At 37.9% G+C, this 1,082,508-nt stretch overlaps 19 protein-coding genes across 27 annotated transcripts in view; 12 read left to right on the top strand and 7 right to left on the bottom strand.

Annotated features, from left to right (window-relative positions):
* Positions 1-10,823: 10,823 nt before the first annotated feature.
* Positions 10,824-26,488, bottom strand: LOC139691201 (protein disulfide-isomerase A5). Its single transcript, XM_071588930.1, has 10 exons — positions 26,388-26,488; positions 26,020-26,249; positions 25,743-25,944; positions 25,186-25,406; positions 21,906-22,074; positions 21,537-21,641; positions 17,720-18,035; positions 15,616-15,821; positions 15,297-15,480; positions 10,824-13,405 (listed from the first exon to the last, which is right to left on the bottom strand). Exons 1-10 carry the CDS (start codon positions 26,433-26,435, stop codon positions 13,140-13,142), a joined length of 1,947 nt encoding a protein of 648 aa, XP_071445031.1. The 5' UTR covers positions 26,436-26,488; the 3' UTR covers positions 10,824-13,139.
* A 1,377-nt stretch (positions 26,489-27,865) lies between these two features.
* On the top strand, positions 27,866-50,611 carry LOC139691191 (glycosaminoglycan xylosylkinase). The gene is made up of 8 exons (XM_071588919.1): positions 27,866-28,169; positions 28,830-29,054; positions 29,141-29,310; positions 30,108-30,304; positions 36,129-36,324; positions 39,933-40,160; positions 41,281-41,340; positions 47,221-50,611. Exons 1-8 carry the CDS (start codon positions 28,035-28,037, stop codon positions 47,429-47,431), a joined length of 1,422 nt encoding a protein of 473 aa, XP_071445020.1. The 5' UTR covers positions 27,866-28,034; the 3' UTR covers positions 47,432-50,611.
* LOC139691169 (dipeptidyl peptidase 1-like) lies at positions 50,016-59,411 on the bottom strand. The gene is made up of 6 exons (XM_071588887.1): positions 59,371-59,411; positions 56,329-56,451; positions 55,405-55,591; positions 54,255-54,366; positions 51,266-51,420; positions 50,016-50,198 (listed from the first exon to the last, which is right to left on the bottom strand). Exons 1-6 carry the CDS (start codon positions 59,409-59,411, stop codon positions 50,016-50,018), a joined length of 801 nt encoding a protein of 266 aa, XP_071444988.1.
* An 8,738-nt stretch (positions 59,412-68,149) lies between these two features.
* On the top strand, positions 68,150-105,775 carry aft (cap methyltransferase 2). 2 transcript variants are annotated; one of them, XM_071588914.1, is made up of 14 exons: positions 68,150-68,215; positions 68,335-68,548; positions 68,800-68,961; positions 71,625-71,783; positions 75,905-76,114; positions 82,031-82,142; positions 89,857-90,063; positions 90,713-90,813; positions 91,903-92,100; positions 93,823-94,041; positions 94,884-95,222; positions 96,727-97,020; positions 102,758-102,959; positions 105,431-105,775. In XM_071588914.1, the coding sequence occupies exons 2-14, from the start codon at positions 68,441-68,443 to the stop codon at positions 105,541-105,543; spliced, it is 2,424 nt and encodes an 807-aa protein (XP_071445015.1). In that variant the 5' UTR covers positions 68,150-68,215; positions 68,335-68,440; the 3' UTR covers positions 105,544-105,775. The 2 variants fall into 2 exon arrangements, with proteins under 2 accessions (XP_071445015.1, XP_071445014.1); XM_071588913.1 differs by having other exon boundaries at positions 68,160-68,548.
* Positions 105,776-120,468: 14,693 nt separating this feature from the next.
* On the top strand, positions 120,469-140,114 carry LOC139691177 (putative ammonium transporter 1). 2 transcript variants are annotated; one of them, XM_071588900.1, is made up of 10 exons: positions 120,469-120,671; positions 123,508-123,624; positions 123,951-124,040; positions 126,090-126,317; positions 129,722-129,990; positions 130,926-131,180; positions 134,917-135,028; positions 138,305-138,426; positions 139,326-139,452; positions 139,535-140,114. In XM_071588900.1, the coding sequence occupies exons 1-10, from the start codon at positions 120,587-120,589 to the stop codon at positions 139,630-139,632; spliced, it is 1,503 nt and encodes a 500-aa protein (XP_071445001.1). In that variant the 5' UTR covers positions 120,469-120,586; the 3' UTR covers positions 139,633-140,114. The 2 variants fall into 2 exon arrangements, with proteins under 2 accessions (XP_071445001.1, XP_071445002.1); XM_071588901.1 differs by lacking the exon at positions 120,469-120,671 and having other exon boundaries at positions 123,532-123,637.
* Positions 140,115-143,946: 3,832 nt separating this feature from the next.
* Positions 143,947-153,345, bottom strand: LOC139691168 (galactokinase-like). The gene is made up of 7 exons (XM_071588886.1): positions 152,982-153,345; positions 152,680-152,866; positions 149,095-149,220; positions 148,738-148,919; positions 147,752-147,902; positions 144,951-145,080; positions 143,947-144,072 (listed from the first exon to the last, which is right to left on the bottom strand). Exons 4-7 carry the CDS (start codon positions 148,868-148,870, stop codon positions 143,947-143,949), a joined length of 540 nt encoding a protein of 179 aa, XP_071444987.1. The 5' UTR covers positions 148,871-148,919; positions 149,095-149,220; positions 152,680-152,866; positions 152,982-153,345.
* A 6,514-nt stretch (positions 153,346-159,859) lies between these two features.
* Positions 159,860-162,367, top strand: LOC139691198 (X-box-binding protein 1-like). The gene is made up of 4 exons (XM_071588926.1): positions 159,860-160,275; positions 160,365-160,461; positions 160,541-160,827; positions 161,844-162,367. The coding sequence occupies exons 1-4, from the start codon at positions 160,019-160,021 to the stop codon at positions 161,917-161,919; spliced, it is 717 nt and encodes a 238-aa protein (XP_071445027.1). The 5' UTR covers positions 159,860-160,018; the 3' UTR covers positions 161,920-162,367.
* Positions 162,368-163,271: 904 nt separating this feature from the next.
* On the top strand, positions 163,272-175,977 carry Cndp2 (Cytosolic non-specific dipeptidase 2). Of its 3 annotated transcripts, none has more exons than XM_071588945.1 (11): positions 163,272-163,388; positions 163,496-163,567; positions 163,685-163,763; positions 164,393-164,567; positions 164,641-164,763; positions 167,543-167,698; positions 167,802-168,031; positions 170,367-170,565; positions 173,108-173,329; positions 174,487-174,741; positions 175,497-175,977. In XM_071588945.1, the coding sequence occupies exons 3-11, from the start codon at positions 163,729-163,731 to the stop codon at positions 175,539-175,541; spliced, it is 1,440 nt and encodes a 479-aa protein (XP_071445046.1). In that variant the 5' UTR covers positions 163,272-163,388; positions 163,496-163,567; positions 163,685-163,728; the 3' UTR covers positions 175,542-175,977. The 3 variants fall into 3 exon arrangements, with proteins under 3 accessions (XP_071445046.1, XP_071445044.1, XP_071445045.1); XM_071588943.1 differs by having other exon boundaries at positions 163,496-163,615; XM_071588944.1 differs by lacking the exon at positions 163,272-163,388 and having other exon boundaries at positions 163,486-163,615.
* Positions 175,978-177,654: 1,677 nt separating this feature from the next.
* Positions 177,655-195,716, top strand: LOC139691205 (importin-4-like). The gene is made up of 18 exons (XM_071588942.1): positions 177,655-177,777; positions 178,031-178,203; positions 178,302-178,476; positions 178,554-178,739; positions 178,834-179,091; positions 180,255-180,452; positions 181,691-181,909; positions 181,993-182,254; positions 183,302-183,687; positions 185,768-185,894; positions 186,196-186,274; positions 186,354-186,505; positions 187,964-188,157; positions 189,690-189,869; positions 190,892-191,100; positions 193,633-193,765; positions 194,016-194,190; positions 195,173-195,716. Exons 1-18 carry the CDS (start codon positions 177,715-177,717, stop codon positions 195,295-195,297), a joined length of 3,294 nt encoding a protein of 1,097 aa, XP_071445043.1. The 5' UTR covers positions 177,655-177,714; the 3' UTR covers positions 195,298-195,716.
* Positions 195,717-200,015: 4,299 nt separating this feature from the next.
* LOC139691195 (importin-4-like) lies at positions 200,016-228,103 on the top strand. Its single transcript, XM_071588923.1, has 18 exons — positions 200,016-200,177; positions 200,431-200,603; positions 200,702-200,876; positions 200,954-201,139; positions 201,241-201,498; positions 203,149-203,346; positions 204,790-205,008; positions 205,092-205,353; positions 206,401-206,786; positions 210,320-210,446; positions 214,570-214,648; positions 214,728-214,879; positions 216,389-216,582; positions 217,807-217,986; positions 219,009-219,217; positions 220,342-220,474; positions 220,650-220,824; positions 227,569-228,103. Exons 1-18 carry the CDS (start codon positions 200,115-200,117, stop codon positions 227,691-227,693), a joined length of 3,294 nt encoding a protein of 1,097 aa, XP_071445024.1. The 5' UTR covers positions 200,016-200,114; the 3' UTR covers positions 227,694-228,103.
* A 10,389-nt stretch (positions 228,104-238,492) lies between these two features.
* On the top strand, positions 238,493-322,293 carry ACXD (Adenylyl cyclase X D). Its single transcript, XM_071588925.1, has 22 exons — positions 238,493-239,213; positions 286,883-287,023; positions 294,381-294,729; positions 299,555-299,754; positions 302,138-302,287; positions 303,091-303,212; positions 303,725-303,869; positions 305,256-305,398; positions 305,738-305,887; positions 307,253-307,388; positions 308,349-308,450; positions 310,336-310,490; positions 310,819-310,986; positions 312,247-312,517; positions 313,057-313,146; positions 315,968-316,111; positions 317,362-317,457; positions 317,583-317,706; positions 317,789-318,024; positions 320,135-320,405; positions 320,505-320,629; positions 321,261-322,293. Exons 1-22 carry the CDS (start codon positions 239,004-239,006, stop codon positions 321,636-321,638), a joined length of 3,906 nt encoding a protein of 1,301 aa, XP_071445026.1. The 5' UTR covers positions 238,493-239,003; the 3' UTR covers positions 321,639-322,293.
* Positions 322,294-324,269: 1,976 nt separating this feature from the next.
* Taf7 (TATA-box binding protein associated factor 7) lies at positions 324,270-333,647 on the bottom strand. The gene is made up of 9 exons (XM_071588898.1): positions 333,377-333,647; positions 333,160-333,291; positions 332,995-333,075; positions 332,711-332,911; positions 332,060-332,492; positions 329,722-329,951; positions 327,151-327,382; positions 324,581-324,753; positions 324,270-324,478 (listed from the first exon to the last, which is right to left on the bottom strand). The coding sequence occupies exons 1-9, from the start codon at positions 333,455-333,457 to the stop codon at positions 324,437-324,439; spliced, it is 1,605 nt and encodes a 534-aa protein (XP_071444999.1). The 5' UTR covers positions 333,458-333,647; the 3' UTR covers positions 324,270-324,436.
* Positions 333,648-341,699: 8,052 nt separating this feature from the next.
* On the bottom strand, positions 341,700-350,329 carry Cchl (Cytochrome c heme lyase). Of its 2 annotated transcripts, none has more exons than XM_071588891.1 (7): positions 350,230-350,329; positions 349,846-349,988; positions 349,705-349,758; positions 349,475-349,597; positions 346,867-346,986; positions 345,904-346,016; positions 341,700-342,922 (listed from the first exon to the last, which is right to left on the bottom strand). In XM_071588891.1, the coding sequence occupies exons 2-7, from the start codon at positions 349,984-349,986 to the stop codon at positions 342,658-342,660; spliced, it is 816 nt and encodes a 271-aa protein (XP_071444992.1). In that variant the 5' UTR covers positions 349,987-349,988; positions 350,230-350,329; the 3' UTR covers positions 341,700-342,657. The 2 variants fall into 2 exon arrangements, with proteins under 2 accessions (XP_071444992.1, XP_071444991.1); XM_071588890.1 differs by having other exon boundaries at positions 350,167-350,298.
* An 862-nt stretch (positions 350,330-351,191) lies between these two features.
* On the top strand, positions 351,192-356,595 carry LOC139691196 (S-phase kinase-associated protein 2-like). The gene is made up of 7 exons (XM_071588924.1): positions 351,192-351,554; positions 351,675-351,904; positions 353,771-353,873; positions 353,971-354,151; positions 354,318-354,445; positions 354,532-354,694; positions 355,691-356,595. Exons 1-7 carry the CDS (start codon positions 351,200-351,202, stop codon positions 355,875-355,877), a joined length of 1,347 nt encoding a protein of 448 aa, XP_071445025.1. The 5' UTR covers positions 351,192-351,199; the 3' UTR covers positions 355,878-356,595.
* Positions 356,596-356,629: 34 nt separating this feature from the next.
* On the bottom strand, positions 356,630-380,401 carry eIF2Bgamma (eukaryotic translation initiation factor 2B subunit gamma). Its single transcript, XM_071588902.1, has 10 exons — positions 380,170-380,401; positions 379,626-379,780; positions 375,882-376,041; positions 372,580-372,775; positions 370,518-370,666; positions 368,374-368,594; positions 363,682-363,753; positions 361,081-361,229; positions 356,900-357,003; positions 356,630-356,734 (listed from the first exon to the last, which is right to left on the bottom strand). Exons 1-10 carry the CDS (start codon positions 380,324-380,326, stop codon positions 356,682-356,684), a joined length of 1,416 nt encoding a protein of 471 aa, XP_071445003.1. The 5' UTR covers positions 380,327-380,401; the 3' UTR covers positions 356,630-356,681.
* A 110-nt stretch (positions 380,402-380,511) lies between these two features.
* Positions 380,512-432,680, top strand: aux (cyclin-G-associated kinase). 3 transcript variants are annotated; one of them, XM_071588879.1, is made up of 23 exons: positions 380,512-380,705; positions 380,860-380,921; positions 381,009-381,068; positions 381,158-381,272; positions 388,186-388,325; positions 390,580-390,705; positions 391,385-391,610; positions 392,176-392,319; positions 394,098-394,473; positions 394,621-394,668; positions 398,092-398,455; positions 399,683-399,816; positions 402,422-402,535; positions 402,671-402,776; positions 406,209-406,384; positions 406,989-407,212; positions 409,888-410,393; positions 413,062-413,281; positions 414,179-414,349; positions 421,738-421,842; positions 426,548-426,714; positions 427,078-427,251; positions 430,068-432,680. In XM_071588879.1, the coding sequence occupies exons 1-23, from the start codon at positions 380,573-380,575 to the stop codon at positions 430,176-430,178; spliced, it is 4,002 nt and encodes a 1,333-aa protein (XP_071444980.1). In that variant the 5' UTR covers positions 380,512-380,572; the 3' UTR covers positions 430,179-432,680. The 3 variants fall into 3 exon arrangements, with proteins under 3 accessions (XP_071444980.1, XP_071444981.1, XP_071444982.1); XM_071588880.1 differs by lacking the exon at positions 394,621-394,668; XM_071588881.1 differs by lacking the exon at positions 421,738-421,842.
* A 1,223-nt stretch (positions 432,681-433,903) lies between these two features.
* Positions 433,904-476,017, top strand: LOC139691185 (leucine-rich repeat-containing protein 40-like). 2 transcript variants are annotated; one of them, XM_071588908.1, is made up of 11 exons: positions 433,905-434,217; positions 434,307-434,500; positions 434,579-434,785; positions 438,106-438,229; positions 447,199-447,368; positions 451,098-451,240; positions 452,435-452,659; positions 454,592-454,738; positions 460,542-460,733; positions 466,247-466,432; positions 475,130-476,017. In XM_071588908.1, exons 1-11 carry the CDS (start codon positions 434,052-434,054, stop codon positions 475,233-475,235), a joined length of 1,860 nt encoding a protein of 619 aa, XP_071445009.1. In that variant the 5' UTR covers positions 433,905-434,051; the 3' UTR covers positions 475,236-476,017. The 2 variants fall into 2 exon arrangements, with proteins under 2 accessions (XP_071445010.1, XP_071445009.1); XM_071588909.1 differs by lacking the exon at positions 460,542-460,733 and having other exon boundaries at positions 433,904-434,217.
* Positions 476,018-477,448: 1,431 nt separating this feature from the next.
* Positions 477,449-686,709, bottom strand: Rab3 (RAS oncogene family member Rab3). The gene is made up of 5 exons (XM_071588910.1): positions 685,848-686,709; positions 508,872-509,114; positions 487,862-487,980; positions 481,430-481,601; positions 477,449-481,046 (listed from the first exon to the last, which is right to left on the bottom strand). The coding sequence occupies exons 2-5, from the start codon at positions 509,112-509,114 to the stop codon at positions 480,900-480,902; spliced, it is 681 nt and encodes a 226-aa protein (XP_071445011.1). The 5' UTR covers positions 685,848-686,709; the 3' UTR covers positions 477,449-480,899.
* A 261,349-nt stretch (positions 686,710-948,058) lies between these two features.
* Positions 948,059-1,082,508, top strand: part of LOC139691166 (uncharacterized) — a 211,028-nt gene continuing 76,578 nt past the window's right edge. Inside the window, exons 1-2 of the mRNA XM_071588885.1 lie at positions 948,059-948,172; positions 976,777-976,919. Of these exons, the coding sequence (XP_071444986.1) occupies positions 976,895-976,919 (25 nt within the window). The 5' untranslated portion in view covers positions 948,059-948,172; positions 976,777-976,894. The remainder of the gene's footprint in view (positions 948,173-976,776; positions 976,920-1,082,508) is intronic.

The raw sequence follows: 1,082,508 nt of genomic DNA, 5'->3' as shown, positions 1-1,082,508 counted from the left end.
TCTAGCTGTTAAGGCGAAGAGAAGTTAATTAGGGGTTGCGGTCCAAAGGTAATCGTGAAGCGTTGAAATGCTGATGCACAAAGAATTACTTATTCACGGAACCAATTTAAAGTCCACGTCAGCGAATGCCATGTGGGAAGTGTCCTCACCGCTATAATCTGGAGAATTTAAAATCGTCATCGTATATATTTTATGAGTGTCTCAGGGAAACTTAATTTTCTTATACACTTCGGATCTTATGAATTAAAAAATCTTTGTCCTCCAGGCAATGGAAATCAACAAATTTAATTGTAATGTTTTCAGTGTTGGGCATTATTACATCGAGGTTGTGAAGCCCAGGAGCTCAGCTTACGGTGTGACAATCGTGCCTCCAATGCAGGGGGCGGTTATACGAGGGTCATCCGGAAAGTAGTACCCGTTCGTGAAATAAAGACACAAAAGTAAATATTAACAAACATAAAAAATTTTATTTGAAAGAGGATACTTTAAACTACTTCTCAACATAATCTCCAAGCAAATTAAGGCATTTGTCATAACGTGTGACAAGTTTCTGTATTCCTGCTGCATAGTCCTTCGCCGCCAGCTCATTGAGATACGCGAGGGACCCATCTTGCACAAATTTTTGCATAATGCAGATGGTGTTTAACAATTTCATGAACAATTGTTCGAGAAACATTGGGAAAATGCTCACAGATGTCATCAATTGTGACGCGCCGATCGTTCCTCACGAATTCGTCAACTGAGCTCACCAGTTGGTCTGTAATGACAGACGGTCTCTCCGAACGCTCATCGTCGTGTGTGTTCCCCCTCCCCATGTTGAAGTTGCGACACCACCGCCGAACAGACGACTCGTCCATTACATTGTCTCCATACACCTCCTTTAATTGGCGATGAATATCACATGGGCGAACGTTTCTTGCATTGAGGAATTTAATCACTGCCCTCACTTCACAACTGGCGGCGTTCTCAATTTTTTTAAACATTGTAAACAATCACAGAAACAACACAGGCAATGCTAGCGTCACGCAACTTGGCTCAGAGAAGGCAGACAAGCCACTGAAGCTATCTGACCTCGTCCAGCGGCTACTCGCGTCGTCAGCACTTCATGCGGCACGAACGGGTACTACTTTCCGGATGACCCTCGTAGTTATTTTCTGTGTCACCTAGCCTGGTTATTATGTATCCCAGAACATCACACGAACCGTGTTTGCTCGAGGGAGTTGCCGGCATCTCCTGTATTTGAGTCTGGGACTTCTGGCCAACATCCGCGCGACCTGCGTACTACCCCGCCACTCCATTTTTAAACAAGTCAGATGAATACGTTATTTTTAAACCACTCCTCACGAAATATGAGTATCATTATTTTAGCTCGCCTTGGTATGACTACCGCATTCTGTGTATTTTCCTGGTCTCAAATTTCCATAAACCCAGGTTCTTCCTTAGGGTATGGGCGAAAAATAGTCTTAATTTTTGAGAATCATGCGCATTTTACTCAAGTCCTGGAACAATGTTTTTACATGTTATTGAGCATCATCTGCGAATTGGAATTATGGAACACGATACTATCTAATCATCTTTATTTGTCAAATTTGCCAGCGGTGTGCCTTCTTGCCACCGACATACTAATCCGCATATTAGAAATGGTAACCTTGCAGTAAAACCCCTAAATATCTTTGCCAGCCAGTGAGGGGCCTTCCTCCCTGTTGTGCTCCAGATTAAGGCAGCGTATGTGGCGGGTCAAGAGTATGGGCAACCGGGTCCCCGAGCGCCGTCATCATTAACAAGAATCAAATGTAATAGATGGAGCATTTCAGGGACAAAATTTTGTGAGCATGCGATCGAATTTACAAAATGAAGAAGCTTAAACTATGCCACAATCTAGAACGGACTTCACCTGAGTTCAGTCAGGCTCAGATTAAATTTCACTTATATGACGGCTCCTTAATATCAAGCTACATTACCACTATGGGTAGAATTTCTAATCCTGTATTTGTGGTTTCGTTGGCTCATAGGAAAAAAAATCGTCCTATTCAAAATCCATTAAAAATATCATTCTAATTAAATTCTCAAAATGTGATGCTGTAGTATTCTTAATTTGATTAATTTTATGTATTTCTTGGAAATTACGATAGTAGTCGGGACTTTTTGAGTTTTCTACAAAGTTGGTAGCCCTTGAAGAAACCTCGTAATTTCCAAATTTACCTGGTGCCTGTTAATCCCCTAAAGATCTCAGTCAAGGCTCTTAAAATACTTGAAAAATATTTACGAAGGATCAACTGAAACACTCCAGTTTTCTGATAAGTTTTGCTTACTTCTCGGTACCTTCCTGGCGTTCGAGGACTCAAGGAGACGACGGTTGGTCTGAGACACATACAAAGCGAAAGCATTCCGCATTTTGTATGAAGTACAAACGTTTGTAAAGCTTATATTTCTCTATACCAGCATTAAATGTTTTCAACATTCCCAGTCCGTTTTATACGAATTTTTGGTTGCCGACGGTAGTCACGAAATTAGAATCTTGAATCTGATAGGCGTGACGGCATTGAAGAGATATATCCTACAGAGATATGCTAGACCTAAAACTGCTGTTAAAAATGGAATGAAACAGCATTGATTTGGATGATATATATTTTTCTAGTCGAGGCGTATCTCAGAATCAAAATTATTAGATTAGACATTATTCTAACGGTCGAAGTAGGTTTTCGCTGGAACCGGACTGAGCACCGCAATACTTACTGCTTCAATTTTGCTATGCTTCTAATTTACGTCCAACACGACTGTAAATACCCTAAAACATTCTCTTGCATTAAACCATTTTCTATACACGTACTCTCTACCTTCCTTCATTTTGTCCAACATGCCTGATCTCTTCCTTCCTCTACCTGGCTTTCCCAATTTCTCTCCCTGTGACCATCTTCATTAAACCATTGCCTCTCAGTATCCACTGCCCTCTCTACCTTCTTCGAACTTATCCTCATAGCTGAATCTCTTCCACTACCATGCATAGAATTTCATCATTGTTTCCTTTCCGTCCACTTTATTTTCCCACTATTTTCTACACCCAAATCTCAAAAGCCTACCCTCATTCTTAACGACCAAGTTACTGAGCCGCACAAAACTCGCTTTATATCATATTATTTATTATAAGGTAATCTACCGGTTAAGGTAGATTTTGGATGGACACAACTAGCGAATAAATATTTTATGACTCCTAAAAAAACACAAGTTTCACCATATTTTCTCTACATACATTTTTACTTTACATTTCTGTCATAAAATAATTTTTTTTAAGAACTCCCGCCTGAAACATTTTCTGTACACAACGCGGCTCTTCTTTTATTGTAATAATAATTGGCAAATTTTTGTCTAAAACACTTTTCAAGTAATTGATAGCCCCTGATTTGTTTAAATCTTAAATTAAATTAAAAAGCCCCTACTTTCATGTTTAATTTATCCTTTTTATTTCTTGAGGACCTCATTACCTACGTTTATTTGTGATTATTTCTCATTCCATACATATTATATTGGTTCAATACTGCGTAAAAAAATGATTGCAGTCTTGGCTGACTGGCCGATTAAAATTGATCTTCCACAGATCGATCGATCTGTTCTCCAACTATTTTCATTAATATCTCCAGTCTTTGCTTCACCATTTTATACGCGTTTAATTTGAGAATCACGCACGATAACGGAAAACCCTGTCCTATACTCCTGCCAGTCATTACTTAATCTAATTATCCGCGACCCGAACTTGGGCAGTCCGAGACATGCACAGGTTTCGGGTAAGTCGTAATTCCTATCTTCTGCAGCATAATCTCTAATTCGACCCTGTTTACTCTGCCGAATGCCTTCTGAAGTTATGCGTAACAAATAAATACATCCAGGTTGTATATTTGTGTCTTCAATTGATAATTAATCGACAATATTCTATACCCACGTGCTCTAAGTTTGCTCTTCTTCTTCCTAACATTTTAATCATTATGCTGCTTCTCCTATTACTCGGTAACTATCGCTCCATCTCACTCCTTGAAGTCCTAATATAGCTATATTTTCTCTAATCATCTCTTGCTTGATGCTTTCTGTCTCCCCTGTCCTCAGATCTTCCTAGCATTCCAAGTCCCGATTCTGTCTGTTGCGGTCCTTCTACTGAGTTTTTCGTGCTGCTATTGCCAATCACGTAGTGCAAGGATATCATTTGATGATAACCGCGGAAGCCTTGCCTCCCCCGCTGCTGGAAATAACACCTGTGGGCTACAGGCAAGTCTCGTAGTTGCCAGGACTGGTTATCAAATGTGTCCATCATAGTTTCGTGGAATAAGTAATTTAGATAATTTCCTATTACCCTCCTCAATGATTTTTAATGAGTTCCCAAGACTTAGAATGGACGTGCACTTAAGTCAAGACGTATTTGCAGATACCACACTGAACACCTTTCGTTTGGCTCTTCGGGCTATCTGACGTGAGCGGCCCTGAAAGAAACAGTTATACTACCTTGATCAAAAAGTTCCCGGAATAACCACCGTGTGGCGCTCCCATCGTTCCGATTTGAGTTCTGTTTTTTTGTTAAATTGGTACATCTGTTGTTGATATTCCCTTTAAATCTTAGTGTCATAACTTGACATTTGCAAAAGTTACGTAGCCAAGAGTACATCTATCTCTGTGTGTGTTGGCGATTTTTTACAATTGCAGAAATGGATTTAAATTTGCAACAACGAACTTGTATTAAATTTTGCGTAAAAAACGGATTTAGTGGCGCACGGACGTTGGAAATGATGGAAAAGTGTTTCGGCAACGATTCTCTAAAAAAAACGGTCGTTTACCAGTGGCACGAGCGGTTCAGAAGTGGTCGTGAGTCAATCGAAGATGATGAACGCAGTGGCAGACCATCGACATCGAAAGTCGGTGAAAAAATTGATAAAGTAAAAGAAATGTTGGTCAATAACCGCAAATTAACCATCAGAGAAATAGCGGAGGACTTGAACATTGCCTATGGATCCGCCCAAGACATTGTGGTTAATGATTTGGGTTTCCGTCGTGTAGCAGCAAAGTTGGTGCCAAAATACCTCAATTTCATGCAAAAAAGAGACCGTGTTGACGTCGCAAAAGACATGATTTGCGAGGCTGAATCCGATCCCACATTCATCAAAAGGATCATTACTGGAGACGAGACGTGGGTTTATGAGTACGACACGCAATCCAGACATCAGGCAAGTGAATGGCGTTCACCAAATGAGCCGAGACCAAAAAAACCACGTCGTTTTCAGTCAAAAAAGAAGGCAATGCTGACGGTTTTCATGGATTACAACGGTGTAGTGCATCATGAATTTTTGCCAGAAGGCCAGACAGTAAACAAAGAGTATTATTTGGGCGTTATGAGATGTTTGCGTGAAGCAATTCGCCGAAAGAGACCAGAAATGTGGGCAGAAAACTCGTGGATTTTGCACCATGATAACGCACCGTCGCACAGTGCTATCATTATTCGTAATTTTTTTGACGAAAAATGCAACAAATACCATCCAACAGCCACCGAATTCACCTGATTTGGCTCCCTGTGACTTCTTTCTGTTCAATCGAGTTAAAAAACCATTACGGGGAACGCGTTTTAGCAGCCGAGAGGAAGTAATGGAAAAATCGCAGGAAGCACTGATGGACATACCGAAAACCGAATATAAAAAATGTTTCGAGGATTGGATCAAGCGCTGGCATAAGTGTGTTGCAGTCGATGGGGATTACTTTGAAGGGGACAATATAGATTAACATGAATAAACTTGTATTTTTAATTTTCTGAATAAATTCCGGGAAATTTTTGATCAAGGTAGTATGTATCATTTTTCCGGTGTCACTGCTCTAATAGTCATTCGAAAAATTAAGTCCTTCCACCATGTAATATTGTAGTCTTGGAGGAAGATGGTGAACATTATCATCTTTGCAATCGTTAATTAAAACGACATCATAAGTTATGGATCCTAATGCTGGATTCAACATTAATTTTTAATATCCGTGATAGTTCTACAATATAATTTCTTAGCTCTTTGTTAGAATCACTGTATTTCAATTTATATCGGGATTTCCTCCTTTACCTTGATGCCTAAAAAAATCACTTTTTGGTATCATTTCAGCGCTAGCGCATTTCCATCATTCCGAAAACTACTTTCCCAGATGAGACTTTCATTTCGTAAATATTGAGATTTATTTGAATAAGTTGTGACGAATGCAATTCGGTAAGATAAGCGATCGCGGTATTTTTATCAGTTGAAGATTCTTCATCACGATAAGGAAATAATTGCATAAAACACATTTCGAAAGAAACTACGGTAGATAGCGCAACAGTAACTTTTAACGGAGTCATTCGCTAATGTGCATTTCAATGCAACAATTACAGAGTGTAAAAATCATTCGCCTTGACTACTGGGATCCCAGTCAAGGCGAATGATTTGTACACTCTGAAATTGTCGTATTGAAATATATAAATCACTTCAGTAGCACAGAATAATAAATACAAGTATAACCTTTTTCCCGAAACTTTGCTCGCAAGAGTTTTTTGTGATTGAGCTGATATAAAATGTCGGTTCTAAAAACGGTTTACGCAACTCATGCTATTCATTTAAACTATATTTAGCTTTCACCAATGACTTTTAGGCTGGTATATTTATGAAATTGTTAGCTCTGACTCTATTATGATCAACCCCTCTTTCATGATTCCATACTTTTGTATGAGACAGAAGGTTTTAGTACATAGTGGGGAGAATACGAAGTTTATGAATAAAATTACGTGAATGCTTTCATATACAGTATGATGCCCTCTCTTGTTTAATATAAATTTACTTATAGTGCAAATCATTATTTAAAATTTCTTCAACTTATTTGGAGCAAAACTATTATCAGGTCATGAAAAAGAAGATGCATGCACAAGCTACTCTAGGGTTGGACTAACAGCATATACTGCCTTCCATGTCACGGATTGCCAAACATTTTAGGTAAACTTATATGCATCACCTGTACCAATGGATATTTACCTTCGCAACATTTATTCCTAAATGAACTTTTTTAAATGTGGAAATAAACTTCTTCAGCTTCCGGGTCCTTGCGTAATGAGTTTAGAATTCTCTTTCCCTTGACCTATCTTTGAGTAGCGAACATTCGTCATCAAAGCGAAATTTTGTCAGCTCACGGTTTCGTGGCGCTCAAACTGTTTACGGGGTCATAAACATCCGCTCATAATGGAATCAAAGAAGCTATAAATCCGTTAAAATTTATCGTAAGATCTGACATGATTAATGGTTGGGCCTATGAAGTTGTAACTTGAAAAGCAATGGGAGCAATGTGATTAAATCTAATTACGCAGGCATTTTTTCCGGAAGGAGTGTATGGAGTTTCTCCATAGTATGGCAATCTCCTAAATCTGAAGAGGTCATGTTACAAAAAAAGTAATATAAACATTGAAAACAAAGATGTTATTTAAAATTTTTATTTTCGTCTCTGCGACCCGGCCACGGAGATCATGAATGCAGAGGGTTGACTGTTTCAACGAGGAAACACGATGAGAGCACCACATGCACATGAAGAGGGATTTGCATACGCAAGTGCAGCCAAGGTGCTGAAGGAGATGGGCAAGTGTATTTTATTGGAAGCCAGTTTTACAAAATATCCTGAGATGGCAAGAGCCGAAAATTGTATCTACAATTGGCAAATCGATAGTACATCCTATTTTCTGAAATTGATGTTGTTTTTATGGGAGGCGACCGACAGCTAAGGTCATTTGCGCCATTAGGGATGGTTGGAAAAAGAAGGGTGGAGATAAACCCGGCGTCGGCATTAGCCTACTCTTGTCGAAAGGTGCCAAGAGGTCCGCAGTTTAACGCTCCATCCGACGGACGTCGTACTCCATCTAAGTGATCTCCACAAAGCACCTCAAGTAGGGATCGGGATACCGCTGAAAAATACTGAAATTGATGCGAACAAATTTTGTTTGAATTTACCGTGAAAGGAAAAAATAATTCCTAAGTAGTATTTTTTCTAAATTATTACATGTATTGAACTACTAAAACAATTCTTCCATTTGTATTTTATTAAACAATGTAAATATATGAGCAACAAATGTTTAACTACTAATTGAGAACATAGTATGATGAGGTTTTTACCAAAGAGGGAAACTCTTCTGATGTCCAGTTGTACAATCAATGGAAGAAGTCGTGATACTTTTAAAGTATTTTTCAAAAAGATTTTCATCAAAATAATTATGTATATTACCTGCTGAAATATTTTTCTAAATTATGTTTCAATCAGGAGACCACAATTACGGTATGGGAAGTTATTAGGATGACGTGTATTCTGTAATGAAATGTTCACAGAAATTATTCATTTCTTCTCTCTACTATTATGTAATTTGATTTTGCAACCTCATCCCATAAATTAGTTGATTAATAAATTTCATTTTATATAGTAATTATGTTGCTGATAAATAATTTTCCTTGACTGAACTAAACCCACGATGTCTGAGGCAACAACTATTGTGATACACTTGTCACGTTATTTACAAATAGTCATGATCATGTGTTGTTGCCCTTTCATAAAAACATTGTGGTGGTTTAATGGAGAGTTATTTTCAGTTAAAATTCCTTGAAAAACTATCATGAGCATACGTACGAAGCACACTCAAGTATTATGGTCACCTAATATTTTTCTAATAACAATAATAGTATCAGGCTTAGCTTTGTGGAAGCTTTTCACAGTGGAGAGAAGTGATATTTAAAAGTTCCGATTTCCACTATACTCTTTTCATTCATATGACTCAGGTTTTAATGCTTTGCGTCATCTTCAGGTGGAAATTACATGCTGGCAAATATATACCCGTGTTAATGAGAGGAAGGAGGGGGGGTTTAGATGTGCAAGAGGTGGAGACCGATTGGTTATGTGAAAGGGCCAAAGAGATGTTACACAGGCTGAGTGGGAGAGGGTGAAGGAAAGAGAAGTACTCTTTTCCACTTGTTTTTCTTTCTGTCTTGGCTGCCTCAGTGAGTGGCTAGTCTTCCCAAGTGGCTAGTGTTCCCAAGAACTGGGATGGGAGATGGGTATGGAAAAGGGGGGCGGCTTGGATTCTTCAGGTACCTACACAGGAATCAGTAGTTGGCAGGTCCTTGTGATGTGCTTAAGGGGGATGGAAAAAACTGGAAGTGGGAGGGACTGTTCATTCACAAGGGTTGGGCTGGCATCCATTGTATGATTCACTGTTTGTGGAGCTTCAAGGGTGTATGGTATCCTCCCTTCTTCTTCAACACGAAGGAGAGAAGTCACTTTAGTGGTTACTAACTAGCCAAATGTTTAACAAACATTGGTTGTTTTCTTCCCTCCTCATCATTTCATAAGTTCATTTATCCTGGTCTTGAGGCTTCTTCCAGTCTTGCTTATGTATTATGCTGGGCAGTCATTGCATTTGAGCAAATCAACTTTTTGATACTATGGACTTTGTTAAAGCTAAAAAGTCCATTGAGGTAGTTTCCAATTTTTAAATGACCACTAAATAATTAAGATTTGGTGATGTCAATTTGAATTACATTGTTAATAAATGCTTTTTGAAAGCTTTCCATCCCCAATCCACTTCTCAATTTGCAGATTTCTCTCAAATTCCTTGTCCTTATTTGCCCACCATTGATCCTTGTGTCATCAGTGAATCAATCACTAATTGAATAAATTGTATCACCATGGTGTTACTCTATTTAGCAATAACTCATGATATTTTTGTATGCTAAAGATGCGACCAAGGTGAAATGGTACATCATTCGGAGAAATGGTGCAACATCAAGGAGAAAAGTAACATGAGACTTTACTACAGCATTCTATGTTGGTAAATATTTCTTTTAATTTGGGATCTCTAATTATGAGTAGCTGTACTTACAGAGTACTTCCTCAAAAATGAAGTACACCAGTCATATGAATCATTACTAATTGTAAATACTATCAAATTAGGAATATTTTGTAAGCAAAAACATTCATCAAATTTCAATATATACCACAGTAAATATCTGTGGATCATAAAAATGTTAATGTATTTATAATGAGACAGATAAAAATGATTAAATATGTGAAATGGCTTCCCCTTTTTTGATTTAATGTAAATATTCAAATAGTCCGAAAAATGTGCCTGTGCCTAAACCATGCAAAATCTCTGAGAAAGATAAGAACTCCGACCTCCATTTAATCTACTTTGAATTAACCAAAAGTATCTCAAACATAAAAATGTAAAAAAGGGAAGTTCATTAGGACTGAATCAATTTTCTTCCTATGCCATAGAGCAAGGCAGTCCAAATAATGTATTCTTAGAATACTGTTGCGCTCCAGCAGTTACTGTATCACTGTCAGTCCCAACTTCCCTTGTAAGGCTAACCAGATTATGCAAGAATGGTGCAACATGTACGTGAGAAAGGACAAATACTGCATTCCCTAATCACTCTTAAAGGAAAATAGTCAGATACCCTCTAGCAAATGGCTTCAAAATGAAGATAGATGATGCATCATCATCATGTTATTATTGGATGGACTAAATACCTGCAGAACATATGAAACAGATTACATAATTGTTCAAGTTTCAGAGGGCTGTGAAATATCCCATTTTTCACAACCCCAAATATTTAAGAAAAAAGGAAAAAGTTCCTCCTTTCTCTGTTATGAACTTTGGAGTGAATGAAATATTGAACTCTTCAAAGGCTGATTTCCAGCAGGTCTTTCATACAAAGTTCAGTTAGATATCAAAAGCTGACAGCTTTTCAGTAATGCAATGAGAGGTTTTTCTAGGATCATAAAACACAGGAAAACAACACTTTTCTTGATCCCCATGTTTACACAAATAACACAGGTAATATTTTATATTAAAATTTACAATGAGTCACATGGACATAAATTATTTCAACCTTGATAAAAATCAACCCTTCCAAACTTCAGCAATGCATTTATAACAGTTACAACGACCAAGTTATGAAAAGGTACCACAATTCTTCCCAATCTTTCACCTATAAATCTATGTGATAAAAGTAGAGAAATAATAATATGTAAGTAAACTCTTTCCAGGTACTAATTAAATGTCATTACGTAGAGTTAATATACACCAATTTTGATACCATGAGTTCTAAATGTTGGCATTTTCGCCACAATTCAAAGTGACTAACAAGAAATGCCTTATATAACAATTGGAAAGAGCATTAGTAACCAGACTATGTTAATGGCTGAATATTAATTCTCTTGTTTCTACCAAAGAATTTATACTTGGATTGCTCACAGTATGGAATTATCAATTATTATCAATTTTTACAAATTTACCCATGCAATACTGCAGTAAGAGAGTAAGGATTGGCTGTCACAAAATTTTTCATCTTACTCACTCCTTATAGGATTAGAGTTAATGTTCAATCCAAGTTACTATAAAATTACAATAATTAAACTAACATACTAATAGCTCCATCACAATTTAAATATATTTGGCCCGGATATTCACAAACACTCCATGCCAAGGTTCAGTTTTATACATAGAGCTGGATTTCCAAAAGCTATAGTGATAAGGAGGCCCTTTTCCATTCACTAAATAATATATCATAAAAATTCTTTTAGTTGCCTTTCTCTGTTGAAGATTTTTCCATAAAGTGTATATAAACATCATATAAATAGCCATGAAATAATCAACAACATTAAAAATCATTACTGTTGGAAGGAGTAAGTAAGGAACATCATAGTTCCTTGAGCTACATGTAAATTCAGTTCTGTGTACCTGTTATTAACATTGGCTTAAAACATCCTTCTAGTATTGTAATGTTGATTATGATGCATTAATTCTTTCATACCAATCAGCAATGGTATTATTTAGCCCAGACAAAAATAATTATAATAAAATTACGTATTTACAATATAATCATCCCCCACTCAACGAAAGACTTATGGAACAATTGCCAGTTTTGAATCACAACATGCCTTCATTAGGTTTTTTAGGCATAATAAGTACTCATAGAAGAGTCAACTTTTAAAATATGTATAGACGAGGGAAATATGGCCAACTTAAAAACTGATCCAAGGTGGAACACTCACTAATAAAATAAGCATTGAAAATACAAGTACATAAGTACATTATGCCCAACCAATTTAGCTAAGCAACCCAAAATTAATCCATATGAATTCCCTAAAAAGGTTTTTTATTATAGCAGTCAAAGAAAAAAAACATCAAATAAATACCTAACCATCCCAAAAATACATGAAAAACATTCAACATACAACTTACATATTCAAGCAAATACCAAGACAAATGATAATAATACAGTTTGGCAATTTAAAGCATTAATAGTGATGTTAAGGTGATCCTATTTTTAAAAATTTTAATCATAGAATATAAAAAACTATATTTTTGAGAGCAAGTGCAAGAATTAATTATTTTAAAAAATACATACAAAAGCAAGCCCTTGTTACCTTTTAATTTAATCAGCAGCAACTGATACCCTCAGAGTTCAATGTTAAAAATAATTTAGTTACGATTATTTATAATTCATTATATGGCAGTTAAGGTCTGCCGTTGGAAAAATGTAAAAAAATATAAATCTCATTTTAATGTTATGGCCATTAGCCTTCATAGGCGGACTATCAATTTAACCACTGGCATCACAAAATTAATCCCTGTATAAACTGACGAAATTGCCATGTAACAGCCCTTTAAAGCACTAATTTCAATAATTCACAACACTAGCCTCTTAAAAAACCTTTTGGAATTTGCCACCATTGAGAGATGCCTAGGTGTGCCAAATGAATATCAGAGACATGCAATTGTGATGGTTGTGGAAATATTATATAGTGTTGGTTTGTGCAAAATACTGTGAGATAAAAATTTTAGGGTGAATTTCAATACATACACAAAAGCTCCCTGACATACTTCTTGAACACCATGGTGGACAAACTCCTACAATATCACCCAAATTTGAGCCCTTTTACTCAATGCTCCTGCATGGCATAAAATGATGTACTCACATGATCTCTCTTTTAAAATTAAGTGCAATTTTTTTGCACTGAAGCCACTCAAAAACAGTTCACCAGCAACAATTTAAAATGAGAAGAATGTGCACCAAATAGAGAGCTCTCTAGTACAAGTATATGTAGTTCTTCCCAGCTCATAACTCATCTCTATTGTCCAGCACTGCTTTTCTTAAGAAGTTTACAAATGCTTTTGCTGACCTCTCACCACTGTAATTCTTAACAAATGTTGACTTCCTGAAGAGCTGAAGGGCTGGAAATGACTCCACTTTCTGCTGAGTGCAGAGAGATTTTTCAAGCTGGCAATTGATTGTTGCAATAATTGCTTCCACCCCTAAGTTAACCGTCAATTCTTGAGAGGCATCTTTTAGCTCGGACAATAGCTCTTGACAATTTTTGCAACCTAGTAATCAGATTAGGAAGTAAAAAACACACTGGATTACTGATTTTATATAACTCCTAAGACCATAAAAACCACAATAATGTACAAATCAATACACATTTACAATTGTTATAAATAGGTTTTGGTTTTCACTAATGTGTGTACATGGCACCTTAATTACATTTCTTTCTGAAAAGGCAATCATTGTTAAGAGAGAAATTGAATGCATGCATGCAGGAACACAATGAAATAAAATATTGTTTTCAGAAGCTTCAATCAGCAGTGTTTGTCAAGAATAATCAGGATAAATATTATGCTATCAGAGGAGTTTAAGAGAAAATGGACGGCCATTTGCATCAACAATGGATGCCATCCACTAATATGTAGAACTGTAGGATAATTGAGATATTAATAAAAATCACACTAATTATTTTGAAAAGTTTAGTGCGGCCATCTTAACCTGTAAACATTTATTTTGATATGAGCATAATGATGTGGCATAAATGTTGAATGATTGTTGAATATGTGATTTAAACCCAGAGGAATATGCATTTGTTTTTTAAAATGATAAATTCAAATTTTAGTACCCATGAATTTCAAAATATGACTTGGGAATAAAATTATCTATAAGCTCCTCACTGCATAGGAACTATCAAGCAGAGCATTTTTAAGTATTATTTTTCTTTAGAATGCATTCACTTACAGGTCTCTAATTACTTTCAAAATTCTTCCTCAATTTACTTCATCCTTGCAAGGAAGTAATCAAAGCCACAATGGTGTAGGCCACAAGAAATCTATCCTGATCTGCTATCCAAATCTGACAGAATATTCACACCAAATGAATGAGTACTAAAGTGAATTTTGTCTACATCCCAACACCCACCCTTCTCTCATGGATGAAAATGAATGATTAAACACGTTGCCCTTACTAGGAGGAGGAACATATTGAGCATATGAGTATTCTAGGAAGCAAAGTAAATACTGCAAATAATTAAAACACCCAATACTTTTAGTTGTATTTAGGACACTGTGGAGGCTAAAGGCAAATTGCAATGTTAACTTATTTCATGTTAATCAATAGTTTCAAAATAACTTATTTGGGATCCCGGCCAATTAAGATACTGTAATGAGATACATTGAAATTAATGACTAAAGCATTACATTGACAGGATAAATACAGCCCTGATGAAGAAATTAGCTTTTTGTGAACTAATTACATGGTTAAATCATTATATTAATCAATTTTTAGCTGTGATTATATATGTAATTTGACAGTTCACTGAATAAAAAACTTGTTCTTTCATAAAGGCAATCATGACCAAAAATACACCAGCAATTTTTCATAGGAATACTAGAGGTTCATGAAGATTATTTTATCATCAATAAAGAAGACAATAATAATGATTTTGACAAATACATGGGCATACTATCTAGGGAATTGTAAAAGGAAATTTGAAAACACTGGCTCAGTGCTGACTCAACAGAGGGCTCCCTTCTGAGAGCAATAATCTTGTCATTGCTCAAAAAATAGAATAATCTACTTTACCCACTTTAATGACAGCAAGACTAACAGGAGAAAAATATGAATGTAAAAAAGGCAATGTTTCAATAACAGCTTGGAAAGTAGCTGTCACACTGACTTCATATGCCTGTCCAGTGGACAGAACTCCCCATTTCCGTTATTTACACTAATGGGGAGGCATTCATTTTCAAGAATAGTCTACATTAGTCATAAAATCGAGGCAGATATTAAAAAATACAATCTACTTAGCTGGGTAAATATATGTAACTAGTTTCATGGTATTTCAAAATTATCAAAGAGGAATTATTCCACTATCATTGATATGCACTCTTCAATTTAGTGCTTTATCTAGGGCAAAATGCCTATAATATTGTTATATCAAATACTTACCTGGAGTAAAGAACATAAGAAGAACTACCCGATAGGAATTAATTGTGGAATGAAATGTGTCTTTTGTAAGCTCCATGAGATCAACAGTAGGTATGTTTCCAATTGGAATTTGTTCAGTTATAGACTCAGCATAATTAGATGACAGCAAGCGGCGTTCATTAATGAATTTGATGAAGTCTTTTACCTACAAAAATGAGACAATGAATATAAAAATGGGCTCAGAAATGAAGATAAACTGCTAAATTAGATATACAACTATTATCACTCATAGTTAAATGATATGACATTCACATAGCTACTATACAGTAAAAATACTAACCGTGCGATCACCCGAATAAGGAATAGGTTCTTCCTTATTGTAATAGTGATAGTACTTTATTGTTGGATATCCAGACACATTCACAACTGAGCAAAGAGCAGATTGAACTGTACAGTCAACAGCAGCAAATTCCACCTTAGAATCATCTTTAAAATGCTCAGCAGCTGCCTTGAACTCTGGTTTGGATTTCTTGCAATGACCGCACCCTATGGATTTAGGAAACATACCATAAAAATGAGCAAACTCATGAGTCTTTTACCAATACTTTTCATTTGCACATCAATAATTCTACAGATCACAATAGAAAATAATTTAAAAAAAATAAGAACAGTAACACAACCGACAGTAAAATTTAGTTTTGTATCACAGAATAATGGGAATACTATTTAACTTGTCTGAGCACATTATTAACATGAATTTGGTCATTTTCAGAACTAAGGTGCTGCACTAATTTGAAAGTTATCAATTCAAAAGCCAATCCGCTCAAGTGTGCATTTTTTTCTAGAGAAGTGATCTCACCCAGTGATGAGATTTCATTCCTAATACATCTCAAATCAGAAAACTTTCGAAAAAATGTTTCTTGATTTGTGCAGAACTAGCAATTCTGCCATTAAATACAGAACTGCATCATTTGGCGGTGGTCTTAGCAGTGTGCAACATTGGGATTTAAGCTCATGCCTCCAGAGGGGCTGATGGACTAACTACAGCCATTTGCTATAGAAGTAAACAATTTTCCTGGAAATTAATTATACAATGCAAACATTTTCCAGGCATCACTACGTAGTCTGCCTGTAATTACATCTTGCTGAATTACTACTAGAATCATTTTCAGATATCTTCGGCACTGAGGGACTGACCCAAGTTATTTGGGCCATGGAAAATTTAGCTTGTGGCTTTGTAGAAACCAACTAGAATGCAGTAGGCAGGGTTTAGCTTCTTGAAAATTTAGTGGCTCCTAATTAGACCTCTCTTTTGTGCACAATGTGAAACTGTATACTATGTTGCCAAACCTACACATCCCTCATTTGCTTGAATTCCTCTCATGCTTTTTCTGTATTTTATTCCTTTCCCATTTAATGTGCTTCCTCCACTTTCTCATCTTTGGATTTCCTTCTCCTTACCTTCACTTTCTCTCTTCTTTGTTTTGCTACTATCTTTTCTCTCTTTTGTCTACCTACCACCATCACTATCATTATTCGTTTTTTCCTCCCTTTATGAGAATATTTCTTCCAAGGGCTTGTACAGATCTTCAAACAATTTCAAGACAAATTGGTGACAGCAAATTTGTGCATCATCTGGTGTGAAATCAACTGGGTTATTGAAAGGAAAATGATAGCTTAAAATTGCCATAAAACAAAGAAAAGCGTTAACTTTAGTTTCCTAATGTCGACTTGGGAACCAAGACAAGTGCTGTGTACAACCCTGTACCCCTGAGAATCCCCCTTAATTTCTAAGATCAGTCCCTACAGGTAAAATAATGGGAAACAAAACTTTTGCTATTGTTTCAGGGACTGTGCCATCAGCCTTGTGATTGCAGGAAACTCTCTATATGAGCCAACCATTGATGAAGGGCCAGTCCCAAAAATATCTGAAAATGATAAAACCTTTACTACCCTCCTTTCTTCTGTGTGTATGGGAGGGGGCAAATTATACATTCCCAATTCAAATAGCAAGCTGAGGCCAAGAAAGGAAATGTACATGTCTGAAACTGTGTGACTGACAAGGAAGTGTAAGATGAAATTCTATTTTCATATCATTTCATAAATTATCTACGAGCATAATGAAGAGAGGGAGAAAAGATAAAAAAAGGCTCAGAGTCTACATTTTGATTTAATACCAATTGCATTTTGCTCTGATAGATCTTTAAATTTTCTTACATGGACATTTTATTTTACCTAATGGTGACAACAAGGTGCTCATTGAAATTATTCAACATGTAATCAAACTATTAAATGTTCTTAAAATTGGTAAAATAATGCACCTGCTCATTTAATATTTTAAAATAATAGCTTAGGAATAGTTTGTTTTTTATTTAATAAGAGTCCCCAGGCTGCTGTTTGTGAAATGTAAGGTTTAGAAAGAAAGGCTCTAAGCCAATACCTACATGGAGCATAAAACATGACTAGAACATGCTTCTTCTTTCTCAGGAACTGCTTGAAAATTTCCTCCGTAAGATGAACGACATTGTTTCCATCTCCAGTTGGTTCTTCACTCCATGGTGCCTCAGGTGGGGGAGGTGGAGCTGGCTCTTTAGGGTTGCGCATGAATTCAATCATGGCATCAGAAGTTCGGATGCTTCCCACATCAAAAGCAAATTCACCATTTTTAAAGTACTTTACTGTAGGATAACCGCGCACATTGTAGGAGCGTCCTAACTCTGCATACTTTGTAGCATCTACAGCAGCTAATATACCAGGTATCTAAAACCAATAAAGTTTTAAAAAAAGATAAAAATATGCACTGGAAAAATATAACATTTTATATATATTTTATAAATAATAAACATTCCCACATAATAAAGAGTGGGTGCCAGAAAAATGAATGAAACAACATGAGAACATCAACTAAGATTGAGGGTTTGCTGCACCATAAAAGAGCTAATGCATACTACCTTGATCAAAAAGTTCCCGGAATAACCACCGTGTGGCGCTCCCATTGTTCCGATTTGAGTTCTGTTTTTTTTGTTAAATTGGTACATCTGTTGTTGATATTCCCTTTAAATCTTAGTGTCATAACTTGACATTTCCAAAAGTTACGTAGCCAAGAGTACATCTATCTCTGTGTGTGTTGGCGATTTTTTACAATTGCAGAAATGGATTTAAATTTGCAACAACGAACTTGTATTAAATTTTGCGTAAAAAACGGATTTAGTGGCGCACGGACATTGGAAATGATGGAAAAGTGTTTCGGCAACGATTCTCTAAAAAAAACGGTCGTTTACCAGTGGCACGAGCGGTTCAGAAGTGGTCGTGAGTCAATCGAAGATGATGAACTTATCCTCATAGCTGAATCTCTTCCACTACCATGCATAGAATTTCATCATTGTTTCCTTTCCGTCCACTTTATTTTCCCACTATTTTCTACACCCAAATCTCAAAAGCCTACCCTCATTCTTAACGACCAAGTTACTGAGCCGCACAAAACTCGCTTTATATCATATTATTTATTATAAGGTAATCTACCGGTTAAGGTAGATTTTGGATGGACACAACTAGCGAATAAATATTTTATGACTCCTAAAAAAACACAAGTTTCACCATATTTTCTCTACATACATTTTTACTTTACATTTCTGTCATAAAATAATTTTTTTTAAGAACTCCCGCCTGAAACATTTTCTGTACACAACGCGGCTCTTCTTTTATTGTAATAATAATTGGCAAATTTTTGTCTAAAACACTTTTCAAGTAATTGATAGCCCCTGATTTGTTTAAATCTTAAATTAAATTAAAAAGCCCCTACTTTCATGTTTAATTTATCCTTTTTATTTCTTGAGGACCTCATTACCTACGTTTATTTGTGATTATTTCTCATTCCATACATATTATATTGGTTCAATACTGCGTAAAAAAATGATTGCAGTCTTGGCTGACTGGCCGATTAAAATTGATCTTCCACAGATCGATCGATCTGTTCTCCAACTATTTTCATTAATATCTCCAGTCTTTGCTTCACCATTTTATACGCGTTTAATTTGAGAATCACGCACGATAACGGAAAACCCTGTCCTATACTCCTGCCAGTCATTACTTAATCTAATTATCCGCGACCCGAACTTGGGCAGTCCGAGACATGCACAGGTTTCGGGTAAGTCGTAATTCCTATCTTCTGCAGCATAATCTCTAATTCGACCCTGTTTACTCTGCCGAATGCCTTCTGAAGTTATGCGTAACAAATAAATACATCCAGGTTGTATATTTGTGTCTTCAATTGATAATTAATCGACAATATTCTATACCCACGTGCTCTAAGTTTGCTCTTCTTCTTCCTAACATTTTAATCATTATGCTGCTTCTCCTATTACTCGGTAACTATCGCTCCATCTCACTCCTTGAAGTCCTAATATAGCTATATTTTCTCTAATCATCTCTTGCTTGATGCTTTCTGTCTCCCCTGTCCTCAGATCTTCCTAGCATTCCAAGTCCCGATTCTGTCTGTTGCGGTCCTTCTACTGAGTTTTTCGTGCTGCTATTGCCAATCACGTAGTGCAAGGATATCATTTGATGATAACCGCGGAAGCCTTGCCTCCCCCGCTGCTGGAAATAACACCTGTGGGCTACAGGCAAGTCTCGTAGTTGCCAGGACTGGTTATCAAATGTGTCCATCATAGTTTCGTGGAATAAGTAATTTAGATAATTTCCTATTACCCTCCTCAATGATTTTTAATGAGTTCCCAAGACTTAGAATGGACGTGCACTTAAGTCAAGACGTATTTGCAGATACCACACTGAACACCTTTCGTTTGGCTCTTCGGGCTATCTGACGTGAGCGGCCCTGAAAGAAACAGTTATACTACCTTGATCAAAAAGTTCCCGGAATAACCACCGTGTGGCGCTCCCATCGTTCCGATTTGAGTTCTGTTTTTTTGTTAAATTGGTACATCTGTTGTTGATATTCCCTTTAAATCTTAGTGTCATAACTTGACATTTGCAAAAGTTACGTAGCCAAGAGTACATCTATCTCTGTGTGTGTTGGCGATTTTTTACAATTGCAGAAATGGATTTAAATTTGCAACAACGAACTTGTATTAAATTTTGCGTAAAAAACGGATTTAGTGGCGCACGGACGTTGGAAATGATGGAAAAGTGTTTCGGCAACGATTCTCTAAAAAAAACGGTCGTTTACCAGTGGCACGAGCGGTTCAGAAGTGGTCGTGAGTCAATCGAAGATGATGAACGCAGTGGCAGACCATCGACATCGAAAGTCGGTGAAAAAATTGATAAAGTAAAAGAAATGTTGGTCAATAACCGCAAATTAACCATCAGAGAAATAGCGGAGGACTTGAACATTGCCTATGGATCCGCCCAAGACATTGTGGTTAATGATTTGGGTTTCCGTCGTGTAGCAGCAAAGTTGGTGCCAAAATACCTCAATTTCATGCAAAAAAGAGACCGTGTTGACGTCGCAAAAGACATGATTTGCGAGGCTGAATCCGATCCCACATTCATCAAAAGGATCATTACTGGAGACGAGACGTGGGTTTATGAGTACGACACGCAATCCAGACATCAGGCAAGTGAATGGCGTTCACCAAATGAGCCGAGACCAAAAAAACCACGTCGTTTTCAGTCAAAAAAGAAGGCAATGCTGACGGTTTTCATGGATTACAACGGTGTAGTGCATCATGAATTTTTGCCAGAAGGCCAGACAGTAAACAAAGAGTATTATTTGGGCGTTATGAGATGTTTGCGTGAAGCAATTCGCCGAAAGAGACCAGAAATGTGGGCAGAAAACTCGTGGATTTTGCACCATGATAACGCACCGTCGCACAGTGCTATCATTATTCGTAATTTTTTTGACGAAAAATGCAACAAATACCATCCAACAGCCACCGAATTCACCTGATTTGGCTCCCTGTGACTTCTTTCTGTTCAATCGAGTTAAAAAACCATTACGGGGAACGCGTTTTAGCAGCCGAGAGGAAGTAATGGAAAAATCGCAGGAAGCACTGATGGACATACCGAAAACCGACCGTAACTTTTGCAAATGTCAAGTTATGACACTAAGATTTAAAGGGAATATCAACAACAGATGTACCAATTTAACAAAAAAACAGAACTCAAATCGGAACAATGGGAGCGCCACACGGTGGTTATTCCGGGAACTTTTTGATCAAGGTAGTATATACACATACGAGATGAATCAAACCATTTTACGACACAATTTCTGCTACAAAATGATCTACTATATTTTAATCTTACCCCTTTATCTTTCATCACCGAAGCTGCCTTTTCATATTCAGGTTTCATTTTCTTGCAATGTCCACACCATGGTGCATAGAACATCACCAAAACTGACGAGTGTTCCTGTTGAAATAAAATATATTTATACAGATATATTTTTATTATGAAATTAACTAGCTATGGAAATAATCAAAATTCTCAAAAATAGTTCTGATTAATTTTTAAACAAATGATGAAATTTTTGATTTAATAAAATTCAAGATGTAAACGTATATCCAATTTTATTTGCAGTGGCAGTTTTCAATAGCTCGCTATTCATTTTTTTTACCTTAAATGCCTACATTTTAGAGCACCAAATGGTACTTGCATTGAGGAAGAGGCACTCACTTTTATTACACTGTGAAAGTTATTTTCCTCCAAATGTACTACATCATTCACATCATCTGACCATTCTTCCTCCTTCATCTTTACTGGCTCGATTGTTGGATCTTTCATGAAGTTAACAAGAGCATCTCTTTTATTTTCACCTTCATAGTTATATATCGGCTTCCCATTGCTGAAAAATACAGAAACATATATTAATGGAGTGATGCATTTTATATACCTATTGATTTTGATGCTTGACTTACCACAAAAAGTTGTCATTGACTCTTTATGGGGTTTGTAATACATAATTATAGAATAATGCCTCTTTTTTCTTTCTTATGTTTGTTTTGCTGTTCTGTATAAACTGGTATGTTTTGGAGCTATTAAGAACTAGTTGGGTAGTAGCTAGTAGCTTTGGGATAGGCAACTGACAGCTGAGGTCATTTGTGCCTTTAGGGATGGATGGGAATGGAGGAAGGGTAGATAAGGACCAGACATCAGCATTAGCCTACTCTTAATGCAAGGTGCCAAGGGGTCACATTATAACATCCCACCCAACAGGCATTATACTCACTAAAAGTGCTCTACACAAATCACCCCAAGTAGGAATCAAGATACCACAGAATAAAATCTACCTGGATTCCTGGATTCAAACCCGGGCCCGCTGGGTGGGAAGCAATTATTAAAGCCAGTGCATTATCCTGATTGCCAACTAGCTGGGGTGATGGCTTATAAAATATACCGATTGTTACACATAAAATGAGAAAGAGTTCAATGATATAGACAACCAAAGGACTGCCTACTTTCATTCCTAAAACATAATAGTGGTGTGCAGCATTGGGATTTAAGCTCATTTCTCCAAAGGGGCTGATAGCCCACCTCCTGCTATTTGCTCTAGAAGTAAACAATTTACCTGGAAATTATTTATAACATGCAAACATTTTCCAGGCATTATAATGATTAAAGTGACAATAAGTCTTACATTGCTCACTCACTCTCTAAATGCATTTACTCATTAACAAGATTAACTGGATATTAATGAAAATTGCACAGATGAGCATACACACTGTTTAATAAACCCAGTAAAATAATGCTAGAACTAATTCACAGAGACATCATGGGTAAAGCAGAGCATCAGCAGAAGAGAGAAGGTTTGTACTTACCTGTTAATTATTCAAGGTGCTTTATAGTTAAATTTTATCTGGAAAGAGTAGTGCTAGTAACATTTAACACTGAACAGGAAAACCATCACAAGCTAATGCTGAAGTTTGCATTGCAAACATATTATGGCAGGTAAAAGCACATTGCAGAAACATTTCAACATGATTTTGGAGCAACATGGTAATGTATAGGAGAAGTGTACCCTCTCTCCCCCAACAGAATGGTATTCCTGAAAAACAGGACCAAACTGTGACTGAGATGACTAGGCTTTTGTCGATTCAATGAGTTATTGGATAATTTTTGGGTACAGGCATTTAATATCTATTGTCACATTAGGAAACTTATGTCAGAAATTGCAAAATCTCAATTGAACTATAAAATGATAAGGAATTCGATCAACAGGAGCTGTTCAATGAAGATGATTGGATATGGATAGCTACAGAAAGTGACAGAAATTTTGAACCAAGGCACGAGGCAGGTGTATTTTAATGATATGAAGGTAACAGAAAGGACTGTAGAAATCGGCATTTGAGAATGCAGGTGTGTCATAGGGTACTGTCAGAAGTGTGTGCATCCACATAAATGATGGTGCAAATGTAAACACTATTAATGAAAACAACATTGGCAGTGACAAGAATATGTTACTAATGGAAAATACTTCTCCATCTAGAGAGATTAGGGAAAGTTTTCTTTGGACTTAGACATGGAATCAGTAGTTACACAAGCAGAGAACAGTGCTGCAGCAAGCAAAATAGTACCACTGACTAGGGAGAAATAAAATAAATGTATACCTATGCTTTAGTTCTGCAAATTACCCCAATCCAGATGAGCCTGCACAGGTCAAGGAGACTTAAGATAGTGATTACAGTGATGAAATGGTAGCTTCCATGGAGGATGCTATTAGAAATCTCAAGGAAAAGTGTGCGGTCCAAAATGCAAACACCCAAGGAAAAGAAAGTGATAAGATCAAAGTGGGTATTGAAACTAAAACGTAATCAACACGATCACTTTGAAAGATTTAAGGCTGAATTAGTAAGCTATTTAAGAGGATTTTCTCAGGCTCCAGGATATAATTATCATAATATCTAGTCCTGTAGCAAAAAGTAGAACAATCAAAGTTCTGATGACAACTACTTAAAATGACTGGGTTCAAGAAATTGTAGTTGTACCTTGTGCTTATTTAAAATAGTGATATCAATAAAGAGATACACATGGGACAGCCTTTACATTTTGTACAACGATGATTACAACTTAGTGCTTAGATTACATAGCAGTATTTACAGCCGGAAACAACCAGACTAGTAATAGCATATTGACATTAAACTAAGCGATTTGCAGCTAAAACCAACCTAACATGATCCCTGTATTTATGTTGACAACGTGACCAGATAGTAGCCTAATGCATGGGTGTTCTGGAGGTATGGGGATTAAATGTGTAAAATTTGATCGAGGTAGATATTGTAAAACCATGGTAATATTGATTCTGTACTAGCACATAAGACCTCAACACTTGTTTAAAAAGGCTGTCACAACATTAGGTCTTAAGTTTTACTCAACCATTCACTATAAATTAGACGAGTCATATAAATACTCTGTATTTGTTTATGATAACTCCATACTGTCAAGCCAATATTCAACAAGAGGAATACCTTTTTTTAAATTCAGCAGCATATATTTATGTTCAGAAGAGACTTTACCATAATTATGCCATTAATAACTTTTTCTCATGTATGTGCATGACTCATAGAAGCATCAATTGTGAAAAATGATGGGTATGAATTTTCAGCTTTTAATATGGTCTCTTGTAACAAAAAATAAAAACTATTAAAAAACAAGGGGTTTTATCATTTACTTAGAGAACCATGAAAAGAATGATAAAAATGTAGCTAACACAGCCAAAATTGACTCTCCAGAGAGCTCAATTACAGTGAGTACTTTTTCCCAACATAGTTGCCTAGTGACAGACTTCATGGCAAATCCTTCGGTTTCATATGACAATTGGAGTTAATTTAAACCATTAATCCCAGGTTGAATCTTAGAATAAAAATTTGTCAGGCTATTCAATATTACTGCAGTAATCACCAACAACATCTAATACTACATCATTAAAAATAGGATTAAAAAATAAAAAGATTTTTACTCAAAATACAGCAACGTGGGGAATCCAGTTATGTTGTATTGCTGCCTCAGAACTGAATTTTCAGGCCGGTTGACATCAATGGCAGCTAAAACTGAGTGCCCTTTAAGGACCTTTGCTGCCAAAATATACTCTGGTTTCAATTGCTTGCAGAATCCACACCAAGGTGCATAGAACATGACCAAAACAGGTTTGCTTTCTTTCCTCAGATATTTTGTCAAAGCCTGAAATAAAGTTCATTTAATGTTATTCAGTAATGTACTTCTCAATTGATATTTCTTTCGCTCCTAAGATGGTTCAACAATGAATCACAAAGCTGGAATGTGGAGCTGATACACAAGTCTTTTTGACTACTTGCTCTGCAAGAGGGAATCTGATGGTTCCTTCCTCGCCAATATTCATTGTTAATATGACAAACATATATCATAAGCTAAGTGTGCTAAACATAGTACCGTCAGAAATGCAATGACAATCGATTACATTAAATATTAGAAAATAAAGATTAACTCTCAGCGTAACTAAGCAGTATCAGTTAGCAGCAAGATATACTAAATATTCACCTCCGAATCCTGGAAATGGATAACGTCTGAAACGCTCTCTTCCTCCCAGGGGATGTCACCTGTTGGATCGCGCATGAAAGTGGTCATTGATTGAACTGTCTCCCGCCTGTCATAATCCTTATGGAAATCTCCGTCTTTAAAATGTTTCAAAACAAAGTTCTGGGGCTTTACTTTATAATTTTTACAAATTTTTTTACCGTCCCTGCAAATAAAAATCACGAAATAGTAAAACGATTTCTTAGCAACTGCCCACGTATATTGAAAGAAAGCTTATTACCCAGAGCAATCTACAATGATCATTGTTCCTTGTCCCTTGATGGTTTCCCCTACTTCTCTAAAAATTCGCAATATATGGGAGTTTTGCTTTATCGAACTCACAAAGCAAACGAGGACGTTGTTCTTAGTTCTTAAAATTTTTTTGAATTCCTTCATATCCGATATTTCCTCAGCTGCTTGCTTTTGGGTGTAAGTTTTATTTTGAACAGTATCTGCAGGTGGCAACGTTGCCTGAAATCAAGTAAATAGGATAATGTACACACATCAAAGTCGTTATTCCTTGAAGACACCTGTTTGTAAATATCGCAAAGCAAATGTAATGTGAAAATATTCTAATGAACTTGGCATTTTCATTATAAGATAGATTACCAAAAATAATAACGTTAATGTGAAACTCAACACTATCCTGAGAAGCATTGTGCTGTTTTAAAAGAAACTTTCAGCAAACCAAATACCGGCTACTCTCTCCCACGTCTTTAAATTTAATTTTACTGATACGTGAAGATAGCGCACATATCGGACGTTTCTATCGAAGCCATTTGACAAATCGATTTCTAAATACAATCCACCACCAATTTCGAATGCTACTTGCAAAGACGAATGCATGCTAAACAATTTACGTTACGTACTCTAAGGAGAATGGAAAAAGGATTTTGGTGTCCAATTTTTAATCTTTGCGAAGATCATTAATCTGTGAAAGGAGAAAGATTTATTCGCTTGAAGTGCAACGGATTATTTAAATTAAATCGTTATATTAAGAATGGGTAGGAGGTTTTGACGTTTGAAGGAGGTTTGTAATGTCGTTTTCCATGAGTACTCAAGCTTATATATTAAGGGGTGATGTTCGTCAAGTATAAAAAGTACTATGAGGATAGTACCTATCTCCTCTTAAAATGTTTTGTTGATTCTAACTTAGCATCACCAACGTTATAGCTTAGGTTGGCATCATTAGACTATATCCAACCCATTTAGTGAGTCTAAACTGATCTTAACTTTCAATTTGGGGGAGTCATTGTTTTGTCATGGTATAAATATATAGTATTAGATAATTTTTATTTTTTCCAAAAACAAGTATTTTGTATCTTGGTTGAACAGAATTAAACTCATTGTACTTTTATTTGTAAGAATATTGATACATGCTTCGATGTTATTATTCACATTTATTAAGTCAAGGTTGTAATCCTCCACATGAATTACAGCAGTGACGTAATGGACGCGCTTGCTTGATCTGAAAAATGCTAGGCTGCGCGTACAGGCACTTGTGATTTATAAAGAATAAAAGTCTTTAAACGAAATTGACAAGGTTTTTAATGAAATTGCATTGGTATGCTTCAATGTTTCAGTACCTTCCGGTTTAAGCTAGTTTTCCCTGTCTAAATTTGTAGTCAACAATCATGAAAATATCGATTTTTTCAAAAAAGCCATAGTCATATAGGAAGAGTTATAAATGAAATGAGCCATTCTAGAGCTTTAATGAGAATATAATTGCCATGAAGAGAATAATGCAAGTTTCGAGCACTGAAATACATAATGATAGGAACGAATCGTGAGCCATGGGAAATGAATGCAATAAAAGAAATACAGAATCTTTAAAATTAATTATACTTTTCGGAACGATTTGGTTTAGATATTTCATGAAATTGACTCACTCTACCAAAAGTAATATAAGTGGTTATGGTGATACTAATGTGAGAACTGAATAATCAACTTGAAAAACGCGCTGAAAATTATCGATGGGGAATGGAAACTGCGAACCACCAATGAGACATTCCCTAATCTGTCGATATCAACGATAGTTTCATCGTTTCGCTTTTTAATTCGGACTTGATGTAAAGTAGCGGATAGAAGAGGACCAGAATTAGGGAGGCTGAGATAAGGCATTTGAAAATATGAAGAGGGTGGCAATTGCTAAAAGTGAAGAATGAGTTTAACGTTTTCTGTTTTTTTCGAAAATCATGTCAGTGAAAAGTGGGAGTAGTATTGAACTGTGTATGATGACGGAAGCACTAAGGCAACATGATATTTCGCCGAAAATACACAATGACATCATTAATAGCATTCATGATATTTTTCCTCACGGCGAATGTATATTTCGTGCAAATACTCTTCGATGAAAAACGTTTTCAACCTGAAGAAATTTCAAGCTCGGAGGTGAGGAAATTAATGTTGAGAAATGTGAACTTAAGTTCAAGATGATGTGGCAGTATATTTTATCAATGGTTAGCTCTTTAAAGCTATTTTGTAGCAATCTCACCTCAACTACCTTGATTTATTATTTTTTAGAGCAATCAATAAATTAAAATTGTCTCTCAACCCAAAAATGGAACAATTCTTTTACCTTATGTGGTTGAGCAGGCTGTGTTTTAACTGTCAAGTGTTTGAAGCAAACCGTTATATCCGTGGTTTTATTGCATTTTATGCAAAACACTTGACCATATAGGATTAAAAATAAAGTTGTATTTCTTAACTGTGACTCTCTACCACCAGATGTATTCGATGAATAATTGTTTCTACTTTCACTCGAATAAGCCTATTACTAGATTGCATAAAATAGCTTACGAAAAGGTTGAAGGAAGATTTATTTGAGATACTGTCGAAAAATAATATATTGTATGTGGTCATGTAATATGCTAATAATAAAACTAGATATTTTGGTAATACATACATAGTACGTCAACTCGCCTTTCAATATTTTTATTAATTTTTTATCTGTTTCTTAAATCGAACTGTTAACCATGGGATGTTTGTACTTCTTTAAAAATCGGTCTGCATTCACAAATATGGACTAACGTTTTACTCACGCATTTTTAGGAGAAAACTACCCCTAAATCCAGCGCTAAAATCAGCATACCACCTCCCAAGCAAATTAAGTTAGCAACCATATATGCTGATAGAAAGATCAAAGAAAAATTAAGCAATCTTTCATATACTTACTACAAACGCAATGAAAACTCATATCCAATACTTAAGCAGCTGATTGATGATCTGAACGAGACTGTGCCTTTTTCAAGCATTCTTTTGTCAATTGCTGATGAGGTGAGCATATCGTATGTATTATGAATGTCCATGTCCCTCAGTTAAATAAGTTTTCTGGACTAAATAAATAATTACTAATTTTCAAGTGGGCCACTCATAAACAACTGGTGCCCACTCCTGCCCCTGCTTTGGGAAGTCTTCTCCGATCCCTCTGCACCTCTCGAATTGTGAAGGCTGAAATTTCGGGAAAAGGCACTCAGTTAAAGTTGCTTTTAACACTTGAAGGTGGAAAACAGGGCCTTTTCAAGCCACAGTGGTGAGTTTTTTATTCCTATTTTATGCATTAGCAAATCATAAATTTTCAACTTCCATAAGTTTGCTCATGCAATGATTTATTGAAGTATGTGTTATATTGTTAAATCTGAATTTTTTCAAGATAAAATGCTAGTTGCATATACATTTCCTTTTCAAATATTTTACCAAATGTATTTTGACTGGCTATTGGCTTCTAATTGTTTAATTAATTAACACAAGCTCACTTGTTTTATAGAATCACTAGTTTTGATTCTATTAATTTGGATGGCAAAATCCCTGAAACTAAAACTTCAAAAATGAATAGAAAACTTCGTAGAAGTATAGAAATTTTTAATTCATTACTTCTTGAGGATGTAGAAAGTTCATCAATGAATTAATTGAAAACTTAAACATCACAACCTTGGTAAATATAGCGATGATAAAATTCATTGGGAAGAAATTATTTGGCTCATTTGGAGAGTTTTGCCCTTAAACTCTTCAGTCTTCATGCCTGAATGAATTCATTTTTTATCTTTTCTCTGTTTCCTTCTTCTTTGCCCTTTCTTCAGTTTTTCTGTGGAAATCTTTTATTTCATTTCTAATCTTTACTGCAGGCCATTGCAATGCCTCATTTTACTCAGACATGGCTACAACCCAACAAAAATTGTTTTTGAGATGTAAGGTGTTGTCCCATGCATTTGCAGTATGAATGAAAATGCATTTGATGCATTATTTTCCCTTTCTTAGTAATTAGGAAATTTTCTTTTAGAATTATCAAAGTGACTATAAAATTGTTTGTTTTTATTTGTTCTACCTCAGGTATGAAAGAAATAAAGTTATATGGGGAACATCAGTCACTGGTAAGGATCGTCACAATGGAGAAGTTGCTGCTTTCCATTTGTCTCTCTTACTTGGACTTCCACGTGCTCCCATAACAGTTGGAAGGCGCCTTCATCTTCCCCTTGAAATCATCCCAGTTGCGAGTGAGGCTCTCCGGAACACTTTCTTTTTCAAAGGTAGGAATTAATCAGTATAAGTTCACTGTTCCCTTGTGTTCACATTTAGTGAACTCTTTCCCATTCAGTCCTTATCTTATTTCCAGGTCTTTAATTTAGTCTTAGTTTCTATAGGAAAATATGTTACAAAACTCACAAAATCTGAAATAAATCTATTTCAACTGTATCTATAAGGCATTTCAAAATAAAATTTTCCTAATTAAAATTGTTTACAGCCAATTGAATAATAGTAATAGTCATTTAATTAATCGAAAGAGTAAAGCTTAAATTTATTCAGACATTTTCCATTTATTACTGAGCTATTTTTATGCCAAAGAATAACAGTATGGTCATTCATTTATATCTGTATTCCGTGATTTCACCTAATTGTTAAGTTTATTGTATATGTTGTCATATAAGTTTGCAATCTGAATGTTGCAGGATAGTAAGTAAACAAATCAGGACTCAGGACTTTGAAGAGAATGACTATTGAATTTCCTTCTTGAACTACTGTAGTATGACATTAATCTCTAATCAAAAGCACTTCATTGACTTCAGTATCTTTAAAGGCTATAGCAGAATAAGATGGTAAAATCTGCACTGGGCTGGAATCTTATTTAGGATTGGGCACTCGAAATTAAATACTACCTTGATCAAAAATTTCCCGGAATTTATTCAGAAAATTAAAAATACAAGTTTATTCATCTAAATCTATATTGTCCCCTTCAAAGTAATCCCCATCGACTGCAACACACTTATGCCAGCGCTTGATCCAATCCTCGAAACATTTTTTATATTCGGTTTTCGGTATGTCCATCAGTGCTTCCTGCGATTTTTCCATTACTTCCTCTCGGCTGCTAAAACGCGTTCCCCGTAATGGTTTTTTAACTCGATTGAACAGAAAGAAGTCACAGGGAGCCAAATCAGGTGAATTCGGTGGCTGTTGGATGGTATTTGTTGCATTTTTCGTCAAAAAATTACGAATAATGATAGCACTGTGCGACGGTGCGTTATCATGGTGCAAAATCCACGAGTTTTCTGCCCACATTTCTGGTCTCTTTCGGCGAATTGCTTCACGCAAACATCTCATAACGCCCAAATAATACTCTTTGTTTACTGTCTGGCCTTCTGGCAAAAATTCATGATGCACTACACCGTTGTAATCCATGAAAACCGTCAGCATTGCCTTCTTTTTTGACTGAAAACGACGTGGTTTTTTTGGTCTCGGCTCATTTGGTGAACGCCATTCACTTGCCTGATGTCTGGATTGCGTGTCGTACTCATAAACCCACGTCTCGTCTCCAGTAATGATCCTTTTGATGAATGTGGGATCGGATTCAGCCTCGCAAATCATGTCTTTTGCGACGTCAACACGGTCTCTTTTTTGCATGAAATTGAGGTCTTTTGGCATGCTACACGACGGAAACCCAAATCATTAACCACAATGTCTTGGGCGGATCCATAGGCAATGTTCAAGTCCTCCGCTATTTCTCTGATGGTTAATTTGCGGTTATTGACCAACATTTCTTTTACTTTATCAATTTTTTCACCGACTTTCGATGTCGATGGTCTGCCACTGCGTTCATCATCTTCGATTGACTCACGACCACTTCTGAACCGCTCGTGCCACTGGTAAACGACCGTTTTTTTTAGAGAATCGTTGCCGAAACACTTTTCCAACATTTCCAACGTCCGTGCGCCACTAAATCCGTTTTTTACGCAAAATTTAATACAAGTTCGTTGTTGCAAATTTAAATCCATTTCTGAAATTGTAAAAAATCGCCAACACACACAGAGATAGATGTACTCTTGGCTACGTAACTTTTGCAAATGTCAAGTTATGACACTAAGATTTAAAGGGAATATCAACAACAGATGTACCAATTTAACAAAAAAAACAGAACTCAAATCGGAACGATGGGAGCGCCACACGGTGGTTATTCCGGGAACTTTTTGATCAAGGTAGTATTTGGAAACCCCTTTAGCCAAATTTTTAGCTCCCTAGGTGGCCCCAGGGGTCTCCTGTAGCAAAAAATGTGTTTTTTTTTAATTTTCCTGAGCGATCCTTGGCTTTAAAAAATCTGGAAAAATCCATGAACATACATTTTTATGCCCAAGAACATTCTGATTTTTTTCAGATTTTTTGGATTAAAATTGAGCTCAGGAAAAATATTTGAATCTTTCAAGGAAGTTTTAGGTTATGTAGGTAATTTTTGGCAAACTTCAAAATAATTATTTTCCGTGTACTTTTTTCTTTATTTTCAATGGCAGGGTTAGATTTGCCATTTTCTCTCCAAAACATCCTCAAAATTCGAAAAAACCCATTTTTTTGTGTTTTCCTCGATGTGCATAGCACATAAACATAACTGCATGTCAATAAATACCGATTTTTGATATATTTTTTCGGTATTTCTAAAAGCAGGATCAGGTATTACCTATTTGAGCTTTTAACAAAAAAAAATATAAGGGAATAAGTTTCTTTTGACTACCTACAATTGGGGTTTTTGACGTAGCCTTTTGCAAATGGGAACAATGTATAGGGCCAGGCAATCCATCTGTGGAAAAGTACTAATTTGTTTCTCATCATAAGACATAAGATATTTCAGGTTAGAATTTAAAAAAAAATATTGGGATCAGGTGGAAAAGATGTAAATATTTTGATGTTAACTCTTAAAATAAAAAAATCGAATTGTTGCATTAAAAAATTAGCAGCTGCACATGTATAAATATTTATTCATCATAGAATCCTGGAAATTTGTCATCTCTGGGCCAAAATATGAGGGCGGTTCAATAAGTACCCATGTTTGACGACAAAGGGCGTTCCTGAGGGAAGTTTATGTTATCATCGTGTGCTGCCATCTATCATACGACGGTGAAACAAATTTCAGACTGATATAAAGGTTAGTTTGGATTTGGCAGCCATTCGAGTTAGACGTGTTTCGTGATTTTCGCTAAGATGGAAAAAGAGCAGTATCGTTCGGTGATTTGCTTTTTGTTTTTGGATGGGAAGAAATGCGAGGAGATGAAAGCAAAGTTGGATGCTGTTTATGGGGACACTTCGCCATCTATGACCACAGTTAGATATTGGTTCAACGAATTTAAACGTGGGCGCACATCTGTTTATGATGAGGAGCGACCAGGGTGCCCGGCAGACGTGGTTACTGAGGAAATAATTCAAAAAGTCCATGCCATGATTCTCGCCGATTGATGAACGAAAGTGCGTGAAGTAGCAGAGGCCGTGGGTGTGTCGACCGGAACGGCAATTAATATTTCACATGATAAGTTGGCGATGAAAAAATTGTCGGCCTGATGGGTGCCGCGATTGCTCACGGTGGACAACAAGACGATCCGGAGTTGTCGCCGCCAAACTGCATGAACTACGTTATGAATTGCTGCCGCACCCCCCGTATTAACCTGATCTGGCTCCCTGTGACTTTTTCTTGTTCCCTAACATGAAGAAATGGGTCGCGGGAAAAAAATTTAGCTCAAACGAGGAAGTTATTGCTGAGACAGAGGCGTATTTTGGAGAGTTTGACAAATCCTATTTTTGGGAGGGGTTAAAAAAATGGCCGGAACGTTGGGAGAAGTGTATCTTTCTAAAAGGGGACTATCTTGAAACAAAAAAAAGTTTTTGAAAAAATGCTTTCTTCATTTCTAACACGGGTACTTATTGAACCACCCTCGTATGAGGGCGATTCAATAAGTACCCGTTTAATGAGTACCTTTCAGCTGTTGAAAAAAAGAATTAACTTGGTAATTCCACACACACTTTATTTTAAGCATGACCTGTATTTCAGCTGCCTTGTTTTCATGTTCTGAAGTGTAAATCACTTATTCAAGTTGAAATGCAATACTATCTGACAAATCTCACTTAAGATCCTATGACATCATTATCATTTTAGCTTTTGATGCAACAATTGGTTTCTGTTATTATTTAGATGATATCAAAATTTGTATTAAAAGCCACAATTTACTTTTACCTTTACAACACACTCGAACTACTTAAGATGGAATGCCTGTAGGCTCTGAGTTTATTGGGAGAGATACAACATATCAGCTGAGGGATAACATCCCAATTAGCCAAACACAGCATTAGAAGCATCACATGTGAGATGTAACTAAATGTGCTGCTGTGTGTACATAAATAATTTATTTAACTATGTTGCTTACTATGGAATCAAATCAGTGATATTATTGTATGTATTAATGGCAACCATTTTGTCTGCCTAATACAGGAATAAATACATGATAGTTAGTATTTTTTTGGCGAATAGGTGTGCACCTATTGGTTGAAAGTTATACCCATGTACCCCCAGCCTACAAAATGCAGGCTGATTTTAGAGCACATTTTGAAGTAAAAAAAGTGCATCTTAATGGCCAGGAAATATGTTAATGCTACACTGGATGCATAAAGCAAAATTTGCATCATTTGAAAACTATTCCTGTTATAATGGTAGATGCAGAGAAGTGAAGTGAATTCAAGTGTTTCCTTCCCTTATAAATGTAAAAAAGCAATTAAGCAGTTGACCTAACCTAACCTGATAGTTGTACTTTATTAATTGCGATTCAAGGTACTTAACTGGCAAATAAAACCAAATAACCAAATAAACAAAATCTATTAGCATTTTATTTCTAACTAAACTGAAAATATTCAGTTATTATTTAGAGCCTGCATTCACAGTATGTCATGTAACTTAGGCCCCTACTCAACCAAACTGGGGCACACATCTCTTTTCAAACTCTCACAGACACAATTGCATTTGTTCTCATTGGAATGTCGACAGCACCGTAGCCGCCCTTTTTCAGTGTCAGCTGTGAAAGGTTGTAATGAGCTTCTTGCCTTCCATTGATATTGCATTATCAAATTGTTGTCTATATCTTATGTACTCAGATAGTCATTGCTTAATGAAGGGATAACTGGCACCTTTTCTCCTAAAGAATCTTTTGTCTTTAAGAATTTGAATCATGTTCTATCTCCAAAACCTAATGCAAGAGTCTGCCACATTGATCTGCTACTCAAATTTCTATTTCTTCATTGTCTTTGATTACTTTTAGTTTTTCACTTTCCCTAAATTCCCATGACATTTTGCCCAATTTATTTTGAAATTTAAAAAACACAGATACAAAAGCACTTTTCCGCAGATGTTAATTGGTATGATGCATTTCATCCATGGGGATCGAGATGGTGCGGGGGCTAATGTACTGGCTTCCCACCCAGAGGGCGCGGGTTCAAATCCCGGTGGTGTTGAATATTTTTCAGAAATATCCCGATCCCTATTTGAGGTGCCTTGTGGAGGGCACTTTGAGTGAGTACACCGTCTGTCGAATGGGACGTTAAACTGCGGACCCCTTGGCGCCTTTCGTAAAGAGTAGGCTAATGCCGATGCCGGTTTCTCTCTACCCTTCATCCAATCCTGTCCATCCCCTATGGCACAAATGGCCTCAGCTGTTGGTTGCCTCTCCTAAATACTACTACTATTTCATCCATTGTTCATCCTATTTGTGAAACTATTATAAATTTAAGAGATATAATAATGGAAAATAAATATTTTGTCATCTTCTTTAAAAGATGTGTGACAGGTGATGTAGTTCTATATCTTGCAGTCTTGCAGAACGGAAAATAAAATGAACCAGGTATGCAATGTCTACAGTGGGAAGAGCTTAGTATTCAGTTTTTAAATTGAGGAACCCTGGTACCCACCATGGCGTCATTATTGCACTCTATCTACTGTTAACATTTCACCATTAACATTAACTATTAATATGTTAACTATTAATAAAGGTACATTCCGTGTAACTAATTCAGCATAATGTTTCACACCTTTTAAAAATTCACACTTTTCAGGCAATGCAACTTGCTTCTATGGAGTATGCCGCTATTGCACACCCAAGGAGCCAGTATGTGGAAAAACCCTTGACCAAAAAGGCCGTGGATCCTATATGGAGGGTGCTTTGTCCATGTGGCTCCCCTCTAATCTTCTACCTTTGAAGAAGTATAAGAACCCATGGCAGAGGTCATATAAGTCTGGAAAGGCCGTCAGGTAAAAATATTTCAAAAATGAAATTATTTCAACTTATCATCAAATCATAAAAGCTGCATGGCTTCATGCCAACTTTATCTTTAAATAATTCACCAGGGATGTTTTTAGCTTTTTATGTTTTCAGTAATGGGAAGTTAGCTAGAATTTTGGTTTGTCCCACCAAAACCTTACCTTCGTGTGGATTATTATGATGGTGATAGGTGAAAACTACGAGGACATTGGTTGTTTAAGGTGTGACTATGGGATCGATTCATTTTATAATGAAAAACTATTAATTTGTAATTTTTACTAATAAAGTATTTTTTTATGACACAACCTGTTTTGATGTTCTACGTGTTGATGATCTGATGATGATGTTGAATGTTAAAACCCAGACTATCTAGATAAACTACTGTCGGGTTACAAAGTCATAGTTTTTCTTTTAAAACAAGCGAATTATTCACTGAAAAGTGTTATTAAAAATTACAAATCTTGTAACCTTTAGTAAATGATCAGTTACTTTTATTTAAAGTTATTTCAGTTTGTCTAGCATGCAGGAAGTATATTATTGTGGCTATTAAAAGGTAAGGTTTTCTAAGAGGTCATCAAAATGTGGCTTACCCCATGGATTATGGCCTTGATGTGATCCTTAGAGCTGTACTAATGGAAACGCAGATAGTTGCTCCTGGTAGAGTTGTTTATGCCAAATAGGTTATTGGAAAAGGTAGCTCCTATTCACATTGCGCTGGCTGCAACGGCCTGTGACTCCAGTGGGACAGCCATGTAAGGATGGTGTCACATTAAAAGCACTGCCAAGGAAGACTGTGAGAAATCAGCTCAAATATTTTTTACATGAAATCATGATGGATCTAATTAAGTAAATATTGAATCCTAGGATCAGCCTACTGGAACTAGTGTCATACTCAGCAACCTGGGAGGTATGACCTCGGAAATCCTCATTATGAAATAGCGGCAGAGCTAAATTGCAGCAAAAAAGAAGACTGACTTAGAATAAAGGTTTGGATTGTTAGAACATTGTTAAGGGCGCAGAAGTTTAGAAACATCATGTAGATGTGAGTGAAATATACATATGATAAAAGTTGTGCAAGTTAAGACAGAAAGATGGTGGGGATTATTGGAGTGATAGTTTAATTAGAGAGTTAATTGTTGTGAATGAGAAGAGATTCAAGAGGGTAGTGGTAATGTTGAATAAAATAGTAGAAAGAAGAATTATGAATATGAGCGGGTGGAAGATGAGGTGTTCCTAGTAGAAGGGCTAGAAAAAAAAAATACTTTGCCACTTTATTTCGCACATTGCTTTCAACAAAATGCCACAATGTGTGTTTTTTTTCTAAATATTATACTGTTCTAAATACTTGTGTTTTTTCATCTTAGATGGAAATATTGAAACAAAAATGAATGTGCTAGTCTCCTTTTAAAGTGTTATCAATGCAGTGTGATTTTTATATTTCTAGAGCCCAAAAGAATCAACCTGTGAATTTGGCAGTAGAAATGGCTAATTGGAGACAAAAGTAATTCTAGGGTGATGCCCTAACATAGGGTGTTAGCACCACAAAATACGCATTAGCACACAAAATCAAATTTCATCTGAGTGAACCTCAGATCTAGGTTAAAAATGAGCCCAAGGGTAGGCTAGTAGCTGGCAGTATGTTGTATAAAGAAGCTTCTTGATGCCTATTAATTTAAGGTGTAGTTATAGTTGTTATAAAATTTCTCTTAAGTGCAAACGCATCTGTGTTAAATTTGATGATGACTTGGTGATATTTACTGTAAAGTGATAGAATTAATGTCTGATCGAACTTAATTACTCAATTTTACCAATTGTGCAAGCCACACACCCTTTTAATTTTAATTCTTGAGTGTGCAGCTTAAATATTATTTTATCTAAAAATTTTCCGTAAATATTTCACCAATAATCACTTTATTAGTTTAACCAGGTCCTTTCATGTATTTATGCTTCAAACCTGCCTCCAGAATTGTGCCCAAGTTTCTCTATAAACATTCAATGGGTGGAGTAAGTGGGTCCAGGCTATATGGAAGAGACCAAAATAGTAATGTTTGGGATAAACTTCTCTCTTTTCCAAATTAATGAATGGCATTGTTTTCTCAGATAATGCTTTCCCTCTCATATCAACTTTTACCACAACCTTAGCTTTTTATGTTTAAGGTGGCCATGATATGTGCATGATTTGATTCCTGCCCCTAACCATCTCATAGGATATCAGTGACAGGTTTGACTGATGATGTCCTTGTCAAATGGAAATATTTGATTTTTATAATGTTATATGAAGACATAAGATATTGCAAATTTTGAATATTGTGTATTTTTTAGGTCCAGAAGAAACTGTGTCATATGATCAGGAGAGACCCAGATGTATTGCATAATGTGTATTACACCATTTTTAATCCTTACATGCAGCCAGGATGACAATTGTAGACATTAGCTATTATGGGTACTTAAATTTTCCAGAAAACGTCCCATGTTTATTATAGGGTTCTTTCTAGCTGCACTGATGGCTTTTTACCCCTATTATGAGAGAGATTCTTTGCTTACATTCCTGGTTGTTGATCAGCCATACAATCTTGTAACTCTTCATTCTCATATAAAGGTTTAAATTTAATTAGCAGTAGTCTACTGGCTTTGGTTATATTTTCAGTGGAATGTGAAACTACACATGACTGTTTTCCTAGGCACTGTCAGATATGACACACAATGCCCTGAAACCCTGCTCTACGGAATTACAATAACTCATCCTTAGCTGTACTTACTACTACCTCCCTTCATTTGAACCATATTGCCTATTCTTTTCCTCCCTCTTCCTTATTCTCCTAACATTCATTCCTTTATTGCTGTCTTCAGCATCCCATTTCTTCTCAGTATCTCCTGCATCCACTTGTTCTGCCTTCTTCCAACTTCCAATTGTGTTTCTCTTGCCCTGCCAACAACTTCATCATTTTTTCCTTTCTCTCCATTATTCACTCTGAAATCTCAAAAGCCCCCATACTTCTCTTATCCTATGCCTCAATCATCAAGCTTCTTAGGTGTACAAAACTGCACTCCATGTTGAAGTTTCTAATGCCATCAGAGGAAGAATTTTCCTCATGAATAGAAAATGCACTTATTTAATGCACTGCTTTAGCTGATGTGTAATCTGCCATAATCCAACATGCTGCTGAATAAATTTCCTTTTGAAATAAAATATTTCCTTTTTAATAAATTAAATGCTATTGAGAGAGTATAAAAAAGGTTTGAAACTTGAATCAATACATTTGCCATTAGTTTTTAAATGCCAATTACACTAGCAGCAAATTTCACCAAGCTAGAGAATAATTTTGAATGCAAGAAGTATATATACATGGGACCTCAATGTGCAATATTGCTGCGTGAAATCATCCCAAGTGATTTCCTTTATCATTTCTGGAGAGAGGGGAGAACAGCAAAATGGTACTCAAGTGATTTCTCTCTATTGCACTGATGCAGATTTCAGCATGAGACACCTATGGTGCATTTTGAGCAAGCTTTATTAATTTAACTTTGCTTATTATAAAGCCTGTTGTGTAAATAAAATTAATTTCAAAAATCCTTGAACTTCTTTCGACTTTTATAGGTGGGAAGTCAGCAAGAACTACTGCCATCACATTTTTGATGGAATAAAGAGTCATGGGTCATCAAGAAACATTTTTTCAGGCAATGGTATCATTGTGAAGAATCGTTTGCTCGACTTGATTGATGCTGCTATTTTTGACTTTATGATTGGGAATGGGGATCGTCACCAACTTGAAACTTTTGAGCGCTTCCCTAACTCAATGATATTGCTGGTTGATAATGGAAAAAGGTGAGATTTGATTCCACTCCATGAAAGCTGTTATCATTGACATAAAATTTCACTGACTTTCGAATATATTTATCCAAATGGAAGTTGACCTTGAATTTAAAATAGCCTGTAAAGAATCAAATTTTATTTGAAAATAATTCCTCTTTAAAATTACCAAATTCTTGGTATCACCTCTTATAAAATGAGAACATTAACCAATGTAATTCATACAATTTCTCTGCCTCGATCTTTGAAATAATAGCATGAATGTAGTTAAGTACAAATTTGAGCTTAGTATAATTCCTCATATGCAAATTTTACGAGCATATTTCTATAATGGACTTAAGCACATGTCATATCAATATGGTGGAGATTTACTTTTATTCTTTAGATGTTAGCATGTAGTGTTTTGTCTTCTTTACCTGTATAAAGCACGCTTCAAAATTAATCCGATAATGTCAAACACTATGAAATTTGGAGGCTGTGAATTAGCGTTTCGTAAATGTTAAAGAGTTTTCTGAGAGTATTTATTACCTGCTCCTTGGCGCCTTTCGTAAAGAGTAGGCTAATGCCGACGCCGGGTTTCTCTCCACCCTTCATCCTTTCCTGTCCATCTCCTATGGCGCAAATGACCTTAGCTGTCGGTCGCCTCCCCTCAAAACTACTACTTGTACTTAAAAGTCCTTAAAAAATTACATTAGCAATCTAGTGTATCCTTAATGGTTATGCCACTCCTTTAAATAGTTATGTCCACCCTGTAGCATAATATCAAGGATACCGGTGGTCATGATCTGTGATAATTTCTCTATTTGATTTGATTCTCCCCACACATGAAAAGAAATTAAAGCGAATGAACAAATTTGTATATGTTGGATTTAGTATTCTGAGTTACGCAGTGTCACAGTGCATTTAATATGTATAAAATATAATTGCTGGAATTTCTAGGGTTTAATCCCATTTTCTCTGGTGGAATACATTATTCTTGTCCCTAGCCCTAAAAATGATCACATAAAATTTTGTCCTGGTAGCCCTTTTGATTTAGGATCTGTATCAGTTGTAAAGTTCTGCATAGGTATTGATCTCATCGGTTAGAAGAGTATCTGTATGTGTTTAAACATTATTTTCCTTTCATGTGCACCAGTTTTGGAAATCCTTATGTTGATCACATTGACATCCTGGCTCCTCTCTACCAGTGCTGCATGTAAGTAGTTTGTACGAAGTGGTAGTGTAGTAGTAGTATAGTCATAGTATAGTAGTTACCTGACCATGTCAAATGTGTATATGGGCCATTTTATCATTTTATAATATGCAGTGGGCTGGTGATAAGATGGTTTTGAATCTGAAGTGACATAATTGGATGCCTTTTAATGTATAAAACAACTTGGAACCAATGATTTTTCAGGGGTCATGTTTTAAAATATTCAGAGATTCATGGGATTTTTGACATTTATAAACACATGGAGAATCCTATGGGAAAGAACATAGTTTTTTGCAAAAAAGAGAGCAAAACGCAAGAAATGTTTTTTTTTAATCTATATCAATTACAAGGGTAATCCCAGAAGTACCCGACCCAACAAAGAAAACACAAAAATCTGGGAAACAATTGTATTTGTTTTTCAACATAATCTCCTTTCATCTCTATACACTTTTCCCAGCAATGTTCAATAAGTTTGATACCCTTTTTATGATAAGAATTGTCTTGCTCCTCAAAATAGCCATTAACTGCTGACATCAATTCTTCATGGTTGTAAAATCTTTGACCACCAATCCATTTTTTCCAGTTAGTGAACCGAAAATAATCCGAGGGGGCTTAATCTGGCAAATAGGGTGGGTGAGGTAGCAATTCAAACTTAAATTCATGAATTTTGGCCATAGCTATAACAGATTTGTGAGCTGTTACATTGTCTTGATGAAACAACTCTTTCTTCTTTGTCAAATGCAGCCACTTTTGCTTGATTTCTTCATCAAACATTGCAATAAGTTTGTGTAATACTCGCCGTTGATAGTTTTTCCTTTTTCAAGATAGTAAATGAAAATTTTCTCAGGTGCATCCCAAAAAACCGATGCCATGACCTTGCTTGCAGTAGAAACCCAGATGAGACTGCCCAGAAGTATCTGGCCTGACCTAGAGACGGCGGTAGTTTGCAAAATATCACTGTATTAGAAAGTATGTAATCTATAAAGCATATCTTTCAAGTTTGAAGACACGTTTGAAAATGAGAAAATTGGTTATCGTTATGTAATACAATACTATTATTTGAAAGGCCTTGGCCCAGCCAATCAAATACTAAACAAAGTAGCATCTTCAAACTTGAAACATATGCTTTATAGATTGTTTACTTTCTAATGCAGTGATATGTTTTGAACAACTATTGCCATATCTAGGTCACGCCGGGTACTTCTGGGACTACCCTTGTATAATTAAGATGTCTTGAGAGGAAAAATAACATCATACATCTGCCAAAAGTTCAGATTCCTAGATTCCTATGTAATAATCAGGTTGTATGTCAAGACGACACTCTTCCCTCATCCTTCTAAGGGAGAGTTTGTTTGGGAAACCAGAAAGAGACAACCCTACTCCGACAATATCCATTAATTAAACATCCCTCTTCCTACTAATCAACAAGTTGTGGAATACCAAGTCAATGTTATGGAAATTTCAAAGGATGAGGTAGTGCTTTTGATTTTGGACAATGCCACCTTCTATCTTGACGTTGACAATTTGCACTGTACGGATGATAAAATTAGGTGCTTTCTTTGCCCCAAAATAACAGCTTTTTAGTTTCAGCTGTTGAATCAAGGAGTAATCATTGCAACCAATAGTATTGAATTACTAACTGCAGACAAGCATTTCAAAGAAATTAGAGAAACTTGATTAGCATTGCCAAATGCTCCTATAACAATCAAGACATTGGAGATCTTGAAATTAAAATAAGGAAATGCTGAAAGTCATAAGTGGCTCTAAAGTCAAAATCCCATCTCTTCACTGCAAATTAATGCTATATCTGGTCAACTAATTATTAATTTCTCACTTCTAGCTTCAATTTTTGAGTAGTACAACACTCACTAATCAACTCGAGCGCCTTTTAATAACTTGCTAGTTCTGCAAGAAGCTTTAAATAAGGCCAAATCCTTCTTCCTCTCTCCTTTCACTGTAACTGAACTTTTAATTATCCTTCTACTCTGGTTATGAGTTTAGTGCTGATGATGTTGAAATACACAACTTTCTAATTAAGGAATTATATGTATACGAGGTCTGTTCAAAAAGTATTGCTATTTTTCAAATATTATTTATTTATTAATGAATATTTTATTTGTCCCCTTCAAAGTAATCCCCAGTAGATATTATAAACTTGTTCCAACGTTTTTCCCAATCCTCGAAGCACTACATTAATCAATTTTTTGTCCTCTTGTTCAGCTCCCCCTTCGATGCAGTCTTTATCTCGTCAATCGCAGCATAGCATTGTCCTTTCATGGGCTTCTTTGGTTTAGGGAACAAGAAAAAGTCACTAGGGGCAGATCTGGGGAATACGGTGGCTGCAGCATCATTAGTGTGTTGTTTTTGGCCAAAAATTCACGCACAAGTAACAATGTGTGGGCAGGGGCATTGTCATGGTGCAAAAGCCAGTTTTTGTTCTTCCACAAATCTGGGCATTTGTGGCGGATTGCTTCTTGCAAATTGCACATAACTTGCAGATAATATTCCTTATTTACAAGTCTACCCTGTGGCAAGAACTCATGATGCACCGCACCCCTCTAACCGAAGAAAACTGTGAGCAAAACTTTCACTTTCGACCGAACTTGGCTCACTTTTTTTGGTCTCGGCTCGTGCTGCAGCTTCCATTGGGATGTTTGGGAGTTTCCACGTCATAACCATACACCCATGATTCGTCACCAGTTACGACCTTCTGGAGCAAATTTGGGTCGTTGCGGACACAGTCCAACACCTCATTAGCAATGTTAATGCATGGCTGTTTTTGGTCAAAATTGAGCAATTTTGGTACGAATTTCGCAGATACCAGTGTCATACCCAAATCATCGGTAAAAATTGAATAGCACAAGCCAATAGATGGCCTTATGTCCTCAGAAACTTCTCTTACGGTGATTCGACGATTGGCCAATGCTATTTTCTTCCTTCATCAATGTTTTCGTCTGTTGTTGACGTGCTTGGGTGTCGGGCACGCTCTTCGTCATTCACATCTTCTCGGCCCTCTGAAAACATTTTGTACCACCGATAAACGTTGCTTCAGTCCAAGGTAGCTTCTCCATATGCCACAGTCAACATTCGAATGTATCCGCGCTCTTAATTTTGTTTTTCACGCATAATTTGATACAGATACTTTGATCCATTTTTTGGAACAGGCAAAAATCAAAGACAAGCCAAAACATGTCCAAGCAAAACAGCTGTCAACAATTAATTGAACATTCCAAAAGGCCTAAATTTTTGGCATAAGTGAGAGACATAAGTACCAACATAACGCCACAAAAAAATAAAAAATTCAATATATGTAACCCGGTAAAATTCAAAATTTGCGATAATTTTTGAGCATTCCTCGTATATTTAATCACGTCTTATTTCTTATCAATGCATAGCTGTAACAGAATATATTTCCTGAACCACTTTGAATTGTTTAACTTATTTATCTTAACAAAAATAATGGTTCAAGGTCGAACTTGAGTTTATATCATCATGTAAAGTAAAACCCTTTATTTACACTTTACTAGGGACCCCAGAATAAAGCGTGTAATATGATAAAAAAGGAGAATTTTCACTTAACATGCTTTTAAGTACTGAAGTCATTGTCTATAGTTGCATCATCATCATCATCACAAATAACTTGTACTGGAATTTCTTCATTATTATCAATATAAAATTCTTCCTTCCTAAAGAGATATGCATTGTAGAATCCTTAACTTGCTTCCAAGCCCATAATGTGATGTGTAAAACATCCAGTGCTTTCAATTTAATTGCCTTTATATTCATACCACAATTATGCAGACATATGAACTTATGTATGTGAAATCCTTATTTGATAATGTACCTTAAATGAGTGAATTATATTCAAATCCAGTGACTGTAGCTCCAAAGTATAATTTGCTGAAAAAATTGTAAAACTGTAAATTTGTGAAGTGTTCTTTTGGGGGATGGGCTGCACACTGATCGTTAAGCAGCAAAAGTTACTTGTTCTGAGACCCCATTTTAGCTTTCAGAGCATGAAACTCATCCTCAAATATTTCTGATGTTATTAATGCTTTGGTATTTGCTGTATATCTAGTGGGCAACTTTTTTTACATATTTGACCTGGGATGCACCTAGGAGTCTTTGACTTACTAAACACTAGTGATAAGCTTCTCACTTCCAGATGCATTTGTGATTAATAAGATGGCAAGTTTTTGTTTGATGAGCGAACTTCCCTGAAGTTGCTCTCATCTGAAGTACAGTGTTTTTGCTGAAATTACATTAAAACGCAACCCTGTCTCATCTGCGTTGAAAACAACTTTTGAGCAATAGCCTTCAAGAAGTTCATAAATTCTGATACCTTCCACTGAGTTGTAGTCTCAACATCAGCACTTCTACTTTCAACCTTGTACACAAGATTGTGCCTTTTTGTAAACCCATCCAACCAACCATTGGATGGAGTGAAATCTTAATTTCCCAATCTTGTGGGAATGTGCAATACTATTATTTACTAATATTTGTTGATCTATCAATTGGTGTGCATGTTTCATAATCAAATTGCTATTTTTCACTATTGCATCAGTGTTAAGGCCAGTAATCATAGATGTTTCACCAGATCAATGCAGATTCCATCATGAGAATCAAATTTTTCCAAAATTTTGATTTTTTTATCAGATCAATACAGATTCCATCATGAGAATCAATTTGTTCCAATTTTTTTGTCCTCCATTGAAAATGTTCCTTTTTTCCCCTCATCTTTCCATCATCAACCAGATTGAAATTTACATTATTGAGAAATTGAGGTAAACGTAGCACATGAGAATCTGAGCTACCTTGCCATTCTACTAGTACAAACAGTTGTCTAACTTCAAAATTGTTTGAGGAAAATAAAATTATCATTTATTTAGTGTAGTTTTGATGTGATAGAGCAAGTTTCAATATTTTTAATATTGAGGAACCATTGTTATATCTGTTGCATCAAGGAAGTGCAAATTATCCCAGTTGTCTGTCACCAGTTCTTGTGTTTTTCATGCTTCATCATGTTTGGGTCAAAGTGATTTTCATTCCTCGTGTATTTTCAACTTTTGTGTAATATGAATAGTCTCCCTCCAGTGTTATGACAATTCATAAATTACTTAGCTAACTCTTAGTCATACAATGTGTTCATTTCAAAGCATTAATCTTTTCCTGGCACACTGAGATTACTAGTTTAAGTAGTTCACATTTTCATGACTTGATGAACTTGTGCTACCCTGCCGTATTAAAATGTTCTCATTACTGCTCTCAATAGCTTTTAAGGGATACTTCTTCATATAATGTCACAATGTGGGTTGTGGTATTTCAGGGGTAGAGCATTGGACTACTAACTGGAGGGCTTGGGTTTGATTCCTGGGCAAGCCTCTCTCGGTACCCTCAGCTCTGCCTATAGCCTCAGCTATATTATATTTGGGCTACGGATCTTCCTGGGAAACCATAACCGACACGGGAAAAGGAACTGGCCCCTCTACCCTGATGTGTGAATTTCACACGCTGTTGGGCTTAGCACTGGGTGAACTCTATCATCACATACCAAACTGACCTTCGGGTTGATTTAGGAGTTTATGTTACTGTTACAACTCAGCTAATTCAGTGACCAATACAAATGCATGCCACACAATCAAATGTAATTGAATTCTTGGTTTATCTTTTATAGCTAAAACTAATGTCCTCTTTATTTATTATAAGAGCTGATCAATAAAGAATGATCATAGAATTAGTTGCTGAATTAAATATTTTAGAAGTAGTGGTTTTAAGTGTGCGGAAGTACATAATATTAGGTACTCACAGTGTTTCGGATAGGATTCTGAATTGTATTTATATTTATATATTTCCAATATTTGCATTTTTCTCTTTTAATCTCAGAATACGTCGGGAGACTTGGGAAAGGTTACTTCTTCTATCAGGTGGTGTTCTAGGTGAGGCATTGGAACATCTGCTGCGTCCTAGTCATTTGGCACCTCTCCTCAATCCTCCACATTATGTTGCTCTCAACAGACGTTTGTTGCATATTTATGCTGCAGTGGAAATGTGCCTTGATAACAAGACAATGGAGCAAGTGATTATTGATTCTTGATTATTACTTTCTGAGAAAAAGTTACTGCAAGAATCTCAGTGGATTGATTTAGGTTAGTGGGAGGACTATTTAAATGTTATTTCTTTGGAAACTGAAAAGGACATCCATAGAAGAAGTTCAGTTTGATTAATAGAATGTACAGGCAACTGAATTGAGACATTATTTAATATTTTTTATTCATTCATGATTGTTTTCACGAGGACATGGTCTCTTATATGTGTAGGTCTGGTGATTTTCTTAATGGTGTATATACGATCAAAATGTGTTTGAAGAATCATGGTGTTCAGGAAAACCAAAATTTCTAGGTCATTGTCACTATTTGGGTATTATTGAGATTTGAATTTTGGATTCACAGATGTATATTTTAAGTACTCTTGTAGCATACGACATGGAACTTCAGCCAAATGGTTTGACTATTCAGCTAGTGATTATGTAAAGCTGTGAAATTTTCTGAAAATCGGTACTCTGTTGGAAACAAAATGAGCCAGAGGAAAAATAATAACATACCCTGAATGGGTTCACTTTCATAAGGCAAAAAGCATAGAGGAAGTTCTGCCCTCACTTATGAAAATTATTGAAAACAAACCTTGTGTTGGATATTGTTATTAGTTGTGGTTTCCTGAGAACCAAAATATTTATCCTAATTAGAAGTTTTGGAGAAGAGGGGCTTTCAGGAAACTTGAAATATGTGTGGTTACTTGCTCTTCTTTGTTCTTCACCGGTCTAAAACATTTTGGTAAAATCCATTGTTTCTGAGAAAGCACAAAGATTTTAATTGGTAATGATGATTACATGCTTTTTGTATCTCTTTGAGAAGTGTTCCAAAACTTTTTTAAGTATTCATTGTTGCCCTCCAGGCATACTGTGGTAAAAAAATGAATCTGAGGCCTGAAAAGGATTTCAAATATTGAATGCCCAGCTATGTGTATTTGTTGAAGGTCCTCCTGGATGAATTTGGTAGTTGCATTTAATTAAGGAACAAATGTAAATATGCCAATGATTATTTGCCCTAAATCATTTCATGCATTACTACATGTGAATGAATAGCATTCATCTTGTAAGTTAACTTTTTAGAATTTTACTGGTATTATTATTTTTACCCGTACATAGCCATCTCATGACATGAGTTTAAGCTCACCAGTAATCAAATGTTTGGTGTTTCTTCAATTTGTATTGGAACTGAGGTATTTTAGTTGTCAATTCTCTTTCATTCAAGACATTTTTTAACTTTTTAAGTATTACGACTCCCCAAATTACCCACTTTTCAGTTGTAACAGCGGTTAACTGCCAGTAAGCCAGGTGTTAAAAAGAAAACAAATTGATTCCAGGTTTACTATTCTTGCCAAGTCCCTTCTGGGACCATGATATTTTAATGAAGAAAGTCTGGAGTTCAGAGGCTCAAAGCTTCTTCAAAGCTCAATATCCTGCCGCAAATCTAAGCTTAATAGTTAGGAAGTTTTTGAAGTAATTTGAAACCCAGTTAGCCAATGTCATAACCTCCACTTGTATCATTCTAAATGATATTCACAACCATAGCTTTCTGAACCAAATCTTTCCAATCATCGGTGAACCAATTTTCCTTTTCAAATGGTCATCCCATGCAATACTTAAATATATCATTAAGTTTATCGGGCGAAACCCTACTTGAATTTCTTTTTTCATTGAAGTACCACATTGGTTTTTGAGGGAGGTTGTTGAAATTAGATGGATGAATGCTTATTGTAGTCTCATAGGGATATAATGATAAAATCTTACATCCATCTAATTTGAGTCATGCATCGTGCATTGTAAATAAGTATAGTCTAGATCCAGATGTCCATAAAGAAAATGAAAGAAACAAAATATCATTACCAACATTTTCCCTGTGTTGCTAATTGTTGATTTTGTTAAAGTGTGTATTTTATTTTGCTTCTTTCTGCAGTATGCTACCATAATATTTTATGAATATTTTGACATTTGAAAATGTTTTCTGAATTTCCCTTGCAGGATAGGTGCATATAAGTGTAAATTATTTCAAAAATAATTTTATGCATAAAAATGCTGAGGACATTTTTAACTATGATGTATTAAAGTGAACATAAAGCTTTTCCAATCATGATAGAGATTGAAGATGACTTTTATCTCAGATGGTTTTCTTGTATCTTGCCAATTCGAAAGCAGAATTGTCTAGGTTGTTGGAGGTTACTGATAATTTAGGAGTACTTTTGGACAGTGTTCATAACTTGTTTATGCCACTCCAGTTAGAATGGGTGAAGTACTTTCTAGGTTTTTCATTTATATGAAATCATACACAGTCCTGAAATGTGTATAATTTTATCCCAAATGCAAATCTGATTAGGATTGCTTGAGTCTTACTTACCTTTTATCCCTTTAATTTTTATACTTTAATCAATGATTGATGTGAACTAAAGAATATTTACCAAAAATAATTGACAGCATTCAGCAGGCATACATCGGTACAAAAGAAAAAGCTAGTCAACAGTTTGTTCATTTTTAGTAAGCAATAATAAATAATATACTTTGAAGTTGGTACATAATATCTTACAAGATGCGAGCTACTGAGGTTTCTCCATCTTTTTATAATTTACACTATTGGATGAGCATCCACAGCAAGGGTTTCTACTCCACATTCATTTGTTCCTCTTCGAATGAGAAAGTATCCATCCAAACCCCAGTTTTCACCCCAACTGTTCTTCACAATCCAGTACTTAAGTCCTGTCTCCTCTTCAGTTCCATAGCCTACAACAAGTACTGCGTGGTTGATCACCTGTGGGAAAAAAATTGTTTTGATGTGTTGGTTTTATTTTATAATCAGTTTTATATGAATTTTTTGTGACTTGCACAAGTGAATAATTTTCAATTGGTGATGCTGCAGTGTTGAGTAATCAGTTGTAATCAAGTTTAGAAATTAAATTTTTAAATATTTAACTTGCGAGGAATCGGGGAATTATGGAATCCAATGGGGACCATATAATAATGCATTTTACCTTCTTTTTACCCGCATCTATTTTGTAACTCCAATTTGCAGTTTAAAAAAAAATTATGTTACTGCATTTCACATTTCTTTATGCATAGCTGTTGATATTATAATGTTTTTATAAGTGTGTTTCTCATGCTGTGAGTGTTTTTGTGTTGTCTTTGTTTGAAGACGTATTTGTTATAAAAGTTCAATAAAATGTTTGTTTCAAATTATATAGTTACCATTAACTTTAAACCTTATCAAACATACAAGTGCATTGTGTTAGTACAGGTATACATTGTGTTAGAAAATCAATGTTGCATTAAATAATAGCTCCTTTGTGAAATAAGGATCCTTGTGGTATTTTCTTTGACGGTCGCGGTAGTCCAGAGGGAGAGCATTGGACTACTGACTGGAGACCCCAGGTTTGATTCTTGGGAAAGTCCCTCAGGGCACACTCAGCTTCACCCCAGCAATGTTATTTATTGGGTTCTAGATCTTCCTGGGAAAACATAACCAGCTCAGGTAAAGGAACTGGCCCCCCTACCCTGATGTTTGAATTTCACATCACATGCCATCGGGCTTAGTACTGGGTGAATTTTACCATCACCCACCAAACCGACCTTCAGGCTGATTACAGTGTTTCTATTTTCCATGTGTAACTGATGCTGCAGAGATTGCTATACCATGTATACATTAATGAGTAATATTCCCAAAATTCAATTATTCAAAACTTCAATTCCTATGCTACGCAATTTTACCTGTATATTTGTAGTTAAAGGTTACACTTCATAGAAGTTGTATGTATCCGTGACATTGGAAGGAATGACATGCGCTTCCACAGAATTTGCAATGTATTTGAATATCATACTTACATAGAAAGGGTTGAATCTACTAGAAAGACCAGTGTGCTGATAAACTCCTCCTGAATAACTGTAAAAATCTGGGAATACCATAAAGCCAATTACTATTGGGCCATTGTTGACTAATGACAGCATCATATTTTCTTCATTTGAGGCTCCGTAGTAACCTGCAAAAGACATTACAAATATATTCACTCTCAACATCATTTGGGTATTAATTATATATCATCATAATCATTTTCTAAAGGTGGAACCTTGTTGTGGCAATAATAGATAGACAAAAAAATTATATATTAAAACCCAGATGTCTCAATCACTTTGCCCAAGATATATCTATCTCTAGCAAAGTTCCTTGTAACTTTGTGCATTAGGTTGTTGAACTTAAAGAGTCGAACTATAAAATACCAGCCAAGGTGATGGCAGGGTAACTTCCTAGGCTGCCAGAAAAGAAGTCATGGGTTTGATTCCCACTTGGGTGGAATCTCCTCATAGGACTTAGATGTTTGTAATCATCTTTAAAGTTATATTAATGTTAAAAATCTTATGTAAATGCAAAAATAATAGACTGTATTTGGATTATTGCTTAAATATAAAATTTTGAATTCTGGTATATCTTTGTTAAAACTGACCAGAAAAATGGTAAAATTTTCAATTATTTTCTTGTAAAGTATTGCCTAACCCCATATCATCAATTTTTAGCATCTTCATGAGAAAATTTAATTTGGTGCCGAAGTTTTTGTTTTTTACTTCCTTTTCAGCTAAAAGCTTGGCACTTGAATTTAAATGAGGCTAAGGAATCAAATGCTCTTAATTTGTTCATTATTTGTGTAACTTTCTCAAAAAATGGAATAAGTCCCTTTCTAGCACAATTTGTTGAAGGTGCTTTGGTAAGTAATACCACATCTTACTGATGGCTGTGATAATTTGATTTTAATTATTACTGCTTTTATTTACGCTTACAAAGAATGTGATATATGTATAAGGAAATATTCATCAGAGTTAGGTATTAGGTTGAATGCATTAATTGTTCTTCATAGGTATTTTGTATCCCTAAATATATTTTTAAAACCAATGAACATTATTAACATGCTCCCATAATTTAGATGGGCTATATATGAGCTGATATGGCAGGAAGGGACATTTTTCATCCTACAATAAGATATTGATGGAATATGTTATGCTTTTTGGGAGAGCTTGGAATGAATTCTGTAGTATATGAACTTAATAAGTACAGATTAAAATGTGAAAATTTTGAAATTTGTACAAAATTCAGCTATAGTATGAGTCATTGGATTCATGGAATCCATCAGTAAAATATATTTTCTTTATATATATAACTGGAGACAGGAATGAATGATGGAGAGGAAGTCATAAAATTAGTTAGGTTCATGGCTTTTCAAGCTTTAGTTAGCCAGTTGGTGAAGGATGTAAGCAAATCAAAGGTTATGACGTTTTCGAGAAAGGGGAAAGCTAAGTTAAACATCAAAACAGGAGGGAATAAATTAGAACTGGTGGAACAGTTTATGGATCTTGGAAGTGCCTTGTAACTAGATGGTCACAGTAGTTGGGATATAGAAACAGCTGAGTTAGGCAAAGAAGCAATCATGAGGAGGGAATAGATAACATTGAGTTAGGAGGTTAAGAAAAGAATGGTGAAAACTTAGGATTGGAGTGTACTTTTGTGTGTCATGGAATCATATTCTTTGAAGCATAGATGTAGATTCCAGTCTTTTGAACTGTGGTTTTGGAGAAGGATAGAAAAGGTGACAGTAAGGAAAGCAAACGAGGAATTGAAGCTTGGGGTGAGGAGAGAGAATTGTTGGCAGAAATCCAAAGAAGGCAGAAAAGATGGATGCAGAATATTTTGACTGGGAATGTAATGTTCAAGACTGATAGAGTGGAGAACATTAGGTATACAAGTAAGGGGTAGGAATAGGCCAGGGATGTCGGATGGAATGAAGGGAAATTGACTGTATAGAGAATTAAAGAATGGTTTATTGTAGTGTGGGGTGCCAGGTTTTTGACTTGTTTGGCAAGGCTAATAATTTTCCGAGTGTATGGTTTGTGTCTATCCATTACCTACCTAAACAATAGACCATCAAATAATAGTGACTTCTGCATTAACTTTCACCTTTGTTAAATAATCATGGTGAAAGATTTTACCTGGTCATTTACCTACTAAGTTTTTATTTTGTGATGAAATAAATTATTTGGTAGGTAGTGGAAAATGTGCAATCGAGGGTGCTTGTATTTGTGTGCATAATTTAGGTCACATCCGTCAAACATATTTCCTTGATGTAAGAAGAGAACCTAGTTGATGCTGTTCTCTTTGTATCCTTGGGGGGCTTCATTGAGGAGAACTCAAAATGAAAGATTATTAAACTTGCATAATTTTCCCTTCATTTCTGCATAATTGCGGCTTGTATTTTGTAAATCTTAATTCTTTAATCCATTGTTAATCAAACAAGCAGTTTTAGTGCCTATGCCATTGAAAAATGATAAATACTTAATTTTTTTGTTAGTTTGGGGAAAAAAGTTTTCAGTGCCCATTACTATTGTAGGAGCTAAACCAAAATGCTTGCAGTAGGATTTTTTATATTTCTTTATGGATGCATGGGCATGTACATGTAATTGGTATAATGCTGAAGCAAGAGTGGAGATAAAATTTCCAAGTTTTCATTTTTCACTAATCTTAATTCCTCTTATTGAAGGTTGTATAAATGTATAGGTAATGTTTTTTTACTACTAATTCTGAAAATTACTATGTGCACAAGTACTATTGCAGTTATTTTTAGTAGGTTTTTTGTGAATTTTGCTTGCTCCATTTAATATGTGGGGGTCTTCAAATAGATTCTTCCCTTTTGAAGTAAGAGTAAAATTTCAGAATTAAAAACTAATTCAACCTTCAGCAATTCTAAGAGTTCGAATTTATGCCATAATTAAAAACTGTGCCAGAGGTTTTGATTAGGAAACATTTTTATTATCAGATTTATATACGTACCTCCTGTGTATTCATAAGTTGCTGTATAATGGCGTGGGGCATTAGCAGGAGTAGTGCAATGTGTATCTATTCCTTGATATGGATTGTACTTTTCCTCCACCATTCCAAAGTCCTATCAAGAAGGAAATAATTAAATTCAATAGCAACAAAATCATGAAACAATAAGTAGTAAAAGAATCTCATGAATCTTTTCTTGCATAATTCAATTGCAAACTGCCATTGTAAAATGTTTTTCATAGAGAACTTCGAATAATTAATTCTAGAAATTCTTGAAAATTATTGCTTGACATGAAGCTCCTCTGATAATACAAATTAATAAATTTTTAATGAATCCATGAAAAAATTGCTGTCAAGAAAAAGCAGATATTTAGAAAATGTTGCCCAACATTTGTCTTGAAACATTTTTGGAAGTTTTTTTATTTCTGCAAATTACATTTTTCCTCCAATGTTAATGATCCCAGGGAAGTGAAATATTGTGTAAATGAAGATTGAGGACAAATCATAAAATTTTGTAGGGAAATGATTTTACCAGCACCTCATTGAACTAATAAAGTCACTGACATTCTAGCCCTTCATAAATTAGTTAATCCTGCATTCATTTTGTTGGGAAAATACTTCTTATTGAATGGCTATTTTTTTATTTTTGTGTGTGGAAATATGTAAAAAGATTCTTAATAGGCATTAATTTTTTTAGGTGATTACATATGACAGTGACCCAGATGTTATCATGTTGTACACTCAACCAAACTTAAGTCAATAGGAGAGTAATTGTCAAGTAGTAATCAATATAGTGGATAGTATTGTAACTTAGCTCTGCTCACTGATGAAGACAATCAGCATGATAATTTTCTGCAGCAAAAGAAATAAATTAGCCTTCATTTACATTGAGCTTTCATGTCCTTCATTGAGGGCACCCATTGTGCAGGTTTTGCCCCGTGGTTAACCAATTACTAAAAGGTTCTAGGCAGAAATTTCAGAAAAATGTTTCTCATGTAAAGGAGTGTATTTAAATTAGCAGTTACTTTCAGCAGGGGGATTTAGAATAGTTAACGGCAATAGTGTTTCCTGGTAATTGAATGGATCAAACCCTTACGTTCCACCTTAAAACTTTTAGGAATCAAGAATACATAATTTTAAAATTTAATCATACCTGTGCATATTTTCCTGCTATCAGATAAGGAAAACCTCCAGCACACCCCTGTGCATAGTAAGAGCAGCTTATAACATCTTGGGGTGAGAAAATAGGTTGTTGCTCATTATTGGTCTGAATTCTTATCCTAGCTTCCAACGAGGCTGCTGAAGCAAATGCGAAGCAACTGCCACATTGTTCCTGATTTCTTGGGCAGTACAAAATGATGATTACTAATTATATTAAAAATATTTCATATCTAATGTGGTACATTTCTGTTCTTATTGGAATTAGGTAATTAATATTTCATTTTCACATATGTTACATTTCAATTGGTAAAAGCATTCAAGAATCATACCAGATTTTGAAAAGAGAAACAAGATACCAAATCGATATGTTTGCCAGAATTATAATGCATGTGTATCAGCAAATAGTGGTAAGAAAACATTTAAGCAAATCAGTGCAGCCATTTGCCAATGTTTATCCATTCCCCCTCCTTTCATTATTTCATCAACACCAATTATAAACATATAAAGTAAATATCAGCTGATCATCAAATACCTCCTTTTTTCGGGTAATACATATTCCCTTGTTAGAAGAGGTCAGATATATTGCATTCCCAGACAGATTGTACTTCTTCAAGTAAATTTCCAAGTATAAATAAGAAATAATTCATATGGTAAACTCTGGTTTCTTCGCAGTTATTTTGTGATGGCAATAATAAGTTTTATTGCTTACTAACAGGAAACATTTCTTCATAAATCATAAGTATGGAGTGTTGTAATTAGTTAGTTTTTAGTTGGTTCGTTAATTAGCAACAGGAATGAAACTCTGTATTATTATTACTCAGAAGCTTTTCTATGAATTTAGTGTAAACATAAACCATAAACACAGTAATCAACCCGAAGGTCAGGTAATTCCTAATTATTAATAGATCAAACTTACCTTACAGGAGATACATAATTTACTCCACTGACATTCCTCCAGTCAAAGCTCTCAGGCAATTCCAGTGCCTGCCGCTTCACTTCAGATGTCACTGGAGCTGGTTTAGGGAAAGTAAATCGAGACCTGGAATGTAAAGTACTTTAATTTTAGCCTTACTTACACTCAAGGCAATAATGGTACATTAATAAATTTTATGTTTCACTTTGGAGGGAGGAAAAGTGTCTTCACAAGTACCACTGAAGGTTGTAAATGTGACAGAAAGGTCAAGTTACTTGTCACTTGCCTCTTTCTATATGTACTCAGCATAATTTGAATTAACACAGTGCATGATGGATAAGTTCCTGGAAATTTCCTCGTCTAATAAAATTGGAAATTTAGAAACATTATATTGGGAAATAATGTTTTGTACTGAGGTCTCAAATTCCTAGTTAAATATGATTGTGCATCATATTTTATAGTTTTAATTATAGTTAAATCATGATTACCTATATTACGCATTTCTTTTTATGCAACTTCATTCTATAGAAATATTATGTTCTTTATTGTTCACAATTAAACCATAAGGCACGGCTAATGTTGTAAAATAGTGGGCTGCTCCTGGTCACTTTAAATTTCCTTTCAGGTAATTATGAAGGCTCTCAGAATCACCACCAGATGTCGGCGCTAGCGCAACGAGTTTCCCGCGTAATAATATGTAATCCTTCATGATTAGCATATCACAAGTCAGTTCTCTGGGATGAGATCTGTGGTGCGGTCTCCCCTCTGTTGTACCCGTCTAGTGATTTATGAAGATGGAAAAAATTGAGATCACAGCAGTGATGAAATACTTCGTTAAGAAAGGTATGAAAGCAAAGGAAATTCATGTAGACTTTCAGAACATTCTTGGGGGCTCTGCTCCTTAATATTCAGCTGTTGCCAAGTGGACACACGGGTTTAAGTTTGGTCGGGACATCGTAGATGATGATCTGCGAATTAGTCGGTCAAAATGTGCCACAATCCCATAAATTATCCCAAAAGTACATAATCATGAAGGATAATGAAAAACTGATCGTAGATCTTTTCCACTTGATTATCAAGTGGAAGAGTGCTACGATCAGTTATTCATTATGCTCGACTTCCACCACATCACGCCTGAAGCTACTCAATTAGATCACGGAGGTTCACCGACTGTGTTAGCGAGAAATCGCTGAAGCTGTAGGGATGTCATCTGAACCGGCATATCAAATTTCAACTGTAGAATTGGATATGAGAAATTTAATTTAAAAATGGGTGATGAAACTCGAGACGCAGGATCCCAAATGCATTAGGTTGGAAAATTCCGAAATTTGACCCGTTTAAAGAGCTACTAACAAGATTTTCTGCGCCAGTTTGAGTCCGCAGATGAAACTTGGGTCCATCACTATACCCTAGAGACAAAACAGAAGTCAGAGCAGTGAAAAAACGTCGATTCACCACCTCCAAAGAAAGAAAAGGCAATACGGTCGGCCGGAAAGGTGATGGCTTTAGTGTTCTGGGATGCGAAACGGATTCTGCTGATAGATTATCTTCCCACTAGTCAAACAATTACTGAATAGTTCTACGCTAATCTCCTGGACCAACTGAATTAAAAGATACACGGAAAAAGGCCAGGTTTGGCAAGGATAAAAGTCATGAAGACAATGCACGCCCACACGCGTGTCGTTGCCATGGAAAAAATACTTGAACTAAGATGTGAATTGTAGCCGCACCCGTCTTATCACCTGATTTGGCTCCATCAGATTTGCATCTCTTCCCCAAGCTCAAAATTATCCTCAAAGGACAGAGAATCTCTTCAAACAAAGAACTAACAGCCAAAGTAGACGGATCTTTTTCAGGTCTTCAGGAATCTTATTCCTGAGGTGGGATCAAGACAATGGAACATCACTGGACCAAGTGCATTAGTATACAGAGAGACTACATTGAAAAATGAAGAAGTTTCCCTGAGGGAAGTCATTTATTTGTATTCCATTCCGAGAACTTTTCTAATTATCCTTATAAAATCAAGTTATAAAGAATAATTTTTAGATTTTTGCAAAATTTGGGAGCTGCTGTGTTGTCATTAGGGATGCTTGAGTCCTAGTGTTCGCACCCATTGCAGAAATATTACTCGGTTGTTCCCAATGGTTCTTAAAGTGTCCCTAAAAATGGTGCAACGGCTGTTGAAAGCCAGCTGTATTAATTGTTGACTCTGAAAATATTACTTCAAAATTCAATCATTTTTTTCTTTGGAAAATGTTTTTTTACTTAACCTAGAATATGATATTCATTTTATTCGAACAATTTGATCAGCTGAATATTTGTGAACGGAAGTCATTGCAATACGGTGTAGCTTTATTTCTAGTAAATTTGAGCTTGTAAGAATGATTACCAACAATACTCTCGTAAAGCTATCAGTCTCCAAGTCGTCAACCTCACTCAGTCCTGATGCAATACCTTGGCATCTTATCCGATTGCATTTTGAGCCGTTATCTAAAAAGATATATCTATCCAGAGAAAAAGCAAATAATTTTTACTCTTGATTTGCAGGGCAGTAAATAAACAGCTTTTCGCATATCAACAAACTGATTTTAAGAGCTGAGAAGTTCTCGGTTCACTCTGCAAAACTTCTTTTTTGGAAAAGAAAGAAAAATGGGTCGATGGCATGAAAAGATTGACGATGCTCGGAGTTCCAGAGTCTACGTAGTTGATAACAAGATAAAACCCACATCAGAGCACTACTGCTTTGTGTTATTTAATCCGTATATTGCTCCTATATAGGTAAGTTGATCAAATCCGGGGATTTATATGACTTGAGCCACTGTCAATACCCACAGTGAATGCCGCCACGCTTCAGTTTTTCTATGCTGAAATGATAGCCATGCGTTTGGAGTAGGTTTTTTGACCCAGGACAATGTAGTGTGTTTTTTTAATGCTATCATGAAGTTTAATGTAAATTCCCCGAAGAGATATAATGGTAGACTGCAAGGATGCAAAACTCTCGATTGAGACTACATTTCAAAGAAGTTCGTTCTCGGTTTAACTTACAGGGAGCCACCCATTTTCTGTAGGAACTTTTCAAACGGCATGCCGTCCAGCTCTGTGTATTTCTTAGCTTTCCAGGTAGTCCCAGCGGCATTGATCCTTTCAACGAGGTCGGCGTCTGCACGATAAACAGTATCCTGATCGTGAAATGAAATTCCTTAGTTAGATAGACAAGTCATAAGAGATGTTAGAGTGGCGAAACTATGAATAATATACGAAATATTGAATCGTATATTGAAATGAAGAAACATGTGAACATCAAGTCTCCTTCAGGGGTCAGGCTACGTTTCCAAATCAACGTGAACTGAGTCTCGTAAGAGGCGAATTTATAAGATTGATTTGCGTTGTTATTTCAGTGTTAAGATTCCATGGTTTTAGTTTAAAACTAGAAGCGTAATTAAGAGACGAGAGACAACGAACCTTGTAGTTTGGGAAAATATTCGACCTGTTGATCCGTGGGGTTCCCTTCTGCTGTTTTAATCCGTAGAAGCAGGCCCAGTTGCGTGACAACACATCATGTGACCATCCAACAGATGTCCTGTAGCAGTGGCTCACGGTGTCACCATTCACTTCCTATTTGCACAAATTTAATCATTTTGTAAATATCCATCGCATGACAACTAAGGTAGATAAGTTATTTCATTTTAATCATGGTATGCGGTCCAATTTGCCATTTAAATATCGCATTGAAGTTGGAAAAAATATGATTGTGCTTATAACACGTGATTGGAAAAGATGAGAGGGAAAGAATATGATAAAGTAATACACTATAGGTGCATATAATTCAATAAAATGTATCGGATGACTCGCAGTTCACAGTGGAAAGATGATACCTTTAAATTGCAAGATAAAAGCCCACGATTATTGGGCTAGTTAGCAAGTACCTACAATGTTGGCTGATTTAAAAAAGTATTCTTAGTTAACATTATTTTATATATTTTTAGTTAGAAACAACCAATTTGATTTAGGCTGAAGAACTTACTTCGTAATCGAAAAAAGCGAAGTATTTGCGGTCATTCACTATCACTTCAAACCCTTCATCATAGATTAGGGTCCAAGTCCCTTTGTTTCCGTATTTATCTACGGCTATATTTGGCCGTTGTAGGTCGAATACAGCAAAATCATCAGTAGAGACTGGAAAGAGGTAAGACATATTTTTAAAAATAATCATTGAATTAGTGCCCAGAATAGTCTTAATCTGCGCAGAAACGACAGTTAAATTGGTTTTCTGGTGGGCACATATGGTGTTATCATGTGAAAAATGAGTGTTGAAGTAAATTATGCATAATTTAAGTTTCAGAAAGTATAGAATATGCAAAGTTTTTTTAATAGCTACAAATATGTCATACTGTTGGATTATGAAAATAAAATTGACGGAGGGAATCGACAATATTCCTACTTAGCTATTTCAGAAATACAATTGCCATGAAAAACTGTTTTCGTGGGTCAATTGGAAGCGATAGAACCAACGATCAATGGTAATTAGCATAAAAGAGTTGAGCATTTAGTTTTTGGTACTCACAAGATTTATCGCAATTGATGGAATTGCTTTCATTTCGTGGCCCTTCGTGTAATTCCCATTTTCCGACGATGTCTTCGTAAAGACAATGTACAGGAATGTCTGCCCATGTAGTTTGGATGCTGAGTAAGCACAGCACCCCTACGAAGCAAAAAGAGTATGCGTTGTGGTCCATATTGGAAGCTAAACTAAACAGTCTGCTTTCGAACCTTTTTATAGTAAACCATACGATGCTCGCAATCAGGAAAAGAAGGTCGGAGATTAAAAATTAAATCCCTTTTGTGGGGGGGGGGATCACATCTGAAGGATTTTCCCATTTCAAACCGATTTTTCGCAACAAGTAGCATTATACGTAACTTCCGCATCTTATCAATTTTTCTGGCTGATCATATCCTTTGATAATCTTGATGTTAGTTGCACTTTTATCGGGAAGGTAATCGTTTTTAGTGTTGAAATTTTGCATTGAAATCAGTACTGATTGATTTGTATCCGAAAGATATATCGTATTCAGTTTTCGAATCATTCATTTAATGAAATCGGGATGGTGCGGTAGCTAACGACCTGGCTTCCCTCCGAGAGAGCCTAGGTTCTAATCCTGGAGGCGACAGATATTTCCAGGAGTATCCCTACTTGAGGTGCTATATGGAGAGCACTTTGAGTGGGTGCGACGTCCGTCGGATGGGACGTTAAACTGCGAGCCCCTTGGCGCCTTTCGACAAGATTAGGCTGATGCTGACGCCGAATCCTAATGCTTCACTCTTCCTCTTCCATCCATTCCTAATGGCACAAATGACCTCAGCTGTCGGCCGCCTCCCCTAAAAATACTACTACTATGAAGTCGGACAATTTTTTATTTTCCGACGCCTGTGGGCACCCTCACCTTCACCAAAGCACTATGATACTACAGTGGGATACCAGGTCTTACAATACTACAGGTACCTGTATCACGTGAATTCCTACATATCAACCCAACCTTTTGGTCGATTACTACTGTTTTACTTAAATCGAGTGTTCTGTTGCTCTGATTATTGGGTGGGCGCTGAGATAGAAATACTTGTTTAGGAAATGAGGGAGCATAACCTCTAGGGGGGGGGCAAATCTTGGGAGGGGAAAGCGTTGTTGCGTCACCTACGTACGAATCCATCCGGCGTAGTGGCATATTGACAAGGAAAATTCTGTGACGGATTGCGGTCACAGCTTTGCATGATCATGCCGAGTAAATTCGAAAACTATTGCTCGAAGTATGCATTTGTGAGCTTGGACGATCACTGGTATCGTTCTTTTAAGCGTTTTAAGCAATACTGACGTACGTCAGTTAGTTCTATTCCCCCAATTACCCCCGGTAATTTTTTGGAGTGAGAGAATTCAAAGATTATGTAGTTATGGTGCAACCAAATTAAAACTAAATTAAAACTAAACTAAACCTAAACTAAAAAATAATATGTTGAAATAGTCATGATACAAGTGATTTCGCTGGCCGGGTTAGTCCGGTGAGTATTGTGCTCGCCTACTAACCCGAAGGTCGAGGTTTTGTGTCCCCCTTCGGGCATAGGTGTTATGTCAACTCTGGTGGTTCGGTAACTGGGAAACCTGATGGCAAGTCATAGGCTTATTGGGATCCAAAGGGGCTCACGGACCACCCTTGCTCGCGGAGCAAAACAAAACGCTGTTTTCGATCATCATTGAATGAAATACAGCAATAAGTTCCCATTTGACATATTTCATTCTTACAATTTTTTCAACCATGAAAATTCTTAGGCGATACGAAATAAACCTCCTTGCTAACCATTCTTTGATTTTTTGTTTGGCTTAAAATGCTGTATACTTTAAGAATATGGACCCTGTAGGATTTTCTCCTATATATTTACGTGATAAGGACACTTAATTTTGGGGTTCAAGGCGTAAAAGCAATTTACTAATGAAATTGGCATTGCGGTCGCGTGAAGGTTACATCACAGATTTCTGTTGATTGATTACTTGTGACAAGGATCTGCTGTATGACCGATAAATCCTGCACGTGAATTGCAACCATATCAAAGATCACTTGATGAAGGTCTGTTAACATTTTGTCCCTTCTATTTGTCTTTCATGCTGCATCTTATCGCTTAATTTCCTTGTCCTATTTACATCTATGAGTTGCCGCTTTTGTGTTGCACTCCGTTAAAAGTACACACGAGGCGTGGCTCAAGGCACTTTCTTGAGCTTCTTAGACTCTGCCCAAAGGAGCATAAGGATACAAACGAAAAAGTATGTATGCACCTCCAAAATAAAACCTATGTTCGCCGACAGCTGTGGCTCAGAATCGGAATGACATGAGAGAGCTGCAGAATTGACATATTGAAATTCTGTTTACATTGTTCATTTATATTCTTACGAAGTCAATTTTAGTGTTGGCTATTAAATTAAAATTATTTTTATTCTCTGTTAAGTCTCTTTATATTTTTTAAACAAAAAAAATTGATGAGTTTCGTTATTTTTTAGAAACTATGCATATACATCGACAAAATTAGCGACAATCATCAACAAAGACTATATATGTACGTCATCACCGACTAAACATACACTTCCTGTATACGGATTAATGCCATTAGACCCCAGTTTAAAACACTAAAGGACAATTGGGAGAATCAATTGTGTTACAAATTTTAATGGCGATAACATTCATGAAGTATATTAATCGGGAAGGAATAACAATTATTGTGACGGTTCTGAAATTCCTAGAAAGTAACAAATCATAAGCATACAATCCTGCGACAACCAGTTCTCATGGATTAACTGATAAGTTTGGCCAAATATAAAGACATTAAAATGGTTTGGGGAGTTATGCCGGTAAACAAAAACAAGTAAAACGCTTAGAAGTGGAAAGCCAGTCCCTCACACGTTTGGATGCCCGCGAAGAAAATAATATCTTCCTTAAATCAACTTGAAAAGTAATACTCAGTTTTGTTGCAATTAATGTTTTCTCTCCCATTATTTTCTTCGAACGGATGAATTTACATAGTTCATCGCAGAAAGCTTAAACTATATTAAATGTGAGTGTCCTTTTACGTGTTTTCTATGTATAATTTTGTGTTCTGTCATGGCGTCCAAGGGTACCTGGGAAACCAGGACCGGCACAGGGAAACGATCTGGCCCCCCTACCCTGATGTGTGAATTTCGGATACCCGTCGGACTTAGTCTTACCATCAATAACTTTCCATCACCTATCAAACCGACCTTCGGGTTGATTACTATTTATGGGTCATATATACATATGAGTACATAGATATATGTGTAAATACATACATACGTATATTTATACACACACAAATATGCAGAGCTGAATAGGCTTTTTCTTCTACAGTTTAAGATAATACTAAAGTGATATTTCTTTTTTTAATGAGAATGGAGGACTTTAAAAGCCACAGTTTATTTTGGAACACCATTGAATGTTGTGTCAACATTATATTTATCTTAAATAAATAAATATTAATATAAATATATATGTATACATATACATACACACACTCACACACACACATATATACATATACATATATATATATATATATATATATATATATATATATATATATATATATATATATATATATATATAATATCTCATGAAAACTCAGGGAATATCCAAAGAAATACTTTGAGTACGTGGTACCTGTACATTCCAGTAAGTACCTGATTTCAGGTGCCCCTAAGCACCATGTTACTGGTACGTGTCAAGTGCCTAAATAATAAAATTAATGGCGCTGGAATCCACGGTGGGTAAATAATTTTATATGGAAACATGTTTACCTGCTCCAGGAGATAGAGGGAGGCACGGATGTCGAAAACAATGCGCACAATATTTGACGCCGTTGACCTACACAAAATTTTTATCGCAGACTCATTTACCTCGTCATCTATGAGATTCCATAGAATTATTTGTGAATGTTATCGTTATCAAAGTCTTAATCCGATCATTGAGCAAATTTCCACCGATTGGCACCTTTTAAAATCTCGGTCGACTCGCTGGTCAATTGTTCAATTGCCTTTATTATTTTTCTGCGCCATTGCGTACTCATCGAGATGTTCTCTGTAATCATTGTTACAAGCATGTAAAGCTGGGCTTATCTAATTTTGGATTTTAGTTTTCCTCCTCCATTAATTAGTATCGAGAATTCAAGGAATTTTTTCTACAGTTTTTTTTCAACAATCTTTCCGTCTATTCCTGCCGCTCTTATATTCATGACAGAGCTTCCATAAATCTCGAGGAATTATTTCGTTTCTCTCCTCTACTCGGAGAGGTCATAAATAGACATCCCACAACTTTCCCCTCCTTATCCGGTAGCATCCACGATCTACAAATCATTCTTCTTGAATATGACTAGCTTTTCGAAAATAAAGGCTGTCTATAGTACATTATTTTTGGACCATCGCCAGCAAACCTTTCACAATTATACGTGTGATTGACCCTTGCTGCAATATGTCTTTTGATAAATGAACTTCGAACAGTCACATTTATTTTAATTTAATTAATTAATTAATTTATTTATTTATTTAGCATTAATCCGAAAACGGCCCTTTTTGGCATTTATATCGGACTATTAATAATTGCATATATAACAATGGACACAATCACTAACACCCAAGCCCTAGGTGGAGGAAAACCCTCCCATGCGGGAATCCTACCAGTGCGGTTGGCAGACTGATGTTACCCCACCATCACTGGAGCCGGCAAATAACTTGAAATAGCATCGGTATATATCCTTCGGTATCCATCTTCATAAATTGAGCATTTATTTACTTGCTCTAAATACTTCAGTTTAAACATGACTAGAGGTAATTATTGTCAATGCCTCACTTCCTGATAATATCTACAAGCTCAGAAAATTCGGAGAGACCTTAGCAAGCCCGTGATGTATGCTATGAAGTTTGCAGTCCGCGTGCACGGTGATATGAAGAGATCATGATGCCCCGCGAGAGACCGAGCAGGAGCAGTTTGATTAAGCCTGCAGGGCCAAATTTTGCCAGGTGGCCACAGCAGGATAGTCGAGATCTTTTCAATCCCTTCGAGGCGCGCCGCAACCATCCATCCTCCCAATCCCATATTTGACTGTTTTGCGTGAAAATTTGTAAATGGTGATTTTAGGGGCTACTAATTAGGTAAACCATACGAGAAAGAGAGGATGCACCATTAGTTATTTAATCTACTAAAAGTACATGCATAACGTATATATATTTATCATCCAATAATTAAAAATGCATTAAACTTGCAATATACACCATATACAAGTAGGTATATGTCATACACGTGTCTTTATGCTTGTCCTGCTTTATACAGGACCTGTATATGTGCCCCTCATAATGCAGTTCGCGTTATGTTGCCGTGATTTGGTTTGGTTGTTGCAATTTGTGACTGTTGAGAAAATAAAGTTTTCAGGTAACGAAAATAAATAGACAAAAATATTAGTTTTTGCTCGACACTGTTTACGTATTTCGGATTTTACGTATCTCGGATTAGTAAAAAAATAGGGCCCAGAGTACCCTTCTAGTATTTCGCAGTCAGTCGTATACTATAAAAATTTTCCCTATGACATTTACGTGAGGATGAAGGTGGACTTTAGTAGGAGAATGCTATTTTCTATCAAATTATTTTATTTATCATGAACGATAGATGAAAATAAGATAAAGAGATAATCTTACCTTACGGTTACCGTAAGTACATGTTACGTGAAAACGAGATCACCTATTCCTCGAAAAGATTTCGTTTTGAGGTTACTTACGCTCCTCTTTAATCCTAACAACTCATTACAGAGGCCCCGATAATTCTTCAAAATCTTTAAACACTGCATTTCTAAAAAAAAACTTATGCGAAACCCTTACTAGTACTTTCAATATTTCACTAAATGACTCACATACGAGGAGGTATCGTAAAATTTTAATTAATACCAAACAAATAACCGAGTCAGAAACTTAATTTTTATTTGTTGCTTTTAAGATTTCTCTTCATAGTCGCAACCCAGAGTTATACATCTCTCTCGGCTTTTCTCGACCTTTTCACCCTTACTAACGTTTAGCTTTCCTCTTCCTAGAAAACCGCATAACCTTGGTTTTACTTACATTTATTCTCATCCCATGCCTATCGCACTGATTTTCCAATGTGCTCAGCGGTGCTTGCAACCCCTTTGCTGACTAAATGAAGCTCGATCATTGGCAAACCTGACTTTATGAATTTTCCACCGAGTTTCAGCCCTACCTTCTGTTCTTCCCATTCCTTCTTTAACAGTCTGCTTTAAATATGCGTACGTATATCACTGGTATGGGTGATAATCAACACCCCTTAGGTACTCCTCTTCCTAACCCTTCCCAGCCGGAACCTTTGTCCTCTACCCTCTCCAGATCAGCCTGGGAATGTGCAAGTTGGGGATAAATCTCCTATTTCTACAATATACTCCTATTTTCTGCAATTTCGTACACTCGCTAAATCTACTTTATTTACTCCATCAAACGCCTTCACGAAAACAAGGAAACAGAAAAATATTTCCTGGTTGAATTCTCTGTTCCTGTCTATTAGTGACCTCATTACTGCTATGATAAACGTGAGTGCCACTTCCCCTTCTGAACCCAAAATGATTATTCCCTACGAAAATACTCCTATTGATCTGAGAACTGCATTAAATGCGTGTGAAATCAAACAAGTTGTTCTGTAGTCATCACAAATGGATCCCCTTCCTTTTTTTGGAACTAAAACTTATCTGATGAAATCCTCTGGTGAAGTTCTTCCCTTATTTATAGTACATACCATAGAAAATCTTCCTCCCACGCCCTACAAGAAGTCCCGCGGGAAGTTGTTTATCCTCACGGCTTTATTTGATGTCGGCTCCCTTAATGCCCTTTCTCTCTCACCATCTAGTACGTCTGGATCTAAGCTATCCTCATCTACGACATATTCTCCTTCTACGTATGTCTAAGTTTGCTGGCCTCGTTGTCTTTACCCCGTAGTTCCTTCATATATTCCTTCTATCTCTCTTGAATCTTCCATGGTTTAATTAATAGTTTCCCATTCTTACTTTCTGAGAGTACTTTCATCTTTTTGTATGGCGCACCAATGTCACCCTTACTTTGTAAATTTGTAAAAAGGATTCACTTCACTTCTTCACCGCATTATCGAAATTTATTTCAATGTTATATTGATGGAGTTTGAATTACCACTTCCAAATTTATAGGATGATAGGGGGTGCTTTGAGAGTGTGGGCTAAGTTCACATCGCGAGCATGTGATAAATGACTTCCGACGTTTTTTACGTTTGAAAACCACGAAAGTTAGGGAGTATTTCACGTCACTGAGCGAAGCGTATGTGTATTCTATTATTTTTTACAATTCATGAATGCGAGCAGAATACAATGAGTATGGTAAATGTCGCTCTATACTTGAAGGGAACGCATTAAGCCCCGTTGTTTCTCGTTAATTAGGTGTGTCATAAGCATGCTAGTCATTCTTTAGTGAAGAACGGTCATTCCCTAACGAGCTAATTGTTTACCTGGATTTTGCTAGCAAATCTAGCACAATATCTTAGTAATGGAGCTGCAAGCAATGCTGCAGTTTGAGAAGAAGTACTTCTTCAACCGACATCATGATTGGGAACTTCCAGATCCAACGACCATGTTCAAAGATAAGAAATGGGCTGTAAGTAACCAAATATATTAATCGAAATTTGTTCAAAGACTTGTGCATAATTGTTCAAATTAATGTCACGTTTTTATTAATCCCTAGGGTGATTTAATTATTAAGGTGTAATTTTATTTTGTGTCAGTATGTGGTTAGAAATTATTACATGATACACTTTTTTGCAGCAAGGGTATAATGATTCAGTAAGTTCGTACCCAAAGAGGTACCAGTAAATATGCCGTCTGAACTTTTGTGTTATTGCTTTATAGATTGCAGATTTAATAAAATTCAAAGATAGACTAAATGAAGTTAAGAGCAAATTGAATGACTTCCCCCTGGAAAAGTGGCATAGGCATACAGCAGCAATGAATCCAGCTGGGGCAATACAAAGGCAGCTACGTGAGGAGGTTGGCGCAGAATTACTCACTCAGGTATACTGCATTCTGTTTTCTGTACTCAACCGTCAAAGGAGGATCTTTGATGTCTGTATATTTTCATTATTGCATTCATGCTTGCTATTTCATGTATCTCCTCTGGGATTTTGCTCTCTATTCCTTCACGTCCACATTTCCAGAAATAGAAACTTTCATCTTGCCATTTGGTCCCAACTATGTCTTGATAATTTACTCCTTTTAGCTACTATTATTGCCCATGCCTCTCCATTTTGGAAAGTTACGTTCAGAAGATTGTTTCGATGAAATTATTATTTCCACCCAAGATGTTTGTGGTTCAGCTGTTTGTAGATTTTTTGTCTGGTATTATTCCTTTTGTCTTGGTTGTTCTGCTGTGCCTGCTTTACATAGCATCTATTTCTACTTCCCTTTGAAGTAGTTCAGTTGAGCATCAATAACAAATACTTTTGTTGATGACCCAACTTCTCCAAAATACAAATTGGTTTTCCTCAGGGAATTCCTCTCCTTTATTTTTCATCTGAGGCATATTATTAACAGTGGTATTTCAGGTTTATTTGCGGATTAAATCATGGGTATCTACCTAATTATGTCCACCCTCATACAACCTTGATGTGGTGGAAGGCCTTGTCAATTCTGATGACCTCTAGAGCTGTGTTGGCATGAGCAATGATAATTGCACCTCTTTATGTTGCTATTTTGCAATATTCTAACATACATAGGTTGCGTTTGATAAGGACATAAATTATATTGAAGGAGATTAATCCTTTTGGAACATAATGAAGCCACAAAAGAACTGAAAACGTATTTACAATTAGAAAGAACTGTATATATATTCAAAATGATGGATGTATTTCCAATCACCCTCCTCATCAGTTTGATGTGGTGTGTTCATTCTTGTCGTAGTGATTTGTGGCTCTCACATTCTCATGGGCTCACATATTCTCACCGCTAGAGTTGCACTGGTGGGAGCATTGGTAATCGTGTTCCTTGTAGGGAATGGTGGAAAGGTATGAGCTAGGCAAAAGGTTCTCACAGTGTCTATGCCTTATCTGTCTATGTCTTATTTAACTAAGGTATGTATCTATCTAACCCCAGTGGAATGGCAATTTGAGTGATAGTGTCACATTAAAAACACTGTTGAGGAAAGCAACAGGAAACTACCTCAATCAAGTATCCCATGCTACTGTGATGGACAGATCAGAGTATTAGTCCTAGCAGCTACAGGTTTCTCCTCCTAAAATTGGGCATGAGCGGGCTCCTGATCTATTCTCCAAAGACCCTCCCATATCCCCCCTCAGAGCAGCAAAATCACTGATCTTCCTCACCGCCAAACACTTGCAGGTGCAGGTAGCCTATATTTGTCTACCTACAAAATATCTCTCTATGTAATGATTAGTGGTCCCTGTTTTCTAAATATTTTTGACTTCACTGCCTTTCTATTTTATGACTAGCTTTCATTTCTCTATGTTACATTTTGTTACATTTCATCAAAATGGTGAAAGTAGTTGGGAAAAAAGGAAGAATTGCCTTAAGCAAAGAAGCTTTCACAAGGAGGAGGGAATCGATGACTGGGACGTTAAGTATGAACATTAAGAAAGGTTTGACAAAAATTTGATATGGTGCATTTTTTTGTATGGCATGGAAACATGTTCATTGATGCAGGATGATAGACATTGACTTGAGGGTTTTGATATGTGGGTGTGGAGAAGGCTGGAAAAGGTTAAACGGATGGGAAGGAAAATGGTGATAAGAACACTTTAATTGGCAATAGGGTGTTGAAGATTGTGATTGAGGGGAGAATGTTGGGCAAATGAGGAAGGAGCAGGAATAGGATAGGCATATTAAATGAAATGAGGGAAGGAAGATGGAAATATTGAGAAGTGATGAGGGGCTTATTGTATTGTTCGCTTTCAGGTTGTTTTTTGTTGGGAGAGGCAAGGGAATTATTGTGATACTACGTATTATGTAGCCTGTATCCATCCAAAACCTACCTTAACCGGTAGAATACCAGATAATAATAATAAGTGTATGGTATCTGATGTATTGGTAGTTTATAAGTTTTAAAAGCACCCTTACAATACTTGAATAAAATATTTACTTTATATTTTTAGTTATAAACCAACACCATAATTGGGAAATTAAAACCTTTGTAACTTATTAGTAATAAATTTTTATTTCAATGATTGATTATACATATTATTTTTTTGTATCCCATCTCAATAAGATGCTAGTTTGTTTTGATTATATTCATTATTGGGTGTTTGTAATTGTCTTTAGTGTAATGTGTAGGGGTTAGGTGTAAGAAAAGACTCTGTAGTCTCAAACTCACCCCGATAAAGTCATAAAACAAATAAATTAATTATTATATTGATTGTTAATTAATGCTAGGCTGCATTTCAGATTTCACTAAGTGATCTTTACCGTTTTGGCTATAACCAACTGGCTGTATTGAACATGTTGTGTATCAGAGTCATAATAAAAATATTCTTCAGCTGCCAAACTTCATTATAATCTTTTATTTGTTGGTTTGAGTAATGAAAAGAATTAAACTTGCTTGGGGTGTGGTTTCATGCGATATGGCTCAAAATTTAATCATATAAAAGTGGTCACAGGAATGTACTCCCATGGTGTCCCCCTGGCACTGGTTTTAATAATTTTTTCCATCATGATTACATTTTCAGGCCTGGTGCAAATTTTTTGAAACCGTGTGCAGTTTTAGCCTCATTCCTTCCAAGTCAATTGAAACTAAGGAGTTAAACACTGTACACTTATGTGAAGCCCCAGGAGCTTTTGTTGCTTCCCTCAACCATTATTTAACAATAAATTTACCTGATATCAAGGTAAGAAAGAGCATTGCTATTTTTGTAAGTTTTATGGTGTTTGATCAACATTGTTGGTAGAAATTCTTGCAGTGTACAGTAATTCAAGACTGAACAACCCAGCTAAGCATCAAATAGGCAAAACTTCATCTGATTATAATGGAAGTTGTATGTCCTTGATCTTATACCTTCAAAGTAATGTTGTAATTATTTTGGAGATTCATTAATTTTGGAGCATTCAGTGACTCCCAAGTTTTCAGTGCACTGAAGCAAAAATCTTCAGGAGCCAACCTTGTCATTAATTGTCATAATTGTTGTTGATTATTTCAATCTTGTATTATACTTTTAATTTTTACTCTTTTTTTTACTGTTAACTAGTCGCAGCTGTACATATCTTGTATGGAATTTGACTTGTGGCAGCTGTAAACTTTTTATGTTGATATTACCGTCCCTGTTCTTTACCCGCAACTGCGACATTCTTCTTTATGCTGAGCACTGCAAAATTTTGAGGAGAGTCATCAACTACTTGACTGTGCCACCCTCCAAGATACCCTTACCTTCATCATCGAATGCTGCTCTGCTTGGAAGCTGAACATAAACCCTCCAAAATCCTCACGTTCACCTTATGCACCAATCTTGTTATATCCTCCTATTCCCTCTCCGACCACTCCATCCTGAATGTCATTGCTCATGATGATCTAGGAGTAGTATTTGATTCCTGGCTTATATTTACCTCACACATCAAAAACCTTGGTCTCCTATTCAGGTTCACTGAAATTGACAATCCTTAAGCTCTCAAGGCAATATTTTCTGGTTGCATTCTCCCCATACTGGATTACTGTTCCCCCATTTGGTCCACAGCTTGTCCTACGAACCTCATAAGAACTCATTATTTCTTTATTAATATAGTATGGCTTTGCCTACCCTCTCTTCAAAATCTCACCAAGTGCAAACTGCTCTTCGAACTTAGAATTACTTACCTGCAACAGAGATGTGCACTAGCTGATCTGTAGTTTCTCCATGGAATCATGAATGGCTACTACAAGTTTTGCCAACTCCTCTATACTTTCTCTCTTCATGTCCCCTCTCACAAAAAGAAATACTTGCCATTATTTGACCTTCGCCAGTGCCACCTATCCGTAACCTAGAGATCTCTTATATACTGCCTCCGGCAAAACTTCAATGCCCTCAATCCACAGTTGTCCCCTCTAATTATTGCGCTATAACTTATGGTCCATGTTTTGACCTAACCACTTTATGCTCCTGTGCAGGTGTTGAGTAATTTAGTTTACAAAATCATATTTCCTGTAATATAAATAATATATAACCACATTCTATCCTTATTATGTATTTTGTAATTATTTATTATTTCTTACTCATTGATTACTTTGTTAATAATCTACGGTAAATTCCAATTTGGTTGGTTTTTTGGTGAATTGTTAAATAAAAAAATAAATGTGTGTATTTTAAGTAATCACTTTTACATCTGTACATTTTCCTATTGTCCTTGGTGGTGACTATTATGCCATTCACTTTTTGCCCTTGAAAAATGTTTCCTAATGTGATGTTATTATTTGATAACTGTTGTCCTTATCAAGATAATGGAACAAGTTATATGTACTCAAAGATCATTATCATCATTAGTTATCATCTAATGATTGATTGGCTCTGGTTATCCAAGTATTTCTCTTTTCAGCCAATTTATTTTTCTTTGTATTATCCTACTTTCATATGTACAGTTTTATATTTTACATATTCCAGTCTAAGTTTTCCAGGCATATTTTTTGTATTTCTTTTTTATACCTTCAGGCCAACAAGATTCTCATCTTTTTGGCAATTTTTTAACAGAATCCTACCTGATCCACCCTTTGTTGGAATCTTTCATTAATGATATTCTTCATATAGTATTCATCATTCAATCTATCAAAATCTAGTATTCTTTTGGGGCTTAAATAAATTGTTTGCATAATCTAGATTTATGTTTTTAAATCAAGTGATTCCATCCTTCCTGACTTGTGTTGGTGGTTTTCAATGGATTCCTCTTGTGGTAAAATGCGTCATTTGCTGAGTAACTGTACTACTTCCGTCACTATTGATTCTTCCCCATAGGCACTAAATGTTTCTCATTTTTCCCCAGTTTTATCCATGTTTATATTCATGATGTCTTTTTGTCTCCAGGGTGGAAACTCAGCGGGGAATAAGTCTGGAAATGGTCATTTTCTTCTAAAAACCAGGAAAAGTAGGGTGCAGCATCAAATTAAGAAGAGTGAGAATTTGATATGAGATTTTCATCAGGTCTTACCTCTCCGCAGATATTATTTTATCATTAGTGAAGAATATATTATGCTGATTTTTATCTTTATAGACCCAGCATTCAATTTTTCTTGCAGTTCAAACAAGATTTTTCACTATACGTTCGAGGCATTGCATTATTTAGCAAATCTACCTTTTCCTTACTTTTGGTCCTTTATTAGTTGTTTGTAGCTTTTAATGGGAGGTGTTTCCTTTATTACTGCAGCCATATTTGGTCTCTCAGTTGTTGTTCATTAATCTGAATATTGATCTTTTCCCCTTTGCTGCTCAAATCTATTTCCTTGAATAGTCTTGAATTCACTCATCCATGAAAACTCTCGGCTACAAAATTGCTTCTCTTACCTCTAGGTTTACCAAAGCCAAATTGGTGTTTTTTCATAGGAGTTAACTGCTTTTAATTCCATTACTTGGAAATGATTCTTAAAAAATAATTTGTTATCATTATATAGTAAGACTGATGATAAACTTTTTTTCCATTTGTCCTGTTCCCTTCTTCTTAGGTTTAAGTTCGATAATTTTCTTTTGGAAGTCCATTTGCATGTTTTCCATTGTATAGTTGCAGAAAACTTCTTAATTTGTTTGCTATCTTCATTCCAGAAACATTTGAGTGATTTAGAAGAGATTTTTATATGAATTGGAGATTACCTCTTTGAAAATCCTTTACTGCAGCAAATTCAGCATCCTCTGCAGCTTAGCATCACTTTTCCCAAGGATCTTCTTCATTTTCATCAACAGCAATTTCACCATCCAAATACTTTTGACTTTTTTGATTCTAGTTTTTCCTCAGGTATTCTTCCCTTCTTGTCACTTATCTTCATTTTACTTCTGAATTTTGTCATTTACGTTTAAAGTAGCATTGCATGTTGCATTTTATTTATTTATTTATCGACTTAATTGGGCGAGGTTGAGACTAATAGTCCCTTCTTCCACCTAACCCTACATTACAGACATTATATTGAAGACAATCACATACCTGTACAACTAAGCCCTTGATGGAGGGAAATCCACCTAGGTGGGAATCGAACCTGCGACCTTTGGGTTGGTAGGCGAGGACGTTACCCCGCCGCCACTGAGGCCAGCGTTGCATGGGGTTATCTAAAGTGATGTCTTATAAATTTATTAGTTTCTTCAACTTTTCTTCATTAGAATCCATTCTGCTGTGGCTTTTCTTGCTCTGTTATTTATCATGTTTATCAATTGCTTTTTTTTCCCAGGCACCCTCTGGTATTACTTAATTTATGTGTATTAAAATATGGTGATTGCTAGGCAGGATCTCTTAGATGAAACTAACTTATCATTTTGAAGATATTACTGGGAGATAAGAAAATGAGTTCCATTTTCAAGTGGTCAACTTACAAAAAAAATTGGGGTTTCAATTTTTGTTTGAAACATAAAATTGCTATTTTGTTACCATGCAATTGCTTTACTCAATGATAGACCCATCGACTCAAATGGCTTTCTGCCAAAGTAAATACAACTGAAAACCTGTCACTTCTATTTTTTAAAGCCAGTGTGCCTGGATAGTCAGTATAATAGTCGCCACTTAGATTTTTTCATTTTTTTTGCTGCCTCTTTTTGGCTTTTGGTTTTCCTGGCATGTAATGGATTAGTGTTGAGTAGGTCGCAAAGTAAGAGTTTAAAAATCAATTTAAAATCACAGAGTTGAAATACTGAGTCATTGTTGGCTTAAAAAAATTAAGGAAGACCCCACCATACATCCATCCATCCATGTACGATATATGTGGGAGAAGGCCACTGTGACTCTACGCATATTTGCGTGTATGTTTTTCTATTAATACTAAATCCGTGTATTCTTTGGTTTTTTTCAGTGGAACTGGATGGCAACAACCTTAAATCCTCATTATGAGGCAAATGATCCCGCAAGGACAATCTTTGATGATAGATTTATCATTCCAACTGAGAAACATTGGTCTTTTGGAGCTGATCACACTGGTGACATTCAATTGGAAGCAAACATGCGGCATCTTCTGAATGAAGCAAAGGAAAGGGGCCTTAGTGGTAAAGGCACCCTGATGTTGGTAAGCCCCATATGCCATATCATATCAAGAACATTTTCACATTCACGATAACAATCTAATATTTATTCTTAGTTGTAATTCCCACATGTTTTGGAAAATGTAGAATTGAATGAGTCCCTTTTCATATGAGATGTTGGTATTGGAATTTTACTCTTTGTAAAGCTTGGTGGCATTTGCCTGTGTAAATTGTGATGTCATGGAGAGTGTATTGAGCATAAATGGGGGTGCATGAGGGAAGAGAAGGGAGGGGAGAGCGCAAGGAAGCCTAGTTGTCAGATTACTCACTTTACTCATGAAGGAGGCACAGGACCAATTTTATTTCACGGAATGTAAGATGTGCCCTCATTTCATTAGAGCACACAAGAAAAAAGTTCGAGCAGCCTGTGCAAAAGCACAACCCTACACCAACTTAAGTTATAGTATCTTTTAATTCTTGCATTTCAGAAAAGTAAAATAGATTGTGCAATCATGGACCAAAATGCCTTGCTGCTGCTCTGTTTTCATGCTTCTTAGGGTTGTCTTACAGTCTTAGTTTAAATTGAATTGTATAGCCAAATCTCTTGTCTCCTGTTGTGATATTTGAGTAATTTTTTTGAAACAAATAATTAGTCCAATCAGTAAGAAGGGAACATACTGTTTGGATATGATCACTTGTGATAAAATATGATCAAGTTTGTTCAATATCTCGCCCACGCTTCTTTCTACATGCAGAGGTAAGCAACAAGATATTCATGTCACATAATAGCGATGAGCTTATTAATAACAATCCAAAATACAACAGTCTTCAATTGAGTAATAAATATTATATATAAGTGAATATAATTATCTAAATATTATGGAGTCAAAAAGGTTTGTACCATTCATCTTGGTCAAAAATAACATTCGGTATTGAACGTTGAACCCATGGAGTTCAAACCTTCATAAATGAGACATAATTGATTTTTTGGCCCCTAATTTGGGAAAATAAGGTTTATCTTATACAAGTATACTCAGGCGAGCCCATTTTGTTAAAAACTGTTACAAGAAAACAAAACGCATCACAGAAATGCTTCTGGAGTTGGGTCGAGAATCATTAGAAGAAGAGCGACCCAATGCTTGGTTAAACTTACTAAATAAATTCAAAGCCACATGTTTTAGCACCGAGGTCTCTTCTATTATTCGCAATCCAACGTACATTGGTTGCTTGGATCATGATTATAAAATTCAGGAAATAGATGACAGAACTATCAGACTCAAGGACTCCTTCTTCCCATGGACAAGACGGGATAGTAACTGCTGGGTTATACATGTAGAAAGCAAATATCCCACTTGCCATCCACAGCATCTAGAGAATAATTAGTTTTATATAAAGGCATGCACTTTCATTAATTTCATTTGTTTTGCTGTCAAAACCATTCCCGCGTGACTGCATGGGACTGCAATTAAAGAATGTAGTGCTCGTTACAGTATTGCTTGTCCTGCTTTGTTTGATTTCGTTTCTCCTTCCATCCCTCTCTGTGGGGGGGATGCCTCTGCTGCCTGTCTGCTGAGTGTGTCACATTCCCTGCCTGTGTCTTTAGGGGCAGAGACCATGAGTTGCATGTCCATGTGATAGTAGAATTTCCTCTTCTTACTTACAATTCTAATTTGCCACGTTATTGGATAGATTTTTACTACATTTTTAGGTGCATACGTATGTTAGTTGATAGTACATGTGCACATACGTGTAAGTTAAAAAGTTTTTTGCATGAATATATATGCCTCTGTGGGTGTAGGTTTGAATGAATTTGTTGATTTTGTATGTGGTTTTATTCATCTTTTACAGGTGGTGACTTAACACCCTCACAATATGCCCCTGTGGTGGCTTGAAGGGTATTATGTCAAGTATGTAGGGTATGCCGTCAAGTATGGTTTATTCCTTATGCATGGCAATGCTTGTGAATAGTGATGTGTTATGCCTTTGTGTTAATTTATATGCAGCCATACTTATTGTTATAAGCCTTATTGTATCTAAACACTAATAAGAATACACTGAAGTGATTCTTAGCCTCAGCACAGAACCCTAGCTGATAGAACCAATAACTTTTGCATTATCAATTAAAGTTATGTAAAATGATATGGGCTACTTGTTTTCTAATAGCCGATTGAAGGAGTGTGTGATATTAGATGATGGGATACCAATCTTAAAAAACTGTTTAGAAATATCTCTCAAGAGGAGCTAACCCTTAAAAAATAACATTTTGTCATACTTCTGTTTAAGCAAAAATTACTCTTGGCACATATTTGCTTAGCATATGGCTCCTTCTCTACTTTTAATATATTTTTCTCTGAAAATGTGAAATGGGGGTTGGAACATTGCTGTCAGAATTAAACATATGAAATGGATAAGTTGGATGATTCTCTTTAGTTAATTTGATTCATATTTATGATTCAGTGCATAGAAATGATCTTTGGTTTGGTATTTGAAGTGTTAAAATCAAAAAGGTGTCATAAACAGAGATATGTGAAAGGGAAATACAGTGATACCACTTAATACCAGCATAATTCATTCTGCAATCTTTCTCGTGAGGCAAAACACTTATTTGGTGAAACAACTTAATGCATATAAATTAATGTAAAATACTATAATGCAATCCTAGCCGAAAAAAAATAAATTGTGTACTAGGTTTATTTAGGGAAAATTATGTATACATTGTTTAGGATCGTGGTTCATGTCCGCCTTTTCTTGTATTGCGGAATGAAGCAACTGGGAATGCAAACTGGATTTGTAAAAGCAAAAAAGAATCGAAATAAATTTTTAATTATTTATTATACATACCTAATTCATTTTTACAGAAAACCTGTCTAGAGGCCTTTGTTTTCATCAATGCTATAAAATTTAGTAAAAATGCAACTCGCAATGATCATTAAATAAATTTATGGAGCGCATCGCCACTGCCTAATTAGGACAATGCCTCATTCGTGTGGTACAATTCAAAAGCTTCCCGTCACCTCCACATCTCATATAGCCTGCTGTTTTGGACTGAACACTTCTTGAAGGCTGGTGGAGTTTCTGAGTTGTAAACAAACTGGGGTTTGATTTTCAAATCACTACTCGCATTCGTGCCAATAGCATTAAGAGACAGCCTTACATTGCTCTGTGGTCGGGCAGTGCATTCTCTTCCACTGTTATTTGCACAAATATAGGTCTGCTTCAACATTTTCTTCCCAAAAAGAACTGTCTGGTAACAATTAAAAACACGTTGTGGCTGGTAAGCCTCAGAATTTACAAGATTTTTGAAGTCACAGATGAAGTTCTCTGCTGCTTTTGACTTGGAGCTTGCTGCTTCATCATGCCTCACTATGCCGTGGATGACTGATCTTCTCGTAACTTCTCCAACCATGTTAGGTTCCCCTAAGATACTTGTTTGGCTATTCATGATCCTGATATCTCATTTACGGGGTTGGTGAAAATCACCTTCCTCTTCTCACAAATTACATTCTCGTTAATGTTGTCACATTCCAATTTATTTTCATTTATGCACATGAGAAGCAGCCTTTCGACTTCATTGAGAATACGTAACCGTTACATAGATACTCTTGTCGCTCTATTTGAAGCATCTATCTCCTTACTCTTGTCTGTGTTATTGAAGAAAAGGCCAATCGTTGATGTTAACCGATGTTGATTCATGCACTATATCAGTGATGTTCACACCTAGTTCCCAATTTTCTATGATTTTACAATTTTTACTGTTGTTTCTTATTGTTCTCTTATGGCTTTCTTCTTGTGAATTTTTCTCCAGAAGCAATTTTTAAATGAGCGCAAAATATTATTAATCTTGCAGGAAAAAATCGCTAATAATATGTTTGAACTCAAGTTTTGAAAAATGTTTGATCACTAGTGATGCAAAGATGCTAGTGGAATAAGTGCTAGAGACAAACTGCAATAGCAGGTGTGCAATGAATCTGGGAATTCCCGTCTCCTTGTTACCAGTTATGTGGAAAATCACTCGTTGAGTCATTTTTTGGACCAATATTTTTGCTCATTATGAAAAATATTTGCTGCGCTAAGTGATCACTAAGCAAAGTTACACTGTTCATTCTTAAGAGAGGATTTTATTGATAATTCAAAATAGTTAAAAAAAAGATTGTTATGAAATGGGGAAGAGGGTTTTGCATTCTTTTGATATAGTTTTTCAAGTATAATTAGTTTTTGAAGCTGAAGTAATTTTGGGGTACATAAGTAGTGAAGAGGAATGTATTCCTAATGATTAGATAGCGAAGATTTTTAATGTTGGGCCATGTTTTTAATATGTACATGTATGTATTTCTATTACTCATCAAAGGGAATACTGGGGAACATATTGGTAACATCAAATGGAACTAGAATTTCAGAGATCTTCTACCTTTGTCTTGCACTCTTAATGAGAGTACAAGTCAAAGGTAGAAGGTGTATTTTGCAAAGCCAATTATTAATTAATCTTTTTTTCTGACAACATGTTCTGCCTTTACATATGAATACTTTTTTCTTAAGTATACACATTTTATGCATTCTACTCATGCATACTTGATTGTGAATAAGTATTCCGGTGTGTAAGAATAATTTATAAAATTTATTGAGAGCTTGAGCGCACACCTTACCTTATATGGTAACTTAAAAGACCTAGGACCTACGAGGACCCGGTATGGTATGGTTTACAGTACTGCCAAGCACATTGCATCCAAACATGGTTTATTAATGTATTCAAAATCATATTATGCTTTTAATAAGTAAAGATTTCACTGTATTTTTTCATTCTCGCCCCCAAAAATTTAAAATAGAGGTTTCAATTTAATTGATCTCAGGCTAAAATATTTGTAAATCTTTATCAATGTTGTGGATGAAAGTTGAAGTTAGATTCTTAGAGCTGTTAGATAGTTTCAGCCATTGAATCAAGAGTTGAAGTCTCATACATTTTATTCCCACTCCATTTTTTACGTTGAAATATTCATCGCAATGGGTATGGGTGAGAAATGGGTATTATACTCAGTAGAATGATCGAATTTCAATAAAACAATGTCCTCATTATTGTTGTTAAATGGCAAATTGTGTTTAAGGTTGAATAATCAGTGATTCTTTTAGTTTATTATTTCATATATTATGCTAAGATATTGTTTAATTCAGTACGATTAAAAATGAAAAAAGTTTTGCTAATAAAATACATGGTAAGTTATAAGTCAAAATGTTTTTTCTTTTTTGACAACCTCTCTATTAATGTTAATCCTAATTGAAAAACTGCTTCAGCTGATGTTCAGAATCATTTTATGCCTTGATTTTTAGGTTTGTAATCTGAACAAGAGCAGTTTGATAATGCCTCCCTATTGTGGAAATTCCATTAACTTTGGTAGCATCTCAGTTTCCTATATTATGTATTCTAGACTGGATTTAAATGTATGAATACATGTATAATAACAGCAATTAATTGTTTGTGAATGAATTATTTACTCTTTAGCACATTTTTTGTGTAATTCCATTTCATGCTTCAAGTTTCCTTAAATGTAACAGTGTTTATTTTGTTTGTCGCCACTAGTGGAGAAATGTGAGAATATAAGTTGGGGACATGGTAGTTCAAGGGTAAAGAATAGGACTAGTGACCAAAGGGTCTGGGTTCGATTCCCGGGCATGCCTCCCTGGGTACCCTTGGCTCTACTTGAGCTATGTGATTTTTGGAATAGCAGATTTTCCTAGGAAATCATAGGGGGCTCAGGGAAAGGATGTGGCCCCCATACCCTGATGTTTGAATTTCCCACGCCGTCAGGCTTAGTATATCTAGCTTAGTAAACTAGCAGGTAAACTCTACCATCACTTACTAAACTGAACTTCAGGTTGATTACTGTGTTTATGGTATCTTTTTGTGTCAGTTAATGTATAAATTTGACATTAATATTCACATAGACTCTCTCTTTTCAATTGAACAGGTCACGGCAGATGGTAGCATAGATTGCCAATTCAATCCAGGAGAGCAGGAGAGTTTGGTATGCACTTTGCATTTATGTGAGGCAACCACAGCTCTGCTTTTACTTGATAAAGGTTAGAACATTCATTGCCAATGAATCCCCTTTTTTTTACATATATCACAGGCTAATAATACTGTGGAACTTTAACAAACAATTGTAAAAGTGTTCCTTTGAGGAAACATTGCCCTCAAAAGACACTTGTAGGCCTGAGGTTAAATTATGTAATACCATAATTTCAGATTATTTTACTCAACAATTATGAGGGCAGTTTGAAAAGTCTGTGCAAAATCAGGGGTATGGTTCCTCTGGTGGGCGTCAAAGTTATTTTCTCTAGTAGAGCATTTTGAAGAAATGCACACCAACTTACAGCCAGATCATTTTACAGGGTGAAGTTGAGTAGTTTGCTGATTTGAATTCAAATCAGCAAGTTATGTTGCTGCATATTGCTCTGTATTTTTGGTTTAAATTGAGCAACTCTAGTGATTTCCAAAAAATGGAAGAAAAATTTTGTTGTTCCATTACTATGGTGAATCTTCCCCTTAAAATGAAAACTTTTTTGGAATGGCCGTATGAGCATAAGTGATTCTGGGTATTCTATATCCCCTGCTGAGGTCAATACTTCAGGAATAGTTGATAAAGTATAATGGAAGAGTGATGTGCGTGAGATTGCTCAAGGTATCTTGAGTGCATGGTTACATTTCTATTTTGCGTCAACATTTGGATATGAGAAAACTGTCCACAGGATGGAATAAAAAACAATTGTGTGATATGATCCAAGAATGGTTTGCAGAGCTATATTTCATTCCTGTGAATGAAACAGAGATGCATAACAACATACCTGAAACCAGGAACAGTTCAAGCAATGAGTTTCCAGTGGGAAGTATGCAACAAAGAAGATGAAATCTGTTTATTCAGTTGGGAAGATAATGGCATCTGTTTTTGGCATTTACATGAATTAACCTTTGTTGACTATTTTTACAAGGGTCAAACTATTACATGGTGCATACTATGCATTATTATTAGACCATTTATGAACAAGCTGCTAGAAAGATGTTCACAAATGGTTCATAAAAAAGGCCATTTTCCATCCAAAAATGCACCATTTCACTCCTCTGCAATCATGACCATGAAAGTGAAGGAATTACCATTCCAGCTCTTTCCTTATTTCCTCCTCCTCCAGATATAGGTCCCCTAGATTACTTCTTTGTTCTCCAACATGAAGAAATATGTAGTGGGAAGGAACTTTAATTCATACAAGGAGGTGATTGTGAAAAAAAGTTTTTATTTTGGTGAGCTGGAACAATCACATTATTTGGAAGCAATCAACAAACTGGAGCAGCAATTTACAAAAGGTATTAGCTAAAACTAGACTTGAAAAATAAAAGAGGTTTACCGAAAAAACTCTGGAGTGTTCATTTTTGCATGGATTTTTCAAACCATCTTGTACAAGATACACCCTTGTTTACATGAACAAAGTATGAAAAATGTTCTTACCGCCGTCTACAGTATACATTTGTTTTTACTTTCTGGCTCGCATGCCTCCACCCTTCTATTCCTGATGCAGCATTCCTGGAGTGAACCACCCCTTCTTCCAATTCATATGTGTTTCTGTGCATTTTTTTATTGCAGAACGTTGGATATTTACATTTTAGATGTAAGGCATTCCACTATTCATCATTCCAAGACTCAACGTGTGAAATGATTACAGGGCATGTTTCAGGGTGAGGATTGTGGCATATTGTCTTTTTTGTTCTTTGCTATTTCTCTTTCTCTGAAATAGCATAAGTGAAGGGTAACTTTGTAAGTAATTGGGTCTGCTAACTAGGGAATATTAATTGCATCATGTAGTCATCACAGAAATAATAAAGGGATCAGGGATGTTCCATTTTGGAACTCTTTGCCAGCTCTATCGAAAATAAATGGCCTCTCTATGTCACTCCAGCAAGTGATCTAGTTATAACCCATCAGATTCAGTTCAAGTTAACAGTAACCTCTTCCCAAAGCAGAACCAAACAAATAAGCTTATCAGCAGTGACAAGTTTTATATTTTTTATGAGTACTTGAAAATTTTGTCCGAATCAATTGTGCCTAGAAACATGTACAGTAACTCCAGTATTATGTGGACTAAGCAATAAAAAAAAGTTTATTTGGGGAATTCTTTTTCTTTGTTTGAAGAAGTGTGCTCAGTATGTACATCTTCAATTACTCACCAATGTATTTCCCTAACACTTTTTTAAATGATAGAGCTATTATATATTTCTTTGATTCTTTCTAACTTAGGGAAATGCCTTCAATGTATTTGAAGCAATAAAGGAAACTTAGGGGCAAATTTCTTTAATGTAGTTAAAGCAAGTGAGTATTTTTGCACTCATATTTCATCACCTGCTGGTAATGTATGCAATATCAGGTGTGTTCAATAAATAATGAGAATTTGAGTTATTTGGAAAGACTTACTTATTTGTCTATGTCATTGTTATCTACTTTGAAGTATTCCCCATTAGATATTACACACACATGCCAATGCCTTTTCCAGTCCTTGAAACAGTTCTGGACTCAATCTTTGATATACCTTTCTGCACTCCAAGTAATGTATTTTAAATCTCATCTATGCTTGTAACTGGGCTTCTGGCCCTTTAAGGTTCACTATATTTTTGGGGACAGAAAAAAGTCACACGGAGCCATGTCTTGGGAGTATGGAGGCTGGAACATCTTTACTGTGCTGCATTCAGCCAAAAATTCACAATCAGTGATGTGTGAGTAGGTGCATTATCATGGTGGTGCAATAGCCATGAATTGTTTCACCACAAATATGGGCATTTTTTTATTGTTACCCACAAACGGCATTGAACTTGTGAGTGATACTTATTATTGGATGTTTGACCTTGTGGCAAGAACTCATGGTGAACTATGTGATATTACAATATTCCCATTTATATACACTAGGGTACAACTTAATGTCCTCCTCCACAATTTTCTCACTGAATGTTAAAGAGGGACTACTTCCCAGTGTTTTCGTAGAACTGAAGAGTTCACAGGGACATGAACTGATCTCCTATGCTGCTGTGTAACTATCACATAAGTGTAGTTTGAGGTGAGCTCTACCTTCACATTTCAAGCCAAAGTTCATATTAATAATTGTAGTAATGCCCATGTGGAATGGATGGAAATTATCCAAGAATTCCAGACTTTTTACCAGTCACTTTGAGGAGGCAATCATCAACAGCATGCCTCACTATAGTATTGCATTCTTCGGGTAAAATTTATAATAATCACTGCTGTTGGTTATACCCTTAGGTTTGAAATGTATAACATGGAATGAGAAAGCTTCTGAGGAAGCCAATCCTATGTGCAATTGCTATGTGTCGTTTCAACTCACATCTGGGCTTTTTCTAGAAATTGTTTCTCATAAACAACTTAGGACTTCCAGGTGGTACTCCTTTTCAACCATATGCCTCATGGCTTAGTGCCAAGAACTGACGATTCACCATGCCATTGAAATCAAAGAAAAGATTGAGCAGAACATTCATATGCTTTTTTTCCTTCTTGGTTCTTCTGGAAGCTTCCACTGATATGATTGGACATTAGTTTCACTGCCATATCTAGACATCCATATTTCATCATCAGTATTGACCCATTAGAGCAGTTCTAGATTGTCATTGACTTCATTCAACAACTCAGAACCATTGCCCATCCAGTACTGCTTTTGGTCGAAATACAATGAAATAAATTTTTCTACCACTTTTCATGCCCAAGGCACTCGAAAAAAATTGCTCAGAAAGAGTTAGATGATATACCCGCATCATCGACAACCTTCCTGATACTGATTCAGTGATTATTTATATTAATTTTCTTCACAATTTTGACCTTGTCATCAGTTGCTGATGAGCTGGGTGATCCAGGGACCCAATTATCTTCAATGTCTTCGTGGCACTCTTGAAAATGTTTGCACCTCTTGCAAATGCTTATTTTAGCCTTAGGAGACTTGCTAAAAGCAACATTCAGCATTTATATGTTTCTTCAGTTTATTTAATTCTTGAAGCAATATTTTGTGCAAATCATTTGTTTTATTTTTTCCACAAGTAAAAAATTCACTGAGCCCACAAAAGCACATGTAAGCTTTTGACAGTTAGCAATAAATAAGCATCCATTATGGCCACTGATGTCAAAATGCATCAGGGCAAGTGTGCTAATACAGCAACAAAAAAATGTGGGAATCAGACTTCGCAGCCTGCAATAATAGAAGATTCGGTGCTTTTTTTGTCATACCTGAAAAAAATAGTTTATTAAACGGTTTATTATTGCACCATATAATGATCTGTATTCATGACTTTCTCTGTAAAATGAAACTAACTTGTAACTCTGCAATTAAAAATAAAGTTACATTATAAAAATGCCTGATGTTATTTTTGGTTGTAACAGTTCCTGCATTACAGTAAGGGGCAAGTTTCGGAAGCCAAAGCTACACAGTAGTTAGCATTATCTTTTTAGCATATGGATTAAATTTGATTTAGTATTGATAGACATTTTCTTGTAGTGAAATTTAATAGCTGATGAAAAACTATAAAATTAAAATGGGAATGGGTGAAAAAGGGCATGTAGTAAAAATATTAAGTGTTCCAACTGTCTGGACTGAGACCCATTTCAGAGCAATGACTGTTGGGGTTGTCTCAGGACACTGCAGGTTCAGAAGTGTTTACAGTTTTACATGTATATTGCTGCACATTTTTATGACAGGTATGAGTTAAAGCAAGTGCCCCTCAAAACTACACTAGATCCTTTTAATTTTACCGGAATTGAATATATGTAGTTAATTTTTGAACCTATAAAAACAAAGCCAAAGGCATCAAAAAAACATTTTACCTGTTTCCTTGATGTTAGAAATGTCAGTTTTTCATGACAAAATTATATTCCAGAAAATTGAAATTTTTGACCTTGATTACTTTCAGTGAAAACTTGTGTGTGTAGGAATGAAACTAGGGGATCGAGATGGTGCGGGGGCTAACATACTGGCTTCCTACCCATAGGGCCCGGGTTGAAATCCCGGAGGTGTTGAATATTTGTCTGAGGTATCTCGATCCCTACTTGAGGTGCTTTGTGGAGGGCACTTTGAGTGAGTACGCCATCCGTCGGATGGGACATTAAGCTGTTGACCCCTTGGCGCCTTTTGTAAGGAGTAGGCTAATGCCAACGCCAGGTTTCTCTCCACCCTTCATCCTTTCCTATCCATCCCCTATGGCGCAAATGACCTCAGCTGTCGGTCGCCTCCCCTAAATACTACTACTAGGAATGAAACTAAAAAATACACAATGAAATTTTTAACAGTCTCGTGCTAGTGTAAGCCTTATCAGAAGAAAATTTTGTCACAGTAAAATGTTATTAGAATTTTAATTATTTTTTTCTAAATGCTAACTGCACATAGCAAATTTATTATTTTAGGTATTTAGCTCAAGAGTCCTGAATTTTTGGAAGATTTAATCAAGAAGTAGCTATTTGTTTAACTAATTATATCAATAAAATTCATTCATCAAAAACTTAATGTGTTAACAATAAATAAATTATGAAACTGCCCTTAAATCAGTACATTTATTTATTCTCCATAATCTGGTATTCAATCCAAACTAAACTATAATGAAAAATATGTACTCATTATGGGTTATTCATTAAGAGAAATGAAACGTTTGGATAATACCAGAGGGATTTTGTTGATTCTATTTCGGCAATAATGTTTTGCAGTAGGATTTTGCTCCAAGGAAAGAATAGTTGATTCAATGAACATGATTCAAAAGGGGTTTTGAGGAAAGGCTCCATCTACCAAAAGCCAACCCACACTCGGTTTAGATTTGTAGCTAAACTAATGGTACCAAAATTTTTTGCATTATTTTTGATATGCTACTCAATAGTGCCCAGCCCTGGTGGTGGTGGGGTAACATCCCCACCTGCCGACCAACAGGTTGCAGTTTTGATCGTCTCCTAGGTGGGTTGTTCTCTATCTAGGGCTTGGGTGTTTTTAATTATTTATATTGCTATAGATGTCATTGTTAAAAGTCCGATGTTTAGGCCAAAGTGCTGTTTTCAGATTAATGCAGAATAAAAGAATACCTCTCTTTATTGGTTTAAAATTCTTCTTTCTTCTAATCACTGTTGTCCCAGTGAACTGAAACAACATTTAGGTTATCCATTGTTGATTAATTGAAAAATAAAAATGTATATCATTACAAAATATAGTATCCAAAATAAGGATAAAATTCTACTTATTATATGCCTGAAATAGTTAATATGGTGTCTTACATGATATGCCAGCCTCGGTGGTGGTGAGTTAAAGCCCTCACCTGCTAATACAGAAAGAGGTCACAGGTTCCACTCCCACCTGTGTGAATTTTCCTCTACTGGTGGGGCGTTTGTGATTGTCATTGTTATTTCATGTTAAAAAGGTATTAAAATTACTTAATTTAGTTTGTAGCTGTTCAAATTAATTAAAATGCTATTTTAATGGATGTGAAGAGTTGGTGCATAAGTTGAAGAAATATTGAAAGAAGGGACTGATGCATGGTTTTTTCATCCACTCTTGCTATTCCATTTCATCCATTCTTTCCTTTTAGATGTATATTCTAAAAGTTTATAGTTAGTATATTTTATATTATTGAAATTGTTTTCTATTTTCTCTCATTTTAATGCTATATGTTCACTTTCATTTTAATCTCTCTAGATAAGATTTAGGTACAATGACAAAATATAACTGAACTTGGTGTCTATTCTGTTACATAATTAAATCTTTAATAGTTATTTGAAATTGATTAGTAATTGCATATAAAACAGCCACAATCGTAATGGCTTTTGAGTGTGTTCTCTACATTAAGATGTCTCTTGGCAATGACAGTTTCTCCAGTCATTATACTGGTGTCTTCAGGTCAGAAGTGACAATGGGTCACTTTGGGCCATCTTAAATAGGAGAATGGGAGCCCTAGATTGGTTCTGATTGGTTGATCTGGTCATCAATCCTGAATACTCTCCTTCAGCTATTGGTTAGCATATAACCAACCATCCTCTTGGTTGTAATTGTTTGGGCTTTTGGCACATATATTTCTTCTCTGTGGCATGTATATGTTCTTGTACCTGCATTTAATTGATCTTCCCAATTGTCCTAGGTATGATTTTCCACGTGAGCGATGGAGTTGGTAGACTCCATTAGAGAGCAAATAGTAGTCCTTGTCTTTAGGCATCCCAAGCCAGTTTAGCAATATTTGTATTAACAATAAGAATGTAGCAATTAAAAATGCAAAAAGATGTCAGGGCATGGCTAACATTTATGAGGATGCTTAAAAAAAGTCAACTCTAATGTACAACTCCATAATTCACATGAGTTAATCTATTGTATTAAGGGTGTTTTCTATTTAGATGAGCCATTATATTTTCAATCTAAGAGTTATTAATTCATTATCCACCCATGACTGTTCATGCTGCCCATGAAAATGCTGGAATCATTGTGCATGTAAATTTAGCAGTCCTTTGGATTAAAGAAGCAGAGATATGTGGGAGTAAAAGTGGCAGCCCAAAACCTTGAGAAATGAATTTTTATCTTGAAAACTTGATATCAGATATCATCTAATTGCTTGCCACTCTATTAAAGGCATGAAATGTCATTATCATCATACTTGTCCGTTTGAGATTGGTATTTTAATTACAGTAGTCTTACTCCACTACAAAAGCAGCTCTTGGAGATTTGCAAATAGGACACTTTGGTCATAATTTTTTTGACTGCTCTTCTAACAATCTGTTATCTTTTTCAGGTGGAAGTTTGCTTCTAAAAGCATTCACTGTATTTGAGGCAGAAAATGTTTGTCTTCTCTATCTCTTGGCATTTGCTTTTGAGAAAATTGTGGCATGGAAACCTGCTACAAGCCGTGAAGGAAATTCTGAAATGTACTTAGTTTGCATAAATTACCGTGGGCAATCTAGTCTGTCACCATGGCTTGAAGTGCTGTGTAAATATTATGGTGAGTATGGATTATTTTGTTAACATGATAGAAGGTGTTTGATTTAAGTTATGTTCACAAATTGTTTGCATACAGCGTGGCAGTGTAATAGGTAATTATGCTATCATAAGTGGCATGATTATTATTCAAAGAGTTTGAATGACATTCATAACCCCTTACCACCACTTATATGCAGTTACTGCTGCCATCATGAAAACGTTTCACTCCAGTGATGACTAGCTGAACTGCTGAAAAAGTATATATCTTACAGGGCATACAACGGTTTATAAAAACATCAATATTGAATCCATGAAATGAATATTAAATTCAGGAAATCTATAAATTTTGTTTCCTTATCAAAGGACAGAGAAGTGATCATCAGTGATTCAGATGCACTAGCATATTCCGGGGTATACCAACATTAGTTCAGCTTCCTACAGGGCTATCAAAAATGAAACTTGAAACTCAAGCATGGAATTTGGTAATCAAAAAGCAGTTTCTCCAAATTGATCTCCATTTTACATGACTTGAGATCTCTGTTTAAATGTAATACCAAAGATTGTAATCATAATTTTTTTAATGTGGGCAATTTATCTAATTGATCCGAACTGGATAGATAGACATTATTCAAATACTCCAGAATATTATAAACAGTATTTATTAATTGCAGGTCAAGAATTCAGTAAAGCGCCTATGTTTTCTTTGGATTCAATACCACAAACATTTTTGAGCCAAGTGGTGGAATGTGCTGAAAAATTTATGAACTATCAGGTAAGTATTGGAAATAAACTTTGTTAACACCATTTATCCATTCCAATTTTTTCTCAATGGAAACAACTCACTGCTCTTATCTGCACCATATTTGTGGCTCTTAGATTTTCTGACATTTCATGCTTTTTGTTTATATATTTAGATGAAATTTGTTGTGACTAGTGCTTCGTGCTATATGTATGTTTACTAACTGCCCATTCAAATTACTTTGCATTTGGAAAGATAATTTTTAAGATTATCATCAAGGAAAGGCATGGGCTTGGAAATTCCTCACCCTACATACTCTTTAGGGTGAACTTGATAACAAGAAAAGCCTTAGGCTCATCCCTCAACCAAGACCACTCCTCAGCAGCAAGCTCTTTAATATCTCGTCCGCCACTTTCATAAATCTGCATTAGCTGTAATTTTCCAGATATTATTTAAAATGGGTGGATATATTATTGTTTTGTGTATGTAGGAAAGCTTACTATATTTCTAACCATATGAAATTTTGTGCATGTCAGATTTGTAAAAAGGTTTTATTTTAATCTTTATTACAAACGAGTACATATTTTATATTTGTGTTACTTAATTTGTTAGTGTTCCTCTCCAAACATTTCAAAATTAATGTATGCATACCTTTATCAAAGTGCAGGAGGAATGCTTTTAATGCATATCTGTTTTTCTATGCTCTGAAAATCGTTCAATCTTTCAATTGTGTTTTTTTTTAAATATTGCTCATCATATGTTGTGTGAATACATGTTATTTAAGTGGACTCTTAATGTGTATCAGTTCTGTATTAAAGTTAGCTATTTTTCTCAAAGGAGATGCAAATAAATATCTGGATTAGGGAATGGAACTTAGTCAATTCGTTACTTTTGGTCAGCAGAGGAAGGATAAATAAACTGTAATGGACTGGAGATTTGATTATAAGCCTAAATCATTTAACTGCTATCCCTCTTTAACACCCACTCTAATATGTTTTTATTTTTAACATTTGGTAATATGAGTCTCTAGGTTGTAATCTGATGTGACTTTATAAGGTCCCATAAATACTTGTCAAACTTTGACTTTTACATTTAGTGTTTTACTCTCAATTTCTGTTGTAGATAAATGTGATTGAAAGGAATATTGAAACTTTTGATGCCAGGGATCAAAGACTCGGGCTAAAAGGAAGGGTTTTAACTGCATACCAGTCCAGTTACAGGATTAAGTCTGATGTTTCCAAAGAATTTTTTTGTAGATATCGGCCAATGCCCATTCCTGATGAAGCAAAGTTGTTGCCAGTATGTCAGCAACTAAAATCTGTAAGTATTTCATGATTGAAATATTGTCTCTTTTATTTCCTTATAGTTTCTATGTATATATTTATTGTTCAAGGTAAATAAAATTTACACTTACCTTACATAAATTATCACCTAAATTATGTATAAACTGCACTAGTCACAGATTTTAAACGAAGAAACATGTCTACCGCAAAATCCAGGATTAGAACCTCCACTTAATTAATTTGCTATGGTAATTTGTGGGTCAATATCAATTGAGGATTGTCAGTATGTGAAATGAATTCAATATTTGCTTCTTAAGCAAACTTCATTTAAGAATAAAATGAAATTTCAGTAGCTGAGCTACTGAGTTGATGTCATGCAGCAGTTTCATTTTTTTGTGATTACATACATATTTATATAAATGTTCATGGGGAAGTTAAGTTTGTAATTAAATAAAGTTCAAATTCTTTTTATTTTAGTAAGTTATCAAACTTAAAAGCAGGCATTGTAATCTAAGACCAGAATACTGGGTGCGAATGCCTAGGCCATTAATTGTCCAAACCTGCCAAAAACCTCTGGTATTTCTTATAATAAAGTGCTTTTACTAAGCCCTTGTGTTAAAGTAATTTGTTTTCAATATTACTTGCATATACCCGTTGCGAATTAATTTCATAGTTAATTGTAAAATATGTGATCATAATATCTTAAAAACGTTATTGATATAATTATGCTTATTTATACATCAACCAAATTTATTTACCCACATACATTCAATGATAGGATTCTAACATGAATGAATACTTTATAGAGTGTACATTATTTTTGGACATAAATTTAGGCACATTTTAATTAATTCATTATTTTCTAGAGGTGGATGTTAATCATAATTTAGAGCTCATTTAGTGTAAAATTCAAGAGGAAACAGAAAAGGAGGGATGAAAGAGACTATGGAATGTAAGAGCATTAGTAGGAGAGGGAAGGAGTACCAGAAAGTAATAGACAAAATTCTTACAAGATAAGTGGGTGGGAATGGTAGAAGAAAGGCAAGGATATGTCAAAGAAAGAATAACAAAAGCTGACACACAAACTCTAGATGCAATCTTTAGCACCAATATGTTTTGTGTATTTAAAATTGTCATTGATCTTGGAAACATCCATTATCATATCATTTTTCACCTGCTACCAGTTTATGAGAAAACAGAAATAGAATTACTATTTTTTCTGGCTTAGGAAATTGCCATGAAAGTAAGTTTTGGTGCTTTGCCAGAGGTTCTGTTAATATTGAATTGGTCAGAAACGTTAACCATATCATACTGTGTCTTTTTGGCAAGTTGAAAATTTATCTTTGAGTCCAGAAATGTATATTTATAATCAATTTACAGTTTTTTTATAATTTTACTGATAGCTTTTTTGTTTATAAGAAAATAATATTGGAATTAACTCCTTGAATATTAGATAATAATGATTAGATAAAAAGTACTAAACTTTGTTAAGTTGAAAACTTATCACCCTATTTTCAGAGGTCTATATTTAGGAATTTGGGTGTGCTCCAAGTAATATTAGCCAAGTCGTGTGATCAATATGTATACATTTACATACACTGATTTACAAAGCTATAATTTTCTTTATCATTTAACTTCATAAACTTGTGTCATTCCAGTGATATTTTCCTATTGCTGTTAATGGCTACAATGATACTAATAATTTTTTCTTTTGACTCTAAATAAATTGATTTCACTAACTCATTTTGTCTCATTTCAGATGAATGTATTCAAACAGCTCCACAGTTTATATGACTCTTCAGGCCAATATTCTTTCAATCAAAAGATCAGACATAAACGTCAGGAGTGCAGTAGTCTTGAAATTTGGGAGACTTTAAGTAAAGCTCTAAATGAATGTGATACAGTGCTTCAGGATTTTAAACCATTCCAATCTGGAGAAAACAAATTGTCAGTGAAGTTCAGTAGAAGGTCATGCAAGGTAAAAAGTTATTAAGACAAAAAGAGCTTTAAAAATTCATTGACAATGGCTGGCGGTGTGGAACTTTGCCAATTTAACATTTACAAACTTGCAATGCCTAACTGTTCCTGTGAATTCTGTAAATGTGTTGCCAATACTGAAATATGTATTTTGAACTCGGTTTGCTGCCAGGATATTAGAGGTAGTCACCTTCCATATGAGGCTACACATTTAACTTTTGTTCTATGCATAAAAGAGATATGATATTCTCTAATTTTACTTTTGTTGGTCACCCAAACAACTCAATGTATCCAATATCAAATGATAGCTTCAGGTAAAAAACTTTGTGCTTACAACAAACCAATTTAATGGTAGACTTTTTGTCTTTGTGAAATGCAAAAAATACTGGAGAGTATAGCAAACTTAGTAATATTGTCAACTTTCAATAAACATTTACTAGTTATGATGTTTCAACTTCATCTTGTGAAAACTTGAAAAACAGATGAGGTTTATTAAAAGTGATGAATATTGCTAACATTTTTAAAATTAGTGATTATAGTATAGTTCACATTATTAAACAATAAAGTTCCAAATTCAAACAGTAAAAATTCTTTAGGTAAGCAAAAGGGATATCACAATTGGAAGATTTTTGTATCCATTATTATAGATCAGTTTTTTCTTTAAGAGCGTTAAACATGTGAATTCCCATTTGCATATTTATTGCTTCATTATAGTTTCATGCATTAGGATCTTAGATCATCAGAAGTTTCGTATATCTTCTATACCAGAAATAATATTTGTTTTCACGTAATTAATATTCCAGTGGCCGAAATTGATAACTTCAATGGAAAATTTTGTTTTAGGTGGCGCCACTAAAATCCGATCTGAATCTAAAAGATGTCAGTGTTGGATCACCTGTGAAAAAAGTTCTAATTTCTAAGTTTTGCCACAGTTGGCTTTTACATCTCTATGAACAAATTCTGTCACTTTGGAACCAACTGGGAAAAATGCCTGCCAATGGGAATCAAGAGGGAAATATGGAAACTTTGAAAAGTCCCAATAGTGAGGATGAAATGTTAGGTAAAGTTAAATCACGCATTGATATATTTCAAGAAGAAACTGGTAATCATGGGAAAAAGGGAAATGCATTGGAAAATGATATTCCTGAGTTAGCAGTCACCGCCTCAACAAATGTGGAACATGTGAGTAATAATGATCATAAGCAATTAGTCTAAAGGAAATATCTGTAGTAATAATGCTGCGTGCTGAAAAACTGGTAGATTTCAGTAAATAGATTCATTTTTAAAATGTTTTAGTGTTTTTACCCCTGGCGTTTTTATTTAATCAAATTCCCATACTTCAAATTTCTCTTTAATTCGATGGAACCTGTTTTTTATGTTTTACTCTCAGGAGGGAGTGCATTACCCTTGAAATCTTATGAAATTTTTAAAATGTTCAGGTTGGGTTTTTTCAAAAAGATCCTAAATTCCATAATCCCTACGCCATCTCTTGGCTAAAGAATCGGGGGCGCTTGGTGACATATTAGACCCACGGATCTCAGGGTAAATTACGTTTCCTCGATAGCTCAAGTGGTTAAGAGCATCCGCCCGGCAACTGGAAAGATCTGAGGTTCGAGTCCCGGTCAAGGAAATATTTTTACTCTTGTGATCCGTTCGATTCCGCCTTCCCCACCTCTATTGTGTTCGTCCTTTATGTGTGTTCCTATCCCTTTTCCTCATATCTGTTTCTGTATATATGAGAATTATTCGCCGTTTGGCGGGATTTCGTGTTTGAATGTGTATATATATATGATTCCGCCTTCCCCACCTCTATTGTGTTCGTCCTTTATATGTGTTCCTATCCCTTTTCCTTATATCTGTTTCTGTATATATGAGTATATATATATATATATATATATATGTGTGTGTGTATATATATATATATGTGTATATATATATATATATATATATATATATTTATATATATATATTTATATATATATATTTATATATATATATATATATATATATATATATAACTACTATATATACACTTTTATATATATATATATATATATATATTTTTTTTTATGTCTGTATATATATATATATATATATATATATATATATATATATATATATATATATATATGTGTGTGTGTATGTATTTATGTATATGTACATACTCTAGTATGCTTGATACTACAACAGAAGATATATTGTTAAAAGTTAATATGTAGGCAAAAAAGGAATATTTGAAAACTTATATTATATTTTCCTTTTAATTCGTGTGATAATATAGTCTTATGTGTATTAAGGGTAGTCCAGAGGTAGAGCATTGGGATTCTGAGCAGAAGGCCCAGGTTCGATTCCCATTTGGGTACTCTAAGCTCCACCCAAGCTTAATAATTTTTTTGGGGGCGAGATATTCCTCGGAAACCATAATCTGCTCAGGGAAAGGAACTTGCCCCCTCTCCTGGTGTGTGAATTTCACCTGCCTTTGGGCTTATTACTGGGTGAACTTGATCATCACCTATCACGTCAATCTTACTGTCGATTACTGTGTTTATGGTTTACATGTGTATTATGTCGATGTATATAGCCTGGAATATCTTCTTCAAATTAATTATATTTGCTCCTCTGTTAAGTATGATACATGCATTTGTGATTTCTATCATTATAATTGAACTTGTACCTTCTATTTTAGATGGACCAAAACTTTTGTGCCTATGGAAAAAATTCTGCCTCCAGTGAGAAGCAATACACAAGCAGCAACACTATACAAGAGCAAATTCTCCAAATTTTCACTGATGATACAGCTTCATGTTTTGTATGGCATGATAAAATGAGTAGTGGGAATTTTGGTATTGGCCTCAGTGGGCTATTGACTTATCTGAAAGGAGTGGAGGAGAATGGAAATTTATTTATTTCGAAAGTCTTTCCATTGCTAACTAGAGTTGAAGTAGGCATCATTTATTTATTATCGCAGCTTTTCCACCAGGTAAGTTAAACTTTTATTACTCAAATGTTTAATATTCTATGATTGCAATCAGCTGTTCCTGTGATGCAAGTAGCTAAAATTGATCTCATAAATAAATAATGCATTTCATTTCGCAGTGTATGAGTTCATCATTATTTTGAATGCATGTATATTTTATTATTCTGAGTGCAGGACTTTCCAAAGGTTAGAACAATGAGGTTTTGGCTAACTCTACTCCCTGATAAAGGGAAGAAAGCATCCTAAAAGTAGGAGTAGATCCATATCATAGAGTGCTGGAGTAGGTGTATGTGTATTTGAGGGATATAATGCCTGGAATTAGTCAAGCGATGAAAATTGATGGGGCTTTCATGTTCTAGGGGAAAAGCTTATCCGTAAAATTTATCTGAAATTCCATAGCTGCAAATGAAAAGATATTAGTTACAATATTCAATTGCTTGATGTTTCTTTCCATGGAAAAACAAGTACTTTTTTTAATGTTTTCCATTATAAGACATTAATAATTTGCTTAATTTGTTGAACCCAGGTGAATCTGTGAAGCAGATCCTCTGATTTCACTTACTTAAGTAGAACTTAAATTAGTTCATAAGATGGTCAAATTGGGTGGAAATATTAATACATATGATCACTATCTGTGGTATTCCTCTCCTGCAAACATGTATAATATATGTACGCATGTGTCATTGTGTTTGCTGTTTAGTTTGTGTGCAGGAGCTTATGCATTCAATTTTTGCAAAAAAAATGGTTTAGTAGTACATCCCTGAACCAGTTTTAATGGAGTTTATAAGGAAAGTCATGGAACTAAATTCTTAGAGAAATAATCAATAATTTGGTTTTAAATTGAAATGCTCGACAAAACTTTACATATAAACCATAGACATATTTCGTAAGTGATTTTATTTATGCATTTATATAGTTCAAAAATGGCATTACACCAATTATGATTGACAAATAACCAAGGAAATAAATGATATAAATGAAAACTTAATGAATAAGAAATAACAGCAAGACATAAAAAATTAAGTGTGGTTTACATAAATGAGGGAGGCAAAATGAATTCTAAAAGAGAAGGAGGTCTGAAGAAAATTTGGTGGGAGAAAGAAGATGGCATGAGAAGTTTGGAACGAGTTGGTCAGGGAGGCATTTCATCATTTCATTGCAGGTTGATGGAAGTTTAACAATTATAAGCATTTTGTGATTTAGAGGCGATACAGTGGAAGAGGAAGATAGAGAGGTGATACAATGAAAGAAGTCATTCTACTGTGGCGTATGCAATGGTACACTAAGAGGGGAAAGGGAAAGAAGTACAGATAACCTAAAATTACCATTGACAGGTTTTTTTATAACTTTTATTGACCTTAAAGGCACTGAACCTTAATGTATGCGCATACCTATGTGCATTGAGCAATTATAATTCTGAATTTTATCATTCCTATTTTGATAAAATTAAAATTTTTGTATCCATACTAAAAAGAAAGACTCATACTTTTCCACAGATTTTATTATACGGTACAATGCATTTCACCGACTTGCGGCATCATCAGGTACAAATTTGCAAAACAGACAGATCAAGAATATATACCCTCAGGACAGAGTGGGGGCGGGGAGGGTTGGAAGGATTTGAAAGGGGTGGGGGCTCGCAGGTGCGTTGATGGATTGTTTTGACCATTTCCAGGCTAGGAAGGGGGACAGGGGGGAACCCATAGCTAACCCATCTGTTTGGCTGTAAAGAGTGTGGTTGAAACTAAAATAATTCTGGTTAACTGTCATTTTGATGAGGGGGACCAATTCGTCTGAGATATTTTGGGCAATGGTGGAATCCGTGAGTAGTTCTTCCACCCTAAGCAAAGTTTCCGATATTGGTATGCAAGTAAATAAATTGCTAATGTCGAAGGAGACTAGTCTCGCTTTTTCTGGGACATTAATACCTTTACTTGCGTACCAATATGGGAAACTTTGCTTAGGGTGGAAGAACTACTCACGGATTCCACCATTGCCCAAAATATCTCAGACGAATTGGTCCCCCTCATCAAAATGACAGTTAACCAGAATTATTTTAGTTTCAACCACACTCTTTACAGCCAAACAGATGGGTTAGCTATGGGTTCCCCACTGTCCCCCTTCCTAGCCGAAGGCTTCCTCAATTCTGTAGAAGAACATCTTTTTAATGCTGACAATCAGCATAACAAAAACGTGGGCTATTGGTTTCGTTACGTTGACGATATATTATGCCTAATATGGCTAATACTATGGACCGGAACCAACCGACAGTTAGACTCCTTCCTTAATTTCCTAAACACTCTTCATCGTAATATCTCCTTCTCCATGGAAAAAGACGTCAACGGCACCATCAACTTCCTCGACTTGACAATCACAATTAGGGATAATAGACATGAATTTGCAATTTATAGGAAACCCACATATACAGACCACATAATTTCTAAAGATTCCGCACACCACTTTTCTCACAAACACGCAGCCCTCCACTCCATGACCCACCGCCTCCTACACATCCCCCTTTCCCCCAAAAACTTCAAAATTGAACTCGTGAATATCTCTAATATAGCTACCAACAATGGTTTCAACCCCAGACTAGTTGACACATTACTACGGAAAAAACAAAAAGCATTTTTGTATCACAGCCCGCAGTATCTAAAGATTTTAAGTGGTGCTCGATCCCATTTCTGGGAGATCTTTCATATAGGATTTCCAACTGCCTACCCACCTCACTCAAAGCAGCCTTCTACCCACCCATAACCCTCTCCAAACTTCTAGCCAATGGAAAAGACACCCAGGATAGCCTTCTCAAATCAGGCATTTATAAACTGAAATGCGAGGATTGCAACAGCGTTTATGTCGGTCAGACCGGCAGGAATATCAAGTTACGAGTCAAGGAACACGCTAGGTGTCACAAAAATCAGAATAACAACTCTCTCTTCGCCAAGCATTTACTTTAAAAATGGATGCTCTCGAGCAATTAGAGATTAGAAGGCACTTGGTAAACCCCAGCACGACACTTTGTAATGAGCAATTATTCCCATACCCCTCCCCACTCCTCTCAGAAAAACTAGCCTGGAAATGGTCAAAACAATCCATCAACGCACCTGCGAGCCCCCCACCCCTCTCAAATCCTTCCAACCCTCCCCGCCCCCACTCTGTCCTGAGGGTATATATTCTTGATCTGTCTGTTTTGCAAATTTGTACCTGATGATGCCGCAAGTCGGTGAAACGCGTTGTACCGTATAATAAAATCTGTGGAAAAGTACGAGTCTTTCTTTTTAGTATGGATATTAAATACTTCCACGAAGTGAAGCCTGAAACAATAGAATATATAAAATTTTTGTATTTATAAGTCATGCCTAAGCTTTCACCATATAATATGCTTGAAAAAACACCATTTATCTTTCAGCCAAGTGAGTAGTAGATAGTTATAAACCATTTATTGTAAATTTTGAGTAATATTAAAGATAGTTTATGATATACCATGTGTGATTTTCTCCAATCAGAAATAGTTCAATGAGATATACGATACCAAACTTCCTTTGCATGATTCTCTAGAATTTTAAATGAGGTGTAAGAGAGGGGATACAAGATCAGAAGAAAGATACAGGAAATATACAAATGCTGGGCATAAATCCATTGAAACTTATTCCGGGAAAATTTGTTGTCTCAGGCGTAACTTTATGGAATTTGCATAACATATTGAAATTAAATGAAATAATTGACTTAGTAATTCCACACAATTTATTTTAGATGATGACTTCCAACGTCGAAACCTGGGTCGTGTTTTTTAAAATAAAGTGTGTGGCATTACAAAGTTAATTATTTCATTTCAATTCTACCAGGAAGATTGTACCTTTTGAGTTTCTTACTAATGCCTTTGAAGATCTAACTTTCTATGACATGAAATTCATTTACTTAAGGCTTCTTCATCTAAGATGTGCTCACTACTGAATTGCCCAATACAAACTAGCATTACCTACAAATGTGATGGCATTGCAAACACAAAAGATGATCACCCTGGGCAATAAGTATAAAAATCAAAAAAAGAGAAACTCTCTCTCTAGTAAACATTTTGAGATGCATTCTAATTGCAGAAGTTGACGGTTTAAGACCATGCAATAACTGTGTGCATAGTTACTCTATCAAAGCTTTTAATTGGTTGTTATTGTGGATGAATGTATAGCATATTCATTAACACATTAACTGATTACTTTCAATGTGCTACATTTTATGGTGAAATGCCACTTTTTCTGCCCATTATGACAGGAAGAGACTTCTCGTATTTTATTATGACTCAGTATTATTATGTTCTTTTGCACAATAGGACTCAATATTTTATTATGAAACTAACAAACATTGCCCAACATGAAAAATAAATCTGAAGCGTCACCCATTATGGATGGTTTCTCTAATATTTATTGATGTTATTCATGCATGTAGAAAGCAAGCTGCCCCTGTATTAAAGGGGTTAAAGTTTTATGAAATCATATTTTTAATTATTCACTTTTTAATTGATACACTTGTCAATTATTTTGGTTATTGCCCAAGTTTCAAATTAACTAAATTTATGCTTACCTAAGTATACATATATGAAATTGTCAATACAAAGTCACCTGTACTTGAGGAGGATATTCCATTTTCACCTAGTACACTCATTGTGGATGGTAGCCACCTCATGCTTCTCATCTGCTGAAATAATACTCTGAGGGAAGATGTATTGCCTTCCTGGAACAGTTCTTAGCACTAGGACCAACATTAAGACCTTTGCTGAGGGTTTTTGTTATTCTCTTCTTATTTTATTTTGGTCCTATGTTTGGATGACTTCACCATACCTTCTGCTTTGGTTTGTGGTATATATCTGATGTGTTGAATCAAATCAGGTAGTGTGCAATAAATAATTACTTCTACCAGATGGAGATATAAACAATGTGATGAATGTTGTGTAGCAGATGTTTTAATGTCGGTAGGATCTCTGGACAAGCTTGAGTTGGAAAGATATGACTTCTTCATTTATATATTTTTCTGTATAATCTTTTTATTTTTTATTTATTTATAATGCATAACTACATCACTATGGAAAAAATGAATTTTTTAATGCAGATATTTCTTTAAGCACAAACTTTTTGACTTGTGCTCTTTTTGTATCAGACTTAAAAGTAATGTAAACTAACTAAACTGCAAAAAATCACCAAGAGACACCCTGGCATGGAGGATTGCCCAAGAGCCTTAACCATTATATAATGATTCTTAATTTCATTATTCTATTGTCTATAATAATTCATTTTTAAACAGTCATTTTTTGTCTAAAACTTATTTTTTAAATTATGCTTCAGAAATGTCTTAATGGCAATGCAACCTTTTTCCCCATTAACATAGGTTGGAATAAATCTGAGACCATTATAATGGTATTATAATCAAAATGGATAGTTGAAATAGGTCATTAAGTGAGCTTTTATTTTATACACCTATGGAAATAAAGATATATCCCTCTATTTGTCCATATTCCATTATGCAACCATTGATACAAAAAAAATGCTCTTTTTCCACCATTCTGTTTTCATGTTACATATTCTTTTTCATGTATCCCTTGTGTGAGATTATTTGGTATCAATCTAGAGAATATGTAATGAAAACAGTCAATGATTTGCATTCGAGTAGACCTTGAACATGGCCTAAACAAATTGTTATCCACCTTACTTCATTGATGCGTTTGCAATAATGAATTTTTTTTTAACAGCTATGGTTCATATGGCCTAGTGCAGAAGTAAATCCTGGAGATGAAAGACATTACATTTTAATGAGTGGGCGACATAGTTATGATGAAAATCATATGAAAATTCTGCATTTCTTAGAAGAGCTAAGCCAACTGGCAGCATATGAAGAAAGAAAAACAAGCCCACAAACTCTTCTAGCAGTTGTTCCAATAAGACTTCTATGTGGTAAGTATTTTAGGTAGGGTGTCTTAGAGTATGGAACCTCTTTTAACCCTATCCTCAACTGTGAATTGGTATCTTGATTAAATAACTATTATAACGAGTGTAGTGAGAGCTGAATGTTTCTCTTGGTTTACTCCATGCCATGAGATGTATCTCCTGGATTGTATATGATAGGTAAACCTCCATGTATAGATATTACCTTTAAAATATTCCGAATGCTCAAACAAGGAGTGATTCTAAGAGGACAAGGGGTTCAATAACCCGGAGGTATAGATATCCATAAAACTTTTTATATACCTGAGTTATGAATATAATATTCTCATATTAGGTGATATTAGGTATGTCAGTCAACTAGAGATTGAAATTCAAAGTGTGAGGATGATTTATAAAATCACCTCCAATATTCATTTAATAGTATGATTGTGTCAGTATAATGATAAATTGTAATATATATCTAATGCCCAACATTTTTAGTGGGCTATGTATTAAGTTTCACTTTAAATGAGCATGATGTAGGTGTAGTGAATGTTTAGATGTAGTTTATGTATCACTAATTTGTACTTTGTTTCATTTTTGAGCATCACTGCTCCATGAGTCATTGTATTTTTTTGAATTGGATCAGGTGATTCAATCCTATATGAGGTCTGTTCAAAAGGTTCCCAAAATTTTGAGAATAGCATGCCTCCATTTGGTTATTTTTTTAATCTGCTTGGAGGTGATGTGTCCGAGAAACTTCCCGAATAACTGCCTGCAACAACTTTGTTGATTAGTTACAGCCATTTATTTGAAGGAGTGTTCGTGAAGTGCGGCAAAAAATCGGATCCATAGAAATTAGCTCTTCGAAGGAGCAGTGTTCTATGGAAATCTGCATGAAACTGCAAATCTTTCACAGGAACTTTTGAGTTAATTACTATGGCTTATGGTGAGGGTGCTATGAAATATACTGTGTGTTACAATTGGTTTATCTGGTTCAAAAAGGGGCAGCATTCATGGCATATGAGTAGGGTTACCATCAACATTTGGGAAGACCATCAACATTGCCTGATGATGCCCACATCAAGTAAGTGAATAATCTCGTTCGTGCAAATCGATGTTTGACTTTCATATAACTTGCAGAAGAGTGTGGCATCTCAATTTGTGCTATGAAATCGTGAATGAAAAATTGAGGATTCGTCAAGCCACTGCCAAATTTGTGCCTCACCTGATGACAGCAGACCGGAAACAACATCGAGTTCAAGTCTGTCAGGAACTGTTTGATTGAACTGAAGAGGATGAAACCTTCTTGTCCAAGGTCATGACAGTTGATGAGTCATGGATTTATAGATATGACATTGAGACAAAAGTGTAATCCTCACAATGGATTGGTGAAATATTTCCCCACCTCTACAAACCTCAACAAGTTCGCTTGAATGTCAAGGTGATGTTGACTGTTTTTTCAATGCAAAGGGGGTTTTGCAACATCAATGCCGGCCTTAAGGCAAGGCAGTCACCTTAGAGTACTACCTGGGGTTTGAAACGCCGAAGAGAGAGAATTAGGTGAAAATGGCCTCAACTTCCAAGGAGCAGCTAATGGTTTTTTCACTGTGATAACTCTTTGAGTTTTTAGCCAAAAACAAAACTGCTGTGCTTCCTAACCTAGCCTACTCACCAGACTTTTCTCGTTCCCAAAATTGACTCTGACTTTTTCTTGTTCCCAAACCTGCAAACGCCACTCAAAGGGAAAAGATTTGCCACCATTCCATAGACAGAGAAAAATTCAACGCCGGAGCTTATGAGTATTCCAGAAGCATTCCAGAACTGTTGCAAAAAGTGGAAACACCGTAGGGATAAGTTTATAAGTTGAGGAGGAGACTACTTTGAAGAGGACCCTGCCCAATAATTTTTTAGTAAAGTATTTCATTTTTTTTGTAATAAAAAAGTTTGGGAAATTTTTGAACAGACCTCGTATTGTATGCTGGAGAGGTTTTAGTGAAAATTCACGCTTCAAGTTGCCCCCCATTTCTTGATATGGGAGACCTAACAATGGATAGATAACTGAGGGTGGGAGTTGTACACTTAAACTTTAACCCAAAGATAATAGAGCTGTTGATTTAAAATTTTCTATGTCTTTTATTAAACTTAATGCTTACTCAAACATTTGATATATGGTTTTCCTCAGATTTTTGTCTCTTAACTACAATGTTATGCAGGAATGACCACTTAATAACTTTTAGGCCAGGTGCTATTGTTTTGTATGGGTGGAAAATTTTGGAAGCATTTTGCAACAGTATAAGGTGCTTGCTTGGACCAGGCTGAATCATTTAAACCTTACAAACAGAGAGATCACGTAAACCAAATGCTGGGAGTTTTAATCAGATTAAGTGAATATTTAGTGCACCAAAAGGCTTATATTTGTGCTTCCAATAATATTTCATTAAATGTCCTCATGAGTAGTTTTTCATGGTACTAACTAGAGATTTTATTCTTTCTTCCAGAGAAAGACTTCTATAAATGCATAGCATGCATGAATCATCTCATTTTGAAAAACAAAGCAAAGCAAATACTGAGTAACTGTTCAGAGATAAGAGTGCTGCAAAGTCTACAGTAAAAGTATTGTACGTGAACATTGCATTTAATGCAAATATTTTGAATTGTGAAAACATATGAAGATGCAAGTTTCACTTCATATAATTATGGGCATGAATCATATAATTCTGTTGTTTAATGCAAAAATGTATGCTTAATGTAAAACACAGTTCTTGCCAGCCCAATATAAAATCATGGTTTTCAGTTTTATGAAAATAAGAAAAGAATACATTCATATTTTTTATCAATGTTGGTCCAAGTATCCTATAAATGTGTTAATTTTTAAATAAATGTTTTTTACCTACTTTTTCAGACTCATTTCTAAAGATACTAAAAATTTTACCAAGAGTTATTTGTGATCTTTTCAGTTTCTAATTCCACTTATTTTAGCTTTTGTAAATTGGCTTTTTCTAATAGAGCAAGCTATTATTATAGAGAGATTTGATGACACAAAATATTCTGTTAAAACCCTGAAGTAAGATTATTCCTCATAATGCAAGTATAAATATTTTTTTAATCCATTGAAAGGTGAAATATAGTTAAAGGTAGCAAAATTTCTTTCCTGTGATAAATTAGTTGAAGAATTTGCTAAATGGGGCTTTATGGATGATAAATTAAGTAGAGCCATACAGATTAACACGTATTTTGACGATGTAAAGTTTCTCTTTTTCTCTAGCATTGATTTTGATTGAAATGGTTTGCAAGACTGAAGTGCCAAAGTATGAAAAAATAAATTGAAGAAAAGTCGCTAGACACCTTCAAAAAATTACAGGAGATGCTGCTTGTAAGTCACCAATTCAGCTTTGGTTAATCTTTAAAATGTGTATGTAAACCACCATTTGGCTTCATATTTTATGCTGCTGCTTGTCTGGTAGAAATTGTCATTGGTGTTTTTAACCACTTTCCTGTAGATATATACTCAGAATGGAAATCAGGAGGCTAGTATTACAAAGTATGTGATACACTCCCAGTGTTAATAAAATTTCCCCAAATTTTTTTTATCTCTAGGTATTCAAACTTGGTTCTTTTCATTTTTTGTGGGCTAATTAAGTAGTTATAATTCACTTGCCTCAGTATCAAGAGTGGCACAGTTATTTTGATATATTTTTTTCTCACTTCTTTAGAGTAATTCTGAAGTGCATTGGAGGGAAAGATGAGTGGTAGGATATGGATAAATTTATATTTTTTGAATTAACATATTTTTATTACATTTTTAATTTTCACCAGTGACCCTATCAATGAGAAAAAGCTTGTAGGAATAAACAGACAACAAAAAGGAATTATGAAACCATTTGCAAAAAAAGGTTCATCCACTTTTGGTTTGCAGATGAGGACTATGTTTTTTATTTATTAAATAAAACTAAGAAACAATGCACTGGAACTAGGGGTAAGATTTTGCTAACAAGGGAGAAATGCCAATAAGGAAGAAAGAATAAGCAAGAGAAAGTAAGTAGAATATTATGGGTGAAGAGGTTTTTTATCAATTATTAATAGCAAATACGACTGGCTTAGCCATGGAGAAGTTTCATATGAAAGTTCATGTACTTATGTAATTTATTTTTTGACAGCTTTGAGACATGGAAAATAGTAACCAAGAGCAGAGAACAAAATTACCACTGGTATTAGTGTAAGAGAATGATAAGAAATTAATAAATAGACCTAGAAACAAATGACATAATAATGTACATACCTACCTATCCACTTTGAAATATCAAGGAATACCAACAAAGACAAGGGAAATAATTGGGCATATCCTAAGGAGGTAAAGTTTACTAAAAAAGATAGTTGGAAGACCCATGGAAAGGAAGATTTATAGAGGAAGACCAATGATGATTAAAAGATAATGTCACTCCAAGGAACGATGAGGGGATGCCGAGATTGGCTGGTAACATGATAGCTTAGAGAGACAAACCAATCTTCAGGCTTCATAATGCACAATGATAATGGTATGAGCTATTTCAGGTTAGGCTAAAGTTAAATATATGTAATACCTGGTGAATCTGAAATATAAATTCTAAGATGTCTAATTTTTTAGGTGGCATTATAGAAAATTTGTTTATCAATGGACTTCTAGGACTCAATGCAGAATTGGCAAGTATCATTTGCTGTTTTCCTCCATAATAATTTATTGATTTTAAGAGTGATGCATTTAACATCTCATATGTTTGGATACCCTCCCATGGACTACAGCCTTGACGTGGTGGAAGGGCTTGTGTGTTCCGATGACCCCTAGAGCTGTGCTGGCCAGCCAGATGAAAGGTGGACCACGCCTCATCTGTTCCTCAGTGAGGCGACTGCGAAAGGCAGCAGGCAGTGGGGCAGCCAAAGAGTGATGGTGTCATGTTAAAAACACTATTCAGGAAGGTAATGGGAAACTACCTCAGTTATTATTCCCAAGTCTTTTATGAAGGACAGTACAGAGAATATCAGTCCTGGCAACGATGGGATTTGGCCCAATCGGCTTTGTGTAGTGCCTGGCAGGGTGATGCATAGCAGTGGGCTACCATGGTTCAAAAAATCACAAAAACCTTGTAAGGCAAAAGTAAAACCAACATGAGCAGAACAGAATATGCAGAAGAGGAAGACCAAATTAGTGAGAATAGGAACTTGGAATATTAGGATAATGTTGAGGATAGGAAAATTAGAGAATATATTATGAGAGATAGGAAGAGGAAATAATAAATATTTAGGTCTATGCGAGATGAGATGGAAGGATAGCGGGGATTCCTGGAGTGATAGTTATTGAAGAATATACAACGGAGGGGACAAGAGCCAATGAGGAGTTGAGGAGTCGTAATATTAAGTCATAATATTGAATAAAAGGGTAGGAAGAAGCATAGTCAGCATAGAGGATAGAAAAGTTACATATAGAAAATTAGTAGCAGAGATAAAAGGAGAACCAACAAGCTTGGTCATTGTTCAGGTATACATGCCACCAAGCAATCATAAAAAGGAAAAATTAATAGGATATACGATCAGTAAGAGGACATAAGCACATATGTTCCTGCAGGAAAACATTTGATAGTGATGGGGGATTGGAATGCAATGGCAGGTGAAGGAGGAGATGGTAATGAGGTGGGGGACTGCAGTTTAGGTATGAGGACTGACCACGGAGAGAAAGCAATTGAATTCTGCAGGAGACTGGGGTTAGGCATCATCAACACTTGGTTTACACACCACAAAAGGCATAGGTAAACATGGAAAATGCCAGGTGACTCAGAAAGGTTACAGTTAGATTATATTATAATTAGGAACAGATTTAGGAACAGTGATCAATTCGCACAGCTTCCCAAGAGCAGATGCAGACTCTGACCACAATTTAGTTGTTATGTAGTGTCCATTTCAAAAAGATAAGGCAAGGGTGGCAGGTTATAATGTGGGAGTATTAACTGGATTGACAAGGAAGGAGTATCAGCTGGCTGTAGAGAAAATCATGGATGAGGGAAAAGAGCAGAGAACTATTGAGGAAAAATAGAAATATATCAAAAAAGGGATAGCGAAAGCTACAAAAGAAACTATAGGGACCATTAATGGGAAAAAGACAAGGAAACTATGGATCACAGATGGTATGATTAGAAAGATGCATGAGAGAAGGAAATGGAAGAATCTAAACACAGAGTTAGGCTGAGTGGAGTTCAAGAATTAAATAATAAAAATTGAGGTGGGCAACAAATAAAGCAAAAGTAGCATGGTGGAAGATGCAGTGCTAGGATTTGGAAAGTTTGCATAGGAAGGGTGAAATTGGTGCACTATACTAGAAGGTTAAAACACGCGGGAAGTAAGAAGCAAAGATCTGTGTTAAGAGTTAGAGATAAGTCAAGTAAAATAATAGTTGAAACAGAAAAGTTCCAAGAAAGATGGAAGGAAAATATAAAAAAACTATGGTAAAGATCTTAGGCCAACAATCTCAGACATAGAAATAGAACATGACGTAAATGAAGATGTCTTAGGTCCAGGCATAGTTGATGATGAGATAGGAAGAGCTTAATGCTCTTCGTATCTCATCATCAAGGGAGATCAAATGAAATAAGGCTGTGGGGATAGACAACATTCCTGCAGAACTACTGAAAGGTTTAGAAAAATGTGAGAGGAAGAGTCTATATCGACTGATTCGCAGTATCTATGAGGAAGGAATCTGGCTGGAAGACGTTATGAGATCAGTGTTACTTCTTATTCCAAAAAAGGTAAAGGCTGCATCATGTAAGGACTACAGCACAATAAGTTTGATTTCCCAAGAATCCCAAGTTGTTCTCAGGATAATCAACAAAAAGATGGAGATCATGGCAAATGATCACTTGGGGAATGATCAGTTTGGGTTTAGGAAGGAGAGAGGTACGCATGATGCCATTGCAGTAATGAGATCACTAATCAAGAGGAATATAGAATACAATCAGGACATATTTCTCTGTATTGTAGATTTCGAAAAGTCATTCGATAAGAGTGAATTGGGAAAAATAATGACTGTATTGAAGAAAATAAGAATAGATTGGATAAACAGGAGGCTAATCCATAACCTGTACATGTCTCAGACTTCTCAGTTGCGAGTGAGGAACGGATAATCTAGATGAGCAATGTTAAGAATAGGTGAGATAGGGTTGTCTATTATCACCAATGCTATTCAATGCATATGTAGAGAAATTGATTGAAGAGGCATGGGAAAAACTGGAGGTAGGAATGAAAGTTGGTGGGTAATTCGTTAAATCAGTTAGGTTTACTGATGACCAAGCTCTAGTGTGTCACTCAGCCAAGGGGTTGCAAGCATTGCTGAGTGAATTGGAAATCCAGTGCGACAGATATGGGATGAGAATCAATATTAATAAAACAAAGGTTATGCGATTTTCTGGAAAGACAATGGCTAAGGTTAACATTAAAATAAGAGGGCAACAACTGGAGAGGGTGGAACAGTTAACATATTGTTGCATTAAAATGCACATTAGCGGATGACTCCGTTAAAAGTTACTGTTGCGGCATCTCCCGCAGTTTCTTTGGAATATCTCAGAAGTGTTTTGGACCAAAATGGTTTAAGTATAAGGGACATAAGGAGAAGAATTGCATTAGGCAAAGAGGCCTTCACAAGGAGGAGGGAGTTGATGACAGGGACGTTGAGTAAGGATATTAAGAAAAGACTCATAAAAACTATGTATGAAGCGTAGCTATGTACGGCATGGAAGCGTGGTCATTGAAGCAGGAGGATGGACGTAGACTGGAGGCGTTTGAAATGTGGGTGTGGAGAAGGTGACATGGACAGAAAGGAAAATGAATAAGGAAGTGCTTGGTATGGTTGGCGAAGAGAGGGGTTTGTTAGGAGAAATCCTATGGAGGCAGGAAAAATGGATGAGGGGCGTATTGATAGGTAGTGGGAGGTTGAAGACTGTAATATAGGGGAGAATTTTAGGCAAATAAGGAAAGGGCAGGAATGTGTTAGGGATGCTGGTTGGGATGAAGGGAGGAAGGATGTACTTAGATATAAAGAAGGACTTCTTGTAGAGTAGGATGTTGGGTTGTGTTTTCTTTGGAGAAACAAAATATTTATTTGGTAGTTATGTCCATCCAAATCTTACTTTAACAGTTAGATTACCTAATAAAGAATGTTAGGTTACCAATATAAGATATTATTCTTGAATTTAAAATGAAAAGCATTATGAGCAGTTTTTTACTCTTATTAAAATTTTAATGGTGAAATTTTAGTAGAAGTTGACAGTTATGACAAGCCAGACAACTTCTGAATATGTATGGGTTAAAATAATCTCACAATAATTTAAAATACCATTATAGCTCTTCATAAAAATGTGCAGTGGTAGTCTTCTTAATAATTATTGATAAATTGTTTATGAAATGTGGCCTTAATGTTGTCTCACACCGCACACAAAATGTTCTCTCTCCTAGTTTCTCATGCAAGCCCATCTGATGATAGTGATTATTGGGGATGCTTTCACTGACTCTGTTCTGACATGGTAATTGCTTATTTGTCAATGTAGTGCTCATTCACATTCAAAGAGTGTTCAATAAAGTGTTTCATTTGAATAAACTCTGAATACACTATCTGAGATCATTCTCATTGTTGCTTAAATGGATGAGTCTTAAAATATTGATGCAATAAGATAAAGAATATATTCCTTGTATTTGCTCCTTATTAATTTTAAGTGAATGCTATAAACCATAGAATGTGATATGGAAAAATATGTAGAATTTCAGGTCAAAAATTAAGTAGTTAATATTTGATCATTTGCAAGACACAAAATTTCTCCCAGGTGCTATATAAATGAAGGTTTTCTTGAATATAGTAGGAACCTTTTGAAAATAGATTTTATTGAATATGCATATACTGGGTGAGGCAGAATGAACTCCCTGATTTGATGGGTAAATTGTTGAAAAAACTAACCAAGATAATTAATAAAGGTATTTATTTCTGAAAGCTACATTTAATGCCATTTTCATTAGGATTTGAAAACTATTTCATCCAGGTGATGACCTTGGGGAGCAATGCACATGTTGAGAGTCATTGGAAAAAAGTTTTGGAAAACTCTTCTCAGCATTATTTTTATTTTATTATTAGGTAATCTACCGGTTAAGGTATGTTTTTGGATGGACACAGCTACTAAATAAATATTTTGTGACTCCTAGCAAAACACAACATCCAGTATCCTACTCTATATCAGGCCCCTCTACATCACTGAGTACTTTCTTCCTCCCTTCATCCCATCCAACATCCCTATCCTGTTCCTTCCCTTTCCTTGTTTGCCCAACATTCTCCCCTCAATTACAGTCTTCAACATCCCACTGCCGGTCAATACGCCCCTCATCCATTTTTCTTGCCTCCATAGGATTTCTCCTAACAAACCCCTCACTTCGCCCACCATACCAAGTACTTCCTCATTTGTTTCCTTCTCTGTCACCTTCTCCATTCTTCTCCACACCTACATTTCAAAAGCCTCCAGTCTACGTCTATCCTCCTACTTCAATGACCATGTTTCCACGCTGTACATAGCTACGCTCCATATCAAGGTTTTTACGAGTCTTTTCTTAATATCCTTACTCAACGTCCCTGTCATCAACTCCCTCCTTCTTATGAAGGCCTCCTCCTCTAGCGCAATTCTTCTCCTTACGTACCTACTACTTTGACCATGTTGGTCCAAAACACTTCCGAGATACGTAAACTGTTCTGTCTGCTCTAGTTTTTGCCCTCCTACTTTAATGTTTAGCTTAACCTTTTTCTTTCTAGAAAATCGCATAACTTTTGTTTTATTAATATTGATTCTCATCCCATACCTGTTGCACTGAATTTCCAATTCACTCAGCAATGCTTGCAACCCCTTGGCTGACTGACTAACCAAAGATTGGTTTGAGTCTGAGACATGTACAGGTTGCGAATTAGCCTCCTATCCCTCCAATCTATTCCTATTTTGTGCAATATACTCATTAGTTTTCCCCAATTCACTCTATCAAATGCTTTTTCGAAATCTACGAAACAGGCAAATACCTCTTGGTTGTAATCTATATTCCTCTTGATTAATAATCTCATTACTGCAATGGCATCACTTGTACCTCTCCCCTTCCTAAACCCAAGCTGGTCATTCCCTAAGTAATCATTTGCACTACTCTCTTTCCTTTTGTTTATGATCCTTAGAACAACTTTAGCTGTGTGGGATATCAAACTTATTGTCCTGTAGTCCTCACATGGCGAAGCCTTTACCTTTTTCGGAATAGGAACTAACACTAATCTCACAAAGTTTACCGGCCAGATTCCTTCCTCATAGTTTCTATGAATCAGCCCATATAGCCTCTTCCTCCCACATTTTCCTGTATATTTCAGTCTTCTCAGCATATCTTGGGTTATTCCAGCAATGACATCTGTAGTTACCTCCTTAAGAGCTTTCAAGGTTTTTGGTCGAACTTAGTAAACCTCAGCTTTAAGATATCCCAAAGAAAAAAATCACATGGGCTCAAATCTGGAGAGCGAGGGGCCATGAACATTCCCATGGTAAGGAGATCATGTGATGGGGAAATTGTTCTTGCAGGGTTTGGTATGAATGATGGGCAGTATGAGCCGTGGCACCATTCTGTTGAAAACATAAGGCTTCTGTGTCATATTCCTCACTATACTCTTCCATTTTGGGGTAATTACTGCATAATCATACTGCTACACATCGAGATTCAAAAAAGTAAGGCCCAATAATATCTATGGAGGACACAGTGCACCAAACTGTCACTTTTGGGCTATGAAGAGGTCATGGGTGAAGTTTATGAGGGTTGTCAGTCACCCAGTTACTAAAATTTTGCTTATTTACTGATCTGGAGAGTTGAAAACACACTTCATTGCTAGACCATAGAATAATGTTGGGTTGCACAGAAGTTAAGATTGCATTGCAAGCATCTGTACGTTTCACCCAGTCTTCTGAACTCAATTCTTGAACAAGCATTATCTAGCAGGGGTGTAAGTGAAGGTCAAAGTGTACAATTCGCCTTACTGTTCTGGGCGATATTCCAAGAGCAGCAGTATGTTTCCGCTCAGAGCATGATGGATACTTCAATGGACGCTCTCATTGCCACAATGTTTTCAGGTGTCCGCAATCTTTTATACGTCGCCCAGCTGGTTTTCTAGGAAGTACAGATTCTGATGCTTGTAGATCAGTAATACATTTGCTAATGGTTTTAGCATCGGGAACCCTGTCACAACGAGTCGAACTAAACTTCCAACAAAAATCCCTCTGCATCACCACCACACTATCATTGTTTTTAGAGAACGTTTCTGCTACAAAGCCTCGATGCTCACCAGACTACTGTGTGGTGACTACTGAAAATAGCATCGTTTCCGCCAGCTAACGCTGCTGCTCCCACACCGCTAATTCACCTGCGGGGTCTCAGTGATTTTTTTTAAATTAGGGAGTCCATTGTGCTCCACTTTATATAGCTGTGTCACCACCCAAAGCAGTATCAGATTTTAGTATCTCTGCTATCACTCAAGAAAATATTCAAGCAATGGTAGTTGTGGCTGTCTTTTGGGTACTTGATATAGTGATTTGAATGATATCCTGAGCTAATAGAATTATGTAGGAGAAATTACTCCAATACTGATATTTCAGTCAATGAGGTTACCATCGATGAGGAGAGTATTTGCATAATGAACACCAGACCATGATCATCATCATGCCAGGCAGTCATGATGAAATAGTCCATGATCAAGTGATGTTGATTAGGAGGGTTAGGGGATGTCATAATTACAATATATTTCTCAGGATATCAGTCAAGACACACATGCATTCAAGACCAATAGCTCAACATCTTCAGATTCACAACCAATACAGTGTTAGGTCTCCAAGTTCATTATGTCAGATGAACTGTTTGCACGAACCATCTAAAATGTAAGTAGTATGGTTTTCTGTGTATTCTTTGTGGGAAACTGCAGGTGGCATAGGAAAAGGTCCTGGCCCACTTACCCAAAATGTAAGAATTAATCACTGTGGGCTTTGAGGTAAGCTGTATTCTCATCTACCAAAATCAAATTTTGGTTTAATTGTTAATAATCCTTGCAGATTGTCTTCTGAACTCACTTGAATATCCCTGGAATGGCAGTTTCTCCATCGTATCATTAACTATGCCAAGTCTCCTTTTGCAAAGACAGTCTAATTTACCTATTTTAGTGCATTAATGACCCCGGCGAGTCATATCATGCAATAGCATAAAATGTGGGACAAGCTCCCAAAAGCTCATCTAAATTTACATCTATATACCAGTGAGAGAGAATGATTCATTCATTGGTGATACCCATGGTTTTTCTAATGAAACTATGAAAAAATGTGAGTTATTGGTTCTTGTCACATATTGTATCATCATCCCCATGGATCCCCATCTTGTATCGTTGTTAGTATTAGTTTACTATTTTCCCCCAATGATATCATTTTGACAGACTAACATACATAGCATTTTCTCTAAAGGTTTTGACATGTGCCATCAAAATTAGGTCCCCAGCTTTTGCTTTATGTCTGAGTCAAGTCCTTACATTTCCATCCCTGAACTCATTAGATGTAACATGTCTAGAATTTAAATGTGCTCCCAGCCTGATGTACCTGATGGATGCAGATACGAGGCATGTCCAATATATATGCCAACTGAGGCCATAAACACTTTATTTTGCAAAATGTATTCTCATCGATTTTGTCCCCTTCAAAGTACTCTCCATTTGTTGCTAAGCACTTATTCCATCTTCTTTTCAACTGTTTAAAGCACCCTTGGAAGTCCTCAGCAGTAAGGCTTTTTAGTTTTCTTGTCGTTTATTGCTTTATTGTGTCTTTTATCTTCCCAGTGATCTCCCCTCATCACATTTTTACATTTTGGGAATAGGAAAAAGTCGCAGGGGGCAAGATCTGGCAAATAGGGAGGATGATCAAGGATGGTGATTGAATTTTTTGCCAGAAACTGGCGAGCAATTAATGCTGAATATGCAGGTGCATTGTTATGGTGAAGGATCTATCCATCGTTTAGAGTCAAGAGCTTTGGTCACACGCTATCTCTTAAGCACTTGAGAACTGTAAAGGAGAACTCAGCAATCACTGTTTGTCCTTCAGGAAGAAATTCATGATGAACAACGCCTTCCACATCAAAGAAAATGAGGAGCATGACTTTGATTTTCAATCGGCTTTCTCTTGATTTTTAGGTTTGATTTCATTCACTTGAAAACAGATGTTTTCTTCAGGCCATTATCACCGTAGACAGCTATCAAGATTTCAGTAATTCCTTGATAACTTTTACTGCACTTCACCAAAATCTTAATGTTGATTGATTGCGCCATGATTCCGTCAATTTCTGTTTTCAACAAATAGTAAAAACAAAGAGAACAGAAACTAACATAACTCGCACCATATGCACAGCTCGATGATCCACCAGGCACAGATAACTCATTGGTTCTGAGGTAACTAGTGCCGCTAGTGGGCGGGGCCACAGTCCACGTCATGGCCGTCAGATTGCACCAGTTCTTGTATTTATTGGATAGACCTTGTATATTACTGCCTTAGCCAGGAGTGTATGCTCTTATATTACCTTGGAAAGTGAATCAAGACTGAATGATTTTCTCCTGTCAAAACTACCCAACTTCTTGAGCATCCACATGATACCTGATTCATGAATTCTTTTTAAATTCTTCAATCACAATTTACTTGAAAGGGTTTTTTTCAAAAGAATTTAGAGCTAATTTAATTCTGAGGTCTGCCCTGCAAGAGAGATCTATAGGAGAGAACAGTATGCATTGCTTGAAAAAAACTACTTTTAATTTTTCAGGATGTATTGATACTGAAAATTGCTTCAACCATTTCACTTGAATAACTTACAGGATAAAGTTCGTCCATTTCTTTTCTAGGCCCTGTTTTTAAAATGAATGGGGAGTGATATTGGATCCACAGATTTTTCAATAAAATTTCCTTTACCTGAAACAACATTAAGCCTGAAAGTCTTTGGGAAACAATTTTTATGAGGCACTTGCTACTACCTGAATCCAGTGGAATACGCCCAGATGGTGGGATGGGTCAGCAGACAAAAATTCATGCATAGGAAGTTGGGAAGAAAAAATTATAAAGCTTTGAAAGAGGAGGAGATAGATCCCACCCCTTTTGATGTCGCTGAAACAGGAATGCATCACAAAGCAATCAAAGTATGTGCTCATAATGCTCCCTGTTTTTATTTGCATGCTTTATAAATGGTTTAATACTTAAAGTAATATATTATTCAAGCTCATTTTATCTTGGCCTTGTAATTTTTAATTTGTCATGCTGAGAAATTTTGGAGAAAAAATTTAAAATCATTTGTAAAAATGTAACTCAAATTTCACAGTCAAAGGCAAATGAATTGAGGTTTACTGGAATGCTTTGAAATATTGAAAGAGAAATATTGTTTTGATGTAGTCACTGTGTTGATTATTTAGTTTAATTTCTGTGTAAATTTATCAGTAGTGTCTTATCTAATCAAAATTCTTCAATTTGGAAATTCAGACAATCACAACAGAAGGCTACTAAGAAATCGTGTCTTCAATGAATCCATTTGAATCTTAAGAGGACAAAATTGTGTGTTAGTTCAATGAACTTTGTTATATTTACATTTTTTTACAATCAGTAATATTGATGTTTTGAATGTTTTCACCTTTTATTTTTGTTTTATTTTGAGATATTTTTCTTGAAAATAACTTGACAGTTTCTTTTAATAAACCTGAAACTTGAATATAAAATAAAATAAAAAATTAATGATTAGCTTTTTTACTTTGTCGGTTATTGTGTAGGGCAAAAAGATTTAGATTATTTTAAAATTCCATCATTTGTCACAGTGAAAGCTATAAGGTTACAGCTACAGAAACTTAGTCCCATCTGAAGAAAGGTATTCTAAAGCTGAGCAATCCTTTTCTTCATTTGTGTTGGCGTTTACATAGTAGTACATCTTTACAGAAAGTTAGTAGGACTAGTTAAATGCACTGCCCGGCAGTTGTGGACAAGTAAAATTTAGCCACCTTTAAATTTTGTACCAGTTGTTCTCTATGGTATCAGACCCCTTTTATCTATGGAATAAATGTAAAAATGCCATTTTAATATTTTGTGTTGCAGGGGTGACAGTGCTTGTGACCACTCTGCCAAAGTTTTCCTTTGATGATCATGTTTGTATAGTTATCATGAAAACCCAAAATTGCCTACCAGTCTAAAAATTGACCTTGTCCCGTGGAAGTACTATCGCTATCAAGAAACAATCATCATTATTGTTACAGCAGAAACTACAGATGATGAAAAAATAGACCAAGGTATGTGATGACCATAGATAGCTTAGGACAATTGTGCCTCAATCAAAAATACAAAAGGAAAGTTGAAATTTTCAAAAGCTGTTCACCATTGCTTTTCCATAAATATTGCATTATGAATGGGAAATTCACTGGATTAAATGATGAGATTGAATTTTTCAGCTCAGATTCAGTCCATCCAGAGTAAGTACCCAGAAGTTTGATTTTTATAAGCGGAGGGGGTCTCCCCCAAGAGCCTTTAAAGCTCCACAATGCCACAAACTTCTGTATCCAATTACGAGGTCTGTTCAAAAAGTATCGCGACTTTTGAATTTTTTCAAAAATTATTTAATTATTCATGTATATCTATTTTGTCTCCTTCAAAGTAATCCCCATTAGATTTTATACACTTGTGCCAACGTTTTTTCCAATCCTCGAAGTACTTCAAAAAATCATTTCTTGTGATCTTGTTCGCCTCCTCCTTCGATGCAGTCTTTATCTCGTCAATCGTGTTGTAGCGTCGTCCTTTCATGGGTCTCTTCAGTTTCGGGAACTAGAAAAAGTCACTGGGGGCTAGATCTGGGGAATGCGGTGGCTGCGGCATCATTAGTGTGTTGTTTTTGGCCAAAACTTCCCTCACAAGTAACGATGTGTGAACACGGACGTTGTCATGGTGCAAAAGCCAATTTTTGTTCTTCCAAAAATCCGGGCGTTTGTGGCGGATTGCTTCGCGCAAATTGCGCATAGTTTGCTGGTAGTATTTTTTATTTACCCTTCTACCCGGCAGCAAGAACTCATGATGCACCACGCCCCTGCAACTGAAGAAAATTGTAAGCAAAACTTTCACATTCGACCGAACTTGGCGCGCTTTTTTCGGTCTTGGCTCGTGCTGCAGCTTCCATTGGGATGTTTGGGAGTTTCCACGTCATAAACATAAACCCATGATTCGTCACCAGTTATGACCCTCTGGAGTAAATTTGGGTCGTCGCGGACAGAGTCCAACGCCTCATTAGCGATGTTAATGCGTGGCTGTTTTTGGTCGAAATTGAGCAATTATGGCATGGATTTTGCGGCGACCCGTATGTCATGTCCACATTATTGGTAAAAATCGAATAACATAAGCCAATCGATATGCTTATGTCCTCAGAAACTTCTCTAACGGCGATTCGACGATTGGCCAATACTATTTTCTTCAATGTTTTCGTCTGTCATTGGCGTGCTCGGGCGTCCGGCACGCTCCTCGTTCGCATCTTCTCGGCCTTCGGAAAACATTTTGTACGACCGACAAACGTTGCTTCGGTCCTAGGTAGCTTCTCCTGATATAGGTACTATTTTTTAAGTACTCGAACTCGCTAAGGAGAACGCTGAATGTAAAGAATCTGAAACACAAGGACCTTCAACATTGGAGAAAGTGGGCGACATATGGGGAAGCAGGTTCTAAGGAAAGAAAATTAGAATCATTACGAAAAATGGACGCGGAAATTTGAACCAGCATCATTAACAGTTGGATGATGCCGTTCCGTAAATAATTATAACCATACGAACACTAGGTATCTGGTTTATTAGTAACTAAAACATGAAGCAGCTTACCAGAATCAACAAATCATTTTTATGGGTAATAGTTACTGAGTAATGATGGACATGACCTTTTGAGGTCATGTCCATCTTTATTCAGCTATTTCATAGTAAAATTATTTTCTAACAATAGTCCAATTATAATTTCAATTTGACGTGCAAATTTAATTTCGAATCCTTATACCATGAAACTTCACATTCGACTTAGCTGGAATACGATTGCGTGAGCTGTGGAGAAATTACTTGCATCCTGGAGCTAATGGCCTTCATGAAACTTCTCTACACGTGCACATAGATGCGCACAATCGTAAGGAACAGCTTCATTCTTATATTGGAATATATTTATTGGTATAACATTCCGGACAACAGAGAGGGAGTGTGTGAATGCTCGCTATTTCCTCCCTGGGTACCTATACCCAGCCAGCTATATTAAAAAACGGCAGGAAAAGAATTTTGGCCATCGCAAAAAATGGTTGAGCAAGAAGTATAATCCACAACCAAGCAGGCCAATGGAATCGGGCATTATATGCTTGTAGGTTTCTCTCGAATCGCGAAAAAGGTGTCCTGTTCTTTTTTGGCGCATCACGCGAGGGAAGTAGACACAAAAATGAATTTTGACCTCGAGGAAAATTTCTCCCACATTATAGTTTAAATAGATTTCATGCACTGAACTACAAAAAAATTTCCCGGTGTCCCTTTCTCGAGGCCATGGTACTTCGCGTGATCCTCCCTAGAAATAATGACGGAGCACACGCAAAGGAAGAGCGGAGGGGGAATCGCCAGCAGTCGACCTGCGAGTCATTCGAATCTCCTCACCTGTTCAGGTAAGATACACCTCCCGCGCATTTGTCGCGCCGTGTTGATATTAATGAAGACGGTTTTGCGAGATAATTTTAGCTGATTTTGCCGTTAATTACTTCAGTAAATTGATTTAGAACGTAGGATTAAATGCATATCATTGCGAAGTATATTTTTAAGTACTTGGCCAAAACGTGAAGAAGTTGTTAAGAGAAAAATTAAGTTTTAAACGTACCTATGTGAGGCTGAGATAGTCTCAATATTGGAATATTTAGGAGCTTCAGATACCATTTTTCTTATGTGCTTCATTCCATTATTTTCAGATTCACCAATTTCATCTTTTTTGGTTTTATTACTGGTATATTTCTACCATCAAGAAAGAACAAGAAGGATTTTAAGGGTAGAGTAAAATCTAGTGTGGAAGTAATAGCGCGATAGGATATTTTTAGGATATTATCTTATCTGGAAATCATAAATGATGTGATTCTATTTTAATAGAGTAATGTTTTTACGCTATTTAATTGTTGTTATGTATATGAAGTTCCAAATTAGGCCGTGTGGAATATCATGAGGTGCTAGAATAAAAAAGTCAAACTTGGGACTTTCTCACATGACCATATTTCATTGTGGCAAAACATTAATGCTTATTTTACTTTCATCCGAAGAAATACTATGCATCTTAAACGAAAGTAATTGATAGGGAACTTTCTTAAAAAGTTTTTATTTCACTGAGTAGGTATTTCAAGTATTTGAATTCCATGTTATTGTCAAAGAGGTGTATAAAGGAAGCTCTCCATCACAAACGAGACGATCGAAATATACTAAATTCAATGCTTTGAATAAAATTTTCAATTGTTTAAAAAGCTAGCTTTGCATGAAATCTTTGTTGAATCTGCATGACTATATATTTTGTATAATTTAATTGTAGATTAAAATTACATACGTCATTACAAGCTATGAATTAATGCCAGAGGTGTTATGAATCGTATTACCAGCCGATTCCTGTAATCTCATTTTGTCAGTTTTTTTCCAATCTTACATGTATGAATCGGGATAGATTCCAACTCTCATTTTTTTCGCAATAAACTGCAAAATAAGGGGATAGTTTCTCGTAATCATCTGTGTATTCTAATACCTGCCTTTTTTACTACAACGAGTCACAAATCAATATTGCTACCGACACTTCCAATTTATTTACAATAATATTTTAACCAAAGTTGCCAATATGCGGTAACTGTTGTAGATGTATGGCGTGCATACTTTATCCTCCCAGAAACGGGGATTGAATTAAGTGCAAATGTTGTGCTGGATGACTTTTAGTTGTGAAGTACCACGTGTCCCGAAATTCTTTAGTGTCATCTGGTCATTCATCTTGTGTTAGGTGCTGATTGATTCCCCCTTCAACGATCCTGTTCATTTAATGCCTTCGTCTTCAAAATATTTATTGGTATTCACCATTTCCAGGGCGAATTGCAGAATATTGGTTAAATTCCGACAAATGGCGGTACATATTTTCTGAAAAAGCGTACATGTAGATATTCACTGCTGCGCCTATATTACGTTGCTATCTATTGCATGCAAATTGGCAAACAGTTCACAATTGCTCAAAGATGTTAACAGATATTTGAACTTCCTAGGGAGGAAAGGTCATTGGCAGGCGGAGCACGCGAATTCTGTCTACAGTGAATCACGCTCTTATTAATTAGATGGCATTAAGTTGTGAAATCAGACCGGGACAAGACGTTTGCGTGTGAAAGGTTGAAGATTTTGGCAAGCTTGATCTCCTTTCATCTTCCCCCCTTTTTTAAAAAAGGCTAATATGTGTAATTATTCCCGCCATTTCTCGTCTTCCTTCCCTCTCCTGAAATTATTTTTTTTTCATTTCACCACAGTCCATTATTTGCATAAAGTCAAGAAATCAGTGAGTCACAGGTGAACGATCTAAGAATTTCATATTTTACCGTAGTGGGAAGTTTTTTTTACCAAGTTCTTGTACAAAAAGAGCATCAATAATCATAATTTAGTAGACTAACTATTGTAATAGATAGGTTTTCGGTAGAAAATCAATCCGGAGTCACAAGAATTGCTTTGTCGCACAAAGTCTTTATTTTAGGATTTGAATTACTTAACTATGCCAAAGTAATTCAAGGTATTCATGAAAATGTTTAATGCATAAAATTGACAAGTTTCATATTTTTAATGTTTTTTATAATTTAAACCTTTTATTGCACTCCATTGTTATCGTTTCATTTAATATGGTAAATTAAGATTTTAAAATGTAGTCCTGAATGTTTCCTTGATATTGGCTAGCTAATTGAATCTAAATTTTGTTCTAATAATATTTTTTTGTAGCTGCGTGTATATTCAGACCGATTTTAGAATTAAAAAGGAATTTTATCGAATGTTAATATGGAAAATGCCAATACATTTAAAATCTTTGTAATGCATTCAACATGTGTTGAACTTCCTACTCGAAATAGCTCAGAGTCTATCAGAGAAAGGATATTTAGATAGCATAGTAAGGCGAATTAAGGTGTTTTCTTTATTCAAGCGTTAGAATATCTTTTTTTCTGCTTTGAACCAAAATTAGTTTTTGTGATTTAACCCAGGTATACTGAAGCCGTCACAAAATTAAAAATAAGTCACCGAATTTTACGACAGTTAAAAAACCTCCCATTATTTTCCTTACTCTATTAACATATTTTGTCTTTAATTAATTTTGAACATTTGTCCTTTGGATTTGTTCAAAATATGAGGCAATAGGCAAATTTTCCCCCAAAAAAATCAAAGCTTTTGGGCGCAAGAAAAACACAATAACTGAAATAGCATCTTGAAAATTTGGAATATGTTCATTTTTTACAGAAAAGTTTTTTTCTGAGATGAGTGATCCTGGGAACTTAACTTTCGTAGATGAAATTTCGACGCTGGAAACACACCTGGATGATACCTTCCTGTTCTTGAATGGAATAACTATCTGTCGTAAGTGAAAAGGGTGAATATTTTTAACAATTCCAAATTAGCATTATCTCTTAAACATTTGCTTTGTTTTGATAATGTGAAAATAAAACATCCTTTTCTATTCCGTACCGTGAAACTATTTTGGGATATTTTCCTTATTTCATTTCTTTGTTTAATGTAAAGTATAACCATAATTATTATTTAAATCGTATGGTTAAAACCCATCAAATGTAAGGCAATCATATGTGTACTATATCGGATTATTTCATTTTTGCAACCAATATAAGTTTACAAAAGTAGACGGGCCCCGCAACTATGCAAGAACTAAAACATTTTTTCTCTCGCAGTTATGCAGCTGGGATTTGCATGCGTGGAGGTAGGATCTGTGCGAAAGAAAAACTCTGTCAGTGTTCTCATGAAGAATGTCCTCGACATGTGTGAGTAAAAACCATTTTCTTCTTCTTCTAGGCAATATTACGGTACTTGGTACATGGCATTCATATTCATTGCGAGTGTGTGGTGATTCATCATGGACCGTCAGGATTTAATCGGGCATCGGATCCGGACATTTCAATTGCCTTACTGATTGATATTTGATATTTTAGTACCCTGCAAGCCACCGCTAGGGTGTGTGGCCGGGGGTGAATACACACCAGACTAATTTTGACCTAAATATGATCCTACCGGGGTCCAATAATGTTATCCTGATCCCTTATCGTTCGTGGAAAAAATGACATTTAAATCTATCAGTTCAACAACTAAGCTCTCCAATTTTATTGACACCTACCGTAGTACGATGGGGTAATAATACATTTCCGACATAATTGTTGAAGAAACATCAATCCAATTCATGCATTAGATTAATTTTATAATTTAACCTTCGCTCCAGGAATGATTCCTGGCCTAGCTCCTCTAATATTTTGGATACACTACTCAATTAATCATAACAACGTTTTACAAATCTGGCTCCTCTACGCTACACGCGATCCAATTCGGCAATCAATCCAACTTCGAGGATCCCATATACTCGCAGCATATCCTAAATTGTGCCTAACCAGCGAAAGAAAACATTTCTCTCTGACCTTTACATCACATTCACTCAGTACTCCTCTAATAAACGATGAATTTTTGTTAGCTCGTCCACATACTCCCTGTGTGTGTGTCACCCAGGAGAGGTCGTGAGTGAGGGTAATGCCTTCAATTCAATCCAGTCTACACATTCCATTTCGGTGTTCCTTATGCAGTAGACTTTCTGGAGGGAATTGCTCTTTTTCCGAAAATTCATCAGTAAGCACTTTTTTAAGTTTAATTCTAATTGCCAAGTGTCGCACCAGCTTTGTATAGCATTAAGACATCTGATAGAGGTACTGTGTCCTCAGGATCACGGATATCACGGTAAACCGATTGTTAACGTAAAGCAGGAATAAAGAGGTCCGATGACACTTCCCTGGGGATCACCTGAAGTAACTTCTACTGCATTTGAGCTAACTTCATCTATCACTACTCTTTTAACCCGACCATTCAAAAAGTCTTTAATCCAACCCCGGATATTTGTATCTATACCATATGCTTCTAGCTTGGTAAATAGTTTATGATGAGGGACTTTGTCGAAGGCTTTGTTAAAATCTAGATAAACCGCGTCCACTGGAACATTGCTCTCTCCCGAAGTAAGAATATCATGAACAAAAAGCGCAAGTTGTGTCTCGCAGGATTTACCCTTTCAGAAACCGAGCTGATTTTTATCAATAACTTCCGACTATCGTGGTGTCTCACGATCGAACCAGTAACTACAGGTTCCACCTGTATATGTTCCATAACTTTGCTGGAAATGGATGAGAAGGAAATAGGCCTGTAATGGCTCAGTTCCTCCAAGTCTCCGTTTTTAAATATTAGTGTTACCTTAACCGTTTTCCAATCTCTGGGAACCTTGTGGTCTCCTAGCGAATTCTTAAATTTAACCTGCAATGGGCGGCCTGTCGTCATTAGCCAAACCTCCGTTTACGGGTGAAGTTACAAGTTTTTTCATTCCTATTTTCAGCAAAGGTACTTACGGAAATATGTTTAGCCTGGGATTGCTAACATGAAGCGCCTTTCATGTTTTACGTAAAAATAGATTGAGCCCATTATTTACATTAATATTATTTTTAAGGGTTTCAGAATGGGTACCGAGCGGGTATACATATGTAGTATTCCCAGGAATGTCATACCTCTTACAAATGTCGCGCCTCGAATCTGGAAAATTTTGGTTTCCTAGTTTCACCACCATATGAAATATTTCTTTCTACAAATTACGTCTGGCTAGTGAAGTATATTTGATCTCCTTTTTTTGCCGAAGTGTTTGGGATATGTTTAATTGGATAATTCATAAATATGACTCATCCAATGATTAAATCTGAATAAATGTAATCAACTTTTGGATGAACTTGATTGATGAATTTTGAATGTTTGCCATTTTGGGCACCTCACCAAACTGTTTTATTTCTCAGTCATATGCAGTATTACCTTTTGGCTAGTGGGGTACTCCTTGGCGTTCGGGAAAGGAAATCCTTTTCTTGGATTGTCTTTGTGGAAGGTTAATTCCATCGTGCATCAAGAAAGGAGTCAATGGTTCTTCCAACTGTCTTTCGCTGCCGCAGCCTCAACCATTGTTTCTGGAGCAGTCGCTGAGAGGTGTACCCTCATAGCTTACTCTATCTACACCACTTTCATTTCTGGTAAGTGTGCAATTGTAAAATTCGTACATTAGACTAGCTCTAGGTTTATTGGGCTTACTCATAGTCAGAAAAAATGCCTATTTTTTTATTAACGGCTGTAGGTTGTTGACGTATTTTTTTCTTATACTTACATGCATTAACACAGCATACAATTACTTAGAACTACCAAATATGATTATATTCACCATGAATACCTCCGAAAAGTCCTAGCGATAGTATTTATTTTGGGGTGAAATCCGAATATCTATTTTAAAAGATGTGCAAAACCACATTTTACCGTCGGAAAAATTAGACGCGATTCCTCTTCAAGTTTCAGGTCAAGATTCTACCTCATCCCGAGGTGGGGATGGTGTACCATGGAAAGTAATAATTTAAATGAAATCTGTTTACTGAAGGTTCCTTCAATCAAAATGAACACTCTTGAACCAACGTGTCGTATTTTTTTACTAATTCATTAGCAATCAATAAACTTACGGTACAACACGGTATCATATGTAAAACGTTTTGATAAAAAGCAGCGGATGGGTTTCTTCCAAGGTAAAATTTTGGCTTAAAATTTTAAGCCAAGATTAGTTCCAGATAAAATGGTATTACAATCGGTTTTCCATAAACAAGTTAGAATATTTTCGCATCCCATCTACAATTTAGTTTGATTTTTCCTATATATTTAGAGGTACCTTACTCGATGCTTTTTATTAAATATGATAATCACCTATGAAGGGAAACATGGAATTCATAAAATTCATAATTCGGTCAGTGCAATGTGTAGATAGTGTGTGGAATGAATTAAAAATAAATCAAGCATAGTCACAGCGAGGGTCACTAACGATTTTTTTCTCTTCTCCGCCCCAGTCGGCAGGAATTGGAGTGCTATATTTCAGCACACAGAGTAAACTTTCAAAGTAAAAAAAAATAACTTTCCTTTACGCGAGTACTCACCCAGTGCATCTTAAAAGCTAGTCAAATTTTTAGTATTAAAACATATTATATCATTCGCTTGACGCGATGACTTTTCTACTGCTCGTTAATTTCATTCCATCAAATTCTAGCAATTATGGGTGTATGCAGCGGTAAATTTGCCTCGATGGCGTAACAAAGTGTCTATTTCTTTATAACTTTCCGACCACGATACCGCGAAAAGTTACGCAATGCGTGAAGCAAGGGTTGCAGCACTTTCAGGGTAATGCCTTTTTTTCCTTTTCTATGTAGCGATATATTTTCAGTGGATTGCGGTTATTTGGGACCCATCGAGAAGAGTAAACTTTGATTCATTTTAGCAACTACCGAAATTGCACAAAGTCTCACGTTAATAAGTATGCGGATAGATAGGCATAGTTTAAATAATTAAAAAAAGACAAGTGTGGTTGCAATGAGCAAAATTTTTTATTGAATATAAATAAATCTTGTTTATAAATTTCCACAAGATTTTTGATCGATAAAGTCTTTCTGCGGAATTCTATAAAGCAAAACCTAGCACCTAGTAGTACAAAATATTTTGAAAAAATATAGTGTAAAATTTATGTACTTTAATATTTAATTTATATGAGACATGCACAAACCTATTCTTCAAAATGTTGTTTGACACAGATGGAGAAATTAATCTATTTTACCCTCGTTTGATTAACATGGTGGTGTGAAAAAATTGGCACATGCATCTATTGTTGATAATGGACTACCTTCATTGATTCCTGTATAAAGAATTGTCCATCAATTGTCAATGAATGAATCCATCAATCAATTTCTTGAAATCCTGGAAGTTACTCGTTTTTACTCAGGTGTGACTCATTTATGCTTAGCATGTCTGGAAAAAATTTTTACATACTTACTGGATTGTTCCCATCATTCAGCTATCCAAAATAACAAGTCCTGTCCCATTAATGCAAGGAAAACTACAAATATTTTTATTTAATTATCCCTTAGTGATTCTTTCAAATAATGGCTGCACCAATTGACTAGTGGCTCAAATAACCAGAGTCCAGTGTAGATGTACATTTAATGCTCCATGCCCTAATTCTAGACCAATTTCAAATGTCTTAAGATGAATTTTTTGCAGGTTGTTTAAATCGTGCTGAAATCAAACAGAAAATTGAAAAACCCCAAGAATATGGCCTGGGTTCAGCCTAAGAGGCAGTTATATTCTCCATAAGAAAGCAAATGAAAAAAAAATCTGTGCCTACCACCTTTTGTTTACTCTTTAAATATGAAATAATTACATTAAAGGCATGGAACTTCAAATGAAATGCACGAAAAGGATGGAAATGTTTAATTATAACCAATTTGTATCCTATCTTTGTCAAAAAGTGCTCTAAAATGTGATATTTAGCGAATCACTCATCCTTTCAAGCATGGTAACCTTGGCCATGGTATGTTTGTTTCTTCCATATTCCCCCAAATTTGAAATAATGATACTTGCTTTCAGAATTCAGAAAAACTTCTGCCAGTTGTTATATAAGGCTCTGCATACCGTACTTGGTTTCAGTGTTGATTCTTTCCCTGGCATGTGAAACTCACACATAAGGGTTGGGGCTAATGCCTTTCCCTGAGTCACCTGCAGTTTCCAAGAAAGATCTAGGAGGTGTTCAAAAAGTCACACAACTTGGGTGAAGCTGGGTTGCTTTTGCTCTTTGACTGTATTGCTTGTGTACAGGGTGCGACACTTAAATCCGGACCAGCACGTGTTTCCTCAAATGAGATTTCCTCGCCGAGTAAGCAAAACCTTCCCCAGACTTCTCTGAAGTATTATACTTAGCCACAATATTGTAAACAGTGCATCTGGGGAATCAGAAGAATCAAACTGTTTCAAAATATAAAGCCCAACATATAAAGCGCGAACACTTCCAATAATAGCAGCTCTTCTCCGCATTTGTACATAACATCTTGGCCATTTTGAGGTTATGACTGTCTACTAGACTCCTTTAGCTTTGAAGAACACCAATCGTGGGGTCCAGTGGAAATATGATATCGCAGGAAATATAAATTGAAATTTGTCCAGATTCAAGCACCCTGTAACTATTATAAATCTCAAGTGTAATGACCTAATAGGTACAACCAAGGGAACTTCAGCTATGAATCTCATCTTTCAAGCAGAGTGGACTCTAATTTTGAAATTTCCTTTGGTCTTCATCTGCAAATCCCAGTTGATTTGATTTTATGAATATAAGATTTATCTGGGGATTAACAGGTATCACAGGGAAAGCAAGCTTGCCTGAATGCATAATTTTTTTATGCTGTTAGTTTTTATGTGGTGTGGAATCTAATCTCACCTATAAAAGTGAAAAAAAAAAAAACCTATAAAATAATTTTTGACAGTTGCTTTATAGAATATGGTAAACTTTCGAATGTAAATTGAATGTAAAGCTTCAAGTTTTACATTCAATAATTTGGTTGTTCCATTTTCATTCCAGGACTGATTTACCCTATAGTGGTCCACTGGGCATGGGGTGAAGATGGCTGGCTCAGTGTACTTGGCTACAAGGATCTTGCAGGAAGTGGTGTTGTCCATTTATTGGGTGGGAGCTGTGCCCTTGTTGGTGCAATTGTTCTTGGCAGCCGGTTAGGTCGCTTTGAGAGCATGGCAGCTGAAGGGCAGACCCAACTCAAGAAAGAACACTCCACTTTCACTCCATGCTCATTGGCATGTTTGGCTAATCCCATACCAGGTCATTCCACTGTGGTAATTATCATTTATGTGCTAGCAGGCTTTAAGTTTAAATTAAATAGAAATTGTCAAGTTGAATGTGTTTCAGAGGAGTGAATAAAGAGTAGCATTTTACATCATTAGATGGAGCATTAGATTACTACTGGAGGGTCCTGGGTTCAGATCCAGGTGATGCATCTGGGCAGCTGAAGCTGAATACAAGTTAAATGCTTTTCTAGGTCAAAAATTTTCTGAGACTCCACAGGCAGCACAGATAAAAGTGTTATCCTTAACGTATGAATGTCATATGCCCCAGGACTTGGTGCCTAGAAAACTCTGCCTTCTTTTATAAATCTGCCCTTCTGGTTGAAGAATAGTTATTTTAAGTACAAACATAAGCATTTAGTATTGCAAAACCCTATTTTTACTTACATCAGCTTTTATAGATCATATGCCCTCTTTTTCATTGGGTAAAAAACATTTTCTTGGACCTAATCAAATAACATCCATTAGAACATGCTTAAATAACAACCTTGGTATATATATCTTTGGTTTGATGATTATTACTTTTTTTCTGCCTGATACTTCTGGTGGTACATGCTTACACTGAAATACTGATTATCCTGTTTCAACCTGTCAACAGGTATTTCAGCAAAACACTACCCATGCCCTAGATGGGACTCAAACCCATGACCAATGTGTTATCAAGTGGGCATGTTGCCTGCCAGCTTATCCTCTATGCTCTAAAGATTTCTTTAGACATTGCTGAAATGCATAGTTAAGCTGGTGAGCAACAGAGAGTTATGCTGAGACCACTTTTTGCAATTTCATGCATATACCTATAATCAGTATCTAAAGGTCTTTGTTAGAATATCTTTTTTTACCAAATGCATTGAATAAAATTTTCCAATTTAACATTTGCTTTTTGTGTCACATTCATGAGATGTTCACATTGTACATGTTTTGCTTAGATGGTTGGAATAGGAGGAATGCTGTTAGCTGTCACATTCCTGTCATTCAATGGTGCTTCAATCGGCCGAGTTACTGGAGGATATGAGCAAGATGGTGATGCAGCTGCCATTGTTGCTGTCAATACCATTCTTGGTGGAAGTGGTGGAGTCATTGTAGCCTTGTGTGCTCTCAAGATCCACAGCTATAGGTATCCAAAGTGCTCCTCACCCCCATGGGATCTGGGCATCACAGTAAATGCTGCACTTGCTGGTATGGTGAGCTTCAGCTTTTCAGGCATGTGAAAATAATATTGACAGAAATCAATTATACTGTTCAGAATAGAGAATGGTCCGTTTTAAGAGTCTTGGGTTAAATCGGCTTTTTGCATATTCAATGAAAATTATGTTATCTTCTAACAATTCTTTCTCTGGGAAATGGATTAAAAAAAATTAAATTGCAAAATGGTTATAAGAACCCTCTTTTCATCAACATGATGTGTATTTATTTTTAGATAAAGTAATTCTGATCCACTGAAATGAAAACTCTGATTAATCTTTTCACTGAGGTTCACTCTCTGGAATCCTACTTCCCACATTAGGCAAAAATGGAGGGTACAGGGGGCTATTACAAACTAGAGAGCAGAGTCACTCTGTTAGGTGGATATTACTAGTGCCAAGATTTGTAACTCTGCCTGCTTCTATCACAAGTGAGGTGGCCACAGTCTCACCACCGGTCACTGTTTTTTCTTTAGGGATTGGATTTTTATTAGTAACCGGAAGTTTCATATGCATGAAAATTATTGCATTCATACAGTTCAAAGATGATATGAGCCAATGGTAACTAGCCACTCAATTAGCAGATGGAATGGTATACGGGAATGTTTAAAAAAATAGGTATGCACATATTAATTATTTAATAGGTAAAAGTAATTAACGTGACAATGAATACCAAATCAACAAATGTAAAATTTTTGATTAATGAATGTGGTGGATAAAACGAGTAAAATGCATTGACTTCTTAGATGAGACAATATGGACTAACATTCATTTTCAAGGTGAAGGGAACTATGATCCTGTAGCATTAATTGCCATTTGTATGGTTCATCATATGAATTTCACGTAAAAGAATTTCTCTGAAGAAAAAGGTCATGTTATTGAAGTTTCTTTACTGACATACTGACATGGTCCACCGATGTCTGAGAATCAATGAAGAAAACGATGCAATAACTATTATACATGTTTTGTCCTTATGACTTATCTATTCATTGCAAAACTTCGTGTCAATATGAGAGGACAACAGGACAAACTGTAAATTTTTCATCAATGCTGAAAACATGCATTGCGGATTTTATGTTTTATCAAAGGGAGAGACAGGATTTTGAACACCTCTTTTGATAGATTTTGAATGAACGGGTTTGTTGAGCATAAGAAAGGAAATCTCTATTGCAGTATTCCAAATTGAGGCATAGATTGGGTCTTACACAGTGGTGTCAATTAATTATTGATCATTACTATAGTTTATTAATTTTTCAAAGTGTATTTTATTCACACAAAAGTTAAAGCAATTTTACAAAAGAGATATTAATAAATTTTAAATCAATGAAATAGCAGAAAGTCAAATGAACAAAAATAGGGACCCAAAAACATTCAGATATATAGTATAAGGCTGATTACAGAACAAAAGACAGCATGAAGTACACAGAGGCCACACACATCTTATGAAGGACTCAAGATAGTCCCCTTGGAATAATACAGAAAATAGTAAAATTTAAAAGGAAACAGACAATTATAAAAATATACAGTCTGCAGTGAAAATAAGAAATTAAGAGGAAAATGGATTGGGAGCAAATGTAGAGATATTGAGTAAATTATGTCCAACAGAAACGGTGAAAAAGTTCACTCCCTAACCTGGAGGATATTCATAATCAAAATAAACCTTTGAGGAGAAAATTGTAGAAGTAATAATTAGTGAAGAGGAATTTGCATTGAGTTGGAACGAATTGTATAAGGAAGAAATATATACAGGACATTTGTATTCAGGAATTGTAAACAGAACAATTAAGAAATGATATCCTGGAAGAAGAGCAAACAGTTCCAAATGAAGAAATTACATAAATTATTAGCATTACAGAATTTGATCCAGCCCCTGATGAGTATCCCATCTTCAATGTTTTGAACTAGTATATATTGTAATTTTCCATTAAGTCATGAGTCATAAGTCATGCTGCATAAAGCTAACTTGAGGAGAATGTTTTCACCAGCAATGTATGTTCTTTAATCATATTCACTTGAGTCTTTAGCTCATCCAACATCATCATCATGTTTTGTGTGAAGGTAAATTTTATTTTATATGAGCCTATTTACCTACTTGTTTCCCAAATTAGTATTTTCCAAGCCAGCTTCAACTTAATCCAGGGTTGGTGAACAAAATGTGATATTAAACTCTACAATAAGTGTATTACCAAAATTTTTCCTGAACCTGGCTGACATTGGTCCTAAAATAAAGACAAAACATAAGAGAAAGGAGTATATATGTAGCATAGTTCCATCAATTAGATTCTATTGCTTGATCCATATAATTGAGCCAAATGAGTTCCTCAAGACCACTTCTCATCCCATCAAGCTGTCCTTTTCTAATAATCCAACCTGCATGGCTATTGCTATTGCATGGCTGTTGCATTTTTCATTGATTTTTTCTTGACTCCTCACATCCCTCAGATTTTTAGTGAATAAAGCCAAATTATTATTATTTTTTTATTGGTAGAATGAGTGGACAGTTTTTTATTGACAATGATAATGACTTCAATAATCAAATTTTCACTTGTGTTGTGTGAAAAAAAATTAAGTTTGCTTACTTATCATCTGTCTAGTATTAGCAGTAGGCATTAAATCATTTGCAAGATGAATGAAAATCAATGATTTAACTATAAATCATGATATATTGGCACAAAATGAACTTTTAGGTGCTGATTAAATATTTTCATAATAAGTCCTATGATTTTAACCTGTGGATTTTAAATGGAAACAATCAATTTCCAAAAAACTGCAGGAGATGCCGCAACAGTAACTTTTAATGGAGTCATCCGGAGGATGCCTCGATAGCTTAAGTGGCTAAAGCACTCGACCAGATATTGAGGGATCTGGGTTTGAATCCCAGTCAAGGCGAATGATTTTTACACTCTGAAATTGTTGCATTGAATTGCACATTAGCGGATGACTCCGTTTAAAGTTACTGTTGCGGCATCTCCCGCAGTTTCTTTGGAATTTTTCAAGGTATAAACAACATAAGTGTTTAAAAGTTGGCTTAAACCTCGTGGACTGTGGCGCGTCACGCATGAATACAAATGCCGGCGACATTGTATGTACGGTATTTTCTCACAACATCTTGTTTCTTCAAAAGCCCCAAAATTTCAGAGTTCAAGAGGACGCTGCGATAGCTTAAGTGGCTAAAGCACTCGACCAGATATTGAGGGATCTGGGTTCGAATCCCAGTCAAGGCAAATGATTTTTACACTCTGAAATTGTTGCATTAATCTGAAAGGTTTTTTAGTTCCATTTGTTGAGTTTACATCTTATTCTTTTACAGGACTTAAAATGGTAAAGCTCATTGAGATAAATTCCTTTTTAATCATTCATCATGTTGAAAATGTTGATTATTTTACCTTTTTATTCATCAATTTATATTTTATCTCTTTAAATGAGTTTTTGAAAGCGTTTTTACTTAAAAATTTTAAATTAAACATAATTTCCTTTGTACCCTCTATTTTATGTAACCACCTGACTCATGTTTGCTATGTTAGGTGGCTTCACAATCACAACAAAGGATGTGATTCTAGATTTTAATTTCATATAATATGCATGTCAGTGGTGTGGACACAGGTAAAAGGGAGGAGGTTCATAAATAAAGTAATTTAAATATATAATTTAAAGCAATATGTAGTATCTTAAACATGAACTGCTGAAAATAAACATTGGAACCATTGTACTACCACCATCTTTTATATTCTTCCAGGTTTCATTGTGTGCAGGAGCTGATGTTCTTTCACAGTGGTCATCTTTTTTCACTGGATTGATTGCTGGAATAGTTTTTTTGACCTTCAAATATGTTATTCTCTATGTTAAAAGTAAGTGCATGTGTGAAATATAATGACTATATGGCAGTATTTGGGTGTGTACATTAACATCACCATTTCCAATTCAACAGTAATTAAGTAAGCATGTGTCAAAATCTCAGCCATATTTGCCACCAGTTGCTTTCTTGTTATTCAATGTATTGACTTGATTACCCCTTAAACCATTAAGGGTCAGTTTATCAGTTCCTTCATTGAAATTATAGTATCTTTATATCAGTTCCTTCATTGAAATTATAGTATCTTTAGGAATTCTATCCTCCGTTGATCACCAGTTTCTTAATATGCATAATGTATGCTTAATAATAAAATCTCCTCATATGGGGTAATGATGTTGTTTTCAAAAGTATATATGAAAAGAGTGCCAAAGTTTGAGCACATTTCATCATTAAACTGTTAAACATTTACCGTGGTACAGATGTTGTTGTTTAATGAGTTCTCAGGAAAAAATAGAAAAGTAAATTACTTTGTGTAGATTTTTTTAGATGTGATTTCCTTTTAACTTCATACAAATTTCCCAGGGTATCTCTAACCTTTTCAAGCCATTAAAAAAGTAGGATTTCAGTACATCCTTAAAATGGGCATCTATGTTTGCGATGACCACCTCCAACAGAAATCGTTTTCCACCAAGCCATTTTTTGAAGTTGGGAAGCTAAAATTTCACTGGGGGCCAAATCTAGTAAATACCTGTACAGTGGATGTTGTAATGGTTTGAACTTGATTTCATTAATTTTCACCATTGGAACTGCACAGATGTGCACACATGCATTGTCTTGATGGAAGGCAATTTTTTTCTTTACCAAATGATTATGTTTTTTCTGGATTCCTCTGTTCAACCAGTGCAATAATGATGCATAATACTCTCCATTTATCAACTTGTCCATGTATACTTCACCTTTTTGCTAGTAATCAAAGTAGATTATTATACATGCATCCCAAAAAACTATGGCATCACCATGTCGTTCGCATTCAAAAACCAACTATTTGGACTGATCCTTTGTCTGATTTCATCCACAGTCATGTTAATATAAGGAGAAACTCATCAGAATTGCAATGGAAAAGTGCCAAACCAGTCTCCGAATCAATCACAAGATTGCTTTATTCTCTACTGAGGGCAAACATGGCACCCATTGTGCCGACATTTTTTTCACCACCAATTTTTTATGCAAAATTGAAAACACTGTGCCTTGTGATATGCTTGTGGCCTCAACTATTGCACGAACTTTGCTTTGTCAATCAATCAAAACCATACTGTGAATTTTATCAATCATTTTGGAGGAAGTCACCTCACTGGATGTCCCATAAGTTGTTCATCATTTGTAGATATACAGCCACCTTTAAACTCATTTACCCAATTGTAAACAGTGATAAACAGAGGCGCAGATGTGCCATGAACTTTGCCCCACCCAGCTTTGATCTCTTTTGGTATAAATCCTTTTAAATAGAAGGGTTCAATCACTACAAAAAACTCATTTTTTTCATTTTTATAAACTACTCAACAAAAAGCATGGTATTTTGTCATACAAGGGGATTTAAAACATTGAAAACCATCAGCTGAGTTTTTTTGCAACATTAACTAAAAATTTTATTTAAATAATCAAGTCAATTTAAATAAAAATAATAATTTAAATTTCATATCTACTAGCAAAAGAGGCTAATAAGATACATCAGCAGGAAAATTTTCATAGTAATATATACTTGGGGATATAATTGCTTTAAATAAATAAATCAATCAATTAGTTTATATTACTATGGTTTTTTTCTTGATTGAGCAGTGCTTAATTAACTTGACAAAATCCCAGCTAGAAGAAGTGCAGCAATGTACCAATCAACATTTTCACTGTCATGCCATTTCGAAGATTATTTCAAATAATGATTATTAGAATGCTTCCAAAGAATTCTTGTGAATACAAGAAGTGATGTGCATTTAAAGTGGGAATAGCTGAATCTACTGTTCAAAATTAGTCAAGGATTTGCCAGCCCAGTCAAGAAGTCCAGGATTTGGGGCCAAAAGGAAAGTAAGCAAATACTTTCAAGTATTAAAATTTTGTTTCCTGAACTTCGGAAAAGACCAGAATTACCAGTTGAGTAACTCTACCAGATCAACTGAGGTTCTCCATGGATCATTATTCACTAATGACTCTCTGTGGCCTTTTCAGTTGATAGAAGTAATTGTATTTCAAATACTAGTGAAACTATCCCTCCAAATCAAAAAGTAATGGTGAATCTAAAAGTTGTAAGTGGTCCTTTAAAAATCATAGACAGATGCAGTTACACCAAAGAAGTTGCAAAGGTCTCTAAAAATATATGGCATGACATTCGTAGTCAATGTGTTTAAAAAATGTGATATTTTGCTCAAGTGCAAAGCCATTTGATGCATGGCATAATCTTTTGTGGCCAGTCATCTTATTATAAAAGGGTATTTTCAATTCAAAAGAGGGCTGTCTAGTCAATATTCTGAATGCTAATCAGTATTCAGAGTACAAGGGTGCCATTTTGCCCACTACCCATTTAAATCTTTGGAAATCCTGCCTTTTCCATGTTTGTATATCTTGCAATGTTCATATGTTGTCAGATTAAATACCACTCAGTGAGTGACTAATGGACTTTAACATGACTTCATGTCATCCTCACCCATCATAAAGGTGATGTACATAGACTGGATCCAATACTGACAATCTGTCAGCAAGCTGTATTTAAAATAGCATCAAAAATTAGTAATAAACTATCTATGAAATACAAATTATTCCATAGCCAAAATCTTAAAAAGAGAACTGAGATTCTTCTTCCCAGAAAAAATATATTTGATATTAAAGACCATTTTGCCCAACTAGGACTCAGGTATGTTTTCCAAATGCATTGTATTATTGGGAACATTTTCATTTTTTGTGTTAAGATGTTATTTTACCGAAGGCCTGCTACATGTTGAACCTTTAAACAAAAGAAAAAATAAAGAATATTAATGTATAACTTTTTTAGGGCACTACTGACCTATCCTTATCTTGTGATATTAAAGCTCTCCATTGTGATTATTTATTTGAATCTGATTACATGCAGCTAGTTAATTTCATGAGCAGTTGTTTTAATTACAACCCAATTATATTTGAGGCACAAATAATGCACTGCAAAGTGCCTGGGAAAACATTAATGAGATGAGTGGTCAAGGACTCTTGATTTCATCATATGCCACTGAATCATACAGACAGAGTTCACTCATTTTTTTCTTATTATACTCCTGTAAATATTTTCCTTTTCTTATTTTTTGAATAGTTGATGACCCAACAGATGTTGCCTCTGTCCATCTTGGAGGAGGACTATGGGGACTTCTAGCCAGGCCTTTGTTCACCTTTTCGTACTACATAATTTCCAATCAAGATATATCCCATGCAAAAGTGAGTACAGCCTGAATTGTTCAATAATATCCTAATATTAATTTAATTTGAATGAAACTATTTTAAATATTACTATAATAGTGATGGATGGTTTCTTATATCTTACTATTAATTTAAATATTCCTTATTGAAAGATTTAAGTGAATTGAATATGAAATGAGTTGACTAATATGACATATGATATGAATTGACTTATATTATTCCATTGCTAATTCTCATTGATAATGATTTTCCCTCCATAAAATCCATCCATTGCTAAATTTTACATTTTACTATTCTGCCATTGGAGATTAATTTAATGTATTTTCCCATCGCACCAGCACACATCCTGATTTTTCAGGTCAGAATTTATGAAAAATACTTGTCAGGTAGGAAAGATCAAATTATTTTTAATGTTAACCCTGTTTCCTTACTATTGACTCAAAATAGTGATATTATCGAAATTTGTAACCACAGCAAACATTTTATACATGCCTGCTACTGGAAAAAATATGTAATAGTAAGTATTTTTGCAGTGAATCACCTTGTCTTGATAGGTCAAAATTATACTATTTTTCCCCTGGCCCATAAGACTCAGGTTGATTTAAGAGAACATACCTGTATAGAAGTAAAAAATTGCATCTTAATGGCTGAAAAATATGGCTTTTGGCAGTTTTATTTAGAAGTTTTGGAGAGTTGCTGAACCTTACTTGTTCAGTTTTAGTTTTGTACGACTCATTAAACTTAAACTACCTGCATTTGCATTTATCTTGGATGCATGAATGTATGCTGTGTTCATTAATTATAAATATCTGAGAATAAATTATTGTTAAAATTTTTATATTAATGAACAACTGTTGACATTATTACAATTTTTAGTGATGATGAAATAATGTGTACTCTTTCAAATAAAATTTCAGGAATTGGTTTATAATGCAGCAGGAGCCATCTCCATAACTCTCTGGAGCACTGGGTTGTCATTTCTTGTCTTTATATCTCTGAAAAGGGCTAAATTACTGAGAGTTACCCCAGAGCATGAAATCCTTGGTGAGTTCCAAATACCCTTCATTCAAAGCAGATGTTATTTCACATGCCAGAAAAATAATTGTCTAATGGCACTTATTTTAAGGATTGGATTCCAGCTATGAAATGAAGGAAACTTGCTTGGATGAAATTGTTATGCAAACTATCAGCAATGATGACCTCACCACCACTGAGAGTGTGTAATGCCAGTTGAAACAGTTTGGGAATACCTCATTTCGGTCTCAACATAAATAGTGGACACACCAATTTATGCTTGTCAAGATGTAATGACAAGTATTCTATAAATGTCTTGAATTGAATAAAATCCATTCGTCTAGAGTACAGAAATGAAAACATGTCCAGGTCCCGGGAAAAGTGAAAAATACGTAAGTGCTAACTTCGTGGAAAGAAATAAAAATTTCATTTATTTCTCTTAGGTATGCCATTGAACTTATAATTAAGCTGCAGTGTTCCATTTATTAATCTCTCTCACTCCCCTTCAGCCTAGCCAAACACTATGCTAGCTAATTGTTAGCTAATTTGAAGGAGCGCCTGTGGTGGCCTCTGAAAGGCCAACAAGTGCCCTTGTATGTTGAACAGGACTATTTTAATTTGTGATTTAACCTATAAATGAATTTTCAATGATAATCATGACAATTTTGCTATAATAATTGTATAGGGATTTTTGTACTTGCTAATTGAAATGTTGTTGCAGTATGTTACATAGATAAATATGTTATTTAAATATGTTAACTCTACCAGTCTCATCTACGTACAGATTTGATATATTTTGTATTTTATTAAAATATATATTTATTATAAATAATGCTATTTATTTAGATGGATGTGTACATATTTTAAATTGAGCATTCAATGTTTATAGTCACAAAAGGGAAGGAGACCCAGATATGTTACAATGATTTAATGCTCAGTTTTTGCTAGTCAAGAATTGAGCCCTCTCTCTTTATGAAGCAGTTTATATTTCAGTAAATTACAAAAAGACATAACACCACCTGGTCTTTTCAAGGCATGCCTTCTATAATAATGATGAGTGCCATGGTGGTTGGAATTTAAAATCATATAGCAAAAATTGTACAGCTTTGAACATTTAAAATTATCTATTCTTTCAGCAATTTTATCAGCCTGAGGTAATGTATTTTGAGTAAAAGTGTAGAAGGAAGGTTAAGCACCAAAAAGGTTATTTCCCCATTAATTATTGAGAGGAAAATGTCGACGCATAGCAAGCCGATGTGGTCTTCAAATGATTGGAAAAATGGAGACAGCTAGAATAATTTGACTGAAATATATGCTTAGACAAGTACAAATTTTATCTGTTCATATCTTAAATTGTTTGAATGCACAGCTTCAAAATGATTTGTCTGTTGAGCGCAGCACAGTTGCCCTTATATAAGCGTAATGCTGAAAATAATATTGGCTCAGAAAATTTTTTCCTGATTTTGAGTATTCAGTTAAGTATTTTTTCAGAAAATTCTCTTCATTTAAGAGATGAATAACTATTGTACACTAATCTATGGTCCAATGTCTATATTGTTTCATGGTCCAATACCATAATAAATTTCAGAATTAAATATAATTTTTAAAATGGCATTATTATTGTACCTACTGATTATGTTATGGCTGATGCTCAAGTTTTATTAACTAGCAGATACTTGCAAGAAATAATGAGCTCTACGGCCTCTCAATAAAGAAGAAAGGGGAAGAAAACTCCAATGGCCGTAAGGATTAGTTGCCAATCTCTCGTCAGACCAAATGTTGTGTTGGTGTGACGGGAATCACGTCAGGGACCAACCACAACCTCTCGACCAGAATACCCTCTGTGGTGGTTTACGGGAGATTAATCCGCGTCAGGGACCAACACACAGCCACACGCACACTATCCTGCCTGAAATCCTTCACGAGGCTGTGAGACCCTGTTAAAGAATTTCAGATGGAGATGGAATCCTTCACGAGGCTGTAGAGTAGACCCCGTTAAAGATTCCAGGATATTCTCAAGCACACACTCTGTGGCGGTTTACGGGAGATTAATCCGCGTCAGGGACCAACACACAGCCACACGCACACTATCCTGTCTGAAATCCTTCACGAGGCTGTGAGACCCTGTTAAAGAATTTCAGATGGAGATGGAATCCTTCACGAGGCTGTAGAGTAGACCCCGTTAAAGATTCCAGGATATTCTCAAGCACACACTCTGTGGATGGCACAGACCAAACACACACACAAGCACTCGAGAAACGCACACACACTCAAAAGGGCCCAACTTCTGGGAGAATCTGGACACAGGTAAAAAGCAACTAGGAAGTGCGTCGAACACGCGTGTTTCGGCCACAAAGTGGCCCTCTTCAGCGAACCGAAGGGAAAACACCTCCAACACAAGGTTGAAAGTCGCACTTTCAACCTTGTGTTGGAGGTGTTTTCCCTTCGGTTCGCTGAAGAGGGCCACTTTGTGGCCGAAACACGCGTGTTCGACGCACTTCCTAGTTGCTTTTTACCTGTGTCCAGATTCTCCCAGAAGTTGGGCCCTTTTGAGTGTGTGTGCGTTTCTCGAGTGCTTGTGTGTGTGTTTGGTCTGTGCCATCCACAGAGTGTGTGCTTGAGAATATCCTGGAATCTTTAACGGGGTCTACTCTACAGCCTCGTGAAGGATTCCATCTCCATCTGAAATTCTTTAACAGGGTCTCACAGCCTCGTGAAGGATTTCAGGCAGGATAGTGTGCGTGTGGCTGTGTGTTGGTCCCTGACGCGGATTAATCTCCCGTAAACCACCACAGAGGGTATTCTGGTCGAGAGGTTGTGGTTGGTCCCTGACGTGATTCCCGTCACACCAACACAACATTTGGTCTGACGAGAGATTGGCAACTAATCCTTACGGCCATTGGAGTTTTCTTCCCCTTTCTTCTTTAGCAGATACTTGATTGCCACTAATGAGATTGTGTTCTGTTCAAATAAAATATATATCAGAGTTTGGTTGATAATTGGTTTAACATTATTTAGTGGATAGTAGCTGGGAAATTCAAACAATATTATGATTCTGACCTATGTACTTGGCCTTTCTCTATCTTTCAATTTTCTCTGTATTTTTTCACTACATAGTATTTATCAGTAAAGATAATTCAATATATTTTTTCAACAATTTGTTTCTGTTCCTTTTCCAAGCCTATAATTTCATGAATTGAATAATATTAGTAAATCTCGAGATTTACCAAGATTTTTAAGTTTTGCTTACTTCTCAAATTTTAATTAAGTTTTTGTTATAGTTTCACTTTTTCAGATGGTTAGAGTACCCCTCAGAATTACAGTACTCAATTTTTAGAAGTTAGGCAACAACTCCAAATAAAACTATCATGAGATGAACAGATTTGTATCCTCCAGTAAGCTAAGTTCCTGATATTTACTCATTAGAAACATAAAATGAACTGTAAATATTGATATTTAACTTATTGATTACATTAAATTTTATTCTCTTGTAACATATTTTTTTGTTGTTTCCTCTCCTCATACTGATGTAATCTTCAAAGTACAGAAAAGGGTAAGACTTGGGTTACAATCAATACCTCTTGTGATTCCACTTTATCATTTCCTTTTTAATTGCATAGTTGTGTAATATTGCCAGTTCTGTATGTATCTGTATTTATATGGTACCATTTATGCTAAAAATCTTCTTTTACATGAATTAACAAAAATTATTACCATCACTCCTGAAGATCTTCAATAAATCTATGCTGACCAATGACGAGGGTGAATAATACAGTATGTGCCTTAAATATTTGGCTTCATGTTCTTAGAAAGATTGGCGGAAGGATATCGGTATTGCCTCCCAATAGCAATGAAAATTTAAGACCATATATATCATGCATAAGTTTTTCAACTAGATAATAAATAGATATATGGTAAGAAATTACAATTACCTACACATCTCAGAAGCAAAGTTTTTAAACTTTGCATGAGATAAGTTAAAACATATACCTAAAGAAATCATTGTATCATACATTTGTTACATATCACAGTAAAATATGAAACTAACAGCTTGGTAGGTACTCATTATTTTGGTGATAAATTTGCTAACACATTTTTTTTAACAGAAACTTCTTTTTTGGCTTCTTGAGATTTATTTTAATGAGGATTTACTCTCCATGTAGTAAGTTCAGTCTAGGGGTGGCATGAGTGGAGTCCTGATAGAGACTCCACCATGACCTTACCTCCATTCATTTGGCCATCTCAAATGAGGCTTACCTAGGGTTATACTTAACTACTTTACTTCAAAACACTATGAAAATTTCTTCTTCAAGTTTATAGCCATTTTTTTTGCATTATTTGTGTATATGTATAGCTATTACGAGAATCAGAACTAATCTTTAATCAACATTACCAACATCTCCATATCTACTTCAATATCTTTTTACAGCATTTGGAAAAAATTTATTTAGAACTTTTTAAAATAATTCTTACACAAAATGGTTTGAAGCATTATGTAAAATTAAAGAAAATTTCAAATTAAAATTAAATGAATGGTGTTCTTAAAACTCGGGCACCATACGAAGGACGGAGGATATAAAATTTGGGTGTTTTATCCTTGAACTTAGTCCAAATGTGTTCAATGAAACCACTCACTGCTGATTTATTAATCTAGGAATGAACAAGAAATAAAATTAATATACAGTGATATTGATTTTGGCTAAAATAGTTTAAACTTTTATTTTCATGAGTTTCAATGGTAGCAGTCTTTTAAGACTTAAAGCATATGTCATTAAATATTGAGGAAGAAGTGAGAGAGTGTATTCAAGCAAATACACACCAAGAAGTCCATTATTTATTAGACTATAAATAAAATTGTTAAAGGGTCAACTTAATCAAAATGTAACATCTGATTTTATCCTGGGTGCGGCAACATAACGTTTTTTTTTAAAGTGTTTTGCTTTTGAAAAAAGGAAGTCATGTTTTTGCACTCTGTATGATATTAGTTCATAGAATATTGATGCATTAAATGACTTTATCATTAATATGGTGTCCAATTCATTCGTTTTCTTGCATTAAACCTTGTTCTGTGCAAAATGATGCGGTTAAAGGGGCTTAGCCAAGAATACCCTAATAATATTTCCCCAATTTTCCTCTGTTTGTGTTAATATTCCTCTAATTTTGATCATTTAACCCTTCCTCTATCCCTACCTCACTTCAAAATTAATGTTCAAAGTCAGTGGTTCTCAAAAATATACATGTGGTTAGTCTATAGATTTTGGGATTAGGCAACTGCTCCCTTTTAGTTTTGCCATTGATCCAAATCCATGGCAAAGGCGCAAATGTATTACTACTCCCAATAACCCTAAGTAGCTTAAAAAATCACTAAAGCTACCAATTTTGAAATGAGTATCAACTTTCTAGTGTAACGTATTCGTGCATTTCAATTAACAGTGAATAATTAGTTGTCCGGTGGGTTGTTATGTACTATTGCCTAATTCCATATTGTGAAAAACCTTTGCAAATTTCTGCATACAATTTTCTCTTACCATTATGACAATACAGCCAATGGTACAGTTCAAGGTGGTCCCTAAGACAGAGTCCGGCTGATTTTCACCATATTGCAATATAGCCTCCATTAGTTGGTCCACATCTTCACATGATACTTCATAATTATTCCTGTGAAATTTTATTCAGGAGAAAATAGTGAAAGTATTATGGATATTTTATTTTACTTTATGTAGCCTTCTTTAATTTTCTCTACATTTTCAAGCCTTGATCAATTATTTTCTAACATTTAGCTATTATTGTTGTTTTAGGATTAAAATGTAAATTTTTATGTCAATTGTAATTGTAACAAAATTTGTGTCCATCCTGTCATTTTTTTAATTTCTCCCAATAGCCTTTGCTCTTTCTCTACCATACCTGGAACTTCATCATTGTTTTTCTTTCCATCCATTTTATTTTCCCAACTCATACCCACATATCAAAGACCTTCAGTGACCTTCTATGCAAATCCTCTCGTCTCAATGACCAAGTTTCTGATATAAACATAACTGCACCCTATATTAAATTTTTCACAAATCTTTTCTTCGAATCTTTAGTTAGGATTACTGTCATCAACTCCCACCTTTATTTTAACACTCCTTAATCCAACAAAATACTTTCAATGTCATCACCACTCTTCCCACCCCCATTTAAAACACTTCTCAGATGGGTGAACTGTTTTAATTGTTCGATTTTATACCCCCCAACTGTAATATTTATCTTAACCTTCCTACAGGGTGCGTTCCGAAAATAATGTAATTATTTTTTTCAGTAATTTATTGAACAGATTTGCACAAACACTTGAAATTCTTTAAAGTACTGTCAGTGGGCCTCTACAGATTTTTTCCAGTGACTGCCATTATGGCATGCACCCTGGAAGGTGTCTTCTGGGACCTCTCGCAAGGTATTCGACTCGTAGCGCGTTGTGGCAAGGCATGTTGGAGTTGCCAGGTAGCAGAGATGTCTTTCCTCATCCTGGTGACCCTTTTTCGGAGTCTTTCCAGCACATCAATGTAGTAGGCAGCGTTAAATATCTGTTCTTGAGGAACAAACTCCTTCTGAACCACTCCTTAACTGTTGAAAAAGGCAATGAGCATTGTTTTCACTTTTGATTTGCTCATTCTTGCCTTTTTGGGCTTGGGGAACTGGTTGGTGTGTCATTCAGAGCATTGGCGTTTTGTTTCTGGGTCGTATTCAAAAACCCAGGTTTCATCACCAGTGATTACATTGTCCAAATAATTAGAATCATTTTCAATACATTGCAAAAGCTCACTTGAAATTTCTTCTTGGTTGGTCTTGTGTTCATCTGACAACACCTTGGGCACAAACTTGGTGCACACTTTCCTCAGCGCCAAATCTTCGGTAGCAATTAGAAACGCAACAGTAGACGACAAGTTTTGTTCATTGGCAACCATCTTGATACTCAATCGATGGTCAGAGTCCAACGATTCTTGTCGGTTTTGCTTGTAGATGGCTGCCCAGAGCATTGTTCATGATGAACCTCTTCCCGGCCTTCCTTAAAGCCATTTAACCACCTCAAAACTTATGAGTAGGACCGAGCAGAGTGTCTGTAAGCCTCGAAAATCATTTTGTTAGTCTCCTCAATCAATTTTTTCAGTTAAGCACAGAACTTAATTGTGTAACGTTGCTTGATTGTCGATTCCATTTTTTTCGTGACACAGTCGGTAGGCAGAGGTTTACAATAACTTATGTTCTACTGCTTCTGCCGCTTAGATAGCATTGAGACAGGTTTTGCAGCAAAGCTTGGCGACCTCCCCCCCCCTACTGCAAGTGGTTTGATCCCACTCAGACTAATAGGAGCGGCACATGAATTTCAATTGCATTACTTTTGGAATTTACCCTGTATTTCTTGAGAGTCTCATTACCTATGTTTTTTTGTAATAAATTTTACATCCTAAATCTATCATTTTGATGCTGCAATTTGCTAAGTAATGATGTAACCCTTTCGTTGACTGGCCAACTAATTCAACATCATTCACAATTCTAACTGTTAAAGAGTTCCCACCTACTTTCACTCCAGCCTACAGCCTTTCCCAAGTTTTTTTCTATTTCATTCATTTATCATATTCATATATAATTAAAAGAACAGGCAATAATAGACATTCATGTCTTGCTCACTGCCTAAAACCACTCATCTCAACTCTCAATTTTCTATCCACACCCGTCCAGTCTGGGACATGTCATAGCCTGGATAAGGCATCTACCTCTTCAATGTAATCCTATCTCCTACAAAATTTTCATTGATTCTGCCCAGTTTACTCTATGAAACACCTCAAAATTCATGAAATACAAAGAAATTGTGGTTATATTCCCATGTTCCTTTCTACTTGTGACCTCATTGTGGTTATGGTATCATGTGTAGCCACTCTCTCTCTCTCTAAATTAAAATTGATCTTTTCATAGTACTTCATTTTCCTCTCTTTTCTCTCATTTTTTATGATCCTAAGTTCATTCAGAAGACCTATACTGTGTGTGAAATTAAACTAATAGTCCTATATATAGTCTTCACTGATTGCTTTTTTCTCTTTTTCGGAATGGATAGTAATGATCTAACTAAGTCTTCCAGCTAAATTTTTCATAAATGCTGTGAATTATCTCATGAAAATATAAAAATATGTAAGATATTACAATATATTAAAATCTTAACATGGTTATTTTTGGAAGTGTTCAGACCATCTGATCCCAAGGCTTCCTAAAATTTTCAGACTTTTTAAATCTGGGATGATCTGTATTAACATGAGATACTACTGTAGAAATCATGAATTAAAAAGTTTCATCCCACCTCAAAGATCTGTAGGTTTCAACCATTAATTTGCCAAAATACGGAGAATCCTTGTTTTCCAGAGCTTTTTCAGCTGCAATCGCCCTTTCATTTGCAGATATAACATATTTTGCTCTGGTGAAAATTGCTGGATCAAGAGTGTTTTGAGAATCTGAAAAAAATTGTCATTTCATGTAATTTTTTTCATGCCTCATTTGATACGAAGAAAATTACTATAGCATAGGCTTCCTACCTATTCCTGAGATTTTCAAGAAGTAGAAAGGCTAAATTACACATTAAAGTGGGAGGTAATGAAGTAGACCAAATAGAAAAGTCCATAATTTTCGATGAAATGGATGTAGTGATGGGGATAGGAGAATATTAGCATTGACAAATGAAGCTTTTGCAAGAAGGGAATTAATGAAAGAATGTCAAAGAAAGAAGTGAAGATAAGGATAGTAAAGACTTTGAAATCAAGCATACTGCTTTATGGATCTAAAACCTGTTTTTGAGGCTCGAGGATGACCATTAGTTAGAGGCTTTTGAGACTTGGATGTCGCATAGAATTGAGAAGGTGAACTGGACATAGAGAAAGAAGACTAACAATCAAGTATTAAATATGGTGGCATAAGAGGGTAAATTGATATATGAAATCTGGAAAAGGGAGATTTAGATGGAGGAGATATTCAGAGGAACTGTTAATATGTTGCAGTTAATATAAAAGAGAATGCTGGATAGGTGAGAAAGAGGAAGCTGGAGAATAATTATTTTAGTAACATGAAGGCCAGCCAAAGATATGAACCAACTGAAGAAGAAAATGATATTGAGCAAACAGGTGGAGGGTCACATGAGATGCGGTAATACATAAAACTTGACCATCCAAAATCTATCTTTGATAATTTGAATATCTATGATGATGTGATGCCTTATAAGAAATGAGGAAAGAAAATATGAGGTAAAATATAATTATGATATAATGAAGCTTGTGAAAAAATAAACTTTCTGACCTGATAGCTCTTTTAATGTAACATCTCGTAAAGATGTTTTTCCAATTGTTTTGCTAACATCATTCCATGGAGTGGTATGAGCTTGAGGATCACCAAGTATAATATGGTTGAGTATGTCTGATTTTAGCATCATAAAAGTTATATTATAATTATCCACAGCCAGCAGCCTGTACTCAAGTGACCTGTATATGTATTTTGATATTCCCAAGAATGAAATATTAACAAAATAATTTTAAAATATAATTTAAAATAATTTTATATGCATAAGTAATTCACCGTTTAAACATTTTCCCATTTTGGTCAGTCAAACATTCACGTATATTTATGTTGCTGATTTAAAGGTATTAGTTTTCTTACCTTGAATCAACAAATAGTGCTTTCCTATATTCACCAAAAATGGAAGCAATTGTAGCAGATATTCCACATGGTGTTCCGCAGTATTCTTTCTCTGCTTGCTGACAGTTCAATGCCTTAACAGTAGGGCTTGTGAAGCAGAGGAGATTTTTTTGGTTATAACTTAACAACAGATTATGTGAAGCCTATTTTTATTGCTTACTAGTGACTATGAGACACAAACTCTGGTTGATATCAAATAATAGATCAATGTAATGATATGGTAACCATAAACAGTCATTGAAATCATCATAGAAATAAATGCTTCTAAGGCAAATTCCCTAAAGAAATTGGTGGAAAAATAATCCTCTACCAATACTCAGTGAATGTTTAACAAATTAGTGCTCAGGTGACTATTTGCTTATACACCATGAAGTAAAGAGAGCCAAGTAGCCAAACAATATTGGCCAAAATTGGGTGACTGGAAGGTCTTCATTGGCTAAGTGTTGGGTAGGAGATATGATACAGCAATTAGTGAGCCTATGTGTGACCAATAGGTATGCTATAAAACCCAAATAGCTCCCAAGCTGAATGCCAACCTAGATTTGGTGGTTGCTTCAATGGCCATAACAGCTATGTTCAATTGAAATTCAGAGTTAGTTTTAAAGTTTCACACTAGATACATCCTGTTGGATAACAGCTTCCACTCTAGAAATAGCCAACTGGACAAATTACATTGCTATCTTGGTATTTACAAGGCTATGTTCATGCTAGCTAGCCCAACACATTCAATATTAGCCAGAGAAGGTATATGATATTATGCTGATTAGATCATGTTTGATTGAAAGCATAGCAGTGACCAATGAAAAACAAAAGATGACAAAATCTGCACACTGTAAATTAAACAAATTGTATAGATAATAGAAATACAGCAATTTCATAATTAACATTTATGGCCGACCATGGTTTCGCCACTATGTGGCATCATTAGGTGAAGATACAATGTTACCCATATACGAGGGTCATCCGGAAAGTAGTACCCGTTCGTGAAATAAAGACACAAAAGTAAATATTAACAAACATAAAAAATTTTATTTGAAAGAGGATACTTTAAACTACTTCTCAACATAATCTCCAAGCAAATTAAGGCATTTGTCATAACGTGTGACAAGTTTCTGTATTCCTGCTGCATAGTCCTTCGCCGCCAGCTCATTGAGATACGCGAGGGACCCATCTTGCACAAATTTTTGCATAATGCAGATGGTGTTTAACAATTTCATGAACAATTGTTCGAGAAACATTGGGAAAATGCTCACAGATGTCATCAATTGTGACGCGCCGATCGTTCCTCACGAATTCGTCAACTGAGCTCACCAGTTGGTCTGTAATGACAGACGGTCTCCCCGAACGCTCATCGTCGTGTGTGTTCCCCCTCCCCATGTTGAAGTTGCGACACCACCGCCGAACAGACGACTCGTCCATTACATTGTCTCCATACACCTCCTTTAATTGGCGATGAATATCACATGGGCGAACGTTTCTTGCATTGAGGAATTTAATCACTGCCCTCACTTCACAACTGGCGGCGTTCTCAATTTTTTTAAACATTGTAAACAATCACAGAAACAACACAGGCAATGCTAGCGTCACGCAACTTGGCTCAGAGAAGGCAGACAAGCCACTGAAGCTATCTGACCTCGTCCAGCGGCTACTCGCGTCGTCAGCACTTCATGCGGCACGAACGGGTACTACTTTCCGGATGACCCTCGTGTGTGTGTGTGTGTGTATATATATATATATATACAACCATTCCTCTCACCCCTCCTCCACCTCCCGTTCTCCCCTTTCCCCTGGCCCCCTTCCCTTTCTCTCGCACCCCTCACCTCTACAATTCCAGCAGTCATTACTTCTATATCTTCCGATGAAGACGTAACAGAATTCCATCAAAATGATCAAGAAATAATGTGAGTGATCTTTTTATGTGTGTCTATATTGTTTGTTGTCGTCCAAGTTATTTTATATATATATATATATATATATATATATATATATATATATATATATACATACTCGAAAAAAGTTACGTGTATTCCTATTATATATATACCTATTACCTACACACTGGAGGAATTCCAGTGAGTAATAATGAAAACTGTAAAAATAGCAGATAATGAGCAAGGTATTAAAATATGAAAAAAATATCAAATATTTCCCAGGATTTATTATCAGACCAATGGTGGGTTGTTATCAGAAGCCTGTTGACAATGAAAGTCAATATTACAATGCTGGCTCAGAATTAGGCTATCATGAGCCCAGTATGGTAGACTGCTTGGGAATGCATGATTTTCACCACATTTATCTTTATACATAAATTTGACTTGCTGCAGTATATATTTACTGCATGTAATTGATTTAATGATATAGGAAGGAGAGTAAGGCAATCACACCGTAAAATACTTCATAGTATTGAGACTTCAACCTTTTTAATTTAATTATCTGCTAATTGCTCTTTCACTGAGGTACACTACTTATTACAGATTATATTTTTTTAGACTCGTATCTTCTTATCCAGCTGCCTAGCTAGGATAGCAGAAAAGAGTACATAGTATGCATTATCCGATTAATCAATGTAAACTGTAAACATTTATTTTCTTTCTACAGGAATTTCTTTCTTAATTTCAATTCCTAAAAATCTTATGCCTTTCACTGCACTAGCAGAAGGTGGTATAGTTCTTAGTTTGAATTTAAAAATTCAAATGCCAATCTGAATGTCCTTGATTTATTAGAACCTGGGTCAAAAACACAAGAGGAAATTCTAAAAGAATTCTTGTTGAATATGGTATTTTTATATAATGATTCTTTTCATTTAAATTTCCTTTTATTGATAAGTGCCTATGTAGGTTTAACACTATAATTTACCCTTTGATAGTTACTGAGCAAAATATATATTCACCAAATGAGCAATTTGGATTACATACAGTTAGGTGCTTCCAATAACATTATCTCACTTTATAGAATAAAAATTCATGAGAGCTTCCAAAAAAGTGTATGTGGCCACCAGGAGAGCAGCACCAGTTGGAAGCTGAGAACCCCATTGCGGTGAAGTGACAATGAGAGCATTGAAACCAGGAACTACATCTGTGAGTGAATACATAAGATACAAACATATATTATTATTATTAGGTAATCTACCAGTTAAGGTAGGTTTTTGGATGGGCACAGCTACCAAATAAATATTTTGTGACTCCTAACAAAACACACTACTTTACATCAGGTCCCTCTTCATCTCTGAGTACTTTCTTCCTCCATTCATCCCATCCAACATCCCTATCCTGTTCCATCCCTTTCCTTGTTTGCCTAACATTCTCCCCTCTATTACCATCTTCAGCATCCCACTGCCGGTCAATACCCCCCTCATCCACTTTTCCTGCCTCCATAGGTTTTCTCCCAACAAACCTCTCTCTTCGCCCACCATACCAAGTACTTCCTCATTTGTCTTTTTCTCTGTCTATTTCACCTTTTCCATTCTATAAACACACACACACACACATATATATATCACACAAGGATATGTATATATATTTTTTTTGTGTATATGTATGTACATACCTGTATATAAGGTGATTGTAAAAGTCTTAGACCTTTATTGACGGGCAATTCCCAGTTCTGGCACAGACTAAGGGATCTCCTTAGTCAAAATCATCCCATATGATATCCTCTTGCCTAGAGCTAATCAGGAGTCTCCCTCAATTAAAGTCATTGGTGAAATTTTGGTCCAGGAGAATCTATAGAGACTCTGTTCTCATGATGAAATTTGAAGTAAAACAAAGAAATGGAGAAAAAACATGCAAGGATGGGTTAGCTTTTTGTATTTTGAAACCAATTCCAGTTTTATAAGTCTGGCTTCGTACCTTTTTGCTGCATGCAATTCCATGATAAAAATTACGCATTCAACTAACAATGTCCTTGGCAACACTTTAAGTAGTTAATTATCATCAAGGATTCCCTATATTGCAGATATGACAACGACCCTAGGAAAGATTCAATTCTCAGTTATTTTCTTGATTGACTACACAATATTGCAAACGGGGGATCGAGATGGTGCGGGGGCTAACGTACTGGCTTCTTACCCTGAGGGCACGGGTTCAAATCCCGGCGGTGTTGAATATTTTTCAGAGGTATCTCGATCCCTACTTGAGGTGCTTTGTGGAGGGCACTTTGAGTGAGTACGCCGTCCGTCGGATGAGACGTTAAACTGTGGACCCCTTGGCGCCTTCCGTAAAGAGTAGGCTAATGCCGACGCCGGGTTTCTCTCCACCCTTCATCTTTTCCTATCCATCCCCTATGGCGCAAATGACCTTAGCTGTTGGTCGCATCCCCTCAAAACTACTACAACTAATATTGCAAACCATAGGGTTGTTTTGACAGCAAAGTAAAGAGAATACGGTTATCAGTCGTCAAATATAATAATACTGTTCATTGGTTCCTATAAGATACAAGTATGTATGTTTGTAACAAGTACGGAACACCACATTTTCTGCGCATATTATTTGCAGACATCATGGAGTGGGTATTACAGAGTCAGCATATATCTCAAAAAATAAAAATATAATTAAGTGTACAGAGTAAAAACCCAAAACAGGACGCAGAAGAAGTAATAAGAGTATTTTCATAGTTATTTATGAAGAAAATTATTTACCTAGGGAAAGGGACATGAATTCATCAACTGTATAGCATTGATGATCACAAAGGAATTGTTTGAGTTTAGACTTAAAAAACAAAAAAATTATCTATTTCTCTTAATTTTCTTGGTTGTGCTTTCAAGAATTCCACCCCAGCATATCAAGTTCTCATCATATCAGGTTCTTAGCAAACATGGATGATTTGTGGGCAGCTATTCTAAAGTCGCTACAACCTCATGTGCTTTACCAATTCACATCAGCATTGATTTACAGGTTGAACATGGTTTTTTTTGCTGCACATAGATAATAGTATGGACTATATACAAACAGGAAAGAGTTAAAAAGTTGAATCTTTTAAATTAAGGTATTCAACTGCTTGACCTCGGAACTTTTCCTAGGATTCTTACTAACCACTTTTGTAGTCTAAAGAGGCGCATGAAATGATATGAGTGTCTCCACACGGCAAAGCCATAGTTTAGTTTACTGTGAATAAATGCATAATAGATTGAGGGAGCAGTAGCAGTGTCAACCAGGTTCACAATTTTTCTCATGAGGTAGCATCCTATGGCAACTTTAGGGAATAGTTGTTCAACATGAACTTCCCAGGATAGCAACTTATTAATATGTATCCCTAAATATTTTGTTACAGTAGAACCCTTCATAATGACCCATTTATTCTCAAACGAGGGGAGGTTTTTTTTTCTTTAGGTGTGATAAATTGAATAAATGTTGTTTTCTCATTGTTAATAAAAACCAAATTGTCTTTACACCATTTACTCATTGAGTCATGTTCCTCTGCACTACGGCATGGTTTAGGTTTTTGGAGGAGGTTAGGTGAGTTATATCTTCTGCATACATATATTGACGAAACAATAAGGGAGGTTGTTTATATATTGAAGGAAAAGTAGAGAACCCACTATAGATCCTTGGGGAAAACATCTAAGATGGAGGGCTGCAGTTAGCCAATCTTAGAATTGAATGACCAATGATGAATGATGACCCTATGATTGATGACGTAGACATTTTCTAATTAAAAATCAATGGATTGTTTCATAATGACGGCGAAACTGACATAATATGAATCAACAGAAAACATTATGGCTATTAGTTGAAACCAGATCATAGAAAATTATTTTTATTTTATAAGTGATGCCACCAAAAAGAAAAATTCTGAATTTGGTTCTTAAGAAACTTAAAAAGTGGAAAAAGCAATGGCCATTCAATGATAAGTGCCAAGCTTAGATTCACTCTCCCAAATGCATAGGAATGGATGCATTGCTTCATTTTGCAAAAATTTTGAAATGAATTATTTATAACAAATTGCATTTACCTGGAAAAGTTTTTATTGCTCCTTTAATGTAGTTACCCCAAGATGGATGTCCAGGACTAAGATCTGCAGTGCTAAAGCTAATCTTGGGATTACTTTCATCTATAGTTGATACTACAGAGATATATTCTGTGGAATTGATCTGTCCTACAATGACGGTAATTATTTCCACTGCCTGAAAAGATGATAAATCCAGAGCACCTACTGCAGAATCTGATGTTTATCATTCTACTACATCTATGAATAAAATCACAAATCATACGAAACTACACTGGTAACATCATGGGATAGTAATAACTTATATTGAGATTCATAAGACTAATATGCAAGTAGAAAATGATGCCACTCAACCTAATGATGAAAATGCAACACACAATGCATGTACATACATGGGGTGGATAAGTTGAAAATGGAAAAAAAAGAAGAAAGGCAGGCATATGATAAAAGAGAATGGAAAAGTAAACTCAAGTATTTTCATGAAAAGGACTTCAAATTGATGGATGAGAGAGAGGCAAAGGGAAGTGGAAACCACATCTTCATACCCTGAAATTCAAAATCTAGGCATAGAAGTTTGGAGTGCTTTAGTAATAGGGAAAATGAGAAATTGGAATCATGCAGTCTTGAATTTATGTATTTGAGGTCATCATGGATATGGAACCCCTGTATCATTATCAGAGTAATCCCACCACAGATAAATTAATTGATCTCAAATTCACACAAGTACATAGGTACTCCCATTCCATTGATGTAAGTTAGATGTGAAAGGGGTAGATTTAGTAGGGGTAGAAGGCATATACAAGCATAAGAGTTCCATCAAATAATCAGCTACTAACTTGGTCTCTATAAAAATAGTGTGTTAAGGAGCCATCAAGGTTTGTTCATACTTAAGTATTGTAGTTGAATAAAATCAAACAAGGCTATGTTGATAGATAACACACCTGCAAAACTATTCAGGGGATTAGGAAAACATGGAAGGAACAGTTGATGAGGTTATGAATAACTATGCACCCATTTTAGTCTTATTAAAACTCACACTAATGAAATCCAATCTGTAAAACTACAATTGTCAAATTCCACTAGAAATAATGTTATCAAACAGCACACATGGGACGCCACCACTTCTTCTGATGAAGCAAATATTCCCAAGCAACTCAAAATGGTAAACTCTGATTTTGACCAGAAGAGAAGGTGAATCACATCCCCACTATGTCGGAACCTCATGGCCAAAATTCCTGTACCTCTTCTTTTGTCTCCATGGCTGTATCAAATGGCAGCATTCTTGTGCCTTCTAATAAGAATGTCAAACTTCAAATGCCATTCAACTCGCTCAAAAGATTGGTAAACTATTAGATGAACCCATTCTGGCTAGGGAAAATGAGGAAGTTTTCTCACTCAAGATGACCAGCTCACCACATGTTTATGATGACTTGAAAACCATCATCTGCATTAAAAGTCTTCAAAGGAATTTTGTTTATGGAAGTTCTCCCACGTGTAGCGATATTTCCTTTAAAGTTTTTCCATATGTATGACCCATATTATCCATGGTATTGTGACAAAAATGTGGCCACTAGTGAGATACTTTATTTTTATATTTGAATAAAACTCTCAACACTGATGCTCAAGTAGAATAATTTGCACCTACATGTATGTAAGAACTGAAAATATTGCCAAAAAGTGGATATTTCAATTGGTTTTCCTATCCTAGATCTATCCACTTCAATAACAACACATCATTTTCTTGGGTAATGAAATACTGTCTTTCAAACTTCTCCAAAGCCAAAAGATTAAGTGATAAACAACATATTTCTACTTAAAGTGTGCTTCCAGTTTTTCCCGATGAACTAATTCAATTTTTGTATTAAGAATAAAAATGACCAAGTAGCTGTTTTACTCAGTGATTGTAACCCTTATTTACTAGTAATTTTAGAATATTGGCTAATTTGCTTGTCCTTATTGTGCGTATTGTGTACAAATCTATTGCAACAAGAAACTATGTAATGTGGAGGTGTAGTGATCTTGTCTAAGGTGGTTCAGCTATGATGCTAATTAGTTTATTTGAGAATGTTTTGATGTGAAAGTGAAAATTCTGTTTCCATTATGTAGTACTACATGTGCGCCATCCATCTACCAAATCTGTGATAATAAATATATTTATTTCACTTGCCAACCTTTCTGAAAGCTCCAGTGGCATATTTTTTGTGTGGAGACTTAAAATTGACTTACCAATACACAATAGTGGTTAAACTCAGCCGTTAAAGATAACAATGTCCTATAGTTGTCCTCCTTTATTCATGAACCTAATAGAATGGCCCGCCAAACCCAGTTAATTATTGAAAACATGTTGGATAAGATGAATCTTCACTACATCAGACTCGAAGAATTAAATTTTTGAGGTAATCCGCTTAGGTATATCTGGCTATCTTGAATAATACTTTTCCTGTACATAACAATCACATTACCTACAAGTATTTTTGATAACTCATAAATTCATGATTTCATCTGAAACCTCTCCACAGTAAATTGGGCTAATGCCTTCAATACCAGAAATGTTGTGGATAAATTTAAAAAAATTGTATTATTTTTATGCTGCATATGTATATATCTATGATGCTTTTCCAGGGAAAAAATGTATTTACAAAATCTCAATAAAATTGGCCGGAATTACATTCAAATTAAGAGAAATTACTCAGTATCTAAAAAACTATATTCTCTCAGGGGTAATTTAATGATGAAGTATCAACTCTGAATACAAATGTATTTAAGTGTTGATACAGAAGTAAAATGAATTCGGTAAGGAATGACTACGATGCAAAAAGTATCCTCAACTCAAAAAATCCCAAGGAAGCACAGAAAGCAATAAATGCCAATACTTCGGACACTCTGTCTACCAAACGTTTGCTATTGGTAAATGGACACATAGCTGACTCAGCGAATTATCACTTTTACAGAGCATAAGCACCTTATATGTAGGCACCACAATAACAACAAAGACTATATTATAACAGCAACCCTACAAACAATTTTCCAAAGACCTCCCAATGAAACTGATTTGGGGATTATCCTAGCAAAGATTAGCGACCAATATTCCTAAGGCAATTAGTAAATGATCATCTTGCATATAAGTCAGCTGCTATTATCGGCGTTTAGGTAAGGTAGGGCCTGGAAATGCAACAAGTTGTTTAGCCTGAGTCTATCAAAAATGTGCCCTAACTGGTTGACTATATACTGCCAATAATAATAATTGCTCCTTTTTTCATGCACCTTTATCTGAAGATTTTTGGGCAATGAAAAATGTACAAACTTGATATAAAATTTATTTATATTTAAAAAGTCATTACAAATTTATTATTTATTCAGCAAATAAATATAATTGATATTTTTCTTGGGTGGAAATATTTTTTTTAATTTGAAAAGAAAATGCAAAACTTAAGGAGAATGAAAAGCATCGCATAATGATTTTTCCTGTAGTCCGACCTCATAAAATTTAGCAGACTAGATAACTGGAACTAGGGAGGTAAATAAGAAAACAAAATGCGGATTTTGGCAGGGTTCACCTCAATCATATACCACTAAACTACGAAATCGTAAAAAAAAGACGTTTCAGGCGTGATATGATGGAATACCATGATTAATTCAAATGAGCAATTTTCCAAAAAATAAAATTTAATACAACCGGTTTCAATGTAACTACATCAACATCAGTTGACTTGATGATGATGCAGTTACAGAGAAACCGGTTGCATTAAATTTTATTTCGTGGAAAATGGCTGTTTTTCATTAATTAAGTAACTGTAGGCTTTCAGCTGATCATTCAAAGGGGAAAATCAATTTTCTATGGAAGTGGCAAATCAACAAGACCCCTCTATTTAAAGCTTATAGGATCAAAAGCATTATCACCTACATTTCTATGCGGATTTTTAAAAATTTTATGATATTCGGCAGTTCTCGCTTGAATACAAAAGAAACATCTAAATGACATACTATTAGAATAGAAAGCCCTTCAGTGTAATCAGAATACTCTCCACACAAATGTATCACTTCTGGGGCACAAGCGGCGACGAGAGGTGTACTATTAAATTCTTTCTTGAACAAGATTGTAGCTTTATTAAGCAATTCTTCGGCAGAAGGAAATTCGGATGCCATACTGTGGAGGTATATTAAATCCAAAGATTAAGTAGCCACCTCTTTACCTTAACTTTTAAGACGAGGTACCATTTCGTTTTCAGCTTCGGATGCAAAAAGATTTAGATTAGAGAAATGTTTTTATGATCAAATTATGATTATGCACCTGTAATTCTTCTTTAAAACTAAAGTTCCAAACTACACGAAACGGACAACGAAATATTCCACATTTTTTCAAGTAAGTCTTCATAACGATGGTCAGAGAACACCCATTTGCTCAGGAAAAATGCGTTGACTTAATAAAATCTTATTTAGAATTGTGCATATTGAGGATCATCCTTGATCACGAATTAATATGAAATAGTTTACTGCTTAGATGGGAACCTAGTTATCAAAATTTCAGGTGCGGTCTTTATCATTTCAAATGCAGGTATAGAAGTATCAGTAATAGTCAAAAACGTAATTACATTCTATACTATTTAAAAATTTCAAACCGCTGACGCAACAATACCACCTGAAACGTAATCAGATAGGGAGCTCCGGCTGATGCGAACAATACGAACCGGATGACGCATATGACGCGTCGTAACGGTATCGATGCTAGAACGAATGAAATTGAGGAAAGCGCAAGCGTTTAGCAGGAATCGCTGCGCAGGCACTTCAGTTGTTGTTGAGGTGTTGGGGAGGTAGGACGTAATACACAAGGTTTGTTAAACGACCTTGAGAAATTATATTTATTCGACGTAGTTACGAAGATTTTGCTATCAAAAGACGACAAATACCAATTTCATGTTCGGTGTTTTATTGAATTAGAAAAATGGAATCTCCATCAATGGTGATTATACATGTTCCCCAGTTCGCTAGGAACATTCCAGTGAACCCATCTACGTCATCCACTCGGTTACTCGATGACGGCAGAAGGGTAGGAATTTCGACCAAACCCATCGTTACTCCGGTTGATAAGGTCTACCCAATGTGTACGTTTAACTCCAAAAATAATGCTGATGACCCTATTTCAAAAATGTACGTTACCAAAAGAAAAATGCTTACGCTGGAAGATAAAGTATTAAGGAAGTACGTGTTTGGCTGACGTGTCACTTTGAACTATTTGCTCATGTGCATTATTGAACAATGTTTAATATTTTTTGGTTTTAATCTGTTAGGAAATTGAAAAATAGAATGGCTGCCCAAACATCAAGAGACAAGAAAAAGGCTAGGATGGAGGAGCTAGAAAAGAGAGTGAGCGAATTGCAAGAAAAGGTAAAATCCGACATTAATGAAAATTCCTGAGTACTGTCTATTGTGGAATATTATGCATAACTGGGATCTATTTTTTCAGAACTCATTATTGAACCAAGCCTGCGATCGCTTAAAAGTTGAAGTTACCGCCTTGAAAGAAGAAAACTCAGAATTGAAACAGAAGTTATGCCATTGCGAGAACGTTCGGCCCATTGAACCTGCCGTGTTCATTAATGACCCTCTGCAGAAGGGACAGGGCTTAGTTCTCCTGGTGTACATGTTTCTGCTGCGTTATTTCCTGACAACCCTAGCGAATACCTGCAGCAAATCGAACAATTCGCTGCAGAAATCATGGGAGAGGCGAGAGAGAGATCCGACGGAGAAATGGTAGGTGAAATGGTTCCTAAACTAACGAGTTACCCGATGTTGTTTTTGCCATTGGCCCTTCACTTCACTATTAAATATGTTTTTCATTTTGTCGTCAGTTTCGTTACATGTCTTGGAGAAAATCGTTCGTACAGCATTTCCTCGCTCTCCCAACATTCTTATTAACGTGGATTATAATTGAATTCTCCTTATAAAGTCAGAACGTCTTTGGAGAATAGTTAAATTTTTCTAAATTTCAGAAAAAGTTCAGTCCAAGAAATTGAGGCCCATTGTTTTTGTGCATACACTGGGAGGTTTCAAGCGCAAGTAAGGTGCAAGGTTCAATGCATGGAGGCTTTTTGCCCTGCTATGGGCTCCTTTGCCTCGTCCATTAAGACATATTAATAACTTCCTCACTTCCACGTCTGGTTAGGTAAAATACGTGATAATATGTGCTCGCATAGGGTATGAAATAGTAAATGCTATTTTTTTTAAATTTTGTTAAGGTACTAAATACATGGATTAGTTTCCTTCGCACCAGCGGTATTAGTGACTACCTGGCGATCGCGCCCAGATAATACCAATTTAAAATTTAAATAAACACTGGAGGTTACATGCTTGGTGAATCCTCTGCCATACAATTTTTAAATTACCCTCAGTGACATCATACTGCTCACTTTAGTGTGTTGCTTATTGAATGTCCAAATCTAAAGACTGAATTTTTTAAAGTTAAAAGACTGCATTGGGTCTCCAAGTGATAAATGCCGTTTGATGAAACATTTTTCAGTATATTAGCGTGACATCGTATTGTACGTTACCTTCGTTAAAAATTATCCTTTCCATTTTAAAAGTTAAAAAATATAAGTAAACACGATGATTTGTTTTATTATTGTCATCATCTGAAACCAACTTAAGTGTATAGGTTTTTGCTGTGATTCCCAAAACAATTTAGAAGTTTAAGTGGCTATATGTTAGGTGTTTGTGTTAATTTCGAAGATTTACTTGAATAATAATTTGGAGCTTTTTAATACTTATAGGATACCATCACAGTGTATGGCTCAGATGAAGTGGTGGGGACGGCAACAAAGGTCCTGGAATCCAGTGAATGGGTGAACGAATTGCCATTTATATGTCCTTCTGCAAGACCAGAAGAGGATGGCAAAAATATTAGCCAAAGTGTAGATGGCATGATAATTGATCCTCCCTCTTCAGTTCACGACAATGAATTAGAAGCTGAGACAAACGAGGCTGTTAATGCAATTCCTGGTGTTTCAGAAGAATGTGACGTAGAAGGAAAAGCCAGAGAATTCGATATTTCTCATTCATTTGATACAAATAATGATCTAAATGATTTAGACATTTCTTCAATATCAGATAATGGATATGAATCTCTTGATTCACCCCTAAGTGAACTTTCAAGTGTTGACCAAGGTACATGGGAGGAAAGCTTTTCTGTTCTTTTTCCTAGCTTATTGTGAAGTGGTGTCATAGTTTTTATTTTTATGTAAATTGTTTTAAATTTATACTGAATAAACAAAATTTTGTATTTATTTTCCTGCGAGCATGATTTTCATTGGTATCAGATGTAAGTTTCGCAATCAATTTTGTATCATCAACAAGACGTAGTGTTTAAAACCAAATGGATTTTGGATTAAATCTTAGCTTCGAAAATAATCTCATTTACGAACCTAGCTTGTGCCCGAAAAATCGGTAATAGTAACGGAGAAATTAAACTTAAATCATGCGACATCATCCACTCAACTTCACAAGTTATCTGAATGAATGCATTTTGTTAGTGTAGACTCCATTATTTCCGAATTTTCCTGGTCCAGAGCAAGGATTTTGGCCTCATTGACATTGCAATTATATTCTGTTACTCCTGATTTGTTCCCGGGAATGACTGAAATTGCTTTAATATGTAATCGTGCAGTGGAAATTTTTATAAGAGAGTCTAGGTGTGTGCTATGCAAAAGGAACTGATATTCTAATATCATGTGTGTGTATTACGTGCTTATGAGGAGTTTTTGTGCCATCCTAACAATAACTACTAGTTCACAGCCAGCTTAGCGGGAAGTACAAGGGAATATTTGTGTAGTGCCTCAATAAAAATTGTGCGAATATCGAATGCAACATTTGCACGAACTTATCAATTACGAATTACTAGTATAATTCAGTTTGTGCCAAATGAAGTTAGCTAGACTCAAATGATGCAATGGCTAAATGCTGATTTGTTACGTCGATATTAATGATGCAAATTTGAGGATGCTGAGCCTTAGCCATACATGCTGCGGTTCATTTTAGTCAAAAAATTTTTTAACTATGTAATGATTGTTTCGTATGCTGCAGAACGATTCTTTACAGTACGCAATAGGTTATTTTGAACCCTCCAAAACTCTGATAGTATCATGGAGTTTGATATTATTTGTGTGTGGATCGCCATCCAAACGCCGCCATAGAATGGTATTTAATGAAGTCGCTAAAATTTTAGAGAAACCGAAATTAGAGTTCTGGGAGAAGTTTATTATTGTATATGACCCAGAGAATGGCATGTTGTTCGAAACAGCTTCTTGAGGCAAATAAAGGTAAAATGAAAATAGCTTCCGAGTTATTTTTTGAAATATTTCTATTTTAACTCTGTTTTGTTGGTAACGTGTGCTGTACACGTCAATTCTTCTCGTTCTCTTCGCAGCCGGCTGGGGCTTAATGGGGTAATGTATCACGAGGAAGCTGTTGAGATAAATTCAGGTTGACTTTGGCTGCCGTAAGTGTGATATATACTGAGGGTTGCTATCATCGCAGCCATATCTTGGTAAGCCACTCGTGACTGTTTCTCGTTCACCAACTGATAATAAGTTACGAGAGAAACTATTTATTACAGGTTCTCCTAAAAGTTGCGAATATTCGAACAACGCACGAGAAATAATGGCAATTCCTCAGCCCCTGCAAACTATTTTCAGGTGTGATATGGTTCTAATACTAGTAATATTTAATGCTTAGAGAATTAAATTTTATCAAAAAAGTGACAGATTAATTAAATCCCATTCATGGTCACATGAATTCCTGAGTCACTTGGTGCACGGGATAATTTATTTGATTTTATCTTGAAAGTAACGAATTGATTAAATCCCACTCATGATCACATGAATTCTGAGTCACTTAATTCACGGAATGGTGATAGAAGTCGTTTCTTAGTTAATGAAAAATAATTCTTTCATTAATAAGTCATAAATGGTTATTGCAAAATGTTCAATTGAAAATGAAGATAATATTTAGAAAAACAGTATCCAAATCAAAGCTCTCCAATTTTATTATTAAGGTTACTGCTGTTTTTCATATGCCGTACGGACACCAATTTTAAATATTTCGTGCAATCTTTTGCACTTCGATGGTGCGTGAAAATACATCTTGCCGAAAAGCCTCCTTGAACTAACTTAATTATTCACTTATTTTATGAAGAAAATACTGTCAACTATGTAGCTTTCTGTTCTTCTAGTTGTAATCTTTGGTATAAAATGGGATGATATTGTAACATAAAATGTTATTTATATTGGTGCTAGTGTTTCCATATTCATCACTTGTGTTGCAGTTACATTGATGGCCACAAAGATGCTTTCATTAAAAATTTGCGTGAAGCGGTGGCGATCCCGTCCGTATCTGCTTCGCCCGAAAATCGTAAAGATATTTTGAGAATGGCACAATGGACTGCCAAGAAATTGGAAGAATTGGGAGCTGAAATAGAAATGTGTGATGTCAATGATCCGGTTAGCATCAACGAAAATATTTTTATAGAGAAAAACCTTGTAGAAATATGTTCTAAAATTTATTTTCATTTAGAAAAATCCTCCAAAAGATGAGAAGAGTAGACTGCCTCCTGTGATTCTTGGTGTTCTGGGAAAGGATCCTTCCAAAAAAACAATTTGTGTTTATGGACATCTAGATGTCCAGCCTGCTCGTAAAGTGAGTATAATCAGTTCTCTTTCCTTAAATTAGTTAAGGTATATAACTACCTTACTGATAAGTAATTATTAACTCCAGGAAGTCGAATAATGCATTCAACATTTCTTTTGTTCCTCAAGGCAAGTCGATCGATGATAATTAATAAACCGTTTGCTGTGCAAAAAATTCAGTCATTAGGAAATGTGTGTAATTTTGAAAATGAAATAATAGAGACTTAACTCATACATTATGATTTCTGGGGAGTACAGGGTTGCCCTGAAGATTTCATTGTAGGGGCATCTATAGCTTGCTTGGACAGCTGGAGGTATCATGGGTTATCCCATGATTTCTCATGTGGGTTTGAATTTCTGCTCCTAGAAAGTGTCAAATAAGTCTATGCTTGAAGTTTTAAGGGGATTTTTTTAAAGGATAAATTAACATAATAACTTCATTCAAAGAATTAATATCCATGGTCATTTTTGCACACAAATATTTTTGACAGAATATTAGATAATTACATTTGATAAAAAATATGTGAAACAGTATACATTAACTCATGCAAAGGCATGAAACATGTTAATTCAAAAGAAGAGATATAATTTCCCTCACTCATCATGAAATATAATTCATAAACATTTTATTAGTGACTTAATAAGTTTAAATTAGTAAAAGCTTAGAACATATTTAAATAAATCATTGTTATTTACAAATACACCCTAAAAGTAACTGTGAAATAAGAAACTTAACCAACAAGTACCAATATAGTGTATGTTTGACCTTTTCCATCGCAAGGATCGTAATAAATTGCGAATGCCCAATGCATGAATAATATGCTATTTTGAAGTACATCATCATTAATGAAATCTTGAGTGTGAAATTTACCTCCTTCGAAATTGTAATAATTATATAATCTTTATGCCATTGGGTTAAAGAGGCATTGGAGGACACAGTGCCAATGTGTATGAAAGGAAGGGGTGTTTCCTTTCTATGCATCATGGAGGAGTTCCACCTAGTTACGTCATCCACCGTTGCGTTAAACACTGTACTGGTGCATTAAATTAACACTTTAGCGGTACTTGAATATGCATTCTCTAGAGGGATAATATTCAATTGCCTTTTGAATTTCTCAATGCCAGAAATACCTTTCAGTTTTGGAGGAAGATAATTATGAATAAGAGCACAAGTAAAATGTGGGCTATTTTTGGTGATGCTCTAAGTTAGCCTCTAGATATGTAGTAAATACAGGAGCTATTTGTTCTAAAATAATTAATTATGATTAACTATCATTATTTTCTGTAGTGAGTGTATCTAATTAATTACAGATATGATTGTTACCCTCATAGACAAAAGCATTGCTACATTTTTTTTACTAATATCCATAATCTAATTGTAAAATATGAGACATTAAAAATTTAAAAAAACCATGAACACAGTTATTACTCCAGAGGTCATTCTGATAGGTGGTATTAAAGCTCACTCAAAACTAAGCCCAACAGCATGTGAAATTCACACATCAGGGTAAGGAGGTCAGATCCTTACCTGTGCCACCTATGATTTCCCAGGAAGATCTGGTGCCGAAAAAATTACATAGCTCGGGTGCAGCTGAGAGTCCCCGGAGGCATGACTGGGAATCAAACCTTCGGGTCAGTAGCCCAATGCTCTACCCCTGGACTACCATGTCTCATATGAAAGGCATTATGCTTGCAAAATATGAAAATGATTGGAGTGAAACAAGCAAACCTAGTTTTGAAGAGCAGGTTCAACTTATTTGTATTTAGTATTTAGTAAGCAATATCTATGATAAGGCGACATTCTTTTGACCTTATGTTGGGGATAGTAGGAGTAGAATGTTTGTCTACTGTTCAAGGTTCATAAGCAAGTCAGAGCCTTTGGACGACATCATATGAGAGCCGAGAATTTTGATTTTCTGGGTACCAGGAATTTGTGAGCAGTAAAATAGCACAGGAAAAGGAACTGGGACACTTTCCCATGTGTGAATTTCATATGCATTTTGATTAGTTCAAGGCGATCTCTAACCTCACGTATCCAAAACCAAACTTTCAAAGCAACAAATTGACTCAAAAAGAGATGTCTTGAGTATAATTGAAAGCCAGTTACGAAATACTAGGGATGATTGAGAATTTTTTTATTTCAATTCATCTGATTGTACAAATAACTTTTGTAGAAAATTTATAATATGTAGTGTAGAATGTAGCTATTGATGAGGGATAATCATTCAATTTTCAGAATGTAGTAGATGTTTAAAAAAAACAACTTAAATGAACAAAATCCTATTGGGCTCTCCATGAAAGTTAATTGGTAGATGATGGGCCTTCATGTTTGCTCATATGGATGTAATAATGCCCATGCCATCCAGATGTTCTCTGGAGTCTCCCTTGTCCATCTTGAAGTGGTAACTCAGAAGACTGTTTTCAGTTGTGGAAACCGAAAAACAACAGGGCATGGGGAATAATAGGAATGTAGCAAGACCTGTGTGCTGATTTTTTTAGTCACTTTCTACGTATGGTTTTGTTATAGGTTCTTTGCTAATCAGAATGCAACATCACTTGTAGGTTATTGAAAATAGGGCTGAAACATATCCCTAAATACACACAAAAAAACAAATTCACTTGCTCAGCAGCATTCAAGATGAGCATCTCAAGCTGCTCTCTCCCAGAGTTAACACGCTTAACAAATTTCTTGCATAATTACAGGGAGTAAATGATTAGTCTCATAATTATGTGACATTGACACTACTGATTGATTAATGTCAATAAGTAATCCTTGATAATTGTTTTAGGATGATGGATGGGATACAGATCCTTTTGTTTTGACTGAAAAGGAAGGACGATTGTATGGAAGGGGTTCTACTGATGATAAAGGGCCTGTACTTGGATGGATCCATGCCATTGAAGCTTACAAAAATACAAAACAGGAAATTCCAGTTAATTTGAAGGTTAGCCTATTTTTTTCATTTTCCTAAGGTTTTCAACCTATTATGTTATCTCATTGCAAATTCTGTTTAAATTTGAGAATTGATTAAATCTTGAAATTTTCAGCTTGTCTTTGAAGGAATGGAAGAATGTGGAAGTGAAGGACTAGATGAACTCCTTCATGCTAGGAAAGAGACTTTTTTCAAAGATGTTGACTATGTTTGTATATCTGATAATTACTGGCTTGGAAAGGATAAACCTTGCCTCACTTATGGATTGAGAGGGGTTTGCTACTTCTTCATTGATATTGAATGTGCATGCATGGATCTACACAGTGGTGTATTTGGTGGAAATGTGTAAGTAAATAATTGTCTGATACCCTTTTACCAGTGTTGGGTAGTATGTAGGGCACAATCAACCTTTTCTATAGGTAAAACTGGTTAAATACTACTGCATATATCTTTACTAAAAAGGTAAAGCCTTTAGGTAATTATATTAATTGTTTCATACAACGTAGGTCATTCCATCCTTCTTGGTTGAAATTAAAACCACAGTTGTTCAGGTTAGGTCCTGGGCATCTATCTTTGTATAATTTGAGAGAAATGTTTTCAAATTTGTGGGAGTTCACTTAAAAGCTTACCAAATTAAGCAGTTATTGATTCTTATTTAAGATGGAATGGGTTAATGAAATTAGATACTACTTAGGTGGCTTAATTAATTAATTGGCATATTTAAAAATTAAAACAAACTACAAAAGTGAAACATTCGAGGTTACTTTCAATCCTAAGCTATTTCAATGCTTTTTTTAAGTTATGTGGGTAGTTATGGCGCCATTAATTCATTATAGTTAATGGTTAAGAAAAAAGCAAAGGCATTTCCTTGTAGAATAAATTCTCAGGATGGATTGTCAGTTGAACTATTAAATCTGGAAAATTCTGAATGCTAAGCTGAATAAATCTTTTGAAACCTCTTATTGCTTTGTGTAAAAGATAACTGATGGTGGAAAACTGCATGTATACAATTCAAAACATTGTGTTTATATGCTGTGCTAGAGCTGTACAAAAAATGATTACGAGGTGCTACACAATGATTAAAATTTAGGGGTCATATTCTGTAACTCATATCACGAGTGATGAGCCGAAGTCAGTGATACATACTCAGCCATTATCTCTGTGCCAATTCTGTATCCCCAATAGATGATGGTCTTCACCCTAAACAGTCTGGTTCGATATCACCTCGGGAGATGATATTATTACTTCTCCTTATGGTTCTGCTGCACTCATTGTCTGGAACAATGCTTAACATTTATTGATGTTTTTATTTATTACATATGTAAAATTTGACATTATGGCTGTAAATTTTCATCTCTTGAAAGTATCTTGGCTTTATCATTTGCATGAAAGATTCTGGCTAAGGTTGGGGAGGAGAATTCTTTTCAGCATGATAAATTGCTTTGAATTGCAACAGGCTAGCTTTGTTGATTTATCCAGAGGAAATAAAGAAATGCCAAAATATTAATGAGTCAGTACATTGAAAAATATCAGCTGTAGGTCAGACACCTTACAACCAGCAATTGTTTCATTGCTTACCTCTGTTGTAATTATATTGAGTAATTGATTTTGTGGCAATATTTAATTTGTTCAACTCATATTTGAGAGGCATTGAAACTTAAAGCAGTCTAATCGATATTCATTAATTAGTGTTTAAATTTTATATTAGCTAAGTGTCATTTTCTTCAATGTGGAGATAACCTTTCCTTCACATAAAAAAGGCAACAACAATATTTGTGCATATATGTACACAAATACATATAATGGGTGGAAGAAAATGAAGAGGAATGTTTGAAATATATTTCATATTAAAGTTACAAATAACATGTTTGATTTCTCTAAAATGTAAGCAGGCATTGTCATAAATGCTCTGGTTCATTTTTCCAATAAAAAAATACTTAGTGTTTCTCTTTATGAATGTACTACTCATAGATTATCTGCCCACATCAAGGTTTATGAGAGATACAAATAAAATTTATCGTTATTATTTGTATATCCTGCTGTTAACCAATGGCCTGGAGTAAATTTATTTTCTCCATTTTACAAATTATCATGACAAATTGTGCCCCTGTAACCATACTATACCTTCTCTTTCCTATTTGTGTGTCTGTTAATGTTTGTGATTATTCAAGTTGATTTTTTTGTTATGAGATTAGCTATTTTTATTCTTGGCATTATTTATAGTAAAATACTAGAACTACGACTTTGTAAAGTAAACTCATTTTATCTATTGCTATTGAATTTTTTGCACACATTGAATATTTAAGTCATGACTAATATTGTTATACAATGTGTAACAGTACTGTTAATCCATATTTTCCAATGCCAAATGCGAACAACCTAATCCAGAGTGAAACTGAATTTGTTAGACATTTTCAAGGTCCCAACTTAAGTGACCCATGATGAAAGTTTTGAAGTATCTTTTAGATGAAGAAGTTAGAAATAATGCACTTTGAAATCTTAGCTGATGTTTAGAGAGAGCACAGCAGTGTCTGGTCAATATCTTCCCATTTCAATATTTGTTGCCGATTTTTTTAATTGAGATACTTTTATTTCTAGTTTTTATGTCTCTTTGGAAAGGTACATATTGGATATTAATCTATATTTCCCTGTATTTTAAATAAACTATTAATGCTTATAGGAGTGAAGGATTAGGTGATCTCATTTACCTCATGAACACCCTTGTTGATAAAGATGGAAAAATTTTGGTGCCTGGAATTCTTGATGATATTGAACCTGTTACCCCTGCTGAGGATGCAATGTATCGTAACATTGACTTTGATGTGGATGTTTACAGAGCAGATATTGGTGCTCAAAAACTCTTGCATGATGAGAAGAAGGTAAGTTTTTTAAATGCTGTTCATTGTTGTTCAGTTTTTGTCAATGTCAATCTACCATAAATGGTAGAAACCAATAATAATAATCTCTTATCTATAAATACCATTCTCAGATAATTTCGAGGAAATGACAAGCCTTTAAGTTGCCATGAATACAAGCACAGGGTAGCTTAGTATGTAAAGGATTCGGCGATCAATGAACAGAGGCTAGGTTCAAATCACTGTAACTTTGAGCACCTGCAGCTTAACTGGAGCTATATTTTTGCACAAATTTGATCCTTCCGGGAATCTGCTGTCAGCACAGAGAAAATACTGTCTTTTTGTGATAATTTCATGTGCTTTAGGTTCTAGCATGAGGAGAGCCATACCCACACTTATCCAACCAAGTTTCAGGTTGATTACTGTTGTGGGCAATAATGAGGTGAATTGAATAACAAGATCGTGAGAAAACATATCGTGCAATGCCGTATAAAAAATTAAATCGGTTTTTACATTTTTATTTATGCTTATGCTGATTGCATTCGGTTCACTTGAGATATGAAGCCTATCATAAGAAATTATAGTCTGCGCCGTTATTTTGAAGGCAAAATTGTGAAAGAGAAATTTTAAGGCGTACATTGATATCATTGGAAGGGATAATGGAACAAAGTATATACAATTGAGCTTTGATAACTCTGACCTGTGCAAGATTAATTTTTGAAATAAATCAGAACTGGAATGATTGAGCTATTCTTTAGATTTTATATCTTCAATTGGTCCTGTACCTTGAAGCTGAGAAGTCTATTTTTCTTGAAGTTGAAAAGTGTGTATTCATTTTCCTTATTGAGTAAGAAGTAGTTTTCCGTGAAAATGGATTTCCATTAGGGTTTACCCATTTCTTAAATGTGAGCTACTTGACAATCTTTTACAGAAGAATTACTATAAGATCTCCTGTTAAATGTTAGGCTCCCCTTCAAAATTATCATCTCAGTTGTTTTTTTAATTTCTTCATGATTTATGCCTCATAGGAAGGTATGGAATTCTCTTTCACACAAAAGAATTGCTTTAATGTGCATCTAAATGAAGCATGGTAAAATCATTCTCCTTGACTGGGATCCATGGGACAAACAAGCACATTTAGCAAATGACTGTTAAAAGTTACTGTTGTGGAATCTCCCGCTGCTTCTTGGGATTTGCCTTGATTTCTTTCATATTCCATCATCGAGCAGGATAATGAGGAGTACTTCATATCATCACATGTTAAACTTACTGAAAGTGATCATTAAAAATGTCCAGTTATTCCTTAATTCTGTGGGTGTTTAGAACTTCAGGCTAGTTTTGTCATGAAAATTGCCATCAGAGCATGTTATATCAAATTTATTAAAGCTGCAGGAAGTTATTTCCTTCGGTTTAATGGAGGGAAACATAAATTGGTATGAAATAAAGATCAGATAATGCTAAAGAGAGATGATGCAGGATATTGCCCAGATTCTGTGACATAGACACTAAACACAAAGACTACTGTGAAATTTAAAATGATTGATGCATTGACTTTGAATGAGTGTTTTTAGTCACATAATGTCATAGAGAAAAATATCACACAGCTTCTAAAAGCTTGCTTCAGTGGCTTTTGAATAGAGAATACCATGCAATTGAAGTGAAAAATAAGGCAAAATGCAGGTTAGGTCCACTATTGGCTTCCATACATGAAAAACAATTATGTTCTTGCTGATGAAAAAAGCATGTTAAATGAAGGAAGCGATAAGCATACTCTCAGTCCTTGAATTATGAATAAATATGGATTCATTCACACAATATCGGTGTCACAACCCTCCAATTAATAAATTTTAACATGAAAATCGCATAAAAGCACATTTTTTGGAGTTTTATGAACCTTCCATGTTGCACAAAAAACAATACCTTCCATTGAAGCTAGAAGAATAGAAATATTTGACTGCATCTGATGGAGTGCTGATTCATGATGCCCTTGAGCTTTCCTTTAGTCACGGTCAAATGAAACATGTAATCTCATAACAGTTTAGAGGGTCTTTTTGTGCAGTGTTAACCACGATTTAAAAAGCCAGAATTACATTTTATGGTAACCCTTGGTGTGTGTGCTCCTTACTATTTTGTTTTCAAAATAGTTCTCTATACCTGGGAGTATATCAGCCCAGAATGTTTAGTTTGATCAGAGGGTGCTAGTTTCAAATTTGGGTCTTAAAACAGATCAGATCCAAACAGACCTTACACAATGTCTACCAAAAAATAAAAAGTCAGAAAACCACATAGAGCTCAGGAAAAGGAACCAGCACCCCAACCATTATGTGTGGAATTCACATTTATTAGTGCTTGGTATTATTTCACAGAACTGTACTCTAATATCAAACTGAATCACTGATAAAAGGTTTTGTGTTGTTTGTGTCTCTTCCAGCAGCTCAAATGACAAATGGTAATTTTTTAATTTTTAATGTATTCCTATAACTACTCAGCATGGATTTATTCTTTGGAATACTTTTCAAACACAGTTTTAAATTCCCCTTTGGTTATTTTTCTTTCTGAATGACAGGTAGATCTGCTGATGCATCGTTGGAGATTTCCTTCACTTTCTCTGCATGGTATTGAAGGTGCATTTTCTGAAACAGGTTGCAAAACTATTATTCCTCGGCATGTGATTGGGAAATTTTCAATTCGCATTGTCCCTAATATGGTTCCTGAAAAAGTTGAAGCTCTTGTATTGAAGCATTTGAAAGAGCAATGGATAAAACGAGGGAGTCACAACAAAATGAAGGTAAAAATTTCATATTCAGGTGTGAAGTGGTGGAACTGTTCCAAAATAACAGAGACGAAGACTGTTACAACTTTCCACTTAACAAAGATTTATTCCAGGCTAGTTTTGATTTACTATACCATTTTCAAGTGAAGCTCTGGTTGCGATTGGATGTTCTTTTCCTCTTATCTGAATTCCTTATGGCATCCATCGTCCTGTCTCCTCAAGGTGTAGAAGGGAAGAGGATGGTGTCCTGTGGTGTCGGCTCAGGTCTGTTGGCTGATCGGTCTCTTGTTGGGGATCATCTGGATGCCAAGATACGATTTACTCTGTGGTTGTAGTTGGTGGTCTCTTGAAAATGATGTAGGGCATCGAAACTAGTCAAGACTACATCATTATTTAGTGGAAAATTGTAATAGTCCTCGTCTCTGTTATTATGAAATGAAGGTAATTAATAGAAGTAGTACTATGGCACTTTCTGTGCTCTTATGGTATAGCTAAATAAATATTTTTCATATAAATGCTTTCATTTCTTTTATGTGTGTTCACTGGTGGAAAAATGTTCTTACAAAAATCATTGCCATTGCTTAAATTAATGTGGAGAGCATATCCACCTGACTTCTTGATTGCTCAAAACAAATTGGAGTTATTCCGTAATATTTAAACTCCATATTAATCAAATTAAATTGGTGCATCACCTTAAACCCAAAGATATAATTCTAATATTTAGCTTATAAAGTATGTATCATTTCCAAGCACTAGTGCTCAGACTTGCAACCAACATTTTACAAACCATGGTTGAATATTTTATTTACTAAGCCTTCATTCTCCTGTCCATCTCTGTGAAATGCTGGAATCTTTCTTTGCGAAATTAGGGTAGGTATGTTTACTGTGGTCATCATTCCAGAACCATCTTTTGATTGACTGGCGTATCCTCAAGTTTTCTCTGCTTATGCTTCTGGGGTAACTAATAGAAAATAAAAAAGATGATGGTACTAATAAAATAAATCACTAAAATAAATAAATAGGAACATTGGAAAAGCAGATGTAGTGCAGTTGAAATCAACAGTGAAATTTGTGTAGCCATGCTAAAAAGTTACAAAATTAATGCAATTTAAAAAAAATTGTCTTTTGAGGTGCTGAATGAGTGAAAAATCTTTTCTTTTGTTAAATGTCAGGCCTCCATGAGTCATGGTGGTCGTTGGTGGAAATCAGATCCAACTGGACCAAATTTTGAGGCTGGGCGGGCTGCCACACTTCATGTATATGGAGTTGAACCAGATATGACAAGGGAAGGTGGCTCAATTCCTGTGACCCTAACTTTTGAAGAAGTAACTGGAGGACGGGGTGTCCTATTGCTGCCAATGGGCTCTGCAGATGATGGAGCTCATGCCCAAAATGAGAAAATAAATGTTAAAAATTACATTGAAGGGGTAGGCACATCTAAACCATTATTTCTGATTTTTATAATTAGTGCCTGTGAATATTTTTAACTGTTATTTTTATGGAGTGAGGTGTTCAAATGCATATCTTTGATGATAATCCATTGATAATTCATCTACCTGAAAGGGATGCCTGATATATAACTTTTTAACCTATATCGCGGATCTGACCCTCTGATCTTATACAGATCTTAAACCACAAAGAAAGAATCAGACTTTGCGTTTGCACAGGAGAGAATGTATTACTGTCCTCTAGTTTTGCTACAGTGTAGCGAAATTACACTGTACTAGTGATGCTATGTTTGTTGTGTGTGTGTGTATATGTACGATGTATGTATGTATGTATATATATATATATATATATATATATATATATATATATATATATATATATATATATATATATATATATATACCATAAACACAGTAACCAATTGGAAAGTCGGTTTGGTAGGTGATGGTAGATTTCAACCAGTACTAAGGCGTGTGAAATTTACTTATGAGGGTAGGGGGGCCAGTTCTTTTTGCTGTGCCGGTTATGGTTTCCCAGGAAGATCTGGTAACTGTTACATCGAAACCCTGTCATACAATAAATATGGTGGAAAACGACTACTATGTATTCCTTATTAATTTTTAATATTCAATGAATGTATAACCAGTATAAAAGAAAAGTGAAATACAGTAGTCACTCACAATTGCCTATGTACTTTACATGAATCCTAATTCTTTTTTGTTTACATTTCCAGACGAAGCTCCTGGGAGCTTACTTATATGAAATTGCTCAAAAGTAATGGCGTTGGAAGTATGTTTTGCATATCTACAGCTGAAAAAAACAACAAGAATCATCAACTATATGCCTTGAATATTATAAACTATATTCCTTATCCTTCTGTGATGGGTAAATTGTTAAAAACTTATTTTTCATTGTTAATTAAATTCATGCTGTGGTAACATGAGTGAAGGTATTTTGTAGTTTCCCTTCTTAATATGTTGTGGTAAAGTATAATGCAACTCCAGTATTTTTTACCTTTACTTATTCCTTCATAAACTAACTGAAGTATAGATACTGTTTGGGATTTGATTGGTGATATATGTATATAAAATAAAGTCTTAAATGTTTATGAATATGAAACAGTATTGGCTTTAGTAATATCAAGCATCTCATTAGGATGTGGGCATATTTTTTGTATACTTTGTAATACAAAATAAATCATTTTTTATTTCAAACTAATGATGTTAACTGTCAATTTTATAGCTGTCCCCACCTCCCTGTTTAGTGCCTTGATATTTTAACCTTGGAATGTGAGTGCATTTGCTTCCCAGTGATTCTTAAATATTATTTATTTTTAATTTGGGGTAAATAATAAATCTCAATGTTGGGGGAACTCCCATATTGTAAATGTTCTGTGAAGGATGATCAAAGGCATTCATTGTGCTCGGAATTAGCTGCAGAAAGTATTTCTTAAATGTCAAGAAATTTAACGGACAAGGTGTGTATGCACATAAATTTCATAAACAACTAATATTGTGGAAATGTAAAGTCATCTGATGCAGATACTTGAACTGCGATTGCACTGGGGATCTGTGTGTGAAATCTTTTGTAAACTCACCTGAGAAATAGTTGTTTCATACCTGTGAATATAATTAATGAAGCATTTGGTCTTTTCTAACTATGCATATTTTAATACAATTTTGATAGAAATCCACCTGTGACATATATTTTCTTTTGGTGATATGATCAGAGAAAGGTACAAAACTATCCGAATTTTTAAAATGAATTAATCACACTACAATTATCTTGCACAATATTAGCCCTAATTTTTTAAAATTAGCTTTCGTTTAATTTAATTTCCAGAGAATTTTTTATTAATTAACTGGATTGATATTTTGCCTATGTATATTTTTTTTATTTTTAAGAAAATTAGGGGAGTTATTTTAACACATATCACAGCATCAATTAAATACATTTTGTGACAAGAAAATTAGTGTTTGAGTAATTTTTCATTTTATTTAAATGCAAACTTAATATATCCTTCCATGAGTAAAATTGGTGCCAACAGCTTGAGTAATTTGTGAAATTGAGGTATGCTATGTTTAGGCTCTGCTCACTATTTTTCTGTGTGAAATATATTATTTGGTAGTGTTATCTCTTATAAATGTGTTTGCTAAAATTGTTGCTACAGGCATCTCAACTACATGACCATGTAGAGCAGCTTTAGAAATTCCATCATCATTTCCACAGCAGCAAAAATTACGACAATGGATTTATATTTTATTAAGTATGGATTTCAGGAATTTCTCCTGTAATTACTCCGATAGCTCTTTTTATTCTATGAAAATACTGGCGCTGTAGCTGGAAATATCGCACAAGCATACTCCATTCTTTATAATTGAGGAATATTAGCCATAAACTGATAATACATAATTTAATGTTTGGATTCCTGCCAGCAAGGTTTTGTAGCATGTATACATAGAAACACAGATTATAAATTAAATAGTTGATGTGGAAGTTGTACTTCGTTGACCATCGTATACTTGTAAAAGTGGCATGACGCCGACCATAATTTTGCAGCAACGCTCTACCAAACTTGAGGCTAGAGATTCCAAATGACCCTCCACGAATGAAAGCGACCTACTTCTGCCACCGTTTAAAATACCCGCGGATTTAAATAACTAAAACTATACACTAGACTGCATGTGGCGAATGAATACGTTTGAAATTCGTCCACGTCATTATTTCCTTTGTGAGTTTACAAATAAATCACAATTGCATTATTACCTCAAATAGTTGCCGTAATTTGTTGCCAATAATCGTCCTCGAAGTAAAGTTCCCCTCCTTTCGTCGTGTGTAGTCGTCGGAAGGTGAGACGGGCACGATATATATCGATCTGTTTGATTCGGCGAAATTATATCGGTGGAGGGATGGTACGAACGAGATATCTAAGGGTTAATATCTAAGCGGGGATGTCTGGTTTAGAAGAAATATTAGCAAAATTGCTGGTGGCTGACAACGCCGTAATTCAGCAGGTATGAAAAATTTATAAGATTAAACATTTATCGTTGAAAACATTGAGTGGTTCATTAATGCCATGTCTTATTGTCAGAAATGTGATCGGCTTGTAAGACACATGTGCCTAATTGTCAAACAATTTTCGTAACCTAATTATGTAGAAATTTGCATGAGATAGGTCTGCCCAGCGAAAATTAGAACTTATGGATGGAGTGATACTAGGCTGGAGGTGTGTTAATGCCGTTTAAGTAGTTACTTTTTCATTTCTAGGGCACTGGGGAATTGTCCTTAGCATTTAAGGATCCTGAGGTCATACCGGCACTGTGCAATGTAATAGTTACCGCTGAGAATCCGCAGATACGCCAGTATGCGGCTGTTTTGCTTAGAAAGAGGTTCTCCAAAAGTAAGAACTGGGCAAAACTTACTGTGGAAGTGAGAAATAGGTATGTTCCAAAAACTATACTTCTGTAGTTTCAATTAACAAGTCCCAACATGACATGACCGTAATTTATTCTTTCGAATCCGAACCATTTCTTTAAAGCATAAAACAAGGGCTTGTCCAAGCCTTAGTAAACGAGCCTAAACAATTGGTAAAGAATTCAATAGCCCAGTTCATCGGGACTTTAGTAAAACATGAATTTCCAAGACAGAGTTGGCCGGAATTGCTTCAGTTTCTCGAACGGCTGACCAGCAGTGCCAATTACGAGGAGAAAGAGGTACGATATGGGTTGACGGTTATTGTGCATGTGATTGAGTTTTATTTAATTATAGTAATTCTCCATCCAATTCACAGTTGGGGATGTACACGCTGAGTGTAATAACCGAAATATCTCCAGACCAGTTCGAGAAACACCTGTCATCCATGATGTTTTTATTTAATGGCACTCTGAATTCGTTGCAAGATCTGGGTTCTCCTCTTGCTTTTTATACTGTACTCACCTTGAATTCCCTAGTTCCTGTGATTGGTTCAGATGCGAACGTGAGTCCGAAAACGTTAGAAAAATGTGTTATGAGGAATTAGTGGTTACATGGAACAGACAATTCAAATAAGCATGATAATCCTTTGCACTCAGGTACAAAGTATGCTGAATCAGCTGATGCCAAAATTAATGGCTATTGTGAGGGCTCAAGTGGCTGCTGATGAGGATCGTGGTGTGCAAGCCATGGAAATATTCGAGACCATGTTTGAGAGCTCCATCACTGTTGTTGTGCATCACATCGAGCCTCTGGTTCAGATGTGCCTAACTATGGCCAGAGACAAATCTTTAGACTCGTCCGTTCGCGTGAAAGCCCTAAACCAAATTGGATGGATTACCAGACTAAAGAAAAAGGTATTACTCTTTATTCGAAAGCTTAGTAAAAGAATCATCCTACCTTCAGAATTATAAGATACCAATTTTTATGTTACTTAAAAGTCTGAATTTTGGTTGTTGGACTCACTGTTCGTGAGTTTCCTCAAATGACTTTAGCGTATTAGTGCTAGTCATAGACACAGTGGGGTATTTGTTTAGTTGGAAAGGCAATTTGCCTTGTTTGAACTTAACTGTTGGTAGTGAATCAAGGTTTAGAGTGCAGATACATTGTTAACATTGCGAATATTTGTTTGAACATGTAGCTTGAAGATAGCTTTGATGGGAAAATTGCTATGTGATGTCTTTTTCAATAGACCCATCATTTGTGAAGGGGGGGGGGACACCTCAGAAATACTCTTACAAAGTCAGGAAGAACAGAAGGTGCCCCGCGAACAAGAATTCTTCTAATTTTATTTTTGTGTTCAGTTGGCAGTGAAGCTAAACCACGGATGCACACATTACCTAGAACATTAAATATCCTCTAAGCCCATATTCCTGTGACTCAATTCATTTATTTAACTATACGTTATTTTTGGAGCTTTATAGCTTAAGATATACATGTGATAGCTTTTGTGGTTAGCAGCTGCACAACTGTGACAATCTCAACTGTCACTAATTTTACAGAATGTAGAACAATTGTTTTGGCATTTTGGCTAGGGTAAAGGATGGAAACAAGTGATGCAGAAGTAGAATCACTAGACATGGTCCTTAACAATGTCACAAGTCAAAACTGCTTAACTTTTTTATTGTCATTTAGGACATATGCTAACATTATGCCGACTGCCTACTGCAGTTCTTGTATTGAAAGTTTGGAAAACCTTCTGATCATTTAATCTGACTGGGTTAATGCTATTTGTTGGAATGCTTGAAGAAGGAAGTTGTATGCTTTCTTGTGGTCTACCCCATTAGCTTAGAATACAATTTTTGGGGATGAAAGCTGCCTTATAATTGTTATGAGCCAGGAAAAGTTTCTTAATTATTTACCTAGATGATTTGGGGATTGTGGGATGGTGAGAACCATAAGAAGGAACTTGAGGGTTATGGAGTGGATTCATGTGTAGAGTGAAGTGAAGTTTCTTGTGGTTTGTTTTTGTTCAAATGTTGATTGTATGTTTGAATAATATTTTTGATTCTATTCACAGTCCGTTGTTAAAAAGAATATAGTGCCTGGTATCCTGGATACTTTATTCTTTGTTATGAATGCTCCACCTGAAGATGATGATGATGATGAGGATTATTTTGCTGATGAAAATGAGGGCAGTACACCTATGGCATGTGCCACGCAGACACTGGATGTGTTAGCTATGCATATACCACCAGAAAAATTAATTCCACCCATGGTAAATAACTCCTAGCTTAAATAGCAAGTAAGTCACTGTGGGTAAACCTTTCAAAGTTAATTAAACCCATTAGGCTGATGATGGGGATGATAGTTTTAAAAAATTTCACTAATCACATCACCCAAAATAATGTTCATATGTCTGTCAACTATGAAATTGAGTTGGCACAGATGCAGCTGATGCAAATTTGTGTTAAGTTGGCTATTATTAGTTCAATTTGCATAATCTAATTTTCAGCTTATAAATTTATTTTTGCTTGCAATGGTTAATGCAACACCATAATTTTATGATATTTGTACACACCCATATTCTACTTTTGCAGAAGGTGAGAATTTGAATTCCATGTATAAGTTGAACCTTGTATTCAGTTTGTTTGTTCTCACTTTCCCTGTTTTCTTGATGCAGTCTTCGTTGTTTAAGGAACTTCTATCTACAAAGTAATTGAGACTCTTTTTGGTTTAGAATAATTATAGCACATGAGAATATACATATATACATTTACTGCCACTGTAATTGTCCTACTTGAATTAGCAATATCTAGCTAAAAGCGTGGCATTGCGGTATGAAAATAGCTATGAACAAAACAGTAGTTTAAGTTATGCTGACATTTGTACAGAAGAGTGGAACTTCCAGTTATGTCCAATTATATGTTGTGCAGCCTCTCTGTACAGCTGCAATGCATCTTCAGTAAAGCAAGGTTTGGTCTTTTAATTTATGTCATTCAAAATCTTGATTAATTAGCATCATAACAGCATCATTCACCTGCTCCAGGGTGGTAGTCTTCCACTTAAGGAAACATCCTGGATGGAGGCAGATGCTGGTGTCTTTTTTTGTGCTATTTCATGATATAAATTATGCCCTTGAAGAATTATTAACATCGTAATTGTTTGGTTGTATGTTGACAAGCCCATGGTATGAGCCTAAGTTGTTCATTTTGAATCCTTAGTTAATATGTATACATTCTTAAAGTTTTCATTTGTGGTATTATAGAGTCACAGAAGTGTTAGCACACTTCATTCGGGGAGTGGTTGTAATGTTGCATGAATGGTTTGAAATATGTAGATGCTCAATGTCAATTGAAGTTTACTGTCATTTAGACATCATAAAGGGTAAATAATTCTGTGATTGTTTTTCTGATGTTCAATGTTTTTGCCCCTCATTATAGCCAAGTTACAGAATCACATTCGTAGGGGTCCTACTGTTCTTGAAAGTCTTTTCCTTTCAAATTTCTCTATCAGCTGCAGTATATTGAACCCGCTCTTCAGGGAGAGGATGTATATGCCAAACGAGCCTCCTATATTGCACTAGCTGTTCTTGCAGAGGGGTGTGCTGAATGTATAAGAACAAAGTATTTGGAGCTTTTGCTTCGCTGCATTTGCAATGGTATCACATCCAAAGAAGCAGTCGTCAGGAATGCTGCTCTGTTTGCTCTGGGCCGATTTTCAGAGCACCTCCAGGTTGAAATTTTGATCAAAATTTTGATTCTTCCAAACTGAACTGTTAAATAATCTTCTGCTAATGTTGAAATTCTTTGTTTCAGCCTGAAATTAGTAACTTTGCATCAGAGCTTCTGCCTGTGCTTTTTGAATACTTGGCCCAGTTATGTGCTCAGCTTCAGAAGGATGGCAAAGAGCCTCCTGGTGTATATAAAATGTTTTATGCTCTGGAAATGTTTTGCGAGAATTTGGGCGAAAAACTACTGCCATACTTACCAATTCTAATGGAAAGACTGTTCACTGCCTTGAATCCAGCTAACTCTGTCAATCTCAGAGAGCTAGCCCTGAGTGCCATAGGTTCTGCAGGTGAGTTTAGCCTCCCAATTGCCTTTCAAGGCATGCAGTAATAGAGTGCATCAAGCCAATGCCTGCACTTAAATGAAAGCATGATCCATTTCAAGGGTGAAGGGTTCTGCTGAAATGCCAAAATTATATGTGCGGTATGCAAGTGAATTAAACAGAATTTATTGTTAAAAAGTTAATTGAAGTCCCCTAAATGAACTTTAAACAATTCTATGGATCATGTGTGTCATTTTGTAGAAAACCATGATTGTAAACACAGTGAAATCATTCCTGCTACTCAACATAACCAAAAGAGTAGTTGTTGCATTGCTAAGGGCACACACATCATTAACTTGTTGAGATGAGTTGCAGAGAGGGTGATTATACTGTATTGATGTGCTCGTTGTGATACAGTTTGGCAGTGTTGTGTGTCAAACATTCTCCAGAATGGTAGCTTGTAGTTGCTGCGTACCTTGTTTTGTTGCATTGTAAGATATGCTTGATGAAACTGTTCTAATTACTGCAATAATGAGAGAGACATGTTTGTGCTGGACCTGCCATAAATATATGCATTTAAATCATTGAAGATAGTCAGAGGTGTCATTATCTCTCATTTTGTCTCTGATATTGTGGGTTATATTGTAAAAAAATCCATGTTCAACTTTCAGTTTAGTGATTATATGTGCATCCTCAACATGTAGCCACTTCTGGTTGCCTCTCTTGGTGCCATTCAAGGAGATCAGTCTTGAGACCTCTCCATGATGACTCTGTCATTTAGTGATTTACACCACTAGCTAAGAACTCTACCCAAGAGAAGCTTGTTTGTATTAGTGTTACTTCATTTTATATCATAGAGTGTTAAGTTAAGGGGTGTGATAGCCTTAAATGGCAACATGGAATAGTTAGCCAGAGGCATTCTAGGTTTATCACCACCACAGAGAAGGTAGTTGTGCATTTTCTGGCCCCATAGTTATTTTCACTTTGGGTGGAGAGAAATGAATGGTGGATCATTGAAGAAACTCCTGGTTTGTGTGTTTGTAAAAAATTTCTCTTGTCTTTTCAAATTTGTAGCAAATGCAGCCAAAGAAGAGATGATACCCTATTTTCCGAGAATAATGGAGTGCCTCAAAATGTATTTAGTAGATACTGTTAATCCAGGAGAAAATGGTGTTAGTGGGGACAGCACAAGTGATGAGGATCAGCTAAAAGCTCAGGCATTGGACACACTGGGAGTGTTGGCCCGCACTGTTGGTGCTGCACATTTCAAGCCATTGGCTCATGAATGTATCAACTCGGGTCTCTCCATAGCAGAAAAATGTGATGATCCAGATATTCGGAAGAGTGCTTATGGCCTCATTGCTTCTGTTTCAACTGTAGCTGGGGAAGATATGGGTCCAAATTTACCACGCATTGTTGAGTTAATGCTGTCATCTATTCGCAGCTGCGAAGGGATTGTTGTAAGTATCTCTCATATATTTTTTATATTGCTTATATTTCAGTTTTGCAATTTTGTATTGCATACACTATTCTGGTTTCACTCTCGGCCTTTCTTGTACTTTCTTCCATTCAATGGATTCAGAGTTTGGTTACATGTGTGCATTTTACTTTTGGTTTTCCATTTAGGGAAGTTTCTGTTCCCACTGGTTGTGAATAAAAAGGTGAAGAAGTTTCCATCATCTGAGAAGATGATGGCATGTTTTTTAGGGATATTCATGGGATTGTTGTATTCGATTATTTTCAAAAAGGTAAAAAAATAATGGGCGAGTGTTATGCATCATTACTTGACAAGCTAATGGCAGAAATTGCCAAAAAACAACCATATTTGAAGGAATAGAAGGTACGCTTCCTCGGGAAAATGTCCCTGTGCCCACTTCAATGGTTGTCATGGCTAAAAACTGGGACATAACTGTCACCATACGCATGTGCGTATGGTGCCAGTTTTGTTAGTTACTGTTGCCCTTGTTTTTACTGTTAGTCGAAAATGGAAATTGACGAAATTACAGAGCAATGGATCAACATCAAGTTTTTTTGTGAAGTTCGGTAAAAGTTATCAAGAAAATATTGAAATATTGAAAGATGTTTATGGTGGTAATGCTCCAAAGAGAACATCCGTTTTCAAGTGGATTAAGCATTTTAAAGATGGCTGACAAGACGTCACGGATGATGCAAGGCTGGGATGACCTTCAACCACCAGTGTTGATGACAACACTGATCGTGTCCGGGTCCTCGCCTTACCGACTGTCCAAATGATGAACTGAATTTAGGAAAATCAACAGTGCACACTATTTTAGCCAAATATAATGAATGGATCCTTCATCATGACAATTACCTGCAAATTCAGTGTTGGTTGTTTGACAGTTTCTGGAAAAAAATTCAATCACCATTCTTCCTCCTTATTCGCCAGATCTCGTCCCTGTGTGACTTTTTCCTAGTCCTCAAATGCAAAAATGTAATGAGGGGACATCACTGGGAAGATGTGGACACAATAATGCAAGAAATGATGTGAAAACTAAAAAGCCTAACTGCTGAGGGCTTCCAAGGGTGCCTTAAACAGTTGAAAAGAAGATGGAATAAGTGCATAGCAACAAATGGAGAGTACTTTGAAGGGGACAAAATCAAAATAATTGCAAAATAAAGTTTTTATGGCCTCAGTTTGCACATTTATTGGGCAGAGTAGTAGTTTGCAGAGAAAGATATCAACTACTATTTGGAAGGGTTCAAATAATTAAGACCATTGTTAGAAAAAGTGTTTCGACTAAGAAGGAGACTATTTTGAAAAATAAATTGTGTGCTCCACGTGAAATAAAACCACTCCAACATTTTAATCCTAACTCAATACCTATCAATAGTTATATATCAATGTCTAATTGTGTAAATAGTTCAGGGTTAGCAATTTTCAACGTGCTTACGCTTGTTATTTGGAGCACACATCTGTCGTTTCATGATTACTGACGTGTTGTGCTTGACATTTTAGTGAATGAAAGTCACTTGCTCTTAAATCCCATGGATTTTCATCGTACCGTATGATCTGCTTCTCTAGTCATAATTCTATTTTCAAAGATCAATATTCCAAACTACTTCATTTTTAATAAATTTTTTGTAAGTCATGGGCATACATAAGCTGCCTCATTGCTTGAAAAAATGTGTTAACTGAAATGGCAACTAGGAAAATAGAGGACTGTTCGAGATTTAAAATGGAGTATCAATAGTATTAAATCATTGGGACCTCATTTGACGAGCACTTCGCGCAGCAAGGTATTAGCTTATTGACCATAAATCTTGGGCCAGAAAAGGACTTGCTCGGCGAAAGAATGTGTCTAGACAGCTTTCTAGTATGAAGGAATTAGCTGCTTTTAACAAAAATATAATTTTTGAAATTAAGATTTCCTAAAATCCAAGACAAATATCCATCCTAGTTAGTGGAACCAATGGACTGTTTCATTAACTGTTTTTCCGCAAAAATGTAGGTCCATGCATTGTACTATAGTAGGGTTGACATTACTGTAGAAAATGGTATGATTTCCCTCTCCATTGCAGCCTCACTTTAAAGAGGATGAGGGTGCAGCTTTCCCTGTTTATGAAGATGTTAGTGACACTGGTGATGAAGAGGACATAGGTAGTGAATCTGATGAAGAAGAAGATGATGATGATTCAGATATTGCTGGTAAGATTAGAATTTATAGTTGGGGGACTAAAGAGCATGATTTTCTCTGGTTCTGCATTTAATTAAGTGGACCGTTAAAAGCATAGAATTGTGTCACCTCACAGGTTAGCTTCACTTAAGCTATTAATTTCTGATATTTTCATAATCAAGCAATCTCTATCCTGGTTGAAATTGAAAGTGTTGTCGTTATTAATGGGATTATTTGCCCGCTTTCACAATTATAACAATGGCTGTTTTTCTAAGGCCACCTTTTAAGGCACATCTAATACTTATCTTCATAATGCAATTTTCTAATTCATAGGCTACAGTGTGGAAAATTCATATGCTGAAGAAAAGGTAGATGCATGCCTAGCGTTGAGGGATATAGCTTCTAATTCCAAGTGAGTAAATGTGCTAAAATTAAATTGTTTCACGTATAAATGTTTTCTCCTTCATAAAAACTTTCTCTTAATTTTGCAGAACAGCATTTGTGCCATACTTAGACACAGCCTTTAAAGAAGTATTCAAACTAATTAATTATCCTCGGGATGATATTAGAAAATCCTCAATAGAGGCACTGGCTGCCTTTTGTGTTTCATTTTATATTCATGATACTTCTGAAGGAAAAAAAGGTAAAGTTTATGAATTTTTCTTAATTAATAATGTTGCTCCTAAATGTATCTCATAACCAAGATAAATTTAAATGTTACGTAGTATATATTCTGACCTCATAGGTAAGAGGTGGGAGTGATGTGTCAATTGAAAACTGGAATTTAATGTAATAATTACCTACTGTGAACATTAGACTGACAACACAGGTAAAAGAAAGACGGTGTGCAGGATTATATTTCCAGGATAAATTGTGGATATTAAAGCACTTCTCTTGGAATAGAATTTGACAATGATGACATTTCCCAATAATAGGAAATATCCTTGAAAATGCCCTATTTAAGACACCTAGGTACTCTGAATGGATTGGGATAGGAGAGGGTTTTGAATTGAAGTAGGTGGACTGTAGGAGCTAAAAGACTTCAAAAGAGTAAATCTTTAGGATGGAAATGTGCAATTGAGTATCCACTAGCCCTGAAATATATCATATTTGGACTCAATTTCTTACTGATTTAATTAGCAAAAACTGGTCGATATTTGGGTTTATCACTTTTTTGATCTGATTTTTCTCTTTTAAAATGGCAACAACTGTCTTTAACTTACTTCAGCAGTAAACCATGTGGTAGATTTAAGCATAGTTATCTATATGCATTTGATTCCCATGATAGTTAAATATCTCTTTCTCTCCGACTGCGAATTGTTGAATGGGTTCTTTTAGTCCTATTATGTATTATAAGTTAATTGGTGCAACGAGACAGCAAGATACTAAAAGAACGCTTGAACCAGCTCAGCTCATTGCTGTTTAGTATGAGAATAGATGGGTATATTATTTGTATTTTCTCATGTCACTGTGCCCGTGAAGATTGAAACATTAATTCATCTCATGATATGCTGAGTCATTTGATGCCAATGCTTTCATGTATTATAGTCATCAAATCATAAGTCACCAATTCACTCAGACTTCAGAATTATTCTAGTCCTTGTCACCTAAGATGCTTAACACAGGAGGCCTTTGAGTAACATAGATTCGGTGTCTTGCTCATCATAGGTCAACCTTTATAAGTAAATTTTTTAATAGCAAAATCCAAGGGTCATCATAAGAGAGGTATTTTAACTAAGTTAAAAAATGTTATTTGTTCTGTGAGTTTTACCTCTCCAAGGTCGCATTCTGACTTGTCTGCCGTAACCATAAGTAATAATAGCATCATGGTTATGAATTTTCTTGCCACAGAAACTACTACTGATGTTGCATGCTTGTTGAATTACATCTGTTAAAGCAAAGAAATATTATCAGTACCATTTGGCAGTATCCATAGCACTGGTGGTGAATTTTAGAATGCACTCAATATATAATTACTAAAAAAACAAGGTCCAACTAAAAAATGTGTGAAAAAAATGTACATTTTAATGAATAATTTGGAGTACACCTATGCATGTAATCGACCTGTACATTGATATATATGGTGAATTTTTATTTTTAGCACTTGCCGAGGCTCTAAATATGTTCGTGCCAAAGCTGGCTGAAATAATAAGGACTGACATGGAAAGGGACGTTGTTATGACAGCCCTTGATGCATATTGTGAAATGCTCAAGGAAGGAGGTAGCAGCATTCTCAAAGGAGAAGGCCATAGAGATGCCATAATTAATTCAATTAAAGATGTGCTGCAATGCAAGGTAAAGTTTTTTCAGAAATGCCAATAATGGTACCTTTTCATATGATGTCTTAAGTAATGGTAGTTTTAGGGGAGGTGACCAACAGCTATGGTCATTTGTGCCAGTAGGGATGGATGGGAAAGAAAGGGTGGAGAGAAACCCGGCTTTAGCATTAGTGTACTCTTTTCGAAAGGTGCCTTTGGGTCCATAGTTTAATGCCTCACCCAACGGACGTGATACTCATTCAAAGTGCTCTGCACAAAGCACCTCAAGGAGGGACCAGGATACCACAGAAAAACATCTGCTGCCTCCGGAATTTGATCCTGGGCCCTCATAGTGGGAAGCCTGTATGTTAGCCACCACACAATCACGATCTCCCATGCTGTCTTAAAGGTAGGCGTAATTGATGACCATTTTGGAGGAGTACACTGGAGACAATAGGCTACTTATCTGGAACCTTCACAGGTCTCAGACTGCTCAGGTGTGGTTAGAGAATGGAGAGTTGTGGTTGGCATTGCTAGGTAGGGGAGTATGACAGGGATGTGGGCAGAATGGTTGGGAGATTTGAAGAAGAATCATATCAGGTGATTTGTGTTTAGAAAGAGGCGGGTGTTGATGACAGCAACCTTAATTAAAGATTTAAAGGAAAGACTAAAGATAACTTAATTTTGGAGTTAAGTTTCATATGGTTCAGAAATTCTGTTATTGAGGCAGGTGGATAAGTGTAGATTGAAGACCTTTAAAATGCGGGTGTGGAGAAGGATTGAAAAATGAAATTGGCAAAAAGAAAAAAGATAGAACTCTAGGCATGGGCTAGGGAAAGAGAGATGGCAAATTTGAGGGAAATTTGAAGAAGGCCAGACAAATGAATAGAGAAGATGGTGAGAGGTATTGGAATCCTTTAGATAGTAACGGAGGGGAGATTACTTGGACATTGAGGTAGAGGGTTGCAAATAACATTCATTTGACATTGAATCAAGGGAGCTAAAAAGTATGCAGAGCTAATGAATGTTATTTTAATATTTAGTTTAGGTTTTAAAGATATTTAGTATTTTGTTAGTTGCTACTTAGGAATGCTGTAGTCTCTATTCCCCTCAAAGACCCAGAGCCAGTGGACTAAGACTCCAAGATCCGTCATTGTTTGTAGAGGTTTAAATTTTTGTTTTCTGAAAACTGTTGAACAATAGAAGGGATTTAAAACTAGTTTCCGTTCAATACAATCACCCTTTTCTACTAAATACGAAATAGTATTTTTTTTCCATATTTTCTCCATCTACTTATTCTGTCGTCCAATCTCTACACTTATTTATCTCCATTCTTTCCAAATGATGACCTAAAAACTATATTGTGAGTGTTGGGTGCTACTTTTTAGCAGTTTGATTTCAACCTTTATTAATGAATAAGAAGGAAAAATAAAATGAATCAGACCTATTTGTGTGACATAGATTAAATTGTAAATGTCACCCATGTTTAGTAAATGTACAATTAGAGTAATATTCAGGCTCTTGTAAAAGAGTGTTATGTGTAGCTTATGAGAGGCATTGTGTTTCCAGGTTGAGTGTCAAGATAACATAGAAGAAGATGACAGTGAGTCTGATGATGAGGATGCTGAGCAAGATGAGCTTCTGATCGAGTGTGCTGGTGATATTATTCCAAAGTTGGGAAAAGCAATGACTCCGGATGATTTCTCTGTTTATTTTGAGCAATTTTATCCTCTTCTTATAGCCAAAACTGTAAGTAAACTATGTGTCATTTGGTATTTCTAAGCACATCTGTAAGCCCATGCTCCTTCTTTATCACATCATTGATGCCTTAATATGTTCATTTTGTTTTCATTATATTATGATACTGTACCCCAATTTTTGCTCTTATTTGGGATATCTAGCCTAGTCCTTGGGGCCTATGTCCCTTTCATATTTTTTGGCCATCAAGGATGTATTCTTAAACTTTTTCACTAACCAGGAGCAATCTTTTCAGCTTTGGCAGGGTTATTTTATTCACATTGCTTATTCTGCAAAAGAACGCATGCTCAATCATGTTAATTTTTTGACCCAATAATGTCTTACCCATCCCAGTAACCTGTTTAAGATCAGACCACCGCCATTACGTTTGGCTGCTATTCAAGGCTCTGTTAGCAAGCATGTGTAACATTTGTCTCTCCATGCCATGGAGCTCTCTTCATCTACTGGATCCCCTTAAATTGCAAAACTCCTTTCCCTCCTTTTGAATGTATTTATATTTTGCATAGTGCTTATGTGTAAATTATTTTGACTTGTAAAGCTAGTTAACCCAAAGATGCCACATATGAATCTGGTGTTATTAATTGGGGATCTATAAATAAAATTTTCACATTCACTCAACTAGGAAAATTATTTTAGCATTTTTGGTTTTTAGTTCTGGCCATTCATCATGTCAGTTACTGATACTAAATATGGCATGAAACAAAATGCGTTTGACTTTCATTCTTTCTTCAACAAGAAATATTAATTGTAATGCATTGAAAGAAGTCATTTCTGTTTTGGAACCACTAATTAATTGCAATGTCATTTTAATCTTGTATATATCCATTTTTATTTACATGTGCTATGAATGCATTCTGTTAGCCATGAGCTAGTGATTTGAGAAAATAGATACTTATTAATTTTTTAAAAGTAATTTCATGCATTTGCTAATGAATATTTTGATGTGGGTCTATGAGTTTGTTTTGATAACAAATTTCTTTTTTGATAAAATAAAATTTTGTTGATTTTTACAGAAGAAAAGCTGTACCATTGCTCAACGATCATTTAGTATAGGAACAATATCAGAGTCCATTGAGCCTTTGTCATACCGAGTTTCTGCATATGCCCCAAATCTGTTGAACATACTGCTCAATGCATCAAAGGATAAACATGAAGATGTCAGAAATAATGCCATATTTGGTCTAGGAGAATTGGTCCTTCATGGAAAGGAAGCCCTTCACCAGTATCCTTCTATTGAAATAAATTTATGGTAACTAATTATCAAACGCTAAAGATGTATGTCCTTTCAGACATGATAATATAAAGACAGTATCTTCAAGTGGTTATGAGATTGGGTAGTGATAGCTATTTTGACCCATTTCTCGTTGATTGAGCTTGAGTTACCTGATTTCTAAGTGAAATTATCAACATTTTATAAAACTGTAGGTGAGCAACTACATATTTCATGAAAGTTCACCAGTGCCACATTCAAGCTTGAATATAGTTTTTAAAATATTTTTACCTGTCGCCATGAGCTCCAAGCGTAGCCAATTAATAATGCGTTGTTCTTGAAAATTGTGGAGTTCATTAAATTAGCAACATTTATAGTTATTATTTCATGTATGAGGGTTGCTATTTGTATTCTGAGCCTTGACAACACTCAGTGCTTTAGGTGCCATCTGACGTTTCCATCGGCAAGTTTGACCCCTTTATGCTAACTTTCTTCAGAACATTTTGTCGTTTGATCATAACTGTGATGTTTACAGTGACTGGAAAATCTTATCTCTGCAAAAATATGGAATTAACTCTTGAACACTTTTGTGCGATGATTTTTTATGACTTTCGACGTGGATTATCCAGACAGGAGTGCATCGATCAACTTACTTCCACTTTTGGCAATAATGTCCCATCCTTTGCCATCCTTGGGGATTAGTATGACGAGTATCCATAAGATATTGAATGAACATTTAGCTGTGAAAAAAATTTGTTCCCGTTGGATCCCGCATAATTATTTGACAAAAGTTCAAAACGATGCTGGTGTCAATCGGGGAAAAGAAATGCTCAACAAATACAATTGCGGTGCATCAAAAAGCTGTGAAACATAACAGCAATCCACTGTAAGGATCTTCCAAGATGAGCCAAAGCCAAAAAAAGTGATTCGTGCACCAAGCAAATAGGATCACCTGTTTCTTCGGAATAACTGGGCATGTGGCAACCATATTATTAGAGCAACGTAGAACCATGAATTCTGAATGGTACACAAACGTTTGTTTGCCAGAAAAGCTTGGTGAAATACAGAAAAAGAAATGACACCGAAGGATCATTCTTCATCATGACAATAATGAAGAATGAGCCCTAGCTCTCACAGATCGACTGAAACAACTACCTATTTGATTGGCCAAAACATCAAATTGATGGGTTATCCTCTGTACAGCCCAGATTTAGCACCAGATGACTTCTTTTTATTCCTGTTTATCAAGAAAAAATTGTGGGGCCAAGGTTTTTCGGCACTTGACGAAGCCATCAATGCATTCAAAAACCATGTTTAGGAGATGCCTCAATGGGAGTGAGAAAAAGTGTTTCGAAAATTGGATCGAGGGCATGCAATAGTGTATAGACTATCATGGAGAAGACGTTGAAAAACAATAGAGACATTTTCAACGATAAATTGCTATCTTTTCATTATAAGGCTGAAAATATAAGCAGCAACCCTCATAAATGCTGTTTCTAAAGGCATGAAAAATACAGTTTTTATATTTTCTGATTTTGGTAACATGTGTAATTTGGAACTTTTCCTGGCAGTAATGTTCAAAAAACATTTCCCCAAAAAATATGATTTCACTTTGTTGTTTTCGTTCCCTTAACCCAGAGAAATTCTCAAAGAGTGTTCAGAATGTCTCTGAAGATGCTTCTTTTTAGTGTTCCTTGAATTGTCCAGTATTGTGTGATCTATAAGGTGGAATGCGATTAGGAGATTCCTTGATTATTAATTTAATTATGATTGAGCATTTTTAATTAAAATGGGTTCAGGCCCATGTACATCCAAGCTGGATCTATTAAATGAAATATTGCACTGCTAAACATGCAGAAAAATTTTGATATTCATTATTACATGTGGAATGATTCATAAAAAATTCTTGTAATTGAATAACTATATTAATAATTATGGTTGAATACATAACAAAATATCCTGGTAGTCAAATTTATTATTATAAAGCTGCAACTGATAAACATCGCTAATTGAAATTTTGTTAGTATTCAATCAGCACTTGTTTCGTGCTATTTTTATACTCAGGACTGTGAAATGAAAGAAGTCAGTATATATATGACCATAATATATTTGAAGGAGCCTTTGAGCAAATGCTAATGATTATTGAGGGATTCAGAAATTACTTGATCTCCTTCCCATGGTAGTTAGCCTTAACATTTTTTAATGGTTACAGCTACTTAGGTAACCATAGTCTGGTAACAGCTACTAAATAGCCTTATATTCACAAGACGTTTCCTGAAATATAATTAGAAATAATGCCACATTTATGATTGGTTAATGGTTTTGTCACATGCGTTCAAGTTTTGAAAATTTTAAGTAAAATCTCAAACAAGGCTACCCCCGCAATGTTGTGTCAATAGTAGGAGTAATTTTTGCAAATTTCATAGCAAGATGGCATGTTATGATTAGCTGCATATTATATGATCTCTTTGGTATGGGATGCAGTTATATCATGAGGAAATCCATCAGTCATAAGTTATAACATTTTCCTTAGCGGAACTTCAGACAATATCCTGCAATTCTTCAAGCACTGTCAGCTGCCATAGCAAAGGAATCAAATGCAATTGCCCTTGATAATATATGTGGTGCTTTAGCGAGGCTCATAATTACAAATGTGGAGCTGATTCCAATGGAGCAGGTAGTAATATCATTTAGCTTGTTTCTCTTTGCTAGTCTTAAATTTTATGGTTAACTTGTTGTTAAATTTATTTCATGAATCCAAGAAATGAAGGACATGCATTAAAATCTAATAATATTAGTTGTAAGTTTTCATATGTTATTTTATGACTCCGAAGTGCATATGTGTTTGGAAGATTTTTTTTGTGACTTTGTTCTAATTGTCAAGTGTCTTGTACACTTTGTTGATTAATGTCATTTTGAATGTCCAGGTTTTCCCTGTTTACCTGCAATATCTTCCTCTTCGAGAAGATTTTGAGGAGAACAAGAAAGTATTTGAGAGCTTTTCCTACCTATACAAGTTAGGTCATCCTGTTCTTCTTCCGCATCTTGGCAAAATTGTTACAATTGCCACCACAGTACTAGATACCAGCCAAATAGATAAAGGTAATATATGCTTCCTTTGATACATTGCAGTCATGTCAGATTAACATTTCTTGCATTGATCTTGGTTTGGTGTTCCTTGAATTTATAATGCGCCTATCAATTACGTGGGAATAGGAAATAAATCTGTGGAAACTTCATTTGAAATAGATGAAATTTTATGTGGCTTAGGTCTTATGTTTTTTGGAGTGTGTTCCCAAACTACTCAAAACTATGGTGCATTTTAAAAATTTCAGTGTGAATGTCATGCATTTTTGTTTTCACAACAATATTCTGGACAATGTTGTGATATTATTTTTAGTGAATCAAATGTATTTCAGTCTTGTGGGCTTTATTCAGTAATTCCTAATAAGATGGTGTAAATGCCATGGAAAATATCCTTTTTCACCTGGGGTGCTATCATATGAAACCTTATTGAAATAAATGAATCGCATCAAAGGAATACACTTTTGCACATGATTTATTTTGCTACTTAGAACACCATAATTTTGTAGTTGTAAAATGCATTTGTATGAACAAGATGTAAAATCAATTATCATGTATAATACTCACTATGGTTTTGGCCTTCCTGCTGGCACAATTCCACCCTTGTACTGCCCAAATGGTTTGTTTCTAGTGGTGTATACCTCTCTCTTTTCTTTCCATTTATGTGTTCATTGATCAGGTGGTGAGCGTTAGACTGAATTATGTTAGCTGTGATAATTGTCAGAGGGCATTGTTTGGCTGTGACCTGTTTTGAAAATTTCACCAGCTTCTTATTGTTTAAAATTTGTAGCTTTTTCTCGCATAAAATGTGAACAAAAAATTTATGATGGAATATATATTCAAGAGGGCATGCATGAGGGAATTAATTAAATGAAATATATTTAACTATTGTCTTTGTTAACTGAGGGTCGACTCTAGTTATGATTCTGTGTCTAATACTGGAAGTGGTTTTGCTTATTTGAGTTAATTTGTAGCTGAATGTGGTTCTGATTTTTTGCAGAGACTGAGAGCAACATAGTTGAATTGTTGAAGTCTGCACAGCGAGACTTTCCAGATGCCTTTTCTGCTGTGGCTGGCTCAATGTCGCCTGAGTTGTCTTCAAAAATTCAGCGATTATTCTCATAGTGATTAAGCTTGCCTATCTTCTCTGTGCTGTTGAAAACTTCCATCTTTGGGCTATCATTTTGTGTATGTGATACAGAAACAAATTGGAAACCTTCTTGTGCGAGGGTGTACTCTGTGCCTTCCAGTTTCAGTGCTTCATTTTCTCTGATGAGTAATAGCAGGACTATGATTACATGCATCACATTTCACTTCACATGGGGCTTGTCTGTCCATCATCTGAGATAATGAGTGCTTTAACCTAGTTTGAAAATTGTTGAGGAGACTTGTTTGTTATTAAATTATATTTAAATGGAACTTGGAATTTCCAGTTTGAATAGCACCATTGAGATTCTGAAAGATATTACTTGTGCTTCTTGTGGAAAAGGGCCTCCAGTTACTATTTTGAAATATTTATTTGAAAATTTTATATATTCAGAAGAATAAAAATCCTAATTAAATACAAAATATCTTCATTATTTGCTTCCCCAACCTGTAGTCATTGTAAATTTGATTGATTACGTTGTTTACAATAATGAGTATTTGTTTCAGGGTTTTACATACATTGAGAAGGATAATCAGCATCACTGACTTTGTAATTAGTATCATGGAATTCTATGTTGATTTGTGCTAATCATTTCAAACTTGAATTCTGAGGATGTAGTATTTGAGTATTGCTCATATTCAATCAGAGGATTTAAAAAACTTACGATTAGTTGGCAGGGTTTTATGGAATGCCTATAAGTTAATTCATCATTTTATCATATTGTTATAAACAAACATAAGACTGAAAAATGTTGCACAAGAATAGATAAAGGTGTTTGAATTGACTGCACATACCACTTCCTCTCACCTCCCTAATGATTTTATATATATATAGTCAAACTGATCCTCAAATGAGTCAAAAACACTTAAGAATACCAAGATGGCTACTACATGTAAACAATATTACTATTATTGTTCTGAATTGAACTTAATTGTAAAAATAATGTCATAGAAGCTGTGATCTCATTTTTATAAAATTCAAAGGGTCAAAGATTGGCCTTTCAGAATTGCAAATAACACAAACTTATCTCTGCATTTATGAAAATTTGGCACTTGAACATTTTGAAAAGACCTGAGTAGTAGGAAATTAATAAAATTTCACGTACTAATATTTGAATAATTAATCGAAAGAAGCCTGCATGTGACTCATGTTGGCATTACCATCCTTCCTTGAAGTGCTGTTAATCTCTCCCCACTTAAAATGAAAAAAAAAAAATCTGATTAAAATGAAAATCTTGATACAAAAAGATAAGGTTTTAAGTTGGCTTGGACTGCATTTTGGTGCTTTTGACTTATTTTACCATTGTCGTGTACAATGATTGCTGAATATTCTGCTTCATAAGTTGTTGAATGTTTCGCTTCTCAAAAATTGTAATTGGGAATTACGAACATTTATTGAAGTCAGAAAAGGCTTATTGTCTGAACCTTTCCCACCTCACTCTTATTCCCTTATTTGCCCTAGAAAGGACTGTTCTTCCTAGAAATAGTGACCTAGGTTCAAGGAGTATTGTGAAGATTAAATTGTAGCCAAGAAGCGATTGAGATGAAAACCTAATTTTTTTTTCGTATTTGTTAAGACTTATCTACATAGTCACCATCCAGAGTTATACTTTTCTCCCAGCATTTCTCAACATTTTGTAGGCCATCATTACGGATTGCATTGAAAACCAATGGTTTACCTCTTGAATGACATCCCTAGTGTTTGTCAGATCTTTGACCCTGCAATGTTTGTTGCGTTTTGAAAGTAAGGCGAGATAGGTAGAATATGTTGGATGTGGCGAAATATCAAAGCCACATTTCATTGATTGCTGGTCGTGCCATGTTTGCTTCTGAACAGGAGTCAGTAGAAGATTGCAAAGGAAACACTTGGTTTTTCCACATAAAATATTTATTCACGACCTAGGTTTCGACGCTCAGCGTCATCTTCAGGTGAAGATGACGCTGAGCGTCGAAACCTAGGTCGTGAATAAATATTTTATGTGGAAAAACCAAGTGTTTCCTTTGCAATATGTATCGTTTCCACAAAGTGACGCCTGAAGCTATCTCCTTTGTCAGTAGAAGAGTTACTTCAATCTATGGCTTCCTGAAACAAAGCAAACCAACATTAATAGCTGTGCTTTACAACATTGTGTACATAAGGATCAATTAATAAGTAGAATTAATGCTATCCAGATATCTCTGTCATTTCTTAGCAATAATAATGTTATGATAACTTCTCATTTATATATTTATTTAATAACAGCAGCTATCCTCAGTGCAGAACTAATATGTACCTGTCATTGCAGTAACACTCAAAATATGGTACTTTACGTGTGAATTAGTAGTTAGATAAGCAACTAAATATGTGTATAAATAAGGAAGAACCTTCCCAAGTTCAATTCGCAGTTTAATGAAATAGTGGCCATTCGAGAAACTTGAAAATGCAATTAATACATAGCCAAAATATTAAGGATGTATAGGGTTAGCAGATTTTGCATTAACAGAACAAAATTTCCAAGTGAGGTGAATTAAATTCTCTAACGAGATAAGGAAAATATATGAATGATGAGATCCTTACATTTCAAGTAAGCATACTCTATGCATGGGTATGGATCAGGCTAGACCCCATACCCAACTCCTGTCCAATCCCAAAATGCCTCCTTTCACCCAATGGCCAGAAAAATATATCTTTGGAGAAAAAGCTTAAAAATATACCAGAAGATGATACTATGCACTGAAACTTGGGTCGGAAGATTAAAACATTAAGTGGAATTAAACAATTTGCTATATTTCTTTCTGTAATACTTGGTTTGTTGTACTCAATAATGTATGTAGAAAAGGTAGGCCTATATTGCATAATTTACCTCCTTTTAACATAAAGTAATTACCATCAATTTGACTGAGTTTCCAGGTTATTAAAATTATTACTTGCTAAAATCTTTATTAATAATAATTAGGAATGGCATGTCGTCATATACATTTTTCCATATTTATTTATTTTCAAAGAGGAAATAGTTTCTTACTGGTTAAGTAGGTTCATAGAGCACAAATTTGTGCTCAATGAGCTAAGAGAATGATGAGCTATTGTAATTATAGCTGTGTATTTTGGACAGGAAAATAGTTCTATTCGTTAAATTATGCTCATAGAGTACAAAATTGTGATCACCACTAAAATTCATAGCTGTCAACTTGGATAGATCCTGGGAATGTATTCCATGCCCTTTGCACCTGTAGAAAAGAATGACTTTTCATGGAGTATTATTAATTATATTTTATTAACTTGGCCAGAAACACTAAACCTGTTTTATTAGTTAAGGCAAGGAACAAAATTCTTTAAATAGATTAGTGTGTTATGATGATATGCCCATTTAAATATTTTTCTTATTTCTGGAATTTTACTTCAAGGTGTAAGAAAATACTTAGTTTTTGCCATTGCATATTTACCATGTTTGGACAATTAAAAAAAAATTGTAAGCAGTTTGGTTATTTCACAAAATTTCTATATTTAATATTATTGCCACAAATTATTGAAACAAAAATAAGTCCATTTTTTCCTTGACTAGCTCTCTTGCTTATCTTATGAAACATTAGTTATCAATAAAAAGCAGCAGGTCTCCTTGGTATTGAGTTATACCAGTTGGCCATTGAGGCCAAAAACGAACTCATGAAAAAGCTTGATGAACAGTATTTACAGTGAACATAATGTGTACAAAGTTTTGAAAGAAATTACAATTTGATTAAGTGCCCAGCAAATAAATTAAATGGATTTTTGGGTATGCTGAAATTATGGTTTTAAATGCGCTACTTTTTCAAACTAATTTGAAGTGATAATGTATTGTGTTAAATAATTATGTTATCATTTAATTAGTATTTTTTTCTGTGAGAGTAAAAATTTTTCATCTGCCATGTATATTCATATTTTGGTGTGTGCTCTCCTGGTTAGTCATGTGGAATAGATGGGTATTATGTTTGACAAATGCTATTGCTTATAAAATTAATACACAATGTAGAGTGAGAGGATTATTTTAGGAAGTATGGACTTCAGGAATTTCTCCTGTCATTACTCTGAGAGCTCTTTTTGATTCTATGAAAATACTGGTGCTGTAGCTGGAAATATCGCACAAGCAAAATTTATTCTTTATAATTGAGGAATATTAGCCATAAACAGACAATGCATGTTGTAATGTTTGGATACCTGCCAGCAAAGTTTTGTAGCATGTATACATAGAAACACAGATTATAAATTAATTAGTTGACGTGGAAGTTGTCTAAAAGAAGAGAGGGAAATTGCACCTCCTTTACATATGGGTTAAAAAAATTGAATAATGTTTCTTCTTAATTAGGCTTTAGGTTTATTTTATGTTATCCAAATAGTCATTTCTTGAATACTTCGTTCGCAATCGTATACTTGTAAAAGTTGCATGACGCCGACCACAATTTTGTAGCAACGCACTACCAAACTGACCCTCCACTAACGAAGGCCACCTACTTCTGCCACCGTTTAAAATACCCGCGGATTAAAATGACCAAAACTATACACTAGACTGCATGTGGCGAATGAATACGTTTGAAATTCGTCCACGTCATTATTTCCTTTGTGCGTTTACAAATAAATCACAATTGCATTATTACCTCAAATAGTTGCCGTAATTTGTTGCCAATAATCGCCCTCGAAGTAAAGTTCCCCTCCTTTCGTCGTGTGTAGTCGTCGGAAGGTGAGACGGGCACGATATATATCGATCTGTTTGATTCGGCGAAATTATATCGGTGGAGGGATGGTACGAACGAGATATCTAAGGGTTAATATCTAAGCGGGGATGTCTGGTTTAGAAGAAATATTAGCAAAATTGCTGGTGGCTGACAACGCCGTAATTCAGCAGGTATGAAAAATTTATAAGATTAAACATTTATCGTTGAAAACATTGAGTGGTTCATTAATGCCATGTCTTATTGTCAGAAATGTGATCGGCTTGTAAGACACATGTGCCTAATTGTCAAACAATTTTCGTAACCTAATTATGTAGAAATTTGCATGAGATAGGTCTGCCCAGCGAAAATTAGAACTTATGGATGGAGTGATACTAGGCTGGAGGTGTGTTAATGCCGTTTAAGTAGTTACTTTTTCATTTCTAGGGCACTGGGGAATTGTCCTTAGCATTTAAGGATCCTGAGGTCATACCGGCACTGTGCAATGTAATAGTTACCGCTGAGAATCCGCAGATACGTCAGTATGCGGCTGTTTTGCTTAGAAAGAGGTTCTCCAAAAGTAAGAACTGGGCAAAACTTACTGTGGAAGTGAGAAATAGGTATGTTCCAAAAACTATACTTCTGTAGTTTCAATTAACAAGTCCCTTCATGACATGACCGTAATTTATTCTTCCGAATCCGAACCATTTCTTTAAAGCATAAAACAAGGGCTTGTCCAAGCCTTAGTAAACGAGCCTAAACAATTGGTAAAGAATTCAATAGCCCAGTTCATCGGGACTTTAGTAAAACATGAATTTCCAAGACAGAGTTGGCCGGAATTGCTTCAGTTTCTCGAACGGCTGACCAGCAGTGCCAATTACGAGGAGAAAGAGGTACGATATGGGTTGACGGTTATTGTGCATGTGATTGAGTTTTATTTAATTATAGTAATTCTCCATCCAATTCACAGTTGGGGATGTACACGCTGAGTGTAATAACCGAAATATCTCCAGACCAGTTCGAGAAACACCTGTCATCCATGATGTTTTTATTTAATGGCACTCTGAATTCGTTGCAAGATCTGGGTTCTCCTCTTGCTTTTTATACTGTACTCACCTTGAATTCCCTAGTTCCTGTGATTGGTTCAGATGCAAACGTGAGTCCGAAAACGTTAGAAGAATGTGTTATTTATATTCAGGAATTTATGGTTACATGGAACAGACAATTCAAATAAGCATGATAATCCTTTGCACTCAGGTACAAAGTATGCTGAATCAGCTGATGCCAAAATTAATGGCTATTGTGAGGGCTCAAGTGGCTGCTGATGAGGATCGTGGTGTGCAAGCCATGGAAATATTCGAGACCATGTTTGAGAGCTCCATCACTGTTGTTGTGCATCACATCGAGCCTCTGGTTCAGATGTGCCTAACTATGGCCAGAGACAAATCTTTAGACTCGTCCGTTCGCGTGAAAGCCCTCAACCAAATTGGATGGATTACCAGACTAAAGAAAAAGGTATTACTCTTTATTTGCCTTGTTTGAACTTAACTGTTGGTAGTGAATCAAAGATTATAGTCCAGATACATAGCTAACATTACAAATATTTGTTTGAGCATGTAGCTGGAAGATAGCCATAGATAAGAGAAGATAGCTTTGATGGGAAAATTGCTCTGTGATTATCTTTTTCAAGAGACTCATCGTTTGTGAAGTGGGGTGGGGGGGACCTCAGAAATACTCTTACAAAGTTAGGAAGAATAGAAGGTGCTCCGCGAACAAAAATTCTTCTAATTTTATTTTAACGCTCAGTTGGCAGTGAAGCCAAACCACGGATACACATATTACCTAGAACAATAAATATCTTCTAAGCCCATTTCCCTGTAACTCAATTCATTTATTTAACTATGCGTTATTTTTGGAGCTTTCTAGCTTAAGATGTACATGTGATGGCTTTTGTGGTTAGCAGCTGTACAAATGTGACAATCTGATCTGTCGCTAATTTTACAGAATGTAGAACAACTATTTTGGTATAGAATTATCTACAAACGAGAGACTTAATTAAGCAGAATGTGAAATTATATGGATAACATATAAAATAAATGTAAAATAAATTTTGACCTGCTGTCATGAAACATTTGTACATGGCTTCAGCACACCAGTATAAATTGAAAGTACCCCCTGAAATAACTGAATAGTTCCTGAATACTAAAAAGTTCCTGAATAACTGTGTGGTGCATCCGGGTTAGAGACTAAAATTCAAAGCTGGAAATGCTTTTCCCATGCATTGAAAATGCCCCCAAGGAGAATATATAAAAAGCTTTTTTACTGGATTTTACAGAATTGCAACTGTAATCCATTTTGAAATTGCAATTGTCGTCAGAACATGCTGTTCCTGAATTCCCAAAGCTATCACTGCAGGGAAATAAGAAATGGAATTGGCTCTCGTATGTGGGGGAGTATTTTGGAAGGTGAAAATGAAAATTTTTGAATAAGGATTTTTAAAACAGCTGACCTAAAGATTTAATCTGTGATGGATGAAGAGCAAAACTTTAGACAAATCGTTATGTTATTGAGATGATCAGGATTTATAGAGTATGTCAACAATCAGATGGGTTCATACTGACCAGATGGGGTTATACCGCTTATTAAAAGGAAGAAAACTTTTTTGTTGATATTACGAAAGGGTAAAGGATGGAGACAAGTAATGCAGAAGTAGAATCACTAGACGTGGTCCTTAACAATGTCACAAGTCACAACTGCTTAACTTTTTTATTGTCATTTAGGACATATGCTAACATTATGCTGACTGCCTACTGCAGTTCTTGTATTGAAAGTTTGGAAAACCTTCTGATCATTTAATCTGACTGGGTTAATGCTATTTGTTGGAATGCTTGAAGAAGGAAGTTGTATGCTTTCTTGTGGTCTACCCCATTAGATTAGAATACAATTTTTGGGGATAAAAGCTGCCTTTTAATTGTTATGAGCCAGGTAAAGTTTCTTAATTATTTACCTAGATGATTTGGGGATTGTGGGATGGTGAGAACCATAAGAAGGAACTTGAGGGTTATGGAGTGGATTCATGTGTAGAGTGAAGTGAAGTTTCTTGTGGTTTGTTTTTGTTAAAATGTTGATTGTATGTTTGAATAATATTTTTGATTCTATTCACAGTCCGTTGTTAAAAAGAATATAGTGCCTGGTATCCTGGATACTTTATTCTTTGTTATGAATGCTCCACCTGAAGATGATGATGATGACGAGGATTATTTTGCTGATGAAAATGAGGGCAGTACACCTATGGCATGTGCCACGCAGACTCTGGATGTGTTAGCTATGCATATACCACCAGAAAAATTAATTCCACCTATGGTAAATAACTCTTAGCTTAAATAGCAAGTGAGTCACTGTGGGTACACCTTTCAAAGTTAATTAAACCCATTACGTTGGTGATGGGCATGGTAGTTTTAAAAAAGTTCACTAATCACATCACCCAAAATAGTATTCACATGTCTGTCAACTATGAAATTGAGTTGGCACATATGCAGCTGATGCAAATTTGTGTTAAGTTGGCTATTATTAGTTCAATTTGCATAATCTAATTTACAGCTTATGAATTTTTTTTTACTTGCAATGGTTAATGCAACACCATAATTTTATGATATTTATACACACCCATATTCTACTTTTGCAGAAGGTGAGAATTTGAATTCCATGTATAAGTTGAACCTTGTATTCAGTTTGTTTGTTCTCACTTTCCCTGTTTTCTTGATGCAGTCTTCGTTGTTTAAGGAACTTCTATCTACAAAGTAATTGAGACTCTTTTTGGTTTAGAATAATTATAGCACATGAGAATATACATATATACATTTACTGCCACTGTAATTGTCCTACTTGAATTAGCAATATCTAGCTAAAAGCGTGGCATTGCGGTATGAAAATAGCTATGAACAAAACAGTAGTTGAAGTTATGCTGATGGACGGCGTACTCACTCAAAGTGCCCTCCACAAAGCACCTTAAGTGGGGATCGAGATACCTCTGAAAAATATTCAACACCGCCGGGTTCAAATCCCGGCGGTATTGAATATTTTTCAGGGGTATCTCGATCCCCACTTGAGGTGCTTTGTGGAGGGCACTTTGAGTGAGTTCGCCGTCCGTCGGATAGGACGTTAAGCTGCGGACCCCTTGGCGCCTTTCGTAAAGAGTAGGCTAATGCCGACGCCGGGTTTCTCTCCTCCCCTCATCCTTTACTATCCATCCCCTATGGCGCAAATGACCTCAGCTGTCGGTCGCCTCCCCTCAAAACTACTACTCCATTTGTACAGAAGAGAGGAACTTCCAGTTATGTCCAATTTATATGTTGTGCAGCCTCTCTGTACAGCTGCAATGCATCTTCAGTAAAGCAAGGTTTGGTCTTTTAATTTATGTTATTCAACATCTTGATTAATTAGCATCATAACGGCATCATTCACCTTCTCCAGCGTGGTAGTCTTCCACTTAGGGAAACATACTGGATGGAGGCAGATGCTGGTGTCTTTTTTTGTGCTATTTCATGATATACATTATGCCCTTGAAGAATTATTAACATCACAATTGTTTGGTTGTATGTTGACTAGCCCATGGTATGAGCCTAAGTTGTTCATTTTGAATCCTTAATTAATATCTATACATTCTTAAAGTTTTCATTTGTGGTATTATAGAGTCACAGAAGTGTTAGCACACTTCATTCGTGGAGTGGTTGTAATGTTGCTTGAATGGTTTGAAATATGTAGATGCTCAATGTCATGTCTTTTCCTTTCAAATTTCTCTATCAGCTGCAGTATATTGAACCCGCTCTTCAGGGAGAGGATGTATATGCCAAACGAGCCTCCTATATTGCACTAGCTGTTCTTGCAGAGGGGTGTGCTGAATGTATAAGAACAAAGTATTTGGAGCTTTTGCTTCGCTGCATTTGCAATGGTATCACATCCAAAGAAGCAGTCGTCAGGAATGCTGCTCTGTTTGCTCTGGGCCGATTTTCAGAGCACCTCCAGGTTGAAATTTTGATCAAAATTTTGATTCTTCCAAACTGAACTGTTAAATAATCTTCTGCTAATGTTGAAATTCTTTGTTTCAGCCTGAAATTAGTAACTTTGCATCAGAGCTTCTGCCTGTGCTTTTTGAATACTTGGCCCAGTTATGTGCTCAGCTTCAGAAGGATGGCAAAGAGCCTCCTGGTGTATATAAAATGTTTTATGCTCTGGAAATGTTTTGCGAGAATTTGGGCGAAAAACTACTGCCATACTTACCAATTCTAATGGAAAGACTGTTCACTGCCTTGAATCCAGCTAACTCTGTCAATCTCAGAGAGCTAGCCCTGAGTGCCATAGGTTCTGCAGGTGAGTTTAGCCTCCCAATTGCCTTTCAAGGCATGCAGTAATAGAGTGCATCAAGCCAATGCCTGCACTTAAATGAAAGCATGATCCATTTCAAGGGTGAAGGGTTCTGCTGAAATGCCAAAATTATATGTGCGGTATGCAAGTGAATTAAACAGAATTTATTGTTAAAAAGTTAATTGAAGTCCCCTAAATGAACTTTAAACAATTCTATGGATCATGTGTGTCATTTTGTAGAAAACCATGATTGTAAACACAGTGAAATCATTCCTGCTACTCAACATAACCAAAAGAGTAGTTGTTGCATTGCTAAGGGCACACACATCATTAACTTGTTGAGATGAGTTGCAGAGAGGGTGATTATACTGTATTGATGTGCTCGTTGTGATACAGTTTGGCAGTGTTGTGTGTCAAACATTCTCCAGAATGGTAGCTTGTAGTTGCTGCGTACCTTGTTTTGTTGCATTGTAAGATATGCTTGATGAAACTGTTCTAATTACTGCAATAATGAGAGAGACATGTTTGTGCTGGACCTGCCATAAATATATGCATTTAAATCATTGAAGATAGTCAGAGGTGTCATTATCTCTCATTTTGTCTCTGATATTGTGGGTTATATTGTAAAAAAATCCATGTTCAACTTTCAGTTTAGTGATTATATGTGCATCCTCAACATGTAGCCACTTCTGGTTGCCTCTCTTGGTGCCATTCAAGGAGATCAGTCTTGAGACCTCTCCATGATGACTCTGTCATTTAGTGATTTACACCACTAGCTAAGAACTCTACCCAAGAGAAGCTTGTTTGTATTAGTGTTACTTCATTTTATATCATAGAGTGTTAAGTTAAGGGGTGTGATAGCCTTAAATGGCAACATGGAATAGTTAGCCAGAGGCATTCTAGGTTTATCACCACCACAGAGAAGGTAGTTGTGCATTTTCTGGCCCCATAGTTATTTTCACTTTGGGTGGAGAGAAATGAATGGTGGATCATTGAAGAAACTCCTGGTTTGTGTGTTTGTAAAAAATTTCTCTTGTCTTTTCAAATTTGTAGCAAATGCAGCCAAAGAAGAGATGATACCCTATTTTCCGAGAATAATGGAGTGCCTCAAAATGTATTTAGTAGATACTGTTAATCCAGGAGAAAATGGTGTTAGTGGGGACAGCACAAGTGATGAGGATCAGCTAAAAGCTCAGGCATTGGACACACTGGGAGTGTTGGCCCGCACTGTTGGTGCTGCACATTTCAAGCCATTGGCTCATGAATGTATCAACTCGGGTCTCTCCATAGCAGAAAAATGTGATGATCCAGATATTCGGAAGAGTGCTTATGGCCTCATTGCTTCTGTTTCAACTGTAGCTGGGGAAGATATGGGTCCAAATTTACCACGCATTGTTGAGTTAATGCTGTCATCTATTCGCAGCTGCGAAGGGATTGTTGTAAGTATCTCTCATATATTTTTTATATTGCTTATATTTCAGTTTTGCAATTTTGTATTGCATGCGCTATTCTGGTTTCACTCTCGGCCTTTCTTGTACCTTCTAGAGCCCTTCCATTCAGTTGATTCGGGGATTGGTTACACGTGTGCATTTTACTTTTGGTTTTTCTTTTAGGGAAGTGTCTGTTCACACTGGGTCCTTCCTCATACTTTGTGTTGTAATTCATGCAGTTTAGCAAGTCCTTCATGATTCATTTTTTTAAACTGGCATTTTTTAGGCTCAAGGTGCTTGTGTCATGTTTATTGATAATAGTTCCTATTATTATGGTTATCAAATGTTTAAGAGGCTTCAATCAGAGTAGCAATCGTAATTTTAACCTTTAAAGGAGGAAATATCGTTTTAATAGTTGGGGAATTAATTTTTTTTTTGCACTTGCATTGAAAGGCACTAACTAAAATTTCTGCCATTATGGACCCTCAGTTTTTGTTAAACAGTCGTTTGAGTGAGTTGTTGTGAGGTATTGTAGGAAAACTATAAAATTGAGAATCGAGCTCATAAATATTGGTTTTTGAAAGGCAAAATGCATGTGCAATTCATAGATGATTTGGACACTGTGTACAGGGAATGTTCAGCATGATTTATGAACTTGAAATTTTGGGCAGCTGAATTTAAATGTTGCCAAACCAGCTTGGCTGATTATGAGAATTTGAAGCGGCCATAAACTACGACCACTGTTAATAACATTGATTAAGTCTGCCAAAAGATCCTGGAGACCATTGATTTAAGATAAGAGAGATAGGTGCGGCTATGGGCATGTAGGAAGAGCATTTAATTTATTGGCTGAAGAATATGACATGTTCAAGCTATCTGCTTGTGGGATGCCGCATTTGCTGACTTTGCATCAAAACAGTGGAGTGCAAAGGGTGTACCTGCTCGGAAAAAGGTGAAGAAGTTTCCATCAGCTGGGAAGATGATGGCACCTATTATAGGGATATTCACGGGATTGTTAGAACAATTGTTTTGACTTAAAAGGAGACTATTTTGAAAATTAAATTGTGTGCTCCACTTGAAATAAAACCACTCCAACATTTCAATCCCTCAATAACTATCAGTAGGTATGTATCAATGTTTAATTGTGTAAATAGTTTAGGGTTGGCAATTTTCAACTTGCTCACGCTTGTTATTTGGGACACACATCTTTCGTTTTATAATTACTTACATGTTGTGCATGGAATTTCAGTGAATGAAAGCCACTTGCCATTAAATCCCATGGATTTTTAGCAAATGATCCGCTTCTCTCATCATAATTCTATTTTCAAAGATCAATATTCCCAATATATGCATGGGTTAAATGGAAGAAAGGGCCATTAAGTCTCAATTTTGCCCAAATAAAGACCTCTATCTATCTATCTATCTATTCCAATCTACTTCATTTTTAATACATTTTTTTAAGTCATGAGCATACAAAACCTGCTCTATCACTTAAAAAATGTAGTAACTCAAACGGCAATTAGGAAAATAGAGGATAATTCAAGATTTAAAATGGAGTATCAATAGTATAAAAACAGTGGAACCTCGTTCAACGAGCAATTCACACAGTGAGTTATGCACTTTATGACTATAGATGTTGGGCAGGAAAACAACTTGCTCAGCAAAAGAATGTGTTTAGACTGCTTTCTAGTTTGAAGGAATTAGGTACTTTTAGCAATTTATTTAGATTTTTTTTTGCTTTAACAAATCGAGTTTGCTTCCCCAGTTGTTCCATTCCACAACAGAAGAAAAGGTGAATGTGAACCAAGATCCTAAAGAATGTATACTTAATTTTCTTTGAATAAACCTAGTGCATAATTTTTTTTTGGCTTGGAATGCATTATCGTATTTTACATTAACAAATGTGCAAAAAGTTATTTCTTTTAATAAGTGTTTCGCTTTACGAGAAGATTGTGGAACGGATTACACTCATATTATGAAGATCCACTCTAAATGTTTCTATTTCTAACAATTATCGTCCCTCCTTTAGGGAGTACTCTCATTTATTTTTTTGCTCTGTTTAAGAAGGAAGCACTTTCTGCCGGGACCATTTGGTAAAACAGATATTTGATTTAGTTATTTAGAAAAATTCTCCATGTTCAGCAAATTTACCAATCTATAGTTGCACGTAAAAAAAAGATGAATCTGTAAACACAGAATAACAGATAATGCATGCATGCATCTATAGTCACAAAAAATGAGCAAATGTTGAAATTGAAGTTTTTAATTAGTTATTGGAAAGTGAGGTAGATCTTTTAGTTTCTTAGAAAATAGAACATTGGTAGCAAGAAGTGAGTTTAAGAGAGAAGAGTGGCTGAAGAATAGATTGTGTTTAGTGACTGATACTCTAGGAACATGTGTATAGGGTAAGAGTAAGGAGTGGTTACGAGCAGCTGAGGATGTTTCTGGCAAGTATATCAGAGAAAGCAGTTTAGGGCTGTCAGGGATGGAGTTAATAGCATTATAAATGGTCTTTAAATCTGTTGTAAGTTTGTGGTTGTGAAGATTATAGCTGGCCAGTTGAAACAGTATGACATCTGTGGACATAGTGCAAAAATGGGAGAAACTGTTTCATTTTCATGACGTCACAAATTGTGTGATACACCAGACAGTATTTCCCACAGAGTTCTGTTAGTAAGGTAGCTGGCCAAGATGTTTGGAAAATATCCAAGGATTATCAGCTTCTGATAAACTATGATTGTATGACCATGTGTGTCATTCAGAATTTGCCTTGTTTTGGTGACCCAACCGACTAAATCATTGTAACTTTTGTTTCCAGAGTACAAATTAAAGCGGCACCTTTCAATTTTTTTCCATATTTACTTTGCGTGTTCTCCAAAAAGAATCCTATATTTGTGCATCCCATAAGAATGAACAAACTGAAGATATGATTGAGAAAGCTATGAGAGATGACTTGACAGTTCTTTTGACATAATCATCCACTGATGTGCACCTAAATGCAGTAATTCCCAAGGTTAAAAATGAAATGCCTTGACTGAGACCCGAACCCAAATCCCCCAATTTCCATCAGAGCATCATGTTCCTCTGAAGTCTCTCAAATTTTATGGTGTAGGATAATACCTTGGTTACTTAATTGATTAAAGTACTGCCATTAATTGAAGGAACCAGGTTCAAGTCCTGGTCAGGGTGAATGATTTTTACTGTATTTTGGTTGATAAGATATAATTTCTAAGAAATTTAACGAGCACTTCGCGCAGCGAGGTATTAGCTTATTGACCCTAAATGTTCGGCTGGAAAAGAACTTGCTCGGCGAAAGAATGTCTAGACAGCTTTCTAGTACGAAGGAATCAGCTACCTTTAACAATAATATAATTTTTTTAAATTAAGATTTCCTAAAGTCAATGACAAATATCCATCCTAGTTAGTGGAACCAATGGACTGTTTCATTAACTGTTTTTCCACAAAAATGTAGGTCCATGCATTGTACTATAGTAGGGTTGACATTACTGTAGAAAATGGTATGATTTCTCTCTCCATTGCAGCCTCACTTTAAAGAGGATGAGGGTGCAGCTTTCCCTGTCTATGAAGATGTCAGTGACACTGGTGATGAAGAGGATATAGGCAGTGAATCTGATGAAGAAGAAGATGATGATGATTCAGATATTGCTGGTAAGATTAGAATTTATAGTAGGGGGACTGAAGAGCATGATTTTCTCTGGTTCTGCATTTCATTAAGTGGACACTTAAAAGCATAGAATTGTATCACCTCACATGTTAGCCGTACTAAAATCTTCTGCTAGGACTTAATTGGGGTCCTGCTGAGGTTTTATTTAATTGGGTACTTTGGTAACTAGTATGATATATCACTGTGAGTTATTGAATTTTATGTTTATAATGCATTTATTTAACTTGGTTGTGGCTGCAAATAAGCAATTGCTCTTTTTTGTTTCTATCTCCTTGTATTCATTATGCAGATAAACACTATATAGGGATATTGTGTGGGATTTTTTGGGAATTAAATTCTTCATCTGTTGCTGAAAAAATCAAGAAAAAGTATTTCGTGTCTGAAAAAGTCAAGATGTACAACGAAAATGATTGGTTTTTTTGTTGTGTCAGGTTCTTAGTTTAATAAATTCACCTTGTTGTTGTGTGATGCGATATTAAATTTGTATAGGATGATGAAACAATGTATGAGAAGAGTGGAATCGAAGTTAGGGGGGGGTGGGGGGTTCTATTAGTAAGTTGTAAAACATGTTGGATTAAATCAATGATTAAGTGGTATGTGTCCATGGTGAGAATTAAATGCTAACAAAATCTCCTTGTGTTCATTGTATATACTCTTATAAGCTGGGTGGCTATTCTGTCTTGGAAAATAGGAAAAGCTGTCAATTACCTGCTTCATAAGTTAGGGAATACAACAGGAGAAAGCTGAATGTTTTCAAAATGGTCTAGAAATGTCAAGTCAAAAGTTTTGAATAGATTGTAACTTTGAATGGCTAAATGCATGTACTTTTCTCATGCTGCAGCGATAACCCTGAGGAGCAAAGAAAATCATCGCTTCTGAAGTATTTCTCTCTCTCATGGTACATACTGCAGAATGAGAAATGTTAGGCTAAATGCTCCATAAGCAGGCTGACTCAAATTGTACCTTAGTGCAATAATGGAGATCTTTGAGTCATACATTCCAGCCTGTAAGTTTAACAGATAACTACTTTATTATGAGAGCAGTTCCAAAAAGTGCGTCCAAAGTCAGAGAATCAGGACCATTGGTCCATTCAAAAGTTTCTCCGTCACTATCATGTGTTAAGGAATATACACCAAGTCAGGGTGAGATTTTTGTATCACTTAGTATGTAACTTTCATTTTAAGCAAATCAAGTGATTTCCAAAAAATGAATAAAAGAGAATTTCATGTGTCAATAGTTCTTTTATGTAAGAATTATCAGACCATTAATAAAAAACAGCTAAAAATTTTGGGTGAATTGCTGCCTTTGATTGGAATGGGTTTTTAATGGTTAAAGTTTTCATCATGAGCATTAGTGGCACTGGGCGTTCTGGTTCCTGTAGAGGTCACCACTCCAGAAATCTGTATTGTGGAGATTTGTTAGTTTTCTAATGCTGTTAGGCATCTTGATTGAACAGGTATGCGATGTTTTCCGTGAATAGTTGGTCATGAAAAAACATCTGCAAAATGAGATCAAAAACACAATCATGCACTATGTACCTAGGCAGATTTTCAGCTTTTTCAGCGAAAACCACATGGTTGGAGGTGTGATTTCATTACTGTGGACAAAAAATGGATACACCACTAGGATCCTGAAACGAAGGAGTCCAGGCAATGGCTTGCTTGTGGGATGTGAGCATCAAAGAAGGCTAAGGCTGTTCCTTGACAGGAAACGTTGTGTTCACTTTCGTTGGCACACAATTCATAAAGAATGATTTTCATTGACTATTTGCTAAAATGTCAGGCAACTACCGATGAAATCTGTGAATCATTATTAGACTCTTTGAAAACTGAGCTGCCAGAAAATTATCTACTGTTGTTACCCAAAAATGTCCTTTTTCCATCCAGTTAATTCACCTGCATTCAGCATACTAACCGCAGATTCACTCTCCTGCAGTTTGGGACATGAAATTGATGGAGAAATGAGTGATAAAGTACTTCCCTTACTTAATAGGATTTCACAGTATTAATGAAAATACTTCTATAATCCTACAGAAAAGGCTCAAAGTATATTGATGCTGACACTTAAAAAGAAATAATTGAATTATATTTAAAAAAATAAGCAGCTACACATATGTCAATGTTTGCTCATTCAAATTCTATAAATTGGACATCACCGGGCAAAAACGTGAAAAAGCTGTCCTGTTTCTGTGTTTTGAAGAGCAATTGAGGAATTTAAGTTTAAATGTAATACTCTACAGGGTTCGTCCGGAAAATAAGTGTACTGATTTTTTCCCTCCGCTCCAGGCGCGCCCAGCACCGCTCTGACGGGCTGCGATTGGAGGGGGGTATGTTGGCAAGCGACGCTGAAAAAGGCAGTCGGCTCTGAGCTGTGGTGTAGTGAGGAGCTCTGTTAACGCGAACCTCCACGCTCGACCCACGTCACGGAACGCGATGCCGAAGTTTTTGGAGCAGCGTTATTCCATCAAATTTGTGGTAAAGCTTGGGAAATCGTCTACCGAAACTGTCGGTATGATTAACCAGGCTTACGGGGAGTCAGCCATGTCCAGAAACATGATCTTTCGGTGGCACAAGATGTTCGTGGAGGGCAGAGAAGAGGTCGACGACGAACCACGGCCTGGACGCCCATCAACGACACTCACCGACGAAAATGTGCGAAAAGTTCGCGATGTACTGAACTCTGATCGTCGTCTTAGTGTTCGGATGATAGCAGAGCAATGTAATGTGCCAAAAACAATAGTGCACGAGTCGCCCGCGTCCGGCCAGCGATCAAAAACATCTGGCGGCTGCATCACGACAATGTGCCGTCTCACACCGCGCTTGTCGTGTCGGACTTCTTGGCCAAGCACGGCGTGGCAACGCTGCCGCACCCGCCCTACAGCCCGGACTTGGCACCACCGGACTTCTTTCTGTTCCCGAAGATAAAGAGGAGTTTGAAAAGAACGCGATACGGGACTTCGGACGCCGTCAAAGAGGCCGTGACGACGTGTCTTCGAGAGGTTCCCGATGATGCCTTCGCTGGAGCGTTCCAGGAATGGGAACGCCGCTGGAACAAGTGTATCGACTCACAAGGGTCCTATTTTGAGGAATATTAGCTTAAGATATGTAAAAGTGTAATAAATTTTTTTTTCCTGAGCTCAGTACACTTATTTTCCGGACGAACCCTGTATGAGAGTCTTCTTAAGATCCCACGAGGTTATTATTTTAAATTTTCATGCTACCATTAGTTTCTATTATTATTTTGAAATTATCTAAGTTGGTATTAAAAGAAACCATTTTCTAGGCCTCTGCCACACTCTCATACTACTAAAGATTGAATGCCTGTAGACTCCAAGTTTATTGGGATAGATACAGTGTATGTATTATTAGCAGAGGTGTGACATCCCCATTAAACCAACGTGTTTGATTTTTGCAGCAGCACCGTATGTGAGATGTAACAAAACACGTTACAGTACATTTACAATGCATTTACGATGTATTTTTGAATTTTTTATAGATTACTTGAAGTGAAATATTAAAACTCTGTTACTTACTGCTGACTCAACACAGTACTATTTTCAAAAATCTAAATCAAGGCCAACATTTTCAATGCCTGCTGCAGTAAAACTACTCAAAAGTAATTATTTTTCCGGGGAATCTGCTTGTGCTCATATGTCAAAGTTATGGCCATATACTACCGGCTCATAAGAGGCAGGCTGATTTTACTGCACATTTTGGAGTAAAAAAAGTATGTCTTATTGCCTGGGAAATATGGTAATTTGAATCTATTTTGGGACACATTTTTCCTCAAGTCAGATGCATAATGTGAGTTTTTGAATTTGTTCTTATTGATTAACTTTCAACCAATAATTCAGATTTTCATTTCTTTTGACTTTGACATATTAGCTAAGTTTTTAGTGTATATTTTAGTTCAAAAGGTGAGCTTAAGCTATTCAAATCAGATCACTTCATAATCAAGCCAACTCTATCCTGGTTGGCATTGAAAGTGTTGTGGTTATTGATGGGATTTATGTCCGTATTCACAATTAAAATAATGGCTGTTCTTCTAAGGCCACCTTTTCAGGCACATCTAAAACTTATTTTCATAATGCAATTTTCTAATTCATAGGCTACAGTGTGGAAAATTCATATGCTGAAGAAAAGGTAGACGCATGCCTAGCGTTGAGGGATATAGCTTCTAATTCCAAGTGAGTAAATGTGCTAAAATCAAATTGTTTCAGGTATATATTTTTTCTCCTTCATAAAAACTTTCTCTTAATTTTGCAGAACAGCATTTGTGCCATACTTAGACACAGCCTTTAAAGAAGTATTCAAACTAATTAATTATCCTCGGGATGATATTAGAAAATCCTCAATAGAGGCACTGGCTGCCTTTTGTGTTTCATTTTATATTCATGATACTTCTGAAGGAAAAAAAGGTAAAGTTTATGAATTTTTCTTAATTAATAATGTTGCTCCTAAATGTATCTCATAACCAAGATAAATTTAAATGTTACGTAGTATATATTCTGACCTCATAGGTAAGAGGTGGGAGTGATGTGTCAATTGAAAACTGGAATTTAATGTAATAATTACCTACTGTGAACATTAGACTGACAACACAGGAAAAAGAAAGACGGTGTGCAGGATTATATTTCCAGGATAAATTGTGGATATTATAGCACTTCTCTTTGAATAGAATTTGACAATGATGACATTTCCTAATAATAGGAAATATCCTTGAAAATGCCCTCTTTGAGACACCTAGGTACTCGGAATGGATTCGGATGGGAGAGGGTTGTGAATTGTTGTGATTTATCAATTTTTCATTCTGATTTTTCTTTTAAAATGGTGACAACTGTCATGATGGTGATGTAGTAAGTTTTCAGTATAATTATCTACACATATTTGATTCCCAAAATAGATAAATATTTCCTTTCACTCAAGACTTCAAATTGTTGAATAGGTTCTCTTAGTTCTACGATGTATTATAGGTTAATTGTTACTGAAAGAGTGCTTGAACCAGCCCAGGACATAGAGGTTTAGTATGAAAATAGATGAGTGTATTACTTATAGTTTAATACATGACTATGTCTATGTAGATTGAAACATAAATTCAACTCATGTTATGCTGAGTCGTGTGATGGTAATAGTCTCATGTATTATGGTCATCAAATCTTTAGTTACCAATTTGCTCAAAACTTGAAAATTACTCCAGTCCTGATCACATGAAAGCATGCCAAAGCAGGAGGCCTTTCAATAACAAGGATTGAATTCCTTTCTCATTATAGGCCTACCTTCAAAAACAAATTTTTTTGTGCAAAAAGCAAGGGTCATCAGTACATTAGGTATTTATAGCAAGTTAAAAAAGATATTATATAAGATATGAGTTAGTATAGCATAAGGTTGCATGCTGAATTTCACTGCGGTAACCCTATGTAATTGTAGAATAACAGTTATGATTTTTTGTATCAGAGAAACTCCTGCTAATTCTGCCTACTTGTTGAAGTACAAGTACATCAGAAAAAGCAAGAAATGTTATCAGTACCGTTTGGGAAGTATTCATGGCACTGGTGGTGAATTTTGGAATGCATACAATATCTCAATCACCCAGCATCTCATCATTGATGATAATGGCCAACACATTGAATTAGTCAAAACAAATGTTAATTATTTACTATTCGACGGCTGCCTTTACAAGTGTTAAGTTATATGTGTTTAGTCCTTAATACTTTGACACATGCACTTAACAATAGTTCACGAATTATAATTATAATTAATTCACCTGAATAAAATTAGCAGAATTGAATAATTACTAGAAAACTGGATTCTACTAAAAATTGAGGTGTGAAAAAATGTACTTTAAATAAATAATTGTAAGTGGACCTATGCAGGTAATCAATCTGTGCACAAATATATATGATGAATTCTTAATTTTTTATTTTTAGCACTTGCTGAGGCTCTAAATATGTTCGTGCCAAAGCTGGCTGAGATAATAAGAACCGACATGGAAAGGGACGTTGTTATGGCAGCCCTTGATGCATATTGTGAAATGCTCAAGGAAGGAGGTAGCAGCATTCTCAAAGGAGAAGGTCATCGAGATGCCATAATTAATTCTATTAAAGATGTGCTGCAATGCAAGGTAAAGTTTTTTTTCGTTTTTAGGAAATGCCATTAATGGTACCTCTTCATATGCTGTCTTAAAGGTAGGCGTAATTGATGACCATTTTGGAGGAGTACACTGGAGACAATAGGCTACTTATCTGGAACCTTCACAGGTCTCAGACTGCTCAGGTGTAGTTAGAGAATGGAGAGTTGTGGTTGGCATTGCTAGGTAGGGGAGTGTGACAGGGATGTGGGCAGAATGGTTGGGAGATTTGAAGAAGAATCATATCAGGTGATTTGTGTTTAGAAAGAGGCGGGTGTTGATGACAGCAACCTTAATTAAAGATTTAAAGGAAAGACTAAAGATAACTTAATTTTGGAGTTAAGTTTCATATGGTTCAGAAATTCTGTTATTGAGGCAGGTGGATAAGTGTAGATTGAAGACCTTTAAAATGCGGGTGTGGAGAAGGATTGAAAAATGAAATTGGCAAAAAGAAAAAAGATAGAACTCTAGGCATGGGCTAGGGAAAGAGAGATGGCAAATTTGAGGGAAATTTGAAGAAGGCCAGACAAATGAATAGAGAAGATGGTGAGAGGTATTGGAATCCTTTAGATAGTAACGGAGGGGAGATTACTTGGACATTGAGGTAGAGGGTTGCAAATAACATTCATTTGACATTGAATCAAGGGAGCTAAAAAGTATGCAGAGCTAATGAATGTTATTTTAATATTTAGTTTAGGTTTTAAAGATATTTAGTATTTTGTTAGTTGCTACTTAGGAATGCTGTAGTCTCTATTCCCCTCAAAGACCCAGAGCCAGTGGACTAAGACTCCAAGATCCGTCATTGTTTGTAGAGGTTTAAATTTTTGTTTTCTGAAAACTGTTGAACAATAGAAGGGATTTAAAACTAGTTTCCGTTCAATACAATCACCCTTTTCTACTAAATACGAAATAGTATTTTTTTTCCATATTTTCTCCATCTACTTATTCTGTCGTCCAATCTCTACACTTATTTATCTCCATTCTTTCCAAATGATGACCTAAAAACTATATTGTGAGTGTTGGGTGCTACTTTTTAGCAGTTTGATTTCAACCTTTATTAATGAATAAGAAGGAAAAATAAAATGAATCAGACCTATTTGTGTGACATAGATTAAATTGTAAATGTCACCCATGTTTAGTAAATGTACAATTAGAGTAATATTCAGGCTCTTGTAAAAGAGTGTTATGTGTAGCTTATGAGAGGCATTGTGTTTCCAGGTTGAGTGTCAAGATAACATAGAAGAAGATGACAGTGAGTCTGATGATGAGGATGCTGAGCAAGATGAGCTTCTGATCGAGTGTGCTGGTGATATTATTCCAAAGTTGGGAAAAGCAATGACTCCGGATGATTTCTCTGTTTATTTTGAGCAATTTTATCCTCTTCTTATAGCCAAAACTGTAAGTAAACTATGTGTCATTTGGTATTTCTAAGCACATCTGTAAGCCCATGCTCCTTCTTTATCACATCATTGATGCCTTAATATGTTCATTTTGTTTTCATTATATTATGATACTGTACCCCAATTTTTGCTCTTATTTGGGATATCTAGCCTAGTCCTTGGGGCCTATGTCCCTTTCATATTTTTTGGCCATCAAGGATGTATTCTTAAACTTTTTCACTAACCAGGAGCAATCTTTTCAGCTTTGGCAGGGTTATTTTATTCACATTGCTTATTCTGCAAAAGAACGCATGCTCAATCATGTTAATTTTTTGACCCAATAATGTCTTACCCATCCCAGTAACCTGTTTAAGATCAGACCACCGCCATTACGTTTGGCTGCTATTCAAGGCTCTGTTAGCAAGCATGTGTAACATTTGTCTCTCCATGCCATGGAGCTCTCTTCATCTACTGGATCCCCTTAAATTGCAAAACTCCTTTCCCTCCTTTTGAATGTATTTATATTTTGCATAGTGCTTATGTGTAAATTATTTTGACTTGTAAAGCTAGTTAACCCAAAGATGCCACATATGAATCTGGTGTTATTAATTGGGGATCTATAAATAAAATTTTCACATTCACTCAACTAGGAAAATTATTTTAGCATTTTTGGTTTTTAGTTCTGGCCATTCATCATGTCAGTTACTGATACTAAATATGGCATGAAACAAAATGCGTTTGACTTTCATTCTTTCTTCAACAAGAAATATTAATTGTAATGCATTGAAAGAAGTCATTTCTGTTTTGGAACCACTAATTAATTGCAATGTCATTTTAATCTTGTATATATCCATTTTTATTTACATGTGCTATGAATGCATTCTGTTAGCCATGAGCTAGTGATTTGAGAAAATAGATACTTATTAATTTTTTAAAAGTAATTTCATGCATTTGCTAATGAATATTTTGATGTGGGTCTATGAGTTTGTTTTGATAACAAATTTCTTTTTTGATAAAATAAAATTTTGTTGATTTTTACAGAAGAAAAGCTGTACCATTGCTCAACGATCATTTAGTATAGGAACAATATCAGAGTCCATTGAGCCTTTGTCATACCGAGTTTCTGCATATGCCCCAAATCTGTTGAACATACTGCTCAATGCATCAAAGGATAAACATGAAGATGTCAGAAATAATGCCATATTTGGTCTAGGAGAATTGGTCCTTCATGGAAAGGAAGCCCTTCACCAGTATCCTTCTATTGAAATAAATTTATGATAACTAATTATCAAACGCTAAAGATGTATGTCCTTTCAGACATGATAATATAAAGACAGTATCTTCAAGTGGTTATGAGATTGGGTAGTGATAGCTATTTTGACCCATTTCTCGTTGATTGAGCTTGAGTTACCTGATTTCTAAGTGAAATTATCAACATTTTATAAAATTGTAGGTGAGCAACTACATATTTCATGAAAGTTCACCAGTGCCACATTCAAGCTTGAATATAGTTTTTAAAATATTTTTACCTGTCGCCATGAGCTCCAAGCGTAGCCAATTAATAATGTGTTGTTCTTGAAAATTGTGGAGTTCATTAAATTAGCTGTAGCAAAATATGTCATTTTATATAGCTTTAAATGAGACCATCACCATAGCTATAGTATCATAATGCTAAAGAAAATTTTGTGACCTCAATAAGGATCAATATACTGATACTGCTAAGAATGGCTACCAGTGACTTAATTGTGTGAGGTTAAAAAATGTAAATTTTCATGATTATATGTTCAAATATTGCACTGCTAAACATGCAGAAAAATTTAAACTTTCGATGTTGATCATTACCTTGGAATGACTTTTAAAAAATGCTTGTAATTGAATCACTAGAATCACTGGATTGCTAATTATAGTTAAATGCATGACAAAATTTTCTGGTAGTCAATTTTATAACTATAAAGCTGTGACTGATAAACATCATTAATTTAAATTTTGTTAGTATTCAATCAGCACTTGTTTTTAAATAGTTTTTGTGTTCATGACTGTGAAATGAAAGTAATCTGTATACATATGACCATAACGTATTTGAAGGAGCCTTTGAGCAAATGCTGATGGTAATTGAGGTACCAATAAATGACATGGTCTCACTCTCATGGTAGTTAGCCTTACTATTAATTTCAATGGTTACTCCTACTTAGATCAAACAAGGCTACCCCCGTAATGTTGTGTCAATAGTGGGAGTAATTTTTGCAAATTTCATTGCAAAATGGTATATTATGATCAGCAGTATATTATATGATCCGCTTGGAATGGGATGCAGTTATATCATAAGGTAATCCATCAGTTTTAAGTTATAGCATTTTCCTTAGTGGAACTTCAGACAATATCCTGCAATTCTTCAAGCACTGTCAGCTGCCATAGCAAAGGAATCAAATGCAGTTGCCCTTGATAATATATGTGGTGCTCTAGCGAGGCTCATAATTACAAATGTGGAGCTGATTCCAATGGAGCAGGTAGTAATACCGTTCAGCTTGTTTCTCTCTGCTAGTCTTAAATTGTATGGTTAACTTGTTGTTAAATTATTTTATGACTCCCAAGTGCATGTGTTTGGAAGTTTTTTTTGTGACTTTGTTCTAATTGTCAAGTGTCTTGTACACTTTGTTGATTAATGTCATTTTGAATGTCCAGGTTTTCCCTGTTTACCTGCAATATCTTCCTCTTCGAGAAGATTTTGAGGAGAACAAGAAAGTATTTGAGAGCTTTTCCTACCTATACAAGTTAGGTCATCCTGTTCTTCTTCCGCATCTTGGCAAAATTGTTACAATTGCCACCACAGTGCTAGATACCAGCCAAATAGATAAAGGTAATATACACTTTCTTTGATACATTGCAGTCATGTCAGATCAACATTTCTTGCATTGATCTTGGTTTGGTGTTCCTTTAATTTATAATGCACCTATCAATTAAGTGGGAATAGGAAATAAATCTGTGGAAACTTCATTTGAAATAGATGAAATTTTATGTGGCTTAGGTCTTATGTTTTTTGGAGTGTGTTCCCAAACTACTCAAGACTATGGTGCATTTTAAAAATTTCAGTGTGAATGTCATGCATTTATTTTTTCACAACAATATTTTGGACAATGTTGTGATATTATTTTTAGTGAATCAAATGTATTTCAGTCTTGTGGGCTTTATTCAGTAATTCCTAATAAGATGGTGTAAATGCCATGGAAAATATCCTTTTTCACCTGGGGTGCTATCATATGAAACCTTATTGAAATAAATGAATCGTATCAAAGGAATACACATTTGCTCATGACTTCTTTTGCTACTTAGAACACCATAATTTTGCAGTTTTATAATGCATTTGTATGAGCAAGATGTAAAATCAATTACCATGTATAATACTCACTATGATTTCAGCCTTCCTGCTGGCACAATTCCACCCTTGTACTGCCCAAACGGTTTGTTTCTAGTGGTGTATACCTCTCATTCTTTCCATTTATGTGTTTATAGTTCAGGTGGTGAGCGTTAGACTGAATTATGTTAGCTGTGATTATTGTCAGAGGGCATTGTTTGGCTGTGACCTGTTTTGAATATCTCACCAGCTTCTTATTGTTTAAAATTTGTAGCTTTTTCTCACATAAAACCCCCCCGCGGGTAGGGGGATAGAGAATACTCCCGCAGTATCCCTGCTTGTCGTAAGAGGCGACTAAAAGGGCGGGGAGAAAACCCCGAAAACAAACCCCAAGCCAGCAAGGGATGCGTCCGGACAGTGCTGTGGATCCACTGTCTGTGAGCGGCCATACCATCTGGCCTGCGATCCGCCCAGGTGTTTGCCGTGCCTGGAGACCCGTAAGGGAGAGAAGGGGATCCTGGAGGGTGATCTCTCTGGTTCCCAGCAGGGTGTCGGATGCCCTGTATGGACCGGGGAGTGATACCCCTCTTCGGCCCCGGATTTCGTGTAAACGGGAGGCCGGGAGCTAGCCACTCCCGGTCAATCGGCTTCCGTCGCGTTTTCGCTCCGGTGGCGAGTGCCAAGGTTGTGGGGGTCTGCGTAGGGAGGTCGGAGATGTAAGGGTTTTGGTGGGCCCTTGCACCGAAGATCCACCCCGAAACAGACAACCACTCCAGAAGCGCTATATCCCTCGAGTTAGCCCTGGCGACCGCTCCGGTTTGGCGGAGTGGCGTCCCAAATGTGTGGCTCCGTGGTGGGTGGGGAGGCCGAGGGACGAATCACTTACTATTATGGAGGAAAAACCCTTTCCACCACTAAAAAGATCCCGTCCGGACACCGGCGGGGGAGAAAAGTGTATTGGCGCATGTAAGCGCTATTTAATTATGTCGTGCATAAAGGAAGGTGAAACCTTGAAAAAGGTTTCTCCTTTCTTAATTCGCAGAGTTTTGTCACAGATTGTGCCTGGGGACCCAAAGAGCGTGAAGAAGCTCCGGGATGGTACACTTCTTATAGAGGCCCTGAACGATACACAAAGCGAAAAACTGCTTGCTATGGGAATGCTCCATGACATTCCGATTAAGGTGGAGGTGCACCGCACTCTTAACACCTGTCGGGTAGTCATCAGTCACTACGACCTCCTATACGTGGACATCGAAGAAATCAAGAGAGAAATGTTCTCTCAGGGAGTGACTGATTGTCGTCGACTCACCACAAGGCGCAACGGAGAAAACGTAAACAGCACCTCCGTGATCTTGACGTTTGCGCGTGATAGACTACCCGACAAGGTGTTTGTGGGCTATGAATCGGTACCAGTGAGGCCATTCATCCCAAATCCCGTGCGTTGTTTCAAATGCCAACGGTTCGGCCATGTCGCGTCGCGCTGCGAGGGCAAGGCCACCTGCCCGCGCTGTGGCAAAGACGCGCACGAGGATAAAGAGTGCTCTTCGGAACCTCTTTGTGTCAATTGCGAGGGTACACACCCAGTGTACTCTCGTGATTGCCCGAAGATGAAAGAAGAGAGGAAAGTCATGGAGATAAAAACCCTTGAAAAAATCCCATATGCGGAAGCGAGGAGGAAATACAGGGCGCTAATCGCTCCAACTTTCTCCCGGTCCTTTGCTTCCGTTGCAACCACGCAATGTGTAAAGTGTACCATCGCCACGCAGACGGAGATACCGAAAGAATCCCCAATTGAAAACACGCAAGTGCCTAAACCCAAAAGGGTGAAGGATGGAAAGAGTAAGGTGGACAAGGAGCCACCTACTCCTGTGGGCCCTTCAAAGAAGAGCCCACAAAAAACCACCAAGGGGAACACGCCAAAAGGGCGTGAGAATACACCTTCCCCGCCGCCTCCAGTGAAGCCAAAGAAGCCGGAGGTAATTGAAGAGGACCAGAGTATCTCTGATACTGAGGTCTTCGCAAACGAGTGGAAGAGGAAACATCGCTTCAAGCGATAACCTCAATAGAGTTGGTCATCTCCCTTTTTAGTCATCTTATTTATTTATATATTTATTTATTTATTTATTTTAATTTAACACTTTAAATGTGTTCCATTCTGCAGTGGAACTGCAATGGCTTTTATCGGCACAAGGAGGAGCTGGCCATTTTAATCCAAGATTTTAAACCCTCTTGTATTTGTCTCCAAGAGACCCATTTTAAGGCTGAAGATAAGGGTATTCTGAAGGGGTTCACTGTTTTTAGAATGGATGACCTAAGTGGCCAACGAGCCCAAGGGGGAGTAGCAGTTGCGGCCCGTGAGGCCCTTTACACCTCGCGAGTCCAACTGAACTCTCCATTCCAGGCCGTCGCTGTCACGGTGCACACCCCTGAGAGGATGACGTTATGCAACGTGTATCTGCCAGAGGGTGCACCGGTGACTCGCCTGAACCTTGAAGCCCTTGTCCACCAGCTTCCTCAGCCGTTCATTTTGATGGGAGATTTTAATGCCCATGATCCTCTCTGGGGAGGGCCAGAAACCCAAAGTAATAGGAGAGGTCGAATTTTATCCAACTTTATTGAGGATTTTAACCTGTTTTTATTAAATAGCGGCGAAAAAACCCGTTTTAACAGCTTCAATGGGGAATTCTCAGCAATAGATCTTTGTCTATGCTCGAGAAGTCTAGCCCCAAAGCTGAAAATGTCCACCCACAACGATCTCTGTGGGAGTGACCATTTTCCTCTTCTACTCGTTAAAGAAGACTCTTCGCCCACCATTTCAAAACCTCCGGAAAAGTGGCGTATTAACAGTGCGGACTGGCCACTTTTCAAGCGTACGTTTACATATAAACACGACGCAAGTTTCGACGCGTTGCACAACGTCGATAAACTAAGTTCAACGCTGTTGGCGGCAGCTACCAAAAGTATCCCTCGTACGTCCGGGAATATAAATCGAGCTCCTGTCCCTTGGTGGAACGGGGAATGCGACCGGGCGATTCGGGCGAGGAAAAAAGCATTGAATATTTTTAGAAAATATCCCACGGCAACTAATCTGGCATCGTACCGCCGCCTGAGAGCGCGAGCTCGAAGGGCCGTGAAGGAGGCCAAGAGGGCTTCCTGGATAGAATACGTCTCCACCATCAACCATCGCACGCCACTTGGTCAGGTATGGGACAAAGTCAAGAAAATCTCCGGGTCCAAGGGCTCATTTGTCATCTCGCCATTGCTTGTTGCTGGCCGGGTGGTTAATTCACCTGCCGAAATAAGCAACATATTTGCCAGTCAGTTCGCGGCCAATAGCAGTGACGAGGGCTATGCCGCGGACTTTGCGAACCGGAAGAGGCGATGCGAGAGAGTCCCTCTCAATTTTGGTGCAGGTCCTACAAGCGAATATTACAATGAGCCTTTCACGTCCTGGGAGCTTAAATCCGCCATCGAAGACTCCCATTACACCTCGCCAGGGGCGGACGAAATCCACAACGCATTTCTCCGGAACATTCCGGAAACCGCGATTGGGGAGGTCCTAAATACCCTCAACCAACTCTGGAACGAGGGCAGTTTTCCAAATGCCTGGCGAGAGTCCATCGTGATACCAATCCCAAAACAGGGCAAGGACAAAAATGACCCGAACAACTACCGTCCCATATCTCTCACCAGCTGCCTGTGCAAGGTGATGGAACGGATGGTAAACCGACGTCTCATGTGGTGCTTGGAGAGTCGACACCTGCTCTCCGACGCTCAGTGCGGCTTTCGGCGTGGCAGGTCCACGACAGACCATCTGGTTCGCACTGAGAACTTCATCCAGGAAGCCTTTCTCCAACGTCAACACGTCATAGCAGTCTTCTTCGACCTGGAGAAGGCCTATGATAGTGTGTGGCGATGGAGAATCCTCAACACGCTCCACAAGTGGGGATTTAGAGGCAACATGGCCCTATTTATCAGAAATTTTTTAACCAACCGCCTTTTTTAAAGTAAGGACTGGGAAGCACTTTTCCCGATCTTTTACACAGGAGAACGGGGTACCCCAGGGTTCAGTACTGAGCGTGACGTTATTTGCCATCGCCATCAACGACGTGGTGGAATGCATCAATGCCCCGGTGATGGCATCGCTCTATGTGGACGACCTAGCCATATTTTGCCGGTCGACACGACTGCCAAACGCTTCCAGGCAAGCCCAGGTGACTCTAAACAAACTGGGAGAGTGGTCGCGAAAGAACGGATTTCGTTTCTCCATGGAGAAAACGAAATGCGTGCACTTTCACCGTCTTCGCGGTTACCACGTTACCCCGACCCTAACCCTGTTGGGTAGGATTCTTCCATTTGTGGAGTCCGTCCGCTTTCTCGGCATGATCCTGGACCAAAAGCTGAACTGGCGGGAGCATATCCGCGTGTTACGTGAGAGGTGTCGCCAAACCCTCAACGTTTTAAAGTTTTTAACTCACTCCACTTGGGGAGCAGACCGCACCAGCATGCTTTTATTGTACAGAGGCTTGGTGCGATCCAAACTGGACTATGGTTCCATAGTGTATTCCTCAGGACGAGAGTCTTACTTGAGACCACTTACATGTGTCCACAATGCTGGGATACGGTTGGCCACCGGGGCATTTAGAACAAGCCCAGTCCCAAGCTTACTTGCAGACGCAGGGGAGCCTCCGTTGGAAACCCGCAGGATGATTTTAATGGGCAACTATGCCTGTAAAATTTTATCAGAGACAATCCACCCTTGTTTTAACATAGTTTTTAACCAACGGTTTTTAGACTTATTTAACAGGCGGAGAAGGGCAACTAGGCCCTTTGCCGTTCGTTTTAATGATTTTATTAACGCGGTAAATTTTACATTTCCTCAAATATGCCCCGTCTCCTATGCTAAGTACCCGCCTTGGTTAACGCCAATGCCGGATATTAAACTCATTGCCAGTGCACGCCGCAAAGCCAAGACGACCGATTCCGAATACCAGCAGCTCTTCAGTGCCGTCCTCGGCTCACTTTCTGACTTTGTCCCAGTCTACACCGACGGGTCAAAGTCAGAATCTGCATGTGCCTATGCGGTCGTGTCCCACTACCATGGAGTCGTGAGGAAAAAACTGCACACTTCTTGCAGCATTTTCACAGCCGAGCTGTCAGCCATAAGGACGGCCCTAGGAGAAATAAAAGAAAGCAATGGCTCTTTCCTCATCTGCACAGACTCGTTGAGCGCCCTAAAATCTATATCGGTCTTTGCACCTGTGCACCCGATAGTCCAGGAGATCCATTATACCCTGTTGTCCCTTCAGAGAAAGGGGAACAGGGTCTCCTTTATATGGACTCCTGGTCACGTCGGCATAAGAGGTAACGAAAAAGCTGACCAGGCAGCGAAGGATGCCCTTCGACAACCCGAGACCAACTCCACCTTGGTTCCAATGGAGGACGTAAAGGCCGCCTTGCGGAACTCGGTCCTGCATCAGTGGAAGGAGACTTGGCAGTCTCTGCAAAATAATAAACTCAGGGCAATAAAACCGGTCGTTTCACCATGGTCCTCTTCCATCCGGAACATTCGGAGGGAAGAGGTCATGATTACGCGCCTGAGAATAGGACACTCTGCCCTCACTCATTCGTACCTCTTTGCGGAGGTAAAAGAACAGCCCCGCTGCAATGAGTGTTTCCAACCCCTGACGATAAAACATATCCTGACGGAATGCACAACATACCAAAGGGCCAGAGACATGTTGAAGATAAGGGGAGACTTAAAAAATATTTTAGGGGATGACTCTGGGTCTATTAACCGAGTCTTAAGTTTTTTTAAGGTCAACCGGTTTAATGGGGTAGCTTTAGCTTTGGAGCTCATAATTTTAATGCTTTTGATTTTAGCATTTTCCTTTTTTTTTGTTTATTTTATTTATTTATATATTTATTCGTATTTATTTGTTTACTTATTCCTAGTTTAAAAGGAACATAAGTTTTACGTTATGACAGTGGTGCAAAATGACCATAGCTGTCGACGCACCCTACAAACCCCTAAAACTACTACTACTCACATAAAATGTGAACAAAAAATTTATGATGGAATATATATTCAAGAGGGCATGCATGAGGGAATTAATTAAATGAAATATATTTAACTATTGTCTTTGTTAACTGAGGGTCGACTCTAGTTATGATTCTGTGTCTAATACTGGAAGTGGTTATGCTTATTTGAGTTAATTTGTAGCTGAATGTGGTTCTGATTTTTTGCAGAGACCGAGGGCAACATAGTTGAATTGTTGAAGTCTGCACAGCGAGACTTTCCAGATGCCTTTTCTGCTGTGGCTGGCTCAATGTCGCCTGAGTTGTCTTTAAAAATTCAGCGAATATTCTCATAGTGATTAAGCTTGTTAATCTTCTCTGTGCTGTTGAAAACTACCATCGTTGGGCTATCATTTTGTATGTGTGATATGGAAACAAATTGGAAACCCTCTTGTGGGAGGGTGTACTCTGTGCCTTCCAGTTTCAGTGCTTCATTCTGTCTGAAGAGTAATAGCATGACTATGATTACTCTGATCTTCTGTCACTTCACTTGGGACTTCTCTGTCCATCATCTGAGATAATGAGTGCTTTAACCTAGTTTGACAATTGTTGAAGAGACTTGTTTGTTATTAAATTATATTTAAATGGAACTTGGAATTTCCAGTTTGAATAGCACCATTGAGATTCTGAAATATCTTACTTGTGCTTCGTATGGAAAAGGGCCTCCAGTTACTATTTTGAAATATTTATTTGACAAATTTATACATTCAGAAGAATAAAATTCCTAATTAATACAAATTGTCTAATTTTATTACTTCTATGCTTTGTAGTCATTTTAACTTTGGTTTATTAAGTTCTCTGGAATAACGAATGTTTGTCCGAGGGATATATATGCAATTTGCATTACTGATTTTGTTCTCTCTTCTTTAGCATCATGGAAGTTAGTTTGCTTTAATGGTGTCAAGTTTGAATACTAAGGATTTAGTTTGGATGTAGAAGGATTTTTCATTTTCCATATTCGAATTATCTTCAAAAAACTTAATATTGTTTGGCAGGGTTGTTTTTATTTAACAGTTTTCTTTAAATTTATCAGTTTTATTTAAATTTATCAGTAAATGTATCAGTTTTATTAAATTATTATAACCCTGATAAAGTATTATCAGAAGTAAACTTAAGACTTAACAATTTTTAGCAAGGATAGATGTTATTTGAATTGAATTCAATTGAACAGATATTGTTATTTAATGTGAATGCACTGACCACTTCCTCTCCATGTGATTCCCTCCCCTCAATACGGATCATAATTGTCAATGAGATACTTATAATGAGTCAAAAATAGTCATTTAAATATCAAGGCTACTTCATAAAAACAATATTGCTACCATTGTTTTAAATTGAACTATTGTAAAATAACTTCAAAGAAGTTGTCATCTCATTTTTTATTAACATTTGGTTCTTGTGGCTACAAAAATGTATACTTGTAATACCCAAAATGCAGTTCTAGGTCAATGTTCTTGGCTATTTGAGAGAGTTTAAAAATATTCGATTAATGCATGGTAAAAATATTTAGGCTCCGTGGATTTAGCGAGTCTATGGGATTCTCCTATGAGATAAGGAGAATATATTGAATGTTTGAATGAGTTGGTCCTTCCATTGCAATTAAGCATACAGTGTTATATTTTATGTTATTATTACAAAGACTTCAAGCAAAACAAGCACTTTGATTCCTTGACTCTTGAGCAATTGGCTCTAGCCTGTTTCTATTGCAAAAAATTTATCTCTCAAACCCTAAATTACTATTTTATCCTATGGGAAATCAATCCATTCCCAGAGTTAAAAATTTTGGAAAACATAAAATGGCCATTTGTTCATAATTAAATATTATTATTGATGAAATCTTTTGTTTGACATGCTTTGTGTGAAAATCACATTGAATTTTCAAAATCATTTTCTTATGTTCTGTAGTTTTAATTAGTTGTCATCTGTTACTTCTTTCTTTCATCACCAACATTGGTGGCTACAGAAACAATGACATGATTTGGATGCTACTCTTAGCCAATCCTAATTCTCTCCAGTGCTGCAAAATGCTTAAACTGTCACAATTTTATTGTACCCATTTTGTTGCTATCTTCTTGGTTTTCTGTAGACATTTGTTTTCCTTTTCAATTTTTATCTGTTCATTGTAACTGATGTAGCTCTTCGGTTGTGAACTCAATGGTGTGTTCTTGTTCAATCTCCTCTTTGTGTGCTTCAGCAATTTCCAAATGCACATTCTTTCCCAGGATATCAACGGTGTTTGAAATATTTTGTCGACTTTCAGGTGTGTCCAAATCAGTTCCTTGTATGTAGCTAAGCTGCAACATTTTAAAGGCTTATTTTAGTATTCTCACATAAAAATCGTCCCATGCCTCTCTAATAAGATGCGAACGCTAAAGAATGTTGAAATGATTCTTCTAGCGTTCCCTGATGGTTGAATCTGTGTCAGAGGTAGCTTTAAAATATCTTTGTGAAAGACCTATTGTATAAAGCATTCTGAAGTTGGCAAGAATAGATTGATGCATTTGTAGTAGGAGTGAGATGTTGGATGTGCTGAAACAGTGTCCAGTTTAAGACAAAACTGTTCTCAAGGTTCAGATTTCAGGATCTCATGTTTCAATATGCTTGTGTCTGGTTTCTTGGTTTTTAGAGATCTTTTCATTTTACACACTTGTCTTTTTGGAAATTGAATGGGAGCATCGGTCATTTGTAGGTATCATAGTTTGTGGATACAAGGAAGATTGTTCGGTGTAGCACTAAAATTTAGGTTGACTGATATTAACCTCAAACATCATTGAGGATCAATGGAATTGAATGTTGAATAATTTTCCTATTTTAACTCTTTGTAAAAAATTCGAATGCTGTTGAGTTTTCTTACTTTTGAAATTTCTTGATTGAGGGAAATATTTAAAATTAATATACCTTCATTTCTACTGAGTCAAAGTAGTTTTCATCAAAACTTCATCAAATCCTTATGTATCTCCCAAAATTTTTTATCTTCATTATAAATTTACTTCTTAAAAAAACATTATCATTTTAACTGTCCCCCTCTGACAAATTTTTCTATTTCGTTGTTGTTGCTTAGTAGTAGTGCCTCAGTTCTTATTTCTAGAATATATCTAAAGGTCAAAATGGAATCTTAAATAAGTTTGTATATTATTCAAGTCTCATTGTCCTTGTAATGGAGGTAAAACTAATTCCTGGGAAAAAGATTTAGCAATATATGCTGTTATAAGAAGATCACAAAAGTAAAATTGATAAATTGTGTATCTGAGAAATTTGTGCAAAATATGCAATTCAATTCTGGTAAGATATCATCAACCATATTCAAAGTTCTTGTCCAAGAAAATTGAACCCCTTTATAATGTGTGCTTGCTTTAAAAACTTGCTACATATACTGCTAGTTATAATATGGTTGTGTTGGCACAGAGAAGGATGGAAAACTGAAAATGTATGGGTAGGAAATCAAATGAAGTGCATCAAAAGAAATCCAAAAATGGTAGGAAAGATGAATGCTGAGCATTTCGATTGGTGATGGAATGCATTATGACTGGTTAGAGGGTAGGATGTTATGCAAGCAAGGTAAGGGTAGGAAAAGAGAAGGGATGCATGCCAGAATGAAGAGAGATAGAATGAATGCTTGTAAAACTGAGGTGGTTTATTTTACTGTGGGGTGCCATGTTTTTGCCTTGTTTGAGGATGCAAAGAAATTTGAGAGGGAATAGTCTGAGTCCTTCCAGAACCTAGATACTTTTACAAATGGTAGACTACCAATAATAATAATATTTGCATAGTGTTTTGTTACAATAAAAGTAATTTTCATTTGAACAAGATACCTGTTCAATTAGCCACAGTTCGAGTTTCATTTTTTTCATGTTCTATACATGAAATCAACAGTTTGGAACAAAAAGATATTTCTGCCCTTTTAGATAGTTTTGTCATTTCTTTTGATTTTAAATAGTGGATGTAATTCAGGAAACCCCCTGTTTACAGATACCTTTGACTTGAGGACGAAATTTCATTCCTTGGCAGTTTTGTATGGAATAATACAAGTTTGACCCTCTGGACGCTGGCATCCATGGATGAAATCTCTCTTAAAATATTTCTCATCCTAAACAGACATTTTCAAATGGATTTTTCTGTTTCAGCCCCTAAAAGTCTCAATGGACGCAGATGGTTCAATATACTGTATCACACGCTTTATCTTGTTTACTTGGCACTGGAACAATTTTTAAATTCATGACACAAGGACGCTACACACTTTGTGTAACGTACGGAGATTTTTCTATGATGCGTATTTAACCTCACCTTGCACGTGTTCATGCATAATTTGCCCCCCCCCCTGGACAGGTATACTACACGCAATGCTTCCTCAAAAGCTGGATTTACGAAAACGTAACGTGCTTGATTCCTATGAAGCTGGATTTAAGAGATTCTACATTATTTTCGAATGAAATGCGGATAATTGTAAAATTTAAGAACTGGTCTCCATTGCGATAGAATCGGAATGAGTGCTACTGTAATATATGTGTGACCGATTTCGGCGATAAACTTTATCATTTTATCTCGGTTTCATTGATAATTGTTTGCTAATGACACCGCTTTATCCCAAAATGGTGCACAGGATGAACTCACCTTGTCGATAACAATAACGTCTTGTTGAGGAATAGCAAATAAAAACATGGTTGACGAAGGGGCTATATCGGACAATTAGGTTTTTACTCATTACTTATTTTCCTACTTTCAAAATACATATATGTTTTGTTCTGGGGAGGTGTGCTTCTCAGTTTGAATTGTACTTAGATAAAAAGGCTATAAATGTAGGGTTATAATTCTGTTGTAGTCAATCATTTCGTACAGATGATGCATTTGTATTAATCTTGATTTGATTAAAATATTTTGCTATCAATTTATGCAAAATTAAATCTTTTCAGTAGCGTCAAGTTACTATTCTTTAATTAATAAGCAACTATAATGTGTGTGTGTGCGTGTGTGTGTGTGTGTATATATGTGTATATACCGGTATATATATATATATATATATATATATATATATATATACATGTGTGTATATATATATATATATATATATATATATATATATATATATATATATATATATATATATATTATATAGGTTATTGGTAACGCCTCTAACTTCTGGACTCCTGTGAGGATTATAAGTGCTTGTAAGTGGAACTTTCAACAATATAGTTACATAATAGCATTGAAAGTATAAAATAATATTATTTTCAAATATTTAAGCCCGCCATGTCCCCAAAATTTTCATTGTAACTATTTGGGGCCATTAAACCCCTTTACCCGATCATAGCTATGAACTATGCTATTATGGAGAACGTTTAATGTCGTTTCTAGAACATGAGATAAACCAGCTTTCTGGCAAAAGAAATATTACCCTGAACAACCTAGCGCATGACACGACTGGTATGGCAACTTTACCCCCTCGGCCCAACGCGCGCATTCGCGGCGGAAGAGGTTCCTCAGACCCCTGGATGGCCTGGAGGAATGGAGGGAGGGGTGGCTCGTCCGTGATGCCACACTTCACGTTAAACGTTGAAGGTCGGGGGCGGTTCCTGTATTGGTCTCGTCGGGCACACGGTCTCAAGGAAAGGAGGGAAACGAAGCGATGCGAGCCGGCAGGGTGGTGGGGAAATGCGGGGGTGCTGGACATTTGGCTTCGATTCGCCACCGACGCGTCGGCGTGCGTTCATTCGTCCGATGCTCAGCACGGAGTTTCCGTGTCGTTCCCAAGCTCGGGAGAGGGGAAGAACCTTGCAGAGGGGAAACATAATGGAGGAGGCGTAGAGAGGGGGTGGGGAAGGTCGGACCACGCATCCGGAAAGGAGGTGCGGACGCCGCCACTGTTGCATTTCGAGGCCTTCTTCCTCGGGGAAGTTTTTTTCATTATTTTAACAGGAAGGCGGCGAAGAGTAAAAGGAAGGTGGTGGTGTTGGTGAATGATTTCTGTGAGAAGTCCGTGAGCGGATGAGAGAGTGAGGGTGGCGGCAGAGGAACAGGTGACCAACCCTCTCGCGCCCTCTGTCCCCCTCTCGCCTCCGTCTCCCAGTCAGCCTCCTTCCCTCTCCTAGCTCGCAGTCCTCTCCCGTGAGTGGTGGTGTGTGGAGAGTTCCATCCGCGTGGCGAAGCGAGGAGAGTGTGACCGACCTACTTCTTTCACCATTCCCGGCAGAAGCAGCGGGCGGGCCCGCCGCGCAGACAGCGGTCGCCCCGTTGCCGACAGGTGGGTGTCGCGCCCCTCCTCACGCCCGACCTCCCCTCCCCGTTTCCCCTTTCACCATCCACGCCCCACTGCCACATAGAACACACAAACATGTCTCACTCCCGCTTTCTCTCTCTCTCTCTGCTCCCAGTGCACTTTCGCCCTTGATTGCTTTCCCTCTCTTACTCGCCCGTATGCGTGAAACTGCCGCCCGTGTTTATGTGCCTGTTCATGATTTCTGATGTTTTCAAATCTGGGAGCTCTCGTCCCGTTCCGTTATTCACGAGCGCGTGCTCGATCCAAATAGGGGAGGAGGCCGGTCTCGTGGAGTTGGGGCAGGCGGGAGTGCTTTGTCGGCGGCCGGGGAGAGCCGAGAGCTGAAATGTCGGAAGTAAAGACTTTTCTTATTTGCCGATCGGAAATCCTTCATTGATAGCTCTCCGATGTTTCTTTTGGGATATGTTTTCGTGCTACCGTGTATGCTCTTTGTAACTCGGGTTTATTTCGGTGGTAAAATTGTGAGGGACTGATTCGGATGGCTTCGACGAGTTTCCAATCGCTGTAGTAATAAGCCCTTGGTTACTGTAGTGAATTTACGTGTGCATAGGATTCCTCTGCTCGTTTTAAATGTGTACCGTGGTCCTATCGTTTCGAAGTGAATGAGAAATTTCAATATTCGTCGAAGGCGTAACCTCTTCGATTTAATGCTGTTTAACCCCTCTTGCCAGGTGCAACCCTCACCGAGGTGCCAACTTCCGCTAATTAGCACGATAAAATTGTCTCCTAAGTATGTTTTGCTTATGGAGCCTCTGTAGACGAGAGTAATATCGTTATCTAGTGAATGGGATGTTTATACTCCCTTGGCAAGGGACCCTGGTCGAGTTTTAAATTTGATTGTCATATGTTTCATAGATTGAACTCTCCGTTAATTTTATATTGCATGTAATCATGTACGTTTTTGAAGTTTCAGTTAAATGAAATAAAATCAAACCAAACCAATGGCGCGATTTGCCTATTATTTTCAAATTGAATTTATAAACATTTTCTCGCACAAAAACGATTATTGAAATTCCAGCAAAGATAAAGTTAAGGCCTCACGCGTCAATGCCGTTTGCTTAAACCTATCTATATTCTTGATTTCGTGTATAAGTGACACTGTAACTTAGTGAAAATTCCCAAGTAGACGGGAAAAATGAGTTTTTGTGTGGAAAAACGGGTTAGGATGCGCATTTAGCATGCTCTTCGTTGAGCATAATAGTTCAGATTAAGATTTATGCGGTTCGTATTTGAGCGTAAAAGATGAAAGTAAGCTGGAAATGTTTCACAGGCCCATATTTCGAGCAATTGAATTTGAACGAATATTTGGATAGCCATCGTCTCGTAACTCTCCTTGCATCTGAGAACCGTTCCTCAATGGGCGATCATTTTATTCAAGTGTATACATATTTTTATTTATGCAGATGTGCACTGCTCCTAGGCAAATTGTTGGGGAAATGTACAATGGGTAGCTTGTGAAGAGTAATCATTTTGCAGAAATAAATCTGTTGACAAATTTCTCTCCGTTAGTATGTTAGGTAAATGAAGAATGGAATATGGTAGATTCTAATAATCTCCAAAGAGGAAGTTCTTAACGATTGCTAAAATGAATTGAAAACTAAATATAAAATACTCGATTTAGATGATGAGATTCGAGTTATTCACCTGCTCACAGGATATTTCAAGGATGAAACGCTAGAAGGGCAGGGCAATACTTCGCTTGACGAATTCTGAGGAGATTTGAAGTGTAGATTTTTCTTCGTCTGATGAATTTAAAAAAATGTATGCAGCCGTTCAACACGTTCTTCCATAATTGTGGTGTGTATCATTTCATAAATATTCATCAGACCCTCAAAAATCCATATTAATACTCCCATTCGTGGCTTTTAATTGAGAGCTTTGTATTTTTGTGCTTTTTGAGCGTGACATAGCAACTTGAAACCCCAACGAGTCATGGCAGTAGTCATGACAAAGACTGTAGAAATCCTGATAGACTTGTTGGGATTTTGACGGGAAATTCGATTGTAAAAGGTGAGGATATTGGTGGAATATAAATAAAAGTATGCCGAAATGCTCTACCGTTCAAGTTTACGTTTCGTTATTATGCTTCTTTCATTGATTCAGTGTTACTTTCCGTATTGCCTCATGCTGTTTTGTCTTGTAGCTTCTTATTAACCACCGTCATATACCACCGTCGAAATGCCTCTCCGACATGCGTTATCTCTACATCATGCAAAATCTGGCCTCAAAATGAAATGTGAGGTCATATTGTCTAGTTGACTCCATGACCAATGGATCTGGAATGAAGCGATCTTGATTTCATAGCACGTATGAGAGAAAAAAGTCATTGATTCCGTTGTTTCTTTTCAAACAAAACCTCTGCATATACACTGGCGTAATAATTTTTCCGCCTTTTAATTAACAATAACATTTCAGCACTTATTCATCATGGACGTACCATAAGTGGAACTAGTTGTAATGATTGAGGTTTTACTCCTTCGTCAGCATTATGCCCGATTGACTCTTGTCACTTGATAACTCTTTTGTTAGGGGCGAAGCACGGCTTTAGTTCAAAAACTTACCTGACGGTTATTTTTTACTTTTTTTAGCGGTGGAAATCGCTTTTCACTTCATTGAAATCCATCGGCGAGTCATAAAAAATTGGAAGAAGGATGAGCTTCCTGAAAGTATACCAAGGGATCAAGATCCCTTGGTATACCTCACTGATTCTTGTGAAATAAAGTGAAGTTGATTTTTGTGAAGATTTTGTGTTGGAATAGTGATAGGTTAACAATACAGAGGATTCAGGTTCTCCACAATTGACGGTAAATCAGTGATTTGAAATAGTCTTCACTTTTAAGATCTTTTGAGCTATAATTCAACTGGCAATCGACATTAGCTACATCTTGTTAAAGATTTTTTTCTTCTGAAGATGAAAAGTTGATGCTAAAAATCATTACTTAGAATTAATCCGTGAAGTATGGTTTTAATTTACCCGCGAGTAATTCGGTATTAATTTACCCGTAGGTAATGATTTTTATCATTAATTTTCCACCTTAAGAAGAGAGAATCTTAAACAAGATGCAGTTGATGTCGATCGTCAGGAGTATTACAGTTCAAAAGATCTTAAAATTGGAGACTATCCGCCCAAAATACGACGAAGAGGGTTTTGATGTGAAATAGATATATTGCACTCGTCCAAGCTACATTTTTTTAGAATCCCACCAATGGAAGCTTAAGAAGTTAACGGAGGATATCGTGGTGATGTTTACCAGTGCCGGGACAACTATAAAAACGTTCATCGTACCATCGAGTTGAAGTTAATTCCCATATTAGCACGCGGTTTCTCTCTTCGCTGGAATTGATTTCTTCATAGTGCGTTTACGTTTTTAAGGAATGGCTCTCGGGCGTTTTTTTCATCACATCTCTCGTCAAAAACGCACCTAATCGTCATTGAATCTCATTTGGGCAACCTTCAAGCTTCTTGGGGGCATCGACGTGACCGTCGTGGCCAGCCGCGAGATGGTACGGCTCAGTGAGCGATAGGCCATCGTGATTTCCGGGGCCGAGTCAATGTAGAAGGGGGCGTCTATCCGTAGATAACGGCTTGTCGACACTGTTGTTGAGTCACATGGTCAGTCGTGGATGTGGACTTTAAAATCGCACATTCCATCACAACGTGCCATCAACTCCGTGATAAGCAGAAGCAGACCTTAATATTATTTTTTTGTAGCTTGCAGGCACTCCGTATCACTCATGTCCGCACGTAAATGTGTACAGTCTTCCGCAAATTTGCGATTTTAATTTTGATCTGCAAAAATGTCATACTCAGCACCAACCTTCACGTAGGTTTTCCGAAGCAAGAGCGAGGATATCTAGGTGGTGGCTGTATCTGATCATTGTTTTTCCTGTTATCTCCTCCTTGTGAAAAGTCCGCAGAGCTATTTTGCGTCAATATATTAATATAGCCAGAATTTTAACTGATCCGACGACTTTTCGCTCTCGCAAAATTCATTTCAACCAAAGCAGCATGAGAAAATAAAATACCTTTGACCACGGTGGTACCATTGGCATTTATATAAACTGGCTTGGACACAAATTGCCTGACTAACCGACCTTAGTCTTGTTTAAGAATCGGCGTGAAAGTTTTGGTTTGAAAGAGTAGCAAGTCGATGACTTTTTTTTAAATTCTTCCGTCTGTAAGCATACATAAGTGGAAACGTGCTTTCGCTTTTACATGTCATTTCTATCATCAAACATGCATAGCGCTGATAGGATGCATAATTTGCCGCAAGTATATTTTTTTGTTCTTTTCCGTGCAGCATTATTCAAAGAAGTAGGCTGAGAAATCGAATTTAATTGATAGGAATGCCACGAGCGTTCCAGTTTATCCTTAACAATGTTTCGGGTTTTGCCCCTTTAAATCATTCTTTCTGCTGTCCGGGTAAGAATGTTTTTTCCCTACCATCTCCAAGCATGTCTTTAACTTTGATTTGTTGTGTAGCTCCATAAGCATTCTTTACATATCATCTGTTTAACTTTTGTCTCTCCTTTCTCGATCGGCGAGGGCCTTATCGCTTTCTTTTAGGAGACTGATGCGATCCATATCTCTCCCTACCACTCCCGCTCCTACCTCGGGCGGCTATCTCGCTCGGGCGAGTCCAAAAACCTCTCCGCGCGTCTCATATCTCCACCGAGCAGAGAGCGCGACGGGAGTCGACCGCCAGCCGGCTCTCAGGCACGATCGAGAACTCGTTGCGGGGCGCACTTCGCCCCTCTCGGACCGAAGAACGTCGGTTCTTCCCTCTCTCCCCGAAGATGAGAGCCCGCGTCGGCGCTTGTTTCGCCAAGTCGCCATGAACTTCGGTTCGCGCTCGAAGCCTTGAAGCCCTCCCTTCTCGGCATCCGAGATAAAAGCCCTCGCGGAGGAGAGCGAGGAAGGAGGAAACGCGTCACCTGAGTCTAATTCTCCCCGCGTGCCCCGCCTTTCCAGTGGGAGTAAAGAAAAGAGAGGAAGATGACAAAAGTGCTCTCGTGTTTGGAGACTCTTCCCTTACCTCCCGCTGGTTCTTCCCTCTTCTCCGTTTCCTGGAGGGAGGGAAGGTGGGATTCTTCGACCGGTCAATTTTGACTTACTGGGGGACGGATGATTGCCGAGTGACTGTTTCGTCGGCATTGGCCTGTCCTCGTGATACGCACTGAATAAGAGACGCTTGAGCGAGAGAGAAGAGAGTTTATTCCCACCCCCCTTCGAACCGTGGTCCGCTGGTCCGTGCCTTTCCTAGGTTGTGTTTTTGTGTGTTTCCCTTCCCCTCCAGCGCTGTGTTGTGATCCTCCCGGTCGTCGGGTAGTCATGTCCCGCGGCTCTCTCAATCTTGCAGCGGCATCCGAGCCCCGCCTCTCCCGGGAGCGGAGGATCGAGATGGAGCCCGCCGGTGGGATGGAACTGCTCACCCTCAACTCCATCAACTCTCAGAAGAACCCGAGCCAGGTGTCGCTCTACATGAGGGACGCCTCTTCTTCGGAGATGGACGAGGATAGCTGGTCTTGGACGTATCTCAGGGTGAGTGAACTCGAGAGGAAGTTCGCTTCCTTCATTCTTTATGAAAACGCTTATACGAGGGCGATTCGAAAAGTAAGGTCTCCTATTTTTTTCGTAAAAAATCAAATTTATTCTCAACTTTGCGTATATCGTTGGAAAGGTTGAGCATTTAGCTATTTTCCTACACAGTCGCCTTGACGATCAATCACTTTTTGCATCCTTGTAAGCAGCTTTTTAATACCAGCGTCGTACCTTTCTCCCGCCGCGTCGCGAAGCCAACTGACGACTGCTTCTCCGATGTAAATTCATCGCCATTAAGTGGAAGTGTACGGTGAGAAGTGTATGGACATCAAAAACCTGCGGAAGTGGTGCAGGGAGTTTTTTGATGGCCGGGAAAACGTCCAGGATGAGCAGCGGTCGGGGTGGCCGAGTTTTCCGGAATCAACGGTGGCTTCAATTGACGAGATGGTGCGCAATAACCAGAGAATTACCCTTCATGAGATAAAGGAAGGCCTTAATGAAGATAGTGGCTACTTCTCCGTGCAGAATATTTTGTCGAAGGTCCTTGGTTACAACAAGGTGTCTCACCAAAAGAATGTGTTTGCATCATGACAATGCACGTCCACATGTGTCACATCAAACGACCACCCTACTCAATGAATTCGGCTGGGATATCATCGACCACCTTCCTTACAGCCCAAACGTTGCCCCCAGCGACTGCCACTTGTTTCCCGCCCTCAAATAATACCTTAGATAGAAATTCAAGTCAGACGAGGAAGTGCAAGATGTAGTCGTCAAATTGGCTTCGTGACGCGGCGGGAGAAAGGTACGACGCCGGTATTAAAACGCTGGTTACAAGGATGCAAAAAGTGATTGATCTTCAAGGCAACTGTGTAGGTAAATAGCTGAATGCTCAGCCTTTCCAACGATGTACGCAAAGTTGAGAATAAATTTGATTTTTCATGTAAAGAAATACGAGACGTTACTTTTCGAATCGCCCTCGTAGGTGTGGTCTATATTTTGGGAGAACATTTCTTGATAGTGCGTTTTTGTGCTCGAAAGATTTAAATTGAAACACATGCCAATATCTCACTGATACTCATTGATATGCTTATACTTGGAAATAACACTAATATAGTAATTTAAGGACCCTGACTTTCTATTCTCATCTTACTGTTAGAGCTCCCAAATTTTAACTTTTATGTTACGAAATTTATGGAACTGAATCCTTGTGTAACTGCATTTTGATGTGTTCTGTTGTTGGGTACAATTGTATGGTGGTATTAAGTATTTGTGGTACTATATTGGTCCTAAATCAGCGAGTGGTTTCATATTTCTCATGTGTTTATTGTTACGTTAAGTGTGCGGTGAAGGCGTCTGGCCGTTAGAGTGATTTTGTTACGTTTAAAACACTATTTTGGAAGGATACTATGAATCACCTCATTTTAATATCCATTGCTACTGTGGTGGATATGGATATGAGTATGTGTCCTGGCAACTACATGTTTCGGGCCGCTGGACAGTCTGTCCTTCACGGCAGCACGGCTTCCACGGTCCTCTTCTCACGGAATGCATGCCAAGCGAATTCGACAGCAGCTGGACAGAAGAAACATAAGGGCATTGGGACTTGGAATGTTAGGACGATGTTGAGAGCAGAGAAAATAGAAAACGTTAAGCGAGAGATTGAGAGAGGAAATAAAGATGTTTTAGGGCTGTGCTAGGAGAGATGGAAGGATAGCGGGGATTACTGGAGTGATGGTTACAGAATAATAAATAGCGGAAGGGAAGAGAACCAGCGAGGGGTGGCAATAATATTGTAAAAGTAGAAGTAAAAGCTGAAACGATGAACTTAGTAATTGTTCGGGTATCCATACCGCCAAGAAATCATAGGGAAGAAGAAGTCGAAAGAGAATACAAACAATTTAAAGAAATAATTGCGGGTGTACCTGGAAGGAAACATTTGATAGTTATGGCGAATTGGAACGCAGAGGTAGGCGAAGGAAGATATGATGATGAATTAAGGGACTACGGTTTAGGAACAAGGAATTACCGCAGGGAGAAAGTAATAGAGTTATTGGGGAGGCAGGAGTTTATCATAAAGAACAATCGGTTTGAACACCACAATAGGCATTGTTTTTAGTTTGAAAATGCCCGGGAACTGAAAAAGATATCAGACTATATTATGGTTTGGCTTAGATTTAGGGTCAGTGTGATTAAGTCGCAGTTTCCTTGGTGTGAATGCAGATTCAGATTTGAGTAATAATAAAGTGCAATGTCAGATTCAAGGAGATAACGCGCAAAAGACGGTTTAGGGAATAGACTGTGGACGTATTAGCCGGAACAGCAAGGAAGGAGTAGTTTTGAGGGGAGGCGACCGACAGCTAAGGTCATTTGCGCCATAGGGGATGGATAGGAAAGGATGAAGGGTGGAGAGAAACCCGGCGTCGGCATTAGCCTACTCTTTACGAAAGGCGCCAAGGGGTCCACAGTTTAACGTCCCATCCGACGGACGGCGTACTCACTCAAAGTGCCCTCCACAAAGCACCTCAAGTAGGGATCGAGATACCTCTGAAAAATATTCAACACCGCCGGGATTTGAACCCGCGCCCTCAGGGTGGGAAGCCAGTACGTTAGCCCCCGCACCATCTCGATCCCCGAGAAAGTGAAGAAAGGGAGGTGGGTACAAAAGAAGAAAATTGAGAACGTATAAAAAAGGTATATCGGAAGACGCAAACAAAAAGATAGATAAAGTAAATAAGGAAAAGGCATGGAAAAGATAGATTACGGACAAGATTATTTAAAAATAGAAGAAAGTAAACGCAGAGTTAATTATAAACGAGAGTTGAATTATAAACGTGAGACGGGGAATTAATGGGACCGAAGTAACATGGTGGAAGATGCAGTACGAGGATATGGAGAGTTAACTAAGGAAGGGTGAAATAGATGCGCTGTGCAGAGAGGTGAATTCACTGTCAGGAGGGAATAGGGGAAAATTCGTTCAAGCAATCAGTGATAAGTCAGCAAAATTATTGATTGAATCCGCGAATATTCATGATAGGTGGAAGGAAAACATAGAGGAACTATACGGCAAAGATATTTGACTAGTAAGCTTAGAGATAGAAAGAGAATATGACACAGATGGGGTTAGTTTAGATCCAGGCGTACTTGACGGCGAGATAGAAAAGGCATTTTCAGGGAATTGAAATGTAATAAGGCCGTGGGGGTAGATAACATTCCCACCGAACTACTTGAGAGTTTAAGAAAATATGGGAGGAAGACTGTTATTCAGCATTCACGAAACATCATTTTTCGTAGAAAATATTGCTTCTGTTTCCCAGATATATTTTTATTTATACTCAATTTACCTTGAAGTCTAAGAACCTAGGAGAAATATGCAAACATATTAGTGCGGAATTGAAGAGAGGCTTATTTTAGTTTCCGGTGTCAGGTTGTTTTTGTTAGAAGGGGTAGATCAATGCATCGTTAAACGTATCCTGTATCGTGGTATAGGCTGAATTCATCCAAAACCTATCCCAACCGGTAGAATACCAATAATAATTAGGAATTTCGACATTCCATAAACCAGTATCGGCGGGGTACCACCGCCATCGAAAGTCCACATAATTGCATCCCATGGTGCGAGATAAACCTCGCTGACCTTGACCCTACAGTGTTTGCAGAAGCACACCTTGACAACATCAAATAATCCGCTGATTTTTGCATAATTTTACGAATGACCATGAATTAATGCAAAGCATTCTTGTTTATTTTGGCCAATGCCATTTATAATATGGGAACTTGGGGCTCACAACAGTTTCAGCTACCCTTGCCGACGCCTCGTACTGTCCGGGTAAACGTTTTTCATATTTGCTATCTGAGTAAATAGCCCAAAATTTGGGAGATTTAAAATATTCTATTACAATATTAATCAGGGATACCAAGTTTCAAATTTTCGGGTAAATTTTATCACTAGTCTCGATCTCTTCGGGTCATGAGATTAGATTTGCCTCACCAATATGGACACAGACAAACCGAAAATAGGAAATTTGGTACTAAGCTAGACATCCCAAACCTAGCATCTGAATTTAGATATCACAGCAAAGGCTGGTTGTTTCGACACCTATAACTCTTGGTTTTTGAAATAATTTATGATTTTATAAATGCGCTTCAAGGTGTTTGGATTCCATACTTGCTTTCTTTTGAAAGATAAAAGACCAAAAGCGCAGTAATCAACCCGTAGGACGGTTGGTAGGTAATGGTAAAGTTCACCCTAACTAAACCCTACGGCGTGAATTTCACACGCCGTCGGGATCTCCATTACTACACATTCACACATCAGGGTAGGGGGGCCAGTTCCTTTCTCTGTGCTGGTTATGGTTTACCAGGAAGATCTGGGTGCCTGAGAGGAGTGCCCGGAAATCGAATCCGGACCCCCTAGTCAGTAGACCAAAGCTCTATCCCTTAATTTCCGCGTCCATCTTCTAAAAGATAATGTGCTTAATTATAATAATGCATCTCCTGCTTTCAGCACTTTCCGCATCCTCAGTGAAATATCGCTAAAACGTTCAATGCTTGATGGGGATATGGCATCCATGGGTAAATATTAATACAAGTGGACTTTCCGGTGAGATAACGTGGCAGGATATTAACTCCCCCGTAGAGAAGCGCGTTCGATGAGCTATTATAAGCTGAGAGAGCGTGCGTCTTGCCGAGGGTCTTCATAATCTCCATCTGCCTTTTAGGTTTTTGGCGCTGTGTAAGCACATGTTTCATCATGAGGGCCCGGCGAATCAATCTTCGGGGCCTGGCTATTGGGGTTAGCTGTACAGATCGGTTCACGAATTTCCTGTTGCCCCAAGAACAATGGACGATGTTGACGTGTGTTCTCCCTGTTCTCTCCATTTACCGTGATAATTTTAACGATATACTATGTTGAACAGTTCGCGATTGAATTCCATTAAAAACCACGCTTCATGGAAATTATCGTCTAATGTTTTTTTCGTCAAGCAACGCGTGAAAATGAAATCCTTCGTGAAATTTGGGAAATGATCTCAGGGAACGTACTGAAAAAAGTTACGGTGATTAGTGTCTATTTCATACTCAGTTTTTCGATTGGGTCTAAAAAGGTTTGAGGGAAGGGAAAGCATCAATCATAAAATCGACGTCTTGCCCGTCCTCGCACGTAGAAAACTGGCGATAACCTCGTAAAAGTCGGTGAAATCACTCTAAAAGATCGTCGCCTGGGTATTCGAACTATTGATAAACTGGGGAAGAAACAGACTATATAGGCGATTCTGGCAAGAGAACGTGAGGGCAAAGCTGGTGCAGAAACGTATTACTCTTGAGTGAAAGAATGAATTCTTATTAATATTTTTACTGAGAATGATAACATCAGGAATGGACCAAACTCATTAGATAACATATTCACCTGCGATGCAATCAGGGTTCTTTTTTCGGTGTGATTCAGACAATAGAGGGTTACAGGTTCTGTTCCAAAAATGTGTATTAAACTCCGGGAAAAAATGTATTGCTGATCAAAATCTTGAAAAATAATTGTACATGTGAGGGTAGGCAGAAAAGTAATGCTCAAATTCTTATGGAGCGCGAACAAAAACAAATAGCAAGTTCGAGCAACAAGTACATTAAAGCACAATTCTTAAGTTTCAAAATCATACATTTTTTTTCAACACAGTCACCGTTAAGGCTAACATATTTCTCCCTACCTATGGCAAGTTTTTTCATTCCGTCACTGAAAAACTCTTCCGACTCTCCTCGAATCCAGGACCTGACAGCGGCCTCTCACCTCATCGTCCGAGGTGTAATGATTACCCTTGAGGTGTCTCTTGAGTTGAGGAAAAGAATAAAAATTGCGAGGCGCAAGATCGGGGGAATAAGGAGTTTGTGGAATCGGGTCAAATTTCAGGTTTCTCAGAGCCTCTCCAATGGCGCGCGAGGTATGTGAACGAGCGTTGTCATGTTGCAAGAGTATTGGCACCAGGTAGCCTTTAACACGACGTGCTTGACGTCGGAGGTATTTTAGAGTCTCTATGTACTGGAAAGAATTTATTGTTGCCCCTCGTTCCAGAAAATCGGTCGCATAAACTCGGTGAGCATCCCAAAACACAGTGAAAAGAAGTTGCATCAATAATTATGGATTTTTCAGGCTCGCTACCCCGAAATTTTACTACCAATCGATTTGCAGTAGACCTATGAAGAGCATCGTCCCCATAAACAGCCTTTGAACGACGATGAATTTCAGTAGGAGTCACTTTTTCAGCAGTTATATATATATAATATATTTATATATATATATATATATATATATATATATATATATTTTATATATATATATATATATATATATATATATATATATATATATATATATATATATATATATATATATATATTATATATATATATTATATATATATATATATATATATATATATATATATATATAGATATATATATATATATATATATATATATATCTACCCTCGAATATATATATATATATATATATATATATATATATATATATATATATATATATATATATATATGTGTGTATCTATATATATATATATAAATAATATATATAATATATATATATAATATATATATATATATATAATATATATATATAAATTATATATATATATATATATACAGGTATATATATATTTACGCGCATATGTACGTACGGTACCTACCAAACTGATATTCGGGTTGATTACTGTGTTTATGGTTTATATATACATATATAAAAAACCATTCCTGTATATAGAAAACCATAAACACAGTAATCAACCCGAAGGTCGGTTTAGTAGGTGATGGTAGAGATCACCCAGTACTAAGCCCTATACGGCGTGTGAAAATTCACACGTCAGGGTAGGGGGGCCAGTTCCTTTTCCTGTGGTTTATGGTTTCCCAGGAAGATCTGGTACCCGAAAAATCACATGGCTTGGGTGGACTTCAGGTGCCCAGGGAGGCTTGCCCGGGAATCGAACCCAGGACCCTCCGGTCAGTAATACAACGCTCTACCCCTGGACTACCGCAACCCACTTTATATACGAGGTCTGTTAAAAAAGTATCACGACCTTTATGTTTTTTCAAAAATTATTTATTTATTCATGAATATCTATTTTGTCCCCTTCAAAGTAATCCCCGTTAGATTTTATACACTTGTGCCAACGTTTTTTCCAATCCTCGAAGTACTTCAAAAAATCATTTCTTTTGATCATGTTCAGCTCCTCCTTCGATGCAGTCTTTACCTCGTCAATGGTAGTGTGGCGTTGTCCTTTCATGGACCTCTTCAGTTGCGGGAGCAAGAAAAAGTCGCTAGGGGCCAGATCTGGGGCATACGGTGGCTGCGGCATCATTAGTGTGTTGTTTTTGGCCAAAACTTCGCGCACAAGTAACGATGTGTGAACAGGGACGTTGTCATGGTGCAAAAGCCAATTTTTGTTCTCCCAAATATCCGGGCGTTTGTGGCGGATGGCTTCGCGCAAATTGCGCGTAGTTTGCAGGTAGTATTCCTTATTTACCGTTCTACCTTGTGGCAAGAACTCATGATGCACCACGCCCCTACAATCGAAGAAAACTGTAAGCAAAGCTTTCACATTCGACCGAACTTGGCGCGCTTTTTTCGGTCTTGGCTCGTGCTGCAGCTTCCATTGGGATGTTTGGGAGTTTCCACGTCATAACCATAAACCCATGATTCGTTACTAGTTATGACCCTCTGGAGCAAATTCGGTTTGTCGCGGACAGAGTCCAACACCTCATTAGCGATGCTATTGCGTTGCTGTTTTTGGTCGGAATCGAGCAATTATGGCATGAATTTTGCGGCGATCCGTATGCCATGTCCAAATTATTGGTAAAAATCAAATGGTACGAGCCAGTCGATATGTTTAGGTAACATTTTGTACCACCGATAAACGTTGCTTCGGTCCAAGGTAGCTTCTCCATATGCCACAGTCAACGTTCGGAATGCGTCCGCGCACTTAATTTCGTTTTTCACACAACATTTGTAACAGATTCTTTGATCCATTTTCTGGAACAGGCGAAAATCGAAGACAAGCCAAAACACGTCCAAGCAAAACAGCTGTCAACAATTGACTACATTCAAAATGACCGCACTTTTGGCATAAGTGAGAGACATAAGTACTACCATAATACTTTGAATGCGACATTAAAAGTTATGTCATTCTTAATATTTAGGTACACTATATTTCCGTAAAATTTCTGGTATTCTTTTGCACGGTGCGGAAACAGTCATTTAAGCAAGATGAGAGGCGTAGATTGAAGGATTTTGAAATGTGGGTTTGGAGAAAGATAGAAAAGATGAAGTGGGCAGAAAGGAAAACAAACGAGGAAGTGGTGGGTGGAGACGAGGGGACTGCCGGGAGAAATCTGTAGTAGGCACAAAAGATGAATTTAAAACTCTCCGCATCCAAATCACATTTGTCCCAAGTATCTGCAAAATAGCGTGCTCACAGACGACACCGTGACAAATAAACTACCCACATAAGGCCTATTTTACAAATTAAATCGAGTTACATTCATACGGATTAATTGGTCCGGCGATGCCGGGCATAACCGCTCATGGAGCATTGGATCGAAAGAGTAGTTAATTAGGGGATGCGCCAAATATATCCATTTACAGCTCCGTGAATGACTTTTCACTTAACTAGTCCCTTTCTGAGTCCATAAATCCATTCTGCTAAATAGCACTTTTCTTTTCCTGCTGAACGCTTCCTTGGCCACCGCTTTCCTTATTATAATTTCTTTTTTATTCCTCCAGCTGTTTGTTGCCTCCGTACCCAGGTATTTGTACCTCTCCACTCGTTCCAGTATTTCTCCTTCCATCACAGTATTTATTTCGTCATCTCCACCAACATCCATTTCCTTGGTCTTTCTCCTATTTACCATCATGCCATCATCTCCTCCTTCATGTCATCAGCAAATATGATGCACACAATCCTTCTACTTCCTACTGACACTCCTGTATCTTCTCTCCAGCACGTCTTGACCATGTCTTCCATTTAAAGGTTAAAGGGGGTAGTGGAGAGACAGCACCCCTGCCTTACTCCCATCCCAATATCAAACCAACCCGTCGTCCTCTTTTCATCAATTCTAATACACACCTCCTGGTTTAAGTACAAATTTCCTATCCGTCTTCTGCATTACTGTTCGCACTTTTTTCTTTTAGGATTTTCATAAGTTTCTCCCATTGTGCATAGTCAAAAGCTTTCATTGAATCAACAAAACACCCACACGAACCTTTCATTGTTACCTCAAGTTAATTATTAAAGTAGAAATACTACGAAAGTGAAGAAAGTAATATACTGGACGAAAGAAATTTTTATTCTTTGTTGTTCTTCACAAATTGCATCGTGATTTCGCTTTGCTTACCTTCACGTGCGTATGACACAATGTGAGCCATTTCTCTAAAGCCGTTGGTGGTGGTTGCTGAAATTAATAAATTATTTCGAAAATGTTGTCGATAGATAATCGTATTTGATTGGGCCAAATGTGAATTGAGGATTCACTGCACAACAAGAGGCATGACGTCTAGGGAGGAATGTTAATTGTCTCCTTAGGAAAACGCAGCGGACTGGAAGGTACACTCCTAGAGCATTAAGTAAATTATTAAAATAGCTATAAATTATCCTGAAATGTACTTCTACATGAGGAAAAGTTTTATTATCATATTAAATTCACAATCCATGTTTACGTCGTAGACGTTTAGACGTAGAGTTCAATTGACAGCAATAACATTTGAAGAAGTCTACAAGGAAGAGTTATTGCATCCTTAAAATTTTCATCTGAAAAAGAAAAATTATAAATAAATAAATTTACATTCCATTCGATTTCCTATGTTAATCAGAAGGTAGGTAATTCAACGGACCGTTGAAAGAAGAAAGTATTATTAATTATATTTGCAAAATCGCTCGTAATTCAATTGGTCCATTATCGTAATACCTTTCTTTTCATTATCATACATTTATAAACGGCACGATTACACTGAGACATGACATCTATGAGGGCCAGACCATTGGGATACAAATATTTCTGATTTCCTCAGTCTCTGCTTTCTCCCTGGAATTAAATCCACTTGAGTACATAGAGCTTCGCTCTCCAGAATTCGGTAAGTACTTATTTGCAACATCAATTATAAAAATCAGCACCGCAATATTTTGGGGAGCCTCTACCCAGAATCATTAATCCTGCTCCGTTGCCTGTAGAGTAATGAAAGAGTTGACTACTGTGAGTGTGTTCTAAATTACTTAAGAAAGCGTTATTTAGATGGTACCCATGTTTTGATGCCAGTCTAGAAAATTTTCGCAGTGGTTCCTTTTTCTATCTGAACGGCGTAGGAAGGAGCGGAATAAGGAATGGAGTCATCGGATTTTATTCGACCAAACATCCAATCCATTCTCTGTACCTGTGCGATCGACCGAAATTGCCACTTTGATCGTCCCTCTATCCAACCCGTATATGTTGCGCGCTGTTTAAGACTGTTCTCTCGAAGAGATACCCTTGCTTCATAGTCATGCATCCTTTCTAGTCATATCTGTTCGCTTTTTACTAGGAATATAGCACGTACACACGGGCGTCCAATTCTTGAACTTCTACCAATTAAATAGTTTAATAATGTGAAGTAAGGCAAATACTGTGATGGAGAAAAAATATATGCAAGTGTTCCTACGCGTAGTTCCACTCGGATCGTGATTGGCGCTTCGATTCCCCGAGCAACTCATTAATTCTTAATCATTGACGTGATTCTTTCCCACTGACTAGCATATGACTTCACATAACCCGCAGTATGCAGAAAGGAAGGGATGCTTTTCACTACACCTGTCGCGTTTCAATGCCATGCTAAACATTGGCAATATGCCATGAATATGTTCGGTAATAATCACGTTCCTAATAAAATAATCCGTGGTTGAGTGAGGAGAAGTTGTTAGACAATGATTAAGATAATGCATTCATATTTTTTGAGATATATAAAACAATACTGGGAATAGAAAATTAATATTAACTCTAAGATGATAGATCAAGGACATAGAAAATATTTCGTCATGATTAAAATAATTGGTGGATGGAAGGCATTGTAAAGTTATGTATTAAAAAGACTTCTTCTCTTCGGAATTTTAATGTAATAGTAGGTGTTCTTTAAAATGGTTCATCTTTAATTTTTTTCGGTGAGTTTATAAAGAAGGCATTGCGTCAGTCATGTGTGGAGGGGTGAAAAGTCGTGATAAGAAATATTGCGGAGGATGTGGCCACTTTACTACTGGTGCAGGAAGTTTATTTTTAAGTTTCTTGTTGATTGTATTTTGCTTGTGCTCCTAGCCACTAGTATTTTTAGAGCCGTTATAGAACCTATCATTTATCTTTTTGCTTAGCGTAAGTGGCGAAAATATAAACGATTCCGTTTTATAGTGGGTATATTTTACGGCGATAATATTCGTTATTCGTAATGATTGTCTCCATGCCGAAAATATCTTTGAGCCGCTCATATCTTTACAACTGTTCGATGTTAGTGTTAAACTTTAAAGTAGTGATATAAAGACTGTGCATGTATCCTAAGTAACTTCATTTGTACGTTCATTATGTATATAAAAAGTATCAATTCAATTTGGACTAATTGCCTTATCAATGAGCTCTTTGGGGTGATGATTTTATTGCACTGTATATCAAATAGGCTTATATGAAGTTCCTCCTTCACATTTTTAATACGGCAGTAAAGTAGGGATACTTCCTTTTCGGCGTATGGACCTGCGTATCCACTGGAAGCAGCGAAAGGAAGAATAAAAATTAATTCTTAATTAAATAAAATATCATTTGAAGCTATCTAAAATGAAGAGCGGTTTTTTTGACTTAATTTTGAAGGTTAGTGATGACAACCTCTAGCCTGCGAAAAAAAAAGCTGTCGAGATAAAAGAAAATCACTTTTCCAAGTTCCATCATGGAAAGGAAAGGGAAGGAATATCAATGAAATTTAACTATGTGCATCATTGTTACCGTTAGTGATGTAGATGGAAGTTTATCTCAACGTGTACAATCATTTAAAGCAACGACAAAATATGCCAATGCACGCAACGACGTACATTAATAAAACAAGCTTCATGGATTCACTTGGGGAAACGAGAAATAATCTCAAATCACGATGCGTGTTGATCGCACCTTTCGGTGATTCCCTGGATGTGTGTATTCCGTCATCGATCGGAACAGTTCGTGTCAATTGTGCGAGATAGCGAGTGCACTCTGCCGGTCGAGCTGAAAGGCGCGGGGTCGATTCTCGCCTCGGACGTAGGCGCTCTCTTGTTAAGAAATGCTTTCTCTTTGATCGCGTTCATGCTCCGAGGATAGGAAGGCCTAAAACCCACGATTTTCCAGAAAAACGTGCGTTGGAGAATATCGCCTAAAATTTAGCCGTTTTATGCTAGATGTCCCGCGGTGTTGAAAAAAGAGACACCGCATGCTCAGTTCTCAGTGCTATTTTTACGTCCTTTCGCGGAGCCACTAGGCTCACTAACTGTAGCACCAAAAATCAAAACATTTGTATATTACCTCTTCTAGGTTAAGTGAAGCTGACTTATCAGCGGTCAGTGGTTTGGGTTGTAAATTGAACTTTTGCTCTCAGCGTCACTTGTGCCCTTCTTTGCACTGACATTTGTGATCATTGTTCTTGCTTCTTCTATCACTGGTGATTTTGATTCCTAGGTAGCAAATTTTTTTCATTTGGTCCCGTTTTTGCTGCCCTAGTTTTAAATTAATGTCTTCGTGTTTTTTCCTCAAATCATTATTTCGGTTCAATTAACGTCGCTATTCAAGTTTTATAATTTCAATTTTCCTTCCGATGATTTGGATGTAAATGCCAGTCCATTTGGTACTCTTTGAATGGCAGCTTAAGCCTGCCTCGCTATTAGACGTAACAGTTTGAATATGTAATTAGTTTGAATGTCAGAATGTATCCGATAGCGGTAGGTTCCATGATACCAGTAGTATCCTTCCTGCACCGGGTTTCTCTCACTCTCTCTCTCTCTCTCTTCGTAATATTTTCTCCAATATCTATCTCGTTACCCACCCGAGTTTACGCAATTGCCCGCATATCCTAATCGACGCGAATGACCTCGGCTCTCGCTCGCCCCGAATAATAGCTACTACGTACAAATATTTCGTTCCATTCAATCTGTAAAACTGGGTGCAGCTGAATTCTTTGCCGACACGCCCAATGACGAGGACTTGCGACTAAACGTGTGAGTAAAGTTACTTTCTCACGATAAAATCGTTGTTCCATCGTGATTGATCGATTTATTAATCGAGTTGCCGGACTACGAAGGTCTATGCCCACTCGATTGGGAGTCCGATCAAAGTTGTTATCAAAATGTTTGACCGAGGGAAATCGGCTGGCTCCCTGGGTCTCCATCCCCGTGAGAAGTGCGCTTTGGGCCTTTCGCAACGGACGAGGGAGATGCCACTTATCTGATTGTATTTGGGTTAAAAGGGGGACGATAACAAGTGCGTAGATGCACACGTTTGTTATCGGGATAGTGCTCGGGAATACAGGTATGTTTATGTATGTTTATTCTTATTCACCGCGGTTTTTCGAGCCCCGGATCCAGAGGCTCTCCTGACAAGTTGTTCTTAAGGATACGTATGATTTCAAAACGTTTAATCCGATATCTATCGGGGAATTCAGGGAAGAAGATGCTCGAGGAATATTTTTGTATTTAATAGTTATTTTATTCACAAAAATGTGTATTCCCCTTCTATGTATTTTAGTAATCGTTATAAACGTGTGAATACGTGATATTACTTGATAAAAATAATCGTACGAAACACTAGGTACTAAACCTACAGGTACTGATACACTATAGGTACTGATTTAAGTAAAAAAATATAAAGTACCACTAAAACTTAATTGCATTTCCAGATAATAAATGATGAAATGTGATTCCAGCTCAGATTTCTCGTAGGAAGCGTGTAGTGCAATGGAGGTGTGGCTGGATAGGGGAATGGACATTTCTGATTCCTTCCAATATTTCCCGTTTATTTAAATATGAATCTCTAGAGGTGGGGTTTGGTTGCTTTTATTTGTCGGTCATGAAATCTCAGCGTAATTTATTTTTGCGCCAAGGAACTTGATTACTATGCACGATGTAAAATTTGGCAAATATTTAAAATAGTCAGATTCAAAGAACTGTGAAAGATGCTGCGACGGTCATTTTAACGGAGTAATCCACTGATATGCATTGGAAATTCGGGATTTTAGCATCGTAAAATTCCTACTTTTGAATAGCTTGCTTATTAGTTGATGCTGTTAATATCCAACTCAGGTACTTGATCTACCCACCGCAGGTGCTATACTTTCTTGAATGTGTGCAATTACGGCACTCAAATCCGTTGGTCCGAGCCAATTCTACATAAGAGGGAAATACTGGTTCTTAATATTGTTCATATCGGTTGATTTCGTCGTCGCATTTTGTCATCGCGAGCTCACAGATATATGCTTCGGCTTCTGTGGACATTGTGTTATTGTTCCAGTACCTTCTATCTTCTGCTTCATTCATCTTTGGAGAACCCAATGATGAAATACATAGATAAACGAATCGCGGTTACCACATTACTCTGGTGAACGAATGAAAGGTTTAGTTTTACCGAACTCTCGAGGCATCCAACGTTCGATCGAGTTATGGTATCCTTGGTGTGGCCCGTCTTAATTTTTATGATTTCTCATCTGCCAGGGAAATAGGGTTTTCACGGGTTCAATCTCGTTTTTTTTTAATTCTTTGAGCGTAACTTTCCCAAAATATTAAAATATTTAGTTAATATACTGTTATACTGTTTGGCATTGATTAAAGACACCGTAATTTTTTTCACGGATAATCTACTTGGTCTTATCATGATTTATTTCGCGTGAAATTCCAGAACTGAAACTTCTTTTCTGCAAGTCGCTATGCAAACAACCACCCGCTTGGCTCGAAGGTCAGACCTATTTTTATGTGGACCTCTTGTCAAAGCTTACTCGCAATTTATCTGCTGACACCAAACCAGCATCTACTCTTAATTTTTTTTTAAATTTCTGCTAAACCATGAGATTTTTGCATACCGGTCGTGTTTTATAGCCGTGCTATTAATCTCGACTGACATATCCTCTCTTAATGTAATTCCTCGGATTTACCGATTGGAATGTAGCGCAAACTGATATAATAACCATATCTGACAGTTGAAAACACATACCTATATACCACCCAAATTTTACTCAGCTTTACGTAATATTTCAAGAAGTAAAATCGGAAGAAGGGGAATATTTGGAAAAAATTGAATTGCATAACGAAGTATGGAATCATGAAACAATTTTTACTTGAAAATGGTGGTGGAATTTATTATATTCTGCACTTATGAATATTCCGCCATTACTTAAATTTTAGTACTTAATAACGTTGATCAGTATCCTCTTTCTGGTACTGTACGTACATCAATATCGCTCTCATAACTCGCTCCAGAATCCCAGCCTAAGTTATATCCCATCATCATCTGTAATCGTCAACATTACACCTGAGTTGAGTTTTTTTTTCGCCTGTTGCTTTAATACATGTATGCACACCCAAGCACCTTTGATAAGATTTATTTTAATGCCTGTGCTTGCCTTAAAAAATTCGAGAGTAATAAGTATATGCCTCCCAACTTCAGATAGAAGAATATCGTGTTATTGAGTATTTTGAATCGGATTCCGATGGAACTCAACTACTTCCTCGCAGGGGTCGCACGAAGGACGATGTGGTAATTTCTGTTCCCCTTCGAAGGCTCAGACTTTTCCTCTTCATAGAACGTGCAGTTCATCCTCTACTTGCTGCCTTATTATCACGTGTTTCCTGGTAATCTCACGCACTTTCGTCTCAATAAATTCGTGAGCCACTTCGAATCCATCGTTCTACTTTTCGATTGGGTTGTCCAACTCTGTCTAAGGAGCAATTCGGAACTCGAAATGATCAGAACGCAACCTTAACATTCATTCGACGTTCTGTGTGATTCATCAAGCCCAGAAGTCATGCAAACCTTGTGAGAGTGACCTTGGGACTTTGGTTCCGCTTGGCTTGAAAGGAATATCTCGACGACTTACGGATTTCCAATCGTTGGAAGGAAATGTGAAAACGTATGCATTGAAAATCTCTTCGGATTATAATCTAAGAAGGGGTTATTGAACGCGGGGCCAAATAATGCTTGAAACTCCCGTATTAATACGCACTTAAATGCTTACTTACGCTTAATGCTTACACTTTACACTTATATGCGTACTATAAGTAAGTTTTGTACTAGGAGGGTAATTTTTAGAAATTTTACTGACGGTTTTAGTTTCCTTCAAATATATTTCATTTTTCTACATTATTGCCGTTCACCTCGAAGCACTTTTCGTAACGATGCACCAGTTTTCCACAATCCCTCAGCATAGACGTTCGCCGCGTGGGAATTGAACCAGTTTACAACGGTGGTCTTCAGTTCTTCGTTCTCTTCAAACCTATGCCCACCAAGCCACTGTTCCAAGTGCAAGAAGAGGAAATAAGTCGCTATGTTCAAGATAGAGACGTGGGTGAGCTCGCTAGTAGGGTGGGTAATCACAAAGTTCTTAATTGGTCCAAAAACGCTCGTCCACTCAACATTCTGTGCTCTTTGTCTTGGTCGGTAAGCATTTTCGGTGCCCATCTTGCACACTTGATATTTGTGATATCCGAGCTATTCCGTAGCAATCGGGTAAAAATAGTGGTGAGTCCAACAAGAGGAAATTTATCATCCAGAGATAATCGTCAATCAGATCACAGTTCTTGGTCCACTTGTTGAACGATTTCATCCGTCTGGATTCTGGGCCAGCCACTCCACTCTTTATCATGCACATTTGTGCGGCCATTTTTAAGTCTCGACACCATTGTCTAATCTTTTCTTTTTACTCATTACTGTAGGTGCGTAAACTAGGCACAACTCACGATGGGCGTGGTCAGCTGATGATCCTTTTCTACACAAAAATCGAATTACAGCACGCAAATCGACTCTGGCGGGAGCAACGATTTTTGCGGACATTCTTATCTGCATTCGCCGTCTGGTGAAAGACTACTGAATCGAAACAATAACTTCAGTAGCTTTGGAAACAACAAATAAGATGCGCTGCAGGCGCACAACTTTGTTCTGACCCGCCAATATTTTTATCTAAGAAAGGCCTTTACTTTTCGGATATGCCTTGCAGTAGGTGACTGACTACTGAGGTAATTTGCGTCTTTGGAGATAGATAGTTAATTTTGTAGTATTGGAATGGTTGGTGGTAGGATTTGGAGAGGGTCTTCGACGAAGCCGAGTGGAACAAGATATTCAAACTGTTGGAAACACTTGGGATAGGGCAAAACGGCTACACCATCTGTCGACGCTACAAGGACCAAATCACAACAATGCGAATGAACAAGTAAGGAAAAAAAGGCATAATTAATAAAGGAGTGAGGAGAGGATGTAAATGCTCGCCAGCACTATTCACCACAACCTAGAAGAAACAACAAAAGAAGCATAGGAATAAGGCATCAAATGTGTCTAGGTGAACTGGAGATAAATTAGCAAGCCCTGGCTCGCAGATGGCATCGCAGTTATAGCAGAGAAGCGAGAAGATCTGCAAGCGTTTCTCTACGATAGTGGTTCAAGCATCAGCAGGAAGAAAACTAAAATCCTAGTGTGAGGAAGAGAGAAACTAAGGAATGATATTAAACCCCCTCGTCCCTTACCCTTTCCTCCTGGTGCTGCACCCCCTGCCACACACCTTTTTGGTGGCTTGCAGGGTATTGATGTAGATGTAGATATTCCAATAGCCACGCGTTTAAAATATTTTCTGTTAACAAAAAATGTTACGATTTATTTTTAAATTAAATTGCATACTATTGCTTTTTTTGCCTTGACTTTCTATTTTTAATTTCGTTCGGGAATGAGCCGCAAATATGTGGAATAATAATTTGAAGTTATGGACTCTTAGTTTATAGTGATGAGAAATTTTTTAGATTGGAAGGGTGGGATTGAATGAGGCGCTTCTTACCATCAGTTTTAAAAATGAAACATTCTGATAGAAAAAGCAGGCAGGCGCTAAGATGATAGTACATTTAAAAGAATAAAATTTTCAACTTTCAGTAAAGTAATCCTTAATTCTGGATTTCCAACGAACTTATTAATATTCTCTGAATTTTGCTCATGATTTGTGATTGGAAAGAGATATATATTGGAAAAAATGTTATAGGGATGTATTGCACTTAAAAGCCAAACAGAAAAGATCAAGCGTTATTTTTTTTGCGAAATAAACTGGACAGATTTGTATTTTTGGTCTGAAAATCCCTGATAACTGAGTGAAATTCCCATTCCTAATTATTATTGGCCATTCTGATGGAGTGCCAATCTGTTCTTATATAAATATTTGGTACAGTCTATTAATTTAGAGATTTGGTAGCTACAGTAGAAAATAGGATGCTTGGCGCGTCTACAGATATGTTGATGTAGCATTAGATACCATCTACGTAGATGACTATACCAATTTATAATTGACTATTTCTGTTGTGCCCAGTTCGGTCGAAAAGTCCTCTCCTCCTTGGAGATTTGGAAAACTGAAATGTTACAGAAATATTGACCCTTACCCAAAAGAGAGAAGGGTTACATACCAGTCTTTTCCATCTGTGGAAATTAAGTTCCGCGCAGTTTTACGACTTTTCATTTCCTCTGCATCTCTAAAAAAATTTTGAATAGCAGCACAGAAGGTGGCATGGAAAATCAATTCATCAAAGGCCTTCTGCCTATTAAGGTTGGTTATAGAGGTACCTAACGGTTGTTAAATTCTACGTATTGCAAGAACTTCCTTTCATTTGTCCTACATTATTTCCTTCTTGATTTCTGTGGTACCTATCGTCAGTGTTTCTTCCTTCCCTACTCTGCTTACCCAAGCAACATACGTACAATTACGCGTCGGTACTTCTTCCATCCACTATTTCTGCCTTATTCGGATTTCACCTTGCATTTCCCCCATTCGCAATATATATATATATATATAGTACAATACACAGTAACACATAATATAGAAACACAAAAAAAGAGAACACTCACACGTATTTTCTTGATATTTCGACGGAAACAATCCGTCTTGCTCTGAATTGACGGATTGTTTCCGTCGAAATATCAAGAAAATACGTGTGAGTGTTCTCTTTTTTTGTGTTTCTATATTATGTGTTACTGTGCATTGTACTATTCGGCACTTCCGTGTTACGTCTATGAAAGCATATACTATATATATATATATATATATATATATATATATATATATATATGTATAAATACTTCTCTATCTTCCGATGAAGACGGAGTAGAATTCCGTCGAAATTATCAAGAAATAACGTGTGAGTGTTCCTTTTTTTGTTTCTATACATACATTTATATATATATATATATATACATTTAAACACGAAATCCCGCCAAACGGCGAATAAATACTCATAAATACAGAAACAGATATAAGGAAAAGGGATATATATATATATATATATATATATATATATATATATATATATATAGATATATATATATATATATATATATATATATATACTATATATATATATATAATTATATTTAAATATAAAAATATGTAATTATTTTTATATGTATACCTACATTCATACATATATTTCAAATGGTTCCAAAAGAATTGACATATAATTCCGTTTTCCCTAATTTGTACGTATTCACATAATCATTATATTCGTGCCCGAACGCTTTTTAGCCTGGAGCGGTAAGGCCGACACATCACAGTATCTTTCTACCGGCTCTTTCGAGGTAGTAAACAGATCGATAATGACCTCAAGGACGAAAAACAGTAAAGCTCTCAGGGGGTGAGGGAATTAACACTGAATGGAGAAGAATGGAGGGCTGCAGAAAAACCAATTTTAGGCGTCAAATACTGATGATGACAAATAACCCCTAATGATAGGCATTTGAGAGTGGAGGCCGAAATGTATTGTTGCCACGATAGGGTTTTTCTAAGGCGCCTTGTCCGGCGATAGACCCGGTATGTTAAATATGCTCCCCGTGGGCGGACGACAGTATAAAATTCTTGCCCGGCCTTTCGGTGAGTTCATTCGGCAAAGGCCAGTTGGGAGGCGTCTTTCACATGCGTTCCCTAACCTAGTGCCTGAACCAAAAATCCCCGCAGATCTACAAGATCTAGGAAACTCTATTTTGCGAACACTTGCGGGCGCTCCTTGCTTACTTGGTCATGCAGTTAGTTATCCTGATGCTATGCGTTATGTGCTTTATGAAAAGCGTGCTTTGAAACCCCCTTCTACGGTAACATGGACAGGGCCACGTTTGAACCAGGAATATTACTTGACTCTGAATAATTACGGATTGCTGCCATTTCGAAACTCTTTCGCGCGGGAGACTTCAGGCAGGCATGAGGAACTTCAGGAAATTTTAAAACTTAGCGCGTACGGCTTACGAAGTAACTTGATAATCTGAAAAAAAAACCTGCGCTTGGTTCAGAAATGGACTTGTCCGTTTCAGTGTTTCCTATGTGGCAGAAACGGAGGAATTCCAACTCGTTAATTTCTTAACGGCCGCATTCTGGCCTAAGAATAAAAATATCCCCAGACGGTGGCTTGTCCATTCCTACCATGGATTCCTAACTCGCGAATTCCGGCCAAGGTACAGGATCCCAGACCCATCAGCACATGGCCCACTGTCATTGCGCTAAAATGGAGTAGTTGCATTCGACTCAAATATCATCAGCCCGGTTTGTGATTGCTAAAGTAAGAAGAGTGATTAAGCGTTCAGGATATGGGTATGTTTGGAAGAATGAATCGTTTGAAAAAACAATGGAAGAAATAGAGACTTGGCAACGAATTTTTTTCGATGTTTCTTTATAAGTCAGCAGCTACATTATTAAATCTTATTTTAGAGCCGCTTCGTCGAATTTTTTCTCCGGGCAATTAAGTGCATTAAGAAACGATTACCTCAAGTTGTATTTCTTTTTTTAACTAATAAGAACTCGGTTGAAGCGAGCGAGCCCCGTGCTGTGAATACAAGCCGAAGCTTAATTTGTAACTGTTCCTGTTTATTAGGTACAAAGTTGAAAAGTTCCAGTTCAGTTAATACACTTGCTTTTCTTCGATTCTTGGAAAGTGAACCCAAAAGTGAAGAAATCAAAAAACTTTTCATGCGGACCTTAAGAGAGGAAAATCCGACCTTACGTTACTTACTTATATTTCGATACGTTTCACTCTTCTAATTATTACATTTTCGGCTCTACCTATGAAAATCTGTATATTCCTCCTATCGCTTTGGAGCGTTAAGTTTTCCAAAGACGGAAGTGGTTTGCCTGCCCTAGTACACCTTATGGTTAGACAAATATCCAAGGTCAGACATATCGTGAGCGTGTGCACACGTGCTTCGTGTCACAGGGCATCACTCAGCTACGGGCGGCGTGAGAGATAGCGATCGTGGAGGTATTTGGCGCCATCTAAGGATAGCCCTGTCCGGCAAGAATAGTTCGAATTACGGAATGAGAGAAGTTGTCGCTTTAGCTTTCAGATCTGCTCAAGCCAATGGGAACATTTACAATAGGATCACCAGCTACTTTTGATGGCAATGGGAATGGAATTTATTTAAAAAAAATGGACAGGTTATCTTTTATGAGAAAAATGAAGACTAAATTATTTCTTCTGTGAGTGAGCTGCGATGCAATGAAACGATTTTGGCGATTTGGTTTGTGGTGATTTCAAATGTAAAAAATATAACTTCTTCCCGGTTAGTCTATTATGCATTAATTTCAATGCTTCTTGGAACTTACATGTACATAAAATTAGTTGACTTAACATTTAATTTTGTATCAAATTGCACCATAATATTTGTATGGTCCGAAATGGACTACATCCTCTCAAGAAGGATAGAGAATTTTTTCTAAATTAAATACGTACGTAATAATCGGGCTCAACCTCCCAGGAGACCACCGCGGTCAATAAAAAAAATGGATCCGTCTATTTCTAGAGAGAAAACAATTCGAGACTCCGCGAAAAAAACACTGAAAATAAAGCAAACATTCGCCGATAATGTGACTCCTCTAGTTTAGGTGGTTGCTTGGTGGAGGTCCCCCGCGGTGGGCACCTTAGGTAGTGCTCTGGTGGATCTTGTGCTTTGAATGGCAATTGAGTGAGCACAGAATGAGCTGTAAAAACAGAGTACATTAACTTGCGTCCTTGGCGTGGGAAACTATAAATATATCATCCCTTTATTCAAAGGGATTGATATTAATTATGCTTCGCTTCGAAAAGTATTTCTACGTTAGCCAATAAACTACGCCCAGAGAATATTTCACGCACATATATGTTAATATAGCATGAACTTCCAAAACAATTTTACTGATATTTTCAGTCCATGCCTCTGATTAACACTACCAAAGTGGCGACCGTAGTTCCAGTTTCGAACCAAACCCCTTCGAAAATTTCATTTTTAGGGTTTTAAATTAAGATTGGCCACGATTTAAAAAGAAACTGTGCAACCAACTATCGTAGGTGCCCAAACAAAACCTTCAAGAAAATCGTTTGCTTCGAATTCGACGTAAAAATTTAGAAACTCTCTCATTTTTTTAATGAAAAATCAGTTCCTGTCTTGTCGATGGTTATATATGATTCTAGGGCTAACAATACATCAGCAGAATTACTTTCCAACTCGTCCCAGAAAAGTAAATAACTTGAAAAAGTGCAGTAATATAGCAATAAGATATCAGGAGTATGTGGACATTTTTGCGAAGCTGGTACCACATGATACCAAATTCACACACTAGCCGTGCCTATTTTTCACTTGGCTATATAATGAATTGAACCATTTGTTTGATAAATTTTATTCTCAATTCAGCTGATTACTCATTGAACGAATATGTGAATACTGACGAGTCACCGAATGAGATGCTCGAGGCTCCGGTGCAAGCATCAGAGACGACAGGGTGTATCTCGTCGAATTCACTGAATATCACAGAAATCGTAAATCCACAGTAATTTGGATTCTATTATCGTCATCTATGTGAGCATCATGGCATCATGATACCGTCGATTTGCAATCGTTAGGATCATTGTCTTTCTCTTATATATATATATATATATATATATATATATATATATATATATATATATATATATAATACATGTGATCAGAGTATTGGCAAGTCGAAAGATCCGTGGTTTAAGTCCCGGTCAAGGAAATATTTTTCCACTTGTGATCTGCTACATTCCACCTTCCCCACCTCCTCTGTGTATGTCTTTTACATGTGTTCATATCCCTTTTCTTTATATCTATATCCGTGTTAATTTCTTGAGTTAAGATAACGGTAAACCTTAATGTAATTTTACATTGCATTTTCTCTCAGCAATTATTGTTTTCCTTATATAATCGCGTGTTACCTGTAGAATATTCTGTTCTGGACAATAAAGTCCCTGTAATCTAGTGGATACGGATTAATAAATAGTTTATGGAAGCATTTAATAAATGAAAAAGAAAAACTTTGTTCCAATCCACCACTTTTGTGGTGGATTGGGACAAAGTTTTTCTCTTTCATTTATTAAAATGAACTTCCACAAAGTTGAGGCTGAAACTATTAAGATAATGAAACATTTAATATTTAAAACCTTTCCGATGCCGTTGAACCAACGTAAGTAATGGAAAATTCTCAATATTCCTTGTTACGCTTGGTGGGTCACTTTCGATCACAAACTCTATTGGTAATGCACTCGTAATTAGGCCATTATATTTATTTCCTTTTTCGCAATATTATGGCATAAATTAATTTGCGAGAAACGCGTCTCCATAAGTCCTATGCGTGTGTTTTTTCGTGTAACTTCCCAATCATCTCATATCCTCGTGCCCCTAAAAAGAACGGCCTTGGGGAATTTCCAATTCTTAATAGAACTGTTTTAAAAACTGCCTAGCTGACAAGAAAAAACTATACTCGGCTACTAAGCATTATCCATATTCATGCGGGTATAATCAACTCTGCAGTGAGCACTGACCTCAAAACACAAGTCGGCAGAATGACAGGCACCTACAAATCGCAATTTCCCTTTGGTTAGAAATATTATTTTTGCACGCACCGCATGAATTCTCAGGCAACTCACAACTAATCAATAAATGAATGATTTTATTTCTTTTTTATCAAAATAATAAAAAATGCAATTGAATCGTTTTAAGCCTCCTTTGGGACGAGTATACGTACATGTATATAATGAATTTTCAGGATATGCCATTTTTGTTGTTGTGGTGAAAGGTTTACCCAAACCCTAGTGAATTCAAAACTTAACGTAAAATCCCGAGAAAAGGTATCTTAGATGAATAATTTAATGATTGTGGTCAACTGCTCTTTAAACCTTCTAGAGAGTATAAAGTTGCTCAACACAAAATATTACGTGAAATGGGATTATGCTTACTACTACAAAAATATTTCCAACTCCCGATGATGGTAGCATTATCATTGTGCAATGTGGAACAGATGAATTCTTAGGCTGACGTTGTTCTTATTTAAAAATTATATGAACTATGGCGAAGAGGTGAAAAATTCATACTTTTGATTCGTTCGCGCTGTTTTATATGAGTTACATTTGCGCTTCATTGTCTCCTACCCATGCGTGAGGAATTCACACGCCCTTGTGCTTATTACGGGGTTATCTCTACCCTCGCTGATCAAGTCTGCCTACATGTAATTAATATGCTTATCATCAGTTTTTTCAGCCAACAAATTAAGTTTAGAGAGAAGTCCTACTCACGGCCGATTCATTTGTGCACAATTTCGAGTCCCGCTCCGTGTAAGGATGTGATGTGACAGTTTGGGCACAAAAAATCCCGTGAATCACGAACGAGAACATATTACATCCAAACTCAACTGCTATCATAATTTTAACTATGGTTTCTCAAACCGTTACAGTCAAAATAATGAAAAAATCTAAATGCTCATTTGATTTACTCTCCCCAGCCTCCAAAGGCTGATTTGGTTCTTTTTTTTATCTTGGTCTGTTTACAAAAATGTTGCTTCCCAGATAAGTATTCGAATTCATGGCGACATCGAAATGGATTACCGAAATAGTACCCTTTATGTTTCCATCTACTAATTTGGACAACAAATTTGGCTATGAGAGAAGATATGCCTTAAAATGAAATCAGTAAATTGACCGTTGACATTGACTTTAAACTGGGAAATTATTATATCCTTATCCATTATAATTAGATCATATAGGCTTGAAGTAAAAACTTGATTTCAGGTATTTTGCGACGACATGCGCAGTACATACGCAATACACTTGCCAGACCACAACCTCGTGTCAAAATTCGTGATAATTAGTGGTGCTGTGAAAGAGTTGCAATCTGAGAATGGATGTCATGGCCTTGACATTCGGCCCCGAAGAACATATATTAATCGCGCCATTCGAGGGGAGTGTCTCTTTTGCTGTTGACGATCGCATGAAGGAAGCGAGGGGTCAAGAACACACATCGCGCAGCGGTTCCCCTTATCTCATTTTATCTACAAAAACAACGATTCTCTAAAGATTTGCAATTTCCGCCCTTGTGCTAGCATGCGAATGTGGATGTCTTTCCTGAATCCGAAATCAATAAGAAGCTAAGCTATTAGTGACCTTTTCCGAAATCCAACCGCTTTCATCAAATAATTTGTTTTCTTAGTTTGACTCGAGCTGCATGAAATTTTTATCACTAATAAACCTCGAAATATTCGTCCACTTTTAGAAACTTATTATATATATTTTGAACTCATCATATAATGCAGCACGTACATGTTGATTGAGTCAATTACGCCGAGAGCAAGTTTCTTTCGTTGAGTTCAAGTTTTCCCGAATAAAAAGTCTCAGTTTTAAATCGTAAAACCGCTGACTTAAACCTACCCGAACATTCATCAAATGTGTTTAAATATATTTTCAAATTCTTATACAAAACTCAGGCAATTCTCTGGCAAATAATATTTTTATCCCGACTGAAGCTTATATATATGTATATATACATATATATATATATATATATATATATATATATATATATATACACACAAATATTATATATATAGTATTTGTGTGTATATGCTATATATATATATATATATATATATATATATATATGTATATATAATATTTGTCTTAATTTTTGAACTTTGTGTTGATAGTTACCTCGTTAATTCAAAGTAATTTTATTTTCATTTGAAGAATGATTTCCCTGTTGCGTTACGTATGAATGAAACTTCCTGATTATTAAAATCTTGGTTGTTTGTATGATTGTTTTCTATATTTCTTCATTCCGCACGGCGTACATTTTTCTTTATAAGCCAACTCTTAACGAAAGGAGCGGAAGTCTTTCCAATCCCACTTGTTGCGTCATGAAAGGGACTATTTACCTTAAGACTTTACCAATGTCGTTTAATCCACAACTTTTAACTTTTTCTTTGATAAAAGTAGGCCTTTCGTGAGTGAGGAAATTAGTGAAAATTTGTTTTGCTTTGAGGACGTAATCCCATAAGTTTCACTGGATGAGGTTGCAAATGAAATAAATATTTGGCATTCATTAGCTAGGGAATTATGCCCTGCACGTGAACATTGTTGGCATACAAGGATGAGACCTTTCTCCACTCCTCGCATCTTGGTCATCAAGATATTCAAGGAACACTATTGGTTACTGCCGAAAATGTAAGTATGCCGTGAGAGATAAATCTTTGAAGAACCATTGCGACTAATTGCTTCCTGTTTTCCTTTGCCCATATTTACCTTTCTAAGAACAGTCATTCTATAGGAAAAATTTACGATTTCGAAGTAAAGATTGAGCAAAGGAAAGGGGTGAATACAAAATTTCGCCCTGGAGCTGCGTATCGCATTTTTCCTTATACGGAACGCGTCGTAAAGGGGCACGTTCCTTATACGGAACGGGTCGTAATGTTCGAAGTTCTGTCCAGTTGAGAATATAATCGTGAAATTGAATAATCGACTATATTCCTTTAACTCCTTAAGGGGCTGACAGTGACGAGATTTCACCTCGACAACTCTTGTCCGCGAATTAAACTTATCCTTTGTGATGAACATCGGCAAGGTGATGTCGTATCTGTTTGATATAGGATCCATATGAGAGATTGTTCAGAGACCATTGTACGATAAACTAAAAGGAAATGCTTTAGAATTTATTGTAGAAGATATGCTCAACGGTGATATGAAAACTTGATCCCATACTTGCCGGCACTGGTTGAAATGCGAAAAGGGCTACTTTTGCCAATCGATATATGCACTATGTGAGTTTATATACTCTCGAGAATGAATGGTGAGCTTACATCTACATAATACCCCGCAAGCCGCCGCAAGGGCGTGGGCAAAGCTTAGATACATATTCAATGATTTATTTTAGTTAGCTCATATGAATCATTTGAAGCATGATGATAGGTGTATATTGGATGCTTTTGAAATGTGTGTGGGGAGAAGGATGGAAAAGGTGAAATGGGTGGAAAGGAAAACAAGCGAGAAAGTGCTACGAATGGTGGGAAAGGAGAGGGGGTTGTCGGCAGAAATCCAAAGGAGGCAGGAAAGATGTATGTAGAGAATTTATATTGACAATGGGATGTTGAAATCTGTGATATAGTGGGGGAACGTCGGTCCAACGAGGAAGGGGTAGAAATAGAATGGGGATGTTGGGCGGAATGTAGGGAGGAAGGAAGTATGCTGAATTGAAGAGGGGCTCATTATAGCGTTAGACGTCAACTTATGTTATTTTGGGAGAGGCAAGGGAATTATCGCTGAACCGTTGTACATCCTGCGTCCATCCAAAAACTACCTTTACTGGGTAGCTAAAATAATCTAAAATAATTTAAAATTATTATGTATACGATGATCTGTAACTACGTGATGTAATTATGTATGAGTATTTTAGTTAACAAGTAAAGAAATGAAAATATTGACTTGTATCAAAATACTATGGGAGCAAAGTTATTATTGTGACTGCTTTGTATTATAGCAATTTAAAATATCGTGTATATGGGGACGTGGTAGTCCGTGGGTAGAGCATTGGGCTACTGACCGAAGGATCTGGGTACGATTCCCGAGCACCTCGCTCAGGGCACCTTCAGCTTCACCCGAGCTGTGCACTTTTTTGGGCACCAGAAATTTGATTGTAAAGCATAGGGAAAGGGTCTGTCCCTCTACCCTGATGTGTGAATTTCATACGCCGTTTGTCTTAGTAGCGGGTAACCTCTACCGTCACCTACCAAACCGACCTTCAGGTTGATATTTATGTTTTTTTAGATATCTAAATGTGAAACACCAGATGGCCATACAAGTAAAGACACAATTGAAAATTATTATTTTGTGAAAAATGTTGTAAAAACAAATTAAGCTTGCGCAGTTCCCATATTTATCGGTATATAGAGAATAAATTTCAGTGAATTCAGTTGCCAGCTCCACGCTCTCAAATTGACCTCGAGAAGGTTGGTGGAACACGTACACCCAGATTTTCATTAACCCGAGAGAGACTACCTTCGGTTAACACATCTGTCGAAAATTATCAAGATGACACAAATCATGACATGAATTTCTTACGCCCGATCGCCTGAGAAAATTTCTGGCTCCGTTCCAATGTGGCACATTGTATTGCAGTGCTCATTAATCGTGCTCCCCTAAGGTGGCACGGAGATATGCTCTGGTGTCGCGTTGGATGTAAAGAACGAATCATACAATAGCTTCCCTGATTGTTCGATCCGTAATGTGAAAGATACCTGTAATTAATGGAATACCTGTGACCTGAAAAAATTGATGAATTCCACGTCATATAAGGGGAATGAGGAAGGTAAAGATGTGGTCTCGAGCATTGGGGGATGATAAGTAGTGACCTTTGATCTTCAAAGATTCGGTTGGTTAATTGGCTAAGCCCGTTCTTGTCATGGTCTCGGCCACAACTTACTCTTTCTGAAGATCGATAAGGCTTTTAAGGCTTAAAAACCGTTACTGCCTTCGGTGCAGTGTTTCTTTCTTTGTAGGGGGATTCCTTGCGCATTATCAAGATATCTTCAATGGCAGGATTAGCAATAATGCTTCAAAAACTCATTGAGTCTGGAGATCGTTCCTATGAGTTGATTCCACTTATTGTATTATCACAAAGTCATTTACGATACTGGTCCAACTACCTTAAGATCAATGTAGATGCAGATGAAATTTTTTTGGATGATATCTGTTATTGTGGAAGATGGTAGCATTAGGTTGAAAATTATCCCAAAACGCGGAAATATTAAAGAATGCCTTCGGATGCTCAAGGTTATTTTGATAATTAGGGACAAGCACAATTGTTGAGTGGATAACCTCCTCCAAGTTGGAAAGGTGGCCATCGTTAAAGCCTATTCACGATTTCCGTTCGTCTGCGATGCCTGACTTTGAGCGCTTACGTCACCTGTGAGAAGTGACGGAAGTTTTACTACGGAAAAGCTTACGGCGAACGCAATCTTATGCCAAAAAATTGTAAGTAATGTGTGACGTATTTTCTGAGATGAGAGTGCCGTGGTTTTTTTCAGACTCAGGGTGTTCCCCGGAAGCATTCTATTTATTCAACAAGGAGTTTGCGAAGGTGACAGCGATCTCATGGGCGGAAAGTCCTGCTCTGGCGAGCTCATTTCGAATGCACTGGTCAACGCGATCCATCTTTTCCCAGAGTAGTGATTGGAATTATAATGTCGACGCGACATTGACGTCGGAGCCACCAAGGTTTAGGGGATTCCTTTCGACCCGAGCTCTTGGAGAGATCGGGGTGACCACCAAGGGGCATGCGAAGGTTAATTCTTCTTCTTTTACTATCGGAGAAAACCCCGTGGAAGTGTAAAACGGTAGAAAAAATTTTTGCCTAACTTTTGTAAAATTTATTAATAATGGAATCTATAAAAAAGTACTAAGTGAAATCCTCAATAAATTCCTTTATTCCTAGGCCGTGATTTCCTTAAAATTGAGTGGATTTTGATGGCATTGAATGTGAACATGAAATAAAAATATTAAGAATAGGAGTTACTAAATCAAATGTTTTTCATGAATCCATCGTAGAGGTAGTAAGCACTATTCTAGGAAGATGTGTTTTCTCTTCAGGTATTAACGTGGGACTTGGGTGGAATTTGAGTTCCCTTTGCTTCTCGGTTTAACCGAAAAGGATTAACGCCGATCACTTTTGATTCGTATGCATTCTCTCTGTTCATAATGGCATTTTACATTATTTGTCAAGGAACTGACCTATGAAATTTAATTATTTCACTTTGATCAGTATTGAATACCCCCAGAATTCTTTTGTAACGGAGTTTTATTGATTTTGGGAATATTACGCCCGAATATGGAACTTTAATTTAGAAGAACATTATTTTTTGGTATCGGCTCTAAAACACAAGAGTTTATGTAGACTTATAGCAAGCCGTTCAATCTTTTTCAAATCTTGACTGGTTATAATTTTTTTTACTACTCATATTTTGTTATTTATGGGATGAATTTAGGATAACTTTTTGTTTTTGTCTTATGATGTTATAAACCTGAGTAAATATTAGAACACTTGGGCATACCGAATGAATTCTGAAGGATACCTTGAAGGGTAATGTTACTGGGAATGTATTTGAGGAGATAAATCAGAGGTAGCGGTTGGGTTGGTTTGTGACGCCAGGCGCAAGGTAATTAAACGGGCGCGACAAAACCCATTCACCAACCGCATAAGGGTATACGAGTTCCTTTTCAAGTCCAACGGGCGCAGTTGCCAAACGTAACCGTCCCTCGTGGCACGAACCCCTTTCGACTTGGTTTTAAGAGCCCATTGATGAAATTACATATCGGAGAAAAATGTGAGTAATCAATTCGAGAACCCACCGTTTTAATCATTCGTGTCCTCAAAAGTAAAGATAAGAGAGTCGGTCCATGCTAATGCCAATATTTCAGTGCGTGGGCGGAGCGGTTAGCCACAGATTGGACGTTCCAGGGTTCAAATCAGAATGACGGTGCTCTTGAATACCCTCAGCGAAATGCCATACTGTTTGATTTTCTGGGAATCAGAGAAACCACCAGCAGCATAGCGAAAGGATTTTTCCTTTCCTCGTAATTTAGCAGTTCCACTCTCAGTAGAGCTCAGGCAGGACCATGCGAAATGAGTTTTTTTTTAAATATCAATTCCGCTGATTGTGAATTTGCTAAGATATTTTTATGGCCGTGCTGAAATTTTCTTGCCTCTAACATTTATGGATTTAGTGTTGCAAAAGAATTCATGATGTTAAGTGCTATGAATAAGTTAAGTATTACGGGTATTTATTATAATATACTTTAATTTCGGGGACTTGGTAGTCCAGTGGGAAGACCATTAGATCACTTAACAGGTTCGATTCCCCGGGACGCCTCTGGGCACTCTCAGCTTGATCTGTGATTTTTGGGGTACCAGATCTTCCCGGGAAACCATAGGGAAAGTAACTGGTCCCCTTTACCCTGATATGTGAATCTCAATCACAACATTGGACTGGTATTGGGTGAGCTTTACCCTCACCTATCAAAACAACCTTCGGAACGGGTTTAGCGGTTTATTTGAATTTTCTTTCTAAAGTTTGTTTCAGTATCATTTCTGATGTGTTGAAAATGAGCTTTTAATTAATATAGCGTGAAATCGCTTGTAAATATTGGAGTAAAAAGAAACTTAAAATTTCCACCAAAAAGATTCTAATATTTCACGACCATGGTTTCGATGCTGCGCATCACATCAGGTGCGCAGCATCGAAACCATGGTCGCGAAATATTAAAATCTTTTTGGTGGAAATGTTAAGTTTCTTTTCACCCTAATAGTGAAGGAATACCACAAAGTTAAACCTGAAACTGCTATGTTTGTAAATATTAGTTTGCAATTTGTCTTTTGTTGAAACTAAATGTAAAATATTTTAATCGGTGTTAATTGATTTGAAAATATAGAACCGTAATTATTGATTGAAACTTTTCAACATCCTTCTGCATACGAGACAGTTATCATTGATAGTATGATCTTCCTTTGCATCACGTATCCACGGCTGTGGCAAGATATAGAAAACATCCCTCGCGTGCGTCATTCTCTCATGAGAGGCAACAGTCATTGCCTAAGCAGTGGAACTGCCTTCGAAAAAACATCTTCATTGGGAATGATATGTCATTTGAAAGCATCTGATAACCCTTTCGTGGCGTTACAAACAGAGTATCTATAAGTAACTTAAGTAAGATTTAAAGCGTTATAAGAATTAAGGCCTGCGCAAATCCCAATGTTTGTTATTTCAATTATTCCGTCATTGGTATTCCTACGTAGGGACACTGGACACGCCAAGTTCCCACTTATACGATGCTATCTGATACTTTTAACTTAAATTAACTTGCTAATAAATAATATTCTATGAAACTTCACCAAGTGATAACCCTTCCACGCTATAATTCCTTGTTTTATTATGATATTTTCGCTTTCTTCACTGCCAGTGATCTTTGCTACAGATAAGTCCGATTGTAATTCCAAACTTCATCCGTCTTGTGGTGAAACAATTTTGCTTTTTTGTTACCTTATTTTCTTTTACCCATACCTTGGTTTTATTTTTGTTTATTTTCGAGGGTCACTTTTTCATTGTCATCTTTAAATTTACGAGCGTCCTCTTCATATTTCACCTTTCTCTACCTCCGTGCCATGAAACTGCCAAACCTTTCTCTACCACCATTTCCGTGCTATTATCAAATGGCAAAATAAGTAGATATTCTTTTCCGTAGTACTTGGTATGGTGGGCGAAGAGAGGGGTTTGTTGGGAGCAATCCTATGGAGGCAGGAAAAGTGGATGAAGGGGGTGTTGACCGGCAGTGGGATGTTGAAGACTGTGATAGAGGGTAGAATGTTGGGCAAAAGAGGAAAGGGAAGGAACAGGATAGGGATGTTGGACGGGATGAAGGGCGGAAGAAAGTACTCAGAGATGAAGAGGGACCTGGTGTAGAGTAGAATTTAGGGTTGTGTTTTGTTAGTAGTCACAAAATATTTGTTTGGTAGTTGTGTCCATCGAAAAACCTACCTTAACCGGTAGATTACCTTAAAAAAAAAATTCTTTTCCGTGGATGTATACTTTCGCACTCCTGCTGCGTTTCCGTGTAGTAGCGTTTATTGCCTCCTTCATACAATTGGCAAAGATAACGAGCAAAAGTGTGCCAACCCACCACAGTTATCCACTCGAAGGTTGGTTTGATAGGTGAGGGCAGAGTTCACCTAGTACTAAGACCAACGGGCGTATGGAAATTACACCTAAGGATAGAGGGGCCAGTTCCTTACCCTGTGCCGCCTATGTTTTCCCAGGAAGATCCGGGTTTCCCCCGAAAATCACACAGTTTGGGTGAAGCTGAGGGTGATGTTCCTTAGAATTGGATCCGGGCCCTCCGGCCGGTAGTCCTACGTTCTACCCACTGGACCACGGTGTCCTGAAATTGCGCATCATCGCCCCATTTCTGCCTTCATTCTTGCTTCTTCTCTGGTGATTTCAGATCAATTAAAAGCATCTTTTCGAGACTGCGTATCATTCTTAATTTATGACAGCATGTCCTTCGGTATTGATAGCATTCAGTTTCAGTTGGCGTAAAGAACGTTTCTCCATTTTTGCGTGCATTTTATTTCCTTCGTTCCAAAAATATTTAAGCCCATTGTTGCGTTCCCTCTGCATATCAGGTTTTCCAATCCTTAATCTTACATACGTGCGTCTGAGTCATGTTCTTTCTAACAATCTCCATCTAAAGGTCCGGATTTGGGACTAGCTCCCCTCCAGAATGCTTGACTGGAGAGAGTTCCTACCTCGCCTTTAGTCATTAAAAATACAATCAGAAACGAAACGATACGTTACTCCTTCTTCGGTTAATGAATTTTACATTTCTCGTTGCATCGTAAGTCGCAGTTTTGCAGCTCTTACAGTTATTTTTACAATCCTGGGATGAAATGGGTTTTACTGCATTGACTCGGCAACCTACACTGGGGTTGCTGCTGCCACGGACTTAAACGCGTCCTAGTTTAATAAGTCTACGATTCCCCTGGGCACAATACTGTCATAGGGCTTCTTAACATATTTAGGCTGTCTTCCCCAAAGTTAGAATACCATTCCCTCCAAGAACCATACCGTATTGTGCATGAATGCTCAGCCACAGAGTACGTTTTTAACATCTACAGGATTGCACATTTCGCGGCAAATCCTGTTACCGAGAGGTCAACTCACAATCTTCCACTCGTTGGATGAAACCTGTGGGGAATGGTAGGGCTAGGGGACGGACAAAGGCCTGTCATATTTTCCGAACTGTCAGATAACTGAAAGCTACTCCTGTATTCCGATTTTAGCTTCACAAGTTTTAATTTTTGTTCATAAGTAGGAGCTGTAATTCGAAATGGGCGCCTATATGCAATTCTTTACGAGTCGCGTCTACGGTACTCGTCGTATAGTGAATTCCTTGCCCCCATCTTCTTCGGCTCCCTAGGATATCTAACTTACTGAAAAGGAATGCAAACAGCGGAAGTTCATTGAGACCTCTCGGAAACGTCTGTAATTCAGTCTGTACGTTGCCTGAGTATTGAATAGGCTAATGAATGAAGGAATCGTATTCAATGAGAGCTGCACGTCATTGAAACACGACAAGATGGACGAAGAACATTTTAATAGACTTAACGAGGATAAGTGTGTAAGCAAAATTATCATCGGTGAATCCCGTCTATGCAAACACTGCATCAGAATATGCTCAAGTCCCCCCTCCCCCTACAATCCCTCTCACTCCGGATACAATTGTAAAAATGATGGCACGCGTGCCCACCGTGCCGTACCTGAAGATGAATTAGTGCACTGAAATTGCGTCGGGAAATATGAAATATTTGAAATATGTAATTATTTAGTCATTAATGTATTGAGTATTGAGTTTTTGCCGATACTTAACAGAGGAAATAGTTCCTTATCTGTATAATTACGAGTGATTTCAAAGAAAACATTTAATACGATTTAGTACCTGTACAAAAAGTCATAAAATTCATAGCTTACGGTATTTTTCTGTATCTTTGGAGTAGATTTTTTAAAGCCATTTGTGTGCTTAGATTTGTCCAATTTATTTAAATGCTTGCCGTATTCAAATGGTGTAATTGTACGCATTTCGGGTTTTCATTCTCACTTCGGATGTGGCGTATTCTTAAATTAATTATTGGTGTGAGTTTTTGCGAATGATTAATTATGTCTCTATTATAATTTATACTACATATAATCATCAAATATATCCCACTTTTTCTCTCTCGAAATATAAAATAATGCTGAATAAACAAGTAATTTCCTGTTTGTCATAACTGTCTGATAAACATTATCCCTTTCAAAGCATGCTTCAGTCAGTGATACTACTCGTAATGAAAGCTGAAGCAAGTGTCTTCGTGGGATCTCCTTAGGTTATTTATATTGATCCTTATTCCTGGAAAAAGCGAATTTTTGTCAATGTCAAGTCGTTCTCAGCTCACGACTCTTAGTTTCACTGCGTCTTAACATATTAGAATTCTTTGGAATGACGCAAAAGGTACAAAGGGCCTAGCTCATCGCACCAAACAACACATTTTTGTAATCGTTCCATATTCGGACAATACCTACATTTCTTCCGATACTATTAAAAATGTATATAAATGCATTTACTCAGATCACCGTTGAAGAGAATTACATGGTTATGCATTTCGCTGAAACCATTTAAGCTCTTTACGTGAAGACAATTTGAAAACCTTGAAACAGTGAACGTAACAACTTAACATTTTTTATTAGCGCATTTTTAAGCGAATGACACAGCTGTAAGAATTAATATTATTAAATATTTACTGAAATACATGGTGTTCATTAATTATTCTGTTTTACCTTCGTCATAATTTCGTGCATCGCAGATTGTACGCAGATGGTGGAAGAAGTATGTGGTTCTTTGTGCCTCTCTTGCTGTTTATTTCGTGCAATGATTCACGCTATCATCACGGATATCTACTTCCTCCTAGTCCTTCCTGCTAATCTCATAGTGAATATCTTTTGCCATGGAGAAAATAAATCACGAAATTCCAACCATCCAACTCCAACCATCACTCTAGATCCATATTGATACACTAAATACTCATAGCATGATGGCACAAGAACTATTGATGCATGTGATTGAAGAATGGAAGAATTATAAATTAACAATCCTTTTGCGATAGCGACTGAGAGTTACAATTATTCTTGTTTTCTAGCCCTCCATTCTTAGGAACGCTCTTTCTGGTTGCCGAAAATATATTTAGCTCTTAATTATATGCATTTAGGAATTTTTAACAAGGCACTGGAAGGGAAATTTTCGAACGCCCGACACAGAGCGACTGAGAAAGAAACTTTATTTTTAACCTCCCTGCCTTCAAACCGAGAATAGAGTGTTATAAGCTCAGCAGTGGAATAGAATTTGCGGGCAGCTGATCGGTAGAACTCCGTAAACTCTCCTTGTTTTGACTCCGGTGATACATAGGATGAGGCTTGGGAAGGGAGCACTGGAAGCGGTTGGAAATTGAAGTTCTCTGAGGCGATGTTTGTTTGCGTTATCTCGCATCATTTTAGATCTGAGGTCACTTTTTTCGCTTATCGAGCGCCTTTGTATTTATTTTTACAATACTTACCCCTTTCCTTCGGCTTGTTTAAAGTTATTGGTCTAGCCTGCCATAATAACAACGCGAAAGTTATTTCGCAAAGTTCATAATTTCATCAGGCGACTGTTTAATTCTGGCAGCGAGTTGTGTTCTTAATCTCCCGCGGGTGTTCTCTTGAGTTATCCATCAAGGTGGACTCGGGTCAAGGTTGCTACTACCATTAATATAGCAAGCGACGTATTTCACAGATCGTTGGGCGAATCCAGCAAGTCAGTACTTGGATGAGTTAGCAACTTCCCTGCAGTAGCTTCGGGTTCGAGCTGCGCAGATATTGTTTGCCGCTCTCTCGCTCAAGGAAGAATGTGTTGGCCACGCAAGTGCATAAAGGGTGGTTCTCGCAACAAAATAACGGTGATCGATAGTAAAGGGGGACAATTTTAATTGAGCGATTCAAGTGAAGAATACTGCACATGAATATTTTTATCCAACATGATCGCTTTGGATTAATTATGGTATGCTAAAGCCCATTTAATTTCTTTTATAACGGAAGTAAAAACGAAAACTTCTCTTACTATTTCTGAAACCTGAGGACACTTTCCGCAACTCGTAATCGCTATGAAATGCAATACCCCTATCTCTTAAGGAGATGTTTGAATGTCCTTTTGCACATCAATGTTATTTAATTGAAGTTCATGTTTAGGAGTTCATACAGTGCGAGTAGCTTCAGGCGTGATGTGGTGGAAGTCGAGCATAATGAATAACTGATCGAAGCACTTTTCCACTTGATCGAATTTTTTATTTTACGACCGGGATTCGATGTATTAGATCATCATCAGGTCTGTCAGGACCTGATGATGATGTAATACATCGAAACCCAGTCGTTAAATAAAAAAAAATTCTATCAAGTGGAAAAGTGCTTCGATCAGTTATTCATTATCTTAATACAGTATCTTGTTGGGATTGTTACACCAATGCTTACGTATAACGTTAAACACGATGAGGTTGAGGGTCTGGTTAAGGTGACGCGTGGTATGATACGGATGAGGGACGGGTTGGAGGAGGTTTGACGTCAAACTGAAAGCACTCGAATTTTGACCGATAAGCGCCTGGTTCTTTCTTGACTGTTGCCAATTAAATATTTTCGCAGTAGTGGGGCATGTATTCAGTGATGCATTTGGAATTTACGATTGACTCGACTTTGAAAATTTTGTGTGGCGGTTAGATATGAATATATATATAAATGTGTGTATACACACACACACACATATATGTTTATTTGCAAGTTAAAGACTGCAATAGAGGGGAGAATGTTAGGCAAACGAGGAAAGGACAGGAACAGGATAGGGATGTTGGACGGAATGAAAGGAGGAATGAGGTACACCGAGATGAAGAGGGACTTGATGTAGAGTTGGTTGCTGGATTGTGTTTAGTAAGGAGTCACACAATATTTATATGATAGTTGTGTCCATCCAAAACCTACCTTAACCGGTAAACATGTTGTCCTTATAATAATAATATATATAATCTGGGTTTTACCATTATGAGTTTTGAATATTCGTTGCTCGGAGAAGAGGGAAGGTCATAGACATACTAAAAACATGTGACATGATATATGATTGGGGTCCTAGGAATGGTGAGTATTTATAGAGTGATAATTGAGTTACGTTCAATTATGTAAAAAAATGAAACTTGACTTATACCCGTCTATTTAAATTATCGCTTTCTGTGCTGCCCTCAATCCAAGACAAAATTACAATATCTCATCATTCTTTACGTTCCCTTCCACATGTTCTCCATGCCTTGCTTCGTGTTAGTTTATAGTTAGGGCCCGAGAGGAGTTAAGTCTTTTTATGGCTTATCAAATAAAACGTAGAGACTGAGCATTTCCCCTCTATTTATTTACATGACTGGGTTCCAGCTTGCCGCTGAGTTTAGAAATTTAAGAATAACGGAGCGTTATGCTGCACGCTGCTCATCTCCTCTCGATTTAGTCCTGGCTCTGTATATGCCCATAAAGCGGTCTTATCTGTCTCTGCGCGCTTGTCCAAGGTGCCGATTGGTATCGTAAACTTGGTGCTAGTCTTTTAAATATGTAAACGTATGAGAAAACTGGTATTTTTTCCTATTATTTACAATGGTATTTGGTGACATGTACATGTTTAACCTTAATATACACGCATATGCGTAGGCAAAAATACTTTTGGCCCGAGATTCAACAATCAGGTTCAACAATCAGGTTCAACAATTTTCAGGAATAGTCCTGATGTCGTTTTGCGGCATTGAAATGCCGATGTCGCCTTGTACTATCTAAGGTTGGTTTCAGAAGACTTGAAATTGACTTGATTTGATTATATTTACGACACGAGCCCCAGAGACGGCGTCCTGTAGTGGATGATCTTGGAAAATTATGATAAATATATTTCATCATCATCATCTTCTAAAGGTGGATCCTTGTCATTGCAGCCATTGGTCTCTCTCTATTACCCTTCTTTTCTGTTAATTCTAGGTTGCTCCTCTCATAGTACTTTTTATATCATCTATAAATTTCTTTCTTAGCCTTCCTCTTCCTTTTTTCCTATTATTTTCCCCTCCATCATATTTTTCAGAAAGCTGTTATATCTGAGAGCATGTCCAACAAATTTAATTTTCCTTTTCTCCATCTCTTTTATTAAATTCATTTCCTCTTCAATTTATCTCCAAACTTATATGTTGCATATTTATGAGAAACAAATATCTTTGGATATTTTAATAATAATAAAAATTCATTTTTGACGTCGCTGTGGACATTAAATTGGATTTATCGAAAAACTTTGATTGGTGAATAATCGACGAAGAATTTTCGGCATAAACATAATAATCAAGAATTTTATACATTGTCTATCTGAAATGTCAGGATAATTGTTCTAATTTTGGAAAGTAGTAAATGTGTTGAGTTCTTTTTTACATGAATGCTATCTGGAAACAGTTTCCTGCTTGTGATTTGCAAACTTCGACCTTCCCCTTTAGCCTTATGTGTTTATTTTTTATTGGAGTTCCTATTCCTTTTCCTTTTGCAATTATTATTGGCATTTGACCATTTACAACGCCTATCATCTTATTTCAATGACTATGTTTCCGCACCTTACAAAATCACGCTCTATACAACTGCTTTAAATAGCCATTTCTTAGCATCCTTTATCGACGTCCCTATCATCAATTCCCTGCTTTCGAGAACTTCTTTACCTAGCGATTTTTTCCTTCGTATGACCATTTGGGCCCAAAATACATATAAAAATATACAGGGTTCGTTCATGAAGTAAAGCAATTGAATTTACCGCGCCGCTCCTATTGGTTGGAGTGGAATCGAACCACTTAGAGTAGGTGGGGGGGGGGGTTTAAGCTTTGCCGCGAAACCGGTCTTAGTGCTCTCCAGGCTGTGGAAGCTGCAGGACGCCACTTATTGTAAACCTCTGCGCGCCGACCGTGTCACAAAAAAAATAGAATCGACTATCGAGCAACGTTACGCGATTATGAAATTTGGTGCCAAACTGAAAAAAATCTTTTGAGGGGACTAAAAAAATGATTCTAGAGGCTTACAGTGACTCTGCTCCGTCCTACTCACAAGTTTTAAGGTGGCTAAAGGCCTTTAAGGAGGGCCGGGAATAGGTTCACGACGAAAATGGCTCTGGGCGGCCGACAACAATGTGGCTCGTGTTCGACAATTGTTGGACTCTGACCGTCAATTGAGTATTAAGATGATTGCCAATGAACTGAAATTGTCGCCTACTGTTGTGTTTCGCATTGTAATGGAAGATTAGCGATGAGGAAAGTGTGCGCCTAGCTCGTGCCCAAGCCGTCTGCCACAACGCGCTACGAGTCCGCGAGTTCCTGGCCAAACACCAGGTGCCAACGCTGCCCCAGCGTCCTGACGTCGCCCCAGTAGACTTCGTTCTGTTCCCTCGGGAAAGGCAGCCCTGAAAAGAACTCGTTTTTCGTCCATAGAAGAGATCCAATCAGCCGTGACGAAGAGCGAGAGGCCCCCGAAGACGGCTACCAGCGCGTGTACCGGTCATGGCCGGGTCGTTGGAAAAAAATTGTAGAGGCCCAAGGACAGTACTTTGAAGAATTTTAAGTGTTTGTGCAAATCTGTTCAATATATTACAAAAAAGAACTGCATTACTTTCGGAACGCACCTTGTAGTGTGGTGGCGTCGCAAAGGGCACTGTGGTCTGGCGATGAAGCTCATTTTCACCTCTCCAGACCAGTAAATAAGCGAAATTTTCGTTACTTGGCGACTGAAAACCCACGCGAGCTTCACCCAAGATCTCTTCATAGCACCAAAGTGATATTTTGGTGCACTGTGTCCTCCATAGGCATTATTGGGTCCTGTTTTTTTGAATCTCGAGGTTCAACTGTTATTGTGAACTCTGTGCGCTATTGTGAGATGCTGGAGAACTTTTTATTCTCCAAAATGGAAGAGTATGGTGAGGAATATGACACAGAAGCCATTTTGTTTCAACAGGATGGTGTCAAGGCTCATAATGCCCATCATTCACGCCAAATCCTGCAAGAACAATTTCCCAGTCACCTTCTTACCGATTTTCTTACGAAGGGATGTTTCACGGCCTCTTCGCTCCCTGGATTTGAGCCCAAGTGATTTTTTTCTTTGGGTACATCTCGAAGCTGAGGTTTACAAAATTCGACCAAGGACCTTAGAAGCTGTTAAGGAGGCAATTTCAGATGCCATCGTTGGAATAACGCAAGATATGTTGAGAAGAGTTTTCGAAAACGTTTTTGAACGACTCAACATGTGCATCACTCACCAAGGTCATCACCCGGATGAAATAATTTTTAAAACCTAATGAAAATAAAATGATATTAATGTGGTTTTCAGAAATAGAAATCTTTTTCAAGTTGTGTCGGTGGGGTTTTTTTTACAATTATCTCGTCAAATCGGGGTCCATTCTGCTTCACCCCGTACTTCCTAGATCGGTAACTGTTCCATATGCTATACTTTATGAGCTCTAATTTTAATATTTGAATTATATTATTATATTTGCACACAAACGCGTGTGTATGGTTATTAAATAGGAAGCATGTGAGGAAGTGCTAATTAACTGGTTTTTCAAACGGAGAGGGGAAACTTACAGTTTGAAATCGTGAATTCCAACCATTTCAGGCATAAAATCAGAGGAATCAGCTATTATTTCCCGTAACTTTTGGAGATATATCATAGTGACAGGCTCTGATTCAGAAAATCCAGAAATTAACCACAATGAAAAATAATACAACTGTAATATCCTAAAGCCATTTATTTCGCAGAACGCGTTTACGTACTGTGAAGTCGGGATAAGTAGTTATGAATGGTGATTTTGAGGAGGGACGATAGGCCGAAGACTCGATGTCTTGGAACAATTGGAAATCGTGCAACAGAATAAGATAGGGAAAAGTTTAAATTACTTGGCTTTTGTTAATTATCCTCCCCTCTTGGTGCTAACCTTCCATACCTTCGCGAATAACAGTCTTCGTACAACAACTGATACCATCCCTAAGCACACCGCTTTCACCCCTCCAATCCCGCCCGAAACTCATCTCAGCCATGTTTACCCATCCACCCCTATTTTTTAGCACAGTGGACTTTTAAACTTTCATTGTATCATAGGATGATGCATAAGTGTTTAAACACATCTTATGAAGTGAACATCTGTGGAAAATAACAATTTTATAATTTTGCATAATGCTTAGAATTTATTACTTCTAACCGATTTAACAGCGAGATAAGGTGTGGATAAAAACAGGAGCGACAGTATAATTCAGATTCACAGGAAAATCGAACATGGGGGTGAAAAAATATGGTAGCAATAGAAGCGTTTAAAATTGACATAACCTTGAGTATAAAAAGAGTTGTGACTGTCATTTCCTGTACTGTACGTTTAAATTAATGACTGATAATGTTCAGCTGAAATAATATTTTTATTAGGTAATCTACCCGTTAAGGTAGGTTTTTGGATGTACACAGCTACCAAATAAATATTTTGTGACTCTTAACAAAACACCATCCAGCAACCTAATCTACATCAGATCCCTCTTCATCTCTGAGTACTTCCTTCCTCCCTCCATCCCGTCCAACATATCTATCCCGTTCCTTTCCTCGTTTGCCGGACATTCCTTCCTCTATTACAGTCTTTAACATCCCACTGCCGATCAATGCACCCTTCATCCATTTCATCCCTCCCCGGACTACAAACTTGACGTGGTGGAAGGGCTTGTGCGTTCGGGAGTAATAATAATTGATCCTGGTAGGGTCACCCATGCCAGATAGGTCGAAGGTTAGGAGCCAGACGAAAGGCAGTCCACGCAGCGTCTGTTCCTCAGTGAGGCGGCTGCAATGGCGTCTGACCCCAGTGGGGCGGCCAGTAAGTGATGGTGTCACGTTAAAAACACTATTGAGGAAGGCAACGGGTAACCACCTCAATTATCATTCCCAAGATTAACATGATGGATAAAATAATATACATTGTGGAAAATCGGCATGTGGATATATAGTATGATTTTAATCCAAGGCAAACCTATACTAAATTAATTTATCTAAAGTTTTGATAACGGTTATATATAAATCTTAGCGTAAAAACTACTGACGTATCGAATTTCAGTTCCTCAAATTTTATAAATTTGAAATATAATTCCTTCTTTGAGCAAAGCAGGGCATTTTGGCTGGTATATAATATTTTAAACAGTTAAAATGACGAAATGTTACGTACCTCTCTATTATTTTATCTTTTCAAGATTTATTATTTATTTTATAGTTTTTACGAAGAATATCGAATCCCAAAATCTTGTCTGAAATTTGCTGTCGGTTCCCGAGATTTTCCGAATTTGCAATTCTAGGTTTGCTATCCATCATCCTGGGCAGATCCTGGTACCACATTTCTTGGCGGGTACAGGGCCTGGAAATTAATCTCCTGCGATAGCTGATAACTATTATTGAACCGTTAATTGACGTGAGAATAAATTTTGTTGTAGAAATGAGCAGCAATAAAATTTTATGCAGGAAATTATGAAAAAAATATTAGTATGTGTATAAACTTCAGTTATGATGAGAGATAATATTTCAATCCGGAGCTTACTTAAGATTGAGAACCACTGCTTCAATTGTTTCTGGACGATTAAGTGTTGAAATAGTCTAAGCCCTTCTTTACGACATATCAGCCATTCCATCCCCTGGAGTGGAGCATTTTTCTTCCTTAGGGTTTCAGCCACACACAAAAGACAACGACGCAAAAATCCCCAACCTGACGGGCAGTTTGCTATGGTGAGGGTTCAGATAATGGCCCCTTATATAAGTCATGTTGACTAGTATCCCTGGTATTGAAATTGTAGGGAAAATGCACGATTTTCGCTAACTTATGGGCGCGTGAAATAATTAATTCAGAGTTGGAGGATCATTTTCTCTCTTGGCGTCTGCTACGAGTTATGAAGTGTTTTGGGACAATCTGAAACCACAAAGTTTTAGTTTCAGTTGTGGTTTTCCTCAAGATATAATTACGGGTCCCTCCGCACAGTAACCAAAAGCTGTAACTCAAAAGTCTACTGCGCAGTCCATAAGATATTAAAATCGTAATTTTTAAAACCTGAAGACGACGCAACTTTTTGGAAAGTACAATTTTTAAACACCATAAATAATAGTCAATGAAAATATTGAAACCTGCCTACTAACACGGAATTTTCCGAAATTTTTTTCTCGGGACCTGAGAAATTTTCGCTACATTTTTATCGAAATAAGGAACTATGCCAATATAGAACTATGAATAGGACTTTTAGGGTCTTAGTAGAAGGGGTGTGAGAGCTGGGTTTTTGACCGCAGGACCCGGTTCGATCCTGAGTGACGATCTGACGACTGCCCTGAATGTGTAAATTTTCACGCCGTTGGGCTTAGTACTAGGTGTGCTTTGCCCTAATCTATTAGTCGAACCCTTGGGTTGATTAAATAGAGGTGTGATGCATAAAAATTCGTTCGAGAATGCTATATGCTGTTCTCTCTCCCGGCGCTGCGCTGTGCCGTAGAAGATATCCCAGTCTCTTGATAATCATAGATTTTTTTATTATTCATCCAGATAATTCCGGCTCTTGGCTAAAGAATAAGAGTGATAAGTGCCGCACTTTCGACAACCAACTTTGTTATCAAGAGTAACACAATTTTTCCCTTTTCTATCTTAAATATATCCTATATCCGTCTTTAAGTTTTCATTCTGTAATGAATTTTGTCTACCTTTTTGCTTGAGGGATAACAAAATTGAAAACTACTGGTGAAGACAAGTTGAGATCAAAAGAAATATTTCAGATTTTTGCAAAGATATCCAATTTACTGAGCAGGTATTTCACGAAGCAAATGCTTACATGTAATACTGTTTTGGCATTATTTCATTGGGTGTCGAAAGTAAATATCCATTCAAAGATACCTGCGCTCCCAACTATAAAAAAGAACTATGAAAAAAGCTAATATCCTGCAATCCTTTTATAATATTTCCTTCAACTACTGATGATAATTTAGATTTACACCTTACGTCATGCAGTACAGATTGCCTAATCTCTTTTTCCCTAATCAAGGCTAAATACAGCATTCTTCAACGTCCCATCATCTTTAAGTATCACTTCCCTTCACTTTTTTTGTCTTCTCCAAGTTTCCTCTACCGAGGTCATCTCTTTGCCACCCCGTGCAACTTCTTTGGTCTTCCCAATCTATTCAACTCGCCATGCAAAGCATAGCCATCTTGAGTTATAGCTTGGCACGTGTCAAAGTTGCGATTTTAGGCCTAAATACAAGAAAAATAACAGTTACAATGATTCAGATCAATTGGTGAAAATAAACCTTTATGAAAGAAACAAGCAAAGCGAAATATGGTCTTTTCTTTTACCATAAGTTGAATGCATCGAAAAGAAAGGTTACACACACACACACATATATATATATATATATATATATATATATATATATATATATATATATATATATATATATATAATTATATATATATATATATATATATATATATATATATATATATAATTATATATATATATATATAATTATATATATATATATATACTCATATATATAGAAACATACATAAGGAAAGGAACACGTATAAAGGACGAACACAATAGAGGTGGGGAAGGCGGAATCGAACGGATCACAAGAGTAAAAATATCTCCTCAACCGGGACTCGAACACCGGATCTTTCCACTTGCCGGGCGGATGCTCTTAACCACTTGAGCTATCGAGGATATGTAATTTACCTTGAGATCCGTGGGTCTTATATGTCGCCAAGCGCCCCGATTCTTTAGCCAAGAGATGGCGTCAGGGGGCTGTTTCACCCACCAAAGGAGAAATGGACAATACACAAGAGGAAAGGACAATGGTTAGAATTCATACAACATCATACAGGAAAAGAACAGTGCGTTTCGTGGCACGCATAGCCAGAAGAAAGAGATGAGCCACATTGGCCAAATACACATTCAAACACGAAATCCCGCCAAACGGCGAATAAATACTCATATATATAGAAACATACATAAGGAAAAGGGATAGGAACACGTATAAAGGACGAACACAATAGAGGTGGGGAAGGCGGAATCGAACGGATCACAAGAGTAAAAATATCTCCTCAACCGGGACTCGAACACCGGATCTTTCCACTTGCCGGGCGGATGCTCTTAACCACTTGAGCTATCGAGGATATGTAATTTACCTTGAGATCCGTGGGTCTTATATGTCGCCAAGCGCCCCGATTCTTTAGCCAAGAGATGGCGTCAGGGGGCTGTTTCACCCACCAAAGGAGAAATGGACAATACACAAGAGGAAAGGACAATGGTTAGAATTCATACAACATCATACAGGAAAAGAACAGTGCGTTTCGTGGCACGCATAGCCAGAAGAAAGAGATGAGCCACATTGGCCAAATACACATTCAAACACGAAATCCCGCCAAACGGCGAATAAATACTCATATATATAGAAACATACATAAGGAAAAGGGATAGGAACACGTATAAAGGACGAACACAATAGAGGTGGGGAAGGCGGAATCGAACGGATCACAAGAGTAAAAATATCTCCTCAACCGGGACTCGAACACCGGATCTTTCCACTTGCCGGGCGGATGCTCCAGCGTCGTTGGGCTTAGTATGATCACTAACCTGACCTATAACACTAACCTTCGGGGTTATAAATGTGGTTCTGACCCCATATTTTTAAATTGAAGCAGTAGATCAGTTCATCCATTTCCTCGCCTCTCGCAGTCGATTCCCAAAGTCATCATGTCTTTCGAAATTGGTTTTCTATAGTCCTTCAGTCTTCCCAATCCAATGGTTATTCTATTTACTTCTGCTATCGTTTGTTCCTCGTGGTATCTTCCCAATTTGATTTCTATGATGTTCGCAACAGTTCCACAGAGATAATGTATGCGTATTTTAGAGGAAATTTTATTCACTCCAAAACAAGCCAGTTGTCACAAGATGAAAAGTAAGGTTCCTCGAAATCTGGATTGGACAATTTTTATTTTATCAAAAGGTCGTAGGAAGGGTCATATATTTGCGCCTGCCAAAGTTAAAGGAGCTGAGTTGAAGCGATTGCCTTTTGCTGCGAATGTTTTCAAGCAGGAAATACTATTGGAGATTAACTGAATCTCCAGGTGTGATGGAATTTTTTGAAAGTATATTATATATTGCGTTATCCATTCTCTGAAAAGTCGTATTTAACCACAAGTCCACTGAATTCTTGTCTATTGCTTCCTTTTCCAGAAAAAATCTCTACTTTTTTTTCATCCTGGTTTTTATATCAATGACTTAAATGAGGATTTCATGAAATTCATTAACCTTTAGTCACCCTCTATTATCAATGCGGGTGATTAACACGCCGCGCCATTGGCCCTCGGAAATGCCTTCCTGGTCAATATCGGTTTTTATTATGATAAAGTTTATTTGGAAAAATAGTTAAGAGGGCATAATAATTTACTCTCTTTCAGGAACAATTTCGCATCAAGGACCTCGAGGGGTTATATCTCCGGTACCAGAGACGCCTGCAGCATGCATACTTCTCAATTTTCCTCATGTTGCAGTTCGTCCTTGGTTTAACGCACTTGCTAGTTTTGTACTTCGCTTCAAATGTGAGTATACCTTTTCCTTTAATAACTTTTACTAGCTTTATTTTAGTAACAATTTAAGGAGTTGTGTACGTATATGCTACATGCGTGTGCATGCGGAGATATGTACGATGCTATAGGATTGGTCATCACATCACTACTATTACATCCTTCAACTACTTAAGAAACATTTCCTTTCCTGGTGATTTAGGAAATAATATTTCCATGATATCAATGGATTGCAGGTATCCGTGAAAGCTTTTCCACCGTGAATTTTTTCTACTTTCATTTCGCTCTGCAGTCAGTCACACGTATAACATTTGATATTCCCATGGCAAATTTGGAACTCCGACGAAGGAAGTTATTTATCCGATCAATTGTCTACTTTTTTTGTGAATATTCGCGCTCAGTAATGGTTTTGTGTGTGTTTGTGTGTGTTTAATATTCTAAATAATATATGGAGTTAAATTAAAATTTCTTAATTTCATTAATCTTATTAAATTTGGTATATATTCGCAAAATTATGCACAGTTCTCAATTCCGATGGTGCATTTCCTTCTGTCAACTCTTAAGAGTGAGAAGTTTTTATCTTTCCTTTGGATAAAATTTATCTCCTTCCGAACGAACCGATTGCCTTTTCTGTTCCCATTACATGGAATTCAGTTACCCAGTAAATTGCTCAAGTGTCAAATGTGTGAGTTGATAACATTGTCCCCCGATCGACTTCATAGCGTTATCTCTAACCACTGAGTGTCCCCGAAATCTTGTCCTTATTTACAACTGCAAAATGTTTTAATCCACGGGAATTCAGAAAAAAGTGTGAAATATATTTTTACGTCTAAATTATCACCAGTGTAATTGGGCAGTTTTAACATTTGTTGGCACAACCGATCATCTTGAATGAATGAACATGAAGGAAAGTAGTAAGCGATCATGAAGTTTATGCAAATAATTCATGGTGGAAGAAAAATAGATGCCTTCTATTTCCTTTCTTATCAGCGTAACGCTTTGGGGATATGAACTTTTCCAGTTTCTATATTTTGTTGAACATAAAGTTTGAGGTTACGTTGAGTTCACAGGATTACTTTTTCGATCTCCCTGTTTTTAAACCACGCCTTCATCGCCGTGTTGCGCCATTACTAACAATAAATCCAAATAAAGTTTGCAGTATTAAAAAATAAACGAAACCTTAATTGAAAGAGTTGAACTTTTTTCAACTCTAACCCTTGAGCGCTCACGTTAATTCCTAAAAATGTTTATAATTTTCCTCGAATTTTTTTTCCGCATACGTACATGTGTGTTGGGTATACCTGCGTAATTGTTTTCCTGTTAATGGACTAATGGTAATAGTTTTTATGCACGATAGACTTTTGCTTTAATTTCTAATCATCTCTATGGCATTTCACAGTGAAATTCATTCACATTTTGATCGGTAAAAAGGATTTCACGCAGTTTTAATTAAGTTTAACCGCGATTGTTTTCCTTAATAAATATGTACGCGAAAAATTTTGCACGAATTGTTATAATTAAGCAAAAGTGAGGAGCAGGAGTGGAAAGATTCAAGGGTGGTACACAAGAGGCGAGCAAATTTCATGAGAATATAATGCGTATGTGGCGACTAGTAGTTTTTTTTTATTTGGGGCGAAGCCACCAAACGATTGGGTTGATAAAGTTCAGGGGCTCTGGGTCAAGCGGTAGAGGAGGTCAAGGAACTGTTTGTGTCGGGGCACTGTAACTTTTCGGTCCAGCCCCTTCGACCGTTTATCGTGAACGCTGGGGATATTCAGTGAACTGAAACAAATATTTGGGCATAGTGCAGCCAATGCAGGTGGCCACTGCTGTATGTGAATCGGCTTGTGTGATTGTGTACGGAGCTGATTCATACCAACTCGACTTCCGACACGAGTTCGTCGTGAGTGAGTGGTTGTGAAATGAATTTCGGATAAGGAGGCAGTCGCTCTTTGGCGTTCGAGCATGAGTGGGAGAAGGGATGGCGACGAAGGGAGGGGCGAGGATCGTCCTTCCTTCGACGGCGAGGGTCGGGCGCTCGGCATTGTTCGACATCAAGTGAGTCAGAGGGACCGCGTCCGCTATGTGCCAAAGGTCGGACGTGCCACGGCCTCATCAGACAGTGCGCCAGCCAACCCCTCCATCTTCACACTCGATTTGCCTTCGTAGCTCGGCTTCGATGCCTCTCGTTCCACCTCTTAGTGGCCGAGGAGCTCAAAGTTGAAGTCAAATGAACCTACTTAATAAGAATAACATCGCGACCAAAAACTATTTTTATTATAATTAATAATTAGCCAATATTTTTTTTATCTTATCGGTCATTTTTCTCGTGATTTACGAGGCGAAACAATCCTAAAGTGGATGTAAAAGTTCTTTGATAAATAATGTAATTTTGGGGTGATGTAATTCACTGAATAGTGACTCAGCTGCGCTGGACTTAAAAAATTTCATCTATTTTTCTGTTGGCTGAGCCATGAACAAACGACGACCCCGGACGATTTCGCCCCCCTCTTTTTGTTGCTATTGGTTCTGAGGAAGTATATTGCGATTACGAAGGACAATTGAAATCAGAATGGTTTTTGAGGATGGGCACATGATAATATAGCTTTTAGAGTCTCTAACTAGCAGGATGCTCTTAAGGTAGTTATCATAACTTCAGCCTTATGAATTGATCATAGGACATGATCATTGTTGATGAATGAAATGAGATTCAAGTGTTTATAGGATGGGAGGTACCAATTTGGGATGTCCAGTTGGTTTACCTTAGCGAGAATTAAAATTTTGAGTTCAAATTTTCTAGAGGAGCATGCAATTTTTCGAATGCTTATTTTGTAGGTTAACCACAGGGAAACTGTTGATAGGTGCAATCATGGAAGATCTTCCATGGTATAGCTAGTGTTAAAATTGTGAGCTATGTCTTATTTTCTACGATTGATGGGAAAATCTAAAGGTATTGCATTACAGTAGTTATATCTGTCACAAGAGGACAGAGGAGAATAAAAAAGTGGGACAAATAGGTCTGGGGGACTACTTATGCATATATGTATAGCAAAAGATTAGCATGAATATGTAAATGAAATTAAAACCTTTCAAACTCCGTAGAAATTACTCCTAGGTCAAAATCTGGAGAGTATGCTTTCTTATTTCTTACTTTTAAACATATTCAGCAACCCTTAGCCTGTGAATAATTCTGATGACAGGAACTTTTTGGAAAAACCCAGGTGGCTCCAGGAAATAATATGGCCTTCAAATAAGTATAAGAATGAATTATGCATTTTGCATAAAATAAGGGTTTGGTGATCTCAGCCCTCACCTACAGCCAATTTTCATGTTTAAACGGTGGGTCTCAATTATGCCATAATGAGTGCAAGCGATGGTCAGCTAATTTTAAAACTATGTGGTATGACCCTTCGGGATAAGTTATTCTCATGGTTGTGTGCCTGTTTATGTGATTTTATAAGTTTTCCACAGAATTGTTTAGTTATTAATGTTATGCATTGTTCTATTAGAGAGAAAGGGATCAATTCTGTTACATCATAGTGATATTGTTGGAATCTTTATATGGTAAGTTATTGAACTTGAAATTTTATTCTTATTAAAAATTACCGCTCGTAGTCAATTGAACCATTTTAGAATACATAGAAAAATCATTAGTCAAAGATTTCTTTTAATTCAAGGGATATTGATCCAATTGATTCAAATCTTACAATTAAATTCATTTTGTATTATTACTAAAGAAATAAAAACTTTTCTGATGTAATAATTAAATGAGTGTTAATTACAAGGATTAAGAGTATCTCTTTAGGTTCTGAGGAGCTGTTCAGAATGAAAATATTACTTAGCTGCTGAAAATCAGTCGTAAAAATTTGTACAAATTGTAATAATAAGAATAATCATGTCACTGGGTGGTGGTAATAATAAACAAACACAATATTTATTGGGCCATAGGATCATTGTGTTAATTCCAAAATGTGCTCTGATATCAGCCTACATCTTATGGGCAGAGGGTACATGAATATAACTTCAACCTATAAGGTACAAGCCAATTTGCCAGAAAAATACTTACTACTACGTATTTTTTCCTACAACAGACATAGACAATGGTATTTCTAAAAAAATCTCAAATAAATGGTAAATGTGTGAAATGTGGCACATTTAGTTGCATCTCACATGTTTCTGCTGCAAAAATTATACAAGTTGGGATAATGGGAACATATCTTTTGAATGAATTCATTGTGTCTCTCCCCGTAAACTTGGAGTCTACAGGCAGTCAACCATAAGTGGTATGAGAATGTCATGAAGATGTAGAACACGGTCGTTTTTTATGCAAATTTAGGTAATATTAAAATGATAACAGAGACTAAATATTGCAGAAAAATTTAAAATGATAATAACTTTATAGGATCATAGGAGAGAAGATTGTCATACAATATTTCATATGAGCACAAAGTTGTGAATTACACTTCAGAGCACAGAAACAATGCTGCTTGATGATGTTTGGGCCCACCTCCAGCTGAGAAGATGGTATGAGAAGCATGTAGAAAGAAGTTTGAGGAAGGAGAAGGTGGATTTAGTAAAGATAGACAGATATGAGTAAAAAACTTAATGTTCATGTGCTCCCAGATGGTCAAATATTGAGGAACATGCTAAGAACTGAATAATAAATCACATGAAAAATGGAATTATTGTTAAAACAAAAATAATTTTAATTGAAGCAAGAAAACAAGCAATAGATATGTCTATTGTCAATTTTTATGGGATAACATCATGGTATGAGAGATTCATGAAGATTAATGGTCTGTGCATTCACGCCTCATCTAGAATAGCTCAAAAGCTGTCTTTTTGAATTTGAAAGAAAGGTATCAACTCCTGATGCCTCGCCAAAGAGAAGAATGAAACGTCCATCGGTTTTTAGTGTTTGCAGTTGGTTAAAAAAGTTGGTCCTCTCATAAAGTTAGAAGTGAGACTATCATAATGTCTTTTAAAAAGTGTTAATTAGCAATGCACTAGATGGAAGTGGATGACATTTTGCATAAGGATAGTGACAACCCTAGCAACAATAATTGCAGAAACGATTTAGCAGCTATGATGAAAATTTTTTGGGATCCTAAAATGAATAAACTTGATATAGCTGCTATTCTTTTATGTAACAATTCCATTTTGTTTTTATTATGTGCTAACATTAAAATAGTTTAATTCTTTTCCGTCTTATTCAAGAATGTTTTTGTAAATTATAGCATGGAAAATCAAAGTGCGTCCTATGGGCCTTGGAAATAGGCCAAAAAATGCTGTTTTCGGACTAAGGCTAAATAAAAAAATAAATATGGGACATAGTTTTCAATGTCAAACACCGGTAGTGGTCTATGTTGCTACCCTCATCAGTGTTCTAATGATTTGAGTAAGCCTATATTTAGTTTTCACCAAAAGCAAATTACTACATCCATCATAAGAAGAAATCCATTCACTGATAGGAGATTCCAAAACGTGTAGTTTTGTTGGTATGATGAATTTCTTACAAAACTAAATCAACTACTCCAGCATACCAAACAGCTGCACTCACATGTTTGTACATCTTGCATTTAGATTCATACCTGAAGGTTTACATGCCACTTAACGTCACATAATATATACTAGCAGGAGTTATTACACAACGCAACAATCGTTGGCAAAGAGGGTTTTTGAAGGATGTAATGATTATCTATAAACTTCGTTATTCATATGAGCAATTTTAAAGGCTAGAAAGAGTAAAATAATTTTACAAATTGCAGCTATAATTGTAAATATATTAATTTTATGGTAAAGATCACCTATTGATTGAACAGAATAACAATTTTATTGCAGTATCAACTAATCTATCCAAAATTCCCTATAATCTTAATATGCATTTGCTGTCCCAATTTTTCCTTATCAATTAATTGAGAATACTATAATCAACTCAAAGCATGCAAATAATTGAAATTCCCTGTAATAACCATGTCCAAGGCTAACCTTATCTTTCCCTCTTTTCCACTGCAATAAGATTACGGCGTGTGAAATTCACACATCAGGGTAGGGGGGCCAGTTCCTTTCCCTGTGCCGGTTATGGTTTCCCAGATAGATCTGGTGCCCGAAAAATTACTTTAGCTTGGGTGGAGCTGCAGGTGCCCAGAGTGCCTCGCCCAGGAATCGAGCCCGGGACCCTCCCGCAGCAGTCGAACGGTATACCCCCTGGACTACCACGACCCACATATATATATATATATATATATATATATATATACACATGCACATTCAAACACGAAATCCAGCCAAACGGCAAACAAATACTCATTCATATTGAAATAGATATAAGGAAAAGGGATAGGAACACGTATAAATGATGAACTTATTAGAGGCAGGGAAGGCGGGATCAGGCAAATCACGAGTGTAAAAATATTTCCTAGACTGGGACTTGAAATGTGGGCGGATGCTCTCAACCACTCGAGCTATCCAGGAAATGTAATTTACCCTGAGATCTGCGATGCTTTATGCAACCAAGTGCTCTGATTCCTTGGCCAAGAGATGGCGCTATGGAGCTGTTTCACCCACCAAAGGAGAAATATACAACACACAAGAGGAAAGGATAGTATTTTAGCAATCATGCATCATCATACACACACACACACATATATATGTGTGTGATTTTTTGGGTACCAGATCTTCCTGGGAAACCATATCCAGCACAGGAAAAGGAACCAGCCCCCCTACCCCGATGTATGAATTTCCCATGCCGTCGGTCTTAGTACTAGTTGAACTCCACCATCACCTACCAAACTGACCTTCAGGTTGATTACTGTGTTTATGGTTTTTTTATATAGAAAAATGTACATATTTTTATCTGGAAGGATGGAGGATTAAAAAATCAAAGTTAATTAACCATAAGCCGATAGTAAAAATTTATTTTCTTCCTATTGGCCCAAAAATCTAGATAAAGGGAACCTATGAGGCCCAGCATAAACAAGAGTGTGCATAATTTGTGTATGGACATGGTTGTTTATGAATTCAAAACGGCTTACCATGGATGAAATTTTTTTTCCATAAAGGATAAATGATCTGAATAACATTGTCCAAACATGGTAGGGTCATATTTGGGTCAAAATTAGTCTGGTGTGTATGAGATTTAGTTTATGTGATGGTGCATATACGTTAAGTTATTTTCTGTTTCATTATTTTAAGATATTGATTCAAAGTGATGTGTTTAATATTGGTAACTAGTGTCGGTGACAATGCTCAACTTATTGATTTTCTGTCATTAATGTTCTTCATCAAAATGAATTTAATTGCTTTTTTATACAATTGAAACCCCTTAATTGAAATTCTCCCTTTAATTCATCCAACTTTTGCTTTCTTTCAGGTTGACTTAACGATGCCAGATATGGTGGCCTATGGATTCCTATCATTGATTTGTGTGCCAATAATAGTAATAACTTACAGTGAAAAGATTTTAAATACTTGGCCTTGGATGCAACTTGTGCTCTCCTTTTTAGTCATCTTTGTTCTCCTAGCAGTAGACGTTGGTCTTCCTCTTTATCATTCTGTAACTGGCTCCGATGGAAGGACAACACCCTCAAACTCAAGTGATGGAGGGTCTTGGACAACACTGAGCTTGGAGTCAGTTTTAGAGTTTGAGGTAGAGAAGCCACGCCTGGCAGAAATTGAGTCCATGTCATCAGCAATGTCTGCTCCCACAAATAGCTCAGACTGTAAGTAAAGTTTAATCTAATTTTCAATTGAGAATTAATTTTTTAAAATTCAAATGATCAGAAGAATACATTGAAGAGTATGACAAATTTATCAAGCAATTATGCAAAAATAAAATTCAGTTCAAGGGAACACCAACTCTTGTAGCAGTAACTTCAGTTTATAGTTCACAGAATTTCTTTATGCTGCCGGTATTAGGTATTAAAGAAAAATTTATGATAATTTCCCCCTGAAATCTTTATTCATTTTCACTTCAATAGAATCTGATTCAGATGCAGTAACATTAGGAAAGGAATGGTCTAGGAAACTCACAGGTTTTGTTGTTGCCATTTACAAATTTGGTTGAAATTCCTTTCATTCTCTTGTAATAATTAGTTGGGTTTGCCGTGATCAAGGAATTAAATATAATATGAATTCGTTAATGGTAGTTTTCCTGAAAAATATTTGCATGAAGTAATGACTTCAAATACATTGATCATGAAACTGATCAATGCCTGGAAAAGTTTGAAAGAAAAAATTGTTGGGATAGCATATTAAGAAATGTCCTGAAAGTGCATTGAGTAGCAGTAGAATGAAAGGTGACGCTTGATGGAAGGAAGAAGCAAAACATTCTGTAACTGCAAATAAAGAGGTGAATGATCACAACCAAGGGTGAAGAAGCTTGAAGATAGTATGATATGTCTTCTTCATCTTAGGTGCTCAGTTCTTAAATTGGTCTGTAGCAGTCTTGGAGTTATCATTATTTCCAACTCTTCTTTTCAAGTCTGTATAATTCGGAAAAATATATTGAATCTACATCTCTTTCTCCCTGTCTATTTCTCCAAAAGTGTGTTAACTAAGCTCTTGTGATGTAGAATATGTCCTCTTAGTCTTGTCCTCCTGTTTCAGGTACCTCTCCAAGGGGAACTACTTTCTCCCACCATCAGAAAAACTTCTTTGTTTTTATATTTTTTTTTCCAACTGTACTTGAGAATTCTCATATAGCACCACTGTTTAAATAGGTTTCATCTCCTTTCCTCCTCTATCCCAATCATGAGTGTTTCACAACCATATAGGGCAATAGTACACCGTTTTTAGCGATGTCCTTCTTGTACATTAGCTGATACTGTTTGTTGTAAAGAGGTGTTTCTAATTGTTAAATGCTATCTTTGCTTATCTTATCCTTCCTCTTATTTTTTTTCCTTCACCCATATTTAGTGATCCTGCTACCCAGATATGTTTATTCATTAACCTCCTCCAATGTTTGGGCATTAATTTTTACTTTTACATTTACATTATAACATTATTACTTGCATATTCATTATTACTTGACTGTCACTCACCCTAGTTTGATTTTAGTTCTATTGATTTTCATATCATATTCCTTCCCCACAATTTTTTCCATCATTTTTCGCATGATATCGGAATCCTCCTCACTTTCCACCATCACTGCAATGTCTTATATGAATTGCATCATATTGGTTTTTCCCACCTGAATCTTCATCCACAAATCCATGTCTTCTGTTCCTTATTCAGTGTGACTTGAACCATTATTTGTATGGGTAGTCTGCTGTTTAATGCAGGTTTCAGATGAACAAAGACTGATCATTATTGCACTTACCTTCATTCAACAAGACACAACCTGACAGCCCACACTACATAAAACTGTTATTCAATGCCTTGATGCTTTCTGCCTCCCTTCATTCCATCTAACATTCCTCACCTTTCCTCATTTCCTTTCTAATCTGACCAGTATTAATCCCTAATTAAATTTCATAATCCATTGACTCTGGCTCATTTCTTTGGCCATAATTATTCCTACAACTAATTGCCCTGATTTTTCTGGAAATGTCCATAAGTGCATGATTCTGAAATCACCACTCCAGAAATTTCCAACCTTTGACCATATTAATTATAAGATTCCTGAGATATCAAATTTAATAATTTTCAGCTATTGCTTTATATTATCAAGTTTGCCATACCTTAGCATAAATACACTGTGCAGACTGCATTGATGGACAGGAGTGCTAGTTCTCTCAAAACATCCCTCAAAACCCTCAATGAGATATTTCATTTGAAAACCATTGAGGATAATCCCACAACTTAACTTCTACCCACCCCTATCCTTTCAGTCGTTAGGTGACACCCTACCCAAATAATCAACCTACATACCAATGGAAAGGAGAGGGTTCAGGAGAAGTAAAGTTGTGAGATTATCCTTAATGGTATGCTTGTCATATGGCAAGCTATCTCAAATGACCATTGAGTTAAGAAATGCAGCCATAAATATCATTTCATGTTTTCCAAAAATATTTGCAAGGATTTTTTTCTGAGCATTTAAAAATGTTTTCATGTTAGCTGTTGCTTTATGTTAACCATTCTAAAATCAATAAATTATATCTTAAAAACTATATGAACTGGAATAGGTAATGCCTTCATTTCAAATCCCAAAGAAACTGCGGTAGATGCCGCAACAGTGACTTTTAATGGAGTCATCCACTAATATGCATTTGAATGCAAAGATTTCAGAGTTTAAAAATCATTCGCCTTGACTGGGATTGGAACCCGGAACCCTCAATGTCCAGTTGAGTGCTTTGGCAAGTTAAGCTATTGAGGCTATTATTGGCCAGTTAAGCTATCGAGACATTGTATGTATGGTATTTCGTCACAACATCTTGTTTCTTTAAAGCCCCCAAAATTTCAGAGTTTAAGAGGACGCCTTGATAGCTTAACTTGCTAAAGCACTCAACCGGACATTAAGGGATCTGGGTTCGAATCCTGGTCAAGGCAAATGATTTTTACACTCTGAAATTGTTGCATTGAATTGAACATCAGCGGATGACTCTGTTAAAAGTTACTGTTGTGGCATCTCCCGCAGTTTCTTTGGAATTTGTCAAAGGCATAAACAGCCTAAGTGTTAAAAAGTTGGCTTTGACCTTGGACTGTGGCAAATCGCGCACGACTAAAAATACCTGTGACTTTGTATTTCCAATATTTCATCACAACATCTTGTTCCTTTAAAGCCCCAAAAATTTTCAGAGAAAAAAAATTTCATATTTTAAAAAGACACCTCGATAGCTTAATTAGCTAAAGCCCTCAACTGGACTTTGAGGGATCCAGGTTCAAATCCCGGTCAAGGCGAATGATTTTTACACCCTGAAATCGTTATATTGGCCTTCATTTCATATTAATTGTTATTTCATTATCCATTTCTGTATTTAGTTGACTCTATTATATTCAGCATCGCTGTGTGCATTAGAAATTAGGAAATGACAGTACTAAAGGCCTCTATGATAGCCTTTACTTTGCAATTAATTTCTGTATTCATGTAATGTAGGATGGTGGTGATGAGGGCAAGGTACAGTCACTTACGTTAGACTATTTTCCTGCATGCACCTTTGTGCACTTGATTCTCTTGGCATACCCTCATTTGCTGCATCATTCCCTTACATTCGTGTCTATAGCTGAGGGCATTTCCTTAACCTTTGCCCTTTAGCAAAGACATATGCCTTTCAGATAGACATGGTTGATGATGACTTCACATGAATATCATGGAGTGTCCCCACTTTGTCTTCACGCTTACCCATACTTCATTCATGTTCTATGTAATACCTCCAGTTTTATATCTGAATTCTCCTCAAATTAATGATTTTCGTAATATTATTAGATGAATCCATTTTTTATATCTCTGTGTTTATCAGGGTTTTAGTCAAATATGATGTAGTAATTTAATAATGCAAAACTAATCATGACAGAAAACATCAAGTATTTAAATCCTTGTAAATCCTTCTAAATTGTATTGGAAAATATATAACTGCCATTACCTGATGTGGGGTACACCAGTCAAAACAGTATTTTAACTTTTTGAACAATTATTAAATTTTTTGGTAATCAGCTCTTGTATCTCAATTTTTTCATAAAAACTGTCATGTTTCTAATGTATTGTACTCAGTCTCCTTCCTATGAATGAACGTGAACTGCTAAATACATAACTGATCAAATACTTGTAGACACTTTTTTATCATGGTAGGATGTTTTTGAAAGGTAGTAAAATCAAATAATAAATAAAAGGCATGTAAGTTTCAGAAAAGAAATACTTAGTTATTCCACATATATTTTATTAAACATGACCCGGGTTTCGACTTACAAAGTCATCATCAGGTGATCACCTGATGATGATTTTGTAAGTCGAAACCTGGGTCGTGTTTAATAAAATATATGTGGAATAACTAAGTATTTCTTTTCTGAAATGAATCGATTCCACAAAGTGATGCCTGAAACCATTCTATTCGGCATGTAAGTTGGTACCAGTTAAGGATTGTGCTAGCTAGCTTGTGGAGTGTCTACTTCTGGAAATGAAAGTTTGTCAAAATGCAGGAAAAATGACAATTTCGGAAAGTGTATTCATCCCCACTCAATTTAATCTCAGCATAAGTGGGTTCCACTGAGCTTCGAGTGCCCAAATGCCCCCAAGGTTCAAATCAAGCCCTGTGCCTACTCTGACATTTTCCCCTAAACCAAACTTCTTTAAATTACTGAAGCAGAACCCAAAATATAGCTCCAAAAGAATTTGCTGTGAACCATTTAATTTTAGGATGAAGCTTTTAACATCATCATTTCCAGTTTGATTTGTGCTCCTCATGGAAGTGAGATTAAAATAAGAAGCGGTAAATAATGCTTTGTGCTTCAGTTTCAATCAACACTTTGGTGCCAACACTTACTATTGCTCTTACGTGTTTTCTGAAATAAATATCAATTGGATTAATATAAACATTTCAATTAAAATCTAGTCCTTGTCACTCACTTTTAATATTTTTCAAATGTTCTTATTGCTTGATTGCATTTCAGTGTACCTTGCAAATGATTCTAAACAAGATTATCTTGTTGTGAGACCTGTGTATGCAGCTTATTCTTTACTGGCTTGTTATGTCTTTCTACCATTGCCGGACAACAGACAAGCATTTGTGATGGGCATCATTACAACAGTCTTTCATTTAGTTTGTAATGGAGTTGTCTCTTACCAGGACTATACAGACAATATTAGAAGGGTGAGTAAACATTTTCTTTTTGGTGTTTTTATAGTGATGGTTCACCTTGGGTAATTTAATTTTGGGAGCTATTCATTCATACATGTTCATAGTATCATCACTGAGAGATTTATTTTAATTTTTAGTATGGAATTCTGAGGAAGTTTCATCATGTGAATTAGTCAAGACTAGGTATATCTTTTGAGGTTTCAAGTGAAAAGAAATAAAAACATCTTCTAGTTCAAATCTCCTTTCATTAAAGAGATTAAAAATCTATATTATATATATATATATATATATATATATATATATATATATATATATATATATATATATATACATACATATATACATATCCCACCCCCGCACTACCACCTTCACGTGGTGGAAGAGCTTGTGCATATCGATGACCCCTAGAGCTGTGCTGGCGGGAGTCATAATAATTGCTCCTGGTAGGGTCACCCATGCATTGTCTGTTCCTCAGGGAGGCGGCTGCATAGTCGTCTGACCCAGTGGGGCGGCCATTGAGTGATAGTGTCGCGTTAAAAACACTATTGAGAAAGGCAACGGGAAACTACCTCAATTATCATTCCTAAGGTTAAAATGATGGACAATACAGAGAATATGAGTCCTGGCAACTATGGGGCTCGGCCCAACCAGCTGTGTGTAGTGCCCCGCTGATTGGGCCGAGCCCCGTAGTTGCCAGGACTCATATTCTCTGTAGTGTCCATCATTTTAACCTTAGGAATGATAATTGAGGTAGTTTCCCGTTGCCTTTCTCAGTAGTGTTTTTAACGTGACACTATCACTCAATGGCCGCCCCACTGGGTCAGACGCCTGAGGAACAGGCACCGCATGGGCTACCTTTGGTCTGGCTCCTAAACTTCGACCTATCTGGCATGGGTGACCCAACGAGGAGCAATTGTTTTGACTCCCACTCGCACAGCTCTTGTGGTCATCAATACGCAGAAGCCCTTTCACCACTTCAAGGTTGTAGTTTATGGGAGGGGTATATATATATATATATATATATATATATATATATATATATATATATATATATATATATATATATATATATATATATATGCCATTTTTGGGATTTATGGGGGCATCTATGTATCAAAAAGGGCTACTTTGCAGTGAAATTTTGAACATGGCTCGCTCTTATCAAAGACGATTTGGGCAGGAAAGGTTTTTTCAATGCATAAAAGGAAATCTTAAAAAGCAAGATATTTATTTAAAAGACATCAGAGAAAGATGGTGTACCAAATATCCCAATATCTATTACTTATTTTATGAAGAAAGTATCCAAAAGCTGTCTGTAATATGATTCATAAAGATCGTGAAAATCAAATGTGTGCTCTGCTTGAGTTAATGCTGATTGAATAATAAGTAAGAGCATCACTCAAGAAACTACGTTGTCTACCCCCATTTTTCTGACATTTTTTGATAAAAATTATCTTAAGTAGTTTAAAATACTATTTCATATATTATATTTAGGACTCAAATCGTAGTACATTACCCATTAAAGTATTACAAATCCTGCCTACAAGGACTAGATCGCGAAGAACGATATAGAAAATTTTCAACGCGTATCCTAGATATTATGCATTTTGTGGCGTTTATATGCACGGCTGGTTGCATAACTTTTATGGCTTTCCTAGGCAAACTAGATTTTTTTTCAACCATGGCAATATATTCTATCAAGACCATACATATGGATTTAGTGCCGGCATCTAATTTTTGAGTAGCTTATTTTTGTGGCTTGAGTATTCAGTTGGACTAATTTCCTAGTAATCCCTAAATTTCATTGGTATAAAGGGAGCTATTTTCACACATTGTATGCATAAACAATTAGTATTACAATTTTATTTCTGTTGATCAACTTTTGGGCGGAGGTATTCATACAATGAAATCATTATTGCCAAATCATTCATGTGGTTTTCCCAACTAATATTATTTTTATAATCTATTTTGCCATTTATTTAATAATAAATGGGTAGGACATGAATATCTCTACCCGTGATATGCATGCTGTCTTGATTGCTTATAATAATTCTTCAGATATATTTTTTCATTTGGGTGCGGTAGTCCAGTGGGTAGAACGCTGGGCTCCTGACCTCAGGTTTGAATCCAGGTGACTCCTTTGGTCACAATGAGCACCCTTAGCTTCACTTATGAGTAATTTTTCTAGTACCAGCTTCAGTCACGATTAATTTTTCTAGTACCAGGGTTTTCTGGGAAACCTTTATGTGATACAGGGAAAGGAACTGCCCCTCCTATTCTGTGTGTGAATTTCACACCCTGCTGGGCTTAGTATTAGGTGAACTCTACCTTCACTAAACAAACCAATCTTCAGGTCACTCACTGTGGTATGATGTACTTTTTTATATTATTTCAGATAGTTGCTGATGCCATTTACTTTGTGTGTGTAAATATTTTGGGATTGTATCTTCGTTATGTTGATGAAGTGATGATAAGGCGAACTTTTCTTGATAGAAGAGCTTGCATTAAATGCACAAATATGCTGAAATATGAAAAAGATCAAGAGGTATGTTTTCAAATTTGATAGAAAGCTTTTATTTATAACATCATAAGAATTTACAAATGTTATGGTGCATGTGTGTGTGTTTATTCTTAGTTAATTGATCCGAATCCATTTGCACTTGCATCACGTGGCGGTGTTGTTCCAAGAACAGGCAAAAGTCAAGGGTGTGGAATGGGTGTAAAGTGGAAGAGTGTGGAAGGTTCGGTATTAATGGCAAAATTATTTACCCTTAGGAATTTCAAACATTTACTCATTCTAATTTTAAGGAATTCAAGCTCTCAATCAGCAAAAATATATTTTGCTAAAATGTCTGTACTTATCTCATCTATCTGTGATTTTTCTCGAGAAAAATAAAAAAGGAATGAAATTATTTATTGACCATTTCCTACAAAGTTAGAGAATATTGAACCTTTTTATTGAATCAGCTTGGCCTTTATGGTATAAATTCCATTTTTATATTCCCCGCTCTAAACTATTAAATCCCTTGGTAAATTTTTAGTTCAATATAAACCTGCAATTGTTTTTCACTTTCTTAAGTACATTAAACTACAAAATATAATATTTTTTATCTGTAAATTTTCATGATTTAGTATTAATTAATTTTATACTATTAGAATTTTTTACTTAAGTCCATAATTAATAAGGTTTTAATTAAAAATACAAATTAAAGTCAAGTAATGAAATTAACAGTTGGCATTCATACTGTATTAGCCATTAAATCATTATAATCTATTTCTTTGCCTGCCTTTTCCACCTCTTATATTTTGTTGTTAACAGCAATTTATTCAAAAAATTAATCATGGTAGGAGCAACTGATGCTGAGCATTTTACCATCGCACATTGCTTCTCAAGTAAAAGAAGACATAAGAAAAATCTTTCAGCATATTAAGGAACATCATACTGCTCCAATCCGCAAAAAACCATTCAGGTAAATATCTCCCATTTTATTCTGTGCAGAAATAACCCTTTCCAGCATTAATTGTAAATGTGATCGCCAAAGAAAGTTTTCGTATTGGCTTTGAATCCTATCAGACATTATGAGATGCCTATGACTAAGGCCATGACATTAAATAGCTTACAACTTTGCTACTAGAAATATTTTTATTAGAAATTTTAATGTGTATTTTCATAGAAGTATTTTGTTGTTAAAAAATTTGTTAATAATTGAAGTGTAACAGAATATCTTTAAGTGTAGTAAAATTTAGTAGAGAATATCCCTGAAACATCCAACACCATGTGCACTTCTTGCAGTGCCTTCAATTTACAAATTCCCTGAATATTCCAAGATCTCTGACATCCTCATTTGCATATTTTAGTTCCCTTATTGACAAAAAGCTGAGTTTGACTGAAATTTCACTTTCTTTGAAGAAACTGTGTAATTGACATTGAATCTAAGAAAAGCTTAAGTTATGATTTTTTAATTTGAATTTGATGTTGCAGTGACCTTTATGTGGAGCGGCATGAAAATGTCAGCATTCTATATGCAGATGTAGTTAATTTCACGCAGCTGACTGTATCTCTAACAGTGAACAAACTTGTTGAAACTCTCAATGAGCTTTTTGGCAGTTTTGATGAAGCATCAAAGGTAAGAAGTGTGTATAATTGTTTAAGTAATATATTATGTGTGGCAAATATTTACTACAAATTTCCCTGAAATATTATTGAAATAGGTACGTCTCAAAAATTTATTTTGTGTCCATACATTCTGCACTGACTAAATTCTTCATTATTAGTTTCCAGTTTTGCCACATTGGTGGCAAATCCAGAAACCATATGATGAAGAATGATGTTCAGTCACTCATGGAGGCTGCAAACCACTATAATGAATAGTCAGAGTTGTAGTAAGTTTTAGAAGGGACCAAGTACTTTATTAAAAACATTTCCGGCTTTCTTCTTGTGCATTGTGAACACTTATAACTTGTCTTTGAGTCAGAAAATTATTATAAATGCTTATTGTTTTTAGGAAATATGAGGTTTTTTTTAATATTTCACAACTTACATAATCAGTAGTTTCTGTTTGCCATGTGAATATCTTTTTGCCTAATGCAAAATAGAATGTGATTTTTTGAACTCTAAATATGCATGGTCACAATATAACTAACACAGGAGGTAATTGAGAGAAATTTAAGCCATTTGGTTCAACACACATCACACATGGTCATGAATGATCATCCTACAATTTTTAAGTTGCTATAAAATTTATATTTGGTATATCGAAAGTTCCCTATGTTTACCATTGGTGCAATTTATTATTTAAAAAATTAATTATTAAAAGCATTGAAGTACTTTCATTTCCTTGTCTGCATATCAAAGAAAGGTTTTCCTTTGAGGTCATCATTTTATGCTTGAGCCTGAACCAGTAGGCACAGTTAGTTAGCTGCTAGCACATTGATGATGCCATACCAATAGCATATGGCCAACTATGATTGCTAACTCTATGAAATGACACATTGAACAATAACTATATTTTTTCATATACTGCACCTTTGTAATTCCAGTATTGCATATTGTATGACTGTATGCTACTGGCTAAACTTTATAAAGCACCTACTCTATGATATATACATAGTAAATCTTTTTTAAAACATTTTTTAAGGTTAAGTACCCAGTTATTTTCTGGCAGAGATGTGCATATAATTTCCCTAATTGTATTAATGTAAAATATGGAAGTTTGTAAAAGGAATCTTCTGAAAAGCTAATGGATTAGAAGGACCAAATTAATAAACATATATTTGATTGGCAAGTTTCATAATTTATATTAGCTTTCATATGGAAATTCTTTGATGAAATACGTATGTATACTGTTTTGTTTGGATTATTGTGAAATTTGTTCATGAAATACCCCGATGAGGATCATATGCTGCGCTATCTAATTTTTCCTTACATGGTAAACAAAATGCATGAGGCAATACAATGCTCAAAATAATTCATAACCGTACCGTTTTTATTTCATTTATTTTGTTGACATTAGGACAGAAATGTGCTGCGTATTAAGTTCCTGGGTGATTGTTACTACTGTGTTGCAGGAATTCCTCAACCAAAACCTAATCCTGATCATGCAAAAAGTTGTGTGGAATTAGGACTTGACATGATAGCCATCATCAAGGATGTTAGGTATGTTAATTTGCAAATAAGTATATTAATAATGTTTTCAAAATTTTATATTGTTTTTTTGGCTTGTATATTTTCTTCTATTTGCAAAGCCTTCAGCATAAGGGTCTTAAGAATGAATAGTGTTATGTAATATAATAATTATGTATGTATTTTTATGGTGATTTGACAGAACAAATATAGGAAACATCAAATGATTTGAAATAATGTAATAATAAAGCTACTACAGTGGACTAAAAATATGTGCTTATTCAATTTCATCTCATAAACTTAATTGAAACTAATAAGAGCCCTGTCTCTTTTTCATTTCCCTTGATAAAAGAATTATTTCATTTATTTTAGAGAGGAGCGGGGTGTAAATGTGGACATGAGAATTGGTGTCCATACTGGCCGCATACTAAGTGGTTTATTAGGCTTGTGCAAATGGCAGTATGACATTTGGTCTCTGGATGTTGAGATTGCTAACCATATGGAGATGGCTGGAAAACCGGGGTAAGTTTATCATAGATCATGTTTTTCTATGGATATAAAAGAAATGTTCATTAACCATTACAACTTAAACAATTGGAGTAAGTGACAATTAAAACCATCTGTCTCATGCCTTGGTGAACACATAGTGGCCTAGAATTACAAATTATATTATCTCCCCACATTGCTATTTGACATTTGGGACTTTAGTCATCCTTGAGGTAGAGTTCTATATGCACATTGCTGAAAAAAAACTTTTTCCTTAAAACTCCCTGTAAGAAATGTAAGGAAGTAGGAGTGTTATGAACTTTGTGTATAATGATATTTTAATTTTATAGGAGCCATGATGTTTCAGTAAAAAAAGAGTTACTTATTTTAAAAAATACTAGTAGACTTTCCTGGCAAAAATGCAAAAGGAAATTAAATGAAAAATTTTTTTTTTGTATTCTTAGCTTGATGTTTAACATTTCTTTATAAATTACTGCATTACAAGATTGATTCTTTAGAACTCCTTACGGCAATATCTTTCTGAGTACTTTTGCATAACACAAGGTATGAAGCACTCTTTGAAATTAGACATCATGCATAAAACTACCCTTACTACTCACATATTAACCAGATGATGAGTGATGCCAACAGTTGTGATTATATTAACTTAATTTCTATCTCACCAGGATCCCTTAAAAAAATGTTATTAAAACTATCTAAAGAATTTTATAATGCTAATTATTGCTATGTGGATATCTTTACATGTCAATATCAACTTTATGTAATTTGTACCCGATTGTAATTGTTTTTTTCTCTTTTATAATTGTGAAACCAATATATGTTTTTCTCCTTCCTTTATGCAAAGGTATATTCCCATTAAATAAATAAATAAATTTCATTCTTAAGCAACAGGAAAAAACAAATTTAATGAGGGAAAATAATAATAAAAGCCTAAATTTGCTAACCTGTGTGAAAATAATTGTTGAATATTGGTATATGTCGAGGAAGAAGAGAGCTTTTAGTTCAATAGTTTCAGCCTCAACTTTGTGGAAGTTCATTTTAATAAATGAAAAAGAAACACTTTGTTCCAATCCACCACTTTATTACAGGTACGACTAGTTTCGACGCTACGGCGTCATCCTCAGGTACCTAAGGATACCTTAGGTACCTAAGGTACCTGAGGATGATGCCGTAGCGTCGAAACTAGTCGTACCTGTAATAAAGTGGTGGATTGGAACAAAGTGTTTCTTTTTCATTTATTAAGAGAGCTTTTATTGGATGTATAAATCTAGTATATTTTTCTTACTGACCTTTTTTATTTTTTTAACTGTCTTTGCTAGTTTTCTACATATGTATTGTACCTCGGGTAACTTAATAATTACATTGTTTCTCATTAATAAGAAAGGTGCATGTTACAAAGCAGACCCTTTCAAAACTAGACAATGCTTATCAATATGAAATTGGCGGAGGGGCAGTGAATGATCCATTTCTGGCAAAACATAACATTGAAACATTCCTCATATCTCCAAAAGACAAGGTATGTATTTTATTTGGATTTTTATAACTCTCATGAATGTGTAAAACTATCATTGAGCATATGCCAAAATTATGTTCTGAAAAAATCTTAATATTTACTTTTCGAAATTGTCTTCACCTTCCATGAATTACAAATAAGTTTTTGTGAGTTGTTTTTGAATTTCACCTCAGTAAACAACACATTTCCTTTCTACATTATCATTGATGACCCTTTTAAAATAGCACGGAACATTTACAGAATGAAAACATGATGGTAGTCATTTGAGAAACATAAAATTACGGCTGAGGTGGTGTTACTGTGTTATATTAATCAAGATTATCTAGCATATATGTTGGGCCTATTCAAACTTCACATTTTAAATGTCGTAGACCTATGTCTGCGCATTATCAATGATAAGACTCCTTTAGACATGATTTCAAAACAATTATGGTACAAATTATTTTATTCAATTAGTTTGTTGCAGGGAATACATGAATTTGAATAAAATAGTGTGAGTTACAAGAAAGTAGAGTTTTTCCAAATTATAATGGTTGTGGCCTTGAGTCAGTAATTTGCCATTACTTACTCAAGGCCAACCAAAGGGACCAATCAGTCAGAAAATTTCATAGCTTATAATGAAGTGAGGTCCAAAATTAGAAGTTCAATTGCTGAATTTTTTCCTTAAAATATTGATAATGACACATTATAGTAAACATATAAGCACACCTCCACTCCATGTCACTCATATGTATGAACTGTAATCTATACTTTTGATGGAGCATGAACTGTGCATTATTTCTTATCAAGTCAACCCTAACATTTTGTTTCAGTTCTTAAAACTTCTCGTGTCAATAATTTATTCTGCTCTAATTTTCTTCTTCATGGCACACTTTTTATCCTGAATTGTACCATAAATTCTTATAAAGTGGTTTAAATTAGGTTAATGTTCTCCCTCTACTTTTGTTGGCAACTCTTTCACAGCAAGAAGAGGGACGCAGAAGGGCATATTCTAGAACGTTGCCAAATCGCAGAACAAGTGAAGGGGTTGCTAAATTGAGCAGTAAATCTGTCGAATATTATAAGGTAGGTAATTTTCTAATAGTATTTATACTAAATCAGTGGAATATCCTGTAATGTATATGTAAATAGCAATTAATAGATATGCTTGCATTTTAGTTTCAAATATTTTCAGCATAACCTCTGTCCATATGTATATGTTATCACACTGTTTGGGGCTCTTTAAACCTTCTTATCTTCCTCTATCATCTTCCAACTACCTAGATAGCTACTATGAATCTGGATCCCCCTGGAGATTATATGATGTTGCTCTTATAAGCACTTGTAATAATTTGATAGGAAAGTTGTATGAAAGTGTGTGAAGTTATGTTCTGTCGTGATACAGTGTCTACAAATTAGTTAATTGACTAATGAACACAGAAAGTTTCCAAGATCAGAATGTGCAGAACAGGAATTGAAAGTATAGTAATCTCTTATTGTGATACTAATGATTTCATGTCTGTTTAATGCCAGGGCCATTTAATAGGATGGTAATACCATTAATGAGTTTTTATTGAGTTTCATCTTATCTACTGTGATGTCATGGATAACCACTCAGTTTCACCTATTGATTTTTACCCTAGATACCCAGTGGTGGTACAGGATCCGTACAGTAAGTATCGGGACTGGTGCCAAAAATCAAAATTTATTGGAGTTGTCATTATAATTACTTAATAATCTTCAAAATACATTCCTCCTGCATCAATACACTTAGTTTGGCATGTCTGCCACTTGTCAAAAGCCAGCTGGAAGTCAGTTACCAGAATACTGTTGAGAACCTTTGTCGTCCCCGCTTGAAGCGCCTCGATGGAGTCAAACTGATATCCTTTGAGCTCCTTTTGAGCTATCCTTTGAGTTAATAGCGTTGTTGCGAAAATCTTCATCTTCCTCAAAATTTCTTGCAAAATTTCCACCAGGGACAGTTTTTGTTCCTCGCTCGAGACTTCTGGTACGAGTTTCGCGCACACTTTCCTCATCGCAAGATCCTCTCTTAAAATGGTGTGGACAGTTCTGACTGAAATGCCGGTCTCCTCATTGATAAGGGCGATGGTTAAACGCCTGTCAGAGTCTAAAACTTTTTCACCTTGGCTACCTGAGCATCGGTACGAGCAGTCGTCGGGCATCCGACATGGCGCTCATCTTCGACGAGCTCCTGGCCTTCCTTAAACATTTTATGCCACTCAAAAACTCTTGTGTGCCTTAAGGCGTCATCCCCATAAGCCTATTTAATGAGTTCAAGGGTCTCTGACGTGGATTTCCCGAGTTTAACGCAAAACTTCACAGCGTAGCGTTGCTTGACGTTGTGCTCCATGCTGGGGTGACGACACCACAAACAATTACACATCACAAAAATCCACCTCCTGTCTTAATGCATGACCAGGAGGGACTGAACTAAAGTGCGCCTGAGTGGTGGGGGACCCCTCTACCGAGCTGACTGGTTGGACTCCCATCCATCGCTCCGTTGAGGCTACAGCAAACCAGTTACGATACTTATTATACAGTCCCTGTACTTTGTGCAACTTTTCAACTATTCCAGTGATAAATTGGGCTTTGCATGGTAAAAATGTTGGATGGGGGAGTGAAATCTTCAAAAGGGGATGGGATATTGTACTTCTAAAATCTGCTGTTTGTGCGCTCTCCTGTTAAGTGTTTCCATTTATTACCTTTAATGTCCCATGCTGGAGGGAGATTTTCATTTGATTCCATGTCCACAGCTATTATGTTGATATTTTCTTTTAATTTAATTTATTTATTATCATAAATTTTAATGTAGTGATGAATAGATTGTTTTTAAATTTCATTTGTTATAAAATGCAAACAAGTATCACATTGAATGCTTGAATTGAATCTACATTCAAACTTTTTGCATTTAATAAAGAATTTTCATATTCCTCTTTCTTTAATTACACAGGCAAAAAGAGGACTTAGCACTAGTGAAGGGATGACACCTCCAAGGAGAAGGATGGTGTTCATGGATGACAATGTCTTATTATACAGAGAAATGCAAAAGAGGGCCAATAACCATATGGCAGAAGCAATAGAAAAAATGCCATTAGGAAAATATGAGTGAGTAACATTGTCAATATAATGTGAAACACTTTATGCTAAAATGTTTTCTCAGATCTTATCATGAGACAAATAAACTCAATTCACTCAATAAAAGAAAATAGCTTTAAAATGGAGTTCACGCTTGAATATGTTGTAATAGTTCAATGCATATTGATTCCAATATAAGTTATATTTGTTATGAACTCTTCTTGATGATTTAAATTGCCTACATACAAAAAACTTTATTAACATGAGTTATATGGTTTGTATTAATACAGCACTATTGTTCTATCTTCTTTCTTAAAATTTAGCAATAACTAATATTTTGAATTCTTATTTTTGCTAGCCAGTGGTTTCAGGGTGAACAAATACATCCACTATTCCTTACTTTTGAAGATTCAAGGTGGGAAATACCATTTCTTCAACAGCCTGATCCATTATTTAAATTTTATGCAACTTGTGCTGCTCCTCTTATTATAGGAATGCTATTGGTTCAAGGTATTGCCCTACCCAGGTGAGTAAAATCAATAGATTATGCATAGTATAGTATAAATGAAATAATTAACTAAGTACTTGGCTTCAGTCAAAACTAGATTTTGGTGACAGTGTTCCTTAACTGCAATGTTAACGATTGAAGGGATAGATGCTTGAATTTCACAGTGTAAAAATCATTTGCCTTAATTGAAATGGTGAATGAATTTTACTCTGAAATTATCACATATCGGTGCACTTCAGCATAAAATCCCAATGAAGTAACACTCATAGCATTTCCTGTCTTTATTTGGATTTGAAGGGGCATCTCCACAATTTTATTAGTTATTCTTGGTTTGATGAAGCACCTAAGTCTCTCATTTAGAGATATAATAAAAAAATGTATATGTATGTGTGTGTGTGTGGGTGTGTGCATTTTTTTAGGTAATCTACCAGTTAAGGTAGGTTTTGGATGGACACAACTACCAAATAAATATCTCCTAACAAATTAAAACCCAACATCCTACTCTACAACAAGTCCCTCTTCATCTCCGTGTACTTCCCTCCTCCCTTCAATCCGCCCTACATCTCTATCGTATTCTTGCCCTTTCCTTGTTTTCCTGACATTCTGCCCTCTAATACAGTCTTCAGGATCTCACTGCTGATCAATATGCTTTTCATCCATTTTTCCTGCCTCCTTATGATTTTTCCCACCAATCCCCTCTCCTTGCCCACAATATCTAGCACTTCCTCATTTGTTTTCCTTTCGGCCCACCTTCTCCATCCTTCTTCACACCCACATTTCAAAAGCCTCCAATCTATGTCTATCCACCTGCTTTGGTGGCCATGTTTCTGTGCCATACGTATTTATTTTATGTTCGTCATGGCTTTAGAAGTTATCTAAAGTCATGAGGAACATTTTATCTATTGTCAAAAGTGTATAAATGTTACATATTGCTTAGGTTGTTGACAGAGTGAATGTCACAATCATTTAATTTTACAAAAAAGTAGCCCATTTAGGAAGTACCCATATGATGTTCACAAGGGATTTCTTTGTTTAATTTGCATTCATTTTATATGAATTTACCAAATATCTTTCTGGTTATTTGAAATATGCCTTTTGATATTGCTTTGTGTGAGCCAAATGATACCAAAATTTATTGTCTAATTGGTTTCCTGCCCATATCTCTACTAAGTGATGAGCTTTTAACTGATGAATTCTGCAGAAGTCATAAAATGTAATGCCTAATTATTGATATCATAAAAATAAGAATTGAATGAAAATAAATATTTTTTATTTCAGGTGGCCAAACGGAATATTTTGGTTATGTTTTAGTTTGGCATCATTTGTGGTACTACTATTCATAGTGTTGCCACTTTTCTGGGCTCAAGTGATTTGGTCTACTTGGCAAGACCCCAGGGAAGAATTTGAGGAACCAGTTCCCCCACCTACGCATCCTTTTCTGTCTTGGTGTTATGATACTTCTTCATTCTTGGTCAGGAGCACAGGAGCAAGAATAGCAGCTTATTTGTTCATCATGTTCTGTCTCAGCATTAGTGCCTTTTCTCTCCTTGTGAGTTGTTCTTAATTTTTTGCTCAGTTTCAAATTTATATATTCAGTAATAAGCTACACTAACCTATTCATTAATAAGCTAAGCAATTACACACACACATGCCTGACAATTTGTACGTAAACTAATTCCTTATTGCACATATAAGCAAATCAAAAATGGTTTTATGCAATACAAAGAACAAGTTAAAGATAAATTTTCCGAGACAATCTAGAATTTTCTCTTCGGGACTCATGAAGCATATCGATTTTCAATGAAGTGGTTATTACTTTGTTTGGACAATATTAACAATAATTATATTGTTAATGATTTTCTTTTTTTACCTAAATGTTTATTATCTGTTGTTGTCTCTATCATTACATATAGTGTCAAAATATTATGTGAAGGATTATTATAAGTTTTGTCCACTTCAGTGTTAGCAATCAATTCAGTATAAACAAAATTAATTATTCAAATACATCAGAGAGTAGATGTATCAATATTTATATCTAAAAAATATAGGATAACAACAGTTTTAGTTTAAATCCATTTTGATTGACAGGTAGAATGCCAAGGAGAATCTCTGAAGGGTAATTCATCTGATGGGAACAATATGGAAGCGATGGAATCCAGAAATTGCAGTCCACCTTGGGTATGTTATCCACTAAAAACAAAGATCTTAGTTTTATAATCTTAGTAACATCTTTTTTTAAATAATTATGTTATAATAACCTCTATTCTTTTTTATGTTAAGGTAATTAGTATGTATCCAAGTTACTGAATTTATAGCACCTTCCTTTGCCATTTACATTTGTTATTTATTTTTCATTGCTCTAAATTATTGTATTAATAGCTGACGCTAGCTGACTCCCTTTGCAGTATCTACCTAGTTTTATTGACTAATTAATCCCTAACATTAAATCTTGTACTTCTCAGAGTTCTTCTGTATTCAGTGGAGTTTATATAATTGGAGATATGCCCAATTTTATACCATTGCATTGATTGAAGATTAAAATAAGGTTATGGCTGTTGGCTATAATTTCACTCTAGTTCCAATAATTATAGTTACCATAAGTAAACATACCATAACAGTACTAACCCTGGCAATAATTTGAAACTGTAAAGCTAAAACCTTCAAAGATCTTATGTCGATTCGTAAAATACCATATTTTCTCATCAATAACGTGCACCTTATGTATAACGCGCACTTTGTATTTATCATGAATTTGAATAGATAAGCGCGCGTTATCGATGGGAAAATATGGTATTTTTAAATGGAAATATTAATTTTATTGTCAATAATAACCTTGTTTTCCTTAATTTAATAGTGTAATGCACATGTATAGACTTGATACTATAAGTTACCTAATTCAAAATTTTCTCTAAATGCAGTATTTTCCCATCAATAACGCGCGCGTTATCTATACAAAAATTTTCAGATGATTGAAAAAATAACGATGCACATTATGTAATGAAAATTGAAAATTTCCAAACATAGATGTATTTTTACACACACGTCTGATATAGACGTAATTTTAGACCCACTATATATAATTTTTACGTGTGTGTATGTATATATATATATATATATTTATATATATACACACACACACACATATATATATATATATATATATATATAATTGGGAAAACTAATTAGTTAATTGAAGAAAATAGGAATAGATTGGAGGGAAAGGAGGCTAATCCGCAACCTGTACATGTCTCAGACTGCTCAGGTGCGGTTGGGAAACGGGGAGTCCGGATGGGCAGTGTTATGGAAATGTGTAAGGCAAGATTGCCGATTATCACTGTTGCTGTTCAACCTGTATGCAGAGGAAATGATTAAAGAGGCATGGGAAGAACTGGAGGTAGGAATGAAAGTGGGTGGGGAATCCATAAAATCAGTTAGGTTTGCTGATGGCCAAGCTTTAGTTTATCAGTCAGCCCAGGGGTTGCAAGCATTGCTGAGTGAATTGGAAAATCAATGCGACAGGTATGGGTTGAAAATCAATATTAATAAAACAAAGGTTATGCGATTTTCTAGAATGAAAAAGGCTAAGGTAAACATTAAAATAGGAGGGCAAAAACTAGAGCAGGTAGAACAGTTTACGTATCTTGGTGGTGTTTTGGACCAACACGTTCAAAGTAGTGGGGACGTAAGGAGAAGAATTGCACTATGCAAAGAGGCTTTCACAAGGAGGAGGGAGTTGATGACAGGGACGTTGAGTAAGGATATTAAGAAAAGATCCTTAAAAACTTTGATAAGGAGCGTAGTTATGTACGGCGCAGAAATGTGGTCACTGAAGCAGGAGGATGGACGTAGATTGGAGGCTTTTGAAATGTGGGTGTGGAGAAGAATGGAGAAGGTTATATGGACAGAGGGAAACAAATGAGGAAGTACTTGTATGGCAGGTGAAAAGAGGGGTTGGTTGGGAGAAATCCTATGGAGGCAGGAAAAGTGGATGAAGGGGGTATTGACCGGCAGTGGGATGTTGAAGACTGTGATAGAGGGGAGAATGTCTGGCAAATGAGGAAAGGGCAGGAACAGGATAGGAATGTTGGACAGGATGAAGGGAGGAAGGAAGTACTCAGAGATGAAGAGGGACCTGATGTAGAGTAGGATGCTGGATTTTGCGTTTTGTCGGGAGTCACAAAATATTTATTTATAAGCTGGGTCCATCCAAAAATCTACCTTAACCGGTAGATTACCGGAAAATAATAACATACAGATGTGCGGCATCTATATACGTTCAAGATAACTATGAAGCCCTGGGCGTGTGGTACCTATACAAATTCATGATAACTACTAAGTTCTGGGTGTGCATTATACAATAGGTGCACATTATCGATGGGAAAATACGGTACATTTTAATAAAGCCAACAATGATTTTGATATACTATATTGTGGTGTGCTGTAATATGTCGGACATATTGAAAACTCCAGGAGCCCTGACCTTGAGCTGTGTAGTAAGACAAGACACATCTGGGGGAAGATTATAGCATATTTTAATAGATTAACCCTAAGTGGAGTTCCTATCAAGCAGTATGTATGTGCTGACACCAATAATTATTTTTTTATCTTGACTTTGGTGCCCATTGGAATTAGACTCCACATCTGTTGTGGTTCCTGTGCCATTGAAATTATACATGCACTTATGGCAAACCAATAAAAGAGGATCCTAGTGGGAGTGAGTATGTAAGCTCCATTCATTTCCCTCAAGTGTGTGGAAAAATAATGTTTTCTCTTTTACTCAGAAAGCCATTTGGTCAGCATAATGCCCCCATGTGATTGTAATTTGCAAATAGTCTTTTGAGCTTGTTTCCATTTCTGTACCAAGATTAATTTATATCTTTCTAATAAATGCTTTGTAACTAACTATCATATGGTACCGATGTCAAATGTTACATTTATAATGCTAATAATTATTTCTTCTAAAATGGCACCAATTGCTGGATTTTTCTTCTTTTCCTAGCAAATCACTGAGACAGTAGTTTTGGCTGTGATGATGAACTTTTTGTTTTTGAAGATACATTATGGACTGAAGCTTTCTGTTAGCTGTATTCTTACTAGCGTATATTCATGGATAGTATGGAGTAAAATGCCAGCATTTTTTCAGGTAAAGCATTTTGACATTTATTATGGGTAATTAACTTTTAAAAATGTAATCAACTAATAAGGAATTTTTGTTATTTCAAAATTCAATGAACCAAACAATTTCACTTTGAAATATAATGATATTTACTAATCTGCCTGGTTTAATGAATTCAGCTGCCTTTATCCTTTCCGGAACTTGTATAATAAAGATTCAGTTGAGACTGGTAGTTAAGTTGGTAAACAGTGGCCAAATAAAATTTCACCTGGACAAGCATCTATCCCTTGCTCATATTTGCTTTAATTTTTATGACAAGGGGGCATGGATTTTAACATTCATTGTTGGATGTAAGAGAAGATTAGGTAGGGAGTTTTGGGGAAAAAAAGCCAATGGTAAAAAAATTGCCTACACCTATGTATCATATATACATGATTCTAGAAGACCTTTTCAATTAAAGATATGTATAGGAACTTCACATCATAAATGGTGATCATTAGTCAGCAGTGATCAACTCTTGAGTCATTATCACCTCCACTTCAGCCCCTGAAGCTTTTGATTCCCAAAATTTTGATGATGCACCAATTTATTAATGCATATTGGTTAGGATTATCCTTTCATTGAGCCTAGGACTGTATGGCATTTCCTCGACCCCATTTGTTTATATATTGCTACAATTCAGTCATTAAATGAAAGTAAACTTTGGTAGACAGGTTGCCAATGACCATTAACATAAAGGGAGGAGGTGATAGAAAAGAATGGATTCCAAAGGGCAACTCCTGAAGCTCAATCACTTGGTGGATAATCCATTGACAATGAGCAACTCCAGGACCAGCCAGATGTTGGTGCTTTTTTCTCTCTCATTTTCCTTTTGATAGACACCTCATATGCCTCCCTTCCTCTAGCCTTACCTTCTGTTACACCATGTTCTTATCCTGATGGCCACTCAGACCACCTGAATACATATCGGAAAAATTACCCAAAACATCAAGCTGATTCCACATGTGCCCATTGTCATCTGATTCTCCAGCAAGCAATCAAGCCCTGTGAGTCACCATTTCCCTTTTTTCCCATTTTCTTTTTTTTACCGTTCCCTTATCCAACTCTTTATCTCTCCCCATTACACATTCAATGGTTAATGACAACCTGCCCTCCTAATCTTATTCCCATTTGGCCATAATCTGATGTCTTTTTCACATAAATTGTAGTGATGCAATGCAAAATGCTGCAATTGAGCACAAGTTCATTTTCATTCATGAAATAATATTCTTTTGTAGAATGGAGAGACTTCTAATCCAACATTGGATCCACGGATATCACATATTATGTATGTTGTATTTTTTAACTTGAGTATGCATGTAATGGATCGGCAGGTAAGAAAAATTTTAAAATAACTTGCATTTTATATCTGAGTGATGCAGTAACTTAGCCAGTAATAGATATATTATCAAATTGATATAATTTATAAAAAATTATTTAGATGATTTTCAATTTTTAGATGGAGTATATGAATAGGCTTGACTATAAGTGGAAAAGAAAATTGTTTGAGGAGCAAGATGAGGCATCAACAACAAGGATGGTGAACAAAATGCTTTTGCAAAACATTCTACCTATTCATGTTGGTAAGTTTTGCTTCCTCATGCTATAAATAATGTGTTAATTGTTGTCAAATAGGTACAAAAGTTCCTCTCTTTTTTTTTACAGCTGAAATTTATCTCAATACAAATCGAGCAACGGAGCTTTATTGTGAGGAGTATGAATCAATATCTGTGATGTTTGCATCTATCGTTCCTGAAGATAAAGAGGATGAGGAATGCGATACCAGACTGAATGATCTGGATGAATACTCGTCGCAGCCATTGGGAGAGCAACTCAGTGACAAAGATGATGGTTATGGCAGCTTAAAGCTTTTGAATGAATTTATATGCGGGTTTGATAAGGTTTGCATGCCCCTGTATTAATATATCAGGCATTTTAATTCAAAATTGATGGCCTTCAATGTAGTTTGACCATGTACAACTGTATAACTTCAGAACCCATGCATTTTGAAATAGTTCTTAATCTTTACATTCTGCTTATCCTATTAACAATTCATTACTGATAATGGGCCTAAACTCTTTTCATCGTCTCAAACAAAAATTGCAGCTTCTGTCTAATAGATCTGAAGCCATTTTGCTAAAATAAAAAAATGAATTTTTTGAATTAATTGAGAAGTGAACAAATGGTAGTGGAGGAAATTTGTGATAGGGAACTGGGTATTCTGGGAGGAAGCCTGAATAATATCATGGTGGCTGCATACTTAAGTATGCCGCTGTGTTTTCTGCTTTTTGCTTTGGCTAAGTACTCTAGAAAGATGTTGATATGAGGCTTAAAAAGCAAAACACCCCTTAAAATGTGTAACAGAAGAGTGCTATAACCTTTTATCCAAGTGAAGTTCTTTCAAATATTCAAGCACAACTACTCGGCCTTTAAAGTTTTCCTCTGATGTTAAAACATGTGCTGTCATGTACTGGAACCATTCCCTGTATTATTCCTCCGATTAAAGGGATGGTAAGAGAGTTTTCAAATGACTTGGACTCTACCATTGCTAGAAAAAATACAAGAATTTCACACCATAAAAATCATTTACCATGGCTTGGATTTGAACCTATATCCCTTAATATTTGTCATAGTGCTTTATTCAGTTAAGCTGCCTAGGTATCTTCTGCACTTTAAATTTCTATGGGCTTTAAAAGATGTGATTTATATGGCAGGATGAAATTTTGTCACCTGTGCCATTGGAAGGTTGTTTAATGATCCTTAAGTAAAGTCTGAGAAAAGGTATTTAAATTGCCCACTGAAAACCTATGAACATTACATCCTCTCAAGCATAAATGCAATATTTAGCTAAAAAGTCAGCCTGTGATTGACCATCAACATGTCACCAAATGTCCTCATGGAAAATAATCTTTTAAAATTCTTATTTCCAATAATAACTAAATTTTCTTGTGATAGAAGATTTCTACTTTTCCATTATTTATATTGAATGCATTCCGCAAACTTATGCCATAGGGACCAATGGCTCACTTGAATTATTCCAAATGAGAGATTTCTTCATAGTAATTTCACTCTTTGATGGTTTTCGAATTAGAGTAGTCATTGTATTTATATTTGCATAAATTACTGCATAATGAATAACCTATTAATACATCTTAGCATGTCCTATCTCAAGTGTGTTTTAATGTGACAAAGAACTTTCCTAGGATCTACATTTTCTCATTTATTTCCATTTTTGCCTTTACTGATGCCAAAACTCATGATGCAAACTCAAAAGAAAAAATTACTTAAACATTAAATCCAAAGACAAAAATAGCTCATAACAATGATGACATCACTCAGCTAGTATTTTTTATCTTCATCCTAGCTTTTCCATCTTAATTCTTTTGGTGAATCTTATATGAGGGAATGGAATAGCTAGGAATAATTAACATTTAAGAACTCTGCTTGCCATGGAGGTACCACTATTCCTTCATAAGCCTTACCATAGCTATCCCTGTAAACTTTTCTTCTTCTCCCTGAGGCTCAATGTGGGATACTTCTCAAGATTTAAATGAGAGAAGGAGACTTTATTTAAACTTGAGGGAGACTGCCCTTGACAAAATTATTGGCATTTAATTTTTTTTAAAGTCACTTAAATTTCAGAATAATAACTGTAGTAAAATATACAAAAATTATGATGGTGATCCATTTTATGTATGCAATTATCATTAACTAAATACTTGTACGTATATAGAGATACTTTTAAAATTGTTGATTTCATGAGCTTATGAAGTTGTGGTGCATATTTTACATATGCAGAGGTGTTAGCTTCGTTTCCCTTGAGATCACTCATTAATGCTTTTAGATTGCCACACACAGAATAAAATTATCAAAAGAGTATCCTGTAAGTAGGTGACTTTGCTTCCAAATCCGATGTTTAATTGATATTTTTAGTTTATATTTATTTCCTTACAGTGCCTAGTTATATTTTAGAACCATATACATATTATCATTTTTCTCTTTTTTCAATAGCTGCTGCTGGAGCCACTATTTATGCGAGTAGAGAAAATCAAAGTTACTGGTTGGACCTATCTTGCTGGTTGTGGATTGCAGCCTGGAAGAAGAGATTCTAATAATTCAGGCAGATCAAACTCTAGATCTGATGATATTGGTTTAGGAGAGGAGATTTCAAGTCGCATAACTGCTGATAATATTATTGTTTTAGTCCGTTTTGCTGCAAATATGATGAGTGTGCTTGAGGGAATAAATAAGGATGGATTTCAGCAATACAAGTTACGCATAGGTACAAAAATATACTTTTTTATTCAAGAATTTGATAATAGGTAGTCGGTATCATAAATTGAGGAATTTCATTGTTGTAATTTTACATTTGTACACATAGGCATTCAGCATGGCCCTGTGATGGCAGGAGTTGTTGGAGCTCACAAACCCTTATATGACATTTGGGGTGATACAGTCAATGTAGCTGCAAGACTTGACTCTAGCGGTGAATTGGGAAAAATTCAGGTGCAGTAAAATAGTTAATGAAAAGTAAAATTGACTATAAAAATTTAACTGTTAGTTAACAACTCAGTAAATGTCATAAATATGTATGTGTGTGTGTGCATATAAAAAACCATAAATACAGTAATCAACCTAAAGGTTGGTTTGGTAGGGGTGGTAGAGTTCACCCAGTACTAAGCCTGACGGCATGTGCAATTCACACATCAGGGGAGGGGAGGCATTTCCTTTCCCTGTGCTGGTTATGGTTTCCCAGGAAGATCTGGTCCCCAAAAAATCACACAGCTTGGGTGGAGCTGAGGGTGCCCAGGAATCAAATCCAGGCACTCCGGTCAGGAGTCCAACGCTCTACCCCTGGACTATCGTGACCCTTATATACATATATATGTATGTATGTATATATATATAAACACACATATACATACATTATTTATACACACGCATATATCGTTATGGTTTACTATGCTTACGGTTATGGCATGAAATTAAAAGAAACATTTCTTGGTTTGAAAAATCATTAAATCCTTATTTTACTTATCTAAAATGTCTTGATTTTAGTAAAAAAAATGCTTTGTAGGTCTTCCAAGCTAGTATCTAAAGAGCTATGTCCATCTGATGCTTTATTCTTACATTCCAGGTCACACAGGAGACAGCTCTGCTACTTATGAAGCATGGTGTTCATTGTGAAAGTAGAGGGATGACCTACCTGAAAGGAAAAGGGCACTTACCTACTTATTTTGTCTGCCTTGATGGAAATTTTGATCTTATCATGGACAGGGAAACTAAAACTATAGAAAATACACGAACTCAACCAGTCACCGAGAACATTCTCCCACAAATAGTGATACATAGACCTGACCAAGTATGTTCAGAGCCATATCCTGGTGAAGCAACTTGTGGTCCCCCCAGAGGAGATTCAGGTTTTGCTGATTATGAACATGTTGAAGAGTTATTTAATAATGACAGTGAGTGCAAAGAAGACAATAAAAATAATACAATATTCACAAAACTTTGACACCAAAGTGAATATTCAGAGTGAAAAATCTCATTATGAATCCCACCAGTGATTTTTAACTTACCAAAGTAAACTTATATAGGCACTTCCCTCAGATGTTTTGAGGTGACTATTCAGTTTGACAGCTGCAGATGACTCTTCCCTACTGCATTTCGATGCATAGGCCAACATCATAGGAACTCCTGATTTAAGAGAACTCACAGAAACTATTTTTCTTGATATCATATCAATATACAGAGTCAAGAGCGCTAATTCTTCCATCTGTGCTTCTGCCAGCTAATACTAGGTATTACCAGTGGATTAAATATTTTTGCCAACCATTGTGCGTTATCATGTCCCTTCATTAAGGGATTTTCAAATCTCAAGTATAGGGTGGGAAATGAATCAGCAGCAACAATGACCACCAGTTGCAAGGTAAAGAGTAAAATACAAGTGGATGAAAGGTGGCTTTTAACCTTATTTAATGTCACCTTGCAGGGTAGGGAAAGTGCAATGGACGTTGTTTCAATCTGTGTTACTGACTATTTATTAATGATACAAAATGTGAATGTGTCTTATGATTTTTTCATAACCTCTGTAAGGTGTTATGCATTTGGATAGGAGATGATTAATTTCAAATGGAAAACAAATTCCCTTTCATACTCATCATTTAAAACCCAATTGTAAATTAATTTCACTTTTATTTGCAGAAAATAAAGTTATATTTATTTTTTATACTTTTTCATTATATTATTTAAGTAGAATTATTATATTTCCCTCATTTTATAGGTCATTGAGACCCTTACAATCAATAACATATAATTTAGAGCTTAAAACTCCCCTCAACCTAGAGAAAACTAATGACCTGAAAATTTGTTATTGGAATATCCATGAATTCAGATACTACTACTGTTTTTTCTACCGTTATCTAACTATGGCTTCACGTACAATCGTTGACTGATTATATTCATTTAAGTATGTTGAATTAGTGATTAACATTCAGTAATTATGTATCATAACGTTATATTATACTCCATAATTCTTTCCACCATGTTCAGGAAAAAAAATTTTTTATTGCCTGTAATCAATGGGGCACTGACTATGAGCATATGCCCAAGTGAAGCATGTAATACCAAAGAGAAATATTGGAAAATATTAAATATAATAACACACCTTAATTGGTTTAACATGGATATTTTTCAGTATAATGAGACACACATAATATATTAGTTCTAAACAAATGGTTTGGCCATTAGACTGTGGTTTTAAGAAATATAAAATGAAAACTTTAATAAAATCTTACCAATATGAAAAAGTATTCAAAATTGCTTCAATCGCTTTAGAGTATGAGCTTTAATATAAATATTTATGGATCTATGTCAGTTTGAAAAGAAAAAAACACAATGATTTTCCAATGCAACAATTTCAGTGTAAAAATCATTCGCCTTGACCAGGATCCCAGTCAAGGCAAATGATTTATACATTCTGAAATTGTTACATCCACACTTAGCGGATGACTCCGATAAAAGTTATTGTCGCAGCATCTCCCGCAGTTTCTTGAAAAAAACACTGATTTTTAGCAAAAAGAGGTAAATTTTTAAAAGGCACAAATTAGCAAAATACTTTTTTCCGTTTGATATAAATAACTACCCGTATGAGTGATTGTGGGTGAAATCTGATGAATCATGGGCACAATGTTAGTTCATCAAACAACTATTTGATTTTATTATTTTTTATCACATATTAGATGGATCATATTATTTAACCTCAAATTATTTATTCCCATTCTCTTAAACTGATATATTTCCTTTTGAATTCAAAGTAAAAGGCAAAATACTTTTTCATAAGGTATGGGTAGTGTACAACACATTGTGTCTACAATGAATTCTGTGATTTCCATTTCTGTTTGGGGCATGGTGATGCATTGGTTTTTTGAGCAAAGTGTAAGATGTGTGACATGATTTCTCTTTTCAACTTCCCTCTTTGAAGCATCTATAACCATAAAATGCAGTTTAGGTAGGTTTAACAGATTGTGAACACTTATTTTCAGTTATGCAATCTGTTTGAAAGTCGTAGCGATTGGCTGTAAATCCCAGGTGTATATCAATTCAGTACCACCTTTGCTCATTTTGTGATGAGATTGAAGAAGAAAAAGGGTGAGGTTGAGAAGAAGAATGCCATTTTACTGTTTTACTCCAGGAACTGTACCACCACAGTAAAGTACCTTATTTTCCTTAATTGATTGCAGAGAGGGTAGACTTAGAAAGTAAATTTTCAATAACGATATTACCACATTGGCACTTTCATCCGGGGCCAGACCAATGGTACTTTTATCTCGCAAATTGTCACAAGTTCTTTAAACAGGTGCTACACAGAAGCTTTGAATAGGATATTATACTTGATATTTACTTACTAGTACAGCCAATTACAATAATGAAAATGATTTAAAACAAAGGTAGAATACCAGTGATTCTACCAAGATGACATGGAGGGCACCAAAAAACTTGAGGACTGTGGAATTTATATTCAATAGAAGAAAAAAGAATTCAATTTAAGGCTTGAAAATATGAACTACTAAGAAATTCTGTTAATAAGAATATTGAACAGTATAAAAGGTCTGATCACCAATATTAACAAGATATGAAGATACTGGCATTTTTATTTTTAAAAACAATAAATAAACAGTTGTACATCTTCGGATATATTCCAAAATATTAACAGATGATTTTTAAGCATTTCTTCTCCATATATAATTATGTCCGTACACACACAAGTATTTATAAATGCACATGAATAACCCAAAGAGGACTTCTCAGACATTAGCGATCATGCGCTTGCAGAAGCAACTGCATTTCATCATACTGAAAATAGAGAAAGATGCATGCTCATTAAAATTATCAGTGTTCTAAATAACAAAAGACCACAAATATGAAATAACTCAACCAGATAAAAAATGACCATACTTCCTGCTTCTTAGCAGCCTGCTGCTCCAGAAGTGAGTCAGTTATGCGAGCAAATCTCTGACGAAGAGCTTGGTTCTCGGGTGCTAAAGACTCAGCCTCTTGCGCAGCTTGGAGTTGCTTGCTAAGCTCGTCTAACTCTCGCCCAAGAGAAGACCAACGCAGGGCAAGGGAAGCTGAAAGATAATGCGAAGAAACTTTTGAAACTGGAGTTTCACTATTTAACATTCACCACTCATTTCATGAAGAAAATGTTTGGTGGTTAGCTTCCCACATATTTTTAACCACATTGATTCAATTTTGAAATGGCAAATTTAGAGAATTTATTAACCTAACTAAAAATGAACTGAACTGATTAATGTTTGCTCTGGGATATAACCAGTAAATCTTAAAAAGTAACCCTTGGCTATGAAAACCAGTATGGACCAGACACAAAATTAATTTCAATGCATGTAAAACTCATAAGTTAGTATCACATGAATTTTACATGCTGCTGGGCTCAGCATGAGATAAACTTCATCTTCATCTGTCAAACAAGCCTTCAAGGTAGATTACTGAGGTTATTTTTATAACAAAAGAAAATTTGCCATTAATCGACTATAAGTACTACCAACTGCCTTTTATAAATTTAGGATTATGTTGCAATTTTTCTAGAATGCTAACTTTCATTATGGCCGACAAAATAAATGTTAATTTCTGCCATGAAATACATAAGCTAGAATAGTCTACCCATTCAATGACATTGGAATGATAGTAATTTTTTTCACTTTGGGTATCATTTATTTTGATACTGGATAGGAAGTAAGGAAAGTACCTAAGATTGTTAATTAAGAAGGTGACCAAGTAGCACCGACAGTTTCGGAAACATTTTCATCAAGTCATGAATCACATAACAATTTAAACTCATAATTTATGCTCAGTAGTCAATTTTACTTGTTGTCAGTATTTTTACCATTACTCCATCATATGAGAGCAAGATTAATGAATTTCTAAATACACACACTAATGAAATTATTGGCTGTTCATATATTTTTTTTAACACAGCTCAGGCTATGTAACAGTGTCCTACAATAAGTAGATTCATTTTCAACTACACATGTAGAATAGTTAATCAATTTCAAGCATTACAGACAGGTCTGCTATCTAGCCAACAGAAATCACTGGTCTTCCAGGTTTTACAGATAATACATATTTGGAATTTTCCAGGGCATTTTACATTTTTATAACAATTTTATTTCTGGAGAAATATCGGTCATGGGTGAATAATTATTACTGCAGGCCTCAGACATGGAAATAAATGGTTAGTTGTCTCATTGTGATATCAGATACACAACATAATACCCTGCTGTAAGCTGTAAACATGTAAAGAATATCAAATACACCATCCTGTTTGGTGTGGTGGCTAGCATACTGGCCTCCCACCCAGAGGGCCCAGGTTTCAACCCTGGAGACAGCAGATCTTTTTCAGTGGTATCCTGATCCCTATTTGGGGTGCTTTGCGGAGAGCACTTTGAGTGAGTGCATGCCATCGATCAGATAGGACGTTAAACTGTGGACCCCTTGGTGCCTTTTGTTAAGAATACACTGATATACCACCAGGTTCCTATCCACATTTTCTCATTTCCCATCCATCCCCAATAGCTCAAATGATCCCAGCTGTCGCTTGCCTCCCTAAAACTATTACTACAATCCTGATTGAAAATGCTCTAACAATAACAAATTATTGACAGTTGACTCTCCTTTCCTGGAACATGAATTTCCCGGAAAATTACATCTATATTATAAGAAAATAGTTTTTCATTAAATTGACTCATTGAAAAAAATGTGTCCACAGTGGTGAGGACAGTGCCATTAAAAATTTATAATCGTCAATGCTCAAACATAAAGCCGACCAATTGCTCATGAGCAAAACAAAATCTTTTGTTGACAACTGTATGGCTCAGGAATGAATTTAATATTTCAACTAAGTAACAAATACCAAATTCATAGAGATACCACAATTTATGGAAAGAAACAAAAATATTGAGAGAAAATAAGAAACGTTTACATCCCTTATTTTCACTTGAAGCATGAACCACAGCCTCAACTTGTGAAATCTCAATGGAGAGTCAAGTAGGCTTAGGGATAAGAAGGACATAAAATGTCTGGATAGGAATCAGTCTTCTCTCTCTCCAACAGCTCTAAAAATAACAGGCGAGGTACTTTCCTATGTAAAATGAGTCAAATACCAATTTTACCAGAACTTCCATCATTTTTTCCTGCATGGAAAAAATGCTGTAAATATTTAAAGTACTGCATCTTCACTCACGCTAATCACTGTAATTAGAGTTTTCTCCCTGACTTCTCATTCCATTTCCAGTTTTATGCATTATATTATTAATTATCAGCACCTTGTTTCCCATTTAGTCATCCACCCTTGAATAGCAAATACTACAGATAAACAGGAGGCTACTGACCTTCAAACTTTGTCTGATATCATTACTTGTAAACAATTAGCTGAACGCTACAGATTTTTTAATGATGAGGCTTACACTACACATTTTGAATAATAAAAATTATAGAGCTGTACCAACCTTTAGAAATACTTTTTGATGGAGAGCTTGCAGAAGGGCTTTTCAGGTCCTTACTTTTGGCTTTTGGACTGGACATCAGGTCTCTCCTTAGAGGTTCTGGATTTGAACCAACACTCCCACTAGCCTTTTCAAAGATATCATCCCTCCCTCCTTGTGAGGGACTAAACATTTCTTTGGTAAACTGTGTAACTAATGGCACAGGTGAACCTCTGGTGTTTTGTTGCATAGAATCCTGGAGAAAAAAACAAGGCTCTCAAAATCAAATAGTTAACAAGTTTATCCTCAACAATTCTAAAAGTCTTCAGTGGCATTAAAGTATTTTGAAACACACAACATTCCCTGGTGAACAATGATTTAAATGATGATGCCAATTTTCAAGAGATAGCGATCTGTCTAGAAGCAGACTTAATTCTGGAATTATCCTCTTCAGGTCATGCATTTAGGGGAAAGGAAGTATGTAAATTAACTAGTACACATCCAAGATGACATTAGACAAAACACAACAAGCCATCAATAAAGCAATATAAGCCCAGAATTTTGTTAAACAGGTAAAAATGACCTTTTTGTTTTATCTTTTCAATAATTAAATTAAAATTACTTCAACAGTAATGTCTTTTTAGGACCCCTCAATGAAAAGTTAACTTAGTACTACATGTCTTTTAGAACAATCAAGTATCAATGAGTCATCACAAGTAGCACTCTACAATAATTCATTGTATTTAATCCCAAGGACTGTATGCCATCTTGGGACATGTAGTGTTTCAGGAATATATCCATGACCGACGCAATTAAACTATAACCACAGGCACCTATATTTGCCATGCTATAACACACAGGAGTGTCACAGATAACTTCAGTATAATTGCTAATATATCATTGAATACAAGGTTTGTTCAAAAAGTATCGCAAATTTTGAATTTTCACGTGTTACGTGGCGATATGTTGGTGCTTATGTCTCTCACAAATGCTGAAAAGTTCAGCCATTTTGAATGTTCAGTTAATTGTTGACAGCTGTTTTGCTAGGTGGTGTTTTGGCTTGTCTTTGATTTTTGCATGATCCTAAAAATGGATCAAAGAATCAGTATCAAATTTTATGTGAAAAACAAACTTAACTGCGTGGATGCATTCCGAATGTTGACTGTGGCATATGGAGAAGTTACCTTGGACCAAAGCAACGTTTATCGGTGGCACAAAATGTTCTCAGAGGGCCAGGAGGATTTGAACGACGAAGAGCGTGCCAGATGCCCAAGCACGTCAAAAACAGATGAAAACATTGATGAAGTGAAGAAAATAGTATTGGCCAATTGTTAAATCACCATTAGAAAAGTTGCTGAGGACCTAAACATATTGATTGGCTCGATTGGCCATTCGATTTTCACCAATGATTCGGGCATGACACAGGTCGCCGCAAAATTCATGCCATAATAGCAAAATTTTGACCAAAAACAGCAACGAATTAACATTGCTAATGAGGTTGTCCGTGACGACCCAATTTTTCTTAAGAGGGTCATAACTGGTGACGAATCATGGGTTTATGGTTATGACGTGGAAACTAAAGCTCAATCATCCCTATGGAGGCTGCAGCACGAGCCAAGACCGAAAAGAGCTCGCCAAGTTCTGTCGAATGTGAAAGTTTTGCTTGCAGTTTTCTCCAATTGTAGGGGCGTGGTGCATAATGAGTTCTTGCCACAGGGTAGAAGGGTATATAAGGAATATTAGCCGCAAGTTATGTGCAATTGGCGCGAAGCAATCCGCCACAAACGCCCGGATTTGTGAAAGAACAAAATTTGGCTTTTGCACCATGAAAACGCCCCTGCTCACACATCGTTACTTGTGCGCGAATGTTTGGCCAAAAACAACGCACTAATGATGTCGCAGTCACCGTATTCCCCAGATATGGCCCTTAGTGACTTTTTCCGGTTCCCGAAACTGAAGAGGCCCATGAAACGACAACACTACGCTACAATTGACGAGATAAAGACTGCATCAAAGGGGGAGCTGAACAAGATTGCAAAAAATGATTATTTGAAGTGCCTTGAGGATTTGAAAAAAACGTTGGTGCAAGTGTATAAAATCTAATGGGCATTACTTGGAAGGGGACAAAATAGATATGAATAAATAAATAATTTTTGAAAAAACACAAAAGTCACGATACTTTTTGAACAGACCTCGTACACATTTTGTTAATGCACTACATACACTTAAAATATCCACCCTTTCATCCACATGCAAAAACAATAAGATCCTTTAATGAAAGCGATATTTCACCATTTAAATAAAAGCTGTGCAGATACCACACTTGAATGCTCATAGGTACTGTTGAAAGTTTCTGGCACATGTACAGAAACCAGACTTTGGGGTGAAGAGGGAGCATGGTGAAAGAGACAATTGAACCTACTCTTCAGCCCCTTTCCTCCCTTGCACTTTCATGAGCATTTTCATGCATTGAAGTGCTAGAAACTTTCAACCAAGATATCAGATGCCAGCCACATGTAGTAAGTAAGATGGCAGCCTGATGCTGCACTTGTCAGCATGGTCTGTGACTGCAGAATAGTGAAAACAGTAACTCACTGTTCCAAAGGTGGAATATGAGTTGTGGCTATCGACAGCTGAAATTCGACTTGTTCCTTCCTCTTCAATGTCGTCAAGGAGTGTGTTTCCTCCCTCTTCGTCATCATCTTCATCATCATCCTCGTCGTCATCCATCTCAAGATGGCCCCTCCTCTCCATGCCTCCTTTCTCTTCTTCAATGCCCTCCTCCTCTGAATCACTAACGGCACCCCCAAAGATATCATCCTCCGCTGAAAGAGGTTCAACGTTAATTTAAATGATTGAAAAATGTATTTTCCTTTTCACTGATCTTATGCAAAGTTCAAAGTATTAACTCTAAAAATCAATACTTGAGACAAAAAGCAAACTTACTTTGGAAACTAAAACATTTTAAACTCTGGAAATTCAGCCATGGAACTGACCAACATTATCAATAAATTCCGTAACAAATTTAGTCCTGGATTAGATGGTAACCCAGGGATGGTCATAATAAGGTCATCTAATACAATTTAAGATCAGCTGTTATTCTAAATTAATGATTCCCTAAAAATTGAAATTTTCCCAAGCCCTCTTCTGCCAAAGGCTAAGGTTTCAAAATGGCGATGAATTCTTATAGACAAATATCCCTCTTGAACCAGTAGGGGAAAATATCTGAAATAGTTTTCTATCATCGCCTAGTATCATATCTTGAAACATATGACCTATTATCTGCATCTCAACATGGATTTAAAAAAAATACTTAACTTCCTAAAACCCAATTTAAACAAGCCCAGCCTAACTTATTTCACTCTTAAAAACAAAGTTTCCACCACAATCTCAGTAGATGCAACAGGTTTTAGCATTCCCCAAAATTCCATTACCCAATTTCTGGGAGTTATCCTGCATGGAAACATGTCTTGGGAGGAACAAATTTTCAAATTACTTAGAAAGTTAGGTTCCCTACGATTCCTCTTTTGAAATATTAGATATTCCGTAACGTTAGAGGCCCTTCTATACTATATATTTACCATGATGAATTTTATTCGTGTTACTTTTAGTATCCTTTCCTGGGGTTCCTCTCCTCATGAGGGCCATCTTCAAAATCCAAAAGAGGATTATGCGTATTATGAGCAATGCTCCTTGCGGTGCACCATGTAAACCTATCTTCAAAAGACTTGGTTTATTACCAGTACCTCGCATATATAAATGTTATGTCATCTTATATGCAAAGGGTAATATTTCTAAGTGCAAGTCCAACAACGATTACCATAGTCACTATACAAGAACCTGCAATCACCTGCACCAGCCATTTGTCAGAACACACAATACTGGTCAAGGGCCCAAAGCAATTGGCTTAAGGTTATTCTATAAACTTGAAAAACTAAGCTTCAAAAACTTAAACCCCAAGAAATCAAATATGAAACAAAAGTACCTATTTCCAAGAAAATGCTGTTCAACCTATTAAAAGTAATAAGTTCTATTCTGTAAATGAATACCTGGAATTGTAACTACACACCAATTCCGGCTTAACTGAATAACATGTAAATATATAAGTGTATATTACATGTATGTGTGTGTGTGTGTGCATATATATTGTATTTCTTTCAAAATTGTGAAGTTTATATTTGACGTTTCTTATATTTGTGTACGTATGAATAAGCAATGAATCTACGAACACATAAATACATTATTATTATTAAGGCCAACATCATTTCCCTTCCCTGGACCAAATGTACTTCTTAATTCAGTACAAGTTCTGTTGGATTAACGTTGATTTATGCATTCTCTGCATCACTCACAAAAACCTGTCAAGTCAACAAACTATCATCATTACACAAATGAAATTTGCAACAGTGGAAAAGAAGACAAAAAGTTCCGTCTTCTTTTATGATGTCAATTCACCTGTGCCAGATTTTCATGTAAAGATGACTGTGGGAGCCTTGCTTCCTCATCTGCTGGGCAAGCTAGGTACCTGCCACAGTGGGTGGAGCCATCTAGTTACTAGGATTCAATTCCCATTTGCATCTACCATAATTTTATGAAACAAATAATGGAGGCAGTTTTCCAGTGCCATTCTCAAGTCTTTTTAATGTGACAACACCACTAATTGGCCACCATTCTACTGCCTAAAATTCTTTTTAAAAGTATATTACTGATGAGCTGGCACTGCATTGACCACCTTTTGCCTCACGCCCATTCTTTTATCTAGCTAGTAATGGCAGCACTACCAGGAGCATTTATCATTGCTTCCACCGGCAAGTGGGCATTGGAGCATTTAAGTCCTTCAGACATATTAAGGAGTTCTAACCCGCAAATGGAGGGGAACTTGTGATGAGAGTTAACAAATATATCATGACTCCATGTCGTAAGTTTCACTTACCAACATCCATGCTATGCTGATTGCTTGTCTCCAATGATGTATCTCCATCTTTTCTTCTCCCATCTGCATCATCTTCTATACCTGGACCATCTTCAGCCTCCATCTTTTCAACTCCTCCAGATGTTCCAGTATGACCGCCCCTATATCGGGATCCACTACCACTTCTGCCTCTACCAGCAGCACTACCATTCTGTGCGGAAGCTTTCAGATTCCCGTCTGTCCCCTCAGCTTCCTCCCCATCATCTTTGTCCGCTGAAGAAGGAGGAATGTCACTTGCCAAAGAAGCTGCTCCATTATTCTCAGAGATTCCGCCTCCAACACCACTCTCAACTTCATCTTCATTTGCAATGATTTCCCATTTGACACTAACAGCATCATTATCCACCCGAAGAAGCCGCTTTACTTCCTTCTCTATCTCAGGAGCTTCAACATACTAGAGGAAAATCAATACTTAACATTATCCTATCCTCATTCATTGTTGATAATAGAAGTTTATGAAAACAACTGGGAGTTCAAATGTTGTACATTAATTAAAATACACCAACCAACATCTAGAGTGTTGTACGTATTCACTGAGGCACAAGTTTATGAACAACTGCATTCACCGTCTACACACCAAATCAAAAAACTGATAACCACTTTGAAACTTACCTTTTTCTTAAGGGTTTTTCTGAATCTTCTTTTTCTTACATTCTTCAGGGGAGGAGCCAATCCGTGAGGCCAAAGAAATTTCCGGTCCACTTTGTTCGGATCTTTTTTCTTTCCTTTCGACGATGTGGCTTCCCCAGCTCCATCACCATCAGGACCATCCTTGCCCTTGTCTTCATCGTCTTCCTCTTTACAGATCAAAAGCTATCGGGAAGACGAAATCATTTGGTTCTCAATTTGTCGTTATCATTGCAGAAATGTAGGATAAAATGTAATTTAATGCTTACTTGGCATACATCTGCTGTTTTGTAAAAGCTCTTTCCGTCAATTGTCTTCAGAGACTCCATAACAGTAGGGAAGTCCATTACCTAATTAGAATGAATAGAATTACGCACTGATTATGAATCGTAATACTAGAGGAAATATTACACCAGATTAAAGGGCACACTCACTTTCGCAGTCATTAGCCAATGATCTAGCCTGACTTCACCATATCTCATGTCATTTTCCATTTTTATGCTAAAACGCTCTTTCAAACCCATGTAACCGCTGCGTATTACTTCACGAAGAACTTTAGACGGTTCCTTAAATGAAGGTTAAGAAGATACATTCATTACGCACCAATAATATCAAGTTGAAACAGAAGAAATATGACGTAACTTTACTTACTGGAGGAAGTCTCAAGATGAACTGACTTTCTAGTTCTGCCGGTGGCTCAATTTCACGTTTAGGTTCAGGATTCCTATTCATTTTTATTAACTCTTCAGCTGGTTCGGATCAAGAAGAAAAATAATTCCACTCAGACACACGTCTGATTCAGTTTAAATAGGAAGAACGGTAAAATTGTCCAAAACTAATAAGGATAGATGAAAGACCCATAAAGCTCGAGTGAAACTATCGCAAAAAATTAACACAGAACTTCGGTGTCAACACTACATCCCCTATCTTCCACCTCCAATAATCCCAATCAAGTACAGCAGTGACACTCAACGTGAAAAATTGGAACAGCCGATGAGACGAAGATCGTGTGAGCGTCGGGTCGATTGAGACACACTCCGTTCGTATTTTACCAGTTAACATACCCGTGAATGCCCAAGAAAGCTATCATTACTTTAATTTTTTTGAAGATTAGGCTGCAATCTTTTGCTTACTTTAGATTGCTTGAAATACATTGCAATTAATTCTTCCTATCAGACATACGATCCGTTATATTGCATAAATTGTTCAATCCTGATGTAAAAATTAGTCACCAGTACTTGTCGAAAACTGTGAATGCACAACAAAACAAACGATGGTGAATACATGTCAATAAATTACAGAAAATTAGCTCTAGCATGTGATACTGGTTAAAACTTGATTCGTTCTATCTATATTTTAACCATTAAGTAATCAGATTTCCCCCCCGAAGTTTTCAATTACTCAATAACCTATATTGGATATCATTGACGTAACTATATCTGCCAAAATTTTGGTACAAAAACTGGTACTTATTTTCTTGGCCACATAGTAACAGAACTATTTGACCATTAACTGGTTCAAAAATGGGATATCGGGACTTATAACTCCAATATTGAAAACAAAATTGGAGGCAGGATACTGGGCAACGTTAAAAGCAGAGATTCTTAAAAAGTTGATCTGCCTGAATGCTTAAGAAACAGGATTCAAGGTCTGAAGGACTAGCCTTATCAAAACGGTATTATATGTTTACCAGAAGCCAGAGGAAAGCATTATGTGCAACTGCAAGAGTCACTTAACCTGAAATGTCCTGCAGATACTTAGCAAGATGTAGCAGTTGCTGAATACATGTATATGTGCCCGATAAGTTCCTTTTTCAAACTCCTTGATTCATGGAGATAATTGATACATTAATATTGAGATACAAGACTGTGTATCATGATATAGATAGTGTACTTATACATTGCATTGCTGGTCTGGGCATGTACTGGGCTGTCTAGTATGCATACTTGTAGCCAGTTATGATTTTTGCATTCTCATTATTTTTTTAAAACCAAACCCTTATTTTCAGCTGCTGGCCACGCTTAATCTAGCCATTTCTTTTAACAGCCAGACATGATTTTTAGTCTTTGTCTTTTTGATTTTTAGTCTTTGTCTTTTTGATTTTTAGAATCATGTCTTTTTGAAAATCCAGTGAGGACACTAGAATCCCTATTAAACTAATTATTTGAGACTGGTAGAGTGCCTCTTAGCATCAACGATCTCCAGAGCTTTAAACAGCCTACTGCCCTGAATCAAATGCAACTCAACCTGATGCAATTCAAATGATATATGTATACATACATAAAACCATCAACACAGTAATCAAGTCGAAGGCTAGTTTGGTAGAGTTCACCCAGTACTAAGCCCGACAGCATGTGAAATTCACACATCAGGGTAGGGGGGGACAGTTCCTTTCCCTGTTCTGGTTTCCCAGGAAGATCTGGTATCCAAAACATCACACAGCTTGGGTGGAGCTGGGAGTGCCGGACCCTATGGACAGTAGTCCAACGCTCTACCTCTGGACTACCGCAACCCCACAATATGTATATATATGGATTAAAAAATGTCAGTAAATTCTGTATCATGATATATACATGTATTTCATCATACAGAATTTTTAAATCCACATATAATATATATAATTAATATGCATATATAAATAATTTATAAAAATATTGATGATATAGAAACACTCACACGAGCAGTATAATATTTAGACGGCACAATAGAACACAAATAAAATAGTAACACTTAAAAGGACACTCACATTGTTGATTGTTTGAGCTTTCAGCCTTTTTCAAGTAAGAGCCGAGTGTCCTTTTAAGTGCTACTATTTTATTTGTGTTCTACTGTGCTGTCTAAATATTATATATGCATGTGTATATATATATATATATAACTAATGTAAATATATTTTTAAATGACTGAATTATGCATCATGATATAAATATATATATATATTTTTCAACATTAACTGTTATTTTTAAAACCATTTTCTACTGGGAAAGCTAATGAAAGATATAGACATTTATAAAGCCGAGGAAATCCACTCTGTTCTTAGTCATGCAGATGTGGAAACTAATATTTTTCTGAGTTCTTGGAAAAATAGGCAAAGGCACTGGTTCCCCCAAAAAAATTATAAAAATATATACGAAGAGGGAGCTGCTAAAGAGTAAGGAGCTTAAGTCAGTAATTTCAAAGAAGCAACCTCTTGACAGCACCATGCAATGTATATCAAGAAGAAGCAATAATAGAAGCACAAGAATTGGGCATCAGAGGTGAATAGCAAAGAAATGAACATGTGTCCGTTTACAGATGTGTGGAAGCACCAATAAGTTACTCTGAAGGCTAGCAACCAAGTACTTCGGGAATATAATGAGTATCATTAAGAAGAAAACTGAATCTTAGGGTGGAAGAGAGAAGCTGAAGACATATCACCATTTGGAGAGCGGAACTTAGGAAAATGAAATCCTTCATCCACCTGGGTAGCAATATCATGTGGGATCGAAAATATTCAACTTATTATATCAACTCATACTATCAAGTATAAAACAGTTCAAGCTAAGAAGGTATTAAGGAAAAAGAGATAACTACTATGCTCAAAGAGCCTGAGGTTGCAAACAAGGAATCAGTTTATGATTCGAAAAGTAAATAGTAGAGAAGTATAGAAAAGGATATTTTGGAAAACTATATGGCAAAGGAGAACTAGATGGATTGAACACACCTTGAGGCACAATGGTTTTGTTAGAAACGCATTTGATCGGAAAATTGAAGGCAAGAGCTCATTATAGAAACCAATAGATATCAATAAGAAAAATTAAGGACGCAAACCAGAAAATCAATGACAAGGTGGGGGAATTAACAATGAATAGAGAAGAATGGAGGACTGCAGTCAACAAATCTTAGGATTGAAATACTTATGATACATCAGAAAAGAAAAGGTTCAGCAGATAACTTCAGAGTCTAAGGGAACAGGTTATACATCTCAACTAAGTGCTGAGAATAACTTGGGAGGAAGTGAAAACTTTGTACCATAAGACCTTAACAATGAATAAAAAATTAAAGTAAATGTCTTCAAGATGAAATGCCACAGAGAACTCTTTTCCCATTCAGTCAATACAAACTGTTGAGTTTTGCAAGTTGTCTTGTGCCAAAATGAAGTATAGCAGAAGTTCAATTGCTACCTCAACAATGAAGACTTGATTTGAGAGTAGAAGTGGATAGGGAACACTGAGGTATATTTGATACTAAACATAGAATGCATCAATTATAGATGAATCCATTACTACATTTCACTGAGATTCATAAAATCTCTGGAAATAGCTTAGCATTATTTTATCAAATAAAGAAATAAGAAAAACAAACCTTTTTTATGATATATTAAAAATGTTAACAAACAACTTGACACTACCCACTAGAGTATTCTTTGAGTTCCAGCAAACATGACACAAAATATCCTTAAATCCAACTCTATATGTGACAATAACTCATTTATAAGAGCTACAGACTTTCTACCACCCTTAATTCCATCTAAAATGCCTACTCTTTTCCTTCCTCAACCCTGCATATTACTCCTTTCAGCATCAGATTGCCTCTCATTACCTCATGTAACCACTTATTCTACCTTCTTCAAATGACTATGAACATCTATCTCTTCTCCTCTATCATGCCTAGAACTTAGCTAGCTATCCTTTCAGTCCATTTTATATTGTTCATTAATACATGTTGAAATTCTCCAATCAATACTTGTAGTATCCAAGTCACACAAACTTCGGAACTTTTCACTTGTTTTCTTTACTTCAAATACCTGCCATGTCCGTACAACTCTGCTCACCCTCCTTAAAAACACTTTGTTAGTAGCTGAACTGCTCTACCAGTTCCAGTTCATATCCCTAAACTTGAATGTTTATGTTAGCTTTCCTGTTTCATCGGAATCACATTACCTTCATTTTCTTGTGATAAATTTTCATTCTATAATTATCACACTGATTCTGCAATGTGCAAAGTATTTATTGTGACCCTTCAGCTGGCTGTTAAACCAAGATTGGATCATCTGCAAATCTGATTTGATAAGTTCTCCATATACTTTCACTCCAGCCCTTCTCATGCCACACTTCACACCACATTTCTTCCCCATATACATTGAAAAGAAGAGATGATAGTGGATATCCCTGCCTAGGCTAGCTCACCATTTGCGACCTGACCCTGAGCGTCCCGAGACGTGAATAGGATATAGATCAGTTACCTATCCCTCTATTCTACTTATATATTCTGCTAAATGCACATCAATAAGAGGGTGGTTCCAGAAGTACCCAGCCTCACCTAGAGATGGCAGTAGCTGTTTGAAAAATAACACTGTATTAGAAAGTATGTAAATTATAAAGCATATGTTTCAAATTTCAAGATGCCATGCCGTTTAGTATTTGTTTGGAAGCCATCAATAGCAAACGTTTTCAGTGAATTTGTGAAAATGGAGAAAATTGGTCATTGTTATGTGATACAATACTTTTATTTGAAAGGCCTCAGCCCAACCAATATAAAAGCTGAACTGGATTCTACTCTGGGTGAGTCTGCTCCTTTGTTTACAACAGTAAAATATTGGGTAGCAGAGTTTAAACAAGGCTGCATGAGCTATCAAATTGAGCATCACATTGGTTGACCAAATGAAGCGGCAACTCCAAAAATGGTGAAGAAAATCCACAAAGTGATCTCGATGATCCTCGACTGAAAGTGCACGAGCTAGCAGACATTTCAAGAAATGCAGTACATTGCATATTCACTGAAAATTTGGACATGAGAAAGCTGTGTGCAAGATGGGTGCCCTGTATGCTCAAACTCAAGCAAAACCGGTGTCGTGAAGATGTTTCAATTGAGTGTTTAGCAAACTTTCACAGCAACAAATCAGAATTTTTGCGATTGATGAAACGCGGGTCCATTAATTCACACCCGAGACAAAATAACAATCAAAAAAATGGATTCAAAAGGGAGAACCGGCTCCTGGAGACGGACCCTGTATACTACTTCTGAAAATCAACCAATTTGATATCTGCTTCACCATCACCATAACAGAAGTCTTCCCAAAATCAGTGGGAAACATTAGGTGAGAACCATTGAGTTCGTACACATTTGGCTCCAACCATCCAAGCTAAATCCACTTGGGTAGAATTTCCTCCTCTCAGTCCTCAAAATCTAAAGACTTCCAAGTGATGTTCAATACCATTCCAAGGAGATATCTCCTATAAATTCTCCAATCACCTTCTTACTCTACTCAAATTGGCCTTTTACTCACCCTTTACTCTCTGCAAAATCATAGCTAATTGCAAAGACAAACAGGAAATACTTTTTAATTCAGGCATCTATTAACTAAAATGTGATACTTGCAACACCTTTTATGTTGGTCAAACTGAGAGGAATGTGAGGCCAAAGAGCATGCCAGGTGTCACAAAAATCAAAACTCCAATTTCTTCATCACAAAATGCCTCCTAGATTTGAAACACAATGGCAATGTTATCCCCGAAATACTGCATATCCTCCCAAAAGGATTAAAAATAAATGCTCTCCAACAAACATGATTAGAAGGCAGACCACAAAGCGATTCTTTGTAACAAGCATTCATCCTTCCTCCTCTCTTCCAAGAAACTGACCTTGAAGGAAAACAAATCCCACCATTCAACGTACCTGTTTGCCCTTACCCCTCCCATTCCCCTGATCTCACCCAATGCCCAGCCATAACCAAGGTACCGTCTTTTTCCTTCCCTTACCTGAATAACCCCAACCCCCACCTTCCCTTCTACATAGCCACCCTTCTCTCTGTCCTGAGTATTTCAGCTTCATGTAAACTAAATTTGTACCTGATAATGCCAAAAGTTAGTGAAATTCATTGTATCTAAAAATGAAGTTTGTGGAAAATTACTAACTCCTTTAATATGGACATCACCCAATGCCATGAAGTGAAGCCTGAAAGCATACACTTTATCTAAATACAATCATTCTTCTCCATGTGACAAATATGTTATAACTGTTGAAACATACAGGGTCGCACCCAAAAGTGGTAGGACTGATTTTCTCTGGCGCGAACGGAGCGGTGGCACAAGTTGTTTAAAGAGGGTAGGGAGCTTGTTGAAGACGACCATCGCTCCGGATGGCCGTCGGCGGCAAGAACCGACACGAATGTGGACAGAGTGAGGACACTGCTGAACACAGACTGACGCTTAACCAGTGAAGAAATTGCAGACCAGTTGGGTCTAACTGCATCAACACATTATTTCACAGGATTTGGCCATGTGCAAGGTGTGCGCCAAGATGGTGCCGAAAATTCTGAGTGTTGACCAACAAGCAACGCGTGTGCGCATTTCCGAAGAAGTGTTAGCCAATTTGCACCAAGATAAAAATTGTTTGGACAATGTGATAACTGGAGATGAAACGTGGGTTTTTCAATATGACCACGAAACGAAAAGACAATCCGCGGAATGGCACACTTCTGCATACCCACGTCCAAAAAAGGCTCGCATGAGCAAATCAAAACGATGTTGATTGTGTTTTTCGACCGTTGTGGAGTGGTTCACAAGGAGTTTGTCCCACCAGGGGAGACTGTAAATGCAAACTTTTACGTGCAGGTGCTCACCCGCCTCCGAGAATGCGTGAAAATAGTCCGACCAGCCATCGCAAACTGTTGGGTGCTTCATCATGACAACGCGCCGTGCCATGGCGCGCTCGTCATCAGACAGCTCCTGGCCAAATACGGCGTTGCCACGTTGCCGCACCCGCCCTATTCTCCCGATATGGCACCACCGGACTTCTCCTTCTTCCCCCTGATGAAAAGACAGCTCAAGGGACGACATTTTGACTCGATAAAGGCCGTTCAAGAGGCTTCGACGAGGGTCATCAACGGCATCCCTAAAGAAAATTTCCAGCGGGCGTACGGGGAATGGGAGCAACGTTATACTAAGTGTGTAGTAGCTCAAGGAGCATACTTTGAAGATTATTAAGTCGATGTAAGTATATCGTCAATAAAATTCTTGTAAAAAAATCAGTCCTACCACTTTTGGGTGCGACCCTGTAAGAATATTTGTGTCCTTCTCACTGGTGCCTATGCTTGAGTAGTGATTTTAGTGCATATTATATACAGATAAGATAAGAACAATTTCATGCAATACAATGCAAATGTTTAAGTAAAAAAATGTTTCACTAATTTTGAATATGTACTTCAAACGCTTCATATACCCCGTTACAAAATAATATCAGCATTGAAGTATAAAAACCATAAACACAGTAATCAACCCGAAGGCCGATTTGGTAGGTGACGGTAGAGTTCACTCAGTACTTAGCCTGACAGCATGTGAAATTCACACATTAGGGTAGGGGGTCCAGTTCCTTTCCCTGTGCCAATTATGGTTTCCCACGAAGACCTGGTACCCAAAAAATCACATAGCTTGGGTGGAGCTGCAGGTGCCCAGAGTGCCTTGCTCGGGAATCGAACCCAGGCCCTTCAGTCAGCAGACCAACGCTCTACCCCCTGGACTATTGTAACTGCTCATTTAAGTATGATACTCCTCAAATATTCAATGCTCACATAATTTACCTATTTGTCTGAGTGAAACTGTTTAGGTTAATATTAAATAATTGACAGATCCATTCAGAGTAAGTACTCTCCTAGTTTCCAAAGCTTTAGCATGATGTATTCCTAATCGCAGAGAAAACAGAAAATTCCATTAAAAAGGTCCTGCCTCGAGGATGTTTAGTAAATCTGCAATAATCACTCACTAGTGTAATTTAATCGACTGATACATAGTCAATAATCAAGTAATGCAGTTGAATTTAACTCATAAGATTAACACTTCACTACTCAATAAGCGAAACTGAAGGGATAAAATGTATGTATACCTGTTGTTAAGCAGGGATGTTACACCCATACCAATAGCTTCCATCACTCACCTACTCCCCTCTATGGACACCACACTATTTGGGATAACATTCAATTAAGTAACAGCAATAATACTCTGCACAAAAGGGGATAGTAGCCCTTTGTTGAAAATATGTATTTTATCTTTCACTTGAAATAAATAAAACATTTAGCCATCAAGTACATGGTACCAGTAACAATTATGAAACATTCTAGTAGTGCCATTACTCTAAGGTAATGATATAAAGTAATAACATTTTAACTAGCATAAGTTAACTACAAATTGTACTATTTTATATACATTGTATAATCCATGATGAACAATTTCATGAACTTTTATATACAAACAGAGTAATTTATACTTACTCCACAATGCATCTTCAAATCATCATTTGATACTTGATGTAATAACAGCTGTTTTCCATAACATACTACATTATTTGATCTTTAGAAATTTTTTTGTCTCACTAGAACTCAGTAAATAATGTAAAATGATCTCATACCTAAGAAAGCAGTAAATGTGAAATGCTAATTGATATTCCCTTGTATTATTGGTAGAAATGAAAAGTCATAAATGAGTTCTTTGCTTTTCAGCTTTACTGATATGAAATAATAAAATGAAAACCACTCCTTTAATAACATTCACAGAATTTGGAGAGATTAAGTCTCCACCAGTTTTTTTTTACTGTTAACCAGAAATTTCTTGAAAAATTGCCTGAATTTCCAATCATTTAAGTCTTCAAGCTGATTAACACAACATTGAAAAAATTTGATGAAACGGAAAGACACATATTTGGGAATTGTCATGGTTATAAAACGTTGACAGTTTACACCTTTGAGTGAGGTATGTACGCTCATTCCTACATTATATATGTTTAAAACTTAACTATAGAGTCATATGTACATATTATACTGCATAATACTTATGAACAATTTAAATGAAAGTAAGGAAAAAGATGACGAGCAAATGAAAAAGAAAACAGTGTTTTTTGAGCAAATGATTACAAAGAAATTTGAATCACATTAATATGGACTAAATTCTACAACCAAATCACCCTCCCAGCTTGTTTGAGCTCGAGGATGATATGTCTTTAGTTTCAGAACTGTCGCTTTCCTCATAACGCCATCTCCACCAAGCAACCTTCATGCGATCCCAAATATTTTCCCAAGAATCCATTGCCGGGCGCACATCCAATAATGCAAATCGGTGCGTACTTCCATTGACCACTCCACCATCATAATAGTCAATTACATATCTAATCTCCTTCCCACATCGATCTATGATCCAGTCATGGCGGTCAAAAGGAAGTTCATAACTGTAAGATAAATGTAACAAAATTACTTTTAATTCAACATCATCCCGGCAACAGTAGCTAAATCAAAATTAGTAATCACATCAAAGGAGCTCTCAACACTGAAATCCTTTCATTGCAGTAATGAGATTGTGTAAAATTGTAATTGTGCTCGTTAGTGCACACCACTTTTTGATAAAAATTGACCACTGTGTGTTTACATGAAGATAACTATTGTCGATGGAAACTATGGTTTAAGAAATGCAGGAAAAGGAGTTGCAGAAACTTATTTTTGAAAACCCTGAATCATCCTAGTTTTTTCAGGTGATTTTTTTCATTATTCCAGGGTATATCCTATCTCAATAATAATGATTTCTAGGAAATCATAACATGAAAAAACCTAATTTTTAGTATAAAAATATATGTTGCATTTCCGATTGTTGCCTCATTGTGAAATAAAGCAATTCCATGAAGTTATTTTTTATAATCAATTCCTTCAGCCATATGCAAGCTTATTAAGCCATGCCAGTTAGTGAACCATTTTGAAAAGAATAATGTTAATAAGCAACCAAAATGAAACTACAAGGTTGGTCCCAAAAGTACCCGTCCTGACCTACACATGGCAGTAGTTGTTTGAAAAATATCACCCTATTAGAAAGTATGTAAATTATAAAGCAAATGTTTCAAATTTGAAGACACCACACTGTTTAGTATTTGTTTGGAAGTCATCAATAGTGGACGCTTTCACTGAATTTGTGAAAATGGAGAAAATTGGTCATCATTACATGACACAATACTTTTATTTGAAAGGCCTCAGCCCAAAAAATATATAACTTGAACTGGATTCTACTCTAGTGAGTCTGCTCCTTTTTTTACAACAGTAAAAATATTGGATAGCAAAGCTTAAACGAGGCCATACAAGCTGTCAAGACGAGCATTGAATTGGTTGACCAAATGAGGTGACAACTCCAGAAACGATGAAGAAAATCCACAAAATGATACTGGATGATCGTCAACTGAAAGTTTGTGAGCTAGCAGACATAGCAGGCATTTCAAGAAGTGCAGTACATTGCATATTCACTGAAAATTTGGACATGAGAAAGCTGTGTGCAAGATGGGTGCCCTGTATGCTCACACTCGAGCAAACAGTGTCGTGAAGATGTTTCAATTGGGTGTTGAGCAAAGTTTCACAAGACAAAATCAGAATTTTTGCGATTGATGAAGCATGGGTCCATTACTTCACACCCGAGACAAAAGAACAATCAAAACAATGGATTCAAAAGGGAGAACCGGCTCCAAAGAAGGTGAAGAAAATTTCATCAGCAGGCAAGGTCATGGCATCAGTATTTTGGGATGGGCATTGGATAATTTTCATTGACTATTTTGAAAAAGGAAAAACTATCAACGTATTATGCAAACTTATTACAGCGGCTGTGCGAACCCAAGGGGTAATAGAGTGATCAAGGATGAAGTCTATTGTAGGTGAATGAACTTCACTCTGAGAAGGGGTATCATTTTTAACTAATTATTACTAAGAAATAATGAGGTATCTGAATAAAAATCATTCTGTATCATAGTTTATCCTAATCTACACAATGCTGTAAATTACAGCAATTAAAGTTGATTTGTTCTGTTTCGGGGGGGGCCATATATTGAAGTATATTATATGATAATGTACAGTCACTCATATAATTTTATATGAGTGACTTTACATTATCTTTTTAATATGAAATATAGCTTATCATAAACTGACCTGTTACCTCAATACATATATTCGCCACTTGAAATTATTATTAGCCATAGGAATATTATCTAACACCTCCATTAATGAAATTGAAAAAAAAAACTGATATCAACCCAAAAGTCAGTTTGTTAGGAGAGGGTAGACCTCACCCATAACTAAGTGCAACACCATGTGAAATTCTAACTCAGGGGGGGTGGAGCATAGTTTCTTTCCCTATGACATACAAATAAATCAGCATAATTTAACATTCCAAATATACTGCATCGTATAACCATTCCAGACATACAATAAAAACATTCCAGAAAATTAAAAAATTGAAATTGCTAATTGAGGCAATATAGACTGACTTTTTGTACTCCTGTATGCGAACATAGCTTTACGACTATATAATCACACCTCTTATCTTCAAACATACCTCTGAATCAAGTTTAAAAAGACGTACTAGAGCGGATTCTCTGTTTTGCATTATGTTCATGCCACAGCACACTAGCCTACACAATTGTATTATGAAATAAGATTTCATTGGCTGCAGATGCGTGTCAGAGGCGTTAGTCATGTGAAATCGCCTTCTGCTATGGTCTGCTGTTCTTTTGAAGATGAATCCCTTACCACCCATGCAGTTAGATACATACATCCATGTATTTGGAGGAAACAGTAAAAAAAAAAATCAATCCACACATTTGTCACCAGTAAATTTAACTAAAACTGGTTAGAAAAATGCCATTGATTTTTATTAACTCAACATCTTTTCCCTGTCCAAGAGAACTCCCTGACAGAGCTAGTATTCATGTTTTATAGCCACCCTCACTGTAGATAAATCTTCCAGAAAAAACATAATAGCATCCAAAAGCAATGAAGCCATTAGGAGTGAGAAACTGGCACTATTAATGCAAAAGAATATGCAGCTCTTATGCTCGATACACATCCAACATGAGATAATTGGGTGCCAAGAGAAGTTCTCTCTATGAGCATATCTAATAACAATTCATAGAAGCAACATACTGCGTATTGCAAAATATTTCTCAATTATTTTTAGGGCCAACATGAATATTGTGTGATGATGACTTAACTGACATGGGTAATAAGGTCATCATTATTTCATTTAATATAGTGCAGCATCCAATATTATGTGTCCCATGTTTTAATCACCAGACACACAAACAATTATTATTATTAGCTACAAAAAAGTGAGATAATGAAAATTTTCTGAGATAATGAACATGTAAAACTACCCGTTTATCATTAAAAATAACCTACTAACCCCATCCAATGCCTTATCCTTGCTCGAGGGGAGTAATCCTTGGCTCGACCTCCAAAACTTTTCAACTTGGGGGTCCAACACTCACGGGCATGCAGGGCTTCCCATTTGAGGACCTAGAAACAATTCTATTTTTGTAACTGAACAGTCTGGTAATTCTACCCTTACTCATAATGCTATCATTGACAGCTTATAACAGAATAGAAGCACATGATCTAATGCTTTCCCAGTGTATGGCACAAGTGAAATCTCCTTGGGTTTTCAATCAGGTCAGGCCCTCCATCTCCATATCAGTTTGTGAGTTATTAATCAAAATGTTGGCGGAGATGGATGACCTAAACTGGTGAAAAACCCAAAATTTCACTATTGGTAAGCACCATTCTTTAAATTCAGAGTTTTCAGCTGACAAAATTAAATTGTATGCCCTTACAATAAAAATTGACCGAGTGCCTTGAAACCCAAACTACTTACACACAAGTGTCTAATTCAATTGGCTCCATTAGGTACTTAAAATTTTGTCAGCCATGGAGCTATTATAAAAATATTCCTCAGAGGGTTAACAGTACTACATTCTAAAAATAATTTAAATGGTTAGTTCTATATTTTTCTGTTTTAAACAACTTTTATAAGAAGCATTGTACATAAATGATGACCCATACAAGTGGTTAATCTCTCTGCTGAACAAATGAACATACAAACAATTGAAAATAATCTAGACAACATGAATTTCTGTGAAGTAACCATCACAAGAATCATTTTTAATCATTTGCCTAAGCAATTGAATTGTGTGCATTAAAATTTTTCCTAGTACTTGTTGTCCAGTTAAGTCATATGGATGGTCTTCTTGCCTATTTCTTGGAAATATCCCAAATCATTGAGGAGTTACATTAAATTTGAATCATTACCAAATCAGTACCTTTTCAGATAACACTTTACTTTGAATATTTACTATACAAAAATCAATACCTCTTGCCAAGCCATCTCATTATTAGCATTATGAATTTTGATGATGTGATCCATATCAGTAGGATTCAGGTCAGACTCCTTCCACCTCCACCCTTTACGCAGCATGGCATTCCAAAACATCTGGAATAAAATAATTTATTTATGAAAAAATTGATGGTTGAATGAAGATGCTGAAGCAGAAAATAGAGAACATCAAAAAGTTAATCTGTTGATGGAAGGGAAAAGGTATTATTCCATCCAAATAAAAAAATTAAAAGATGATAATGCAAATAACAATTTACTATTAAGCTTCCACAACGTCCATAAAGAGAGTTGTAATGTTTTATGTGGTTGATTGTAGAAATGCCATAGAATAATGGTCAATTCTCCTTAGCTGCACCAATGATTGCTAATAGCTCTCATCACAAATAATACTACCTTCAAAAAGTTGTGATATGGGACACAAGCCTGGGCTGTGACCCTTATTTATACTGGTCTTCCAGGATTTATTTCTATCATTCCTGTTGCTTCCACTGGTGAAACACTCAGAAAAAGGTTTTTAGGAAGGCATTTGGTGGGATGACCATTTATTTGAATTTTGAAACTATATCCACAGATATTTTGATTCCATGTAGGTATTAAGTTAGCAAGACTTCAAAGGAGTGAGTTTTAAGGTTATCTTGCATGAATGTGAGCATGCTGAAAATTATAAGTTCAATTGGGTTTAGTTAGTGTATGTAGTTTATCAATCTGTAGAATCTTGGGAGGAGTGACTTAATGATTGTTTGCCAATGATTTTTGCTGTTTAAAAAATTGTTAGGTGTGGAGAACAAGCCCCACGCTGGATGGCCAATGACTTCAAGAATCGCCCAAAACTTGCATGTGAAGTACTGAATTCAGATGTCTGTTAAGCATATGCAATATTGCAAATCGTATTGGCATTGATAAGCTGACAGTGCACACCATTATCAGTGAAAATTTGGCTATGCGAAAGAACTGCACTTAACTCATCCTGAAAGTCTTGATGGATTATATTAAATATGATAATGTAGAGTCAAGTGTCTGCATGCGAAGATCTTCTGCAATGGCATGTAGCATATTCCACAACCCCATTACAGTCCTGACTTGGCACCAGCAGACTATTTCCTGTTCCAAAACGTGAAATCCTCCCTAAAAAGACACCACCATGGGACCGTAAGTACCATCAAAGAAGCTTGCCCGTGTAGCCTTAAGGACCATCCGGAATCTCCCTACCAAGGAGCCTTGAGTTGTGGAAAAGCCACAAAATGTGGCAGAAGTTCATTGATGCTCAAGAGATGCATGTTGAAGAATTTTGAGGTTTTGTAGCAATATCTGAAATAAAATCTACTTTTCCAAAACTTTTTATACAAACCTTGTAGCTTGTATTTAGCTTTTCAAGAATGTTGAATGTTTACTCAGCTTTTCTAATATCATAAGAGGCAGTAGATTCTTGTTGTTTGTGATTTTATGGCTTTCTTCGATGAAGGTCTTACACTTTACTTGGTATTTGACTGAGTTCAAAAGGACAATGCTGTTTCCTCTATCTGTGTTTGTCAACTACCAATTAGGTATTTCTCAGATTTTTTTATTAAGGAATATTATCTATCTGATGAGTTCCTCTCATTTACTAATAATTCATTGATACTATGAGGATTCATGTATTTCAATGCTGGGGTTTCTGACTGATTGGCTGCATCATAGTTTTTAAGTTCTCTAAATAATCTCCAGTCATTCTCATTTTTGAACATACTTCAGGCCTTTATTCAACGACAACTTATCAACACGTAGTGTGTTGGGAGAGGATAATTACAAAGCTATGGAAATCCCTAAATAATACCCAAATATGTTTAAATACGCCATGTAGTCAAAATAACCAAATGTGGTGTTAAAGCAGAAGCAGGCAACTTGGATGAAGTTGGAAGAAGAGGGGGAGTAGGTAGCTCATGGAAGCTGACTTTATGAGTGTTGACAGAGTTCAATGTGGAACTTTATGAATGAGTGTACAAATTCATTTCTATAATTGGTAAGGTGAGGACCATGAATTAAAAAATCACCCTCGTTTGAATGCCTTTTCCCGAGTGACAGTTAAGCTATCCTATTAAAGAACTTACTGGAGTAGCATGACATCCAATATTAGTCATTAAACAAAGTAAATTTCCACATTTTTACGATCAAATTCGACATTAGTGCCAATGTAACGGCAAAACACTTGAAAACAAATTTTTCCATTGTAATCCACCCTCATTTTATAATCAAATAGAAAAATAAAAAACTGTGGAAAATTAAATTGATTAGCCAAACTTAATATATGGACTGCGGGTCCGCATATTAAACTATTTACAGATTTATTGGTTTAAATAAGGTGGGTGACTAGTGGAAATGGTCACTTTACACTCAAGAGAAATTAATTACGCCTTAAATAACAAATGACGATTACACCACATTAAGTTTTAAAATATGAAGATTTCCACAGTTATCATGAAACTTGTTGAAGAAAAAAGTAGCAAAACGTATTCGTTATTTTGTGGTTGGCATTTTAGAGAGATAGTTGGATACCGAAGTGTAAGATGCTGAAGAAAGTATAGGCATGAACAATTTTATTCATTACCTGTTGCGACGGGTATACCCAAAACTCATCCTTTGTTCCAGCTTTAGGTATAGTTGAGACTTCACGGGATATAGGGAGTGGAAAAGGTTGGTCTGGAGCAGGCTGCTGATTTGGTGGAGGCATCTGAAAGTAACGTAACTTTCATCAATACTGAATTACATCACAAATTAAACTCAAAAATAATTAAATTTAACTGAATTTTGATAAATCAAATATTGCGATGGACGCACCATATTTAATGGGTTTATGTCATTGTTGTTTCGCACCGGGCAACCTGATTCTACCTGTAATAGAGACATTCATGAGGTCAGCTAGCAGAATAGGTCAAATAAGACTTGCGACTGCTTCAATTCATGTGATAAGAACCGTACACTGGCATTTCCCATGTGCATTGGACATGATGCAGGAATATTCGAATAATTCTTTTTTGGATCTAATTCAGCACCGATGTATTCCGAAGAATGCACAATTTTTGCGGCAGTAACTTCAGCGGCTGTCACTGCATTTCCCATTTCTGCAAGCCAAAATATTCACAATGTGCTGCAATTTTTATACATTAATGCATCGAGTTGACAAATAAAACTTAAGAAAAGAAACAATCCACGTTTTAAAAACACCAAATATTACCGAGAAGATATAGCATAGAGTTGAAAATTTTGATGATATATGCTACAATTTATCAATTAATTTACCTTAAATATTATTTGGACAAATTTATCTGCTACAAATAAATCACCCAAAAACAATTTCCTCACCACTGAAAAAATTTCCCCTTTTCCTTCTGCTCAAATATGCGAACGGATCAAATAATTCTATTTAGTTACGGAGCATTTCATTGGTTGAGTATACGGCGAGTTCGATTCGTTCGTTTCTCCAATACGCCAAGTCACATTGGATTGTTCTTCAAAAGACTGCGCCAAAAATGAAAGGTGGGAAAATTGCCTCTTCGGCAGTTTCAGAATGCAATTCTTCAAAAAATAACGTGAAGAATGGTCTAGAATGGTAAGTATATGCATTAAAATCAATTTTTATATCTGAGAAGCAGTTTTATGAGGACTTTGAGTGGATAAAGCGATGGAATAGCTCACCGGTTAATGCTTTAACGAGAGCCTGATCGCGATAACACGTGAAATAATATAGAATTGTGGCTGATATAGGATAATATATGCAAATTAATTAAATTTTCTCAATCATTTCGTGGTCCTTAAATTGACATCGGGTTATATATTTTTGAATCTACTCCTAACTTTACCTAACTTTCAACAAACAACTGTCTGGTGATGTGGCGCGAATCTTACCGCTAAAATGTTTTTCCATTTCTCGACTTATGTTATCATTGGTAACCGAGATTTACAAATCTGGAAATGACCAAGTGATAGTGGTTTTACGCAAGTTTCTATTGGTTTTAGAAATATTTAGGGCTTATGAAATTTAGTTATTGTACACTCGTACATTATCCCGCCGATTTTCCCTGGGCGTTACTTGGACTTGATATATTTGGAATTGATCTTGTTCGTTTCGAATTGGAATTATTATCTGAGTTCAAATCAAAAAGGAATATGATAGAAAGGATAAGCATTTAATGTAGCCTATTTACATGCCTAATCGGAAAGTATTGTATATATTACGGGTGTACGTGGGTTTTCTGCCGTGAATTTTATGTATGAAAGTTTATGATATAGCAGCATAATTATTCACGAACTTATTTTCAGTAAGCGGAGAAAGATGGGAGAATCTAATTCTGCAAGCGAGGAAAAATCAGTCAATTCGGAAAGTTTGAAAGATTCTAGCATTAACAAGGATATTTATGCAGATGATGTTGTGTGTGGAACTGTAGACGGAATCCAGAAGGATTCAGATTGTGCCGATAGAATATCTTTAGATAGTTCTTTTGAAAGTGATCACGAAAATAACAATGGGAATATACCCAAAGAAAAGAGAAAAAGAAGACAAAGCTCCAAGTGTGTTACAAACCCTAAGGACCCAACGAATATATCTCCAAACCAAGACAAGAAAGCCAGAAGCTCGGACTCCTTTACTATCCGCCGTCGAAAAAAATCGGCCCAACTTCCAGGAAAAGGTGATTATTAATTGCTTCGTCTTCCTTTTTGATAATGGACCATTTTCCTGCTTTTTGTTAATTTTCACTGAATCCATCAGATATTTTAACTAACTTCTAATCCCACTTCTCTTTCACCAGATGTCTTTGAACTTCTCTCTGATGAAATGGTCATACACATATTTCGATGGCTTCCAAAAGCATCATTGAGGCAGTGTGCACCTGTTAGTCGAAGGTGGAATCGTTTACTCAGTGATGAATCTCTTTGGTCACGCATTGATTTAGGTGGTAGTGGAAGGACACTTCGTCCAAATGCATTGAGTCTTGTTTTGTCTCGAGGAGTACAAGTACTTAGACTTGCTTCTGCAGAGGTAAAAAACTTAACTTAGCAATCGTATCTAATTTAATTCTCTATTACAATTACTGTTGGTAAAGTTTCATGGTGATATTTTGATGATGAAAGAATTTTGCTGTCACAAAGGTTTGAAACTAATGGGATCCTGTGGCAATGAACTGGCTGTGTTACTTTTAACTCCAGTGGCCTAAAACCTAGTTTAGTGGTTTTTCCTAGACTTTGTGCTATAAATTACCTTGATTATTTGACACCTGAAATTCACCTGCTACTAATGCTGAACCGAGCTGTATTGGATATTACATAAAAATGGAAAGAGTTCTCTGAAAGCAGAAAAATATTTGAAATCTGCTACTGTATTCTATGGTTGCTTCTCAAATTCAGGGTGCTTGAGATTGCGGTACCTAATATCTTGGTTCTGGAGGCATTCTTTGACTATGAAGAATTTCACTTCACTGCAACTTACCATTGGTACCTACTATTGAGAAAAATATTTTGGATGCATGCATTTACAAGAATGCCTATTACAATTAGTTAAATGAAAAAAATCAATGCATAGGAAAATTTTTTCTTTATTATACAGATTGGGATAACTTTCAAAAGATGTTTAATTGTAATGTTATGAGGCTGCCACATCAACTGAAGAGTCACTTTATGCCACATTTTACTATGGTAGTCAATTATATAACCCTACCTGTCTCCTCTATCTCTTAAGAGTATGTATAATTTCATGCCAAAATAGATCACACTCTTAACCATCCCTGTTCCTTCATTTTTTTCAAAATCTAGAAAAACATGTTTCATAACTTACTTCTTGGAATTCGGGTGCATAAGTCACCTGATGGTTACATGATTCCCCTAGTCAAACCCTTTTTTCAAATCATCTTTGCATTTTTCTCGCTTAGCTTTCCTAAAAATCTCATGACGTTTTATGCGAGCAACATGAGCTTTTTTAGTGTTCCATGTCTTCCTTTCTTTTTTGTCTCCTCATTTCAAAATTAATTACAGAAAGTGTTAAAAGTGACTGCATTTGCACCATTTGTATGAACAGGTCAACAAACCTCTGCACTCATCAAACCCTTTTGCATTTATAGGTCATACTATGACTGCACCAAACTTACTGAGCTAATATTTCATTTTGGAAGAAAGTTAAGAAATAATATTGATTAATATTAATAATATTAATTTCCATAATGGAAGAATACTCTTTTATCGGTTTATTACATGGTGGGGTTTTCCTGGCAAGTAGCTTCTAGAGAATATCACAATGCTGGTCATTGATTGTAGACTTTTGCAGTGCTTATACTATGATTCCTGGGTACCTTAAGAGTTAGGATTTTGTGGCTGAATATTTTTTCCCATTGCTGTGGTTGGTATTCTTCCAATGAAAAGGTGCGTGCTGCAACATTAGAGAAATGTTGGACCACAAAATATGCCTTTCAAGGCAGTTCCAAAAATGTGCATGTCTGGAAAGAATGAATGAAGCAGATGCTCCTTAAACACAGTTAAGATTTCTCCTTGGCACCTTGCTAAAGTTACACATTTCTATCATTTGAAACACCCTGTACCTGACCACAACCACCCAAAATATCCTTCAAATTTTCATTCTTTGCAAAACAAACCTTTGGAGCTTTCAGAGAATTATTTCAATTATTATTAACAACTGTTTGATGAATATGAAATAAGTATCTGTAATATTAAAGTTAAAATTTACTGTGTCAGATTACTCCCGTCTTTGGTTATCTGGAATGGGATTCTACATTTTTTATTACAGCTTCCGTTCATAGGCCATTACCCGCTAAGCACTGGGACAGTGTAAATGACAGCTAATTTATTTCATAGGAGTGAATTTTTTTTAATTTGTGTTAATATAACCTCATTTCAGATTCCTGATCCTGTTTTTGTCCCAGATTCAAAGTTTATCACAGAAAGTGCCCTGTGCAAAGTACAGTATCTAGATCTAAGTATGGCGGTTATCTCCAATGAAGGTATCAACTATTTATCTACTCGTAACCATATTTTGCCTCTTCAATAATGTATCAGATTTTTTTCAATACTTATGTATTCTATAAATTATTTTCAAAGGTTTGACAAAGCTTCTGGAAACCTGCAAACAGTTGAAAAAATTGAGTCTGGAACATTGTCAATTAGGGTATAAATCATGTGTTGCCATTGGAAAAAATGAAAATTTAGAGGTTCTCAATCTCTGCTCCTGTAGTGGAATCACTGAAATAGGTATAAAGAATATACTTGCTGGCTGTTTAAGGTAATTATTTTTTCATTGATAGTTGGGATTTTGACGCAAGGTAGTCTCTTAATCTCTTAAAGTACATATCATTATCAAACATTTTTCTCTGAAGTCATAAATAATTTTATTGTATTTAAAAAATTTAGTTATTTGCTGTATAAGGATTTCTTGTTTTTTCCTTCAGGTTGCAGTCACTAAATTTAGCATGGACAATGTTGGATTTGGATTCTCTTAATTATCTTTGCGATAACCTGCCTTCAGAACTGCAAAGACTCAACATCAGTGGCTGTCGCAAGGATCTTGAAGACAGTCGTAAGATATTTCATTGGAGTTAAGGGTGTTTTTCCTTTTCTATTTAAGCCCTTTAATAAATAATGATTCTTTCTCTAAATCTCAAGATGTGGAATGCTTAGTTAGCTGCTGCTCTGATCTCGTTGAATTGGATTTAAGTGACTGCACTCAGCTTACCGAAGGAGCTGTATTAGCTGTTGTAAATGGGCTTTCAAAAATTGAATATTTGGCTCTCAGTAGATGTTATCACATTCCTCCGTCGGCATACACGTAAGTATTCTAGCTTCATTTGAGGCAGACATTTCTTTGTATAATAAGAAAAATATTTTTTCAATATCATACATAAAAAACATCAGACCAAAAGGCAATGTCCTTATGTTTATGATAAATCTGACCACATGTGCTGAGATTGACCATTTGCTTTTGGGGCATCTGAAGTATGAAAGTTATTTGATTTCTTCAGTGCTTCATGTTTTACAGTAAACACTTATGGTTTTATCATGAGTTTGCCCCATGTGTCTTCCCTCATTCCACACTTTTAATGCATGAACTACAGGTCTTGAGTTACTATGCTGTCTCTCAATAGAGTTAATGCGTAATATTCATCAGTTGTAATGCATTGTGGGACAAGAAATAAATGCCAATTAAAAATTTTATAAATTGACATTTATTTTTATTGGTATTATTTAAATCTAAGTGATCACTCCAAGTAAAATAATGTACAGTTACTTCTTAGTACTACTATAATTTACTAATTTGTAAATTATTATTTGTAATACAGTTAAGACACTCCTGGATTATGAGATAAATCTCTGACATGGCCAGCACATGACATTCTATGTACAGCAAAAAATTAGAAAAGCAAATTATTTTCTGTCTTTGAAATACGCAGGTACAAAGAGTAATTCATTTTGTTCAACACAGGTGGAATGCTTATATATAATCCTATTTCTAGGTTTAGGCAGACTTGTGAATGATTGGCATGAGGTGAGGGGGAATCATTCAATTAGCTAATATTTTTATCTCTATATGGCATTGTTAAGGAAGGTCATTTGTATTAATACCAAGTACAAAAACTGCACCTACACAAACACATAGCTGAAAGACCACTGAATTAAATCAGAGTTATGAAGAGTTTTCATTAGTGTTTGAAAGGTCCATGTGAAGAGTAATTCTTTTAAAGTCAGTAAATATTTAAATGCAATTTTTTTCATACATAGTTGCAAAATATTAATGATCATTACTATTGTTTCACATGATTTTCAGGTTGCTGACAAAGGCTGAATCACTTATGTATTTAGATGTTTTTGGCCTTATGAATGAGCAATCTCTAGCAACCCTGCAAAGCCGCCTCTCAGAAGTGGACATTAACAAATTTTACTTCTCGAGTGTAGCACGGCCTACTGTTGGAATAAGGCGCACAAGTATTTGGGGATTGAGGGTTCGAGATTGAGCTTAAGGCTCGTGAGTACAGGGGTGTAGTTAACTGGTTTGAACAATATCTCTTATGGGCCTATAGGTTCATGTGTGTATATTGAAGATTGGTAGTATTCTTCATTGAACCTGTTATCAAGTGGTGCACACTTTGGCTAGTCTATTACACGAACTGTTTGATGAGAGTTTAATTTTATGGAAAAGATGTGATATGGCTATCCCAGTGCTACTATTAGACTGATACAATGCTGATATGGCACCTGTTTACAGTGCTATCATTTTCAATACTAAATTTTAAATATTTTAGTTACTTTCATGATCATATAATTTCATTTTGATTGGTGGAGACCTTTTTATACAGTGCATCCTGAACATAGTAGTTCATGGAAGGAATGTGGTCTTGCCTGTGAGTGTTGATAAATCATTCTTACACTTTTTTGTTTTTGAGCATATGTATTTTTGGGTAGATTTATTTTAATGAGAATTTTGTTCTGTGTAATTGATTGCCATTAGTAACTTTATTTACTTATTGAGAGTTTGAATTTTTAAGGCATTGATAAAAGTAAATGAGCAGGTTGAAGCAACATCCTGCTGCAAAGCTCAAGGTTATGATGAACTTAATGAATGTGGGTATATATGAAGTAGCATGTTGTTAAGATGATTTCCATAATTGTGATCTATTATAGGAAGGGTTTAACTTTCCTTGTTTGTTATGAAAGAAAACTTTTGTAGGTTGAGTGGGGAAATAAATGGTAAATGCATTTATGTATGAAATTCATTTATTTGAAAACTTCAAAACATGTTTACAAATATTCTCTTCGCATTATATCTCCATCAGTCTATCTACATCTGTAAGAACTTCATTGCTGTGCTTGGCTGTAAATGTAAGGAAAGTATTTTTCAACCAATATTTACAATTTGCCAAAACTACTCGATGCAATTATACGAAAAATTAGGAGAAATTATTCAGATGATAACTTTGGCAATTAAGGCAATAATGTGTAAGAAGACAGTGATAGCAAAAATGAAGTGCAATCTTACCTCGAGCTCGCACTTGATGACCACTGCCGACAAGGCATTCTTTCAGGTCACTGTTGATCCCAATATCTGCATCATCACAGACAACGCAGCCTTGCAGAGATGAACTGAAATATATTAACCCTTTAATAAATAATTTTAGCATATATTAAAGGCAGATGTTTTAATAAGCTATGCACTGATCTAATCGGTGTGATGGGCAGTTAAAACAAAAAACAACTACAATATGCAAACAAAATTACATCTATAGGCAGAACTTGCTCACGGTATTGATGAATTTATTAAAATATCACACTGTGCATTCCATATTTTATTCCTGTATTTATGATGAAATATAAATATTACTTGCTAGCCTTGTACATATATGGTAGTCAACTGCTTGAGTTAAGTTTTGTGTGGATATTACTACAATTCTTAGCCTTATCTAAAAAGATCAAAATTTTCTGCTTACAAAATGTGGGGAGCTCCTGAACTGCCTTATGGATATCACAGAAGAAACACTTTTGAAAAATGAAGCTTACGTTAAAATGATTAACATGAAAGGCTCCATAAAAGCAACTGAGGATAGATAGCATTATGAGGAGGGAGGTAAAGAGAATACATATTAAATGACAATGGAAAGAAGAAATATTGAAGAGTAAAGATTTAAAAGCGCACTTAGGTATTACATACGTGAGCAACACTTAATGAAAGAATAGAATTATACCAACCTAAGATATGCTAGCGCTGAAAAAATATTTAAAGTAAGTAATAATGAGCGAGTGAACAGATCATTTAAGTGTAGTTTTGAACCAGAAGTACACCCAGAGATGGTGACATAGAACCCTCCGAAGAAAATAAGGCCTTCATGAAACTAGGATAATAAAGCCTATAGCAGTAATATACTTCAAAGGGAACTCATTAAGACTGGAGAGAGGGAGCTGCTTAAGCAGTTATATAAACTTTTAAAAGAAATAAAGATTGATGAAGCTATTCTGGTTTAAGAGCTTGTAGTGGTGACCACAAAAGCTTAGCACAAAAAGGCAACCTCTAATTAGAATTTCAACTATATAGGAAAATATCTTATACTTACTATATCTAAAGGTTGATTGCTATACTATTCCAAAAATTACTCCCATTTGTTAAAAAGGAAATAGGAGCCTACCAATGTGGTTTTAGACAATATAATCCACCACTGACCAACTATTCATAACAAGACAAATATAAGAGAAAACAGAGGAATTAAAAAATATGCTTAAATTGTTCATAGATCTTATAACTGCCTACGACAGTGATAACAGTACAAATGTATGTTATGTAAAGCTATAGCACAACATGGAATACCAGCAAAATTAATACACCTGATAAGAGCCACAATTATTGATACTAAAAATTGTGTAATGCCAGATGGCCTTTCCCATCTCTTTCCATTCAAGACCTAGGGCCTAAAGCAAGGAGATATCCTGCAGTTTGTTGCTTAACATAGTGCTTGAGAACATTGTCAGGAACCCTGCAATACAAACTACAGGAACTACTAACAGCAAGTAAATCCAGATACTAATTTGTACAGATGATATTAAATTGTCCGTTCAGTAACTGCAATGGAGGATGCATCTCCTGCCTTTGATGATCTTATAAAAGAGATGGGCCCAATAATAAATAAAGAAATACCCAAATACATGATCAAAGATGGGAATTCAACAGGGATGAGTCCAGGCTAAGAACTACAATTTTGAAACACTTTAATAGTTTAATCTTGGAGCTATCATGATGCCTGACAATAATATAAACCTGAATTTGATCAAAGGATCATTTACCAATAGACAATCTTACAGGGTACAAAAACACAAGGGAAATGCATTACCTTGACAAACATAAACATCACAATATAAAACCCTTATGTGACCTGCAATGACTTGGGGCATAGAAACATGGTCTATAACAAAGAAAACAGAACAGCAATTATTGAGATTTTAAAGAAAATATATGGGCCTGTGAGAAAAGGCCATCTATGGTGGTTACAATATAACCATGAGCTGGCAAAATTATAAAGAGCTGGATGTAGTGAAATGAATCAAATTAGCAAAGCTATGGAAGGTTAGTAATATTACCAGAATAGATTGAGTTAGGGTATCAAGAACAGATTACTGAAAGCTTTATATGTAGCATATTTTTTACAGCTTGGAAACTTGGTTGTTGAGGCAGGAGAATGAGCATACATTCGAGGCATTTGACACGTGGATATAAAAAAGAATGGAAAGGAAAACAAACATGAATGCATTAGGCATGGTAGGCGAACAGAGGCAGTTTTTGGAGCGAGGGAGATATTCAAAGGAGACTAGAGAGGTGGAAACAGAGAATTTTGATTAGTGATGGAATGTTGAACACATGTTACTTTAGTCCGATTCTTTTGGTCCCTTGTATTTCAAAAGTATGAGACTTTCCTGTAGATTTATTTTTGTCAATATTTGCAAGCAATGCTCATTTAAATATAAGGTATTAATGGCTAGACATGAATATAAATATTAACTGTTGTACTCCATAAAAATTCAAGTTTGTTCTCTATCAATCATCTCACTAACTAATTGAAAAATTTAGATATTAAAAAAATTTGAATCCCTATTAGGTTAACAACCTCTTCATTGGCTTGGGTTATTGCATTCTTCCACAAGTTTCTACCTCCAGCTATTCTCATTCCAATGTTCACCATGGTGTTGGCTGCTCTGCTATCTCTCATAGGATCTCTGTTAGTTACCATATTTACAAATATACTCTATGAAATATTACAATCCTTGAAACAGCATAATTTAAATGCTTCCTGTTCCCTATGCTCTGCTGCTCACTACATGCTTCACGACCATAAATTAACACATAAAGGTCATTAGGAAGTATTTTCTTAAGCTTTAAGTAATCCAAGACATATGGGGATCTAAGTGGAAGGGAGAGGAGGCTGCTTGGATGAGGTATTTTGTATAACCACAGGAGGAGAATCAAACAGGAAAGTTAAACGTGAATTTGCCATTTAGATGGAGATATCAAATTTTCCTAATTAATTCTTTTCAACTCTGGGGAATGTTATGTGTCCACATCATAAATGAAAAATTAAAGTATGCTATACAGGCATTGCACTGTAAAATGTTTGGTCAGTCAAACTATGAGACTGGCCTCCAACCATCCAAGACCAACCCTCTGGGAGGGTAGGAGTGAGTTGTGGATCTGAGAACCCGCTTGCCATTGAGGTGGGAAACCACGTCCAGAGGGGAATGAGATATAGTAGTCAACAATAAATTATAGATCCCTAGAATCCAGCTAAAGCATTGAATATAGAATAGACTGGTTTCACGTAAAATTTCCAGAGTGATTGATTTCCAATCAGATCTCTGGGTGAGAACTGTATAGGATCTTGCTTCAAAATAAAAAACACAAAAGAAGTTTGCAAAAGACAGAAAAAAGGAGAGAATCTGAAACCAATTACATAAAGTGGTAAGTTAGAGAACGTTAAGGTTGAGATGAAGAGGATGCGAGTGATTGAGATGTATGTATTAGAAGCACTTTGGCCTTAGAATGGAGTCTCATGGAGTGAGGAATACATCATGATTACACAGTTATAAGTGTATGAACTAATGAGGAACACCCATGAGCTCGAGTAGCAACTGTGATTTAGAACAAAGAAATGGATCAAAGAGCCAAGGCATAGCAATGTAGCAGAGGAAGACAAAACCAAATAATGAAATTAAAATATAAAATGCTTACTTTTTATGGAGTGCTTTCGTCAAGAGTATTACAATGGCTTTACAAAATTAACTACATATTAAATCACAATAATGGTTATTTGCACGAATGAAATTAAACTTTTACTTTAAACAAGAAACTATAACCCAATTACTAAGATAAGACAATGAAAAATATGTTTTATTGTTTTTTTCCTATTTTAGAGCATTCTTTTGTACCAACTGTGGAAGCAGATGAGAAATTTGAAAATTTTAAGCCCAATGCAACACCCTTTAATGTTTTACTAACTAAATTACATTAAAAACCCTTAATCACATAATGAGAAAATAAGTTAGCATAACATTGATTTTTTAATCACCATATTATCCTGTCTCGAACAACAGGCATACACAAATATTAAAAAAATAATTTTTGGTAACAGATATTTAGTGAAACATAGTGATATCATTAAAAGCAAATAAGAATATACTAACCCAGAATGTATATGAACACCATCCATTATGATACAATTTACTAGCCGTACTTTTTCCTCTATAACACAGCGACTACCGATTACACAAGCCTTAAGAGAAGTCTTCTCAGATACTTTAGTGTCATCTCCAATCATGCAGGTTGCACAAACCTAGAATTAATCATGAGATTATTCAGTAAAGTTATTTGAACTTTATCTCATTCACAAGACAACTCAAAACAAGAATCTGGAAAATATTTTCAGAGTAAAGGATTTTGGAGGGATTGGTTCCAAACAAATGTGAACTTTGAAGGGAGAAATTCCTGTTTCCTCAATCATGATTTGAATCCAACTGTCATTCAATTAATCAACATTAGAATTAAGGTATTATTTGTTAAAAAAGAATATTACTTCAATGATCCAGAAAAAAAAGATTGGATTTTGAATCATTCGGCACTGAAAGATGCTGCTCACACGATGTGTGTTAAAAAATTAACAGGAATTTTGCAATTTCACAGAGTGCACAGTGTACCATGAGTTCTTGACACAAGGTCAAACACTCAATGAAGAGTACTACTTACAAGTTCAACACCGTTTGTGTGAGGCAATTAGAAAAAAAATGCATTTTTGATGAAACAATTCATGGCTTTTGCACCACCGGGATAATGGGCCTGCTCACATTTCACGGCTTGTTCATGAATTTTTGGCCCTGTGTGACTGTTTTCTGTTCCAAAAAATAAACAGAACCTTAAAGGGCTGTCGTTTCACAAGCATAAATGAGATAAAAATACATCGCTGAGAGAACTAAAAGCTATACCAAAGATCACATTTCAGAAATGTTTCGAGGATTGGAAAAGCGGCTGGCATAATAGTATAAAATCTAATGGGGACAACTTCAAAGGGGATAATATTCATTTCGATGAATAAACAAAATTGTTTCTAAATAACTTCAAACACACCTCGTATTTTGAAATTAGAAGAAACTTTTTCATTCTACTGACAATCATACAGACAATATTAAAGATGTATATATATTTTGAATTAATCCAAATTATTAAGTAACAGATGTGTCATTTCATGTCCCTTTGGTCCAAGGTTAGAGACCTTGAGTCTTTGACTTTGGATGAAAGTCATTGGACATGTTTGCTATTAAATTTTTAAAAAATTAATAAGTTAATATTTTTAAATGTCTAAATCTATTTTTTTCTATAGTACCTTAGACCTTTGAGGGGAATATGCCATACAAATATTGTTGGGGGAGGGGGCAGGGAAGATATTTTTATTGAAATCTTTTTAAATTTTACTCTGTAACTACTCACTTGATACCATTTACTTTGATAACAAAGTAATTATGTTTGTAATAATAGCCATCTTTCTGCTGTTAACTCAGAAGATTTGATGCTTGACTTCGCCATCTAAAGATAGTTTGAGTGAATGGGTTGGAATATGCTTGCATAATTACCCCCCTCCATAAAGGCATCTAATAGGTCCCCTCCATGCATTCAGATGCATGACTTTGCTCTTGCTCGAGTAAAAATCAAACTAGTAGCTCCTCTAATTCCTCTAAAGTTAAAATTTACCCTAAAAAAACTCTCTGTGGGGGTTTGTTATACTTTCTGATTTAGACTCATGTGGCATGTGAAGACAGCATGTGGCATTCACACAACAGGGTAGGGGGGGCCAGATCTTCTGCTGGTTATGGTTTCCCAGTTGGTGGAGCTGAGGGTGCCAGGCGAGGCTTGCCCAGTTTCAGGATAATAATTATTGCTCATTCCAGCAAGAAATTTCACTTCAACTCTTGCATGGAATTCAATTTACATAATTATAAGCAGCTACCTCCCTAATATTCTCATTCTTTCACAAAAATGTGTTATTTCCTGCTTCTTTATTAATTATAAATGACCCTGTTAAAAAAGAAAAAAAAATTAATACAATTTATATGGTATGTGGTCTGTTCAAAAGGTTCCCAAACCTATTTAATAGTGCACCTCCAGTTGGTTATTTTTTAATCCACTTAGAGGGGTGTGTCTGTGGAAACTTCCCGAATAACCACCTTCCAACTACCTTGTTGATTAGTTATGGCTGTTTATGTCAAGGGGTGTTCATGGAGTGCAACTATTATCGGATCCACGGAAATGAGTTCTTGGAGGGAGCAGCGTCAAAATCTGCAAATCCTTCACAGAAACTTTTAAGTTGATTACCAAGGCTTATTTCTGGTGAGGATTCTATTAAACATACTGCGTGTAATGAGTGATTTACCCAGTTCAATAAGGGGCAGCAATCAGTGGAAGATGAATAGTATTGCGGAAGAACATCAACGTGGAGTGGCTGGATCCTTTCTGGACAGTCCTTGTACCTATGCCAGTTTTGTTTAAACCAAGTGTCATTTATTATTATTAAGCCCTTTCTCCAGCAGAACTCTCTTGCTTTCTCCCTGCGGTCATTACTTATTCTTAACCATAGTCCCTTTATGCAGATATTATCACTTTAAAATGTACTCTATTGGTTATAGTACCAGGTTGTGGTTGAACTTGAACTAACAATCCACTTTATTCCTAAATTAAACAAAGAGGATGATATTATATCATCAGATGCTATTTTTATGAATGAGCAATTATCTCACCTGAGTTGATTTGACATCACTGGTAGGACTTATTCGCGGCAGCTCTTTTACTCCTTCCCATTTTTCAAGAACCTGTAAGTACAATGTTTAGTTCAGGGTTATAATAATTTATGCTCCCAGAAAGATTAAATTATAGGAACACAAAGTTCTGCACTCATTTTTTAAGCTTATTTTAAAAATACCTAGCTTGAATTTTACTTAGTTCAATTTTCTTTCTGAAAATTCTAATGAGTACCATTGTGGCAATTCTTTATATAAGGTGACGTCTCACAACTCAGGTTATTATCTGGCCATTATTTTCATTATTATTGAATTCTGTTTCTTTAAATTAAAACTAAGAAAAAATAGAAACACAGAAGAGTAGTTTGTGAAGACCCAAAAGTGAAAACTAGAAAATTTTTTGGATGAAACATTTTTCTTTGTCAACATAGCCTCCTTTTAGGCACATACATTTAGACAAATGCTGCTTCAGTTTTTTTATCACTTCCAAGTATTAAGATTGTCGCAACTGTCCAAAATAGCCATTTGTTTCCACACTTAAGCAATTTCCTATAAGTAATGCACAAAAAGTATTATAATGGTCACTTTTGTCTTCTTCCACTACATTCTTAAGCCTTGGCTCTTTGGCCAATTTATTTGGTGAATATTGCAGTCACTCCTTCAGCTCCTGCATGCTCTTCATTAGTCCCTACACTTATAACTGGGCAATACTCACTCCATGAGTCTCCATTCTGAAACCAAAATGCTTCTTATACATCCATTTCACCCACTACAATCCTCTTCATCTCAATCTTTAGGATCTCTAGTTCACCAATTTACATAATTGGTTTAACAGTCTCTCCTTTTTGCTGTCTTTTGCAATATTTTGTTTTTTTACTACAAGATTCTGTGCAGTTCTCGCCCAGACATCTGATTAGCAATCTATCACTCAGGAAATGTTACAACAGACCACTCTATTCCATATTCAATGAAATAGCTCATTCCAGGGACAACCATTGGGATCTATAATTGGGCGGATCCCCATTTCCCTGCCCATTCTATGTTTTTTACCATTATATCTCACTTCCATATGGAGGTTGTTCCCTGCCTCAATGGCAAGTGGGCACTCTGAAGGTGCTCTTCCCCTCTAAGGGCGTTGGTCATGGTCACAATCTCAGAATGATTGACATAGTAAATATAAATATTACAGGGCAGTGTCTACATAACATCCTACTTTATCTTTTCACTTACAATTTGAACACATTATAAGATGCCCCAGTATTTAAAAGAAAGAAATAGGAACATTTTATATCCTACGTATTTCACACTTCACTTTTAACCTTCCTGTTTGATTCTCCTTCTCTGGTGATGATGGTTTCTTGTCCAGGCAGCTTCACCTTCCTCACTCTAAGTGCCACACGTTTGGTAGGCTGAATATTGGATCCCTACATCATACACAGTCTTGCAGTCTTTCTTTTGCCATTCTACGTTTGCAGATGGTGTCTGTCTATACCGGCAGATACTGTTTTCTGAGCCATTATTTAAGAGTCAACTAAAAAATTCAACAGCAGTAACTTACGCCCATTAACAAATCTTCTTATGACCTTTATGATTATCGCATGATTTCAATTTCAGACAACTGTTAGCTCTTGTGGCATCCATCTTGCATATAGATTTCTCATGTCCAAATTTCGATGCAAAAGATTATGTAAATTTTCAATCAAGATGTCTAAAAGCATTAGAAATGTCAAAAGTCTTCACTCTTCTATCACCCAACTCCATATCATGGGTTTCATCAATGATTTTTGGAGTGTGACCTCAACAGGGGAACCAGAACACTCAGTGCCAATCGTGCTCATGTGGACATGCTGAAAATTTTGAAACTACTTTAAACCCATTCCAATCAAAGGCACAGATTCATGATAATTTTTACTAAATTCTCTTAAATTTCTCGAGATGATCCAACTTTCATACAAGAATGATTGAACAACACACAAAATTATCTTTCATCTAGTTTATAGAAATCATATATTCCTTCAAGATATGCTAGTAACTGAACACCTTTCAGTATTTGAATTGACTTATCAAACTACTCTCATAATAACTCTCTCATGGATTATAAATTCTGGCATTCTCATACTAAAAATGAATAAGTACATACATAAAATCATGTTACACCTTAATCACCAAAAGAATATTATGCCAATATTCCATGAGATTAATTAATTATTATTATTATTATTAATTTAATACACAATTATTTACTTCACCATATTAGAGCATTGACAGCATATTTCCTTCTCCCCTTCTATAAATTAATTGCATCGAGAATAAATATGGATTAATGTAATCTGTTGGATTATCCCTGCATTTATATATTAAAAAAAGTGGGAGTCAAAGCTTCAGGTATGAGCCAATGCAGAGCTTCTCTTCCCTTCCTCTCTGCATGTTCAGTAAGGAGGAAGGGGATAAAATGATTGCAATGATCTCTCAATATACTTGGAAAGATATATGATAATATCCTGGTTAAGGCGAATGATTTGTACACTCTGAAATTGTTGCATTTACTTGGAAGGATTTTGGTGGGTATTAGTAGGAGTAAATACCTAGGGAGTTGACCATCAACTGATGTCATTTGTGAGATTTAGGATAAGTGAGTAATTTGGTGAGATAGGATATTCAGATAATGGGGAAAGGGTTGGAAGAAACAAGGCATTAGCCAACCATTAATTACCATTAGCCAACTCTTAATGAAAAACACCAAGGGGTCTACAATATATGGTCCCATCAAATAGACAGTCTACTCCAGTTGAAGTGCCCTCTATATAGTACCTAAGTAGGGATCAGGATGTCTCTGAAAATTCTGCCCTCTACTTCAAGAGGAGAGTGGGAAAGTGACATCTAAATCAGTTTTTGTTGTTAATTACTTTTCTAGCGGTGCTTATAACCTCCACAGACCACCTCTCCTACCTTAAGATGCTATCAATTCAATCTCCACCACCCAACTTTCCACCAAAATCCCACCTTCAGTCTTGACTACTCTTTTGTGTATTCAATCCAATTAAGTAAGTGAAAAAAGTAGGGGCAAAATAAAATCAAACACCTGGACTGTTAATGGTAGAACTTGCTTGAAAGTTCTGCAGTTGCTGTTAGCACTCCAACAAACTCCTGAACCCTGGGTTTAATTGTACTGAATCAAAATCATTTAAGGTGATCTTAAAATTAACTCATAATATGCCTATTAAATCACGGGACGATGCTGCTCCAATTCATGTAATCATCATTGGTTTTAAACTTTTGACTGGTGACTTTGCAAGAAAAAGTTACTTGTTCAATAGACAATAGCTTTCTTCTTTAATATTAAACAATAATGTGATGTTTCTACAAGTTAATCCATTGAACTTAGCTACCCTCATAAGTTTAATAACTCTGGGAAGATTTGAAGATAAAAAATATTTTTGCAAGTTAGTGAACCAAATCACTGCCTCAAATTCCATTGCAGGCATTTTTTGACTTACTGTGCTAAAAACCACATCGGGTCCTATTCTTTTGGTTGTGATCTGCTCTCAGCTTTGGGTTACATGATAATTTGAATTGATAATTATCTAAATAATGAGGTTTTACTATACAATGAAGATAATACAAACGTAGCACTTTACAACCTATTCCCAAATGTAATCAGAATAACACGAACAATGTTCTGCCAGGGAGGAAACAAAAAATATTTTTTCATTTACACCCAATGAGTGCAAATTCACCCCAAAGAAAATAATACATCCCTGGCATTTATAATAATACATCTTGACAATTTACAGCAATAGCCAGAAGTAAACATTTTACAGAAAAAGGAAACATGAATGCAAATTGGAGAATTTCCTGTTGCGTGAATAATACAAAATTATTGGGGCTTGATGAGATATTGTTGTAATGGACGCTCCGGTAATTGTTTAATTAAGTGCATGGGATTGTTGCCAGGATTGTGCAGTTTGGCTGAGGGAAATGTAAGGGTTTTTCCTAATTTTGAGGAAGTTCCGGAGAGAAAATAGCAAATGTAACCCCGCCATTCAAAAGAATGGAAAAAAATGCATGAAAAATAATGTTTTAGAAGTTTGCCAAAAATTACCTACATGACCTAACAATTCTTTGAAAAATTTAAATATTTTTCATGAGCTGAATTTTGATAAAAAAAATTTGAAAAAAATCAGAATATTTACGGGTATAAAAATGTATTTTCATGAATTTTTTCAGATTTTTTAAAGCAAAGGCTCGCTCAGGAAATTTTCTTTTGAAAAAACACATTTTTTGCAATGGGAGACCCCAGGGGCCACCTAGGGAGCTAAAAATTTGGCTAAAGGGGTTTCTAATATTTACTTTTCGAGCGCCCAGTCCCAAATAAGAATCCAGATGAGTGCAGATTTCACCATCTTATCCCTCTATAGCCTTTGATGCAAGAAATTTTAATAAATATATCCATATATTGAAAACATATTTAGCTGGCATACCTCATAGAGGCTATGAAAATGTTTACTGAGGCTACATTTGCATACAAACTTGCCTATTCAATTCAGCATCCAAGCATCTTCAGACATAAGCCAGAAGCACGAGCATGTATTACTCAAACATGGATATTTCTGAATTATAATCATGCCTAAGATATAGACATTTAATACGGGGGCCTAAGTTTCAAAAAAGAAACAACTTCAAATACATTACCATTTGATTTATGGCACAGTAATTAACCAATGTGTTTGCACGTATTCCAATGATGTTTTTGCTGGTTCCTTGATTTATTTCTGTCTCAGGAACTAGACCAGCATAACATCTGATTGAATCTCCATGGAAAGCTGGAGACATATCATTACAATGATCATTCCATACAGACATTTCTCGAATCCTCAGTGTTTCAGAATCCTCTTTGGCAAACTGGAAAATATCTGCAAAATAAGAGAAAATACTATGAGAATTAATCCACGTAGAAATATATCTAGCATGAAAACACTTGACAGGTGGATACTTTTTGCTTAAGGTTGGTAATGAGTTCCCAGGCTGACATTGATGTTCCTAGCACCACCATATATTTTTTTGATTAATTTAAGTTTTAAAAAACTGAGGAAAAATATTTAACTTTGTTCGTGACCCCAGTCTAATTCCTCTGAATATTATGGACTTTGGAATTTTGGGATAGGCAAAGAGAGTTAATAACATGAACAAAGTTAAATACATTGGAAACCAATTAACATGAACATAGTTAGCACAAAATACTGCTTAACACAAAATAGAGGTATGATCCATCCAGACTTCAATATTTCATAAACTAATTCCAGGAACTTACATCCTTTCACTAGACAGAAGTTTTTGAATGTGAGGTTCGTTACCAGTTGCTAAAGGGTGTTTCCCAAATCTCCCCTTCGACCAAGGTCTTGCAATTCTAAACACTCAGTTGATTCTCATATTTAGATTGAGAATGGCATTACAAATGTAAGTGAAACCATTACAAATATCTGCAAGCAAGTTCTCCTCTTCTGCAATCATTAGCGATGAATTAGTATTTTTGTGGAAAAGTAACATGTCATTTGACAATGGCTACTGTACAAGCTAAACTTAATTTCACCAAAAATGAAAATGCAGCACAGACAATCAGCTGAAACCAGTGACATATTCACTTACAATGGCAAGTATTTGCAATACCAAATTCAACAAGAACCAAAATTATCAAAAATCATAAAAAAATAAACTGTGATTGAGAAAAGCAAGTTCGAACTGGAATGCTAATGCCTTTGTGCTCCTAAACATGAGGATTTAAATTTGGCATTGAAACAAACAAAGAGTTCAGAATGCTTCAATTTCTGGTCCTACGGCAATTGCAAAGGTGGACACTTTGGTACTAAACTTGTAAATGCTTATAAAAATGCAAAAAACTTGCCAGTAGAATATGCTGCAAATAAAAAAGCTGGTATTATGGAAAAATTTTAACTGACTGGATTATGGCATCGGACAGGTCCTTTTCATAACAGAAGAACAAAATTGCCTCAAATATTGAAACAGCCCTGCATATTCCAAAGTGGAAATACATATTATAGATCCAAATGTCCTCAATTTGCCAAGGGGATGATATGCTATGCATTCATGCTTAGTCACATATGCAACTCAAATGGACAAAAAAATTAGGATGGAATTCTGATAGTATGAAATTCTTGCACAGGTCCTGTATATTTCATGCTAAGTGGTTTCCCTTGTAGATCTTATATAGCTTTTACCGAGCAACTGACTGTCATTTGAGTCCAAGTCAAGGAAACTTTTTGTCCTTGGAATTTGCACTCTTACACAATCCCCACTAGCCTTGTGTTTGTCCTCTATAGTATTTAAATTCATTTTCCCTTTTTCTATACCCATATTAATACACTTCTGCTGTTTAGCAGGTTTTCATGTTTGAATGTATATATATAAGCACATATATAAACCACAGTAATCAAATTGAATGTTGGTTCGATAGGTGAGAATAGATCCCACCTAGTAATAAGCCTAAGAGGATGTGAAATTCACTCATAAGAGCATGGGAGTCAGTTCCTTTCCCAGTGCTGCCTATGGCTTCCCAGAGACCGTTGCCCAGAAATCAAAACCTGAGCCCTTCAGTCAGCAGCCCAGCTCTACACCCACGGGACTACCACATTCATACATGTGTAATTGTGCACATATGTAGGTATATGCATGTGTATTTATTTGTTGATGGTTACACACAAACATATAAATACAAACACATACATACACACAAGTGCAAGAATGTTTAAACCTGAATACTTAAATGATATTGCAATTAAAAAATATTAAACATCAACTAAATAAAAGCAAATTATAACCTTTTTTTGTGAATGGACTATTAACAATAGACTCATCTTCCCCAACATGCTCAGCAATTCCAGTTTGCCCAGACGATGAATTTGATCTCCTTGAGAGTTGTTTTTTCACCACATATGGTAGGAGTTCACCCTTAATCGTGCTGATGCTCCTGTGAAAAAATATCCTCAAAGTAGTACACAAACATACCCATCAAGCACATAAACAATAAACATACATACCCATTCACTATTCAGTAGAATGTAAGGTAAACGTTTGGATAAAACTACTACACTCAGATGATTATAGTGGCTATACTGTTGAAGAATCATTAATGATGTTTTCTAAACATTTTTTTAGGGATGTGCCCACTTGTAAATGGCATAAGTTTTACTCTGGAAGGTCTAACTCATATAATAAAATTTTCCAAAGATAATTTTCAATCATTTTCCCATAGTCTGGTGGACAATAATAGCACTTTTATGCACTTCTGACAGAGTTACATTAAGTTACAGAGTTGAAATAGTTTTCCTTACTGAGAAAAAGAGAGCATTTACCAATTATCTTTATAATTAATGCACCAAATCTGGCTTTGGGCAAGCAAATGAGAAGGTATTTCAATTTATCTGACTAAAAAACATGGTCCTATAATTTCAGTCAGACACTTCTCAAACCTTCAACTGACATACTACATCTTCTGAATCAAGCTGAAACAAAATAAAGAACTTTTATGCGAGTAGATCACTCTTTTGACAGACATTTAGACATTAGCAGCTTTGGATGACTACATATATGAGTTTTAAAACTCATTTTACTTACTTAAAAGGTGCTTAGAAATTCATTACAGTGGTTGATACAGGAGTCACAGTCAATGTATTCTATGATGCATAGAATGCTGGAATAATGAAAAAGCAAATGGCTTCCGAAATGAATATTCTTCCAGAAAAATTTAACCTACCACAAAGAGAAAGCCTCAGAAAGGACTCTCCTACTAAGTAAGCTGATGAAAGGCATCAAGATAGCATGTGAACAACTTTTACAAGTTGATGATATAAATAACCTAGTCTGGAAGAGTCAGTAAACATTAGAAGAACTCCAAAAATGCCTGGATGAAATTTTGTCACCAAGTGGAAATATTTTTGTCCACTGAAAAATGAACATTCTTTATCCTCACTATGAGGAATTATCTCCCAAGGACTTGTCCGTCAATTGTTTTCTTGGAGCTACCCTTCAGTATCTCAGGCTAATCATTAGACAGGAAAGGAAGAGACAGGATCCTTAACATGTTTTATGCTGGTTTTAAACGATAAAAATAAGCAAAAGGCAAAAGACTGAAAACATTTTGGAATTAAAGTTTACTTTAAATAAATTGCATTGGGTATTTCTTACTATAAAACTGCAATATATAATGGAAAATATTTATTACATGACTAGAAATTACGGTATTTAAGGCATTCAAACCCCTTGCCTTATATATTTTTGATATTCAAATAAAGAAAAATGCCATTCATCCTCTACTTCATTAATATTTTCGCTTGGCAGATGGTGGAAAATTTTTAAGTGATTCCCTCAGGATATGTGATCACAATGTATTTAGTAATAAAAATTGTTTATTTCCGAAAAAAAAACTTTATTTCTCAACTGAGAAGAGAAAGTGTTACCCTGAGAGTTCATATCCAAATCATTAGTGCTAACTCGTTAATTGTGTTGATGCACAAAATAAATTCAGATCACGTACAAAATATTAGATCATTAAATGTTGCATCATCATTCTAGAGCACATGGTGAAATTAATTTCAAAGTTGAGATAAAACTGCACTTAAGCTTACATAGGCTAGTCTACTTTAGCTAAGACAAAAGGTTAATGGATCATGTCACAACTCTACATGCTTCTATTAGTGGACCATCTCAAGCCCTCTTGGACTCTAAATCCTGAGAACCCCAATGTATCTTTCAATGAGGTAGATAAACTTAGCTATTCAGATAAATTATGTTATTTTAATACATATACATCACTAATTTTCAAGACACAGAGAGGCTTGTTTTATATTCTACTTTAGTTTACTACTTCCACACGGCACTAACCTTTCATGGGCTAAAAAATCAACCACCCATTTCTTTAGGATATATAGATGTGAGTCAACAAGCCTACTGTAAAGTGAAAGTCTCTGGTGCTTTTTTAGCAGGGCTCTGGGTAATTGCACACTATCTTCAAAGTCAGAAGCTGAAGCCAGGAATACAAGACGAGATGTAACAGGATCCACTCCAACCAAATCCCGCTCTATTGAAAACAAATACAGAAATATAGAGACAACTCCTTGAAAACCTGTGTCAAACTGCCTTAAGCTTCTAAAACAGAAATATTTAAACTGAAAGTAACAAACAAACTTAAGCTGAAAATAAATTGACTGAAGGTGCACTAATTTAGCTACAGAGCCAATTGATGAACAACTGAATTTAGGGGCACACTATTCTTCAGCAAATTATGTAGAGAATTATACTGCACACTAAAATCACATAATATATACAGTCATGTTATCAGAATTTTTTTAAGGATATGGCCCAAAGTAATATACAATACTAGATTTTATTCCTTCAACTCTATTTAACTTCCTGAGTGCCAACCTTATTCAATGACACAAATTTTCAATCATTAGCTTAAATTTGTTATACGTCAGAGAAAAGAAATTACTTTTTTGTCTTATATTTTAATAGAATTAGAGAAATTTTATTGATGATTTACAATTTATTTCTTTTATATTTTTCTAACACCATGATCGACAAACAAAAAAATGAGTCACACCAGCCAAAGCACTTAATTATTGCAACAATTTCAGGGTGTAAAAATCAATTGCCTCGACTGGGATTCAAACTCAGATCACTCTAAATCCGGACATTGTGGGCTCCAGGTTTGAATCCTGGTCATGGCAAATGATTTTAATACTCTGAAACTGTAGCATTGTAATGCAGATGCAGTTGTTAGCAGATGACTCTGCTTAAAGTTATTGTCACGGCATCTCCAGCAGTTTCTTGGAATTTGTCAAAGGTGAAACACCCCAAGTATTTAAAGTTGGCTTTAACCTCGTGGACTGTGGCGCATCATGAACGACTACGAATGCCTGTGACATTGTATATACAATATTTTATCACAACATCTTGTTCCTTCAAAGCCCTAAAAATAATGGAGCGTAAGAGGATGCCTTAATAGCTTAACTGGCTAAAGCACTCGATCAAACATCATAGGATCCGCGTACGAATCCCTGTCAAGATGAATGATTTTTACACTCTGAAACTGTTGCATTGTAATGCACATTTAGCAGATGACCCCATTAAAAGTTACTGTCGTAGCATCTCCTGCAATTTCTAGGAACACTTAGTAATTGATATAACAGTATTTTTGTCTGGCTGAGGTCTTAAAATGTCTCAGCTTATAAAATTTTGCAATTTGTAAATTTTAAGAAACTGGGGGCAATGCTGCAGAAGGAAGTTTGATGGAATCACCCACTGATGGGCAGACAATTGGTGATACAGTGTGAAAATCATTTTTTCGACTGGTATTTGAACCCATGCCCCTCAATTTACAGCTTGATACTTTAGAGAGCCATTAAGGCATCCTTAATGAAGTCAGCTCAATAGCTTAACTGGATAAATAGCTCAGCTGGAAGTTTAGGGATCTGTATTCAGACCACAGAGAACAAGAATTATTTTTACATACTTAAAAATCCTACATTTGTGAAACAAATCTGCAATTTGTGGCTATGACAGTTACATATTACATTGAAATATATCAAAGGTGGCCCCAGAATGTAAGAGAAACCTAATAAATCCATAGATATAGGAATCGTTATATGTAATAATTATTTTAGTCTTGAACTGGTCTCTGTGACAGAACCCATGAATTAATGGTTTCTGGTGTAACTTTATGGAACCGATTCATTATAAATAAATGAAAGGACTAACTTTGTAGTTCCACACGAAAACGATTTATTCACACGACCCGGGTTTCGAAGTAAAACTTCATCATCAGGTGAGCTCTCTACATTTGCAACCCTTCTTATATATACAGCCAGGGCGGGGGTGGGGTGGAGATAATCAGGAAGGTTTGGGAGGGGTAAAGTCAGGATGGGTTTGCGTGCCGGAGGGGAGGGCAGTTTGGCATCCCCTCCGCGATGTTGATGAAATGTAGAGCGGGAGGGAGAAGTCTACATTGTAGAGCTCTCGTGAGTCAGGGGATTAGAGAGGGTTAGATGAAGGGGAGGGGGCGGTGTCATCGGCCACCGTGAGGATTGGGACTTTAAGGAGGGGAGAGTGGGAGGCATACAGAAATTCGTTAACAATATTTTCATTTAAACAAACACTATTTAAAATTTCTAATTCTTCTTTCTCCCTCCCGCTCCACATTCCATCAACATCGCGGAGGGGACGCCAAACTGCCCTCCCCTCCGGCACGCAAACTCATCCTGACTTTACCCCTCCCAAACCTTCCTGATTATCTCCACCCCACCCCCGCCCTGGCTGTATATATAAGAAGGGCTGCAAATGTAGAGAGCTCACCTGATGATGAAGTTTTACTTCGAAACCCGGGTCGTGTGAATAAATCGTTTTCGTGTAGAACCCATGAAGCATTGACAGGGAGCATTCAGTCTGCATAGTTTACTGTAGCTATGAATCAGTTGCATTTGAACCAATATTGGTGGAAATACGATTTCAGACATGTTTACAGATACCTTGCTTGTTCCATTATTCAGTTTGTTTAACTTGTTAACATCATAAAGCACTTCTTTTCTTTCAGTTAATATTTTTTTCCTCAACTTTTATGTTTTTAAATGGAATTGCATGCATATAGAATTAATTACAGTTTTCATATTTTTGAAGATGTCCATTCCCACTGCTACAACCAACCCAAGATGGAAAACCTGCACATCCTGAAAAAACCATGTGCTCTCCTGCACAATCTGCCTTTAGCAGATGTCACTATATCAAAAAAATATATATGTACATACTCCATGTTTTCAGGCTTCACTTCATGGAAGTATTTGGTATCCATATTAAAAGATTTTGTAATTTTTCACAAACTTTATTTTAAGATAAAATGCATTTCACCAACTTGCAGTATCATCAGGTGACTTGATGATGATGCCAAAAGTTGGTGAAACATGTCATCTTCATATAATGTCTGTGGAAAAGTACTAAATCTTTTAATATGGAATACACTACTATTAAAGGAACCAAAGAGACTAAGAAAGGGCATAATTAAATGAAATATCATGCACTCATGCCAATGCTAAGGGTTCACTGTATAAGGAGAACTCTGCATCTTTAACCTTCAATAGGAAAAGAACTTCCATTAAGAAAAATTGCCATTTGAGGAAAGTACCCGAATTTACCTGGTTTGTGTTTTTCTTTTGGTCCAGGAGTTGATGCCATTTCAGCAGGTGAAGGAAAGAATACTCCAACAATTGAAGCATCATACTTGCGGAATATGTTAATGGCTTTGAATGGAGTTAAGTTTGTCACCAAATCACAGCTTACAATGAATACATCTCTCTGAAAGAAGAAAACCACCCAAGTTCCAATTAAATGCATAATATTGGCAGGTAATTGTTATATTTTTCACTCTAAAATGGCACTACTGCTGTATGTGAATAATGTTTTAAAATAAAATATCACAAGAAATAAAAATGACCATTTGGCCCAGGTTTCACTTTCAAAAGAGAACACAAACTGAGACATGATTTATGCAACTATTAGAGCAATGTTTAGGGAATTAAAAATACTACAAGCATATAATAATGGTGCAATCAATCATGTATAATGATTATATGTAAAATCATGATAATCAGAACAATGAGTATTACATCATGGTAAAATTTAAACACTTCTGAGTACACAAACATTTACACAGAGAAAATGATTCTTGACCATTAATGACAAGAAAGGAGTGTTGGTGCATGTTTATATAACTGAAAATCACACAAAAAGTTGACAGAGAAATGCATTCAACCAAAAAAATGAAGCATATATGTACATCCACACCCTTGCCATATTGTTGCTACTTTTTTTACATTGAATTTACATTGAATTTTATTGAAAACTAACTTCCCTAAGAGATTACATTCATCAAAAATACATGTGTCGTAACTGAAAACAGATAACATCCACAATTAGTTTCAACATACCTGAGCAACATAAATAGAAAACCTCCCTGCAGCCACTGGTTCATGATACACACAAATGAAGGTGGTCTCAAAGTTAAACTCCACAAACATTGAGTTTTTGCCAAGTTATACATCATTGAGGACTGTTAGTTAACACCCCAGATCAGTACTGATTGTTCACAAATATTACATTTGTAAAAAAAGAAATTACCTCCAATTGCAATTCACCTGAATTTTGATTGACTAAAAGTCATGATGTCAAACTGCTCTCAGCTGTTTTATGAATCTGTTATCATAATATATAATGGAATGCTTGTTCACGCCACAGAACTAACTCCTGGTATTTGTTAGGATGTTCAGGTGGGTTTTGATTCATGGCAACTTCCAGGAACTTTCAGATGGCCATACCATTTCATGATGAATTAGGAAATAGTAAGGTCTCAGAACATGTCCAACAAATTTAATTCCTTTCCTCCATCTCTTTCACTAGATTCCTGTCCTCTTTAATTTCTCTCAATGCTTTTATGTAGCTTTTCTTGTCTGTCCATCTTGCTCTAGTTATTCTTCAACAAATCCTCATTTTCATTGCTTCCAAATAAGCCTATTCTCTCTTTCCCCAAGTCCAAAGTTTGCATCCAAGTTATTATGTACTCCATATAAACATTCTTGCAAAGGAAATTCTAATTTACAATTTCAAGTGTTTGATTCCTAAAAGATTCTTTTTATTTTCATATGCCTTCATCGCTAAGGCTATCCCTATTTTCACCGCAGAGGTGCATCTGATGTACATCAATGCCTTTCCAAAAACAAGTAACTTATTTAAATAAGTAAAAATAATCTTATTCAAATGTTAACAAAATTTTTCACATCAGACAATGGAGGGATAGAGAGATTAGAAGCCTGGAAGAAGTACAGACCATCTTGGTACTTTCACAAAAGCAGCATGACATTGAACAGTAGGTGATTCATGAAATTGTACAATATATTATCCCAATACATATATAAATATAATCCACAAAACATATTTACACACATCCTTTAGGGATTCCATTGAAAAATTGGACAACTTGCTCTATAATATGACAACTTATTCCAGGAGGCCTGGAATAAGTCTCACAGGAGACTAAATTGTTACCTTCTCAATTATGGTAATAGTCAAAGAGAACTGCTGTCTCATTTGACCTCCTATAATATTAAACACTAGGTTAATATTCCAGTTACAGCTAGTTCAAATACCCTGTTGGATAACATCTTCACAGGGTATCCACAATCACAAGTTAATATTGTTGTTTTTGACCCAGCTCTGTCTGATCACTGTACAATTGTCTGTTTTCATTGTGTCTGCAATTAGCAAATCTGCTATTGCCCCTAGCATATTAAAGAGGATCTTTCGTCCATTATTGAAATAGAAAGAAAGACTCGTACTTTTCCACAGATTTTATTATACGGTACAACGCGTTTCACCGACTTGCGGCATCATCAGGTACCGATGAGTACCATCAGGTACCGATGAGGTACCATCAGGATCTTTCGTGACTCTAATGTCAGCCACTTTCAATTTCTCTAGAGTCAAGAAGTTGTTGAACAAGAATAACTTCCTCAATAGAAACTTTGACCTGTTCTACAGCACATTTTTGATTTGCTTCGAATCAGCCTTTTCCCTTGGACCAATTAAGCACCCTAAGCCCATTAAAAAAAATGCATCACTCGAGAAATCAGGCATTTGTCCAGGGTATTAAGAACTATATCACAAAATAATAAGTCCTCTGTAGATAACACACTGCATGATGAATATTCTAACTTAAAAAATCTGTACTGTATTATTAATAAAAAATAATGATAAACTAATCCTAAATGCAACTAATAATACTAAAATGGCTTGGCATATTATTAAAAAAATTCAAGCTCTAATGTAGTAGAGTGAGCAGCCCAGTTTGGGGATGATAAAAGTAAACCTATGGATCCAATAAAACTGGCAAATGAATTCAATAGCTCCTTCTTAAAGATACCAATGGTTAATGTAAAATATCCTCCTCATGATATCAATATCTCCTTTGCTGCAGCTTTCAAGTTTATTTTTCTTAAACCATGCAGCAATCCATAGCTTCAACACATTACCAAGGTAGTGAAGAAAGCTTCAACTGATATAAATCTGTGCATCAAACTGCTCAACAGGCTTTCCATTAGCTTAAAAAATGAGAAATCACTCTCTATTTTTAAAAAGAAATTGTTTATGTACTTGGATGAAAAATGTTTTTACAGTGAATGACTACATCAATTCTAGGTAATATTGAATTTTATATCAATCACCATCGGTATTTCAATCCTAAGATTGGTTTACTGCATCGCTCCATTCTTCCCTATTTAGTGTTTTCCCTCACCTTCTGATAGGTTCCCTGTTTTTTATTAATTTGCTTTGCCCTATTTACTTGTGTCTAGACCTTCCTTGCGGGATATTTCCTTCCATTATGTTTCTAAAGAATCCATTGTGCCTCAAGGTATGCCCAATCCATCTAGTTCTTTATGTCATAGAGCTCTCCATTAGGTCCTTTCCTCATCTGCTCTTCTATATACTTCACTGTTCCTCACTTTATCTGTCCATTTAATCTACAGTATTCTCCTCCAGCACCATATTTTCAATGCTTCTGTTCTTCTTTGGTCCACTTTTCCAATATTCCATGTCTCTGATCCATAGAGGGCCATGCTCCACACGAACGTTTGTGCACCTAATTATACACATAGGTGTAATTTTATTGCTTTTGGCTAGTAATATTAAGTAACTGTACTTCTTGACGTACCCTAAACAAGTATATGATGCGTGATATTCTGTATCATACTATGTATTTGTCAATTTGGGAAATACATTATTACTATTATTTAATTTAGAGCAAAGTATATAACCTTCCTCATTCAATAAATGACACATAATACTTATGCATGCTAAAATATCATTTTAACACCCTAAAATTTTACCTTAATTTTATCATGAATGTGACGAAGAGAATCTGCTGTACCCCAATCTTCATCATTTGGAACTCCAACCACCTCACACTGCAGTTGAATCTTATAGCGATCAAGCATATTTTGCAATTCAACACGAGCTAGTTCCTGAACAATAATTATAGCATCTGAAACAAATAAGAATATTTTTTTCTGAAATTATAGATTATATGTTTAGTATCAATATTCATGGGAGTTGAGTTTAACATTGGAAGATTAACTGAAGACTTAGAATTTGTCTACAAAGGAAAAGCAATCATTACACAAGAAAGAGATGGAGTTTCGTTGCAATATTATTTATAGATATCCATACATATACTGTCCGAATTATTTCACATTTAATGATCATAATGCTTTGCAAAACAATACATTTTTGACCTGCTTCCTCTAACCTTAATGATTTGGCTATAATTGCGTCATTAATAGCAAGTAAGATTTTGAAATGTACACTCATCGTACGCTAGTAAAATTGGGAAAACTTTATATGACATGAGGAAGAAAAATTCAGAAACTTCACCTCGGAATCCGAGCCTTTGCAACATCTCCAGAGGGTACCAAATCATTGGATGATTACAAATCGGCAAAAGGCACTTCGGTTTACATGCTGTCAATTCCGTCATTCTTGATCCTTTCCCTCCAGCCATTACTACGGCTTGAAATTCCGGGGGTATCATTTTAACGAAATTTAAGCTTTCCTTTTCAATGAGGCCAATATCCCCAAGAACAAAAACAAACACCACTCGTATGACGTTTACGCATGGCGCACCTAGAATAATCTCTTGTTTTTATTCTAGTTCATTGAATGACTGCAGTACAGTAGCGCCAATTGAGTATCAATATTGCAGGTCAACGATGGAGAACTAATATGCGGTGACATAGTTAGCGTTTCCCTTGTGATACTCTTTGACAATTCCATCATCATGTCTGAACTTTTTAAATCTGCTCTTGGCTATTTTAGCAACAATAATTTTGCTAATCAAGATAATGAATTGGTGGGGCAAACGGTAGAGATAGGCAGTGCCAAACTGCGGGTCAAAAAAGTCATCGCAGAAGGTTTCTATATTATAGCATATTTTTATTTTAGTGCTGATACATCAGATTACTTGTAGAATAATTGAACAGTGAAAATCAGATCTATTTGTTGCGAATGCTTAATGTATTTAACGTCATGTTGATTTTGAATAACACTTTTTTCCATCCTATTTAGGTGGGTTTGCCTTTGTTTTTGTTGCGCAGGAGATAACGACAGGAAAGGAATATGCACTTAAGGTGAGTGAATTTTTGAAATATTGTTACGAATAAAGACAACTATTTGCACTGCAAATGAATGATGGGAGGGTGACTTTACTTTGGCAGAGACTCATGGCAGCTGATGAAGAGACTAATAAGAACATTATTCAAGAAATAAGCATTCTGGTAACTATTTTCGACATAGACTTAATCATGAAAAAGTGGATAAGTTGGATTTTCTAATTATGGGATGTCGTTTGTCTCATTTATTTTAGAAAAAATTATCTGGGAATCCTAACGTAATACAGTTCATCGCTGCATCCCAAATTGACAAAACCAAATCATCTCATGGAATGACAGAGTACTTAGTGCTGACTGAACTTTGTGTGGGTGAGTGTGCACAATAGGTTGACAATCGAACAAATGCTAATAGTATTGGTAAGCTAAAATTATGTTAGCCTGGTCGTGTGTTAGCTAAGTTAGCAACTACTTTTGAATAAGAGTAATTATTCAGGAGATATGTTCGTTCGTTGATCAAAATCTGTACCTCTGTTATACACGGTAAAATAGATGAAATATGTATAAATTACCTTTATCTAAGAGCCATAAATAATATTAGTTCACCGGTAACTAGTTCTTAAAATGAAGATAGCCTAGGTTATGCATCGTTTATACATAAAATTTTGTAAACGTATGTTAACACTCCGCCTTCCTTTCCACCCCTTTTTCAGGTGTCATTCTTGGTCTCTTAGTGACAATACCTTCTGTTATTGACTATTATCCGCTGTTTATGTGCTCAAGTTCATAGATATTGATAACATAATGAGCATATTTCATTTAATTACTTAATTATATTTTAGGAGAGATTCACTCCACATTTGTTTATTATTGAAAATTGTGTGCGTTCTCACATTAAAAAATATTTCTAATCAGAAGAAACTATCAACTCCTCCATTGCATTAAATAATAAAATCTTATCTTCCTTTGCCTCTAATAAATGGCCGACATTAGTTTGTGTGTGGAAGCTTTTTCTCTCATTGAAAATGTAGAGTTTTATGAGGTGAAAGTAATTTTCAGATAAACTATGAGATTATATATCTATCATCTATTAATATGCTGTGGCCTTTATTTGACTCTGTTCCAATTACCATCCAATCATTGAATTGAGGAGGTTATTACATCTATTTACATTTCTTGCTATCAAGAATTTAATGATAAACGTTTTCCACACTCAAGAGAATTGAATGTTTGTATTCCTCCTCATTCTTTTGAGCTAAGTTAGTATCTGGCATGTAAAAATCCAATAATGGTGCTTTCTAAAGAAATTTTGTTCTTACACTAATTTGATTACAGTCAAATGAATGGGGAGGGTTTAGGATTTGGGAGGCTATTCTTCAATCTCATAAATCCTATTCAAATAGGTAAAATTGCAGTCTAGGTGCACTGGAAATTCATTGTAAGCATTTACAGCACACTGCTGAAAGGTTCTAAAAGATAGAATATATTTTCCTTGCCCTGCCTTTTAATAATACTACATGATTATCATGTATTTTTATTTGGATGCTAATTAAGTGCTTGATGATAAACACTTATTATTGTTTCATAGGTCACTAGTGCCCTGATTAAATGTGGTGACCTTGACTTGTTGTTGTTAGAAAGAATATAGCTGTTTAATGATGAATTTGTCGGGTACCATGGAATTAATTCAAACATTCAGTTCCTGTCATCCAAAGATTTCTCTATGAGCTTATATTTGGTCACTCCTGACAGCCTGAAAGTGGTGACAACAGCATCCCATAGTGGATCCCTCCCCTGGGATATGATGTACATTGCCGCACTAAAATCTCTAATTCAAATTGGATCAGAAATGTAGTACCACTGAAGACTAGCACTAACTGAGGTGATACTCACATTTTCCATGCCAGCCCTAGATAGCTACCTTCTGAGGAATTGAATGGAAACCTAGAAAGCAATTTTAAACATGCTTGAAGAAATGTTTTTAGAAATTTTTGCTTTTAATGTCACCATTTCATTATTACATCTTTCTTTGTGGATATTGTTCAATAGTACTCTCCGAAAAAATATTGATGTCAAATCCATTGTTTTAAAATTTATTCAGAACATGTTAATTCCGGAACGTATTAACCTAGGTTTCACAACCCAGGCCTTTTGATTTACCTATTACTTGTTTCTGGATGAGTTGCAATGTCAGGCTACAGTTAACATGGGCTGGCATGGGAACAGTGAATAGATAAAATAAAAATTGGTATGCAAGGGTTTTCGGATAAAATTTTGCTGAGAAATTTTGACCAGGGAAAGCAGATATAAAATCCATGAAGAACAACATGGCTTTTGTATGAGAATGAAAGGAAAGCAAGAATTGTGGAAAGGAAAGACTTGCAATCAGAATGAAACATATGGTGATATTGCTAAGTATTGAATGAACAGGTTGTGTCTGCCCACTAAATATGCCTTTCATTTAAATGACCATAATTAAAGAAGGTATTTAGAATTATAATAATTTTGTTACTCAGGTAGTCCCTAAAATCAAATGATGTTAGGAATGTGTGTGACCATGACACAACATGTTATTCTATGCAGTTGGTGGAAGTGTTGAATGTACTTTCTTTTCTAATAAACTAGTTGTTGGTTTTAATGGTTGCATTAGTATTAGATTAGCTTAATGGTTGGAGGTTAATTTGTGTTGGTTGAACAAAACTATTCCATGTCTGGTGGTCTTAAGAACTAAGGTGCTACATTTCTGACCCCAGCTTTATATTACATTGAATACCATGGAGATGGTGCTAACATACTGGCTTCCCACCCAGAGGGCCCGGGTTCAAATCCCGGCGGTGTTGAATATTTTTCAAAGGTATTTCGATCCCTACTTGAGGTGCTTTGTGGAGGGCACTTAGAGTGAGTACGCCGTCCGTCGGATGGGACGCTAAGCTGTGGACCCCTTGGCGCCTTTCGTAAAGAGTAGGCTAATGCCAACGCCGGGTTTCTCTCCACTCTTCATCCTTTCCTGTCCATCCCCTATGGAGCAAATGACCTGAGCTGTCGGTTGCCTCCCCTAAATACTACTACTACTTGAATACCATTACAATTTTATTACAATAAAACGTTTTGCAGCTTCTCTTTATTCATGCTATCTGAAATTTTTATGTATGTTTACTTGATGTACATCATTTACGCAGCATATTCCCCTCTTCATACGTTCTACATTTTTTGATCTGGCATTGCCTGCATCTGCTCCTCTTTAAAATTTTCTGCTAATGTTTCTCCTACCATGCCTAGCTCTTTTTCGTTTGCATCTGTTAGACTTAAGTCAATTACCGTATTTTCCCATCGATAATGCGGACCTTATGTATAACGCGCACCCAAACTTTGTAGTTAGTTATCATGAATTTGAATAGACCCCGGGTGCTTGTAGTTATCATGAATTTGTATAGACCCCGCGCGCCCAGGGCTTCATAATTATCTTGAACATGTATAGATGCCGTGCATCTGTGTATACATATGTATATGCGCCTAAAAATTATGCATAGTTTGTGTAAAAATACGTCTATATCGGATGTGTGTGTGTAAAAATACGTCTTTGTTTGGATTTTTAAAATTTTGGTACATAAAGCGCATTTTCATTTTTGTATGGATAACGTGCACGTTATCGATGGGAATATACGGTAATTGAAAAGCAGTCAAAGAATGCCATCAATGTCATACCATAGACATTGTTACTGGCGATACAGAAAATAAAGAGAGTAAATTAAAAAAATACTTTTGCATGTTCTAATTATTTATTTTCTAAGAATTTTTATTTGTTTGACAGAACCTTTGGAGACAAACACTGCTGTACAGTGCTGGTAATTTGTATGTATCTCTATGAGACAAATTTATCTATATGTTCTTTATATTTAAAATTTAGACCTGATGATATATTATTTGGATAAGGGTAAGCTGAATCAATATAGCATCTATTCATCCACTACACTTGGTATATATCACTGTTCACTTACATTTTTATTTTAATTGTGATGGATTTCAGGGCTTGATATAATTTTGAGATATGATGGTTTGTTTGATATAGTGAAATAAGTGCTCAGTTACTCAGTAATGAGATGTTTTCCTTTCATAGAGCATTGTGATGTTGATATTTGAATTTAGTTCGGCCAAATCTATTACACTTAATGCTGAACTAAATCAAGAGCAGTAGCCGATCTAGATAGCCTTGAAGAGGAGGGCGGGTAATTTCATGCATGAAAAATAATAAATTGATAACTTTAAGTGCTAAGAAGATTAAACATCATGTTAAATTTGAAACTAATTGCACTCATTTGAGTACCACCTTACATTGTATAATTTTTTTTAATGTAAGGCAGCAGATAGTAATATTTATTTTGAAATTTCCTAATCATAAAAAGGCAAGCATACAAGGGTTCATCCCATAAGTACCCAGCCCATCAAAGAAAACACAAATATTTTGGGGAAAAATATATTTATTTCTGACATAACCTTCTTTCAGCCGTATATACTTCTCCTAGCAATGTTCAATAAGTTCAGTACCCTTTTTATAATAAGAAATGTCTTGCTCCTTGAAATAGCCATCCACTGCCGACATCACTTCTTCACGGTTGAAAAATCTTTGATTTGAACTTGAAAAAACTTCACACACTTGACACAATTCTGTTCACAAACTTGAAAAAATTTTTTCAAGTTTGTGAACAGAAAATAATCTGAGGATGCTAAATCTGGTGAATAGGGTGCATAAAGTGGCAATTCAAACTTTAATTCATGAATTTTGGCTATTGCAATAACAGATTTGTGAGCTGGTACCTTGTCTTGATGAAACAACACTTTCTTCTTAGCCAGATGAGGCTGCTTTTGCTTGATTTCTTTGCTCAAACATTGCAATAAGTTCGCATAATACTCGCCGTTGATAGTGTTTCCTTTTTCAAGATAGTCAATGAAAATTATCCCACGCGCATCCCAAAAAACTGATGCCATGACCTTGACTGCTGATGAAATTTTCTTCCCCTCCTTTTGAGCCGGTTGTCCCTTTTGAATCAATTGTTTTGATTGTTCTTTTGTCTCGGGTGTGAAGCAATGGGCCCATGTTTCATTAATCGCAAAAATTCTGATTTGTTGCTGTGAAAGTTTCCTGAACACTCAATTGAAACATATTCACAACACTAGTTTTGGTTGAGTGTAAGTAAACGTGGCACCCATCTTGCACACAGCTTTCTCATGTCCAAATTTTCAGTGAATATGCGATGTACCATTCTTTTTTAATTGCCAAATATGTCTGCTAGCTCGTGCACTTTCAGTCCACGATCATCCAATATCACTTTGTGGATTTTCTTTACCGTTTCTGGAGTTGCCACTTCATTTGTTTGACCGATGCGATGCTCGTCTTGTCAGCTCTTACAGCCTCGTTTAAACTCTGCTACCCATTATTTTACTGTTGTAAACAAAGGAGCAGACTCTCCCGGAGTAAAACCCAGTTCAGCTTTTATATTGGTTGAGTTGAGGCCTTTCAAATAAAAGTATTGTATCCGACGATGACTAATTTTCTCCATTTCTGGAAATTCACTGAAAACGTTTGCTATTGATGGCTGCCAAACAATTACTAAAAAAAGTGGCACCTGTAAACTTGAAACATATGCTTTATAGATTCCATACTTTCCAATCCAGTGATATTTTTCAAACAACTACCACCATCTCTAGGTCAGGCCGGGTACTTCTGGGCCTACCCATGTATACTCTTAAAGGGGGAGGGCCATGGCCCTTGATCACTTTTAAATCCCTCTTCTGTGATTTAATTTATCTGAAAATTGCAAATAGCCATTAATCCAAATGGGCCTCTGATCCAGTTGTTATAAATGAACGCTCTAAGTGGTAATGGAAAGCCATTTAGAAGCTATTGTAACTGAATGGTATTGTGGTCAGGGCATTATATCAATTAAGTCTCCTGTTGACATTCAGCTGCCTTTGGCTAACCTTTCTCATTTTTGCATATTTTAAGGAACTTAAGTCTCATGTTTGTTAGCTGAACTCCAAAATATGGTATCCTCCTTCACTTCATGTTCATAAGTACATACATACATGTGTTTGTATTCAGTATTAGTGCTAATATGCCCATCAAAACCTGCCTGCTGAAATTTGAATGGTTAAATATCAAATCCTGTGGGCAGTGTCGTTTAGAATTATTTGTATCAGCATGCTGATATTAAATAATCTTATGTCAGTAAAGCTGTACGGACTGTTTGCATCTAAGCTTTGCCTTCATTAGATGAGTAATAGGTAAAATATGCCTTTTCTATATATCTACATGCAGATACCTGGTGCAAGAACTGCCAATAGACTAATACTTATGTATGTCATAATTGAGTGAACAAACGACTTGGAAAATGTGCAATCATTGAATAAATAATTTTTAATTTTTTGTAATTCAAAAGATGCAAAATCATTGTTGTAATTGGTAATGGTGTTCAATTATCTGTGTACAATGCCTGCATGTTTTAAGATATTTATGGTATGATATTTAAAATGTATATAAAATGCTCCCCAAATCGGAGGCATTATTTAAAATAAAGCGTGGAAGAAGTGATGTTGTTATGAAGGCAAATTATTTCTGTAGAATGTTGGCTTAAGTGAAAAATAAAAATACATTTTAATTTATAGACTACTTTATTATACCTCATCCTTTTTTGACACTTCCACGTCATTATGAAGAGGTCTGCAAATGTACTCCTGTGCAGAAGTACATTTGTAGATCTGTGGATAGTGGCATGGAAGTGTTGAAACAGGTTGAGATGTATCAAAAGTGAAATGTGGGGAATCACTGGATATTTTAATTTTGATTCCGGGCATTATTCAACCTAGAATAAAATAAGCTCAATAGTCATCTCTTTTCTTCACATGTTGAGCAGCTCACGTAAAATATTCAGCATGAAATAAAATTCAGATGAATATAATGCAAGCATAGACTAACAATTAATCTCATGAAATTTGCATATAGGTTATTGTATTTGGTTAAATACATTTTTTTGATTTAGTGTTTAAGTTTAAGGTAATGAGTTCAGAGGTTGTGTTTGATTTCCTGATTCCATTTTTATGTTGACTGAATTGTGAGATACATGAAAAGAAAATGACGGGTTTTTATGAGGTTAATTATATTAATTATTTCCATTCCTATTCATTCTGTTCATGCATATCAAGTTTATAAAAAGTTAATTTTTTTACTTCCTATTACCATTGGAATTCTTAAGTAAAAATATTTATTTATTCTATTTCATGCTTCCAGGTGGTAGCTTGGTAGATGTTCTGCGAGTTCGAAATGGTCCTCTCACCCCAGAAGAAGTATGTCGTGTATTTTGGCAAGTTTGCAAATCTGTGCAGCATATGCACAATCAGACACCTCCAATAATACACCGTGATTTAAAGGTATGTAAGAAGTATTCATGTCAGTTATAATCTTGGCAAGTCATGTGAATTTCCACTTATTGCCTATTTCCATGTCCACTATCTCTGCTGGAGGGACTGGCCCTGGAAAGAATGGGTCATGGGTCTTATACTTATATCTCAAAATGAGTTTTTGGGTATTTTTTCTGTTGATAGAAATATTATTTTTGCTGCGGCAATTTTGAATATTCACCTTTTTCTCAAAAAAACATTTGTGCATATTTACCTAAGAGCAAATCGTATAAAAATGGAAAAGGAATAATAAAATTCATAGCTCATGTTACTATGTCTTAAGGATTTTATTTAGAGTATGTGAAAAGGATGCTTTCAGATGAGTCAACTGTTAATTGTGTGAATAACAAATGTAATTACAAAAATAATTGTTTCTGTCAGAGTCAGTCCATATCTATTTACTGGTCAATTGCGATAACTAAGGATTCACTTGGTGCTTCTAAACATTGAAATTAATTATCAATTAATCATCCCAAGTGGGGGAAATGGTTTTGATAATATAGTGTTTATGACGGAGCCACTACTGTATTATATTTTTCATAGTAGTAGTAGTTTTGAGGGGAGGCGACCGACAGCTAAGGTCATTTGCGCCATAGGGGAAGGACAGGAAAGGATGAAGGGTGGAGAGAAACCCGGCGTCGGCATTAGCCTACTCTTTACGAAAGGCGCCAAGGGGTCCGCGGCTTAACGTCCCATCCGACGGACGGCGTACTCACTCAAAGTGCCCTCCACAAAGCACCTCAAGTAGGGATCGAGATACCTCTGAAAAATATTCAACACCGCCGGGATTTGAACCCGTGCCCTCAGGGTGGGAAGCCAGTACGTTAGCCCCCGCACCATCTCGATCCCCATATTTTTCATTCTAGTCCCATGCTCCTAAATTTTCTAATGCCTGTGAGACATGGGATTATAACTGTCGGTGTCTGTCACCTCTTAAATAAATCAAATAATTTTTCAATTTGGGGAACTTAGGAAGTACATATTGGCATTTTTTCAGGTCAGTTAAATAGAAATAGATTTTTTAAATCCCACCATATTTGCATGTGGTGGGAATGCATTTACAAAATCTTAAGTCATATATGTTGCCAATTTGCTTAGACCACAACATTGTTTAAACTATGCACTCAGTAATTAATACAGGAAGATTGCATAGTCTCATCCTATATTATTAATGAACCTGATGTACAGGAATCAAATTAGGTAGTCTAATCTCTATTAGCTATATGCATCTAATGACATGAATCATTTGCTGTTTACTGAACATATTGAATTGTAAACTACCCACTAGAAGGTGACATGTACATGCTTGTTAAACAGTCCTCTTATTTAAGACTTAAGAATCTGACAGTTAGCTCATAGAGGATAGGTCTGTGCTAACAATTTTTGGATGATTTCTTTCGCTGTGTGTGTGACAATGTATATGCTTCTAATGTTATCAGTACTGTAAATGTTTTTTTTATAATCACCATACTTCCAGCTTCCAACTCTTATTTTGTAAGCTGTTGTTTAATGATGCTCTAAATGCTGAAAAATACAGAAAATTCATAAAAATTTGTAAATGAATAGCATTCTAGGAAATTTTCATGTATCTCTATTTTAAGGGATTGAAAGAAAAGAATATACTTTCTCTGAGAAACTAAAAAAGTGCAGGCTTATTTGAAGATATCAAATTGCATTTTTGATAGCCAATAATGTAATTTAGGCAAATTCTTCATTGCAAGACACCAAATGCATTTACATATTATGTGCTAAATATTTTAGTATGCAATGTAAGTAAGAGTTGCATATATATGGGCGTAAGACTCATCCAAATTTCAAGTGAGAGAGGCTGAGTCAAGTCAGTAGGTCTTTGGCCTAAATCCAAAGCTGCTTTCTTACCTTAATAACATTTAACTCACAGTGGACGGTACTATTCAGAATGCTCAAAGTCACTTACTGTGTCATAGCTTACAGTGATGTCGCATGAACTTTCTCTTTGAAGTAGCAAATATGTGGACACAATGATTTGAAATAATGAGTAGGTTTTAAGATAGTTTGATGGTACTCAAAAGCTCACCGGTAAAATACAAATAGTGATTGTGCTGTTTTTGATTAGTTCACATATGATGGGAAATGTCTACCAAGTTTAAATTGTGCCATTGGATTATTTTTAAAGTTTGAATGGCTGCTTAATACATGTTGTAATGTTAATTATTATGTTTTCTTTATTGTATTTTACTCACAGATTGAGAATTTGCTGATTGGAGCAGATGGTGCAATTAAACTATGTGACTTTGGCAGTGCCACCCTTAAATCTTACTATCCAGATCCATCATGGTCTGCTAATCAACGATCTTGCCTCGAAGATGAGGTATTTCATGTTTTTCCAAGTAAACAATTGATATTAATACTCACATTTACCTTGAAAAAAATTAATTTCATTTCTTTATGGAGAAATAAATTGAAAAGTACAGTACAACATAGTGCAGATAATATTACAGGGTAGGCAGGAGTCTTATGACTTCACAGAAGCCTTCAAAGGAAATGAAAAATTTTTTTAAATTATCATTTGCTAAAAAAATATTTTCATATATGAATGATGATCTGATTTATTTTTCCATGCTCTTGGTAGCATCTCTAGTAATTTATTATTATACTTCATTCACATGAACCAGAATAGAAGAAAGCTTTTACAGTTGAATTATTTATTCTAAACATGTGCAGCCATCTAGACTGAAAAATTTTGAATGTTTAGGAGCCATCAAGGAATGGGTGAATGTTCATTAGGGTTCCTGGTATTGGATAAAGAGAAAGGAAAAACTTAATAAAAATTGATTGAATGCTTGTATTATTTGTTATGAAACCTGACTGTACTTTTAATGTGTACTTTCTCAGTCCAATTACTCGGCTTATCTTTTGGTATCATGTAGGTACTCGTAGCCATGCCACATTTATTATTCTATGAAATCTATGTGTATAATTATAGGTCCAATCACTTCAAAGGAATGATATTCTTGGGAATCACCTTTCTTTTCTTAATATTTTTTCAGATGTCCAGGTTTACAACTCCCATGTACAGAGCTCCTGAAATGGTTGACACATGGAGTAATTACCCAATTACTGTTGCTGCAGATATATGGGCATTAGGATGTGTTCTCTACATGATATGTTTTGTGAAACATCCATTTGAAGATTCTGCAAAATTAAGGATAATGAATGGAAATTATACCATACCACCAAATGATGGCAAATACATATGGTACCATGAGATAATCCGTGAGTATATTTCTGTATTTTTAACTCTGTCATTGATTGGTAAGTACCACTTTTTCTTAATTTTCCACTGCTTACTAACCTAGTGTTTCAACAGAAAATCATTTTGCGTGGCATGCTTAGATAATTTAGTGAAGTCATTTTCAAGTCAGCATAAAAAAATGATTGTACTGAGTATGTGAATTACAGCTTGAGTTAGTTATAGCCAGTTAAAAGCAATCAACTTGAACACATTGCCTAGGGAACTCTTTCCTATGTCATAATATAACTCTAGGTGGAATCAATGGTGCTTATTGCTGATAAATATGTGATAAATGTTGTCAGAGGAATCCTTAAGATACCATTTGCATGCCTTCAGAAATGATTGAAACTTAAAAATGGTATGTGGATTTTAAGCATACCACGTTATAGTCATATTTCCTGCCATTAAAGCTCACTTTATAATCGAAATCTTTTGATGATACAGATTTGAAGGACACCCTGTATTATACAGATATTCCTATGAGTGCAATTTAATACATATCGTTAGCACTGAGTTATTGAGCATGGAAATTATAATTCTCATTAGGTGGAGCACTCAAAGTTAATCCAGCCCAAAGAATGACAGTAGCTGATATCCTGGAGCGACTGGCTGCAATTGCAGAGACACATGGCATATCTCAGAGGGAGCCTGTAAAGCTGGAAGGGAAACGCATTGATACCAGCAGTCCAGGTAACTTATTCTCTTTTAAATTCTGCTTGGTCATCATAAATACATTGAATTCAAGAACTCTACACCCTATAGAGGAGCCATATTAACTTGAAGTTAATTTTTAATTGCTCAGAATATTTTTAGATTTTACAAATGTCCATGTGCTATCAAAAGAGGGAACATATATAATCTTTTAAAATCTTAATGTTATATGTACATATCCAATTAAAAAAATTTACTTAATATGTATATTATTTCAAGGTATGCTCTGTCAGGCAGTTTAGAACATGCATTTCAGTGCAGAGAATGAACCAAAGAAGTATTTTAATATTCTGTCAAACATTGATAAATAATCTGTTTTTTCAAAAGTATTGTTAAATTTGCCTGTTAAAATTTTCCAAAGACCTGGGGTCAGAATACACTTAATCCTAAGCCACAATTAATTGCTATTAATTAAATGACACTTTCTCATAATGTTTTAATAGGAAATAAAATGTCAACGATTGATTTTATAAATGCTGTTGTATTTCTGAGTATTGTATGATCATTTTATGGGACATTGGTGTAAAGTACTTGAATATGTTGATGATTAAGTGCAGTTTCATATTTTTTTGTTTATTTAATTTAATGTTTTTCCCAAAAAAACTAATTGAAAAACAGTTTTGCATTTACAGTGCATTTCATTCATGTTTAACATGTATTACTGTAAGTAGCACCATTGGTGCTATTGCATAATGATTTCAAATGCATTAATAACATCATGACAAAAATGTAAAAATGCATAAAAAGTATACGAATCGAAGATTATTTATCAGAGATAAACATAATGAATTATCATAGCTTCTTTTGCTTATTGGCAAATTTACCCTGAAGATAAATGCACTTTAATTCCATGATAAGTCTGAACGTTCACATACAGTATTGTATTCCTTGCACATTCATAGAGGTGGTAAGTTAACCACAGTATTGGGTTTTGACGAATGGAATAATGCAAGTTTGTTTCAACCTTTGTTTAAATTTTGTTAAAAATTTAAATGGTGGTAGGTAAAAATTAAATATATGCAGGATTGCACTTTTTTCCCAAAATGGCAATGGAAAATTTTCATTCTTTCCTGTCATGTTTGTGACAGGGGAATTATTAATGGAAATGCTTGCTTGATATACAAAATTTGTATAAAAAGTATTGGTAACAATTATTTCCTGACTTGTGCATGAAGTACTGAATTCAAACCATCCGTTAATTGTGCGCATGATCGCAGATTGTTATGGCATGGATAAGATCTCACCATTATCTCTGAAAATTTGGTGGTGCGAAAGATCTCTGCTAAACTCATTTTGAAGGCTTTGACGGAAGACTAAGAGCAGAGTTGAGTGTGTGCTTGCAAAGACCCTCTGCAATGGCCTCGGGATGATTCCCCAACCCCCCTACAGTCCTGACTTGGCACCAGTAGACTATTTCCTGTTCCCAAAAATGAAATCCTCCCTCAAAGGACACTACCATGGAGCCCTAAGTGCCATCAAAGAACCTTGTGCATGTACCATTAAGGACCTGCCAGAATACACCTACCAGGGAGTCTCGAGTCTTGTAAAAGCCGATGTCAAAAGTGCATTGGTGCTCAAGAGATGAACTTTGAAAAATTTTGAGGCATTGTAGCAATATTTGAAATAAATCTATTTTTCCAAAACTTTTTCCGATACTTTTTACACAAACCATGTGTTGAAATTCTTACTGATTTCTTATTGCATGGCTTGTATTTTATTTTATCAAAGAATCCTCTCTGTTAAATTCTATGTTTCAGTCCACACTCCTGCTGGAGCACCATCAGCACAGCTTGGTTTTGGTTCCAGTGCTGCGGAATCAGCCAACTGCCCAGATAGGAGGTCACCACAGCGCCCTCCAAGACCTACGCCTCCTCACCCTCCACCCCCACGCCCAGGCCCACCCAGTCCCCAGCTCCCCAACCGTGGGCCACCTCCCCATCCTAATGCGCATCCGGCAGCAGCCATGCACCACCCATCACCCCAGCATCAGCCCCCTCCAGTTCCCCCAGCTCACTCAGGTGTCATAGCAAATGCAGCAAGTGGCAGTCTTTTCTCATCTCTTCGAGGTGGAGCTGGGAGCTTCCTCAAGAATCTTAGAGACACTTCTAGTAAAGTAATGCATACTGTGCAGCAGTGAGTATATGATTTTAAAACTTACATTATGCTCTGATTTTATTTATTTACTTTTTTAAGTTTGTTTATTTTTATGATTTTATTTAATGCATATTAATTTTGCATTATATTAATTTATAATCCTTGTGATTTTTCTCCCATGGCAAGGTCAATTACCCGTTCAGATGGAGACTTGGGGTCACCACCATTACAAATGTAGGTTACATATAGCATGTTTGGTGATGTTTAATTGCAACTGTAAGTTTATAGAGGCTTATCTAACCACATTAAGCTTGGCTAATGTAGTTTATTATGTCTTTCTTTCATTTCTATCACCAAATACCTATTCTATTGGTTATAATTTAGAGTAATAGTTGCCTTCCAGAGTAACAAAAAAAAAGACTTATTATTTCTGTTGAATTGTGAACTGAACATCCAATTTTGCAATAGTTAATCCATTTTCCTTGTAAATATATACCATAGGTTTTAAAAGACAGTCCAGGCTACTCTTAAGCATAAATAGTAACTACATAATAGCTTTAGCTCAAATGGAAGTGCCTGTGAAGAAAATGGATTACTGATCCTCTTTTATGGTTTATAATACTGGACTAAATGATGCCGTGATTTACATCAGAGATGCATGGTAAAATATGTGCCATACGTGAAATTAAACATTTACATAAGAACCAGATTTTCATGACAACTATGTAGTCATGAAGCTACCAAATATGGTGATCTCTAAGTTCATTTTCTCCTTGGTCAATAAAAGCAGAGGAATTTTTCCAATGCTTTATTATAAAGGCAAATGATTATAGTTGTGTTTAATCCTTGGGAATAGGCATTAATTAACCAACATGCATAATGTTTTTCTCTGTGATATACTTGCATGTTAAGTAGTCTAGGCACTGGTGATGGACAGGCCATATAATATGTGCCCTATGCATTTAAATTCTACTGTTCCAAAGTATTTTATGTAATTTATATATTTTCCAAATATATTTAGAAATATTTGTGGAGGAATTAACAGCTATGTTAAACAGATTCTTCAATTGTGACTCAATTTCTTTGGCTATTAATGTATTTGTGATTTTATGCTAACTAATGAAGTTTGACCATAATATTCAATATTGAGTAGCATATTGTGACAAATACAGGCCTGTATGTATGCCATAGTAAGGCAGTGATTGTAATCTTCTCGGCAAAAATGCTGTGCGGTGATATTATACTGTAGGATGTGCATTGAAGTCCCAGAGAGGCTTCTCCTGAAAACTACCCTAAGAGAGGCAGGGTTTAGCAGAGGTGATAGTTGCATGAATTCAAGCCCTGGTGAAGAAAACGGGAAGAAAACTCATTGCCATGCTCAGTATTGGAGAGAGGTCTAACCCAATGATAACAGTGGATAGCTGAGTTCCCCTTAAGTGGATAGCTTAAATCCCCTTAAACCAATTTCCCTTTCAAAGGAAAAGGCATGGTCCTTGTACATTCATCGTATAGCTTTTTGGTTCCTTTATCATTCACTGTCTTATTTTAAATCACCATCAATTCTATAATTTTTTCCCATAATTGCATTATTGTCTTATTGATAACTAGGGTATCTGAAAATTTACTATTGTTGAGGATTATCCTATGTTCTGATAATTTTTACCTTGATCATCTTGCCTATCAAAGTCAGTTGTTGCCAAATTTGTTCTTTTGAAATAATTTATTCAAAAGCTAATTTGTTTAAAAAAATTGGGTATCAATTGTGCAAATGTACAAAATATATTGGCACTCTGTATTATAACATTAACTGCCATCAAGTAGGTGGATGTAGTCTTCTGGGTCCAAGCAGAGAAAATGCAAATTTCATTTAGTATTGATGCCACTATGGGAGAATTTAACTTGAAGAGTTAACTAGAAAGGATGTTGCAAAAAATTGAGAGCTCCTTTGGCAACCTGCCTTCTTCAAAATTAGATCGAGTTTTCATTGAAGTAATAATAATGACCGTTGGCTCTTATCTTAAATTTGATTATCTCTGAAGAAAAATGTATGCAAATTTAGCAAATATTCAAATTATGAGCCATACTGCTACAAAAATAGTGGTTGTATTTAATCAAGAATGAGTTGAAAACATCAGCATCTGTTATCCAACGTCATCTAATGAAAATGGCTGTTCAGTATTATTTCCATGATTGAAACACTTTTCAGCTGATTATACTTGATACTTTGCCCACTCAAAAGTATGTAAACCCTATGAAGTGAAGGATAATTATACAGGTAGTAGTTGTAGTTTTAGGGGAGGGCACTGACAGCTAAGGTCATTTGCCCCATTAGAGATAGATGGGAAAGGAAGGGTGGGGAGAAACCTGGCATCGGCATTAGCCTGCTCTTATCAAAAGGTGCCCAAGGTTTCCACAGTCCCATCTGATGGATGTCGTACTCACTCAAAGTTCTCTCCACAAAACATCGCAATTAGGGATCGGGGAACCACTGAAAAATATCTGTCACCTCCAGGATTCGAACCCATGCCCTCTCAGTGGGAAGCCAGTACATTAGCCACCCCACTATTCTGATCCCCATTATTTTACAGTAAAAACAATTTAGCCAAAGGCTTTGATATGTAGACCTTGCCTACTACTAAGTGAAATGGTGTGTTAAATTTAAACATTCAGAGTAGGAGGGTCAGCTCATTTCCACATGCTTCCGTAAGTTACTGAATCTGATATTCAATTAACAAAACTGCTTGGAATTGTCTGTGAGGCATCATCTTTATATGAATACAGAAGCTAACTCTTAGTAGCCACTACTACACAGTTTTCCATCCAAGATGTCATGCGCCTTATCCCTCATGCGTCGATAAATGCACAAATTTTAGAGTTAACTGCACCAAGCACTTAGGTAATTATGGGAAGGAAACCATGTTGAAAAATTATATTTAGTGATAGCAACTGTAGAAGTCTGAGCCTTTGTAATGTATGTAATTTTAAGAAGCAGTCTATCACAAAATGTTTAGTTAAAAACGTAGATGAGTTTTTTAGTCCACCCAACTATGTAATAATGAGTTTTCGCAGTAGTTTTTTTATTTAGGATTGATATGATTGCTACATAATACATCATTGAGAACCTGCTAACTCTTGAAAACAATAAATATATCTGGGAACTATCATAATTAACTAAATTCCTGCTGTGTGATATGGACCAACTCCTTAAAATTAATTTCAATCCTCAGCATAGATGAAGGACCATATGCAGTTGTGATTCCTTAGCCTCAGCATTGCCTATATCTGAAACCTCTGCCATTTCCTTCAATATCTTTTGCAATTCTCATCAATGGTTTATCTTTTTGCAAAAGTGTGTTTAAAGAAATTAGATCAAGATAAAATTAATAAGCTCAGGTTAATATTTACTATGGTAGAAAGCAGTGCAAAAATGCACCAAAGCAATTTTTCTCTGCAGCTCTAACAATAGAAAAAAACATTGAAACCCAGGTCATGGTTAATCATAAACTCTAACTTAGGGCTACCATATTACCCTAGCAGCATTGTTGAAAGTACTGATGGCTTATAAAATCTGTAATTAGAAGGATTAAACTGTATTTTTTTATTATTTTATGAAATATTTTGATCACCACTTAAAAATGGTCAACATTTTTCTTTTAGGTCAATAGCTCGTACTGATCTGGACTTCAGTTATGTGACTTCAAGGTTAGCTGTAATGTCACAACCTGCAGAGGGTTTGGTGGAGTCTGCATATCGAAATCATGCTGAAGATGTGAGAGCCCTTCTTGAGGGCCGTCATAAAGGCCATTACACAGTGTACAACCTGTCGGGGCGGAGGTCTGGCACGACTAGTCTCCATTCCAACGTTGGTGATGCTGCACATATGAGTGGTGGGAATGTGATGGACTGTCCTGGATGGAGGCCGCATAAGGCACCACCTCTGTCTGCTCTCTATACTCTTTGTGAAGTCATGTATGACTTTTTGGAGGCTGATCCAAAGAACATTTGTATAGCTCAGTGTATGGTAAGTCTTTAATTTCTTATTCATACACTTTCATGCATCTTTTAAAGTTCCAAAAGGATGTTTTAATACTCTATAGAAATGATTTGGCCCTGTTTTTGGCATGGATGAATGTATTAAAAGTTATTGGCGTGCAGTGATGAACTTTTAGGATCCATGGTGCATTTTATGAGATTTGGTGTAGCTGCAGTAATTAGTACTTGATAGTTATATGTGAAGTGATATCACTGCTTTTGTTTTTTTTCACATGGGGATTTATCCAGGGTCAATTTTAAAACTACGAAATACATTTTATTAAACTTTACCCAAAAAAATCATTAATAATATCTTTGAACACAATTTAGAAAATGTATGTATGATCGCAAACATGAAAATGTATATGTGATCACTAGTAATGCTAAGATGCTGGCAGAACTAGTGCTATGGACTAATTGCAGTTGCAGGGGTGCAATAAATCTGGAAATTCCCCTCTCCTCATCACTGGTTATGCGAAAAGTCACCTGTTAAGCAATTAGTTTTCGGGACCAATATTTTTGCTTGTTATGCAAATTACTTGCTGTATGTGGTACTCATAAAGCAAGGTTCCACTGTATATCACTTGAAATTTTTAGCTTAATTAGAAAGTGTTTTCAAGGAAAAATAGGTAATATTATTGTAAATATTTGCAGATCTTATTGTAGGGCATATTTCAATGAATATGAACTAAACTGTTGATAAAGAGACAGTGGTATTCCCTGCATGAGTACTCATTATTTAGCAAGGCTCATGGAAACTATGGTAGCCACTGAGGTTGTGTGGGGTGTATAAGTACATCATAATTTTAGAAAAAAACCATTCAAGCATCAAAGTTAGTGCATGTATAGAATAACCTTTATTATGATTATCATGCAAGTGTTTTTCAAGCGATGTAACATATATTTCTCTTGCTGATATCCAGTCTTAAATATGTCATGTTGATGAATTTCATCCTAATTTTGGTTCTTGTGATACTGATAGTATCTGTATGACAGGGATTTGGCTCAATCCTTTGACCCCAGGAAATGGTGCTCCTGATAGTTTTTTATTTGATATGGCAAAATGGGGCTGTTAGAATGGGTGATTGTGTTGGTATGATGGTTCCCAGATCAGGTTTTTCCTCGTCTCAAAGCTATTAGAAATTGAATTTGCTGGTCTTTTTTATCTACAAATACTCGTCAAGATCCAGTCATTATGATGCTTCATTCCTTTTAGGATGGGAAGGCATCTTCAGCTACTCTGGTATGTGCCTTCCTTATGTTTGTAAACATGTTTCCTAGACCAGAAGATGCAGCTCAAATGTTTGCTGTCAAGCGCACTCCTCCTGGTCTCCAGCCTTCGGAAATGAGGTTGGTTATCCTCTTTCATGGTGAAAATTTTGACCTTTGTTAAACTTTAAAAATGTTTTTCAAGAGCAAAAAGAATTTGTGGTCTCAGGCATAACTTTATGAAATTTGTATAACATATTGAAATGAAATGAAATAATTTACTTTGTAATTCCACACACTTTATTTAAAAAAACACGACCTAGGTTTCAACGCTGAAACCTGGGTCTTGTTTTTTTAAATAAAGTGTGTGGAATTACAAAGCAAATTATTTCATTTCATTTCAATAAGCAAAAAGAATATCTGAATGAAATAATGAGTAAGGTAGTTCCTCATAAGGAGTGCTTTGAAATGTAAAATAATACCTAGTATTCATATTATGTCAAATATGCTGAATTTAAATATTTAATCTACATGCATACAGATTTAAATTTCATACATCTCAAATACCCTAAAATGTTTTCTCAATGATATATCATCTTTTTGGGCTATTTGGGTAGATTGGTGTCCACTTACAAGTTAAGTTTGAATCTAGTCTTTAGATGGTACTGTCTGATCATATTTTAATAATTGATAATTAGCATACCCATAATTAATTTAGTTATCAAATAATTTCAATGCCAAATGCCAGTCAGTAGAAGTTGGCCAAGATGTTTTATGGCTTGCCTTTCAAATTTGTAGTAGGAGTTTCCTTTTCTGATTCAAGTTGACAAAATAAAATATTCTAATAAAAATAATTATCTTTCATTTTCATAAAATGTGTATGTAAATTATTTTCTGGAAAATTATGTCAAAAAGTTGAGTTTTCATGATTATTATTGCAGTAGGGTCTGAATTCCACAATGATTTTATGTAAAATTTAATCACTGTCTTATCAGACATCTACTGTGATCTTATGACCAATTTTTGAAAAGTATCTAAATTTGATTTATTGATTTTACAAATAACTTATTTACTATAATTAATGGTTTCAGGCATAACTTTGTAGAATTGTTCCAAAATGAACAATGTTAAAATAAAACTTTTTAACTCCACATTTTCATGTAGCGTTACAAAGTTTTATATTAACATTAACTTATTTAACTCTCAGAAGAAACAGTTATTTGTATTTGTACAAGTAAGCAATCACATTGAGGTATTTTGACAGGAATGGAATTATGTACTTCTGAAGAGACCCATTTCAAAATTGAAAGTTTTCTAACATTAAAGGGTCATGGAAATGCCCTGGGCCTCTCATGATGACATTCAGTTTCTTGTATAATATCAAAATTGCTCTTTTTACTGTCTTGCAGCTTTATTTCTCTGGGTATATGTATGAAATTTTATAAAATTGGCAATATATAGATATATGTGAATGGGAAACTGTGGAAGGTAATCCTTGATCTTGAAAGTGGTGCCATCTCATTTGCCATTGCAGTTTGGCTTATTCTGTAACCACTACAACTCTGAGCTAGGGCATTTAGTGAAATTGGGTTTACTATTGGTGTTGATTATATAGCTAAAACAAATGTGCTGTTTATTAATAATTAGATGAAGAAAACTGCCAGCAAAAAATGCTGGGATAAAATTGTTTTAGATGAGAAAAACAAGCTATTTCTTCAATTCTCAATATGGCACTCGTAATTTTAGCTTATACATTGAAATACTGAATTGTTTGATAATCAAAATAGCTCCAGTTTAACAATGGGCCATTGCCACAAATGATAGGAGTATGAAAAATGAATTTTACCTTAGTTCAGTGGGAAATTTGCTAATTTTGTAGTCAAAGAAAATTGTTGAGTCAAATAGCTCCTGCTTCATTGTTTGAGTATCACTCTTCAGCCATGAGAAGGTCAGGTTTAAGGTACCAACTATGCAGTCTTAAGATTACCTGCTGTTTTCTGCTTTGGAAATTTTAACTTGCTGGTTTGAATATTGTGTGGCTGTGATTTAAAAAAGCTTATTCATTGGTAGATTGGTTGTGGGCCATCCAGTTAAAATGGATAGAGGGATTTGGTATGAAACTTTCTATGGCATGTGGATGGTAGATGCTGCTTGCTATTGGATTTTTCCATTTAGGCTTCATATACTGACTGCTAGCAGCTTTCACCAACCACAATCTAGAGAACTATGAATTAAGATGTGATATCCCCAGAGGAGGGCAATCTGGTCTAAACCTTTTTGAGTTCATAGAATAAATGAAGGAAAATATTTTTGGCAAGGGTGAAATGTGGCCTTTTGCAGTTATATAAAATCATAATTTTGCTTTAAAATATTAATGAAAGTTATGTAAATTATATTCTAAGCATTTGTGGTGGATAAAAAGTAACATTTGATATGTTTTGTAATTCTAATATTTATACTATATTGAATATTATGCTATTGTATTTTTAATTTGGACAAGAGAGATATATTAGCATGCTAAAAATGTTTATCTGATTTCTCGCTATGTGTTGGGATAACAGTTTTTGAAGCATTGGCTATATTTATACTTATACTATTTCTTACGATAAGCGGCCATTTTTGGTCAAATTTTGGAAAATGCTCATGTTTTTACTTACATACATGTATTCAAATGCATTTATTATGCTAATGTGGTATTAGAAAAATGCATTGAACATTTTGTACTAATGCTCTTATTAATTTACAGGTATTTATTCTATTTTTGGAATATAATACAAAATCCTCCAATTTTGCCTCATAATAGGCCAATCCATTTGGCATATATCACTCTTCAACCAGTTCCATTGTTTACAAAAGTGAGGTAAGTATCAATTATTTCAAATCTGAAAATTTGGAACAAATTTTCTGCTAAATTATGGGCACTCATATGTTCACGCTTTGCAATTGTAATAATGGCACAAGGAAGGAAGTTCAGACATTTCTGTTATAATTTCAGAGATGGTTGCAGACCTTATCTAGAAGTATATCAAGGGGAGGAGAGGTTACTTTCATCATTGCAAGATTATGAAAAAATGCAGCTTTTCAATATAACTAAAGGGAAGGTAAAGTATGAAAAATATTCTTATTTGACTTTGTGCCAAGTAGGTGGCAGGTTTCCCTTGTCAACTGGGGGGCTTATTTTCCTGAAAATACTCATGGTCAATGAAATTACTGTCCATGGGAAATGGTGGGTTATATTTCACATGCATATAGTAAAACTTTGCTTGGCTATTTTCACCCTGATAAAATTAGTATGTCAAAACAGAAATCGTGGATACCATTACACTAATCCCCTTATTATTATTTCGGTCTTTCCTATTTCCTTTTTTAAAAAATAGTGGATGTATAAGATGTACACTATTTCTGGAATTTCAACTCCTTCAAGAATATGATTGAACAATTTACAGAGAAGCCTAATCAACTGTAGAAGTTAATATGTTCATAATTTTATCACAATTCCTACTGGTCCACTTGCCTTTCCATTCCTCGTCTTCATTAGTGCCTGTTTTACTTCTCTCTTTAAAATATACCCCATACACTTCTCAAACTAATGGTTTTTTGAAGACCTGTAGTTACTCAATTTGTTCTTTGAAGTGTTGTTTCCATTGTGTCATAGACACAGATTGTGGTGCTGGTTCAGGTTGGTTTGTCATTGTCATTTTTCTTGTTTTCCAGGATGCCTGTGATCTTCCATATTCCTTTAAAAGATCTATTTCCCCACGTATTCCATCCCATGTATCCATCCTCCTAACATTTTTGAATGTGTTTGATGGTCTTATTGCTTGCTCTGTACCTATTTAATTCTTCAGCATTCCTTTAGTTCAATCATTTCTGATATTTTTTTTATAAACAGGGTGTGGTGCTTAAATCCGGACAAATTTCAATTTGAATTTCCCGCCATATAGTAGTTCAACTGGAGGCACAATTGGCATCCTTGAAAGCCTTAGGCATCTAGTAAACAGTCATAGCATCAAATTGGCCGAGTTGTTACGTACACTTGAAGATTACAATCGAAGAGCTATTATTATCGAAAGTGTTTGTGCTGGGCCTTTGCCCTGTGAAATAGTTTGATTCTTCGGGTACCCCAGATCAACTGTTTACGATATTGTGGCTAAGTATAATGCTTTGGAGAAGAAGTCTGGGGGGAAGGTTTTGCTAACCCGGCGAGGAAGCCTCATTTGAGGAAACGTGTGTCACAAACTGCAGCAGTCGTCGAGAAGGCTTAGGCGCTGATTGCAGTGGACCTGGGGTGATCGCTGAGGAAATCAGTGTTAGAATTGAATGTTAGTGAGTGGACAATGTGTCGGATGGCAGTGGAGGACCTACAATACAAGTCGTACACAATGAAGGTGTGCCAGATGCTGTCTGAGGCTTCCAGAACAAAGCAGATTGCTCGCTGCAACCTGCTATTGTGTTCTATAAAAAATGAAGCTGCGGGGCAAATCAGATTCTTTTCAGATGAAAAAATTTTCACTGTTGATGTGAAGATCAAGCGGAGGAATGATTGCTGGCTCGCTCACGACCCCGAGGATGTCCCTATTGTTGCTCGAATAAATTTTCCAGCTAGTGTTCACTTCCTAGGTGTTTTGTCCAGGGAGGGTGATATTATGCTGCCACATTTCTTTGAAAAGGGACTAACTATCACAAAAGAAGTCTATCTGCAAATTTTGAAGAATTTCGTGAAACCGTGGATGGTAACTGTGGCCACTGGGAGACAATATGTCTTTCAATATAACAGTGCAATAGCTCATAAGAGTCATTTAGTCCAAAACTGGCCCTCAGATAACATTGGCGTGTTCTGGTCAAAGGATTTCTGGCCCCCGAATAGCCCAGATTTGAACCTACTCGACTATTATGTTTTGAGCATAGTCGAAAGAGTTACCAATAAGACCAGGCACCCTAATGTCACATCACTACGCACCGCTATTGTAGCGGCATTCGCGAATATGGACAGCACTATTTTAAAGAGTGCAGGCAAGCAATTCAGGACAAGATTGGAAGTGGTCATTGCAGCTGAAGGGGGTTACATTGAGTAATGTTACTCTTGACAGGTACCACTACTTCTATGTAAAAGAATTTTCATTTTCATTTTTATTTTTTTGTTGATAAATTTGATTTTAAATAAAATTTTCATTTGTCCAGATTTAAGTGCTATACCCTGTAGACACCTTTAAAATTCATGCTTTCACAGCTATACTAATCTACCTCTATGAACTGTTGCCTGCTGACTATTTAAAGTGTGTATCAGTATTCCGTCATTGTAGTTTGATTAAGTGTATCTCATGTTGCACATCAGTCTGTGGTGTCAAGGGCTTTCTTATAAATGTTAAAGATATCATTATTTGACAGTAGAGACAGAATGAGCAGAAGTTAAATTCGAATTGCACTTTTCTGAATATTATTTTTTATCAATTGGAAAAATTGTTGCACTGCAATTATGTTGATGGTTAAAGATGGTAATTGATGTACATGTTGATATCTAGGAGGTGGGCTGGAAAATTTTCTAAGCCAAAAAGAAGCTTTCATAATATGTATTTGCTGAATTAATATACCAATATGTTGTCTTAAACTGTTGTTATGTCAATATCACTGTTGTTGTAAGACATTCTATGATAGTGAAAGATAAAAGTCTTTCTATATTGCATTGTCATGGGTATGCTGCATGATCACAGGACTTTTTCATGCCAGCTTGTTACGGGGACTCATGTCTTTGAACACTAATATAATTGTTTTACGATTTTTATATCTGTTCAGTGATATTTTCTTATCCTCTCAATTTTCCCAATAAATATCTCAAAAATATAATTCTTCTCTTCCCCATCTTCTATTAATTTGCTGATGTAAGCACAGATTTTTTCATAAGTAAATATATCTATCATTACCATTTTGTATCGTGTAATTAAGTGAATTTTCCATTATGTAACACTTTTCTTCAATTGTTTTATATTTGAACTGAATTATAGCAAATGGAATAATGTAAAATGAAATTGAGAAGATAGCAAAACCAAAATGCACTCAATTATTGCATGATTCATAGTTGATAGTTATGCTAAAGGACACAAAGGTATTCCAATAATTTCATGTGGGAACAGCTGCCTGTTCAGAGCCATTAGTCTTTTCTTGAGGAATTAATTCAAATTCACCCACTGAAGCATTTTGAGTATACCAGGTTGAAGGGTGAAATAAAAAAAATATTAGTTATTATATATTTTGCTGTTCCAAGGTAGTTGGGTAGGCATTGAGTTAAAATATGTGGCAAAACCACTGTCAATTAATGAAAATTTGAAAATCTTCGAGTTTGTGTGACTGAAATTTTATTTCACCTTTGGTTTTTGAGAACCATGTATACTGAAGGGAAATGGTTACCTGTTGTTCAGAAGCTTAGTTTGCTCAGGATTGACTGGCCCATGTTGGCAAGGGAGACCTATGTTCTTCTCAAAGAAGATTGATCAAACTTGATTGTTTGGTTTTCAAATGTCTTTTTTTTATAACAGGTGACTTTACCCATTGAGGTTGATGTGTGTGGAGATGTTACAGTGTGTGTGTTTCATGCGAGGAATACTTTAGGAGGTGTGATGTCTCAGGGTCGCCCTACTGGCATTCATATTGCACGGGTTCAATTTCACACTGGGTTTATCTCTCCTGATAAAACATCTCTACAATTTTCTAGGTAGGAGTTAAATACTATTGATATATTTTTTAGAGGTTATGCTTTTTGTTTATGCAAGTTCATTTCCCACCATGGATTCAAAAGATATGCAATACATGAAATCAGGAATTCATTTTTCTTCCAGAATATGAATTTAAAAATTTGCATAGTGTTTAAATTAACAATTTGCTATGCAATTCCCTTATGGGAAAATAAATTCAGTTTGATATGAATAGCATGCACATAAAAATGTTATTTTCTCTTGCACTATTAAAATTTTTCGTGCTGCTTTGTATGTTTTTAATTACCCCATGAGCATATATGCACTTTCAGTAGTTTCATGAACTATTTGGCCTCCAAAATAATTATGAATTTTGAATGTATATAAATTTAAATATTTGATTTGTGTGTATCATGAAAGTTCTAGATCTAATGATTTGCATTTTGATATTTTCAGGTAATTTCACTGTCATCTCTTGATGTCATTGCATTACCTCATTATTCCTATTATTTTCCCTGAATAATACCCTAACAGTAATTTATCCTTTATGCATTAGCAATTTAACTAACATTTTTGGGTTTACTTGCAAGCACACTTACAAAATAAAACACTTTTCTTTCTCAGGTCAGAAGTTGATGGTCTTCAAGAAAATACAGATCACTATGGAGAAGGGTTTTCTGTAACTATCACCTTATCTGTAGGTGAAGTTGGATCAAGCACTTCTGGTAAACCACTAAGACCACCCCCTCCTGCACCATGGCAAACCCATCCTCATCATGTGAGGAATTATGCTCCTGATGTTCTCTTCTCTACAAAAATTGAAATGGAGGAAAACTTTGACACATTCGGTAGTTAACACATTTTTTCTTATAATTCTCTAAGTTACATTTCAGTGAAAAACTATCATGTCAATGCCTGAACATTAATGTTAAAATGTTATTCCTTCAATGCTAAGATTGTCTTGGGCTCTGTTCATAGCTGGAAATGGGATTTGTGGAATTTTATCCATTTATGGCCCAGGAGAGTGATGGTGACGTGCTCAAGACTCCTGAATAAATAATCAAATGAAGATGCTCTGTTATTGTACTTAACATGTTTATTGCCAGCATCAGGGATTTTACGTGAGATGGGAATATCCATCCAAATAACAATTATAAGGTCCAATTGTCTTTTGTGTGGAAAACATATAGTTGATAGTGGAAGTAAAACTGCTGTTTATGTTTTCTTCATTTGAATCCAGTATGAGTGACTAGCTAAAGTAATTTTTTAAAATCATGAATACATGAAATAATAATTGCCTGTGGCTGTATCTACCATAAGTTTACAGAAGATTAGAGCCAGGTGATTGAAATTAATTCCAAACATCAGAAGGATAAAAAAATAAACATTATTTACAAGCTAACGCAATATGCCACCTTATTGCTTTTTCGCTATTATTTGTGAGTCGAAACGAGACATTGGTTTGTGTGCCCTTTTATTAGCTGTATAAATTAACTTTCAGCAAATCAAATATAAAAAAATAAGAGAATGAATGAAATAGAATTTTCTTGTTTTGTTTGCTTTGCTTTGTTAGTATTGGCAATCAGCTGTTCTAGACACCCTCCAAGTTCTATGAAAGTGCCGCCTATATGGTGATTGTTTCAAACCTGAATTGAGTTAAGCTTTTGTAATTTAGAATTTTATCAAGAAAATTACCGATGGAGAAGAAAATTGTATACAGCAATGTTTAAGCTTGAAGTCATCAATTTCGTGAAAGAAAAAGGAAATCGTGAGACTGCAGGGATTTATCTATTAATATATCAAAGTTACGTTGTAGTCAGGAAAAGTGGATGATGTCTGGTATGAAAGACTACACAGAATTGGGAAGGATTAAAAAAGTGTCTTATGAAGAAATAAGTCGATGGATTCTGGAAAGTTGGCAGGGTGTTAGAGTGACTTGTGCAAAAAATGGATTAGGAAAACTTTAGGCAATATTTCAATGCCAGTACTAGAGGATGAGGAAGAGTTGGTTTCAGAGAGTGAACTCGGTGATGTGCCTGAAGAGATAATAAATGCACATAATTCATTTAATTGTGATTCAGGTGTCAAATTTCTTGCATTCGAGTGAGCCACCTATCCTATCATATATTTCTACGTACGTGTATATAATATGCCGGACTCTACGTACACATGAAGTACTATATATTAGAATAAAGAAGTACTACGTATTAGAATAAATGAAGTATAGAAATTATATGTTTTTTCTTTTTCTCATGGATTTATGAGATGAAATAACTGTAACAGTAGCACATCTGTATTAAGTGGAATACAGTTAGAAAGGCATGCTTCCAGACTTATTTATTTTTGCGAGACTCTTCTTAAAATTATTGTGTACATAGATATGTACATGTTTGGTTTTTTTCAATTTTCATTACATAATGTCATTGTCATTTTTTCCATCATTTGAACATTTTTGTATAGATAACGCACGCGTTATAAATGGGAAAATATGATAATACGATGTTGTTAGATGGCCGTTGACATTATTGCATTATTTAGATATTAGCCATAATTTCATTTTGCTTTAATGTAATAATGTTATCAGTAAGTGTGGATTACAGAGAGCTTCCTGGATGCCATAACTATTGCAATCAGCTCAGTGGATTCTGTGAAGGTAAATGTTGCTGACCACAAGCATTAAGTCACCCAGGGGAAAACAGATCGAAAAGATAATTTCTGGGTAATAGTTTCTCTTTAAAGGAGCCAACTATTACTTATGTCTTAAATGAGAAAATGAAACAACAATGTAAGTGTTGTTGTGGTCGAGGATGTTATAATCTTGGAATGGCAAGTTATTATTTTGTTGGTCATTTTACAGCCAAAGTTTAAGAAATTCATGTGCCATACTTTAGTTTTTTCAAGATATATGTCCTGAATGAAAGAAGGATATTCTCAGGATTTTATGTACACTTGGAGAAGGTCTTTGACCTCATCAAGCAAAACAAAATGTGAAGAGACAATAAAAGAGAAACAGGAATTAGGCATTCAAGCAGTCAAGGTGAATGGGGAAGAAAATGGCATACTCAATGGTGCAGATGACATAGCAGATAAGTGAGAAGTCCTGCAACCATCTCTTAATGCTAAGGACCAAGTAGTTCAACAATATGAGCATCAGCAGGAAGAAAACTAAAAGAAAACTCCTAGTGTATGTGGAAGATAGTATATTACTATTCACTGTAGCTTAACATTCTGTATCAAGAGCTTAAGGTAATGATGATGTTTACATATGACAAACTGCCGTGATTTTATCCTGTGAAGCAAAAATTCATTTTGGGAATATCTGCTGCCAGACTTCACCATTAAACTGATAGCTTTCTAGAGGCATGTAATTGGGTTGTGGGAGATTTACAAATACCTCCTGAGTCTAATGGGTAATTCAGATGAGACACCATTTAATTTGGCATGCCATCTAATTATACAAGTAATCAAAAAGGTGTAATAGTAAATTATAATAAAGACTATATATATATAATTTTCTTTAAAGTGAATCGACCGGGTCCTCGGAACCAGCAACCATCCCCTCACCAGAAACCACCCAAACCACCAGCCCCAAATATTGGACCGACTCACCCACAGCCACCTCAACCCATGCCTGTTGCCAAAGATGACACAGAAGAAGAAACATCCCAGTCGGAACCAAAAATTAGCGCAGAATCGAAAGTTAATGAGGAAGCTGACCTCCTAAACCTTGCTGGTAGTGGGGCAAGTGATTTGTCTTCTGGGATGAATTTTTTAAACCTGGGTGGAAATTCTCATGGTGGGCCAAATGGGAGTAACGTTGACCTTCTGGGTGGATTTTCTAATACTGCAAACACATCCTCTGGGCATCCTGGTGGACGTGGCACAGGAAGTGGCACATTTGATGGCTTTGATCTGCTTGGCGGAAGCACTGGAGTGCAGGCAGGAAGTCAGCAGGCCACTTCTAAGCCTCAATCAGATCTGTTTGACCCATTTGGAACTGCCGGATCTCAGTCAATTCCAAGCTTACAGGTTTGTCAGATTATTTTGGGTTAGAAAATGAAACAATATTTTTTAAACTGTCATGACAGTACCTCATCTTTGATCACATATATCAAGTTTCTCCTCATAGGATTCCCTTGATCAATTTGCTGATGATTTGTTTCAAATGTTACTTTTTTTTATATAGAATAATACCAAAATAAATCCATTAATATCCTTTGTTGAGTGAGTGTCACTGCAAAAGTCACATCATAAATCTAAACATTTTTCTTCAAAGTTTATAATTTTAATATGTGGAGGAGCATTTTACGGTGAACATTAAATTGAATATTGCTCCTTTTGAGGTTAAAATTAATTACTTTTTATTATCCATAGTTGCTATGTAAAATGAACCAATTGGATGGAGAATATAATCTAATTATGTTGATTTTGAAAGGAAATGTAGTTTTCCATCTTGAATGCTTATAAAATATTTTCTTGATTTATTCCTTCATTGTCATCTCCATCATCTTTAAAACATAAATTAAATTTTTCATTATTGTTGAGCTACATCAATCCTGTATGCATATCCTCAAGTTTACCCCAGTCCTCATTTGCCTGCGCATAATCACCAGTATGCTCAAAATACTATTTGCTCGTAGCCAAGAAGAGGAATACCAATGTCTTCTTATTCAATTTTGAATTTTCACCATTTGAAGACTGTACTTTATATCTCAGGTTGATTACCTGCCTGTAGTTCCCTCTACTAATTCTACTTGCACTAAAAGCGACCACAGTTATTAATTTTCCTGGGAAAGATAAGGCTCCCTCCAAGACTTCTCAATTCTTGTGGGTCGTGTAGAATCTTTCTACTGTCCTGATATTTCTCTCAATTTCAAATATCTTCTTATTGTCACTACCTTAGCACATTGCTATTCAGCCTGGCCAGAACTTCTAGGATATTAGTCTGTTGATTTGCTTTTATGGCCATGATTAAGGCTAGATTAACTGTAGGTTATCCAATACTTAACCCTGTTAATGCTTAAGTGGTGCTGACAGTGCAACTTTTTGTTTGAATCTGCATGGATTAGGAAAGAAAGGTTAGGCATCACAGGTGATTGCCATGGATAATTTCTGGCACAAACATATACAGTGGAACCTTATTGTATTGTTTTATGGGATGTTGAAGACTGTGATAGAGTGGAGAATGTTAGGTAAGCGAGGGAGTGGCAGGAGTAGGATAGGGATATTGGACGGAATTAACGGAATAAAGGGAAGTAGGAAGTTTACTGGGTTGAAGAGGGGCTTATTGTAGGATATGTTGTTGGGTTGTGTTTCATTAGGAGAGGCAAGGAAATTGTTGCTGTACCTTGTGGTAGCTTGTGTCCATCCAAAACCTACCTCAACCCATAGATTACCAATAATAATATTAATAAATTGTTTTAATAATTTTTCCTTATGTAAATTATTCCTGTATTTAAACCAAATTTCTCGATTGAAATTGTTTTTTTCTGGATTGCATGAACTTCCAGGTCTAGCCTTATTCCATAAACTGCCAGTTATTGCAATAATTTCATAATATTTCATAACATGCATCAATGACTAGTTAGTGAGTTTTACATAATTTCAATCCTAATACCTGTCATTATCTTCCTTTGAGTATGGTAGGCGTGACATTTTTATTGGATGAACTTTTTATTATTGATTTGTTTCCTACATAAGACCCCTTACCAAATTAGTTATTTTAAATTCAAATGTTAAAAAAAATGAGAACATAAAGGTATTTTTTAAAATGCCATACGACTGACAATTATTTCAACTTTCTATATTCTTAGTTTGTGGAAACTGAGTAATGTTTGTGATTATAGACGAAGCTTCTGACAGAATAATAAGGTTGATTTTATCTATTAAGATAATAATACCATATCTCTTCTCCTGTTTATAAGCATCACCTGTATGCCAGTGCTTATTTTATGTGGATACTTGTATGAAAACATGTACCGTTAGATGCATATGTATGGTATTAATTAAAAAAATACCAATTAACTTGGGGAAAAAATAAAATATAATTAATCATAAGATTGATTGAAATGCTTTCCATAAACCAGGAAAAAAGTGCAATGCTCCATTATTCACTATTCTAAATTTGTTTGTGAAATCTCAGTATGAGCAGTAAGCAAGCATTAAAACTTCAGTATGTATTTTGAAATTCCAGGGGATACTGGGGGTTTGACTTGGAGAAAGTGGTGGAATTAATTTGAAAGCATTATAACGCAAATATATGAATTTAATTTGATCGCATAATTGATGATTATGAATGTTTACATCTTCAAAGTCAATGTGAGAGTCAGATAAGGACTTAGGTGTTTTAACAATTCGCTGATAACTAATTGTTATCCTATAATTCAAATTAATTTGGTAACAATTACATAGTTAATATTAGCTCTAAGGTATAAGTTATTTATTAGGTGATCATAACGCTTATGTTAATTTTGGGCACAAATGTAAATCAGCCATACTTCATGTAGTAGCAAGTGAACCTCCTTTAGCAGTTATGTTGTCAAAACCTGCCACTTCTAATTGTGATGCCTATGGTTCATGTACATGCTTAAAGTTTATACCTAATGGCTTAAAACCATTTCACCAAATTAACTGTACTATGAATCAATGAAAGTGTTTTTGTTTTTGCTGTTAATGATTCTATGTATTTTCTATTCAGCCTGGAGGAATCTGCACGTCTGCTAGTCAAGGGAACTTTGCCTCATTTGAAGAGGCAGCTAGAAACAAAGGTGATCAGGGATCTGGACCAAACCTTTTATTGAGTGGATCTGGATGGGATGGAGGTGCTTTCCCATCTCCCAGTACTGGTGGATCAATTCCTAGGAATGCTAGTACACCAAACCTGGAGAGTCGCGCACGAGATCCTTTTGCTGACTTAGGTTTGTTGCGTTACCATTTCATATTATTTGAAAAAGAAGTAGTTACGGTCTAAAAAGATCATTTCATTTTGGCAGGTCATAGTTATAGGTGTGTCGTATGCTAAGTTTCTAGTTGACTTGGTAATGTCTCTTCTGTGAAGGATAGACAAAAAACCTGTTCTGCTCCCACTCCCATCTCTCAGTGTGGTGGTAATAGTTATGAAATATTTTTGAAGTAATATGATTTCTCAGTCCTCGATATAGATGTTCAGAAGTGGGAAACAACTATTTCTGTAATTTAGTGGTCAGCAGATAAAGATACATCGACATTTTCCTTAATCATGGTGATTGATGCCAAGGAGTAAATCTATATAAACATGGTGTTTGTGTGTGTCATTGTGACACCGGTGGAGGTAAGTTCTCATAAGCCCTGGGTGTCCATATGCTTTTGACTCATGAGAATTACCATCCAGCATAGACTCAAGTTTTGGAGTAATTATTTCTTACTTTCATTTGTTCATCATCTGTAACCCTTTCCCTATCTTTAATCTTTGTGCGCCCTAAATGTAATAGCCTTAGGCCATCAGAATTGCTGTTCAGCCATAGTTATGCTCATCTGCTTGTCATATTTACTTTTTCTACTGCCATAATTTTCAAGATCCTCTATAGAATTATTGTTCTTGCATGCCTCCATTTATTTACTCATAGGAAGGTAAAACCCCAAAAGCTAGATGTATGTTGAATTCATAATCACAAGAGGCATATGAAAGTGTTATTTCGACTCTTTACAGTATTGAGAATAAAATTATTCTTGCAACAGAACTCGTCCTGACTTGTCAAAATGACCTCTTTGAGAATTCTTGTACCAAAGTTGTTTGACTCCAATCCAACAAGTGATTAAATGGTGTCACTCTTTAGGTAACCTAGGAGGCTTGTCTGGTGGTGGATGGAGTGGTTCAAAGCCAACAACACCAAGAGCAGGAAGTCCTAGCCATGGAGGCCCTGGCCTTGCAGGTGGTTCTCCCCAGCACAGATTAAGTGGAGGATGGCAGCAGCCCCAGCCTACCACTCCTGCCAGAACACCAACAGGTACATATAAATAGTTTTGCATATTTCCATGCTTTATTTGGTTGGTGTATACCTGTAGATAGATGAATAGATGTATTTTATGTGGGGTAAGAAAGAGATATTTTAGTTCCTTCTTTCACCCAAGTCCTAGTACATATCAGCGTCCAGTTTGTGTTTGGAGAATTAGGGAAACATAACCTGCATGTGCACATGTAGTACGAAACTAGGATTTTAAAAAAATGTATCCATGTGTCATCCCAATCCCATATTATCATTTGAACATCAATTCCTCATTAAATCAAAGTTTCTACTGTCACTTGCAAGGTTGAGATATATAAAATGAACCTGTTGGAAATTATGATTCCTTGCCATTTTAATTTGACATTTCTAAAGAAAATTATTCTTGATCAAACTCAGCCTGTTGTCATGTGGTGTATTGTACCAATAAATTTTTAAACATATGCAATTTATATGCGAAGCCATTATGCAGCATGCTCAGTGGCTTCAGTTATGGTCATAAAATGATGCTTTACATTGTAAGGTTAATTGTACCCCTTGCTAAGTTGAAGGACAGGCTCATAATTCAGTCTGATAGCAAATCTTTCAGCACCCACCTTCTTGATACCAAATTATTTTCTTGCTGTTTCTGAGATGTCTATGTGTGTGAAACACAAAAAGTGTGAAACTAGCTTGTATTTTTAATATACCCAGGAAAATGAAGTTAAGTAGAGTAAATCCTCAATAATCTGAACCTGGTTAATCCAGACTACCATTTAATACAGAGGAGTTTGACCATGTGGTACAAGTTTTTTTTAAAAATTTGATCCCAAATGGCACTCTATGAAGTGAATCTAAGGATCCTGGTAAAAAACTCAGTAAAGAAAGGGTCTTTTTTTAACTGTGTGTTAATGCAGATGGAAGCCACAAGTTGAAGAGTGTTATTATGAGAACATATGGACAGTCCCAAGCTCTGAGGAAGATAATTAATGAACTCTCTGTATTCAATAGAAATTTGGCAAATTCTTGGTTTTCTGGATTTATCGTAACAGACTGGTTCCACAATCAATTGTTCACCTAGAGTCAATGCTCTGGGAATTCCAAAGGATGAGGTAAAAATCCTTTTGATTATGGACAATGTTCCTTCCCATCCTTCCATTGACAATTTGCTCAGCAGGCATGGTAAGATTAGGTGCTTTACTTTTATCCCAAACACAACTTCATTATTTCAGCCTATGGTTCAAGGAGTAATCATTTCTCACAAGTGGGTGTACAGGCAAAAGTTGATGAATGACAGAAGTGCTAGAGTCAATTGATGACGAGAGTGAATGTAGCAGGGGGCCGAGAACAATAGTAGATATGAAAAAACCATAATTTGAAGGCTGTGTTTCAAATGTGCTGATTCTGGGAGGTGAAACAATTCACTATTGCAAATGCATGGAAAGGATGTTGTGTGAAGAGGAGGTTGATTTTCACTTCACAGAATTTGAACCTGAAGATTGTCATTGAGGTGGAGGGTTAACACTGATTGAGGAGAGTACAAGGAAAATATCCTTGCCTGTTATAGATGTTGAGGAGTGGTTTTGTGGTGACAAAGGTGATTGAGGTTTACAAACATTACTTAAGCAGAATTAGCTGATACTGTTTCAGCAGTAGAAATATCTCTTCGGAATCTTAAAAGAAGCCTCCTGAAAAGTCAGTTATAATCTCCAAGATTAGGGATGATGATGTTTATTGGTTCTCAATAGATATGTTTGAGAAGTGATTAGAGCAAATCACATTAATTGCAAATATTTTATACAAACACAATACAATTGAAATTGATAGCCTGGATAGTAGCATAAATTTTATAGATGAATCGCTGGACACAGACGTACAGCAATACAATGACTTGTATTATGGGCATTTGAGAACTCTATGGGAGCTTGCAATTCATAGGCAACTCCAAAAAAGCAGACAAAGTAAAGTTGAAAGATTTTTCAAAATATTTCCCTCTTATTCCTGTGCATCTCTGCCGTCTAGTAAATCATTCTTATGATGGAATGTAGGAGGTCCACGTGCGGGCATGTGTTACAATAATGAAATATTTTCCCTGTGAGATTTAAAAATAATAATTTTTTTTCCTCTTGTGATTGCTAACTTCCCTTTGCACTAATTATTTATTCATTTTATATAATTTAATTTGTCTTTGTAATTCTGAACACACTTATAGATAGAATTCATTGACAGAGTGTGGAATATGTGTCTAGTTTTTTAACTTTCGATAAAATAGTCATCTAGTGCTATAAATTCGTCTAGGAATAATCTTAACATGAATGAAGGGTTATAATACCTTTTATTTCAATTCATTATATAATGAAATTAAAAAAAAATAATTTCTAACATAATGATCACGAGAATAAAGAAAAACTTTCACATCCTTATTCAATTGTCTACACCTGTTTATATGGTAAACTTCATTTGCTTTTAAATTGTGCTTTCTTTAAAAAATCTAGCGGAATCCAATTTACCGAACTATATCATGTTGTCAAATGGGAAAGCCTGTAATATCCTTAAATATTTCAGCAAGATGAGTTAAAGTTATATGCATAAGCAGGTTTGTCCTGGAGATGGCACTTGTATAATTTAAGCATGCCTGTTGTAAACAGAGTTGACTCACCATTCCATATGCACCACTAAAATTAATGAAAGATGGCTAGTAAAATTTTATGAAGTTTTTGCTTGCATTTAGTAAATAATAACCTATTTAATTCTCTTATTGCATTTGAAGATAAAATAAATGAAATAATATCATTGATAAAGTAGCTAATAACTCATCATCATTGTTGATTGGTGGGTCACGGTAGTCCTGAGGTAGAGAGTTGGACTACTGACTTGAGGGATTGGGTTTGATTCCTTGGCAAGCCTCTCTAGGCACCTGCAGCTCCACCCAAACTTTGTGATTTTTTGGGTACCAGGTCTTCCGTGGGAAACCATAACTGATGTGTGAATTTCCCTTGTGTTCGGGTTTAGTACTGGGTGAACTCTACGATCACGTACCAAACCGACCTTCAGGTTCATTACTGTGTATATTTTTGATTGAAGTTCTTAAAGAATAACTGAACTAATTTATTAGGATGGGACTCTGCAAGGTATTTTATTCAAATAGGATTTTGTCAACTTTACATTAGATTTCATTTGAGGCTTCCTGTTCTCTTTATTAAGTCATTTTAAGGGCACACAAGAGTAGTAGTGAAAAAACTGTGACACTGTGTGTGTCAAATCCCTATTTAATCCAGATCTCTGGCCCCATATAGTCTGGATTAGTGAAGGTTGACTGTGTGTGCAATAGGTTTTAATGATTCAATTCCTAGGGTCTGCCTTCTCTGTTGCAAAATTACATATTTGTCCAGTCCACTGTATGTATATAATTTCTTGAATTTGCTGATCCCAATTCTTGATTATTATTTCTCCCTTAAATTTGCTTTTTTCCTGCTTTTTTGTAATTGCCTATAAGGTTTTATTTAATAACATTTATTTATTTTTATTGATATGTTTGTGATTTAAGGTATTTTTTTGTCTCTAAATGTTTTAACTTAATTTCAATCTCTGCTGTTGTTTGCATTATTGAAGCAGTGGTTAAAGGAAATTTTTCTTTCGACTAACTGCCTATTGTGTCTTGAGAGATTGAGACACCATCACAGAAATGCACTGACATTCCTTAGTGCTCCCCAAAAGTCAAAAGATAGTGGGCAGGCTATGGGCTACTAAATATCTGTTTTGCTAGCAGAAATTTCATATGCAGAAAGGGACTACTAGTTTAATTATCCTAAGCAAGCTACTAATCACTTTTCATTCCCCCGAAAAATTGTAATTGAAGTTCCTAGAGAAAGTTCAACAGATTCAGGCTTGAGGTCGTGGAAGTTCATCATAATGAAATAAGAACAGTTTGCACTTTTCCACAGTTTATTTAACGTACGACGCGTTTCAACTCACAGAGTCATCATCAGGTACAAGACCTGGTATCATCAGGTGCAAGTCTTGTACCTGATGATGACTCTGTGAGTTGAAACGCGTCGTACGTTAAATAAACTGTGGAAAAGTGCAAACGTTCTTATTTCATTCCTAGAGAAACAAAAAGTGACAGTTTCATAGCCCTTTCTTTAATCCTATCACCCTGAGTACATGGAAGAAGCATTGTTCATGGTATTGGACAGGAATAAGTCTCTAGATAAGATCAGTAGTAAGTTAGATGCAAAAAAAATCCTTTTAATCAAGACTTCTATAATGCAAGTGTACTGTGGAAGGGGATTGATGTTTTGTACAAAGTATATTTTTAGGTATGATGAGTAAAAATAAAAGCTATTTACAGTATTAGCAGTAGTCTACTGAGATTAGGATAGGATTTAGATTGATCCTGGCACTAAGTGCTTCTGATCTGGTAAGCCATAAGAAAAGAAAAGTTATTTTAAAATTAGAAAAATTAAGAAATTATTAAGAAAAATATTCTTAGACCTTGTGTTCCATATAACAATAGCTCATTCATTAGTGCTGTATACTTTTTACCTACCTTGATTTTATCCAAAATGCCTGTTATTTCTCTCGCTTTTCCAGTATTCCACTCTATATTACCATTTTCAGCATCTCATTGCCTCTTCTTCATTCACTTGTCCTGCCCTGTTCAGATATTGCTTGAGAAGAGGGACATGTCCTACTCTTCCTGGAGCCATATCTCTCTTCCCCCACCACTCCTAAAACTTGATCTTTTGTTTTGTTCTCCTTCAATTTTATTTTTTCCATTATTCTTTACAAGCACACCTCAAAAGTCTCCTCTCTGTGCTTATTTTCTTGCCTCAGTGACCAAGTTTCTGAGCCATGCAAAACACTGTTCCATTTTAAAGTGTTCTCTAGTATTTTCTTTAAATCTTTATCAATGTGCTTGTCATCAACTCCTGCCTTTTTGTAAAAATTTCTTTTAGTGTTCCCCCACTCTGCCCATTCTCATTTAAAACTTTTTCCAAATAGGCCAACTGTTTTACTTATTTTTGGTGAATTACTATTCTTAATTGTTAATCTTAGCATTCCTACTTCCTGCTAATCTCATTGCATTCATTTTCTTGTTATTGATTCTCATGCCAAACCCATCGCATGACATTATATGTCTCAACTTTGTCATTGGAGTGAAATGTAATTGGTACCCAGCTGTTAACCCATTATTTGGATTAGAGTCTTGTCAAAATGTTAGTTTTGTATCAGGGAGAAAGGATACTGAAAAGTATGGTATTTCATTACCATCTTAAGAAAGGGGAAAGTCAAACTTATTCCTCCAAAATGAATGCTGATGTGTCATCTATGTGGCATTTACCACTAGTAAATATGTAATTGCATATGTTAAGAAAGACATTGTAATAATATGTTACAACCGTAATTTAAACAACCAGATGGCCATTAATAAAATACATGCCTTGATACATGACCATTTATCAACATTGGTATTCCAATCAATGCTGTGGCTGGTTGTTCCATGATTTTTGCAGAAAGGGGAATTTTGGAACGGTAAAGTAGGTGGTTGAGATGTAGTAAAAGCAAATGCAGCTGAGGGGAGCAATTTAAAAAAAAAATAACAGTATAATTTTTAGCAATACTAAAAATTAAATGAAAAAATTCTGAAAAATGTAATTTAAAAAATTATATGAAGCCAAAATTTACCTCTCAACTGATGGAAAAATTGAAATAATGCTAAACCATCAAGTATTAATTGTCACAGTAAAATTAGCAAAAATTAAAACAAGGTAAAGCTGAAAAAAACTAGTCTTGGATTGGGATTTCGTAGGTATCCTTAGAGCCATTACCTGAGATAACTAACATGGCGGCAGTTGGCACTTTTTGCAACATTTAAACTTAATTTCCTGGTCAATTATTGCCTATCTATACCCATTAGGGGGTAATTTTGTATTAGGAGAGTTATGGAGGATCTGTCACATTGCAGGGAAATTATCCATGGACCTAGCCATTTTGAGAACTTTTTCCAAATGTATTACAAATCACAATGATATTGATTGGGATGAGAAATGTCTCTCTTGAATGAAATAATCTCCACTGCTGATCTAGCTGACATGTATGTCTGTAAGAAATGATATATTTTGATCCTTGTTTGCAACTATTGGGTTTTCTTTAATTTTTTTTCAATTCTAAATGCCTAAAAAAATGACTGAATGAATGCTTATCAGCTTGGTAAGGACCCCGTGATTGAATTTGGGTTTAATCCCTTGTTAACTTTTTTCATTTTTTATATTCCAGATGTTTCAATGTATAACTCTGCTATTCCCACACAATGCCTTCAGCTTTCAGTATTTCTCATTGGGATATTGAGTTGCTTCATCCCGGTCTATTCCAAGGGGACATGTTAAAATGGCGAAAAGCTTAAAATTTGGTCAATTTTTCCCCCAAGAGTTCATATGATTTGTTGTGAGCAAATCCATTTTTTATCATTGAAACATAATTATTATTTATTCTCTGCAGGGGATCGGAATACAATCCAACAAGAAGTCAATTGTACATGATATAAGGCACGTCACTGTATGATATATCACAAACTGCATTGAAATATGTAAAAAAATACAACAAACTAAACAGGAATATTAAAAAAATTACATTGTACTTCACAGAAATGTAAAAAAACTTGCAGTGGATCATACTAATGAGTATATAAGTATATTTTCACAGAGTAGAAAATCTCCTTTTACAGGTATTCCCCAAGTTTCACATTAAAACTACCATAATTTTCAAATCTATTTCAATAATTGAGGTAAATCATAAAATTATTTTATGCCTATTTCCGTGGGTTCACCTTTTAAAGCTTTAGTTCTTACACATTTGTAATGTATATTATCCATACCTCTTGTGCTACGGCCATGCACATGAACGTTTGGTGTGAAGCTGTTAATATTTTATTTAACAATAGTTGTTAAGCTTAAAATATATGTAGAGGAAGTAATTTAAGGTCATTGAAAATTGGCAAGGATGGGGAATCATATGGTTTCCCAGAGACGATCTGTTTAGCCAAGTACAGAAATTTGTAGAAGTGGTGAACATTTGAATTCATGGTTTGTGTTTTCATAATTTCTAAAAATGTTGCAAATATATTGGGTACATTCTTGTGTTTTAATAGTGACACTAGCTCCATCTGTACCTATATGTACTGAATAGAGTTTAGGAATGAATGACAGTGAAAATGACTAGGGTATGTTATTCAACAGAATAAGTCCTCATGAAAAACGGGCTGCCTTTTTTTTATTCCAGTTTGAGAAAAAGAATTGCCATGATTTCACAATTAAATGAAACATTTTTATCCTTGTGAAAATGTTGGAAAATAGCTGTTTTCCCATTCTTCCCTTTGAGGTTTAACCTAACACTTTTCACGATATAATCAGGTACACCACTTCACCAGGCAAGGCCTCCTTCAGATGGCACTCCACGGGCTGACTACAGCCGATCGCATTTTGATGCAGCAACAGGAAATAATAAAAATGATGCAGGTGAGCTGAGCTTAGTTAATTTCAAAAGTTGTCGTGTCAATCAATAGGGATTTCTTTGTTATTATTTGGATTGTAAAAAATGAAAAAGTCTGTGGCTTAACTTAAGTATGTTTAATTAATTTTGCTAGTAAAATTTTAAATTGTGTCCCAATTAAATTATGTCACAGATGATACGGTTTCTGATATTCATCGTATAGTTTTTGTGAATAAAATGTAAAATTTTATTTCCCAGAGATTAATTGTAATTCCTTAGCAACTGAGAAGTATAACTCTAAAATGAAACATTTATTCTTGGATCTTTATGAGTAGGAGTGTCAAATTAATCATTTCCCCACAATTATGTTTTTAATGATGGCTTTATCATTATTATTAGTATTTTATTGGTTAAGGTAGGTTTTCGATGGACACACTATGCAACAACTTCTCTGCCTCTCCTGATAAAATGCACCCTGATGTGCGGAACTGCAATGAGCCCCTCTTCAATTCTGTGTACTTACTTCTTCTCTTCATTCCGTGCCTATCGTATTCCTACCCCTTCCTTGTTTGCTTAACGACCTCCTCTCTATCACAGATTTCAACATCCCATTGCCAATCAAAATGCCCTGCACCCACCTTTCTTACCTCCTTTGTATTTTACCCCTCTCCTCCTCTACCATGCCCAGCACTTCCTTCTTTGTTTCCTTTCTGTCCATTTTACAATTTCCATCCTTCTCCAAGCCTCCAATGTACATCCATCAATTTTCTTAAATGACCATGCTCTACAAAAGTTTTGACCTGCCATTTCTTAAAATCCTTACTTAACTTCCCTTTCAGCATTCCCTCCTCATGAAAGCTTCTTTGCCCAACCCAGGTCATCTTATGTCTGTTATTTGACCATTTTGGTCTAAAGCACTCCAGAGATAGGTAAACTGGTCCACTTGCTTTAATTATTGAACATCCATTTTAATATTTAATCTAGCTTTCCTCTTTTTTTAAATACAGGTAACCTTTGTTTTGTTCACATATATTCTCATCTTGTACCTGCTGCACTGGCTTTCCAATGTGCTCAGCAATGCTTGCAACATCTTTGCTGACTAGCAAACTAAAGCTTGTTCATCCAAAAACCTAACTGATTTCATAAATTCTCCATTGACTTTCATGGCTGAACTTCACTTGATTTCCAAATATTAATGATGATGAAATTAATAATCATTGAGCTAATGAAAACCTTTCATGTATTTCTCCAAGCTTGTCATTTTCCCAAAACTATGTTGTTTATGCAATAAATTGATTTATTTTCAGCATACAACATAACGGAAGTTGCTACCTCACACTTCCTTTAAATACTCTGTTAATTGGCATCTTATTCTTTCATTGTAGTTAGTATAATGACAATTGCAGCCTCAGATGAATGTTCTGCTAGTGTAGATCAAGATATCAGTAGGTTAATGCTTAGATTAAACCAGTGTTCATTACATGTATCTTTAAGAAAATGCAGGTTGTGGTGATATTAAATACTGATCCCTTAAATAAATAATGCTGTCTCCATAGCATTTTAACACGGGAAAAACATATGTAGTTTCTATTTTTCCTAAAAAGCACAAGTGACATGAGTTCAGAGTCCTCTTTTATCCAAGCAAGCATATTATGCTGGGTCAAACCATGTTTCCTGTTTCGATATTATTCATTAATTTACTTTTCAATGAAAAGCCAATGCTTTAAAGCAACTAGGAAGTTTATTATTGATTTATGATTCTTCTCTCCAATGAAACCTTGGATCATTTATTTTGATGCATTTCTTAGCATACACACATCTGGTAAAGATTTGTAGCATTTGAATTAGATTTGAACATATTATAAACATAAATAATTTTTACATTTTATCCTTTTATTTAATGCAATTCACATGCATTTTTATTTAATGCAAGATAAAGCTAAATTTGTTGGATAATCAAAATTTCTGAGTGCAACAAAGAGAAATAAAAAAAATAGTGAAAGTTACTTTTTAGAAATTTATAACCTTTCTCACATTTATTTTTTGTGAATCTCATAGCTTATTTTTATTAAGTGTTCATGATACCTATTGCCTTCAATTAGTGTTATTAAGTCTCAAAATGTAAATTTAGTGTACTAGATCTTGAAAACTGACCTCAATGACTAACATACTTCTTCTGAGGAAGTATGTCTGCGGAATATCTATCTCATTAGTAGCTTGTGAAGACTAAAGCTTTTAAGGTAAACATCATTTCATCTAATTAATCTTTTTTTCTCCCAAGGCAGTCTTAAACATAAACTTTTGCTATCACTTTGTGAAAACAAGCCGTGAATCTATTTGTGTTGCTATTTATTTGCTTTTTTCTTGGGAACCCACTTTTTTAAGCATAATTGGTAAATAGCTAACTCGCTGGTGATGACCCCTATTAAAAATTCAGGATGTTATGAGTGTAAAAATTGTTTGCCTTGACTGGAACTCAAACCTTGAGCTCTAGATGTCCAGCCAAGTTCTTTAGCTTGGAGGGTTAATCTGTATCATGTCAGTTACCTGATGCCATTCAAATAATTGCATTGGTAGTTATTACTTGAAAGTGCCTGGCATCAGCACAGTGGCGACTGATATTTCCATTTCTGGTTCCATTGAAGCTTACAAGACGATTTAAGCTAATGCCTTATCCATGATGTGACATTTTGATGGAAGGTTGACAAAAGAACAACTTTTCTTTCAACCAGTTCCATTGGTTGGAATTGGTACCCTGCAATTGAAAAACAGCAAGTGTAGATTATTTGTGTTTCATGCTAAAAGTCATATGCTTCTTACATTCTATGTGAATTTTTATATCACAGTTAGCTCATGGTAATTGTTACATTCTAATATGAAATTATTAAACCAGATGTACTATTTTGTCAGGTGTTATAATTGTCCATCAATTTAAATCCATTTACCTTTGTAAACACCTCTCATGTCAAAATGCATGAAAGAAATAGGATTTTTAACCCTGAAGTACAGATGTTAGCACAAAGCAATTAAAGGTAAACTTAAAGTTGATTCCCATTCATTATGTTTTTGAAATCTGATGCCTGGCTTACTGGCACAAGGAAATTCTGTCCAAATCCTTGCTGGTAGCTATCTTCAGTCATATTTTGGTGTTATCAAAAACTACTTCAATGCGAATTCATTCCAAAAATATATAATAAATTGATAACATAATGGAGCTGTATTTCATTATATATTAATAGCTATTTTCCCTCCATTTGTCAATTGATAATCGTTTGCTGTAATAATTTTGCAGATTGTCTTCTGCTATGGGGAAATCTTTATATACCTAGGTGTACTTATTGCTAAATTTGTGGATCAGTGAAATCTTAAGGTGTGTTTCCAATTGCTTACAAAGGTATAGATATAAGATGCATTATTCATAGGGTACACTGAAGCAGCAGATATTTTCTTCATCAAACACCCTTGAAAGTGTTTGATTAACCCTGTAACCTTCTATTTTGAATTGGTACAATTCATTGCTTTACAGTGTATTGCAAGTGAATCAGAATCCAACCACATTAAATCCCTGAATTTTTGTGCCGTTATCAAGACTTAAAAGCACTATATAAAGTATGCATTGTAGGTTGATAAAGACAAAGACATCCGCAGAGCAATGCATTTGTCGATGCCATTTCAGCAATTCTGTTATGTCACAGCCTCAGTTGTCCTCACTCAGATAGCATGCTCCAGCAACTTCTACAGATTAGGTACTGATAAAATTTCATGTAGTTGATGTCATTATGGCATCCTTAAGCAAATAGGACAGGGCACCATCATTAGGTAATAACTTACTAGATTAGCTACTTCAGCATCCTCTTACACTGTAAATTTCTAGGGGCCTAACATCGAGGGATCTGGATTCAAAACCCTGTCAAGGCAAATGATTTTCCACCATGAAATTCTTGCATATTGGGGCACAATCCCTCGCAGTTCTTTGAATATTCCTATTCAGGTTTAATTTTTATCATAATAAATGATTACATGTGCATTTAAGCAGCTATGTTGAGGTGGTTACCATTTTCATTTCCACTGGGTCAATTGATAAGTCGTATCATCTAGCATATAAAGCCATTAGCCTGTTGCAAAATGCTTCCTTATTTAACATGTCAAGGAGGAGTAGTCAGAGCTCCATTTTGAGTTGATGGAGTTCAGTAAATGTTTAGCATTATTCCTTTTGTGAATATATATTAAAAGATGAAAAAGCATGTGTATCATCTTGGAGCTTGTGTGTAAATAATTCATTCCATAATACTTAATGTTTTCATATGATTTATTGTCTGATATTAAACATTAGGAGAGTGGAAAATGATCCGTTTTATTTTTACGTGCCAAAACAAATAGTGGGAAGCATTTCAGTCACAGTTCAGCATTTCATCATTCACGTACAAATAATTTATATTGTGGCATGGAAAATTTATATTTTGTGAATATAATAAAATAAAAGTCAATTATTTACCTTTGTTGGAGACATTAAGTATCATCATTCCAGTGATATTGTATTGAATTCCTGTAATTGTGAGTTACAGTTTTCTGTTATAATAATTCAAAGAAGATTGTTTCTTGATGTGACAAAAACTGATTGGATTATTAATTCGCATTTAATATGTTTAGTTGGATAAATGTCCTCATGAATTCAATCATTCACTTTCCGTTAATGAATTGTTGCATTCATTTTTCTTTTCCTTATTATAGGGAAAGCGTTTGTAGGAGGTAAACCAGCTGGAAGTGGTGATGTTTTTAGTGATCTATTAGGTAGTCAAGGTTATGAATTTGCTTCCAAGAAGGAATCAGGTCCAAGAACCATTAATGAAATGCGGAAGGAAGATCTGGCAAAAGATATGGATCCAGACAAACTAAAGGTATGAAAAAATATTTAAAGTACCATAATACTTTTCAGTTAAGGGAATTCCATGGCATATCTATTTTTATATTATGTAAGTAATGTTCTCAGTTGTATTTTCTGTTAATTTTTATAATATTCCAATCAAATGCATTGTTCTTTATTGAATTGGAATGGTCATTTGATTTTCTTGTGCCTTAAATGTTACTGGCTCAAAACGAGAACAAAGCTGCCTTGAATATAATCACAAATGCAATTATATATTTGTGAAATAGTTTTTTCCTGATTGCAAAACTTAAGATGAATCACCAGTTTCTTGATTAAATTTTACTATTTTTGGATGTTATTTTATGTTACTATTAATGTCCTTGTTATTTTATAGATAATGGAATGGCTAGAAGGGAAGCAGCACAATATTAGAGCACTCCTCTGTTCAATGCATATGGTATTGTGGGAGGATGCAAAAATGAAGAAAATCGAAATGTCCCAATTAGTCACACCAGCTGATGTGAAAAAAGTTTATCGAAGAGCATGTTTAGCTGTTCATCCTGACAAGGCAAGTATTGAAAAGTGCATGAAAGTCATCTTTGAATTTTTTATCTCCAAGAAATTTTAATATTCACCCTTAAGAAATTTGATTACTCATCATTTAAAACTGGTTGTTGAATATTGGTTGATCAAAAGTGTCCAGGATATTCATAAGTTCATATAGTAATGCAATTCATGGGAAGAACAGTTTGTTATTAGTTGGTTGCGTTTACATTGCTTTCTAATGGAGATGTGTGAGATATGTGTAATTAGGCTAACCTTGGAGCTAAATTCACACTATGACAACACCTTTTCTATACTTATATCTGCATAATCATTATGTAAGCTCTAATGTCAATTACTTCATCTGATGCATAAAGGTTTTTGAAATGTATGTTATTATAATTTACATCTTCATTAGATTAGAAAAGAACCAAGATAATGCTTAAAAGTAATGTACAAGGGGACATTTTATATTCCTGACAAAATATGTGCATACTTAGATACAATTTTCAAGTTCTTACGCTGTCCATAAATTTACGCAATGACAATTACCAGCTTACAGATTTTGCTACTTTTAGGTCAGTGTACTGCAGCAACTTTTTTCAAGTTTTTAACTAGAGCTTTCATATCCACTGGAATTACTAGGTTAATCCCAGAAGTACCTGATCCAACAAAGAAAACACAAAAATTTTGGAAAAAAAATGTATTCATTTTTCAACATAATCTCCTTTCAGTCTATACACTTTTCCCTGCGATGTTCAAAGAGTTCGACACCCTTTTTATAATAAGAACTGTCTTGCTCATCAAGATAGCCATTAACTATCAATATCTCATCTTCACGGTTAGAAAACCTATGACCTCCGAGTCATTTTTTTCAAGTTTGCGAACAGAAAATAATCCAAGGGGGCTTATTCTGGCAAATAGGGTGTATGAGGTAGCAATTTAAACAAATTCATGAATTGTGGCCATGGCAATAACGAATTTGCCAGCTGGTGCATTGTCTTGATGAAACAACTCTTTCTTCTTAGCCAATGCGATCGCTTAGGCTTGATTTCTTTGCTCAAACGCTGAAATAAGTTCGTATAATACTTGCCCATAGTATTTCCTTTTTCAAGATAGTCGAAGAAAATTATCCCATGCGCATCCCAGGAAACTGACACCATGGCCTTGCCTGCAGATGAAATGGTCTTTGCTTTCTTTGGAGCCTCCCTTTTAAATCTATTGTTTTGATTGTTCTTTTGTCTTGGGTGTGAAGTAATGGACCCATCTTCCATCCATGGCTATGAAACGGCACAAAAATTATGTTTTGTTGCTGTGAAACCTTGCTAAACACTCAATTGAAACATTTTCACGATACTGGTTTTGCTCAAGTGTGAGCAAATGCGGCACCCATCTTGCTCACATCTTTCTCATGTCCAAATTTTTAGTTAATATGTGATGTACCACACTTTTTGAAATGCTTACTATGTCTGCTAGCACGTGCACTTTCCGTCGACGATCATCCAGTATCACTTTGTGGATTTTCTTCACCATTTCTGGAGTCGTCACCTCATTTGGTTGACCAATGCGATGCTCGTCTTGACAGCTCGTACACTCGTTTAAGCTCTGCCACCCAATATTTTACTGCTGTAAACAAAGGAGCAGACTTGCCCAGAGTAGAATCCAGTTCAGATTTTATGTTGGTTGGGCTGAGGCCTTTCAAATAAAAGTATTGTATCACATAACGATGACCAATTTTCTCAATTTTCACAAATTCACTGCAAAAATTCACTATTAATGGCTTCCCAACAAATACTAAACAAAGTGGTTTCTTCAAGCTTGAAACATATGCTTTATAGGTTGCATACTTTCTAATACAGTGATATTTTTCAAATAACTGGCAAAATAACTGGCAAATAACTGGCTTTTTCAAAAGGTCAGGCTGGGTACTACTTGACCTTCTGATGTATGTTTTTTTTCTTGCTGATTGATTGTTGTTAAAGAGATGAGGATTTTCTTGCTTTGTGAAAGAAATTTGTGTTTTGAAGTTCCCTTTAAGTGTACTTTTGTTTAATGACTGATTTTACCTATTATCTTTTGTGATTACTTGGGACTTGTGTGCCACCTGACACTGTCTATTAGCACATGTGGATTTTAATAAATAATAATAAATAAATGTGGAAAAAATGATTACTTAACTGCCAATTGCTATCCAAAAAGAGGATAAAATGATAAAGGTGCTCACTGATAAGTTGTATGTCAACTGTTTTGTTGAGAGTCCATTTAAGTAATAATACTGACACTAATACAAGTAGTTAAAAATACCTATTTTTGAAATCACAGCTTTGGAGAAGCTTTCCTGCATTTATTCATTTAATTAGTTTGAACAGGAAAATGAAGCAGTGACTATTCTTCATTTTACCTCTAAAAAAATCAAACTGAAATTCTACGGTACCCTTTAATATTTCGCTCAACTTCAATTCCATAAGACATTCAAAACAAATGCTGCCCTAATTCCTGAAGATATTAGAATAAATTAAATAGCTCTTTTAAGATGCAGCTGTTTAAAATTTTGTAACCTTTGAACATTATGTGCCAATACGTTGATGAATATGTCTAGGACTCTGAGGTATAAAATGCATTGAATATATTCTTATTCTTTTTTGCTATTTTCAATGTGGTAAAGGCTTTCCTTTTTCCATTGAATATGCAGTCCCATCAGAATAAGTAATAATTCCTTCTGATGAATTAGCCATCGCTAATGTTTTTTTAATTTGCATGTTAAATAGTATTGGTAAGCATTTTGGAAGAACTGAAAATTCTGTGTATGCTAAGTTTAATTATTTCACCCTTTTTATACAGCAAATTGGAACACCCAATGAAAATATAGCTAAGCTTATATTCATGGAGCTCAACAATGCTTGGAGTGACTTTGAGAATGATGCCAGCCAGCAACAAATGTTTGGAAATTAAAATTTCTGAAGCATCACATTTCAGCAAGTTTCAGAGTGATTGAAACATTTATCATTCCATTAAACTGGCACCATGTCAAGAAGGCGACGGATGGAAGAATGAAGTCTGTTGCTACAATATAGCCAGCACTGCACACTTGGTTAGTTTTCTCCCAAATACACAAATGTGATAAAGGTCTCGTAGAATTTTGTGGCCTGTATTTTGAACTAGTTGTTTTTATATTCAATATGTTGTTATTATTATTGTGTATTATTTATAAATTCTATTATTAATTCTAATGTGTATAATTAATAAATGCAGAAACATGTTCATCTTGGTGTGGCATGTAACTTAATCTATTCATTTAATTTTATTTACATTAGGCTAGCTAAGTGAAGCTGTGCCTGTCTTAGCCTCATAATGCTAAGTTGATATTTTAGCTTTGAAGTAAAAATAAACAAAAATAATCTTCAACCCGCATCTCTGCATCAATAGATACAAACTCAACGCATGATCTCTGAAATTGCAGGTTTTTTTTACTGTCTGATGTGTACTTACTGTGGGATATTCCTCTGGGAACCTTGCTCATTGAAATGTATTTAAAACTCCAGTAATGAGTAAACTTATTGATTTTAAGAGTGCCATCCCTTTTCATGGTAGAATTATTAGCTATCATATTTTCATTTCTTCTCATTAAATTTATTTGTCAAAATTATTCCCAAGGACAATCCAATTGAATCAGTCAGTGGTTGTTCTAAATTTAGTGCTTCTTGCAATTTGGGTGCTTAGTCATGATCAAATTAGTCTCTGAGAATGGTCTCAGAAATTTTTCTTTTAGCACCCAAAGGCAACTTGAAATGTAAATTCATGTCATCAAAATTTGATATAAATGCATAATCCTTTAATGTGACATGTTAAATCGTGAAATTAAAATAATGAACTTCATGTGGTCTAAGAAAACAATTCATGTACTCAAATTCTGTAGGTCAATTCCTAATGTTGAAATTCTAATAAGTTTTATGAGCTTTAAAAGTTTTGCTCTTGAGCAACCCATTAAGTTTTGTTAACATAAATAGCATTGCTTTTATGTCAGTTGCTTGCTGAATTTAGTACTATTTATTATATGATGGACTGTAGAATGAAGTCATCAGCTAATTTTGCAGTTATTCAAAATAAAAAAAAATCTCTGCTGGAAATATAGTTTGAATTAAGAATGCTAAACTTTCTGCAGTCTCTATATTCTTTTATTCAATATGATGCAGCTTTTACAGTTCATTCTTAAAATTAGATATGTTATTTTTGTCTTAAGTAACTGCTCTGCATGAGTTATAAATTTTAAAGTGTTTATGTAATAATGAAGTTTGAGATTATGTCTAATAATGTGTACAGTTGAGTATGGTCTTATTCAGTTCATTTGAAATTGTCCCATTTTCATTAAGAATATGAATTTTGAGTAGATAGTTATTTTGTGCTTAAAAAGATGGTGCAAAATAACTTTCACTGAATTTTAGTGTGTATGTGCATAAGTTAGATAAAGGCCTGTTAAAAATTATTACATTCAAACTTTTTATGAGCTTAAGTCATCGGATTTATGTTCCTAGTGACTTTCTTGTACTTTTTGTGATATTTCATTAACTCAGCATACCATGTCTGGCTCAAAGTTATGCAATTTTAAATTATAGTTTTACACTGGAGCTGCTAATGCACCAAGAGATTACTCTTGTAATGGTGCATTTGTAAATGACACAAAATGTATTTAACTTTTACAGCTAGGATGGAAATTAATAAATTTTAAGGAAGCCAGTAGTAAGTGATTATGGAATGTTATACATACTCATTGTAGGTAATGAAGTTGTTAATATTGTGCTGACATTGTACATTTCCAAATATTATGTATTTATAAATATTACTATGTGTGAGCAATACTATTGGATGGAGTGATTATGTAAATCTTAATGTTCTAATGCATTTTCCCTGTTAATTGGATTTGTATAAAATATATCCTTGAGTATATGTTACTAGCCATTGAAGGTATGGCTTAGACCATTGTTGCCAGTTGTAAGAATAATAGAAGTGTATAAATTGTACATACTTTATGACTGTGATCGGTTGAGATTTGGCATAGTAATGCTAGTCATTATAATTGAAGTGTAAATGATTTTCTTCTTTGAAGAGGAATCAGAATTTGAAAGTGATTATTGGAATTAGTTTATTGATTAAGAAAATGAATTAGATCATTTCACAGGTTGCTCTGATAATAATAATTGAAGTACATTCCTAATGCCTTCTTGGTAGTTGATAAATCTCCAAGAATGTGGGATCCCTGTAATCCTATTGCAAAATTACATTTTATGGATGTGTATGTATATATAAATATATATGTGCATGTGGCCATAACCTTATATAAATGGAATCCATTTAATGCATTTCATTACTGCTAATAAGACCCATGTAAACTTTAACATTATTTTAATGTATATATTAAGGCATTAAAGAATAAACATATTTTTTTTGCTAATATAATATTTACTTTCATTGAAACATTGATAATTTTTATTGATTATAGTCATAATTATTTCAACTCTGATTATCTCCAGTCTTGTTATGAAAGGGAAAATCCCAATTATTGCAAGAAGTACTGATTGTACCACCTCTCTTCATTTTTTCCTTTTCAAAATAGGCACTGTGCTACATACTGTGCACTTGGACTGTGAAATTTATTGCATTTCTTGGTACAACATTTATTTTGATAACAAATCTGCTCCAAAATGTGAACAGTTGAGTTTTATGTGCGTGCATACTCTTAACTGTATTGGGATATGAGCGCATTGACCTACAAGGCATTTGTTTTAGCTAGTATTAAATGAATCACTTGCTAATTGATATGAGAAAAATGGTGGTCAATTTCTCATTGATTAGTTAGCATTAAAATGTTTTGAGTACATTCCGCAAATACTTACTAATTGATGTGATATGCTGAATTTTCCTTGCATATGTATTTGAAGACCATACAAGTCATGTAAATGCAAACAAAACTTGCCTTATTTGTATTATTTTTCATTTGATAACAAAGAAACATATCAGGTACTTAGGTGTACAATGTGAGCTAGGTATAACCAATTAGGTATGGACAATGTGTTTATAAAATAAAGTGAAGACAGACTAAAAATGACCATGGCAAGTGTCCAGATATGTGCCTACTTTTCGAAGAAAATTTAAAACTTGATGCACTACTATTTTCCCCCGAATATTAAAAAAATTACTTAATTTTGAAATAAATTAAATAGTGTGAATGCATTACAATTATTCAGAATATCTATCAATTTTCGGTTTATAAAAGTTGTTTTTTGGGTCAGGTTCAAAAAAACTTATGTTAAATAATTTTTGAAGGTTCATTATAAGCCTCATTTGACTTTTTTGGTGGTCATAGCCAAGCTATTCTGAAAAGCTGTACGAGACCCCCATGCACTAGTCAAATAATCTTTTGAAATCGTCGCAAGGGCATATTCCTACCGTTAATTTAAACTACAGGTTGATTATAATAACACCAACATTATTTATTACATTTTTTGTGCGGATGCTTGAAAAGATTGAAGTATTTTTCATGGCTTGGGCCATTCTATCCAAGTGTGTATCCAGTTTGAAATGGCGCCTCTGAACGTTACGTGTACTCTCCGATAGGCATTAGCGGAAAAATGGGAGCGAGGGGTGTTTGTTTTTATTGCGATTTTGCGCCGCGGCGTAAACCGCAAATGTTTTTTATGCAATGCGGATCGGTTGTTTACATCGTCTAAGATGGCATGGGCAGCCTTATATGAGTTTATGAAAGTTACCAAGTGGTTTAAGAAGACTTAATGCAGTGTCACCACCGTACTGATTTGCCGCAGTTCAAATATGTCGCGTTACAAAGGAATAAAATCCAAAATAGTGCATAGTGATTTGAATCCAGTCTTTCATCTACAAACGAAAGAATTTGATGCGAAAGAGTTGTCACCACACTTAATCAAACTTGCCCGTCGAAGTGGGCAGCTAAATTTATCTGGAAGAGGATTAGGAACAGGTGAGAAATCCATTGCATTGATTGAAACATTTTATTTAGGAATTAAATGATGTCTTTTCTAATGGGCGTATGGCAATAAACTTTTCCAGCCCCCGAGAAAATTTGGGAAATCAATGATTTGGATGAGGCAGAGATACGATTACTGGATGTCAAACTAGATAGAGACACGGAAGGAGATCGGTGGTGGGAATATGAGCCCCTTCATCAGTTGGATTTAAGCTCCAATTGTTTGACTCAGATATCCTCAAAGATACAAAACCTTTCTACGCTAACTACGTTGAATGTATGTAGATAAATTTTGCATCGATTTACTGACGATTTGTTCAAGTTGGGTTTTTGTAATTTTGTATTTCTCATCCAGTTGCAGGATAATGGTTTGGAAAGTTTGCCCAGTGAAATCGGCAATTTGGAGAGGCTTGCAAAATTAAATCTCAATTATAATAAACTGACCGATTTACCAAATGAATTTTTCCAACTAAGAGAATTGAAATCTCTATCCCTTTCACATAACCTACTTGAAGATCTTCCATCGGAAGGAATTGGCGATCTAAACATGCTGGAAACTTTGGTAAATCTACCGTAGTTTATTTAAAATGTTAATTTTAGCATTATAGCGACATTGGTTACATTTTCATCATTGATTAATGGTAAAATGGAGTGATTACTCTGCTGGAAATAATGTTAGGGTAATTAATACCCTTAAAACGTAGTGTTTATACTTAAATATTTTGTTTTCAGCACATTTTATTGTATAAACTCATAATTTCAGCAGCACTTTTTAATTTTACTTAATGAGAATTTAATTAGCCGTTTCCCCGTGTTGGCTTAAAATCAAGATCACTGGTTATAGGGTTTCATTTCCCATTTTCACCCTCAGAGCAGTGTGTTGTGGGGACCTGTTGATCTGTCTCCTTTACTTTTGTGTATACTATTGTTGAGATTGCATTGAAGTCGCAACTTGAGATGGAAATAACTGTACACTAGTCATGAAAAAAAAACACTTCACGTTAAGGCAAATTCACAGGGAGCTTATAGGGATGTTAAAGTTTGAAAACTATGTTTAGGATTCTATAAATAAATAATTTTTGGTATCTTAAAAGCTAATGTAGTTTAATTTCTTCATGGTGATCATGTGTAATGCAGCAACTAAAGACAATAATTTAAAGTTGTTATAAGCTCTCACTTTCATGTTTTGCAATCTCATCCAAAGAGCTGAAAATTATACAATTTAATTTCAGTTTCATATGATCGCCTTAAAAAAGTATCAGGTGTCCGTATTTAATTTTTTGCTTGTAACAGGGTTGCTTTGGTGTGTTTCTTGAAACATGCCTTGGTATGTTTATCAGTGCATCATCTTAAGGGTCTTGCCTGTATATGCCAAACTGACGAGGGGTAAATAGTTGTCCCATTGGGTAAGTACATAAGTAATTGTCCCATTGATTTCGTAGCCCCATCCTTGACTTTCTTTCAACATGATATGTGATACTGCCTTAAACCATTGGCTGTCTTGCAGGATAGCCGTGTAGAATCAGTGAAGATGAATTTCCAATCAGATCTGCTTGTTGAAATATTTGTCAGTATGTGGAATGAAACATCAAGATCATCAATTGTGTGAATGTTATTTTTGTGGCCAATTAAAACACCTTGGAGTGATTTTGTGGTTTGATGGCCCTTTAGCAAACAGTTTAGATGCAGTGAAAAGAAAAAAAACGATTCAATTCTGGAAACATTTTAATTGCATGGCCTAGGTTTTTTCGCAGTGCAACATCTTCCAATGAATATGCAGAATTTGGTTGCCTGTTTCTTCTATTCTCCTCCCTGAACATAAAACCAATCCAATGAGCTTCCATTGATGCAAGCAACCCCTCTCCCTGTTCTCCACAATTTCCATTATTTCTTCAGCACTCATTCTACTTCCCAGCTCACTGGCAAGAGACTCCCACTGCTCAACTCACCCCAGCTGTTCCTCAGCCATTAGCAGCATCACTTCTTACCTGGTATCATCCCTCCTTCCCCCTTCTCCTCTTAACCCCATTTAGAATGGTCTATATATATCCACTGTGAATTCTGTATTTTAATTGTTGATCTGTATCTTCACCTGTAGGCAAAACTTAGGTGATGTAGTAAATTTGTGTACGCATAAGTACCAAGTTTGTTTCGTTTCACTTGGAAGAAATTCAACCATGTAAGTAAGTTTAGACATATTTTGCATTACCTGTAATGTACAAAATAATTGGTTAATGGTTGCGACTCGTTGTGTAATTTGATTGAAGTGGAAAATAAATTGGTTCTGATTTAAACTTTTCAAATAGAGACATGACTTTGTTAAATGATGTAAGAATGTGTAATAAATGCTTCTTGCCTGAAATCTTTAAATGCATATTTACACACACAATCAGCACATGTGGATTTTAATAAATAAATAAATATTCAGAATGTGAGAATTTAATGGTTTGAAATCATCTTGGGATCCTTGTCCAGACAAATGATTTTTGCACTGAAAGTCTCGTATTTTGGTGCACGTCTACATGTCTCCATTGTAAAATTTCGTGCAGTTATTTGGCTTTGTGTATTAATTTTCCTTTGTAATTTTTTACTTTTCCGTAAGTATACTCTAGATATTTTTTAAATATGTCTATAATCTCTTTAAAACTTATAAAAATATTTATTTTCTTGGCCTGCATTTTCATTCTAAGGAGTTAAATTCTATGCCAATGCTCATAACTAAACACATGCTTCTCTTGAATATTTTTGTCATTGGTGAAGAAACATTCTCTTGCAATGACTACTGTAAATAAGTGTTGCAATATGCCCCAGAATCTTGCCCATTTTTCAGAACATATAATAATATTTTGATTATTTTCATACATAGACAAAAAACATTCAAATCATATTTTTTTTAGACCCGTTGTGAATATCATTTGGAAAGTCCAGTGGTTTTTGACTGATTGTAGAAAGATATGCTAAGTTACTTTTATATGTGCAGTTAAACTATTTATTGTAGACTTGTTTATCCGGCTACGGCAGGCCCAGCCCCATGTCTGGATAAATAATTGGCTTGCTAATCAAAAAAGTAATCGAAAGAACCAATTCAGGATTATTAATATATTTCCAAATATTTGAACTTTTCTTTTTATTATATCTAAAGGAAAATTAATTATCAGCTGTTATTTAAAAACTGTAAATCTTTTTAGCCTTACTTTTCAAAAGATACCCATTCAAAACGATCCGAGAAGCTGGGAATGGATAAAGCATCATCTGATGAAAATGAGACTGGAGAAATGGGATTCTGTAGTAAACCTTGAATTTGCTCATCCAGAATATTTGATTAATTTTATATTACTTTTATCAGTCTCAGTTTTTCCCACAGGTTTCATAAGCCGTATGCTTATGCTGTAAGGTTGAACATCTGATATTGACAGCGGTGGTATATTGGAAAACTAATAGTTTTCTGAGCACCGTTTGTGACTCACCATGTCATTAATTCTTTATATTCAATATACTTTCTATTTCAGCTCTATGTTGTTTAAAACACAATGTTTTAAGATCAACTAATAATTTGCTTAATTTAAAATTAAAATAAGTATAATTTAGTTCTTGGGAATGCTGAAAGAATATCTGGTGCTACAGTTGGCTACAGGTGATAGATATGTTTATTTATAGAACTTTGCAATGCATTTTTGGAATTAGATATGTTTAGTCAGTAATGCATAATTTTTATTTTACCCTAGTCATTTGGGAAATGTCTAAAGTGCTGCCACATATTAATTGACTCACATATCATACATGCATTGCTATGCACTGAATTAGGCTATATTTTTATCACCCATCTGTCTAGATAAACTTAGGAATAATTTTCTAAATTAATCTGGATCCCATACTTTACAGGATATATCATATAACAAACTGACAGCTGTTCCGCCTGGTGTTGGTTTTTTAACACGTTTAAAGCAGCTCTCAATGTCACATAATGACATCAATGATGTGCCACCTGACATTGGAAATCTAAGGGGTTGGTATTATAATTCTTACCAGCATGATTGTTAAGCATTAATTCACATTGGCATATGTGCTGTATCAGCCAAATATAAGGTATTCATTTTAATCAGTAATTCGCCTCACAGACAATTAGAGGGTGGCTTATACTTTAGGTAATATGGTAATATGCTTGATTGACTATTATAACTACTTTTATTCTAATAACTGATGATATATTGATAAAAATGTTCTTAAGATCATAGAAATCAACAAAATTGCTTTATCTTAATGATTTAATGCTTTTGGTTTATAGAATCTTTCTCGTCTCTGAAATAGTTCTCATGTTTAGATTTAATCCTTACTAAATGCATGATTTTTCAATGCTCATTTATTTCTAGATTGGAAAAATCCATATTAATACGCATGAGTCGAACCCTTCTTCAGGGTAGCCACTAAGTCTTGCAAATTAGGAAAAGAAACTATATTACTCAATTTTTTGACAATTGAAATAATAGCCTGGAAACAATTATGGTGTTCAATGTTGAATCCAACATTAGATACTACAAACCTAATCATAGGTACTGATTCCAGCATTAGACTCTATGGTGAAACCAAAAAGCAATTTTTAAGACATGCTTTCCATGTCCAATTAAAACACTACGTTATGAGCATAATAACATGCAGACCACATGATTGCACCACACACATCTACAATACAATAAAGTGTGTAGTTTTAGGCATGACGTTGTGGAATTCGAACATAATAAATAAAAGATAGTTACAATTTAGATCAAAAATATTAACAAATCAGATCAAAAACACCATTAACTTCATTGATAACATCAACATGTATGCTTCGTTCCTAACAAAATTGTGGTATCTTTTGATGTAGAGAAACTGTTTCTCATCATTCTCCTTTCCGTCACCCTCAAAAACATTGTGGACTGGCTTAATAGGAAACAGCTTACTCCAGGTATTATCCAAAAATATATCTCTCTCACTAAACTTTGCATGGGCTTTAGTTTCTTTCAAATTACCCAGAAATACTATAAACAACACTGGACAGTCCCTTGTCATGTTATGTTACCAATATTTTATGCATGTCTTTGAAAGAATTACTAATACAACTACTACATGGATACAACACGAATGTAGCCAAAGGAAATTGGAATGATTATCATAGATTGCATAATCAAAATCGTTCTCCAGATCACCAAATGCACTTGCACTGTTCTTTCTATATCTCATTCGCTACAATGAGTCTGAGGGCAATAATAGTTTCTTTTCTTCCTGGACTCCTTCTGAATAAAAGTTGGTCTCATCAAAAAACTTTTCCGCTTTCGTCTCCATTCCTTTATAGTTTACCTTTATCCTAATCTTCAATAAATGGGTTGGTAAAATGATTGTTTTGAAGTTTTTTTTAATTTTCCAGCCTTAGCTAAATATTAGGTTGCCAGATAGGGTTGTCAGAATATTTTCCCTATTCTTTGATCAGTCCGGAGGGCATTTAGTCAAGCCCTTATATTTATTGTTAAACGTCTTGTTTGCCCTTAAGTTTTTAACTGCTGTTTCAATTTCAGACCTCTAATTTCTCATTATCTTTAACAGTATCTTCTTTTTGCTGTTTTCTACCATTGATTTTCATCATAAAGATTTCACAAATACTGTTTCCATCTCATATTCAGTGAACATTTAACAATAACAATTACTTTCTGAAAACGTGGGTCAGGTATCTAGATGAAATTTTTGTCATTTATAATGCAAGCAAGTGTGAGGTAAAAATATTTATCAAGAAGTTGAACCATAAACATACCAATTAAATTGACCCATGAAGTTGAACACAATCACTCACTGGTATTTCGAGACATACTAGTCAGAAGAAGTGGTGGGTCAGTCGCATTTGGCATTAATGAAAAACAACCTTATACCAACAACTACATAAAAGCTGACTTACATCACCCTTACCAAGAAAATACGGTAGCTTTTAATTATTTCATAAATTGTTTGCTAACCTGTTCTCTTAACAAACTATGATATGATAAAGAATTTAAATGCATATAATACACAGCCATAATAAATAGATATGAACCTAAACTTTATAGATAAAATGATCATAGATTGGAACATAAACTCGCAAACAAACACTTTTCACTCACACTATTGAACAATGCCCCCAAGAATGAATTCCCATCATCCATTTTGAACCCAAACTTCCTTAAGGACTCCAGAAAATTTTAGATCTAGTGGACACCAATATCATTTTCAGAAACCCAAACACCCTACAAAAATTATTGGTTAATTCTGAAGACAAAATGCCCACATTAGAAAAGTTGGAATCTATGAGGTGAAGTGCAGCACTTGCCACACATCATGCATTGGGTGGGCAAACTGCAATGCTATTACCAGATTCAAAGAACATTAGCATACTCTAAAAATGGTCGTTTTGAAGAATCTGCCTTCACAAAACATATTTATGAAGCTTCCAATCCTATTACACTCAAAGATTGATCCCTAAATAGGCACATCCAAAATTTCAAATTTGTAGCCACTAATGGCTTGTATATACACATGCACTGAGACAACATTATGAACAATGGCCCGGGAATCATCAACAGTTCCTTATTTGATTTGGTTCCTGAATGTTAAAGTACACATGCAATGCAATAAAGTAGTCACCAAATCTCCTCCACTTCCCCTCCCCTCCACACACCTAGTCTTGCCTCTCACCCACCCAAAGAAACTGGTCCCCTGTTACCTTCTATACCTCCTGCCACTGGAACACATTCACTTGACCACGGACAGTACCTTGATACTTGACAGTATCTTCCTCATTTTCAAGTTTACATTCCACATTTTACAATGGTCACCTAGTGGACCGAGATATTGGTTAGTTTCTCAAAAAAATCAATATTGGCTATAGAATCGTTGCTTTACAAACTTTTATGTCACTTTTACGAATTACATATGTGCAATTAGAAATTACTTTTTTGAGAAAATCTCATAGCTTTAGGAGTACAGACTGAAAATCCATTTTACACAATAGCAAAATTGAGTTCAAAGAGACTGTACTGGCTTTGTGTGTCATCAAGTTGATTGGTTGTTTCCTTGAGGTGATGGGTGAGCAATAATATTAGTCAATACAATCTCCTGCCTTTCCCACCTGGTCTCCCCATGACAGTTGGCTAATCTGTACTAGTGTATCAAATGCATATTAATGTTACTAGTCATAGGATATAAGGGTAATGGATCCTGGGATTACGCCATACTGTACTCCTAAGCCCTAACTTACATGATGCAAAATATTCTTAGACTCCATACTGTGTACTACAATGACTCATTCTTTAGCTCTTGGGGATTGAGATGGGGCGGTGGCTATCGTACTGGCTTCCCACCCTGAGGGCCCAGGTTCAAATCCCAGCGGTGTTGAATATTTTTCAGTGGTATCGTGATCCCTACTTGGTGCTTTGTGGAGGGCACTTTGAGTGAGTACGCCATCTGTCAGATGGGGCGTTAAGCTGTGGACCCTTTGGTGCCTTTCGTAAAGAGTAGGCTAATGCCGACGCCGGGTTTCTCTCCACCCTTCATCCTTTCCTGTCCATCCCTAATGGCGCAAATGACCTCAGCTGTCGGTTGCCCCCGTTAAATACTACTACTACTCTTTAGCTCTGGATACTTTCTACCTCCCTTAATTCCATATATTCTTTCCTCCCTCTACTCTGCTCTCCTAGAATTCTACCTTATATTATGAGGGTTAGGTGAAAAGTTTTTGGCCTGACAATGAAAGACTGCAATTTTCAGTCAGAAATTGATTTTAATTTTCTACGTAATTTCCCTTGACTTCAACACACTTGGTCCAGCATTTCTCCAACATCAGTCCTTCCCGGAAGTGAAAGTCTGGGAGGCTGTCAAAATATCCATCTTTGACCTATCTCAACTTCTTCATTAGATGCAAAGCACTTCAACCTTTAGCTGATCTGCCATTTTCAAGGTAATCAATTAACTGGATCCCTTTCACATCTCAAAACACACGGGCCATGACTTTTCCGGCAGATGTGATCGCCTCTACTTTCTTTGGCCCTGAACCACCAGCTTCCATCTACTGCTTCAAATGCTCTTTCATTTCTGGCATGTAGTGGTGGACCCATGTCTCATCCATGGTGACAAATTGCTGCACAAAATCGGTTGCTTCCCTCTTGAATTGGTCCAAACATTACAGCAAAAATCGTTTGCACATTTGCTTTTGATAGGTATTCAGCAAATGCGGCCACCACCTTGCGCAGAGCTTTCTTATCCCTAATTCTTTGTGCAAGATGTTTTGCACCCTTTCCTCCGATATCCCCATGGCCTTAGCTATCTCACTCACCTATCGTCCAACTTTATATCGTGCAACGAGATATCATGCAACACACTATCGTGCAACTTTTCGATGGTTTCTGGTGTGGTTTTGGTTTTTGGCTGTCCTTCATGTGGGTCATCTTTGAAGGATATGTGACCACATTTTAAATTCAGCTGCCTGCTTTTTAATGGTTGATATTTAAGGAGCAGAGTCCCTGTACACTTTTCTGGACTTCGGATGAATTTCCTTCGAGGTTAATCCATCCAAAACGAAGAATTTTATGATCTCGCGAAATTCTAGTTTTTCCATATTAACCAAAAACACGAAAGACATCTAATGCAACAATACGTGTAAACAAACTACTTGAGAGAACAGGGTGAAACTTGTCTTATGAACTAATGAGATGTGCACCAAGGCAGTAATTATACATTTTCGCTGATTGGAATGCCATCTCTGTGTCAGGCCAAGAGCTTTTCACCTTACCCTCATACTGTGTTCAGCACTTGTCCTGCCTTCTTTGAACTAACCTCAACAGCTGTCTCCGCACTCTAACCTTGCTTAGAACTTCGCATATTGTTTTCCTTCCATTCATTTTATTTTTTCATTTTTCTCTACTCCCAAATTTCAAAGGCCTTCAATCTATGCTTATCATCCCCCCTCAATGACCAAGTTTCTGAACTCTAAAAACTACTCTGACAACCACACTGTATATTAAAGTTTTTGCTAGCCTTTTCTTTTCATCTTTTCTTGGGGTGCATGTCATCAACTTGTGCCTCTTTTTAAATGCTTCTTTATGCAATGGAAATCTTCTTTAATTTGGAAATCTTCTTCTCTTTTAATTCCCCCAAACAGTCTGACCACTCTCATCCAAAACACTTCCCAAATAGGTGAAGTGTTTTGCCTGTCCTAGTTCTAGTAATATGTTCTCCTCTTTTAATGCTTATCTTAGGCTTCCTACGAGGGTGGTTGAAAAAGTTCCTGACCTAACAAAGGTACAAGACATTTTTCCTGAAATTTTCTGAGTCGGAAACTTTTCAGACCACCCGTGTATTTCTTGAGAATGTAACCTAAATCTGACTACCACAGCAGGCAACATCGAATGTAGGACAATAGACAACCTTCTTTTTCTTATGATAAATTCTCATCACATACTTATCACGCTGATTCTGCAATGTGCTAAGTAATGATAGTAACCTCTTGACTGATTGGCTTACTAAAGCTCGATCTTCTGCAACTTAAGCTGATTAAAGATTTCCTTACCTATTTTTGCTACAACCATCCCATGTCAAAGGGGGGAATAAAATACAAGGTGTTATCAAAAAAAGACAGGACTGATTTTATAACTTGTTTATTTCGATGGATACAGCTTAATCAAATTTGTCGCCCTCAAAGTACATGTCTTGGCTGACGACACACCCATGCCAACATTTCTTCCAGCTCTCGAACCCTGCCTGGTAAGCCGCCTTAGGGATGCTCTTCAGGCCCTCCGTACAATTAGTTTCAATGTCCGCAATAGAGTCAAATGGGCACCCTTTCAAGGTTGATTTTAACTTTGGAAACAAAAAAAAGTCTGATGGAGCAACGTCTGGAGTGTAGGGGTGGCTGTGGGATCATGGAAATTCCAGTTCTGGCAAAAAACTCTCTCTCGATCAGTGCCATGTGAACCGGTGCGTTATCGTGGTGGAAACGCCATGCATTGTTTCTCTGGCCACTTTCGGCTCACTGTGACCCTCAGCCTCTTCATTACCTTTAAGTAGAAATCTTTATTGATTATTGGCTTATTGATGGTTTGACCTTGAGGGACGTATTTTTAATGAATCAGCCTTTGCCAATGGAAGAAACACACCAGCATGACCTTCACATTGGACCGGGACATGCGAGCTTTCTTTGGTCGCGGAGAATGAGGACCTTTCCACTGAGAAGACTGGGTCTTTGTCTCAGCATCATAACCATAAAACCAGGTTTTGCCACCGGTTACGATGGTTTTAAGAAACTCAAGGTTGGCATTAGCTCGATCCAGGAGTTCCTGACAAATGTCCACACATTTTTGTCTCTATTCATCAGTCAGCACCCGCGGGACAAATTTTGATGCGACGTTATGTCCAAAATGTCTCTCAAAATTGTCTGACAGGATCCAAAACTATTGTTCTTGCCGCCGCCTTGGCTATCTCCGCAGCAGTAAAACGGCGATTTGCCCACACCAAATCGTTTACCAATTTGATGTGGATGGGGCATGTCGAAGTGGAAGGCCGCCCCATTTGCATCTTCCTCTGTCAAGGTTCTGCCCAATTTACATCTACATCTACTTAATACCCCGCAAGCCGCCGCAAGGGCGTGTGGCGGAGGGTGCTAGGACACCACCCGTAATTTAGAAAAGAAAAAGAAAAAAAAACCGCATGCAATAACCACAAAATCATATATAAAAAAAAAACATGGCATACATTCATGCATGAACTCTTACACCCCACACACATGCAAACACTCAAACTACCAACTAACATACACATGCACCTGAAAGTATACCTAACATCTCTATAGTGTTTAATTTTGTTCCGACTTGTAAATTCAACGTTTTTAATATTTCTAAAGTGACTTCGGTTTCTTGCTATTATGATTTCTGATTGTTCGGGGAAAGAATGAGTATTTGTACCTATCTGTCCTGGAATCTATCTCCCTTAGTTTATCTTTGTGGTCTGATCTACCTAAGTAGTGTGGGGCCATTATAATTCCTTCAGTGTCATAGTTAAACTCGTTTGTTCTGAACCTTTCTAAAAGTCTAAGCCTCGCTTGTTCTCTCCGCACTTCAAGTGGTTCCCAGCCTAAATCCCCTAGGAGACCTGTCACACTTGTGTTTTTATCATAACAATTTTTAACGAATCTAGCGGATTTTCTCTGGACTTTATCTAATTCTTTTTGCCAAATTTTCTCCCACGGATCCCAAATACTTGCGGCATATTCCAAATGAGGTCTAACTAGAGCAAAATAACACCTCTCTTTAACTTTTTCATTACATTTCCCCACCACCCGTTTTATGAAGCCAAGTTTCTTTAAAGCTGATCCGCATATTGTCCTGATATGTGCTCCCCATGAAAGGCGTGGTGTTAGAACAACCCCCAAATATTTAACTTGATTTGCCGTAGTCAATACTGAACCCTCTATTTTGTAGTTTATATCCTGTTCCTCGCTTCCTTTATTCCAAAATTTCAAAACTGCACATTTATCTATATTAAGTGTTAATCCCCATTTATTGCACCATTCCGAGATATTGTCTAAGTCTTTAGAGAGTAGCTCGCGATCTAGTTTGCTCCTTATTTCCCTGTATATCACCGTGTCGTCAGCAAATAACCTTAGATTGCTAATTTAAAACCACTGCGCCACTCAGAACACTGGCTTTGACTCATAGCTTCATTAACAAAGGCTTGCTGAATTAATCGATATGTTTCCGTAGCACTTTTGCCAAGTTTGAAACAAAATTTCATGCATACATGCTGTTCCTCTAGCTCCTTCATTGCTGCCGTTGCACGTGGCGATGAACAGGTTAAGACACATACCGCTGCTGCTGCGTAATGACTCGACATAAACAAATGCAACACCTCTCATTTTAATCATCAGATGTGTTGCTAGATGGCACACTGTGTCTCGTTTCGGAACGGTTTGTGTACAATAAAATCAGTGCAGTCTTTTGTTGATCACACCTTGTATGAGTGGGTTTATTGTCAAAGATACATGATTTCAAACTATTTTTATTGATTTAATATCTAACCATGAATGTTAATAGATTTGCATGCATAATTTAAACTTTGATTAGATCAGTGAAATGAGGTAGTATAATATTAGCACAAAAACTTGAAAAATGATTATTTAGCCTTAAAACCTGGAATCAGAAAACATCAAATCACTTAGTACCCAGCTGAAGAAGCTGGTGTAAAGTACTATTAACATTTCCAGTTGTTGCCATCCTGGGTTATTTCTATTGGTGATATCATTGCTTGTCTCTGGTGATCAAGAATAAATTATATGTAAGTGATATGTATGCTATGTCATTAAGCTGGGGCTGCTGAGGGAGGATATTTGAAGAGGAGCCCAAAATATGTAGTTTGTTTTATATAAGAAGCATGTTTTATGCAGGTTCCAGGATGGAGTGGAGACTCACATGTGTGGCTGTTCTGAGCCATTTTGTATTTCTCAGTTCTCGCCAACAAGTATATAGCATGAAAATGACATATATAATTTAAATTTCAATAAGTAGATGCTAAAATAACATTTTCTGTTTTTCTAGGGTTGCAATGCTTAAAAAGTAGTTTGAGGTATAGATGTTATGAATGTTTTCCTCTTTTCTAACTTTTATGCAGTGTTTTGTCTAATTTTGCTCTCATGCATCATATTTTCTTTAGGACTCTGCCAAAAGTATGCTGGCAAATTGGAGGTAATTTTTGGTGCATATTATTCTTTAGTGCTTGTCTTTCTCCTTCCTTCCTCACTTGCCGTTGCTCTTTTATTTGTATTGATGACGCATGAAGGTTTGGTTCGGCAGTGGCTCAGTATAATTCACTTAATTACCCACAAAAATTCCTTGTGGAATCAAAAAGGATCATTATATTTCATTTTTTTAGGTGATATTGCTTGAGTGTTTAACACCTGTTAATATTAAGTAAGATTTTCATCAGTCCTCCAGGTCCTTGATTTGGGCTATAATAAATTGACCACACTTCCTCCCCTGGGGGAGCTCAGGAAGCTAGAAATGCTCTATGTGCAGCATAATCTCTTGTCTTCCACTCCTGATCTTGTTGGTTGTATTGGCCTCAAAGAAGCTCATCTTTCTGACAATTCCATTAAGGTAAATATAATAATAGGAAACTTAATACTAAAATAAATGCAAGTTATGTTCCTTTATGAAAAATTCTTATTTCTTTAGATTATTACATACCTGTATTTTCATGATGAAATTGTACTGAAATGTCTTCAATATTTTTTAAATGAAAAACTTGGGTTATATTGTTAGTGCAATCATGTGAATGATACCTTAACAATAAGACATTCAGCTATGCAAGCCTCCAAATATTTACTATTCACTTATCCATACTAATTTGGTCTGCTTTGAATTACGCTTAATATCAACCTGTGTCACTTCATCTCACCTTGGTTTTTCCTTTCCTATAATAAAAGATTTTTGATGCTTTATTCTGATAAATTGTTTTGTTGAAAGTGCAATTTTTTTTAAGTGATCAACCGGTCTAGGTAGGTTTTGGATGGACACCAGCACCAATTAATATTTCGTGATTCCAAAAAACACAAAACAGCATCATGCTCTACAACAAGTCCCTCTTCATCTTTGTGGACTTCCTCCCTTCATCCCATCCTACATCCCTATCCTGTTCCTACCCTTTCCTCGTTAGGCTAACATTCTCCCCTCTATCACGGTCTTCAACATCCCACTGCCGATTAATATGTCCTTCATCTGTCAAAGTGCAATGCTATTAGTTAAAATGTCATCGATTCCGCTACAAATTTCCTATAAAATATTGGACAATACACATGAATAAAGGGTGTAATGACCAAAGGAATGCCTAAACCTTGATCAAATTAATTAACTTTTGGAAGTAGATTATGAAAGGCTAAAGAGAGAGAAAAATACCTTTATTTGAGAATATTATTTTGAAGTAGAAATTATCTGCAAAAATGTTATTTAGCATCCTTAAAATCTAGGAAGTGCATATTTTTTGTGCTGAAATTCAGAAATTTAACATAGGAGTTAGTTCCTTTTATTTATGATGAGGGTAATTTAGATTAAGATGGTGCTTTTTATGTGCATTTCCATTTAACATGACTTGTTTTGAACATCAAATAAATTTAATTTGGTTGGGTAACAATAAAGTATGTTAATACATTAATATTTAGCATTAAGATTACAATTGAGTTCCCTGAGATTAAATGCACTTGGTACTTTAAATCTGTCTACAGAGTTATTCTATTTTAGCATACATATAATTGAATCACTATCCACATTGTTTTGATTGTTAAAGAGTTTTTGCATTGGCATTATTTTAATGGATAGGAAGACAGGATCAAACAGGTGCATCCTAAAGATGGTTGAAAATTGTTGGTAAAATTATTGGTAATATGCTGGCATAAATTTTAATATTTTAACTGTAATATACTGGCTGTATTTACATGGGATTAGTACAGCATACTAGAAACTTCAAATAATTTATGCATAGTAGTTAACTATTTCCTAAACCCAAGTATCTTCACGTTCAAACCAGTAATTATTTCACTGAGCACATGCAAATGCTTTGTAATCAAATAATTAATTATACAAGTCTTTGTTTGCTGGAAAGTTTTATGTTGCATTGAAGCTTTTTCAGAATTTGTGCCATATTGGAAAGGATGCTTTCTGGCTTTCACTGTTTGGTTACACTAATTATGGAATCCTATGTCATCACAGAAGAATTAAAATCCTGATGGGGGAGAGAGGCTCATCAGGACATGGATATACATTCATCTGCAAATAACTACGAGGGTCATCCGGAAAGTAGTACCCGTTCGTGAAATAAAGACACAAAAGTAAATATTAACAAACATAAAAAATTTTATTTGAAAGAGGATACTTTAAACTACTTCTCAACATAATCTCCAAGCAAATTAAGGCATTTGTCATAACGTGTGACAAGTTTCTGTATTCCTGCTGCATAGTCCTTCGCCGCCAGCTCATTGAGATACGCGAGGGACCCATCTTGCACAAATTTTTGCATAATGCAGATGGTGTTTAACAATTTCATGAACAATTGTTCGAGAAACATTGGGAAAATGCTCACAGATGTCATCAATTGTGACGCGCCGATCGTTCCTCACGAATTCGTCAACTGAGCTCACCAGTTGGTCTGTAATGACAGACGGTCTCCCCGAACGCTCATCGTCGTGTGTGTTCCCCCTCCCCATGTTGAAGTTGCGACACCACCGCCGAACAGACGACTCGTCCATTACATTGTCTCCATACACCTCCTTTAATTGGCGATGAATATCACATGGGCGAACGTTTCTTGCATTGAGGAATTTAATCACTGCCCTCACTTCACAACTGGCGGCGTTCTCAATTTTTTTAAACATTGTAAACAATCACAGAAACAACACAGGCAATGCTAGCGTCACGCAACTTGGCTCAGAGAAGGCAGACAAGCCACTGAAGCTATCTGACCTCGTCCAGCGGCTACTCGCGTCGTCAGCACTTCATGCGGCACGAACGGGTACTACTTTCCGGATGACCCTCGTAAATGTTCACAGCACCTTACTATGCACAAACCAGTGTTGTTTTGTGAATAGTTTATATAAATAATTGTTGCATCAGTTTTAAAATTTTTAGGGTTGACTTTGTTAAACTTATCTATAACGGAAAGAAAATTTGCAACTTGATAATTCCACTTAATGTTTTTACCTTAAGATTAAAACATTTAGTAGAATTAATGAAGTGAAATTCTTCTTTATATTATCAGTTTTGTTGAAGTATCTGTTTTTATAAGCGCTGATTAAACTCTGGGATAGAGGCTTGATTGGTTGTTGTATGCAAAAATTTTACTGGATCCTTATCAGAAAATATAATAATTGTGTACTTAATCAATGCCTTATTGTTCCACATGGAGAGGGAGTTTTATAAATTTCGCCAAAAAAGATGCATACATAAAGGTATCAAAAACAATTTATTTATTATAAAATTATTCATGATATAAGTATATAGATGACACATTGTTTGAAATAGAATTATCTACCCTGACCAGAGGTGAAACACCTGTTAGAGCAGGTTGTAATGGTCACAGTCATCATTTACATTGTTAGAATAATGCCAACAGCTATATGCACTCTTGTTTTGTGTGCAATTTCAAAACTCCTCTTTGAGGGAATGTCAGGTGGCCTATCAAGATTGCATATTTTCTCTTGGAGAGTTAGTCATTCTGTATGGACTCTTTTCGTTTGATCCTCTTTCCATGGGTGTATGCTTTTAGAATAAAATGATTCATGATAATATCAAATTCACCTAGTTTTTTGATTTTAGTTTAAATATATTATAATTTATATAGCCATCCTTGCAATATGGAGTGATCACAAATTCATTGTTGTTACAAATGTAATGAGGATGGAGTACAGAGCTCTACTCCTTGTCCCTGGGTTAGAAAAAAATTCTGGAGAGGATCAATAAAGCATTATTTTTAAACGTATGTATGGTTCATTGTTTTCTTATATTGTTAAATGAATATTTAAAAAAAAACTTGTTTTGTTTGATCATTTGCAGCCTTGATGAATGGTGAAAAGATATAGAATCCCAAGTTGCTAACTATTGGTGTAATTTTAATGCATTAACTTTTACTGTAATGTGAAAATTACTGACATGCAGTGTAGTAATTGGCTGTGTTTGCATATTTTCAGGTTTTAATGGTTAAAATTACTTTTTTAAGTTGAATTTCTTCTCTTACTGTTTATTCATTTTCATTCTTTGGTAAATGCACCTGTTAAAGTTAAAACAATTGGTTCTAACTCCTTGTTTTTATTCTTTAAAAATGCTGGATTCACAAAGGCTATACAACCAGAGGTTTTGGAGAATTTGCCGCACCTGAAAGTTTTGAATCTTCGGGACAATAAATTGGATACCTTACCTGATGAAGTCTCCTGTCTGCGGGCACTAATACGCCTTGACCTTGCTAACAACACACTCACCACGTAGGATATTTTTCTAACTGTGTCACCAGAAAGCATTGATTTATAGAGTATTATTCACTACAAGTTAGTTTTATTTAGAATGTAGTATTAATTTCAAAGTACAGTATGACCCTGATTTTACTTAGTTGCATTTTAATGATATGATATATGTTCTATTTGCAAATCTATCATAAAGAAAGAGCATTCTAGTTGCCCACAAATTGGCTTTGTACAATACCAGTTTTTTTCAAAAATATCACCCTGCTTTGATGAAAAAATTGTCACCACAACAATTATTTAAGCATCTGAGATTATTTAAGGTTATTGAGTAAATATATTGTTAAAAAGCATATACTTGCACTTAAAAGAGCATTCACTTGGAAAAATATCTGAAGGAAAAACTGTTTAGCTATACATGATACATTTCATTATTGAGAAAAATACATTTAAGCTAAAAAAAGCAATACATGGTATTAGAGATAAAATATTCCATGAATTGAAAACTTCTATTTTCTGTGAACTTTGGTGAGGTGAAATAAAAGTAACTTCCCAAAGAATTGTTGAGTAGGGGTTATACTGTATGTAGTATGTATTTTGTACTTGCTCACAACTGATAATAGGGGTATTGTTAGTTTAAAATTTCTCATTAGGAACATTTTTTGTTCCATTAAAAGGTTTTGCTGAATCATGTAGGATATAGTAACTGATTATGATTGGTTAATTCTTTAATTACTCTTTGGCAATAGAAATGCATGTTTCTTTGTAGGTAGTAAAAATTAAGTATTTTTAAATATGGAGTTTAGTAGATCTTGCACCTTTTAAATTATTTGCACATTTCATTTAATTTTCATTGTGTTAATTTTTGAAATTTGACTTTTTAATGGTTAATGAAAGAGTTGGAAATTTTGTCAGCATGTGGGTTTTCACTAAATGCATGCAACAAGTACTAGTAGTGTGGCCTCTTTATATATATGAATGCATTTTTACCAACTATACACATTTCACAAACCTAATGGGAGGCAGCTGTAAAGGCATTTACATACATATTGGAATTTATGAAACATTCAAAGTAAACATATATAAAAAGGCTACTGAGTAGTTAAAAAAGATTTTTGAAGTAACATATACAGGTATATACTTTATTGCTCTATACTGCACTGAGTTTTATGATGATTGCATTATTACATATTTAAAAGTGATTATGACATTTTTCAGATTGCCTAGCTCATTAGGTTTGTTACCACACCTGCAAGCACTTCAAGTTGAAGGAAATCCATTGAGAGGGGTCCGCAGTGATATAGTCCGTTGTGGCACAATCAGACTGTTGCGATATTTACGTGAACGCTGGCAGTCTGAGGGCAATGCCCTTGATGGAGAAGATGAACATAGTATTTTGCCTGGTGGCCCCCCCGATCATTCAGCATCTAATTTTCCAGATAGGCAAGTCTTGATTTGTCTTGTTTTATTTTTGTGACAAGTTCATTGCATATATTATGGTGTATTCATATCTTGAAGTAGCTCAACTGGGGGAATTAGAGTGATACTCTCAAATTTTTAATGACATTTTTGGACTAAATTTATCAGAATAACTTCATTTGCCCCAGGAACTTGTATCAAAATTACCAATTTCCTCTTTGCCTCATGATTTTCCAATTTAGTTTCTATATTTCAGAAATATATCCCATGAGGCTGCCCAGGATACCTGTACACCCCTAGTTTTTATTAGGACTAATGTAAAATGTTATGATAAAGTGAGGTGTTATATGCTGACACATATATCATAAAATCTTAAAACATGTCATTTTATTATTAAGGCATGTGTTGAGTTGGTTTGATTAGACTGCATTGTACTAAGGTCATTTGCTGTTAAGTTATTATTCTTTCATTGGCTCCATTGCTGCTCATATTTCAAGATACTACCTTGATCAAAAATTTCCCGGAATTTATTCAGAAAATTAAAAATACAAGTTTATTCATCTAAATCTATATTGTCCCCTTCAAAGTAATCCCCATCGACTGCAACACACTTATGCCAGCGCTTGATCCAATCCTCGAAACATTTTTTATATTCGGTTTTCGGTATGTCCATCAGTGCTTCCTGCGATTTTTCCATTACTTCCTCTCGGCTGCTAAAACGCGTTCCCCGTAATGGTTTTTTAAGTCGATTGAACAGAAAGAAGTCACAGGGAGCCAAATCAGGTGAATTCGGTGGCTGTTGGATGGTATTTGTTGCATTTTTCGTCAAAAAATTACGAATAATGATAGCACTGTGCGACGGTGCGTTATCATGGTGCAAAATCCATGAGTTTTCTGCCCACATTTCTGGTCTCTTTCGGCGAATTGCTTCACGCAAACGTCTCATAACGCCCAAATAATACTCTTTGTTTACTGTCTGGCCTTCTGGCAAAAATTCATGATGCACTACACCGTTGTAATCCATGAAAACCGTCAGCATTGCCTTCTTTTTTGACTGAAAATGACGTGGTTTTTTTGGTCTCGGCTCATTTGGTGAACGCCATTCACTTGCCTGATGTCTGGATTGCGTGTCGTACTCATAAACCCACGTCTCGTCTCCAGTAATGATCCTTTTGATGAATGTGGGATCGGATTCAGCCTCGCAAATCATGTCTTTTGCGACGTCAACACGGTCTCTTTTTTGCATGAAATTGAGGTCTTTTGGCACCAACTTTGCTGCTACACGACGGAAACCCAAATCATTAACCACAATGTCTTGGGCGGATCCATAGGCAATGTTCAAGTCCTCCGCTATTTCTCTGATGGTTAATTTGCGGTTATTGACCAACATTTCTTTTACTTTATCAATTTTTTCACCGACTTTCGATGTCGATGGTCTGCCACTGCGTTCATCATCTTCGATTGACTCACGACCACTTCTGAACCGCTCGTGCCACTGGTAAACGACCGTTTTTTTTAGAGAATCGTTGCCGAAACACTTTTCCATCATTTCCAACGTCCGTGCGCCACTAAATCCGTTTTTTACGCAAAATTTAATACAAGTTCGTTGTTGCAAATTTAAATCCATTTCTGCAATTGTAAAAAATCGCCAACACACACAGAGATAGATGTACTCTTGGCTACGTAACTTTTGCAAATGTCAAGTTATGACACTAAGATTTAAAGGGAATATCAACAACAGATGTACCAATTTAACAAAAAAAACAGAACTCAAATCGGAACGATGGGAGCGCCACACGGTGGTTATTCCGGGAACTTTTTGATCAAGGTAGTAATTTTGTGTGAAATGCTTTTTATATGTAAAGTTAAAGAGTAAATTAGTACTCATTGCAGCTATTGTAATGGAAGTTTCATTGTCATAAGATAAGAAAATAATAATTTACTCTTCATTGATAGGTATAATATCATTCGAGGAGGAAAGATTTTGAGCCTGGCAAATAAAAATCTTACGACTGTTCCTGCAGAAGTATTTGAAGAAGCAAAAGCAGCTGATGTCAATTCAATAGACCTCTCAAGAAATATAATATCTGATATACCAACAGGGTTAGTTATCTCTATTTTATTGGCTTTTGATGCTTTCAAGCCAGTAACTTATTCTTTGGGCAAGTAAAACATAAATTAGCCTCCTATAATTAGCATTTGAACAAATTAAATTTTAGTGCCAAAGAAAAGAAGCTATAATTTTACTGATAAGGACAATGTTAAAATTCCAGTTTAAAAATGTTTTGATCCCCCCATCTCTCTACTTCCACAGCAATATTCTATAAAAACTTCTACTTAAATTCAGTCTAATGTCATTTTATGGGGAATGGTAGTCCAGTCAGTACAGTGCTGGGCTGCCGTTCAGAGGGTTGGGGCCTGAGTTCCATTCTGGGTGATGCCTTTGGGCACTCTTAAATATAAATGTGTGATATTTTGGGTACCAGATTTTCCTGGTAAAGAGCAGGGCATAGGGAAAAGAACTAAATCCCCTGTCTGACCCACCTAAATGTGTGTATCACTTGCTGAAGGGCTTCTTGGTATTTATTAGGTCAGCTATACCCTCACCTTGTAAACGAATCTTCAGGTTGATTGCTGAGGTAATAAATTATTTTCATGAACATTTAGTTTTTATGAAAAGCAAAAGGATGCTGAAGCCAACAATTTACAGGAAATACATTTCCCAGCCACAAGCCAATTAGAGTCTGTCTCACAATGCTATTTTGTGTTAATGCAAGTGGAAAATTGAAAATTAAGCCTCTGCTTGTTTATCATTCGGAAACTCCACAAAAGCAGGCTAAATGCGATGTGGGGGTCATGGGAAACTGTTTAATTGTATATTGAGAAGCATCACCCCATAAAGCAGTGGCTATTTATGCTACAAATTTATTTAATGATAATATTGTGTTGTATTTTCAAAAAATTTTGAAGCATCGGCAAAAACAAAAGTCTCTGGACAGCTTTTTGAGTAAAAAAGAATTAGGAATGTATTATTAATATTAGAACTTATTACTTTGAGTATTTTTTATTTTCTACTAATATAATTCACATTCCAGGTTAGTTTGTTTTGGGATAGAAGGAAATATGATCCATGATTCTATACAAAATATATAATATAATTATCTTTGAATAAACCTTGCATGTAATTTTTTTCAGCATGGAATGCATTATCATATTTGAAGTTAATTTTTTGGGAAAAAATGTTTCACTCAACTAGTGTTTTTCTTTACAAGAAAGATCCTGGAACAAATAATACTCATTGTATGAGGTTCCACTCTAGTGAGCAACTTACATATGAATGGTAGTTCTATTAATATAAAGATATTAGCAATTAAAAGATTCTTTTTAAGTCGACATATATGACATCCTGTGCTGTTACCCAATTCTTATGAAATTATGCAACATGGCACAATGAGTATGCAGCGGAAAATCGCTGTGCCATAGGTGTCAGTGGATATGTCTTGTGCATACTCACTAATACATACAGAAAAATCACTGAATGCCAGTTCCTTTGTACCAGTAAGTGCCTTGGTCAGGAATCCCTAGTTCCAATACTCGGGGAGATCAGTAGATATTTCTTAATACTTAGATTACAGTATCAACCCCTGATGCAAATTCATCACATATCTGCACGATAATGCTGTAAATTGTAAACTAACCTACTCCTCAAGTCAGGTTACATGTTGTATGTGATAAGTTACATCTAGTTTTCAACCCTGCTTTTTAACCCTATTTTGATGCAAGTTACATAGAATGCTAAATTGCAGGATCCATTCATTTTAAGTGTGCCTTAGGTCAATTTGAGTTTTATTCAGATAAATCAGATACTCTTCAGCATTCTTTACTGTTATGGCTGCGTAGATTTTCGCGGCGGTGGCTTGAAGAATTCTGCATGTCCGGGTTTTCACCGCGTTGTTGTTTGAAGCCGACAACAGTTTCGCCGAAGTTTCATCCGGCGTCTTCAGGTCGAAGATGAGGGACTCAGATTTTGGCCGTCCTTATATAGGTGGTCCCGTCCAAGTGCTGCTCTCTGATTGGTCCTTTTTCGGAGGACTCTCTTCCACGCGTTGTGGAGATGGTAGCCTTCATCTCTATTGAAATTCGCCGGGTGTTTGGCTATCTCAATAGCTTCTCTGATTAGGCGTGGGTAATATCTACTTTCTTTACTTATGATTGTAGCGTCATGGAATAGAATATCATGGCCGGGTTCACTCCATTTATGCTCGGAGATGGCCGAGAGGTGAAACTGTTTGTTCGTAGTAGCCCGGAGGTGTTCTTTCATCCGAACTTTCATAGCTCGGCATGTTTCCCCGATGTAGGCTTTCCCACATGAACACGGTACTTGATAGACCCCTTCGTATAGGTCTTTCGAGATTTTGTCCTTCGGTCCGGGGAGCGCGTCCGCTATTTTCTTGGTGCAGTTGAATCTTGTCACCACGTCGTGCTTTTTAAGGATTCTGGCTATCTTCTCGGATGTTCCGGATACGAAGGGGATAGTCGCGTATGCCTTTGGGTCCGGTTCCGTCTGCTTGATTGACTTGTCAGAATCTCGTCTTCGCCTTTCTTCCCTGGCGGTCCTTTTTAGGACCATATCGTTCCGATAGCCGTTTTGTTTTAGTGCTCTCAGGAGATGTTTCTTTTCAGTCAGCAAAGAATCGGCGTCAGAGATTTCATACGCTCTGTGAACTAGTGTGTCCACCAAAGATGTCTTTTGGAGCGGATGGTGGTGAGAGGTTGCGTTTAGATAACGGTCGGTGTGCGTCTTCTTTCTGTAAACAGCATGTCCCAGCTTCCCACAACTCTTCTTTTTGACTAAGACGTCCAGGAAAGGTAGTTGGTTGTCCTTTTCTACTTCCATCGTAAATTTGATGGAATGATGTTGTGAGTTGAGAAATTGAAGAAATTTCTGAAGTTCTGTTGCGCCGTGCTGCCAGATGACGAAAGTATCATCCACATATCTTAACCACATCCTAGGTTTTTTCTCGTACTGATTAAGGATCTTTTCTTCAAAATGCTCCATGAACAGGTTAGCCACTACCGGAGACAGCGGCGAACCCATGGCTGCACCCTCTGTCTGCTCGTAGAATTCTTCGTTCCACAAAAAATAAGCATTCGTGAGGCAATGCTCCACCAGTGTGGGGAAGTCTTCCGGAATGCCGTTGGTGGTTAGGCCTCTGATGATCTCCACCGATTCCTTAATCGGGATGTTAGTGAACAGTGAAACAACATCGAAGCTCACCAATAATTCGTTGCTGTCCATTGTGATCTTTTTCAGGATGTCGATGAAATGCCCGGAGTTTTTTACGAATGACGATGTTTTTCCGACGTAGAACTGTAGAGATTGGGCCAGGTATTTCGCCAGTCCGTATGTTGGAGCATCGATCTGGCTGACTATAGGTCGGAGTGGTATCCCCTCCTTATGTATTTTCGGCAGTCCGTATAATCTGGGTGGTTTGGGAGCCGAAGAAAATAGTCCACGTTGTTCTTCCATCGGAATGAGGGATTTCTTTATTAGAGCTCTGGTGTTTCGCTCTATTTTTGCTGTCGGGTCGGTCTTGAGTTTCTTATACGTCCCGTCTTGGAGAAGTTCCGTAATTTTGCTCCGGTAGTCCTCTTTGTTGATTACCACAGTTGCATTCCCTTTGTCTGCAGGTATTATGAGAATGCTCTCATTTTCTTGCAGGTTCCTCAGAGCTCGTCTTTCGGCAGTTGTGATATTAGACTTAGGTGGTCTAGCGTTGCGTAGAATGAGTGCTACTTCTTCCCTTATCTCATCAGCGTCTCCCTTGGGAAGCTTTCGGATGGCCGACTCGATCCCAGTTATAATCTTCTCCCTCGGTATCACGGTAGGAGCAATGGCGAAGTTTGGGCCCTTGGATAGGACCGCAGTGCAAGCGTCATCTAAGGTCAGATTCGTTAGGTTAACAACCGCACGGCCCTTTTCAGGACCATCAACTGGGTGTTGCCTCGAGTTCAGCTTTTTAAATTTCTTGATTTGGGTATCCCGGGTTGACGCCTGGGCAGTGCGGGAAGAGTCGTAAGTTATTCTTTCGATTTTGTCCCAATCAGAGGCGCAGAGAATGTCGCCCAACTCCAGATGAATCGCGAACAATTCTTCTGAACAGAGGTGGAGAGCAAGGCGTGTGTGGTGCACCCGCTCTCGAAGTAAGGCCTCACTAGTGCGACGAAAAATTCTTTTTGCTGCCTTGGTTCTTAGGTGGTGTTTCACTTCAACACAGGTGGGCAGTGTATCCGTGTCCCTGCAGCGTTGGAGGAAGGCCAAGGAAGACAGGAGTCTTCCTTTCTTCTTCCGCAGCTTCTCAAATCTCCTTATCTTCCTGTGAGTTCCCTCCCCGTAGAGGCGAAGTATATGGCTGCGTAGATTTTCGCGGCGGTGGCTTGAAGAATTCTGCATGTCCGGGTTTTCACCGCGTTGTTGTTTGAAGCCGACAACAGTTTCCTAAAGACCTATACGAAGGGGTCTATCAAGTACCGTGTTCATGTGGGAAAGCCTACATCGGGGAAACATGCCGAGCTATGAAAGTTCGGATGAAAGAACACCTCCGGGCTACTACGAACAAACAGTTTCACCTCTCGGCCATCTCCGAGCATAAATGGAGTGAACCCGGCCATGATATTCTATTCCATGACGCTACAATCATAAGTAAAGAAAGTAGATATTACCCACGCCTAATCAGAGAAGCTATTGAGATAGCCAAACACCCGGCGAATTTCAATAGAGATGAAGGCTACCATCTCCACAACGCGTGGAAGAGAGTCCTCCGAAAAAGGACCAATCAGAGAGCAGCACTTGGACGGGACCACCTATATAAGGACGGCCAAAATCTGAGTCCCTCATCTTCGACCTGAAGACGCCGGATGAAACTTCGGCGAAACTGTTGTCGGCTTCAAACAACAACGCGGTGAAAACCCGGACATGCAGAATTCTTCATTCTTTACTGTTGTCTAGCATTGCTGATGGGCTATTAGTTTCATCGTGAAATTACTTTTCCATTTTGGAAATTGCCTAAGGTTTAAGGACATTTCCTTGATGGTTTTGTTTATATATCTTGAATCACCAAATTTAATTTGTTATCGGCCATGGAAGAGATGACATATAACAGGAGGCAAAAATGCAGTCTCTTTGTTGTTAATCCTAGTATATTAAAATATTTTGAATACAATATTTTAACGTCTTCCTGGTTTCAAACTTCTAACTCTAAATGGAAAACTTAAGAAAACATGTTAGGTGTATCAAATTATCATGTCAAGTGTATCAATTGATTTCAAAATATTTTTAAGATTTTGTTGAATTTTTCTTTTGTTGTTTGGAAAGTTTTATTACATGCATACATTGCTTTAAGCAATATAAAGCAATGGAATGTAATGTTTACATTTATGGTCAAAGTCTCATGGACTAGCCCTCAATAAATAAATGGTGAAAACCATTAACTGTTGGAAAAATTTATGATTTGGCATAGGAGATATAGAATATTTGTTGCCAGCTTTGTAAACATTGTGCACCAGCAAATTAAATTAAATTATTTTCTCCTTCTTTTCATCATCAGGCTGATGCTCATGAATGTTGAAGGTATTTTGTATTGTTGAGGCATCTACTTAAATGGTGCATGTATGCATTTAGGAAGGATTGTAACTATGTGCCTGTGTGTTGTGTTATGGTGATCAATACGTATCTCTATCCAGAACTGTAGGGTAGCTTTGACTTCATGGTTGGCGCGTGTGTGTGTGTACTGATCTGTAGCTGTAAACTTGTATGTGATTCAGTATTTGTTGAAGTGTGTTTTGTAAATATTCTCCTAGCTACTGTTTGTGTTGTTTGTAAATAAATGTATGCATTGTTCTTCAGTATATTTTCCTTGGGACAAACCCTGAAGGAATTGAATCTGGCTTCAAATCGACTGAGTGCTGTCCCATCTGCCCTGGGTTTATCATGCCCACACTTGCAGTTCCTCGACCTTCAAAAAAATTTTATTGTTACATTGCCAATGGAGTTTTCATCTCTCACCAGTCTAAGGGAACTTATAATTGCCTTCAATAAGTGAGTGTCAACTGCATTGTTTCCTTCTGTAATATTTATTCTCTGCTTTGAATGATAGTGTTTTTCTGTATTTTTTGCTTATGTTAAGTCTACAGTTAAATACAGTGAACTATGTATCCATGTTTCCTTTATCCTTTCCCACTGTATCTTATTAATTATATATGGATTATTATTATTATTGGTATTCTACTAGTTAAAGTAGGTTTTGGGTGGACACAGCCTAAAAAATTGTAAAAAAATTAATTTAAAAAAATTACTTGCCTCTCCTTGCAAAAAAGCACAGCCTGGAATTAGGCACTACAGTAAGCCCTTCTTCATTACTGCATATTTCTTTCCTTCTTTTCTTCCATTGTCATCCGTATCCTCTTCTAACCCTTTCCTTATTTGCCCAACATTCTCCCCTCCATCACAGTATTCATTATTCCGTTACCAATCAAAATGCCCTGAATCCATCTTTCCTGCTTCATTTTGATTACCCAACAATTCTCCCACCTCCCCCCACCATGCCTAGCACTTCTTTGTTTTCCTTTCAGTCCACTCCACCTCTTCCACCTTTCTCCACACCCACGTTTTGAAAGCCTATCATCCTGCTTTAATGACCATTTTTCTGTGCCATTCAAAACCAGGCTCCAAGTCAAAGTTTCAACCAGACTTTTCTCCATGTCCTTTCTCTAAATCCTTCCACCATGTCAAGGTTGTAGTCCATAAGGAAGAAGATCTGGGTTAACTACCATTTTTCAAAATTCAAATAGGGAGCCTAAATATCCAGTGTTGTAGTCTATATCAAAATTGATTATTACAGAATGTACGTGTGTCTTGTTATCCTGTCTAAATTTTCCTTATACCCTTAGTTTTGATTGATCGTACCCTGCATTTTACGTACTCACTAGAAATAGTGTGGTTTAGGGTCTCAGCTTAACAAATGAGACTTTGATGTGAAAATATTACATCTTTGTACCCGAGTGAAAAAATGAATTATACTGTGGATATCTCTCATGTACATATCCACAATAAATTTTATTTCATAAGTAAATATCTATAAATCGTAATTGCGGAGAAGAGTTTGGTAAAAATGTCACAAAAATTTTAAGCCCCAAAATTGCCACTCTGATTTATCCTGTTGCCAATATCTCTTGGGTATTCCAATTTGTGTTTTATATTTTATTTTGTGGTCTCAATAATGACTGAGTGTGCCTTACTGTTTTTAGTAGAAATCTAGGTACTGTGATTTTGTGTAAATTTATTTTATTGTTTTAAATATTATTTAGTTAATCCATATGATTATTTCTTTTAGAGTTGCTACCTTTTAAAGAAAAGAAAAAGCAGGGATTTAAAACAACAAGGCAAGAAAGGCTGGAGATTTGTGAGATCATAGGGGATATTATTATTGTTATTTTACTTTTAAATTTGACCGATTCAAACAACATATTGTTTCCATGATTACCTCTCTTTTGTTCACATTAATGCTTGGGTGGTAGTGAATAGATAATCTTCTGTGTGGAAGATAGAAGGTAGATGGCTGATAGTTTAAATTATGTAGTCTAATGCAACATACATAATGCAGTGTGAATTGTGAAACAAATGACAACTAAATATGCTCAGCATGCACTGTAAATGGTGAATACATTTTTACTTACTTGCAATACTTATTTCAGTTTGCAGTTCAGATTATTTAGTTTACCATTCTGGTGAAGAACCATGTGGTGCAGATGGTTTCATGAATGTATGAAAAAGTTAGCATTTATGTGTGCAGTAGAAGTGTTAATCATGCATGTGACATGGATGCATGTGTGTGCATTGCATAATCATCACTATACCGAGTGAGAAAGGATGAGTGTGACTGGACTTTGGTCCCTCTTTTAAGGGTGATTTCAACATCACTTAATCTTCCCACACCCTTACATAAAGTCACTCATCCACCAAGAACATTATATCTGGGCTTAAAGATGTAGGAAGGGGACTTTGTTTGAAATTCATGCCCTACATTGATTGCAAGTGTTTAAATCATTACTTGCTAAATTTGGTTTATTTTTAAATCAATGTGTTGAATGAGTAGGTTGATATAGGTGTTTTATCAATTAAAATTCAAACAAAAAAACATGAAGGGGATCGAGATGGTGCGGGGGCTAACATATTGGCTTCCCACCCAGAGGGCCCGGGTTCAAATCCCAGCAGTGTTGAATATTTGTCTGAGGTATCTCGATCCCTACTTGAGGTGCTTTGTGGAGGGCACTTTGAGTGAGTACGCCGTCCGTCGGATGGGACGTTAAGCTGCGGACCCCTTGGCGCCTTTCGTAAAGAGTAGGCTAATGCCGACGCCGGGTTTCTCTCCGCCCTTCATCCTTTTCTGTCCATCCCCTATGGCGCAAATGACCTCAGCAGTCGGTCGCCTCCCCTAAATACTACTACTACTACTAAAAAAATGAAAGGAATTTACAACTGTCAGTGCCATGTTAATATTGCTGGACATTGAAGTTAGGACAATGCATTAAAGTCAAGTTTCTATGAAATCGTGTTTTTTTTTTTTTGCTTACCCTTAGTTTGATAACAGCTCAAACTGCACAGCATTTATATGAAGGGAATTAACCTCTCTTAGTTAAATCATGTAACCCCGGTCAGCCAGATTTACTTCAGAAGATCAAACATTGTTATATCGTGTATGTTGTAGAGGGATTTTTTTAAACTGGGAATTATGCAAATTTTATTATTCTTCTTTTGATGGAATCCCAATTATTTTACTAATTTTATAGTTTACAGTTGAATAAAACTTGGACTTAAAATATTGGTGGCAAACACTATGTGCTTGAATGTAATTTGACCATACAGGATATTATATTATGTCTGCAGGGTTTTTGAATATGAAATTGAACAGCTGTGTCAAAGTAAGGAACAGCCATAACAATCTTTTCATTAATTTTACGAATTGGCCAATTCTTTTGTCGCAACAGAGGGGTCGCGAGTGATTTTAATGGTTGGAAGAATGTGATTTAGATTGTTGAACTGCGTTTTGTACAAACTGTAAATATACTATTGGTAACCAACTCTCTGAACACCATCTTATTCATCTGAATTAATTTTTTGACATAATAGTATTCTGCATCATAGTATTTAGTTGTTCTCTGTGGTGGGGCGGTTACTTTAAGTGGGGCATTATAAAAACAGTACTGTAAGATAAATAAAAAAAATGAATTAAATAAAAATTTATTCATTGCATTAAAATAGAACATTTCAACACAAAAGAAATCTATTGGCAATCTTCATCATATACATTAGTAGTATAAGTTGAATACTAAGTTTGGTCCTGCTAAGCCAGTCAGTTCTAGCTTAACAGCAGGTGCCACGTGAACAAAAAAAGATAGCTATAAATGTTGCAATCATACAAAGACATATATTGTGTTAAGTTTTGTTCCAAGCCCTAGTCTCTTCCATGTAATAACCAGTCTTTTATTTTCCATTTCACAGCATTTACTGACTGTAATATTATTAAATTCTTAGGTATTTCATTAAAAATTAGAGGTACAGTAACCTCCAATTTTCTTCTACCTTGATTTGCATGATATATTTTTATTATATACTTATTATTATCCCTTAAACATAATTCCTTTTTTCTATATCAGGTATTTTAAATTTGTCATTATTTATAAGGCAACTTTCTGTTATCTTTTCTCTATCTCCGTAAATTCCTCCTAGTTTAGAGTCAGTTTAAAAAGTAGTTCTTGAATTAAAATTTTAGTTATATGGTAATGCAATATTCATTATTAGCCATGAGGCAAGAATTAAATGTATCCTTGAAATTAAAAGTGTCAGGTTGACTTCTACTTGACTTGCACCAGAATAATACTGTATAAGCTGAAAATATTATTTTAATTTTATGAGATATGTCGAAGTTATATCATTATGAGAATTTTCTTTTGTTACATTCTAATTAAATATATGTTTTAAAGAACATGCAAATTAAGGTAATAGTTATAAGGTAAGAATCAGAATAACTGAACCAGTTTGGTAAAATATCTAAGTTTGTAGTATACTTTGCTTGAAAAGAAATAAGGGTATTTTGCACATGAGAATGGTATTACTTGTTCATGTACATATTTTGTTTAATGCTGTGGTCCAATTAATCTCTATGAGTGTTTTTTGTGGATGAAGTATACATTTCTTGCCTTAAATTCAATTATCAATATAATCTAATCATAAACTTACAATGTGTTACTCCCAGTTTAAATTCTTAAATAAATGGGCAAAATTCTATCAATGCTTAAAAATATGTACTTTTCCCCCGGGAGATTATGTTAACGTAAGGGGTCTGACTACAACTGATGTCAGTTTATAATGGATTAAATACAGCACTTAGTATTGTCATTATGTCAAAGTGCAACAAAGACCTTAGTATTCCTATCAGTGTGCTTCCTTCTACAAGTAGACAATGTTCCATTAATCATTATTTCACGGTACTTTCTATAATTGAAATAAAGAGGTTTAAAAAAATTATATATATATAAATAATTCATGGTAAATGGATGATTGGGAAAAACTGTGAAATATAATTCATCTGCTCTGAAACAAATGTTATGATTATATGAGGGTAATTCCACAATTGAGGCCTCCAATTTTGTTATAAATGGAAAGAAGCAAAAAATTTCAATAATTGATACATCATTTTAAGCTCAGAAATTGTTTTGTGTAATTGCCATTTTGGTTGATGAATTTTTGCTGGTGTTATGAATGTTTTAGTATGTCCATGTCATACTAGCTTGTTGCCATGTTTTTGAGGAAGCATTGGACCTCATCTTTTGCCTCATTCTCGTCACTTGTTACGGGTAATGAAACCTGGGTGTTCTACTTCACACCTGAGACCGAACAGCAATCATGTGAGTGGTGGCATTCATATTCACTCAAGCCATGAAAGTTCAAACAAATACAATGTTCTGGCTAAATTATGGCAAGTGTGCTTTGGGATTGAAGTGGAATATTTTTGGTTAACTTCAGGATTCCTGGGACCACAATAAATATGAGCAGGTTTTGTGAGACTCTAAAAAAACTCAGAAGGGTGATTCAGAACAGGAGAAGATTGTTGAGCAAGGGCATAAACCTTCTCCATGACAATGCTCATCACCGAATAGTCTGAACTTGGGGCCCAGTGACTGCCACTTGTTTTCCAAGTTGAAAGAACATTTGGCCAAACAGTTTCCTCAACAACATAGCAACGAACTGGTATAACATGAGTGCAAAAACGGCCCCAGCTTCCACAAAAATACATTGACCAAAATGATGATTATGTATAATATAGAGAAATGTTTAAGTTTAAAATTCATGTATAAGTGATTGAAAATAAATATTTCTCTTTATTTATAAAAATATTGGAGGCCTAAATTTTGGGGTTACCCAATAGAGTTTATCTATTGCAAGGATCAATTGTTATTCATATGATTCATTCGATTGTATTGCTGCCTTCAGGCACAGTGTGTGTATTAAGCTAATTCAAAATTTTCTTCTAATTTGTTTTTCACCAAAAGGATGAAGAATATACCAAGTTGTGTCAAGCAGCTGCCTGCCCTGGAAATTCTCATTGCACGGGATAACCAAATAACAGAAATAGACCTTGAAATTCTTAATGGGCCAAAGTTTCTTGCAACCCTAGATATTTCGAATAATGACATCCATGTTGTGCCACCTGAACTGGGTCTTATGGAAAAGTTGAGGTAAGATAGTCTATTTGTTGCATTGAAGTTTAAGAAGTACCTATATATGGAGAAAAGCTATTGAAATAGAAGGGAAATCATGCATTTAGAGACTAGACTATCATTCGGTATTCAGTGGGTAACAGATTGTTTGAGGAATAGATGTGATTATATATATTTTTTTTCTTGTGTGTGTTATTATACGTACAATAAGAGTGTTATTGCGTCTTTGGCCTGACAAAATGTATTGCATAAGCATTTCTTGGCTCAAAATCATCTTTTCTTGAAATGAGTGAATAGGAGTGTTATCAATGAATCTGTATGGAGTGTATCTGTAGTTTTCCTCAATATTATAATTCAGGACAACATGTTAATATATTGACACATCATCAGGCACAAAATACAAAACCTGGTTTGAAATGGTAAGACGATAGAGAAAATGTTTAAGCTGAAAAAAGTGGAGGCCTTAGTGCGGAAGGGAAGTGTTAGTCAACAGGGTTAGAAGGTTGATTATTGGTTTATTGAAAAGGGGAGAGGTATTGAAGGGCAATGTCATCAATGGGGAATGATTTATGAATGGTCCGTATTTTAAGAAATGCTCCTTATTTTGTTTTACTGTTTCCAATTGTTGAAACACATCCAATGTACAGCTTTTGGATTGTAAGTGTTGGAGTTCAGGAACCATCTTGGCTTCAGCCAGGAACAATCAAAGGCCACAGTTCCCACTTATCTTGCATAATGTTTGAAGTCATTTTAAAATGTTTTCTAACCTACATATTTCTGAACAAAAGTGTTCATAGACTAGATATATATGTTATACACTTTGGGCTGATATGCTTTTAATTGACATTGAGAATGTGGTGGTAGTTAGTTGGTGAAGAAAGTTCGGAGGAAAGTAAATTAGCCAAAACCAGGAAAAAAATGTTATCATAAAGATCATGGAGTTGAAGACGTATGCAGAACTATTTGTATGAATGAAAAATATTAGTTATAGCAGTACCTTATATAAACTCTGAAATACTTTGTAAGCTTATTGAATGCCATGTGAAAAAAGAATCTTAAGAGTGGAACCTCAATTAACAAGCATAATACGGGCCAGAATCTTACTCTTGGAGCAAAACACTTGCTAAGCAAAGGTTTTTCTGATATAAAGTAAAGTAAAATACGATGATGCATTCCATGCTGAAAAAAATTAATTATGTCCAAGATAAAATATTCAAAGATAATTGGATCACATTGTGCAGAATCATGGGTCACATTCATCTTTTCTTCTGTCTTGAAGTTAACTAACCTGAATTATGAATTATATAAGTAAAAAGCAAAAAAGAATAAAATAAGTTAATTTATTATTTATGATACATTCCCAATTTTTTTACTCAAAAGCTGTGCAGAGACATTTGTTTTTGCCAACAGTTAAACATTGTGTGAAAACGCAACACAGCATTATCATCAAATGCATTTGTAGCATGCATAGCTACTACTTTATGGGGTGATGCTTCTCAATGCGCAGTGCAACAGTTTCCCATAACCTCCACATTACATTTAGCCTGCTCTTCGCGGTTTTGAATTACTCACAGGTGTCTCTTTTGGAGTTTCTGAATGGTAAACAAGCAGGGACTTAATTTTCAATTTTCTGCTTGCATTAGCTCAAAATAGCACGTAGAGACAGTCTCTCATTGGCTTGTGACTGGGCAATGCATTTCTTTGGTTAATATATTGGTTTGCTTCAGCATCCTTTTCCAAAAGAGTCCTATCTCGTAACAAATAAAAACCTGTTGCAGTAGGTAACCCTTAGAATCTATGAGGTTCTTGAAGTCACCAATGAAGTTCTCTACTGCCTTTTGAGTTAGAGCTTGCTGCTTCACCATGCTACCCAGCGCTGTGGATGCTGGTTCTTCTTTTAAACCTCTTGAACCACCCAGGACTTCCTTAAAATACTTCTTCTTTGGCCATTAATAATCATCTTAATGTCAATTAAACATCTTCTTAATGAAATCAGTAAAAATCGCTTTCGCCTTCTCACAAATGATTTTCTCATTAATATCATCACCCTGCAGATGATATTCGTGTATTCATATGGGTTGCCACCTTTCAACATATTTGAGGCTACATAGCTGTTGCATAGATAGCCTTGTCACTCAAAAGCATCTGTCTTCTTAATTTTGACTTGTTCTTGATGATATTGCAAATCGTTGTTGTCAATTGAATGTCTTTGCATTCTTGCCATGCTCACACCTTATTCTAACTTTTGAATGATTTTACTTTTCATTTCCTCAGTTATTTTTATTCTCTTATGGCCATCTTCTTGCAGTTTTTGTACTGGGTTATTTTTAAAACTCTGCACAAAAGTTATTAAACTTTGCGCAAAAAAAATCACAAATAATATGTCTTAACACAAGTTTGGAAAAATTTGTGATCAATAGCAAGACTAAAATGCTAGTGGTATGAGTGCCAAGCACAAAATGAAGCAGCAGCAATGCAATCATTCTGGTAATTCCGCACTCCTTGTCATTCACTCTGGAAAAAGTCACTTGTTAATCGAGTCATTTAAAAAAATATTTTTTGCTGATAATAGGAATTACTCGTTGTGCAAGGTTATCGTTAAGCGAGATTCCACTCTATTTATTATATGATTTGTTGGCAAGGCTATAGAAAAACTGCAGGGTTGTTTGACCTGGAACATCATAAGAAAACCTTAAAGGACCCCAACCACAATTGTCTACCTCAATGCCGGTTTGATAGATTAGGATAGAGCTCATCTAGTTATAAGCCAATTCCCAGTGTTTCCTGATGGAAAATCGGTAATGACAAAGTGTGTATGCTTGTGTGTGCTAATGCTGATCAGATCTAGAAGTTATAGTGTCTTGCCATGGGATAATATCACAACTCTGAGTAGGGTAATAAATGACCTCTCTCTATCTTAAAATAATGCAATCAATGCATAGTTAATTTAAGTTATGGCAACAGAGTGACATCGTAATGTCTTGTTTCCTAAGTTGTGAATACCAAAGCACTACTCTGGATATTCTTTAGGAAGAAATAAATCACTTTTCATTAAGTACCATTGACAAGTGCATGTCCCAAGAAGAATTTCCATTGAAATGTAAACAAGTGACATCTTGGCATAATTCATTGGTTAATTGCTAAATCACTCCAATAAAAACATTCTTCTAATGAAGATTCACTAAAATCTAATGAATTCAAGTGCCACTAAAAAAAATTGTATTGCAGTATCAAACAGCATCAGCTTTAATATTTTGGCAACATTTAAGAGTCAATGTACTTCAATGGTGGGTTGTAAAATTTAAGTATGCTGTAGAACATCTGTGACCATTCTTTTAATCATTTCAATTGAATATTATAAAAGAAAAATAATGCCAATTTCCTGAAGTTAGGACCTTTATTTAAATAAATACTTGATCAGTTAGTGCCATTATAATGGAAGTAGATTGAATATGCATTACAGATGTTTATTCTAAGATACCTGTGAAGTACTGCTGACTTAAATTTTTGGAGAAAATCTGCAATATTCAATTATGTTTACTTCATATTTATATTGGGTCTTCTTATACTTTGGGGCTCCAATGTATTATATGGAGTCATGAGAAATCATCAGTGATCATTTGTGCCCAAGGTTATAAGGAGGATGATTTGTGTGTGTCAAAACCCTGAATAATCTGGGTTTATTCCCAGACAACCACCGGCTCAATTGTCTGGATTAGCAAGAGTTTTATCTGATAAGAAAAATTGTGTAAATGATCACCTTTACTCTGTTTTAATTTGGTACCTGTAGACCAATTGAAATTGATTAATGCAATGGTTTTATGAAGGCAGCTGAGGAAAATATAAGTAAAATTCTTGAAGACCAAATTTTTAAGGGGATCGATATAGTGTGATGGCTAATGTACTGGCTTCCCACCCAGAAGGCCCGGGTTTGAATTCTGAAGGTGGCAGATAATTTTCAGTGGTACAGGTATCCCAATCGCTGCTTGAGTTGCTTTGTGGAGGGAACTTTGAGTGAGTATGTCGTCCATCAGATGGGATGTTAAGCTGCAGACCCTTTGGCACCTTTCATTAAGAGTAGGCTAATGCTGATGCAAGGTTTCTCTCCATCCTTCATCTTTTCCTGTCCATACCTAATGGCACAAATGACCTCAGCTGTAGGTTGCCTCCCCTAAAAACTACTACTACTACTGAATTTTTAAAATTTTAAAAATTCTAGTGTAGCTTTTTTTTAATATTTTTTTATTTAAAATGAAATATAAACTAAAAATACACCAGCTTCAATACTGACATTTCTATAATGAAAGCGATGCATTGAAATACTTCCCATACTGAGGGGGAATGAAATAATTTGATTTTCAATATTTAGCGTGTAAAATCTTTAATTAAATCAGTTTCTGGTTGGGCCAAAATGAAGATTATCCTAGATATGTATAAATGATCCTATCCATTTTAGTATTAAAGCAGAAAAAATCAGGTAAGCATGAAGAAAATGAAATTACTATTATCCTGCCTGTTTTCGTAACTAACTTAGAAGACATTAAATGGCAGTAATGGATGGGAAAATGAAATTTTGTGAGAAATAGTCAATGGACCAAGAGGTAAATTTGTGATTAATTGGTAATAGGCTCGAAATGGCTGATTACATGATGCCTATTGGTTAATTTGTGCATCCTTAGATCCGTAATCATTAGATACATTTCTTAGGTGGTCAGTATGATTTTTACATTTCAGTCTGATAATATTCATTGTTGGCCTTAAACTGTGGAAACTTACTTGTACAAGCATTGTTTGTATTAAAAGTATTGGGAAAAGTTTAGGGAAAATAGATTTATTTCAGATATTGCTATGAGATTAGCTGAAAATTCTTCAAAAACCATTGCTTGAGCATGAACACACTTTTGACTGTGGCTTTTCCATGACTCAAAGGCTCCCTGGTAGGTGGATTGTGGAAGGTCCTTAAGGGTACTCGTGCAAGCTTCTTTGACGGGACTTAGGGTTCCATGGTGGCGTCCTTTAAGGGAGGATTTCACTTTTGGGAACAGGAAATAGTCTGCTGGTGCCAAGTTGGGAGAGTAAGGGCATTGGGGAATTGTTTTGATGCTGTTTGCAGAAGGTCTTTGCAAGCAGACACACAATTTTGCTCTTTGTTGTCCTTCCGAGACCTTTGGGACGAGTTTAGCACAGATCTTTTGCATCGCCAAATTTTCGGTGATAATGGTGTGCACTGTCATTTTGTCAATGCCAATATGGTCTGATATCATGCGCACACTTAATCGACCGTCTGAATTCAGTACTTCATGCACATGTCAGGAAAATATTGTTACCAATACTTTTTATACAAACCTTGTATGCATGGGAAACTGCGGAAGACTTTCATACTTCTTCATGGTACATTGCAAACCACTGCTAGGATGTGTGACTTGGGGTGATTCCACACCAGGCATTCAACATTAAAAATAAGTTTTTCTTAATTTGTAGCTATAATATATAATGTAAAATAATTCAAATAAGGTAGATTTTGATAACTACAGGTACATGCATTTTGGTATATAAATGAGATATAAGTTAGCATATGAGAGGACCTGTTAGTAACAATAAGGACTGTAACTAAGGCTAGATGGGATAATGATGACATACTGCATTCTTAAACTTTCTGGTAGATTTGACTCCCTGTGTCTCGCACCCAGGGCCTCTAGAGCCCTTTTCTTATCTTTAGGTCCAAACTTATTCTTTCTGAGAATGGGCCAACTCCCTTCTGTCCCAAACAGGTTCCTCCCTCACTCATTAGGTCTTACTTTCCGTCATTGTCAGATATGGCCAACTTTTTCCATCTGTTCACCACCTTCAATGAATAAACATTACCTGACTGGAAATCAACAAATTTATGTGACATTTGAAGTCAAAGTGATCTTTTTCGTGATTAAAACAAAAATATCTTATGTGTTTTCTACAATTGTGGAAAATTTTAATTTAACAATTTACAGAATTTAAAGCTCCACTAATGAGTCATTGAATGCACTCTGTGGTGGTCACCCTTCAGGACTTTTGGAAAGAAAAGGAACTGAGGAAATCTTAAGGGTCTTCTGCTTTGTCTTTTAGAGAGAGGGGCACACTTGTCATCTTTTCTCTTTATGGAAGCACAAGATAACGATCAAGCTGCCATAGCTGGAGGGTTAAAGAATTACATTATGAGGATCCTCGTGCATGAGGATTTGAAAGTGATGGCTCAGGAAATAATTTATTTTCTCTTAGAGATACTAACATAATTCAATGATTAACTTGCATGTAATAATTGATTTCAGAAAAGAGTAGAAGTCTGAGATTGATTTGACATCCATTAAGTCATACTAAGAATGGTTCTCATCCACCCTTATGAATGTCACTGCAATACATCTTATATAATATACAATCTTTCATCAATCTTATATGACATACAATCTTTCTGTAAAGTGCGTAGTCTCATTAGAATGCAAAAATTTTAACTTCTTCTTCCTTTCATGTGTGAAGCTATAAACTAACTTAATATATGGTGCTAAAAGTTGTCAGCATGAAGATGAGACTTGGTTTTGCTTCATATTGCATGATTGATCTTACCCTGGAGTGAATTTATGTCTTCATATGTTTGGACAGTCACTTTTTCATATAAGTTTTTAAGAGCTAATGCCATCACATTATTAAGTTTGATCTGATCCCTTGTACTTACCTTAAGGAGGAGTCTGTCTCCAACAAATGGCAGAAATACTAGAGGTGATTTCAGATATGTAATTTTTATATGGCACAGTTCCTATTGTTGTAATTTTTGTGAACTCTTGGTACAGAATCTCACCTAAGAATATACACATTTGTGTCTATTCTTATGTGAGATTCTGTACCAAGGTTGATTCTTAGGTGTCCTATACATTTTTTTAATATATGGAGTAAAACTTGCGGCATTGCTGCATCTTCAAGGAGACTAGAAATTTACCACATCTTCAGAAGACAAAAAGGCCTTCAAGAATTTGGGGAAAATGATAAAAAACTACAGATCAATGAGTTTCATTCATTTTTGGTATTCAGAGTTCTGAGTACTCTTTTTGTGGAGTTTTATATATGGCTACAATCAAAATTTAACTATTAGTGTGATTTCCCATTTTCATTTTTTCTGTGTTGTATGTGTTGCATTGCATGTATTGATTCTGTGTGTTCGCAGGATAACTAACATCTAAAACTTGTGGTGATGCAAGTTGACGTGTGAAAATTTTGGTGATGTTTGTAGAATTAAATCAAGAGATGAAGGTAGGATGGAAGGCCGCCTCTATGTGGGGCCCAGGGAACCTAGACTTGCAGGTTCATTGTTATGAGATGAATTTGGTGTTCAGGTATTCAGGCTTGGCAGCAGTCTTAATTTCACTGAATAGTTTGTGACCCTGGGCAAATATAGTTTCACAGAACTCTTGATATAGCTTTCTGGAAAGGTACTCCTAAGGACATAAGCATATATTGAGAAGTATACATTAATGGTTAGTGTTTTAGTATGGTCATGTCAGTACAGCAGAATTTTTATAATGTAGCATTAAAATACTCATACATTAAAGGATCATTTTTGAAGAAGATTAATGTTGCATAATGGGTGTAAATGCATTTTGGCCTCTGTAATTGCTTGGAGGAAACAAATTTGAATATCTTTGTCGGGGAAATAAATTATGTAGTTCCTTATCCGTACATCTGATTATGTTCTGATAAGTAAAATTAACAATTTTTTGCGTGTTATTTTTTTGTGATAGTAACTCTCATTATTACAATTCCTGCAGTTAGTCATGGTTGTGAGTAGATGCACCATAACAAAATTTAATTATAACTTTTGTCAAATTCCAAAGAAACTGTGGAAGATGCCGCAACAGTAACTTTTAATGGAGTCATCCGCTAATGTGCATTTCAATGCGACAATTTCAGAGTGTAAAAATCATTCACCTGGAATGGAATCCCAGTCAAGGCGAATGATTTTTACACTCTGAAATTGTTGCTTTGAAACAACTTTTGTATCCGAACTAAATCAGTGTGGTGACAAATCACTCATCATTCTGGTATTCCATGATTTGTATAATCAGAATTAATAATATTTGATGATAGAACGCATTTGCTTCTCTTCTCCATATTTATCTCTCCTGGTGTTCTGTATAGTTATTTTTAACAATTGTAATTAATTGGTTTTCTTTTAATTTTTGTGATTTTTTATGCATAAACTATGAGTTAATTGTCTCTGTTGTTCAGAGTCAATGTGTAAAGTGCTAAACTTTAAATAATGTAACATTTTTCAGCATGGGAGTATTTATTGTCACAAAAAAGATATTCACATCAAAAAGATATTCAGGTGGTGGTAAATTGGGGTTGAGATTGTGGTGTGCATAGAAGAAGGTAAGTAAGTTATTATTCTTTTTGCTTCAGACTGCATATCTTTCTTTGTGTTAATTCATGAAAGCATTGATCAACCTGGAAGAGAGACAAAAGCCTATCACCCTTTCATATGTTTTTATAAGTGTAAATCTGTAAGAATTTACTTTTAAGCAGTCAATAGGCAGTTTTTTTAAAGTGCCGATTGGTTATTCTGCTGGTGCCAAACCTGAATAGATGGTCATTTGAAATCTTTAAGCATAAGATTTATCAAATTTTTGCATGAAGTGTGTTTTGTATGGTGTGTTTGCTGAAAATGAAGGAATTCTGGTGTCTTTACAGGTGCTTGGAATTGTCTGGGAACCCATTCCGTGTGCCTCGGCATTCTGTTCTTTCCAAGGGCACCCCAGCTATCCTGTCTTATCTTCGTGACCGAATAGCTCACTAATAGGGCATTTAAAAAAAGGATAAGGTCTTTTGAAATTGATAAAAGAGTTGACTAGATTCGAGTTTTTTTAGAACCCTGCTGACTGGTGAAAAATACAGGTACACATGTTAGAAATTTCCACGGAAGTGATAGTTCTGCTTTTGCCATGCCATAAATATGATATTATGCCCATTATTGCCTTTAAATTATGCTTTCAAAAGTATTTTATTTATTTTTATTTTACTAGATATTTTTTTAGTTTTGGTTTACTTGGTTTAGTGATTGAAGAAGATATATACAACACCTATGTTATTTCAAATAAAAAATTTTCTTGAAAAACAAGACCATTTTGCTTTGTTAGTTAGATGATACTTATTTTTGTATGCATTTATATGTGATGGCTCTTTGTTTATAGTTTTGTTAATTAATGTATTGTTGAAAAAGTTGTACATATTTCAGTTTATCCTTATTCATATGTGCACTTATGTGTGAAAAAACTTGCCATTTTGAATAACCCTTTGGAATAATTGGGTATTCATACTCCATGGAAAAATATTGAACTTGGTTCATTTAAAATGTAAATTTTGTGTTGTTTTGTTATTGTCCTCTAAGCTTGTACATATATATGTGGTTGAAATACATTTCAACTAGTGATGTGCTCAAAGAGCTTTTTGGCATTAGTGTTTATGTAAATGATATTCATAGATAGGCAGCTATATTGAATCTTAGTACCTTGAATGTACCTTAAATGAGATTATTTGAATAAAGATTCGTTCAGTCTGGACTTCATATCCAGAATATTCCTTGAGTTTTTTATTATTCGCTTATATCCTATGAAGCTTCCCATTTTAGGGAAGAGCATTAAGCATTTTCCAGTTCATTAATTGACATATAATTATCAATAGGATTCTGTGTACAATAAAAAGAACTCCCTTTTCCCATTCTGACATTTTTTTGCTGTTTTTATCTGTATTAGTACACGCACACACACAGCCGTACATATGTGATAGGAAGTTAGTGGCTCGTGAAGATATCAAACACACATCCTTTTTTCCTATTTACAATGTACAATAATTAAATTATATTAACTATAACACTCTTTATATTTATGGTCATATTTTCTTTGGTTTAGCTTGTTGGAAATTCATTACACCATTAAATTCTCATTTGAACATAATAAATTTATCAGCCTCATTTAAGTTTTGTTGGTGACTTCTCATTCTGTTATACAATCTTCTATGTTTTCAACAGTCTGTACATACCATGCCTACTTCTTATTATGAAACACCATAATGAAAACAACTTTATAATTTTATAACAATAAAAACAAGGGTTCACAGTTTGCTACCCAGTCACACACCTGTACAATTGCTACTGCTTTCTTTCGCCCTTTAGCGAAAATGGTCATTAACCATGCCAATTTATCTTCATTCAGAAATAAATATTACCCTATAAATGATGATATTGCATCATGTACTTGGCCATCAAAATTTTCATTTTCCAACTTAGTTTTATACTTCCACACATTAGTCCTTGCATAAATGGTTATGAAACCTCCCTGTACTCCTTGAAATACTCTCTCATGGTCTATAGCACACTGAAATAACACCATTTCCTTCATCTAATTCCCATACTAATGAAATTGACTATTCAATACAACTGCTTATACCTTCTCATCACCTGATATGTGCCCCCACCCCCCCACCACTGCTATCTCTCATCTTTTTCGAGCCAAATTGAGGACAAATGACACATGTCATCTTCTCACGTTAAGCATTTACCAATTTTTTCCCCATGTTCCATTCTTATGTTGAAAGGGAATTCTAAAAACCAACAAGCTATAAGAACATTCTATTACTCCCTTAGCTGTTGTCCCAAAAGGCTGAGGAGGTTGAAACAGCATATAGACCTAATGCTATTAGATGTGATTGCATTCTTGTGGTAAGGATTATATAATATTTGATCTGCATTATTTAACTCTACAAATATTTTCCTGTATTAGTTGTCACAATGCTTTTGTTTGAAGTATCAACATAATGAATGGCAATATTTTATGAAGTTGCCTCATCCTCAGTTAACATGACCATTGTTAAGAATAGTCTTGATGTTTACCTGACATGAGTTAATCGACTCCAACATCAATCTCCAGAAGATTTAAGCTCACAGTTATCAGTGATAATATTATTATCATATGTTAACCATTCTTATCATAACAGCACAATAATAAGACCAAGGAGAGGGAAAATAGTCATGATGATACAATATCTTACACATTTAACTTTCATCGCACAATAATTCTTACGGACAATCAGCATCTGGAGAGAAAAGCCCAGAATAAGCGCAACATTCAACAGTAACTATACCTATGTACTTGTAACCCATTCATTAAAATGGTTTAAGCCCAAATAGAGATAGATTGAGTGTGCCTGATGTACATGCTGAGTAGAGTCAGGTGACATCACTGTTGTAAGTTGCACTAAGACAGAGTTTTTCACTGCATGAAAAGTTTACTCATTTTTTTCACTTTTATATATATTGGAGATCATTGGATGTATACATAAAAGACCCCCTCATTTCAGAAGCATGGGAAGCTTTCTTATGCATATTCACTAAAAAATATATGTCAAGTCCCATGCATAAGAAAGGGGGGATGTGTGCTTTCAAGAAGAATAATAGTTATATTGTAGTTGAGTTTTTTCACTTGTATTTACGTCCAGTCATTTTTCCTGCTTTAGGAAAATTTATATTTTCAATATTATCCCTAAAGAATAAATCTTAACCTCAATCCCAGTTTGTGAAATTATTTGGACAACACTAGTAAGATATATAATTTGTTTGCTTATTATAAAAAATTAAAACATTTTCATAGTAATAAATACTGATCAAACTCATTCTTTACATTCTCTAACAACTTTTTAGGGACAGTGGTGTATTTCAACCTCAAGACATCAGGTTCTCACATTTAAGGCAACCTGAAGCCTCGTTAAAATGTAATCATTTATGTTAAGCATCGACTAATAAAAATTAAATTGAAGATATCCTCAAAATTATTCTCTTTAATGTAATATGTAAGACTTCAGCTGCATAGGTAGGATTTATTGGTTGTGATTATGACGAGAAAGTAATGACATTTCTGAGGACTATTTAGTGATGACGTTATAAGCAATTCTACAATGCTTTGTAAATACGAAGTTACACAAAGATCGAATGATGGCTAGTTCAAGTGAAAAAGTTTTTGTCCATTATTAATGTCTTCATTATGAAAGAAAATAAAACTGATAGAAAAGTGTCAGCAACATTTTGTCCATTACAAATGTTCCATTGAGAATCATCAATTTGTGAACAAGTGGGCATGCACAATCATTTAAAATTGAAATGGACAGTTTTTTAATAGTAAAGATCTTTGACGGTGTTATCGTACTTCAAAAAGGCAGTATCCAGAATTAGGAAACAACGTCACATGAGAGTATTGTGAATGTTATTATTTACAAATTCTAGAAGAACTACTGGAATTAGTCCTCTCTTTTGCCTGAAATCATTTCCATAGCACCACTTCCCATGATTTGCTTGACAGCATAAGTAAAGAAATGAACTGTATGATCTGATGGGGTAATAGAGATAAGGTAGATTGTGTATGATGAAGTGAAACAAACTGGCCATTACATATTCAGAGGTAGTTAAGGGAGATAATACCATAAAGATATTCAAGAAGCCTGAGAACTAGCAAGTACTACATCATAATTTATTTAGGCCTCTTTTTTTTAACAATGACTTCTGGAACAGATTGGATCACTGATTTCACTTTTCTCAATATCTTATTTCCAAATAAATTTCCATTTTAAGACCTGTCTAAATAACTTTTCTAACAATTTCAAGAACAATGCACAAACAGGGTAACAGGAAAAGCATCTTTTTTACCTAATGTAAACTGTGGTTGTGAAACAAAACAGTTTGGAAAAATAACAGTGACATATATTTTCATTTGTCAGTTTAAATCATCATCAAGTACTTCTTAAGTAATTAAATATCTGGGCTCATTTTAACTATGATGATGCCCATAACAAGTCAATCCTCTAGTAAAAAAAAATCATTGAGACTCAATTTTAAAAATTAACTCCAAGGATGATGTTAAGAATTTTCATTGCTCTTCCTGCAAATAAAGCTACTTTTGCCAATATTGCAACAATTGGCAATTTTATTCTCTCTTAATTACAACCACACCTGCATCATGCATCTCATTTATCCCTGAACACAGCTTATCTCATAAAAACAAACAGCAGATCACTTAATTTATTGACTTAATTTCTTGCCCTCAGCTGCATTAATGCATATATACATATGCATATATATATATATATACTTTTTGAACTTCACGTTGAAGGAAGAGAAAACTTCTGAAGCCTGTTCTTGGCATGATAGGGCATTAATGCTACCTTTAACATATAAATGGTCGCTTGAAAAGTCCCAAGTTTAAGTGGTATTACTTTCATCAAGGAGGACATTGAGTTTGCCTGATTTTACATTCAAGGCATCCAAAAAACAGTCAGAATTGATAGGGAAGAAGTTAAGAAATGCACCACCAAGAGTGTGTGTGTGTTTACAATTCCTTTCAATAATTCCACAGAGACATAGTCACCCTAGCAAACACCTCAGAAGAGACGACTATGAAAGAGCTGTTGAGCCAGCTGAAACAGTGACTAGCCGTACAAGTGGTGTGTGCATCATCATTGGAGGCACGAGACTGCACCTCCTGTGCGTGACTTTGCATTTTTTGGGGATGATGGAAGAGGAATGTAAAAAGGATTGGAAGGAAGGTCAAGAGGTCATAGACAGAAAGTATAGTTGGGAGTGTTCGTGAGGGTGAAAAAAGAGGAAAGGTATTCATGGGAAGGATACATAGAGCCTTACTTCAGGGTCATGTTTATATATATATTTATATGTATGTATATATTTATAGAGATCTTAAATAAGTCCTTTCTTCATTTTCGTCAACAATAGCAAAGGGTTAATGGAAAGAAATGGACCAAGATGGAGGATAGAGGAAATTGAGGGAAGAATCAACCTGTGAAAAATGCCATTTTGGTGGCGCACACTTAAAAATTGGATTTCCTAAACATGACACAAATAACTGAAACATTTATATTTCGCACCATAATCAATTTCATGGTCTTCGTGTGTGCATGGCCTCCCCACCTCTCTCCCGTGTACCCCCTCCTCCTCCGTCTTCCGCACTTCATCCTCTTCGTTGAGTTGGTGAGGGCTCAGCAGGAGGGCGAAGGCGACGCCGAAAGGATAGCGGCGGGGAGCGACGTCGGAGACGCCTAAGACGATGACGCTGCCCCCTTCCGAATGACTCGCCTTCGGCGGCGTCGTCGCGCACGGACGCCCTCCGTCTTGGTCGTTGAAGGGTTGCGGTGGTCTGTGGTCGGCTCCCGACCTCGGCTCTCCCGCCCTCGGTCTCCCAACGCTGCCGCCTCGCCCCCGTCGCGCTTGGTTCCGCCTCTCCCGCCGCCTCCTCCGCCGTCGCAGTTGAGGCTCGCTAAGTCTGGCCGCAGTTGCAGTCGCGGCGGGGGTGGTGGTGGAGTCGCCGGCGCGGAGAGGGTTGCGGGGCGGGTGGAGGAGGGTCGTCGGAAGGAGGGGGGAGAGGAGGGAGGCAACGGCGTCTGGTGGTCCGCGGCGGGCCGGTTAGCAGTTGCATCCGGCGTTCTGGGGTGCGTTCTGGGTCTCCGCCAGTCGCGTGCCGCCCTTCGAGGCGTTCATCAGGTTGGGGTCGGAGTCGAGGCTTTCCGACATCTTATCGCAGATGATGTCCACCAGGCGTTCGAATACGGCCTAATTAAAAAAAAGTAATTCGAATTGAGTGTTAGTACGTCGAAATTAAATCGTTGGATTGGAAACAACTAAGATATCCAAAGGCGTCCCCGAGGACGGCGAAGAGTTAATTTGGTCACATTTTATATTTTTATTCATCAGTGACCTTTCAGTAGAGACAAATTATGGATGGGAAATATCTCCATGAAACTTAATCCAATTATTTTTGCATTTAAGTGAGACAATTTAAAAAAAATCTCAACATTTCTAATTAAAAAAAATGTGTATCATTATCATGGCCTTAAAGGTCGTAGGTTAGGGGATTAAGTTTGAAATACCAGTAATAAGCACCAAATTGATACTATCTAGCTCCCAGAGTTAATCTGCTACTTCGCGTACTTTACCTTGACGTTGACATTCTCTTTGGCTGAAGTCTCGAAGAACTCTATGCCCAGCTGCTCCGCCAACGATTTGCCTCTCTCGAAAGAAATTACGCGTTCGTCTTCCATGTCACACTTATTTCCGACAAGGATTACTTGGGCATTATCCCATGAGTACGTCTTGATTTGAGTCACCCTGGATAGGAAAGAAGAAATATTGTATCATACAAATGCCTTGAATGCTGCTAAACCCGTTCAACTTGTCAATTATGTTTTGTGAAAATAAGGGGTGACCAATGGTCGCTCCTAAAAGTGTCTTTAACAAGGCTTTAACTTGTTTGATAGAGACCGAATAGATGTGTGGGACACAGTTTGGAACAAATTAGGTATAGAAGATTATATCCTATTTTTTCTCATATTTATGACGAATATTTGAAATTTGATTCTTTTACTTGAAGATTCTACCCTCTTTCAGGCCCTATCAATGTAGGCTGGCACAATCAGCATTTTCCATTGTAAACACCAGTATGCCGAAATAAAGAGATATGTATAGGTAGATGCTTGTACCCCGTATGTATGAACGGAATGGAGTTACGGAGAAATGCAAGGATAGCTACGGCAAGCCGATGGTAATTGCTGATTACGATTAGGCCGGCAAGGTTGGTAAAATTCAAATAAGGGAGTTTAGTCAGTTCGTTAATTTCCAATTAGCCAGTTCCTCTATCAGCAACAAACTAATTATCAAACTAGAGGCAAGAGGCTTATTTTGGGAGACGAATTTTTCCTCTGTCAATAGGCGAGCCAATTAAATCCTACCATATTATCATCACTCCTAATTTTGTACATTTGTTAAAATTTTTATTTTCTAATTGGTATATTAGATATATCTCTTTAGCAATGGCTTTGCCGCAATTACATAATAGAAAAGTACTTAGCATATTTGAGGAGATACAACTTTTATTTGGAATTTGTGCATGAATTTTAAATTGTTTCGAAAGTAAGAAACGTCACCTGAACAACTGCATTAATAGACCTTTAAATCTAATTTATCTAGCTCGATGACAATAGAGACATTATTAATTCAACCAAAGCCTTCATATAATCGATCTCACATTAAAAATCGAAAGCACTCATAATCAGAAAGAAATATATTTAGTAAAATTTGGATAAAATTCATTCAATCAGCTGTGATAGACAAGAAAAAAGGAGCTGTGCTCTCCCTATTTTGGGAGTTACCCAAACCCTGCCCAAATGAAACTTTTTGTTTACATATTTCAACGGAAAATATTCAGCTGACTAACATGCCTTCACATATTATTAATTCAAGCACTTCTGAATCTAGGGGAATGCCAACAGGTCCCTGTTGAATATCAACCACGAATGACCTACGTATTCGAAAGGTGCAGCGTTATAACACGATTTAATATTTGAAGACCTCCAATAATTTAGGAATCATCGACTGTTTATGTAGTCAAATGAGCCTTCGGAGCTCCTACTGATTTAATCCTTAATAAATATATTAAAAAAGATTTACTCTTCTATCAAAAAATACCTACACCCGAAACTTCAATAGATTCATCTTCAACTCTGAATGCTTCCGTCTAGCATGGCTATCCTTTTCCTACCCCTTCATAGCTTGCCTAACTTTCTCCCTTCTATTACAGTCGTAACATGTCACAATATAATTATAAAAAATGAGATTACATAGGGTCGCATACTTCCGAATACGGTTAGTTACCTGAAAAGTCGTATAAAGTTACTATATTAATTAATGCGATTCCACTAAAAAGTAATGCCTTCGAAGGTGAATGGAGTAGTAGTTATTTTTTCATGAAAGATTTATGCCATCCCGTTATTCAGAACCCTCCCCATGACGTGGTGGAAGGGATTTTAGGTTCTGCTGATTCCAAAAGTTATGCCGGCGGTAGATATTATAATTTTTCCTGGATCCTCACCCATGCACGAGAGGTTAAAGGGTAGGAGACAGACGAAAGGTCATTTTCGCAGCATGTGATCCTCAGTAAGGCGGCTGCAAAAGAAGTCTGACCCAAATTGGGCGGCCATTTTACTGATAGTGACATATTAAAAACATTGTTGAGGAAGACAACGTGAAATAACCTCATTTGATTTACCCACAAAACAATGATGAACTTAGATTTGAGTGTGAGTCCTGGGAACTACGGTACTCGGCCTGCTGGGCCGGGTGTCGTGCCCGGCAGCTGCAGAGGCAAGGCTTCTGCAGTCACCATCAAACCTTTCAGGTTGATGGACAGGACTTTGAATGTTAAAATGATTTTGAGAACAAGAAAAATTAGAAAATATAAAGCGAGAGATGGGGAGAGGAAATATAGATACGTGTATTATAGGGATTGTGCTAAGTGAGATGGAAGGATTATGGGGATTATCGTAGCCGATAGTCATAAAGCAGCATACTATAGAGTGGAGGTGAACTCTTTTCAGCTGGTTTGAACATTCGCTGGTTCTCATGAGCATCAATAAGATGATGAAGAGCAGGACAAATGAGTGCTTACAGAATGAAAATTTGATTTCAGGAAGGCACGCTTAAGGGGTCATTGATAGAAGAAAATATGGAATATGATTAGTATGTATTCCTTTGTTTCTTAGATTTTGAGAGGGCGTTTGATAGAGTGAATTGGGTGGAATGAATGCATTGCAGAACAATGTGGTAAATGGGAGGGATAGGCGACTTAACCGCAACCTGTACCTGTTTCAGACAGCTCAGGTGCAAAGTGAGAATGGGTAGTCGGGATGAACAGTGTTAGGAAGAGAAACAAGACGAAGTGTCCATTATAACACGTGATTTTCACCATATACGTGGAGAAAATGGTAAAAAGGCTTACGAAGAACTGGTTCTTAGCATTGAAAGTCGGCAAGGAATACAGAATTGGCTATGAATGATCAATGTTTCGTTTGCCAGTCAGCCTAGGTGATACTGAGATTTCTAAGTGTATTAGAAAATCATTGTAATGGGGAAGGGAAGAAGAAGGGAGTGGTGAGATGTCGGACCAGTGGAGAAGGAAGGAAAAGGTGAAATTGACTGATAGGAAAACAAACGAGCTGGGCATGCAAAGGGAGAATACAGGATAGCTTGGAGATATCAAAGGAGACAGGATAGGTGAATGAACAGCATTTTGAATGTTCACATACTTTTATGTGATAGAGAGAGGAACGTTCGGCCAGGAGGAAGGGGTAAGAAAAGGATAGGCATTTTGAACGGAATGAAGGGAAAGGGAAGGAAGTATGCGGAATTGAAAAGGTGTCTCGTACCGTAGTGTCGGGTTTCAGCTCATATTTTGTTAGGAGGGGTCAAGATATATATCGTTGTCTATTCTGTGTCCATCGAAAATCTACTTTTAACGGTAGACCGCCTAATAGTAGGAATTATGCAGAGGCCTGCGGGGTATCGATTCTCATAATTTATGACTGATACCTTACATTCAAGGATTCGGTTAAACGTGTTTTCATATAATTGAACTACCATGAAAATTGATTACTAATTAAATTAACTGATGTATGAATTCATTTAAATGTTAATTAGCATTGCATAGCATTAATTAGCTCCCGCTTGCTTCCGCTTCTGTAGGTCGCAGCAGAGCGTAATAAATAAATCACTAACACAATACGCGATCGAGCGTCATTTGTGTGGAAGAACGAATCTTCACAAAACTAGATTGGTGCAGGACGGTCGAAGCCTCCGGTGTATTCACTTGGCATCAAAATTGAAGGCGAGGATACAAGCGGAAAGTCTTGATATGAATGAAGAAATTTACAGTGAAATGATTTCTTTCGGAGAGTAAAATTTTTTGGAAATTCCCATATAATATGCTAGATTTTATGACCAGACATGCCTTCTTGGTGATTTGAAAGACCTCGAAGTAAAAAACGAAATTAAAGGATATTTTGAATAGTTGAGCTAAAGAAGTTTAGGAAATAAAAGAACGTTAGGAGATTCATCTAGTGGTTTTAGTAACAGTTCCAAAGTTGATGTTCTTAGTTTTACACGAATGAATTGATCTCATCAACTGCTTGCCTACTGTTCATCTGGTAATCATCTATCATATTTGCTGTAGTCATTTCAAAGGACGATGAAATTCTATTTTTCTAATCGCTAATCATCAATTTTTTTAGTTTATTTAATATACAGTACGTTTATTCCGTGATCAAAGGTCATTTTGAAAGTTTTATTCTCTGGCCGGTGATATGAAAAAATTGGTGAAATTTCATTGATTTTAATTGGAGATTAAAAAATAAATACATTTTCTCACTTAAAAAAATGCTAAAAATTCATGCTGAAAAATTATTTTTGTAGATTTTATTCCATCAATCTTTCCTTTTTCCGATTGTAGGGCCAGCTTAACTCCTTAACCTTGAGTTTTGGGCTCCTAAAATAACGTTTTGTTTATCCTTTCTGGGGCACGCTGAGAAATTTCGTCGATAAAAGCCTTTTAAAATGTCACATTGATTTTTCCATTTAAATGGAAAGACATTTTTTTCTACCAATAATATTTCTCTTTTCCATATATTTGTTTCGATTTCAGTCAGTCAGCCAGTATCTACTTATGTTCATCTTGGATTTTGTGATCATTAACAGATTGCCCATTTTGCTTCCGGTTTTTGCCTTTCTAACGCTCTTTTGAAATGCAGTGTATGCATCCATCACCGCCATGTTTTTCTACCCCTGGAAGGATAAAGCTTCAATGGTTGGGTGGTAGCACGTAAATTTAATGCCATCACCAACTATCATAGAGAACTATAATCGGAATATAAATTTCATATGATCATTTTAAAACCCAAATTTGATGAGTTGCCCGATAATTTCCTCGGAGGATAGGATCTACTAAAGCAAAGAAAAATTATTTGGAATTTTATGATTAAGATTACCTTCCCAGCGATTTATTTCCCTCTATTTGACAATGAATTTCACAGTCCCCGTTGTGACATAATATTCCTTCAGTCTTTTGTGTTTCACATGAGAATTTCCTACTGTATGTGAATGTCTTGATGCCCACTCAGACTGTTTGCCTCAAGGGTAACAAATAAAAATACCCCATTTTGTTCACCTTCTCTAATCAGACCGTCTTTGACCGTCCTTTCGCCAAGATCTCCGCAACTTACTGATAAAGGTGAAGGGTCTTCGGGGTAAGGGTGGAGAATTCGTGTGGCAATTTGTTCAAAATGAGTTCAGCTTCTGCATTATTCCATAATGATTACCTTTCCATCCGACTGTCTCATAATTCCGACTTCGATTAAAGTGCATGTACTCATATTCATATATGTATATGAACGTTTGTGTATGTGCGCGCGTGTGTATAAATGACTTTTAGGTTTTTCATTGCCAATCGCTGCCAGAATGATGGATTGCGAATCCATGTCACTAAGGCGATGAATGAATCAATTACTTTGATATTGAAGAAAACGTAAGAATTATGACTTACGGTAATACTTCAGGCACTGTATACTTCTTAGGAGTAATTGCACGGGTCTTCTAATCATGAAATTACATTAAACACTCTGTAGATGATAGGGCTTAGAGAATCAATCGGAATTAGTGATTAAAATGAAATAGAATGAAAATAGACGCTTGAAAATAGAAGTGGGGCCTGTGAAATCGATCAAAGTTAACAGAGAGGGGGATGATTCGAGGCAAGGGAAAGTGAATATTTTGGCTTAGTAATTTGATTTGGGGTTATTCAGTGTACATTGTGGAGAATAAATGAAATGTAGTGGTAATGGAGATTGAAGACTGTTAAATTAATTTAGGGAGATTGAAGGGATAAAAAGATAAAAATGTAGATTAGATTTAAATTAAGTTGTGCGTTTGTACTATTCTTTAGACTTCAATCGGCGAGGTATTGTTTATAAAGTATTAATTGGAAATTCTCATGGCCTGGAAAATTGAATATGCCCTATTTAGGTCCCACCTACTTATAAATTCATAGTTGAAATCATTTATCCACTGCATCAGCCACTCGTGAAAACTAGGAGTGGGCCACGAAACTATAACATTGATCAAATATGCCAAAAACCTCGCAAGGTGCTATCAAGGCCATAATAATTCTGACATTAATTATCAGTACCACTATTTCAATGTGCATAAATCATTATAATTTGGACATTTTGAAACTTTTGCACTGCAATGCGCATTAGCGGATGATTGAAAGTTACTCTCGTGGCATATCCCGTAGTTTTTTAAAAGTAGCCATTATCAGTTAGGAAAATCAAAGTTTTCTCATGTTATGCGTCTTTTCTGGATGGCTTTATCAAGCCATATAATCTTTTTACTTTTTAAAGACTTGCTATCAGTCACCAATTTTGCCAGCATTGAAAATTAGGTTTAAATTTGATTTAGTAGTAAAATTAGCTTCATAGGATATCATAGTAACTGATTAAGATATAACCCCTTTCCCAAAACAATAAAAACGAATTAATACAAACCAATCTTGTACACTGTTGAAGGACTCTTCGTTAGTTATGTCATACATAAGTATAAAACCCATGGCTCCACGGTAGTATGCTGTAGTTATGGTTCGGTATCGCTCCTGTCCAGCTGTGTCCTGCAAAATCATCATAAATGGATAATTAGTAATATATTCACTGGTTGCAAAAAAATATTAAAAAGATATTTTAAGATTTACAAGGGAATTATTAATTAAAACTCAGACGTGTTTTCAATTTTTATTTACGAAAACATCGAGTGTATGCAATAGCGAATGGCGTAATTTGGTGGACCTCCTTCATGATATGTAGGAGAAGAAAAATCCCTTCTATTCCACAAAATATAACTTTACTGCGGCAGATTTCGATATAACGTATCATCATCTGATGATACGTTATATCGAAAGCCGATCGCAGTTAAGTAATATTTCGTGAAATAGCCGTGTTTCCATTCTTATGAATAAATCAAGAGGTCAGTATTCCGAGACCGAAAATGCTGCATATTAAACATCTACTTGATTTATTGATAAATATGTAGATTATGGCAGAAATATTAATTAATAACTTTTCCCAAATTGCTTCTTTAGAATGAAAAACATTAATTCGCACTGGGACTAAAGTGGCATGTAACCATTTTAATTATATACAGGAATCTCGTTTGTTTTAATTTTTATGAATTTTGAAAAAAAAAATATTTTTTTTGGCTTATGGTCCAATCTTTGTGATTTCGTCATTGAAATTGTCACAACAAAATGCTTTTGCCAAAAAACGAATCAACAAAAAAAATTCGATTGCTTTATCGGTCATTAGATAAACATTTGAGCACGCAAAGAAGTACATATGTGAAACACGCTTCAGATATGCGCTTCAATGAAATGATTACTACCAGGCTTTTGTTGTGGGCTGTCAGCATATTTTTATTTTAGGAGAATCGCTCTTACAGATGGAATAAGCTATATAAATAATTTCCTCCACATTTCTTCCATCGTTGCCAATTCTGCTTCTCAAATCATTATACTCTTCCATTTTATTTAAATATTGTTAAGTTATAATTGTTAAGTTATATTTACGAAAGTCCACGCCGTTCTTGTGCAGAGGTTCTTTTTAGTACTCTTTGATTCGTAAAAAATCAATCTTATGGTACAACATCTTTCCTTTTTCAGTATTTTTATTACTTGCCATTGTGTCCTTCTGATTCTGCATTTAGTACCAATGAGAGATGTCTTTCGATTTGGCTTCTTTTAATTTTTTCACCCAGTTGCCATTCCTTGTTGCTTTTAGCTTTCTCTGAAAGTTAGTATGTTATTGCTACTACATATGTAGTAGTCCCGGTGCATCGCTGCTCCGGGAAGAATCTTTCCACAATAATGCTTTTAATTCGGCAAAATATGATTTGTAAATGCTAGTGTTATTCAGTTTATTTGACTAATTTACGAGGCCGTAGAGCTCTATTTCTTATATTATAGTGTTGAAATGATGATCAATGGTAAAGTGACTTTGGTATATATTCATCCGCAGTTATCTTTCACATACATGGATTTCGATGTTCGTTTACAGATATAATGTTGGCCATTGTTACCTGATATTAACTACGTGATTCTCATAGCTTTCAAATACAATTTCAATTTTATCCTTGTTTTAGGATTAATATTTTGCTTTTCCTACGAAAATTTAAATTTCACAAGATCTTTTTTTCTCATAGCTGAGCTTTAAGACCGAGCGCGTCCACTGGGTTGCGGGTGGTTAGCCGACTTCTAGATGTAGAGGTTAACTGTGAAATATAGTAAGTAGCTGTAGGTACGTCCGGAAAATAAGTGTACTGACTCCTGGACTGGGCGCGCCGCTCCAGGCGCGCCCAGCACCGCTTTGACGGGCTGCGATTGGAGGGGGGTATGTTGGCAAGCGACGCTGTAAAAGGCAGTCGGCTCTGAGCTGTGGTGTAGTAAGGAGCTCTGTTAACGCGAACCTCCACGCTCGACCCACGTCACGGAACGCGATGCCGAAGCAGCGTTATTCCATCAAATTTGCGGTAAAGCTTGGGAAATCGTCTACCGAAACTGTCGGTATGATTAACCAGGCTTACGGGGAGTCAGCCATGTCCAGAAAAATGATCTTTCGGTGGCACAAGATGTTCGTGGAGGGCAGAGAAGAGGTCGACGACGAGTCTTCGAGAGGTTCCCGATGATGCCTTCGCGGGAGCGTTCCAGGAATGGGAACGCCGCTGGAACAAGTGTATCGACTCACAAGGGTCCTATTTTGAGGAATATTAGCTTAAGATATGTAAAAGTGTAATACATTTTTTTTCCTGAGCTCAGTACACTTATTTTCCGGACGAACCCTGTATACTCGGAGGACTTAGAATATCATGCTTAGGTAAGATGGCCCAAAATTTCTGCAAAATCCTATGAAGATGCCGTACCTTGGCGAGCGACAGCTACCAAACAATAGGCCGCCAATTACCTAGACGGGAGCAGCCGCCATTTGTGTAAGTGAGGACGGAGGCCGCCCGCAATGGTGGGTACAGCAATGCTCATTGCACTGCAGGTGGGGTGGAAATTAAGAGTCCGAGGAGGGAGAATTTTTCAACGGCATCCATTGGATCATTAGCCCAGGATTCATGAATGAAAATGCGAGAGTGAACATACTACTGCGGAAAATTGCTGCTATGAGAGCGAAGAGCTTTCTGCAATACAGCGAAAGAGTAACTGTTTAAGATAACGACGAAACATACGGGGAGCGTAGGGGTACAATTTAATATGACTACCTGTATATGTATACACTTTGAACTAATAAAAACTAAAGAAATAAGGATTTGAGACATGCATACAACCGCTGAGGTACATGTGATATTTTTTGAGAGGAGAAACACCAATGAACTCTAAGAAGAATTAAATCGTCCATATTCCTAAAAAATCAGATAATTGTGAAAACTTGAGAGCAGTCAGCCTTACCACCAATGCATCGAATATTCTGAAGGAAGTGAATCTAAGAAGAATTAATAGGAAGTAATTACATCCAATGAAATTAATGAAATATTACTTTCCCTTTGAATTCATTTTCCCTTTTCGATTTCCATAAAGAGAAACAAAAAAATATTTGATTTAAATAAATTCATGTTATATCAATGGCATTCGTGTTATATGCTAAAATATAAATTGAAAAGGTAAACGCCAAAATTAGTCTCTAAAAGTAACGTTATCTGCTGTAATAAAAATCGGTTTTAGATAACCAGTGTGAGTCGTCCTAGGCAAGAATGAATGCGGAACATAAACAGTCATCCATCATAGCAGTTTTCTCCGGGATGGATTTCCTTAAGATAACCATGCATCTTGGTTTTAAGAATATTGATTTATTTACTCAAATGTGGTAAAGGACTTAAAAGATATTGAGCTCTGAATATCATGAAGCATTGCGGTAGGGGAAGGAGGGGAGTGGATTAGCAAGTACCGAGGTGGGCGAACGACCTTCGAGTAATTTTATCGGGGTCACGCCCTCCAATATTTTTGTACATATATATGTAGGGATATGAAAAGAAAAAGATTTGGAGACGTCTGCACTAGACCTTGATAACACGAATCCATCATGGGAATACGAAGAGTTAAGGAATTGTCCTTTTACTGCAGTGGATCAGTTAGGAGTCGAGTTTTCAGGTCAGAATGACAATGAGTATTGGCCACCTCGTTCCCTCTTGGTTTGTGGGACTCTCCGTCACATATTCGACCTCGCTCTCCCCCTCTCTGGTTTCTCTCGGACCCTCCCTCGCGAAGGTTTCTTTTGGATTAGCCTTAGATTTTTATCCGCCCGGAGAATTATGACGCCTTCTTTTTCTTTTAGCTGTGCGGAGAAATAGAAAACTCCGTCTTACTTTTTTGTGCAGAAAATTGGCAGTCGCATCCTCATGTTTCACGCCTGAAGTAAGAACTGAGCTTAGGAGAAGAATATCGATGTTACTTAATTTTCAAATGATTAAAATACGCATGTGCATGTAGACATACGTACATAGGTGGCATACAAATCCTTGACATCTAAAATCAAAATTATCTATCTGAATCAGTACCATGAAGCAACTAAACACTATTCTCAAAAAGAAACAACATTCAAATTCATTAACAAAAACTGCTCAAACTTAAAAAAAATCTAAACTAAACTGTTAACCACAAAAGATAATCGAAGCAAATACAAGTTAGTAATAATGCATCAGGAAACAGCTCAAAACCAATCCCTGTCACAAAAAAATCCCACCTTAATGAACAAAAGAGTCTTAATCAATAATAAATCAGAATCAAACTGCGATAAACAAAGATAATTAAAGAAAAGATAAAGTAAGTATTATTATGCACAGCATAATATGACATCACACCAAATCATGCACCATCCAGCATCAAAGCCCGTACAAAATCACGCTCGGTCCGATATCATATCCCATCCAACATCACGCACCGTCAAACATCACACACTCTAACTTGGTGAATTCTTCTTGCGATTTCCACCGGACTGAATTCTGCATTGCTGTAGACGTTTCAACGGACGACTCGTCCATCGAACCGTCGGCAGCAATGCAGAGCTTAATCCAGTGGAACTCCCGAGAAGAATGCACAATGAACACACGCCTAGAAAACATCAGATACTTTTTCAAAGTATAACTTCTCATTCTTCACATCGCTTAAAGTCCAATTTAGTATACATTCATTGCAATGTTTATAACCAAGTACTTTGTCCATCGACCTTACACCTACTCTTACACTCGCAACAATTGATTGGAAGTGCTCAAACAATTTCTTAGGTAACTGGTTCCATTTAGCCATACTTAGGTTTTAAAATGAAATTTTAGTCTTTATTATATTTTAAGTCTTTTTAATATCAATTGAATTTGCTGTTTTAATAGTGTGCCAGATGATTTTATTCGATAATTTTGAATGGAGTTAATATCTGTACCTAGGTGACTCCCTTGGAAGAGAGCTCTCCGTTTCAACTTTTTATGATCGCTGTGCGCACTCAAGTACACAAACAAACAGGGCATAGTTGGAATAACGTATAAGAATGGATTTTTCTTTTGTGCAGTCAACACTAAAGAACAACGGAAGGAAAGCTCTTGGTTTAAGTTTTCAATCTAATGAATGCATCGATGCTCTGTGCACACAAATATAGGCATGAATTGGGCATTATACTGAATGCATATAGATTAATTTATGATTTTATTAATACGACCAAAACCATACGGTACACGGATGAGTAATAAAACACAACGTTTTACGAAAAAGTATCGCTTGTGTCAACATGGCAAAGAGTTTGTCTAATGATTTTTGTTAGGATATAAAAAAGAAAGGACGTTATTTTCATAGCGCTGGCGTTGAAAGGTGTTTTGTTATGTAGTGCCAACTCGTTTCATATTGAATTAAAAACGGTTGGGTTTCCTGATGTGCTTATTAAATGCGACTTGACTGAATGCAACCTGATGAGCCATAAAGTTAGAAATTGGTGACATTTTGTCAACTTTTTCGCAGGATTATAGATATTAATTTTTATAAGTATTTAAGGACTCGGGACAAATTAAAAATCCATTTTGAAATTTAACCAAAATTTGGAAAATAATATTAAAAAAATTTAACCATTTCAGCTATTCTTTTATTTTTTGAAAAGCAACAAAAATAAATGAGATTTTTTGGCGAACGTAGACATCAGCTTTAAAAAGTGTTGACATTGTTTAGCTGCTAAAATGTGGCACTGAGACATACAATCAGGTTGGAAGCGTTATTGGCGTTGCGTGACATTTGATATTTTCAGTTTTCCTTTTCTCGTACTATTAATACCTCCTTTCTTTAATCGGAAAAATGCGGGATTTAGATTTTGTAATGATTTTTTATGGGGAACATATTTCCGATATAAATCCTTGACCGTTCTATGAAGTGGAAAGGTGAACATTTTTACAGATATTTCATGCCATGATGGAACAAACCAGAATATTGAATACCACCATAAAAAAGCTACTTCGACTCCGGAGACAATATTTATTCACCCGTTATCTTGAAAATTCTGGCCATACATGAAAAAGAGTTGTTTATTTTATAACGTAAATGTCAAAAACAATTGGCGTTAACGTAATTTAAGTGTTATTCTCAACTTATTCAATTCTTTGAGACGACTAAAAAGTAGTCTCATATTTCATTAGAATAAAAAAGTTGATAAATTTAGATGAATTTACATCTACCTCATTATTTACAAAGAGAAGTTCACTGGTGGTACTAGTAATCACTCGGGAATGCTAAAAAGGTAATTATCAGCGCTAATAATCAAGTCTTTACAAAAAACAAAGTTGACGTACTAATATGTGTTGATACATTTAATAAGGGGCACTTTTATTATTTTAGAAATTCAAATTCACATTTTAAGGAAAAGGATCTGCCCTGATGTGTGAATATCACACGCCATTGGGCTTAGTATTGGACTAACTCGACTATCACCTATCAAACCGAGCTTCTGATAAATCTGTTTTCAATGATTTTTCCCTATTTTCATGACTCCATTACCAGTATTATATTAAGCATCGCTCTCCGGATTATAACAATCACCTTTTATACCATGAAATCTCCAGGAAACAAATTTTATTGGTATTTTTTCTCAATTATATTAAAAATAAAATTTAGCTCAGGATGAGTACTCAATTCATTAATGAAGTAGTATAGATGGTACTAAAAATGTGCATGTGAAAACTTCGATGCGTAATTGAGTCCTTCAGACTTAAATGGATTAACATATGTTTTGCCCAGTTTATTCAATGTAGTAAGTGCTGGATAGTATTTTATTGCAACCATTGTGCGAAATTATAAATTTTGTAATATTTATTTATTGCTGGAAGAAGAGTTCACCCGGTGGAATCGTTACTAGTTTTTTCAGTATTGCGTGTTTTGTAACTGGTTTATAAGAGTGAAGATGAATGAGGTAATCAAACATTACTGCAGGAGAGAAGGTCTTCTTCCTTTGTTGTGATGGATAGATCCAGGATGATCGTCTAGTTGCAATCACTTGCTTTCATTAATTAAATAGAAGCATGATGAGAATTGAGTCACCAGAAACGTCTGTAGTTCTCAAAGACGCCTGAAATTCGTATCCGGGTAAATTATGTCAAACAGGTATCTGTATTTACAGGATTTACTAACGTTTCTTCTATTTATTATACTAACATTGATCATTTTAATTATATTTTTTCATCTTGCGTGTTTGGAGTTATAAGATACCCCATTTGTGAAATCCATAAGGTTTTAGCGAGGATTAACGAAGAGGGAGACCTGAGCGATAGGCCAAGACATTATCTATGAAATTCAATATTTCAAAAAATAATTTCGTTTAATGTATGGGACTCTTGGTGTTTGAAGTCATTCATTATATCGCGGATACAGTTTGATTTTTTAACGAAAATCAAAATGTAGCACCGATAATATGCGAGCTGTGATTTTCTTGTTTTGGAGCCTAAGTGAACAGGTTTAAAGCATTAAATCACCCTAATTTTCAGTTAATTTCTTAGTTATTTCATCTAATAAATTTATTGATTGGGTAGATTTGTGTGAACCATAAGTTGAGTCGAAGGAGAAAAAGTCCCGAAGAGGATATTTAACCTGAAAGAGACGGTTTAGGATGGTGAGGACAGAGTGTTTACTAGTGGTTGAATGATATCGTCCATTTTACGATTTCCTGAGTCTATATATATATATATATATATATATATATATATATATATATATATATATATATAGAGGGTTTATTTTCATTTTATGTATCTTTCTCCCGCGCGAGAACAAAGAAGTTTTCGTTGGGAATTTGAGAATGTGTGATGATAAAACTCGTATGCAAGTGACAATTAAAGCTGACTTCTTCAGAAAATTTTTACGACAATCATGCTCCACAAATATGTTCATATTATGCAATGTGAGAGCGTTAAAATGCTCACAACTGGCTTCCAATATTTTTTAAAAGTTGTGCACTTCCTCCACACGAAAACGCTCATATTATCCCTGTTAACTCATGTTCTCTGACATATGTGTTCCTCCTAAGATTTCCCAACCTTCCCACACTACTATCGTCGGAGTTAGCCATTGGTTATTCCCCGTTTGCTACTCCCTTTAACCGTCCTGCTGCCACTATATGCCTCCCATCTTTTCCTGTAAACATCTATGCAAGATTTAATAATTATTTCTCTGTACCTTTCTGGAAAATAACACTTCAAAATGGAAATCAAAAGGATAGAATAAGTTGTTTGGAAAGTATAACTTGATTATTTATTTCTCCTGAGAAACGGCTATGCATCTAATCCACTTAATTAACATATACATATGCATGAAATAATACTTAAGTTCCTCCCTATAGCACCCACAAGAAGGCAAGTGACGTCGTTTGTTTTTGTCGGTTGAGTTTACTTCTTCCTAACCTCAAAGTTATGCGGAACTTACACACTAGGTTTGAGGAATCTTTTTCTATGCATCATGTGGATTCCAAGAAAGATCTGGTAAACGAAAAATCACGTGATTTGTGAGGCAAATTGGGTGCTCAGAGGTACATATTAACTGATTTTGAACCATCCAGTACACAACCGATGACTTAAGTCACCGCGGCCTTAGAATGCCCCACAGAAGAAAAAAAACCGAATGATCTCATTTGAATTATGCTGCAAGATTTTTTAAGCTTTGAATAAATGAAAATTGATACTCGATGAGGCGAAGGAGACATCAGAGCAGGGGCATGATGAATTATAGAATTTTGTAGGACTGGATGTACACAGGAGACGAAGGAATTGGGGGAGCTACTATGCATTTACTTTATCTTAATCGTTTACAGCTGGAAACTAAACTTAAGGCTCCTTTGGTACCTGGTTGTTACATACATATTCTGTTAGTAATACTTTTCTATGAAAAAGTTATTATCTAATACATATTAATGTTGTAATAAAATGAGGACTTATACTATATGCTACTCTCTGAACTAAGAGTGTTACATCTGGAAAGTTATTGAAATTATAGTATGCTTTACGAGACATATCAAAACATATTCCCTTATAAAAATGCAAATCGGTATTTTTAAAGGTTGGAGTCAAATAATATATTTAAATAGTGAGATAAATGTTCCACGATCCCGTAATAAAATTTATGATGCCATTTTTTGCATCTCATCTATAATAATCAGTTTGGGTTACTCGGCCAGGAAAAATTATTATTATTATTAAAATTTACATGTGCAGATAGACAGTGTCAGGTGGCACACAAGTAATCACAAAAGATGATAAATAAAATCAGTCAGGAAAAATAAGTACACTTAAAGGAAAACTTCCAAACACAAATCTCTAACACAAAACAAGAAAATCCCCATCTCATTAACATCAATCAGAAAGAAAGAAAAAAAAGTTCAGCGGTTACATGTAATTTTACACCACAAATAGATCAAATTATTACATAAATTGCTTGCATATTTTCTTAAAAGTATGCACTCTGTTGGGAAAGGGCTCGAATAGTTTTGCGGGTAAGGTGTTCCAATCAACAATCTTTTTATTTAGAAAAAAAAAAAATTTTATTCGTTCTTTGTACTCGGAATTTTACCTTGAATTTGTGGTCATTTCTCCCAATAAAATTTGTATTTCCCGCCTCTTTCCTTAGATTTGCCTGAGCTTTCTCTCCCTTCAGAATGCGGAGCATTCCAAAAAGTGTGCTTATTTTTCTTCTACTTTGTAGAGGTTCCCAGCCCAGAGTTTTTAACATATCAGACACACTCTCCATCCTCCTATGCTTCCCTAGTACATACTGGGCAGCCTTTCTTTGTGCCTTTTCCAGTTTTTTGATTAGTCCTTCTTTCTGTGGGTCACATACAAGAGATGAGTACTCTAAAATTGGTCTTACCAGGGTCTTATACTAGCGTTACCATGAAAATATAAAAGTATTAAATAATTTAGCGTAAAATTCTGTGCAGGAAGATGCTAACACTCCAAAAGGATTAAATTAACGATAATCATTAAAATTATCAGAAAAGCTTTATGCGGACAATTTATCCTGCATTTTATGCTATCCTGTGCATGTTTTTAGCGTGGCGGGTAGTATAAACTCTCACGGGCCGACACACTAGTTGGCGGATAATAAAATTGCGAGGGGTCATGAAAAACTGCGCGTTAAGCGATTTCTTTTTATTTCTCACTACCCTTTATGTGCACTTTTGAATGGGAAAAAAATTTCCTACTTTCAGTCATGTGACTCGATTCTTCTGTGGATTCAGGTCACTTCACGGAAACTAAATGTAGCCAATGAACATTCGCTTAAGGGAAGAAAATTTTCGCCGTCTGCGAGGACAGGGTTACATGAGACGAACTGACCCTGCTCCTGATGACAAAGCGTGACGGACCTTCGAGTTCTCACCCCTAGGCACTTGGATTGTGAGTGACGACCAAGTCGGACAAAAAAGTTGTATTAATACGTTAGCATTCCACTTGGTTTGGGACAAGTAACGCAATGTGGGAGAAATTTTGATAATTATTTCAAGAAAGGAAGTTCTTGGGAACGTTATGAATTTAAAGAATCATTAGTTGAATTATTGTAAATATACCATTAATAATTTTGATTGACGATGTATGAAAATTTATACTGCGAAAATTAAGTAAACCAATCTTCTCCAAATTCGCCACGTGCAAGTAAGTATCCAGCCTATTCGCTCCGTACAATTTATAATTGACGCAACCGTCGACTTTAACAAAACGTATTTTGGTATATTTTGATTGACCACAATTGATTAGGCTCACTTCGATTCTGCTATTTACGCCTGAAATATTTTAGAAATAACATTACTTGAGTCGTCCGCATTTTTTATACCAAATATTGTAGCACTTATAGACGAGTAAAATGTTAAAATACTAATATAAATGACGAACCTGAAGATCTTTATGCATAAGAAATAGTGACCTGACATTTTTTCACGCAAGTTAATTACGAAGCCTGGTCACAAGATCACCGTCATCAATGAATGGCGCAGCAATCACCAGGAATTAAGTGCAAGAATATTTCAGTTGAGTAGTTAACATAATTTATGAAAGCTCCTTTGCTTATCCTTCATTAGGGTGAATTATATATCAAATTAAGAAATTTCTCGTACTTTTTTTTACATACAAGACCTCCAATTACACGCAAAAAATCTTGTCTCACACGACCAAAACCAATTAAACGCCTCTTGTGCTGTATTATTTAATTCACATCAACCTCTATTATGAAAATATTTACGTTGCAGGGAATGTTCACGGTATGATTAAGTGCCAGCGTCGTTAACAATTATATTATTTTTGCCTTGATCATAGGGGAATCGTTATCACATATATTGAATATTAAATACACAAGTCGAATTTCATCTTTCAGCAAATTATGATTGATTTCAATTTGTGTTTTGACTCAAATCGTCATATAAACTCCATATGATGAGAATTTCAGCATAACGCTTTATCCTAATGGTGGATCCTTTGAAAGCTGATTTAATTCGCTTGGATATAGTAATAACAGAAATATTTAAAACTGAATCCAGATCCCTCCTGACTTATTCACTTTTGCTTAGGTTTTCGTTCTTATTTCGTGTAGTTGTTAGCTGGTTTGTGTAAAAATTTTCTTTGAGCAAGCGACATAGTTTTCAGTGTAAGCAATTTTTTCTTATTGGGTATATGCAGAAGCAGTGTGATAGGCATAGAATTAAGCTCTATGTAAAAAGCAAAGATTTAATGCAAAAAACGTGTGCATTGATCCATAAATACAAGGACGCTACTAGATCAAAGTTAAATTGCTAAATATGCTACTATTATTTAGTAACTAATTAAAGTGAACTGGTTTTAAGGTATTTAATAGGAGCATGAAATTTTTTGGCCGCTAGTTAGGGTATTGATAGAATTATTTGAGATACATAACTAAAATGAGTATTTTTTCAATAAATTTTAACTAATATAATTTACTCAAAGAGAACACGATAGAAATTCTAACACAAGTGAAGAAATAAATGACGTCCTTTTTTTACTAGATCTCCATTTTCTGCGTATTACTTCTCTTTAAAAGTTTAAACTTTCAATTAAAAAATGTAGATATATTTATAGTTATTAACTTAACCTATGGAGTTCAAAGTCTATTACAACTATTCCATTGATAACCTATATTAATGAAGACAATTCGATTTTACAATGGTATTTTCTTTTTGGCTACTTGTAGTGGTTATTAAAAAATCACGAGCAGGAAATATCTTATCTGAATCACTCTTATTATAGAACTTGAATCAGTGACCGATTTATTGGAGAGAATACAAGTTTAAAAGATAACAAGCTTCCTCAAGAATACTAACCTCTGAGACGCTCCGAGAGAAAGCGTTGGATAAAAATAAAATATTTCGAATAATTGACTCATTCCATATATACTACCTGAGTGTGTTTTCTGTGAAAATAATTATTTAATAATTCTACGCAAATTTAATTATCAAAGTAAGTTTTTAGATACTCTCACGGGGGTATTCCCGTATTGATCCATGACCTTTCGCCGCTCCTCAATCCACAACATCAGTTCAATGGCCGTGGAATCCGGAACGCCACTCTTTCTGATTGCTTGCAAAAAACATTATATAACGGCAAAAAGAAATATTAATAAGTTTTTATGTGACTATTTATTTTTTCACGCCGGACAGTTATGTGCTTATCCATCGCATCACTAATTTTTACCTTCATCAATCATATTCCATTCTCACAGAGTTTTACCGTTCATGGTATATGCAAACGAAGACAATAATGTTTGGTAGAAAATGAAAACATTAAAATTTTTCCCGCCAGCAGTCTAATTGCAAGCAGTATGAAGATTTTAAGGTGATAGATTTCATGGTGTTACAAAATGAAACCTTTAAAAATTATTCTTGTCAGTTCTGCGTTATTCAAAAACATATTGCACAATATTTTCCCTTTTAATACGTTATTCGACTTTATTTATGAATTTAATGTTCAGAGCGAAGATTTAGGGTCATATTTAGGATGCTTTATTATTTATTTATGAATTATATTCGAGTGAAATATGAATGCTATTTCGTTATTATTAGTCTTGCTTAGCTAATAATGTGCGATGATAATTGTTTCCATTTAAGAAAAGCATAACTCTGTAGAGTCTCAGTAATACTGAGATACTAACTTATTGAAAATTTGTATCACTCTTTAAGATGAATAATTTCAAGTATACAGAAACTGGCCATGAAAGCACTTGAATATTGTGGCGTTAATTTTACAACACGACCTAATTAACCAGTCTGAGACTGATTTTAATCATCCTTAATATTGATTTTGACATATTATAATTTGTTTTGCAAGTGGGTGAGCTCCATATAATATTAATTTGTGATAAATGAGTTTGATATCATTATGCAAGGGTACAGAATATCTAGAAAAACGAATCACTTTTTGAATGGATAAATAAATTTTCTTTTTTTAATACTCATTTACATCGATACAGATGAGGAGACTCAGTAAGTAAATATTGGCTGTAAAGATATTAATTAGATCCATGAGCATGAAGACTTTTTACTCAATTGATATGTAATCTTTACTATTCGAGCTGGTTCTTAAGTGCTGTAATCAATGCTTAGTGAACACAGCGAACGATCAAAATTGAGCTCTGATTTCAATAGAATTCTTCCCTCGCTCTTACGGCACTACAGAGGGATATCTGGAAAAATAATGAGATGCAAAAACTTTGGCAAGGTTTTGTTTCTGTCAAGCGCACCAAAAGTTCAGGTTGTTCGCTAAGCATTGATTACAGCTCTTAAGTACAAGCTCGAATAGTAACGATTACATATCAATTGAGTAAACATTCTTCATGCTCATGGATCTAATTAATACCTTTACAGCCAATATTTACTTACTGAGTATCCTCCTCGGTATCGATGTAAATGTGTATTAAAAAAACAATTTATTTATCCATTCAAAAAGTGATTCGTTTTCCTAGATATTCTGTACCTTTGCATAATGAAATGTTAACCCAGATTTATGAGAGAAAATGTCAACCCAGAAGATTTATGAGAGAAAATCCCGTGTCAACACAGAAGAATCATGTTAGAGCAACAAGAAATCAATACTTATAATAGGGAGGAAGGATTTCAATTGCTACCTGAAGATGCTTTACCAAGATAAGGTAACAGGTAAAACAACCTTCTATATTTTTCATCTGTGTCATTCTTTTGCTGCTTCTCGTGTTCTGATTGCCAATTTTTATTACATGAGATAGAATTAAAATCTTAAAAATATTTTCTTTTCATATAGCCAGCTACCTAAGTTTAAAATATGATTTCATTTGAAAGAGCTTGCAAAATGTTGTTTGATGTTTCCCTCTTCAATAAGATTCAGTCAAAATTTCTTGAACAAGATATATGAGATATTGTGAACGAGTCCATTTACGAGAGGTGAGTTTACATATGAATGAGTGACGTGGTGCGACTCGAGCTAAACCGTGACCCACTCAGTTGACGTTAAGTTGAAGACTGATTTATTCTCTTTCCCTTATTGGTGGAACGGCCATCCCATCGCTTACCCACTTAAAATGAAAAGGTGTATGTTCACGGATGGATACTTCTCGTTGAGCGATGGAATCTTGTTTTAGGATTGTAAGATCTTTTTCCACGCGTTATCATTAACTGGCGAGCCGTGACGTATAGCTGGATAGCCGACCTTAGTTACGCGCTTTAGAATTACTCTTCGCTTTTGTTTTTCAAATAAACAACTCCCTAGAAATTCCTTCAAACACCTTTTGTTCCGAAAACCTGTGCTGTAGCGTGAAAAAGTAGGAAAATTACTTTCACATGGAATAATTACAAGGTAGGTACCTATTTTTTATTTAAGTATTCCACCTCAACTCACCACAATTGGTTAATTTTTAATAACGTAAAATACTGAAGTGAGATTAGCTGTTGTCCTCGGTGATCTTACATTCAAAGTAAAAGAAAATATTTTATTTTGCATTTATGATGTATCGCTTTTTAATAATATCGTTGCTTAAAATATACCATAAGTAATTACAATGCTTGTATGTGTTAACGCTTGTGGAAGTAAACCTCTCCCTTCTTAAGTAATGGGAAACCCGTTCTGACGGAACGAAGAGAGGTTCATGAAAATTGTCGGTCCACTTGCCGCAAGGTCTGAACGAAACTTAAATGTTTCTTCGATATATATCGCCAGTGAAATTTACGTTGCGAATCAAAGAGGCTGGGAAAAGGCTAATCCATATATTTCCTGATGGTGACGTCAATGTAATAGTGCCGCAAAGTTTGTCTGCATTACACGCCATGAAACCTGTTTATGGTAGTTCTTGACAACTTCATCTTGATAGCTCCTTATGAAAGATTATTCTGTATTTGAAAGCCATTTTAACTAGAAATTCAAATACTGCAAGTGACGTGGCTCCAAAACATCCAAAAAAGAAGCGATTCATGGGTTTATTATCAGGTCCCTCCAGGGCTCTAGCTATTCCTTCTCTTCGTCCACTGGTGGGAAAATCAACAAGTGATCATGCTGAGCCCTTAAACCGGCTAAAAGTTTACAAACTATGGGAAAAAGTTCATTATTTGTTATTTGCGAACGGAAGTCAACAGGTTTATCATAAGATTTGAATAGTAAACAGCCCCCAATTGATCTTTCTGATGAATCGTGGTCAATTTCAAACTACTTTGTGGTGACAGAGAATAATAATTTGGATTTATTAACTGTATTATTATCATTTATGATCGAGTAGAGGAGGTGGCACTATCATTTTCTCCTATTTAAATGACAGAAAATTAGGAGGGTACTTAGCTCTATTGTTTGTAGAGAAATGTTGCAGCTATGGTGGTATTTAATGTCAAAATAAATGAGCATGAAAATAGTAATTTTGTTTACTGCTGAGGAAATATGGAAGAAAATGAAACAGCTTCGGCCTTAAAATAACCTATATATCGTCTTTTTCTTACTCTTGGATTTTGACGTAACGAAATCTGAAATATGGTAACACTCGTCATTTCTTTCTTTTTACGAGAGTGACTTCAAACGTGTTACCCACGTTAAGAATAATATTGACGCACCAAAATTTAAACTAGAAGCATCAAACAATAGTAAATAATCATAATTAATGTTTTTAAGCGGCGTTGAAGTTTCCCATGAAATTTTCTCCTGTTAACAAATATAAATCAAATCAGCTCGAATCTTACTTGGATCAATTCCTTGCTGGTAAAGTTAAAGGTGTAACTTTTTCATAGCGTTTAAAGGAATTCAGTCGTTCAAAATATTTTAAATAATGGAAATATGTATTTGTGGAATAAAATAAGCGTAGGCCATATCCTTTAAAAGCTACTCAAATAGATTTACGGATTAGAAAAATATATCAATATATTTAATAATATGACAGCCAAGAAGGTACAAAACTGAAACGAGTGCTTATAGACGTGTTGGCTACATAGTTTTGTACCTTCTGTACCTTGAATATTTGTTGTATAAGGTCTCAGTTTGTTTTTTCTGCTCATATTAATGCCTACGAAATTTTTCCTGTTAAATTATGAGGGAACAATTTTATTTTAGATTTTGTCAATCGAAAGTTTCGGAAATTCGAAAATTGGAAATCAAATTTTTGGAATGGAATACGGAGAAGTTAATAATTTGGTTTGCTTTCCCTCGAACTGAGATAAATTCTGTAAATGGAAGTGTAAAATGTAGGGAACAGTTATTCTTAAGCCTGTCTATTCCAGTTCATATTTGTGATAAAGGTAACGTAAATATGAAGTGAAAATTTATATAAAAGAATTTTTCCCTCTGGTTAAACTTTGCAGTCTTTGGTTAACTTCAGCAATCACCCTGAAAAGACAAATGAACGTGCTTTTAGGAGAAAACGACACGCTAAGTAGATAGTACTTATAGGAAAATAGACAGTTGCAGGGCCCCTAACTGGAAGTTAAAGCACAGATAATCTACCGCAGAGTTAATATATAGAATTGCCTTTCAATGTTTTAGTGTTCTTAAGGTTCATCAATTTCATACTCATTGCGCTCACGGCAATTAGCGTATACACGTCTAAAAATTGCTTTTCAGAATTATAAACTGTGCTTCCTCTACTGATCCTGAACCAGTTGATTAACATGATAAATCCAAATGAACTTAAGATTTATCCGGGAAGCAAATTTTTATGAAAGTTATAACTTATTCAATATGGCACTGTGCTTCCCATAAGAGAGTTAAAGATGGTATTTGAAATTGAATTTTGGATTGCACTAAAACTTTGTAGATTATTACGTTGGTAATACAAGTAATATATCATATTAAAGGATAACTATCATTACGCAATATTTGAAAGCATTAATAAATGAGACCAAATTAGGGGTTTGAATACGGACTTCATAGCGATATGTAGCTAGGGTCATCATAGTATGGAGATTTTCATTTGGAAAGTCCAATTTTCATTTCTTAGGAAAATTGTGGCTTAAAATACGACTTAATATTCCCTGCATCCACTTTTCCAGCGTCTTCAAAATCTTTCGAAGAGCCTCTTCCCCTCCCTTAGATCTATTTTTCTATGTTTGTTTTCCTTTTTCTCCATTTCACTCTTTTCATTCTCTTTACACTAACATAGCTAAAGCCTCCAGTCTACGTCAATTTAAACGGCTCAAGGACGAAGTTTCCGCACCGTACAATACTTCGCTCCATATTCAAGTCTTTCACTAACCTTTGTTACTCACTGTTTGTCACTGCCTTCATCAGCTCCCTCCTCTTGGTACAAAACTTCGTTACCTAGCTCAATTATTTTTTAATGATCTTACAACTTTGATTTGTTCTCAAAAAAACTTCCACCGTGAGTGAACTGTTCTACCTGTAATTGCTCTAGTTTATACTCCCGACTTCAATGTTTATTTAGCATTCTTATTTCGCGATAAAATTATTTCCTTCGTTTTTTTCCGATCGATTCTCATCCCAAGCCTATCATAATGATTCTCAGTAATATCTGTCATCCCTTGATTGTCTGGTTTACTAAGTCGTGATCCCTCCAAATCGAATTGATTTATTAGGTTCTCTACTAGCACTCATGCCTTGCTTAAGTCATTTCAGCCACTCCCACACCTCTATTACCATTTTCTTCGCGGATGCGTTGAATACACGAGTGTTAGTGGGGTCTTACTCCTCTATCTAACACTGCCCATTCTAACTCATCCGCTACCCACCCAGGTATGTTCAGTTTCAGTCTAAAAGCTTGGGGATAAGTCTGTTATCCCTCCAGCCAGCTCCCCTCTTCTGCGATACAATAATTCGTTTTCCCCAATATACTTCGTTGAACCCTTTCTCGAAATTCTTGGAAGAAAAAAATCATCCTTGCCAAATTCTTTATTTTAACCAGTGACCTCATGAGTGATTTGGTATCAAGCGTATCTCTCCTCTTCCTAGACCCTAACTGATCTTTTATTTTATTAATGATCTTAAGTACTGTCTTAGTTGTGTGAGAAATCAAACTTATTTTCCTAACATACGGTGCGTACCCCTGCCCTTTATTTAAGCCAAACTGATCTGCTCCTAATTACTCACCAAGATAATCTAATATATAGTATACTTTATTGAATGATAATTAGCAAAAATAACGATATGTTTTCATAAAATACCAACATTTTTGAGATGACGTAACAACATGTTTCGATAATGACTCGTTATAGGACGATAAAACCATTGATAGTGCAGGGCAATAACGAAGTCTGCGAATTTCAGTTAGCGAGCAAATTATTTCATACTGTGAATTTTGCAAGCTATTTATTTAATTAGTGTATCGGAATATCGTTAGAAGGTTGTGTTTTTCAAGAAGGACGGGAAACGTGAATCATAAAAGGGTTAAGCAAACAGGTTTTTTAACGACAGGTTCGAAAAAAAGGGCTCTCGGAAGATATTCCGGATCTGTGAAGCGACGAAAAAGTGCCCTGAATTGGCATCATTATAAGAAATGGATTCAATAAGCTCGAAAAGAATAAAAATTGCTTTAAGTATTGTCTCTGGTCTAAGTCTTCCAATTGAAATCTGGCGGGGAAAATAGAGTGGATGAAGATGGAGGGAATGAAAAAGAGAAATGTTTACGCAAAAGGAATGGAAAAATAAAAATAATGTAATCAAGCAACAATGTAGCAAATATTACTGTTTAATGGCCTCCTCTGAAGGCAAAATCAGTGGTTAAAATGTCTATTTTATGTAGCTTGCCTCAATTGTGGACTAATTTATCCTTGACATCTATTGAGATGTAACTTTGATTACTTTAATGTTTAACGATTATTGATTAGATTTCTGGTTTATTAATATTTAATAAAAATGCTCTTTTGATCAACGAACAATAATTGTTCCTTTGACCAAATCATGTCCATTAAGTTCTAGTATAAATTGTAGAGAATATGACGTAATATTACAATCCATGCAGAGCGAGGGTTAAGGTTGCTGCATTTCGTGGGATACTACCACAAATATATTGTGAAAAACAAGAGTACCCAAACTCAAAAACCCACAGGGGTCATGGAGTTCATGATTTTGAGTGAAAAGGACTGGAAGTAGGGCAGTACGATAATCCAGTTTCAATATCGGCTCGTGGTTTAAATGTCGTAAATTGCGTATCAGTATCAAACAGTGGACCGAGGGGAGAGCACTAATCGATGAATTTTCCTTACCATGGATCGAGATGTGCTTCCAAAATGGTCACCATGGTTAATGGCATTTGAATGTGTGGGAGTCATTTTTCGGATATCGATTTTTCAAAAATTTGTTTCAGCGGAATGTGGCAAAACCCGTGGCTTGACGATAAGGGTCCGGAATATCCGGGTCAAACACGTAGTGCTGACGTCACAACTCGTTGCTACTTTGAGATAACTACCCCTGTCATTTCTGACGAGACTGTTGATCGCTTGACCAGCATGGTGAGCGCAATTGTAGGGAAGGAGTGTGGTGTCATTACAGCTCAATCTTTATAAATGTTACCTAAGGAATTAGCAACATTTGTCAAAGTTTTTCCGGAAAAAGTATTAAAATAATTATAGTTATCGATTGAGTTATATAATTACTAATGATTGTGTGATTCCTTGGTCGAAATCAGGAAAAATCTCGTTTAAACCTTCGTATCTAGCTGCTGCATAAATGTTTTAAAAAGTTTCTGTTCGTAAACAACGTAGCGTTGGTGTATTTCGCATAATGCAGCTCATTCCCAATTAAGCTTAGCTATTTCACAAGCTCAAAATACCGAACAAGGCCAGCATCTGAAAAAAAATTATTTAAGTGAAAATGGTCATGCATATCTTTTTGCACAACTACTAATAACGAAAACTTTCCGCTGTTAGTGATGCGAGGAAAACTCATTTCAATAATTGAAATAAACTTGAAATTTACCCGGGGAGCAAATAATTTGTCTCAATTATAACTTATTTGGATAAAATGATTGTTTTAGATATTGGATGGCATAAAATGATAAGATGACTATGAAAAGCAGATCATAAACGTTTTGAATGCAGAATATAATTAATAATGAAATTTCCTTTACTAGTTTGAATTAAGTGAAGATGCCCAATGACCTTAGCTGTCTATGCACCTTACATAAATTATAATTTTACTAAAAATAATCTTAAGAAAGAGGTCTTTGCTTACAGAAAATAAATCTGGATCTTTACAGAATTTTTGCCTAATAAGATGCGCATGAGCATTTTTTTTCGTGCAAGTGTCTGTGATCAATAGCGCCACTAAGGCCGATACTGCCATGTTCGGGTTTCCTTACGAAAACGTCACAAATTTGTATTAACTTTCCATTATTGATTAATTTAAATTCAATGAATCTTGTTATAAAATCTATTTGCAACACGTAATGCGTGGAATGAAGAATATTTAACGTACACAGGAAAAGGAAAATTTCAATTTGATTAAAAAAAAGAGGGTGAAGAGGCGGAAGGTACAGCAACTGAAGGATCATGTGACATAATAACAGGTTATGATGGGTTTTATTTTTTCATAGCTCACCCAGATTTGCAGTTTGACTCTCTTGTCGTGTCGGAAGACAGTCTTCACTTTGAAGTCGATGCCGACGGTTGAGACGAATGCGGACGTGAAGGAATCGTCGGCATAGCGGAAGAGGAATGAAGTCTTTCCCACGCTGCTGTTCCCGATGATGAGCAGTTTGAACATGTAGTCGAAATTCTGATCCGCCGCATCTTTCTGCCACTTGGGTTCCCCCTGCTGCCCGCCGCCGCCTCCTCCCGCCATCTACCGGAGGATAAAGCGGAGAGACTGTCAATTTGGAGGTAGGGATGGGACATAGAAAATGGAGGAATTAATGCATTCGCCGGTAGTGTTTAACATAATATATCATGGTCATAGTATATTTCACAGAATTTTGGGAGGAACGAGGACATCAGTTGACTTCGGGCTACTTTCCACCGATTCGAGCCAGTAATCGTAGTGGCTCGTATGAAGAATGGGGTTAAAATTGAATATGAGAAAATAAAGAGCACTGAGGTTTCGGAATAAAAGAAAAGAGGAGCACGAAGTAAGTTATAAAATAGATGGGATCGAATTAAGCACCACAGAATTAGTAAAATACTTGGGCGTTACCATGGCCTAAAATTTGTCTTTGGGGCATACCCTTCTGAATAACATGCAGGGCAGCCTTCGATGAGCTACAGCCTGTATGTTTCACAAGAAAGGTTGCAGGAAAACGTAACGCAAAAGTGAGAGAGATGTGTCTCTCAACTTAAGTTTGGCCACATTTGGAATACGCAGCAAGTATTTGAGATCCATGATGAAAAAACATTAATTAAAGAATTGGATACGTCTAAGAGAAAATTCACTAGATTTGCTGAAAATTGCTGCAAGAAGAGAGTAAGCGTGGCGGGTATGTTGGAGAAATTAGGTCGGGGGCTTGGGGATTCAACGAAGTGAGCAGGAAGACTTCTATAAAGGTTCAGGGCTCTCAAATTTTCTGGCGATACCGAGTGAATTATTATAACCCCAAGTAATATTTATGAAAAAATAGGCGCTGACTCGGGGTTGCTGCGATATTTGCACATCGTGTTGAGATTGATCCATGAAATTGTCCATTGGTTGAATATTTTTAGCGGTGACTGTAGGTTTCATCAGTATGTCCCGAGCCACGTCCAATTTATATCCTGCCCAACGGTTCTAACTGACGTTTGTAAATCTCCTCTGACTATATGAATACTATTATTTCATGGAAAATGAAAGAATCCCAAAAACAGTATAGACGGAGATTGGCACGCTGCCACGAAAGGAAAGGTTTTTCTCACTTGTGCCGATCACAATTAGACTGCGATCACCTAGTTCCATCCAAGGTGATAAGAAGAGAGCGTTATACGCACGCGGTTAAGAACATTAAAATCAATGAGTGGAGCGGCTGTCGGGACGAAAAATGATATACTGAAAACAACAAGGCGATGATGATTTTCCGTGAAATATACGAGTATTATGACAAATCTGGTGCACTAGCGTTTCCTGTTTCAGAATTTGGTTTTGACGGCATTAAAATTGGTGGCAGGAAGTCTATTTATATGCCCGAGGTGAATGAATGAGTGTTTGCATACATTTTAATATTATTACTCACATAAAACTCAGCCCGTCCAAAACTAGACATTCTCCCAATTAAAATTCTACCCCGCCTGCGCTGCACTGATTAAGCATGAAAAACTTTATAATGTACATGCGCAATCGTCTAAAATTATGAGGACTTGAGCGTAATACATATTTTTTACTCCGTTGTAAATTTTTCTTGGCTGTTGGGAAAGCTAAATTTAGTTCTAATTTTGAATAGGAAAAATTTTTAGAACTCGTTTGGGATAAAAATGAAACATACTTGTCACTCATGGAGACTAAATATTCAAAGGGTAAATTTCATTGATCAACAGTGCCGTGAAAGCAATGGAGAAGCAATAGAACTAATTATTGTTAAAATATTTTGTTAGATATATTGATACATCTTATCCACTGAGTAACTGTTTAACATGCAATTGGATGGATTGTTGTTTTTGGTAATGTATTTATGCATGTGTGTGTTATTGTGTGCATCCTCCTCTATATCAAGACGTAAACCTAATCTCATGTCAGCAAGTGTTGCATCACTCACACAGGCATGCATATATATATATATATATATATATATATTTATTTATTTATGTGCACAAATGAATGAGTGAAAGATTCAACACCTGTTGGCATGAGATTAGGTTAACGTCTTGATATAACAGAGAATTGATGCGGGATTTTTTGATGGATTTTTCTTTTATGAAAGATATTTCACTTGGATCTTGCATCTATTTACACATTTACAGTTGTGATATTGATACAATCTCAAAGAATATGGAATGTTCACATTTAGGAGATTCACAGAAGATTCACAATTTATATTGACTGATGCAGTTCCTTCCGCAACAGGTCTGCGTCTCGCCTTCATCCATGCTTAGGAGAGCAGGACGTCTCTCGTTCACGGAGAGCGGATAGGAATCCTCATTCCCTCAGGGGGGAAATCTTTACAATAGAATGGCGCTGCTGACGAAGATAGGAAAGAAAGGAATGTTTGAAAGGAGTTGGTTTCTTTGAAGGTAGTGCAAGGGATTGGAGATGACGGCAGTGGTCTGAATCATTACACTCTCGCGGATTAAGAACAGAATCCATGCTTCGACGTCATTTTCCATTCTGAAAAAGTCCGATTTCACACCACTCTGCTGAATATTTGCGCAGTATGTCATATAAAACTTGCATTTTGTATTGCCCTATCTCTTTTAAAGAAATATGTGCGTATTATATGACCTCGAGCTTTCGAGCATGCAACATCCTCAGAAAATCTCTCATCGGCCTTCTATTCACGAATAAAACGTCCACCGTTGTGGCTCAATTATGTGCCCAAAAGAATTAGTGAAATAAGGAATGGGTTGCAGGAAGTTAATTTCCGCATTAATTGGCGAAAATAGTATTTATTCCTCGGTCACACACCGCATTTCGACTGGAATCGAATCCATGCAGCCGCTTTCCCGTACGGTAAAGGGTACAGAGGACGAAAGAGGGGGGGGGTTGAGAGAGACAGAGGAGTTGAGAGGGACAACTCCAGTCAGACGCCCCTTTTCAAACTCATTTAAAAAAGTCTCGACACATTGCCGCTCCCGCAGTTCCCTTTCTCAACTCCCGTGAACATCTCCCCTCTTTACCTCCTAAGGGGGAGCGACGCTTTTCGAAACCCCTTATCCCCTCTCATCCTCCCTCCACATCAAATATGTAAGCACCCCTCGCCCTTTCTCGCCCCCATGGTCCGTCCAACAGTCCTCCCCCAGCTCCTCATGGAGCATTTCGCTTCTCGGTCCCGCAATCTCCTCCGGCCTCTCACACCCCCTTCCCCGAGGTCCCTTCTCTCCTCCACCCCCGTCTCGCTTTCTCTCTCTCTCTCTCCCACCTCGCCGCTCAAAGTCACCATCTCTCGTTACCCTTCTCTGGTAGATGCTCTTTGATTGTCCCGGCGATGGGGAGACGCTGTCGGGTAGGGAGGCCTGGTCGGTGCTGGGGAGGGAGAGAGAGGGAGGGTGTTGGTGAGGAGAGTGGGACCAGGTCCACCCTTCCTACAAGTTGAAGGGGTAAATGAGAGACCAGGGATGGGCTCTGCGAAATTTTGGGGAGTTGTGATGAAAGGTGGAGGTTAGCCACCTTTTCCCTACCACCAATTGCCGTTACCCAACTTTTAAACTCTTACGCCACACCTAAATTACATCAGCACCATGCCCCGAGAAATTCTGGAGGCAAAGCAAAAAAACACCTAAAACTACATTGTACCTGGCCTGTTTAAGGTTTTCAGTTTTGTTGAAATGGCATAAATTATGATGATCAATTCGTCAGCAATATCATCAATAGTTTCAAACCTTTAGCTAGTATTCGTAAAAACGAATTTTCGTAGACTTTGATAAAATGGTGGTATGTTTGGAAAAGGAAGGTATTGATCAAATTAAAATGCGGAGGGATACGTATCTTCTACGTGTATATGGGAAAATAGTGGGTCACGATTGAAAATTGCGGGGAATAATTCAAAGAGAAATTACTTTCAAATTTGTGCTGCAGATATCGGTTGATATCTTGTACCCTTTGATATCTGATCGTTTAAAAATCCTTTAGTCTTTCACATTGAATGCACATCAAATATTGGTAGACGATTATTCCTATTGCATTCGTGAAAGTCTCAATTATAAATTAAAAGATCATTGCCCCGTCACTCTGGGATATATAAGATTAAATAGTAATCAAATGTAACTCTCTTTCGTTTTTATCTCTTACTAATTCATACTTAAGGCCGAAAACTATTACAATTCCAATGTATAACTTAACAAAGAACAAGTTTTGGATGAACGGAATTAAAAACGATTGCTGAAAATCATATGAGTGGACATTCTGAGAGGTGAACAGGATTGCAAATTGGTGAGCAGAAAAGCAGAGAGGATTAAAAAAACACGATACGAAAGTTGCCAAAAAGATATTAAGATACACCGCGAGAGATATGGAACCGTAACCTCGAAAATGGAATATTAAATAAAAGACAGAACTACAAGAGGAAATCCAAGATACAACTTTATGGTGGAAAATGAACAAAAATACCGCGAGGGAATTCTTATGGAGGTAAATCAGTTAGCTTTGAATAGAGAATGATCCAGGATTAAAATCACTATTTTTCAAGAAGTAACCAATAATTCAATTGCAACCTGCCGGACATGTATTCTCATGAAGTTTAAAAGACTATCCCACGAGAAAACTCAAAGTTTTAAGAGCATCATCATTTCCGTTTACGTCAATCCATTAGCTCTCACTACTCTCTCTTTCCCTAAGCATAGAACCTTTATCAGAGTATTCTTCTTCATACCATCTCACGGCACTGACAAGCCATTGAGGCCTGGTGACTACGAGAACGGATCCCTCGATAAACAATCTTTATCTCTCATTCTGTTCCTCCGACAGGCAACCAAGCCTACCCATCTTGAGACACGGATTCGATCTCTATTTGCTTACCTTCCTCTTACTCCTACCAAACACCCACACTCACCCCTACAGGAGGGAGGTTTCCTCCTTAAAATCATCACCGCGTCGGCGTCCCAAGAAGGGATCGGTTTGATGCTGAGTTCAGATGGATTTGGAATCGTGGCAGACGAGGGGGAAGTTATTTCTTTTTTTCTTTCTCCCTCTCTTTCGAGGGGTGAGATCGAAGGGTCGAGAAAAAATTTTCCTGTTAGCTGGCGAGGGAAAGGAACTCATTGGCCTTGAGGACCAAGCATTCAAGGACCAACCAAAAAGGGGGCCACAATTAAATATGGAGGCTTGAGGAAGAATTAAATAAAAGGGACGCGAAACTGGGATACCCAAGCGTCAGAGGGACAATGCGGAGGAATTAAATGAGATTACAAGGGGAGGTTTTGAGTGAGAGGATTGAGAATGGAGAGGGCGAGAAAAACAGAACAGGACACATAGGAGGACAACGAACGGAGGTCACGGCTTCTGGCAGGAAGGGGGTCCTGGGATGAGGACGGAGAAATAGCCCCGGGGGCACAGGGGTCTGGAGTGGCACGAATGGGTGAATCGGAGGAAAAGCCCTCAGATGCTGAGGGGGAAGAGGCGAGATATTTTGTGCGTGGGTGGCTCGGAGGCGGCGGAGGGCGAGGAGGAGGGGCCGTGAGATGAATGGTCAAGGGGGGGTTTGGTCTCCGGGGGTGGGAATTGGATTGGCGTACGGGCGGCTGTCAAATGGAGTGAGCAGGGGATAGGGGGATGAGAGAGGGAAAGGGGTTGCCCTTTGGGTGGGGGAGGATCAGGTGGAGGGGGTGAGAGTAGGTAGCGCGGTGACGGGCGCCTGAGTGGAATCGCTGTACTGTGAGGGAAGTGAGGAATAGGGAGAGGAGGCCCCGTACCCTGGCGTCGTAGACAAATCCCTTCCCCTTAACCCCCTCCCGCACCGTCCTCCCGTCTTTTCCATACTTTCTCTTCAACCGTAACGAATGTACTGTTCTTCGTGGAGGAGAAACTGAGGAAGGGAGAAGTCGAGAACAAGTGGAAATAAACAAGACCCGCTAGCTCCCTTCTTCACAGTTCCCCTCCACCACCCCCAAAACTGCCATCGAGCTCCTACTCTTGTACCCCTCAATAATCGCTCCACCCGATTCGATTTTTCCCCTCAACTCGGTTCTTCCCCGCGTTTGGTGTATTCAAATCAATGAGTTAATTAATGAGTCATTGAGTTAATGAAGAGAATGACGGGCCCCGTGACGGACTCCTTGAGCACCCGTAAAACCCCAGTGGCATTATCTTTTATACTAACCAAAATCTATTAAACACTACCTATTTCCTTCTCTCTGATGAGAATATATGTATGTATATATATGTATACACACACACACATATATACGTGTGTGTGTATATATATATATATATATATATATATATATATATATATATATATATATATATATATATATATATGCATTCATACTCGGAATCCCACCATATGGCGAACAAATATTCATTCACATGGAATTAGATGTGTAATCCGAAATCTATTATAGACTACATATCTCCTTCTCTCTCATGTGAATTTATGTATTTGATGATGACGGTCATCACGTTGAAACATCAAAACCATATATGTGAATGTCATTTCTTTGTGTTTCTTTGTTTAAAAAATCTAAATCTGTGTTTTTATATATTTGTGCGTCACCGAAGAGCGTTCTATTTCGAAGATATATATTCACATGAAAATAGATATAATGAAAAGGGATTGGAACACAAAGTACGAACACAGGAGAGGTGGGGAAGTATATATGTATATATGTATATATATATATACTAATATATATACTATATATATATATATATATATATATATATATATATATATAAGGGTCGCGGTAGTCCAGTGGGTAGAGCGTTGGACTGCTGACTGGAGGGTCCCGGGTTCGATTCCTGGGCAAGTCTGTGGGCACCTGCAGCTCCACCCAAGCTATGTGATTTTTCGGGTACCAGATCTTCCTGGGAAACCATAACCGGTACAGGGAAAGGAACTGGCCCCTGGGCACCCCTACCCTGATTTGTAAATTTTCACACGCCGTAGGGCTTAGTACTGGGTGAACTCTACCATCATCTACCAAACCGACATTCGGGTTGATTACTGTGTTTATGGTTATATATATATATATATATATATATATATATATATATATATATATATATATATATATATATATATATATATGGACGGCACAATGGAACACAAATAAAATAGTAACACTTAAAAGGACACTCACATTGTAAATTGTTTAAGCTTTCGGCCTACTCCGAGGCCTTCTTCAAATAAGACTGAAAATTTGTTGGAGAGTAGTAAGGGGTCTGGGCGGGGGAGGGGATGTGCAGGGAATGCTGGGAGAGAAATTAAAGATGGCGGTTAAGGGATGGAATTTTGAAAGATCGGAAAGCTAATATATACGCGGATTCTTGAGTTCTCACCAATATATTGGTGGCTGAATCGGGTAGGGATTCTAGGATGCTAAGAACAAAACATTGGTCGTATGAAACGTCTTTCTTTTTATTTCTTTGAGTGCAAAATTTCTAGTGTGGGCTACTGACGTTCAGTTTGCCTGCAGTTCTATTTTTCTGATTACTCAATAAAATTTACTTTCGCCACATGAACGTTATTTTAACAATAAATAAAACCTTTGAATTTTACCTAAAATTAATATTAAAGAGATGAATTGGTTCGAGATAGTTGTTGCTTATTTTCAAATAAATATAATTTGTTTGAAATGAACACTATGCACATCTTCATTATTTTTATTTAACCCCAGGTTTATTATAACATGTTTTTAAAGGTGAACCATTTCAGTCGAACGCCAAGTAACTCCAAACAACTTATTTCCTATCCAATCCCTTATTCTGCATCTGAAACTATTTCAAACCGACGTATAATTGCTATAGGCAGCTGGCCAGGGCAGACATTTATAATGTTAGAGTGAAGTTGAGTTCACCACGGGATCAAAAGGTCGAGTAAAACAACACACCATGAATCGGTATTGGAATATTTCCCTTATGAAGCTAAAAAAAATGGATATTATCAGTAAGAGATTGACATTGACAATTTGAAAATGTTAACAATTCATTTTTTCCCATCAACATAGGGTCATAACAAAACCTAGTTTACGAAACCAAAAATATTTTATAAAATGAAACTTGTTTTTAATGTCTATCCCTATCACGGACGTAAGAAAACACGCTCATTATTATATCTTATGTTAAGGCTTGGTGTTTAAACACCACCTATAAGACGCCCACGTTACGACCTGCAGGATACGATATAGCTCTATCTACCCACAAATCCTTCTCCCAAAGTGGCAACTGTCATCCCATCGCACCATCCTCTTTGCACCCTCTCTCCCGACCTTTGTAAATGTCCGTCATTCTGAGAGCGCGTTTTCCTCCTCAGAACAACGGGCACTCTCTCCACCTCACCTCTTTCTCCTTCCGAGGCAGTGAACGCTCTCCGTTTCCTATTGCGGGGCCGAGCCAACTTACTCTCCTTCACAAAATCCAAAATTCCCAGGGCATCCTCAACTATGCCTCGAGAACGGACAAACTGCGGGATCGCTTGGCCACCGCTTCACCTTTCCGTGGTACATAAAACTGTTACAAGGGGCATTTTTGTTTTTTTTCCGTTCCTTTTACACTTAAAAATCCGTCTTTTTTACGTCATTCTCCCGTCTCTTACTTTCCTACTATTATCCTTCTTCCCAGGAGGTGGTAACAGCAAAATAGTGGTAGTTATATCAGGAAATACGGGGAAATTGAGGTTTTTAGCGTTTTCCCAAACATATTTTATCTCTAGGGAAAGAAGTGGTAATGTTACGGCAAATTTTAGCAAAACAAGGTTTACGGAAACGCGCTGTAGGAAAGAAATCGAAGCTTGCCATAGATATACTGCGAATTTCAGTTTTTAAATTGAGTTTCTGTCGTTTTGAAATGAAAAAAAGACAGAAGATAGAAAATTGCTTAGTTGAATACATTGATTCTACGGTACTCGGGTCATGAAACTATCGGAAAAAGAACAGAAAAGCGTCGAATCTCGGTGAAGCGTAATTTGTGATGTAATGCGTTGGGATTCGGTTAGATATTTGTGCCAGAGTCTGACATGGAGACAAGTAAGAAGGGGGTAGAAGAGATGGAAAAGCATTCGACAGTCTATTAAAAAGTCCTAAAATAGATCGAGGTCTGATATCGCAACACCGTAAAACCAACGCGAAGACTCCATAATCCAACAAGAGGAGATCGTCTGTATCGACAGCAGACCAAGAATAGAAAATAATCGATCTCATAGCCTTCTTCGTGTAAGACGGCAAACCCACGGGTCTATCTGGATTCTGTTCAGATCCGGCCGTCTACTCTTGGTCAAAATCACCGCCTAAACACACTCCCGTCATTCAAACCACCCTCGTTCGGGGCATCTGTCTTTCCCGTCCTGCTCGCTCCCCTCCTCCGATCTGGATTACTCCGTTTTCCCGAGCAAGAACCTTACGCTCCCGTTTCCTTCCTATTTGCCCCGCACTTCGCGTTTCTCTTTCCACATTCTTCCCTTCGCTTTCCATTTTTTGCTTGGTTCCCACTTCTCCCTCTTCTCCGCACGTTCTCATCCCGCATTCGCTCTGCGCTCTTCATTTTTCATTTGGTTTCGATTTCTCAGCCGCACTCTTACCCCTCCCGATTTGCCTCCCTCCGTCCTCCTCGGCCCTTTTTCCCTCCGGGCGTCCTCGCTTCTACTTGGCCCTTTCACTCCACCCATCCCCTTCCTTCCTTCCCCGGTACCACCAACCCTGTGTCCTCTCTTTCCCCTTCCTCCAACTCAGTCAGTCCAACTGCCTTTCTCGGTGTGTTTTCATTAAAAAGATAATATATAAACACCGGCTCGCTTATATGGTCCGCTCGAATGTCCGCGAGAGATGTAGCTCTCTCCGTAATGCGCTATTCATTCCCAGGTTGCGCGTCGGGCACCGTTTTCATGGACGGTTCCGCCCAGGAATTTCCCCGTTCGTGATTACGTTAAAGATGTAGTCGGGGCGGGGTTGTTATGATTCTTTTCATGGTTCCCTAATTAACAGGAGGTTACGGAAGTCCATGCACTGCCCGCTTTTTGAGCCGTGAGAGTCGTAGGATAAGCGAACCAATTATTTTTAAACATGAAATTGTTTCAGAAGAGGGAAATTTGGGCGTGAGACGTGCATAGTCTCGTGTTAAAGAGTGTTCTTTTTGTCACTGGGTGTGTTCCGACGGCTTGGTAAGATAAACTGTTGCTGTGTCCAAGCAAGTGATATCGATTGCTCACGTTACGGTGGATGAAATTTTAATGAATTAGTTAAGTTATTTCGAACGTTAAGGCTAATGATCTTGAGCTCTTTCATGACAGGAAGAAGTAAATTGAATTACAAGGCAAGCTATCACACTGCAGAATATTCTTCAAACCTAGGATGATTTAATAGTTTAAAAGGAAGTGTACCCTGGTTTTACCCTTTGAATTAACATATGGACTTTATTCTCCGAAAAAAGGAGGCCCATGCAATTACCAAAGTATATCTAAAATTTGATAAATATTCATTCAAATAGAAATATCTCATTACTGTTTCAAATTGAGCTCTTTGCGCCAAATTGAAGAGGATTAATTAAGAAATGATAATTAGGTAACTAATAAAAACCTTGCACAGTCTTTGAGCAGGTTTCAAAAAGACAGACCATAGAGGTTTCACCATTTTTTCAAATCAAACATTTTTTGAAGAGTAAATTTTATAAATAATACATAATTGCGGAATAGATGATAACAAGCCATCATTAACACCGCTTTTGCAACTAACATAAGCTATTTTAAGACCAAGACATATCGGGTATATTTTGAGGAAAATAACTTGATAGAGAGAACAGCGTTCATGGTGTTAGGAATTCTTCTTCCTCGTCATTTACAGCTAACAAATTCCAATCTTCTTCAACATCTTTACATCTCCATTGGCATTTTATTGTCCTTCTCCCTCTGCACTTCACCCCGTCAATTTCTGGTTCTATTTCCTTTCAGACTCAGAACTCTGGGCCCTATCACACGTTCGTACAAACTTAGACTCCACTTGAACACCACGTTTCCATTCAATTGAAAAAATAAACTGGGAACCGATCGAAGTTCACCGAAATGAAACACTGAAGACTGCGATACCGCTGTGCTTGTCTGTTTACAGATCTCTTAACCGTCTCCTTTAGCAAGCCGTACTATATTTATTCAATTCAAAAAGCATCCTCTCTCAAACTTGACTTTTTCTTTAACTCCGTCACCCACGCCGCCCATCTACTAACTCCTCTCTCTCCGGAAACTCTTCGTTCGTCTCTTGAAAATTGCTCGGATATTGCCGCACAAAGTTCCAAAATGCACATACGCACACATTCATACACACGGACACAGGAGTAATTTTTCAGCTTTCTCCACATCCCCCACCCCTTCAACCTCCCTCCGCTTTTGTCCCTCCAGACCAGCCTTTGCGCACCTCTCCAACTCCCCCTCCCCTTCGAATCAGTCGCCCTTGACCCCTTAATTACAGCGACCCGCGAGGCACGTCCCCTACCACCCTGGCAACCCTCATTTCCCGGAACTTCTCGTCTCTCCTCCCCAACCTCCTCTCGCCGCTCCCCCAAGTTACTCTTCCCATCTCTCCCTTCCTCCTCTGTCGCACACCTGCTTCACGCGCCTCCCACTCCTCGAACCTCATCCCTTTTACGCCGCATCACCGATATTCCTGCTCATTCCGCTTTATGCATCATCCGGGCAGTGTTTGCTTCCACGCCGATTTTCGCCCGCTGTGGCTTTTTTTCATTAACCAGTCCCATCACCTGCCACTATGCTCTCACAACCGTCGGTTATTTAGACTCGCATATCATTTCTTAGGTGCCAAAAAAGAAATTAAATCGCGCTGGCCGATGCCAAATTTAGATTTTACCTTTTCAACAAAACCGACGTACTGGTACGTTGGATTCAGATATTGCTATCTCGGCCTTAACGGCTCGGTAGTCAGGAGAGATGCTGACCGGAAATTAAATTATTCATATATAATCAATATATCCAGGCGTTCTGAGTCTAGTGATTATCTGAGTGAATGCGGGTTTTATCAGGGAAAACCATGGGTACGGAAAAAAAGCCTTCAAAATTTGAATGCGTAATGTATAATCGTCGCGAAAATTATAACGATGTACCATCTACGTTCCTCTTCCTCAAGCCAATATTTGATATTATCGTAGTTATTTGTAAAATATTTCGGAAGAAGGAGAATCTATTTATTTACTTTATCAGTGGAGCGCTATTTGAAAGTTTTTTGTGCAGAACATCTAACAACGAATTGTATGACCTAATTTTCTGGATCATTAACTCTATTCCTCACCATCCGATATTTTATTTTACCTCTTCTTAATAAATGTGAGGGTCGACTAAAAGAGTTTCTTATTTGTTGAAGATTAAAATCCCATAAATCTCACAACGTTGGATAATAATTTTTTGAGGGCTACTCCCAGGCCTGGGGCGAATTCACACGACATATTGCGACGGACGGTTCCCATGAGCAATGCCCATCGGGCATGGCTTATCTCGTGGATTCAAGGGGTGCATCATATCTTACTTCTCCCCCCACCCGTTCAAATATCCCCCATCCTTGGTTACTGTCCACAACCTTCTCACCCCCACACATCTCGTTACCCTTACCTCTCGCCCTCCGCGCGGCCTCCAATCTCTTTCTTTCTTGCTTCCTCAGGATTTACTTCCATTCATAGCTCTTCTTCTCCTTCTCCCCTGAGTCTTCCAAATCACACTCCTCTCCTTTCACTCATTACTCCGTGGTCCCCGAAATCACGCTCCTTCCCCAACCCAGCTTCGCCCCATCCCGCCCTTCTCCATTCGTTTAAACTCCCCCTTCTCCCCGTTGGTGGCTGGCTACCTATCCCATCCTTTCGCTTACCTCCTTGGGTCTCTTGTCAAGGGGAAGGGAAAGAAGGCCAGAGTTTGGCGGCTACGACGTTTCCCGTCCTCTTAGAAAGGGATTTTTCACTCCCCTCTATCTTCCAACCCATCTAGTCGCACAAAAATAGCGCACTAGACCGTGATTTGTAGGAAAGAAGAGAAGAAGGGAGGGAGGGAGAGCCCTTTCATTACACCTTGCAGTCGTTTCAGGCCGTCGTGTTTTCAGAAAACAGGCACCCAGTCCCCTCTAACGCCACCTCAGCGACCCACCCAAACCTCTCCCAATCTCCTGGTTTCTATTCGGAGCTTTTGCTATCTCGTTCCTCATTTCTTTCGGTGCCTTTGTCTGTGCACCGTTTCTCCGTGTCATTCCTCTCTCTTTCTCTCATTCCTTCTTCCTCATGTTTTTCGCATTTCATCCTACCCCATTCCCCGCCTCTTCCCACCGGGAACCCCTTTCATACCAACCACAGCCTACGTCACCACACTCCCACACACACCCCCACATTCCACTCCTTCCCCACCCCATCCCCTCCCCTCCACTTCTCCACCTCCTTCCCTCCGACTCATGTATTGATTCCGGGTCTCTTGGCTTACTCCTCCCCTAACCCGCTCCCTCTATCCCCACCTCCGCAACCTACTTCCCCTCCACAGCCACCCCACACTAAAAAAAATCCCGCCTCCCAACACCCCGCCCACTCAAGACCCCTCCCTTCTCCCTCCCATGCCCCTACCCTCACCCCTCCCCGACGGCCGTAAATTTCTTCTCCAGCCCCCCACCCCCCTGTGACCCCTCTTCTGGTATTTGTGACTAGCTCGCTCTTTCTCACTTTTCCTCGCAATCATCACCCATTCCTCTTTCTTCGTATCTTTACGCTCTTTTTCCTTCCGTCCCCTCTCTCTCTCCCTCTCTCACTCTTTTCCCTCCTCTCTCTCTCTCTTTCTCCAGCAGATTCTGCTCCTGTCGTCAGCACTCCACTCACCTTGCATACCCTCCCTATTCCGTCCCCTCGTGACAAAGCTCCCCCGTTCTTCCGTTGCTCCCCTCCACTCCCCCCCTGTCTCCTCCACCGAAGCACATGCCTTTTCTCGACTCTATTATTCTTCGGTAACCCAACACAGACGCACGCAGCATTCCCCCCGTGTTTTCCACGGCGCCCCACCACCCCCTTAACACAGGCAGCCGCCGCCCATCGGGCCTTGCCCAACATCGCCTTGCCCCTCCTCTTCCCTTACCCATCTCCACAAACCTACCCCCTCTCCCCTCCATCCTTCTCTCTTCCTCTTAGCAGTTCCTCCTCACCTTCTCTCCCTTCGCCCCTCTTTTTTCTACACTACCGCCCCTTCTCCGTCGGTCCCTCTTCAAATCCCTACCACTCTCATTTTCCCCACTCGCAAACACACACCTCCTCCCCTCTACCCACTCAATTCACTCTGCCCACCCCTCCCCGTCTCTCCTCCATCTCCGCCAAGTGGGGGGAATGGAACCCTGACTTAGTGCCAGGCTAACCCAGATTCAGAGGTCCTTCACTGCCCTCGCATGTGGGTTATTCCCTTACATCTCCCACGTTCCCCACCGGCCGCCGGTCCCCTATCCCTCCCTCGCCTACTCCTCCTCGTCCCGGACTCTCACCTTATACCTCCTCTTTCCTACTCCTCCCTCCTCACGTGTTCCTCCCCACTCACTCACTCACTCCGCTCCCACCGCCTCCCCCATCGGACGAGCGGGTGGGCCGCGGTGGGCGAGGGGGCCACGTTACGTGCGGCGGCGTGGGCGTTTGTACGAGAAGTGCGCGGAGGGAGGTCCACGGTGAAAATCCACCCATTGATCCGCACTCGCAATAACTCAGCTCCCCGTGCCCGGAGGCATACACGCGAAAATAGACGTGTATGCGGCCGGCTGGCTGCTCCGCCATCAATTAGGCGGCGGAGACGCATCGGGCATTGGATTTTACACCTATATTGTGTTTTACACCTTCCACCCATTCTCTCCTCTCCCATTCGATTATTCGCTGTTCTTAGTGCCTTCGTGTTCTACCGAGTACCTCACTTCGTAAAATAGGGTCAAAGGCAAGTTTCAGGGTTATGGAAATATAACGGGATACCTGTAAACCATGGTATACAATGAAGTAATGCAATATGATATGGAATATAACTTATAATTAGGAAACTTTCTTGTTTTTATATTCATGCATGGCAATGATGACAAATATAAGAACGCGATCTAAAATTCGTTTAGTGACTCGCCCTTATGAGTGTTATGCGTACTTACTCTTTTTTCCCTCCTAATAAGTAAGGTGATACAATGAGAAGATACTTATTTTCAGTTTGGTAGTAAACCTTATAAAAGGGAGATTTTTGAGGCCGATACTTTGTGAAATTTAATTGTAATGCACAGAGAAAAATTATATTTTATGGAAACGCAAAGTCATTTTGATTCTTCCCTGTGCATTAAAATAAGAGACGTAAACTATTGAGGGGTAGGAGATGGATGTATTATCAGTATAAATATTATAAAGTACCCGAAGAACTTCCAGATAAAAGTTCCCAAGATTTGAATTTAAAATTTCATACATTTTTCTTGATCATTTATTTTTTTACTCTTACGATTAAATTTACTAAAGTCATATTTTTCTGGACTGCATTAGAATTGTCTGCTATAGAATTCGTACATATTTGCTTCACGAATTGGACCAAGTAATTAACGGAAGTCGGGGATCAAACGAATACCTCTGGCATTGGAACATGTTAAAATCTGATTATACGAGAATTGCGATAGCCTGATCCAAGCACGCCATATGTAATAGTAGAAAAAATTAATAACATGAATTCTCTAGTATCATATGCAATCAAAATGTCCTCTCCTATATTTTCAATTTAGGAGAGGACATATTATTTTTTTATTTATAATTTAGACAGTTTCAATTTCTAGATCATTTTCGTTTTTATCTAGTCCATAATTTGTAGTTTCCGTATCCAAAAAACAAAACAACATATTAATAATTCCAAATTTCCGAGGGTTTAGATTCTGAGCCATTTTCTGTTTTTATGAAAAATACCTAATTTCCATCGGACAGGATGTCATAACAAAAGATATGTATTTATAGAAAAGGTTTTTCCATTAAAATATTTTCTCAAATAATTCCCTGAAATTAAATCTTGAAAGGGTTGAAGAAAGAGCATTCAACTCTTGGTTCTTTCGTATTTTTCCCTCTCATACCCAGGGATGGTTAAAAACGCTCCGGATGGGAATGGACGGAAAGGGATTGTATCCAATAGAGAGTTTAGGACAAGACGAATTGCCCCGGGTAGAGAGAGAAACTTTCAAATTGAGGAGACACTGATGAATTACGTAAGCCACGAAATATTGTCGCCGCGGTGTGGTGGGTTAGGGAAAGACGAAGTCTCGTCGGTGAGGCGAAGGGATTTTGGGGGCTGCTACAAGACCGAAACAGCCGAGGGCGAAGTGGGTATTTTTGGGTAGCAGGAGTTTCCAAGGATCTCGCTTCGGGGAACAAGTAGTCCCTAGGGTGGGTGAAATCTCTCGCTGTCTAAATGTGCACAAACACATACAAAACCTCCTTTCCACCATTTACCCCTTCTTCATATTTCTGCCTCCCGTCCTGGGGACCTCCTACTCCCAAATCCTGTTCATGTTCTTTTTCTCCCTCTCGCATATCCCTCTCCTCTGGCTCATCACCCTTAAATTTTACTCGCTTCGACCACCGACTTTCACCTGGAGCCACTCCCAAGTCATCGGACCGAGGCACCCTCCTTGCACCCTTCGACCGCCGCCCATCCCCCCGGGAAGGGGGGAGACGTCGGAGTGGGTGCACCCCTTTCAGACCCTTGGAGGAGTGAACTTCGTGGCCGTGGGCCATTCATCCCCATCCTCCTCTCTCAAAATCCTCCTTGTAGTTTTTTTGCGTGAGTTTTGTCCTGTGTCGCGGAGAGATTGTTTGGTTAATGCGCGCGGAGTCCATCTTCAACCGAAATTTCGTGTGATCTCGCTCCTTGTGCCACTTTCCCACTCACCAAGGGATCGCTCGCTCTTTCCGTTTCTCTTTCGAGCGTACCTTGCTTTAGGATTTCATTTCATGGGAAAGCATTAATTTTTAAAGAAATGTGACTGGAATTGAGGCGGTGGAGAAATAAAGAAACAGTTTTCGAGTATTTTTCACGGAGCAGAGCTGAATTAAAAAGAACGGGGGAGAACCCCCGCGGGAAAGGGAGTAGAGAGTGGGTGGAGCGTGTGTGGGTGGTTGACGTGCATTCGTCCATGACCTACTATCAGCACAATCCTCAAACGTTCTTCGATCCCATCTCTCCTCACTCCCTTCTCCGGGTCCTGACTCCTCTCCCTGTCTCGGCAAACCTTTTCCATGTTTCGCGGATGATGACGACGATGTTTTTTCGTTTGTAGTCGAATTCAGAAAAGTTACGTTGTTTTCGAGCTGAACGTCAAAGCACTGTCTCCCGACGACAGGGATTAGTTTTCCCTCGCCCCTTTTGCCCACCCCCTCCCCGGAAGGGATTCGTGGGTTCCCTCCCGTGAGACGACGTCGATGGAAACAACGACCCGGTCCATCATAGTTTCAGACACCCCCCCGGACTCTCTGTCCCCTTTGATCTTTCAGCCACTCACTCTCACAAAAGGGTCCTTCTCTGCCCACCCCATCCCTCCTCGCATTCACTTCCCGATTTCGATCCAACTCCCCCCCCCCTTCGTAAGTCCATTCTTCTCGAACGCCCTTCCTTACCCACTCCAATCCCTTTCCCCCTCTCCCCCCACAACTTCCGCTCCCTTCCAATTACTTTCCTCCATTTCGTCCTCCACAGCCAACCCCTCCCAAACTCTCCTGCTTTTCTCCTCATGCCCTCGCTCCTCCATCCTAATCCCTCAACCCCCAAAGCCCTCAAGACACTCCAAAACCCTAACCCTTTCACTCGTTACCCATCCAACTAAATTTTTATAGAGAAGCGCTCCACTATAACCTTTTGTCTCATACTATAGCTGGCGAGAGCTCTTTAATATAGACCCTCTCTAATTAGTTTTTACTATCGATAATAAAATATTATTTATTTTAATTGATCACGTAACTTTTTCTGTATCTCAAGAAGCACTACTGATTATTTTTGTGCTGAGCTAAACTCATTTGGATATTTATTGACAATTCCTGTCTAGGTTGCATTTAAACCATACGGAAGTATAATTTGAATAATACTACTATTACGGCCTCTTGCACAGGTTGGTCACATATTTGCGTTAAATGAATCAACTGGGTCGATTTGCTCCGAATTATCAGTGGTCCTGGTCGACGAAAATTTCTCAGAAAACTGCCCTGACTCTATTTAAATTGTTATTAATTTTCAGTACTGGTTTTAAAGAGTGAGCTTTGAAGTTATATGGTGATTGTTTTTTTAATGCACGAAACCAATTATTTGAGCCTGCAAAAAAGTTAATTTAAGGGAAACTAAATTTTTGTGTTCGCTTTTAAGTCGGCATTCGTTTAATGCAAGCAGAAACATTTTACCTTCCGCCGCTTACAATTTTCTATCTTTGAAAGTATGTTTTCTTTCCTTCAAAATCGTCATTTTAGTTAAGATATCCTTAAGTCATTGCGCTTCAATTTTAAGACTCATATCACGGGCTCTATCGTAGTTGTTGAGCCTCACGTGAGCTCATGTACACGAACCGAGTCCGAGTCCATTTAATGGAAGTGATTCAAAGGAATGTTGAGTATGGTCACGTGTGCGCCATATTGCCTGTAAGGTATCTAAAAGTAATTTGATGTTTTTTTTAACCGCGCGAAAAGAAGGTCCCGCTGGGAAATTTCATGAAAGAATGTGAATTTATCGCATTTACTCGCATGCTAAGTCACAGCTATGTAAATAAAATAAGGGAAAAAAATCATTAGTGCGTGTTATACGAGAAAAAAAAAACAAAACAGAAATATATCGGGAAATATTTATGGAATGCGAGAAAGTGAAAACGCTCTCGATGAGTTTATCTGTTCATTATAATTGTTTTGTGCTGTAACGAACCCGATTAGGGAGAAAGAAAGAATTGCTTTGTGTAAACAGAATGACGAGTTTATTCCTGAAGTACAACAAAGCGCGAGTTATATATATATATATATATATATATATATATATATATATATATATATATATATATATATATATATACACACACACACACACATAGATGATGCTTTCGTCATCCCAAAGGGAAATCTAGAGTGTGAGATATACGCGAGAGGGCCGATCTTTTACTGGACACAATTAATACACAACATAATTTTTGACCACGCTGTGGATTTCGTACACAAATTCACCCCACCATGCAATCTCTTTGCTTTATTTCCCTTAAATCAGCTACAGCATGCATTCGAGGGAAAGTAATCTCTGCTGAAGGGGGAGGCATTTCCTTTGGTGGAAAAGTGAGTGTTTTAATGTGGGAGTTCCATGTGAAAAGAGGTGGAGTAGCCCACGCAAGAGTTGTTCCGGAGGATTCAGTAAAACGAAAGGCTCGACCCTTTCGAACCTATCTCACTCTTTAGCCTTACCCTCTCCCTTTCTCTCCTCCCTCCATCTCCGTCTCTTTCTCCCCTGGCACCTTTCCCACTCTCTCTACTCGACCGCTGTGTATTGCGTCTCGCCGAAAGAAAGTGACGGGTCGTCGCGCAGCATTACGCGGCGACGCAACGCTGCGCGACGTATCGTTCTGAGCCAGCCAATTCTCAGAGAGAGTGAACTCGCTTCATCAAAGCACTCACTCTATCTCTCTCATTCCAATTCCTGAAAAATACATGATTACCCGGGAGTATTATCTCCGCTCCATTCCCACTATTTTGCCTTTATCGCAACTTCCTCCGTCCGATTTTTTTATCTCTCTCACGAAATCACCGAAAAACACGAGCATTCGTGGGAAGTGGGCCATGAGTCAAGACTGGAATATCGAACGTGAGTGAGGGGGAGTTGGCGTTCTGCCCTCGAAGTCCGCTTGGCTTTGATCTGTAGCACCCACGACGCAAGGTCGACGAAAGAGCGTTACGGAACATTAGGGAGCAGGTCTCTTCTCCAGCCTGCGTCTGGATAAAGATGAGGCCGGAGAATTGTGCGCCTTTAAGGAATGATGTTGCCCCATTAACGCTTCGTTAGGTACAAAACTCAAGATTGATGCTCCTTCGATCCACTTTTGGGTACGTTAAGTCATTACTCGTGACAAATGCCGCGAAAGCGGGGCTAGGGAACTTTAAAACGAAAAAATTACCTTTTCAACACGTGATGAAAGGCCATGTAGTAGTCCTGCTGAATCAAATTATTCCAAACTCAACCCTCACTAATGAATTAAATGATGATTCAATCGGAGAATTTTGAACTCAAAACACAGTTTTCATTCATTATCCTAAACGGCGCAAGATGAGGATTATTAAGTGCACTGGGCATGTCGATATACTTTCAGAAGCCTAAAATGAGCGAACCTAATTGGAGTACGTAAGATTTCTCAAACCTCGGTACGTGAAATAATAAAGGAATTGAAAGATAATAATTGAAGTCGTTTCACGTTAATATACGGTGCTGCCAATGTTAAGATAAAAAGTTAAAAGCAATATATATGATCAGTACATAAAAATAGAATAGAAGGAAAAAGTGTTGATTATGACAACCTCTGATTGTTCAAATATTACTAGATATGCTATATATCAATTATTTCTTGACGAATTTCCATGTAAGTTACCGCTCATTTAGTTTTGTGCGGAGCTCCTCCCATTTTGGATTCTTTTAAAAATATTAGTCCTTAATTTATATTTTTTAACACTCGACGTCTAATATAATCTTAAACGTGGTTATTCTCCAATGGATGACAACTCTAATTTTTTGTGTTATCTGATGAGAATTTTACTAGTAAAGATAGACTCTACTTGTAAAGGTCGAGTCCATAGGTATGCGAGTCACTTTTTAATCTTGAGCGACAGTTAAAACTGAGTCTAACCAAGTACATGATCATTTATGAAGGAATTTTGTGGGTAATATCTGAAAATAATACAGGAGAATAATAAAAGTTATTCTCCGCTAAATTATCGGTGTCAGGGCAGAATTGGAAGCTGCTTTTTGACTTGCGTAGGCACGAAATCACCACTAAACACACATTCCGCCTGCATATAAAAAAATATGGATTCCGTATCAGACGAGCCACTCTTTCCGTATATTTTGCATACCTTGCATAAGTTAAAATAAAAAAATGTTGGACCCCGGGCGGGGGATGAAGTTTTTTTTTCAACGGACAATGGAAAATACCCGCACCTCAACTTCCTCTGCTTGGTTCTCATCTTTTTACTCTGGTGTTTAGTTGCCGTTAATGCTCGCGAGCAGGCATTTGGTCCGCGGCTCGGCGGCATGTAAGGAGTCTTGGGTGAGGAGGAGGGGTAGTGGTCGTTGTTTTAGACGTGGGTGCCGCTTTAGGCAGTAGAGTGCAGGGAGGTTGTGGAGTAATGGGATCCCCTCGGGGATTACGTAATGTCGGCAGACGGCGAGGGGTGGGGTGTGTTCTCGCCATCCAATCCCCCTCGCGAGGAGGGTGGGAGGGGTGCGTGTGCAATGGGGGAGGCGGGGATGGGGCAGGGGTTATGGTGGCGAAGAGGCCGCATCATTGGTTGTGACGAGTGCCCTACAGATGGCGCATCAGTCTCTGATCCAAACACGGCCGCACACGTTCTCTCGCCAAAAACACACAGAGACAAAAGGACAGCTGCATCCACTGTGCAATCGGTGAGGGTTGACAGAGGTGGAATGAGGATAGGGTGGAGGGACACGGGCAAGAAGAAGAGATAGAGACGGGAGGAAAGAAATGAGGAGAAAAACGCGGATGAGGATGAGTGGCAAGGAAAGAAAACGAGGGGATGGCTTGGAAGGTGGTTACTCGGGAAAAATCTGTAGAATTTGTTTTCCTGACGGCTCCAGAGAGAAAATTTTTCCTAAAACGGGGATTTTGGATGGTTGTTATATAATTTATATATTGCTACTCAACTTGTAAAGACTTGCATTATCACTTGCAGTATTTTAAAATGTAAACGATCGCGGCCCTTAACCTTTTAACTTGAAATTTGGCATTGGGCGGAATTGAAAATATGTAAATAAATTAAGTGATGGCAGATTAATAAAATATGGTCGGGGTTTCCGGGGGAGCAAGGCAGAGTATTGGCAAAGGGTATGAAAACGATGGGTTTTAAAAAGTGGAAAATATTTACCATCACAAGAGACATCCACATCATATAGCCATCGACTAACTAGTTGAGTTCAAGTATACACTCGGTTGTCGAAACAAAAGGTGAAATGAATATTTTTTCTGACCAATTAAATTCTTTAGTAGGTAAATAATATCATTTGCTCCTCAAGTTCAATTCAGAAGTCAAGAAGTTAAGGAGGGATGCAGGATTAGCCATAATCTGCTCAAATATGTATCATAATACGTCTCCAACTATAAAGAAACGGGTTTATTCATAGTGGCTGGACCCTAATCTTATACCATAGAAGAAGCCAAAAATATTAGATTTTTGAGAGGAAAAGGAAGCTTACGACAGTGTGACAAAACTTTCTTGGAGATTTGATCATCATATTGATGCCACCTAACCGCAATCTTTTCAAATGGACCAAAAACTAGATCAACCACGTATTAGTTGTAGATCTTCAGTGGAGACAGGCAAAGAAATAGAGAAAATAGAGAGAGAGAGTACTCAGAACAACGATAAACCATATCATAGAGTCCGTGGTTCCTGTAGTCCGGGGCGATCAATGGATGCGTTCTCGCAAATCTCGCGGAAGAGGTGAAGGAGGAAGGTTGGGACTAAGTGGTTGGGGTCGTGTGGCAGCAACCACCAGACCCATCCTCGCCGCCTTCCTCCACCCCCATCCAACCCATGCTCTGTGAGGACGGAGTTCGGGATAACTTCGGGGAACGGAGAGATCCCTTCCTCCCTATTTTCCGGCAACCTCGCGACACTTCATTTGCATTTCCATTTTTCATTACTCTTCCCCGAGAGAGGGACTCTCCGGAGGGGAGGGTACACAAGAGAGGCTATGCTAAAGGAAGGGGAGTACTGAGATTGGGGAATTCAAGTCGAGCTGAGGCAGCGGGTGGTCTGAGGCAACATCGGGAAAGAACTTTCGACGGTTAGGGAAGGCCCTCCTCTCACGGTTCGGCACGAACGGAGGGAATGGATGGGTGGGAAATGTGAGGAGGGGATGGCCGATGAAATAAGAGACAAAAGGACTTCCTCGTGCGTGCGGATGGAAAACTGGGAGGAAATTAGGGCGATGAGCTGCTGGTGTACTGGGGCGTGTGGGGTGGGGAAGGGAGAGATCCAAGAGGTAGCGCCGCGTGCTGTACGAGTACCAAAACGGACGGAGTGAGTTCGATCCAAGTGTGGACAGATGACGGAGAGGTAAACGCTGTAGGCATAATTAAATGGCGGTGACCCGGCTGGTTATTTATTCCACCCACACGAATTACCGCCACTTGGATGGATGTTTAAATCATTCACATCCCTGACCCTGGGAGCGCTCATTGAAAAGGTTTTTCTGTCGAGGGCAGGTAAAAGGACTGTCAAAAAGACGACCAGAATCCCTGGCAAGAAGGGGAATCAAAGGCTTGCAAAGATATCATTCTCTGTAATTTTGATAGTTACATGAAAATATGGATATAGTGGCACGTTTATTGCTCCTTCTTTCTCTCCAAGTTATCTACATTTTCCACGGTGGACCGCAATGATTTTAAGTTAGTCACGGATATCATATATTATTAATGGAGGCAAGAGTATCGAGGGACCAGTAAGCAATTCCACGAGAGCATTAAGAATTTTCAAAACTCGCCCCTTCTAATACTTTCAGAATGACTTCTTTCTGAGGAAAGGGCAGGAAAAGGGATGGTTCCTCTTTTTCAAGTATTTTCATGGTATTTGTCTGACATAATCGTCGGTACCGAATACTTCGAAAACCTTTGCTAATAATATGCTAATTAATTTAGAAAAATTTCAGACGAAAATATTTACATCGGTTTTGGCGTGTCTTATACGATAAAATTTCGGGATCCATGATAAGAAGGGGTTAGTAGCCTCATGAGGACGTGGGACTAGTATTCATTCATGGTGTGGACATTATTTTAGGTTTGCACGGGCATGATCCGAATGTAATATAGAGATATAAGCGTTATATTTTAATGAACAAATAATGCCCTGGAAAGGTTCGGGTAAACATAATTTTTAAATTTGTGGAAAATACTCATTCAAAATTTAAATATGTCTACATTTGTGGAATTAGCCACTAATTTTCAAGCGTTGGGCAAAATATTAACCATACAACTGTCCTTTTGGACCTAACCATGTTTTTTCATCTCATTTTCATATTCTAGGGTATATACCAAGTTTTATCAGCCATTACTAACTTATGAATTATAATTTTCAATAATTTAGAGTAGTTATCGTGGTTTGAAGTATACAGCGAAAGAAAGCTCGACATGAATGAAGTATTATTTCGGTAAATTTCGCAAGCAAAACGGTTGAAGAGAGTGTCTCCTTTATTAAAAATGGAACTGGAATATTAGATAGTAGGCTTACGTTTACTAATAAACCAATCAGTAAAACTGACTAATGAAAATTCAAAAATATACGATTACCACTGTAAGTAACTTAAACTTTAAGAAAAAATTATTTTTAATTCGATAAACATTAGTCTTTAGAACATGATACGGCTGAGAAAATATTTACATAATTTACTGCACTTAAAATATTACAATAATTGTCAATAGGATAACATATTATGCGAACAGTAAGGAGAAGAGTAAAAAAATTTCGTTTTAATAATAGAATTAGGTAGAAAAATTATGTGCAGGTGAATCGAATTCAATCCAAAAAATTCAAGCTTGATAGCAAATAGTATGAATTATATTCCATTAGACATCATCAAGGGTTGAAAATCTTCATCCGGACATTCAACAACCAAAGATTATAAGAGACCAAGACATTTGAACAACTCTCGTTTGAAAACCTGAATTATAATAGCCCAGAGACACTGCGTAATTTACGCATAGTTTTTATCAATTTTATCCATAAGACAGTGAAGGATTGGAACAAAAAGGGAGATACATAATCTTTCATAAAATGGAGTGGAAGCATAAAAAAACCATCCCATACGGTTCGATCAAATCCATTAAATTTCTTTCGTCAGCAAGAAGCATTAACTCATAAAGGTATGCTGTTATTGTTTTATGCTTTAACAGCATTGAATCCAGCAATATTTTTACGCAGCTACGTTGAACGGAGAGGGCTCTCAAAAAAATTCCCTTGCTATCATTGAGCGAGCGCGCGAGACAGTTTTAAGCGCTGTCTCAAGCGCTCTAAAAACACGTGCTGAGCACAGGTACGGGCACACACAAAACACGTATTATTTACGACGCAACAAGTGCTCTCTCTTCTCAGATGGGAGGATGTTTGGATAAAAAGCTTGTTTCCTCGATTTCTCTCTCTTTCTCTTTCTTGCCAGGGGAATGCTGGGCTAATTCGCAAGTATGGAGCTAGAGAGAGACTACTCTCTAAAAACACGCGTTTATGCCCATGGTTGAAGCCCAAAGAATTTCCCGGAATAATAAATTATATTCTTCAAAAAAATAAGACCTGGAATGATCAAAAACATGGGAACTGAAATTAAATACAAATCTGAAAAAAAATTGCATTTGCGTTTTCGACTTTCGTAGTAAATAACGTCTGAAGGATTTTCGCGGATAAAATATTTCCTTTCTGAGATGCTTAAGATCCAGGATGAGTTTTAAAATTTTTGAAGTCCAAGTTTCTTTGGGAATCCTTTAGTTTCTTTTTCCGAGCGAATACTTTTTCTCTAGGATTAAGACAGCGAAATAGAGAACATTTAAAGAGATAAGGGGCAATAGTTACAAGATAAGAGAAGTTGTAGATAAGAGCTAGACAGATATTTTCTTGTATGATGTATCTTTTTGTGAAATCGTTAGTTGCTTTGATTTAGCCTATGTTGACTCAAAATTCGCTACCTTTCGAGTTAACTCAATGGAGCTAATTTTGATTTGTGTTTATTTTTCAGCTCAATTATAGGTGCTATTTTACAAAATATATACGTATAACTAGTACCAGACAAGACACTAGTTAATACCTGGCGAGTTTCCTTGAATAATTAAGCCGAAGTTTGAAACAATAATTCCTATTATGCTCTACCAAAGTTTATAACTGAAATTATCTTGTGAATATTAATCTACATTTCAGTCCTGGGGTTTTAATAAGTGCATCTGTCACAATGAAGTAATGGGTTACTTTCATTCAGAGGAAAACTTATGAAGTTTTAAAATATATCTCATACTCGTATTACGATAAGAACCTCGTTAGAACAATATTTTGCATTTTAAATTTATTTGTTTTAGTATTTCTGCAAACTGGTTATTGTCATAAAGGTGTTTATTCTCTCTTTCCCTATGGAAGCTGGATACGTGGAAAAGAGTTGTTGAATGTTGGTTATATTCATGAACATCCAAATAACGATAACTACGAGGTCTGTTTAAAAAGTATCACGAATTTTAAATTTTCGAGGGTTACGCATATTTGATTTTCGACGTGTTTTGGTTTGTCTTCGATTTTTGCCTGTTCAAAAAACTGGATCAAAAAATATGTATCAAATTTTGTATGAAAAACGAAATTAAACGCGAACGTATTCCGAATGTCGACTGTGGCATATAAAGAAGCTTCCTAGGACCGTAGCAATGTTTATCGGTGGTACAAAATGTTCTCAGAGAGCCGAGAAGATGTGAACGACGAAGGGCGTGCCGGACACCCGAGCCCGTCAAAAACAGACGAAAACATTGATGAAGTGAAGATAATAGTATTGGCCAATCGTCGAATCACCGTTAGAAAAGTTGCTGAGGTCCTAAACATATCGATTGACTCGTGCCATTCCCATGACCCGTGCCTAAGACACGGGCCGCCGCGAAATTTGTACAAAAATCGCTCAATTTCAACCAAAAACAGCAACGCATTAACATTGCTAATGAGGTGGTGGACTCAGCCCGCGACGACCCAAATTTGCTCCAGAGGGTGGTGACGAATCATGCTTTTATGGTTATTGCGTGGAAACTAAAGCTCAATCATCCTAATGGAAGCTGCAGTACGAGCCAAGGCCGAAAAAATCGCGCCAAGTTCGGTCGAATGTGAAAGTTTGCTTTCAGTTAACTTCGATTGCAGGGACGTGGTGCAGCATAAGTTCTTGCCACAGGGTAGAACGGTAAATAGGGAATATAACCTGCAACTTATGTGCAATTTGCCTCAAACGCCCAGGTTTGTGGGAGAACGAAAATTGGTCTTCGCACCATGACAACGCCCCTGCTCACACATCGTTACTTGTGCACGAAGTTTTGGCCAAAAACAACACACTAATGATGCCGCAGTCACCGTATTCTCCAGATCAGGCCCATCACCTTTCAACAAATTAAATTTTCTCCGGTCAATGTTCGGTTCTCGTTGTTTATTTTTATACCGTTATTGTATTTTGTCCTCTGTCATATTTGTTATATTTTTCACTGTAAATTGGCGTAACTGCTGTATGTGAATAATTTCTTAAAATAAAAATAAATAAATAAAATAAGGACGACGCTACGCTACGATTGACGAGATAAAGACTGCATCGAAGGAGGATTTGAAAAAGATCACAAGAAATGATTTTTTGAAGTACTTCGAGGATTGGAAAAAACGTTGGCATAAGTGTATAAAATCTAATGGGGATTACTTTTAAGGGGACAAAATAAATATTCATGAATAAATAAATAATTTTTGAATAAACGCAAAAGTTGTGATACTTTTTGAACAGACCTCGTATATTAAATCGTCGCGTCGTTTCGCTGAGCAGTTCTCGTGGGAACGAATATTAAGAGGTTTATTACAACGAGAAAAGATTAACATATAAGCATAGCAAATAATACATGGTATTTCATCAATACAGCATTACGGTTACTAACACATGTATTGAAAATCAGTGCTTACAAATAAAGCATCTGGTTATCTTACATAATTAAGGTATCGTTAAAGTTTGGCTTAACGTAAATAATTAAAGTAGTTTAATTTTTCATTGATTTTTCAACAGATAGGGTTATTGTAAAAAGCTGCTGAAGCCATGACGGACTTGGTTAAAGAAACTTAACAGTTAGTCTACCCATTCCATCGGTGGATGACGACTTTGAGCTTGAGGTAGCCAAGGGCAAGAGAAAAGCGCAAGAGGAAAGGAGATGGACAAGGGGTGGCCGAAGTAAGGGTGAAAAGGATAGAAAAAGGATGTTTCTAATGTTCTCGTTGGGGTTTCAGCACGAGTAGTGGAATAACAGGCGAGTGTAAACGGAGAGCAGGATTGGGACAGAGTGAAAGGCTCTGGGCTAAATCGGATTTTTGGTTTTTAAATTCCACACTTTCAGTAAAAATATTGGTGTCGTACTTATTTATGTAGTGCTTTACTTAGAGAGATATGCTGAGGGGGCTTAAGGTAATTCGAGTCCCCCATATTTTAAAAGATAATAGATTACTTGAATAAAAATTGAATGATTAGCTGGCGACGAAAATATTAATCGATATTGTGGTAAAACATGAGTATCTGACGTGATGAAAAAGGCGAAAAAGTGAATGATTAAGAAGGAAGCATTAAAAGGACTCCCAGACTCACTAATGCACACGTTAGAAAAGGTGAAGAAAAAAGTAATTTATGGAAATGAAAAATATTAACTAATTTATTCCTTCGGAATCAAAAGCTACGTCAGTTACATTGTTTAGGTTTAGGCCATGACCTCACTGAAAAATGAGGACAAACTTTCATCTTCATTCCTGGGCCCGAAAAACGGCGCTTCAATTTTGAAATACATTTTAAAGAAGTCTTTGGCAAAGAAATGATTTCTGTCTTTGTGGTAGAGATTTGATGCTCTATTAGTAAACATTTTGAATACAATGTTTAAGCGATTTTAATATGGTTAGTATTCTAAACAACGTTTTAATTCTAGCCTGTTCAATAATATTTGGTAGCTTAATCATGCAGGCCGTTCCAAAATGCTTCCTTTCAAGCTTTAGCCACGTAAAAGAACGATGGAAACTCCTCAATAGGTCAGACCAGAACTCGGCAAATTTATTATTCCATATCATCCCGCATTCTATGCACACTGGTGGAATAAGGTAACATAGCGGGATACTCATTTATGCACACATTTTTGACCCTAAATTTTCTCTTTTGCGATCAGAATTTTTTTCTGAGTTGATTATTCTGATTGGAAAGATTCCTACTCTCAGGTCAAAATATGTTGGTACGAGTCTCACCTCGGAAAAGTGTACCGTTTAAACTCTGGTGGTTTAGCCCATTGAAAACCTGAACACTGGCCAATTGTGAGTCTGTCGGCACGCCTGTGAGCATATATCAGTGACGGCCACTAAGTGCCAGTGGATCGGTCAGAGCCCATCTGGCATCACAAGGGGAAAGATATGCTGTTATAACGATGGAAATTTTACGATATTTCATGTTCGTTACAACGAGTCAAAAATACATCAACTTGTACAGGACAATTCTTCACTTGCTCTCCTCTCTGCTCAGGATATTTACTCCATTATTATCCATGATCAATGCACAAATACCTCCTATAAACACATATAATTATCTTATACCAAGGGTCACGGCGCTTAAAATAAAACTTTTTATTCAATCCGCAAACCACATGTCACCACAGGTGTAAAATTTGACAATGAACGTGTCGTAATGTATAATTTGAAAAAGGGAGTGTCTTACTAAAAACCCAATTTAGTTTTCGCAACCATAAAATTTATATACAAGTTGAACGCTACAACGCTATTTATCCTCAAATTATCATTTCAATATTTCTAAATATACACCCATTGCATTCTAACTGTTAAAAATCTTATCCTATGTTTCTCCTCGAATATACTGACTACCATATGCTGAAATTAACTTTTTAATTGTATTCCTTGTGTTCTCTAAATCTTAAATATTTCTGCGTGTGCTCCCATTTTGACATGTGTGTTTTTATAAATGTGTTTGAACGCATGCTTATGAAAAACATGAGATTAGGTAAATAAGCGCTTCAGCAAAATTTCTGAAGACTGCCTAGCTTTATAGGCTTCTATATATTCTCTATTATTTTCCCTGTAAGCTTATTTTGTTATCCTCCGTTGAAATACTATGCATAAATATATATATCCAATTTCCTCCCGGTGTACAAAAAAGGCAATCGCCGACCCACGAGCTGCTCAGAACACGTGCCACGAGAGGTAGCTGGGGAAAGACGGGAGGAGGAGATAACAGGGAGAATAGGGCTATTGAGATTAGACCCTTGCCGACAAGAAAAGACCCCAAAGAGATTCGAATAAATAAAAGGGAGCATTCGGAAGGAAAGCGGAGGCGCGCTGGAGGCAGGCTGGAACAAAGCGGATGGGCTGCTGGCGTGACCTTTCGATTCTGAGAGCAGGCAGGGCAGGGGGTAGTAGGTGAGCGGATTGAGTGGAGGGGAGGGGAAGGCGCGGGAAGGTTGGGGGAGCGGGGTCGATTACCTGCGAGACTACCGCGGTCCACGCGTGTGCCATCTTCTGCCTGGCGCGCTGCCGGTCTACCGGGGATTCCTGGCAGAGAGACTGGGAGAAGGGGGATGGTCCGGTGTAGACGGGGGAGGGTGTGGGGGAGGAGGCTTCGGAGGAGGTTGGTGAAGGGAAGGGTGAGGGGTGGACGGGGTCTAAGGTGGGCGCGAAGGGGTGCGGGCAGGGCACTGGGTTGTTGGGCGAGGTAGGCGGCGTGGGGAGCTTGGCGTTGCCACGGAGGATGTCCACCAGCGACACCATTCTGGCCGCTTCCTTGCGGATGGAGAAGGTCTTGTCTGATTGGCCGTCGACCCGGGTGGTTGGGGTTTGTGGGCGTGACGTGAACGATGTAACGGGTTGGGCGATGATGATAAGATTCAGAGGAATTGGATGGTTGAATTGGAGTGGTGAGGTAGAGGATGTTGATGGAAAAAATAAATTATTTTGAAATAAATTCAAAATACATAGAAAACCTTCCTCGTTTTCGGGGGGGAAGATGGTGTACTACCTTGAACAAAAAGTTCCCGGAATAACCACCGTGTGGCGCTCCCATCGTTCCGATTTGAGTTCTGTTTTTTTTGTTAAATTGGTACATCTGTTGTTGATATTCCCTTTAAATCTTAGTGTCATAACTTGACATTTGCCAAAGTTACGTAGCCAAGAGTACATCTATCTCTGTGTGTGTTGGCGATTTTTTACAATTTCAGAAATGGATTTAAATTTGCAACAACGAACTTGTATTAAATTTTGCGTAAAAAACGGATTTAGTGGCGCACGGACGTTGGAAATGTTGGAAAAGTGTTTCGGCAACGATTCTCTAAAAAAAACGGTCGTTTACCAGTGGCACGAGCGGTTCAGAAGTGGTCGTGAGTCAATCGAAGATGATGAACGCAGTGGCAGACCATCGACATCGAAAGTCGGTGAAAAAATTGATAAAGTAAAAGAAATGTTGGTCAATAACCGCAAATTAACCATCAGAGAAATAGCGGAGGACTTGAACATTGCCTATGGATCCGCCCAAGACATTGTGGTTAATGATTTGGGTTTCCGTCGTGTAGCAGCAAAGTTGGTTCCGAAAGACCTCAATTTCATGCAAAAAAGAGACCGTGTTGACGTCGCAAAAGACATGATTTGCGAGGCTGAATCCGATCCCACATTCATCAAAAGGATCATTACTGGAGACGAGACGTGGGTTTATGAGTACGACACGCAATCCAGACATCAGGCAAGTGAATGGCGTTCACCAAATGAGCCGAGACCAAAAAAACCACGTCGTTTTCAGTCAAAAAAGAAGGCAATGCTGACGGTTTTCATGGATTACAACGGTGTAGTGCATCATGAATTTTTGCCAGAAGGCCAGACAGTAAACAAAGAGTATTATTTGGGCGTTATGAGACGTTTGCGTGAAGCAATTCGCCGAAAGAGACCAGAAATGTGGGCAGAAAACTCGTGGATTTTGCACCATGATAACGCACCGTCGCACAGTGCTATCATTATTCGTAATTTTTTGACGAAAAATGCAACAAATACCATCCAACAGCCACCGAATTCACCTGATTTGGCTCCCTGTGACTTCTTTCTGTTCAATCGAGTTAAAAAACCATTACGGGGAACGCGTTTTAGCAGCCGAGAGGAAGTAATGGAAAAATCTTTTGCAAATGTCAAGTTATGACACTAAGATTTAAAGGGAATATCAACAACAGATGTACCAATTTAACAAAAAAAACAGAACTCAAATCGGAACGATGGGAGCGCCACACGGTGGTTATTCCGGGAACTTTTTGATCAAGGTAGTATGTATATTCGTGAAGACATTGAATTCGGGATCTTCCCCCGTAAGGCTATAGGACTAAGTCCAGCACAATATGCAGAAATAACAGGAAAAATATAAAAATTAAAGGGGTAATAGTATGGAAAATTTAGGCACCGATATAAATCACTGAAAATGATACTGTGACGCTGAAGTAATGCTGATGAACGTTTGTTTAATGATTCAATGAGTGAATAATTTTAAATGATATAACAAAGAAAGAGCAGATTTTGTGCCACTTTTGTATACACGATACACTTGATGCGGAGAGAGGAGAACCCCAGCCTCTGAATTGACGGGTGGGTCCTATCCATTCTGCCGTGGGCCGTATCTGAGCATCAAGAGAAAAAAAGGTTATGGAAAACCTTTTTGTGGTATTTCGGTTGGAGGAAGAACTTCTTATTGCGCTCCGTATGAGATCGCGATAAAGGAATGAGATAAATCTTTAAGGGAACGTCTTAGAGGAGTAAGTACGACTAAGAAGATCTTTTTTCCACTCCAGTGCAAAATTTTGTGGAAAGGAAAGAGGCCCTCCTTTCCTGGTCCCATTTTTTCCTGCTTTCTCGTTCCTATTTTCAGCCCTTACGCGCGTTTCAAAAGAGCGACTTCGAACAGGGGAAATAGGAAGAAGGGCTTTTTGGGAATTGGGAGGAAGTGGAGAGGACGCGTCCGTTTCATTTTCATCCTGTTTTTAAAAACCTTTCGGGAAACTCCTCCAAGGGAAGTCTTTCCAAACCCTTCCAAAGCATTGCGAGCGACGTGGACGGACGAGTAGTTGCATGAACTACACGGTGTGGAAGGAGGAGCAGTAGAATAGACGACATGGCTGGAGAAGTGCGCGGCGCTAGGCGAGGAAAAACGTGCCGGTGGGGACGAGGAACCCCATTGGATCTTACGTATCATTCTTAAGTTTAGGCCAACCGTCCCTTTGTTGGCCCATGTACCACTAAACCATTAAATCATTGTGTGCCCAATCTTGGGGAAACCCATAGGGGTAACTTAATTTGGAAATGGCCTGATTTGCATGGAAAACTCAAATGCATTTATAAAATATTCAGCTCATAATAATTACTTCTTTGTGGAGTCAGTAATAAATACTTAAATGACTCATCCATATTGATGTTTGAGGAAAGCGTAAGTTACTACAATGAAGCAAAAAAAATAAAAGGCAGATAGGTTATGCTTTCCATAAAAATGTGACGTTAACTGGTACTACTAGAGATAAGCAAGTAAATAAAGGACATTTTGCTGGGCAATTAATTGAGAGAATATGTTCTTAGGGACAGGAAGGAAGTGGTATTGATAGTGATTTTTTGTTGATAGCATTTATTAATTTTTAATATTTTGCATAGACCATTTTTCTTTGATCCGAGACATTGCAATTTTTCCTCATTCTCAGTGATACTAATAACAGTCTGGAAGCGATCATTTCTTATCCATTTTCATTTGTGCCACGATGGAGCAGGAGCTCAAATTTTTAACAGATACAAGGTGCGTTCCAATAGTGATGCAATTGAATTACCAGTGCCGCTCATATTGTTTGGAATGGGATTAAACTACTTGGAGTAGGTGGGGCAAACGCTAAGCTTTTCCGCAAAACCGGTCTCAGTGCTCTCCAAGTTGTGGAAGCGGCAGGATGTCAGTTATTGTAAACCTCTACGCGCCGACCGTGTCACAAAGAAAATGGAATCGACGATCGAACAACGTTACGCGATTTCTACGTTTTGTGCTAAACTAAAAAAATCTCTTGAGGAGACTATCAAAATGATTCGTGAGGCTTACAGGTCCTACTCACAAAGGTGGTTGAAGGCATTTAAGGAGGGCCTGGAAAAGGTTCACGACGAACAACGCTCTGGGCGGCCGTCAATCAGCAAAAACGAAAACAATGTGGCAGGTATTCAACAATGGTTGGACTCTGAATATCGATTGGGTAAAAAAACGGTTGCCAATGAACTGCAATTGCCGTCTACTCTTTTGTTTTGTATTGTTACCGAAGCTCGTGCCTAAGGTGTTTGCCACAACGCGCTACGAGTCCGCGAGTTCCTGGCCAAACACCAGGTACCAACACTACCCCACCCCCCTATAGTCCTGACGTCACTCCAGCAGATTTATTTTTGTTTCCTTGGATTAAGTCAGCCCTGAAAGAAACCCGTTTTTCGTCCATAGAAGAGATCCAATCGGAAGTGACGAAGACATAGCGACGGGCCCCCGAAGACACCTTTCAGGGCGCCGACCGGTCATTGCAAAGTCGCTGGAAAAAGTGCGTCAAGGCCCAAGGGCAGTACTTTGAAGAATTTAAAGTGTTTGTGCAAATCAATCTGTTTAATAAATTTCTTTAAAAAAATAGCTACATTACTTTTGAAATACGCCCTGTATATCAATAGGTTGATTTGCTTCAGGAATGGAAACCTTACGTTTGAGAACATGTCAATTACATGAAGCATATTAAAAGGCTTTTTCTTCGGTGCTGAAATGTTACATCACTCTGTTCGATTTCTGTTGTATTCGCGGAAATATACTTTGCTTATTTTGCTCGACTCAGTTAAGCTTTGCAATGTATTCACATTTTTTTGGAAGACTATAAATTTCCGATCTTTAAAAGTTCAATTTTTTCTAGCCTATCTTTATTTCTTCGTTTTATAAGAATACGAGGATCGTATATGGATACATTTTCGCCGTTTATCAGCACTCTTTGAGTAAAACATGAAAATGGGATTTCGTTAAGTCCTCATTTTTTCGCTCTCTGTAATTGCAAATCGTTGAGTGGTGACCTCTCTTCCTTCTTTGAGACCCATATTTGACTTTCTGATTATTTTGCCGCATTGGGTTAAATATAAATGGTTTTAAACAAGACAAGGTAGAATTTTTATTTAAAAAACGGCAGTTTTTTAGCTGCTGAATCAAAAAGAATTTACTCATTCATTTTTGATCTTTTCATTCGCTTCATTCATTTTTTACTTTTGAAGGCATAATCATCTCTATTTGCTTTTGTAAAGGAGAAGTTCGGGAAAAAAACAGAGTGAATTGATCTCTTTGATGTACTAACAAATGGCCATTGAAAATTCATAGCCATTCCTCAATAAACCTTTTTAACGGTACTTTTTTCCAGCAGTATAAGGCCCTATACCATTCCGCTTTCCTATTCTTCATATCCTGTTTCCAAGTTAAACGTCAATTCATGCTTGCTTTCGAATTCTTTTATGGTTTTATAGCAAATGTCAACTGCCAGAAAATATTTGTGCTACCGTGTCGCCATCAGTAAAATCCCAGGGCGCTACTTAACAAAGACTATTGGTGCACTAACAATTTAGAACCTTACCGGAGGTGTAGAAACTGGCGTATTTTCCTTTCAATGGACGAGCAATACTGAAAGTGGACGCTTTCGCAGCTCTCTCTCTCGAGAGCGGAACACACCCCTTTCGGAGGCTCGCCCAGGGCTATGCCCTTTGAATGGATATCCTTTGTTACGTGAGTGAAGAGGAGCGATAGTGAGAGAGAGGAGGAGGAGATGAGAGAGATAGAAGAGTAGAGAAATGAGACGAGTTGAACCTGGGATCAAACGAAGTATCCACACTCGGATGTAGTACCAGAAGAGCACACGCATACCCACGCGCACACACACACACACTGGAGAAGCATCCACACTCCACGCGAATCACACTTTCTGGTAAGAGACGGAAGGTTCGTGCATTTCAAACCTCCGCGAATTGAAAAAAGGAAGTTAGAGAGAATGAGCCTTTTATTTTATTTATGGGAAGAAGAAGATAGAAAAAAGAAGACTACCACGAAACCAAAGGCAAGGTTACAGCACGTTAAGGGCTGGACCTTATGAGGAGTGGAGTGGAATAAAAGTCGTCCCGCCTCGACAAGAAAATGCAGGAGTAGAGACAGATAATATGAATGGGAGATGGAAGGATTATGGGGGTGAGAGGAGGGAGACGCGAGGGGAGGACGACGTCGGCCAGGGAGCGGTGGGAAAAACGGGAGGGATCGGTGTTTAGGGGTACGGGTGATGGAAGGGTGGTGTAGGGCAGGGAGAGGAGAGGGAGTGCGGGTAAGGGGGTTGGTGCCCTCCGAGGGGCGGGTGCGGAGATTTATTAAGGAAATAATTGGAAGTAGGGTGGGGACGGGGTGGGATTTTTACAGGGGATGCGACCTCGCAAGAAATGAGTGGGGTGCGGAGATTGGTTTGACGAAGGGGATGAAGGAGGGAGGATGGTGAGTAAGGGAAAGAGATGAAGAATGATGGAGATTACTGGTATGGTCTGGGGGACAAGGAGGAAGACAGAGAGGGGAAAGAATATAGTATAGAGGGATGAGAATATCATCCACTAAAGGTCAATAGTACTACATTAAGCCCATGAAAAAGTCATTCATTTTTTCTCTTGTGGCTGGAGGGAGATCAAAGGGAGTTGAGTAAACCTTTATGAATAACTTTCCTCTCCTGTAGATTTTACGTTGAAGTTTTTTTCCGCATTTTCGCCAAAGTTGAATATTTAATCTCTAATGTTGGTATATATATTCTATTGTTTCAGGCTTCACTTCGTGGAAGTAATTAATATCCATTACTAAGAAAGAAAGAAAGACTCGTACTTTTCCACAGATTTCTTTCCACAGACATCTTCCTCAATTCTGTAGAAGAACATCTTTTTAATGCTGACAATCAGCATAACAAAAACGTGGGCTATTGGTTTCGTTACGTTGACGATATACTATGCCTATGGACCGGAACCAACCGACAGTTAGACTCCTTCCTTAATTTCCTAAACACTCTTCATCGGAATATCTCCTTCTCCATGGAAAAAGACGTCAACGGCACCATCAACTTCCTCGACTTGACAATCACAATTAGGGATAATAGACACGAATTTGCAATTTATAGGAAACCCACATATACAGACCATATAATTTCTAATGATTCCGCGCACCACTTTTCTCACAAACACGCAGCCCTCCACTCCATGATCCACCGCCTCCTACACATCCCCCTTTCCCCCAAAAACTTCAAAATTGAACTCGTGAATATCACTAATATAGCTACCAACAATGGTTTCAACCCCAAACTAGTTGACACATTACTACGGAAAAAACAAAAAGCAATGGCCATAAAAAGCATTTTCGTATCTCAGCCCGCAGTATCTAAAGATTTTAAGTGGTGCTCGATCCCGTTTCTGGGAGATCTTTCATATAGGATTTCCAACTGCCTACCCACCTCACTCAAAGCAGCCTTCTACCCACCCATAACCCTCTCCAAACTTCTAGCCAATGGAAAAGACACCCAGGATAGCCTTCTCAAATCAGGCATTTATAAACTGAAATGCGAGGATTGCAACAGCGTTTATGTCGGTCAGACCGGCAGGAATATCAAGTTACGAGTCAAGGAACACGCTAGGTGTCACAAAAATCAGAATAACAACTCTCTCTTTGCCAAGCATTTACTAGAATTCGACCACAGCAGTGACTTTGTCCCAGAGATATTACACACACTCCCAAAAGGATTAAAAATGGACGCTCTCGAGCAATTAGAGATTAGAAGGCACTTGGTGAACCCCAACACGACACTTTGTAATGAGCAATTGTTCCCATACCCCTCCCCACTCCTCTCAGAAAAACTAGCCTGGAAATGGTCAAAACAATCCATCAACGCACCTGCGAGCCCCCACCCCTCTCAAATCTTTCCAACCCTCCCCGCCCCCACTCTGTCCTGAGGGTATATATGCTTGCTCTGTCTGTTTTGCAAATTTGTACCTGATGATGCCGCAAGTCGGTGAAACGCGTTGTACCGTATAATAAAATCTGTGGAAAAGTACGAGTCTTTCTTTCTTTTTTAGTAATGGACTCTAATGTTGTGTTTGAATACTTTGTAGACCACTATTGTCACTTCATTCACGTATGTAAGCCACCTGATACGAGGTGCGTTTTAAAGGAACGGGAATTTTGCGATTTTACATAATGCACCATGACTTCTTAGCGCAAGGTCAAACGATAAAGAGTACTACCTATAAGTTCAATGACGTTTTCGTTAAATCAATAGAAAAAAAGCACCCGTATTTGTGGTGAAACCATTCATGGTTTTAGCTCCACGATAATGCACCTACTCACACTGCACTTCTTGTTCGTGAATTTTCGGCCAAAATTAGCACTGTAAACATGTCCCAGCCTCCAAATTTGCCAGACATGGCCACGTGTGACTTTTTCCAGTACTCAAAGATAAAGGGAATCTTAGAGGACCGTCGTTTTACGAGCATAGATGAGATTAAAAACGCATCGCGGAGAGAGCTCAAAGCTAGACCAATGGTCGAGTTTCAGAAGTGTTTCGGGGATTGAAAAAAGCGCAGGGCAAACAAGTGGTATAATATATGATAGAGACTACTTCGAAGGGGGTAACATTAACATAGGCGAATAAATAAACTTCTTTCAAAACAACTCAAGTTTCCGTTATTTATTGTACACACCTCGTATATGAAAAATCATATGCACACCTACTAATACTTAATTTTCGCGTTTTAATGGTCACATGTTTACCATATAAGCGTAATAGTGACCCCCTTTTCTCGTGATTCATTCCATACATTTGCACAAAATACGATTCAACATTAACTTTTTCAGCATTGCAAATATTCATCATGTGATTATTTATGATTATTATTACAATGTGATAAACGATTAATGAATATGAACACAGACGAAAAATAAGTAATACATCTTATTGAAAACGCGTATCTCACGCTTAAACACACGCAGATTTAGGTTAAAATATCGCCCGGAACTTTGGAATTATTGGAACTTCGGAGCTAAATTATGGAACCAATCGAAGAACTTAAGGCAGTTGGTGGTCGCTTTGCAGAGAATCAAATGCTCCGTCTACGCTCACTTCTAAATATGTCCTCGGGTGAAAGGAGAATGAGAATGCAATGAGATGCGAGGGAAATGAAGTACTGTGATTGAAGTGCGAGCGGCCACCATAATTAGAGCCGACGGCTGAGGAGTACTCAAAGATGACCGAGGAGGGCGGCTGTTGAGTAGAGAGAGAAGAAAGGGGGATGTATGGGGGTAGGGGGAGGAGAAGATTCGTCGTCTTTTCATTGTGCGAGGATGCCGAGCTAGGGCCCGCTGGAAATCGAACAAAATCGCCGGAGCGGTATTTCCGCAGTCACACTGCACTGGAGTGGTGATGAGAATGCGGTGGTTTGCCTCCGAAAAAATGTAATGAAAGGGAAAATACGTGAACATGATGCGGTTAAAGGTAACTGGATACACAGTGCTGTGTGTACCAAAGGCAAAGGCAACCTCTAATCATAAGTAACGTTTGATTATGAATGATAGGTATGGCGAATTTATGTGGCTCAATGTTTCTCTCGCGTTTCATCGAGCATATACTCAAGACAACTGCAACGTGAGAGAAGCGTTCACCCAGGTAATGCTTCATTCGTAGCAACCTTAGAAAGCTATCTTAGCGTCATAAAATCATTTGTTGCATCATTTTAAGTAAAAGCCTCCAATCTAAGCTAACCTGGCCTATTCTTTCCTCCTTAGCAGTAGAAAACTGTTATAAACTGTCCCTTGCTGAAATGATCGAACTCAGAAATTCGAAGTAACATATTGAGTTTTTTGTGACATTGGACTTCGTTCAAATTTAAGGGATTTAATTATTGACTTTTCCATACACACAATGAACACCCGAATTCCAGCGGCTGTATTACAAATGACACTGATCAGAAGGTCAGATGACGTTCTTAACTCTCAAACGCTCAGGAATAAGATCCCAGATTCATGTCCCCTAAAAGTGTACTTCTCCTTTCGTAAAGTCATCCTGCCCTCTGAATGGGCATCATCGTGATATCACAGCTCGTATTTTTGTCATATTTGATCCGCGATTTTATTGATTAGACAGGACTGGATTTATTTTATTGATTAGATAGGACATCAGCCTCAATAGAAAAATAGAAACAGGGGAGGTGACTTTTACAGTTAAAGAGGAAGAACGGGGAAATCAGAAGAGAGCATTTAGGCTCTTTACCTCAGAATATCAATCAGCCATTAGGTGTGGTGGTCAGGTGCCGCACCAACATCTTTTATCATTATTCAGTACCGTATATCTTATTTCACGCCAATCAAATCTCATAGGGGGAGATGTAGCGAGGGAAGTAGCACTTAACAATGATGTGACTTCGATCGAGAATACTTTAAGCTCAAACTCAGCCCCGTCCTCACGTTCCTTCTCGCAACGTCCCTCTCGTACTTTCCAGCTCCTCCCCCCCACCTCTTTCATTACTTGACTACCTTTCACCCTCCACTTCCATGGCCGTCCCTTTGACTCTGTCCTTTCCCCAGGTTCCTATACATCCCTTGTCCGGATTATTATTTTTTCCTCCTACCTTTTCCACGATTCATTCGTCTCCCGAAAACTCCAGCCAACAAACCCAGTTAATTTGCTCGTGGAATACGGAACTCGCTTTCGCCCTGCCCCTTTCTCCTCCAGATAGTTTCATACGCCCACTCTACTCCAATTCTTATCCTCCTCCATCTAGTTTCTCAAAGCCTTTTTCCCCGTTCTCCTATTCCTTCCACCCTTTCTCATATTTTTCTGACTCCCTCAGGAAGTTGCTCACGTACGTGCTTATATCTCTCCATCCCTTTCTTCTTCTACCTAAAACCCTTCTCTCTCTCTCCGTTTCCATCGCTCACCCTCTCTCTCTGTTTCTCTCGCTCCCTCTCTCACTTCATTTCTCTCCGCACACTCGGTCACCCTCCGCGTGCCCGAGCCGGAACGTAATGTCCTGGTAATATAATTATTATTATAAAGTAATCTACCGGTTAAGGTAGGTTTTTGGATGGACACAACTACCAAATAAAAAATGCCTTATAATATATGCATGTATGTATATGTGTGTATTTATATACATATACATATATATATATATATATATATATATATATATATAAATATATAAATGTATATATATATATATATATATATATATATATATATATGTACACACACATATGTATATTTATAAGATGAATCCCCTGCCCTCTGTCCTACTCCACTCACCCTATTTATCTCCCCCGCTCTCACTGTCGCGGGACAGCGGCCATTTTGATGAAGAGAATTCCCTGCCCTCTCTCGGGGAGGTTCGCGATCACGTGTCAGACTCAGTGCGGACGAGCGCGGCTCGTGTGTATGCCGTCGAGATGAGGTGCGGGAGCTGTGGGGTAGGAGGGCGTTGAACGGGGATGGAGGGAGGGATGCGGCGGGACGATTTTCAAGAGAGTAGAGCGCACCTTTAATCCACTCCGTAGCCAATCTTACTGTTGGTCCTGCTGAAATAGTTCTCTACAGTTTCCTAATCGTAACGAGTCTGTCAGTCAACGCCATGAGTATTCACTGGGTTAAAAACACTCGAATGAAATAAATTTGGGACCAAGGAGTTATTTTCACTCAATTATTGCAAGGAGAAATAGAATAATATTTTATAAATTTTAACTAGTGGTACTAGGAAAATCAAGCCCATGGGGTGTATTTCACATTCTGCAGGGGATAATCTGAAGCATTTAAAATGATTCTTGATTAAATCAGTGTTTGATTCACTGAGTAGAAATATGTCTAGGGCCTTAGGGGGGAGAGCTGGGATGCACGATTTTTTTCTCTTGCAATAATTGCTGTGTTATTTTCAAGTATAAGCAGTAGTTCACTAGCTTATTTTTATTCTAATCTAATTATTTTCTAAGATTAGTTACCAATCACTATCTCTTCGGAAAAATGAATAGTTTTGTGGAACTTCAATAGTGTAGTTGTTCTAAGTAGTTGAGAATTACAGAGATGAAGTAATCATAGTATAATTTGAAAAAAATGTAATCTTTATCTGAAAAAATGTGCCATCCAAAATACATGAAAATATGAGTTACCTTACGACTAGGCACACCCTTGCGGTTCAAGAAATATTATATGTTAAATGGAGACGAAGTAAATATTCGAGTAAAAATGTGAAATAGGAGTTCGTAAATTCTAGTGAACTCCCTTACAGGTGGAACGCTCCTTAATGAAAGGTAAAGAAATATATACGGCGGAGACCAATAGGGAAACACGTAAGTGGAATCTTTTTAATGAAAAAGATCCTTTCAAGAGTCTTCTATTGAATTAATTAAATGGACAAACGAAAGAATAACTTTCTGCCTTGAAGCTCAAAATCTGGGAATAACTCACTGCCACACCCAAAGGCTTCCACGATCACCTCGAACTGTTAGGAGGGAGGAGGGTGCCCAAAGAGGTGAGACGTAGGGTGGGAAAGAGGCGGAAGGCTCGAGAAAGAGATACCACTTCGTTTCCCGGAAGAAGTTTTCTAGATAGATGAAAGCGTTAAAAAAAGAAGTTTATCACAAGTAAAAATGCAAAAAATTTTATTAGTGGAGAAAAGTGAATTGACTGCTGGGATATAGGAGAGTGAAAACACATTATAGCTAACGTGACGACGAAGGAGAAGCGGGAACCGAAAACTCTTTCCCTTCTCATCCCCTCGTTTAGAAATTTTCAAGAAAAATCGGCGCAAGTGAAAAAGGCACCTTCTCTCGAGAACTTTCTTTTTTATTTCTAATCTTCTTCCCTCCATCTCCGCTGTCAGACATCCGCCCCCTTCCCTCCCTCCGTGTTCCGTCCGCTCCGCACCCCATGTACGACATCGTTCTCCGCTTCGCCGCAGATTCTCATTTGGGTCCGCGCCTGCAGTAAACGACCTGAGACGGACGAGGCGACATCGGGACAGGGGAGAGCAATGGGAGGTGACTAGGGGAGTTCGTGCTCGAGGTGGAGAAACTTAGGAGAAGAGGAGGGGGTGTGGAAAATCTACAGTGGGGGGAGGGGAATGAATATAGGCTCGAGTGTAGGAAACGGTGTGTGAACGTGGACGGAGAAATGGAAGGTGGGGTAGCGGGGGATTATGTGCATTAGGAGGGAGGGAAAAAAAGAAAAGACAAACGGGCTCACTTGACGTTTGGACTCACCTGACTGTGACATTTTTGTTTTGTCGAATATTCCGAGTCGTCGCGTTCCTCGCAGCGGATCGTGAGTCTCGGTAGTGCGACCCAACGGAGGGAGACAAGATAGAAGGGGGGTTGTGATGTAAGCCACTGACCAACTAGGGGCTAAACGAAAGCAAACACGGAGCGAACGCTAAGATAAGCGCACCCACGCCACCTTCTCGCACTCCGCGACCACCTACTCCTTCCTTCCTCGCTCTGCAACAGTTTTCTTTCTCTTCACCCTAGCGGCCACGCGCACCTCAACACTCGGCCCGGCCGAAGGGGTGATTGCGACCGAGGACAAGGGGATTGCCGTCTCTCCTGTTCTCGCTCTCACGCCTGAAGCACGTCTCCCGTCGCACTCGGACGAACGTGGGACCTCGCCGTTATGCACTAAGGCTTTGAAGCGGAGGAAGTGATAGGGGTGAGGCGAACTTCCTCACGGGTGAACGAGATTAAAAAAATAATTCGGAGCGCGGGGAAGAGAGTTGGAGGGTGGGAAAGGGGGGCGTGATACCACGGGGTGTGGGACCTAGGACCGAAAGTAAGAGCGGAGCGAGGTGCGTTTCAGGGGTGAATTGTTTGATGAGATGGGTAGAGGGTGGTGGGATGGGTCGTTCGCAGTCGGCGATGGAGCAAATTGGTGCCTCTCCGCTGTCAGCCCACCCCATTGGCGCAGAAGAGCGACGTCAAGGCGAGGGAAATGGGAGGAAAACGCTTGCAACAGAAAAAAATAAATATATTGACCCGTGGATTGGAACCTGTGGCAAAGTGGGTGTCCTAGAGGATTGGCATCCGCTAAACGATCGAGTGATTAATGGAGAGTTTCGGCATCAATGGGAATACAGATACAGATAAACCATGCAAAGAAAAATACTGTGAACAAGTGATAAAATGTACAAAAAATTATTCTGAAGAGAGTTACAGGACCAGGGAAGAAATAAAAGAGGATAGATATGAGGACATTTGAAACTGGTAAAAATGACAACGGGCGAGGACACAATTTTGGTGAAATTCGTGGTTTATGGGGAAATAAAATGTCTGGTTTCCGTACGACTATGATATTAGTTTCTATACAAAATCGTTTTTGCAGCATAAGAACAGAGGAGCCACCATATGGAAATCAGATGGGTACGAAGTGGCCAACCAACTTGGAGCATTTGTCTGCTGATCAAAGATTATTGAGTTTAATTGATTCCTCCGGGCAAATAAGCCCAGGATATCATTTTTTGTGGCTTTCAGATTTTTACGCGCAACTTCGTAAGCAGCAGCAATGAAGAACATTTTGCCCAAAGGTAGAGATGCTGTTCTACCTCGGGTTCAATTGTTAGAGATGGTTTCACGCATCAGATAAGCCTCCCTTTTCCATCACTACCAACGGAAGTAGGAAATGAAAAGGATTACGGATTAAAAATTTCAGGCAAGCCAAATATTATGATAGAGGTGTAGCAGAGCAAACCTAGGGTTAACAATCGATGTCTGTTTGAAACAGGATAGATTCGCCGGCGCCCGTGTTGGTGTTACCCTAGAAAGGGAGCGATGGGGGAACGAGACCCGGCGGAGGAGCAATAAGGCCAGAAAGGGGAAAAAGGGAGACATTCGGAAGGGTTAGGGAAGGAAATGAGGCTTCGAAAAAAAATCGCGGGGCTCGACGTAAATAAAGTGTCGGCGTATTTCCCTCCGAAGCGAGAAACAGACGGAGAGGGAATTAAGGGAGGTTAAAGGAGGGAAGAACATGAGGGGGTGGCGTGGGGAGGAAGGGTGCTGGTGAACGAAATGGAAAGGAATGCGGCGGGTGTATTTTTATACCATCCCTGAACGGGATGTCATACGGGGGAGTGGTTTGCGAGGGAGGAGATAAGGGAAGAAAGAATCGCCTCCTTCCATTGTGCCCAAGCGCTCGCTCTCCTCTTCACCCCCGCCAAAGTACGAGGGTCGGTGGGAAGGAAAAGAGGGAGAGGGGGGTAGAAAATACTCTCTGGTGTAGTGGAAGGAGAGAGAGAAATGATGGAGGTGGCGATGAAGAGATTAAGGGGAAAAGACGGGGGGGGGGAGAATGAAAAAATGCGAATATTAAAATGGGAGAGAGATGAGGGTGGGGGGAAAGGTGGGAGGCAAATGGAGGTCTTCAAGCAGGGACTCTTTAGAAAATAAGGAGGCGAGTCCGTCCCATTCAGTTACATCAGCGGGTGATAAAAACACGAAGGCAAATAATTAAAATGACCGAGGAGAAAAAAAAAACTGTAATGCTCGCGTCTCTTGAGCAAGAGATTCAGGGCTTATAAGATGGAAAACGGATGATAATAAATGAAATGATAATTGAAAATAAAAACTCAGGAAAATTCGCAGTTGGAAGTAACAAAATTGAATCAGGCATTTAATTTTCCAAAACAGCTGGTGGTTTTACGGCTTGTTTATCGCACATTTCTCATAGATTGAATTAGTAGAGGCAATTCAAAGAGTGCCACGGTAGATTCCTCAAGCACTCTTCTGCGGCCCCAGGAGGAAGTCTAGAAACGTCAATTTTTATGATAATATTCTGTGTAAGATACGTTCGAAAAAAATATTGATACATCAATTTTTTTTACAATTTCTTATGGCGCCACAAACCATGAAAATAACTTCAGCTCTCATGGCTTTGTCATTTCCCTTGCTTCCAGAAACGTCATTTCCTCTGTCAACCTCATTAGTTCGTATTTCCTAAACGAGTCTTATTTTGGTTATAATTAATTTTCTTGAGATAATAATTATCATGCTTCATGCATTAAAACTATTAAGAGTACCACGAAAGCGATATAGAACGTAGTGGAGAGTGGAATTTTCACGATTATATTAGATGAATGCAATAAGAGCTCATAAAATCGTGCGATAACACGTCGGTGGAAACAATTGATTGCTTTTTATTGATTAAGGAGATGTCCTTACGAAAATAAAACGTGAGGATTTGAACCGAACCAACAACACTATCATGCATTGCCATTTTAATAACTACGTAGCGCTGAGCATGTTTTCTGAACGTGAGTTATGGTTTATCTATTCCATGCAAAAAGTTTAAATATATCCAAGACATTAACTTGCGTAATTCTGAACGAGGACATGAGATGGAAAATCATCGGTCAAAGTCGATTCAAGTTGAGCATGGCTGCAGTCATGGTGTCATTTATGGCCTAGTTTCTTGTTCGAAATTTTATGAACGAATTTTGAAGAAAAGTTTGACCGTGTTTAAGGGGTTGGCTAAAGTTATGGCTTTCTCCCAACCAATTATTTCACTCGTTTCGCCGAATAAAAGAAATACGCCTGGCCCATTAACGTTCATCACGAGCAAGATGGAAGCATTCTGACATCCTTCTAAAATCAACATGATGTGGTTAAAAGGGAGGTGAATACACACGCGGGCACGCACGCATGTCATTATTTTCAACCTCCGTGTCTCAGGTCACGCACGAGAAGACGAGGGCGAACGGGTCTCTGCGTGGGAGAGGAGGTCGTTTGCGGGAGGAACGGCTGGCATCGGAGGAGGGGTTAAATAAAACTGGTAAATATGGCGGGAGAGGTTTGAGGAAGGGCTGTGGGATATCGGGGAGAAGCTTAAGACGCGGAGAATGCGATAGGATGGAGATATAATCAGGGAAAAAAAATTAGCTTGAAATTGCAAAGGAGGGGAACGGTTTAGGCTCTGGGGAATTAGGGAAGGTATTTGAGAGGCTCGGTAATGCCACGGTTTTTCTTGGCTCAGGAATTTTCACCGTTTTCGATGTCACGTCATCCTTTTGATATCTGACGCGTAATGATGATTGGAGGGGAAATATGCCTCATTTCCAGTCATGAAACTTTGACATTATTTTAGTTGGCCTAGCATTGGGCAATCAGAGGAAAATATTTCATGAACGCAGGGCCTTAAACATTATTTTGGAGATTGAATAACCTCGCATCATAGCGATCACGACTGGGGTTAAGGCAAACCTTTTCCCTCATCCATGCGCTATGTAATGTTTAGTTCACGATATATTCTTAATCTCAGTATTGTTACTCAGTGGAACGTGTCGGCATATCGAACTTATATCAATAAGGAGCTTCCAATGACTAAAATACCTGAAGAAAAAAAGTAGTTTCATGAAAAGGGAGGTACGTCATATTATAAACGGAAAATGTTCATCACCATCGCGAAGTTTTAAGTCGTGCCACTTGGTTTAAATTAGGTATGTTGCACTCCCTGCGCGGCGTGGAGTTACCCAGAAAATTCTGGATTCGAAAACGAAGCGTAAAGGTTAGCAGACGAGTGCTTTACCCTTCTTGTTTTTACAATGATATCATGAGGCGAGGTAATAGTGCCTTGGTCTTTTCCCACCAGATTGATTAAGTTCAAATTCTGTCTATATTTTTAACTTCAGATAAATATAAAAGGTATATAGACGTTGTGTACAAGGAACATGTAATCAAAAGTGAAAGTTATTGAAAGAAGTTATTCCTAAGGAAGGAAGTAAAAGGTTGAAATCATTTATTGATAGCCTTGGAAAAATTTGGTCAAGGGACTCACAAATGTGATCAAATCTGGTATACATTAAGTCGTGGATAATTAGAAGTAAATAATCAAATCACGTGCTACAAAGGAATGATATTTATTGCCGAAGTAGACCCAATTCAACACTTTGAGGGGTCACTACATTAATCAAAGGAGAGATTGGTGGTAGCATGAAACATGAAATGTGATCGTCAATATTTGGAAACATTCAAGAAATATTCCAAGTTTGAACCATTGATGTGGTTAATCGATGTTAATGGATAGCCTTGAAGAATGCAAACATGTGAAATAAAGAATCCATCGAGACTTCAATAGTATAGTGCCACGAAAGCCGAAAAAAATGATCACGCTCCTTCTTGACCCAGAAAACTGAGAAATCACTCTTTTGCTAAAAAAATTCTGGCTTCCGAAATTCATTCAGTTTCGCACCAGGCAATACTTTCTGGAAACAGACTCAAGGGAATTGGAATAAAAATGTAAATACTGAAGAGAAAACATGAGAATAAACTACACTTATGCACGAAAGGACTAAATAAATGCTTAATGTAGGAATGATGTGACTGCATTTACGTAATATTTGGCTTGGAGTGAGAGAGAAAGGGAATTAAATCACTGAAAGTCAAAATGACAAGCTGGCACCACTTTGCCGCCGGAAACGCAGTTTGCGACCTCTCAAGATAAAAAAAATATTTGCTGGCGACATTTTTGGGATAAGAAAAAAAGAAAACTGCTCATGCCGCCGATCCGAAGGAAGCGTACTGAAAGCAGGCTGAGTGGGGGGAGGGAGGAAACGCGCAGGGTGGGAGACAAGGCGGAAACTGATGAAACGACAGAGGAAGTGCTCACATCTTACTTTCCCTCTCTCTATCTTTATTCTAATCCAAGTAAATGGAGCGAAATAAACAGGAGTGGTTCAAAAGGACTAAACGGAGGGGGTCGGGACGAAAACGGGATCAACAAGGAGTCGGTGAAGTTGAAAGAAGTAACCGAGGATGAGTGGTAGGGGGTGGAAGGCAGAGTTGGAGAGTGAGTGAAGGCGAGGGAAACAGCAACTCAAGGGAGGAGGAAAAAGAGAGGAGGGTCGGTTGAGGCGACAGACACACCTTTAAAAAGGCCCTTGATGGCTGCCGATGCTCCGAATGCAAAATCACTCCCATCCCCCATTTTTTTCTCCTCGGGACGAAATTGGGTTTCGGCGGATTCTTTGGGAGGGCAAGGCCGTCACTCCTCCGAATGCCGAGGCGATCCCTTAAAGGGGGAGAGGAGATTTCTGGGGGTGGGTGTAAAGGGCGGAAAGAAAGAGAGGGGCACGGCGTTGAGGAATCTTAAAGAAAGCAGAAGAGATGGCGGGGAAGAAGAATGAAAGCTAAGAGTGGGAGGCAAGGGGATAGGTGGTGATTGGGGAATACTGTAATGCCAGCAGGAGAGGAATGAGGGAGAAAGAGGCGAAATACACTTCAGAGATGGACGGAGCAAGAAAAATAAAAATATTACCGAGGTTAAGTGCGATCGCACTTTGCACTGCATAGCTAATTGACGCATACATTAACTTTACCCTGTCCCACAGCAGGAAATGCTACGGGGATTAGCACATCTTATTATCGAATTTCAGGGGATCCAACTATGTTTCTCTCGATTTTAGGATTGTTTTCCGGTATTATCTTGCTTCCTATTTGGTAAAACATTAAATTATAAACTGAACCCCAAAAATACGACTTTTCTTTCTTCATACTACTGCTTTGAAGTGAAATACGTAGTAATGATTCAGAAAATAGGAAACAATCGCGCGAGTAAAGCCAAGTTTCGACTGCCCTACTACACATGCAGAAGTACCCAAGTCTCGACCATCATGTGAGCATAAGGAATATCCTTGAGAATGCACACGAGTATTTGTAAACACTGCTTTGCTTCAGAGATATTTACCTGCGATGAGGGAATGACGATTTACCTGTGATGAGGGAATATTTTTACTTAATACCATTGCGTAAGACTATTAATACTTATGTATCCGTTTGGATATGGCGTTTAAATATATAACCGGCGTATTACCTCTCTTCATCCACTTGCTACCGAATTTAAAGATAATCGAAATGACCAATAAATGGTGTACAAAAAACCTTAGCAGTCTCGCAGTTTTCAAATGCCAACCAAAAGACGTCTGAGATAGAAGGTTGAAATTGATAACACCAATAGATACGAGAGATTTTCCTTGAAAAGGAAGATCTCTTGTATCACTTGTTTTCCTTTTCAAGGAAAACCTCTAGTATCACTCGTTGCATAGAAATCACGACAGATAAATTAAAGTGGTGGTTTGAAAAAATGGGAAGAAAAAGCGGATTGAAAAGTAGGTAGATCGAAAATGCAGCGGCACGGGTTAAGAATGAAAAATAATGCTCCGTGTTGTGAGGCAAAAAAAGGAATGCCGGAGGATGATAGTGTTCCATCGAATCCTTTTCCATGTCTTGTCTTTCTGTTGGAAAATTGGGTGGAAGGCGGCGCACTCCCCTGCGTCTCAACACTTCCCCTAATCCTCGGCCGCGTTGCTCTCCAACTGACTTCGGGAGGAGTGAAAGAGTGAAGTAGTCAAAGAAGTGGATGGCGGCGAGTGAATGGGCTCGGGATGATGGCGAAGGAGGGCTTGTCGGGGGAGGGTGGCGATTTGGGTGGCGGAGAAATGAGAAGCAAAGAGAGAAAGAGGGAGAGAGAGAGCATTCACACATCTCGACACTCCCTCCCCCGTCCCTTTCATCCGCCTCCAGGGCGCCCCATCCTCTCTATAGCCTCCTCCTCCCAATTCCACCATCCGCACCCCTTCGCGGAAGGGTTCATTCTCATGCCCGGAAGGCGAGAGCATCCAGACGCAGTAATTGGGGGAGATGCGAGGGGAGCGGGAAGGGGCGGGAGCGAGAGCGGGTGACGGTGAGCTGGAAAGGGAGAACTGGAAGAGGAGACAAGGACTAAGAGAAGGAAAGAAGAGCGAAAGGTTTTGGAGGAGAGGGAAGGAGACGAGAGGAAAGGTAAGACGGCACACCTAATTTTCCCCCGGTTTCGCTGAAGGGGAATCAATTCCAATTTGTTTGCTCCAAAACAGTTCGTTTACGGAAAGAATCCGGCGATTTCCGACGACAAGGGGAAGAGGCGAAGAATGTTCAAAGGGTCTCTCTCTTACTATGGCCTTTCCATCGGAAGACGAGGAGGGTCGAATTTACTCGAGAAAGAGAGGACAACTTTTATTTTTTGCCTTGCCCTTCCTCCGCGGCATTTTTTTCTCTGCGGAAAAATACGAAACTCTTGAAAAGGTGAATCGCTTCTTGTTGGATTACGCTGCCGTTTTTCGGCAAGCGTGTGTGAGTGAGGGAGAGAGCAGGGAAGAGCTGGTTATAAGTCCTTCCTGTGCAGTCTCTGAAGTGATTTGTTTTTCTCTTCCACGTTCTGAGGACGCGGCGACCGAGATTTATTCCGTCCACGAATACTGCGGATGTGTCTGACGAGAGAAAATAGTCATTTGGCATGTCAGAAAAACAAAGTGATAAGCGCATTGAGGTAAACAAGGAACGAGTCATGGGAAACTTGTCTAGCTCGTATAATTGAACAAATACTCGGTGTGTCTCACCCTGCTAGGATTTGAATGAAAAATTTAAGACATATCATCACAACTAGTCACAATACATATTACAAAAATATTGAAAACTGGTTTTATGTATCTACACAAAATATTTACCCTCAGAATATTTTAGGTCACACGAAGGCGTACGGAAAATGTCTCGATGTGTTCGAAGTTTAAAATAAAATTATTGCTTGGCAAATAATTGATATCTTCTGACTCAGTTATAGAAAGTATAAGAGAATCAGGAAACGCCGAAGAGTTCAAACAAAATGGTTGATTAAAAAATCGAAGTGACTTCTGCAAACATATTTTTGACTACTAATAACGACAACTTTCACATCCATGGAAAATGGGCAGTGATTATCTCTGGAGCGAAAGGTAGATAGTACTGTTACAAATACTCCTCTAATATTCAAGTAAAACAGTATATTATTCTTTAGGGCCCAAAAATACGAATGGCAGGTGATGCTAGACCACTTAACATTAAGGGATTTTTATGATTTTACCATACATACTTTGCTTTTTATTTTAGAGCAATATGAATAAAGACATGAATTCATTCGACGATTGCAGCAACACGTAACGAAAAAGTAAGGACGATGTGTCACTATGAACTGGTAAGACTGTGCGTGGAAAACTCGGCAAATGTTTGTGACTCGTCGAAGGAGGAGTTTATCTGGGCAATAGAAAGCTCTAAAGAAGTATCGCTCGATTCGCAAAGAAATATTACGATAAGAAACTAGGCAAAACGCGCTAAGGAGGAAATATGATGGGAGTTCCTCAGAGCCCGAAGGAACAAGGCAAGACTAAGGTTATTAGAAAGGGACAGAACACTAGTTTAACTAATCACACCGAAAAAATCATTAAGGCCCATCATTATATCGGTATTAGTAGATAATTTGGAAAAGATTAGGGAGAGAAACTGCAGTACCAATAGATTCAAATACCTCTTTCCTCTGGAATGGAAAGGAAATGGGATTTATTTCCCTGGAAATGCTCTAGGGCTTATTATATTAGACGTTTCCGGGAGACAGCATTCGGTTTTACGGCGGTAATATTACTGAGATTCTTTAAACAGGCCGCATATACCGTTTTATTTGCAAATATCACAGGGAATGACCGTACCACTAGCTAATTTATTAAAGTTGCTTGATAGTTAATAGCTATCACTGATGTAAATGGGACACCAGTGAAGGCAGTGCAGAAAGTATGGGATACTGCTGGGACACTTGTGCAAATTAAGAGCTACTTACGTCAACTACTAATTTTTGCTTGCGCGTTCCAGAAATATAATCATTTTCCTGGAATTAGCAGCACGACTCACAGAAATAATGGTACACTTCAAAGTGCGACGCAACGATATAGATTGCTAAAATCAGCAAGCGCCGGAATAGCTCAGAAAAAATATAATCACACTCCGTGAAATACTCTCGACTGAATATCTCACCTCTTTCAAGATTCTCATGCCAGGATATCAGCGCACACGTCCTTAGTTGTAAATCACGAATCACGCTCCTGCGAGGGCTCACCGATATCCGAAATGCGCACCCCAGCATTGAGATAATGAATGGGGGGGTTGCACTAATGAGGCACACACGGGAGGGCAATCGCGGGGACGAGTTACATACAATCCACGGGGGAGGCGGCGCTCGGACTGCGCGGAGTCGGGCGACTAAATCCCAGTCGGGCACTTTATCAGGGAGACGCGACTCACACAGAATGATAAAATAAGGAAAATAAAATGAGAATAAAAAAAGAACGGAAAGAGATGTGATTTGTGGAAATGCATCGTCATGTTTTTTTTCCTTCCTGTCCGCTGATCGAGGTAACGAGAAGATGGATGATGGGATCTCTCAGCTCATTAATCGTGGTGATTATCATTACCTCGAATCCGTAGGATGGGTGGAATAGAGAGACTGACGACAAATACGGCAAATATCAGCTGGGAACAGCTCAAATTTAATACCAATTCATGAACGAGACGGAAGCAATGAAAACGACGAGAAAAAGGTGGAGAGTGAGGGAAAGTGAGAACGAGAGTCAAGTTCTGATCATGGTCCCACGGAATTACAGATGGTACACATTTTTGGCACGAGTGACTATGAGAAAAGAATCAGTTGTGTTGGAAGGGTTGCGATGAAGACGTGTGAGAGGATATGAGTGGAGGGGACACGAAGAGGGACGTATCTTAGGAGATATGGAAGGGAGGGGAGCAAGTTTGGCAAACTCTGAGCGCTCGTCGCGAATCGGAGCATGGTTCATGCACACACGTACCACGCATTTGCTGCAAGATATCCCTTTTGTTTTCGAGGTCTCGGCAGGAACCGTAACTGTTATGGCGAGGAGGGAGGAGAGGAACTGAGGAGCGAGGACAGCTCGCTCGCACTCACACAAACTCTCGCCCGACTCGAGCCACCGAAACAAACAAACTGGCGATAAAATAAAATCGCAGGAAAGTGGGGCTCCGGTGCTGGTGGCTTTGCGGGGATGGCAAATGAGGAAGGGGCGGGGTAGATAGTAAGACGGGTTAGGAAGTGGAGGGGGGAGAGGCGAGGGGCTTGTCAGCGGTAAACTTGAGGAAGCGGGCAGCGAGGAGGGGTCTTCTTATTCTCTGTTGTTGGGGCGACGGAGAGAGAGGGGAGAGGAAAGCAGCGGTCGAGCTCCGCTACTTTTGGGGGTTGGAGGAGCGGAAAGTTGCGGCGAGAGAGAGAGGGACGGGAGGGGTTTCGAGGAGCCAAGGAGGTCGGCCCAGGGGCGGGAGCACGGCAAGAAGGAAGGACAGGGGGATTGCGGGGTAAGAACGAGAAAATGGATCCCTCCCTTAAGAGGAAAGTAAGGGTGAAGGGGTGCCAAGAAGGGGTTGGGAAATTTGCAGGTCGAAATCCTGCTGGCCTCCCTCCGCTCCCTTTTCATCTCCCGTCACCAGACCCGACTCCCCTCCGCTGCTTCCCTCGTCTTTTTCCAATTTCGCGTCCCTGATTTGTGTAGATGTTCCGCGTTCCCAGTAGAGTGGAGGCCGCCCTCGGGAGGGAACAGGGCTCAGTCCCCACCTCAACCCAGTTCCTTTCACTTTTGGGGGAGTAGATCGCATCGATACGGCATGTTGCTTTCCTCCGATCTGGCGGACGTCTTCGGAGTATTATTTTTCATTTCTGGGGCAGCATCAGGGATATCTGATTTGAGTGCAATTGTAAATTCTCACCTTAAGCCGTTGAAGTTTTCTTTGTGGACTGCGGCGGGAGAGACGGTAGGAGGGCTGAGTCACGTTGCTTTTTATGTAGGACCAAAGCCTCTAGCTACCCGGCTTCTTTTATGCTTACGTTCGCTTCCCATGTCTTGACTTTCCAGGACATGGGCGCCAGGAAGGTAATGAAAACGGGTTTACTTAGCCCCTGTCTTACGAAATAAGGGGAAATGCCAACAAATCTGCTTTGAAAAACGTGGAATTATTTATTTACTAATGAAATTTTCTAGAATTGAATGCGAATCATAACCGATTTTAACAGCTAATATGACTATGATCGCTAGGTCATAGCCATATGATTTTTTAACTGATAGAAACTTTGACAAACTGGTTCTTGTCACTTCACCAAAGTCAAGACTGATTAAATATTTTTCTGGGAACAATCCTAATGCAAGTAATTCTACCAGTGCCAATTGAAATAATTCCTCCAAATAGAACGAACTCTAATTGGAGGAATTGTTTCAATTGTTGTTAATAAATCTATATGAATGTATTAGCTACAGATCTTTCACCGAGCTTCTTGGAGTAATATAATATGTTGTAGATCCCACGCATGGCACGTCTTCATTTGGCATAGCTTTATCGAATGAAATTCATAAAACGAAGTACTCAGTTTGAATTCACATTCCATCGTTCATCCTATTCTAGCCTGGGATTGAAAGTCGGTTATTATTGACGTGAATTCTGAAGCCTCCTACCTACACTGCATGAATAGTCAGAGCAAATTTATATGTTGGCGAAAGGCATCTTTGTAGCTTTTTAAAAATCGGGTCATTGTAAAAATTGAATTTTCAAAGAATTTCTCCTTACGCACCAGAAAACTTAGAGGTGTTCCCGGATACAGGGGTACACCTCAATGATCGATTACTCGACGATAAAAATTAAAAGTCTAAACGATATTTAGTCCACCATAAACAATGTTACTACGATGAAAATTCTGTGAAATGACTACAATAAAATATTGCGTTTGAGGTTTATCTTGATCATGCTTTGTATACACACATAGGCACCTGCGTTAGAACTGTTAAACAAAGATGTAACCTTCCCCTTTTCGGGAAAAGAGTCAAGTGTCTGTGTGCTCGCTGAGTGCACTGATGCAGTTTGTCACCGGTGTTTGCCCGAGGAGCCTCGCTCCGCTCAACTATTACGTTGAATCGTGAGCCTAGCAGTTTTACTTCAAAGATATACTATATTTTCCTGGAAAAATCGTGCCCCGTGCTCGAGCTGGCAATTGGGTCACGGAATGCATCAGCGGCACCGTACTGTAAGCTTGCTGTTTTGCCCAAGAGGTAATGAAAGGCTAGTGCATGAGTCCAATCGGAGTGGTGCTATCTAATCCTTCACTTTTCTATTGGAGCTCAGTGAAAAACACATTAGGATAGGTCTGGTAAAATGGGTTGTGCGGTGCGTACAAGGTAAGACAACTGCCGTCTTGTTTGCTTGAGTGAGATAACGTATGCCCCCATTAATATTTTTAATCCTGTTCTGCTAGAAAATAGGCTTCATAAAGAAAATTTTATATGGGTTGAATATGAAAATCATCTATTTTTAAACGTTAAACAGCTGATTTTTATAGTATTCAACTATGTAATTCTTTCAATTATATCGGTTACACTGATTTCTTTAGCTTTTGGATATGGCTGAGAAGTCTGCACTCTTCGCATATAATTGATTTATTCAGACACATGATTTGATAACACATAATTCGTAGTAAGGATTAAATTCGCTGTATGCACTGTCTCCTTTTTGCAGCCATTGCATTCTTGGATATGAAATGGCGATCTCAGCTCTTACTATTTATTGCCCACTATTTATTAATGGTTGTACAAGCTATGTTCATTGTGACAGTGATGGCTGTATCACCACGCCTTGCTTTCCTTGACCAAACTAATTTCTAGAATGACTCCTACTTGGTGAGGTCATACTCTAAGGCACATCTTTGAGAGTTTTTCGAGAGAAAAAAATTGCAACTATTCCATTCAGCTATCGCGTTCCTCTCCATTGCCTTTGAATCAGTTTCATTTATGGAGTTCTGAAGTTTATCGATGATGGAAATTCAATCCTAATTAAATATTTTTGAATGCTTAATTTTTCACAGTATTGAACTTGAAATGATGAAATAGCAGTTATGCAACAAAGGCCGATGACATAATCATTACAATTCATTCTACCGACATATAATTTCAGCATCACTTAATCAAATTCGGGAAGTCATATTATAAATTATTGTAGCCCAGAATATTCCGTAGCTGCTCGCATTTGGTTCTCTTGAAGCATTTCCAAATCGTCTGCCTGAGTGGGCACGGTTAGCGGAAGTCTTGTTGAGGTCGTCCGGGATTCCCCTCTTGCCTCCCCTCCGTTCCTCTTTAATTCCACCTGCAAATGTCGCGCAAATCATGGTAGCGGAGAAACACGCGACGACGTGTATACTATTCGGGAGTCTATCAGAGAGACACTCTTCGGGTGGAAATTTTTAATGACATGGAATATTTTCGTAAGATTACTCGAGTCTCATTATGGTTCTCCCTTTTCCTCCATTTTTGGATTGCCAAAATGCTCTATTTCCGTCAATTCAAGCGGCGGGCTCTTTTAGGGCTCTGGAAATAGTTTCAGCTTTTCTTTCTCCGCGAAAAATATGGTGCAAACAGCGTTAACTCAAAACGTGATCGGTGGCTGTAAAGGAGGCGAAGAGGTCGTGGAAGATGCCGGGATGAATCTTAAAGAGCAGCGTGGGCGCTTTTTCATTCATTGAGAAAGCTATCCTTTGTTGTTCTTTGCGGGATCCACGTTCGGCCCGACGGGAAACTGGAGGAAGCGTTTCTGACAGCCGCAACCAGATAACGCCCCCAATGTTTCCGGGTGAGAATTTCAACGCAGAGACCGCGACAAAATTTTCAGTTCATTTTAGATTACGGAGGAAAACAGAGAAATGCTTTATTTTATTCGTTCTTTCAAGTTTGAGAATAGCTTAGGTAGAGAGAGAGAGAGACACGGCGAAGGCGATATTTAAAAAAAAACTGGAAATTAATAAAAGAAAGAGCACTGCTTAAGTAGCTAAAAACCATAATTTATAAGAAAACTTGGCTTGGTGGCGATTGTTATGGAAATTGGAGTCCGATGTGACCACAATTGTTCTTTTCAGACTAACTATACGCACACTAAAAACCACACTCGTCTCCTTGCTCAAAAGTGCGTAGACGTACGAAAAACGTCATAGAGGCACACACGAACGGCTGATACTTTCCATTAATGTATTGAATTTCGAATATTTACTCTCATGGATTGTGATTCTGCGAATTTAAGCTTTCAAAAGGAGTTGCTTATATACACCCTTTATTGATGGCTGTTCTACACATCTAAATATCAATATGGGTTAATGTTTTTATTAAAGATAACTTCATTCAAAAGAATTTATCAAAACTAATGTTTAACGGATTCAGTTGGCTACACCACTGTTCTAAGACTCATTCTTATTATGAATAATCTAGGAAGAACGTTTGATGCTCATTCTCTCACTTTTATGATACCAATATAACAATTTTGGCATAAGTTTTCTTTTTCAAAAACAATTAAACAAACGGTCAAATTAGTAAAGCCGCCTCCTGATGTTGGTCTGTCATTTGAATTCAACTTCCTGAATGGATCAAGAAGGCAGTATAGAACACTTCACGACATGATTACAAATTATTTTTCAAGTCTTCCGGTAAACAAATCTGTTGCGTTAAATTAGATTTACCTTATCATTATGTTCACATTGATTTGCACATGCTGGAAACTAAGGGAAGGTTACCACATAGCACGAGGCCTTGATTATAGCATGAAGTAAAATTGAGCTTTGGTTTGCCAGTTTAAATTATTATGCACTCCGACAGAGTGAAATAAAAATAACGTCGAGATATGACGAAATAAAAATTTTTAGAAGCAGCTGCCATGCCAAATCAACCATTTCCATTCTCACTTGTAGCCTCAGATTCTATCGACATGCGAGATAAATTGGAGCGCCAACCAAGAGCTCCTCGTTAAAAGGAGAACGGGCAGAGGAGGTCTCTTCGCAGGAACAGAAAAATAATGATCTTACAGAATCGATAAAAAATCTGTGGACCGTGGACCTAATTGCTCAGCATTTAACTTGGCTAAAATATCCATTTTCCATATATCCTGACAAATCTTATAAAAGTTTTCTAAAACGGGATTTTCACTTTCATTGCTACGTGCAAACACTCATTCAATTCATCCGGGCGCAAACTTGGCAAACTGGATCCACGAAGGAATTACATTACGGCGAGGCTAGACTTCTTCCCTCAAACCGAGGGGAACGCCTCTGAAATCTCTCCTGCCAGAAGAGAAAATTAAGGTCAGAGTTTACGTGGTTTAGACGCTTCGCCATAGTTTCCGTTGCCTTAATAGCCTCTAAGTGCGCTATTGCCGCATTTATATATATACACATTGTTCCTTGGGAAAGCGTTTATAGGTTTTGATGAAGTAAATTGAATTCTAGTAACGGAAATTTGAGGAAATATTATGATACGAATAGCGAGTGATACAAATTGACAACGCAAAAAAGAAAATTATAGGCACTCTACAAAAATGTAATAAGTTAAAGAAATTGTCAACAGTCGCTATTCCATTGCTAAATAAAAGGAAGCATTAAATAACGAAAAAATCATGAATAATGATAATAAGGGGCTGTGAAGGTATCAAAATGTACATCAGTATAAAAACTTAAACCTTCTTTCATTAATTATCGTCAATGTTACAGAATAGGGAAAATAAGCTACAAATGTGGTTATTTAATTTGTTGATAAAAGATTATTTGTGAAACTTTCAATGTTTTTAACGCTGAGCAGCGTAAATATTGAAGAAATCATGTGTTAATTGTAAATGTGTCCCCATGAATCAATGGACATTATATATGTCGAAAGCTGTATAGACATCCATCTGACAAATGAAAATACAAATTGTATAAAATTTAAGAACTTATTGTCATACTATATATTTAATCAGCGAAACCAGTGAGATCTGTGGTTAACCTAAGAAAAGGTTTAAAGCTTGATTTTATTGAAGTAATTCAGTGGATACAAGTATATCAATTGTTAAAATAAACCAATATTTGCTAATATCCATTACTCATGGGCTATATCGACATATTTACATAGAAATATTAAACTGAAAACGTCACTTTTGTTATTTATTTCCATTAGTGAACAATGGTTAAAATGGAAAATGGTCGGCAATCATGCTCAGATGTTGATAAAACCGGGCCTAATGGCCTAAGAATTATAACTAGCGAATCGGAAATAGAGGAATGGGGTAAGTTAAGATTTTGTGACAGGAGAATTGTATTGAGAAAAAAATATATTTTGCACAATAGAGAGCCCGGGTTCTTGCTCCAGAAGGATGTAGCAAAGAGGTTTTTGGAAGACATTTGAGAGAAAAAACTGCGGCATTAAGCAAAACGAAATTTTCAGTAACTAAGCAATGTAGCAATGGAAGGAATCATTTATTGAACGTATCCACATGTCTCTTGTGGCTGTAATTGGCTGAAACAATACAGATTCAAACCTCGAATAGTCCTCTGCATTTCTTCCTCTGAATAGCTCCTATCTAAACCTTTCCGTTTCTGAACCTCGAACAGAAGACGCAGATGGCTAATTGAACTTTGTCGCCAAGGGAATTATGAAATGGCTTCGCGACACCGCGGGGAAGGGAAAAACCAAGAGTATTTGCGACTAGAAAAATGTTTGCATCAGAAAGAGGATAAAGGGTTTGCTGCATTAGAGTTACAGATGAAACACAGAGGAGTGAACAAAAGAACGGAAAAAACCGTCTTTTGGAGAAGAAAATAATGTGAATGTAAAATCTAATAAAAAACTCAAGAAATAAATTCCAACATATCCCTATATCCCTTCTTGGTTATATTGTATGAGAAACTAATTAGAATCATCCGCATAAGTTTGAGACCTTCCTGTTCATCCTAAATTCTTTTAAGAGGCACTGTATGGGCAGAAATTGAGAAGTGAAATGAGATTGAAAACCTTCAAATGTGGTTTCCGCGCAATCATAATGAAGTAAAGGCAAATTTTTCCCATGCATGTATAGCTTTTGTGTTTTCCATTGCTAAGTTGATTATGATGGATGATAATGCATTTTTTCTATGTTTTGTCACCACTTGGCACGGTTCCAACCAGTTGAATTATCTTGATGAATGAGTGCGTTTAAATAGATGTTTTTCTATTCCACAATGCACGATCCATAAAAAAACAAGATATAAACGACCAACATTGGGATTCTCAGCATTACCACTTGTTACATGCGGAATAGTTTCCATTCCGTTATTTTCCTTTGCATACACCTGATGACATTAATTACTACCGATTCCAAAATAAAACGATTTACGGCGGATACTTTGATGATTTTCAGGAATTTTGGCCTCTTGTAGTAGTGGTAGATCGGAAGGGTGTGGAAGGATGAATTATGGAGATGCCCTTAGGGTTTTTCTCCTTCCCGCATTCCCTCCCCGAGAATACTTTTTGTGAGCGAAAAAGAGGACGAAGTTGAGAATTCCGACTTGTTCACAGAACGCTCGGAACACTGTGATCTTTCACGCATCAGTGAATTATTGCACCCATCTCTAAGGGGTTCATTATTGACGGCGAATCAGTTCACAGAGTGGCAAGGCGTCGCGGCGCACGTTCTTTCTTCGTCAGGTAGTTCACTCCCTTTTCTTCCGTCCCGCGCGTACCTCACTCCGCATCCATTCCCTGATGTCCCCTTTGCTCCCCAAGTTTCCTCAAGAGGGTGCGAAGGGGGAGGCCGGGAGGTCCGTCACCTACCCGTTCTACTTCCCAGAGCACCACGGAATCATCCGTAAATTATTCATAGCTACCCTAACCCTTTAATTACTAATTTTCCGTCCCTTTCGACTCATAAAAGTTTCCTCAACCTTCCCAAGCGCCTCTCATTGCACTTGTTTACTTGCAATTCCCCTTTCCCCCCGATTCGCTCCCCTCTCCCTTCACCCTTTCCGCTCTCCTCCCTATGCGCAGCCCTCTGTCACAAACCGAATGGATGATTTTTCGTTACGAAGTACCAATACATGCACGCGCACGGATGCAGCCAAATGTGATATTTTATGGACGTTTGGGCTGTTTTTTTTGGTTTCATCATGCCCGCATATCTGCTTAGCCCTAATTCCGATAGCGGAAGATTGATCCCATTGGTAAACCGATCCCCGCTCAAAGGTCCATCCCCTGGGCAGAGTATAAGTGCGGTACTGTCTATCAGAGGGGATGTGGTTCTCCTTCCACATTCTCATTTGAGGGAAAAGAAATTCACATTCCAAATATACCTCCATGGCCAGGCGTTTCCCGATAAAAAAACCTCTTAGCTACTATTTTTGAATTGTTTGCCGTAGATCGAATTGTCTTTAATTCTTATCAAAATTGAGGTTCGCTATAGGCTTGAGCCTCTCCATGCCTATGTCTTCTGCTATGGAGGTTACTGTACATTGGCGTGTGGCCATCATTTTGCTGATGGATCCATCATAAGAAAATGAGCGTTAATAAAATTCTATGTTTTTCATGGTTTCATATGTGCTATTGGTATAACCGACTCCATCTCTCACAAAGCATTTGATGGCGAAGGTTTGATGTGTGGATGTGTCAAATGTCAGTGATTTTGACATTCACTTTCAAAATATTTTGATTGAACTCAAAGACTTCAATTTATCTCTGCAGAAGAGCTTTTGATGAAAATAAGGTTATTTCAACATTTTTGAATGTCAATTCAAACCAATCTCGAAAATGGAGCTCATAATGACAGAGTCTCAAGTTATTTCATCCTAAGAAATATTTTCACCTCAAGAAGTCTCTCTAAAAGAACCAAAATGAAAGCATCCAAAGGAATCATTTGTCCCATTGTAATGTACAAGCATGCATCAGAGTAAGGAGTATAAACAAGGAACGGAGAGGGAAAGTGGGTTTTTGAGAGAACATTTTTTAGGAAGATATGAAGCTAGGTAGTGGGAGCTAGGAAAAGAAAAAATATGATAGACTATTACGTTTTAATAAGGCGTTTGTGATGAAAATGCCACTAGTGAAGCAAAAGAGAATTACCATATATAGAAGGGTGGTAAGGTATACGTGAAATCATTTGCGTGGAATGTGGCGTTCAATGGATCGGAGGCAATTGGAAAAATAAATCAGAAAAGATAGAATAACACCCTTCGAGAGCTGACGCTGGAGGTGGGTGCTGCAAATAAAATGGGCAGATAAGATAGGAAATAATGAATAGAGGAAGGTGGAATAGGAAAAGGGAATACGGAGCAAGATAAAGAGTAACCAGAATGATTGGCCAGGCCCGGAGATTTGTTGTAACCAGTACAGAAAGGCCTCTCGAGAAAGTCCGAAGACGAATTCGTTGGCGAGATGGAGAACGTTGCATGCGAGAGCTATCAGGGAATAAGGGAAGAATGCACCCATCATGGGGTAGAAGTTCTGATGATGAGATTGTATGGTGATCTATGCCTATATGAATTTAATGCTTTTAATTACAGGACTTATTGCACCCAGGATCACACTGTTAGCAACTCATATCTAGAAAAAGGACTCTGCCATCCGTTTCTTTAAACAAATAAACAAAAATCGATGGTTGTAATCCGTGATATATATATGTCAATGCATATGGGATATCTCGGTTTTATGGACTTGCCTCAGTGGGAAATATCGCGCCGTGAGATATATCGATGTATATCGCCAATTCCTTCCCTCTCCCCACATCCGGACGCCTACCCTCAACTGAACGATCCTGAGTACGGGAGAGGAGAGGGAAAATATCATAATTTACCCTTTCCTCCTCTCCTACCTTTCATCCCTTCCCATCCTCTCCCCTCAGTTCCCCCTCGCGCGCCACTCTCACCACTCCCCACCGCACCCTTCCACCTACTCACGAACTAGCTCCCATCCCCTACGCCACCCTCCACCACCTCTTACTCCTTACCGACACTTTCCAACAACCCAAAGAGCCTTCGCCTCGCCTCCGCCACCTCCTCTCTTCCCTTTTACCGCCGCTCCTCCCCCCATCGCCCGCCGCCCGACCACCACCTTCGCCAGGAGTTTGAGGGAACATGAATATGCTACGCCGTGCCTCTCTCTCTCCCCCTCGCCCATCCCGGCGGTCCTCCACCTCCCCCCTTACCACCTCCTCCTCCTGGGCCCACACCCATCCGAACCGAACAGCCCTACCGCCTCCTCCCCCTAATTGTCTTCTCTATCCTAGACCACGCTCCGCCACCTTCCTCCCATCGACTAAATAATAAGTGGTAGAATTTCTCGGTGGTACCTAAAGATGCATGCACAGCGGAGGTCAGTGCTTAAATGGAGCGTAAGGATGGAAATAGCGCGTGCGGGATCGTCAGTCTGCGCTTTCTAGGAACAACTTTATAATGCACCAACATAATGCCCTCCTTCACAAGATGTTCTTTTTGGTGATAAAATCCTCTATACTGAGTGGGGTATAATTTTTAGCTTTCAGCTGAAACCAGTGTAGGCACTGAAAAATAAATGAATGGGTTTTGTTTTATTGGTCTATGAATACATCTTTCCATGCGGCGGGATCTTGTACTTCATTGATTTTCTACTCGTGAATCCGGACGTTTGGAGAAAAATCATGAAATACGTGAGAAAAATAAATCGCAAATAAAGACATGTGAATGCGGTGATATTCTGGTTCTTTTTTAATCCTTCCCTCCTCTTTAAACCTCCAATATTCATTCATCTCCATCCCTCAGACTTGTCTGTATGCTGCGATGAATTTTCTATGACTCGCTGCAATGAGTTCAGCATTAGTGCGTTAAGTTTGCCGCGGAGGCGGGTTTGAATAGACAGGGCATTCATATGCAACTTGGCGAAGTGCTCTTTGACATGCGGTAAAATTCTTAAAAAATAATTTGTAATGCACGTAAACGTTGCTAATGTAGCTTGATCATTGTCCCAAAATATTTGCTAATGTATCTAGATTCTTGATCCAAAATTATTCTCTCGACTCATATAAGTATGCATCAGGTAACAGTTTATCTATTTTATTACTTTCTATCCCATTTGGTGAACATGATAATTGAAAAACGCACAAATTTGATTTAAAGAAGGTACAGTGATTGCTTTTACATTAAAATGACCCCCCTTTGTTTTGTATTCCAATGTTCTCTAGTTATAGACTTTATTTTCTTTTAAATTGCATGTTCGTAAAATTATAATTAAAAAATTACCCAGCAAAATAATTTATTTTACAAGGTTAAATTTAGTTTTAATATAGTGTTTAGCTGGAGACTAATAAAATGAAGTTTACAAATTTGGACAGATAATTGTGACATGATTCATTCTAAAACTATGGCCAAAGTCTTGAGACTTAAGTTTTAACAACCAAAATCAGTCGTGAGTCAAGTTGAAAAATTGCCTTGTATAGTACGTGAAACAATGTTTCTCCTTTCAAATGTTTGTGACATGGTATCAAATCATCGATTCATGCCTTTGACTTCCAATTGATTGAGCAGTTGCAGAATCAGATAGATGAATATTTGTTGAGTGAGCCCTGACCTCTTGATTCCGGGAGAAAATCTCCACCGTTCCCCCAAAATTTTCACCCGATCTGCTAAAAATCTGAAGTTCACGATTCCATGAATATATCCCCGCATTATGCATAAAAGTTTTTTTCCAGAGCAGATGGTGAAAATAAATGGACCCTAAATGCTTCCACAATGTGATGGAATGGACATTCGTGTTCACAATTGTGGGATTACTTTTAGAACCGAGGAACGGAATATCTTTTTTTCTTTCCTTTTTATTCCTGCCTCTGGTAGGAAGAAGGGGGGGGGAGGAGAGTGAGGCGTTTTGACGTCACACCCGAATATCTTGCGAGAGGCGACAAAAAACAGTCTCTCGGATTCTGGAGGGTGTGGATAGACGTCACGACGATCGAATAAAATATATTCCTCCCCCCTCGCCACTCCAAAAGGAAGAACAAGGGAGGCACGGTTGGCGTCCGCGGCGAGAGGGACGCTCTTGCGAGGAGTCTTCGTGCCGCGCTGGGTCGGGGAAATGATTCTTTTCTCTTTTTTTCCCCGTTTGTCCAGCTCTCCTCAATATGTGGGACACGCCGAGGATTATGATGCACGGACCGCGGGGAGGAGGCGACGGCTGCAGGGAACACACGCTCCCCCTCCGATATACTCTAGTTTTTTTGGGGCGCGGGTGTGGCCATGACGGGCCTTGGCCTCTGTGTAATGACTACGGCTGCTAGGAGGGTGTTGCGTGGAAACGTGCTCTTGCGCCGACCGTGATGGTGAAAAGGGGGGGAGGAAAAATTTGCAGGGAAGAAAGGAGTTGAGAGGTGCGAGTAGTGAGGGTGGTAGTAGCAGGGGGACGAACGATGGGAGCGGCAAGTGAAGGGAGGGGAATCCTCGGGCTTCGTATAAATCCACAAATCGCAAATCAAGTGGAATGAATTACAAATGTTTCCTCGATCGTTCCTGCATTAGTTTCGTCCAGTACCCTCACGTGCTATAAGCATTACGGTCAGGAGATGGGTAACGCCAAAGCCTAAACGTCTCTATGCAAAGGGAACAATGTTAATCTGACAGAAAAGTATAGAAAAAATGGTGCAATACGATATGTGGTAATAGCGCTTTGTGAATGAATACGGCTTCAACTAATCTTGATACCTTTCCTTTTATAAAATTGTTTCATCATAGGAAATACAGGATTCAGTGTACAGGAATACCTGTACACTGAGATCTCCCCCAGCTTCTGGTGAAGTCTTTTGGTTAAAAATTTTAGGATTTCAGGAGGTGCCAAAAGTTCGTTATCCGTCTCGTGAATGGTGTAGTATGATCGGGTATTTTTACGGTAAATAGTCAAAATAACCTCAACAGCCTTAGGTTTAGAATTTGACAACTATTTACAACACTCAAATTTCACTACTTATATGTTTATATTAAGTGTATTTTCGACATATTTTGGGAGTAGTTTCTCCCGCTGGAAAGATATTTGGTTAAACCTAGGCAAACATTTAGAGGTAATGTAAGAAATAGAGAGGTGGGAAATAGGGGTATTTTCCATTGGTTTTTTATGTGAACACGTTTTATGATAGGCGTGGACTTTATTAGCCCAAAGATATATAAAAGATTTACTCAAGATATGTGCAGGCTTTTTGTACACAATTATATCAACTAAATGGGAGGAAAAGCAATATCCAGAATAATTCGGATGCTTATCATTTACCACAATGTGCACCCTTAGTTACAGGTATGTTAAGAGTGCATTTTATATATCGAACCCGTCAAAAAGACCTTCTAGTAAAAGCAATATTGCTTGGATGCTTCGCGTCCCTGAGTCATATTCGGCTCAATAGCATGTAAGTATCACGTTTTAATAGAGTGATTTTAGCAATACCATTACCACGTGATTTATTTCATCATAATTAACAAAACCATTACACGTTGACTCAAAATAATTTTAATAACACTAATTTAATAACGCGAGTGACTTAGAGGATAGCTATTGCTCGGGAAAGTTGTGGCAGAGAGATAGAAAGATAGATAGAGGTCTTTATTTGGGCGAAATTGAGACCAAATGGTCCCTTCTTCCATTTAACCCATCGTCGTATACATATTATATTAGGCATTAAACTTATAGTTACATTCATATGTACATATAAATGCATATAGACAGACATAAATTCATTTAGCACAGATTTGCACATAGAAAAGAAAAAAGTATATATATATATATATATATATATATATATATATATATATATATATATATACACGCACACATACACACATACATAAACATATACAGAGAGAGAGAGAAAGAGATCAAGAGAAATAGAGACTGAAGGGAGCTGGTTGGAAGAATGAAAGATGCGATTCGTTTTATCGCGTGGTCAGAGGACAGAGTTCCTGTATCCGTTGAGACGTCAGTTCGCGCAAACGGACGATCTAGCTCGAGACAAGTGGTCACAAGCGTGGACACGTAGACGAGGGTCAGTCAAATCTCGGAAGGAAATCACGTCGCCGTGACACGACTCGCTCGTCGCTGCATTACCGGGTGCCCAAGAGCTGTAACTACCCCAATAACGGAGTGTTTCATTAATGCTCCATCTTAATTTCAGTGTTTTACACGAATGTTTACCAATACGTGCTATACCGATTAGAGTTGGGCGCTCAGTGGACCTCTAAAATAATAGTAAAAATATTCTTTTCACTTCGGCACAAACGAGCACATTTCTCCACACTGTTTCCTTGCTCAAAAACAAAATATTTCTCAACTTCCTTTCTTCTGCGATAGACTTCAACATCCCATTAATTCCCACGATCTCTTCTGTATCATAAACAATTTCTTTCTGCCATTGCCAAATTTAACAATTCTTTGTTTGTCTACCCCTCTGTCCAACTTATTTTCCCCATCCTTTCCCTTAACCATGAATTAAAATGGCATTTTTATAAGTATTGCTTCAAAATCCAAGTTTAATTTCATTGGATGATTTCTTTGGCGTCATTCCCGTTTCACCAAGCAAGTGAAATTTCCACCTGCTCTTTTTTTTTTGGCTGCTACACCAGCGCCTAATTTTGGGGTTTTGGGTCGGTGTAATAACACAAATCTTAAGCTTCTGGTCTGCAGCCATTGCATCAGGGTCAAAAGGGGTGAGGTGAATTGAACGACGCGGTAGCAAACACTATTAAGATCCTTTTACTCTTTCTTTAATAGGGAAGGATTGCATCCTATCAGACCCATCGAACGAGCCACCTCTCTGCCCGAACGCCATATTTAGGCCTCGGTTACCTCTCGGAAAAGTTCGCCAATGGAAGATTTTTACGGAGAGACTTATTGGGAGGGGGATGGGGAGAGAAGAGAGAGAAGGAGTGAGAGGGAAGGCTTTCGGACGGGAAGTGGCGTCTTCGGAGGAATCGGTTCCTTTTAAGGCTCCCTCCTTTCCAGCCTTCCTTCCGCACTCCCTAAGCCCACTTTCTCACCCCTCCCTCTCACGTTCTCCGACCATGACCGCCTGCCTCACACTTCGTATTATTTTATTCCTTCGCTCATTCCAAGGAGGATTTCCCCCAACCGGATGATTTATGTCAGATACGAGGATCCGTATCACGACGTTATTGCTTGCCCGTTTCCTCCTGCGGGATCTGCCTCGAAAATGCAAAAAAAATAAGCGCTAAGTGTAAGGATTTCGTGAAAATTTTACAAACGTCTTCTGTGCTTTTGCCATTTTCTGAACTATTATGCTGAACATGGACTTATGTTCTTTTTTCTCATTTTCCAATTTTATTTCCTCTAAAGAGCAGAAAATTTCATAATATAAGAGTGATTGGTGAAAATAAGTATTTTGGGACCTATTTTCATGAAAACCCTACAACAGAACTTAGTATGATACATTTATGTTATGAAGAAAATCTTGGAGTCGCACTTCAACGCTTTTTTCTTTGCTTGGAAATTTTTGAGGGAAAATCAATGTAGTTAAATAGGGCTAGAAATCCCATTTAGACGTCAGTTCTGCATTTAGACTCTGAATCACTAATTGTAAGAGCATCAGTTATTAAGGCAACTTCAAATTCGATATTGAAGTATCCTTCTGATTCTCTGATTTGTATACTTTTTGCTCCCCACTCCCTTTCGACATTCTGGTCAAGATGGCAACAATGCAATACCCGAGTAGTGTAGCAAAGCGTTAATATTATTGCTAGGCATATTTTATAGAATTGATTAAAGCAGATTGTAATATTAACCTACTATGTGGTCGATATTTGCACTTATTTACGACTTGCATTTTAAATTACCGGATTCTATCATTATGACCGTAGTAATCATTCATTTTTATCGAAAATCTCGTTCAAAATCATATACAGGAAAAGCATAAGTTACGCTCAATGAAAGTATACACGTATATGGGTAAGCATATATAAATTTGGCGTCTCCAGATGAGATCCCAAGCTCCGGAAAATTTCTCCACTGTAACATTCAACATTAGAAAAATATATGTATTTTTTTTGGAAAACTGGGGAAGAGCAAGAAATTTTATATCTTTGAACGATGCAGCGGGTAAGAATTTCTGGAATAATTCTGAAAAAATAATTTTACATTTCCCCTTTCCATTTACAACCCTAACCTACCGCCTTCATGATCAATCTCCTGAGGTTGCTTAACGCAAATGACAAATTTTTATCCCCATAAGTAATTTCATTAAATGGATTTCCAGGTGCAAAACTAGAATTGTCTCAATATTTTTTTAAAGAAAGTTTTGCAATGTAATGAAGTGACCGTCAGCAAATCAGGAGCCACAAAATCTTTTCGAGATACCGTCTGCTGAAAAAAAAACCATCACGGTCAAACCGTATAACATCGGCAGTAAAAGAAAAAAAATGAAGAGGAGATGATGTAAAATGTAGCAACCCCAGCATTAATATTTTATGGGAGTAGCGTTTCGTGCCTTACGCATCGTAAATAAAATGGATGAAATGTCTTTCTTTGGTCTGCAAAAATCGTACTTGATCGCGTTTCTGTCTGTGCTTGCCCGCCACCGCTGGCCGGCCACGTGCAAACAGCCACTGCTGTGTTGGGAATGTATGGTGGAGATCTTTGGAACAATGCAAAACTCATGAAAACAAGCGATCTTATCAATAAACCCATGCTTAGACGAGACTCAATGCAGGATTCAGAGCTCCCCAATGGCCGCGCTGATGGACTTTGGCACTTGGGTAGATCCCTTCCTCGAAATTGCAATATGCAATCTAGGGATTGCCCAGAGCAGTACGTTCTGTTAGTAGGTACGCGCAGTGCATTCATGAGTCAAGGATATAGGCGGCCTCCAGGGACAGTCCGGAGAATTAGGTGCCTTGAATTCTCCAGTTTTGCCGTTCATTTGCGTGTTTTGTTTAAAAAGGGAATTTTATTAAATCATTTGGATGAACAATATAATCGAGTGAAGCTAAATAAGCATGCATGTGATAAAATAGACCGTATGAGTGACTAATGAAAAATATATTTGATGCATCCGCGAATCGTGGTGGATCTTGGCTTCAGAATGAAATTTTATGGTTTCATGTTTCACTGGGTGGAAGTTTTACGTACTTAACCTATGACATAGAAAAGAACAAATGATGCCAGATACAATTACACGAATAAAATTTCGGATAAAAATTCTGTGGACACTACGCTTGTCCCTTCCGTCGTTAAGGATGAAATGTCAGAACCAACCTTGCGCTACAAGATCAAATGATTTACTCTCATCTCAGAATGAGAGTCAACAATGAAATGATCCAAATAGTGTTTGATTTGGGACGAATTCCTTAGAAGCGGAAATGACGTTAGTTCCCTCTGTGACCGTTTGTCTGACTGTGAGTGTCCCGTAATGGCTTCGAAACGTCCTCCCTGTTAAGCTCAGCGGGAGAGGACAGAGAGGGCGGAAGGAAGAAATTGCGATCGATGCGTGGACGGAGACCAAATTCTCGTCCTCGACGTTCGGGGCGAGGCAAGCGGAGCATCGAGGTGGAGGGAGAGGGTGAGTCAGTCAATAAGGGTGGAATTTGTTGATAACGGATCGGAATACTATATAGATTGGCTTAAATACCATAGTGGGGGAAGACGGAGGGCACAATATCAAAAGGGACGGGAACCCCTCGGAATGCACTAGTGGGAATACCAGACTTCCCTGAGAGGAGTTTCGTAATCCTTTTCTCAAATGTTAGGCTCTCTTTTTTTTTGGTTTTCCGTGATGCCCCGACGCCATCGGCGGGGAAGAGCAAAAAGAAGTAAAGGAGGCGACCGAATACCTCCGTGAACTCGGCGCATTATTTCATCTCTTGCCATAAGCTTGTTCCGTCCATCCGAGGCCAGATGTTCTTCGTAGCGTGTGGAAACATTTCGATCCCTTAGGATAACAATTTGGGTTTTCATTGCTCGAAAACGTTGATTTTGCGTAGTTTGTGGAATAACCTTCCATGGCACGCCCGTTCTCTATTTCCTGGATATCGGGGAAAGAAAATAAGGCAACGGTAGGAAATAATATTTTTCTAGAGATATTATGGTGCTCATGGTGCCTCTTCCGAAAAATATAACATTAGGAATGCCAACGCAGTCGGTTGGTCTACAGTTAGCGATCTCTGAGCTCCTTCAAATTTCATGTATTTCTTGATGGTGGATCAATCAGTCTCATCAGACGGCCTTCAGTTTGGCTAGAATAGAGAGGTTTAAATCGGGCAGATCCTCATTGGTTGTCAAACAGAGCAGCAATTGTAAAATTTCGGCGGGATATAATGATATTCAGGGGCCTCATTGTCCTCGTACAAGTAAAAACCTTCAAAATAATCCGTGGGACTCCTTTAGGACATGAATTTAGTGATTAACTCTTACCGCGGCCAATGAGACATTTATGAGCATGGTGATATTTTGTGCTGAATAAATTGAGAAGAAAATTGAACTTTACCCGGGAGATGACTTCTTCAGTAAATTTTTTTTTACTACCAAGAACACATTATGTTGTAAGTTCAACTTCCCATTCAATTCCATGTAAAATATGCGGCGCTACAGAAAGCTATTTTTTAAAAATTGCTATTCAGGTATGCATTATAATTTGCAACTCGATCGCAAAGGAAGGGAAAAAATTCCCCAGTTGTTTTCTTTCGGAGAAACGACTTTTTGAAAAAATAAAATGAAGTGGAAGAAAGAAGTCAAAAGCAAACTATTGAGGGAATCGGAAACAATAGCGCCATCTGTGGGCCGAAAATATTTTCTCCGGTATTTTGGTAAAGCGCATCAATAGTAAGTATTTTTTGTTTTGTGGCAACTCTATTGCCAATAACCAATGAAATTAATATTGCCTTAATCGTGAAGGGTTGCCGTTCTCCGTTAATGCTGTATCCTTCAACCAATCAAAGGACGGGATTCCAATCGTACCACACGCATGCATCTAAGTGCTGTCCACTGATTGGTTCCGCACCGCCTGCATACTTGCCAGTGTAGCTCAGCTGTGGTCGTTGCACTCCATCCGTGCCACCCGCATAAAATCCCTTCAACGTTATACCTTCCTATTAAGTCTATCAAAGGAATATAGGGAAACGTAATGACCCTTCATGTAACCACTCCTTCAATGCAGATCATCTAACCTGTACCATTTAGGCAAAAATGAAACCAGGAAAACCATCCCAATGAGATGCTAAACAGTGAACGTCTATAATTTAAATACTCGTACCTTGCCATGGCAGTATTTTCGGAAAACATATTACTTCAGTTATTTTTAAGTTAATCCTTAGAGAACCGCAACTATTTGTAATTGTTCATTGGATATCTCTAAGACGACGGCACCAAGTTATTAATCGTAAAACTGAAGTTCCTTTTTTTAAGCGTAACACAGGAGTTCTGTAAGCTACGCGCATTGCCTTCTGTCGAAGGCATTCCCTTAGTATTGGTGCGGTAGGAATTTTAAAAGAAAGAGATGAAGGCAAACCAACATTTCATTAATATTTCTCGGATGTCTTATTTCGCTATAACTCTATTGGATTCATCGAATCATGTATTCAGTTTACAGGATGAAGTCCGTTTCGTACCCACGAAATAAAATTAATCTTCGGGTGAAAACAAAATAAAACTCAGACACCGATAGGGCCATTATTTTCCCCGCAGAACAGAGACAGCATACCTTTCACAATATCTCGTACTTCCAGTCGCCGTTTGATTTCCGATTTTCCTCATTGGCAATGCGCATCAACAATCCATTTTGCTATTCATTCACGACATGAAATGGAATTGAACGAGCGAAATTCTCCATTTTGTAATAGAACAGGCGGAATAAAAGGATTGCCGCCAAAATAGAAATAAATGAAACGTGAAAACCCCGGTTCTGACGAATTGCGTCTTTTTTATCATTTTTCTCGAAACGCACATATCTTTTGATTAATATAGATTGGATATCTGTTGCCCCACGAGTCTTTTTCTTTGTGTTCTTTATTTTTTGGAATGAATGACCAAGCCGATGGATGCTCTGTCTTCCTGAATGAATGAAAAACCTAATTGGAGATGGGTAGAGAATCCAGAGCGTGGAAAAGGTCAAAATGGCAAAGAAAATGCAAATGTGTTACCCTACCTACCTCGTACGTATTTGGGTTTGGATGAAAATCACTAACTGGTTACGTAGTCGTATTGCGTAAGTCGTGAATCATGCATAACGATGCTTTCGTTAATGTTAATTGTTCGAAATTCGATATTATGTTTCCGAAACAAATTGAAAAATTTTGAAGAGAAAGAAATTTATATTTATTAAGTAGAAAAATTGTTTGAGCCTTCGTCTCTGAAATTAAATTTATATTTCTTGAATAAAGCAAAAATGAATTTTTACCCGTTTTTTGCCTTCAGATTTTTTGATATTTTAGCATCACCGAAAGCCTGATTTCGTGTAAAGTGATGAGATAAAATACTACCTTGATCAAAAAGTTCCCGGAATAACCACCGTGTGGCGCTCCCATCGTTCCGATTTGAGTTCTGTTTTTTTTGTTAAATTGGTACATCTGTTGTTGATATTCCCTTTAAATCTTAGTGTCATAACTTGACATTTGCAAAAGTTACGTAGCCAAGAGTACATCTATCTCTGTGTGTGTTGGCGATTTTTTACAATTTCAGAAATGGATTTAAATTTGCAACAACGAACTTGTATTAAATTTTGCGTAAAAAACGGATTTAGTGGCGCACGGACGTTGGAAATGTTGGAAAAGTGTTTCGGCAACGATTCTCTAAAAAAAACGGTCGTTTACCAGTGGCACGAGCGGTTCAGAAGTGGTCGTGAGTCAATCGAAGATGATGAACGCAGTGGCAGACCATCGACATCGAAAGTCGGTGAAAAAATTGATAAAGTAAAAGAAATGTTGGTCAATAACCGCAAATTAACCATCAGAGAAATAGCGGAGGACTTGAACATTGCCTATGGATCCGCCCAAGACATTGTGGTTAATGATTTGGGTTTCCGTCGTGTAGCAGCAAAGTTGGTTCCGAAAGACCTCAATTTCATGCAAAAAAGAGACCGTGTTGACGTCGCAAAAGACATGATTTGCGAGGCTGAATCCGATCCCACATTCATCAAAAGGATCATTACTGGAGACGAGACGTGGGTTTATGAGTACGACACGCAATCCAGACATCAGGCAAGTGAATGGCGTTCACCAAATGAGCCGAGACCAAAAAAACCACGTCGTTTTCAGTCAAAAAAGAAGGCAATGCTGACGGTTTTCATGGATTACAACGGTGTAGTGCATCATGAATTTTTGCCAGAAGGCCGGACAGTAAACAAAGAGTATTATTTGGGCGTTATGAGACGTTTGCGTGAAGCAATTCGCCGAAAGAGACCAGAAATGTGGGCAGAAAACTCGTGGATTTTGCACCATGATAACGCACCGTCGCACAGTGCTATCATTATTCGTAATTTTTTGACGAAAAATGCAACAAATACCATCCAACAGCCACCGAATTCACCTGATTTGGCTCCCTGTGACTTCTTTCTGTTCAATCGAGTTAAAAAACCATTACGGGGAACGCGTTTTAGCAGCCGAGAGGAAGTAATGGAAAAATCGCAGGAAGCACTGATGGACATACCGAAAACCGAATATAAAAAATGTTTCGAGGATTGGATCAAGCGCTGGCATAAGTGTGTTGCAGTCGATGGGGATTACTTTGAAGGGGACAATATAGATTTAGATGAATAAACTTGTATTTTTAATTTTCTGAATAAATTCTGGGAAATTTTTGATCAAGGTAGTATATCCTTTTTTGCACTTAGGTTGTACTTTTTTCAGATTACTGGTATCTACGTACATTATTCTATACACTTTGATGAAAAATATTTTTGATGAATAATATGAAAAATCATTGTTTAATTACTGCCTTAGAATATATTGGATTCACGGAGGAGGTGTAGTGACACAAAAACTCGTCCATTACGCAAACCCTTACTCTAAACTCTCGTGGATTTATTTAAGTGTCAAAATGCAATGCAGCAGCAAAAGATAGGGCTGCCAAATCCAGTCAAGCAGCTCTCAAATAATCTCACTGAAGCTAAAAAGGGATAGCAGATGCCATTCTTTGCTTAAAGGTAGAAACCATGAGACTCGGTATCGTAATAAGCCGTATCTAACAAATCGTAACTGTTACCTTAACAGCCGAAATATTGTGATATAGAAGGCAAAGTGCATCTATCACATTATTGTATGGGGAAGTAACTCATAGTCTATGAAATTTGTTGTCTCAGGCGTAACTTTATGGAATTTGCATAACACATTGAAATGTAATGAAATAATTGACTTAAATTACAAAGTCAATTATTTCATTACATTTCATAGTCTATGGTTTAAAATACGCGATTAAACCCTCTAAGGATGAACTGGTCATCTATTCGGATCGATTTTGTTGTGTTCTAGTGTCTGGACGCCCTAGGCACCCCATTATACGAAGATTATCGTTCCTCGATCGCCCATATCACTTATTTGGCATTTATGTCCTCGGTGCCCGTCTTAGATCACAGAGAAAGAGCCATAATTTTCACGTCTATGAAGGGGTAGATAAATGGGATAGTTGCATTTTCAGTTGAATTCGTAACATCAAATGCATACATTCTTCATCAAAGTCATCCATAATGTATATATTGAAGAGTCTACTCGTCTTCACGGATGAAAAGAAATAGAAACTCTTCCCATTCTCGTCGCAGGCTTCGAATCACCGGCGCAGCACCTAGCCGTTCCGTTTCTGCACTCGCGCCTCGAAGCGTTCGACGAGGGTTACCTACCCCTTAGGCTTTACAGGTTGGAGTAGTTTTTGCGATTGATGATGCATGTTCACGTGGGGCCGCGTCGCAGTAGATTTGACGCGCATTGACTCTATAATTAGTGGATTATGAGCGAGTGACGCGAAATTTACGAGCGTCGACGATAGCGAAGTCATTACGTCAAAAAATAACAAATATTACTTACAGATATCGGCGTTGGTCGGTGGTGAGACGTCAAATATCTGTCATTGTCGAGGCTCAACTATTTTGAGACTTCCTCTAAGTGAAGGGCCCATTGAACGGAAACAAAGCGCTGTTGAAGCCTTACGAGGGATACCGGAAGCTACAGAGACGTCCAAACTAAAAACTCATTCTGATTTTCTCGTTATTTAGACATTCTTAACACATACACCTCACTTAAATAAATCTGATTTTTTCCAATAATTTTACTTTTAATTTTTCAAATATTATTAATGCCGTTTCTGCGAATAAAAGTGTGAATTAAACTATATAGACTTGAACGTACATTTAAGTATATTTAGGTCACTCAGTAGTTTTTCAAGCACTCTTTTCACACCTCTTCCTGCTACGAAAGCCTTGAAGTCCTCCATGCGACCCAATCCAAAACCCAATTTTTCTTCGTTTGTTTTCTCGAGGGCAAAGACGAAGTCAGAGAACCATTGCCAAATTGGAGATAGTCATCCGTGGTAGGTCAAGATGGAGGTCATCCATACTAGTTCAAGATATCTCATATGAGGGCATTTGGCAACGCGGTGCTTACGTTTCTCGATCCTGAACGCTTAAGGGGCACTTGTTCAAAAGGAATAATAAACCTCTTGGAGTAATCGATATCAATTGATCAAAACGCACTGGTATGTATCTGACAACGCTACATTTTTGAAGCATTTCCATTGCCACTCAATTTTCCTCTTGATGTATTAATACTATTGTTTTATTGTTCATGGTTTCTGGTGATAAAGTTACTAAATTTATAGTAATGCAATTGATTAATCATCTTTTTAGTGCAGTCTGTATTAACGCCATCTATGTTAAAAAGGAAGACTTACTGGGTATAGGAATACTAGGCATAGGAATGTTCCAATTAATTTTAATCCAAATAATCATTACGTATTTTCATGGCCAAAAGTATAATGTTGTGTTTTAAAAATGTTAATACTCTTCTGACCGTAAAGCAGCTTCAATTAAATTTCTAATGCATTTGTGTAATTATACTTTATTTTCCATTCCCCTTGGTTGAAGTCCGAGTTCGACAGCGTCCCCCAGTCGCAAAACATATTTACATTCGGTGCCAAATCTGCAATGCTGATTCACAGGATTACGGAAATAAAGTTAGCATCTTTGTATTTGTGTGGAAAAACATTCCTGGTTATTAACGACTATTTAGAACGCATAAATCATCTAGTTCAGGGTTCCTTTACTAGAGTTGTGCAATCAGGAAAACATTAAATGGGGATGAAAGTTCCTCTCACACCATACTATCCGGATAACTGTGGGCACATTGTCCTCGGGAGGGGTCGCTCACGTCTCTCTCGCTTAACTCTTGGCACTTAGATTCCCATAGTCAGGCGGGGAAAAGAGAGAGAGGATCGACGCAACTTTCTACCCATTCAGAGCAGCGACCTTATGGTAAGGAAAGATGTTTTCGAGGGTCACCATGACCAGTGGAACTAGGCAAACTCTTGAGCAGCCGAAGTCCGTAGTCATTGGTGCCTACGTTTCATGATTTGTACGTAAGTTGCCCTTCAGTTTAAGTGAAATAATGTACTAAGCTATGACTAATGTTGGGAATCATTTCGCTATGAAAGCCCTTTAAGCAGGGGTTTATGCAATGGACCTGTTATTGATGGTGATATAAAGTGCTGTGATGATAGACGAAAAGTTTAATTACCTGGTCGAATAGATTGACTTTCTTCTTATTTCTCACCAGGTTATCTTCCCTAATAGATTATCTTTCCTGGGCACTGACGAATATTATTATAGTAACTAATAATTATATGCATTAATGAAGTTAAATCTACAGCATAGAAAAAATATATCACTTAATTAAAAGTGATATCTTTTTCCATGCTGTAGATCAAGTCGGACATTTTTGAACAGTTTGATCTGAAATACCTAAAGCTGGGGGATCTTCAGTGCCATTAAAAGAGATATCTTTTTCTATGGGGTCAAAATTTATTTTCGGCAGTAGCAGAGGCTTAAGTTAAATTTCAAGTTTTATTCCGGCAAGAATATTCCATTAACAGTGACGCGGGAATGCAAATGATAGTCCAAAATTAATGAGTAAAAATATATGACTGCCATTTAAAAGTATATGAGGACTCGGATTTTGATATTTGGGCGTCTAAATAAAGCAATATTATTATTGGAGCGTTTTTGCTGAAATATCTGATGACGCACAGTGGGAAAGATCGAGAGCAAAGAGAAAAAGTGTACGGGGATGTAGTTATTTAACTTACAAAAGCCGTTATGTTTTGAACTTCTTAAGGGATATCTGTATTCCCACCGCCAAATCTATTTTACCATTAAAACTATAATATTATAGTGTACCAGTGTTATTCATGACTTTAATGACCAATTCAATGCTTCAGTTCGATTTTTCTGTCACACAGGGTGCCGTTAAATTCCAACGGAATGGGCGTATGCTGACTGAAATGGACTGAGGGGCCTGGAAATGCCCGAGAAGGCCCAGCTAACCGTCCGTAAGTAAACCTTTTATTTTTGTGATGACTGGGTATTTTAATAGGTCTTGACAAAGGCCTCACCGCTAGCATTTCACGGAAACAGGAGTACTACATACGGCGAAGTGCGTAGTTAAAGGTTTTATCAGTTCAATGTAGTTACAAGGTATCCATAAAGTGGTGGAAAAACACACTGTTAACTAAAATGTTTATCGTCGTTGCTTCATTTTTTTGTTGAACCAGTGACCCTGAATGAAACGTCGAAGATGGTGACAGCAGCAAGGGATGGAGCCAAATAAATAAGTGGAATTTGGGCGACGCGCTGCTGCGCACGAATCAGGCGTGCACCGGCCGATTTAAGGAAAGAAAAGCAATGGAAGTAATACGAAAATCGATGAGGCGAGATGTAAAGTAAGATTATAGGAAGATATTGAACAACTGACCGGCTTAATATATATCGCCATTACCGCTATTGGCAAGTGAAAGAATGATTTTCTATAAGACTATCTATGAGATAATTCTTTGTAAGGAGTAGTCTACGATGTACTCTTTAATATTATGGAGCCATATGTGCTTTGTGAGCACCTCAACAAGTCTGCGGAGGGCAGTCGTTAAGACTTTGACAGCATATTTAAAGCTGTTTGTAATGCCAGTTATTTTACTGTTTGAATCATGTACGTGTATACACTCAGGGTTAATCCCTGTAATTGTATAATAGCATACATGCATTACCGATAGTGCGTCTAGTGTCTAAATCATTCCCTACTGCAAACCTTAGATCTTACAGAGTATTGTGTAGAAATAATACTTCGGAGACGTTCTTCTTCCCTAGCACCGTGGGACAGAGCGAGAAATCGAACTCGACATTTTCCTCTCCAACGAGGAGACGACTGTCGACGTGGATTGTGAGGGTAGAATTAGCGAGGGAGGAGGGGGCGTCTAGGGAACCAGGGTGATGGGGGGGAATAGACGGGGAGAGGAGTAAAAATGTTGTCGCTATGTATTGGGGCGGAGGTAAGTGCACAAACACGGCGGGCACCCAGGTCCGCGTGAGCCAGGTGTTTTCAACCGGTGTGTCGTTGTGAGGACAGGTGGTTCGGCGGGATGCGGGGAGGGTGTGGGATTGGATATGCGTGGTTGGGAGGGGGACTGGGAGAAGACTTGGGGCGCGGCGTAGAGGACGGGAGGAGGATCGGGGTGGTGGGAGTGTCTTCGTGGGGGAGGTATCGCCGAAATGATAATAAAAAGAAGTCGGGAGTGCGCGGATGTGGGTGGGATTTGGGGCCAAGGGGGAGGAGGGAGGTGCTTTATCCCGGAGTGGTGCGGTGGATGCGAGCACGTCAAAGGGAGGTAAAGTGGGACGAGGAAGGGCTTCTTGCGGATAAAGAGGACAGGGAAAAATTGGTGTGGAATCTACATGCTGGGTGTGGGAAAGTGGGGAGGGGGGATTTTACTTCTACCGCTATTCCAGTGTCGCCTATTGTTGGGATCCGACCATACAAAAATGTAAATATGGAACATAGAACGTGCGCTTTTAGAAATGTGGATCTTTGTGCACCGTAAATATTATTGTACCCGCCGTATTGCATGTTTGCAAGAACATACGGAGGACGTATGTCAAAGGAATTAATTAAAGACTCATTAATCCGTTGTCAAAGCAAAAATCAGTTTATATTTTTAATTTTTCGACTATCTGCTCATTGAAACACTGCATAATAAAATTCCTTGCTTACAACTAAATAGGCTGAGAAATTCCCAAGAGTACACAAACTACTCAAATACCACACTTGTTCTCCGACTACCGTTGGGTGGTAAGGTTGAGGGAAGCAGGTGAACGACTTTTGAATGAACAAAAAAATGAGACCTGAAATTGAATTTTAAGGGGAGCCTTGAAAACTTATAACAGGAAACGATAGATTGTTTTTTCTAGGAATTAGTGTTTTAGGTCAAAACCAGAAGAAAAAAAAAACTGTGCTTGGTTGAAGTGGAACTCGCACCACATGAGTGAGAATAATAAGCCACACTGCATGAAGAATTAAAGACGTCTGAGCTATTCATTAAATTGCTTGTCCACGCACCACAGTCAGTGGTGGTTAAGTTCACATTGCTAGACCTTGGACATTCTAATCGGCACCGGTGACTACCGCAGCAGAAAGAATTCATCCAGACCATAAAAAATGGTATGTCGGTGGGCTGCGGGGAAGCAAAGTATAATCCTCGTACGACTCAGAAAAAAGAGAGAGAGTGAGTGTGTATGTGTTTTGGAGGGAGAGTGAGGGACGAAGAGAGGGAGATTGAGGGAGGAGAACAAATACCTGTGCGTGACAGGAGATGACGAACGCGGCTGCAAAACTCTGAGCAGCGAGTAAAATAAACCGCTAAGAAGAGCGCGCGGGTCGAAATGGGAGGAGAGCGGGATGGTCGAAAAAAATGTCGAAATCCACGCCTCTGCAGAGGGGGGTAGGGAGTGATGGAATTGGGAGAGAGAGAGGAGTCGAGAGGGAAATTTTGGATTGGGGAGGAGGGGAGAAAGAGGGAAAGGCGGGGACGGCAGCAAAAGAGAGGTGAGGGGAATGGTGTAATAGGGGACTTGTCGTAGGAGGGGCCACGGGGGTCATGGGGCCGGTGGGTATGAGGCGAAGGCGACCAGGGATGGCCAAGGCGGGAGAGGTGGGCGGGCGTAGACAACTACAACCCGAGCTACGTGGTAACGCGCGAAGGATCCCACGAAGAAGAATGACGACAAGTCTGTGAAGAGAATGAACACTTCAATAGGGAAATTGTAGTGCGCATGTGGTCGAAATTCAACCCAAATAACAATGATTTGATCTCACAGCGCAAGGATTTCTACGCACGTGAATTCTGCTAAGCGTCATATAAATTAAAGTTTAGGGAAGCGCTTTGAAAAACAGCATTTCACCCAGAAGGACTCAATGACTTGAATAAGTTTATCTTGTTAGTAACAGCTTTAACTTTTTTCGCGGTCGAAAAATCGTGTTTAGTGTCTTGAACTGTGCATGTTTATTCCTGAAATTAGAGTTTTATGAAACAAATTATTTCACAAGTCTTGCAAACTTAACGTAAATGATGGAGGTGCTTTAAAACATCGATGTGGCGATATTTTTAGGCCAAGGGTCGTAAAACTTTTAAGTGCTGTGTTCACTGAAGAGCGACCAAAGGGGCTCAACATTTTAGAAACATTTGATCCACCAATTTCCACCAGTTCCGGGTCCTGAGATATACTTCACACTGACGGGCAGGCGAGGGGAAAAGGCCAAAACAAAGAAGAAGCGGAATTTAGTGCGAAAAAATGCGGTAACGCCCGCGATTTTCACAATTTTTGCGGGTGGAATGAAGGGAAAGACTGCAAGAAATTGGAGATCACCGGAGAGAGGATGGCGAGAGTTGTTGTGAGAGGGTTTTAACGTGCGCGCGCGCGCGGGTGTGTGTGTATGGATGTCGAGTGGACTTAGCTTTGCACCGATGCGCAGTGGTTGAAGGGGGTCGTGAGAGGGGTGGAAGACATCGGTGCGCCGCTTGAAGTGGGCGGAAGGAGAGAGAAAAAAGGGTGGGTAGGAAGGGTGAGACGTGGAGATAATCTCACCCCCGCCACCCATTTATATTTTAGCTCCCCCATCCTCCCTCTCGTCGGCAGAGGTTTCTTCCGTAGTTGGCGGCGTTGTCGCTGTCCTAGCCCACGGGTGGTGGTGGTGAGGTGCTCGTGAGTATGAGAATTTGAAGAATGAAGAAGAGATGGCTGTAGAATAACCTATCATATCGTCATGTTTCTTCGAGAATACCTATGTTTAAACGAATAGGGTGTCAATACCTGTATAATATGATAGAGTAGGGTGTTATAATATAATAGACATTCAAATCTTGAAGTAAGATCAGTTCCTTCTTCTATGGGTTATAAGCACTGTGTGTGTTTATGTTTCTCGTTTCATTATTAGCGTTTAAGAAGATCCCGTGGTCAGATTACTTTCCAAAATCTTGAGAAAAATATTTCAATATATTCATATTAGGTAATGCTAAATATATTTATTATATGGGTTTTGAATTTAAGTCATTGTGTTGGAAAAAGAAATGGTTTTCTCTACGAAATGTGACGTTACTACATTCGTGGCTATCGAGGATCACTGTGAGGGAGGTAGAATAGATATGAAATGGGAAGGGTGAAGGGGTTAGTGGATATTCAGAAGGAAAACGCTTACTCCCCTCATGGATTGTCTTCGAGGACGCTATTTCCTCTGCCGCCATGAGTGAGGACATATGAGTTGCGTCGAAGGGGTCAGGATATACTCGTACTCGAATGTGTTCTTGGCGGAGGGATAAGGTGGTATCAGCCACATCTGCACGCCACGTTTCCGTTCCAATATCCGTTTTTAACAATAACGACAGATGATAAAGATTTCCTCGCTCCACGTGCGCGAAAGGGTTTTGCTTAGGAGTGGGTGGTAGTACCCAGGAGGTGAGTGTGGGGCACAGAGGGTTTGGATTCGGTTATGGGGAGAGAGGGGAAGAGGTAAGTAGGGTAGGCTAGGACGATGAAATCCTTCCGGTTGTATCAATTCCAAACCTTTCCCGATGCATTTGATTTTGAGCTGTTTCTGCCACAGGTTTCAAAATTTTAAAAACAATTGCGTAGGTTCATGGTAAGATAGATGTGCTTTATCGACTATAATTGAAAATAAAACTGCCCATCCGAACTCCCCGTTCCCCACTCGCACCTGAGCAGTCTGAGACATCTACAGGTTGCGGATTAGCCTCCTTTCCCTCCAATCTATTCCTATTTTCTTCAATATACTCATTAGTTTTTCCCAATTCACTCTATCGAACGCTTTTTCGAAATCTACGAAACAGGCAAATACCTCCTGGTTGTGTTCTATATTCCTCTCGATTAATGATCTCATTACTGCAATAGCATCACGCGTACCTATCCCCTTCCTGAACCCAAACTGATCATCCCCTAAGTAATCATTTGCCCTACTCTCTATCCTTTTGTTTATGATCCTGAGAACAACTTTAGCTGCGTGGGATATCAAACTTATCGTCCTGTAGTCCTCACATGATGTAGCCTTTACCTTTTTAGGAATAGGAACTAAAACTGATCTCACAAAGTCTTCCGGCCAGATTCCTTCCTCATAGATACTACGAATCAGCCCATATAGCCTCTTCCACCCACATTATCCTAAACATTTCAGTAGTTCCGCAGTAATGTTATCCACCCCCACGGCCTTATTTAGCTTCATCTCCGTTATTGCCCTTTCTTAATCATCGTCCAGTATGCCTAGACCTAAGATATCTTCCTCTACCTCATGGTACTTTTCTATGTCTAACTTTGTTGGTTACAATACAGTCCTATATATTCCTTCCATCTCTCTTGGATCTTCCCTGTGTCAACTATTATCTTACCCGCCTTATTTCTAATTCTTAGCATAGATCTTCCCTTCTTACTTCCCGATAAAGATTTAACTTTGCTGTACAGCGCAGCAATTTCACCATTCCATATCCTCGCCCTTATATATATATATATATATATATATATATACATATATATATGGTATATATATATACATGGTATATATATATATATACACCATAAACACAGTAATCAACCCGAATGTCGGTTTGGTAGGTGATGGTAGAGTTCACCCAGTACTAAGCCCGACGGCATGTAAAATTCACAGATCAGGGTAGGGGGGCCAGTGGCTTTCCCTGTGCCGGTTATGGTTTCCCAAGAAGATCTGACACCCAAAAAATCACATAGCTTGGGTATATATATATGTATGTATATATATATATACACACACACACATATATACATATATACACCCACACATACGAGGGTTGCTATTTATACTTTGAGCCTTGACAACAGTAAGTGCTTTAAGCGTCATATGACGTTTCTATCTGAAAGTTTGCCCTTTTTAACCCTAACTTTCTTCAGGAAATTTTTTCGTTTGATCATAACTTGTGTTGTTTACAGAGGGTCGAAAATTTTTTCTTAGCAAAAAATGGAGTCAACTCGAGTGCACTTTCGTGCGATGATTTTTTGCGACTTTCGACGTGGATTAACAAGATAGGAGTGCATCGTTCAACTTACTTTCACTTTTGGCGATGAAGCCCCATCCTTTGCCACTGTGAAACGCTGGCATAACGAATTTCATCATGACCGCCGTTCGCTCCGCGACGAAAGTCGTGAAGGTCGTCCAAAATCAGTTGGTTTGCCAGAAAACATTGATGCTGTTCAAGAACTAGTAAAGGAAGATCGTCATGTGACTTATCGCGAGGTTGAGGATTCCTTGGGGATTAGTATGACGAGCATCAATAAGATATTGCATGAACATTTAGCTGTGAAAAAAAGTTGTTCGCGTTGGATCCCGCATAATTTGACAAAAGCCCAAAAAGATGTTTGTGTCAATTGGTGAAGAGAAATGCTCAAGTAATACAATCGTAACGCATTAAAAGCCGTTTATGTATAACATCTATACAGGTGAAGAATCTTGGATCTATGCGTATGAGCGCGAAACAAAACAGCAATCCACTGCATGGGTCTTCCAAGACGAGCCAAATCGGACAAAAGTGATTCATGCACGAAGCAAATGATCGCCTGTTTCTCCGGAATAACTGGTTATGTGGCCACCGTACTTTAAGAGCAACGTATAACCGTGGATTCCAATGGCACCAGAGCATTTGTTTGCCAAAAGTGCTTGGTGGAATAAAGAAAAAGAAGCGGCAACGAAGGATCATTCTTCATCATTATGATGCAAACTCTCACATATCGGCTTAAACAACTACTTATTTGACTGGCCAAAACATCGAATTGATGGATCATCCTCCGTACATCTCTGATTTACCACCAACTTACTTCTTTTTATTCCCGTTTATCAAGTAAAAATTGCGTGGCCGACGTTTTACGGCGCCTGCAGAAGCCGTGGATGCATTCAAAAACCATGTTTTGGATAGTTTTGTAACCTTGTGAACTAGGACGTGGGAGAAATGGCTGTATAGGAGAGAGAGTTGTTGGAGTCAAGGCTGTAAAATAGTCGCAGGGAATTTGATTGCTAATGGAATTTGTAAGACCGGTAGAGTGAAGAAGGTTGAATAAACGAGGTAGAGGTAGGAAATGATTAGGCATGCTGGAAAAACAATGGGAGACGGGTAATATGTGGATTTTAAGAATAATTTATTGTAATGCAGGTTTAGGTTATCTATTTTCGTGATAGGTGAGGCTTGTAAAGGTAGGTGGTGTATTATTAGCTTAAGTAGGTAGCTTAGGCAGTATCCTTAGCTTAGGTAGCGGATCCACTAAAAATCTACTTGATCAGCTGACCAGTATCAATAATAATAATGAAAGTTTGTGCATAATCGCTTTAAATTTATTTTATTAACTAGGAATCCATATAGTCGCAATATCTCAGTAGAAAGCAGTAGCAGATATACGGCCGAATATATATAGATATTTTCTCGCAAAAGCATTGGATTTTCTTTATGGTGACTGTAGCCCTTTACGAGTATGCCCATAGCGCTTCCGCAGAGTCCATATACTATATTCATAGTCGTTTGGCAGTTCAGTCGCCGAGTTAACCCGATATCACCTCACGATTGCTCTCCAAAAAGGGGTAATTTTTCATCATCCCTCAGTAATTTAATTTTTTTTTACATTTTGAAATATTTTTACCGAAATCCTCCCGCAGATACGAGAATCCTCGTAAATACTCAGGGATCGGAAAAATCAATTACACAAATGGGTGGTAGTTTATTTTATACTCACGCCCCTATTTTCATGAATCAGAATTGATCAAGAGTCTTCGCTGAGAGCGTAGCTTCTTTTGATAAAGTTATCCCAAATGAATTTGATTGAACTCCGCGTGATTCGGGCTACCCTAAAAGATTTGAACACGTGAAATAATAAAGCATGCATCATGATAGAAAAGGGGTGGTTTGAAGGTTAGGGTTAAAAGTACGGTGCTCGCAGTATATTACTCAATCCAGCCCGAAAATTCAACCATGGGCACCCTGGGCACCAAATCCAATATAGGAGAAGGGGAGAGGGAGGAAGTGGCAGGGAGATGGGGACAGAGACGTAGTCTGGGAGGGGGGGGGTCGGATATGAAATCCCCGTGCCATTCGAACGGGACTGTCTCGTGTGGGCTTGCCGTCACCCCGAATTTCCTTCTTTGCCCCCTTCCCCTCCTCCCATTGGACTGTGTGAGGCCAAAAACCCCATTCACATTCCTCGTCCCTTTTGTGTGAGTGTTCTAGGGAGGATCGGGAGCGAGAGAGAGGAAAGGGTTCGTCGTCCAGCTCGCGACTGCCAAAAAACTCGATCTCTCCTCTACTCATTTCCATCTTCCCCTCACCTCCTCATCCACCCTCCTCTCCCCAAGCGTGTTTAGTTCTCTAAACCCCGCTCGATAAAAAAGTCATCTTGCATCGCCCCCGTTCTAATGGGGCATTTAAAAAGAGAATGCAATGATGGGGGAGAAAGGGTTGGATTGTTAGGAGTGGCCCACACACGCTCCCTGACTAAAATTCGTCAAGAGTGAGGGAGAGGGTTGAACCAACCGACCCCCTCCTCGTCTTCCCCCCCCCACACACACGCACCCCGACCCCTCTCCCGCAACACTCCCGAACACCCTCGAGCCCAACGAACTCCCCCTTAATTCCTTTTACTCCGTCGCCTTTCTTCATCCCTCTACTTTACCATTTTTTTCAATTATTTTGGCAACATGGGATGCGGTTGCCCCAGAAAATATCGAAGTGGAAGAGGAGGAGACGACGACGAGTGTGGAGAGTATCGTTTCAAGGGCGAGAGTTTTGGTGCAATGTGAGCGAGTTAAAAAGTCTCGAGAGGAAGGGGGAGGAAAGGGAGGAGATTGAAGGTGGCGAAAGGACGGGCAGAGAGAGGGGCATAGCGAGGTCGGGAGTGAGAGAATGGCACCGAGGAGGAGGAAGAAATAAGGAAAGGGGGCGATCGAGTGAGGGAGGAAACTGAAAGAGGTTTGTTACATAGGGGACGGGGAAGGCGGAGGAAGTGGAGAGAGTTGACGGGGGCCAAAGGGAAGGGAAGAGTAGCGGCGAAGGCACGTCTCTACGCGTCGGGTGCTTTCGGGGTCCCTTCCCCACTCTGGGCCGCGGGAATCAATGGAAAGAGGAAGAGAGAAAGTGGGAGAAGGACAAAGAGAGGGAGAGAAATTGAGGGAGTGAGATAGTCAGAGAGAGAGGGAGCCAGAGATGAAGAGAAAGAGGAAGATAGAGATGGATATAGAGAGGGAGATGGAGAGGGAGATGTAGAGGGAGATAGAGAAAGAGGGAGAAAGAGGGAGAAAGAGAGGTGGAGAGAGAGGGGGAAAGAGAGGGGGAGAGAGATAGAGAGAGAAGGAGAGAGAAGGAGAGAGAGGGGGAAAGGGGGGGGAGAGAGATAGAGAGAGAAGGAGAGAGAAGGAGAGAGAGGGAGAGAGAGGGAGAGAGAGGGAGAGAGAGGGAGAGAGAGGGAGAGAGAGGGAGAGAGAGGGAGAGAGAGGGAGAGAGAGGGAGAGAGAGGGAGAGAGAGGGAGAGAGAGGGAGAGAAAAGGGGGGTGTAAAACGAGTGGGCTTAGAGGATGAGGGGGGGGAACGACGGGCGAGTGGGTTGGCGGACAGGGAGGGAGGGGTTATGTGGACTAGGGAGAGGGGATGGAGGGGGGTGGAGGGTGAGGGACCGGCGGGAGGGAATCGGAGATCGATCCCAGGGTTTCTAGAGGCTGTGGCAAGTGCGCTTGCGCCGAGGAAGTCCACGCGACGGAGGGGGCCGGGAAAGGTGGGCACACACCGATGGAGGAGAGGGAGAGGTCGTGGGAGGAATGGGAGGGAAGGTGAGAGGGTGGAGAAATGCTGGGTGGTATGGAGAGTAGGGCAAGGCGTAGGGGGGATTGAGGACGGCAAGAGTGGAGCTGGAACGGAAATAAAGCAAGGAAAGGGAAAGTCGGAAAAGAGACAGCACGGAGGGGGCGGGGCGGAGGAGGGATTGCCCGTGATACGATATTAATGAAGATGGGAATTCACGTTAAAGGTGTAATCCACGAGTCAAAATAAGGTAATGCACTGCATGTGGGTTGTGATCCGCGCGGATAGGGATGGTTGGGACTGGAAAATAGAAAGGATTCATGAGTGTGAGTGGATGCTCGTCGGAATAAGTTTTCCAATTAATTTCGAAGCCCGATGCGAAACGTTCGGAGAAGATTTGAGTGAACTGGTAATGGAATGAAAGAGTGGATATGAGCAATATGATGGAGGAAGTGTGAATTAAGGACTTCATGATATTTAAATCGAAATTCGAGATATTTGAAACCGACATTGAGGTCATCGATTTATGAAAGACTGTTTGCTTTTGTGCACATGCAGCAGAGTGGCAGGGGTTCTTCGAGAGAATTGTCCTCTTAATTGAAACACACAAAGTTGATTGATTGAAAGCATTAGGGAAAGTAACGGAAACGGCGAGGAAGTAATCTGATTGGAGGGCTAACAGAACGATAGCACGAGGGAAAACAACCCAAAGTCATGTCTCGATCGAAGAATGAACCAAGGGTTAGGTGAGGAAGGTGGACGTCGGGTTTGGCACTTTGGGTATCAATTTCGGTTCAAATATGGACTTGGTTGTGAAAATGGAAGATAAGGGAGATGGCAGCTTGAGTGCCGGCCCGGTCCCAAAAGGAATAGATAAAAGGTGGGAGCGGAGGGAGGGTGGAGGAGACGAAGGGAGATGAGAACGGGGAGATATGATAAGGGAGAGAGAATGGGAGAGGGAGGAAGGGGAACCGAGGCCGACGGAAGGACGTAGGAGGGTTTAAAATAGGGGAGAGATAGAAGAGGGTGGGTGTGGGTGGTGGGAAGGGAGGAAAGGAGGGCAACAGATAGGGCGGTCGTTAAAAGCGAAGGGGCGGAGCCAGCGCCAAGGGAGAGGTGGAGGACGTGCGTTTGTGTGCGTGGGTTTGCGATTTAATGATGAAATGACGGAGTTTGAGGCGTGGTGAGGGAAAGTGAAGATGGAGGCTTGCCTCGAAGGATAGATACGGCGAGGTGGAGAAGGGTATCGGTGGAGGGTTTGGTGGAGGAGGCTGGAGAGGGGGTGGGGAAAGGTGGTGGAGGAGGTTTGCGGCGCGTGGGTTGAGGCGGTGGAGGTAAGCGTTAACTGAGGGGGCGTTCGAAGGAATGAACACGGGTGAGGTGGGGGAGACTTCGGTAGTTTTGAAGGGTTCAAATGATCGGGGGTAGAGAGTACAAGTCCGGGGACGGGTTTTTAAACGCGCCGTTCCGTGAAATTGGCTCGAGAAAGACTAAGGATGCGGAAGTAAGTGAGACGGGATGGCTATCAACTCACCAGTTCATTATTCACCGTCTGAGTGTTACGGCGGATGGAATACGTCGCTACACGAGGGCTCGGTGTTTAACGAAAGATTGCGAAGAGAAGGCCTGCGACCTTCACCTTTTAACCGAGGATTTAAAGCTTCATTTTTGATATGAGTGTGGGAAATGCAGACCAACTTTGCTAGGTGATGAATTACTGTTCTTCTACGTAAACTGAAATGTGGCATCAGTTTCTGTTTCGGGTATGGGCATATCTTATTGTCATTAATTTTGGAATTTCCGTATAAAGTATGTAGTCCGTTCGTGTTATAACAGCAGCCGCCGTATCGCGTTGAGCTCATGCGAATGCTATGGCATAATGTTAATAAAAATTCATTCAATTGAGTCCTTATCTCTGAATAAATTAGTGTCACTTCTTGGTTATATTCCACAAGATGAAGTTAGTCCAGTAGGAACAGATAGAATAAATAGGGAGATAGTACATGAGCAGTCGATAAATCGAGGAAGGGGTCTTTTCCGTTTTGACATTGGTTGCTAAAAAGTAGTCATCTGAATAAAATATGAATCCATTTTTACAAATGTCTGGGAGGTAGTATAATTAAATTCAATCAGCTTTATTTATAGCAAACATAGACCTTTGCACAGCATTATATGTGTGTTATCTCAATGTTTAAATTTCGAGGCAACTTGACACCCTAGTGAAAAAATAAAAGCGTCGCCAGAGCGATTCATGAGATCGGATTAAATAGCCAGCATGTGAGATTCAAAGATGAGCAATACTTCACTATCAATTCTCTGAAACACGCGATTTCAATACTAAATGACCAAAGTACAGCATAAAAATAATATGGGTTATCAATCAACAGAAATTTATTTAATGGATTCCTCTTTCCAAAGAGGAAAGTCATGTTTACACTCTGGATTATTGATACCTAATTCACCCATATTTTTATCCGCAGACTTGTTACCAGCAGAGGACAGGAAAAAAATCCAGCAGTGAACTATATGTTATATAGTATACCGGAAATGGTTAATACAATTTGACCACGCACCTTATTTTTATCTTACCATTTCCTATGATAATGAATATCGTTCATTACTTTGCATTGTATTCTCCATCATGTCAATCTTTTCTAATGGTTGATGTTCAACACCCAACTGCCGTAGTCTCTACTCGCGGCCCCTGCGGAAGGTCGTGAAATGACATGCTTTCGCGAGAGAGAGCGCGCGTGAGATCGCAGGAGGGTGCGCGTGACGGAGAAAAAAATATAGGCGGCGGAAATACGTACATTGGTAGGACGGGATTGGGTAGAGAAGGGCAGGGCTCGCGGTCGAGATGGGGACGGAATGGAGGAGAGAGAGTTTATATGGCATAGAGCGTGTTGATGAGAGAGGGGATGTGCTGCGAGAAACGTAAAGGGAGGATGAAGGAATCCAAGAGGTGGGGGGGAAACGATGCGGGGGGGGGGGCGAGTTTGATCGCTCCCGTCCCACTTTGCATGATTATCCGGTCCAGCATGTAAGTCCGGTGAAGAGGCCATAAACCTTTTAACCCACGGGTAATCATGGCATTACAATTTCGATGACTATTTACATAATTTTCTCCCTTTAATAAAAATATTTCGAGAAATAAAAATCTTAATCATGCTCGGGACGCGAAGAAGTTTCTTGATGCATCATAGAATTTTTAAAATAAATCATGGTTGTTTGCCCGTCTTCCATTTTGTTTACAATTATGGGGTAAAAACTTACCCTCAAGACGTTCAACGACGAATCGACAATCGATGAATCACAATATTTAAGAACTCTTTTCACCTTATATTTTTGGTTATTGAGATTCTCGAAAGAATGGCACGCGTGATACTCATCCAAAGGGTCCATTCCAGAATACTAGAAAAACCTCAAAGCTTTTGTACAGGGTGCGTTCCATAAGTAATGCATTTGAATTTTCCGCGCCGCTCCTATTGGTCGGAGGGGGGTGAAACTACTTGGAGGTGGGGGGAATGCTAAGCTTTGCCGCTAAACCGGTCTCAGTGCTTTTTAAACGGTGGAAGCAGCAGGACGCCAGTTATTGTAAATCTCTGCGCACCGACCGTAGAGGCCCAAGGACAGTACTTTGAAGAATTTTTAAGAGTTTGTGCAAATCCGTTCAATAAATTACTTTTAAAAAATGCATTACTTTTGGAACGTACACTGTATGACAAATATTTCGACAAAATATAATGACAGTGTTAAAATATTCCCTCACCACGATGGGTAAATACTGCCCTTGAAGAAAGATATTCTGGTGGGATTTTATGGAGTGGCCAATGCAGTGGTGGGGAGGAAGAACGAACTCATTACTTATCTCTCTCATAAAATAACTCACTTTATCTGTCTTCCTCTAGGATAATTGATAGGCTTGCCGGCAAATCCACATGAGTGAACCCTCGATTTTCATCGGCTGAAAGCGGCGATGGTAAAGCTCCTGTCGGAAGGATACCGGGGCAGCTGAGACCAAAATTCCAGTGGCTCGCCATGACTAGTAAGCCTAAGCTCTACATACCATTATTATTAATTGGTATTATACCGGTTGATTTACATTGTAGGATGACTTGGAAAGAACTATTTTCTCCTGTATGAAATCTATTGACAAATTTAAAACATCTCCTTATTGATGTTAAGTTTTATGGTTAATCTGTATGCTAAGCAGTGTTGGCTTCATGATTTAGTATTAAGGCTTTGCATGAGTGATCCAGGTTCCCTTGGGTAACTTTGAGTAGACTAGAACTATTTGATTAATATTCAGCTATTGTTTGCATCATTAGAACAGGAATAACAAAAGGTTGGAAGGGATATAGGAAATAAATCTTGATGTTGAATCGGCTTACTCAATGAAAATCAATGTAAAATTATGCGGAAAGAAGCCAAATCCCAATGAACTTGAAATTTCTTGAAAAATGAAAAGAGAGCGAATGGTTGAGAATCGTATGGTAGATTTAGACAGTGACAAACTGAGAGGAAACATCGTGAATAATATCAGCGATGGATTCGAAACTTAGCTTCCCGTTTTACGGGATGAAGCATATTGAACTCTTGTAATAGACTAAACCCCATTTGTCTTCGCTGTTCTCTTGATCACGTATTTGCTCCCATGAGAGTAAACGCGGGAAAGTGCCCTTGCTTTTGCGAACTCAGTATATAGGAAGGAGGAAGACAATAAAATACCGAGCTTATTAATGCAGTCTTAAAAACATGGATTTTTGCTAGTTTTAGGAAAAAGCCTGGTATCTACATTGCACTCGGTGCTAACTAAATTGAACAGAGGGGAATAGTTAAAAAATGGTTCAAAAATGAAAAGTCTGAAGAAACAGATATTATGAGATATATAAAGGTAATAGCCTAAAAATGAACTATAATAATTGAAGAAATGTTTTTCAAACGCCTTACCTGCGAGATTTCACCGGTGGAATCTTACTTCAAAAGATGGTGGTGAATGAAAATACTTTTACAAAATCTGTGACCCATGCAAGGTGAATCATGCTTCTTAGCTGATTTTTTTAAAGACATATGTAGACAAAAAGGGTAATATTTCTAACAAATAGGCACTGTGAGATAATCTTCTTGGCTTCCATTGTATGGAATATAGACGTTAACGAAGGCATTTCTAATTAATAGCAGAGGCTTAAGTAAAGGGAGAGAGGCGTGCGGCGGGTGCGGTGATGTTGGATGAATTGGCCGTGAACGAAGGACCTGGGAGATAAATGCCCTCACGCCGCTGCGGATGTATGGGACGAGCATATACGACCGCCACACTTCACTCCACTTTACGACCTCAGATTTACTGCTGTGGAAATTTTACGTATTCTGTCTAAAAACCCAGACGAGAGTCTCATAAAGGCGCACATCTAGATTGAAAAGGGTGAAGTGTGCCGTAAAACTTGTAAAGGGAGGGACTCTGATGATCACAATGGGTAAACTAATGTTACAAAAGAGCTTAAGAAATCACATATTTCCCTGTTATATACTGACTGCATACACCTTATTTTATTATACGGAAAAAAAGAATGAATGCTATTTTTCACACAAGTTTTCATAAGATCATACGTATAATGGTCAAGTTTAAAATATGGGTGACCCTAATGTGTATTGATGAAATATGTATGCGTAAGAAAAAGTTTAGAGTTAATGCATGAATACACGGGGAAAAGTCAAGTATGTTGCGATTTGCGCACGAAAATGCGTCGAGTGTCCTTGGCCATGGGCAAAAGATCAGGATTTCGAGATTGAACAAGATACAGAGAAAATCTAGCCGTTTGGTGAAATATCACTATGGAGAACCAAAATAGTCTTGGATTTATTGAAAATACTGTGTTGTTAGTCCCCGAAAGCATGCATATTTTTTGTGCTTCTTGATCAGCAAGATAAGCGCAATTGAAATGAGTTTGTCGCTTACAGAAAAGGAATAATTTTGTTGCCATATTAGTTTGGTACGTAAGACAAAGGCTGTGCTTTAGAGAACAAAGAAAACCTAACAAGAATACTATTCACTATGGAGAAGGGTATGAATTAGTAAAACCTAAAGATAATGAAGATAATGGTATGCAGTTGTGGCAATGAAGATAATCTCCAAGTAAGAACAGCGAAACTAATGTTGGATGAAGTGGAAGAGCTTTGATATGTAGGCAACAAGATCACTATATATTTCATTTGGTATTCTGAAATACCTAGTCCACCTGTACGAATTAATTTATCCCATCCTGGTTGCTGAATTGATAAAATGTACATTCATTCAATTCAATCGGGCCTGATTCACAAGGAATCAGGCAATTCCATCACCTCTTTTACAAGGGATTAATGGCTCTTTATTGTAAATTTTTACAATTCAGGTTACCTTTATATTTAACCCTTACTAACCTAATGAAATCATTAATACAATAATGGTTACAATTTATAGGTTGTCTATTTCAATGAATCTTCTTTCTTCACTCATTTTCTTGCGATCTTCTTACCTGCTTTACAAATATGTTTCAATCTTGTTTTAATGGCATCTTCTCCTCTTCACTCTTCCTTGGTCTTCAGTTCTTGTTCTTCTTGGTTCGCTTTACCCCTTGTTAAAAAATTTCGCTAATATATCCTTGATTGATTTCTGGTTTGTGTTGCCCAGTAGTTTTGATGTGTACATGGTTTCCCATAATTTTTCCTAAATCTTTTCTTCCTTCATGGTATATTGAACAGTAAAGAAGTCTATGGTTAGCGTGTCCTCTTCCATGGTGCACTCGCACACAATTTCTTTTTCTTCCCAAATTTTCTTTAGATAGTCCCTAAAGTCTCCGTGTCCTGTTAATATTTGTGCGAGATATTTGTTCGTGTAAAATGGAGTATCCATTCTTCCCTTGATGCTAGGGAAGAATTTTTCGGTGGTGTTACCTTGTTCTGTTTTTTCCCATTCTATTTCCCTAACTTCCAAAAATCTCTTTCTTATAATTTTTTTGCTATTATTTTTGGCTCCATCTTTCCTATGGATTTAAAGTAATATCCGCTATAGAGACTTCTTTCATTTCTCTTAATGGTATTTTAATCATTCTTTCTCCAATCGAGTATGACATTGCCTGGATCCCTCAACCAGTAATTCCTGTGAGGATGTCGTTACTAACCGAATTGTAACTTCCGGCTATGGCAAGTAAGCAGGATCGTTGCGCCTCCTCCAATTTTCTTTTAATTCGGCTGTTTTAATTTATTTCTCCATATTTTGCAGCTGTACGAAATGATTAGAATGGTGTCTACAATGTAGATAGTTCTAAGGCTTTTATTATCAATGCCGAAGCTGCATCTACTAAGTCTTTTGATATTATTAAAGATTTTTTTATTCTTCCCTGTTATATGGTCAGCATGTTCCTGAAATATTAATTTTGAGTAGAATTTATTCCGAGATATCAGAATTGATGAGCTTTTTTGATGTTTTGTTCATATATTTTAACGATATTTCCAAATAATACATATTCTGTTTTGTAATGGATAGTTTTAGCTTTACTCTTGTACACCACGTTTCTACAATCGTGTAGGATTCCTTCGAGGTGGCTTCCATTTCTCGTTCGGAATTCCCGGGCATTGTTATTACAATGTCATCTGCGTAAGCAGTCTATTTACAGTTTTCGGGTAGTATGTGTGCTAACAAGTCATTCATGCCAAGTTTTGTTTTTCGATCTGAAAAGTAGGTACTTATTATTTCCAAATGGTTCCTGCAATCTTACTTTTTCATAGTTCATCAATACAATGAGGCTACCAAAGAGAATCGAATGCAGCTTCGTAGTCAATAAACAGAGATAAAATATACTTGATTTTCGGATTTTTTTATGTCTGACAAAAATTTCCTTGCTGCCGCTAACGTGGATCAACCTTTTCGAAATCCAAAATGGCATTTATTACATAGATTTTCTTCACTTACTGCATCCTCCATTTTTTCTGAATTATTATTTCGAAGAATTACCCAACCTCGGTAGTAATATAATTGACCTTTATGACTTGGGGTCTGAAGGGTCTTTTCCTTTTGATTTTGCGATCATGCAGAGTAGTCCTCTTTACCATGCTTTAGGGAAATATTTATTTTTGAAGCAGTCTTGAAGAATTCTTTTCAGAAATGGTACTATTGCAGGTTCAGCTACTTCAAGTATTTCGGAGTTTATACCGTCATCCCCTAGGGATTTCTTTGGTTCCATATGGTATATTGCTGTGCTTAAATCTTCTTCAGTAATTTCTAATTTGGAGCATTGGGAGCAGAGTTTTGATTCTTTTCTAATAGAAATTTGATCTTCCGTCTCGTTCTCAGCCTTGTCATCCGGCACCAAATTGTTCATGTTGTTTAATATAGTTTCATTACAAAGCTGAATATCCCCTTTTTAGTTTGAGGTAGCTGAATATGTAGGCGGTGTATATTAAGCCAATGGATTTTCCTCAATGCTGGCCTTTGAAAATTATTTCCAACCTTTTTCATACTTTTCTGCATTTCCTCTTTGTATCTTGCTTTTACCTCGATATGTCTGCCGTGGTAAATTCTCTTTTCCTCTTGATTAATTATCCTTTTATATTTTCTGCGGAGTCTTCGGCACTGTTATTGGTAACTGTAGAGCTTCTCATTTCACCATGTTGTTGTGTTCCGTCGTGTCTTTATCGTTGGTATTGTTCCTTGAGCTGAATCCTACAGGGATGTAATTAATGATTTTACTCTCGCATCCATGATTTCGTCGCTAGGGTCCCATGGTATTGCGTCACATAGTTGCCATGCGTTACTGAGTAATTTTTCGGCTAATATTTTTCAGTTTGCAGTGCCGATATTATATCTGTAGTGTGGTTTGTATTCATATTCAAAAGTTGTGCCAATCTTGTATGTTATCAATCGGTGGTCATGTTCGTCATGAACCTTCCATCCGAAAATGTGCCTTATTAGTGTCGAGTTACTTAGAAATAAATCATTATTGGAACTGCTCATGATTAAGTAGAATGTGGAGGTTTCTTCCGGTTCTTAAGCATGATAAGATCTTCCGAAATTATTAGTACTTCTAGCGCTCTACCCGGCCGTTAGTTTCTTTACTGAACTAAATTTCGTCTTTAGAATTGGAGTCTATTGCCACAAGCATTCTTTTGTGTCGGAATATTCTAGTTAGATTTTTCAGTTCCATCATGCAATCCTTCACGTCTTTTGAAGGAGGCATGTACCCAGAAATTAAAATTAATGGTTTTCTGTCTGCCCGTACTTCTGCTGCTGCAAAGTATTCCGTTGAGCGTTTCTCTAAACTAAGGAAATCGTAGGCATTATGAGTAAAATCGAAATAAGGTTGCATACGAATAACACTATACGCGGCATAGGGATAACGTTATTTGAAGCCATAATTATTCTTTTCCACTGTTTCTCTCGGCGTAGTACATTGTGACTCCAGTCTTTCAGCTTAACAAACTATTTACAGACTACTTTTACTGAGGTACTCGCAACGTGAAAATATTTAAGCCCTCGTTACAGTATGAACTACTTTGCGACCCACTAGTGCACCCGAACGTAATTAATAGGAAGAATGGACCCTCAAATCGTGAGTCTAAACAGTATTAAACGAGGTAGAGTTTTACCTGTGCAATATCTTGGAATCTGTAGCCATAGTCTGTTAAATAAAACCCTAGATCCTAAATTACAGTAAGGAAACCGTCGTATTTACATCCATCATAACTATTGCCGATGTATCTCCTTAACTTGCGTTGGTCTCTTACCGTGTGGGTATGAGGGAAGCACTCTTTCTAGTAGCGTCGAGAGCAATCCGTAATCCAACCCATATCAATGAAAGACCCAAAAGGTTTTTAAACTGACTTAGTTCATTTCATATATTTACCAGAGGTATGGTGAGATGACATATTTCAATGGTTTATGATTAGGAAGCACAAATCCTCAGATTAATAACTCATGATGTTAATGAATAATTTATGAATCTACCAATCATATTTTCCATCCATGAAATATAGCAACAATTGGTCCCTCTGTGCTAACTACGACGGCTGTTCACGCAAGGTCTTTCGTGGGATATATTAGATACCTCTAGTTTTATCGGCGGAGACAAAAATGTAATATGAGGGATTGATGAGTATACATGCGGCCAATTAAGCTTCCTTTGTACCTTAAATTACTACGAACTACCTTATTTTCTGAGGAAATAACGTGAGATTGTTACATGAATTCATATTTGGAAGCAATGGTCAGTAAATGGAACAGGGAGGAGGTGGGTGGTGGAAGGGAAAAAATAGTTTACGCTTTGAAACAAGAAGATTACGTGTCGGTAATGGATGTTGATCGGCGATTTGAAATAGCCGTCCGTGAATGAAGCGATGATCGAAACCAAGGCCGCGCGTTTCTCGTCACGCGATGGGGTCGAAATAAAATCGATAGGGATGGGGAAGGGTGGGGCGGAGAGTTCCCGCTGGAGCGTGGGTTGGCAGTGGTCGGCGAGGGGCGTGAACAGAGCCGAGGGAGTGCGTGAGTGGGGAAAGACTACGAAAACATAAAGGAGAAACTTTTCTAAAGAACAGAGGGAAGCATCATGGAAAATTAAATCCGCTCGACTCCAGCCTACATGGAATTCGAGATGTCAAAAGGAGAGAGGAGGAAAGGGCGAGAAAAAAATAATTGGAGAGTCAAAAGTCAGCAAAGGTGGATGAGGAAATAGAATTTCCACGAAGGCACAAGCAGGCAAAGTGTTGTAGGGGAGGTTGATAGATCAAATGGAGAAACCGTAGACATTGCACTCGTGCTGACAAGATTGGGGATTTGAAATTTTTGTGGATCGGATTAAAAAAATGCTGTGGTAGCTTTCGATGTTTGCGGATAAGGCCACACCCTGAGGAAAGACCAAAAGCTGCCACAGCGTGAGCAAACCGCAGCGAGAGCCTGCCTGCGCTCAACGATAAGATCGAAAAGTGGCAACGAAAATAACGTGGGCGTTGAATAATCTTTTTTATCCGTGAACTGACTTCGCCCGTCCTTTGTCCAACACCACTGGGTATGGAAATTCCCAAAGGGACACCAAATATAGTGCTTAGAAATATTTTCCAATTCTCTGACAAAATCATATGTGGTGAGGGAACAAGGAATTATTTTCGCCAGATAGTCTTCATTACTATGTAAGTCATGGAACGCCTGTTGTGCAACAATGAACCACTGTTGCACTATGCATATTATTCCTTCAAGAAGGTAATATCGTACTTGACAAACATGATAACAGTTAATTTTTAATTGCTACGGCTATATCCATTCCAGATATCATCAAACTAAATGAAAAGCTTCAACGAGTACAAGTTACTCCAATTGTAGAAAAGTATGTATAATTGTGATAGTGAATAAATGTTAAATATGTGTAAAGTAATAAAAGAAAGATAGAATATTCGAAAATGCGCTATTTGCAGAAGTAATTTGGAATGTGTCATTTAAGACTTACCTTTCAAAGTAAACATTAGATAAAAATTAATAAATGTGTCCTACATATTTTTCAAGTCGGATGGCTGGATTCTTGTAAATAGAAATCTAAATCCTAATTTTATGGATTGAATAATATTTTTTTAAATACTGTCGTGATACTCAAATATTACGTGCCATTTTTGCTTAATTATATTTTTCCTCACATTATGAACTGTGTTTATTTCTGCATAGTTTAACAAAGATTTGATTTTATAAAAAAGGCCCAGAATTTCAATTATAATGCAAAACTCGACCGTGTTTATTGAAATAAAGTTCTTTTGTTCATGTGTCAATTTTTTCGTATGATGTTTTTAGCGAAAGCTCCTTGGCGGTACCAAAATGAACATTTCGGATTAAAGTAATAGGAGTTATTGTTATTTTTGGCGGCTGGGCCATTCCACACCATACGCAAAGTTTAATCCATTTAGCACTTGTTCGAAAACAGCACTTTTTGGCCTTTACATAGGATTTTAGACAAATAATATAACACTAAAGACAGATACCAACACCTTAGCCTTAGCTGGGTGAGGAAAACTCGCCTAAGCGGGAATCGCACCTGCAGCCTCTGGGTTGGGAGGCGAGGCCGTAACACCTCCGCCATCGGTGCCGGAAATTTCAATATGGCCCAAAATTAATCGTATATCGTTCTAGCTGGAAAACAGATTCAATTCTTCATATTAGCCATCGAGTATTCTACTCAACATACGCAAGGATTGGTGCAGTCGAAATTAAATAGGGATGAAATTCCTGAGGGATTGATACGAAAGCAGCTACAATAGCTAAGTATTCTCGTTTAATCAGAACCAGGTTGTTCTTTACTTGCTCTTTATCATTTTCAAAAACCGAAATTCTAGGTGATAAGAGATAATTGAAGGGAAATTTAGACGTTAAAAAGATAAATTTTGCAGAGTAAACCATAGTAAAACTTTTGTAGGACGCCTCGGTAATTTGAAGATAAGCAGAGATCTCCGGGAGACGATGTGCACGCAGAAATATTGAAATTCCTATCACAACAAAAACCGTAGGTGGAAAATAACATGGACGTGGTGAATGAAAAGCAGATTGGAGTGAAGTCAAATTCGATACGGAGTAGCAAGAAGATCCCTCGATGTGCAGGAAAAAGGTTCCAAACCCCAAAGGCCCAAGGTTCCAAAGGGGAGTGGCCGGTCGAATTATCGGTAGGTTAATTTACGATCAAGAGGACGGGTTTCCTTTTTCACTACTTGGTAAAGCCTATGTAACACCGGATAGGGCGGTTATGGTGTGTCAATGATAATTCAATGAAAACTTAGACACGCACGATGAAGGTGCGAAAATGTTCCCAGCAAGGATAGGGCAAGGTTTTTGCTTATTCCACATGGACCCAAATTCCAGAAAATATACTAATGTTTCAAATCCATGTAAACAAATACTATCATCAGATTAAAATTTAAAAGGAGTAGGATGGGACGAGGTTATATTGTCCCGCAAACTCGTTAAGGATTGGCATAGAAGCCATGACCGAGACGAGGCACGTACAAACCTCCAAACCTTTGGATTAATCGGGGTGCTCGTAACCCGCTGATCTCGTCGCGTCGCCTAAGCTATAATGATGGCTGCCCAAACAACTGTTTCACTCCGAACCAGAAGTTTTTCCCTAATGAAAGGCTTTTCAATCATAATTATACTCTATTTTACACTCATTTATTGCCTTTTTTATTGCTTGTAATGAAACGAAACGCGGGGAAACTTTTAAATTGATTGACTTTTATTCAATAAAACTGTCCGCGCCGGTATTAACCGGATGAAAACGTGGGCTGCAAATGGGGCTGCATAAAAATAGTTATTCGAATAGGTATATAAATACTTATGATCTCTAGTAGCACTCCTCCCATAAATTCCAAATATAATCATACGATTCCTTGGATCACACTAACATCTCAGGTAAAGAAAATACCGTTTGCCCATGATTGTTAAGAAGAGCAATAATATTTGATATCAACGCTTTGGAACATCAGGAAATGTGCGCGGATGAAGAAGGGGATCGAGATCTCGCGAGGAGCACGGTATTTCGCTTATCTACGCTGGGTAAATGCTGTACTATCCATTGATGCTCGACGAACTACGGTAATCGGAAGCATGCCCGGGCGAGCGAGCGCCATGGGAGGAAGGAGAGGGGAAGCAAGGAGGAGAAGAAAAAGGGATTCGAAGAAAGGCAACTCTTGCGTTGACATAGAAAATCGATGCGAGTGGAGCGGGGAGGTTTTTTGCTTGCAGGGGTGCGAAGGGGATCAGGGTCAGGGGGAGGTCGGGGTGAGGTTGGAGACGATGGGGCCTCAGGGAGGCGGAGGAAGAGGGATGGGAGTGGGGCGGGTGTGGAAGGAGGACACATGCTCGGACGGAATAACAACGGGGAGGAGGAGGCAAGAGGGGGTGGGAAAGGGCGGAAGGCTGTGGGGCGGATGCTGGAATTTTCATTCCTCCCCAGACGACGGGGTTCGAGTGAGCGGCGGGGAGAAACCGAATGAAACATGGAACGATAATTGGTTGCACACTGTTTGCCAAGGGCAGTGATTTCCAAAAAAAATACATTTTCGGTGGCAAAAAAATGCGCAAATCTCAATAATGATCTGTGGAATGGCCGACATGATCATTTGCATAAAAAGGGGGTCTCATGAAATGTAATTTTTCAATCTCCTCAAGGGAAAAGATTACTTCGTGCGCTTCTCAAGCATGAAATCTTGAGAAGTAACCAAGAGGCTAGTTCTATATTGCCACCGTTAGGTGATACTTTGTTCGTAAGAGATCGTACGTTGTGAGATAGGAATTTTACTTGAGTTTATTGGTTTTGAGTAAGGCAAGTATTAACTTAGGGAACAACATGATTCATTATCCCATGCTCATTTGACGTGCTATGCATTATGAAAAAATTATATTACATTAATATATTCTAAACAATTACTCGGAATTTATATAATTATGCTATCATAACTTGATAATGCTACAGTTGCATTTAATGTAATTAATACAATTAAATATAATTAAATTTTATAATAGGCATAAAGATTTATGATTTCAAACAAATTCATCTTCAATTATTTCCTCGAAAAATCAATTTTTAACGTGCCCATTCTGAGGAGGAACTAGGTCGTAGGACTACAAAACGCATTGGCTTAGTTTTTCAATACCACTCCAGTCGTTAAAATGAATGTTTAAAATATAGCACCTACATGGCAATTAAAGACAACAGTGCATTAAATATTAAAAATATCAGCACCGAGTTTCTCCATACCGGAACCACTAACTTCCCGATGGCCGAAAGTCCACGACGTTTGCAATGGAAAGACCTTAAAATGCAAAAACCGATTCCATCCCTCTAGCAAGAAAACAGCAAGGGTGTAGGAAAAATTTAGTAACAAAATGAAAGTCAATTTTCTACGGAGTCAAGCTTGTATGGGAAATAATATCCCATTAAAATATTCTGGAAGGATTTCGGCTCCGAAGATTGGGAGATGATACCAATTTGGAGCGGAGACGGCTAGAATAGCATAAAAAAACAAATTTATAAGAAGGGAAGGGGGTCGAGTGGAAGCGAAATGAGAATATCAAAGGAGGTTATTATTTGCCTCGCAGTTGCCGCTCAAAACGGACGAAGGGAGTGTATGGGAAGATCACAGGGAATGGGGAAGGTAATCTGTTGTGGAAGAAGCCTGGTCGATAAGGAAGACCAAGGAGTTGGCAAAAAGAGGTGGAAGAGTAGGCTTTCTTTTTTTGGCTGCCAGAAACATGAGTTTAGTTCCAGAAATATTCATTTTTTCATTGTTTCGCAGGCGTGAGAGGTAATCTGATGAGTAAACCGATGGCATCCATGTAACTTCAATTAATTTACTATCTAGGATGAAAAAAATTAATAGCTACACTATCCTCACTTTCTGTTCTTCAATCCTTTACCGCTTTATCGTGGACCCTGGGGTGGTTTATTGTAAATAGGACTGTGATCATAGTGCTAGTTATCGTTAAAACACAAAACAATAATCATGTACACCAGGTAAAGAGAAATCTGACATACTTGAGACTGATGCTCTTCGCGTTTTATAGATTTCGATCTATGCCATTGGGGAACTGTGCTGTTAGAATATTTTTTTCTAAAGATGTATTCACTCGGACAGACGTGTTTTTCAAATATCATGAAAATTATTTAGATGATAGTTAATGAGAGCCCACCCATATTTCTGAATTATTGGAGGTATTAAATGCTACCTGTATAAAAAGTTCCGAAATTATTTACGCTCGAATTGATTTTTGACGGTACATAGCCAACAGTCATATATTTTCGCATAGAAGAAAAAATCTCATTGCATGAGAGTTTGATGAGAAAACACAATTCAAGTTTGGTGAGAACGAGACCACATTAATTGAAGGTTTGTTTGACGAAGATCAATTCGAATTGGAGAGAATATTGATTTTTTTACGTTCAAATTCGGGGGGGGGGGGTCGAGATGGTGCGGTGGCTAACGTACAGGCTTCCCACCGAGAGGGCCCGGGTTAAAATGCTGGAGACAACAAATAATTTTCAGTGGTATCCCGATCCCTACTTGAAGTGCTTTGTGGAGAGCACTTTGACGTCCGTCGAATGGGACGTTAAACTGCGGACCCCTTGGCGCCTTTCGACAAGATTAGGGTAATGCCGACGCCGGGTCTCTCCCCACCCTTCCTTTCCCAGGCATCCCTAATAGCGCAAATGACCTTAGCTGTCGGTCGCCTACCATAAAACTACTACTACTACTACGAATTCGGATCATTAGGACTCCTTTTGCTGTAAAATGCAGATAAAAACCGATTGCCATGTTCGAAAGCTTCCGTTGCAAGATAAATGGTCATAAAAATACCATGGTTAATATTTTATGTACGCATAAGATATCTTGATATTCTAGATACGTAGCAAAAATTTATTCTGACGGAACGGAACTCTCAAGACAAATATTAGTGAAAAATTGCACATTAGAAATATCTGTGTACATGAGGTTTTTATTAAAAGCAGGAGTTTTCGTAATTTGCAATTCCTCTCTAAGAATATAAGCGGTGCAGAGAGGAAGGTAGCAAGGGAGCCATGTCAAAAAGAATGACAGAGATGAATCAATGAAACACCGATGAATCACTTATGAAATCGAAATCTGAATACTAACCCTACGGTTAGGAAACCTCGACCACCATTTTGGGAAGGATTTTCCTGTAAAAGTTTCAGATTAGTACCTTCGTCTTACGGTCAACCAACTCTTTGTCACTTCTTGGAACTTTCCAGGCTTCTTCTGCTGAATCCACGTTCAGGGTGTCACTTTGTCACCCAGTTCGCGGCGACCTACATATCCGTGAGAGCTTCAACTGATAGTGAATTCAAACGTTGCGTTGACTTCACAGTACGAGACAAGAGATAATGGAAAAAGTAACTTCGCGGCCTCAGGAAACTTCCCGTGGGGCGGGGTGGAGAGGGAGGAAGAGGGATAAAGAGAGCGAGAGAGAGTGAAGTCTTGGGCTAGTGGGGTGGGGTTGTGGGCAAATTGTTGGTAACGGAAATATAGGAACGAAACCGAGCTCCCATTAACGTTTAATCGACACTGAGTAGTGAAAATCACGGCGGGGGAGGGAACTCAGTGGCGAAGGGAGTGATAGGATAGGCAGGCATTTAGAAATTGAGGGAAATACAGACGAGGCGCACGCAATGGGGGACTCTCGAGAGCTCAGGAAGACTGTATTCACCCCGTAGCCACCCGGGAGTGTGTGCCGCGGCGCGCCCATGGCGCCATAAGCCGTCTCGGGCCAACGGATTGGGGGTAGTTTTGGGAGGTGTATGGGGGGGGGGAGGGAGAGAAAAGGAGAGGGAGAAACGAGGAGGAGGCAAGGGAACGATGAAAATATGACCCTACCGCGACCGACTTCCTCCGTCTCTCTCAAATTTAAATAAAGAAAAAAAGAGTCCCATCAACAATCCACCATCGCAACCCTTCTCCGCGAATCTCACTCCATTCATTCTCGACCCTTCCATCCGCTCTCCATCCCTCCAGCCCTTCCGTCAACCCTTCTTCAAAGGGCCTCCCCCTCTCTCCTGGCGATTAATTCCACCGCTTGTGACGATGATTTTAGAGCGCAGGGCGTAACAACGAGCTCTGGGACGGAGCTGTTGCCCTCAACCGCCATTTCCCACAGTGCTTTACGCCTCCCTCCCCTAACCCCACTCTCCGTGTATCACTTTCCTTCTCGCCCTCCCCACCGCCTCACCGCGAACCCGTCTCCCTCCCTCCCTTATCACGGCTCCCACCTCCCTCTCTCCCTCCATATCTCTCTCTCCCTCACACCCACCTCAACTCTATAGCACGCTCACTCGTTTTTCATTTTTCCTTTCCCTCCCCCACCTCCTCGCGTTTTGCTCCTCGCCTCTACTTTCTTCCCCCCCTCCACTCTCCTGATACAGTTTGTGTCACGTACTTTCTCTCCATATACCTCTTCTTTTTCACTTTGAACATAGTGTTTTCTTACTGCCTTGCTATTTATAATCTAAAGCATTTTCTGAAAGTAGTTTCATATTTCTTTCTTTTTCTCGCGATGCCCTTGTCAGATTGCCATATTTCGTCCCTTCAACTCGCTCGGTTTCACTTTGGACTGTTTCTTTTTTTTCAACCGCTGAAGCTCTTCCCTATGAACCGTATAGATTTCTGCCGATTATACCGGTTTTGCTTTTCTAACATTATCCAATAGACTACATGTATGCATTTGTCTCGTTGTATCATGCACTTTTGACTAATACTCTGTTTCATTTGTGTTAAATTAATATGGCCATTAGAGTTTATCCAAATGTCATTCAAAATAATTTTATCGTCGAGTTTTTCCATTACTCAGTAACAGGGATAATGGGGGTCATCCGAGTAATATGTTTTTGACGCTTAATCGAAGGACATTATTTTATTTTTTGAAATCATCTTGAAGGGAATCCTGCTCCATATATTACTGCAAGTAAATCTAATAGAGCGTAACTCTGAGCGAATACAAAAGTGCCTCAAAGTGCCTCCCTCAGAGATTTCCCACGATTGTTCAAAGTTTCAGGCTGAAATAATCAAGAGTTTTTCGTCTGAGAACTGAGCACTTCAATATTGAGTAATTTGCCATTCATCCTCTCCAAACAAATTTCTACGCCACCATTTCAGTAGCATGCTACACTTTATCCTCGCCTTTCAGTAATCTCGTCTTGTTATATTTTTCTTCTCTTGTAATTTCACTCGTACAAAGTTTTAAAATGTGTAAGTCTTTGTAATACATCGAATAAAGTTTGAGTAACTTACTGTTTAAGTTTAAAATTGTCTTTTCCCAAAACACAGTCAAACAGATATCTTTCATTTTAATTCTCTATTGCATTTAGCCCTATTTTCTTCCACAACCACATTTTGAACTCGTCAATATTTCAGCCTAAATCCATATCTATGTCGTGACCTTCGAGTTACCATGAGGGCAAGTGGTATTGAATTGAATCACAAGCCCCATTTGCGACAATTGCATTAATTCATGTAGGATAGTTTTATAATAATAATTTAAACGTAAATTAGCTTCGTTGACCACCAAGAGTAAGATTTTTCAAATCTGCCCATCTATTCCTCTTACTATACCTGGATGATTTAATCAGCCAATAAAATTTGGTGGCCTAGATATTCCCTTAAGTCAAAGTATACTCGATATTTCGGTAATATTATAAAATCATTAGTTTTCATTACTAACTGGTTTGACTTCTATCTAGGTTTCTTTTGCAACCCAAACGTTACACTGTATTTTCAGCCTCGTTATCTACAGTGTCAACATTTCTACACCATGCAAATTTCTACCTCCTTTATGTTATTTTACTAACCTTGATATTGACTTATCACTTGCTTTTCTCATTTAAATCTAGGCTATTTTATTCTTTATTGCATTCCGGAAATTAACTTTTACATTTGAAGTTAGTATCAGATCTGATTATACGTATGACCCAACGTGCTGGTTCTAACAGAATAAAATTAATGCATCAATACAACCTTGTCCGAATGCTGCTCGATTTATGAAATACATATAAGATGAATTTCCGGTCGCCATCTGCAGGCTGCTGACGCGTCGCCCAGGATACGCCAAAGGGTACTGTTTCAAATCCCATCTTGGGAATAAATTCTTTGAGTTTCTCTTAAGATGAATTAGATGTTTAGGTTAGATGGTGTGAGCCTCTGAAATCCCTAATAAATGGTATCTAAGAGTCCACTGCTATTTTGCAATGAGAGATAGAAATATTTTGTTGACGCTAAACGTCCAAAGTACTTTAAAGTTTATCAAATGAATCAATAAGGGAAAAGCGGCTTAAACCAAAAACTCCAAAGAGTTATTTTATATCGCATAAACGTAATACATTCTAATATTTCAAAAATCTTTCACCATCAGATTGGCAACCTAGTATATCGGCATTAATGTAGTGCAAAATCCGAAAGCCATGAGGATGCCAACCTATCTGTGGATAATCATACCATGGCGTGGGCATTATCTAACGATACGTTGTTGGTATACATAACGTGACCATGAAAAACATCCGAACCGGACGAATTTCATATAAATAAGCGACCAACAATATCTGGGAATCGTTGCCATATGGATGCCATTCTGGAAATGCTCGAAAAGCCTAAAATTATTTGGAGGAAGTTTCTTTAGATGCGTCTCTGCATACCTTTCCTCCCTTCGCTCAGGTCCTATCCATCTCCTCACCTCCTACCAAGATTCCAACTCACCTCCCATAGCCGACTCCCCACCCCACGCTCCTCCCCACCAGCTGAAATGTCGCGCCTTTGGACGTCGCCCTTCCTTGGGGAGGAGGACTATAGCACCGCGCCCGCACCCCTTCGCACATCCGCCCGTCCAGTCCTTAACCCCGGTTGTGCCCCATCGACATTGAATAGGATAATGGTTTAGGCTATCCATGCAATTTCCAAAATACTTTCCTTGTCCAAGAGATGAAGATGGAAAAGGGAATGAAGAAAAAACCAAATGGAATTCGTACGTGGCTCAAGAATGCTGCCGCAATGCGAGTGCTCTATTTCCTCCTTCCCCCTCAACCCCCCGCAGACCTCCTCTCTTCCGCCTCGCGGGTCGAAGAATACCCCGAAGGTGGATATTATTTATCGCACGCCTTCCTCATTCCGCAGTTTAAAAATAGCCTGAAGGGAATGACGGTGGGAAGGAATGGACAACGGAGGGAACGATGCTCTTCATTGTTCACGTGTGGCGCGCTATTCAATTTACTTGGGCGTTCTTCGTTCGTGTTCAGTTAAGGCGTAGGAGGTGACGTAACTCGACTCTTCGCATGCTCTTAGTGCTGAAAATAACCGCCAGAATTGTAATTGCGTAGGAGATGGGTGAATGAACCCGGATTTTCCCGTTATGACTTTCGGAATGAATATTTCCCTGGTGTTTTTCGGAGAAAATTAACCTCTGGCAAACTTTTCGTTCTCACAAAGGTGTTCTGTATCTGTGGAAATATATTGGCCATAATTTCCAAAGTCATAATTATTAATAGCATGTTAAGCACGATGGATGCCACTTCAAAGATTCGATTAATTATGGGGTTAATATAAGAATTTTTGTATCGTAATTTCTTCGGACGCAATTAGATATTCACGCGCGCGCTCAATATTGTTACCGTTATACTTGATGAATAACGAATATTGTCAAGTATTTTTTTCTGTTACAATCAACGCTGCTTATCTCGCTACTGCAAATCACCGGAGCGAAGTCCCAAGATCTGTGGTTTGCAAATATGCTACGGTTAATGATTGTAAGCGAAATGAATATGCGCTACTAATTGGAAATTCGATGCCTATGTGAGGAATATGAATATTGATAGCGCAGTAAGCACCTCGTAAGAGTACTCGCGAGTGAAATTAGACCATTTTACCATGTACTGCAATGTACTTGACGTAAGCGAATCGAGTTCATTCTGTAATTGGGTGGATTCTTTAGTTCGGTTGCTATGATCATGGTATTTTTAATTCTACTTAATTTATGAATCAAGACGGTTTTTCTCGAAAACATTTTTATCCTTCCAAAGGCTTTCATTGTTCCCCGTAGACATTTATGTATCCTGCTGAAGGAAGGGCGGGGGGAGGGTTGATTAGCTACGACGGAGATGTAAAGAGTTCACACATTCGCAGTGAATGACGAAATGATTTGGGAGATACGAGCGTGCTTGAGAGCTCTCCTCGAGGGCATCGAATAATTTGAGACTTGCCACTAGAGTCTCGAAGGCGGGAGAACGGGGATATCTTTATGCCTCGACGATGCCACAAGTGAAGAGGAGGGAGGAATTCCCTCCGCATTGCGTGATCCCGAGTGGAATTCCGCGGAAAAAACAATGAGCACGATGAAACAATGCTAACACGAAAAACAATGTCCAGCCTTGTAGATCTCTATCTTTGTTCCAACCGGGGGAAACTATTCGACATTTGCTGAAACTATTCCTGAGTCCCGAGGGTTATGGAATCTCAGTAAGTTACGGATCTAGGAATTAATGAAATACTATTGCTACGAAAGGGAAGGCCTGACTTCCCCTTTTCTATAATGTAGCATTGATGCTGCACAATTCACTCTGGTTTATTTTCAAAGAATTTGCGCAATTATAACCGACGTGCTCCTTGTTCTCCGCCATATTTTTTATTAACCACACTTGGCACATTGGTGACCACTGAGGAATTATCCTTTTCAATCTGTTTGTAAATAATTTCTAATTAATTTCACGGGATAGATTGATCACAGAGACAGTACACTTATTTTAAATGCCATAGTTTTAAATGGATCATGAAATGAGCAACACTTTTCAGTTAATTAATTACATCTCTTTGTACGGTCGCAATTATGTCTGCTAATCATTTTTTGAGTAAATTTCTAAAAATTTCTTAGTATGAAAACAATAATCGCTAATACATATTGGGTTCGAACTAAATATTTGCAACATACCGAGTGACTCGGAGAGATTGCATTGGAATGAATATTTTTTTCAAGATGTCTTTAACTTAATGCCTGGTTCAGCGCTGTTCTGTCATTTGACGTGGGTATAACTCAGCTGAGCTCAGTCTATGACGTTAAGTGAACTCTCCCAGCTTTGTGTCGGGAAGGAGTAAGCTGTTGATATCGGGGGCTTAGGACTCTTATCTTACATGAATGCTGTGATTGCTGCACTAATAGGAGCTTCATTTCCTTTGCCCACTGGCGCAATCCGTTATCTCGCTTTATTCGCCTAGCGTAGCGTATTCTCTTAATCATAAAAAACCGCATTAACAGGCAGTACCTACGACGTATACTCATCTCAATGTCGGACGCAGGAAACTGCATATTTTTTAGCGCATTCGAAGGTATTTTTACCGCTTATTTAGCTTATTTACCGTTTATTTCATGAAAACTCTTAATTTGAATGTTTGTGATTTGATTAGTAAACCATTTCTCAATCCGCGAAAAGTAATGAAAACAAGCGAAATGATTATCAAATTTCATGTGAATTTGCATGGAAACTTCATATTGCAAGCCAATAAATGGAAAGAATTATAAAATGATAGAAAAGGTATCTGCTTGAAACTATTTTTCGTTTAGAAGGCTTCAAATTTCATGCTTTGCTAAAAAGAGGAAAAAATTAAATGTCCACTCCTTGTCAAATAAAATTCCAGTCAAGAGTCAGAGAAATGACTTATAAAGGAGAAGCAAATTTCGACATAGCCATGTCATGTCTTCTGACTGATGATTAAATAAGCGGAATAAACGGATACTAAACATTTTTAGTATCTACCTATGTTCACTTCAAAACTATCATTCTCCACCAGAAAATGAACTCATTTTTTTATGAATTGAATCTAACCGAATTTATTGGAAGTTTTTTGTGGTTTCAGATCGTTCTGAACAGAATTTTTTCAAGGGCTAAGTGTATTGAGGACAACGAAGCGCTCGTCTCCCTCGTAGATCCAAAAAGGACTTTAATATAATTCAATATTTTCCGGCTACCGCTGATTAATTAGGTTACCTATCTTTTCCGAATGCCCGCTCCTCACCTCTCCCCCCTCCTTTTCCCATAAGCCCTTGTAACATAGGAAACCGATGCCACAAAGTATACGATTTCAATGCCTCCACATCCCTTCCCGTAAAAATCTGACTCCGATCCCCTTCTACCAATCACAAACTATTAGCGTTGAGTAAATAAGGTTATCGGTGGCTTTGAGAAAATTCAAAAACCCTTTTCAATTACAACCCATCATTGAGCTGTAATTCTCGATCGATAATATTTCACGTTTTGGGGCCGACACTCAATGAGATTAATAACCCGGTGAGGAACAAGGGCATTGAGCATGGGTAAGCAGCGAGAAGAAGAGGGAGGGTGGCTTGATATACAGCTAATGTGGTGATATGGAGTTCGAAGGTGGGGAGAAACAGAGAGGATAGAGAATTTTCAGCCAAGTTAAAAGAAGGCACAAAAAGGCTCTATGGTGGTTTTTAGGGTGATGGATAATAAAATGCGAAGATAAAGGAACTGGGTGGAGATTGATAAAAAAATAAAAAAGAGTGATAAGGAGAGTATGTTGAGAGTGGGAGAGGGAGTTTTGGCCTGGGTAGATTAGATTCACCTTGACGTCCTCCAGTGCCACGCTCCGAACTACGTTTCGCTCATCTCTTTTTATTACCTCTCGTTTCACGGGGAATCTTAGGGACCAGGGCTTCACTACCACTTAACGTATACCTTCCATTAATGTTGGAGATGTTACCAGAGTCAATCTTTTCATAGCCGTGAGAGCGTTAATGATTATTGATGCACGAAAACTCTCCCTTCGAATGTAGCCAAACATGCCCGTTGAAAAGCATACGCCCATTGCTTCTTCATATAGGTAGTGTTTTTTTCATCGTGCTATTTATGATATATTTAATGCTTTGCTGGTGCTTAGTGGTGGTATTGGATAAAATAATTTGATTTTCAGGATAAGATCTTTAGAATAAGAAGAATAACAAATCTAAATAAAATGCATTTCATGTAGCCTATGATTCTGTGCTACTTAACACGTATTTTTATCTCTAAACATGTATATTTATGAAAACATTCTACGATTATTGCATATAATTTTATTTGAGTAATCGATCAAAGAAAAAAGAGCAATCAAATAAAATAATGTTTCTATTCGGCAATTATTAAGAAATAATTTTTATGTTGAATGAAAAAAAGGGAAATTAAAATGTTCCATCGTCATGTTCTCACATAGTCAGTATTTTTTGAGGGACAGTATTCAGCATACTACCTCGACACAGTAAAATTATTTATACTTGAAATTTCACATGAACTAATAGTGTCCAAAAGGAAATTCAGAATTAATATGTTTCATCGAAAACGCTCAAAGCTGAAACTACCCATTAGGCTCTTGCGCTCATTAATGTAGGATCCGTTAGTTCAAAGGGACGCCACTCTTGGCATTTGCCGTTCATGGCGAATAAACAGGTATACATGGGTGATATGACGAAGGGAAAAACTTTAAAATGAAGGCCAGCCACCACACCCGAGCGCCGATACCTCATCCAAATGCACCCCCGCTTCCAACGCAGCCGCCGCTTCCGAATCGACCCATTTCGACACGAGCGATTTCAATAAGCGACCATGGGAGCGTGGAGCAAAGTATCGATTGCTCACGGAGGGATGAAGGACGAAGGGTGAGAGGGTGAGGGAAGGGCGAGGAGAGGGGTTGGAGGGAGGGAAAAGGGTGAGGAGAGGGAGAGGAAGGACGAAAAAGGGCGGCGGAGGGTGGAGGAGGCGGTGACAGAAACGCAAGAGAAAGACGAATAATGCAAAGTAGCCAACATGAAGGAGAACTAGGGATGAGCTGGACCAGTTAGCCCGGTGGGAAGAATGCTTGACGGCTAGCACGGAGTTCGGATATTCCAAACTCCCCTCTGGTATTGATTCCATGTTGGCACGTTCCATTTCTCATTCCAGTTTACGGTACGACTTATTTTCTTCTCCCACTCTTCATCATTTTGTTCTATGACAAACGCAGAGGTTCTGACATCGAGGACTAACCTTTCACACCTATTGGCCTTTTCACATACTTGAAAATACATGAAATTGTTACTATATTTCTTATAATATTAGAAATTTAGAAATAAGAGCACGATGTAAATGATTTTAAAGAGTTATATGTTAAGTGTGTGAAAATATTTAAAACCGAATGTATTCAGCTGATGCAAGAGGCGGGAAAAATTAGACCACGTATTTTTATTGCATGTATACGGCGGTAGTAATTTTAATATGCCATGTTGAATCATTTTGTTAACTTCATTTCCTTCTTTTGTCACGAAACACAAGCTTGTGGGGAACATTAATGCATGGAGAGAATTAAAAAAAGGGCGATGTTGTTTAGATGAAAATTTTATAAAAGAGCCAACCATTCAAGATTAATTTGATGTGAGAACCCTCCAAAAGTAAATTAAACCAAATAAAGGCAAGTAAATTACATGCGATTCGGAGAGGAGAGTGAATGGGTTGTTTTGATCCCGTATTGTAGCAAGGTGAAAGGAGCAGTTTAGTCTACCAAGAGGGCACACAATTAGAGAGTACATTAAAGTTTTAGCGGGGATAAAGTGGGGAAGGAGTGGAAAAAGATAGAGAGAGAGAGAGGAAACGTGGCAAATGAGGTAAATGGATGAAAGAAGAACTAATGTTATGAGAAGGGAAGAGTAGAGAGGAATCTTTAAGTAAAAAGGAAATGAGAGGAGGCAGCAAAAACCGGGGTTAAGGGGGCTGAAGGCGGAGCACAACGAAAACGACGGTTTGATGAGGGATATTAGGTGGGATGAACGTGTCAAGACGACGCGAACATTGGAGAGAATTGGGATAAGAGTATGAAAAATCCGAGAAATCAACGGCAGGGAATATTGGGAGGGGAAGACTAAACCTTGAAGTAAACCAGTTGCGATGGACAGAAGAAGGGAAAGTGAAGTATTAGAAGGGAAAGTGATGGGAAGGCTTCTATTATTACTCAGGGAGTTTGAAGTAAAGAAAAGTCATTCTCGTCGTCCCGATATCATGGAGGCGTCGAATACCAGAGAATTAGATTGAGTCAAAGGCGAATCATCTTAGGGGAACACGATCAGTTTTCCCACATTTCAGACCCCAGACTGAAACTTATCGATTCAAGAAACCCGTTCACTATACTTTTATCATACATTGAATCTTATTGAAGAAAGATTTGTGTAGTTATTTTTGTGAAATGGTGATTTCTCATGCATACCTAGCTAATTTTCCCTTTGTTTAAGGGCTCATGTGAGTTTTATTTATTTGTATGAGTGAAATATACCTTTTGATTTTAAACGCTAGATTTTTTGAGAAGGTCCGATCGATTTCGTCACTGAGCGATTTCCAGGCGGTCATACCTTTTTTAATAAAAACTGGTGTTAGTAATCACAGAGTGTGTTTAGTAATCATAGAGTGTGTTTACTTCAAATAATGAGTTAGCTCCTCCAAGTATGGCAATACTTCCATGAAAATATTTTTTTTCAAATGTACCATCGACCAACACTTCCCACCGTAAGGAGTGTCAAGTACTTCTCGAGAAGATCGATTTTCAATTTCAGGAGATTTTCATGATTCATTGGAATTCCAAGAAAACATATCAGCGATAGACTTAAATATACATTTGCCAGGTAGAGATGAGAGAAGATAGAAATGAGATAGAGAGCATAATACAGCTCATCAATTTTCTTTTTATTTATGTATATTCGCAAAGTAGGCTGTCGGATGGTTAAACTTGATATAGTAACGAGAACAGTTGCAGACATTCACAGCCTAGGCGGGGGAATAGAGATCTAGGTGGTAATCGGACTCGCGATTCAGAAGCGAGGGGATTAACCCACCTCTGTAAAATGCGCACAAAGGGTAACAAATGCAAAATGATGAGGGGTGATAGTGAAGTGATTGCCATTTTTAAACTGGGGAGACCAAACGCTCCGATTGGATTTCACAGTACATGGGCCACGCAGAAAATAGAAAATGATTTCCTATCGAGGGTAAATTAGTGGGTGTCAGTGATTCTCTGGCTGCTATTCGCTCGGCTGATTTCATTAGGCCATCTGAAACTACATTGGGTTGCCCTAAATAAACCCTAATGGTGCGCAGCTGGCGGTGAATGCGATAAAAAACATGAGAGCGGGAAGATAAAAGACAAAAAAAAAGCGGCCGTTTAATTGAAGAAAAGAAGAATCGGATATTAATGAAACGTAATTTTTATCGCTAAGTGGATTCTTCATGAAATAATTCTTTTGATAATAGGCGCACGTAGTGTAATATTTAATTACCCCAAGTAAGATCACTGTTGTGATGCTGCACACTAACAATAGTAAATTATCGTAGAATTGGTTTCTTGCTGCTGACAAAAGTTTTGCTCTTGTGTAAGGTGACGGTTACTTACTATGAACACATAGAAAAATGAGTTAATTGCAAATGTCACATTGTGAATCTAGAACTTTTGTTATAAACGAATTGAGGTGGCAAATACTCTACTGAAGCATGATACGCAGGATTGCCTCATGGATGAAGTTACCCAAGTCATCGGCCAAGCCAAGTTTAGGAGACAGCGAGAGTTGCGTAGAAGACCTCAGTTCTTTATTACCCATTCATCTTAAGTTCTGTCTTTGATGCATAGAAACAACGGGCTCGGGAGTTAATTTAAACTTTTCAGGCGGCAAAAGTTTACTGAAAACACACCCCGTAGTTAATTTTCTTCAACTTTGCACGCAATTGTGTTCTAATGGGATTCTGGGAACCTTGTAAAGTCACAAGGGATTTTAAATGTATTTTTTTACATATTTTCAAGGGAAAGTCTAATCAACCTCAGTGAATAAAATCCAAGTTGTTACTATTTAAGTTCACCCATGTTGCTACATCAAACCACAACTTACAATTATATTAGGCAAAAATATTATCTGATGACGACACAACTTTAATGTTGGAGATCGGACATTATTTACTCTAATAGCTTAGGATGAGTATCCAATCCTTTAACAATTTAGTTCCTCCAATTTTTATAAGACAATTAAAGCCATCGTTCATATTTATTGTCAGTATATCAATCTCAAACTGGTATTTACATTTTCCACTTAATGTTCTCTTGGCCTCATAAGAAGTTAAGTTAATTTTTCCAATACTCTATAACTCACCAGAGCACAGCTTATGAATTTTATTTTGCTTTCATACTTTCTGCTCTTAACGTAGCTATTGCTTATGCTACTAGTATTCTTTAAGATAAACTGTCCCTATGCAGTGACTTGGGATTTTCAGTTATTAGCCTCAGGAAGCTTTGAAAACCATACATAAGTTTATAACTTTTAAGAGAAAGCGCGATGCTCATAACGAAAAGTGTACAAATCATAACCATTATTGTCCAAATCAAGGTAAATTAATAATATTTCAGGATGAAAAACCTAGAATCGTGTATGTGGCGATACTCAAGCCTCGTTGCATGAGCAATCAATACTTAAAGAGATGAGATATGACCAGCAGAGGGTGGGTGGGAGAAAACGACGGCCGGCAGCGACGGAAATATACGATCTCTCAGATGGAGATGTGGGTTCTTTTAGTCTGGGAGGATAGGTCAGCGAAATAGATGTCGTGGAAAGAAAAGTGAAGAGAAACTAGTCGGCAGATTGGCGAGGTCATTAAAAAAGTAACAGACAGGGTATAAATGATCCTTAAACATTCAATCGATTCATGTGGAGACATTTCAGTTGAATAAACCTTAAAGTGTATGTAATCTTCCCGTCGTTTACGCTAAGTAATCCTATCGGATTTTACGGGTAAATCTCTTTTCTCTCCCTCTCCCTAGCGTCTCTTTTGGGAGTCCCCTTCGATTCGGAAGCGATAAGCATGGTTCAATTAATCGAGGGCGAGGGTCCCGTCCAAACCATAATCCGGTTACTTTTGGTCCTAGCAATGAGTTGAAGACTCACAATAAGGCACTTGTTTTCACGGATAAACGCGATTCAACATGTCACCACCCACGGATGTTCGAAATGTCGGAAGATGATGTTTATAAAATTAACCCGGTCGATTGAATTACCACCGTTAACTAAACACATGCGGATTATTATTTGAGTGTATTTATCTGTAGAAAACAGTCGATTTCGAAAAATAATTTGACACAAACGATAATTGAACTATTAAGTCCACTAAGATTGATGCCTCGTTTATCGAAATGTTGCCGTACAATAGATAATCTATGATTAGTATAGCAAGGTACCGACGTCAGTTCAAAGTATTAAGTTTAGAATTTTATTCATTTTACAAAAATTCAGCAATCAAATACTAAGTTGCCCCCGGCGGCACTTAACACCTTAAGGAGAATGATTTACAAATAGCAATTCACGCTACTTTCACTGATTTTACCTCAAACCAAATTTGGGCTTACAATTCGAAGTTTCTCTCTCACTCAACATATTATTTTCAAATGGTGTAATAATATTTCACTAAAATATTGCGTCTGTTGTGCAGTTATAGTGACTGCTCATGAAGGATTCTGTGTTGAGAGTAGTTGCTTACGGCTCCATTGAGTTTAAATATATTTACGAGTACTTTCTGGAGCTCTTTAACTCGACCTTAAACAACACGTAAGGGTATAATAAATGCGTAAATTATGTAACAACGTGAAATAATCGATGAACATTTAATTAGCTGAGAAATATAAATATAAACAACTCCAGCGTTGTCAAAAAATAGGGCCCAGGCACTACATTGGTAATGAAATGGCAGCGGGAATTAATTTGCAGGCATTTTATACAAATTGATATTTATCCTTCGAAAAATAGAGCAGTGTCTCGTAAAATATAATTATAGCGATAAATCGTAGGTTTCAAGCATTTATGCCTTGCGAATTTTTTTATCATCGTAAAAAATCCACAGAGATGAATGCTAAACTCATCTTGAAGATGGAAAGTGTACCGTACCGCTCCTCAATATTCAACTAGCTTATTGTGTGGAAACGCTTTTCCCTAAGGTACGTCCATAACTTGGGGAATGCTCATTTTCCAAAGAAAGCCTATTTATTTCGACGTTATGGCTATACCCATCACAAAGTTTGACCCACTTGCTACCCGAGTAAGGGAATTTATGAAATGGACGGAGGATTTGGGAAGAGGCCCCTGGAAGAGTCTAGAGCTTAACGACGTAATATTTTCCTCGTATAAATATTTCCGTCTATAGCAATGAAACCCTGAGCGTGTACATAAAAGGATATCTCAAAATGCTCAGCACGATTGGAGCACCCTAGTGTTGATTCAAATTCTCATATCATCCATTCTACAAGATTAAGTTGAGCTCATGCACAACAATTAAATGATTAAGCACCGCTTTTAGGCCGTTGGATCATAAGAACCCTCCATGCTCACCATTCTACTTCCTCTGAGCATCACATTTCTGTTCATTTTGCTAAATCTATTGGATTCAGTTGATAGGTAATCATGGGAGAGGTAACAACAGTGAGAAACTATAGTAACTACACTATAGTGGTAACTATGTTAATATCATAATAGATCTTTCCGCGGTTGTAATAAATGAAGTGCCGGAAAACAGGACTTAACAGGACACAGCATTCATTTAGTGCTTGAGATTGTAACCAAGTTTCCAATATCTCGTGAGTACACTTTTCAAACTTCTACCTTAGAAAAATTCAGGGAAAAAATGTTTAAGCTCCACGATGTAAGCAGGAAATGGGTAAGAGCATCATACTTTCGCGTGGTGAAATAGTATTTATTTTCGTTTCCGGGAAAGGAATAACGTCCGTAGCCGTTCGACAGGTAAAAGGAAATCTTTATTGTTTCGGAAAGAATGTACAACTTAGAACGTAATATTCTAGACTTTCTCGTACATAATATCTGAAGTGGGGCTGATCACCCCGTTTAGATGGCAGGTCGGTGCTTGTTAAAAATCAAACATTAAAACAACATGTAACACCCAAAAAGTTCGCGTGCCAAAAATAGAATAGAAAATTAGCAGCTCGAGAGTTGATTCCGAACTTGGGAAGAAGGGCCAAATACGTCGATGGCTCGCTCGCCTGTAAAGAGGGGGAAACTCCTTTGAGAATTTTTTCTTTAACCCAGGACATCAGAAAATTGCCCATCGATTTCCGTTGCTGACGCAAAACCGCCCCAAGCCTGGAAACTCTCGACAAAGAGAGATAAAAGGAGAAAAAAGGGAAAAATTAAGAGTGGGAGGAATAAGGAGGGTAGATGGGGAGGGGATATTTGAAAGGCGTTGCTGCATGGGGTGTGGGGGAGGGTCGGGGTTAAGGAGGTGGGAGGCAGCGGCGGGTTAGGTGGAGGATGTTACGGAAAATGCTCCCTTGGAAAAAAATCTCCGCAAGGACCAATTAGTTACGCGTTTATTAAGCACGGCGAGTACCGAGAGAGGGCAGGGGGAAGGGGAAAGGTGAGGGGCATCCATCATCGAGGATGTGAGCGGACGACGAAGGTAAGCAGAGGAGGAGCGTGACGCGCTCGGGAGGGTTAATGGTGGTTTAAAGAAGGAGGATCGGGGGGGAAGGGGGGTTTGGGCGGGAGTTGTATGTGAGGCGGGCGATTCGGGGGAGGTTTTTGTGTACATGAATGCGCGGAGGCGAGAGGAGAAGCGAGGGATGGCCATGAGAGATTGCTGGGAAGGAGGAGGGAAAGAGCTGGGGATAGAAGGGTCGACCGCGTTTGAGGGCAAGGGGGAGGGTGGGGTGGAGGGGAGCTATCAAATGGCAGAGGAGCCCTCCCGGCGATGTCCCCGGCATTCATGCGGACGAAGGCAGAAGACCTCCGGACGCGATTCCTGGGAAAGTCTTCCTTTATCCATGCTCCCTCTCACCTCTCCACCCTTTTCCTGCCCTGCCCTATCCCCCTGGCTCGAGATCGCAAAGGCACATGTTTCTGGCGTTCCCGGAGCACCGCGAAGCGCCAATAAGCTGTCCCGTGAAAAACTAACTCTTGAAAAGTGTAGTTATCCGAGGCTGGGGAGAGGAAACCCAACTTCCCACGCGTGAATAGCTTGGGGCGACAAAATGGCGGTAGCTTTCTTTCTACTTCTGCCATCAAACGTGGAGTGTTTGTGTCAGAGGAAGAACGATCATACATGGCACGGATAAAAAGTATCGGGAACAATTTTTCCCTGGCGTGACTGTACGTCGCAGCGCGTTCGCACTGCGTAGGCTCGATGGTGAGTCTGATTTTTAACAAAACGAAGTGTCAATCGACTACAAGCGTTCTTTCAGGCTAGATCGTGTTTTTTAGTGGACCCCTGTCGAGTGACTCAGTGCAAGTGCAAAAATCAGCGAAAGATTGAACTGCAGTACGCCATCAAATTTTGTGTTGGACTGTGGAAATCGCGTACGGAGACGCTGCGCATGATTTGCCAAGTGTTCAAGGATGAAATCATGTCACAAACTGCAGTTTTTAAGTGTCACGAGCTCTTCAAAGATGTTCAAGAGAGTGTGGAGGACGAGCCCCACGCTGGACGGCTGTTGACCCCTATAACCGACGACAACGTGCAACGTGTACGTGAGGCGCTGAATTCAGACCGTTGGTTAAGTGAACGCATGATCACAGATCATATTGGCATTGACAAGATGACAGTGCTCACCATTATCTCTGAACATTTGGCGATGCGGAAGAGCATTGCTAAACTCGTCCCGAAGGTCTTGACGGACGACAAAAGCAGAGTTAAGCGTCTCCTGACAAAGACCTACTGCAACGGCATCGCCAGAATTCCCCAATCCCCTTAAAGTCCCGACTTGGCAGCAGCAGACTATTTCCTGTTCCCAAAAGTGTAATCTTCCCTCAAAGGACAACACCATGGGACCCTAAGTGCCACTAAAGAAGCTAGCACGCGTACTTTTAAGAATCCACCTACCAGGGCGCCTTTGAGTCGTGGAAAAGACACTGGCAAAAGTGTGTCGACGCTCAAGAGATGTACTTTGAATAATTTAGAGACATTGCAGCAATATCTGAAATAAACCAAAATTTCAGGAAACTTTTCCCGATACTTTTTATAAAAACCTTGTATGATAGGACTGTACTTTTCTTCATTGGGTACCTTTCATGGGGCTAGAGTTACCATACGACTATGCGGTCGACAGTTTGTTGGACGTGATCTTGTGCCGAAAATGCTTGCATACCATCTCGCCTCCTGTCGATGCATCAAATTACATATTGAATAAGCTAATAGAGCCGTGCAGCTAGATAAAATCCACGTCTTTCATAATCACCGTTTAATGAATTTTCTAAATTGTTCATCAAATGCATAACTTAGACAAAATGTAATGCTTTATTTTGAACTAGGGTGATAAAGGTGCCCTGAAGGATGGCATTATCAATCCTCAGCCAATGGATTGAATTTTATGAAGGGTACATATTTTAAGAAATGCAGAGTTCAGTGTGCAAAATTCTTAACTAATCTCCCTTTTATATTTCTTTCCTCTGAAAAAGGGACTGTCTTTTTCGATGGAGGTAAAAAATGAAACGGAGGATCACTGGGGCGTCTTGCTTTTCATACCTCACTATATTATCAGAAAATTTAGAGTATCTATAAAAGAAAAATTTGGAAAGAACAAAGACCAATTCAATGAGATTACGACTTCGTGTTTTTATGATGGCACACTATTCCTGGGGTAGCTTTAATTCCTTTTCAGACAAGAGTTCCTGAGATGAAACCAATGGACGTAAGCACCTGGTTACCGGAACCAAATTTCAGGTTCATCCACAGCCCAATTAAATGCACTTCAGTGGAAGCAAGTGAATGCGAATTTTATTTATGGGCAGTGAATTGTAGAAACAAATTAAAATATTCGTCGCGAGCTCATAAAATCTCAGCACCACTCTATCTGCCGCATGAAACCACAGTAAACTGCAAACGAACGCCGCAGTTCTGGGTCTTTTTCTCTGCATTATTTGCTGTTGCATAGCAGCATGTTATATATTTGAAATATGAGGACATTTTTTTTTCTAATTAACCAGTTTGATATGCACATTTAAAGGAACCGATGTATCGAGAGTCGTTGAATTAACAGCGGCGATTTGAAGGGTGAACTTGATACTTCACATAGATGATACTAGCGAAATGCAGTGTGCAAATAATTTGGGTGATATACTGGATGCAAACAGAAGGTAGTAAAACGTCTACTCTCCATCTGTATACAATTGAGATCCCTGTGTTTTATGGCCAAATAATCAATAGGACTATGCATTCTGTGGCCGTGTGTGACTAGGACTATTCTGTGGCCGATGTATTCGGTATGCGTTATGCACGATATTGTTCACTTGGGGAAAATTTTAGATATTGTTAGATAAATCCGATAGCTGTCGCCACGTTGTAATACATATCTTTGCCAATTCGGTGCTTATTTTATATCGATGGCAGATGAGGGAAAATTAATATCACACGGGGCTAACCTTCATGCTTTTATCGATATGTATGAAGATCAGTTAAGACAGACTGTTGCTAAATAACGTCGCAAGTCTCTCCGATTTCGTAGGATAGAGAGCCTAGAACTGAGTACAGATACGCAAGGACGCAATAAACTCGTGCCCTGATGGGATTAAAGAACATATACGCCACTTATCACATATGACAGAGCGTCAGGTTTATTTTCGCTATATCCGGTGGCCCATTGTGGTTTTTTTCGTGAAATATTTCTTCCCAGGCGTTCATAAAGTTAACGGGTTGACGGTTAACGGTTAAAATCGATCGCCATCCCGATATTTTCAATACTTATTAGCACTATGTCCGTTATCTCGCCACGCATCGGGTTGTCACGCAGGAGTCCGACCGTGGATTTATATGCACGCGTCCACCCCTTAGATCGGGGGAACGATGACACCCTTTAAAGAGCGCTCTTCCTTTGCTCCACGCCCTCTTCCGCATCCATCCCCTGCCGCCGCCTCCCGCTCCGATTTTCCTCTCCCTCCCTCGTCCCTGAGCGCCTCCTTTAATTCTCCCGTTCCTGCTCCGTAGCCCTTCCCCTCTATCCCCCGCGTCGCGGAAACCTTTTCACCCTTCCACTCATTATTTCCACCCGGGACCCCCTCCCACACCCTCGCTTCCTCCTCTCACATGCCGCTGCAAGACTTCTTCCAAACCACCCTGACCTCCCTTCCATCCTCCATCTCGTCCCACACTCTCCTCCCTGCCTCCTCGGTCGATGGCCGCGAGAGAGAGTATACGGAGGGGCGAGTGGGGGAGGGGGCGGCGCGGGGATGGAGTGTAAGGAAGCCTGAGTAGGGCTGAGGAGAGAGGACCACGGGGGCAGGGATCGAAGTCGGGGCGGAAGGGAGATGTGTCTGTAAGATGGTGGGATCGAATGTGAAAGGAAAGGGGGCGAGGATTTATGGGTGGAGGGATATTTCTGGGAGAAAGGAAGTGTTTGGGTAAAAAAAGCGGGAAGGGGTACACTCCTACTCTCCCCATAAGAAGGAAACTCGGATCGTGTCTTCGCAAACGATATTTTTCCGATTGCTGGTGGAAATAAGTGGCGAGGGTAAGGGATTGGTTGAAACGAGATTGGCGTCATATATATATAAATATATATATATAAATATATATATATATATATATATATATATATATATATATATATATATATATATATGTATATAAAACACTTTTGTGAAAGTCTCAAGGACGTGAATAATAATGTTTATGAAGTTAGCACTAGTAGATAAGGATAAAAACACAGAAACACACAAAAAAAGAAAAGTAACTCACTCCGTTTTGAATTTTCGGTGGTCCACACCTTACTCAAGGAAGAGAAGAAAGCAACTGCACATATACGAGTAAATATATATATACACAGTATATAGTATATTCACGAAAATTATTTTTAAAATGATTATAAGGTCAGTCACAAGCGTGATGATGTCATATAAAACTTACAAATACAAAATTAAGGTGTACTCACAATTTTGGCTTTGGATATTTCCGTGGAACAACCTGTTTTTACAATGGAAGGAAGAAAATTTTCCTTCCCTTTGCACGGCATTCTCTACTTTATTATAACATTCAATGCTTGGCTACTTTTAAACCTCCTCCAATTCCCTTCTACGACTTCCTCTCTTCCTCAAACTCATCTGACTCCCTTTCTCTCTCTCTCCAGCGCATTTTCTCCATAATTCCCTGCACCCACGTTCCAAAATCCCTCAAAATCAGGTTTCGGAACGATGAAAAAACTGCCCTGCTTAAAAATCTTTCTAAATATTCGCTTCACGAGCTACTTAGATAGATTACCAGCCGTTCCATTCTCTTTGTAAATTCCTCTCTTGCCCACGCAAGCCTTCTCATCTCATTACCACATAGGATATGTGTTTTTATCTTTAAGATGAGACCCTCTCTCTCACTCAGTCTCTCCATATTTATCCCTTCATGGCCCCTCCCTTACTCCCCGTCATATTTCCATGTCTCCATTTCCTCTTCTCAGGGTTCCCGGCTTCTCTCTTCTGCTCCCTTCACGCATCCCATCTGGCTTACGCAAAACCCCTTCCTCCCCTCATTCTTATGGGGAGGACAAACAAAATCCGCCCACCACCCTCGACCCTTTTCCGGCCAAACCCCCCCTCCCTTTCCTCCCGACCACATCGGCCCCTTCTTCACCCACCCATCCAGCCGCGCGTCAGGGAAAGCGCCTCTCAACTCCTTCCACTCTTCGCCTCCTGAGGAAAACCCCTCTTTCTCCGCCCGCAACTCCTCTCTTTTATGGTGCGTGCGTGGAGTGAGGCGAGCCTTCGGGCTGGGAGTCGAACCAACGTGTGCGCTTTGGGTGGTTTATTTAGTCACTCGCAGTTGATCTCGGAGAGAGAGAGTATGATTGATCTTTGAAGGTCGAGCTGTGGAGTCAGAGAGAATGAGTGCCTGAAGCCGTAACACAGGTGTTTCTTGTGCGTAATATGGGGATGCTATTATTTGAACTCTTCAGGTTTATTCTCGTGCTGATTTCTCGCTACTCTTTTTGTTGCCGGTGTACGGAAACTATAGGCGTGAAACTACTGGTGTGAATGTAAATGACCACGAGAAGAACCTCTCACAAGTTTTATTATTTCAGTCCTTCATTGTGTGTATGGAAAATCTTGGTAAAGTATTTCGAGTTTAATAACTTATCGATATTTTGCTAACCTATACCTCTAAGTTATTATGGAAAAGGGTTCCTCGAACTACAATGGAGGTGATAAGCAAAATTCGTAGAGGATTGTTTTATTGTTGCTATGCGCAATCGGTGAGCAGTAATTACTATTTTAAAATAAATAAATCATGAGACATTCACTATTTTTTCAGGTGTATCAGTATGACAAGAGGGATTCAGTCAGAATGGGCGTGTAGATTCTTCTTGTTTTAGGGTTACAGATAATCAATTTGATTAGTTAGGCATGAAAGAATATATAAAAACGCCAGCCCATGACATTGAAATGATAATAAAAATATTTAGACTAGCAATACAGATTCAGAGTATTTATCGAGATATTTATTTTTTGGCAAGAAACAATTTATAATTTAATATATTTTACCAGAAATATTATTACTCTTAATATCTATTTATGGCTAGTCTGATACAATCCTGGACGTTATTCTGGCTCTGAAAGCAAACCAAGATATGACCAAACGACATTGAAGAAAATATCAATTTAAATACAATATCGGTTTGTATTTAACTAAATTAACAAACGGGAGAGGTTTATTTATACATTTGATGAAAATATATTTTTTTGCATGCAACCATTATTTCAATATTCAAAATTTTTCAATTTATTAGATGTAACAGAGTATGGTGCTTAGCGGATTCTCTCTGGAATGGAAAATCAATGCCAATACGCGTATAAATTGAACATTTATGGGTTTTGATATGCTCACAGCTCCGAACCTTTTTGGGGTTCGCTCTAAATCCATATATAACCCTTTGAAGCCTTCATTCATTATCATATCCGAGTACCGCGTGACGTTGCTCGAAATGTAGAGTTGCTCTTTGTGGTTTCTGCATAGAGGTCGTTTCATTACCCAACTGGAAAAGAAGACGTTCCATAATGAGCTGACACATTGAAATTAAACTCGTTCCTAAGTAATTCCTTCTTCTGGAGTTTGTTTCGGGTGAGATTTGTCGAACAGGTAACCGAAATTTTAAATTCGGCATGTTTTAGAGCCAATAATATTCTCGTGGGCTGGCGAGAGCAGTGGAAATATCCGAAACGCCCGGCTTTCCTCACATCATTGAGGAGAGAACTGAAGTTCTGCTTGCCTTTTCATTGTAATTTGCGAGAAATAGATGTTTATAATATCGATAAAAATGATTTACGTGATTCATTGCCATTACTGTAATCTTTTTTAAATGAAACAGTGATGTTATTATGAAGTTAGCTGTTGAATCAAAAAGATGAGCCAAACGGATTGAAAATTGTTTTTCTTCTTTTTGTCACGCACCCACAGCGTTAATTGCATTTCTTTGAAACAATTAAAGCTTCTATTATTGCAGCGACATAATAAGTTTGCCATCGCTTCTTACTTCGTTAATTCATCAAAGCTAGTTGAATTTTAATTGGAAGAGATCTACTTTTCCGTGGGACAAACATAAAAAAATGTTAGCGTAATTAGTGAGTGAAAAACTTTTAGTATTTGGTGCTCTAATTGGCCCATTTGCAGGAATTGTGTTTAATCCGAAGAGAATTTCCTTATTATCATTCTCCTGCTGTTGCTAACATAATGACGCTAATTTAGGGCTGAGCTAAATTTAAGTTGTATAATATGAGAAAATGTGTACATTTCGAAATAACTCCAGGAATTTTGGGAAAAGATAAGATAAAAAGGTCTACATATAATGACTGCAATTTACGCCTCAAGTTCACTGATATATGTCTGTTCCTCTAAAGATAGCGCATTTTAAACGAAGTCATTAAATTCAAGAGAAACAAACAAAATCTAATTGTTATGAAAATTTGTAAATATACGTGAGATATTTTTATACGTATGGAAGATATTTTTATTTAAGGGTATGCGCTGCGTTCTGTCATCAACATTAGATTTTTAATGAATGTAATTAAACTAAAACGGTACCGAAAGGCAACAAACTCATAAAAATGAAACCGAAATTCCTCGATACAGAAAAACAGACGGCTATCTTTAAAAACAAATTTCATAGTTTCAAGTAAAAATGGCTTCACATTTTAAATAAAATATTTCTAAATACGTATGAATGAATTAACATGCAATGAATACTCTTGACAACAGAAATAAATTGTGTGATTGCGGATTCTGAAACATATCGACGGCTATGGATGAAACTTAGCAATAATGAACTAGTAGGTAAATACAAAAATTTAGGAAAAAAATCCTGTTGACATAATTTTATCAAAGCAATAACTTACTTTTTTAAATGTCTTTCAATTCACCGGCTTAAAATTTCACTAAATATAGAGAAAAAACAATATGGATAAATAAAATATTTTCATTATTATAATTTATAGGCATGGTACTTGTATTATATACTTCATTTATTCATTGGTATTTCAGTCGAAAGTTTATCGAAAGAAAATCAGAAGTATTTAAATCGAAAGTTTAAAAAAAAGATTGTAGCACCTTTTAATCCGTCACCATAGTTTCGTACCACAGAGTGCATTTTATTTATTACATTCTAATGAATTCGCTCTTACATGAAACGATACCAATTGAAATTTTCCATTCAGTGTCTCCCATAATTCCCCTATTTTTTCTTCTTCACTCAGTGACTAGAACCTTAAGATAAAATGAATGTCGCAAACGTTCTTACCAATATTTCTCATCCATGTTTTACTTCCCATCCACTTGAAATTAAATTCCGTCTTATGAACGATAAAAAATTGCCGCAAAGGGAAGAAATGAAGCACTTTGCATTTTCAATGCAAACAGAGTTGAAAACCGCGTCGGTTTACCGTGAGTCTAGCCATTCATAAATTGCTTATACTTATGTAAATGGTATAATATGACTGATGTTGTATAATATACGATTGTTTGGGTAAGACTCGGTGTATTTATTCTGACTTTCTCCGATACCCTTTGTGTCGCACAAGAAACACCCCTTGCGACAGCCCGTAGAAAATGTGGTACTCCAAAAGTTTTGGCGCTGGTAAAATAAAATGGATTAGTTTTCTCTTTGGAAAGTCTGCTTATACCTCCATGATGGTGGTTTGATATGTCGTGGAATAAAGGAGCCATATAGGAATGAAGGCAAAATAAACTTGAATATTTTTAAATTATCAATATAACGCCAAGCATCTTGAATTCTAGGTAAAAATATATTAGATTCGGTACATACATTAAAAATATCGTATTGCCATTTATTGGAGAGTTATTTAACATTATGACTTCGGGCAACAAGTTTAATCCAACCTCGGAACGGTTTGTTATCAGACAAGATATTGAACATCGATGTCTGGTCTAATATTTATATTTTGGTGGTCAACTTGTTCACAAGTTTGTTGCTTATCCGAGGACTCATAAGTGGATTTTAACAGCACCGAGGCGTAAAATTAAACGTTTAAGCTACAAAATCCAAGAACAAAATATTTTTATTCCAACAATATTTAGTGCCACCGTAAAACGTTTGCCCTACTAAATACGTATTCCCATATATGCTAACTTGGTCAAAGAGGAGGAAATTTTCTCATCCATTTCGTATATCTATCCAAGTGATGACGACTCAAAAATTCTTTCTGTCTTACTCTCCTCCTGACTCATTGTTCTTCTTTCCTTTGCCATGAAATGAAGTGACCTCGATCGGTGGGAATCGAGAGCGGGATATCCCAGTAGGATCTTTGTACACGAAGCCGTCCCATTTTTTATTGAGCTCGTGAACCCTTGAGAAACGCTGTGCTATAAACCCTTCATGGAAGTGCGTCTGGGCGCTCTGCTCTGATCGAGGCGCCCTTAGCGAGGGAGTTGCATTGCTTTCCCGGCCGTGGCTTTGATCATGGCTCATGCAAGGCTCTCTAGCATCCGAAGCAATCTACACCCTTCCTTCTTCACTCCCACACTAACGCACGTTCAAAAAGAGGGGCCTTCATAATATCTCCCCCGAACCCCAGAGCAAAAGGATTAATGAGCACGAGGCAATTAATTCCGGTTTACGAGTGGAGACTGCTTCAATCTCTCCAGGAAGTGCTCATTTCCCTGCCGTCCGTAGTCATCCGCTCCTGCAATGCACTTTTTACTTTTATTCGTGGTGGCTCCAAAGTGCATGCCGCAGGAAACGCCCAAGTGTAGGTGGGACCGAGGGCTTCAAAAGCACCCCGCGGGATTTCACGTCACTTCCGGATTTCTCTTGGTCATTATTCGAAACATCGAACTTCAGTACATAACTCTGGCATCACAACTCGTTACGAAAATCGATACTCTCTCTTCGTAGTGAGGTTTAATAACTTCTCTGAAGTGTTATCTCGAGTATATCTTGGCAAACGAATTGCTTTGTCTCCTTTTTTATAATTTCCTTGCCAGAATGTTCATAGAATTATTAGATTTTCTTTAAGCAATAATTAATGAAGATCAACAATTATGTTAATAGAAAAAAATAGTTGAAAAAATTTGTTGAGATAGCGAATGATGCAAGTTTATTTTTATTCGTGTTTATGGAAAATGAACACCAAGGAGTAAAATTATACACTACTCGTAGAACTAAGAGCTGGAAAGGCTGTTTCCAACTTTGCCCATATTTTTACACCTTCGACATATTAAGGACATTTTGAAAGCCTCCTATTATAGAGAAAATATAATGTATCCTAACGACTCTAAATTCACTGTAGTGAAATATAAATGAGATATTAATTGCCAACAGAAAATTTTGTTTTCTTCATAATGGGTATTACTTGCACGATGCCTTTTATTTTATTTTACATCGTTTGGCAAAATAGGGGCTGCTATATTTATTTGACGAAGAGTGTTGCATAATTACGAAATTACCTGATATTTTTAAAAATCACACCGATTGTATGGCGGGGTGGAGACACGTCACGCTCTTTTTGGGAATGGGTAACATGCCATTAAATTATCCATAATTTTAGGTTTCCAAAACTTTAGTTTCGGTAACCAATAGATCTGGAACAAAAAAGACGTTTTACGGATTACAACGAGTGCCTTGTCGAGCGTGGGAGGATGAGAAGACTGTTCTATATCCTCGGGCGACGCCAAGGCGCCTGCGGCCCCCAAGACCTGTCATCACACCCACTATTGCTATTACTCACCTAACTAGAAGCTGAATTGCCTCTGCACTACATTTTGGGAGACGACGTCTCGGCGAGAAAGCAAAACTGCCGTAATTGGTCTTAATTGTAGTTGAAACTCAATGAAGGTCCAAGTATGGGTTCCATTTTTTGAAATTTCGAATTTTTCAGAACATTGTGCTTTCAAACTTCATAAATAGCCCCACTAAATGAAAATGTTGAAAATGTAGGTTATCATGCCGATGAATATGCGAATGGATGTTTTGTATCTTCTCCTAAAGTATTAAATAGAGTAAAAATCTAAGGAATATTAAAAAAATAAAGTAATCTAAAACGAAGTATAAATGAAAATTAACCAAAGAATTCTGAGTTATAATACCTGCATTTATTTAAGAAAACGAAATTGTTTTGAGATCTTTAAAACAGGAGGCTATGATGAAAAATTATCCAGATCATCACTTAACCAAGTGGAGTTGAACTATGTTAAATACATTGCGTTAAATAAGATATCAGAGTCGAAGAATTCAAATAAAAAGGGAGATACGAACCGATACCATTGACTAAGAATTCTTCTTAAATTTCAATGTTTTCTATATACTTTACACTTTCAGACTTCACTTAGTGGAATCGTTTGATGTCCATATGAAGAGTTTGTAATTTTCCACAGACTTAAATCTGTGGAAAATTTCACTCATATATTGTGGATCTCAATGTTTTCATTTAAAACGAAGTATATGACAACTTGCTTATGAAAGAGGTCACTCGAGTGAATTGAACTTTCAGAAAATATGCATAAATATATTTTTAAGAAGCAAGTATTACACAAATCGTTAACCGATTTAGCGACCAGGTACGTTTTGATTCTAATTAAAATTAATTGACCGGGAATATTTCGTATCTCTTGTTATAATGGTGTTCAAAATCACCGCAGAATTGTGCTACTAGAGCTTGTTTTAGTAACCTTATTTTGCCATCTCTTGTTTTTTCAAGATGCCAAATAAAATGGAAATCGATAAATGAGAATTAGTCACAGTTAAAAAGTTACTGGAAAAAGTTTTATTTCGTATAACTCTTATTCCAGCAGTGAAAGAATGAGTCTATCTATGAGCCATAGGTAATCATCGTTAAATATACGCAATGGAACAAATATGTATATGATTTTTGAATTAAGCATGGTAAAATAAAAACGCCCGACTTGCTTACTCGAAATACTTTAGCACCTTTCTTCCGGCATAGATGAAAATATTATTTGATAGAGAGACGCTTTAATCCCACCTTCTCTTGCCTTCTCCATGGGCTGTGTGTCGATAGCCTGAGTGGTGATTGGTCGGAAAAAGTACGGTTGAGCCGGATCTACGATTGTGTTTTAGCCACGGCTCGGGAATATATGGGCGTGAGAGTTTTGGTGAACAAAATGCCAGAGAGTAGCACACACTCCGAGAACTTGTGTCCGTCAATGGAAATGAGAACTATAATTACGGAAATGGTCAGGAAGTTCGGCATGCATCGCGTTTTAATGGAACAAGGGTCCAGGATTGCATCGCCAAAATCAAATTTCGAGTTTCAACGGGTACATCCTGTTACAAATTTTAACATTTCTGACGTGAGTGGAAACTTACACGCGTCCACAGTGGAGTGAATGAGATAACTAATTTATTTTTGCAGTGTCCGAGTGGTATTGCGTCAAATGTTCAGTTAAAAATGACATATCATCATCTCATTTTTTTATTTAATCCTAGATTTCTCGGGAAAAAACTGTTCAAATTATAATGCAACAATTTCAGAGCGTAAAAATCATTCGCCTTGACTGGGACTCGAACCCAGATCCCTCAATATCCGGTCGAGTGCTTTAGCCACTTAAGCTACCGAGGCGTCCTCTTAAACTCTGAAATTTTGGGGCTTTTAAAGGAACTAGATGTTATGACGAAATACCGTACAAAATTGTTGCATTAAAATGCACATTAGCGGATGACTCCGTTAAAGTTACTGTTGCGGCATCTCCCGCAGTTTCTTTGGAATATGTTCAAATTATATTGCATTCACACGCTAAAATCAATTCCATTTAAAGGTAGATTTCATGTGTTTTTTATTATTACCATTACCTATCATTTGTATGTCATAAAACTATTGTAACATTGTTTGATAAATATAGTTTTGAATAATATTGTTACTATACTTATAGTATCTTACTCATTATTATATTGAAATACTATGCTGGAAACTCATTTTTATCGAAGCAGATATTAATTTTATTTTCGGAAGAAACATTGTTTATAATATTCTCCATTATAAAAATGCATGCAGTCGAGAGGCACAATGGTCAAAAAATATATCAATAATAGGAAAGGCTAATGAATAACTTTGTTTTCATTGTCTTGGGAGGAATTGATTAGTTTTATATTGCCATTCATTTTAGATAAGCGAGCCTCAAGCATTAATGAAATAATTAAAGTTGCTATTTATGCCCTAATGTATTGGAACATAAACCAACCTTAGTTAAGAGTGTTACTTTTGAGTTCACGTGAACACTAAGATTGTATTATTGTTATAAAATCCTCCCAAACTTATCACACATTATGATTGAATTGTCGTAATGATCACGAGGTTTCGTAAAGTCACGCCTGTGGAACTCTCTTAAATGCATAAATATGTATAGAACTAGAAGAAGCTCTCGGGCTCCCACTAACTGATCCCCTATTTAATGAGATCATCGTTCGCGCTTGATCACTGAAGGTTTGACGGTTGAATATACAGCCAAGTTTGCTAGCGCCGCGCAGCGTCATTCTGGTAATGACACGAATATTGCACGAGATGATCACCCGTGTGGGCATGGAGAGAAATAATTTCCCAGAACCGGGATGGGAGGTGGGAGCACAAAGAAAAAACACAAACGAGAAAGAATATATACTCCATAGTCCCCCTCATAACTCCCTCGGCACGACAACTCCCCACCCCCGCTTCTCTCGAGCTCATCATTTCTCTTCACCCCCGCCCCGTCCCCGAGATGGCGGGGAGCGTGAAGACGTAGCGGGGGCAGAAGGGGATCGTAGGATGGGGGCAGGGGTGGTGGCGGGACTCCTGGTGCCCCCGAGATAAGGATACGAAGCAGAGCGGAGCGGGAGGACGGGAGGAGGGTTGGGAAGAGGGATATGTCCGGTGGGGTGGGGTGAGAGGCTCCCGCCTCCCTCCGGCCCCTCCTACGCGATAGGAGGCGGTGGAGTGGGCGGGACAGGGAGGCGGAAGGGTTGGCGGAGAGCTAGGGTCACGCCGGGAGTCAAGGTGGCCGGGTGGGGATGCGTGGGGGGGGTGATAGGGAGGGAGCGAGGTATGGGTGGTGTCGTAGTTACGGGGGCGTGTCAAAGCTTTGGGAACAACCGCCCCTTAATTGAGGTGTGGGAGAGGGAAGCGGGGGAGGGAGGTTTGCGAGGGAAGGGAGCTGGCCGAGGGGGGAGGGAGTGGAAGGGGGCACAGGGGAGCCATCTTCGCTTCCTCTGTTCACCCTTGCACGGTCTCATACGTGGCTTGGTTCAAGTGACTCCGTGTTTAGCTTCCCCATCAGCGGGTTTCTCGTGTTTGCCGCCACCCCTTCCTCGCGTGTTGGCTTTTTTCCCCCCTGCGGTGGGTACTTTTCGCAAGGAAAGGAAAGCATGGGAAAAAAATTCTTCATTTTTCCCGGACCAATGCCATGCGATGTAGTTTAAGGGCTGAATGACGTAATTCCCCTTGGGGTGGTACGTACCAGTATCGTCGGTGAAAGGCATCATCGTACATCTCAGTTCTGGCACTGTGGTCGCATAATTATATTCACAGAACGGTGATTTACTTTACCTCTATCTACATATCTATCTATTTATCTACTTTGTGCATCCGGTTTAAAGTCTCAGGCTTAACATTGTGGAATTTTATGATGATGGATAAAAGATACTTGGTAATTTACGGCAAAATTTTACAATATTGTCAGCCGCGGTTTTAACATAGACTTGTCATTATCCAGTTCATGCATGGTCTAAATAATGAGATGTATACATTAAAACCGTGGTAAACAATCTAATAAAAAAGCTCGGAAAATTACAATGTCTCGTTTATTCATTATTTCAACTTGTGATAAAGATATCGGTTTCTCTCTCTAAATTTGACCTACAAGTACTTTTTATGTGTATAGGATTTACAGGTATTGTGATTTAAGATGTGATTAAACAATAGATGCTATGAAGTGATATAATTTTTCAATGATTTCCATTTTTGCAATCCAATTTCATATTCATTTAATGCGATAGGCGCATAAGTTGTCTACCTAAAAAACCGATCTGAGCGACAAGTATGACCTACGTGGTTCACGATGGTAGATAGAAGCTCCTCTTTTGTGACACTGACAACAGAGCAAAAGATTGATTTCTCATCTAGGACCTGGCCCATCTCCATACGTTATCCCCCTCACTCATCCAGATTCAAGGTAGCGGTGAAGGTCATAGGTTCTACTTGCGGAATTGATTTTATTTTTTGCGTTTCGAGAGGGGAGAAAGAAAAAATCTACATAGGCCACAGTTTGAGAGAGGACAAACTAATGGATTGAACAATCCTTGTGATACAAAGATTTTTTTGGAAAAGCATGGTAAAGGAAAAAATAGAAGAGAAGTACTCACGAGGGACGCCGAGGAAAAAATGTGCACTCCTCCTGCTAAGGACGGATGTTAGGTGGCAAAATTATCAATCATAAGATAATTATCGTTTGATTGGAAAAAATGGAGTGTTGCAGCAGTGACATCAATCTTTGGATTGTAGAGCGGTCGGGACGGGAGTACGGTTGGACGATCGCGGCTCGAGGCGCACCTGCATGCATTTCTGCGAACACCAGAACGTAGCTTCGCTGTGCGTGGGGTTCGTTGGGTTCGTTGGGTTCTTGCGTGCTTTGTTCCGGCGTGCATTTCCTCGCGTATATCGTTATTCAACAAAAAATAATATAAAAAAATCTGTTACGCCTCGAAGTACATTTAGGGGCTCCACTTAGATGGTTGATTTTGGGCAAAGCCATCATTGTGTAACTATTGTTTTTTGTCTCCTCCTACGCATTAAAGGAGTTAGATTGGGTTATATTTTGTCGGGTCATTGAAGTAATATATTAAAACTAATTAAAACTTTGTGTTTAAGCCGTAGTTGGAAAAGAGGAGCTCAGTTTTCTACTAATAAAATTCACTTATTAAAACGGTTCCTTCAAGACAAAGTAGTCCCAAAGATATTAGCATTAAAAAAACTCTTTTGGGAGGACTAAAAAGGTAGTTTGATATCAGTTTTATTCGACCTGATTTTTAGATAATGGCTACATAAATAACTCTATTTAAATTAAAGTAGTAAGTTGAAAATAAAGTATTAATTTATTGAAAGTCAATTTTATGGCAGACTCGATGGTAAAATTACCCTGAATCCTTTCATAGCTTTTAATTCATTTATCAAATTTCCTTCAAAAATGAGGCGATTTTGGCATGATATTGACTCTTGTTTTCCATATAATGGTCATATTATGCTCAAAATCCGTATGAAAATTCCTCTGTCTCTGAGGAAAACCAGGAAAACGTACGACGAAATCTGACAAAACATAAAAATTTTACTATGGATAAATGGATAAAGTAATAATATTTTTATCAGTCTCAAAAAATCAACGGCAAACCCATTTCTTTTTTATCTAGAGGCCAAAGGATGACGGGGCTCTGATTAATGAAAGAAAGATTTTGTCCAGGCGAGCCTCGAGGGTATCCCGGCCGCTCAACGGCGGTCCTAAACTTAGTAATTAGTTTGGTGCGAATTTTTTTTTCATACGCGCGTCATCGTAAACGACGAGGAAGCAGCATGGGCTAGCACTAGATGGGAAAACGCGGGTGCACATTAACGACGTCGCACCATATCGCGGGATCTCTGGGTGCTTCCGGCTTTCTAGAATTTTCCGTACCCCGTGGAAGCCCAACCACCTCCCATCGAGCATAAATTAAAGCGTGCGCGTGCTATTGTATGCGTGTATATGAGAGTGTACGTGTGTGTGCTTTGTGTGCACAGGGGAATGGTTCTCCGGGAGTGAGGGTTAGAGTAGGACGGAGCGATTATCGACGGAGGATGAGGGATGGGGAAGACGAGCCGAAATTACGATGCGATTGCACGTTTCGTGAGCTCACGCCCACGAAGCCATCCCGTTATTCATCCGCCTCTTTGGTAAAATTTGCGTTACATCATAAAAATATTTGTTGCCTTCGCTTTTTCGATACTTATCTCCGTCCCTGAGACCCCCTGTTTGCTCTTCATTTGTGTATCTTTGCAGTCGGATGTGCGTGAAATAAATCAATTCCGATTGATGTGACCTACCAGTTGGTTAACTGCAGTTGATGTTTGAAATCTGTTGGAATATTTGACATTCGGTATCCCTTTTTGGAATAAGTCGTCCCGTTTGGTGGTGTCATAAACAGAACAATTTGACACCAAGTTCCTAAAATGTATGGCTCATAAAGAATTCGCTTTTAGATAATTATATTTATCATATATTTATGCAATGTCATAACAATTATAAATTATAAAACAATTATAAGAATAAAATCACGCTAATTGAAAAAATTAATAAATTCCTATATGCGGGTTTTGTCACGGGATTTAAACACGTAAATGAGCCTTGCTAGAACTATATTGTCTTAATATCGATATATATTTTTAAGTTTCTTTATTTCGGATTTAGGGCTTAAAGGGTTATTGCCCCTCATTCTGTAATCATTTATGAAGGAACGATGATGATAATAAAGCATCTTAATTAGAGCGGGACTGAGACTAAATAGTACCTCCTTCCATCCACCGACAGAAAAATGAAGGAGAGGGTAGAACCTACGGCGAGAGCCTTGCAAGACGACGTGGCGCCGAGAGAATGATGCGTGTCAGTGAAATACATATATTCGGAAAAGAGCAGAAGGGAAAACCCCCACGCACTCTCCTACCACCCCACACCCCATACACTTGAACATAAACACTCCCCATCCGCACCGCAAACCCTAGAGAGGGTGAGAGACACTCCTCCGACGTCTCCCGGAGGGAGACGATGCGTGGAGCGCGGAAGGAAGCTAGCTTAGGTGTTATGTACACATGCAATGAGGAAGGAAGCTGCCGGAAGGATCTCTTTGGGTGGCGGTGGGCGAGGGGTGCGCGAGGGAATATGGATGGAATGGCCTAGTGGAGTAGGGGGAAAACCCTCTCTTCGAAGGAGAGAGGTGTGCCTCCGCATATAGATGGCGAGGCCCCCTGCCTCCCTCTCCCCCTCCCGCTGTCCCTCCACTATCCGTACCCACTCATTCCACAGGCCTCGCCAAACAAAATGGCCGTTCCTCCGTTTTTATCATACCAGTCCCATTGTCACTGAATATCGCGGAATGGGGATGTAAATGCCCGACGGGGCCTGTGCGTAGGATTTACGTCGCAACGAAAAAATTGAGCTTGCATAGAAAAACCCGCATTCACATTGCGGAACCACATTCAGGTGCCTCATAGCATAATGGCATTTCACTCCATTAACGTGAACCAACCGGTGGATTCAAGCTAGGGACTCGCTGTCGTGGCAACCCAAATGTTACGGGTTCGTATCCCGTCTCGGTCATGCACCTACTATTTGCCCGGGGATGAATTACTCGGGTATTTAAACAGATCTAAAACATAACATCCTTGAATCGTAGATCACACAACCAATGAAATCACACCGTCATGTATGATGGCAGCGCCTGATGCCCGATAGTGAATCGCCAACTCGTTAACGTATTTTTCAATGACGCAAAAACCTCTTCCGATCAGCAGAATGCCCTGTTTTTATCGACGGAGGTCGTGAGGAGGAGGGCGGACGTCGCTTTGCGGAGGGTGCCACTGGGGTACTGGGGAAGGAGGAAGACGAGAAGGGATTGGGAGGGAGCGATTGGGGAGGGAGCATTGCGCAGAGAGGTTGTGCTTGAGTTTTGCTGGGAGGAGGGAGATAGCGGGAGGGGGGCCGCGTGGAGGGAAAGGAGGTGCTAACTAGGAAGGGGTCGTCGGCACGTCCGAAAAATGAGGTGGGCGGAGGAGAGAAGAGGAGGGAGCGGTCTTTCGTATGTAAGGCGGAGTGTGGAGGGGGGTGTCGCGGCGGGGGGGGGGGGGGACGTGAGCGGGGGCCGGGGAGCCGGAGGCGCTAGAAATTCCGGAAAAGGAAACGCGAGAGAAGAGAGATGTAACATCCGGGCGGAGAAAAAGTTGTGATACGCGATCGGAAATCCTGAAGTTGTTTTCACGCATCTGTGTGCTTAATCGCTTAATCAAAGTACCTTATGGGTCCGCTTCGTCATTCTGCCCGTGAGGGCGTACATAACCTTAGGAAACGCAATGACACGGAGATTTGGGATTGCAATTGGCTTGAATTTGGAGTCTTCAGTTTGGTTCTTGCTCAAATGTTTTGGTATTTTTAAAGTGATGGATGATATTAGATTTTTCACAAAGCAAGTAATTAAACTCGAAATAATCAAAAACGTGCTATTGGCATCATTCTTTAAACACAAGTGGTGTGTTATAATTGTATTTAAAATATGTAACCAATAGGGAAGGCCACTTCTTGATCACTGGCATAAGTGGAAAATACGCCAAAGCCATTAAATGATTTTTCCTATTCTTCTGTTATTTATGTATGATGTCTTTTTTATTATGCGTGTGTTAAATGTTATTTTTTATATGATACTCGTATTTTTGTCGCTGAGTGTAGCCGTTCCTTAAAGCATTATTAGATATTTTTGTGCTTTAAAGCTTGCTTTTACGGAAATATTTCTCGTTTTTACTGCGTTCAAATCATTAAGAGATACGTGCGTTTAGAAATTTATTCAGGTTGGGTTCAAGTTTCATGCGAATAAAAATGAGTCCATCCTCGATATGGCACCTCTCTTTTATGTCCTCTTGCTTCCGTTTTATTTCACACTTTATTTCATTTCACACCGGCGCATCGCCTGTGCGGAGGTTTTCACTCTCAACTACTCACCCACCCTAACCCACATCTCCTATAGGCCTTCTCAAAAGAAGGGGAACTTGTATCTCCTTTGGTGAGGAAGCATCCGAATTGATGCCATGCAAACGAATTCGGTTTCGGTGACGCAAATGCAGATGTATTGATTTAACTTGTTGAATGTATCCCATCTCTGAAGCCAGCTCCATAAGATTCAACTTCTTGTGCAAGTCCAAGATACATGATCGTGGTGCTCGGTGCTAGCGGTGACGTCATTTCGAGCGGGGAAATTGGAAAAGTTTTTAAGTGGAAAAAAAATCTGTATCGCCCTAGCAAACGCTTTATCTCCATAAGTCTCGTTCTCATTAATCGACGGTGAACGGTTCTTCATGGGAGATATTTTTTATTTCAGGCTCCCGCCAAGGGAAGTTCCTTTGTAGGTTCTTTCCATAGATTGACGTCACTTTCATATCCTTTCTTGCGTTGACCCTCTGCAGAATTTACTGCGCAAATATTCAGGACGCAAACTTCGCATATCTGTAGACAAGTATGTAGCGATGAATTATCATATTCCTTGGAACCTTTGTAACCTGTTTTGAAGTTGGAATCATCAGGGATAAAATTCGATTATTGAAACATAGAATACGTCCATTAAAAAGTTTTCCCGGAAGAGTTTGAAGCTTCTTTCAGCACTTTGGCCCATAAACTTCCCAAATTTCTGAAAACGGTACCTGAATGTAATCCATAGCTTCCTGCTGCAGTGTTGAATAATTTCCCTCCATATTCTGGCATTGATTCAACGTTACAATTTTATTGGTAATTTATGAAATGCCGACGCTATTCTTTCAAAGTGACCTCGACCGTATATTTATTGAAGCAATAAAGGATGGCGTGAGCTTTTAGGCTTCCCAGTGGCACGTAAAAATATGTAATTGGCTTGCACGAACATGCAGGGGGAATGTAAAAAGTGGGACGCAAGGGGTTTAACGCGAAGAAATCAAAATCCTGCGAAGGAACAAGTGGAACGTGCATCGTGAGCAATTGAGTTTTTTTACATGAGGCTATCATATAATTTGGGGCAGAAAGTTTTCCTTGAGTGCAAAGCATCGAATAAGAGAAGCAAAAGTGTCTCAGACATTTTTAAGGACTTACGAAAGGTTTTTGCCGCCGGGTAGGTTATTCAGAAAGTTCGGCACCACTTGCTTTATGGCGGATAGATTTAACCTTACAACTAACATTCAATTCATTTTTGTCTTTGCGCATAAACAGCGTAAGCGTCGTGATCTTACTTTTTCTTTTAATTTTCTCTCCTCATTAGATTTTTGACTGGGCTCCAGGTGGGAATTTACATCATAGCAGCCGGGTGAAATACGACCTAGTTGGTCCATTGGATGGCTCCGGAATACTTTAAATGTATTTTTCCATTTTCGGGAGTAATCCCGCAGAGTTGACTATTTTGATGGCCCCGAGGGAGACTTGGGTTCAGGAGTCGGAAGCTCGATATGGACCCGACTTTTTATGCCGATGTTTACGATGCTTTCGCCTCTCAATAAATGGGACCATTCCCCTGCCTCGGAAGATTTTCCCGGGAAACATGGTTGACGTTTTCAATTCAGGAAATTAGATTTAAATACGTGGGCCAACTCATTCCATGGAAGGAATGTTAATGAATCGCATGGTGCCCAAGTGATTGCTAACTTCTCGTCAAAATCGGGGCCCAAGGATGCCCCCGCTAATTTACTGAAACTGTTCACACAATTTGGTCGCGTGCCCTATATCTTTCATCGTGATACCCATTAAATCATATGGTTTCCAGCGCAACTTTTTGGAACTGTTTCATGATCGTTTAAACCAAAAGACTTTGTAATCCCAATGCATATATTAATATGTTTTATATAGCTGAATCACAAGGGGTTTTTCGTTTTTCATATTAACCATTAGGATGAAATTATTAACTATGCAATAAATATTGAAATAAATTGAGGAGGATCGAAACGAATTTAACGGAAAGAGTTAAGTAATTTAAAACGAGGCCAACTGAGCCTGAGGATTTTGCATTTCAAAATTCCTACGAATCCGCCAGATTAGAGATTGAGAACCAAAACGTTTTTGTTATTCGTAGAATCAGTTTGCTTCTGAAACGAAATTCAATCTTTAATAAAGGTAGGCAGACTTTGATAAAGTTAGGCTTCTGCAGCGACTTATGGGACCATCGCAGGCCGCAATTGGCTACGACCTGAGCAGCGAATGCCACCTAGAAAAATACATAGATTTCTACATATTGAGTAATGATAAGTAACAACAAAAATAACAATATGCCATCCAAGGATAACGAGAATAACTTCTGGGACTCAAATACTTAAACTTAGCAATATCTACCTCCAGGGTTGGCGAACGAATGCAAAAGCAAAGCAAAAGAAGAATTCCATCGTAGTTGAGGGTGATAATTTTGCCTTCGCCAGAGATGAAAACATTGGGTTCGTCGCCCTTATTTCCGTACTCCGACAGACCTGGTTGGATAGGCGGATGACGCTCCGATTCGAGCGGTTATTAAGCATAATTCATGACGAATTCATTTTCTACCCTGGAAACGACGAGACCTCGGCTTCGACGCGAGATCCAACGCTCAAGGGCACACGCGATACTGCCCTCTTGTCCTCTTTGCACCTATGTGTGACCGTTGGCGGTGCTCGCTCAGTGACGGGCGTTGATAACTTGGGCAAACCCGCCACAAAAGGATGCTTATCTGTGCGTTCAGCCGAAGAGCGCAAATGGGGGAAGAGTCGGGAGGACGGCTGTGCGAAAGGGAAAGAAAGGAGGAGAGGGAACGATAGTGGAGAAAGGTCCTGTGTATTCCATGTGGGGTATAGGGAACAAAAAGCTATTACCTCGCCGCCCTCAGCCCCCTTGCATTATCCAGCCATTTCTCTCCGGGTAATCGCGTTAAATCCTGGAGGTTTTGACTATGGGCAACAGCGCACCTGTCGTGTTTGGGCCCTCCCTTCGCCGATAATATGACGGCGTCCCCATAAGTGGCGTAATAAGAAGAGCGGTGGGTGGAATTTGATTCGGGGAGGGCGAGGATTGGATGGGAAGGAGCAGGACTATAAAGGGCAAAGTCGACGGAGGAATCCTTTCCTAGGTTACAGCAACTATCCTTTCCCATGCCCTCCCATCATGCCCGTACTTTTATCACGGAACCTGTGGACGAACAACGCCTTCTCCATGACTCCGGCAATTTTTTTTTCAATTTCTTTTAAACGTTATCGCTCCTCTGAGAGCGGCTCGTTTTATAGCCTTTGTTGATAGATTATGTAGCGCAGAGTTTTGTGTACCACCTTGAATGAGCCAATCGTTTTGGGAAGGGGCACGTACCATTGAAAATCATTTTCTTGCAGTTCAAAATTCTAAATAAAGCAAATGAAGATAAATGCATTTGGTTTGGCATTGTGATGATTCATTTTAGTTCTTCACTTTTTTGTTTAAAAGTTTGTGAGCACCAATTTGATCCCAAAATCTACGGCTTTCATACTCAACAGTCCTTTGGTGAAACTCGTGTATTGGAATATTGGAAGTTTCAGAAAATAATGCAATGGTTAGTTTATAGTTTGTAGGGCACTGTTTGGAAACAGTAAATTGAAGTCTTAAATGGTGGCTTGTTAAACTAATATTTTAAAGCAGGATTGTGAAAAATGCTACTAGAGTTACTTAAATAGATAAGTTATGACATTTTAAAGAAGTTTAGCAAACTATTAGTCATGAGAATTTTGGGTTTTCCGATAGCGGCAAGAAGGAATAATTTTACGTTACTTTGTTTATGCTCATTATTGGATATCAGTATACTTATTTTCTGAATTATATGTATGTTTAGCTAGAGTAAGTTCTTTTCTTTCATTGGATTTTATCTGTTTATTATAAGGAGTTCATTTACCATCAAGGAATAGGATGTGCTTTCACGGTAATAAAAGTTGAAAGAAAATGCAAGTTTTCTTTTATTCTAGTCTCTCAACATTGCTTGAGACCCGTGTTCCCTCGATATGCCCGAAATCATCGCCTTACTATCGACCACACTGCTACGCCGTCTTTGGTGTGTTTGTATTTTTTAGCTAGGAGTGCAAATGAGCATATGAAGTAAAAAAAAAGAATTAATGAGCCTTAAAATCCAATTCCTTCGTGGGAGATTCACTCCTCTAACAATTTTACTCCAGACAGGTTCTACTCCGAATCCGAGCGGATGAAATTATCAATTAGTTCAAATAATCGTAGTGACATACAGTTGGAAATGGGGTGTCATTTTTTGATGAACTGATAATGAAAATATTTTACGAAATTCAGTGTTCAAATCTTTAAGAAGTTTCAAATTGTCACCATTGGGAACATCACATTAGGGAAAATTACAAAAATATCAACATAAGTTCTCGCCAATTATTGAAAAACGGTATATATTTTTCAGAAAGATTTTTCAAGCATTATTGGTTAAATAGCGCTCATTGTTCTCTCTTCAAAAAGGTTATGTTAACTGGAAAATCCATATCGACAATCAGTATTCTCAGACATCGATTTTTTTTCGGAAATTGGAAGGTTCAAACAGGCTCCGCTTAAGCCGTGTCCGGCAGTCTCTCGTCTTTGGTCCCTAATTTTATTCCGCCCACATTCTTCCTCGTTAATCATTTCCCAGGGCTGACCTTTTCGTGCGTGGACATTTGGTGTTAGGGTCGAATGATGAAATTAATGGACAAACCCGGTGGACATAGAAGAAACCTTATAAGAGGTTATGGAGAGAAATCTATGGAAGAACCTGACAAGAAGTAAATGGAAATACGTCGATTACATTTTGAAGCACCGAGAACCGTAATTGAAGGGAAAATAGCAGGAATAAAACAGAAAGAAAATTCTACGATGAAAAACGGGAATAGAGCTATGCTTGACATCCTTCTGTAACCCGTAACGGAAAGGAAAGGTTGTAGTTGGACATAATCAGTTGAAGTGCTTCTCAGTCATGATAATAAGGACCACCTCGTTATGTCTTCATCAAGGGTATTGAATCAGGTGTTATGCCGAACTCAACTCAACCGGCGGCCGTGATTCGTCGATATCCGAATCGTGAATTCCATTATTACTTCGTGACCTAACGGGTAAAGCCTGGGTGACGGAATGGGAGCATTTTGAGGACCGCATCACACTACACTGAGTAAGACTGGTTGATTCGACTAATCGAATAGATGTCTCCGTTCGTATGACTGGGATTCCACAAATACCGAGGCATTTCATTCTTGGAGATTTAGACCCGGGAGAGCGGGTGGCCGGGGAGGAGAGGGTAGAAGTAGGGGCCGTGATGGGAGGAGTGCGGCGCCCCCTCCTCCCTAGGTTCTCCGCGAGGGTGCGTGAGAGCGGCCTTCGTTGTGGAGTGGTGGTGGTCTCGTGTGGTGGTGTCGACTGCTTCTCCCAACCCCCCCCCTCCCTCCCCCGTATTGGATTTCGGTGGAGGTTAAAAGGGTGAGTGTGCGGGAACTGGGGTAGGCTGAGGGAGGGGGAAGAGGAGGGGGGGATTGGTGGTAGATACCCTAAAACACACTCTCGGATCGATAAACAAGAAAGCGAGGGGAGAGGTGTCCGTGAATCGTGACGCAAGTGCGAGTTCACGCGTTTCTCGACCGCTCTCCGCTCCTAGTCCTCCTACACAGCAACTCCACAGGGGGAGGCTCGGTGGAGAGGAAAAGGGAGGGGATGGAAAACGACGACACGGGGGGGAAGGGGGAGTGGAGTTGGAAGGGTGGGGTTATTCTCGAAGCCAAAATTTCGTGGCTCGAAACATTATGCAACACCCTTGCTCTCCCCATTCAGTTTTCAGCGGGGCCATCCCGTCGCTCAGGCAAGTTTACCGAGGGCGGTTTATGAGAGACTTGATCCTTCGCCGAAGACCTAGTAATGCAGAAATGCACAGTTACCCGGGCCCGTCGTCAAGGGTTCGTTTAATGTCCCTTTTATTTTTGTTCCACACGATATGTGTTGTCTCTGGCTAGCATTGAGTAATTTTTCCAGACTGAAATGCGCATATTTTTTTCTTTTACTCTTCATCCTTGTCCCTTTCCCCCAAATGACCAGCCCCCCCTCATTGGTCTGGATATCTGTGAGGAGCGTGTTCTCTGACGTTCCCATCGGTGCGTTTTCATTTTCACGCTGCGTGCACTCACCGCTGAGATATGCATAAAACATGAACGTTTAAGTGGAGGGCATCATTTCCATTCCAGATGTAACTACTCCTCATGGAGGCGACACATAATTATTAGAAAGAATGGGAGAAGACCGGTGCTGACCCATAGCTTCAGTATATATCATCCTTCTCAAAATCTAAATCAGAACATTGAGACCATATAAGTTTAAATGGCGTCGTTTACATTAATTCTAACGAATTAATCGAAAGCTATTGGGTCAAAAGTTTGCACGGAATTCCGTAATATTGTCGGAGCGGATACTTATCGATGGACGTGGAATCGATCGGTTTCGGCGGATTTGCCCAGCACTCTGCGTGTTCAAAAATTGAATCCGATATTATGGTTCTCTTGACTGCCGTGTATACTTGAAATTTCCCTTTGCTGCGAAGTGAAACGTATCGCCTTACAGAATCAACTGCAGCACGCTAAAATCAGACCAAGTCGAGGGGTGAATAGGGTGTACGGGCATCGAGGCAGAGATACTTCCAGATTAATCCAGAGATATACCCCAACTGCGTGTCTGTGTGTATTCCATGGGGGTCTTGAATGATTGCTGTCAACCGGAAAATGGTTTCCAAAAATAGGACGAAATCTTCCGGTAGTGGATTCTTTTTAAGATGAAAGCAGTTAGTGTTTAGTCTATTGATGTAAAAGATTGTGTGCTGGGAGTTATATCGTAATTATACTAAAACTTTGTTCAGAAACCGGATAAAATTTGTAGAAAAAAATAATGATGCGTGATATTGAGGTCGCGTCGAGATGACCGGCTTCGGAACTCGAGGGTACGGTACGGAAATACACATTTTCCGGTCGTGTGTACCGATTGCCGGACCCGCTCGATCGGTCGGAGCTCACGTCTTTATGGTATCTCCTCTGCGACTAACTCTTTGACCGATATTATTTTGGCTCCGTGAAAGTTTTTTTCCGCATTTTATTACTGTTATACTTAAATAAAGCAATCGAAATTACAGATTTCAGATGATCGTTTCATTTTTTCATTTAATTGTGCCCATAATCTATTCAGTCTTTTATTTGAAAATTTACCTCAAAATACCTTTTTTCTCCTTAAAAACATTTTCGTCCTTCATGCAAATGTCCCATTGGTTTTAGTTGGTGAGTCTGACAATCCGTTGGTGAAACATTTCGGGATAAATATTTTTTTAGGAATTTAAGAAGTTATGCATAAGAAATGTAAAGAATGGTTTTTTTTTAAACATCGCAATTTTGAGGCGTCGGAATGTACAGTCAATGTTGTTTCAAGTCTAAAATTCCTAGCACTCTCATTAGCGGTTTTTGTATCATTCACATTAACATTGTTTTCAGCATAATCCGAAATATACAGTTTAAAAAAAGAGAATTGCTGTAACATCTATTATTATCTGCTTTATATCATCCAATCGTGATCTCCCGTATTTCCTCCAGTTTCTTTTTTCATTCCTTACTCATACCAAGCCCTTGAGATTTGAAATGCAATCCATACAGTTACCTCTTTCCTTCACAGCATTTTTGGCAAACTTTCTCATTTCTCTATAGAACTGCACAGATTTCTAAATAGAACTAATTCATTGGTGAATCGCTCCAGCAATTTAATCATCATCATTCTTCTAAGGAACGCAGTATCCATTTCTTCCTACAGGTATCTCTCTTTTCTTCAGCACATTATGTGCGACGAGCATATATGAACACTCCTGTATACTCCCAGCATCATTAGCTTAGAATGCCTGCTTCATACAAATATTTTTTATGTTAAGGTTATTCCGATAAGATAGAGAAAGTAATGTATGCAAAAATTTTCAATCAAAGGAGAAAGAAAAAATAGTTTTTAAAAGCTTGAATATTCACAATTAGGAATTATTTACATTGTTTCCGTGTTTTCTAGAAGTTTATGAATTAATTAACTTCATTTTGGTGTTAATTAGCAATTTTTCGCTTTGGAACATCTCCTTCAGCTTTCAAAATTTTCATTTTTTTCTTCATTTCAGTATAATTTAATACCTTCTATGTGATGTGAATGAAATTTTCTTTAGCCCGTATTTCAATTTAGTGTACAGAGGTGCCTTTCCGCTATGATATGGTCACTCCGCTTCATTGAAATTATACTTCTCAATTTGAATGAAACAGACAGTTAAGAGAGAGAGGCTTTAATTACCAGTGAGTAAATGTTTACTCTTCAGTGTCTCAACACTGTCAAAATCATCCACCGCTAAGGATTCCCTAAATGGAAAATGAGACATGTTTCAGTTCTATGAGTTGCTCTTAACTAGTAAAGTAAATTAATAAGGAAGACAGACTTCTATTCTAAATTCTAGGGCGAAGAATGAAGCACGATAATCTGAACTTAACCTTTTTTTGTGAGGCGCTTGACGCTCAATTGACATTGCCATTAGTTCGCAACAGAACTGTGGGATTAATTCGTGGTCGAAATTTGAAATTTTATTTTTCTGCCACTTCAATGCCTTCTATGGAATTTAAATGTATTGTAAAATGCGAATCAAAACGTTTTCCCAAAGCAATTATCCTCAAAGTGTGAGAAATTGAAAAAAAATACTCTTTCCCTAACGTGCATCCCAAGCTTTCGATGATAATTTACCGTCCGTAATTTCAGAGGACATATTTGAGACATGAAGTCTGACGGTAAAGAGCCAAGAACCACTAAATTCAATTAATAAAAGCTTTCTGCGAAGTTGACCTGGTTAATCTGTTTGGCAAAGGAATTGTCGTTTTTTTACGAAATTAGAACGATGGAATGTCACTCCGGACGTGGATGTTGCGTTTTCATGAAATGGTATTCCTAGAATTTTGTTGGCGCGTAATGCAATCTCACTCCAAAACTCATTTGCTACCGCCGGAGAAAAAGGACTCCCGCGCACTTTACTCTTTCCTCTAATTTTGTAGCCTGTTGTTACAGAAGAGGCCACTTAACTCCCAGGAAAAAAAACCCATCTCTCTCGTGAGATGCCCTCGAACTCGGCCGAATGGCGACGGTGTAGGTTTTCCCCTTACACCTCCTTTTATCTGAACTGATGAGGTGGAAGGATGGTGGTTAAGCATCACTTCTTTCTGTGGTAATTTAAGTAATGATCTGAAATAAGGAGCCAAATGGAATCACTGCGAGTTCAGCTAATAAAAAGTTATGTGAGACGTTCCGAAGAACGAAGCGACAAAATTGACGTTCGAGTGAAGGTTTTGCACAGAGGGAGGCGTATCAAAATGTGAAATGATGAGTTACAATTACCACCTACGATAGATAGAAAAAAAGATGGTTAGGCTCTTTCCTATTACACGTTTTTGTGGTTGAACAATCAGCGTAATTTTACATCTGGATGTGCAATAATCTCGAAAGTGACGAAAGTTAACAAATTCAATAACCACAAGTACTGAAATAACTTCACCTAAATGAAGCAATGCACATTTGTATTACTATTGACGGAGAGGATAAATTCACTAGTTGGTCATTTCTTCACTGAATTTTAATATATATTTGTTTTTTAAGTTCGTTAAATATCAAATTACAACAAATTCTGAATCAGGAAAATAAAGCTTGCTCACCGCAAAAGCAGAACATATTTTATTTTCAAGCATAATTTCCACCGTTTTTTCGGTGCGATTTTACGGAAGAAACGAGACTAAATGTGAGGTATTTTTCTGTAGCCGTAATATTTGTAATAATTTTTCTACAGTAATTTGGTACTACTTACTCTCATTTTAATATAATTAAGAGATAAGTATTGGTTTAAAAATTTTTGGTTAGTTTTTTTAATCCTGAATTTTACTGTTAAATGTTGTTTTATTGTTTTGTTTTTTTGTTGTTGTCGCTTAAAATAATAATTACTTTCATTTGGTAATTCATTGTAAGATTTCAACACACAAAGGACTAATTATGCATGAAGTTAAATAGAAAGCGGCTATTTTATTTTAGGAAGATTTATTTAGTTTAGAAGATGTATTTAGTCAAATACCTCTGAGAATGGGATACCATTGCAGGCAAGTGCATACTGCACCTTTTTAAGTGTCTATACAACATGAACCAGTAAAAAATCTCACGTTTTTTATATTAAATTAGAGCATATAGGCTACGAGTTAGAGTTATTCCATGGCCTCCATCACCGGAATTACTCAGCACTTGGCCCGGTATCTACGAATCCGTTCGTTCATGACACCTGAATCATGACCATACGATCAACATCATCTGTCATTCACCTCACAAAGCTGTGGCCTCGACACCTGCGTTGAGACGTGAGTGATTTATGACCCTGCACACCCATTAGGTCGCCAGTGACCAGCAACGTCCATGTCTGTCGGAAATTCTAATTTGCCAAATAAAACAAACCTAGTGGATTTTCCCAGCAGCTTTGTCCTGTGGAAATTTACGGATTTCTGGTATTTGGTAAATTAATAAACTTACTCTTTCCATATTTTGATGCTCACTATTATACATTTAGTGAGTAATTTATTTACTAGCACCAGATTTTTGGTTTGGTTAGTTTGTCAGTGATTCCCTTAATGCACAGGTGTTGTTGCCTTGCGTAATATTTTCAATGGAATGTGTGCATTTGCATGCATGAATTGTGTATTTCCTTGGTGTCTCATTTATTTCCATGGTGTCTCATTAAACTCAAACGAAGGTATTTGTATAAAATATTTCCAGCTATGAGTGTAGTCTTAGTGCATATTACCTTTTTTTAGTATAAGGTATACGTTTCCATTCCTTGGTTGCAAATTCATGGGATTGGCAAATAAGGAATTTTTCATTCACGTTCAGTTTTTTTCACGATAAGGCTCTTTCTGTGGTGGTTTCTCAATAGTGGTGATTTATCTACGGGATCTAAGGTACCCGAGATGACGTCTTGAATTTATATTTATAAGAACGTCACATATTTTGAATAGTCACCACTCGATGAGGAAATTTTGGTTGAGCCTACTACTATTCAATTCGTCTCTAAGCGGCTTGTGTTTAGCAGTGTTTTCGAATGCATCAGCGTAAACAATGTTGCGGAAGTTGTTTGTGCCATTGTACAAGTTTTGGCTTCAGATCATACATTTTGACCCCAATTTCAGGGATCGTAAAGAAGTGACGAATATCATTAGTTTTCCCTCACACCTCTATGCTCTAAAACAATGAACTTTCAAAAGAACTAACTGAAATAAACAAAAATCGATCTATATCTATTTATTTCTGCTCATATTGCGTATTACTACTGTTGCATTTGAGGAATTCCTACGTGATTTCATTAACACCCCCTCATAAGATTGACCGGACGATATTCTCTTCGGACATTTTATGTTTAGAGAAATAATTCATTTAGGTTATTATTATCTTATTAATACAAATAAAATATAAGTTATGAATGGAGATTATATCAGTTCTAACACAAGGAAAGTCGGGCAAAAGAAGGGAGTCAACCTAGAATAAATCACGAACTTTAAAGTCGAAGTTTATTTCCATGTTGTTTAATACCTTCAATGATTTTGATGTTTTCTATTCTCTCATTGATCTCCCTTGAAGACAATGCAGATAGATAATGGCCCCAGTCCTTCCAATATTTGTACGATCTAATTTTGGGAATAAAAGGAAGTCCTTGATGGGAAACTATTGCGTTTCATCAAAATCAAAACCCAAAGCTATCAGTCAAAACTGCGATTGAGAGTATTCCAGCTAGAGAAACTAGTTCAAACAGGGACTTAATAACGATTAATGACTATTTCAGCCAGTAATATTTTAGGCTGGCTTTTCTTATTTCCATGCAAATAATTCCATTTTTTCATTTAGCTTTGTTTAAATCAGGCTTTGATTGTGAAATTTAAATAGATTGTCCACGGACATGTTTGCAAGGATCCGTTTTATTTTTTATGGATCTTTTGCACCTCATGCGTTTGGGCCTCACGCACTGAATCAGAATAAATTATTGTGATAGCTTCCGTTTAAGACATCTTTTGATTGAATTACCACCTCACATCTTAATGAGATCCGCTATGAGTGTTTACTGAGCAAATTATCACTTTGTCACTCACTTTGGATTATCGCCCAAATAAACGGTGAAGTCACTAAAATTTCACTGAGTAATGTAAACGTTGGGAGAAAAATCACACATGTCACTTCCAAGGACAAAATGAGTTTCATATCTGATTAGATTGCCTGAAAATGAAAACTCAGGGACTGACGCAATTTCTCTTCAAACCCACCTATTCTCATTTTCAGTTTTTTTGAAAATTGAGGAATAGGAAAATTCTTGGAAATATTTGTGTTTACGTATTAAATTCTTGAAATAGGAATTTTTTCTCTTTATTCGCATATTATAAAATATGACTGTAGCAACCGTTTTCGTATTGTGAATATGAAAATGAAATACCAAGGGGGAAAAAACTTCGTACACCGTTTTCAACTGCGTCATGAAGTACGTACTAGATGTTTGCGGTTGTGTTGAATTTTGTAGTCAAGAAATATAACAACAGCTATGGCTCAAGGGAAAAACTCAACTTGTTCAAATGCAGGAACACGGTGTTTTTCGGAGTATGCTTTCATTCGCACACTATTATGCTGCTGCGTATGGAAGGAATGGTAATGAATTTGTCCTTTAGAACACCTCATCGCCGGATGATATTGCCCATGTTAATCGCGGGTTTCCAATGGGCAGTCACGTACATCCATGTCACTATATATATATATATATATATATATATATATATATATATATATATAGTGATATATATATATATATATATATATATATATATATATATATATATATATATATATATATATAGTAATTATGGATGAGAAGTTATTACCGATATACACACACACACACACATATATATATATATATATATATATATATATATATATATATATATATATATATATATATATATATGTGTGTGTATATCGGTAATAACTTCTCATCACAACGGATTGGGCATGTCAATTTGAAGACACCGACTGATCTCGATCCCATCGACCAGCGAAACGTGAGCAGTCACTCACCATTTTCCGTCTGAATTTTATTCCGTTGACATTACACCCGTACAAATTTTGGGATCTCTTCAGATGGGAAACGGGCTTCAGGGGTGATCCCCCTCTCCCAAACGGACCCTCAACCTTTGGTCCCCACCCGAGGCCGTGTCCAGCATGACTGGTCGGTAGGGAGGGTGACGGGGGTGAAGGAGGGCCGTCGAGGGAAATGGAAGGGGGCTGCCCTATCCACTCCCTTTCCTCCCCCGAGACAGTGAAGGCCTCCTCCGTATCATCCGCCGCTCATCGGTGCCCCCATCAATATGCATTGATCTGCCCCGGCCACTGGGGTTGTTTGCGGGGGTCGGGGCGAGTGCGTGGGGGATCCAGGGGCTTTCTTCGGCGGTCGTGGGATTTCGCACGGGCACGTGTGCTTCATCACGAACGTGTCTCATCACGCAAATGCCTCGGTGATTTGGCACGCGATAGGAAAGTGTGGGACTCATTACCAGAGGCCATATATTTCAATGCCACAACTCCTTCAGCATGCCGTCAAGGCAAAAATTGTATGAAATTTAATTATGGATTAGAAGTTGATGTGTACCTTCCGTAAAAAAATAGAATCGATATGCCACCTGAGTGGTGTCTTTTACAGCCATCTATATTTTAACGGAAAGGCATTATGGGTCTTTGCCGTACCCTTCTTGGAAATGAGTATCTAACGTTTTACAGTGAGAATATGACCCCCGGAAATAAAAATAAATCGCATAGCTATATTTTCTCAAACGTCACTAACCTCGGTTCATACCAGTTCAGTCCATAGATTTCATTTAAATGTTACCATGCAATGCACAACTCGGAGTACGAGTGCTAGACTTACCACTCGTACTTTACTCAAGCTGAGCTTACCTACGACAATCTCTTCCAATATTTATTGCGTTGTCTTGGCATTATATTTGCTTTCAAAAAGTTTGACAAAACATTTTCATACATTTTAAGAGGACTCGAAAATTTCCCAAGGGCTTTGAATAACGTGTTTCAAAACTTTGAACATGCAGGCCTGTTTGTGACGCATTAAACAATAAATAATTAGGTTGGCTATTGAATTTTCTTGCATTTTCATACTTTGAATCCATTCAAGTTACGAGTGCACCCACACCTTAGTCAATCAAAGATAGGGCTTCATGAAACTATGCGTGGGAACATCACCACAGAATGTCCATCATTCAGAGAGGGGATCGCATTAATTGCGTCATCACTTGCCAACACTATGGAATCCCAGAAACGTAGAATTTTCGTTCAAAAGAAATAATTTTGAGAGACATCCGGAATTTCAAAATATATGTATATAATATATATATATATATATATATATATATATATATATATATATATATATATATATATATATATATATATATATATTTATATGTATATATTCATTCACAATGATATAGATGTATGGAAAACGGATAGGAGCAGTTATAACAGACGAACATAGGAATGGTTGCGAAGCGTAAAAAAGTTTCCTTGACCGGGACTTGAACCGCAGATCTTCCACTGACCGGGTCGATGCTCTCATGAAGAGAGTTCTTGAGAAGACGTTACGTTTCACCCATCTTTCCTATGTTCGTCTTTAATATGTGTGTGTGTATATATATATACTTATATATATATTTATATGTATATATGCATATATATATATATATATATATATATATATATATATATATATATATATATATATATATATATCAAAATTAATAAACGTTTGGAGAACGCAGATGTGGATATAAGTATGTGTGTGTGTATATATATATATATATATATATATATATATATATATATATATATATATATATATATACACACACACATACTTATATCCACATCTGCGTTCTCCAAACGTTTATTAATTTTGAAAAGAAGATACAGCGGGTAACCATCTTCTGCTTAAAATATAATAAGGAAAAATAGGATTTTTGGGAAAGAGAAGTAGTGAGTACTCAGGGCTCTCGCTCCGTGCTTGGCCATCTCGTGACCTACCCCGCCCTCCACCGCTCCTTAATTGCACTGTTAGACGTCGACCACAAATTGCTCAGCCAAAAAAGTTTTTAGTCCGCACCGATAAGAATGCCGAGGGATCGATGACCGCGTCGCAGGACGTGCTTAATTAGCGGCGACGAGAAATCTTCGACGAGCCATCTCGCGGGAGCTCCTCCGAACATTTCCATTGGGTCGGTGGTGGAAATTTGTGACGCAAGGCTTGATGCGAAAAAAGAATAAAACATGGAGAGAGAGGAAATGGGAATTTTATTTTCGTTTCGTTCCACCCTTCTCATTTTCAAATTGGGTAAAAGCTTTTTGTCTCCAAATCCACGAGACAGCCCGGGGTTTGACGAAGTGGCACGTTCTCGCGTGGATAGTTTTGTTGAGCTGATCGACGGCACATCTTACCTGCCAGGCAAATGCATCAATCAAGATCACATTTCAATGATCTTTTTCGGGAACCTCACCCATCCGTGAGAAGAATTTTCCGCGTCGGCGTCCCCACATTCTTCTACCTAGGAAAGTTGTACAAAAAGACACGCAGACCCCTTGAAAGTGAATTGTTGATGACTATCGAGATATTCCTCCTACTTAAGCCCTAAAAATTGAGCAAGATATGAGTTTCGGAAAAATACCTTAAAACAGCAGTAAGACACTCAAAGAAAAACACATAAAGAACGACACATGCCCAACGAAAGACCACACATTACATCACTTATGTGGCTAGCTTTTACGAATTGGATAGCAATTCTATGTACCACCGATATAAAACATGAAATTTTCCCTTTAAAAATTATGAATAGAGGTTTATTCAATGGGAAAATAATGTGTCGCAATAGAGCTAATTGTCAGGCATTGCCACCTATTGAAAAAGCCTTTGCACCAACGAGAAAGCCCAAAGAACCCATTATTTTTGTAAAAAGCTAAGAGTACTTGTTTCAAGTGGTTTTACTCTTTACTGCGTGCTGAATACTATGCATGAAGTGGATTTTGCCTTTTCGTACTTTCTTCATGAATATATAAAGTACATGGATTAAAAACACCAAGAAAATCGAACGGCAAAACCATTTGAAAAGAAAAATCACATTTTCCACCAGCGGGGCTCTGAAAAGAAATTTTCTTGCAGATAGCTTATTTACCTCCTCCGGACTCCTTTTCCTCGAGAAGGATATTTTTATGCAATAAAATTGTCCGGATTGAGCTTATGTCTCGGATATGTAGTTCGTTTCATGTTCCTTAGAACAGCGCGGCATTTTATCTAGTTAGAAAATTCCTCGCTTTAATATTATGGAGGGATAGAGGAAGAAAAGTGGTTTTTCTTGGTTTTGTGAAATCAGCTCCCAATAATACCTTACTACAATCAGCTTAGTGGTTTCTTTAGCTAATTAGGGAGATATATTTTTGTAAACGTTTTAAAAGATTACTATTACATTTGTTACAACAAATGGATTTCTCGCGCCGTAGGGCTTAATTCCAGATTAGTCTCATCCTCCGGTGGAGTTTATTTTTATCAAATCGGCCTTTAATTTGAAGGATAGGGTTTGATTATAACTAGGATCATTGATTCAAAAAATATAAGTTGGGTACTAAAATTTATTTCGGAATTAGTATAATTTTTTAAATAATTATGGTGGATACGATGCGATTGAGGAATGCTTTTTGTAAACATAGGAAGGAGAGGGTGATGAATGTGAAATGGGTTATACAGTATAATAATTTGAACTGGATGCAAAGGTAATAGACAAGTATGATATAAGTGTGCTTATTTAGTTTGGTCATTTCGAGGGAATGAATAAGAGGCGAATCACCCACCAGAGAATCAGAAAAGAGTTCAGAGAGGTTATAGAGGAAGGACTAAGCTGAGAGATAGTAATTAAATGTGGAGGAAGCGACCATAAAAATAAGGTATATTCGAAGTCCCAGGAGCATAAAAGATTACGTGGAACAATATTTCAATGTCACGGAGGCTATATAAGCATACAAGGATAGTAGAGTATGGAATAAAATAGGGGAAGAGACTAAATTTCCGTTCGTTTTCTAAAATCCGGCATTTTTGATTTTGCCAGCACCGTAAGAGAACGGTGTGAGTATTATGTAGGCGCTAAAATTTATTAATTAGTGCCATCAACAATGTACCTTTGAAAAGAAGCTACATTTCTAATGGTTCTAGGCTCTTTCTGCTGGAAAGGATATCACGAGGAGGATTAAATATATTTTAAATGGAATTGAATAAGCGTTGAAATATCGTCGCATGGACAAGCACAGTAGGTCACCATTTAGTATTAGGTTGTCGTTATCAAGATCTCTTAGACGAAAATAAGGATTAAATTCCACTTATTCCGCATTAATGAGTGATTTGTGATAAGTCAAGAAGCTGATGTTACTCAACCTGTCAATTTATTGTATCAATATCGTCTGTGGGCTAAAATTTTGAATGATTTCCCAAATGCAACTCACGAAAGTAACCCAAGTAGAAATAATATTACGTAGGAAAATAAAAATTGGTCGAATCTCGTGAATAATTACTGCACAAGTGTGCACTTTCGTGTAAAATAAAGATTCGCTTACATGTGATATTTTAATATATATCGAAAAACACAATGAGTAAAAGTTACTTTAGGTGGCAAATTAACTAATATTTAAAAAATCACATAACTCTAACAAAAAAAAACCAGAAAACTAAACGTGAATCACGCATGATAAGAAACGAAGAGGGTGTGAACTCTTGGCTGTGAGTTTGTAAGGTGCAAACTCTATAGCCAATAAGATTTTTTATGGACTCGACACTGACGTTTCGGTCAACCAGGTAACCATCAACAGGAGTGAGAGTTTGACAACAGGGAAGGCATCAATAACAAACTAATGCCCGTGGTCAATTGACTTGGTAAGAGACTTGCCCACGGGCAGTACTTCGTTACTGTTATTTATGGATTGCAAATATCGGTATAGAGTTTCACAGAAAATCTACACATATTGCTATAGAATTGCCACATTAAGGGCATAGTAAGTATTAAATGGTTGATCAGACTTCACATGATCAAATAATAACTCCTCTTAAAATATCATTTAACTTCGATTTCTCCATGAAAATAATAAGAAATAGATACTCCCAACACGCATGGAAATCATATAGCCAAATTATAACAGTCCTTCCACGACCAATATCGTAGAAAATGCATGTTTTTTTTAGCTCTTCTAGTATTTAGTATTTGCAAAACGTTAATGCTTGCCTCAAAGAGGAGTTAATAATGAAGAAGGGTTTTTTAGATAGCCAAGAAAAATCTACACACTTTTAACATTCAAAAAAATATTTACACTTAAGACGAGTTAAAATCAATTGATAGGCCCTCAGCTTTTGGTTTTAAAAAGGATGACACTCGCATCAATTATAATTAACATTCCGTTTCTAAACGGTTTCCAATTAACACCCATTACTCAAAGTCACGGTAGTTCCCTCAAATGACCTAAATTATTTAATTGTTAATTTTTCAATGGGCAGAAAAACACTCGGGCTCAAAGTGCCAAAACAATTTCTAATATCATTCACCAAGATTAGTTTTCTCTCTATTAACCTATTACATCAAGTGTTTATCATTTTCGGAGCCCTTCTCGTTCCAGAAGTATTCTTTTGAACCTTCCATATTCCATTTATGAGTTGAAAACGGAGCTTTTGGGAAATATTCTCTCCCTTGAATTTGTCTTGATGATCGATGATTGTAATTTACGACCAATCCTGTCCGCAGACGTTTTAATTAGTCGATGATTACTCGTGCTAAAACTCCTGGACACTCGGAGTACAAACATTAATCGCATCAAATCCAAGGTTGATGAAAAGCTTTTTGCTTTGCTTAAAGTCAAGTTATAAATCATACCCTTAAAACTTCCAAATTCTATATTAACTTGAGCATATATCATCGGATGGCTCTCAAGACCAGTAATGAAAAATATACTCCCTTCTTGACGAAGGTCGACCTCTCACCGATTATAGCCTGAAGTTCTCACAACCTCCCATTGCGGCTCCTAACTTTGTGGGTGTCTTTTTTCGTGACACTCTCACTTATCGCTGTTATTATTTTAATACACCGCACTTTCTTCCCTCGGTCACTTGCATTTATTATAATTTATTATACGACCCCACCACCCCCAACACTCCTCTTTGGGTCCTCGTGAAAGTTTCTTGCGAGCACATTACGTTCCCCAGGCACGCCTCTCCGGGTGACGTCCAGAAGTTGCGAGTGCGAGATTTATTTATGAAGTCGAGAGAAGAGTAGAGAGGAAAGTGAAGCGAAGGCGAGGATTAAAATTTTCTGAGGAGGCCATCCCCGAAGTCCCATGCTCCCAAATTACGTACGACCGATGCCGCCTTATGCCGTGTCGGAGGATGCATCTAGGTATCCACCACTAGATTTTCCGGAGGAAGACTTGAGCGGCCCGGGCGGCCTACTGGACTGAGAGGGTACACGCACGCCTGGCCGTGTTAAAGGTCTCTCTTGAGCGGGCGGAGTATATTCTCCGGGATGATGGAATCCATCTGGTTGGAGGCGTCGTTACCAGGTTATGGGCACCTGTAGATTCGGTTGCCGATGAGATGGAAGAAAGGAGGGTGGGCGGTCGGGAAGGCGTGCGAAAGTGATGGTGACACGAGATTGCGCAAGGGTTGAAAAATTCGGGAGATACAACGTTGCCGACCTTCCTCTGCCTCGAATCGATTCGCGACCCTTCGCTCTGGAGATCCCTTGAACGACACGACCCTTGCACCACTCATTTCAGAAATTAGAGAAGTCTACTCTAGATAGTTTCGCCAGTCTAAGTGTCACGGGATCACTGGGAGAAAATACACCCAGACTCGAAAGCGATATACGAAACTTAAAAATTTACCTAGGGAGACATGGCAACCCTGCTGTGTCACCCAACTCTGATATCAAGAGTATTCAAATTTCAAAACATATGGGAACATTTTGACCACTCAGAGGGAATTATTTCGAAAAAGATTCAAAGAGTAGATTTTGCCTTCGGTTTCTTATTAAAATACGATGACAAACATGCTAAATTAATACTAGACGCTGTGGTTTACACATTCATTCAATTTTATCTTAATTTTTCCTCAGTATTAATTTGTTGAAAATACCTTCACAATTTGGAATTAACTAAATAAGCCCAGAATACATTGATAGTTGCTTCCTTAATATTCCTCGGCTTATGTTCTCAATCAATGAGGTTTACAAGTCATTGTGGTGGCTTGAATTGCTTGGTGAAATTTCACTTTTGTATGACAAACCTTACACGCAAGGTTCTCTTTGTAGCAAGGATTTATTTATTTTTCCTCTGAATCAACGTTAGGGAATATTAAACCACCTTAAATTCGTTCCCAATAAAACTCTCAGAAATATATTTCGTTTTTCTGTCATCTCTCTTTCTCATATTTTTAGCTGCGTCTAGTCTTTTGTTAACCCATCATATCTTGTTTCGGAGTACACATTATACATTTGTATCTTTTTGGCATCGTATCTTGCGGCATGTTTAAAAACTTATCTTTCTAAAATTTGATTAAATATCTACTGACTCTAAACTAAAACGTGTGGATTTAGCTTAGTATTTGCTAACATCGTGAATAAAATTATTTTTCAAAATTGGTTTAGTGATGCTGGATTTGGACGGAAGTTCAGAATGAGTTGACTCATAGTGAGGCAAATAAAATAACTAGTATTCAAACCGCAGTGATTGTTCCACTTCGTCACAAAATGCTAAGGCAATATGCACCATATGTTGTTTAGATCTTGTGAACATACTAGATGGGCAGCTGAGACGGTCGCTCGTGGAAACAAAACCTTGTAATTTGAGCACAGTGGTGTTTGACGCAGCGTTTAGCTGGTGTCGTCTTTTTCACGATAATAGACTGCAGAAATATGAATTACTAATCATTTCTGCGCACAGTGCTAAAATAATAGGTTGAATAAAGTTAAAGTGAATAAATGTTTATTAATTTTAATGAAAATATATTACATTTTATAGCAATCCAATGAATTTTAAGTTCCTCTAATGTTTAAAGCCAAGGGAAAATCTTATGGACAGCTCGTGAATATGAAAATGTTTTTTAATAATAGACAGTGAAAAGAAAATTTAATTTTTCAGTGAACCTGAAATTGAAATTATTATATAGATAAAGCCGAAAAAAAGTTCACGATCTGTCCATATGTGGCTGGTAACTCGTCCATCTTGATCTTGAAGAAAGATAGTATTATTCGCATTCTCAGCGCACAGAGTCTTGAATACCAATTTAGTTGCAGCACAACTTTGATAATGATGGAACTAAAAAAGATTTGAGAAACAGTTCCCATATATTTTTAAGTTCAGCGCACATCTATTGAAATATAATCCATTAAGGGTAGCCCTATGAAAATGTGTGAATTTCTCTGCTATGCCCTAAACTATGGAATACAATTCGTATTTATGACAGTAAAGATATGGTGAGCGGTGCTTTATCTTTTAATTGTTAGAAATAAAACAAAAATTTCATCCTTCACCAACCAAAGTAATTTTACGTGAAAGTTTATTTAGCCTTTCAATCAACAGCGGTCATAATAACCTCAAAAGATAAAATCTAAATGAGTCTATTTCATTCATCTTCAAAAATTTGACGTTCATTTATTTTCCAAATGGTTATCATTTAACAAAATATGTATTCAGACGACATTATTTCAAGGTAATTTTGGCAGATGAGTTGATAACCGATGATGCTGACTTAGCTTATCCACTCAAATCTATTCATATTCTGAAATAATTTTTTGAGCTACATTTTTATTGCCAACTTCATTACTCCCATTTATTTTTAACCATGCCAGCCAATCATTGAAAATTTCTGTTGGAAATTAATTAGATTTATCTTCTTCTTTGTTTGATTTCCGACACACCTCTTCGCGCAAAATTTGCTAGCTATTTTCCTCCTTTGCATGAAGTCCTAAAAATGCTTATTTTACATTTATTTATTTAATTATCACCCAAAGAGATGCATAACCAGGTTGATAAAAAATTAATATGAGGCCAAATAGAGAAGAGACATCCCTCTTGTTTCCTACTCAGGTCTGATGAATTATTTCCCGAATATTATCCCTCGACCTCTAACATTGCACGCATTCAAATGAAGACATATCAGTTCTATATCGCTCATTAATTTTTATGATCTCTTTTCGTTGAATTATTAGCAAATAAGCTGTTGATATATTTCTCACGAGAGACATTTTTTCTTTATTTATCGTTTTCCTCGTCTCTATCAGAACTGTAATTGAAATGGTATCTCTCTCTGTTCAAAGCCTTTGGAACCTGAAGGAGGGGGTAAAAATCGCGAATCGAATCACATGCATTACTTGAAGAATCTCAGCCGATTTAAGATGCATAAAATTAAAAGAAGGTTTTTGCAATAGGACGTGATCCGAGACATTCTCCATTACTGTAGATTTATAATGACAATAAAAAAGTTTCGGATTTCAAAGAGTGAGCGGGAAGAGGAGAGATGAGAAGAAGAGGGAGGGGATCAGAAAATAAAATAAGGTAGACGGAATTCGAAACAAGATGTCAGCACCAAAAAGCCATAGGTTAATAACATTTATTTTCCCCATTGTGGCACCCTTGCTTGCACGGGTATCTGATTTCTGGAAAACTAAGATACCCCTTAATAAAGGACTGACGCTGCAGTTCGAAGGAAGAGTTTTCTCCGGCCGGAGTTCCGGCAAGAAACTTTCGCCACTCGGAATGGGCTTGAGGAATTAGTGGAGATAGGGACTGACTTAAGAAAAGGGAACGGGGCGGGATAGATGGAGCAACTGCGGCTCAGGGCCCCATTCGACCAAAAGGAGGAAGGATAGTCGGGCAAACGGTATGTTTTGTGGAGAGTGAGGATAAGGGAGGTGTAAGTAAGGAGGTTGTGGAAGTCGGAGTAGTGAGATCGGGTGGTTCGAGCGTTGATAGGGATGTTCAAAGACGAAGGGGACGAAGTCTTCTCCGGGGAGGGCAAAGCCGCCATCCGTAAATGTCGTCGATAAGTGAATTAAGGCACTTGTGAAAGCCAATGGAGTTTTACCCACCATGAGCTCCACGACAATAGGGAGATGACAATGCTTAGCTTTCCGTGATGCCACGGCTGATACTACTGAACTGGATAAGTCAATAAGCTCTCTCCCGTTCGATGACTGTCTCAGATATTGACGTTTCCTTATGAGACTTCATTCAATAATGTCTCACGTAACTTTGAGTTACATGGAATGTAATCTGGACCAGCGCAACAATCAGATGAGAATTGCGGTAGGAGTGAAACTGCTTGTTTTATTATCCACCATCTCCCGCAAGTTTTTCGCTTTTTTCATTTGTTTTGATTGGGTGATTTCGACCAACAGTAGATACGAAAATATCTCACAGTAGTGGCAGAAACCCACGAGTAAAAGTCAAGTGCATTCTAACCATCACATAGGACAAGGATTTTGTGAAAAACTACAAGGAGGCTTATGCAACTAACGTGAAGTACTTTGGCGTGGGAATTTGATTAAATACAAAAGAGAGAAAAATTGATGGTGGGAAAGTTTTAAGTGGCCCAAACTTCGTTATATTATTCGAGAGCGGTGATTATTGCCAGCTCCATCTCTAGATGAAGGAGATCATTTGAGTCATTAGCGTCTTTGCGATGCCATGACTACCCTTCTCTAAACTTTGTTTAATGAGTTGATTTTAGTAATTTTATGCGTAGCAGAAATGGGCGTAAAAACAGTCATGTGTATCGTATGCGTTTCGCGTTTATGCTTATAGAGATTTCCAATCTATAACTCAGGGACATTGACCGTTGAAAAAGAAGAACCTGAAGAATCCTTGGCTTAATTTTAGCTTAATATTTAAATGTCTGGAAAATGAGAATCAAAGAAAGAGCAGAATAGAGGTTATTAAGGGCATTCTCTGGGAAACAAGATAGGCTGCCCACACCGTGAAACACAAATAATCATTAGGACCAAAATAGAAGGAATAATAGAAGGTATAGCCGAAGGGTAAATGCGTAGGTTCAATGTAGAAAATTTGCAATGGAATGGGAAGAATGAAATATTGGTTTCAGCCAATCCTCGCGTTGAATGATTATTGATATTGATGACGCCTAAAGAAAATTATGAAACGCAAAGAAAAGAAGACCATTTCTGAATGGAAATAACTAAAGAGGAAAACCCTGAATCCAAAAAAACATTGAACAGCATAGAGGTGTGAATGAAAAGAAATGGTAATGCATGGAGAAGGTAGTCAATAGGAGAATGGATCATAGAGAGCATAAAGCTGGCTAATAAAATGACCAGTGCGAGAAAGTTAACACAGTAGCCGTTGCGCATCTCAGCTTATGCGTACCATTTTTCTCTCGAGCGTAAACTAAAATGGATGAACGAAGCTCATGTGAGCCCCCATCATAAAAATAGTTAAATTATTTATTAAATTTTAAATTTCTATCATTAGTTTTCAGTCAAATTAAGGGCCATTAAAATTCATCAAATAATTAAACGTCTCCTGTGACCACACGCAGGGTTCTATGAAAAAGAAATGATGTAGTCGCACTCACAACAGGCCTCCCGACGCCCGCTACGTTCCGTTCAAAATTTAAACAGCCAGCGAACGGGTTAGGGTGACCTCCAAAAACTGGTTCCCTGCTGCCTTCTAAAATATCTTGTATTTTTTCTGCCATGGACTTAACTCGCCCCACAATAAGGGCTCGCTAGTGCAAGACCGAGGATCCGTTTTTCAAACCTCTAAGTTCACTTAAAAATCGTCTTACAGCGAGTGAAATCATAACATGAAACATTGTGTCACATCCCGTAAAATTGTAACCGATGAAAGCTGCATATAATATTATTTAAATAAAAGCTATTTTCATTTGATGACCTCTTTCGGTGAACCCCAAGTCGAAATGCGGTCTTTAATTAAAATTTGATGCTCAAATTAGGGGAATTACTTAACTTACGTTACATTAGTAGGTGAGACTATTAGAATGTTGGCCAAAGAAGTTTATCAAACGAACCAATGCAGGAAAATATTTTCCTTAGCTTACTTTGTGATCGTAAAAATAGAAAACATCAAGCATGTTGCTCAATCAAATGATACCTCTACAGCTGGTTTCCTAAAATCCCCTGCAATGTATCGTTCTTGTGGATTTCAGGAGCTTTAATCTGAATCTCTCCGAACATTTTCAAAATGAAAAGTAAATTACTTCATACTGTTCTCGTGATATCGAAAAAAACGTTGTTCCCTTGCATTAATTTTCGATTGATGAACAGTAAACGAATTTCTCAATTTCTTCTGGCAATCTCTCTACGAAGACTAACTCATTTTTTGAAAATCCACTCTCAGAGGATTTAATTAAAGTTGTTTATCGGTTGAAGAAATTAATTGGGAGTCAGATTTCAGTGGGCGTTCTTATTAATATTAAAATAACATTATTAGCCCTTGAGGATTCATCCCAAGATAAATTTTCTCCATCTAAGTAAGAAAAGTAGATCACGTTTCCCTCATCAAATTCCGCAAAGAACACCCATCGGATCGATTTTAAATTTTTTTTCGAAAATTATATTTTTGCTTTTGATAAAATTTAAATGAAATGATATATTTGCCAATAATGAAAAAGACATATTTGATAAAATTTATGTTCCTTCTTCCTTGGATAAAACTATATTGAGTCAGTTGTTAAGGGATATAAGTGATTCAGATTTGTAAATGTTTTCAGATGAATTCGAGGATCATAAGGAACAAGGTTTCAGCAAAACACGCTACAACATTAATTTTATTTCATATCAATTTTTCGCTCAATTTAGTCGAACAAAATGGATAAATAAATTAGCATAATTCAATAAAACATTCCATTCGATTAGTAAGAACAGCGGAGGCAGACGGAAGAAGATATGCAGTCACTGTCCGATGTTTTTTCACGAAGGTCGAAAAAGTCATGATTTTCTCAAAGAAAATACTCTTTGATTAGCTGAATTATGTAAAATATTATCACCTCAATTTTTCACATAAACTTCAAATAAAGCAAGTACAATAAAGAAGAGATTTTTAAGGCCTAGATTCCATCTTGATGGGATAGTGAGAATTAAATTAAGAATTAAATGCTTAGAGGTATAGCAAATATTTCTCGTATATTGTCATTTACAAGGATTCTCGTATATGAGGATTAAATTGTATAAATGCAAGAGTTTATAAACTGCAATCTCGATGTAGGTGCTGACGAAATAATAATGTTTGCAATTAACGGTTCCTCGTAAAATAAGTTTTGAGAAACTTAAATTGATTTATTCATTATCATTTTATTATTATTGTCATTTTGAAAGTATTTAAAATGAATTTTGGAAGGCCTTCCTTCTCCTGAGAGAAAATGATTGATTTGCATGTGATTACCGTACTATTTCGTGTTATGTAAATTTTCATATTCATATAGTTCGGCTTGTTTTTTACTAAAAATCCCCCCAGTTGAGGTAACTCAAGCGATGACGCAACTTTTTATCAATTCGACGATATTTTTCCGGATATCTACATCTACGCCATACCCTGAATACCGCCAAGTGAGCGTATGGCTTGGTTTTTGAAGTCAATAATCATTATTTGAGTGAATGTAAAGTGCTTGAAGAATAACTCGTAGATAGCAATAATGTCTTTTGATTGATATTTTTGAGTTAATCTTAGTCTTTTATGGCGTTAGGTGAAAAATACTGAAGAATAATTGAATCCAGTCTATAGTCTACTTCTTTTAAGTTATCCGAATTCTTTTACCTTATGATATAGTGTACGTTCTATATAATTACCTCGGTTGCTCGATAGTCCGGTTACTCTCCAAATTCATCTCGTTGGCCATATTTATGTTCGTAAGAATTGCCAACCTAGCTTTCCAATTGCCCTTTTTGACACACATTCTCATCCCAACAGGTTTTGACGAATAAAGCACGATATTTATTTGAACTTTATCCAATTAATTAATTATCTCTCTTTTGAAAAATATTAATGAGGTCTCCTTGATGTACATTTTAAAAGTGGATCCTATGATAAAGGAACCTGCGATGAGCTGCATAGGTTGATGTTGTCACTGTCACAACTTTCGGAACTTGGCCGATTGGAGAAAGGACAGGAGGTCTTACGTTAGATCCGCTACAACAGGAAGAGCTACTTCTGTGAAACGATGCAGACATTTTTCGGTCACTGCTCTGCGGGAAACGCAGGCAGGAAACGTTCTCGTGCGGTTGAGTTTGTCCGGTTAACAGGTTACCAGGCTAGAAAACCAGAATGGAGAAACTATCGGTAGGACACAACTGTGAAATGCATTTTTGCTCTTGGCTCTCAGTGAACTTGAAGTCCGTTTGATTACCAGAGGATAATCTGAAAGTTTTCCCCAGATAATACTATCCAACGGTGTATTTTGCTTGAGAAAGAATAAATATTTCACATCTGCCGGTGATAAATGCGGACCCACTATAAATAATCTGCGTTCGTAGGCAAAACTTGTTTTTGAAATAGACCCTTGCGTGCCTATCGCCTAATTAGGTAATAAATTATGAAGGTTTGAAGCATTAAGTGTCAGCTCAAAGAAAGACACTGATTATTCAGATTTTACTAACAACACTTCTGGCATCTTCGGGAAATAAGAATAATTCGTTCAGCTTGATCATTCGTTTCTAAGTTCCCTCTTAATTGATAGTGAACTTTGGATCACATTACTGTCATCGGCATAGCCCACCCTAAATAAGTACTTATTCTATAAAATGGGAATTCCATGCTTCAATAGTCAAGCATGGAAGTTTATTGAGTAAAAAGGGCTTTAAATAGCATTAATTTTAATATATAGTTTAAGCATGTTAATGATAAATAATTAAGGAATGAAGAAGCTGGCGTCGTCAAAAACAACACTGCATTTAAAGTTAAACCATTTCGTTGAGAGTAGCGTGATGATCTAGAGGGGATTATTGGTGCCAGAGGATATCGTGAATTCAAATTGTACTCAGCGGTTATTGAAGTCTTGTTGTGACTTGCCTTAGTTGCGGCTTACAGAGTGTATGATTAAGCGCAATGAAAAAGCAAAACGGCACCATTGAAAAAATTAGATACGAATCTGAAATATAGGAATCGTGTAGCGTAACTGAGTCATTAAATTAGATAATAAGACGGTCAAACTTTGAACTAAAAAAATAGTATATCTAAAAAATAGCACTTCGAACTAACCAGTAATTTTGTAAAAATATCCAAGATTATGATTCATCTGATATTGCATACTTGACACAAATAATAGTTCATTTTCAGTATGATAGTATTGTTTAGCTCCATAACTCGTCGGCTTTCATGAAATCTAACAATTTGCTTGTACCCAAGGTCCAGAACAATTCAGAATTGGTTTCCACAGCTATTTACCTACTTGGAAGAGGCTAAACATCAGGCAAACTAAGGTCTTCATATCCTGTTTCTTACCTCGCAGGTGATTGATACAGATTTAGGTAGGCACACACTGAAGTTTGACACGTTATGAGGCTACTTGAGCACGTTGGAAAGTGCCGATGAGCGTCGAGATAGGCATATGTAAATAAAATGAAAAACGAGATACATACATTGAGCTCTCGTATGGAGGGAAATGTCTTCGATATCTGAAAATATCTCTTTCGGATTCAATTGATTATAAAAGTTTCGATGAAAAAGGTAAAATTTTTAGAGAGTGATAAATGTCAACCTGCTTGATATTAGACAGAATTTTTTGTTGTATTCTTTAAAAGAATACTTTTTTTGTATTCGGATAATTACAGAATGCCCTGAGCGGCAATGCGGCAAGAGAACCGGAGTGGCGGCCGCTGTCGAGGGAGGATTGTAGTTAGCGGGTGGCGGGCATCCAGGCGCGCGTCGCCCAGGCACCTCCAAAAGAAGCGGCGGGATCAGTCGGCTCCAGTTTCGTCACCGATATCCGTCCTAATCTGCTCTTAGTGGTAAGTCTTCTTAAATTATAAGTTAAACAGCAGTGATATAATTTGTAGCGTTATACCTTCGATATGTATACTTTTCTTTTGTCCCATTTTGTTTTTGTACGCCCCTTAAATTCCTGGAAAACGGATGGAATTGTTGGCAAAGATCGTGTCTTTTTAAGGTATCCATCTAAATATTAGCAAATTAATCTATCATGGGAACCCAAAACGAATGAATTTTCCAGAGAGTCAATGTTTTCATTGGTGATATCACGTTCATATAATTACAGATATTAAGCATAAAGCTGAAGGGCACAGTATCGCCAGCAGTTCTGTATCTACACTTGTTAAGAAATAAAAATCATCAGAGGGAAGCCTGCTATTAGAGAAATTTCTCTGTGTCGAATGGTTACGGTATTAATAAGTGTTAGGCATAGGCACTAAGCAAAGGCAATATTAGTGTGAGGAGGCGACGCTCAATCTACGGCGAATACCGCGTTTTCATTGTGCATAAAAGAAATACTTTTACCAGCTAGCGAGTCTTCGAAAGGATGATAAGCACAAATAAAATGGCATATGCCTCTAAAGAGTTTTCTTAAAACTCATTTTTGAGCTAATTAACGCACTCATATTCCTTCGAAGTAGGATATTACTTTCGAAAGATTCATTTCTGTTATTTCTTATTTAAACCCAGTGACTTTTGCGTTAGTTCTGACAGGATACTTGGGGAAAGAAATGAAGAAAACGGTGAACTCGTGATGGTGGACTAACCTCAGAACGTGCGATGACATTTCTTGTCTCGCCATCTTGCAACTCGCGGGACGGGCTTGGGTGTGACAAACGTGAAATGCATACGACCCTCGTGTGTCGGGGGCCACGGGCGGGGGCACGGAGGTCGTTTAATATTTAAATACCGACGCCCCTCCGGTCCATAAATTGTGGAGAGGAACGGCACGCTTAGGAGGGTGTAGTGCTCGCGTTCTTCGGATGCATTCAGGACCAGGAGTGGAGGAGAAATTATGCGGATTACAGGCTTTTTTTATTTCCTATTTTTTCCTCAGAGATGGAGAAATATGGCAACGATGAGGAAAATTTTGCATGAAAATAAATGCTTGTGCGACTCATCAAGGTATCGCGTGGAGTGCGTCTCGTGCCAAATGAGACTAAACCGTCGTATAATGAAAATGAGTACGTACCATAATGATTTTGTATTGATTTTATCCTATGTAGACAGGAGTTATGTAAGCAAAATGAATAAGCCCACTAATTTAGCAGAATTATATTTTTTCCCTGCTCATTTATTGAACCGAAGATTAGGGGAACGAATTCAATTCATGAGATGGTTAGTGCCAAAACATGCTGCTCCGATGAAAAACTTCAAAAATAAGCGTACTCCAAACCAACTCTAGAATTTGTTTGGAAAACATCAGAATCGGGAGAATTTTCATGAAAGGCCTCGTGAAACTACATATTGCTTGTAGAAAGTTGAAAGTCAAAGACTCCATGCTTTTCTATGAATCTTTTATTCTACTTTCCTTGAGACACTCGCTTTTAAGTTCATTTTCTCATTTCTGGAGAACTTCCACTTCAGATCTACCGTTCGTGACTGAAATCGTGAAAAGCGTAAAGGGTAGACTTACTGTGCCATCTTAAAATTATTCAAATGACATAATAATTAGTATAATTATCTTTTCTTAATTTATTATAGCAGATGTATGAGCGCTGGAATTAGTGTACATCTAATGGGGACCACTTCAAAGGGGATTACATTGATAAAGACGAATTAATTTAATTCTAACCAAATAAACTCAAATTCCCGTTAATTATTGAGAACACCTCGGATGCAGTATTTTACATAGCGATTTCTTAGAATTTTATAAGACTACTGTTCAAATCCGAACGTCATTGAGCAGACCAATCAAACTCAGAGTAGACATTTTCCTAGACTAGAATTTTGAGGAAAAGTGGGAAAGGTGCACTTGGTACTGGGGAATGTACCAGCCCACCTACCTCTTATGTGTAAACTTCTCTCTCTGTTTTAGAACGAGCTGAAACTCTAGACCCATTCGTCAAGTCAGCCTTCGGGTTGATAAATTTATTGGCATTTTCTCATCTTATGATAAATAATTATATGTTTGTGTTGTTGATGAAAACCCATCTTGTATTTGAAATTGTGTCGGAATGTAGGAGTCAGATAAAAATATTTACAAAGATTGTCACTTTATGCAAATGGTAAAGCTAAATACGAAAATATGTATAACATTAGATGGTGACTTTTATTCAGTGAAACAAATTGCTTTTTTATGAATGAAATCAGTAATTCGTCACTTTCGGTCCTTAAATTATCATCAGAATTAGATGTTGAAATCTACGAAACATTATTCCATTACAGGAAACATAGGTAACCAGGATCACAATCCTGAGTAAAGTAGTGATTAAAGTTAATAATTTTTATGTTAACTATAGACCTGTCAATATAGCTTAGGTGTCATAGCAGCTGTGATGGTTGATTTAATTACTAACCGCTGCTCGAGGTTATCGAGAAAGTCTCTAATTAGATACGACGGAGGATTGGGTGCATCATTTTAGATTTGACACTGTCAAAGAGCCATCCTATTCGAAATCATACATTTTAATATTCTTCCTGATTTCTGATATATATATATATACAGGTATATACTATATATATATATATATATATATATATATATATATATATATATGTAAATAGATAGAAGGAAAACGGATAGGATCACATATAAAGGACGAACACAGTAGAGATGGGGAAGGCGGAATCGAACGGATCACAAGAGTAAAAATGTTTCCTTGACCGGGACTCGAACACCTTTCTCTTTCCACTTGCCGGGCGGATGCTGTTACCGCTTGAGCTATCGAGAGAGATCACTGAGATCCGTGAGTATGAGATAGAATGAACGAATTGGGGATAGAATTTTAAGTGACGATGTATGGAGAATCAATTACTGCAAATAACAGAGGCGTTTGACGTAAAATATCGATTAATATGCTTTTATTACGCGTAGAATGTGTTGAAATGAATTTGATCATGAAAATTCGACTATTTGGAGTATTTAATTGGATTCTGAAAATGCCGTAGGCGCAGCGCAAGGTAAAGAGTAACCATCATCTCTGTAGAATTTCCTTATACAGGATTTTTTACGCAATACTTCGAACTTCAAATTCTTGTAGTGCCGAGCAGAAAGCAACAGTATATTTTTTCACTCGATATGCCGCTTCCACGGCAAGCCTGACTAAAACTTGACTGAAAAATGTCTTTTGCACTATGAACTAAAAAATAACATAATATAATGATGAACACAGAATATTTCTCTTCATTCAAAATAATGACCTAACCTTAGTCATTAGGATTGCGTTTTCTTTGATTTTAGCATTTAAATTATAGAAATGGTTTTTCCAGATCTATCACCATTACTCTTTTAACCATGATGGACTTTAAACTCGAGGAGAATTTTCAGTTTTTCAGCTGAAACTTACAATATGCTGTTTATTCAAACGTAAAACTTGGGGATGCGAATGGTCAAAAACACATTTTTCTTCAAACTTCTTCTTGAATCGATTTAAAATAATAACTTGGTAGACGTTAATAAAGGTCATGCATGTTATTTTTTAAATTTTAAAACCTAAGTTCTCACATGAAGAATAATATCTGGAAAGCAAATTTAGAAACAGGGAAAAATTTAATCTCTTGAATTTTCCATCACTCCAAGAGGAATTACTTTCCTACTTCAGCGATTCACAAAAGAATGGAAGATATTCCATTGTTTTATGAAGAAATGAGAGCGACCACTCGAAATTTTAATATTTCTGAGAATTTATTTTAGCCCCACGCCGTTGGGAGTCTTTCAGACAATAGCTTGGAGTAAATTGCGAGATTTCATCTTTTAACTTTATTTCATACCTCGTAAAATACGCCAAATCAATAACTTATATTTAGAAAGAGTTATGTCAGACCCCGTTTGAGGTTTGCGTCCAGTACACGAGGAAATTATCATTCGTGCCGTCAAAATGACTCAACTTGTATTAAAATTTAAAATGATATTATTGAAAAAAATGCATTCCTGTGAAGCTTTGGGAACATGGTTGGTAATTACTTAACAAAAAAGGGTTACGTAACACTAGGTTCAAATTATTAGAAGAAAATGAACTTATGGTCGTTCACTCTTGAATTTTTGCTCAATAATTCGTATTACGACTTTTATCCGCGAAGGTAACTATATATATGCATTTACAGAAATGGGGCCTAGACTTATTAATTTAGGGACTAATTTATTTCAAGGGAAAAAGTGAGAGCATACAACTTGGAAGGCTCTCACATTTAATCCAATCCCTCAATTCATCTCGTATTCCCAACGGATATTTTGCAAAGTACCTCGTGAAGATGTAGACGCCCGGTGTGATACAGAATATCGGAGAAATCTTGGACAATTCAGATAATTCATCAGCGGATCAATGAGAGAAAGCGGTTCCGAATCGTGCGAAGACTGCGATGAAACGCCATATTTTAAATTAACTGCGGGCAATTTCCATGATTCGCCAGTGATTTCTATTCATTATTTTCAATATTCAACCAAATTCTATGAAGATGTATCGTTTCAATGTTTAAAAATGCATCCAGGGTAGGTACTTACATGACGAGATGTTCCAACGATCCGGAACGAATCAAACATTCAGTAGATTATGTGTCCCATATCAATAAGAAAATAGGTATCCTCTTTGAACTAGAGGAAATAGAGGTATTCGATATAGTGTCACGCTACAGGGGATTATAACTATTAACATTTGGTTAAGTAGATCATGGACTCCATAGTATTTTTCATTATTTATAAAATATTTTTAGTAGGAAAATCATAGCAGCAGCAGAACTGATATTCATTACATAAGCTTAAATCGTGCAAATAGTGCCGCTTAGTGTGCCAATTAGAATTAATAGAAAACATTGATGATTTTGCCTGACTGGAGAAATAATCTGCAACGAATTTTCTGAGTTAACCACGTAAGGCAACAACATTTCCTACGCACCAACGTATTGTGATACGTCAAAGGATAAAGCAAAACTCGTAACAAATGGCATAAAATTCGTGGAGATATATTCTCGTGAAGATCACGAGGGCTTCCATCGAGAAGGGAATCGCGCGAGAATTGCCTGGAAGCAATGCGAGGGACATGGACCCGGCCTTGCCGTTTGTCGCCCCCCAAGTATTGCGGTGTGCTAAACCGGTCGGCGCAGAGCGCAGACTCCGTACTCAATACGCATCCGAAACCCTTTCATTCTACAAAATCCAGTCCATATGTTTTTCCATTGCTGCATCGTGAGTACGCCCTTTCGCATTAAAAGTGGGATAAGCATTGCGCTGGGAGTGTGTGCAGGGGAGGGACGGGTTGGTTGGAGACGGATTAGCAACCGCGAGAATGGGATCATCGTTGACTCGCGATGCTTGATATTCGCCACTCCGAGGAGTAAGGCGGAGCATAGATAGCTTGAGATAATGTCTTCATGTGGTATTTTACAGTTAATTAGAGTTCAGGTGCGAAATGACTTCGGCAGTTGGAACACGTACATTCTGAATTATTGCGGCAGGAATTTGATGAAGTAATTTGGTAATATTTTAATATTAGTTCTTGCCCCATCACTGTTGAAATATAACTCACGGGATTGTATTTCATCGTATGGGTTTCTAAGTCACAATACCTAGTAAATTATAAAAAAATCCCATATGATGCAAATGACTTTGGAACAATACATTTATTTCCCAATTGATCTCAACAAAAAGAGACGAGTTTTGCTTGCAAGGAATATCTGGTACTATGACGCCATATATTTTAGACCCTTGAGCGGGAATTTTCTTTCCTTCAGTCATGTTCCAGGAACGTGGTACAAATCGCTAATCAGATGAAAATCAGTTTGAAGGAAAAGTGGGGCGCAACGGACTCAAGGAAACACACATGGCACACTTAAAATTTACGTAAGCATAGGGAAATGATTGAGTGCTAAAAAGATGTAGAATTCTGCAGAATGTCTCTTTTCGTCCCATTCATTCATCCTTCCTGAGGAAACACCTTCAAAATTAATCAATAACTTCTGATGTGTGTGTGTGTGAATATATATATATATATATATATATATATATATATATATATATATATATATATATATATATATATATATATATATATATATATATGCGTGTGTGTGTGTGTGTGTGTGTATATATATATATATATACATGTATATACATACACATATAATCATATAATTCAGGCTTGCAATGTAAATCACGTAACCTAGAAGAGTCAATAGGATATCTCCAAAATGTTAGTAGCGCAGTAGAGTTCATTTACGAGACGATGCTGAGCAACACACCAACGCCATTAAAACACCCCCAACTATTTGAAACATATTGGCAAATAATGTGCATCTTAATCACTTGCCCAGGAACGGGGAAGGCAACGGAGATAGTTACTACCATTATATATTTCACGGAACAGCTGAGTGATCCTGCCATTCATCCCGCACGCCAGGCATGTTGTGCGGGTAGGAGCACAAATAATGACGAGGGAAAAATTCGCGATTGCAGGGGTGGGAAAAGAGGGGACAATGTAAGGATAATCGAGGTTCGGTCGTTTGGTACGGTGTGGAAATCGTCACGATTTGCGTACGCCACCTCTTTATAAAATAACGCAGGAATAGAATCCGAAGAGTTGCTTCCTTCTACAGGACAGGATCGACCCGTTGTTTGGCACGAAGGAGAGAATGAGAAATTTTATCCACCCATGGAAGAATAAGAAATCCTTCTCGCTTCGACCACAAATGCCCACAAGAAACTCAAAGTCTTTCGACCCACCTTTTGTTAATCCGCTGAACTCCGCTCTAAGCTCCCAAACTGCTTATTCCCTCGTCCACCGTCGTGTCCTCCTGCGCTTTGACCAGTTTACTTCCTCCCGTCGGGGTACAACGAGACCTCGCAGCGACTTCGTGCACTCTCTTCACTTTCCTTCCAGCCGCCGATCTCCCTTCGTTAAGCACAGAGGGTACGTCGTTCAACAATTATAAAAAATATCGACCTTCTTCGGGGATGGGGTAGGAATTGTTATAGGTTACAGAGCACCAATTAAGTACCGAGGTTACGTTTAGGGTTGATAGTAGTGCAGTGGAGGATGCCCACTAAATAACAAAAGGGATTCACTGAGACAGCCTTTCCCCTCTCCTCTTCTCACTCCGCTTGCGTGCACCTCAGGGAGTATCGCCTCGGCACCGTCTGCTGTCTAGTGCTGTGGTGAAGATGATACGGGGAGGTGGCGGAGGGGGAGGTAAAAAGGAGCAAGAGCGAGGGAGAAAGAGAGAAAGGGAGAGGTATGTGTGTGTGTATGTATGCCGGGTAGGATCCAGCGACGGAAAGGAGGACACTGCCCGACGAGTTAACACAAGGGGCGAAGGAGCGTTGCTTTCATGAGGCGACTTGTGAGTTTTGAAGCCGGAGACTCCTGGACCGGAGATTTTTCGGGAGGGGGAAGGGATACTTCCCCAGTGGCGTCCGTCTCTTCTCTCCTTTTATATATCCTCGGGTTATGGGGTCGAATATGGCCTCGTAGGTCGGATGTTTTTTTTCTCTCTCTCCAATAGAGGATCCCCGCACTTCCGGCGTCGACGACTCCGGTGGTTTCCCTGGCTCTGCGCCCGCGACCAGTTAGTCCTCCCTTTCCAGGTCTTCCGTCTTTCTCTCTTCCCCTCTCTCTCTCTCTAACCAACACCCCCTCTCTCTCTATCTCTTTCTCTCCCCCCACCTGCCTCTCTTTCCCTTCTCCCTCTTTCTTCCCCTTCCTTAAGCCTCAATATCCAAAGCCAGGCGCCACCCCACAGACGCCACCCCTCTCTCTTTTTCCACCCCCCTCCCTTCCCTTCGCCCCCCAACCCCACTCCCTCGACGTCGCTCGATTATCGATCTGATGAAGTCGGCCGAAACAGCCGCCAACGGTGTTGTGTATGCCTGGGTCGCGGAGAGCGGACGCAGGAGCCACCTGTCGATGGCTTGGGGTAAGCATGGAGGACTCGGCGGCGCAATATTGTTTGGCGATTAGACGGAAGTAAGGCAAAGTACGGCCGAGAGCTCTCTTTTACACGATGAATAAGCGCGGGAACTTTAAGTAGGCCTGCACTTGCATTGTAGCCAGACGTTATTATGGTTATGTCTATCCCCTCCTATCCAGACCCATCCTGACCCTCACCAGTCATGTGGTATGCGTGTTACAATTCAGATTGGAGTTCTGCAGTCGGTCAATAATGACAAGCTTATCATGGGATAAATTCTATAAATATAAGTTCAATGATAGACTATGTACGATTTAGACAATAGCAAATTATTTCAAAATAATTGCGAGTGCATTAAATCGGGCATTCCTTATGCTTAGTAAATTCTGCCATTCTAAACGTTATGTCAGGAAATTTGCTAAAACCCCTGAAATTTGGGACGAAAAGTTATGTAGGCCTTAGGAAATTACTTTTATTTAAATTAAAATCCTTATTTCATGTTTTTACACCATGTCACGCCTTATGATCATTTAACTATGAAGTCGCATGTTTACATGAGAAATCCTCTCTCTCAAACTTATCCTAAATTTTTGGTATTCTCCTTTTCTCAAAGGATGTTTTTAGAGATGACTGCTGATTTTGCAGTGCAGACCATGATTTTGTACTTCAAAACCATTCTTCATCATTGGATGAATTGAATTTTTCTTGCTATAATACTCATATTGGTTCAAAATAATTCAAATTTCATAGTATTATTTCAAAATGGTGTAGTGTTGCTTTTTATAGCATGGATTACAGCTAAATTAAGCCATAAATTAAATAATAATTATTATAATTGCATACATTTTAAAATCATTTATTTCCTCTGATATACATTATGAATTATTAAAGTAAGTAATAAAGAATAACAATAAATTAAAAGTGGAAAAAGCAGTAATTCTACGTATAAATAAGCCAGTAGTGTTATGAAGGGGGTAAACCAAGGAAGCTGCCTCCTGCAGTGCCCGATGTCTGACCACCCATTATTACTATCTTATTCTATCCTATATAATAAACTAATATATACAGATAAAATTAACCATTTAAAAATATAAAATGCAGACAAAAAATGATACACTCCTCAGAAAGAAACGTGAAGGAATGGGAATCTTTTCAAGGAATTCAAAGCATCAATTATTCTGTTAAATGTGACCACTTTTTGCTTGCATTGTATTTCATTATTTACCAGGGTGTCAATGAATATCTCGTGAAATTAGATACAGGCAATTATGATCAAAGTACCTGCCTGTATATATTTTTCTTCTTTACATATTCATCCTTTACATGCACACACTTATCTCATCTCTTTACAAGTCCTTGATAGCTGGCAGCAATGACATTCTCTGTTTGATATCACAGCCAACCTCTTGGACTATGGCATCATCATTTTCGAAATTTCAGTCACCCAAATGATTTTTCAAGTTCCCAAACAGGTGAAAATCACTGGGAGCTAAGTTAGAACTGTTTGATTGATATTCCAAGCATTCCCAATTAAATGTATTAGTAGTAATTTTTAGGGGAGGCGACCGACTGCTGAGGTCATTTGCACCATTGGGGATGGACAGGAAAAGATGAAGGGTGGAGAGAAACTCATTATCAGCATTAGCCTACTTCTAACAAAAGGCACCTGGGGTCTGTAGCTTAACGTCCCATCTGACGGACAGCGTACTCACTCGAAGTGCCCTCCATGAAGCACCTCAAGTACGGATTGGGATACCACTGAAAAACATCCGCCACCTCTGGGATTTGAACTCGGGCCTTCTGAGTGGGAAGCCAGTATGTTAGCCACTGCACCATCCCAATCCCCCCATGTAAATAAGTTCAACAGATTCAGGCTTGAGGTCGTGGAAGTTCATCATAATGAATTAAGGACAATTTGCACTTTTCCACAGTTTATTTAACGTACGACGCGTTTCAACTCACAGAGTCATCATCAGGTACAAGACAAACTAAATAGTAAGGAGACCTTATTATATGTACAGAAGATGTGGTTGGGGAGGGAGAGTCGTGTAGGGGAGAGGAGGAGGGGGGGGAGGAGAGGCGGAGAGGTTATAAAGAGCGAAAAATGGGGGGTTAATGACAGGAAAAACCGCAAAGTGGGGGACAAGGGGCTGGAGTATCAGGAGCGGGTTGTTGTATAGCAGGGGGTTAAAGGCTTAAGGACATAGGGAAGGAATTATCAGTAGGAGATAGTGGGGGGGGGGGGAAGATGGGTTAAACAGGTAACTTTCTGGGAAGCAGAGCCCACTGCTGGTTTTAGTGGAAGGGATGAGCCACGTGCTGCGAGGGGGGGAAGTTGGGGGGAATGCACTAGTTAATTCTTGCAAAATATGATGACCGGTGGTAGTGGGCAGTGAGAGACCCTGACAGGGGGGGGGGGAAGAGAGGAGAAGGTAGGAGGGTGAAGTCATGAAAGAGGAGGGGCAGTAGGATTTTGATTCTTGAGTTTATTAATCGTGAAAGGGATCTTGAGGAGGGGTGAATGGTTGACAAAAATTTGTTCATTTAGGAGAACATTGTGGTCCTCCTGCAGTATTTCCAATTGTTCCAATGTGTCCAGTTTCATCCCCTTATTCTCCAGGTGGAGGATTTCCGGAACAAACTTGCACTCATGTGATGTCCTTATTAGATGTTTGGCTAGGAGAGACGTTTCATCCCCTGATGTCCAGCATCTCTTATGTTCTTTCACTCTCGTGATGAAACCTCTCCCAGTCTGGCCTATGTAGCACTTTTCACAGGAATCACATTTCACTTTGTACACACCGGATTGAAGGAGGGGGTCCAACTTGTCTTTATTTCTGCATAATATCCTCCCTAGTGTGGAGGGATTGTAAAGGGAAATGTTATATGTATCTTTGGGGAAACGTCTGGCTAATTTGTCCGTGAGGGGACCAACAAATAATAATTTACACCACTTTTTTGTATTGTCTTTAGCGGGCCTAAGAGGGCAAATTTTGGAAATGGCAATTCTCTGGAGTTTTTTCTTTAGCATTTTCATTATAAAATTTGGATCATAGCCATTAGATGATGCTATGGATTTTATAATGTTGAGTTCCTTATTGAAGTTGGTTTTTATTAGGGGTAAATTTACTAGTCTATGTAACATCGCATGGAATGCGGATAGTTTATGAGCAGTAGGGTGACAAGAATCAGATGGAATGATAATGTTGCTATAGCATAGTTTCCTGAATACTGAAAAGTTGTGTTTGTTATTTTTAATGGTTATCGTGAGATCCAGAAAGTTTAGACCTATTTCGGACTCTATTTCCATGGTGAAAGAAATTTTGGGATGTTGATGGTTAAGTATGTTTAGGAATAAATCTAGTTGTCTCTCACTCCCTGTCCAACAGCAGATGATGTCATCAACATAGCGATACCAATAGAAGATATTTTTTAAAAGGGGATGGTTGGAATTAAATAGGTTTCTTTCGAAGTCGTCCATAAATATTTCAGCTAATAATGGTGAGAGAGGGGATCCCATCCTCCAGCCCTCTTAGGCCTGCTAAAGACAATACAAAAAAGTGGTGTAAATTATTATTTGTTGGTCCCCTCACGGACAAATTAGCCAGACGTTTCCCCAAAGATACATATAACATTTCCCTTTACAACCCCTCCACACTAGGGAGGATATTATGCAGAAATAAAGACAAGTTGGACCCCCTCCTTCAATCCGGTGTGTACAAAGTGAAATGTGATTCCTGTGAAAAGTGCTACATAGGCCAGACTGGGAGAGGTTTCATCACGAGAGTGAAAGAACATAAGAGATGCTGGACATCAGGGGATGAAACGTCTCTCCTAGCCAAACATCTAATAAGGACATCACATGAGTGCAAGTTTGTTCCGGAAATCCTCCACCTGGAGAATAAGGGGATGAAACTGGACACATTGGAACAATTGGAAATAATGCAGGAGGACCACAATGTTCTCCTAAATGAACAAATTTTTGTGAACCATTCACCCCTCCTCAAGATCCCTTTCACGATTAATAAACTCAAGAATCAAAATCCTACTGCCCCTCCTCTTTCATGACTTCACCCTCCTACCTTCTCCTCTCTTCCCCCCCTCCCCCTGTCAGGGTCTCTCACTGCCCACTACCACCGGTCATCATATTTTCCAAGAATTAACTAGTGCATTCCCCCCACCTTCCCCCCCTCGCAGCACGTGGCTCATCCCTTCCACTAAAACCAGCAGTGGGCTCTGCTTCCCAGAAAGTTACCTGTTTAACCCATCTTCCCCCCCCCCCACTATCTCCTACTGATAATTCCTTCCCTATGTCCTTAAGCCTTTAACCCCCTGCTATACAACAACCCGCTCCTGATACTCCAGCCCCTTGTCCCCCACTTTGCGGTTTTTCCTGTCATTAACCCCCCATTTTTCGCTCTTTATAACCTCTCCGCCTCTCCTCCCCCCCCCTCCTCCTCTCCCCTACACGACTCTCCCTCCCCAACCACATCTTCTGTACATATAATAAGGTCTCCTTACTATTTAGTTTGTCTTGTACCTGATGATGACTCTGTGAGTTGAAACGCGTCGTACGTTAAATAAACTGTGGAAAAGTGCAAATTGTCCTTAATTCATTATCCCCATGTAAATGTTCGTAAAAACTTTTGCATTTGTGTTGCTGACGTTAACAGCTTATTTATTGACCTACCCTAGTACTCATTATTATATCATTTTCTCCATTTATTGATCGATTTCCAGAAAATACAGGTATCTGACAAAAGGGGCATTGTGGTCCAGTTGGTGGAGCGCTGGGCTACCAACCTGCAGGTTTGGATTTGAGGCTGGGTGACTTCTCTGAGCACCCCGAGTATCACCAAGCTGTGTGGTTATACGAGTACCAGCTTTTTCTGGAAAAACCTCAGGCTATACAGAGAAAGGAACTGACCCCCTACCCTGGTGCATGAATATGACATGTTTTTGTGGATATAGCTAGGCCATTGCTAGAGCTCTACCCTCACCCATCAAACCAACCTTCAAATAGATTACTGCAGTTTGGGTTAGGACTTAGTTTTTTTAAAAGTTAATGATTTTGTATTAAAAGAATGGATCCCCCTTTTTTAACTGTTGGAATTCTATGGAATAATTCCTTCAAAACTATATTGATATGAAATCACACAATGTGTTAGTAATTTTGGCTCTGTTTTCAATAACAATTTCTTCATAAAGTTATTATATTGCAGTTCTGTTACTTCAGTATAGCATAAATGGGCATAAATTATATTTATGAATTTATTCACCAGTTTGATATGGGGAAGCCTAGAGCTCACATCATTTGAAGTCCATCTGTGAATAATGTTGTATGTTTATTGTTGGCATGGTCAAGTTGACATTATTACTTTGAGGCTATTTGGAATTTAATAGGTTGTAGTCAAATGTTAGTTTTAAGTTAGTGTGCTAGTTTCTTAGGCATATTTTAGGCAAGCATGATTCTCATGGGGTGGTGTATTTATTGTTTGTAGCTAGTCAATTTTAGGTTTTAAGGGTGCATCCAGAGCTAAGGGCATTTTGCACTACTGTCAAGTAATTTAAGAAAATAATGCTTATAAGTGCAATTAATGGCATTTTAGATTAAAAGTTTAAAAAATAAATATGTCATAAATAGATCAATAAAATTTAATAAAGAAATAGATAATGAAAACAGACTAACAGATGAACATTCTAAACTACATTACCATATTTCCTAGCTCATAAGGTACACTGTGATTTTTCAGGTTAGATTTTACAAAAAAAATACTTGGATCAGACAGAAAGAGCCAAGGAACTTTGATGCTAACTCCTTGTGCTAAGAAAATTGGATAGATATATCAAAAAATTAGCAGCTTAGCATATATCATTGTTTATTTATCTTAGAACCCCAGAAAATTGTCATCAGATGGCCTAAATGCCTATTAGCTAGTCTCCATCTTCTGAAGAGTAATTCATGAGTTCACATTTAAATGCAACATTAATATGTATGACAATTTTCTCTCTCTAGATCCCATGAGGTTATTATCATTTTAACTTTTTGTGCAATGCTTAGTTTCTACTTTTATTTTGATATTATTAAAATTTCTATTAAAAGTAACAATTTTCTATGCCTTTATGGCACTATCATACTACTTCAGAAGGTTGAATGCCTGTAGATTCCCAGTTTATTGGGATAGATACAATGCATGTACTACAATGTATCTCTCCCAATGAATGCCGTGTTTGTATCCTTTATGTTTGTGTTATCAGAGGGGCAACATTCCCATTACCCCCACAAGTATTAAGTTTTGCAGTAGCAGTATCATTTGTGAAATGTAGCAAAATGTATTACACTGCATACTTACCATTTATTTGGTAATTTATCAAATTAATCCGAAAGATTAAAACTCTGTTGCTCACTACTGACTCACAATAGTGATATCATTGGAATTTGTAAGAATGGCAACCACTTTCTATGCCCGATGTGGGAAAAAAATTTTGTAATTGTACGGATTGGCGGACACTTACAGGTCAAATCTATAACTGTGTATCCCCTGCCCATAAGGACACATAACTGATTTTAAAGCTCATTTTAGAATTAAAAAAATGCATCCTAAGACCTGGGAAATGTGATACTAAATTCGCAAAATTATGCCAAACATTGTAGTTCCTAAATCAACCTAAGGTAAATATAATTTTTTGAGGAATCAAGGGAAGGCTAAAATAGATAAGGAGAGTAGCATATGCAAGTGTTGGCATGCCCATGATGGTGTGTGGTTGGGAGACAATGTGGCTCTAAGCAAGGTACTTGATTGTGTTGAAAACTGTGAGTAATAGGTGGGAGGTTCTTACTCATTATCTAGTGTTGTGTTGTTCATTATATGAAGCTCTATTTGAGGGTTTCAAGTACATTCACTTTTTTACCCTCCTCTACATTGTGAAGGATAATTTTTGAGAAATTGCTTTTATGATGATTCTCCAGCAGATACTTTGCAAACACAGAATGCTTTATCCCTACCTCTTAGCATTTTCTCTTATGCTTCTTCCTGTCTTCCCTATAAATTGTGCTAGGCAATCATAATATTGAAGTAAATAGTCTCCCTTGTTGCATAGTCTCGGAAGTTTTTTTTTGTTTTTACAATGTTTCCCTATAGCAATGGGAGCATAGTATGCATACCAGTACTTATCTTCAGAAATTTTGACTCTTTTTGATCTCCAAAACAATAGACAGTATATTTTGTCTGATTTCCTTAGTTTCTGCCTTATATGATCTGATAAACTTACATGATCTGAGTAAAAATAGTATTATAAGCTGAAATTTGTTGCCTCTGGCGTAACTTTATGAAGTGTACACAACATTATCAAAATCATAATTTCAACAACATAAAAAAATATTATAAGCTGTTTCTTAAAGGTTTACCTTCAGTCAAACATTCCTCTAATAACTTTTGATATTTTATTTTTTATCATAAATATTATGAAGAGACTACTTCATCTCAGGCAGGCATTTTTAAAGTGTTCTTTCTTTTCAATGGGAGAGTGACAGCTTTTACTGCATAAAAATGTCATCAGCAAGACCGAAATGTAAGGCTTTTTTGAAACTGAGCATTCAGCTAATAAACTCCCTGGGCACCTCTATGGTAAGGTTTTTGTAACATACTGGGGCTTAAAGTACATTAAGATATTAAAATGCGATCCTCATTCATCTCCACTGTCTGAACTAGATTATGTGTTAATAGAACACCCTACATTACTCCCTGTCTAACACTGCCTTTCCCAACTCTTTGTTTCTCATTTGCCTCATCCTTGCAGTCTGAGACAAATGCAGATTGTGAATAGGTCACCTACCCACTCAGTCTATTCCTTTCTTTTGTAATAATACCTATGTGCACTGATTCTACCCATTTTATTCTGATGCACCTGTTTTCAAAATAAAAAAAAAACATACATCCTGGTTGTTTATTATGTTTCTTTTTATTAGTGACATGGAAATGCTATGGAATCATGTGCATACCTCCTCTTTCTGACCCAAACTAATTTACCTTAGCTAAATGTGAAATCAAACTTATTGACCTGTACTCCTTGTTTACAGTTAATTTTCATTTGTGAATATGAATAAATACTAATCTAAGCAAGTCTTTCAGCCAACTTTTTCCCAAAATTTTATTACAAATTAGAATGAAGAAATGTTTATCTTTATCTTGTCCTAAACTATTGACTAATTCTGCTGGGATGTTATATATCCGCACAGCTTTGCTACAATTGATTTCCTTTTGTGCTTTATCTATTTTACTAACTTGTACACTAGGGATACTAGCATATCCTCATTGGCTTCATACTTCCTGGTCTAATATCTTTGCCATTTATTTCTCATTATTTCCATATTTCCTGAACGTCTGCTACTTTGATTTAGACTTTGCTGACATACCTCATAGGGTTCACAGATTTTCATTTGTTACTCCATGATTGTTCATTCACTTACCTTTTAAGGACACATATATTTTATGTCATCCAAACCTTCTTAATCCTTTTCCTATTAGGATTCTTATTGTTTCATTTGGTGATTTGGTTATCATATTTTTGAGATATAACTACTTTTCTTTTACTGTACCCATACCTTGCTCCTCATCTATGATTTAATAAATGGCTCAATGGCAATTTTCATTTTCACTACCATTATTAACTGTATATGATTCCCGCATCAGGCATGGAAAGTGGTTACCTTTATTGCAAATGCCAATTGAAGGAGGTATCGTGGTGGAAATAATGACACCTCCTAACAATTAACAAAGTTTATTGTGCTCAGAAAATTAAAACCTTGATGAGGCGATTGAACAGTAATTATTCAGTAAATATTCGGCCGTGCGGTGGCGAGGCCAGGAGAGAATCCTTCACCAGGAAGCAGCGTCCTTGGGTTGACCACGATGGCGGCGCGCGTGACGGTCCAGAGCCAGTCAGAGAGAGAGTGAGAGAGAGTGGCTCTGGCGGCGTGGTTGCGCCCTGGCGGCGGACCCTGGTGGCGAACGCCGGAAGCCAAAACACTTGCCGGCGAAGGCGCGTTCGCAATGGCGCTCAATGATGATTCAAGGGTTGAGCCGCCACACCACCCCCTTGGTTGTTTTATAGTCCCTGGTGATTAGTAGACATTGGAAAAATTGTGGAAACAGGAGGTGATAACGGGTGAGCGGCAAGGAAGGAGGGTGTAGTGGTGGTGGAAGCTTGACAGGTTAGGTAATGAAGTCAAGACAATGAAAGAAAAAGAGAAAAAAAAAGAGAAAATTATAGTTGAAATTCTTCAAGATGCGATGGAAAGCGCACGCGTCTCCAAGATCGGGTTGTCCGTTCGCCGTGCTGTGTGCGCGGTGCAGCACCTGGGGGCTGAGGTTCTGGCGGTGCAGGCAGCGTAGCTGGGCGCGATGTGAAGGCGGCAGGCCGTCTTTCGTCCGGTTCTGCTGCCTCCAGCTGTGGCGCGGTGTGGTGAAGCGGTAGGGCTGCCTGGTGGTTATAAATTGGTAGGTTGGATACCGTAAAGGCAGGTTTGAGTCTGTCGAGAGAAATGAACACATCACGGCTTGGTAAGCGGACTTTGTACGCCTTATCATTCCGTTCTAAAACTTTAAACGGCCCGTCATACGGCAGCTGAAGAGAACCCCGCGGGGGGCCGTGCCGGACGAAGACGTGGGACGCCGTCGGCAAGTCTTTGAAGATGAAGACCTGACGGGAACCGTGGCGGGCAGCGGGGCGAGGGCTCAACTCCCGGAAATGCTCGCGCAACTGGGACATGAAGGCGGTGTCAGCTGGCTGCGATGGAGAGGTTGGTGAGAGGAATTCTCCGGGAAGGCGGAGAGGCTCCCCATACACTAGCTCTGCAGTGGAGGCATCTAGGTCTTCCTTCCAGGAGGCGCGGAATCCCAGGAGGATGGCAGGAAGTACGTCCACCCACTGAGTGGTCCCGTGGCAACGGATGGCGGCCTTCAGCTGTCGATGGAACCGTTCTACCATCCCGTTCGCCTCAGGATGGTATGCTGTCATCCTGAAATGCTCCGCGCCGGCCATGAGGGAGAGCTGGCGGAAGAGGTTGCTTTCAAACTGCCGTCCTTGGTCGGTAGTGATGCGTTGGGGTGAGCCGAAACGCGACATCCATCCGCTAAAGAAAGCGAATGCCACTGTCTCGGCCGAAATGTCACCAATCGGTATTGCCTCGGGCCATAGGGTGAAACGGTCCACGCACGTAAGGCAATATCGAAACCCACGTGAACTTGGGAGAGGTCCGACCAAATCAATGTGGACGTGCTCGAATCTCCGTCCGGGAGACGGGAAACTGCGCACAGGGGAGGCAACATGACGAGTCACTTTTGCCTGTTGGCACGGGATGCACGCGCGTGCCCATTCGCGGCAGTCTTTCCTAATAGAGGGCCACACGAAACGCGATGTCACGAGTTTTATCGTCGCTTTCGCTCCGGGATGCGCCAGGTTATGAAGCGAATCAAACGCCTGACGCCGGAATGCGGGAGTGACGTATGGGCGAGCACAAGGGGTGGAAGTGTCACAAAACAAGTGCACAGCACAACCGGGAACAGGAAGTCTTCTGAGCTTGAGGGAAGACTCTTCGTTCTTAAGGAGCGCAGCAAGTTCAGCGTCTGCCTCCTGTGCACGGCCTAACTCCTCAAAATTTACCGCGGAGGACAAGGAATCGATGCGCGATAAAGCGTCCGCCACGACATTATCCGCGCCGGCTACGTGACGAATGTCTGTCGAGTATTGGCCGATCAGGTCGAGGTAGCGGAATTGACGGGGCGAACATCTGTCAGGTTTTTGCTGGAACGCGTACACTATCGGCTTGTGGTCTGTAAAAATTGTAAAATTCCGACCCTCCACCATGTGGCGAAAATACCGGACCGCCCGATAAATCGCCAGGAGCTCCCTGTCATAAGGGCTGTAGTTTCTCTCGGCCGAGCTTAGTTTTTTGGAGAAGAAACCAAGCGGTTGCCAACCCGCCTCTGTGCGCTGCTGGAGCACAGCTCCCAGGGTGAAGTCTGAGGCGTCGGTAAACAGACCGAGGGGAAGGGAGGGGGCCGGATGGGCGAGAAGCACAAAGTTCGAAAGAGCGTCTTTACACCGCTGAAAAGAAAGGCGCAGTTCGGGCGTCCAATCCACTTCGTCGCGGCCGTGTACACCACCGCGTAGCACTTCACTGAGGGGGGCCTGTAAGTCGGCGGCATGGGGAAGGAATCTTCTATAAAAATTCAGCATCCCCAAGAATTGGCGGAGCTGTTTCACCGTCACAGGGAGTGGGAAGTCGGCGATAGCACTCACTTTGTCACTTAAAGGCGTTGTACCCTCGGCACTTACACTATATCCTAAAAACTTGACATTGGGAACACCAAAAACACACTTTGCAGGATTAATGAGCACACCGTATGATTTTAATCTGCCAAAAAGCTCACGCAGGTGATGCTCATGTTCGTCCTCATTTTGGGAGGCGACCAAAATATCGTCTAAATAGACGTAGCAGAAGGAGAGGCCTCTGAGTGCCTCGTCGAGGAAACGTTGGAAAGTCTGTGCGGCGTTTCGCAGTCCATATGACATAAAGGGAAATTCAAACAACCCAAAGGGGGTCGTGATTGCAGTCTTCGGTGTGTCTTCCGGGTTCACAGGTATTTGGTTATATGCCCTCACGAGGTCAATGGTGGAGAAAACACGAGCACCATTGAGGGATGCAGCGAAATCCTCGATATGGGGGACAGGATAGCGATCGGGGATGGTCCTAGCGTTTAACGCGCGATAATCCCCGCATGGGCGCCACTCGTCTCCCTTCTTGGGCACAAGGTGGAGGGCGGAGGACCAACAGCTATCCGAACGGCGGGCTGTCCCTAATCGCACCATTAATTCAAATTCCCGTTTGGCTGCGGCAAGTTTGTCGGGAGCAAGCCTACGTGGTTTACATGACACCGGCTGACCTGCGGTCGTGCGAATGAAATGCACTGTGGAGTGGGACGCATGACCGGGTGTCCCTGCTGGACGCGTAATTTCGGGAAAGCGCGAGAGAAGAACGTGAAAACGGGTTTCTCCGACTACCGCCTTTATCTGCGTTGCCGGGAGGCGTACAATGTTTCCGGCGACGGAAATTGTCGTCGAACTGTCTGTAAGACGAGAATTCTTAACGTCCACCAAAAGACTGAAATGTGTTAAAAAGTCCACTCCGATAATAGGCTGTGCAACGTCTGCCACAACAAACCTCCACGTGAAGTCGCGGCGCAGACCGAAATTTAGGTTTAATACTTCCCAACCGTACGTATTTATTACGGAATTGTTGGCAGCAAAAAGTTGGTAGTCGGTCCGCTGTCTAGGACTTTTGACGAGCGATAGGGGAAACACAGAAAGGTCAGCACCAGTGTCAACAAGAAACTGTACCTTTGTGGTCGTGTCCGTAACGAAGAGGCGGCTTGCTGTAGGGCTAAGGTCGGCGGCCGCGTCTACCGAGCGCCCGCGGTGTTTTCCGGCACCTGGAATGAGCACGGCTGGGTGCAGTGCCGCGCGTCGGCACCAAACTTCCGGTGATACCAGCAGAGTTGTGGCGTCGTACGGCGTCCTGATGGTCCGTCTTCAGAGCCGCGAGATTGGCTGCGGGAACGGGAATGGCCTCGGAAACGGGAGCGTTCCTCTCGAGGGTGCCGCGCCACCGAAAGAGCAGCAACTTGCCGGGTGAGGTCATTCGGCTCAGGAGGGAGGCCAACATGCCCGAGCATCCACCGGAACAAGATGGCGGGTCGGAACTCACCTCGCTTACCTGAGCGTGGGTAGGGGCGGGCACTTGTTCCCGGGGTATCACCTCACTAATTCTGTCGGCGAGGGAAGCCACGGCGTCTAGGTCGACGCCATCTTGAGCTGCTAAGATGGCGTGGAGAGGCGTGGGTAGCCGGGTGAGCCACAGCGACCGCATGAACTCGTCAGGCATCGACGAGCCTGCCAAGTCCTTGAGATGGCGGAGAACTTGGGATGGCTTCCTGTCGCCCATCTCTTCTCGCTCAAGGAATCGCCTAATCACATAGCGAGGCAGATGTACAGATATTCGGGCTCGACCAAAACGGCGTGGTCAGGGCATGGCTAAGCACGTAGGGCGAAATGAATCACGTCGGGGTCACCACTATTGAAGGAGGTATCGTGGTGGAAATAATGACACCTCCTAACAATTAACAAAGTTTATTGTGCTCAGAAAATTAAAACCTTGATGAGGCGATTGAACAGTAATTATTCAGTAAATATTCGGCCGTGCGGTGGCGAGGCCAGGAGAGAATCCTTCACCAGGAAGCAGCGTCCTTGGGTTGACCACGATGGCGGCGCGCGTGACGGTCCAGAGCCAGTCAGAGAGAGAGTGAGAGAGAGTGGCTCTGGCGGCGTGGTTGCGCCCTGGCGGCGGACCCTGGTGGCGAACGCCGGAAGCCAAAACACTTGCCGGCGAAGGCGCGTTCGCAATGGCGCTCAATGATGATTCAAGGGTTGAGCCGCCACACCAATAATATCGCTGTGTTGCAAGGGTTATGCGTCAGCACAATCAAACTCTTGGAAACCACCGCCGCGACCACCGGCTAATCAGTCCGGGGACTGATACCGGGAGAACGTTGTGAGTCAGGAGCGGAGTCACGAGTGATTCCCCCGGCCCTGCCGTGCGTCACAAGAGAGACTACCCTTTGTACCCTGAGCTCCGATAAAAGGGTGACCATCCTCGGCAGACGGGTGGCCCGCCAGTGTGATCCTGATCGCCCATAACCTCGGACCAGCCGTGCTCCGCTCGGAATTCGGTCCACGCCCGCTCCCTATCCCCGCTTCCCCGGACCAGCCTCGCTACGTAAGGGTTCGGTCCCTTCCTCACCGATACCTTCAGACCAGCTCGCTCGAGTTACCGGTCTACATCCCATCCCCCGGCCGGTTCCTTCCGACGACTCGACGCCGACGACGCCTCTGGTCACCCTTCAGCCCGGTCAATCCTCTTGTCCTCCTGTAAGTACCTATCCAAGTCTTCCCTTCACTTCCTACTCTCTCGCGGCATTGTCTCATGAGCTGTGTACCGCCATACTGTCAAACCTTCTGTTACGCACATAAACATACCCGTACCGAAGACCGCTCTTGTTATTTAATTAATACCCTCAACCCTTGTTGTCGCGGATTCGGAGCGCTGCGACATCAACTGGTGTCAGGTGTGGGGTTGACGGTGTAAGTTTAGCTCCGAAACCTTTTCATTTGAACAGCCATTAAATCCTTTAATCGAGAGCGGTCAATAGCACTTGTTCAAAGTATTCATATCTTGCCTTAACCTATTGTGTGAAGCCTTGATTGGTTATCTCTTTATTATTTATTTTGTGCTATACGTTATATAATTTCTTGCCATGGCCTGGTTGAGCTGTTTTCCCCCATTCCCGTCTATGTCTCCTGTGGAAGCGTCCCCCCGAGTAAATCAAGCTTTAATCGAAATGGACCCTTGCGTTAATACAATAACTCCATCCGCAAATGGCTCTTGTAACGAGGCAAGAGTCACTCCTCACCCGCCAGCCTTAGGTGCGCACGTTTACTTCGTGCCTTGTTTTAGCGGAGAAGACGATGTTTCCGTGGAAAAATTTTTAGAATGCGTAAAACTCACTAGTCATCTTTGTTCGTGGAGTGAATCTCAGACACTTTGCATCGCTCGTTTGCGTCTCAATGGATCTGCCGCAGATTTTGTTGCCGCCAATCCCCATGTCCTTGATAATTTCGAAAATTTCTCAACTTATCTTACGCGAAGGTTTTCGTCTCGGGTATCACCTCTGTTATTGGAGCGTACATTCACCAACTGCGTGCAGCAGCCTCTCGAGGGCGTGTCGGCCTATGCCACAAGGCTTAGGAAAATAGCTCGCCAATTGCAGGGAACACTCAAGGATCCTAATTTGGAAGGAACACGAGCAATGATAGAAAATCGGCTTTTGTCGCAATTTTTGCTGGGATTACGGGAAGAAATAGGACGTTTTGTGTTGGTACGAAATCCTAAGTGTATCTTGGAAGCAGAAGAATTTGCACTAAGTGAGGAATCTAACGTTAGGAATTATGCCAGTAAATCTATGATCAATTCTCTCCAAATTCCGCAAGATAATGCAGCGCCGCCATGGTTCTCTTCGATGACAATTAAAAATTCATCTCAGACAGAATTTAGGGAACCGAGTCGTTGTTCTTGCCCCAACCAAATCAATTCCCTACGGTGCTCCGCTACCAGCAACCCTCCTGCTCCCATCACCGCTCCCAGCACAGGATGGTCTCGCGGTAGCGATGTCACAAACGCGGACAGAAAATGTTACTCCTGTGGACGAGTGGGCCACATAGCTCGTTATTGTAGATCAAACCAAAGAAATTGCTTCAACTGTGGAGAAACTGGCCATCCCTCCAGGAATTGTCCTCTGTTATGTTGCGGTCTTTGCAAGCAATCGGGTCACCGCCCTCTAGAATGCCCTACTAAATCCAATAATTCCAGTCAGGGAAATGGATCGGCCCCGACCCAGGGGTCGGGGACGAAGTAATTTTGGCCATTTCTCCCGCGAGCGGGATCATGGTTCGAGTGGAGGTACTGGGCAAAAGCTATTGGTTCCTCGTGGATACCGGTGCTGCCGTCACAATAATTCATCAGAAGGTATTCCCGTTTGGCGAGTTGGAAATATCACCCTACGATCGCCCAGTAAGGAGTGCTTCCGGTCACGCACTATCAATAATCGGCCAAAGTTGCGTAAAATTTGTTATGGACAGAATCCAGTACCCTCACGACACATTAATAGCAGATCTCGGAGTAACTCCGTACGAGGGAATCATCGGGCTAGATTTTATGAAAAAATATGGTAGTAGCATATCCTTAACGCACGAGACCATGAAGGTGAATGAAAACCACGAAGTAAAATTAGAATCCAGACCTTCCGCGGCAGCCGACGTAGATCTTATCTCCTTTGGTGACAATGAGCCTGGAAATGACCAGTTAAATACGAGATCAACATATTCTTCAGGAGAATCTCACACCTCAAGAAGAGTAGAGGGAAAATGCGACGAGAGAGAGACAGGCGATGATTGGGCCGTGCCGTCAGTTGCGAAACGTTTTGAATTTTTGGGCAATGACGATGACTTGGGGCAGACCGTAGTCTCTCTTCCTACAGAAAAACATTCTAAGTCCGTATTCGGTTCAGAGGAGACTCGCTTAGAGGGAAAATGCGACGAGAGAGAGACAGGCGATGATTGGGCCGTGCCGTCAGTTGCGAAACGTTTTGAATTTTTGGGCAATGACGATGACTTGGGGCAGACCGTAGTCTCTCTTCCTACAGAAAAACATTCTAAGTCCGTATTCGGTTCAGAGGAGACTCGCTTAGAGGGAAAATGCGACGAGAGAGAGACAGGCGATGATTGGGTCGTGCCGTCAGTTGCGAAACGTTTTGAATTTTTGGGCAATGACGATGACTTGGGGCAGACCGTAGCCTCTCTTCCCACAGAAAAACATTCTAAGTCCGTATTCGGTTCAGAGGAGACTCGCTTAGAGGGAAAATGCGACGAGAGAGAGACAGGCGATGATTGGGCCGTGCCGTCAGTTGCGAAACGTTTTGAATTTTTGGGCAATGACGATGACTTGGGGCAGACCGTAGTCTCTCTTCCTACAGAAAAACATTCTAAGTCCGTATTCGGTTCAGAGGAGACTCGCTTAGAGGGAAAATGCGACGAGAGAGAGACAGGCGATGATTGGGCCGTGCCGTCAGTTGCGAAACGTTTTGAATTTTTGGGCAATGACGATGACTTGGGGCAGACCGTAGTCTCTCTTCCTACAGAAAAACATTCTAAGTCCGTATTCGGTTCAGAGGAGACTCGCTTAGAGGGAAAATGCGACGAGAGAGAGACAGGCGATGATTGGGCCGTGCCGTCAGTTGCGAAACGTTTTGAATTTTTGGGCAATGACGATGACTTGGGGCAGACCGTAGTCTCTTTCAATGATAAAAATAACTCGAGGCCCGATTTTGGTTCAAGGGAGATTAGCTTTGGGAGAACGAGCGATGAGGAGATAGACAAAGACTGCACAGTACCACTAATTGTGGAGCCTGTTTACTTTTTGACCCAAGAGGAAAGGGGATCAGAAGTGGTCCGTATAGAGGAAAAATTAAAGATTCCTCCGTTATCATACGTTCTAACAACAGCAAGGAATACTAATTTAGCCGGAAAGGAGGTTTTCTTAGATAATTTTCAAGTACCGGACATAACAGACGTAATCGTAATTCCGGTAGTGGCAAAAGTAATGGACGATGGAACACTTCCGATATTACTGGGTAACATGCACAAAAGCGAGAAAATCTTTCCGAAGGGTTTGGAATTTTCGACAGCCGGGGTGCACGTAGAAAAGGCCTCCTACGTGAACGAAATAATTGTCGCAGAGGAGGCAGAAATATGGCCGAACGATAGAGAAAAAGGGGAATTCATGGTTCAATTCAGCCTAAATAACTTACCAGAAGACGCCCGAGAGCCGTTACGTGACCCATTAGAAGAATTCAGAGATATTTTTGTGCACGGCGGCGTTCCCCTGGGCTGCACCAGCGTAGTAAAACACACCATAGACATAGGCCTTTCCACGCCAATCAATAAGCGACCATATCGTGTCCCTCATTCACAGAGATCCGTATTAGACAATGCAATTAAAGACATGTTACAGCAAGGAGTGATATCACCTTCGACGAGCCCCTGGTCGGCACCAATTATTTTGGTTAAAAAAAAGGGTAGAGACGGAATCCCGACACAATACCGCCCGTGTATAGATTACCGCGCATTGAACAATGTCACAAAAAAGGAAGTATTTCCGATGCCAAATATAGAAGAAACGTTTGACCAGCTAGGGGGCGCGAAATATTTTTCTACCATGGATCTTTGCAGCGGCTATTGGCAGGTCGAGGTAGACGACAAGAGCAAGGAATACACAGCCTTTAGCACACCAGATGGACATTTTGAATGTAATAGAATGAGCTTTGGGTTGACGAACGCTCCGTCTACTTTCATGCGGTTAATGACCACAATTCTGGACGGATTGATATACCGTGGTTGCGTATGCTATCTAGATGATATCCTCCGTTACGATTCCACTCCTGAAGGACATGTGGCAGGTCTTCGGGAAGTATTTCGTCGGCTAAGGACAGCAAACCTAAGACTCAAACCCCAGAAATGCCAATTCTTTCAAGAAAAAGTCAAATTTTTGGGCCATTTAATTACCGCAGATGGATTACAGCCCGATGAAGACAAAGTAGGAGTCATAAAGCATTTTTCGCCCCCAACGAGCGTGCCAGAATTACAATCCTTTCTAGGATTAGTCGGATATTACAGGAAATTCATTCCAAATTTCGCAAAAAAGTCCAGTGCTCTCACTCCATTATTGAAAAAAGATGCAGTGTTTTTCTGGGGTGAGGATCAACAACACGCATTCGAACACTTGAGGTTGTGTCTTACGACCCAACCTATTCTTAAATTTCCCGAATTTTCCAAACCTTTCCTCCTTGCGACGGACGCTTCCCAACAAGCCATCGGTGGGATACTCTCCCAAATTTTTGAGGATGGCGAACATCCTATTGCATGTGCAAGTAGACAGTTGCATAAAGCCGAAAAATCTTATTCTGCCACAGAACTTGAATGTTTAGCCGTAGTAGAGATGGTGAAGAAGTTTCGCATTTATTTGCTAGGGAGACAATTCATCCTTCACACCGATCATAAGCCTCTAAAATGGCTGTTAACTCTCTCAGAACCGAAGCCGAGAATGGCAAGATGGATAATGGAACTGAGTGAGTACGCGTTTGAAATTATCCACAAGCCAGGCAAGAGCATAACCCATGTAGATGCCCTGTCTAGGTTAACGCCTAGTAACAGTACAGTAAATACGTTGGGAGAATCCCATCAACCCGCGTGGGATAAGGATAAAATTTCAAGGGAACAATTAATTTGCCCAGATCTGAAACTCTTGCACGAGCAGGCGAGGAAGCACTATCCGAATTTGTTTTATGATGAGAATGACGTTCTTTACAAAGTTCACACGGAGGAACCGGGAACCCGATTTACCATTTGTGCCCCCAGGAGCATGCGAGCTTACATTTTAAAACAATGCCACGACAATCCGCTCGGCGGGCACCTCGGAATCGATAAAACCTTAGAAATCGTGCAGCGATACTTCAATTGGGATGGATGTTATACGGATATAGTAAAGTATATAAAGCAATGTCTGGCATGTAAAAAACGAAAGATGCAACCGCAAAAAATCCCCATTCAACCAGTCACGGAAGCCTCTTACCCATTAGAGAAGGTTGCCTTGGACATAGTGGGGCCTCTAACTACGTCAGCTCGAGGCAACAGATACATTCTAACTTGTCAAGATTTCTTTACGCGATACCCTGAAGCTTTCGCGATACCCAATCAGTCGGCTCAGACGATCGCGGAAATTTTTGTAGAAAAGTTTATTTGCCGACATGGAGTGCCTAAACAAATATTAACGGACAGGGGAGCTAACTTTACATCTGAACTCATGAAAAACATATGCAAAAAACTTCAAATCAAATCTATTTTCACCTCTCCTCATAATCCTGGGGCCAACGGACGCCTGGAACGTGCCCATCAATCATTTGCTAATGTTATCTCGTATTATGTGTCACAGGACCATTCAGATTGGGACGAGCAGCTTGGCTTTGCTTTATTTGTGTACCGAAACAGCAAGCATAGAATCACGGGATTCACTCCCGCATACCTCATGCACGGGCGAGAATTAGAGATGCCATGGGACTCGATTTTAACGCCTGTTAAAAAATCATATGCCGAAGATCCTCCTTATGAGAATGTTATTCAACATAGATTGCAATTAGCGCACGCACAGGCGGCTGAATTTAACAGAGAGAATACAAGAAGGGAACACATGAAATACAATCGAGGCTTAACACTTCCTACCATTGCCACCGGGCAATTAGTCCTCCTGCGTAACATGAATCTCCGACAAGGTCAGGCGCGGAAACTAGTGTCCCGCTGGATAGGACCCTATAAAGTAATCAAAATTAGAAGTCCGGTTACCTTCGACCTTCAGAATACCCAAAATAGCCGCCTGGTCACAGCTCATCTCAGGAACCTACTACCCTTGCCACCCGACCCCGAACCTAATTTCCCGCCAGACTTTTTCGTCGGCGAAGAGCAGTTCCCCTTACCCCCAGTGCTTCTAAACAACGATGCCGGAGGTTCACATAACCCGGCCGAAAAAACGACACCAACGGAGCCTTCACTGGAAACACCACCCTCTAACCCTTCCAACGCAAGCCCGCCCCCACCTATCCCCAAAACCCATGATTATAACCTACGGGCCCTTCCCGGAAGAGTACCACGGTTATAGCCAAAGAATATTCCAGAATGGCAGCAAGAGGACGGCACTCACACCACCAGTCACCGTCCCTGGAGCCACTACAGTTTACCACTCCTGGCAACTTGAACCGTCACCAGACCACAATGCTATCCGAGCGGCCGTCTATCCCGACTTCCAAGTTCGACTGGGACGTCCCCAAGACTCCCGAACGACCACCCACTCCGGGCTGCGAGATAGACCTGGGGACATTCCGGAGTGCACCTCAACCAGTGCCATGCAGAGGGAGCCAAGACGAGGCATATATCTACACAAGAGAAATCGACTCCGAGGAGATGGAGCGGCCGCCAACCCCGGGGCGGAATATTGACCCAAGGCTGCTGCGGAAATTTGATTCCGATCCGGTACTCCCGGATTCCCGTCCGACCACTGGCTTAGCGAATGCTTCAACTCGGTTATCACACTCTTACTACCAATAGGGATTCCAAAAAAAGCGACAAGAGGCATGCTAAATCTGTTGGGATATGGTCTGCACTATTTAGCGGGAACGGCCACGGACGATCAAATAGTTGAGCTCCAGAAACAAATATCTCGAGTCGCAGAAAACACCCAAATTTTAAACAATGCTAGATTCACCTTTTTGGAAAATGTAAGTAGCACCCTAAAGAGGCACGATGAAATGCTTTCCCAAACTGAGAAAATCCTACGCCTTCTGCAAAATAAAATTTACACAACAAGCGCTTCGGTTACCCACTCTCTCTCCGAGAGCCGCTATCAAGATAATTTATTTCATATCCTTCATCTAGTTTTTTCGGCTATTTCGCGTCACATATCGGGGCTCTTAAGCGATCTCAATTACATACGCAATACAGTAATGTTGGCCGAGCTTAATAAACTGACTCCTTCCACCCTACCCCTTGACCATTAGAAATGCTCGCTCTAAGCTGCGGCCAGATACGGAATTCGCCCAGTACGGGAGCGACCTTCTCTCGGTCTACAAATCCGCCCACGTACGCATCGTAAGACAAGGGAAGAGCCTCACATTATTGGTGGCATTTCCGTTATATCGGCGAGGATCGGTTTTCCAGGTGTATAAGGCGCACGCCTTCCCTTCGGTTGACTCGAACCATAAGCGAGCGGTCATCCTTTGACCCGACTCGACTTACCTCGGGGTCTCTGCAAATGACAAGGAATACGTATTGCTCCCAGATGAGTACTGGCGAAATTGTTTCCGGAATGGCATAGATATCTGTCCATATTCCTATCCTATTCACACCAGTTTATCCAGCTCGTGCAATATTGCGGTATTTCGGAATCAAAGTAAGCTAATAAGGGAGAATTGCGAGATCCTCCTTACTCAATCTAATTACGCAGTTTTCTTGAAAAGTCAGTATCCGGGGATCTGGCATTACAGTGTCAGTAAAAATATTACATTGGTTAATGCTTGCACAATGAAAATTTCGCGAATAACTATCTTCGGTCAAGGAAGCCTCACCTTGCCTCCAGGGTGTTCAGCTAGCACTGATCATGTTTTTCTGGGAGCCACGTCCGTTGTGTACGAAACTAGTTTTTCTTTTGACCGGGATGTGTCCGTAGAACCTCTGCCGGATATTAATATCGACTTAAGAAGTAGTGAGCCTGTTGCTCTAAAGGCGGCAGATGGTTTGGCCGAAGCATTCACCTCAGTAGAAAAACTAAATACGCACAATGTTACGACCATTTCCCTAACCGATATGGCAAGAAATGTGAAAATGTTATCACCCTTAAGCTCTAACATTCAATTTATTAATTATTCTGGAGTGACTGTAGCGAGTGCAATCATTGTGTTGTGTTGTGTAGTGATTCCACGTCTCTGGGGATTCTGCCATAAGAAAGAAGACAATAGTGAAGCCAGCCCTACAGACAGACTTGAGCGCCTCCCGGCCACTGTAACGCCAACACTCCAACTATACAATATTTCAAGGAACGAGCCTTTGTTTCCCCAACTCCCTGATGCGTAAAATGTGTAAAACTGTGGATAAGGAATGCCAGAATGATGATAATCTCTGGGATAGTGATTTAAAAAACTTATGTGTGTCAGAGACAGACAGACTACTAAAATTATATACGTAGATATATATCTGTTTTTTTCTATATGTCATATATAGCTAGTGGTGGAGGTATTGTTCATACTCGAGGGTTAACACATGTGTATATATATTCCTGTCATTTTTCCGGTATAAGGTGTTGTATATGTATTTTATGTGTTCTCATGAGCTGTCGCTGAGACAGGGTACTATTTGGGAGTTTTCTCTTGTGACAAGCTGAGTTAGGATTCTAAACCCCGCGGAGCCTTTTTCTTTTACCGCGAGGGTGGGTTGATGTCGCAGCGCTCCGAATCCGCGACAACAAGGGTTGAGGGTATTAATTAAATAACAAGAGCGGTCTTCGGTACGGGTATGTTTATGTGCGTAACAGAAGGTTTGACAGTATGGCGGTACACAGCTCATGAGACAATGCCGCGAGAGAGTAGGAAGTGAAGGGAAGACTTGGGTAGGTACTTACAGGAGGACAAGAGGATTGACCGGGCTGAAGGGTGACCAGAGGCGTCGTCGGCGTCGAGTCGTCGGAAGGAACCGGCCGGGGGATGGGATGTAGACCGGTAACTCGAGCGAGCTGGTCTGAAGGTATCGGTGAGGAAGGGACCGAACCCTTACGTAGCGAGGCTGGTCCGGGGAAGCGGGGATAGGGAGCGGGCGTGGACCGAATTCCGAGCGGAGCACGGCTGGTCCGAGGTTATGGGCGATCAGGATCACACTGGCGGGCCACCCGTCTGCCGAGGATGGTCACCCTTTTATCGGAGCTCAGGGTACAAAGGGTAGTCTCTCTTGTGACGCACGGCAGGGCCGGGGGAATCACTCGTGACTCCGCTCCTGACTCACAACGTTCTCCCGGTATCAGTCCCCGGACTGATTAGCCGGTGGTCGCGGCGGTGGTTTCCAAGAGTTTGATTGTGCTGACGCATAACCCTTGCAACAGCTGTTTTGCATTAGTAGTATTTATTAATTGCTTTATTCACCATAAATTGGTTCAGCATGGTTTAATCATACAACAAATGAATGTGCATCAATTTTGTTAGTTTACATCACATAAAAAAAGGTTAATTACATTACATAGGGATATTTAGCTAGCAAAATTTTAGACTTTTCTCCACATAATGATCAAAATTCATCCACAGAGTGCAAAGGTTTAATGAACAAATATGCTTTAAGATTACACTTGAAAGTATTTGAAGGAGAAGCCTTCAAACCTGGAGGAAGCAGATCAAAAAATTTGGCTTCCAGGTGGTATGATCCCTCACCACTCAAATTAGATGATCTTGCCTCAATGTGTATGTCAAGCTTAGCATGTGTATCATGATGATGGATATTTAGGTTTTGTTCGTATCTATGCATGGTATTCTTAAAAAATAAGATTAGATTGTATATATAAAGAGAAGTAAGTGGCATAATTTGTAGCTCATGAAAATGAGGCCTGCAGGAGTGTCTGAAAGGTAAGTGTATGAGCTCTTATGGCCTGTTTTCGACCTTTGAGTCTTTTGGCTATGGCTTGAGCGACCCCAATATATATTACCATACGATCACCAAGATTGAAAATTTGAATGATAAAGACCTTTTAGGATATTTAAACTAGAACTAAAAAACAAACATCTCCACTCTCATTTATGTAGAGATGAAATAGCAAAGGACCAAAGATAGAGCCCAGAGAAACACCTGTTTTGACCACATTTGTAGGTACAATAAGATAGGATATTTCAACAACTTGTTGTCTTCCCAGCAAATATGATCTTGACCATTTATTTAAAGTCCCCAAAATGCCACATTTTTTGATTTATTTAACAAAATCTCATGATTTACTGTGTCAAAAGTCTTAGTTAGATCAAGGGATATATATATACCCAGGGATGGATACTTATTGTCCATAGCATTTAGTATATGCGTAATGAGTTCATTGAGTGATGTTGATTTACCTTTCCTAACCCATGTTGATGGTTTGAAAAAAACGGAGTGTGTTTCTAGAAAGATTACAATGAGTTTTAACTTAAACTTCTCAAATATTTTAGAAAAACCAGAGGTCAAATATGTTGGCCTGTAGTTTCTTACATCATTCACATCCCCCTTTTGGTATGTTGATATTACATTGCTCAACTTCAGGCCTGAAGGAAAATACCGTCTGACAAAAACAGGTTGCAGAGATACCAAAAGGGCTTAGAATTTTGATGGATAGAAAACTTAATTACTTTGACAGGTATATCATATCTCTCTGAACAAAGCTTATTGCTAAGAGTATGGCCTATGCTGATAATTTCTTGTCTAGTCACAGGATATATATATATATATATATATATATATATATATATATATATATATATATATATATATATATATATATATATATATATATATATATATATATATATATACATATACATATATATGTATGGCATGTGGAACTGTTTGTGGATGGGTGCCAACAACAGAGCTTTAATTTTTGTTGAAAGTATGTCTTAAAAAATTCCCAAATGCTAAATCGTGAATGTATACAATGTAGAGCATTTAGTTACATCACATTGGGAGAGATACATCGTACATATACTGTATCCATCCTCATAAACTGGGAATCTACAGGCATTCAACCTTATGAAGTAGTATGATAGTGCCATAAAGCCATAGAAAATTGTTACTTTTAATAGAAATGTTGATAATATCAAAATAAAAGCAGAAACTAAGCATTGCACAAAAAGTTAAAATGATAATAACCTCATGGAATCTAGAGAGAGAAAATTGTGATGCACATTAATATTGAATTTAAATTTGAATTCATGAATTACTCTTCAGAAGATGGAGACTAGCTAATAGGCATTTAGGCCATCTGATGACAATTTTCTGGGATTCTAAGAAGAGTAAACATTGATATATGTTTAGCAGCTAATTTTTTGATGTATCTATCCAATTTTCTTAGCACAAGGAGTTAGCATCAAAGTTCCTTGGTCTTTTTTGTCTGAGCTCAGTATTTTTTTGTAAAATCTAACCTGAAAAATTACAGAGTATCTTATGTGCTGGGAAATATGGTAATGTAGTTTAGAATGTTCATCTGTAAGTTTGTTTTCATTATCTATTTATCTATTAAATTTTATTGATCTATTTATGACATATTTATTTTTTTAACTTTTAATCTAAAATGCCATTAATTGCACTTATAAGCATTATTTTCTTAAATTATTTGACAGTAGTGCAAAATGACCTTAGCTCTGGACGCACCCTTAAAACCTAAAATTGACTAACTATGAACAATAAATATACCATTCCATGAGATTCATGCTTGCCAAACATATGCCTAAGAAACTAGCACACTAACTTGAAACTAACATTTGACTACAACCTATTAAATTCCAAATAGCCTCAAAGTAATAATGTCAACTTGACCATGCCAACAATAAACATACAATATTATTCACAGATGAATTTCAAATGGTGTGAGATCTAGGCTTCCCCATATCAAACTGGTGAATAGGTTCATAAATATAATTTATGCCCATATATGCTATACTGAAGTAACAGAACTGTAATATAATTACTTTATCATGAACTTGTTTCTGAAAACAGGGCCAAAATTAGTAACATTAGGGTTACTAGCTTTGGCATAGGTAAGCAAATTTTTTAATTCGTAATGGTTTGAGGAAGAATATGCTATGTTATGTTGTTTAAAAAAATAGGGAAGGCCATGGTGTAGATATTGATAGAAAGGAAGTTTATTGCATTTTTATTGGAAATTGGAGAGAGGGTGGTGGTGGACTTGATTGTTTTTTTGAATGTTCCTTTCTTGGAGATACTGAGAATCAAATTGGTGATGCAACTTAGGGTGATGGTGACAGCCTTTTCTTTAGTTCCTGTTCTTTTTTAAAAGCATGTTTATCATGCAAGATCAAGATAACACAGCTCATGAGGAATGGAAAGAGAAATTTTTGCTTCTGTAGTTGTGGTAGGACTCAGAACTGATGTAAAAATTTGAATTTGATGGTTTTCAAAACATTTCAAAAGACAATATATCATAGTTTTCCTTTTCATCAAAATCTCTAGGAAGGGTAGTGAAATGTTGTATTCCATTTCTAAGGCAAAGAAAATGCATGAGGATGCACTATTTAGTTAAGTGAGTAAGTCATGTCGTTGACATTGAAAGTGTCAAAGATTATGATGAATGTGTCATTAACATAATGGAAGTGGACAGGGCATAGTTGGGGATTTGATATTTTTTCAAAATTATTTAAGTTCAATTCAACTAAAGAGGAAAGAGAGTTGCCCACCATATTGCCAATATTTTGCTTGAAAAACTGATTGCTGAACTGGCAATAATTTTAGGACATGCAAGGCTGGTAAGGTGTGAATTCATCTTTTTTGTGGGTGTTTAAGTTTAGCATCAAAATTGGTAAGGAATTCTAAGTCTTTTGTGTTAAATCCTTTAGTTTAAAAGTCAGAACTATGATAGTTTAATGAAAAAAGCTGGAGCGACTAGCCAATGTGTTAGGGAGTAGGTTGATGATTTTTATTAAGGATACCATTTGTGGCATTGGGAATTAGTATTATGAATTTGTAGAGTGAGACAATTGTATTTTGGCACAGAATTATCCAGGATATTCAGAGGATATTTGGGTTGACTAGGTTAAAATATGATTATAACCTAATAATTTTATAGTTTTATAAAGGTAGCTGACTTAGGTTAATGTCAGCTATGTCAGGTAGCTGACAATAATATATTTCAATTCAAATGGGTTGTTTTAGTTTTTATGACCATGCTTTTAAAGTTTTATTTTTAATTTTCATGCATGGTCCAGAAATAAGAAAATATTGAGCTTTCATTCAGTAAGTAACCTGCTTTGTCTTCAAATATGACAGAATTACCTTTATCGGCCTTCAAATATTACAATGGTTTTGGATTCAAGGGATTTGATGGTTTGGAAATGCTCATAGAAAGAGGCTTGTTTCAGTGAAATCTGGGAGAAGCCATCTTTACTTTTGATGAAGGTGGAATCACAGATGGAATTTCTCACTGTTTCCAGTATATTAAAAAGTAAAGTCAATGCCAGTAATAAGGGCATCGAGATGCGCTGACTTGGCTTGAGGGAGACTTGGACTTTTGTTAAGAAATGTGATTTAATCAGGGGAAAAATTAGCAGAAGAGAGGTTTGTTACAAGGTTTTTTAGAGGATAGGAAGAAGGAAAAGAGGAGGGGAGTATTTGGTTAAGAAGTAGCAGGGGAGAGTGTTTCTATTGGGCTGAGAGACATTTTATTTCCTTTTTGTGTTCATTAACTGAAAGTTTTGTTCTGTTTGACGTTTAGTCAGATGGAAAACTCAACATTAGACCGGACATAAGTAATTTGTAAATGGAACTAGTGAGCTTATGGTTCCAAATTTACATACTTTTAAAAAAGGAAACACAATAATGCTGATATGATTATTGGCAGATGGAACTTTATCATTGAATTAGAGGATAATATTATATCTGAGGAAAATTTTTTAAAACCATCTATCTACTGGTATGCTAGTTTAATCCTCCCTCATCATGATACTCATCTTTCTTCACTTTACCATCATTGACCATTGGAAACCCTTTTAAGATATTTTACTTTCATCTAACCAAAATACGAGACCCTTTTAACACCTGTAATATTTTCCAATTTAATACAATGCACGTATTATCTGTGTCATATTTTTCACTTTATTAAATGGTAATAATATTCTAAATTTAGTTGTTACACAACTGAATTATCCTCTAAGCCTTCATTTTTCAATTAACTGTACACAAATACAGACAATTACTTGCATAATGTTGATTAATTTAAGGTCATGAAAAACACAGGTGACTGATATCTACCAGTATATGCAATTGTGAAATACACACTAGAACTTCATAGCTTATGATTTCATATGATTTTGAGTAAGGTATCATCATTGAAATTAGATTCCAGGGGTAAGACTTTATTCCATTCAACAGGACCAAAAAATATATTTCAAGATATCTCTGAATGTAGTCTGATTATCAGGATCTATATCAACGTTTCAATGCATAAGTGTTTTATTAATTCTGATTATGTGTCAAAAATTCAAATTGCCTAATTAATCACTCACAGATGCAGTATCAAATACATCTATGATGGCAATGAAGTCTATTTTTTTATCGTAAACAATGGTGTCTTCATCTTAAAGGAGTCAGTCATATCTTTTCTTTTGTAAAGACACTTCAAACACACTTTCCTCATAATTATTTTACTTTCATGTACAATCGGCTTTTAAATCATCATCCTGATTGGCAAAAATTTTTGCTGTGTATTCATTGAATTAATGTCTCATGTTCCTATTTCTTCATTTCATTACTTCTTCATGTACACTTCATTCATCCATCTCTGGCTTTTCTAAGCTTTGATTCAATTTTATGGTATAATAATGCATAATCCTGATATATACGAGGGCGACTCAAAAAGTAAGGTCTCCTATTTTTTTTCATGAAAAATCAAATTCATTCTCCACTTCATATAAATCATTGGAAAGGCTGAGCATTTTGCTACTCTACTACGTAGTCACCTTGACGATCAATCGCTTTTTCCATCCTTGTAATCAGTTTTTTAATACCGGCTTCATACCTTTCTCCCACCGTGTCACGAAGCCTACTGACGTCTGAATTATTATTGGACTTTAAAATTTTGTTGTAAATGAAGAATATTCTATTTATTCAAAAGTGTGAGATCCAAGTCTGTAGCATCACTGAGTGATTTGCTGGTGAAGAGTTTATAATTAATATCATTATATAATAACACTTCTATCATTGAATGAGATTTAGATACACTTAGTTGAACTTGATTTCAATGCTGTTAGGTTTATAGAGCTACAATAAATTCACAAAATGTTTAACCACAATTTAAGAGTAGCTTATCATATCTTTGTGTATATTTTGAATGACTAGGGAAATGATAAATTATCACAGTAAGAGTCAAATTTATTAAAAATGACATGATCAGACATTCATATGTAAATTGGGAACTAATGAGCATGCTGCTGTCCTATATGGTTACAGGCTTCAATTCATTGATTATGAATACCTATCCATAACATTGGAAGGAGCGATACATGTTTTCACTGATTTTTTTCCCATGGCATGGTACTCCATCTCTCTTTGTACCTGATGATGGTATATCATGGTGAATTATCAATTCAAATACTGTGTAAAAGTACATTGTTCCTTCCTATATTATGCGCCAAAGTAGTTTGTAGATATATTCGTATTTCTTTAATATTGCTCTTCAATACTACCTTGGCCACACAAAAATGTCATGTAACCTAGGGGTCGACCTTGTTTTCATTTTCCGATTTGCTTTTCTTAATACTCTTTCTACATCCCACCATACATTTATATTAAATTGGATAATGGATCCATAAGTACATGGAATTGACACCATCCTGTGTACTTATTAATTCATGGAGAAGCAAGATTCATGTATATATGCTACACAGACACAGTATCCTAATACTTATTCGAATACATTAATGAGCCTAGAATAAACTCCCTTCTCTGCAGTACAAGATGCTCACACTGTGATTAACACAACAGATCATAAAATTATGTATGCGCAGACCAAGAAATAGTCATTGCAAAAGTATAATAAATTATGTTTTTTTCCGTACGTGTCATAATCCTGTCAGCTTTCAACCCTCTTTACTCGAAACTTGACCGGGACATTGCTTTCACGGTCTTATCTCGATATGCTGAAGACATCGATACGATGGTACGTGAAATGAAATGTAATGGTGGCGTTGAATTACTAAGACGATGGCGTCAGCTGCAGTGAGTGGTGCCTGGATATAAAACATGGATACGCATTTGCTAAGCGTCATCACTGAAAGGATTACGTTTGGCAGCGGAGGTACTTAAGGTTCACCAATGTCCTTTTGGTTTTTGGCCTCATAGCCATGACAAGATAATGAGAGCGCACATTTCATAGGAATCACCCACAGAAACGCCCTCGGAAAGAGTTGAATTCCATGACATAGGAGCATCCGGTGACAGATAAAGTTTTAAGATTTACCATTCGATGAGAGTTTACGCTGAAGATAAAACGCACAAAAAAATCCGAGGCTTTCAAATCTAGTATTCGGTCACTCTTCAACATTGCATTTTAACGTCGTCCTCTCTCATTACGAGAGCGTCTGGACGAGCATTGGTCGCACCTCCACTCTCTCCACGTTTATTACACTTCAGAACGGTCATTTGTACCTGCTAGCGCGAATGCCATTTTCGTGTCAGTAAAATCACACAAAAGAGTTCACACGTGCTCGCTGAAGCCATGCATGCGAGGGTAACTAAAAGGCGACCCAGTTTGGTCGATCTAGCAAGCGGCCGGCAAATTCAAAGGTCGAGGGTTCGAATACATCCTCGGGCAAGGCTTGATGAACGATTTTTTTAACCTCACTAACAGTGTGCAATAACGATCTCGACCGTTGAGACACTTAAAACCCAATTGAACTCACTTCAAGTAATCATTTGTCGAAGGTCTTTTTTGATTGCAGTGAGCGAAGACTGCTGCCAATTAAATTTTTTATTACGATATCCAACCAATGTTGGAATATTTGGTGAAATATGAGACACCTGGTTTTTAGGGAACCATTTCAAAGTCATTTGTAAGGAACTGTGGACATTTAATACATCGAATTTAGTTTTATCTTGATGTGTTGGGGCTCTGTTCTTTACTCGGCTTTCTTTAATTCAACTTGTAGTTTGCTGATTAGTTAATTGATAAGTGTTCACTTTCAGGCATTATTTATCCATTCTTCCACTGAGAATCTAGGCTAATAAGTCGTTGCATCACTACCAGTTAACAGAACTGGCGAGAAAAAGCCGTTTTTTTAAAAGACTCCCTAAATGAATCATATTAGTTCATATTTCATCAGCCTTCTGCCAGTCCTGCTATTAAGGACGAGGTTAATAATATGATCGGCCATTATGCATAAAACACGATAGGCTATTATTACATAAAAAAAGAAAATATTTGGCTTAGGTTTCACATATGGGGCTTTGATTTCGTTCTCCATCTGAATAAATGTTATTAATTTTCTTTTTAACCAAATTCATGTAATGTATGCTTTTGCTTGATGTAATAGACATCACGGTTATTAAGATTTGAGAGTGAAATTAGTTTCTCGGATTTCAACATGCAGTCAATCGGGGCCGCTTTTTTTGAAAGAATTTACCAAATTCCTAGGTGCTAGATTGCTCTTTTCTGTTTGTTGCATTTCTGTCTTAGGGTCACGACAGCCCAGTTAGAAGAGCGTTTCCCTGTTGACCGGTTCACCCAATTTCGGACCGCTTCAACCAATATGTGAGGTGTTTTGGAGTCCAGATCTTCCTGGAAAACTACAGATGGCTCAAAGGAAAGGGGCAAGGCTCCCTTGTCCAGATGTGTGAATTCCACTCGCCTTGGGCTTACATTATATCATTGTGTGCTCTACTATCATTCGCTCAACCGGCCTGAAACGTTCGAGTGTCTGTGAGGCAGATGGCATTCCTAAAAGTCATAATTCAAGGGGGAGTTAGCTGAGCCTGCCTGGCAATATTGCCATTTGCTAAATCATCGAATTCAAACTCCGCCTCATGCAAGGGAGCTACATGACTGGTCATTTGGTCCACGTGATGCCAATTGAAGACCAAAGACCCAGCTGTAGCAAAATAAGCAGCCGGAAAAACAAGGAAAAGTAAACAAGGCTTTTATCAATCCTCCACTTTAGAACGATAAAAATTCCAAATATTTCTACTTCCCATTCTAAAAAGATCAGTATGACTGTAACTTATTCTCGTTGGCTGCTATTGAAACAGTTACTATTTCTCTAGTTGTGAATGAGCTGAAAAGTACTGGATGATGCTACTTTCGCTGATAGCTTTAGTTTCAAGTGATTGCCAAGGTCAATTTGTTAACTAACCATTTGCTGTTCAAGGTTATTTGCAGCCCACATGAATAGAAGGCTGACCTTTTACAGTTTTCCAATGCATTCCATTTCCCGTGAGTGTGGAGGCGATATTTGTAATTTCTTAGAAGACCTTCACGAATTGACGGATACGGAAACAGTCCCACCCGGTCAAATTTAACGCGTGAGATGCAAGGCATGCGTCATAAACTCTCGACTTACTATCATATTATTGTTTTAAACATTAATTTCTTATTCGTCTATTTATGGTAGATACATTATTTACATATGCATTTATTGCTGTTGACAGATTGCTGAGATTTCTATGCTGTGGTAATATTAGGTTTGTATTAGGACTGACTCTGATTAGAAAAATTAACTAAGTGAATTGCAAATAAATAAATCGGTTTTTATGATGATTTTATGAGAATATATTGAATAATCCATTTTAGTGTGAAACTTTTCGAGACTAATTTTTAACAGATGCCATTGGATGATATGCTAAATTTTCAATGCAAATTTATTGATTTTTCAGTTAATTTGTAAACAAAAAGATTAGCAACACGACTTTTATATTTTCCATGTGATTTGGCTTAAGAGTGGGAGGAGTTTTCGATCTTCTACCAAATACGGTCGTGGAATGGTGTGAATGCTGGACGGTGCCTAAAGACTAATTTTAATATCATTTGACGGTCAGGAATAAAAAAAAATGGTCATTAAGATATCTCAGATAGCATGTGAGGATGATATTATTGATAATCACTTCCGTGTTATCTCTCCAAATATCTAAGTCAATTTCCATCAACTGGACCGCTTATCATTTTAATTGAGTATAATAATAGAATAGCAAGATGTGGTTTCCTTAAAAGGATATCAATCACAGACACCAAGGGTTAGTTTCCGAGACGAATAAGAAAAGAACACCATTTATTAAAGATCTTTGTATAGATTACGGATCGAGTTTGACGACACTAATTTTATAGTCAACCTCTCTAATATTATCATGTATGTTTGACTTTGGACGTCAACATCAGCTGATCATGACTTCCAAAGTCGAATCCTAGGTCGTGTTTTAAATGAGTATGTGCGGGATTACAAAGTTACTTCTTTCATTTTAATATGTTGTGTAAATTCCATACAATTACGCCTTAGACAACAAATTTCCTTATCCTATTTAGAAGTAGAAGGTATAGTTAGAGCTAATAGTAAATTTAGGCTTCAAAGAGCGCGCACATTTCAAGGTAAAACGCATTTCATGAACACGGATTCACTTGCTAACTTTTAAATATTATAGGAAATGGGTAAGTACATCTTTAGATTTCTAGGATAGATTGATCTTTTTTTCGAAATTTCAGTTCATAAGCTGGTGCACTGGTGCTCGAGGGGTTCAGAAAAGTTCACCGAATACAAATAATTATCGTTGATTTCATTGTTTTATCCCGATAAAATTTGTTTTCCACAGTTTTGACGGATAGAATTAAAGGGCATAGGCAGCATAAATGCTATTGGACATCGTTTATGGATTTTGTATAGAGCCTGACTAAAAGTAGTGCACCAAGTCAGATAATATGCGTATGTATGATCAATCTAAATGTGGTTTTGGATTTCTATCATCATCAGAGGCCGACCGTGGAGAAAGTGTGATAGGACTACTAAAAAGTAGGATAGAAATCACTGTTGAGTATCGCAAAACTAAGGCATTTAGAAATGTTTTGCGGAGCCATGCACTTTAATTCTGATGCCAAGCGAATTTTGATAACATATAGAAAAAACCTTAGGAACACCTGAGGAGCTGTAGGAAGGAAAGGTTAATTTGATAAAACGAATAGCGGCGAGGTGTTATTTCGCATTGGCTTGGCCTTGAATATACGCCGATCGTCCATGACCATGGGCACCAGATGGAGATTTTGGAATTCAACAAGGTAAAAGGAAAATCTGCTCGTTTGTTGAAAGATCGTTTCGTACGAACAGAAATAATCGTATAGTTATTGTAAATACTGGATGATAGCCACTAGAAACACGAAGCGTATATGCACGTCTTTGAATACTTGGTAATTACTAAATGAGTTTAGTGCCGTTACCGAAGGAATTATTTTATTGTCATGTTACATTGGTAAGCAGACAAAGATAAACCAGTAATGCTTGTAGATAGAAAAGAAAGACCTAAAAATGGTGCTAGCCATTTCGCAAAAGGGAATGAATAACTTAAGATAAACGAGAAAAACAAGGTAAAGGCCCACAGTTATAGTAAAGAAGAGAGACTTTAAACGCAGCTAGGAAAATACACACTGGATCATTCAGAAACGTTTTACTAATTAGGCAGCAACATCATTTGCCGTGAAAGAAGCAAAGATATAGTAAACAGAATGGGAACCGCGAAGGTTTTCCGCCAGACATATTTAGGTGAAGTTTACATTCCAACGGCTGTGAAACCTGAACAGTAGGAGCAGTAGAGGAAAAGGTTTAACGCAGTATAAATGTGGCATTAAGGGAGAATAATGAAAATAAAGTATAAAGAAAGAGTAACGATTGAAGGATTCTTTTCAAGAGCGTTAAAAATAGAAATCTTCAGAGGGCACTTGCAAGAAGTGGGAAATTAGCTGGACACCTTAGGAGGCGGTATTTGACTGAAGATTACAATTGGAGGAAACAGAGAAGAAATCACAAGGGATGTTCAAGGCTGAACAACAGGAAGAAGGAGACATAAAATTTAGGTTCAAGGAACAATGAAAGAATGAATATACTGGTAGGCAAAATTTTGGTAAGCTGCTATTAGCCAATCTTCGGATCACCTTGGTGAAGAAGAAATGATAAAACAACGAATAATTAAGGAAAATTGACTGCCAGGGTGACCAAAATAAGGGAGACTTTTCCCCTTGAGCCATTCGTAATCACAGCATAGAAAACATCACGTGCGATAGTATATGATGGTACGCAATGCTGATAATCACAAATTGACCCGGTGCCACAATTTGGCTGGTGACCTTACACTCGCATGCTCGTTACGGCTTGTAGGGTAAGACGTAGATATGAGTGTAATCAAAAGATTCCATTACGTTTTTCGGTATCCATTATAGATTATTGAAGAAGGGAGGTGAGGGCCATGAAACAATTTGATTTAATTTTATTAAGTGGGTTCTCAATAAAAGTCGAGCTTAATTGGATGAACATGATAAAGCCCTGCACCTGATTAGTATTGCGCTCGTCTAGACTCCCACCTTACTCGTTTAGAAGGGGAAGAAACATTCAATGCTTAGCCTACTGATTTTTTATTTATAAACTAATGCAAAGAAGTTTTTCATCCTCTCCAATTAACCACTCTAGTTGTTTATATCAGAAACTTATCTTCGTGGCCCTTCACTTTAACAGTACGTTTTGTTATGAAATTCAATTATGAAATTACTATATGCAAATTGTTGGTGTAAAGTTTTAGAGTAACTCTCTTCATCCTCGAGGAATAAAATCCCTATAAGTACCCATGAGTACACATTGGAATTCTCTCTAGAATCATCATCGGAACTTGGACGTCGCGAAATTGAACATCGAAGTCATCTGATTCTCGTACTTTCTTTGAAATATTTAATTGACTATTATCTTCGGATACGTCTTCTGCTAAAGAGTGTTTTCTCAAAAAACTTATGATGAATATTTCCCTGCCTGCTATGACTCATAGACGGCGGAAAAATGTTTTATCTCTTATTCCATATCGATTTCTGATTTTGCTATTTTAAACAGTATGCTTCACTGAATAGTGCTAATAGGTTGCTTGGTGTTGTTTGCCTTCATCAAAAAGAAAATTGATACTTCCCGAAAATAAAAAAATATTGCTGCAATGTGTATTAATGGACTCTTGCAAAACTGTCGTTCTTCCATATCACGTACCAATACAACTACATATCTCTCTGTGTGTAACTCAATTATTATCTATTACTCCTGGATTAGTTTATTTTACATCTAAATAAGAACTTAACTGATTTCCGTGAAATCGTTTTTTTCAATTCAGATAATAATAGCAGTCAAGATGAACTTGACCGAACGGGTTGTTAGACATGAGCATTCAAATAGAACTGGATGAAGCTTTGTCAGGGAAACTTGGAAAGGGCAACATGATAACTATGTTTTTACAAATTAAATTCATTTTTGGAATTAATTAAAAAAAGGTTTTTAAAGGGACTCGATCTATGCAGTAAGATCGTTGAATAGAACGTTGAAAGTCGTCTGCTGTGTAACGTTTGAAGTTTGCTTTAGGGAAATATATATGTGTTAAATATAATTATGGCTGATTGAAAACCATTTTCATCTCTTTCCAAAAATTTCCAAGTGTTTTGCTCTAAATCTATGGCGACACAACTCATTGATTAAACATGAAATAGGTCAATTTGCCTTGTCCGATGGACCGCGATTGTTGCTCAGCCGGCTCGACCGTCGATTAAGTCTGGCCTCGTGGCAATGGTTGGCCGTGGAGGGATGAGGCGAGGATTTCGGCAAACACGTTATTTTGTGTGGTGGAAGCCTCTCACGCTTTAGCAGCCGTATCGCTGGTCCCCGACTAGATCCACTCCCGTCCGTCGCGGTCAAGTTTCGAGCTCAGCGTATGCAGCGTCGGCTGGTTGTCCGTAATCGTCAAAGCTACTATACTACTACTCCTTCTACCTAACTACTACTCTCCTAAGCTACCCCTACTTTAGCTTCGTTCTAGTATTTTCTTGGGCTTAAGAATGCATAGGATGCTAAGGTTGCGTTAATACAGTATCCGTCATGCCATATGTAACACGTATTCATGCGTCAAATGGTCCGATATTCGTCTTGACCGACTCATCGGGGACGGCCGCAGTCCTCCGTGCAGTCTCCCTTTTCATCATGGCATCGAGAAAGATTAAATATGATTAAATCAAATTCAATGTTTTTTAAACATCTGAAAGTGAAATAGAATTTCATTCTAGAGGGAATTTGAGCTTATGATATAGATGACCGTAGTTGCCTCTGGCCATGAATTCCACGTCTTGATAATCATGCAAATATTTATTCGCTTCAACTGCTCCCAATACTTTCGCTATGCATCGCACAATTCTGAGAACCATTTTTCTGATGGTCTTTCATGCGTTCTTTAAAGGCGAGTTCTTAAGAAAATTCGAAATAATGCCTTCTGTGGTTGACTCGATACTCTGTCCGTCATGTGTCCGGTAATCATTTTTTTAAAGGAGATAGAATCGACAGAAAAGAAAGATAAGATGCTTATGCATTTTGTGCGGTAGAATCATTGATTTTCATAGTTTTGTTTAAGATGTAACTGCATAACGAGTTTGACGCCCTCATTAGCAGATTGAATGGTAAGACCAATTCTGTGAGGAGTGAAGAAGTTCTCGCTACGGGGTTCAACAATAAACTAGATTTTAGAATTTCTAAGAGCCAGCCAGCTCTCAACTCAAGTCTCTTGCCTGATAAAAATCATGGCTTCATATCTCTCTATTTATTATTTTTTCGGTTTTGATAATGGGTCTTTATTTAATGTTTCAGGAACTACCACGGTTATTTTGCATTCCATGATAGCTTCAGCTGCCATCATTGTCATTCGTCTCTCAATCCGAGCATTGGCTAAGAGAATACTCGTAGGCGTTAAGAAAACGTACAGTACACGTGATGCCATCCATACTCCTTTTTAGAAAAGAGCATAGAGTATTACCAAAAAGTATTTGTATTCGTGGATCTGGAGGAGTTTGAGAGAGTAAAATAGGCCCAATTAATGAATATTTTGCGTAAGGTAAGATTACACTGGAGAGGTTTACAGTTTATCCAGAACCTCTGTTTATCCAGTCTCTGACAACACAGGTGCGGATAGCTAATGGAGAGTAAGCATGGGCAGCGTTCGGCAGAGGAATGTGACCGGGATGTCCATTTTGAGAGAAAGGCGTTGAATAACGTTTAGAGCAATATCGGTACTTTTGAAATTTTCATTGGATTTCACCTACACGGGAAAAAATTCGTACGGAGCGTGTTTGTGAGGGGTGGGGTTCCGGAACTGCTCATACCCTAACTACAGGACCCAGGCGTGCAGTTTTTTCGCTTTTGAAACTGACGTTAAGGAAGATGAGAAGTACTTTGTATGGTCATCACTGAAAATGAATTGCCAGCATGATTTTAATTCTAAATGCAAGCAGCAAAGCTCTGGGTGGGAATCTTCAGCAACGATAGCACCAAAAAAAAGCCGAAATGATGTCTTCTGCTGGTAATTTTATAATCATATCATTTTTCGATCTTCAGGAAATAATGAATAAGGTATATCTTACCAGTACACCACTGTAAATAGGGCATGCCATAGGGACTTACTGAAAATTCTCCAAGGCCATGTTAATTAATTAATATTTATGGCTACAATGCCTATAAATTATACGAATTACATCCCTTGAGCGTCAAAACACTTTGCCAGTGGCTTTTTTATGACTCGAAGGTTCCCTGATAGGCGGATTCTGGAAAGTCCTTAAGAGTACGCTTTCAATCTTCTTTGATGGTTCTTAGGGTCCCATAGTGGTGTCCTTTGAGAGAGGATTTCACTTTTGGGAACAGGAAATAGTCTGCCGGTGCCAAGTCGGGACTGTAAGGGGGTTGGGGTTGCACGTTGATGACGTTGCAGAAGATATTCTCCAGCAGACACTCGACTCTGCTTTTGGTCGTCCGTCAAGACCTTCGGGACGAGTTTAGCGCAGATCCTACCAAATTTTCGTTGTTAATGTACTGACTGCTTGCAATAATGCACTGTCATCTTATCAATGCCAATACAATCTGCAACCATGCGCACACTTAATCGACCTTTTGAATTCAGCACTTCACGCACACATCAGGAAAAAATTGTTACCGATACTATTTATACAAACCAAGTGCACCGTGAAGGTGAAAAAATATTGGAAGGAATGTGTAATGATTAGAGCAGAATGTTTTTTTTGGGAAAGTAAGATTTTTCTCACCGAGGTCACTATAAAAACGAAGGTTTTCCAATAGTATTAATTACATTAGACCTTGAAATTTTGAAAATAAACTAAAATATTTTCTGAAATTAGAGGATAAAAAAAAGCATTTATCCGACTTTGATTCTTCCATTTCAGAAATCATATTCGATAAAATAAAAAAGAAAGCTTATTTGACTACTTAAATGGAACCTATTATTCAAATTACCGTTAAAATTTGCTATAATATATGTAATTTTGCTTTATTGGCCAGTTCGGATTAGGGGCGACCAAAGTATCATTTTATGCATCTCAAATAAATGAGTTTTTTTCATACTCTTTTCTGATATATTTGCTCAATGTAAGGCTAATGTTTTAAGTCAAGGGAGTGTATTAAGTTAAGTTTTTATGGCAAATTTTTGTGGAGATTTTTATCAGTCGTAATAGAATTTATAATGATATATTTAATAATGTAATAGCTAACATTATTATTTCACTAAATCAGAAGTTCCTTATCTCAATCTGGAAGAAGAATAAGACTTGATGCTTGTTCAGGGGATTTCATACATTAAAGTTTATTTGACAATCATTGTGTAAAACAAATATTGCTACCGCTCTACGAACATTAGACCATAGCAAACAACCCAAAGGCTGGTTTGTTAGGTGAGGGCAGAGTTCATCCATTACTGAGCCCATCGGTATGTGACATTCACGCATGAGGATCGGGTGCCCAGTTCATTTCTCCGTGCCACCAGAAAGACCGGATATCCAAAAAATTATACAGTTTGGTTGAAGTTGATGGTGCCCAGAGGAGTCACCGGGAATCAAACTGGATCCTTCGGCCAGTAGCCCATTACTCTATCCACTGAATTACTCACGGATATTAACAAAATAAAAATTTGTTCATCTTTTAGTCTAGGATCAGTGGAATGAATTCTAAAAATATATTTCTGAAGAGGAACATATATATTAAGGCCAATTTCAATTCTTCTTTAACTATCCTGGTGAACTTAGTCTTTTTTAAAAACTTAATAATACAAGAGGACAAAATGGTGAATTTACGTTGCCAGAACAACAGAGAAGAATACCCAACCTGGTCATTCTAACCTAGAATTATATAGCTTTCAACTTACTTTTTAGAATCTTTCGTACCACACACTGATCTACATTAACCCTTTTAGATTACTCCTCCAGGTTGTTCCTAGCTCGGAACTTGCCTGAGCGACTATTTTACCACCAAAATTCATATCGGGAGGAATTTCATTCGAGTTTCTTTCCTTGTACTTCATAAACGAACTCTCAATACAAAAAATAGTCATACATATATTCTTAGCCATGCACCTAATAATAAGCTTAATGAAATTATTCCGTATTCTCTCCAATACTTTTCATAGACTTTCATCTAAATCTTTGATAGTTTTCGGCACATCCATGAGTCATTTGCCACCTATGGGTCTTTTTAGACACAAAATTGCCCTTGCTCCTCTCCTCTAGTACTTTCATCGTCCACATCTATCATCTATGGGGATAGAGGTTTGACGGACTGCATCCGAATTCCGAGGCCATTGTTTCGTGTTTTAATATTTGCAAAATTTCCTGTCAGAGAAGTCGACAGCCTGCACGAAACGTTAATGGATCTTAGTAATTTTAGTATCACACGTGAAAAGGAATTGGATGATTGACTTAACACGCTCGCATTCGATCATACAATATTTCCGAATTCCTGACTATGGTGTAAAAATTTGCTTGAACGACATCTATGCGAGAGTGAAGGTCTTAACTACATACCAAGGTAGACAAATATGATAAAATGGAAACTGTAAGCAAAACTAATTTTTCATTCTATAACAAAATACCTGAGAGAATCCAAAAACCAAACACTCAATTGGATAAATAAATAAATAAATAAATAATTATATATATATATATATATATATATATATATATATATATAGAAATATGAACTATTGGGGAAAGAATTGAGTCAGGTGTGACGTGGTTGAAATCATGGATATCCATGGAAATTATAGAATGGTTGCTTTATTGCGAATAGAATATTCGAGTCACAATTGTGTATGCTATTTGAATTTATGTGATGCTCATAGATATTAAATGTGAAAGACAATCCCATTGTTACCTCAGAGAGTTATAGTTAAATAGAATATATGAGTTCGCTTGCCTATAGGAATGTTGTTCTCTGCTCAGAAAGAAGAGAAAAAATGTCACAAAAATGGGTCATTACAAATTACGTTAGCGTTTCTAGAGCACTTTTTCATTTTCCGTATCTATTCCGTACACTACCATAAATGTACACGTATTCCCCTCTTTCTTCCTCTTTATTAAAAGCAATCGGCGTGAAAGTTTCGTTAGTTACTCGGAAAGGATTTCTCTATATTTATAAACGCTCAAATGTGTGTGTCGAGGCCCAAATGTGGCCAGGAATGTTGGCAACATCCGTCTTCCGCCCGCAATAAAATCCGAGTTGCCACAGAGCTGGATTACCGGCCATTCATTTGGATCTGCCATTTGGTTCAATGCTATTTCCTGACGCATCAAATTCTAGGTTTGTCTCATTCCATTGAATACATATTACATCATTCCGTCGAATAATAAAAGTTAGCTGAGAAAAATGTGTAGATCCAGAGCAAGGACGTAATCGTTACGCTGTTTTTTCACTCATATGCAATCACTCTTCCGGAGTGAAATAAATTCTACTGACCTAAAAAGTTCACTTCCTTCCTCTAGTTCTTTCTTATTTCATATTCTCATTCCTCCCGCTTTATGAGAGCTTTACATGAACAGCCTGGCCGTTCATATACATATATACATCACGGCAGTCATGCTTGTTCATTTTTTCGTGGCTTATAATTCTGTTGTGCAGGGATTTTCTAGCGGAAAACGTAACTCATCACATCATGTAGAGTTTTTGAAAGATACCAGGAGGAAAAGGAAAGCAAAATTCTGGAAAATTAGATTACTTGTTTTACAGTATTAGAAACGTATTTATGCTTCTAGAGTTCGGAATACTACGAAGCAAAGACTGGCTGAATTTGATCATACGTTTGCGGCGAAGAGGTGACCATTAAGCAAAGAATATAATTTGGTAAGCAATGAAATTGTAAGCTAAAGCATTAGTGTTGAGTATGGCACAATTAATATTTACTGTTAACTGCCGCTGACTTTCAACGTTAATATACAAAGGGGAGATTGGGGTTAGATACCATACCCCTGTTAGACTCTTGACTAATTGACTAGTTAGTTGAATTTTCAGGTTGTTGATGCTTTTTCATTTAAACTTCAAAGTTAACATCCCGACGCTATTGAAATTCTTTGGAAATATCTCTTTGCAAAGGTATCATTAGTTCAATGAATGACTGTGCGGGGTTAGGAAGGAATGTTTTACCGGTTAAAGTTCTAATCTGCAGTCGATAAGTTGCAGGTGCCCAGAGGGTCACATAGCATCTTGAATTACTGCAATAGGTAGCATGGGATTAGGAGTACAGTACTGTTTAGTTCTGGGGTTCATCATTAACCAACCCCTGACCTGGTACACAAATTCTAAAATATCATCTTATTATTCCTCAATTGAAGTATATGGGAAAAAAGGAACAGATGGACTGAGAACACGTGGTGACAAATGGAATTGTTGGGAGGATAATATAAGGGAAAGGCACAAGAGGAAGGCCACGGGATAGTTACACGTGTAGGCCAAGTAAAGGGGTGTGTTTGAAGGAAGAGCTATCATGGCGTTTTGGGGGCTGAGCGTTAGAAAGAGAACAATGGGAGATTGCAACCAAACAATCTTTGGATTGACATGCCGGTGGGGGCAATTATGGGTAATTATTTTTATTAGGGAAAGTGATTTGGTAATAACATACTGAATCATATAACTGCGAAGGTGCACGCAGTAATTTTGTGCAAGAAGTTTCATTTCAGTTAATAAGGTATTTCATTATTTATTATGAGCATTAGCTTTGGACTCTTCTTGGTAAAACGTAGAGCTCACTTTTTAAAATTATTCACTGGAATCATTTCCTATGGAAAAAGTATCTATTCATTTTTTGTGAATATTTATTTTTCCATATTTTTAATAGTTGAGGTTTCCTCAGAATAATGTTGATGAATGCAATTATATTCGGGATATCAACCACGCATAATATTTGTAGCACAATGATGCCCACATAATCTGAAAACATTTATTTGAAAGCTGGCGAAACCATTGCGTTACAAAGAATTAATCGAGAATAAAATGAAATTAAAACCCAAATAGAAATCTATTCAATCACTATTCATTTTAATACACGGGAACTTAATCGCAACATTCACCGCAAGTAACGGAGACGTGAGTGAACATGCTTCTGTGCGGTAGTGCTTATGTCAAAAACACTATACTCGACGCGAGAAAATACTAAGTCGCTCCTTCAGGTCCACAATTGATTTCAGCGTGACGAAAAGAACGGCTGTATTCATCGAGCGCGAAAATCGAGTGTCTCTGTCTGTGGCACGTGCTGCAAGCCGAATACGGCAAGAAGCGGGAGTTAAAACGAAAGTGGCTTTTCTAGACGGAAGAGATTTGATCGGTGAAAGGTGTAATTGCTTCCGTTCCCGAAGCAAAGCGGTGTTCGCGTTATCGAGAAATGCACGCCGATTTGGTTGATAGCCGAGCGAATATAAGAGTGAGTGGACCTTGCAATATTGGTGCCCGCCTCGTCCAAGCTGTTAACAATCTTTGTCGGTAGAATACTCGTGCAATTAAGATGGATCTGACCAGATATGCAAACGGTGAAGAAACCTGAAAAGACTCACGTGGACGGGAAGAGATTTTAGCACTTCATTGCCAATTTCGAGCGACCCTCACGTACTTCTTGGATGAAAAATATGTTTTAGGTGTATTATGTGTTCGCTAATGTAGAATGCGTTGTTATTAGGCTAATCGCGCGAGGGAGCACATCCAGATTTATTCCGCTCCAGGTCAAAACCTTCTTTATGAAAGTACTGACTGATATGCTTTAACCAAAGAATCTGCTCACTTAAGAGGAATAACTCATATTATAACGGGATTTTCGTGAACTCTGTCCGTAAAAATAATGAATATACAGGCACTTGAGTATACCTGTACTTCATTGTCCATTCATGTTGCGTGTATATTTGCGGTTGGATTACTCTATGGTATTTAGCTACAATATTATTATATTAGATTATCTACGTACTATGGGCCTAAATGCATTTAAATGAAGTAACTATGTCTTCATAGTTTCCTTTTTAGAAGGGCCCTGTGACTTATGACTGATCCGTTTCCTTGGATTTCAAGGAAACTAATTTGAAGTGAATTCATGGGTCAAATGTTGGGATAAGTGAGGCTATTCGACAATTTATGTCCTTTTGTTCTGTGAGGACCTGGTGGGACTGACTCTATGGCAGAGTAAATTGATATGAAATGATATAATACCAGAGAGTTAACTTTACTGCCGGCAACGAAACGAAGTCTTGTCTGTATATAACCGATCGTCTACAGAAGGACAAACCTGTAGATAATGTTATTGAATTGTGCATTGAAAACCTACCTTGATCATATATTGATGACAAAGGTGTTGGTGTATGTTAGAGACAAAGAAAAAATGAAAGAAGTATTCTTCTACGAAATGCTCTTTAATTCATTAGAATTCAAGTGGAAATAAAATGAATACGTTAAATCAAAGATAATCGCTGAACGCGACAGGTGATGATACCAGTAGGGTTGTTCCCACCAATGGATACTTTTATCATCCTGAATAAGGTCAAGGTTTAGACGTGACGCATCTGCTCTTTATCATCACGTTATTCACAGTAAAGGAAAACCGCTCTTGTGTGGTAGAATCTAATTGGCACGCAGGTCATAAAATAATCGGAACATGCATCAGCGGGCTTAGTTTAAAGAATTTTAGTCAATTGAAGTGCATATTTAGAATTATCTCCGAGGTTACTTGGATTAATTGGATAATTTTCATTCACAAAATAATAGTTAATTGACGTTTAGTAATTAATTTTTAATTAGCCAAGATTTGGAATGTTGAGCAAGCGGCTTTGATTCTGAGAACAGTGTGAGAGGTACAATTCCTTCGAAGAAATCGGTGAATTCGTCAGGAATGTTGGCAACTCTTGCCTAACCAAGAATTATATCGATACAAGAGAAAATTGACGGAAATTCGATGATTTTCCTTGGAGTTAGCTATTTTCCCTCAGCAGATTAGGTTTTTGAAATTCACAGGGAACTCCTCAATTTTGATCGCAAGAGTGTGCTGCCCTTGTTGCTGGGATATAATACATTATATATTTTAGACAAATGAGGTATTTTTGCTTGGACATTTTTTAAAGTTTGACGTTTCACTTTGGTTCTATGGGAACGAGATGGACTGATTTCTGAAAGGTAAATGCACATACCCATGGTATTGTTCCATGAGAGAGAGAAAGAGAGGGAATGAGAAACAATTATAAATTAAACCTAAAATTTGAAGAAGGCTAATTTTTTTCGAATTATTAGTTAATTTAAACTACGTATTTGCAGTGTGGTCCATAAGTTCATCTTGCAAATATCGATTTCAGTAATTTTTTGCACACTCATTATTGACCTACAAAGAAAAGTTACGTCACCCTAAAATCGAGAAGAAATTTATGAATCTTTAATAAAAGACATGTGAACAGGTATATTGCATAAAAATATCCGGATACACTGCAAGGTTGATCCATTTAAAGACAAAGTTTGTCGAACAGCATACTACCAAGGGTAGCTTTAATTGGTGCCTAAATATTAATTTCAATAAATTCAAAATTTAACGTGGCCACCGTATTTTCTTCACTAATAATCAGGATAGCGTTACTAATTTACAGCAATTTATTGCATTACTCGGGTAAAAAAATTAATTCTTGTGACTCTGAAACGCAAAACGAAGGTTAATCTTGAAATCATCTACAAAATTGCTTCTTAAGAAAAACCAAAGTACAGTTAATCAAGCGGAAGGTTAGTTTGATAGGTGAGGGTGGAGCTCACCCAATACTAAACCCAAAAGACGTGTGAAACTCACACATTACCGGGGTGGGGGGTTCATTTTATTTCCCTGTAACCCTTGTAATTTCCGATGCATATTTGATACCCGAAAAATAAAAACAGCTTGGATGAAGCTAAATGTGTCCATAGGCGTCCCCGTGAATCATATCTAGGCTTGATTTTGACATGCATAGTTCTTTAATCATGCATCTTTCTTTTCGGATCGATTCCGCATTCTCCTTCTTCAGGAGACTAAGATGATGACGACGATTTTATTTCTACAGAGGTCATATTCAAAAGGGCAAAAAATTCTCAATATATCCATACGAATGACGTATCATGCATCTAACATTCAAGGTGCGCTAAATGGTGAAAAAAATGAAAAAAACTCAATTAGTTTGATTCAAGTTCTCCGCTAATAACTAAACTATTTCATTTTTTAATATCAAAATTCTCATTCTCGAAATCATATTCTCTTACAGTTTATTCATTGATTCGTAGATTTTTTAGGCAAATCCTTCCTTACGGGGTGGAATGGATTCATCATTCGCTCTATTTAGGAGTAGGAGCCAGCGGTGAATATGCCGTTTCTCTGGTTACCTCATTGATATAGGCCATAACACATTAATGTTCTGCATTTAAACGCGCTTTAAATACATGTTTAATGTAAGGTAAAAGAAATTGTGAGGATAAAAATATAATTCCATTCTCTAGACGTTAACCGATTTTAAGTTTTACGCAACTGACTGACACAATTCTGTATTATCTTAATAAAGAGAATAAAAAGTACTTTGCGGATACTCTTCCACAGTATTATGAAATTAATTATCAGATTGTCCACTCTATTTCAGGAGTTCTTTTGCTGCGGCGTCATTGGAGAGAATTTTAAAAAGAATCTGCTTAACATTAGATTTCTTGCTTCGTAGTATCAAGTTTTGGACAAGGTGTTACTTCTGCTCTTACGCAAAACATGACATCGGTAATACGAGACGTTACAGATGATTTCTAACAAAAATGAATTTCTTAATAATAAGATTGTGTACTGTTTATTGAAAAGCTGGATATGGCCCCATATACTATGCAGTACTATCGAGGGGAAATGGGAGTACATTAAAAAAGAGAGGTTGAAAGCCGTAAAAGAGCTATCAATAGGAAAAGGACAAGTGCATCATGGATCAATGATGGGATGATTAAAAAGATATATGAGAGAAGAAAATGGAAGAAGGTATATACAGAGTTAGGTAGATGGAAGTACAAAGTGTTAAATAATAGAGCAAAAGAAGCGTAGTGGAAGACACAGTGCGAGTCTTTGGAAAGTTTGCAGAGGAAGGGCGAAATAGGTGCGCTATAAAAGAAGGTTAAAACATTATCGGGAAGTAAAAAAGGGAATATCTGTGTTAACTATTAGAGAGAAGTCGGGAAAACACTAGTTGAACAAGAAATATCTAAGAGAAATGGACGGAATGTATAGGATTACTGTATAGTAAAAAACTTAGGCCAGCAGGCGTGGACATAGGAAGAGAGTATGACGTAGACGAAGATAGATTAGGTCCTAGGAAGACCCGAAGGTCGGTTTGGTAACAGATGCAAGAGGTCACTCAGTAGTAAGCCCGACGGCGTGTAAAATTCACACATCAGGGTAGTGGGGCGAGTTCTTTTCCGTGTATATTAATGAATATATGATGATGTATATATCTATATATATATATGTACATATATAATACATTATATATATATATTATATATATAATATACATGGGTGATCTGAAAAGTTTCCGGCTCAGGAAATTTCAGAAAAATGTCTTGTATCTTTGTTAGGTCGGAAAATTTTCAGACCCCTCTCGTTTATATATATATATATATATATATATATATATATATATATATATATATATATATATATATAATGTGAGTTTCAGTCTTTATATTTCATTTCTATCAACATTTACGTGTATATTAAAAGAACTGTGCTTATACTCATAAGAAGAAATATATATATATATATTTCTATATCTTTTCTTATAAGTATATATATATATATATACTTATAAGAACTATTATCAAGAAATGTTCGTTGTCCTTTGACGAAGGTGATCGTCGAAGCGTAAAAATATGAATTTACTTTTTGCGCTTATGTTTAATAACGTTTCATATATAGGTACTATGCATTGCCGTTGCTCTATATAACATTGAAACATGTAAATCATATCATATAATTATTTTTAATGGAGAATTTAAAATTTAGTAAATAGGTTTTCTCACCGTTGGGAAAATCAACCTATATAAGGAGACTTAATACGCGGACGGTTTTCCCAGCGGTGTCCTTAAATCCCGTTTTCCGAAATTTGGACGGAGCAAGCAAAATTATACTTTCACGAAAATCGAAAGGAAATACCTTTCTCGGACGACTCGGCCTTGTCTTGCGCGCATCAGTCACTGTATGATTTGTGGTCTTTGCGGTTAAAGCATTCCACGGAAAGGCTGGATTGGAATGTCTCCAGGCCCTAAGGAATTCCCTTTCTAATAGTGTGCAAGCCACCGGCAAGGTAGGTTCGCCGAAAACTTGCGGCATCTACCTGCTTCCTCTTCTTCACTTTTAATGTAGGGCTAACTGTATAGCTTGTATCTCCAAGGCATGTGCCACTTGCGCTGAAATTTGGCAAATATTTTCAATTGTTACATAAATCCTAAGGAATATTTTGTGAAACTGTTTTTGGAAAATATGTTTAGAGGCATTTACGTAGGGAATTTTATCCTTGCTTGCTAATTGGCGCAGCTTTATATTTTCTTCAATATCTGTTCGTGCGTGCATATCGTGGATGGTACAGTTTGGCTTGAAAACTTCCAAAGATAATATATTTGCAGATATTTTTAGAAAATTTAGTTAAAGTTAGTAATTAAGCCATAATAAAAAGCTATATTTTGAAAGGGATGAGAGAATATATTCCTCTTTGTTGAGCTTTCGATGATTCATTCCTTTGACCCGAATATTCATAATAATGGTTTCTCTTGAAGTATCCTGCATTGTCGGGTTTCACCGCGTCGTTGTTTGATTCTGACAACAGTTTCGCCGAAGTTGCATTCGGCGTCTTCAGGTCGAAGATCAGCTCTTCGACCTGAAGACGCTGAATGCAACTTCGGCGAAACTGTTGTCAGAATCAGACAACGACGCGGTGAAACCCGACAATGCAGAATACTTCAAACTGCCGCCGCGAAAACCTACGCAGCCAATGGTTTCTCTTTGTCATTTATATGCACTTTAAGTGGTTTGGGAACTTCTTTGTGCAATTATATTCATATAAAGTTCTCTGATGAAAGCAGATACGCTAAGAATTTTAGAACGAGGGCTGAACATCATTTTTAAACGACAAACATGAAAAGAAAGTGCTCAGAAACTCCGAAAAATATTATTCGAAATCAAAAGAGGCGTCCCGCTATGTTTATATTCCCATCATATTCTTAAAAACATATGAATTTCTCAGACAATTCTATTTTGTACCTTAGCAAGGATTCTAGGTAGGATATTATCGGTGATAAATTATGTACTAAGAGTATTTTTAACTTGATTTCATAAGTATGCTTAACAATGAAGAAATTTCCAAGACATACATTGCCAACGTTTTTGGGGGCACTTTTTCGAACGGTATTAAAAACTGAGTGAATTACAAAAAATATTCATTCAAACACCCTTGCAATGATTTTCAAATTGGATACAGGTATTTTTCCGTTTTTCCTTAAAACTATTCCATGGCAATACTTTTGGATCCATCTCCAAAATGTTCAACCACAAGTTCTTAATGTTAAATGCGTATGAATAAAATGTTAGTATTCATGTAACCTATCAATCTTACTTGGATTCAAAATGGGAAGCATTAATGTCGCAATAATCTATTAGACGTTCGCAGTTACAATTTACCTGCTGACTTTTGTGCCATTCAAAAGGTAGAGGTGAAAATAATGCAAAAGCTGTAAATATGTAAAGAGTTCCTGGGTATGATGCCCAGGGACCCTTACGCTTGAGGATATCCGTTCTATTTCTGTATCACTCGTTGCTAACTGTTCTTTTATTTGGCTGGGGAGGAGATTGGCAGTGATTTCATTTCAGTAACATTTGCATTTTGCGCTTGCGGTGATGGGTATCTTGTTCAATCCTCAAAACTTTCTCTGAACCATAATTTTTTAAATCGAACAATGAATTTTAAATTATTCTAGATTGTCTTTTTACTTGGTAACATTAAACAAGAAATATCGACAAGCAAAAAGTCTACATAGGAAGAAAACCCGCAAAACATACAAAAACTTCGAACTTATTACCTATGCATTAGCACATAAATTCGTCAACTCTCCAATACTGATGTCAACAAAATTATAAGAGGGTAGTAGTTTCAAAAGAAAAATTAATTACTATTTTCACTAAATTTTCTCATCTTCAGTAGTGTTAACCAAGAAATCAAATACTATTTTTAGAAACTCCTCGTTCATATTCATTATTATTGAATGGAAAATGAATTGGATTCAGTAAGTGATCCACAATTGGTGCTTGTGGAACGCTGCAGAAGTTTAATTGTACGAATAATTTAAGTACGAGATAACATGCGACAAACAAGTGAAATCCTATATTCACCGAAAAAAACAGCCGACGACTATATAAGGCTGCATGAGGCTCATGGAGAGTCTCATCTTCACATTAGTAAAGCTAAAGTTATGTTAAAATATTTAAGCAGGGAAAACAATCATTTTCTAAGGAAGAATCTCCAGTCACTTCTCTTCCGGAAGTAAACATTGGCACTTCCCGACATTAAGGATAGAAGATTGCCCAATAACGTTAATGGTACTATCAGAAATAATTGGAACTTTCAGTGGGTTTTGTTTTACTGCCACCAATTTTCAACCACCCACACTTTTTGAGAGAAAAATTGCCCATTTAGGGTGTTTGCGTGCGGTGGGTCCCACGAAACCCACCGCGAAATCGCGATTATCTCGTAAAAATCAATGTGAAGTGTGTTAATCATTCTCTCTATAGTTCGCAATTAGCTAGGCCAATGTGGTTGTTTACTTTGCCTTGATGTGAGGGAACACCTTCGTAGAAAGCGTTTTTTATCATCAGAAGCAGGCGTTGGTGAACTGAACGTGTTACAAATTGCAATGACTGCCGATGACGCAATAGTGAAGTTGAATCAATGAAACCTGGACCATGACCACATTAAAAAATAAGCTAATTTGGTAACACAAATTAAATTCTTGTAGGCTACATTATTGGAATCAAAACATCAAGGGTAAAAATTATTCGCCTTGACCGGGATTGGAACCCAGATCCCTTAATGTCCGGTCTAGTGCCTCACCCAGTTGAGCAATCGAGGCGTCCTCTTAAACTCCGAAATTTGGAACTGGAAAATTTCAGAGTTTGAGGACGCCTCGATAGCTTAATTGGCTAATGCACTTGGCCGGACAATGAGGGATCCGGGTTGGAATCCCGGTCAAGGCGAATGATTTTTACACTCTGAAATTGTTGCATTGAAATGCATATTAGCGGATGACTCCGTTAAAAGTTACTGTTGCGGCATCTCCCGCAGTTTCTTTGGAATTTGAATTGAAACGTTTATTATGACCAATCTTTACTGAACATCCGTCATATTATCCCAGAAGTGATCATCATGACGGCTGGCTTATTCGTACTTGGGAATGTTTTGTAGTTTTCCTATCATAACAAACGGTTATATATCAGAAACCGAGGTAGGAGTCCTCGACCAAAACACCTCACTCCAAACTGCAGGGGAACGGTGGAAAATTGTGATCGCCCGCTTCTCTCCAGTTATCTCGCCGTTTCGAGCCGATATAGCCACAAATAAAACGTTTGTAGTCTGTATCGCCCTAAACCACCCAGAATGAGATCAATGGAAAAGCTGAGACCAAGTCGGCTTTTTTGCGTAATTCTATACATCCATTTGAAGTGGCCGGCGCACGATGGGTGGAATGGGTAAGCGGCGATACGGCATGGACCAACAAGAGCCGGCGTTACATAATTCGTAGCTTTCAAACGCTTCACTTTCCTCTCTTATTTTCATATATGTTACGCTTCTATGATCCTAGAGTGGGTTCATCGTGCGTAGGCTGTCCACTCGTCGCCCTAGGCGGGCGGTCACGGGCACCATGCTTTTAAAGGAGAGCACCCCCGCAGCACACAACCCTCACTCAGCCTCTCACGGCCTTCACAAAAACCAATGCACCCCATGGCTATACAAGTTTTCGATTTCGAAAACGTTTCATTATTGTTTCGTGGCTTTTTGGCCCGGGGGAGTTGTTTCCTGTTTTTCTTACATTCTGCTGGCGCACAGGGAATTTCTTTTATTCTTGTTTGGCGCGCGCGTGGAGCATCAATCCGCTGATATCATCGGCGATCTTATTTTAACCACCCTAGCCGAATTCAATGCCAGTCGGTGAATCTTCTATTAAGTTAATGGAAGGGGTGTGGAGGAGGAAAGTCGAAGCGGAGTGAGCTTCCAAACCAAAGGGTTCAAAAAGAAAGCAAAGTTTCGTTCCAGCAAAAAAGCGACCTTCGTGACTAAAGGGGAAATAATTGGCGCCGCCGGACTGCATGCGGCGTCGTACTTGCAAATGGCCGGCGTGCTCGGGCACACGCTTATTACGAGCGGGCAGACCAAGCCGGAGCGTCCTTGCCACCGGCTGTGCACTCTCCTGGTATCCGCTCAGGCATCAGGCGTTTGGGGCGAATAGGGAAGGAACGGCGGTCGATTGCCGACCCGCCCTGAATTCATCGCATCCTGGTGCCGAGGGTATCTTTTTGCGGATTGCAACCGGAAATAAGAAACGATTCCGAGATGGAAATTTTGTGCAATTATCGGATAATGGTCTCCGACATTTTTTTTCCCAACTCCAGGGAACGGAGGAAGAATAATTTCTGTCCGATAACCACTCTGGGCATTGTTTAATGCACTATTTTTCAAAGTACACTCTTTGGGGTAGCTGGCCCGTGGGGTACGATTTAACTGAGCTGATACCTAGTAGGACGGTTTATGTCAATGATGGAGTAAAGCTAGTATGTAATTCTCGGTTATCACGCTGAGAATCTCAACTTGGAAGACTCCTGTATAAGGCGATAAAAGAGAAAAACAATGCCTAGGTACGTTGCGTGTCCTTCCAGTTGCGTAAGTTTTCTATTTCTTGCAGTAAGAGACATTTCCGATGGGGGATTTTTCCCAACATACTGATTTTTGGTCCTCTTACTCAACAAATCTCCAATGACTAGCAACGTAAGACGACCTTTATTGTGAAGTAAAATTGGGAATATGGAGCGTCACCTAATGAAGTTCGCCAGCCTACAAACAGATCACAAGTCGTATTCATGACTTTTGATCCGAGGTCGTTTTCTCTAAAATTTCCTTTCTAAAATAAGAGTTCGATCATTAAAGAGGAATCATCTGAGGTATTTGAAATAATAGACTACCAAGAAACTAGCTAAAGTATTATTTTGAAAAAATCGTGATATGATATGATTTTTAAAATAAAAATTTTCAATGAAAAACCTCAAAGATTAGAGTGTGATGACCCATCGGAAAATAGTTAGATATGAATGGTAAATGCAGTATAATTTAAGCACTGGAGTGGTTTATCTCAGAAGATTTCTAATGGCATTTCCTGTGAATAATGCCAGTTTTAAATGCTAGATACCGAGAAAAAAATTAGTTATTTTGGACATTTCGATAGTGGGTAGAAACTTCCATCGCTATTTGTTTGATTGGTTAGAGCATTATTGCTAAGTTTCAGGGCTCTAGTATTATTTCGACTAGCGACGTAAGAGGGGTAGCCTTATCTTTCCTACATGTGCAAAAAGACAGTCCAACGTATTAAAAGTTTTGAATGCAAGATGAAAATTGCGGCTGCGGTACTTGAGAAGCAGACAAAAAAGTGAGAAAAGTTACTACAGGAGATTTTAATTGATATACTAATATATTTTTTAGACCATGACATCTTATTTCAGTGTTTACGATGAATGACCATACATTTTTGTACATTACATATTGTACATTTTGCACATGTTTCATATACGTAACATTTGGAAAATTGTCTTTCATGCTATACCAAATAATTTCGTCTGTTGTAATTATTCATTCAATTTTTTCAGTTGAATATATACTCGGGAATATTTCTTTGTACCAGGTTATTATCATGACTTCTCCGTGAGTCAAAAAACCATTTTGAAAGTTTTTCCTTAGTCCATGCCGAAATTATATGCATTAATTTGCATATAAACTCAATTTATAAAATACAATTTCATCTGTATGCACTATATCACAGTGGATAAATTAGCACATTTCTGATTTATCATATTTTTGTTTGAATGAATATTTCAGTTTGTATGAGATATTTAATAACATAGAGAATAATGTCATAAGCTCAATTTTCTGCGCATGTAAGAGTTAAAATCTTTGTGGCAATAAACATGTTACACTTGGGCGTTTAAAAAAAAGTTTTGCAAAATTCATTTCATTTCACGATCGTTTCAGGACAACATTCAACTCCCCGGGCTTGTGTAAACTCTTCAGTTTTAATATTATTCTTTAACTTTTGAGCTTATTTTTTAGGGAAATGAAATTTATGAGGACCGAAGCGTTTTTTGCTGGCATTGAAATAACAAGTTTGGGGCAACATAGAAAAAAATTGAATGGAGAAATTAAAAGGGTGTTATTACTTTAACTTACATATATGTATAGCCTTCTTCTATTGCTGTTTTGTGAGATAAAGTTTTGCTGAAAGACGAGCAATTTTATAAATTACAGATTTAAGTATGATGTGGTAGAACTGTTCCATAATGACAAAGACGAAAACTATTACAATTTTCCACTGAATAACCACTATAATAAAAATTTTTCCACTTATTAAGTGGAAAATTTTAATAGTTTTCGTCTCTGTTATTATGGGGAATTTTCCTGCGAGCAAAAACAACTATAGAGTTCTAAATTGCTTGATCAAATCCCAGAATTTTTGGGGGTATCAAGGTTTACAACAAAGCAATGTGCATATGATTGAGTGACGCTGACTTATGGGATAAAAATGGTAATTGCACGCATTCGTGTGCGTATATGCTCCATGGTAACTTTTAAATTACGTTATTCATAGATTGAAATTACAATGTTAGTTACTATAATAAAAACGTTAAATGTTCATTTTTTCATCTACTAATTCCTAATTAGCATTAGTAATTCATCTCCACGTGGGATTTTTTAAACTTTCTCTACAGTTGAGATAATAAAAGTTTCGAATACTGTATGTTACTGGATTTCAGGAAATGAAAGGGACTAGATATGTTAATATATCTAGCCATTATGCTCCGAATACGAATTCATTAAAGATATGAACTATCAGGAATTTTGAACTGAGTTAGAGAAATTAAGCATGTTACATAGAATTGTAATTTGAGAACCACTTGCGTAAAACTTTGACTAAAACGAAATCAAACACAATATAACTTTTTTAAAATTGAGCTCTAAATATTTACAAAATTGCCAATCTTTTTAATTCGAAAACTTCGACCTTGCAAATATACTATTAAGTTTCATTTTTGATAATAATTCACCCATTTCCAAAGTTTTTAACTGGTGAAGAAGGAAAATATTTACCCTCTAATTGAAATACTACGAGCATTCTTTTAAAAAGCGGTTATTATTATTTTTGTCAAATAATGCCTGTATTTTATTTATGCTCTTGTCCGTTTCCTGTGGTGATCTAATTAACTTAATAGTAAAAGATATTAACAACAAGAAATTATTAATAGCAATGTATTTATGCGTAAAAGAGTTCGAGAATATTATTAACGACTGCGCAAACGAACTATGTAATAGTAAAAATGGGAATAATAGTGGAGGTATCTTGATATTTTTGAAACTATATCCTGCATCTGAAACTGCGAATTATTGGCAATGTTTACTCTCATTTGATTTCAAGTATTCACTCTTAAAAACTAATAGTGGCGATCGTGTCCAGTCTTTCATTTACTTTTAATAAATCTTACCTATGAGAAATTAGGTCGTGAATGTATGTTCTTCCTCACACCTTGGTCACAATGTTGAAAGAGAGGGGACGTCATTTCTCGAGTTTCGAAATCTACTCACACCCGCATGAGAAAATGAGCTGACTAGGCAGTTCTCGGGATTTTGGTCATTTATTTTGAGTCAGGCCGGACTTCTTTTTAAACTTAAAAAAATGTCATAATTATTCAAATCATTTTAAGTGACTATTTTATTTTTTTATGAAGAATAATTCATTCTCAAGTTAACAGTTGAGACCAAGGGGGTTGATATGAGTGAATCCGTACACAGCACTAAGCACTGCAGTAACACTTCCCGACTAGAGATTGGTGCTTTTCATTGATGAGGATCCATTCATTTCTCACAGTATCCCATTTGGGATAGTTGCGAGTAAGTTGCTGTATCTTGCGGTACAAGACTTATCCTGAATTTAAAGTATTCAGAACTTTTCCAGGAAATGGTTAAAGTCATCATCACAATCATATATTACTGTTCAGAGGATTAGGTTGTAGCAGTCAGGCCAAAATAATTCGTGCTAATCTCTGCATTGCTTTATGACTCCTTGTTCTGACTTCTCCCAGCATTTTCTTCTCGCAATTATTTCTTAGTTTTCTTCTCTGCAGTTCTTTCTGTGAACAGTCTATCTGATTTACTCCCACGTGAAAATACTCTATCCATACGAGTATTTTCACCTATCTTCATCTCCTTCTCATAGAACACATTTATTTCTTCTTTGTAGACCTCGCTTGTAGGATCCACCATTTATCACTCACCACGATATATTCTCGGGCTTAGACAAACTGCTCGCAAAAGGTGTCATCGTCATCAATGCGCGTTATCCATCCACGAACTGGTTTGAAGCAATTTTCCGATCTATTGTCTTTCCTTACAATCTCTTCATACTTTCACAGTTCCTTGCACTGACATACATTGTCTACTTCTCATAGTTGGTTTTGGCTTTTTTTCCTTATTATTTCATCAATTTTTTCAGTTATGTTGTGCAGCAAACCATCTTGCCTCAGCACGTGTCTTATTAGATTCCCTCTTTTTCTCTATTCTTCATTGACTTCTCTCTTCACCCACTCTTCAAAGTTCCTTCAATTTTTACCCTCTCTCTGTCTATTTCATTTTTATCATTCTTCAGCAGTACCATATTTTCATTGCTTCCAAACTTTATTCTCTGTCATACCAATCTTTTAAGTCTTATGTCCAGTGGACCGCATAAATAGGTTCTGATGGATTATTTCCCTCTGTTTCTACTAATACCGTTTGCCAAGAAATTGGACTGCAAAGTCAAAAGAGAAGTATTGCCTACTTGCAATTGAACGCGTGGTATTCAAGTTATTGGTATCTCTCCGCTCATAACAGCTTAGCATCGCATGTCTATTGCTGACATCGGAAGAATCTTTCTCCCTGATTAGAAGTATGGAAATTTACTCGCTACTGCATTATCTCCTACGGCATGGGCCTTTATTCTAAGTGAATTTTATCTTTAGTTGTTATTATTTCAAATATTTAATCGGAGTATTTTCCCACTGTCAAGGTTTTCACTTGATACTTCGTTGACATTTTTTTAATGGTCATGGTACTAAAATACCGGGCTTTCGATTTCACGAGATAGCCAGTTTCTCTCCATTCGCTAGTTTTGTACAATTCACTATTCACTATTTTATTTCAAATAAAAACATGAAATTCTGGAGTTTTTAACACAAATTTGATATTCTGACTCGATCGCATATCATGTATGTAAGTAGGTATTTAATTAAAAGAAATAATTGAGATGAGATAGCTACAGGTATAACTACGCCGGAGTTGGGCGTCAGCTAGGATCATCGAGATTCAATTCAATGCCTTCCAGAAATAACTATAAATTTAGAAAACATCAATCAAAGAAGTGTGTATTCCATAACTTTGGTTGTCCTTACGTAACAGCTTAAGTTGTAATGAGCTTCCAAAGTGCCTTTGCAAACTGAATCCAACCGTGATTCATTCCCTATGGCATCCCGCCTTGGAAAGTGACAAATCGTGGTCTTTAGTCATCCCTTCGCTTATTTTTAGTAGTCATGATATACTATAATGACTGCGGCTCTTACGTACAACTACCTCCACCCTAAATTAGAAAACGTCAAGCCGGAGACCGACGCACCCATACCATTAGCGGTTTTCGGATCCATATCCTTAAGTTTTGCCTACGGCTGAGCTACAGGAACAGGCTTATCGGTCGACAAAAACCTTGCTTTACACGGACATTTAAGCAGCAAGCCACGGAGATAGAATAACATTTACGCATTGTAAGAGGAAATTACTCTTTTAACTAGCTTAAAATACGACGGGGAACTGTTAGGTTTCCATCCACCCAGGGAGCGGGCGGGATTCGATGACGTGACTTTCGGGTCAGGCGACTGGGACACCCATCACCATCCAACATATATAAGTATCTGTGAATGGTCGGGAGCGGGTGTACGGCGCGGGGTGGAAACTTGCTATGGGGAAGGAGGAGGAGAAGGTGGTCGGGGGAATTGGATTGCAGCGTGGGATGACGGGGAGTGAACGGGATGTGGAGTAAGAGGGATGGGGGTCGGGTGAGGGTAGTAGTCGCAGGGGGAGGTGGTGTAGGGGTTGAGGGGAGTCCTTTGTGGGGCAATGTATCTCGGACCGAGAGTGAGTGCGGGGCGGGGGAGCGAGAGACACAAGGAGAGAGGCCTTGGGGCGGCTGGGTGTGGCCGGCCGGCTGCAGCGGCGACCTCTCCCCCCTCACCCACCCGCCCGTCCGGCTTAACCCTCCTCTCCCCCATTACCTACCATTTTCCCTTTCACTCTCGTGTCCTGCCTCCCCCACTGTCGCAAGTACAACCATCGTAAAGGGCGGGAGATCGGCTGCAAAATATATAACGCATGTACACACTTGCAGCACACTGCTTGCGAACGCATGCACACGTTTGAAAAGAAAGAAAAAAATCTCTCTTCTATCCTTTCTCTCTCTTTAACCCTTTCACCTCCTCCGACTCTCAATCCCGGGGAAAATAACGGACGTCCACCGCGGGCCTCAGCTACGCCCCTCTTCCCCCGCTCCTCCCACTCGTTGCCCCGGTCGAAGAGGGCACCGTTGTGTTACGGGGGCGGGCGACCCTGTCACTAAGCGCCCTCTCAGGGAGCCCTGCTGCAGCCTGTACCCCTTCTCTTCCGCACTTATGACGAAGGGGGGGGGAGAACTGTTAGGCACACGCCCTATCTTAAACAGCACAGAACCACAATGGGAGAGGGTTTTAGTGAGCGGTTTGGGAAATGTTTCACATCCACTTGTCTCGCCCACGTTCCACCACCCACCCAGCGGACCCTCTATCTCTCCCTCGCTTACCTTATCAGATGCACCCTGCACCCTCGGACCTCTGCCTCCACTCACTATATTATGTACGCTTGCCGTCGCGACGGGCGGCGTGTTGACCGGACAGGCGAGCTTTATTCAACTAGGATTGGCAAAGCTGAAATGTATACGAGGATTCTCTTCATTAATATTTTCTCCTCAAACCATGGTGGTCATTTTCCTGGTCTCTTGGTGAGACACGTGCGAAATCCAGTCGTTTCTCTCTAAGACAGGGCACAGAAAAAGTTCATCTACCTCTTGTCATCGTTGCGGGGGAGAAGAAGGTGGACCTTATTTAGATCGCGCTTGCCGTGTTTTGCGAAGAACATGTTATCATTCTTGTCATTTCTTATTCGGCGTGCCCTGCTTTTCCAGAGGTTTGATTCGAGATTTTCCAGTCTTTGAATATGGAAGAGCGTGGTTTTAATCCGAGTTGGAATAATTTTGAAATAATTGCAAAAATGGTACACGCTTGCTTTGAGATAGAAACAGCGTTGACTTAACGCGAGTTGAATTTCAATCAATATTTTGTATTCACCTCAAGGGGAATTATATAAACATTTATTTGTGAGTGTCTTTATTTATATTATTTTAAGAACTATCTTTTAAGACGGTAAAGGAAAAGAATTGTTTTGTTATCTACCAGGATTTTTTTGCTCATCAGTTTTTGTATATTTAAATAAAACGGAAAATGTTAAATATTTTGACGATCTTTGATTTCGTGTCATCTAAAAGAATTGAAATAGGTGCCTATTAATACACATCCACAGTTCCATGCTCAGTCGTTCTAAATAAAAAAATACAAAGGAAAAGCCATTTTCCGCCAAGGGATGGGTTGGAAATGACGAAGAATATATAAAAGACTTAGGTCATAGGGAATTAGGAAACCCTAATCACTAACCTGTTAGTTATGTCAACTCGATCCTCAAAATGGTTTTGGTGCGATATAACGATATTTCATCTACATCGACACAATACCCCGCAAGCCACTGCAAGGGCGTGCGGCGGTGGGTGTTGTCACCACCAATTCTAAACTAGAATAAAACCACATGCAAAACCAAATAATGTTACCTCTAAGTAGACATTAGTTTGTCCTTCAACACTATGTAATTTTTTCACATAGCTTAGGTTGATATTTGATAGTTGATATATAGTTGATAGTTGATTGATAGTTGATGATTGATAGTTGATAGTTGATTGATATATGATAGTTTCTATGAATTATTTTCTTGGCAGTGGATAATTACCTTTAATTTGACGATATGGAAGATATTGTGGACATTTTGATATGGGTGATTGTATAGATAAACAATGTGAACCTTGTTTTTCATATTGCTTGTTGCACCAATTTCATTTTTATTTCGTCAATGTAACCATGATCATTGGAATAATTGGTAAAATTGATAATTATTGCCATCCTAATACTTATTTTATATTGAGGTTAGTCGATATTGGAAAGTGAAAAACAAAGCCCTAGATGCCCAGGTAAACTATCCAGTTATTTAAATCTTCCATCATGAATTTAGCTGTGATTTGGCTCGTGAATAGCTTCTAAATAATAAAAAAAATCGGCGCGTGCGACTTCAATAATTCATTTCATGGCATTCACTGACTGACTACCCATTTACATCTGAAAGACTGCTTGCAGAATGAATTCTCCAGTTTAAATTATGAGGTTCCACAATTAGTGACAGACTTCGAACTCTCTTTGTAGATATTCTGATGATTTTATTCATGGTTCATTGTGATTATTAATTCAGTAGTTCAACTGTTTTTGGAAATGTCAATAACAGAAAATGGCCGTCAATTAATACAGTTAATTGGTCTCCAGCATAAGACTAAGGTAGGAATTCAATCACCTGTCTAATTTTCTGTAAAAGTTTTCATGCATTAGTCCACTTGTCTTTAAAATAAAAGATCAATAGATAGCAAGAGTTATCATATGATTTCAATTGATGAATTATCCATTGAACACAGTTAAAGTTTTAGTTATTCTTGAATATTTTACTTTCATAAGAATTTTCATTATGGAACATTTGTAAAAACCTCATGGTTACCGTTGACGCTAGTGAGCAAAATTCTTACAATGTGACTCGTGGGTATACTTCTGGTATTGTCTTTCCATCCGGTTTGATAAAAGTTTGAAGACAGAATACAAGTTTGTGTTTTAAGCATTAGGAAACCTTCATTCTGATTTTTTGATATAGAATGCCTTTACGACGAAGAGGTTTCTCCTGGTTTCTACGTAAAAAAACATCAATACTGGCGATTCCTTGATCTCGGAAAAGTTATTATTATATGATCATTACCTTGACCTCTCATTATTTGGTAAGTTAAGCCACTAAGCAAATTTTGCGGACGATGGCCTTGTAGTTCAAATTTTAACAGAAATATCTTCCTCTCAAAAATATTTTTATAGGATTTATTAATGCGAGTTATTAAAATACTTTAAAATTTGTGCCATACTTCACAGTTGGTAGATGATAAAAACTTTGCATAAAACAGTTTATGGAGATTTCATAGGGAATATTTTATTTAATTGAAAGGTATTTATTCTTTAAACCCTTTATTTATGATGATTTTATTGGAATGAACCTGGGTCAAGTGAATTAACTCCATTTCATACGTAATTTAATTCCCATAGTTTTGAAAAATCACAATTAATTTAATTGCGAAGAGTATATTCCTCATTTCTTTCTTGCCAATTTTGGTTACAGCATTAGCCGCGTTGTCTATTTGAAGTCTCAATTTAAGGGTAGGTGAATACATTCATTTAAGCATTAAACGGATAGTATTAGTGGAATATATTCCATGAGTATGGCATATAATAACGGAGAGTGTAACCTTCGCTTCAGAAGATTTTTATGTAAAAAAATATCGATGCAAAGATAAGGTTAGTGAACATCCAACGACCGTTTAGCTCTTTGATAATCAGTTAATTTTGGAGGCATTAATTTTTTCGGTTACCGTTTCACTTTTGCAGTCACTCCATACTTAATATTTTCCAATAATCATAAAATCGGTACTTTCTCATATGCGTTCCGTAGTCCACCAAAAAGAGGTTGTCCTTGATCTTTCCCCAAAGTTTCTCAATAACTCTCAGAATCCGTATTCATGAGATATGGGTAAAATTAATCCACCACTTTGTTCTTTGCATAGAATTAGGCTAATGACCAAGAATAATGAATACTCCCCTTCAAGGCTGTATTTCGGGACTAAAAATTTTGGAATTTACTGACCAAACATAATACCGTATAGGGTTCATTATTTTTGTGCCAGGAAACTCGTATTAAGAAATATATTGGAATATTGGTGATAAAATAGGAATTTGTACCTTTTAACTGGTTACTTGGGATAGCCATCTTTTGAGATATTTGAGATTTAATTTATCTAAGAATTCAATCTTCACTAAGAACCATGGTTTCGCATGAAGTTTTAGCCAACTGGAAATAAGAACCTTCCATGTGTTAATTCTAGACTGACTACTCCACCGTTCTCTCATCTTTTCCTAATTTCTTTTACTGAATCATTTACATACAATTATGAAGGTATATTAAATTACGGAGACCCGAAATCCTAAGTTTCTGTCAATTCTACTTCATAAACTTCATTAGGCTTCAAATAGCTTACTCACAAATGCCCAAGTGATTCATGAAGGTTATGCAGAAAAAATTAATTCTAACTTTAATGAGGTTATATGATTTACCCATATGTATAAATGCATATATATATATATATATATATATATATATATATATATATATATTAATATAACACTTTTTGAAAGTCTCACGGACGTGAATAATAATGTATAACACTTAGCACTAGTGGACACAGACAAAAACACAGAAACACACAAAAAAGAGACTCACTATTTTTCTCATGAGTTCTGTCCCTCTCTTCCTTGATAAAGGTGGTAACGACCACCGAAAATTCGAAAAATAGTGAGTCTCTTTTTTGTGTGTTTCTGTGTTTTTGTCTGTGTCCACTAGTGCTAAGTGTTTTATATATATATATATATATATATATATATATATATATATATATATATATATATATATATATATATATATATATATATATGTGTGTGTGTGTGTGTGTGTGTGTGTGTGTGTGTGTGTGTGAACAGAACTTCTCTCAATTGACTCAACTTTACTCCATCTTTAAGATCTTCGACCTGAGAAGTCGTAGAATGCTGGTAAAAAATTGAAACCGGAATTCTTCCTAAGTCAGGAAATCATCAAGTAATTTTTCCAATCGCTGGAGTCTTACGGAAAAGGAGATAAACTTATTGTCCTAGCTGAAGGCGTGCCAGGCGGCGAGAGGAAAAAAAATGATAAGGACGTGGTAGTTGACACATGACCTTTCAAACCTCAACCTTCAAATAACGTCTCTCCTCCCTCATTTCCCATGGGGTGACACATCTCGACTTCATTTCTTCCGCATGAGGAAGGACAGGTAAAGTAATTTAATGGCTGAAATAGTAGAGAATATGTGAACACCTTGTAAATAGATTTTTCGTGGGTAACAGAATAGACCCAAGGAGGAAAATTCAGCTTTTGGAAACAGCACTTTTCAATATGTCTGTATTCGACTTCCATTAGCTGCAATCACTGGCGACAATACTAAATAACTGTTTCGTCGGTTTTATGAACAAATAATTGCGATCAACCATTATCATATCAAGTACAAAGCGCAATCTCTCTAATCTAGGGATGCTCGATAAGTAAATTGGGTCAAGTACGGTTATACCTTTCCGGGCACTTCCCCACTGATAATTTCAATTATTGCTTTCCTTGAAAGAAATTATAGATTCAGAACCTTTGAGCCACTTAACTATAATTGAAGTTTCAGCTAAACATTAAATATATATGTGATGTCAAGTTGAGGATATACCAGTTCTTGGTCATTCATGGACCTTGGCCAAATAAAATTTTTACAAGTCACATCTCATTTTCACACATGTAAGTTTATACTCGTATATTACAATAATTGTCGTCTGTTGATTTTTAACCCCAAATTAAGAGCACTCACAGAGTTTCCTTTTTGTGAATCAATGGGATGTTGTGGTGGATGGGACGTTATCCCCGAAGGCATGGACTGGATTCATGGGGATATAGCGTTTACTAAGTTGTGGTTCACTGGTATCCTTGAGTAATGTGTTTGAAACAGAAACAGAACAGAATGTGTTTGAACAGAATTTGTCAGTAAAATTATTCATATTTTTCTGCCTTGTTTTCAAAGGGAAAAAACATATATGTTACGCCATTATAAAAGGTCAATAAATATTTTATTACGCTATATCAGGGTTTTTAAATTGAATACCTGCATTTACATGAAGTATGCTGACGCTTGGTCTCACCACTGCGGCTACAAATTTCCAAGATGTCCGTGAAAATGAGCGGGGTACGTACCTTTATTTTGTAATGGAGACCAATTGCTTTAGTCCTTTAAGGTAAGCAAAGTTTTGATCACTTACACTCGCTACCTTTAATTATTTTACGGCTCAAAAGAAGTAAAAACTATAATTTTATTTGAAATTTAATGACAATTATTATCCCATAAATACTCAGGAACGTAACACAGTTATGATGAAATAAATAACTTCCCCAAGGATTAAAGAACACTATGGCGAAAAAAGAAGTTAATGCGATGAGGTATCCTTATTAAAGTTGATAATACAGTTTCATGATCAGAACTAAAAGTATTAGTGAGTGCTTAGTAAACCCAATTATTCTTAATTCTCGTTAACACAATGGTTTGTGGGTTTATTACACCGTGTAAGTGTTGATATTCTAGAGGTATTAAGCTCATTCGACTCTACTAATACACCAATATAATTCAGCATTCAAGTTTATTTTTCATTCTATTGATACAGTCATATGGAACCTCATTTAAATTCCTCTCTGATTCCTGATAACTGAAAGAATGCTTTCTTCCTTAATCTTCTGTAACCGGCAGTAACAAGTTCGTTTCATTCTTAAAGAAAAATAAACCACTCAATCTCTGAAATCTATGTTTTCTCTCCTACACCTTATTAAACTCTTCCATACCCAGGGCCTCTCCGATGATTCTAGTATTTATTCAGATTTATTTTCCTTCATATAACCTTGTCCAGCAAGTAGTATTACCAAATGAGTATACACAGGGTTCGGCAACTTCCTTTCATATAAAGCAAAACCCCTTTAAAAGAGGAAGTTATGTAGCCGCACCCTGTATTTATTGCATAAACAAAATTATTTGAAAATTATGACATTTTTTAAAAGCAGCAATAGTTAAACATCAGTTACAACAATTAGAGTCGCCAGTTCACGTTTCTCCTGACGAAAGTGAGCCAAGCTATTGCTAATCAATGGAAAAGTTGAGGTGTATTAGCTGTGACAAGTAGTTTGATTTAACACTTTTTGTAAACGACGAGTTACGGAATTTTTCGCAAGTGACCTTTTATTTGAACATATTTTCTATGGAAGGGTTTTACTCTTAGGTGCCAACCATGTTTCATGAAACCCGTCAAAAACTTGATTTCGTTCCTGGAACGGTTGTGGTACATTCGAAAAAAGTGGACGAGTAACACTTGAAACAAACATTGACACCGCCCTGCTCCACGTATTTGATGATTCATTGGTTACAAGAGCAAGTCTTTCTTTCCATCAATGTACAAGATTTTAAATTTATCAAGCGATATCCGGGCGTGTTTAGCCTTTCGAGGAGTACAAGAGCGACGGTAAATGTACGTACTCCTACGCTTAATTTATCTCAAGATTATTGGCAAGGCGTTCTCTCCGAGAGTCAGCGAGTGAGAAAAATTTCACCTGTCATTTAAATATCAACTCCACGCTCTCAGCACGCGATCGGAGTGACCTTGCGAAATCCTTGTGCGGAGCGAGTAAAGATTTGCCTCATTTTTTCTCCTCCGATACTTTTTAACGGTATAGCTTAGATGTGGGCGCTCGCACAAGTCGCTCCTTTGCAACCCGGCCGTTTTTTTCCGTCGCACATATGTTATTACCTCCGATTCATCGGATTTTCCTTTTTTTATCTTCCTCCTTTCATTTTGTCGGCTACTTATAATTTCCTCCTTGAGACGGATCAATCTTGGTGGATTTCTGTATTTCCGACTCGAAAAATGTTTTTTTAATTTACACTCCTTCCCGCAGTTTTATCAGTTCGAGCCCAAATTTAGCCAAGATTACTTCAACTCTACCTTCCTTCTTTTCTCTTGCCTTCCTCCAATGATTTACCTATGGGATGGAGGAAAATTGTCGCTGCTCCATTGTGACGGAGGTGTGTTACAATGATGGTTCCAATTCAGTGACGTCTCGCTCACCACCGTTATTTTCCAAAGCCCACTTTTCCTGTCCTTACTTTTCTCCAATTTTTCTCAAGTTTCTCTAAGTTTGCGTTTTCGAAGAAAAATTATGAAGTGACATTTCTGTTCACCTACTTTTTCTGCCTATCGCTCTATCTTACTCAATGACGCATTTTTATCCGACTTAGTAAAGAGCCGTCTAAGATATATTTCATACAAGTAAGTGGTATACAAGTAAGACGAAATTTTAGTTTAATATTCTGCTATAACTCAACTGTAATTCTATGTTGCAATCGGATTCTATTGGCATGGACTTCAGTATGAGTACTAACCAGGGTTTCCGGATACTATTAGGTCCCCTTTAGGGCTAATAGTGCTTATTGAGTGTATTTATTTCATACATTTTAAATACACCTTCTATAATGATAAACGGATGGTCGGAAAGCATCAGATGACGCTCTAAACGGGGTTCTGCCTAGGGTCCTAATTTTTACTCACTTAATTTATGTACAGGGCCAATTAATAGCCAAATTTGATTTGGTGTTGGAAATTCCGTTAGATTTTGTCATCATGCATCGTTATTTCAGAATTATGCGAATTCCGTGAGGCTGAATATTTTGTAATTGAATACTTTTATCCTCCATTGTTCTAAGTGAATTGAATTTGTATCCCTAAACTTAATTTAAAACTCATTTCAAGGTGTCTTATGTATGTTACATGGGTTTTCAATGATTTTAACACCGTGATTCCTATTTTGTTTTGCATTTATTGCTAGTGTAGCATTAAAGCTATCAATGATTATGGTAGTAACAATTAAGGGGAATGTAGAAAATTAGAAACACACCTAAGTTCTTAAGTCCTAAGTAAGATTTATCTATCACTTCCTCGTTAAATGAAATTATGCAAGTCAAATCCACTATGACAAGTCATCGGAGTGTAATTCGCATTGAGAATATTCATGAGTAGGCGGGCAAACTGGGAATCACCTTTCGGTATCCATCCCGGAGTGCCTGTCTTTTCTAGACTGCTCATTCCTGTTTCTCCCTATGACCTCCTACGTGTCCTCCCTTTCCATCTCTGTCGGAAATATTGCAGCGGCACTGCCGTCTGTCCACCTTGAAAGAAAATAGAGCACGTCCGAGACAGAGACGCTGACCTGTCTCGCCCCCTCCCGTACTTCTTGGCCTCTTCCGTCAGTGATTAAGCCTTCATTGGACCACCCTTCATACGTGCCATCGCATTACCTTTAAATTACCCCTTTCATCATGTCGTTTTCACGTTCAGAGGCAGGAAACATTACGTTTCGGTAATGGTCATTCGGATTGCCGGTGGACCGGTGGATAAATACACGGAAGCTGGTCCTGGGGCGGGTTGCATTCCAACGCGGATCATTGAAGGCCGTGGGTGATGAAAGCAGCAGTGCTTGTTCAAAAAAGGATGACTCGTGGTAGATAGGATTTAGAAGAAAAATGGAAGATTATGACACGTAAGAATTCTCGCGGTAACGGAGTTTCAAAATTTTGGGTAAAAAACTTTTGAGAAAGAGTAGGTACCGAGAAAAATATAATGGTTACTGAGGGGTGAAATGTGACGGAAATCATTAGATTCAATTGTTGTCGGGAAATAAAACCCGATTTCTAACCTCAACCTTTTACCGTCGGCCCCCTCTTGGTTGAAATTTTCCACATTTATGGGTACAAGTGAAAATTTTTCTCAATTGCGCAGAAAATGGTAGTTAATAATTTTCTCCCTACAGGAATAAAGGAAAGTATTCAATCTGAAAAAGAAATTTACTCCGGGGTTTTAAGAAAAATGCACGCATGTGATCCATGACGAAAATTACGACTGTTACTAGTATTTCGATGATACCAGACTGCATTTGACCTCGTAGCTCGAAAAATATTATACTGAGCATCGCGAAATCACGTATTATAACTGTTTGTTATATTTATACATGCGCATATGCACACTTAAGTCTTTGTAAAAACTATTCAGTTGAAAATTCAGTGATTACCTCGTTTCTAAAAATATCGGCCTTTACCGAGGATATTTTACAAATTTTAAAAAAGTCATAATTTGTAATAAAGTTAGGTTTAAAAGTTACATGCTTATGCAAATTTTTTCTTCACTAAACATATATTAATGTTTATATTAAACCTTTTTATTTAACTTTCTCAATTGCCCTTATGAAACGCTTCTTTAAATTAAAGATATAATTAACTTGGCCTCAATAATTTAGCTACGCAAGAGGACTTCTTTCGATGAAATACTTAAATATAGGGATTCACAACAAAGTTACTAAAATTTGTGTAGGGAATGAAGCAGCATTTAAAAGTTCTATGTTTGAAAAGATTAATCACCAAAGAGAATAAATGATAACGTCGTAGCTTTGTACAGTTTTGTGGCGTCTAAAGATGAATCTTGAACAAATTGTGAAAGATAGATAAACATATCTTAGATTTTTGCACTTTTTATGTGTTTTTATGCATTTTTGGAAGAGTAAAACTTAAAGAAACTACTTCGTTATATTAAAAAATGAAACCGCCTGTTCATTCAATTCCGTTACATAATAAACATATATTATTGCTAATTATCTCATATTGCCAAAAAATTACCTCATAAAACCATAGACACAGTAATCGACCCTAAGTTCGGTTTGGTAGGTGATGGTATAATTTCACCCAGCACTAAGCCCTATACGGCGTGTGACATTCACGCATCAGAGTTGGGGGGCTACAGTTCCTTTCCCTGTACCGGTTATGGTTTCCCAAGAAGATCTGGTACCCGAAAAATCACATAGCTCGATTGGGGCCTAGAGAGGTGTGCCTGGGATTGGAACCCGAGCCCTCCGGTCAGTAGTCCACGCTCTACCCCAAGACTACCGCGACCCATCATATTGCAGTACAAATGTACATTTAATTTTCTAGCGAAATAAATATGAAGACATGTATAGTTTAACCATGAGGCGAAAATATCCTGTTCTTTGCGACACCCTCTCTGCGATTAGGCGTCCTTTTCGTCTTTCCATACGGTTAGGTTTTCCAACGTTTTGTTCTCGTCTTCGGTTTTCCTCAAGTTTCGTTTCGGATCAGTGAGTCTATGGCTTCAGCTTCTCCTCAGCTTTTTCACTGGTCGAAACGCTGATGGGAGATTAAGCAATGGGTCGTTTTTGGTGATCCCAAGGCCGGACTTGCACCTCCGAGATGCTCCTTAATAGCAGCAAAGTCGAACTCTGCTGCTTTTTTGAAGAATTCTTGCGCTGTCTTCGGGAGAAGTTCGCCGAGCGTCTCCAAGTTCCCGTCACGGTGTATGGGTGAAACGAGGGCGTAACGGCCGCGTCCCAATATGCACCGCAGCGCAGCATTCTGCACCACCTGAATTCGAGCGAGACTCGTTCTCGGCACTCCAGACCATTCCGACGATGCGTGCGTCATTACTGCTGGCACGCATGTTTGGTGCATGAAAATATTATCTGATTTGATACCATTATGGAGAGAGAACATATCATAGAAGTCTCATTACGAATATATCTTTAGCAAAAAAAATTAAATAAAAGTTTAAGCAATTTCAATTTAAAAAATTATTGCATTACTTTAACTAGTGAATACATGTTTGCCTAATTATGACAAGGATTTCGTGACCATGTAAAAAAGTGACCATGAAGTACGGCAAATAGATTGTGTAAAACTGTAATTCAGAGAGAATATACCTTTCTATAATTGGTAGTTGTTTTTTGGTTTTTTATTCCTGGATATTTTCTCTCAAAATAAAGATATGTAGAAATCAATACGCTCTACGCATCGGTGTTGTCGCAATCGATTTCACCAAGAAAATGTCACCTGGACTGGGAAGAAGCGCGAGCCCTTCAGCTTATGGGTGAATGCTCAGAACAACTACGCTACTCAGGCTCCTTAACTTATGCATGTAATGCGAATGGGGCTTAAACAGATAAAGTTACATTGCCTGGTGTGGTTTATCCATTGACCTTTGTATTATAAATCGTGAAGAATTAAATCTCTTACCCAGTAGTGTATTGCTTCTATCACATCTATGAGATAAAAGTGTCTCTAATGGGAAAAGGTGAGTGGAAGCGTTTAACTTTTTCAACGTTTCTACTCAAATATTTGGATTTTGCTAGTTTATATGGATTTTCTGATTTCTCCGAATTTTCCAAAAATAGCGCCCTGGTCCGCGAGGTGTTCTATGGGTAAACCCTTTTGGCATGCGTCTCCAACTCTGAATTTAATAATTTGATCAATTAAAACACTATCAATTATCTTATCGCACCTATTCCTCGTTATCCGGGACATACATTGCAAACATTTAGCCCCTTGTCGTTTTCTTTTATTTCCGCAAGAAAGTGTTTGAGTCCATTCGTAATTTAAGATGCACTTGGAGGGAGTACTCGGAGGAGGAATATGTCCACTTACATGCTATTATATAACCGTTATTCTCTCTTATTTATCTCTACTATAGATATTTATATAAGAAAGTGTTCAAGTAATGTTATTTTACCTGAGTCTTTAATGCATAATACTCATATATGAACTGCAAAAGAATTCCCATGAAATAGGAATATTTACTCAATTACTCGTTTAAAAATGTCCTTGCACTCAAACTGGAATGGCAAATGAATATTAATAAATGATGAATTAAGTTTTAGTAATAAACAGTAATTGAATGTTTGTTCTTATAAATTATATAACTAAATTAGTGTAAAATATTTGTCCTCTGGTTTAATTCCTGTTATAGGCGGCTTTCCTGGAAATAAATGGCTAATTTAATTATTTCGAAGGAGAAAAATCGTTTAACTACGTTAGCGAGCGATGTACAGATAACCAACGTCATGTGCAGATGGTTAGGCGTATGAGCATCCAACCGAAAATCGGTATTTGTGAAATTAACTAATTCCTGGGAAATTTCGTTATTGCGCTATTTCATTCAATCCTTCCAAAAGAGTAACAAGCCTCTAGAAATTATTTTATAGCAGAAAATTAGCTGGCATAAACCAATATACTTAATTTCCAGCTTTTACAAGTCGGGGATATTGACTCAATTTAATAAAGTTAACATTAGTTTTTGAAATTTCTCACACGTAGATTTCGTCCATTGAATAGAGAAAATAACGATGAAAATTTAGAGTAAATAAGTTTTAATATCTGATCGCGTTAAATAGTTCATTCTTAGGAGTGTTTATCTTAAATCTTTGAATAATACGTATTTTGATAGAAGCACATAGAGTGGTTGGATTAAATTTACATGAGTCAAATCATGCAGGAAATCGGTCATAGTATTATGGCCTTTGTAAGATAAATAAAGTATACAATGTAAAATACGTAAAAATAATATTAATCGTTCAGTTAATGGATTTAACATAAATGAGAAATTTCAGTGACTCAATTTTTTTTGCTTCTATTTTAATAGGTACACCGTAAAGCAAAACTTTAGCATTTGAGGAATTAAAACTAATTCTGTAGTTCATTAAATGAATATGAAGTTAATTAGCGTAATATACATGTCAAACGTAATAATAGCAATTTGCTATTCATAGAGTTTCAACAGTTTAAAACCTTATCTAAAGGGGGATGGTGTTCTGATGTCGACGGATTTGGATAGTATTCGTCTTCAAGTGATACAATTAAAGCTACTTTGCCTAAAATTATCATGAGTTCTTTCAGAAATATTTTTGTTAAGAAAAGAGGCTATGAAATGTAAAAATAAGTATAGTTAAGTGCAAAACTACACGAGTGTATTGTATAATCTTCGGTGGAGGTCTATTTTTAAGTGGTTGACGACCAAGTACGTGTTCAATCTCAGAAATGTACACGTGTAAAATTTCAGAAATGTACCTTGTGGACAAATAGAAAAAGTTAATAGAATATAGGACTATTTGGAACGAGCTTTCCATGATAGAGAATGCAAGGCTAAAAATAGTTAATTTATCTGAACCAGCTTAATGCAAGGTGCCCAGTGTACGAGAACATTAATATGGACAAGACTCAACGAGAGGCATTTCCAGAAGAGTTAACGATTTACTGAAAGTATTTGGAGCAGATTAAATCACTACTGAAGTTCATTCAATTACCCTTGACCCAATTAATTTGAAGCAATTTTACGACGAATTTAAACCCAGAGGAGCACTTGCCTGAACAAATCAATAGAATCAATTGGTTTAGGTATCAGTTTCCCGCGAACTGAATATGGCAGCGAAAAATGACGGATATCACGAGAAAAATGTAGTTGGCAGGTAAAGTTATTCGTAAATAACTTTATCAAAACTATTTTTTTCAGCACCATTCATTCGGTCACTATTCAGTAGCGTCTATAGAAGTAATTCCCTTTACCATTAGCATTACCTCCTTAGATTGCTGATTTACACCATTACGTTCAAAGAGCATGTTATATCTCATGCTCTAAAAAGAGCGACATAATTTAAATGTAGGCATGAACGTAATTTTTTCTCATAAATGGTGCCAAGACTTTTTATGAAACGTCACACAAGATGATAACACTCCGAGCAAAGGTTTGAAGCGTCTATTAGTTAAAAAATGTTGCAGCGAATCCCAAAAATACATTATTTAGAATTTATTATAAATTACCCACTTTGTAAAATACACGTGAGAACATTTACATCTTTTTAACTTCATTATTATTCCCTTCTCTTTAATTAGTTTCGTGATGAGCTTTGCAGTAATAAATAGTCTTACACATCTTTTTCCCTTTGAATATATATATATATATATATATATATATATATATATATATATATATATATATATATATATATATATATTATATATATATATATATATATTTTCTTAATAGATATTATATATATGTATATTATATATATATATATATATATATATATATATATATATAACGATTGTACGGAAAAACTCACACGAGCGGCACAATAATGGGCTGACACAATATAACACAAATAGAAAAGAATAGACACATTTAAAAGAACACTCACACGGTAAATTGTTCGAGCTTTTGGCCCTCTCAGAGGCCTTCTTCAAGAGAGACTCTCTTGAAGAAGGCCTCTGAGAGGGCCGAAAGCTCGAACAATTTACCGTGTGAGTGTTCTTTTAAATGTGTCTATTCTTTTCTATTTGTGTTATATTGTGTCAGCCCATTATATATATATATATATATATATATATATATATATATATATATATATATTACATTTACCAGTAAATCCAATTAAAATTCTATTATAATTATCATAACCTTATTTTCCCGTGGCGGTCTTTACTTGAGCGAAATCTTACATGGGTTAAAACCATTTATGAAAACCTAGAAGCGTGATTTGAGAACAAAGGAAAAAAAAACAAATTAACTATGAAAAATTTTGTTTGCCAATAATAGTGGCGTAAAGATAATTTATTCAGTCATCCTTTAGATGAGTAACATATTCCCAGTAGTCACTGAACTAACATTGGCCATTCAAAAGAAAAGAGACGCCATGAGTTCCTTAATAATCTTTGACTCGAACATTTTGAATCTCATTCTCGGCAATAGATGCACTGTGATACCTTCGTCTTAATCCTCGTTTGTCGACGTGTCAATTTTAAAGTCATATTATCACTTCGTCATCTGAGAGCGACTGACGCACAAATACATACCGAGACGGTAAAGGTGTGATGACGCGACGAAACGAGATACGGAAACTTCACTTAGAAATCTCTTCGCGTGCGCGTATGGATTGGTCTCCACTTCCTAATAAGCTGATAAGCCTAATACGATGTTCAATAGCCCTTCTGGTTCAGTTGAACATCTGAATTATATCGAACAGGAGTTGCCGTCTACTTGCGCAGCCAAAGTTTTCAAAGCACCAGCGAAACTTGACGATTTACCTCAGCAAATATAAATTACCACTCGAGTAGTGTATAGATTTCCTATCAAAAGCAATTTATATTTGCAGTAAAACTCTGCTTGAAGCACAAAACCGATTTCGGCGAGAAGCGGCCTAATATGACGATTGGATGCTGACGATATAAAATGAAACCGGTCGTATGCTGTCAGCAGAATTTTATTGTGTAAAAATGCATTGTCTGAAACGAGGAATCTTTAAAATATCGTTTATGATGCTATTACGAGAACTCGTACAGCAAGTTGTGGGCTCCTTAGTGAGTTGTGTAACTTGACCAGAAAGTTGAAACTTTGGTCATTCCAACGAGAAAGGTTGGGGAGATACCTGTATTGCTTATTTTCACATTGTGTGACCATTCCATATGAGAAGTAGATGGCGTTTGACGATATGGGACCTGATATTTTAGAAAGTCAGGAAATTTTTCTGGAAAAAAGGTCACTTTAAAGCTACATGGTTAAAATGCTGCCTTAGAGGTAGCACTAAATTTTCGGTGTTTTTGGCTTGAGTAGCTTGAAAACAGGTAATATATTACTTTATGATTTATCATATAGACAAATTCAGTACTTTTCTGTGACAAATGCGCGAATTTTTTTGAAAATGTCTGAAATTTTTGCAGCTACGAGGACTTACTTATCCGTCGAACTTTCTTTACCAATGCTCTATTATCCAAACTGTATTTTAGTAGTTTAGTATTGAGACTAAAGTGAGTAGAGTATTATTATAAGCTTATTTGAAAATTCATCCTTAGGTATATTCTTTAAAGAACAGCGGCCTACTTCCACACATGTTCGGGATGTTACGTTGTTCATAAAATTTTCCGTAAGGTCTTCATCTAAATATACCTGAATTTTGCATTATTTTAAATTTTAATTTCACGCACAAAAATAAAATGTGTGTTTCGTTGTATTCTACCTTATATCCAAGAAGAAGCTCTTTCTTTATAAATCGTTGGCATTGTGACTTAATCCCAAAATTTGGCCACTAACTTGCTCCTAAGATCATTATTATTATCCCAATTTACAGAACTGGACACTTTTTGTGTTCATTTTCGGTTAGTCTATAAAAAGGGATTATTTCAAATTTGCAAATACTGACACCGAAATATGGACATCAGGCTAATATTACCAAAAATTACAGTTCAATTCTTTATGATTCCCAATATTAGCCTTTCCACTCTAATCACTCAGGCTCATTGAAAAAATAAATCAAACGCTCCATTTTTTCCCAAGGGAGTGGTATTAATTGCCGAAGGTTGGATGTGAATATTCGACGAGCAAGAAATACGCTTTCTGTTTAATTGGCACAATTGGCTCGTAAATGGGTGAAATATTATTTATCTATCCGTCATATACCCCACGATGTACTCGGGTGGTTCAAAAATCCGTTGAATTTTTTGCCGTACTACGTGTTTTTGGCAACGTAAAAATTATTGATAAGTTTTTTCCATGTGAATTTCTTGGGTAAACATTTTCCTTGAGCTTATTTTTCGAATTCCATCCAATTAGACCTGCTTTCCTAGATTTAGTCTCCCGCAGATTAGTTCTCTTTGCTGCTTCTTAAATAAATATCACAGATTAACAGGAATTAATTCTAGAATATTTCTTGCTTATTAGCTTTTATTCTCAACTGCTTACGTCTTCACAACATAATGGATTCGAATATTTTTTCAATTTTCTCTTTGTTTTGTATGAATTTACGCCACTGCGTTTTTTCTGGTGGTCATCATCAATTTTGAAGCTGATCGGCTTTTGGAATTCATAGCTCATTATGGTATTCGATCCTGGCCGCCCCTGTTACAGCCATTTCTGTGTCGGATTCCATATCAGAAAGAGTTTCTTTAATTTATCGTGAACTCAGAGGACCAACTTCCCAATTTTTTTCACATTCACTCTAAAGTTACATCATGATTTCTTACTTAACTTTGTAGATTTCCTTTGAGCTCTGAAATCAAATTTATGTTTTGGAGCGGTATTCCAAATAAATGTAGTATTCCAGGGGATTATAATTTGTATTTACCGTCTGTAGGGTAAAAAACTGTATGATTACGCAGAGTTTTACGTTAATTTTATTAATTGGCGTTGTATTGGATGCTAAATTTCTCGCAAATGCTTCACAACTTCTTTTTGCACTCTTTCCTTCTCCACAATTCCTATAGTGCACATTCCGTCAAATGTTTACCTACAATTTAAGAATACAAAGAGTGGTAAGATCTTTCAAAGTTAGGAAAAAATATACCCACCACGTTTTGAATTGGATTTTGAAAAGTCAGTGAAGCAACGCAGTGACGAGGAGCGAAATGCGCTTCGAAGATTTTGAAACCTAGCAGTCCCAAGATGACGCACTTGAAAGAGATCGTAAAGGTTGTTCCCAAGGAGATGGGAGGTTGAAATTTCTCTCCCAATCTCTTTGAGGGGAGGAGGTATTTTTACTCCCTTACCACCCTTCCCTTAAGAATTCGGTAAAACGAAGGACCTCGAAGTAACTCATTCTTCATACATGAAGTTGACCTTACTTTCGTCAAGAAAAAAAGCGAAACTTTTATTTTCGCATAAAATAAAGCATATTATCTAAAATATTTTGAATTTTATTTCTGTGCTGATGATAAAAAATGTATCATTAATTTTCTGCGTTTATACTCAGTGAGGTAGGCTACAAGTAAAGAAAATCATATGCACGATACCCATGAAATTTAATACGGTAAAACTGGTACGAACTTGAATAATTAGATATTAGAATCATTCGATAAAAAATAATAATTCTAGGATTCATATATACCATTGCAAGATATGTAACATTTTTAAGCATGCCATGGGAACCAACTGTATTATTGTCGATTGTTGAAGTTATTTTAGGAATTGAGAGACACGCGGAAATACAACAATTTAGTAACTGAAAAAGGACATTGAAAAGGTAAAATTTTTACATCTGCATAAGTGAAAATTTTGAAACTATGTGTTTCACCCATGCATTACAACGCAGATAAATATCATTCCAGCAACCGTTTGACGATTGTTCCATTCAGATAGCCAATGTATCTGCAATTATCGTTTCCAGTATTGAATTTGCAGTGTTATAACATATTGTTATTCATCATGGCATTTCCTTAAAATGAAAGTGAAAGTGAAGCTTAGTTGGGCTCCTTAGTCCACAATGCAGTTTACTCCGGCCAGGGTGGGCCCCGTGAAGGTTGGTCACAACCAATGGAAGAGATTATTTCTTTACAAGTATTAATTGCTTTGGAAATTTATTTTCTCTTTTGAGACATACGCTAACTAATTCTAAATATGTTGTTAGGAGATTTGAAAGTAAAATATTTGAGAAACATTATTTATAAAAACAATTATTAAATGTTATTCTGATGAAATTTTCAAAAAAGGGTACAGAATCGTTCATTATTTTTTATATTACCTTAGTTAATGACTAATTTTTAATAAACCCTGTCTCTATGTCAATTTATTACATGGTGTTGAACAAAGACGTGAAAACTTTGATTTTTGATGAATCGAAAAAATCTAAAAACCGCATAAGTCACCCTATATATTTTTTCAAAACGGCTACAGGATAATTCTTTATGCATGGATGACTGCTCTTGCGTGCCTTGGAGGAAAATCGGAGGGAATCAAGGAAATTTTGCTTGTCACTCAATTTTTCCAGCAGAGGGAAAGTAATTGTATTACTTACAATATTGTGCAAACTCTGGAAATTTTTAAAATTATATAAATTCGAGAAATTTAACTTTCTTCTTAGATAAGTTGGTACTCAATAAAGAGTTTGAGTAAACTCTCGGTCAGCTCACTTATTTTGAACCAGGCGGCGAAACTTGGCTTTGGTTGATATTCTCCGTTAAATTAATGCTTTTAAAAACCCATTTGAAAAAATTCAATGAATTATTTATTCCAAATAAACTGATGCTGATTGGCATGGAGCGCATAAAAATGTATATAATTTGGAAATCAATGCAGTATGAGATTGAGTCAAAAATGATTATGTGGTGATAGGTAACCTCAGTTTGCCCTTTGCTGCTGACAGGGATACGCCGTCTTTCTGTGCTATGGAGTCGCTACCACACCCATAGTTTGATTTGGCCCCTGTTCATAGTATAAAACAGCTCTAGTTCATAGCTGTCAATTTCAATTTTTTGCTCGGCTGATATGACATTGGAATTTTTTATTATTTCCTTTTCATATGTTATATTTAATTTTTAATTTATTTTCCCTTTAACAATTAAATCCGAATGATCGTCATGATTTTTCGTACTAAACGGAAGAAGGGAATAAAAAATTGGACGAATATTTTTTTAAACAGTGTGCTGTGATCGAAAAATATTTTGGTGAGCCTTGATTTGTAATGGTATCGTGAGAAGAGTGAATGAGTCTCAATGGTAACGTGTAATTGAAGATTAATAATAATAAATATGGTTATAAACCAGAAAAATGAAAACGGTGAGAATATGATCTGTGAAAAAATCCCATGTATTCATTATTTCATTTATTTTAATCTTTCCTGATAATCCCCACCACCCTTACTTAAATGCATGTACTATTAATGCTAAGAGTGTAAGAAGATGATAAACACAAAAATTGCTCATTCAGTCGTATATATTACAAACTGACTCAAAGTCTTGAACGGTCACATCCGAAATATTTCTCCCAGGAAAGGATAACATCGTGGATCTTGTTTTAGGTGCTCAATAGGCTAAGGTCCCAACGACGTAAGTAACTAATATCAAATCCAACACAGCATCAGGATGCGGGATTCTAACTAATGAACGAACCCTTCTGTTGCCAGGCGGGATAGCTACCGCGGCCAACCAACATGACAACCTCGACCGGCTGGGCCAGTTACGCTGGAAATTTTGGCACTGTATAATCCATAACGATTTACTAATCCTTTTCCTTTCAACCTGCACCCCTGGAAATGACCACTTACTCTTGACAAGTACGAATTTGGTAATACTATACCTCTAAAATTTCGTTCCCTGAGGATAATCCCTCATACTATCTCCACTCTGACGAATGAACTGACGCCAAAACCTCGCCCCACGCTGCCTCCCTCCCACATCAACCCCTTCACTTTCGTCACCCGCCAGAGGGACCAGTATCACCGCCCGGGCACCGCAATCACCTGGAGGTCGTTTCACGTCCCAACCGGCGAGATCTACATAGCGCCCGCTCACAAGTAAATCGAGGGAGGATTAATAATAACGGCTTGAAGGAGAAAGTCAAGTCAGCTCCACTCAAGGTCGCCGTCGCATTTGGTAAAGGTGGTCGGAGTGGAGAGGCGGGTACCAGAGATTTCACGAAGAAATTGCGCCCATCTTTTTTCTTCTTGTAGAGATGACTGTGGGGTGAGTCTGGGGTGGTTTTAAGTGGAAATGAGGCGAAGATTTGTCGACGGCACTCCTGAAAGAGAGACAGTAATTGTGGGCAAACGCATAAAGTGGCTTCGTATCAATTATCTGCATATCTAATGTAATGAGTATTATTTCGAAAGCTTAATTTGGCTTAATACAGTTGATTTTAGCTGCGATGCTGGCGAACTATTAGCATGAAATAATTTATTATTTTTTCTCAATATAATCCTTTCAAATTAATTACTAATTTTTTCACGAATTTTCACACATAGACCTCCGATGAAAACAGATGGGGTTAGAAAAATTTTGTTCTCTGGAATGATCAATGACAAAATAATTGCATTGTCCATGGGCTAGTTGGGTAACGTAAGTGTAAACGTAAGTATAAAAAATTAAATAGCTGCAGGAATTATTGAGTTTCCAATCGTTAGTACAAGTGTTTTCCGTGAAATTTTTTGACATTTTTACTTATTTACATAAATTACCCTAATAGATTATTATGGATTGAGCAAGAAATATGAAGATGGTAATGACAGTTCGAAACAACATGCCTATCTCTTTATATTTTATCAACAAGATAAAGTCTGAAATGCTTAGAATATAAAAAATAAATTTAAGATCTACTGCTTTTATGAATAATGGTAATTGTAGCTGTTAAAATTAAAATAAGGATATTTTGACTTATATTGAAGAGCATATGGTGTTATAGGTTGAATATTGCAAATAATGAAAAAAACATTTTGTGGTTTAGTTTTTATCCATGACGAAACATACACTTAGTGCGATACAAAGTTGAAAATTAAAATAAATATATTGATACTTCATTAACTACGTTCATGAACTAGTTGTAATTCTTTCGTTTGCATTTAACGGACCTTGCGAAATAGTATAATCTTATTAAAACTGGCACCATAAAAATGAGTGTCCTAGTAAAAAGGGAAATCTTTGTTGATGGCTATGCTTTACAGAGGCATACCACGTTGAGTCGTGCTGGAAAAGTGATTAGAAAGCAGCTTTAAACCTGTATTAACATTAATGAGAAGGTAGTGGATCGAATATAGGTCCTGCACACCATATGCAAAAGTGCTCGAGGGGAACCTGCAATTGGTAGCAACGCCTAAGAAACCACTTCTTGAAGTTGTCTCACAATGACCTTGCCTCGATTTCTTTGCGTCCGAGGCGAAACTCGCCATCTCACTTGGCACCGTATTCCACTCCGTTCGTTTCATTAAGGTAGAAGTACTGTTTTAAGAAAACGACGACCAAACCGCGGCGACCGGATTAATAATATATGTATTTTGGGGAGGTGCCTCCCATCTGCTTCTCATGAAATCTCGAGGAAACCTGCGAGCGAGAAAATAATTCCTGGATGAAATCAATCCGAACATCTGAATAATTCCTCGCGAATCCTGTCCAGCACGCAAGCTGCTTCGTTGGGGGCGTTGGCAGGAGTGACTGCTCTGGACTCCGACCTTTAGCAGCTGGTTTTACTTCCCTAAGGTGACGAAATTTTCGTCTTCTCTCCTTTTACGCTTATTTATTGCAAATGTCGAGGAATCATTTTTTTATACAACAATTGGGGAGACAAGTATACTATATACCTGAACTCTCAAGAAAAACACACGTTACATATCTTTTTATCTTTATTTACTATTAAAGGTGAAACACACAAATTTAACAGCTTGTTATGGCATAGATATGTTTTTAATGTGCACTCTGTCAGGGAAGCAATTGATTTAGGTATGTTTTATCTAAATGCTGTGCATCTATCATAATACTTTGTGCGAATATTTCTTGGTAAGTTTTTAAAAAGAATATTCGAATAATATATCTCACTCCAGTGAAGTTATTGTCTTCTCATGGGCATTGATGAAGACTTTTTGGAAGAAAATATCTGACTAATATTCTCCAATGGTTCATAATTCTGTATTAGGAAATAAAATTGCAAATATTGATATTGTTTCTTTAATTTGCTGGCGTCACTCCAAAAATGGAAAAATTACTTATGACAGTAAAATTCTTTATGCGTACGTAAGTTCAAATGATATAACTATAACAACCCCAATAGTTATCTCATTAACGCAAAAGAACCGAGATCAAGATATGCGTCGAGCGTTGTATGCTCAAAATATACGTAAAATCCAGCATTGCCCGCGTCAATCCCTCTATCCCTCACGTAGCTTGCCAATCCTCCTTCGGGCAAGATAAATATTGGAAGCTTAGATTTTATTCATTGCGATATTAACTAAAATATTTTTAATAAGAGGACTAATCAGTAGTTTATTTTCGATTAACTTTTGAAAAAAACGAATTCAGAGGAATATTTTATATGGGCAATTTCCATAAACGACTACTTACTTCTTCGCTTAGTCGTATCAGGATACAGGTTCTCGTGGGTGTTATGCGACGGCTGATCAGAAAGGAACTTATGTTTCGGCCTAGCGTGGCGGTGGATAGAGCTAGAGTCATCATCCTGGTGTATTAACGTCCCTTAACTCAGTTACACATCATGCTGTGGTGGTGTGCAGACTGTGGTTCTCTCAAATTCATAGGCAACTTTGTGAAGTGTACGGAGACGGAATAATGAGTGAAGTTGGAGTGAGGCAGTAGTGCATTCAGTTCAAAAATGGCAACAAAAATATTCACGGCGAGGACCGTGGTGGTCAGCTCAGCCTGGTAACAGATGAACTGATGGTGAATATTAACGAAAAAATTCGTAAAAATCGCCGATTTACGATTACGGATCTCTAGCTAGACGTGGCTGGCAGCACAGCGCTTGGGCAGTGACGCAGAATTGTATGCTGTTATAAGCGACAGATTCCTTCAGGGACGGAAGTGAAAAGCTTGGGTATCGTTATGATAAATATCTCAATTTGAATGGTAGATATGTAGAAAAATAGTTTAGGAATTTACCCTTCAAAGGTATGTGATAACAATTTGTTTAATTACTAGGTTCATATTTAAGTTCAAAACGTAAGTTACATTCTGGACAGTCCTCGCTGACAACTCGCGGTATTTTGTAATACAGTGTACATTTCGAAATTTTGCAATGAGTGAAGTGGAAGAACCAAAGTCTGCACACTAACACAACAGGATGCGTACTAAGTGTAAGGACGTTTAGGCACCAAGATGCTGGCTCTAGATCTACCAACCACTACACTAGGCCGAAACGTACATTATTTCATCACAGTTCTCATATGGTGGGAAGGTTTAAGCAGTATCGTAGCGTATCAGACTCCATTTACGATATCCTACTGCGTTAGCAAGCTTCCGGCGGAGAAGTTTCGCCTTTGCTAACCGCCTCCTTCTTCGGCCGTGCATGTTGTTCAACAAAAGACGACCAAAACATTAAAACCCCTAAAATGGAAACATATGTGCTTTATTTATAGAGTATGGTATTCCCTCGGATATTAATGCTTTCGACCACTCATAAAATTCATGATCTTTTAGATATCGCGTAGGTTGGGCTGGAAAAGACACAGATTATGCTGCCCGATTTGAAAAAAATGTATAGAAAAAATATAGCATTCAAATTATCTTGGAAAAATGTTTAAACTTGAAGATCCATTTACGCAAATGCCTTATTGATGGCCAAATTGAATTTTAAAACTTGTAAAAAAAATTGTTGAACACATCATGAAAAAAGCAAATAATTCCTTTCTTCTTAAAAATAATTAACATGTAACGCACGATCAGGGCAGAACGAGGTGGCAATCATTAAAAGGAACCGGAGTTAATGAATTAAGAGAACTGGTAATAAATTTGTGGAATCGTATTACATTGCATTACATTAAATGACAAGAATTTTGTTTCTTTGTTCGAAATTATCAGTAAAATAATGTTTATAGACTGGTCGGGGGAGGTAGGGGAGCTAATGAAAGGATAACTGTACCATTAAACTTAATATACATAAGGCATATTTTTACCATTAAAATGTTCATATGCCACTTTAAGTTCTTGGAAACGCTTCCCTATCCTTGGTCTGAGTCATATTGATCCGATTGACATGTTTCATAACCATCTCTGCGGTATGTCACGACTTCACAATTGTGTGCCACCCTGAAACAAATGAGAAGATATGTTACTTTTCATATGGTCAAGCGTGTGGACATTTTTTATTTGTCGGACGCTCGGGTTACTCCGTAAACCGAGCAACAATGTTTCAGCAAATATGCGGTGGAGTGGAAGCAGAAAAAAGGGGCTCTATTGTTACGGGCGTTGCGAATTGCCGATCACGAAATGGCGGAGTTGAGCTCAACCCCTCGGGAAGACAGATTGTGTGATTAGCCTCGCTCGTGCGTTGACGGGAGAGAGGTCATCTGTCATCCATTGACGTGCCACGGTTTCCCAAACGAGAAAATAATAGATTCAATTTTTTTGATTATTTATAAATCGAGGAAGGTTACGAAATGATTGGTTTTTATCTCGTAATTTGGGCTTAACCATTTTGGCGCGAGTCGTTAGCGAGGTTTTGAGAGTACGTGGATCTGTTTCTCATTTTGAGGCGTGAAAAAATATCTGTGCGTTGACTGATTGTGAGACATGTCAGTCTGAGGCTAAATTAGATTGAAAAGATAGTTCATGATGATGAAGTCATTACTTTCTTGAAACAGGGAGAATTATGAGTTTTCCAGTAAGGAACGATTGTAGTTCTTTTTCAGCAAATTTTATGAACAGGCTTTTATTCAGTAATAACATGACATTAAATCAAAACGTCATATTTTACAGCAAACAGGTATCCATTTACATTATATTCATATTATCCTTACTCGACTTTCCATTTATTTCTGATCACCTCACCGACAATGGGGATTATTGGAATTCCTCTTCTTCCGCTGGCGATAGCTATGAGATTAACAGTTTCCGGTTTAATGTGGTGAAAGGAATTAATGTGTAAAAAATATTGACTACTTACAAATTGGCCAAAGAAAAATTTTTGCTAAAGAATTCGCACAATTAGGCGCGCGAAAAACCAACGTAGAGGTTCACAATATATAAATATAGAATGAACAAGTAGGTAGGTGGGAGGGACTAAGGAAGGAGAGAGGAGTAAAAGGGGGAAGAAGAATAGCGGGTGGCTGAAGGTAGAGAGAGTACCTCTGCAGAGGGCGAATGTGGTACACGGGAGTAAAAGAATTTAATAAATCCAAATTGGTAAAAGAAGAATGGTTATTTTGCCTATATTCTGTCAAAAGATCCTCCCAAAACTAAACGCGCACATTGTTTATCACTTACGAGTAGGATATATGATAATGAATTTGAACATGTATCCTGATTTCTAAATGAAACTTCAAACAGTCCTCAAAGTAGGGAGGACCATATTGTTTCCCAGTTGTTGCGAGAATTGTAATGATATCAAATTCACATTTTATAGTGCAGTTCAAATATGTATAAGAAGTACATAAATATTTCCATTAGATTGGATATGTTTTTACATTTATATTTTTGTATGCACTTGATGGACGAGAGTGAGTTGGAATGAATAGAAGAACTGAAAAATAAAGGATTATGCAGAACAGTACTTCCAGAAAAAAATACAAAAACAAGGAAAGAGATAAGTTGGGCAAGTTATTTGGCAGCGCATGAAATGAGCATTTTGAAAAGACATTTTATGAAAGGGAAAAGAGGTGGAAGTGCAGAAAGCGGTAGTACTTAATTGTACAAAATATGAGAAAATGTTGGAAAAATAAAATTTTGGTACAAGAGAAATTGACGCGAAAAAGAAGAGAAGCTACTGGTAGCATTTCCCCAGCTGAAAGCTCCAATAATGGTGATGATGTAAGTTATTAAATGCGATTAGCGCCAGATTGATTGAAATCAGGTTTTTTAAAAGAAGAACCATCACTGGGTTTAATTTACCATAAAATCTGCCTTTTTTTAGTTTTGGAGAGATCTAATTCAGATGAAGTAAACTTAAGTGATTGAAGTTTTCAATGATATTTTTGTTTAAAATAGCGAGAAGGTGAGAATTAAGTATCAGCATGGTTACTAATTACAAATCTGCCTTACATAATTGCCCATTATCGCAATATCGATGAATCCCTCGGGGAAATATTAGATCTTGTATCAAGATCATCTAATCCAGGCCCTCGCCGAAAGCAGTAATGAAGGCTTTCCAAATGTGTGTGTACCTTGACAGGTTTTGGCAACTCCGGAGGCATCCCTTGCAAAAGCAGAAAAGACAGTGAAAGTAGAAATTACTACTAATTGCTAATTTTTCACGCAATATAAAATCTTTGACCAATCGATACGTTTTGGCTCACTTTTTAATTACAAAATTATCATTTCTCCAATTAATTTAACGAGCGGGATCACGATATAAATACGCCCCGATCACGCTTACGCCCTTCACAATTAGTTGAACTAAATTTATCAGAGATAATTTTCGGCAGTACCCGGATGTGACTTCAAAATCATTTTCTTATCTTTAAGTTCTGATTAGGCCCTCAGTAATACTCCAATAATTTTTAAAAATATATTTTCCCCTTTTGGGGTAATCAACGATACTGCGGCTTTACCGGAAATCTCTCCTAGATGAAGTATCTACTCTCTTCATGCTTCCGGTCATCTAATCGGAATGATTATTCGTGGCTAGAAAGTTGGCCCATGAATTTTCGACGCTTAGGGGGTGAAGGGGGTAGTAGGGTGGTGTGGAGCGTCTCCGATTATAACAGACGAAGCAAGTCCGCGAAAGGAAAAGGCGTTAGAGTCTGAAGAGTGAACGTTTGACTTAAACTCCGACCCTCTCGCTCGCTCCTCGGCAAAGAACTTCGAGATGTTTCAGCTCGTCGCCTACCTTTCCGCGGGGCCATTTAGCCGGCGCCCCCGGAGAATGCGTGGGCCGCGTCGAGCGAGACCCCCCCCGTTTTTCTCCTCCTGGGCGATCGATTCCGTTGTCCGCGGGAGTGGGCGTCGTCGGCTCTGGGGCAAGGCGCGTTTTGAGGGTCACCCGTCCCGAGCTGTTTAACGGGGGCGTTTGTACGACTGCCGCATATATTTCCACATATGTCCCAATCCCACACTCATACACACACGCCCACGCACACACACACACACACTAGACCATGCCGTCTCCGGGTCGTTCCCGTGGCAACGCCAATGTACCAGAGAGGGGAGGGGATCGGTGAGGAAGAGAGAGAATAAATGGAAGAACTCAAGAGAGAGAGAGAGATAGGGAGAGAGAGCGAGAGAGAGCGATATAATGGACCTCGTGGGTGACCTTGGTAAAAGCTACGAGACCTTGAGGAGGGAAAGAGTTGCCGTTTGATTTGGATCCTGAAAGGATATAGCTGGCTGGGCGTCGCCACGGCGCGCCCCGCCCAGTCCGCCGCCTCCTCTATCGGGCCCCGGGAGGGGAGGACGTTTCTCCCCGGCGCAGCAGCATCCCCAGGTCGCCCGGTCCATGACTCTTCCACCACCCACAACCTCCCCCTCGCCCCTCGTCCGCGTCGTCCTTCCGAAGGACTCTTCGCGGCCGCGCTCCTCCTTTTTCCCTCCAACAACCCCGATTCCCTCATCTCGCTCACTCTCCGCTCCGAACCTCGCGTTTTACCGCTCCAAGATATCGCATGGCAAATCTTTTCCCCGGATCTCGACTGCAGCAAATAAAAAAAATCGAGCTGTGGATAATTTCCTTTTTAAGCACTGTAATCGCGTTTCACACTTCGTGTCCATTTTTTTTTGTGTCCGTTGGAAGCTTTTTTTATCCTACTCGGTCCAAAGAGCGTGGTGTGAGAAAATAAAATCCAACTAACAGCCAATTCCTTTGTTTCTTCCTATCGTACTCGAATCTCTCAACACGCAATCTATTTTATTTTCCTCTCCCTCACTCTATTTCTCACGTAAGACTTAAAAAGCTGATGAGGAGCATATGTATTGTTGAGGCTTGCGCGGCAAGGACCTACGATCACATTCCGGCGTTGGTGAATTTACTATGGGTATTCGGTATCATTATCATCATCACGGTTTTTTCCAATCCGATGATTGGTTGGTTACAACTCTCCAGACTCTATTCGCCATCAATCTCTTCATTTCCTCGTAGCAACTTGCCCCTACATTTTTCTTAACCTGCTTCTCATTTCATCATTGGGCTTCCTCTGTATTTATTTCCCTCCATGTTTCCTCCAGTTGTGATCACCAGTAAGCTATCGTGTTCCAGGAAATTCCCAATCAAAAAACCTCTTTTTATATTTAGCGCCCTCCATACTTTTAAAATTGGGAAATAAATATTTTGCTACCAGGTGGAGTGCAGATTGATGCAGTGAGATGAATTTTTAAAGTCGTAAACTGGACAGCACAAAAATGAAATCTTGTGAAAAATAATAAAGTGCTTTTATCCTCTGCGATGACTCGTCTCCACACAGAGACATGAGTGATACCATCAGCCAGATCAATGGAAGTAGTCGGGTGTGACTTAAACCAAGAAAATCTGTCGTCTTCTGGTCGAGAGTGAGCGAATGACAAAGCTGCGTTTCTAACCGTTGTTTCTCCACCAAAAAAAGATCTTTCGCATCAATAGTTACCCCCGTAAACCTAATGACGGATATGACCTCTGCTGACGTTGGTCTCCCGGGAAAACTACTGCTACTTTAAATCAGGGTTGCGGTAAATTATACCGGCAGCAAAGGGGAAGGCCAAGGACTGAGCTCTAATGACTCTCCAACCCCCCTTTTATTCCTTCCCCGCCTCCGTCTTCATCTCTGCTCTCGGCGTGCTCCTCGTTTTCTCCGAGGCCTTTGCGGTAATTTTCGACGTGGGGCGCGGGGTGGGAAATTGAAGCGCCCGCGCGTCGGAGCGTCGGTTTGGGTTGAGGTGCGCCGGGGCGATCGGGGGAGGAGGAGGGCGGAGGGGCCTTCGAGGGAGTGGCGCCCGGGCGGGTGAGGGGCGTGGGAGGGCGGGGCGGGAGGTGGAGGACTGGTCGAGGGACGGCACGAGGGAGGGGAAAGCATGAGATTATTATTATCATCGGCGCAGGTTGTTTAAGGGTATGGAACAAAGATTTGCGGAGACTGTGTAACAGACCCGGCCCTTTGGTGGCCTCCGATTAGGGCGATATGAGAAGACTCAACGTGTGCAAGATAGCAGTGAAATAGCAGCAGGCAGTATTTTAAAGGCTCTATTCCAATGGCGAATCACCCCACAAGGTCCTTTGACTTAACGATTATTTCAACATTCCGTTTCTCTGTTTTGGTCGCGGGACTGGTTTTCAAAATAAGATACTGGTTTGAGGAAGTAGTCGCCTTACACCGTGAAAAATCGGAGACTAGATGATTGGATGGTGGTTTCCCTTTTTCTGCCGCGGGAAAAACAATTTTGGAAAACTCGAAGGCTTGCGTTTTTAAGGACGGTGATAATGAGTTGGGAGAATAGGGAGACGTGCTGGTCTCGGACTTTTTTTTAATTATGTGCCAAAATTGATTTTCGCATGTCATTTTAAAAGTTCTATGTGATTTAATGACATACTAGATGCTCTAATCATGCACCAATGTGATTTAATGGCATTGATATACTACAGGTCACTTTGGTAAGTTATTGCCTGTATCCAACTTCTAAGATGAAAATAATAATTAGCAACACTTAATTTTCAAGTGAGAATTGAGGTAAAGGAAATTTATTCCAATCTATAACTTATTTTTCCGATAAACATTTAATTTCGGTGCATTATCATTTCAAATATTTTAATGGTTAGAAAAAACATTTTGGCATAGTTAAAGTGGCGCGATTCTCCAGCTGCTACAACATGAGAGAACGAACGGTGCTACAGTGAAAGGAACTTGCCCCATACCTTAAATTTGTTTATTTCTCTCATGCCTCAATACTTGTTTTGGCTTGGACCCTGCACTCTTCTATACAATCAACCGGATTAATTATTTTAATACTGGCCAACACGATTAATTTTGTTTATTCGTACGGTAATTGGACTATACTGATATGTTCCAAGTAACAAGTAATAGCATGAAGTTCAGGAGTTATTTCGCAATGGCTCGACAAGATAATGTTTGGATCTATGTACGTATAATTGATTGCCGAAACCATTGTACGAGTGTTCGCCCGGTTTCATATGGCCCAAAGCAGGATTATTTTACGCCTTGGGTGGGTGTCCAAATCTATGGGATGTTAGTCTGCTACAGGTTCTGATGCTGCTGTAATGCCCTTCTAGTTGAGGGTTTGTCTAAAGCCAATCAGGAACTTTCCCTCGTATTAGATAGAAAATCATCTACACTATGTAAAATTTGAGTAATAAATTCTACTGTTCATGCGTGAAACCGATATGAATCCAGCATTTATTTACAGTTCATTTGATCTCGTTGGAAATGAAGATCACTTCCAGTTTCAGCTGACCGCAATGGAAGGAATCAGAAAATACACCTCTGAAATATATTCTGAGGGCGACCATGCATCTGTGATAAAGCCGGTGCTTGGGTGACAGCTGACTATAAATCAAAACCGGGAGGGGCGTTCAAATTGAAAATGATATAATTAAAACGATGCAAGCCCTTGAGTTGCAGCGTGAAGATTTTCTGTTGCCAAGTGGAAGGGTTTCTGTTGCCGAGATGGCAATGTGCAACGCAACCCTTTGGTTGGGGAACGGGTGGCGGTTGAAGGCTTTTCTCTTCTGGAAACCATAAAAATCTCAGGCTAAGTGAAGTGGGGAATTATTTAACACCTCGAAATAGTGCAGATGATTCTAGCTCACCTATAGATATAACGGCAGCCAAAGATCTAACTCTACTGTGACTAGCCCAGAAAACTCTCTCCATGAGGATGTGCTACGTTACCTAGCCACAATAAGTTTATAAGTTTCTATCAGAATGCTAAAGCACATTGTAAGCGTCTAGGAATAGCCAAAGACAATTTATTGGAGCATTATAACTTGCTTGTTATCTGGACGAATTGCCAGGGTATTGCAGCTCTCTCCTATGCAGATTGAAGTATGTTATCTACAATGCTGACGAAATGCTAATCAAACCATCGTGGTTTTCAGTGAATTAAAAATATTACTGCCTCTCTTTTCATTTATCCTTTCTATCGGTTTAATACGGAGATTAATGTCGTATTTTATGCGGATATTTAATTTATGAGTTATAAAATTGCTAGATCTATTATCGAAAATTAACATTTAAAGGTAAGGCCGATGAAATTTTAATCTTTTTGCTGGCTGCCACAACCGATGGAAAACTATCAGACATATCTCGACATTATGCACGTTCCGTAAGTTTACACCTACTTATCTCAAAATCCTAAATTTTCTCCGTGATTATTTTAGAGACAACAAATTAGCATTACAGCGACTATAGTAGGTTCTTTTATGATTCTTAAGAATACTCTCGCGTATAATGTTGGTCTAATAATGGGTTGTTCTTGAGTGCTCGAAAGAATTCTAGGGTATTCGTTTGATTGATGGAATTTCGAAGAATTATTTTAAAGTTAAATAAGCAGCATTCACTACTTTTTAAATATTTAAATGGGTCTTTGGAGGGTAACATGCAGATTGTTACCCCTGGACAAATAACTTAAATTTACTTTCGTGTCTTCCCAAGAGAAAATCTTTAAATATTTAAAGTATTAATCTGATATATTAATAAAGGTAAGGATTATCATGCCCTCGGGAAGGATAACATTGTCCCCTGGAATCAGCAGCGATTTTAAAAGCAATTTAATAGAGATTCATAACGCTCGTCGTTTGTGGCGGAGAAACCTTCATATTTCGTGCTTTTCTCATATGTTGCTACATTAATGGAAATGATAGGCACATTTTAGCTAATCATTCGTCTGCGGCGAAAAATTAGGAATGCTACTAAAAGTTACATAGGAACGCTTATAATATTATCGAGCTGTTTAGATTGAATCAGGTGTATTTATTTATCATACAATGGTAATGGGGTACTATTTTGACTATATTTGATAAGAAAAGTACTGGAGAGAGGTTGTCCTATACTTATTCCATGTACTCGTGTGTGTAAAACTAACGCAGAAATTTCCAACCACCATTGAATGGGCGATAAAATCTCACCCTTGTAATACAGAACTTATGTGGAAACTTAAAATAATTAATATTCTGTATTATCTTCGTCATTTGTTACTTTCTCCCCTTACAATGCGAATAACATATCTTGAACCGGTTCTGCCTCTGAGGTGTCATGTGTATCACATTTTCCATATTCTTTCGCATAAGTTTAAAGTGCCCGGTCCTAATGTACACTATATACACAGATATATATATGTACTATCTTTTGTATATATATGTACTATCTTTTGTAGTATTTCCAACGCGTTTCACCTCTAGTGTTTTTTTGTGCGCAAATATTTCACAGAGTGTAAAACATAATTTTATCACGTGAAACCAACCTTACGAGTCAGTTCATCGTGGTTAAAGATCTACATTAGTATGAAAAAAATTGTATCCTTCATTCTGACCATTGATATTTATAATATGCCATTATATTCTGTTATATATATAGTGACTATGGAGTACAGCTCGTCTTTGATGGGTCCATTGATCCGATCTTTCGTTCTCTCTGTATGCATCAGACTCCACTTCGCTCGACAAAAGAAAAAAATTAAATCATGGGTAGATTTTTGAGCTTAGTATATCAACTACGTAAGCCGCTTACAAAACGTGGACATTACGCATGCAACATATCCATTACGAATTGAATAGCGTTGAGCTCCCGAGTGGAATAAATCATCCACCCAAATGCACCGTGGAATGTTAAATCGCATTTCAAGGCTCAATATTTTGAAGGTATCCCATTCCCGTTAATTACCCGATATTCAGTTAGAGCTATAGTTTTGACCTCTTTCTGTACTTAAAACCGATGCGCGTGAAAAATATGCCTTTGCCCCAGATTCTCGTTGAATTTAAAATTCGAAAAAAAATGTGTGGACAATAATCTCATTCTAAGGTACTCTGATTTCCTTACGTAATTATACATTCAACGGAAATGTGATTTTTCACACACCAGTTTCCACCACCTTTCACAAATTTCCGCACCGTCTATGTCGACTTTCACTGAAGTGGCCCGGCCAAGCTCAAATAATAAATTAATAGAGAGGCTCGCGGAGCGCGTGAAAATTCCGTGGCTATTGCGACCAGCGCTGTTCCTTTTTCCCCTCAGATTTCGTTGCACAACGGGCGTCCCTCGAGTCCCCTTCCTAAAAGGGCCGCAATAGGAGTTGGGGAGGGGACGTGGCGGAGCCGCGACTTAATGCATGCCTGGGTCGTAATTAGCGCACATTTTTCAACGGAGAATTGGAAGGAAGGAAGACAAAGGCGAGGGAAGCTCCACTGACGGGAGCGAGCGTTTTCCAAACTCTTTCGGTTTCGCGGACTTCCGCCCACGGGGAAGCGATTCACGCCGACCACCCACCGCCCCTCGCCGTGCGGGCGAAGCCGGTCGGAGGGCGGGCGGGGGAGGGATGTCAGCGGGCGAGTGGGCGAATGATGAGCCCCACCACCGTAACTGGAACTATCCCCGCAGCTGAAAGGATCAGTCCCTTCCCCCTTCTCGTCCGGCCCCACCCATTGCGAAACCGTGTAGGTGGGCTCGCAGGGGCGGCGGGCGGTTCCCTCTTAAGAGACTATGTTTTAGCTTTCATTCCCTCGCCATCACTATCGCGGCCTCATCGTCATATCCAAGGGGACCTCGACATGGAGGCCATGGCGCCTTCCCTCATTGGAGAATATTTTTGGCCTCTACATAGTTAAACCAAAAATTACTATTATGCCTGGCACTGCTTTCCAATACCTGTTGTCCATCGGGAATAAACCTTATCGACACCAGAATGCGTTGCGGTATCTAAATTATTGCTTTTAAATTGAAATTTAACTGTAGTTTTACTCCAGTTAAATTTCAGTTTAGGACTTGTCCCTATGAGAAAGGGTTGTGGAATCATTTTTTTCGTGTTAAAATGTTCCACTCCCCTTCAAAGAAGTTTACTGCGACCTCTTCGATGGTCAATCGGTTCTCATTGTCCTATGGTTATTATTTGCCCACTGTACTTGACTAAACCCCGCGAGTTTATATATGTATATATTTTCACCGCTACGATTTTGGTTGTTGGCATGGGTCACCATTATTACTACCATTCCCTCCGAGACGGTTTCGAAAATTTTCGTTCACCTCCCGCTGGGCGGCGAAGGAAAAAATATATTTGCCTTGTGGGAGGCAACCTTATGGGAACCTCGCCGTGTCTGCCACCTCTTCGTATTTAGGTTGATATAAATTCTCCTTCTAGTGCGAGTGTGATTTCTTTCCTGTGTTTGCTTTTTTTCACCACGTGCTGGGTCATGATCTCCGCGGAGAAACCGCCTCCGGGAAGGGTTTGGTCCGGCTTTTCATTATGAATGCGAGATGGAAACCTCCCCCACCCTCCTTTTCTTTCGCTCCAGTTCTTTCCCTCTCTCTCTCTCTCTCACACTCTTTCCCTCTCCGGGCTACTATCTCCCCCACCCACGCAAACAGACGAAAGGAATTCTGTCGTCTACCCTTCCTCCTCCTCCACCCACGCCCTATCTACATTCTCGTCCCTTCCATCTCCCCGTCCCTCCCCCACATACATACACACACCCACACCTTCACCTGGGGGCGATCTTGGCCTCCGATATTAAAAGCAGGCCCGACTGCGTGCCACTCGCTGGGCGGTGTGCCCCACCCCCCTCTAGAATTCGGCGATAGGCAAAAGGGGGGTGGGCGGAGAAGTAGGGAAACTCAGAGATGGAAGTGTAAGAGAATAGAATGAGATCGCTGGGGAGGTACCGCGGTGGAAAAATGGATCATGGCCTCGGAACGGTATTTGTCGTGTAATGCGAACGGCTGACAAGTGGGCATTTGGCGCACGCTGGGCGGTGTTGCCGTGGACTTATCTCGAAGGCAGCGGCTCGAATCCCGCCTGGGGCAATACAAAATCCGTCACGGGTGTTGTGTTTTGTTACAGGCGGGATGCGGCACGATATTTTTAGCAAAGAGAAAATATTCAATTATTGGTGCCAAGTAGGTTACGGACAAAATCCGTTTACTTTATTACAAACTATGATCGTGAACCTCCGTCTAGTAGGCATTTGGTTTACCAATGAAGGTTGACTTAGAGCGGATGCGTTGAAAATTGTTACTTTCACAAACGAAATCCCAATTCTGGCCACATGATAACTCTTTTTTTATCTGGCAAATAATATTTTTTCTCCAGAATTAAAATGGTTGTTTGGGAGAAGTTGTTTTATTTCTTTTTTACAGGTTTTTTTTTATTTTATAATCAAATTTGAATGCACCAGCCTTGAGTTGGTGGAATTTCACCTTAGATTTAGAAAAATACTATTGATGCTCTATCACACTACCCATCCTTACCAGTGACCTCACAACTTACACCTCGTGTTCTCGGGCCCTTATTAACAAGTTTAAAGTAAGTCGGGATATAGTTGCCATTCTCCAATTTACCACGCTTGATCAATGCTTTGCTTTTATGCACGAGAAAAATTGTATATTTTTTGTTAAAAATGTATAATTTTAATTGGTACCTGTTAACAAAGCTTTAAAACAAACATATATGAAACAAAAATGGAAGTATTTAAGATAAAATTGACTGGTATAATAACCTTGAAGTTCAAACGCAAAAGGGAACATAAGACGAGCATGATTGATAAAGTATATAATTACTGGGCATATAAATTGGATAAGAGGTATAAACTTGTAGGTTACAAGAGTATAGTTCCTTGTGTAAATAATAAAAAACACCGTCCTCAAAAACTAAGCAAGGGCACCCATTTTGTTATATTAGAAGAATATAAAATCATAGATTTGAATTTAAGGTAAAAAAACAACGGAAAGAACACAAATCCTGTCGCAAATGATTGATTATATATTGAAAACATTAATTAGAATTAGTAAAAATTTGAACAAATTTTCTCTGTGACTGCAAGAGTGATAATAAAAGGAGAATAAGGTAGCATCAAAGAGGAGTCCACACGCGCTCTACAATTAATTTATTCTTTCGTGAACAGTCATCGTTTAAATTGATAATTTCCAATAAGATATTCAATCGTCAAATCATAGTGAAAACTCCAAAGAACCTGCAATAAGTAGTAAAAATTTCAAATAGGCACCAAACTGCTACATAGTTTGCGGTAGGTGGGTAGGGTCGAACCTTGTACTGTAGCGCAGGAATTAAAGTATAGATAATAAGATATACAGAGTAAACTGTCACTCGATTTTGTCGGGTGGAGGAGTGTGAATCGGTAGGATGATAAGGCTTAATATTTTTGTTTTATTTTGAGAAACTCCTTCGGCCTTGAATGTGATTTATGGGCGCTTTTTTCTATGGAATATAACCGCACGAGAGGTAGCCAAGATGTTTATCGTTATCATGGAGTACATGAATGTGTAATTTCTGCTGCAGATATAATCTGATTCCCCTTGACAGCATAAATTTTGATACATTGAAAACCAAATAATACACTCCATACTTTTACCCGTTGTTTCCGTTTGGTTATGATTCGTGCAAATACCAGGATATGCCGTTAGCTTGGAGGCCAATCAGATAGCCAGTGGTCGTTAAACGGAATTGACCGAGATCATTAATCGGAGCGGGCAAGAGCGGGAGCAGACTTAACGAACTTAGCGAGCGAGGGTGGAGTCAAAAAGACAAATGAATGCGGCCTCACCGCTGCGTCGGTGCGTGGCAATGCATTCATTAAATTTTTTATGCAAAAAAGAAATCACGATATTTTCAAGATTGGGAATGTATTAAGATTAAAATCAAAGTGCTCACACTAAAATTATGGTTGAAGTGAGGGGAATTCGGGTTAGGTATTTAGCGTAACTCGAACTTGACGGTTTTTGTCCCCCAAGGATACCTCAGAATTAATTGCCCCTCTGAAGAAAGCAGGTGCTATTGTGAAATAAAGAGTACACGTATTGGAATAGATTTATTTGTATTATCGGTTGTACCCCTCAAAATTTTATTAAAAAGTATTCCAGTTCCTTTCCTTGTGCCACCAACAGTTTCCCAGGAATATCTGTTACCCTCAAAACACACAGCCCGGGTGAAGCTTAAGGTACCCAGAATCGTCCCCGGGAATCAAACCCGAGCCATATGATAGTGGCCTCACGCTCTTCTCACAACACTACCCAGTCCCCCTTTTCAAGAATCATTTAATCAAATAATATATTGCAGTTCTTCAGATAAGAATACTTTCTCCATGGAAATCGAATAAAAAAGAATATCATTTAATATAGCTTGTCTTTGTAAATGTATTTCTCCTTTATATGTGCCCTGGAGTTCTTTTACTCCCGAATACAAATGCTGATAAAAATATTCGGGGGACAATCTTAAGAAGGAGCTCCATCTATATTCTTCTATGAGCGGAGCGTCAGTTCACTATTATTTTGTTAATTGTAATATTCATTTTATTAGATAATAGTTCCGGAATACAATTGCGATAACTTTAGCAATTTGATTGGCGTGTATATTTGTCAGCTCACAATGAGTGGCTTTGTGGTCAGAAGTAATGGTGATTTCATCATGAGGCGTTGAAAATTACAGCTGTAAGGTTGTTTCATTGGAGGAAAGTCTTCTGACAACATGCTCGCCCGAAAATCACGTTTGAGTGAATGGATTTTCAATTCCTTACGTATCCATATTAAAATACAAAGTATATAATACGTGAATGATATATTCATTTTTAAAGAAAAGAAATTTTCTGATTTTGAGTGGAAAGAGGGAAGGAAAAGGAATTCCCTTCACGGCTAATTTTTAATAAGGTGCACACTTTATATAATAATTGCAAATTACAAGTATTGGAAGTCCGAAAATAATTTTTAGGCCACAAATTTATTTTAGGATCATTCTTAAATGAGCTTTCCGTATTATTGGACGGCTGCTGTTGGAAAATGAAAATGGGAATTGTTTCCAAAATATACAACTTCTATTAAAGCATTTTTCCTAATTCGGGTATCTGAGTGAATATGCTTATAAATATTAAGTTGTAGATGTAGGCTGTAGAGTAATCTCGAAAGGCATGCTATGTAGGCCATGCAGGCATATGTAGATTGTATATCGATGAAGAAGGACCTGGAGTAGGTATTCCATGAGTTTATGGCCCAATACCATTCCCATCCCACCCCCCTCTCCCTCTCTGCTCCACTGAACTTGGACTTTCCTTATGAAATACCTGAACGTTATCCTGAATTCCTTGCTGCCTATCGAACTTTCTCCTGTTACAAACTCTTAAAATATTTCCACAGCTTGTTAGAAACTCAAGTAAAAAAATCCCTTAGTTTTATATTGTCGTGGAATTCAGTCAGAGATGAAACTTTCTTCGATCGTTTCTGATTCCGTCTGCAACGAAATCTAGCGAAAGATAAGGAAAATATACTAGCGGTAAATTTTGAGATATTTGCGTTTTCCAGTACATGGATTGCAGTTTAATGTTCGCATTACGTGTCTAACCATCTTACTTGATCAATCTTCTACAGGATTGATTCCCCAACTTTGCGTGCTTTGGGTTGCCAGCCACATACTTGCACAGTATTTGGTGCAGCAAAGAAATTAACATCTTTGGGTCCGATCAAGAACCGATTGACTTTTTAAGTTGATGTTTACTTTTTGCGAACTCATTAGAACTCAAATATTATTCAACGTGCACCCTCTTCGTCATTTTGTCACTACAACTTTAAAATTATTTCTATTCTCGTCACGCACGATCTTAGCTATAAAATAATACCCAACTATTTACTTCCGCGATAGCCTTATTCCAGCCGAATTGAAGCAATCAACCGGCCAGGACAATACCACAGGTTGCTGCTTAAGGCACCGACGAGCTAAAACCTTTATGAATCGTCAGAAAAGTGATTATGGGTGGTTTATATCTGAAAAAATATCTTTTCTTGGAACTTACAACCCACCAAGAAGGCAGGCACCTTTTTCAAAATAAAAATTGCGAAGACGACAAACCCTTCATAAGTTCTTTCTATTATCCCATTAATTTACCTAGTGAAGCATGCTACTCTTTAAATGGATTAGTTTTCATACAATATCTGAGCAAAGGTATAAGTAATAATGGTTTTGGTTTTTTGTGGATGAGATTTTACGTAGATTTACATATAAAACAGGAATCAACGAAATATTTCAGTTTGGACGTATCGTTTAACCATTTATTATGCTCATGTTATCAACAACTTGCATTCATTCAATAATAAAAATAGGTAGCATGTAGCTATATATTATATTTGTAATCAAGTTTTGTTTGTAACTTCGATCAAGTTATTTTTTGCGCTATCTTAACCACCCAAACGATTAAAAAAATAATTCTGAAGAAAGAAAAGTTTACTCTCTCCTCTGTATCTCTGAGAGCTAAAAAAGGTGCATTTAGAAATCCTCTGTGAATAAATAATTTCACGTGTCTGGGATTAGAACCTAAATTAAATCTTAAAATTCTGAATATATCCTTTATTCCACAACCTTGCCTAAAAATATTTTCTTTAGAGATCATCAAAGTTCTAGTTTCACTTATAAGGCCGAACTTGACTGTGGTGTTACATTTATAACTGGATTGGGTCATCTCAGGTGAAACTGAAAAATTCAGGTACTGATTCCAGACAAGCTACCTGATTTTTTTGTCATCCTGATAACCATTTCCTCAAATTGAATTTTGAAAAAGTTTTGGCGAAGTAAAAATACGACTAGATTTATGAACAAAAATTCCATGGAAATGTATTTCTTTCCTTAAAGAGTCGTCATGTACCCAATGAAATATTACGCCCTTGATCCGGGCTCCTAACGAAAATGGAAATAAATAATGCGACGAGGTCGCTCGCTGTCTCCACTCAAACTGTTGGCTAATCTGTCTCGTACCATTAATATCACCAATAATATCGAATTATAATGCTAAAGGAAGCATTCAAGAAAATTCTTATTTTATAGTAATTGAAAGTCGGATTGGTTATCCGAGGGAAGATAAATACAGAGGAAGGTTTAGGTCAAATTGAATTAGTTTACTCATGAAATATTATTATTTTGTCTATGGTATTTCCTTGGTTTCCTCAAGCCTTTCAATTGACATCTGTGTCAGTATCTGGTTTATGACACTATTTTCAAATTACGAAGAGACTGCAGACGTTTTTCCCGACAAACTATTGAAATATTTCACATTACTTTCCATGTGCGGGACTCTACGCTTTGAATGTTTCATTTGAGATTAAATTGTTATTTGTGCCTCGACCAAGGTCGTGTATTAAACCCTGATGGAATTATGGTGGCTGATTACATTATTACAGGAACTTTACTACATATGTATGTCTGCAATATTTGAGTACGAGTCACCTCGGGGATACCTCAGGACCGTTGCTTTTCTTGATTTCTCTTTACAATTTCAACCGTAGAGCGAAAAGTAAGTTTAGGATGCTTGCGGATGACACGATGATTTACCTGGAAATATCTGGAGATGAGGATCGTTAAATTTTAGCAAAAGATCTAGATTGCATTACTAAATGGTGTTAAAAAGGGGGATTGTCATTAAACCTTAATAAATGTTCGGTGGTAAATGTTTTTCAAAGATCAACGGGATTTGTTTACAAATTAGCGGGAGTTGACCTAGAGGACGTTGATACGGTAAAATACCTAGGTGTTATAATCACTAAAGACTTAACTTGGAGGATCCATATACGTAAAGTCTGCGGGCAAGCATATAAAAAATTGGGATTTATTAGACGCATTGTTGGATAGATGCATGGACGCAGAAGTGACTCCAAGGTCAAGGAACGTTGTTACCACGCTCTTGCAAGACCTCATTTAGGATATACATGTGGTGTATGGGATCCGAGTGAAAAAGAACTCATTCGGAAAATTGAGAAAGTTCAACGCCGGGCAGCCCGTTTCGTTAAAAACTCGTACGATAAAACGAAAAGCGTCACTGCCATGCTTATGGATTTGGGGTGGGAATCATTGAAAGAGAGACGATTCAATGCAAGATTGAAATTATTAAATAAATGCAGATCTGGATATTTCAGCACCGAGGTCTTGCAAATAATTCGCACGCCAACATACATTGGTCGCTTGGATCATGTATATAAAATACGGGAAGAAGATGCCAGAACTAGGAGACTCTAGGACTCCTTCTTCCGACGGACAATACCGGATAGCAACTGTAGGGTTGTAGATAGCAAAACTTCCACTTGCCACCCCCAGCGTCTAGGGAATAATTAGTTCTATTCAATTGCATGCACTTTCTCTAACCTCGTGTGCATTGTCGTCAAAACCCCGAATTCTTGTATTGGATTGCTATTGCATGATGCAGTGCTCTTTACAGTATTGCTTGCTCTGCCTTGTCTATTTTTAAGTTTCCCTTTCCATCCCTCGCCTCTCTGTGGGGTGACTCTCCAGCTATCTACAGTGTAGGGTCAAATTCCCACCTGTATCCCTGGGGGAGGAGACCGTTGCACGTCCATGTGGTGGTGGAATTTCAACTTCTTACTTTTGAAATTCTAGCTTGCACGTTATTGGATAATTTTTTACTGCATCCTAAGGTGCAATTGCTTGTTAGTTGATAGTATATGTATTTTTATGTGTGTAAGATGAAAGGCATTTCGCATAAATGTACGCATAAGTCACTGTGGGCATAGGTATGCATGAATGTGTTGATTTTGCATGTGTCTTTGTTCCCTTTTACGGGTGGTGACCAACCCCCCCCCCCGCCACACACCCTTGCGACGGCTTGCGGGGTATTATGTAGATACAGATGATTATTTCATCGCAACATCTCCCTATAGTGTTTTACACGTGTAGTGGACAGATAAAATACTCTATTTGTAGACAAGTTTTGTTTCAATAACCTTCGACGATGATCAATCACTCAATCACGATTAAGGTATATTATAGGATGTAAAAAATTTCAAAATTATATGCTAATCTCTATGTACTATTAAAAGCTAATAAGGTGATACATATCCTTGCATATTTGAAATAAAAATACAACAGTGAAGTTTTTTTAAATGTCGATAGTTAACCATTAAACTTAAGTATTTCTTATCAGAAATAAAACGTTGGAATTCACAAAAAATATCATTCCAAGCTCTCTACCTATCTAGCTTTCTGTCTACATGCTAACTTGAAAGCCACCAACAGGATGCTGGAGGTGAATACACACCAAATTTATTTTAACTCGAATATGACCCTACCGTGGTCGAGCAATGTTATTCTGATCCCAATGTTGTTCGTGGAAAAAATTAAATCTGAAATCTAGCTGTTCTACACTTCATCTCTCTAATGTTTTTGAAATCTACATCTACATTTACATCAATACCCTGCGAGCCACCAAAAAGGTCTGTAGCAGGGGGTGCAGCATCAGGAGGAAAGGGTAAGGGATGAGGGGGTTAGGGTTTTTCAAATGGATGGGGAAAGGTTGGGGGAACCTGCAAAAAAATATATAAATATACTAGTATAACCATGCGCAGTCGCTACCTTGTAGGTTAATACTTATTATGTCGAGCCGACTAGTGGGGGATTTCGATTACAAGCATTCTGGTCTCTTATTGTTCTCTAAATGATCACGCCTACCGAAGGGGCTACCTGGTACGAAGGGGGTAGTATTGCATTTCCAATATCACTGCTCAAGAGACCTTCCACCTTATGCAAGAGCTTTTAAATCTGTAATGTACCCTTCACTACGTGAGTGATTCCCAACCTAGCTCCTCTATTAATTTTGATACGCTTCTAACAACCTTTTCCAAATCTAGATCCTTTACTCTGCACATGATCTGATTGGGCAATCAATACAACTTCATGATGATTCTGCATACTAACAGCATATTCTAAGTGAGGTCTAACTAGCGAAAGGTAACATTACTCTTTAACCTTCTCGTCACATTTCCCCAATGCTTTCTAGCAAGACATATAATTCTAATTTGCCAGTTAAAGCACGGAGGACTGCGCTGAAAAATAAATGAAAATTCAGGTCAGTGCTGAAGAAAAAGGGGGGAGGGAGCAAGTCGAATATTTTCCCCATCCCTCTATCATATCCCGATAGCTCAATTAATTCATGGTTCTGGGGATTAAATTTTACTCAAGCAAGTAAAATGTATTTGTAGCGAATCTATTGAGGGAGCATTGGTAATTGGGTATGGTTACCTCAATCTTTCCAAAACCGACCTTGCCGATGTATTTGAAACAAATTCTCGCACCAGCGTAATCCCCATGCCGGTCGAGGAGTTGTTGGAAGCTGGTGGAGTATTGAAAATAGTGGATGGTGGTCCATCGCATCAAAAGTGGCGGTGTATTTTAAGGAGGCCAAACTTGTATCAACCAGGATAATCAGTAAATATTGAATAAATACGATGTACATGGGCATTAGAGGTATGTTTATGGTAAAAATAGGAGATATACTCGTAGATTGAGAACTTAAATATATTGAATACAAATGAGATGAACTAGTATAGAAAATGTGTATAGTACGTCGGGTTTGCTATGCTGGAAAAATGGATGAGAATGGAATTACCAAGCAAATATATGAAAGTAGAATAAACGGCTCATGCGGTAGGGTGTAGACCTAGAAAAAGAGGGGCGATTGTGGGTGACATGGGTAACTGTGGTCAAAGATAATTTCAAGAAAATAAATATGAAGGGTCTCTGTTGCAGAAATATATATTTAAAGAAATAAATTAATGTGAAAAATGTGAAAGGATGTGAATGAAGTTAGTAAAAAGAAATTCTAGAAAAGATTTCCTGTGAGAGAATGAGATTTATTTTTTACTAAGCGTAGTCTAAAAGGAAATTACGAGGGGGAATATATAAACATGTGAGCTTGATTCCTATTCTTGTATTTCCAGTGTTCCCCGTCGAAGTTGTGGGGGAGGGTTTCAAAGAGAATTCCGGTCAAACTTATCAACGTAATTTCTTCGAATTTCTTTCTGTTTTCGAAACAATTCAGGGCGGATTTCTGTAATATATATACTTTGCTACCATGTTTCCAGCTTTGATTATAGTCTCATAGATTAATATATGAATTCGATTTTGATCCGTTGGAATGCAGTGAAAACCAATAATCACAAACCCGTCCATAATTTACTTGGATTCCGATTGCTTTATCATATCGGCATTACGTATTTTCAACCGAATGACCGCCGATTGCAAGCCTCACTCGTAACGTAACAGCCTAAATCCTGGAGTCAGACCAGCAGCCATGCTTAGTTTTTGCACTTCCCAAGTCCCACACAAGATTTCGCGCCTCAATCTGTCGGAAAATTGCTCGCATATACCGCGCTTGGACGCTTTTACCTTCTCCTCTCAGTGGTCTCTCCCAGCTTCGAGTCCCAAAATGCTTTTGCGTCCTCACTATTCTCCCCTCTAATTTTCTCTGTCATCCAGAGGGTGATACCAATCGCTGGAACTTTCCATGAGATCCCTCGAGTGTTCTTCTTTCACTTTCAAATTTCTTTAGCCAACTCTCCACCCCACCCTTTCGTTTCACTGTGCATAATTCCTTACCGCACGCCTTTAGCGCGCTTGGATACGCTCGCGTGGGACAACGAAATAGTTCCCGGAAGAGTCAGCTGGTTCTTGAAGGAAATCTTTCGTCAAAACATTGAGCCACATTACTTTGACACCTATGGTGACCGATGGAGACGCTATGTTATCGTATGAATGTTCCGTCGTGCATGCACGTACAATCACTTCCTGGTCAATATCTGTACCATCTGTCAGGCTATTTCAAACTGCCTCTTGCTGGCTCACGCTTAGTTCGTTTTAAGGATGTTCAAGGCTGAATTTTTAATCTAACGCTTAATTTTTTATTTCTATACATTCCATGTTTTATATAATTACCCCTTGTATAACGGTGAGTCGGCATTTTTAACATAACATTTTTTTTAAAGGTCGTTAAGGTTAAAGAATTGATAAAATAGTTTTTATTAATGTAATTAATTTTCACTACAATTCATGATAAAATTAGCCTTTTTGTTCAAGCTAGTTCAGAATAAACTTTTCTATCATGAAGCTGATTTGTAGCTCATAAATGAGTTATTACTCATAAAAATAGAAATGCGTTTCAATGGCTGATAAATCACAAATTTTTAACTTAGGCATAAGTTGAATTATGAAATAATTACCATTAGTTTCAGAAAGTGTAGGTACAGCGGATGAGTTAATTTTAATCGTAAATTTATAACAATAGCTATCAGAATACCAATTAATTAGTTATATTTTTAACTGTCGTTTCCATACGTATTCAGATATTTATTTAATGTAATATTCTGAGTGAGCAAGTGGTGTTTAGTAGTTTTAAATGCACGGCTAAATTAATAACCAAAATCACTCCACTAAAATATACTCGAATATTGAAAGTTTTCTTTAGATGATGGGATTTTCTTGTTTTAGAATAATAAAAGTACTCAACGCATGGGGTTTGATACAAAGAGGAAATTTAATTGTCACCATCAATATAATCCGTTCAAGGATGAAAACCATCATTTTTTGCATTAGGATATCATAAATTGCTGCCAACGTCGTGATATACACGTACGTTTGCCCAAATATAATCGCTAAGGCTTTTCAGATTTGTTTTGTCATATACACTTGATTTTTATCTTCCAAGTAAAGTGATGCAGATGGAACAATGGGATTTTTTTGCCTCTCAGTAGGGACACACTTGTCAAAAGGATATCCTAAATCAATTCATTTTGTTTGCCTTTATATATCAGGGCCAAGATTAACCCGAGATTGTTCCTGTTTGGGGGGGGGGGGAGTGATTCAATATTGCTTTGGAATTCGTCTCGCTCGTGATTTTGGTTCCCCGCGTCGCAACGCCAAGGATAAGGAAAGAACGACTGAAAGCAAACGATTCGCAATCGATTTTCTCCGGCCTCCTACGCCTGAGATATTATGCAACGCTATCTCCCGCCATTTCTTGCCGATGCCACGGCAATTTCCTAATAACGTTTTCAGCGGGCTACTTTTTCATGGCTTTTTTGTCGGTACCCATAAACCAAATCTTTATCTAATAACTGTCATCAATGGTAGATTCAGTGGAGAAACTTCTGCGCGGCCGGTTCGAAGTCCGTCGACTTAGATAATCAGGTAGTCAGCGGCGGATACTTATTTGTACAGAGTAGTACCATTGTCTATAAAAAAACTTTGATATTGCATTATTCTAGGAAAGTACATGGAGGATTATTCTTAGTCAAGGCTTAGAAATAGTTTTAGGCAATAATATGATTGAAACATTTATCTCAGGGTTGAACTGGATTCAAACGGCAGCTGCGGAGAGAACATCCTCTCCTTTTTATGGAGGAATTCTAAAGAAAAAACCATTGGTGTTATTAACGAATCTTACTCTACTCAGCGTTTTATTTGAAAAGAAATGGTTTCTGATCTTTGTTCAGATTTGTTTGCCTCCGTTTTAAGCATCGTCCATATAGCGCGCGAATGGGTGTAAAAATATTGTTCGTCATATTTTACTTGTATAAAGAGACACGTTGCGTCAGTTAGAGTAGACGGTATTCTCCGATGGATGATGATTTTTTTAGCTGACATGATAATTTCGAGATTAATAGTATCACGTAATGCTTGAAACAGTGAAAATGATTTACCAAATTATTCATATTTTTCAAAACTCATATTTGCCTATTTTGTACTCAGGGGAGTTTGCAAGGTCATTAGCTTCAAAAACATGCTTGAAAAAAATAAATTGCTAATATACGTACAAGTAATATCATACATATAATGAGTTCAAAGACAAATGACCTACAATTATATTGGACACTTAACATATTTGGATATTTCAGTGTGACATCACTGCCTATTATTTCTTAAATTAGTTCTCTTCTCCACAGCAAATATCTATTGATCGCCTAATGTATCACACTTTTAAAACATGCATTCATTGATAGAGTGGAGCATTTTTTGGAAAGATTCAAATTTAAATTTTTAACAGTAAAGAAAAAAAATCAATCAATTTGTCAATAAAACAAATATTTATAGAGAAATCGGTATTTGCGACTTCTCATAGAGTTAGGACCATGAAGCAATGCTTGTGAAGATTCGGATGGGGGACACACATATGTTTTGATGAATACAACGTATGCATCAAATACCTAGTTTTTATGAAGGTGGTTGTGCTAACGTTTGAGGTTGATATGATATAGGAATTATAGATAAAGAATAAAAGCTTGAAATACGACGAAGAGGAGTTAGATATTGTTCAGTTAGAGAGGCCGTTTTTGCTGGAAATTCGAAGGTAGTAAAAGGAGATACGGGGTCGTGAACTGCTGAAGATTGTGAAAAACAGCAAAATATAAGATAAAAGAAGTAGCACTGACATCATGATGAGGAGCTATAAAATACGACAGGCAGAATAAGAAAATAACATAAGAATAATGTATTTATGCCAGGATAATGTATTTTAGGATTCCTTGGCGAATGGTAATAGTTTTTAATTAATGCCCAGGAATTGAATTCCAGAGCCGACCGCACGTATACTCGTAAACATAAACACTAGATATTTATGACTGTAGTGATTTAAAATTCCTCCTTGTATCGATAATTTGAAGACAACGTAAATCATGGCTTTTTTAGTTATTTAAATTTATCTACCATTCTCTAGAGACCTCCTTCTTTCTTTTTGGTTTACAACTGAAATTAATTAATGTTAGCGTGTGTATTTTGGGCTCATGTAACATGTGGATCGAATTTCTGTGATATTTTGGATCTTTTTAATTTTCGGTAACTCAATTTTTACACTTCTACAGAAGTCTATTGGCGATATTCTGTTTTCGTAGCTGTCCGTGATGATTCCAAACAGGATGTCTTTAACGTTATCTCAGAGTGTATTTCTAAATTCTCATTGGATTTGTTCCTTCCTCTGGTCTTGTTTTTCTTTCACTGATTTGTCAAACTGATCTCATGATAAACCTTAATAATCTTTGTCTACCTCGTAATATATTTTATTTAACCATCTTCAGTATTTTTAGTTCTGAGTAGTACATTTTTCATCCAGGTCCTCGATTCCTTCCATCCATATGTTACCCATGTACTCTCATACGCACGTGTTTTCCTGCAATAAAATGACTGTTCACTAACTTAACAATAATTAAGGTTAGTTTCCCTACCTTGTGATGTGTTCTGTTGCTACGTAGAAGATAACGTATGATAAAAGTAAGTTGATAACATTTGAACGATATTATAATGTACAAGCACTCTTACAGTTTGATTATTAAGTGATGAAACCTATGAAGTCTTAAATATTTTCAGTTAAAATTTAGATTCATTAATTTTCGTGCTTTGAATTTAATCAAGCAAGATGGAAAAGGTGGTGGTTTTGTTTCCCAAAAGATGGCGTTATCTAAACCAAGCATCACGTTTGATTATATGACTCTCAAACTTAGTCGACTCTCCGTTGGGCATTTAATAAAGTTAAAGCCTTACTTTTCGTTATTTTCAAGTCTCGTAATATCGAAGAGGAAGAAAAAGAATTACAAGTCTATTCCGTCTACGATAACGTTTAAATTATCATAAAACATGGAAAACTTGGCTATTTTACATTTTAGTACAGAAATGTAGTTTTTTTGAATGTCGCTTAAGTAAACTTGATTATTTCAAGATGATTGTACGAATCCACTTAATGAATTATCGTTTGTGCATAGATATATTGTTTCAACCGTTCGAGTAAAAAGAAGTAATTAGTAAATCAGGGTCTTCCATTGATTCAGTGTTAGGAAGCGGGTCGATGGAAGAATAATTTAATCGGTAAGGAATTCGAGAAGGAATTAAGAAAATTCCAAGGTTTTACTTTTATATACATAGTACCCTGCTAGGGTGTCAGGTAGGGAGTAATTTCTTACAAGACTGCTCTTGATTCTAGATAGTTTCCCCCCGTAGTGCGGACAGTCAACTTCATTCTGATCCCGTATCATTCGTGGGAAAAATGACATCTTATTCCTATCTGCTCTACACACAATCCCTCTCATTTTATTTAAACGATCTCTCCTACCGTAGTGCAATCGGGCCAATAATAAGTTGCTAAAGAGGCATTCTTCCAGTTTATGCAAGAGATTTAATCTGTAATTTAACCTTCGCTCCGTCAGTGACTCTCAGTATAGCTCCTCTAATAATTTTGATACGCTACTCATCGTTTGTCATAAAAATGTTTCACAAATCTGGGTCCTCTACGTTGCACGAGATTCAATTTGGCAATCAATCTAACTTCATGAAGATCCCATACACTATCAGTATATAATAAATGAGGCCTAACGAGCAGAAAATAACATTCTTCTTTAACGATTTCAGATAGACATTGGAGCTTCCAAATCTACTTGAAATTACAAAATAAATAATGACATATGAGAAAAACGTATTCAGTACCATTAGTGTTGAGAGTTTTTTTTTCGTTCGTCTCGGAATAGTTGCCATCAGCGTGTGCAAAATGACCATCATTTTGCGTTGCCGCAATGATTGAAGATCACTGTGTGTCTTGTAAGCGATACCGGGGCAGCTCACTAGAATCAAACGAATATTAATGTTCGCGTAACGATCGATCGAGCCACATTTTTTGCGCTTACCCTCCTTAAGTATTTTATTACGTACTAATACTATTAACTCCACCCTTTCCTCCGATCCACCAAATGGAAACTGCAACAGAAGCCGAGTATCCTCATGTGTTTAACGCCTTGTACCATCAGTCCAGATGATGCTACAGTGTAGCGAAACTAGTTGCCCCTAAAAGTTCTATCCTGTGGAAACACGAAGTTATTTGATTCTTGAATTCTACGGTTTTCGGCTCAACTTGATGATGAAAAGTGAATAATAATAACTTTGTAAGTTACACTGATTTTTATTGAAAAAAAACGATCGATTTCGTCGAATAGTCGACATCAGACCTGATGATGCCGACTATTCGACGAAACTGATCGTTTTTTTTTCAATAAAAATCAGTGGAACCGAAAAAGTTATCATTTATCAGTTTTCATTTTGATTCGTTCTTATACATTACAATGGAATCCCACAAAGTATCGGCCTCAACTATCTCTCAAATTCAATTACATTTAATAGAATACCCCATGTAATTAACTGGCAAAGCTAATCATAAATATATTCAACCAACTATGACCATATGGTTTCCCTTTTAAGGAGTGATAAAACAGTGCCGCTACACACTTTAACTACCATTGAAAGTTCTAAACAACGACCAATTTTGAATGTTACTAAATTACTGAGCCTACGCTCAACCTATCTTCAGCTTGTAAAGATATTTATTACAGTAGCTTGATTTGTACAGTATTTCGTCACAACATCTTGTTCCTTTATAGCCACCAAAATCCCAGAGTGTAAGAGGATGCCTTAAAAGCTTAACTGGCTAAAGGAATCTGTTTAATATCGAGGGATCCGGGTTCGAATCCCGATCAAGGTGAATGACTTTAACGCTCTGAAATTGTTGCATTGCAATGCACATTTAGCGGATGACTGCGTCAAAAGTTACTGCCGCGGTCTCCCCCGCAGTTTCTTGGAATTTCATTGCTAAATAGTAAGGTAATAGATTTGATACTTGAAGAGTATCATCTTTCCACTTTTTCTGGTGAGCGTCCAACTAGGGAATGGAACTATTTCTCATCACGATTACTCTAATATAAAACCCTCAGCATTAAACATTCCGTTAATAATTATTCTTTGGTTTCAAACCAAAACCCACGAAAAAGATTTAGAAATATATTTTTATTATAAGTTTTCTTACGTTACAGATAGCTTTTGGATGGACACCAACTAAGCAGCGAAAAATTACTTAGTCTCTTTTAACAACCCTGACAACAGGCACTGCAATAAACCCTGCCTTAATCCCGTATTATTCCGTTTTATTTATATCCGTCCTCCCTCCATTCCTTCTATTATGCCTATCCTATTAATCAGTCCCTACCTTGTTTGCCTTACGTTCTCCCGGCTATCACAGTCTTTAACATCCTCCCGCCGGTGAATACCCACTGCATCTACCTTATTGCATCATTTGAATTTCTGCCAGCTCTCTCCACCCCCACCATGTCCACAGGTAGTACTACCTGTGACACTTTCTCATTTGTTTTCCTTTCAGCCCACTTCATCTTTTCCATCTTTCTCTATACCCACAGTTCAATGAATTCCCTTCAGCTCGTATGAGCTTCTTAACGTAACGTATTTCGCCTTCTTATGCCCAAAACACTGCCAAAATACGTAAAATGCTCCACCTACTCTAATTTTTGTCCTCCTCTTTTATCATTTAAATTAGCATTTTGCTTTCTCAAAAACATTAAGGCCTTTGTTTCCTTATATATTTTTGCCTATCCAATATCTCTGAAACTCGTATTCTAATGCGCTCAGCACTGATTGTAGCCACTTCGCTGACAGAGCAGCTAAAACTTGATCATCTGCAAACTGAACTGATTTTATGATTTCTCCTCCGACTTGCATTCCTACCACAAAGTCATCCCCTTTTCTCTTCAACATTTTCCTCCACGTATACAATGAATAACAGGTAATAATGGACATTCCTCTCTCACCCCCCTACAAAGCACCAATCTGACACTCCGTATGCTATCCTCCACCTGCGTAGTTGTAGAAATGCATGGGTTTGAAATACGTCTATCCATATCCGTATCTATCCAATTTATTGCCACTTTTACGTAATAAATTCTACGAAATTAACTGAATCAAACACATTCTCTAAAACTGAGATACATGCAAACATGTCCTGATTGTGTTCTATGTTTCTCTCAAGTAGTGAACTCATTACAGCTATGGCATCACGAGTTCTTCTCCCCTTTCTGAATCCAAGGCTATAATCTCCTAAGTAATCAATTTATCTGCTCTCCATCCTCTTATTGATAATACTAAGAACCATTTTGGCTACGTGCGAAGTTACGGTTATAGTTCTGTAGTCCTCTTCCATTCACGTTTTCCTTAATCTTTAAATAGTTCCGTGGACATGTTTTCTGCCCCACAGCTTTATTTGATTTATATTCCTTAATGCTCTTTCTATATCGCAATAAGTGAACCTGGATCTAAAATATCCTCATGTACATGTATGTCTTATTCCTTTTCTGTGCCTAAGCTTGCTTCCCTGACATCTTAACTACAGGGTTCGTCCGGAAAATAAGTGTACTGAGCTCAGGAAAAAAAAATTATTACACTTTTACATATCTTAAGCTAATATTCCTCAAAATAGGACCCTTGTGAGTCGATACACTTGCTCCAGCGGCGTTCCCATTCCTGGAACGCTCCCACGAAGGCATCATCGGGAACCTCTCGAAGACTCGTCGTCGACCTCTGCAAGTCTGCTAAAAAAAAATGCAACAAATACCATCCAACAGCCACCGAATTCACCTGATTTGGCTCCCTGTGACTTCTTTCTGTTCAATCGAGTTAAAAAACCATTACGGGGAACGCGTTTTAGCAGCCGAGAGGAAGTAATGGAAAAATCGCAGGAAGCACTGATGGACATACCGAAAACCGAATATAACAAATGTTTCGAGGATTGGATCAAGCGCTGGCATAAGTGTGTCTGCATTAGAACGTTTTAGAAAGATCACTCTTAGTATTCTTATGACCGATGCATGCTGGCACATAGGGATGGGTGAGTTTAATTTCACTGATTCTACGTTACCTAAAATACGTACAAATACACACTCACACACACACGAGGTCTGTTGAAAAAGTATCGCGAATTTTGAATTTTCGCGGGTTACGTATATTTGATTATTGATTTTTTTGTGGCGTTATGTTGGTAATTATGTCTATCACTTATGCCGAAAAGTTCGGCTACTTTGAATTTTCCGTTATTTGTTGACAGCTCTTTTGCTTGGACGTGTTTTGGCTCGTCTTCGATTTTTGCCTGTTCCAAAAAATGGATCAAAGAATCTGTATCAAATTTTGTGTGAAAAACGAAATTTTGTGCGTGGACGCATTCCAAATGTTGACTGTGCATATGGAGAAGATACCTTGGACCGAAGCAACGTTTATCGGTGGCACAAAATGTTCTCAGAGGGCCGAGAAGATGTGAAAGTCGAAGAGCGGGCTGGACGCCCAAGCACGTCAACAATAGACGCAAACATTGATGAAGTGAAGAAAATTGTATTAGCCAATCGTGAAATCACCATCAGAGAAGTTACGTCGGACCTAAACATATCGATTGGCTCGTGTCATTCGATTTTTACCAATGATTTGGGCATGACACGGGTTGCCGCGAAATTCGTACCAAAATTGCTCATTTTCGACCAAAAACAGCATTAACATTGCTAATGAGGTGCTGGACTTAGTCCGCGACGACCCAAATTTGCTCCAGAGGGTCATAACGGGTGAAGAATCAAGGGTTTATGGTTATGACGCTGAAACTAAATCTCAATCATCTCAATGGAAGCTGCAGCAGGTAAATAAGGAAAGCTGAAGCTACTGCAGCAGGTAAATGAGGAGTATTACCTGCAAGTTATGCGCAATTTGCGCTAAGAAATCCGCCACAAACGCCAGGATTTTTGGAAGAAGAAAAATTGGCTTTTGTACCATGACAACGCCCCTGCTCACACATGGTTACTGGTGTGCGAATATCTGGCCAAAAACAACACACTAATGATGCCGCAGCCACCGTAATCCCCAGATCTGGCCCCCAGTGGCCTTTTCTTGTACCCGAATACTGAAGAGGGCACAAAGGTATAATATCTAATGGGGATTACTTTGAAGGGGACGAAATATATACAGGGTCGCACCCAAAAGTGGTAGGACTGATTTTCTCTGGAGGTGGAGGTGGGTCTGCCTGGCAGGGTAAAGTGGAAGGGGCTCTTAGCAACAGACCGACACCAACCTCAGTCGCCTGCGGGCTCTCGTTGAGTGAGGACACCGTTTTTAGTGAAGCAAGTTTTTTGTCCGCGTCGAAAAACAAAATGAATCTGAATTTAGAGCAACGTTATTCCGTGAAGTTTTGTGCGAATCTGAGACCCTCGATATGATCAAGCAGGCTTATGAAGACACTGCCTTAAGCCGTTCCATAGTATTTGAGTGGCACAAGTTGTTTAAAGAGGGTAGGGAGCTCGTTGAAGACGACCATCGCTCCGGACGGCCGTCGACGGCAAGAACCGACACGAATGTGGACAGAGTGAGGACACTGCTGAACACAGACCGACGCTTAACAAGTGAAGAAATTGCAGACCAGTTGGGTCTGTCTGCATCCAACGTCCAACGCATTATTTCACAGGATTTGGCCATGCGCAAGGTGTGCGCCAAGATGGTGCCGAAAATTCTGCCATGGCGCGCTGGTCGTCAGATAGCTCCTGGCCAAATACGGCGTTGCCACGTTGCCGCACCCGCCCTATTCTCCCGATCTGGCACCACCGGACTTCTTCTTCTTCCCCCTGATGAAAAGACAGCTCAAGGGACGACGTTTTGACTCGATAAAGGCCGTTCAAGAGGCTTCGACGGGGGTCATCAACGGCATCCCCAAAGAAAATTTCCAGCGAGCGTACGGGGAATGGGAGCAACGTTATACTAAGTGTGTAGCAGCTCAAGAAGCATACTTTGAAGATTATTAAGTCGATGTAAGTATATCGTCAATAAAATTCTTGTAAAAAAATCAGTCCTACCACTTTTGGGTGCGACCCTGTATTCATGAATAAATAAATAATTTTTGAAAACACACAAAAGTCACGATACCTTTTGTTCTGAACCGATCTCGTGCTTTAATGCATACAAATACATACAGGAATGTATATACATATATACATTAAAACACGATAACCTGCCATCAAATATTCACTCACATACTATATATAAGGAAAAGGGATAGGAACACACAGATACACACACATATACTAATCCTGTAAGTCTAGCATGCAAATACAGAGAAATGCATCATCATTATACAATCACGAATTGTTTAATATAGTTGAATAATGATTCTGTTCACCAGGACTGATTTACGCATTTTTTTTTGAATAATGAATTAAAAGTTAATCATTCCTAACTCCACTTAAATATACGAAATTACATAAAAGACAGCGAGTGAATTAAATTTATTTCAGCGGCATTACATTACACTAGCAGTACTGTATAGAATTGGATGTGATATACGTATATACTCGTATATAGGGTTCGTCCGGAAAATAAGTGTACTGAGCTCAGGAAAAAAAAATTATTACAATTTTACATATCTTAAGCTAATATTCCTCAAAATAGGACCCTTGTGAGTCGATACACTTGTTCCAGCGGCGTTCCCATTCCTGGAACGCTCCCGCGAAGGCATCAACGGGAACCTCTCGAAGACACGTCGTCACGGCCTCTTTGACGGCGTCCAAAGTCCCGTATCGCGTTCCTTTCAAACTCCTCTTTATCTTCGGGAACAGAAAGAAGTCCGGTGGTGCCAAGTCCGGGCTGTAGGGCGGGTGCGGCAGCGTTGCCACGCCGTGCTTGGCCAAGAAGTCCGACACGACAAGCGCGGTGTGAGACGGCGCATTGTCGTGATGCACCCGCCAGATATTTTTGATCGCTGGCCGGACGCGGGCGACTCGTTTTCGAAGCCTGTCGAGCACTTGGACGTAAAATGCTGCATTTACAGTTTGTCGTTCAGGTACAAATTCGTAGTGGACGACTCCCCTTTTGTCAAAAAAGACAATGAGCATCGCCTTGATCCGAGATTTGCTCATGCGAGCTTTCTTTTGACGGGGTGATGATGGGGTGTGCCACTCCGCACTTTGTCTCTTCAACTCCGGGTCGTACTCAAAGATCCACGTCTCGTCACCCGAAACAACGTTCTCTAAAAAATGTGGATCATTTTTGCAGTGATCCGCAAGTTGTGTCGCGATTTCCAAACGATTTAGTCTTTGATCATCACTGAGCACTTTCGACACCAACTTTGCACAAATTTTTCGCATCTGTAATTGGTGCCTAATAATCTCGTGCACTATTGTTTTTGGCACATTACACTGCTCTGCTATCATCCGAACACTAAGACGACGATCAGAGTTCAGTACATCGCGAACTTTTCGCACATTTTCGTCGGTGAGTGTCGTTGATGGGCGTCCAGGCCGTGGTTCGTCGTCGACCTCTTCTCTGCCCTCCACGAACATCTTGTGCCACCGAAAGATCATGTTTCTGGACATGGCTGACTCCCCGTAAGCCTGGTTAATCATACCGACAGTTTCGGTAGACGATTTCCCAAGCTTTACCGCAAATTTGATGGAATAACGCTGCTCCAAAAACTTCGGCATCGCGTTCCGTGACGTGGGTCGAGCGTGGAGGTTCGCGTTAACAGAGCTCCTCACTACACCACAGCTCAGAGCCGACTGGCTTTTTCAGCGTCGCTTGCCAACATACCCCCTCCAATATATAATTATACACACACACACATAATATATAATTATATTCATTCACTTGGAAATAGATAAATGGAAAAGGGATAGAAACACATATTAAGGACGAACACAGGAGAGCTTGGCAAGGCGGAATCGAGCATATCATCAATAGCTCAAGTGGTTAGAGCATCGGCCCGGCAAGTCGAAAGATCCGGTGTTCAAATCCCGGCCAATGAAATATTTTTGCGCTTGTAATCTGCTTGATTCCGCCTTCCCCACCTCTCCTGTGTTCGGCCTTTATGTGTGTTCCTATCCGTTTTCCTTATATCTATTTCCATGTGAATGAATATTTGTTCGCCGTATGGCGGGATTTCATGTTTGAATTTATGTATCATTATATATAATATATACTATATATTATGTATGTATATATATATATATATATATATATATATATATATATATATATATATATATATATATATATATATATATATATATATATATATATATATAATTAGTTTCATATCTAAAACGCTTCATATGTATGGTTTTATGATTGAGAATGAATGACGAATAAAGATGAAAGCAATGTATTAGCATAATATGACGCAATCTGCCGCAAGGGTGTGTATCAGGGGATTTTCCACTGTCAATTATAAAAAAGAAGGGAATTTAACAAAAAAGTAAATTGAATTTTTTAGTAATATATTGTGCAAGTGTTGCCGTTACGAATCGCACCCGGGGAAATAGTCCTTCAATATCTTTGCACGCTAATTTTTTTATCTGCGGCTGTATTTCTGACGTAATCGTTCATGTGCTAATACTGTGCGGGACTTCGTTGATGCGATGTCTTTAATTGCACGATTGAAGTTTTCGCTACACAGCTAACCTAGTTGAGACTCTAGGATTTCTAAATACCATGCTCAATCACGAATGTATATAAATATTTAAATATATATATATATATATATATATATATATATATATATATATATATATATATATATATATATATATGTATTCTGTCGTAACAGATTCAAGAACGTGGCGACGTTTTTCTTTGCACTTACTGCTCAGCTCTTAAATCAATATTTTTTAAACGAGCTGCAGATTTTCACAGCATATATGATGTGAGGTACAACTGAGGAGATATAAAGTTGAAACAACTTTATATCTCAATATTTCCCAATTTTTTTTCCTATGTTCTTTTCTGTCAGTATATATCCCTTTTATATAATATTCACTAATTTTTGGAAGCAGCACCGGATGTGCAGCGTATGTTTTACATGATAGTTTTAATGTGCTTCAGTAGTATTTTACAAAGCAGGCAGCAGTACATGTATATTAGTCTCATATGATTGTGAGATACCCTTTTATTCGTTTTTCCAAGAAATAACACTTTTAATTTACTACAAATCAGTCACCTGTTCAATTAACCATATGTAGATACTATTCGGAATGCTTGAAATTGCTTTCATAAGTACTATATCTTTTTCAATTACAGTAACCTCCGAGAATGAGCGTTTTTAGTATTCTATTGCTTCTTGGACGCCTGTGGTTGTCTGTGCGCTCCTCCGGGTCATAATGTTGTATGCTTGGCATGCTATCAGGCTTCCCAGGGCCTGAACAACTATCATTGAGATAAAAATAATGGCCAAAGTGGAAATCGAACCCATTACCTCTGGGATAGCAGTGGAGCATGTTGCTGTCAAATCCGGCCGACTGGGGTGTTGTGGGGGTTTTATGCTTTACATAGGGAGGTTGCTTATTAGACATCGATCGACTGAAATTGATTTTCTTTGAAAGTTCTTTCGAATTTGCAAAATGAAAACTTTAATGGGAATAACCTGAACAATTGAACACTGCCTTTTAATATCGTTGCGGATTAGGTTGGTCACCCCGTTCTGTGTCACTTACGGTATTCTATAATCCGTCAGTTTACATATTAATTAGAATTTCGTGACATTGATGAAGTTTTATTACTGAAGCCTTTTAAAAGCAGCATATCTTCTATTGATCCTTTCCCCTCAGTTAAATATTTTTAAAACGTTATCTAGAGGTACAATTCGCACGGTTTTACTTTTATTTATACTTACGGGTATTTTTTAGCTAAGAGAACAACAATCTATCTGCTTCCTAGCATCAACGGGTGCAGTTGGTCATCGTGTTGAATTTTACGCCGCAGGACTCACGTTTTCTATTTCTGATATCAATACAAAAGTTCTCCAACCAAAAGCTAGAATTCTGAAATTGCCCCAGATAATTATAAGGCTTTTAGTAATCCCTGGGCTGAAAGTTGTTCGAGAGCTACCTTATTACCTCTGTTTTGGGATTGAGTGACTTGTGGAACGAGGTTATCCTAGTATATGCGTCGTGCACGATTTAAGCTTGAGGAATGAAAGGCGAGCAAAGTTGTTTCCCCCAAAAGTCATTCCAGTATATTTTCTAGTATTTTAATTAACAGCCTCGTACATTAACTATCTCTTAAGCACATGTCACATCTTCGACTCGATTCAAATGTGCATTTATGCAAATTTGAGATTCGGTAAATCAATTTCATTGCAAAAAATTTCTCATAACTTTGATGTGTCAATGATAATTTGTCATTCCCGAAGGAGGTTTAAAGAATGGAAAATATCCCACCGCTGGTGATTTTCAGCCACATAGCTCCCGCCGTCGGGCGGTGGAATTTGCCTCACCCTAATTGCCGAACGATTTCTGAATTTCTGACTCAGGCCGGGAGCGAATAACTCGGTGGTTTTTGTCGAAATAAAGTGAAGTGTTTTACGCCCCATGACCTTTAGCAGGGCGTCACTCAGGCATCCCAAGAATCCTTTTTCCCTCACGCCTTCCTCTCCTTGCATATTCCGCGTGGGCGTTAACTCTGCCGCGATACCAAAGAGGGCACTCGGGATGAACTTGGGGAGTGGTCCCGCTGCGATCGAAGGGCACCGGTCGCCTTATTGCGGGCGGGGGATCCTCGCGGGGCTGCCGCCGCCGCGCCGATGGGCTTTCGGCCCTTGGAGGTGGTTAGCGGGGTGGTAGAATGTGGATTTCTTCCATCGGGCGGGGTCGAGATGCGGGCGCCCCGAAGAATTCTCCGACCGTTAGCAAGCGAGTACCTTTGGAGTCGATTGGACCCCACAATAACAAAAAATAAAGGTTCCTCACAAATTCCTTCCCCCTACCCTTGCACTAACTCTTTTGTGATAATTTTTTTCCAGACGTCCCTGAGATATCTTCCTCCCTCTCTCCTTTTCCGTCCTCGTATTCTGCTCCTCATCGCCCTTCCTCCCCCACCGCAACGGCCACATCCCTCCCCCGTTCGCTTCGATACACAATGCCCTTCACCGCGGCCGTCGCTACGGATCCCGGGCGAATATCCCGCCCCCGCTCCGGGGCCGACATTTCGCCAGTTGTGATGGCGGTGGCCGTCATCGTCGGGTTTTTGGGGTGTGTGCAGCTGTCTTGTCATCGACGCGGATTCGCCGCTTCGAATGGATTGAATGGGTAGGGGCACCCGCGGGGAGGGAGGGGGAGGCGAGAAGTCTTGAGTTAGGTATCGTGCGTGGGAGGGGGCTGTCGAGCTGGCCTTTGAAGCGGCGAAGAAGGATGTACCTAAATGGTGTGTGAGGATCATTTCCGTGAGATGACAAGGATAGACATTCGACCACATTGGGGGAGGGGAGGTTCAAGCAAGGAATGACGAAGAAAAGGAAAAGTTTGAGTTCAAGTGGAGATATTTAAATTCAGCCAGTACATATACAGTTAATGATGCTCACGGTTCATGATTTAATTGAGAATTCGGTAGGAAACCTGTATCCTCTCCCGCGAAAAGAAAGATAGCTTGTCCAATGATGCCACTGAGATGAAATTTGATTTTAAATTAGTGACCGCGAAAACAACAGCATGCATATGAGGCTATTTATGTCTTATTATCGGACTGTGTACATTATTTCGGTCACCAACTAGTTTTTTAGGACTAATTTTCTTTTATCCATTACTAAAAAAGAAAGAAAGACTCGTACTTTTCCACAGATTTTCATAAAATCTGTGGAAAAGTACGAGTCTTTCTTTCTTTTTTAGTAATGGATATTAATTACTTCCACGAAGTGAAGCCTGAAACAATAGAATAATTTTCTTTTGATTAACTATTGACTAGTGCGTGAGTAAAAACTAGGAAATAATTCCACGGTTTTTATTAGTAATATGTCCTTACAAAATTTCTGTGCTTCCGAAGATTGTGAAGTAGTTGGAGTTATAAAATATAGAATCTCAGTAAGTTAAATTATGTATGTAGATCTATATACGAGACATCTAGGAAAAGAATGAATTAAATTCAGTCTCATTAACTCTTATCTTCATTCATATTCTAATAGGAGTGGATTAATGCATTACAAGCAACTTTTTCTTTGTTATTGTTGTATTAAATTATACAAATTCCAAGCACTACTAATATGCTACTAGATGTTTAAGCAATAGTGGTAATGCTATTCGTATTTACAGCCGTCCAAAGTTATTACTGAAGCTTTGCCAACTTTTCCGGTCCATTGCAATTTTTGCTTTGATCAAGATTCATTTGCTAAACCCAACGCTTGACTCCGTAAAATTCTTTGACATTATGTATGGTAGTATGAAAGAATCACGAGCCTAACAACCAACTAATTATTGTCTCGATGCCACCACAACGTGAAAGTAGTGTACAATGCAATGTTTTGTGGAATTCCATTGAAGAAATATTTTCAGCACCTTGACATTTGTAAAAGAAATTTTTTGAGCATGCTTTCCATTTCATTTGCCTATTTTAATTTTTCAAGCCAAAAAGGAATTTGTTGAATCCCAAATGGTGTTTAAATAAATTCCAAGAAAAATGCCAAAAACAAATATCGGTAAAAACTAAAGCTAACTTTAAATGGAAATATGATGCTAATTTTATTTTCTATACTTGATGCATAGAAAGACAGCGAAATTAAAATTGAGTTGGGAGTGCTAAACTCAACTAAGCTAAGTAGGGGAGGAGAGTAGAAGAGTTCTTGCCGCTGATCCGTTTTTTGCTTGAACTTCGGACTGATGAGAAAAGTTTTTGTGGCATCTAATCGATAAGAAATATAAATGGAAAGAAAACAGCGAAGCCATTTAATCGAAGATGACAAGGAGCTCGTGAGTAAATAAAGCGACAAAGAAAAGATTTTGATAGATGTGGGTACTTTTATGTGAAGGGTTCAAATTAATTTATGATAGTGTAATACGTGTATCTATTTCGTGGTGATTGAAATTCATTAGTTAAATGAAAACTTGGAGGAAACTTCAGTTTCTCCACCTCTACAAAGATGACATGTCATTTCTGATGACATTTCATGCGTAAAATTCACTTTCTGATTGACGTAATTTATTTTGTGTTATTATTACATTCGATATGCTATACAGCCTGTTTATGCGGTCAATTGGTCGAAGTGATCTTTTTAACTAAGTGTAACAATAACTGCACCCCTTCGGTTGTTACTTTTACTCGTATTTCTTCTTATTCCATGGCAAAATTAAGACTTGAATTAGCCATTAAGGCGAATTAATACTGCGTTCAAAAAAGAATACTTCTCTCAACACCATCGCCGTACTGATGATTGAAGATCAAAATTGCATTCATGTAAACAATAAATAAGTTGAAGAGGAATAAAAATGAAAATAAATGAAGGGATCAAGGTAAACTCGAAGTAAATCTACCGGAAGTATACACAAATACAATTAATCCAGAAAACATCAGCTCCTTTGAAATAATGGTAGTCGACAAACAAGACGATTAAAAAAATTATTAGTATCCCCTGGGTTGTAATAACAATTCTGATTTGTAACTGCTGTCGCAGACAGTCCGAGGGGGAGTCAACTTTGAAAGGCTTTTAATCATTGCGCGAGAGAACGACGAGACGAATCTGTCAAACAGACAAGATGAGACAGATGGTGAAGGCCAAAAAGGTAATTGCGTGAGTTAACATCCCATCCGAACTGTTAAGAGATTAAGATATATAGTACTTTCATGGTGAGCTGCCAGAAACTTTCCGGACTTCATGAATTTCAGCAAGTATACAGAAGTTAAAAGTCTGGGAATTTGATCGCGTCCATAACAGCAACCTGTTTTTTCAAGAACTGGTGCTTGCCCGGCGTAATTGCTTGATGGAAGATTTCTTACCATACCATCAACATCCATATTACGATTGTGCCATTACCGTCTTTCAGCAAGATGCGATAAGTTGGATATAACCAAAAATGCTGCTGTTATCTGAGCATTGACGCGGAATCCTTCGATACAAGCATTCAACGCAAGCAAGCAAGCAACTTGACCGTTTAGCAGTTACAAAAATATTCGAGGGTGAACATTTTTTTCGCGATATAAATGGTGATATCATTTCTCGTGAAAAAATGTCGTAGTTGCAATTGATAGTTTGTTGAGGTGGTTTATTTTAGAAATTTATTAAAGATATTTAAAGAAAAACAAAATAATAATAAGCAATAGAAGCCATTATAAAAATTGGAACCACTTTGAATTCATAACATACTGCTACGACTTTGCAGATTTTTAAACTCTCATTATAACTACTTTTGAAGAGAAATAGAGGAAATCAGAGCAGAGAGTGTAATTGTGTTTTTATAATATAAATAACCTTATATTCCTGTATTCAGATATATTCCAAGAAATCCGATTCGGAATATATGAGTGAATCAATCCAACTGCATATACAAACAGATTGTTTCTAACCTGTTGCTATACATAGTTTTTAGAATAAGCACTTGTTTAAAATCATGAAAATATGCTCCGTTCCAAATTTTGTTGCCTATTTGTCTCGGTATTAATTCAAACAGTATATTACATATTACAGCTAATTGCAACAGACATACTCGTATTACGAAGAAGGATTATTTTTTTTTGTTGGGTGAAGGACATCAGAAGCTTCACGTGCATTCGTATTCAAGTATTGGCATTACCTTTTTATCGAGAAGGATGGGTAAAGGAAGGCAAACGGAAGAATGAAGATTCGATTAAAATGTAGAAAGAAAATGAAGTCAATCGGTTGAGGATGGGAGAGTATACCGAACTTTGCAAGGTGTTTAGAGTGTGGTCGGGGGTGGGGAAGATTGCAAGTGGGTAGAAGTGGAATGGGGGTCTGTTTGAGGAAGGGCGGGACCCTCGTATGGCGTAGAGCCCGGGAACTAATGAATTATGGGGCTCGTGTGCGCATTTTGGGAGGAAACGCCAACGAGATCAAGCTGCCTGAACACCGGCGCGACAGGGAAGCCATAGATCAAAATCACGCTCATTCCGGTACGTATCTCGAGAAGGAAACGTGTCGATTATAACCTTTGAATATAAGCAACGCCAAGCGAGGAATTCTCATCTGTCTCGTTCCCGCAAAGCTGTCGTTTTTCGAGAATGGATTTGTCTTTACCTGGGTGATTACTCGATCGGAAACAATGGAATTAGCCTCCTCGTCGCCTACGCCGGCGGCCAGGAATTGGAATTCATCCGAGTGCGCTCCGATGATTACTGATTGTTTTCACCAATGGTTCGTAGAATGCATACTCGTGTACGTTGATAGTCAATTTTTTCGAATTCTAGTCGGATATAAGGAAATTGCGTTTATGTAAATGCTGCTACGATTTATCACTTAAACCTTGCTGTAACACGAAGAGAATGGATTATGACACGGGTTATGGTGACAGCTATGGAGCTACGTGGCTAACATCCGTAGGATGACTAAAAGTTGATTTCTCTGATTCGCCCTTCAATTAAACTTCCTCGACCGTTGAGAAGATCATTTCCTTGCTCAGTAATCTTTGAAAATATTATCCAAAATACTTCTGTGCAAAGTGCAAGTACGTAATACGCTGTCAATGTGGCTCATTTGTGCTTCCTGTTGAATACCCCTGCGAAAAACGACCGAAAAAGCTACGTTAGCTCAGATACGCTGCCGCTAATTAATTTGATACTATCATTGAATAAAATAATTCGACTATTTATCTTCAATAAGCCAACGCCGGCGGGAAAGTGGCCTTTGTTTGCATCAGATTCTCCCTCTTGTATATTTTGCGGTGACATTTATTTTCGTCCAAAAAATTAGAAACTGTTGGTCAATGTTTGTAGAATTTCTATCTTATATCTAAAAGTACTTAAATGGGTGAATCTTAACTCAGTGCGTATACTGTTTGGGCGTTGAAAGCACGGAATTTCCTGAGATGGGATCAAACCTCACAAATGCCTTTGGATACATCATAATGAACCCTATACTTAAGGTTAGAGTCTGAACTTCATATATGAAATAATTACTAATCTAAATAACTAATCTGGCTTAAAAGGAATAGCAATCATATCATTATTTTGAGAACGATAATAATCTTTGACATAACAACTATAAGTTTAAAGAATTACAACTCTTACCTACTTGTTTCTGTATTAAGATACTATAAATAAAATTGAAAAATGCCCTGTTAGTAAAAATAAAATTTGAAATTACTAAAATTTAAAATTAGTGACGGAATGATTCCAATCACGAGAAATAAACCTTAAAGCCAACAAAAATTAAAAAAAACATAGAAAAATGACATAACTCTAAAATAAATAAGTTAAAATGAATTAAATAAATCTAATTTCTAATACATTTAATGAAAAAGCCTCAGGAATCTTCTACCAACAAGATATGTATATTTTAATTCATCCCATATATTCCTATTAAATCCTCGAATTCAATTTTGATTCATATCTTAATGAACTTATCTTTATATTTACATATATGTTTATGGCTGTCACTGAACGAAATACACTCGCACCATTTTTTTCGCAATTTCATTGTATTTTAGATATTATATGAGATGCAATATTGTCAAGACGAGCCCCTTGGTAAGAATTTTTCGACAAGTTCTTCGGAACATACATTATTACATTTGTCCGACTACAGGAGTTAACATATAACTGGTTTCCGTGACATCCACCGCCTGGAGCACACCGTAGGACACAATCCTTTCATTTAATAATTTCCATAACGTAACAAATGCATTTTATCCTTTAAGTTTTTTATCATATTTTATGCAATAGGTTATGAATATTAACATGAAAAAGCAATTACTTAGCATTCTCGCAAAGCGTGTTTTACGACGTATGTATGATGGCATCGAGTACGTCATGATTGATGCTGATTGAAGCTACCTTGCGACTGAAAACTACCCCGCTGAGCGTCCACGAGCCCCTACTACTTGTCTAATGTTGTCATTAAACTTTAGATTATGTACCATTGGGACTAACAGTTATGCTAATATGGTAAAATATCGCGATTTAATTTCATTGTTTATTAACCTTATCTATGTAGTATAAAATCATCGCGTTTTCATGGTTCCACCTCTGAAGAATAGAAGAAGACACTTCTCGTCATATCTCAAACATATCTTCAGCCAAGGCTCTAAATAGCTTGCACAATATAAAGGCAAACTACCTTGCATGTTAAGATAGCTGCTGATAGCAGTAGAGTGAAAAAGTTCAATTTTGTTCATGCTGGAAGACTTTAAAAATCTGAAGTAATTGAAGTTTTTTGCCATGAGCCTAATGGTTTTCCGTGATCCGGAAAATGTCAGTTCGTTTCCGCTACTTTGAAAACCTCCTTTAGACCAGTAAATACGGGCTCGCTCACTTTCTCTGCATAATTTTGCGGCACGTATGCCGTAGGAGCCTACTTCTGTAGCCGTGAGAGGCAGCGAACGTGTTTATTTTTTAACGAAATTTAATTTTGAATAAAATCCATCGCATGCCGCGGTGAGTCTGTTGCATCACGACTAATATTATTATGGCGAATACCAGTCCAAGTAATCCCTTTCACCGTGTCACTTATTTGATGAAATAAAATCGAAGTGTTGTTCAAGCTGATGATGCTATATTAGACCGAATTGACGATTCGCTTGCTTTACCTGCAATTTTACGTCTACGCGGTGTGTCTTCAGAGCCCACAGAGGCCAAGTTCTTTCATGAAAAATTATTCCAACAAATTTGAAGGAAAAGAGAGCATTAAAGCCTTATTTGGGATAGAAGGTATGGGATTGCTATTTCTCCGATATATTGATTTTTGGGCGGGGGTAAAAGCAATCACTCCGTACACGAAATCTTTGAAACGTCGAATTCGCATTTCGTGTAACCGCACAACCGCGAAAATTTCTCACGGCGGGGAGGGCACGATCTATCTTCATTTTTTTTGGACGGGAGAGGCAGCGAGGTAGAATAGCCGAGGGAATGGATTAAGGGGTCGGGGATTGAGAGGGAGGTGGGAAGGGCGTGTGGGGGGTTTGTAGGGGGTGTGTATGTGTGTTTGTGTGTGCGACGGGAGCGAGGATCAGAGGGGGCGAGCGGGCGGGATCGTGGAACTCAGTCGATTGCATCGATCTATGAGAGTGGCATCGCTAAATTCGCCAGCCTCCCTTTCTCCATTTTGTATACTCCTCAATTTATATCATGTGTGCCGCTCATGTATCACGTTTCAGCATCTGATATATTTAGCTCGGCGTTCCCTCTTAAGTCAGACGTTGAAATTTTGATCCCACATTACTTTTATTTGGTTTTCCACGCCCTCTAATCGATTGATCTGGTTGTTGGTGGAATCCAGAAAGTTCAAGCACTGAGTAACTGAGAGGCTCCTGAGGAACGAAGACTTTCCCTCGAGTAATTGGTATTCACGTCAATAGCAGGCCAATTTAGATTATTGCGGTCACTTTTCCTTTCCTTCTGACCTTTCGCTATTCTATTAACTGGCAAAAAATCTCTTAGTCTGCTTCTGTTTACATTTGGTTCACTGAAATTAAGGTAGAGATGGAAATAGAGAGATTGTTTACTTGAATATTAAAATAAAATTGTGGAGCCAATGCATTTGGTCAGTAAGCTAAACTATTAAGTAAGTGTTAAAACGTTAACTCATTAATTGATGCCAAGAATTCTTAATTTAAAAGTTTTTGGTGCTAACTAATCTCAGATAAAGTTAATAGAATACGTTCGCATGGTTTATTTCCTCATCTCTACCTAACGAGCTCGGGATTAATATATGGCTCAAACGCGTCAATTTTTAAATTTTAATTAAAGCTATAAATGCTTTCAGTTACATTAGAACTTGGCTTCGTTAACCTCTGGTAACGTATAGAACTATTATATGATTATATAATAGAATCAACTTCTTAGAACCTTAATCTATTCCTGCACCATCAGTGGTTCTCTTACACCCTGCTTCATTTTTTCCCTTTCAGTCCTAAACTGAAATTTAAATCGGGGATTTACAGACATTCTTTTCACCTCACTCCTCGTCAGCTCATCCTGATTTCTCTTTCTTGATCCTATTGTCGGCGTACCTATCGCATTTTTGTATCGACTGTGCAGAAAGACTGCTTAACTGGCACGGACGGATTTCCCGAGAGGACATTTCGTGGAAAGTTTGTGGACCGTCACACATGCGTCGACATCCACGGTCCGCTGCACATGCGCACACCCAAGAGGAGGGAGGGCGACCTGGCATCGGAATTGCTCCACTCCTTTGGGAAGACATGAACACAACATGCAACACCCCTCCAAGGGACGGTGGCTCACGTAAGCGAGCGTGAGTGGTAAGTGGGCCGGCTGAACGGTGAGAACTCTTGTCACAAGAAGATTGTGAGCCCGGACCCACGACGGGGAGAGATAATTTATGGAGACGCTGATCTAGGGGAATTCGCTCTTTTGCTACGGAAAAGAGAAGTTGTTCCCACTCAACTTTCGTAGTAATCAAAGAAAAGCATAGGAGAGAGCAAGAAGTTAGAACCCCTCGAAAACCGTGAACTATTTTAATTCAAATGAAAACTGTTCTTCCATTCTCGTATTAACTGTCTACCGAAGGAAATATGAAACAATTTTAGTTTTTTTTCTGTCTTCGCATGAACGGTGATTGTGCTAGGTCAGAAACTGAAAATAGTTGAAATAGAATATATATTTAGTATTGTATCTAATTTATATTATTTTATTCTGGAAGTACAATTTTGTCATGCTAATAGTAGTCTCTCCTCAATGAAACTTTCATCTTAACATTTTCTCTTTTACCACTCAATTTAATATTGGCAATCGTTCCTTTGTTGAAAGCAGTGAATATAAATTCATTTGAGAACAACTAAAATCATGGCATTTTGTAGATATAACCATTCACTTAAGCTATTTGAAATAAAAAACTAATACGATAGGCATTCTAAAGAGTAACATGATGGTGCTTTTTATTCGTTAGATGAATCCTTATTCCGTTTGGCATTTAATAATTGCCCTGACCAAATACATTACGAATTGCGTTCCTGGCTATATACTAGAATACTGATCGAATCAGGTATATTCGACTACGTCATTAACTAATGCATAGATGTGGCTTTTTCACGTTTAAAACTTCGATAATTCAACATTTCAGCAAAAAAAACTTGGAGACGTGGATGATTTTAATTGATTAGCTTCAAATATCTAAGGAAAAATAACGAGAAACCCTGATAGGGATATTTGAATTATGATTCCGAATACCACGAATGAATAGATTTTTTAAATTATCACGCCACTTCTACCGCGAGAGTTAATTTACAGCGAGATTTTTTTGAATTTTAAATTAGAGAGTGTCACTGCGAAGAAAAACTATGTTTTTCATTAATCGCCCTTCCTGTCCATTAAGTTGTCCCTCATTTTAAGATTTCATTGGCGAATTATTATCCAATCACTATTCACCTTTCTCTTATCCGAAATTTCTCTTTGTTTTCTCCCCGATTAACTCAATCCTTTTGTCTTCACGGCGGCGCGGCATCGGATCAAAAGGGAAACATTTTAGGACCGTTCCGAAAAGCTTTTATCTTTTCTAATGGGACGAATGCTTTAGGTCCCCTTTGCTTTCCGTTTTTTTTCGCGTCAGCACTCATACACACAGACGCATTTAAAAAAAAAAAAAAAAAATATATATATATATATATATATCGATTTTACGAAAACACTCACACGAGCAGTATAATATTGGGGCGGCACGATAGAACACAAATAAAATAGTAACATTTAAAAGGACACTCACACGGTAAATTGTTTAAGCTTTCGGCTTTCTCCGAGGCCTTCTTCAAGTAAGAGTCTTACTTGAAGAAGGCCTCGGAGAAGGCTGAAAGCTTAAACAATTTACCGTGTGAGTGTCCTTTTATATGTTACTATTTTATTTGTGTTCCATTGCGCCGTCCCAATTTTTTCTTTTATATATATATTATATAATATAACATACATATATATACACACATCGGAAGAAACAGAAGTACTCAGTACTCCTGTTTCTTCCGATGAAGACGGAGCTAAATTCCGTCCCTTTAAACTACCAAATATTCATTTGGTGGTTGTGTCAATCCAAAAACCTACCATAACCGGTAGATTACCTTATAATATATATATATATATATATATATATATATATAATATATACATCATAAACACACCTCCTATATATATATATATATATATATATATATATATATATATATGTATGTATATATATATATATATATATATATGAGGTGTGGTAGGAAGTAAGGTGACTCCATACTTTTACGAAATAATATTTATTTATTCTTCAATATTCAAGTTGTTCCCTCCAAAGTAATATCCCGCGATATGATTAACTTGTGCCAACGCTTTTTCTAATCATGAAGCAATTCTGATAGGGAATTTTTGGTGTAGTCTTGAGCCCCTCCAGCGATGCAGTCTTTATCTCCTCAATCGTTCCAAATCTCCGTCCTTTCATAGATATACTATATTCAGTTTTCGGAACAGAAAAAAGTCGCAAGAGGCCAAATTCAGTGAATATAGTGGCTGAGGCAAGATTGTGGTGTTGTTTTTGTTCAAAAAATCTCTTTCCAGGAACGATGAGTGAGCAGGTGCATTTTCGTGATGCAAAAGCCATGAATTGTTTTTCCACAATTCCGGACGTTTCCGGACGTTTCGAATTGCCCCTCGCAAACGGCGTATAACTTCAAGCTAATACTCCTTATTGACAGCACGATCTTGTGGTAAGAACTCCTGTTGTACTACGCCATAGTAATCGAAGAACACAGTGAGCATCACCTTGACATTTGTTCAAACTTGGCGTGCTTTTTTCGGTCTTGGTTCTCCAGGGTTCTTCCATTGGGACGATAGAACTTTTGTTTCGACGTCATAATACTAATGATTTGTCATCAGTTATGTTCCTTTTGATAAAATCAGGATCATTATTGACGTCATTCCACAACTCCTGAGCAACGTTCATACGACGGTTCTTCTGGTCAAAATTAAGCCGTTTGGGAAAGAACTTCACTAACATACGTCTCATACTCAAAAAACCCGCAAACATTGCATGGAACGAGCCAACCGATATACCAGAATCCTCAGCAACATCTCTAATAGTGATTTGGCGATTTTTCAAAACAATTTTCTTCACTGCTTCAACGTTTTCATATGTTGTTGACGTGCTGGGGTGTCCCGAGCAAGGCTCTCCATTGGCATCATCTCGGCCATCTAAGAAGAGCTTGTACAATTTTTAAACATTTTTTTATTCAGAGCAGATTTAAGTAATGCCACTGTCAACATTTCAAGTGTTTTGGAGCACCTAATTCCATAGGCTAGGCAGTGCTATTGTTTCTTCTGAGGATAACGGAACTAAATTTCGTTGAAATTATTAAGAAATAACTTTTGACTGCTCTTTTTATGTGATCTTAAATTGTTTGCTGCTGCCCAAGTTTATATGTATATATATATATATATATATATATATATATATATATATATATATATATATATATATATATATATATATATATGCACATATACACACATATATATGTTTATATATATTATGTATATACTCCGGCGCACCGTTAATTTTTACTTCTTCACACATGTCAGGAAAACCTCTCTCCACCGACCCTCCCTCCTCTTCCCTTTAACGCCCCCCATCTTCCTCCTCTCACCCACACCTCGGAGGCGACCGGGAATAAATCCATCGAATAGCATCGCGGCCATTTTTCCCAGGGCACGCGGATCGGAGTGAGAGGCCGGCGAGCCGTTCCCTCTCCCAAAGGGGAGAGGAGGGATGCCATTGAGGTTGCCCTGGTGATGGAAACATTCCCCCTCCCTCATCCTCTCCCGCACACGTTGTTCAGCTTCCTCCTCGACTCCTCCTATTCACCCTCCTTCCCTTCCATGGCGTATCAGCGAGGCGTAGCGAGGCATACCTTTAAACCTCTCTCGATTTGCGGGACCCCCCTCCGAGATTTACCAAGAGGGCCCCGGTGAGTGGGATCACTCATTGGCCGGGACGTAAAGACTTGAGCCCCCGCGACGGGTGACACCGGTTCTTCCAACCCTAACTCCGTGGTGTCTCGCGAGGAACGAGGCCCTGCATGCGGGTCGCCCGGGGGTCGGCTAGGTGGTGGGTCGGCCTAACCGATGAGGCACCCGTGCTCAACTCATTCGCGTGTCCTCCCCCTCCTTTCCACCTCCATATGCTCGCGAGTCTCTTTCCCCGCGTCCGGGAGAGACAGTGAGTTGCCGAAGGAGGTCGCCGGGATTCCGATGAGGTCTCACTTCCATCTCTCTTATCCTTTAATTTTTTTTTAACGATCGGTCGCAAAAGAATATAAAATGCAAACCGAGGCGTATTCTCGATTTCGTTCGCGACGATGCGGGGGTGGGCGTTCGAGTGGAGAAGGAGCAGGCGTTATGGAAAGGAGGGTCTCGACTAATATTTATTCAATAAAGAAAAAAAATGGGCATCTCTCCCTTCCCCGGGCCTGCGTGTCTCCCTTAGGCGTAGTGCGACTCCGAGGGGTGGGTGGAGGGAGGGTTAGGGTGGTTGTTGTGTGGAAGGGCTGAGTAATCAGAACTCTCCCCGGCGGAGGCTTTTTCGAAGGGAGGGCGAGTCGGAGATTCGTGCGGATGCATTTCTGCTTGAGTCATAGGGTTTACTTCTTTCTCGTTCGGTGCCTGGCCTGATTCGATAACCTCCGGCAAATAATATTGAGCATCACGAGTCCCTGAACGAAGAAAGTGAAAGGCCTATCTGGTCCGTCTTAGAAAATCATTTTCATGCATGAAAATGGAGGGTCGTGGCCATTCCGAGGCACGGGGTTCCTCTGTAGCATACTTTAGCCCCAGGAATCTTTCCCGGAATTGAGGGAGAAAATTGGTTTCTTAACGGTGAAATAACAAGTGATAATCAGAACTTCCTCGATAGACATGTTTCTTCAGATAAATACGTTAATGAATACCAGCATAATACCTTTATGATAAGGTTTTTACTAATAGTAATTACTGTCAACGATTCTGTACGAAAATAATATAATTATCTCATGAAGTTAATGAACGCAAATAAAATGATTTTCCAGTTAGGGAAAGACGGAAAAAATCAAAATAAATTAGAACTAAAGCTTTTAGAAAGGGAAAGTAATTGCACTAGTACAAAAAGGATTAAGGAATAACTTTAAGTAGAAAACATATACAGATGCAACAAGTAAGCTTAATTTGTCCAGTGGAATTTAGAGAGAGTCACTCACAGCTTAATTTTCCTTCGGCACATTTGATCACTGGAAGACCTTTGCTATTAAAAATACTTTTAGGTTCTGTACGAACTTAAGCTACAAGATAAAAAAATACGAAGAATGTTTTATTGACAAATATATGTTATCTCAAATTTTGTCGAGTTTTCGCTTTTTAATAATTAAATTTTTAATGATTATAACTCTCTGGAAATGTTTGGATCAGTTTTCCATTACCATTTGCCTAGTATTTTTTTAAATTCGTTATTATCCAAGTTTTCAGGCTTTCAATCAGTAATGGATCAAGAAAACTCTAAGGGAAAGTCATACTATTTTGAAAAATGCAAAAATATTATAACTTTTTTGCTGTCAAAGAAAAATAAATTCATTTCATTTGTAAGCTTCCGAGAACTCATTCAGTTTCGCTGACTTTCATTGACCGCTGCCGTGAAATATGAGAACAGTAGGTGAAATATAATTTTTAACAAATTAGCTTCGTGTCTCATTAAACTGTCAAACCTTCCTCTTCTAGAACTCGAAGGCCTTAGAAGAAAAACTCTTTCCTCTTCCCTCACAATTTGATTGACACTCTTGCTCACCCTGAGACGCCAAAATTACATTGCCTTTGGTCAGTGAAGACGCAATCTTGAAAGAAAAATGTTCATATTTTTATTGCTCTCAGAACATGGGGAAAATTACGCCCTGCGTTTCGTAAAAAGTAAATCAGCCGTCTAACCGCAACCTCTGCATGTACGTTGTTAGAAAAGAATGGATTAATTATTTAGATATTAGTCAGAGTGTTTGGACTATTATTTGTTTCTTTGTAGATTTACCTATGTGTATCAATTTAACTATAAAGACTTTTTTAGCCATAAAAAAGCAAGAGATGCAAGTTCCATCTGCCTATTCAGTGGTTTTTTCTCGGGACGCGATTTACAGTAAACTTGATATTTGAGTGGTTCATTTTTCATGTAATATTACAGAATTTTTAACTATATTTCCGTAGAAGTGTTCATATTAATAGTAATGGCCTTGAGTTTTGTTTGGAAGAGAATCTCTGTTATAATGTTACACCTATTATTTTCCAAGAAGAAAAAAATGTGTCCCTTATTTTGATAGGTCCATAGCAGCTGAGCATGACTTATCACCTCAGACATTTAAAGTTGTCCGCGAGGGACATAAGATGAAATATAGCCACTTGATTTTGACAACCTGAAATTTTTGTGTGAGTTTTCTCCTGTTGGAGTTCTTTCTCAAAATATTCCGTTAGAACTTAGCCCTTGTTTCACATTCTTGGTGACGTAAGCTACTGATGAAGGCTTGAACTCAAATCTAGAAAAATATTCTTGGGTATTTGATGCAAGCTGTTTCGACGACACGGTCTACATATACGTCAATTAAATTATGGTAAGTTGTATTAAAAACCGCCATATAAAATGCAGTCTCCCCCCCCATGGACTCCGGCATTGACGTGATGGAAGCCTTGTGCGTTCTGATGATCCCTAGAGCTGTGCCGGCGGGATAAAATATATTTGATTCTGGTAGAGTCAACCATGCCACATAGGTCGAAGTTTAGGAGCCAGACGAAAGGTAGTCCACGCAGCGTCTGTTCCTCAATGAGGCGGCTGCAAAGGCGTCTGACCCCAGTGGGGTGGCCATTGAGTGATTGTGTCACTTTAAAAACACTGTTGAGAAAGGCAATGGGATACCACCTCAATTATTATTCCCGAGATTTGCATGAAGGGCAGTATAGAGAAAATAAATACTGGGAACTACGGGACTTGGCCCAATCGGCCGTGTTTCATGCCCGGCAGCGGGGGAGGCATGGCTTCCGCAATTGTCGTCTCACGAAATCCTTGCAAAGCAAAAGCTACAGTAGCAGCACAGAACACACAGAAGAGGACCGAATTAGTTAGACTTGAAATGTTAGGATGGGGTTGAGGATATAAAAAATAGAAAAAGTAGAGCGGGAGATGGAGGGAGAAACTATAGATGTGTTGGTGTTGTGCGAGTGCGAAGATACATGTGGGATACAGGGTATTTTGATTGGTAATGGGAGATTGAAGACTGCGATAGAGGAGAGAAAGTTAGACAGACGAGGTAGGAGCAATTGCTGGATAGGGATGTTTGACGGAATGAAGGGAGGAAGGAAGTATACGGAGATGAAGATGGACCTTGTTTTATAGTAGGATGCTGGGTTGTATACGATGTTTTCTGGCTCAATTTTGTGGAAATTAATGTTCATGGAATGAAGAATACACGGTATATTTCCACGGTTATTAATTTGGATACTACTAGTTTCAACGCTTAAGCGTTGAAACAAGTAGTATCCAACTAAAGAACAGTGGAAAAATACATTGCGTTTTTCATTCCATGTTGGGCTGTGTTTTATTTGGAGAGACAAGATAGTTTCTATTCCATGTGGCAGCTTGTGTTCATCCAAAACCTACCTTAACCGAAAAATTACCGATAATAATATTATTATTTATTGGAGTGAGGTATCCAAGTGAGTATGGTGTTCAAATACTGACTGGAGGGCCCTGTTTCGATTACCGCCTACTTAGGATATCTACCACCCCCCCCCAATGTAAATGATTTTCTCGTAATAAATATTCTTAACAAACATCAAGCTGCCCAGAAAAAGAAACTGGTTGACCTCACCTGATGGGCTAATGTCGTTCGGCATACAGAACTTAGGAAATGGAGATTTTTTAACCCTCACTCGTCCAACCAAACTTCGGTTTGATTACTATGCTTGGTTACATGATTTGCTTATATTTATCTCGAAATCATTTTAATGACAAATAATATTACCTCGAATTTCCACAACGTATTTGCAAGTTTTCTGGTTTTATGAGTCAGGTTTTTCGAAATTGTCGTAATTTGTATTTCCATAGCGTTTCATGGAAGTTTGCCAATTCACTGAAGTATTTTTTTTACGCCACGGTAAAGGTCCTGAGGTGGGATCAAAGTCCTCGAAGTGGTAACAGATATAAGGTGAAAAGGTGACTGCACAGGTCAATTCAAATATAAATCAAGGTGAAGAAATATAAAGTTCAACCATATATACAATTTTTATTTTTCCGGGAGACAATAAACCGAGAATGCAGCAGGTGGCCGGACAATCGTAAATAAGTCTCTACTACGAGGAGGATTGGAGGAAGCGATACATTTACCCCACGCTGTTGGTGAATCGGCTTCAGAATTAAAGGTTCGCCGATGAAAAACATTAAAAGGGGTGTAGCCAGAGAGAGCGTCGTTCGTTCGATGGCATCGGAAAATTAAGCCCCCACTTCTTTCACGTTGATGATGCCAATGGGAACAGACATTACGTCAGGCGCACTAAAAAAAATCCTCCTGGAGCTACGAGACCTGGCATCTACTCCATGTTCCCTCTTTCTCGTCATCGATTAGCAAGGCATAAAACCCTTTCGAGCAGAAGAAAAGCCTATATAACATTTATGGATTGCCGCTCGTGTATATCTGCTGTCATGGCGAGAGACCTCGAATTCCTTATTTGCACTTCATATATTTTCCGGTTTTGAACTGCGTGCCTCTGCCATTCTTGCATTTTTTTAAACCCCTTGAGCGAATCCATTCTCACGTTTTCCTCGAACCTTCGTTTCGTACGAAGGCTGCTCTCCATGAAGCTCGACAATCCCAATCTGTCTGCTAAGCCTTGATTTATTTCACGGGATGAATGTTATAAATGTTTTAAGACACTTCCCCTTCACGACGGACGACGAATTAAATTAAAGCAGACGGCGTAAGGTGAACTTGGTGTGTCGGATGTGTCGAGGGTAGATTCCATGCTCACCATTCGATGAACACTCGTCGCATTTTCGCTGCGGGGTATTGGCAACGCAACGATGACGCTTGGGTGCGCGCTCCTAAGTCGATAGGTGGGTAGGGAGGCACTCTATAATGAGTCTAGGTGAAATAATATCCGATCGCGTATCGAGAGCCATTAGCGTCGATCCGTTCGGTCGCCAAGCGCGTCCGTTGCAGAGGAGCCACTCCTCTGGAGAGATGGATGGACGGATGGAGGAAGAGGGAAGGAGTGGGGAGTGAGTTCGTCTTCCGCCTCGTCTCCTCGCTGGGACGAGAAGGCCCTCCCTCTCGCGGGGCACGCTGAAGCGGGTGTGGTCGTCGCACCACGCCGTCGCCCTTTCGCCGACTTCCCGGGAATCATTCCGCAGGCGTGAAAGACGGCCAAGGGAATGGCGATGAGAGTGGACATTCCTCCTTCCCTTCGCTCCGAGTTTTCTTCCGTCGAAAAAGAAGTACGGGGGGAAGGGAGGTGAAAAGTCGTGCGCGATGTACAAAAAAAACCATGGGACTAAAAGACTTTCGAGATATAAAATGCAAGCGGCTCCCTTCATCCCAATAAACCTCACCTCTTCGCCTCACTGCTGGTAGATGAGGTAAATTTATTGTGATAAAAAATCTTTCCCCTTTTGGTGCATCCTGAAAAATTCAAAGGAGTTTTGAAGGAATAAAATGAGAATTTTCGTTCAGGCTATTGAATAACGAATGAAAATGCTCACATGAATTCTCATTATACGTGGTTAATGAAAAATTATACCCATTGAGAAATTCAAGTAATTATGATGATTTGACTTGACATAAGGCGGAATGTTTTTTCTTCACTGCTATGATCCCGAATTCTGAGGAATGTCACAGGCTGAATGCGCAATATTAATTTCGCGAAATTTCTTTGTTTCTTCGGAAATCCATATGAATATTTTTGTCATCATACCTATTGAACGTTGGAAATAAAATAGTTATAAAACTAGCTCAGTTCTTAAGAAATGAAATTTCATTGAATTTCATTTCATTTCTCATTTTAGTGACATTTTTATGATAGTTAATGCAGCTGTAGTGTTAGGATTTGGACAAATAGTATTTTAAACCCAAAATATTTTAGCATCTCCACATTACCCGGGAACGCACATTTGAGAAGGAATAATGCAAGAGTGTTGAAGCTCCAAAAATTTACGAAAAAATAATTTTATCATAAGAACAGGTATCATACTATTTTGAATGATTTTAATTGAGTTTTAAACCGTCGGGCGTGCAAATTATGCTTGGGAAATGTATTCTTATATTTATATAAACCTACATATTTGCTTGTCCATTTTATGAACTTCTCTATGGGCTATCATTATTTACTCGGTGGTAATAATTAACGTGTACAATTTGCATTTTTTTCAGTAAGTGAACTCTTGCCCATAATCTGAAAGGAATCGCATGAATAGCCCCCGTAACGCGTTCTCTAATAATCATGTGATTAAATATGTTTACTTTACTTTCATTGGTAGCGTTTACATTGAAATTTCGGTGGTCCACTACAAATATGAAGTTGATTCATTATTTTTTTCCCTAAAATTTGACGTTGTTCTAATTTAAATATATTTCCTAAAATTTCAAAATTAATTCTCTGGTTTTTGTTTCCAAGAACTCGTAATTACCCTCTCAATACTGTTGCAGAGGTGTTCATGATACGGGTCCATACATTTTATACCTCGTTAGTCAACTTAAATATGCTAAGACTTGTGGCCAATTGTTGAGCCATCACTCATATTGATGAATAATATTCACATTTTTAACAGCAAAAACTAGGTGAAGCTTATGATTTTTTATGCTGGTGGTTGAATATGAACAAATTATTGATTTACAGGGTAAGGAAAGTAGTTAAATGTTATTTTTCTACCTTTTTATAATTGCTAAATGCGAAAATCACGTCGAATAATTCCAGATAAATTCAATTGAAAAAATTGCACTTGCTGACATAGTTATCAATTATCTTACCAGGAGTTCATTGCTCTTTTACTCTTTATGCATTTCTCAAAATAAATGAGGGCAATTCTCTTGGGCACATTACTTAGCTCCACCATTTATGTCTTCGCCTTTCTGAAAGCATTGGAGAAGTCAGAAGAACTAAGTTTGGAGGAACAGCATTTAAACGTTGTAGTTTTTACACTACATAGCAAGAAACAAATGATTTTTAGAAATGTAAGAAATGAGTAAACTGCACGTCTTCTTATCCTTATTTATTTACTCTCTCCCAAAAATATTATTGAAAAATTTGGATAATTGATCGGTCAATGATATTTTTCATATGAAATCACGCTTGCTGTATTAAACAGGTGATTTGTTCCTCTTAATGGAAGATTTAAGTTTAATTTTTCTTGAAATAACAAGTCTGAATTACTAAGAAGGAATATTGTTATTGCTTAATTGTTATTGGTTAATACCTGGACGAGGTCGTCTTCGAATATACTCTGTTAATTGGTTTCCGGGGAAGACAGTTAATGTTTATCACGTGGCTTTGCATGTAAGAGAAAGTGAGGAAGTGAGAAGAGGAAGTAGGCGGATAAGGAAAACAACGCCTGCCACAAAGTCGATTTCGCGCGTCAATTCAGTATAGGCACTTCCTGGGAAGTCCCTTCACTGCGTTAAAATTCCCAATATCCACGACTGCCAAGCAGGAAACCCTGTGTTCAATTCCGTTTAGAAGAATGCTTCTCGATGTGCTGAGAAATCCAATGGAACGGAAAAAAGAATAGGAAAGACATTGAAAGCCGAACACCTAAAACTGCAGAATATGTACCATAAAGTATATGCTACAGTCTATGACCTATTTTAAGTCGCATCCCTGAGAAAATCGTCAAATAATGTGAACTACAAGTACTTTTGAATTTCTGACTGCTTTTATCAATTATGGGTTCACACAATTGATACAAGCGCATTCAATTATTTTTCACTTGAGTATTTTGTGCTTTTATTTCTTTTAAGAAGTATTCCAAAAGTTTTTCACGATCTGGGAAAAAATAAATTTGCATAATATGCCTCAAATTAGAAAAATGTCTAATCTTAAAGGATATCACTTTCTGCTCGTTCCGTCTTCATTAATGAATTTAATTTTTTGGGAATGACAAGGGCAAAGATTCGATTAAATATCTTTTTCATTGTGTCAGTTATTTCTCAAAAAAATTGCTAGATATTAACCAAAATACGGCTGTTACGCATAAGGCTGTCGAGGAATGCCATAGTTTGGATCAACTTTAGCAATTATCAATTTATTACCCATTTACAGAATAAATAGTTTAAAAAAATACGATTTAATGAATTTTTGCGATTACAACGAAGGGTTTTCAGTAAAGAATGTTTGTGATTTTTTAAGGAATACCTTTTCGAATTCTCCAGCTTGCGATGATCCTTCTGAAAGTAGCCCCTTTGGATGCATTGTACTTGCACCACATTTTTTCTAGTCTTCGAAGACGTGCGAGAAGCAATTTTTTTAATAGGTCCTACAAAATAGCCTAAGAAGTCTCCACCCTCTGATCACAAAGGTCGCTTTCCCCAAAAGTGTTTCTGCACATTTCGGATCAAGAAAGAGCCACTTGTGGCTTCGTCCGGACTGTAGGGAGAGTAAGGAGCACATTTATTGTTGATTTTTGCTAGACATTTCAGCAACAAAATTTGCGACGTACGGACGTGCTTTATCGCGCTGCGGCATTCAGCCTGTTGTTTTGAAATGAATTGATCATTCCAAGGTCTGTCCAAAAAGTAGTAAGACTGAGTCTAATAAAAGGAGATGTTTCAGGCGTGATATGGTGGAATATCATAATTAATTAAAAATTAATTTAAAATGCTAATTTTTAATTAAGACTGAGTATATGCTCACTCGTTTTTGAACAGCTCTAGTGTTCTTTTGTAATTGAAAAATCAATAGAATCATTGTACTTCAACTATCATTTCATATTCACCATATTAGTAGTTAATAAGAGGGAAAAAAAATTTCGTAATATTTTGAGGGCAATGTACTGTCGTTTAGGCCACATTTGATGGCTAGATTTAGTTAATATCAGTATAAAAGTATCTAAATCACTTCTCAGAACAGTCAGACTTTGGTCATAGCATTGATATGCGTAGATTTGAAAATTCATATAGCGCTTTGCATGGACTGTGACTCCTTCAGTCTTGTCAAAAGAGACTATACCAAAGGAGCGGGATGTTCTCTATCATATTCGTCCATTTCAGCACACCGAAAATTTTCGTGAAATATTAAATCTTTTTTTTGCAAGTGTAAAGTTTCTTTTTACCCTCATACCGAAAATCTTGTAGGATGATTCACTTGCTCATAGATTCCTGATTACATTTCATGCACGCCATCATATTGATCACTCTTTCAATCAACATACCTTAGTTGGAATTGACATGAGCTATCTGATAGAGAGGAGGATGGTGATTGTTTTCAGTTTTGATGAAAATGTCAAGCCGCACCGTAAGTAACACTAAAGGGGGAATAGTACACAGTAGTTATGTGCTATATTTTACGTTTTATCTCTTTCCGAAAGTAATGGCTTATTTTCTTTTACGAAATGTTCATCCTCAACCCGGGATCCACCTCCAAATGGTCTTCCGTTGCTGTCTCGGAAAAATCTGCATATCAATCGCTCATCTTCCGCTCGCGCTTTTACAGGCATTCCTCTGGAAATTTAGCGTTAAATATATCTTACCTTGCGTGGGAATCTGGAAAAAAGATTAGAATAAATTATTTTCGTATTTTTTATCAACTATAATTTTATGTGTGCGACTACAGTTATTCCCGAGGTCACATCGGAGTGATAGTTTCAGTTAGTCATTCTCTGGAAGCCAAAATGTGTGAATTTATGTGTACCGCAACTTTCTGGGAAACTTCAGACGTCGTAGGGAACGAACTGTTCATTCGTGTACTGTTTATTCCCGCACAAATGTCACGCACTCTAGGGTTTATTACCTGATTATCTACCACCTCCGATTATTGTGCTGGCCTTAGGGGGGAGACAGGTGATATGTTTTTATGCAAATTGTAAAACAGAAAAACCATTTTCTTCTGAAAAAAAGTAATCTTGATTTTTCTTCATATTTTGTCTTTATCGGAGCTAAGGAGAAGTAATTTATAAGGAGATCGGAATTGATAAGGTGTGTGCTTAATGAAGTCAGAGAGAATATTAGTAAATAATTTAATATGGAGATTATCATTGTATGTAGCTAAAACCAGGTCTTTGCTGCAATAGGATGATAACAGATTATAAACGTTTGAGAAATAGGTATGGGAAAAATAAAGTGGGCAGAAATGAAAACTAACGACGAAGTTTTACGTACAATGTGGAATAGAGGAATTCGCAAAGCAAAATTCGAAGGCATAAGTGGGGAGATGAGGGATTGAAAGACAGTGGAATACTGAAGATCGTGACAGGAGGGAAAATGCTAGGAAAGTGAGTTAAAATAAGGATGAAATGGACCTGTGAAATGCATACTCGTATTTGTAGGCAAAAGATGAGAATAAAGAAGACAATTTTGTAGGTCAAGGAAGAGAAAATCCACGCAGTACTTTGTATATAACAATTAGAATGGACAGTCTTAAACATTGGATAGGGAATTTAAGTGCAAAAAATTCAAAGTTTTCAAATTTAATTCGCCTTGATCGGGATAATTGTTGCCGTTTGAAAGATCTGCATTAAAATGTATATTACTGAATGACTCCGTTAAAAATAACTTTGGTGGTATCTCCCTCACTTATTTGAATTCAATAAGGAGATTAGAAATGATATTGAATCAGTTTTTTAGTGAAGTATTACTATCTATCAAGGAGCTTGATTTTTTTGGTGGAAATAAATATGTTACTACTTCAATGGTGAAAAAAAGGTTACATGATTAAAAGCAGATTGGACGTCGCTTGAGAACTTGATGAACAGTATGAGTAAGTGCTCTCGTATTTATTAATTGCATTATAACAATCCCTAATTTGGTTCACAGCATCATCGTTGAGGCACCCAACCTATTCCTATTCACAAGAGGAAAAGTTAAATTGAATCATCGTGGATTTATTCATTTATAAATTGATTGAGTTGGAATTGTTCTGTCGGATGATTTATTGGTCTCAGTTTAGATTTACCTCCCACGGGTATTTTGTATAAATAATGATACTCATCTGTCCCAAGCTCTCGTTCATTAGCCTTTCTTTATAAACTGCCCATTCATCAACAGAGCACAGTGACGGGAGAGCAGATTACTGGACTACTAACCTAAATAGAGCACTTGAAAACCTTATTTGGAAACCAATGTAAAGGCTTTCTTTAGTCAGTTTTTACGCGCTCACTAATCTGAGTAAGCTTCTGCTTTTCCATTCATGAGTTCGAAGGCAATTTATGACAACCTAATCAATGGGCAGCGACGACAAGCTGAACATAATCTGGAAATGATAGCATAATAATTAGTACCATTCACAGTTAATTCATGTTTTATTGTCTTGCTCCGATTCATCATTTAGACATCAAACACCATTAGGCCGTTTAATTATGTTCCAAATAAGTTAAATGTTACCATTTATAAACATTTAGCGACCCTGTTACAATCGGTTAGGTAAAAAGGTCCCAACGCTCATCTTCACGTTGCCCGAGAAACGTTTTGGCTTAAAATATGAATCATGATCATCTTAAATATTTCATCAATTTAAATATGACCCGATAAAATTAGCTAGAACATTTAATGCTTAGTAGTACGTTTTGGTATCTCACTGTGCATTATTGATGAGCTGTTTAATGAGAATATTTATTCTAAGGAAAATAAAATATAACTGACAAGATGAAAGGAATAGATAGGAAAAATATCTTGAAAAACATTTTTCCAATTTAATTCACCATCATAATCCAAATTTACAGCAGCTCAAATACATGATCTGATGATCATCTGAGCATTTTATTTGATGCTTTTGTTTTACATGCATTCTAAGGTAGCATTTTAAACGACTCTAAAAATTTATTCGGTTTCCAATTTTTGGACTCATTAATCGACCGCGACTTTTTAATACTATGCTTGAATTTCACGAATTGATGAGAAAGCAAAAGCATACTTTTTTGCACACAGTTGAAATCAATGCATGTTTCAATGCGCATGTAAAACTTTCCTCATTTTAGTTATTTCTAAGATCGAATTCTCTTCTACTGCGCGACCTCTGCAGGTTATTGATTTCGTCTCTGGAACTCTTCCAAATAGGACTGCGATTTGCTGTTTTTATTTTGGTGTTTGCAGTTGGTGCCAACATCGGAGAGAATCTCAGCAGAGCAGTGGGACGGGGCATTGACACCTTTTTGCCTTCGACTACGGCCAAGAGATTGCTCGGAAGGAGCGTATTATGTCTGCGCACGACTGACGTAGTGTTGCTTGAAACCGATTCTGTTTGTTCCGTCCACGGCATGCATTCAAAATAGGTACACCTGGGATGTGATGAACCATTTTACTGCCTAAGTTTTAGATACGCTATCATTGTGATGGCTCTTCTCGCGGTTCGTTTTCGGTATGAAAACTGATGGGGCAGTATTCTTTATTTTAAATTATTCGCGTTAATTATTTAGAGGAAATAGGAATTCTAATATAACTTTAAAAACTTAACAAGTTGTTTCAAATGTAGACTTCGCATAATAACGTACTCAAATTAAAATGTCCACAGTGTCATTGGAGTGTCTTATAACGAAATAAAAGTGATACGCTATCTCTGATTGTGATTTTAACTCTGCTAAGAAGTGAAGAAGCAGGACTAAAGAAAGGGATAGGCAATAATATGCATTTTTACCCTAAATTTTCAATGGCACTAATACAGCGGATGAAAATGAAGACAAAGCTGCAGGAATCCATATCCAAGGATACCAAATCAGCATTATGGGTTTTGCGGACGATACCTATAGCCATAGTGGCAAGAGAAAGGTGAACTTAAACCAATACTTGATAATTGAACCTTGATGATAAGTTAAAATCAAAAAATGGTATTTTTACAAAGGGGATAATACAATGAATTAGTGAAGGATTGATTATAAGACGATGCAAGCAGGACAGCACATTAGCCTTGAAATCAAAAGTCCTTCATCAAGTTACTCAAACTAACTAATATATTCCACGAATAAAAGACACTGATGGAGGCTGCAGTAGTGTAAATATTGAGAGTAGTGAATACTAGGAGGTACTGGAATATTATGAAAATCGAGAGCTAAAATTATGACATACTACCTTGATCAAAAAGTTCCCGGAATAACCACCGTGTGGCGCTCCCATCGTTCCGATTTGAGTTCTGTTTTTTTTTGTTAAATTGGTACATCTGTTGTTGATATTCCCTTTAAATCTTAGTGTCATAACTTGACATTTGCAAAAGTTACGGTCGGTTTTCGGTATGTCCATCAGTGCTTCCTGCGATTTTTCCATTACTTCCTCTCGGCTGCTAAAACGCGTTCCCCGTAATGGTTTTTTAACTCGATTGAACAGAAAGAAGTCACAGGGAGCCAAATCAGGTGAATTCGGTGGCTGTTGGATGGTATTTGTTGCATTTTTCGTCAAAAAATTACGAATAATGATAGCACTGTGCGACGGTGCGTTATCATGGTGCAAAATCCAAGAGTTTTCTGCCCACATTTCTGGTCTCTTTCGGCGAATTGCTTCACGCAAACGTCTCATAACGCCCAAATAATACTCTTTGTTTACTGTCTGGCCTTCTGGCAAAAATTCATGATGCACTACACCGTTGTAATCCATGAAAACCGTCAGCCTTCTTTTTTGACTGAAAACGACGTGGTTTTTTTGGTCTCGGCTCATTTGGTGAACGCCATTCACTTGCCTGATGTCTGGATTGCGTGTCGTACTCATAAACCCACGTCTCGTCTCCAGTAATGATCCTTTTGATGAATGTGGGATCGGATTCAGCCTCGCAAATCATGTCTTTTGCGACGTCAACACGGTCTCTTTTTTGCATGAAATTGAGGTCTTTTGGCACCAACTTTGCTGCTACACGACGGAAACCCAAATCATTAACCACAATGTCTTGGGCGGATCCATAGGCAATGTTCAAGTCCTCCGCTATTTCTCTGATGGTTAATTTGCGGTTATTGACCAACATTTCTTTTACTTTATCAATTTTTTCACCGACTTTCGATGTCGATGGTCTGCCACTGCGTTCATCATCTTCGATTGACTCACGACCACTTCTGAACCGCTCGTGCCACTGGTAAACGACCGTTTTTTTTAGAGAATCGTTGCCGAAACACTTTTCCAACATTTCCAACGTCCGTGCGCCACTAAATCCGTTTTTTACGCAAAATTTAATACAAGTTCGTTGTTGCAAATTTAAATCCATTTCTGCAATTGTAAAAAATCGCCAACACACACAGAGATAGATGTACTCTTGGCTACGTAACTTTTGCAAATGTCAAGTTATGACGCTAAGATTTAAAGGGAATATCAACAACAGATGCACCAATTTAACAAAAAAAACAGAACTCAAATCGGAACGATGGGAGCGCCACATGGTGGTTATTCCGGGAACTTTTTGTTCAAGGTAGTAATCACGACATGTTCATTTCAACTAGTGCTACGATGAAGGTAACACGCGAAAATGCATTTACATGTTGCTTCCTCCTGATTAAAATCCCTAGTTCTCGGATAGAAGATGAATTAAAATATTTTATGAGGAGAGTGACCAATTTGAAAAGAAGGTGCTCCTGTCACTTCTCTTGCGGAAGTTAACATCAACACCGCTTTTACCAACGAGAGAGAAGATTGTCAAATACGTTTGAGAGTACTAAAATAAATATTTAAAATTTCACTGGGTGCCCCTCTCACGTCGTTAACTGAAAAATTTCACATTAGACGCGTCTGAGCACAGTGGTTTCGTCGCAAAAAATCTCGATCAGTCAACATCATCAAGTCAGGCCGTCGACTCTTCGGCGAAACCGGTCGCTTTTATGAAAATTCAATGGAATTTACAGTTTTATTTTTCAATTTTGTCATGAAGTTTCATGAAGTTGAGCCGAGTAGTGTAGAACTCGAAATCGTATTTATCTCGCGAAAATAAAGTTAAAGTACGAGGTCTGTTCAGAAGGTATCCAGCCATGCAATATTTTGATAAAAATAGCTTACCGAGAATTTTCAAAATCTGTATATGAATAATTCGAAAATGAAAAATAAAAATAAATGATTCGAAAATGATGGGAAAGTCGTGGCAATTACGATTTCAGTCAATTAAGAATTATCATTATTTTTTCATGACATACTAATACTCATCCTCCAGATATTGACGGTCCTCCTCAAAGTAGTCCCCACTAATTAAAATTAGACTGCCCCATCTCTTTTTACAAGTCCTTGAAGGCATGCTGGAAGTCATTTCTTTGATAGTTTTATTCCACTTCTACTGATGACGGAAAATGTTTTCTACCAAGGCATTTATTCACATTAGAGAAAAGGAAAAAATCACAAGGGGTTAGGTGTGGAGTATACGGAGGATACGGTGCACGTTTTACATTAATCTTCAAAAGATATTTAGCAGCAACATTTGCAATGAGGCTCTTCTGGTTAAATTACTAGCAAGACCATTATATTGGTTTTCTGAGACATAGTTCTCAATTTTAGTCGTGTAGTTTACATTCTAAGTACAGATTTGGCGTCGTAGGAGTGGTATGCTGCACAATACCTCGTGGAATCTTCTTTCTTTGAGTGATGTTTTGTGCATGACACGTTTCTTCACTCTCATCTTCCTTTGCCGAGGCTAACCGACTCTAAATCTGAAAAAGTGTGTATCACCGAAAAAAGCATCGGAATAAAAAACTACTATTTGAAAGTGCATTTAGGCTCTTCTGATTTAACGAGTTTAATTTTCTCAGGATGGCATTTTGGTATATGTCTACTAACCCATTTCAATCTATCTTCAATTTCATGCGAAATGATTTTCCTTGGGCCCTTTATTGCCTCCATAGCTATTTCATTTTATTCTTCTGCTGGCGTAATAAACACCAGAGGCACTGCAATTATCCTCCGGCGTAACGACAAACGTCCTTTGTCTTCATGATTTTCATCATAACCAACTGACGGCCGCTTTCAGTTTTTCCAATTGATGAACTTTGTTACCAGGGAGGAATAATTAGTGCGAGAAAGTCCTTTTTATGTATATGTATTGTTCTCAAAAGTATGTGTGTAGACTTCTTAAAATAAGGTTTAAAATCGAAAAAATTAGAAAGGTTTTAATAATTATCATTATTTTGACAGTTTTACAAATAGATTTTGAAAAATGATATCATTATGGACATAAATATGTTATGAGTAGAGTGAAATGTTGTCTAATATAATGAGATTGGAATTTGTTGAAATTGATTTCGTTTCGGGCATTAATTAATTCGTTAAAAACGGAGTGTTCATAATTAAGAAAAATACTTAGGAGATACAATTGCTTTTTTTAAATATTGTTTATTGTGATGCCAAACTTGATGAAAACCTTTTTATTACTCTCCGTAACCCCCGCAGATTATCACATAGGGTTACGGGGCATAAATTTGCGACATATCCGAGCATATTATTTTATTCTGTAAACAAAAAACATGAAAGTAGTAAGAATTAATTATATTTATTTTTAAATATAACAGCCTGAGAAAAATTTGATAAGAAGATTGATATACTAAGAATTAAGGACTAAGAGTTTTTCGTGAAGAATGACTTTTAACCGATAAATCGATTAAGTGACACGAGCTGAATTAGGGAAGAATAAAGTGTGATAGAAGTCGTTGTGCCCAACTGGAAATTCAACTCACGATATTTATATTGAAAATACTGTTGGCAATGGAAAGAAAAATAAGGCTACAAGATAACATGTTTATTAAATTTCCCCATACTTTACTATTCCATCCAATAATGTTGTGGAGTCCCATATAGCTGCTCCCATGTTGTGATTTTGAAGATAACCTACACAATTCCTGACCTCATGAACTGTTGTCTCATAGACTTAGTAATAAACGGTACAATTTGAGATTTTCGCTTCGGTTAACTGTTTTCATCTCCCATGGAAATCTGTTGACAGTAATTTTGTCGCGTGTGCACAATGTTGGTGAAAAATCGAAATTACTTTCGTTTGTGAGGGGTAATTTACGGTGATGCCCATCAAATAAAGAGTGAGCGTGAGCAATGAAGGTGTGGCAAGCCCTCCAATCATTCAAGGTAGGTACAAGGCAAGAATTTTTCTGCGGTTGGCCCAAATCACAATAAAATGCTGGAAATGACTCCGGAGTTTACGGCTGTATGAAATTTTCCCCGTAACTAAACGTTAGCTCTACCTTGTGAAGCGCACTGGCCCTGACTCATACCATCTTGTATTATCGTCTGGTATTTCGCGTCTCTGAGTGTCAACGTTGAGAAAGAAATCTATGTTGGAGGTCTCACATATCCTCTTGGATGTAGAAGATTTAGAATGCTATAAAAACCCCCCAAAAGCTTCTGGCTTCGCTTAAATGAGATGCATCGAACGGGCGTGGTCAACCCGGACCTGTATTTTATCCTTGCCAAAAAAACCTACGCCGTTAAAACGATGTCAGAAGGTTATCGCTCGTTGTAATCTGGCTCTGCCTATACGTAAGCTTCATGAATTATCCTCCGAGAAATTTCTTACCATTTGGATCCAAGTAGGTTATTTCCGGGTACGAAAGTATTTAATGATTATTTTCCATGTCCAATGAGCGGTTTTTGATGAATTTTACCTCAGCGTTGCATAATACTCCTCGTTTATAACACGAAACAATGTGATGAGGAATTATATGAATTTGAGGTGATGTCAGAACTTGTAAGGGCCTATATCTTTGAAACATGCAAATCTTTGGAAATAGGACATGTTAGGACAAAGCCAACGTTATTTGGTAAAGTGTATAATCTGCTATGAAAATTATGAAAATCAATCCTTCATCACTTAAGTCAATTTTTGGTTACGCACATCCTAAAGTGCTCACTGATCCTTTAGAAAATTTTAAACTTAAGTAATGGTTCACATATCACAATGGTAGTCAACGTAATGAGAAATACTGGTGTTTGATGACTGTTCTTTAGCGGAATTATTTTGGCATAATATTTTCTTCGGTTCGTTTAGCCATTTCCGTGTGCTAATGACTCTCAGAGCAATGATTCTAAAATTTCCTAAAAAATCTCAATTAAGATGAGAGTAAAATAACAAATGAAGAGATTCAGTCAATAGCAATAAATCTCCGGTAGTCCGAGGATTAATGTTTCTAGCATAATAAGGCGAGCTGTTTGATCGTGAATTAATCCGTATTATCTTAATTGCACCATCAAATTGTTGTTACAAAATTCACGTAATTCAGAGGTCAGTTACGTGCTCCCATGCGTCTTCAGTTTGGTGATTGCCCTGTCATGCTCGGCAAGAATGGGGCCATTGGAGCAGCGAGGCCAAGGAACCAGCCGATCGGCGCGAGCTTCGAGGCGGTCCAAGTTCCACCGTCGCAATATCCATGCTTTCACACGAAGTAGCGTGCAACATGAGAGAATATCACTTTCGTTCGATGGAACACGAGTTTGACGGGGGCCGATCGGGATTCCCTTTCTCGGGTCGCACCCACGGCTATATAGCACACCGGCTTGGGAATTGAGTCGTCTCGTTCCATTTCTCCTCACTCCATCACTACACACACCGCCTTTCGGGAGAAAATGTCAAATGTGAGACCGTAAAATACGTTCGTTTGAAAAAATTGAAATGTCACTTGAGTTCGATTGCAGAAGCTAGCCGGCGAATTAAAATTCCGACATTGGCGAAAATTTCTCCAAAATTGTCTCGAAAAACGAGAAAATCCGATCAGAAGACAGTGATTTGAAAACAGCTTCTCAAACTGGATCATGCATGGGAAACCTCTCAAGTTTAGATGTACAAGATATAAGTATATTGGAATATGAACAGCATCAAATTAATTTTTTGCGAAACAGAATTATTAATTAAACAGTAATGACAAAACAGTATTATTTGCAGTGTAGCAGCAGTATTCTAAGATGTTTTACGACTCCTCTGATCATAAATCGAAATTAAGTTTGACGTAGGTAATCACTGGGGGAAAGATCTTTATTTCCAAGAAGGAGGCCCAAACCCGCGGCCTTTTGGTTAATTACATTGTTTCCTACATGAATGAGTAATCACTCATACTCGCTGTTATTCCCGTTACGATCATTCTCTAAAAAATCATTGTTAAGAGAGCTTTGCGTCGATTTATTGATCCTCCTCCGCAAAAGACGCATTAACCTTTTTCTTTGGAGTTTTTCATAATCAAAGTTCACCCCTTCCCCCATCCCCCGATCACCAGCACAAGGTATGAACTTTCTAACGATATCCCAGGGTAGTCAGCGCTGAGAGCTTTCGTCGGTCATATTTGAGATCACTGCTTTACTTACCTTGGGTTGCTCTCATTTTACCCTCTCCAGATAATCGAGAGCGCAAATTTTAACTTAAAACGTGTTACGCAGATCCTCGCCAGGTTAAAATGTCACTCTGTTGCTTATATCATACTAGTACCTGTCCTCGAATGTGCGTGATTTCTGCCATTTGAATACTCGTTTTGGGTTACATCGAATGTTTTTAATATGCTAGGAAATTGCCAGAAATTAAAATGGCGCTGACTGGCGCGATAATACTCATACCATTTTAAAGGACGAACAGATTTTCAGAGTAGTGTATATTTCTCGCAATCATTGCGTCCTCGGGCCCTCAACCTTCCGTTTTCGGTATCCCTTAGGCACCATTCATTTCCATCTCTCTTGTTGAGTTCCATTACGTCCAAGCTTTGACGCTTCGCCTATTTTAGGCAATCTAACGTGTCAAGGAAATCAAATCTTGGACTAGTAATGGAAACTGGAGGGTGCGAGGTTGAGGGTTCATTGCCTTATTAGGTGGGAATATAAATTGATTTTAATTTCAAAATGCAAGATCACTGTCCAGGAAATCCGAAGCAATTTCTCCATGCAAAATGTTCAAAATGTTCAAAATGCCAAAATTCAAACTTTACAAGGGACAATTACAAACGGGAAAAATAAAACAACAGGTTTTTTTAAAGATATGTTTATCATCTTCAAACTTATTTTGTCTATCGATAAATGAATCAAAGGCACTTTCTATGCTGAGCGTTCTAACAATTCCTTCGTTAAAATTCACTATAAACACGTTTGTAAATCATAAAACTTACGTGAACGAGAATCCGAGAAAAATCAATGAACTTAAAACTTGAGTGGAAAATAACCAATATAAATCGGCTTCTAAGCACTTAAAACAATGATTACGTTTGGTGACAATATATGGAACGATTTGTCAGAGACGGTCCCTTTCCTGGAGATACGACCAAATTAGGTGATTAAGTGATTCGCCAAATATGATAGTATTAACGACGTCATTCATGAATTCACGAATGTTCATGACGTTTTGTCCACTTGTGCGTGTTCTTATCTATATATACTATTCCTTTCTTTTAGATGTGATTTGAAATTTTCCAAAAAAAGGTGTTACCAGTTTTGTAAAGCACTATTTTTTTATATAAACCCTCAATAAACACACCGAACATTCAAATAAAATCATTCCCAGCCTCATTTCGGAACGCTAAGAGAACGTTGCTCAATTAAATATGGTAAAAAATTAGGTCAATGATGAATTCTGAACAAATTGGATCAGCGCAAACAAGTTTTGCTTCATAACTTCCTCGATGGATTCTTGGTTAAAAATTAGGTATCAATTAAGGGTTAGTCTTGATTAATTATTAGTCTCGTGGTGGAAAACATTTGAATTTTTTTTTCAATTTTAAATTTTTTTAAAATTAGTTTTCAGTGCAACTGTTATTGAAGGCGTAGGATTTTCTGGAGGTGACTGTGGAAAACTCCCTACATTCATTCAGTTCACGTTTTGACCGCTACAATAAAAAATAACATGCGATAAGACGACCAAACGATTGCTGGAGAAAACTGCTAGAGAGCGCCTAGTAATATGCTTGAAGAAAACCGTAGGTAATATATATGTTATTGAATTTGCGTTACGGCCGCGTTCGTCGAGCGTTGGTTTTCCTATTACTTATTATTATTTCCTATTTCCGATTACTTCTCCATTGCGAGTGGATTAGTGGTGCCCTGCATTATGTGACGAAATACATTTATATTAGTTATTAAATTTAATTAACTGAAATATCCTAATGATGTAAGCCTCTCGCACCCAAGGTCGGCACAGTCCTGCTGATATATTTCCATATCGCCATTAATTATTTAGCGGAAACTTTTCAACACATTATAGACCTCTCATAAAAATAATCACTAATCTCCGGCCGAGCAACCCCGCTTAAAAAAACTGTAATCTTGGCTTGTTTTTTGTATTAATAGAGAAGCTGTTAATTGGAGTACCAAGAGTTAGTTTTATATGCTACGCATTCGTACAAAATACTCGATAAAAGGCTCTTCAAATCGGAAAAGTTCATCATTTTTAGTATGCGGTAAACCAATAGCGCGTACCCAGCACGAATAAATGAGGATGTGATGGCTGGTAACTTTGAATGATCCCGTTCCTGTAAACCATTTTTTAACCAGAAGAAATTAAGTTTTTTGAAGTGTGCATTTCATCTGTGCTAATTTTTTGTCCGAGTTGTTTTTCTTATCTTAAGCAAAAGAACGAAACAAAAAGAAGTGAATGATTGGTTTCGTTTCACTTGGAGCTGAATTGTGCCCGAAAAATTAAGTGGCAATCGCAAAGTCCAATTATCCTAAACGTCGGTGTCCGACCATCCACTTCGACCTTCGTCGGAATTGTGTATAAGTACGTAGCTAAAAATGGTCTCACGGCATTCATTTTGTATTCATCTGAATCCGATATCATCTGATCGTGAAAACTGACAGCACTAAAGTAATTCGCAAATTCTCACAGTAAAATTCAGGGTTCTTTCAAACTATTTATTTTTTAAATTCACATAATAATTATAAGTGGCTTTTCAATACTGCAAGGGCAATTCCTTTACAAGGTATTTGAGATAATCTATGAGATATAAAATAAAATATATCACTCTGGTTGCCTAAGTTTCGGCAGTTTTAGCAAGATTTTTCTAGTCAACCTTCGTGGTATATTTTTTCGTTGCAAGGCAGCGGATGCCGGTTTCCGGGATTTGGTGCATTATATCTATCTGTTAAAGATATCAAATGGATAAATGGCTTAAGAAATATGTTTACAAAAAGGTATCCTTAATTCCTCATGGAGAAAATTCGTCATGCTTGGGGTGGCATTATGTTAATTACTCGTTGGTTTTCTCCGTGGAAATTAAAGTGTTCCCAAACAAACTATATTGAAGCGAATGTACGTAGTTATGAGTACCTGACTACTCTTTCACTATACAATGAGCATATCATATCGCTAGCGTTTGGGTAGAGATTTTCGTGAAGTTTTGTAGCGGCAGAAGGATACCTAATGTTCCGTGTGAGCTAAACGGGGGAGGAAGATAACGGATGGGACGAACATGAACCAATAAAGGGTTATGCTGCCTCTATAAGAAGGGAAAACGTGCTCTTTGAAATACTATACTCTTAAGACAACCAATATCAGTTAGAAAGAATGACTTATAGAATGAATTTGAAAATTGAAAAAAAGAATTAAGCTCAGTGAGGTGCTATTTACTGGTTGCTCTATTTTATAATACCATGAAAAATAATATTTTATGCTTCTGATCAGTGCCAATTTAAAGCAGATGTTGTGATTACGGTATTTATTGCTATTGAGATGAAAGCTGAAATATGCAAATATGAAGTATTAATTAAAAAGTTTTAGTTGTTTTGTAGTATAGTATAGCACATTTATTTGTTACATTTCGAGTTTTGGTCAAAATTTGATTTGCAAAAAACAATGAAGAAACAAATAGCTTTGCTTTCTATTGAATAAAATTTTAATTACCGACTAGTTTCGCTGCTTCTTCGGGACTAGTGGTGGCCTATTATAACACCTCGGGACTAGTGGTGTTTAAATAGGTCACCACTAGTTCCTATGAAGTGGCGAAACTAGTTGACAATAATACGTAATTCTATTCTGTAGAAACGCAAAGTAAGTTTTTTTGCAAATTAATGGAATTCCGTTAAGTATCTCCCTCCACTGCATTTTGAATTTGATTATTATATTTCTGGAAAGGAGATGCCTTATGCCTTAGTGATCCATTGTATCTGACTCGATGAAAATGGGAAGGGTGTAATCCAACTTTAATACCCGTATTAGTATATTCTTAGCATATATTAGCAAATTATATATATTATCTATACGTTTAATTTAGGTAATATTAATGTTTTATTGTGTCCACTTGGGGCAATTTTTTATAAAAATATATGCAAAGTTAGGTTGCCATAAACTTAATGGCATTTAAGGTGAGGTTCCAACAATTTCAAACGTAAATATCTTTGTTGAAAAATCAACAAATAGAATTTCCAGTAGTATTTTTTCATAAATCGTTGGGTGTAAACATACTTTTTTTGATTTTGTAAGGTGAATCCGCTGCCTACAATATTTTCTCCTTTGACGTGTATACCACGTATGCCCATTTGAACCTAGGCCTTCTTTAAAGTTTTAAAGGTAAAAAGGGTAATATGGATTTCATTTAATTGGTGGTATACCCATCTATGTGATGGTAAAATCTGAGAGTCCACTAAAATGCTCGTTTCTGCTTTCATTTACGCTCTCATTTACGCTCTCATTTCTTACCTGATTTCTTCTCACCGTGAGTCACTCACACTCCGGTCAATCGGCCAGAGAGAGACCGCCTACAATACGCACTCGATGCGTGTGTAGTGGTCTCAGTAGTGCAATTTTAGTTCAAAATCTGAAGCACGAAAAAAATATAAATTAGAATGTTCAACTTAGTCTTCTGATGATTGATAGATTTTTAGCTGAGTTCATGTTTAACTTGGTTCGTGATCAATTTCTCTATACGAGAATTACTAACATGTATTATGAATAAATATCAGTGTGAAACAGATATTGAGGTTATCACAAATACTCGAAATTACATTTTACTCAATTTTAACCTTTGCTTTACACTATTGTTTCGTCGCTTCACCGAAGGAGCGGTCATAATGCTCCAGTATGGGCGATGTTGAATTTTCAAACACAAAATCATATATCAGCTATCACAACTGTAGACGAGATTTAAATCATCGCAAAAATCAGCAAGAGCATTAGGAATTGTGCGATAGTGTGAAACCACCGTACAGTCTTGATTTGATAATCATGGGCCCTTTCTCTTAAATATATGACGTGAATGGCATTCTTCCTTCCAATGGCAGCGTGCCGTTTCCAGCATCAACAAGGTGGTCCAGCTAGCCGAGGGAAAGTAGTAGAAGTGGCCAAAATGAATGAAAATTTTTAAGAGACCTGAGAGCAATTCTTGATGGTAAAAGGAAATTATGAGGCGAATTGATCTAATTATACTTCGGTGTGATTTGGTTTCCCAGGCTAATTTTGTCATCGCTTGAAGCGTGGGGTCAGCACTTCCCCAAGACATGTTTTGGTTTCCCAGTCTTATTTGTAAGCGCTTGGAGCATTGGGTCAGCACATCCCCATGATGTGTTTTGTTTGCCAAGACTTATTGACAAGTTCTTGGTGCTTGAGGTCCGAATACTCCCGAAATATATTTGGAGTTCCAAACCTTGATGTTTGGGGTCAGAGTACTCGAAGGGTGCGCGTTTCTCTCTCTGAGAATCATTAAGACACAAGTCAGTATAAATCCATAATATAATTTATATTTACAAGGCAGGTGTGTGTCTCGGACCCTGGAGTCAGGGTTTTCCCACTATCGAAGTATTTTGATTTTGATGGCTGATGTCACGTTCTTAGTATCAAGTAATCGCTTATGTATCAAATCTACCGAGGAAATCAAATAACAAACGAAACGGTTGTTTATCTCAAATTGCTCTGTAATAATTTTAAACTGAAGAATAAAAGCAGTAACGATTCCTTAACAATATCGCATTTGAATCGTTCCGGATGGATAACATTTGGCATTAAAACTCATTTTGCGCTCGGAATCTCCGTGGATAGTTACAGTTTTTATTGTTTCCTATTTTACATTACACAATCACATAACATTTGAGTAAAAGCAATAAGAACATAAAACTTTAGTAAATACTCTATGTTATCCATTAATATTAATTCCTTTTTGAAAAAACAGGATGTCTTCAATAAGTTGACCATTATGGGATAAGGCAAAATTCTGCTCAAAAATATCCTTGAGGAATTAAACGCCTCCAGCAAACAAATTCATTCCAATAATGTGAAACGAATTGGAAATATTTTGGTGCATAAGGTCAACACTCAGGCACTATTTTCTTTCTTTAAGCTACCGTAAGGATAACCTTTATATTTTTAGCGTTTCTTCAAGCGATGGAAGAAGTAATTATGGTCTGCCATGATTCTCTATTAAAAATGAAGAATCATGATCAGTAGGGAAATCCGAAAGCAAGTTTTACTGTAGGGATAGTGTAAAGACGATAGGATATACGAATTTGACAAGTGTTTTTTCTCGATAAATATATATGTAAAAGTATGTACACATCACAAAATATAAGTTAATCACATTTTAGCTGAGGGCGTAAATTTGTGTGAGTAAACATAACAGTTTCAGGATTAACTTGGTGGAATTCCTTCATGATGAGGTTAGAGAGAGAAACTTTGCACTTCCACATAAAGATTTATTACTTCGTACGACCATGGTTTCGATTCTGCGTATCGTCATCACCTGATGATGATGGTCGAAACCATGGTCACGTGAAGTAATAAATCTTTATGTGGAAGTGCAAAGTTTCTTTCTCTACTCTCATCATTTTGTGAGCAACATGCCCGTTGAAAGGCAATCATAACTTTCCATGATTCTATTATAACAGCCTCCGGCCTGTTTCAATTTAATAGGGCGGGGAATTGGGTGCAAAGGTTAATTTTAGGGAAATAAAAAAGGAGCTGATATTTATAGCGGAAATTTTTAGGAAGGCGTTTCATTATTGACTTAATTATTTCTTTCACTTTACCTGAATGGACATCAGTGTGTTTTCCCTTCCCACAGTCTAAGGTATATATGAGGCATATTCGGAGACTTAAGGGCCATTTGGTCACAAAAAACTATACTCGTTAAATAATTTTTTTAAAGGTTTTAGTTTTCTACAAACCAGCTTTACTTTTCTAAAAAGTCGCCGTTCACGTGATAGAACTTTTCGTAACACCGCACCATTCTTAACCTTAAGTTTCTTTAATCCCTAAGCGTAAAAATTCACTGCCTGGAAATTGAACCAGTTAACGACGGCACTCTCAGTTTCTCGTCGCATTCGAACCGTTGTTCACCAAGCCACTGTTTCCTGCGGAAGAACAAGTCATCTCTATTTTGTCATTAGTGGTCCCAAAACGCTCGACCACATTCCATGCTCTTTGTGTTGGACGGTAAGCATTTCCCGTACTCACCTTGTGCACAGTTTGTCATCCGAGCTTTATCGTAACAATCGTGGAATAAGTGGTGCGTCCAACAAAAGTAAATTTATCAATCAGAGCACTAATCGTTGATCAGTTAATGGTCCGCTTGTTGAACGATTTCATCGGCCTGAATCCTGGAATAACCCATTTGCTTTTCATTATGCACATTCTGGCGGCCATTTTTGAAGTCTCGAGACCATTGCCTACCCTTTCCTTCATTCGTTACTGTTATATGCATATAGGTCCATAGGCACAACCTTCGATGAGTTTGAGCAGCTGACGATATTTTGCTCAAAATAACTGAATCAAAGCTCGCACTTAACACCTGGCGGGAGCAACGGTTCTCGAGGAAATTTTTATCTGCACCTAATGTGAAAGTGACAGCAAACCTTTTACTATTCCGCCGGAACTATATTCCCCTGGAGTCAGGGAGTATTGGAAGTGGCAATGTTTAACGGGAGGTGGCCGACAGGCAAACGACTGCTGAATCATAACAATAACTTAAGTGGTGGCTTCGGCAACAGTCCAGATATAGTGCTGCATGCTTACAACTTGTCTTGACCCGAAATGTTGAAATGAAAGAAAACGACCTTCTTTACGAATATGTCTCGTAGTAAAATAAATTTATTTTTTTTTATAAAAAAAAATTTAAGAAGATAGAGAAATAATCTATCGAAGAAACATGTTTAAAATATGTATTATGTAATGACATTAGGTAGACTGGTTGTCGAGGGATCGAGATGGTGCGGGGGCTAACGTACTGGCTTCCCACCCAGAGGGCCCGGGTTCAAATCCCGGCGGTGTTGAATATTTTTCAGAGGTATCTCGATCCCTACTTGAGGTGCTTTGTGGAGGGCACTTTGAGTGAGTACGCCGTCCGTCGGATGGGACGTTAAGCCGCGGACCCCTTGGCGCCTTTCGTAAAGAGTAGGCTAATGCCGACGCCGGGTTTCTCTCCACCCATCATCCTTTCCTGTCCTTCCCCTATGGCGCAAATGACCTTAGCTGTCGGTCGCCTCCCCTCAAAACTACTACTACTGGTTGTCGATGGACAATTTATTAATAATCGACAATCCGTCTACATAATGGTATTCCTATTTGACCAAAATCGAGGTCCCTTTCACAGTTATAAACTAAATTACAAAAATTGGGAAAGAGAGAGCACGGCGTAAATAGAGTAGACGAGCACTCCTGGCCGCTCGCAACCATACCTCCTGCTGTGCAATCTCCCTTCCAAGCACAGTCAGGTTAATTACTTCTTCCATTCAAATCCCCCCTCGACGAATCCGTTACACTTTACTATCACCTATCCACATATTGGGATATTCATTCCACGTCATCTCGTTCCCATTTGGGGTGGGTAAGATCAATCAAGCCCAATTTAAGGTTTTGACAGCGAACCTTTTCTCTTTTACATATGTCATTCAAGGCAACTTATCCATATATTACTTATTACTCCTCATTTATAAATTGTTTCGTAAGTAACTACTCCTCTGTATTCTAGGTTAGGTTACAATATTTCTTGGGTTGGAGTCTCTCTGAACACAGTCATCCGTAAATTTCACGGCCAAAGTGGGATAGAGAGTCGTCTTTATTTTGGGGCGGAAGGGGGATGGAAGCTTCAAAAAGTCGCGTGTTGATTCGTTATTAAAATGCAACCATTCGCGGGGAGTGTCAATAAAGCCGCTAAAAAGCACGAATGCCCCTAACTTCAATGGAAAATCAAAAGCATGTTTAAGAGGCTTACGAAAACTTCGCTGATCATAGATTAAGCCGCAGCAGATGAAGTGAATCTTTGAGCCCATTCAACGGAGCTTGTTCGGGAAGAAGAGGGCAATATGCACTCGCTCGGCATCCGGGAGAGACCAGCCGTGAAATACCGGGGCGTGGCCTTTAAACTCGGCGCAATTCTGCGTCACTCTTGAAGAATTCAACACGCTTCCGTAAAGTACGGCACCGTAGATGGGGACGCATTTCGCACGATCGGGTGCCAAAGATCACGCCGGTCCATTTTCTTTCGCTCCTCTCACCGATGACTCCACCCGCCGCTCCCTTCCCACCCTCTCGCGGCCGACGCGACGAAGCGAGTCCTCCCGGTTGAAAGCGCACCTTTGAAACCGCCCGGCGACGAGCTTATTCAAGTCGAGGAGTAGGTATTAGCTGTGTGCGGTCGGGTGGGCATTCCACACCGCCTCCCCTTCCCTTCCCAGCCCATCCCCTGGAATCCCATAAATACTCCTCCGCTGAATAATGAACGGAGACGGCGAGCTAACCTCCCTTTTCAGTCCAACGTTCTTCCACATGCGGATGGGATGCAATTGCGATATGGAGGATACAGAGAGGACGAATGAAAACAAACGTGTGAGGATTGAATGAATTGAGCGCACGAATGAGGCAATGCGGGGATAAAAGAGGATTAATCAAAGCCGGAGGAGGGAGTACATGATGAAAAAAAGGCTGGTCGAATCTTCGGGAGATTGAAGTTTCAAATAAATCATTCTTTGACGCGTCGCGATGAAATGGAAAGTCTATACATGTCCATCCATACTCTGGGAGATGGTCCCCTCTCCATTGTGTCCAGAGGGCCTAAGCTCCGTGGATTAAAGATAAGCGATCGCCTTGAAGCAAATAAGCGGCGGACCGTGACGCGCCGAATATTTTCCTTAAGCCCATACATCTCGTATTCTTTAATGGTCATTCTCCTCTGAGAATTCTCCTCTGTGGTTTTCCCATTAATTCGTTCATTTTTATCAGTTTTTTCCAAGGTTGTGCTTTGGTATGAAAATTGCGGGGGTATTTGCACAATTTGGTCAGAACGCAAAGGAGCGCAATATCATTAACTTGAGCCGTTACATTCTTGGTCTTCCCCGATTTTTCTTCCCATCACTTCTTACGACTTTGCCTTGCCTTCAACGGGATGTATTGTCATAAAGTATGGGTCAGAAAGCTTACACGACTTTTAACCCTCCAAACCTCGCGTTGTTTTTAACAAAATTCCTTTTTTAACCCGCTCTTTTCTTCAATATTTGTTTTCGCCGTTAGTTTATTATCCACAATTCTTCTGGAATTAAAATTTATTTAAATGGTGAACCATAGGGTTCTTCCAAAGAACCCTATGAACCCGGTGAACCATAGGGTTCTTGCTCACTTTAGTGAAATCTGGGGGAATCACTCTTGATTAAGAACGTTGTAGGTTGAACGTTGTTTTTCATTTTGGTATTGTAGATTTGGTGGTTTTAAAAATCTTATTGAGATTTTTTCCTAGATTGGTAGGGAAAATTACTTCTCAAAAATTAAGTACCTACAGGTAACCTGTATAACCCTATGATTTTAACTGACATTAATTAGCTGTCAAGTCGCTCAAAAAAATACAGGAATTTTTTTCGCATATATTTAAATATTACGATATTAGATACAAGGGGATGGCATAATGGGAAGTACATTTCCATTTCTTCTTAAAGTCAGTATTAATTAAATATCGTTGATAAAATTTTAGATGGGATGGCTTGTTCACTGCTTTCAATCAATTAGGTTCACTAACGAAAAATATGGTTGATAGTTAATGAAATGCGTAAATGCATGTAAATAATCTCATCCATCGTACCTCTGCATGTTTACGTTAATTTTTTGGCACTTTTTCATTTCATAGCTAGGAAAAACCATGCCAAACTCCATATGCTTGATACAAGTTTTTAGTACTATAATTCTTGCTCCAGAGTAAATTTATATTCGTAATAGGAGATTACTCGAAGACACGTAGTATTAATATTGATTTTGGAGGGATCGTTGCTACTTTCTCTCTACAAATGTTTTTATTTACATGAAGCCAACAGAATTTTTAATGAATAGAAATGTTATAATTCCGTAAGGCATGTAACAGCTGTACTATTTGGGGGCCCAAAGAGGTGGGATGGGATGAAAAGTTGCAGATGACTCTTGCATTAAGTACTCCCCAACCAAAGTTTGTGCTGGGCAGTGACCCTAGTGAGTCCCATTTCTCCCAGAGATTACTTGGAATTACACCTCAGCGGTGACAAAACACAAAACACTGAGATTGTAGGGAAATGGAGTACCAATTTAACCTGACACCAAGCTATTTGTCGGTCAAGCAGGCTTCCTATTGAAAACCTTTTTTTCCCCACAGTCTGTGTCTTATGTTATTGCTATGAGATTAATAATTGGCTGCCGAGGGATAACACTGAATGTGTGTGCATGAGGGGCTCGAGAGGGTCACAATGCAGCACAGACCCGGATCGGGGTGTAATAGTCTCTTAACCTTAACGTGTATCTAAAACTGTGATGCAATCCAAAATTGATTTTCATTTCGACCCTACATACGTTTATCGGCTAATAAACGGAGTTATACTTACATAAAATTTTAATAAGCTTTAAAACGTTAGCTTAAACCGGTCAATTGCCCTAACTTGCATTTATTTGCATTCATGCATTGCATTTTGCATTTAATGCCTAAAACCCTTCCAAAACGCCTAAAACACTTCCATTCCAAAGGATGAAAAGTAGCTGTCAGTCTACTAATAGCGAATGGTGCCTAGTGATATAACCAAATCCATCTGGTCAAGTAATGGATCTGAAGTTCTTTGCACGCCACATCCAGCCTAGAAATCGGAAAGGCATTAAATATCTGCCAACCGTCGGGGTTTGCTGCCATTTGGTGCATGAATCCAGGCAACTAACATCCATGCATCTGTTCCCCGCTTGGATGTTCGTATAACGATTGATAAATTTTTAAAACATTACTACAGTCTAATGGTCTCTACATTTTCATGAAATGTTTAATTTATGAGCATAAAATCATCCATTGCATGAGAAAGAATCACTAAAAAGGGGGCGCACATGTCATAATGACCAGCACAGTGATTATCTTTGGCCTTAAAGGTCTTGCTTATTGGCATTGGAATTGTAATTTATTGATTTATATGCTCTAAGATAATTGCCCATCAGAATGTTCTTCTACTCCTGAGGAATCTGAAACCCGTTCATTGATACGAAAATGGTCGCATAAAGTCCGAGCGAACAAATTTAATTGCTCAAATTGTTTATGCAAGATGTTTAGGTCAACGGGGAGCGAGCAAACAACCTCGGGCCTAAATTGCGCGTCATTTCTTCGCAAAAATTTTCAAAAGTGACGGACGACAGAAATAATGGAATTTCATGCCAGGGACGGATGAGGCGAAGCTGTAAAGTCGCCACCGTTCATTTTCTCTCGATCAGGGAATTCGCACGCATGGACCGTCACGTACCACGAAAGGTGAGAGATGAGAAATGAAAAACCTTGAAAACGAAGCCTAACTCTCCGGAGAATGGGCCTGGAGGAGAAGAAATATCTTCTCTCGTCGGAGAGTTTATTTTTAATCAAAAAGGTATGTCGAGCCACTCCCACGCCCGCCCGCCTCGCGCCTACCTCTCGTCCCCCACCTCCCCTCTCCACCCCCCCACCCGCTCTTCGATTCCTCGCTCTATTCCGTTCTTTTCATTCATCGCGCAGAAAAGGAAAGAATGGGGAATGCGCACGAATGAGAATTCATTCCTTTTTTTCCGCAAAAAGAATTGTGCAAATCGATCTTTATTCCGACGCGAAGCTTGGAAAGGTGTTTCCAAAGGCCAAAGCCTTGGGATTGAGTTCACGGCGAATACCTATCTCGCGATTGAGAGACCTAGATCGCGCACAAAACGTGGTTCCAGGCGGTCGCTCGAGTCATGAGCAGGGAACAGCGGGAGAGTACTCACTACTGTCCTCATCGGAAGATTCGAAGGGCGAAAAGGGGAGGCGTGGATAATTGGGAGGGGCAGAGGGGCTAATAGGCTCGCCAGCAAATTTTCTTGACTCCACGCTAGTGATATTATCGTTTGCGTGAAATCAGCTTCTTTGCGAGGAAGTTTATCCCATCTCGCGAAAAAGAATGGATCGTTTGAGAAGGTGTGTACAGGTTTTGCAACAATTTTAGCATATCATTACGTTAGGTGATAACAGTCGAACCAGCTTTATCGCCAATTTTGATGCTTGCGTTCGAATTTCCTTCTTTGCTTCCTCCTCCCTAGTATTTCATGGTCATATTATGGAGGAAGGATCCTAGTAACGTTCTCATTTTGGCTGTATAAGTTGTGTTAACTCCTAGTTAAGGTTGCAAGCACTTTAATTATTTGATGGAAGGTGAATATTTTTTGAGACTCCCAAGTTCTCCTTTTAAATATTTTTTCTATTTCATTTATTTTGTAATTTTTAATAAATTTTAGCTTTTGGTGGTATCGCCATCTATCTACTGGCAAATGGAGCTAGAGGAGTGACATATATGGGATGAGCATGATATGTGAGATTGATAACATCCCTCCGGTCATATCACACTAATGCTTATTGTAACACGCATTATTACCGAATTTTAGTTTTAAAAGCTTGATTTTGTATCTTTCGTTGATTCTTTATATTTTTTTAAAAGACAAGAGACCTTGAGCCTACTTATTGGACTTCTCTTTTACGCTGATTTATTCCCAGAGGCTCTGTTTTCCGCTTACAGTCCAAAAATGTAAATCGGTCAGGGGGAAAATGTATCATTAGATGCAATCTTTTTAGGACGGATAATACACCAGGATTTTTCGCACATCATTCTGAACGTTTAAAGGCATATTTTGGATTTTATCGGCCAGAAACCAGTTTGCCCTTTAGTATCACCGGGACGAAAATCCTTTCTCCTTTAAAAGCACCGAGCATTTTCTCTCCCTCACAAGTATGTATTTTACTCTCGCAGTTCACTTCCAAGTCTTTGGAGATCGCATTCTTCCCTTTTGACTCAATCATATTGCTGACCTTTCGAGGTAGCATTTGAAGGTTTGGATCACGTGTCTTCTAAAGTGTAGCCATGTATACCTCGTTAGTGGGAGAAAATAAGTCAAAATTTTACGCTTATATATATTCAAGAAATACTCTCAAATTGCAGTTCGAAAGTATGCACAATTGAGTAATTTTCTGCGGGTTAACCCAAATCTTTATATGAAGAAACTTTTACGTAGGTCATGGGTTAAAAAAGACGGACAAAGCAAGATTTGCTATGACCTGACCAATGAAGTAAAGGGTATTATTCTCCATAACTTTTATGTGGAGTTGAACATGATCATTGTGGGAATATTATTTGGAATTCTGCGATCAACTCCTCTCAAAATTCATAGTTACAAATTGGCCATCCTCCTGAGGTATAAAAACTATTAATTTGCTCTTCACCCTCAGAAAAGTGAACGAACAGTGGGTCCATATCATAAGATAAAATATCTAACGACTAAAATCACAAATGAAGTTGATTTGAGAATTAATGATTCATTAAGGTAGATTTCTTCTTGAATCGGACAAAGAAGTAATAAAACCTGATTTCATAATCCTTCCTTTCATGCTGTAAATAATTTAGTTAAGAAACTCATTTATTTCTCTCAGTATTGGTAAACATTATTCCGATCTAGTGTTTTAAATTCCTGATTATTTCCTGTAATGAGTTTGGGTGAAAAAATTCATCTTTTATGCATGCATTCGTATATTTAAAGAATGCACAATTCGAAATTAGCATTCTCGCAGGTTCACGAGCAACAAGCTATTTTTTGACCCGCAAAGACTGAATATTGGCTATCAAAGAATTAATTTACTTTGAAAACGTTTTATACTTTTATTCGGTTGATTTATTTATTTCGTATACTTTGTCACCAATAACTTAAGGTAGAGGATATGGTTGAAACAGGGTGGACAGAGACATCATATTACTATCACTTTTGCTGCACCATATATGAAATTTGTTGATGTGAACATTTTTTATAAATTTAAAGAAAACCATATTTTAAAATTAAGAGCAGGCAGATATTTAAGTAAGTAGTGGCTAAAGCTAAAACTAGAATTCAGGCGAGTAGTTTAGTAAAACAGTGATAGACAGAAAAGCTAAAACAAGGTATTCTAAATCCAGCAAATACTGAGATATCCACGTTAATTACCCTTTCTTCTTGTCATCATATTAAATGAGGTGTACTTTTGCCTCTATCCTCGCGGGATGGGAATTTTCGTGTCCTTTGTGTGCGCGTACAAGTGGAAAGTACGAGTACTCGCATTTTCATTGCGACTCTGGTTCGTTGAAAGTAACGTACGGCAAATGAGGACTTTTGCTATAAGTTGAAAATAAAAAGCTGGAAATATCTATGCTTTCATGGAGAATCTCTTCCTGCTGCTTGATTGCTAATCTCATTTCTTCCACAAAGTTTCCTCTTTCAGGGTCATATTTAGGGAAATGACCCTCGGTACTTGCGCTTCCTCTCGTAACTTAATATTGTTTTATTTCACTCATTCTCCGAAAATACACTCCTGCCTGTAAATATAATGTTCATTTTGGCAAAATACATTTTTAAGTCTCCATTGATTCCTCCACATTGAGGTCAGTAAAATTCAAATGTTAGCTAAAATTTCCAAAGAAAAAAATTAGGTGTAGTGAAATTCTCCATACTATTATCAATTGGCTTGTTTGTCCATCAGACTTTGCATTAATATAGAATGCTAAAAATGATTTTAATCATATTTTAGTGATAGGTTAGGCAAAAATATATCACAAGTAATGATCATTCGAATTTGATTTTATAAAAAATTCTAACCACAAATATTTCTTCACTTGGGATAAGAAGATATTTACAAGACGTCCAGGTAATAACATTATTTACAAATCGATTTGGTTTTAAGAAATATGTGCAGTACAAAATGCATGCAATTTAAATCAAATATTATTGTACAAAAATTTTGAAGGTAACCAATAATATCGATTTTCCAATATTTTCCACTATCCAATCAGTGCTAATACTCTCAATTAAAATTGTCATGAGTCAAAATCTGTCCACGCAGATTAACAGATCCCATTCACGTGCTTCATATGATTACGGGGCATATCTGAGAAGCAATTTGGACAAAAGTGGGGGTGATATGCGTTGGCGCAGAAGTAACATGTTTGCAAAAGACCGAATCACCAAGAGAAAGGTATTGATGACAGCGACCAGACGTAAAGACAAATAGACGCCCCATCGTAAGATTCATACACTTTATAATTACAGGAATGAACATCGCAAACTACTGAACGGAAAACCTGCTTCTGATATAAGTTGTAAATAGTCAGCAGAGAGAAATTGAATGTGTTATTTAGGGCCGAGTTTTGGAGGAAGTTTTTGGAAAAAAAGAGTTTCAAGATGGAAAAAGTGGATGGAAGAGCTCAGGCGTTCCAAAAGGATTTGAAAGTCTGAGACAAACAGAAGAATGCTTCATTTTGGGGGCAAACTTTAGGAGATGGAAGGATTTTTGGACTGTATGAGGTGAGGATGAGAATGCGGACATAAATATTTTCAGGAACCATCCGAAATTCATCTCCAGTTGGCGGCGGATTTCTTCCTTAGCGAAACCTTTCCATATTACTCTAATGATCCTTTACTTTCGGCTTTGCTGAAAAAATTAAAATGATAGCATGCTCGCGGAAATCCGCGTGTGAATTCGAGGTCGGGTATCACCCGACTCCGTTGCAATCCACCTTAGTCATCATCGTCCGTACATTCCTATGGGGTGTGCCCGAACAGTAAATGATGAAGATTGAAGGGAGGGATGGGGGCAATTGATTTCCTTTCTCCTCCCCGTCCCCCTTTCCATCTGTGGCCTCCGCCTCGCTCTACCCACACTCGTCCCGTCTCCACATCTTTCAACCTCCGACCTCTCAAATTTTTAATTGCTTCGGCCTTCATCTCCCCATTTTCCCTGGTTGTTCGCGATTTATCATTCCATTTTCTGCTATTTTCCAGCCTGGAATTGCTATTAGGTAGACTTCAGTCCGCTCGCTGGCCAACACAAATGTCGAGGTTTCGAATCTCGCCTAGGGCTTGGTCTTGTCCTCGGAGACTGTCGTTTGAGTTGATTTGTACCTGCGATGGGAAATGATCTCAGCCATTGGCGCACCTTAAAACCAAGCGCAAGCTCATTGAATAGCATACTTTTGGATGATATTTGGCACAGATATCTTGTCTGCATTATCTAACTCCCTTGAAACTATCTCGAGCATGGTGAATTAGAACGAGAGACGTTTTGAATAAATTTAATACCTCTTATGTAGTATATTAATCGACTCTAAAATTATCAACATGATAGTGAACACAGAATGGTATATTTCACAAAGTTTAAGTTTGATTAGTAATTTTTCCAAAGGAATGAAATGGTTAAAATATGTTTTTTATCCTAAAACTTATTCCTAAAAGAAATATTGCAAGTTTGGGCTCAGTCCAATCATGTGCTCTGAGAGCTGAAATCTATCAGTTGAAATAAAAGTTGAAAGTAATTAACCAGAAAAGTTATTTCTTATTAGTTGACATTGTATATTGTTTCCAAACTGAGCATGGATTGGGCCATTTTCCTGCACATATGTAAAGAAATACCTCCATAGTGATCATCCAAGTTTACAAGTGCTCTTTAATTGAATAACATTCGTACTTTAAAACCTTTTTCTTGGACGCACTATGACACGTGAAATTTTAATTTTATTTTAGTAAGTAATAGTTCCTTCAATTTATTTAAATGAAACAATTAGTGGTAAAGTTTTCAAAGCATTTGGGAATCCCTGATAAAGCACTGTCAATAACAGTATCTCTAAGTTGCTAGAGCCGAGAATACCGCGTTGGAGGACCAAAATAGCATGTATGAAACAATACGGATATGACAGAGGCGAAAGAAGTTTACACAGAGAATGCGGCATGGAAAAAATTAGGGAAAGGAATTCAGTTACCTACAGTAATACAGTTACGTGTAAGGTTACTTAAGATCAGGTCTCTTTGCCTTTATCGACCGAGAAAGGGAAAGGTGTGATCAAAAAAAGACAGGACTGATTTTATAACTTGTTTATTTCGATGGATACAGCTTAATCGAACTTGTCATCCTCAAAGTACATGCCTTGGCTGACAACACACCTTTGTCAACGATTCTTCCTGCTCTCGAAACCTGCCTGGTAAGTCTCCTTAGGGATCCTCTTCAGGTCCTCCGAACTATTACTTTTTAATCTCAGCAATAGAGTCGAATCGACGCCATTTCAAGGTTGATTTTCACTTTGGAAACAAAAAAATGTCTGATGGAGCCACGTATGGAGAGTATGGGGGCTGCGGGATCACGGAAGCTCCGGTTCTAGCGAAAAAATCTGTCACGATCAGCGCCGTGTGAGCCGGTGCGTTATCGTGGTGGAAAGGCCATGCATTGTTTCTTCCGGCCACTTTCGGCTCACTGCAACCCTCAGCCTTTTCATAACTTTAAAGTAGAAATCTTTGTTGAGGGTTCGACCTTGAGGGACGTATCCGTAATGAATCTGCCTTTGCCAATCAGCGGAACACACCAACATGACCTCCACATTGGACCGGGGCATGCGAGCTTTCTTTGGTCGCGGAGAATGAGGACCTTTCCACTGAGAAGACTGGGCCTTTGTCTCAACATCATAGCTTCAAACCCAGGTTTAGTCACCGGTTACGATGATCTTAAGAAACTCTGGGTCGGCATTGGCTCGATCCAGGAGGTCCTGACAAATTTTCACACGTTTTTGTCTCTGTTCATCAGTCAGCACCCGCGGGACGAATTTTAATGCGACGCGCGTCATGCCAAAATGTCTCTTAAAATTGTCTCACAGGATCCAAAACTAATGTATACTTCCTCGGCTATCTCCCTAATGGTTAAAAAGCGATTTTCCCGCACCAAATCGTTCACCAAATTGACATGGTTGGGGTCAGTCGAAGTGGGAGGCCGCCCCACTTCGCGAATCGTTATCTGTCAAGAGTCTGCCCGATTGAAAACGACTGTACCACTCAAAACACTGCCTTCGACTCATAGCTTCATTAGCAAAGGCTTGCTGAATTATTCCTAATGTCTCCGTAGCACTATTGCCAAGTTTGAAACAACATTCACGAACACACGCCGTTCCTGTAGCTCCTTCATTGCTGCCGTTGCAAGCGGCGATGAACAGGTTGAGATACGTACCGCTGCTGCTGCGTAACAACTAGACGTAAACAAACGCAGCACCTCTCGTTTTAGTCGAGATATGTTGCTAGATGGCACACTGTGTTTTGTTTCGATCCGTTGAACGGTTTGCGCAGAATAAAATCTGTCCGGTCTTTTTTGATCACACCTTGTATAGTGGTATAGACGTGAATTTTTAACATAAACATAAAACCAGTGTTAAATTTTTTGCTTCTTAAAGTTGCAATTATAACATTTGTGACTAATAAGACAAAACATAATAGCATTAGCAGTGTAAATAGTTCATAACTGTATATTATCCATAATAAATAATTCAATTTTTTATATTAAAGAGAACTTTTCCGAAAGTTTTGTTCGATAGCATTTGAACGAGCTAATATGTGCGAGAGAAGAAAAATAAAAATTTTGCATTCAATTCCATGTAGATAACGGAATTTGATTCAAAATGTATTGCGTGTGAATGCTCATCATATCATTTTTATTTCGTTATTTCTTGATTTTTTCATCCATCCCATCACTCAAGTTAGAGATTTTCTTTGTAAATAAATTAAAGGCATTTTTTGCTCCCTTATTTGGTATAAGAAAGAAATTTTCAGATTCATTCATTTTACGCAAGATTCTTTTGATGCCAACAAAAAATATGTTAATAAATCTTGTCTCCCAACAAGAAAACCGGTTATATGCTATTTTATTTCATATTTTTCATAAATTATATTCTCCCTAAGCCTGTAGGGTCCCTCTCGGGGTTATCACTTGAGGGACGATGCTACTTTATCTTATAGTGTGGAGACATATCTTTGAAGATCACACCATTTTCTATTAAATGGACAATTGCCTTTATTTTAACCGCTATCGACCGGCATCACCTTTCTCTGCTATAGATGTCGCTCGATTTTTCACCTGAACGCAAATTTTAATGGACCCCCTATCATCTTATTCATTTTCTGAAACTTCTTGCCTGTTGACTGGGTTATCCTAATTTATATGTCCTCGACTCATTTTTTAAATGGCCTTGTATAATTCATTCCACTTATTTCCCAATAAACTTTTGTTTAATACTTTTTCGTTCATTTATCGTGATGTAGTTATCGCCTCAATTCCGATTCCGTGCATTCATTTTGTGCTCAATTTACTATGACGCTAGCGTGATCGTTTTATTTTCACCACATGCGAAATATTTTGGAGAATAAATTTAACCAATTAAAATCCTCTACTCTATCCTTGAAGACACCCAGAGAAGGTATCTGGAGGTTTGAGAAGGAGGGGTACGTGAAATTAGGAGAAGTCGGACAAGGGGCCGTAAGCGAACATTTTCTGAATGACCATAAGCACATGCAATTATACACAATAGTTACTTACTTGCTGCGTTCATTGAAAATTTATTAAGGCAAATAATGTGGCTAAAAAATCTTCATGGTTTCAATTTTTATCGTCATGCATATATATTATTGGCTTTTGACCGATTTGCCTTGAACGACTGCATGGCCTACATGTTGAACGTTTCTTGTTTCCTCACCAAACATTTCAAGTCATTAAATTATGCCTCATGATGTTTTGTAACTTACGACAAAATCGAGACTGTCAAAAAAATTAAAACTTTTTTAAAAAAGTATGCACTTCATCAAATGCTATTGAATGCCAGTGTTGTGTGGGCTGACTCAATTTTAGTCTCTTTTATGGAATGGAAAATGAATCAACAAAATCAGAATAGGGAGGGACGAGGACTCAAAGCATAGTCTAAGCTTGGGGCGTTATACTTGATCATTGTTAGAACTTCCATCCTAAAATCCCGAATTTGAATTACTTTTGCGGGGTACTTCCTTTTCCTTAATTCTTTGGCTTAGAGTAAATATTTTTATTGAGTGATACATCAGGTTCAATATTATGTGTCCTTAAGATTTATTTTTGGTTTTTTGGGTATCATAATCATTGTTCTTCTCAAGGAAGTCGTACTCAGAGATTGAATACACCTAAACATTGTGTCTGGGCCATCTTTGATTTTGCAAAAGAGGGTGTTCTCAGCTTTGACTCCAAGTACTATACTTTGATTAAGTCTCCGTTTATTTTAGCACCACTTGGTGCCTTGGTGTTCCCAAGGTCATTCATAGCTCAGTCGAACTCAATTCTAAGTATCTTCGGGTGCAGTTTGTTTTTTCTATAAGATTTATTTTCTAATTTAATCATCTACAAGTAATTTTGGCCCTTGGGAGAGTTCTTCAATTTATTCCTTTTATATCTTCCCAAAGTCTTCATCTTCTATTGTGATTTTTTTATTAGAATCCCGGACATATTCGATTTTGTTTCTCCTTCTCCGAATTGTCAGTTTATAAGCAGTTTCGCTCTCTCCCTTCTTTAAGTTATAATTAATTTTCCCATGGCAGGTTTGTATCCATTCTTTCTTGGCCTTTTGGCACTATCATATGATTTGGATCCGCAACTTCTTATAAAAGGTTTCCTCATTTTTATTTCTTGGTTGTTTGTGTTTTCTTCTTCTTTCGATGTCTCTTATTTGAGCTGTAATCCAGGGCCGCTCGGATGTCACCGCTTTACTGAAAAACTACTCATCTGCTACTTTGGTTATGATCTTTTTTATTTCCTTCCATGGCCCCTCTATGGTAGTTTCATTTATTTCTTCCATTTGGCGGCCGATGGCCAAGAGGACGAAGGACGAATGTTCGGACTTGGAATAAATTCTTATACGAACATTTCTCTTACTTACTTTTCCTCCAGTATCTTTGTATCCCATCTCGGTTCATGTGTCACTATCCTCATCTTATTGCATCGCAGTTGGCTTTCCGTGACCACCAGGTTGTGATCGCTATTTACATCTGCGTAGCTATTTATGTCTTCCGGGGGAGCTTAACCAGGTTCTTGTATCTCATCCTGACAAGGATGTAGAAAACACATATCCCTCTCTCCCCCAGCATCTTTTATGCGTATCTTCTCCTCTAATGTTGCCCAAAGAGGGTGTTTGCCACTACCTGGTTTTGTCGTTACCGAATTTACTTAGTCTTTTTTCCACAGTCATTCGTATACTTCTGAACGGTTGAACGTTGGCATGCATACCTCTACCTATACTAGTGCAATGTCCGTGTGCTCTGCCTCTAACTTTGTCATCAGACTCCTTTCATTCTATTACCAGCAACGTTTGACTCCTCTTGTCTATTATTTCTTGAGTATAATAGCCACTCCTGCATCTTCTGGTCGTATTCTGAATATTTAACCCGCATCCGTTCCTCCATAAGTCGTCGACTGTCGCTCACTCCCATGATGCCTATCCTCAGTCCGCCATTCTTCATTTTAACGTTTTCTAACTTGCGGCGGACTCCTAATGATCCAATGTTCCATGTCACTATTCTGTATTTGTCCACCTTGATTGATGCTCCACTCGTAGTAGTTCCCACTCGGAGATCTGATTGAGGTACTATTTCAACTCCGAAATATTTTAGCGAGAGGAATACCATCTTGTTATATTTGAATGCAGGGCTTCATCTTCTAGGGGGACTAATGTGGTGGATTCCCGTTGCCTTCCACATCGCAGTACTGCGGTTGATTCTGTGACTTTCACTCTCACCCACAGATGTGACTGTTGTTATCAGACCGGTCTACTTGATCTGCACCTCAGTGCCTTATGGTAAAACTGCTGCTTCTCATCGTTGGTGCAGGGTAGTTTGTTGAAGGCCATTTTTTTCTTGTGGTCTCTTTGGAAAAAAACAGAAAATATAGTTTTTCCCAAACGTGAAAAAACATTTGGAAACTCCGGCAATCAAACAGGCGATATTCGGCTCCGTTATTCGATTCGCTACCCCTGAGTTACTTCAGCACAGGATTTCACAAATGCGTCAATTATAGGAATGTATTTCTCTCTAGCATGATTTTTGGAACGGCATGGTGACATCGTGAATGATTTGGTGTTTTGATACAGATACAAGACGTTGTCAGTCTAAACTACTCCCAGATTCGTTCGCGTGGAGCAGATAATTTTGAAAGGAAACATTTTTTACGCATCGTGGTTCAGGGGCGCATTCACGGATTTTCATAAAATCTGCGCGTTATTCATACGGGGAGTAACAAGTATTTTGGCTATTTTTCTAAGTTTTCGATAAGAAATACAACTTTCCACGACACACCACTGTGGGATAAAAGATGCACCATCGTAAACTGTGACGAAGGGGAAAAACACGCAATGGTTGGTAAGAGCTATAACACAAAAAACATATCAATAACTTATCCCCCGTACGTCTCATATACGCCGCGTAATCATACGACACCAGATATCACTATCCCGAGTAATGCGCTTGGAGTAGGAGAGAGGATCTAGATGATCAATTGTGTCATTTTTTCGCACTGCTATGCGTTGAAAGTCCCTTTGGAGAGGGAGAAATTACACCGGCAGTGCCTCCACTAGTCGGCGACGCCACGGCCTTCGCCTCTTGCTTTAACTCCCCGCGGACGGCGCGGGCGGAGGACAATTCCAACCCTTCGGCGAACTTGACTAATAACTTTCCACGTCGCTGAGCGTGATGCGTTTCACAAGGTTTGGAAAGACTCGACGACGCCCCATGGATGTCGTATGTGCATTTTTTCTTCTAAAGAATGGAATGCTGTTTGTAGTGTAAAGAGAGCGTCAGGAAACTAAAAAAAAGAGAGATTAATGTCCTTGAAAATGGCTAAGAAACCAATGAAAATGATAATCGAGCACACGTGAGGAGAAAAATAATGTCAATTTCTTATAACGAGTGCACGGATAATTTTTTATTTCGCACTTTTTTATCTAAGGAGTTGTTTTAGTCCTTAAATCATCGCTGATATAAACTTGTATCATCGTTCGCAATTCGAAAGAGCTTTCTGATCAGAAAATCCTAATGCACTGAATGGTTGAGGCCTTAACTTTGTAGAATTCCATTTTTAACTTAGGAAAAATAATATTATCTTTGCTTTCTTAGAATAATTCTGTAGAAAGCAAAGATAATATTATTTTTCCTAAGTTTGAAAATCCTAATTCTGAAAAAATAAATGGCTGCCTTTCTTAATTATATTTAAAAATATTTATCGGCCAAACTTAACGCACTTGAAAATAAACAAGGAAAACCGGAATGCCCTGTGATAGAGTGGTGGAGCCCTTCGATAATTGTAGCTTTCAAATAGAAAATGAATTGTTGCGGTGTTTCTAAAACCCTTCTTGTTCACTTATATTAATTCGCGTATGCACTCATGAGGTTGATCGGTGTAATTATTTGATTTCGCGTCGCGATGTGTCAAGTTTCTAGATTGTTCATCACTATGCGGTCCAGAGAAATGATGACCCACGTTTAATATTCAGGTGCGGAGTGACTTCGCCCTCAGGTCGTGAGTTCCAATCCTGATCCATGGAAAGTGGTGTCGATGAAATGATCTCTCTCGGAACTTCCCGGCATGCGGGATTATTTAACCTGCCAATTATAAGTTAAAATTTATTTTTAAAAATCTTGGCATGGTACGTTTATTTAGTTTATTTTATCCAAACAAGATATTTAATTATTTAACCAATATAACATAGTTCTTAAGTTGTGAAAAAATCGGTATGTAAGGTAAGAGGGAGAAATTCACCTTAAAAACACCGCAAGAGCGAGAAGGCATAGTATATCAATTAAAAACGTTATTCTTACGTTTCTGTGTGTAATAGATATAAATTACACGACTCGGAAGATAAAGTACGTGATGAGAAGGACGTGGTCAAATACTGACATGAATATTCCTGCCACCCCCGAACAAGTTTGGCTATGTTAATCCAAATCAATGCATATTGTCTACTACCGACGAGCAATATCTTTTTAGTTCGCTTAACACTTTTGTGTAGGATACGTATTATTGCATTATTTTGTTTATCCACCTTATGTCTTCTCATTACCTTGATAGAGCGGATCTATCTTCGCTCCGGTCCTTAGCAATCAAACGAGGCTGATGAGGTGAGCTGTCCAGCAGACAGCATCATGTATTGTATGTTATCTTTTATATCAATGCATTAGGGACCGGGAGTAATTTATCAGTTAAATTGTGTAATGCATTTAGAGGATGAGAAAAGATGAAGAAGGCAGATCTTATTGCGTAGATGATCGTCCACATTAGTGACTTACATTATTCGTAGAAGTTTAGCCCTCATGCCGAAGATTTTTTAACTAAGATAAACAGAAAGATAATTATTCTAGAGAAACACGAACGGCTTACAAATGCATTTTTATGGAACGCCTGGAGGATTTTACCGGTCGAAAGTAATGGTGAGCGATGTAAGAAAAAGAAAAACGCATTAAAGTTTCACATATTGTTCAACAAAATGACTTATGCTAGACGTACGATGGTTATTTTTATTGTTTATATATTTATGCAAATTATAAGAATTGGCAAATTCAGTGCATACTGATTTAATCGTACTAAATTAATAATTCTGGGATCCATTTATCACTCCAAAATCTTAACATATTGAGCACTAATTTATAATTACTGAATAAATATAATGTTATCATATACATCTAGTAGCTTACTTGATGCAAATAAACGATAAAGATAAGACCTAAATGTTCAAATGAACAAACAAAACACGCCGAAATGGTACGCATACGGACATAATTCTATTAATTTGCTAGAAATACGTCGACGGTGATTTTTTTAAACAAAATTTGAAGAAATTGTGAAATAAAAAAGAAAAAAAGAAAATTGCCTTTTAGTATTTTGGAGTCTGTCACAAAATAAAAAACTGTCGAGGGTTTTAAAACTTCTTTCTGCAAACTAAGGTGTAAATGCAAGTTCTACTTTTGAAAGCAGCTGACATCCAGTTGATAAACAAATCCGTAGCGTGGAAGCGTGTAGAGTGCGTCGCCCCTCAGTCCAGACAACTTCCATCTCGCCTCATCTCGCTCCGCCCGCCCACTCATACGCTCGTCGCCACACTCATCACGCCTGGCATTATTGTGTCATTATTGCTGAGTGTAAGTGCCAATAAAAATAGGATCTGTCGCACTCATGAGTGTCTGCACGGGCAACCAAGATCGTTTCTAATATCAGCCCCTCTCATTATGGTAATAAATCTACTTGACCTCCCTCTATCTCCCTCTGACTGACTTCAGGCCATGCTTCTCAACTGTTGTGCCAGTCGCTTTCACCCTGGTCCTTAGAAACGCCCCGGAATTCTAACCGTCGGTTCTTACTCTCACCTCTTCATAAAAATACCATGATTGACTTCTCAGACATTTTTCTCTCATCGATGGCGACCTCTTTTGTGCCTGTTGTATTTTTTTTAAACTTACCGTTTAACTTATTTTCTACTCTTCGTACTAATCCAGGCTCAAACGATGCTCTACTCGTTTTATTATCTTCCTACGTAGGTAAACAAAAACGGTATATGCTATTGTGAATTCAGACACATTCGAGTGTACATTTTATCTTTCGTCGCTTCGAGCACAGAGCAAAGGTTCCTTGTGAATTCCCAAGTGTTGGAATGGCTATTAATGGTTATTGGATGTGGGTTTAGTATTAAATAAAAGATGGCTGTTAATTTTGAAACACGGCTGAAGTCTTGTAACCATGTATCGCTGGCCATACTTAGAACCCTTGTCCTGGCTTTTATAATTTTATTTGCTAGCACAAAATATCAGGTTTTGATCACTCTCCAGCCAAGCAATGGTACATTGTAAATCGGAGATTTTCATAGGAAAATCCCATAATTTTAATGCTATTAGTATAGTTCAATCTAAAGTAATAACCGATATTTTCATGCCAAAATATTCAACTTTACCTTTTCTATGCAATAAGGGTTCCACTCTGCGAATTTGTCCAACCGTTTTTGCTCTTCTAAGTGGTTCAATTATAGTCATCAACTATCAGTACACAAGACGTACAGGCACGAGGCAATTTGAAAGGTAAAGGCCTTTTGGTCATTAAAATTGGTTTTTATTGATGGCTTTAGTTTCACTACAAACGTACTTCAATTTTCCACATAACCAACGTCCACTTCTAAGCACTTTTCGTAACGCGGCACCAGCTTTTTCAATCCCTCAGCTTCTAGGTTAATCGCATAAGAATTGAACCAGTTGACAACCGCGGTCCCTCGTCCCATCCAAACTGTTGTCCACCAAAACAATGTTTTAAGTTGAAAAACAAGAGGTAATCTCTGTTTTGTCAATAGCGGTCCAAAAACGCTCGTCCACTCAACATTCTAGGCATTTTTAGTTGGTCGGTAAGTATTTTCGGTTCCCATCTAACACACAGTCAATTATGCCCAAACTTTTTGTAACAATCGTGGAAGTTTCAACTAGGGAACATTTATCACCAACATCGTCGATCTGACCGAAGTTCTTGGCCAACCTGTTGAATGTTTTCATCAGTCTTGATGCTAGACCAGCCCCCTTTCTCTTTGCCATGCACATTTGTGCGGTCATTTTTGAATTCTCGAGACTATTTTCTACTCTTTCCTTCACTCGTTAGCGTAGGTCCATAAACTCTGCACAACTTCCGATGAATTTGGGCAGCTTATGATCCTGTTGCACACAAATCGATTCACATCACGCAAAAGGTGGGAGCATTGATTTTCGCGGATATTGTTGGAAGCTATCACCTACATGTTAACGACTTCTGAATCAAATCAACAACTTTAGTGGCTTTGGAAATAATCAATAGATAGCCCTGCATGCGCGCAACTTCATCCTGATCCGTCAATATGATATGCAAGAAAACACCCATTACTTTTCGAATATGTCTCGTATTTCACGTGTTACCTTCGTGTAATGTAAAACTTTGTAGTAACACTTACAAACGTCAACATCTTATACAATATTATTGTTGTCCCATTTGGGGTATTCGTAATATTTACAAGAAAGGAGAAAATCTTTCTTAAAATGTTCTCCATTTTCCTTTGCAAAACTTTGGATGTTATGTTAATGTTTTTATGTTAAAAGGATTTTATGCTCACGTTGCAATGTTTTTTTTTAACAGACAAATGTGTAAGGCATATGATTTCACGTTGAGGTTTCACGCTTTTATGTTCATGCCTAAGTAACTTAACGATAGCTATTTACCTTTCGGCGCAAGGTTTGTTGACCTTTTCTCTAAAATTTTCTCTGTTATGTCTCGATTTATTGTTTGATGGGAGATAATTTCCTTTCGGTTTTTCACAGAGGATTGCGTTGTTCATCTCTTGAGTTAAGGTCAATCTTGAATAACAGTGAGATAGCGTTTAATGTTTGCCATTCATCCGCATCTGAAGGTTTGTCTGGCAGGTGGGTGTTCGAATCCTCAACCCGAAAAATCTTGCAGATTACCTGACATCTGGCTTACGGCGGCCATTCTATCAAAAAATGAGAATATGTTTTGTCTTCAGGGTGACTATTGAATTAATAAATCGTCACAATAGAGAAACAGGTGGTTGCCCTATTCTTTTGCGCGCACTATGTGAATTAATTGGTTTTAGTCAGAATGTTATTCTTTTCTGCAAAGTTGATGCGATGCGCAATTAGTTATTTAAAGCCTCAGTCGACATACTGCACCTTAGAGGGTTCGTCGAATCAAATAATTTCTATTTAAATAGCTTAGAAAAAATAATGATACCATCTGTGCTGTCAGATAAATTACTCCTCATTCGTCGGTAATTCTAACGAATAATATGGTAGATCATTATTTTATTAAAAAATATATTCTTTTCATTCCAGATTTTACCTTTATTATCGGTAACTAATCTCAGTTTCAGTTCTGCGTCCTCCTCGAAAAGTGACGCATAATATTCCTTTGTTCTATAAGTCACGCTCGGGGTCAAATTAATTCGGGTATTACCCCGGGAGATACCATCTAAGATGTCCGCAGAGCACCAAATAAGTGAGAGGAGTGCATCGACTTCTACGAGTGAAGAACTTTATCTTTGCTGTGAGTCGCGCAATATGTCTGAGGGCGTTCTCGAAATTCGTCCGCCACTCTTTACCGCGAACACCCTTGAATGAAAGGGATAAAGCACGTCCGCACGTTTAAGTTCCCTCGTTGGCATTTCAATTCCCCCGCATAGTTCCACGAACTCCCGCAGTTTTCCTCATTTATGCCCCAATGGTGAGATGCCTCTTTGAGGTGATTTTTCTCTTTCGTTTGGTAAAAGCAGGTAAAATTGGAAAATTTGATCTTCTCATGATGATTATCAATCTTCTTTTTTTCTTTAAACACCATATAAATGAATATTTGTCACGGTGATAAATTATTAAGGCAATGTACATAACATTTAAAATGTTATATACATGTACATTTTTGTTTGGCTCTCTTTGATGATAAATTCGAAGTTTTGCGCTGCTAAGGAATAAATCAAGTTCCTTCTTAAAGAAACTTCGACGATTAATTATTATGTGCTCTTTAATTTAAATGTCTACGTATTATCGGGAGATCTTGGATATTTTATATATTTTTGCAAAGACGGTAACCGCGAAAAGAACAATCTCACGCGGAAAACTACTGTAGATAAGGTTAAAGAAGTTCTTAACATCAGAACTCTAACCACAGATAGTTTTCATGCGCGTATATAGCCTTCATAATGACAATTTTTAGACACGTATTTCCGCTACCCTTACAGATTCTGAATGATCGAGAATGATGGAAATTATGCGAATTGAATATTTCATCACACATCAGTTCTTGATGTTCTACCCTGATGGAAAGGGAGATTTTTGTCCACATTACCATTTCATTGATTATATATTCATTCTTTAACACGTTGAATAATCGCCATCGGAGTGGTAAATAATCGGTCGAAAATTTAAAGCAAACCATTTTGCTCTAAGTTCGGTTGCACTCTACGTCTTAACTAGAAAATTACAATTACTCATTGTTAGTTTTATATTAATCAGTATGAAATAGAAGAAGGTTATATGTACAATATGCCTATGCTTGTATTTTACTTACTTTATGTCCATATATTCTCAGTACACTGACACATACATCAACACCGCTTTACTGAGCAAATCAGGCGTGGTTTGAGGACTTCTAGCTTCCCAAGCTGTTTTTAGTCATCATATCTTCCTGGAAAACCGTATAAGTAGCAGAAAAGGGAATCTACTCCCCTCCACATTCATTGTGAATTTAACCGCAGGGCTTAATGCAAGGTGATTACCCTAGTTTTTCATGAAAAATGACCTTCAGAATGTCCAGGCTACAAGATCATTTGCCATTTTGTGTTCTCATTTCATTCGTTGACTGGTAACATGTGGGAATCATTCACCATTCAGATTCTTATTTATTCATATAAAAATGGTAACACGATTATTACCATTACCAAACGGTATCCTTTGGAGTTAAGTAATTTCCAAAAATTTTATTCAGAATAATGACTCTGTCAAGAGTTTTATAATGAAATGGATGCAGCATTTTGTGAATTCCATTGAAAAAATTATTGCACAAGTTATCTAAAATTATAACCACGAAGGAGCTTGCCATATTGAATCATTAATTGATAGTGGCAGTTAATTCGATTTTCTCTCTGCATAGAATTCTTTAAAGTTCCCACTGGTTGCGTTAGGTTTTAACATACCACTTATAGTTCAGAATGATACTCTTTTTGCTTCCTAATACAATTCCCTCTTATGATCCTAGGACTAGGAGAGATATGACTATTCTTCCACTTAATTTTAAATTACAAGAGCATTTTTTATCCAAAGTGAAGTTGATGTCATTTCTCTACTTGATTAAATTTGTTGCAAAAATGGTTTTTTAAACTCATTTTTGGTGATGCGGGATGCGAACCGTGTTTATTCTTTCGTTAAAATCTCTCATGAATGCGTGATTTAAGTATGTAAGGGTTATTTTAAACATGAACTTCAAAATAGTCTCCATTTTTTTTGACTTGTGAATGAATACATGGTGAAAAATCAAAATCAATTGCTTAATTTAGCATATTAATATAGAAATAGGCTCATGATTCAGCGGTGGAAAATGTTTTCACTCAAAATACAATGTAACTCTCTTTTCCAAACGAAGGAAATAGAATGGGAGAAAAACCATTATATTTTAATTTTATATGGATGTTTTTTTTTAATTGCCTAGAAGAACTGACTAAAAGCTTTCCGTGAAACAATTAAGGATGTGAATTGTGATATAATGCATGACTTAAATTGACACAAATCATTCTCTTTTTAAATGGGTGAGCAGAGTTGCGAAAAAGGCCTTAAAGTTCTTTTTCCTCGGACAAGTGTTGCTTAATGATTCTCCTTGAGCCATCACGATCCCAGAGTGGATTTATTGGATCTTACTCAAATGCTTGGGTTTCCCTTAAAAAATAAATTGTGACTTAAGTAATGTTGGGTCATGAAAGGGCAGAATGCCGACCACGTGTTTTACGTGTTTTTAAGTGCGACTTTAGTATACCCTCTACTAGTAACCTTGTAATTTTTTAATCCTGTGCCTCCCTCAAAATATATTTGAAGAGTTGTGAATTTAAATGTTATACAATATTAAGTCTTTCGATTATATCTTAGATTTACTGGAATGAAAGCGTGGGCTCAATTTTAAGGACGTAAAATTAGTTCTGTGAATGTTCGAAAATATTAACTTACTGCATGCACATTTGGAGTTAAGTGGCTGTTTACTCATATGAGTCGAAACAATTTTCAAATTAATTACATAACTGAGATAACTGCTTTTTATTTGCCATTTTAATGGCACTACTAGATAAATGCAACTTACTATGCATTGGTATTCACAGAGAGGTATCAGCCTCACTGAAAACGGAAGTTTAGATAAGCAGGGTATGAATATCAAAGGGATTGCATAGCGGTTTGAAATTAAAATCCGTGCATGTTTCAAATTTATTAAAAAATGGCAATAATTAAAAAACAGAAATCTAATTACAGCGTGCTAGTGGTATTATAATCAAACAATATCATATAATTATGTTCACTGAATTGGTTATTTTCAAAATAAGAATAAGAAACTGACTTTTTTTAGTTTGAGTGACATCTTTGTTTTTATTTTTACTTATTCATTTTAATTGTGTAACGACAGGCTAATATTAATGAAAACGAAAATTAAGTTATGTCAAGTGTTGATGAAAAATAGGCATTACTATGTTTTCGTAATCACAGAATCAATTTCAATTGCCAACCTATATTTTTTAAATGGTTCCTCACGAGATCTTCTAAATTAATTTTATCTTAACTAATGATATTTTTATATCAGTTATCCATGTTCCAAGCATGATATCTTAATTTATGTAATATTTGTATCATCGTTGAAAGTCAAAAAGGAATGCCGACAGTTTGGAAAATATTTTCATCACTTCAAAATAATGTTTGTATGCAAAGTGCAAACGACAGTATTCGTCTTTTTCCAATGGAACAACCGTAAATAAATTATTTTCTTTATTTCTGCCGAACGCTTACATGTTCGGGTACATTAAAGACACTGAGACCTTGTATGATTCATAATGCATTACGTGTATGAATGCATCGAAATTACTTACGCGAATAATAGGTCGAAGAATGAAAAGGCAAATTGAAGATAACCTATCGGAACCAGGGAACCTGTACTCTCTCTGAGAATCCTCAGAGAGAAAAAAATACATGTGAACAAGTAACCGTATGTGGCATTTGTGGACTTGTAGAAAGCCTTCGACAATGTTGAATTGAACAAGATGTTCGGACTACTTGCAAAACTCGTAATAGATTGCAATGACAAAAGGCTAATCTATCAGGTTTACCAGAAGGAAGTGGCTACAATGCAAATGAGAAATGGATGCCATATAGAGGGTAAAATTAACGAGGGAGTTAGACAAGGATGCTGCCTCTCACCTGCATTGTTCAACATGTACCTGGAGGAGGCAATAAGAGAAGCGCTAGGCATCAGATTAAACGGGATTAGGATCAATATAGAAGAGATAAACATGCTACGCTTCGTCGACGATGTTGCAATGATAGAAGAAAACCAGGAGGATCTTCAAAGGTTACTAAACGTATTGGATCAAGTTCTACAAAGATGCAACATAAACATAAACAAGACGAAGACTAAAATCCAAGAATTTAGAGGAGAGAAGCGGAATACAGTGATCATAAAATTAGTCACGCTGAAAGGACAAAAATGAGAGCAAGTGGATTCCTTCTCCTATCTCAGAAGTACCATTTCATGAGACGGAAGAAGTACCACAGACATCAAGCAAAGAATAGCTCAAGCTAAGAGAGCATTCACAATGAAAAGGCAACTGCTGTATTCAAAGAAGATAGAGATACAGACGAGGAAGCAATGCGTGGAAGCATTGATATGGAGCGGGGTATTCTATGGATCAGAAGCATGGAGCATCAGAAAAGTAGTCTATAAAAGACTAGAAGCCTTCGAAACCTGGTGCTGGAGGACGGGCGACGAACGGACCTTTTGGAACAACACAGAGCAAAGAAGAACCAGATAGATTGGCTTCACCCTGAGGCACAATGGATTCGTGAAGAATGTAAAAGAAGGAAAAATAGATGGAAAAGTCCTAAGAGGAAGGCCAAGGGATTAATACATGGGGCAAATAAAGAAGAAAGTAAATTGCAAAAAATATCAGGAAGTAAGTCAATTAGCATCAGATAGGATAGGATGGAGGGCTGCAGTCAACCAATCTTAGGGTAGAACGACCAATGATGATGAACGTGTATGAAATATTATTTCCATTCCGCCCTGATAATTGTATCACTCCTTGTTCACTTTTTATTTGTAATAAAATTTTGCCTTTGGAGTAAGCAATTGGCATATATTTCTTACAGAAAGAATATTTATTTTTCTATTCGCACAAACACGAAAGATGACTGACGTAGTGCTTGACGAGTTATACCTGTATACTTTATTTTCCGCGCTAATACTTGAATATCTTGTCCGAATCGGAGAGGAAACAACTCTCTCTTATGCAATCCCGTAATAAATTTTGAGTAAGGACTAAATCTGTCAAAATATATGATTTACTGGGCCTGGTGCGATATCGCAAAGCTTCTGGAGCTGTCTCAAGTGCACCGTTAATAACAGTCTGACGTTCGATTTCATCACGCCTGGTCACGATTTTCTCTGCTTCCCCCAAAATGTCTCTTTTTAAAAGGAAACTCGCCATACCTCGTTCAAATTCCCTCATTTTCCACGAAATTCTCTTATTTTAATTGTAGCCATGAATCAAGGTGCTTTGGAGATCCTCGACACGACCAAAAATAATTGAACTGTTTCACTCACGGGAAGACATCTGAAACCGAGCCGCCTGTTTTCAAAATGAAATATTACTCCTCATCGGAAGAAAGGATTTCCTTGGCCTTTTCTGTGTATTAAGGTCTTTCCTCAGAAACCACCGATATCGTGTCATTATTTGAATGTTTTTACTTGATTTATGACTATTACGCATTAATTTGATATATTTTCTGTAGTAGAAAGTTACTCTATATTATATTATTCCAATGCTAATCCAAAATTACAGAATAATTGCCCAGGACGATAGTTATTAGTTTTCTAAAAGCGATGTGTACTCATTCGCTCGATAAAAATCGTGAGTATGACCAACGCTTAGCTGAAAGTTTATGAAGTGATTATTGTACCTGCCGCTTTTCCTTAGTTGGCAAGATTTAAATGAAATAAAAAATATCAGACTCAAAAAGGCAAAGTTACATGCCTAATATTATGTAACTTTTAGCACTATACCAAGTTCACCATTGGTATATGGCATCCCAGATAAAATAATACTGTTACATTAAGAGTCACTAAAATAAACGGTGAGTTTGCTACATTTTTTACCTTTGCTAAATGAAATGAATTATTTATTAGATTGCTGATAGATCAAATTCTCTGGGAAATTTTACGGCATTTTACCCTTTTCAGTGTATTTTATTAATAAAGGTTTATCGTCTTAGGAAGAACCATTGGGTCTGTTAAATAAAATTCAACTCTCATGATGTTGTTTATATTTATTTAAAATATTTCCGTTAAAATGTCACAAACAGGAGATGTGAAAACGTATTACAAACTCGCAGCTGCATCACTCTGCAATTCTCGGAATTCGGTCAAATATTCCGTTATTGACTGATTGAAATTGAATGATTTGAACTTCAACCTATCGGCTATGATAGGCTTTAATCATAAAACTCTTGATAACTGAGCTTGTAATCTAAAAGATATAATCATGCAACCATGTATATGTAAGTACGAGCCTGGTTCAGACAGTAACTTACGTTTTGAAATAAAATATGAAGCCAGCAACAAGACAAAGATTTATTATTAACATTTGAGGGGCACATTCTTAAACTATTTTTCTACGTAATTGCCATTGAAAATGAGCAATTTGTCTTAACGATACGCAATATTTACAATTCCGTCTCTGAAGAAACCTGCCACCTTACATATTAGCCAGCATACAATCCTGCGTAACTGTCAAAGCGCTGGGTTCCAAGCCACGTGTAGCGAGAGATTCGTAATCGTAAATCGGCGATTTTTGCGAATTTTTTTGCTAATCTTCAGTCGTCAGTTCGTCTGTCACAAGACTAGGCCGACCACTGCAGCCCTCGTCGTGAATATTGGTTCGGCCGTGCTTAAACTGAATGCACTACTGCATCACTCCACCTTCACTCATTATTCCGTCTCCGTACACTTCACAAAGTTGCTTATAAGTTTCAATTAGCTTGTGGTTTTTTGCCAGTAAAAATCTAATCACAGATCACACTTCAATACTCGCGGGATTTCCTATTGAAGCTCACATTTTAACAGTACGTAGTGTGCAAAGGAGAAAAATCACAGTCTGCACACTACCACAACAGGATGCGTACTGAGTTACGTACATTTGTACATTAAGATAGCCCCTGGCACGCGAGACCGAAACGTAAGTTACTTTCTGGTTAGTTCTCGTAGAAAGTCGGAATAAAAACGACATTGTTCTTCGTATAACTTTTTTAATAGATTCAATGTGCTTTTCGGAAACAGGTAAACATTAATCAGATTTTCAATTAAACAATATGAACCAATCAAATTAATATATATCTTTCAAAATCAATGCCATTACGACTGCATCAAATTACTCGATTAGAATTTTAAAATAGTGAGAGATAGTAAAATGAGCATTATTTACCAAGATCCTTTTCCGTTATAAATAGGGCATGGCCACTTTTATTCGTCAATATTTACCATAAAATATCACTTCATCAACACGGATATGATAATAGCTTGATACTCCAGAACTACCTTTAGCTTTAAGCAGACATAAAGGTTGTGGATCCAGGCTCCCTATTCAATAAGCAAATACTTTATTGAGGTTAAGCCACTTTTGAAAATATAATTTCCCACCGTTCTGAACTCATGCAGCCTGTAATTTATGCCTCATAAAACAAACTTCACGTACATCTATATTGCCGTTATCCGTTCAGTGGGCGAAAAACTTTAGGTATTTGGGCCAAGAGCACAATTGTGGCCTTAACCTTTGCTTGTCTTTTGTGGATTACCCAGAAAGGGAATATTTATTACATTTTACCAAGAACTTATTACAAAAATAACAGGCAAACCATAAAACAATCAGTTATCACTCATCAACGATTGAAAAAGGATTTTTGACTAGTAAAAAGTTTTACTTACAAAGACTGAGGCTTGTAGATTAACATTCGGTGCAAACCCGACTCTAATTTTAGTGCGTTTCAAAAAACCGTACAGAGCGCCACAGCTTACGGGTGACGCTTTGAGCCAAGAAAGGTAGACAGCTAGCCGATAAAATAATGGAAGGAAAGTGTATAGATGATTTTTCTTAATGAGACATTCATAAAATTAAAAGAACCGATAATTAATATAGAGTTTAATGCGGAATTCACTTGTTGCTTTGTTTTGATCGCAAATTTTTTGAAGTGAGAATTACTTTCATTTTGTGCAGTTGTCGTCAGGATTGCTCTCTTCAGGACTGGAGTAGTTCCAATTTGTTGCTGTATTAGCTATGTCATATATTTTGTCATCCCAGTAATTTTTCACAGCTTCGGATTTTATCTAAATCAATGATTAATATCTTCCTTTATTCTTTGTACCTCTCGTCCAATAATGACAAAATGCACTGTCTTTTAGAAGTTACAAGAAAGTAAATTTAATGTTTTGGATTGGGTTTATGGGAAAATGGGACTGGAATTTCAGCACTTCTTTAAGGAACCAGTTACATGAGTTTTCCTTCGCAAAGTGCTGGAGTTAGTAAGCATTTCTCAACGTACGTGAACATGAATTCCCCGCTGGTCAATACAGGTACCTGTAGGTTTTCGACTGAATCAAAATTGTAATCCAAGTAAAAAAAATTGTAATTTAATCAAAGCCAAAGCCGTTATCCTATACAATCAATCGAAAAAGAAATAGAGCAAAATTTACTTATAGTTAGCTTTAACTAGATAGCTATTCTTTATATCTTTAAATCATTCATTTTCAAGGAAGAAATACGCGACCAAGCTATAAGATCCCGTTCCTTTAATTATGAAGTTCACTGCAACATTCTGAAATAGACCATTAAAGTGTCACGGCTTGGATCTCAATAACCTGGAATTCGTAATTAGATTGCTTAAAAATGTGCCAGACCATTTCTATTTTTTAATAAAATTTTTTGATGACTCCTCGTCGGAAAAATAGGATATATTTAAAATATAAATACTATTGAATGATAATGATTATACTGAACTAGAGTAGTTCCCAATGAACTGTTCACTTAATTTTGTTAATATTGATTTACTTTTCTGCTGCTGTTTGTTAGTTTACTTTATTTTTTATGCTAAAAATGAAATTTGATGTATTTATATGCATAAAATACCTCGAGAACCTTATATCGGTACAATATTTAACAATTTTATTATTGATTTAATTAAAAAAGTAACTGATTACGTTTGCGACGTTGGCAAAATATGAAACTATTATAACATATCATTAGAAAGAAAAAACACATAAGTTTATGGGGTTATTTTGTATATAATAAATCTTATTGGACTTCATATCCGATTGCGATTTCAAGATGATATAAAAATGTTAAATGATTCTCTGTGTTCTAACCAGAAGGGTAATACCACGCACGCCACTGTTGGCATGCGAAGGGAGTTTACTAGAGCGTAATCTAGAGGTAGAATTCAATTAGTCACACCAATTTACTTAAGACGCCCGCAACTTAAAACGTCAGAGAATATTGCTGATAGCTTTGGCTCTGATAAGGGAATAAAAGTAACCTGAATTTTAGATTCTTTGTGCTGATTTGGCACGCGATTCAATTCTCAGCAACGTACACCTCAGCCACGACATGCAATCTGCGTTAGCTATCGCACCGTTTGAATTATTTTAAGTCAGATTCCTAAGTATGTTTATTGGTAACCCACGTTCACATTTTTGAAAGTGAGCATGAACCTTTCTCATAACTGCCATGCAAGTGACTTCTAACTGAATTTACACGTTACAGCACTCCAAAAATTCATGCACATCCTTCAACGGGCTTTTATTTAACCTCGGTTCTGGAAAATGCCATGGTCCAATTTACGAATACAATGGCTGTTAACTACTAATTCGTTCTTTTGCTGTGGTTAAAGCTATTAATATGACAACGTTGGATGCCTACTTCAGCCGCGCGTGGAACGATACTTAACTGGGTGACTTATTGGGAACGAGATGTAATCCAACCTCGTTAAACTAAAACAATGGGCGAAGAAGATCCGTCACGGTTACGCAGGGAAGTGGCTGGTCACAGTAGGGATCGGCGCCTTGATAGCTATATACGGTGGGATAGAAAAATTACCAGTCATCCGGAGTTTTCATTCGCCTCCGCGGCTCTCCCACGGGTCAGCCATCAATCGGTTGGCCTCTTCCTTTCTCCCCCGCATCTTCATCACTACCTTCCAACTTTCCACGACCCCTCCCCATCATTCCCCGGACACCCAACGCGCTCACGTCACGGCGTGAGCCAGAAAGTGTGTTCCTCCTCCTCTGCACCCTATGTTTATCATTCGCTTCCTACTTCTTCATTTCCATAAGGATTTGACTCGGTTAGTCAAGCTACGTTAGAATGATAAGATTGATTTCTACTAAACTTACTACTATTTACCTCAGAAATTGGAAACTTCTCTTACTTCTCAACATATTTTCCTTGTTGATGTGTACATTTTTCACAACGTCGTCGACAGACTTCTTGGTTGCCGAGAGAGTTATTGGATACGTAGGGGATTCATATAGGGGCTCATTTTATTCACTAGTAAAGCCTTCCAATTTACGATAGATTTGGATGGATGTGCAACCACGCAAGTGGAAAATAACGTTTGATAATCCTGTTCCTGTAGACTAAATGACGCCAATTTAATTATTGAAAACGCTTCTCACTCTGGAGGCAGCTATACTTACCCTGTGCACTCTATGGTGTAGCCATCTATGTTTTTTAAACATAGAGATCTGGCTATTTTTGAGCTCAAATGAATTATTCTACCTACTCCCAATCGCGAGAAACAATTTGTGTTAACTTAAAACTCGAAAGCTTCTCGTATTTGAAATTAAATATTCCTTTGGGATTAGCTCAAGATATTGGAGGCTGAGGCCGCGGAGTTTGGTGAAAGCTGAGAGACTGTGGGTTTTGTGATATATATTTAACTTTGATCATACTCATATATTATATTGTGTACGTGGAAATCCGTGAGTGTGGCTGTCAGAATGACGCAAAATCTAGACCATTGCCATATGTAGAAATCATGCTAAACCATGGCAATGAACCAACCTTGTTGATGTTGATTGCTGATGCTAACTCTCACCTTGTACTATGCCCTGGAAGTCAGTGTGAAATACAAAGAACAGGGTATGGGGTCGGGTTCCTTTATTCGCTCCCAAAGAAGATCTAGTACCCGAAAAATCAAACAGCATGGGTGAAGCTTAAGTTAAGGCGTGTCACCCGGAATTGAACCCCGGTCTTCAGTTCAGTAGTCCAGGGTTCTACCTACTGGACTATCATAACATCACACAAAGCAGAAATTTTTGCAGCATATTAAAGTAGTTTTTAAATCTAGACAAATATTCGTGAAGTGAAGTGCTTGACTTCACATACAGAAACAACTTGCAGATTTATTGTTAACACTATTGAACTTCCGCAGAAGGCGTGTTTCTTTCAGATTTTAAAATATCATAGAATTGAAAGGAGACGTGAAAGGTGGACATAGATCTTCCGAAAATATTATAATATCTTTTTAGTATCATCCATCATGGCATCTTGAAACTTTGCAAACTAGCTTTAACGCAATATACGTAATTTTTAAACGCTTAGTTCAGGTTATTGAATGTGATACTTCGTATTTTTTCACATGAATTTTACTATCAGTAAAATGGATAATGTACGATTTTGGCGTCACAACTCTACGCTGAATGAGCATTTTAACAAAATTTTGTGAACAGAGATATAATCCGAAATTTGTTTACAAATTTTAACAGATAAAATTTTATATTTTTATTTATATATACCCAGCAAACCACCGCCAGGGTGTGTGCCAGGGGGATAATAAACAGCAGAATAATGTTACTCGAACATGATCCAACCACGTTCGAACAGAGCTATTATGATCCCCTATCGTTCATGGAATAAATGAAATCTTAAATCCTTCTGTTCTACACTTAATCTCTCTAATTTTAGTAGCATCATCTCTCTTACCGTAGTACGATGCGGGTAATAATACATTTTCAACATCACCGCTAAAGAGACCACCTTCCAATTAATGCAAGAGATTTAATCTGTAATTTAACCTTTGCTCCGTAAATGATTCCCTAGTCTAGCTTCTCTAATACTTCGGATACGCATTTAATTGAGTCTACACATTCCATTTCGGTGTTCCCAATTTAGTAGGCGTTCGAGTGGGAATTGCTCTTATTCCAAAAATGTATGACCACGGACTTTTTGAAGTTTCATTCTGATTACCAAGTATCGCACGACCATTGTATAGCATCAAGGTCATCTGACAAAGCTGCTGTGTCCTCAGGATCACGGATATCGCGGTAAACCGCTGCATCGTCGGTAAATAAACGTATATTACTAGTGACTATGGGGTCAATGTCGTTAACGTAAAATAGGAATCAAAGAGATCCGATGCCACTTCCTCGGGAACACCTGAAGTAACTTCTACTGCATTTGAAATAACTCCATCTATAACTATTCTTTGAACCCGACCATTCAAAAAGTCTTTAATTCAACCCAGAATATTTTTATCTATGTCATATGCTTCTAGCTTTGCGAGTAGTTTAATATGAAGGACTTTGTCAAAGGCTTTCTTAAAATCTATAAAAATCGCGTCCACTGGAACATTGCTCTTTCGCGAAATAAGAATATCGTGAGCAAAAGCGCAAGTTGTGTCTCGCAGGATCTACCTTTTCGGATCCCTCCTGATTTTTCATTGATAACTTCGGACTATCGAGGTGTTTCACGATCGAACCAGCAACTATATTTTCCCTATTCTTGCACAAAATGGATGTAAGGGAAATAGGTCTGTAATTACTCGCTTCCTCCGTGTCTCCGTTTATAAATATTGGTTTAGGCTAGCCGTTTTCCAATCTCTGGGAATCTTGTGATTTACCAGTGACTTCTTAAATATCATTTCTAGATACGGCGCAATTTCAGAAGCTGGATCCTTAAATATAAAAGCGGGCATTTTATTGGGCCCGGAGCATTTATTAGGCTTAATATTTTTCAGCGCACGTTCTATTCTATTACATGAGATTTCAATTATGGGCATCGGTTGACGGGCAAGATTTGGTAAGATATCAAGGGTATTCTGTGAGATATTAATGAAGTCGCTTGGAAAGAAAGACTTTAGTTAGAGTTAGCCTTTTTCAAATGCTGGTCACTCTTTCGCCTTTATCATTTTTGAGTGAATTACAAGTTAACTTATTTCCCTGAACTTCTCTGACCAAAATGACCAAAATGACTTTGGATTCTCTTTCGAATTTTCCGCTAACCTTTTCCTTATGAATTCGCATAACGCTTTCCGAAATTCATTTTTGGCATTTGCCCTAGATATCTCATAATCATAAGTGATCTCATTCTTTTTGTCGCTAGAGGCATCAATGGAACTCCTTCAAATGTAACTTGTGTGCGTGCCTTTTTTGAATTAAGAAGGTGGGTACAATATATATTAACACTAAAATATTGATAAGTATTTCCCATAAATATTTATTCAGAGGCTTGTTATTCCAGTGTAAGGATTAATCACGATATTCCTCATTAAATTTTTCATTCTAGGGTTGGAAAATCGTGGATCATTTTCTGGATAAATGTATCTTCGCCAATTATTTTTATTTCAACATATATAAGCTTGTTATTTGGTTAACCTTCCCATGCCACTCACTCAAGCGATACATATTTATAAATACTTAGGCAATCGATTTTCATGCTCAGAACAAATTTTTGTATTTGCGTATGACTACTGAAAATACAGAATGGAAAATTGGTCTCAGTAAAGCACAAAAATGGTTCACCATTCCTAATCGAAATTTATAACACTTTATGGTAAATATTCGACGAACCTTTTAAAATAAGATAAAAACTAGCTATGAAAGTTATACTAAAATACATATTAGTGATTTTGCAGTATTATTTCATCATTGTTGAGCAGTTTAGTAGGTGGTAAATTTGCCAAGAGTGTGGTCGAATGACATTTAAAGACTACGTATTTCTCAGCTCTGTCAAGCACAAGGAAAGAAAAAATTTCAGCTTTGTTTATTTTGATCGGACGAACTGGGTTTCATTACGTTGCATCATATTTGCCAGAATATGATAATCTGTATTGAAACCAAGGGCGTAAGATTAAATAATTAAGTGGAAATAACAAAGCTGACATTTTTCCTTTCGCAGTGGAAACGTTCCACAAAGTTATGCCTGATATTTTAGATTTAATTCTTTCAATTAATTCTTTCTCCCATAATATTAAATGCATACTTGCCTGAATAATGACACTAGATGGACTTCCCTAATTTGTGTTCCTTTTTTATCACACCTGAGGTAAGCGGAATAGAATGATCCCAAGTCAATTACGGCATCAATGTACTGGCATGTACTACCTTGATCAAAAAGTTCCCGGAATAACCACCGTGTGGCGCTCCCATCGTTCCGATTTGAGTTCTGTTTTTTTTGTTAAATTGGTACATCTGTTGTTGATATTCCCTTTAAATCTTAGTGTCATAACTTGACATTTGCCAAAGTTACGTAGCCAAGAGTACATCTATCTCTGTGTGTGTTGGCGATTTTTTACAATTTCAGAAATGGATTTAAATTTGCAACAACGAACTTGTATTAAATTTTGCGTAAAAAACGGATTTAGTGGCGCACGGACGTTGGAAATGTTGGAAAAGTGTTTCGGCAACGATTCTCTAAAAAAACGGTCGTTTACCAGTGGCACGAGCGGTTCAGAAGTGGTCGTGAGTCAATCGAAGATGATGAACGCAGTGGCAGACCATCGACATCGAAAGTCGGTGAAAAAATTGATAAAGTAAAAGAAATGTTGGTCAATAACCGCAAATTAACCATCAGAGAAATAGCGGAGGACTTGAACATTGCCTATGGATCCGCCCAAGACATTGTGGTTAATGATTTGGGTTTCCGTCGTGTAGCAGCAAAGTTGGTGCCAAGAGACCTCAATTTCATGCAAAAAAGAGACCGTGTTGACGTCGCAAAAGACATGATTTGCGAGGCTGAATCCGATCCCACATTCATCAAAAGGATCATTACTGGAGACGAGACGTGGGTTTATGAGTACGACACGCAATCCAGACATCAGGCAAGTGAATGGCGTTCACCAAATGAGCCGAGACCAAAAAAACCACGTCGTTTTCAGTCAAAAAAGAAGGCAATGCTGACGGTTTTCATGGATTACAACGGTGTAGTGCATCATGAATTTTTGCCAGAAGGCCGGACAGTAAACAAAGAGTATTATTTGGGCGTTATGAGACGTTTGCGTGAAGCAATTCGCCGAAAGAGACCAGAAATGTGGGCAGAAAACTCGTGGATTTTGCACCATGATAACGCACCGTCGCACAGTGCTATCATTATTCGTAATTTTTTGACGAAAAATGCAACAAATACCATCCAACAGCCACCGAATTCACCTGATTTGGCTCCCTGTGACTTCTTTCTGTTCAATCGAGTTAAAAAACCATTACGGGGAACGCGTTTTAGCAGCCGAGAGGAAGTAATGGAAAAATCGCAGGAAGCACTGATGGACATACCGAAAACCGAATATAAAAAATGTTTCGAGGATTGGATCAAGCGCTGGCATAAGTGTGTTGCAGTCGATGGGGATTACTTTGAAGGGGACAATATAGATTTAGATGAATAAACTTGTATTTTTAATTTTCTGAATAAATTCCGGGAAATTTTTGATCAAGTAGTATGTCCAATGGAAAAAGTTGTCCCTTTCAAAAGCTACTTTTCGAATTGAATAATTACTCGCTTACAGGCATTTAAATGAAAGAATCATTTATCAATTTATTAATATTAAATGGGAAGAGATGCGATGTGTTTGGGAAATGAAAATTACACATTTAGATAAGGTGATTTGTTACAGAATGGGAAAAATTCTTTGCATTAAAGTCAAAAGAATGGAAATGAATAGAAAAGATTTAGAGGGGCAGTACTCGTAGTTAACGAGAAATAATAATGAATGAGGAGAAGTGCTGAGAATGGCTATGTTTATGATATGAGACACGTGTTGAAGATGCTTGCGCTCATGATATCGTATAAGTGAATAATTTGGGAGTAAGAATTGCTCTGGTAGTACTAGCTTGCATGACACTTACACCCCTGCAACATAGACAAACCAATCCTAGATTGTATATATACACCTACATCAATACCCTGCAAGCCACCAAAAAGGTGTGTGGCAGGGAGTGCAGCACCAGGAGGAAAGGGTAAGGGATGAGGGGGTTAGGGTTTTTCAAATGGATGGGGAAAGGTAAGGGGAACTTGCAAAAAAAATATATAAATATGATCGTATAACCATGCGCAGTCGCTACCTTATAGGTTAATACTTATTATGCCGAGTCGGCTCCTGGGGGATTTCGATTACAAGCATTCTGGTCTGTTATTTTTCTTGGAAAAAATGACCATTTAAACCTGTCTGTCTTGCAGTCAATCTCTCTAATCTTACTATATATTCGTGTAATTGTGTTATAATACATATCCATGTCATTGCTTACTGGAAATGAGACTTCATTGGCCTGAATATTTCAAATGTTATTCTGCTACACCGATTTCTATCAACTATTTTATTTTTCCTATTTCTTAAGATGATGAATGAATTAATTCTAAATTAATGATCAGCACTCTGCCTCATTGTTTAGTACTGGTTAGTTTGACTGAATGCCAATAATAAGTCATAGTTGACGAGACATTTCTTGCGCATTCGAATTATTAATGCGCGGAAGAAATGCAATACCTATTTATTTTTTTATTGGAATTAATGAGCTTCACCTTTGTTAACGTATCGGTAAGCATATGACGTCCGTTCCAGTCACGGCCGTTATCCATCACCACCCTCTTTTATCTTCAATCATTTTCCTCCCGCGTGGTCTGTCCCTCCTCTCAACTCAATCTTTTCAGGTCTGAATCACCGTTTTCTCTTTTACCAAATAATATTTCATCCTTATTTCTTTCACACATAATTAAACACCGTGGATCTTTCAGAAGCATATGTATGGTATCTAGATGATTAGTACCAGCTGTTATTGCAATCATTAATGAACCCGCTTCCACTTCTCTTAAGGATATTGAGAACTCTTTTTTGAGAAGGACTGTTCGCGAGTAATTGATCTTGTAATTTGATAACTTTTCAATCGGACTTTGATCCTTGGAATCTATCGGTGCGACGTAATGATAACATCAAATAGACTCAGTTGCTCTTTGTTTTCTAATCTTCTCGAAAGGACTATTTTCTCCAGGCACTCCCTTCTTGGCGAGACATTTGCATGATAAGTCATAAATAACAGACAAGTGATCTGGTTTCCGGAGTGCATTTCGGTTTTGGCATTCAACGTATACGATCGACGCCTTCGCATATTCCCTTGCCCCCTCCCAGCACCCTTCTAGATACAGCCAGGCAAGGAAAGATCACTGCCACACGACATCCCCCGGACATGTCTCCTAAGTCTCAGTCACTCTCAGCTTCAAGTGCCGTTCTTTCACATCGTTTCGAAGTCCGTTTCTTACGTCTTATGTACTTGTATATCTTTCTCTAGTAGTGTAAACCGTTCTTGTACTGTACCCATTTATGATCTATTTTCTATATCCTTTCCCTGCAAAATGCAACACGAAATTCCACTTCCTATGAAACATTTTGCTACGGCTTACTTTGCTATGAAATAACATAAAAACTCCATTGACAAACAAACCGATGAAACAGGTTAGGATTCTCAAATATTATCATTATCCTATTTGGAACTTTTTGTCTAAAACTGTGTAAAAGGAAGCATGTCTCTTTAGCGATGATTTTGAAAATGTAATATTGGTCCTCTCGCACTACGGTAGGAGTGATCCTGTAAACAAAACTAGAGAGATGAAGTGTAGAACATATAGATTTAAGATTATATTTTTTCCACAAAAGATAAGGGGTCAGACTATCGTCCGACTGCGCTATGAGGGAGAAGTATTCTGTGTGAAAAGTAGTCTGGTGGGTAACCACCCCCTGCCACACCTCCTAGAGGTGGCTTACACGGTACAATGTAATGTAATCTAGTAGAAAGACATTAAGTATAATTGCATCACCCCGAGAAAAGTGTCGGTGCCATATGCCGCAGAACGCGGGGTGTGAAATTTGAGGAAAAATGAATTTATACTCACTCGGAACGAATGGATCGAATAGCTTCGTAATGAACAATCTAATAAGCGTTAATATCTTCCCATTCATATGAATGGAATCCATGCGGAAGCATACCTCCTTCCGCCAAATGGAAATGCTATGCAGGGGCTAATTAAAATCCCCGAGTCTCATAAGTGGTACGTATAATATAATTGTAAGGATGGAGCAATATGTTTCCCGCAACCCCTCTCCCGCGTGGGAGGGGGCGGTCTCGTTGCCGCCGCCCCTCAATGGGAGGCAGGGAGGAGTGAAAGGGGTGAGGCACTTGGGGGTGAGGGAAGAGAGGAGGGGGTGGTTCTGCTTTCATTTTTATCAGCATGAGACGGCGCGCAAGGTGACCCAATTCTGCGCGGCGCTCCATGAGGAGACGGAAGGGAAAGGAAGGTGTGGGTGGGGATGGGGGAGGGGCGGCCACCCAGGGGTGGGCGAAAAAGGAGGAGAGGGCAGGGGGGAGAAATGTGTGGGAGGAGTTTTTCATCGGGTGGAGTGGATGGATGGATGTGAGGAAATCGCGGTGAAAGGGTACATGTGGTCGGGACCTCTTCGGACTGCAGTCGCCGAGTCGCGCACCCCGTCACGCGCCCGGGCGAGGCGGGGGGAAGGAGTGGGTGGGTGGGTTGGGAGGGGAGTTGGCTCTGGACGCGGTTTGGAAGAACTATCGCGGAACCTCCTCAACCCCTTCCTCTTCTCGCTGACCGCACACCGCTCCGTATGGTTTTGCACCCGCTAATTAGTTTCATGGCTGATATGGAATTCTCGATTTGCACGATCGCGAAAAAAAAAATTGCGTTAGTATCCTTGTGCGTTCCGTCGCGCATTGCGGATGTAGAAATTTCCATTCCTTCAGCAACAGAAAGTCATTTTGGAACTCCGTCACGCTCGAATACATGATGATAATCGAAGTGCTTGCTCGAGAAAGTGAACTCTGGTTTAATCAGTGACACATGAAACGCGAGCATTGTGTTGGTTACCTTTTTTATCATTTGTGCGATTGGAGAGTGATCTTAGGCTTTTTTTTACGGATGACGTTTAAATTTGATGATCATTGATATAATATGCCAGAACGGTTTATACCTGCGGTTCACAACGTAAACTACGAGGGTCATCCGGAAAGTAGTACCCGTTCGTGAAATAAAGACACAAAAGTAAATATTAACAAACATAAAAAATTTTATTTGAAAGAGGATACTTTAAACTACTTCTCAACATAATCTCCAAGCAAATTAAGGCATTTGTCATAACGTGTGACAAGTTTCTGTATTCCTGCTGCATAGTCCTTCGCCGCCAGCTCATTGAGATACGCGAGGGACCCATCTTGCGCAAATTTTTGCATAATGCAGATGGTGTTTAACAATTTCATGAACAATTGTTCGAGAAACATTGGGAAAATGCTCACAGATGTCATCAATTGTGACGCGCCGATCGTTCCTCACGAATTCGTCAACTGAGCTCACCAGTTGGTCTGTAATGACAGACGGTCTCCCCGAACGCTCATCGTCGTGTGTGTTCCCCCTCCCCATGTTGAAGTTGCGACACCACCGCCGAACAGACGACTCGTCCATTACATTGTCTCCATACACCTCCTTTAATTGGCGATGAATATCACATGGGCGAACGTTTCTTGCATTGAGGAATTTAATCACTGCCCTCACTTCACAACTGGCGGCGTTCTCAATTTTTTTAAACATTGTAAACAATCACAGAAACAACACAGGCAATGCTAGCGTCACGCAACTTGGCTCAGAGAAGGCAGACGAGCCACTGAAGCTATCTGACCTCGTCCAGCGGCTACTCGCGTCGTCAGCACTTCATGCGGCACGAACGGGTACTACTTTCCGGATGGCCCTCGTATAATGAGATCACTCAATCAAAATAAAATTATTTTTTTGGAGGGTAAAGCGTAACTTACATGGCAAGGTGTATAGACATCGGGATGTTGGGTACATCCAGTCTTATTGACGGGACATAGATTGTCAGTTATCAGTACAGCATATTGTTCATCAGTACTTATGCTAATTGCATCCTTGTTATTCACAGAAAATTAAGAAGTAAAGAGAATATTATTACGATTACCATTTGGGGTTAAAATAAGTGTTTAGCCTAGGGTTTGCCACTCAGAGGAAATGAACTCCGTTCCTATAAATATTTGGCCCGAAGGGCGAGAATCTGAGGCGCTCTGCCCCACGACGTTCATTTAGTTCAACTCCATCCGCCATGCACTTTGATCCGCCACCCCAAGTGATCATATAATCTTTCCCTTTAAAGGTCAAAAGGGGGAAAGTAGGGAGCGGAGATCACTATGACCTAACGAGAAAGTTATGGCGATGATGTCGGTATGCATTTAAGAGTGTTACTTCAGCACAGTTTGCCGTTTTATGTTTGGGCACTTAAAATTTTACTTCAGTTCCAAGTTAGAAAGGGCAAGGCACATTGAAAGAAGGAAAATGTACGCATGAAATTAAAGAGTACATCCAATTATGAAAACAATCCGCGGGCCCAAACCCCATTTCTAACGATTTTCCCTGCCCATTGTTTGAGACGTCTATATTTGAGCCGCTCGTTTAAGGGGAATGTGCCGGAGCTTAAGAAGGTTAATTGGATTCCATCCGCTCTCGTTAATCTAGCTATGAGGAGCGGCTTTACTCCTTTGAATTTATCGGCCTGTAAGTTACCGAAAGGGAGAGAAAACACTGTCGGATTGAGCAACTGTTTCTATGACGAACGTGGGTGCAATTAGTTGTTGTGAGAAGTTGAGCATGCTCGGTAATCGATTAGTCTTCGCGGGAAAATGGAAAACGCTCGCATCCAGCGTATGAATACATAATCTTTGTGGTAGTAGGGAGGGCAGACGACTTGTTTTCTTAGGCTAGCCAGCTTTTTTTACTAATTGCATTAAATCTCATAATTAATATTTAATAAATAAAACAATTCACTTTTCTGTATTAGAGCGAGTATATGAATATTTATTTTTAGCCAATGTATTTGGTGTAACATTGGAATTAATTAGTAAATTTATTTGTGTATTGATTTATTATTCAAATATTTTATCATGAAGTTTATGTCTCTAATGAATAATAATCTAAATAACTGAAAAGAGTCTCTTTTACTGTTCTGATATTTTGGGGAATATATTTAAACTAAATATACATGCCAGTCCTGATACTTCTCACGGTTGAAATGTAGGCAAACATTCGACTGCCTGCGGGATATAGTATATCGCTATCTCTTCTAACTGTGACGTTTTACTTAGAATTTGACGTACTCGCATTGAAAATTTCCGGATACATTATTTGAGCACTATTGGCAATGTATGATGCTTCTAAAACAGTTTCTATTCATTTGATGGAAAAAATCAATTACAATATTAACTCTTCGTTAATTATAGCAATAAGTCCAACAGGTCAAAATATAAATAGTCAGACAGCAAAAAATAATTAAATACATCCATATACAACAATCAATTATTTCTTATATGTTGGTCCTCACATGTGCTTTATTTTGTAAGAAATATTGTCATGTGCTGTTGATTGCTACAAGTTATTCTGACCATTTATAATTTTTGTTCTTTCTAAATTCATCATCATAGGATATTAGTCCTATAATTAATTATTGGTAGACTTTCAAGCTATCCTTTCCATTTATGTCTTTATTCCATGACGGTCATTTGTACTGACGTCTTCCATCACTTGCTTCCCGATATTCATTCCTCACCGTCCTCCGTGGCTCATCGATCCCGTGGCTCCTTTCGTGACTTCTCATTCCACTGACTCATTTTTCGAAAGACATCTCCGTTAGTAATTCCATCTGTCCATTTTATTTCCATAATCATTGAGTGGCACGGCTCTCCATTACATAATTTTCCTCGTGGGCCTATTGCTCACATCTCGTAGAGTCGGAAAATTAATCTTATTACATAGGTTTTTGAAACATCTTACCATCCGCAAGTAATGTTTTAAATATCCGAGGATTGGCTTGTGAAAACAAGCTCCTACCCCACCGATCTATTTATTCCCTCCTTGCACTGGCAATGTTTATCACCGCTTTTTCATTGTTCACTCTTGACCTTTCTTGGCTATGTTTCTCCCTTCAATTTTTTCTTCAATTATGGCCTTTAATAAGTAGTCATTCCTCAGGATATATTCAATTAATTCCCCCTTCTTCTTTTGAGTGCCCACCATACACTTCTATCTCTACTCACTTTTCGCAGCACTTTTTTTTGCATTATTTAGTATTTTTAGTATCCTGTTATCACCGCTAGGAGGTGTGGCTGAAAATGAATACACAGTAAACTAATTTTGTCCCAAATACATCTTCCCCCTAGCGTAGTCGGACAACGTAGTTTTTATCTCTTATCGAACGAGAGAAGAAAGACATCTTAAATATATTTCTAACTAAACCTTATCTCTCTATGTTTATTGACATGATATCGATGATTATTCATTGTTAGAATATTCATTCATTATTCATTGCATATATTTTATTTCAGCATTCTTCTGTGACACCAAATTTCTATTGCCCCTTATCTTCTTTTCGCTGTTGCTCCAAACATTCAAGTCCCACACCCGCAAAAAAATTAGACTCCATTACCCCTATTACTTATATCTAATCGCTTCCTTATGCGTATGCTAGTACCATTTACCGTTCGTAGTTGCTTCTTGCGATACAAAGCTTTCTTTGTCATTTCTGTTCTGCTTTCGTATACCTTTCGCTTCTTTCATCCCTAGTGATCCTAAATCTGCTTAAATATCAAAACTCTTATCATTTATTCAACTGTGCCTCTCCTTAATTTGACTCGGAGATTTTCTTCACTTCTTTGACTACAGACCATTGCCATAAATTTAAACTTGTCTATCTTGAGATTGTACTCTTTCATTCCCTTCCTATTAGTTTCCTAGGAAAAAAAATGTTCATTCATCATATTCGTTTCAAATTGGATCCATCAGCAGTACGTGACGGTCTCCACTTTCACAATAAAAAAAATACAGAAATGCTCATCGTTACTAGGAACAATCTTTTGCGGTTTCAAAATGCAGCTTCCTTCATTGGAGATTGACACCTCCATTTATTTCAACCTACTCTCCATTTATTCGGGACATTTTGTGGGCTGGCAACGTTCTCCGATAGATAGGGATCGCTGAGAAAAATGATCACGAACTCGTCTCCAGAGATATGTTGCGGCTTGGTTTTCTAACGTCGCATCTTTTTTATCCTTCCTTTATCGACCATTTGAAACAGAGTTCATCTTCAGAGCTGATGAAGAGCGAATAGAATTTCGTCATCTATTACCTAAACAAATTTAGTTCACTCACTGCGTGTTTATTTTTTGAATCCCAAATGCGTCCGCCGGAGTAATTAAATGGAAAGTGCTACGCAATCGTGTCCCGACCCGTGGAGGAACGGAAATATACTGCAGGCATAAATCGCCTCTGACAAGTGATTGCTTCATAGATTTTTGTGTAGATTTTAAACCGGTTTATATTTCTGTATAGAAATGAAATTTTTTTAATAGCATTGAAATCATAGTTTTCTTTGGAAACAAGTTGATTTAAACATTATTTTACGCGAATGCTTCTAGAAGATGAACTTGAACGGGAAAGAGTGCATCTAATAGCCAAATTACTAAAATTAAAGCTATTCAAAATCTGTATTAATTGTGTATTTAGGGTGTTAAAAATTATCATCCTATAGAGGTCGATACTTACTCATTACTATTCCATATTTCCACGGTTTTATTGAGTTCTAAGGCCAATTAAGGTTGTGAAAATGCTTTGGTTTGATTATTTCAAGAAGTTTGTTTCAAATTGTTTTTGTACTAAAAACCTGGTCAAGTTTTCTAAAATAGGAGTTACTTTATAGATACGTATTTAATTTAGCGCGCCCATATGAAGGCTGTGATTTAAATCCTGGAGTAATCTGGTTAAAGGATTTCAAAATCCTTCACTTAAATGGTAGTCAACTAGTTTTATGACATATCAATTCAAACAATTTTCCTCCTTGCATTTATTTTATTTCATTAAAAATGGTTCAGACTTCTCTTCATCCTCATGTAAATGATCTGTCTCCTTTAATTTCATCATACTCCGGATTGATATGGAAAATGTAAATATTTTCGCTAAAAATTTCTAAGGCACTCTATTCTGTGAATACGTTCATTTTTAGTGCATCATACGTTTTGAAAATGATAAAGAAGTAGTTAATACTAAAACTCACAATAGAATTTTGGACCATGCACGCAATAGTGTTATGGAAACTTACATACTCGTTCACTAATATTGCCAAATAGGGGCTCATAATGCAAACCAGACCCAGAATTATCAGCATACAATCGCTGGAAGTAGTAAAAAAACGCCACACTCCACTTAACCCTCCTCAATTAACCCCGCGTGATCTCTCTGTCATTATTTATCAAATCATTGCCGATTAGATGTAGAACGGGGCAGCAGTTCTTGGACCGCTTCAGCGATCTCAAAGTCTTTCAAAAGTTTGGCAAACGTTGTTGAGGCAAAATCACTTTTTTTACACGCACTGCCTTTCACCAGCCCTCCAATAATGCGATTTCACTTTTTTATCTTGCAGTATTACAAAAAACTATACATTTTTGTTGGCGTTCTTTGCAAAACACCTTTTTCCCTCTTGAGCCAAAAGTGAGGATTTCTTCGAACCGATCACGGGTAACGAGCGCGTGCATCGGTGTCCAATGTCCCCCTACTCATCCCTCTCCTCCCCCCGTCGTGGGCCCACCCCCTCTCCGACCCCTTCCCGTCGTCGCACGTGCGGATCGAGCGGAGAGCAAGGACACCGGACATCTTCCTGCGGAATCGTGAGGGTGGCGGGGAGAGAGAGAGAGTGCAGGAGGAGTGGGACTGTGTTGGCGTCAACAGGAGAGCGTGTGATCGGGTTCGGCGATGAGGAAGCGGCGACGATCCTCGCAAACACAACGAGCGTGTTCCGCGTGGCTCCATTTTCTCGACTGTGTTGTCGGCCGAACGGATCTCATAGAAAAAAAAGAAACCTTGTCGGCACCAATCATCACAGCCACGGCGAACCGTCAGAAGGAACGCCTGGAAAGAGCTCGAGGCGGGAAAGAGAACGGAGATGAGCGGGGACGATTCGACTATTTCGGGAAGTTCATTCGGAAGGATGTCTATCTCAAGAATAGCGACCAAGCCAAGAGCGTAACTGTGCGTCATTTACCGCAAAATTATTCGAGAAAGCTACTTTCTTCCCTGTCGTTACGTCGCCTAAATGTGGGTTCCCAGAGCCATATCGCAATGCTGTAATTTCAGTTAAGTGTGTAGGAGGGTGTTGCGAGCAGTTTAAAAATTTTTAATTGCGCATTTTCATCATTTTTCTAAATTCTATTCGTGTAAATGACCTACTTAATGATAAAAGTCTTTAAATGCGCAATCCTGGTAGTTTGTCCTCACGTAAAAGACTGCATCTCCAAATATCTCATTTTTAACTTGAGTTGTGTCAACAACAGCAAATATAGGCAATCTCTCTTTGCGTTGCTGTTTCCTTCACATTGCCTCATGTCCCTGTTTTAGTCCATGTTTTTTAAGGATACAGCTCTTGCCCGTCCTCTAAGTTTCTTTCCCTGTGACTCTGAATTTGTTTAATAGGAATTAATTACATCTTAATACATGTCCAATCAGCTGTTCTCATCTCTTTGTCTATTGTTTATCAGAGCAATCTAGTATCTTCTTACTTTTTCTATAACGCTGTCATTGTCTTTTCTCTCAGCCCAGCTTGTTTAGCTCAGTTTCCTACAAATTCGCATTTCCATTGCCCCTAGGTTGATTGATTCCTTTCGCTTTCTTGGCGCTCCACGTCTCACGTCCATAACTCTAATAGAATCGAAACGAACGTTTTGGTGAACTTTATCCTACTCACCATGCTTACAGGATTATAAATTAGCAATTTCTTTTTATTTTGAAAAGCTTGTTTTGTCAATTCTATTTTTCTTTTAAACTCCCCGGTATTTAATTTCGTTATTAATATAAGCTGTGAAGCAAACATTTTCAACCAACTCCGAGATTGTGATGTATATTTTTATGTCAGCTTGAGCATTTTCCTTTTCCTTTCCTGTTACAATGGTTTTGGCCTTCTTTTTTATCTTAAATTTATAATGTTTTAAGATTTTGTGCAGTATTTTGAGCATATTACTCATGTATTTTTCTCAATGATTATTGCCATATCATCTGCAAAGCGAAAATTGTGAAGATTTCTCCCATTTTCTTTCATTCTTTTGGCCTTTTCTTTCATTTCTATAATTGCTTCCTCAGTAATGAAACTAAATAGGTAAGGTATTAGAGAGCAGCCGCGTTCGACGCCTATTTTTTCTGTTTTCTATCATCCGCATATATCAAATTCAATATTCTGTGCCTTGTAAAAGTTTACAATCATTATTCATATTTGTAACTTTGGCCGATTTTCACTTCGTTTCAAATGGTAGTCGAAACTGACTGGAGAGTTACAGGTAATAAAAATAACATTTCTTTAAAAATATGCATTGACGTAGTTATCAAAATAAGTTGATTGAAAAATATAGACCATAAGCTTGTATAGCCTCAGACAGTTTTAGTATTAAAAAAATATCACTTAGGTATTGAAATTGAAATTAAAACACTTGGCTTTTCCACATAGAAATTCTAGCCTTAGTTGCTTTGCTCGCGCACTTGATAAATAAAACAGTTTCTGGCGTCACTTGATGGAAAAGCCAAGTGGTTTAATTCCAATTTCAATGTGAAGATTTTGCACCAAGTGACTCCAGAAACTGTTTTATTTATCAGTAAGGTAATTATTATTAGGTAATTTACCGTTTGAGGTAGGTTTTAGAAAACAACTTTGTTTTCCTTTCCCTACATATTGCATTTCCTATCCCTCTCCACGTCCACATCTCAAACGCCTCTAATCTACGCCTATCATCTTGCTTCGACGAACAATTTTCCCGTAGTATAAAACCATGCTCCAAATCAAAGTTTTCACTAATATTTTCCTACCATCCTTATCCAGCATCAATTCCCTCCTTTTTCAAGCTTCATTGAAAACAAACTTCATTCTTCTTTTAGTGATCTTACTGATTTGGTGACCATCTTGGTACGAAATGCTTTCAAGATATGCAAACTGTTCTACCAGCTAAAATTTTTACCCCCCAATTTCAACTTTAATTTTGCCTTTTTCCTTTCAAAAATCGCATAAACGTTGCTTTTTTAAATTTATCTTCATCCTGTGCTTATCATACTGATTTTTAAGGTACTACGCAGTGACCGTCAACCCCTGGCTGGTTGGCAAACTAAAACTCAATCAGTCGCTAATCTAACTGATTTTATGAATTCCCCACTGGACCGTCATTTATATTTTCTTTTCTTCTCATAGTTTTTTAGTATTTCCTCCCCGTATGCGTTGAAAACCACGGGTGATAATGGACCCCTCTTACTGAATAATCTCTGAATCTTACCCCTCTTCTAAACACTCCACATCCAGAAACTCCATCCGCTACTCGCACCTGAGCAGTCCGAGACATGTGAACGTTACAGATAAGTCCCTTCCTCCATTACTTCCAACCTACTTCTATTTTCTGTGATATATTCATTAATTCTATCCAATTCACTCCATCAAACGCCTTTTGAAATCTAAAAAAACAAACAAATGCATTCCGATAGTATTACTCCGATAGTTATTACTCTCAATTAGTAACTTCATCAATGCCATGGCATCACGCGTGCTTCTCCCTTAATGAACCAAACTGATTATTCCCTAAATATCAAAATAAGGTAATATTAATTTTAAATATATTTTAATGAATGTTTTATCGTTTTATTTCAAACTAGATTCGTGTAAATAGTGTAAATTAACATTATACATGCATTTCCAGTGCTTTCACAGATTAAATGAGCCAATTTTCTGAATGAAATTCGTATTTTTCTTATTATCATTAGGTAATCTACCGGTTAAGGTAGGTTTTGCATAGACACAACTACCAAATAAATATTTTATGACTCCTAACAAAAGACAACCTAACATCCTACTCTAAAATGAGTGTCTCTTTATATCTGTGTACCTCCTTCCTCCCCTCATCCAGTCCAACATCCCTATCTTATTCCTGCCCTTTGCTAATTTACTCAATATTCTCCCCTCCAGGTAATACAGTCTTCAACATCCCACTGCCGATCAATGCGCCCTTCATCCATTTTTCCTTCCTCCTTAGGATTTCTCCCACCAAACCCCTCTCCTCGCCTACCATACTAAGTACTTCCTCATTTGTTTTCCTTTCGGTCCATTTCACCTTCTCCATCCTTCTCCAGACCCACATTTCAAAAGCCTCCAATCGACGTCTATCCTTCTGCTTCAGTTACCACGTTTCCGCGCCGTACATAGCTACGCTCCATATCAAAGTTTTTACGAGTCTTTTCTTAACATCCTTACTCAACGTCCCCGTCATCAACTCCCTCCTCCTTGTGAAAGCCTCTTTGCCTAGCGCAATTCTTCTCCTTACGTCCCTACTAATTTGACCGTGTTGGTCCAAAACACTACCGAGATACGTAAACTGTTCTACCTGCTCTAGTTTTTGCCCTCCTATTTTAATGTTAAGCTTAGCCTTTTTCTTTCTAGAAAATCGCATAACCTTTGTTTTATTAATATTGATTCTCATCCCATAACTGTCGCACTGAATTTCCAATTCACTAAGCAATGCCTGCAGCCCCTTGGCTGACTGACAAACTAAAGCTTGGTCATCAGCAAACCTAACTGATTTTACGAATTCCCCACCCACTTTCATTCCTACCTCCAGGTCTTCCCATGCCTGTTTAATCATTTCCTCCACATATAGGTTGAACAGCAACGGTGATAATGGGTAACCCTGCCTTACACCTCTTCCTAACACTGCCCATCCGGACTCTCCGCTCCCCACTCGCACCTGAGACATGTACTGGTTGCGGATTAGCCTTCTGTCCTTCCAATCTATTCCTATTTTCTGCAATATACTCATTAGTTTTTCCCACTCCACTCCATCAAACGGCTTTTCGAATTTTGCGAAACAGGCAAATACGTCATGACTGTATTATATATTCCTCTCGATTAATGATCTCATTACTGCAATGGCATCACGCGTGCCTCTTCCCTTCGTAAACCCAAACTGATCATCCCCTAAGTAATCATTTGCCCTACTCTCCATCCTTTTGTTAATGATCCTGAGAACAACTTTAGCTGCGTGGAATATCAAACTTATCGTCCTGTAGTCCTCACAAGAAGTTGCCTTTACCTTTTTCGCAATAGGAACTTGCACTGAACTCACAAAGTCCTCCGGCCAGATACCTTCCTCATAGATACTACGAATCAGTCCATTTAGCCTCTATCTCCTACATTTTCCTAAATCTTTTAGTAGTTCCGCTGGAATGTTATCCACCCCCACGGCCTTATTTAGTTTCACCTTCCTTGATCTCATCGTTGAGCATGTCTAGACCTAAGCTATCTTCCTCTACGCCATGTTCCTTTTCTATGTCTTCGTTTGCCTAAATTTTTTACCATACAGTGCTTCTGTATATTCCTTCTATCTCTCTTGGATCTTTTCTGTATCAACTATTATCCTACCCAACTTATCTCCGAGTGTTAGCATAGATCTTCCCCTCTTACTTCCCGATAGTGATTTAACATTACAGTATTGCGCACCAATTTCATCCTTCCTCTGCAAACTTTCCATTTCCTCGCACTGCGTTTTCCACCATGCTTCTTTTGCTTTATTTTTTGCCCGCTTCAGATATTATTTAACTCTTTGTATTTCATTTTGCCTAAATCTATGTTTACATTCTTCCATTTTCTCCTCTCAGCCATCTTTTTAATCATCTCATGCGTGATCGATGGTTTCCTTGTTCTTTTTAAATAACGATTCCTATAGTGTCTTTTGCGGCTTTCGATTTCCCTTTCTTGTACATTCCAATTTTTCTTCGATAGAACTCAGCTGTTTACCGTCATCCATGATTTTCTGTACAGCCTGCAGGTATTCCTTCCTTGTCAATACATTTAATGCTTCTAGATTCCATTTCCTAACTCGCCGCCCCTGTCTTATCTTTTTGCAACGGACACTACATTTCATTACAACTAAATTGTGGTCAGAGTCCGCATCCGTTCCCGGGAAGCTGTGCGAATTTATCACACTGTTCCTAAACCTGTGTCTAGTCAGAATATAATCTAGCTGATATCTTCCTGAGTCACCTGGCATTTTCCATGTATACCTGCATCTTTTGTGGTGTCTAAACCAAGTGTTGGTGATGACTAACCCCTGTCTCCTTCAGAACTCCAGTGGTTTCTCACCATGGTCATGCCTCGTGCCTAAACCGTAGTCCCCCACCTCATCACTATCTCTTCCTTCGCCTACCGTTGCATTCAAATCCGCCATCACTATCAAATGTTTCCCTGCAGGAACCCCCGCGATTATGCCCTCTAATTGATTGTATATCCTATCGACATCTTCCTCCTTATGATTGCTTGGTGGCATGTATACCTGTGTAATGACCAGGGTCGTCGGTTCTGCTTTTATCTCTACTCGTAAAATTCTATCCATTGCTTGTTCTATATTGACTACGCTTCTTTCTACCTCTTTATTCAATATTATGGTAACCGTCTCGTCCCGGCCGCTGTATATTATTCTATAACTATCACTCCAGTAATCCTCGCTATCCTTCCATCTCACCTCGCATAAACCTAAAATATCTTTATTTCCTCTTTCTATCTCTCGCTTAATATTCTCTAATTTCTTATTTCGTCTTATTTTTCTTTAAGTAATTTGGCTTCTCTTTGTGCTGTTTGGCCCATAACAAAATGGACGTGGAAGTGCGTGGTAATATATTTGGAAGGAAGTAAAATATCATATTTTGTAGCTAGTGATATTTACCCTAGTCGGAAACTCAATATTTCAGGTATATATAATTCCTTTTAAAGACGGTTATGGTTATGATTGAAATCGTATTTTGTTAGTTGAAGATACAATAAAGCGTTGGTTTATTGCGTATTTTGAGATTTTATCGTAATTCGTAACAGTGTTAGATTTCCTGACTTGGGCTTACGAGGACACTTGGAATGGCACAGTGCATGTGGCTTATAATTCACCCAATATTATGCATGGGATGCCAAATTAATCAAATTTTGCCTATGGGAATCCGGTATTAGTATTCGGGATAAAAATGTAAGCACTATCAAGTTCACATTAATGTTTCATTTTACAGTGAAAATCTTTCGTGAAAATTACTAAACTTTCGTGAAAATATGGCAATTAAATTTTTTGTACATGCAATTGGCAAGAAATATCATCAAAAAGGACCGATAGCTATTGAAATGAATCACACTGTTTCTTTGAACGAATTTTTTAGCGTTTACCTACTATTCTCCTTAATGCGAAGCACGGGTGGGGACGAAATTGAAAACTGTCCCATTATAATGTTTTGTGCATATATATAGTTATGCTATAATTTTAGCGATGATTGTTGCAGCATAATTTATTGCACGTCCTCGTTTAAGGTTTTAGCTTCGCACAAAACTGATTTCCCGCGAAAATGTGACTCGTTCGTTAGAAATCCGGAAGCCACAAGCCCCTTGATTACAAAACCCGTAAGGCACGCCTGGTGCCAAAACACCTGAAGGGGTGTAATATTCCTTCGCGTAGGGAAATTTAACGGAGTGGTCAACCGTGGAACAACAAAAGTGAGAGAAATTTCACTTTCTTCCCTCGGTTGATTCGATCAGCCGAGCGAGGAAAGAGAGTCACCATTGGAAGCTGAGAGTAGGCATCTCCTCGAAAGGAATCGGCCTGGGGGTGGGAGATAAAAGTTAACCCGGAGATGTATTGTCCAAAGGGGAAGCCGAAAAAAGTAGAACTTTGGAAAAAAATCACCGGACGTGTGCTCCAATTTCTTCCGAGCCTTTCCCCCTAACGCGGAGGAAAGTGAGTTGGCATGGACTGAGTTAGAGAAGGGACGATTGAAGCACTATGAGGTAGGGGTGGAGAGTAAGGGAGGAGGCAGATTTAGGGTAGGGTGTATCAATACAAAAATAGCAGAGACATAAACAAAATCCATTAACAGTTAGTTTGTGGAAAGTTCACCATAGCTTTATTTCCTTACGCCAAGAACCTCTTTATCTGCGCCTACATTTCCCCAGTAGTATGGTGAAAAATCAAGAATAATACCCAATCATGATAAATAATTTTTGCATTTGTAACGAATAACGGTTTTTTCCTCTTAAATAAAATCTAAGATTTGAAATTTATTTTGCTGTCAAGGGTCCCTAAATGTTTTTAAGTATCTACCCCAGCATCTAAGTATTTATCAATTTCGTCCCCCTCTGCGTCACTTACGTAACTATAATAAGAAGAGCAAAAAAGGTACCTATGTGATGTGACTTAATATAGGATTGTTTTTGATGAAATTTGAAAATCAAAACGTCAAATTTTAACATGAAACAAATGGAGGGTGTTGAAGATCCGACTGTATTTGAAATATTAATGAAAATGTACTTTTTAAACAAAATAACTCGTTAGTACGTCTACATCAATACCCTGCGAGCCACCAAAAAGGTCTGTGGCAGGGGGTGCAGCACCAGGAGGAAAGGGTAAGGGATGAGGGGGTTAGGGTTTTTCAAATGGATGGGGAAAGATAAGGGGAACCTGCAAAAAAAATGTATAAATATAATCGTATAAATATGCGCAGTCGCTACCTTGTAGGTTAATACTTATTATTTCGAGCCGACTAGTGGGGGATTTCGATTACAAGCATTCTGGTCTCTTATTGTTCTTGGAACAAATGACCACTTAAACCTGTCAGTCTTGCAGTCTATATCTCTAATCTTATATTCGTGTTCCCTCCGCCCGTAATACGTTGGGGTTCTTATTATGTTCTTGATGTCATCGGAAAAGGACCCATCTTTAAATGTTTTTAATAAGTTTAATCTATATTGTAAACGCCGCTGTTTAAGGGAATCCCAGCCTAAATTTTCCAGCAAAGTAGTTACGCTACTGCGTTGGTCATAACAATTTTTGACAAGTCTAGCCCCCCTCCGATGAACTCGATCCATTTCCGAAATTAAATTTTTCTCTTGAGGATCCCATATACAGGCAGCATACTCTAGGTGGGGCCTAACTAGGGCAAGAAAACATCGTTCCTTCACTTTTCGTCACATTTACCCAGCACTCTTTTCACAAAGCCCAATTTTTTATTAGCACGACCGCATATTTCTCGTATGTGCTTTCCCCCAGGACAGATCGTGAGTAATTGTTACACCTAAGTATTTAAAGGAATCTACCCTCGCGACTTCTGTTTGTTTCACTTTGTAACTAAATGGGGGGGGGGGGTGTTACTCTTTTCCCAAAAATGTATTACTACGCATTTTTTCAAATTTAATTCCAATTGCCATGTATCGCAATAAGAAACAAGAGGGGGTGTATGACACTTCCCTGTGGTATACCCGACGTGACCTCGACAGAATCGGATGATACACCGTCCAGGACGACTGTTTGAATACGATTTTTTCTAAATTGTCTAATCAAGCATATAATACTCCAGTGTATTCCATAAGTTTCCAACTTCACGAGTTACCTGCAATGAGGGACTTTATCAAAAGCTTTTTTAAAATCTAGGAATATCGCATCAACTGGAATATTACTTTCACCGGAATGCATTATATCATGAACAAAGAGTACGAGTTGAGTTTCGCAGGATCTACCTTTACGGAACCCGTGTTAATTATAAATCAATAAATCTTGGCTATCAAGGTACCTCATTATGGAACTAACAATGATGTGCTCAAGAATCTTACAGGAGATGGAGGTGAGCGATATTGGCCTATAATTACTGGGGTCCTCCCGGTCTCCATTTTTAAATATGGGTGTCACAGAAGCTATCTTCCAGCCGCTTGGCACGCTCTTCTGCTAATGATTTCTTAAATATTTTATTAAGGTAAGGGGCAATTTCAGACGACAGTTCTTTATACACGCGAGCCGGTATCTCATCAGGTCCCGGAGATTTGTTGGGGTCGATGTTTTTAAGGAGTAACTCTATTCCGGGTGGAAAAGTCGATGGTATGCATTGGCTGTAGAAATGTTTTCGGAAGGTTCAAGTATAGTATGACTCGCCCATATGATTTATTTAACTCATAAATATTTCGTTCTTTATAATATTATTTATTTTAATGAACTTTTTCCATCGAACCCAAAAGTGACCCTCCTCGATTCCTCTCAATTTCATATATCCCGGGGTCTATATCGACCACTTGGAGAATCATTGTACAAGAATGGTAATTTAAATTCCATCATTATATGTGAGAGTTTCAAATTTTAAATATTGCTTTGTTATTTACCTTTAGTTGGATATAGTCCTCCCACAAATTCCCATTTAATTGGAAACTTTATGGAGAAATCACATTAATCCCTTAACTGACCTGGCTAATAATATAATAATAGCTTAGTAAAGCGATAAATTACTTATTTTACGTGCCTAATAATTACAAACGAAATTGTTGGGATCAATAATTTTTCTATTACATTATAAGATTTTGGAATCGTACTTTCGTGAAATATCGATCAATTTTTATGAATGTGATGGAGCGACATGTCTAATTTGTTGTACTCTTTAAAACATGGTTTCAAGATCATTCCCGGAGTAAGATTAATGTATTCCTTAGAGTTTTGTAAAGAAAACGGTTCCAAACATGAGATGCTGTTAAATTGAACCATGTCAGAATGTAATGCTAGAAATGAATACTGAAGTGATTAAAATTACTCTTACAAGATAAAAAAATTCTAAATTCCGAAAGATTTCATTAAAGGCAAAGAAAATAAATTTTTTCTACTTACGTCATTTACTTGGCAGCCAGAATATATATATATATAAAATAAAAATTTGATGAAAAGTGGTGAAATTCATTTAATTTCCATTTTAAAAGTTATAATGCAAGTATTTTTCATTAACAATAATATTTTTTATAAAAGGCGTAATACGGAAATATCAGGAACAGTATTGCGTTATCCAACAACTCACTTTAGGAAGAAAGAAGAACCATAAAATGAAATGCAACTTTGCCGAACCATATTTTTCATAAATGCGGTATGTGGGTAGATGTTTTTAGTGAATACAAGTATTGGAAATCGTAATTACAGAAACGAGAAAATTGGAGCAACGGCATTGCAGCAATGAGGGGGACGAATAATGATGGTATGGGATGATGAAATAACTATGTATTTCTACGAAGTTTGGTTGGGGAATGAAGCCTTATCTACCAGAACCTATATACCATCACAAAAACTTCGACTACGTTTTGATGGGCTAATAAGGATGGTTGTTGTTGAAGGCAAATTGATGAGGAAGAACTAAGAAGAAACACACTGGATGGGATATCCGGAAGAAGTAACGACATATGCCAAGGAGAAGAAATATGCATAGTCTTCTCGAAAGAGGAACTGAGTGGCGAGCTGCGCCAAACCAATCTTGGGATGAATCACAATTGATGACGTGTTCGAGCGATTTGTGAATTTTTAATACATTTTTATGTGAGATGATTTAGGCCAATACTTAATTTCGGATGGCATGATAAATACCTACTATAATAGTATTTTGAAAACTATTCAAATATAAGTAATGGTTTAATGAAAATATTTTATTGTGATCTAGAATTGATGAAACGTAATTGATAATGCCTAGCAAAATACGGAAATATGAACAATAACGATTCATGAAATTGATTAAATACCAACGAAACCATTAGCATTTAACGAAAATGAGTGGAACATGAGGAACGAACCAAGACAAGTCATTGTGATAATTTTAAGATGGATAGAGAAAGGCGTAATAAAAAGGGACCTAATAAAATAATGATAGAAAGTATGAAAAATATGGTCAGAAAGTCGTCCTGTTTTTTATCAAAGCTTTCAACTGACGGGAGAAGGTATATGAGCCTATTATCGCAGACATATTTATGGTACATTTGTATTCCGTGCAAAGGCGTCACGAGTATTACAGGGTTGTGAAAGATACTTGTTAGTAGGGGAAGATTTTATTCCGTAAATATACGTCCTTTGTTTGAATTTTTGAGTAAAGAAATAACGAATGAATAAAACAGGACGAGTTTATAGCACATTGTAGGATATTTATGACTAAGTAATTGTGATTTTTCACCAGTCATTGTCATAAAAATTTTTCGTTATTTGGTCTTTAATATGTTTAAATTCCACAATAGCACCCTATCCCAGTGAAAATACTTTCGATGAGTCAAAAACAAATGTTGAATAACCTCCTACCAAAGTAAATAGTTGAGGCTACTGTTTTCACGTTGCTGATTTTACCATTCATTTTACGTTTAAATTAACATGCGGAATAGTTGATATTTAAGATGTAGTGTTGATTGCATTTTGTTTTGTTTAATTTCAAGATAAATCTATGAATAATATAAATTTTCATTATGCAAATCTAAGGAATACGCTTATCCATATGAATGATGTCATACTCATATTAATAAAGATGAAATTGAGATCCACCACCAGGTAAATTATTGCAAACTATCAGCGGAAGTAATTCTAAATAGAAGTCATTTCTATCAGCAGAATTCATTCGTAATGAAGCACAACTCACGAACAGGAAGAGTAGAGAATAGGGATCGTGTGTATTCAACTTCACGACAAATATGCATACGGCAGAATAATATTAGCTAGTCAAGAGCTTAATGGTAAGATCAATAACTTAAAAATGTAGGCACAAAGTAACGAGTTATTGATTCACCGATCGGTATATGTAAAATCAGCCCTTAAAAGCCCAAGATTCTGCATGGTTGAACATTAATAATGAATCTTAAGGGTTTGAAAAACAGCGAGCAGGACCCTTTCCAGATTATTTTTGAGGGGTGATCCAATCGTGAGAAATATTTTCTTCTCTCTCCCCTATTCACCTCATTATTAACCTTCGTAAAAATATTCAATTGGTACCCCAGATGAATTACGCTCATTTATTCACATGTGAACCACAGTTTCATCCGTTTGACCAAAGGAATATTTCAAGGTGGGGAAGAATTTCAATGAGAGAAATACTGGTTTTCAGTCCCAAAGGCGGTAGCTCTACTTCACAGAGCCCTTTGAACTGACCGTTTTTGTGAAATCGGTGAAAAGAAGGAAAACTCGGTGAAACACCTCTCGAAAATCACACGCTTCATCCCAATTCTTTTTGCCCGGAGCGTAAAATCGGTACTCTCGCATTTGTTCCACGTGATCACGGCGGCTCTTAGGCGTGGCAGTGACCCATATCTCAGGGGAATTGCAGTTTCGAAAAGTCTCCTCCTCCCCCCTCCCCACGCGATCGGCATTCAATCCGAATGAAGGATAAGAAAGATCGGGAGAAAGGGAGAAGGGCTCGCAACACTGACCTTATTCCCCTCCGTCCTGTGGCCGTAACACCCTGCCGAGCATGCAGATGAGAAAAACAGTGGGTGAAATTTCCATTGCGCAACGCCGGAAAGCCATCCTGCCATTTGTACATCACCGTTACCTATAGGCTGGACGTCGTCCGGGAGCGAAAATAGTGATTTTCTTCGTTAATTCGCCCACTTGAGTCATTCGTGGTTTGCTTAAAGCACCGATGCAAATAACTCGTGGCTGCTTTGCTCTTTGGGAGAAGGTCATCCTAAATTGCTCGACTCAAATAGTGAGAGAATAAAATACAAAAGGTTTCTGATATGGATTTTCTCTCTTACCGGCGCTTTATCATCGGAGATAATAGTACTTATTAAATAACTATTTTCTTGAATAATTTTTTTCTTGGTTTCACTGAACATATTGGTCATCTGAAAGGATAATTATGGACAAAGAAAAACCGTACCAATATACTTTCCCAATGAAAAGGGACTCCACATTGGTAAGTATCGAAAATAAAATGGAAGTAACTATGGTCCGGCTTTCGTATCTTGTTCAAAAAATTATATTCGGCCGTGAAAAATTTTATTCGCCTGTACCCATTCATGTGGTCATCGTTTCGGGTTGAATGAGCATGTTGAGCATTTGATATTGCCCTTGGTTACAGCACGAAATCCGAGTGTAATCAGGCTCCCGTTGTCTTATCGTTTATATCTAAAAGATGTGATCAGATTTATGGAAAATCCTCGACCTCGTATTCAACCTCACGGAATTGTCGGGTGGATCTGGTGTAATCGACCTACAAAATATATCCATTCTCGTCCTTATTTAACCTTTATGAATCGTGATCCCTTCCTGAACTCAATTCTTAATTTGGTAGATTCTTTGGTCTTGTGAAGTACTGAAACTCACGTTTGCGTGGTTCACCTTCGTATGTTGGTGTTTTCATGGTTGTTAATGATAGGCCCTCATGAACATGAACTTGGACTGTGTCATTCATTTTGTTGCGAAATTTGGCATTTTAAAAACCGAACTGTGCGATGAGTATGCTTCGTTGGCGAATTATAAATAATTTAATGCTATACCTATAAGGTATTCCCCAATCATATCCATACACCACTTAATACGTAAACTTCACAATTAGATGTGCTGTCGCGTCATCAGTTGACAGTCAAAACGTCAACCGTTTTATTTATTTCAACTTATTCGTTGTCTGATTAGGGGTTCCCTTCAACTTAATTTTACTTTGTAAAAGTAGGTGGAAGTCAAGCAGTCAGTTAAATCGAAGGACACTGAAGTAATGAATACTGCTTAAACCTAAAGGACTGAAAGAGAGTCCAGAGTAGTCACTTTGTATTTGTGAGAAGTTCACCCTTGGTTCTTCCCCATCTGCATTCTAACTCGCTCCCTCAGCTTGGTCAAGAAGTCGATATAAAGGCACTGATTAATCATTTGGAAACTCAGGTTTGATACGCATTTGCTCAAGATTATGCCCTCATTGTCGAAGAAAACAACCACAATCTTAATTTTCGAATTTCTCTACTGCTATTTTGCCTACTTTTCCTATTCCCCACGAAATGAGAGTACATATCTAGTGACGGCACTCACTCACTATTCGTTTTTGGAACCTACTGACAAATGCACATGCGTTGCATTTAATACGATTTTCCAGCGAGTTTGGTTGTTATTTAAATAATTCGATGTTCTTCAATGAAAATAATTACCTATTGTCTTTCTTTTTCCGAGGGAAGGTTTTAAAAACCATATAAAAAATTTCTCTCGGGCTAAATAGGAAACTTATTTGCCATTTTCTCTCTTTGTCCATTTTAAACATACATTTGATGATAACAGTCAAACGTTGACATTTTCGCGGGTTAATTTGATTTCATGACATTATTTCATCACTTTTTGGCTTGACAGGAACCCTGGGATTACGTTGCGTTCAACTTCCTTCCAACATTGGATAACCTTTTGTGGCAGTCAAACACTCTCGTGCATGACTAGGCATTACTCAAGCACAGCTCCTGTAACGATTGAAAATTTTCCGCCTTTGATTTTTATTTCAATTTAACAAGAAGTTCTATTAACACGCTACTCGGTTATGCAACTAGATAGGTATCTATTCCGCTGGACGAGGTACTTGGGTCCGTTTCCGACAATGATCATGCACGACCTGAATGATGTAGGCAGGCGAAACTAGTGTAATTTGATTCCGCAAGCTTCAAGAAGCATTCCTTTCCCACCCGATCTTGGCCGCTACCATTATACCACCCATTCGATAAAGAGTAACTATTTTAAGTAACCCCACTTCCTACGAGAAATCTTTCAACTAAGCAGCTGAAAAACGGGCTACTCTTTAGCGATACTTCGGGCTAATATTGGAAAAAGTCAGTGCCTCTTCTTATCCCTAGATCACTTGTCTTGGAGTACCGCAGGTTAGGTGGCGCTCAACATGCATTTTCCCTTAAAGTAAACACTCGTATTATAAGGGCGCTAAGCGGATAAAATCGTCTTCAGCACATTATAATTCGAAAATGAAGTCCTAGAGTTATGTAAGGTCTTATTCAATACATACAATATGCAAAAATGACTGCAATGACAACTATTTCCCGTGAGCACCGGGAACTAACTACCAGTATCTCGGAATAAAATGCATTAAATATATTGGCCCAACATTGTACCACGTTACATTCCTTTTGTAAAACTTCAATCGCATTACTTATTGGTTTCTTATAAACGGCTACATATGTTTAATTCATGATTAAACACCTTCCCACATTTTATTTCTCATATTTACATAGTTATTTCACATAGGTGTCTGTGTAATTATTTATACATATAATTTATCAGAGCGAAGGATAAAAATGGCGCGACGCGGTCGGGTTCGTTTATCGTTGCCATTGTCAATGGCGGGAGTGTGGTCCACTCATGCGAATATTTTATAGGTTTTTCACACATACTGATCAGCATATCTTTCGTTAACTCTTCAATAAAGCTGAAGGTCTATGAAAATGTAATCAGGAACTACACGTAGGGTTTAGCCTTAAAATCATCTGGAAGTTCTTACATTTTGATCTAAATAAATAATGGATCATGATCGTAAAATTTAACCCCGGTAATTTCCTGTTTCGTATATAAATTAAATATTTGAAAAAAGATATGAATAGGTCCCAAATATGTTATGATGAAACATCACGACTGTTGTGACCTTTTATTAATTGCCAATAATGAAGCACTTATAAATGAGCATTAAGGTTGGGCGGGAATATAGTGAGCTGAGTGATCCATCCCCTAGCGCTAAGAGTCGAAACAAAACCCCCGAGCACCGGGCTGAAATCATCGGGAAGACGGCTTACTGGAGACGGCCAGCGGAACGAAGCGGTGGAAGGGAAATGGGGGTACTCATCCCTGCCGACCGTCCGTCGAGCGTTAAAATATGCGATGAATTGTCTCTTAAAATGTTTCTCACCTGCTGCTAATTTTTTTCCACTTTAACGAACAGTATAGACCGAGGAGTTGCAGGTGAGCGTCTCATGAATTTTTAAGATGCTGAATGAGATAGTTTGGATGTTTGATAGAGTTATTGTTTCCATCGTAGTGGGATCATCTTTATTTTGTGACAGGTTTATGAAAGAGGAATTCCAATTGCTCTCAAGCAAGAGGCATGTTTTAATTTGCGCTTTTTTTCATTATAAATCTTGAAACATTTATTTCCACGTATTCAAAAATTATTATTTTTTACAGATTTTTCTAAAAGTTTTAAAGACTCTGGCAACGGGTAATATTTTTTAACTTAACCAAAATGCATAAAATAACATCTACTACTACCAAGAAAGAAAGCAAAAAACTTTCAGGGCTCGAACACAAAAATAATAAAACTCAATTTTTCAAAGGACACTTTAAGATAAGTGGTAAAACTATCATACAAATAGTTGGCCGTGAGTAAAAGAGCTAGAGAATCGTCTTTGTTGATATGAATTCTTAAGCAAAAACTTGATATCCAATGTACAATTTAAATTCATATAATCTCTGCGCTAATCTAGATTTTCTTAAAAGAGGAACCTTCCGGAGAGGTATACGTTATGGCGTTTGTTACTGGGAAAACTTTTACAGCTTCGTGGTAATTTGAGACCCTTTTCAATTTTGTCATCCTGTATTCAAATCGAGAACATCAGTAAAAATTATAAGTTACATTCAAATCGTATAATTTTAATTGGAAAAACTACTGGAATATAACGTAGAGTGACATCAACTCCAGGATATTTGGTAATTACACTTTTGGTGACTTCGGGTAACCAAAATCGAAGGCTGCCTGCTCAAATGTCTGAGGAAAAAAATATTACATTCACAATGAATGACGGCAGCTTGTCTTTCGTAATTGGACGGTCTCGTGCAAAAACAATATAAGGTATCCACCAAAGAGCTTTTCGCCGAATGCGTCATTCACTTTTGACTTATTAAGTCATCCTCGGGTCTGTTGTAGGTGAATTTCGAAACCGGTTTGCCCTTTGAGAAGTAAAGTCCGCGTAAAATTCATTTCGGAGTGTATAGATATGCTTAGGGTGGTTTTATAAACATTTCAACTCAACAGATGGTCGTAAAATAATGGCAATGAGTTTGTTGACCCGTATTGGATAGTCGTTTATCCGTTTTATTTGATCAAAATGCAAGTAATTTCCACGAGCGTTTATTTTTTTGTGATGTAACTTGAAGTGTGTCCGTAATTCACTTGCTGGTGTGTCTGCTCTGTGACCAATAAATCGTGGTATATTTTAAAGAGGTCGTGGGCGTCATTTACAGTGACGTGGCATCTATCCCAATTTCACCGTCCGGGGAAGTGTTGGAAATTCAGCGTATCATTATTTACCGACCGTCCCCGTGCACTTTTTTCTGCCTGGTATTCCTACATTATGACTAAGATTATGAGATATAGATGAGAAGCGTTTGTCTCAGTGGCGATTGACATACTATATATCAAAGCAGTCCGGGAAACATGGAGCTCAAAAATGTTGTGAGCAAGAGAAGATTTGAGCGATAAATCTTTCATAATTCTTGCACTTTCTTTTCTAGATTTTTCCGCCATAAATGCTACCTTTTCCCAACTTGCGATTGAGATTTATATGATGAAGATTATTTGGTAAGCATTTAAACTCTAATCCATCGCTCCTTTTAAACTGACCGTTGTCGCTATACACCTTTTAACTTTTTTATTTGTGTGATGAAAATATGAGAATATCTTCCTCCCATAAATGTCACCTGGTTGCGTCAGTGTTGGAATTCGCTCTGTAGCCTCTCCCATTTTGTATAAATCCGTGGATATTGAAAATATAAAAACCATTTTCTATCAGCATTTGTTTGAGCCTGCTGAAGGTTTTTTTAAAAGATTTCAAAAGGCTTTCTATTGCTTAAGAAATAAAATGAACAGCAAGTTTGAAATCATTAATATAAATTGCTGCTACACAATGGTATAAGTAGTACAAGTAGTTAAACAGCTTAACATATTTTCTTTAGTTTAAATATTGAGTAAGAAATTCTATTGATATCAGTCAAAAGCTCGCTTATTTCATTATTTATCAAGAATGATGATGTCCCGAAATCTATGCGCATGTAGAGTACAATTTCGGGGTAGTTAATCAAAATAGACGACAAGTGATATTGTAATGTGTATTGATATTGAGAAATGCGTTTTACGCCACATGTAGTACACGATATCGTACCAATAAGGGATTATTTGACGGGGGAAGTCACTTGTAAGTTTTGCTCTCATGAGTGCCTGTACGATGCGTGAATATTAATAATATTGAGCTAAAATCTTAATTGATATTTTATTTGAAAACTTTTAAAGCGAAACAATTTTACCTCTGTATTATTTCTTTCACGGCAATTTATTTAGAAAATTAAACGTCGTTTTCGGATTTCGGAAAATCGTTCAAACTACTTGTTCGACGACCTTTCGAGGAAGGATGAGAATTCCCCGAGCCCCTTGTGAACCTGCCACCGTCCGTTACCGCTGGGAGCGGCGTTCCCAACTAGCTTTTAGTCGCCCAATGTCGATTCAGTGACAGACGCGAGAGCGTGGGACGGCTCTTTCTTCTCGAGATAATTGCTTTGATTGGAGGACGCCGCACGTTTGGGTCGTCGTCGGTTACGGTGACGAGCGTCGATTGCTGATTGTGAAGGTTCGGCCGAATTAACAAAAAATGACGTAATTCATGCAAGAAATCCTTGAGCTGGAGTTGATGCAAGCGTTGGGATACTCTCCTCACCCATTCATTTCTTTCCTTCTTCTGTTCTGTCCCTATTCTCTTCCCTGAAGCACTGAGAAATAGTCAGGACTGAAAAAAGTCGGTTGGCAATATATCTCGCTGTGGTAGTAAAGAATCTCATCAAAGCTACCTTAGAAATCTTTGGAGTAAAACACTTCTTTTGAAGAGAGCTTAAGATTATCGAATGGTGCCCCCACACTTTTATGATGCCATTTGGGTTCCACAGCTGGCAGCTTATTCATATACTTCCCATTTAAATAATGTCAATTTAGCCAACTGAAATACGGCCACTTCACCCCCTGTCAAACAATAATGGAGGCTTTTAGGGTACCATGTAGATTGACATGTAGAGAGGTGGATTCAGAAAGATCTTCAAATCATGAATTCAACGTTTGTTACTTCCTTATTACATTTTGATGAAAATGTCTTGCACATGACACTTCTCTCCATTAAACTGAAGATAAAACATGGTTCTTTTAAAATAATTATAGGATACAGCCTTTAATAAATACTTGATACAAACATTTTTGGAACGATTAAGATACCATAGGAACTTTTACCCAAACAAGTGGTCCAATTTATATTTTCTCAAGAATATTTCTTGGAGAGTGAAGGTCCCACTAGCGTCTAGTCCAGAGAGTAATCATAGTCGAATGGGTATGGAGTAAGGATTCCATACCTGAGGTTCTCCATATTTTTATCCTAACTCTGACAGTTTTTGCTTCACCCCGGACGCATCTTAAATATTATATTTTGCTTACGCAACTTTAAAATAAAATCATTGATTTCTAAAAAATAAAATGTAGTTACATTAATCCATTTGCCCCTGGAGCACCTTGAAGATACCATTTTAATACCAATGCCGTAATGCTAACGAAAGTTACTCTAGAACAAATATGGCGAATCATGTATTTATTTGATGGGAATTTCAATATTTTCAGCACCAGAAATTATACTAAACATGAGGAGATACAGATTACAACTGATCTATTAACTATTTAGCCTCCTTCCCAATATGATTTGCTGTTGACTGGCAATGGCCCTAATAATTACGGCGCACATTAACGATTGATTATATTAATTCCCGACATTTCCCATATTTTTTTATTGATAAAAAACATCCTTGAGTTGAGCGGCGTCGATAAGTATACATTAATCACTTCATTTCATATAAAGACCTTAATTTTGCCTCCCTCTCCGAAAATATCCGCCTGATGCTCGCGGGGGACTCGTTCACATTAAAATGATCTTAAAAAAATACAACGTCGCCCCCAGGGGGGTGCGATCGCACAAGGTCGAAGAATCTTAAACGGCGCGTAGGAAGTGCGTACTTTAAGTGGGAACCTCCGAGATCAGTCATCTCAAAGTGTGCGTATCCCTGGAGGCGGTGAAGCGATTAGCCCGATAAACGTCTCGAACTGTAGTGTTCAGTGCATTAAAAAAAACTACCTTCCCTTCCTCCGCGCACACCATCTCCTCCTCCTCACTTAGTCTCATTGTCATTCAGCACCACCTTTGCACTCAAACATCCAAATGAGTTCCCCAGTAGGGAGAGGAACCAGTCTTCACCTGCCTGGACTCCCGTGAGATCCTCTCCGCCAAACTTTCAAAATACAAGTCATCGTCATCAGCGATGGTTCTCCCGTCCGACTGGAGACGAGGTTGCGACATGAAGAGCAGCCCTCCGGCGGGAAGAGAAGCTCGTTCCCCCGCCCCCTCCCCGCACCTCCTCGCCACTCATTGCCGCCCTTCGCCCCTATAATAATGGGAGAGCGAGGAAATGAATGGGAGAGTGTGATTGCTCACCCCGTCATTGTTTACGAGGCTCCGAGGTGCATCACCCTTCGGAACATCACGCCACCCGTACCGGATTGCCTCGTTTTGATCTTTTTGTGCAATTTCTGGAGGAAAAAAATCCATCGACCACCCTCCCGCCCCTCCCACTACACCACGCTCTTTCGGAACGTCATTGCCATTGTGAGTATGAAATAATGATTTATAGTGGGACGCCTTCTTTCTGGATAGTTGTGTCTGACCTTATGGATGGACTTTTATCTGTTTAGCGATGTTGCAACTATAGCGAGCCGCCATTCTTATATGCAGAACTCCATAAAAAAAGGTATCTTTCTGATCCCTCGCACTTACGAACACTCTTTTTCTCCCGCTCTTCGATAAGCCAAAGAGCGTGTGGTTGAATGAATAGTGGGTGTTCGCGAGTCCTTTTTTTAACTTTTGCTTTTGGAGATCTCAGCCTCGTGAATTAATAGTTCACCTTTGAAAATGCTTTTTTTGACCATCAACAAGGAGGCAGGATATGTTGGTTGTCGAAATCACTGGAACAGAGAATGTCCAATCTCTTTTGGCCCGTGTTCTCATTTGCATATTGGAGATGGAGAATAAATCCGAGGGTGAAGAGTACAACTCAATGATGTCATCACTATAACGTTAATTGTTTTACTGGTTTATGATAGGCCATGCATTATTTTTCACTCAAAGAAGAGAATAAAATGTTGGTAAAAAACATTTATTCCTTAAGAAAGTTGGTTTAATCGTCCGCAAATATAATATTCTAATTTTCATGGATACAAACCTTCAATTCGTTCCAAGATATCACAGCTCAGTTGGTCGTAATTTTAACCCACATTTATATTTATGCACATACCAACACATGACATATTTTTGAGCTACTATTAACATAGAATTACAATGTCTCATGCCTCAAAGTAGGTTTGAGTAATGGTTCCGTTCGCTATTCGGTTCAGGAATATAACCCGGATGTTCGACTTTTTTTCAAATCAAACGCGCAGATACGAGAATGTTTATTTTTGTCCTATTATTTTTACCCAGCATTGAATGTCAGGAATCTTCATCTTAGGTCTTTTGCTTCTTGACCAGATTCCGCAGCCATTTAACACTTCCTTCTCCACTAATACTTTCCTCTGTCATTCTCCGATTCAGCAGTCTAACACTCTACCTCTAGACTACCGCGACCCATTGTTTCTCTGTATATACATTTAGAAAACTCAATCTGTTTATATTTATGTAGACGATGCTCGTTCCTATCTTTCACGTCTTTTCTTTCACTGCGTCGTTCTCACAATTCACCAGATTAGGATGTATTGGAAGAGTATTGGGGAAATGTAACAAAAAAGTAAAAGAGCAATTTTATCGTTGCAACAATTTCAGAGTGTAACAAATTTCAGAGTTTAAGAGGACGCCTCGATAGCTTAAGTGGCTAAAGCACTCGACCGAGTATTGAGGGATCTGGGTTCGAATCCCAGTCGAGGTGAATGATTTTTACACTCTTAAATTGTTGCATTGAAATGCACATTTGCGGATGACTCCGTTAAAAGTTACTGTTGCGGCATCTCCCGCAGTTTCTTTCGCAATTTAAAAATTTTATCTTTCGCCGGTTAGGTCTCATTTAGTATATAATACTAGTATACCGAATCCACTTGAAGTAGAATTGATTGCCGAATTGGGTCGCGAGCAGCGTAGAGGAGCTAGATTTTTAATACGTTGCCATGATAAACTGAGCAGTGTACCAATATTATTAAAGGAGCTTATTTGGGAATCACTCACGAAGCGAAGGTAAAATAACATTTTAAGTCTCTTACATCGGTGGTAAGGATGTATCTTTAGCGATTATATTGAAAATTTATTATTAGGGCCATCGTGCTACGATAGACGAGATAATGTCACTATAATTAGAGAGATTAAGTGTAGACCAGATAGATGTAAGTTGTCATTTTTTTCCACGCACGTTAGCATGATTTATTCAACCTTCGCGACTGTTATGATGGAAGCTGTTGGTCTCCGGCTACTTTATTCGTCATGAATTTCAGTGCAACTTACTATAAAATCCCAACACCACTTGCTGAAATTTTTGACATCCATGTACGACTTTAAGTGCACTTCCGTCAACTGGCGATGAATTTCGCTACGCTTGACTCCTTTTGCGTTCAAAAACCGAATAGACGCCAACTTTGCATCTGGCAATAACATCAAGCGAGAGCTTCATTATGGAGGCGTGCTGTTCCAATGCCGTTGCAGTGGGAATTCGGTGGTTTGAAAATTTATTTGGTAGAGGGGGAAGCAATAAATGCAGCAATGTTACCAACAACCGAGCGAAGTTTCCTATGCGCCCAACGCTTTGAAGACCATACGTTTGGGAATATGTATTTTTCCTACCTGTCCTCCCCCTACCACAGATACACAATTTCGGCAAAAAAAAATTTTCGAAATCATACAATTGGATTCTGCAAGCCTGTCGGTAGTTCGGGTAAAATATATTGCTTTGAATTACTCCGCCACAGTCCCCTGCCGCGCCCTCACCCACGACCAAATCCTTCGACTCTCCTTTTCCAAGATTCCTTTCAGATCACTCTTGCCTTACCCCCGTATCTTTACCCCTTTCCTTCTTCCCAGACTTCTTTCTGTAGATAGTGGTTGTACATCCACCGGCAATTTATAAAGCTCCTGAGTGTGAGCTTCTACATTTTGCTGATTTTTAAAGTAATCTATTTTTTTAAACTTTCGTTCCTGAAGACTTTCCGAGACTTTTTTTTCCTATTTTACTTAAGTTATGATTAACAACTGTCTACTTGTGTAAACATTCCAGATATGTCTTTGCCCTTCCATACTGCTCCATAGCCTTTTGAAAAGCTTATAAACTCCAAATATCACCGAGAAGTAGTGACACAGTCGTTTTCTGTGATGTTAGGAGTTGTTTTTTTACATTTTTTTTCTCTTCCGTTAAGGAAAAAATGTGTGTTTCTTGAGCTGAATCTCTCTGGGATGACCACATAACAGCTTACGTCTCATTGGTATCTTTGAATTATGGAGTGCGCTCATAAGTTTGTTGTTTATGAGTACGCCTCCAGGTATTTTGGAGTTAACTGCGAAATTAAGCGAGTCCACTCAACAGGTGAGCAATCGCGGGGAATAATCGGCCATCGGCGGGCTTCCACCCGATGAAAAGGGCAACAGCCTTCATTTATCCGCGTGAAGGTGGAGGTCACAGGGGTCGGTGAGGTAACCGCTCATTTACATATAAATCTACATCACACCCTAGGAGTTACCAAAGGAGCCTTGGTGTCCTGTCAACCCCGGCGAAACGGACACAAATGGCGGGGGGTGATAGGACACCAAGCTGCAGTGTGTAAATGCGGATGAACGAGACGTGTTCGTACGTAATAGGAATGACTATTTCTATTAATATTGCTTCTTGAATGTTTTTGGTACTCAATTTAGGTATTGTTATGATCGGAAATATACCGAGGGAGCAAAATAATTTTAATCTGTCAGTGCTGGAAATTATTGATTTTATTTTATCCCGAGATGTATTATGCTGCCATATATCTGCACCTTTTATTTGGGTACAAATAGGATTTGCGGATACACTATTATACTGAGAAATCACAATATCATAAAAACCAGCATTGGGAATACATTTTGATCGATGGTTTCCTTGAGCTTTTCCCGTTAACGGTTCCGATAGTGTATTTTGCGGCTTTCGATATCCCTTTCTTGATACATTATCCGCCCCTGTCTTATCTTTTTGAAACGGGCGGTACATTTCATAACAACTAAATTGTGGTCAGAGTCCGCATCCGCTCCCGGGAAGCTGTGCGAATGTTCCTAAACCTGTGTCTAACCAGAATATAATCTAACTGATACCTTTCTGAGTCACCTGGTATTTTCCATGTATACCTGCGCCTTTTGTGGTGTCTAAACCAAGTGTTGGTGATGATTAACCCCTGTCTCCCGCAGAACTCAACTGCTTTCTCCCTGCGGTTATTCCTCATGCCTAAACCGTAGTCCCCCATCTCATCACCATCTCATCACGATCTCTTCCTTCGCCTACCATCACATTCCAATCCCCCATCACTATCAAATATTTCCCTGCAGGAACACACGCGAATATGTCCTCTAACTGATCGTATATCCTATCGAACTCTTCCTCTTTATGGTTGCTTAATGGCATGTATACCTGAACAATGACCAAGGTCGTTGGTTCTGCTGTTATCTCTACTGGTGAAATTCTACCCGTTGGTTGTTTTATATTGACTACGCTTCTTCCTACCTCTTTATTTAATATTAGGGCTACCCCTCGTTGGTTCTTGTCCTCGCTGCTGTATATTATTCTATTTGTCAATCTTGTTTTTTGTAGCCATGTGCAGAATATCTCCATTGACATTAATCGCGTACTCCACTTCATCTAGAAAGGTTTTCTGGCCTAAGAATTCACATCACATGACTATTAAGTTTGTCCGTTGGCGCATTCAATCTCAGTCAAAGAAACATTGAACATTACTGATTAGAAAATGGATTTTTCAATCGTGAGAGAGAAGTGACACCGTTATAGGCGCCAAATTGAGAAATTTCATTTAGAATGCTGAATTAAAAAAATGTCCTCTGATTCATGAAATTGTTATCAAATAGATAAAGTTAAAAGAATAATATTATTCACAAAGGTAAAAAAACTCCTTGTAGCCTTTTGTCCTTTTGAATGCATCCACAGGCCAGAATTTGGAGGCCAAATTAGGAGTCACAGTATACCTGGTACTCTTGTACGCAGACACAGCACAATTTTTTTATCGATTGAGTGATCAATGAGTATGTACCAAATGTAACATTGTCTTTAGATATGTGTAAAGTTTTTTTTCTGGTATTTTCTTCAGATTTTACGGACGATTATAACTTTTGCGGGAGGGTATCATTACATTAATCACGTATTTCATTGGCGCCAATTTATAGTATTAACTTTAATACCTTAAAACGTATATCATTTTGCATTTTCATATTTCAGTTTTAATCAAAGTTGAACTTCTTGACGAAGCAATGAATATTCTCCATCGATTTCAGCAATATACCATCTTGGAATGGAGATTCGAGTCAAGTTGGTTGTATTATCTGACAGAAAATATTTCCTATTGATTAATGAAGGTTTCGATGACCTCTCACTCCTCTTAAATATCATGGCCAGTGGCCCTAATTGAATAGTATAGAAATACATTTCACTATTTTGTTTACGATCTTTTCGCACGTATGTAAGATTATACAGTCATTTCCTGAGAGCATAACAGCGCCGTCAAGAGAAGGAGGCAAGACTGGCAGCCCCGTTAGGGCCGTAATTTATTCGCGCATCCAAAATATCTGATGATAGGGTGTTGCAAGCTTATTCCCTCGGTTGTGAAACGGTGCCTACGTGTTTTTGAAAAGCTTTTGCTCGATAAATAAATGATACCGACGCTAATTTTTCAGATTATATCCAAATGAACTGTTTCAAAGCCAAATTCTTAGAACACGTAACGTTTTCGTGTATATTTCTTCCAGAGCTATTGATTAAAACTATTATACAGTTAGTAAGAGGCCGTTTGCGTTTGTTTAAAAGTATATTTTTCTTGATTACCAGTTAACCACCAGAAAATTTTCCTATTGATTAATGAAGGTTTCCCTGGACATTTGCACGGCCACCATAAAAATGGAGATAGTAGTGTGAACGTCAATTTTAGCAATGAAACTTAAGCTAAAAACCAAATACTCAATGTTTTAAGTCGCTGTTAGCTAAAACTGCGAAGAGAAAATGTAAATAGCGTATACGAATCCGTGATAAACGATTAAAAATAAAATGAATTTGAGCCATCATCAATGCTGCGTTTCAATACTATGAATGGTTAACTGCAGTCCTCGATTCTTCTCTATTCAGTGTCACCCCCAGATAGTTTTACATCCTTATTAATTTTTTCTACGCACTTGTTTCTAGGTCATCCTTGCGGGGTTTTTCTTTCAATGTTTCTTTCTTCTATGTCTTTTATGTTTTTAACTAATTCATCGTGCCCCAAGTACCTGTGTCCAATCCATTTAGTTCATCTTTGGCCCTCACTCACTAACATTCTCTAGATTTATCCATATGGTTGGTCATTTTATCTTATAGTCTTCTAAATACTTCCTCGTTATTCACTACGTCAGTCCTATTAATATTCAGCATTCTCCTACAGCATCATGTTTCAAAGGCTTCTCTTTTTCGTTGGTCCAATTTTCCAATGCGTCATGTCTCCGACCCGTGGAGTTCCATGCTCCATACGAACGGTTTAACGATCTGTTTCGTTGCTTGCAACCTCAGATTCTTTGAAGTTAGTAGTTGCCTCATATATTCATGAAAACGCTCATAACTGGAGCTATTTCTCGCCTGACATCGGTCGAACCCGTTCCATCCCAAGTTACATACTGCTGTCCTGGAACACGAAGGACTCCACTTACTCCAGTTTCACTCCTAGAATTGTGATATCTGCCTGCAAATGCAGGCACTTTTCCAAACACAAGGATTTTAATTTTCTTTTTCTTGATGCTCGGATTATACTCCTGTAGTACTTCGTCCATAGTATGGTCTAATAAATGAGAAGAATGGAACCGCAAAGATCCCTGACCGCTTTTAAGCTAATCTTTGGGATCTAACAACATTTATGTCCAATAGTTCGGTATAATGAATAAGCGTAGCCAAATCTCACGCCTAGTACCTGTTTTAGGCCACCTACTTAGAAGGCAGGTTTAAATTTCCTGCTCTCTTAAGTCTGTATGCGGATATAAATCACGCGTGCACAGCTTCCTTCGATCGTGATTAAAACTGGGTCGACCATCCCACTCGACGGGAGATCAGTTGGACTTATCAAATGAAGATGGGGCTACCGAAACTCACGACCTTGCCCCCTAGCACTTAAAAAGTGAAATGGAGGAAGGAAAAAGTTCGTGCTCGGATAGGGGTGCGGAAGAGATGTGTCAGATATTATACAGAAGGAGATGATAATCAGTCGTGGCAAAATGTGGAAAGGAAGAACAAGAAATAATATGAGTGGGAGGAAATCAATCATTCGGTTTCACCTCGGAATAGATACCCTTTGCTTGCAATCTTTCGAAACGCCATACACCCTTCTCTTCCATCTAAATGCGCTGCAACATCCGCGACGCCCACTCTCACCATTGCCCTTTTGCCTTATGTCTACGACCCTCAGTTTTGACTGATAAAAGAGCCGATGATTCAGTCAGACTCAGCAATATTATGTTTCTTCGACAACGCGGGCAATGAGCAGTGTTGAGGAAGACCTAAATGTCTCAGTTAATGCGGTGGTCTAGGATTTGAATGGCGAATATGCCGTCACTAATATCCGTCGAGCATTCGCTACACCACGCGAAGCGAAAGTAATATCCATTCAAGCGATCTTTTCCTCAAAAAACCTGAAATAATCACTAAAAACTAACTTTTGGATTAAAACTCGTAGTTTATGGTCACTCACTGAGGAAAAACGTTGAAATTAATTCACAGGTGAAATATAGACTGAAAAGAGCAGACATAATGCCCTGCACGTCACTATACTGTGCTAACAGTCGATACGGGAGATGTTTCGCGAGTGCTTGTCTGGGTCCTCATAGGATACTAACTTTTACAATTTGAGATTCTTGGGTATCTAGGAATCTATTCTATCGCCTTCATGCAGAATCTATTATTTTTTAGGGATCAAAATTGTGCGGGGGCTAACGTACTGGCTTCCCACCCATAGGGCGCGGGTTCAAATCCCAGCGGTGTTGAATATTTTTCAGAGGTATCTCGATCCCTACTTGAGGTGCTTTGTGGAGGACAATTTGAGTGAGTACGCCGTCCGTCAGATGGGACGTTAAACTGCGGACCCCTTGGCTCCTTTCGTGAAGAGCAGGCTAATGCTGACGCCGGGTTTCTCTCCACCCTTCATCCTTTCCTGTCCATCCCCTATGGCGCAAATGACCTCATTTGTCGGTCGCCCCCCCTAAAAACTACTACTACTACTAAAATGTTGACAAGTTAAGAAGTGAATTATGATTCTTTTTATTGTTCCATTGCTTGTTTTTTGAAAATATGAAACAGACTATTGGCTATTTAGGAAGACAAGAGACTACCGCTGGCGAATAGGCTGTCAGATTACTGAGACGGCACGTGGCTATTCCAGTAATTGATTAATACGAAGCACCGAAGAAATTAAAGAGAGAGGAGTGGCTTTGAAAATTAATCGTGAAACTGTATTAGTTGATCCATAAACAAATGCTTGAAAATGTATACACTCGCTTCCATGGAAGAACCGTTAAGCTATGGAAACAATCTTGTTCCTCCCAGACATTCAGCCTTGACCTTTCTACATCTTTCAAAATTACACTTGTCCCAGCATCAGTTTCCTCCGGTTAACAAGTCCCAGCTAGTTAATTAGGATCATATTTTTAGCAGGGGTAGGACCTGTTACTCCTACATTTGATCGAATTTACCTCCCATTCTGTAAAAGATCCCCTCTTCGCCAGTTGCGTCATCAATTTGGTCCATTGATACCAAGCCGAGAGTAATTACTCCTCTGGGATTAAAGATGAGCCACCAATAATTTGGTAGCTGACGTAACACTCTATCCGAAAAATGCGCCTAATGATCCAAACAAATCATAGGCTATTTTTACTATTACTGATACTGAGAAGAAAAATCCCAGTACTCGCGCAAATAAATCTTAGATTCAGGAATTTGCATAATCATGCGAACCCATACAGCGTATAATTTAGTTTTCTCCTGGAGCTGTTACTTGCTTTAGTTGTGAAATCCGTGATGGTTCTATAAAACAAAACGGAACCTAAGACCCTTTACATTAATCGTAAATTGGAAGAATACAAACTTGAATCATTCATTGCATTCGTAGTTTTATCACACACATTGTAGAAAATAAAATTCTGAAATCTGTTCCAAGGAATGGATCCTAAAAGGCTAGTGGATCCTAGAATGACCAGCTGTTTTTATACCCATCCACTTACTCCGTGACTTATTTCATGCGTAAAAGTAAAACATCCATTTTATTTCTGGACACGGTTTTGGGTCTCAGCCACATTTGGTCAAGTGCTGTCTATCCCAGGCGCCCACAGATTTAGGTAACCACCGAAAGGGTTTCCCTTTCGCTTGAGTTATGGCTTCCTAAGTGAGACATCTTCCCCGTTCTAAGCGGCCCTCATTTAGATTCACACTTTTTTTTTAACCGCCCATTCACTCTCATGCGCTCACTTCCTTTCCCCTTTTTTGCCGCCGAAGACCACGGAGTCAACGTCTTGCTCGGTTATCCATCTTCTTTCAGCTCCGTTAGAAATCTTCATCTCATTTATTAGGTCCCCTATCTTTCGAATTACGTTTCCAAAGTTGTGTAACAAATATACTTATACATTCATTTTGGGCATGGAATGGCGCTCACAAAAATTCATCAAATGCCTAAAATAGGTGCCAGGCATGAGATTCGTGAACATTTATTAATTACTCCTGAATAAGGGGAAAACATATTTCAATCGTCGATTAACTCTCGATATTTTCATTTTCAAAATATGTATTTGTAAATATTTTTTGCTTAACTGCAATTAGGAGGTGGTGCTGACGCATTTATTCTGGCGCCGTGAAATAAATTAGGTATGAATTGGCGAAGCAAATTAAAAATGATGGCGAAGAGAATATTCATAATTTCAGAAAATGGAAACAGTTGCGAGTAAATAAATATTAGGGTTTATGAATTCATTTTGGGTTAAACATATAATAATGCTTAAACAAAATAGTGATACGTAAGATATGCATTTATAATAATTGTAGTATATCTATACTGGGCCCATTCTTACGAACACATGCAATTTAATTAACTCTTTTTTCACTGACAATGGATAGAGTGCTTAGCTAGAAAAGTTGGACCCCGACTCTATTCCGGCTGATTCCGCTGGGCACCCTCAGCTTCACCCAACCAGTGTTGTTTTTTTGGTACCAGAGTCTCCTAGAAAATCACTGGCACCACATAGGGAAAATAACTGCAAAGTATATATATACGTATATATATGTATATACTTTGCAAGCTACCACTAGGGTGTGTGGCAGGGGGTAAATACACACCAGAATAATTATACCAGAGCGTGACGTTAAATCTGTTCTACACTATACTACACGCTCTCTCATATTATTGACATGATCACGCCTACCGTAATACGAAGGGGGTAATAATACATTTTCAGCATCAATGCTAAAGAGACCTCTTTCCAATTTGTGCAAGACCTTCAATCCGTAATTTAACCTTCGTTGTGTAACTTATTCCCAGCCTAGCTGCTCTAATACTTTGGATACGCTACTAAGTTCATTATAACAACGTTGAACAAATCGAGCTCCTCTACGCCGCACGTGATCCAATTCGGCAATTAATCCAACTTCGTTAGAATCCCATATACTTGCAGCATGATCTAAATGAGGCCTAACCAGCGAAAGATAACATTTTTCTTTCACCTCTAAATCACATTTACGCAGTACTCTTTTAATTAATCCTAATTTTTTGTTAGCTTATCCACATATTCCCCGTATGTGTTTCACCCAGGATAGATCGTCAGTGAAGGTAAAGCCTAGGTATTTAATGGAGTCCACACATTCCATTTCGGTGTTCCCAATGCAATTGGCTTTCGGGTGGGAATTGCTCTTATTCCACAAATTTATGACTGCGCAATTTTTTTAGTTTAATTCTAATTACCAATTGTCGCACCAGCGTTGTATAGCATTAAGGTCATCTGACAAAGCTGCTGTGTCCTCAGGATCACGGACATCACGGTAAACCACTGTATTGTCTTAAAAGTCACTGTTGCAGCATTTCCCGTAGTGTCTTTGAAATAAACGTATCTTACTAGTGACTACGTAGTCAATGTTGTTAATGTAAAGCAGGAATAAAAGAGGTCCGATGACACTTCCCTGGAGATCACCTGAAGTAACTTCTACTGCTTTTAAGCTAACTCCATCTATCACTACTCTTTGAGCCCGACCATTTAAAAAGTCTTTTATCCACTCCAGGATATATTTATCTATGCCATATGGATCAAGTTTTGCGAGTAGTTTACAATGAGGTACTTTGTCGAAGGCTTTCTTAAAATCCATAAAAATTGCGTCCACTGAAACATTGCTCTGACTGAAAATTGCTTTGGATGTTACGGATATTAGGGCACCAGCCATGCGTACACAAATATGAGCACTTGCATGCATATGAAGTAAATATATTCGGGCGCCTGGGTTCTTTGTTGTGATTGTGTACAGTAAAGGTGAAATGGTGAGTTTTTTCTTCTGTCGGGGATGTTCTATCCCTTATTTTCATTAGAGGTCAAATTTACCAATACGATTTGGAGCCATTTCGATTTCCTGTGTCTTGCAAGAAAACGATGCCTTTCAAAACTTGCCTGCTCTTTTTGAGAATCCAGACACTCCTAGCCTAATTCATCCAACATACCTATCATGCTTATTCTCTTCCCGCAGTAGATTTTTTTTAATCTCTAGAATTTTCTTTGGAACTTTTCCTCTTCAATAATTAATATTTATTTACCCGGATTAACAACAAACTAACTATATTCATCCATATTTACCTTGGCATTACGCAAGGAGACTCACTTAGTCCCTTAGTCCCAAAATGCAGTCATCGATGAATTAATTAAAAAGGCACGCCTTGATCATGGATATTTTATGGGAGATAAAGAAGAAAACTTGTCTGTTTTGCATACGACGCCGTGGTATGCGCAGAAAATCAAGACGATTTAAGAAGATCACCCACCATTTTTAGTCTGACGGGAAAACAATATAATCATCTCTACCGGAAAACTTTTGGCTACATCGAAAGAACCCCTAAGGTGCTCGGTAAATAATTCAGCGGACTAAAGTGGACGGTAAATAATTCAGTAAGTATTGACTTTCAATATCGGGTAATAAACATAACAAGCTACGGGAATGTCGTAAAAATAGTACCTGTGGTAACAAGTTGCCAAGGGGAATAAATGAGCAGGTTTATTAATGGTTTTATCGGGTTCAAAAAGAAACAACTGTGGCTAGAAACAAAAGTAAGAATCCATAAAAGGATAGTCAGACCAATTATGAAGCACACATAAGAAAAATACACAGAATATGACCTAGAATAAAGATTCCTAGAAGTCATAGAGATGAATGTAACCTGTCGAATCTCAGTGAAAACACTCCTGGATAGAGATGTAAAAACATCAAAAGATTATGAATAGTAGACAGTATCCTCGAATTGGTGCAACGGTGGACCAAGAAAGAGATAGAATGACAACTTTAAACTAAGATTGGGTCCAGCCGAAGAATTAGCAGGTCACCGGCCAAATAGCTTTTATAGAAGAAATAAGAATATGTTTAATAGATTTGCTAGGGTTTATTTTGTTAAACACGTAAAATAATGCTGAGTATCAAACAGCCATCCGTCACCAGTGTGCCAATTTTCTTTGCATTTTGAAATAAATGTGAAAATGAGTCCTTACGTATGAGTCATGAACAGCTTATCGCTGGATTATTTTACGTGTAGTTACGATGAATTAATGGTGCATGCGAGATTTCATGAATAAAGTTCATTATTAATTAATCCCTTGAAATCCTACGCCTGCCAATGACCTGTACTAAAGCCGAAGGAGGGAAACATTTTTTTTTATCCAAATTAAAATGCGCCACCGAGGGAAAAAAATAACTTGCTTCCGGAGGCGGAGGGAAACTTTTGTGTGCACATTTCTGGCGTAATACAGCTGGTGAGAAAAGGGTGTGGAAAAAAGAGAGATGCCCGATGAAACATTTTATTTGAAAGCATTATGACTTCTCTTCCTCCGCCGACATAATATACTAAAGAAGCACTTTGTAACATCCTGTTGCTTTCGTAATGGGATTTTCCCAGCCTCTGGCCTATAATCATCTTCCAACAAACCGAAAAATGCGTAGGAACACGAGGGTTGTATTGTGGTGGGCATCGAGTGCGTTTGACGGGCGTCGTGGGCGAAAGAGCGGCCTGCTCCGTTGGCGGTGAATTATGCTCACAAGTGTTAGTTTACCTTGTGATGCTGATTTGATTTTATCAGGTGTTGACGGCCACTGAGATACACTCATTGCCTGCTGGTATGTTACAGCACTGTCTCCGGGAAGGCACTATGCATAAAATCGTGATAAATACTTAAAATTGAATAATAGACTTGAAATCTATAATTTATAAGAATATATTAAATAATATACATAAAAAGAAAGATAGAGAAACATGTAAAGAAGATTTAGTCGATGACAAGCAAATAATGTGGAATATCATAAAAAGGAAAGAAAATTAGAATATTTTCACAAATTTATGAAAAGAATAAAAATTAAATATATATTTCTACATCCATTGAACTAAGTCACTATGTAACATAGTTCCTTAAAGGCTATGGACACCTTAAGACATAATTTAAAACTTTCGGCACAGTAAAACAAGATTACCTGAACGATTATACCCGAAAATATCTTGCATATAGAAACTATTGACCACAAACTAGAAATTAGTGACCACAGAGCAGTAAATGCTAAGTTTGCACAATATGGTGTCCGAAATAAGAAATCCCGAAAGGAGAATTTGCAAGGACAAAAAAGAAACAACTTGCGCTTTTTGTTCATGATATTCTTGTTTCGGTAGAGAGCAATGTTCCAGTGGACGCGATTTTTCTAAATTTTAAGAAAGCCTTCGACAAAGTACCTCATAGTAAACTACTCGCAGAGCTAGAAGTATATGGCATAGATAAAAATATCCTGAAGGGGGTAAAAGACTTTTTGAATGGTAAAAAGGGTACAAAGAGTAGTGATAGATGAAGTTAGTTCAAATGCAGCAGAAATTACTTAGGTGTTCCCGAGGAAGTGGTATCGGACCTCTTTTATTCCTACTTTACATTAACGAGATTGACTCCGTAGTGACTAATAAGATAGGTTATTTGTCGACGATGCAATGATTTAGCGTGATCCTGAGGACACAGCGGCTTTGTCAGATGACTTTAATGCTATAAAACACTGGTGCGACACTTAGCAATTAGCATTAAACTTAAAAAATTGCGCAGTGATGAATTTTTGGAAAAGAGCAATTCCCACCCGAAAGCCTACTGCATTGGGAACACCTAAATGGAATGTGTAGACTCAATTAAATACCTAGGCCTTACCCACTCACTCACGATCTATCCTCGGTGAAATACATACGGGGAATATGTGAACAAGCTAACAAAAATTAGGATTAATTAGAAGAGAACTGGGTAAATATGATGAGACGGTTACAGAGAAATGTAATCTGTCGTTGGTTAGGCCTCATTTAGAATATGTTTCAAGTATATGGGATTCTTACGAAGTTGGATTAATTGATAAATTGGATCGCGCGCAGCGAAGAGAAGTTAGATTTGTAATACGTTTTATGATAATCTTATCAGCGTATCCAAAATATTAGAGCAGCTAGGCTCGGAATAAGTCACACAACGAAGGTTAAATTACAGCTTTGAAGCTCTGGCATAAATTGAAAGGAGGTAACTTTTGCAGTGATGTTGAAAATGTATTATTACCCCCATCGTCTACGGTAGGAGAGATCATGCGAATAAAATTAGAGAGATTAATTGTAGAACAGATGAACAGATTTAAGATGTCATTTTTTCCACTAACGATAGGGGATCATAATAACATTGTTCAACCGGGGTTGGGTCATATTCAGGTCATATTCAGTCTGGTGTGTACTCACCCGCTGCCACACACTCTAGCGGTGGCTTGCAGTGTATATATGAAAAAATAAAATTTGTTTGTTTCAAAAAGGGTATAATAGCTCAATTTTTGTGTTATAGAATTCATTTTCAAATTTTAAGAAAGACAGAAAATGCAGAAATACTGAGGATACCTGGAATCACTGGATACTGGGCACTGAGGATACTGGAATCAGCAGCGATGTTGAGCATGTATTATTACCCCTTTCGTACTACCATAGGAGAGATCATGCAATAAAGTTTGGGAGATTAAGTTTAGAACAAATAGACTTAAGATGTTATTTTTTCCATGAGCGACAAGGGATCAGAATAATAACATTGCCCGACCGTGGTGGGGTCATATTCAGGTAAAATTCAGTCTGGTGTGTACTCACTCGCTGCCACAACCTCTAGCGGTAGCTTGCAGGCAGGCATCATACGGTCAAAGCCAACAGGTTCATTTAAAGGAAATTAATAAAAGATAGCACGGAACATTGATGGTAAAACGCGAAAGTTAGAAAATCGTTAACACGTCAAAGGTTGTCACGCCAAAATGAAAAAAATTAAGATATGATATATAGTATCTAGCGACAAGAGGAATAATTTTTAGATGATTTAGTAACCGGCGAACCACCATTGAGGTGTGTGGCAGGGGGTGAGTACACACCAGACTGTATTTGACCCTAATACGACCCCACCGCGGTCGGACAATACTATTCTGACCCCTTATCGCTCCAACCCTCGTCCCACCTACTGGTGTCGTCCCGGCTGCCGATGGGTTATTGGTGACTGCCGCCATTCACTTAAGTGGACCACTTCGCACCCTAAGACTATGTGCACTGATTTTAACAAGGTCGAAACGCTGTTTTTCTGCTATCCTTTGTAAACGCCTCCATTCTCTTCCCCCCCTTTCTCCCTCTCTCTAAATCCCCTTTCGTTTCTTACCACGTCCTCTCCCCTCCTTCCCGTCCTCCCCTTCCGGAGTCTTAAATGTACATAAGACGGCACACAATTTCAATTTGTTGTCAGATGATGATGTAATACATCTAAACTCGGTCGTAAAATAAAAATTTTATCAAGTGGAAAAGTGCTATGATCAGATATTCATTGTGTTCGACTTCCACCACATCACTCTTGAAGCTACTCAAGGGTAGTCTGGTTTGTAATCATCCCCTGCCACGCATCCTTGTGGTGTCTCGCGGGGTACTAAATAAAACTAATTAAACCATCCCTTGTCGTTTGCGGGAAAAAATGTCTTAAATTAATCTATTCCACACTTGATCTCTCTAATTTTATTGGGATGCTGCTGCTGCTGGCCCTGGGCTACCCCGACCGAAATGGCTTCGCGACTGCCCACCCGCCCGTGCCCGCCCGCTAATATACGTGACCGACCAATATGGCCGGCGTGTACATTAACGAGTGAGCACGGCCCGAGAGGGCTCGTCGGCCGGATTTTCGGTCGTAGGCACCCAGGACCAAGTCACTAATTGTGACTGAATTTCCTTTATTACATTAAAGAACATACAAAACAATTCCGGTTTAGTCCGGAAGGCCATGCCTGCACCCTTGCGCAGGGTGTAGAAGGCTACAGAGCTGTCCAAATTTACATTAATACATATATTTGTCAAATTTAGGTCATTTAGCAATAAAATTGTCTCTTGTAATCCATATAGTGCCGCGAATGTTTCCGCTTCGTTAATCGTATATCCCTCTGGAATTGGGAAGGATCTGGACAGGTCCCACCGCGGTATGACCACACCGCCCTGGGTTGGTGTGGCGTCAGTATAGATCTGTATTACCTCACTGGGCTGAGGAAGGGTCACTTCTTTTTCTAGGATGTCTGTGGAGAGCAGCTTCTTCCAGTAACTATCTTCTCGGGAGAAAACTTGCGAGATCATGAAGTTGGGGAGTCTGAGGATCCAGGCTATCCAGGCCAGGTAGCCAGCGGCTTTGGGGATGTCGACTTGGCGAAGCCGCGTCAGGATCGGAATTAGGGCCTTTACTCGTCGCACTGCTTTAGTGGTTAAGGATAAGGACTGGGAAACCGTGTCTACATTAACCCCCAAGTATTTTATCTTATTATTATCTCCTACCGTAGTACGTAGGGGATAATAACACAATTTCAACATCATCCCTTCGGCTACCTTCTTCGAAAATACAAACTGTGATTTAACCTTCGCTCCGTGAGTGATTCCCGACCTAGTTTCTCTAATAATCTGGATACGCTACTCAATTTGACAGATGGTGGACAGCTGGACTGCTGGTTTACAGAACAAACAAATGTGCAATGTAATGCCCGGCCAAGTCGAAATAAATGTGTCAAAATCAGAGGATAAGAAAAGTGGCCCCACGGTCATAAGCGAAAGCTTGATACTTGAGGTTGAGGAGGTGGGTCCGCGGGGGATATCTCCCGAATATTCTATCGGATAACACAAGGCGCTAAGGATAGCACGCGAAAACCAGCTATCATTACTCGCAGTTGTGGTCAGTTTAATGCTTTTATCTTCCGTCTCCTTGGTGCATGTTATGGGAATAATTGAGAAACGGAGAGAATGATCATTTTCAGCTTCATTACATTTTTAGGCGATGCAATCTTTGGTTCTCTCGCTACAATCCTGACAATAACTAACACAAGTGGCTGAAACATTATCCCTCCTTTAGGAAATGCATTCATGACTTAATTTCACCTTATCGCAGATCTATGAAACTTTCTTTCTTTAATTAACGTTATAACATATATTTAGTCATTACATACATACATGGTATCCTGAAAGCCAATAATTAAAGAAAACATTCCTCTTACTTACTCACTGACCATCCTGGAAATACCTAACCCAAGTGGCTGAAACATTATCCCTCCTTTAGGAAACATTTTACAAGTAGATCCTTAATGCTAAGTCTGATATGAAAATGTGACCTGATAATTTTTTTAAATTGACGATACTTTCTCCGGGGAGATTTTTTCTCATAATTATGGTGTAGTCCTTTCTGTTCCGTTTTTGGCATTTCAGTCAATATTGAAAAGTTACCAAGGTTAGAATATTACCGCGGTGTGCTAAATTACTTACCTGAAAAACGAACCCGTCTTTGAAATCAATCACCACGAGAGTGAAATATCTTTTACTTCAGACTTCATACGCAGAGTCTTACGAAAAGTCTAAGTCTCTCACAGCTCATTCATTTCATGAAATCCATAAACATGAGCTTCTGCGCTAAAACAAGAGAAATCAAAAAGTCCTCACTCAAATCCCGGTTTTTTTATTTTAAAATTAATGAATGTATCTATCGTGCTTGGTGACAAAGTATTCAAGTTTTCCGAAGTCATTTCAGTTGTTATCCCTGGGTCTTTCGAAAAGATACGAACTACACATAACAGTCTACATTTCTACATTTTTTTCGCTGTGCGTCCGTAGTTATTTTTTCCGTCATTCAGCCGAGATGTTATTCTGCAAGTATTTAATTCACTTTTTCCCCAACAACAACTGACTTTATAAGGTCATGCTTTCTCAAAACCTCTAGTCTTTTCTGAGTTTGCAGTAAGCGTCTCTGTTCTTCTTCTCTTCGTTAGTTAATCGATTAGTCCATATGATGTTCGTACGAGTAGTTAACCTGCAGCACCACATTTTCAATAATTCCAAATTTGCCCCGTCCGCTTGACCAAGTCTCTCCACCACTGCGAAATATACTAGTATGTTCGCCATTTAGATGCAACAATGTCAGAGTGTAAAAATCATTCGCCTTGACCGGGATTCGAACCCAGATCCCTCAATATCCGGTCGAGTGCTTTAGCCAGTTAAGCTATTTAGGCGTCCTCTTAAACTCTGAAATTTTGGGGGCATCTCCCGCAGTTTAATTGAAATTTGTCAAGGTATAAACAGCCTAAGTGTTTAAGCTGTCTTTAACCTAGTGGACTGTGGTGCGTTGCGCACGACGATGAATGTCTGTGGCATTGTATGTCCGGTGTTTCGTGACAACATCTTGTTCCTTTAAAGCCCCCAAAATTTCATAAATTAAGAGGATGCATCGAAGGGATCCGGGTTCGAATCCCATCCCGGTCAAGACGAATGATTTTTACACTCTGAAATTGTTGTATTGAAATGCAATTTATCAGATGACTCCGTTAAAAGTTACTGTTGCGGCATCTCCCGCAGTTTCTTTGGAATTCCTCATTTAGGTTTTAATGAAGTGGTTCCTTAATTCCAATCTTGGACTGGCAGCTTCATTTTTTCCAGATTTGATTTGATGTCGGTAGACTTTCATTTTAATTCTTTTCCTGGGCTATTCTGCTAAATAAGCACTTGATAAGTACCAGGTCCTATCTTTTAAATGATAACAAATGATGAAGAAACTCGGTTTTCTCCGTTATTCGTTTTTATTTAAAACAGTTGCAGGAACATCCTGGGTAATATGTCAATACATTTAAGAAAACCTGCACCAGGCATAGGAAATATTAATATAACAATACAAATATAATTTTTAAATAATTTACACGCATTTAAACGTTACCTATCCTGCAATAAGATGCCTATTATAAATCATCTAATTTTTTTTCAAAGGTTTTCCAATCAAATCATTTGAAAGTGTAATCATCGCACGCCTTAACCGGAATCGAGTCGAGTGCTTCAGCCAGTAAAAACGCTTTGGTATGCACCTTTTTGCACTCCGAAATTTTTTCACGTTAAGGGGAATAATTTTTACTCTTTAAAATCGATAAATTGTAATACACATTAGCGGATGACTCTGTTAAAAGTTACTATCACGACATCTTCCGTTGTTTCTTTGAATCCGTCAAATATTTTCCAAACTGCAGAGTAATTTCTTTTGTTGACTTTGTTTTCAGACTCTGGAAAATCATTGACGAATATTTCCCAAAAGTTCCTTCTAATAGAATCTGGTACCATTCTTGTGTCTCAAGGAGTTCAAATTATTTCAAAAGAATCAGTTATCTGCTTTAAACATCACCGTTATACTCAAAAAGAAATTTTTTCCTACGCTTGTTCACCTGCTACAAAATATAATAATATTTTTATAATTCTATTTTCTGTGTGCATAAGACAATTATAAATATCGTAAAATAAATCAATATTTATTATCATGTATTGAAAAGAATTTTTCAATTAAAAAATTAGTGAATTAAATAAAACGAAGATGAAAATCTTTATTTTATGCCTGCATACATATTCAGCATGTACTCGTTAGGTATTTTCAAAACTAAATATAAGTTCAAAAGTGAATGAGTGATATGAAAGTTGTGTACGCATTATTTTTCATTTCATCCAATAATGTTTTTCTTTGCGGTTTTTCAGCAAAATCAATTCTGTTGTCATCCACTCCTCTGGCAAAAAATAAACTGCAAGTAGTATTGTAACATACTAATAACACGAGACAAGTAACCTTTAATGGCTTGGTAAATTCTAGGCAGTACTGCTTCAGAAAATATATATTTCAACCAGAGAAAGGATCTAAACCTTCCGTTTATCATCTAAGTAAACGTATGAAGATAACTGAGCATTATATTCAAGAGAATGCTGCAACTGACTTCAACAAAAGAAAAACATGATTACTAATATTAACTGGATTGATTATATATATATATATATATATATATATATATAACGTATGAAGATAACTGAGCATTATATTCAAGAGAATGCTGCAACTGACTTCAACAAAAGAAAAACATGATTACTAATATTAACTGGATTGATTATATATATATATATATATATATATATATATATATATATATATATATATATATATAAACAAAGTAATCAACCCGAAGGTCGGTTTGGTAGGTGATGGTAGATTTCACCCAGTACGAAGCCCGACGGCATGTGAAATTCACACATCATGGTAGGGGGGCCAGTTCCTTTCCCTGTGCCGGTTATGGTTCCCCAGGAAGATCTGGCACCCGAAAAATCACATAGCTTGTGTGGAGTTGTAGGTACCAAGAGCGCCTTGCCCGGAAATCGAACCCAGGCCCCTCCGGTCAGCAGTCCTACGCTGTACTACTATGTATATATACATATATATATATATATACACATTCAAACACGAAATCCCGCCAAACGGCGAATAAATACTCATATATACAGAAACATATATAAGGAAAAGGGATAGGAACACGTATAAAGGACGAACACAATAGAGGTGGGGAAGGCGGAATCGAACGGATCCCAAGAGTAAAAATATCTCCTCAACCGGGACTCGAACACCGGATCTTTCCACTTGCCGGGCGGATGCTCTTAACCACTTGAGCTATCGAGGATATGTAATTTTACCCTGAGATCCGTGGGTCTTATATGTCGCCAAGCGCCCCGATTCTTTAGCCAAGAGATGGCGTCAGGGGGCTGTTTCACCCACCAAAGGAGAAATAGACAATACACAAGAGGAAAGGCGGTGGTTAGAATTAATACAACATCATACAGGAAAAGAACAGTGCGTTTCGTGGCACGCATAGCCAGAAGAAAGAGATGAGCCACATTGGCCAAATACACATTCAAACACGAAATCCCGCCAAACGGCGAATAAATACTCATATATACAGAAACATATATAAGGAAAAGGGATAGGAACACGTATAAAGGACGAACACAATAGAGGTGGGGAAGGCGGAATCGAACGGATCCCAAGAGTAAAAATATGTTTCTGTATATATGAGTATTTATTCGCCGTTTGGCGGGATTTCGTGTTTGAATGTGTATTTGGCCAATGTGGCTCGTCTCTTTCTTCTGGCTATGCGTGCCACGAAACGCACTGTTCTTTTCCTGTATGATGTTGTATTAATTCTAACCACCGCCTTTCCTCTTGTGTATTGTCTATTTCTCCTTTGGTGGGTGAAACAGCCCCCTGACGCCATCTCTTGGCTAAAGAATCGGGGCGCTTGGCGACATATAAGACCCACGGATCTCAGGGTAAAATTACATATCCTCGATAGCTCAAGTGGTTAAGAGCATCCGCCCGGCAAGTGGAAAGATCCGGTGTTCGAGTCCCGGTTGAGGAGATATTTTTACTCTTGGGATCCGTTCGATTCCGCCTTCCCCACCTCTATTGTGTTCGTCCTTTATACGTGTTCCTATCCCTTTTCCTTATATATGTTTCTGTATATATGAGTATATATATATATATATAGTATATATATATATATATATATATATATATATATATATATATATATATATATATATATATATCTTTGTATAGATCAAAGTATATAAGTATAACCAGCCGATGAGCAAGATTACTACATGTTGGCTTGCAGGGTATATAAATAAAACAAAACCTAGGCCACCCACCCAAGCGGTGGCTTGCAGGGAACCATTTAGATAGATAGAAGACTGTTCGAAATGAACTCTCGCAGAGTGTTCCCCACGAGAGTTCGCCTGTTCCGATGGGTCTACATTTTTATGTTCATTTCCCTATAGACACTACCACCAATCATATGTGTCCTAACACCATTACTCTAGTAAGTGCACTTCCTATTGTATTCGGCTAAAAAATAATCTTTGCATAAAATTCAGATCACTGGCTTCGAATATCTCCTATATAATCTAAACTTTTATTATTTATAATATCCAACTCTTTTCCCTAGAGCTTTTGCAATAGTCTACTTACTGTCCCAAATTTCAACTTTGATCGACAAACTATGTTTCTATTCTTCAGTGATGACAGTAATTTTCTCTAAGTAATACACAAATAATCAAATAAATACTTTTCCCTAAATACTTTAACGGTTACTATGCATGTTTTGAGGCATGGCTCATTCATTGCATTTTCACCTTGCTCTGTGGATAATTCTTATTGAGGAGCAGAGATATAACACCCGGATATTAGAAAACGCAGCGGTCTTTCGAAAGGTGGAGCTGCGTATCATCAAGGTCTTCGATGGAATTTCAATAGCTCTCGGGCTCGGAATGAGGCTGTCGCTACATTTCCTCAGCATTAAGTTGCAATTAAGTGATTAGACGGGTATAACCTTGAAATCAATGGGGAACAACGGAAACGAAAACCTATACAAAAATTTTGTTATTAAATTACTTCCTGACACGGAAGCATGTTAAGTTATTTCTCCTAACAAAAGCCACCATCAAGTTTGATTGGAAATTCTTCAAGGAACTGAATGGTCCATAAGGAATGCAGATCATAATCAAGGTCATTATTAGTGGAAAACCGTAACTTCATTAATTAGAGCAGAATTTATTTTAATTAAGTGGTTTCTCAGATACTAAATATAATTCTTTGCTAAAGCTAACGTTTGTTTAACTAATTTTCTCTGATTTGCTAAATTAATAACACAGAAAGTTTCCAGGCAAGATAATGTGACATTAAAATAAAATTGTACGTGGCAAATCCCTTATAAGTAAAAAACTGAAATTATTTTATTTACATATTTGTATGTGAGTTTGAAATAAGCTTCTTTTTCTAGTGGCTGTTGTGAGTAAATTTCATTTATCCCTTGATTAAGCAAAATTTTACTTCTCTTCCAGCGCTAAATATCTGGGTAAATGAAAGCAAATTGCATACTTTATCAAAGATTAATATTATTAATTGAAATTTCTTGAACTTATTGAATATTTAAACTTGGACCAAATCTTGAAAATGACTCGAATCCTTTTATAACATTACAAATAAACAAGATGACACATATATGTTCGTATAACGTAACAAAACATTTTTCTTACAAAGAGTATCTCTTTCGGACATTCTTCATTTATATTCACCTACTATTACAATATACCTAACTGCGTATGTATTCTCTTTCTAGCTGCACCTGTCCAGCATTTCAAAATGTCCATGTTTTCATATTGAACGCATGCATAATGAGCAGAATGGCCTTTCATTTTTCCTTCAAGCCTGGATTTTTTCTATTTTTTTATTTATGTACCCTGCAAGCCTAGGGTGTGTGGTAGTGGTTGAATACACATCAGACTAATTTTTAACCGAACATGACACTACCGCGGTCGGACAATGTTATCATGATCCCCTCTTTTTATTTGCCCTGTCTTATTCAATCTCTCTCCCAGCGTTCAGAATCACATTTCAGAGACTTAAAACCGACGTAAAAAGTATCCTATTTTTTTGAAGTCAACGTATCAGAAATGACCTAGACGCCTCAATACCAGAAATTAGCCAAAATATATCCAAAAGAAAGACACGGTTGAAGAAATAAATAGTCAGTGAATAAATTTAAAGGAATTATTGGGTATACATTATATTTATTCAATTTTACATCTAATACAATCCCATATAGATCTGTTTGGTAATTTATATGGTAATTTAAGTACGAGTGTTGAAATGTCTGTAAGTTATCAAAAGCTTTTGTCGATTAATGTATTTACCTAGGGTACAATTTAAGACAGTTTACAGAATATCCTACTTGAAATAGTTTAACCATTTCCTTATTGAGTAAATTGTAGATGGATCATATTGTATTTCCTCAAACAAAGTGAAAGTTTCACTTAGTTTAGTATATATTTAGTAAGACACATTATTCCATAGCTTCGAGTTTCAAACAACTCACGCCTGTAGAAAATCCTCCACTCTCAAAACACAATATACTATTTAAATATTAAGTAGTACAACGGTTATAAGCTCTTGAGAATCATTGGACAGAAAAAATACTACTAGCACAGATGATTGAATTTGAAAGCAAAAAGTGAAAAACATGAATCACTCTTTCTATGTACTACGTTCCTTTACTATCAGTGGGAAAAAAGTTAAAACATATTGGAAAACCGACAAATTCACATATATATGAGAAAAACACCTACCCTTAGTGTTAATTTAGCAATGAAGAGAATCTTCGTAGTCCTGTTTTTACGCTATCTAAAAATATTCCATTCTTACACTCTGACAGTACTATTATTTTAGATAATCTACCGACTAAGGTAAGTTTTAGATGAATCAAGCTACCAAACAATTTCCTTGCCTCTCCTAATCAAACACAACCAAATATCCTACTCTACAATAAGTCCTTCTTCTAAACTACACACTACCTTTCATTCCGTCTAACGTCCAAATCCTATTTCTTCCCCTTCCTCGTGTGCCCAATATTCTCCCATCTATCACAACCTTTCACATCCAACCGCCAATCAATATGCTTTGCAACTATTTTCCTCTCTGCGTAAGATTTCTCCCGAAAATCCCCTCCTAGCCCCCGTCATACCTAGCACCTCTTCTTTGTTCCTTTTAGCCCAGTTAAACTTCCCCATCTTTCTCAAAAATCAAATTTTAAAGGCCTCCTATCTACGCTTATCATTTTGTATTTTCGTATTTTTTGGTAGCCTGCAAGCCACCGCCGGGGTGAGTGGCGGGGAGTGAATACACACCAGACTAATTTTCAGCTGAATATGGCCCAACCGTGGTCTGACAATATTATTCTAATCCTTTATCGTTCGTGGAAAAAATGGCATCTTAAACCAATCTGTTATACCTTCATCCTCTCTCATATTATTGACATGATCATGCCTACCGTAGTGCGAAGGGGGTAATAATACATTTTCAACATCACTGCTAAAGAGACCTCCTTCCAAACTACGCAAGAGCTCCAATCTGTAATTTAACCTTCACTCCATGAGCGATTCCCAGCCCAGTTTCTTTAATATTCTGGATACGCCCTTAGGTTCATCATACGAGGGTCATCCGGAAAGTAGTACCCGTTCGTGCCGCATGAAGTGCTGACGACGCGAGTAGCCGCTGGACGAGGTCAGATAGCTTCAGTGGCTTGTCTGCCTTCTCTGAGCCAAGTTGCGTGACGCTAGCATTGCCTGTGTCGTTTCTGTGATTGTTTACAATGTTTAAAAAAATTGAGAACGCCGCCAGTTGTGAAGTGAGGGCAGTGATTAAATTCCTCAATGCAAGAAACGTTCGCCCATGTGATATTCATCGCCAATTAAAGGAGGTGTATGGAGACAATGTAATGGACGAGTCGTCTGTTCGGCGGTGGTGTCGCAACTTCAACATGGGGAGGGGGAACACACACGACGATGAGCGTTCGGAGAGACCGTCTGTCATTACAGACCAACTGGTGAGCTCAGTTGACGAATTCGTGAGGAACGATCGGCGCGTCACAATTGATGACATCTGTGAGCATTTTCCCAATGTTTCTCGAACAATTGTTCATGAAATTGTTAAACACCATCTGCATTATGCAAAAATTTGTGCAAGATGGGTCCCTCGCGTATCTCAATGAGCTGGCGGCGAAGGACTATGCAGCAGGAATACAGAAACTTGTCACACGTTATGACAAATGCCTTAATTTGCTTGGAGATTATGTTGAGAAGTAGTTTAAAGTATCCTCTTTCAAATAAAATTTTTTATGTTTGTTAATATTTACTTTTGTGTCTTTATTTCACGAACGGGTACTACTTTCCGGATGACCCTCGTAGCAACATCTTACAAATCTAGCTCATCTACGCTGCATGCGATCCAATTCGGCAATCCTCCCAACTTCGTGAGGATACCATATACTTGCAGCATATTATAAACGAGGCGTAACCAGCAAAATATAACATTTCTCTTTGATCCTCTCATACTAGTGGCTACGGAGTCAATGCATCATGCAGCTTCAATGACCATGTTTATGTGCCGTACATAATTACGCTCCTTATCAAAACTTTACCGAGACTTTTCTTAACACCCTTACCTAACACCCCTGTCATCAAATCCCTCCTCCTGAAAGCTTCTTTGCCTAACGCAAACCTTTTTCTTATGTCCCTACTACCTTGACCATCTTAGTCCAAAACACTTCCGAGATCTGTGAACTTTTCCATGTGCTCTAGTTTATATCTTCCTATTTTCACGTTTGACTTAGCATTTCATTTTCTGAAAACCGCATAACCTTTCAATGCAACAATTTCAGAGTGAAAGAATCATTCGCCTTGACCGGGATTTTACACTCTGAAATTGTTGCATTGAAATGCATATTAGCGGAGCATCTCCTACAGTTTCTTTGGAATTCGCATAACCTTTTTTTATTTACATTTATTCTCATACCATGCCTATCGCACTCACTTTTCAATGCGTTCATCAGAGTTTGCAACCTCCTGGCTGACAAACAAACTAAATCTTGGTCATTTGCAAACATAATTGCTATGACTAATTCCTCCCCAACTTTCATTTGTCTCCAGTTCTTCTCATGCCTCTTTTACCATTTCAACATATACAGGCACAGGAGTTAATGGACGTCCTTCTCTTTCTAGCACTGCCCATCCGGACTCTCCATCCCTCACTCGTACTTGAGCTGTCTGTGGCATGTGCAGTTTAAGGACAAGTCCCCTATTTCTCCAATATATTCCTATTTTCTGCAGCACATTCATTAATGCTACCTAATTTACCATATCAAACGCATTTTCGAAATCTAAGAAACAGACGTATATATCCTGATTTTATTATATGTTTCTCTCTAACTTTGACCTCATTATCGCAATGGCATTACGCTTGTCATCTCCCATTCCTGATCTCAAACTGATCATCTCATGAGTAATCATTTTCCCTCATCTCCATCCACTTTTTGATAATACTGAGAGCTACTTTAGCTGCGGGTCAAATCAGAAATATCGTTCAGTAGTTCTCATACATTGCTGCCATTACCTTTTTGGAATAGGAGCTAAATCTGATCTGACGAATTCTTCTGAACAAATTCTTCTTTCATAAATGCTACTTATTATTCCATAAAAACTCTTCCCCCTGCAAGCTCCTAAACTTCTAAGTAGTTCCGCGGGAATATTTTTCACCCCGACGGCCTTGCTTGATTTCAATTCCATCAATGCCCTTTCAATGTCGCCATCGACTAAGCGTGGACTTAAGCTACAGGTATCTTAACATCTACGTCATATTCCTTCTCTATGTCTAATCTCGCTACATGTACGTCATATTCCATCTCTATGTCTAATCTCGCTGGTCCAATTTCTTTACCATACAGTTCCTGCACATACAGGTACATATATATATATATATATATATATATATATATATATATATATATATATATATATATATATATATATATATATATATATACTAGCTGAATACCCGGCTTTGCACGGGTTAGGGAGAAACAATAATATAAATATACTACATAAATAAAAACAACAAATTATAAAGTACAATAATACACTACTTCATACAAATTTAAGAATCTTTTTTATTTAACACCTGTTTATAAACTACATTTTTTGTTTCATATCCAGGAGAAAGAATATATAAATTTTTAGGCGAACCTACTCTGGAGCAAGCAACATAAAGTTGCCCGTGGCTAAAACATGGCGATCTTAGATCAACACCACAAAACTTTAAAGACTGTCCCTGTGATTTATTAATGGTAATTGAAAAAGCTAGCCGGACTGGAAACTGTAATCTTTTAAAGTTGAAGGGAAGATCAGTTGGGATTAGAGGTATCCGTGGAATAAAAATTATTTCACCTTTTCCTTTTCCAGTTAAAATGACTGCCTGGATTATATTTTTCATTAATTTTGTCACACACAATCGTGTCCCATTGCAGAGTTTTGGTGGATCTAAATTTCGCAATAAAATGATTGGAGATCCTACTTTAAGTATAAGGCGATGTTGTGGCAATCCAGCTGGATCAAGTGAATTTAGGAATTCCGTTGGATAATTGACGGCTTCGTCAGCATCCACTACGGTATCAACCGATTTATATTCAATCACGTCTCCTGGCAGCATGGCTAGTATCTCCTTGTTAATTTCATTAACATCATCGTTCTTAGGAGCAAGAATGGCTCTTTCTCGCAACCATTTTAAATTTTTATAATTTTGATTAACGTTAGGATAGACTGCTTGTATCATATCGCGGACAGTTTTCACCGATACACATAAATCTGATGACAATTTTATCATACCAGATGCTTCAATAACTAATCTATCTTCTCCAATCTCCTCAAGTTTATTTGCAAAATTTTGAGCATTCCCATCTCTTAAAGAGGATTCGCATGTTTTGTTTAAGGCTAATTTCTTGGACATGATTCCATGGACAGAATGTTTTAAACAGGCATAAATTTCATCAGCTGGAGTCGATTTTGGAATGACAGGCAGAGTTTGACGGAAGTCTCCACACAGGAGTACCAGAGCTCCTCCCATTAAACTGCAGTTTCCTCTAAGATCTTGAAGTGTTGCGTTGAGGGCCTCAAGAGATTTTTTATGAGCCATCGTACACTCATCCCATACTATCAATTTACATTCTATAAGAACTTGTGCCTGGCCGCTTGTTTTATTTATATGACAGGTGGGATTTTCTTGTCGGGAAATATTAAGTGGCAACTTAGGGCAGAGTGGGCTGTTCTTCCTCCTTCCATTAATGTCGCTGCAATACCTGAAGATGCAACGGCTAGAGCAATTTCTCCATGAACCCTGATTTCGGCGAGAACTAAATTAATTAAAAATGTTTTTCCCGTGCCACCAGCAGCATCAAGAAAAATGATACCTCCTTCTTGTTTATCTACTTGATCCATTATTGTTTCGTACGCGAATTTCTGATCTCCATTAAGAAGTGGCTTTTTATTCGCGATGTATGCTTCTAAGTCTAAGACATTGTAGCTAGTTTTACGTATATAATCTGGATAAAATACACCCTGTTGATCTTGTACAGGTGCAAAAAGACCGAGTTCCACTAAAGTCTTGTTAACCTTGTTACACTTTTCCTCCAAAATAATCAAAGTTTTATTTAAAATGTCGGAGTTAAACGTAATATCCAATGTAGGATTTTCACTTCGAACTTTAGCCAGTATATCCTCACTCATTGATTCTTTATATTTTTCCCATATTGTCTTTGGGTTAGATGGATTACAGGAGGTTATTATGATGGCAAACAAAATTCGGATTTGTCCTGGAAGAGAAATCAAACTGGCCTCTCGCAATGAGTCATCCCAGTGTTGATCTCCTTCTAGCAACCCTAAATTCTGGCAAGCTTCTCTGAATGTCTCACATATTTCTCCGTTTACCGTTCTTAATTCTGCAAATGAGCGAGGTCCTCTAATGGTATGTAGAAGCATTCTTAAAAAATAACATTCGGCGTTGTTAGGATGGACTGGGTAGACTCGGCCCAATGCGACACATGAATAAATATTATTCTCAGGATCAAAGTTGCCCATTTTTCTTCTACGAAAGACTTTCCTTGATGTATTCCACGTATAATATCTCGGCAATTCTGAATACAATAGTGTTCTTGCAAAAGTATCCTGCTGGCATAGTTGGAAAAATGCTGTTTCTATGACAGCAAAAAAGTAAACAAATTACATACATACAAACAAACACTCTCCTTTATATACATAGATATATATATATATTTGTACCTCCGACGATAAACTTGATACTTTTTGCTTGCATTGAAAAATTCTTTGGTTGAATAAATAGAAAAGATAATAAAATCAATCAAAGGCGTCGAGTTTGCTCTCACCAAATGAAATAATTTCTACTTACTAATTTTCTGATTACTTTTTTATATTGTCGGTTTTTCCATCTATTTTACGATCGAATGGTTGATATTAAAGATGAGGTTTTTAATTTAACTTTTTGTTTTTGTTAATTCTACCATTGCCTAGAATAATCTCTGAATAATATAAGAGCTTTTTTAAAATCCCAGAGATACGCTTATCCATATCAATGACATCACATCCATATTAATAAAAATGAAATTGAAATCCACTACTCGATACATAATTACAAACTATCTGTGGAAGTGGGTAGGGTTCACTATCGCACTAATCGCAACATTCCAAATGAAACACAATTCACGAATAGGAAGGGTAACTCATAGAAATCGCGGATAATCAACGTCACGACCGGTATTCGTATTAGCTAACCGGAGCAAAATAATAAAATCAACAATTTTCAATTTTGGTACAATATTAAGTGCTTTTGATTTCATCGATTAGTATATGAAATAACCTTTAAAAGCCAACAATTGTTAAGTTTCCCGAGTTGTTTTCTCGGTGTGGAAATTCAGTGAAAACAGAAAAGTATTTATTCAATTGCTCTAATTCAATAATAATTTTGTGTTGACGCTTTTTAAATGCCATTAAGATCAATTCGTAGTGGATATTTTTGTGCGCAACCAATTTATAGTACCTTGCATAGAAAAATGCGACGAATCGTTGTACGGTTTCGATTGAAAATTACATCCCTGTAAGGATGTGGTAGTTCTCTTTCCCACACAGAATTGCTTGGAACTGTTCCTTTTCAGCTCGGCCCTTGCGTACGTTGCATTGGCTAAGTCACCCTAAACTCAAAAGCATTCTCGTTCTTTTGATTTCGCAGATAAATTGGAACTTCTCCAGTTTTATGGAGTCGTGAATTTGGAGCAAATTTATATGATCCGCGTATCAAGCACAGTCGAAAAACTTGCCAGGGATGACTTTTTTCATTCCTAACTTTCACTTCTGGTTATACGAGCTCGTATTTAGGCTCTTTTAATTCTAGTTATTACCTTTAGTAATATGTTTCGAATTATGCTTTTAGTATGTTAATAATACTGATAAAAACGCATTACTCTAATTGAGTATGTGCTCATTCTCATATCGTGGCAGTTTTCTCCTAAGTATATGTATGTATGATCTGCATCTGTGATTTTTGTGAAAAAATATCAAGTTTATTTATTCAGTTTCCTTCAAGTCCTCATAGAGACTTCTCGGACATAAATGGAGTGTATTTAACCTCAAGGGTAAAACTAAATTGAAAATATCTAGGATAAGATGATAAGTGTGTCATGCCGATAGATCAATAGAGACGATAGTCATGACTTCTGTATTATTCGAAATGTTGAACCAAAGTTTAATTTTGAAATAAGCGGAGTGAGCCGTCCAAGATGTAAGTATTCATCATCAATAAAAAAAATACTATCAAATTGGTGGTTTTCTCTGGTGCAAAATGCGATGTTGATACCATTATTTTACTAATAATTCAGAAATGTATACCGAGAAATAGTGATTCCTTCGTGAAAAATGAAGTAAACGGGATGGCTGCGTCTTGAAATATTTAAATGAAACGAAAAGAGTTTTTTTCACTCGGGATTACTACTTTAAAAAAAAACCTGCTGCTTAATGAGGCGTGGGTTTTTTTAGAATAATTTTCCGGTGGAAAGTCAAAAGAATGCATAACAGACATTAAAACCAAGAACTCTAACCTTAGCCTTATCTCGTTAATTAGCGTTACTTAAAATATTAATCTTAATGAAAATTTGTGAAGGAAAATGAAAATATTTCGCAAGAAACTAAATCAAGAGTAAGCGGCGGGGCACAAACTTTACATTACTACCTTCGCATTTCAATCGATTCATTCCAGGTAACCTAATTTCATTTTGAGGAGAGAAAGTAATGCCACGGTTTGGATAAGAGGCTTAATTCTTTGGCGGAAAAATAATGACCAGGTAGCATAAATGGTTAAAAAAAAATGCTGGCTATGTCAATGATTTGCTCTAAGAACTCGAAGTAAAAATTTTGACGTAAAAATAAAAAAGTGTACGTTTCGCCAATGCGTATGAATTTTGCTCACGCTTCGACCTTTCGCCTTCTGAAAACGGACAGGGACATATTTAATAAGGAGATTGTATAAAAATATTCCGCCTGAGGTCGTAGCGTTAGGAAACTTTGTAAGAACAAAACGCAAGGCTCTCCTTCTTTGAACGGGTACTGTGTACGTATTCATAAAAGATTTTTCTCTCCACCTTCCTTCTTTCCTTGTGAACATGCTGTTCATCTTTATTTTTCAGAAGATTGCTAAAAATAAAATGCCTTACTTGCAGAAAACTGCAGTTTTCTGCAAGTAAAGCTCGCCCAATTTACATTATCCCTGAACCCTGCTAAAAAGACCTTGTTCAATCGACTACTGGATAGATATTTATTTCTCAGCCAGGAGCCGAAACAGATTATATGCATTTAACACGCGTACCCGCCGATCTTTCCAAATAATCTCTGCTCACTGCTGAATAAAAAGCTCTCCTTATGCTGCTTCAAAACATACATTTTTTCAGCGGACATATCTTTCGCCTGTTTCAAGAATAGTCAACAAAAATTTTTATTTTTTTATGCCAACGATTAAGAACCTGCATTGCCACAAAGTGTAGATTTGAGAGCAGATAAATATTTTTGCCGTTGACCCCTAAACTGGTAGAAAGTTTCAAGACTAAACAAAAAATATTCGGTAACTACTTGAGTGACTTGTTTTCTGTTCACTCAGTGTAATTTAAATCCAAAATACAATATGATTTTATTAATCAAATACATTGGTGAAATAATGAATACTTAAATTGAAAAAATAATATAGTTCATTAGCATGTTGCTTTAATTTTCCGAGTATTTGTATCTTTGCAATTGGAAGATATTTTCGAGTTATTTATATTTGAGACGCGGAGCTGTTTCCAAAAAACTCATTAACAAAACTGACTAATTAACTATTTTAAAAAGACAACTTGAAGAAATAAGACTCCTTTTAGATATTTAGTTGTAGTCAAGACAATTCCTAGATTCTTTGATTGCTGTGATGAATTTGCCATCTAGGGGAAATGGTTCCGAAAGACGGGAAAATAATGTCATGATGTGTGACAGGTCCATCCACCACTTATATCTAGCAAAACAACATACATCTCATCTTTAAATTGCAAAGGAATATTATTTCAAAACTAGGAATTTGTAAATTTAAAATCATATAAAATTCTCTATTTTTTAAACATGATAAAACACTGAGTGTTAATGTATCGATTTCATCATTTATTATCAAAATTTTCCGTCTTAAAAATATATCGATAATAATTCAAGTGTGGTGGCTAGATACGAAGTGAATGTAGATTAAAAAAATCTTAACATTTTGATTATATAGACGGATAGAACTTGGCATCCTAATGTCATGAGATTGACGCTACTAACCAAGAATAGGCGTATCTTAGAAAGGGCAAAAAAGTTACTGAATGAATTCAGATCATTGTTTGTAATGAGATATAATCATAGCGCATTAAATATTTTAAAATTTCCTTCCTCCCTACCGACGAAATAAAAATTAATCAATGCCATTTAAATTTTACGCCTATTACCTAACGGTGGGGCAGGAAAATGCTATCCTGTGCATAAATAAATTTCCAAATACACGTAATCCCGCGTGCGCAAAGAGCACATTTTTAGGCAAGTGAGGGGTGCCAGGCGATTTCCGGCCCAAATCTAACGGAAAACTATGCTGGCTAAGGAGATTTATTCAATCCCTAAATACCCCAGGGCGAATGGGCGTGCGATGTCAAATACGACCCAAAAAACATTGCCCACAGATCTTGCATAACGTGTCCATGGAATTCGAACGGGCATGACTTTTACTCACGTATTTCCTCTTCATTTCCGATATGGCCGCACACGCGAGAATATGGAGCGCGCTCCTTAGGTACCTCGCTTCTAACCCAAATATTAAGGGAGTTAGCCACGCCCAAAAAGGGCTGATTATTAATATCATTATTGGGCCGGATTAAGATTTTTCGAGCCGAGGATATTGCTGGCCCTCGCCCCGATAAACACCACCTCCGAAAAACAACATTCCCCCGTGTTGAGATCCCCGGAGAGGGAGACAGCGAGACTGATGTTTTTGTGCCGCGATGCCTCCTCCCTCCCCTTGCACGCAAGTGGAGAGGGGAAACCGTGGGAAAACCCGGTTTCCCGCAAAAACCGCCGCGAGAGAGACGGATGGTCCTCACCTCCGCCGCAAAGCAATCAAGGCCCCCATATGAACGTCACTGTGGTGGGACATTGGGAAAACGGACGTGTACCCCAAACTCCCTCCCCAACTTCCTCATGAAAAATCAACCACCTCCGCCCCTCCGCCGTCCCACGAAACTCCCTCCCCCTTCCCCGGAACCCAGTTTCCCCCTACTCTTCCCCCCCCCACCTGGCAGACACCTCCCATCAAGATTTCCCCTTTCCCGCAACCCCCACTCCCTCCTTCCCCTCCCGCCCCGCCAGAGAGTGGGTGAGAGGCGGGCGAAGGCGGCAGCCGTCGCAGTCCCCCGTCGACCACGTCCCGGCGTGCAGCTCACGAAGCTCTCTCTTACTGGCATCAGTCTCACCTCTCTCTCAAGCTCTCTTCTCTTCCCTCCTTCCCGCTTTTGCCCTCAACAGCAAACCTCGCTCCCGGCCCTCGTCGCCTCACTTCGCTTCGGTTTTTTTCGGGGAAGGAAGGGGTAGAGAAAGGAAGATAGGCCCCCACCGGCGGGAAGAAGTGACACAGTGCCTCCAATTGTGTTGACAGTTCCTCCTCCATCGCCGTCGTCTCCCAAACACCGCAGGCCCGAATCCCAGCCGTGAACCCTCGGGATTTTTCAGTCCTCCTGAATCCCCTTCATTAACGGGAAGAAGAGATCGTCGCCGCTCTTGGATTCCCGGTGACTTGTTTGGTTAACGTGGACCCATTCCTCGAAGGGAGGAGAAGAAGAGGGGCCAGAGGGTACGTTCCTTCTATCCAGGAGGAGTGAGGAGCCAATCGATCGGAGCGGAGCCCTCGTGGGGATCAGGAAGAGGGGCCGCTCTGAAGACGGGATCGTTCTTGACGGGGTATCCCTAGTTTGTTCTCCTGGGAAAGGGCCGTAAGGGTTGGGTGGGGAGGAACACGAAAGGCGGAGTCCGGATCGTCAAGTTTCCCACCAGCGACCAGTCTCACACATGGATTTGGGATATCGGCGTTCAGAAGCCGCTTTGAGGTGAGTTGAGTGTGCATACATTGTGTTCCGTTCGCAGTTTTTCCTTCCTTTTTTTGCGGCGAGTGACAATGGAAGAGTGTTTCTTTTCTTTTACATTGACGGGAAACCCGCCACCGTTTTGGGACTCCCTGCCGGTACCCTATTGTTCCCCTTTCCCCCACCCACGCTCTCCCATGCATCCCGGTGCGTTCCGTCCCACCGTTTTAACCTTCTGGAACACGCAGTCTGCAGTGGCGCTTGGATCGCTGCGCCGAGGGGAAACTGGGCCGCGTCCCACCTGCCGCGCACGAGACGGGTCTCTTTTCTCTTTCGCCTCCTCTCTGGCCCGCAAAATCCTCCTCCTCGCCTCGCCACGGGAGAGATGGCGGGTTTTCCGTCTTCTTTCCACCCGGGCCTCGCGTGCCGCTGTGTTTATATAAATAAAGCTCCGCGGCGTCCTTTTTTGTTTGAGACATAGGCACCTGGCTGCGGTTTTGCGCCACGGAGCATTGCGCTCAATATTGCGGGTGACTAATTCATATTCGTGCTCTGCGCCCTCTTCTTGCTAGGCGTGAACTTTCTTTTCTTTCTCCCTCGCGGCCCATGTGCGTGTTGAAACTTTGGTTGGTATTACGTCGCACGCTCCATATAAATTGGACTCAACACTTCGTTGGGAAGTGGCGATAGAAATTACGGAGCTCATCCTTCGGTCATCAACAAATCTGGCTGTCAATACGTCATTTTGTTTGTCTTGGTTTCTGTTGGTGTTGCAGCGGTCTATCACTTGTGCTTTTAGTAGTTGTGTTACGCTGTCATCATGCTCGTATCCCAAAATTGATTCACTGCTGTACCGGTGAAAGTAATTTAGTCAACCACTACTTCACTAATTCCACAAGTGTGAAGGTCACAGAGCGGTTGCTAGCGGCTTAAACCTAGTAAACTCTGGGAAAAAGAATAATATTTTAAATAATTGGCTTTATACTGAAGTTACATTGGATTCTTTCGTGAAATTAAGATCGACTTAAAAATCCTATATCTCCCATTTGTTTTTAAACAGAACGTGTAATGCGTTTTCTTCTTCTTTACGTATTGGTGCGTATCGTTTTCTTATAGAAAGTTTTTTATAAATTTTTTCACCGGGTAGTTTCTCGTAAACCACTCGTAAATGGTATCTCATTTGTATCACTAGGCTTGAATTCTTTATAGGCATCGAGTATACAGAGCACTGCTAACGGTTAGTGCGTATGATCCTGGTTGAGACATTTTTAGAGACCGTACGAGTTGAATGGAAGCTTTCTACGTCTCGGCTAGTCTGTCAGCACGTACTCTCGATTTCATTGCGCACTTTTCCCTTAAGTGATTCTTTTGTTTGGACACCTGATTCCCATTCCCCCCTACCACTACGTCATGCCTTTTATAACGATGCTTCTTTAATGCCGCCCGTTTTTGCACTTTGGCAGTGTTTGTTTTGACGCTTGTGCAATTTTTCCTGGCTGGAGCAGCGTCATTAACTAGCCTTTGTTTTGGTTCCGCTGACAAGTCTCGGCACATTCGATTTCGTTATTATCTACTTCTACATTCCTGATTGTTTTCGATCATTTTGGGCGATATAAACAATGAAATGAATCGGAAGTGTAAAACGATTATTGTTCGCAAGGTTCGACAACAATTGGGAAACAGCAAATTCACAATGAACGTTTTGTTTCAGCAATCAGTAGTTCAGGCAGTTATGTTAATTTGCAACGAGTAATCTGAATTCATGCAATGATTTGATCCACGAATATGGTTATTTAAAAATCGAAGGGAATATTTTGAGCGACAAGGACCCTTCTAGGATTAGTGCACCGTGGGCACGACTTCAAAACTATATCGGCGACTAGGACTCAAAACAACCATTCTTTTGACTGAAATACAAAAATTTTGGGGGATAATGCTGAGAATCTTTGTATTATTTGCTTGAATTTGAAATCAAAAGTAAAAAAAATGTATACGCAGCCCCCACCAAAGACCTTGAAGACTGGTTATTTCCTGAAAATTTGCCTTGTGAGTTTATTTCGTATTTTATCTCGTTCCTCTCAATCTTCGAGACATTTTTTTTATATATAGATATATTTGACTCTTACCGCGCGGGATTCCGAAATACTTAACTGTTCCGTAAAACGAAAAAATCTTTCTAAAGTCTTATCTAAGAATAAAAATCTTTTACGAAAAATTTACCGTTGTCTTGTCTTCCAAGTCAAATGCCCCGCGTTGAAAAGTTCGCCTGAAAACGAAAGGGAGAAAAATTCGACCGGAAAGTTCCCATTCTCCCGGGCATTCGTCCGCCGGGTGCAACTAGTGGGAGGAATTCGGTTTCCCTTGTGTTGCGGACGGCGCGAGCGTAACGGTTCCCTCTCCTCCTCCCGTGCTCATTTCGCGCGGAATCAACCTGGCACTTTTTTTCGATCTCCTCCCCTCTACAGCCGGAGAAAACGGGGTGCGTATGCGAGCATCTTCCCTCCCTCCCACCCACCCACATGCATTCATCGGCCGTCGGGATGTTCGAAGGAGGGGGGGGGAAGGAGGAATCGAAGGGTGGTTGAGCGGGTCTGGACGGCGAAAGAGAAGAGGAAAAAGAGAAAGGGTCCTCGCGCGCGCTCCCCCTCCCGAAGTATGGAGGTGGGGGAAGAGGGGTGAGGGGTTGTTCGAAGTGACGGGAGAGCAGAGAGGGGGGGCGAGAGAGCAGGGGCACTTACGACGGACAAAATAAAAGCAAACTTGAGTGAGGGGGCAAGAGGGTCTCCTTGACGGTGGTGTCCGCCCGGGGTAGTTGTAACGCGACAAAAGTTTACCTCATTTTCGTCCTCTTTCCCCGCCCCAAACCCCCCCAAAATGTCGCCCTCATTCCGTGGTGGGCAGTCCCAGGTCTTTCCCCTCTCTCGCTCACCTCCCTTTGGACACCCACCCATTGGGGCCTTTCCCTCTTTTTCCCCGGGTCCACGTGAGCATGGATGCGACCGGCCTTCCCAACCTTGCCGCCGTTATCCGTCAGCTGCCGCGATCCCCCATCCGAGACGACCCCCCCCCACCCAAGTGTGTCAGAAATCTCTCTCTCCTCCCCTACCCCCCCCCTCCCGAGGCGTCGTGTCTCTCGCCGCAAAGTGGGAGACGCACAAGCAAGCACCCATCGTCCCCTCTCGCGCAACTCCATCCGGGCGCCCTCGACTCGATCGCCTCCTCATCCAAGTCAGCGGGAGGATGAAAACGACCCCACGAAGTGAGTTGTCATTTCCGAATCCGCTTCCCCACCAGCACGATATCATTACAGATGCTGTTTATGGAAATATATCTCCTATCAAGATTTGTGTGAGGAGTGATCGTTTCAATCGTAGAATGTTTTGTGTGGTTTCTTCAGATAATGCAAACAATGCAAAAAATAATCGATGACGCATGGAATTATGCTGTCCGCCAGGAATGAGTGGTCTATATAATTATTGGCATCACGAATTGTAGTAGGAGAGAACAATAATTATTGCTGAAGACTCAATATTTAAATGAGATCTGTTGCTCTAAGAAGCACCGTTCATTAAGATCGTTCGCTACTCTAGCAGTAATTGCCATGCAATGGCCTATTAATAATTTCCATGCTCAAAATTTTGCACTAAATCAATCATTTCTTTAACTATTTTAGCCTTTTTTGGTACATTTATTTCGTGTTTTTGTTGCAATTATTATCGGTTCGAAGTAATGTCACGATTTTGTATCATAAAGTAGAAAAATTTATCCTCAAAGTAATCCACTCAGCTAAAAAATATTGAAAATTACTATATCATATCTTTACGTCAACAGTTACGATTATAAAACTGAGGGTTGTTTAGATAAAGTTATTCTATGTCTTTATTTCTTATGATTTCTGAAATATGCCTGCTCGATTGCAAAGGTAAACGTCGAAACCAACAGAAAGGTTTTTCCACGAAAAATGTATTAATTTTTAAAAAGGGAAACAAAGAAGTTTAATGATTTTCAAAATATGACAGCCACGTGATGAACCATGAAGAGCTAGATACGTGGCTAAATACTTTTTTAATCATAGTATTAGGCAAATGAAACTATTTCGGGCCATCTACAGGTGTCAATAACTCAGATTCTTTGTCAGAGTTATTTATTAGAGGCGGGAAGGTGAAATGGAGAGCCGATCACCTGTCGCCCGAGACGTGAATAGGTTTCCTGAGACCTAGAAAGTCATCAATAAAAGCTAACGGCAGTGGGTTGAGGTTTCACTGACATACGGTTAGAGTGGTTTTAGCCGCCCGATTGAAGAACGGGAAGAAGTGGGAATAAGCCCCCCGCGCCGAGAGCCATATGGACGGACCAGTTAAGACGAAATGTGTATTGGAAAATATTTTTATGCTGGTGGTACATCAGCATATTTCTTTAAAGTAGTCCATCGAAGAAAGATTTTAAACACCCAAGTTATGTGAAGAACTCACTTTTCTGTTCGTATTAGCACTTAATTAAATTAATCTTTCACTTAATTCCTCAAAATATTAGTGTTTTACCGAACGAAATATATTACCGAGTTACTTTTATCATTCATTGAGGGCATATATACATAGTATTTCAAAGTTAAACGAAGTTCTTTAGTAAAGACTGTCTTTCCTTTCATTTTTAATTTAATGCTGTCCATGCAAAAGGGATATTTCATCAATGTAATCTACTAGATCAGTTATTCTTGACCATTGTGGTGTACCACCCAAGTAAGTTTAAGGAATAAAAAAGGATGATCGTGAGATACTTTTTATTTGTAATTTTTTCCTGACAGCGATTTTTGTGTCACTTACCTTGTTTTGGGGACGCATGGAGATTTGGGTCGTTTCCTTGAACCGCATGTGGGAAGCAGCTGTTTCCATTGAAATGGGGCTCGCTTAATCGTTTATTATATTTTTAATCAATGTAAGCAGAAAGATAATCATGCAAAGCACTATAATGTACATAGCATATGCACATAAATGCATATTTACATTTCAAAATTAAATGAATAAATGTAAACTGAAAAACAATTTTATTCTTTGAGTGGATGGGAAGATGTTACGCTGTAACAAAACCTAGGTCGTCATAAAAAATTCAATGTTGAAAAGCAAAGTGCCTTCTTTCATTACGAAGGATTTCCACATGTGTTACACCTGAAACTGTGTCATTTATCTTGAGTGGATATTTAAATTTGTCATAGAATGGCTCACTTCTTATTGTTGTTTCGTCTCAAACGCACTCGCTAGGGGTCAGGGGACTAATGCCAGACTCTCATTGATTTTGTAACAAAGGCGTTCGTGGCGATTTGATCGGTTTGCTCCCTCAATCTATTTGGCTGGAGTATAGCTTTATGGTGTTGCGGTCAGCATCTTTGGGCCTGGACATGCTGGCTGTAACGTCAAAAAACCGTTGTTCCAGCTAAATAGATCAATTACGGAGCAATCTGTAACACTTAACTACAACTACATAAGTTAACTGCTATGACTAAGCTTGTAGATTTATTTAACGGTCCCTTTACCAAGTCAGGAATTCGGGTAGAATGCAAGCAAAGGTCACTCAGTCACTTAGGCTTCTCGAGATAGTTGCCAATCTTCAAATTTGAGAAACTCCGTTAAATTCCCATCCTCCCTCTCTCCGCGTACTGTGCTAACCACGGGCGCGGTGATGGGCGTCCTCAGTCTATCCGGGTGGCTGTCTCTTCGGTCGCGCGCGCGCTACTCCGCCTCTGGAGATTCGGGGATGAGAGAGACCGAGGGGAGAACAATGGTTATTAATCGTGTGCTGATGTAATGTGCCCGAGGGGCGGGCTGGTTCGAACACGCCTGGGGCGGCCGTGGGGGTGGGCAGGACCGCATTCCTCGACGTCGCCCCCATTTCCCACGCATCTATTTGCCCAGTTTCCGTCCCATCCATAACCTACCACATTTATCTTTACATTCCGTCTGCAGCTGCACGCTCTTTCACCTTTCAACGTAGTGGATCGCTTGTCTTGGCCGTACTTTTTCTTAAAGAGTGGGATGCGAACACGCGATTGCCTGATTCGAATGCGGAATTTTTGACCCTCGACGGTTGCATGAAGCGATGCGGTCGACGTGTCGAGTTTTTTTTCAGTGTCTGTGCTACTCATGGTGAGCATCAGTATTAAAAAGTTTTGATTTCATCCCATCGTATTTTTTCTCCAGAAGTACCTTAAATTCAAAAGCGCGTGATTTATCACAGCGTGTTTAACTCGGAATAAATCATTTGATTTTGAATTTGACCTAGTAAGAATATTTGTCCTCGGTGGACTATAGGTCCCAAATCACTTTTTATTAAATAAACATAAAAAATATTATGCAACGGCATCTGCACGAAATCTCTATAAATAATCCTACCCCGATTAAACTCTAGTCTTACTCTATCTGTGTAAGGAAAATTAAACGCAATATTTGTTGCTCGTGAAATGGAAATACATTCATATATACTATATATACTAGTATATCTATAGTTTGAAGACTTACCAGGAATAAACTTCCTCATCACTGAAATCTCTATTTCATTATTTTAGCGGAGAACATGCAATTTTCAGCTCCAGTTTGAAACACCTAGACAATAGGGAATTAAAAAAATCATAAAGTATTTACATTAAATATAACTACAGCAGTAATTTATGAGTAATTTTTTCAAATTTAAGTCACGGGGAAAATTAATTTAAATGCTATGTAATAATTTAACGTATTAAAAGAAAGCATAGAAAGCTGGGGAGAATGTGTTATAGCAAGTAACCTGTAGAAATAACAGCTTGTGAAGGGATAAAAGTAATATATAAACAATAATATAAAATAATAAAAAAATCTTACCAAAACTGTTCTCAAGTGTGTTGGTAGGTGAACGTTTCATATAGTTTTAGTTCTATAGAGTTGCCAGCGTTTCCTCGAGGAAGCGTCATCTGTCTACTTTTATGCATTAATTACATCAGCGTTGCGTCATAGTAAGCACTTGGCAAAGAAGCAGTGACGTACAGAGATATTCTGGCCCGTAAATAGGGACTAAGTGTGAAAAGATCTAATAATTACCTAGCGCAAAACTATAAAACTAGAATACAAATAGGATTATCGAAAAAAAATTGTTCTCCCTCCAAATTTTTGCTCTGTGAGGAATAGCAAAACTGCATTTCTCAGAAGTGGTAACAATTTGGAATCAATTCGGAAAGCATGAATTCCCATGCATGCATGAATATCGCGTATGTCTAAAATATTCAGTTTTCAGCCAAGTCTAAGTTGAATGCTTGATACGTAGATATTGAAGTTAGTGAAAGTATGAGCAGATATAGAAAAACGTTGTTAAATACCAACCACCGTCAGGGATCCTGCCAGGGGGTACAGGAGCCGCATAAATACCCTAGGTGTTCAGTATTGTCATGAATATCACAAACCATTTAATTAATCTTGTTTAATAAACATTTGAACGCACCCCAAGTTTACACTGGGGAAAAAACACACACAATTTTAGGAATGGATTTTTTAGGGGGTGGCAGATTTTCCCATTTGCCACCCCCTAAAAAATCCATTAATTAGAAAACGATTAATGAGAAACCTTTGTCTTTCTTTCCTCCTCCCCTCCGTGCCATCCGCCGGCGCCCATGACCTCTGTGCACCCAATTTAAGGGATCCGTTCATGTTTCTTTCGGCCTTCGTGTTATCGTCGTAATTTATCAGCCGTTACCATAACATGATTTGATGAGACGGTGACCGGATTGTATTGCTCAACTGCTTCTTCCTTGCTGCTTTGGAGTGCATCCATCGGCAAGAGCGGAGCGGAGAAATTTTTAATCCACATGGAAAGGGGAGACCTGGGAGGTTGGCGGTAAAATTAATCGCCAGGTGTGCCATCCTTAATGTCAGGGAGTCCAAAAACAATTACTCACCCACCAAGGTCATCGTGTGGTCCCTACAGCATCACCCAAAAGGGCACGGACGCTTCATTTTCCGACGAAAACAGTACCGCTCGCTTTAACGATATCTTTTAAATGGATGTCTTATCTTTTTTCTTTCAAAAGGTCGGGCTGTACAAAAGATTCCTCAGATAAGGCAACCGGACTGCCTCTGGGTTCAATTGGTCTTGGAGCGCAATTCGCAGTCAACTATTCCCCAAGTAGCGGAAAGGCGCACGGCAACCGACCGACGCTTTTAAACTAAATACGGGCGAAGAGAAAACGTTCAGGAAGCGGGCGGTGCGGCGGGGGATCACGTATTTTAGATTTTCACTGGCGGCGCCCTTCCGCGCTCCTTCCACCTAGCCAGAGGTTTCCTCGGAAGAGTTGTTGCGCGTTCCGCCTTTGTAATGAAATGTTACGACCTTCCCGCGTTGCGAGTTCAAAGAAGGCTTCGAGGGAAATAAATATGAGGGCGCCCGAGTTATTTCGCAGAGGATCCCATTCTCTCTCTCCCTTCCACCTTCCACAACTGGCCCTTCCGCCCCCTTCCCCCAACCTCCTCCTCCCCCCCTCCTCGTTCCGAACGCACTTAACCACTGAAACGCTTTCGTCGCTGCTTCAACCAACATGAGACATGGGTTAATGAATTACGTTGCGCACGGCGTTTCTTTCTCATCTTGGGAACCCGGAGTCAGTTGCCTCATCTGTCGCCGGGTTGCTTGATTCTTTGTCGGAGCATCAAGGCTCTTGCTGTGAGCGAAAAATTGTGCGTTTCTCAGGCATCACCCAACTCCTCCTCGGTCCTCCTCTTCCCCGTTGACGGTAGGCGAAAAAATTGAATTTTTTTTAAAAGCGCACTTTCTCTCTTCGCCAACATTTAAGAGCCGTCGCAACCCGAAATCCATTTTTATGTCCAGTCAACTTTGAATCGACGCCGTAATTTATCAATTCTGATCCACGTTATGATAGAAATTTTGTTCAGGGCAATAATTTAAGACATGAAATTGGAAATGTTGAACACATGCACTCGTATCGGGCATTTCAAATGATGCTTTCAATTGTTTGTCACGTGTGCAAATACATTGCAAATAAATTTATGCATTGGTTTGCAGATTATTGTAACTGAATGAAAGGAGGATCATAAATAATTTTAGAACGTGTTACTATGGGCAATTACTTCATGACGTGACACCTTTATTTTATTGTATCATATCAAATTACTTTCAAGTATTATTTTTGAAATGCTAAATATACGGTAGCGTCAGTTAGTGAATGTTTGAGGGTGCCGAAGAGTACTTTCAGCAATTAAAGCGTTACAATCGTGCTCCGATTTTTACCGTTAAAAGGTAAACTTATAATCATGCCCACTCAACCCTAAATATATCTTAAACAGAGAGCTTGGCTGTATTTAAATCACCGATTTACTCATGATGGTAATGGGGATCGCTGCGTTCTAGTACTCATGGTATTCTCAATCCTACGACAGAGTTATGGGCAGATTATTAATGATTTCCATAATACGAGGTACATTGTAGGTATCTCTTTGACCTTAAGGTAGATCTCGTCTTCCCTAAACAAAAATGAGCTCCTTGCTCTGAGTTTTAGAGGAATATGGCTAAAATAAGCGCTTTGTTATTTTCTTCTGAGGTATGCCTTATGATAGCCGAGCACCGGAATGCTAGACCGATTTGGCAAGAGTTCCGGATGTTTTCCTATGCATGATGCAACACTTGTTTTTGTGAAAAACATGTTGCCAACGTTTTTCAGCCGACTAACTTACCTACAGCTGGAGGAGAAAAATATTTTGCTCAGAAATATTAATTAAAGCAGTCTAAACGTAGAGAGTTTGTTTTAAAAAATTACGCAACAGTATGACTACTATTTCCACTGCAATATTCTACCGATATGAAGCGCTCGTGAGAGCGGTTAAAGAGATGTTCGGCGTAACAATTTATTTATTAAACAATACCTTTGTATTATGAACTGGGATATCATACCGTAGGGAAGTAAAATATAAATATAACATAATGGCTAATACGCTCTAATTAAAATTTTGTGCAGAGATGTCAATGATAATCTTCCGTGAACCCTCATAGTAAATGTGACATGATTTTCTCAGCTGATTTTAATACAATTGCAAATAATGCACCCTACACAAAATATCTATTTTAACAGCTTTTTAGGAATTTTATGCTGCCACGGTGTATATCGTACTGGCTTTTTCAAATCGAAGACACGGATTTGATTCACAATGGCGTATTTTTTTCAGCTGCACCCATGTACCTAATTGTGTGCCGTTTGAAGAGAACGTTAAGTTCACAAACTACGTCCGTTAAATTGAAGTTGACCTTGTGACCCCTTTGACGCCTTTCCTAAGGAGTTATTAGTCAGAAAAAAGCAGACCCGTGCTCCCCTACCCTTCATCCACTCCATAAAACGTTGTCTTTTGCATAAATATCAACCTGTCTCAAATAATGCAAATTACCTCCGATGCTGGTCATCTTCCGTAATAATTAGGAGACCAAATCATACTCCTTGGAACAAGAGGCGCTACCACTTCAGGGTGTCCTTCCTTGCTCAACTTAATTCATCTGCTGGAATAGAGAAAAAGAGAGAAATTTTTTAACTTTTAAGCAGTCTATTTACCAATGAATATCTGTATAATATTTCTGGAATCCTTGAAGATTTGGAATATTTAATGTTACAAATTACACATTTCCGGAAAAATTAATATTCCGTGGCAGTTGAGATCAACCAATTTTGTTACAGGGCCAGAAATTCTATCGTTTTTGGAGTTGTTTGAAAAATGCATACATAACCTTTATGGATTTCACTTTAAGGGAAGTCAATGTCAAAAATCCTTATTTCTTTTACATTTCCGGGAAATCCTTAACTTTTGATAAATTATTCCTCAATAATATCTACTTGTACACCTCTTTATCCTTTGGCAACGTGCATAAATGATAAATGCTATTCTGAGAATTTTTATCACTGTGGTTCCTGAGAATTCTATTATTCCTTGACAGGGCATACTCATGGATAACGCTCACCTACGTCCTTTTTGCTCTTTTTCTCACTCTCGTATTATTTTGTTTTTTTTTCATACACAATTTTGGTTATCCGGCTCTCTCTCTTTCTCATTCTTGAAAACACGTTCACATAACCACAGCACACTTCTTACCGCTACATCTAAAATACATTCATTTCTTCATAACTCGTCCATTCTTCACCCTCACCCTCTCTCTCTCTCTCTCTTGTTTTAATTGCCAAAACTTCCCGTCTACCATAAACCCTCAATCAATCCTCATTTTCATTCTTTCGGTTACCTTATTGAAACTGTTCGAACGAGTACGTTTACATCTCTAATAATTTCGCCTGCCGGCTCCAGCCGTCCGTCTCTTATATGTTTGTGTATAGAAACATTAAACAGCCAGAGTGACATTGCACATTCTTGTTTCTCACCGCACTTAATTTCAAGCCAGTCACTCAAGTTTCCGTTCACTGCTTTTCTCGCCACATAATTTTCATGAAACATTTTATAGCATTGAACTACGGTTACTTCACTACATACTCTCTCAAAACCGCAATCAAATTTCCTATTAATTCAATTATGTACTTTTTCTCAATCATTAATTGCACAATACATATATTTCCTCGCATATCCACCCAATACTGAATTACTTGCTGAAGTGTGAACAGATAATCCACGCATTCTCTACCATGCATAAAATCAAATTTCACCCCCGGAGTTAGTTCAATAATACATACTCATTTAATTTTACGCGCTGCCAAACTCTTTTACCGCTTTTCTCAAAATACTGATTGCTCCACAGTTTTTATTCCCAGTTCCTCCACTCTCCAAATATGCAAAACAATTTGTTTTTTTCATTTTATTAATCGCTGAAAAACTTCTATATTTTTCCAAAATATACAGAACAGTTGGTGCAAACGAGTAATACGTAACTTTCCCTCACATTTCACTTTACCGCTATATTATATCTAATTTAATTCTTCCGATTTTTCATGTTTTCACCCTCACTACTCGCATGTCATAACTCACGTTTGAAAAAAGAAACTTGTGAGGCACAGAGTGAATACTTTTTGATACCGAGATGTAATGATAAGATTTTTTTCAATACAGTCCCATGGATACATGAAAATAAATGAAGCGCTTCAATGGTACAACCTTTCCGGCTTGCAAAATTTTACTTTAACTTTCATTGTTCTTGAATGCAAACAGGCATGAGATTATTCTCCTTGCTGCAATATTAATTCATTCGCAGTAATAACTCTTTCTTCTGCGTTTGACCTTAAATTACGACATTTACGGAGTTTAGTCCCATTCCTAAACCAATGGAGGACATGCAGGAAAAATAATTCAAAGTGACAGAGGGAGTACAATTTTACAGCATTTAGGCCATTTGGACTACGAAATAGGTATTCAAATGTTTCAATAATGTGATGGGTTGGAGTGTGCTTGGAATTTTTTCTGGAAATAGTATGTATAAGCCAAATAACGTCACACATCGGCGTGAATGAGTTCGCGTGGAAACGCCTCCTCTTCCGCGAGCCTGCCGTTTTGGTCCACGGCGGGAGGGAGATGGGCGCGAATGGGTGACCCTCACTGGCGGGATGTGCTTCGCGGCAGCCCCTTCCAACGTCGCTACGGTTCCCGTCCTACGTCGCTTATCGGTGTCCTTGGCAAAAAGGCGGGCGGGATGGGAGGCTAAATATAAATATGCATCCTCCTCCACGGTCTCTGCGGCACCTCTTTTCCCATCCTCCGACATTCGCCACCTACCGTGGAGATTGATTAAAGGATTACGGTTTCAAAAAGCCAGCCGTGCGTTGTACCCGCCGGCGGCGCCCACGCGTGCCTCATTCCATGGCGCCGCCGGCGTCCTTTGGGTCTCCCATTGCCGGCTGGATAATTTCTCGACCGACCTCGCGAAATAATTGTTTCATTATAGATTTGACGTCGCCTGAAGGTGGAGCCGGAGATTCCTCATATTCGATCCAATCGATGAATATTTATCTTTAGACCTCGAGTGTGACATTGGTTTTGGATGCGGGAAGGTCGTTATATCGATTACAGTCATCCCATAAATATATTTCTACTACAACTGTGGTGTAAATATCTTTGTATTTATTGCACTCACTAATTTCTCACTGAAACAAGGTTGAGAAAATGACTGAAAATTTTCCTCAGAATTCCTTAGCAATGCGCAACTCGGTACTGATTAGAATGCTCGTTCGGAATCTGCTGTTTGGATTCTGCTTCTAGACCCTCCTCCACGGGCATTATTCTTAGGAATGATCACATTCTGGCCTCTTCCCACAATATTCTTCCGTCTCTGTTTTTTCTTCGCTTGCTATTAAAGTTTAGATTTCGTTGAATTTAGAATTCCGTAAGCCACCAGTATCACATTTAGGTCCTTGCAAACGTCTGAAATTTCAGACATCTCTTCGACAGCATGTCGTATAAAATCGTTTAAATTCTTAAATTATGTATATCACTATAATTTTAAGTAACATTTTTTTCCTCAACTTCGAGGGTAGAGCAAGATCATTTTCCGGAGTAATTTCGTTGAGAAATATGGTTTAATGAGTCCAAATAAGTGATTCCCATAGGGCAGTAAATCCCATGTATATAAGACGTTTCCAATGCTATGTAGTTTTGATTGCGTGGATGATTGTTACAATGATTTGAGTATCCTAGAAAATATCTTTTGATACTTTAAGGATTTAGTCGTATTAATCATTTTGTCGGTGAAGGAGAATAAGGAATAAAATCCGTCAGTGGTAATAGTGGGGTAATGTCCTTCGCCTACTAACTAAGAGGTCGTGGGTTTGATTCCCGCCCAGCCGTTTCCACCGTTGAGGGCCTGGGTATTTGCGTTTTTTCTTATTGTTTATTCATTTGATCCTAAATTAAAGACCAAAGCGCAGCCGTTTAAGGATTAGTGTTAACTAAGAAAAACAAAATATTCATGATAAAAAAAAATGAGCGCGAGATCTGATAGAATCGAGAACCAGTAATTATAGTTCCGATGCTTCATCGCTCCCCAAAAACAATATATCACCGTTCACCTCTCCATCGTCCCGGTAAGAATTTATGTATCGCACCAGCTTCGCCCTTCGCGATTAAGCGGAGTCACTCTCGAGCGAGAAGGCTCTCTTCTAAGTAAAGTCTCCAAGGTCACGCCGAGTCAGTCGAGATAACAAAGACCTCTGCAGTTTACACGGTTCTGGAGTAAATTCCAAGGGGGGTGAGGGAGGAGGGCGCTTCGCTGCTTATGTCCCCGTGGTGGTTGCGCTCAGCCAAGGAAGCGGAGGGCGGGTAGGTGGGGATCAGCAGTGGGTATATATAGAGAGAGAGAGGTGGGGCGGGTTTGGATTTTTTTCTTTCTTATTGTTTTTCCTCTTTGCCTTCGCAACATTCTTCAGGACGTGGTAAGGGTGTGAGGTGTTCGTGGAGGTGAGCAGGGGAGGAGGGAGGGGTTGGCGGAGGACGCGGTGGTCTGGGCAGGGGAGAAGGGGTCGGAGGAAGGAGAGGAAGATACGGTCTGCCGAGATGGCATCGGGGGCGATCAGCGTCGGCCCTGAGCCGTGGGTAGCGACCGGGAAAAACAAAGGATTCTCGGGGAAGCCTCGGGAGGTGACGTGCGGTGGTTTGGGGGAAAAGTGTGGGGGAAGGAGGAGGTAGGTGGAGCTGTGTGAGGGCTGCCCCATACTAGCAAAATGAGGAAAAAAGGGAAAAATTCAGGGTCATGGTGCACGTCGGGCCAGGGAGAACTGGAAAAATTGGGGAATAATTAATGAAACTCTGCTGTGACATTTTTGGGGATTATATCGTCTCGAGAATTAGCCATCTTATGAGATTGACGACTTCAGAATAGTGATCGGCAGACTAAATTATTTCCTGACGCCACGCTGGTCATTAATGCTACAACATAACGTCTACACTTCAGTAATTAGAATCTACTGTGAAGGTAATAGGGAGAGCGATAATCATCTACTGAATTGGAGATTGGACTAGCAAGTACCCTCGAGGATTAGTTGTAGTCACTTGCATTTTCGTATTGAAATTTTTTTCCTAGAGTATCCGGAAGAAGAAGGGATACTCGTAAATGTGGTCCTGCGATACACGAAGGGAAGAGGCCTTCACGTAGACTAATATTTAGTGATTACAGCGTACATTTTTATATGCATGACTTGAATATATTTTGTGATTTTGTTGACGGGGGCTTTCCGCGTGATGAGAGCTCACTCTCATAACGAGAATCGCTCGGAAAACAATCTCAGATAGTCAAGTGGGCCTTATTTTATACACTTCAAGCATTTCAGCGATTAGGTTAATTGGTGTTGTCTAGGGAACTTTTATTGTCGCCGCGTTGCCATACCCGGTGTTTCAGCTGGTGGTTGCATAATGTATTAAAAAATGGTTTCATAATAGATAGGATGGATAGTTATTATGGAACTCATAATGACCAAGTAGAGCCAGGTGTAGAATATGATGAAAGAGTATTGAGCAAATGACGCGGTTTTCTTTTTGTCTAATGATGTCTCAATGGTTAAATTTAATCAACTGATAGAACAAACGAACGCGTGAGTGTTAGTATCAAGGTCGTAAAACCTTGAGTGATAGCAAAGCCTTCCTGCGAAGAATATGTTACACCAGAGCAATCTTGCTGATGGTGGTTTTCAACGTTTTGGATGTGTATATGATATAGATAGCATGAGATAGAGAAATATGTTACGTTATTTCTACACGTGTGCCCTAGTGTAGGGTAGTTGGGATCAACAGGAATGAGAACTCTCAAGGCATCTCTTCAATGCAACGGAAACTATCGCAAAAAGTTATATCTGGTAAGCACTAAGAATCCCGGTTGAGGAGCACGAGTTTATTCTTCTCATGGATCGATTATGGAAGGAATGAAGCCAGAATTACTGAATATCTTCTCATGTCGGGGAAAAACCCCGACAATTGGTGAGGAACGGTAAATTTTCCCGGAATGCGCTCTGGTTTTTATTCTGCTGGCTTTGGACTCATTCAAGAAATTTCACGTATTTGTGATCCACTGAGGAGTGATGGAATGTTCAAGAAGCGGAAGTGGAAATAATATCATGAAAAATCTTAACTTCCCGTTAGCTCAGGGCTGCAAACCTAACGAATATACATGAGATATGCATGAAGTATGAATACGCTGAATTAAAGCCCCATAAATTTTGGTAGACACATAATATTTTCAATTTCACGTCCTCGATTTTCTGCAGTAGTCGCTCGGAAGGATTTTTATGGTATCAATAATCTGCATTCAGCGGAAAGGATAGATACTCCCTTGAAACTTAGGAAGGAATGGCTATGACTACCGAGATAGAGGGAGAGAGAGTGGTTTGTCTTCAATAATGGATGGGAAGCGAAAAGTAATGGGATCTCAATCTGATCCGGGAATAATATGAATAAAGAGGGGAAAGATTTACGATCTCAAGAAAAACGGTGAACTAGATCGGAGAGGAAATTGACGATTCGCTATGGGATAAATTATGCTTCCATCATTCCGTAAATCCATCAAGGAGTTACGGCTGTAACATGCTTAAGTTCTCCACGTTTTTGTTCCTTGTAACCGATTCAAGTAACTACTAGAATTCTCCGTGATGCTCAACCCAAGTTACGGGTTTTGTTACTCAATCCTTTCAACCACAAACGCCACCTACCTTTTGAGCAGCGTCTATAGCGTATATTTTTTTACGCTCATCATTCATAGTTTTCGTTTTATTGACTCTTGAAGCTTTATTGCGCTACTCAACTCGGGTCTCTTTCGATCGGTACTTGTGATCTCCTCCTGTTCAATTCTGATGTGGGTGGGGCTAAAATATGGAAATCTGAAAAAAAGCTTATCAAATGGTGTGTTGTTTTGTATTAAAAATTTGTACAAGGGAAAATGAATAACATTTTATTTTTAGTGGCCCTGCGTTCCCTTGTTTCATTGCGTGACTATGAAAAGCCTTTGGGAAAGTTAAATGGTGAGACATTTTAATAAATTCATCTTGCCTTCTCCCAAAATTATCATTTTATTAAGTCTTCTTCAAAATAAGCTCTCTCTCTCCATCTCTGTCCGCTTTCAAAAAGAGTTGAATGTATGTGCATTGGACAAGGAGTTGGTGTCCTTGGGAGTCACAGCAGTAAGCGTTGCGTAATTACTGCCTACCAACAGGTTTTTGACGGTTCGAATCCCTCGTGGAACGGCCGTAATATGTAGAGCATAACTGATGATAACGGTGCAACTCATCCCTTTCATTCTGTCTCTTAGAGTCGACGGAGGGCAGGATTATTTTAAGATAAAGAAAAAAATGCCCTTGAAAGTAGATAAGAGTATACGAGGATAATCATTAAAAAGTCATTAATAAAGGTTGATGGGGGAACTTCTTAGAATCATATCTGCAGCACTAACACCAGAATCAAAATATAAAAATACAACCTCTCTTGATTTATTTCCTTGAGCCAACCAACTTTTGAATTGATAAAATCCTTGAAAAAGAAAAACTCGTGACTTTCTAATAGTAGACTCAGGATAAGATATCATTGATCTTTCGTAAATATCGGATGTAAGAGCTTAAACACTTATCTAAGTAAATTTTATTCACAAATTAAGATTAATTTACAATGTACTTAGCTTAAACCTTGGAAAATAGGGGCATTTTAGTATCCCCATGACACATTACTGCAGTCAGTAAGTGCGCATTAAATGAGTTTCTTTTACGTGATTTTTATCAAGGTCTTCTCAAAGATAATACTGATGATAATTCAGACCTGAATATAGTTATCTCCAAGAATTCAGTTCCTTGTGATGAGATTTTCTTGTCCTTAATTAATCAACGTAAGGACACGTTCCTGATGTAGTTGTATAGTCATTTAAACTTTGAATTGGGTCACTGCAGGGAAAAATAATAAACATGATATTGATTTCAAGATGAAATTGTTGGCATTGAATACACTTCTGATCGAGGAAGCTGTTTAGTAAAGTTTTCTTATAAATGTATCATTAGCAGCAGAAAATACGGAACATATTACTTTATGGATGTGAGGTCTAGTATTTGAGGCAAGTTAATAAGCATAGATGGAGGATTTTGAGATGTACGTCTGGCAGAGAATGAAAGAAATAAGTTGGACAAAGGAGACAACAGCAGAGGATTGAAATAGGGTGGGTTAAGAGAAGAAATTACTTGGGGCAATCCGAAAAAGACAAAGAAAGTGGGTGGAGGAAATACTAGAAGGTAGTTGCATGTTGAAGCCCGTGATAGAAGGGGGACATTGGGAAAGGAAGGGAAGAGAGTGGACTTTTTAAACAGAATGAAAGCAGGCAGAAGTTACAAAGTAATCAAGAAAGGCAAAACATGAGGCAAAGAAAGAGGAATTTCTCACGGCACTTAGAAGTATCTAGTCTTTTGGGATCTTCTGAGACCTACCTTTTAAGTAGGCGTATAATATCTTATATAACAGAGTGAGTTTTGTGGGGGGAATCCCATTCTTTGCCACCTGTCTTCAATTACAGCTGTAGCGCATGCGTTCAGGGAGGCATCTTTCACGGCTCCTAAGCTAAAAAGGAAAGGTCTTTTGTCTATTTCTTGCACAGCATCCCTTAGCAACCGGATGAAACTTGGGAAACCTGCATCGGGAGATTTCGTCTAGATCAAGAGAAGAGCTCCATTGCATGTCCCTATATCGCAGGTCCATCTCCGGCGCCGCGGGTTCCATATAACGCTTGCGCCATCGTGGGATGGATATTAAGGAGGAATGCAGACTCCTCTTGAAGTCGCGTGATCCTTCTCATCCCCTTACACTTCGTCTCGGAATAAAATTTAAAGGAAGATCATTAAAATGGATTATCAAATGTGCGTTGACATCAATCTCCCACTCTATCATCCTAAAAAAATTCTTAACGTAGGATATAACTGTTTGGTCTCGGAACTCATTTTATACCGCACTTTTTCATTTCAAAATAATGGTTAAAATTGTATTGAAAAGGTCTACTGCCTATTTCCTGCTGAACTCGCTGTAATATGGCACATATACTTCATAGCATACTTTGTATATAATTCGTAGCATCATTTGAGCTTATGCCATTCGATTTGATAAACTGTTAATTAATTTTATTTTTTCGCTTGATGCGATCTGATGCTAGTCAGATGCTAGTCAGTCTGTCAGTTTTTAAATACTTCACGGAAACGCCAGTGTCTCTTAAAAACTAGCCGCACATTCATATTATCAATTGAAATTTAATGGTTCATTTTTGTTTACACTGAGAATTTTAGAGTGTTATTGATATTCAGTAGTCTGTAACATTTTCTTTTGTATAGTTCTCCCGAAGAGAAAATAATAAAATCTAAATAAACGTCTGGGTTCCAGCCCCAACTATAGCTCCCAGCTAGGCTCCAGGTGGAAGCGATAGTTCGTACATGCAATTTTGTTGGATGGAGCTAATAGCAGACGCCATTTACGCCAATAAGCAGGTAGGTTGGTGATCACCTGATATGTGTGAATGATTAAGTAGGATTGACGACGCTCAAAAGCGTTCTCCACGCGACATCCAAATACGAGACCAAATTTGACGTAAATAAGAATAATAGAATATTTTAATGGAATCCAAACGAGACCATCAACTTAGGAATCCAGGGCAAAAGCCACCAAATTCTTTTTAGGTTCCGAATATTTGAAAAACCCCGGCCAACACACTGCATGAAGGTTTTTGGAAGAAAAGAATAAAAATGGACTCCCCCCCCACTACCCGGAGACGGAAAAACCTTCTCGGGACGATGATCGAGAGGCTTTCGATCGTAATCTCCTCCGCTATTCCTCCTTCCCGTTTCGGAATTATTGCTCGCGGCTGCAGGTTAAAATCGGCTGAGTCTGTCTGCACCTGACCATTAAATAAAAAACAATGGAATTTTGGGCGAGAATGGCGAGATTTCTGTCAGTCTTGAGGGAGAGCGGCGCGGTGAACGTGGGAGGGTGGACACTGAGCCACGCGGAGGTTTTCGAAACGAACAAACCGTCCTACTCAAATCACATCGGTGACTTCCTACTCTTACTCCACCTTCTACTCCTCCCTCCCTCCGAAATCCGCGTCGGCTATATTTGACCGTCGGCTTTTTCGCAGTGGCGGCGCGCGCGACCGAACACTCCCGGGAGAAAGTGGAGCGAGAGTTCGAGGGAGTGTGTTTACCCCGGCTGCCGATGCCAGGCTCCCTTCCCACCCAGCCCTCTCCCCTCCTCCACCTCCCTACGCCCCCACCTCGCCCCCACCTCTCCTCCATCACGCCCCCACCTCACCTCAACCTCACCCCCTCCGATCCACTCCATCACTACCACGCCCACGGCACGCCCTGAACGGGAGACGCCCAGTAGTGGTGGCACGGTGGATGAGAAATTTTCGGTCGATCGAAAACCTGGCGCGAGTTTTTATTGGGCCCGTGGTGTTCGATCTCGTCCTTCCAGGCAGGAGTGCCATGCGTGTGGTAGCAAAACTAAAATGCATTGGCGCCGTGATGTTATTTGTGTCAACTCCGAAACGAAAGTCGTCCACGGTCAAAGGGATTTACCCCTCTAATACTTATTGTGGCACTTTGCGCGCTCATTAGTTACCAATTATCTGAACGGAGAGATTAGACGTGGCATTCGCTCAAACTTTAATGGGGAAACAGAACCTGACACGTAAAATCATAGTTCTACAATTTTGTCTCATTCCTCCAACAAATATGATCTTTACATATTTTCAAGAATTTTAATGTTACAAAGTGCTTTCTTTGTATATGTGGGTATTTACAGCGTTGACTTAGAAATCGTTCACTTCAGATAGTATTGGAGGACATAGTTTCAAAGTATGTAGCGTATGTAAAAAGTAAATGTGTAAGATTCTATTACTGAGGATGTTTTGGCTCATTAAGCCTTAATCAGGCGCATGGTACCCAGTAAGCAGAAACGCTCAGTTTTCCATATTTACCGGAGATGTGCTATTTTTTAATTATCCTTCATATTGTACCTATGAAGCCTAAATCAGTGTATTTTATCACGTAGTATGTTCGTTTGCTTGGGATCATAGACAATACACGCTTAAATTTAAACTCCCTGTTTCTACTTATCGCATGTTTCTACTTACCTCTTTCGCATGTTCTTATTAATATCTACCGGTTTACCATCTTTGATTTCTTTTCACTGCTCCTTGCAGTCATTTTTAATAAGTAGGTTGGACGTGCCTAATCTGTTCTTTATTATCTCTTGGTCTTTAAGTGTTTTCGGAAATGTCAGCGAAATGTTTATCCTTTCCTGATATATGAAAACGAAGGTATTTCTGATTCTGTACGTTTATGCAAGCTATAAATCATACCTGGGGCTCAAATGAATTGTGATCGTGTTCAGCTATTTAATGGAGGTATCAGTATCAAATGAAAACTAATTTGAATTCCTTGTTAAAGTTCTTCGCAGAAGTGGAACGCTGTAAAAGTTTTTCAATATGTAAACAAGCTGCATTGCCTATATTCCTATTTTCAAAATAAGTTCTCTTACTATCAACAAATGCTAAATACTTTGACACTTAGCCATTAAATATATCAAGAATATTTAAGTGCAATGTTGTTCTCTTTGCTACTTTGCATAAAGGGATAGCCTTCACTTTTTTCACTTCGAAAGATGTGAGCACCCTAAGAAACAAGAGAGGATGAGTAAGGATTTTCTTGGTCACGAAATCTTTGGGCGCCTGGTTGGCAGTGACTGCCAGCCATTTACCATTCCTCCTTATTGGATAGGGGAAGGAATGGGAAGTGTGGCGGGCTGCCTTTACTCTTCCGGGAGTTCAGCGAGTGGCTGAGTGCTCGCTAAGCGTCGCCTGTGGCGACGTTCAGTGCTCCCAAGTTGTTCTAAAACTGCGAAGGGTGTTTTGTAACACGGGCACCTCCCACTGATGTGGGAACAATTTTGATAGGAACAGGTTTCCTTATGTCCCAAACGCGTGCTTATGAGCTATGTAATAGCCATCGTATGGACAATCGTGCGTTGCTTGTAATGAAACTTTTTAGATACGAGCGAGCCACTGCGTTTTTCATCGTCCGAATAATTTATGATCAAAGGGAGTATTAAAGTAAGATGACGGAATGAATTGTCTAAATATGCTCTATTGAAAACGGTTTAGTGGTGCCAAACCTACAATTTACGCTGCAAATTCAAAGTTACTTTTGCTGGTTGTTTATTCGCGACAACATACTCTCCACTGGAAAAGTCGATATAAGCTTATCACTATCAGTGCTGGTTTGCAGTGCATAGAAGGAAAAAATGTGTGCCTTCCATTGAGATAAAATGTGGTGTGTGTTATAACTGACCACATTAGATATAGATGACACCGCAAACTACGTCTTGATATAATTTTTATTTTATTAGGTTGAATTCATTATGTATTTTGTTGAGATCTTGAAGGTGTGTTTAAAACGATTACTTTTGTATCAATCAAGATGAAAATACGACTCTATAAAGATATCATTTCCTTGCGGAAAGAATTGATTAATTGAATAAAAATCTCATAAACTAAATCAAACTAAATCCTAAAATCCAAATGCTAACTAAAAAATCAAATTAGTTGTCGGCAACATCATTAATGAAAATTACCAAAAACCTATGATTTTGTCAAAATTAGCTAGGTGGAAAGAATTTTAATTTTTAACTCCTCATTGTCTTGGTAATAAATGCACTCTAATGATTAAGTCTCACCTACAAGCATTATTTTTGTTCCCGTTCGCTCAAGTTGGACGTCGTTTGGTTTGTGAATGAAGTTAATACTAACAAGCGAGAAGCGCTAAACTGTTTTTTTTAGATTTCTATCATGCATTCCTCTAGCATGACGCTCGTGTGACTGTCGACGGGCATTTCCGCAAACACGTTTGTACAGCCATTTAAAGAGTTACGGGTAACAATCTAAAGTTGATTTCTCTTCGAAGAGTATTTTTCATTCGCGAGGAGGCATGCGTGTCAGCTGGCGTTGAAGTCTCTCGATCGGCCGCTCGTCTTCCCTCCAGAATTTTGGACACCCGCCCGAGAGATCTCGCGTGATTTGCCCACTCGACCTCCTCCTCCCTCTATCTCCCTCCTCACGCCTCTCCATGGCCCCCTTATCTACCCCCTCCCCCGCCCCCGCCCGTCCTCCTCTCGCCCCCTTCTCCTCCCTCGACTACGACTTCTTCCATCGAAGGGATTTCTCTTCTGGAGTGGCACCGGTGAAGCCTCCGCGGGTTACCGATGGAATTCCTCGTACTTTCCCTCGCGTAGGTACGTCCCGTCGCTTCTTAAATCTTTCCAAAGACGCTCCACCCGCAAAACCCACTCTAACCTTCCTCTCGAACGTCACCTTCTCTTGCCATCCTCACCCCCTCAGCTCCGTTCCACCATCGGCCAAGAATTGGCCAAAAAACTTATGCAATTTCTTGCAGATTTATTTTTCAATCTTTGGTCGACGGGCGAGTGGTGATTACCTCGTCATTTTTGACCTCTTGCGCACGTACCCAAACTGTCATTTGTTTGCGTTTCGTCCCAACATCACGGCCCATAATTATATTCGACGGCCACTTCTTTTGTGCATCGGTGGGTGATTTATGTTAAACTTCGTGATTCATTGTAATAGATAAAATGAATGCACGTTGCAGTTAACAATATTAAATTGCTTTATTGGAAGAGAAATCCATGGATAATGTTCAGACTATGAGCTAAAAGACGTTCTTGTATGATTCCCCTTTGGCTATTTGAGGGTGTTATGGGCCAAAGTATGCATTCAGTTTTGTGAAAAATCCATTTAATTGAAATCAAGCTATTCCAAAGGTTATATATGAAATTTTTATTATCATTAAAAGGTACATGTGTAGATAGACAATTTCAGGTGGCATAAAAGTCTGAAGTATTATAATCAAACTTGCCTTGGAAAAAATAACATGTCATCTCATGACATGAATCAATATCACAAAAGATAAATAAAATCAGTCAGTAAACAAATACACCCATAGGAAACTTCCAAGCACAAATTTCTAACACAAAAAAAAAAGAAAATCCCCATCTCATCAACATCAAATTCCCAATCAATACGAAAAAAATCAAACATTAAGCTGTTGCATACAATTTTATAGAACACATCAATCAAAATATTACTTAATTGTATGCATATTTTCTTAAAAGTCTTTACCCTGTTAGGAAAGAGCTCGAATAGTTTTGCAGGTAAGTTGTTCCAATCCACAATTGTTTCATTCAAAAAAGAAAACTTTTTTATTTGTTCTTTTTTCCCAGTATTTCACCTTGAATTTGTGACCATTTCTCCCTAGAAAATTTTTATTTCCTCTTTACTTAGTTCTGACCAAGATTTCTCTCCCTTCAGAATGCGGAACATTCCACAAAGTCTGCTTATTTTTCTTTTACTTTGTAAAGGTTCCTAGAACAGTGTTTTTAACATTTCAGTCACACTCTCCATCCTCCTATGCTTCACCAGTATATATCTGGCAGCCTTTCTTTGTACCCTCTCCAGTTTTGTAATATGTCGTTCGTCGTGCGGGACCCATTCAAGTGATGATTACTCTCAAACTGGTCTTAACAGGGCCTTGTACGCCTTTTTTTTAGTTGCTCTAATGCTCTATTTGAGGTTTCTCATCATCCCGATGAAGAATTTTGAAAGGTTTCTTAAAAATGTACTCCACGTTTAGTCCCCTCCCTAAATCCTAAGTTAAATGTACACCTAAGTATTTGCAGCTATCACTTCTAGGAATGACATTTTCCGAGAAATTTTAGTCCCTATTGTTACCATTTACGTTGTTACTAAAAGTTATGGATTTGCATTTGCTAACATTAATATCCATCCCATTATTTGTCACTCAATCCGCAATTTTATTAATGTCCCTTTGCAGTTTATCACAGTCGCTGTCATTCTCGACTTTCCTGTACATAATTCAGTCGTTCGCAAAAAGTCTTATCTGAGCATTACGAATAAAAAGAGACGTTTCCATATCACGTATTATCTAAGATTTAATATTTTCCGGAAGATCATTTATATTGATTAAAAACAAGAGCGGGCCAAGTACACTTCCTTGTGGGAATCCCGATGTCACCCTCTTTTTTTTCAAAATGCACTTCTAATTTGACCCTTTGGGTTCGACCATCCTTGAAATTTTTGACCCACGAGATTACTCTTCCATTTGTGTGTGGTGGTTATTTGCCCATCTTCAGTATTAAGCGATCGTGGTCAACTTTGTCAAAGGCTTTTGACAGGCGGACTATTAAAGCATTCACTTCTATTCCCGCATCCATAGAGTCGGATATTTCTTGGCAGAACCCTAATAGCCGAGTTTCGCAAGAGTGCATTTTTCTAAAACCATGTTGGCAACTGTACAACCAATTCTCACATTTCCACAAATCCCAGAGATCATCAGCAATTATCTTTTCTAATAGCTTGCATACAACTTAATCAATGCGCTCAAACGATAAAAAGTTTGAGACGGCCTCAAAAATGGCTATAATTAGAATTTTTAATTTAGTGCGAATGATTCTAATGATATTGCCGACTCAGCGTAAGTTGTGACAATCAGTAATAATACAGCATGATAAATTAGTGGGTAAGACATTTGCAAACTCTCTCAAGAGCTGCTTATTCATATGAATATGATGGCCATTTGCCGCACCAAATCCTTTCAAAGTGACTTTCTCGGTACCAAAAGTTTCTTTGAAGCCGCTTTTACTGCCATCAAGCAAAAAAATTACCATGCCTTCCTTGATTTTGGCATGTCGTGGGTCTAAACAAGCTAGCTGCTTCCTCATCCTTTTTGCCGATCACCCAGATGAAGACAGTTATGGTCCAGTCGGGTCTTTCTTCTCTAAATAAGGCTCATTTTTATAAACTTAACCAGATTTCCTGTTAAATCGGTCCATCGAAATATTTTAAAAATCAGGGAAATACGTACCTTCAAATTCGTACCATTAATCCAGCAGACCCATATTGCGGAAATCCTGATTCCATTACCTTAAAGTGTAGGAGCTTTGAAAATATCTGGGTGGAAATTCCAACCATTTAAAACATTATTTTCTATAATAAATTCTCCAAGCGAATACACATTTACTGTATTTTTTTGAGACTATAGGAATAAGACTTTATCAGATTAATACATATTGTTAATTATGTTAGCAAAAAGTTTTGGTCAGCTGTTACAAATTATTTAAAATTAATCTACCGAATATCTACATTCAAAATTCATGCTCAACTGCAAGAACTAAAATGGCAAGAAAGTAGAAACATTAATAATTGATGATCTAAAAGAAAACGATGTTTTTCAATAGAGAGCGCTTGCCTAAAACCATTGAAGAAGAAAAATCTTTGTTTGCGAAGAATTTCTCACGTAAGTAACGACAAGAAACTCACGGAACTCAGTATTTAACTCGAGCAGCTCAAGGATGTCTTCGTGATTATCAGTTTGTTGTCCTGGATGGGCACCGCTACCTCTAGTTAGTGCATAGACACTGCTTATATATACCACAGTGGACAATGAAATGATACGTATACCAATAGGGGGTATTTTCGGATCGTAATCTCAACAGGAGATCATAAATATCTATCTAATAAACTTCGATTTTTTACTTTAATAAATGCCACTGTAGGTAATTTAAAAAAGGATAATCAGATAATGTTTTATTTGTTGTAACAAAATTATCTGTATTTTAGCTTAGGTTTAAAATAAACGTTGGAGTTCTGCAAGACTTTAAAATGAAAAAAAAACCTCAGTTCCCCAATTAAAAAAGGCCAGAAAGAAAGTTGTGCGTTGAATCAGCATGTGCCATTTAGGCATCGGAATAGTTATTTTTCGACATAATTCACTCCTTTTACCAATAATTTTGTTTTATATCTTTAGTGGTCACAGCAGCTTTAAAGGTCAAGCAATACTTCAAGTTAATTGTAAGGAAAACAAATTAACTAATTCGTACATCAACGTATGAGTAAAAAGCATTCTGTCAACATAAGCTATGATATGCATGCCCAAAATGAAATTATGATTAGTTTCCTTTCTTCAAGTTACGCCAACAATACTTTCAGCTTCAATAGTATTGCCATAAACATCCCTGTCTCGAACCTACTTCCATTTGTGATGTAATATTTAGTAACGCGCCTTTCTTCTTGAGTATGCGTCGAATCGGTTGAGTCGGTGTAAGGATCCCATAAGGAATCGCCGTATGCTCTCCAATCTGACTGTAAAGGTTTTATGACCTTAACCCATGCCGACCTAACTTCTATCACCGCAACCCACCCACGTGGCTCGGAAAGTGGGTGGAGAGCGAAGTTGTGCGTTTTCCTTTTAAGTTTCATGCTAGCGGAGTGGGTGGGGATGAATGGCTCCCCTTAAAAGTTCGCCTTCGTGCTCAAATCGGATCGAGTTGGTTAGAATTGGAGGGGAAAGCACCGACTGTTAACCTCGCCGTCATTTTGTACTTAATTGGACTCTCTATTCTCATTACCACTGCGTTTACACGCCGGTTTAATGCCCTCTCCAGAGTCGAAAGTCTTTATTTCGCTGCGAGATCCCCTCACGCGCCCTTTTTGCGTCCAATATTTCGTGCTCCAGGCCGATAATCTAAACATTTCTAAAGGTTAAGTATGTATGTTTCACCGTGGGACTGGCTCCGCTCGTGGCGTTTTGAAAATTGTCTCAAATCAAATCTCTCCTTTTTCAATTTTAAGAGAACCCATGTACCCGGGAATATCCGAACTTGGAAAACTAGAAGAACATTAAAAGGTCCTCATGCTGTCAACTCATCGTGTTGGAGAATAAAAATGAGAACATTTGGACGCGTTTCTTTTATTTGGCTGAGTTCCGAGATCTCTGGTGACGGTCTCACGTGAAAGCTTACGAAGCCGCTGCCTGACGCTTGAAGTTCTTCAAACGAGTGCGATTCTATCAAATTTGATTTCTTTCGACTGTAGAAATTTAACTTAAAAGCATATTATTTCAAATCGTAATCTGAGAAGACAGGAAAACTTTTTAAATTTAATCTATGGATCGTACTTCATTAGCTTTAATATTCGATACAATATGTATCATCTTCTCAGCCGTACAGTTGGAGGAGCGATATCGCGGTTTCGAAACTGGTTGTTATAAAACATTACTTAATAGGTGTTGCAGAATGGCTATATTTTTCTATTTTTTTTACGGGTATGGTAGGAGTAGAGACATCCTAACCAAACCTTCCTTGTTTATTCCAGTAGCAACATACATGGTCATACAACACTGCTATACGTTGATTAAGGGGGTACTTGGTCACACTTAAATTCCCCTTTTGTCTTCAATCGCTTAAGATGTCCGATATGAGATTTTTACAGTTATTATGAATGTTTATTCCAATATATGACGCTTGATATTATCACATCATTTTTTTTCTTTTTAATGGATGTTCAATTAAAATGTTACGCCAATAAATGCCTTAAATTCAATTTAAAGCTATCCCGGTCCCGTTATAACGTTAGTAAATATCGTTCTTGTGCACTATAGAGCTATAACTGTCAATCAGTACTATGGAGTTAATAGTGAAGATACTGTTCATAGTCCTCACTAAAGATACGATATCTCGGGGTTTTTATTTATGGTTTGGTCTTAAACTCTTCATTCTAAAATAATCCATTCTTTTCTCTTCCAGGACAAGGTAGTTGCCACCAAGAGAGCAGAATCCTCGGTGTGATAGGCGGCGGAGAAGGAGAGATCGCTCGAGAGAGGAAGGGGACACTTCCAAGGTCCCCACCTCAAATGCAGTGGAAATGCAGCCTGGGATCTTCTTTATAGGTAAGTTAGTGAATATATTCGCTTCACATGTTGCCTGCTTCCTACGGTGTACGAGAGGCTTTTTAGTGCGCACAAATCGACGAGTGAAATGATAGAATTTGACCCCAACCTCCAAAAACAGCAAATAAACTTTCAGAGGAACTCGTTCCCCATATATGATCAGTACTATGGAGTAGATTTACCGGTATGAAGATCAATGTCGGACCTTTCGACCACTAAATTTATCAAAGTTTTCGTTTTATCAATTGAATTGATAATAAATGCTTCATTCGGTTAACGAAGACATTCGATTAACAAACTTATCGATAGGAACATCATTTATAAAATTACCCAAAAGTAAGAAATGTCATCTCTAGTTATCAAAAGATAATCGGTGCTTATGTTGAGCTTCGTGTAAAAAATAGTTCAGTGGCATTAACTCTCAATCCCTGTCGCGTGTCTTGTAAAGGTTCCGGCCGGCTCCGCATTTGATACGGATGAGTGCACTTGCACTGGGGTTTCTGTTCCTCGTCCGAGTAGGCGCATAGGACTCCGCTCTCTTGTTATTCGAGGTTATATAATCGCGAGCGAATTAAATTGAGTGTGGCTGCTCGAAATCGGGCGTTCACCGTTTGCCACTCGAATACGAAACGTTTTTCTCTGTTATAAAAGCAATACGACGAGTGTTCTAGTTAACTGCATAGCCGCTCGAAACGATTAGAGGCCCCGCGGATTGATCTGAAAGAGGGCGTGGTCATGGTTGCCTTATTTTCGAGCGAAGGATTTCACCATTCTCCGGTGATCTGCATGTTAGCCCACAACTCTGCAAGTAAGACTTTTTCACCTATCACTCGAGGATAATGAGACTTTTCAGTTCACGATTCGTCAATAAAAATGACATCGTCTCTTTTGAGTCAGACTCTAATGGAGTCACTTTTTATGATTATGCTTTGTTTCTTGAAACTCCCATGTATCATTACTATCCTCACTCAAACGCCTTTACTGGACGATATGGGGATTTCCCAATATACTTTCCTCACAGCGTTGACCCCGAATATTGGCTAACCTGGTACATGCTTTATTTGTTGTGCTTTTAGAATATAACTGTGGGGGAATTTATCTTAACTTAATTTATCTTAAGAAAGGAAATATTTGGGTTCCCCATCATTCCAGTAAGTTGATATAATTTTTTAGTCTCTGATCCGTATGTGTATGTAGATATACTATATGTGTACGTATACATATTTGTGTATTTATACTTGTGTGTGTGTGTGTACGCGTGTGTGTGTATATATATATATATATATATATATATATATATACACACACACACACACATATATATATATATATACACACACACACATATATATATATATATATATATATATATATATATATAATTTGGCGAAATCTCTATAAACTGAAAACATCAAGAAGAGGAAAGTTTAAGTCGCCATTAGAAAGAAATAAAAAAAAGCTTCATGAGAATAGCCATAGGTTAATAAGAAAGGACAAACGAGAGGAGTTAGAGCTGAATCATTGACTCTTTTGTTCACATTAATCGATGGATCAACGTTAATACAGCGGTTTTTGTGGATGAGAAATTTTATCTAACCAAGAAATTAGTAAGGGGGTCTGGACAAAATTGGTTATTCCTTGTATGAAAATCACAGAGAAAAAAATGCAAAGCGAAATTCGGCATTCGTGAAGCCATAATTTAGATAAGCAAGGACAGCGAGGCAGCGCATTTGAAACCGAATAGTCTGCGTCTGAAAGATATTCATCTTCCCTGCGGGAATCCATCAAAAATAGGCGCCTAGTGGCAAACCACATAGGCAAATGAATCTCCTGATGGGGAGCGGGTTGTGAATCGCCATTTGAAGTGCTCGTGAAACGAGCCGAAGCTGGGGTAAGAGAGAGAGTGAAACCTGTCAATATAATCCTTTTTGCGGGTGACTCCGCTCTTCTAAATACGTCTCGTTTTCTTTCTCATTTCCAATTCCCTTTCCTTCAGTTATCTCTCTCCGAATGCTGCTGGCATTACCCCGGGAAAGCGCGAGTTTACTACGTAGCGATGAGGTTGTTAGGCGTAGATGCCGTGGGTTAACTGGGAAGGACAGAACGGTAGGGGAGGCTAACGCCGACGGGGGGTAAGTTGGGATGGTTTCTTTACGGAGTAAATGCGCGTGAGGGACTCAAGTGGTCGTCTCGCTTGCTCCGCTACAGCGCGGATTAGGGCAGATGCGGATATCAACTTTATATTTGCAAGTATTTGCAATTAAATGGCCATCACGAATAAAAAGTGGGAAGTTTCTAAATACTGTTAAAAATTAAAATTAGCTATGAAAACACGCACTCATTGTAAATTGTATTACGTTATGCTAAGAGCGGGGGTTCCAGAAAACCAGCAGTGAAAATTATGCATAGAAGTCTGGATAAGAATTAAAGAAATATTTGATAAAATTAAATGATTATTTAAACGCTGTATTTCGATAACTATATGGTCTGCTTTACGGTTCTTATGAAAGCTAGACGTTGCCTGTATTCTGCAAACAAATTCTTGCGTGTCGGACCATTTGGCTTGGTTGCTCAAATTGGAGCGTGTAGGTAAAGGTCACGGATTTGAATGCCTCCTCAGATTGTGTTGCATGCATTTTTCCAAGCTGATATTTTGGTGAGATATTACCTCGGCCTCAGGAAAATCCTAATAACTACAACCTTTAATGAAAGATAGCGTTCTGAAGTTTTCTTCAATGTTGATAATGACGGTAGAAGGCGTTCCAGTATCCTGTGGCTAAGCCACATTTTCAAGGGTCAAGGGTGAGAATTGGTGTTTTAATCAAAAAAAAAATGAATATATACAATGCTGTTGTTTTATCCATAAATATTCTTCGTTTCAGTGTACTAACACTCGATTTAATTAATTTGATTAATAAAATTACCTCTATCATGAGTTTTGATCTGGCTAGAATTTTGGAGACGTCAATTGAGGAAGGTAGATATGGATAAGAGGCAGAAAGATTGAAGGAAAGTGTTGGATGAAATCAAAAACTCACAGAGTGGGAGTTGAAACAGATTTTGCGAGAAAAAAATGCAAACACGGACTATGTTGGAGATATATCAATAATATAGGGGGAAGAAAATGCTACATCAATAAAACGTTAAGTATCAAACAAAGGTAATTATATCAATTTCTTGGGCCATTTAACATATATTTACTGAAATGTTTGTTAAAGATAACGGGTTCACCTCAAAACTCCTTCAGATATGATAATGTACTAATGCACTTTTTACGGAACCAGGTAGTCAAATGCCGAGCAAAATCACCTCCTTAGTGTAAGGTTTCACTAGTTTCTTCGGATGTCCTTTTCAATACTATATTTCTCTCTCAGCATCTTCTTTATCGCGACGGTAGATCAGCTCATTCATCCTTCTGCCTAGGTTCTGAATAAACTAGCGTAGCACCTTGTGCACATTACGCCCTTATATTTGCTCACTCGGGTTATTCATCTATTTGCTCAATTTTTTCCTTAGCTGAATACATTTTCTATCATTATGAGTGTAGATTCTTTACTTTGTCGAAATTCTATTTCCAATTCCAATCGTATTCCACGGAAGTAAAGAATGATAACTTTTGGGAGTTCTTAAGTTCGCACTTGCAATGCAACTTTGATTGCTGCTAATTTTATCTATTTCGTTTCACATTTCCAGACAATCTGCCACAGGAGCAATATTCTATTGTAAGAAATAGTATTTTTTTCTCTGGTTTTAGTCAATGGCTCTAAATAATCATCAGGCGTTGAAATCTCCCATTTAACTGTAAGAGCTAAAACGGGAAAATTCAATGCCTGAATTTCATTGATTTCATTCTTATTTTCTACCAGCCTACACCTCCCCACTACACCGTGCATACACCATACCTTATCTTGCTAGCTGCGAATATGAAATGATATCCATAGATTACTGCAATCATATTTTAAATGATTCATGGAAATAAACAGAGGTATATGTTGAATTCCACTTTCACCGTTTTTTATACGTATAATATAAGAAGGCTGCAACCCATTCCTCGTGAAGCGTGCTGTACGTAGACACCAAATTTTGGTCAAAATGTCACTTAATGCCATATGAAGTCCAATAAATATATCCCATTTAAAATCCCATAAATAAATATTTGTAACATATAAATCTAAATTATTATTTTAATATCAAAGTTAAATACATGCACAATTCGACATAATATGTGTTAATGTAAATTCATTTGGATTAGGTTTTTAATATAAAGCATATCGCTAGGGTTGACCATTCTGAACAAGAGGAATAGCTACTTAATGTAAGCATTGTGAAAAATTATATTAGGATATTGAGCCTAGGGCTTTTTGGCCAACTTCTCTTTCTATTCCGTTCACAGTTATGTCTTTGCCTCTTGAAGTTAGATTTTGCCTCTGAACGAATTGAGATGTACTAGGGTTCATAAAAATCGCGAAACACCAGAGATTTTCGATATGTTCTTCACTGATGGCGCGTGACCCATATATTCTCAGCGCTACCCACAAAGTCACGATTCTGCTTTTCATACCTGTAGATGCGTTGTCTTGACTTTGAAATTGTGGGTGATGTGAACTCCTCTTATGTAATCGAATACACTAACAACTTAGGCTGCTCTCAAATCATTTTCTTAAAGGAAACTATAGCTGTTTAAATGTAGAACCCAAAACTATGACGCAATTATTAACTACCTATGCGAATGCATATAATGTTTCAATACTTTCAACGTTTTTGAATTTTTGTCAGTGGGATGATTTACAGAACTTTACTTTATGCAACCCCAAAATTATAAAATGTTTAGAATATCATTAGAGTTGAGGCGGGTTTATAAAATAATGATAAAAACATAAAATAGTAAAAAATGGCATTACATCATGGGAAAATTTTCGAAACCTCTTTACTCTTCTTTGATGAAGTGAGCTGCCTTTTATACCTAAACTTTTACCTTTGCAATATTCTTCTAGATCTTCACTGGGGAATTTGGACATTAAAAATGGACATGAAAACGTTCTCAATAATATATACTGTATTAATTTTGGTGCCGATTCATCATTTCCGCATGTGGTAAATTTCACCAGAACTTTTGTAATTTAGAGCCACGAATTATACACACGCAATGACATTAGATGCTTCCTCTAATTCAACGAATGAGAAAATTTTGCACCTCAGAGAATCCATACTTTATTATCACTTTTTTATTAACTTTTGAATGCTGATGCAGAACTTTTTCGTATTAGTAGGAAAGAATTATCCATCCCATTATTTCAAAATAATAATGAGAGCACGATATTTTTCTCATTTTTAGAGTTTCCATTTGTTAATTGATCACAAAGATTTTCTTTTAGTTAAAAATTTTACATGCATAGAAAAATTTACTGCAATCCATATAAAATATAAATGGTGTATTACTGTTTTTATAAACTAAAGTAACTAAAATATATCTGAGTAACACGTCAGCCCGTGCCCGGAGCTCACTTGCTACAACTAAGTTGTGGTCTCTCCATTTAGTTGGGTCCTGAAAAGCATTTGAGCTTTTTGTAATCACATACCAACTAAAATGACGTTTTCATGTCTTCCTTTAAAAATTAAATTACTGCTTGAAATTGCCTATAGCTTTAGTGTATGCTGTCTGTCAACACAAATAAATTTTAAGCAAGAAACAAAAGGGGCAGGTAATACATATTAATACCAATCATGTAATACATTTGACTCTTTAATCCATTGACCGACCTTTCACTCTGAGAGGGCAAAAGAGAGCAGCAACGACAGCGTTTGGGCATATTGCCTTCATCTTCAAAAACACTCTCTGAATAACCGCACGAGAAAGCTGTTCTCGGGCAACCGAGCGGGATCACAAGAGGTATGGTTGAAAAAATTCATAGCCACGCATTGGGAAAAGATTCCTGCTTCCAACTTAAAAGGTCAAAGGGCGACGAAACTTGAAAAATTGTATTCTTTGACCACAAAAATAGAAAATAATGACATCAGTTTTAGTAACAAGTGTCCATCAAATCACTAGGGATAAACGCACTTACAAAGGCTCTCGTGCAAAAGAACATTTTGTTAATGAAAGATGTATTTAGGCTTGCTTTGAGTTGCCAGAATAAATCATTATGAATAGCCTTATGTTATTTGAACATCTTTTCCCACTGGTACCTCTACTCAGAAATTCAACGTGTGTTTCGTCTAAAAAAAAACTTGATGCCCTCGGACTTGGGACGGTGGAATGCTTGGTTGATGATTGGGATGAGGTATTTAATTAGTTTTTTCGCTTTGCTTGACCGTTTTCTTTCACCAAAAAAGCCCGTCGCGCTGATGTCAGTGAGCTCGTTGTAAGAACAGAACCTTCTTAAAGGGCAACTGGGTCTCCTCTCTCTCAATGTCCCTCTTCCATGAAACCTTCCACCTTGAAGAATTTATCCTCCTGCTCGCCACTTCTCACTCACTCTCAACTTCTACCATATCTCACTCCGCCCCCGCCCAATGTCATCCCTCTTGAACCTAGTACGAGTCGATTGTGATGCAATGAAAAAGGCCAACAATAAATGCAATTGGATAAATAATGAACCCACGATGCCCTTTTGTTGTTAAACTAATAAATGAATTATTTTTTTCTCTTATTCCTGAGGGTATTGTGAAATATTTATTGAGCTCAACGAATGGTATTTCTATGGGAAATAACTACACTCAAAGCAAGGATTAGACGTTCTGATGAGCCGCCAAGCTCTCTTTATCTTTCGCATTGATAAAAACGTTTGCTCTCTAAAACACTACGTACATATTCCTTAAGTCCCTCGTTTTTTTCTTCCTAACTACCTCGCTCGTGCACTATTGTACATGCTTTGCTGGGCAGACACAATATTATAAGAATAATTCGAAATATTTTTTCATGCACGACTATCTAACCTTCTGACTATAATTCAACAGAAATATTTCTTATTTGAGCTTTCTCATCCGCATGACGATGGTAACTTGTATTTTTCATGTCAGTTAGGTTCCTTTTCGTCGATCGTTACGAATTATTTAGCGTGCATTTTCTTTTTCACAGAATAGAATGAGATGCATAAAAATGAGAATTTTAGGGTGTGTTTATATGCATGTAAAAAAACCATAAACACAGTGGTACCCGAAGGTCGGTTTGGTTTGGTGATGATAGAGTTCACCCAGTACTAAGCCCGACGACATGTGAAATTCACACATAAGGGTAGGGGGGCCAGTTCCTTTTCCTGTGGTTTATGGTTTCTCAGGAAGATCTGGTACCCGAAAAATCACATAACTTGTGGAGCTGCAGGTTCCCAGAGAGGCTTTCTCGGGAATCAACCCAGGCGCTTCGGTCAGTAGTCCAACGCTCTACCCCTGGACTACCACGACCCATTATTCATGTGAATATTAACCTATTTTATTCTTGATTTACGGTATGATAGGTTCGTAGATAGAGCCCTTGGGAACAAATAGCAGGGTTCAATTGTGTCAATTTTATGGATACCACAACTTTCTGAAAATCTGTCAGCGGCAGAGGAATAAAAACTACCATCCTTATCATGAATGTGCAAACCATAAGCCGTGTAGGTACAAGTGAACTTTATCCTTAAATATAAAGCTGAGTCATGGCTAAACGATTTCAGCTTTGATTATTGATCCTTGCTTTTCTTGAAAGTTTAACATGAATATTTTTGCCACCTGTCCATAGTTCTCCATACTAAAGGTTACTATTTAATGTTATTTCTCATGTATTCGTACACCTACATTCCCAAGTATGTTCCAGCAGACGTTAATATCCCTAATTCTCCACACACCAGTAAGAAAACTGTCACCGATTCCATTTAATTGTTGACACCTCGAGGTGGAAGATCCAGTGATACATCATTCATATTTAGGGTAAGAACTGGAATGATAAGGTTAGGGGAACTAGACAGATGCAAATATGTGACCTTTTCCAAAGCTAGCTACCGAAAAAGATGCTATGGGTTAAAACGGCTAGTCTTTATAGCAACGAAAATAAATTAAACCTTAGGAGCTTGACTCTAGAGTAAGGTTCCTTTACAAAGAACAGCATCCATATTATAGTCGTAAGAGTAGAAATGCACTACCCTCTCCGTTTGACCGTTTGACTCTTTCGAATTCTCATAATTTACCTGATCAGTGCAAAACTACTGGAGGAAAAATTAAAAGGTCACTCAATTAATTTTCATGTATTTTATCAAATCGAATGAACGGTAAATGATTAGACGTGACCATTTGCCATACTGATAAACTGCTTTGAATGGCATGGTTGGTAAAATTTCAAATTGTAAGCTGAAATTATGAAAATCTGAATCTATTTCTGTGAAGCTATCGGATGCAGGAGCGGCTGGTATTTTTTCATTCTTATTTATCGCTCACCCATTTCAAGACTCTGAGTCAACATTTTCATATAAGTGTTCGTATTATAGAAGGCAAAGATTGCTACAATACTTCTTTTAGTATTTGTTCAAACATTTTCCCGTTAGAAAGTAAAATTCAATGTGCAATATATGTCAAATTTAGTACGTAGCACAAGTCACACTGAATCGCAGAGTATTGGCTAAAAAGATACATTTATAGTGGAAATTATATGCCTTTTAACGTGCTTATTTCACTGAAATTGAATAGAATGTATTCCTTAAGGAAATAAGCTTCTAGCTTTTACAAGCATTGTATTTGTAAGGAACTGATTAAGTTCCCATTCAGATTTTTTGTTGTTTCGTTATTCTAATCGCTTGGATAGTTTTCATATATTTTACGAAACACGAACAATTAGTTTAATATCAAAGAAGCCTTTTAGGCTGGTGGAGTAAATTGACACTTTTCTGGAAAGGTCTACGATGAAAGAATAAACAATATCTGAGGATGTTCTATTCTAAGATAGTGTATTCTGTCGAGGATAGAGGTTTTCATACAAACCAGTAAAAAAGCGAAAAGATTTAAAATAGATTAAAATTAAGATAAAGTGACCCTAATACTCAGCAAGTTAAGATATTTATTTGAATATGGGGGGAGATAAATGTAGATGGATAATCATTACCTACTTATTTACTTGATTGATAAATGATATTTTACTGCGAAAGGGATTAATCGCTTTCAAAACAAACGGCTCATTTTTCACAGGAAGATAAATGTACGAATTCCATATGCCAAATCTTAAAAGGTAATTGCATGAGCAGTGAAACTTGAGTGGTGGAGTAACTGATGGCCTGTGACGTAAGAAAGTGTCACCAATTATTAAAATTATTTCATCTCTTTAATACGGTTTGCTCTAATGTGCCCCCATTATTTTGTCACCCGCCCGGACCTCCACCCAACTCTTCAACCAATGTTCTTTCCCTTACCTTGAGGACGGCCGCGGCTCCACCCGCGCAATTTGTCACCTCATCCCGTCGTCCGTCTCTCTGCATGCCTTCGCTTCACTACTTTCCCTCTCTCCTTCCCTTTCCTCCCCCAAAATCCGGAGTCGTAGCTCACGGCCTCTCCATCCGGAGGGGTGGTGGCAACATTCGGGAAGTGTTGACCTCCGAATAGTAATGATGAAGATAAAATAACTCTCCAGAACAACGCGAAAATAACCGCGGGGTCGCTTTTCCCCATCACGTCATGCCCGTTCCGACCGGAGTCTCGGAGGATGGGAGAGCGGATTGACTTTTTCGACGTAGCGGAAAAGCCCACGGATGAAGGTCGTGGGAGGCAACACCGTCCCAAGAGTGCGCGGATGGCGCGTGTGCACACATACACATGCACACAAGCACACACGATTTGTGCGCACGTACGCTCGCGTGCGATCTACGTTGCGCAACGGCCTCTCGGGTGCCGCGTATCGTTGAGTCCGTCCGCGCCGGACTGTGCTCTGGGATGCCGTTAGCCGTTTTTGCCGGTCGAAACTGAAGACGGGAGACGGTCGATTGATATGCATTCTTCACGCTCGGACGGCGTGCCGAGGGGATCGCTACCGCCGTTACTCTCGGGAAAGTGTTGCGTCGAGTGAAATATCCGACATTCCCATCCGCCACTGGCGCAACGGCCTGCACCCCTAACCGATACAACCCCGTTGGACGACGCCAGTTGTTGTCCCCTGCGAGATAACGCTGCTGCTTCTGTTAAAACACTAGCTATCACATGATAGTTAGCATGTTATGTTTGTGTATGTATGTTGTAAATATATATATATATATATATATATATATATATATATATATATATATATATAGAAACAGATTGACAGACACTGTCAGATTATCCAAACAGACAGAGCCTCCGCCCGGCAAGTGGAAAGATCCGGAGTTCAAATCCCGGTCTAGGAAATATTTTTACATTCGTGATCTGCTGGATTCCGCCTTCCCCACCTCTCCTGTGTTCGTCCTTTTTGTGTGTTCGTATCCCTTTTCCTTATATCTGTTTCTATATAAATGAGTAGTTGTACGCCGTTTGGCGGGATGTCGTGTTTGAATGTGTGTGTGTGTGTGTGTACATGTTTTCAGAACCCATAGCAAAATTCGCTCTTCCCCACAGCCGCGGCATCCCAAAACGTGTATGTTGGTTGGCTGGCTATCAGTTTATTGAATATTTACTATTTACATGTCAAAAAGCACACTTACTCCTAGAGAAATAATCATAATTATTGTTAAAAAAATTCATATTATTATTAAAACGTTTAAGCAAATATTTTTGGATAGATATTTTTTCCACCGATATGGCCGGGAATCATTCCAGGAAACGGGAATTCCTTTCAGCGGTAAAAGTAATAACCGCTAGAAATTTTCAAAGTGGCTTCGCCTATTACTTGACTACTGATTTCTATTTATGAATGGTAAAGTTACGAAGTTGATACTGTGACACATTGTTACATTATTCTGATCTTTCATGGTTTATTGAATCATAGTGCAATCATATTTGATTATCAGATCATAGGACTCATAGGTACACTTTTGTCGCCGAATGAACTTCCCGTGGCTAGCCCAATACTCTTATTCCTTCTTCTGGTACTGAGTACTTATTTGCACTCGGGTGGATAATAAATTAGATACACCTTTTTATGTTCTGGGAACTACAAGGATAAAATTTAGATAACTGCTAAGGGATAGATGACGCCTGTTTTTCTTTCACAGTCTCTCTCTTTCATAATTGGGACGTCTTACCCTGACCGTGGAACTACGCTCACAGTGAATACTACAAAAGACCAGTTGGTTTAACGTTACATAAGCGTCACTCTAAAAGAGTTGGCGCTAAAATATTAATGAAGCCAGATACAGTTACTTCTTGAGCTTCCTAGTTGTTAAACGCAGAAAGGAATATTTGACAACAGTTCATTTGTAGTATCAAACATACGTTAACGGTTTGGGAAAATAAAAACGAAGGAATGGAGAAGGGCATACATTGTGATAGAAGGAAACCTGGTATCCCAATTATGATTTTTACAGGGGTAGATAGCCAAATGTACTAATGTAGAGCTTTTCTCCTCCGATGGACGGCTTTTTCCTGCTTTTTAAATGCACATAGCGCTCTAATACGGAATAATATGACTGCGGATACGAACCACTTTCAGCAGAAATCAAACGCGATTTTTCGTCATGGCTATACTATTGAAATGAATCCTTGTCAAAGTCAACAAAGTAGTCCGTTACTTTTCAAGGAAGTTTCTTGTTCGGAACAGCATGATTCGCTTGGCCACAAGTTTCCTAACCTTGAGGTTTTCGGCTTGGGCAAACAGTGCGACGGACATACTTCCGTGTCCAAAAATTGACGGGAATGAGTTTTTCAAACGCATTCATAAGAGCACAGAATGACTTCCATTTTAACACGTACAAGAATGGGACCTATGCTTAAAAAGCGTTTTTGAATAGAGGTCGTTTTCACATAATAATGAGAGCCATTTCATTTTCAATTTATTTTTTCCCCGGTAGATGTGCACTCGTTCCAGTCCTGGATTTGTAAGAACACACACGGCTGTACGCCGGTTACCCCATAAAGCTGAAAAAGAGTCAGCTGTTTTTAAGAAATGGTAATTTTTCGCCCGCATTGATTTCCGTTTCTAAGCAGAATTAATATTATTTATTTGATTTCGAATAGATGTGTCCATGTGTACAACCCATTTTTTAGTTTCTCATCGGTTATGTTGAAAGCTCTCATAAATTTCTTAGCCTCTCAATTATGTTTACCTGTAAATAAAGTATTAAGCTTTTCATCAATGCAGCACCCTTGAATATTTTTATATGGACGTCTGAATATTATATCCTCTCTTACTGTGGAAGGAAGGTAATCTGGTCGCAGAAATATGGGGGACCCCGTGAGATTCAATGAAAATGATTTTGTAATTCGAAGCAAAACCTTGGCGGATTAAAAATAATAGGAATGGCTTTGAGCAAACCGTTCACTACGTGTGTCATCGAGCGGATATATCAAATGCATGCCTAGAGCTCATATTAATTTATCAAATCAGATAATTTACTCTATGAATGTTTCATGATTTACTAGCAAGTCATTATGTACTTACCATTATTAAACTCTTGAGATCGGTGCAGCTCTTGTGGTTTATATTTTCCTGTTCATTACATAAAATCCCTTTGGTCTCCTTTCCTGCAATTTAGAGATTTTGTCATCAAAATGCTGTACAAATTATCAACAGTGGGTAATGTCTTTAGTGCCCATCAAATCATGTTGCCGCGTTTTGAAGAAGAGAATTCACTTATTACCATAGATACTACTATAGCCAACTTAGGTTGGTGCGGGTATTTTAAAAACTACATATTCTGCCTTGTAGATTTTTTTGTCAATATAGGTCACTCTTGTAGAATTGAGATCATTGTAAGTCAGGCGAGATTATTGAACCCATCAACCAGCTTAAAGTTTTTTTAAGAAAACCTCTGCGGTAGATATTTATGAGATTTTTCTTCGGAGATATCCCCGAAAGACAAGATATCTTGAATCTTAACTCTGAACACTCGATAGATGGGAGATATCTTTGAGTTGTTACACAATGGCCAATCTTCTGATCAAGATCAGGTCGACGTAGATCGGAAGTATACATGTTTCTATGATTGGAGATACGTCGGTGGACAATATGGGGCCCAGTATCTTTGCCCCATGTGTCGACCTTTCCCAACCTCAACCTCGCAGTCCCTTCGAATCTTCCCCCATCTTTCTCTCCTAACGACTGCTCATTTCCCTCTGGGTGTCCCCCTACCACCCTTGCTTCCCTCCTACTCTTCTCTTCGCTGCCTCACCCCCTCCACTAACCTGCTGTAATCACGCGGACCCACCCATCGCACGACCCAAGCCCGGAGGCATCGGAGAAGGCGCCCTAGATATTGCGCGCGGAGGAAGGCCGGCAGCGCGTAACGAACTGACCACTTTACAACCTCTTTCCCCTCGCCTCCTCCTCAACGTCCCCCTTTTACCCTCCCCTTCACTATCCACGTCCCGGTGTCTTTCCTCGTCTTACCTGCTCTGCCGTCCTTGTTCCCTCTGCTCCTTTTCTTGTTCCCTCTGCTCCCGTACCCTCTGCTTCTTATGTTGCTCTTCTCTTTGACCAGCTCTCATTATTCTTCTCCTTTCATCCTCCCTCTCTCCTCGCCCCCGCGTCGCCAACTCGCCTCGTTCTCTCCTCGCACCCGCCCTCAGAAGTCGCTTGATCGGCGACTTCCTCTCCCTTTCTCCGCGATCGACCACTCCCTCCCAGTCAGTGGGTAAGGCTCCGTCGATGTCTCGCTCGAAAGGTTTACTAATCATTTTTTTTAGAAAACTTCGGTAATAACTGAGTTCAGTCGCCCCCGGTACTGCATTAGATGTGTAGGATTCCCTTTCAACACGTTATTTGACTTTTTCTGTCTCATGATTTGCTCCATTGGTCTTGACCCGTTAAATCCGTAGGTTATTTCGCAAGAAAACCGGTCGGAAAACCGTGGTTTTAACTCCTTCGTAACTTTTTGCCGTAGTTTTCTTCTATCTGCGCAATGTGTGTTGGTTGGAATCATGTTTAGAATTAGTATAGCAAAAGTTTTCGCTAGCACAATTGCTGAGTGATTCGGTATTTGCATGTCTTGCGACTGTAGACACTCATCAGCCGAATGCTATACCAATCTGTAAGTCCCTTAACTTTCAGAAGTACAGTTAGTTTTCCAGTTTCTGTAGTTCAGTTTTAGCGGAATACCATCTATTCATTCCGTCATCTCTCCTAAGGTAATTATGTGTAGCTGCTTACTCTCTTTGGGTGTACTTTTTCATTCATTTCCATCGTACCTGTATAACTGGAACATTTTTTCCCCACTTCTCAATATTAAACGTTAAAATTCAGCAAATGCCCAAGGTAATCATCAAAATATGTTCAAAACCATATGCATATGTACCAAAGAGATGTGAACCATTTTTAATTCTTGAAAAGAAGAAAATTATATAATTACCAATAGCTCTTTTTAAGAAGTCGTTAAACACTTCGTACGTGAAAGTAATATTTCTTATATCATTACACTCAATAAGCAACCTTGATATTTAGATTAGGGAGAAGTGATTGTCTCATTTACTTTACTGTTTAGTTGATATATTTCCTGGCAGTAAAAGTTAATAATGGAATGAAATCCGAAATGTATTAAAATGCAGACGACAAAAAATTTAAGGTTTCACTTAAGAGAGACTAAAAAAATAAATAATCGCTGCTGCGATACATTTGCATGATCTTTTCCCGTTTTCTAATTTGAGATACTCGAGTCTGAATGCCAGCCTGCTACTGTAAGAAATACAAACTCGTTTAATTTCATTGGACTTTCAATCATAAATGCCGACGCCCGTTTCCTTATTCCTACTGAGATCGAAAAAGCTGCTCTGGCGTCAGTGTTAACTCCTTTGCTCGCTCCTTTGCCAAGAACACTTTAGCACCCCGGCCTTCGATGTATGAGTGGCATATCGATTGAGGTGAGAGAATGGTCCCCTGTTGCTTGGATTGAGAGTAGGTATGGCATGGCCACCCGTCTCATACCGCTAGACAGTTACCTTCACTGCAATTCACATTCAAACGAGGATAAAATGTGTGATATTATCTCGCCCGTAACAGTCATGAGTTGTATGTAATTATTGGCTGGAAGGAAATATTTGGTGAGCTTCCGGACATAAATACACAAAATAAGGACGGAAAGGAAACTCACTGGAAAATTACGATTCTCCAAACCTATCGCCGAACCTATTCCTCGTCAGATAACATGGAACAAGCGGCGACGTCTCCTTCACAGGTGATATTCCCAAGGAGCAGAGGTGTCAGCCTTGGCCTTCATCATTTCACCATGTCCTAGATTTCAACATCCTCCACCTCTTTTGTGCTTACTCTAAAATTCGATGTTGTGCATAAATTAGCATTATCATTGATAAGGCTCAAGTATATCCTTCTTTCACAGTATCACTTCAGCAACCTCAGTTTAGTTTGTTTAGTGTGAGTTAAAATTTATTAATTGTATTTTTCTGCATTCATACGTGAAAAATTTTAAACTGTTATTTTTTCCTGGAACCAAATTTTATTTGACAGGCTTTGAAGCTCATCAGATATGTTGATAAATTGATCAGGAAAGAAATATTTGAGATTCATTTCTTTCGAATCTTCTCTTAATCAGATGTTTTCTTTCTCATCAGTCGTAAAGCTTCATTATACGAATTCATTAACCGAAGAGCAATATATCACGCAATGCGCCAATGACATAATGGTAAGATTGAGAAAGGTTAGATGATATAGTTATAAAAATTATAATCTTTTCACAAAAACCTTGCTTGGAGGTAAGTATTAAAATGTTTCCTTAATTTTGTTCCGTTATTCCTTCTATGAGTAGATTTAGATAAAGACAATTTATGGAAAAATTAAAGGAAACAAAGATTTGGTCCTCTCTTTTGTGAGGAAAATGATAAAGAAAACGCTAGGAGACTTCTTATTCCTCATCCGTCTTTCCCAAGTGGTGCTGGTTAATAATCTCAAACGCGAGTCATTCAGATTGGAATAGTGCCATTCGTGGGGCAAAAGTTGGCAGTGAGAACTATTTAAAATCGAGCGTCGACGTGGATCGCCGTTCCCCGTAACAGGCCAAAGGAGGCGAAGCCATGATTGGCCAACATTCTTTTTTCTCCCTTCTCCTCTCATCCACCTTCAAGACGCCCTTGCAAAGAACTCTTTCCTACTCCTCCTCCTCGAAGTAACTTTTCAATGACCTTCCTCAGTCACAGCCTTATTTTCGTGCTTCACTTATCTCTTCCCCGTTCCTCTCCTTTTTTTCTTGTGGCGGCCCATCCCTCTCTCTCTCTCTTCCTTTTGTCTTAATGCATTCGTGCACGGTTGCCCCCTTTTAGTCCACGACGACGCTGGTCGCCGCTTGCCCTCGGCCAGGGGTGTCGAGTCAAAATGGAATCGGCAACCGCGAAGGATCACGGACGATCTCCGAGCGTTGAAATCACTTGTGCACGACTCTGGACAATAATGGTGTAATTGACGGGATCCTATGTGTCCGATTATAGCACTTAATTGCATTCCGAGAGAGGAGAGAAGGATAGTTTTGCTGTGAATACTCTGTCGGATGACAGTATTCTTCAACAATCTGGGATAAATTAGAACACAAAGTTAAAATCCTAATCCAATCGAATGATTGAAGGCGGAAGTTTTTGAATCTGTTAAATATTCGAATCATTCGGGCAGCGAAAAGTTTTAAATGAGAAAAATTATACAATTTTTCTTTCGCGCGAGTAATTTTATAATTCACACTATTAAGCTCTCTACTAAATAAATCCAGGAACCATTCATTGGGGAGCTTTGTCGACAAGCATTACGTGGTCCAGTTTTTTGTTAGCTCGTGGCGGTTCAACTGAGTATAAACATTATAAAATTAAGGAGGCTAACTTTCTGCAATTTTGGAAACTGAGAATGGGGAAAGGAAATTGCAATGCACTATTAAAGCTATACCACCTTTCACAACAGTTTGTAACCGTCTTTTACCACTGATACTTTCAGTTAATTTACTACATTTTAATTGCATGTTTCTCAAGAAAAATCGACAGCAGCTAACTAAGTCTTACATAGTCGATGACAATATTACTTTATTTCACTATTTGTTCATTCAACGGTTGTTCGCTAATAAATAAGGCAAGGGATCATTGTATACCAGATTCTGAAGACATGCGTTTTAAAATTATGGCCTGTAAAATAAGCACGGAGAATAACATATAAAAGCACAGTTTGAATATTTCACTGCGAGCAATAATTTAAAAATGACCCATGAACTATTTTAAAAAGTTAAAATTAGAGAAACTAAGGCATACCTAACGGTATTTATTGTGAAGGGCACCGAGCTATACTTAAGCATTAACCTAATAAATTGCAGGCCATTTTTCGCAGCACATTTTACGTTTATTTAATTAAACCCTCCTATTAGCATGAGATCACATATCTGCGTAGCAAACCATGAGGTTAAATGTTAAACCTCATTATTCATCTTACGATTTCTGCGCAAACTAGTTTGGGCAAAGAATTCGAGTATTTCAAAAAAATGATTTAGTGATTTTTCGGAGATTTATCTGTAGATATATCTAAGCAATTATTTAATATTTTACAAGCAACATGTTAAGAATTTTTAAAGAGTTGGAAATGGATGTGAGAATTTCAAGAGCTAGGACCAAATGAAACTATTCATTTCACACTGTGCCCCATTTCCCACGCAACACGAGCTCGAAAGTCCCAATTTCAGTACAGTACCCTAAGGAAAAACTTTGAAGGGAAAAAATTTTTCATAACTGGTCAGACCATTTTGAAAGCCCTTTCTGCGGAAGTGGTCGAGCACCACACCCACTCTCACCCTCGAGACACGATAAAAATCATTAAAACAATATCCGCGAAACTTGACTCGGCAATTCACTACGGCGATATGGAATTCAAGAAAAATGAAAGGCAGCCGCGGCCACTACCTTGTGAAGACCATTCTTTTTGCAGGTAATGGAAACCTGCAGATAAATTTGTTTAGGTCCTCATAGTTTTCTGGTGTTTGACCCTGATAAAATCCACTACTGCCTCATCTTAATGAAACAAGTCATCCTTGTGACTTAAAATGTATATTAAGAATTTTGCTAGCACTCGGATATTCCTGTAATCTTACTTTTTGGGAATAAGGTTTGATGTGATTCGTCAAGTGCAGAGAATTTTGAACTCGGTTGAAACTGAAAGTTTTCAACAAAACCGAGGAAAAAAACCATTACGAATCAAGACTCCACTCGAGATTAAATAGTTAAATTCATATTGAGAATAGCTTAGTTGTAGTTTTGATTGCTATTGAAGCAACTACGAAAATACTTTCAAGAAAAAAAAATCACAAACTAGACATCATGTATTTAACTTCATGCAAATTGATCTTTTTTTCAACCCCTTCATTCTACTGGGAAGAAAATATCCGCATATACCAATCAGCTTAGCGACGGTGAAATATTTGATTATACCCAGAAGAATAAGGAGTCATTGAAGATCACTGATGGCAGTTAGTCGATGTTTATTATCATTGAATTTCTTGCGATTGAAGAAAAATTACTCGGCGCCCTCTGGTGTGATTATAATGCAAAGATAGCGTTTTAAGAAACACATCTGGTTTGGGTTGGAATAGCCCTAGTGGGTTGGTGGCCTTTATCATACGTTTTTTTGAGGATAAATTCCTTGTCTAAGGATTGATCTCCAAAATACATTTATCCATAGCATGGAAATTTTATTTTTGGGAAAAGAAATAGCATGGCCTTCACCGAAATCGAAATCTTTCAGGGCTTACGAAAAACTTGATTCATATGTGGGTGATCATCAGTGCAATTTAGAACCGTTTCCAATCTCCCCTTCAGGGGAAAACTTTCTCGCGTTCACTCCGTGGCCGTGAAAACTTTACCGCACCCTTTCTGCCTCGCCCTTATGAGACTGAAAAAGCAGAGTGTTTTTAAAAAAAGGTTGGCGGTGCCAAGAACATTACGCTTGATATTTTTGAAGTCATTTACTCCGAGTTTTCTTCCTTTATTTCCCTTGAGTAATCTGCTATTTCTAGAAAAGTCGATAGGACTTATTTTTTTGTTTATATTAAACGTCTGACTACTCAGACTTGTACACAGTATATTTATTCTTGTAATAGATAGTCGTTTCAGAGCAGTGCAAGATTCCTCAGACCCATTCAGTCGAAGTGGTGACTTTCTTATTCACTGGACTATATCGTGATCTCTTGGAATGTTTTTTTCTGCAATAGCTACGCGTTGTTTCCCAGCGGTTCGACCTTTCCCGCTGAGACGTATTAAATTCTCAGCGAAAAGTTTCTCCGAATAAAAAAAATATATGAAACACAGGTGAGTTACTTTAGTCCGTTGATGGTGATGGCTTATGCATTGCATTAAACAGACATGTTTATTATACTTGTGTGTTAAATAGCGTAACAGTTACATTTTAATATAAAAATAATGTTCTCAATTGAGCGATTATTGCCTCCCAAAATAAATTCATATTTTCTTCACAAGATAGCTCCATAGCATCCATTTTATAATTGCAATTTTCCGCATACACAGCAGCATTTACCATTTTTACTAGGAAATTACTAGCGGTTATAACGCATTGTGTAAAGCGCAGGTACGGGCACTATATTTTCATCGCCGGATTTACGTCGTGTAGGAACCATCGTACACACACAGTTTGCAACTGAAAGAGCGGAATTTCAAATCTAGTTGCGCATTTAGCTAAGTTAGACATCATTTGGTTAATTCTATAGTTAAGTGAAGTACTAAGAAGTATTCACCAAATACGTTAATATATATTTGCAAAGTTGGGGAAGATTATGAAAAGTACCTCCTAAAACACAATGCACCAATAGTTTTATGAACAAATATTTAAAATAAACTAAGCTATGTTAATTAAGTGTTAATTGAAAATAGCAGGCTAGCATTGAATACCTGCTGACATTGGTTAAAGAAAGGGTCTCTCACATAATATACCTGTAAGAAGTCGTTAGTCGTTTTATTTTCGTACACCTTATTACCTCTTGATTCTTCCCCAAGGGTGATTGAAAGCAAAATCTGCTTCTCTCCCTTAGACCTTATTGACCGTATTTGCGTGTTTGGTAGCCATAAATAGAAAAGAATAATATCAGAATTGGGACAGCTGCAGAAAACATAAGATTGGATTTTCTTTCCTATGGACAGTCAACGCATCTAAAAGATAGGCCATATAAATTACATCTGAAAGAGAAAACTTAATGTCATCAGTAAAACTCGTATCACCGACCTATTTTCAATGCAGGACTCGCCGGCTATGACTAATGAAGGCATCTCCGCGTTAATTTTCTTTTCACTAAGGGAAAGTGAATGCTGCTACGCGCAAAGATATTGTGGGTACTTATTCTTTTACGTTCAATCTATTGCACCTTCGTGGCTATCACAGATATTTTTCTTCCATCTATCTACACGCCAAGTTCCTGCTTATCCTCTCATCATAGGATTTATAGATCAGGTTTTGGTTACTTGCTAATTAGCCCTGAAAGATGTGATTAAATTATTTCAGAAGTGTGGATGCTTCATGCTCAGCAGCTTGATTCTGAACGCGTGTGAGCGTTTTATCTTTTGAATTATAACACTAAATTCGGATTGGTCATAAGAGACTATCTAGCACCTGTTTATAACACCTTTTAGAGACTCGTGGGTGGTTTATTAGAAAAGTCTAATTTAATAGATTGTATTGCTAATAACTCACGCTATCATCATGCATCGAAAACATACTTTGCCCTTATTCAAATCATTACCATCATTAAAAAAAATGACTCACTCTAGTGAGTGCTTTCGTTTTTTTTATACCAGTAGTATGACTTGATAAATTATGGTTACTGCAACTGTACGGGTCACTTCTTAAGCATGGTTTTTCAAGGTATAACACATGTATTTAACTATAGCACTTAACACAATGTCATTTTAATACTAACATATACTAATGTGCTGAAGAAATGAATGATATAAAACACGCTTTTTGTGCTCATGTACTACATTTTATACTACTCAATCCCTTGTGCATTTTGGCAGCCAGAATAACTGATTCAACCAACTGAACTTATCATCATGTATATGTATCTGTATAGGCTTGCTAAGGTATTACACTAAGCTTGAAATAGAAAAAAACACGTCCTTGGTAATGAGAATTCAGTTATCCTCTCCTTGACCATATACCCTTGAGGGCATTTTGCCACTAGGCTATTTATGTGTATGAATTAGTAAATTTTGCCCATTTAACTAATGTTCCTCATCTAGCTCTTTGTGCATTTAGGTGCACTACAATTATTAATTAAGATATGGAATGTTTGCTGGCCCTGTTATTCTTTCCTCTTCCATCGCGTTCGTCCTTTCAACTGTAGATGGAATGTGTTTTAGAGTTTACGGTTTTTTATTTCGAGTTAAATTTTTATTAAATATTTTGAATTAAAAAGGAAAGCGTATTAACAGTATTATTTCGGATTAGCTCAAGCCCCGCAAATGGCCTCTCACATGCCCTCTGTCTTGTTGCAACATTAAAGATCTCACCAACCAATGTTATCAGGCTAATAATTATCACCTCGTCAAATACTGTTGTCAGATTCGAAGCATGAAATGGTAGCGTTCTAGGTATCCTATCCTGAGAGGAATTTGTGAATATGATCTGCGAGTCGGGTAGAAATGATCTACGACACAGTAATTGGGTGACTGCTGTCAATTGCCCTGGAAAAACCATGGTGACCGTGTTGTGAAAATTATTAAGTGCATCGCCCTTTCACGTCCCAACGTCCTTGGGTTTTTTTTCTTTGACTGTCGGTGGAGCATTCCACTCAAGATATCCCCATCCCAAGACTCTTGTGAAAGTGAAACTTCGAACCTCTGCGGACACCCGCACGCATGCGAGTGACTCCGTTAAGGATACGGGAATAAAATTACCACATTGAGAATTTATCGGAAAGTCTTGACCGTTTGCGAAAACACTAATCCTTATACCCGCGAGTTCCGAGCAAGGCAGAAGTCCAGAGTTTTAGAGTCCATCATCGATCCACTTTCCCGAACGGGAATGAGCATGGATTAAGTGCCTTTACTTTACTAGCCGTATTAAAATATCCAGTAATAAGTATCATCTCCTATTATCCTCCTCCTACAAGTAGGCTTCTGTTTGTGGTAGTTAGTTTTTGTTTTTGTTATCACCAGTTCTGAATCTTCTTGCAGCGTTTGAATCTACCCCTTGACTAATACAGGACCTGTAAGAGCATAGAAATGAAAAATCCCCTTGGATGAGCTTACAGTAATTTATCCTGTTTTTTCCATTCAATTAATTTTCAATGTGGATGATGCAAACATAGAAAGCTCAGTAACTAACAGGAACTTCGAGTAGAATCCTTCGAGGGTATTGAATGCATTAGTGTTAGCTTAGAGTCTTACCTTGATAATGGTTTCCCGAATGAGTTTCCTTCGGATTTGCTCTTGTCAAATGATCATCTTTTAGCATTGCAAGCTCATTTATGGAGCAGTAACGGGGACGATTCTCGTTTCTATACGTATTAAGGTACCTATATTCTTTCTGTCGAAAAGATTCAGCCTTGAGCAGAGCATCATGTGATCATGTGATCGCTTCACGTAACATTTTCTCCCGGGATCCCGCTATGACCTTGCCCTCTGATAAATCAGGGCTCAGATGACGCACGCCCAAAAATAATTTGCGCAATGCTGGTGGCTTCCTTGAGCCTACTCATTTTTTTGCCACACGTGTAAGATCGAAATATTTTCAAACAGTCAAGTCGTCGCCCCAGTTCAAGTCCATCAGGACAGAGCTAGCGACCGGTTTGAACTCCACTTGGGTGGAACGGGTGTTTCTTAACACCCATATACGATTAAGTCTTCTTCTTTCATTTGCCAATTTCTTGCCCTCATTTATTTAATTTTTCTTCCTGCTCTGTCATGCGCTCCGCGCGTCTTTGGTGAATTTCGTAAATGTCAATATGTCTGGCTCAGCTCCAGGAATTTGTGAAGCATAGCTCATGTTGATGAAGCCGTTCGGTGGTTCATGTTGTTTGTATTTCAGTGGCTGCTAATTCTCGAATATATATATATATATATATATATATATATATATATATATATATACACACACACACAGGTGTGTGTGTGTGTAATTACATTTTAGAGCAATTACCCCAATCGAAGCAAGCAATGGAACCAAAAGTACATAAAAATTAGGAACGAAGATTTTACCATCACCTTGTTCAGGTAGATTGAATTAATTTTTAAGTATGTGAATTTCTATATTTAATTGTAATAAGGAATGTTAGAAAATTTTTCAAAATATATTTTGAATGCTGATGGAAATTTTTTTTGATATGAGAATAGGAAATAGTAAATAGTTCAGATCCTTCAGAACACTGGAAAATTTTATTGAATGTTCATATTCTCTATTTGAAAACAAGCGTTATAATATCTCGGATTGTAAATACAGTTCACTGGTTAGCATTTCGGGGCTCTTTGTGAACAATTAGAAGGTGGATTGGATAATCACTAAGAATACATTCCCGTGATTAATGAATTAGATTAAGGAAATAGATCTTTAGTAAGAAAAGAAAATTTCATGAAATGTCGCCATAAATGAACATTTAAATATTAATCATTATAAAGGGGAGACGCTAATTGGTGTGCACCCATTAAAGACCTCTTTAGATGTTAACTCAATAAAATAGTTTATTGTTAAAATAAAAATTTCCCATTTGGCATGCATGCTACTATTACCTTGTCCAAAATGTGAAATGAACTTACCTTATTTAAAAAAAAATTTCATTGAATACTCAAGGAAATTTCGCGTCATGGAGTGCGAAGATAGTTTTGTATCCTTTCCTGCACATAAAATGTTAGAAATGACCAACAGTCTTGTAAAACGAGGGGCATTGAGTGAACGGGGGAAAGAGCGAGGGGACTTGACGCGAGAGGTGCTTCCCCGAGTCAAGAAAAACGAGTCCAGCGTCAACCGTAAGGTCTTTGGAAACATTAGCGGGGTAATGCCTAGTGCACGCCTGCCCTCCATTAATCTCCACCGCTCGATGGATCAATCGTCGTGCACCCATTGGAGACCCGTGTAGGCGTTTGAACTCTATACTTTCTTCGAGGTCCGCACGCACATGCGAGAAGCGACCCCCCGCTTGGCCCTCTGCCATTCCGACGGCCACGTAGCCCAGCCCCTCGATATACCGCCACCCTCGGCCTCGCCTTATGGTCCATTGTGAAAGTTCCCCCGACTAGTCTCGAGTCCTGCACCGTACAATGGAAGTCCACACCGCACATTATCCTCAGCGTTCGAACGAAAAAAAAACTTTCGTTCTCTCTCCCTCTCTCGGCACGATACAGTTACCTCCTCCTTCCGCCACATACACCCCATCCCTCTCGGAACCTCCATCCCCCGTTCCTTAAATAACATCCTCACCGACCCTCCCCCGCCCCTACTCACGCAGTCATTCTTCATCAACTCCCCTCCTCCCTCGCTATCCAACCGACCCATCCCGATCACCTTATCCAACGTGATCCCTTTGCGATGCTCTCCCTACCCGTAATATTAAAGCAATTTTCCTATTCATTATAGAAACGCTGTGGCACCTTAGGGAGGTTTCACTCGCCCTTTGTTATTTTTTTTTAATTTGGACGCAGGGGGGGGGGGGAGGACGTTAGCGGAAGGGGTGCTCCACAATTTCTCGGGAAATGACCTTTTTCGGCGTCGCGAGTTGTGCTCTCATGCGCGGAAAATTTCAAATGGGTCCACTCAGCGCGGCGATCGAGATTTTTATCTGGCCGGCGCGTGCCCCGTGCGCTCTTTTCCGCGTTTCGCTATTTCCGTTTATTTTTCGGTGTATGTTTTATTCATCACTCCACCTAACCACTGTTATGGCTCTCCTATTCCTTTTCCTGGACTCATTTTATTTTCTTATTCGTGGGAAAATCCCCTTTTCTCTCCCCTTCTATATCTCTCTCCCTTTCCTTCTCTTTCGGCTTCCTCTCCCACCCGCATAAACTCTGTCCCTCGTACCTGAGCGTCTCCCTCGAGCAGGCAAGCGTGGGAACCACACGGATGGGAAAGCATGCTTGCCATATTCTGGTAAGCTATTTTTAAAAGTGATGAAGGTTCTTTCGAAAAAATAATCTAGTCTTACTGCCATCGGTTAATAGTCCATTTTCCGCTGCATAAAATAGATTTAGAGGTCTCACGATGGATATACTATCATCTGACGTCGATCGCGGTGCAATGGATTTTGTTACTTTTGAAAATATTATTAATGGACATTGGGATAGCCGATTATTACTGAATGCCTATAGTTTTTACCTTTTTTGTCTCTTTTTTGATCCTTTTACTATTAATAGTACTTATACGGTTGACAAAAAAGTGTTTGGATGAAGAAAGCATATCAATGAGAACTTGAAATACGAAAATTGTTGACTCCCAAGTAATCATCGGAATTGCATGTAATCTTCAGAATACATTTAATGGATACATGCACATAATGTGTACGTCACTTGTTCATACTATTTCTCTTTGGAAACTTATGAATTTTTATTTATTCGCAGTTCTAAAAATTGGAAATTTTGATTGTAGATACTCTAGAACATCACCAATAAGATGGACTCTTGCACAGGGAACAGTTTACAAAACCTTTCTTTTCTACATTTATCGACAAATAATAAGAATCTTTATTTACGTTACTTCTCTATAAAGTGTAAGCCGATTCAGATGCCCGATAGTTCCGTCCAAGAAGTTATTTCATCCGTCCAGGTTCCAAATATAGATCATCGCTACACTTTATAATTCTTCATTATTAGCTATAAAAATTATGACTTTTGTAGGCAATCAATTTTCTCACCAGTGATGCATATAACTGATATGAATGAGCCTTGTGGCTAACTGTTGAAACAACAGATTAAAATACAGGAACCGAAATGGCTGGAAAATCGATTGTCTAGTTGTATTTTCACTCGTGATATTTCAGGTATGTCTATCTGCCTCTGCAACTGGATTGACATGGATACATATATGCATGAAATTTCTTAGAAAATGCCTACGTCCGAGCGAAACGGTTGCGACCAGGCTCGCCGGTACTCAGCTCTTGTGGGCACCTTACAAGTCAATGTTTTTGTCTCTTTTAATCGCTTACGTAACCGCAATATGATCACTAAACCGTGGGGATTGTTGCTGCGTCCATTGTTCCACCCCTAACGGAACGCAGTGTCGATTTTCCAGTCACCAATCGCACGTTTGTCTCACCAGGAGTGAAAGTCTGCAAGACGCTTAACAGTGCGCCTGAGTTTGTTCCTCACCGTGTGCTCCGGATTCGATCAGGTTAACTCCAAGAGCATTTTCTGAGAAAAGGATGACTCATGGGTTGACCTGCGGTAAGCGCAGTTTCGTTTAAGCCGGTCAGGTCACTCGTTCGTTCAATTTTCGGAGCGCTGAAGTCTTAATTTCTCAGGATTATATTAATAAGTTCACTAATAATTGAGTTCTAATAAGGATGATGGTAACTTTTTATTTCTCTAACACGACTAGATTGATTGCGGTGAACGAAAAACGATTGGTGCCTTCAAACATTTCGGGATGTGAGAATTTATGAAAATAATCGTCTTTTTGTCAGCCGAGAAATTGTTCTGTTTTCCTGAAATGTGCAGACCAAACAGTCTTTATAAGTGGAGAGTGAATGAACATAATGCTTTAGGTATATGCAACAGTTACTCTGCAATTCTCGAACAAATACGTCAAAACGTCGCCTACGACTTTAACACTTTAAGGCATTGCAGCGTGCTAATTGCTGCAAGGAATTTATAGCGGCTGAGATTTAAACACTGCCATAACTCAATATTTACTTCGCCTGATGTATATGAAATATCAAGCGAGGCAAATAATTATTCCTCATATTTTGAAGCAGTATCCACTTTGGATTTGCAATGGTATCAATAAGGTTCATTACTGTTGGGTCTCCTTTCATAGTATTTTACATCATTAAAAGAATTAATATCCTTCAATGTAGTTGTAGCACCAAGAATTATGGTCATAATTTACTTTATTTTCCAAATCAATATCATTCGTGAATTAGAAATGGTTATCAAACACCTCTTGACTAGTTATTTTTGTTGTCTATTTTGCATATCGCATGCGCCAAAACTTCGTAATCCTTTGTCTGCCTATAAAGTTGCCGGCAAAGCCGGACGGTACCTGCTCGGAGAAAAGGCAACTTTAAAATACTCGCTTTCGCCAGCTGACCGAATGCTGTGGGGCGTGTTCCAAGAAGGCGTCGGCGAAGATTAATCGCGTGGACTCGAAAAAGACCGCGGCCGTCGAACGGTAGGCATGATTACGCCACGAATAAGTGAAAGATAGGGAAAGGCAAAGGGTGGAGAAGTGGAGAGATGTGGGTGTGGTGTGTGGTTTCGCCCACGACATCTGAAAATCCGACATTTAGAGTAATGCATCTTGAAATAAAAGATCGCCTAGAGTCTCTTCGTCGCGGAGTCCGTTAGCTAGCGGCAGTGACAAGTTTGCTGAGCTCTTCGCCCAAACATTGATGTTTGAGATAAACATAAATAAGCCGCAGTGGTAAACCTTGCCATGTGGAGATAATCACACCAGTCGGCTTTTCCACTTTCCCATTTGCACGTACCGTCGACACATGCCTGAAGAAGTGGAATGAAAGGTTTAATTAATAAGTCCACGGTGACGAGGGATTTTTAAAATTACTATTCCTAATTTCGTCTTTAGCGTGCAGATCTTGGGAAGAATGGAAAAAGTAAAATAACGGAAAAGAAAACCAAGGAAGATGCGAGATGGGGGAAGGGAGAATGTCATTCGGAGATGCAAGTAATACATTGAAGATTATGAAATAAGGAAGAGTAGAGGACGAGTGAGGTATTGTAACGAAAATATTTTGTATTTTCGGTGATAGAAGAGAAGGTAAAAAGTGCAGCGTACATAGTACATTGTACAAAGTACATAGAGCTGTAAGTTGAACTATTGTAATGTGGAGTACTCTTATTATTTGTTGCCAAGCTTTAAGGGGCTTAGAAGCGTCTCTTTGTCCTGGGTCTGTCAAAAAACCCCTTTGCCGATAGACCACTGCTTACAATCATTATAAATCTCACTCCGATATTCTTGATGTAATGATAATTCGGCAGGTTTAGTCGTGCTTAGGGATATATTACAGGCCTGGGAAATAAATTTTCAATATATTTCCGACAAATTCAATATGGAAACCAGGGTTTGATAATGGATTTTTGTTAATCGTTATTACCGCAACGGATAACAAAATTTCTATGACCTTTCTTCAAATTATTCCCGATCGAAGCCAGAGAAGTGAAATTCCTAACGTTAAAACTGGGTAGTAAGGTCCAAGATCAATTGCCGCCGTTTCAAAGAGAAAAATTACAGCCTCAAAAGATTAATCACCATGGCTCTAGTCTAATAATAATTGGTATGAAAGATGAACTTGCAAGACCGCTACTAATATCACCTCCTCCTCCATGAAAGCACCACAGAATAAAAAAGTAATCAAAAAATTAAGTTGGTCAGTTCAACTTAAACGAAACATTAAAAAATTGAAAATTTGGGTTATGACTTTCGACAAATAATTACGGTGATTTTTATTGTCTGCCTGATTCGAGTGTTTTACAGTTCTAGAGTAGGGATTGAGAACTGGGGTCATTTACCCCATTAAGAGTTAAGTGAGTAATTTGAAAGTAATTGCCTTGAGATTAAGGCTAAGAAGGAAGGGAAGAATGAAATTCGTCGCCGGCATTCGCCTGTACATAAAGAAAGTAGCCAAGTAGCCCAAAGTTCCATCAATTGTAGCACTCAGTTTCATCCGGCGGAAGGAGTTGTACAATTGATGTCCTCGCCGCATGGAACCCATGTATAGGGATCGGAATTAAAGGTGAAGATTCGTCACGGCACGGAAGCGTCTTTTTAAGATGAATCGTGCTAATTATAGCATCTGTCAGGTAAGAGTTGCCCTGGGAAATTTGTCATTGAGAAACATCACGTCTTACCAGGTCAAGGCCCAGTTCTTGACTCGAATTTTTCAATTCCCTCATCCCCTTACGGGGATCCGGAAAATTAAACTTCTAGCAGCAAGAATTTTGAAGTGTTCCAAGCACTCTGCGGAAGTTTGAAGAAATATCTGCCGTCCCAAATATTGTCTACCGGGGTACAAATAGCTTGACCCTGGGAAGAGACAGGCACTGACTGCTATATGATGAGGGTAGAGAAAAAATATCGCTCTTATCCCTCAATAGTGATTGACCTGGAATAAGGAAAAACTGAACGGAATTGATTTTAAAGAACCCTGTGTTAGTTGTGTGGCTGGTGCCGACTGAAAAATACACATTTGGAGTGAGGTGTTGAGTGCCCTCCCTTTTTATTTAACTTCCCACCAAGCCCGGTGAAATCGCCCAATCCAAGGCTTATTTCGCTTGTGGAAAACGTGACAGTATATACTTCCCACCTTGACCCGCAATATTGTTGGTTAGGTATAAAAATTCGAAATTTCGTATATTGTCAATTATTGCAGAAAATAGTGTGGCTCAGGTTTCCAGGGAGAGCATTGGCGGACCAAATTCATTCGTTGGAGTAAATCTGGACATTTTACCGATTAATTCACAGAAATAAACCACCTCGGAATAAAAAGAACAAGAAAAAACACCCTTGATTTGCTACACCCATCTCATGGAAAGAATTATATTTTCGAAGTAGTCCTTGGGTTCATTTCGTGGACATGGGTGCAGGATAAAAATCTTGGACACGTCAGGTTTTAAAAAAGGATCCATTTATAACGTGATATCACGGTTAAAATGAATGCAATTTCGCCTTCTGAGGAGTTGGGCGTAAACTTAAATCTCCCTGGTGTGCTACTTGAATTAAAAGCAGGCTTATTCCGATCTAGTTTGGCACTGCAATCTCTTTATTCCTACTAAGCTCTCGTTAACCCCTCACACGCCTCATATGGTGACAGATTGTTCCTTGTCGTACGCTTTATAAAATAACTGCTGTTTTTAGTTAACAGTAAAATTTGCCTTCAATTTTTCGTAGATTGAATCGAGAGGCCAAGTGTATGCTATTGTGGTAACAATTTCTCTATTGGTAGTGCTAAGGCACTATCAAACGACGTGAAGGAAACAAGTTCTAACTATCATGTATTTGCTGAGAATTAGTGAGGAAAATTAAAGATTTTATGCTTGCTCTTATGGTGGTGTACGACTACATATGTCTGTAATATGCACATAAATGGGTGTTCCGTTACTTTTAATCACTCATCATTAATACATAAACTAAGTTCACAAATTGATTCATCGATCGAACCTACCTTACACGAAAAAATTCATTGGAATCGCGTCATTTTTTGACCTTCTACGCCCATGCCCTTAATTCACACAGATGAAATTCAGTCGTCATTACTCGTCTCGTTTGCAGTTAGAACTGCATGCATCTTAAAATTCTGGGAAAGCGGTCGCAATCATTCGCAGTTCGATTATTTTTTGTACGAAAGAGATGACTCGAATAGTCGGCCCAGCATTCAAAAGAATGACCGCCACATCCAAACTCCTATTCATCAACTACGCGTCCTAATGGAATGTGGCCTCGTTAACCTTACATTCTGTTTAGAGAGCGTCCCAATTTTTTTATTATCTTAATCTCAAAAACTTTCTGCGTCGGTGTTTATGGGGAGTGCACACGGATATTTCAACGCACGCAACGGGATGGGCTTAGAGGAGGCGCGTTTGTGTCCACGCGTCGGAGATCAATAAGGAGATCGGAATGTTGCCGGGCACGATGCCCACGGGAGAGAGGCTGAAAGCGGCATAAGGAGCAGCGAGGAGAGCGGGATTGAGAATGAATAAAGCGAAAGGGAGGAAGAATTACTATGATATGAGATAATGTAGAATTTTATGCATGAAAAAGGTTCTCGTTGCCGATTTCTATGAACTAACTAACATGGTCTAAGAACGCTACCTGTCATTCAAGAATTTTTCTGAGGACTAAGAAGTACGGCAATAATTTAACCAAGTAGATACTCATTGTCAACGTAGTTTTGCTGGACGTAAATTTTACAAAGATGGCGACTAAGAAATACTTGAGAATACGCCTAATCCGGAATCGTTACGGGAAAGTGAAGTATTTTTCGGCTTCGTTTTACGATGTGATGTTTTTAGTCTCGATCGTGAAGTTATTAGATTGGGATTTCATTTGCCTAGCAGTAAACTTGCCTGTCCAAACTCCTCGAAGGTTGTCGACTGAGGTGCGAATGTTGTTAGGCGCTTGAGTGAAACCGGATGCAACAAATTACGTTGAGCTTTCTCCCGTTTGCTGCGCCTTGTGCCTCTTCACATTTGCCGCTGATGTTTGGTATTTTGGTCGCAACGGTTGAACACACTGGGATCCAAGCGAAGCGAAAGGGCATCCGTGAGTTAAGCCAGTACATTATTAGCCAGGCTAATGACTGAATAAGGTCTAGCGAGATCGGATCGCCGATGAAAAGATTTTTCCATCGGTTAACTTCTTCCGGAACAGTTTTTCAATAAGTATGTTTAACTCTAACGGTGTCTTACCAAACAAGCCACCTCGTGGAAGCCAAAAAACCTTTTTTGCCTGCATTGTCTTCGGTAAATCAAGGTTACGTTCTTATAGTTATGCCTGCTTATGTGCTTTTGCAATGTTTCATATTTTATCACCTCTCGTTTTCTTACCCTACCGATATTTTGTGCAGTTATAATGTGATGTCAAATAAGCTGTGTATTGAAAAGAGTTAAAAGTTCCTCAGAATTATTTCTTGTTAAGAGGGGTGAATACGCCAAATCCACATCTTCTCACGGCATTTTTATTTTCTTCCCTGGAAGTCGACCAACTCCCTCCTGTAACTCCTTCGCTGTTTGTGTACCCGATAGACTATATCCTGCAATACTACTACGTGCATTGAACATTTGACCTATTGAGGGCCATCCGAGACAATTCGAATTCTAAGTACCTTGTTCATCGCAAACAAGAATGTCGCAGAAACTTTACTCAGTAACGTCTGCACTGCTATAAACCACCCTTGTTTAGTTCCAAGTACTAAGATTCACTCATGTAGTTACCGAGCGTATTCTATGGAACTCGGAGCGAAATTTACTCAAGCTATTCCATTAGCTCTACGATCCATTTTGAGTGATGGTCTTATGGAAAGATGTTTGCAAACTTAATACTATCAATCGCATAAGGATTCAATGTTTAATGGTCGTTTTGTTAATATAACTGGCCTAGTCAATATTACATTATTTTGAGTTCATTTTTAATAGATTATATTTTACCAGGTTACACTTTGGTGACCATAAAACTGATCTTCATAAGAGAATAAAAAAGCGAGTGTTTTTTCCCTCGGTAACCTAATTACCTGGAATTGATCAATTGAACATGGCTGTGGATACAACCTTCACGCTGGCTGTCACACGTTTATTTAACGTGATTGGTATTTTTTGTGAGTAGAAATGTTCAGGAAAGTAGGATTTTCATATCAGAGAATTAAATGCCTTGTAATGTTTAAGGATCAATTAATTTCATTTTTCTCTCCTCAAATTAACAGTGAAAATACTCTTTTTTCCTAGTCTCCTTCAAGCAAACGTTTCTTTTAGATGCCGCTTCCGGTACATATGGAAGTAAATATTTGTCTGATAGTATGACTTGAAGCTATTTACAGAGTCTCTGATGTTTTGCGACGTTATTAGTCAATGCCTTGTGTAAATCAATGAATGCGTTCTCTTTTGCTTCGACCATTGCCGAGAAAAACGTTTACCACATACGGCAATTATACACAAAACATTCATAACATGTTACGGTACTCTGGATTGGTGCTTGTAAAAACCGAGTTCTAAGTAAAAATATTCCTCGTTTCTGAAGATGGTTCTGCGTAAATATTATGGAATATACAAAAATTATTTTGTAATTAAGTTAAAATCCCCGCAAGCTTTTATTTTTTAAGGCTGAAGTTTCCTTAAATGAGTAGGGACGGTAGTTTCTGTAATGGTATTACTAAAATCTAAGGAATAGGCTTTGTTTTTAGAGAATGATGCTAATCGTCCGAAACCTATTGCGTCGGTAAATATTTTAAACGTTTTTTCCCAAAATTATAATAAAAATTCGTGCCTGGATGGAAAAGGAAATAAACTAAAATCGTAATCAAATCAACAGAAAATTCGTGCCATTTGTTTTTTCTTTGCGTCCTAAGGTTTATACTCTTTTGAAAACATAATCTTTTGGTATTTAAAAAATTGCTAAATATTTTGTTACATGTCTTTTTATATGAGATTGGATAAATAGCGCTCTTAGGGATTCTCTCATGTGATCCACTCTCATAAACCCAGTCTGCTGTATAAAATTCTTGGAAATTTGAATACTCGTGACCTCTGCGGCGAAATTGGGATTTTATTCTCCCCGAGTTTCATCTCCCTCTTCTCGTTCTTATTCTGCATACTTAATGATGGAAAGATAACCATCTCATACCTAACTGTTTTCCCAGGACAACCGCGAAGGGAAAACTGAAGGGAAACTATGGAGAGTGATATATCATTAGATAAATTACCAGAACAACCCTTAGCTAAAACCGAGTATATGGGTATGATTATTTCGGAGTAGGATTTCAAGAGTAAGTAATAGTTGCAGAAGCGTAGATGATGTACTGAGAGAATTTCTCCTAACAGTCAGACAACCAGCAATCTCCGATCGGGCACCTACATTCGCATTCACCCAAGTGAATGCAATTTCTCAATTCTTTGAGGTAACATGTTCCCAGCCTGATGAGTTAAGGTAGTAGCTGGTAACGATAATAAGCCAAAGGGTCAAAGGCAGTAGGGATTTTAGTATAGGGATTAGTAACGCATGGAGATATCACCCTTCCCACGAATGAACATTTCTGTCGCTTTGCATTGCACTTAACTCCGTCGGCCGATACTAAAAATAGGTAGGAAAGGCGCGCGGCTACCGAAAACCAATCTGAAAAAAGAAGTCGCGGAACCAGTTTTCCCTCTGGAAAAAAAAGAGTTGCGTCGTACTTTTCCTATCTCTTGAATCTCGACGCGTGCGTATTGCACGTTTGCTTTCACCGGCAATCGCACCTGACAAACGACGGCGGCGCAACCGCTCCCTGCGTACCCTCCTTGCGAACAGCCGCGGGATAGGAAGAGAGCACGAGTGCCTACGGAATCACGCCCCCTCGCACTCCGGCACCCATGATGACTTGGGTCGGGGAGATTCCTTCCCTCGTGAGCGGCGAATGGGAGGTGGCAGCGAGGGAGGGCCCTTCGTTTCCGTTCTCATTGTCACTCCGTCGAGATTATGCACGCTCGGGTGTGGGCACTCGTATGCGTACCCGCCGGGGGACCTCACGAGTAAAAGTCGGCGACTTGAATCGGTTTGCTTCATCTATTCGTGATCTCGATGTCCTCTAGGTGGTTTGTCGCCAGATATTCTTATGATATGAACCACCTGCCATGCCTACCTAACCTTCTCTCTTTCCTCTCAGTGGTCTCCCCCCTGATTGGCTTTACCATCTTCGGATAGCTGGCAATCTTCAGATTGGTTTTCAGCAAAAGTCGACTCTCTTCACTTTCCTGCTAGCCAACTTATTTCTTCATAAGAGGATGCGTTTACTAAGGGTCACTGGCTGTTTGCTTCGTGTGCCTTATTTGTAGTTTCACAAGTCCCAATCTTCATATCTCATTATCTACCTGACTAATTTCTTGCTGTATTTTCTTCTGTGGTTAATGTTCGTCATTTTTATTCCATTAGTAGGAGACATTTTTGCCTTAAAATATGCATAATTAGTTTTCCTCATCGTATTAGTAACAAATCTTAGTTTCTCGTTGCATTTATTATGCTTCCCCTTCAATTTTTTCCCCTCCCATTTCTTTCCACTCCACACTATCGCGCATCTTCGTTTTTTCTTTTTGACTTCTCTTTCCATCCATAGCCCACTCCGAAAGCTAAATACCTTTCAGACTTATTTTTAATGAAAAGTTCCATGCATTCAAGCTTAAGTCATTAGGTAACATGATCGTAGTTTTTATTTAGGAAGACAGTAAATTAAGTAAATATTTCCTATTTTCTTTTCTTCAATGTTTTCAACAAATTTTATGCATCAACAGGTCTTAAAATTTAATTTTTTTTAGAATTTTTTATTCTGCCGGATGATATAATACAATAATAATTGTCTCTATGAATTATATTATGCATAATGTGATTCATTCCTTAATTATATTGCAATTATTTATATCCTTCCCTTCTCATGTCAGTTTACTTTTCGTAGCTGAGATTTCGAATGCGAGTTTAGAGGTCATGGCCCTAATAAAATTCAATGCAAAATATCATAATGGTTGTGAACATAATTTCCCCCCGTCAACGTTAAAGAATCATCCCAACCCCGGAAAATAAACTAATAACAACGATTTGTGGCAAAGATTACTTGCATTTCCTTCTATAAATTCCTTAAGCGGAGATATTTCATTGGTGATATTCTATCAAATTTCATTTCCCATATTGGAAAACTCTTTCGTTCTATCTTTATTAATTTATCTTCTCTCACTGTAAAGGGCGTTAGACTTCATGCTAAACTCGTACTTATTGCATGTGCTAGAAATTACTTGCAAATACCATTTTCTGTCAAGGAACTGGATCTTAAGACATAAACCACTGCACTGATAAGCGTTTAATTTTACTTACTCGAAAATAAACGCCGAGCAATGAGCCTCAAGTTCAGTTCATTTGAAATGAAAGAAGAAGGAATAATATTGATAATAAAAGGAATACCAATTGAGGACTAATACAAATGATATTAATAAAAGGAGTTACTCTAGTGATCAGATAAACTAGTGATATACATATAGCGAAGAAACAGGTTTATGGAGAGACGGTTCTGATTGCTGAACTTTGTCATATACAAATTCATGTATAAACACACACGTATATGTATTTAAATATATGTGTGTATATATATGTATATATATATATATATATATATATATATGTACAAATAAACTGTTTTATTTTGAATTCATAGTGTTAATACATATCTTCGCCTTTATCCCACCTGAGATATGTGGCTAACTCCATTTCCAGCAACAGAATGATTTGCGGCCATTCCGCCACCGCCCTCTCTCGACTTCCGCGAATGAATTCCATCTCCCGATTGCAAAGGGTCGGCGCTTACTTGCCCAGTCCCACGCTCTCGATTCTTAATGACTCCCCATCGCTAACTCCACGAGCAGACCAGCTGTTTACGCCGTCGTCCAGAATGGCAAAATACCATGTCTCGTTCAGTGCCTGGCGATAATCAGACTTCAATCAGGTAATTCTCCTCTCCACCCAAAGATCATTTCAACTAGATGTTGTAATTCAATTCCTACGCCAATATGGTGCACTTTTTTTATACATCCTTCAATGGAACACGAAGTAAAGATTTAGAGACGTACAGGCAAAACATCAACGATCGCCCTTTCTCATCTAGCTCCAAATTCAGTCGTTAATGGAGTTGATATTTTGCTGCGATAAAATTCCCTTAAGTGACTATCCTCAGACCTCTGTGAGTGACGGAACTTAATTGAACAATTATTTTTGTTTCCGCTGGAGAAGTGCAGTTTCGCTAAGGTTGCTAAATACTCGCATTATGTGCGAACATTTTTACCCATCAACGGACCATGTTTCTAGCATCTACGTGAGATATTCGAAGTCATTTCATCAAAAGAATGACCACGTTAATCATTATATCGAACCTTGGTTTGTTTTGAAATGACTGGTTAGCTTCGGGTATCTCTGGCCAAAAATATGTGAGCAAGATAGGAGCTCCCGCTGCAAACAGATATGTCGCCCCTGGGCATTATTTCCGTGATGCGTTGAGTAAGTATTCATTTGTTCGGTCTCGAGGAATCTTTGATTCTTTACGTCGTAGTCGAAGATATTTTGAGGTTCTGACCTCGTGGCGTATTTAACCGCTCCGACCATCCAAGGCGTCGTTTTCTCGAAGAGTAAGAAGACTGGTTAGGGAGTTATGCGTAGTCGCTTTGCTAAAAATATCGCGAAGGTTAAAGCTTCCGTGAAGCATTCCAGTCATTCCTCGTCGACTCTGCCTAATTGTAGTTTCATTCCATCTTTAATTAATCACTGCTACTTACAAGATTCCATCGATCTCAAGCCAATGAGATTAATGAGAGTGACCCGATTTCTTGTTAGTCGTGAAGAGGATAATTACTCAGTCACGGCGTTAATGGAATGTTTCACTAAAATTAAAAATGAAATACCTCATTTGGTAAGATTACAAACCGAATATATTTCTGAAAATGATCCCACCTCCAGAATTGTCTCGCGAGCAAAGAAAATTAACGGCGTAAGAAGTTTATTGTTATCGAATAGTATTGATATCTAGGTTATCAATATTTCTCACCAGGAAAAATATGCAACATGGATCACACGTTGTATATAATAGGTCAAACAAATGGTGGTGACGAAAGGGCAATTATTGACCACGATACCACATTTGGTGCGTGCGTAAAACAGTTCATTTTAGTACCAATACTCCGATATGATTATTAATATTCTTTAGTTGGAGTATTTTTGTTAAACTACATTTGAGGTGCATATGAAAGGATTATATTGTTTAAAAGGTGTGATGATGATATCCATGTAAATACTTGTTTAGAGGTCCTGCGAACCCTTCTCGACTATTTCCATCATGATGCCAGCCCTAGTGTGAATGGGATTTTGCAGTCACGAAAATTCGACTAGATTAAATATGACCAGCATGATAATGTAAAGTTAACGTTTTCATTAATGTTAGAGGAATAGATTTAATCGTATAATAGTCGATCCACCAGATTTGGCTCATCACTGATAACATTTCACTATGTACTGTCTCAATTCACTCAGCTCTGCTCACTATTTTTGTCCCAATTCAAAATTCGGATTTTCATAAGGCCATACAGTTTTAAATAGTGCGGGTAGTATATCTCCGCTTTGTTCTGTGTATTTTTCCATGATTTTAACCGGTTAGGCTTTGTCGATAGTCAAAACATAGTATAACCATAAGCACAGTAATCAACCCGAAGGTCGGTTTGGTAGGTGATGGTAGAGTTCACCCAGTACTAAGCCCGACGGCGTGTGAAATTCACACATCAGGGTAGGGGGGCCAGTTTTTTTCCCTGTGCCGGTTATGGTTTCCCAAGAAAGCCTGGTACCCGGAAAATCACATAGCTTGGGTGGAGCTCCAGGAATTGAACCCGGAATCCTCCGGTCAGCAGTTCAACGCTCTACCCCCTGGACTACCGCGACCCACAAAGTATAGAAAGTAAAATTCTTCACTTTTTTTGCCGCATTAAATTTTTCACAGACTTATAAAACCAAGTTATTAATCAGATTTTATGTTTTTTATAAAGTGTCAAACACCCAGTTTGTTTCCAGAAAACGCGTTTAATATAAATTTACCCTTCCTTTTTTTCGGGGGGCAACTGAATGTACTTTTAAAAGCAAAACCAATGAGCCATTTTTGTCGTCGAAGGCTTTAGGCGAAATAATTTATACAATTTCTAGATGAAATCAAAAGGCGTATGTTCCTTCATTTCCAAACATTGTTACGAAAAGAGAAAATATTTTTGAGGGAATCAAGGAAGCAATTTTCCAGCGGGAGTATGAGTTTCTTTGTTTTTGGTATCCATGCATGCTCTGAGCTAATACTTAAACGGAAATTTTCTCTCTTTATTTCGCTAGGATTGTGTATGTGTATGGCTTCAATACAGTGATACAATGTGTTCATGTCATCTTATAATTTATCACTAAATTATCATTGAATTAGTTTTGGGAAAATGTTTAGCAGATTTGTGTATAAAGTAATGCCCAGTTCCAAGATTTTGTTTGGACTGATAAGGGTAATGCAACTTGTTTTATAAATCTTGTGAAGTCTAGAAAAAATCTCAAGCATTTGTCACTGCATAGGAGTTCTGATGACAAAGATGAGAGAAACCTTCATTTTACTGTTCAAAGTTTAAGTAAACTGTAGCTTGAGTGGCGTTCGTGACGATATATATCTGTGGCATATAATTAGTGGTGAGCATTTTTTAACTTAAAAGTAGAAGTACATGATGTGCACTGCACCTCAGCGAAGTGACTGGTGTCCGGGGGGAATTTGAATTCAGTAGATGCTCGTTGTTGTCCCCATGATCATGTCGTACTTCAGCCAAGATCGGTTGATCAAATGAAGTGTGGTGTTAGTGAGTGATTTTAACCGATCATAATGATTCATATTTGTATGTAGGAGAAAGATTTTTCAGAACATCAGCATATCTTCATATCTTTTGAGTTTGGTTTGCCATTCCAAAGGCAACAAGGATGTAACTTCCGGTGGTTTGGGATTTTTAAGGGAACTTCATTTTCACTTTGTCTTGAGAGCAGAGCAGTGCGCTATTAGTCTAGATCCAGAGGGGTTTTTAATTTATGATATTTAACGGCGTTTCGTTTCCTCTAACATAATTGCCTTTACCAACTCCTTGTTAAGCTCAACAGCATAAATCTCCTCATTGTGTGACGCAAGCAAGCAGCCGGATGCATTTCCATGCACTGTGGTTTCTGTGAAGGAGACATATATATAAATACTACGATGGGCTGGAAATCCATTAATGCTCTCACGGTAAACGGCCATGAAAATAATTCTCTTTCTTTACTGAAGATTTGAGACTCGGAGAATTTGGAAGTAATAACGGACTCACCTCAGTGATGTGCTGAACGCCAAGGTTTTTAAAAAATATGTAAATTTATGCTCTAAACCTTTCCCAGTGTATCAATAATGTTTCCTCGGACAGAGTAACTATGGACATTAACCCAGCATTTGGCGTAGGGTGTCGATGGTGCGGTTTCACTGTGCGTAAAAGCGGTTATTAAAAACCTTCGACTACTTAATAAAATAAAATGGAACGGTTAAATGGGATTTGATCGTCGAATTAAAACATCACTTTGGTCGCTGGCCAACACATGTGAGTTGAAACAAGGTGGTACTTTGCTCACGTACCGTCTCGTTTAAATTTCCTTTCGGGTATCACCAAATTGGGTGTATTTATTTTACTCTCTCTTGTCTCACTCTGATTAAGTCTGGCATTACCGATGGCGCCAGAGGTTGTTGGAGGAGAGACTGAAAAAAAGGGACTCCAGATGTAAATTACCCCGTCGGAATTGTTAGTCCTTCATGGGATGCGAAGACCGCTTATCGAGAGCATGCATAAATGGACAGCGCGCTGCCATCAAGCACACTTGAGCGTTGGTGCGTACCGCGCGACCAAAAACGAAGTTTTCAAAGATGAGGTCATGGTTGCTATTTAAACGGGAAAGGAATTTAGAGTAGCAGATAGCCGGGGGTAGATTACACTTGGAGAGACGGTCAATTTCTCCTCCCGTCACATTTTTGTTTTCCTTTCATTCATCATGTAAAGTTGTTTCGTTCCGTGGAATTATTACGTTTTGTTTAACCTTAGCCGGCCTTGGCTATTACGCGCTCCTCTCAATAAGAATGTGATTTTTTGTGACGCGAATTAGGACGGTGACGAATTATTGTTTGTGTTAAGTGATCCTCTGGCACTTCATTATTATGTGAGGGGCAAATTGAATTCTTCAGTGAAAGGGAGAGTTACATTTCCCTTTGCTCCCGTTGGGGAAGTAGTTCATTTCGCCTATTAAAATACCATTACAGCAATTTCCTTTTGTTCTGATTAACTCTCACTGTATCAGTGCAGGAGCCTTTTTACATTCATTCATTACAGCCTCAATTCCAATCTGGTTAGAAAATATTGATATTTGTAGCAGTACCATAATAGGAATTACTAAGAATCTCCGGCATTCAAATGTACCCCAAGTATCACGTTGAAAATATATCTCGATGAATGCAAATATCTCCATGGAAGTGTGGCCTTCTCATTTTTTCTATTCAACGGTCTTGAGTGTAGTCGCTACTATATAATTAATTAAAATAAAGTTTTCTCGGTGGCTAGCTTCAGAGATGATTAAATATCTATGTAAATGGTAGAGCCTATGTAGTGTGGTTTATGTTCCATACTCAAGTAAATTGCTCAGGTCTTAGGAAACGGGTTTACTAGTAAAATAGAATGTGGTTTATAAATTACATAGGCTTCATTTGTTTCACTGGCCAGAGTTCAAACAAAAGAAGGTGAACGACTAGATTCCTTGAATTCCGATTCTATGTCAATTGAATCTCTGTATGAAGAAAGTTGGAAACCCATTCTCATTTTTTTCACCATTTCTCTGTATAAATTCCTCGAACCATATTTATTTCTTATTTAATATTAACAATCACGGATGCCTACATGACAGTAAACATGTGGACCTAACTTATAAACCTTCAAATAATATAATATTAAACTTTGTCAATGGCCTCTTCATTTTAATAAAATGCATTCTCGTTGGATGAATGGTTTTTAATACAGTGATGAATATTAGTAAATATTTGCGTAGCTAGAATTCCTATAATGTAGTGAGAAGTGTATTTCCATACCTAACTAATGGGAAACACTCTCATATTCTGGTAAATGATTGATGACCACCCGAACCAAGGAAACAATAGGCATTCCATTCTCTTTCACATCACTCCCGTCGGCGTCCTCGTCCCGCTATTCACGCCTTTTGTTCTGCCTCGGCAGCATTTCTCTCAAATTTAGTGCAAATTGAACGCACTACTCTTTAAAATTGTCAATAGATATTTGACGCCTCGAAATAAAGCGTTCCAAAAAAAGCGGTGACGCGTACAGGAGATTGAAAATTTCTTTTCTTCGTGGGTCCAAAGTGATACGGCACCTTCTCTCTCTCTCTCTCGAAAAATAAATAGGGAAAACAGAAGGAACGACGGAAGACGGGAAGACCTAAAAGTCCTCGGAAGAAGCTTTCCTCTCTCCCTCTCTTCAAACACTTTCGTTTTATGAGTGGCACGCCCATTTATTTATGTTTACCTCGGCAGAAGTCGGGAACGACCCTTGCAGAAACTTGGAAAGTAAGCACGACTCCTACACACCTGGAAACACTACTCAAAACTGCACCCATGCCTCTGCGTGAGTGTATGGAATCTACACTGTGGATTTCCGCTTTCAGTTTCCTTCGGCCTATTTGAATTTAGAGGAGGTTTAGCCGGATTTCATAGGAACTTAATCGCTTAAATATGCTATTCATTAACGTTGGTTGGCACAGTTAGTCGTCCATCTTCTGTGAATCGCCTTACTTGTCATATTATATATATCCTCCTTGTTCCTTATATTAATTTATTTAAAAAATGGTGCTAAAGCAACCTAAATGTCGGTTCTTAGGTTTTCGTAGCGACCGTTTATTTATTTTTCTTATACTCACCGCGAATTTTGGCTTGATGTAAACAGGTTCGCTGATATCCCACACCGTACATTCAGGCAGAATTTGTAGCAGTATAGCACTTATTGCCTTTTTCAGAGGCAAGCTTATTTTTTTTTACTTTTTCCTAATATTTGAATGTCCATTCTCGATTGTGAGCTCTCTCCATCCACTTTGTAAATGGTACCCGTCATCATCGTTGAAATTATTCGGAGTTATTACAATTTCTTTGCCTTCTTTATTGTTAATCTGTTAAGGTATTGCTTCTGTTTATATATTATTTTTACCTCTTCATATTGGAAGTCACTCAATGGTTCACTTCACCTATTTTTCGTAGATGGTCCCTTTTTTTAAATATTCATTCTTCTTCCTATGTGATGTTTTCGATGTCTTTCATATGCAGATTCCACCGGGATACGACTCTCCGCAGGAGCACTTCGTATGATCCCTTTGCGTTTGATATAGATCACCCCGACGGGCGGCGTAATCCCTTTTTATTATTTAGTGCACCAAGACTTTGTAGCACGTCCAGCTGCGTGAACTCAGATTCTGCCACGTTTCTCAAACTGAAGAGCAAAATTCTACAAATCTAAAAAAACCGTATGAAGACGAATAGTTGCCTGCAGTCGTTGAGGGGTCGAGTCTGCAGAGTGTGAGGAAGGTGTGTGTTGTGGTGCGATATTCTGAAGAAGATAAGAAAAGTGAATGGCGGTGAAATTCAGAGAAGAGAGACATTTTTGTATGCCTAGGAAATAGCGTTGGACCGAAGTTGGTTAACATTTTGCAGAAATGTCTCAGGAGCATGTATTTATATGTAACAATTATAAGTGACGTCTAAAACGTATCTCAGCAGAGCAAACTATTTGTTAAAATTAATAATATGAGCTCGTTATAATTGAGGACTGAGAACTGGACTATAGACCGTGGGAATGAGAAAAATGAGAGAGAGAGGGGAAAGAAAAGAATGCCTTTATATTCAGTGTTGCGTCTACTTTGAGTATGTCGGTTGCGTTCCTGGTGGTTAAATTTCCTATAATGTGTCGTCACTTACTCATGCTGGTCTCACTAACGTCGTACTATAGAGGTGACTGTTTTGAGAACCTCGAACGGCAAAGATCACCCTTAAAATTTACATGCAGAAAACGATAAATCACCAGAACGTGGTCAAGTTAAATAGGCTATTCTCTAAGGGGTATTTCTTCAAAAGCGTATTTATCATTCCGGCTCTAACAATAATAATGGCCTGCATTCTTTATCGTTCTCTCTCTGCTGAGTATGGTCTATGCATATGTCAGTATACCTTTATGAGGTGCGTTTGCCATGCTGTCAAGTCTTTGGAGAGATTTGAACTTAAGCGATCATATCACGATAAGAAAAAAAGTGGAGAATGACTAAATTAATATTATGCATGTAAATTATTTTTCCTTTGAGTTGGAATGCTGTCGAATTAATCATTTTTTGATCCGGGTAATATTATCCGTTTCCCTAGCGACCGAGCAGGTCTAACCAAACCAATTCATTACGAGTTCAGGAGTCTCGTATTTTTCCTGCAAGCATTTCATTTCACACTTTTATCCTCCACGCGAGCTAATCGCTTTCGACACGGGTGCCACGATCTGCTCTCAGCTATTGCATCACCACGAGTGAAATTAGTATGCATCGATTGGAATGAGCACTTAAACGGGAGACGAGTGACTTTTCCGCGTACTTGCTGCAGGTTGATCGACGGGAGCAGGTATCTGGGTCGTTTTTTTGCGCGCCGTTCGTCCGTTTCATATTTGTCCCTCCCCAAATAACCGGTGCCTCCTGGATGTGACCACCTCGTCTTCTCCGATCCCCTCCAAGAGTTGCTTGTAGGAGTAAAAATGTTGCGCATATTTCTGCGAGTGGGTGCGCCCCGACCCGCCCCTTCGGGGGGGGGGCGGAATATGGTCCCTTGGACCTCCTCACCTCACCTTTCGCCCTCCCACCCAACCCGCCCGCCCCGCCCTGGTCCCCTCTCTCTAGTTCTCTCAAGGACTCGCAGCCCAGCGAAGCCAGTTCCACGCCCTGTCCGTCCTCGTCCCTTCTCCTGCCGCCGACCCCTCGTCCATCGCGGCGTCTCCGGTGCTTCTTTCCACCCTCGTCCGAGCATCGTCCCACGGCAGCCTTCCGAATAATCGAGGCGCTCCTTCCTTCTTCCTTCCTTCCTGCCCCCCCTTCTTCTTCATGGTTTCGCGGCAGCCTCTCAAGGTCCCCTCCCCACACCCCTTCCGAACGATGGCGTCTTGAGGCACCTCGTTTCGTTCCGCATCATCATTATGTTTCCTCCTGCCCCCCCCCCCCCGATACCGCCATAACCTTCGGCGAGGTCCCTTCCGGACCCTCCTTCTTTCTTCCCCAACAGTCGGTGTCACGCCCAAATGGCGCCTTTTCTGAGCTTCCTCGTTAAATTTCCATCCTTGGGAGGCTCTCCAGTCTACAGGATTAAAACGTCGCGTGGCGGCGGCGGCAGAACGGGACGTCTCGGTCCGTCAGTCATGCCTCAAGATTCTCTGCTCCGACATGTTTGCACCACCTTTGCTGTATTCAGGAGCATGGAAGCTGATCCCCGATCAGCAGGCCAGAACGTAGTTGTACCGTTCATCTGTGGGAAATAACTGCATCCCTAGGATGGAACAGTACTTGGTGTGGCTATATGGAATTTCTCCGGCGTGGGATCATAAAATACTCGCATAGTTTAATGCAAATTATTTTTATTTATCCTATTTTCAGCATAGAGGTATTTCATTGGGTGAGAGAGGTATTAATTTAACTCGTGATGTATCTTCAGTGTCGAAATGGTGTTCACTGAATGAACGAGTTGCGGCTGGATTTATTGAGCAGATTTTGATAATGCCATTCAGTGGTCAAACTCCTTTTCTTGAGTTTTTTCCTTTAGCTGTGTAATTCTTCGTAAGGAAAACGGTATCCCAACAAAGGCCCGCTTAGTCTTATTTCTTAATGTTCTCAGCGCGAAAACCTGTCAAAATGACATTTTTGCTCTGATCAGGTCAAAACCTGTTCGTTTTCCTTCAGAGCAGTACTTGATCACGAGAAATAATCCAAAATATTCCGTTGATTATCTTGTTATTAGTCATTTTTTTCAATGGCGGTTCACTATATATGATGGCGAGAAAACAAAAAATCAATTTAGACCTGATATGAGGGAGAATGTCACTCTGACCGCTTTTTGTAATACAATTATCAAGAAATAAGATTAAGTGGGTGTTTTTTGGAGTGGTTGTCTTTTCGGAGAGGTATATAACCAAAGGTATAAAGATCGAGAAAAGGAGTTCGACCACTTGCGGCGAATATGGAAAACTTTAACGAGCGTTTACTGAATTTAAATGAGGTTTAATGGATTTTATTTATTTCTGTTCGAGCGAGGCGGTCTTTCAAAATCAAGAGAAGTGAGCGCCACCCTCTTTAAATCCGTCCCGTTGATCTTCCCAAGGCCAGAGAAGAGCTAGAAGACTCACATCCCGTTTTGTTGGTCGAGTTCCTTTGTGAGGGAAATAATGACAGCAGGCTGGTTCTTCTATGTCATCCAAGCGCCTTTATAATACGGAATTACAATCCTTTGAAGGCAATCACCGGAGGAGTGTTCAGTATTACGGCAATAATTAGTCACGAGATGAACAGTAGTATATCCGTTCAGAAATCCGTTAATGGTGTTTTACTTTGCAAATAAGCTCAATTAAATGTCGATTAAGTCTCCACCGGCTTACTTTTGAGAAGAATATATATATATATATATATATATATATATATATATATATATATATATATATATATATATATATATATATATATATATATATATATATATATATATATATATATATATATATATATATATATATATATATATTCCGTTTTAAAACTTGTTCCGTTTGGCTCTTATAAGCAAAAACCGAGGTAAGTCTCCCGTAAAAGTTCTATGTTACCGTAGGAAATGCTATTCTTAGAGATTATTTTATATGTTGTATTACTAACAGGAAAATTAATAAAAAGTACATGTACTAAATTCAATTCGGTGGGCATCGAAATTCTCTCTTCAGTCTTAGTTTTACGGAAGAGAAATAAATGCTGATTTATATGTTAATAATTCCAAGCCTATCTAATACTTCTTATTTTCCACTCTTTTGGCTATACGTATTTTAGAACAATACAGCCTTTAAGTTTCCTTAATTTTCTCAACCGCTACAGTCATCAAATAGAATAATCGCATTATTTCAGCTGTTGGAGTTAAGCTCCTCAATATACCAAGGAGCTCCGACCAGTAATAGCGAAAATAAATGATTCGCATATTCATTATTTGCTGAAGTTAAAAAATTGAAAATAAGAATATGATGTATGAGTAAAAATGTATTTTTTCAGAGCAGCCATTACCTTTTCACGGATTTCTTAATGATACATTCACGACCGAGTAAACTTGTTTAAAGGGAAAATAAGAGAAAAAAAGTGCATCAACTGATGTAATGTTTTTCGTGTTTACAATTTTAATGAGAGATTATTTTTCATGAGATGCATGAAGGGGCTCTGAAACGCTGACGCATTACTATCATTGCCAGATTAGTAGATTATCTGGTGTAAAGACATCATATTTTTCATCTCGCAAGACCAATCATTGAGATTTTAAACTAAAAATATTCGAAAAAAACAACATTCAAACATCTGCATTGATTTATTCTAACAATGCTGCCATTTGTTAACTTCCTCCAATGAATTTTTAGTTTACAATTTTTCACCTGCGCTTCCATCACTTCGAATCCGTCATGGCCGGTCTCGAGGAAGGAAAACCGCATTATTATCGCTCCAGAATATGCTCTTACAATTTAGAGATCACCTTGAACTAAGCCCTACGGCTTATGAAATTCACATGCGGTGAGGGAGCAATCAGTTGCTTTCCCTAGGCCACTTGAGGTTTCCCACCAGTTCTGCGCGAATTTAATGAATTCAGCTCGGAAATTATGGAAAATTAATAATTGGTGTTTGTAATGGAGAGGTTTGCTCCAAATGAGCATTTCCAATTCGGTGCGTAAGAAGATCGAACGTCCAAAGTTGAACCGAATGAGAAGAGGAATATTTTGGTGATACCAGCCCTTTTATTAAATAGAAAATCGCCTCAAATCGTCGAATTCTCTCGTGTCGGTGTGTTACATAAATAAGCAGCAAGTTGATTTTAATACTGTTTCAGACGGAGCATCCTCTCTAAGGAGCGATAGAATTTCGCGTCACGCCTCTATTTCCCTCCCTACATTGCTCGGCGGGAAGAGTCGTGACGAATCCTGCGCGGGGGAGTCCACGTCAAACTATAGCCGTCGTAGCGGGCAATGGAAGCTGTTTTTGGGTGCAGAATGTGAAAGAGAAACGAGGGAGAAGTAGGGCCTTAAAAATCAGCTCACCGTTTTCGTCAATTTCACACTAGAAAATTCGCACGAGACCAAGAAACAATTAACTCAAGATACCGATTGCGTCTCCAGATTTTCGCAAACGAAAACATTTCATTGTCTCATGCTTCGTTTCGAGGGATGAACGAGTGAGGGCAGTAATGGAGTATCTTTGTGTCCCTATCATACTGATTATATCAGAGAGAGAGAGAGAGAGAGCCCTTAATGGTTGAATGAAGATAATGAGTTTATTTTTAGTCACTGGCCATTAGGTGTTGACAAACAGCTAAGTAATTTTGCTGGTCAAATCGCTCCATTATATATTCAATTAGGCGTTTTATTTGCAATAAAAGATTTGGATGTAATGAAAGCGCAAGTACGAGAGTCGTCTTAAGTTGCTGTTGATATAATGTGCTTCAATGCAGCAACAGTATTGACTTCCATGAGCGTCCGGCCTCGGTGAGAATTGGGGGAACCTCTTAATTTGCAGTGGTAGCCAAGTAAACTAAGACTATCATTTCGTCTGGGTCCTCAAGTGACATAACTAATTTTTAAGTTTTATCCCTTTCGTTGTCTCACTTAACATTCGAACTCTGCCACTCCCCCAAGATCCTGTCCCTTGAACTTATACCATATCTTTCAGTCCATGCATGCCTTATTCAGTTCTCTTCTCTTGGTCCTTTCACTATCTCTAGGACTTCTTCAATTTTACTCGACTTATCCTCACGCATGACAACATTCTCCGTACTTTTTCTCTACAAACATATTTGTCTCCTCTCCTAATTTGGCTTGTGAAAAAGAAAGGATCGAATCGAAGCGATGCCATGGGCTAAAGGTCACTGGAAGGTTCGGATTAAGGAGGTTGGAAGGTGATTGGTCGGTTTTCGGGGGCACTTCGCTTTCAATGCCCTTCGAGCGGACGGAGAAAGGAGAATTCTTTGTTTTGAGTTACGGCAGGACTGCTTGACAGCACTTAAGTACACTCCTCGACCGAGTGTACACGTACGTATATGATACCGCTATGAATTACGTTACAGCAAAGTTGGAAACTTCTGGGACTCCTCTGAACAACGCCTCTTCTTTTCTCGAAGATAAAATGGTGAATATTGACGTGAATACGTTTCTTAGGATAAGAAGTACAGTACCACTTAAACATCAAGATGAGCGACAACAGCTATTGTCATTTCAGAGAAATTGGCCCGCTAGGCGTTCAATGAACAATGCTGTCTGGTAATTTTTGAATTTGCGTTTCGAAGATATTTTACGCAAGTTTCATCGCTCAGTGTATTAATCGTGTTTTCAATATTTCTACCCGTCTTCATAATATTATAGGCGAAGAATATTGATCAAAATCTGCGCATCATTTAATGAAGAACCTCGCAAATGATTTTGTAAAATTTTATTAGTTATTTCAAATTTTGGAAAAATCGATGAGAGGAGAAATTTTGTAGTTGCGTGCCGCGGCCTCATGAATCGAGAATCAAAACTTTAATCTCGTGAAGGCCACAATTTGTCAATCAATATAACTACTGAAATATTTGTCGTGAACGAAATTAAGTTATGAAATCCAGCACTGGACTTTTAACTGTAGACTCACGTTAACGACTTGAGCTTTCATAAATAGTGGACTGATTCTTCGCTTTATTCACTGCTTACTAGTTCTTTTATTTCCTTAACAAACCTCCTAAATGGCGTTAAATGGCTCCCGCAGTTGTAAACACAAGCCGTTTAACTAATGCAGAACGCTGTCCCTCGACTTCCATGCTCTTCCTGCTACATTCAAGAAACGGTTTAAGAATTCGAGAAAGGCTCAATTTTATACATGAATGCATTAATTCAATTTTTTTCTTTCAAAACACCTTTTGAAATTAAATGGCGCTACTAAATGGCATTCGGAATGAAGGGAGGGAGGCTAAAGGATCTGATAAGAAATCGCCGTATGGATGGGTAGGGTAAATTATTACTGGTTGATTGATGAAGTCGATGTTGAAAGATAAGGAATAGGAATTAAATGAATTAAAACGAGATGGGTTCAGTTGGTTCCACTGGAGAAGAGGGGGAGGAACATTGGACGAATGGATGAACATATGAATAGAAATCCTTGAAATTTATCGACTCATCCAAAATATTCAAATTGACAATCATCCTCTTCGACCTCTCTTTTAGGATCGCATTTTCATCCTCATATTTTGCCTTCGCAAATATTTAAAACTGAACTGTTAGTATCGTACTATAGAGATTATAAATTTTGCACTGCGTGAAAATTACTCAAGGATATATGTGCATACTGAAACGCCCAATCCTGAAACTATCGTGTTTTTAGATAACTATTTAATCTCATCAGAGCTGAAATAATTTATAGTAATTATTTACGAATAAGTCAGATTTCTTTACCTTCACCCGAGATTTATCAATAGGCTTAAATTTTTCCGCCTGTATATGCAGCATTTTTGAATATACTATACGCCTAATTGCAAAAGGTAACGGAAGCCATTTGACCTCGAGATAGGAATAATTTCAACAATCACTGTATATATTTCACTCAGCCATGGTATATTCAAATGACAATCATTGATTGAAAGTTCCTGAACATGGATGAGTCGTACGGGTTGTCTGCTTCCGCGATTCAGTCATAACTGAGGCAATGATCTCCGTCATTCATGTGTGTCATCTTCTCTCTGATAGAATGGTAGGTGAAGTCACATTGTGACACGCACACCAACACACAGCCCCAGTTATGCGCAGCATGTCGTAAAGGAATTCAGACTGAGTGACAGTATAGGCGGATATCTTGAGAGCCCTTATAGCTGAGAGAGAGAAAGGAACAAAGACGTGTACAGGTGTTCATAGACGGAAACAGTCCAGTAATTGTATGCTGAGATTCGGAGGGGTGACTTAAATCAAATAACCATTCATAAATGAGAAATAGAGACGAAAAAATTTGTGGGACCAGTACATAAATAATATTGAAATTTTCCAAACGTTACGTGATAGTATTCTCAAATAATGTTTAAAGAAAAACAGTTACAATTAAATTTTGACTCGGCGAAATTCTTTGTTTTTCATATCTACTCCTTACTATGATTCCTGCTAATATTTTGTATGGCGTTGTTACATCGGTAGGTATATTCGATTATCCTGTTTGACTTCGATAAATTCGATATTACCTTGGCCCTCATTTTGTTTCCAATAACCGTCGCCACTAACATTCCTTCCGCGGTGGCCTCGTGGACAATGAGCCTCGACTAGTACATTGAGAGCCATTTGATTACTATTTCAGTTAAGCTATTTATATGTTCTTCAAAAATGTATACATGTTAGTTAAACTTTCGAACAATTGAATTCAGTACCGATGTGTATGCTTGCTAAAAGGCCAGGGAATAGTTAATCAGCACACTGCTTCATGCGAATCAGGGTCGAATTTCTGCTGAGCATACACTGATCTCTACGGAAATCGACCGTCAACGATTATGCATTAACGCAAGATGGTTAATTTTACAAATAAATGTCCCAAAGAGTTGCTGATGTAATCCATTCGTTATCTACTCATAATCGTTGAAACAACTTTTCAATAAGTAAAATGTGGGTTGGAATTATGTATGTTTTGATTGAAAAATATTGATTCCTCGCAATTGAGTCAAAGTTGGTGTATGCTCTCCTATGTTAACGTCGCAGCTCGATTATAGTGATACCACGGGAGAAATTAATTCTTCGCATATCACGTCAAAATCGCCGTGGGCTCCACTCCGTAAACGGCAGAACGGCAGATGCACATGTTTAATTCACATTGAAAGTTAGTCCGGTGGGTATTAATTGTTCCAGTATATTAATCTAAAATAAATGAAACTTTTTCTTTATGGCTCCACTCAAAAATGTGCATGCAAAATCAAAATTACGTTGTTCGCATTCGAAAATTAGGGGTTGTGCTTCAAACCGGTCGGAATAATAAGAAAATAAAAGTATTCCTCAGGTTAACTAGGGAGCAACGCCAGGTTCGGTGAGGAAATAATCTGTTGCTGGAGGATCAAAGGCATCATGACTCCATCCGTACGTAATTCCACCTCATGACTTCTTGGTTACATAACTATCACCCCATGAAAGTGATTGGAAAGATGTATATCATTTTGAAGAGTTCTGAGTGGGTGATGTGTGCGCGTGGGTAGGGTACAGCAACAGCAATTTGATGGTGTTTTCTTCATAGAGGACGTTCCAAAAGAAGACGCGCGAGTTAGCTGAGGTAGGGCCGGGGACAGGTAAGGCGTCCCACCGGCGAATCAGAAGTGTTGCGTGCGACTACCTGCAGAGCGTCGTGACGGCAGCGGATGGAGGCTGAAAGAGAAAACCTCCCTCAATTCCCATCTTCTCTCTCCACGCCGACTATTGCCTATTCCAGCCCCTTCTTCCCACTTCCCCCGGCACCCGTCATACCCACTACCCGTGAAGAAGAGAACTTCAACATCTCCCAACTCATTGAAGTCTTCTGTGTTCTTCGCAGAGGCATTCCCTCTTGATGCATAACCGCCATGTGACTTTGGGAACTCATTGTCACCCATCCATTTCTCCATCTCCATTTCTCCTCGACAATAGTCCACTCCTCCGAGTCATATAATCGAAAATTCGGTAGCTGATGTTCAATATTTCCTCCGTCGATTTTGTAAATGTGTTGGATCGAGTGAAGAATTAGATACTTAAAGGTGTAATAAGATAGCAAACAATCTTGAATGACGTCGATGTTTTTCTTCTTATTATGATGTTTCACATCGAAATCAGGATGACAAGCAGTCAACATTATCTGAAAGAATGATATAGTTTTTTTAAACACTGCTAAAATTCTTATTGCATAAAAATAGGATAAAAAATATTTATTTACAGGCCATCGTTATTTTAAAAATTAGTTATCTAGTGAGAAATTTTCTCTTGCCTGCAGTGCTCAATCATCTGAGGCGTGATGATCCAGTGGATAGAGCGTTGGGATGCTGTCTGAAAGACCCGAATTTGCTTCTGGGTGACGCCTCTGGACACCCTCAGCTTCACCCAAGCTGTGTAATTATTTCTTTATCAGATCTTCTTGGGAAACTACTGGCGGCACAGGGAAAGTAACTGATCCCCGTACCCTGATGTGTACGAGTATATTTCACACGCCATTGGGCTTGCTGTTGGGTGGATTCTATCCTCGACAAACCAAACTGACATTAGGGTTAAATATTGTGGTTTAGTCATTCATTTGAAGGTTTTGAAATATTTTGGTTAAGGCACAAACTTCGACCTCCTAATCGCATCTCGCCATCTCATAATATTGTATAATGCGCTTTTACGATCTGGGCTCCCTCTTCTCCTCCTCGGTCCATCATGATCACTTTGCTTATCATTTTAAATATTCTTTTTCTTCTCCCGTGAATAATCGTGAGCAAGGACCTTCCGTCAATCCCCAACCTCATCCCAACTTGGGCATGCCTAAGAGCACCCGAAGCGGAATGGAGCCATTTTTAACAAGACGTCGGAGATCATGAATAAGCAGTATTATTTTCATTTTATTTTCATTTTTGACGCAGGGCAACCCTGAAGTCAGTCTAAATGAGGTGCAATTAAATTAAAGAGTACCTCGTCTGAAATATTAACTCCCTTAACCTTCGAAGAAAAGCTCCGGTGGCCCTACGTGTGATTTTGACAGTCCCAATCGAGGAAAGAACGGCAAACCATGTGCCGGTGAACATTTACCAAAAATTCAAGAGACTCATGATTATGTTCCAACTACATTAAATGTGCTCTCTAATTTTTCTACTAACCATGATATAATCATCTTTCACAGCAAAAAAAACCGATTGCATGAATCGATCGATTTCAAAGAAGTTAGGAAAAAAGAAAAGATCATCATAAGTTAGGAACTTCAAAGAGTGCGACTGCGTAAATATAATCTCTGGACGGTGTGTTATTTCTAAGAGAAATAGAGCGCATGTTTTTCACGAGACCAGAGCCATCTTAATGCCTCATTGGGTGAATAACCATGGGGGAGAGAGAGAGCTTCTAAAAGCTCTTGTTGGTTTAATGCAAAAGTCATCACATTCTAATATAACGTAAATTCAGTGCCTTGTAGTTGCTTTTATCTCTCGCCCGTACGATATGGAGAGTATGGCATGACATAAAGGCAATACCCGGTCGACCGAATAAGCATATATGTAGGGAGTAGGGTAAGTGCTCCTCACTCTGCCGGTGTATACAGTGAGTATTGCGTAATCGCAAGAAGCTGGGGGATGTGCCGACGTACTCCAAAGACTGGCAGACTCCACTTCGGATGCACCAGTCGACCTTGAAGTGAGACGACAAGGTGTAATACGTTAAACGATGTTTGGAAACCATAAATATATTTGTAAATTTCAAGGATGTGTTTCGAGTTCATTTTATCCGGACCGCTTTTTGTCCTCTACTTCTAACCCCTCTCCTCGTTTCCTCTCGCATCTTTTCTTTCTTCCACCACCTCCTCGGCTCCCGGTCCACCAACCCCTCCCCGGCATCCTTCAACCCTTTGGGGCCACCATATGCCTCAAGCCCCGCCGTCCTTCGTCCCGTGCTACAAGGAGTCCACTCATTATGCGGGCTCGTGTGTCGTCTCGGATGAGTGAGATCCGTGTTACGTCGGTGCAAATGAACCACACGTTTTGTCTCGGGTACCTGCCCACTTCGTGGCGAATCCCTCTTGCGTCACGGCAGCTAAAACGAATTCCGCCGTTTGCTCCGCGGATTGAGGGTAAACCTTTTTCGTTTCGTGCAACTGCGAAGGCCGAAAGTCCTCTCACCGCCAGTTTTATATTTGTATGTGTTATCATGGTGAGGAATGAAAGTTTAAAACCTTTTAGACAGAGATACTTCTCTGTTGCGGGATTATTTTGATTGTGTGATGATAAAAGTATGCGTTCTGACGGCGACGAACTCTTTTCGAAAGGTGGCAATATTTAACGCTCCAAATCCAAAACTAATTTCATGGGATAGGAGAGCGTTTCCAATTTTACTCGGTTATAAAAGCTCGAAGAAGGAGTTCGCAGAATCCGGATTAATATTTACTAATGCAACCTGAAAATTAAATCAGAAATTAGTTCAAGGAATAATAGATGGGAATTGGAAAGGTCATATAAAAAATTATGCTTAAATTCTCAATCTTAAAAGTATAATTCATTTACATATATTGCTTTAACACCGAGGAAACTCAAATTACTTAATGAAATGAAATTCTAGGTCAATTAATATACGTACGTTAATATCTTGAATTAGTTGTTGGGGTTTCCTGTTCACACTGAATGAAGAAGCCCTTAGGATTCGCAGGAAATCATTCGGGAAATATTTTATTGGGAAATCGCCATTTTCATTAATCTCTTTTTATCAAATCGAGGAAAACAAATGAGTTAACTACTTTACCTTTCGAGCACATGTTTTCACGTGATCTCAACAGTAAAGTGCTAAATTATTAACATCCGCTCTTATCAATATCTGTATCTTTGGAAATGGTATGAAATTTGCAGCGTTTCATGGGAAATATAAATTGTGCAAGGGATTTTCGTGACATGATGAGATACTTCTCTATCTTTGCCTTTCTCTCTACTTAGAGCTCCGGCTCCGTCCTCACCTTGAAGCTCAACGGCTGTAGTTTTCGAATTGCCTTCAGGGAACGAAGCGAGTATATGGCATTGATGATAAAGTTTTGCAAACGCCACTGGGTTTTGAAACAGAAAATATAAAAACAAATCTGTAAATGCATGTTGAATGAATCCCTTTTTTCTTAGTTCTTGACGCATTAGTGACAAGCCCATTCATCAGCAGGAAATATCGAGTGATATGCTTAAATTCTCCAGCTATGAGAACATCGTTTCTCGAAAAAAAAGCAGCGAGGACATTGAGAAATATTTCACGCGAAGTATCACGCGAGCGTTGCTTTGATGCCTATTCAAAGAAATAATAAGGAACATAATTCAGTAAAATATGGGGAAAAGGTATGAAAATGCTATTACCGACGGATGACTTCATTTAACAAAGACACCTTACGCTCTCGAGTACTTATTACAAATTTTTCATTCATGATGCAATCCACTATTGCACCCTATTTGGGATTATTTCAGTCAAAACTTTTCATTTTAAGAATATCGTGCGTCATTATTCGTAACTTGTGTATGCTTTACTTGGAGTTGTAAAAATATTTTGCCAATGATTTAAATTCTCATTGATGTTGACTCTGAATGTCCTAATATATTTTTCTATTTATTTGCAGGTAATTATCCTTTGTGCTCGCCTCTGCAATCACTCGGTAAATATAAGGTATGAATTTTTCTTTTGTAAATGGGAGGTTGAAATATTAATTTCTTCCTACCTTGAACAGTTAAAGATACTTAAACATTTAAATGATATATGACTAGATGGAACACAATCAAAAAAATGTTTGATTTTTATCATTCTATTATTAGTTTGTGATGGAAGTTGCGTAATAGCATATGCAGTGCTATTACACAATGTAACTATTCTTTTTGACCTGGAACAAAACTTTTTCCTGGAAAAAAAGTTTGCACAGGGACCACATGTTCCTAACTTTAATTGTCGACTCCTAATAATGAAAATATTATAGTAGAGAATGGAAGTGCAAGTATGATTGCCCTTTGTACAGCAAATTCTGCTGTACTCAATCATTACGAAACATCTCGTATAAGTTACGCTCAGAACTGCTCATAAATGTTTATTTACTCCAGTGACAGGTTTAAACAGCTACAATAATTTTTATAAATTTGTTTGCATCACAAGAAGGAGAATAAAAATAATTTCATAAACTTATTGAATAGTAAATTCTCGAGTGTGGGATTCGATGCTAATAATCGCTTAATATGCCCACCAGATACAGCCAACTAAAAAATATTAATTGCAAAAGAGCAGGCAATTTTAATTTTTCTCAACGAAGGAAAAAGTAAATCAGAACTGTCGTAGTACTCTCGATGGATTCCATCTCATAGGGACACGACCCTAACTGAGACTTGCATTTTTTCTAGGTAACATTTAGTCTCGAGGGAAAACGGCCCCGGGCGTCCTATTGCCAATCAAATCCATCAATGACCGTTTAACGATAAAAATGTTCGAGCTCGGAAAAAACATCGAATGCCCGAGGAGTAGAGCGACCGGAGGGCGTAATACATCACTTGACAGCAATTCGCGGCATACAATTCTCGCTCACTCTTTCCATTTGGCGCGTCGATCGCCCTCGAGGGGTCCAGTCGCCTCATTGCACGTCGCGGAGGGTGGGTCGAGGGGGAGAGGGGAACCTTGTGGAATACTAGGATGCTCACCCCCCTCACGCCAAATTCTTCCGAAGTGCAACGAAATTGAATCGGTCGCAAAAGAAGTCCGATGAGAAAATCTCGCCCACCCCTCCCCCCCACCTCATCTCATACTCCTCTCGCTCTTTTCCAGTTGGTCGCATTTTACTTTCAAGGATGGCATCTTTGGCAAACGACGAGTTGGGGAGAGATACTCCACACCCTCCCTAAAGCTTTCACTTAATTTCTTTGCGCCCTTAATTTTGTTTCCCCGTCAGTGCCCTTTGCGTTCGACGACTCTCCTACCTCCCTCCCCAGTTCCCTCCTCATCATCAATATCTTAGGAGCCCGCCGCGTTCCTTTCGCCCGCGGGGTGTGGGTTGAATTAAAGAACCACCTGTATGTGTAGCATGCAAGGGCACGCAAGAGTTCACCATTACCATTTAAAATTCAAGAAGAATTATACGCGAACATATTCATCGCAACTTTCGGCCCAACGTGTGGAAGTGGCAGAGATAATTGTAGCCGTTGCGTAATTGTGGAAAGTGAAGAATGTTTTAAGAGTATCTTTCATCAAGGAAATCATTGAACAGAGCCATGAGGGTATTACATCGTCAACATCACTGTCATTAACGTCGTCGCCGATTCAGGTACCCACAAGTTTGGGTGTGTCCTTCATATCTCACCTTGTTTTTCTTAATTTTATTAATCGTATGACTGAAAAAAAAGAGACAAAATCGATCAGCAATATAGTCAAATACACGGTTTCGCCACTATCATGCCATTGCCTGATTTCGGTTCGTCCAATGATTTGATCATAGCTTTCATCCCACAGACGAAAGGTAAAGAGTTATCCGTTATGATATTTTAGTCTTCTCGTCCAACAAAATGCCAATCAAATCGATAAACCATGAGTGTGGCCGATAATGACATTATGAACAAAAATAGTGCAGACGATCAAAAAGTGATTTTAAACCACTACCGAATAAGGTGTCGGAATTCATGGAGGGGTTGATCAAACTAGGTGTGGGCCATTATTGTGATCATTCGTTTTAATCCGTGCTTTTAATGTGCAATCACTCCGTAAGGGCAGGCGTAAACTCTTGTGTCCTCTATCAAAAGGGAAGTCCGCGTGACAGTATATGGATAGAAAAGTGATCTAAGAACTTTTGAAACGGATTCAGGAATCCAAAGGTTTTGAGTATACATACATTCTGCCATGACCGAGTGGTGTTGGAACCCTTCTTACCACGTATCTTTTCGATCGCTTCAAATCGCCAATTGCTGCTGCTGGTACATACGGAATCATTGCATATTTTCCATAAGAATTCATCCATTTTTTTATTCTTATGTTTGCTTCACCTTGTTCACTCTATTTTTTTCCTTTTATTTCAAACCAAATCCTACGCGTAATACGACGGCGTCCAAACCAGTTTCACCTTCCTTAGGGTCCCCACAATTAGTGTTCAAAGGAGCGATCTTGTTGGAGGCCTCAATCTCAGTCAAGTTAAAGTTGTTCTTGCCTGTAATCGTTTGAGACGTTCGGCCAAAACACATGACACGTAATCGACGTGGGAGTAAAAAATATTATTGATTACAGTGAATTGTTCCATTATTATGCCCGTTAGGCGTTAGTCTGAAATTCCTAGCAGCTTTCTCCCAATTTCACTTTCAGTTTGCATACTCCTTGCTTAACTTTGCCTTCTCCTACGGCTCCTTTTCCACTTGCTTACGTTTCATTATATAAACTCCATTTCTTTCCTCGAAAATTTCTCTTACTATTTACTTTACAGTGCGACACGCAATATTTATTCTTTCCGTGATTTTTATCTCTCTATCTTTCAATTTCTCTTTCATTCCTTCAGCCTCCTGGCTAAAAATAGCTGTGTTTTTCTTAAATGCAGTTGAATGACTATAAAGACACAGTAAAGAATCCGAATGGCGTTTTTACCGGCCATGCAAGGATTGACAATCAATGTTAGCTCTCGCACCATATCAAGCAATTCCATGCCACATTCCGTTATTTAGCTAACAAGTGTCGAAGTATTCAAAGATCCACATCTTTGAACAGAATGTAAAGTATCGTGCTACAAACAACTTGGGAACAACCCGAAAATAACATTGTAGATATCCAAATATTTTTAATTTTTTTCTTTGTACTGAACTAAAAAAATTTTCAAGGACTTCAGATTTTCGCCATTTTTTTCATTTCAGTTTTGATATTTTTTGTGTCATCAATTCGCATTTCCATACTCCATTTACCACTAATGATATTTCTGGAGATATTGTCTACCATCCAAACTTATCTCTCTGTAAATTATAAGCAATGGCTCAAAGGTATTCTCAGTCAATTTATTTTTTTAAATCCCAAACATTTAACGGTGGGGAATATGTGCCATTTCCCCTTCAAGCAAAAGATCTTGCTCGTACTTATCAGTTACAACATGATAATCAGCCAATGGGACTGCCAAACATGATGGATAATCTTGGAGGAAACCAAAATCTCTCAAGTGATAATAGAATGATAAATTACTCCACGTTTTTTTATGGGACGGAGCTTCGAGACGGTGAGAAAGTCTCTCCGCTCCTAATTACCTTAAATTTCCACACGAGATTCTTTACTAAGAGCTTGAAAATTTTACGGAGACCGACGTGTAATATGTTTAAGGCTCAGAGTTCAAGCTCTTATTTCTTTTACATTGAACTTCATAGCATAGGAGAGTGTAGATTGACCCATGTGAGAAATACGGCGCGCAAATATTTAAAGCCGTAACGAAATTAAAATTATTCCTGCGATGTCAAAATGGTATCCATATCCGAAGTATGGCAATGAGGGTACGCTTCGTTAAAATTTATCTGGGGCAGATATTTATATCAGATGCAATGAGACGGAATATTCCCGGAAAAGAAAATGTTGGAAAGATTAGACATGCGGCAGCGTTGAAGATAGTTGACATGAATTTAAAAGTGATTTACCAATCAAGATACCCACGAAGGTAGAGAACTTGGTAATAAAACAGGAAGGAAATAAAATCTAGCAAAGTTAACAAGAAAAAATATTTGGACGTCTTATGTGGCATTGAAAAAAATAGATGAATATTTAATAGAATAATACCAAAAGTGAGATAAATGAAGCAGTCAGAAGCAAAACTCTCCCCTCCTCAACGCATATCTCCACGTCTTCATGAGGACTTCAAGGGCATGGAAAGGATGTGAGAGAGTGTCTATCCCTTCGTCAGTCTCCAAAATGATAGATAGGAAGAAATATCTGATAAGAAGTGAGAGTGGGTGTGAGAGTGAATAACCCTTAAATTTTCGTGTTAATGACAAAAAATGAAGTGATTCCCTTTTACGAATGAGGTTTATTATGCTAACTGGAAAACAAAATTAAGACATAGAAGTTTGAATTTGGTCTATTAATCTTGAACCAAAATAAATTCAATATATTGATAGTAGTTTAATCATATTGTTGCACACCTTACGCTCATTATACATTGTTCCGCGAATACTTTTGTTGAGGTTTCATGTGTAGACCCGTTTTCTGTTCTCTTACATAGCATGTTGCGGGATAAAATAATTACTCTCAGAAAAAAATGAGCCAAGTGCCGCACCCTCTCGGGTCAATCCGACGTGAAGCGTCTTCACTCTCCCTTCGACTGGATTTCATCTTTGATGATTTCCCACCGTTTCCCTAATTCCTCTTCCACAAGACTCTCTTGGTCCAAAATTCCTCGACCCGCCCCAAACCCTTCTCCCTACTCACTCATCTCTCCATGACTGCATAAATGGTGACACGAGCAGGGAAAGGAAAGAAGAGTGTCATTCCCTTTGCTAAACGTGACTCCGTCCCCGGGCTCCTTAGAATCCAAAAGATGTTTTTGCTTTTATTCTCACGTCGTCCCATGCTTCTCTTTCCATCTGCCGCGTCATGACAGTTTTGAACACTTCGTTCTCTGTTCCTCGATTCCTCTCCTCGCCCACCTTCAGGAGGGAGTGGAAAAGAAGCCCGGGACAAAATTACTCCGCAGTGCCACGTCTCATGGATTTGGATTTCGTGGGAGGTCTCTGTCGTGTCTCGCGGTCATCTTCATGACCTTTTACAAAGTTTTGGCTGGGTGGAGAACTACGGGAGACAGCATGTTAGGTTGATGAATGGACCCTTCACGTTTGGACAATCGGTTAAACCTGTGTCTTGAGAGCTCTCATTCTCGCAATGGGCGAACGTGAAAATCGACTACGAAGGTACACAATATACATAAATTGTTTTCTTGACAGAAATGGGAACTCCAAAAATTCTATCTCAGAAAAATCATGTTAAGTTTCTAGTCAAATATCCCACGCGGAAGAGAAGATCGATGACTAATCGCAATCATAATAATCTGGAATTGCAAACCGCCATTTTAAACATTTTGTTTCGGAAGACGACTTAGCGAAATAGTACGCATTTACCTATATGGGGATTTAAGGTGGATTTACTTCATTCCTTTAGTATATGCCTTCAAACTTATACGTCATCCCCCTTTGATAATTTTTACCTGGGTTTTTAGCCAGAACCCATAAATATCACACAACACCCATGCTTTTTTGTCGTGACTTTAATTGAAATGCCATATATGCTATCTAAAATTCAGTAAATCGGATCTTCTTTACTTACTTTTCTCACAATTTCAGTTTTTTTTAACGTGCACAGTCCTAGCCTTTATGCAGTTGTTATCTTTAAGTCTCGCAGTGTGTTGTAGGTTCATTTGCATTAGTTCATTTAAATTATTCGATTTTTCATCTTGCATACATAAATTTGTTTTATTGTACTTTTTAGATCGTTCTTTAACGCATTTTCTCTCAAATCGCTTTCAAAACTTTTAGGATCAGCTAATAGTAACGCAAAAAAGAACCATCAATTTAGCAGGACATTTATTGCAAGGAGAACGGCATTTGATTTTTTCTTTTAATTCTTTTTTGTTTGGTTTGAACGGAATTTGCCACTACAGCAGCTATCTTTCCGGAATGTGTCTACCACGGTGTTCAGCTGACATTTATTTATTTACCTGTGAAAAGATAACATTCCGGGGCACAGTGGACAAAGGCAACCCGAAAGTTGTTAAAATCCGGAGAAATCTCATTACTTTCGTAGGAATTCCTTCAGCACCATAGGCTGATAAATAGCGTCCTAAAAATAAACTTAAGTCATTCAATTCCTAAAGGTTAATTGTGCCTCAAGAGGAGATTTCTTTGCAAACTTGGTCGAGAAGTTTGGGCTACTGCAAGGTATTTAAAGATTTAAAAGGTCTTTGAAGCTGTGACCGCATCTTCCCGTTGTTTTTTTTAATTACCATCTTCGTCGAAAACGTCTCGAGGTCACTGGTCTCTCAGCCTTCTCTTCCAGTGATTCCTAATGCCAGAGTAAGACGGTGGGTCAGTCTGCGCCGCGTAGGGAACGGAATGTCTACTTCAGAGTGTAACCTTTATCTTAAATATATCCATATACTCAAGTATTCGCATCCTTAAGAAAGTCGCAAAAGTTGATTATTTCCTTCGCCCCATACCATTCTTTTAAGGTGAAGTCGTTAACACCAAATATGATAGTCCTCATGAAGGCTTAACTGGCAATGAATGAAGAAGGAAAAATCAAGTTAATTAATGACAGTTGCATCAATTATTGAAATAACCTCATAGTGAAAGCCCTCACCAGCTTGATCTTTCTGTGGTTCTATCACTTCATTTCAACTCCCCGAAAGATGTAAAGAATACTGTTGGCCATGTTTTGGAAATAGGTTTCATACTATTGCCGTACTATTTAATAATTATTACTTGTCATATCAGTTCTTAGCATCAAAATATTCTATTACATGGTTTCTGTTCTTGGAGTAATGCAAGTGATTCTTGTGTAGCACGTAACGCATATTTGTGCTTGCATTACCAATTTAAATGACATCCTTATGAATTTAAAGGAAATAACGTTCCGTATTTAGTCCGAATAAATCCATTATTACATAGTTTTATCTGGTAAGATGTGTCAGGTAAAGTAGGTGGCGAGTTTTCTTCCTGAAACAACTTTGGAGAATGATTTTGTTGCTTTAGAATAAACTAATAGGAGAAAATAGACAAAACATTACCTGCTTTCATTATTTTTCCGCCGAATATCGACATTTTTTTCTTAAAATGAAAAATTATAGCTTTCTAATTCCACAGTATTTTATTTAGACACGACCCAGTTATTCCCGACCCAAGTCCAGATTACATGTATTTTCCCTGATTGCATTTTACTTTTCTTTAATAATAAAGAAAACAATGAAATAAGTCACCAGCATTTTAAGCTTTTGAAATGAAATATTTCCATTTGAATAACTTAGACCTCACATTCGCGTTGTATTTATTAATCATGGCATGCTGTCTAAGAATATTTCAGTTGTTTGTTCCCCGCTAGCCAAATTCATTGGCTTGCCTAATTGCGGAAGTGCCACGGTGAATGGGAGAATCATGACGGACTAACTGCCTCCTATCCGCCTCCCCCCCCCCCCCGAATGGAACAAGGTACAAATCAGTCATGAGAATCAATCCATAAAAGCCACTTTTCGGGGCAACAACGTGACCTGAAAACTTGATGCTCGGAGATGATCCTGATCAAACGATCGTTATACCATTCATATACCCGTTTTTCGTCGTCCAGTATTCCCAGGGAACTTCCCGGGGAACCCATTAACAGTTCCTAGCTTTCCATTCCTCTCATTTCGGCCCTATTCCCGCCGAGCGCGTTTATCATCCTCCGTCAAAAGTCGTTCTGTTCAAAAATCGAGCAGCAACAGCTTTTCTGAAAATTAATTTTACTCCCAAATCGACGGGGAAACTCGTTCGACGAATCCAGGCCAATTGCGCACGTCATGTGATTCAGAAATTTCCCTTCTGGATTCCACGGGCGAGCTTCGCAATGCTTACACTTTAATTGATACCAAATAACGATATTTCTTATGGGTTCTGGCTTGACAAGGTTGGTCATTTTTTTTTACCCGGGCTCTTTTGAACTCGGATTTGGTTTAATTTCTTGATCTGCCGGTTGGGTGAGTGGGCGTGGACACTCGGATCCTCTTAAGCACCGTGATGTAACATTCACAGGTTCGCTTGGTGGAACGCCCCACTGCCTGTGCTGAAAAGTACTGTTCGCCGCGAAAGCGAGTGAAGCTTTGGCGAACTGCAATAATTAGGCGTATATTTGTACAACTCGATTTCGTCTGTGGAACTGAGTAATGCATGTTAACATATGCTTGTTTACAAATTTGCAGCGTAAGGTAAACAAAATTGTGCTACGATGTCACGCTAGAATTGAAGCCAAGGTTTGCAAATGTCTCTGTTTCTATTTACATTCTCTCTCTGAATCAGGCATATTTTCATGTCCATTATCTCAGAGAGAGTTTTTAAAATTCATGGGTCAAATACAAAATTCAGTTTGGTTGGTTTGGTTTTGATTCATACTGGCTAAGTCAAACTGTTGAATGTCTGCAAATGTTGAATGCTTCAGCATTGTCATTTTTAAATTTCACCTGCTCCGTAAAAACATAAAATCACAGATTCGTAGTTCTGGTATCGGAGAAGTTCCTCCAAAAACTCCCTGCGTTATTCTTGATTCAATTCATCATTGCTTTCCGTAATACCTTGTAAATATTAGACGCAAGGACTTTGTGGACAGGTATTTTGATTGTGAAAAGTCTCTTGGAGTGTACAAACTGAACTTTGCCTTTTCGGATAATGTTTAAAAGGTTATATCACTTTATGCAACGAAATTTACTTGAAAGAAATGTCGTTAAATTTGCATGAGTCAAATAATTATGAAATTCCAAAATTTAATATAAACACTGCCTACGGAGCCTTGACTTGATATTAACTATAATATTATTACATGAAATTCCATACAAGTATATTATAGTTTAAAACTTGTTTGTTCTCTAGTGCTTTTGCGACCAAAATATATCTGGTTGCTCGTTTTCTTTGCCCCGAAAAGTTAAGATTTAATTTTTGGTATTGTAATAAAGAACGTGAAGAATACGAGATACGTGGTGCAGTAGTGCTCAGTTGATTTACGCAAAGATGGGTCATATTAACAACTGCGATATACAATTATCTCAGCTCACATCCTTGGAGGTTAGGTGATAGAAGATACTCCATAGTCTCAATCTCGCCCCAAAATAGAGACGACTATTTATCTATCTATCCTTTGATCTCACTGATCTAATTGTTACAGTTTAGTCCGTTCTTCAAACAACTCTTAGCATTTTTATGCTCATTCGATTCTCATATTGTATGTATACTTTTCATGGTTCCTGGCACTTGCTGAAGATGCTTAATTTCTTCTCCGTTCCCATTTGAAAGACATCGATGACTAATGCCTCCTCTTCAGTCACCGATTCAGCATTTTGCGGCCTCGGATAAAAAGAAAATATCAAATACCACGATGAAATCTTTTGATCTTGTAGTTTGGATGTTCCCACCAGATGATTAAATGTCAACATACGTTTATTGATTTCCTTATTCACGTTCTGTCATCTATTCCGAGCAGCGTATGAGTAATTAAGAAGTACTTACTCCTCCAAGAACCATTTAAATGACCATGAGTGAGTCATTTGAAACCTTCCGAGCTTCCTTAATGCCATCACGCCCAAAATTCTATCTCCTTATTTGGCATTTCTGTCATTACCATATCGGTGTAGCTCATTATGTCTGCTGTATTCAATGGCAGCACCGCGGGTTACTCGATTTCCAAAGCTAACGATGGCTGTATGCTCAGTAATATGGTTTAGTTATTTTTTTTAGATGTTCAACATTCGTTAATATCGTAGCTAAATAAAAAAACTATATATCATTCTTCCAATTGAATTCAATTTATATTTAGATGGGGTATTCTGATCGAACTGGTGAAAAATCAGAAAGTATGCCCCAATTCGGTCGTTAGTCTCAATGAAAACGCACTTCCTTGAGGTTTTTTGGTGGCTATATAGCCTTGATTAGGCGGGGATTCAAAGAAAACCACACCCCGAGAATCATGATTTGAGAGTAATTCTTGTTGCATCCCTTTCATTTGCAAATGATTGTCCGTGTAACTCCCTGCTGTGCCCGCAAGGCGCCTCGATGCGGCGCGCAAGTGGTTAATCACGGTACAAACTCCACATGTGGCGCTTTGATTCGCTTATTATGGTCTCGAGCAACCAGTTTTCTATATTATTTTTGTCTTTTATTCCCTCTTCGGAAACGCTCTTATTACCTTTATGCCGATGTTTCGGGTTCCTATCCCCCCCATATGTTTTGCCTGTCTCTTTTAAAATTGCAGGTTCACCTCTTTGTGGTTTTGTTTTCTCTTTGAAATGAAGCTATGACTTAATGATTGATCCTGTTCAGTAATGGCTTTCATACCTCATGTGATGGTTTCATGAACTCAATGGGATTGGGCTGGATTTAGCCAGTCAGCAATTGGTTGATTTATTCACGCATGGCTGTGATGGGAAATACAAGATCTGTCCAGAAAGTAACGTGTGTGTTAAAATAAAATATGACCCTAGTGATGAGACAAAGTTTTATTATAATATTTGAAAGGTACATTTTTATACTATTTTTCTGCATAGTTACCATTCAAATTGAACCGTTTGTCATAACGATACGCAAACTTTACAATTCCGTCTCTAAAGAAATCTGCCGCCTTACATTTTAACCACTTGTTTACACCAGCATGCAATTCTGAGTCACTGTAAAGATGCTGTGTTGCAATCAACGTGTAGCGAGATATTCCTAATCGTAAATTAACGATTTTTGCGAATTTTTTCGTTGATTTTTCACCGTCAGTTCGTCACAAGGCTAGGCCGAACCCTGCGGCCCTCGTGGTCAACATTGGTGCGGCCATTTTTAAACTGAATGCGCAAATGCATCACTCCATCTTCAGTCATTATTCCGTCTTCACACATTTCACTAAGTTGCCTGTGAGTTTCAATAGGCTTGTGGCTTTTTTCCAGTAAAAACCAAATCACAGATCGCACTTAACTACTCGTGGGATTTTCTATTGAAGCGCACCTTTTAAGTTTGTAGTGAGCAAAGGAGGAAAATCACAGTCTGCACACTACCACCAAAGGATACATATTGAGTGTAGAAACTAAGTGTAGGAACATTTAGACGGCAAGATGGTGGCTCTAGCTCTATTCCGCCCGCTAATCTAAATCGTAAGCCCTCTTCTTGCTTTATTTACTCTACAAAGGTAGGGCTCAACATTTTTGACTATTCGAAATATTTGCCCGTTTTTTTCGGGTTTCACTGTTTTCTTATTTATTTTCTTGTTTCATTACCTTGTAATCCACCGCTAGGGTGTGTGGCAGGGGTTGAATACACACCAGACTAATTTTGAACCGAATATGACCCTACCGCGGTCGGACAATGTTATTCTGATCCCCTATTTTTCGTGGAAAAAATAACATCATAATCTCAACTGTTCTACACTTAATCTCTCTAATTTTATAGGCATGATCTCTCCAAAAGTAGTACAATGGGGTTAATAATACATTTTCAACATCACTGCTGAAGAGGGATCCAGATCTTGAATAAAATTTTCAATTTTGTCTAAAGAGATAGTAAATAGAAACAGCTGAGAGAAAATTTAAGCGATTGACCTGTGTATGTGAATTGTCAAAATGCCACTGAGGATGACACTTCCGGCTGAATATATACCTTTTGCGGCTGAATATATCTTTTGCGGTGTTTTTAGTGACCATGTATCCGTATTTTTGTCATAAGCAACTTAGAGTTCGACGTTTTCTTATGAAGCTTAGCTATTTCCAAATCTTCAACTAGCTTTAATGCTGTTCTACTTTGTGCTTTTAAAATTCAAATTCAACATTCACATTTATTTTCCTTAGGGATCTACTAAATGTTGATTTAATACTTTTTTAGACACATAAACCTTGGTAAATTCTTATGTGCGTAGTCATACACAGTTTAGACAGGTTCACATTATTAATCTAACGCAGTAACCATGTGATGAAAACTTGTTAACAGATAATTCAGAGTATGCGGTATGACTCTCGAGGACATTTGGAGTAGAGAAGACTTTGTGTGTTCCCAAATAAAACCACCATTGTGTTTTCATTCTCCTCAAGTTCTGTAAAAGCAGTAATGTGTTAATCATTATTGTATCATTAATATTAGACAATTTTCACAGCAACCCTGGGCAGTATTTGAAGTACGAGTACTCATTTTATTTATTAATTCCCACTCTCTTTTTTGGCTTCACCGCCGGCAAGAACACAGATGCCAACTTCAGATCTCACAGACAACAGATAAATCACTCGGTAGGAGGACAACTCGCACCGGAGGAAAAGAGTAAAATGGGCTGCGTGCGTGGACGCGATGGGGGTTTTTGCCTCCAGTTCTCGCACCAAGGTCGCTCTCCGCCGTGTGACTTGAAGCCCGGCGATTGTTATCTATCCGAATAAACACTTGGTGTAACGAATGAGTTCGAATGGGATGGCAGTCATTTCCGCCAGGACAAGCAATTAGAGGGAATACTCTTCCCGTGCATGATTGTATGCCTGTGAGTGATGGAATCCCTGAACATTTTAAAATATAGCTCATTTAACAATCCAGATTTCTTATCTCACGGATTGAAATGACTCGTGTTAGTGGAGTATGGTCTTCAGTTCCATTAGGTGTGTTTTGATCCAGCTCCGCGCTGAGCCGGGCGTCTCGCCATCAGTTTCCCATCCACTCCCGTGACCGCATAATGTATTTCATCACGGAATTATTGACGGTTTATCGCACGGCCCTGCGACTCGCCGATTTTTTTCGGCTGCGGGGATATTATTGTTTTGGGGAGGGAGCTCTATAACGCGAGTCTTCCCTAGTGGAGCGGTTCTAGAAACTTTCCAGAGTGTTGGCTGCGGCGGGGACAGGAGGGGGGGGGTAGCGCGTGGATATCGGGACCAATAAACTTAACTCTCATTCAGGGGGATTCCTGGATCAAATTTTTGTTTTGCTCCCTCCCAAGATATTCTTCGCCCGACATTACTCCAAAACTCCTTGACTATTGCTTGCTTGTACTACCTTGAATTACCCCGCTCTGGTCTCTGAAGGTACTTCCTTCCGTGTTTACTTCATATACCACCTTCAATCAAACAATTGCCCCTCTGCACATGAAAAATTAGTTAATTTTCTTCTTTTCGATGTTTATCGTTAGTTTCTATCACCACCCATTCTTTGACAGAATAAAACAATAGCTCATGCTACTCTTCTTATGATAATCGCTTTTCTGCGTGGCCAGAAATTTCAATTATCCCATTATTATAATAACAAATGTTGAATCAATATTTTCTTCAATGGCGGAAATTACTTGTTTGTTAATGCATCTTGCGTAGTTCATATTTTTACCACGCTTACAGCATTCATTTTTATTTATCTTGTTTATTTTTATGGATAAGCTTAGAATATATTCTTTCTCAATCAAGTTGCTATTATTAAACATTAAATATGGAAAAATCCAAAGAAGTGCATGTTCACTTTGAGAAAGTGAAATATCTCCAAAAAATTAAGCATGAATCACCTCGTTTCATTGTACATTTTAATTACTTTCACGCACAAAGACAATTTACTCGACTCAAAGAGCGCACATGCATGTTTGCAAGCGTGATCGTAGTACACGGAAAACACACAATGACCCTAATTTTCTCTGTGCACACCTTATGACTCCTGAAAGAGGACGCGGAGACATCCCAACGAGCATGCAAACGGTTATTCCGATAACAAGCGAAGTTATGACCCCAGGGTGCACATCGTTTGTTTGACCTTCAAATAATAATTTCGCATTATCCATAATTCCGCGAATTACCTCTCCCAGTTCCACCTCATAATCGCCGCCAAGAGGCTTGTTTTTGTTCGCTCTTCCCCAGGAATGCCGTCTCATTCCCCCCCAGGGACCTTCCTCCCACCTCCACGATCAGTCGGGGACTTGTGTTTCTGGGAGTTCCCCGGTTACTGGGGGGTTGAAAAGGCCGGGGGGCTTGAGGGGTTCAATCCCATTCATCTCCCCTCGGAGGTGGATTTTCGAAAACAGCTAACAATTCGACCTTCATTTTCAGTCGACCTCTTCTCGGTGGAGGATGACTGCCGGTCGTTCGTTGGTCGCAACCCTTGACCTCGTACTTGTTTTCCATTCCTTATGGCTTGGATGTCGAAGGGGAAGAATTATCGCGGTCCTCGAGGGAAAGCGATTCACAATTAGCTTCCGGTTACGAAACTTTTCAGTGCTAATATCTTGGGCCCCTCCAGAAAAGTTGTAAGCATTTGGTGTGGAGGGATATTTTGGGAAACGGTTGATGCTCTCCCTCCCGGGCAACTTGCTACACGGACATGTTTATTTCAGGTGCCACACGTGAGTATCGCGTGATGAAACATCTCGGGCGAATATCCGGACTAGGATAACACTTAACAGCCACTGTAAATATAATTCGTTTGGTACTAATTCTTGGTCTCCTTTGACGTAAAATTGACGAAACTCATTTTCTCTCTTCGAATACTCTTCGGATACTGAGCATAGATTTATTAGACTCCCCCTTCCACAAATCATAGCGGTGGATTGCAGCTTACCCTCCGTGCAGAAGCGGATAAACGAAAAATATTTTTCCCATTTAAATGAATTTCTAAAAATACGGGGAATTATTGTCATTACTTTTATCCGACATGAGGCCTATATAAAAGTATACGGTAACGATTTATAATGCATGATCTTGCATAATGTTTTTGTCGAAGTTTTTCTCTTAGAAGTTTCAGATGATGTAAACGCATTGAAGCTTTATTTTTTACGCCAAACATTGCTTCTGTTATAAAAAAGTGAAGCATGTCGGTGAACTTCGAACTGCAAAAAGAAACTGAATTTATTGAGAAAATAATTATCTTGAATTTTTTAAATTTCTTTTTGGATGACTTCACAATACAATAGGCACTTTAAAAAATGTGTGAAAATATTGTTTAAAGAGTAGATATTTATCTAAGATTGTTGTTGTCGTTCAGATCCAATTTTCTTCAGGTCACAGCTGATTTGAAACTTACGCGGCTTGTTACATAACAAGGTGTGAGCGATCGCATTTTTTGTACCAGTGTGTGTGTCCATTACCACTTCCCCTGGAAATATCAGAGCCTCATTTTGTGCTCAAATCACTATCTCGACGATCTTACTGGTCTATCGTCCTTTAATTTCCCGCCAATGTAAATGAGATCCCCCAGGATAGATATGAGGCTGCACCCGAGGATGACTGATGATCCGTAATGGGCGAAGGTGACAGAGTGGATTGCTTCCCTCTAGCCAACGAGGCCTCGAGGTTACAACTGAGGGGACGGTGAGGATTATGGAGTAGAAGCAGCAGTTATTAGGGAAGTTGACCGACAGCTCTGGCCATTTGCTCCATTCATGGATTCATGGGTTATTTAGTAGGAATAGGATATTGAGGGAATGGAGGAAGGGTGGAGAGAAACCCGGCGTTGGCATTACTCTCAACGAAGGGTTCCAAGGGGTCCACATCCGAAGGGTGGCGTACTTCGCTTGAAGTCCTGTGCATATTAACACCCACTTACCGATCGGGATAACGCTAAAAAACCCTGTCACCAACAGATTTCGAAACCGGGCCCTCGGGGTGGGAACCTAGTGCGTTAGCTATCGCACCTACGCGATCCCCGAGGATTTGGGAGGGGGACTTTTCTACCTCTCCCTTGATCGGACGTCGAGAAGAAGATCAATCTGTCGATTCCCCCTTTTCTTCACTGCGACACAAAATTCAGTGGAGTTCGTTGGCTTAGGAAGAGAAGTGAGTGCGAGGTAGGGGAGGGAATTCATTCCTCCTCCACAAGGTGAACGGTTTGCAAATAGCACCGCTTGATTTTCAGAGGAAACCGACACAGACGTTGATGCTCGAGAGCCTTACGCAACCGGCGGATCCCCCTTGTCCATAATTCAAATGTTAACCTATAGCCTCTGCGTGGACTCCAGTCTCTCGTTGACTTGTGTACTCTCCTCCGCAAAACGATGTTAAAAGGAACGTGAAACCATTTCCATTCCACGCCCAAAAAGACTTTTTATTACTTCAGCTTTATGGTTCTTTCCCACAAGTCTCTCCTATTTAGTGCGTGTGTGTGTGTGTGCGTGTTGTGTTTCATTTCGGAATGCCGCTTCCAATCGGTCCGGCCGCGATACACCTCAGCTCCCCCCTTTTCCTCTCTCCCCCTCTACCTCACTCCGTCAATGTCCCCCACCCCCCACCGCGACGCTTTCTCTCTTCCCGCTCCGCCTTTCGCCGGTCGAGTGGGCCTTGGTAGAGGATCCATAGTCCTCCCTCAGAAATCCCTTTCCTCTCAAAGCCCTGCGGGGGTGAGGAACTGTGCGTTGTGGTCGTTTTCAATCTCGGCTGTTAGTGCCGGCTTCTGCATTAGGCCTTATATAATTATAATAACCACGTGTTTGATCGTGTCGACCCTAAGAAAGTCCAGAAGTATCCACAAATGTGCAAGTTATCATCCTCCTTCCACCTCAAAATTTCGTTATTATTATTTAAATCATTCTCACTCCCCCGCGTTTACATAACAAGTCTTTTAAATGTAAATCTATATACATGTGGACGTTATATCAAGGCACTGGCCAGGGTGCAAAGGAGTAGGGTCCACTATAAAACTCAGGTCTTTTCAACCGTCAGCGTGGGAGTGTTATTTAAAAACTATTGGTAGAAACCAATTGAAATTAGTGCTGGATTTCTATCTTCTTTTGTTTTCTAGCGGTACTTCTAAAATGGACGTATTCCCTTCTTCTCATTCCCTTTTGTCATCGCCGCTGCTCACATACCTAGTTGTTTAATATTAACCTTTCTGCATTGAAAACAGTTAACTCACAGAGAAGAGAAGGGAATCGCTCGCGCGATGACCTCTTGACACGGTGGCCTAAGGGCCTTCTCTCAGTCGGTACCTTATAACACCACGTCTTCCTCAGTTTTGATGAAAGAACCAGTCACCTTTGAACGAAATGAAGTAACGAAGTTGGTGAGGATTTTCGTATTCCTTTTAAATGCATGTGTCAGACCTCTCGGAAAGGTAGACCTATTGAGACTTGAAATTGTTTTTTCTCTATTTTATCAAATTAGAACTTAAAAGGGGGCTTACCTCTGCGTAAAAAAACAGCATGACGGCAGTTTAAAATGGGTTTATCACTACATACACATCTGTGGTATTCAATCCCATCACCATTAGTCCGATAAAAGGTTTTTTTACACCGTCCTTCTATCCATTCTGCCATAAAACTTTAAAAAATTTATATCTTCAAATAAACTCTTCATTACTTTCTCCATCTATTGGAAATCAACATGAGAAATTCAGCTCCTACTATTTTGGCTTTTCCTGGGTCTATTTCGTTCACGTCGATGTTTTATATACTTAAAACATTAACCTAAAATATCCCAACTTTTCCATTGCATTTTAAATTTATCAGAATACGCAACAAATAATATTTTTTCCGATGTCACCAAGTGAAGGAATAGTGTATCCATGATAATTGGATGGAGTTTGTATATTATCCGTCGGTAGGAAAACAATTTTGTCCTTTTAATAGCGGTTCATTTAATCTAATAGACTCATAAATTTTGGTTCGCCTGAAATTTCTCTTCCATTCCATCTAATCATTTCACGATTCACATGTGCTCATATTGAGAAAACGTCACATTATACTGAGCCATTTTTTTGCCGATAAATCCCTTTTGAGTTTCATTTTTTTCCTCATATTTTCACTCACTCCGGTGACCTTCTAATTTTATACCGGAACATCCGTCTAAATTAGTCCTTTTTGCCGAATTTTCAAGTGTTTGCAACTAAATTGGCGTTCGGTGGGAACATAAGTTTACTGATGAAACTCTCCCGAGCCGATTCTCTCCGTTTTCTTGGGAATGAAACTCATTAATGACATCAACATAGTTTCGGGCCGAGAGCAGGATCTCGAAGAAGTGGGTAGTGACCTGGATTCCGCGCCATTCCTCTCGGACAGCCTATGGAGACGGCACGGAGGAAAGCCACAAGCCGCCTGCCTGCCTCCGCTGACTCAGAGAGAGACTAGCTCTCGGGAGGAGGCGAAATCGGAGGGCCAAGGGACTTGAGCATGCCTAGCGGAATCCTTTATTTCAGTACTTCATAAATACTATGGAATATTTATAAATGGATGAATAGTCATTCGGTTGGGATGACAGGCTAATGCTTCCTACTTTCTATTTCCGGAAAATAGAATATACAATTATATATAATGCAATGCAAATTCACTCTGTTGATTGAAGTCGAAATAAATATCAAATAATACTTATTGGTAGAAATAATTGAGAACTTAAACCTAGTCTCGAGGAGGGTGCGATCTGAGGACTGGAAGGGCTTCCGAACGCACTACTCAAGCTTATATGAAAGGTTGAAAGGAATTGAAAACCCTTGATTGAGTTTTGATGGGTATATTGTCATTGACTTGAAATATTCTAATTTTAAAAATGAAGGATAGTTTGAGGAAGAAACAATATTTTTCAACTCGCATGTCAATGTTACTTTTAACTTGTCTGAATAACCAGTCGTCTGATAATTTTAGAGATTCAATCATCACCAGACTTGTCGCCATTTAAAACGAAAGGAGAAGATTAAATCACGATTTAGAACAAAATATTTAGGAAGCCGTAAGGGGAAAACAAACAGCGATGTAAGTTTTACCTTATCGAATGTCGTAGAAGTATACTGTATCGTGTGTTGCAAACTTCAATCCAAATACTTTGGCTGCATAGTATTTCTTTCTTCAACAAAGCGAGTTTCTGTTTTCTCATCTATTCAAGGAAAAGCAAAGCATTAATCGACTTGAGTAGGTTGCTCAGTTATGACATTTTGTTCCGACGCCTCGTCAATAAACGCTGATACAAAGACCCTGTCATCAATCCCAGCTACTTAATTGAAACACAGTGTGGCTGCGGCGCCCGAGATTGAATCTATCCGTGAAATTGAATCCCTCCATCAGCTTTTGGCAGGATACCACCATTCTGTCAATCCCTTGGAGAATTTTCTCTAAATCATTCTCTTGCAATCACCGAGGTCGCAATTTTTCTATGTCCTGCCACTTATAAATTCCTTACTCATTGACTTGCCGTCGAGCGCACGCCTCTATTGACGTTTACCGTTCAAACTGCAATGAGTGGCGCACCTCGGTGTCCTCAAAGCCTACGGGGTGACGAAAACATTCTTGTGCCAAGCTATTCACTTGATCCGACTTTCCAGAGGCTGGCCGCAGATGAGCCAGTCACTCAGTCACTCGGCGATGGGTTTTGAAAGAGGAGGCTGACACAATGGCTCCTCCTCCCATATTATTAGTCCAGGGACTTATTTTTTTTCCTCTTCGACACTACCCGGTTATGTTTTTTCTTTCATTTGTCCACGGGTTCTAATTAGCCACATCGTCTCCACGCGTGGTTTTCGCCGAGTGGGCGTCGAGAACCCCCTTCCCCTTTTGGCGCCTCCACCTCCCGGACGGTGATGAGGGAGCCGATGACATTCTTTGGCACTGCAATACCCCCTTCTCTCTCTCTCTTGCTCACCCCAACCCCTCCCCTAACCCCCAGGTCGTCCCATTGCCAACCACACACGAAGGCGCTGACATATCTCGACTGCCTCTCTGTCTCTCAAGCCACCCTCACCAGCCTTTTCCATATTTTCCCTTTGGAATAAAGAACTCTGGAAGACTAGTGATACCAGTGCCAATATTACTCATGCCGGTGACATTATTTCAACCACACGTGGGATTACTTTAATATTCTTTTCCTGCGGAAGGAAGGCTTCTGAAATCCCTCTGCTCATGACCCCGTTGTTGCAAGTTACACTGGTCATATCTACATCTATATATATACAGGTAATACTGGTCATATCTACATCTATATCTACTTAATACCCTGCAAGCCGCCGGAAGGGCGTGTGGTGGGGGGTGTTGTGCATCACCCGTAATTAAGAAAAAAAACCGCATGCAAAAGCCACAAATTTATACAGTCCACGAACAAAACATGATAATATCAGTATACACATAACGAAAAAATTGATTTACCCGCGAGTATGATTACTTTAATTTAGTCCACCACCATTTTAATATCAAGCACATAGTTGGAGCAAAGAAAATGTGGAGTGAGTGTACGATCTGGTCTGCAAGGCGAGACGCTCCGAAATCCTAATACATATAAGTGGTGTTTCACACGCTTGAAGTGAATCACTACGCTTTGCCCATATTTAGAGGCCACCCGTTTATGACTAACGCAGTTTTTTGTTTCGCTTTTTGTCTAACTATCTCCGTGCTTCAAAATAGTAATTCTTGGTTCGAAACCCTTCCTAAAATTGCTTAAAACAGCAATATTTCCCTTGGTCCAAACTACTCCGTTGGTCATCAGTTCGATAGAACGTAGTGTCGCCCACATAATCACAGATACAATGTACGAATATTGAACAAAAGATTCTATCGCAGTCACTCCTGAGCGGCTGAATATTTTCAATCTTGAATTATAAAAGCTCTTTATTCTCGTTCTTACAAAAAAACCTCGCTAACCTTGGCTATTTCCTAAGATTATTATTTCGTAGCTCGCCCAGCAGAAATATTCCGGACATTGGAAGAATACAGGTCAAAGATTTTCTTTTAGCTTCCATATACACTTACATCATTAACAAATTTATTTTTATCTAGGTTGCTTTTTTCCTTTATTCCCAATTACATATAGTATATAATTTAACTGATGGTTTTAAATTCAAAAAAATACCTCGAAAACGTAATACCTATGACATAATTCCAGTTAAATTTATCTGTTTGCATATGCACTTCAGAGTGATATTGAATTGTATCTTTGCCAAATACATGCCGTTGAGCGAATATTGTGTGTATAACAGGTTTTAGGTATGCAATGCCAAACGATCTTTTTCCACATAAAATTTTCTAATTAGATCTAAAATTATCCCCATAGATATGGAATTTAAAACCTTAGATATTATATAGATAAAAGCATGAGACACTCGACTGATTTGGTCTTCCGATATTTGAATGATATATTCTGCGCAGAATGAATTTTTCGCAATAATTTTAATACTCTCCTTAAGACTGCATGCTATGCTGAGTACAATCGGTTTCGATTACCAATCTGTGTTAAAGAAACGCGTGAAGATTTACATCAAGGACCAAAATGGAGAGATTAGCTTGAATTTCGTAATCATCAAGCATTTGCTGTACGAAAGACATTCAAATGCCAATTGGTTTTGGGGGCAGCGTATCCAAATGGGTTTCGTTAAAGGGAGAAATAACGTATGGGACGAAGGTTCACCCATCCAAGGGAGAGAGAGAGAGTGTATTTGAGACATCGTCCTTACGTTTGCGAAATAGGTACGATTAGTATTATGGACTCACGTTTAGCTAACTCACTTCTCCAAGTGAACGGGACCAATTCTGCACTTGAAATTTCCTCCAAACGGATCCCGAAAGTACGAAATGTCGAAGACCTTTGAAAAATCCAGGTCCGCAGTCGGGAATTGAACCTTGCCCCCATTTATCGTGGGATCTCGTAAGTTGGGTCGCAGAGAAACCTGTTTATGTTTACGTGACATGGATCGCTATCAAATTATATTCTACCGCGCGATCTCGAGTCCCATTCCTCCCCAACCCCCCCTTCCGCACTTCTCCACCTTCCTCCGGGGGCGCGGCGGCGGTGGTAGCGGCAACTGCGGTGGTTGTAGTGGGTGGTGGTGATCGCTCAAAAAGGGGACTTATAATCCACCCGACCCTCCACTTTCACTCCTTGCATAAGACGCAGCAGCAAGATGGATCTCTTTCCTTCCACACTCCGCTCCCGGAGTCTGGGGGGGGGGTGGAAAACAAGGGGGCATCAAGCCCCCCCGCGTCACACTCTCCTCTCCATTCGAAGAGGAAGAGCTGGATTAATTTCATGCCGCGGTGTTGTTGTCATAATTACGCGCTCCCGTGTGTTGCCGTGGCTCATTTTCCAAAGCCCCTGCCCGCGCCCCCTTATCTGCCCCCGCGTGTGTCGCTCTCCGTTGAGGGGCACGGGGGGGACGGGACTTGGCCTCCGTCGGCGACAAAGCGTTAGCGTGCGATCGTGGTCATTCCCTCCCCTCGATAACGTCTCCCTCCGAACCGTCCGTCATCATTATTCGTCCGCGTATTCCACTCGATGCTTAATAAATTAAAAATTCCAATTCAATCTACCACATACGCGTATCAGCTGTTCATAGTTGAGCGTCGAGCCGATTTTCGTCGGAAGGGAAAGATGCTTATTTTACTGTGTCGAAAACACGTGGTTTGGCAATAAATGGTTCTGAGGGAAGTTTTGTCAGCATGGCACAACAGTAAAAAATGAAAGCCCGGTGCTATAAAAGTGTTGAAAGGAGACAAGTGGTTAGTAACGGGAAAAATGCGAGTTGTAGAAACTAAGTGGTGAAATAATGCGTAGTTGAAGGGCATCTCAACATGTTCATAGCAAACATTTAATCAATATTATTTTACCACGATCCCTTACATATGCGAACCTCCGAACGAAGAGGATACCTTATAATCTAAATCCACTATATTTTTTCCATTTCGCTTTGATTAGCCAAGAATCCTAAAGAATTCAACTGCGTTTCTCTATCGGATGCATTTTCAGCACTGCTATCTCATACCTTCATGTCATCGTGTAGCCTAGTAGTCCTCAACCGCTTTGTATTGCGATGACCGTCAATACTTTCACAAGCATCACTCGTTCGGTTCATGACTTTAGTTTGGCTTTCACGTAGAAGATGTGCATATTAATTATGAGAATTTATGATACTTGACTTGTTATAATTACTTCTAACAATCCACTTTTTCAAGGAAGTCATGTACCCAATCTGCTTAATTATAAATACTGTGCAAATTGCCGCTGATAAAATGCCATCTAAGTTCCTTCTTTGACTTTTCGTCGGCCAGATAGAAGAGCTCTGCAGGTCGGAATAGCCCCGCAGGCAGTAGGTTCTATCGGCGTGCGCAAGTCAACCTCCTCATCTCGACCGGAAAAGGAATGATAGCTTTGCATCCCTTCTCTCTCTCGCTTTCGATCGCATGACCAATCCAGGACAAAGTGGCAAAATTCGATTTCAACGTGTTTTTTCATGCGTTGAAATTTATTTTCCTTCGTTTATACGATTTTTTTATACAATCCGTTCACTCCCAATTGAATTTTGAAGATGGATTTTTTTACGAACCCAACTAAGGCAGTTGGGTTCAATTCCTTCACTGGAATCGTCCATCAACACTCGGTACAGCAAATTGGCTTGGACATGTACCGCAGCCTCTTATTTCGTATTTCAACCTCGATGGGAAATAATAGTTATGACTGGACCGTTGATGTTTTTCCGGTGCGAAACGATCGGAAATTCATCTTTGGGACAAAATATTTTATTACTCCTCCTTAAGGGGCTCTTGAAATATTTTATGAATCATTATTTTTGTTTTTTCATACATTTTTTCTTTAGATCCATATCCATTCTGTTTTTTCGTTTCTACAGTGAAGTAAAGTTGAGACATGATGTCACCGTGATGACACCGGGATCATTTGTAATACTTTCTCTTTTTAGTTGTATCATTGTGGGACTGGTTATTTTTCTCTGTGAATGACGCGTACTTAACAGTAACCTTCAAAAGTAGGAGGGTTTACGTAATATAAACCCCAAATAGTACTTAAGTCAAAGGATAAGTAAAATTGGTTTGCTGCGTAAAACCTTCTGTAATTAGTTTTGGAGATTTTTCTTCCAATAGTGTACCAAATTTGGGTTGTGCGAACTAATAAATTTTAGTTAAGGTGTAATTTAAACACCAGTTAAATAATTATTCGTTGAAAGGATAGTCCTCACTGTGTCGTGTACACAAAAGAACTCCCTACAGATCCATATTTAAAGAAACGTCTTCTTCTCATGAATAAAAATATATTTGGCTCGTCAAAAATATGTCGGAAAGGAATATGAATGTTTAATTTTCGATAGCCAAGTAGGGTATGTTTGCTTGCATTGAAAAAGACATGGCTTATGACATTTTTCTCTCAAAATTGAAAGGCTTCATTTCTTCATTGGCAACCAGCATCGACGTTTCCTACCCCTTTCGGCTGACGGCTTGTTGTGGACATCTCAAATACATATATGTAGCGTTACCATCGGATTTTACTGGCAAGTTGAGTCATGCTCATTATTTTCCCGGCACTACTGAGTGAAATGGAAGGTCCGTTTCTCTAAACGGATGGAATACCAGTGAAGGAATCCAGTACCTTAATGCGTATTTACCAGTAACTGGACCCTAAAGAGCTGAATCCTGAGGTAACTTCTGCAAATGAAACCGTCTCTTATAGTCAGGACAAAACGGTAGCTGTATTTTGCGTGCAGTCATTAAAAACTCGTGGAAAAATTAGCAGAAGTGATTTCAGCGCATTTTTATGAAATAAAATATGAGAAGATGAATGGGAAGAGAAATAGCAGAATACTGTCACCAAATTATTCCTTGAAACCCTCGCGAATCAGATACTGTCAACGACCAACTTATGAAGCTTATAAAAGGTTAGCGTTTGCAATGAAGGTTTTATAAAAAGCATGCAGAATAAATGCCATAACTTTGGAATCTACCAAAAAATGAATTGGTTCAAGTAATTCAATTAATTGAGTAACTTTGCAAGTATTCTTATTTTTATTTTTAAATGAAAATGATGTAAGCTTCAGTAATAGCTGTAGCCCTAAGAAATATGTCGGCTGGCGTACTAAAATTTTATTTTCGAAGATTATTGATTCTTTATGATTCCTAAACGTAGTAATGTACTTTTGCGTTGTACAGTGAGTTCAATTATGCCATTTTATAGCTTTCCGTGTCATTAAAAACTTTAAGGCGGCGCTCAAAACTCAGAACTTGACCAATAAGGTTAGCGTATTGCCTCATCCCTTAACTCCGTTCACCCCTCTTGTAAACTGGCAACTTTTTACAATAGACAAGGATCGCGCCTCAATGGCCACCTACTACTACTTCACGAGAGTTTTCGCGCGACATAAAAGTGTTTTGCGATGCCTCAGCTTGTACGACTTGTGTGCGAGGGGCAGAAACGTGACGGAGAGAAAAACTGTTTACGGGAAAGTCTTGCATTAAGGCTACGTGGATTTTATGTCGGTGACTAAGTACTGTTGCCGTAAGTCTGCTCGTCACTTTTTTTATTCAATTCATGATAGTCGGTCTTAAAAGACAAATAGAGAACGAAGGCGAGTTTGTTATTCATCCGGGAATAAGAAGACTATTACGAAATACAATGCTTGATCCGAATCTCTAAAAGTTGTTCACAGAAAAGTTTTTTTATGCCCCTTGGCCTCTAGGTATTCATTGGTACAGGTTTTATATTTGTCCATGAATTAATGCTCGCCTGTACGAGTAGAATTACAGACAGCCACCGGGGTATGGGGCCATGAAACTCCTCGGTGAGCCTGCTTCTCGTCGAATTCTTTTTAAATAACCGGTCTGGGTAGTACAAAGGGACGTTTACTAGCTCACCCGACGGTCGTGAAATCTGACATCCTTAAAATTGATATTTTGTTGAAGTTTGATGCTCTTAAATTTTAATAGTTTCGCTCCATTATGAGCTACTTTGAACACTCAAAATGCAAATGTTACTTTCTGTGCAAACAATGGCCAAAAACCATGAAGGTTGGTTGTACGAGGAAATTTATGGGATGGGCGAGGAAATTTATACTCAACTTATATTAAATCCTACGCCGGTAACATGAATCATGCATGGCAATGAATGATTCCCCTCTATCGCGTATTTTTTTACAAATAAATTAGATACCGGTAAAATTGAGCAGGATGATTTTAGTTGAATATCGACATATGGATTTGTCCAAGTGATTTTTTTTGGTAATAAGTAGTGCCATTTATCCCATTGTCAACCTAATGCCCTTATGCCGCCTCAAGAAAAATCAAGGGAACATATTTTTTTTCCTTTTTGACCATAGGTATCTTATATGTCTTTTCGCTTCTGGGAACGTGATTAGCCACTCCTGAATCGTCATCTTAAGCCCAAGACTCGAGGCATCGAGAGTTGGCGTAGCTATTATGTGCGAGTAGGAACTCGAATCGTTAGCAGACGGGCGCTTTACCTACGTTTCTATATCCCCCTTATGGAGTTCACTTCGCACATTCCCAGGACTGAAATCTCTCCCTACAGAATATTTTTCTTCTCGAGGAGCCTTTTTCCCAACTTATTCCTCTTCTCGTTTTCCGACGATCAACAGATAAACCGCAGCACCCACCGATGGTGGCATTTCGATCAGAACGAATGAGTAGGTCGTTGGATCGGTGTAAAAGGGTCGATGTAAGCCAGAAACAGCTGGCGTTTGCTAAAATGGTGACATTTGAAAAACGACATCGATTGCTGCATCTCACAGTGCTTCTGTCGGTGCCCTTGAAGTAAAATCTCCTTTATGGGCAATATCCTACTAAAAAAATAACTCGTTTAATTTAAGATGCTTCTGCGACCAAACCAATTCGGCGAATCGGTTATATATTCACAAAATGCACTAAGTTTATGGTCATCAAATGAACCTTTTACAACCCTACGAGGATGATATGGAAATGGGGGAAGTCTTCATCACGATTAGACATCACATACCTTCAAGCTAACATTTTTTTATTGCAACGCATGACGCATTTAAAGGAAATTCAAGCAAGGAATTTGATATGATAGCCTAGATCAGAATGATTCCTCTGTAAGCATTCCGATTAAGGCTCCATTGTAGGTCGAGCGAACGCAAATCGTATCCCCAGTGCGAGGACCCCAACGATTCCAATGCCAACCATTCCCGGTTTGACCCGTTGTGGGCAGCTCAAATGGTCAGTCACTCTCCTCCGGTGAAAGGTCGTCCGCGGCTTTCACCGTACCTCCTGCCCTTCGGCCCTTGCGACACACTCATCCCGCGCGGCCCGCTCGCCGAGTCCGCCGCACCGTGGCACTCCCGGGGAGCTACGCCGTCCTTGCGCGGGGGGAGGCTAAAGGTGCCCCGCCGTTCCCGCGAGTGACTTCACGAGCGAGTGCAGCGGGTTCACGTGCGTGGAAAGAGTGCCTTCTTCCTTCGGCAATTCTTCACTCCGACCGTCTAATCTACAGCATGTCTCGAGCAGTTAGTCGCAATATGATAGGTATACTTGAAGACCATCAAATTATCCTCAAACCTCTGCTCCATCCATATCTTTCAGACTCTCTCTCCATCTCTCTCTCTCCCCTTTTCTCTTTCTTTCTCTCTCTTCTCGTGTCAATCTCCTCCATAAAATATCAAAGACTGATATTTTTCTTCTCCCACGACATATTCCCGAGCAAGAGCGAAAGTTTCCGAAATCTCAAAGGAAAAAATAAGATAAATTTGGAAACCAGATGTAGCATTTCCTCTTTGAGATTTTACTTCCTATAAAATGGTCCAATCAATACTAGGTATGGGAAATGGGTCAGAATATAAAGATTTGTTACCCCTCAAGTCTATCTGATATATCACGAAGAAGGCGATAAAAGTAGTTCGGCTTTTGGTGCGTGAGAAAGAGAATGATTTAAGGTTTATTTTCATGGTTGAGTAGGGAAACGTTTCGAGTGCCTAAAAAACCATTTGACAAAATGGTGCAATTTTTGCTCTAACCTTACTACTTTACCGTGATTCTTTTCGTGGTGAAATGCTGCGTAGATTTTATGATCCACCTCAAATGTTAAATTCTGGATATAACTGATGCTGAAATACTTTATAAAATTCTTATTTCTTTTATCAAGTTAACATTTAATGTTTTTCCGGCTAGCCATCAATTAGTTAAAAATAAATCAAAAAGTCAGATAATGATTGTTATTCCCTTAAATGGTTATGTGTTGAGGCCAAAGTAAATTAAATTTGGTAATTTACTATGGAATCCGCGATGGATTTACGAAATATAATTAATAATTCAACACAGCCATAATTTTTCGCAAATGTTACATTTTTTTGGCTTGCAGAGTCCCCTGGCAATGTATTTTGATTACCCAATCGATTAATTGAACAGGAATTCAACTCCTTTAAGTAAATATCTTGAAATTACCATAATTGCTTTCGAAACACCGGAAAGAAATCCGCATATATTAAGTCACCCCAGATTGGCCAATTTTCTAAAGCTTTATTGAATAATATTCGATAGGAGATACGTTAGACAGTACAAATTTCGCACATTTCGACATGAATTACAATTTTGATAGAGGAAGTCATTCCTGTAAAATGAATGTAATCATTTCTACATTTAATAACCATGAATATTATCTAACCGTATCTATTTGTTTCTGAATACCAATTCACTATTCAAGCGTTAATTATTTGAATTAATATTTGAGGTCAATATTTAAAGTGAGGTATAATTTAAGTAAATTCAAGGATTTAAGGATTACAAAAAATTAGAGAATATTCGTTGTCTCAGGCGTAACTTTGTGGAATTTGCATAACATATTGAAATGTAATGAAATAATTGACTTTGTAATTCCACACACTTTTTAAAGTGTGTGGAATTACAAAGTCAATTATTTCATTACATTTCAATAGAGAATATTCGTTATAAGCTGCAGAGAAAATCAAAAAGCATGTGTCAATATTCATTTATGATAACTATTTAACGTCTAAATACTTTTTATATGTCTTTGGAAGAAGCCCTATATTTAGCACGAGCGCCTGACTTCTATCTGTTTCCTACTGTCCGCGCTATTCCCCAAGCCTTAGGTAGCCGCATTTCATGACCGATAATGCAAGATGCTTTCTTCATATAGCATTTTCCATACTATTCCCTTTTGTGAAGATCCTGTCGCAGATAAGCCTCGAGTAATTTACTGTAATGCTTTCCTTTCAGAAGTTCACATCCGTTTACGAAGGCTGTTCGAATATTTTTTCCTACCCTTTCACAAGACATACTCTCGAATACGCACCCATTTTGCAATCATCCCGCTCTTGACCTTTAGCCCTACCGGGCCCAAAGAAATGACTGTGATTCAGCCACCCCATTCTCTCCTATCCTCCCCTTCTTAAGTGACAATGCCCGAGGTCGTTGAATTAAAATTTCTCCGCGGATGTGAGTTATCGTTTTATTTTGCTCAAGTGACTCAGAAATCGATATATTTTCATCTTAACTTATCATGTGGGGACTTTCAATTTTCTAATATTGATTTAAGGCGTGTGCGAATGGAATGACATTCCTCTCCGTGCCTCTTTGTCGATTGAAAGAGTTAAAACGCCTTACAAACGAATAATTTATACTTTTTTCGTAGTCAAGGGTTTTATTCAAGAAACTATTTTATCCGCATATTTTTCTGAAATTTTTAATCATAATTATTTATCATTGCATTTAAAATTGTTTATTTTCTTTCAGGTATGTTTCCTGCTATAGTAAGAATTTTCTTTTCATTGGCCGAATGGAACCGTAAGTGTTTTATAGTTACAATTTACTCTTTAGGATAAATATAGAATTAATGCAAGTACACAATACATATGTATAAGTTGAACATAATACCCAATACTTATTCTATAATACAGACTTTTCCGCCAAGAGAGTCATTTTGTAAGGCGAAGTAATTAAAATGACCGTAAGTACGTTTATGACTCTCAAACTGTAAGTATGTTAGCCATTTTGTGTTTTTTTGTTGTAAATACACATTATGCTCAACTTCACACGGTTGAAATATTATTTATGCACTGAAAAAAAATTTAAGGAAACAACAACTGGAAAGAAAAATTAGATGAATATTTTTACACTTTCATTTTTTACCAGTTTTATCAATCAGAATCGTGAGAAATACAAACTAGCTATATTGAATATATTGGCTTCAGAATTAATATGATACTAAATCTTTAATTGATGAAGAGATCAGAGAGTAGCAAAGAAAATATTTGGAAAACTAAAAATTACAATTTTAAATTGCAATAAGAACGCGAGGCATTATTATACAACTGTGACGTTTCTCAGTCACAAGGTTATCTCGAAAGATTTAATTAGTCTCCTTCTAACGCTTCCGTCCGACGACGTAACATTTTAAGTGCTTTAGTTTCCGGCGTAATTAGGTGAAATCTCATGGTAAAGAAAGAAAATTAAAATATTTTTTCTTATACTTGATTCGTTGAGCTCTTTAAAAATGCTTTTCACTTTGAGCTCTTGTCTCACGAACATAATTTTTCTTTCTCTGCACTTGATACACTTATTTGATAACTGGATGGCTCCAGCTCTTACCATGCCCAATGTGAATCTAAATTCTATAAAATTTAATCCAACTTAAAGTCCGTATCTTATTAATATATTGCTCATTTTTGTTAACATTACTCAATAAGTTGTTTAATTAGTCTACGTGTAAAAAGTAACATGAATCATATTTTCCGTCTAGGCATTTACGTCGAAGAGGAGGAAAGGGAAGGATAGGAATTCGCGAACAGAAATACAAGCCACAGCTTGTCATAATGAAACATTGCCCGACCATTTTCCTTAAATTATTCTCATATTGTATTAAATTATGGAAAAGTGCAGCTGTTTATAATTTGATAAGGATCGTCCTGGAAAAGACAACTTTGGATTTGGATAATAATGGGGCAACAACATGAATTATACTTATGGATAATGTATTTCCCTTGTCAGACTAAATTAAATGGCGACGCCCAACTCGCTGGTTCATCGTCCCTTACCGAGTTCATCTCACCTCATCTCTAAATACTTCCGGCGCTTTTCGCGACCTCTTTTAATTCAGCCTTCGGGACGTTTCCCAAGCTTATGGGTGAAGGAAAAGAAAAAAATAATCATGGCCAGGAGACGGGTTTCGGGTGGGGGGGGAAGGGAACGGGGTAGCGAGCGATTACTTGGCTTTTTAACTTCGCTCGTGTGCACATACACGCAACGAACTGCCGTTTATTAACATATCCCGAGAGTAAATCTTCCCCACAGCACCCCCACTCGCCTCACCGCATCATGGTCTTCTCGCCTCGCACGAATAATCCCTTTGCCTCTCACTCTTTTGCATCTCGCGAACTATTCCCCCCCCCCCACTCCAGCGCCCCTCCGTCCAACTCCACTCGCCGTGACTATCCGAATCATATCTCCCAAGGATGCCGGGGCCATAAAACTCGGGAATATCACAGGGCGCGGGGGGGGGGATTATTTCTCAGGGTGTTGCCTCAAAAGAGGAGAGAGGTGTCGTGCCCGACCGGTCGCTCCCCCTTGCAGTCGCTCGTCTTAACAAAGGAGATCCCTTCTCTGTTTTCTCACTTTGTCCAATCCATGCTAGGGGGTGGTCCTATTTTTTCATTATATTTTTCCACGAGGAGTAGGCGTGATTGCATGCGAATAATTTTTTCGCGGCCTTTAATTTCCTCTGAAAACTTTCTACCCAACCCTTGGCAGGTAGGGTCCAAGTGCGACGATGCGTGGCTCCACGTGTTTTTTTTCACGGTTGAGATCGCCTTCATTTTTCTCACCTTCTCGCAAATTAGTGATGATGTTGTGCGCGAAGTGCGTGGTGAGAAAATTTTAGGACTTGAAACCGGTGACGTTTTTCTTAGCTTCGGGAGAAACCATCAATATCTTTTGCGAGCGAGCGTCAATCTCACTGCCCCACAAAGTATTCTGTGTTCTCTGGTGCTTTCCCACGATTGTTGACGTCTTTTAGACGAGGTTGTGTTGCGAAAATCCTGGTCGGGTATTTTCGTGGGGTGACCATATTGACAACGATTGAAAATTTTCTTCCTCCTTGTTTTCGCGTCGATAACCATTTGTACTCTAAATTTTCTAACTAAACGCGCATTACTGAGAACTTACATGCGTGCAGATACCTTCTCCGTAAAAATTTTGAGTTGCACAAATGGCCTCAACTCAAAAATTTTAATGTTCTCAATTTCCTAGAATATTTTTAAATCTTCTTCAATAGTCAGTAAGATGCAGGCCTGTAGCAAAGAGTTTCCTTTCGATTAACTCCCCAGAGTTAAATAAACTATTTCAATTAAGCCATTCGAGGTCCAAAGTGACGAAATGAATCAAACTGGACAGGCCTGGGAATATACAAGATCCTTTATTATTTTTAGCAATCTCTTTTTATTTACAAATTAATGCCAGCAACCTCCTCAAACTGCAATGCCGAATTAATTGCGTTGGTTCACGGAACGAGCACTTAGAAAATTGAATCTGTTTAAATCCTGGTGCTAAGTAATTTCTCTTCAGAATTTATCATAAACATGTATAATGCTTTAATATGAGAGCAGATGCCGCTGTCTGTTTGCGATAATTTCAAGAGCACTAATTAATTTCCATTATTTTTGCCAGTAAATAAGTATCGGCAAATGTTATTGAACCTTTAATGCATGTATTTTGATTTCAGACAAAACAATCTGATGCATATGCTGTCATGAAAATCGCCAGAATGTCTGCTGAAAGACCAGTCCATTCCCGTAGGTGTCGAGCTGCTCGAGAAATAAATTCTCATTCTGCTACATTTTATGAATGAATAATAATAGTGGTGATGGAGCAAGCTCATTCGTAGGAAGGACTTTCCACCTCGGGCTCCAAACCAATAGACTCCAAATTTAAGGCCTTTGTTCGACATCAATTGTTTCGCGGGGCGAACGGAAGACGCAGGGCGTGACCTTGCGTGAGATTTAAATTTGCCCCAGATTTTTCTTGATTTCAATTGAATGGTTTGCTTTCCCTCGACGCATGTTGTGGAAATTTTACGAAGCGTGAAGTATGCTGACCTCTCCGGCGGGATATGAGCTCTTGTGGTTTTTCTCACAATATTCCCAGATCCTGAACGCGTTCGCGAATTAATTGTCGGTCCTTTGTTCTCCTGTCTTACAGAGCGAAAATATCCCCTTCTTTCCGTCCGGAATACCTTCATTTGGCTTTTTATCTTCTCTCTTTTTCAGCTCTCTTCCTCTCATATTATGTTCTATTCACCATCAAGTTTAGATTATTGGTGAAGATTTTTCGCCGCCTTCGTGCTTGTCAGGTTCACTGGTTTTTAACATCATGATTTGCGTCAGTGGGTACGATGGATAGCTGCAAATTGGTCAGAGAATGCCATTCTAACAATAGCAAGGCATTTAATAGGCATTGATGCAGTCGCGTCCCAATCTCACACTATACCACGCATGTAAAACATGGCTTAAGCTAGCAACTTTTTTTGACTAATCTCTCCTCTTTTAATTATGATTCAGATTTGGCAGCTGCTTTCTAGCAGCGCGCCGGCAATCACATTACGGGATATCAATGAAGTATCTTCTAAAATAAGATGAAGACAGTTATATTACATCCATTTGCAAAAATAATTAAAATAAGTTTTATTGATTGCAGATACCAAACTTTCAGCATGTCTCTTTTATTAGTTCGTACGAATACGTGCATGCTCCACTGAACTCTTTTAAATGAAACAAAAACGGTCCCTCATGAGATAGTCGCAAAATGAAGTTTCCATTGGGCTCCAAATACCATATAAGAATGAAAATCTCTGAAACATTAATAAGAAACCATTGGAAGAAGCTTTTGATAAAGTAATGAGGATTTTTAAAATTACTTATGCCGTGTGATATTATTACAGTTTTTTAAAATCCCAACCGTACAGTAATGCAACACTAATTTTCGAAAAGTCGAATTATTATCTAGGCAATTTTCAAGCTTCAAACAGTTATTTGCAATTTAAAATTCGTCGCTAGATCATGTAGATGGTTTAAGTGGTGGAATAGATTGGAAGGAGACCAATGGGTGATATCCGCTCCTCGACTGACTCAGCGCCCCTATGGACAATTTGATGAAACAACTATGTATAATTTCCTAACTCCCCCTATGAAAACTGAGCGATCATCCCTTGAGACTATTCCGTGGACTTCTTAAAAGGTCACTATCTTGAATATTCATAAGGAAACTCGCGTTACGTCGATAGAGTCATTGAAGACTTTTTCTACTTGATTTTTTGAAAAGTTTTTGACTAGCGAAAAATTTAATGGCCTCACAACTTAGGAGACACCCAGGTCTATAAAAATCACCTATTCACTCCCTTCGACAATCTCACCCCGGGCGCCAATGCAAGAATTAATTCCCCGCACGTTTCATGAAAGCGGCGAGGACTTCACAATTACCTCTCGACGTGAATTAATAATCTTTTACTCTTTACGACCGCCCCTTCCTCCTCGACGACAACCCTTTCTTAGCTGAGGGAGAGCGAGGGAAGATGGGACGACCAACACGAGACACACGAGGTTTCTGCAGCCATCAGAGTCTCCGCAACCGAGGTTGCCAACTCTTGCAAAGTTGATTTCCGGATATTACCGCTCCATTCGTTGGAAATGTCTGGAAAGTATGCGTAATAAAGAAAAATTTGCCTTTAGATGAAACTTTGGAATGTGTAACTATACCTTAAAGTGAACTATTCTTTGAATCTTGCATATGGTATGTCTCCAAGTACTGCTGAAAATTACATATTTATCATAATATCCTTCATATGTATACCTTCCAATTTACTAGTCTGTTTTTAACGTAAAAGGAAAAGAGAAAAATCGGAATGAAAATGGACGAGAGAACACATTTGTACAAAAAGTATTTATGGTAATGTCAATAGACCCCTCCGGGTGTTTCCTTCTGAAAACTCATACCATGGAAACCGGTTTGCAGAAGCGGGAGAAATTCGGATACCAGCAAAAGAAATAATTATATTGCTTTTACCTTAATTGGGAAACTCCTCCCTACCTACCCATATTATTTTAATTTTCGAAAGTAACAGTCTAATAAATTCTTGATCCGAGAAATTTACCTATGTAAGATTATGAATTCATTGAGGAGGAGTAGCGAAATAAATTTTTTTGAATGCGGGCACACGGGAGAATTACGTGCTTAACCTCCGATCCTGAGCCTTCCCCGGCGAATCCCTGCGCTAGTTAGTGACCAGACACTTATGTCCGTCGCGGGAGGAGGATTCGTCACTAGTCTTCGGGCGCTCTGCACTTTCGCGTGTGGGTGTGGGGGTGCCGACCGCGGGCGTGCGACGCGGTGTCGCGCGCGTGTTGTTCGCCTTCGCTGAGAGTGGGGGGGAGGATGAGGGTTGCGATCACTCTCTCCGCGGCGGCGGCGAAGGACGGCGCTCATCGGGCGCGGCGTAGCAGGGAGGAGGGGGCACTGGGCGCGAAGGACGCTGCTCTTCGAGAACAATTGAAACACGGTCGATCACCTTGTCCTCCCGCGTCACAGCCGTCTCACTCGGTGGATACGCGTGCTCCGCGGTCTCTGGAGGTGCCACGGTAGAAAAGAGGCGCCAGAGGATTGAAGAGGCTGGCGGTCCGTGGATTTGCTGGAGAAGGGGGAAGGGATCATAGGGGAGAAGGGGGGTAGCTTCAGTGAAGGGGTGATTTTGGCATTGTACATCGCCGTCGTCACCAGTTGTCCTTACCAACGAGGGGTCGTTTATACAAGTATATTACCGTAGACTTTGATTCACCCAAAAGTCGGTTTGATAGCCAAAGATAAGGCTAAGCCCCACTTGTAAGCTACACTACTCAGCCCCATGGGTGTAAAATTCGTCTCTCGAAGAAGGGACGCTAGTTAATTTACCTGTACCACCTGTTTTCCCATAAAATTCTGGTATCCAAAAAATCAAAAAGCTTGGGTGAAGCTTGGGGAGTGCCCATAAGCATCATGAGGAAACGTCCCCGGGCCCACCGGTTTGTAAACCAGTGGGCTAAAACAGTCTTGCACAACTCTCCTACAGTTTCTTATAAATAAAATCTTTATTTTTATCCCGGCAACAGTTTTTGAGATGCAAAATAAAAACGGCAACTGAGCTACTAAGTTTTCTGCCTCGGTTTTCTTCTTTCTGGGAAAGTTTAGCCTCGTATAACGTATGCTAGTCTCTAATAGGTAGAGGGCCCCACTACCATATCAACCGGAAAGCCCAAGTTTGATTCCTTGTGACTTATCGGCCTCAAGTTTCACCAAAGATGTGAATATTCAGGTACCAGATCTTCCTGCTTGCTGTCCCCGCCTAATTGGATACGTGAATTTCACAAGCCTTAGGGCTTACAATTAATTCGAAGTGAGTTTTGTCCTCACCTATCAAACCAACCTTTCGGTTTATTTTTACCGTAACATCAGTCCTTTGGCTGGAATTTTGGTGGTTTTCATGTAAGGCCTTCCTTCCTGTAACTCATCTTTACAACATGTCCCAACTTTACCAGACGCCTTCTCCCCCTCAGTTATACTCATTTCTCAATCGTAAGCATTAGCCTTCTAGTTTACCCTGCCAAAGGTTTTACGAAGTATTGGCGTTTTTATCATTTTCCATTTTTACTACTCGAAAAACATTGTTTCGCGTTAATAATATTCAAGGGGTGCTTGCGTATTTCTCTTCTACGCTTCAAGTCCTTCCTTATTCTGTCAACTATTTTGTTCAACTTTCCATTTTCCGCTTGTTCTGAAATATATACTCACCGATTGTTTTAATAATCACTTGAATTCATGGGACTCGATTATCCGTTAGTATCTCAAGATTTTTATTGTCACAATTCCAATATTCCTTTGCTACTAATTTAGTTTTCTCTCAATTAAAACTGCAAGTTGCGTTCTCATACCCTATTATGTGACCATTATAGTCTAGCACAGAGAATTGGATAAATTTTCTCAAATTTCACTTCGATTTTGTTACATTAAAAATCAGTAATAACATCCAGTAGACTCGACAGAGATACAACCCCGAAATAACTGAAAGCAATACAGCAGCATCTTCATCTTTTCCGCAAAGCATATTTTTATGATATGGAAATCTATTTCGGTATTATCAATGCGCTGAGAACATTCGTGAACTTTTTCTTGTTGCTTTCGGGAGTTCCGATCTCCAACTAATATTTTAAACACAATCGTAGCAATTGCTCTAACTCTAATCGTCCTATTACCCAAGGCTCTCGTGTGCGGTCACGAAATACTATCGTAATCGTTCTGATTGTTACAGGATGATCAAGGATACCTTGAAGAAAATCAAAGAGAAATATAAAAAGTGAAAGATTGAAATGATGAAATTGACACAGATCCTGACGTATGATGACTAATATATAATTTAATCGGTTTCTGTTGCCCGACGATAAATGAGTAGCGACCATTAAGCGGCCATTATGGACTAGATTGGATTCCTAACCGTTTTCATATGCCTGAGGGTTCATACCGGTGTTGCTGGAATACATATTCCTTTTACAAGTAATATTTATCGTGATGAGAATCGGAGTTCATGCATTTTATAAAAATGATATTTATATGGCGAGAGTAAAAGGTGCACATATTGTTGGGAACTCGAGTTCTTTATTTAAAATACACTGTGTCCATTATATGACAACGGCTCTTTGGCTTCCGAAAAACTAAATATTGACTTGGCCATTTACGCTAGAATTCACAATATTGAAAACGTTTCTTATCGTTCCATTCTTCTTCGTACACAAAGAAAAGCTAAATCTGCCCATAGTCCTTATATGATATTTTGTGAGATATTTAGGTTCTTCAGGTCACTCCAGTATGCGACCAGTGGTTCGACCTTTTAGTGGCCATACAATGATAAGGAAACGTTTTTATTGAGGTGAGATGATACTAGGTTGTACCTTCATCCAACTAAAGATAGGGAGGAAGTGTACTTTAATTGGTGATTCAGTACGCAGCCGAAGGTACGTGCTTGGTAACTTCTTGATTTTCTTACGTTCAAATTGTTTGTGCCATTAAAAATATTTCTTCAGACAGAAAAAAAAATACTGAGTTAATTTCGCAATTAATCTAGTATCACAATATAGTTTATGAGCTGAACAATTCGCATAATAATTGAAATTTCTATACACTAAAATGCTTAATGATACGGAGGTAGGAAGTTGTTTTCTCAAGTGTTCGATTCAAGGAAAACGCGTGGGAAGACAGGGCGGATTTCCGAGTGCATGACCTATGCATTTTCCTCCGGAGGAAATGATATATGGCCACTCTCCTGAAACACTTGAAATTCCCTTTTTTTCATTCCATTGATTACTGGCTTCCGTGAATCCGCCGCGAAACGTAGTTAAGTGTTATTTATAATGGCGCAGAATAAATTTCATCTTAGGTGCGTGCGCGTCGGGAGGGAAAGGATGCTTTACGTCGAGTGAAAGCTGCGGACTTGAGCGGTAAAAAAATAATTCGGGAGCAAACTTAGAGCGAGAACGAGTGTGTGTGGAGAGAGAGAGGGAAGGAGGGTGGGTGCGGAAGAGTGGACGATGACGGAGTGCGTACGGTGAAGCAACGCATTGTTTGACGAAATGAGTGCAATAAAATGGAGATAATTAGGAGGACGCGGTGTTTGACCCGAAACTAAACTGGACGCGCTGTCATTGAATTTAACCAGCAAAGTTGTATGAGCGGTTGTAATGCCAAAAGGGTCGATGCAGTAATCTTCATACACGTGGCAACGCTGCTAAACATCCCGACCCGAGAAAAGGTCAAAGAGAGTTCTCCCAAGCTCTCCTCCGAAGGAATGGCACTTGTGGGGGGCGGCGGGGGAATGAGGATGTATGAAGATGACCCATGAATTCCATCCTGCGACTCGACAAATCCCTCTCGCCCCCCCCCCCCACTTTCCCCACCTACGTTCCATCACCTCCACATGGTCCCCTCTCCCCCTCCGTTGGCGCCCTCCGATTTCGCGGCAGGCGGTACAGTGCCGAAAAGCAGTGTCGGTTCCTGACCTGCTCCCTTCCTCGGTTACGCAGCCTCCCTCGCCATCCTCCCTTCTCTCCAACACATGCGGAATACTAACTTACTTCGCTTCCATTCATGTTCCGGGATATTTCAAAAATGCCGAGGGCGACAGCGCTTAATAGCGACCGATGGCTCCGTCACGCTTTGACTGCGAGCTTTATGGAAACCAACCAGTATCTAGCAAATTTATTCCGTTTAAATGCCTCCGCGTGCGTGCTCCAGCGTTCATTATAATCCAGTAGAGGCAATTCTCACACTATTTATGCATGTCCATACTATAGATATTTCTTCCATCGTATGGTGATGTGGGAATAAGTGCTTCGAGAAGTAAAAACATGAAGAAAAATGATCCACGATCAATTTTTGTACTTCATGGCTAACTCAGTGCCTTCCGAATACCACGAAAGTCAAAAGGAAATACGGTAGGTTGTTTTTAATACTTTTTCTTTCAATTTATTAATTTTTATCACTATTTGATATGGAGCATTGACGGAATATATGTCTTTGCTACGAAATATACAGAAACTCTAAAGAGAAGATCTTATAGTTGATTTAGTTATCTAAAATCCCTCATGCATGATTTATCCATTGTTGCTGAAAATGATTGCTGACAACAATTCAGCGATCTATTTAAAAGTGCATGAGTAATTGCAAAACAGTAATATTTTTCTCTTGTATTGCATAGCCCCAGACTTGTTACATTTTTATGCATATACTATACTATGTTATTTCTATTTTTTTAAACAAACGACAGTATTTTGACATTAACCTCAACGTATTGAGGGTCCCATTGATTAGTTGATAAGCCCCTAATTCACACCAAATATTTTTTATCCTAATTCCTTTGTTTCCACTTAATTATCCCTTCGACGAGATCATCTTCACCTTGAGCAAATAGCTAGTCGTTTGATCCATCTCTCTTATTTCCCACATCTGTTTTGCCAGAGTCACCTCGCCTTCTCTTACCCCACACAGCCTCCCTTTCACTCTCTCCTTCCAGATCAATGCTTGAGCATTGAATCTCAATCAGTCTCACAACGTCTCCGTAACTTTCTCCTTAGAGCCTTTCCATAGAACCTTAGAAGTACCATTTATAAAAAGAATCACTTTTCAATCCTCTTATTGAGGAATACAGAAATTGTCGTTTCTTTCGTGTGTCTTTGCCACTAATTGGTAAAAAGCTCTGAATGGTTGGTGGCACTTTCGAATAGTCTAAGAACTTCAGGAAGCTGCCTTCAATGTTTTTCCTCTCCCTCCATTCGAGTTGCTTTAGTCCCCCGGGAGAGGAAATGATAAATTCCATTAGGTTGCTTCGATATACTTAACTCCGGTAGCGACAGAAATATTGCTTTATACAGGATAGGGGTCAAATTGAAGTGTGTTATGGTAAAGTGTGTGTGTGTATGTGTGGAAAGAGCAATAAGAAGCCATTGCGGATGTAGACCAAGCCCCTACAAAAACTGTAGCGTTATTCGCGATTCAGATCGGTTAACGCGATCGGCCGCACGCGGTGTGGTTTCCTTGTGTCCTAATCCGGCCTTGCATCACTGGAGTCGTTTTGAAAATTATCCATCGGCCACACATCGCGTAGATGTGTGCTTAGTCGTGTCTTAAATGTGAAGGCAGTCTTACTCTTCGGGTCTTTTGCGCCAGAGTCGTCAACCTGGAGGCTAGCTTAAGGGTGGGCATGCCTCCAGTCATGCTGACGAATGCAAAATCGCGCTTGCATTGAAAGGGGGAAAGTTTCTTCTCTGTAATTGCATTCGGTGTCTCTGATAAATCCAATGACCACAAAATTAAACGTTTAGGGATATCCCAAACCCATCCAATAGCATCGCCCGTGTTTGGTTCCGAGTCAAAACCCTCGAGTCAGAAGCGCAGTTCTGTACTCTGGAGGCTATATCGTTCTCCCGTACCATTCAAATCCTCTTGCAGAACGAAACATTACCGCCGACAATTGCATCAACGAAAGTAAATCTCTGAGTGTTGCTTTGGTCATGAGTACACAAAAGCGTGTGTGAGCATCAGGTTACATTTGAGTGATTATTCTGAAGGAGAAAGTAGAGACGGGTGGCATATAACACACATGCATTACAAAACAGAAATGCTTAGCTTCGAAACAGTTTATGCTAAGTATTGAGAATTTGTGTTCTATTAAAACGGAACAATTAAAATTGTTCCGTTACAGAAATACATACATCTAAATGTATGTATTTCTGTATGTGTGTAAAAACTTTGATTAAAATATTTATGCACAGTAACACAGACAGGATATTCACATATCAAGTTGACGTTTCGACAGCATAGCCGTCATCATTAACATCAAGGCCGTACCGTCGAAACGTCAACTTGATGTGTGTCGTCGCTGAGCAGCGTTCCTTTTCGAATATATGTATACAGGGTCCGCACAATAAGTATCGTGACTGGTTCGCTGTAGCCTCAACCGAGCGGTGGGCGGGGGTCTGACCGATCGGCTCGGTAGAGGGGTCCGCCACCACTTAGGTGCATTTTGTTCAGTCGCCTCCGGATATGCGTTGAGATAGGAGGTGGATTTTTATGACGTGTGATTGTTTGTGATGTCGTCGCGCCAGCATGGAGCGGACCGTCGAGCAACGCTACGCTGTGAGGTTTTGCGTTAAACTCGGGAAATCCGCGACAAGGACCCTTGAACTCATTAAACAGGCTTATGGGGATGATGTATTAAGCCGCAAAAGTGTTTTTGAGTGGCACTGAATGTTTAAGGAAGGTCGGGAGCTCGTTGAAGACGAGCACCGCGTCGGACGCCCGACGACCGCTCGATGCGATGCTCAGGTGGCCAAAGTGAGAAAAAGTTTTGGACTCTGACAGGCGTTTAACCATCGCCCTTATCAGTGAGGAGAACGGCCTTTCAGTCGGAACCGACCACACCATTGCAACAGAGGATCTTGTGATAAGGAAAGTGTGCGCGAAGCTGGTGCCGAAAGTCGAGCGAGGAACGAAAACTGTCGCGGGTGGAAATTTCGCAAGAAATTTTGGACTGCGTCCAGGAAGATGAAAATTTTCTCAACAGCGTTATTATTTCAAAAGGATAGCTCAAAAGGAGCTCAAAGTATATCGGTTCGACTCCATCGAGGCGGTTCAAGCTGCGAAGACAAAGGCTCTCAACCGGATTCCGGAAACAGACTTCCAGCGGGCTGTATGTATCTATGTATGCGTATGTATGCGCGCACACACATAGTGTGTGCGCGCATACATACACACATACGTATGTGTGTGCGTTTCACTAAAGTCACTCCGATTCTCCTTCCCGTTTCTCATATTTTGATATTTCCCGCATTCTCCCACGAGTTCTCCCCGATAACCGAATTTATAAATATCCTCACTTTCACCTCTTATTTTAGGACTTACATACCCTCCTGGTTTGAAATACACTCGTAATCCTGTGATAGGTAATCAAGTCTCGATGACGATGAATTGTCGTCCCGTAACTACGAGCTGGGTCCTTAACTGTACAATCAGCATCATTAATGTATAATTAATTATATTGAATAAATATGTGATGTATGTCGATCTCGTATATTAAAAAATTGAAACTTTTTCCTAAGAAGATAGAAACGGCGTTAAACATTGTTAAAAGAAACTGCGGGAGTGGCCGCGACAGTAACTGTTAAAGACTCATTCGATAGTTCATATTACAATGCAAAAATTTTAAAAGTGTCACAATTATTCCCCTCGAAATCATCCTGGTCAAGGAAAGTGATTTTTACACTTTAAATTGTTGTATTAGCTAAAGATAATCACCATGTCCGTTTAAAAAATGTAGAAAAAATTTTGGACGAATCAGACGATTTCAGTCCAAGATTTTTTTGTGTTATTCACTTTGATTATTTGAAAGGTCAGAATTTGGATGATCAATAATGCTGTTGATAAGTTTATATCGAGGCTAAATTTTACTAAGCTATTGATTCCAACATCGCCCCTTCACTGCAAACTCTCTTCTCAGGATCCTTGTTTATTTGAACGTAGATAATACTACCTTGATCAAAAATTTCCCGGAATTCATTCAGAAAATTAAAAATACAAGTTTATTCATCTAAATCTATATTGTCCCCTTCAAAGTAATCCCCATCGACTGCAACACACTTATGCCAGCGCTTGATCCAATCCTCGAAACATTTTTTATATTCGGTTTTCGGTATGTCCATCAGTGCTTCCTGCGATTTTTCCATTACTTCCTCTCGGCTGCTAAAACGCGTTCCCCGTAATGGTTTTTTAACTCGATTGAACAGAAAGAAGTCACAGGGAGCCAAATCAGGTGAATTCGGTGGCTGTTGGATGGTATTTGTTGCATTTTTCGTCAAAAAATTACGAATAATGATAGCACTGTGCGACGGTGCGTTATCATGGTGCAAAATCCACGAGTTTTCTGCCCACATTTCTGGTCTCTTTCGGCGAATTGCTTCACGCAAACGTCTCATAACGCCCAAATAATACTCTTTGTTTACTGTCTGGCCTTCTGGCAAAAATTCATGATGCACTACACCGTTGTAATCCATGAAAACCGTCAGCATTGCCTTCTTTTTTGACTGAAAACGACGTGGTTTTTTTGGTCTCGGCTCATTTGGTGAACGCCATTCACTTGCCTGATGTCTGGATTGCGTGTCGTACTCATAAACCCACGTCTCGTCTCCAGTAATGATCCTTTTGATGAATGTGGGATCGGATTCAGCCTCGCAAATCATGTCTTTTGCGACGTCAACACGGTCTCTTTTTTGCATGAAATTGAGGTCTTTTTGCTGCTACACGACGGAAACCCAAATCATTAACCACAATGTCTTGGGCGGATCCATAGGCAATGTTCAAGTCCTCCGCTATTTCTCTGATGGCTAATTTGCGGTTATTGACCAACATTTCTTTTACTTTATCAATTTTTTCACCGACTTTCGATGCCGATGGTCTGCCACTGCGTTCATCATCTTCGATTGACTCACGACCACTTCTGAACCGCTCGTGCCACTGGTAAACGACCGTTTTTTTTAGAGAATCGTTGCCGAAACACTTTTCCAACATTTCCAACGTCCGTGCGCCACTAAATCCGTTTTTTACGCAAAATTTAATACAAGTTCGTTGTTGCAAATTTAAATCCATTTCTGAAATTGTAAAAAATCGCCAACACACACAGAGATAGATGTACTCTTGGCTACGTAACTTTTGCAAATGTCAAGTTATGACACTAAGATTTAAAGGGAATATCAACAACAGATGTACCAATTTAACAAAAAAAACAGAACTCAAATCGGAACGATGGGAGCGCCACACGGTGGTTATTCCGGGAACTTTTTGATCAAGGTAGTATTCACATCCTTCCTTCAGAGTGATTTAATCCATCCATAAATTAAAATTATATTGATTTTTACTCTTTCGTTGAGTCCTGTATCCTAGTGATAACAATTCTAATGGTATGATTTAATACTGCGAGCGGATACCTTTGAATTTGCAACAGTTTTCGGAGACCCTCCAAGCGTCGAACAGTTTCCTAAAAATAATAATAGTTATATGATTTAATGAAAATGTGATATATATATATATATATATATATATATATATATATATATATATATATATATATATATATATATATATATATATATATATATATATACACACACACACACTCATTCAAACACGAAATCTCGCCAAATGGTGAACAAATACTCATTTTCAAAGAAACAGATATAAGGAAAAGGGATAGGAGCACACACAAAGGACAAACAGGAGAAGTGGGGAAGGTGGAATTAGGCAGATCACGAGTGCAAAAATATTTCCTAGACCGGGACTTGAACTACGTTCACTTGCCGGACGGAGGCTCTTAACCACTTGAGCTATCCAGGAAACGTAATTTACACTGAGATCTGCGATGCTTTATGCAACCAAGTGCCCCGATTCTTTGGCCAAGAGATGGCGTTAGGGAGCTGTTTCACCCACCAAAGGAGCAATAGATAAGACACACAAGAGGAAAGGATAGTACTATAGCATTCATACAACATCATAAAGGATAGGAACAGTGCGTTTCGTGGCACGCATAGCCAGAAGAAGAGACGGGCCACATTGGCCTAATGCACATTCAAACGCGAAATCCCGCCAAATGGCGAATAAATACTCATTTACATTATATATATATATATATATTTTTTTTTTAAGGTAATCTACCGGTTAAGGTAGGTTTTTGGATGGACACAACTACCAAACAAATATTTTATTACTCCTAACAAAACACAAAATCCATCATCCTACTCTATATCAGGTCCCTCTTCATCTCTGAGTACTTTCTTCCTCCCTTCATCCCGTCCAACATCCCTATCCTGTTCCTTCCCTTTCCTCTTTTGCCCAACATTCTACCCTCTATCACAGTCTTCAACATCCCACTGCCGGTCAATACCCCCTTCATCCACTTTTCCTGCCTCCACATGATTTCTCCCAACAAACCCCTCTCTTCGCCCACCATACCAAGTACTTCCTCATTTGTTTTCTTCTCTGTCCATTTCACCTTCTCCATTCTTCTCCACACCCACATTTCAAAAGCCTCCAATCTACGTCTATCCTCCTGCTTCAATGACCACGTTTCCGCACCGTACATAGCTACGCTCCATATCAGAGTTTTTACGAGTCTTTTCTTAACATCCTTACTCAGAGTCCCCGTCATCAACTCCCTCCTCCTTGTGAAAGCCTCTTTGCCTAGCGCAATTCTTCTCCTTACGTCCCTACTACTTTGACCGTGTTGGTCCAAAACACTACCGAGATACGTAAACTGCTCTACCTGCTCTAGTTTTTGCCCTCCTATTTTAATGTTAAGCTTGGCATTTTTCTTTCTAGAAAATCGCATAACCTTTGTTTTCTTAATATTGATTCTCATCCCATTGCTGTCGCACTGAATTTCCAATTCACTCAGCAATGCTTGCAGCCCCTTGGCTGACTGACAAACTAAAGCTTGGTCATCAGCAAACCTAACTGATTTTACGAATTCCCCGCCCACTTTCATTCCTACCTCCAGTTCTTCCCATGCCTCTTTAATCATTTCCTCTGCATACAGGTTGAACAGCAACGGTGATAATGGGCAACCCTGCCTTACACCCCTTCCTAACACTGCCCATCCTGACTCCCCGTTTCCCACCCGCACCTGAGCAGTCTGAGACATGTACAGGTTGCGGATTAGCCTCCTTTCCCTCCAATCTATTCCTATTTTCTGCAATATACTCATTAGTTTTTCCCAATTCACCCTATCAAACGCTTTTTCGAAATCTACGAAACAGGCAAATACCTCCTGGTTGTGTTCTATATTCCTCTCGATTAATAATCTCATTACTGCAATGGCATCACGCGTACCTCTCCCCTTCCTAAACCCAAACTGATCATCCCCTAAGTAATCATTTGCCCTACTCTCTATCCTTTTGTTTATGATCCTGAGAACTACTTTAGCTGCGTGGGATATCAAACTAATTGTCCTACAGTCCTCACATGACGTGGCCTTTACCTTTTTCGGAATAGGAACTAAAACTGATCTCAAAAAGTCTTCCGGCCAGGTTCCCTCCTCATAAATACTACGGATCAGCCCATATAGCCTCTTCCTCCCACATTTTCCTAAGCATTTTAAAAGTTCCACGGGAATGTTATCTACCCCCACGGCCTTATTTAGTTTCATCTCCCTTAATGCCCTTTCTATCTCATGGTCTAGTATGCCTGGACCTAAGCTGTCCTCCTCTACGTCATTTTCTTTTTCAATGTCTAACTTTGTTGGTCTGAGTTCTTTACCATACAGTTCTTCTATATACTCCTTCCATCTCTCTTGGATCTTTCCTGCGTCAACTATTACCTTACCCGCCTTATCTCTAACTGTTAGCTTAGCTCTTCCTTTCTTACTTCCCGATAACGATTTAACTTTGCTGTACAGCGCACCGATTTCACCCTTCCTCTGCAGACTTTCCATATCCTCGCACTGCGTCTTCCACCATGCTTCTTTTGCTTTATTTGTTGCCCGCCTCAATTTATTGTTCAATTCTTTGTACTTCATTTTGCCTAATTCTGTATTCATATTCTTCCATTTTCTCCGCTCATCCATCTTTTTAATCATCTCATCCGTGATCCATGGTTTCCTAGTCCTTTTAGCGTTAACGGTTCCAATAGTGTCTTTTGCGGCTTTAGACAACCCCTTCTTGATCATTTCCCATTTTTCTTCGATAGTACTAAGCCCTTTACCATCCTCCATGATTTTCTCTACCGCCTGTTTGTATTCCTTCCTTTTCAACCCATTTAACGCTTCTACATTCCATTTTCTAACTCGCCGCCCCTGCCTTATCTTTTTGAAACGTACGCTACATTTCATAACAACTAAATTGTGGTCAGAGTCCGCATCCGCTCCCGGGAAGCTGTGGGAATTTATCACACTATTCCTAAACCTGTGTCTAACCAGGATATAATCTAGCTGATATCTTCCTGAGTCACCTGGCATTTTCCATGTATACCTGCGTCTTTTGTGGTGTCTAAACCAAGTGTTGGTGATGACTAACCCCTGTCTCCTGCAGAACTCAACTGCTTTCTCCCCGCGGTCATTCCTCGTGCCCAAACCGTAGTCGCCCACCTCATCACCATCTCTTCCTTCGCCTACCGTCGCATTCCAATCCCCCATCACTATCAAATGTTTCCCTGCAGGAACACACGCGATCATGTCCTCTAACTGATCGTATATCTTATCGACCTCTTCTTCCTTATGGTTGCTCGGTGGCATGTATACCTGAATAATAACTAAGTTCGTCGGTTCTGCTTTTATCTCCACTAGTAGTATTCTATCCGTTACCTGCTCTATGTTGACTACGCTTCTTCCTACCTCTTCATTTAATACTATGGCAACCCCTCGTTGGCTCTCGTCCCCACCGCTGTATATTATTCTATACTTATCACTCCAGTAATCCCCGCTATCTTTCCATCTCACCTCGCATAGACCTAAAATATCTATATTTCCCTTTTCCATCTCTCGCTTAACATTCTCCAATTTCCCTGTCCTCATCATTGTCCTAACATTCCACGTTCCTATTCTAACTAATTTCGTCTTCTTCTCCTGCGTCTTCTGTCCTGCTGCTGCTGGTTTTCCCTTGCAAGGGTTTCGTGGGATGACGACCGCGGAAGCCTTGCCTCTCCCGCTGCCGGGCACGACACACGGCCGATTGGGCCGAGCCCCGTGGTTGCCAGGACTCAAAATATCTCTATTGTCCATCATATTTTTCTAGGGAATGATAATTGAGGTGGTTTCCCGTTGCCTTCCTCAATAGTGTTTTTAACGTGACACCATCACTTAATGGCCGCCCCACTGGGGTCAGACGCCATTGCAGCCGCCTCACTGAGGAACAGACGCTGCGTGGACTACCTTTCGTCTGGCTCCTAACCTTCGACCTATCTGGCATGGGTGACCCTACCAGGAGCAATAATTATTACTCCCGCCAGCACAGCTCTAGGGGTCATCGGAACGCACAAGCCCTTCCACCACGTCAAGGTTGTAGTCCTGGGAGGGATATATATATATATATATATATATATATATATATATATATATATATATATATACTATATAAGTCATTGTCTGTATAAAATTAACAAATTTGGCTTCGTGTTTATATTAATCAGTCACTTTTGGTTCTGCTAGAACTTGAGTTCCAAAATCGAAAACTTCACTCTCTCTTGTCTGGGCTAGCCACGTTGGCTCCATTACCCGATGACTTCCATCCTCCCCCTCTTCTCCTCTCTGCCCGCTCCATGATACTCTTCTCACCTTTGGCCGTTGGCATCTCGGCGTCCTGGCGTGCAGTGGTGCACGCATCAATTGGAACGTCACGAGGCGCAAATTGGTCCCGAATCACTTCGTCTCACACAATACCGTCTCATCTTCCATCCCCTCCACAGAATCCCTCTCCCCCCCCCCCCATCACCCCAATTGTGCTCTAAGTGGTAGGGGAAGATGGAGTAATGTGAGGAATAGGGGGAAGGCCACGGAGTCTTGATTCACGGATCACTTTGCATAAGAAGGAGAGCATGAGGGAGGGAGCGATGGGGAGTGAGAGGTGTGAGATACCGGGGTCCCTGCTCCCATAAGGGACGTGAACCCTTTGTTGAGCACTGTGGCCGGAGGCTGACTTTCGCCATGTTTCACTCCTCTCAATCTCGTTGTTTCTTAATACCCTTACCTCTCTCTCTCTCTTTCTCTCATCGCCCGAAACATCCTGTGATGCACGCCCTAGTTTTCTCGCCCTTCCTTCGTGGCTAATTAACACGCTTCTTTTCCCGGTTGTGATTTTTTCCCATGAAGACGCATTCACGACCGCCAATCTTCGAAATTGGCCATCCCAGAGCGTTTTTTCGTTTGACACTTAGAGAACTATTTGCCCTTTTAAGGCCGATGAACATACTGCTCGCCCTTGACACGTAACTCTGTGGGCAAGCTAATGTCGAGGTCGAAGAAACTTATGGTTCACACAGATCAGGCACCGCTGTCTAAGGAGCGGTTCATAACCGTAGAGATCGCATCATTTTGAGTGACTATTGATTTCATCCGAGACATTCAGAAGTAATAAAATATTCTAATTACATTGTGCTACGTCTTTGACATTCTCAATAAATC

The sequence above is a fragment of the Hetaerina americana genome, unplaced genomic scaffold, assembly GCF_022747635.1.
Source record: "Hetaerina americana unplaced genomic scaffold, ioHetAmer1.1.p SCAF_30, whole genome shotgun sequence".
NCBI classification, from domain to species: domain Eukaryota; kingdom Metazoa; phylum Arthropoda; class Insecta; order Odonata; family Calopterygidae; genus Hetaerina; species Hetaerina americana.
This window is presented reverse-complemented; position numbering and strand designations above follow the sequence as displayed.

Excerpts from the sequence above, each read along its gene's own strand:
- LOC139691201 (XM_071588930.1), bottom strand. The coding sequence starts at position 26,435 with ATGCTTCTCAGGATAGTGTTGAGTTTCACATTAACGTTATTATTTTTG. Across the intron at positions 26,250-26,387 it reads CATTAACGTTATTATTTTTG|GCAACGTTGCCACCTGCAGA; the intron begins GTAATCTATCTT and ends ACTTGATTTCAG. Across the intron at positions 21,642-21,905 it reads ACTTTCACAGTGTAATAAAA|GAACACTCGTCAGTTTTGGT; the intron begins GTGAGTGCCTCT and ends TTATTTCAACAG.
- LOC139691191 (XM_071588919.1), top strand. The coding sequence starts at position 28,035 with ATGATATTTCGCCGAAAATACACAATGACATCATTAATAGCATTCATG. Across the intron at positions 36,325-39,932 it reads AAGTCTGGAAAGGCCGTCAG|GTGGGAAGTCAGCAAGAACT; the intron begins GTAAAAATATTT and ends CGACTTTTATAG. Across the intron at positions 40,161-41,280 it reads CTGGTTGATAATGGAAAAAG|TTTTGGAAATCCTTATGTTG; the intron begins GTGAGATTTGAT and ends CATGTGCACCAG.
- LOC139691169 (XM_071588887.1), bottom strand. The coding sequence starts at position 59,411 with ATGCCGTTTGAAAAGTTCCTACAGAAAATGGGTGGCTCCCT. Across the intron at positions 56,452-59,370 it reads CAGAAAATGGGTGGCTCCCT|GTCTCGATTTACTTTCCCTA; the intron begins GTAAGTTAAACC and ends TTTACATTCCAG. Across the intron at positions 51,421-54,254 it reads AACTTATGAATACACAGGAG|GTTACTACGGAGCCTCAAAT; the intron begins GTACGTATATAA and ends TGTCTTTTGCAG.
- aft (XM_071588914.1), top strand. The coding sequence starts at position 68,441 with ATGGAGCTGCAAGCAATGCTGCAGTTTGAGAAGAAGTACTTCTTCAAC. Across the intron at positions 68,962-71,624 it reads GCGCAGAATTACTCACTCAG|GCCTGGTGCAAATTTTTTGA; the intron begins GTATACTGCATT and ends TTACATTTTCAG. Across the intron at positions 95,223-96,726 it reads CCTCAACAAATGTGGAACAT|ATGGACCAAAACTTTTGTGC; the intron begins GTGAGTAATAAT and ends CTTCTATTTTAG.
- LOC139691177 (XM_071588900.1), top strand. The coding sequence starts at position 120,587 with ATGACGGAGCACACGCAAAGGAAGAGCGGAGGGGGAATCGCCAGCAGT. Across the intron at positions 131,181-134,916 it reads ATGCTGCACTTGCTGGTATG|GTTTCATTGTGTGCAGGAGC; the intron begins GTGAGCTTCAGC and ends ATATTCTTCCAG. Across the intron at positions 138,427-139,325 it reads AAGATATATCCCATGCAAAA|GAATTGGTTTATAATGCAGC; the intron begins GTGAGTACAGCC and ends ATAAAATTTCAG.
- LOC139691168 (XM_071588886.1), bottom strand. The coding sequence starts at position 148,870 with ATGATGCTAAAATCAGACATACTCAACCATATTATACTTGGTGATCCT. Across the intron at positions 145,081-147,751 it reads GAAACCTACAGATCTTTGAG|GAATAATTATGAAGTATCAT; the intron begins GTGGGATGAAAC and ends AAAATTTCACAG. Across the intron at positions 144,073-144,950 it reads TTGGCTGTATTGTCATAATG|ATTAATAAATCAGCAGTGAG; the intron begins GTAAGAGAAAAT and ends GTTCATTCCTAG.
- LOC139691198 (XM_071588926.1), top strand. The coding sequence starts at position 160,019 with ATGGAATCTCCATCAATGGTGATTATACATGTTCCCCAGTTCGCTAGG. Across the intron at positions 160,276-160,364 it reads GAAGATAAAGTATTAAGGAA|GAAATTGAAAAATAGAATGG; the intron begins GTACGTGTTTGG and ends TTAATCTGTTAG. Across the intron at positions 160,462-160,540 it reads TGAGCGAATTGCAAGAAAAG|AACTCATTATTGAACCAAGC; the intron begins GTAAAATCCGAC and ends CTATTTTTTCAG.
- Cndp2 (XM_071588945.1), top strand. The coding sequence starts at position 163,729 with ATGGCAATTCCTCAGCCCCTGCAAACTATTTTCAG. Across the intron at positions 164,568-164,640 it reads TGTGTGATGTCAATGATCCG|AAAAATCCTCCAAAAGATGA; the intron begins GTTAGCATCAAC and ends ATTTTCATTTAG. Across the intron at positions 173,330-174,486 it reads GGAGTCACAACAAAATGAAG|GCCTCCATGAGTCATGGTGG; the intron begins GTAAAAATTTCA and ends GTTAAATGTCAG.
- LOC139691205 (XM_071588942.1), top strand. The coding sequence starts at position 177,715 with ATGTCTGGTTTAGAAGAAATATTAGCAAAATTGCTGGTGGCTGACAAC. Across the intron at positions 186,506-187,963 it reads TACTTCTGAAGGAAAAAAAG|CACTTGCCGAGGCTCTAAAT; the intron begins GTAAAGTTTATG and ends TTTTATTTTTAG. Across the intron at positions 193,766-194,015 it reads AGCTGATTCCAATGGAGCAG|GTTTTCCCTGTTTACCTGCA; the intron begins GTAGTAATATCA and ends TTGAATGTCCAG.
- LOC139691195 (XM_071588923.1), top strand. The coding sequence starts at position 200,115 with ATGTCTGGTTTAGAAGAAATATTAGCAAAATTGCTGGTGGCTGACAAC. Across the intron at positions 200,604-200,701 it reads ACTGTGGAAGTGAGAAATAG|CATAAAACAAGGGCTTGTCC; the intron begins GTATGTTCCAAA and ends ATTTCTTTAAAG. Across the intron at positions 214,649-214,727 it reads GATATAGCTTCTAATTCCAA|AACAGCATTTGTGCCATACT; the intron begins GTGAGTAAATGT and ends TTAATTTTGCAG.
- ACXD (XM_071588925.1), top strand. The coding sequence starts at position 239,004 with ATGTCCCGCGGCTCTCTCAATCTTGCAGCGGCATCCGAGCCCCGCCTC. Across the intron at positions 239,214-286,882 it reads GGTCTTGGACGTATCTCAGG|GAACAATTTCGCATCAAGGA; the intron begins GTGAGTGAACTC and ends ACTCTCTTTCAG. Across the intron at positions 317,707-317,788 it reads CATTCTACCTATTCATGTTG|CTGAAATTTATCTCAATACA; the intron begins GTAAGTTTTGCT and ends TTTTTTTTACAG.
- Taf7 (XM_071588898.1), bottom strand. The coding sequence starts at position 333,457 with ATGAATAGGAATCCTGAACCTAAACGTGAAATTGAGCCACCGGCAGAA. Across the intron at positions 329,952-332,059 it reads TCAGCATAGCATGGATGTTG|CGGAGGATGATATCTTTGGG; the intron begins GTAAGTGAAACT and ends AACCTCTTTCAG. Across the intron at positions 327,383-329,721 it reads CATATTCCACCTTTGGAACA|GATTCTATGCAACAAAACAC; the intron begins GTGAGTTACTGT and ends TTTTTTCTCCAG.
- Cchl (XM_071588891.1), bottom strand. The coding sequence starts at position 349,986 with ATGGGAAATGCAGTGACAGCCGCTGAAGTTACTGCCGCAAAAATTGTG. Across the intron at positions 349,759-349,845 it reads TGCACATGGGAAATGCCAGT|GTAGAATCAGGTTGCCCGGT; the intron begins GTACGGTTCTTA and ends TCTCTATTACAG. Across the intron at positions 349,598-349,704 it reads ACATAAACCCATTAAATATG|ATGCCTCCACCAAATCAGCA; the intron begins GTGCGTCCATCG and ends CGTTACTTTCAG.
- LOC139691196 (XM_071588924.1), top strand. The coding sequence starts at position 351,200 with ATGGGAGAATCTAATTCTGCAAGCGAGGAAAAATCAGTCAATTCGGAA. Across the intron at positions 351,555-351,674 it reads GGCCCAACTTCCAGGAAAAG|ATGTCTTTGAACTTCTCTCT; the intron begins GTGATTATTAAT and ends CTCTTTCACCAG. Across the intron at positions 351,905-353,770 it reads TTAGACTTGCTTCTGCAGAG|ATTCCTGATCCTGTTTTTGT; the intron begins GTAAAAAACTTA and ends ACCTCATTTCAG.
- eIF2Bgamma (XM_071588902.1), bottom strand. The coding sequence starts at position 380,326 with ATGATACCCCCGGAATTTCAAGCCGTAGTAATGGCTGGAGGGAAAGGA. Across the intron at positions 361,230-363,681 it reads GTGATGTCAAATCAACTCAG|GTTTGTGCAACCTGCATGAT; the intron begins GTGAGATAATTG and ends GATTAATTCTAG. Across the intron at positions 356,735-356,899 it reads TCATCAAGTGCGAGCTCGAG|CCAAGCACAGCAATGAAGTT; the intron begins GTAAGATTGCAC and ends TTACATTTACAG.
- aux (XM_071588879.1), top strand. The coding sequence starts at position 380,573 with ATGTCTGAACTTTTTAAATCTGCTCTTGGCTATTTTAGCAACAATAAT. Across the intron at positions 414,350-421,737 it reads TCCTGCCAGAACACCAACAG|GTACACCACTTCACCAGGCA; the intron begins GTACATATAAAT and ends CGATATAATCAG. Across the intron at positions 421,843-426,547 it reads AAATAATAAAAATGATGCAG|GGAAAGCGTTTGTAGGAGGT; the intron begins GTGAGCTGAGCT and ends TCCTTATTATAG.
- LOC139691185 (XM_071588908.1), top strand. The coding sequence starts at position 434,052 with ATGTCGCGTTACAAAGGAATAAAATCCAAAATAGTGCATAGTGATTTG. Across the intron at positions 434,218-434,306 it reads TGGAAGAGGATTAGGAACAG|CCCCCGAGAAAATTTGGGAA; the intron begins GTGAGAAATCCA and ends AAACTTTTCCAG. Across the intron at positions 438,230-447,198 it reads TGACATTGGAAATCTAAGGG|TCCTCCAGGTCCTTGATTTG; the intron begins GTTGGTATTATA and ends GATTTTCATCAG.
- Rab3 (XM_071588910.1), bottom strand. The coding sequence starts at position 509,114 with ATGGCGGGAGGAGGCGGCGGCGGGCAGCAGGGGGAACCCAAGTGGCAG. Across the intron at positions 481,602-487,861 it reads TTCAACAGTGTACAAGATTG|GGTGACTCAAATCAAGACGT; the intron begins GTTTGTATTAAT and ends TTTCCTATCCAG. Across the intron at positions 481,047-481,429 it reads AAGAGAATGTCAACGTCAAG|GCCGTATTCGAACGCCTGGT; the intron begins GTAAAGTACGCG and ends TTTTTTAATTAG.